The sequence below is a fragment of the Choloepus didactylus genome, chromosome 15 (genome assembly GCF_015220235.1).
Source record: "Choloepus didactylus isolate mChoDid1 chromosome 15, mChoDid1.pri, whole genome shotgun sequence".
NCBI classification, from domain to species: domain Eukaryota; kingdom Metazoa; phylum Chordata; class Mammalia; order Pilosa; family Megalonychidae; genus Choloepus; species Choloepus didactylus.
In genome coordinates this window covers 81,106,637-82,169,685 of record NC_051321.1, presented here as the reverse complement: position 1 = coordinate 82,169,685, position 1,063,049 = coordinate 81,106,637, and the positions used below count along the sequence as shown (strand labels likewise).

Genomic DNA, 1,063,049 nt, shown 5'->3' with positions numbered 1-1,063,049 from the left:
CTTTGCCCTGGACTGCACGCCAGGCTCCAGGCTGGATCCCTTCCATTGCACCCTCAACACAGCTCTCACAATGACCTTTCTAAACATCCAATGTGATTGTGTCGTTCTGGCTTTAAATCCACCAAAGTGTCCCCACCCCCGTAAGTTTCCAGAGAAACTCAAGTGCTACAACCTGGATGTCCACTTCCCCACCATGTCTCCCACGCTCAACACTCCTGATCTCTTGGTGACCCCCTTTTGGGGTGAACTCTTTGAATGCTGTTCTTAGCCCTGAGCAGAGAGAGGTACTTAAACTCTAACAGGCACCAGAATCACCTGCAGGGTGCTCAGTTTTGGTGGGGCCGGGGTGGGGCCAGAGGATTTGCACTTTCAAATTCAGCTCCTTGGCGAAGACGATGTTCAGGCCACATCCTGAGGGCCGTTGCTACAGGCTGTCGGGAAGGACCCAGTTGATGTCAGCTAAATGAACGAATGAACGGCACCCTCTCTGACCCAGTGAAATTCTACGGATCATCACTATGTCTCACTTGATGAGTGATCTCGGGTGCAACTTCTGAAGACCTTAAGAGACAAAGACACCCCATGCCCTTCCCACAGTCCTGAGGACACATCTGAGCTCCTTTCTGTGATGGGGAGCCCACTGTGCTGTGTATCTTGAGGAGTCTGTTTCTTCCTCAGGTGCAGAGGTGGGGACTGGAGGATCTGAGGTCTCTAAGCGCTTTCCCGTTACATCATTGGGGGATTTCTCTACAGACTGGAGCAGTGAAAACATCATCAAAATACATGTCGCAGTTTTCCGACAGCCTCATTCCTGCTACAGGCCACCACCTAACTCCTCAGACCAGAGCTGGGAAGCATGAGTTCCCATGGAGAGGCTTTGAGGGATGGAAAATAGGGTGGAAAAGCCCCAGAAAATTGGCCAGGCACCAGGAGGCTGCCAGAGAAGATGTGATGGTGAGAATGTCCTGCACCAGCCGAGCAGTCAGCTGGGGACCCCACACATGTCCAGGGTCAGGGCACAAGGAAGACCCCAAAGTGTGGCCTGGCACCCCAATGGGGGATGCAGCTTCCTCGGCCAGCATGAGGCCTGGGCCCCAGGCTCGCACCGATTTTTGGGACGGTGACCTCACTAGTGCAGCTGCCAGTTGGGGATTGAATCATGTCCCCCATAAAGACCCGTTCAAGTCCTAACTCCCAGTCCTGTGGGTGTGAACCCATTTGCAAACAGGATCTTTGAAGATGCTATTACCTATGGTGAGGACAACCTGAACGAGGTGGGCTTTGATACAATACGCCTGCAGGCCTTATGAGTGCAGGAAATTCAGATGCATTAGGAGTAGCCAGAGACAGACAGATCACCAGGTGACAGAGGCTGAGGCTGACTTTGGAGCAGACGTGGTTTGCCAATGTCTCGATGTCGGACATGGAGCCTCCGAAATTGTGAGCCAAGACATGCTTGTTGTTTGAGCCGACCAGCCTGTGGTATTTGTGTAGCAGCCCTGGCAGACACACAGCCGTTACCCTAGTCCCAGTTTGTTTAACTGTGTCCCCTCCGTGGGAATCAGGAGTGGCTCCACGGAAAGCCAAGGGGCACCGGGGTCATATCACACCCCCTTCCTTAAACTCACCCTTCTTTAAAGAGTGAATTTTCCTGTGTCCCCAAAATCCTGTTTTCTTTTGGAGAGTAGGCTTGTATCTCTGCTTCTGTCACTTGGTGGCCTGACTCCTTGGTCTCATCCGGTGGCTTTCTCTGACTTCTAGCTTCTACTAACTGACTACACCAAATTTCCTTGCTTATAAGAGCCTCAGGCATATGGGTTAAGCCCCACCCTGATTCAATTTAGCCTCATCTAATAGGATCTTGGAAGATCTACTCACAGATGAGCCACACTGCAATGGATAACAATGTCTTCAAAGGTCCTATTTACAAATGGGTCCACACCAGGGGAATGCAGAGCTCAGTTCCTTGGGGGGGGGGTAGGACTGAAGTCCCCGTTTTCCAGCTGGCTGTGGGCAGGGGCCACGCCCAGCTCCTCCACATGCTCTCAGGCCCTTACCCCATGGCTCCCCCATCTCAGCAGTGGAGAACCTCCCAGGAATCATGTCCCCACCTGCAAAGAACCTGAATGAGCTCGAAGGAGATTTGTCCCCAGAGCCCCCCCGATAAGAGCCCATTTGCCTCAAAACTTGATTTTGGCCTTTTGGGACCCTGAGCAGACAACCCAGGTGAGCCCATCTGAGTGGTGAGAAAATAAATGGGTGTTGTTTAAGATGCCAAGTTTGTGGTGAATTGTTACAGCGCATTCTTTTTGCTCCTAGATTCTTCCTTCCCCAAAGTAGCCTGCCTTCCTCTCCTTGTGAATAGGCTCAAATGAGGGCGTTCGAGCACACAGCTGGGGTGGGATCCTACAGCCCAGGTCAGGGCCCCCGGGAGTAAGTTGTTCCACCCTTCAGAGGGTCTGAGTGTGGTGGGCCCGGGGTGGGCACCGTGGCCTGGGAGAGCCATCACCTGCAGCCTGAGTTCCCAGCTGGATGAGGACACCTGGAAGCCCCCAATTCCCTCACTTCCAGCATAAAAATAACTCTCTCTGCTCCTCCCAGGCTTTCCTCCCCAAGAGCCAGTCCCAAACTCTGCATACAGGGCATTCAATTGGCTCCCTGCCTGACCCCAGCCCTCACTCAGTTCTTCTTTCTCTGATATCCAAGCAGTGCTCTGATTAGAGCCAACAAGAAAACAAAGAGCAAACCTATGGCACCTCAGTGCACCCAAGGCCCCACACACCCTCCCCTCTCCCGGGTCTCAGCTACAAGCTGAGGAGGGAGACAGCATTTTTCAGACGAGATTCTGGAGTGTCAGAGCAGTTAGCACAGAATGTGGCACCTAAAATACCACCCTACAGGAGTTTTGGCGTTTTATTCATCTTCTACCACCACTGAAGCTCTCCCAGAGGTACCCACCAGCCCAGATACAGGGCTGATTATAATAATTATCTATTATTATTATTATAAGTGATCTTATCATTTACATCTCAGATCAAGCTTGGAAATGTTTTTGATTCACCCTTTTCTTTCCTTGCCGATTGTCTTGACCATGTGTGTTTTCAGTTTCTGTGAAGGAGTAAATGAAAATCTCCCATTATGATTATACGTTTGGAATTTCTTACAATTCTGTCAGTTGTTCCTTATGCATGTTGAGGCGACATTGTTTTTGATTCTCAAGGCTGTGTTGTTACATGTATACGGCTCATAATTGCAGAGCGCACCTTTTAAGATTAAGTACTGTTCCATGTTATCCCTACAATGCCATTTGCCTTAAATTCTATTTCATCTGTAATTAATATGGCTTCACCCTCATTATTTTGGTTTGTGTCTGCCTGGTACATTTTTTCCTGTCGTTGATTTTTCTGGTGGGTTTTGTTTTAGTGTATCATGGGTAAGCAGCCAAATATGGATTTTTAGATTTAATCTGCTGATATCTGTGTTTTAATAGCCACATTAATCTCTTTTTTTGTGATTATTGACATATTTGGACTAGCCTCAGCTATTTTATTTTATGACTTGTTTTCCATCATCTTCCTTTGCTTCTCTTCCTTTTTTGTTTCATTTTTCTTGCCTCATCAATATTTGCTACTCATGCTTTTGAGGTTAGATATTATTTTCCTGTTCTTGAAGCTGTTGTCCTTATCATTCCAAGTAACATATTTGAAAAAAAAAAAAAAAAGAAAAAAGAAAAAAAAAACCGTAAATCATTCCTTATCTCTATCTGTCCTCCCAGGTATGACAAGGCCCCTATCTGCCTGCAAGCACTTCTTTATCCCATCTCCTCACCTCACTATTTTGGCCTGAAGTTAGTTTTACATTTCACCTTAAATCTAAAATGCTACTTTAAATTCTCAGAATCAGAAGCTATGGATCCCACGCTCACTGTCATTTCCTGCATCCCGTGTTCACTATTGAGCCTATTTCATTCTCGTGGAAGTTCAGCCAGTCCTCCCTTTGCATGTCTCTGATATGCCCAAATTTTGCATACCACAATTTAGTTAAATAGCAACAGTGTCCCATCAACATGCTCAGTCAAATTTCAGTTACCGTGGTACGTTAGCTGTGAGTAACTGCATAGAGGGCCAACTTCCCTGCTAGCTCTTCAGTCCACAAATCATGGTCAGTTACCCCAAGCATGTCATTTCTTTCAAAGAATGTTGGTAATAGCCGAAAGGTGGAAACAGCCCAAGTGTCCACCAACAGATGAAGGCATAAACAAAATCTGGTACATACACACGCTGGAGTGTTATTTGGCCATAAGAAAGAATGAGGTGCTGAGTCATGCTGCAACATGGAAGAACCTTGAAAATATTATGCTTAGCGAAATGACAAGGCACGTGAGGAAAAATATTGTAAGACGTCACTTACAAGGGGTGACTAGAAATGAAAAATTTGCAATGATGAAAAGTGGATTATCAGGAGATGGGGGTAGGGGAGGAGGGCAGTGTATGTTTGGTGGATATGGAGGGTTTGCAAATTAAATTAATTTTTTAAAAGTCTGTTGACAATTGATCACTGCACATCTGTTATTCAGTTCATGCACAGACAGCATAACATGTAGTTGTGTTGTCTGTTTGTCTCCGAGCGATAAACCCATGTGACATTTTACAAAATGTCAAGAAAGATAAAAGCACAGCAAAGAAAGATTCTATTTTTTATTTGCTTGTTCTTTCTCTTTACTTTTTCCTGCCTTCCTATGGGTTACTTGAACATTTTTTAGAATTTTTTTTGATTTGTCTATAATACTCATGTTTTGTATATAACAGATCACTATATATATAAATCATTATATATATAATTTATCACAGTGTACTGGTAATGGCATTTTACCAATTCAAGTAAAGTACACAAACCTTGCTTTACCTCCCTGCATGTCTCTTTACCTCCTCCATTTATAATGCAATTATCTTCAATATTTCCTCTACCTACATTGATGACCACATCACATAACGTATTAATTTTTACTTCCACATTCAAACATAATTTAGAAAACTCAAGAGAGAAAGGAAAGTACTTAACTACATCTTACTCTTTCCATTGCTCCTTCTTCCTTCCCATCATTAAAACATTCCTTCTTTCATCATTTCTTTTTTGTGTGGAGAATTTCCTTTTGCCATTCTTTCAGGTAGATCTTGCAGTGACAAAATCCCTTAGTTTTCCTTCATCTGAGAATGTCTTGATTTCCCCTTTCATTCTTAAAGGATATTGTTTCCGCTTTCATTCTTAAAGGATACTCTACTTTTCAGCAGCATCTGACATTATCTTCTCCCTCCTTCCGGAAGCTCTCTCACCGAGCTGCACCACTGGTGGTTTTCCTGCCACCCTATGGGCAGCTCCCCCTCTTACTCCTTATCTTCCCAACTATTAAATGATAAGCGCTTGGTCCTCAAAATTCATCTTTTTCCCATTACACTTATCTCCCAGGTGATCTCATTTAGTCTCATGACTTTGATGATCGCCTTCTTGTGGACGTGCCTAAACTGATAGCTACCTCTGCTTTTGCCCCCTCTGGACTTATAACTGACCTCTCAGCACCTCCACTGGGATGACAACTTCATGGCCATCCAGCACTTACCCTTTCCCCTTTATGTCTTAAATATCTGAGCCCCTGATTCTCAGTTCTTCTTTCTATTCATACTCCTGTCACCACTCTTGATGATTTCAATACCCACCTTGAACACTCAACATCTTTTTCCTATCACTTTGGAGCTTAGTATTTTAACATCCTACCACTTTCCCATCTCCCCATCCAAGGAACACTAATTAATTTATTAACAACTGACCCCATCAGTCGTATTTATCTTAACCCATCACATGTATCATTCTATGAACTGGCACTGACACTTGGAACAGTTTTCCTTCCATTTTAGAGACCTCCCTCCCTTGCTACAGCCCCACCAGGTTATCTGTGCTCACTGCACTGATGCTTTCACCACCACATTTGAAAATTAGGCAACCCAATGACAGCACCAGGTCCCCACATGCCTCCCTGTCATCTTCTCCTGAAGCTCCCACATTCCCAGAGTATGGAAGCCCCCAGCCCCCAGCTCTCCTCTTCACTCTGCCCTCTGCCATTAGTCTCAGGATAGGGCAAGTACAAGATGTCATCTCATCCTCCACCGTGGTGACTCTTCCAGCTCACTGCGTCCCAGGCCCTCTGGTGGCCTCTGATTCCTCTCCTTTCAGCCTCACACACATCCACAGCTTCGGTCTGTCTCTCCAATCCTCAAGAATAATCCTGGCTCCAAGGTCATGACCTCTGACCTTATCCCAACCTGCTTGACCACCTGCCTCTCCCAAGTCCTTGCTCACCTGCTTTTCGTCCCTATAACGATCACCCTGGTTTCTCATCCCCAAACCACTTTCAACTCTATCCTCACAAACATGTCAGAATCACTGGCCCTCCAGACACTGTTCCATTCCCGCTGTGAAGCGCCAACCTTGGATAAGCCCAGCCCCCTGCCTCCCCTCTCCCCCTGGCCTGTGCAGCACTGAGGGGGACACCATGCAACTGTGAGCCTTGGTCCTTGCTACCCACCCCTGGGCCCCCAGGGCTGCTGCACAGCCCAGCTCTTCAGCCCTCACTGGCTTCCCAGGAGAGTTCCTTCAGCAGCTGTTCCAGCCTCCCTCTCTTTCCAAGTCCACGAGCCAACTCCCACTTCCTGAATGCAGAGCAGATGAATGTGCTTCAAAATTTACTGAGAATTTCATCTGATAATGACGTGCTCACCTTCCCTCCCCTTCTCCTCGGAATGTCTCCATCTTCCCCCGGCGTCCCTTTATTGAGATGTATCCTTCCTCTTTTCCAGACAAACTTTTCCCCCTGGACTCTGGATCTCTTGCCTTCCCCATTCCTTCTTGACCTCGTTTCATCTTTCTGTCTTATAATGTCTATCTCCCTCCACAAAACTCATGAAATTACTTTCTTAAAATGAAACCTTCCCTCCGGCCTGGAGCTTTTCAGATTCCTGCCCCATCTCCCTCCTTCCTTCCTTCCTGATGACAGAGATGAAGCATGAGCTCTGCAGTGGCTGCCTCAGACTCTCCCTCCATTCGCCCTCGGTCCCCGTGGACCAGCCTCTGCCGGAGAGGGGGGCTCTGGGGAGGTTCTCCACTTACGCCCTTGACCAAAGGCTGTGGCTCCTTCCTATCCTCATTCTCTTTACCACCTCCATGGCATTTTACATCTGCGGCTCCCAGCCTCGGTTTCTCTGATGGGACATGGCCAGGCTCCCCTCCCCACTCCCATCCTCAGAATCTCCAGAATTCTGTCCCCGACTCTTCTATGTTGCCCATTTTCACCTGTGGTTCTCCAGGGTGGAGGTACAGCCCTTTGCAACTTATCATCCAAACCGAGACACTTTTTTTTTAATCTTTTTACCATGAACTTCAACATATATACGTAATAGTGATAACTTTCAAAGTACAATTCAACAAGTTGTTAGAGAGCAAATGTCAAAGAATGTCATGGGTCACAGTTCCACAACTTCAGCCATTTCCATTAGTGTAAAATATAACATACATACAGATAGGTGTCAACCCTCGATGTATAGCTCAACACGCAGTTATATGGGTAATTTCAAAAATTGTTATGGATTACAGTTCCATAGTCTCAGTCCCTTCCCTATTATGCAATACAAGGTATCTACAGAAAGGTGAAGATCTTCAAGGCACAATTCAATGAGCAGCTATAGAGCAAATCCCAAGGGATGCTACAGACTACCGTTCCACCACGTCCTTTACCTCCTTCCAGCCCTTCCAACACCCCAGCATCAAAAAAATATATATATATATAATTATACAAAGTTTCAGTATTCATAGGCCTTTGTTCAATCTTCTCTTGTTTGTTGCTACTCCTTCCTCTCACTTAATCTCTTTCTCCATCTTCAGGGGTGTCTAGGCAGTGAGCACCTTAACTTGTTCATATTGAAAGGGGGTGTCGACAGTATAGGGAAGGGGGCTGCATCTGATTGCTGATCTTAAAGAGGCTGTTGCCTTTGGGTTTTAGGACTTGTCTGACATAGGAACACTCTGGTGGATTTAAGTTTCTGAAAGATAAAAATTAGTGAGTGAGGTGAAAAGCGGGGAAGATGGTGGCATAGAAAGAAGTGGAAGACTTAGTCTCCCCCAGAACAATTCATAAATGAGCAAAAAACCAGTAAATAACCTGGAATGGTAGCGGGGAGACAAACGTGACAGTAAACTCAACTTCCACTGACATGAATTGGGAGGAATGCCCGAGATCACAACATAAAATCTGTAAGTAAAACTGCGGACATGCGCTGAGAGCCGAGAACCTAGAGCCGGGAGCCCCTCCCTCACGGAAGCCGCGCCATGCACTTTCTCAGCCCAGCTCCAAGTGAGGTTTTAATAATAGCTGCTCAATACAGACAGCGAATCCTCAACAAGGAGACACAGGCTTTTGGTGACAATTGACCTTGGGAGAATCGGGGGAAACATTCTGTCTCTCGCTCTCTCTCTGTGGAGAAAACCTCAGCTGCTCTCACCCCACAAGGCATTGCAGTAAAGACAGCCTCACACATTCTGTATTCTGAAACGAGCTGAGAGCCCCGTGGCACAGCCAAGCGGCCCAGGGCTTCCCAAGAGGGACAGCGCACACTGATGACGTAGCACGGCATCCCCCTCGGCTGAAGGAGGATCATGGCTCGGAGAACCCAGGAGCACCACGCCAGGTCTGGTAGTTTATGGGACACCGAGAGAGAGCTGCCCTTCCTCCCTGGCCACCCGTGCGCACGCCCCACATTCAAGGCGGGCAGCTCCAGCAGCGTGCCCAGGCTGAGCTCTCCAACTGAACACGCAAGAATCATTTCCCCTCACTATGCGAGAACTGACTGGAGGGATATAGGTGGCTCACAGACGCCATCTGCTGGTTACTTAGAGAAAGTGTACGTCACCAAACTGTGTCTCTGAAAAATTAGATTGATATCCCTTTTTTTTTTGATACAACTTGAAAGAACCCTATCAAGCAAAACAAATGCCAAGAGGCCAAAAACAACAGAAAATCTTAAAGCTTATGATAAAACCAGATGATATGGAGAATCCAGCTCCAAACACAAATCAAGATTTTGGAAGAAACGTTATACCTCGCAAATTTAATTAAAGAACTACAATCAAAGAACGAAAACATGGCAAAGGATTTAAAGGACATCAAGAGGACCATGGCCCAGGATATAAGTGCCATAAAAAAGACCCTAGAAGAGCATAAAGAAGACATTGCAAGAGTAAATAAAAAAATAGAAGATCTTATGGAAATAAAAGAAACTGTTGGCCAAATTAAAAAGACTCTGGATATTCACAATACAAGACTAGAGGAAGCCGAACAACATCTCAGTGTCCTAGAAATCCACAGAATAGAAAATGAAAGAACAAAAGAACGAATGGAGAAAAAAATTGAAAAAATCGCAATGGATCTCAGGGATATGATAGATAAAATAAAACGTCCAAACTTAAGACTCATTGGTGTCCCAGAAGGGGAAGAGAAGGCTAAAGGTCTATAAAGAGTATTCAAAGAAATTGTTGGGGAAAACTTCCCCAACCTTCTACACAATATAAATACACAAAACTTAAATGCCCAGCGAACTCCAAACAGAATAAATCCAAATAAAACCACCCCAAGACATATTCTGATCAGACTCTCAAATACTGAAGAGAGTGTGTGAATGTATTTCAATAAAACTGAATTTAATTTAAAAAAAAATACTGAAGGGAAGGAGCAAGTTCTGAAAGCAGCAAGAGAAAAGCAATCACCACATACAAAGGAAACAATATAAGACTAAGTAGTGACTACTCAGCGGCCACTATGGAGGCGAGAAGGCAGTGGCATGACGTATTTAAAATTCTGAGAGAGAAAAATTTGCAGCCAAGAACACTTTATCCAGCAAAACTCTCCTTCAAATTTGAGGGAGAGCTTAAATTTTTCACAGACAAAAATTAGTGAGTGAATCTTTTCTAGAATCTCAGGTAGGGACCTAGGTATGTGGGGACTACTTCTGGTAAGGGCATGGCATACTGTGGCCATCTGGGATGTCTAGCTGGAGCTTGCATGAGAGAAACCCCCAGGTTAGCCTCTCGACTCTGTTTGGGGTCTCTCAGCCACTGGGACCTCAGCTTCTTGCCTTCCTTTTTCCCCTGAACTGGGACACTTTAGAGAAAAAGGGAGGCTGGCAGGACTATGCTGAGGCCACAGGCATCCAGGGGACTGTCCCGGGGAAACTGAGAGTCACTGAAGAGGGCTTTCCAGAAAGTGCTTGCTCCGCTCCTCTGCTCTCCCCCTTTACCTGCCCCAGATAAGAACGGCTGCCTCAGTGAACCAGAGGAGCTGGTGTGCGTGGGCCATGGTCAAGTGGAGTAGAAAAGGAAAACGGGATTAGAACCAGTGCTTCGCATGCCCCCAACCCCTCTGCTTCTGCTGACCCCACACTTTGCTCTCTTAACACCTTGTTCCCTAATCGGCATCCCTAACCTCAGGCTCCCCTGCACTGCTCAACTGGATTCCACCCTTCTGCTCTCCCTGCACCTACTCCCATTTTTCCCTACACCTGGCACACTTTCTCCCCCCACTCCACCTTTATAAGAGACCCAGCTTTCCTTCCACAGCCCCGTTAAATGACGCCATTTCCTGGAAACTCATCTCAATCACCTTCTCCCCTGCAAGCTGGGACCTGGCAGCCGCTGACGTCCATGCCAGCCCTCCTGGGCCTTGAACGCATCCATGCCCCTGTCTCCAGGTGAGTGTCCCAAGGAGGGGCTCCCAGTGCTCACCTGGGGGTGCGGGTGGGGGCACAGATGCTCCGAGATGGAACGGCCTCACGTTCATCCCTAGCAATGAGCATGTGTGAATGTGCCAGCACTTTACCCCTGGCAACACCTTTGAAGGGGAGCCTCTGGGAAACAGGATAACTCGGACTGGTGCTTCCCACCTCGGGGAATGCAATGTGAGTCTCCTGGGGTGTTCATACACCTTCTGCAAAACAAACAAGCCTGACTCCAGGTTAAATAAAGGTACAGTTCTGTTGAGCTGCAGACCTTCTCCAAGCTTTAAAAACCAAGGAAATCTTTAATAAAGATGAGACTCCCAAGGGCAGGAAGGGAGTCTGAAGCTTTTTTTTTTGCAACTTCTTTGGCCTTTTTTTTTTTTTCCAGACTCACAGGGCTGGTGTTTTTCAAAACCTTAGCCTAAGAGGGATGCTTAAACGGGTGGGTCCTCCAGCAGCCTGCAGATCACATCGGTGGGTCATCGCCCACTTTACAGACACGCCGCCACCCTCAAGCCTCCAGTGAAGGTGACCTTTGCCCAGCAAAGCTAAGAGGTCCCATCTCCTCCTTCTCTGTGCTCCACCCTCCAGGACATCATCTTAGCTGCCCCTTCCCCTCGCCCCTGACTCCAGCCACGCTAATCAGCTTGCAGCTTCTGGAAGAGGCACCGCGCTGTTTCTTGCCTCTGCAACTTTTCCCACACTACTTGCTCTAACTGAAGATCAATCTCTCTCTCTCTCTCTATCTCTCTCTCTTTCTCTCTCTTGCAGGCGATCTAAAGATGGCACATGCAGAAATGTAGATACGAGGAGTGGAGGATTGTATTCATCAAAGATTGGGGTTTAGAAGGTGGAGGGGTGGCCCAGGGGACCTGCCGTCCCTGAGCAGGAGAGGGGCCTTTGGAAGGAGGATGTGAGGCGTGACCAGTGACACGGAGGAAGATGACACTGTAGGTGGCCTGACCTCTCCCTGGAGCGCCTCAGAATTTTCGTGGACAAAATCAGGGGTGTGACTGGCATTTTGCACTTGTGAAACCGTGATTGCACTTTACCACGAGAGGACCATGTTTCTTTTCTGTGAAATGAGATGACCCAGTAACCCCCCAAGGACCCTCCATCTCTCTGTGACCTTGAGTCTGGTGCTCTTTCTCTCTCCCAATCTGGAATCCTCTTTATGCATACTCACTTCCCTCACATGTTTTCTATCATCACCATCACTGAAACTCTTGCCAGCACCATCAACTCCTCACCTTGCCTTTTGTGGTGCCCTCTGGAGAGCCGCCGACCCGGTGACCCTGGTCTTGCCTTCACACCTGCGTCACAGGCACTGGCTCTGCTGGAGATGGTGGCACGGCAGGGCCTGTGGGCTCCACACTGGTTCCTTGTCTCCGACAGTCTCAAATGCCCTGCATTTCAAATCTACCATGTACTTCTTGTCAACTTGCTCACTGGCCCTTCAAAGTGACTATTTCTAATCTTTCTCCGTTCTACCTGAAATCTCCAGTAACCCTCTCTCCCCCTCACTCTGAGCAGATGGCCTCGCCTTGTACTTTCCACGAGGGACAGATTGTTCGTCATGGTTTAAGTTGCCACAGGAGCCATGACCCAGCAGCTGGGGTCTTCTTTCAGGTCCTCAGCCTCACAGGGAACTCGGTGCAGGCTGCTCTGTCTGTTCCCCTCGGCAGGCACCGCTTCCCCCTCAGCAAAACAACTTCCATGCGTCCTGCAGTGCTCAACTCCCACGGCACATGCTTCCAGACGCTTGCCTGCACCCCGAGGCCAGGTCCAGTTCCTGCCATGTCTCTCTGGTGTCCTCTTCCTTCATTCCCCTCATCTCACATCAACCTGTAGTTATGAGATTTTAAAAACATATTTTAAGCTTCCTGACTAATTTGAAAGCATCATGTGGACAGGTATTGTATCTACTTCTGCATCATTAGCTTGCCCTTGACATGGGAAAAGCTTAGAATAAAAGAAAGAGTGAAATTGAACAGGTCAATAGGTGAATGAATGAATGAATGAATGCATGAACAAAAGTAGAGCCTATAATACCCATGTTAGAAAATCTTGATATGATAAGAAATAGAAGCTGTGGCTATAAACTTGGAAGCTACGGAGCCCTGTCTGGAGTTCCCACTGGCTGCCTTGGGCAAGCTATGAAGCTTTCCAGGGCTTTGAATCATGAGGAAAGGCTCTTGAAAAGGGTCTGAAGGTGGGTCTCACAGTGGGGTGTTCTATAAGTCGCCTGCAACAGCCTGGTATCTGTGACGGTTAAGTTCATGTCAAGGTGTTTGTGTCCAGTTGTTAGGTCAAGCGAGCGCTGGCCTGATCATTTGTGGGAGGATATTTCATAGAGAGATTTGCATCTCTAGTCAGTTGACTGCATCTAGGGTTCACTGCATCTACAATCAACAGAGGAGCCTGCCTTCAGCAATGAGAAAAATCTCATCTAGTCATTGAAGGTCTTAAAGGGAAAACTGCTGATTTCAGCAGTTAGAAAGAAGAGCGTCCATCTCTACTTCAGGCAGTCAGCTTTTCCTGGGGAATTAATGAAGCCTTCATCGAAACCTCCATCGAAGTTCCCAGCTTGCAGCCTGCCCTATGGAATTTGGACCACACATGGGACATGTGAGCCAATTCCTATAATAAATCTCATGATATTTGTACACGTGTATATATCTCCTTCGGTTCTTTTTCCCTGGAGAACCCTGACTAATAAAGAAGGTCCCTCCTGGACAAGGATACCCTAGATTTGAGGAGATGCATCAGCACTCGCCTGAATTTACAGTGTTCTCTCTCACGCTGGAGGAATGGCTGGGTCCACACAGCCCCCAGCGGCAATACGCTCTTTATCCACATCTACCCTCTTGGCTCTAGGGCTTCCAGAACAGAAGATGACCTCTAGAATCAGACGGGCAGGGGTGTGAAAGGAAGGCAGGGAGTGTGCACGGGCTCAGCTGCTGCACATGCCCAGCCAGTGCCCAACACTCCACCCACAGGAGCGTCCCCCGTCCTGACGACAGATGTCAACACTGTTCCCCAGCTGGGCGCTCACCCAGGGTGCCTCTCCCTTTTCACGTCATCTCTCAGCATTGATTGTTCAGCCCAAGCTTCTTGACAGCATGGTGGTGGCTTCCCCAGAGAAAGCAGAAGCTTCTGGTCTAGAGTCATCACTTCAGCTGCATTTCATTGCTCACAGCAGATCCAGCCCTGGCTCCCAGGGCAGGGCAATGGCCCCAGCTCTCAACGGGCAGAGCAGCTGCACATGTGGCCGGAGGACTTGATCGTAGCCATCTTTGGAAACCATCTACTGCCACCTACCCTGAGCAGGGAGGTTCTGCCTGGGTAAAGGAGCTGCTGGGGGATGCTGCTCACCGGGACTGTAAGAGGGGAGTGTCCATCTGTGGGATCGTGGACAGGAAATGCCAGCCACACACCTGGGCCTATTACAGGTTCTGATGGCCTCAGAGACAGGTGAGAGGATCAGGACCGAAGCCCACATGTGCCTTTCGGGCAGCCCAGGTGCCACATCCAAGGCAGCCTTGGAGAGGGAGCCGGGGCCTCTCTGCCCACGTCTGGCAGGCGCTGGTCCACGGCGGCCCACCCAGCTGGCCCAGAGGGGCCTCAGGACAGAGTGGAAATGAGCGCCCTCGGTGCCTGCTGGGAACAGCTGGCCGAGCACATGGTGTATCCGAGTTCAAGGCTCCTCCTCCCGGTTTTCTCAGAACACAGCCTTGAAGGCTCACACACCTCATGGTTGTGCTCATTCCCTGAACGGCTGTATTTTATGACATGTGAAGTTTGGAAAAAAAGGAAAACTCTCCAGCTGTGGAGTTCACCCAGCTGACGGTGTTCCAGGGACGGTGATTTATGAGGTGCTGAGTGCCAGCAGCCTGCTCGGCTCCACGGGAGGGCCCGTGAGGGAAAGGCGGCCTGGGCGCTGCCCCTGGCACCCTGCAAACACACCCATGTGAGACCCCTCTGACGGGGTGCCTGAGCTGTCTCTGATCCCTAAGTTGTCAGACAAATCCATGGGGGGAGTTGCAGGGCATGACTCAAGAAACAACTTCCTGCTCCAGAAGCCCCTGTCTGTCCAGGGATCTGACCCCTGACCTCCAGGGAGCCCCCCGGTGGCAGCCCTCCCCTCCCTAGTCCAGATACATGAGCTGCTTCTCTGCGGGCTTGGTGTGAGCTTATTGGTCTTATTTGGTGAGGAACCAGGCATTCATGAGTGTTGTATGAAGTGAATGCCTTCATACAACATGGTGAGGAACTCACGCATTCATGAGTGTTGTATGAAGTATGCCCAAAGTCAAACTGCTCTCCGGTGTCTGGTCCACGCAGCTCCTGGCTTTCTACTTACTGCCCTGGAAAAGCAACTTCACTGGAGGATGGCCAATGGTGTCCAGAAAACCTCTGTTAGATGGGAAGGCATGCGGCTGGTGTCTGCTCAAAGTTCTGGTTTCAAGATGGCTTTCTCCCAGGGTGTTCCTCTTTAGGCTGCAGTTCTTCAAAAACGTCACTCTTAGTTGCTCTTGGGGTGTTTGTCCTCACTCAGCTTCTCCGGAGCAAGAGTCTGCTTTCAACGGCTGTCTTCAAACTGTCTCTCATCTGCAGCTATTCTCTCAGCTCCTGCACATCCTTCAAAGTGTCCCTCTTGGCTGTAGCCAGCATGCGATATAATTTAACTTGCATGGCTGGTTTATTCAAACACCACAATTACATGGAACCTTTGAATAGGAGGTGAGATCAGGTTGCTTTGTAGAGTGTAGCATGAAACCCCAATACATCCCAGAATAATTTGGGCAGAAAATGAAAAGTATTTGCAAAACCTCCTTGAAGGACTGAGGGAAAATGTGGAAACATTTAAACTTCCCCACCTGAGGAAATCCAGATATTTTTGCAAGCACTGGGGAATACCATCATAGCAGGCCAAGTCCTAAATCTTGGGTCTTGCCCATGGGAAATTTGTTACTGCAAAGGAGAGGCAAAGTCTATTTATAATTGCACCTAAGAGTCACCCCCAAAGAACATTTTGTTGCTCAGATGTGGCCTGTCTGTCTCTAAGCCCACTTGGCTGGTAAACTCACTGCCCTCCCCACTACGTAGCATGGCTCCCAGGGGTGTAAATATCTCCCTGGCAATGTAGGATATGACTCCTGGGATGAGCCTAGACCCAGCATTGTGGGATTGAGAAAGCCTTCCTGACCAAAAGGGGGAAGAGAAATGAAACAAAATAAAGTTTTGGTGGCGGAGAGATCTCAAAAGGAGTTGAGAGGTCATTCTGGAGGTTATTCTTATGCATTATATAGATATCCCTTTTTAGTTTTTAGTGAACTAGAATAGTAGAAGGAAATATCTGAAACTGAACGGAAATCCAGTATCCTTGATTCTTGAAAACAATCACACAACTATATAGCTTACATGATGTGACTGTGTAATTGTGAAAACCTTATGGCTCTCACTCCCTTTATCCAGTGTATGGACAAATGAGTAGAAAAAAGGGGGACAGAAAGTAAATGAATAATGGGGGGCAAGGAGTATGAGATGTTTTGAGTGTTCTTTTTTACTTTTATTTTTATTCTTATTCTTATTTTTTGGAGTAATGAAAACGTTCAAAAAATTATGGTGATGAATGCACAACTATGTGATGATACTATGAACAACTGTTTTACACTTTGTAAGAATGTATGGTATAAGAATATATCTCCATAAAATTGCATAAAAATATAGTGAGTTATTGCTGTTAGAGACAAATGTGGGCTGAATGATGTGTGTTAACAATGGGAGGGTACTGCTATTGGAGTAAAAATTAATATAGCATTTCTCAAAAGACAGTGGGGGAAGGGGAAAGAACCTTTACCTTTCTAACCAAAGTAGGAAAAAAACAGAAGAAATAATTAGAAAGCATAATAGAAAAACATAAGATGAGGGAAATAAGGCCAAACAATTAACTGATCATAATCCATGCTGACTACATTAAAGAACAACAAAACAAACCTAAAACACATCAACATACACACACACACAAATAAAACTGATAAAGTCATAGCCTGTTCTTTGAAAACACCAAAAAGTTTATAAATACAAATTTATAATAAATGAAAAGGCAAATTTATAATTACACTAATCAAAGAAAATAAAGTTCATTAGGAACAACATGCAGAAGAATACAAATGAATAGAAGACAATTCTATGTATAAAAGTATGGTAATAAATCTAAAAATCATAATAAAATTAAAAGCTTTACAGAAAAATATCAACTACCAAAGTAAACCAATAATGGAGAACGTGACTAGGGCAGTAACCATAAAAGAAATTGATACTATTTATGAGCCTGTTGTTGGTAAAAAGGAAAGTGAAGGCACAGAATGACAAACCTAAGGGAAGCCATCAGCAACCAGACAGCAAGCGTGCAATGAATTGGAATGGCTAAAGGATGAGATGACTAACAAGATCAACACATTTGGGAGAACACATAAAGAGACTCAAGTGTTTGATTTTCTGGAAATAAAATAACATAATTTGCAAGCTAAAATTTTTCATAGATGACTGAAAGAAGAAAGGTCACTCTTGAAACTTAAATTAGTTTCCTAGATGATCCATTTTAAAAAAGAAAAAAAGAAAAATAAAATCACATGTGCACGCATGAGAGCGAGCGAGAGAGCGAGAGAGCGAGAGAGAGTGAGTGAGAGAGCATGAGAGCGCGAGAGAGGGAAAACACGAGAGTAACTACAAAGAGGCAGAAATAATGAATGAGAGGAAAGTTGAAAATCATACAAGACTGATCCTACAGACCAAACTTAGAAATCCTAGGAACTTCAGAAGAAAAAAAAGAGCAGATTGAGAAAGAGCAAATACCAAATAACTGAAGAAACTTTCCTAGAGCTAAAGAAAGGTGGTGTCTTGAAGTTCTAGGTACAACTGATGAAAAGGAAACACACCTGGTAAAATTACCAGGTGATATAGCTATTCAGTGAATTGTGGTTTGACAGTTTTCGCCAGCCAAAGAGAAGGACAGGATAAAGCACACATTTTTTTTGGAACATAATAATGATATTTGAAATTGTTGCTTTTTTCAAGGGTAATTTCAAACACAAATAAATATACACAAACAAGATGTTTTAAAATGTGATTGATGGCAGTCAGGAATTAGACATATCATGCCTCTCCTCTAAAGTACAGTCAGAAGTAGTAAGATCCCTTTTACTTCTACAATGATTCACCAAGCTGTATCAACACCGGCACATGAAACCTAACTGTTATATAATAGATATATATTTTTTAGTTACTGCATGCTTTCATTAGAACATTGGTTTTAAAACTTAACAAAGTCCTAACAAAGTATAATTTTATAAATAATGTTCTTGTAAAACTGTGCTTTGCTAATAGCATAGTGAATGTATGCCAAGTGTAAACCCATTCCAAAATCCAATCTGAACTCTTGAACTCAACAGTGATTCTACAAGAAATCTTTGCAGTCCAGAGAGCTTGTATTTTTTTCCTTACACTTGTGTGAAGAATTCATGATGTGTTCTGCACAGATAACACTTTGTGGCATAATCCTAATTTAGTGTAAAAATAATCAATGTTAGCTGTTCAATAAAGACTTCTTTGCACATAAATAATACATGAGTGTGAGGGAAATATCAGTCAGCCAATATCTTTACATTGCACACTGCATCATTCCAAGAGGAAGAGAAGGCTAGTCAAGAAATGTTATCAAGAGCAAGATGAATACATGGACATTGAAAAGAGTAACTGTTTAAATTTAACATACTGTATTCAAAGATCATATTGAGTTCATCAAGGTACTTCAGGTAATATCAAAGCACTCCTTATTAATGAAATGAGAACACCAGGGAGCGCATAATTTAAGAATTCTAAAATCATGTGACTCACTAGGATACAACATAAGAAAATGAATTACAGGACATTTAATTAAGATCTCTAGCACTTTTCCTAGCTAGAATTGGATTTTGGAATTATACCCCATTTTGGCGAATATAACCAACAATAAAGTTGGTAAGTTTCCAATCGTACAAGATTTCTGAGCTTATATGGCTATAAATCTAGGAACATCCACTCTCCCATACCATGTGCTTCCTCTTCACACACATCTCTTATCATTTTATTCTAAGTTACAAGTAATCTCTGGCAGACCTAGAAAAACAAGCCGCACTTAATAACATAATGAAGCCAAAAGCATAATAACTCCTCATATTTTTCCATAAAAAATCATAATTTCACACTTCACCTATTGCTTTGAAAATGGTTTTTGAAATGTGGAAAAATCCCTCAAATATATCCACTCACCTCACAAAATAAACGTGACTGTTATTGCAGTGATTTATCACCTACTGAAATTAAATTAGTATAAATCTAAAGTAGATTCAGGTAACTTAATGTGTATATGGTAAACCATAGATCAAGTACTAAGAAAATAGCTCAAAACCATATGACAAAAAATCATTAAAAAATTAAAATGTTACACTATTAAGTGACATATACAATGTATCAATTATACTATTAAGTGCACTATTCAATTAATGCAACAGAAAGCACTGAAGGATGAAGAGAGCAACCAAAAACACACACAACTCAACTAATGACTAGGTTGATGTGATCATCCTCTCACACTATGTGCCTAACACAAGAAAGGATGAAAATTCCGGGCAGAAGTGTCAACTTCAGTCTCTAAAACTCTTTCAGACACAATATCTGGAATACAATTTGAAAAAATTGAGACAGGTGACTAGGAGGGAAAATAGAACTGATAATCCTAGCAAAAATCAGATAAAAGAAGATCCAGTGATCATTCCGATGCTGAAATTAGCAGACAAGGACTACAAAGTAGCTATTACAAGCATTTCAAGGAAAGATGGACAAAACGGGTGAAAATATTTTAAATGGACAATGAAATAAAAGAACCACATTTTGATCACTGAAATGCACAATATAATATCTAAACTCATGACACAGCAGAAGACGGGGATAATGAACTCAATGGCAGGTAAAGAGAAAACATCCAAACTAGAGAACAAGGAGTAGGAAAAAAAAAAACTGAAAATAGAGAACAGAGTATAAGAGGCATTAGAGAAACATTCAAATGATCTAATGTGTGCTAACTTGGAGACCAAAAGTCACTAAGAGAAAAAGATTGAAGCAGAAATGGATGATGGCAATGAATTTTCAAAAACCTAAGTAAGATATCAACCCACAGATTCAAGACATTCAGAAAAGCTTAACCAGATAAAAATTAGGAAAAAAAAAAAAAACAAAACCAGGCAGATCATAGTGAAACGTCTGATAAACAGAAATGGGGGGGAATCTTAAGGAGAGCTGGAGGCAAAAGAAACATTAGTATCTGTCAGGCAATCTTAAGGTATTCATATGATCTTTGTGGAGAAAATATGGTCACCAGAAAATTATGGAATGGCATTTTTAAAAGACTAATTTGAAGAAAACAAGAAACATAAGAAAATCAAACCACCAAGAATGTTATATCCCATACATTTCTGAATAACAATGTTTTTGCAAAGAACTTTCCCCCAAATATCTTCTAACTATCTCATGGGTCAAAGCCGACATGGAAATTAATAGAATAATTAAAATTTCTTAAAAATGAAAATGTAACATATCCAAACTTGTACTCATCAACTAAACAACAGAAGAAGAACAGAAGCTTTACAAAACTTACTATGGAGGAGGGAAAAACCCGATGGAGGGCACGGCGAGCTGACGACTCGCGGCTGCTGCGCCGCCATCTTGCTGCTGTCGAGGCCCTGTGACGGCGGCCGAGAAGGGAGAGCCCGAGTGGGCGGGACGAGGCAGTGCCCGAGCATGCGCACCTCTCCCCTGGTTTTCTGTTTAATAGAAAAATATTTTATTTTTGCTGTTGTATAACATATTTGCAATCATATAAAATATGGAGCTACATTTTAACAGCAATTAACCCCATCCCATGCCTGCCACCCAGGCTTGCTGGATCTTCCACAAATGGCACTGCAGCAGCAAACTGGGTGGCAGTATACCCCCAACCCACCAGCCGGGGGTCTCCATTGAGATGATGCAGAGACCTCCATCCTCTTTCCCCTACCCAGTGGGGGCAAGGAGATCTGGTCTACCCATACTAGCTGCACTCAACAACTTGGATGGATCTCCACGGAGTTATGCTTAAAAAAAAAGATAAATATCAAATGGTAACGTACTATATTATTTTATTTACATATAAAACCTTTTTAAAAATTCTTGGAATTGGAGAAAGACTGCCAGTTATAAAGGATCAGGGATTGTAGGGGTGAAAGGATGAGCGTGGCTTTAAAATCGGTAGCACAAGAGAGTCCTATGGTGGCGGAACAATTCTGTACCTTTATTGTGGTGGTGCTTACACGAGTTTATAAATGGGGTAAAACTGCTTAAATTATATATGCACGCATATGAATAAGTGCCTATGAAACCGGTGAAATATAGTAAGCTTTGTGTATTGTATCAATGTCAGTTTTCCAGTTGCGACAAGGTACTAAAGTTACGCAGAATGTTACACTACGGGATGCTTGGTGAAGGGGGATGCTTGACGAAGGGTACACTTGACCTACCTGTGCATTTTATTGTAACTTATAAATCTATAATTATTACAAAGTAAGCCACTTTTTCAAAACCTGAAAGTTTGGTATTTTAAGTAGACGTTTCGGTGTGAATTTATGACATACCTTATCCTGCGGCACACCTATACATGTGCACTGACAAGTTCTGTTCACTGAAAGGTCTCTTAACAAAGACCAATCCAGGAGCAAGGAGCACCCCTACCTGAAGTCTACCTCTTCACACTGAAAGGAACTGGACTCTGCTGACAAGGCTGTCCCAGCCTGGGGCAGAAAATCAATGGGATGCGCCCCGAAAACAAGGGGACTCTCAAAGACACTTTCAGTGGTGTGAGAGGAATTCATAAGCTATCATGAAGATGTTCCAAATGGTCAAAGGGATAACATGAGCTCGAATAAGAACAATAAATGCATTGGATTGAAACATATCTAACTGGTTAAAGATCCATGAGCTGTCCCAGCACCTCTGTATCTTGGTTTCCAAATACTATTCTCCAAGGAAAGGAATCAAGGCTCCTTTCAAAAACTGGTTGATTCTAGGGCTGGAGCAGTGTAAAAGCAAAATGAGGTGGGAGTATATTCTAGTGAAAAATAGCAAGGAAGTGTTCAACAAACAAAAGGAGTACGGCAGGTCTGTAGGGCAGAGGAGCCAATCTCAGAGAGTTTCCAACGGTGAACGTGAGAAACAAAACAAATAACTTAGTCTTGAAATTTCACCTAAAATAAAAAATGAATATCCTGAGGACATATAAATATAAGTAAGAGATTCAATAAATATTGTTCTCAATAAATAAACAAGTGGGGAGAAGAGGCAAATGTTCCTTACAGACAAATCATAAACAATTATGGCAGAGAATCCCCTTAAAGGATACAGAGCTTAATCCCTCCCCACCCTTGGTGTGGGCTAGACTTAGTGATTAGATTCCAGTTCATAAAGAATTCAAAGAAGTGAAAGGTAACTTTGCAGTGGAGATATCAGGAAAACACTACCTTCCCCAAGTGATCGAAGTTCATGTCCCTGGTGATGTCCAAAACATCCAAACTAGAGAACAAGGAGTAGGAAAAAAAAAAAACAAAACTGAAAATAGAGAACAGAGTATAAGAGGCATTAGAGAAACATTCAAATGATCTAATGTGTGCTAACTTGGAGACCAAAAGTCAGTAAGAGAAAAAGATTGAAGCAGTAATAGATGATGGCAATGAATTTTCAAAAACCTAAGTAAGATATCAACCCGCAGATTCAAGACATTCAGAAAAGCTTAACCAGATAAAAATTAGAAAAGAAAAATTTGCAATCTCTGCCCTGGAGAGAGTTCTGTTAGGTTTTAAAGTCTTTTCAAAATATCGGTGGCCCAACTAATAACTTGGACACTTTATCGAATAATCCAGATTTCTGGATTTTTTTTGGAAATGGGAACATCTGGCCTCAGTGGGTTTGCATTCATGCATTTTGACCAGTGTCCAGGGCATGGGCTGGGCTGTCCCTGCTTGGACCCTGTGCTGAAGCACCTGCCTTCACACCAGGATTCCCATGTGGATGACCAGTCTTCATAGGCTTGGCATGGCCCACTCCCTTTGCTCGTGGAAGCACTTGGTGGCAGGGACACTGCACTGGGAGGCTCCTGAGCCATGGGGGAGCAAAGGGAAGCTCCAAGGGCCATCCATGTCACCCTGGTGGCTTGTGCTGAGAACTCTCACATGTGGGCCTCCGGGGCAGATGGAGTGTCACTCATCAGTGGTGCTCTCAGCCATCAAGGGGCTAAAGGCACAAAGCATCTTCTAGGTGGTGCTTCCTGGTGGCACCCTTATCCTTCTCCCTCCTCAGCCATCTTCCAGGCCTCTCTGCCCCCTAGTTGGACACAGGCTCATCTTTGCCCTGGAGGGAACATTGAGCCTGTTTCTCCTGCACAGGGTGCTTTTGACCAGCTGACCCAGCCCAAACTGTGAAGGGATGCCCCTTCATCTCATGGAGGGGTCATTTCCCATTGACATCCTATGAGTATTTACTGCAAAGAAGTATTTTGCAAGGCAAAACCTGAATTTAACAAAGCATGATGTGACTATATGGAGCCAGAGAAGGAAAAATTCGGCTGCTTTCATGCAGAGAAATTGGGCTTTAGGTGAGGCGATGAGAGCTAAGGTAAGCCTTTGCACCACAAGCAAGAAGCCAAGAGGAACCAAAAATGGGCAAACCTCTGCCAGGCCAAGGCCTGTACCTAGCGCATTCATCCAAAAGAACACTTTGTACTTCATGAGCATTTCCCACGTCCTGGTCTTTTCCCAAACATTCTTCCCTAAACCTCGCAACAACCCTGTGAACTAGGCATCACTATCCCAATTTTTCAGAGGGAAACTGGAGCTAAGAGGGTGAGTGGCTTTCCAGCCAACCATGATGGCAGCATGAGACACTCTAGGGTTCTGTTCCTCAACAGGATCTATAAACAACTAGCAAAATCTGGCAAAGCCATTTTCCTCAGAGCTCAGGAAAACTGTTAAACAGTTGCAGTAAATAGGATTTCACCAAATCAGGGAAATGGCAACTTAAAAACAGTAGGAAAAGCTGCTGGCACTTTTGCCACCACCTGTCTGGCTCATAGGCTACCTGTGAGGTTCTCTGTCCTGTGCTCTCAGTGTGGTTCTCTGTCTCAAGTCTGGAAAGAACAGAGTAACCCCTATGTGCATACTGGGCTGCATGTGTGCATATACCAGTGTGATAGGTAGCAGCATGAAGGTCTGAATCAGGACACTCCTCTCTGCTTCACTGAGCAAGAACTTGCCCTGCGTGCAGAAGCAGCTTGTAGGCAGCTAAGGCAGTGTAGGAAACAATCAAATCTCAACAGCCTGGGGTGAAGAATTACCACCTTCAAGAAATACAATAGAGCTTCCCAGGACTGCAAAGACTATTTCATAGAGAAAAAGGGGGGAATTCAGATCCCTATACATGGAGGAATTCGTAAGGCCCACAAGCACATACCCAGGAAAAGACACATGCTCAGGAAAGTCTGGAGAGGACCCTGTACTTTTGCCCTAGGCTGTCCTTTAGGTTCACTGTTAGGAGGGATAAATTCTACAGGGGAGCACCAACCAATGCAGAGACAATTTGCAAAGATGGTGAAAGGTGTATTTTGCATTTCTTGGCTTTTGTTAGCTCCTGACATTCAAGGAAATCTAAGTCACACCAATAGCACTATACAAACTTAAGGGATAGCTCAGGAACTAAATTCCAGAGGCAATATGTTAAAATATAAAACATCAGAAAACATCAATGAAGAAAATCAGACTTTGAACATACAAGGCAAACACTTTTTAAAAATGGTTGAAGGGCTGAAGGAAAACATGGACAGAACTGAAGGGTATCAAGAAAACAATATATGAACAAAATGAGAGTTCCAGTAAATTGATAGAAATTATAAAAGGGAATCAAATAAAATACTGGATAGAAGTGTACAATAAGGGTGTACAATAAGGGTGAAATTAAAAATTAAAAATTCCCTAGAGGATTTCAACAGCAAGGAGTGGCTGGGTTTGGAATGGCACCAGGAGTGAGCTTCAGAAGCTTCTGGCTAGCCACAGGCTGTCAGGACCACAGTGCGGGTGTCTGAGCTTGTACCTCGACTTACCAGGCCTGGGCCAGGGGACCTGATATCACCCCCTGGGGAGGGTAGTAGGTACGGGCGTGAGTGCCCTCTGCAGCCCCCCCGAGCCTGGGGAGCGAGGTCAAGGCAGCTCCCTTTTCCTCACCCAAAATGCCACTGGCAGGGGAGGCTTGCCGGAGGAAACCGCCTTTCTCCCAACTGCCCTTTCCCCACTTCCTTATCTTACCCACTCACTCCCTGGTGCCAAGGCCACTCCTGCCACCGCCAGCGCGCATGCACCGTGGCCAGAACTACCCCCGCCCCGCTGCAACGGTTCCGGCGTTCTCTCAGAACCAATCCTAGCCCCTATCCCTTCAATATTGCCATTTAAGGCTGCTTCACCTCCTTTCCAGCCCTGCCCTTCTTACCAGCCTATATAACCTGTAATCACCCCTGAATAAATCTCTTTGGCGCATACTCCTACTGGATGAAGAGTGTCTTGTCCCTATCGCCGCCCTCCTTGCACGCCTCTCGCCGAGGACCCCGGCCACGTCCTCCGCCTCGCCCTCGCCTCCGGGAAAGAGCCCCCGCCGCCGGTACCCCTTGAGCAGCCCCGAGAGCTGAGGGCTCGGCTACCGGCCGCCTCTCCCCCTAGAAGTAGTAACCGCGACCGCAACTGGTGCCCCGTGTGAGGAAACGTCTCCACACAACAGTCAGCAGGTCGATCGCTCGCCCGGACGCCTCTCCAGCTTCCCGTTTCCTCGCCTGCAAGGTAGGGCCGCCTCTCCTTCGCCGCTTCTGGAGCCGTGGGAGGTTCCCTGCTCCGAAGCCGCTCATCCCTTCCCCCACGCTCTCTTCATCCAGTAGGAACTCCTCCCTTCCCCTACGCTCTCTTCGTCCTTTTGTATGCGCACTTCTATGACCCCCGTTCCTCCTAACACTCTCCCTCTTCCCTTCCATTACTTTGCTGTAGTTCTTTGTATCTTTGTTTCCTCATTTGGCGCCGTGTGCCTCTTTGCAACCGCCCCCCCCGACTGCTCTCGTTGCCAAAGGGCACTGCTTTCCGCTCTCGCCGTCTCCTTCGGCCTTGCGGCCACAGCTTATCTCATTCTCTCTGCTCAGTAAACAACTCCTCCTCCTCCTCCCTGCCAGCCGGCCGGCCCGGCTCGGGAGTAACCCCCCCTCCTCCCCCCTCAGCTATGGGTAATCGTCTGTCTACATGTCAGGCACCTCAAGTTCGTGCTCTAGCGGGTCTCCTAGACACGCATAGCTGTAAAGTGTCTGTCCGGCAGCTGCAGGTGTACTGGGACCTCCTGCTGCCCTTTAACCCATGGCTCACCACTTGCCATCTTTGGGACCCTGTTACTTATGATCGTCTTATTGATCGAGTCACTAATGCCATGGAACATGAGAGCAAGCGCTTCCCTCCCGGCTTGCTCCCCACCTTGATAACCATCTGCTCCTGCCTTCAAGGCTCCCTCCCCCCTGATCGAGGCCCCGTTAAATCCAAGCGATGACATCAGCCCTAAGCTGGGCCGGAAACCACATATGCTTTACCCCGCCCTTCCACAGGGCGGAGCTAGTCCGCCATCTTATGCCTTGGGCCCCACCCTTTCACAGGGCGGGGCTGATCCACCATCTTGTGTCTTAGCCACGCCCACCGCGCCGCCATCTTGCGACGCTTGGGGCCTCCCGCTCCCACCTCCCCCTTCGGCGAGCTCCCCCTCGGAGCCGCTACCGGCAGCTGCCGCCGCTCCTTCCACCTCACCGGCTAACAACCCCTGGCTGCCTTCTACACCTCAAGGCAACCCTTGGGGCAACGCTCCCCCTACCCCCACTCCCGTGCCAAGCCCTCTGCAAGCGCGTCCTCCTTTCTCTCGTGCTTTTCGCTGCTTTCCTCTTAACCTTGCCCCCACCCCACAGAAACCGTATGACTGGTATCCCATTGACTCAGATATTATCAAGCAGCTTCGCAGGGCCGTCAAGGAAGACGGGTTAGGTAGCCCATACGCTTCCCAAATACTGCAGGATCTCGGCATGGACTATTGCATCCCCCAAGACTGGGCCTCGCTTGCCCGTTCCATTCTTAACCCCGGTCAGTTTGTTGACTGGCGTGCTCACTTCCAAGCAAAAGCAGCTCAGCAAAGTGAGCAAGACGCAGCCCTTGGAGTCTATCATCCCCCTGAAGCCTATTTGGGCACTGGAGCATTTCTAAATGCGTCTGCTTATATTAATGCACCTGCCACCTTTTAGCCTATCCTTTGGGGAATCGCCTTACAAGCGTTTGCCAATTGCTCTGCCTGTCGGCCTAATAAATTCACCAAGCTCTTCCAGGAGCCAAGTAAGCCTTTCGCCACCTTTGTCTCCAGAGTCGAAGAAACCTGCGCTCAAAAGGTAAGTAATCCCCAGGCCCAATATTACATGTGCCCATCCTCAAATCCTGAAAAATCGTACTGTAATTCCCCCAACGAGTACTACTGTGCATACTGGGGGTGTGAAACACTAACCACTAATTGGAAGCCTCCTGTTCCTGATCATTACCTTACCCTAAAGTGGGCCCCTACAGGGTGCAAACTCCCTACTGTTAACTGGCTCGGCCAAGAAAGTAAGGGATCCTGCACACATCTTAATCTTACAGTGCAGCTCCCCACTAATCCCTCCTGGTTACTCGGTCAAACTTGAGGCTTCAGAATCTATAAAAAAGGAACCGACCGAAAATCACTTATTCTTATAAAAAAGGAGGCTGTAAACCAACCAGGCCAAAATACTGCATTAAGAACACCCTCTGGCATAGGTCCCAACCAAGTCATTAACCCCCTTTTTCCACAGCCCTCCAGCCTCACCTCAACTACAAGCAGCGCATCCGGAGGCCGCACCTCAGCTACAAACAGCGCATCGCCAACCTCACCACCCCAACCTCCTCTGCCCCCCTCTCATTACTCCTCTCCCCTCCTCAGCCTCATCCAAGCCGCCTTTGCCTCAGTAAACTCCTCCAACCCCAATTTTACCTCATCCTGCTGGCTCTGCCTCTCTACCTCTTCCTCACTGTACGAGCCCGTTGCCTCCAACCTCTCCTTTTCAGAAAGCACAGAAAACAGCCCCTTGGAATGCAATTGGAATACCTCTGCCGTCCCCCTAACCTTTCATTCAGTCTCCTATACGGGAAAGTGCGTCCGCCCTCGCTCCAGGAACTCTCCCGACCTCACTGCCTGTGCCAGCTACTCATCTCCCAGCAGCTCAGCAAAATTTCTCATTCCTCATAACTCCTCCCAATGGCTCTGCTCCTCTACAGGACTTACCCCCTGTCTCAGCACGAATGTCATCAATGAATATAAAGAAACTTGCCTCCTAATTGTCCTTATCCCTAGGGTCTTATACCACAGTGAAGAAGACTTCTTCCTCCGTCTGGAAAAAACTGCGGCTCCTGCCCCACTGCAAAAGCGAGAGCCCATCACCGTCCTTACAATTGCCTCCCTCCTAGGTCTTGCCGGCACTAGCACCGGAATCGCTGCACTAGCCAGTCAAGACTCCGCCCTATCTCACCTCAGGGCGGCTGTTGACGAAGACATTCATCACTTACAAAACGCTATTCACCATCTAAAAAATTCTGTCAATTCCCTCTCTGAGGTAGTGCTCCAAAACCGCCGAGGTCTTGACCTTCTCCTCCTCAAAGAAGGAGGCCTCTGCGCCGCCCTAGGAGAAGAGTGCTGTGTTTATGCCAATTCCACAGGTCTCGTCGAGGATAGCCTGAAAAGAGTCCGAGAGGGACTAGAAAAGCGTAAAAGAGATCGTGAAGCCACCAGTTATTGGTCCAGTTTTTTCACTCCCATCCTCCCATACATCCTTCCTTTTCTTGGCCCCTTATTAATAATTATTCTAGCTCTCATCTTAGGACCTTGCCTCATCCGCAAAATTGTCCAGCTTGTAAGAAAACAAACGGATGCCATTTTTTCCTCGTTCGTGCAAATCCAGTATCAGCGACTCGCCACCTCTGACGCCCCCCACTCCAAGATGACAGCCAACCCTCCGCGACCTCAACGCCACCGGTCGACTCGCCAACCGCGAGGCCCTTCTCAATCACCTGAACATCGTTCTCACCTCGAGTTCCAGCTTCTCTGAACCCCTGAACTTTAAACCCCTCACCTTCACTCAGCCCGCTGCAGCGAAGCCATTGTCAAGCGCCCGGGCACCACACCAACACTGAGCTCCAGCCTCGCTGAGCCACCGTCAACCCCTTTTTCCCTTCCCTGACCTCCCCCTTCCCTCACCCTTAGCGGACCTCTCCGGTAAAGCCTCTTCCTCTAATTAGAAAAGAAAGGGGAATTGCGGGTGTCTGAGCTTGTACCTCGACTTACCAGGCCTGGGCCAGGGGACCTGATATCACCCCCTGGGGAGGGTAGTAGGTACGGGCGTGAGTGCCCTCTGCAGCCCCCCCGAGCCTGGGGAGCGAGGTCAAGGCAGCTCCCTTTTCCTCACCCAAAATGCCACTGGCAGGGGAGGCTTGCCGGAGGAAACCGCCTTTCTCCCAACTGCCCTTTCCCCACTTCCTTATCTTACCCACTCACTCCCTGGTGCCAAGGCCACTCCTGCCACCGCCAGCGCGCATGCACCGTGGCCAGAACTACCCCCGCCCCGCTGCAACGGTTCCGGCGTTCTCTCAGAACCAATCCTAGCCCCTATCCCTTCAATATTGCCATTTAAGGCTGCTTCACCTCCTTTCCAGCCCTGCCCTTCTTACCAGCCTATATAACCTGTAATCACCCCTGAATAAATCTCTTTGGCGCATACTCCTACTGGATGAAGAGTGTCTTGTCCCTATCGCCGCCCTCCTTGCACGCCTCTCGCCGAGGACCCCGGCCACGTCCTCCGCCTCGCCCTCGCCTCCGGGAAAGAGCCCCCGCCGCCGGTACCCTTTAAGCAGCCCCGAGAGCTGAGGGCTCGGCTACCGGCCGCCCCTCCCCCTAGAAGTAGTAACCGCGACCGCACACAGGGCTGCCCATGCCAGGACACAACTGGTTTCAGACAGGAGAGAGCATGCTCAGAACCCACCTCAAAGCCCCTCCAGGGTGCACTCAGAACACACAGCAGGGTTGGTCTCACACATGGCAGGTGCAGGAAGCCAGACTCTGTAGAGTACAAGCTGCCTGGGTCTCTGTGGGGAGGCTTGGGCAGAGGAAGCAAAATCCCACAGACTCTGCTCTAGGGGGTGGGGGCAGGGAGCCTGGAGGGTCCTGAAGGGCTTTTCAGGGAGGCAGGTAATGCTCTGTGTCTAGACTGTGTTTGGGGTTACACAGGTGTTGCCTCCATCAAATGCACCATGTGGTCCCCTTAGGGTGTGTGCAGCGCAGAGAGAGAGCTGAGAGCAGACGTGGTCCCTAATGGAGGGCAGCAGACCCACAGGATTAGGGAGAAGGAGCACGTTGTCTGTCACCCACAGAGTAAGGCATCACAAGCTAGGATGGGGTGATGAGAGAGAGAGGTGGATAGACATCTGATAAAGAAAATTGGGCAAGAGTAAAATCCAGGACCCCTTGAACCACCTCCAAGTCTTCCAATGCAGGACATTCCCCCAGCCCCTAGCCCCCCCAGAGTGTCTCCCAATGCAGGACCTGTTCACCCGACCCACCTACAAATCTCCCAATGCAGGACCCCTGTCTACACAAAATCTCCCAGTGCAGGACGCACCTGATCCCCTCCACTTTCCCTACTGCAGGGTGTCCCTTCCTCCCACTTGCACCCCTGGACAGTGAAGGCCCCCTGTACCTCCTCCATGCCTCATACTGCAAACTACAGGGGCAGAACACATGAGGAATCAGACAGCTCTCACCAACAGCTGGCTCAGCTGGAGGCTCTCCTCAGATCGCCTTACCCCCTGTAAACCGGGTTCCAAGTTCAGCCCTGCAGTCTCGGGGGCGGGGGCAGGAGCCAGAGCCCTAATGGAAATATGAGCACCAGCTCCCATTCATTAGTCAATTGACTCCCAGAGACGAGGCCAGGCACCCCAAAATCTACCATCTCAAGCCCTCAACCCCAGCCTTGACAGTGGGCATTTGGGTCCCTGTTTGAAAGCAAAACCAGTGCCCCCAGACCCGGGCCCATGCTCCAGGCTGCACCCCACAAGGAGCAGAGTTCAAGAGGTGCAAGGCTCTGTGGGAGCCCACAGCCCTGCAGCACAGAGCCCCTGCCGCCTGCATCTGAGCCCCGACGCTGCCCCTTGCTGCATGTGCTGCTACCAGGGGAGAAGCCTGCTGCCCTTTCTCTCCAGCAGCTTCCGGTTTACAGAGCACGGTAGCAGAAAGGTGCATCCCACACACACAGACTCAGGACAAAGGCCCTGCACTAGGAGGTCCCCTCTCGCCGCCCTGGGCTAGGACATGTGAACAGTTCCCGGTCTCGGGAAGGCGCTGGGGATTTCACTTTGAGGGTGATGGGAGCTGCTGGCTGTTTTGTGGGTGACTTTCTCGGCTAGGGAGGCCTCCTTTCCCATAGGCTGAGAAGAGGCATCATGCTGGATGTGGGGCTGTGTTCAATTCTTTTCATCCACTGAGATGATTATGTTGTGTTCTCCCCACTTTTTTGTTGCTGACTTACATTGAGTTTTCAAATGCCCACTCAGTTTTGCATGGCTGGGGTGATCGCTAATTGTTCTTGATGCTCTGTCCTTACATGTTCCTGGATTCCATGTGCTAGTGTCTTGTTCAGGGTTTTCTAAGTACATTTTTCCTTTCTAATTATTTTTAATTAAACATTTTATTTTCAGAGGAAATAAAGTACTTACACACACATCACACAAACACCCTCAAAGCCCACACACAAATGAACACCTACATGTATATTCCAAATGCACTCACATACCACACACATTCACACACCACACACATGCAAATAACACACACACACAAGCACATGACGATGCATGCACACTCACATGAATGCACACCTACAAACAACACACACATGGGCACACATGCACACACACCTAGGTGTATCCACACATATGTGCATGCACACATACACATGTACCCGTAAACATATATACACACTCACACATACATATGCAACAAAATACAAACATAAGCACATGCACGTGAGTATGCACACATGCATATACATCCACACAACACACTGCACATCAACACATTATATGTACACACATAAACACCTAGAAAGGCAAATATATATGCACACATATGTGCATACATACACTTTCACCCATTCACATTTACACACACATGCACACATACACACACCTCTGACTATGGCTGTGACTCCTCAGCTCTTACCTCCTACACAAGCAGTGGAAGGCTCCAAAGATGTAAGATAAATGCAGCTCTTTTCTGCAAGCTGGAATGTAGAGCGGGGTGGGAGGGGCAGGGGGTGTGATTGGCAGGAGGCATATGAGAAGCCCCTCCTCACTTGCAGCTTCTCACACCCATCCCCCTTCTCAAATCCAGCACCCACTCACCCGCTCAGTGATGCTTTGCAGGGCACTGAATCCTCCAGTCTCTGCAAACGCATGGTCCCTGGTGTCTGCAAAGCCATCCAGCTACAAGGGAGAGGAGGTGGCTTGGACCCAGAGCCAGGGGATTGAGGGGGGCAGCTGGGTCCACACACAGGAGACTGTCTCTGGCCACCATGTCAGGAGCCCAGGGAGTGTTGCACTCGAGGACTAGATCCTTCTGTCTGCAGCAGAGCCCCCTCAAGGAGTGGCAAACTCCTCTACCCTCATCTGAGAGTGCACATTTGACCAAGCCTGTGTTACCACCTTCTGTAGTGGACATGTGTGGCCCTAAATAACTGGGTGGGTTGCACTATCATCCCGGGACACTCTGGGAAAGCAGCCTCTGGTACTTTCCCCAGCTGGGCTCAAGTGTGGACCTGGGTTACCTGTTGTGACTTACTTGAAATTTGTGATACTGATTAATACCCACACCAAACATAACTGTCCCCATCTTCCGAGCATTTTCAGCCTAAGAGAAAGTCGTTAAGTATAAATCACCAAAATAAGTGCAGCAGAAAGCAGGTAACAATGGATTGAACTCTCTTCCTCCAGAGCCAGCTGATACTTCGACTCAGGGATAGGTGAACCAATCAAAACAATCATCACGCTGAAAACCATCTTAGCTGCAGGATAAGCAAGGAGTGGCTGCATCAGGAAGGGCACCAGGAGGGCACCAGGTAGCCACAGGCTGCCAGGACCATGGGGATGCCCATGGCAGGACACGGCCCAGCACCCCTGACACCAAGTCCTGGTGGGCCAGGCGTGGGCAGATCCCTGGGAGACACGAGCCCCAGCCGTCCAGCTCCTGCCGGCTTTGCAGCAGAGCCCTGGAGTGAGAAGGGCCTCAGCCCAGGGCCCACTTTGCAGACAAGGAGACTGAGTCCATTGTGGAAAAGGCGGCTTCAATGGTGAAATCTTCTAACATTTCAAGAAGAAATTAAAGAACATTTAAAGGACCCGGTCTGAGGCAGCAGCTGCAGCGGTACATGGCGGCAGGTGGAGGGGCCGCGGCGCAGAGGAGGTGCGTGCGGGCCGCGGGGCAGGCGAGCGCGGAGGCCTGGGGCCCACGGAGGAAGAGCGGGCTGCGGGCGGCCCTTTCAAGCTGCAGCTTCCCGCCTCCCCGGCTGTCCCCGCCCCTCGCGGATCTCGCCGCCTAACGGGAAAAACGGCCTTCGGGGGGCGCAGCCCAACGACGCCAGGGACTGGCAGCGCGGGGGGCGCGCGCGGGCGGGGTCAGTTATGTTCGGTTACGTTCCGTTAAGTTCAGTTATGTTCAGTTACGTTCAGTTAAGTTCAGTTACGTTCAGTTACATTCGTCTATCCCAGCGTCCGTTCAAGGCACAAATTCTCCTTTTTACAAACGGAGCTGTATATTTTACCCTGTTTGTGAAAGAAGTTATAGTCGTTTCCTATATGTGTGTTGTGTTTTTCAGTGGAAAATATTCTCCACCTGAATCCTGAGTTGGCTTTGTTGGTCAAAAGATGAAGGTACCAAATTTCCTTTTCACTTGATAGAATTATTGTTTTACATTAGGGGGTGGGGGGGAAGGACCCGGTGTTTCAGAACAACTGATTGTCATCAGTGTGGAATATGTGCAAGTTTTTCTCTTCAGGTTAAATCCTTTGGTATGTTGTGGGGAAAGTGGTTTAAAAGTTTAGTTTTATTGTCCTTGTTTGTATCTTTCTTCATAACCACAACCTTCAGAAAAATGAATGTTTTACTTTGCCTCCTCTCAGCCTTGTCCACCTGATTTCAAGAAGGGGAAAGGGATAACACAGGGGCAAGGATAAAGCAGTGGAAATTATTATTTTTTTGAGTCTTTTGTAGGTGCCTTACAGAATGGCTGGACAAGAACACTATAAAGTAGCTGCTGTTTTAATTTTTCAGAATCTTTTATTATGTTTTTTAATTACATGCAAGTTGTAAAAAAATTCAATCTGTACATAGTAATGGTTTAATGAAAGGGGGAAATTATCCCCTTTCCCCATGTTTAATATATAGTGAATAGTTGGAATATTTTTTTGTCTTAAATAGGTATTGAAATTCCAACTTCATCAAAAGGGGAAACTGAGGCTCACAGAGAGCAAGCAATCTGTTGATCACCTATCAGGTAAATAGCGGGTGGAGCTAGAAAGCCGTGTATTTGACTCTAAAGTTATGCTATTTCTACTATTTTAAGAAATATTTTAAGAATCTGTTCCATCTAGTTTTAAATTATTTACTGTATTATAAAGTCTAGTGAGTATCAGTTTTACATTGATGATTGTCTTTATAAAATATGCAGATATTTTGCACATTAAAGTTTCATTATTAGTAGTTTCCAGTGGCAAAAAAAGCCAGAATTTAACTTGAAGGGAATTTTGGTCATTTGATAAGATTCAGCAGAGCTATATCGGTTTTCCACCTTCAGTTTAAAATTCCAAGTCTGTTCTCCTGGACCCATGCCATGCTTTTGTGCTTTTAAAAATACTTTAGAAGAAGAATTTTAGGATTTACAAAGACATAGCATATAAATACATGAACAATGTAGTCAGTTACAAAATAAATTTAAAAAGATAATATGTGCTTTTTACTTTCTGTCGCTAGATTGTCTATTCTGGACATTACATATAAATAGAATCATACAATATCTTTATGACTGACTTCTTTCACTTAGCATAATGTGTCCAGGATTCATCCACTGTTGTAGCATGTTTTGGTACTTCTTTCTTTTTATTGCCGAATAATTCCATTGTATGTATATACCATATTTTGTGTATCTTTTCATCAATCAATAGACTTCTGGGTTGATTGTACATTTTAGCTTTATGAATAATGTTGTCAGAAACATTCAGGTACAAGTTCTTGTGTGGGTATATGTTTATATATGTTTTCACTTCTTTTGAATATATACCTAAGAGTGGAATTGCTGAGCCGTGTGGTAACTCAATGTTTAACTTCTTGAAGAACCTTCAAACTGTTTTCCTAAGCAGCTTCACCATTTTATATTCCCACCAGTAGTGTATGAAGATTCCAATTTCTTCTCATCCTTATCAACTCTTGTTTATTCTCTGTTTCTTTTTGATAATGGCTGTCCTAGTGTGTGTGAAGTGATATCTCATTGTAGTACTGATTTGCATTTCTTTGATGACCAATTAAGTTATGAATCTTTTCATGTGTTTGTTGGCCATTTGTATATCCTTTCTGGAGAAATGTCTATTTAGATAATTTGCCTGTTTTTTAATTGGGTAATTTGTCTTTCTATTATTGAGTTGTAAGGTTTGTTTATACATTCTACAAACAAATCCCTTGACAGATTGTGATTTGAAAAGATTTTGTCCCATTCTGTGGTTTGTCTTTTCACTTTTCTGATGGTGTTCTTTGAATCACAAACATTTTCAATTTTGATGAAATCCGATTTTTATGTTTTCTTTTTTCAAAATAAATTATGACTGCTTTATTGGTGGTATTGATATCATAGATTGATGTTTTCAGAAAATTATCATGAGTATCGTGTTCAGTGTTATTTGAACTTAAAAATATTGTGGTAGCGCATGCAACATAAAATTTCCTATTTTAACCACTTTCAAGTATACAATTCAGTGGTATTAATTACATTCACGATGATGGGCCACTTATCACCACCATCCATTATCAAAACCTTTTCATCTCCCTAAACAGAAACTCTGTACCCATTAAGCGTTAGCTCCCCATTCTCTCCCAAACCATCACCGCTCGTGACCTATGATCTTCCTGTCTCTATGGATTTGCATACTCTAGATATTCCATATAAGTGAACTCATACACTGTTCTTTTGTGTCTGGCTTATTTTATTCACCACGGTGTCTTCAATGTTCATCTGTGTTGTAGCATGTATCACTTTGTTCCTTTGTATGGCTGTATAATATTCTATTACATGTATAGACCACATCTATCCATTCATTTGCTGATGGACGCTTGATGTTCTTTGAATCACAAACATTTTTAATTTTGGCTATCGTGAATAATGCTGCTGTGACCATTGGTGTACAAGTGTATTTGTCAGGGTTCTCCAGAGAAACAGTGCCAATAGGATATTTATTTACGTATTTATTTTAAGGAATTGGCTCACACAAATGAGGGGACTGGCAAATCTGAATTCCCTACAGCAGGCTGTAAGGTGGAAATACCATTAAAGGTGATGCTGAAGTCCTTTGCCTGAATTCACCTGGGGCAGCTGCCTGACTGGAAATGTTAGCAAGAGCCAGTGCTGGCAGAATCCTTTGTTGATCGCAGAGTCTGTCAACTGATTTCCTTGTAGATGCAAATCCCTTCTAAGATATATCTTCATATTAACAATCAGGCTAAACACCTGGACAACATAACCCAGCTAAGTTAACGCATGAAATTAACCATCACAACTATCTGAGTTCCTGTTTTCTATTCTTTAGGGGATATACCTAGGAGTGGAATTGCTGAGTCTTATGGTAATTCTATGTTTGACTTAAGAGGCTGCATCACTTTTTGTTCCCACCAGCAATGCACAAGGGTTCCAATTTCTCTACATCCTCATCAAAACTTATTTTCTGTTATTTTTTTGATAGCCATCCTAATAGATATGAAGTAGTACCTCACTGTAGTTTGGATTTACATTTCCCTAATAACTAATGACACTGAGATTCTTTTCATTTGTTTGGCCATTTGTATATCTTCTCTGGAGAACTGTCTATTCAGACCTTTGACCCATTTTTAATTGGGTTGTTTGCCTTTTTATTATTGAGTTGTAAAATGTCTTCATATATTCTGGATACCGTTATCAGACATATGATTTGCAAATATATTCACTCATTCTGTGGGTTGTCTTTTCACCTTCTTGATAGTGTCCTTTGATACACAAAAGTTGGACCACTTTTTAAAAGGGGAACCATTAAAGATCCACACAGGTTAGAAATGAAATTAAACTAAACCAATTTTCTGGTGACGTCACATCATACCCTTCTGGCCAGCATTTAAACTGGACACCTGCCCAGAAGCCAACCAGTAACCTGATGAGCTCAGGGGATTAAGGTCATCAAGTCTGAAATGAGGGCCAAACCCTAACCCCTCACTTTCTGGTCTCCTGGCATGGGTTGCTCTAGCAGGCTCTTTCCACATACCTCCCTGCTTTTGTATCTGAAACCCATTTGAAGGCTGGGATGAGCTGTGTGTTATCATTATCTCCACTTAAAATATACAGACTGAAATTCAGAGACCTTAGGTCACTTGCTCAAGGTCCCAGAGTAAGTAAAGAATGGAGGCAGCTTTCTATCCCAGGTCTGCCAGTCCCCCTCCGTGCAGGCTGCCCCAGGGCTACTAAAGTTGGTGTCGTCATTTAGCACCATGTGCTGATCAGCTGGGATCTCAGAGTGCGTGTGTGTGCATGTGCCTGCATGTGAGTGTGAGTGCGTGTATACACATGCATGTGAATGAGCACACATTTGTGTGCACGTGTGAGTCCATGCATGCCTGTGCACATGTGTGAGTGAAAGTGTGTGCACATGTGTAAGTGCATATGCATGTGTCACTGCACTTGTGATATGTCTTGTGTTGAGGAGTGATACCAAATTAGAAGACTGGGTTTGAAGTGAGTTGTGCAATCCATGGAAGACTCATTACACTGAATTGGCTTTTAGAGGCTTTGAAAGAGCAGTTAGGGAAATCTATATTGGTAGGAGTTTTATTTGCAATAAAATGCTGGTGGTTCCAGGAGAAGTGAAAATATTCTGGTGTCAGTTTGAATCCACTGTGGCCCAAGGCTAAGCAGGACCCCTTTTGGGCTGATTCCATGTCTCAGAACCCACCAGACACAGAATCTGCCATTAAGACTGCATGAGAACCACCCCTGTCAACTCAGACTTGAAGAGGGGAGGGGCTCCCTGCACAGGGTCCTCCCCACCTGCCACTCCTGCTGAGCCCGCAGAGCTGCCAAAGAGAGAGGCTGCACTGGCCGCCTCCACACCCAGTCTGTGCACACATTTTCTGTGAGATGGGCCTAATTAACTCCAAGCACAAGGGGAGAGATGGGAAGTGACTTGTCCAAGGTTGCACAGGCAGTACAGCCAGGATGTGAGGTTAGTGTTGGCTGCCAGTGCTCATGCGTGCTGTTTCTGCAACTTGTGCGTGTCTGTTTGATTCCCTCTTGGCTCAGCCTAAGGCAAATCCCCAGCACAGGTCACAAGGAGAAACTGTAAGCTCCTATTCCTCTGTAATCTCATGGCTTGCATGATACCTGGAATCAAGCCCGTGCTCTAAGTGTACTGACAGCATGGACGGCAGATGTGAGCCTTGGGGATTTCCCCCCGTAAGCAAACAGGTGGGAAAACTTGCTCTGTCTCCAAGGCCCTAGGGCCCCCAGGGGCTTTCCCCTCTTTCCAGCCAGTCCCCAGCTTCCTTAAGACCTCGATGGCTCCCCAACATGTGGGATTCCATCCTCTCTCCCATCCACACCTTCTCCACCTCCAGCAGTTTCTCCTTCTCTCCTGTAGGGCTACATCACCAGTCTCACTGGGGTGATGGAGTTTCAGGAGGACAGCTCGAACCCTTATGTGCAGTTTGAAATCCCCGTCACGACCTATAGCGAGACCTTCGGCAAAGACATACGCAAGGTAAGTCCCCGGGACCCCCACTTCCTGCTCCAGTGCCTCTGCAGATGCAGCAGCCACTGGACCCCCCATGCCCCCAGCAAGTGACGACTACCACAAGCAGTCCCTCTCCCCGTCCTCTCTGCTGATGCTGCTATAGATGCTGGTGTTTCTACTGCCCGGTGGGAGGTGGCTCAGAGAGGTTTCAAGCGGGAAGTGCTCTGGAAGGCGGTGTTTCAGGAAAGCAGCATCCCCTGGCCCCAACTGGGTGCTGCTTCTTGGGCCAGGTGGGCCCCTAAGCAGCCAGGGTCCTGGAGGGGTGGCTGGAGAAGGCAACAGGCTTTCCAGAGCCACTTTATGACAAGTGTGACCTGTGGTAGAGGCAGGAGAGGGTACAGCCAGAGAAGTCCCTCCTAGGTCTTACAACATGAATAGAAAAGTGAGTCACGAGGGCGGTGAGAAGTGGGGAGACTGACGAGCTGAATAACTCAGCATGAGTTATTATTTGGTGCTGATGTGGGCTGCCGGCCCGGGGACTCTTCCCAATGGTACTATGCATCTTCCTCCTCCTCTTCTGGGTAATGGAGGACAATTTTTCAGGATCAAAGACAAGAGACAGGTGGCCTTTTACCCAAACTGGTAACCCTCAAAGTTAAGGGGGGCCCATGAAGTCAAGAGGTGCACATAGCAAGCAAGGAGTTGGGACGCTTATCAAAACGAGGGACCCTGGACAGGGTCACTGTGAACCACTGTGTGGAACTGGCACAGTGGGGTGAGTGGCCGTGATGGTGGGTGTGCAGGTCAGGGCAGCGGCTGGTTGCCAGGGCCTGGCCACCCCGGGGCCTTCGATGCCCTCCCTGAAATGTCAGGGGCCAGAGGTGGGAGCTCCTAGGCTGCACAGGGGACACGGTGGCTGAGTCTTATCAGCAAAGGATTAAAGAATTATCTGATTGGCCCTCACTCAGGCCCAGGCTCACATAGCCACACTCATGCTCACACACACACACACACACACACACACACACACACACACACACACACACACATTTCTGTACTCTGGAGAGGAAGATGTCTCTACTAATAAGAGCTGCCTGGGAGATAAAGGGCAGCCCATGCAAGCAAAGGCTGGATAAACCCTTAGCAAAGACCTCAAACATTGACTACAGCAGGAAAGGGTTAAGTGATGCTGGGATACTGAGAATCCAGGGGAGGGGATACTGGGGTTTGCTCCTTGAGGACCAGGGTGGAAGGATCCATCTGAGGAGCAGTCGAGGGTGGGAGGGGTGCAGAGCAGGGGGAAGCTGTGCAGAGCTTGTCAGTGATATGGGGCAGGGGAGCAATGGGAGACTGGCCCCCCAGGATGGGCTGGGATGGTGAGGGGGGGAATCAGAAATTCCTTGGTGGGAGCTTCACTCCACCCCGTGTCAGAGGTAGAGCCACAGGTAGGTCTGATCATCTAACTGAAAGCTCAGTAGTTGGCTGTGATGCAATGGCAGACATGCAGTGTTTGATGGTATTTGGGGCTTGGAGATTTGTTTGTGGCATCATGGAGGGGGTTGATGACTGTGGTGTGATAACCTAGAGGGTCAGGATGTCACCTGCAATGTCTGGGAGGATCAGGATGGCCATATTGGGGGGTTGGGATGGCAATATCGGAGGTTCAGGATGGCAAAGTTGGGGGGTCAGGATGGCAGTGTCTGGGGTTCAGGCTGGCGGTGTCTGGGGGTCAGGATGGCGGTGTCAGGGGGTCAGGATGGTGGTGTCAGGGGGTCAGGATGGCAGTGTTGGGGGTTCAGGATGGCAGTGTCAGGGGGTCAGGATGGCAGTGTCTTGGGGATCAGGATGGCAGCGTCTTGGGGTTCAGGATTTGGACTGCGAGGCTCTGGTGGGGGGTTGGGGATGCTTAGTCCGCCTTGATCTGGGTATAACTACAATGTAAATTTGCTGGCGTTGGGATTCCCCCCTGGTAAGGGGAAGCCGGGACGGGGGATTCCCTTCGTTCAACCCCGATGCTAAAGGAGCTTGCAGGGAGTGGCTGCCTGGGGAAGCGGTCGGTCATGGCCGTCATGGTACCTGCCTTCGCCCTGAGCGACCCTCTGAGGCTGCTCACCATCGGGCCCCTCCCCTGGCTCCCTCACCCCCGCCTCTGCTCCCCCAGGGCCCGCAGTGGGTGGAAGGCGACCTGCCGCGCTGGCCTCGCCACGTCTCTGAGCCAGTAGGAGGCGCCTTGTCCTCCACTTCCTGTTTCCGGTATCTGGGCCTCCGCCGTTGCCAGGGAAACCAGCCTCAAATACCCGGAAGCCAACCGGCGCTGGCCTCTAGGTTCCGAGAGCGCGGGGCCTGAAAGTAATTGAGTTGGAAGGGAAGCTGGTTTTCAAGTGGGCTTTATGTTAAAATGTATCCTTTGGTCAGTTTGAAATCTGCCCTTAATAACTGCATATCCCCGATGTCATCTGCCTGCTTGGCAGCTTACGGCTTTTAAGGAGAAGTTATCCGAAAGCAGGGAATGGAATGGGCTGTAGCAAATGTTTGTTATCCAGGTCCCAGGTGTATTAAAACCAGGATTCAGGGTGAAACGAGGACAGGGGATTAGGACCACGGGGAGCGTGTGAAAGGAGACTCAGCCGTGGCTCAGGTGGAAGATGAGGCTGGGAGGGGCCGGGCAATTTATAAATAAAGGGCGTTCATGTCAGAGAGAAAATAGGTGAGGGTGGGGGTAGGGTCTGGAGCCAAAGGAAGGCAGGGGCAATGATGAGTCATGCTTAGGAGGGAGGGGCTCCTTGGAGGAGACCCACTCTCTTTGGGCCCATTACACAAAGCATTTGGGAAAGGTTCCCTGCAAAGATGATTTATATCTATATCTATATAGCTATATATCCATGTCTATATATCTGTATGTCTATATCATCTCTATTTCTATATATCTGTATCTGTAACTATATAACCATATCTATTTATCCGTAACTCTATATATCATCTGTATCTATCTACATGTATGTAAATATGCTAATGCATATTAATCTTCATCTATAGTAACTTAAAAACAACCACAGCAAACAATCAAACAACAAAAAACAAGTAATTTCTTTAACACTTAAACCAAGGGAGATGGTTTAAGTAAGGGAGAAAATGGATTTTTCTTAAAGTAAATGGCCTGGAGGAAACCTCAGGGAGGGTGAGTCACCCAGGCATTTTAGATGAAGAGGTATCCAGAGACCATGAGTTACTCAGCCCCTTCAGAGTGGGGAAGGAGTGGGTGATCGCCTTTTGCTGCAGGGAGCTGGACAAATACTAATTAAATCATCTCATGCTGGAAGTGCACTCTTGATGGGGGAACGCTGGATGCTGAAATCAGAAGTTGGTGTCTCCAGCTTGCCGGGTAGCTCTAGGCAAAATATTAATCCACTCTGTTCTGTGCTTAGAGTTGTTGGGCACTGGGACCACCCAGTAGCCCCTCACACCCCCACCACCTCCACCGCCACTCCCAGGGACAGGATTTGATGGGACAGTAGCTCATCCAGCTCCCACAAGATTTGAGGAGGCCCTTGTTCTTCGCATTGGGGGCATTGTTTTTCCTTCCATTCTGAGAACTGTCCCAGGAGACCCACAAATTCTGCTTGGCTTTGTTTCACATTGCTCAGCCAGAAATCTCCAAAGGAGGGTTTAACAAGGCCTTTAGCTCATGACGCCTGCTGGGATCAAAGTCGAGGGTGTGTGGGGAAGCTGTTTGGTTTAGGACTAGAGGGAAGCACATACTGTACAAAAGTATGTTCCACGAATGGGGCTCGGTGACTTGGGCTCGCTGACTTGTGTGGCTCCCAGCTCTGATTCTTCTGAGCTTCCCTGAACCTTAGTCTCCCTCAGATGGAAGAGGCAGATAATAAGAGTCTCCTTGTTGAAGAGAGGGGCTAGTCAATGGAAACACCCTGGCACAGCACTGGGCTGCACTGCCCCCTGTGAGACCACCCCCAGGCAGCCTGCACAGTCACATCTGGCAACTGGGACCCTGTGCTTCTCTGATCACATCCATCCCTGTCCCCAGCAGAGGAGAGAGGCACAGGCAGGCCCAGAACATGGCCCCCTGCCTCACAGCACCCTGCCTGCAGCTCCTTACCACACTGTGGGCTAAAGCCCAAGGCCAGAGATCTGAGGCTCCCTTGCTGAGCCCCCCAGCTGGGTGGCAGCCAGGATGACCAACCTCCATGTCCTGGGGCACTGCCCAGCCCCCTTCTGGACCATAAGCAGATGTCTATTCCTTATAAAGACCAAGGGAAGAGAAAGGCCAGGAGAGGTCCACTCTGATGAGATTTTTCATTTAGAATGATGTTTGGGTGTTGGCATCATCAATGGAAGAAGGAAAAGATGGTTGTATCCCCCTCACCAAAAAAAAAAACATGGCCTGCCTGGAGTCCAATACCAGCCACAGCCTTGTGGAGACATTTTTTCAAGGCATGTTAGCTGAGGATGTCCTCCCTTCTCTGCCCTAATGTTGCTGGCCTGGGGGCTCATTCCCTTCCATTGCTGCAGGTCCCCTGGGAAAAATCACCAACTGTCCTCAGGCCCTTGGGACACCTTTTCCCCTGGCACCATTCACCAGCTCGGCGAGGGGCATGGAGAGAGGTTGGGGGTTTGCTTTGTGGGCTTCCGTCCCAGGGCAAAGGAGGTGTGGTACAATGAGTGCAAGCAGGGCTGTTATCTGCTCCTTTCTAGAGCATAGAATCTAGTTGGGATTAGGGGAGGCTGAGAAAGCTTTAGGTCCAACCCGTGTACACAGAGAGGCACATGGTCCCAGCTGCAGGGAACAAAATTTAGCTCCCAAGATTTTCTTTAGCTCTAGAAAACCTGATCTGGTAGAATCTCACTTGGAAGGCAAATCTATTAAACAGTTGTAAAAGCAGCCATGCGGTGGTTGCAATAGTTAGGGAGCTGGGGAAGGAAGTCTTGAAGTTCGCTGACACAGCCTACCCTGCCCAGGCATCTCCAGGCCTTTCTATGCTATTGCAATTGGGAAACTGAGGCCCCAAGACTAGAGAGGCTTGGTTATGTAGCACTAGCAAGCATATGGCAGTTGCTGGGGCTGGAAAGCAGATTTCCTGGGGAGGATATGCTATGGTTGACCCAGGACATCCTTTCCTAACTTGAGATGGTTATGTGACTCCCTCATTCTCCCTCCTGCCCCCAGCACTCTTTCTGCTCCAGCCTCCTGCCCCTGAGACAGCAGCAGGGCCACATGGACCCTTCCCACTGGCCTAGAGCCTGCTGACTTAGAGTTCCTCACTGCCCTCAGCTCAGCCTCCCAGTTCCAGCAATTACTCAGGGAAATGGGAGGCTTCGTCTATCCTCCAAGGTGCTTCTTCTACCCTTGCTTGTCAATTTTGAGTCTTACTAAAAGTTGGCTTTGGCCAGGAATCAAATGCCCCCCAGCCCCTATGATGCCACATTCCCAGGAGGGCCTGGTGGCTGCTGCTAATTCACAGAGTGGTAATTGCTTGTTGTGCAGTGATTGCCAGCCCTGAGACCCCACCCTCCCTGAGCTGGGGGTGACACTGTTAACATGCCCTGGTCTGCTCTGCTTTGTACAAATTGCCCCACATTCTCAGGGCTCAGAAGTTCCAACCAGTGAGCCAGGTTACAGGCACCAGTAGACAGGGTAGCCTGGTGAGGAAGTAGAAGCCACCTTTCACAGCTCAGGTGAGCCGCTTTACCTGGGGGCGGCAGCGGTTGGTGCCCCCGGGAACCTCGTTTGGGGTTCAGGTCAGGGGGTGTCCTAGTGAGTAAGGAGGGAGCACGGGCAGGTGGGTGGGGGGAATAGGAGTTCCTTGCTTCCCTCATAAGCACTCCATACCTCATAAGACTCCAGGCTGTGCACGGAAGAGAAATAAACTTCATTGTCTTCTTGGATTAGCATTCTTACCACGTGTTTCCCAAGGAAAATGTCAACCGTTCTGAACCCTTGTGCAGAACCGTTTGCAACAGAGCTGAGAACCAAAACACTGCTGCCTCATTGGAGTAAAAGGAAAAGAGGCAATTAAGAATTGCATTAGAAGTAACATGTATTGCTTCCTTTTGAAGATAACATTGATATATGCTCATTTTGGGTAGAATGTTCAGAAAATACAGATAAATGAAAAGAAGAATATAAAAGTCAGTTATAATCTCCAAACCAAGAAATAAATGCCTTTCCAGTGCTTTTTTTTTTTTTCATTTTTCATTTTTCTTCCATCCATACATAGAGAATATGTGTATTTACAAAATTGTTACTTACTGCCTATATATTTTATATCCAGACTTACCCACATGCTGCTATATTGGGAGTATTTCCCCATTCTTTTATTCTTCAGAAGTATGATTTTCAATGGAAACACATTCAACCTTACAGAAAGCCGTCATTTATTTTGTCATCCTATATGATGAATATTCATGTATTTTTGCCATATTAGTATAGAATAGTGTTGTAATGAACATTCAAAATACATACAATTTTAGCTATATCTATATTTCCTTATCACTTTTTTTAAGAAGTAGAATTACCAAACCAAGGATAATAAATTATTTTAGGCCCTTGATGCACTTGAAATGTATTTTCAAACTATTTACAGAAAGGTTCACAATTTTCACACCTACCGGTAGTAATGGGAATTTCTGTTATATCATATACTCAAAGCACAGAGTAATTTAGTAAACATTTTTGTTAATTTAGTAGCAAGATGAAAAATTGAATGTTACTAAATTTGCATTGCTGATTTGTGAGTTTATACATTTTATTTATTTATTTTTTTTTGTCATTACAGTTTATGTATTTTAGATCCTGCAGGAAGTAAATAGTGGAGTTATAAATCAAAAATTCAGTAGTATTGGTATTTATATTTACCATGTGATCTTTACTGGAAACCTTTATTTCTTCATGTAGTTTCAGTCAATTGTTTAGTGGCCCTTCCTTTCAGCCTGCTCAACTCCCTTTAGCATTTCTTATAGGACTGATTACTGGTGATGAAGTCCCTCAGCTTTTGATTATCTGGGAATGTTTTTATCTCCCCCTCATTTTTATCCTCCAGGTGTTTATGAATTCTCCAAGTCTCTGATGGTTATTGACTTCTATTTGTATTCCACTGTGGTCAGAGAATGTACTTTGAACAAATTCTTTTTTTTTTTTTTTTTTAATTTATTGAGGCTTGTTTTTATGCCCCAGCATACGGTCCATTCTGGAGAAAGATCCGTGATCACTAGAGAAGAATGTGTGTCCCAGTGACCTGGGATGTAATATTCTATATATGTCTGTTAAAATTCTCTATATCTCTCTCTCTCCTTTCTTTGTTTCTCTGTCAGTAGGGCCCCCTTTAGTATCTGAAGTAGGGCAGCTCTTTTATTAGCAAAATCTCTCAGCATTTGTTTGAAAAATTTAAGCTCTCCCTCTAATTTGAAGGAGAGTTTTGCTGGATAAAGTATTCTTGGTTGGAAAATTTTCTCTCAGAATTTTAAATACGTCATGCCACTGCCTTCTCGCCTCCATGGTGGCTGCTGAGTAGTCACTACTTAGTGTTATGTTGTTTCCTTTGTATGTGGTGAATTGCTTTTCTCTTGCTGCTTTCAGAACTTGCTCCTTCTCTTCAGTATTTGACAGTCTTATCAGAATATGTCTTGGAGTGGGTTTATTTGGGTTTATTCTATTTGGAGTTTTCTGGGCATTTATGCTTTGTATATTTATATTGTGTAGAAGGTTTGGGAAGTTTTCCCCAACAATTTCTTTGAATACTCTTTTTAGACCTTTACCCTTCTCTTCCCCTTCTGGGACACCAATGAGTCTTAAATTTGGACATTTTATTTTATCTAATGTATCCCTGAGATCCATTTCAAGTTTTTTTACCTTTTTCTCCATTCTTTCTTTTGTTCTTTCATTTTCTGTTCTGTGTTCTTCGAGGAGGCTGAGTTGTTGTTCAACTTCCTCTATTCTTGTATTATGAGTATCCAGAGTCTTTTTTTCTTATTATTGTAAATGCTATTTTTTCTATTTTAAATCTTCATTTTATTGAGATATATTCACATACCACACAGTCATACAAAACAAATCGTACATTTGATTGTTCACAGTACCATTACATAGTTGTACATTCATCACCTAAACCAATCCCTGACACCTTCATTAGCACACACACAAAAATAACAAGAATAATAATTAAAGTGAAAAAGAACAATTAAAGTAAAAAAGAACACTGGGTGCCTTTGTCTGTTTGTTTGTTTGTTTCCTTCCCCTATTTTTCTACTCATCCATCCATAAACTAGACAAAGGGGAGTGTGGTCCTTATGGCTTTCCCAATCCCATTGTCACCCCTCATAAGCTACATTTTTATACAATTGTCTTCGAGATTCATGGGTTCTGGGTTGTACTTTGATAGTTTCAGGTATCTACCACCAGCTACCCCAATTCATTAGAACCTAAAAAGGGTTGTCTAAATTGTGCGTAAGAGTGTCCACCAGAGTGACCTCTCAGCTCCTTTTGGAATCTCTCTGCCACTGAAGCTTATTTCATTTCCTTTCACATCCCCTTTTTGGTCAAGAAGATGTTCTCCATCCCACGATGCCGGGTCTACATTCCTCCCCGGGAGTCATGTTCCACGTTGCCAGGGAGATTCACTCCCCTGGGTGTCTGATCCCACGTAGGGGGGGAGGGCAGTGATTTCACCTTTTAAGTTGGCTTAGCTAGAGAGAGAGGGCCACATCTGAGCAACAAAGAGGCATTCGGGAGGAGGCTCTTAGGCACAATTATAGGGAGCCCTAGCCTCTCCTTTGCAGCAACAGTCTTCCCAACGGTAAATCCTGTGGTAGAGGGCCCAACCCATCAAACCACCAGTCCCCTATGTCTGTGGTCGTGTTAGCAACCATCGAGGTAGGGTAGGCCAATACCCCTGCATTCTCCACAGGCTTCTCAAGGGGGATCTACATATTTTTTCCTTGTTTTTTTTTGTTTTTTTAATTTTTTTTTTAAATCAACTGTATGAAAAATAAAAAAATAAAAAAATAATTTAAAAAAAAACATACAATAAAAGAACATTTCAAAGAGACCATAACAAGGGAGTAAGAAAAAGACAACTAACCTAAGATAACTACTTTACTTCCAACATGTTCCTACTCTACCCCAAGAAAGTTACCTAATATAGCAACATGTCTGTGAACTTGTTCCTACTATACCCATCAGAAATTTACAGACCATAGTCATTCCTGGGCACTCCCAGAACGTTAAATTTACCCACGATAGCTTATCTGTTCTTCTTGGATTATTGTTCCCCCTTCCTTAATTGCTCTCTATTGATAGTTCCCCTACATTCTACATTATAAACCATTTGTTTTACATTTTTCAAAGTTCACATTAGTGGTAGCATATAATATTTCTCTTTTTGTGCCTGGCTTATTTCGCTCAGCATTATGTCTTCAAGGTTCGTCCATGTTGTCATATGTTTCACGAGATCGTTCCTTCTTACTGCCGTGTACTATTCCATCGTGTGTATATACCACATTTTATTTATCCACTCATCTGTTGAAGGACATTTGGGTTGTTTCCATCTCTTGGCAATTGTGAATAATGCTGCTATGAACATTGGCGTGCAGATATCTGTTCGTGTCATTGCTTTCCGATCTTCCGGGTATATACCGAGAAGTGCAATCGCTGGATCGAATGGTAACTCTATATCTAGTTTTCTAAGGAACTGCCAGACTGACTTCCAGAGTGGCTGAACCATTATACAGTCCCACCAACAATGAATAAGAGTTCCAATTTCTCCACATCCCCTCCAGCATTTGTAGTTTCCTGTTTGTTTAATGGCAGGCATTCTAATTGGTGTGAGATGGTATTTCATTGTGGTCTTCATTTGCATCTCTCTAATAGCTAGTGAAGCCGAACATTTCTTCCTGTGTTTCTTGGCCATTTGTATTTCCTCTTCAGAGAACTGTCTTTTCATATCTTTTGCCCATTTGATAATTGGGCTGTCTGTACTATTGTCATTGAGTTGTAGGATCTCTTTATATATGCAAGATATCAGTCTTTTGTCAGAGACATGGTTTCCAAAAATTTTTTCCCATTGAGTTGGCTGCCTCTTTACCTTTTTGAGAAATTCCTTTGAGGTACAGAAACTTCTAAGCTTGAGGAGTTCCCATTTATCTATTTTTTCTTTTGTTGCTGGTGCTTTGGGTGTAAAGTCTAGGAAGTGGCCGCCTAATACAAGGTCTTGAAGATGTTTTCCTACATTATCTTCTAGGAGTTTTATGGTACTTTCTTTTATATTGAGATCTTTGGTCCATTTTGAGTTAATTTTTGTGTAGGGGTTGAGGTAGGGGTCCTCTTTCATTCTTTTGGATATGGATATCCAACTCTCTCAGCCCCATTTATTGAAAAGACCATTATGACCCAGTTCACTGACTTTGGGGGACTTGTCAAAGATCAGTCGGCCATAGATCTGGGGGTCTATCTCCAAATTCTCAACTCAATTCCATTGATCTATATGTATATCTTTGTGCCAGTACCATGCTGTTTTGACAACTGTGGCTTTATAATAAACTTCAAAGTCAGGGAGTGTAAGTCCTCCCACTTTGTTTTTCTTTTTTAGAGTGTCTTTAGCAATTCAAGGCATCTTCCCTTTCCAAATAAATTTGATAACTAGCTTTTCCAAGTCTGCAAAGTAGGTTGTTGGAATTTTGATTGGGATTGCATTGAATCTGTAGATGAGTTTTGGTAGCATTGACATCTTAATGACATTTATCCTTCCTATCCATGAACGTGGAATATTTTTCCATATTTTAAGGTCCCCTTCTATTTCTTTTAGTAGAGTTATGTAGTTTTCTTTGCATAGGTCTTTTACATCTTTGGTTAAGTTTATTCCTAGGTAGTTGTTTTTTTTTAGTTGCTATTGAAAATGGTATCTTTTTCTTGAGTGTCTCTTCAGTTTGTTCATTTCTAGCATATAGAAACATTACTGACTTATGTGCATTAATCTTGTATCCTGCTACTTTGCTAAATTTGTTTATTAGCTCTAGTAGCTGTATCATTGATTTCTCAGGGTTTTCCAAATGTAAGATCATACCATCTGCAAACAATGACAGTTATACTTCTTCTTTTCCAATTTGAATGCCTTTTATTTCTTTGTCGTGTCGGATTGCCCTGGCTAGCACTTCCAGCACAATGTTGAATAACAGTGGTGACAGCGGGCATCCTTGTCTTGTTCCTGATCTTAGAGGGAAGGCTTTCAGTCTCTCACCAGTGAGTACTATGCTGGCTGTGGGTTTTTCATATATGCTCTTTATCATATTGAGGAAGTTTCCTTCAATTCCTACCTTTTGAAGTGTTTTTATCAAAAATGGATGTTGGATTTTGTCAAATGCTTTTTCAGCATCTATTGAGATGATCATTTGATTTTTCCCTTTCGAATTGTTAATGTGTTGTAATACATTGATTGATTTTCTTATGGTGAACCGTCCTTGCATGCCTGAAATGAACCCCACCCACTTGGTTATGGTGTATGATTTTTTTAATGCCTTTGGATTTGATTTGCAAGTATTTAGTTGATGATTTTTGCATCTATATTCATTAGGGAGATTGGCCGGTAGTTTTGCCTTCTTGTAGCATCTTTGCCTGGCTTTGGTATTAGATTGATGTTAGCTTCATAAAATGAGTTAGGTAGTGTTCCATTTTCTTCAATGTTTTGAAAGAGTTTAAGTAAGATTGGTATCAGTTCTTTTTGGAAAGTTTGGTAGAATTCCCCTGTGAAGCCATCTGGCCCTGGGCATTTATTTGTGGGAAGATTTTTGATGACTGATTGGATCTCTTTGCTTGTGATGGGTTGGTTGAGGTCTTCTATTTCTTCTCTGGTCAGTCTAGGTTGTTCATATGTTTCCAGGAAATTGTCCATTTCCTCTGCATTATCCAGTTTGTTGCCATACAGTTGTTCATAGTATCCTCTTATAATTTTTTTAATTTCTTCGGGATCTGCAGTTATGTCACCTTTTTTATTCATTATTTTGTTTATATGGGTCTTCTCTCTTTTTTATTTTGTCAGTCTAGCTAGGGGCTTGTCAATCTTGTTGATCTTCTCAAAGAACCAACTTTTAGTGATATTTATACTCTCTTGTTTTTTTGTTCTCTATGTCATTTATTTCTGCTTTAATCCTTGTTATTTATTTTCTTCTACTTGGTTTAGGATTGGTTTGCTGTTCATTTTCTAGCTTCTTCAGTTGATCCATTAGTTCTTTGATTTTGGCTCTTTCTTCCTTTTTAATATATGTGTTTAGTGCTATAAATGTCCCCCTCAGTACTGCTTTTGCTGCATCTCATGGGTTTTGGTATGTTGTGTTCTCATTTTCCTTTGTCTCTATATATTTAGCAATTTCTGTTGTTATTTCTTCTTTAACCCACTGATTCTTTAGGGGTGTGTTGTTTAACCTCCAGGTTATTTGTGAATTTTCTAAGTCTCTGATGGTTATTCACTTCTAATTGTATTCCATTATGGTCAGAGAATGTGCTTTGAATAATTTCAATCTTTTTAAATTTATTGATGTTGCAGCATATGATCTATTCTGGAGAAAGTTCCATGAGCACTAGAGAAGTATGTGTATCCTGGTGATTTGGGATGTAATGTTCTATATATGTTTGTTAAATCTAATTCATTTATCAGATTTTTCAGGTTTTCAATTTCCTTATTGGTCTTCTGTCTGGTTGATCTATCTATAGGAGAGAGTGATGTGTTGAAGTCTCCCACAATTATTGCGGAAACATCAATTGCTTCCTTTAGTTTTTCCAGTGTTTCTCTCATGTATTTTGTGGCACCTTGATTGGGTGCATAAACATTTATGATTGTTATTTCTTCTTGTTGAATTGCCCCTTTTATTAGTACATACTGGCCTTCTTTGTCTCTCAAAACATCCCTGCATTTAAAGTCTATTTTATCTGAGATTAATATTGCTACACCTGCTTTCTTTTGGCTGTAGCTTGCATGAAATATTTTTTTCCATCCTTTCACTTTCAATTTCTTTGTGTCCCTGTGTCTAAGATGAGTCTCCTGTATGCAACATATTGATGGTTCATTTTTTTAAATCCATTCTGCGAATCTATATCTTTTAATTGGGGATTTTAATCCATTTACATTCAACGTTATAACTGTGAAGGCATTTCTTGAATCAGCCATCTTATCCTTTGGTTTATGTTTGTCATATATATTTTTCCCCTCTCTCTATTAATATCCTTTAATGTATCCGTACCGAATCTCTATAGTACTGAAAAGTTTCTCCAAGTCTCTCTCTCCTTTCTTTGTTTCTCTTTGAGTCTATAGGGCTCCCTTTAGTATCTCCAGTAGGGCAGGTCTCTTGTTAGCAAATTCTCTCAGCATTTGTTTGTCTGTGAAAAATTTAAGCTCTCCCTCACATTTGAAGGAGAGCTTTGCTGGATAAAGAATTCTTGGTTGGAAATTTTTCTCACTCAGAATTTTAAATATATTGTGCCACTGCCCTCTCACCTCCATGGTGGCTGCTGAGTAGTCACTATTTCATCTTATGCTGTTTCCTTTGTATGTGGTGAATTGCTTTTCTCTTGCTGCTTTCAGAACTTGCTCCTTCTCTTCCGTGTTTGACAGTGTGATCAGAATATGTCTTGGAGTGGGTTTATTTGGATTTATTCTATTTGGAGCTCACTGGGCATTTATGATTTGTGTATTTATGGTGTTTACAAGATTTGGGAGTTTTTCCCAACAATTTCTTTGAATACTCTTCCTAGACCTTTACCCTTTTCTACCCCTTCTGGAACATCAATGAGTCTTATATTTGGACGTTTTATATTATCTATCATATCCCTGAGGTCCATTTCGATTTTTTTTATTTTTTTCCCCTTTCTTTCTTTTGTGCTTTCATTTTCCATTCTGTCATCTTCCAGGTCACTGATTCATTGTTCAACTTCCTCTAGTCTTGTACTATGAGTATCCAGAATCTTTTTAATTTGGTCAACAGTTTCTTTAATTTCCATAAGATCATCTGTTTTTTTATTTAGTCTTGCAATGTCTTCTTTATGCTCTTCTAGGGTCTTCTTGATATCCTTTGTATCCTGTACTATGGTCTCATTGTTCATCTTTAGTTCTTTGATTAGTTGCTCTAGGGACTGTGTCTCTTCTGATCTTTTGATTTGGGTGTTTGGGCATGGGTTATCCATATCATCTGTTTTTTTCATATGCTTTATAATTTTCTGTTGTTTTTGGCCTCTTGGCATTTGCTTAACTTCATAGGGTTCTTTTAGGATTTGTAGACCAATTGAAGTCCTTATCTCTAATTTGTGAGATCTACAGCTTCATGGTGCACACTTTCTCTAACTAACCAGCAGCTAGCGTCCACGAGCCACCTGTTCTCCACAAGCCAGTTCTCCCCTGCTTTGCCTTTGTGGTGAGTGGGGAAGTGAGTCTTGTGGGGTCCAATTGGTGTGCCAAGCTTGCGTGTGTAGTTGGTGTTCCTCGCCCTGTATATGGGACGTGTGTCTGGGCAGTCAGAGAGGGGGGATGGCTCTAACAATCAAATCACCCTGGTGTTCCTGGAGTTTTAAAGCTGCTGCAATAGTTTAATCCTTCAGTTCAGTCCTGCCACAGTTTGTCTGTGCCACTGACCCACAAGTCCTTGGTATTGGCGTGTGGCCCCTGAGACTTGCGAGTGGGTCCCTCTTCCATGCTGTGCACCCTCTGGTCCTCTGTTGAGGGATGACTGTGCTATGTCACAGGTGAGTGATGTCCCCCCAGGGCCATTCTGGGCTGGTGGGCTGTGTAAGGAGGCTCCCAGTCTGCGGAAATGATGGCTGAATGGGGCTTTGTTAATTCACACTGCTCCATCTTCCCAACTCTGGGACAACCAGCTGAGCATGCAGGGAAGGCTAATGTCCACGCCCAGTTTTGTGGTGTGGTTGTGTTATTTGAAGCACTTCCGTCACACTGGGTTGTCTGGGGCAGCTCTGGGCTGTGGGGCTGGTGACGGGCAGGAGTGCTTCCTGTCCACCAGGATGATGGCTGTGAGTGGACACCCCCCTTTTCTTGGGAAGTTGTGGTGTTCAGTGAATTTTCTCAGTCACTGGATTATTGCCTTTTTTCTCAGAGCTCTCTTAGTACTGCTCTTGTCTTGACCTGCCCAAATTGCAAGTCTTTGAGGCTTTCTGTATTGGGCTTCTTAGAGTAATTGTTTTAGAAACAGAAAAAAAAAAGATTACAAAAAAAAAAAGAAGCACTCCTCGCAGATCTAATGGGTTATTGAAATGCTAAGAGACAAAGCAATTAGGGCCATTAAGGAAAAATCCAGGGGGCAGAGAGATCAGTTTTTCTTCGGGATTTGCTTATGAGCCGCAGGGCCTGAGCTCTGCCCTTCCCCTTTCTATGTTCACCAGAACTCCAAAAAGCCTCCGCTTTCATTTTTGAGTTTTTCTTGCTGTTTTTTTGCTATGCCTGTCTCCTCTCTGCTGGGCTGGCTGCTCTCAGATTCTCTGGTGTCTGGTCTCAGTCTATCTATGGTTGGAGTTTGGATCAGTAGAATGAGTTTCTGATAAGAGGTGCCACTGCAGTTCTCCCTTCTCCTTCCCAGCACTGACGGCCCCTCCTCCCATGGGACTGAGCCTGGCAGGGAGGGGCGTGGGTCCCCTGGCCGCAAAAACTTACAGATTTTGCTGATCTCAGCAGTTCGACGTGTTTGTGAGTGTTGTATGAAGTATGCCCAAAGTCAAATTGCTCTGCAGTGTCCAGTCCACGCAGTTCCTGGCTTTCTACCTACTTTCCTGGAGGAGTAACTAAAACATACAGCTCACCAATCTGCCATCTTGCCCCACTCTATCCAGAGTCTTTTTAATTTGGCCTACAGTTTCTTTAATTTCCATAAGATCTTCTATTTTTTTAATTTACTCTTGCAATTTCTTCTGTATGCTCGTCTAGGGTCTCCTTTATGTCTTTTATATCCTGTGCCATGCTCTTCTTCATGTCCTTTATATCCTGAGCCAGGCTCTTGTTGCCTGTCTGTAATTCTTTGATTAATTGTGCGAAGTACTGTATGTCTTCTGATCTTTTGATTTGGGTGTTTTGGTTTGGGTTCTCCATATCATTTGGTTTTATCATATGCTGTAAGATTTTCTGTTGTTTTTGGCCTCTTGGCATTTGCTTTACTTGATCCCTAATTTGACAGAACTGCAGCTTGGTGGCATACACTTTCTCTAACCAGCAGATGGTGTCCGTGATTCACCTATTCCCCTCAAGTCAGTTCTCCCCCACTTTGTCTTTGTGGTGTATGTGGGTCTGATTCTTGGGGGGTCCAATTGGTGCACCAAGTTTGGGTGTGTTGCTGGTGCTGTCCGCTCTGAATGTGGGGCGTGTGTCTGGGTGGTTATGCAAGCAGGACAGCTTTAATAATCAAACCTCCCAGGTGTTCCTGGAGATTTAAGGCTGTTCTCTGCTGCTGACCTACAAGTCCTTGGTACTGGTGTAGGTTCTCTGGGATTTCTGAGCAGTTCCCCCTTCCCTGTTGTGCTCTTCCAGGACCTCTGCTGAGGGAGGGCCGTGCCACGTCACTAGTGCACGCTGGCCCACCAGAGAAGCCCTGGGTCACTGGGCCATGCAGGGGTGTTCCCAGCCCGCTTCAAGGATGGTTGAATGGGAAGTGTTAACTTCCTCCTTTTCACAGAGCTCTGCCCTCTCAGCTCTGGGACAATCAGCTGTGGGTGTATTAAAGGCCACTGTCCACGGCCAATATTGTGGCTTGTGTGTAGTGCTGTGGGAAAGATTCCCCATCACACTGGGTTTCTTCGCACGGCTCTGAGCTGTGGCTCTGGCCCCAGGCAGGAGCGTCCTCCGCCCGCTGGGGAGATGGCTGCAAGAGATGCCTTTTTTTTTTTCTCCTTTTGGCTCCCCTCTGCTCCTCTGGTCTCAAGACAGTCAGCAGCGGGTGTGGGATGGGGTATCCTCCACGCCAGACACCGAGGTATTAGCCCAGCCTGCTCTCCCTGTGATATCTGCAGCCACTCCCAGGCTTTTTTTTTTAAGAACTAGTCCATCTCCAAACGCCAGCCCACCATTCCCCACACTGCAGCGTGGCCATGGGACTTTCAGCTGACTCGCTCACTCATTTCAGAATGCAGGCTCCTGGTTTCACCAAATGCACATTCCCTGTGGATTTAGCAGATCTTGTCCGGCTGTTGCATGGCTGGCAGTGGTGTTCTGGGTCACTTTCTGGTTTTTGTCTAGTATTTTTCACAGAGATTTTTTTTTGCCGTCTCACCTAGCCACTGTCTTAGGTTCTCCTTGAGGTTGTACATTTTAAAATATAATTTTTTTGTCATATGCAGTTTGAATTTTGTAAGTTTTATCTTAGGTCCTTTGCCCATTTTAATTGGGGGTGAAATTTTTCTTGTCAACTCATGCAAACTCTTTCAGAAGGGAATTGATACTTATTTGGATGAAGTAATTTGTTCCAATAAATTGCTTGCCCTTGAATTAAAAAATATTTTCACATAGAGACTTTAAAAATATATGTGATCATATAATTTGATTACCCATTTGCAATATTTTCCATTGTTTGTATTTTCAGAAATTCATGACCAATTCAAACATTAGATACTATTTACCTTTACTTTCCTGTTGTATTTTTACATTTTGATTTTATGTCTATGAAGTGTCTCCTATTTATCTTTAATTAATTTTGGATAAAATATGACATGATGGTCTGGCTTTTATATTTTTCCAAAAATAGTTCCCATTACTATTTATACAGTAACCCTTCCCTTCCACACTTCTTTGGATGTCACCTTTGTCATATAGTATAGTACAATTTTGCACCTCATTTATTTTTTAACTCTTAGGTTTTTTTCCCTCTCCTTTTTTCTTTCAGTTTAAGTTGAATTCGTCTTTTATTTTGTACATTATTAGAATCTGTTCATCTGCAAGTAACAGAATGCCCACCTCAAATGGATTAAACAGTAAGGAAGACTTATTATCTCACATAAAGAGAGGTCTGGGGCTCGAGCAGCTCCAGGGTTGGCTAATTCAGATGTTCAATGCCCAGATCAAAGATGCGGGTCCTTATCTTTCTGCTTCACAGTTATCAGAGCTTAGTTTCTGTTCCTCTCAGAATTTCCAGATGGCTGAGGCAGTCCTGTCCCAGCCAGAAAAGAAGGCTTCATGTGGAAGAAGGGTGTTGTTCCTTTCCATGTGTCTGTCCCCTGGGTAGAAAGGAGGGAACCTTTCTTACAAGACTCCCAAGTTGTCCAGCGTTTACTGTTTTTAATGATCATTTTGCTTTTATGTTTTTGCCACTGAGGTTTTCCACCTACATGCATATGTGACCCTGACAAATGCTGCGTGTTCACATGTATTAGATCTGTGAGCCCCTGGTAACGTGCATGTAGAATTGCTCATTCTTTTGCACTTGTGTGAATATAGGTCTTGAATGCTGCAAATAATTTAACCGTAAAAATCATCTGGACTGGGAGCTGGTTGGTAAGCTAGTACTTTGATGTCCTGAAAACTTTCTTTTCTGGTTTCTACATTTCCTTGAGTCAATTGTAGTTATTTACTTCACAAAAAATCTTGCATTCACTGGGATTTTCAAATCCATTACTTTAAGTTCTACATAGTATTCGTGATTAACTTTGTAAAATCTTTATCTGTTGATGTCTCTCTCTTTTCATTCCTATTGTAGTGTAATTGTGGTGCAGTGGGGCGCTCCAGGTCCCCAGGCCAGGGCAGGAAGGGCCTCAGGGCACTGCCTGCAGAGCTCCCTCCTGCTGGGCCCACCCCCCACCGCCCACTCCTTTCTCCCCAGGCCACTGCTCCAGGCACAGCCCGCTACTTACATATCCAGGAAGAAGTAAAGGTCAAAGTCGGAGTAACAGATTCCCGTATCAGTTCTTTTCACATGGAAGGCGTTCCTTCTGCCCTGAGCATGGAGGGGTCTGCCCCCTGCGCCTGGCACTTGTAGCCACAGAACTAGCTGCAGCAGCAGCCAGAAGGGTGCAAGCCCAGGAGCCCTGGGGGCACGGCTCCCCATCCTGCTTTTCTCTCTGGTGGGCCCGCAGTTGGGAGCCCAGGGCTGAGCTTATGCGGCCACCACAAGCCACCACCAGGCGCCACCTCCACCGGTGCCAATGGGCCACTGCCCCTGCGCCTTTGACCTAGACACGCTCGCCACTTGCCCCACACCTGCCCTGGGTGTGCAAACGTGAAGCGGCTGGCTCCGGACACCCGCCGCCAGCTGCCTGGTTGCTGCCCTTTGCACCCTGGGACCCTGTTATTATGACAGCCATGAAGTTGACATGGTGACTTTGTGACCTGCAGATTTGTGGGGCTGTTAACAATAGCAAGGGGTGGGGGTAGATCTTTGCAGGGTGTGAGGTGGATAAATAAGGCACCCATTTCACCCATGTTAGATTCCAGAAAAAGCATCTAGTATATAGAAGGAATTTATGACCTCGGGACCCTGCAGCTTATCTCAGAAAAACCAGGTGCACCATAAACTAAAACATGAAGGCTGTTCAAGGCTGTTCCAGCTGTGGTGGCACCTCGACCCCCAGGGAGTGTATAAGGCAAGAAGTCCAGAGCAGTCCAGAAAGGAGCCTGGGCCAGTGAAGGACACAGCACCTTGGGGGGTGTCTGTGCCCTGCAGGCTGGAACAGGTCACCGGGTCAGCACAGGGGCAGGGCTGGCTATTCCAGGGTCCCAGAGGAGCGAGCAGCCCAGGAGGGAGCACTGGGTGGGACACGGAGCAGATGCAGGAGCAGGGCAGGGGGAGGCCGGGCCAGGCACCCAAGCCCATTTCCCAGGGCTGGACCATCCATCCTGGCAGGGGCTGGGCACAGCTTCCTGACCCACCCATGGGCGACTGTCACGAGTGAAAAGCACTGGCAGGGGCTGTTCAAATCACGGGGAGGCAACGTAGAATAAAAAGGGATTACAGAGAGTCCAGCTTACCCTGCAAAGCAGACATGGCATGAGGAAGCTGCACGGCATGTACAGAATGTCCAGAAAGTGTCAGAGACTTCTGCCTGGGCCCCAAGACCATGCACAGAACCTTGGGAGCAGGAGCCTGGCAGCCAGAGTGTTGGCAGGAAGCAGGGGCAGGGAGGAGGGGAGTCAGTAGGTCACAGTCTTAGAATCTGGAACAAAACAGCATTTTTGTTGGGGAGTGGGGAGAAGTCAGGGGCTCCTTTTAGAGGACAAGTTTAAAAATTGACAGAGCTACATGTGGAAGGATGAGGGGTTCCTGAGGGGGAACATGATGGGGGTGCAGGGGTCTGGGCTGGGGATCTTGTTTTGTTATTGCAAGTACCCTTGTCCCCATTTTACAGGAAAGAAAACAGAGGCTCAGAAGGGAAGGCTCCATTGGGTCTGGGCCTCTGATGCTGGAGCACAGGCCTGGCAGGGGCTCCTTCTCTCCAGTGGAGACAAACAGACCTGCCCTGGACATGCTACCACCAGGCAAGGGGCAGAGCCTGGATGCCGACGATTCCCGCCAGCAAGAGAGCTGCGGCCTCCATCCCTGGCTCTCGGGGAGGACACCCTGGGAGGGCAGCCCAGCCCCTGCAGCCTGCCTCGGCCGAGAGCTCAGCCCTGCTCCAGATGCTCCAGTGCACTGGGGATTAAAGACTCCCCACTTTACAGATGAGGTGAAAGGCGGTCAGTCCCCCTGGCCTGGTCTGTATCCCACTAGCCCACGCTGCCTCCAACCCCACCACATCTACAGCGAGTGGTCAGCCAGGGCTGGGAAGACTCGGTTGTCTCAGCAGAAACGTGGCCTTGTGTGGGACCATTTGAGACTCAGAGGCATCGAGGCAGGTACTCATCTGAAGAGGTACCGTCAGTAAACTTAAACCTACAGATGATGGATATTATGTTCTGGGTGTTCTGAAGGCCGCTTCCTCAAACAACCACTGTATATTCTCCTGTAAGGACAGCATGGCATAGGCTTATGAGGAAGAGCTCCATGCTGTGTTCCCTCTGGTCCTGCCATTTAGGCTGGGCCACCCCCAAAGGATGTCCCAGGGGAGGCGGGAAGGAGGCAGCTGTGTGGGAAACCACCTCCGTGCATCCTCACTGGGAGGGGGCTGGGCTGGCCTCATGCCCGGGGGGTTCTCTCACCACCACCTGACTCACAGAGCCCCTGAAACATGCCCTTACACACACACACACACACACACACACACACACCTACCTCTGACTATGGCTGTGACTCCTCAGCTCTTACCTCCTACACAAGCAGTGGAAGGCTCCAAAGATGTAAGATAAATGTAGCTCTTTCCTGCAAGCTGGAATGTAGAGCGGGCTGGGAGGGGCAGGGGGTGTGATTGGCAGGAGGCATATGAGAAGCCCTTCCTCACTTGCAGCTTCTCACACCCATCCCCCTTCTCAAACCCAGCACCCACTCACCCGGTCAGTGATGCCTTGCGGGGCACTGAATCCTCCAGTCACTCCAAACGCATGGTCCCTGGTGTCTGCAAAGCCTTCCAGCCAGGGGACTGAGGGGGGCAGCTGGGTCCACACACAGGAGACCGTCTGTGGCCACCATGTCAGGAGCCACAACAGAACCCCCTCAAGGAGTGGCAAACTCCTCCACCCTCATCTGAGGGGGCACATGTGACCAAGCCCGTGGTTACCACCTTCTGCAGTGGACATGTGTGGCCCTAAATAACTGGGTGGGTTGCAGTATCATCCCGGGGCACTCTGGGAAAGCAGCCTCTGATACTTTCCCCCAGCTGGGCTCAAGGGTGGCTGGCTTACCTGTGATTGGTCATGGTCTTTGACACCCACGCCATACACAGTTGCCCCCATGAACCGAGCTCTTTGTGCCTAATAGAAAGAAGGCATTCAGTATAATGCACCAAAATAGATGCAGTAAAATGCATGTAACCATAGATTGTACTCACCTCATACTTAGTTTCCTCGTATGGTTTTGGCTCTAAGATTCAGTCTGTGAAAGCAATTATCATACTGGAAACCATCTTACCTGCCACAGGCTGCCAGGACCATGGGGATGCCCATGGCAGGACACAGCCCAGCACTCCTGACACCAAGTCCTGGTGGGCCAGGCATGGGCAGCTCCCTGGGAGACACGAGCACCAGCTCCTGCCGGCTTTGCAGCAGAGCCCTGGAGTGAGAAAGGCCTCAGCCCAGGGCCCACTTTTCAGACAAGGAGACTGAGCCCATTGTGGGCCCCTCCAACCTGCTGCCCACACCCTCCCCATCACCACATGGTACAACCTGTGCCAGGATGGGAAACCAAGTTTGTATAAGGCACCAGAGCAGCAGCCAGACTCTCCTGTGAACTGTGTGCTGCACGGCTCAGGGCAACAGAACCCCAAGGCTGGGTAGTGCCTGGGGGATTCCTGCCAGTGTCCTGGGGCCCGGGACCCCTGGCCAAGGCCCTTGACAGAGGACCACATGCCAGCTTGAGGCCTCTCCAAACGTGGGTGCATCACCCCTTACAGTGCTCAGAACCCTAAGCCTAGGCAGAAGTCAGCCCTGGTCTGAGGACAGCTGCTCACATGGTCAGAGACACAGTCACAGGGTGATGGGGAAAGGAGCCAAAAGCTACTAGGGCAACTCGGGGGAGGGTGTGGTCAGGAAAGGGAGAGCACCCAGAATGCTTTTCTGCAAACCAAAACCTAAGTCTGCTCAGGGTCCCCGTGGCTGCTAGAGCTCGGAGAATGTTTCCAGATTGTAACAAAGTTCTTGGCACACAACTAGGTGCGTGGAAAGAAGGAACCAGCCTGGTCTGAGAAAGGCCAGGGTCCAACCCGATGCCCCACTTAGGCTGAGGCTGAGGCTGCCAGCCCCCCTGATTCAGCCCAGGAAGCAAAGCTGTGGGCAAGGCATGGGGTGCAGAAGTGGGGAGCAAGTGGGTCACAGGGTCATGGGGGCCCTACCCAGGGGCCGGAGGAGCATGGGAGGAGGTGGCAAGGCCTCGGGTCCTAGGAAACCACAGCATCACCCCAGGGATGCTGTGTGACCAGACCGAGACAGGACACTGGGCAGAATGGTGGGACTGCACCCTCACCTCACCACCCCCCAAGGGCGGCCTTTTGGAAGGGCCCCAGGGCTGCCTGTTGGGAAGGGCAGCCTCCCTCTCTGGGGCCCCAGGAGGGCAGCCCTCTCCGCTCCCCGGCTCTGCACAGCCCGGGAGGATGTCCTTCGGGGCCCAGCAGCCCCTGCCCGGGGGGCCTGGAGGGCGGCGAAGCTGTTCTCACAGGCTCAGGGGAGACAGAGCCTGGTCAGGGAGGCCCAGGAGCCCCAGCCCGCCAAGCTACCCTGACACACACACACTCACATGCCCCCGCACTCACACACACTGACACACACACACACACTCTCACTTACCGCCCCCCAAACCTGGCTTTGCCCTCTGCACCTGGGACGCCGACGTCCGGGAGCCACTTACCTCCCTGGATCTGTGTCTCGATCTGCTCATTTGCCTGCAACAAAATAAAGAAAGAGGAGAAGAGGGGTTAGATGAGCCAAGGAATGTGCCAAGAACTTTATTATAATCTGGAAACATTCTCCGAGCTCTAGCAGTCTGCACCTGCTTAAGTCCTTCCTGGAGGTACACAGGGCTTCTGGGTAAGACCTTTATCAGTTCCAGAAGACTCTGCTTGATTTTTTTCCTGAAACAAAACAGAGAAAAGGGTGTTGACATGGGGGTGTTTGTTAACAAAATTGCTCTGAATGAGCAACCAAGGATATGGGGATGACTGACCTGGGGCACACTGCTCTGGCTTCCTGACCCTGGGCTGGTCAGCACACTGGGGCCTTGCTCTGCTGTCCCCATGGGCCCAGCCTGGCTTGGGGGAGCTCATCCCTGCCCCCCAGTCCCCAGCCCCCACAGACCCCACCCGTGGCCCTGCCTCAGATATCCCCGGTCAGATCGGGGAATGTTCCATGGCTTTGGAGCTGTGAGTCAGGGCCCACGGGAAGGGCTGAGTTTAGAAAAGCGCCTCCTGCTTATTCAGGCCCTCCTCCCACTGCCACAGACCCCTGAGGTGGACTCAGTCCCACTGGCTGCTTTCTCCTTGAGTCAGCGCTAGGGGAAGGAGCAGACACGCTGAATCAGAGTGCCAGGGCCCTGGGGTTCCTGTGCTCCTCAGAGGAAAAGGCCAAATGCTGGGAGCAGCAAGTCCCCTGGGCTGCCAGTGCAACCCTCTCAGCTGCTGTTAGAGGAGATGCGCGGGCCGGGGCAGGCAGGGATGGCCCTGGGGACAGGGGCCTGGGGTCAGGCTAATCTGACATGATGTGGTGGAGCCAGCCCAGCCAGGCTGGCTCCAGGCCAGGGGCAGAGGGTTGACTGCAGTGGGCGGAGAGCTCAGGGGCCCCAGCCCAGCTGAGGAGGTGAGGGGGCCTTGTCTCAGGCCCCTGGAGGAGAAACCAGGCCCCACCCTGCCCAGCACCAGCCGCCTCCCCTCCTCACCCCCAGCCCTGCCAACCTCTGCCTGCAGCACCCCCAGAGCTCTAGGCTGAGCAGCTCCTCCCTGGGGCTGCCCTGCAGGCAGGTCTGCAGGCTCCTGCTTCCCGGAGCAAGTCTCCCTCATCTTGAAGACACTGGCATCCTCAGCATCCCTCTTTCTGGTTCTCATTCTCCTGACAGCACCAGAAGGGGCTTTCCAGCTCCTCTGCACTCTGGCCTTTTGCCCCCTGGCTCCACTGCACTCCCTCCTCCCCTTGGGGCTGCCTCCTGCTTCCCCTGCAGCCCTGGCTTCTCTCCAAGGTGCTGAAGTGCTCCCTGAATCCCAAACCCGGGCTCCTCCTGCAGGCCAAAGTGTCCTCGCCTCTCTTTTGGGCCTCCCACTCTGCACTGGGTGCCAGGCTCTTGTGTCCCTGAGTGCCCTGAACCCTTCAGGGGTCAGGTGCTCCATGGGCCCCATTTCCTCGGCCCCTGTGAGGTGCCTACGATGGCACTTACCTGTCTGAGGTGAGAGGCATGAGGGTGGTGCCCTCAGTGGAACACAAGATGAAGGACATCCGCAGCTTTGGGTTGGGGAAAAGCACCAACTCGTGAGAAGCCATTCACATTCAGCTGGAAATGACACCAGCAAAGCAGCCAGGCCAGGGACACAGGCCAATTACCTGCTCCCCACCCTATCTCTTCCATTTGGTAACCAATCCCAGACCAGCTAATGCTGTTAGTTTAGTGAAGGATTTCAAGGGCTTTCATGTGGGAGAGGGTATCAGGATAAAAACCTCTCCATCTGTAGACTCCCAACACCCCGTAAGACACATGTACACACCCCTACACAATCATACACTCTTACAGTGACATCCAGACCTGCTCTATGTCCCTGAGGGCCCCAGCATGTTTCCCTTCCACTGTGATATTATTTGTAGCTGTAGCTTCATCCCTCCTTTCCTCCTCCCCCATCTTCCCCTCCTCTCTCCTGCATCTTAAACTAATTATTTCCCCTTTTAGGGAGCAGGTCAGGGACATCCCTCCCTTTCCTTGCCCTCTCAAGTCTTGAACAAGCTCTTTAACAAACTCCTCCCCTCCCCCAGGATGCACCACCCCTCAGCGATGACAGTGGACAGTCCAGTGGGATCTGTCCTGCATTCCTATCCAGAGCCCTGGGCTTGGGACTCCCTCTTGAGGGTCTTGCAGGCCCCCGGAGTCAGTAAGGGATGCGCACTCTGCCTGTCAGAGGATAGGCATCCCACAGCAGAGAGAAGGCTGTTGAAAGGAGAGGCCATACTTCTTGAATGTTTTCACTAGGGCCTGTGCAAAGAAGTAAGCATTCAGTCTCTCTGTGACTTTCCCCTAAGGCCTTCAGTAAATGGATTAAGACCTATCCTAGACCATGCCTTATCTAAAGTAACCTCATCTAAAGGACTGATATACAAAGGTTTCACCCAGAGGAATGGATTAATTTTGAGAAAATGTTTTTATGGGGTACATAGCTCCAAAGCACCACAAGGGTGTACATGTCTTCCTGGGGGAGAGAGGAAAGGCTTAGCATTTCCAGAATATGCTAAGTTAGGACCCACAGAAACTGTAGGAGCTGACAGAGATGTTTAAAGATGCTAGGAGATGTGGACAGAAGGACATTTGAAGATTTTAAGCTAAGAGATGAAGCCCAGAGTTTGCCCCAGAGAAGCTAAGAGAAGACCCCCAGATGCTTAGAGAGAAACACCCAGGAAACCTAGCAGACTGCTGTAGGACACTAACAAGTGAAGCAATAGACTCATCATAGTAGTCCCAGAGAGGGAAGAGTGACAGAAAGGGGAAAAAATAGAATAATGCCTGACAACTTCCCAAATCTAATGAAAGATAAGAAGTCCAAATCCCACTAATGGAATGCTAGGGAGTGGGTGGAATGGGAAGATTTAGGCTATATATATGTTTCCACAATTTAAAAATAAAGTCTAAATAGATGATAATTAAATGCCAAGGATGATCCTGGATGGGATCTGAGGATGGAGGAGAGGAGGCTCAAAGGGACACAGATGGGACACACACACACAAAAAAAGGAAATATAGAATGTAAGCTTTTATCAATGTTGAATTTCTTGAACTTCTTAGCTGCACTTAATGAGAGTACATAAAAGAATGTTCTTGTCCATGGGAAAGGTGTATGTGAATTATATTGTTTGTTCAAAGATAAGTGCAGCTTGCTCACATATGTTCAGAGGACAGAGCAACAGATGATGGATGATAGGGAGGGAGGGAGGGAAAGAAAGAAATGGAGGTGTGACAGGATGTTAAAGGTGGAGGATCGGGGTATTGGGGGAGGGAGTCGGGTTATGACAGAGTTCTATGTATGGGGTTTGTACTGTTTTTGCAACTCTTCCTGTAAGATTGAATTTATTTCAAAATAAAATCTATTAAATTAAAAAAAAATTTTTTTAATTAAAAAAAAAAGTCCAAGAAGCTCAGTGAGCTCCAGGTAGTATAAACCAACCAAGACACATTATAGTGAAATTGTCAAAGCCCAAAGACAAAAACAGTATATTGAAAACAGCAAGAGAGAAGTGACACAGCACGTACAAGGGATCCTTAGTAAGAAAAAGTTGTGATTTCTAATTAGAGACCATGGAAGCCAGAAAGCAGTGGGATGACATATTCAAAGGGGTGAAAGAAAAAAAAAATTACCAATCAAGATTACCATAAATAAAAAAAAAACTGTCTTTCAAAATTAGGGAGAAACTAAGACATGACGTTCATTACCAATAGACCTGCATTATAAGAAATTTTAAAGGTAATCCTACATATTGAGGGAAAAGAATATGACATTAGCTCCAAGCTGTATAAAGGAATAAAAACCTCCATTATAGATATCTGTGCTGGTTTGAACCTATTATGTCTCCCACAAAGCCACGTTCTTTTAATCCAATGTTGTGGGGTCTTTTGATTAGGTAGTGTCCATGGAGATGTGACCCACCATACAGTGGGTGACACATTTGATTGGATTCTTTCCATGGAGGTGTGATCCCACCTGTTTAAGGTAGGTCTTGATTAGTTTACTGGAGTCATTAAGAGAGCTCAGGGGCTGACACAGACCCAGACACTTGGAGATGCAGACAGAAAGACGTTTGGAGATGCTAAGCTATGAGATGAAGTCCAGAGTTTTCCCTGGAAAAGCTAAGAGAGAACCCCCAGATGCTTAGAGAGAAACACCAAAGATGCACAGGAGCTGAGAGAGAGAAGCCAAGAGGGACAGAAGCCCAGAGACAAATTTTTAGAAAGCCATTTTGAAACCAAAACCTGGGAGCAAAGGACCAGCAGATGCCAGCCACGTGCCTTCCCCATTGACAGAGGTGTTCCGGATGCCTTTCTTCAGTGAAAGTCTTCAGTGAAGTCTCATGCAATCAGTTGAAGGCCTTAAAGGGAGAAGTGATGATTTCAGAAGTCAGAAATAAGAATTTCTATCTCTTATTCAGCCCAGCTTCTTCTGGGAAATTCATTGAAACCTTCATCAGAGTTCTGAATTTGCAAACTGCCTTACAGAATTTGGACTTCCAAATCCCTACAGTCATGTGAGTCAATTCCTATAATAGATCTCTTAATATTTACACACACACACACACACACACACACACACACACACACACACACACGCACATGTGTGCACATTGCCAGTTTTGTTTCTCTGGAAAACCCTAATACAGAGTGTAGTTAGTTTCCATCAAAGAACTTACAGACATAATTTAGAACCATTACAGAGGGCATTTACATGGAGGTGCATCCTGGCATGGGTTTTCAGAGCCGAAGCAGGAGGGAGAAGGCATCCATATGGGAGAAACAGACTGGCATGGGGAGTTGGAGCCCAAGTGTGTTTGGGGAGGGTACCTGTGCTCATGGGGGGTGCCAATCCCTACAGGGGATTGATCACATAAGTAAATGTATAAAGATAATTGGAACCAGGTTTCTCGCTCTCAGAAAAGGAAGTTATAAATATGGGAAAGGAGAAATCCAACCTAAAATCATGTGGTGTTTTATTGGGAACAGGAGATATAAGTGTGAACTTATGATTTCAACATAGATAGACAGATAGATGGAAGATGATAGAGAAATAAATATAGATGTAAATGTGTGTATGTATATATACATGTATATCTCTTATCACTGCTTTCTAAGAGAATCACCAAGCACCCAGATCTTGGCTTCTAAACATCATTTCCCCTAAAAGGAACCACATTTTCTTGGAGGAAAGGCTGATTCTGGAGTTGGAAGAGGAAATGTACAAGATGAGCCCAAACATATTTCTGCACCAGAAAGCAAGGTCTTGCTCAGAGAATGTTGGGGACATGTCAAAAGGACCCAGGAGCCAGTATGCCGGGGCTTCCACTGGCCAAATCTGGGATTGTTTGAGCCAAACAAAATAAACGGTATTAAGAAAGTTTGATTCATTCAATAAAACAGGAAAGCCTATATACTTATATGTATTAATAAATGTATAAGTTGATGAGGAACAGGATATTTACAGTTTTGAAGTATCCACAAGATACTTACTAATTACAAAGGGAAAAAGAGTGAATGCAGGGGAGAAGCGTGGCAGACACCGATTTAATCAAGTGATCCAAGTAAACCTCATCATTAATGTGACAAATCAAAATCCTGCACATCCAATTGGATGCAAATAAAGGAAAACAGCATCAAAATTGCATAACCTGAATCTATTCATAAAGAAACAACAGACAAACCAAAATTGGGGACTACAACAAAATAACTGGATTACAATTGCCAAAAATAGCAAGGATATGAAAGTTAAGGCAATACAGAAGAATTGTTCCAGAGTGAAGGAGAATAAAGAGGCATGAAAATTAAAGGCAAAGTGTCACTCTGAACTGGATCTATTGTTTATAAAGGACATTATTGGGACATTCAGCAAAACTTGAAGACTAGATGGCAGTAATGTAAATTTCCTGACTCTGATGTAGAATTATTTTTCATGCTAATTTAATGTTCCTTGAGAGAATTAAACCCTGATGCCCTAAGACCTCCATAAAATATGAATTAACTTCTGTCCTGTGCATAAAGATACTAGTTATGTACCATCCTTGGGGGAATTGGAATAAGTAGTCACTCAATTAATTTTCTCCTCTTTTGTCATTCAGATGGTTGGGAAAGACTTCATTAAAGTATTATAGGGTGGCCATGTCAGGGACTTACACTCAGATGGTTCTGGGGGAGAAAATAAGTAAGTCTGAAAATGTTCTAAGTTTAAAAAGAAAGAGAAGGAAAGAAAGTGCTATCAATTTTTGATATAGGGCATAGACCGGGGACTTTCTATGATTGTACTAAAAGAATCACTAACCTCTTAGAGACACAGGGCTGAGGTGGTCAAAAGTCAGATCCAAAGTTTGATCAGTTGTTGGGTAATTACAGTATCATTTAAATTCAAAATCTCACCAAGTTTCTTAGATGGAAGTTAAGGCAGTTATAGGGAAAGAGTAGGATCCTCAAAAGTGCAACTAGATTGATGTACCCCTAATCCAACTGTCCCTTGCTTGTCTACTGAGTCTTTCTGCTTGAAGACCCCTTGGAGACCCCAGTGGAAGAGTTAACTGCAAGAGGAGGCCAATTCTGCACATCCATACCCCATACTGGGTCCAGACTTACTCCTAGAACTGTGGTTCTTAACCTTGGCTGCACATTGACATCATTGGGGAGACTTAAAAAACCCTGGGTCCCTGGATCCCACTGCTAAAAATTCTGATTTAATTGCTCTGGGGTCTGATTTAATACAATTTGGGTCTTAGCAGTTGCCAAAGATTTTCTAATGTGCAGCCAGGGCTGAGAACCACTGAACTAGAACTAAAATCCTGTATGCCCTGGAGATAAAATTGCAAAGTCAAACCCAAGAGAAGACTTACAGGCAAAAAGAATCACAAGATTTAGCAGCACAAGCAACAATCTGGAGAGTGCAAGAGGGAAGAGATCCTGCGAGTGCTATTAGTTAGAGGGGAGAAGATCATAGCTTTTACATTTAGCTGAATTTGCAATGGATCTGGGTCCCCTTACATAACAGGATGACGTGGCTCTCTGAATGGTCATGGATTCCCCAGAATCAAAAGAGATGGATGGCCTGCCAAAGTCCTACTTGATCAAATGTCATGGAAAAACTCTACGACTGGAAAATGGAGATTTGGCTCAAACCACTATGATAGAGAGAAACAGCTCCTCTCCCAATTCCCAGCCAAAATCAGCTGTTAGGTCCAGAGCCCCTCAGATGAATGCAACCTTGGAGAAAGAACCTACAATAACTTGTAGCTATAAGTATATAGGCTACACAGTGTACCATGTACACAGGGTAGATCTGGCTCCAAACCTTTCTGCCAAGAGATCTATAAGTTTTTTTTTCGGATTAACTGTGCAGTGGAGAAAGGAAATAGTTTTCTCTGGGATTATTGGACACTGGCACTGAGCTAACACTATTCCCTGGAGACCCAGAACACCTCTTTGGTCCACTGGTAGGAATGGGGTTTATGGTGTTCATCAGGCCTGGGGAGGGGGCAGACCAGAAAGGCCAACCCTGATATCCTGTTACTGCCCTGTAGAAAGAACACACATCCCTCCTCCTTTGACCAATGAAATGTGAGTATGCACAACGTATGTCACTTCTGAGCCCGCGCATGGCTTGCCATGTCTCTTTTTCCTCTGCCATGAAACTGATAACATCCTAGGTAGTGACTGCTGTCAGCCTAGGTACCGGAAGAATGGTGACCTGGAGCAGAGCTAAGCTAACTCATGACAGACATGTAACAGGAGAAAGAAATAAGCCTTTTGTGTTGTAAGCCTCTGACATTTGGAGTCATTTGTTACTTCAGTATAACTTTGTCTGAACTGACTGATACATTCTCCAAACCCATCCTGTGACTATTTACCCAGTTCCTGAAGAGACATATTTAGTTGGTAGGAGATACCCCTAACAGCTCCTTGATCCATGGAGTGAAGATTTCCAAGTAGAAACCCCTGGATCTTGCCTTCTGCAGTGGATTGACTTGTGTCGCGTGAACCATTATAAATAGGATCTCTTGAAGATGTTGCTTCAGTTAAGGTGTGGCCCAAGTGAAAAAGGTTAGGTTTTAATCCAGATTACTGGAGTCCTTTCTAAACAGAATGAAATTCACACACAGAGAGAGAAACTACTGGGAGTAGCTGGAAAGCGGGAACTAGAAGAGAAAGGAGAAGATGCTGCCACCGTGTGCATTGCCGTGTGCATTGCCGTGTAATGGGATGGCCACACAAACTCCACGGCTGTCTTCCTGGTTTAGGCTTCAAGTGCATGTGCTGCCTCATGCAGAGAGGATTCAGTCAGAGCCTGCTGCTGGTCCCACTTCTCTGAGTTGGGAACTGCTCACAGAATGTCAGCAGAACCCTCAATTTGGGAAGCACAAAAGTCATTCTCCAGCCCACTGCTGGTCTTAAGCAGAGAAATCCTGCTTGGTTTCAGAGGTCCAAGGATTTATTCTGTGTGCTTCCCAGGGTCTGGGAACTGCTGAACCATCCTTGGTGGCATCGCCATTCACCTTAGCAGCGAAGTCATCAGAGGAAGGGATTGTCAGGTCAGGAATGCAATCTGATCAGTGCTGAGAATCTGCTGGACTACTGGGGAGAGGGGAGGGTAGAGGACAGAAATAAAGGCCTTGCTCCAGGAGCATGTTAGCCATGGGGACTGAGACAAATCCAGTGAAGACATAGTTTAGGAGGCAGCCGGACCCACTTCTGAAGGTTCAAGTTGCTGCTGCAAGTCTGGAGGTGATGACCTTTGGCTGCAGTGGAGGGAGAGAACTTCCGAGGGGCATTCCTGCTGGCCGGCTCACTGATAGCAAAACCCCTGAAGCTGAACAGCTCAGTTACCTGCAGTGGCTGGAGAGAGGAGGACAAGCAGGGGACTGGGGTCTGGGAAGGTTCTGGAAACTGATTCTTAAACCCAGACCTGGACAAACTTCACTGCCTGGGGCCTGAACCCTGGTAAAAAAATTGGGAAGGTATGTGCATTTTTCAGGGAACGGAATTTTAACAGAACATGTCCCTTTCTCCAAGGTTGGGAAGGGCTACTTTGGAGGCTCTGCAGCTTCTGGGCAGAACAAGATAAACTCCACAGCTTATCAACAGGCTTTCCGGGCCAGAAGCAGCCCGGGGCCCTTGACTCACTGATGCCTCCTAAAACTCTTGCGGGGGTGGGGGTGGGGGTTGGTATAACTGTCCTCACTGTACCGAACCTCACACCCCACTCTCTTTTCAACAGCCCAGGGCCTCCCGGAGGCATTCGTGCACGTGGGGCTGGGTACAGGAGTCCCTGCATGCCAACAATGCATCCAAGGAATATTTCTTGGGGAGGGAGAGCCGGGGCCCTGTCCCCAAGGAAGCCAAGGTCTAGGGAAGCTGAGGGCACGCAAATACAATCGCGATGAAAACTTGAACGCTGCTGGGGGTGGTAGAGAAGGAAGGGGCAGAGGAGAGGCCAACGAGACCGTAGCCTTGGGTTTTTCTGCTTGAAGCAGGTTCAGTGGGACGGAGGAAGCGATTAGGGTGCGAGCGCCGGAGAGAAGAGGCAAACGCAGCCAGGCTGTGAGAGAGAACCGTGCCCCTGGCGGCAGAGTCCCCGCCGGTGGCGCGGCGCGCGGCCGGGTGGCACTGCAGCTCCGTGACGCGCCGCCCTCCCGACGGCCGGGTCGTGCCCACACTTCCTTCCTGGGGCTCCCGGGTGAGGCTCTGAGCCGCGGCCCCCGCGCAGCTGCACAGGCCGCCCCTCCATGGGACGTGCAGGCGGGAGCTCAGGGAGGTGTTTCCAGGGAGCGACTGAGCATCGCGGGGGCTGGCGCAGTGCCAGTCGCTGCTAAACTCTTTTGGGCTCAAGAGCCTTAGCGGAGATCAAAGGTCAGGTAGGGGTGGGCGGGTTAATGCCAGTCCCCGGCCCCGACGGCTGTCGAGCACCGCCCCGGCCAGCGGCGAAACGCAGAGCTTGGGCGCACTCGGGCTTGTGCGCACCGCGCTCCATTCCATCCAGCCGCAGCGTGGGACTGCGGGTTAAGTCGCCCCGCCGTCGATCCGACCAGCAAGTGCCCGCGGGGACACCAGCACAACAAAGGCCACCCCAGGCGGCGCCTACCGTCTTGCAAATGCGCGGGTCCGCTTCCCGCCCCTCTCCCCGGGGCCAAAGTGGAGCCTCCAAGGAGAAGCAGCTCAAGGCACCCCACCGCCGTCCAGCCGATGCCCCCAACTCCAATGAGCGTTTGTTTGAAATGTTAATGTTTTCAAGTTTAGCCCTGGGCCCAGATCAGTCTCTTAGAAAGCGGGATTAATAAACAAACCGGCCCTTGGCTCGAGTGGAACCGGGTAAACATTTGTTGATCTAAAGGAGAAAGGCAGGTGTAGACTAACGCGAGTTAGTTATTATACAGCCCGGGCCACTCGCTTTCAAAAGCCTTCTTTGTGCACGGATTCCAGGAGGTGACGACCCTTGTTTGCACCCGCCTCCGACACCCTGAAGCGGTCGGCCGGGGCCGCCTCCGCGCAGGCACCGCGGAAACCAGGTCACCGGTGGAGGGCGCGGCGGGGCCGCCCTTTGGCAGCGCCAAACCCGGGTAGGTGGGGGAGGAGACGGGACCTACTTGGCCTGAGTCCAGCTCGCAGCTCCACCCCCGAGTGTCCCCAGGATGTCCTCGTGTAGCCCTGACTGCCTGGGCAGCGTCCTCTCCGTGGGCCGGGGACCACGGCGGGTTGACGCCTCCGGCCGGGAGGTCTGAGCCTGACCTGCCGGTCACCGCGCCCGGCCTCGGTGCTCCGTGGGGTGTTGCAGAGGGTGCTTTTAAAGCCGTGGCATGAGTTTCCCAGTCCATGTTCGATAGTTTGTCGGGTTATTGCCAAGCTATCAAGTCGGAGTTCTTGCACAGCCCCAGCTGTTAGCGATGATAATAGTACTCGTGAACACTTTGGGAGCGCTAACTCTCTGCCAGGCGCTGTTTGAAGACTTTCTTGCGGATTAACTCAGTGATGTGACACAAGTCACCGCCTTCCTTCTAAAAGGGGCACATCACCTGCTCTCCACTTGCCTGGAGGGGTGAGAGCAAACAATAGCACGTGCCACCTGACGGATTTGGGGTCCCAACTGCACAGGGATGACTGCCAAGGGCTGGGAACTCCTTGCAGCTGGAGATGGTCTAGGAAAGGGTTGCCAGGGAACTGTGGTGGTCCTGGAAAGCTGCCGGGCCCCACATAGTTGCCTCCCCCACTCTAATATTCTCTAATCCCTTAAAATTCTCCAAACAGGGACTGCCTGTGCTTCCAAAAGCTTTTTGCCTCAAGCTGGGAAAACCCAATAGACGAATGATCATTTTTCTACAAGGGAGTCAATACTCATGCATAATGAAGAAAATCATACAGAGGAAAGAATTCTTTCCCCCTCTCCTGGGAGAGGCCCCACAGCCCAGGGCAGGGGCAGGGTTGCCCAAACTGCCCACATGGTAGACCAGGCAGGGGATGTACAGAGCACACTGAGAAGTCTCTCTTAGCGACCAAAGGCTGGGGCTCATTTCACAAAGAACTCCCACCACAAGCTGTTCATAAGCTTCATAAGCATTTCTCAGAAATCCCGTTTCCTCCCTTTTCTCTGCCCCAAAGGCCAGTTGTGAATCCTTTGGCCCAACGAGGGAAGCTAGGAAGTGAGAACAACTTATGGGGGAGGAGACCCCTCTCAGTTCCAGTCACATTATCTGGGTGCTGTCTCAGGGCCCAGCGGGCAGGGTGGGATGACAGTGCACACGGCCGGATTAAGACAAGGTGCTGGGGCCTGGGATGGCTGAGGAGTCTGACCTCCCAGGTATTTGTCTGCCTGCTGGCAAAAGGATGGAGTTCCTCTACCTGGCTTGGTATTTAAGGCTCAAGATAGCACATGCTTCATGCCTGTGACCTTTGGAGAGATTCAGGACCTGGTTTAAAATCCTCTCTTCCTTAAGTTTGTGTTTGGTAGAGTGGTTGGGTGATACAACATCCCTGAAAAGGAGGTGAGATATAAAGGTCAGTGTAGAGAAAGCTGCACTTTGGTTGACAAGGAGTAGGGCTCAATAAACGGTAGTCCTGTTCTCCCCTGGGGAGAATGACTCTGCCCCAGGGAGTGGGTTCACCTCTGCTCTTATCTGCTGAGTATGTTGGTAGAGCAGGTGATGTTCCACCCCTGCTGCCCGCCTCCCCCCAACTAAGTCATCCACTCTGGAAGTGAAACCCCTGAAACTGCATCACCCTGCTGAGGTGAGCGGCAGCAGAGCAGATTGGCTTTCAGAGTGGGTGACACCCCAGAGGCCCTGTCCTGTCGCAGGCAGGCAGGCAGTCAACTATCACTGCTGCACTGTTGGCATCTCGGTCCATCCTGCTGCCTCTCGCCTGGGAGGCGGGCCCAGCGCATCTTCAGCCGGGCAGCCAGCGGCCTCACTCTCCCGCTGTTTCCACCTCGAGGATATTCATCCCTGGCACACAGCTATCAGAATTCTTTTCCAATACTCCCAGGATTCATAGGTATGCCTATCATATCCATTTTCCAAACTCTTATCAGAAAGAGGCACACAAATGACGCAAATGCCATATGCCCAGTTTTCTGTAACTACTTTTTTTAAATGCAATTTTATTGAGATATATTCACATAACATACAGTCCTTCAAAGTGTACAAACAGTTGTTCATAGTATCATCATATAGTTGTGCATTCATCACCACAATCAATCTTTGAACATTTCATTACTCCAAAAGATAAAATAAAAATTAAAATAAAAAAGAACATCCAAAACATTCCGTTACCCTCCTCCCCACATTGTTGATTTACTTTTTTTAAATTTAATTCAGTTTTGTTGAGATATATTTACATAACACACAATCATCTATGGTGTACAATCAACTGTTCACAGTACCATCATATAGTTATGCCTTCATCATCCCAATCTATTTTTGACCACTTTCCTTACCAGAAATCTGTAACTACCTTTAATACAGAACCTATGGAAACAGGAATAGAAGATGATTGGCTCACATGGGAGGGTGCGTGACTCCTGATAAGATTCCGCCAGTGGAGAGTGAGAAGGACTTTCCAGGCAGTGGTGACTGTGGGGAGGCCTGAGATTCTTGAGTAGAAACTTATTTCCCATAGACCGTGGGGAGTCACTGACCTACGTTTGTTTTTTTTTTTAGGGGAGGGAAGTGATTTATCCAATTTATGATTCAGAAATCTCACTTTGGTGCCTGTGCAGAGAGTGAGTTCATTTTTTGTAGTTTCCTTCACCAAATATTTACTGAGCTTATGTATCAGTGCTGTCCAATAAAAACAGAATGCAAGCCACAAAAGTAATTTCAATTTTTCTCATAGTCATGGTGAAAAAGGTAAAAGGGAACAGGTGAAATTAATTTTAGTAACTTCTTTTACCCCAGTACATCCGAAATATTATCATTTCAACATAAATCAATATAAAAATTATTAATGAGGTATTTTACATTCTTTGTTTAGTACTGAGTCTTCAAAATCCAGCATGCTTTTTACATTTATGGCACAGGTCAGTTTGGATGAGCCACACTTCTAGTGCTCAGTAGACACAAGTAAATTTTTGCTACCATGCTGGGCAGCCCAATACTGTGCTGAAAATGGAGGATACAGTAGTAAACAGAACAAAAGGAACAGATAAGGTCTCTGACCTCCCATAGCTGACATTCTCGTGTGGGAAGCAGATATTAAAGAAGTAAACAATTTCAGAGAGTGATGTGTTATTAAGCAAACAGCACATGGTATTCTGGTAGAGACTGGAAAGCTGCCTTAGAGGGCCTGGGTAGGCAGGAGAGCCTTTCCTAGGCTGAGCCCTGAAGGAGGTATGAACCATGGGAAAATCACTGCTTGTATCAGTTGTCGATTGCTGCAATAATGCTGCATAACAAACCCCCCAGAATTCAGAGCCGTCACACAATTATATTATGACTCATGAGTTGACAGGTTGTCCAGGCAGTTCTGCTCCCAGCTCAGCTCACTCACACATCTGTGGGCAGCTGCAGGTTAGGTTTGGTGGCCCTGCCGATCCTGGCTGGGCTCTCCTGTGTTTGGGGTCTGCTGTCTGTTGACTGGCTCAGGATGACCTAAGCTCTCTTCCACGCGGCTTCTAAGGCTAGCTCAGGCATGTTCTCATGGCAGAGGCAGGCATCCAAGAGGGACCGTGGAAGAGTTCAAGGTTTCTTAGGCTGAGGCTCAGAACTCCAGCACTTGTGCCACATTCTTTTGGCCAAGGCAGGATGCAAGGGCAGCCCAGATTCCAGAAGTGGGGAAATAAGCTTCTACCTCTTGATGGGAGGAGTTGCAAAGTCACATTGTGAAGGGTGTGGGTACAGGGAGGGGTGGAAAATCGGGGCCTTTTCTTTTCCTTCCTTCCTTCCTTCCTTCCTTCCTTCCTTCCTTCCTTCCTTCCTTCCTTTCTTTCTTTCTTTCGCAATCTCCCGTATTATTTAAAAAGGTTTCCTTTCCATCGGGAACCTCTAAAAATTCTAAACTTGTATGTTCCCAATCAAATATTCTCAAATAGAAAAGCCAAAATAGAACTACAGGGAGAAGTTGACAGAATTACCCTTATAGTGATGGAGGTTTCAATGTGCCTTTTGCAATTACTGATAGGTCAAGCAGTCCCCCCAAATTGGTAAAGACAGAGAAGCATTGAACACAATTTACCAGCTTGACTTAATGCACACGTTCAGTGAACACCTGTTTTTTTGTGAGACATACAGGTAGGCTGGACAAAAGTGGACAAAAGTTAGCAATCCCTCTCCTCCTGGAGTTTATATTCTGGTGAAAGGAAACAGACAAACAAGTTAATGCGTAACACAAACATGATGACTACTATGGAGAAAAACAGCAGGGAAAGGGGATAGGAGAGCTGGGATGGCAGGGATTGTGTTTTGATTGAAATAGCAACCTCAGGGGAGGCACCTCTGAGGAGACATTTGAACCCATTTGAGCCAAGACCTGAAAGAGATGAGGGAGTGAGCCAGGAGCCTACCTTGAGGACCCGACTGGGGGCGGGGTGGGGAAAAGCAGGTAGAAAAGCCCTGAGGCAGGAGCTGGCTTGGCTGGCTCTGGTAGTGGACAGAAGGCAGGCTCGGCAAGGAGGGAGGAGACCAGACCAGAGAAGCATCTGCCCAGGTCATGGTAAGCAGGTCACGATAACGATTGTGGATTTTAGTCTTGGTGGTGGGAGCCCCTGGAGGGGTTTTGATCAGGAGAGTGACAAGAACATTAGGGGTGAGGACCCCAGGGAGAAGAGGGCTGTTTGCAGACTTGACAAGGCAGGGGTCAGGGAGCCAGATGTCTTAGAGGTTGCTGGGTACCTACCTGCCCCCAGGGAAATGTTTCCCTTGCTTTGTCTTTCAACTACTCAGGCAGCAGTTTATTCCCCAAAGGAGACATCATCTTGGGAGAACCTATTCCAATTATTCTGGAAAACAAGGTAATTGGGATTATAATAATATTCATCTTCTTAACTGTCAGAATGAAAGCCTATCTAAGGCAAGAACAAAAGGTAACTCCAGAAAGCACTCTCCTCTCCATTGGGAAAACCCAGTCAACAACCATCTATGGAGCCACTAGGTTATGTGAAACTATTGCTAGTGATTTTCCAGTCACTTTCCTTTCAAGATATAATTACACAGAGAAGGAAATAAAGCACAGGGGTGGGTGCATTTATTCAACAAATATTTATTGAATATCTACCTTGTGCCAGGTAGTGTTTTAGGTGCTACAGATAAAGTAATAAACAAGACAAAGGTCTCTGCTGTCATGGGGGAAGACAAACACATAAAATCAATATGCACAATGTGCTAGATTGGGAGATAAGTGTCCTGGAAAAAAATAAAGCAGGGAGAGTGAACATTTGGGTTCTGGGTGTTGCAATTTAGAATAAGCTTGTCACAGGGAGATTTGAAAAGTCCTATTTGAGTAAAGACTTACAGGAGGTGAGGAATGAAGCATGTGGCTATGTGGGGGCAGTGTCATCTGGAAAGGGGGTAGCACGTGCAAAGGCCCTAAGGTGGGAGCATGTCTGGCATTTTTGAGGAAGTGCAAGGAAGCCAGTGTGGGCAGAGCAGAAAGAAGGAAGAGGGGTGAGGGGAGTTGGCAGTGGGTCAGAGAGGTGAGGGCATGACATGTGGGCCACATCTTGTAAGGCGTTGTAACACAACCACTACAATGTCCAGTTGTACCATTTACCATTTTATCCCACATCTTATGACACAGGACAAAATGTACTGTAGCCAATACAGCAATCTGTGACTTCTGGTTCCCCAAATTGAATCCTGTAGGTTGTAATACATTTTATTACATGTTATCAGAAACAGACTAAAGAAATATCTTAGGGGCTCCAGTTCTAAGAGTTCCCAGGCCTGTGTTGGAACAAGGAGCATGGCAATGGCAGAACAGACTCTTCCTATAGTTTTCTTTGCAGGATTTTCTTAAACACTCAGCTGAAGAAAAGTGTGAACTCACCTAAGCAGATTCAAGAATATCGACAAGTAATAACAGGTATCTTATGTTTAAGAAAATGGATCTGACTCCCTCATTAGTTGCAATACCTTGAGCAAACACAACCTTCCCATTTCCTCACCTGTAAGCTAGGGATGACAGGCTGGGGTGCATAGGAGGCCCCTAAAGAACCTAGACAGCATCATACCTGACCCATGGTAGATTTTTAATGTCGACCTCTTCCCTTCGCCCATCCTAAGAAAACTATTCCATTGTTGTCAAATGCTACCTTTGGCTATACTTTGAATCGGTGCTCATCAGCCTTTATGTACGGGCCACCTGGAGCGAGGTCCTTGTTAAAGAGTAGATTCTTATTCAGTGGAGCTGCATTTCCAACTGGCTCTCAGGCTGGGCAGATGCTGCCCACCAGAATTTAACACTACAAAGTTCTGTTATTTAACATAACCATCACACAAAAAGCTCTGATGGAGAACCTGACTTGCTTTATTGGATATTCCTCAAGAGGGCTCCCCAGATGGCCTATTTCTTTAAAGAATGAACTCTTCCTCTTTAGTTTGAAGCAGAGTCACTAACTCAGCCAAGGGCAAAGCCCCAGGAAGTCACAGCAGGAGAGATGTATCCTTTGGTCTCTCAGGGTTCACAGCATTCTTTTACAAGAAGACTTTGAAATTGTCTCTCTGGCCAGTTTTGGCTTTTTGATCTTAGCTTTTGCCTCTGATGATAATTACCCCTTAATTAGCACCCACAACCATGTCATCTAAATAATTATAGTAAGTGCAGCCGGCACCTCAGCGGGTGATCTTCAACTAACTGATAAAACAAGATCCAATGCTTTCTTTATTTTAAAGACAAAACTGACCCAAATAAAACAGTCATGTGGGTACTACCCACAGTGGACTACACAGACCTATGGTAACCTCCACTGCGCATAAGCTACAGAAGCACTAATTTATTTTTAAACAATTTGAAAGGATAGGGCATTTGGGAATATTGTAAATGTCAGAAGATAAATTTTGCAAGCAGTCATCCCGCCAAAGTGAAATAAATTGACCACTCTGAAATCTACCTTAAATTCCTAGGCGGAAAGGCTGCAAGATCTCAGACTATTTTTTCTTTATTTAGAGTTTCTTCCGAATAGACTGAAGGGCACTTGGTAACCTCTGGGCGCATCCAAAGCAAATTATTCATTGGCAGGAGGGGCGGGCTTTTCACTGGAAGCAATTAGTAGTTGCCTAATTTCCCAGGTGGGTCTCCACTAACCGCCCTCCAAACAGCAGGGCCGTCAGCCCAATGAATCATGCACCTTTACTAGGAGAAGCCCGATTGTATTGTGTTACTCCTTGGAATTCTGTTTTCCCACTGCAGCCTTAAAAACAACAACAAAAAACTTTCCAATATTCTAAATAAGTAATACACAGACACGGGAAAAACCTCAAACAGCTCAAAAGGATGTACAACAGAAGATATACTTTCCTTCCTGCCATCACCACCCCCTTCCCCACCTCCCCAGAGGCAATCAGTGGTTCATTTCTTTACGCTTTTTATTACGGAAAATTTCAGATATACAAATAGACCAGGCGCAGGCATCCCGCCGTCTTGTTTTATTCCCTCTCCTCCAGTTTTCTGTAGGAATATTTTTAAGTAAATACCAGACACAAGATCATTTTACACGTCAAAGCTTTAATACGACAGACGGAGGGAGAGTAAGGACCGAGCTGTTGGAGGGGGCGCCCTGCCTGCGGCCGCCGGGAGTCCTGTGACCCAGGCCTCCCCGTCTCCCGCCGCGTCGTTACTCGCGCCGGGCCCGTACCGGCCAGGCCGGGTCGAGGGCAGCTCCGAGCCGTGAGTTCCCCGCCTCCCCTGCCCCAGCAGGCCCCACGCAGCTGCACACCCACCGTCCCCAGACACCGGCAGGTCCCTGGAGGGGAAGCGATTGACACAGCTGCCTGCACTGCGCCCCCGGCCCTCTCCCCGCGGCACCTGTCTCCCGGCAGGGCCGGGAGCTGGACTGCTTCCCGAGCCCCGGTGGCCCAGTCCGGCGACAACCACTCTGCCCGCCCCCGGCTCCCGCGCCCCGCGCTCAGAGACGCGACCTCGCGGACCCGGACTACAAGTCCCGTCGGGCCCCGCGGCCGGGCCAATGGCGGGCCCCAGAGCATGCGGGGCGCGGCGCCTGCGCGGCGGTTTGAGTAAGGGGCCGCGCGATTGGCTGCAGGGTCAGGCGGCCGCGCGGGGCCTGTGGGAAGCGGAGTGACGGAGCGAGCGGCTGTTGGAGGAAGGAGGTGGGAGCCGGGAGCGCAAATGGCGTTGAGATGGTTCAGGGCCCTGTTCAAACTCCAGCGCTGACCATTCACCGGCGGAAGCGGCGACGCAGGAGGCGGCGGCGGCCCAGCGGGGGCACGGAGCAGGCTCCGGTACCGGCTCCGGCGGTGGCGGCCAAGGAGGCCTAGGCCCGGGCCCAGTCGGCGGCGGTCAAGGCGGGGAGGGAAGTTGCGGGGCTGCCTCTCCCCCCCTCCGCCCCGGTTTCCTATTTACCGAAAGCGGAGTCTCGGGGTTTGACTGTGGCGGAGCCCCTCCTTCCTCTCTTCGCGCAGCAGCCGGCCTCGTTCTCCCGCGCGGGGCTCCCGCGCCCGCCCGGGGGCCGTTGGGAGCGGGAGAGGCGGAGGCGGCCCGAGGCCAGAGCACCCGCCAGGCGCCGAGGGTAAGTGAGGTCTCGGGCGGCTGCCTAGGCCCGGAGCGAGCCCGTGAGCGTGGGGGAGGCACGGGGTGGGTAGAGGGAGAGTTAAGACTCGCCGTCGCACCTACGCGGTTTCTGAGGAAGTTGGGCAGAGGGACGACCAGGAGAACTCTGCTTTTCCTCTTTTATTTTCCTTTTTCGGAGTTCTCACTGGGTGGCTTCTGATTTAACTTCCCTCCCCAAACCCGGTCAAGTGTGTTGAATTCAGTCTCGCGTGCCTTCCTGCCTCTTTCTCTACCTCTGCTCGCCACTGAGGCCTTACCGCTGCCCTGGGGATTCGGTGGAAGAGGCTTCCGGGGCGTCGGAAGCAACATCCCTTTCCTGGGCGGTGGGGGTGGGGAGCCGAAAAGTTGAGTGAGCGACCAGCCCAAGGGGCGCCCCCTCTCATTTCCTCCTTGCGCACTGGCCGCCCCCAGGTGAGGTTTTCTGGGTGGCTAGATCTGCTCCTTCCGGCTTTCCTTCCTTCGTGGAAGCCCCTTGGGCCCGGGAGGACACTAGATCTGGACGGTATTTTAAGTGTGAGGACGTTTATATGCCAGCTCACTTTCCTGCAAATTCGACCTGGCTTGAGGCAGAGGCAAAGGCCCGGAGACCGAGTAGACCGAGTTGTGAATCATTCTTTCCTTTTTTTTTTTTTGTTAGGATGGTCTTTGGAGTTTGAAGGCTGAACAGGCTAGCCTGTGTACCTGAGGCCTCGAATAAACCATAATGTCAAATATGCCTGCATGCTTGGTTTTGAATTTATACATACTTGACTCTCTCCTTTTAGATAATGCCGTCGCGTTATCTAATGTCCAGTGATATTTTAAAAGCATTTTATTATGGAAAACGATCAAGGAAATAAAAAGGGAGTATTATATAATAAACTCATCCACCCATTATTCAGATTTCATCCTTTATTATCTCTTGACCAAATTTGTTTCGTCTGCACAACTTCCCTGTTCCATACCCCTTAATGTTAGGAAAAAAATCTGACATTATTTCATCACTAAAAATATTTCAGTGTGTATTTGTGAAAGATGTGGATGCTCTTGAAAAACATAACCACCGTATTATCACACTTAAAGTAACAACTCCTTAATATCAAACATCCAGCTACATTTGCAAAGCCTACTAGTAGACCTTAAACCTTCAATAGTGAATGCATTGTGGTTCTGGGACCATTTGTACAACGAGTCTTTCTACTGTGAGCCTAAAGGAGATCAAGTCTAGGTTTTTGGTTTGGCCTTCACTCAGCACTTTTTTGATGATTACCGCCTGAAGTGCATCCAAAGCGTTCCAGCTTTGTTGGTGTGTGTGTGTAAATGTAGATCTGCAGATCAGGCCTTTACAGCTCCCAGTGTTCTTAGTTTTGTTTAGGCTGTATTTAACAAGAAAGACAACAGGATTCTTTAGTGTAAATCCACAGTACAGGGAGAAATAGGTCTCCCTCAGGAAAAAGTTTTGTGACCTTTTAAAAGGTCTTCAGACACCTTACAAACTATTTCCTCAATGCAGATGTGATGGATGAATAAATGAATCATTATTTTGTCAAAACAGAATTGGCTTCTAACCAGCCAATAAAGGGGAAAGTCCTTTATTGAATACATGTAAAACCAAGTTAGACAATGATTCACTATAAATGGGAAGGTTTAAAAGTTAATAAAGGGAAAAATTTAAAGGATGGATCATTATATATTTAAAGTGTAGGTCAAATATTGCAGTTGTTGTGTTATCAGTTTCAGAGTATTAAAGATTTTCAAGCCCTTGGGCAATTGCTTTAAAGCTTTAATTTATATTTAATATATTGGTGTTTAAATTTTAGAAGGACAAAGCATGGGAAATATTGATAATAAGAATTGTTGAAAAAGTACTGTAACTTGCTTTGGAGAATGTTTGACTTTTGACTTACTGGCCTGACAAAAATTTTTTTCTTTTGCCCTAGTACCTGTTATTATGTAGATAAATCAGATAAATCAATTTATCCTTTATAAAGCCAAGAGAAAAATAAAGGTTACAGGTTTCTGTTGCTTTGTCTAACAGTGCATGGGACAGTGTAGCATGCAGGAGTTCAGTGGTTCCAGAAAATGTAACTCATCAAATGAGCACAGCACTATAGGGACAAGGAAGATAGAATAAGGATGGTTTCTTGAGCTTAGGGAGATGACCATCTAAGGAGCACTTTTCAAGTACAGTCCAAATTACATTAGACCCAGAATCAGAATTTTCAAGGTTGGCTTAAAAGATACAGGCTTTAATACATGACAAAATAACACTTTTTTTCCCTCATGTAAGTGCTCCAAAATGAACATTTTGAGCTTTTCAGGATTTTATACTACCCTATTCAGATGAGTTTACAAGGTAAAAATGATGTTTCTGAGAAGGGTAAATTGATACATTTGAAACCTTAAAAAGTAGATGTTTCACCAAAAGTGGTTTTGTAGACATTGTATTATAAATTGGTTGGTCATTATGCTTTTTTACCTTGTGAGTAGTATATGAATATATGTATTCATTATAAAAAAAATTGACATGGATGTATGTAGGGTAAAAATTTAGCGCCTCTCTTTATACTCTCTCCCTGTATTTATTTAATCATTTCTAATGGTTTGTGTCTTGAATGTTGAAAATCAGATGGGGAGAAATCCAGGTTCTTATTTTTGTATGCAGTGTTTTAACACTTGTTAAATGTTTGGTGGTTATATATTTTCTTCATTTTTTTTTCACAGAGAATATGAAACAGGTATCAAAATGACATCCAGATTTGGGAAAACATACAGTAGGAAAGGAGGAAATGGCAGTTCAAAATTTGATGAAGTCTTTTCCAACAAACGGACCACCCTTAGTACAAAATGGGGAGAGACCACATTTATGGCTAAATTAGGGCAGAAGAGGCCCAATTTTAAACCAGATATCCAAGAAATTCCGAAGAAACCTAAGGTGGAAGAAGAAAATGCTGGAGATCCTTTTGGATTTGATAGTGATGATGAGTCTCTACCGGTTTCTTCAAAGAATTTAGCCCAGGGTAAGGGTTCCTCTTACTCAGAATCTAGTGAAGCTGCTCAGCTGGAAGATGTCACTTCTGTACTTGAAGCCAATAATAAAATTACTTATCCAGTGGGTGAAGACAGTGTTGTATCTGATAAATGTTTACCTTTGGAGGATACATTGGTTGGAAAAGAAAAGAGCACAAATCGCATCTTAGAAGATGATGCAGGCAGAAGTAGCTGTTCTAAATTAATGACTTCAGGTAAGTTTTGCTTTTCTTTATTCTGAATCAGAAGAGCTTCATGGGAGCCGTTAAGTGATTTAAATTCTGAAGTATACTTCTTGGGTTTTCTTTTTGCATTTATGATTAATGGGGGGACTATTGATACTTTTGTAGAGGAAATTTAAGAACTTCAAAGAAATCAATTGGTTGAAATTTTATTTAAACAACTTGGATATTGTTCTAGAGTATTACTCAAGGTACATTTTGGGAACAGTCTTTCATAAATCCCTAATGCAGCGCCAGTAAGAAATCTCTCCTTTTTGTTGGGTTAAGATTACACAGTATCTCATTTCTTTTCCTGTGGAGGATTTAGATGATTACTGATAATGAAAATGAGATGAGCATTTACAATGAGGATTAGGTTTAGAAGTGTTAGACTTTTCTCCCAAACTAGTTCAGAAAGATTAAGGAGGTATTGAGTGGAAGCACTAAAGAATTAAACTTGTTTGCAAATTGAAATTGGTTTGGAGTCTGTTTGGGACTAGTAGATTAATCAGTTTTAATCCACAAAACTGTGGTTGTTTTTAAAATATTAATTTGTAATTCTGAAATCTAGTACTCTCATAAAACAATAAATTTTATCAGTTATACCTCCACTCACTTCTGTAAAAGATTTGAGATTGAAAAATAATATGATACAGATGCAATTAACTAGAAGACTAAAGTGCTAAGAATGGAGGTGGCAGGGAGGAGAGAGAGCTGTATCAGCCTTAGGACAAGGACAGCCACTGTAGTTGAAAACAAACCTTAGTTCTTGACTTCTTGGCAGTCAAAGTAGAGTGATAAGAAAGGTTACATAGATCTCATATTTTAGAAGGAAGTAAAGACGTTGCATCTCTCCTAGTACTGAATTCTTAAGAGGAATTTGTCCTTTGGAGGCTTAATATAAGGTGCATCAAATGGCATAATGGACTGTGTCTTGCGTAATTTTCCTAAAAATGCTGAACATTTTTCTCTTTTTAATGTCTCACCCTTGGATGAGAGGATGAGCCAGCTGTTATTCTCATTTCCTTTATCCTCCCAGTTAATTCCGATTTGGCTGTCCTTACTACTTTTCCCACATTTCTTCTGAAGCATTGTTCGTAAGTTAAGGATAGGTTAAATCTCCATTTAAAAAAAATCTGAGAGCATAGAAACTGTTCCCAAGTTCCCTCCTAAAAATGTATTGGTAATCATGGAATTATGGCACTAAAATTAATTTTAACTTAGTTCTCCTCATTTTATAGATTAGAGTCAACGATGTTAAGTGTCATGTCCAAGTTCTGCTAGTGACTGAATTGGAAATAGATTTAGATTTACTGATTGATTTTCAACATGTTGAATACTGACTGTGTGTCACGTGCTGTGCCAGGCTCTAGAAATGCTGTTCCACTTTAGTTAACTAATGTTCTTACTGATGTATCTTGCTGTTCCCCAATACTTTATTTGGAGGAAGGAAGGTAATACTGGGAAATGGGTAAGATGGTCAAGGAGCAAGACACAGGCTTCCCTAAGTGCTACTTTTAGAGAATGGGGTATTATGGGCAGGGAGGGGGCTCTGACCACAGAGAATATCAGTGGGGATGAATTCTTATGTAAAGGGGAAACAGGAACTTGGTAGTTAAATATTCATAGGTAGCAAATGCTTATGTAGTTTCTTTGATGGGGTAAATCTATATATGTCCAAAGTGCCATTTGAAGTTAGCTGGCAGGAACTGGAAACGTAGTTTTCTGTAGAAATGAGATACTAGATTCCTAGTCCAATGTAGCTTAATTACAGTTCTGATGGGGATACAGTGGACTGACTGGAAACCCAAACTTCATTATATTGGGTCTGTGAGGAGAAAATGTATGATAAATGACAGTTGAATAGGTGCTCAGGAACATCATGTCCCTCTTCCTTCCTCCTTCCTCCTCCCACAAAGGCACCCTTAATGAGAAGGCACTGGTATGTAGGACTATTGACTATTTCTTTTTCTTTTCTCCTCTTCTTTAGCCATCCAGAGCTGCAGCCACCCTGGCAGCCCCTTGTAAGATAAAAAGGGAATTTTAAGGGTGCGTTTTTAATTCTCTTAGTGGTCTTAGCCTATGTCTAACCTGTGCAGGTTAGTTCTAATAAACCACTAATAAGCTCATATGTTTATAAGTTGGTTATAGTTCTGGGAAAGTTTATTGACTTTTTGACCTTTTTCTTTGCCTCTCCCTGCTAAAATATGGGCATTTCCTTTGTGCTTGAACTCTTCTTGCATTATGTTTGTCAAATTGTTACTGCTTTTACCCTCATCCAGAAAGCCTTTCGATTTTAGTTGAAGTTTAGAAACTCAAACCTAAGTTTTGGATAAGGGGTCTCTCTAAATCTAAAGTGGTTCCTAACCTTTTTTGAATGAGGAGCCTTTTGAAAATGATGGAAGTTTTGGACCTTTTCTCCAGAGAAGAATGCTTGTGTACCTACTTAGACTCAGAAATCTTAGAAATCCTATTCAGGTCAGTTTCAGGTATTTTATTCAACAACTTGTGAAAAATATTATCAATGAACTTGTTCAAACTGCACAGGTTAAGTTCCATAGTACCCTTCCAGTGGAGTGCTCATTGACACCATTTTTCACTGTAGAATTATATATATATCACATCGATGAAAAGGGCTTATCCAAACTGAAACTTCTTACATCATCTCTCCTGGTATTGAATTTTTAAATGCACTTCTTTCTCTATAAGAGAATATATGATGTTGGAAGCAGTGTAGTTATTTTAGATTATTTGTTTTTCTTATTCCTTTGTTTGGATATGGTTTATTAATTTTCTTGGGGTGTGGTAGGAACACGTTGGAAGCAAAGTAGTTATTGTTTTTTTTTAACCCTTTGTTTTGTTTGGAATGTGTTTTTTTCTTTTTTTTAAATTTTTTCTATAAGATTAAAAAATTTAAAAGAGAATATGTGGTTTATTTTTAGACACTGTTAAAATTCTGTGTTTTAAATATTTTGTAACAGATAGTACTTCAAAAAAAAAATTGTGGCCAGTTTGAAGAGGGTGTGGCTGAGGTCATGATAAACACATAATGGTTGCTGTTTTCCAGACAGATACTTGATGGTTAAGAGAACTGAGAAACAGGGTACAAACTGAATGAGAACTGCAGGGAAGGACTGAGTTGCTAAGATGTCCTGACACTTAATGTTTTTTTTAAATTAAATTCAGCTTTATTGAGATATATTCACGTACCATACAGTCATCCATGGTGTACTATCAACTGTTCATAGTACTATTATATAGTTATGCATTCGTCACCCCAATCTATTTTTTAATATTTTCCTTACACCAGAAAGAATAAGAATAACAAGTAAAAGTAAAAAAGAACACCCAAATCACCCCCCCATCCCACCCTATTTTTCATAGAGTTTTTGTCCCCATTTTTCTACGTGTCCATCCATACACTGGATAAAGGGAGTGTGATCCACAGGGTTTTCACAGTCACACTGTCACCCATTGTAAGCTATATCTAACACTTAGTTTTTAAAAAGTTCCATTGTGGAAATTTCTGACACAAAAAATGGAATAGTAAGAGAACCTCCATGTGTCCAGTTATCCAGCTTCTGCTGTTGTCAGAATATGGCAAATATTGTTTCACCTATTCTACACACTACTCGCCTCCACCTCCCATTCTCTACCCTCTGGATTATTTTAAAGCAAATTCAGGTTTTCTTATTTCATCACTAGATACTTCAGTATCTAGTCTTTAATTTTAAAAACATTTAAAATTCTAATTGCAGTTACTGTTAGGGTCAGTAGGAGTTCTCACCCTCATGTGCCATTTAAAAATGACTTAGCAGATGTTAAAGATTAGCCCTTTTAAGAGATCTTGGGGTGTTCTTTAAAGTTTGGAATCCAGGGCTGTGTGCATTAGGGTTAAAAGAAGGCAACTCTTGCCTTGTATGTGAGGCTACTTAATTTGCCTTCCATTTTCCATCTTTGTGTGCTCTGCTACAGGTTTTTAATCTGGATTCTAGGACTTGTATCTCTCCTTGGCACACTTTCTTTGCCAGCCAGCTGGGATTCAGTCTACACAGCCTGCCAAATACTGAGATAACTAAGGCATAGGCTCTTAATTTGCATGACTGGTTTTGTAGCCAGTGAATTTTTTCCATTTGCTTAAAGCTGCACTGAGTGTTTGTATAAGTAAGAAGGATGGTATTGTCAGGAAATTATGAACTTTGATTTAGCCCTGAAGGTGAATTTTAGAAAGGGAAATGAATTACTATATTCCCAAAAGTTTAAAGTAGGCCACTAACTTGTGACCCGAGATAAGGTTGTCACCTACTCATTCGTTAAAGTACATGTGATTAATGAGGATTATTAAAGAATACTGAAAGTATAGTATCCACAGTTACTGGTTTTTATTTAGAAATTGAATGTGTTTATTGTATCGAATATAATTGTCATAAAGCTTTTAAGAGAAGTGGCTGAGATCTATGATTTATTTTGTTCCTACTTGTGCTGAGCCCTTTACATCAGTTTCTCCTTTATCACAACCATGTAAGGCAGGCTTTATTCCGGTTTTTTAGAGGGGAAATCACAGTTCAGAGAGGTTGAATACCTTGAACTATTAAGTGGTAGACCTGAGAAACATTCAAAATACACGTACTTTTCCTATAATGCTGCGATATCCTGAAAGGAATGAACTTAATTTTGTCATCTTTAAAGCCTTATATTTAAAATAACAATTTAGTTTTGACAAAGAGCAAATCATGGCTTCCTTCTTGCCTCTGTTTATAAAGTTTTTTTTTTTTCAGTAAAAATAATGGTCAAACTATTTTCAATACTTAACCAAATAAAGCAGACCTTAGTTTTACAGGTAATAGATACCCTCTACTTCTTAATTTTTTGTGCTGTATACAAATGGAAATCAATAATATGAAATGCTGAAAGAGGTACAGGAAATGTAAGAAAATTCACTTTGTTTTAAAGTAGAATTTTCATTTTTTGTGAAAGGTTTTCTTAAGTAAAAAGAGGATCATTCGTAAGGTATAAGTGATGACAACAATGCAGATGACCACTAACAAATTTCATCTCAGTCCAGGTTGTCTGCTAGCCACGGTGTAGAACATGAAAACTGTAAACATAGTCTTCCCTCGAGTAATGGAGCTGTAGACTTTCTGCAGGCCATGATAAATAACCGCTTCTGAAACGATGACTACACGTTTGTATAATAGTTTGTTTTTCAGAGCCATTTTCTTCATATATTCCATAGGCTCTTAAAACTTAGAACCAGATGATTATTTATGAGTATTTCTGGTCCAGCCCCCAATCCTCTGGGAAGTGGGCCTCAAATTTTTCCAGATTCCTGATTAGAAGAAGACGAATTTGTTCATAGGAAGGTCTGGGGAATGCCATCCTTCTGTCACCCAGCTGTTATTTTAGTTATTTAGTGTCTTCTATAACATGCTGAGTGTTGGGTGTGTATCCATGAAGAAAAAGGACTCACTTCTTGCCTTTTTACAATTAGTGGGGAAGACATACTAAATAAAGAATAACAAGTGTGCTGAAAACTAAAGAAAAATATAGGGTGCCATGGAAAGGGATAATAGACTTACTTCCTTGGTCTTGGTGGGGGTTGGGGGTAAGGCTGACATTTAATCTGAGACCTTTTGGGTACCCTGAGAAGGGATGAATGTTAGAGATAAGTGACTTGAGCCTTGAAGAAGGAGCCATGACATCTGGAATAATTCTTAATGGAGCAGCTGAGTAGATGGTAGTGTCATTTCACTGAGATAAGGGACATTTTGAGGGAAAGTTCAGGAGTTCAGTTTTGGATATACTGGTTGTCGAATGAGTTCAAGAGGCAGTTGGATCTGCTGGCTTGGAGCTTAGAGGTGATAAATTTTGAGATTCAGCTTATCAACATGACTTGAAAGTATAGGATTAGATGATGTCATTAAGGACAGTGTGAGAGGAGAAAAGTATTAGTACTGAACTTTGAAGAACTTCTGATATTTAGTGGATGGAGAGAGGTGGAAGAAAAACTAGGAAAGGAAATTGAGGTGGAGCAGCTGAAGGAAAATAAAGCCAGCAGAATAGGGATTCATGAAAGGATCAGCTGAATTGGAATGCTGCTACAAAGTCAACTAAAATGAGAACTGGAAGGCAGTCATTGGGTTTTATAACTTTGAAGTGGTCTGAGGAGTGAGTGCACAGTGAGGAAATGGGAGCAGTGAGTGTATATAACTTGTTAAAGATGTTTGAAGAAAAGAAAAAGCTAGAGGGGATGAGGGGTTTTGGAAGGTTTTAATTCATGGGAGACCCTTGAAACATGGGGTCTAAAGCATAGAGGGAGAGATTGATCTTGGGAGAAGGGATGCAGCAACTCCTGGACAGGAGGAACATTGAGTGAAATGTGAGCTCAGTGGGAGGACAGGAGATAAGATGGTTTATGGCTGAAAGCTTCATTTTTTTTTCCCCCTAAGGTGACAGAAGAGATGATCTCTGAAAGGGAAAAAGAATGGTTGGGTAGTGTGGGGGCTTGAGGGAAGGGGCAGAGGTTCAAACATAACGTTGCAGAACGTGGAGGAGTTAGCTGTCTAGAGAAAAAGTAGAATTGCTGGATATTATTTGGGGTCGAAATTGGTATCACAAATACTCATGGTCAGTAATTTACTCATTGTGTGTGTGGGGGGGTGTGTTTTCCCCTTCTTTTAGTAGGCCCCATTAGCTGGAACCTTCCCGGAATGCAGAATTAGAATTATCCTGGATTGGCATTTTGTTAGACAACATGTGGAATGATGAGATAGAGAAGCAAGATAATTTAAAATATTGGCACGAGAGTGATTAAAATGATGGACTGTGGAATTTAAGCTGTTTAGGGACTGGACAGAAATGGTGGGTGGGAGAAAGGAGAGGAGGGAAGGGGTCAGTATACTGGTAGTCTTAATTAAAGTCAAAAATGGGAGTACTTGAACAAACAAGTTAGATGGTTGGTAGGTTGTGATGAAAAAGGTGGGTTATCTGATTTTAACGTGTAAGAGGTAAAGCATTTTGGGATGATGACAGGTTCCTGGGTAAAACTGTAAGACCTGGTTCCTGAGATGGAATGTGGGAGAAGATTAAAGAACTGGGAGATCAGGGGATGGGAATCTGAGGGAATTCAGGATTATAGCAAACCCGGCCTGGTGGGGTAATTATAAATCTGGTGCACAATCTTAAACGAATAAGGAGATTGTTAGATGACAGATAAGAGGAGTATTAGAGGGTAAGTAGCTAGATGGCAGAAGCTTCAAAGAATGGGCTTTTTTAAGAGGGTGGAAGAGTAATAGTTTTATAAAAGAGGCTCTGGAGAGTCAGCATTCCTTTGACCTCAAACCATCTTACTCTGAGAGCTAGAGAGGGCTGCAGGACAAGAGACATCTTTAGATTTCAGCTAGGGCAGGGAAGTTGTAGAGAAAGTGAATCCATCTACATGAGAGTATGCTGATCACTGAGGCTCCAGTACCACAGTTAAAGGGGGATTTTTGGTGGTGGTGGTGGGTTAGATTAGGAGTTGGGAAGGAAGTACAGATATATTATGAGTATTAGAGTACAGGAGGAGATGACAAGGTGTGTTTACATTTTGGATCATGACACAGGGAAATGGGTGAGAGGCATGGTAGCTTTATCGCGAAATTTTCCTAGAGGACAGGTTCAAATATCTTTGCTCACACATTGCCTAGAAGGTTTTGAGAAACCATGTTCCCACTTCATGTATCCCCACCAGTCAAGGTCCTGACAGGACGCAGATGGCATGCCCAAATTAGAGTAATACAGGGAGGGTTTGTTTCTATAGGGGTTATTTATAAAGGTGTGGGGGAGTGTAGGAAAACCACAGGGGATGGTGCTCTACCTTTGGTTAGGTGCGTGGAGTTATTACCATCCTAGGACCAAAATGACAAGGGGTTGGTTATCTGAACCATGTGGAGGAGGCCACCTTGAGAGGAGCAATGCCCTTCTGTTGAGAGGCCTCATAAGGAGGGCCCTGGAAGAATAAAATATCCGAAATAACCCTCCACCTTTGTCCTGCTGGGATTCCTCATTGGCAAACCCAGTGGAAGCCCAAGGATAAGGAAGCTTCTTAACACTGGTCAGCTTCCTGGGGCTGACATCAGAGTAGAGAGTGGATCTGGAAGGACAACTGAAAGATATCTGACACAATATCTTAAAAAAAAAATTGTTATGCCTATTGAGTATATATAATTTACCGAGCATCAAATCACTCTTTTAAGATATAAAGTTTTGTGGATTTTGACAATGTATACAGTTATGTAACCACCACATCACATCAAGATGCAAAATATTTCCATTACCTTAGAGAGTTCCCTTATGCTCCCTTGTGGTCAGTTCCTTCTTGACCTCCAACCCCTGCCAGTCACTGATCTGTTTTCTGTTCCTATAGTATTCTCTTTTCCAGAACTGTCATGTAAATGGGTTCATATATTTTGTAGCCTTGGAATCTGGCTTCTTTCATTTAGCATAATGCTTTTGAGATTATTCCATGTTGTTGCATATATCGCTGGTTTCTTCCTTTTTATTGCTGAGTAGTATTCCATTTTATGGATATACCACAATCCATTTGCATTTGAAGGAGATTTGAGTTGTTTCCAGTTTTTGGTAATTATGAATAAAGCTTCTATAAACATTCACATTTAGGTTTTTGAATAGGCATGTATCCCAGTTTCCCTTGGGTAAATATTTAGGTATGGCATTGCTGGTCATGAAACTATTCATCTTAAATTTAAATGTTGACATTTGAAACTAAAACTGACAACTACATTTTAGTTATAGTGATTTCTTTTAACCTTTTTATTGTAAAATAAAACAGATACAGAAAACTACTCAAAATGTGTAGCTTCATGAATTTTATAAGAGCAACACCTTTATGATCACCACCCTTAGGATCTCCTACAGTTTTAACAGCCAGTTCACAACTCCCTCCCACACCTCCAAAGTAACCACTATTTTGTCTTTTATAGTCACTATCTTCTCACTTGCAAATGCCATAATTATTTACTGTTCACTTTCATACATTTTTAAAAACAAAATACAAAAACAAGGTCTTTATAAACAGATTTACTATACTTCCTTTTTCATTTTGGAATTGTATTGCTATTCCCACTTTCTGTTGAGAATTTTATCCTATTGAATGCATGCTTACTCTTTTAGTGGTCATCCTTTTCATAATTCTTTCTTTAAAATATGTGTATACAAGGTAAAAAAAATATTGTGTCTGTAAGCCTCTTAAGTATTTAAAAAAATTCTGGATTAAGTCATGACCACAATTATTAGTTCATAATTGATGGAAAAAAATGAATGCTGTACATTTTAAAGGTAAAAATTTACTGGAAATGCATCTCTTAATGAGATGGGTGGGGATTTTTTTCAATTAGTTCATGTATATGGGTGAAAATTATTGCTAGAAACTGAAAAGTTTTGGGCATTAGTTCTATTCCTATTTTTTTTTTTAAATACGTGTAAATATCGAGAAAGCTTTTTGCCAAAAATGAGTTAAGAATGGAAAGAGTTATGTTATGGCAGCCTTTTTTTTTTTTTATTTTTATTTTTCTGGTTATATGCCACAAGTCATGAGGCAGTCATCAAAAATTATTTTTAGTCATGAATCATTATATTAAATCTTCTTTCATTTTTTGTGGTAATAATTGGAAATTACCTGACATGCAAAGGATTTGTTACCCAGACATTAGAGTTACTCAGTTATTAAACACAGAATCTAATAATCTATCACATTATTTCTTCATAGGTCATACCAGAATTGGTGAAATGTACCCTAGTAAGATTAGTGAAAGGTGAGAGATAAGCCATTTTTCATAATGAAGAGTGATCTATCCCAGATGGGGTTCTTTTCTTATCGAACTTTTAAGAGTTCTTTATATATTCTGGGTACAAGTCCTTATCAGATATATCTATTGCAGATATTTTCTCCAAGTCTGTGACTAGTCTTTGCGTTCTCTTAACAGTGTCTTTTGCAGAGCAGAAGTTAATTAACTTTGATCAAGTTCCATTTTATCAGATTTTTCTCATATGGCAGGGAGCATACCCTCTTCCTAGGCAGTCTCTTTCTTGGACAACTCTAATTGATGTTTAGTGCTCTTGCTCAATAGTCCTTATGATTTCAATGAATTGAATGATTTCTGTAGCCTCCCTGCTCAGTTAAACCTTTCTAGTTACCTCAACTCTGCATGGGTTATGGTCCCCAAAGCCTCTCCCCTCCATCATTCTGTACAGTCTCCTTAGTCAGAAGTCAAAGGTTTTGTTTAAATATATCCCTCAGCACATTGGTAAACATTTGCCGTTTGACCAGCACATTGGATTTTAACCTCTTCTTCTGGATCCTGTACTTCTGATACTGTGTGTTAAGATATGTTTATCTATATTTTTAGCAGCACCATTAGAGGTAGTGTAATATAAGAGAACATGGTGCTAGTCTTTTTAGTAGGTCTCTTTAGGCTAGTGGTTCAATTGGCCACCTTTTCCATAATTAGCTTGTTAGGGCCTGTTTCCTTACACATGTAATGATGGGTTTGGTGAGAAGTGAAAGGAGATACCTCCACTTTCTCATAAGAAGGTAAAGGAAGTGTATGTGTAATCAGACTATTGTGTAGTAAACATCAGTTGTAGTCAGTCTTGTTTCATTTTTATCCCCACCTCTAGTCCCTTTCCATGATGAATTGTTTTGAAACAAGTTCTAGGCATTGTGTTTCATCCATACGTATTTTAATTCTTTACCAGATACAGACTCTACAAAAGAGGACTATGATACCATTGTTATACTTTAAAGTACCTTTTTGCCCCTTTAAAATTTTTAAACTTTTGAATAGGTAATATATGTAGGATATAAAATTCAAAGGGCACAAATGAAAGGCTTGTCCCCCATCCCTCAGCCATTCCCACCCCCAAGAGTAACCATATCTGTACATAATTTAGAACCAACTCATTCTTTATAACAGCTGCATAGTATTTAAGTATATGGCTGTACAATAAGTTCTTTCTTGATTGGAATTCAGATTGTTTGTAAAATTAAAAACAGGAAGTAATATTGTAGTGAGTTTCCTTATGTTATTTCATACTCCTGGAAAGTTATTTGTAAATACTTGAAAATGAAACTACTGGCTTCAAGGGTAAGTCTTTGATATGTACATTTTTAATTTAAAAGATATTTCCAAATTGCTCTCTGTAGAGGCTGTACTAAAATATTCTGTGACAGAAATGGATTTGTATTTCTTTTTATTGCTCTGTAGTATTTCTTTGAACAGATCACAATATATATATTAATTATACTGTTAATGGATATTTGGGTTTCAGTTTTTTGGAATGATACTGCTACGAGCATGCTTCTATGTCAAACCATATGGAATTGCTGATATTTGGTCATTTTAAAAATGGAAGTTTCATATGGTTCAGTTTAATACATGTCTTTTGGTGCACATATGCGTGCATTTCTGTTTGGTAAGCACTTTTAAGTGGAATTTCTGAGTCATAAGTGTTACGTTTAGCTTTTGTGGATAATGCCAAAGTGGTTGTTCCATTTTCCACTTCCACCAGTTGAAGTAGCTTTATCTTCTCCGCAATACTTTGCGTTATGAGTTGAGGAGTGGTATTTCAATAAATGTGAGTACCTTTTTATATATTAATATGTTTACTGATGACTTTTCTACTGGGTAGTCTTTTATTACTGAGTTGTAGGCATTCTCTATATAGGACTCCCTACTCTAGATTGTCTTGTTCTCCTTAATGGTAATTTTCAGTGGACAGATGATCTTAATTTTAATAAAATTAAATTTCTTTTCTTTTATCATTAATGCTTTTTGTATCTTGTTAAGAAATCTTTTGCTGCTTCAGGCCACGAAGCTATTCTTTTATAACATAAACTCTTTCCATTTTCCCCTTCATATTTAGGTCTTTAATTCAATTGGAATTTGTAGGAGCTATTTTTTTTTTTTTTTGTAAACATATTATTTTTATTTCTCTATTTAGTTATTTTAGCTATATTGGATTTATTAAAGCACATGTAGGGCATGAAATAATAGAATGGAAAAGAACACAATAACAAAGCAACTGAAATAATTATACCCATTCTTCTTGTAGGTCACTCAATCTAAAGCATACATCCTAGATTTCTTGGGGACAAAATAAGAGATTATAGTACAGGGACTCGCAACCAGACTGTCTCAAAATAGTATTGATCAGGAGTCTCCAGGAGAACTTTGCACATTCTTATCAACCTTTTTATGATAATAATCCTTCAAAGAATACTAAAACCCATTCTCAGAGAAAAAAAGAGTGTAGGAGCTATTTTTAAATTAAGGAAATTGGCCTTTTATTTTATGACGTGAGTTGCAGATATGTTTTTCACATTTTATTGTTTCTTTTGATGTTACTTATGTTTTTTGCCAAACTGAAATTTTAGATTTTATGTAGGTGAATATGGATTGTGGGTTTTGTGTCATACTGAGAAAGGACTTTCCCCCTTTGGGCATAATGTACTTTAAAAAATTCCTCTTTGTTTTATAATACGTATTTGATTCCAGTTTCCATGTTTAAGTCTGATTAATCTAGAATATATTTTCATGTTTGAGTTTTAGAACCAACTTTATTTTTCATCAGATGTTCTAATACCCTGTATTGAATAATCTCTCTTTTCTGTAGAGATTTGAAATTCCATAATCAACATACACCAAATTCCCAATATTATTTGCAATTTCTCTTGTCCTTCAAACCAAATATATATATATGTGTATATTTTTTCGAGTGTTTGAAAACTTGGTAAAACTATAATAATGCTCTCTGAAAAATGAGTATGCGAACATTTTTTTCATTCAGTTTCCCAAGATTTGCAGAACCTGTGAAAGCCATGTGTAGATTCTCAACAAACCTCCCTCCCCACTTTAAAAATACATCTGAGAATTCACTTCACTCAAGGTAGCCTTAAACCATCCCACCTGTTTACTTTTGCAGTTTGTTCCTTTATAGAACTATTTATATTCATACTGTTGCAAATATTGTTTGTATTTTCATTTTTAAAGGAATGTTCTATTTCCTTTCAAAATAAAGACCCCTTAAGGGAACAGTGGGCATTTAATTAATCTTTTATGTGAGGTTACTTTGTTTTTCACACAAGCAAAATAAGGCTTTTGAGAGGTTATATGACTTGCCAAACACATCTAGTTTAGCTCTGGTTCAACCACATGCTTCTCAAACTCCAAATTCCATGTAGGCTTCTTTATTGTGCTGAATTATTTCTCTTAAATATTGCCGAATAAACAAAAGATTTTGAGTACCAATATAGTGATGCTAAAAGCTAAAATGAAAAGGCTTAAGTATCTGATTGCAGGTGGCTCTGGGATGGTGGTGTACTGAGAGGCTGAGAGCTTTCTACAGATCCGGTTTTCACCCTCCAGCTTGATGAGGAACATTAGGCTTTAGAATGGTTTTGGATTCCTTGCATGAATTGCACCTGTACATGGGACATAGGCGCTATTGATGAACTTACAGTTTAGATTCCACTAACAATAGTTATTTAAAAAAGTTTCATATTATGGTGACAGCTCAATTATGTGTAATAACTTTGATAATTTGCTATTGTGTGATGTCCTGTAACATGCAAAGTATCTTTAAATATGTTATCTTTCATCTGTTCATCCTGCCCTTGAGGCAGATTTTATTAGCTCATTTTTTTCAGGTGAGGAAAACTGTCAGAACTTCTTAAAGTGATTGCCCAGGGTCATTGTAGCCAGTAAGTGGCAGAGGAGCTGGGACTCAGATCCGTTTGACACCTAATGTGTTATCTTTACTAGAAATACATTTCTGTTACATAGCCAGTTTAGTTTAAAATAGAGAGAATGCTTAGCCTCTCTTTAAGAAAAGAACTCTTATCTTTATCCCCCTCTCTTTTTTTTTTTTCTGTTTTGCTTTTTATGTACTTAATGTTTGGAGATGTTGTGGGTTTAATCTGACAGGAAAGCTAGGATATTTGAGGGGGAGGGCAGTTGAAAAGTAATTGCTATTTTGTGTATTAGGATAAAATAGTCATTGTCTCTTCTGAAGATACAGTTAAGAATTTTTGTTGGAGAGTGAAACAGTGAAGGACTATAGAAAGCATTTATTTTATATATTAAAATACTGTTTTGGAGAACTTGGGCAGCCTTTCTTATGCAGAACACTTTGTTGAGTAAGTTAGTTTTATCGTTTCAAAAGTTTTAAAATATAATGTACATTAATAATAATCTGTAGGATTATTTAATGTTTGCCAGTGATAAAACTCCTTCAGTGAATTACTCTTCTAGAAGACACTTTATTACTATTTCCACTTGAAACAAATTTATAAGGTAAACTTACAACAGAGTTAAACTCTTATTGAAAGAACAATAACTGGCGGTATTAGTCTTTTAGGTTTAAACCCACAAAAATGCAACACAGTTTTCTGATTTTAGGGGAAATGGGGGTAGTAAGTACAACTTGAAAGTGGTTTAAACATGGGAATGAATCAAGTTTATTGTTCTGAGACTTTTTTTAGTCAGATGATTTTATTAAACAAGTAATTAAAATTGTTTATAAGATAATTAGGAGTCTAAATAAGCTTTGCTATGTCAAGATAGTGGAGTGCTGTACAACTCTAAAAAAATGATGTAGTATCATATTTAATGACATCTCATAGACTTTTATTTAGCTAAGCATACCAAGCATTTATGTGTTTCCATAGGCATTTATTCTGAATAATTCCCTCAGTAACAGTGTAAAGTAGACTAGTTTGGTGTCTTCCCTGGTGAAACAGATGAGGAAGTAAAAGTTCTCAGGGAAACTCCCAGAACTCCCTGAATTCTACAGAGCTGGTTAAACCAGGGCAACACAAGTCTCTGAACTCAGTTACCCTGCTCTTTCCACTTGTTATGAAAGCACTGGTGTGGTTTCCCGTTTTTTTTTTTTTTTTTTGGAATAACTAGTATTTTTTTAATGCAATTTTATTAAGATATATTCACACAGCATATAGTCCATTCAAGGTATAGAATCAATGGCTCACAGTATCATCATATTAATTGTGCATTCATCACCACAGTCAATTTTAGAACATTTTTATTACTCCAAAATAAAGAAAAAAATAAAAAAGAACACCCAAACCATTCCATATCCCTTATCCTCCCCCCCCCCCATTATTTGTATTTTTTGTCTTTATGTTATTACTCATCTGCCTATATACTGGGTAAAGGGAGTATGAGTCACAAGGTTTTCACAGTCATGCGGCCACATGGCCACATGATAAAAGCTGTATAGTTATACAGTTATCAAGAATCAAGCCTACTGGATTACAGTTCATCACATTCAGGTATTTCCTTCTAGCTATTCCAGTACACTAGAAACGAAAAAGGAATGTCTATGTAATGCATAAGAATAACTTCCAGAATGACCTCTTGACTATTTGAAATTTCTTAGCTACTGAAACTTTATTTTGTTTCATTTCTTTTCCCTCTTTTGGTCAAGAAGAATTGTCAATCCTATGATGCCAAGGCTAGACTCATCCCTGGGAGTCATGTCTCATGTTGCCAAGGAGACATAACACTCCTGGGAGTCATGTCCCATGTAGGGGGGGTGGGTAGTGAGTTTATTTGCAGAGTTGGCTGAGAGAAAGAGGTTACATCTGAGCAACAAAAGGGGTTCTCTGGGGGTGATTCTCAGGCATAATTATAAGTAGGCTTAGCTTCTCCTTTGCCGGAATAAATTTCATAAAGGCAAGCCCCAGGATTGAGGGCTTGACTTATTAAATTTTAAATTGGGAGTCCCTAATGCTTGTGAGAATATCAGGAATTTCCCAGGTGAGGAAGTGTAGTATTTCCACATTTTCTCCCAGTCCCTCAAGGGGACTTTGCAAATACTTTTAATTTTCTGCCTAAAATACCTTGGGGTGTATCAGGGTATTACATTAACCTGTACAGAAGAACAAGATTTTATTCCCTGTTCTGGGTTCCATGTAATTATGTTGCTTAAATAGACTGACCATAGAGGTTAAATTAGAAAGTGTGCTACAGACAGTATACATTTTGTACCAAATAAACGTCTCTTCAATAATAGTTAAAACTCAGGAATAGATGTGACCGCTTTAAGAACTTAAAATCTACGAACCTTTACAATAAGCCTTATTGAACATTTTTTACTCCTGCATCGTCGATTGCCCAATCTGTGTCCACATTCTGTCCCCTCATAAGCTATGTTCTTGAATTCAGTTCTCAGCTTTTGCTCATTATAGTTTGTTAGTTTATATTAGTGAGGTCTTATATTCATCCTATTGTTTTTGTCTTATTTCATTCAACATAATGTCCTCAAGGTTCATTCACCTAGTTGCATGCCTCACAACCTCATTCCTTCTTGCAGCTGTTCAGTTTGTTGCCATTGTATGTATACACCTCAGTTTGCCCTTCCATTTACCCTTTGATGTACCCTTAGGCCACCTCCATTCATTGCAAATTGTGAACATTGTAAACATCCGTGTGCAAATGCCTATTTGTGACCCAGCTTTCAGTTCTTCCAAGTATATACCAAATAACGGGGTTGCAGGATCATATGGCAACCCTATACTTAGCCTCCTGTGGAACCACCACACTGCATGCCTGCACCATTCTACTTCCCTACCAACAGTGAATAGATTTATCTCTCTCTCCACATCTTCTCCAGCACTTGTATCTTTCTGTTTTTTAAACATTTTTATTCACACACCATACAATCCATCCTAAGTGAACAATTAATAGCTTCTGGTATACTCTCATAGTTATACTTTCACCACCACAAACTATATGAGAACATTTTCATTTCTGATGCAAAAAAAAGAAGAAAAAAATAATAATAAAGGAGAAACAACAGCAAGAATCTCATATCCCTCCCTTGTATCCCTCTCTGTTGACATTTAGCTTTGGTATATTGCCTTTGTTACAATTAGTGGAAGAATATTACAATGTACTTGTTAGCTATGGACCTTAGTTTGCATTGATTGTATTTTTTCCCCATATACAGTCTCATTTTCATGGTGTTATTTCTTGAGGCTTGGTTTTAGAAAAATTTGCTCCTACCCCTTTTAAGATGTCAAATATCAGAGTTAACTTTTAATCTTTCCATATTTTATGATTAGCAATTGGTGCTTCTGAGATTATGAAAAATCGAGTGCCTTGCCTTCAGCTGGGGAACAGCTAAGAATAAAGCTAGTATCCCCTGTTAATAACCTTGTTTAGAAATTAAATGCTTCTAAAGGTAGGTAAATACAGATCTTAAATTATATTTCAACCCACTGGGTAGCATTAAAAATTGTACAGTGAATCCCTGTAAAGTATATCTCTTGTCTGTATTTGATGTTTTGTAAATTGAGATTTGTATATGGTTTTTCTCAAATGTTGGTCCATCTTTGAATAATTTTACTGTTTGGCATTGGGTGAACATTTTGCCAGTATTTTCTACCACCAGAAGCGGGGGGAATTAATCATATTACCAGTTTGAGCCATTTCCTTCTCTCTTTTGGAAAGGTAAAAAATATAAATCACAAAAATCAGTTCCCCAGAGTACAAAATGAATAGGCTGTTTAATACTTACTTACTATTGACTAATATGCATAAATAGTGACTGTAGCTACTTAGGCACCAGAGCCACTGTTAAAAAAAAAAAAAAATTCTTGTAGGTATTATGGCTTTTGGGATAGAAGAAAGAAAGGAAAGCAGAAGTAGCTAGAGAAACCTGACCCTGGAAACAGACTTCTAAATGGAGCCGGCATGCCTTGTGGGCAGCCCTACCCCAGATAAATACAGACCCTCTTTGAATGTTTTCGTTTATTTTGTTATACTGGACTAGGTTCTCCTAAATAATGTTTAATTTTAATATCTTTATTTGAAACACCTGGTCAGTCCCCTGAAGAGGCTTGGCACAGTCATTTACATGTCATTCTGAATTGATTCAATTGATTTCATTTACTCGACACTGTTGAACTCTCATCTGAGGAGTTTAGAGCAAAAACTTTCAGTAAGGAAGAAAGGTCACTAGAAGACACAAGTGCTATTTGCTAAAAAGGTCGAAGGGGAAGTCAGCGTAAATAATTATTTCTTCACAGTTCAAAATTGTTGCAGTTATTTCTAGATGAATTGATTCTGAACTGTTAATTGGCCTAATAAATGTTCCTGTTTTTTAACTTTTATGTTGATTTCATTCATGATTTTATCCTTTGACTTAAATAGTTTTCATTTTTATAGATAAAGTGGAGAACTTTAATGAAGAACATGAAAAGAATAGTCATCATATTTATAAAAATGCTGACGACAGTAATAAGAAACCCAGTACAGAAACTACAGTGGCTTCTGGATACAAAGCGGATGAAATCAAGGCAATATATGATACTTGGAACTCCCAAGTTGGAAGAAGGTCAGAATCTCCATCAGAAATATCTCCAATTAAGGGATCTGTAAGAACTGGTTTGTATGAATGGGATAATGATTTTGAAGATATCAGATCAGAAGATTGTATACTAAGTTTAGAAAATGATCCTCTTTTGGAGATGAAGGATGAAGATTTTAAAAAGCAGCTGGAAAATCTAAATGAAGCTATTGAAGAAGACATTGTGCAAAGTGTTCTTAGGCCAAGCAACTGTAGGACGTACTGTAGGGCCAATAAAGTGAAATCCTCACAAGGAGCATCAAATTTTGATAAGCTAATAGACGGCACCAGTCAGGCCTTAGCCAAAGCGAACAGTGAATCAAGTAAAGATGGCCTGAATCAGGCAAAGAAAGGCGCTGTGAGTTGTGGGACCAGTTTTAGAGGGACGGTTGGACGGACTAGAGATTATACTGTTTTGCATCCATCTTGCTTGTCAGTTTGTAATGTTACCATACAGGATACTATGGAACGCAGTATAGATGAGTTCACTGCATCAACTCCTGCAGATTTGGGAGAAGCTGGCCGTCTGAGAAAAAAGGCAGATATTGCAACTTCCAAGACCACTACCCGATTTCGACCTAGTAGTACTAAATCAAAAAAGGATGTTAAACTTGAATTTTTTGGTTTTGAAGATCATGATGAGACAGGAGGTGATGAGGGAAGTTCTGGAAGTTCTAATTACAAAATTAAATATTTTGGCTTTGATGATCTCAGTGAAAGTGAAGATGATGAAGACTGTCAAGTGGAAAGAAAGACAAACAAAAAAAGAAGTAAAACAGCTCCATCACCCTCCTTTCAACCTCCCCCAGAAAGCAATGATAATTCCCAGGACAGTCAGTCTAATACAAATAATGCAGGTACGGTTTTTTTGTTTGTGTGTGTGTGTATGTGTAACTATAGTAAGTAAATGTGTTTTTTAGGCTTCAATCAGCAGCTACCTAGTTTCTTCCTAGAAGCTCAATTTTAACATGTTATATTACATTTTAATAGAAGTAGCAGTGTAGCGCCACAAATTAGCTTAACCAAAGATAACAGCATTTTAAATGTTAATGATCGGGTCCCAGGTTGAATGGAGCCAATTTGTAGATTGAGGAGTCTTTTCATATTTGTGTTTTGATCCTATCATTAGCACATAAGAATTTTAACAAGTGTGAGTATGGGGACAGGCATACCACACATCTTGTTTCAGCCTTGAAAATCTAAATGAAGTGGAGACATTAAGTATTAGGTGTGAGACATTTAGAACTATTTTGGTAGTAGGTGGTTGTAAATGAGGGCAATAGTAGAAAATTTAAATTAATTAAAACCCGTTTTTAAAAACATTCTCAAACTCTCTTAAATTGATTTAATAGAAGTGATAAGGGCTAGTTAAGTATTTATTCACTCGCAACAGTGGAAATTTAATTTCTCTTTTAAGGTTCTAGGATCAGTAATGATTAGAAGTCCTCAAAGAGTGCATAGTCTCCACTGTGAGAGACAAACAAAAGAAATAGGTTAGCTCTGCTATAATTAAGTCATTATCTGGCAAGGGCTTTGTGAATTGGATTGACTGTTGAGTGAACAAGAATATGTGAAAGCCTCTAGGGTACAGGGTTTCTTAACCAACTCTAGTTTATCTGTATCAATTTACTTTGTTAAACAGAGCTTTCTGTCTTGTTAGGGTTATGGAAGAAATGTCATCATGATGAATTACAATTATATTAAATATAGATTGTCAAGTTACATTAGAGTATACCTGCCATTTTGCTTTAATTGGTCTAAAATAGTTTTCCTAGATTGGAATAAATCTTATTTTCAAACATAGAGACTTAAGCACGAGTATCCCCTAAGCCTCACAGCCCCCCTCCCCCAACACAGATAAATTGAGTGTTGTCAGAGTTCATCCAGTTCTTAAATCCCTTTTGGAGAGCTGAAGTTTGCAGCAGCGTTGCTAGTCCCTTGAGATCTGTCTTGGCAGACAGCTTCACGATTGCTTTGTCAGGAAGCAACGAATAAATACCTGAGCTCCTGTCCTGCTACAGTTTACTACATAGTAGCTTTTAGGCTTACCTTGATAGCAGTTAACCTGCAATTGAAAATCTGTGGATGAAGTATACATTTTTGGGTAATGTTTCTTTTTAGATTTTAAAATGTGAAATCAGTAGTCTCCCTTTCAGAAACTTGATGCTGATACCAAGTTAACATTTAAAAATTAGAGACTATTAGGTTGATCTACCCGAAGTTGGAATTTGAGTCTGCATATAATGTGTGCAATAGCAAGCATTTTATAAGGGTTGGGATAGAGAAATGTCTTCCTATTTTTCATTTTTCTTTAGATTAGAAAAAAATAAACCTTTCTTACCATTTGGGGTGTAATCTAATCCTTTGGTTACTTTTGCGTGAAGACCCACAAATTACTGAATTACATTGTACTAGGCAGTTTTACAACTTTTTGTCAAGGAAAGCTATCTTATTTTTTTGTCTTTTAAATGTGTTCTGTTACTGGCCTTCTTTTTAGATATAAGCAGGCATTCTTTGAAGGCTAACAATTTGTTGGACTTAAATTCTAGAAAAATGTTAAAGTGCTATCATCTAATGTTTTCTATCAGAGTGAGTGTCTGTTCAGACTAGACTGTACCAGTGCCAGTGTCCATAGGTATCTAGCAGTTATATGAGCTGTGAAGAACAGAAATTATTTTGGAAAAGACTTGGTTTTGCCATTTACTAAAAATAAAGCTAGAACACATACACAGCAACCAGGTGTATGATTTCCGCTTAGAGGGTCAATTAGGGAGTGAATGGGAGGATGAGATTTAATGTCTTTGGGAATATTTCATCAGCCACATGGTGCTTTTATTCTCTTATTCTTTTCTCTCCACAATATTCTAAAAAAAATCTTCATAGGCTGTCTCATAAATAATTTGAAATATTAGAAAGTTAGCTAGTTTTGATTACTTGGATTTCAGAAAACTTGGATTTTACAGAGGACTTGTCTGGTGTGCCTGAAAGTGTGAAGAAGCCCATGAATAAACAAGGAGATAAGTCAAAGGAAAATACCAGAAAGATTTTCAGTGGTCCCAAACGGGTAAGTGAAGCACTATCAGTAATTTTTTTATATTTATTATTGGGGAGCTTAGCTTTTGCTAATGTTTTTATTTGAAAGTTTCTACCAGACATGGCAATAACATGTCTTTGAAACGATATATGTTTAAGTGATTTCAGTGTGGTCCAGCAGATAATTTAGACTAATTTGCTTGAGTTTACCTTTCTGTAAAAAATTAATTCCTTTACTTAAATAGCTTGTTACAGTGTTAGATTTGTTTCTGAAAATTGCAGTTAGAGGTAGGCACCATCATTTGTTCTTGTAGGTTGAACCACTTTCACAGTACTAAAGAATGAGTGCATCCATTCTTCTTATGGCCTTGTTTTTGCTTTTGCACCATGGGATACTCTCTCCCCTTCCCCCAAGAGAAAACTTGCTTGATGCTGACAGAGTGACAGAGCTAAACTGCTCTGGAACAGGATAGTGTGGTGTATAGACTTCTGGTTTATATATAAAAGTATGTATGTCGTATAATGATTTCCAGAGCAGCAGTTCTCAAAGTGTTCCATCTCAAGATTGCTTTCCACTCTTAAAAATTTGTTGAAGATCCCATATGGCTTTTGTTTACATGGGATATATCTATCAGTATTTAACAGATTAGAAATTAAAACACATTGTAAAGATCTTAATAATTCCCTTCAAATAATAAACTCATTTCACGTTAACATTTTTATGAACAATTCTTTTCTAAAACAAAAATTGAATGAGAAGAGTAGCATTCTTTTACATTTTAAAAAAATCTCTTTAATGTCTGGCCTAAAACGTAGCTGGAATCTCATACCTGCTTCTGCATTCAATATGTTTTATTAGGTTGTTTTGGTTGAAGTATGTGAAGAAAATCTAGCCTCACACATATGTAATTGTATTCTAACTATCCTTTTCAGGGAATTGTGGATTTTCTTCTTTGATACTATACGAAAACGTAGCAAGTGGGTGTTTCTTAAAAATTTGTTGCAACTTGGAATTTTAAAACCATACCAATGAAGCATTCATACTGTTATATTAAAATCTATTGGTGTGTCTTCTATTTTGAATGGCTGTTTTACCTATGCTTGTTTTATAAGGTCGTACATTCGGTCATTTGGAAAATATTAGCTCACTGAGTTGTGTAAAACTTTCAGATGGTGACACATTTCATTATACAGTATCAAAAAATCACATTAATATCACCACCAAACTCTCAGGAAAGTCTTGGGAAGCTGTCAGGTTCAGGGTGGTAGATACAAGTTTTCATTACAAGTGTGTGGCAGTGAAGAATACTTCTACTAGCACAGTTTGGGGTCCCTACCTTGATTTGTGCTAAGAGATCAACTGTTTTATCCACCATTGTTTTAGCACCATCTGTGCTAATGTCAACACAGTGGCAAAGGCAAATAACCTCTTATTATTATTATGGAAATCGTTTTGACTTTGTAGGCATCCTGAAAGAACCTTGTAGATCCTGAGGAGTCCTCTGACCAAAATTGAGAACTGCTGATTTACCTCTCCTTTCCTTTATTCTCTCACCTTCCAATTTATGAAAAGGTTGAAATGAATGCAGTGAAGACCCATATCCCTCTACCTAGATTAATTCATTGGTTAATACTTTGCTATAATTGCACAGTCTTTCTTGTTCGCTCTTTGTCTGTCTGTATGTGTTTATTTATGCTGTCTTATTTGGAAGTATGTTTTAGATAGCATGTTTTTTGTGTTTTTTTTTTTTTGTTGTTTTGTTTTTTTTACGAAAAATTACAATATCATACCTAATTGGTTATATGATTGTATTACTTAAGAAAATAAGAGTGATACCTTGATATAATCTGATTTCCAGTTTTTTTGTTTGTTTGTTTGTTTGTTTTAAAGGACTCCACGTTATTTGTATTGTAGAATATGCCACAATTAGAATTTACCTGTTTTTTTCCTCATGGTGTCATTTGTTACTTCACTATATAAAAATAGTCTAGTCCCTTGGACACTAGAAGTTTGTCCTGATGCTTGATGAGGTTCTGGTTAAATATTTTGGGGACAGGAATACTTCAAAGGTGTAACTGCATACTACATATTGTTTCACTTCAGGAGCTATATAACATCTGGTTATTCCACTGTTAATGTTGTTTGACCACCTAGTTAAGGTTGTGATGGCCAGTTCTTTCCAAAATAAAGATACAGTTTTCTCTTTATAATTTAATTAGTAAGTAAGTTCTGAGGTGCATCTCTGGCGCCATGTTATCATCCTGCTTCCCATTGTTGTTTGAAGTCTTCAGCATCCGTTGTTTGCCTGCACCATTTATTAAACTGAGAGCTGTAGAATGGTGAGTTTTCTAATTATGCTATTTCTTCCACAGTTAATAGGTGGAATTCTGTAAAGAGGAGTTTTCTTTCCGCAACCTTCCTCCTCTTTTGAATATCCTTGAAAACTCAAAAATTTTTACTTATTGAATGTATTACAATATTTTGGTCTTCTTAAAAAATTATTTAATGTTTAGGCTGTCTTAGATGGGGCCAGTGTGAACCATTTCAGGCTGTTCTTGTGTTCTTTTGATACAACTGCATCGTCTTTGAGCGCTTCCCTTTGCTTTTTGTACTTGCCCTGTTTCTGATGTGGAATCATCCATTTTTCCAAGGACCCTTGTTTCTTTTTTGTGTAAATTAGTACTTAGAAACCAAGATCTGAGTGCTGGGTATGTTCATTGCTTCTCTAGTGTATTCCTACTTCTAGGCCCTTTCACTGGACAGAGCTTAGGAAATATGTTGAAAAGTAAACCATCATTTCATATTGTTAGTTTGATTTCAAATTTATCATTTCAGAATATATTTTTAAATATATATTTTATTAGAGAAGTTGTAGTTTTACAGAAAAATCTTACAGAAGGTACGGAGTTCTCATATGCTCCCCCATTAACACTTTGAATTATTGTGGTATTTTTGTTACAGATGATGAAAGAATATTATTATAATTTTGCTATAAACTATAGTCCGTATTTTACATTAGGGTTCACTGTTTATGTTGTATACTTCCATGGTTTGTTCTTCTTTTTTTTTTTCTGTAAAGTTTCTTTAACCTAGCCTAAGGTATTTTGTTTGTTTGTTTTTAATTAGAGGAGTTTTGGGTTTATGGAACAATCACGTATAAAATATAGGATTCCCATATACCACTCTGTTAACACCATGTATTTGTTACAATCAATGAAAACACATTTCTATATTGTACAGCCCATGGTTTAACTTAAGAGTTCATTGTTTTTGTTTTAATTTTTATTTTACTAACATATAAAACCTAAAATTTCCCCTTTTAACTGCATTCAAATATATAATCCAGTAGTGTTAATTACATTCACAATGCTGCCATCGCCATCATCCATTACCAAAACTTTTCTGTCACCCTAACAGAAACTCTGTACGAATTAAGCATTTTTAACTTCAATTCCCTAGCTCCACCCCAGCCCTGGTAACCTGCATTCTAGTTTTTGACCATGAATTTGCTTATTCTAATTTTTTTCATATCAGTGAGATCATGTAATATTTGCTCTTTTGTGTCTGGTTTATTTCACTCAACATGTCTTCAGGGTTCATCCATGTTGTTGCATGTGTCAGAACTTCATTTCTTTTTGAGGCTGAATAGTTCATTTTGTGTGTGTGTGTGTGTGTGTGTGTGTGTGTAGGTATGTATGTATGTATATACACCTACATATACCACATTCTGTTTGTCCATTCAACTGTTGCTGGACATTTTGGTGCTTGTGAGTAATGCTGCTGTGAGCATCAATGTACAAATATCTGTTCCAGTCCCTGCTTTCAGTTCTTTTGTGTATATACCCAGAAGTGGGATTGCCAGGTCATATGGTAATTCTATACTTAACTTTCTGAGGAATCCCCAAACTGTTTTCCACAAGTTTCTGTATCATTTTACCTTCCCACTAATGATGAACTTGTATTCCTCTTTCTCCACATCCACTCCAACACTTGTTTTCCATTTTTTTTTTTAAATAGTAGTCATTCCAGTGGGTAAGAAATGGTATCTCATTAACCTGATGGGTAACGTTGAGCATCTTTTCATGTGCTTTCTGGCCATTTGGATCTCTTCTTCGGAAAGATGTCTGTTCTAGCCCTTTGGCCATTTTGTAATTGGGTTGTTTGTCTTTTTGTTAAGTTGAAGAATTTCTTTATATATTCTGGATATTAAACCCTTGTCAGGTATGTGGTTTCCAAATATATTCTCCCATTCTGTTGCTTGTCCTTTTACTTTCAGGATGAAGTCCTTTGATACACAGAAGTTTTAAATTTTGACCAAAGTCCCATTTATCTGTTTTTTCTTTTGTTGCTTGTGCTTTTGTTGTAAAGTCTAAGAAATCATTGCCTAATCCAGGGTCCTGAAGATGCTTCCCTATGTCTTCTAAGAGATTTATAGTTTTGGTTCTTAAATTTAGGTCTTCAACCCATTTTGAGTTAATTTTTTTATTTGATGTGAGGTAGGGGTCCATCTTTGTTCATTGCATATGGATATGCAGTTTTCACAGCACTATTTGTTGAAGAGACTGTTCTTTCCCAATTAATGGATTTGGCATCCTTTTCCAAGATGTGTTTATTTCTGAACAGTCAGTTTGATTCCCTTGGTTTGTATATTTGTCCTTGTGCTAGTACCCTGCTGTTTTTATTACTGTAGCTTTGTGAAAAGTTTTAAAATCAGGAAGTCTGAGTCTTCCAATTTTGTTCTTTTTCAAGATGATTTTGGCTACCCAGAGCCCCTTACCCACTATTACAAAATTTTGTACTCAGCTTTTATCTTTTATTTGCATTTTTTTCACTGAAAATCTCGATGTTCCTAATAGTGTATTTGTTTATTTGCTTTATCCTACTGTATTCATTAAGTGATTTTAAAATTATAATACCAGTATTTACTATGAACAATAAACATACTGAGTGAAGTTTAAGATTTCTTTCCAGTTCTTTTACTCCTTAGATTATATATCACTAAGAATAAGCAGTCATAATAATTGTGTTCAAAAGTTTCTTGAAGTAATGATGCATTGGTTATCTATTCAGTACTCATTTGAGTTCATTTGTATATATTTGTGTTCAGTTTTTAAACTCAATTTTAAAGTTAACATTGAAGTCTTTTTTTTTTTTTTTTTTTTTTTTTTGCAGCTATTAACATAGCTTAGAAGGCAGCAAAACACTGTATACTTGACCTGATTGTGAAGGAATCTGGCCTACAGTAAATTAGGTCATGGCGGACTTGTAGGCAGCAGACCTATTTACTGATGATGGATGTAACAGGATGGTACTGTTAGCATTAAGAAAGGAAAATTAAGGAAATTTTCCCTAATTGATAAAACCAGAAGAGTTTTGTGATTGAACTCTTTCGAAAGATGTGCTAGGTAAAGTCCTGTCTTAAAATAATAGTCTTAATATTTTACTACCTGAAGAGGCTAATAGATCAGTAAATCTGTTAATTTCCTCTTTACCTTATATTGTTTCAAATATTTAATTTGTCAAAATCCTTTTTATTTTAAGTGAGGTTGTGTCAGAAATTCTTCACTTCAATACTACTAGTATTTGGATGTTTGGTAAGCTTCAAAAATGAAACTCTTAAATGTGTTATACAATTTTAATGCTTTTGATTCCTAGCTCTTACATGAAATAGGCCCTGCATTTCCCTTCAGGATACTAAAATGTAAAAAGATTAAGAGTTGTTTGGTAGCTGGCACGTCCATAGAAAGGAGATTATTGGGAAGTAGAAATATGCGAAATTTTGCCTGAAGTTTTTTATTTTTTGTTTTTTAATTTTTATTGGGGTTGTTCAGATACCATACAATTATCCAGAGATGCAAAGTGTACAGTCAGTTGCCCCTGGTATCCTCATACAGCTGTGCATCCATCACCGCACTTAATTTTTGTTCAATTTTTAGAACGTTTTCATTACTCCAGACAAGAAATAAAGTGAAAGATGAAAAAAAGAAAAGGAAATTCGAATCCTCCCATATCCCTAACCAAACCCCCTCAGTTGTTGACTTGTAGTGTTGGTGTAGTACATTTGTTACTATTTATGAAAGAATGTTGAAATACTACTAACTGTAGTATATAGTTTGCAATAGGTATATATTTCTTCCCTATATACCCCCTCTATTATTAACTTCTAGTTGTATTGTCATACATTTGTTCTGGTTCATGGAAGAGATTTCTAATATTTGTACAGTTAATCATGGACATTGCCCACCATAGGATTTAGTTTTATACATTCCCATCTTTTGACCTCCAGCTTTCCTTCTGGTGACATATATGACTCTGAGCTTCCCCTTTCCACCTCATTCACGCACCATTGGGCACTGTTAGTTATTCTCACATCTTGCTACCGACACCTCTGTTCATTTCCAAACATTTAAGTTCATCCTAGTTGAACATTCTGCTCATACTAAGCAACCGCTCCCCATTCTTAAGCCTCATCCTATATTTTGGTACCTTATATTTCATGTCTATGAGTTTACATATTATAATTAGTTCTTATCAGTGAGACCCTGCAATATTTGTCCTTATGTGTCTCGCTTATTTCACTCAGTATATTGCCCTTGAGGTTTTGTCATCAACCCATTTTTTTTTTTTTTAATATGGTTTTGTTCACACACCATACATTCCATCCTAAGTAGACAATTGATGGTTCTCTGTATGGTCGCATATTTGTGTGTTCACCACCTTCACCGCTATCTATATAAGGACATCTACATGTCTTCCACAAGGCAGGAAGGAGTCAAAGAAGGTAGAGAGGCGAAAGAAAGGGAAAAAAAGACAGCTAGGAAGTAGCAAAAGGGAAAAGTAACCTTAAATCGAAGTAAAGAGTCAGACAACACCACCAATATCAAGTGTCTTAACATGCCTCCCCATCCCCCCCTTTTATCTGCATTTACCTTGGTATGTCACTTTTGTTACATTAAAGGAAGCATAATACAATGATTCTGTTAGTTACAGTCTCTAGTTTACGTTGATTGCATCCCTCCCTCAATGCCTCCCCATTTTTAACACCTTACAAGGTTGACATTTGCTTGTTCTCCCTCGTAAAAGAACATATTTGTACATTTTATCACAATTGTTGAGCACTCTAGATTTCACCAAGTTACACAGTCCCATTCTTTATCTTTCCTCCTTTCTTTTGGTGTATCACATGCTCCCAACCTTCCTCTCTCAACCATATTCATAGTTATCTTTGTTCAGTGTACTTACATTGCTGTGCTACCATCTCCCAAAATTGTGTTCCAAACCACGCACTCCAGTCTTTTCCTATCACTCTGTAGTGCTCTCTTTAGTATTTCCTGTAGGGCAGGTGTCTTGTTCACAAAGTCTCTCATTGTCTGTTTGTCGGAAAATATTTTGAGCTCTCCCTCATTTTTGAAGGACAGCTTCGCTGGATATAGGATTCTTGGTTGGCAGTTTTTCTCTTTCAGTATCTTAAATATATCACACCGCTTCCTTCTTGCCTCCATGGTTTCTGCTGAGAGATCCACACCGTCTTATTAAAGCTACCTTTGTATGTGATGGATCGCTTTTCTCTTGTTGCTTTCAGGATTCTGTCTTTGTCTTTGAGATTTGATAATCTGATTAAGTGTCTTGGCATAGGCCTATTCAGATCTATTGTTTGGAGTATGCTGTGCTTCTTGGATCTGTAATTTTATGTCTTTCATGAGAGATGGGAAATTTTCATTGATTATTTCCCCTATTATTGCCCGTGCCCCTTTTCCCTTCTCTTCTCCTTCTGGGACATCAGTGATACGTACATTCTTGTACTTTGTTTCATCCTTAAGTTCCCTGAGACGTTGCTCATATTTTTTCATTCTTTCCTCCATTTGCTCCTTTGCATGTAGGCTTTCAGGTGTTTTGTTCTCCAGTTTTTGAGTGTTTTCTTCTGCCTCTTGAGATCTGCTGTTGTATGTTTCCATTGTGTCTTTCATCTCTTGTGTTGTGCCTTTCATTTCCATAGATTCTACTAGTTCTTTTTTTTAACTTTCGATTTCTGCTTTATGTATGCCCAGTGTTTTCTTTACAGCCTCTATCTCTTTTGCGAAATAGTCTCTATAAACTTTTTGAATTGATTTAGCATTAGTTGTTTAAATTCCTGTATCTCAGTTGAAGTGTACGTTTGTTCCTTTGGGCCATAGCTTCGTTTTTCTTAGTGTTGTAGTTTTCTGTTGTCTAGGCATCTGACCTCCTAGGCCACCCCAGTGAGGTTTTCCTAGATGAGACAGGCTCAGGTCACAGAAGGAGGAAATATTCAGTATCTGGTTTCCCTGATAGTTTTTCTTAGAGGATTGATGCACCTGTGCTTTTCTTCCCAGCAGGTGCACCTGTCAGCCTGTCACCAGGTGGTTTAAGAGGGTGTGGCCTGTGGCTCTCCTCCCCCAGGCTTTGGGGTCTGGTTCTGGAAAGGCAGGCAGTAGAGCTGGGCCCCTCCCTTTCCTCTTGGGAAGCTGTGCCCCTTCCAGAGAGGTCATCTGTATATCAATAAGTTCTTTGTTTCTCTGACTCTGCTGATAAAAGTGTTTTGATTTTAAAATGGCTGAGGTTGTCTTTACTGCTAAGCGGGGCAGGCTGAAAATGGCTGAGGTTTTCTCCACAGAGAGAGAAAGGGACAGAAAAGCTCCCAGGTTCACCCGTCAGCCAGAGAGAGCACCTGATCCTCTGGGCTCCCCATCCTGAGACAGATATGTCCCCTGACTCTTCCAAGGTCAGGTGTCACCAAAAGCCTCTGTCTGCTTGTTGAGGATTCGCTGTCTGTATTGAACAGTTAACATTAAAACCGCAGTTGGAGCTGGGCTGAGAGAGTGCTGCTCTCTAGCACGCGAGGCTTCCATGAGGGAGGGGCTCTCGGCTCTCGGCTCTTAGCTCTCAGCTTGGGTCCGCAGTTTTACTTACACATTTTATGCTGCCATCTTGGGCATTCCTCCCAATTGAGGTTGGTGTATGATGAGTGGACAGTCATATTTGTCTCCCCACAGTTATTTCAGGTTATTTACTAGTTTTTTGGTCATTTATGGATTGTTCCGGGGAGGGGCTAACAGTCTTCCACTCCTCTCTGTGCTGCCATCTTAGCTCCTCCCTGCCTGTTGAGTTTTGATGAGCATAAAGGAATAGAGGAAACAAATGGTATCAACATTTTAAGCATATATTTAAATACATGTATAAACTAATGTAGTGGAAATGACTGACTAGTTTTAGGTATGAGGAACTAGAATTTATGCTTTCCGTGAAAATATACAGAAAGTTTTATTTTCCAAGGAGTTTTTACTTAGGTTATCCCCAGATCCCCAGAGGAAAAAAGAGAGGGAGGAGAGGTAATTAGATGGGTATAGGGAATGCTCTCAGTTGTTGTCCTAGCTCTGGGCAGTCGAAGTGTCCCATTGGTTTGGGGAGTTTATTATTTTATTATTGGTACATAGATTTAGATTTCCTTTAGGAATATTTTTTGTCCAGTTTGGTACCAAGAGTGGTTCCAGAGGAACTGAATCTTAAGGATAAATTCTCTGAAATGCACATCTGGGTTTTCTGGGATTAGTTCTCTAATCTGATTATATTTAAAGGTTACTAATGACCTGTTTCCAAGTGGCATAGAAGGCACTGGTGGTCCATGGCTTAATGTGGCAGAAGAATTTCCCTCCCTCCCTGTCATGATTTCTCAACCTCACTGCTGTAGACAGTTTGAACTAAATAATTCTTTATTGTGGGAGTGGCTGTGTACATTGCAGGTTGTTTAGCAACATTCCTGGCTTCTACCCACTACATGCCAGTAGCACAACCCTTTCCCTCCCACACACCCCCACCCTCAGTTGCAATAACCACAATATCTCCAGACATTGCCAAATGACTCTTGGGGAAGGGAATCCCATCCCCTCCATTGATGTGTATGTATAGCTGTGTATTCACACGTATACACACACACTTCACTTGAGAGTAAGTTGTAGACTTGTTGCTCATTATCCCTAAAATTTGTATTTTCTAAAAACAAGGGCAACCTCCTATGTAGCCAGTCTGCTTGTCACAATCAGGAAGTTAACATTGAAATAATAATACATTCTAATCCACAGAGCCCATTCAAATTTCATTAGTTGTCCCAACAGTGTCCTTTATAGCAAAACAGATAACTCCCCCTCTCCCACATCTCCCACACAAAATGCCCGTGATGCAGTTCAGAATCACGTTGCATTTGAGTTGTCTTAAGTCTCTTCTCTCCTTCAGTCTGCAACAATATCCCTGTTTTTCCTGGTCTTTCCATGGCTTTGATATTTTGAATATTCAGGCCAGTTAATTTGTGTAGCCATCCCTCAGTTTGTGCTTTTCTGATGCTGCTTCCTCATGATTAGATTTAGGTTACACATTTTTGGTAGGAAGACCACAGAAGTGATAACTGTGTTCTCACTACATCATGTTAGATGGTGCACAGTATTTATTTGTACCCCTGTTACTGCTGATGCTAACTTGGATCACTTGGTAAAGATAATGTCTGCCAGGTTCTTCAGCCATAAAGCCAATTAATGACATTTGGTGGGGAGATCATTTGTAACTATGTGAATATACTTTCCTCATCCATTGGTGATTGGTGAGTGTTGCCTGAACCAATTTTTATTATAATGATTGCTGACTATGGTTTGTGATTGTATCAATTCTTGTACAGCTATTAGTTGGTCTTCTTCTGTGGGTAGAACGTTTCCTCTCCTTCACATATATAAGAATGTGTGTATATATTTGTTTATATCAGTATGAATATGGATTCTCGTTTTTTTTTTTTTTTTCCAGTCATTTATTTTTGTTATTTGAATGATATTACTATCATTTATTTTGATATCTAGATTTTCTTAGATTTGGCCAGGAGATGGATGTTCCTTCAAGCAGGCTCCTTGACATGTCCCCACTACATTTTGAGCATTTCCTTACTTTCTGACACAGTAGGATATTCCAGACTCATAATATACTGTCCCTGCCCTAGAGTCAGCCATTTCTCCAAGGAGCCCTGGTTGTGGTTTTTTTTTTTTTTTTTTTTTTTTTTTTTTGTTGTTGTTGTTGTTTTTATAGTGAAGAATAGTATTTAGAAATAAAGATCTGGTTACTTTAGGTATGATCATTACTTCTGGGATTCCATTGCTTCTAGGCCCTCTGAGCAAACAGAGCTGGGAAATAGTATGTAGATACTAACCCTTTCAAATATATTCATGTGTACTCTAGCATTTCTTTGAGTAGACAGAGCTAGTTAACATGTAAATATATGTATGTGTACGCACTCAATGCTCTCTTTCTCTTTCTCTGTCACACTCACACCCTGTTTTTTGATGTCCCTATGTGTATTCAGAACCATGAGTTCACATGGATAACTCCATTTCCTGTCCAACACCACACGTTTACTCCAGCCTTCCCACTTTCCAATTTTACTTCCCTTTGACAACTGTGAGAAATCTGGTTCCCATTATCCTCAACATTTTTACTTATTTGCTCACTGCTCCTGTTTGTAACTAATTTCCTGACCACACTTCTCCCTTCTCCCTCCCTCCTTCCCCATGTTAGAAAGCATCAGCTTTAAGCATGCCATCTGTGACAATTTTCTCTAGTACCCGACCAGGGATATAGAGAAGGGTGGTTTGTACCAGGGCTGAAGGCCGGCTGGGGGAACATGTGCAGCAGAAAGAAGTTGAAGAGGGTGAAGAAAAAATCTGGTAAAAATGTGTTGAAATAGTTATTCAGAAAGTTGTCATTTGCTAAGGGTAAAAATGAAGAAGATAGGATTTAAGGGATTGGGTCAGAAAATATCTGGATTTAAGGTACTGCTTTTGTTTTTTAAGATGCCACCCTAATTCTGATTGCTGGCTGTAGTTTATCTGCATCCCATTATTTGCAGTTGCTATATATATGTGCTGATATACTTAGATAATTTTTCCTACCTGTCCTGCTTATCGTTTGCTCTATAGCTCTCCTTTCAGCTGCTGCCCCTTTGCCCTACTTGCAAGGCATTGTCTCCTTTATTCAACCTGACCAACCTTTGGTGCCGGGAGAGTTGAGTTTTACCTGGGATACTGGCCCTGTTGTTTTCCCAGTTCAGACTGGCCACTAGGTCGTTGATGAAACTAACCATAATATCAAGCTCAGCTTCAGATCTCAAATATTTATACTTTGACTTTCATCATTTCCCTGTGGTTTAGTGCTTGGCCCATCTGGCACTATCTTTTGTCTGACTCTCTAAGGAACATTTTGGACTTTATTTTTTCTTCCCTTCTGTCACTCAATATGACATTGGATGGTGGGCTTCTGGACAGTCAAATTAAAATTTCATTATCAGTATAAGTCATGGTTTCAATTTTAATTGTATTGGAAAGTTATGATTGCCTAAAACAGCAGTTTTAAAATGGATGTGGTTTTATAGTTTTATAAACTCATTTTTTTTGCTCAATAAAATGAGTTTTATAGGTTGTCAATGTAAAATGGATCTTGAAATTGAAGAGACTGTAAAGAACAAGTAGTCCCACATCCTACCCAAGAACAGATGTTCCTTCCTCAGTATCCTGCTCTAGCAGTTAGAACTCACTCTCATGAGGCAATTTAGTTTTCTGTCAGATGGTTTTTTACCTGTTATTACTCTGTTCTGTGTCTGAAAATTCACTTACCATCCCGGGATCCAGTCATCAAGATGGTTGTGTGAGATCCACTCTATTCCCAAAGACTAGACCCCGTGACATAAATGGCTCTAAAGCCTGGAAAAAGAGAGCATCTGGCCAAGTGGTCTAGTGATGAGGGGTACTGGCAGCAGTATAATAAAGATGGTGAAAAACCACTGCTGCCCCTTCACAGCTCATCGGTTGGTGATTCTGAGGGTTGTTGAAGCCGAAAAGGTTCGGGCTGAGGCTTAGATGCAGGGGGTCAATTTGGGTTGACTTTTCTTCTTCATTGTTTTTATTTATCACATATGACATTCCCTTCACAGTGCAAGGTACTGCCGATGCAAAAAGGTGTAAGATGAATGTCCTGAACAGGCCTTATTTCTGTCTTGTGAGGTAGAAGGTTTTCCCTCATTGATCTGTATTACTTAAAGACTTAGGGAAATGTAAATTATTTTATGTGCTCTAATTCTTGTGAGGTGTTTTCTTTAATATTTCATTCTGGGGGGATTTTAATAAGGAATAAAAGTATTGTTAATCTTTTTCTTTAGTCCAGGTTCCTTCAGAGTTTAAAATCTTAAAATGTTTCACTATAACCTATTCCCAGAAAGCCGTGGTTTGAAATGAGAAAATCAGAAAAGTCTTTGCTAGACTTCTTTTCTTGGTACTCTGATGACTTCATGCTAATGATGACAAATTAATGCAAGATGTATATATAATGCATGTTTTTTGAAAATGGTGTCGTCATTTTTTTTACCTTTATAGTCCCATTTATGGGAATCTTGAAGTATCTCAGCTTTTTCTGAGATGTATTTATTTGGAAATAGTTGATCCTTTCCAGGCTTATAAACTTTATGTGGAAGAGCAGTCTTTGTTCTAGGGCACATTTTCCCCTCTTCTGAATGTTTGCCTTATTCCCCTTGAATTATGAAGTTTTCTGCTCTGGCTTATGGAAACATGAACTCCTTTCAGCCCTGTGTGAGGTCTGGGGATTGTTTCCTCTGCCTCATTCAGGAGGTCCTTCCCTGACCCTAGGTAGTTAGTCTCACACATTTGCTGGTTAGTACGCAGCCACATATTGAGGGGGCCCTCTCTGGGTCTCCAGAGTTCTGTATGGGGCTCTCTCTTCAGGCACTGTGCCCTAGGAGCTCTAGCCACCTCGGCCTCCCTGGCCTCCCAGCTCCATCTCAGCTAAAAGAGACTACTGCTGGACTCTGCTTGGACTTGACCTCCTTGGCCTCTGGCAGTTGTAGAGCTTAGCTCTTTTGTTTCCTTCTCTCAGGGATCACTGTCCTGTGCTGCCTGATGTCCAGTGTCTGAAAACAGTTTCATGGATTTTGTTTGGTTCTTTATGGTTCTTTAGTTTTGGGTGTGAGGGTAAAATCTGGTCCCTGTTACTATATCTGGCCAGAAATGGAAGTGCTGAATAATTTTTAAATGTCTTGTTATGATAATCACTGTGTTCTACGCTCTTGTAGTCAAGAAAATATATTTTCTTCATGGGGACTTAAGGATGTAATGATTATCTACAGAACTAAAGAGCCATCTATCTTTCCTTTCCTTTTGGTATGTTCTCTTCCCGTCTAGCCTTACTTTTGCCTTGATTTGGAATGCCACAACATTAAATTGAAATATAATACCATCTATTTATACTTAGTGTTTAGTTATATTTTGTATACTGTTCCATACAAAAATATTTGAGAATGTATACAGAAATAAATTTGGTAGAATAAGGTTGAAAATATATGAGGAAATTGTGTTAAAATAAAAATGAGGAATAGAATGAGATAAAGGCGAAATTCAAGTCTTTTTTCCCTAATACAGTTGTTAGGGGCATAATGAGAAATATAACTTTGAATATCTTAGGAGCCAAGCAGAGAAGGTTGTCAGCAGCCCCTTTCCTTTTTTTAGGAAGGACCAGGTATGGCTTATGTTGCCTCAAACAAGGAAGTATTGCTATTAAACACTGAGAATTGATGGTTATTTAATTAATAATATTTAGTTTCATAATATAAGTGAAAGATATCTTTATCCCTTCCCACTTTGAAGGATTGCTTATATTAAGGTTAAATTTATCTTTTTATTACTCTTTGATTTCTTAATTTCTTTTACTTTTGCTTCATGGAAATACATTAAAGTATTAAGTGGTAGAATGATTAATTATATATACTTTTTGTATTTTCCTGATTTTCTGAGAGAGAGCATTTAAACTTTTTATTTGGAAATAAATGCTATAAGCATGAACCATCTCTTCTCCCCAGTTATTCATTTACATATTTTCCTTTTATCTGTATTGATTCATGAATTCTTGTGCCCTCCTGCCCCCAGTGGTCAATAATTCATTATTGTACTTAATTATTTTGCAAACTTTGTCCCAGATTTGGCTAGTGGGAGCCTCTTTGTGGCTATTTTGTCCCTATGACATGCCTTCATCATTCTGAGCACTTCCTTGTTTTCTGGCATAACACAGTGTTCCAAGGTTATTTCGTACCTGCTCAGCCCCAGCCCTGGAGTTGACCATTTCTCAGGACCCCTAGTTCCCTTTGTTGGGGAATGAATGGTACTAGAGACTAAAGATCTTGGGCAGTAGCTGTGCTCATGGCCTGTTGGTTCCTTTATGGGACAGAGAAAGGAAACACGTGTGTGGATGCACATTCACATACCTACAAATAGGCATTCACATATGCATTTAGTTTCTCACATGTACACATATCTGTTTTAGAAATCACAAGCTCACACTGTTATCTCCAATTCTAGTCCAGGCCCACAAGGTTCTTTCTTGCCTTCTGTCTTTTCTGCAGTGAAACTCTGGCTCCCGGTAATGTCAACACATTTACTTAAATCTGTAATACATCTAAAATAGTTACAGAATTGCTTTGCCCACACCACTGGAAAAAATAAACCTAAAAGTGTTCAGAATTTGTATGTAATACTTCACTTGCCCCACTCTATCCTACCTAACAATGAAGTTATGAAGTATATGATGTCAAATGCTGTGCTTGGATTAGTTCTGTCTGCCTGACCTTGTCTTTGTCTTCCTTTCAGTGTGGTTGCCATTCGTTTGGAATACTAGTGGGTTTATTTATTTTGGTTTGCTTGCAGTTTTAGGATATTTTCCCCTTCATTTCTATTTGATTGAATTTATTTTCGAATATGTAGAAAATTAGCATACTTTCAGAAGTCGAAATGATACCAAAAAGAAGATTCAGTGAAATACTGCTTCGTCCCAGATCCATATCACCCTGTCACCTACTCAGCCACTCCTTGTAGGTCACAAACTTGTTTCCTGCTTTATCCTTATTCTTTTAATAAAAATAAGCAGATGATTTATTATTTTCCTTTCTTACATAAATGGTAGCATCTGTGTGTACTCTTTTGCACTTTGCTTTTTTTATTTAGTAATACCTTCTGGAAATCATTTTGTCTCAATTTATAGAGCGCTTCCTCAGAGGATATAACTTTATGATTTCTCTTCATTTCTTTTTCCGTTCTCTTATATGTTTGTTGCTGATATGCTTTAAATTATTTCCTTTTAGTGTTATATGTGCATAGTTTGCATATACACAAGTCCAGTCTTGGCAGAATTTTGTATACTCAGCACTTCCTTATCTTTGTTTGGTTCTAATCCTAGCTAAAGATTGTCCAGAGGTGGTGTATTAGTTAAGATTTGGATCAGCTGCTGTGAAAGAAATCCAAATTGGTTTTTAATAGATAGCTTGTTTTATCTCTGATTTACCAGTCCTATTTATCTCTGGACTGTTTTCAAGATGCTGCAGTGTCAGAGACCCAGGCTTCCTGTGTTAGGGTTAGGGTTATGGTTGTTTTACCATCTATAGAGGAAGTCCAGATCCTAGAAGGTATACCTCACTTCTGGCCATACATCATTGACTAGAACATATATGCACACTAATTTAGAAAGAGATATTTGGAAATCAGGGCAAGCATGTGTCCAGCTAAAAATTCTTACAGGAAAATGAAGGGAAGGTTGGGTATTCTCCAGTCATAGGTGTCTGAAGATATTTACAGCTTCAGTTTTCTTATTTCTAATTTTGATAATTATGTGTCTAATACAACTGATCCCTATATATTTATTTGATGACATTTTTAGTTGCAAAAACTGTAGCTTATTTTTGCTGATATTTTCAGCTTGGCTCAATTCTGTATCTGTTATTTATGTGTAATTGTTGAATGATAGGCTAGGTTGTTTTAGTTCTCACCGTGTGCCAAGGATTGCATTTTGTGCTTTATTAGCAGGATGGCTTAGAGTTTGTGCCCAAATTCTGCTTTTATATCAGATGTGACAATTATCTGTTTTTATAGAACTGTGGATACCAATTACACTCACAGACACAACTAAGTAGTGGTATGCATTGTTCTTCATGTAGGTAGGAGTTGGCAGTTGCTTCATTAAAAACAGCAACTGTATCTTTAAAAAGTATAGGTATCTCTAGCACTTAATTGAAATAGGCAGAGAAGAAAGATTTTCTAACTTGTCTCCCATTTATCTGTATCTCTAGCACTTAATTGAAATAGGCAGAGAAGAAAGATTTTCTAACTTGTCTCCCATTTAGCTGTGGGTTAGATTCTATACACAGTGCTCTATATTACATCATCAAAAGGACTAGTTCTTATTAATACTGACATTGTTAGTTTTTAGTTTAGGGATATCTGTAGTTTTCTCTTAAATAATTTAAAACTCTAAATATTTAACAAATTATATTTCAAGTATTTTTAAAATAGTTTAGGACAATTTGAGATTATGTGATTATGCTTAAAAGAAAGTTGTAAAGAGCTAAAAGCTATCCTAATCTTTTTAAAACTTTCTTCCTCATAACTCATAGCACCCATCTTTATTAAAAATTTTTAAAAACCAAATCCAGATTTTTTTTTCCCGTTTTGGATTGACACTAAAGCACCATACGCAGGCACACACACAGTTGTGAATTGCAACACTCTGCTTTTTGAGAAATCATTTAGTTGTAGAGCATGCTGATTGAATTACTGGTGAGAATGTGATTCTCTTTTCATAATATCCTTGTGTGGGTAAGGCTGCATGAATTTTAATCAGCTTACTATTCTTGAACTTGTTCAGTACATAGTCTTCTTTAAAAGTCTGAAATAAATTTGATCCTGTTTTTTTAAAAAATTGTATGGCTTAAAAAACAAGTTATTAATTTTTTTTTTCGCCTTTTAGGAGCCAGCTCAATGATGCAGGGTAGTATGATATTGTCATTTCTTCTCAACATTTCAGGAAGGAACTCTTCTCTCATCTGGTTTATAATTGTAATTCAGCAAGCCAGTCTGTTAACCACAGTCTTGGTTTTAGGATTGTAACAACCAGTTTTTATCCAGAAAGAATATCAGTGGTTGGCCATTGTGCCCACAGAAACTGGATTATCTCTCATGGATATCTGTCATGGCTAAGTGCCCCATAGATTCTGTCACTGACATCACTTTCCCTTAGCTATAACGGAGTGTCACATTTGAGGTTTTTCTTGTTTGTCATGCCTCTGGAAAATTGAATAGAAAAGAATAGTTATGTTTAAGATTTGTAGAACTGAGATATGCTAAAGTGGGTCCAAATCTTTTGACTTGTTAGAGTATTCTTTGTAAGTGCTTTCTGCCTATTTTGTTCTAAATATTCTTCTGATTAGATTACAGAGTAAGCAGAATTTGCAAATTCCTTAACACAGAGAAAAGTTAACTGGTTAATAATGGTCTTTCTGCTTTTTAAACCAGAATAAAATTAAGATTAAAGACAACTCCAGTGGGACAAGCAGAATGACCTAGTTAAAAGTTGAGCTAGGTTGCTAAACCGTAAGAGTGAGTGATTTTCATTTTCCATATAACAGTGATTGCTACATGGTATTTTGTAGTACTGTACACATTCACTTTCACTTAGTGAAACTAGTATGTGTCATAGTAGTGTTGTGTGGTTTCCACATACAATTCACTTAGGTGCATGTGGAATCCTTGTACCATTTTGGGGTGATTTAAGGGGCTCAGTGTCAGTCAGTGTCCTTTCTCTTCCACCACCTCCCTTACCCCTCCTGGCCTCCCTGCCCCGTGTGTGTGTGTGTGTGTGTGTGTGTGTGTGTGTGTGTGTGTGTGTGGTCACAGTCCATGATGCATTAAAAAAAATTCTTTCCTATATTCAGTAAAATGGGTTTAGTAATTAATATATGACATTTTGGACTATAACCACTAGTTTTATTGGTTTTGTCTCTAAGTGAATATTTCACTTAATTTTAGTGCATGAGCATTTTTATTATTTAGTATTTAATAATTAATAACATTAAGAGTCCTGTATAGTTATTTTTCTCTATTTTTTCTCTTGTCAGAAAATGTTTTTCATTTTACCAATTAACATTGAAATGGTAAAACATGAAAAAATTTTAAATAATTGTGTTACTAAATGGCATTCTTGAAGTCAACGAAGAATTCCTTGATTGTGACCTTTTAACTTATTCATTTATTTTGTTTTGCTTCAAGGGCTTATGAGAGGAAAAGAACAATGTGGCTCCGGTTTGCATTTGGTAATAATACTTGGTAACATTGTTTTCATGTCAGCTGCCCCATTTGTCATAGTCCCTCTGTTCAGTGGGTAGGCCGTATATTCCAATTTTATGAAGATGCTGGACTCAGTGTGACACATCGTCACATAACAATCATTAGTAATATCAGTTAATACTTATAGAGCACCTGTTGTTTCAGTCAGTCTTCTTGTGTTATACATTTATTCATTTAATCCTTCCAGCAACCCTTAGCAGTAGGAAAGGGTTTTTTCTGATTTTACAGATGAGAAAATTGAGGTTGAGTGGCAACCTGAATTGTAATCCAGACTGTATGGCTCCCAGTCTACTTTCTTAACTGTTATGTATATAACCACTCACAAGGAGAAGGAGGAATATTTAAATTTAGAGTCATGAGCTACCTGATATCTAAAAGATTTGTTCATTACCTGAAGTTAGTGCTATTTGAAAACAAGTATAGTGCTTGAGCTTTGGGGCAGCGGTTCTTGCCAAAATACTAGTATCTTTTTGGGTTTTTGACTGTGCTTTGGGTTCTAGAGGTTGCTCAAATCAGGGATCTAATAATTAGCAAAGATAGAGGTTATAAAGAGCTGATGTTTGAGAGAAACAGAGAGCAGGGTTTTAAAATGTATATTGAGTCCACTCTGTGGTTGTGCCTCAAGAGGCCTGATCTGAATAAGCGGCGGTTTGATCATGAGTGCAGCCTGAATTGTTTTAGATTGCTAATGCATCATCATTTTATGCAAATCTGTTATGTAAGAACAATGGACTTGTATACACAGTACAAATTCTGCTTAATGGAAGCTTCACGGTAGGATTCCTTTTAGCATTAAGATTTTCTAATGTGTTTACTCTGTGGGTCAATTTGAACTTCGTCTTTTAGTAAACCATTTCTTTTTGTGGCACTTATACCATTACCTTGAGGTCACAACTTGGTTGTTTTACACATAATAATTGTATGAAAAGCTAACTGTTGGTATGATGCTTAATGCCAACTATGTTGCTTCCCTGTAACTAGTAAGGGAAGATGGTTAAATTTTTTCATAAAATTTTGGCCAGTCTTAAAATAAGTTTTTCTACTTGCACTCTTATATATTTAAGAGCATATGTAATATAAGTAATTGTTCTAGTTTGCTAATGCTGCCGGAATGCAAAACACCAGAAATGGATCGGCTTTTATAAAGGGGGTTTATTTGGTTGCACAGTTACAGTCTTAAGGCCATCAAGTATCCAAGGTAACACATCAGCAGTCGGGTACCTTCACTGGAGGATGGCCAGTGGTGTCCAGAAAACCTCTGTTAGCTGGGAAGACACATGGCTGGATCTGTTCCAAAGTTCTGGGTTCAAAATGGCTTTCTCCCAGGACATTCCTCTCTAGGCTGCATTTCCTCAAAAATGTCACTCTCAGTTGCTCTTGGGGCTTTTGTCCTCTCTTAACTTCTCCAGAGCGAAAGTCTGCTTTCAGTGGCCGTCTTCAAACTGTCTCTCGTCTGCAGCAACTCTCTCCTCTTCTGTGCATTCTTCAAAGTGTCCCTCTTGGCTGTAGCAAAACCTTGCTTCTTCCGTCTGAGCTTATATAGTGCTCCACTAATTTAATTCAGATCCACCCTGAACGGGCGGGGCAACACCTCCATGGAAATTATCCAATGAAAGATCTTGCCCACAGTTCAGTGATCACATCTCCGTGGAAACATCCAATCAAAAGTCTGCAACTCAATCAACACCAGTATGTTTTCTGCTCACACAAGACTGCATCAAAGATAATGGCATTTTGGGGGACATAATACATTCAAACAGGCACAGTAATACATGTTACTTATATGTAATATAACTCAGAAAATATGAAGATTCCAGTCTTTAAAAACAGGAAGAAAATCTCTAATCAGATCAAACCATTTGTTTGACCTTTAGAATATTAATTTAACATCACTTCTGTAATGGATGTTGATGAGATGTTTACTTTTCTATGTTGTCAGTCTTTATTTAGTCAGTCTCTTAAAAGTTTATAATAAATTGATTTGGCAGCAAAATAATCTGAAATGATATGAAACAGTTTACATCTTTATCCCACTTAGTGTGAATAGTTACACATTTTGTTCTAGAAATCATGTGTTATACTACATGATACTATTTAGACCCCACTATGTTTTGTAATGTGTAGTATATATACCATATTTGCCTTTATAAAACTGGAAAAATTTTGAATGATGGCACACACACATCTGATCCTAATGGTTTTGGTTAAACAAATGTGGAAAAGTAATACCTGTCATAAGCTGCCCCAGTCCCATTGTTGGAAGATTGTGGGTCGTAATAAGTATGAGAAACAAAGTTTTGCCAAAGAACATGTTGAATTAAATATATTAATTACTAAGTTAGTACAAGCCTGGCCAGTAGGTTTAATTTCAAGTGCCATCTTCTCTTGGTTGGTAATAGTGGCACAGAGTACTGAACAGTGATGTTGTGGCTCATAATCTCAGTGACTCTGAATCTGCCAGAGGCCTGGGAGCATGGTGGAGGTGCATGCCAGACATCGTCACCTGCTGTCTAGAACATATGTTTGTACATTTCAGTTATCTTTATGATTTTAGTTTATTAGAGGAGGTACCTTTATAAGGATGCAAAGTAAGATGGAAACAGTTGATCTTTTCTTCATTTCTCTAGTCTCCTACAAAAGCCGTATATAATGCCAGACATTGGAACCATCCAGACTCAGAAGAACTACCTGGGCCGCCAGTAGTTAAAGCTCAGAGTGTCATGGTAAGGAATTTCATGTTTGTGTAATAAGTTATAAATTAGTTAAGCAAAACTATCTTAAAAATTAATAATTTAGAAGTCTGTGAAGTTTCTAACTAACCATTTATTTTGGACCTCCCTTAAAATTAATGGCTTTAGTTTAGTTTACTGGAATAGTGAGAATGGACAAGATAGCAGAAATTCTAGTGTTACCAGCTTATAAATGAAAGCCTTAAAATATTTGGATTTCTTTTTACTCCTGAGCCACATTTTATGGAATCTAGAGTATTTAACATTTAAGAGAAAGTAATTCCTTTATTTGATGCTTCTGTAACATCCTGCGTAGATGTAAAAGTGGCTTTGAATGGTTAATTTACTTTTCAGAGGAGAACCTCTTCCTGCATTCTAGTACTATGTTTCAATTCTAAACACATTTGAGAGAGTTGCTCATCAAATTATTTTCTTCAGAAGGACTGGTAGGGTCATACACAGTATGTGTGTCTTGATGCTAAAGTGTCAGTCATCTGGAGCTGTCAGGTTGGGAGTAAGTTCTCTATAACAACAACAACATAATTGGGGGATAGAGGTCTGTCTAAAATATATTTTACTATTCCCTGTTTTCTTAAACTGATATTTTAAGCTCTGTTTGATAGCACAAAATCTTCACTGTGCACATTAGTGGTTGTGTACTATGTTTGAGTGTTTGTCAAACTTCTGGTGTGGCTGTTTATTTCCTTCTTGAATTACTTTGGATTCCTGTGCTTTTTGAACTCTTTTGCCTCATTCCTTGCTCCTTGTCAATGCTATTTATATGTGTAACTGTGATTCTTTATTCTTTCCAATGTTCCTGGAGACAGATAATAAATTGTGTGAAACACAAGTTTAAAAAAGACTAGAACAAATTCCTAAGTGGTTCTTTTGTGAGTAAGACATGTAAGTCCTACCTGGTAGTGATGAAATTTGAAATATCCCCTGTGACCTTTCAGAGGTCTCCCCCTTTTTTGGCTTTATTTACTTTTTCTGGAGCTAAATTTTCCAGATAGATAAGATGTTACTATTTTTATATACCTATTTAGAGCAACTAATTTAATACCTTTTTAATAGGTGAGGCTGTCTTCAAAGGAACCAAATCAAAAAGATGATGGTGTTTTTAAGGCTCCTGCACCACCACCCAAAGTGATAAAAACTGTGACAATACCTACACAGCCCTACCAAGATATAGTTACTGCACTGAAATGCAGAAAAGAAGACAAAGAAGTAAGCAGCTATATACAATGTTACTGCACATGGGTAGACTTTTTATGTAACATTTAGCCTTTTAATGTCTTGACCAAATACAGTACTCTGATATTCACAGTTTTGGACCAGGAACTAACGTTATCTTTTTCTACGACTACCAATGTTTTAAAAATATTTCTTTTTGTTGCCATCTACTGAACTATTTTATATACTTTTAAATGAAATGGAGAAAGCCCATGGATTTAAATATCCTAGTTCATAGTTACAAAAAAAGGTGGACTTTTTTTTCTCTTGGCAGTTATATACTGTTGTTCAACATGTGAAGCACTTCAATGATGTGGTGGAATTTGGTGAAAATCAAGAGTTCACTGATGACATTGAGTACTTGTTGAGTGGCTTAAAGAGCACTCAGCCTCTAAACACACGTTGCCTTAGGTAAGATCTTAATTTGTATTTGATAATTGTACGCATACTATATATCATTAAATTTTTCCAGCTGGGTAGAGTATCAGGTATTTTTTATTTTATTTTGTTATCATGGGTGTAATTTATAGCCAATGATAATAAGTTAACATTTGATCGATTTCCTTTAAAGTATTTAATTCTACCTGCAGTAGAGGAAAGAAAGATTGGTGATCACAGCCTTTTAGCATAGTTTAGGCTTCAGTTTCCAGATGCTTAAAAGAAGAAGGGTTTGCTAAAGTATCTTAAGTTCTTTTTCAGCTCAGAATTCTAAACAAGAGACAGGTTAATTTAAGCATGTTTTGATCTGGGTCATTTTTGCATTCTATAATAAATGGAATATTTTGAGTTTGATGAAATTATCAGTTTACCATGATGGTACCACTTGTCTGGTATTTAAAAATAATGTTTTAAAGAGAGTAGGTTTTGTATAGTTATACCAGGAACAGTTGGTAAAGTAAATGATAATAGTTTTATAACAAAGGTGGTTTTTCATTTCTTTTGTAATTTTTTATTGACTTTTTTTTTTTTTTTTTAAACAAAGCAGTGGTATCTGCTCCGGGGCTTATAGCACTGGTTTGGGAGACATGGTATAATTAAGTTACAACCTTGATGAAAATATTAACAAAAGTACATCCGCCTGCCATCACACCCTGGGCTTTGCCTTTTGGAACTAGAATCTAGTATTCCCTAATTTTCGAATTAATTTAGTTGCCATCTAGAATTCTGTCAGTCAAGTAAAATAATTCTTTTGGTTATGCTGAGTAATATTTTGGCACAATGAAAATTAGTAATGGTAAATTATAAATTATTTTAAAATACCCTTTGTGTTTGTTTTATTCACATGTATGTTCAGTAATTGTAATGTATCAGAAGCATTATGAAAGGTAGCTCAGACTTCATGCTTGAAATGGTAGTGGTAACGTAAGGAATGCAGTAAAGATGAACATGTGTTTATTTATATTTTTTAATATAGTATATTGTATACCTAATTACATATTAGGCATAAGTAAGTTTTTGGTTTGCCCTTTTTTTTTTAAATACTGTGATCTATTTAGGCAGTTCTTTGTATCCCCTTCACCCTGGCTTGTTTTGGTATTGTACAAACTAAAAACAAATACTAGCTATTTTTCATCCGCCTAATGTAGCCTGTTTTCTTCTAGTGTTATAAGCTTGGCTACAAAATGTGCCATGCCCAGTTTTCGAATGCACCTGAGAGCGCATGGGATGGTAGCAATGGTCTTTAAAACCTTGGATGATTCACAGCACCATCAGGTATTTTTAAGTTTCTGAGATTTAGAAGCATTATTTTAAATGCTGGTCTATTAGGCTGTCAAAATATCTTCATTGGGCATTCATATGGTTACATGTATAAATATTTCCTAATTATGGATCAAGTCCCTTTTGTTTGTTGAATATATAGAACTTAATGCTAGAATTTTTTAAGTTGCTTTTCTCATGACCTTTTTATTTTTTTCTTAACTTGTCAGTTTATAATATTAAAACTTCAGTCACCGTAGCTGGCATACCACACCATGCTTGACTTTTAATTCTCGAATTATTGATTTCCTCTAAACGGAAAGAACTGAGAAGAATCTCTTAATATTTGGCATTGATAGTATGAAAAAATTATTTTGAAATATTGTCCTAATTTTTTAAAAAACAATAATTATTATATAAGAACCAAAAATCATATTAATGGTGATAAGAAATTGTGACAGCCACAAAGATCCGAGTAACACTTACTTCAGACTGCTATCTTTGGAACTGGATAGAGTAGTGTAAATTTAAATTTATATGTTATTATCCATAATTGAATTTTCTTTTACACTAAATTTTATTTTTGCTTTTCTTTTTGGAAATCTTGAGCATAATGATCTGGTTTTGATTCTGCAATTCTCAGTGCCTCCAGATTATTTTTCCTTCAGTCAGTTTACAGTGTGTACAGTACTTTAAGGTTGAATGGAGATGTGGAAGATTCTGTATGTTGAATATATTTATGTATTTATTGAATCTTGAACATTACTTCATTGTGAAAAGGAATAAATTTCTCATTTTTATTATGACTTTGATGCTTTCTCTTAAAAATAAAGCATACATAATACTGAGGTTTAAATCCAGGTAGTTGCATTTTTAGCATTGTCTCATTTAAAAGAAAGTAATCATCATTACTAATCATTATCAATAGTGGTCTTTTGAGATGGCTTTATTATGTTTTTCTTCAAGGAAATTATGTCCCAAATACCGATAAAGTGTCACAGAATTAATCTAATATTGGGTCTTCTGAAACTGAAAGCAGTGTATTTAACCTTGGATCATAATTCCATTACCAAATTGGAGTAGATAAAAGAATACTTTGTTGAGGAGGAAGACATGAGAACTGACAATTAATTTGTTTCACTCTGCAATTAAGAGAGGACCAAAGCATTAGTGTGTATTCTTGGGGGTAGTGGATCTCCCATGGTCTATACTATGGCATCCTAATTGCCAAGATTAATTTGCTATGTAAGCGTTTAATCAATCACCCAGTCTGAAATTTCTCTACCTTTGGGGTTCAAAGTTTAAATCTTCAGATTGTTAATTATGTTTCTGATGCATTGAGATATAAGTACAGAATATCCTCAGGGTTGAAATATCTCATACATAGGAACTTTTTGTTAAATTGATGCTTATCTAAAATATATTACTTTCAATACTTACGGATTTTAGTACTATTTATAAATAGTGTGCTAATAACTACCTCACCTAAATGATTTTGAGAGCATATTAATAGTTAAAAAAAGTTACTTGGTTCAGCTAGACTTGGTTGCTTAATTTTAAAGAAATGACCGAATTATGTTTATTTGAGCAACCTAGGTTTATATACTTATGGAAATCCAGCTGTGTTTATTTTTCAGGAAAAAAAAATGCCAAGTTTCTGGTGCAGATTTCTAAACACATTTCCAGTGTTGAACAAGTGTTCTATAAATTCTTCATTTAGCACAGAATGCCCAGAGAAACGTGTAACTCAGCTAATAGTCTTCCAGCCTTTGGGACATGCATGTAGGGAAGGACCATAGAAAAGAAAGTTTTAAGCAACAGTGCTTTATTTACTTACTTATTTTATAAATATATTCTCTGGAATATTCTAGAGGGAACCACTAAAGAAAGCATTTTGAAGATTTCCAGCATAGTCAGCAATATGAGTTTTCGGCATTTGTTACCATTAAAATATTAACAGTGAACAAATCTCAAAACAGTCTTATTTCCTGAAATTGTCACCAACTGCTTATATGAATTTTTGTGTTTTGTCTTTTGGTCTCTTTAAGAATCTGTCCCTCTGTACAGCTGCCCTCATGTACATACTCAGTAGAGATCGTTTGAACATGGATCTGGATAGAGCTAGCTTAGATTTGATGATTCGACTTTTGGAACTGGAACAAGATGCTTCATCAGCTAAGTTACTGAATGAAAAAGACATGAACAAAATCAAAGAAAAAATTCGAAGACTATGTGAAACTGTACACAACAAGCATCTTGATTTAGAAAATATAACGGTGGGTCCCTCCTTCCTTCCATCCATCCCTCCTTTCCTTCCATTATAAAATGAAAATTACTTTTATAAAGTCTTTGATTTGTGAGAGTTCTGCCAGCAGACATGTGACTTTGGACAAATCATTTAACCTCTTTAACCTTGGTTTACAAATTGCCAAATTCTTCTAAGGTTTAGCCTGGAGCATAATTCTGTTCTCTGCCTGAAATTCCTAACCTAGCTCACCTGTAATTAGGTTTCTGGCCAATAAATAGCTGTAAATTTCTATTGCATATTTGCCTAATCCTTTTCTCTTGACTTTTTTTTTCCTTGTAGAAATTGCATCTAGGCTCTTAGGAATTTGAATTCTTATTCTTTGTTGGTTTCATGTAAAAACATTCAAAGCATTTGCAAAGGCCATTTGTTTTCAGTGAATTAGCGTCTTATTCCAGGGTATCTCAGGGTGTCTGATTTCTTCAAGAGATCGGAAGAACCGAAAAGACTCAGGAGACAGATTCCTAGGCACCTGCCCTCCCTGTGGCAGGTCCCTTGTAATCAGGGCCAGGGCCAGCAGCTACTCTGTGGTCACTCAGCTCCCCACCTTTAAAACACCCATGCTACTTCCTCTTGATTCCAGTTCGACTGTCATCTGTCTTTTTTTTTTTTTTTTTTTCAGTTCCTCTCCCCTTTATTTATTTATTTATTTTTTTAATCATCATTTTATTGAGATATATTCACATACCACGCAGTCATACAAAACAAATTGTACTTTCGATTGTTTACAGTACCATTACATAGTTGTACATTCATCACCTAAATCAATCCCTGACACCTTCATTAGCACACACACAAAAATAACAAGAATAATAATTAGAGTGAAAAAGAGCAATTGAAGTAAAAAAGAACACTGGGTACCTTTGTCTGTTTCTTTCCTTCCCCTACTTTTCTACACCATCCATCCATAAACTAGACAAAGTGGAGTTTGGTCCTTATGGCATTCCCAATCCCATTGTCACCCCTCATAAGCTACATTTTTATACAACTGTCTTCGAGATTCATGGGTTCTGGGTTGTAGTTTAATAGTTTCAGGTATCCACCACCAGCTACCCCAATTCTTTAGAACCTAAATCATCTGTCTTTTTATTTGCAGAATTAATAATACCTCAGAGGTTACTAGTCCAATACAAGATAATTGGCCTGTGGTTTTGAAAAATAAGATTATTTGTTGTATAATGCCTAGTTTTCAGATATTTCCAGCATCTCCATATAAACATTGTTCTTTCTGTTGCCTGCTAAATGAAGACTGTAGCATTTGCCTCAAATTTACAGAAAGGTTGGTTATGCTAGCCAAATAAAACTTAGGACTGTTGCTTTATTTATGTAGGGTGGAGTAGGGAATAGATTCTGTTCATTGAAGGTCTCAGAGGGCTCAAGTTAATTTTAAAAAAGCAAGATAAATTGTCAAGTATTCAGTACTTTTTAATTATTAAAATTGGAAAAATAGCAGTTGTGCTCAGATGGTAGAATCATAAACGATCTCTCCCTCACCATCATCAAACCTTTAAACTATATTAGTAATTTTTATTTACTTTTAACATATTCACAGAAATTTTGATTTCATGAAAGAATAAATTTGAGCCAGTATTATTTATTTGCTGCATAGTTGAATGGTTGTATCCTAATATTTTTTTGTCTCCTGTATTGTTCAACATTTAGATTCTTTTCAGGCATTTGCTATTTGAAAACTTGATGATGAACTTGTTCATTGAATTTCTCCCAAGTTTTGTTGAATTTATTAGGATTAGTATTATACTAGTATATTAATTTTCTTTATAGTGTGTTAAATATGTTACTCACTTGATTAAAACCAGAGCACAGTTGCTAATTTTAGGATGCCTTTTTTTTCCCAACTTCAGCTATTCTTGAATATTGTTTTTAAGTTGCAGTATAAGGTGTTGTTTTATAATATGAGTATCCCCTGCACATTAGTTTTGGTTTTGTTTATTGCTTAATTTCTTTCTTGAAACATAATGTGATTTTTGATACCCCAGACAGAGATAATTTAAGATATTAAAATTATAGTGTTTTAAATAATTCAAATAACTGAGAGCTAACAATTGCAGAGTAGTGCTTTTGTTAATGGATTGGCTGTTCTTCATTCTTTTTGAGCACTATTTTAGTTTTCAAATAAAATGTTTGAAAAATAGATTATTTTTAAATGCTAGCTTATACTGAATATTGCCTAAAATACCAATCTTTTTTGTACACATAGAAACAGTAAAATCCTTTTTTAGTGTAAAATCTTAGGAGTTTTTACTGTATCAACATCAAATTACTGTCCCCTTTCTTCCTCAACTAAGAATGCTTCATTAGGTTTCTACTTCACTTCTATGATTCATGAGTTCATATACGTAAAACAATCTCATTAAAATACTCTTAGGGACTTAGATTGAAAATTGCAAAGTTCAGTCTTTTTTATAGTACTGCATTGTCCTGTTTGTGTCACCTTGGATAACAACTGTATTTGTTCTTTTTTTAAGACTAGACTAAAATCTTCTGGGTTCCTTCTAAATCTGTATTGTTAAGATTTTCTTTAGTAAGAGCTGTTGTTTGCATTTCTAAATATCTAACTATATTCCGTTCCAAATAGATCAGAAGTACTTAAATGTAAACTTGCATCTTTTCAAGGGTGGAAGCCTTGGGAAGAAGACCAGGTCTTTTCAGTATTTGCTAATTACAGCATTTATTTTGTTATGCTGAAATTCCTTTATTATAACAGCAGCTGGATTGCTCTGTATTGTAGCTTGGCTATATGCTTTTAAAAAGAAAAGTCAGTAGTTAAAGGGAAGTAAAGAGAAAGGAACTTGAATCAGTTTTTAAACCTCTTATTCTTCTTTGCTCCCTCTAGTGGTGATTCTGAAGCGTTATTTATTTATATGTAATAATTTTGTCATGTCACATGATGAGCATCCAAGCTGCTAGCTCTGCACTATTAAGTTGAGTATGTGAGAGTCTGTAACACTAAAACGACAGATTTGTATTCAGAATAGATAAGAAAATCTACAAAATAATAAGAAAAAGACAAGCAACCTTGTAGGAAAATAAGAATAATGAAAGGAAAGTCACAGTTGAAAAAAGATACACATAACTATGTGGGAAAAAATGCTCAAGTTTATTGTTGTCAGAAGGATACATATAAACCAAAGCAATAAAATATTGTTTTCCATCTTCAAATAGGCAAAAATTTAAAGTGATAACCTGTGCTTTTGAGGATTAGGGTAACTGCACTCCCATATTTTGCTTCTGACACCATTACTTGTTATAGCCTTTGTGGAAAATTTATCCAATATATTGATTTGCATTTACAGTATGTGTATACTTTGACTCAGTAGTCCCACTCTTGAACTTTGGACTGTAGAAATAACAGTATCAGTATTTATTATATTGAACTGATAAATGATAAACTAATAGGCTTTCTCTAAAAACCAGTCATGTTAAAAACATTTCTTCTATTCATAGTGTTCTGATACAATTAAAAATTAGTTCATTTTTACTTAATGAAAGCGCTTACTGTTCTATAAAATATTGTTCTGCTAGTGTGCAGTGAACTTTTTGAAAAGAAAATCTGTTTCTAGAAATGTTACCTGCAATTTATTGCTAAGTGTCAGTGTTCACTAATGGTGCTTCTGAATTTTAGACTGGGCATTTAGCTATGGAGACATTACTGTCCCTTACTTCTAAACGAGCAGGAGACTGGTTTAAAGAAGAACTACGGCTTTTGGGTGGTCTGGATCACATTGTCGATAAAGGTACAGTATGCACACATATTACTTTTTTATGTATTATTTAAAGCCTGAACAGGAAAATGTTTTATTTATATGCTTCAAAAAATAATTCTATCTGTTTGAAGAGCTCTATTTGTTTACTAGTATCCTGCAAATCTCTTCACTTTTAAAGAAAAGGCCATTAATACTTTTTTATTGGAGGGGGAGGGTTACAGAAACAGACTGCTTAATAAAAGGATCTCATAAAATTTCAGTATCTCACAGTATACCTAGAATAATGTTCAGTGGCACGTCAATGTATTCATAGCATGTGTACAAAGGGTTTTTAATGTTAGCTAATGGGCTACATATTGAAGTGATTAGGCATACTTACGTTCAGTTCTTTTCTAGTAAAAGAATGTGTGGATCATTTAAGTAGAGATGAGGATGAAGAGAAACTAGTAGCCTCATTATGGGGAGCAGAGAGGTGTCTACGAGTTTTAGAAAGTGTAAGTATGGACAACTATTTGGGTAAAATTGTTTAATCCTAATTGTGATTGTGAGTATATGTGTGTGTGTGTGATAGACTACTGCATGTATTATATAACCCCAGAGTTCATCTTTTGTTAATCCAAGTTGAAATTTCAGTGCATTGTTGGAGCAGCCTGTTGTTAATGAACAAGTTAAGTTTTGTATTTTAAGAATGCATGTTTTAGTTATTATATTATTGCCCTAAATGACTTCTTGCCTGTCCGTTTTGTTTATATATGCCAAACTTTATTTTTTTTCTTTAATGTGGAATTCTGCTTAAGCACATTAACTACTCGAGGAAAATAGCAAATGCAGTCAAGTTTTTATTTTTTAAATTAATAATCATTTTTTGATTTAGCTATTATTGGAGTCAGATTGTGTGTAAGCGCAACTTATAATAACATTTTGTTTTAAAGAATGATGCTATTAAACTGCACTTGTTTATCGCAAATATAGATTAGAATTCATGCTGCCAGTTAATTTCAGGATGCATAGGTTGTGTTGATCAGATTGGATTAGTTAGGTACTTTTAAAAACATCTGTGGGGAAATAATCTTGTTAAAAGCTCCCGGCTTAGGTGAAATTGAGATTGTTCTTCTAAAGAGCTTCAGGCTTGTTAGATAAATAGGTATTTCTTTGTAAAAATATATACTAAATTAATTCACGTTTGAACTTTTAAAGTATTTAAAATTAGGGACTGCTCTTTTCTGACATTGAAAATAACTTGGTAATTCATCACATGAATGTATAGTGCAGAATATATTAGTTATGATTGTAGCAGTGGTGCTTTAATTTTTCTATAAAGCAGTAGCTGTATTATTCTATATCTGGAACATGTGGGTTGTGAAGTTATTCCCTTAGATGACAGGGGCTGTGTTTCTTCTTCATCTTTGTATCTTTTAAAGTACCATGCACAGTGTGCTGTATGTGAATGAATGGAAGTTAAATCATACCAGAGAAGTAATGTTTATTATTTTCACATTTTTCTCTTTTAGGTGACGGTACATAATCCAGAGAATCAAGGCTACTTGATAGCATATAAAGATTCACAGCTCATTGTTTCATCAGCTAAGTAAGTTTTTGTAAAATCTCACATACTGTTTATTTAAAGGGTTTGGGTTGATCATAAAATAAGATCGTGTCACATTCTTTCATAAAGTGTTTGTATCTTGTGTTCTGTGAATCAGGCACTGTAGTAGAGTACAGTAGTTAGAAGCACGGGTTCTGGAGCTGGAATGACTAGTGTGCATCCCAGCTTCATAACTTTGCAAGTCACTTACTTGCTAGAAGTTACTCAGATGTGGATGGGTGGGGAGAGTAATGATTGTGTTTATCCCTCCGGGATTATGACAACTGAGTTATTGTATGTTAATGTTATATAAATCATTTTATACAAAAATTGTAAAGCCTAGAACAATGATCGACATATAGTAAACACCAAGTATTCATTCTTATTCTTATTTTAAACACGCTTCTAGCTTTCTTCGTTTGCCCTTTGTACCTGTTTGCCAGGGATCTATATGTGGCTTTTCCTCCTACCCACCAACCAACTTTTTTTTTTTTTTTTAATTTTTTTAATTTTTTTTAATTTTTTTTCCCATTTTTATTGAGATTGTTCAGATACCATACAATTATCCAAAGATCCAAAGTGTACAATCACTTGCCCCTGGGTATCCTCATACAGCTGTGCATCCATCACACTTAATTTTTTGTTCAATTTTTAGAAACTTTTCATTACTCCAGACAAGAAATAAAGTGAAAGATGAAAAAAGAAAAAAAGAAAAGGAAACTCTAAACTTCCCCTATCCCTAACCAACCCCCCTCAGTTGTTGACTCCTAGTATTGATATACGTTTGTTACTGTTTATGAAAAAATGTTGAAATACTACTAAGTGTAATATATAGTTTGTAATAGGTATATAGTTCTTCCCTATATGCCCTTCTATTATTAACTTCTAATTGTATTGTCATACATTTGTTCTGGTTCATGAAGTGATTTCTAGTATTTGTACAGTTGATCATGGACATTGCCCACCATAGGATTCAGTTTTATACATTTCCATCTTTTGACCTCCAACTTTCCTTCTGGTGACATATATGACTCTGAGCTTCCCCTTTCCACCTCATTCACACACCATTCGGCGCTGTTAGTTATTCTCACATCTTGCTACCAACACCCCTGTTCATTTCCAAACATTTAAGTTCATCCTAATTGAACATTCTGCTCATACTAAGCAAGAGCATCTACATTTCTTCCACAAGGCAGGAGGGAGAGTCAAAGAAGGTAGAGAGGCAAAAGAAAGAGGAAACAAAAAAAAAATGACAGCTAGGAAGCAGCAAAAGGAAAAATAACCTTAAATCAAAGTAGAATAAAGAATCAGACAATACCACCAATGTCAAGTGTCTAACATGCCTCCCCTATCCCCCCCTCTTATCTGCATTCACCTTGGTATATCACCTTTGTTACATTAAAGGAAGCATAATACAATGATTCTATTAGTTACAGTCTCTAGTTTATGCTGATTGCATCCCTCCCCCAATGCCTCCCCATTTTTAACACCTTGCAAGGTTGACATTTGCTTGTTCTCCCTCGTAAAAGAACATATTTGTACATTTTATCACAATTGTTGAATACTCTAGATTTCACCAAGTTACACAGTCCCAGTCGTTATCTTTCCTCCTTTCTTGTGGTGTCTCACATGCTCCCCATCTTTCTCTCTCAGCTGTATTCGTAGTTACCTTTGTTCAGTGTACTTACATTGTTGTGCTACCATCTCCCAGAATTGTGTCCCAAACCACGCACTCCTGTCTTCTATCACCCTGTAGTGCTCCCTTTAGTATTTCCTGTAGGGCAGGTGTCTTGTTCACAAAGTCTCTCGTTGTCTGTTTGTCAGAAAATATTTTGAGCTCTCCCTCGTATTTGAAGGACAGCTTTGCTGAATACAGGATTCTTGATTGGCGGTTTTTCTCTTTCAGTATCTTAAATATATCACACCACTTCCTTCTTGCCTCCATGGTTTCTGCTGAGAGATCCGCACATAGTCTTATTAAGCTTCCTTTGTATGTAATGGATTGCTTTTCTCTTGCTGCTTTCAGGATTCTCTCTTTGTCTTTGACATTTGATAATCTGATTATTAAGTGTCTTGGCGTAGGCCTCTTCATATCTCTTCTGTTTGGAGTACGCTGCGCTTCTTGGATCTGTAATTTTATGTCTTTCATAAGAGATGGGAAATTTTCATTCATTATTCCCTCTATTATTATTATTATTATTTTTTAATCATCATTTTATTGAGATATATTCACATACCACGCAGTCATACAAAGCAAATCGTACTTTCGATTGTTTACAGTACCATTACATAGTTGTACATTCATCACCTAAATCAATCCCTGACACCTTCATTAGCACACACACAAAAATAACAAGAATAATAATTAGAGTGAAAAAGAGCAATTGAAGTAAAAAAGAACACTGGGTACCTTTGTCTGTTTCTTTCCTTCCCCTATTTTTCTACACATCCATCCATAAACTAGACAAAGTGGAGTGTGGTCCTTATGGCTTTCCCAATCCTATTATCACCCCTCATAAGCTATATTTTTATACAACTGTCTTCGAGATTCATGGGTTCTGGGTTGTAGTTTGATAGTTTCAGGTATCCACCACCGGCTACCCCAATTCTTTAGAACCTAAAAAGGGTTGTCTAAAGTGTGCGTAAGAGTGCCCACCAGAGTGACCTCTCGGCTCGTTTTGGAATCTCTCTGCCACTGAAGCTTATTTCATTTCCTTTCACATCCCCCTTTTGGTCAAGAAGATGTTCTCCGTCCCACGATGCCGGGTCTACATTCCTCCCCGGGAGTCATATTCCACGTTGCCAGGGAGATTCACTCTCCTGGGTGTCTGATCCTATGTAGGGGGGAGGGCAGTGATTTCACCTTTCAAGTTTGCTTAGGTAGAGAGAGGGGGCCACATCTGAGCAACAAAGAGGCATTCAGGAGGAGACTCTTAGGCACAAATATAGGGAGGCCTAGCCTCTCCTTTGCAGCAACTGTATTCCCAAGGGTACAACTTATGGTAGAGGGCTCAACCCATCAAACCACCAGTCCCCTATGTCTGTGGTCATGTTAGCAACCAAGGAGGTGGGGTAGGCGAATACCCCTGCATTCTCCACAGGCTCCTCAAGGGGGCACTACATCTTTTTTTTTTCCTTGTTTTTCTTTCTTTTTTTTTTTTTTAACTTTCCCTTCTTTTTTAAATCAACTGTATGAAAAAAAAAGTTAAAAAGAAAACAAACATACAATAAAAGAACATTTCAAAGAGACCATAACAAGGGAGTAAGAAAAAGACAACTAACCTAAGATAACTGCTTAACTTCCAACATGTTCCTACTTTGCCCCAAGAAAGTTACATAATATAGCAACATTTCTGTGAACTTGTTCCTACTATATCCATCAGAAATTAACAGACCGTAGTCATTTCTGGGCATCCCCAGAACGTTAAATAGCTTATCTGTTCTTCTTGGATTATTGTTCCCCCTTCCTTAATTGCTCTCTACTGCTAGTTCCCCTACATTCTACATTATAAACCATTTGTTTTACATTTTTCAAAGTTCACATTAGTGGTAGCATATAATATTTCTCTTTTTGTGCCTGGCTTATTTCTCTCAGCATTATGTCTTCAAGGTTCATCCATGTTGTCATATGTTTCACGAGATCATTCCTTCTTACTGCCGCGTAGTATTCCATCGTGTGTATGTACCACATTTTATTTATCCACTCATCTGTTGAAGGACATTTGGGTTGTTTCCATCTCTTGGCAATTGTGAATAATGCTGCTATGAACATTGGCGTGCAGATATCCGTTCGTGTCACTGCTTTCTGATCTTCCGGGTATATACCGAGAAGTGCGATCGCTGGATCGAATGGTAGCTCTATATCTAGTTTTCTAAGGAACTGCCAGACTGACTTCCAGAGTGGCTGAACCGTTATACAGTCCCACCAACAATGAATAAGAGTTCCAATTTCTCCACATCCCCTCCAGCATTTGTGGTTTCCTGTTTGTTTAATGTCAGCCATTCTAACTGGTGTTAGATGGTATCTCATTGTGGTCTTAATTTGCATCTCTCTAATAGCTAGTGAAGCTGAACATTTTTTCATGTGTTTCTTGGCCATTTGTATTTCCTCTTCAGAGAACTGTCTTTTCATATCTTTTGCCCATTTTATAATTGGGCTGTCTGTACTATTGCCATTGAGTTGTAGGATTTCTTTGTATATGCAAGATATCAGTCTTTTGTCAGATACATGGTTTCCAAAAATTTTTTCCCATTGAGTTGGCTGCCTCTTTACCTTTTTGAGAAATTCCTTTGAGGTGCAGAAACTTCTAAGCTTGAGGAGTTCCCATTTATCTATTTTCTCTTTTGTTGCTTGTGCTTTGGGTGTAAAGTCCAGGAAGTGGCCGCCTAATACAAGGTCTTGAAGATGTTTTCCTACATTATCTTCTAGGAGTTTTATGGTACTTTCTTTTATATTGAGATCTTTGGTCCATTTTGAGTTAATTTTTGTGTAGGGGGTGAGGTAGGGGTCCTCTTTCATTCTTTTGGATATGGATATCCAAATCTCCCAGCCCCATTTGTTGAAAAGACCATTATGGCTCAGTTCAGTGACTTTGGGGGCCTTATCAAAGATCAGTCGGCCATAGATCTGATGGTCTATCTCTGAATTCTCAATACGATTCCATTGATCTATATGTCTATCTTTGTGCCAGTACCATGCTGTTTTGGCAACAGTGGCTTTATAATAAGCTTCAAAGTCAGGGAGTGTAAGTCCTCCCACTTCGTTTTTCTTTTTTAGAGTGTCTTTAGCAATTCGAGGCATCTTCCCTTTCCAAATAAATTTGATAACTAGCTTTTCCAAGTCTGCAAAGTAGGTTGTTGGAATTTTGATTGGGATTGCATTGAATCTGTAGATGAGTTTGGGTAGAATTGACATCTTAATGACATTTAGCCTTCCTATCCATGAACATGGAATATTTTTCCATCTTTTAAGGTCCCTTCTATTTCTTTTAGTAGAGTTATGTAGTTTTCTTTGTATAGGTCTTTTACATCTTTGGTTAAGTTTATTCCTAGGTACTTGATTTTTTTAGTTGCTATTGAAAATGGTATCTTTTTCTTGAGTGTCTCTTCAGTTTGTTCATTTCTAGCATATAGAAACATTACTGACTTATGTGCATTAATCTTGTATCCCGCTACTTTGCTAAATTTGTTTATTAGCTCTAGTAGGTATATCGTTGATTTCTCAGGGTTTTCTAGATATAAGATCATATCATCTGCAAACAATGACAGTTTTACTTCTTCTTTTCCAATTTGGATGCCTTTTATTTCTTTGTCTTGCCGGATTGCCCTGGCTAGCACTTCCAGCACAATGTTGAATAACAGTGGTGACAGCGGGCATCCTTGTCTTGTTCCTGATCTTAGAGGGAAGGCTTTCAGTCTCTCACCATTGAGTACTATGCTGGCTGTGGGTTTTTCATATATGCTCTTTATCATGTTGAGGAAGTTTCCTTCAATTCCTACCTTTTGAAGTGTTTTTATCAAAAAGGGATGTTGGATTTTGTCAAATGCTTTTTCAGCATCTATTGAGATGATCAATTGATTTTTCCCTTTCGAGTTTTTAATGTGTTGTAATACATTGATTGTTTTTCTGATGTTGAACCATCCTTGCATGCCTGGAATGAACCCCACTTGGTCATGGTGTATGATTTTTTTAATGTGTCTTTGGATTCGATTTGCAAGTATTTTGTTGAGGATTTTTGCATCTATATTCATTAGGGAGATTGGCCAGTAGTTTTCCTTTTTTGTAGCATCTTTGCCTGGTTTTGGTATTAGATTGATGTTAGCTTCATAAAATGAGTTAGGTAGTGTTCCATTTTTTTCAATGTTTTGAAAGAGTTTGAGTAAGATTGGTGTCAGTTCTTTCTGGAAAGTTTGGTAGAATTCCCCTGTGAAGCCATCTGGCCCTGGGCATTTATTTGTGGGAAGATTTTTGATGACTGATTGGATCTCTTTGCTTGTGATGGGTTGGTTGAGGTCTTCTATTTCTTCTCTGGTCAGTCTAGGTTGTTCATATGTTTCCAGGAAATTGTCCATTTCTTCTACATTATCCAGTTTGTTGCCATACAGTTGTTCATAATATCCTCTTATAATTTTTTTAATTTCTTCAGGATCTGCAGTTATGTTACCTTTTTCATTCATTATTTTGTTTATATGGGTCTTCTCTCTTTTTGATTTTGTCAGTCTAGCTAGGGGCTTGTCAATCTTGTTGATCTTCTCAAAGAACCAACTTTTGGTGATATTTATCCTCTCTATTGTTTTTTTGTTCTCTATGTCATTTATTTCTGCTTTAATCCTTGTTATTTCTTTTCTTCTACTTGGTTTAGGATTGGTTTGCTGTTCATTTTCTAGCTTCTTCAGTTGATCCATTAGTTCTTTGATTTTGGCTCTTTCTTCCTTTTTAATATATGCGTTTAGTGCTATAAATTTCCCCCTTAGCACTGCTTTTGTTGCATCCCATAGGTTTTGGTATGTTGTGTTCTCATTTTCATTCGTCTCTATATATTTAGCAATTTCTCTTGCTATTTCTTCTTTAACCCACTGATTGTTTAGGAGTGTGTTGTTTAACCTCCAGGTATTTGTGAATTTTCTAAGTCTCTGATGGTTATTGACTTCTAATTGTATTCCATTGTGGTCAGAGAATGTGCTTTGAATAATTTCAATCTTTTTAAATTTATTGAGGCTTGTTTTATGTCCCAGCATATGATCTATTCTGGAGAAAGTTCCGTGAGCACTAGAAAAGTATGTGTATCCTGGTGATTTGGGACGTAATGTCCTGTATATGTCTGTTAAATCTAATTCATTTATCAGATTGTTTAGGTTTTCAATTTCCTTATTGGTCTTCTGTCTGTTTGATCTATCTATAGGAGAGAGTGATGTGTTGAAGTCTCCCACAATTATTGTGGAGACATCAATTGCTTCCTTTAGTTTTTCCAGTGTTTCTCTCATGTATTTTGTGGCACCTTGATTGGGTGCATAGACATTTACGATTGTTATTTCTTCTTGCTGAATTGCCCCTTTTCTTAGTATGTAGTGGCCTTCTTTGTCTCTCAAAACATCCCTGCATTTGAAGTCTATTTTATCTGAGATTAATATTGCTACACCTGCTTTCTTTTGGCTGTAGCTTGCATGAAATATTTTTTTCCATCCTTTCACTTTCAGTTTCTTTGTGTCCCTGTGTCTAAGATGAGTGTCTTGTATGCAACATATTGATGGTTCATTTTTTTTGATCCATTCTGCGAATCTATATCTTTTAATTGGGGAGTTTAATCCATTTACATTGAACGTTATAACCATGAAGGCATTTCTTGAATCGGCCACCTTATCCTTTGGTTTATGTTTGCCATATTTTTCCCTCTCTCTATTAATATCCTTTATTGTACCCATACCGAATCTCTTTATTACTGAACCTTTCTCCAAGTCTCTCTGTCCTGTCTTTGTTTCTCTGTCTGTAGGGCTCCCTTTAGTATTTTCAGTAGGGCAGGTCTCTTGTTAGCAAATTCTCTCAGCGTTTGTTTGTCTGTGAAAAATTTAAGCTCTCCCTCAGATTTGAAGGAGAGCTTTGCTGGATAAAGTATTCTTGGCTGGAAATTTTTCTCACTCAGAATTTTAAATATAATGTGCCACTGCCTTCTTGCCTCCATGGTGGCTGCTGAGTAGTCACTACTTAGTCTTATGCTGTTTCCTTTGTATGTGGTGAATTGCTTTTCTCTTGCTGCTTTCAGAACTTGCTCCTTCTCTTCTGTGTTTGACAGTGTGATCAGTATATGTCTCGGAGTGGGTTTATTTGGATTTATTCTATTTGGGGTTTGCTGAGCATTTATGATTTGTGTATTTATGTTGTTTAGAAGATTTGGGAAGTTTTCCCCAACAATTTCTTTGAATACTCTTCCTAGACCTTTACCCTTTTCTTCCCCTTCTGGGACACCAATGAGTCTTATATTTGGACGTTTCATATTATCTATCATATCCCTGAGGTCCATTTCGATTTTTTCAATTTCTTTCCCCATTCTTTCTTTTATGCTTTCATTTTCCATTCTGTCATCTTCCAGGTCACTGATTCGTTGTTCAACTTCCTCTAGTCTTGTACTATGAGTGTCCAGAATCTTTTTAATTTGGTCAACAGTTTCTTTAATTTCCATAAGATCACCCATTTTTTTTTTATTTAGTCTTGCAATGTCTTCTTTACTAGAGTCATCTTGATTTCCTTTATATACTGTACTATGGTCTCATTGTTCATCTTTAGTTCTGTGAGTAGCTGCTCTAGGTGCTGTGTCTCTTCTGGTCTTTTGATTTGGGTGCTTGGCCTTGGGTTATCCATATCGTCTGGTTTTTTCATATGCTTTATCATTTTCTGTTGTTTTTGGCCTCGTGGCATTTGCTGAACTTGATAGGGTTCTTTTAGGGTTTGTAGACCTATTTAAGTCCTTATCTCTAATTTATCAGATCTACAGCTTCGTGGAGTACACTTTCTCTAACTAACCAGCAGGTGGCATCCACGAGCCACCTGTTCTCCACAAGCCAGTTCTCCCCTGCTTAGCCTTTTTGGTGAGTGGGGGAGTGAGTCTTGTGGGACCCAATTGGTGTACCAAGCTTGCGTGTGTAGTTGGTGTTGCCAGCCCTGTATGTGGGGCGTGTTTCTGGGCAGTCGGGGAGGCGGGGTGGCCCTAACAATCAAATCTCCCTGATGATCATAGAGTTTTAAAGCTGCTGCAATAGTCTAATCCTTCAGTTCAGTCCTGCCACAGTTTGTCTCTGCCACTGACCCACAAGTCCTTGGTATTGGCGTATGGCTCCTGAGACTTGCAAGTGGGCCCCTCTTCCAGGCTGTGCACCCCGGGTCCTCTGTTGAGGGATGACTGTGCTATGTCACAGGTGAGTGCCGTCCCCCCAGGGCAGTTCTGGGCTGCTGGGCTGTGTAGGGAGGCTCCCAGTCTGCTGAAATGATGGCTGAATGGGGCTTTGTTAATTCACACTGCTCCACCTTCCCAACTCTGGGACAATCAGCTGAGGTTGCAGGGAAGGCTAATGTCCACGCCAAGTTTTGTGGTGTGTGCCTGTTATTTGAAGCACTTCCGTCACACTGGGTTGTCTGGGGCAGCTCTGGGCTATGGGGCTGGCGATGGGCAGGAGTGTTTCCTGTCCACCAGGATGGTGGCTGTGAGCGGACATCCCCCTTTTCTTGGGAAGTTGTGGTGTTTAGTGAATTTTCTCAGCCACTGGATTATTGCCTTTTGTCTCAGAGCTCTCTTAGTTCTTCTCTTGGCTTGACGTGCCCAAATTGCAATTCTTTGAAGCTTTCTGTATTGGGCTTCTTAGAGTAATTGTTTTAGAAAAAGAAAAAGGATTAAAAAAAAAAAAAAAGGGGCCCTCCTCAGAGATGTAATGGGTTATTGAAATGCTAATAGACAAAGCAACCAGGGCCATTAAGGAAAGGTCCACAGGGCAGAGAGATCAGCTTTTCTTCGGGATTTGCATATGCGCCTCAAGGCCTGAGCTCCGCCCTTCCCCTTTCTGTGTTCACCAGAACTCCAAAAATCCTCTGCTTTTATTTTGGAGTTTTTCGTGTTATTTTTTTTTTTCTATGCCTGTCTCCTCTCTGCTGGGCTGGCAGCTCTCAGATTCTCTGGTGTCTGGTCTCAGTCTATCTATGGTTGGAGTTTGGATCAGTAGAATGAGTTTCTGAGAAGGGCTACCACTGCAGTTCTCCCTTCTCCTTCCCGGAGCTGGCAGCCCCTCCTCCCACGGGACTGAGCCTGGCAGGGAGGGGCGCGGGTCCCCTGGCCGCAAAAACTTACAGATTTCGCTGATCTCAGCAGTTCGACATTTTCATGAGTGTTGTATGAAGTATGCCCAAAGACAGATTGCTCTGTGGTGTCCAGTCCACGCAGTTCCTGGCTTTCTACCTACTTTCCTGGAGGAGTAACTAAAACTTACAGCTCACCAGTCTGCCATCTTGCCCCGCCTCCTATTCCCTCTATTATTGCTTCTGCCCCCTTTCCCTTCTCTTCTCCTTCTGGGACACCAATGATACATACATTATTGTACTTTGTTTCATCCTTGAGTTCCCGGAGACGTTGCTCATGTTTTTTCATTCTTTTCTCCATCTGCTCCTTTGCGTGTAGGCTTTCAGGTGTTTTGTTCTCCAGTTCCTGGGTGTTTTCTTCTGCCTCTTGAGATCTGCTGTTGTATGTTTCCATTGTGTCTTTCATCTCTTGTATTGTGCCTTTCATTTCCATAGATTCTAGTAGTAGGTTTTTTGAACTTTTGATTTCTGCCGTATACATGTCCAGTTCTTCCTTTACAGCCTCTATCTCTTTTGCAATATCTTCTCTAAACTTTTTGAATTGATTTAGCATTAGTTGTTTAAATTCCTGTATCTCAGTTGAAGTGTACGTTTGTTCCTTTGACTGGGCCATAACTTTGTTTTTCTTAGTGTAGGTTGTAGTTTTCTGTTGTCTAGGCATGGTTTCCTTGGTTATCCAAAGCAGGTTTTCCCAGACCAGAACAGGCTCAGGTCCCAGAGGGAAGAAATATTCAGTATCTGGTTTCCCTGTGGGTGTGTCTTAGAAAATTGCTCCACCCTCTGATGCCTCAGGTCACTGTGCTTTTCTGCCCAGCAGGTGATGCCTGTTAACCTATAATTCTTGACTGGTGTGAGGAGGTGTGGCCGTGTTCCCCCAGGCTCTGGGGTCTGGTTCTGAATGGAAAGGGCCCCACCCCTTTCCTCCTAGAGAAGACAGACCCCTCAGGTGGAGGTCATTAGCATTTCGGTGGTCTCGGTCTCTGCTTGTGGTGTCTCCGCCCTTCCCAGAGTCACAGCCCTGGAAACTGAAAATGACTGGGGCTTTCTCCACTGAGCCAAAAAAGAAACAGATATTCCCCTTCAGACCCAGTCCAAGGCAACCCTCCGGCTTTCCCAGGTCAGTCGTCACCCAAAGCCTCTGTCTGTTTTTTGGGGCTGCGTACCTGTAGTGAGCAGTTCACACTCGCTACTTAAAACCCCAGTTGGAGCTCAGCTGAGCTGTATTCGCTTGCTGGGAGAGAGCTTCTCTCTGTCACCACGAGGCTCTGCAGCTCGGGCTATGGTGGAGGGGGTCTCCCGACCTGGTTCCACAGGTTTTACTTACAGATTTTATGCTGTGTTCTCAGGCATTCCTCCCAATTCAGGTTGGTGTATGATGAATGGATGGTCTCGTTTGTCCCCCTGCAGTTATTCTGGATTATTTACTAGTTGTTTCTGGTTTTTTGTAGTTGTTCCAGGGGGACTACTTAGCTTCCACTCCTCTCTATGCCACCATCTTGCCCGACTCACCAACCAACTTTTATGACAGCCAGGCTAATGCTATTACCTCAGTACATTTAAAATTTCCAAGTGTGACTCCAGTCTTAGTTCTCTTATTACCACAGCCTCTTCCTGGTAACTCTGTCCTAGTTCCTGATATCTCTGCTCTAGTTTATTGACCTTTAGCCTATCCAATACAGTACCACAGGGAGTTAACTTTCCCAAAATCTCTACTTTGAAAAAATAATCCCCAACTCCAGATCTCTTATTCCTTGTTGTCTTTGGATGTAGTAGCTCCAGGTTCCTTGGTTTAGTGTCAGAGGCCCACTGTAGTTTGTCTCCAGTTTGTCTTTTTTTTCTTTTCTTTTCCTTTTTGGAGAATTTCAAACCTTACAAAATAGTATGATAATCCCTCATGCACACATCTCTCAGCTTTCACAGTTAACATTCATGGCTAGTCTTGTTTCCATCTATAATTGCATCCGTCCCCTCTTCCTGTATTATTTTGAAGCAAGTTCCAGATATATTATTTCTGGAATATTTATCTAATATTATATATTAAAGTATTCCATAAGTACTTTAGTAAATGATCTCTGAAACAGAAAGACTCTTTCTAAAAACATAACCATAATGCCATTTTTACCATAAATTAATAATTGCTTAATATTATCAGATGTCTGGTCAGTAGATTTCCATTTCCATTAGGCTCAGATTAGATAATTAGATAATGGTGCAGTTTTTATTTAAAAGTTTTGTATGTCAAATAATACATGAAGAGTTAGCCGACAGAGCCGGCTTACTTGATCTCTTCTAAACTTTTAAAAAAAGTATATTGATGGACTTGGCAGTTTGAAGAGTCTTCAAAGATATTAGACCCATTTAAATTTCCTTGTTATTTTTGGTAGCATCTTGAGAATTATAGGATACAGTTGATAGATACTCTTGTGTGGCTTCCAGGAGACATGTAAGTGAAAAGATCTCGTATTAAAATACATAATTTGCTCTGATGCATATGAAGTATTTAATACTCATCTATCCAAAGTTAGTATGGAATATTAATCTAAATAATATTCTCTGCCTGCTAAGAGTCTGCATTCTAAATGAAAACCAGGTAAATGAATGCAAAAGTGTCCTGTGTTAACACTTAAAAAGGTTTTGCCCTGTTTGGGGAGTGGTTGTGCTGGATCTGTTGTATTGGAGTGAGTAGTAATATGGGGATAGCTCCTGGGAAATAGCTGGCTAGTGGTAGATGTTGGTACCACCAGACATAACCAGCTTCTGCCATGAATTTATGGTTTAACTTTGCTTAGAGAAATTTTTTAAGTTATCTTCTTCCAAAATAAAATGAAACTTAGCATCTAGTGTGTTATCAGTCATAGTTGGTACATGATTAAATAGTTAATGCATTATAATTTATGGAATAGGAAAAATAAATGAATGTGACAGCATTTTTGGCAGGTTTGAGCCATTAAGGTCCAAGTAAATAGAAATTCGTATTACTTTAGCCTAATAGTCTACATTTTATTTTCTCTTAGAGCATTACAACATTGTGAAGAATTCATTCAGCAGTATAACCGTGCTGAAAACAGTATATGCTTACCTGACAGTAAGCCTCTGCCACACCAGGACGTAACCAATCATGTAGGCAAAGCAGTGGAAGACTGCATGAGGGCCATCATCGGGGTGCTGCTAAATTTGACTAATGATAATGGTAGGTTGTATTTTCTACATATTTTGTCATTAATACAGTGTATATTACATAAAAAGTAAGTTATTCCTCTTTGTTCTTTTTTTGATGCAGCGATTATTTTAAATTACCGTAATTTACTCACCTGTAATTTACCTGCTTTTAGGAATTGATATTTTTAGAATCGGCCTTACTAGTAACCAGACTCAGGAGGTCTTAAGAGCCAACAGTGTATATCAGTAAAGGAATGACTACACACTTCTATCTTTTAATGCCGTTTTAGTAAGTACGGGTTGTTAGTTTCATAAGGAAGAAACAATATAAACATTTTTCTTGTTACAATTCTGCATTTCAGAATGGGGCAGCACCAAAACAGGAGAACAGGAGGGTTTGATTGGCACAGCGATGAACTGTGTGCTTCAGGTTCCAAAGTACCTACCTCAGGAGCAGAGATTTGATATTCGAGTGCTGGTGAGTCTTGAAGTGCCTATTTCAGAAATGAGTATTTTATCTAGTAAGATGATGAAAATTTCATCTTAGTTTTGGGTTTAAGGACCAATAATTTAATATACAGTGGATTGTTGTGATTAATGCCTCATGAACATCTCTTACTGTACAAAAGAGATCAGTGAAGGGCCTTATTGCAAGGATGAGAATTAAAGTGATTAAAAACTAAGGAGTTTTGGTAATGGATGGTGATAATGGTAGTACAGTATTGTGAATGTAGTTAGTTTCACTGAATTGTACATATGAAAGTGGTTAAAATGGGAGACTTTGTGTTGTATGTATGTTAACACGATAGAAATTAAAAAAAAAAAAAAAACTAAAATCATTCTTTGGGAAGACCATTATATTGTATATTGGTTTTTAACTAAGTTTCTAGCTGTCAGTAAAAATTAGGTATATTGCATTTATTTGTTTTTAATTTAATTTCTCCTCTGTGAAATATGCATCTTTTCCTTTTTGTAGGGATTAGGTCTACTGATAAATCTAGTGGAATACAGTGCTCGGAATAGGCACTGTCTTGTCAACATGGAAACTTCATGTTCTTTTGATTCTTCCTTCTGTAGTGGAGAAGGAGATAATAGTTTAAGGATAGCTGGACAAGTTCATGCTGTTCAGGCTTTAGTGCAGGTAAGCAACATCTTAAAAACCAAAACACCTGCAGTTTTGTCAGATCTGTCCAATTCCTTTATCAAATGGACCTTCCTTCCCCAACCCCTGTCTCTCTCCCTCCCCTTGTCTCTCTCTCTATCTCTGTAACCCAGTGAGAGGTACACTGATTTAGAATTCACGCTTTACTGTGCTTGCTGTTTTTAAGCTGAAATCCCTCCTTACATATATGGTCTGCTTGCCCTGCTTGCTCAGTCAACTGACTGTTAAACTGTTGCACAAAGCAAAGACAAGACATGTTTGTTTTGTGAATCAAAAGTAGATTATTGGTAACAAACTTGAACCAGCCCTATACCCATTCTTCCCCCACCCAGCTCAAATCTTCCGGTATTTATCTACTGGTCTACTCTTTGTCCTGGACTGTGTTAGACTCTCGGGACCATAGAATAATTGGAAGCCTTTTGTTACCTTTTTGTAGTCTGGACAGTGACAAAATAGCTAAGCATAAGAGGTCCTGGAAAGAGGCAGTTTCTTTGAGTCATTTAAAGTCATTTTCTTGTCTTATTCTTCTCCATTATGTGTAATTGAGAGTTGACCATGGATAGAAGTGATCGCTAGGCTTTTTTCCTAGAATTCAGAATACTCAGACTTGAATAACTTAAGATTTTGTTTTTTTGTTCCTTAAAATATAAAATTATATGTGAAGCCAGTGAGAACATGACATGTTATTTATTAGTAATAGCAATAGTAAACAGTATAGTAATTAGTAACAATAATTGGTAGCAGTGAACTATTTTTGGTTTTCAGCTATTGCTTAGTGATACATTTAATGCTAAAACCATTTTTTAAATATTTGGTCCCCACCTTTTATTAATTTTTTTTTTTATATTCCATTGACACATTTGTTTTTCTGCTTCAAAGAGGCATTCTTTCCTGTGTAACTGGTTTTTTCTTTTTTTTCTTTTCTTTTTTTTTTTTTTTTTTTTTTTAACTTTTTGTCTTGAAATGATTGTGGACTCGCAGAAGGTTAGAAAAATAATACGACAATTCCTGTATACCCTTGACGCAACTTCCCCTAATTGTGACATCTTATTAGCTGCAGCACAATGTCAAAACCAGGCAGCTTACATTGGATTGTTACCGTTAACTAGACTATAGATGTAGTTCATTTTCACCATTTTTTAACCTGTATCTGAGCTTTTTCCTATATAGAGATTCACATACACACCACCACAGTTAAAACCATCACCACAAAAGAACTCCTTCCCACCCTGCCTGCCCTCCATGTTTCCTGAAAATCACTATCTGTTCTCCATTTCTATAATTTTTTCATTTTGCGAATGTTATATAAATGGACTTGGATAGTGTGTAAACTTCTGAGATTGTTTTTCACTAAGCATATGCCCTTGAGGTCTATCCAAGGTTATTGTGCGTTATCAGTCAAGTTCATTCCCCTTTCTTGCTCTGTAGTATTCCATTGTACAAATGTACCAGAATTTGTTCAGCCATTCTGGTGCCTGCCTTTTAATACCCACCTTGGTTCAAATGGGATGGCATCAGAAGTTGTTTTTGAAGAAGTAGATGATTGGTATGTTTTATGTAGTAGGGGTTAATTTTCAGAAGCCAGTATCATCCCCCAGGCAGCCCCCAGTTGTGATTTATTTCAGGGATAGTCTCAAATGTTTCTATGTTGTTTGACCTGATTGTATTTGTACAGCCAGCTCAGTGTTGTACTTCTGCACAAAGTGCAAAATAGAGGTGCTTATTTTTTCAGGGTATCATCCTACAGCTTGTCTCACTTTTTTTTACTTGCTATGATTTGTCATTTTTTAGTTAGTCCAAAGCTCTTGTTTTTAGGCTATAATTAATACCTTTTGGGTAATGGGTTTTGTTGGCTCTTGCTTTTTAAGATTGGGCTTTATTATACTGATATCAATTATTTTAAGTATTAGAAAATGGCTCTTAATATCCTTCATACTCTTGATAACAGTTTAATCCTAATCCAGCCATTTTCAAATTAGATAGTTCTAATTCCTGACGTGAATTTTCTTAATGTTAGTCTTTTTAGTTGCCTTCCATCTCATTTTCTTTTTTAAAAGGACGTTTATCAATTTAACTTAAAAATCAACATAATGCCTCTCGTTGGTTACAAAGAAAAACACATTCAGAAAGGTTTTAAAATGTGAAAGTCCGTTTCCTGAAAAGTAACTACTTAACAATAGTTTTTTCTGTATCTGTCCTGAGATATGACTGTTTATGCATGTTAACATATGAGCAATATTTTTACATAAATAAAATTGTAATATACCTGTTATGATTGGTATATATTGCTTTTTCTTCCTTTTTCTTATTGAGCTTTTTATATCAACACATAGGTTTATCTCATTCTTCATAATTACTTCATTTTTTTCCTGTTTTTTGTTTTGTTACAAAAATTTCAGAAATAAATACCCTAGTACCTAAATCTTGGGTCATACTTTTCAAAGTGTGTGTAAGGTAATTTCCTGACAGAAATTGTTGTATCATAGTAATTATATTTAAAATTGATGTCCCCAGTTACCTCCTTATCACCAAACACCTCTCCCCATGTCCAGTTTTCCGTATTTCCCCAAAATCTGTGTGTGTCCTTGTTCTTCCAGACTCTTGCCAACAATTGGCATTGCAGTTTTTAATTGTTGGCAGTCTAATATGTCAATAGCTACCTTTGGTGTTTCCTTAAATGACAGCTTGCACATGTTCAGAAACAATAATGAACCAGCCTTTTCATTTTTCCAAAGGTCTTCCAAAGATACCCATTAGTTTTTGTTTGTTTGTTTGTTTGTTTGTTGGCCTTTTTGAGACTAGTAATGCATGAATTTATGTCTTCACAAAGTAATTCTTATCTCTTGATCCTTTCCCCAGTCATACTGATGGGTTTTGAGCCCATCACTGTTCTCTAAATTGGTGGTTCTAAACACTTTGGTCTCAGAACTCCTCTGCACTCTTAAAGATTATTGGGGACTCCAGAGAGCTTTTGTTTATGTGTGCAAAATCTATCAATATTTATTGAATTAGAAAGTAAAACTAAAAAAAATTTAAAACACAAGAATAATCAAACACTTATTCCATTAGCCATCACAGCAGTGACATCCCATGTAAATTCTGGAAAACTCTACTGTCAGATAACTTAGTGGGATTATGAATATGATTTTGACCTCACGGATGTCTTTGAAAGTATCTCAGGGACCCCCAGGATCCTTGGACTAATTTTTAGTATTGCTCTACATAAAGCTTAATTTTATTTTCTTAAGGGTACCATCTTATACATGCTCTTTGGAGTTTATTAACCCTTCTTCTGTATACTCAGGAAATGTTTGAGACCTACTTGGCATTTGCTCTTCAAGTAGTTGTCTTTAGTAAACTTAGAGCTTTTCGATATCACATCAGTGAATATATTAAATGCTTCCTCTGTGTTCTGCACTGTTCAAGCGCAGGGTAAATAAAGTTAGTGGAGGTGAGGACTTAAGTGTTTTTACCTTAGTATTTCCATTGTTAAACATGTCAATATAGTTGAGATCCATTTTGGGGTCTTTCAGAAAGACCTTTTGCTTTTCTTATATTGATACTTGTTTATCTATTTAAGTTTCTTCTAAAGAAACTCATGTTGCTTTTCCTCTAATTTTATGTAGTTCTGTTAAATATCCTTCCTTCCAGTTAATTCATCCAGCCTGCCCAGGTTTTGTCATTTTTTTTTTTAATCAAGTTTGTTTTATTTTTATTTTTATTTATTTGTTTATTTTTGCTTTATTTTCCTATCAGCATTAAGCACGGTAAAGGAAATTATTGAGACTTTCATTCTTGGAAACAATATTTACATCATTAGTAGGTAACAATTTACTTTATTGATGCCAGCAGCATTTTTTACTTTTGATTTGGCCTTTGGTAGGGTGTGGAGCAAGGGCTTTTACTGATACTAACCGTTTTTACCAGACAGGATGCCTCCTGGGGTAGTGATGTTTAAAAGTGATCAGAACCTTATTTTGGGGTACACATAGATCTATGTTGGTTGGTGATTTCTTTTTAATGATGTTAAAAATCAATTTTCATCAGCTATTTCTTGAGCGAGAGCGAGCAGCCCAGTTGGCAGAAAGTAAAACAGATGAATTGATCAATGATGCTCCCACCACTCAGCATGATAAGAGTGGAGAGTGGCAAGAAACAAGTGGAGAAATACAGTGGGTGTCAACTGAAAAGACGGACAGTACAGAAGAGAAACAAAAGAAGGAGGAGGACGATGAAGAACTTGACCTCAATAAAGGTATTTTTATTTTGAGTGGTATTTGCAAATTAGGAATAAGGTTCAATTTTGTTTTTTCCTTCAGAACATATTTTGATTTTTTTATGTATTGTTGGAATCTTGCCTTTTTGTGACCGCTCCTTCTCCAGTTCAGTTCACCAACTCAGTTTATACTATGCAGAGGCAGGCACTCTGCTGGTCCAGAAGGTGAGGCTGGCCAAGCTACTGACCCTTTCTAGGCCTTCTTTCCTTTATTCGTCTGTAAAGAGAAATGGCTAAACGATATGACCTGTAAAGGCTTTTCCAGTTTTGAAATTTTGAGATTCTTTTATCAGTCTCAGTTTAAAAAACCTAGATCTGTTGTTGGAAATGACAGTAATCATTTTCAAATGGCAAGTAGTAGGTAACAAATACAGGAATGTACTGGAGGTAATACCTTACATAATTGAACACTAAATTAACTGCTGTTGTCAGGAACTGTGATAACTTGTTTTGGCATTCATGCATGCTCTGCAAGATAGCCATTTGTAAATTCATTTTATTAAAGGTAAGACATTTAATCTGCAATCCTCAGCAATGTCTGATTCTGAGCCTATACTCTGTTATGCCCATTTGTGCCCCAATTCTAGTTGTGATATTTTAAGAAAATTTCTGTTCCTTTTTCTCGGTTATTGAGTTTTGATGTTTCCTTTGGCATGATGGTATTTTGGGTTGTTTAGTGTTCTTTTTTTAATAACAGCTTTATTGATATATAATTCACATAGTCTAAAATTCACTCTTTAAAGGTGTACAATTCAGTTAGCTCACAAGTTTGTGCAACCATTACCACTGTATAATTCCAGGACATTTTTCTCAACCCCAGAAGAAACTCCATACTTGTTGGCAGTTGCTCCCCATTCCCTCCTTCCCTCAGCCCCTGATAGCCACAGTGTACTTTTCATCTCTGTGGATTTGCCTAGTGTGGATATTTCATATAAATGGAATCATATCTTATGTGGTCTTTTATAACCAACACTTTCACTTAGAACTTCATTCCCTTTTTTTTTAACTGGAGTAGCATATGCAGCATAATATTTCCCATTGTAACCACTTTTAAATATAGAATTCATTGGTGTTTATTAAATTCTCATTTTTGTGCTACCATTAACACCATCCATTGCTGCACTTTTTCATTGCCTAGAACTTCATTCATTTTTTGGTTCAATAATATTCCATTGTACAAATATACCAAATTTGTTTATCCAAAGATGGATGTTTGGGTTGTTTCTACTTTGGGGCTATTTTGAATAATGCAGCTCTGAATATTCATATACAAGTTTTTGTGCAGACATATGTTTTGATTTTTCCTGGATATATAGCTAGGTGTAGAATTGTTGGGTTATATGGTAACTGTATTTTCTTTGGAGAAATAGCTCTTCAAATCATCTCCCATTTTTAAATTGAGCTATTTGTCTTTATTTTTGTGTTTAAAGATTTCTTTATATGTTCTCAATACAAGTCCCTTATCAGTTATGTGATTTTCAAATACATTCTCCCATTCTGTGAATTTTCCTTTCACTTTCTTGACAGTGTTCTTTGAAGCACAAAAGTTTTATTTTGATGAATTCTGTTTATTTTTTTAGTCACTTGTGCTTTTGATGTTGTAATTAAGAAATAGTTGCCTTTTGCTTCTTGGCTTTTTGGTTACGATAAAGTTTAAGAAACCACTGCCTAACCCAAGGTTATAAAGGTAATATAGTCTTACGTTTTCTTCTAAGAGGTTTATGGTTTTATCTCATAAATTTAGGTCTAAGGTCCATTTTGAATTAATCTTTAATTTTTGAGGAAGAGATCCAACTTTATTCTTTTACATATACAGCTCTAATTGTCCTTACATCGTTTTTTAATATTTAGGAGTTTTGAAGAAAAGATAACCCAACAAAATTGTTGGTATCATGGGGTTTTTATTTTTTGAGATACTGGTATAAATTTTTATTTCACTATTCTCAGCCCTTCAGCATGCTGGCAAACACATGGAAGATTGCATTGTGGCCTCTTACACAGCACTGCTTCTTGGTTGTCTCTGCCAGGAGAGTCCAGTAAGTAAACTGTTCAGTGATGTTTTATGCATCTTCAAAAGATTGCCATGTAATAGCTTCATCTATCACTTGATTAACTTATTTTGTTTGTCCTCATACCCACTGCATACCTAAAAAGCTTTTGACTGGCTAGACAGTTTATTTGTTTAAATAGTTTTATTTCACTGTGGGAGAAAAATGGCAAGAAAATATCTAACATTTCCAATAATTTCTTTAAATTACTTAGTTTTCTTTCTTTACACTCTGGACATGTTCTTTGTCCTTCTACTGCAGGTTTTACTGAATTTTTGATAGGAAATGAATGAATTCTCATTTTATAGAAGTGAATGGTTAATCTTTCAGTTTCACTTCTATACAATTTTTCAGAGTTAGGCTATTTCAGATATAAAGCTGCTGGTGTGAAAAATAAAAATAAGTTGGTTAGAGAGCTTCTAACAAATAAGATAGCATATAATGTTAAAAAGTTCCAAATATTTGTTGCACTTGTTAAGGTGCATTCCAAAGTAAGAGAACACTGGGACTAATGAAAGAGCCCTTGGTTGATGGATGAATCAGTTCAGATGCTGTTGGTTGGTATAAAACCTGGACTCCACTGGCTTAATTTAAACAAGGTGGAAAAGTCTAGTTTGGTTTAACTCATTCCCTCAATGATGTTATCAAAGACTCAGATCATTTCTTTCTTTAACGTCTACCATCTTCTGCATGGTATCTTGTCCTTTGCTAGCTCTTCTCAAGGTCCAAAGCAGACTGTAGCTAAGTGTCTTATCTAGTTAAAAAATATTCAGCAGAAAATATTTCTTCCTATATATGTTTGCCTTTAAGAGGAAGGGAAACATATGGGGCCCCCAGCCCACCTCAGACAAGTTGACTTCCCCTCATCTTGGCCAGTAGTGGGTCACATGCTGTTTGTTTGAACCAATCACTGGTTCAGAACCACTATGAGTGGTTTAGATTGTCGTGATTTCCCTACAAGAAATGAGGATATGCAGTCAGGCTGAGTCAGAACAGAAATGGAAGGTTACAGCCATTGGGACAGTTTGCTTCCATGTGAAAAGTATATTAAATAGTGGGAGGGTTAGCTTTAGTAGGAAGAAAGGTCCATCTCTTTTCGGAAGCTAGAGGATTGGAAGGTAAGCATGTAATCATAATATGAAGGGCTTAATTAGGGGAGGAGGTATTCGTGCTAGCTCCTTGTGAGCAGATCCACCCACGTGTCCTCAGTGTTTGCCATCAAGTTCTCTGTGCTGCCTTTTTTCCTCCCCCATTTTCTGTATCCACTTGTCCAGGTCCTGTATTTTCCTAAATCTTCCTTGTCTGACTCTTCCATGTTTACATTGTAGTTAGTTTCTGATCTGTATGCACACCAGCCCCCTCCATGTGGCCCTTCCTGGCCCCACTGCTTTCTGGCTCAAGAGCAAAGTTCTCATGGTTTCATGAGGCCCTGCAGAGTCTCCATCCCCATTTCTCATCATTCCGTGAGCTCCATGACAAGATTGTAAGGGCAAGTGAGAAACATTTCAAGCAAAAGGAAAGAGAAAGAGGCCCTCATATAAACAACAATGGGTTTCATAAAGATTTCTAGGTATACTGTTTTACACGTGTGCTAGTTGTAATCATTATTCAGTCATGTTCTTTCTTAAAGCATGGCTCCTGAAATTAACTTAGGTTATTACCACAAATGATTCATCTCAGGCCATCTTTCTCATGTTAAGAAATTCCCAAGAAATTCCTTTGTCCATACCTCTCTTTTCTCTAAAAGACTTTAAGGTTCTCAACTTGAGGGCAATTATAAGGTTCTTAAGTTGAGCCACAGATGTCTTTTTGCCTGGGGGGGGTGGTGGTTATTGGAATTAACCTTAAAAAGCTAGCTGATACCATCTAATGTAAGGACAGTGAGTTTACCCAGTGTGTAAGTGGCAGGCCAGGTGGTTGTAGACAGTAAATGCTGCCTTATGGTTAAAAGTTGCCCACCATTAGTTCTTACCACCTCCCCATCTCCTCACCCATCTTCCTGCTTTTTTGACTCTTCCTTTCCTGGAATCTCGCATGCTGCCACCATAGCTAACTTCCTTAAAAGCAGTTCTTATCACATAACTTCCCTCTTGCCAGTCTCTTTGGGCTTGGAGTGATGGCATATAGAATGGTGACTGTTCTTCTTTACTGCTTGCTACAAGACCCCAAACTGAACACTGCATCTCCAGTTTCCAAATCCCCTGTGTCCCTTGGATGCTTTCTGAATTTCCCAAACAGGCCCTGCTGTTTCACATTTTTATTTTCATACTTGCTGCCCTCTGTTTAAAATGAATGCTATGACCACCCTGCCCATTGTTCCAGCTGCATGATGTTGTATTTGGTAGTGTGTTGGTAGAAAAGGATTTGATTTGAATTAATGACCCCAAACATAGACTCTTAATAATTTATTCTCTCTATTACAGAGTGTGTACTTTTGTTCTGGTTAGTCCTCCATAGACTCCATAACCTTTACTCTCCCCACGGCCTTGAAATAATACCTCTTTCCCATGAATTGGTTAAAGACATTCTTCAATTCACTTTTCTTAATTCTCCTTACCATTGCTGTTGCCTTATAAATGTTTTAGCTGCAAGGGTTGTTATTCAGTAGGAATACACTTGTACCCCAGCTTTCAGCTGGGGACCTGTGGTGATGTTTGGTGAGGAAGGCTCATTAGAAATGTGGGTGATTGACATCGCATAACTTAGCAACATTTTGATTAGATTTTTTTCTAAACTGCAGTAACGCTGTAATTTTGCTTCTTTATAATTTCAAAAGTACCCTGGCAAGAGGGATTTTAAAAAGGGGGGTATGGGTAGGGGTGGGGGGCTGGTGCTGGTGTCATTCTTTTTGTGTGTGTGTGTGTGTGAACTTTAACATTTATACATAACAGCGATAACTTTCAAAGTACAATTTCATAAGTAGTTAGCAAATTTCAGAGAATGTCGTGAGTCACAATTCCACAACTTCAGCCATTTCCATTATTGTAAACTATAACATATATACAGAAAGGCGTCAATTCTCGATGTACAGCTCAACATGCAGTTATATGGGTAATTTCAAAAATTGTTATGGGTTACAGTTCCACAGTCTCAGTTCCCTCCCTGTTGTGCAATACAAGGTATATACAGAAAGGGTGAAGACCTTCAAGGCACAATTCAACAAGCAGCTATAATGCAAATCCCAAAGGATGCTATAGGCTACAGTTTCACCACGTCATTTACCTCCTTCCAGCCATTCCAACACTTCAGCATCCAAAAATATTTATGTGAAGTTTCAGTATTCATAGACCTTTGTTAAATCTTACCTTGTTTGTTTCTACTCCTGCCTCTCACTTAATGTTTCTCCATCTTCCGGGGTGTCTAGGCAGTTAGCACCCTAATTTGTTCATATTGAAAGGGGGTGTTAACAGTATGGGGAAGGGGGCTGCATCTGATTGCTGATCTTAAAGAGGCTGTTGCCTCTGGGTTTTCGGACTTGTCTGGTATAGGAACACTCTGGTGGATTTAAGTTTAGTGATTAGTATTTGGGTACTACTTTTGGTAAGGACATGACATACTGTGGCCATTCGGGATGTCTAGCTGGAGCTTGCATAAGAGAAACCTGCAGGATACCCTCTCGACTGTATTTGGGATCTCTCAGCCACTGTGACCTCATCTTGTTGTTACCTTTCTTTTTTCCCCCTTTTGGTCAAGTAGGCATTTTCAGTCCCTCGCTGCCAGGGCCCGGCTTGGCTCATTCCTGGAAATTAAGTCCCACAACTCCAGGGAAATTCATTCCCCTGGGAGTCATGTCCTTTGTCAGGGGAAATTAACGAATTTATTTGCAAATTGGGCTTAGAGAGAAAGGGCTGGTAGCAAATTCTTTAAGGAATAATATGCAGTCTCTGCTCCCCTGCCTCTACCATCGAAAAATCAAATCAGAAGCTTTAACCTTGTGCTCTCAAACTCAGGACAACTTATTTTCTTTTGTGCTTTTTATTATAGGTAAATTTTAGAAGAGCTTTCCTTTTATTCTTTCTGAACTTTTAAAACATTTTGTAATATAATGAAATAGAACAGTTTTTCAAGTAGGTGGGTAATATTTTCCTTATATCCTATTGGTTTATATATAGTTTGGCTGCTTCTTGCTGACAACATAGGGGAAGAACTTAATTTCCTCTCCTGGCATTGTACAAGAAGACACTCAACTGTTTTTGTGCCCATATCATGGATGATACTGGGTCGCCTTCGGAAAGATCCTCTAATTACTACCCAACATGCTTCAGTTGAATTCACCTGTGGAGCATGAGGAATTTTCTTTGGTGTCTTTTCTTTTATTCTATAAGCAGCTATATGGGTTCATTCTCAAGTATATTTTTAGTCCTTCCTTCTCTGAACCCCCCCCACACACACACACACATACACACACATTCAACAGTGCAGTATGTTATTTCAGGCATTTTTCTGTGCCTTTATAAAAGTAAATATACAAACGTTCCTTCATAGCCTGTGCTGGCTTTCTCTTTTTCCTTCCTGAGGGTGGAGTGGGGTAGGGAATGAACACTCAAACACAGATGATTGTGTCGATGGAAATTGCGTGTTCACCAAGGAGTTCAGGGAGTGTATAACAGCACAGGTGCTGAGTGCAAGGTCAGGTGTCCTGTGGGCTGATCACAGTTGTCCCATCTCTCTCCTCAGATCAATGTGACCACTGTGCGTGAGTATCTGCCCGAAGGGGACTTCTCAATCATGACAGAGATGCTCAAGAAATTCCTCAGCTTCATGAATCTTACTGTAAGTGCTTTAATTGCAGCTTATGTGGTTTTAGACTTAATAAGTATGATACATTAATGATAGTAGAAAAAGCTACTATGGCTATAGTGAGTGGAGCGAAAAAGTATCCTCTCTCAGTTTTAATCATTGTCTTCCATTTCTTCAAGATCATTATTATATCATGGCAAAATATATTGATTCTGTATTATAGCCACAATTTAATCCCAGTATTCTTTGATTTGTAGTGTTCTGTTTAATAAATCTAACGAAGTTAAACTTTGAATTAATAATTTCTTTAGTTAAATATTAACTGTTTACTTCCCTGTCCCTTCCCTTCCAGTGTGCTGTTGGAACCACAGGCCAGAAGTCTATCTCTAGAGTGATTGAATACTTGGAACATTGCTAGCTGCTTTACCTTTGCTTCAGGTGCTCGGTAATGCGGGAGTTATCCTTAGACAAAGAAAAGTCATGAAAGAGGTCCTTGAAGATATACCAAGAACATTCATCAGTATCATTCGTGTTTGGATTTTTAAGGCCACCTGATTTCTTCGTCACGCATTCTGCATTTGCTAAAAGACAGTTACTACATCAATCTGCAACTATCAAAAATGAGGGAAAAGGTTCAGGCTGTTAACAATTTCATGCAGTATTTAAATACACTTACTTTGGCAGAGTTTATACTCTCCCCTTGCTTTCTTGCTTTAATCTGGGCAAGTTTTAAGGGGAAAATTTGTGCTGCTGTTAGTGCCACTGCTGTGTGTGTTGAGCCACTGTTGTCATGCCAGCCAGGTGCAGAGGCAGCTTAGCTACTGAGGTGTTGAATGTTCTGCAGACATTCTGGACAACAGCTTAGTTCCTTTTTCAGGCTCATTGGCTTTTGCTTTTTTTGTTGAATGATTCCAATCGTAAATAAAGCTTTTAATAATTTTGTGAATTTTTTTTTTGTTGTTGTTCCCTGAACTACTGTCTATATTTAAAATTAGATGGAATCCAAAGACACAAGGGATTAATAGTATATTTTTTTATTCTTGATTAGGTTTGGGTTGTCAAACTATTTTTCACTTTTGAGACCATGACCATATTCGATTTCATACCATAATGTGTCGTAGCTACAGACACAAGAAAACAAATAACAGTTTGAGGAAATATTTTATAAGATGTTGTGCCCTGTTAAAGGAGGTTAAAGGATGAAGCAAAATCAACCAACCCAGGGTAGTTTACACGTAATGCTAGGTGAGACCCTTGAAACATTTTTAGGTTTTGAGGGAAGACTCTCTAGATGTATTTTCTAATGTTCAGTACAGTAAATGTAAGGAAGCTAAAACACCAATGTGGAATTCATGTTTCCAGATAACGTATATTTTCTATAGAGTGACAGGATCAATTGCATAAGCGCAAAGCCTTAAATTTGCTGGTTTAGAGATCTTTTTTCATTCAGATTCTTATTTCATAGAACAGTGTGTTGTTTGGAGAACAGTCATGGAACACACAAACACATTTTATGTATTTAATTTCTTAACATTGCAGGTTTTCCTTGTATTGTTCAGACCACTGGTTATGCTTAGTTTTATTTTTAACTTTTTTATTGATTGGGCCTGAAAGCAGGCTTTCCAGAGATCTATTTCATTAACACTTTTAAATTTCTTTTAGGTCGTGAGATATCATGTTTCTTCATTGGATTTGTAAAACTTGAAGCCATAAAAATATTAGTTTGGTGTGTATTGGGGAAAATAGCTGAAAGTCTAATTTTTACCCTTTTAGACTTTGTTATTTCCTTGTATAAAGTGACAAATCGGGGCTCTTGTATTAGTGCCAGCTGTAATTTTTTTAATGCAGTGGCTGCCTTCTATTGTCTTCCTATTTTTGATAATGCAGATTGTTGGGAAATCTATAAGGAAGTAACTGATTCCAGGCAAACTGTTTTCTTCTTCCTCCTACCCACCCCGATCCCCAGCCGTCACCGTTTGAGAACATAGTATGCCAGTGGAACTTGGGAAAGATTCTGAGACTGTATTGGCCCTGAATATAAAACGGCTAGCTTAGCAAACTATTTTAAAAGCCTATTGGTAAATGATATTCATAAAATTAAATTAAAATTAGCTAGATATATTTTGTTTAATGATTTTAAAATACATGATATTTATTAATCATTGGAATTTAGAAAAGGAACAGATTTTGGTAAGACTGACTTGTGGCAGATGGTAAGGAATATTATAAAACGTGGGTGAGAACAATCAGGGCCAACTACATTTTTTGTTACACTGGTGATCATTTGAATTGATTTACCTCAGTGTTTAACAGTTTTTTGTTTTGTTTTGTTTTTTAAATAATAACTAATTGTCAAGCACTGATAGAAATGCAGATTTTGGTGTGGGGGGGTGGGGGAGAAACCACCTCACAAACTGTAGTGAATTTGTGTGTTTTTAACCCTCAGAGAACTCTGCATTTTAGGGTACTTGAGGCTGACTTGCAAATTAACTAAAGTTTTAAAGTAACCTTTTTTCCATTGTAAATATTTCTGTAAATACTACCAATTGGAAATTAGAACAGTAGAGTACTTTTCTGAATCCAATCCTATTTTTATTTTATACAGTATTTCTCAGCTGTGATCTTTGGAGCAAAAGCCAACGGCAGGAAAAAATAGTTTGTACCAGTTTCATGAAGTATGTCTTTGGGTTTTTGTAAATAATTTTAACTCAAATAAAATTGCTACTTTCAATACACATAAGTCTATTGAACTATTTTGGAGGAAGAAGTCTCACAGACTTGATGCACCCAACTCATGGGAAACAAGTGAATTTCACTCTTGAAATATGCACATAAAATTTTAACCAATTTTTGTTAACTTTTTCATTATGCACTTCGTGTTTTTAATTATAGATGTCTGAATATAATATAAACTTACAGCAACATAGGCTCATTAGGAATGTTGGTTTTCCTGTGGTGTAGTTACTCCTCTGGCATATTTATTACGTTGTTTTGAGTCGTTTTGCTCCTTCAAATATGACCCTCAACTTCTCTGCTTTGGAGTTTTTACAGCTTCTTTTGGAATTTTTCAATATTCTTCTTTGTCTTCAGCCTTTAATATCCCAGCATTTACCGTGAACAGTTTACTTAACCCCTCCTTACTGCTTCTAACCTCAAAAGTAGATGGAAGGCTCTACTTTCCATCTACAAAACAGATTTTGTTTTCAATCTGTCAGGAAGTTAATGTTCCAAACAACTGAGTAGAGTATTGTGACTACTGAGGTCATATAGCTGAGCTTGTTGGATGATTTAGATTCCTTTAACAGCAAATCTCTCAAAATCTAAAACTCTTTCCAAAATTGGTCTTGGAAGCAGAGGAACTCATAATAAAGCAGATTTCAGTGACTCCTAAAAATGTTTCAAACATGTCCTTCAGGTTTGTGCAGTTGACTGTTAATGGTCTCCTGATACTGAATACAAAGATTAATGACATCATGCAGAAATATCGTTTTAAACTAAGCAAAAAAATTGAATAAACACCATTCAGTGTTTTCCTCAAACCTCCTCTATTTCCCTAGGTAAGCTTCGTATGTGTGCATAATTTAAGTATTCTGAATGTCATGTAATGACAAGAAGCAAAAATACAAAACCACATCTACATACTACCTAGTTTTTAATTATCTGAAAGAATCTGTCCACAATGCAGAATTGTGTTGCCAAGAGCTTGGGTAAATAGAACTATATTAATTTAAAGTATATGGTGATAAGTTAGAAATGCCCATTATCCTTAGCTCAAACTGCTAGAGAAACTAAAATAGGACACTAAAAGTATCTGATTAACCAAAAGATGGCAGGAAAGGAGGAACAGATGTGAAAAATAGGAAACAAAACAAAACAAAACAAAACAAGAATAAGTGTAGGTAAAAGGCAAAAAAAAAATGCTTTCCCCCTAAGACAAGCCAAAGATGGCCACTAAATCTAATGATGTAATACTTATAATAAATATAAAAGGACTAAACAAAAGACAGGCATTGTCAAATTGAGACACATGTTAAATATAAATACACAAATAGTTTGAAAGTAAAAGGATGGAAAAATACATATCATGTGAACACTAACCATAAGAATATTGGAGTGGCTTATATTAATATAGAATAGACTTCAACACAAGGAATATTTATCAGATCAAAGGATTTCATAATGATTGAGGGAAGAAGTAATTACAAATGCCTACACACTTAATAGAGCTTCAGAATACATGCAGCAAAACCTGAAGAAAATGAAGAGACAAACCCATAATCATAGTTTGATTTTTTAACATTCCCTTCATGAACTGATAGAATAATTATATTTAAAAATCAGTAAGGTTAGAGATTTAAATGATAGTACCCGCTACTTTAACGTCATTGACATTTACAGAACACTATCCTCAACAAATTTTTCAAGTGTGCATGAACCTTTCACCAACATAAACCCTGTGATGGGGCATAAAACGAGTCTATGAATTTCAGATGGTTGAAACCTTGCAGAGGATATACCTTGACCAGCAGGAATTCAGTCAGAAGCCAACAACAATGCAGTATTTAGTGCTGATATTTGAAAATGAATACACTTCTAAATAACTTACAGGTCAAAGAAAATCACATGGCAAATTAGAAAATATTTAAATTGAATGACAATGGAAGTACAACCTACCAAAATTTGTAGGATGTAGCTAAAGAAGTACTTAGAGGGAAGTGTGTAGATTTAAATGTTTCTGTTAGAAAAGAAGAAAGGCTTGAAGATCAGTGATCTTAATTTCTGTCTCATGAAGCTAGAAAAAGTGCTTAAACCCAAAGTAATTTGAAGGAAGAATAATAAAAATAAAATCAGAAATCAATGAAAGAATAAAAAACACAATTGAGAAAATTTTACCAAAGCCAAAGATTGGTTCTTTGAGAATATTAATAAAATTGATAATCCCTTTACAACAATAAATGTTCCAACTTGGATTAAATAAATTCCGTGAAAAGACAAAATTTAAAACCGATTCAAGAGGAAACAGGAAATCTGATAAGTCCTATATTTTTTAAAAAGCAATTTGTATTTTAAAAATCTTCCTACAAGTAAAAGTCCTTCCCAGAAGATGTCACTGGTACATTATATGAAACATTTTAGGAAGAATTAATATCAATCTTACATAAGCTTACTCAGCAGAAAAGGGAATACGTCACTGTCATATGAAGCTTAATGCAGTACAACAGGCAGACAAAAGATCACAAGAAAACTACAGACCAACATTTGATGAATATAGATGCAAAATCTTTAACATAAGTTTGGAAAATGAAATCCATTAGTACAGAAAATAAGTAATACATCATGACCAAGTGGGATTTATCCAAGGACTACAAGATTGGTTTAATATTTGAAAATCAATATAATCAACTCTAATCAACAAAATACAAGGATTGAAACCATTTGATCATCTCTTTGGATACAGAAAAAATATTTGACAAATGAAACACCTATTCATGATTTTAAAAAATAAAACTCAGCAAACTAGAAATAGATGGAACTGCTTGTCAGATAAACAGCTTATTCATAAAAAAAATTATAACTAATACCATAATCTATGGTGACTCACTGAATACTAAGATTAAGGGTAAGGCAGGGGTGGACACTCTTAGCACCTTTTTTTAAAAAAAATAGACTCGACAAGCTCTTTCTAAAATATACATGAGAATGCTAAGGACCTGGAAGAGGCAAAACAAAGCTGGAGGAATAACAAAATTTGAAGTTTTACCATTAAGCTACAGTAATAGTTCCGTTTGGTATTGGGAAAAGGACAAATAGGTTTATGCAACAGAAGACAGAGCCTGTAACAGACCTACACATATGTGGTCAATTGATTTTTGGCAGAGGCACAAAAGCAATTTGACGAAGGAAGTATTTAATAAATGATTGTGACACCACTGGATGTCAGTAGGAGAAAAACGAATCTTGACTTCATACCATACACAAAAATTAATTGCAGAGGCAATTGCCCCCAAATACTTAATAAATATCTATGTAACGATAACAGAAGATGATGAGGAAAATATGAGAAAGGAAAATTACAGTTATCCCACTCAAAACCATAAATACAAAAATCCTTTGCAATATGTTAACAAATTAAGTCCAGCAGTTTATAAGAAGTTAACACAACCTGTCCCAGTTTTCTAATGCTGCCTTTTTGCAAAACACCAGAAATGGACTGGCTTTTATAAAGGGGGTTTATTTGGTTACAAACAACTTTATGGTCTTAAGGCCATAAAGTGTCCAAGATGTGGCATCAACAATCGGGTACCTTCACTGGAGGATGGCCAATGGCGTCCGGAAAACCTCTGTTAGCTGGGAAGGCATGTGGCTGGTGTCTGCTCCAGAGTTCCGGTTTCAAAATGGCTTTCTCCCGGGATGTTCCTCTCTAGGCTGCAGGTTCTCGGGGCAAACTCTGGGCTAGTACCTCCAAAGCGTCAGCAAAACTGCTTTCAACGGCCATCTTCAAAATGTCTCTGTAAGCTACAGCTCCTCTCTCAGGTCCTGTGCTTTCTTCAAAGTGTCCCTCTTGGCTGTAGCAAGCTCGCTCCTTCTGTTTGAGCTTATATAGTGCTCTAGTAAACTAATCAAGGCTCACACTGAATGGGCAGGGCCACATCTCCATGGAAATTATCTAATCAGAGTTATCACCTACAGTTGGGTGGGTCACATCTCCATGGAAACACTCAAGCAAAGAATTACAATCTAATCAACACTAATACATTTGCCCTCACAAGACTGCGTAAAAAATAATGGCATTTTGGGGGATAACACATTCAAACCTGCACACTTTCCAAATTAGACTTATCACAGAAATGCAGCAGTAAATTATTTGCAAATCAATAAATGTAATTCACTGCATTACTAGATTAAAGGAGGGAAAGCATGGGATCTTAGTGGATGCACAAAAAACATTTAATTAAATTCAATAATATTCATAGATAAATATTTAAAATAAAATAAATTGAAAGACCAAAAAAGCTTTTATTGAAAGATTGCATACAAATAAAGGATATTCAAAGAAAATATCTTGGCAAACTAGGAATAGAAAGGAACTTCCTTGAAATGATTGTAAGTCTATTAAAAACTGACAGAAAATTTCTTCCTTTATAGTGAAATAATAGAAGCATTTGCTTTAAAATCAGGAATGTTTCCAATATATTTCTATTCAATATGCCAGAGGTTCTAGCTAGTGTGATAAGACAATTCATAACAGACGTAAAAGTTCAAAAGGAAGGACCAAAACCCAAAAACTACTTGCAGACCATATAGTTGTCTACCTAGCAAATCCAAATAAATCCACAGGGAATTTATTAGAAATAAAAAAAAAGATAGTTTGGCAATTTGGCTAGATATAAGCTCAACAAATAGGTAAGCAAGCAAACCAACAACGGAACAGTTCTATTTCTGCCACAGGTTATGGTTAGCTCTGTAACTTAGACCAACCATCCTGCTTTTAAAGACAGTTAAAATATTGGAAGAAATATCTTTAAATCTTTTTAAAAAGCATTCACAAGCAAATAGGATAATAAGACATTACTTGGTCTAAATAGGAGACTAGCTGAGAAGGAAAAAATTGACATGGCCACTTTTGCTTTGAGGGATTGCTAATCCAGAAGAAATCTTGGTGAGACTTTAAGGCAAAAAGCATTAGTAGTCATGAAGATTGTCATTTCCTACTGAGAAACACAAGAATTGAAATTACTTCATCTAATAGTAGGGTCTCAAAATATATAAAGCAATGATTCCCAGAATTCTAACGATAAATAAATTGATAACCTGGACCTCAACAAAATTAAGAACTTCTACTCCTGGAAGGACACTACTCAGATAATGAAAACACAAAGCACAGACTGGGAGAAAAATATATGTAAATCTCCTTTTAGATAAAAGATTTGTATCCCAAGTATATCAAAGAACTAAGGTCAACAATGAGAAAACAAACAACCCAATAAAAATTGGATAAAATATTTCAACAAATACTTCACCAAAGAAGATGTAAGGATGGCTAATAAGCCACGAAAAATGCTCAACATATCATTAGTCTTTAGGGAAATACAAATTAAAACCACTATCATTTATCACAAATATCTATTAGAATATTTAAAGTTAAAAGGCCTGAGCATACCAAGTGTTGCCAAGGAGTTGGAACGACGGGAACTCACATACCTTGAAGTTGGGAATGTAAAATGGTGCAACCACTTTGGAAAACCATTTTCCAGTCTTAAAATGTTAAAAATACACCTACAGTGTGACCCAGATCTTCCATCACTAGGTATTTATCCAAGAGAAATGAAAGCATACTTGCACACAAATGTTCACGGCAGTTTATTGCCATAGCAACTCTACTGTAATTGCCAAAACCAAAAAACAACCCAAATACTCATCAATTAGTGAATGGATAAGTTATTGCATGTCTGTACAATGGAATACTACTCAGCAATAGAAAGGAATGAACTGTTGATACATAAATCATGAATGCCTTTCATAATAATTATGCTGAGTGAAAGAAGCCATACTCAAGTCATACAGTTTTATTCCATTATTATAAAATTCTAGAAAATGCAAACTGATTTATAAGGACAGTACACAAATCAGCGATTGTCTAGCTTTGCCAGGGATGAGAAGCTGCAGGAAAGAGAAAACATTCCCTGGAAAGAGAGCTTCCCAGAAAATCACACATTTAATGTATATACCAAAAACTAGTTAAAACAATCCTGATAACTTGGTAGAAACTTGACCTTTGTAGTTAAAACGATCCTAATTTAGTACAAACTTGACCTTTGTGGTGACAAATTATCACCATTTATTGTCAAAGTTAAGAAGTGAGCACAATTGTGTTATCTGAAACTAAGAGTTCCTGAGTGGCTGACAGGTAATGTGTATTTCAACAAGCATCATATGAATGGATCATTCTTCAGGAATCTGAAAAATACAGGAATGTTTCTTAGATGTTTTCCCTTGATTCTCTAAAATTATCCTGGTAAAGAGGGGATACTGTTGAACACAGTTGATTTCCAAAGTACCGTTAGGTATTAAGTGTTTAAAAACATCAGGATGAGTGATGAAACTTAAAATAATTCTGTGCAAGGTTGTGTTGGGAATTGGACCACTATTTGCTGATAAATTGTCACTTCTTTGGAAGAAGGAGCAAGGGTGTGAGCAGCTCAAACTCAAACCTCCTTGGGAGGGCCTTGTTGAGGAAGGTGCCACCCAGCCACCCATCTGTAAAAACCGTCCCTTTGGCTTTCAGTTAGCGCTGAATGATGACATGATTGAAATCTTATACTTTCCTTAGAATGTGAAACATCAGAGGGTTTTTAAACATGTAACTTGAAATAATTCCAAACTTGGAGAACAGTTGCAAGAACCATACAAAGAACTTTTATTTACCTTTCACTAATATTCCCCAAATGTTAACATTTTGCCATCTCTGCTCTATATCCCCTTATTATTATCTTTCTTTTTTCTGAAATATTTCCAAGAAAGTTGCAAAGTGGATACCCCTTCATTCCTAAGTGCATTAGTGTGTTTGTCCCCCAAACCAAGAACTCTCTTCTACATAAAAACAAGTTGGACACTGAAACAAAAAATTCGCCTGATCGGTCTTTTACCATTAAATCTGCAGGCTCCATTTGGGTTTTGCCGTTTGTTCCAGTTCTGTCCTTTACAACAGAAGGACCCTCGTCCCGATCATGCTTTGTATTCAGCTGCATGTCTCTCTAGACTCCTTCACTCTGGAACGGTTCCTCAGTCTTTCCGTGACATTTAGGACTTGACACTCAGGAAAAACATCCCTCAGTGTGGGTTTCACTGATGTTTCCTTGCATTTCGATTCAGCAAGGCACATTTAGCAGGAATACTGTGGAAGGGACGCGCTGTTCTCTGCGTGTCTTTCGGGGGTCGCATAGTGTGCATCTGTCCTCCTGGTGGTAGGAACTTGGTTCCTTTGGGTGAGGTGGGGTCAGCCAGGCTCCTTCACCATAAACTTATCTTAACCACTTTGTGAGGAATAAGCATTTCACAGAGACAGACATTGAGACTACAAAGCCCCTATTCTCAAATTTCACCCACTAGTTTCAATATCTGTTGGGGAATGAATCATGTCTGCCATAAAGGAAGTTCAAATCCTAACCCCCGATCTCGTGGGCGTGAGCCCATCTGTAAACAGGATCTTTGAAGATGTGATTGGTTGAGGTGAGGCCAAACTGAATCATGGTGGGCCCTAATCAATAGGATTAGTCCTTATAAGCAGAGAAATTCAGAAGCAGCAGGTCAGTAAAAACCAGAGGAAGAGACAGACAGACAGACGGCCAAATGGCCGCAGTGGAGACTGAGCCACCACCAGGAGGCTTCAGACTTTGGAGAGAGCATGGCTGAGACCTTGATGTTGGACGTCTGTCCTCCAAACGGTGAGCAAATCCATTCCTGTTGTTTAAGCCGACCAGTGTGTGCTGTTTGTCATAGCAGCCCTGGCAAAGTAAGACAGTATCCACTGATTATTCTTGTCTGAAACTATTAGTACAATAATGGTTGCAGAATATGATTTTCTAACTCTATCACTGCTTCCATATTGGTTGACATTCTACTGTGAAACAAGCTTTGCATTCTCTCCTATTTATTTTGTCATTTATTATGTCAGTACGTACTCAAAGATTCCTGTTTTATTATAATCATTAGTTATTTTAATGGTCAAATTATCCCTGTTTTGGTCAGTGGAAGTGCCTTTTGACTGTTCCTGTATCCTTTTGACCCTGTCACCATCTCTGAAAACTTCTGTACTTTCTAACACAGTGAGATGTTCTGGAAACATCACAATTTTTACTGGGAGGGCTTTTCTCACAACTGCTGCACGGAATTTCTGACACACAAAACTTGAGGGTTGGGCTCTGAAATGGGCATAGGAGAATTCAGATGATGTGAAGTGGAGTTACGATCTTCCAGTAACATTGAGCTTTTACTTCCCTAGCTACAAAACTGCAGAAATGCTAGAACTTTACTGGTGATTTTTGGGAGGATAGTGGCAATAGGAAATCAGACTTCACATGAATTCTGAGACATGTGACTCCTTGGATTTTATTTGGAGATTTTTTTCCTTCATGCAGCTGCTGAGGTTGGAGGGACACTAACATTTCAAGCTTCTAACAGGATGCTGGTTGCTTCCATCTGCCACTCCTCTGATGGAATCTCTACAACATCCCTGAAGAATGGTGGAATCTGTACTTCCCAGTGAAATAAACTGAGGCTCTCAGAGGTTAAGTCAGTAAACTGAGGCCACACAGGGCAGAGAGGATTCAAACGCTGGCCAGATCTGCCCGGCTCCAAAGGCTGGGGTGGTCCCACCACCTCATGCTGTCCTCCAGGGGGGCTCTCATGTGCCCTGGTTCTTGGTCCCTGCATCTCCACATATCCCCACATCTTTCTGTCTCATGGGTTCCCCCATCCAGACTGAGGTTCCTGAGGGCAGAGACCGTGTCTTCCTCGTGTTTGACTCCTCAGCAAGCTTAACATATCTTTTTATTATTATCCCAACCAATTTCTAAAATAAATTCTGATTTCTTATAGCAAGTAAGAAAGCCTTTAAAGTCCTAAGGGAGGGAGTAATTAGAAGCAGGGGTCTCCAGGAGAGACACAGGTAAGAAAAAATTCAAGCTGAAAGGATTGCTGATCAGTCTGAAAATGTTGAGAGGCAATTTTCACCTCAGTTGGCAATTTGGGATGAATGACAGGTGGGTACTTAGGAAACTAGGCAAATTATTAACTTAAAGGCTGTGACAGTTAATTTTATGTGTTGACTTGGCAGGGCTATGGTGCCTAGTTGTTTGGCCAAACACTGATCTTCATGTTGCTGTGAAGGTATTTTGTAGATGTGATTAACATTCATAAATATCTACAAGTCAGCAGACTTCAAATAAAGGAGATTGCCCTCGATAATGTGGGTGGGCCTCATCCAATCAGTTAAAGGCCTTAAGAGCAAAACCTGAAGTTTCCTGGAGAAGAAGAAATTCTTCCTCAAGACTGCAGCATAAAATCCTGTCTGAGTTTCTAGCCTGCCTGCCTATCCTACAGATTTGGGGCTTGCCAGCCCCCACAATTATGCAAGAGAATTCCTTAAAATAAATATTATATATATATATAATGTAATATATAATATAATATATATTTACAAATCTCAGTTTAAGCATGTTGTTTAGAAATACGCAGGTAACTAGCAGAAGAAACAGCTGAAAGAACTAGAAGCAGTTGCTTGGGGACCAGGAATCAGGGGTGAGTTGGAGGAGAGCCAACTTTTTTCTTGAAATCCTTTACCTTGTAAAAATTTTGACTTTTAAAGATACACACACATTACTTTGATAGAGATAACACTTAAGTTATAAAAGTAAAACATGCAGCACAGGTAGAAGAGAAGAGGGTTTCACACACGCATTGGGAGAAGAGGGCAATAGGGCTTTCCCACTCTAATCCTCTCTAGCTACTCACCAACCAGATGCATATTTAGGAGGGAAATTACAAGCTAAAAAAAAAAAAAAAAAAGTAAAGCCTGTGGCAGCTGGGATTTGCTTCAGAGCAGAAACCACATCCTGAGTTTAACCTTTAGACCATGAAACGGTTTCTGAAGTACTTAGGCGTGAATTCTTCCATGGTTTGCCATGTGAAGCATCAAATAATTTTCGGTGACTAAATGACATAAAAAGAAATGTTAAGGGTTTCAGTTGTTAGTACTCTAGCTACATAGTATATCAAGGAAAATAAAACAATACACATCAAATATTACTTAAGCACAGATTGCTATTCCCACTTTCTCTGATTTATGTTGTCATCCACGGAGAAAGTTTAAGCACAATTTTCATAAAAATAGCTAATACTGGACATTTGCTATATATGTGTCTGACCCTGTAGAAACCACATACTGCATCACTGAACGGTTTCTGAGACGGTAAGCATGAACTGCTGCACAGTCTACCGTGTCCAGCCAGAAATAGTTTAAGTGGACTATTATTAAGTATAACACTTATTTTTAGGGTTTTAAGTCACTGTTTAAGTAACTGGTGGGGGTTGAGTCATGTCACAAAAGGCATGTTGAAGTCCCAACCCCAGGTCCTGTCGTGTGAACCCATTTGTAAATAGGACCTTTGAAGAAGTTATTAGTTAAGCTGTGCGCAAACTGGATGAGGGTGGGCTCAATCGGATGTGGCTGAAGTCCTTACAAACAAAGCAAATTGGACACAGAGAAAAAAGCCACTGGGAGCTACCAGAAGCTGGAAGTCAACGGAGCCCGGCAGAGAAAGGAGAAGACGCCACCCTGTGTGTTGTCACGTGGTGGAGAAGTCAAGGGCCAAGGATCGCCAGCCCCAGAACCCCATGGTCTTTCAGAAGAAAGCACCTTGCGATGCCTTCCTTTTGGACTTCTCCTAGCCTCCGAAACTGTGAGCCAATAAATTTCTGTTTTTAAGCCAACCCATTGTATGGTATTTGTTTTAGCAGTTAGGAAACTCAAGCAGTGACATAGCAAAATTGCATACAAGAGAAAATAAAATGGAGTACCTAACTTAAGCACCTGTTACTGTTCCAACTATTACCTGACTCAAGCCTCTCCAACCTAGGAGGACGTTTTGAAGGATGTTTTAATATTATTTGCTAACATTTACTGAGCACAGCCTTCAATTTTAAGATACTTCCAGAAGAGCTTACGTTTCACTTCTTGGGTTCCAGATCTGTGTTTTAAGAATTCATAAGGTGTGAACAGCTCTTTCCTAATTGCTAAGATAGTGTGAAGTTAAAAAAACACAGAGATTTACTTTGGGCCATGCTTGGAAGTTAATGAGTTGTTTGTGATGTAACATGTAGGTCTCTGATATCCATCAAATTAACACAATAGCATTTTAACCAAATTATCTACTGGGTAAAGTGACTTGTGAGTAGGGGGTGAGCTGCAGGCATGGACAATCTTGTTTGGTATAAAAATGAACCAACCCCTTTGCAAGGGGCACCTCTGGGTGGGCACAGCACAAAAGGGCCTGGGTCCATGTGGGCTGATAAAGGGGTGAATGGACCAGCTTCCTGCAGGGATGGGCTGCTTCAGTTATCCAAACTTTCCCAATCAAACAGCAGGGCTCCCTGCCTCTCTGGAAGCTGACAGCTCTGAAGGGCACAGAAATTTCCTATCTGAATATGGTGGGTGTTTCCTGAAATAATCGGCTGGATCAGAAAGCTGTTATATCTTATCCGTTCAGCTTTTGACATTTCTTTCTGTTTTGCTCCACCTGAATTTGTACTGATGCTTTGGAAGACCTAGTGTGCATGAGAAATCCAGGAAGAAGTTGGGTGTAGTGGGGTACAGTGTCAAGGGAAGAGATGGATTTATCTGTCTAAATCTGTAGCTTATCCCAGAAAAAGTTTTCTTCCCCTTAGTTTAAAAGAAAGTAAGTAAGTTTTTTAGACCAGCCTTAGTCTCTTAGTCATGGAAGGGGACAGCATCTGTGTGTACTTTCTTAAAGATGGTTTCTAAACTCATGAGACAGAGAAGATATTCAGAGGTGTGCTGGTTTGGATATATTATGCCCCCCAAAACTCCATGTTCTTCAGTGCAATCTTGTGTGGGCAGACGTATTTAGTGTTGATTAGTTTGGAACCTTTTGATTGAGTGATGTGACTCAATCAACTGTGAGTGAAAGGTTTGATTGGGTAATTTCCATGGAGGTGTTGACCCACCCATTCAGGGTGGGTGTTAATTGGATCACTGGAGTTATATAAAGGAGTTCACAGACAGAAGGACCTCAGAGCAACTGAGAGTGAAATTTTGAAGAGGAGCTGCAGCTAAGAGAGGACAAAACAGCCCAAGAGCAACATTTTGGAGAACACCATTTTGAAACGCAACCTGGGAGCAAGCAGATGCCAGCCATGTGCCTTCCAAGCTAACAGAGGTTTTCCAGATGTCATTGGCCATCCTCCAGTGAAGGTACCCTATTGTTGATGCCTTACCTGGGACACTTCAAGGCCTTAAGACTGTAACTTGTAACCAAATAAACTCCCTTTTATAAAAGCAAATCCGTTTCTGGTATTTTGCATAACAGCAGCATTAGCCAACTGGAATAAGAGGAGAGGATGAGAAGGTCAAAAGGTGAAGCAGGGACAGAGAGAAACTGAGTCATTCTAGAAGTGGAAGATCAAGCCAGTTCTGCTGCTGAGGGGTCAGGAAGATGGTCTGATCTTTAGAGGAAAGTTTTGCATAATGTCTACATATGGCAGAAGTTCAAAAAATATTTGTTGAATAAACAAATGGATTTTTTAGGCAGGCAACGTTCCTGCTCTATTTATCTCCATTCCATCAGCAAAATACATTCCCCTCTAATGTGTCAGCTGGTTTCTTGTTTATTTTGTGGGTCATTTCATGCTCCTGATAATACTCAATCTCTTTGCTGTGTTTGTTCACCGTCATTCAAGTGGCTTCCCTCTGGCAAAATGTTAGGAGTTCCAGAATTTTTATATACGGCATGTTGGGGAGGGGAAACTGGTTGGAAATGAGGGTTAGAGTTCTTTTAAATTAACAAAAAAATTTTTTAGGTATAACCTATATGTAGTAAAATATACAAATCTTGAGTGTACAACTCAAAATTTTATATATGTATATTCCATGCAACTACCACTCAGATCAAGATCTAGATCATTTCCATCACGCCAGAGGTTGCCTCATGCTTCTTCCCAACAATATCTCCCTCCCTCGAGAGGTAGCCACTATTCTGACATCTACTATCATAGAATAATTAAACCCCTCCTGAATTCCCTATACATGTAATTGTACAGTATGCCTGGGTCTGCTCAACACAGTGTTGAAGATTCAACCATGCGGTTGTCTGTATCAGAATTTGTTCTCTTTTATTGCATGATTATACCAAAATTTATTCATCCTATTGATGCACATAGAGGTTCTTTCCAGTTTGTCATGAACATTCCTTGTACATGTTGTTTGTGGACATATGCACTCATTTCTCTTGGGAAAATATCTAGGAGTGGAATTGTTGGCTCATAGGTTTGGTCATATATTGAACTTTAGTAGATAGTGCCCAACAGTTTTCCCAAGTGAATAACCAATTTACTCTCCCTTTAGCAATTAATGAAGAGCTCCACGTGCTCCATATCCTTGTCAGCACTTGATGTTGCCAGTCTTTTACATTTTAGCTGTCTTCTCTGGTATGTGATGGTACATAACTGTGGTTTTAAATTGCATTTCCCTGAGAAGTAATGTGCACAATGGCCATTCAGATATCCTCTTTATGAAATTCTTGTTTAAGTCTTTTGTCTAATTTTTTTTGTCATTTTCTTATTGATACATAGGTATTCCTTATATATTCTGGCTGTAAATCTTTTGTATATGTATTATAAATATATTCTCCCAATCTGTGACTTGCCTATTCACTTAATGATGTCTTTCAGTTAACTTAAATAATTAATTTTAGTGGACCAGGACTTATCTTTTTAAAAATATGACATACATGTAAGTAATGTATATGTAATTACATTAAAATGAGCATCTGCAAACCCACCTCAGTCTTCAGATCTATAACAGATCCTTACTTTGGAGCAATGTGCCCCTCTAAGTCCATCACCCCTTTCCCACTACTTCTCAGAGGTAACAATTACCTTGGCTCTTGAATTTTGTGTTTATCTTTCTTGTGCTTTTAAACACAGTGACATCCAATAAGAATAGATCTCAAAACATGTTGCTCAGTTTTGCTTGGTTTTGAGATTTATAAAAATAGTATTTACTGTGTGTTGTCTTCTGAGGCTTTCTTTTTCTCACCTACCTTTATGTTTCCAAGATTCACCCTTTTTGCTGCATGTAGTTGTAGCGATTTTCACATCTGGATAATATTCCATTACATAAATTTTCTACAATTCATGTGTTAACCTTTCATGGACATATGGGTTGTTCCCAGTATTTTTTTTTTTTTAATTCAAAGAATACTACAATGATTCATCTTGTTAATATCTTCTTGTGCACATGTGCGAGAGTTCTCTAGGGTAGGTACCTAAGATGTTGGATTTCTGACTCAGGATATATAGATATTCAGCTTTATAAAATAGGATCAAATTGTTTTCGAAAGTGATTCTACCAATTTATGTTCCCACCTGCATTTAAAGTAAAATGGAGGCAATGTTCCTCCATCTTCGAATTATCAGATTTAATTTCTTTTGCCAGTTCGGTGGGTATAAAATGGCATCTCTTCATTATCTTAGTTTCCATTTTCCTCATAACTAATGAGGCTGAGCATAACTATGGACCACTTATAGGTCTTTTGTCTATTTATCTATTGGGTTGTTTGTCTTTTTCTTATTTGTATAGTTAATTATTTACTCTGAATACTCTTCCTTTCTTGGTTATATTTATTGTGACTATCTTCTCCAAATGTGTGGCTTGACTTTTCACTTTCGTTACAGTATCTGTATACTAAAAAATAAACGGAAGCTTTTAATTTTAAGGTAGTTGTATGTATTAATTTTTTCTCTTCTGGTTAGAACTTTTTGAATCTTGTTTAAAAAATCCTTCTCTACCCAGTGGATGAAGACATTCTCCTGTACTATCTTCTAACAGTTTTAAACTTTGCTTTTCACATTTAAGTGTTTGATCTATTTGGAATTGGTTTTTGTGTTGCAAATATCAATTTCATTTTTTTCATATGAATAACCAATTGTCCCACCATCATTTCTGTCCTTTCCCCACTGGTCTTGTGTTTGGCTAATAATGGCCCCCAAACATGTCTATGCCCTAATCCTTGGAACCTGTGAATACGTCACCTTATATAACAAAAGGAACTTTGCAGATGTGATTAAGTTAAGGGTCTTGAAATGGGGAGATTATCCTGGATTATCTGGTGGGTGCCATGCAATCATGAGGCCCTCAAAGAAAGCCAGAGATTGGAGCAATGAACTTTAAAGATGGCAGCAGAAGCCATCAGCCCTGGGTGCAGGCAGAGTCCGGAAGCTGGGAAAGGCTGGGAAACTGAGTGTCCCATCAAGCCTCCAAAAGGAACACAGCTTTGTGGACACATTATCAACTTCTGACCCCCAGAACTGTAAGATAATATATTTGTGTTGCTTTAAACCACTAGGAGGTAATTCGTTAAAGTAGCAATAGGAAGTGGAGATGGTGTTCAACACCACCTTTGTCATAATTCAAGGTTTCATATCTTTTGAGGCTGTTTCTGGACTCTCTATTCTATTCCACTAGTCTATTTGTTTATCTTTCTGCCACCACCACACTGTGTTAATGACAATGGCTATATGATAAACACTGACACCTGGTAAAGCGGGGCCTCTCTCCTCCTACCTCCCCTTGACTCTCCTTAGACCTTTACTTTTCCTTATAAATCTCAGAATCTGCTCTTCAAGTTCCTCAAAGACCCTCTTGGGATTTTTGTTTAGAATTACCTTGACTCTATAAATCAATCTGGGAAAAACTGACCTCTTTCAATATTGAGTTTTCCTATCAAAGTTTATAGTATATCCCTACATTTATTTAAGTCTTTCATGTATTACAAGAGTCTACATTTTTTCCATAGATACTTTGTATTTTTGTTGCTAACGGAAACAGTATTATTTTTATAATTATGTTTTCTGACTGCTGTTGCTGTAGAGAAATGCAATTGATTTTTGTATAATCTCTTATTATTGTAATACTTTGTCTATAGATTCTTTTTGGTTTTCTATGAAAAAATACCACCTGCATAATGAATGACAGTTTCATTTCTCTCCATTTCTTCTGCATCCAATTTCCTTTTCTTCTCTTAGTGCACTGGCAAGGATTGATAATATTGAATAGAGGTGGAGTAGTGGGCATACTTTATATCTTTCTGGTTTTAAAGGAATTTTAATATTTTCTCATTGAGAATAATGTCTGATGTAGATTTTTTTTTTTTTTTTTTTTTTAAATTTTGGCCTGATGTTGAACTTCATCAAATGCTCTCATTCAGGCTTCCCATTCAGTGAAATGCATTAGCATTTTCCAGTAAGAATGGATTATCCCAGTTCTTGTCTTTGGTTGCTTCTCTATGACATCTCTACCAGATGTATCTGTCGACTTACATGCCAGGTCCAACTTCTGGCCTAATCTGCCTTGTCCATTGCTCAGGAAGGGGCAGCCCTGGGTGACCCCACCCAAGAGTGGATGCATGGCCCAGTGCTGGCTAATTTTTCCAACTCAAGGCCCCAAACTGTGATCAGATGGGGTGGGGCATGCAAGCTCCAGGCCATGGGAGATGTGGTGTCAGAGTTGAGGCCACAAGGCAACCCAGGGCTACTGTAAGATGAAGTCACAGGAGCAGACACCTGGAGCTATGGAGCAGAGGGTTAGGGATGACCTGGGCCCCAGACACAGGGAGAGGGGAACTGCCTCATATCCTGATGGTTCCCAGGTCCCAGCCCTGTTCCCACAACGCCTGGCTTTGCTTCATTGCTACCCTTACAGTAAACACCCCTTTCCTGCAGTAGCCCCAATGAGCTTCTCCCCCTGGCCATACAAGCCTATATCCCCAAATCTCCTGCATCAGTCCCTGTAACACTGGCCTCCATTGCTTCTGTCACAGAGATCCCTGCTTTTGCATACCCACCACCTCCTCCAGGGCCTTCTCACATGGCACAGGGTCCTGTGCTAAGTACCAAACCAGTCCCCAGGCTTGTCCAGCAGCAAACCAGCATCACCCTGGCATCCCAGGTCCAGGGTTGTTTTCACTGCCCCTCAGACTTTCCCTCTTCTCTGCCACAGGTGAGCCAAACTGCAGCTAGGCTGCATTTGCTTTGGGATCCTGTGCACTGCCGATTCACGCTGTCCTGCCTAGGAGACTTTGCTCCTGCTGCCTGCCCCAGTATCTGTTTCCCCTCCCCAGGGCAACTTTCATAACCATTTGGGGGTGTCCTCCAGCCTTGGAACACAGAAATCAAACTTTTGCTACCTTTTAAACATAAATTATAGCATATTTTATGTATTGACCATCCCCACCATCTCATTTATCATTATTGTTTATTTTGAAATATTAGCCTGAATAGAAGGACATGTTAATCAAATTTGAAAGGTGCCAGCGGATAAACAATGAGAAATCTGCTTCACTTCTGCTCCAGAGTCATTTTTGAGGCTTTCTTCATCCAAAAAGACACTCACACACATTACCCTAATTAACTTGTTTTCCGGCACTCCCCACCCGCTGGGTAGATGCGGCAGCCTTTGCGGTGCAGGGAGAGGTTTGGAGGTCGGCCCTTTGGCGGGTAGGGGCAATCCTGGGAACGGAGACGAAGGTGGCGGTGGAGAAGGAGGGAAAGGCTCCAGCGTCAGAAGGACGTCGGGGGTGGGGCCGGCCGTGCCCATTTTCCAGGGCGCCTGGCTGCCCGGGCCACCCGTGTGCTCTCCCCTTCCACCTGGCCGTCCCGCGTTGGGACCTCCTCTGAGGCGCGGGGCCGGGCTGACTCACCCTGCTGGCGGAAGCAGGAGGAGGTAGGTGGCTACCCTTAGTGGACTCCAATTCCAGCGCCGGTCCCTGGGCGCGTCTCTACCCTGGCTGGCCTGACCCCGTTCCGCTTAGCAACCACTGCCCAGCCGGGGCCCCTGGGGAGGCGGAGGGCGCGCCCTTGGGCTCCCGCGCTTGTCCTTTTCTGTCCTCTCCTGGCGTCTCCCCAGCACACTGTGGCGGCAGCACCAAGCCGGGGTTGGGTGTCACCTGCTTGGTGACACAGTGACGCATCGGGCGTGGGCGCCGGCTCCCGGGCGCCTTCTCTCGCTCCGCAGCTTCCGGCGGGGTAGAAGGGTGCGGCCTCGGGAGGCACCAGCTGCGCGGGGCCCCAGTGCTGCCCCGCGGCCTTAGTTTCCGAATCCGCGAAGTGGGTGGGCAGAGAAGGGAAATGGGGTGGACCCGCCCTCCCCACACCTTCCTTCCTGTCCCGTGGAGGAGCCCGCCGGCCCTAACCCGACTCCCCTTGGTCCCCGCGCCACTGGCCCTGGCCGCCTGGAGGACCGTAGTGCCCGGGGCTGGCGGAGCGCCCTGCCGAGATCCTCCCCGCGCGCTCCTCCCCGGGCAGGAGGGCTCTTGGGCGTCCGTAGGGCTGCCGTCCTCCCTCCCAGCCTGGACAGTGCGGGAGGTGGCGAGGGTGACCCCAGTTCAGCCCGAACAGCCTCAGGGACCTGGAGCCAGCCTGGGGGCTCCCCAGCGGGGGCGCAGGGGAGTCACGGAAGGTTCCAGGATGCGATCCCGAGCCGTGGCCTGGAGGACTGGAATAGGTTGGACCAACCGAGTCGCTGGTGCCGTCTCCGCCCTCCCGCGCTGGGGTTGCATGCTCGGCGGGTTCCGCTAGTCCCCGGCCACGCGCCCGGACTTCCTCCCTGACCCCGAGGCGCGCGGTTCGGCCCGGCCCCTGCACAAAATCCCGAGGTCCCTCCTGACCGCCCGCTCTGCGCCCACTGCGCACCGAGGCGCAGCCGCCAGGGGCGCTCAGTCGGCAGGGGCCTGTCCCTTCTCCCCTCCCCCCCCCTTCCGTTCTGAGTTGGACGGAGAATGGTCCCTGGACGTACCTGGGGCAGGTCCTGGAACTGCAGGGCCCCCTAGATCCCAGTGTGCCTGCGGCGTCCCCTGCAGGCAGCCCGGGACCCCTTCCGATACCAACTCACACCAGGCCGCTCCGTGCCCTTTCTCCCGCCTCGCAGCCCCCGCCCTCTGGGGGCAATAGCCAGGCACTAGACTTAGCTCTTGGCTTGACCCAAACCTCCAACATACAGATCACACAAAACAAACGTGTCCCTTAGTGAATTGCTACAAGATCACCCCCCCAGCTGCCCCCAATCCAGCCCCCCTGTGCCACGCCCTCGCCTCAGCAGCCGCCCCCTCGCCGAAGTAGCTATTGTCCTGAGTTTGTAGTGGCTACTTCCTTGTGTTTCCTTACAGTTTTTATCACCCAAGTTTTCTTTCTTGACATTATATTTAGTCTTGCTTATTTTGTTGATGCCTTTTAAGTCTGTTTTGATCGGCAGATTCCTTCTCCATCTTGAAGCTGCCACCCACGGACCCACTTCCCCACTGAAATAGCCCCTCCCTTGCTGGTTTGCGGAAGTTTCCATTTCCTTTGTTGAAGCTCCCGCCTCCTCGTGTTTATTCCGAAGAAGCTCGCTTCACCGCAAGAAAAGTTACTGTTTCCTCTCTCTGTGCAGCGCCTGATAAGGCCGGTTCTAACCAGCTCTAGCCACGAGGGCATGGGCAAGCAGGAGAAGTCCTGACCAGTCACCTTTGCCTAATTAGAATAGTAAAAATCACACCCACAGATCATGCCAAGCCGCCGTTTTTGAACACGCGACACATGATTTGGCAATGTGCATACCCGTCAACCCAGTCATCTCACCCTGTCCTTAGCTGCCCTCTTAAGCCGACCTTCCCCAAGTGGTATAAACCCCCCAGACCCTTTCTGCTCTGGGAGACAGATGGAGGTTTACCTCCTGTCTCCTTGCTGAGCTGCTCACAATCAACTCTTTTCTGGAAATCCTTGTGTGGTGAGCATTGACTTCTGTGCACATTGGACTGCGAGCCCATCCTGGGCAGTGGCAATCTCTTTCCACTCCTTACAAGGTGTGCTGGTTTGACTGTATTATGCCCCAAAAACACCATGTTCTTTAATGCAATCTTTTGAGGGCAAATGTATTAGTGTTGATTAGGTCGGAATCTTCGTACAAGGTTGTTTCCATGGAGATGTGACTCACCCAACTGTAGGTGATAATTTTGATCAGATTATATCCATGGAGGTGTGGCCCTGCCCATTCATCTTGGGTCTTAATTAGGTTACTGGGGCCCTATAAGAACTCAGACAGAAGGAGCTTGGTGCTGCAGCCAAGAGAGACATTTTGGAGACAGCCATTGAAAGTAGAGTTTTGCTAGTCCAGAGTTTGCCTGGGAGAAACTAAGAGAACACCCCCAGATGCCTAGAGAGAAATGTCCTGGGAGAAAGCTGTTTTGAAACCATACCCTCAGAGCAGACGCCAGTCACGTGCCTGTGCCTTCCCAGCTAACAGAGGTTTTCCAGACACCATTGGTGTTCTTCAGTGAAGGTACCCTATTGTTGATGCCTTTGTTTGGACACTTTTATGGCCTTAGGACTATAACTTTGTAACCAAATAAACCCCCTTTATAAAAGCCAGTCTATTTCTGGTATGTTGCATAATGGCAGCATTAGCAAACCAGAACACAAGGAAAGAACTTGAGCCATTTTCCCTGTAAAGTTTTCCACAGTCTGAATTTTGCTGCTTGCATTTTCATGGGGCTATTCAGTACCATCTCTGTATTTCCTGAAAATTGACAGCTGGATCCTGAAGCCAGATCCGATTCAGGCTCAGGATTCTTAGTGAGACCTTAGATGGCGGGGTGCTTTTCCATCAGGAGGTACAGGATGTCAGTTGTTTTCCTTTTTGAGATGTTAGCAGAGGTGTTGCTCAGTGGTTACATTCATTGACTCATTGGTGGAGGCAAACGAATTCTCTCATTTCTTTTCCTTTTATTAGGTGGATTAATTTTTTAAAGAGAGACTTCTCATCTATTTGTTTATGCAGTGGGACAGTTCAAAGGGGGAAGGCCGTATCAATGCTTGTTTCTTTCCTTTATTTATCCGTTTTCAAAATAATGAATTGCAACCCTATTGTTATGGGTTGAACAGTGTCCCCTCAGAAGATATGTTGAAGTGCTAATTCCTGCTACCTGTGAAGGTGACCTTATCTGGAAATAGGGACTTTGCAGATGTAATCAAGTTAAGATGAGGTCATTCTGAGTTAGGGCTGGCCCTAATCCCGTATGTCCTCATAAGGAGAGAAGAAACTGACCCAGAGGGAGAGCAGAGGCATAGCTCAGAGTTATTTTGCCACAAGCCAAGGAACCACCAAAGTTTTCCGGTAACTTCCAGAAGCTAGGAAGAGGCGAGGAAGGATCCTCTCCTAGAGCCTTTGGAGAGTGCATGACCCTGCTGACACCTTGGTTTCAGATTTCCAGCCTCCAGAACTAGGAGAAATAACTTTCTGTTGTTTTAAGCCACCCAGTTTGTGGTAATTTGTCCCATCAGTCCCAGGAAATTAATCCACCTGCCATCCTCCAAAGACAATGAATTAGTTTTTTAAAAGTACCATTTTGCAGTCAAGGATTTAAACATATCTGATTTTCCTGTCTTTGGGAATCTGGAACCTCTTCAAGTTAATTCTTGAGTCTTCCTGACTTGACCTCAGTAGTCTCTGACCCCTCTCTTGCTATCTGGTATGACAAGATGTTCTGATCTCATCCTGTACACTGCCTGCCCCAGACTGGAATCAGCCATCTCTCCAGGAAGTCTTGGTTTCTTTTACTGTATGTTCTAGTTTACTAATGCTGCCAGAATGCAAAACACCAGAAATAGATTGGCTTTTATATAAAGGGGTTTATTTGGTTACAAAGTTACAGTCTTATGGCCATAAAGTGTCCATCAACAAAGGGCACCTTCACTGGAGAAAAGCCATTAGTGTCTGGAAAACCTCTGTTAGCTGGGAAGGCACGTGGCTGGAGTCTGCTTGCTCTTAGGTAGAGTTTCAAAATGGCGTTCTCCAAAATGTGCATCAGCTCCCAATGGCCGTCTTCAGAATGTCTGTCTCAGCTTCAGCTAGCTATAGGCTCCTTCTGTCTGATCTTATACAGTGCTCCAGTAAACTAAACAAGGCCCATGCTGAATGAGTGGGACCATGCCTCCATGGAAATTATCCAATCAGAGTTATCACCTACAGTTGGGTGGGTCACATCTTCACGGACACTGAACCAATAGGTTCCAACCCAATCTACACTAATACGTCTGCTCCCATGAGAATGCATTAAAGAATATGACTTTTTCTGGGGGACATAAATATACAAACCGACACACTATGGAATAATACTCCAAGACCATAACTGGGATGCTAGGAATCCCCATTGCTTCTGGGTTGATCATTGTTTTTAGGTGTTTTCAGCAGAAAGAATGGGGAATTACATTTTGACAACATAACTTGTGAATTCACACTGGTTTTTCCAATTCAAATTGAGGACTGTAGGGTTTTAACTTAGTCTTTTCTCTATATCTGTATCTCCTTTCTTCCACAATGGGGATCCTGGTTCTTAAGGACACAGCAAATGATCGAATTAGAATATCCCATAACTACTGTGATGGTTTGAAGCTGTATGTACCCTAGAAAAGATCATGTTCTTTTAATCCATCCCTGTGGGTGCAGACCTATTGTGGTGGGACCTTTTGATTAGGTTATTTCAATTGTGATGTGACCCACCTCATCCATGGTGGGTCTTAATCCTCCTACTGGAGTCCTTTATAAGAGGATAAAAGACAGAAAAAGCCCCAAAGAAGCTGAGAAAAGCCAGAGAAATTTAGAGAGAAGGACACACAGAAGTTAAGAGACACAGAAGCTAAAGGAGAGAAACACATAGAAGCTCAGAGAGGAAGCCACAGAAGCCAGAAGCTGGAAGGAACAAAACCTGGGAGAGAAGGACCAGCAGACACCACCACGTGCCTTCCCATGTGACAGAGGCGTCCCAGACACCAGCAGCCTGTCTTCAGAATCCAGGTATTAACTAGTTGGTGCCTTAATTTGGACATTTTCACAGCCTCAGAACTGTAAACGTGTAAGCTAATACATCCCCATTGTAAAAGCCAACCCATTTCAGGTGTATTGCATTTCATCAGCTTTAGCAGACCAAACTTCTCAGGTGCCTTAGCTCAGAGGATGCACAAGCAGGTTCAGAATGACAACATTAAAATGACCACAACTAGTTATAACTACTGAAAACAGTTAAAAAAGTCTTTGCATATGCTATTTCCATCCCTCCTCCTATTTTTTCTGTTTGTACCATATCCACATTCTCAGAACATAAAGCCCTTACATATTATAATCCCTTTCTTTTATCCCTCATTTACTTTTAATTCTACAAATTCTATTTACTGCTCACCACAAATTCTATGGCCATGTCATGTCATCCCCCACCCCCCCACCCCCGCTCTGTCTTTAAATTTCTAAAGCCAATCCTTTGTGGATTCTTTGAAACTTTGATGTTTTGCTCATAATGGATTTTTTTTCACTAATTTTGTTTTTTAAAAAGATATTGCGTTAAGTGCTTGCTTTAGCAGCACGTATACTAAAACTGGAACATAACAGAGAAGATTAGCATTGCCCTGCACAAAGATGACATGCAAATTTGCAAAGTGTTCCATGTTTTTTTTTTTTTTTGCACATTTTTTATTGTGAAATTTAACATATATACAGAATAGTGATACCTTCCAAGTGCAATTTAACAAGTAGTTAGAGAGCAAGTTTCAAAGAATGTTATGGGTTACAGTTCCACAGTTTCAGTTATTTCCTTCTAGCTATTCTAACACCCTAGCATCTAAATATATGAATATAAATATATGTATATTTATATAAAGATTCTGTATTCTTAATCTTTTGTTAAATCCTATCTTGTTTGTTGCTACCTCTTCCTCTCACTTAATCTCTTTCTCCATCTTCAGGGGTGTCTAGGCAGTGAGCACCCTAACTTGTACATATTGAAAGGGGAGGTCGATAGTATGGAGAAGGGGCTGCATCTGATCGTTGTTCTTAAAGAGGCTGTTGCCTCTGGGTTTTAGGACTTATCTGGCATAGGAACTCTCTGGAGGATTTAAGTTTCTGAAAAATAAACTTAGTGAATGAAACTTTTATAGAGCCTCATATAGGGACCTAGGTATTTTGGGAGTACTGTTGGTAAGGGCTTGGCACACTGTGGCCATTTGGGATGTCTAGATGGAGCTTGCATAAGAGAAACCTCCAGGACAGCCTCTTGACTCCATTTGAAATCTCTTAGCCACTGTAACCTTATTTTGTTACCTTTCTTTCCCTCCTTTTGGTCAAGAAGGCATTTTTCAAACTCTTGATTGTTTTTAAATATTAGCTGTAAGATGAAAAAAAAAGTACTTCATAAAAATCTTACTTATCTGGATTACTGAGTCCTTTGGTGCCTGTTTTGAATGGAGTTATGTCCCCCACAAAAACCTGTTCAAGCCCTAGCCCCAGCCTGGTGAACCCATTTGTAAACAGGATCGTTGAAGGTCCTGTTGGTTAAGGTGAAGGTAAGTGGAATCAGCGTGGGCCTTTGTGCCAGTTTGGATGTATTATGTTCCCCCAAACTCCATGTTCTTTGATGGAATCTTGTGGGGGCAGATGTATTAGTGTTGATTAGGTTGGAATTCTCTGATTGAGTGTTTCCATGTGTTAATATATCACTGGAGTCTTATAAAGGAGTTCACAGACAAGGACCTCAGAGCAACTGAGAGTGACACTTTGGAGGAGCTGCAGCTTACAGAGAGCACAACCCAGGAGCAAGCAGATGCCTAGAGAGGAACACCCTGGGAAAAAGCCATTTTGAAACCAGAACCCTGGAACAGACACCAGCCACGTGCCTTCCCAGCTAACAGAGGTTTTCCAGACAGCATCAGCCATCCTCCAGTGAAGGTACCCGATTGCTGATGCCTTACCTTGGACACTTTATGGCCTTAAGACTGTAAGTCTGTAACCAAATAAACCCATTATAAAAGCCGATCCATTTCTGGTGTTTTGCAAAATGGCAGCATTGGCAAACCGGAACAACCTTCGTCCAGTATGGCTGGAGTCTGTACCAGAGGACATTTGGACACTGCAGCAGGAGGCAGGTGGGGAGAGAAATGGCCAGTGACAGAGGCGGAGCCCCCGTCATGGTTATCAGCAGGCCCCCACCCTTCGGAGAAGCCAGGCTCCTGCCCACAACGGATTCTGAACTTTAGTCTCAAAGCTGTGAGCTAATAAATCCCTGTTGTTTAAGCCCATCCCCTGCAGTGCTTGTTATAGCAGCCGGGCAAACCAAGCCAGTGCTCCTTTGAATTCTGTGCCCCTCACCTTTCACTCTTTGGTCCCTGTCGTGGAGCTTCTCTTTTTTAGTCTTGATTGTTCTTACCGTGTGCAAGTTTGATCCCACCCCCAGCACTCTGTGCGCATCGCGGGGCCCTGTGCAGGGCTGGAGCCCTGGAGGGTCCATCAGCGCTGAGACTTCACAGACCCCCGGAGCTGACTGCGGACCCCTCCCTTCCCGGCCGGAGGAGGGGGTCAAGCCCCTCCCATGCTCAGCGGCTGTTCCTCGCTCGGCCCGCACTGCGCATGCGCATGGCTCCTGGCTGGTTGGCTGTTGCTGCCCTGGCTTCCCCTTGCAGGGACGCTGAGTCCATGCGGGTCTCGTGGCTGCTGTCCCCCCACTTGGGTGGTGGGTGACAGGGGACACCTCGTCACCTAGTTTGGTTGCAAATGTTGCCTATAGGTTTTGGTTTTAATTTCTTGTTCTGCCTGCGTAAGTGGGGATTCTGGAAGACACACAACTATGCTTCCTCCACCGCTGCCATCTTCCCAGAATTCCTACATTTAATTTATTTTAAAAAGTACACTTTGAAAGAAAACAATGAAAGCAAGAATTATTATTTTTTTAAGTACAGGAGACATTTTAAAAAAATAAACACTTCAAAAACTGAATGATGTCATTGAATTCTAGCCAGAGACTTGTGTGCCCAGGGCCCTGCTGGCTGTGCTCATCGTTCGCAAGGGAGAGTGGCAAGTGCTGGGGATGTGACGCGTCCTGGTTCAGGTGAGAGGGCAGGCCAGCACAACCTGCTCATCCTCCTGCTGCAAACACCAGACCTGCGAGGGTCTGGCTAAGCTCAGGGAGAGAGAGGCAAAGGCCAAGGAGTGACAAGGGGACAGAAACCCAGACTGTGAGCTGCTGGGGTGGGGTCCTGCACGTGGCCCATGGAGCCCGGGTGCCGGGGCTTCCCTGCTGAGTCGTGGCTGGAGGAGGCAGGGGTTGGGGACAGGGACAGCTCCCACCCTCTGTTACACACACACATGAAGCCTGGTCCCTGGGTGGACTGGAAAACACTCTCCCCACCGAGGGAGCTTTATTGCTGGGCTCTGGTTGAGGATAAAGAAGACTGTCATGAGGAAGACAGTCCCTAGACCTGTGACTCAAGAAGGTCTGGGAGCAACAAAGACTAAGAGAATTTGCCCCTCTCAGTTTCTCGCTGCATGTATGGATGTATGAGAGAATGTATTTAAGGAGGAAGGCAATTAAATACAGAAGAAGGGGTGGGATGCAAGGACCAAAGAGGACAAGAATGGATAAAAGCATTGACAGTATGAAACAATAACAGGATTGGTAATAAAAATAACAGTGACTAATTTGGAAGGTGTAAAAATGAATGGAACTAAAAATACTAGACAGTACTATCATCTAAGACGGGCAGAGGGTAATTGAAGTTAAAGCTTTCGGAAGTCTGTATTGTAAGGGAGGAAAATAGAAGTTTTGATTAATTTTAGACTTTGGTAAGTGTGCGTATTAAAAATCGCAGGATAAGAACTCCTGCAATTCAACAACGAAAAGACAAACAACTCAGTTAAAAATGGGCAAAGGATTTGAATAGACGTTTTTATGAAGAAGGTAAACAAATGCCAATAAGCACATGAAAAGAAGCTCGACATCATTAGCCATTAGGGAGATGCAAATCAAAACCACAATGAAATACCACTTTATGCCCACTAGGATGGCTATTTCTGAAAAACTGAAATTAAGCATTGGCGAGGATGTGGAGACACTGGAATGCTTGTACCTTGTTGGTGGGATTGTAAAATGGTGCAGACACTGTAGAAACAGTTTGGGGGTTCCTCAAAAAGTTAAACTTAGAATTACCATATGACTCAGCAAATCCACTCAAAGGAACTCAAAGAGATTTTTGTCCCCAATGTCCGTAGCAGCATTATTCACGTAGACAAAAGGTGGAAACAATCCAACTTTCCATCAACAGATGATGGAGAAACAAAATTTGGTTTATGTATGCAATGGAATATTATTTATCCATAAAAAGGAATGAAGTTCTGAGACATGCTGTAACATGGATGAACCTTGAAAACATTATGTTGAGTGAAGGGATAAATATTACATGATTTCACTTATATGAAATCTAGACTAGGCAAATTCATAGAGATAGAAAGTAGAGTAGAGGTTATGAAGGGCCAAGGGGAGGGCAGATGGGGTGTTTTTGCTTAATAGATACAGAGTTTCTGTTTGAAAAATTTCAAACTCTTCTGTTTTAAGAGTTTCTGATGGAAAAGTTTTGGTAATGGTTGGTGGTGCCGGTAGCACAAAGCTGTGAATGCAATGAATACCACTGAAATGTACACTTAAAAATGGTTAAAATGGGAAATTTTGTGTTATATATATGTTACCACAATAAAAAATTTAAGGATGATTACTACAAAATAGAAATATACTGTATAAAACATATGAAACACTTATAAAATTCATGTACTAGGCAACCAAGCAAGTCTCAACAAATCCTGTAAAATTGGTATCATAAAGATTATGTAATGCAAATTACATAATCTTCACGATATCAAATTACAAATTATGTAATGCAAATTACATAATTACATGACTATGTAATGAAAATTAAAAACAAAAAGTGGTAAAAATTACCATACATTTAGAAATTAAGAGCATATTTCTAGATAATCTAGGAGTCAAAAAATACATCATAATGGATTTTGCAACACATTTAAAACTGAACTACAGTGGAAAACACTGCATATCAAAACTTGTGGCAAGCAGCTAAAGCAGTGGTTTCAGGGACATTTCTGGATGGATTAAAGACCTAAATATGGAAAACAAAATTGTAAAACTTTTTATAAGAAAATATTGGAAACTACCTTATGACATCCATAAAGTAAAAGAATGGTACATTTGACTATTTTAAAATTTAGAACCCAAAAATAAATGGAGAGAAAAGATATGACAGAGGCTAGAAGAAGGTGTTTCCAATGCAAAATTAGTACCCTGGGTTTATTATAAATTCCTAAAAAATAATTACTAAAAGATAAAAAAATTAAGTATGAAAAATATATGAATAGGCAGTTTGCAAAAAAGAACATATGGCTGGCCATAAAGAAGCTCAACCTCACTAATAATAGGGAAATGCAAATTTAAAAAAGTGAGATATACACCTTTTCACACCCATAAGATTTGCAAAAATTGACAAGTCTGATAATAAGCCATATTGGTGAGACTGTGGCCAAATCAGGAAATCTGTATATGCTCCATGTGTTGTAATATGAACCGGCTCAAACACTTGGAGAGCCATTTGGCAATCCTAGTTAGATATTTGCATTCCCTGTAACGGAGACACTTTTAAGTGCCTGCTCTATAGAAACCCTTCCACACACTTATAAGGACACGTGCACCAAGATGTTCACTGTGGCTCCACTGATAATTCTAGAAAAGTGCACCCAACTCTACATTAGCAGGGGAATGGGTGAGTGACCTGTGGAGGTGCTGTGTCATGGAATACTACAAAGCAGCAAAACCAGAGTAAGAACTCCATCTCTCAACATGCTGAAATCTCAAAAACATGATGCAAGAAAAAGCAAGTTGCAGCGTGATATGCACAATAGTATAGCAATTTATATCAAGTTAAAAACACCCCCCAAACCGTAATATACATCAAGAATGGAAATTTACTTATATAAAACTATACAAATTAATTAGATCAAACAGCAGACTGGTCAACAGCAATGACTGATACTGCACATAAAGAGTGCAGGAAAGAAGGGCAAGGGGATGCTTGGATTCTAGCTGGATCCACAATGAGTTATTTCTATTAGTTATCAGTTGGGGTTCTCCAGAGGGGGGGGGAAAAAAAAAATATATATATATATATATATATACACACATACATACACACACACATACATAAAGTGTATATATATATATACACACACACACATATATACATATATGCATATCTGCACACATATAGTATATATGTATATATACATATAATATGCATATATATGTACATATATATAAAGAGATTTATTTGAAGGAATTGGCTCATTCCTTCAAAAAAATGGTGGAGATGGGCAAGTCTGAAATCTGTTGGGCAGGCCGGCAGCCTGGAAATTTAGGCGAGAGTAAATATTACATTCTTCAGTCTGAAAACCACAGGGAAGGCTGGAAGGCTGGAAATTGGACCAGAGTTGATGCTGTAGTCTTGAGGCAGAATTTCTTCTTCAGAAAACTTCAAGTTTTTGCTCTTAAAGGCTTCAACTGATTGGATGAGGCCCACCCACCTTATCAAGGGCAATCTCCTTTACTTACAGCCAGTGATTGTAGTTGTGATCCCATCAGTGAAATACCTTCACAGCAGCATCTAAGCTGTGTTTAATCAAACAGCTGGGTACCCTAGCCTAGCTAAACTGACACATAAAATTTACCATCATGTATTATATAACGAAAGAGCTCCAGAGCAAAAGGATACTATGGGTTATTTTTGCATGGTGGGTATGGCCGTATCTGCTATCTTTCTTATTATATATTGTCTCTGCATTGATAGTTTTATCTGGGTAGTAATCAGAAGAGTTGGGAAACAATTAAGAAGGAAACAACTTGATCATTCTTGATCATTCTGTGTATGATGGTTAAGTTCATGTGTCACCTTGGCCAAGTGACGGTGTCCAGTTTGGTCGAGGAAACACTAGCCTGATTATTACTGTGAGGGTGTTTTGCAGTTGGATCAGCATCGATACTCAGTTGATTGCATCTATGGCTGAGTGTATCTACAACTAACAAAGGAGAATGCCTTCAGCAATGAGGGGCATTCTCATCCAAACAGTGAGAGGTCTTGAAGCAGAATCGAAGCTTTCAGCAGTCAGAAAGAATTTCTGCTTCTTCTTCAGTCATCCAGCTTCTCCTGGGAAATAAAACTTCACCTTTATCGGACCTTCCAGCTGGCGGCCTGCCATACAGAGTTCAGACAGGCCAGACTTCAGAATCACCATTTTGAAAGTCTCCAGCTTTTAACCTGCCCTATGGAATTCGGACCTGCTAATCCCCATGGTTGTGTGAGCCAATTTCTAAAATAAATCCTCCTCTCTCTCTTAATACATTTATCTGTATCTCCTGTTGGTTCTGTTTCTCTGGGGAGCCCTGACAAATACCCTGTGGTTCAGTGTTCTTTAAAGTTGTATTCCTATCTAACAATCACTTCCCATCTCCCAGGGTTCAGACACCCTGAGAGAGGCGTGGGATCATCTGGCCTTCCCCGGCAGGTGTTCTCCCTGGCACTCCTCTTGCCCCTGGCCTCATCTCCCACTGCTCCGCCCCACGCCAGATCCAGGCCGGCCGGGTCCCATCCCCCAGGACACCACACCTGGACAGCCTCCCCTCCCCCGCCCCTGGCCGCCCTCCGTGCATCTCGAGCTCGCTTTGCTGCATATCCTAAGCAGGCCCGGAAGCACGTGCAATGTCATCGTATGCCTCATTGTTAAAATACAGTGACAAGATGAACGCTTTTAAAAGACAGGCACCACCCCAACAGGCCGCGTTCCTCCCAAGCGGTGTCCACGCTCCCCGGTGGATCTCGGCGTTTGGACGGACTGTGCTCACCGAACATCCTATCACTCCCACGTTTTCCTGCAGTTTCAGCCGGGTCCCCTCCCTGGGAGGGGTGGAGCGGAAGCCAGAGGGGTCACGGCTTGGGTTCCTTCCCCCTCCCCTTTCGTTTGCCCCGGAAGTTCTTGCTGCTTTCACCCATTCTGCTCTGCGATCTCCCTGGGACACCCCAGGGTCGTTCTTTTTTAAAGCATCGTTTGCTTCATTTTGTTTGTTCATCATCCCAGGCCTGCCTGAGCCACGTGGAACCCGGGCACCGGCCCTGGGGGATAATCCCCCGTGGGGCAGCTTTGGGCGTGGGGAGCAGTGGGGTTGATTTCAGCGGGCTCCACCGCAGTGGGCGCAGGTTTTGGGGAGACAGAGAGCAAGAGGGGAACCTAAGCCCTTCTGGGAGTGTGTGCAAGATTTCCAGGAGGAGGGGCCCTGGCTGAGCCTGGAGGGGAGGGGAGCTGGGAGCTGGCCAGGTAAGAGGGGACAGGTGGGCTCAGCAGTCTCCCCTCTTGTCCCCACCCTACCCTGTGCAGCCTCTCCACTTGCACATCCCCTCTCCCCGCTTCCATGGCACCCTCCTCTCTGTGAAAGACAAATCGGAGTCGATTATGCAGACCATGGCATTTTATTAAGGACATCAAAATGTTGCTGCAGCAAAGGAATTGAGAGCAGAAGTAGGTTTGTGGTTCTAGGGACAGCAAAGGAGTTTTATAGACGTAGAAAGGAAGTTAGCTTGACTCCTATTGATTGGACCGGGGTTTGACCATCTTCCAGTGGTGGGTTTAGGGCATGTGGGCTTCTTTTTGTATTGGGTTAAAGGTGATGAAGTAGGAGCTTGATTAGTTCTCTGCGTCAGCCGCCTTGGTAGAGGTTTCACATTTCAAAGGATAGAGTGGAAGCTCCAGAAGGTATGGTTTTTTTTTTTTTTTTTTTTTTTTTTTAACTGTTGTTTTTGTTTTTGGGTCTGTGGGGTCCCAGGGCTTTCTCTACACAATTTTTTTCAGCCTTGTCCCTGTTCTTCTCTGAACACGCCTGCCCTGCTCCAGGACCAGGCACAGACGCGGGCTGGCCCCTGCCTCCTCTTGGTCTTCTCCGAGCAGGGGCTGCTTTCTCTCCCCCACCAGCAAGCCTGTCTTTGGGAGAAGGAGTCTGTCCTCCTTCCTCCTCATAGCTGCTGTCAGCATTTCACCCTTCCCTCCCTCTCTTTAAGTCCCTGCCCTCGGTCCTCCCCACTCTCACCGTGGAGCGCCCCCATCCCCCCAGCACCTCTTTTCTCCTCTCCCACTCTGTGGGGTCCATGCAGTGCTCAGGTTCCTCTCCCCTCAGCCCTCGGGGGCCTCCTCCCACCACCTCCTCTTGCCCCCTCTGGAGAATCCCTGCGGCCTTGTGCTTGGGGGTGGAATCACGCCCCCCACTGCACAGGTTCAAGTCCCGACCCTGCTGCTGGGGGTGTGGGATCTTTCATGGAAAGGCTCTTCGACTGTCTTGTAACAAGGAGGCCAGATAGAATCAGGGTGGCCTTAATCCTACATGACAGGAGCCCTTGGAGGGGAGAGAAAGGGACAGATCGCCATGTGACGGAGGCAGAGCTCGAGCCCCCAGCAGGAGGCTACGGACTTCGGAGAAAGCATGGCCTGCCGACACCCTGATGCTGGACATGGACTTCCAAAACTACGAGCCAAGACCTCCCTGTTGTTTAAGCCGACCAGCAAGTGGTATTTGTCACAGCAGCCCTGGCTGCCTGAGACAGCTGTCTTCTCTCTTTCACCCCCGTGTGCTCCTAGGATGCCTTGCCCACCACCTTGTCCCTCTCACTCCCCAGCCTCCCACCCCCTCTTGGTGCCTCTACTGCCCGGTCACCAGCGACCTCCGTGGGGCCACGTCCAACCTCCGTGTCTCAGTCCTTGACTTCCTCAGCTCACCCCTCAGCCTTTTGGAAAGGCTCTTTCTTTGTCTGTCCGTCTCATCTTGCCACGCTCCTTGGTTTGCTTGTACCTTCGGGACTCATGTCCTCGGTCTCCTGGCTGGTTCCCCTCTGCAGCCTGGTCTGATTTTTAAAATCGCACCCCTGCCCCGCTGCTCAGTTCCTGCCCCTCCTCTCTCTCCACCGGTCTGTCCTAGGTCAGGGGTTCTCCACCCCAGCTGCACACCAAAACCTCCCAGGAAGCTTTGTGAAATGCCGGTGCTCAGGCCCATTACGTTGGAACCCCCAGGGGAGGGGCCAGGGTCATTGGTGTCTTCTCAGAGCTCCCCAGGTGATGCTGGTGCCCAGCAGGGGCTGACAAGGTCTACCCAGGGTGGTGTCCCCATACCCAAGGTGCCAGTGCCACTTTCCACAAGGACGCCCCATTCCCGTCCCAGCCTGTCCCCTCTGCTGAGCCCCAGTTGGCTGAGTGACAGCTCCCCTTCCCCCTCCCCAGGAAGAGAAAAAATGTTCCTTAAAAATCGGATCAGCTTCTTAAAGAATCTACTGCTAGAGTAAGAGCTGGCTGGAAGGACTTGCTGACCCCGTAGGCTCTCGGTCCTCCTGAATCACAATGGCAAGCCCTTGCAAGGGGCCTGATGCCATTATACATGCTTTATAGCTAACTCTCCCACAATCATATGACATAGCTATTTATTCCCATTTCACAGTCGAGGAAACTGAGGCACAGAAACCTGCCAAAGGGCTTATAGGTAGTAGGGATGACACACCCAGCAGTCTGGCTGGACGCCTGACGTGGAGCCTCAGTGCCTTGCTGCGGTGCTGCCTGCCACCTTCAGAGAGGGGACAGCTGGCAGGGTCCAGCGTCTTTGGCTGGATGCACAATGGCTCAGGAACAGGCAGGTGGGGGACAGACCGTCATGGCAAGTTCCACTCCTCAGTCTCATCGGCTGCTCTATTTATACTCCTGTCCTTAAATACCTCTCCCCAGGAAGGCGGCTGGCTCTACCACTTTATCAGGCCCCAACCGCAACTCTCAGAAGGTACTCCAGCATTTTTACTCATTTGGAGGAAAATCTTCTATTAGCAGATTTTCTGGAAATCCCTGGTAAGCAGTTTCTCCCTGGGACTTCATTACAAAACTGGATCAGATTTGATCTGAAGGTTGATCTGCTGTTAACTGACTACCAGACCCCCTACCTCAGTCCCCCTTCAGGCAAACAGCAGTCAGTTCTCCCCAGCTGCTCAAGCCTGGGGGTGTGGGTGGGGAAGTGGTGTCTGTCTTGGTCCCTCTTCCTTCCTCACCCCCTATGCAATCAGTCCATCTCCACTTCCCATCTGTTCTAACTTCAAGGTAGACTGATCACTTCTCTACCCTTCTCCCACCCCATCACCGCCAGGCCGCCACCGGTGTCTGACTCAGCTTCCTTGCTCCCATCTCACCCTGTTCCACTAAGACAGGGATGTTTAAATCTGATCCTGATACTCTGCTAACAGGCAACGCACAACATCCGGGGCACTTTGGGGAAAAATCCCTCAATCCTCAGCCAAGGGTCAAGCTCCTCCTCCTCCCAGCAGCCCTCCCAGCTTGCTGCCTGCAGTCCAGTTCCGTCTGCTTTTCCGAGGATCGCCCCCCACCTTCCTAGCCTTCCAAAGCCCCCAAGCCTGGACTCCTCCTCCTCGCTCTTTGCCTGCATATTCCTCATCCTGCAGGTTTAACTCCAGTGTCACGCTCCGCGCCCCAGCCCACTTTTCCAAGCCAGAGTCCTGGTGGTTTGTGTTTTTTATGTTGATCGTGAGACTCTTTAATGAAAGTCAGCGTTCCCGCTGGACCTCCGCCCTGGGACCCCAGTTAGTCCCGGGCGCGGTGTCAGGCCCGCGCGGCCCCAGCGGGCGGCCCGGGAAGAGCCCGAGCGAGCTCTGTCGCCCCCTGGTGGCAGCGGCGGACCCTGTCTCCTCCGGTCCCTCTACCGGGCTGGCGTTCCACGTGGCCGTAAGTGGCACAGAGCCCGGAGACCCGGAGCCCGGGTTGGGGGCGGGGCTTCCGACACTGACCACGCCCCGCCGCAGGCCCGGCCCCGCCCGGCTTCCTTGCTGGGAAACCAGGTTGGTTTTCCCGGGACAGGCGGTCAGAGACACCTGGGATCAAATCCCCACGGTTGCCGCTTCCCTGTGCGACTCGAGCAAGTCGCCTTTATTCCTTTAATAAACGTCGACTGACCCCTCCCCCCCCATATGCTCCTTCTACGCTATTGGCTGAATAAAACCGACAAAGACCCTGCTCTCTTGGAGCTTACATTCCAGGCTGAAAATAAACAAAATAAACAGGTTTTAAAAATATAGAATGTTAGATAGTGATATATCCTTAGGAGAAAAAGAAAGCAGGGGACTGTGGTAAAGAGCAGTTTTAAACTGGGCAGTCTGGGAGGGCTTCCTGGAAGAGGTGATGTGTGAGTACAAACCTGAAGATGCAGCTATCTAGGGGAAGAGCATCCCAGGAAGAGCAAACAGCATATATGAAGGTAGGGTGCACGGATGTGCGGGTGGCATGTCCAAGGCCAGTGTGGACTGGGAGAAGCAGTGGGAGATGGGGCCAGAGAGGAAGTCTTGTAAGGGTGCTGGCTTTTCCTCTGAGGGTTGTCAGCAGAGAAGTGAGAAGCTGTGATGGACTCTCTTCCGCTACTGTTGTTGGGAAAAGACTGCAGGGTTCAAGGGTGGAATCCTAGAGACCTGTTAGCAGCCATTGCTGTAAACCAGGCAAGAAACCACATTGGTAGTGGTGGAGGGGAGGAGGGAGTTGGATTCCACATGCTTTGAAGCTAGGGCAGATGGGATTTGCTGTTGAACTCGCAGGGTTTGGGAGAAAGGCAGGGGTCAGGAATAACTGAGCAACTGGAAGGATAGAGTGGCCACTTAGGGGCTGGGGAAGGCTGCAGGGGAGCCTTTGAGGAGAGCACTTTTGGACCTGCCAAGTTAGAGATGAATATTAGACATCTAAATGGTGATGTGGATTGGATAAATGAGACAGGAAATAATGGGAGAGCTAGTCTGGAAATAAAGATTTGGGAGTCATGAATGTATGGACAGCATTTGAAAGCCGTGGAGTTTGAAAGCCAGAGAGTAGATGTAGGAAGAGGAAACAAAATGAGGGGGAGAGGGAGGGGAGAAAAAGTGAAGACTGAGAAGCAGCAATCAGCGATGTGAGAGAGAAACTAGGAGAGTGGGGGAATGGGCAGCTGTACTAAATACTGTCAATGGGCAAGATGGGTACCTGGAGGTGACCACTGGGTTTAGGGACATGGAGGTCATTAGGGACCCGGCCAGCAGTGGGTAGTGAAGCTTGATTGGAGTGGTTCAAGAGAGAATGGAACAGAGGAACTGGAGACAAGCCTTCCAGAGATTTTTGCTTTAAAGTCAAGGGGGGAAACAGAGTTTGGGATACTGTTCAAATCACCTATATCCTTACTGAATTTTAACTCCTTTCAACTGCTTTTCCTATCTCTTACTGAAGGGACTTATGTTAAATTCTTCCACTATGATTTTAGATTTGTCTGTTTCTCCTTGAAGCTCTGTAATTTTGCACTTTGTAAATGGTGAGACACTGTTATTTAGGTGTAGACAAATAAAAAATTGTTACATGTTCTTGGTAAACTGAATCTTGTAATGTCATGTAATAACCTACTTTATACCTAACAATATTTTTTTTGCTTTAAAATCTATTTTTTTCTGATATTAATATAGCTACACCAGCTCTTTTTTGTAGTGTATACATAGCATATTTCTTTTCTTCCTTTTACTCTCAATATTTCTGGGTCTATGTTTTAGATACGACTTTTGAAAACATGTAGTAGATTTTAAAAAAAATTCAGTTTATTGCTATTTGCCTTTTAATTAAAAATTTAATTCTCTTACATTTAGTTACTAGTGTATTTGTGTTTAAACATGCCATTTTGTTTTGTGCTTTCTACTTGTTTTATATTTCTTATTTCTTTCCCTTCTTGCTTTTTTGAATTTGATTATATTTTATTAGTCCATTTTCCCCTTTTACTAGTTTGGAAGTTATCTTTTCTGTCTTTATTGTGTGTGTATGCATGTGTTTTCCCTCAAAATTACAATCTGCATACTTAATTACCAAAGTCTACATTTAATCAATACCTTTAGCATATTCCTGGACAACATACATATTGTCTTGTATTTTAACTCTGTGAACATTTTTTTACTCCACTGACGTTACTGTTCTAGACAGCAGTCAGTGTTAAGTTAGATTTAACCACATATTTAAATGCCTTTGGCTTTTTATTCCCTCTTAAGTAACAGTCCTTCTGTCTGGGGTCACTTTCCTTCTGCCTGAAGTGGCTCCTTTAGCATTTCCTTAGTGGCTATCTGCTGTTTTGTGAAAACTCTGAGCTCTTGTTTGCCTGAAAATGTCTTCATATCACCCTTGTTCTGGAAAGATATTTTTTTCTCAGCCTGGAATTCCAGCTTAGAAATGTTCTTTCAGTGCATTGAAGCTCTCATTTCATTATCTTCTGCCTTTTTGTGTGTGCTGTTGAGAAGCCAGCTGTCGGTTGGAGGAATCTGCCTTTTCCTCTAGCTGCTTTTAAGGTTTTCCTCTGTCTCTGGTTTCCTGCTGTTTCCATATGTGTCCAGGTGTGGATTTCCTCCTGACTGTCCCTGAAGTCATAGGGATGGGTTTCAGGAGTTGAGTAGGGCTGGGAGATAGGATCAAAAAAGGGGGTGTATATAGAGTTTCCCGGGGGTGGATCTGGGAGGCCTGGTTGCTTGTCGTGACCCATGCAGACACTTCTCATCTTTGAGCCTCAGTGGTCTCGTCTGTAAAAGAAGTTGATGATATTTACCGGGTTATGCATTCATTGAATAAACGCTTTTTGAGCACACACACAGGGGAAGGGGCACAAAGATGAGCCTCTGCTTTTGAGACTCTCCCAACTATGTGGGAATGTAAACATGGGAACAGGTATGTGCAATGGTGGGTGCCAGAGTTAAAGGCCATCCAAAGATGGGTCTGTTCTCTGGGGGTTGGGAGTTGGGTGGGTAACAAAGCTCCTGGTTGGTAGAGCTTTATCCAAAATGCTTAACGTTTTTACTGGATCCCTCAGGAGAGAGGGGCATGAGCAAAGGATGGAGGGTGTGAAATTGTTGGTGTTATGGGATTACCCTGTAATGGGGCTGGGACGGCCCTTGGAGGGTCTCTGTTTTAGGCAGTCATCTTTTGGTTGGAACATAGCAGAAACTCACCGTGCACCTGCAGAAAGGGCACAGGAACAGCCCCCCTTTCTCCTTTCTGCTTCTCTCCTCCAGGTGGTTTCTTCTGGGGGCAGGGCACTGATTGGCCTATCTTGGATTAAGTGGTCATTCCCAGATTAATCAGGTGTGGCCAGGGGGTGGGATCTCATAAGGACTCATTTATCCCTATAGCCCCGGATATTGGCACAATGCCCAGGGGAAGGTGGCATTGCTGGGCACCCCATCCTGTGGATGTGTCCTGTAGCTTGAAGGCTGAGGCATCTGGCCTTTGTCCTGCAAGCAGAGGGGCCATTAAAGGGTTTTAAGCAGGAGTGTCATAATCTGACCCATATTTTGGAGAGGGGTGAGAGGACATTTTTGCAGTAGGAGGCCAGAAATGCTGGCTGCTGGGAAGACTGTTGCTGCACACGAAAACACATCCTGTCTGGACTGCCTTCTGCTCAGGATCTTGGGGACCAGGAGGGTAGATATGTGGCCTAGGACGAGGGCCACTCGAAGCATTGCCATGGATTCTGGGTCTGCCTGGCCTTTTAGAGCTCCCAGGGAAGACTCAGGGAGGGCCCAGTCAGGCACCTGGAAAATCCACATGGCCCAAGCAGAGAATGGTTTATGATCCCTGCTGAGGACACTGTCCACAATTCGGAGGCAGGGGCCAGGCCATGGGGGTCAGACTCCCGGAGTCTGCAGGAAGTGCCGCCATCTTGGGATAGGTAAAAATGGATCCCCACCTTTCTGGATTTAACTTGTAAGATGGTTTCAAGACATGGGACTATGGATCCAGGAGGTCTGGTTCACACCCTATCCTGCCACTCATCAGCAGGGCAAATTACATAACCTTGTACCTCAGTTTCCTCTTCTGTAAAATGGGAATCATAAGATTGTGTCCCTTATTAAGGACTGAGTGAAGATGAAATGAGTTGATAATGTATATAAAACATTGGAAGAGTGCCTGGCTCACAGTAAATGCCATGTGTATTAGTTAGGGTTCTCTAGGAAAACAGAACCAACAAGAGATGTCTGTAAATATAAGATTTTATAAAAGTGTCTCATGCAACTGTGGGGATACACGAGTTCAAATTCTGTAGGGCACGCAGCGAACTGGCAGCTCTGATGAAGGTGTTCCATGAACTCAGGAAACATTTCACCAGCTAGCTGAAGAAGTGAAGGTTCTCTCTTTTTCTCCCTTAAAAGTCTACAACTGATTGGATTAAATCCAGCTGATCGAATTCTCTCATTGAGGAAGACATGCCCTTTGTTGATGTAATAAGTCACAGGTGCAGTCAATTGATGATTTAATACGCCAGACTTCTGGTTTATTAACCAGCCACAAATATCCTTGCAGTAAAGGTTAGGCCAGTGCTTTCTTGGCCAGACACCTGGACACCATCACCTGGCCAAGTTGACACATGAACCTAACCATCACACCATGTAAATGTCGGCTATTATTGTTGCTATTGTTATTTCCAATGAGACCAGGCCACCCCCGCCTGCTCATCGCCCAGCTGCCCGCAGCTCTCCCCGCCCAGTCCCGGGCGCCGGGATCCGTCTGTTTGTCTGAGATCTGACCCCTCTCTCTGCGGGGCTGTGGGCAGCTGCAGCCGGGGCCTGTTCCCCCGGTCGCCAGCAGGGGACAGCATTGCACCGCGGCTGCCCCTGGGCGGCGCAGTTGGTCCAACCTGGGGACACGCGCGGGGCCGGGGCCCGCCGCCCTCCGCGCCGACCCTCGCGCGGTCCACTGTGGCCGCGGGCACCGCGGGGTGAGAGCGGGAGCAGAGAGACCCCATCTCTGCCCGGTTCGGAGCCTCACTCGGGATCAGGGCGCACGCGGGTCGCCTCGGCCCCCCGCGCCCTTCACCCCGTGCACAACCTCCTCATGTGTGAAATGGGGGTACCCACGCGGGGTCTCAGGGCTTGTCCCAAGCTAGGCGCAGAGTGAGGGCCCGGAAATGCTCTGACACCCGTGGGGAAGGGGCTGGGCCCGGGGACGCCTCTCCGGGGCTGGCCGTGGTGCGGGCGTCGGACCCCTGCGGTTGGAGGAGTGTGGCGGGGAGGCGCCCGGGTGGGTTTCCAGCCAAGTCCTGACGCTCCAGCCTGAGCGCATCCAGTTTTTGAATCTGCTTGATTTTTTCTGCTCTAAGCGCCTTTGCTTGGGCCGGGTCTGCTGGCCAGACTGCCTGCCCCCTGCCTTCTCTCATTCAGGCCCAGCTTGGGTCCTGCGTGCATTCACAAGTCCTTGAGAGACTTCTAGGGCTCTCGGGGTTGGGGATAGGCTTCTCTTGGCCACGAGTAGCCCCCAGTGGTGGTCCCGGCTCCGCCTACCCACGGTCCTACGTTGCCCTCGGGGCCTCGCTCCAGGAAGGGTGTTTGTCCCACCCAGGCCCTCAGCAGGGAGTAATGGCCGCCCCTGGGGCCCCTGCCAGCGGAGTCTCTGACCTTCTGTGAAGGAAGGTCTCGTTCCAGCTCAGAACCTCATGGGCTCCCGGGGCTGAGGCAGACAACGTGTTTGTTTGGCCCTTGGCTCCCCCACCCCCACCCCTCATTTCCTGAAGGGACACTGTTGGAGGGAGCCTCTCTGCAGCTTCTGCACCACACCTGAGCAGCAGATGGTGGCAGTTGCAGGTCACCTCCCCCTTAGGAGCCTGAGGCAGGAGGGAGACCTGCCAAGGATTCTCAGACTGTTAAGAGAATGCTCAGTGCCACCAGTGATCAAGGAAATGCACCTTTAAACAGTTTTGGGATACAGTTTTTCACTTATTGACATGAAAAAAAAAACCCACTAGAAATTAATAATGTGCAATTATTAGTGCCAAGAAACAAACACTTGTGAATTGCACATGGAAAGGTAAATTTTTTTTTTTTTTAAAGAGCTCTGGAAAACATATGGATGTATGAAAATGTGCCATAATGTATGTAAACTATGCATAACCTTTGACTGAGCAATTCCACTTCTAGGCATTTAACCTAAGAAAATAATTGCATAAGAGCTAAAAAATGCATGTACAAGTATTTTTATAGAAGCATTGTTTGTAATGGTGAAAATTGGGGGAGTGTCCAACTACAAGTGACTGGTTGAATAAAGTCTAATATATCCAGGAGATAGAAGGGCAGTCAGCCAGTAGAAAATATGTTTTCAGCAAACAACATGGCTGGGGAAAGTGCTCATATTAAAATGTCCACTCAGTAATTAATTAATTAAGTAATTAAACCATTACCTATTGAACATCTACTGGACATCCCAGGCATTGTTCTAGGTACTGGGAATAAAATTATAAACAAGATAGATACTATCCCCGTTCTCAGTGGGCTTACCTTCTATAGGGAGACAGGCAGTGAACAAGTGAGTAATAAATTAATTTCTATTTAAAAATTATATGGGAATGGGAAAAAGACAGGAAGAAACTGTGGTTATATCTTGTTGGTGGTATCAGTTAGGATTTGTGTTCATTTACAAATAACCGAAAATTTGACAACAGACTTTTTAACTGATGAGAATTTAATTGTCTCCAGTGTCCAGGGCAGAGAAAGCAGCTGGCTGAGGTCTCCAGCGGGATCCACTCCTGTTCATCTTGCTCCTCTGCCCATCCTGGATTATGGGCTGTCAGTTTCACCCTGCTTGTCTCAGAGTCACCAAATGGCAGCCTCTCTTCCAGTTCTCTCATCTACATTCCAGGTAGGAAGAAGGGGAAGGGCGAAAACCAGAAGTCTTTCTCCCACTGAGGCTCTGACCTTTTATTCAGCAGAGCTTCAGCTGACACCTCATTGGTTGAAGGGGCCCCCGTAGCCAAAGGAAGGTTGAGAAGAACATGGAGGTAGGGTTATGGGAGATGGAAAATGTCTTCTCCACATGTTTCAGTATTTTCTAAATCAAACCTGATATTAAAACAAGCTTCTGTGTTAAACGGTGCAGCCAATGTGGAAAACAGTTTGGTGGATCCTCAAAAAGTTAAACATAGAATTACCATATGACCCAGAGATCCTACTTCTAGGATCTAGGCCCTTGCTGGCTCCCTTAGCTGGTCTGCAGGAGGCATGGGTGTGACTGGCGGTGGTGGGTGTGTGAGCAGGGACAGATACACTGTCCCCCTGGGATACCGGTCAGCAGGGTTGGTCCCACTGGCTCTTGATCCTTTCTTCTCAAACGAATAACCCAAAGAATTGAGAGCAGGGACTCAGACAGATACTTGTACACCAATGTTCATAGCAGCGTTATTCATAGTAGCCAGAAGGTAGAAGTGACCCAGTGTCTACCAGCAGATGAATGGACAAGCAAAATGTAGTGTATCTGTACAATGGACTATCACTCAGCCTTAAAAAGGAGTGAAGTCCTGATCCATGCCACTACATGGATGATCCTTGAAGACATCATGTTGCATGAAATAAGTCAGGCGCAAAGGGACAGATATTGTATGATCCCACTAGTATGCATGCAAATACATGGAGATGGAAAATAGCTTATAGGTTATCAGGGGCAGGTAGTAGGGAGTATTGGGGAGTTAAGGCAAAATGGAGACAGTGTCTCTGGGGTGATGGGAAAGTTCTGGTAATGGATGGTGGTGAGGGTAGCACAACGCTGTGAATGCGATAATCCCACTGAATAATATGATTGGATGTGTTGAGATAGGAAAGGTTATGTTGTATATAAGTTTTCACAATTGAAAAAAAAGAGCAACTAAATTTTCAGTTATTTGTAAATGAACACAAATCCTGATACCATCAACCAGATATAACCACAGTTATGTCTGTATATAAGTTTTCACAATTAAAAAAAAAGAGACAATGACAATTAAATGCAATACATGATCCTGGACTGGATCTAACAACGGAGGAGAAAAGTCCCAAGAGGACATTATTAGGACTTATGAAAAAATTGGAATATAGACTGTAAGTTTTTCTTATCAATGATAAAGTTCTTGAACTTGATGACTATACTTAAGGTGTTCGCATAAGTGAATATCCTTGTTCTTAGGAGATATACATGAAAGTATTATGTGTTCAAGGGACATGATATGTAAATTATAAACTCAAATCTTTAGAAATGTATAGATAGAGAGATAGATGGATACATAGAGAGATAGACTAATAGATGGATTGATGGACGGATAGATGGGTGGATAGATTGAATGATATGGCAAATGTGGCAAAATATTAAAATGGGTAGCTGTGGGCATTGGGGGAAGGTTATGTTGAAGTTCTCTGTATGGGTTTTGCATTATTTTTGCATCTGTTCTGGAAGTTTGAAATTATTTCAAAACAAAAAGTTTAAGAAAAAAATAAGCTCCTGTGCGGTCGCAGTTGATTCGTCTGAGGGGGGGGGGGCGGCCGGTTGCTGAACCCTCGGCTCTCGGCGTTGCTCGGAGGGTACCGGCGGCGGGGGCTCTTTCCCGGAGGCGAGGGCGAGGCGGGGGACTTGGCCAGGTCCCCGGCGGGAGGCGTGCAAGGTGTGGAGGGCGGCGAGAAGGGAAAGATAAGACACTCTTCCTCCAGTAAGGGTAGAACAAAAGGACTTTTATTCCGGGGTGAGCACAGGTTATATGGGCTGGCATAGAGGGCGGGGGTTGTTACAAGCCAATGCTGAGGGGATAAAGGCTAGGATTGGTTCTGAGAGGACGCAGGAGCCGTTGCAGCGGGCGGGGGTTGTTCTGGCCACGGTGCATGCGCGCTGGCGGTGGCAGGAGTGGCCTTGGCACAAGGGAGTGTGTGGGCAAGATAAGGAAGTGAGGAAAGGGCGGTTGGGAGAAAGGCGGTTTCCTCCGGCAAGCCTCCCCTGCCCGTGACATTTTGGGTGAGGAAAAGGGAGCTGCCCTGACCTCGCTCCTCAGGCTCGGGGGGGCTGCAGAGGGCACTAACGCCCGTACCTACTACCCTCCCCAGGGGGTGATATCAGGTCCCCTGGCCCAGGCCTGGCAAGCCGAGGTACAAGCTCAGCTACCTGCACTCCTGTACTTAGGAAACAAAGGGCCTTTTATTATTTTTAGGAAATAGGGGAGGGGTGGATTGCTAGTAGGGAAGCAAGTAGCAGAGTGAAAGCAGCTGCAGCTGGGCCAAGCCTCTCCCACGGATTCTTGTGGGCTCCCTGCAGGCTGGTGGCAGTGGAGAGCTGGCCCATGGTTGCCCAGGTGAGGCCACCCCCTTCTGCTGTCTGTGGGCTGGCCGGCCCTTGCTGGCTCCCTTAGCTGGTCTGCAGGAGGCATGGGCGTGAGTGGCGGTGGTGGGTGTGTGAGCAGGGACAGATACACTGTCCCCCTGGGATACTGGTCAGCAGGGTTGGTCCCACTGGCTCTTGATCCTTTCTTCTCAAATGAGTAGACTTTGTCCATATGGCCTTGGTGGTCCTTGCCAGGCACACTTAGATTCTGGTCCTACCTTTCTCCTTGTATTACCTTTCTCCTGTGGCTGCTATAACAAACACAAACTAGGCGGTTTAAAATAACCAACATTTATGCTCTTACACTTCTGGAGGCTAGATCTCCGAAATCCAGATGTTGGCAGGCCACGCTCCTTCCAGAGGCTCTAGGGGAGACTTGGTTCCTTCTCTCTTCTAGCTTCTGGTGGCTGCCAGCATTCTTTGGCTTGGGGCTGCATCACTCCGTTCTTTGCCTCCGTGGTTACATTGGCTTCTCTTCTGTCTGTGAAGTCTCTCTCTGTCTTCCTCTTATAAGGATACTTGTGATAATCTTCCCATCTTAAGAGCCTTAACTTAACCACATTGGCAAAGACCCTTTTTCCAAATAAGGTACATTCTCAGGTCCTGGGCATTAGGAAATAGTCATGTTTTTTGGGGGGGGCCACTGCCCAACTGTCCAGTGACTTCATTGTTCTGAGCCTTGATGATCCCATCTGTAAAGTGGGGACAAGAATCCTGTTCTCCCAGGGCTTAGGAGTAGATGCTAGGAGGACAAGGTCTGTGGAGGGTGGTGCTCAGTCTGGGTACCTGACTGAGCAGAGCAGTAGGTATCCTTGAGCCTTCCATGGTGGAGACTTGCATCCCCTCTGATCTGGGGGCTGATCTTGTCTCTTTCCCTTTTCATCATCAATCTGTCCTGCTCCTGCAGACAGTTCTAGAAGACTTGCATGGGGTATACCCCAAGGGCCTCCGAGCTGCCGATCCTTGTCCCCTCTGCACCCTTTTGCTTCTTGCATTGCTGGCCTCCAGTGGGGAGGTGTGCACAGTGTCCCCATTCACAGGTCTGGCACTCAGCAAACTTCCCTTCCTCCCCTGGGGCCTCTCCTTGGAGCTTCTGCTCCCTTTCTTCCTTTCCAGTTCCCCCACACCAAAACCCTGGGCCCCTCACTCAAGTTAAGGACGTCATGTGGGGATCCAGGGCAGTGCCATCTCCTGGGCTGGCCTCATCCTGAAAGGGCCCCCAGGAGCTTCCCTGGGATGTAGCACCTCCTCCCTTAGGTTTATAGGTTACAGGGTGCTAAATGCACTGTGGCAACTAGACAGAGAAAATCAATCACAATTTCATTTCTTTGCTGGATAATAAAAGAAATTTACAGACCAGAAAACCTGTTCTGGGAAACAGGCATGTCCCTGGGGCTGCATGTAGCAGGAGGGCTGTGTCTGGGAAAGGTACACATTGGCCAGTTGAACCAGGGCTTTGGGTGCAGGTCAGGGAGGTGCTCAGTCTTGAGGGGCTGAGGGCCCAGGCTGACAGGAGCTCCTGAGCTGCATCTGACCTAGGATGGGATGGAATAGGCCTTGCATGTTCATCTAACAAAGTGTCTGAGTTCTCCACTTGGCAGCTCCCAGCCTGGTGTGCAGGCTGACATTTGGGTACCCTGTCACAGATGTGGAGCAGGCCAGGTCTGGGGTCCAGTGAGCTTATGGGCCTCACCCAATGTGTGGACATCTAAAGCCCTACCCCAGGAGACAGCAGAGGACATATAACTGGAACAGAGTATCCTGTGTGCAGAGAGGGGTGGGACTATCTTTGTTGAGCTCCCCAGTGGCCAGAGGGAAAAGGGCCTCTCACCCTTCTGTCCTGAACTCCCTTTTGTGGCTCAGTGGAGCACTGGTTTGCTCAGGATGCTGATTGAAGACATGATGGTTGGCATGTCTGGGGCAGCGCAGACTCCTGCTTTGTAGAGATGTGTCTGGAAGGAGTGTGTCTGGCCTCAGCATCTCCCACCAAGATCTTTCTGGCAACTTCCACCCTGGTGCCTATGCCAGTTCCTACTTCACGTCTTGCGGCATTCCCTTCTGCATTCCTTTAAATGCTTTTACCTCCAGACCGTTCCTCTTATGGTTCTCTCTGCGTGTAATGCCCACCCCTTTCTTAACTCAGCTCGAGGACTAAGGTCAAGAGCAACATTTCTGGCTCTCTCTCTCTACCTAAGCCACCTTGGCAGGTGAACTCACTCCCCTCCCCACTATGTGGGACCTGACTCCGAGGGGTGTAAATCTCCCTGGCAATGCAAAATATGACTCCCAGGGATGAATCTGGACCTGGCATCATGGGATTGAGAACATCTTCTTGACCAAAAGGTGGATGTGAAATGAAATGGAATAAAGCTTCAGTGGCTGAGAGATTCCAAATGGAGTCGAGAGGTCACTCTCGTGGACATTCTTACACACTATATAGATAAACTTTTTAGGTTTTAATGTATCAGAATACCTAGAAGTAAATACCTGAAACTACCCAACTCCAACCCAGTAGTCTTGACTCTCGAAGATGATTGTAAAACAATGTAGCTTACAAGGGGTGACAGTGTGATTGCGAAAACCTTGTGGATCATACTCCCTTTATCCGGTGTATGGATGGATGAGTAGATAAATGGGGACAAAAAAATAAATGAAAAATAGGGTCAGATGGGGGGGATGATTTGGGTGTTCTTTATTTTTATTTTTTATTCTGCTTCTTTCTGGTGTAAGGAAAATGTTCAAAAATAGATTGGGGTAATGAATGCACACCTACATGATGGTACTGTGAACAGTTGATTGTACGCTGTGGATGATTGTATGGTATGTGAACATATCTCAATAAAAATGAATTAAAAAAAAATAAGTGACATTTCCACCAGTGTGGAGCCCCAGGACCCACAGCAGCAGAGGGCAGGGCCAGGAGGAGCCTGGGGGGGATCGGAGGGGCTCGGGAGCTCTGTGGGGCTTTATGTCCTTTTCTGCAGGGCTGTGGTGATGAGGCTGTGCAGGTGTGGGCCCAGCTGTGAGGTCAGACAGACAGACAGGACAGGGTTCAGTTCCCTGCCAGCTGGTCCTGCCAATCACCTGGGAAATTGAATGCTCCCCCAAAAGCAAGAAGGGTGGAGTCATAGGACTTGGGGTTTGGGGAGAAAGGGAAGAAGCCTCCCCAGATTTTGCATCTGGGAAGCAGGGACCCCAGAGAGCAACCTGAGAGGGGACAGGGCCAGACTTTGGGCTAAAGTAGAGACTCCTCAGGATTGTGGCTTTCAAATGTTTGTCAGCAGGAAAAACCTCTTTCTTCAAACCCAGAGAGCCCCCGGGTGCAAGAGTGGTGGGAGAAGTCTGTTGGGGTTCCAGAGCCCTAAAGGCCTGAGCCTCCTCTGAAGAACCTACAAGTCCAGGCTCCCATTGGACAATCACTGCTGTGGGAGAAGATTGGGGCCTGGGGCACCCCTGGAGGCCTGGGGTGGAGGTGACAGCTCACTGGGAGTCCTTCCTGAGGGCCCCCCCCTCACTTCCCTTTTGCTCCCCCTTGGATTTGGTGAGGTCTTTGTGCAAACTCCAGCCTGCTTTATCTGACCTTGGGTGGGGCCTAAAGAGGGGGTGCACCTCACTGGGCCCAAGGGGGCCAAGGTGTCAGCGTGAGGGCCCCAGACAGGCCTGTGCTGGCGTTTGGTTCTGGGGAGCCCTGTCCAGGCACCAGACCTCTGGGGTTTCAGGTTGTTCTTGCAAAGGAAGTAGTTTTTTCAAACAGGTCACTTTTGGACTCCTTGGTTCTAAGCAACTGGGGCACCCCATCCCAGGCCTTGGTTTCCTGTCTCCATAATGGGGATAAGGACAGACCTCTGCCCTCAAAGATGGGGTGCTCTCCATCTAGGGAAGATACATTGTGTGTGATTTCCTCCCTCTGGCCTGGGCCATCTATTGGCCCATGGGGGTGGGCTCCAGCAAGCAGGAACCATCCCCCACCTGGGCTGCTGGCTGTGGAGTCTGTATTAAGCCACTGTCAGTGCAGTGGGAAGGGAACCTGGAAAGGGGGCGGAGGCTGGGGGAGGGCTGGGGGAGGAACACACCATGGGGGTCTTTTTCTGGGGGCCAGGGCAAGGTGCAGGCTCACTTCTCCATCCCCGCCACCGTCCCACCCCCTTCAGGAAAACCAAAGATTAACAAATAGAGGGCTTGAATAATAGAATGAATGAACAATGCAAAATATAGCCAGCCTGGGACATTTTAAAGTAAAAACCCTTGAGGCTAACAGGAGTAAAAGCAAACCAAAAAATACAGTAATATAAAAGAAGATCAAATAAAATAAATACAAGCTGAGAAAACAGTAGAAATAAGATGAAAGAGGATGGCAAGAAAGGGCAAGGAAGACAAAGTAGGGATATGCAATTAACATACAACAGAAGAGCCAAAGGCAGTTACTGAGAGATAGAAAGTATGAAATAAGCAATAAAGTACGGTGTTAAAAAATGAAAAATCTGGTGGGTAAAGAGAAAAGTAGTGGTGGGATTTTCTGAGCTCAGATTCTGGCAAGGGACAGGATCCCTGGAGCCCTTGCATGGCACCCAGTCAGGAAGTCAGGCTGCAGATTCCCAGGCTGGCTCCTTGGAAGGCATGGGGTGAGGGGCAGGTGGGGACTCCCAGCCCTGACCCCAGATCTCAGGTTAGCTCCCTTCCTGTGCATCTGGAAAGCTGGCTTGGGTCAAAGCCTGCAGAGAATCCCCCGGGCTGGGCCTTCGTCTCTCTTACCAGCAACTTTCATACAGGGCCTGGGCTGAATCCTCTTAGAAATCCTGGGTGGGTTCTGTGCTGGGATGGGGGGCTTTCTAGAGAGGAGTGTGGGTGGGTAGGGGGCACCTCTGCAGGGGTTGGGCAGTGGTGGTTTCATGTTGAGCAGGCAGCTCCTTTAGGGACTGTGCCAGAGTGACAGCCCCTGGGACAGTTGGGACACCAGCTGGCCCTACCTCAATCCAATTTATTAGCTGGAGGGGGAAGAAGGGGATGGGAAAGGAGAGGTCTGCATTTCTGGAAAAACACCAGCGTTTAGTTGCAATGATTCTGGCTGCCATGTGGATCACCGTGGCCTCTCTCGTTGCGTTGCCATTTCATCTGCAGCTTCAGTGGCAAACTGTTTGCTTCCAGTGGTGTTTTGAACTTGGGATTCCTCAGGGCCTGGTTTGTCTTTTTGCACACTCCTTCAGTTTCTTTTTGTGTAAAAGCGGAACACCATCTCCTAGGGTAAGATGTAAGGGGCTGAACACAGTGCCTGGCAAATGTGAAACAAATGTAGTTAAGAATCAGTATAATGGAGGACCTGTGTAGAAAAGCAATCACCTGTGTTGGCTGAACTCTGTGTAAAAAGATTTATTGACTTAGTTGTAATTTATTTCTGCAAATGTTCCTTTCGGTAGTGGGGACTAAACCAAGAGGACTGAGTCCTGGTCAGCCAGCAAATCACCTGGTGCCCTGCTGGGCAAATCACTGCCTTTCTCTGAGCCTCAGTTTTCCCCTCTGTGAAATGGGCATGCATGAAGTACTAGAGATTCTTAATCTATCTTCTCCTCAGCCAGGAGGGGTGAACTTGTTCATTAGGTAAAGCAGCTTCCCCAGGAGTCTGATTTTGGGGAGACAGCTTTGCAGCCCCAAAGGCTATCAGGGCTTAAGTGACTGGGCTGGGCCAGGAGCAATAAGTAATTAAGGACTTGATGAGACTGATAAGGCCTCCAATAATACCTAGTGCCCCTGGGACCTTGAAATCCTAACTGGTGGTGGTAGAGAGGATCCAGAATGCCTTACCCCATGCAGATTGCCTCTCATGGCCAAGCAAGGGATGTCCAGGACATCTGGCCTGGCAGGGAGACTGGCCTGGCTGAGAGATGTGACAAGGGATGATCATCAATGGGCTGGTGAATAATCCCAAACCCTGGGAGCTAGAGGGAAAAGGGGGTGCAAGGACAGGAGGTGAAGTTTATTTCCCCAATGCCTCCAGTCCCCAGCCATGCTTCTGCCTTCTCTTACGCATATGGGGCTGACCCCACATCTATATCCAGCCCCCAGGTTCTGGCTCAAGTTTGAGCCCCACGGGTGACCACACCTGCTGTTCTTCAAAGGTCTCCATAGAGCCAATTTTTCTATGATAAAATCCAACCTTTATCCCTCTACATCTTTTCAGTGAGTGAATTCTGCAGGAATCAGAAGTGGAAGCATCCAGGGTTTGGAGAGGCTATTGGTGGGTGGGGACCAGCCATATTTTAAAATTCTAGGCCCCTAACACAGGTCTCCAGAAGAAGGCTAATGCGGGCCTGCCCATGTGGTTTCCCCGTATCTGTCCAACCCAGGTTCCCAGCCACTGCAATGGGCCTCCCAACTGCCTTCCAAGCCCCCACTGACCCCTCTGCACAGCCCCCTTCACCAGCTCTCCAAAGTAAAATCTGCCAAAGGCTTCTTGGGGCCCTGGGGCTTTGGGACATGCATATATGTGCACACGTGCACACGCACACACACACACACACACCCACCAAGTTCTTTTTTCTCTCTCTGCCTTGGTTCAAGAGAGTCCAGTGCCTGGGAGTCTCCCCAGGAAGCTATCCCTGAACTCTGCATCAGTTGCCTCCTCCAGGAAGCTATCCCTGGTTCTTCCTCCCAGGATAGGTCGGGACCCAGGACGCGCCTGTGCATACAGATCGCATTCAGGCTCCCTCCTCCCCAAGTCTTTTAATGATCTGCTTAGGTGTCTGCTTCTCCCGCTGCGTTGGGAGTTCCAGGCAAGGAGGGGCAGAGACTGAGCCTCTCCCAGTCCCTCACACGCAGCGCAGGGCGCTTGGACTGGCGCCCAGCAGCAGTACGCGGGGACCTCAGCTCGCCGCCCAGGCTCTGGGGCCCGGGCGAGGACAGGGCCAGGGGGCGCTTCCGGGCTCGCGGAGTCGCCGAGCAGTCCCGCGCGAGGCTCTGCCAGGCGGGCCCAGACCGAGCTTCCGCGGAATCGGCGACCGAGAGGGCCTAGCCGTCTCCCCGCAATATTGGGTGCGCCACGTGGACCCCAGTCCGTCTGGGGTTTGGGGCGGGAGGTGGTGTGCGCGTCCGGCTTGCCGCTCCCTCCCAGGCTCGAGCCCACGACATCCTAACGTTACAGCTGGCGGTGGCCGGCCGGGGACAGGCACCCGGCGGCGAGGGAGCCCCACTGGGCTGTGGCCGCGAAGGGCGGGCTCTTGACTCCAGTGGCTCTCGAAGCCTCGGTGCAGGGCCGGAGGCTGAGCCTGCCGGCCGCTTGGAAGGCTCCTCACGTCCAGGCGCCGCGGTCACGGCTGCGCCGGCTTCCGGCCATGAATTGGGCTTCAGAGTCCGAGCCTCCTGCCCGACTCCCGGCTGAGCGCGCGGCCCGCGGGGCGGGGGATGGGCACCCGCCCGGGTCCGCGCGCCCGGCTGGGGTTCGAGCCCGCCTCCAGGGCTCTGCTCCGTGAGGGGCCAACGTGCCCTGCCCCCCTTGGCTCCCCTTGCATCTCGGTGCTTGGCTCCGCGCCCCGCCCCGGTCTCTCTTCGAGCCACCCCGGGTCCGGCACCGCGAGTCATCCTGGGTCCGGCTCCATGAGGGGCTCTGTGTCCCAGGAGGGGGTGGGGGGTGTGACCGGAGACACTCGGTGGGCGCTGACGCTCCGGGATCCCCGAAGGCAGCCGTTGGCCGCTCCTCCTGCGTCCTCCAGCACCAGGTGAACAGAGGCGCGGGGCTCGGGGCCGCCATGTCTCGACGCGCCGCAGCTCCGGTCGCTGCCCGCCACCGTGCGGGCCTCTGAGCGTCCCCCAAGCCGGGAGCTCCGAGCTCCCGGCGCCACCTCCGAGCCGCGAACGGGCGGGCGCCGCGCGGCGAGGCTGAGGCTCCGCAGTCACGTGGTCCGGAGGCGGGCGGAGAGGAGGGAGGCGGGCAGGGAGGGGAGGGGGAGCGGAGCGAGGGGGAGGGGGAGGGGAGGGGGCGTCCTCCGCAGTTCGCTCCTCGCCGGGGCTCAGACACACAGCGAGCCCGGAGCCGCCGCGCCGGCCCGGCCGCCGCCGCCGCCGCCGCCTCTGCCGCCCCCGGAGCCTCCCGAGCCTCGGGAAGTGCCGTCGCCGCCGCCGCCGCGGGCCGCCCCCGCCGCGCCGAGCCTGGGCTCGCGCTGCCAGCGCCGCCGCAGCCGCCACCAGAGCCGGAGCGGGAGCCCTATCGCGCTGGGCTGGGCTGGGCTGGGCTGGGCTGGGCTGGGCTGGGGCGGGCGCAGGGCGCAGGGGCGGGCGCGCCGGGGGAAGGCGCTCGGCGGGCTCGGCTTTCCCGGGGAGCGGCCCGGGACTGCACCGGGACCGGCGCCTCCCCGCTCCGCGCTGCCCTCGGCCTCGCCCCGGGCCCGGGCGGATGAGCCGCGCGCCCGGGGGACATGGAAGCGCTGACGCTGTGGCTTCTCCCCTGGATATGCCAGTGCTTGTCGGTGCGGGCCGACTCCATCATCCACATCGGTAAGCGCGGCGGGCGGCCGGGTCAGAGTTGGGCGGGGGCCCGGCGGCGCTGGGGGGTGCTCGGCGTCCAAACTTGGCGGCTCCCCGGGCCGAGGGGCCCGGCGGACGGTGCTCCCCCGAAGGGCCGCGCCGCGCCGCCTCGCAGAGGGCTGTGCACGGGCCGCGCCGCGCTCTAGAGCTCCCCGGGGTTCGGATCCCTGCGCGGGGCCCCGCGGCCTCGGTCACCACTTAGGGCAGCGGCTCCGTACCCGCGCCCCGACCGGGGGCCGTCGGCAGGCTCCGGCCGACCTGCCGCACAGCTCTGAGCAGCGGGAGCCGGGGGCGGGTACGGCCCCGGGCTCGCCAAGTTGACTGGGCCGGATCAAAGAGGCCGGACCCGCACCGTGTGTGAGTGTGGGTGGGTGGGTGTCAGCGTGTGTTGCTATATGTGCGCCCGGTACTGTGTTGGTGTCACTGCGAGAGGGTGTTGGGGTGCTTGGGGCCATCTGAGCGTGTGTTGATGCGTGCACGACTGTCAGCCTGTTAGAGTGGACACAGTGTCTGCTGTTTCCCTAGTGTGTGTTTTGTCGGAGTGTGTGTGTGTGTGTGTGTGTGTGTGTGTGTGTGTACATGTCTGGTTGTGGCGACTGCAGCCCAATCCTGGACAATCCCAGAGTTTCCCATGGTCCAAGTCTTGGGGGCCGGCAGACGGTCCGGGCGGTGGGAACTGAGAGAAGCGTGGGCGGCGGGGTGGTGGTGGTGGTGGTGGACGGTGAGCGGGAAGAGATAGATGGCGAGAGAACCGGGAGAGATGAAAGAGAGAGGAAAGAAGGAGGGGGCGCGCAGAGGGGGAGTGGGTGGGAGTTGGGAGCAGAATCCCGGGAAGTTGGGTTGGAGGGCTGACCGCGGTCGCTTGTGGGGAGACCCTCCGCAGTCGCCTTTCCGGAAGTTGGAAAAGACCAGAGAGCACAGAGAAACTGGGGGTTGGGAGGTGGGAGAAGACAGGGATGATGGGACAGGCGGGGCGGGGGTGGGGTGGGGGGTGAGGGACGTGGCCCCGGCTCGCTGAGCTCCAACGACCCCCGCAGGGGCCCGGGGCCAAATCTGTTTTGCACCCCAGCGAGGACGCGGGTCTCGCGGTCAGCATTGCGGCTCCGGGTGCGGCGTGGAACCGGGGCCTCCCTCCTCCCGCCCATCCCCGTGCTGGGGGGATCATCAGGCCCAGCCCAGGGACCATGGGGGACCTCGGGGCCTGGCGAGGGGCGGGGGCTTCTGAACAGTGCAGGCTGCAGGGTTGTTCTCTGGCGAGGCGAATCGGACCGATGTCCTCTGGAAGCGCCCGGCCGGCAGTGGCCGTGCTAACCGTGCAAAGCGCCAGCCGGAGGGCGCCCTGGAGGAGTTGTCTGCGGTTCTGGAACGTCCTTTCAAAACCAGCTCATTCTGGGCCCCGTCACCCCGCCGGGTCAGAACGCGGAGGGCCCCAGAGACAGTACCCTGCCCCCAACATACACGCAGGAAGAGGAAACGGGGAGTGATGGAGAGCAGGAGGCCGAGTCCAGGGCACCGGGCCCAGCAGCGTCTCCCGGTTTCTGGGCCGCTTGCCCAGCGGGGCCCGCGCAGTAGCGCGGCTGGGGCTGTGCTGCCGGCCATCCAAAGCCCCTGGGTAAAGAAGCTCCCTCGGTCCAGGAAAGCCAGCTGGGAACCTGCCTCTCTTCGCTCTGCTCAGCCGGGGGCGCTCATGGCAGGAGTCGTAATTCCACCTTGGGAAGGGGGTGGGGAACACTGCCTTCCTGGGGGAACTTGTTAACTCCTGGGATGGGGCCCATGGGAGTTGTGTCAGGGCATTTGGGTGCTGCCCTCAGGCCACCCCAGCTTGATACGGTCCACTACGAGGGGCATGACTGGGACATGTGGTGTCTTGGTTGTGAGACACGTGTGTGACCTGGTGGCAGCATGTGCAATGTGCATGTGTATCTCGTGTCAGTTGAGTGCACGTGTGCGCAATGGGAAGGGGCACTTAACTCCTGCAGGGATTGACCAGGAAGAGCCCTAGACTTCCCCTCCAAGCTGACTCCCAGCCCAGCCCTCCCCTCCCACCACCCGGCAACCAGTGGTCAAGCCAACATCGTGACCCGAGGGCGCAGCGGGTAGGGAGAAGGCTCTTCTCCTGGCGGGATCCTGATCCCTCCTCTCCCCCAGGTGCCATCTTCGAGGAGAACGCGGCCAAGGACGACAGGGTGTTCCAGCTGGCTGTATCCGACCTGAGCCTCAACGATGACATCCTGCAGAGCGAGAAGATCACCTACTCCATCAAGGTCATCGAGGCCAACAACCCGTTCCAGGCCGTGCAGGAAGGTGAGTAGCCGCTGGGCGCCTACTACCGACTCGGCCGCGGCTTGTGAGGAGCCGCAGCAGCGGGGACGGGCGGGACGCCGCGGGGCTGCGAGGTGCGACTCGGCGGATCCCCCTGCACGCCTGGGAGGCCGCGGCGTTCGCGCGGAAAAGCGGCGCGCGCCCTCCCTACCCCTCCAGTCCCCCGAAGCAGGGGCGCCCCGAGGGCTTGCGCCTCGGAACCCGAGCAGAGAGCGCCTGAGCGCAGTAAGCTGGCTCCAGGCTGGGTGTGTCTTGAGGGTTGCGCCGGTTCTCTGGCGCTTGGTGGACGCGTGTTTGCGCTCAGCGCCCGCCGTGCAGCGGGGAACTGGTCTGCGCGCGCAGGAGTGGGTGGCTCCAGGGCAGTCTGTTTCTCGGGTGTTTGTGGGTGGGCGTGCCTACGTGCCTGGTACTTGTCTCGGGTGTTTCTCCTCTGTCCTCGGTGGGCTCGTGTCTTTCTCGCCGCGATCCAAGAAGTGCCTGGTGGCCTGAGCCTTCCCTTCTTTGCCTCTCCCGGGTACACCCGGTAGGCGCCGCGTTTCTCGCCCCGCTGCCTCTAAGAGCCCGGGCCCGCGCTTCTGTGTCGCGCTCCTCCTGCGGATTTGGAGGAACCAGCTTCTCTTTCGCTCGCCTCGGGAGGAAGTGCCCGTCGCCTGGGCCGGAGGTGGGCGCTGTTTGCCCAGGAAAGCAGCGGAGTTGGGCCAGGCCCAGCTGCGGGGGAATCCTCGCCCGCGCCCTGGCCGCGGTTGTCTTCGGCGGCTGCCTCGGGTCGGGCCGCTTGCTGGGGTAACAGGTGCGCAGCGGGTACGTTGGCGACGGTGGCCCCCGCTGCTTTTCCTTCCTCTGTCTCGCGGCTCTGTAACCCAGTTTTCTTCTCCACGCTGCCTGCGTCCTGGTCCAGGCCTGGGTCCTCTCCCACCCGGACACCCGCGGGCCCCAGTTCCTTTTCATTCCCTCTGCCTTCCTCCCCAGAACCATCAGTTGGGCTCTGAGGCCCTCCATGCCCGAATATTGAGGGGGTTGCAGGGTGTCCTCGCAGGAGAAACCGACAGGGCAGTGGGCTGGCTGCTCAGGGCTCTGCTGAGTCTTCCTGCTATTGAGGGTTATATGTTAGGGCCTGTCTCCTGGGCCCCTGCAAGATTAGGGTGATTTGGTGATCTCCTCTGGTCTGGATCCAGGTCTTTGTGCTGGAGGGAGGGCTTTTGGGGAGGCTTGGTGTTCTCAGGGGCAGCAGAGTGGGGAGAGTGTCCAGCTCTGTGGGAAGGACTGCCCAACTCTGGGGTCCGAATGTCTAAAGATGTCTCCAGGTGGTTGCACAAAGCTAGAGTCTCAAGTGTGTTTTTTTTCAGGGTTGGGAGGGGAGGCTCACTTTGCCCATGGGGAACTGCTGCTTCCAGCCTTGGCATCCACCCCTTGTCTGATGTAGTTGAGATGGACAGGACACTCTCTGTCTCCAGATGCTTCTGCCCCTGGACTTATTTTTGTTGTGCCCTCATTATAGCAAGTTGCAGAAGCTTGGAGTGGGCCCCCGGTGGGAGGGTGGGGCTTCCTTCAGCAGGAGTGACCCTGACTGGAAGCAGGGGATTTGGGGAGGGGGGTTGTGCTCAGGCATCTTCAGAAACATGCCACACTTTTCACAGCCCCTCCTGCTTCCTTGACACTGTCTGCACACCCTCCATCTCTGGGGATCTCCATTCTCTGTGCTCAGGAGCTGAGGACGGTTTGGGAGCACATGTTTCTTGCACCCAGGAGCTCATGGTGTGGTGGGAATCCCACCTGTGTCCCTTTACCAACTTTTTTTCCTCTACCGTCTCTGTTGACACAACCATACTTCTGTTGACTTTCCCTGTGAAATGTGGTATGTTCCAGGCTCACTCATTTTGCCCCATCTGCAGTTCCCCAGGGTCTTCATCAGGTGCTTTGTCAGGATTACAACCTCAGGCAGGTGCCACACAGGTAGATGAACAGGGCAGCAGGGCCCCGTGGGGTCTGGAGAGATCCTCTCTGTTAAAAGGAGTGGCTGTCAACAGTGTCAAATAGTTTTGCCATTGGTAATGGAGATCTAATGTTGTAGATCTGCTGTTTTCTTAGGACGAGCCCCAATATGGATTTTAATGTAAAATCTCCTGAGTTTCAATTTAATCAACACAGAGCAAGCCAAACAAAACAGCTATGGGCCTTTCAGCCTTCAAGGCCAAATGCAACTTTTCCCTTAAGACAGGGGATTCCCCCCAGGAGCCTTTTCTGATCTAGACTTTGCTTTTCTGGATCTCAGTTTCTCTATTTGTGTAACTGGAATAATGCCTCAGCCTCCAAGGTTGGCCAGCTGACACACTCTCAGGAGGGTGTGAGTGTGCGTGTGTGAGTGTGTGTGTGTATGGAACCAGGGAGTGCCAGTCTGATGGCTGACCCTGTCCTAGAGGGCCCTAGGCCAGGTGCTGTCTCTGGGCTGTCTGGAGTGTATGCTGGGTAAAAGCTGGCATGTGTTTTCAATTTATGAGCCGTGGAGGGAGAAATCCACATTCTTATCCCACGATCTTGCATAGCCCTTGGATGCCTACAGGGGATGGGAGGAGGCAGCCCCACTGGGGCCTCCAGGGGTGGCAGACTAGAGCTCAGCGGGCTTGTTCTCCCTAAGCTCAGCTTGCTGGGCTGTGCTCTCTGAGCTGCTTGTCTATCCCATGGTTTGGCTTGATGGACACTGCGTCTCTCTCTCTTCTGGTCCTGGACACATTGCAGCAGGACACGTGGTGGCAGACATAGTTGGAAAGGCAAGGAAAACACTTCTAGCAGGATGAAGGGCGAAGGCAGACTGGGGTTCTACCTCCATCGTAGGCTGGACAATCCCCCAGGGACCCCCAGTGGACCTGCCCTGTTTTGTTTTGAGTGACAGCAACTCTCAGGGACATTAGCTTGGGTCAAGCACAGAGAGAGCTGGGGCACATCCTGCCGCCTCCCTCACTGTGTGACCCTGAGAAAGTCCGGGTCACACATCTGCTCTCACATCTGTTAAAGAGGGGTGATCATAATCCCTGCCACGTGGGGCTATTGTGAGGATTAAATGAGATGAGGTATGTGTGAATTGTCTGCACAAGACCTGCAGTAGTTGCTCAGTAAATATTCGTCCCCTCCTGGCTCCCTGACTCAACTGTGAATGCATCTCAGTGTCTCCTGAGGCTGTTTGTATTTTCAGCTGCATCATTTCTTAAGCTAATGAATTCCTTGAGAGCCGACCCTAGCTGACCTTTTCATTTACAGTGTTTTATTGAATTTTTTTTCCTGATTATAAAAGACATGTGTTGTTACAATGAGCATGTGTTAATTTAGAAATGCAAAAAAGAAAAAGGGCAATGCATGCTCATTATAGAAAACGTGGAAATACAGGAAAGCACCCAGGGGCAGAATAAAGTTACTCTGAATTCTACTGCTGTTATTTCCTTCTAGTCTTTTTTCCCCTCACTGCATTTTATAAAGGATGGGCGCTCCCTTTCTATTCAGTTGTATATCCTGCTTGCTGTTCATTTAACATATTATTGGCTCTTTCTGAAATCACTATGAATTATCAGTAAACATATTTAACAGTGTTTAGTGGCTGCACTTATTTTTCAATGTTCAAAACCATTTATTAAAAAAAATAGAATGACTTAATGCTGAGATATGCAGGATTAAGTATTACTTTGATATGCTGGTTCTAAGATTTATACCTACAGTTTCTCCAGGCTGATTTTTTTTAAAAGCTCCTTAGAAACACTAAGACCGTTGGTCAGTTTACGTAAGAAAAAGTTAACATATTTAATAAAATGCATTTGACAAAGATATAAAGTTAGCAAACAGTAATATAGACATAGTACTTAAATCTCTAAAATGTTGTGTTTTAGACTTAGTTGGCAACGTCAATATTAACTGTAAGTGTGAAAATTTGTCTTCCAGATACTAGAACAGATACTAATTTGTTAAATAAAAAAAATTTCTTATTGTTTTAAAGGGCCTGTTCACTTGTATAAATGCATAAAAGAGCTGGCTGAACAGGGGTCTTCTCCTTTCACAGTATTATCGTTTACTGTGGGCAAAAGATGTGAGCTCTTGGATATGGTGTATCTATCTGTCATAGCGTGGAAACAACAGTTTAGGGAAGAGGCAGAAAAAAGGAATGTGTGTGAGGCAATATTCCTTTTTATTTCAATAAGCACAGAAGTGTTTTAAACAATTATGCAAATTAAGCTTGACTTCCCCTAAATGAAACACTAAAATGAAATAAAAATTAAACCCGGCGAGCTTGCTGATGTCCATCTGAGCATCTGTCTTTTAACCGGGCAGGTCTTGGGTGTTCGCACCAGCCCTGGCTCACTGTTTCAGTCACCTGTGGTTCTGCTGGGTAGTCCTCCTCCGTGAGCTCTGAGGTCTTCCGGTCTCTTCCTCAGTTTCCCTTTAGGACAGTGTGTCCACGTGAGGCTGAGTGGCTTTGTCAGGGTCCCTGAGTGTGACGTTAGTGTCACAGCACAAGCCCTCATTCCCATCCGGTCGGCAGTATCGGTTTTCTATTGCTGCAACAAGTGACCACAAATCTAGTTGGTTTAAACAACCCAAATTCATTATCTTGCAGTTCGGTAGGTCAGGAGTTTGACGTGTGTCTCAGTGGGCAAAAAGCAAGGTGCGTTCCTTCTGGGTGATGGAGGAAAGAACCCGTACTTCGCTTTTCCGGCTTCTAGAGTGGTCGCCTGCATTCCTTGGTCCTGGGCCCCTTCCTCCGTATTCCTTCTCATGGTGCATCAGTCTGACCTTGCTTCTGTCTTCACTTCTTCTCGGATTCTTCTGACTTCCACTTCGACTTTTAAGGACCCTTCTGATCACACGAGCCCACATGGATAATCCAGGATAATCTCCCTATTTTAAGGCCAGCTGATTAGCAACCTTAATTATGCTTTGTGACATAACCTGACATAGTCACAGGTTCTGGAGCTTGGGAGGGGATGTCTTTGGGGTTCCTTATTCTGCCTGTCCCATTTGACACATCAATCAGTATCTCCTTTCTCTTCCCTTCCATTGTGCAGAGTTTTCTACACGGTTGACTGCATGCTTGCTTCCTGGGAAGCATCCTTTTGTCTGAGCTGGACCTGTTAGAGCCCTTTGGGACATAGGGCCATAGTCCCATTTCTCGACTGCTTGCTCTGGAGATGCCACCCTGTAAGCCTGAGGGGCTCCTGTGAGTTCTGCATGTTCTCCAGTGAGTCCAGCTCCCCAGTGACACACTGACTTCCTTCCTTGGTCCTGGATGCTCTCTGGGCATCCAGAAGTTCCTGGAGGAGCATGTTTTTTTAATGGCCAAACTGTAAGTTTGTGCCAACACTCAGGCCCATAATCTCCTTTGTTGCCTGGGCAGGTCTTATTTGAACTTCATCCCCTATACCCACCCTGTCCCGTCTTCTCCCCACCCCCTGCTTTCCTGGAGTCCCAGGCCAGACCTTGTTGAGGCCAGTTCTGCGGCCTGGTGTCCACACAGTTTCTGGAGATGTCTGTTTTAGTTTGCTAATGCTGCCTTTTTGCAAAATACCAGAAACGGATTGGCTTTTATAAAAGGGGGTTTATTTGCTTAAACAGTTACAGTCTTAAGGCCATAAAGTGTCCAAGGTAAGGCATCAACAATCGGGTACCTTCACTAGAGGATGGCCCGTGGTGTCCGGAAAACCTCTGTTAGCTGGGAAGGCACATGGCTGGTGTCTGCTCTGGAGTTCTGGTTTCAAAATGGTTTTCTCCCAGGATGTTCCTCTCTAGGCTTCAGCTTCTCTCCAAAATGTCACTCTGAGTTGCTCTTGGGGCATTTGTCCTCTCTTAGCTTCTCCAGAGCCAAAGACTACTTTCTAAGGCTGTCTCCAAAATGTCTCTGTAAGTTGCAGCTCCTCTCTCAGCTCCTGTGCATTCTTCAAAGTGTCCCTCTTGGCTGTGTCAAGCTTGCTCTTTCTGTCTGAGCTTATATAGGGTTCCAGTGAACCAATCAAGGCCCATGCTGAATGGGCGGGGCCACACCTCCATGGAAATTATCCAATCAGAGTTATCACCTACAGTTGGATGGGTGACATCTAAACACTCAATCACAGAATTACAATCTAATCGACACTAATACGTCTGCCCCCAGAAGAGTGCATCAAAGATAATGGCGTTTTGGGGGACATAATACATTCAGACTGACACAACATCGATCCCAAAGATGGCTGTGCCCACGGCTGCAGGCCTTATGCTCCCCTTGCTAGAATGTGGCCTGGGCCTTGGAGTCATCTCGTTCCCTCTCTGGATTTCCCAGAAGCCTGGGGAGAGGAATGGTTGCAGTATTCCCCAAGCTGAACTCCCAGACTTCAAAATTCTTCTTGATTCTGGGATCACTTCTGTGTACACACATACACACACATGGTGCTTTAACAACCTCCCTGTCTAGAGCAGTGGGTTTGGGCCATTTCTCTAGGCTTCTATTTCCCCTGACTTCTAGCCCCCTTTTTTGGCCATCCCTTAGCACTCAGCCCCACATGGGTAAAGAGCAGAGAATCTTTCCAAATTCTTGTAGCTTCCAGGTCAAAATCCTCTAGTTTTGTCCTTTCCACTGGCCATTTTCTCCCTACCCTTGATCTTTTACTACCCAGAAGATGCTGTCACCAAAAAACTTGGAGTGTCCACCTGGTACTGGTTTTTCTTAAATCATTTCTAATCCGGCCTGATCTCTGGATGTATTTCTTTTTAAACTTGGCCACCCAGAGCTGTGCCTGCTTGTCCCTACCCTTTGTTTTGGTTCTCTGATTTCCATTGTATCAGTCAGCGTAGGCTAAGTTATGCTGTGGTAACAAACATCCCCCAAACTCAGTAGCTTAAAACAACACACATGTATTTCCTATTCATGCTGTATGTCCGTCATTGGTCGGCTGGGTGCCTGGCTCTTCATGGTCACTCAGACAGCTTGAATGTTGGATGTCCCAGATGGAAAAAGAGCTCTGGAGGGTCTCAGACTAGGTGGGACACACATCGCTTGCGCTTACCACTCACTGGCCAAAGCTAGTCACGAGGCCCCGGCCAAGCATCAGGGATCCCGGACGCACGGTCCTACCATGTGCCTGGCAGTGGGGAGAATTGGAAGTATTTGCTCAACAACACAAATGCCTGCTATCCCATGCATGTCAACACTGTCCTCCTGGACCATCTGAATGTGAATCCTTAAAACAGCAACAACAACAAAGAAACAAAAACCAATTTTAGGGATCAGAGCCTGGTTGGACCAAATATATGTCTCCAATCAGTTCCCCTTGCCCGCTCATTAATTAGTCTCCATGTTCTGGAAAGCTCTGGGCAGCCCTTTGATGCGGTGGGAAGGCAGGAAGCCTGGGTTCCCAGCTGGTTCCCCCTACCCTTTACTCTGTGTTACCAGTCTGGTCATCTGTAAACAAATCCAACTCGCAGGATCCTTGAGCTAAATGCTTCTTAAGTAATGAGGAGAAGACCCCAGCCCCCAGTGGGGCTGGCACCAGCGAGTCCCCTATAGCTAGACTTTGGAAAGTTTGTCCTTGTCCCTCCCGCAGACTCTCCAGCCCACCCTACCACTGCCCCAGCACATCCCTCCTGCCAACGCACCGGCTGGGCAGAGGCCACCCATCCCTGCCATGGGCTGGCCTGTGACAGCCCCTTTCTCTGGGGGCACCGGGCTCTCTGATAGGCATTGGGCTCAGGAAGGGGCCTGGCTGTGCATCCACTCACTACCTCATCCTCTGGGTACACTGAGGCCTGCCTCCCAGCCTATAAACAGCCAGTTTCCTGGTTGATGGCCATGGGCTGGGAAGAGAAAGACCCGGGATTCTCCCTTCTGGGCCTGAAGCATAGGCAGGGCAGCCGGGAGGTGACGTGATGGCCCCTTTCCTCTCTTCCTGGGTCCAAGCTGTGGGTGGGGTGAAGCCCAGGTGGTCCTTAGCCCAGGCCACCCCTCCTCCTCCAGCTGGGCTGTGACTTGCTGGCTGGGGACCTGCCCTGTCTACCCTGTTTGCTTCCCTCACCACTGTGCTTCTCCAGACACTGCTACTCCATTGCCGCCTGCCTCCTGTGCCTCCTGCCCTGGGCCTGTGGTCAGCGTGGTCCTTCCTGCCTCCTCTCCATGTGGACAGATGAGGGTGCCCAGGAGCCGGGCTGGGGCAGGGGGAGCATCATTGCTCTCACTCAGACGTGCACCAGAGGGAGCTTGGGGGAAAGAGCGGGGCTGTGGCTCTTGGTCCTGCTCTGCCGCATGACCATGCATGAGTTGCCTCAGTTTACCCATCTGTAAAATGGGGATGATGACACAGAGGATGGTTGCAAGGGGTGGCTGAGGAACTTCACTAAATGCCCAGCCCAGGGTCTAGGCCACCCACAGTTGCTGGGTGAAAAGGGAGGGATTGTCGTTTATTATCAGCCCAAGTGGTCCTTAAGGGACCCACTTCTGATCTGGGATGGCTGTAGGAGCATGCCCTTTGTCCTCTATGCCATTTACGGTAGCTCAGGTGTTTGGCCTCAGCCTCCCCAGGTGTCCCCAGAGCACATGGAAGGAGGTTGGCATTGATGGACGTGGCTCACCCTGGCCTTGCAGACTGTCACCACCCACTGTTGCTATCTTGCTGCAGCATTGCCTGCTTTGAGCACACGGCAGGAGGCAAATCCAGCCAGCCTGGCCCAGGCGCCCAGGCTCCCAGGCCCCCGCCACAGGTAGGCGTAACTCACTCTGTTTGGTGAAAAGGAATCAGGTAGGTCTGGATTCAAATCCCAACTCTGTAATCGATTTGTTGTGTGGCCCTGGAAAGGTCCCTTGCCCTCTCTGAGCCTCAGTCTCCACCTCTGTGAAATGGGGATGAGGACAGAGACATGGGCTGCGCAGGCTGGACCCCACCCCGTGGCTTGTCCATGTTCTTGCCCCACAGACCCTATTCCCTCAGTGCCTGCCCTACCCCTCTCCCCATTCCTGACCATGGCCTGAGCCCCTGCAGATTTGGCCCCACCTGGCCTGGACAGCTGTCTCCTTGCTGTCTCCCCATGGTGTTCCTCCTTGCTCAGTGTGAAGGCTTTGAGGTCTTTCTTGCCACGGCCCTGCCCCTGGACTGGGGCTGCAGGATTTCTTGTCTTCTGAGCACTGAGAGGCCTGGTGAGGGGAGGGGGCCCACACTCTGAGCTCTGGTGCCCGAGCTCCGAGATCTGAATTGAGCCCCAGTGCTCATCTCAGCTCGTCCTGGGGCCCAGCCTTGCGGGTCAGTGGACAGCACAGAGTCTGGGTGTCGGGAGTGAAGTACACCCGGCCAAGCCAAGCCTGGGCTGAGGAGAGGCCTGGAAGGGAAGGGCTGAGGGAAAACCCTGGACTGTGCAGCACCCAGCTGGCCATGGCATTGCCAAGGGGGTCTGAGTGAGCCCCAACCCCTCTCTGGGTCTCTGTCCTCATCTTTCAAGTGAGGTGTTTGTAGCAGATGAGCTGAAGTGTCTGCATCTCTGACTTCTTTGTGCTGAGCCAAGGCTGTCTCCACCCGCGGCCCTTTGAACGTTTAACGACGGCTGTCCCAGAGCCCTGGCAATTTCTCACCTGTCCCTCTTACATGTGGTGGCGGCCCTGATGTGCCTTGAGGAGGACTGGCTGATCTCCACTTTCTTGCCTGTAAGTGGGCTCATGGCACTTTTCTTCACCAGTTGTCTTGAAGACCAAATGAAGAAATGATTGCAGAGAACCTAGCCTGTATCTGTCACCAAGGAGGGTTCACTGAAGGAGCCACAGGTGCCATCTGTGAGGGGCCGTGTGACCAGTGCAGACAGGGGGACAGTTCCTGAAACCCCAGCGGACTCTGTCTTTCAGTGTCGCCTTCTGCTGTGGCTCTGGGTGAACCTCCTGTCCCTCCAGTCCCGGGACTTTTTCCCAAGAAAAGGTGATGCACCGGAACCCTCCACCACGCACGTGTGCAATTTATTATCTGACTCCAAGTGCAGGACTTTACATGGACTCCCACTCAAGTTCAGTTTGCTCGGAGCTTTGTGAGCCTCACTTCTGCCTTCTAGAGGACTGATGCTCCTTCTGGGCCATGACCTGGCTCGCACGGCTTCCTGTGCTACCTTCGCCGACCTCGGGAACGCTCAGCGGGCCGGCCCCAGGCTCAACGCTGGGTCATTCGCCAGCACCCATGGGGCCCAGAGTTTGTGGAATCACCTGACATGCCAGTAGCTGGGTGCCCTTCTGCATCAGACTTGGTCAAATGCCCTGTTCCCATCAATATGCTGGATCTTGTGCACAGGTTCACGGAACTACATGGCATCAGAGCCTCCTGGGGCTCAGAGCGTTTTCAGTTCATCCGCCCTTCCTTGCAGATGTCTCCTTGACAATCACCTGACAGCATTTAAAACCCGCCCAGTCGGCTCACCCAGGAAAGGGAAGCGGTGAGTTTGGCATCGTCTGTTTTACTGCAGGCTCTTGGCAACTGCTTATGAGAAGTGGAGGGACATCCATCCATCCATCCCCGGTACCTGCTGATACACCTCCCCATTGGTACCTGGTACCTGTTGATACACTGGCCTGACCCTGCGTGTGCACCGTCTCAGCTCAACCAGGCAGCACAGGGGATCACACCCAGAGGAAAGCGAAGCAGATGACAGCCAAGCCAGCGCTCTCCTTGCTCCTGCCCCACCTCCCACTGTGCAGCCGACCCTCCCTTATCACCTGGCCTTGGCCAGCTTCTCCTCACCTCCACTGCCACCTCTTGCAGCCACGGCCCAGCCTGGTCCCCTGTAGTCACGTCCTCACCACTTCTGCCTCTACCCTTTCTCTCCAGGCAGCTGTCCATGCAGCAGCGAGTTATCTGAAAAGTTAGTTCGATCACCTCCCTTTCCTGCTGAAAACCCCTCAAATACTCCCCACTAGACTAATATCCAGACCACAGATCCCACGTGCCCTGACATGGGCAGACCTTGCTGCTTTGCTGCGACTTCGCCACACTGGCCCCCTTCCTGCCCTCTGGCAGGCCACGCGCTCTCCCACCCCAGGCCTTTGCACGTGCCGTTCTCTCCCCTGGAAGGCTCTTTACGTGACAGCTGCTTCTCAGCCTGCAGCTCTTGCCTCCTCAGGAGCCCCCCACCCCGGCTCCAAGAAGGACCCCTGCTTTTCTCTGTCCTTTGCATTCACCTGTAATTGCATTATTCATGCTTGCGAGGAGCGTCAGGTCTGGGAGGGCAGGGACGTGTCTGTCTGTCCCAGCCAGGGTGTGGATGGTTCTGGGCACGCAGTGAGAGTCCCTAGAGGACTGTCTTTATGTCCGGGACCACTCTGGGTCCCGTGGGAGGCGGTTTATGGGGCCTGGAGACCAACAGTGTGTCTTTGTTTCCTGCGGCTGCTGTAACAAAGTACCGACACCGGGTGCTGTGAAACAACAGAAAGCTGTTGTCTGTCTGTCCTGGAGGCCAGAAGTCGGAACTCAGGGTGTCTGTCGGGCTCTGGCAGTGACCGGCAAGCCATGGCAGTCTTTGGCTTGTGGCATAACTCAATCTCTGCCTCCACAGCATGGCAATCCTCTCTCTGTGTCCAAATTTCTTATTCCTAAAAGGACACCAGTCATTTTGGAGTAAGGGCTCATCCCACTCCAGGGGACCTCACGTCAGCTTGCCTAGTTTCACCTGTAATGGCCCATTTCCAAATAAGATCACATTCAGAGGTACTGGGGTTAGGACTTCAGTGTAGCTTTTTGAGGGTCCCAGTTCGACCCATGGCACAGTGTCCCCAGCAAAGCTGCCCCCCACCTGAGAGCCCCTTGTGCTGGCACTTCCCTCCTGGTCAAGCTTTAGGATTTGAAGATCCTTCTTCTGGCAAGAAAAGATGGAACCGGATGGTGTTGCCTCTCCCTGGCCGTGACTCCCTCTCTCAGGCACCTTGTAGGACCCAGTGCAGAGGGTGGAGCCACCCGGGAGGGTTTCAGACGCTAACTGGCTGGAGTGGAAAATAATTTTGGGGGTGCCATTTAGGGACAGTGTCTCCCTGCCTGAGCTGCTCTGTCATGAGCTTAGGGTCCTTGGCCTGGCCACCCCCCTTGCATGTATGCAGTGCTGCCTGTGTGTGTGGGGGAGATTGGGGGGTGCAGGGAGGGGAGGTGATGCCAAGGAAAGAGAAGCAAGCAGGGGCTAGCCGTCTGGGGGTGTGTGAGCCAGGGCTGAGGTTCCCATTCTTGTCTTCACCTTGAGGATCCCTGGGAGGGGCAACTGCGGGTTGGGGGGCTGGCGATCTGGCACCCCCACTAGTGCCTGTCTCCCTAGGCACTTCAGGAGCCGGTGAGCAGAGCCCATTTGCAAGGACACCGCCACCCCCCGCCCACTGGCCTCTGAGGAAGCAGGAGCCGCATCCTCCTGGGGAGGGGAGCTGGACGGGCTTTGAAGCTCTGTTGCTGTTAATGATCAAAACCTCATCAGAGGGATCCGCCTGAGCGCGGCTTGGGGGTCCGACTGTGTCAAGCCACTTACTCCTGTGAGGAAAATTAACTTCATTAAAGGGAGGACAGCGAGGCCCATGATGAGTAGCAGCCACCCCCCGATCGGGAGCAGCGAGAGCTGGGGGAGGAGGAAGCCAGCTGCCTGCCTGGTGCCTTGGTGGTGGGTGCGGCCAGGTGGGGGCTTGTGTCCTGCTCTGCCCAAGCCTCGCCCCTGAGCCCCCGAGGGGTACAAGGACATGCTCTGCACACAGATGTCTGGGCCACACATGTCAGCCCAGGCACCCGCACACAGAAAGGCCCCAGCCAGCCTGCCCAGGCCCTCCTGGGCCCCTGGGAGCTGTAGGAAGACTTCCATGCCCCTCAGCCCAGGTTCGGGCCCTCATGGTCTGCCTCCTGGCTGAGTGTCCAACTCATCCCTGCCAACCCTGCCATGTGCCCTTGTCATGCCAGCAGAGAGGGCCCACTCCCATCATCTCTTGCCTCAGCTCGGTCCTGCTCTTTGGGAAGCCTCCCCATGCTGCTCTGCTCCCTGCCGGCCAGGTATCCTGCCTCATTGCTGCCACATCCTCTTTCTTTTCTTCCATCTTTCTTATTCATGTCTGGCTCCCACACCACCTGGGAGGTCTGTGAGTGCAGCTCCCATCGAGGGATCTGGCACATGCAGGGGCTGGGTGAGTGTTTGTTGAATGGCTGTCTGACTGTACCCGCAGTATATATACCTTGTATGCACAGTGGGTTGCACATCTGTGTCCAGGTGAGCTCATGGGCACATACCTGCAGATGCATGTTGCTCTCTGAGGGTGGCTGGGACTCCAGGGGCAGGTGGGTCAGGGGCCATCTCCCCAGAGTGTCTCTCCCTAGGGGAGCCTGTTGACTGGCCTGTAGGGATTGTGCTATGAAGACCCCACTGGGACTGTTAGGACATGGCTGAGCCATGGCCCCCTTGGGTATGTCAAGAGTTTCTGATTCTTGTGGCTTTTGAGGAAGTTGTCGCCCATGTATGTGTTTGTTGGAATGTGAAATTGAACTATCTAGGTATACTGTTCCCCAGCCTCACATTCAGGAAATCTGCTATTGGTTGAAATCACCAGATTACTCATATTAGGCAGGTGTCAGACAGCCTCGAACTGGCCTGAGCAAAAAAAGGGTATTTATTAGCTCATGTAATGGAGAAGTGTCGAGGTTGCTTCAGGCATGGCTGGATCTAGGGGCTCAAATGATATCAGCAGGACTCTGCCTCCACCTCATACCCGTCGTCTCTGCTTTCCCCTAGATGTGCTTCCTTCCCAGACAGCCCTGTCCTCTCGAGGCCCTCAGCTGTGGCAGGCTGATGTCTTCTTGACGCTGACCTCCATCCCACTAGTGAAAGAGGGGCTTCTCACGAGAGTCCCAGTGTTGACCCCCACGGTCCTGGCCAGGGTGGCTGCTCCTCTCTGCATCAACACCGGTGCCAGGCGGAATGGAATGTTCTGATGGGCCGGGCCCGGTGCCACTGGGTTAGTGTGGGGAGCACAGCAAACAGATGGTGCTCCCTGAAGAAGAGGGATGGGACTGGGCTCGCAGAACAAGCGCCCCCTCCCCTTCTCCTTGGCCATCCTCTGACATAGACGAAGCCACAGTGTGCTCACGATACGCGCCCACCGGAAGCGGGAGCAGCAGCTGCTGGTGATGGGGGCACGACACACACACCCACGGGGTGCCCTGGCCTGGGTCTGTCACTTTAAGGTGGACTGTGGGGGGGAGGAGATTGAAGTGGGGGCCCTGGCCCACACCCAGGGACAGGCCCTCCCTACACAGTGGGCTCCAGCAGACCCCAGGCCATACTGACTCGAAATCTCTTTTGGGGGCAGAGGAGGGGATGCAGGAGCTAGGCTTTGAGCTCTAGGGTGTGTCTGTAGGTGGGTGGGGAAGGAGGGGTGGTCGAGACTGGACTTTTAGGGAGGCTTTCTGGGGAGGAGACACTCGTGTCGGCCCCAAGGCCAGGAGAGGAGACACGATTCAGGCTTGTGAGGCAGTGGGCTGGGGGTGGTGGTGGGGTGTAGGCAGGGGGAGGGGTCCTGGGCCAGCAGTCAGAGACCTCAGCATGGCCACGGCTGGGCCCTTTGCCCTGGGCCAGCCTCTGTTTACCCTTCTGCCAGGTGAGGACCCTTCCCCCAGCTGCTGTGGAGCCCGGGAGGCTCGACCACGGCAGCACTCGTCTGGCAGGAAGGAGGGTGGCCTCACCAAGGTCCGGTTCCAGCTTCTGCTCCGCTTGGAACCACTGATGGACTAGAAATCCTCCTGGCACCGTGAGGCAGTGCCTGGGCTCTGCCTCCTGTCGTTAAGAAGTCCCCTGACAGTCTCATTAGGCGGCTGGCTGCCCAGAGAGGTTTATCTCCACTTTGGGGTGCCCAGGCCCCCCGGAGGCTGGAGCAGGGACCAGCTGCCCTCCAAACACGGGCCCAAGCAGAGGCGAGGATGCGACAGCTCCCGCCGGCCACTGCCAGTCCTTAGTTAATCGGATACGGTTTGCTGGACTTAATTACTTTAGAATTATTAACTTCAGCTAGAGAAAGCAGGTGGAGGGGTGGAGGAAGAAATGTGAGCTTTCTCATGGGGTGTGAGGGTTGCTGGGGCTGAGAGCATGGCTTCCAGACTGGAGTGGCCTGGCAGGGGGCGTCCAGCAGTGAGGGCCTTGTCCTCCTGGGCACCCTCCCTGTGTGCCAGGGATGGAGCTGGGCGTGGCAGGGACAGACTCAGGTGCCTTGTCTCTTAAGAGCTGTGTGTGTGTGGGGCCCTCTGAGTACCTGCAGGACGTGCCTACTATAGGGACTGGATGGGAAAGGCCCAGCATTGAGAAGGGACTAGAAGGGTTGGTAGGCTCTGCGGATGCAGGGAACACTGGCCTTGCCCTTTCTCCGTTGACATCCTGCCATTCCTCAAGGGTCACCTCCTCCAGGCAGCTCTCCCTGCTACTTCCAGTCCCCCCCCCCCCAACTACCTGTGACTTCAGTGGGTGGGACCTCCTGGCCTCCCTTTTCCTTCTTCCCTCTCTCTCTTCCTTCCTACTTTTTATTTTTATCCAAGTTATAGTTTGAGGCTACTACTTTCACAAGGTCTTGAAAACAGCAGCCTCTTCTCTGCATTCTTCTGGTTAGTGGATGGATTGGTATTTTCCTCCACAGTTCCCAAGAGCATGCTTGCATTGCCGCTCTGACCCTCTGTACTGGCATCTCACCTTGGAGGACCAGCCCATCCCACCCCTCTGTGCCCCATGCACACTTCCGGTCCCTCCACCTCCTGGTGTCATTATGCCACATCGTTATCGGGCCCCATCAGTGTTGCCTTCATCTCGTTAGGCCCTGTGGATGCACAGCTGAGCTGGGGAAGCCAGGCTGCCTCTGCCTTTCCCTTACAACATTTTGTTTTTCCCAGAGTTAACAGCTGACTTCTTTGATGGTCTGGTGCTTTATTTTCCAAGCATCTCTCGCTAATTCATTCCCACGCTCCTCTCCTCTCCGCTGGTTGTCTGGCTCCTGGCACGTCCATTCACGCTGGGAGGGGTTTCCCTTTCACCTTCTTGACTGTCTCCCCTGGAGCCTTGCGACTGCTGCAGTGAGTGCCTCCCCCAACCCATGGTCACCTTGTTCCTCATGCCCACCCGCTCCAGCCTCTGCTCAAATAACATCTCAGTAAGGTCTCCCCTGACTTCCTAGTTATAATTTCATCCTGTACCCCATTCCCACCCCCTGGCACCTCTTACTCCCTATGTTGCTGTATTTTTCTCCCTGGTTCTCATCTCCCTCTAATAAGCCATTCATCTCAACTTGTCTTATTTCTCGTTTATCTCTGATAAATGAGAACAAGCTTTAGGAGGACAAGGATTTTGCTTCTGGGTTCCCATCGGGCACAGTGCTTGGCACATAGCAGATGCTCAGTGTGCATTGAATGAAGAAGGCAACACCTGTGAGCAGGCTACCCCACCGTAGCTCCACAAATCACCCCAGCGCTCCTTGGCCCCTCTCTCTTGAGGCCCCAGCCAGTGTGTGCCAGCCCCAGCCTTCCTCAGCAGGGAGTGGCAGGGCCTCCTCCTGGCCCCACCAGGGCATTCGGTGTGGGCACTGCTGAGGCCAGCTGCTGGTTCTTCTCCCTGGCAGGAGGCCAAGGCCTGAGCTTCCTCCCCTGTGCAATGAGTAGTGCAGCTTTGCCTGCCAGGCCCAGCCATGGGAACTACTGCACCCCTGGGAGCAGCAGGTTAATTAGCACTGCTGAGCTGGTGCTGGAGTCATCGCCAACCTGCTCCTCTGGGGAGCTTTTCTCTGGAGCACAGGGACGGTCCTGAGGGGATGCCCAGGTGCGGTAGTGCAGGGGGCATTTGTTTGCCTCCATTGACATCCACTGGGATCCATCTGTGCCAGGTGCTGGGTGGAGTGCCCGGGTGGGTGGTGGATGTCATAGGTACATGGAGCTCGCCATCTCATGGAGAGAGTGGGCCAGAGAGAGCACCAGCTTTTGAGTCAGGTCAGCTGGGTTTAAATCCCAGCTTACCAGCTTTGATCTTGGGTAACTTACTTTAACTCCCTGAGCTTCACTTTTCTCAGCTATGAAGTGGGGGATGAGACTAGAGCCTGCTGCCCAGGGGTTTTGCGTTACTGGAAATGGAAGCGTGAGGCACAATGCCAGTTGGTGCTCTTTGACGATGGCCCTGTCTCTGTTCCCAACCGCATGTCAAGGCGGCAGGCATGTACCCACCACCTCCTATGTGCTGGGTGCTGTGAGGAAGTGGGGATGGTTCCGGTGTGCCTCAGCTTCCCAAGAACTCGCAGCATGAGGGGCAAGGAGGAGGTGGAGGCAGAGTGTGAGCCGGGCTGGACAGAGGAATATGGGAGTAGAACAGAGGATTCAAATAGGAGGGACCCTGGGGCCAGCGGATCTGAAGGTTGGGTTCAGCTTGCAAAGGGAGAGCAGGGGAGGCTCCCCTGAGGGAGTTGGGGGGGCAGGTTGGTCAGGCCGGTGGGGAGGGGGGCGGTGCTGTGGACCCCTGAGATGGGAGGGGGCATAAACTTCCTAAATAAATAATCACCAGCCAGGGCTCCTTCAGTCTGACCTGACAAATACCCAATTCACCCTAGCCTTTGCAAAAAAGGGATTCAGAAAATGCTGGACGCGGGGCTTCAGAGTATCTCTCTGAGCTCTGCTGCATTTATTCTTCTTCCAACCTCCCTCCACATGTCAATCACTCTCCTTCCCTTAGCAAAAAGGGCAAGTAAAAGAAACCATGATCCCTAGCCGCGCTAAGGGGAGAGGTCCTCGAGGACTCTGATTGGCCCAGCCTGGTCATGTGTCCATCCAGGAACCAATCAGTGTCACCAGGTACAGGGGCCTCCTGATTGGCTAGCTTGGGTCATGTGCCCACTCATGAACCAATTAGCATTACTAGGGGCTGGGGTATGCTGTTTTGCCAGCTGGGGTGATGGGCCTGACTCCTGGCCAGGACCACGTGGAGTTGGAAGGAAGGGTTCTGGAAAGGACTGAGGAAGTGGTTAGCAGGATAAGGTAAATGAATAAATGCACTGGTCGCTCGGAATTGTTACTGCTTTAGGATACCAGCAAGAGCAGTTCTGCCTCAGCTGCTCTCCCCATTGGGCATTCCTGTTCTCGCGCCGCCATTTTCAGGATAATCCAGGGGAGGATTTTCCCGGCAGGCCTGGGCCTTCCCTGCGCTCTGTGAGTTCCCTTATTTCAGGGTAGCAGGGGTCACATTTCAGCCTGGGGGCGGGGGTAGGGGTCTCGAGGTTGGATCAGGGTCTCCCCCAGTTAGGCTCACCCATGGGGGAAGGCTGGGTACTGCCCCTTACTGGAGGAGTGTCCCTGTGGGAGACCCTGCCCTGGGGCGCCCAGAGGCAGCCACTGGACCCGTCCCATCCACTCCCAGGATGGAGAGCCTGGCTGGCTGCCTGGCGGCCTCTCTTGCTGACGCAGGCTGGGTTCTCCCAGGCTGGGCTTGTCATTCTGTTTGCCAGTCACTCAGCCAGTCAGACGGAGACTGGGCTGGGCAGTGAGCCCAGCTGTGTGTCAGGGTCTTTCTAGAAATGTGTATGGATGAGTGGATGACACTCACGTGAAATAAAACAACTGTCAGAAACAATTTATAGCCATGTTCCCATGGAGCCAGGCCTGGTTATGACTCTGCGTGTTGCCTCCTGGCAAATGAGATTTGTCACCTAATCATCGCACTTGAGTACCTGTTACGAAAGCCAGCCCTGGGACGAGGGTGGGGCTGGGCAGGGGTCCCATGGGGTTTCTGGGCACCCAGGGCATCCTGCTGGGAGCCGGTTGAAGTCTGGGGAGGTGTGTGGAGCCAGTGTGGTGGGGTGCCGCCCTAGATGCCACAGTGAAGGACGCCAGGCTGTGGAAACATTCAGATTTTTTCTTTGGCTCTGCCTGCTTGGGTTCTAGAAGAGCCTGTGAGCAAACAGGCCATACCTCTGTGACTCTGCTTTAGGTATGCTGACCTTCCTAGAGGCTCCTTTCTCTCGCCGAGATGTAGTTCTTTGATTCCTTCACTGAATCCTTTCTAATGCCTAAATGTGTGCTCAGCCTTGGACTCTTGGCTAGGTAACATGGAGGGAATGGACTTTTAGTCTCTGCATCTGCCATTGTGTGCCTGTTAGTGCCTTCTATGTGTGTATGCGTATATTTCGTTGTAAATACAATGAAAAAAATCTCCTTAGACACAACCTAGTAAGTCCAGTGATCACACATAGGAGAGCAACCTAGAGTTGTCTGTAACCAGTGCACACCTTTGACAGCACCTGTTGACATTTGCATAATTACTGCCTTACAAACCCATTTTTGGAAACACCGAGGCACCATATGTAAGATATCCCATGGAGGGCCTGGTACCCAGGAGGTGCTCAGTAATTGATTTGCTTCTCCACTTGGCACGGGGGCAAGGCCTTCCCTGTATGGCCACAAATCAGCCTGGTGGAGCTGACAGTAGCCAGCACACTCAGGTTTTAATGGTTATGGCAACGAAAGTCAAAATGAGTTTAATTTAAAAGAAGGCAAGGAATGACTTTCCCCATGTTCTACTCAAATGGACTTCATAAATATTGCAGCAGGGCACCCTGGGTGCTGGACACATCTCCTGGTTGGGCAAAAACTCTGCAAAGCACCATCTAACATCAAAGAGCCACATTTCTCGTTGTTAGTGGGATGTACCACTTGGCAGATTTACTTGCCCTATGGCTGGCTGGTGGGTGGCAGTGGATTCCATAGGCCTGTGTTCTGGAAGAGGCCAAGGGATGAGGGTCGGGGTTCTACAGGCCCAGCTCCATCCTCAGCCCCCCAGCCACAGTGCACAGTCATGGCTCCTCCTCTCGGAAGTGGGGACCACGGTGTCCAGCCCCGTGTGTCTTGAGGTAGGGACTGCATCTTTCCCCACTGTGTCCCCAGCACCCAACAGAGATGAAAGTTGGAATTGGGTTTTGAAGGATGAATAGGAGTTTCTTATGCACACAGAGGAGAAGGGCATTCTAGGCAGAAAATGTTCCATGTCCAAAGGCAGTCTGAAAAATTCTGATGTGTGACGTGAACCATAACTGGGCAGGGCGTGTGTGAGTGGCAGAAAACCCTTCCCACTTGAGCTGGGTAGGGCAGCTTTGGGATCTGCTTCCTGTACTGGAAGAGATACTAGGAAGGGAAGCATGGTGTGTGCAGAGGACAAAGGGCCATCCCCGCCCCACTCTGGAGAACTGGTTCACTTCGTCCTGACAGCCAGAAGCAGTGGTATATGAGGGAGATGGAACGTGTTATTTTAATTATATACTCTCAGCACCTAATTATAATTTTAATTGATATGTGAGCAGGTGCTGTGCTCTTCAAAGCAGTTTAAGGCAGGCACATTCCTGGGAAAAGGAGCACAGGTTGTTCTATTCATTAGACAAGCAGATGGATGGGCTGGAGGGGCTGGGAGAGGGCCAGGGGCAGAGGGAGGGGGAAGCAGCTTGGCCTTGAGTGATGCAGGAGGTGAGGGGCCTGCCCTGGGTGGGAAAAGCTCAGCATGAGAGGGAGGAGGGGAGGGGAGGTAGGAGGTGGCTGGCATCCCATGCTAAGGTGGATTTATTCATTCAATTATACTCTTAACAAACATTTATTGAGAGCTTGCTGTGAGGTAGGCTCTATGCTAAATGCAGGGGATTCTAGAATGACCCCAGCACAGCTCCTTTACTCCAAGTGCTCCCAGTCTAGTGTGTGTGTGTGTGTGTGTGTGTGTGTGTGTGTGTGTGTGTGTCTGTCAGTGGGCAGAGGGAATAGATATGGAAACAAATCATTCCAGTTCATGGGGTAAATGGGAAGTTGTTGCAGAAGCAGCACAGACTGTGGGGAAAAGCTTTGCTTGCTAGTGAAGTCAGGGAAGGCTTCCTGCAGGATACCTATGTTGGGGTTTTGATGTATGAATAGGAGTTGACTAGGTTGCCTGAGGTGAGGGAGGGAAGATGGTGGTGGGGTTGGCATTCTAGGCAGAGGTGGGGAGCAGTGGGGTGTGCAGAGAATGCCTAGTGGTTTGCTGTCGCTGGAGCACTGGCACAAGGGGGGATCTGGGAAGAGATGTGAGTGGCAGGTGGGTCTCTTGAGGGCTGGACCCCATCCTGATGGTGGAGAAGAGCTGGGGACAGATTTGAAGCTGGGAATTATGTCATAAGATTTGTGTTTCTGGAAGATCGCCAAGGTGGTCATGCAAAAAATGGTCTGGAGAAGGGGGCCTCTGGCAGCTGAGGGTTGGGTGAGGAGGACTGTGTGAAGGCTGGGGCTGGAGCATCGAGGTCAGTCCTGGATACTGGAGGACAGCAAGGGGAGCCTGATGTGACAGCCACATCTGGGCTTGGGCCTCTGGGGAATGGGGTATCTCTCCTTGAGTTGGGGAGTCAGGGAGGCTCAGGGGAGGACTGAGTTTGGGGTGCTAGTGGGACCTCCTGAGTGAGGCAACGCAAGGAGAGGGCTGTGCTGGGGGCAGCACTTTGTGAGTCACTGGCAGCAGGCCAGGGTGCAGGCCCGGCAGGGATGAGGGAGGGAAAAGGTGCGGAAGGCCTGGGTTCCTGGGGAGCCTTCTGAGCTGGAGTTTGGCGTTAAGGAGGTGTTGGCACCCGGGGCAGGGAAGGGAACTTGGGCCTGGGCAGGGGGAGAAGCCCCAGAGGCCCCATTGGAGCTGGAGATGTGATGAGAAGGTCCCTCAGAGGTGTTCGAGTTGGGGAGAGGGGACTGGGCCCTTTGTGCACCCATGCTGGCTGCTCAGTCCTGGGGGCCCCTGCTCCAGGGGTGGGGTGTGGCGTGGGCTCAGCCTTCCTCATCAGCCAAGGGGTTCTGTCTGATGGCAGCGTCCCTGCACGATAAGTCCTTCGCTTCTGAACGGGGCCTGGGGTGCAGCTTTTAAGGAAACAAGAAGAGGGTACCCCATCCCACTTCCCAGACCCTCCCCACCCCTTGCTTCTCTCAGCCTCTGGGCCTTGTCCCTCTCTGTTCTCCTCTGGGTTGCCTTCCCTCTCCTCTCAGCGGGTCTGCTCTTACCCATCCGTTCATGCCCTCACCCCCTCCATCAGGAAGTCATCCTTGATTCTACAGGGGCTGCAAGGAGCCAGCCTTGCCTTGGGGTGGGGAAGGCTAGACATGCCATCCCCTTCCCAGGCCAGGCCAGGATCTCGGGCATTGGGCCTGTATCTGATTCCTCTCTGCTGGCCACCCGGCGCCTAGTGCCAGGTGGTGACAGAGAGACTGACCCCCATCTCTCTGGAGAAGAGCCTGTAGACGTGCTTTTGTGCCAGGCTCACTGGAAGCCTTAGTGTATTTGGTTCTCAGGACGGCTCGTCTGCAGACTCTGAGAATCTCAGTACATGCCCCATGCCACAGGCCTGGGAAGAAGTGACAGCTGAGTTGGGAACCCAGGCCTGGTGACCCCAAAGCCTGGGCTCTTTTTGTACTGCCTGCTCCCCGGTTCCTGGGGTTCCAAGGAAATGCTGTGGGGAAACTGAGGTCTCAGCCTGCACCCCTCCCCCAACCCTGGAGGCCAATGCAACTGTTGGTTCCTGCTTGGCCAGGCGCCCTGCAGTTTCAAATGGTCTTGGGCTCCCCGCCCACCCCGTCGGGGCCATTGCCACAGGCATCTGAGGGCATGCCCTGCTCCTGAGCCCCACCTTGGGCTTCTGTGGGCAAACCATTGTCCCTGGGTGGGTGTGTGTGTGTGAGGAGAGTGTGCAGGGAGGGAGACCTGCCAGGGAGGCTCTGGGTGTTCCCCCAGCCCCACCCAGGGTTGCCCAGTGTGGGAGCCAGAGGCCAGAATGTCCTGGGGATTTGGAAAGGCGTGGAAGGAGGCCACAGAGCTCTGGGCGGCTGGCAGAGTGGTGGTAGTGGGGGTGGGTGGAGTTTGTACCCACCCTGCAAGGTCAAGCCCAGCTGGCAGCGTGGCCCCTGTGGCGGGCATGGCCTTCCAGGGCCTGCCTGGTGTGCCGGCCCCTGGCCCAGCCTCACACTGACTGTTGACACCACGGCCCTCTCCTGCCCTCCCCTCTGGACTTCTCCTGCCCTCTTATCCTTTGCCTTTCCCTCCACACCAGGCAAGCAGAGGTGGGACCCTGACAGTCTGCCTTCCAGGCCCTCTGGAATCTCTCCCCTTTGCTACGTGACCTTAAGCTTGTCCTCCAAGCCTCCAAGCCCCATTCCCCATCTGTGAGATGGATGTGATGGTTACCACCTCCCAGGGTGGCTGTACAGGGTTAGGCTTTTGGCCTTTTCTGCTTCTATTTGCCAGGAAATCTCCCTCTCCCTGCATCCAGCCCCATCTGGCCTTTGTCAAGAGCTGTGCCGGGATCAGTTTCCCGCTTCTCTCCCTCATGATGTGGCCTTGCACAAGGCACAGAACCTTCCTAGGCCTCCTCTGCTGCTCAGTGGCCAAATGGGGACCCTCCCGGCGACTGCCTCGTTTGGTTGTGGTGAGGACGGTGTGGGATGATGTGCGAGGCACTCACTCAGGGCTGGGAAATGCTGCACCCGTAGCTGTTCCTGTAAAGTCCCCAGGGGTCTGCTCCAGGCGGCCCCTCTTGAGCCCTGCGCTGTTGGCAGGCTCAGCGGTTGAGGGGGACTGGAAGAGGGGAGACGTGTCCAGCCCTGCAGTTTCCTGTTCTGCTTGGAGAGCTCCGAGGCAGAGTCCCAAGCCCCCTTGGAAAGGCCCGCGAGGGTGAGTGGATGCAGGGAGAAGGGTGCACCCAAGAGGGAAGGGCGTGCACCCTCCTGCACACCCCCAATGGCTAGGGCTGAGCCCCTCCTCGGGGCCGGAGACTCCAAGGAAACAGACATGAGGTACTGCTGGGGGAGCCCAGTGGCACCCATGAGAGAGGCCCTAATGTGTCGCCACTGCTGGGAGAGCAGGAGTGGGTCCGCTTCCCTGGGCTGCAGAAGGGAACCCATCAGGCAGAGGCTGGAGGAGGAACTGGAGCTGCTTCCGGCAGGGGAGGGGGTGGGGGTGTGTTGGGAGGGCCTTTGGGGACAGGCAGTGGGAGGGGAGGGTGAGGCCTGTAGGGCAGCTCGGGGGCAGGGGGAGGGCAGAGCGGGGCCTTAGGGGGCCTTGGCTGCCGTGGTCAGGCTGTGGGACAGTGGGCGGGTCACACACTGCTCTGGGGGCTGCTTCGGGGAGGTTGAGCTGGATCCTGAGGGCTGTGAGATGCCGCTGAAGGTTCCTAAGCTGCTACACGGCCTGGTGTGCTTCTCCAGGGAAGTCAAGGCTCCGGCTCCTTGGGGTGAAATCCCGAGTTGTCCAGCGTATGGGCAGAGAGGAGCAGGAGGCCGGGCTGAACAAAGAGGCCCAGTGGGGTCTTCTCCTCTGGGAGTCTGCATCTGGGACCTCTGGGTTTCCCCAGTTGGCTGGTCAGCGAGTCAGGGGGGCCAGCCACTGAGCTCGGGGCAGGGGTGGGCCCGGAGGGAGGCATGCAGCAGCTGAAGGGTCCTTTGGGCCATTGCCTCCTTTCAGATGGGGGAATTTGCTCCCTATGACCCTGCCTATCCCCATCCTCTGACTGAGAGGCAGCCAGTCCTTTGCCCAAAGCCCTTGCCAGGGTAGGTGGCCCACAGGCTCTTGGTTCCTGGGTATTAGCTGCTTCCCTTCTTTCTGGTTTTCCTGGTGACATAATATGGTACTTGCCCTCCAACATGTGGGCTGCAGACACCGGGCTAGTTAGGAACTGGCTACCATTTGTAACCATGGTACCTCCACTTGCCTTGGAGGGTCTAGGAGGAGGCAGGGGAGCCTTGACATATTTGGGGCTGCTCAAGGATCTGACAGGGACAGAGGCTCCAGAGGCAGCCCAGCTTTGGCAGCCATAGGGAGCAGCTTTGTCCCCCAGTTGGGCACTTGCAGGTGAGCTGGGCTGGGCCAGGTGAGCCAGGTAGGGCCAGGTGAGCCGGGCAGCCACTACCATTTTTACTTCATAAGGGTAGGAGGAACTCACCCATATTTATCCCTGCCTGTGGAAGGGGACACTGGCAAATATTTGCCATGAATCCGGAGCCACTGTTTCCTTTCCTCGGCCAGGGATTTGTCTCTCCTCCTGGGGCTCCTTGTCGTTGCCCACCCATCTTTGTCCCATGGCTGCAGGACTTCTCCATATGTTAGGGACAGCTCCACCCTTGCAGCCTCTGGGGACCCCAGTGCACCCTCTGCATCCCAGAGCCTCGACTCGTTCCCTTGTCCAGTGCCTGACAGCGTGTGGAGGTTCAGGGTTCCGGAGCAGTTGGAGGGCAGGAAGATGAGGCTGGCCTGGGTAATGGATGTAAGAAGGGACAAAGGGCATCGCGGGATAAGGCCTCGCATCCGGGGAGCCTCGTGGCAGGGCAGGAGGCTGAGTGTGTGTGTGTGTGCAGGGGCTTCCGGGTGCACCTGCACCACACTGCTGGGGCTCCAACCCATAAAGAATCCTTCCCAGTGGGGGGACTGGGGCATCGAATGTACCAAAAAGTGTCTCCTGAGGTTTTCCTCATTGTAAAAGCAATACATGGGCATCTCAGAAAAACTGGACATATTGGAAAGCACAAGGCAGTAAATAAACGCCAGGATGCGAACCCAGAAGATCACTGGTCTTCACGTCTTCCTGCCTTCACAAGGCAAGAGCTCCACCGTTTGTTTGGGTTTGTCTTCAACCTTAATACTTTCATTTCTTTTAAATTTCACAAATAATACACAAATGCATTGCATGATAAAAGATTTAAGGTATATTTAAAATACAAATCCCATTTCTCTCCTCCAAGGTAACCCATGAAATAGAGTTGCTCTCTGCCCTTCCATTATGTGTATGCATAAATATAAATTTATGTACACATGTAATGGAATACCCAGTTTTGCTTTGTTTTGGTGTGTTCTGAATACATAAATAATGGTGACTGTCCGTATTAGATTATACCTTGTTTTTTATCCCCCACTCACCAATGTATCTTGGTGAGCTTGACCCATAAATCTGCTGCATTTTAAATAGAACTTCTTACCGTGCTTTCCTGTTAGTGGCTATTTAACAAGTTCCCCCATTAATAGATGCCTGGGTTGTTTTGAATTTCTTTCAACCACAAACAACTGTGATGAATGAGGAGCGTTCATCTCAGTAGATCCCAACATGTGGAATTGTGTGGCGGAATGGCATGCCCATTTACATTTTTAAATAGCTGCTGCCAAATCGCCCTCTGAAAAGGCTGAATCAGTCTGTACTCCCCTCCGACAGTGTAAGGAGCCAAAGAGCACTGCTTGCGCGTGTTCTTGCCAACACTTGATATGATCAGCCTTTTAATTTTTTATCACTCTGATGGCTCATAGGTGGTATTTTAATTTGCATTTCCCTGATTACTGTTGAGTCTTTTCATATTACCTGCATAACAAATGTCATTCTAGCATTTCTTAATTTATCCAGATAAATTTGTTTAATTTATCCAAATAGTTCATTGCAAACACGATTAACAATACAACACTTAATGAGCCCAATAATGAAACCTTCAAAAGAGCAATATATAGTTGACTGTGACCCGATACTGGCATTATTTTTCTCTTGGTGCCCATGGTTGCCAGGGCAGTTGTTGTCTCATGCAGGTTTGCTGTGCCTTTTTTTTAAAATTTATTTTTATTTTTATTTTTTACTGCCTGTGTATCTTCTTTAAGGTGCTGTTGCCAAAGAGTGGGGCCCCAGATGGTGAGCAGAGTAGAGCCTGCCACTGCGGTGACACTGGAGGTATAGCTAGCTGGCAACTAACCAGGGTTATGGTGAGACCCTCAGAATCCCTGAGCCCTGGGATTTTATGCTGTCCAATTCCATGTGGAATCCAAAATAAAACCAGCATTAACTGTAAAATGAAGGATGCCCAACAAAGGTGTTCATTTTCTCGGGATAACTGACTTTGATGCTTTTGAAGTCAACATTAAAAAAACCCACACGTGTTCTTATTTTGGTATCCCACTCTGCTGCTTGCTGTGGGATAATGTGGCATGTGTTTCTCTCTTGTCCCATGATGGGCTCCCAGTAGCAGCCCTCCCCATCCGCCCCATCCCCGTGTTACATTGGTCCTGGGATTTCAGCTCGCTGGTTACTGAGGCCTGGCATCTCACGGCCAGTCATTCTCCTCTCTCTTTTATGGGCCCTGGTGTCTTTGTGGCTCTAGACTTTAATTTTGGTCACATGGTCTATTTTAATTGCCTTCTAATATTTCATTCATTGTTTTTCTCTGATTTCTCAGAGGATGTCCACGTGGTTCGGGCATTCTTACCCTTCTTAAAACTTTCAAACCTTTGCTTAAGTAAACAAATGCTCAAAAAATGTGTGCAATTCTCATAAACAGTCACCAGCTACTTGTTACTGGCCATCATTGGCAGCTATAAACAACAAGGTGCCTCCGTCATGGGTTCCCTGGATGCTTTGAATATACAGATTAATAGGGCAAGAGTTGTCATCTTTGCAAGACTGACCATCACCGTCCAAGGCACAGTGTGTCCCTCCATTCATTCGGGGTCTCTTGAATGCTTTTAGTAAAGTTTTACGTTTTTCTTTACGTAGGTCTTGTACATTTCTTATTCGTTTTACCTCCAGGGATTTTATAGATTTCATTTCTAAATGAATGAGCTCTTTTCTGAATTACATTTTCTAATTAGGAGTGTGGCATACATGAAAACTATTGTTTTTCACATATTGATTTTATTTCCAGGAGTTTTGCTGAACTCTCAAACGAGTTCTAGTATTTTATTAGTTGATTCTCTTGGAGCTTATAGGTAGATGCTCATCCTTTCTCTAAACTATGAAAGCAGAAGCTTCTGTCCTTAACATTTCTTTTTCAGGTGTTATCACGTTGGCCAGGACAATGGTGAATGTTGGTGGTAGAAAGTTCTAAAGCTTCACCGCTAAGAGTGATGCTCAGAGTAAGTTTCTAGCTGATGCCCCTTATCAGGTTAGGGTGGTTCCTTGCTATCCCTAGTTTATTAAGAGTCACTAAGAGCTCTACGAAGGGTACTATTTTGGGCAAACCCAGTACATTTTGATCTATGCTACTGCAGATTCATTGCTATGTAGTTTTGCATTTCTGTTTTCATTTTCTCTTCAGCTAGCAGTTGTTAAAAAGAATGTTTTAAAATTTCTAAATAGATTTGGGGGAGTTCCCTTTGTTGTCAGTTCCTAATCTTATTGCATTGTACTCAGTCAATGCTCAATGAATTATTGAATCATTTCCCCTTTAGGATTTTACTGAAATTCCCGCTGGGGAAAGTTGGGTGTGCATGCATGGAAAAGGCTGTGCCTCTCTGTTGGGTCTCTCAAGGGTGCAGAAGTGGAGGTTGAGAACAAAGACTCAGGGGCTGGCCGTGCTGCATCCTGGCTGTGTAGTTGTGGGCATCAGTCTCATCATTTGTAAAATGGGCATAAAAATAGTACCTACTTACTGGATTGTTGTAGGAATTAAGTTGGTTAATATGTGCAAAGCTCTTAAAACAGAACTTGGGACATAGTAAGTGTTTACTAAAATAAATAGCATTAAACAAGCTTTTAGGTGAGATATGCAAATCTTCCATATTATTTTTTTTCCTATTGAATCTGAAAGAAAAATGTTGAAGTCACTTTTATGATTGTGGATTTTTTGATTTCCTCTTTAATTATTGTCAATTTTTGCTCTGTGTATTTTGGTGTCGTGTTGTCAAGTTCATAAAATTTCACAGCTGTTATATTTTTGCTGTGGGATGTATCTTTTATCAATATGAAATATTCCTCTTTATTTTCTTTAGTGCTTTCTACCTTGAATTCTGTTTTGTCTGATATACACTCTTTTTCTGAGTTATCTTTGGCTAGCTTTTCTCATCCTATTATTTTTTTACCTTCCTGGGCATTTTATCTTTGTATCTTTTGTTAAAAAATTATGTAATGATTTAAAAAAATCCAATCTGTTTATTGTGGTTTTTATTAGGGAAGTTTAACCTATTTACATATATTGAGATTACTGATATGCTTGGACTTTTTTCTTGCCAGTTTATTTTGTGTTTCTTTCTTACTGTGCTTTCTTGTACTGTTTTTCTCCTTTTCCTGCCTTTTGTTCGATTGGATGGGTTTCTTTGTCCCAGATTTTGTTTTTGTTTTTATTTGTTTAAAGCTGTGTCCTCAGCAGGGGCATTGCTGTTATTTTGGGCAGGATGTTCTTTGTGTGGCTACTGCTTGCTGCTTTGCAGGACACTTGGCATCCCTGCCCCTGGCTGGAGAGTTACGTAGACACGCCTCTCAACCTCTGATTGGGGGACAACCCAAAATGTCCCCTTGCCTTTACCCCTAGGGTTCAAAAGTAATCTATGAAATTTCTGTTTTCTGGTTATGACTTTTATCTTAAACATTGATCTAAGCTCATATCTTTCACTCACCCTGTGAGAATTAAATTAAGTTTAGCTTTCACACAGCGTGGGGGCAGCTCAGGGGATGGCAGAGGGTCAAGAAGCCAAGCTGTAATCAGTGGCCGGTCCTCCTGTTTATCTGCCCACTATCCTTGCAAGGTGGAGACTGGGGAGGGGGTAGAGGTTCCTAAAATATCTTCATAAGTTGTTACCAAACTAGCTCAGACTGGCTCTGCAGTTAAAGAACAAAGGAAAGAGGGGTGGAGACTTGTTTCAAGTGTTCCTTGTTTCAAATGTTTCAAGTTTGCCCCTGAGACTTTTTTCAAATGTTTCCAATTTGCACTGGCTAGTTAGGCCTGTTGACTAGAATGTAACCTCTGCAGTATCCAGCCACTGGAGAAACAGAGGAGGGTCTTGCAAGTTAGGTGTAGGGAATAAATACTGTTGGGTCTATTGTTCTGGGCGCCAACCCCCCACATTTTGGTTGCAGGCCCATTCTTGCAAGATTGTGAATAAATTCTTTTCATTTCCACAATTGGGTGAGCCTTTATTCCTTTTTAGATATAGTGCTTGTTTCTCACACACCCCATGATCAGTCTTTTATATTATTTCCATAAACACATCAAATGTGAACATGCTTTCCCCACCGGAAATATCTCACCAAGTAAGAGGAGATCAACTAGGATTTTAGATACAGATTTTAGTACTTAATAATAGTCAATAAGTAGTTTCAACAGTAAGTTTTAAATTTTTTCTCATTACTGCTTTTGTAGTCCATATCTTGTTCTAGGATTCATTTTTTTTTAATTGAGGTAAAATTCACATAACATAAATTCACCCTTTTAACCATTTTAAAATGTACAATTCAGTGGCTTCTGGTACTTTTACAAAGTTGTGCAACCATTGCCACTATCTAGTTCTAGGATATTTTCACCACCCTGTAAAGAAAGCCAGGACCCATTTCAGCAGTCACCCCCCATTCCCCTCTCTCTCACCCATATGGTAAATCTATGTTTAACCCTTTGAGGAACCACCAGAATGTCTTCCAAAATGGATGTACCACTTTATATTCCCACGGCAGAGTATGAGGGTTCCAATTTTCCCACATTCTCACCAACCTTTGTCATCATCTGACTTCTTGATTGGGTGTGGAGTAATATCTCATGGTTTTGATTTGCGTTTCCCTGATGACTAGTGATGTTGAGCATCTTTCCATGAGCTTGTTGACCATTTGTATATCATCCTTGGAGAAATGTCTGTTCAGGTCCTTTGCCCATTTTTGAATTGGATTGTCTTTTTATGGTTGAGTGGTAAGAGTTCTTTATGTATTCTGGATACAAGTTCCTTTTTGGATGTGTGATTTGCAAATATTTTTTCCTTTTCTGGGGTGGTCTCTTCATTTTCTTGATGTTGACCTTTGAAATGCAAAAGGTTTAAACTTTGATGAAGTTCACTTCATCATTTTTTTTTTTTTTGTTGCTCATACTTTTAGTGTCGTAGCCAAGAAACCGTTTGCTAAATCCAAGGTCATGACCCTTTACTTCAGTTTCATCCTTTCCATCTCTGGGTTTTTGTGCCGCTGTCTGGGAGAACTCCTTATCTCAGTTCTCTGGGTCACTAATTTGATCTTCATCTGCCCTATTCTGCTTTTCAGCACTTTTTAATACTTTGATAACCAAATGTTTGATTTCCATTTCTAGTTCATTCTTTTTCTTTTTTTTTTAATGGATGTAATAGCCTCTCCCACCTCTTGGATTTTTCCCGTTCTGAAGTCTGGCTCTGTTTGTTCTGGCACCTCTGTATCCTCAGGTGTTGGTTCTTTTAGTTGATGAGTTCGATGTATCTCTTTGAGTGCATAGGTCTTCTTAAATACAGGGCGGTGATTGGGGTTGTGCACTCATTTTTGTGTTTGAAATTTCCTCCGGGCCTGTCTGTAGGGTGGCTGGGCTGCCAGGTCAGTTGTACCAGATGCTGGGTTGTTGGGTGTTGGCTGCGGGGACTCCCCTGCCCTGCTGCTTGTTGGTGCCACCCGTAGGGCCACCTGCCCCTGGGAACCAAGCCCCCCATACCTGCCTTCTGCCTGTGGGCAAGTGCTTTTGCAGCTCACTGCTTGGCATAGTGGGGAAGGGACTGGGTCTTTTGCTGCCTTTTCCAGGCCTTGCCCCCCTCCCCACCAGCTACCCTCCATGCCTTCCTTTCCTCGGCTCCCCAGCTTGGGGCTGCCACCTTCTCAGCAGCGTCTCCTGGGCGTGCTTTGGGCTGTGGCACCATTTTCAGTCTGAGCCCATCGGTCGTCCGCCTGCCTGGGATTCCTCCTGATTTCTGCCCTGTTCAGAGGAACATTGTTATTTTAAAAATTTTGCATATTCTTGATGTCATTTCTTCAGTGTTTTGAAAGAGTTTGAGTAAGATTGGTGTCAGTTCTTTCTGGAAAGTTTGGTAGAATTCCCCTGTGAAGCCATCTGGCCCTGGGCATTTATTTGTGGGAAGATTTTTGATGACTGATTGGATCTCTTTGCTTGTGATGGGTTGATTGAGGTCTTCTATTTCTTCTCTGGTCAGTCTGCATTGCTCATATGTTTCCAGGAAATTGTCCATTTCCTCTACATTATCCAGTTTGTTGCCATACAGTTGTTCATAGTATCCTCTTATACTTTTTTAAATTTCTTCAGGATCTGCAGTTATGTCACCTTTTTCATTCATTATTTTGTTTATATGGGTCTTTTCTCTTTTTGATTTTGTCAGTCTAGCTAGGGGCTTGTCAATCTTGTTGATCTTCTCAAAGAACCAACTTTTGGTGATATTTATCCTCTCTATTGTTTTTTTGTTCTCTATGTTATTTATTTCTGCTTTAATCCTTGTTATTTCTTTTCTTCTACTTGGTTTAGTATTGGTTTGCTGTTCATTTTCTAGCTTCTTCAGTTGATCCATTAGTTCTTTGATTTTGGCTCTTTCTTCCTTTTTAATATATGCGTTTAGTGCTATAAATTTCCCCCTTAGCACTGCTTTTGCTGCATCCCATAGGTTTTGGTATGTTGTGTTCTCATTTTCATTCGTCTCTATATATTTAGCAATTTCTCTTGCTATTTCTTCTTTAACCCACTGATTGTTTAGGAGTGTGTTGTTTAACCTCCAGGTATTTGTGAATTTTCTAAGTCTCTGATGGTTATTGACTTCTAATTGTATTCCATGGTGGTCAGAGAATGTGCTTTGAATAACTTCAATCTTTTTAAATTTACTGAGGCTTGTTTTATGTCCCAGCATATGATCTATTCTGGAGAAAGTTCCGTGAGCACTAGAAAAGTATGTGTATCCTGGTGATTTGTGATGTAATGTCCTGTATATGTCTGTTAAGTCTAATTCATTTATCAGATTGTTCAGGTTTTCAATTTCCTTATTGGTCTTCTGTCTGTTTGATCTATCTATAGGAGAGAGTGATGTGTTGAAGTCTCCCACAATTATTGTGGAAACATCAATTGCTTCCTTTAGTTTTGCCAGTGTTTCTCTCATGTATTTTGTGGCACCTTGATTGGGTGCATAGACATTTACGATTGTTATTTCTTCTTGCTGAATTGCCCCTTTTATTAGTATGTAGTGGCCTTCTTTGTCTCTCAAAACATCCCTGCATTTAAAGTCTATTTTATCTGAGATTAATATTGCTACACCTGCTTTCTTTTGGCTGTAGCTTGCATGAAATATTTTTTTCCATCCTTTCACTTTCAGTTTCTTTGTGTCCCTGTGTCTAAGATGAGTCTCTTGTATGCAACATATTGATGGTTCATTTTTTTTGATCCATTCTGCGAATCTATATCTTTTAATTGGGGAGTTTAATCCATTACATTCAACGTTATAACTGTGAAGGCATTTCTCGAATCAGCCATCTTATCCTTTGGTTTATGTTTGTCATATATATTTTTCCCCTCTCTCTATTAATATCCTTTATTGTACCCATACCGAATCTCTTTAGTACTGAACCTTTCTCCAAGTCTCTCTGTCCTTTCTTTGTTTCTCTGTCTGTAGGGCTCTCTTTAGTATCTCCAGTAGGGCAGGTCTCTTGTTAGCAAATTCTCTCAGCATTTGTTTGTCTGTGAAAAATTTAAGCTCTCCCTCAAATTTGAAGGAGAGCTTTGCTGGATAAAGTATTCTTGGTTGGAAATTTTTCGCACTCAGAATTTTAAATATATTGTGCCGCTGCCTTCTCACCTCCATGGTGGCTGCTGAGTAGTCACTACTTAGTCTTATGCTGTTTCCTTTGTATGTGGTGAATTGCTTTTCTCTTGCTGCTTTCAGAACTTGCTCCTTCTCTTCCGTGTTTGACAGTGTGATCAGAATATGTCTCAGGGTGGGTTTATTTGGATTTATTCTATTTGGAGTTTGCTGAGCATTTATGATTTGTGTGTTTATGTTGTTTAGAAGATTTGGGAAGTTTTCCCCAACAATTTCTTTGAATACCCTTCCTAGACCTTTACCCTTTTCTTTCCCTTCTGGAACACCAATGAGTCTTATATTCGGACGTTTTATATTATCTATCATATCCCTGAGGTCCGTTTCGATTTTTTCAATTTTTTTCCCCATTCATTCTTTTATGCTTTCATTTTCCATTCTGTCATCTTCCAGGTCACTGATTCGTTGTTCAGCTTCCTCTAGTCTTGTACTATGAGTGTCCAGAATCCTTTAAATTTGGTCAACAGTTTCTTTAATTTCCATAAGATCATCCATTTTTTTATTTAGTCTTGCAGTGTCTTCTTTATGCTCTTCTAGGGTCTTCTTGATATCCTTTGTATCCCGTACTATGGTCTCATTGTTCATCTTTAGTTCTTTGAGTAGCTGCTCTAGGTGCTGTGTCTCTTCTGATCTTTTGATTTGGGTGTTTGGTCTTGGGTTATCCATATTGTCTGGTTTTTTCATATGCTTTATAATTTTCTGTTGTTTTTGGCCTCTTGGCATTTGCTGAACTTGATAGGGTTCTTTTAGGATTTGCAGACCAACTGAAGTCCTTATCTCTAATTTATCAGATCTACAGCTTCGTGGAGTACACTTTCTCTAACTAACCAGCAGGTGGCGTCCACGAGCCACCTGTTCGCCACAAGCCAGTTCTCCCCTGCTTAGCCTTTGTGGTGAGTGGGGGAGTGAGTCTTCTGGTGTCCAATTGGTATACCAAGCTTGTGTGTGTAGTTGGTGTTGCCCGCCCTGTATATGGGGCATGTTTCTGGGCAGTCAGGGAGGGGGGTGGCTCTAACAATCGAATCTCCCTGGTGATCCTGGAGTTTTAAAGCTGCTGCAATAGTCTAATCCTTCAGTTCAGTCCTGCCACAGTTTGTCTCTGCCACTGACCCACAAGTCCTTGGTATTGGCGTGTGGCTCCTGAGACTTGCAAGTGGGCCCCTCTTCCAGGCCGTGCACCCCCTGGTCCTCTGTTGAGGGATGACTGTGCTATGTCACAGGTGAGTGCCGTCCCCCCAGGGCAGTTCTGGGCTGCTGGGCTGTGTAGGGAGGCTCCCAGTCTGCTGAAATGATGGCTGAATGGGGCTTTGTTAATTCACACTGCTCCACCTTCCCAACTCTGGGACAATCAGCTGAGGTTGCAGGGTAGGCTAATGTCCACGCCCAGTTTTGTGGTGTGTGCCTGTTATTTGAAGCGCTTCCGTCACACTGGATTGTGTGGGGCAGCTCTGGGCTATGGGGCTGGCGATGGGCAGGAGTGTTTCCTGTCCACCAGGGTGATGTCTGTGAGCAGACAGCCCCCTTTTCTTGGGAAGTTGTGGTGTTTAGTGAATTTTCTCAGCCGCTGGATTATTGCCTTTTGTCTCAGAGCTCTCTTAGTTCTGTTCTTGTCTTGACCTGCCCAAATAGCAAGTCTTTGAAGCTTTCTGTATTGGGCTTCTTAGAGTAATTGTTTTAGAAAAAGAAAAAAGGATTAAAAAAAAAAAAAAAAGAAAAAATAGGGCCCTCCTCACAGATCTAATGGGTTATTGAAATGCTAAGAGACAAAGCACTTAGAGCCATTAAGGAAAGGTCCATAGGGCAGAGAGATCAGCTTTTCGCTATTTGCATATGAGCCTCAGGGCCTGAACTCCGCCCTTCCCCTTTCTGTGTTCACCAGAACTCCAAAAATCCTCCACTTTTATTTTGGAGTTTTTCGTGCTGTTTTTTTCTATGCCTGTCTCCTCTCTGCTGGGCTGGCTGCTCTCAGATTCTCTGGTGTCTGGTCTCAGTCTATCTATGGTTGGAGTTTGGATCAGTGGAATGAGTTTCTGATAAGAGCTGCCACTGCAGTTCTCCCTTCTCCTTCCCGGAGCTGACAGCCCCTCCTCCCACGGGACTGAGCCTGGCAGGGAGGGGTGTGGGTCCCCTGGCCACAAAAACTTACAGATTTCGCTGATCTCAGCAGTTCCACATTTTCATGAGTGTTGTATGAAGTATGCCCAAAGTCAGATTGCTCTGTGGTGTCTAGTCCACACAGTTCCTGGCTTTCTACCTGCTTTCCTGGAGGAGTAACTAAAACATACAGCTCACCAGTCTGCTATCTTGCCCCGCCTCTTGATGTCATTTCTATAGTTTCATGTTGGCAAGTCAAGGCTGAGCGTGTCTGCAGGCCCCTCTTTTGATCCAGTCACCGTTATTTTCATGGACTACTGTGTTCCAGAAGGAACTCGTGAAGCTGTGTGCCATTCCCCATAATTAGCGCCATATGGCAGTTGTATCCTGGGTCATTATCGTCTCTCTGTAGTCACTGTTTTAATAGTTGCATAATATTTTTCTAGTGGCTATACCTTAATTAACTTAACTATTTCCCTTTCCTTCCCAATGTTGGACTGTAGTAAAAGATACTGCACTGAACATCTTGAGCCTGAACCTTTGTGCACATCTAGGGCGATTCTCCTAAGGTAGGGTCCTCGGGGTTTTAAATGCCTGTTCTGTCCCCATCCTCCCCAGCTACCCTCCTAGAGCCTCCCCCTGCCTCTGGGCCCTGCTTTGTCCAGGAATAACCGGTGCTCTCCCAGCAGGTGGCCTGGATGTTCCTCTTCGTTCGTGTGCAGGAGGACTTTTCCCAAGGCTCTGCCATCCTCCTTCGCTTAGTGATTCATCTCAGAACCAGGACCAAACGAAATGGAATTTCATTCCCAGCAGGGCTGGTCTGAAAGTTGGTGCTCATCAACTTTCTTTACAGTTGTCTATAAACTGAGTTTTCACGCTCGGCTGCCTCTGTTTCCCCTGCTTCTGCCAGGTGTGACTGCCATGGTGGGCTGCTGGGCCCAGGCCCAAGGGGAGGCCCCAGAAGGTTCTGTGGCTGTGGGTGAGTGGGGCTGAGGCAGGGAGGGCTGTGTCTTAAAGATGGAATTGCATTTTTATGACTCGGTTACTACAGCTGCTGTCACTGAGGGAGCTGGGGAGCTGCAGCTCATTCTGGGAAGGAATTTGGTGGAGAAGAAGGAGGAGTGTGGGGAGGAGGAGGAGGAGGACAGGCAGCACCAGCCCCAGCAAATCCTTCTTAGAGCTGTCAACAGCAACTTTGCCCCCTTGCTGTCCTTGCCAACAACTTCTGACCTCCCAAATCACCACCTGGAACCCTTTGGCAGAGCAGTGACTCTGCCCGTTTTATAGGCGGGTAAATAGAGGTTAGGTTAGGTTCCTTGCCCAGATTCACAGTGTGCATTTTGCCCTTTGTGGCAGGATCGCTGCTTTTTCTTCTCCGCTGGCAGACCCTTGTTCCATGGGGCCTGGGGAGAGGGGCGGAGTGGGCAGTGGAGGGAGTGTTGTCTGTTCGTCTTGCTCACGCACTTCCACAGTCCACCCTCCTGGGCTCAGCCAAGGTAGGCCTGAAAGTGGCAGCCAAGCTCAGGTAGTTCAGGATGCTCCCCTGCCTTCCTGCCTGGTGCAGGGGCTGTGCCAGGCCAAACCAGTCGGGTGGGAGGGACAGAGCCTTTGAAGGGCCTTGGAGGCAACAAGGTGGAGACCAAGACTGGATTCGTAGCTCTGTGATTCCTGGCCCAGGGACCTGGGATCAGCTGCTTAACCTCTCTGAGCCTCCACCGCTGTCGCTGTAACACCCACCAGGTGTAGGGAGGTTCGGCAAGGCAGGTATGTCAGCCTGGTGCCTGCCAGGGCCCCCCACTTCTATTCCCAATACAGCCATCAGAGCGAGCCTTTTCAAACACGAGGCAGAGCACGCCATTCCTCTGCTTATAATCTGCCATGGCTCCCCATTTCCCTTGGAATCAAAGCCACGGGCTAACATGATCCATTCCTGCATTACTTCCTTGGCCTCTGTCTGCTCCAGCCACACTCACCTCCCCCCTGCTCCTCAAGCACCCAGGCGTGGTCCAGCCTCAGGGCCTCTGCACTGCCCCTTCTGCCTGCAGGAGCCTTTTCCACATGGCCTCCCCTCTCACCTTCCCTGGGTGTTTGATTATATGTGACTTTCTCCAGGAGAACTACCCTAATCCTCTATCTGAAATTGAAACCCATCCCCCAGCAGTTTCCCTTCCCTGCTCTATTTTTTTTCCCATGAAACTTACAGTCTTTGATATACTGTTTATTTTACTTATTTACTTGTTCATTTTTAAAACCTTCTCTCCTGCTAGAATGGAAACTCCAGGATAGGGTTCTAAGTCTGTTTGATTCTCAGACAAATCCTACATGCTAGAACTGTGCCTGGTATATAGTAGGTGCTCATGCATGAATGAGTGAACGAGAGCATGAGCGAGTGAGTGGGAGTGTCTGACAAGCTGTGTCTGTCTCCTCTGCCAGACTCCCCTCACTCCACGCACAGGGGCAGTGGACAGGTAGGTTGTGTTCTCGAGTCCTTCAGCCCCTGGAATAGCCCCAGGGCATCAGTGGTGGGATTGTCCCCGCAGGTGGAGTAGCCGTCTGAGCTCTTACCTCAGCCTGCCAGTGTGGGCTGCCCCGAGGGTGGGCTGCCCGGGTGGGGACAGGGAGCACTGGAACACATCGCCGTGCTTGACTGGTGATAGGCGGCCCTTTTCCAGCCTTGGCGTGGCTTCTGTGTGGCAGCGGAGGCTGTGACCATGTCTGAGTTAAATGCAAAGTGTAGAATTAAAGCCGGCCTGGGGACTTGATCTCTGGGGTCAGTGTTGCTCCTTTATCAAGAGGGACTTGGGTGGACAGCACGGGGGCTGGCTCCATAGCTCCTGGGTGTCCCTGGCCAGGCTGACTCTTGATAGAGGCTGTGACATCATGGGGATAGCCAGCTCCCCACTCTTGTGCAAGGTGATTGCTGTAAAGAGGGGTCAGAATCTAGGAAAAGAAGAGTGAAGGGCTGGGTCCCTGAGGGTCTAAGATAGAGGCCTGGGTGCCTTGAGGGGGTAGGCTGGGAGGAAGCTAAGTCCACAAGGATGGTCTGGTGGGGACACCCCTGCCCAGGGTGCCTCAGCCCTCTGTGGGAGGGGCACGGATCCCACAGCAGCAGGGGGATGGGGCACGCCCACACCCAGCCCTGGCACTCAGCTTACTGAGCACTCCCGCACCTGCCTGCTTTGAGGAGGTGCCATGGATTTCCTTCATGTGCCTGCGGGTGTTGGCCGGCAGTAGGGTGAGGTGTGCCAAACACCTGGAGCCTTCTTTTAGCACTCGGGGAGCCAACTCCAGCCTTTCTAATGGTATGAGCCAAGTGGACACACTGGGGGTCCCTTGACCTTCCTATGTCTAGGTCAGAACTAGAGAATGGGACCCACTTGCCCTCCTGGCCCAGTGGCTGAGGATACCGGGGGAGAATCCCTGCCATGTGGCCTGCCCGCCTCTCCTTGCCACCCCAGCAGAGACAGGATGTGAGAATGCCAGATGGGTGCTCCCAAGAAAGGCGGCAGTGTGGAGAATCCATTTTCAGAAGGTGAAATGTAATTGTGGGAGATTGAAAACACTGCCAAGCTATTTGTCATACTTTTTAGAAATGCCTCCTCCCTGGGTCATTCACACCACTCCCAGAAACTCACAGGCCCACAGAGGCTTCTTTGGTCTGCAGGAGCACTGCCTGGTCTGCAGTGGGTGCTAGGGGCTCATGGGTGGGCCTGCCCAGTGGACAGGAGCAGCCAGGTCTGCAGGTACAGCCTCCTGCAGAGGGGAGAGCTTGGGGGGTAGGACGCCCACCCCCCACAGATTCCTGGCTCCCACCCCCACCGTCCCCAGTGACTCAGAGTAACTTGGAGGTGGGCCTGGGCATCTGCATTTAGCAGCCTTCCAGGAGATTCTTGTGCACATTGAAGCGTGAGAAGCGCTGGATTGGAATAAGGTGGCTCAAAACCCAGTCTGCCTCTTTCTCAGAGAGAGCAATATGAGACCGAGACAGTTGTCTTATCAGGATGCTGAATAGGTTAGTTTGGGGCTTGTGCACTTGTGCCCTTGGAAGGATGTTGGGCTGGTGCTCAGGAGTTCTGGGGTTCACACACTCAAGGGCGTTCCAGGTTGGGCACCCCTTGCTGTTTTAGGAGCTGACTCCATCTCTGCCTTTGGCTGGCCTTCCACTGGGTCCAGCCTTTCCAAGCCTGCAGGCCTCACCCTGTGCTGCTCCAGCTTGAGGGGCATCTGGGCCCAGTGTTGGGGAAAGACCCTTTCATCTAGTTTCATTCCAGGGACCAGACTGACCCAGCCATATGGGGTTATCACAGCTCTGGAGACTCTGGAGGGCATTGGCCTTATGATTGGATTCACTTGCAATTCAGGGCTGCAAAATCCCAACATGGAGGAGTTGGCAACCTGGCTGGGTGAGAGTGTGTAGGGAGGGTGGAGGTGAGCACAGTGGGATTCCTGCCTAGTGGTCAAATGTGTAGATGATGCTGGTGGCACAGAATCCACCTGGTGGGTTAGAGAGGGCTCCCAAGAGTGCAGTGCCCAGAGGTGTGGGTGGAGGGCCCCAGTATGGACAGGAGTGGGCAGAACTGTCATGGGGTGGGTCCGTGGCCAGTGCTATTTTAGTGACTCATGGTGTCTTCTATGACTCATTTGCTGAGCATTATCGGAAGAGCAGAGGAATGGAGGTTGGCTGGCTGTGTAGTGGGTGGATGGTGGATAAGGGGGATATGTGCATGGATATATGGATGCCTGGATGGGGTTGATAGACAGGAGTTAGAGAGATGAGAGGATGCATGGATGGATGGATGGTGGGTTGAGTTTATTACGGCTGGCTGGGTCAGTGGGAGGATGTATAGATGGGTGAATGGATGGTGGTTGGGTGGACGTATGCATGGATGTACTGATGGGTAGATGGGGTGGATAGGAGTAGAAGGATGGATGGATGGATGAATGGGTGGATGGATGGTGGTTTGAGTTTATTATGGTGGTTGGGTCAGTGGGAGGATGTGTAGATGGGTGGATGGCTGGGGATTGGAGTTGGATATACTGGAGGATGGGGATGGCTGGATGGATTGATGGAGCGTGGATGGGAGCAGATGGATGGGTGGATAATTGGAGGGAGATATATACTGGTGGGTGAAGGAAAAGATGAATAAATGGGGATGTGTATATGGGCGGGTGGGAGGATAGGTGGATGAAGGGAGGGTGAATGGATGGGTGGATCTCTAGGTGGATGGATTAATGGGGGTGGAGGCAGGTCAGGTGGGTAACCAGGCTAAGTGTTAGAAAATTAATCTGTAGCCAGATCTACACAAATGCAGGTTCCGTGCATGACTCAGGCTGTTGTGGTGGTCCTGAGAGGGGGCTGGAAGAAGCAGCTACCCCCTGCCCTCGGGCCATGCAGAGCCAGCTTCTGCCCTGAGAGCCACTGTCTTAAACTGTGGTGATGCCTCAGCCATCCTTGGCTGAGTCTGGCAGTGTGGCCGGGATGACGCTGTGCCTGGCTTGGGTGGAGGAGATGAGAGAGCTTGGACATGGGTGCCCGGAGGATGTGGGTGGTGAGGCTGAGGGATGGGGCTTTCTTCATTGACTCCCCAGCAGGCGTGATGCTTAGCACTTTGCTTTCCTCATTTCATATGCTGGCCTCAGGTGGAGGCTGAAGCTTAGCAAGGGCAGGTGACTTGCCCAAGGTCATGCTGTTTGGCAGAGGCAGAGCCTGGAAGTCCAGTAGAGCGTGGAGACTCTGAGCTAAGGATGTCACGATGGGATCAGACTCCTGGCCATGGGTGTGGGGCGGCAGGTCCACCCTAGAAAGGACGGGTTGGGTGAGGATCTATGACTGCAGGTCCCAGGGAGTGCTCCCTGTAGGATGAGTGAGCACAAGGGGCTTGGGGATTCAGCGCTGGGGTCCTGGGTGCCCTCTCTGGTTCTGCACCCACATGGCCATTCTCATGCTCCTGCACTAGGTCTTTGGGGACTGGGCAGGGCCCCAGAATGGCAGCTCTGTATTCTGGGCTTGGCATGGAGGGTCCGGGACAGCGGGCCCACCAGTGGGAGGTGCTGGGAGAAGAGCAATGGCCAAAGAGCCAGGGCCGGCTTCCTAGGAGGTCAGGGGGCCTTCCTTTACCGACAAGCCCTTTATTTCTAAGGACCGGGGCAGGAAGCGTCCCCCAGAACCCCTGGGGCTTCTCTGCCATTGTCTCTGGGCCAGGGCAGGGGTTCCTCTGTTCTTTCCCCAGGTGGGGTCCTGTCAGCACAGCTGGCCCCATCCTCAGGGGTTGGGGAAACAGATGGCTGCTAGACATAGGACCTCAAGGAGGGGGGTGTAAGGGCCCCTGGTCTCAGGGATCTGAGCTGCCTCCATGCCACCCCACCCAGCTGGGACCACCCTTGGGGCCTGTCACATCCATGCTTACATAGGGTTTATCTGATGGTGGGCTTCAGGCTATGGGAGTCGGCCCCCATCATTTCAGTCCCTGGGCACCCGCTGAAGGCAGCCAGCCCTGCGTCCTAGCTGCAGGGCCTGACGGGCCGGGAGGGGGGAGCTCGGGAGTGAAGAGCAGGAAGCCCCCGTGTTTGGGAGGGTGGAGAGAGGGAGCTGGACCTGCACTGTCCTTAGGAAAGAAAGGTAAAGCAGGAAAAACAGAAAAGTAATTTTAGTGCATTAGGCTAGAGATGGGAGAGTGTTTACAGATCATTTAGTTTACGGATGGTGATAGGTTAGTGGTTAGATTAGCAGGAAACCAGTCAGCTCGAAAGGAGGGAATTAATTTATGAGATTGCAAAGGGGAAAATTGTTTGCAGGAAATACAGGGGTTTTGTTGTAATAGCATCGAGTTTAGCAGAAACAACAAGCGCTGGCGGGCCCAGCTGTCCATCAGGGAACCATCCAGCAGCGGTGCTGGCCTGAGGCTGAGGGCAGGTGGGGGTAGTGGGGTTCCTTGGCGAGCGCCACAGCTCGGCTCTTAACTGGCTTCCCAGTTGAGGAGAAGCCTGGTCCTGTCCCTTGAATTTCCTGGGCTTCAAGTTGAGGTTGGGAGAGGATCAGGGGCTGGGGGAGGCCTTGGCGACAGGGGGGACGTCCCAAGATGCCACTTATCCTGAGGCATCTTTGCACTTGTGCCAGGGCCATGCTGCACACAGCCTCTCTAGAGACGTCCCTGCCATGGAGACCTGGGGAAGGAGGCTTCCAGGTGATTCTTCCTGCCCATGTGCCACACCACGAGGTCTGGGGAAAGGAGACCTGAGTAGGGGAAGTCTGTGGAGTGCTCCATTCATTACACAGACATTTTCTGTGCCTGCTCACATGCCCCTGGAGATGGCAGGGTGGGGCCCCAGGGGCTCCATTTCTGGCCTGCAACTTACTGGCTGAGTGATTGAACCTCTTGGAACCTCTGTATCCTCCTCTGTCAACAGCTCAGGGTTGTGAGGATTCCCTGAGAATGTAAGGAGATTGGTGTCTGGCATGTGGCTGGTGCTTGGCCGTGGGACCCATTGTTACATGCCCTTTGCCCTGGTCCCCCCACATGGGAGGTGCCTCTTGTCCAGGCTTGTCCTTCCCCTCCGGGACCCTGACTGGCTGCTCTGTCCAATCCTTCCAGCCTCCCCTTCAGCTCGGAGCCCGTGCAGTAGCTGAGCCGTGGCCAAGGGCCCTCCTAATGCCTGCCCATGCCCCGCCTGGTGCAGAGGGAAGGCCCCTGAGTGGAGTCCTCTGGCCTGGCCTCCAGTCCCACAGGGCCCTTTGGTGCCGATTGTTCCGGCCGTTGCTGGGATTCGTTTGCTTGTCCTTCCCTGCGCTCCCAGACGGCAGGTGCACAGCCCTGTGGCCCTGCTCACTGTAGTCTATGCGAATGGCGCCCCCAGGAGGTGTGCGGGTGACCACCCTGCCAGCACTTGACAGTTTATGCAGGGCTCAGTTTTCCTAGTTGTCTTTGCACTGTGACCGGGTGTGATTTCCAGGTGAGGAAAGGTGGGGCATCTTGCCCAACGTGCAAGGCTGTTGGGAGCTGGGATTTGGACCTCCCTGCCTCTGCCCCCAGGCAGAGCCTGGCTCGTGGGGTCTGAGGGCTCAGTTGTGCCCTCCCTCCGTGCCCATGGGGAGGAAGGGACAAGACCTCCACACCCATTGCTGGATGCAGGTTGCGAGAAATCCCATTTTGGAGGAGCGGCTTGGAGGGAGACAAAAGCAAGCGCGTCTCCTTTGCTAACTAAGGCAAGATGAGCGTGCTCCTTGGGAGGTGCTGAAGGAGGCCCTTGCCTTTAGCGCCACCGAGAAAGGGACAGCATGTTTGGGGCAGGGGACAGGACCCAAGGCATGTTTCCTCTGGTAGCTTCTCAGCCCTGCCTGCTGGACAGTCATTTCTCCAGGGTGGGGGGTTTCGGTTTGGAAAGTGAAATGAGTCTGATGTCACTTGGGCTTGAAGGAGCGAAGCCATCTGGAAACATTTGGAGATAGTTTTGGTTTGTTTTCACCCACATTTAACTTAACAGTGGCAGAGGCCGTCTGAACTTTGCAAAAGCGCCCCGTCAGCAGAAAGAGCCTGCATGGCGGCACTCAGCCAAGAAGCACTTTGCACAAATTACGAGTGCTGGGAACAGGAGGCTGGCCCTCAGGGAGAAGCGGGGCGCACCACTTTTGTCTCCATAGGGCAGATGTCCTGGGTGGAGTCATCTGCGTGACCTTCGGAATCATTGACCCCAGGATTTCAAAACCAGTTAATTAAAACCAATTGTGATGCTGCTGGTGGATTTTCAACTCAAAGTCTGAACCCCAGACTCAGGTTGGGGAGATGGAGGGATAGGGTGAGGGAAGGATCGTGGTGCATTTCTTTGCTCCAGAAGCCCTGTGTTCTCAGGAGCTGGGAAGGCCTGTTGGGACCGACAGGGGTGGTCTGTGGTCTAGGTATTTGCTCTGCCTGGTGGGGGAGGCCCGTGTGGGAGCCAAGAACACACTTGGGCTTTGGCAGAGGAAAGTTCTGTTGTGGGACCACACCCCACGATGGGAGCAAGCATGCGGGTGACACCCACCTGCTGAGATGGGGTCCTCAGCTGCCCCTGGTTCTTCTCCCACTGCCTGTGGACAGAGGACAGTCTTTCACAGCTGACAGTCTGGGTTTGCATTTAACAGCTGTGTGATTTCAAGGACAGTCCTTAGTCTCTCTGAGCCTGGCTTACTCATTGGTAAAGAGGGAATAACACCTGCCTGACCGGCCCTTGGGGGACTGAGCAGGATACTGACCTGGGATGTCTTAACACCGAGCCTGGCTCAGAGAAGGGTTCAGCTGTTTGTTTTCCTCCTCTCTCCTCTTCCTTAGCTGCCCCTCCTCTTTCTCTTCCCCACCTCCTCTTCCCCCTTCTCCACCTCCATCCCAACCCACGAGGCTCTTTCAGGATGGATTGGCTGGAAATCTGTCATGCTCACCTTCCGGTACCCTCTGCTGTCTGGGACAGAGAGATCTGAGCTCAGAGATAACAGGCTATTACTGAGCAGACTGCTGCACAGTGTTAGCGAAGCTGGCCAAATTTTAAATTCCTCTGGCTTTGGCTTTTTGGAAGCTTCAGAAATAAATGTGGGGACATTTTAGGCTCCAGTGGCCAGTGGGGTGCACATGGAGTCTCCGGGATGAGATGGCAGCAGGCAGCAAGTGTGTCTGCTTGGGTCTGAGTAGGGTCAATCACCTCTTCTGGAATTTCCACATTCTACCTAAACCAGGCATCAGGGTGTGGGAAGCCTGGAGGTTGGACCCCTGTATGCCACCCCCACCCCAACACTCAGATGCCTGGGTCCTCTGTATAGGCACTGGCGGGCCGATGCATCCAGCTGTGACTGGAGTCCCCGGGTGGTGTCAGGCCCAGGCTGAGAGTGGATGGAGCCCAGTTCATTCTCTACCCCCTGCCCCACCCAGGGACAGGAAGGAGGGTATGAGGGCTGCCTCTAAATTGCTCCAAGTCAGGGCAGAGCCGTCCAGAGAGCAGGTAAGGGCAGGGGCACTGGGTTCTGGGTAGGTGTCAGCAGAGATGTTTTCAAACTGTGCATATGGTGGAATTGAGGTGGCCTCAGGCCAGCAGCTTGGATGTGAGGGGTGCTGGTGGGGTTGGAAAGATCTGGCTTATGGGTCCTGAGAGGGTGGAGGTAGGGAGATAGGAGCTGGCTGTGTCCTAGGTGCCTGCAGATCACAGGTGGTGGGATGAAGTGGGCTCAGATGCTGAGCTCGGGGGGCCGTGGCTCCTGGTGGTCTCCTCCAGCAAGGGGGAGTTGCAGGAGGAGGGGCTTTGGTGCACCTTTTGTATGCAGATTCCACAAATACCTTCCAGAGGGAGGGATATTGATTCCAACTGCACTTACTTGACCTCAGTTGAGTGGGCTTCCTCCTCTGGGAGGGTGTAACCAGCGGTTGCCCTGCGAGTATTCCAAGTCCCTCCCAGGAGTCACCAGGCAAGCGCTGCCACCTGCAGCCAGGGTTCCTCCTGGGTTATGATGCTGTGGATAGAACACGCGAGACCCTGTGGGCTCCTCCACTCCTTTACACCACAGACAGGAACCCCAGAACTCCCAAACGTGCAGCTCTGCAGACCCCCTTTCCTTTCTTACCCAGGCCCTTCCCTGATGCCTTTCCTCTTTGTCCATTACTCAGTTCTCTTCACTGAGGTACCTCTTACAAGACCAGACACTGCTCACTACTTCATTGAGTCTGGTTTGGCCCATTAGCATGAGGAGGGAACCCCTTCATGGGCAATCGAGATTGGTGCCTGTTGGCTTAAGTCTCAGCTGGACCTCCTCTTCACTTTGTCAGACTCCAGCTATGACTAGAACTCACCTCACTCTTGTAGGCTCAGGAAAATTCTCTGCAGCCTGTGACTTTATAAATCCTAAGCACCACAACAAGTTCCTCCATTTCCCCTAATTTACTGTATCCTCTTCTTACTAATGTAAAGTGTAGAATGTTTCCAAACATAAATAACCAAGTAATTATATCTTCAGAAACCCTCTAACCAACTATATTTTATATACTTACTAATGTATAAGCTAATGTATTTTCCTTTTCCAGCACAGTAGATTTCTCTTTTGATCAATACCACCCCACAGGAGAGTTTATGGCTTGGGAACAAGGTCGCTTTGATGCTGGGTGTTTTGTGTCCTGATTCTACTGAGTACATTTGCATGTAGATCCCCTCTCCCCCCAACTCCTTGGGATGTATAGGAACCAAATAGTCACCGATTCTGGGATCAGGGCCTCGCTCCAAAGTCTCGTGGGACCCATTTCCGGTTCTTGGGGGTGGGGGGACTCCGATGGCTGCTCAGTTCATGTGTCCATGGACACACAGTGGAGCTGCCTCTGGGTGCAGGGCCAGGCTGGAAAGGGAGATGTCTAGAGAGAGCATCCAAGAGAGGAGTGGGGTGGCAGGACGTGAGGGCAGACCTGGCACCTGAAACTATGGACAGTAGAATTCACACCAAGGTGTGGGGATAAAGAATGGGGGTCCGTCCCACCCCTATCCCACTCCCCACCCCCGCCTCGGTCACTTGTTCTGTAGATAGGGGCAGGTCAGCACCCTGGACAGCTCCAGGGCCACACCACTATCTTCAGCACTTCGCAGGCAGAGCTGTGGTGGCTCCAGAGCCCAGACTGCTGTGAGTGTCCTGGCCTCTCCCTGAAACTTCTGTTAGTTAGGGGATCTTAGATCCCTTTATGTCAACTGGTACTCAGGAACTTTAGATCTCTGTCAGATGCAAGGCCCTTGTTTTCTAGTCAGGGTAATGGACCTCCTTCCACCCTGTCCCCTGCTTTCCTCCTCTTCTCCACTGCTTTGACTGTTGGCTTCTGGAATCCAGATTCATGGCAGGTACAGGAGGGAGAGAATGTAGGGAACTGGGCCCCAATGCAGGATATTTTACCATCATGGAGACCCTGTGGCTTCTGAGCCTCAGGCTTGTATTTGGGAGTTTCTATTTAGTTTCTTGATATCTCCCTGTGATTGGAAAGCCTTCTTCAATCAGATGGAGGGGTGCAAACTGTGATTAGGAGATAATTTGAACCAGTGAGGGAAAGGTGCTTGGGAAAGGTCACCTGAGCAGAGAGCCTTATTCATTGGCCTTAGCTCAAGAGAACCCTAGAAACCCATGGGAGCTCGTTAACACTCATGGCTCTTGCAGAAGCCCGGGCCAGAGTATAGGGCTAGCTGGGTCTTGGGGCTCTGTCATGAGGCACCCCACTCTCCAAGCTAGGAGTCTAAGTCCCTTTCAAGTTTTGGAGAAGATTCTGGGGCTCCAGTGGTTTGCCCAAAGTCTGGCTTAAAGGGTCCAGATGGGTGATGCTGAAGGCATTTCCTGTGAGTCCATGTGCCGGTTGGAGTTGACATTTCCCCTGGCTGGGAGTCACCTGAGGAAGCGATGCGTCTAAATGTAGTCAGGGTCAATGCTGGGGCACTGATCACCCCCCAAGTTGTGGTGGGAGGAACTGAGCTGGAATATTGGGAGCGAGCATTATGACGTCCTCAGCACTGGTTTATAAACCTGGCTTACACCGTCTTGTTGCAAGGTCTTTTGGAAGGGGGCCTGTGACTTAACCTCCTTGAGCCTCCTATTCCCCAACTGCAGAATGGGGACAGCATTGCCCTCCTTGTGGAATTGTTATGAAGATTAGAAACAAAGTATCGAGAGTGTTTAGTGGGAGTCTCAGCCCTGCCCCTGAAGATGTTGTGTGGTGCCCCTTTCAGAAGTCCCTGGTGGGGGGTGGGGGGTGGAGAGGGGGCACATCTCTCAGGCCCCAGGGGGTGGGGGTGGGGGGATTTTCACTGACATTTCCAATCTCTGTTTCTTTGGGAGCCAATGCCTTCAGGGCTGATGAGGATCCCCTCCTGCCCCCAGTGGATAGGCTGAATAGAGGGGCCTCTCTGGACAGAGGTTTCCCAGCTAGGGTGGACCCCCACCCACTCCTGCTCGCACAGCCTCCAGGGCCTCTGATGTGCATGTTAGAGATTGTCTTGCTTCCTGGGGGGTGAGGGATGGAGGGGTGGGAGTGAGACTTGAGAATCGCCAACACCTTTTTCTTTTGAGTTTTACACAATCATAAAGCTGGGATCAATCCTCAGCTGTGCCACTTCCAGTCATTTTAAGAGAAATAAAGAGAGATTTATGGGACACACCTCAGGCAGGCACTGGCCCCGCTTCTCAGCTTGCCTATCAGCACTCTCCACCCCCCTGACCAGTGTGGGGGTCCTGTGGGGGGGGGGTGGAGGGCTTCTCCCACGATGGGGACAACAGAATGGCACCCAGTGCCTCCGAAGTACTCCTCTAGCCACGTTTAGATCCCATGGCTTAGATCTGAGAGTACCCCCCACCTTGACCTTGGAAAGAGTGTGGCTTTGGAGTTTGCCAGTCTGGGCTCTGATCTCCTCTTCCCCACTGTCTTGGCAAGGACCTTGCCCCTCTTTGAGCCTTAATTTTCCCATCTGTAAAGTGGAGATAATAGTTTGTACCTTCTGGGGGTGTTGGAGGTTGACTTAGATGATCGATATGGCAGGACCAGGGAGGGTGCCAGGCTGTAGGACACCCTTGGTCCCTCTTCCTACCTGGAGTCCTGACCACTGCCCTGCCCTCCAGGCCAGGGGAAGTGGCAGGAGCAGTGTTCTGCTGGACTTAGCAGGTGGTAGAGAGGGAAACCAGGTGCCTGCCGGGTCTGTGACAGGTCCAGGAGCAGGGGGACCCTCCGTGGGACCCCGGCAGCAGAGCCGGGGGTGGGCCAGGACAGGGCTCCCAGGGAGCTAAGTGAGGTGGCATGAGTTCAGTGCAGGAATTCTTTCTTTCGGATGCTTGCTTCATCTGAATCAGGTCCCCGGCTCCTGCCCTGCCTTTATCTTGGTCCATGTTGAACAGGCAGCTTCCGAGTTCCTCAGGAGAAGACACGTGCGGTGGCAAGGGGCAGCCAGCATTTTGAAGTGGGTTTTTGAGCAGATGGGTCAGGTGCGAGGCAGAGAAGTGCGGTGGAGTGGGCTGGGGCTTGGGCCCTGGAAACGGCTCTCGGTGCCACCTGAGAGCCAGGAGAGCAGAGAGGGTCTCTCAGGGCCAGGGGCCCATGGGGAAGAGTGGTAGAGAACACTTAGCATTGCACCTACCCACGGCAGTCAGTGGATGCCCCGCACAAGTGTCCAGCAGGAGGGGAGGAGACATTGGAGATGGGAAAGGATAGTGTAAGGAGAAGCGGTGATCTGAGACTAAACAGGGAAAATTTGTTGAGTCTTTCAAAGGTCAGTGGCAATTAGCCTGGTGATAACTTGCAGAGGCAGGTCTTGGAAGGAATATCTTGGGCAAATAGGGACAGCTCAGGACAAACCTTGTTGTCCTCTTCTGCCAGCATGGGTCCCCAGAACCAGGTGGGCTGCTGGTGAGTTGGAGAGAACTCAGAGACTGTCACCAAAATCCTACCCCGAGCCCTTATCAGCTGTGTGACAGGGGACAATGACAATATCCATTAAGTGGCTTAGTTTTGTCATCAGGAGAATGGGGCTAATAAGACCTCCGACCTCACAGGGTGATGTGAAGAAAAATGAGAGAAACATATAAATGTCAGCTACTCTTGTGCCTAGTAGGTAGTTTGTGCTCAAGAAAGTATGTTCTCCTTTTGTCTACTGTTCCTGTTTGCTAATGCTGTTGGAATGCAAAATACCAGAAATGGATTGGCTTTTATAAATGGGGTTTATTTGGCTACAAAGTTACAGTCTCAAGGCCATAAAGTCCCCAAGGTAATGCATCAGCAGTAGGGTACCTTCACTGAAGAATAGCCATTGGTGTCCAGAAAACATCTGTTAGCTGGGAAAGCACGTGGCTGGTGTCTGCTTGCTCCCAAGTGGCGTTTCAAAATGGCGTTCCCCAAAATGTTGCTCTTGGGGTGTTTGTCCTCTCTTAGCTGCAGCTGCTCTTCAAAGTGTCACTCTCAGTTGCTCTGAGTCCCTCTGTCTGTGAATTCCTTTGTATGGCTCCAGTGATCCAATTAACACCCACCCTGAATGCGTGGGATAATTATCCAGTCAATTGTTTCACTCACAATTGATTGAGTTACATCTCCATGGAAACACTCAATCAAAGAATTCCAATCTAATCAACACTAATATGTCTGCCCCCACAAGATTGCATCAAAGAATATGGCTTATCTAAACCAGCACATCTACCCTTTCCCCACTTAACCACCACTTGCTGAGTCTGATCTCTACTCAGAGGGGGAATCACCTGAGCTGAATCCTACCTGAGCTGTATTCTTTTTTTTTTTTTTTTTTAATATAAATTTTTAATTTTTATTAGAGAAGTTGTAGGTTTACAGAAAAACCATGTAGAAAGCAGTTTCCATATGCTCCTTCCCCCATATTTTTTCCTATTATGAGTACTTTGCATTAGTGTGTAACTTTGTTATGATTGTTGAAAGAATATCATTACAATTGTACTATTAATTATCATCCAAAGTTCACATTACGGTTCACTGTGTTATAGTGTCCTATTTTTTTTTAAAAGTTTTATTCTAGTAACATATGTACAACCTAAATTTTCCCCTTTTAATCACATTCAAGTATATAATTTAGAGGTGTTAATTATGCACAGAATGTTGTGCAACCATCACCACTGTCTTTTATGCAAACTTTCCCATGCCCCAAGCAGAAAGTCTGTACCAATTAAGCATTAACTCCCCATTCCCACCCTCACCACTGCCCACCTGTATTCTAGTTTCTGACTTGTTGAATTTGCTTATTCTAATTATTTCATATCAGGGCCATACAATATTTGTCCTTTTCTGTCTGGCTTATTTCACTCAACATGATGTCTTCAAGGTTCATCCAAGTTTCTACATGTACCAGAACTTCTTTTTTTTTTTCATTTTTTATTAGAGAACTTATAGGTTTACAGAATAATCATACATAAAATATAGAATTCCTATATACTACTCTACTATTGACAACTTGCATTAGTATGGAACATTTTTATAATTGCACTCAATGGTAGTCCATCATTTATAATAGGGTTCACTGCATGTGTTGTACAGTTCTGTTTTTTTTTTATAGAATTTGTTTCTAGTAACATTTATACAACCTAAAATTTCCCATTTTAATCATATTCACATAATATAATTCAGCACTGTTAATTACATTCACAGTATTGTGCTGCTATCACTGCCAATTACCAAACTTTACGATCAACCTGAATAAAAACTGTACACTTGGAATATAACTCCTTATTCCCTATCCTCACCCGATCCCTGGTAACCTGTAGTCTAGATTCTGACCCTGCAAGTTTGTGTATTCTAATTATTTCATGTCAGTGAAGTCATGCAATATTTGTCCTTTTGTGTCTGGTTTATTTCACTCAACATGATATCTTCAAGGTTCACCCATGTTGTCACATGTCCTTTTTAAAGCTGAATCATATTCCGTTGTACATTTATGCCACATTTTATTTATATGCATCTGTTCATGAGCACTTGGGTTGCTTCCATCTTTTGGCTATTGTGAATGATGCTGCTGTGAACATTGGTGTGCAAACACCTGTTTGAGTCCCTGCTTTCATTTCTTCTGGGTATAAAACTAGGAGTGGGATTGCCATAGCATATGGTAATTCTATACTTTACTTTCTGAGGATCTGCCAAACTGTCTTCCACAATAGCTGCACCCCTTTACATTCCCACCAGCCATGAACTAGTAGTTCCTTTTTCTCCATTTCCTCTCTAACACTTGCTATTTTCCATTTTTTAAAAATAGTAGCCATTCTCATGGGTGTGAAACAGTATCTCATTGTGGTTTTGATTTGCTTTTCCCTGATGGCTAATGATGTTGAACATCTTTTCTTGTGCTTTTTGGCCATCTGTATATCTTCTTTGAAGAAATGTCTACTGAAGTCTTCTGCCCATTTTTTAAATTCATTTTATTGAGTTTTATTCACATACCATGCAGTCATACAAAACAAAGTGTACATTCAATTGTTTATAGTACCATTATATAGTTGTGCATTCATCGCCAAAATTAATTTTTGACATTTTCATTACCACACACGCAAAAATAATAAGAATAAAAAACAATTAAAGTAAAAAAGAACACTGGGTGCCTTTTTTTTTATTTCCCCCATTTTTCTTCTCATTTATCCATAAATTAGACACAGTTCTGCCCATTTTTAAATTGAGTTGTTTTGTCTTCTTGTGGTTGAGTTGTAGGATTTATTTATATATTCTGGATATTAAATTCTTATTGGATATATGGGTTGCAAATATTTTCTCCCATTCAGTGACCTATATTTTTACTTTCATACTTGTGATGCTCAAAAGTTTTAAATTCTGATGAAGTCCCATTTATCCACTTTTTCTTTTGTTGTTTGTACTTTCAGTGTAAAGCCTAAGAAACTATTGTCTAACACAAGGTCCTGATTATGTTTTCTTTTAGGAGTTTTATATAGTTTGGGTCTTATATTTAGGTCTTTGATCCATTTTGAGTGGATTTTGTGTATGATGTGATGTAGGGATCCACCTTTATTCTTTTGCAGATGGATATGCAGTTTTCTCAGTACCATTTGTTGAAGAGACTATTCTTTCTCAATTGAGTGGACTTGGCACCCTTGTTGAAAATCAATTGGCCATAGATGTAAAAGTTTATTTCTGAATTCTCAATTCAGTTCCCTTGGTCTATATGTCTGTCCTTGTGCTGGTATTATTCTCTTTTGATTACTGTGGCTTTGTAATATGTTTTAAAATCAGGAAATGTGAGTCCTCCAACTTTTTTTTCAAGATAATTTTGGCTATTAGATGCCCCTTATTCTTCCGTATAACGTTGATGAATATGTTATATTTCACAGTGGGGAAGTGACTGAAACTGTGGAGCTGCAACCTATGATATTCTCTGAAATTTGCTCTCTAACTGCTTGTTAAATTGCGCTTGGATAGTTATCAAGTCTAGATACATTACATTCTACAATAAAAAATATGAAAAAAAATCTTATTAAAATCCAGCCTTGTTTTCTGTTGAAGAGGGATTGTCTCTTACCAAGGTATGCAATAAACTGGGCTTTGTCTCAAAAAAAATTGATGATTTGCTTTTTTCATTTCTGCAAAGGTGGCTATTGGAATTTTGATTGGGATTGTCTTGAATCTGTAAATCCCTTTGGGTATAATTGACATCTTAACAATATTTAGTCTTCCAATCCATGAACAAGGAATGTTCTTCCATTTATTTAAGTTTTTTTTGTTTCCTTTTAGTAATTTTTTTTAGTTGTCTTGTATAAGTCCTTTATATCTTTGGTTAAATTTATTCCTAGATATTTGATTCTTTTAGTTCCTATTGCAAATGGAATTTTTTTTCTTGAATTCCTCTTCAGACTCTTCATTACCTGTTACAGAAACATACTTATTTTTGGTGTTGATCTTGTACCATACCATTTTGCTGAATTTGTTTATTAGCTCTAGTAGATTTGTTATGGATTCTCCTAGTTTTAGTTTTTCCTTTCCAATTTGGATGACTTTTATTTCTTTTTCCTGCCTAATTGCTCTGGCTAGAACTTCCGAGTACAGTGGTGAATAACCGTGGTGACAGTGGGCATCCTCATCTTGTTCCCAGTCTTAGAAGGAAAGTTTTCAGTCTTTCACCATTGAGTGTGAAATTAATAGTAGGTTTTTCATAATGTCTTTCATCACACTGAGGAAGCTTCCTTCTATTCCTGGTTTTCTAAGTGTTTTTATCAAGAAGAGGTGCTGGATATTGTCAAATGCCTTTTCTTTCCACCAATTGAGATGATTATGTGGGTTTTCCATTTGTTTTATTAATGTGCATTACATTAATTGATTTTCTTATGTTGAGCCACCTTTGCATACCTGGATAAATCCCACTTGATCATGGTATATAATTATTTGAATGTACTTTTGGATTTGGCAAACTAGTATTTTGTTGAGGACTTTTGCATCTATAGTTATAAGGAATATTTGTAATTTTTTTTTTTTTTGTGGCATCTTTAACTGACTTCAGTATTAAGGTGATGTTGGCCTTATGGAATGAGTTAGGGAGTGTTCCCCCCTTTAAATTTTTTGGAAGAGTTTGAATGGGTTTTGTGTAAATTCTTCTTAGGTTTGATAAAATTCACCAGTGAAGCCATCTGGTCCTGAGCTTTTCATATTGGGAGGTTTTGATGATGGATTCAGTCTTTTTACTAGTTATTGGTCTGTTGAGATTCTCTGTTTCTTCTTGAGTCAGTCTAGGTAGTTATTGTGTTTCTAGGAATTTGTCCATTTCCTCTAGATTATCTAATTTGTTGGTGTACAGTTGTTTATAGCATCCTCTTATAATCCTTTTTATTTCTGTGGGATTGGTAATAATGTTCCCTCTTTTATTTCTGATTTTAATTATTTGCATCTTCTTTCTTTTGTTCTGTCAGTCTAGCTAAAGGCTTGTTGATTTTATTGATCTTTTCAAAGAACCAACTTTTGGTTTTGTTGATTGTATTTTCTTCTTCTCTGTTTCATTTATCTCCACTCTAATATTTCTTCCTTCCTTCCTTTTGCTTGCTTTGGATTAGTTTTCTCTTTTTCTAGATCTTCCAGTTGTGCCATTAGATCTCTATTTGACATCTTTTTTCTTTTTTAATGTAAACATTTAGAGATATAAACTTCCCTTGCAGTACTGCCTTTGCTGCATTCGATAAGTTTTGGTTTGTTATGTTTTCATTTTCATTCATCTCAAGATATTTTCTAATTACCTTTGTGATTTCTTCTTTCACCCACTGGTCATTTAAAAGTACATTTTTAAATTTGCACATATCTGAATTTTCCATTTCCCTCTCTGTTATTGATTTCTAGTTTTATTCCCTTGTAGTTGGAAAAGATAGATTGTATGATTTCAATATTTTTGAGTTTATTGAGACTTGTTTTCTGATGTAGCCTGTGGGCTATTCTGGAGAATGACCCCTGTGCACTATGAAGAATATGTGTTCTGCTACTGTTGGTTGAAGTATTCTATAGATGTTTGTTAGATCTAATTGGTTTATACTGCCGTTCAAGTCTTCTCTTATTGGTCTGTCTACATGTTCTATCCATTATTGAATGTGGTATATTGAAGTCTGTTACTATTAATGGAGAACCATCTGTTTCTTCCTTTAAATATGTCAATGTCTCCTTCATAAATTTTGGGCCTCTGCCATTATGTGCATATATATTTATAATTTTTATGTGTTCTTGTTAAATAGACCCTGTTATCAGTATGTAGTAGTATTCTTTGTCCCTCATAACAGTTTTGACTTAAAAGTCTAATTTATCTGATGTTAGTAAAGCTACCCCAGCTCTCTTAGTTTACTGTTTGCTAGGAATATTGTTTTCCATCCTTTCACTTTCAGTGTACTTCTGTCTTTGACTTTAAGGTAAGGCTCTTGTAAACAGCCTATGTTGGATCATGCTTTTAAATCCATTCTGCCAATCTTTGCCTTTTGACTGAAGAGTTTGATCTGTTTACATTTAAAGTAACTTTCTTCTGCCATTTTGCTTTTTGGTCTTAGTAAGTTTATACTATTTTTGTCCCTCTATTCTCCCTTAAGTGTCTACTTTCATATTTATTTCATTTTTTTTGTAGTGTACCTTTTTGAGTCCCTTCTCATTTTTTTCTGTATGCATTTTTCATGTATTTTCTTTGTGGTTACTGTGGGGCTTATATTTAACATTCTGACTCTATAACAATCATATTTGATTTGATGCCAACTTAAATTCAGTAGCATACACTTGCACTGTTCCTGTACCTCTCTGTCCCCCACCTTTTTGTTGTACTTGTGAAAGACTGTATGCCCCAACCATAGATTTATTTTTAATTTTTATGCATTTGCATTTTAGAACCTGTAAGAAGCAAAAAGTGGAATTACATACCAAAAAATACAATATGAGAGTACTGCCATTTATAGTTACCCATATGGTTACCTTTATTAGAGGTTTTTATTTCTTTATGCCACGTCCATCCAGTGTCTGGTGTCCTTTCCTTTAAGTCTGAAGAATTCCCTTTAGCATTGCTTGTAGGGCAGGTCTAGTGGCGATAAACTCCCTCAGCTTTTGTTTATTTGGAATGTCTTAATATCTCTCTCATTTTTGAAAGATGGTCTCACTGGATTTAAAATCTTGGTTGGTGAATGCTTTTTTCCAACATTTTAGCTATTTTGTCCCACTGCCTTCTTGCCTCTATGTTTCTGATGAGAATTCAGAACTTAATTTTCTTGGGATTTCCTTCTACAAAGCATGTTGCTTTTCTCTTGCAGCTTTCAGAACTCTCTCCTTGTCCCTGGCGTTTCATAATTTGACAACTCTGTGGATGGGCATGGTTCTCAAAGAGTTTATCCTCTTGGGTTTTTTTTGGGATTCTTGGATGTTGATACTCATTTTAAATTTTGGAAGTTTTCAGTCATTGTTTCTTTGTATGTTCCCTCTGCCCTTTTTCTCTCTTGATCTTCTGGGACTTCCATAATGTGTATATTGATATGTGTGATGATGTCCCACAGGTCTCTTAGGCTCTGTTCACTTTCTTTTTTCTTTCTGCTCTTCAGTCTGAATCATTTCATTTGTCTTGTCTTTGAGTTCACTGATTCTTCTGCCAGCTCGTCTGCTGTTGAAACTCTCTAGAGAATTTTTCATTTCAGTTATTTTGGTCTTTAACTCCAGTATTTGTTTCATTCCTTTTAAAAATTATTCTTTATTGAGATTCTCATATGGTTCCTTCGTCATTTTCCTGATACTTTCACTTCTTTCTTTGTGTTTCCCTTTATCTCCTTAAGCATATTGAAGATCGTTTTTTAAAGTCTTTGTTCAGTATGTCCAAAGTCTGGTCCTCTTTGCTTATGGTTTCTGGATTTTTATCGTGTTCCTCTGAATGGTCCATCATTTTTTGTTTCTTTGTCTTGCAATCTTTTTTTTTTGCACACTGTACATTTTACTATTTAAATGCGTTTACTCTGCGATTTAGTCCTTCAGCTGCCTGTTCCTTAAGTTTGCATCCAGATTGCGACATGACAGAGATTTCCTTGAGTGCCAGGAGCTAAAAAAAGAAACAAACCAACTGAAAACGCACCCTTCAGTTTTTGCAGATTGACTCTGCATTGGCTGGTGCTCTCCCTCAGAGTTTAGCCCTCCTATCAAGAAGATCAACTTGAGGCTAATGGGAAGTGCAGGCTCTTCTGTGTCTTTGATCAGCCTGTATCTTGCCCTGGGCTTGTGCTTGCTCCTGGCCTTAGGAATTTCCCCATTTACAGGAATTCAAATGCCCCCTCTATGCTCTATGAAATAGACATTCTCCTCCTCCTGGGTGCTCCATTGCATGAGTTAAACCAGGTAATTCTTTGTCCTTGGTGGCTTTGAATTCATGGTTTCTTACACTGCTTTAGCTGCTTGCAAGCTGCTTCTGCCTGCAGGGAAAGCTCTGGGAGTGTGAGCCAGAGACGAATTTTGTGGTTCAGTCTTTCAAGCTGCCACCTGATAGACTGGCACCAATATACAGGCACCCCGGCATTTGCATAGGGGTGACTCTGCTCCCTCAGGTAGAGGGCCAGTTATTCACAGTGAGGTGCAGGCTGGCTCCATACCAAGCCATTGAGAGGTGAGAGAGGGGCCACAAAGGACAACACGAGTTTCTCCTACCATTTTAAAAGTTGCCCTTTTTTTTACTTGGCCATCACCCAGTTACTGCCACCCTTTAACCGTTTTCCAGGGTTTTGAGGACATTGGCTCTGGCAGTTTTGGCTAGCATCTTGGAGCATCTTATACCACCAGCTGTGTTGATCAGAACTCAATATTGGTGCTCTACATTTTGTTTAGAAAAGGTCTTCAATGAACTAAAAGATTCTTTCCTTTTCCATTTAATTTTTATTATGATTTTTTATACATACAGAGAATTTGAGAGGATAGTATAATGGACACCCACATATCCATCATCTTAATTTAACAGTTGTTAACATTTTGCTGTATATCTATTTCATCTATTTTTTTTTCTGAAAAAGTTTCAAGGAAATTACAGACATCAGGACATTTCTCTCCTAAACACTTAAGTATGCTACTGTAAAATAATTGGGGCATTTTCCTGCCTAACCATGGTGCCATTGTTACACCTAACAAAGTAATAGTACTTTCTTAATATAATCAAACACTTAGTCTTATTCAAATTTCCCTAGTTGTCTCCAAAGTATCTCTTACAGCCAAATTGCTCCCATCAGGCTTCAATTAAGGAACAACCCTTTGCAATCCGTGGTTATTTCTCACAAAGTCTCTTCATCTAGACTAGTTGACATTTGACTTTCCTGTTTGCACACAAATCACCTGGGGTTAAAATGCAGATTCTGATTCAGGGAGTCTGGGGGTGGTGCCTGAGATTCTTTGTTTTAACAGAGCTCTCAGTTGCTGCTGCTGCTTCTCCACTGAATACCATTTTCAGTACACATTGGTTACAGCTTGGGTCTAAAACACCCTCTCACCACCTCTTTCTTTCCTGACATCGACTTGGCATGGATCGTGGGCTCCTTGTCCTGCAGAATGTTTCACCTCCTGGATCTGGCTGGTTGCTTCCTTGTGGTGTCATTTCACGCATTCCTCTATTCTTTGTGTTATCCATAAGCTGGCAGTTGGGTCTGGAGGTGAGATGTGATCCAGGTAAGATATTTTTTGTAGCAATGCATTGTTGGGGCGCTGCATGCTTCCTCCTGCATCATTTCAACAGGAATGTAAGGTAATCTTTCAATCGAGACTCATGTTTGGGGATCCAAGTGTACCTGACCACTTGGAATTGTAGGCCAATGCCATGTGGATGTTAGTAGGTATGTTTTAGGGGCGTGAGGGAAGGATTCATTGGTTGCATCAGACTCCCAAAGAAGTGTTAGAAGTTTGGACTCATGAAAGACAACCCCGGAGAGCTTCTCAAGCCTTCAAGGGCCATCAGTGGTGTCCTTGCTTACTCTTTCTGTCCTTCTTGCCCACCGAAATGCCTTCTGCTGGAAAGGGACCATCATCTCTTGCTGCAGCTGTGTTCAAAGGAGGTGATTTTGCCCCCATGGAGTGATTCCCAGGGAGGATCCTGGGCACTGGCATTGCTGTTTGCATCCAGAATCTGTCAGCCAGGCTGGGCCAAGTCTTCCCCATATGCCCATGAGGGAAGGTAGCTAAAGGGCAAAGCCAAAGCACTGTTGCTGTGCAGATGGAGGTGATGCTTTCAGCAACAAAACCAGGTGCTGTGCCAGGAGCCAGGAAGAGTGGGGAGCAGAGCGTGAGGGACTCAGGTTGGGGGTGGCAAGCCGCACCCTGCCTGTGCAGTCCATCCCTTGGGGCACGAGGGGTTCCTTCAGGTATTTGAATGGTTTTCCTCTGTTGATTCAGAATAGCTGTTACTCTACGGGTTGTGAACAGCTGCTCTCTTTAATAACTTGAGGTCTCATCTTCTAAAGGGTGATGAGGCTGATTGTGGAAGGGGACCCTGGGGTTATCAGTGACGATTGTCAACCCCTGAGACCGGCGGTGCCCATGGTCCAGGCAAATGCTGTTCAGAGGCAAGGGGCTGGTCATGGTGGCCCTCTCCTCCTGCAGCCCTTGGGCTCCCGGCTGCCCCTTTCTCCTGAAAGGCTTGGGATGCAGCTTGGCATGGTGCTCCGAGTCTGAGAGTTCACCTGCTGGCTAGATAGGCCCCTCGAGAAATGAATCTGCCTCTGGGTAAGATTTATACCTACTCCCCTCTTTCAGAAGCCGGCAGAACTGGAGAGAAAAGCACGTGTGCTCAGGCCCAGGGGAAAGAGAATGCTGTATAATTTTATATTTTCCTGTATGCTGTTGCTGCACACCATGAGCACAACAGGAAGGAAAATGAACGGAAGTCAGGGGTGTCAGTGGCAGCGATAGATAGATGGGGCTGATTGATTTGGGGTTTTTCTTTAGCGCAACCTGAAGAAGAAAGCCAATATGCCAGGGTCTGGTGGGGTCCCTGGAACTCATCCCTGCAGCAGTGCCAACCTGGGCTTCATAGTCCCTGGGGCACAGGCTAGTGTGCCCCCAAGCTTATCTGTCACCTGCAGCTTGGACCCCATGGTGAGACGGCCCAGCTGTTGCTTTTCTGCACCCATGGGTGTGTGTTGCTTTCCTTCTTAAATAAGGATTGATTCCCTTGCCTTCCTTGGAGGGCAGGTGGCCCTTCGAGGGCTGGCACCCATGTTTAGTCTGTAGGAAATGGACTAGTGGGGAACACGCTCCCTGCTCTCATGCCGTCACTCTGTTTCAGCGACTTCACCAACACCACCCAGCTGCTGAGGGGTGGAGGTGGGATTTGAACCCACCATCCCTGCTCCCAAAGCTCCTGCTCTTCACACTGTCCCATGATGCTGTGGGTCTGTCTTCCTCTCCAGTTCTTTTCCTCCCGGTCCAGCCCCCCTGGGCTGGATAGCCTCTGGACTTGGAGCATTTCTCCGGGTGAGGCAGGGGGCTGGCAGTGGGCGGGGAAATTCCCAGCTGCATTGATGCAGGGCCCAGGCAGATGCTTTGCAGGTCCTAGAGCTTCATTTACAACCATTTGATGGCTCTTGTGGGACCTCAGGGAGGCCAGTTCTGCGTGGCCCCAAGGGTGGGACAGGCCAGGATGGTGAAGCATTGGGGAGCTCCACGTGAGGAACGGCTGTCTCCAGGTGCAGTCGGGCTGGTATCCTTGCTGGCTGGCTCTGTCCTGGCCAAGGTGGGTCAGGGGTGCTGGCGTTTCCATGGCGGCTGTATGCTGGGCCCTGAAGCCCAACTGTCCTGTCATCTGGTGGGGGTGGCCACGGATGCTATGGGAGCATCTATGGGGCAGAAGCGTGCCTGATGGCCTCTGACTCTTCATGGGCACGCTGGGGCAGGGACGTGTCCAGGAAGTGCTGGTTTTCCACGGAGTCCTCACACTCCTCATTAACAAGGGTTACTTAATTAGTTGTTACTGCTCACGTGGGAAGATAGTCCCTGCCCTGTAGGAGCTCTCTTGGAACAGATACAACGAGGTAGGAGAGAAAAGGACACGGGCTTTGGATCAGACAGACGCATTCACCTTACCAGCTGTGTGACTTTGGGTGAGTGACTTTCCCTCTCTGAGCTCTCTGAGCAGCACCCTGCAAGTGGAGGTGATGCAAAGGTCAGGATGAAGACGCAGTGGGATAAAGTATGGACCTGCCCAGCACAGTGCCACCTTTCCAGCTAAGCTGTGAGCTTCTAGAAGGCAGGGATCCTACTTCCTGCTCCCATGCACTTTTCTCTGTACTGCTCTTGCTTGTCATAAAATTGGGGACAGTGATGAATGAGTGCCTGAGCACACCTTTACTGATATCAGCTCTTTATGGGCTGGAGACTACCACCGGGCCTCCAAAGGCAAATAGACGGAGTCACTGGCCTCAAGGAACCCTCAGGCCAGGAGCAGGAGGCAGACATGCTGGCAGCTCTGCTTCTGGGAGAGTTGAAGGTGCTTTGATTCTGGAATTTGTACCAGGTACAGGTGGGAGATGAGGAAGCTCCACAGAGGTTATCGGGGCCGGTCTGGGTCCTGAAAGGTGAGTTTTCCAGGGAGGTGGGAAGGGCACCCCAGGCATCCCAGGAGAGACACGGCAGAGGTCTGGGGGCTCCCATGGCCCTTAGTCCTTACCTAGAATGGCCAGGGGGGTCCATGACCCCTCCTTTCCCCTGCCCACAGCATCTGGAGCTCTGGACGCAGGTGAGGCTCCGAGGTGAGAGTCTCAGGTGAGGCTGACCGACTGCATAGCCCAAGAGGTTCTTCTGCCGCTTTTTAATGTAATGCACAAAATGTTGTTTATTATATTGGAATAGAAGTTAAAAAAAATTCTGTCTAAACCCCATGGTTCTATGTTCAAGTTTTATTTCCTTCTAGTCCTTGGTCCATGGGCATTTTTTAAATCACAGCCCAGCTATGGTTTTGTTTACGGCTTTCTTTATAGTACTGTAAACATTTTCCACTGTTGCTACAGAGTTATCGTAATTATCATTTCAGTGGCTGCATAAATTGGCCATTAAGTTGGTGTTCTTTAATTTATTTAAATATCCCTTTTTGTTAGAGGTTTAGATAGTTTTCTGTTTCCGGATATTAAAAGTCATGTAATGTTGAACATCTCTTTGAAGAAACCTTTTCCTTCTATTGAATTATTTTCTCAGAAATAGTGAGATAATTGGGTTAAAGAGTTTGGATATTTTCATGGCACTCACAACAGTAGTGCCAAATTGCCTTCAGAGAGGATTATTTCCATTTGCATCATGGTCAGCTGTGTGAGAATATCGGCTTTACCATAACTCAGTGTGCATTTAGCATTGCAATTTAAAGTATTTGTTTTTCAGTTTTTGCTGCTTAATAGATGTGAAATGACTTCCTGTCTGATTCTTAGTGAGACAGGTCCTTTTCCTTATGTGTGTTTTCTGGTGATACCTCCTTGTATGTGGGTTTTTGGTTTGTCTTGTTTATCTGTTGGCATCTTGAAGTTTTTCTAATGATTTGTGTGAACTCTTTATATTCGAGAGTTAATAACACTCTGCCTGTCATGTTGCTGAACTATTAATCCTAGAACATTCTTATTTTAGTTATCTTGCTTCTTTTCTACCAAGTATTTAGACTTTCATATTAACTTTGTTTATCTTTTTATTTGTGCTTTCTTTTATCACCATGAGGACCTGAAAAGTTTTCACTCCTTCCAAAGACCAGATAAGTTACTCCCTTTCTTTGCTGGCTAGACTGTTCTTTCATTTGATTTCTCTAGTTGGCTCTTTATTCTCTCTGGAGTTTATATTTGGTATGTGATGCAAGGTGTGTTTCTGAATTAATTACTATTCCTAAAAATACCAATTATCACAGTACAATTTATTAATCAAGAAACCCTTTTCTCATTGTTGGCGATACCTACTTTGTAATTCATTACTTTCTTATGTGCAGCTGGATCTATTTCTGGATTTTTAAAATTCAGACCTGTATTTCTATTTTTGGAGCAGTTCCACAGTGCTTTAATCATTATTGCCCTATAATATGTTTTTATATCTAGTTTCCTCTTCTTTTCCTTTACAGAATTTTATTTAATATTCTCACCTGTTTATTTTTCAAAATGATTTTAGAATGATTTCATTTAATTTCTTAAAACCATCCTTTTGGGATTTGGTTGGGATGGAATTCCATTTCTAAATTAGCTTTTGGGGAAATTGACATTTTTATAACATAAAGTCTTCCCATCTGGGAACATGTTATTTTCTCTATTTATTCTAGCCATCTTTTATAACCCCTAATAAAGTTTGGTAGTTTTCTTTATGTAGGTCATTCACATCTCTAGTTAAGTTTATTTCTAAGTAGTTATACTTTTTGTTGCTTCTGTGAATGAGATCTCCTGTTTTATTTCATTTTTGGGGGGACCTGTTTCTAGAATACAGCAGTCAATTAATTTGTAAACATCCTGCTATTCATTTATCGTTTATCTGTTGGTGACAATTGCAGAATTCATAAATAGGAAAAAAAAGGAGTAACTCACAATCTCATTGCTTTAACAAGCAAATTGTTTTCATTTTTCTGTGGTTCCTTCTAGACCTCTCTGCGAACACATAGACATTGTGCCCAGCTATAAGCCCAGTGGGGCTCGGTTTTGCAGCCTGTGGCTCCTCTTACATCCTATCATAAGCATTTTCCTTCTTGCCTTAGAATCTTGCTAATGATCCTGTTTAATGATGAGCTGTGGAGACTGAATGTGGGTTCTCAGACGTCCTGAGGAGTGCATGGTGTGTGTGTGTGTGTGTGTGTGTATGTATGTGTGTGTGTGTGTGTGTGTGGTGGGCTGGGCTGTGGGGTGGAAGCTGCTGTGATTAGCACGGGGCTGGGGGAGTGGGCATTCAGAAAAGACCCTGCCTGGCTCCTAGGAGGACTTGCCAGGGCTAGGCTGAATCCCGTTCCATCAGCTCCTTGGAAAGAGGGGGAGCAAGGAAACAGAAGCACTGTCTGAAGAAGAAATGGGGGGAGGCAACGTTTAAACAACTGTTCTAGCCCCCCCACCCCCCACACTTAATCCCAGTTAACTGGTCCCTTTCCAGATCTCTTTGGCATAGTGGACATGTCACTGGAATGTGTCTCTCCCTGATCATTCTTTCAAATGTTTGTTGACTGCTGGTGGGAACTGGGGATACAGACCGACAAGGCAAGCTCAGATCCAGTCTACAGTATCACTGGTCAAAACCCCAACCTTCCTCCACTGGTGGAGAGAAGTGGACATCCATGCAACCCATCTCACTTTAAATCCATGACACCAACTTCAGGGACACTTAGTCCCGCCCGGCCATTGTCTTGCATTGCTCTAGGCCACTCACTCTCTCCTTTTTCTTTAACCTTTCTCCTCTCTTTGCACATCTTCAACATCTTCTCTCCCACCCCCAGTGGAAGACTCCTTCCTGTTTCAATGGGGAAAGAAAAGGAGGCCGAAGAGAACTTTCCCGTGTTCCCCTGCCTCCCCTGCCCCACCTGCCCACCCACCAGAGTCTGTGTCCTCTACTCTGGCTCCTCCTGACCTGCCCATGCTCTGGTTTGGAGCATCTTTCCCTAGGACACTGCATCCTGTCCCCTCTTGCTCACTCAAGGACATTGGTCCAGAAGTTCTCCCCCTCCCCTCCTTCACCATCACGTCTCCTCTCCTGGATCATTTTCCGTCCTCTTACAAGAAAGCTGAGATATCTCCTGCCTTAGAAAATTTGTGTCTTGGCCCCACTTCCTCTCCAGTTCTTGCCCTATTTTTCCCTTCCCTTTACAGAAAATATCCTCAAAAGAATGGTCTACACTCTCTGTCCCCAAAGCCTTTCCCTCCATTCATTCTGGAACCCACTCCAGTCAGTCTTCTGTCATCATGACTCTATCGGAACTGCTCTCTTCGATGTCCCAGTGCCTTCCGTGTTGCTCAGTCTAGTGCGTCAGCCTCAGTCTCACCTGCCCATCTGGAACATCTGACTCCCACCCCCATTTCTTCACCGGGCTTCGGGAATAACAATCTCTGTTTTCCTATGTCTCCAGCTGCTCCTTCCTATTTTCCTTCTCATCTCCCTGATGTCTAAACACTGGAGTGTCCCATGGCTCAGACCTTGAATGTCTTCTCTGGTTACACTCACTTTCTTGATGATTCTGACCTCATACCTCTAAATACCACCTATGCTCTGGGGACTTCCAAATATCGCTCTCCAAACCTGTTTGTCCAGCTGGCTTCTTCACACGGATGACTCATGAGCCCCTGTAACCAACATGACCGAAACCAAGCTCGTTCTCCAGCTCCACCAGGCTCGCCCTAGTCTTCTCCACCCACCCATGCCACCTTGCTCAGGCCTCAAACCTGGGAGTCATCCTCACTTCTTTTTCTTATCACCCAGCAGCACATCCTTTCAGCTTACCCCTCCTTGCCACCCCCGTGGCTGCCACTCTGGCCCAAGCTGCCATCGTCTCTCACCTGCGTTATTGGAATGATCTCCTGACTGGCCTCCCTGCCTCTGCCAGTGTCCCCTTCAGTCTTCTCAACTTGGCAGCCAGAACGATGCTGGTGAAAATAATTCACATCATGCCATTCACTTCTCCGGCCAAAACCCTCTTGGGGGCTCCCCATCTCACCCAGTAAAAGCCAGAGTCCTGACTGCGGCCCCCTGACTTCACTTCCTCTGTCTTCCCTCCTTCGCTTCTTCCAGCCACCCCCCACGCAGCCCCCAGCTCCTTGCTGTCCTCAGGCTCACCCAGCACGTGCCTGGCTCCTTCCCTCGCTCCCCAGGCCTTGGCCCAAGCATCACCTCCACAAGGCTTCCCACCCTCCTTTCAGCATCCCACCATTCCTCCTCCCCCAGCTCTCCCATCCCCCTTCCCCGATTTAGTTTTATCCACTATGGTTTTCACCAACAAATATACTCTGTAATCATCTCAGTTATGTTTTTATTGTCTGTCACCTCAGCTAGAATATAATAAGCTCTAAGAGCTTGAAGGTGCTTGTTCGGGGTGAATTAGCCAAGAGTGAGAGCTACTAACGTTCACTGAATGAATGAACCATGATCTCACACCTCTCCATCTGCATTCTCATGTGGTCAAGTGTCTCTTCCCTTCTTCTCCTTTTTTTTAAATTACTTTGGTTATCAAATAAAAAACATTTCCAAACAAAACAAAGCAAAGCAATGGGAAAAACAAATATCCTGAAATAACATTTCATTCCTTCCAGTAAACTCCTAGCATACCAAAAGAAAATTAATGAACCAAAATCACATTTGAGCATTCCCGTATCTTTATGGAATGACATCTTTAAGGTTACCCTCAATATCTTGTCTGTTCTTATTAGATTATCGTTCCTTCCTCACTAGCTGCTGTCTATCTCTAGGTCCTCTACATTCTACAGTATAAGATACTTCTTTAAGTCGAACGAGTGACAATACCCTCCCCAGGTCAAAGTCTTCATGTTATAAGCTTGATGTGCATCACTGGTTACCACCTCCTTTCCTTCTCCTGAGGGCTGCCACTTTCTGCGTCCTGGGCGCCAGGCCTGGGGCTAGACACAACCATTTGCTTTGTGGAGAATACAGAAGAGTTTTGCTATGAGCCCTGGTGTGGTGGCTTTTGTTTGAAATATAATTTCCAGGATAATGACGTTAAAAGGGGAAAGTCTTTAATATGTAAGTGGCTCCGTTTCAAATCCAACCCATCGGGTCTTCTTTTATTCCTCGTTCTCCCATCCCCAAGACCTTTGTCTCTGGGGCTTTGTCAGTGAGCCCCCTGGGTTCCCGCAGTGGGAGGGCAGGGCAGCAGTGGCCCTTCCCAGGGGTGCCCCCTTGGGGTTGGAGCAGGACACAGGGAAGGAGGCTACAACTCCTTCTCCCAGAGTGGCTCTGGAGCCCAGGAGAGAAGTAGGGGACTGGCTGCATGTCTGTGGGAACCTGGGTTTCAGGGAACTTTCCCGCAGTGACCACAAAGGCACACTTATCAGAGGAGCAGCTGGCATGTGCCTGGGGCATGGGGCCAGTCCTGCCCAGGCACAGGTGAAGTGCGAGGGGCAGGAGCACATCAGAGGCGCATGTCTGGAAAGCACAGGGACACATCCTAGCCCAGTGGCCTTCTTAGAGCCCTCATCCTGTCTGCTTCCTGTCTACTGCTGTCCATCCATCCGCTCGTCCAACTATCCCTTAATGCCCCCACTCAGGTGCATGGAAGCACCTTGTCCCTTGGGGAGAGGCAGAAAGATGCAGGGTGTGGCAGGGTGGGGCTGGGGGTGCAGCAGAGCTCACTGTTGGACTTACCCCGGTCGTCAGCACAGTTTTCCAACAATGCAGTGTGCTCTCCTTTCTCCCCAGGATGGGGACACGTCCCCGGGCCTGTGCTGCAGGTGACTTGGGGATCCATTTCCCGGCTGTCTGGGAGACTTGGCTGCTGTCAGTCCTGACAGACACTGACAAGGAGCTTGCAGCTAAGCAGACAAATAGCTCCCTGCAATTCATCACCAGGTGGATGGGCTGCCTGGCAATGGGGCCGTGTGGGTTGGTGCCCTCCCTGGCTTCCCCTGCAGTTTCCTCCTGTGCCTGGGAGGTCAGTGCTCTGCTTCCTGGGCCCGGATCGGGGAGGTGAGTGGGTGACGGCTGCCCCTCGGGTGTGCGGTCCCCAGGCCCCAGGTAACAGTGACAGTGAGAAGGAGGAAGATGCACAGGCTGGGGCACCAGGTGGCCTGCGTTTGAGCCCTTCTCATGGTGGGGCCTGGCTGGGCTTTTGCTGTAAAACTTAACCTGAGTTTCCTTTGTAAAATGGCGAGGTAATCCCCCCATCAGGGCTGCGTGTCACACTGCCGCCACCTGCCCTCACCCCCACGGCCTTGGTCGTGGGGGTCAGTCTGTGTGCCGTGGGCTTGGGGTGTGGTGCCAGCGTCTACTGAATGCTGTTTTGCTCCAGACTTGGGGGTGAGCTGGATGCAGTCCTTGTTCTCCTGGAGCTCACTGCCCAACAGGGTGATGGACGTGGAAATGGAAACAGCAGTGCGTGATTGGAGTGCTGGCTGAGAAGGGTGGCCTCTCGCCTAGCCTCGGGAGGAGAGAGTGTCAAGAGGGCTTGCTGGAGAGGAAGGCCTGGGCCGAGGCTTGATGGGGCGAGCAGGGCCTTGTCCCGGGTCCCTGGGACATTCCCAGAGGGTTGGGCCAAGGGGGCTGTTGGGGGCCGAGGGGGCTGCCCGTGGGGTCTAGTCCTGCCGAGGCAGCCCGTCCTTTCCCTGTCAGGGAGTCAGTCCTGCTTCTGACATAGGGCTGGGGCGTGGCCCCTGTGAGTGCCCCAGGAATGCTGGGCTATGGGGCCTGGGTTCCTGTGTGAGCCTTCTACCTGTGTTCCCTCCAGACTGGGACCCCTTTGAGAGCGAGATGTGCTGCTGTTGATAATTCTGCCGAACAGCGGTGCAGCTGGGCTGCGCTGGGCAGACCAGGACGTGTCATCACCGTGCTCAGGGCGGGCCCTGGGGCCTTTTGGAAGGTCCAGCGGGTTGTGGTCAGGACTGGGGACGCAGGGACCTGAGGAGCTGCAGGTTGGTCAAGCTTCTTGTCCTTGGGAGCCGCAGGCTCTCCTGGCCTCCCCACACCGTGGGAACTGGGGGCTGGGTCAAGGGCTGTGCAGATGCCCTCTTTCATTTCCTTTGCTCTGTCACAAAAGGTATTTGGTAAGCACAAGCAACAGCTGCCTCTTATTGAGTGACAGGTTACGTTGTGCCAGGCACAGTACTTGGGTCTTTTCCTGCATTACTTTTTTGCTTTGAGGTGGGTGCATGGTTTTCAGTTCTGTGTGAATTAGTCCATAGCTTGACTTACTGGAGCTACCAGTTCCCCCAGGAATACCTTGGGGAATTTAGTGACCCCTAGAACTCAAGCTCTTGTATGGCCTATTTGTTTTCCACCTGGTCCTATTTCCTCTTCAGCTTCATCGGCAGCTCCTGCCTCATCAGTCCTATCATCCTTCCATTCATCCATCCATCCATCCATCCACCCACCCGCCCACCCATCATCCATCCACCCACCGTCCCACCCATCATCCATCCATCCATCTATCCATCCATCCACCCAGCCACCCACCCATCTATCTATCATGTATCTAATCCATCTTTCTTTTTAGCATATCTTTTGTCATCATCATTACCATCATCATCATCTCTCGTGTATCTTCATCATCATCACCACCTTTCTATTATCTGTTGATCTATCTACCATCTATCGCTCATCTAACTATATCATCTTTCTTGTCCCTCCATCTCAGATCAGTGCCTGGCTCATGGTAAGCACAATGGAAGGGTTAGTAATTATTATGGGTTATTATTACTGTAGGCCAAATGATGGGGCGGCAGAGCCGGTCTCTGCAGGCCCTGGGAGCATGCCCATGCTCGCTGCCCACACTGTGCTGTCCCCTGTCCCCTTCTCAGCCTGTATCGCCCCCAGACCTGACCTGCAGATCCTGTGGCCCAGGTTTCCCATTCTGTCAACCCAGTCGGCAGGGACCCTGGGCCTGGGCATTTCCACAGCCCACTTATTAGAAGCTGCTCCTTTTGTTTGTGACAGGCAGTGGCTGAAGTCTCTCTGTCTGCATCCTCTTTGCGGGTCATTAAGAATGTCACATTTAGTTTAGGCATACCTGTCACGATAGGGCTTCATAGTGAGTGTCAGGCGCAGGGCGCTCCAGGGTGCTCCATCTGGGAATTCCCGTGGCTGGTGGCCTGCGACCGCTCGGGGAGATGGTACGTGCTCACAAGGTACAAGCTGCAGCCTGCCATCCTGATGCCAGCGGTGCCCTGGTGGGGGAAGTGGGGCCTCACCGGGCTGGCGCTGGGAGGCAGAAGTGTTTGCAGGCACATCCTGGGCCCTCCCTCCATGCTGGGGAGGGGTAGGGGCGAAGGTCCCGGACACCAGGCAGCCCTTGTGCTTTTCCCATCCTGACTTTGTGCCTAATGAAAGAACTTGTTGGCCTATGGGCCATGGAAGCTGACTCAGTGGCAGGCAGTGCTTGTGGAAGTCCCGAGTGCCACCATTGACCTCAGCTGGCCAGCAGGAGCTGTTTAGGGGCTCCCTGAGAATGTTTTGGGGGTTCTGCACTGCCTGCCGATTCACCAGGTACCTGGCACAGGGCACCCTCGTTCACTCACTTGCACATCTCTCCACCTCTGCTGCCCTCCATCTGCCCACTCAGTAATTCATGCAGCTGCGCCTGTATGCATCAACACATCCAGTGGGGAGGAGAGGCCGGTGGGGTGGGAGGACAGGGAATGCTTCCCCAGGGTGAGGGGTAGAGGATAAGGAGGTGGGGGGCTCTAGAAGTGCTGGACCAGGAGCTCAACTGCTTCTGTTGAAGAGGTGCAGGTCACTCTGTTTGGCCACTGGGATGTCCAAAGTCCCTGTGGCACTGTACCAGGCTGCCCTGTAGGGTTGTGTAGGTTGAATACTGCACAAATCAGTCAACATAGATTTCTCTATTCTAATGCATTTCTGGCACATGGACGTACAGTGCTTTGAGGGAGGGGTGCCTTTCGGGACCTGCATCAAGGTGCTGTGCAAGCAAGTGGTGGCACTGCTTGGCTGAACCCAAGTCAGGAAGGAGCCCCTTGGGAGGGTCCTGCACCAAGTCTGCTGCCAGATGGCTAGAGGGCCTGGGAGCACTGTTGCCTAAAGGCAGCCTCTAGAGACCCAGGCCAGCTCCCGTGGGGTGGGTGACAGCATGTGGCCACGGTGGGAGGGGACCACGTAAGGAACACTTAGGATAACTGGGAGTGGGGTGGGATTAGTGGAGACTGGCTTGGGACTAGAAATGCAGCCCAAATAGGCAGCAGGGTAGAACCCACTTGGTCCCTTGGACCGGGTCAGGGTTCTAGGGCAGTGATGTGTCCCAGGGGTGGGGTGAGCAGACGCTGAGGAGGAAGGAGCAGTGGCTGCTATTAGAGAGCCTTGGGGGCGTGTCCTTGGTGTCTGTGATACGGAGACCATGAGCTGGAGAGGCCTTGAGGGAACAGCCCAAGGAAGCCCCTTTCCTCTCTGTGCCTTCCTGGGGCCAAAGGAGTGGGTTCAGGAAGAGAGTGACCCTGCGAGAGTGTCCCCTCAGTGGCAGGCGTGGACAAGGCCTTGCTGTACCTTCCACGGGTCTCGTCCCTGTTGTACAGGTTATGACACAGGCCCGCAGGCCACAGCCTGTCCCCTGTGACACAGCACCCACCTGCCCTGCTGTCTGGCCTCGGCTCACTGCTGCCACTCCGGCCCCCTCCTTCTGCTCTGTCCTGGGCTGATGGCACCTGATGGCTGAGGCCTCCCAGCCTCACCCACGGCATCTGATTTTACTTTGGGAGCTCGTGTGGCCTTTCTCGTACCCTTACTCTGGGGTGCATGGCCTTACTGGTGGCCTATTGGGCCTTGCTGTGACATGGCCTGCAGGGCCCACGTTGGCAGCTTCGGGGCCTGCTCTGAGTGGCTGGCTGTGTGCTGGTGCTGGGGGCCTCCTTGGGCCCCGCCCTGGGATCTGCCGAAAGAGGGGCTGGTTCATCTCCGCAGTGGGGAGTGTATGCACCCCAGTGCCCCTCTGTGCTCAGAGAGGGGCCTGAGTGGCCTCTTTCACTTGGGTAACGGAACCCCAAATTCCTACATGTGTCAGTGAAGCCAAGCCTGATTAGAATGTGGCTGAGCTGTTGGAGGACTCTCCTCCTGTGATTGCACAGTGATCAGACAGGGCAGGCTGTGTGTGTGTGCAGGTGTGGGTGAGTGTGCATGTGCACGTGGGCAGGCAGGTTCCAGCCACGTGCCTGTGCCCAGCTCTCTTTTCTCTGCTCTGGTTCAGCTAAAATCTGCTCAGCTCTGCTGATCCTTGCCCACCAGTCTGGCGGTAGACTTGACCCTGCGTGCATGTGCCGCATGCTGTGAGCTGAATGGCGCATGGGGAAAGCCCTGGCCTTGAGGGGTTCTGAATCCTGTCCCCACCCCCTGAAAACAGCACAAATGAAGAGATGAAATGGGGTGATGAGGAGGTCTCTTAAGTCAGCCTGGGGAGGGGTCTTCAGGGAAGGCTTCATGGAGGAGGTGATGCCTAAGCAGAGCCTTGGAAGATGAGCTGGAAGAACTGGCAGGGTGCAGAGGAGGGGAAGGGCATTTCAGGCTACAGAAGTCACAGGAACTGGCACAGAGAGGCGAGGGCGGGGGGGTCGCTGGTGCTTTACCGGAAGGGCAAGCAGTTTAGTGTGTGGGGGGGATGCGAGGGTGGGCTGGTAGGCTGGGGCCTGACCTTGAAGTGCCTTTTATGTCACCCTGAGGAGCTTGGACTTGACTCTGTTAGTGAAAATGGAGCCACTGAATGGTTTTGGCAGAGGCGGGGCATGACGAGCCTTGCTCTTTGGAAAGGTTCCTTTGGCTACGAGTGGAAATGGATTGGGGGACAGGGCTGGGTGAATGTCCGGGTGAGACATGGTGGCTGATCTGGGGCCATGGCAGTGGAGAGGGCTCAGGGGACCTGGTGGGGGGCTCCAAGGGAGAGCTTGGGACCACTGGGATGGGGATGGAGGTGGCCGAGATGCCAGCACGGAGCATGGTGGAAGCCTCACAGGGACTGAGCATGGAGGGGCAGCCGGTTTGTCTGGGGACTGGTCAGCGCTCACTGACTCTCCCTGGGATGAGCCCTCTGTGTCCATGCACGGGTCTTCCCGCTCCTGAATGGGCCCACGGTCGTGCTGCGGATGTGCCCAGCCAGCCCTGCCCAACGGAAGGCTCATTTCCCGAAGGTCCTACCTGTCTTGGATTCAGTGGGGAGGCTTGGCTCCTGCTTGTGGTTTTCTCCATTTTACACATGAGGCAGCTGAGGCCCAGGGAGGTCCAAGGACTTGCCCAAGTCACCTAGGGAGAGAAAAAGGACACCCACATCCCCTGCTTCTTCCTTCCTTCTTTCTTTTTTTTTTCCTATTGTGAACTTTAACATATACACATAACAGTGAAAACTTTCAAAGTACGATTTCACAGGTAGTTAGAGAATTTCAAAGAATGTCATGGGTCACGGTTCCGCAACATTAGCCATTTCCATTGTAAAATATAACATACATACAGAAAAATGTCAACTCTCGATGTACAGCTCAACAAGCAGTCATATAGGTAATTTCAAAAATTGTTGTGGATTACAGTTCCACAGTCTCAGTCCCTTCCCTGTTATGCAATGGAAGTTATATACAGAAAGGTGGAGACCTTCAAGGCACAATTCAATGAGCAGCTGTAGAGCAAATCCCAAAGGAAACTATAGGCTCCAGTTCTACCATGTCATTTACCTCCTGCCAGCCTTCCAACACCCCAGAATCCAAAAAAATATAAAGGTTCAGTATTCATAGGACTTTGTTAAATCTTATCTTGTTTGTTGCCACCCCTTCCTCTCACTTAATCTCTTTCTCCATCTTCAGGGGTGTCTAGCAGTGAGCACCCTAACATGTTCATATTGAAAGGGGGTGTCAACAGTATGGGGGAGGGGGACACATCTGATTGTTGTTCTTTAAGAGGCTGTTGCCTCTGGGTTTAAGGACTTGTCTGACATAGGAGCATTCTGGTGGATTTAAGTTTCTGAGAGATAAAACTTAGTAAGTGAATCTTTTGTAGAATCTCTGGTAGGGACCTAGGTATGTGGGGACTATTTCTGGTAAGGGCATGGCATACTGTGGCCATTTGGGATGTCTAGCTGGAGCTTGCATGAGAGGAACCTCCAGGATAGCCTCTCGACTCTATTTGGGGTCTCTCAGCCACTGTGACCTCACTTTGTTACCTTTCTTTTTTCCCACTTTTGGTCAGGTAGGCATTTTCAATCCCTCATTGCCAGGGCCAGGCTCATTCCTGGGAGTCATATTCAACGTCACCAGGGAGAGATTCATTCCCTTGGGAGTCATGTCCCTCATTGGGGGAAATTAATGAATTTATTTACTGAGTTGGTCTTAGAAAGAGAAAGGCCACATCTGAGCAACAAAAGAGGTTCCTTGGAGGTGCTCTTACTGCCTCTTCCTTTCGAGGCTGTGGTAGGCCAAGGGGGCCCTGCTCCAGGTGGGATCACTGTGGGTTCTCGATGCCCACCTTCCTATTTTGCTGTTCCAGCCACCTTGCAAAGTGAGCACTGTCTTCCAGTTTATGGGTGCTGTAAGTGGTGAGGGCTCTAGGCTCGAGGTCCTAAAGGCTCTAAGTGGTTCTAAGGCTCAAGACTAAGATTCAGGTAAGTGGTGAAGTTACTTCTTCCAAGAAGGGTTGGGACTTGATGCTGGGGTCTGCCTATGCACTTACCTACTGGGTTATCCTGCCCTCTTTTGAGTCTCGGAGGGCCTGGCATTTAAGTAGGGCCTTGCAGACAGGGACACGTCCCTTCCTTGGGCAGTGCTCCACCCCCATCCCAGAGCACTTGGGGATCTGGTGGTGAGGAGTCATCCCCAGGCCAAGATTCTCCACCTGGGTGCCCAGGTGAATCATCTGGGGAGTTTTTAAAATGCATGCATGCCTACACCCAATCTCTGATCAGTTGAAATTGCATTTCTGGAGGTGGGGCGTGGGCGTCTGTAATTTTAAAAAACCTTCCCAGCTGATTCTGATGCACAGCGAAGGCTTAGGACCGCTGGTCCCAGGCCTCAGGTGGGTGGGTGTGTGGGCAGCAGGGAGACCCCGAGCACCTGCTTCCCTCTAGCTGCTGGATGTGACCCTCTTGAGTCTGGAAAATTCCATGAAGAGCAAAGTCACCTTTGGCTGCAGTTCCCCATGCTGAATTTTGAGAGGAGTTCCAAACAGGCCCAAGTCAGGGCCAGTCAACACGAATGACACAATTTCCTTCCAGCGCAGCACAGCCCTGGTGAGAAATTCACACATAGAGCTGGCCTGCCTTGCTGGACCTCATACCCCTTAGCAGCCCCTGGCTGCAGTGGCTTCAGCTCTGCTGTGCACCACAGCTTCCTCTGAAATCTCAGAAGCGCAGTGCTTAGCATGAGGTAGATGCTCAAAAATGTCAGCCCCCCACTCCCCTGCCCCCGTTTCCTAAATGTCTTTATCCAAGTGTTTCATTCTCTTCTTCCTTCCAGAAGAAGCTGCTTTCTCCTCTCTCTTCCTTGAAGGTCTGCTCTGCACCAGACCCTGTTGGAGGTGACTTTGGAGTTTTAGAGATGAGCCAGATAACGGCCTCTGCCCTGAGTTCCCAGTCAAGGCAGGGATCAGAGAAGAAATATATTCCTAAGGGAAAGTGACACTGACCTAATCGAGGGACAGAGGGCCCTGGGGACTCAGAGGAAGGGTGATGCCCTTGGCTGGTAGAGTCAGGGAAGGCTTCCTGGAGGAAGAGGAATTTTCAGCTGGTCTCTGAGAGCTTGGGAGGATTTGGATTTGAGCAGAAGGAGAATAATTGAGGCTGGGAAGGAGCGATAAAATGGAGAGGAGGGGGGTAGGGGTGAGAGAAAGCACTTGGCTATTTTATGCATCCACAAGGGGAACCATGGGGGATATAGAGGGAACAGTGAATCAGTTTAGCTGGTGGAAAGGGTCATAGGAAATAAGATTGGGAAGGTAGGTTAGGGGGCCTGATCATGGAGTGCTACAGAATCTGGACTTGATTCCATGGGGAGGGGCATTGTGGGTGCATTTGTAAAGTAAATAAAGAGAGGAGAGATGGACAGCAGGGAGAGACATTTAGCTGCTGAAGCATTCAGGCAACTCATGTCTTAAAGATTTGCTCTTCCCGCATTCATTTCTGTGCTGAGTCTGCTGACCACACTGAGGCACTTGCTGAGTTTGGCAGTGTGACTCTGCTCCTAAAATGGAAGAACAGAGAATCACTGAAGGAGCAGCAAGTAGAGGAGGGAGGAGAAGGAGGAGGAAGAGGAGGAGAAGGTCATCACGGTGAAACTTATATCCCTAAATGTTTCATATTTTTTGATGGTATTGTGAATTATATTTAGAAAATTTCAATTTGTGATTGCTCATTGCTAGTGTATAGATATACATTGCTTTTTATGTATTGCTCTTGTATCCAGAAATGTTGCTACACTCATTAGTTTTAGTAGCTTTTTTTTTTTTTTTGTAAATTCCACTGGATTTTCTACATAGACAATCATGTTGTCTGTGAATAGACAGTTGTACTTCTTTCGAATCAGGATGCCTTTTATTTCATTTTCTTGCCTTATTGCAATGGCTGGAACTTCCAGTAAAATGTTAAATAGGTGTAATGAGCATGTGCATCCTTGTCTTTTTCCTGATCTTAGGGGGAAAGTCTTCAGAGTTTCACTATTAAGCATGATGCTAATTGTAGGTTTTTAATAGATGCCCTTTATGAAATGAAGATGTTCCCTTCGGTTCCTAGTTTGCTGAGGGTTTTATCAGGATGAATGTTAGATTTTGCCAGATGCTTTTACTGTGTCTGTTGAGATGATCACAGGTTTTTTTTTTTTTTGTTTGATAATATGGTAAATTAGATTAATTGATTTTCAAATGTTCAATTAATCTTGCATTTCTAAGATGAAACTGCATTTAGACCTGACTTCTTTTTTTATATAGTTTAGGATTTGATTTGCTGATTTTTTTTGCACTTAAATTCATGAGAGGTATTGAATGTAGTTTATTAAATATTTTCTTGTAATGTCTTTGATTTTGGTATCAGGGTAATTTTGGCTACATAGAATGAATTGGAAAGTATTAATTCCTTTAAATTTTTCTGGAAGAGTAGAATTGATCTTTTTTCTTGATTGAATATTTGATATTATTCACTAATGAAGCTATCTGGGCCTACAGTTTTTGTTGTTGGAAGGTTTTTATGTATAAATTCCATTTCTTTAGTAGATATTAGGGCTATTCAGATGATCTGTGTCTTCTTGAGTGAGTTTTGATGGTTTGTATATTTCAAGGTATTGATCCAGTTCATCTTCATTATTGAATTTATTGACGAGGTTTATAACATTCTCTTATTATCCTTTTAATATCTAGAATTGTAGTGATGTCACTGCCCTCATTTCTGATATTGGTAATTTGTGTCCTCTGTTTATATCCTGATTGGTGTGGCTTGAGGTTTATCAGTAGTTTTGATCTTCTCAAAAGGCAGTGTTTGGTTTCATTTATTTTTCTCTATTGTTTTTGTGTTTTATCTTTTATTATTTGCTCTGATGTTTTGTACTTCCTATCTTCTACTCATTTTGGGTAATTTGCTCTTCTTTAAAAAAATTAAGGTGGAAATCTTTCTTCTTTTCTCATATAAGCATTTAGCGCTATGATTTTTCCCTAAGTACTGTTTTAGCAGCATCTTGCAAAATTTGATATGTTGCCTTTCATTTTCGTTCCATTCAAATTACTGTCTCATTTCCATTTTGATTTCATCTTTGATTCCTGGGTTATTTAGAACTGTGTTTTTTAGTTTACAGGTATTTGAGGATTTTCCAGAGGTCCTTCATTTATTGATTTATAATTTAATTCCATTGTGGTCAGAGAACGTAATTCACATAATTCATGAGTTGAATTCTTTTATATTTATTGAAACTTGTTTTGTGGCCCAGAACATGGTCTATCCTGGTAAATGTTCCATGTGCATGTAAAAAGAATGTGTATTCTGTGTTTGTTGGGTGGAGTGTCCTATAAATGACAATTAAGTTGTTAGTGTTTTTCATTTCGCGTGTATCTCGACCAATTTTCTGTTTACTTGTTCTATCAGTTATTTAGAGAAGGGTAATGAAATCTGATTTTAGCTGTGGATTTTTTCTAACTCTTCTTGCAGCTCTATTAGTTTTACTTACTTTATTTTGAAAATCTTTTATTAGATGTATAAATGTTTAGGATTTTTTAATGTTCTCTTGATGAACTGACCCATTTGTTATTATTAAATCACCTTCTTTGTCTATGGTAATATTCTTTACTTCATATATACTTTGTCTGATATTAATATAGCCACTCCCCATCAGGACTCACTTTCCTTCTTCCTGAAGAATTTCCTATAACATTTCTTATAGCAATGGTTGTTTGTCATGAATTCTTTCAGCTTTTGTGTGTGTTAAAATTTTTTATTTCACCTTTATTTTTGAAAGATATTTTTGCTGGGTATAGAATTCTAGGTGGACAGTTTATTTTTCTTTCAGTACCTTAAAGATACTGCCCCATTTTCTTTTGCATTATTTCTGATAAGAAATTTGCTGTCATCTTTATCCTTGTTCCTCTGTACATGGTATGTCTTGTTTCTCTGGCTGCTTTTAAGTTTTCTTCTTTATCCAGGTTTTGAGTCTCATGTGCCTTGATGTAGTTTTCTTCTTTGTATCTCTTGTGCTTCGTGTTTTTTTGAGCTGCTTGGATCTGTGGGTTTATAGTTTTTACAAATTTGGAAAATTTTAATCCATTATTTCTTCAAATATTTTTTCCTTTTCCTTCCCCTCCCCTCTACTCTGGGACTCCAATTACACATTTATTAGGCTGCTTAAAGTTGTCCCACAACTCACTAATGCTCTTTTCTTTTTTCTTTTTTTCAAAGTTTTCTTTTCTCTTTGTTTCATTTTGAGTAGTTTCTTTGGTCATGTCTTTAAGTCTACCAATCTTTTTTTTTTTTTTTTTTTTTTTGGCTATTTCTAATCTGTTAATCCAATTCAATTTACTTTTCATCTCACACATTGTAGTTTTCATCTCTAGATGTGTGATTTGGATTTTTTTTATATCTTCCAAAACTTAACTTTTGAACATATGGCATATAGTTATAATAACTGTCTTAATATCCCTATCTGCTGATTATAATAGCTATGTCAGTTTGGGTTTGGTTTTGGTTGATCGGTATTTCTCGTCATATTGATCCTGCTTCTTTACATAGCTGTGATTTTTTTTTTTTTTTTTTGGTTGGGTATTCCCAAATACCAATTCACACCCCTCCTTTTTTTTCTTTCAATTTTATTGAGATATAGTCACATACTATACAGTTATCCAAAATGTAGAATCAGTTGTTCACAGTATCATCTTATAGTTGTGCATTCATCACCTCAATCAATGTTTGAACATTTTCATTACACAACAAAAAAAAATTAAAATAAGAATAATAATAAAAATAAAAGAAAAAAAGAACACCCCAAACAACCCATCCCCCTATTATTTGTTTACTTTTTTGTCCCCATTTTCCTACTCATCTGTCCACACACTAGATAAAGGGAGTGTGAGCCACAAGGTTTCCACAATCACATGGTCACACTGTGTAAATTATATAGTTTTGCACTCATCTCCAAGAATCAAGGCTTCTGAGTTGCAATTCAACAGTTTCAGGTATTTCCTTCTAGCTATTCTAATACACTAAAAGAGGATATCTATACAATGTATAAGAGTAACCTCCATAATGACCCCTTAACTCCTTTTAAAATCTCTCAGCCACTGAAACTTTATTTTCTTTCATTTCTCTTCCCCCTTTTGGTCAAGAAGGCTTTCTCAATCCTACGAGGCCAGGTCCAGGCTCATCCCTGGGAGTCATGTCCCACGGAGGGGGAAGGCAGTGGGCTTAGAGGCCACATCTGAGCAACAAAGGAGGTTCTCTGGGGGTGACTCAGGCACATTTATAGGTAGGCTCAGCCTCTCCTTTGCAGTAAGAAGCTTCATAACGGCAAGCCCCAAGATCAAGGGCTTGGCCTACTAAATTCATACCTGATGATTTTTGATTGGATTCCAGACATTGTAGTGGATGGTTTTGTGTTACTATAAATATTCTTGAGCTTTGTTTTGGGATGCAATCAAATTACTTGAAAACAGTTTGATCATTTTGGGTCTTGCTTCTAAGATTTGTTAGGCAGGATCCTTCTGTGTATTCCATCCACATGAATTATGAACTTTTCTAGTCATTGGAAACGGGCACTGTAAACACCAGGCTCTGTTCCCTCACATCTTTATGGATGGTTCTTTCCCCGGCCTTGGGTAGTTTCCTCACTCTCAGCTGAATACTTGAGGGGACCTTTGAAAGCACCAGACTTCTCTCTGCGTGGATTTCTCTCCTCCCTGGGACTCGGGCTGCCTTGGTCTCCCTGGATGCTCAGCTTCGCATCCTCAACTCATGGCACCCCCTGGGTTCTGCCTGCACCCCCTCCCTATGTTTCCCTGGCAACTCTCCCACGACAGTCATCTGAGACCATCACAGGGCTCACTTTGTTTGTTTACAGTCTCTTCAGAATTACTGTTCTTTGTTGCCTTCTGTCCAGTATCTTGAAAACTACTGTTTCATATATTTTGCCCCCTTTTTGGTTGTTTCTGGCAGGAGGGCAAATCTGGGTCCTGGTACTCCATCTTGGTCAGAAGTGCAAGTCCAGAATTATTTTTAATATTGGCAATTTGAGCTCATTTAGTGGATGGAGGGAATAGAGATGGAAGGTATGTGGAGAGGAGGCAGTTGTTGGAGCAGGGTGGGGGGGTGACAGTTTATCAGTTTATTCTCTAATCTGCTCTCGCTCAGTACTCTGTGCCAGGCTCCAGTGGGTATCAAGGAGGGTAATTCATGGCCCCTGCCCTCAAAGGGCCCACAGCCTGAAGGCGTGGGGGAAGCGCTTTACGGTTGTTTTAATCAGGAGATACAGCTGCTGGGACAAAGCAGATGTTTCATGTTTCCAAACTATGAAGAATTAGATTCATTTAAAACATTTTCATTGAATGCAATTATAAATACTTTTCCAAGAAGGCCTACGATTCAAGTGTAGACTTGTTCAACTGTTAAGGAAGAGGATGATTAGTTTTGTGAGGAGGCTGAAGGAAGGAGCTTGAGGTCTGTGGTCAGAAGACCCACACGTGAGCCCCTTGGCCCCCCCAATCCCCCAGGGAGTCTTAGTGCCCGTTGTCTGCTGTACAGTGGAGGCATCTTGCATGGTTTTCTTGGTGTGCACATGGAAAGCACCCAACAGGGCACTTGGTACCTAGAAGGGGGTCAGCAAATGTGGTTCCTGTGTCTTTGTGCAGAATGAGTCCTTGGCGTGTGCCTTTGCCCATTCTGACTATCTGTTGGGCATCAGAAAGGAGCAGTGGGGCTTGGGTCTATGCACACCCCCAGATGGACAGCTGCATTCTGTCTCTTTTGAGGCACCTGGAACCTGGCCTGCACTGACCTCTTGTTCATTAGGAGTCGGTCCAGACCTTGAGGTGCTCCTTAGGCTGACAGGTCTGAGAGCTTTGCAGGAAGCAAACAGGATGTGCCTCGACCTCCAAGAAGTTGCTGGTGACCTGCCTCAAAAGTCTCTTCTACTTAGGGAGTTGAGACTAAAGGGCAGCGAAATCAGCCCTGGGTGGGGCCCAAGAGAGGGCAGTTGTGGGCAGGAAGGACTGATGACGGCAAGAGGCATGAGGACAGGGACAAGAGGACTTCCCATGAACAAGGGGTCAGTGCCAGGCCAGGGTTAGAGACCCATAAGAGCCAGAAACAGAACCTCAGAGTGCTGCCTTTTGTCCACATGCATGTGTGTGGGGAGGCCAGGTAATAAACCCGAGCTATTGGCCTGGGGGGTCAGTGAGCCCAGCACCCCAGGAGAGTGGTGGCAGCACCTGGTACAGCCTGTCCTAAGGTGGCTGGGGCCATAGCTAAGGCTCAGGCTGACTTGTCTTTGCCCAAGGCCACGTGGAGCCAATCAGAGGTGCCTTCAGCCGTCAGCAATGGCGGAGTCGCAGCTGCTGGCCCTTCACTCCTGCCCTCCTGGGACACCCTGGGGGTAGGCGGCGGTGTCACTGTTTCATAGTAAGGAAGCTGGGGCTCCCACCGGCCAAGGGCCTAGCCCAAGTTCATGGACATGACTTAGCTTGGATTGGAACCCAATTCTACCTGCCATCCCAACTCTGTTCATGCCCTATTTCTCTTTCTTTTCAAATTTAGCCATGAGGTCACTAGGCCTCCTGAGCAGGGCAGGCAGGTGGGGTCAGGGCACCCCCAAAGAGTCCCTGTGCTGGTCTGGGCAGGGTGCGGGGAGCGTTTGTCCTCTCATCCTTTGGACCCGTCAGAGTAGGCTGGTTGATGCGCAGTGACACACCTTCAGGGTCTCGGTGACTTATTTCTGTCTTGCTCACACTTTGTGTTCATCGGAGACTGGGGGCTCTGGCCCCTGTGGCTTTCTCCCTCACCCCAGGAACCACTGTTGCTGGTGACACTGGGAGAGGGACGGCGTGGGAAGCCAGAGGCAGCCCCGAAAGGGTCTCCCTGGAACAAGTCTGATCACAGCTGCTTATACATCACTGGCCGGAGCATGTAGCATGGCCAGGCGCGTCTCAGAGGCGTGGGGGACTCTATCATCCACAGTAGATGCTAATGACATTCAGAGGCCCCTGTGTGCCCCCCAGGCCAGGGCTGGGGCTGCTCAGTGAGGAAGGGAGTTTGCCGGTCAGTGGAGGGACAGTCATGCCACAAGAAAGGGACGACTAGGGGTGAGATGTGGGCTGTGTGTCTGCAGTTCCCCTGGCCTGTGGGACTGTGGTGGGGAGGAAAGGGGGCTGGAGAGGTGGTAGGGTCTCGAGGGCGGCTGCCTCCCTGCTGAGCCAGGGTGTTAGAGGTCTGGCTAGTGGGTGAAGACTGTGCGGTGCTGGAACCCGCCTGCCCGGGGAACCCCAGCAAGGCCTGGCACTTAGCAGCCCAGCCTGGGTGAGGCTGCAGGGCCAGCTCTAGACCCTCCCCGCCATGCACCCCGGGGGGGATGAATCAGCTCCATTCTTCATGAACAAAAGCTCTGGGGTTGCCAGGGAGATGCAGAGGCTGCTGCCTGCACTTCACGAGCTGCAATTTGGTGTCAGGAAGGGGCACTCCTCAGCCCCCAGCCCCGGGTTGTTTTGAGGAGGGCAGGCTGTGCTGGAACATGTCCTCCTTCAAGGGCTGTGAAGGGTGCCTCTGCCCGTTGCGGGGGTGGGGCTTCAGGCCTTCATCTGCTCTCTCCGGGGAGGGGGAGGGGGGTACCTCTTTCTCAAGCTGAAAGTTAGGGTAGTGATACCCAGCTGACTGGGCGAGATATTGAATGAGACAGCAGGTGGGAACTACCGCATTCACCCATCTCTTCAGTCAGCATTTGTGGATGCCCTTTGCGTGCCAAGTGCGGCCCAGGCTGGAGCACCCGCAGCGTCATGGGGCCAGCAGGTGCTGGCTGGGCCGGGCACGCGGGACAACCAACAGCACTTACTGTTGTTCTCGAGGACAGGCGCTCTGAGGTAGCGGGGCGAGGGTCCCGTTGGGTCTTGAGCATTTCTGGGACTTGGAGGGACAGGGGGGTTCCTCTTTAGACTTTCTGAGGGTCAGTTCCCCAAATCCTACCTGGAAACTGGGTGGGGCTCCCGGGAGGGGCCTGAAGCTCCTGTCCCAGCTGGGGTTGAGCGGAGGGGCCCAGAGGGGCCCTGACCCAGTGGAAGCTGCTGCCACTGGCTTTAGGGCCCACCGTGGAGCCCAGTCCAGGTGCCAAGTGGTCCTTTTTCCAATGACTCTTAGAAGGCCACTTGCTGACCCTCAGAACAGGTGGAGAGGCTGAGCTGGGCCCCCCTGCCTGGCTGGGCTGGGCTGCCACCTCATCTGAGACCTAAGTCTGGAGTCTGGAGAGTGGGGTGGGAGGACCCTCCTCTAGGAAAGGATCTGTTTCATCAGGCCCTGATATGTTGACCCTGTTCTCCCCATGGATGGGGAGCCTTGGGCTGGGGGTGGGTGCAGAGCCTGGGGGCTCCCAGCTACATGGAGGTGCTGCAAATCAGTGAAGTACATTTGGTGGTCAGACATGGTGGTTTGGGAGTGATTGACAGCCTTTGGGGGTAGTCACAGATGCCACGTGTGAATGCTCAGTGATGGTGTTTGGGGGTCATGGGGTGTGCTGATGAAATTAGGGGTGAGTGCCTCTTGGAGTCATTGGCAGTGAGACGGGGGGTTGGTGGCAGGTCCAGGGGTCATGGCTGGGATCACAGGTGTGCTTGAGGGTCACTGACGGTGGGATGTTTGCCAAGGACCCCTGGTAGTACGGTGTGGGGCTGGGGCCGGCGGGTCACCGGCCTCATGTTTGAGTTCTGGTGCCTGCTTCTTGTCTCAGGGCCCCTGAACCCCCAAGGGCTGGGCTGGGTGGGAACGGGAGTGGCTGGTGGGCTGCAAGGCAGGGGGCTGAGCCGGGCGGGTGGAGAGTGGGGACATGTGAGGCTGGGGCTGCGGAACAGTGACTTTGCAGCTCCTTGGGGTTATTACCTGCCATTGTCACTAGGGAAAGTTGCAAAATGAAAATTAACTGTCGGAGAAGATTGATTCGTTTGATGTCTAACCAGGAGCAGCCTTTTATTGCTGTAAAATGTTGATTTCCTCTCTTCGCTGCAGACAGGTGAGTCCTGGTGGTGCTGAAGGAAGACAGGGCCCCAGTGAGAATCCCCAGAAAATGTCAGCCGCAGGGCCCAGCTCTGCTGCTTTGATCCTCTCCAGCCTCAGGAGCAGGACTGTGTCTGATTTCATTCCTGGGGTGAAGAATAAATTTGGGGTCCAGGCTGGTGGTGAGACTTGGGACTCTGGATTCAGACACGTCTGGGTTCAAACCTAGGCTGGGTCACTTAGAAGCTTCGTTTCCCCAGGCAAGCCTTGGGGTCTTCATCTGTGAAATGGGAGGGGTCTTGGTGGCCGAAGCCGTCACACCGCAGCTGGCACAGGTTATTATGGGGACCAGGCTGGGTCCAGCTGGTCAGGGAAAGAGCATGAGATGGCGCGGGACAAGTGTTAGAGAGGGAGCAGCCGGGAGGTGGGGTGGGAGGCGTGCGAGGCTGTGCCCAAGGCAGGGCAGTCAGCAGCTCCCTCCTTTAGGGGGTTGGTGGCTTAGGAGGGGCAAGCAGCCCACCTGTCCTGGTCTGTGGCCAGGGGGCCTCTTCCCTGCCCATGGCACTTCATGTGCTTAAATGCAGCTTGGAAGAAAAGGGCTGGGCAAATGCAGGTCTGCCCTGCTTGCTCCAGGCATCTGTGGCCAATAGCCACGTTCTGGGGGATTTTCTGGGTGCCAGGGAGCAACATTCCAGCCCTGGGAGCCACTGGTCAGCAAGGGATGCAGTTGGCTGCAGGTTGGAGGGGCTTCCTTATCTGTGGTGCTGCCGAGGGTATGCGAGGTCTCTGCAGAGAGTGTGGGAGGTCTCTGCCTCTGATTCTTTGAAGGAGGCTGGGGTTGAGCCTGCAGCTGCCCGAGCAGAGTGTCTCCTGGGTGGGACACATCTCCTCTCTGGTTACAGATGCACCCGTCCATTCCCAGCCACCTGGACAGGCAGTGTGGGGCATTGGGCCTGGCTCTCCTTAGTGAGAGAACATTGTGGAAGTCCATTTTCTAGGTGACCAGCTGCCCTCAGGGGAGGCATTTGGGAATTGGGCATGGCTGGGGGCACCCGCAGAGCGATGTGGTGAGCCCAGGCTGGATCCAAGGGGCCCGCATCCAGGGCCATGTGGTGTGGGGGGCACTGGGACTCCAGGTCACCCCTCTCCAGTCTGGTCTTCAGCCTGTGGGGGCAGGTTGCAGACTCCAGCCCTGGGGGTGGGCGACAGGGTGTCAAGGGCCAGACAAGAGAGAGAGAGGACAGATAGGGCATTCTGGCAAGTTTCCTGGTCAAGGAGGTGCTGCAGAGGACCAGAAGATCAAAGGAAGTGACAAATGAAGGACACATGAGGGAGGGGTCGTCAGACTCCAGGGTGGGGGCCGTTGGAGTCTGAGGGGCTCCCGGAGTTTCACCTGCTGGTGGGTGGGCTGAGCCCTCAGCGGCCTGCTCCAGGGTGGGGTGGGGCTTCAGCTGCAGGGATGGGAGAGGAGGGTGCCCAGCTGATTGCCGCTCCTAGTTCAGCCCTAACCTGCTGTGCCAGTTTGGATATATTATGTCCCCAAAGAAAAAGCCATGATCTTTTAATCCAATCTCGTGAGATACTGGGATTAGGTTGTTTCCATGGAGATGTGACCCACCCAACTGTGAGTAACACCTTTGGTTAGGGTGTGATCTCTGATTGAATGTTTCCATGGAGATATGACCCTGCCCATTCAGCGTGGGTCTTCATTAGTTCCCTGGAGTCTTATAAAAGAGCTCATACACAGAAGGACCTCATAGCTGCAACTTAGAGAGACATTTTGAAGATGGCCATTGAAAGCTGACACTGACATTTTGGAGAGCGCCATTCTGAAATGCAACCTGGGAGTAAGGAGACAGCAGCTGTGTGCCTTCCGAGCTAACAGAGGTTTTCTGTATGCTGATGGTCTTTCTTCAGTGAAGGTATCCCGTTTCTTATACCTTCAAATATCTTGGACACTTTATGGCCTTAAGGCTGTAACTTCGTAACCAAATAAACCCCCTTTATAAAAGCCAATCCATTTCTGGTGTTTTGCAAATGGCAGCATTAGCAAACTGGAACGCCTGGCATTAGGTAGAGAGACTGATAAGACCCCCCACTGAAAATGAGGTGGATGAGCAGACTGAGGCCTTGTGCTGCAAAGACAATTTGACCCCAGGCGGGTGGCCTGAATTCTGCTCCCAGCTCTGCCAAGAACTTGCCCAGGGCCCTGGATGAGTCCCTTGCCCTCTCTGGCTTTCAGTTTGTAAGCTGCAAAGGGCAAGCCTTGGAGTAGGGAAAAGGGCTTTCAAACATTGGAAAGCAGTGGGACCCTGTGATGGTTGGGTTCATGTGTCAACTTGGCTAGGTGGCCTAGCTGTCTGGTCAAGCGGGCACTGGCCTGACGATTCCTGTGAGGCTATTTGAGGCTGGTTGGTTTGTCGGATCATCAGTCAATTGACTGCAGCTGACTGATGATTCATCAAGGGGCGTGCTTCCACAGTGAGAGAATGTAATTGGCTGGATTTGGTCCGGGTGATCAGTTGGAGGCTTATAAGCCGGACAGTTAGAGAACCTTCACTTCTTCTTCAGCTGCTCAGTGAAGCTTTTCCTGGGGAGCTCGTCGAAGTTGCCAGTTCGTTTCCTGAGGAGTTCGTCAAAGTTGTCGGTTCGTTTCCTGAGTTCTTCAAAGTTGCCGGTTCGTTTCCTGAGGAGTTCGTCAAAGTTGTCGGTTCGTTTCCCGAGGAGTTTGTCGGACGTCTTCCTTGGAGTTGACAGCTTGTTGACGGCTCTGCAGAATTTGGACTCGTGCGCTCCCGCAGTTGCGTGAGTCACTTTTACAATTTGATAATAAGAGACATCTCTCATTGATTCTGTTTCCAAGGAGAACCCTAACTAATACAGACCCTCTGTTTAAATGAAATCTCTCGTGACACCCTTAACCGAGTGGAAGGTCAGCACTCTGCCATCTTCCCCCATCCTAGCAGGAAACACTTAGAGACCCTTCCAGTCCTGACTTACAGACGCTTGCCCAGGAGTTTTAAAACTGTGCATTTTAAACCAACTCTTGTTGAGCACTTGCGATGCGCCAGCCACTGTCCTGTGCACTTTATAAATATTAATTCATTTAATTCCCACAACAACCGAGGAGGGAGGTGGGGAAACCAAGGCACAGAGAGGTGAAGTGAATCTCAAGGTTGCCCAGATAGTGAGTGGCTGAGCCAGGATCCCAACCCAGGCACGTGTGTCTAGGATTGGGCTCCCCCCACTCTTTGTTGCCTGTAGATTATAGCAGAGGAAGTGTCTCCTTCTGCTCGGACGTGACCCAGGGCCCGCCACCAGCCGTCATTGCATGCTTGGCCCCCTGACGGTCCCCGGAGAACTGTCCCATGGGGCCTGGAAGTCAGGGGAACTGGGAGGGACTGGGTTGCCTGCTGCTGGCTTCTCCATTTCACAGCTGGGGCTGCGGAGGCCCCGCCATGCCAAAGCCATGCTTATAGTAGAAACATCGCCTGCGCTGGTGTAGGAAATTGAATGCAGGAGTTTCGCCGCCAGGCACACCCTCTAACCACAGAATTTCTTTAAGCAGATAAAATGCAGGGGGTGTAATGTCAGATTAATGCATAAATAACCGTTCTGGCTTTTGGCACAATGGCGGGGAGCAGCAGTGAGAAGCCCCATTATGTGCAGCTCTGCCTCACGCTCCAACTCCAGCACCCGGGCCCGCGCACAGAGCATTAAATTGTTGGAAATGGCTCCCCTTCACTCGCAGAACAAAGATGTTTTCTCTGGAATCAATCGGCTCCCTCTCAGCGCGCCGAGCCCCGTTTCCCACAAATGCAGCCTGTGCTCGGAGCTCAGCGCGCGGGGGAGGGAGGGCGGCCGGGCCTGGGAACGGGGCGCCGGGGTGGGAGGGAGGCGTGTGGCGTGTGGGGCCGCTTCCTGGGGTTTCTGGCTCCTTGGGCTCTCTGTGGCCAGGCCTCTGAGGTTCTGGGGGAAACCAGCAAACCCTGAACTCGTGCGGGCAATGCAGGACGAGCCCGTAGAGGGATGGGGTTTTGGTTGGCGCGATGGAGAGGCCGTGGGCGTCGTGGTCGGGGCTCCGGGCTTTGCCTTGTCACATCCCTGGGTTTGCAGCGTTGCTCACCAGCTGTGAGATGGGGAGAATCGTCCCTCCTAACAGGCCGTGAGGAGGAGTCATGAGGCGTGGAGGACCTGGGACAGCGCCAGCCTCAGCCAACCTCGGGGGCGGAGCCAAGGGGCGGCACGCCCCATGGCCCCGCCCCTTTCTGCCCGCTTCCAGGCCCCGCCCCCTCTTTGCTAGCTTTCAGGCCCCGCCCCCCCTCTGCCAGCTTCGAGGCCAGAGGGAAGGGTGGGGTGCACGGGGGGACCCAGGAGGCTGCTGTGTGCTGGGCTGGACTGAAGGACAGGGCTCCTCCCGGCAGGGTAGGGATAAGAATCTCGGAGGGGAGCTCGACTTTACCCCAGGCTGAATTTAAAGCCGGAAGGCAGGAGGTTGTCTTTCCCTGAGTCACTGTGCCTGGGGTGCCCTGGACTGAGTGGGCACAGGGCCCAGAGAGACTGCCCCAGAGCAGCCCTTCCCCCCATCTCCTTCTCCTGCTTCTAGTGGCCACACAGGGCATTAGAAAGAGCACAGGTTTTGGAATCAGACAATGCTGGGTTTGACTCATGCTATCACCTCCTGGCTTTGTTACCTTCAGCAAATCGCTTCACCTCTCTGAGCTTCAGTCTCGCCACCTGCAGAATGAGGTGTGTTCTGGAGAGTGAAGTGGAAATGAAACTGTTCGTCCCACTGTTCTGTAGCAAATATTGATGGAGAACTCATGCTCCAGGCTGGTTCTCAGAGATGCAGTGGGGGTTGGACTGGGGAGCAGGGTGGGTGCTGGGCAGGCACCTGTACATCTACATGCCCTACTGTGCCACCTCCACACGCCCACCCAAGGACCCGGAGGGTTGGTGATCTGGGGTTCTGTTGCCGCCAGCAGGAGCTGGCCTTTAGGGGACGGGCTGCCTCTGCTTTGCTCTGCCTCCTTCCTCCTCACCATGCTCCACCTGAGTTTTCTCACTGATCCAGCCTAGAGGTTGGAAAGGAAAGTTTGGAAAATGCCCCGGGCTTGGTCTTGGTCAGATGAAGCCTCCGGCAGGTCTGACGGGGCACGGCCCCCTAATAGTTGGTGCAGCATCTTCTCAAGTACAGCAGGCACCCTCCAGACACGGGCGAACAGGGCAGAGGAGGTCCCTGTCCTCATAGAGCTTCTGGTCTCCTGAAAAGTAACAATTACTGAACACTTTCTGAGTGTGCCAGGCTCTGTGCTAAGTGCTTTTCTCATCTCATCCTCTCCATGAAATGGATAGTCAGGGTGGAGGGTGGGGGCGGCTTTGAACCATGTCCCCTTCCCATGCCAACATGATCCCATGTGCCTCAGGGTTCTGCAAGCCCTGCCAGGACAGCTGCAAAGCTCCTGCAGTGCCCCTGCCTCTGGGCTTGGTTGGACCTGGGCTTGAACTGGGCTCTGTCTTGTTATCTCACAAGTTGCATAAGAACTAGTCTGAGCCTCAGTTTCCTCATCCATTCAATGGGGATAATGATCGTCTGCCTCCGAGAGCTGGGGGAGTAAGCCTCTAGGCACAGCACCTGGATGTTGTGGGGTCTTGCCACGTGTCGCTGGGTGTTTTGATCCCTCTCAGAGGAGACCCTAGTCCTCTGCAGCCCCCTCCCCCTTCCAGTCCTCCTGTTCTAGAAGCCTGTGTTTGGGAGCCTAGGAGCAGGCTCCCCAGGCAGCATTCTATCTCCCACCTGCTGGGTCTTTGTTTAGCTCCAAATTAAAGCCCAAGCAGAAAACACAAAACATTTCCCCCATGGAGAGTGAGCCGAGTGAAGGAACCATCTGTCTTGTCAGCTTGGGGAGCAGGCTTGGTAAGCCCGAGTCCATTGCCAGTAATTGTGGAGTCCGGCTGCAGGGGCCTCCCCTGGGAGATGTGTTTTCCATCACTGTCGCTGTCTGCTATTGCGGTCATCTCGTTCGCAACCAGACGCCGCCTGGGAAGTGGGGCTGACCAGTGATTTTCCACTTTGCAGTGTGGAAGCCATTACCTGGCTCATTCCCGAGCCCAGCTTCTAAGCAGCCCTGCCTGGTACCTGGTCTCGTCTGTCTTGGACCCCCACTGAGACCCTGAGCTCCTGGAGACCCAGCTGCTGGTGCAGGCCGAACTGAGTCCCCAGGAGCTTATTGAGGAAGCGGAGTGGCACACTCCTGGATTCTAAATTTAACCCTGTCCCTTGTTGGTTGACTTTGGGAAAGTTCCCTAACTTCTCTGAGCCTCAGTTTCCTCATTTCTAAAATGGGGGATGATCCTGGCACCACTGGCTGGGGTGGGCGTAAGGACTGTAGAAGTGCTATCTCAGCATGTAGCTTTGTGCCTGGCCCAGGGTCAGTGCTTAGCAGTGCTGGCTCTGGAGTGACAAGAGGCCAAGTGGGCGATGCCCAAGTTCCCTGTTCAAGTGAGAGCAGAGACAGTGGCATAGAAGAGGACTGGTGTCTGCTGCCAGGCCATCCCCACAGTGTCTGTGGGTGGGGGTGGGACCCACAGGCAAGGCGGGGCAGGCTCTTGGATGTGTCAGGATCAGATGGGCACTGGCTCCCACTGACCATGCTCAGGAGAGCCCGCTATTGGGGCTGGATGTCTGCCAGTACCTTAATGCACAGCGAGAGGCCCCTGCCTGGGCTCTTGCGTTTTCCCCCTCCCCACCCCAACCATGAGAAAGTCCCAGTGGGAGTCATATCTGAGTGCCGCTTGATGAGCCAGGTGATCAGGCACATGCACTTCCCACATCCATCTCCACCACAGGGTGGACCTGCTACGGGCCCCTCCCAGGAGGCTTTCTGGAGTTTTCTCCATACCATTGGGAGCCTGCTCTGGGAAGAGGTCGGGGTCTGGCCTCTAACTGGCCTCCTGTCTCTTCAACTTTCCTTACTGGACTCTTTCCATCCCTCCCTCCCTCCTCCCTCCCTCCCTCTTTTTCTTCCCCCATATAGCCATATGATTGTACACACAGCTTCCCACATGCACACACAGTCTCCCACGTGCACACACACATGCATACACACATGTGCACACATTCATGTACACACATGCACACTCAGCACATGCATACATAAACACATACACTATTAGGGATGTGACTTTAGCTGGAAAGGATAGGAGAAGACTAGTCGTGACAACATTTGAACTAAGTTTTTTCTGCTTTGAAACGTTCATTTTTTTTCCCTTCAAAGAATAGTTGAGACATTATTCTGCACGCAAATAGTTTATACACACATACACGAAGGAGGACAGTCATTAGACTGTTGACAGTGAATTTGGGCAGAAAGAGACTTCTAGGAGAGAGAGAAGAGAGAATAAGACTGCAGAGGCCTTCCTTCTCTTTACACACTTTTGGTGTAAACTGTTGAGCTGAGAGCGTCGCTAAGAGCTGGGGCCATCAGCCCGGGGGCAGGGGCTGGGGTCTTCAGAGGAAACGGCCATGTTCTGTGGATTCTCCCACAGCTTTGCCAGCAGAGCTGTGGAACGTGTGTCGGGCTGTCCCTTTGTCCTCTGGGCCCCTGTCCACCCACCTGGGCCCACCTCCATGAGGCCCCCTCTGTGGTTTTCATCAGAGGACCTTAACACCCCCCTTTTAAAAATTTAAACATTATCCAGTCAAGAAACTAAGCATCGATTTCTGTGTTAAAAACTTTTCCTTAGATCTTTTGATGTCAAATCTCAGTTCTCTGTTCAGTTCCAAGTACACTTCTGTTGAGCTCCTGAAGATGAGCTTGTCTTCTCTGGGAGCCAGTGCCCCAGCGATTGGGCTCTTCATTTTTGTCATCTTTCCCATTATTCTGTGTTCTGCATGTGGGTGGTAGGTTGTTTGATTACTCAAAATACCTGCTGCTTCTCTCCGTGGCTCTTGAGCCTGCCCTGGCGATGTCGTCCTGGCCTTGTGACTTGCTTGGGCCAATGGAAGAGGGGTGGGAGTGATATATGCCTCTTTGACCAGATGCTTTGGGAGCTGTCACATGGTTCTCCACATTAGTTTTGCCCCCTTCCACGAGAGCACGTGACTGTTCCTTCAGCCTGGGTCGTGGACTGAAGGTGCCGTGGAACGGAGCTGCAGCCAGCCTGCAGTAAATAAAACATGTAGTGTGAAGGGAAAGTAGCTTTTCATTAATCTAAGTTACTGGGATTTTAGGGGTGCTTGTTATGACAGCATATCTTAGTTTAAACTGACTAATGCAATATGTCTTTCGAAAGTATTTTCTGTTTCACTGATCTAATTTTTGAGCAGTGCCAATTCTGTCTTTTATTGCTTCCAACAGTGCCTTTATTAGAACCATAGAGATTTTAATTTGTTTTTAACTCTGTTATTTAATTGATATGTATTGTTTTATCTTTGAAAACAACTGGTAGCAATTTTCTAAGATCTTGTTGTGCTCCACATGTAGATCAATTTAGTGTTGGCTATTCCTCTGAAATTGTACTGCTCCCCCCCCCCTCATTGGGTTGTAGGGTTTTTTATGTTGACCCCAAATGATTTCTTTTATTTATTTCCTCATCTCTGAGTTTTTTCTGTTTTTCCTTTCTGTTTTGCTGAGACATTTCGTCCCTAGGTGGGGTAGAAAGTGAAGTTGTCAGGCTGGGGGCAGGGTGGGGGGGATCCATCCCAGGCCCCTGGATGATGGTAGGAAGCACATATTTTGCCCATTCCTGTAGGTGCCTGTTGAAGATGCTCTTGGTTTCAGTGGAATGAGAAGTGATTTAATTGGATTAGAGGGAGCCAGTCTTTGGCTCTGCTCCCTAAGTCTTATCTTCCTGGAGCTAATCCTTTTAGATGTCTGGCACTGGCTCTCATGTCACCTTCACACTTGGCCTGCCTCTTCCCAGGCTCCCTTGGGTTCCCACAGCCACTCCTCCCCATGGGTTTCTGCATCCTGTATGCCAATATGCCCCTGTCCCTACTGAACATAGAACCCCAGAAGGAGCTCAGCTCTCAGCTGACACCTGGCCTGTTCAGTGGGGCTCTCTCCCTCCTTACACTGGGTCAGTTCAGCCAGGGGTGGCCACATCAATCTGTTGGCTCATGTTGGGCGAGGAGGTGGCCAAACCCATGTCAGTCCCACACAAGCTTCTCACTGAGTCTTCCCCACCTGTTCTTCTGCCTTTGGTCTTCTCAGTCTCCAAACCTGGGACTGTCCATCTGTATCTTTGGGTTCTGCTTTGCTGAATGCAGTCCATTCTTCAGTAGGCCAAGGTCTTTCTGGTTGCCAAGCACTGCCATTCAGTGTAGCAGCTATCCCTGGAGTGGCGTCAGTGGCAATTGACGTTCCCTGCTAAGTCACTCATGGGCATAGGGTACGGTCAGATCTGAGGCCTGAGCCCTGAGAAAGACTTCTAGAGACTTTTTGCAGGTTGTTCCAAATTGTCCAACTTTGGATCTGGTTAATTTATTCTCTGAATCCATCCAGTTGTACTGGCCCAGCCTACCTCAGAGAGGACTTTTTTGAAATCCAGTTCTATATCAAAACCTGAGGTGCCGATTCTCCAGGGGGTAGTCAGTGTTTGGCAGGAAGCAACTCACATATTCCAAAGGGTAATTGGACAGAGTTGAACAACTAGACATTTCAGATATGTGGGCAGAGGGGGAGTTGCAGCCGGGACTAGCTTAGGGAGCTGCCCCCTTACTGGGCCTGATGGGGCAGGGGCAAGGGCAGGGGTGGCATGACTGAGCCCGAGAGAAGGATGCGGCAGGCAGAGAAGGCTGTGTCCTTAGATGGGGGAGCCCAGCCACCGCAAATGGGGCCCAGTTCAGCCCTCCCACCTCCTGCTGATGCCTCCTGGTGGCTGAGACCCACTAGAAGCCGGAGGCTTGGGATCCTGGGGCTGTAGACTCCAGAGGGGACAAGGGAGCCCAGAGCCACAGACCCCAGAGGCCAGCCTCACCAGGGACACAGCGGGAGATCGGGAGGTGCAAACAGATAAGCTGTTCTCCAGGTCCGGCTGTGATGGGGTGTGCTTCATGAAAATACTCCCTTACATCCATGTGAATCCCCCAAACAGTTGCACAAATTAAGTATTTATTTGTTCAGGGTGCTGATGCTGGAGAGAGAGCTTCTCTTGCTGCCGTCATCACTTGTGGATCCTCTTTCTCAGGGGGAAGTTTAATTGCTGTCCTGGGGGCATGATGACATTGAAATCATCTTGGCGAATTAAATGCCCCCCGCATTCCCTCGAGCTAGCAGGGCCATTGCTGGGTGGAGCAAAGTCCCTGTCCCTGCAGGAGATGGGGCCTCAGGCCAGCGCAAGGCGGAAGAAGAGCAGGCAGAACTCCTGGAGAGAGAGGGACTAGGTGGACACAACTCACTGGGGGCTGTCCCGAGCAGGACACACAGGCAAGACTCACACAGCCACACCTGTGGGGCCCGAAGGGCTCCGTCACCTTCCGAGGAGCTGGGGAGGCTGCTTTGCAAGGGAGGAGGGGGTTGTGATCTGCATAGTCCTTGTATCATCTTCAGGATCTTAGCTTACCGGTTGCCACATGCATCATGGGGGGAGGAGGTGAGGAGGTGCGGGAGTTGGGGGTGCGTCGGCTTTAGCGGTCAGGGTGGATTGCGTAGGATGTAAGGAAGTGAGATGGAGTGTGTGCTGGGTGGGGGCAGTGGGGTGAGGCTTCCTGGGATTCCGGCCTGAGCCCTCTGTCCTCCCGGCCACCCCACCTCACGGACGGGTGACTGGGCATAGCCAGTTTCTCTAGTTGTGATATCCAGGGCCTTTGCCCCATAGGGGACCCTCGTGGGGGCAGTGCAGGGCACCTCTGAGGCCTGAGGCTGGGCGCTGGGTAGGGCCCTTGTGAGGGAGAAGGAAGAGGGTCCTCCTGGCTGGGGGTGTTCAGAGCCAGACAGATGTGCACACAGACTGCCAGGGAGCTCAGCCCAGGGCGTCCCAAGGGTGGAGAGCACAGAGCAGCCTCCCCCGAGGGACAGGTAGATGAGTGTGTGTGTGGAAGAGGGTGGGGGTGGGGGGTGTCCCAGAACTAGGCCTTGAGGTATGGAGCCAATTTGTTTTAATGATTCATTTAAAAATATCAATGCAATAAAGTTAGATGACAGAATCTTCGATAAAAGAAAAAAAAAGAGAAACCATGCTGTGGCCCTCACACTCTACACCCAGCCAGCACTGCATTTTGGCCTGTTTCCTTCCAGGCCTTTCTCATGTATTGGTGATTGCCCAGAGCAGGAAGGGCAGGGTTGGCATTCAGGTGGGGTGGTGGGCACATGGCAGCAGATGTGGTGGGAGAGGGTCAGGGCACCAGGTCATTGGGGGCCGGGCTCAGATGTGACCGTGGTCCACACTGCTGAGCATCATGTGGCTGCTGAGCATCACGTGGCCGGCCCTGGGCGCTGTGCCTTCTTGGGCTTCTGAGTCCTTGAGGCTTTCCCTGCTCCAGGCCGGCAGCTTTCCAGGAGATAATGAGCAGCTCCTGGGCTGGCCGGTCAGCTTGGGTCCCCCTGGGCTTTGTGGGCTCCCCAGCTGGGAGTGTGAATTGTCCAGGCAAGGGAAGCTCATAACTGCTGCTTGCCATTTTCAGCCAGGGTTCTGGACCCAGAACTTGAGAGAATATTCACCAGTTTTACCTAGTGTGTGAATGTGTGTGAAGGATAATGGATCGATCCCCATTGATTGTTGAAGGAGGAATCCAGCTGGGGGGCTGTTGGCTCCAGGCAGGGTGATGGGTGGTCTTAGGCTTTAGGGGGGTCTTCTCACAGCACGGCTGGGAGCCTGCCCTGGCCCTACCTGCCACTCTGGAGCAGCTCTCAGGCTAGCTGCACATTAATGTCACCCAGGCACTCATGAAAACACTGATGCCAGGGCCTCCACACTCTGTGGGTGCAAACTGGGTATTAGGAGTTTTGAAAGCCCCCAGGTGATTCTAAAGTGCAGCCACAGGTGAGGTGTGGAAACAGCTGCACCTCACCAGTGGTGGCTGTTAAACATCATTGTGTGCTAGAATCATCTGGAAGACTTGTAATTGCATGCCAATGTTCATAGAGGCATTATTCACAATTGCCAAAAGGTGGAAGCAGCCCAAGTGCCCATCAACAGATAAATATGTAAACAAATATGGTATATACACTCAATGGATAAAAAGGAATGTATTTCTGATGCATGCTACAACATGGATGAACCTTGAAGACATCATATTGAATGAAATAATCCAGGCACAGAAAGGACAAATATCATTATGATTCCACTTATATACAGTACCTAGAATATACAAATTCATAGTGATGGAAAGTAGATTACAGGGTACCAGGGGCCCAGGATGGGCAGATGGGGAGTTACTGCTTATTGGGGGCAGAGTTTCTGTTTGGGGTGTTGGAAAAGTTTTGGTAATAGATGGTGAAGATGGTAGCACAACATTGTAAATGTAATTAACCCCACCAAATTGTATACTTGAAAGTGATTAAAATGGGAAAATTTGAGTTATACATATGGTACCACAATAAAAAGTAAAAAAAAAAAAAAAAATACAGTTTGCAGGCTTCACCCCAGAAGTTTCTGATTCATTAGGTTTGAGTGGGGCCTGAGAATCTGCTTCTCTAATAAGTTTCTGGGTGATGCTGATGACGTTGGCCTGAGGACCACACTTTGGGAACCACTGGCCGAGAAGATGGTGATGGGGGAAATCCTGGTATTTGCAGGTGGTGAGGGGAGGTGGCAGCCGTGGGGAGGGCAGGTGTTGGGTGACACACCGAGGTGGTGAAGGATGGTGTTTGTCGAGGATGAGGGAAGAGGTTGGCTGTCACAGGTAGTAAGTGGAGGTGCTGGTTGTTAAGTGGTAAGGAAAGGTGTTTGTATCACACAGGTAGGTGGGGAGGGAAGGTGCTGTCTGACACAGGTAGTGTCAGCTGATATCTAGTAATGAGGAAAGCTGTTGGCTTTATGTATAAGTGGCAAAGGAAGGTTCTGGCTGTCACAGGTGGACAGGTGCTGGCTGTCACCTGTTGGTTACAGGTGGTGAGGGAGGCGCTGGTTTTCACAGGTGGTAAAAGTGACGGTGTCAGTGGCTGTCAGATGGCAAGGAAAGCTGTTGGCCATCACACAAATGAAGTGAGGGAGGGGTTTGCCTTGGCATAGATGGTGAGGCAAGGTTCTGACATTACAGGTGGAGAGCGAAGGTGGTGGCTCGTCTAGTTGGCTTATAAGGATGTTGGCCCCATTTTCCACCGAAGCTGACGCTGTTCTCAGCTCCCAGATTCCTCACATGTCCCCCCATTTCCCTTTATCTGATGTCCTGTGGGCCTGGCTGTTTGTTCTATGTTGCAGCTTAGAGGGTCTGAGATGGGCAAGGGACCTCCCGGCCTCTTGGGGTGGGAGTGTGTCTTGCCCTTGGAGGGATGAGTGGTAAAGTTGGGCTGGGAAGCAGCAGCGTGGGGGCTCTGTGATGGGGAAATGCTTTGCACAATAGCACACGGGCCATAAATAATGCATCTGCCACAGAATGATGGCCCCAGGAAGCCAGAACTTTCTGGTACACATTCAGATGGAGCTCAGGAAGAGCTGTCTCATCTCTGTCTTTTATCATCAGTTTCCAGTTGAGAATCACAGCAGCCCATGTCCTGGGGCTCCAAGCTGGTGCCTTTGGGGAAAGATTCTCAGAAGAGCAGGCTCCTGAGATGCAGCAACTTGGAGCCTGGTCTTTGGAGATGGCAACATGTAGATGAGCAGATCTTGGGGGAAAAGATGGAGCTGTCATTCTGGCTGGGTCTGATGTCTTGTGTTTCTATAGCTACAGTAAATGCAATTACCAAAGAGTAACCCTTTGCAGATTTCATTGTAATGCCAGATAGCTAATGATATTTACTGGATTTTCAGCAATCTGGGACAAAATGCCCATTTTGAATTTAACACAAGTAATGCCATTTTCCATCTTAGTTAAGTACTTTGTGTCATAAAAGAGTTATCTGCACAGAGCCCCCGGTCCCATCGGTAAACATATTACGAATATTAGCACCACTTATTTTCAGGATGAAAGATGAGGAGAAGGCCCAGAGAAAAGCTCCTCCTTTCCATTTATGACTTCGCTTCGAGACTCAGCAAATTTGGCATGAAATCATGGATGTAATTCAGACGGTGCACCTATATCTCAGACTCAGCTGGAGGCCCCCGGAGATGGCAGCGCTATCTTGGGGAGCACAAGCCATGTAAATGCATCCTGTTGCTGCCCGGCCACGGGAGGTACGAGGCAGTGTCATGGCTACCGACAAAGCTGATGACTGCTGAGCGTCTTTGGTCGAGAAAAATGGAAGGCATTGACTGTGGCTTGTTAGGGGGAGAGCACTTTTCCTCTTTGTTCCTGGAGACTTACGGAATTTGCACACCAAAGTAGAGTTGGTGCCAAACCACATATTCATTCGATTATTATTTGTGCACCTGACAGATCTACTCACACAGACCCATAAATAGTCATCACGGTACAGTTGGGTGAGCCACTGGAGGGAGGGATGTGAACCATGGGGGGAGTCCAGGAAGTCCCCTGGGGACGGCGACGTTCTGCTAGGGTCTGGGCAGATGTGACGGGGGCAGGCGGAGGCTGAAGGAAGACGCTTCTTGGGGAAGTCCGGTATCTGTGGCTGGACACGGGCTGGCCCTCTGCATTGCCTGCCCCCCGTGGACTCCCATCTGTGCTTCCGAGGGCAGCATGAGGCGAGAAGGGCCCCAGGGGCCTTGCGGCAGCCAGACCTGGCTCTGTCCCTGGCTCTGCCACTTACTAGTGCAGTGACTTCAGGTCAGGTCAGCGCCTCGTTTTCTCGTAACTTTTTCTGGGCTGGCTGCACTATGGTGGGCCCTTATCAGTGAGCATATAATACCTACTCTGACCAGGCACTGCCCCAAGCACTGGGGTGGGTGAGGGGCTCATACTTGTGGCCAGGAAATGCACAGTGCAGGTGGGAAGCCATGGCATGGACGCTGGCAAGTGTTGTTGCAAGAACAGGGTCTGGGGCCAGTGCACGGAGCAGAGGATGTGGAGGTAGAGGACTCCCTGTGGGCCAGGGCAGTGGGCAGGGCTCACAAATGTGGACGTGGCATTGAGCTGTGTCTTGAAGGGTGGACAGAGCCAAGGTGGGTGGGGAGTAGGGCTGGGACCTCCTAGGCTGGGATCAGCAGGAGCCAACAGTAGTGGGGAAGGCCCGGAATGTCGGGAGATGAGGTGACAGAGATGGAGAGGGGGTGGGGGAGAAATTGGGGGTCATGAATGCCAGTCTTATGAGTCTGTACTTTGTTCTTTGGGCAGTGTGAAGCCTTGGAGGTGTTTGAGTAGAAGATGGACGTGGGTGTTGCTGAGCCCTGTGGACAGTCAGTTGGCAGCATTGCAAGAGGGCGGGGTGGGATGCAGAGAGGCCGGGAGAGGGGCTCAGTTACAGGCGGGGGAGGGGAAGGTCACGGCTGAGGTGACACTGGGGAAGTGTCCTCGTGTCCTCGGCATCTCCGCCTCTGCTCAGGGCTGCCAAGTCCCTGAACAGGACAATCTACCCTGTAGTCTGGTGGGGGCACCTGGCTCTGTCCCTGGGCTCCTGCCCTTGCATCTCCTTCATGTGGGATTCCCATCGGGTTCGTTCACGTGTTCATTCATTCATCCATTCATCAGACGTTGGCGAGGCTCTTCTAGGAGCCAGACTCTGTAGGATAACTGGGGATTGGGTGGGTTAATTATGGGGGAGACAGACACACAAACAAATATGCATAAGAGGACTTGGAGGTGTGATGACTGGGTGGCAGTCAGGAGGCGACGCCCAGGCCGAGTCTGAAATTAGAGAAGGCATTGGCTCCACAAAGCCATGATTGAGGGACACAGGTTCCAGGCAGAGAGGCTGCCCGAGCAAAGGGGGTGGGAGAGGGGTGGGAAATGGAGGCGAGTCAGGAAGGGCGGATGATGAATGGAGGCGGAGGGTGGTAGGAGAGGAGCCTCAGGGGTGGGTAAGACCCTCAGGGAGGCCAGGCAAGGGGTACACAGTCAAATGTGTGTTTCGGTAGGTTTGTCTGATATCAGACATAGGAGGTGGGATGGGGGTGGGGGTTGGGGGGTGTCTAGTGGAGCCTCTGACTCAACTCCTCTGGGGTTCTCGAAGGTGGGGCCTGCAGTGTGGGCCTGGGGCTGGTTCGGCTTGTGGGCAGCCAAGGGTGATCCTCCCGGGCCTCCCAACCCCAACCACAGCGAGCAGGTCCAGCTGTTGGGAAGGGTCGCCCAGGGACCCCCCCCCCCCACTGTCTCCACCTCCTAAGAAACAAGGGAAGCCTTAGTGTGGCCCCCCAGATGGAGTTGAGGCTCTGATGGGGGTTTTTGGGCCTTGTGGCAGTTAGAAGGGAGAGATATTTGGGGGCAGGAGGGCTTTCCAGGTGCCCTTGTGGGGAGTCCTCCACCAAAATGAAGGGCAGGACTCTGTGCCCTCGTGGCATGAGCATCTCCTGCAGAAGTGGCGGCTGGTAGGGAAACCAATGCCTTCTGCTCGGGGAAGGGACGTTCTTTGGGGCCCCTGAGTTGGTTGGCAACCTCCAGCTCCTTCATCCTGACAACCCCGTGGCGGTCTGGATCACCATGCCCGTTTTCCAGACACTGAGACTTATGAGATGGCGTTTGATCAAGGTTAAGAACCAGCTCTGGAAGGAACCACCTCTTCCAAGTCCACTAATTCCAAAGCTCACGGTTGTCTTGTTGATTTCTGTTAATGTTGTCATTGGTGTTTTAACCACTCTGGGCAGCAACTCCCCCTTTCCTGCCCCCCCAGGTTGGTTCTGCAGACCTGTTGGAATGTGGCCGCCCACCTGGGTGGGGCCCAGCAGGACTGCAGGGGGCCCCATGGGCAGGGCCTGTCCTCGGGCACCACTGGCCTTCCGTGTGTGTGTGTGTGTGTGTGTGTGTGTGTGTGTGTGTGTGAAGGTGAGTCGCCACTGGCAGAAGCAACATCATTAGACACTGTCTCCAGCATCTGAAAACCATCTCCCTGCTTTGCAGAGGTGGCTTGTGGGTTATTGGAAAGGAATTTAATAAGCAAGGACAGAAATTCTATAAATTTCAGGGGAAGTGGGAGGCAGTTCCAAGGTTGGGCAGCGCCCTCTCTTGGCAGCCCCAAGCTCCAGAAACGGGTCTAGATGGAGGCCTAGGATCCTGTTCTACTCAAAGGAGGGATCCCAGGCTGCTGCCCCCCTCGCCAGGCTGGTACTGGCCTTGCCTGGGCCCTCGGACCCAGCAATGCAGCTTCTTGGCAACATCTGCTAATTACACACCTCTGCGGAGGGCGTGTGGGGATTTGGTTGTCAGAGTTTCAGGCCTGCCAGGAGGTCCTGGGACAGATGGACATGGGTATCAACAAGTGCACCGGGTGTCTGGGAAGGCCTGGTATGGAGCCTGAGTTGGCCTTTCCCAGCTCTGTCTCCACGTGGTGTGCTGTGTCAGGCTCCTGAAAAAGGCTCCCCTGGGGCACCAGGATTTCAAGGGTGGATTTCTGGCCCATCCCATCCCTGCAGGGTAGGGCTCAGTGCTCACAGGTGCCTTGAGGGACCTAGCCTGCTCTGGTCTCTTTCTGATGGTCTCTAGTGTTTCTGGTTCCAGAACTCCTCTGTCACTTCTTCTCACCCTCAGAATCCAGCTCCTGACTCTTATTTTGGTTCTTCCACTTTGGGTAGACTCTCAAGGGGCAGCTCAACCAGTCATGGCCCCTTTTGGCAAGCCCTAGGGCCCCTCTTCCTGGCCTGCTGCCCTTGAAGACAGGGCCCAGCCAACCTTTTGGTTTTAAGGGGCTGGCTGGGGCTCTTTTTCATTAGTTTGGGAGTTTATCCACACATGCACCAATCCACCCACCCATCCATCCATCGACCCACCCTCCCATCCATCCATCCATCCATCTATACTCACCCACCCACCTGTCCATCCATCCATCCATCCATCCATCCATCCATCCATCCACTCATCTACCCACCCACCCAGCCATCATCATCCATCCACTCATCACCCATTATCCATCCATCCATCCGTCTATCCTCAATCCATCCATCCATCCATCCATCCATCCAATCATCATCCATTTTCCACCCACCCATCCATCCATCTATCCATCCATCCATCCATTCTTTCGCCTACCCATTCAACAACCCACCCATCCTCCCATCTATCCAGCTAACATATTGGTTGGCATCTACAGTGTTCCAGATACTGTTGTCAGGTACCAGGTGCACAAAGACAGAAGAGACTCACCTTCAGTTGGAGAGGTGAGCCGTTTCCTTGTGTGCACAATGGGAGCATTGCTGACTATCTCACAGGGTCGTTGCGAGGGTTTTACTAGGTGTTCCAAGGGTGTCACAGGGCTCAGCAAGCACCTCAAGGGCTCTGAACCTGGGAGTAGTCATCACCCCGATGATTGTTGAAGGTGGTGTGAGCTGGGGCTAATAGAGGCATGCAGGAGATGGGGTGTCTGGGGGCAGGACACTGGTGGGGCACGGCTTTGGTGATGCAGGCCACAGTGAGAACACCAGGGCCTGGAGTGAGCTCTCAGGTTGCGTGATCCCACGTGGCAGGCAGGGATTGGGAAGATGAGAGGGGAGCTCTTGTGCATGGGGTATGGAGGTGGGGTCAGGACGTCCTGTGATGTGGTAGCCCAGTGTCCCTGGGAGAAGTGAAGGGCCTGAGGGTTGGGGGGCTGTGGTGTGGATGTGGGGGAGGGGAGCTGGATTGACAGTGGGGTGCTGGCGAGGGCTGCTCTGGCCTCAGTCACCCCGTGTCATGCTCCACAGTGCTGTGAGCTGTGGCCCAGCGGTGGTTGTGTTTTGGGTGGCTGAGAATGGGCAGAAATCATCATTAGGAACTCCCCAACCTGCTCCTCCCAGTGGTGGCTGGTGCCGGATCCCGGCCTGGATGTCTTCTCTCAGGTACCAGAAACACCCTCACCATTACCAGAGAGACACGGGAGAGCAGAGGAGAGCTGTCCATGCCAGGCCCCCGGGAAGCCCAGGAGGTCCGTGACTTCTTTAATTTAATTCAGATGGACCCTTGGCTTTACTGGAGCATTGCTTTAGGCATGAAGTGTCAGGGCCCGAGAGGAGAGGCCCGGCTGATGGCAGGGCGTTCACCTCCTCCCAGGCCAGCCGGAAGCCAAAGCCATAAAGGCCTTGGGGTGGGAGGGTCCTGGCCAGGCCCTGGTCCCTTGCTGGTGGTGGCATTGGCCTTTGGCCCTGTGTGGCCACCGGGGATGGGTGGCAGAGCCCCTGTGTTCCTTTCTGACCCTCCCTTGCATCTTCTTGGGCTGTGGGGACTTTGGAGTCTTCCCCTAGCAGATGCTGGGCTCTGGCCTGTCCCTCTCCTCTGAGTTTATTTCAGGTGACAAGAGGGCATTGGTAGGTCTGTGAGGACAATTGATGCAGGGATAAATTAGAAGTGGCTGCCTTGGAAAGAAGGTGACACGGAAGTTGGAGTGGGGACTGTGAAGGGTGACTCCCTACCTGCAGACTTGATGCAGCTTTGCGGGCGCCCTGTGGACGCACTATGGGGGCAGCCACATGGGTGGCACTGGGCCTCCCCTTTCATCTGAGTCTCTGATGGGGACAGGTGGGCAGGGACAGCTCCCAGGCCGGGGGATGTGTAGCTGCCCACCCCTCATGGGCTTTACCCTCCTGATGGCCACTGCCTGGGACAGCATCTCAGAAACTGTCCATTTGGGTTTTGAGGCCTTCTCTATTTTACAGAGGTCGCTGGAGAGAGAGCTTACCTTAAGCATCCCATAGATGTTAGCCATGAATAATAAGAGTAAATCTGATGATAATAGTGATGACAGTGACAAAGATGATGATGAGCCTTTGCAGGCCGTCAGTACTCTGGCAGATGTAGCTGTGTCTGAGGGGTGGGTGCCCTCCCTTGGCCCTTGGAGGGTCTGAGGTGGGAGCCTCCTGGGTTCCCCAGGATATTGGTGGTGGGTGGCATCTGGCATGGGCCCCCTTGCCCAGGGGGATTTCTGGGCCAGCCCTGGGACTGGCAGGTGGGTGTCGTCTCCACTTCCCTGGGTCAAGCAGCTCTAAGAGTCCAGGAAAGGAGCTGCCAGGCTCTGGGAGCCGGTCATGGGCCATGGATCTACAAGGAGCCCAGGTCCCGAGCCAGACCAGGTTCCCACACCTAAAGCCCACTGCCATCGCTCGGGAGGAGAAGGGAAAAATGAAAACATTGAATGTGAGAGAGGGGTTTAATTACCCTGGGTAGCATCAAGGCTCCAATTGGGGCCCAATGCTCCCTTTAATTTGGGGTGTTTAAATATTTACCTGAGATGGAGGAAAAAAAAATCTTCTGGGCTGCAAGGCTATCCTGGCAGTAGTGCTCTGAGGAATTCATTAAACCACAGTTAATTGGGGGATGAAAGATACATATATAGCTCATTAGTTCAACCCACATAATTTGCATCCCAGAGGATTTTCGAGTATCCAGTCAACCCAGGCTTGAAGTGATGTCTTGAAACACAGCTTCTCACTGTGGCTGCCTTTTGGGGTCTGTGGGGCTAGGAACAGGCTGCCCTCTGTCCGTCCATCTCTCTTTCTGTCCACCTTGGGAGAGGGCGAGGGGTCTCGGGGGCCCTGTGGCCCCTCCTGTGGGCAGCCCGGCTGGCTGTGCACTGCCTGCCAGGGTGATTAACGAGGCGGCGGGCGGCCCCCTTGCCGCGGCCCTGCTCAGCATAATGGTGCGGCATCGGAGCAGGTTTTAAGCTTATTGAATCCGGTTCCTGGATCAGGGACATTATCCCTGATTTATTCTGTATCAAGGAGAGAAATCAGAGCTCGAGCAGCAAATCCACACATCTCTTATCAGAACAATAGTTCTTGTTCTGGTCCCTGCCTGGGCTTCTGGAGGGGGCTGGGGCTGGGGCTGCTTTGGCCCTGTGGGACCTCCTTGTGCCCTCCCTGCCCAGCCTTGGACATCCAGCTGGCACCGGACTCTCGCCCCTTAAAGGGCTGCTCCACTCGTCCCCTCCCTGCAAGTCGGGGCTGTTAGTGGGTGACTGGGCTTGCGGAGGGTTCTGTGTTGTTGTCACTATCTTCTTGGTAGAGGATGTGGTGTTGGAGGGGAGAGTTGGTGGGAAGGTGGGGGGGGCAGTTGGTGGGAAATGGGCTTGGTCTGGAAACATCCTCTGCTCTAGCCTCACCATCCAACCCTCACTCTGATTATGCCTCCATCTGGAGAGGAGAGACAAGGAGAGGAAGGAGCTGTGTGTGTGTGCACGTGCATGTGCTTGTGCATGTGAGTGTGCTTGTATATCTGTGTGCTTGAGTGTGCATATTTGGGTTCATGCATTTGCGTGCACATGTGCATGTGAGTGTACATGTGCTTGTTTGTGCATATATGTGTGAGTGTGCATGCATGGATACATGTGTGTTCATGGTCATGGCAGGTGCCATGCAGGAAGGGAAGGCTGGATGTGACATCCCCAAGGCCAAGGTTGAGCCCCCAGCTGGCATGCATTGTGGCCATGGTGAGTGAAGGGTGACCAGAGTGAGACTCGCCGGGGCCGTGGCACTTTGGGCAAGCTACTTGCCTCGCCGAGCCTCAGTTTTCTCATCTGTAAACTGGCAGCAGTAATCCCTGGCTCAGGGGCTGTTTGCAAAAATTAAGGGAGTTAATGCAGTTGAAACTCCTCCTCCAGAGCCTGGCACAGAGCAAGTGTCCTGCCAGTGTTTGTTCTTTCACTGTTATTTTTTGCTACTTTATCTTTCCAAGCTCAGGCTCCCCATCTGCCTCCCAGGGTGCTGTGAGTTGATGGTGTGATTGTCGGCACCTCGCCCACAGGACCAGGCCAGGGAGTGGACATCTGGGAGAGGGAGGTAGAGCCAGGCAGCTCTTGGCTCCCCAGGCCTGGGGTGGGGCTCCCGGAGTTACCCAGCCCTGCAAAGGCACTGTCTTTAGGTCTAGCCCCCCGAACACACAGACTGGCCCCAGATAGATCTGTCTGTAAAGCCTGGGCCACAAGGATTTTCTGGGGGATTGCCTGCCTGTTCCTGACGGTGCCCAGACCTGTGCCAGGTTCCCTGATACCTAACACCACTATTTCCTCCACCTCCACCTCCACACCACAGAAGTAGCAACAGCACCAACACTTCTCACTGATGGGCGTCATGTTCTTACTGTGATCCTGGAGTTTGCCCCCTCACAACACACCGTGGGGAGTGGACGCTCTCATGATCCCTGTTTTAGGAAGGAGGAGGGTGGGGCACAGGCATCGTCCCAGGCCATGCCCGATGGAGCGGGGAGTGTGGGTGAGGCTGGTGGGGGTGGGTGGGGGCTGATGTGGAGGTGATACCATGGTTGGGGGTTTGGTCGTCAGGGTCGGAACCCCATTCCATTCCCTTGCTGCTTATTAGCGTGACTGTAGGCGAGTCACCTCATCTGTGATCTGGGGCATTGTCGCTAGAAGAGGATCAAGTGCGTTTGTAGGAGAAAAGCCCTTAGAAGGTTATCTGGCACTCTGAGGGCTACTGGGCGGGGTGGGGGTGCCGAGAGCAGCCTAGGCTGGTTGTTGAGGTCTGGGGCTGGCCTGGAGAGGCTGGTAGCATGGACTGGGGCCCCGGCCCAGCCACTCCCCTCCTGCATGGCCTCCTGGGCTCAGGCCCTGCCACCGTCTTTGTCAGCTGTCCCACCCGTGTCTATTTGCCAGCATGCTCTGAGTGGGCCTGAGCCAGGGGGCCAGGGCCTCCTGTGGGGTATCCCACAATGAACGGCAGCTCTGGAGGCTGCTGTGGACCCCTTCTGGGTCTGTCCTAGGCCTGGCTGCCCTGATAACCTGGCTCCCAGGACACCCTCAATGTCTCCCTTGGGGCCTCTTGCTCCAAACACTGTGTATTCCAAACTCCCAAAGCGAACCGCAGTTTTCTGGACCGCTGCCACCCCCCATCTTTGGGTCCTCATGTCTGTCCCTTCTGTCTGTCTGGAATGCCAGATCCTATTCTTCACTTGGCGAGCCCAGCTCGGCCTTCAGGGCTCAGCTCACACTTTCAGAAACCCCCAGCCCCTGCCAGAATCTGGCCCAGGGCATTGCACACTCTCAGCAAATATCTGTATCCTTAGCCAACAGTTCTCTAGCGGATCTGCTTCACATCTCTGTTGCCTTCTCCCTGTGAGCCCCCCGAGGCAGGCTCTTCCCCAAGGTTGGGAGCTGCTTGCTTCTGGGTCACAGAACACACAGGAGGTGCTTACTGAAGATTTGCTGGACTTGGCAAAAGATAGTCCCTCCTGGGCACTGATCAGGTTGCAGTGGGGTGTCCCCTGTCCCCCCAACTCCCCAGGCTAGGCTGGGTCCCCCGGTACCCTCACTTTCCTGTGGGACATCCACCTGCTGGGCAGGCCTCCTGTGGGCAGCCAGCTAGGAGTTTTCCCCAACAGCTCTGTGGGTAGGAACTTGCACTTAAACACTCATAATGACCTAATTCTATTGTGGAACTCAGGCTCATTCCTGTTATGTTTGAGAAAATTAAAGATCTATTGATATTTGCAATAATTAATTGAACAGAAAAATGGAGATTGCTTTGCAAATGTCTGGGCTGAAGCCAGCGGTGTTAACTCCCATGGTCCGGGGCTTGGGAAGGAGAGTCCTGCTGGAGGGGAGCATGGACCAGCCAAGGCCGGGAGACCCTGGGTGTCCATGACGGAGGGAGGACCGTTGGGGGTGGGGGTGCTGCCCAGAGGGGTGGGGCTGCCCCCCAGCGGTGAGGAGCCCCATAAGGACGCCTCACTCTGAACCCGCCTGGGATGGAGGCTCCCAGTGGCCAGGGCCAGCTAGACAGTGGGACTTTTTTCAGGAAGAGCTGGGGTGGCGTCACTGGGATGGAGGACGGTGTTATCAAGAGGGGGCAAGGGGGCCAGAGCCCAGAGTGAGGCAAGAACAGGAACCAGGGCCATTGGCTGGGGGAGCCCAGAGTGGGGCAGGCTGAGAGGTGAAGAGGGTGAGGCCAGGGCTCAGAAGCGAGGCTGAGGATGGTGAAGGTGTGAGTGACCGCTTGTCCAATGGGCCTCTGGGGCCTCGGAACCCTGTGGAAGGATGGACAGTGATCATCTGCTTCAGCTGGGTGCTGAGTGGTTTCATCTCTCCAGGGCCCCGTGGCCTGAAATCCAGCATCAGATATGTCTCTTCGGGAGGTTTTGTAAAGAGGTGATGCCCACTCAGCCTGCAGGTCCTCGGGGTGCTGGGGGGACCTCCTTTAGGGGCTCTTACTTGGCCTGCAAGTGGGGCGTGGAGATGCTCGGTGGAAGGAAAGACACACTGCACACCCTTCCAGGTGGTGCGCCTTGCTTCCGACCTGCCCCTCCTGCCACCCTGTGCCTCAGGCTCCCTGATGCTTGTCTGGGGCTGCCGTCCATTGCTTCTGGATGAGGGGACCTCAGGGAGACTGCTTGGTGTCCTTGATGCTGCAGCCCGGAACATTCCTGGGTTCGCCCTTGTGCATCTGGGCAGGTAGAGTCCTGACCTGGAACAAGTTCAAGCTGGGGGTGCCGTCGGGAGCATTCTCAGCTCCCAGGCCTCTGCTTGAACTCTCCACCTGGGTAGCACAGTCCACCGGGGGGCATGGGATTGTTGGAAGGCCTTTCCTCACCTGGATCTGAAGTCTGCTTCTCGTGGGTTCTGGATGTGCCCTTTTGGGTCCAAAATGTGGCTTCTCCCTCTACTGAGGATGCAGGGCCTGGGCCTCTGGTCATCCACATCCATCCCCCAAGGTCTCGCTCAGGACCCACCTCCACCTGCTGGCTGACCCGTGGCCTTCTCTGCCCATCCGTGTGCCCCCACCCTCTCTCCTTGGTCAGATCACTCCCTGGTGCCATTCCAGGCAAGGCCCCTGCTCCCAAGAAGCTCATGTCCCAATGGGAGGGTCTCTGTGGCTGGGGAAGGGGGGTGCAGTGTGGGGTATGGGGTTGTGCAGAGACCTAGGAGCTGAAAGCCAGATGGCCTCTCCCAGCTATGGGCCTTAGGAACATGACCCTTTCTGAGCCTCCATCTCTGCTTCTGGAAGTAGCTCCCAGGTAGTGGTGAGGATGGGCACAGTGCCCTTGACACAGTTCCTCACAGAGGGGTTTGGTGGTACAAGCTCCTTTTGTGCATCCCCCTCTCCTGTTCATTTCTGTAACCTCTGGTTCTCTCTGGGTTGGGGGCCTCTGAGGGGAGGGGGTACAGGGGACTGTGCCATCCTGGCCAGCAGGAGGAATTGGAAGTTCTTCATGAATGAGTCTTGCAGAAATGCCCCAGGGGCTCCGGCATGGCCTGGCAATCCAGAGCTACCCCGCCCATGACCCTCTTGGGGACCCTGATGGGCCAGGCCTGGTGTGCTGTGCCTCCCTGGGCATGGTGGGATGTGCTACACGCCTTGGTGTTCTCTCTGCTTTTGCTCACACCATCCCCTCTGCCTGGGCATCTTATTGTCTTCCCCTGGTGATACTTGCCACCATTGAGAGTGGGCTCCCAGAAGGCGCTCTGCCCTATATGTTTCTCTGTCAGGCCCGGGGCTGGTTCCGCTGAGGGTGGCTGAGGGCTCCTCTGCTCCAGGACATGCAGAGTTGAAGGCAACGACCACACAGGCTCTGACTTCCAGGGTGAGGTGGGGGTGGCGATGGAGACGGTTACCGAAGGCCTGCCATGTGCCCGAGGACGTCACACGTATCATATCTAATCAGTTCTACAAAATGGCAAGGCAATGAAGACAAGCTCCATTTGCAGATGAAGAAATTGAGAGGTTGAAATATTGCCTACGAGAAAATATTTGTAAATCGTATATTCGATAACGGACTTATATCCAGAACACATAAAAAACTCTCACAGCTCAGTAATAAGAAGACAAACCCAATACCTAAAAATGGGGCAATGGATTTGTATAGATACTTCTGCATAGGAGATCTCACATTGCAAGTAAGTGCATGAAAACATGCTCAACATCATTAGTCATTAGGGGCATGCAAGTCAAAACCACAATGAGACAGTGCTATACACCTGCTAGCATGGCTAAAACAGAACAGAAGGACAGCAATGAGCCTTGCAAGGATGTGGAACAACTGGAATCTGAGACAGCTGCTGGCAGGAATGTAAAGTGGTGCAGCCACATCGGAAAACAGTTGGATAGTTTCTGAAACATTTAAACACGTACTTAACTATATCACTCAGCAATTCCATGCCTGGGAATTTACTCGAGAAATGAAAGTATATACTATGTAGAGACCTGGTCTTAGTTAGCCACAGTTGCTGTGACAAATACCACACCATGGGTTGGAATATACAGGAAGGATTTATTGGCCTGCAGTTTGGAGGCTAGTAAGTCAAAGTCAAGGTATGGACAGGGCCGTGCATCCTCCGATCGCCAACAGTCCTCCGTCACAGGGCTCTCTCTCTCTCCTTTCTGGCTTCTTCCGACTTTTTCTGACTGCTCTGAATTCCCTGATTCAGGTGGCCTCATCTGAATGAATAATAGTGTCTTCTGAAGGTTCTATTTACAAATGGGTTCACGCCCACAGGAACACGGATTAAGGCGTGAACGTGTGTTTTGTGGGGGACGAGATTCAATCCCCAACAGCCTGTTCAAAGCAGTGTCATTTGCAACAGCCGCAAACTGGAAACAACCCAGAGCCCATCAACGGTGAATAAATAAGCAAAATTTGGCATATCTGTTCAATGGAATATACTATTCAGCGATAAAAAGGAGTGAACTACTGATACGTGCTACATTAGTGAACCTCATTCATTATTTTACGTGCAAGAAACCAGACACCAAAGACTCCATGTTGTATGATTCCAATTTTTGTGAAATTTCTAGAAAAGGCAAAACTGTAGAGACAGGAAGCAGATTATGGTTGCCTGGGACTGAAGGTGGAAGCTGAGATCGACTGCACACAGGCAGGAGGGAGCTTTTTGGGGATGATGGAGGTTCTATAACTGGATAATGGTGATGAGTGAACAACTGTATAAATTTGCTAAAATTAAAAACAAAAAGCAAAAAACCTGCACACTTAAAGTGGGTGAATTTCATGGTATATAAACCATGCCTCAATAAAGCTGTTAAAAAACCCCCCTCAAAATAGCTTAGTGAACACCATACAGCTGATAAATGGCCAAAGCAGATTCAAACCAGGGCCAGCCTGCTCCTAGAGCCGGGGGCCCCTTCTCCACGCTGCCCAGGTAGAGACAAGAGGTCAGCCTTGGGCAGGAGGAGACACCTCTGCCCTGGAGAGAGTCAGGGCCCCAGGTGAAGGTGCAGTTAAGTTTGGCAGTGGGTGGGGGCCTAGGAAACTGGGAGGAATCTTCTTGAGGGTCCTGATTTGCAGGCTGTGTATGTGTGTGCACGTGTTGAGGGGTGTGGGGCGTGATTGGACCAGGGCAAGAGGGAGAGGTTTCCTGTGAGGGTCTGGGCCTTAGGGAGAGGAGGCAGAGTGGCTCTCACAGCTTCGGGCCCCTTTGGGAATGCTTATGTGAGCTGTTTTCTCTTCTCCATCCTGCCTCCCTCCGTCTGAGGTTTCTCTACCTCTTGATTTGCCTGGTGGTTCCACGTTCTGTGCCTGCAGGTAGCCAGCACAATGATTTTCTCTGCTAACCGCATCTTGGTTTGTTAAGGAAGCTCACAGAAACCTGAGTCTCCAGAACACCTTGTATTTTGCTGCTGGGCCCAGAGCTGGCTCCACGGGCTGCATTCTCACCCTCCCGTTCCCATTATTAGCATTCCAAAGTGGAAGACAAGCCTGGTGTTTGCTGCCTAAATATTTATGGACTGCTGCTGGGGTCAGAGGCCAAGGGCAGCAAATGAAATTAAAGATACACATTGCAATGCCAGGTTGGGTGAGTGGCTGGGTGCAGGGGCTTGGGCCTCGACTGGTCTTCTGTTTTGCTTGGAGAAGAGGGTTTTCTCTCTCTCTCTCTCTTTTTTCCAAGAAACTTATTTTTTTATACATTTTAGAAGCCAAACACATGAAATTTTAATCTGTTGCTTCACATTGCATCTTTGCAAGTTGTTTGTTACTAATAGCAGTTAGGTTGGAGGTGTGCAGACATTTTTGCGTGTCTGGGTGCTCACCTGGGGATTTGGGAAAAACCAATTCCTTTGATTTGCCGTCAGGCTTCTGCTTGGCTTTTATTTGATGGCCCCGCTGGGGAGGAGGGCCCATTTTATAGTGTGGGGAGCTGAGGCCCCTGTAAGGTATTAGCTGGGAGCAGAAAGAAGTGCAGGATTGTGGGGAGTCTCAATAAACTACTCTGCACCTGGGACGGTGGGGGCTGCCTCTATGAAGCTGTCCATTTCACACTGGAGGGAAGGGAGGCTGGAGTCTTGCTTCTGGACCACTCAAGCTCTGGCTGGAGAGAAGGGGCGTAATCGAAGGTATCATCAAAGAGAGGTTAATGAACAACTCTATGAAAGTGCGGGCAAGATTAAGGAAACCAACTAAGATACATGAAAGTGCCCCATGACTAGCAATCTCGGGGAGCTGTTACCACCCCTGGTCCTGAAGGAGCAAAGGGAAGGAGCAGTGGCCAGCCTAGTGAGGTGGGGAGCCAGGACACTAAATACCCCCACCCTTCCCTCCCCACCCTCCAGTTTCCTTCCTGGGTCTTTCAACTGTCCAAATCCCAAAGCAAGCCAAGGAGGGCAAGAAAGCCTGGTGATGCTGTCCACTGAGGCCAGCCTTCCAGAGCACAGAGGGTGGAATTGCATGACCCGGACAAATTGTCTCAGATCAGGTTCCCTAGATGCAGAGTCTGGGGCAGGGATTGGGGTTGGGTGATGTATTGAGGGAAGCAGGTTAGAGAAGGAGAAGGAGGCTAGCAAGGATGTGATGTCCCATGAAGTCTAGCTTTGTCCTTATTCTGGGACTATGGAACATAAAGTTGACCCGTGTTAAGGCAAGGGGTGATCTCTTTGAGCATCATGGCAAGGGCAAGGCTCACCCCCTCAGCTGAGGACAATCAGCCGGAGAAGGGGGCGGCTTCCTGACACTCAGAGCAGCTGGGATGGGAGCTCCCTGTGAGGGGATCAGGGTGGGCTGCTAAGCATCTACTGCACAATCAGAGAACATCCTCCACTCCACAGCATATGACTTAGGGGAGGACTGATGTCAATTAGCAGAGGTTTCCAGCTACAGAAACCCAGCCCCTTGCTTCCCAGCTGTCTCACCTGGGTAATTAACCCAAGTGCCACTTTTCTTAGTAGTTGCACCGAACTGGGATGAGCTGGTTAAAACAGAACCAGAGCTTTCTCCCTAGCTGACAGATCCCCCTCTTGAGGCGGCTGGGACTGCCTGCCACTTTAGATTGGTCTTTGCTTTCCACACCCCTGCCGTGGACATAGATGCCACTGCCTCCCACGAAAGTCTGGCTGAAGCCAGAGAAATCATCCTGAAGGGTTCCTGGGAGTGAAGAATTTTAGATGAGGATATTTATCAGAGCCAAGCATTAATAAGCAATGCTGCATTTTTTTTTTTTTTTTTTTTTTAATTAGAGGAGCCACATAAATGTGGTCACTCCAACTTTTTAATTCTCTGGAAGGCTCGAAGTCACAGGCCACTCGGCTGAGGGAAAGTGGTGGGCTAATCAGTCCCCATTCACATGCTAAGCACTTGCTTAGCTGAGTTCATCAAAATTCAGTCGTTTCTTTTAAAAAAATATTTATAGACTTCCACTCTCTGCAAAGGACTGTGAGGGAGACAGATAGTGAAAAATACAAATTGTTAATGCCCTGAAAGAGAAAGCCTGTCTCTGAGCCCTGCTAAGCACTCCCTATTCTTTGAGTAAACCTAAAACTGGGCATTTGTACTATAGCATATATACTGTCTCCCTCTGCTTATTCCAACTGCTTCTCGGTGACGCCCTCCTTCAGGGTCCGGTCTGATTTATCTGCTTGGTGGTGGTAGTGGCAGTTGCAGGGGAGGAAGCTGGGAGTAATCAAGTCCTGCCTTGGCCATGCCCAGCCCAGTGCCAGGCTCCGGACGTGTGAAACATGGAATTTTATCAACTATCTCCCCATTATAGGGAGTGAAAAACTGAGGCTCAGGCAGATGCTGAGTGACAGGCAGCTAGAGAACCTCAGTGTGTTTGTTCCCGAAGGAGTCGGATTCCAGAGCATGTAGAACAGTGTTTGGCTCTCCTTTCCACGTGGCCCCGATCTGATGGGTGCTCTAATATTCAGGGGCCCATCTTGGGCCCCCCCAATTGCTGGGTTTTTATACAGAGCAGGGGAGCTGGGGGGCAGGCTCTTGTGCACCCCTTTCTCCATCCTTCCTTCCCTCTCTAGCAGGATGCCTCCATCCTGGGGAGGGAGAAGCAATGGAAGTGCAGGTACACAGTGGGGTTTAGGGTGCATGGCCCGCTTGTACTCTCTCTCTCACTCCACAGACATCTGTTGGGTGTGCTCTGAGTGCCAGCTGTGAGGCAGCGTAGTAAGCACAGATATCTTAGACCCCCTGGGGAGGTAGACTGGGAAACGTGCATTACTGTGCAGGGCTTTGCCAGTGAGGAAACGAAGACAGCGTGTCTTCAAACAGTGGGTGGGCAAATGGTAGGTGCTGGGTCAATACCAGGTATTTAATGACATCTGTGGGTGCCTAATTACAGCTGCTGGCCCTTGGCAGGAGGCCTTCCTTGCTGCTTGCTCCCTTGGTAGCAGATGCCCTTTCAAGACAGGTGGAAAAGTTATTCTTCCGATTTGTCAAATGGAGAAACTGAGATCTAGAGAGACACCCCAACCTCAGTTGTGTTAGTTCTGCAAAGCTTCTGATGTACCACTCCCTGGACACCTATCTGGGAGATGGTCTCTTTGTGGACATTTGTCGAGTGGCAGAGGGGTTGGGCATCAGGAGCCCTTGTCTTTGGTACAGTCCACCCTGAGGGCTGGACCAGGGTCATGGGTGCAGAGTGACTGTCCCTGCTTCCCAGGCAGGAGGGCCATGCCCTGAGCCCTTGGAGTTGGGTGGGATCAAGAGGGCATCTCTGACAGAGCAGAAAGCAGCCTGGACCCCTTCCACTGCCCTTCCGGGAGACACACTCCAGATTTCCAGGCAAATGAGCAGGGGCTTCAGCAAACCAACCATTTCCATTTGGGATTTGAAATTGACTGGACAACTTTCTGACATGTGTGTCTCCTGCCATTTGCAAAGTGTGCATTGCAGGCCCCTTCTGGTAGCATCTTCTCCATCCCTGGCCATCACTGCTGATTTCTGGGTTGGCTGGAGCCAGGATTTGTTTAGAGACCTTGGAAAGAGCCCCATACTGAGAGGCTTGGGCCCCAGGAAAGTCTCAGGGAACCTGGGATGGTGGCTTGGGCAGAAGTGGAGCCAACCGGGGCTTGTCCCTGTCCACATTTCAGGGCACAGACGTGGGTGTGTGTCACTCACACACCAATCCGTAGACCATCTGCCAGGCTTCGTCCTGCCAGCCCTGGGCGGGGGATGAATAGATGGCCCAGACATGGCCCTGCTTCAGGGAGCTCACAGACCAGAGTGGGAGGCATTTCCGGGAACACAGAGGAGGCACCTGGGGGAAATCAGGGAGGACTTCCCGGGGGAGGTAATCACTGAGCAAATTCTTGAAGTTTGAGAAGGAGTTTATGGTGGCCAGGGGAGAGTTCTGCAAATGGAGGAAACAGGATGCGCAAAGGTACAGGCTGCGTGAGCTCTGCCTGCTGCCCTGTCACTGTACATCCAACAACCGAGTGGCTTCCAGGAGGGTTGAGGCTCCCAGCACGGGGGGAAGCCAAGTGCAGCACAGGGATTCTTGGTGTGCTTGCTGCCACTCGGAGACTCATTTCCTCTTCTATGAAATGGAGCTCATGGGGTGATTATGAGCATGACCAGGGACCAGTGGGGACAAGCAGTGACCTCTCTCCTCTGCCATTGTTGTTACTTCCCTGGCCTGGGACAGTGTGGGATGAGCAGAGATTCTGGGATGGGGCAGGAACTGTAGGGTGAAGCCAGGTGGAGTTGGGGGCCCTGTTTGGAGAGCAGTGACAGGCAGGGCTTGGCTGGGGGTGAGTGTGGAGGGGGTTGGGTGGGGCACCTCAGGCAGGGGGTCCGAGATTGAGGCCAGGAGTTGGGGCCTCTATCATGCGCTGAGCCTGGAGGGGAAATCTCCCTGTCCCTCACTTGTTGCAGAGTGATCGAGATGCTGCCCTTCTTTGGTTTTGAAGACACCTTATTCCAATCCAAGAAGCCTTAAAGATCTTTCCTTGAGGTCTTAACTCTTAGAATGATGAGCTGGTTGTCAGGTTGTGAGAGGAGAGGGGAGCCCCAAGAGCCTAGTCCTTGGAGTTCACCCAGCTCCCTTCAGGGTGTGGAGTTTCCTGGGGTCTCCAAGCTCTGCTCTGGGCTGCAGATCTTGGGGGCACTATTACCCTGTTGGGGATTGGGGACCCAGAAGAGTGACTTTGCCTCTGGCCTTGGCTGAATCCTTCATATGGTGCTGACACCTGGCAGCCCTGAGTTGCCCAGCCAGGGTGTCAGGTGGAATTAACTGGCAGCAGGGCCAGGTGGGTGTTGATTGAGGCTGATTGCTGGGAGGCAGCGGCTGCAGGCTGCACGGAGCTATTTCCAGCCACTCCAATTGTATCAAGGAGGTTTAATCCTTCTAAGTGCTTTTGTGCTCTGGCAGCTTGCAGTGAGGGTGGGGTGCCAAGGCCAGAGCAAGGTCAGACTTCCCCTGGTTATCAGCATTCCCCTCTCCACCCACCCATCCATCCATCCATCCATCCATCCATCCACCTACACATCCATCTACTTACCCGCCCACCCACCCATGTGTTCATCCATTCATTTATCTATCCACCCATCCATCTGTCTACCCACCCATCTACCCATCCATCCATCCATCCATCCTTCCATCCATCCACCTATCCACCCACCCATCCACCCATCTATCTGTCCATCTGTCCACTTACCCATCCATCTGTCTGCTCACCCACCCACCCATGTATCCATCCATTTATCTATCCACCCATCTATCTCTTTTCCCACCCATCTACCCATCCATCCATCCATCCATCCACCCATCCACCCACCCATCCGTCCACCTACCCATCCGTCTGCTCATCTACCCACCCATGTATCAATCCATTCATTTATCTATCCACTCATCCATCTCTTTACCCACCCATCTACCCATCCATCCATCCATTCATCCATCTACCCATCCAGCTACCTAGACACTCACCCAGCCTCACACACAACACCCATCCATCCATCCACCCACCCATCTTCTGTCATCATTCATTCATTCCCTCCTTTAGTATTTATTGTGTATATCCCACATGCCTGCACTATCCTGGGACCCAGGATCCAGGCATAAATGACGCATGGCCTGGATCCTCCAGCAGCGCATGCTCTAGCGTTGGAGACAGTGCAGTGAGGGTGCCGTGAAGGAGGCGAGCTTGGACACCGCAGGAGCACCTGGCTCATCTTGGGAGGTGATTCCTGCTTGAGCTGTGTCTTGGAGACTGAGCAGGGATGTCTGTGTTACACCTGGACTGGGAGTTGGTCTGACAGCCATCCAAATAGAGTGGGCCCAGCATGGGCGAGGGCTCAGAGGTGTGAGGAGGGCTGACAGGGAACGGGAAGTAATCTGTGTGACAGGTGTGTGAGGGGCTGAGGGCAGGTGTTGGGGAGAGCTGGGCAAGGCTCGGCCCTTGAAGGTCTTGGCCAGATCCTATGGGGATGGGAACCCTTAGCAGGTTTTGTTTTTTAAACAGGGGAGGGTTGTATGGAGGCAAGAAAGTGGGAGAAAGAACATGAGCTCCTGCATGGGAACCTGCTTCCTCTCTCCAGGTGAGCTCTGCAGGGAGTTCACAGAATTCCTTCAGGTTTGGAGCCACCCCAGGCCTGACTGCGGGCTTGCTGGTCGACCTGCCAAGCCTAAGGTCGCCCCTCCACTTCAGCTGTGCTGTCCTCTGACCTCTTTTTCTTGACCCTGCTTTTTCCGCAGGGCTTCTCTTTCCCCAGGGCTTCTCCTTTCCTGGGCCCAGCCCTGCACCCAGTCCCAGGGGAAGCCAGGAAGATGCAACACAGGGATGCCCCCATTCTCCTGGGCAATTCCACGTGCATCTGGGGCTGCTGCTTTCCATGAGCTGAATAAACACAGCTCAGGCTGTGCTCCTTCCCCAGTAAATGTTTGATAATGCAGAGAAGGATAAACTGTGGGGTGTGGAGCCTGCGCTTGGTGGCAGGTCACCTGGCATCAAATCAAAGAGAATGGCAAGGCCAGGTGCGGTAATTCTCCATGGTTGTCTTGAGGTGACCTTTGGCAGCTCAGCTTTCTAATTAGTGTGTGCAAGCTGGACGCGCTCAGGGAGGGCCTGCGTCTGGTCAAGGGGGCTGCGGGAGGGGTGGGGGCAGCTGCTTCTCTGCTGAGTGTTTTCAGAGCGGCTTCTGGAGGGAGGGGAGGGGAGGCTGAGCCAGGACCCCGTAGCTGCCCTCTCTTCCTGTAAATACTCCGCCCCTCTGAGAAGTGCGGGCACACACACACATGCATGCGCGCACACACACACACACACACACACACACACACACGGTGCAAGAGGGTGGGCTGGGTGGGCTCCAAAGTCGTCTGCTCAGGAATGCGGCTCTGCCAGTGGCTTTGCATCTGTGTGAAACCTGTGTGAGTGTGTGTGGGGTATGGTGTAGGTATGTGGTATGTGTGTGTGGTGTGTATGTGTATTGGGTAGTGTGTGTGTGGCATGTAGTGTGTCTGGTGTGTGATGTGTTTGTGTTGTTTGGGTGGTATGTGGTATGTGTAGTGGGTATGTGATGTGTTTGGTGTGTATTTGGTGTGTGTGTGTTATTTGTGTTGTGTATGTTGTGTGGTATGTGTTGTGGGTGTGTGATGTGTTTGTGTTGTGTTTGGTGTTTGTGCAGTGTGTTATTTGTGTTGTGTGTGGTATGTTTGTGTTGTGGGTATGTGATGTGTTTGGTGTGTATTTGGTATGTGTTTGTGTGTTATTTATGTTGTGTATGTTATGTGGTATGTGTTGTGGGTGTGTGATGTGTTTGTGTTGTGTTTGGTGTTTGTGCAGTGTGTTATTTGGGTTGTGTATGGTGTGTTCGTGTGTTGTGTGTGGTGTGTGTGGTACATTTGTGTGTTGTGTAGTCTGTTTTGTGTGTGTTGTGTTGTTTATGTTTGTGTGGTGTGTTGTGTGTGTTGTGTGTCTGGTGTTGCATGTGTGGTGGCCAGGATGAGCAGGAAGGAGGCACAGTAGATCCACGGGGGCAGACAGACCCCCCTTGCCAGTGGTTGCTGAAGTCCTCCTGGGATACACTCTTGTCATCTTTTCTTCTCACCGTCTTCTTGCTCCTTAGGCTTCTGCCCTGCTCCGTGCCTCGCCAGCCCACCCACAGGGTCTTGACGGCTTCATCAGGCCACCTTAAGTGAACCAGGTTTAGGCAACTCCAAGCCCCAGCAAGTGGGTCCTCATGGGCCCCCCAGCTCCAGCACATGGCGGTGGTGGGTCCATGGTGCTCCAAGCGTCGACTGTAGGCTGACCCTGCAGACACAGCAGCACAATGTTGTTGTTTGTTTACTGAATGCACATCAGCTTTATGCCACTACGATCACTCTCTATCAGTGGAAACTAAAAGTACAATCGCAGGAGCCATGTTTGAACAGTAAAACGGAAAGAGGTGGGTGACTTCTAAGCCATATGGACAGATGCTTAGCCCATCCTTCCGTTGCTTGCCCTGAGTGGGGCCTGACAGCTTGGGGGTCCTTGGCCTTCTTGCTGCCCCTCCAGGGAAGGGTGCCTGGGTGGGTGCTGCCTTGTGTGCCCAGGGCTGGGCCACGGCCAGGACGCCCGCACCTCCCAAGGCTCCTTCCAGCCATCAGCCCCCCTTCCCTGTGGAAAAACATGATTTGGAGAGTGCAAATTGCAGTGAGCAATATGTAGTCCTCATCTGAATACGATTATGCTTAAATGCTATAAATATTCTGATTCTCAGCCTTGAGTAGCGCTTCCCTCAGTGTTAGATCCTTTTAAAAACCACTCGAGAAGTCAGCCATTTAAGGCAAAAAAGTGTCAGCTTCCTTCTGGGCAGCTGCCTTTGCTGTCACGGCCCGAGAAACGTGAGCCGCGGCGGTGCATCCTGGAGACAACCTGGCCCGGGCTCTGAGATCTGAGTGACCTTGGGCCCTCGGGCAAGTAGCCGAGCTCCCTGTGCCTCAGTTTCCCTCTCCTACCATGGTGATAGCAATGACGCCTACCTCCCTGAGTCCTTGTGAGGATTCAGCAGCATGCTGTCCATGAAACATGATCAGCTCTCTGCTGGGCCCAGGAAGGAACTGGGGAATGCATCCTCCTTTCCTCCTCTCATCCTCCTCCTCTGCCTTCCATCCTGGGTCCTCGCTTGGAAAGCTTTGGCCCGAGTTCTGTAGGGCAAAATCAATACTTTCTATGTGATGCTCGTGAGCCTCTCGGCCTGATTTAATCCGGTGGTTTCATTCACACATTCAATAAACATGCCGCAGGCACCTGTGCTTTGGGGACCCTGAAGTGGCCTCAATGTGGTCCCTGATCTCCCACAGCTCATAATCTGTTGGTGGAGACAGACGGTGACAATTCAGAATGGTTACTGCCCAGGATGAGCTGAGTCCCAGGTGTGGGGGTACCCGGGGAGGAGCAGGGATTGGAAGGTCCCAGGATGCTTCCTGGAGGAGGGGATGTTGAGCTGAGCTTTGAAGGGGGAGGAGGCAATGGGAGGGGGTGAGGGGAGCTGGGAGCTGGACAGGGAGCCAGAGGCTTGGGTGATGGTGTGTGCGTGACAATGGCTAGGTTTATTTTGGCAGCCAGTGCTCTGGGTGGCTGGGTTGAAGGAAGTGCAGCCTGGCTAGGTGCACAGGGATGTCATCTGGTTGTCCCCCCCAGGTGGGAGCCAGGGCCCCTGGGGGGAGTGGAGGTGCAGGGTGGGGGCCTTCTTGGGGAGGGAGTTCTGGGGTGAGTGAGCATGTCTGCCCACCCACCTCCCCTCATGCCAGGTCCTGGTGACACCGTCAGAGTAGAAGCGGCATGCTGGCAGGGCCCAGGCAGGGAGCCAACGGGGCAGGGTGGCCGTGGAGCCAGCCCCAGCAGGGCGGTGGGCTACACATCCCCAGTGCCCGTGCCATCTTGTTCCCTCCTGTGGACATTTTGAGGCTCTGGGGCTTTGGGTTCATGTTCCTATTACCCATGTGGGGGAGAGTGATGCCCCTTCTCTGGCAAGGCTCTGCCCAGATAGGTGCCAGTGCCTCAGCTCATTCAACCAGCCAGCAGCACCTTCCTTCCATCAGCGCTGTTAGGGTGTAAACAGATCCAGAAAATGAATATGTGAGCCTGTGTGTATTGGGAGTGTTGGGGGGGGGGGTGTTGTTGAGAGGATGGGGGCTCTGGGGGTCCGGGAGGGGGTGGGGAGTGAGGAGAACTAGAGCCCAGTCAGTGGGGACATGTGCCTGGGATGAGGGCAGGAAGGTTTCCTTTATTGTTAGAGTATGGCCTATCTCGCCGTTCATCAGCTGCTAATGGTTCTCGGTTCTTCATCTTCACCTGCTGGTTCTCCATCTTTACCTATTGGTTCTATGTCTTTACCTTTTGGTTCTTGGTCTTCACCTGTTGGTTCTTGGTCTTTACTTGTTGGTTCTTTGTCCTCACCTGCTGGTTTTATGTCTCTACCTGCTGGTTCTTGGTCTTCACTTGTTGGTTCTTTGTCCTCACCTGCTGGTTCTATGTCTTCACCTGCTGGTTCTGTGTCTTCACCTGCTGGTTCTTGGTCTCCACCTTCTGGTTTTATGTCTCCACCTCCTGGTTCTATGTCTCCACCTGCTGGTTCTTGGTCTTCACCTGTTGGTTCTGTGTGTCCTCACTTGTTGGTTCTATGTCCTTACCTGCTGGTTCTTGGTTGTTACTTGTTCCACTTGGCAAATTGGGAGTCAGTCTTGCTTGAGTTTAAACTCAGGCTCCACTCCCTGCCTGCTGCCATGGACAAGTGACTTTGCCTCACTGTCCCCATCTGAGAAATGAGTTCAGAATCGTTAGGCAGATCCAGTGAGACAACGAGGGGAAGCTGCCAGGCACAGGGTGGCTCTTCAGGAAGTTAAATAACTCCCCTGGCCTGTTTTGCCCACAATATCATTGTGTTTGTGATGAGACACAGCAGAGGTTGTCACTTGCTGCCTGCCTGGCTACCTCAGTGGACCTTGGAGGGCAGACCAAGGCCTGGTGGGGGCTGCCTGGGAGCCCATTCACACGGGCCTCTGGGAGGTAGCGCATCTGCCCGAGGCTGAGCCGGGCTGCCCTTCGCTGGGGTGCGAAGTCCCCACATAGAGGGGATCCAGTGCTGAGCAGTACAGAGCCCCATCCAATATCTCCAGAAGCACCAGGAATCTTCTGGCCCAATCCCCGTGCAGCCCAATGGAACCGCACAGGCATGGGAACGCCTCACCAGCCCAGGGCAGCAGCGTGTGTGGGCACTGTGGTGTGCCCGCATGTGAGCTGGCACGTCATCCAGAAGGGGCTGTTTGCTCTGAGCCTGGGAGCTCTGTGCCAAGTGGGCCTCCCCAACTCTGCCCCCTAGCAGCTTCCCCTTTCTTCCCCGTCCTGAGTTCCCCTTGTTTGTCCAGAGAAGGTATCTGGGCAGAGGAGAGGGAGTGGGTGCTGCTTTCCATGCCTGAAGCTGCTTTCTCAGCAGGAAAAGTGCCATGAAGAGAGAATGAACTGCAACGAGCAGTGTATGGTGCTTATGGGGGGTTCTCCTCTATCCGCAGGCCCTCCCTGCCCTGGCTGATGGGCCCCAGTGCCCCAGAAGCAGGCCCCTGCGTGGGAGCTTGTGTCACCAGCCCCTTCTCCCTGCCTCTGCCCCAGCTGAGCTTTTTCTCTGGGAGGGCCTGTCACTTGCAGGAGAAAGTGCTTCCGCTTGGACAATGCTGGCCTGTGCTGTCTGCTGGGCAGTGTCAGTGTCTGCCTGGCTGAGGCCCAGTGCCCTTATAGCAGAAGGGGGCTCTAGGGAGGGTCTTGTGCAGAGCTGTCTGGGCCCACTCAGACTGCAAAGTTTCCTGACACAGCTCAGTGACCTTAGACTGCTGTTCTCAGAGGTCCTGGACTCACATGCTCAATCCCAGGGACAGCCCCTCGGCCTGTAGGGTTTCCCTGCAGCCCCTGTGCTCCACGTGGCCAGACCCTTCTCCACGCTTCAGCAAATGGGCCTGAGGTGGTCTGTGCCCTCCCCACTCCCAGGCTCTGCCGGGCCCTGCTGGGTTCCTGGGCTCCCCAGGGACCATTGGGGCAGGCTGGATGAGGGTCCGCTGTCCCCTCTGTCGTGAAGCCCTATCCTCTTCTGGCTCTTTCCCCAGGGCACTCAGGCCTCATCCAGCTCTCTCAAGCCTCTCAGGGCAGAGCTGTCTCTCGGGGCAGCGCAGGTGCTGACCGAGGGCTGAAGGGCTGGCCACGCTCTCCCCTGTCCTTCCCTGGGGGCCTGAGGCAGGAGCCAGGCTTGGGGCGGGCAGTGTGGCGCCTCTAGATGGCCAGAGCTCTCGCCTGGCACAGCCTTTCCTGGCCTCGGCTCCCTCAGCTCAGAGCAGAGAATCATGAAGTCCTCCTGGCTGGTGCAGATGTAGCGGGACGGCCTGTGAGGGTGTAGCCTGTGCCCTCTGCAGTCAGGGCCCCAACACCGGTCCTGGGGCTGGGGCTCTGGGCGCTCGGGGCCTCCTCCCAGGCCTGTCCTCCTGCTGGTCCCCACTCTGCTTCTTGCCCTGCCTGGCTCTGTCTCTATTTCTGCAACGGCCCTGGCCCCGTACTCCCTATTCCTGCTAGCGTGAGGAGAGAAGTCGTCGGCTTCAGCCTCTGGTCCTCTTGCTGCAGACTCCTTGGGGCCTCCTTTATAAAGGCAAGCTCTCAGCAGGCCTCGCCTCTGCTCAGCAACATTCGGGGCTCCCCAGTGCTCATGGGATCAAAGCAAAGGCCCTCAGCTGAGCATCAAAGTCCCCTGCTGTGAACTCTGCCCTCCCTCTATATCCCCCTTGCCCTAAGGGGAGCCCCCTGGCAGTCCCATATCCACAGAGGCCATGGGGCCCAGCCTCGCTCCCACAGGGCTGCTAGCCTGGATTGCCCTCCTTTTCTGGGTCCCCATTTTATCTAGATTCTGCTCAGTGTCAGCCCCACTGTCCGACATAAGCCCCCTTGCCACCAAGGCCACAGAGACTGCCTGCCCTGTGCCTCCTACCTGACACCCCCTGTGGGCCCTCCTGACGTCCCCTGCGGGCATCCTGCTGTCCCCTGTCCACCCCAGCTCTTGCCCCAGCTCTTGCCCCGGCTCCTGCTCCGGGCCACATTGGTCTTGGCCTGGGGCTGTGTGCCGGTTTGAATGTATTGTGTCCCCCAAATGCCATTATCTTTGTGGTCTTGTTGGACAGACGTTTTTGGTGCTGGTTAGATTTGCTTGGAATGTGCCCCACTCAGCTGTGGGTAATAATTTTGATGAGATGTTCCCATGGAGGTGTGGCCCCACCCATTCGGGGTGGGCCTTGATCAGTGGAGCCATATAAATGAGCTGACTGAGAGAAAATTCAGTGAGTGCAGCTGTGAGTGATGTTTTGAAGAGAAGCAAGCTTGCTAGAGAGGAATGTCCTGGGAGAAAGCCATTTTGAGGCTAGAGCTTTGGAGCGGATGCCGGCTGCCTTCCTAGCTAGCAGAGGTTTTCTGGACACTATTGGCCGTCCTCCGGTGAAGGTACCCGATTGCTGGTGTGTTACCTTGGACGCTTTGTGGCCTTAAGACTGTAACTGTGTAACGAAATAAACCCCCGTTTTATAAAAGCCTATCCATCTCTGGTGTTTTGCATTCTGCAGCATTAGCAAACTAGAACAGGCTGTGTCTGCATCGCCTCTGTGTTCCCAGCATGAGACCTCCGGCTGTGTATGTGGTAGATGCTTGGAGCGATTTGTGGTGGGCTCCGGGGGCAATTGTGATTACTTGGCTCCCAGTGCATCTTCTTGTGGCGGGAAAGTGCTGGTGGGAAACTAAGCCTTATTGGCCTGATTTCTCTTAAATTCATCTCTAGTCTGCGAATTTTGTTGCATAATTTTCAATTTTTTCAAAGCATTTGCTCCCGTGAACATTTTCATTATCACTGGCACAGATCCTTTTCATCCCTGCTGGCTGCAGGGGACTTCTGAGTTCTCTCTCCGCCTGCCCCGAAGCACCCAGGAGCAGAGAAGGGTGATGTTCCAGGGTCAGCCGGGCCCTTTCTCAGCAGGCCCAGGAGGGAGCCAGCTTCTCGGCTGGGCCAGGGCCGGCTAGGGCTGGTGTGTGGGCTCCGTGGGGCCCGCCTCAGTGGCCAGGGCTGCGTGGGCCGTGGCCTACCATCAGGAGGACTTTGCCTCCACTTCCCCAGGTTGTGGGGTTGGCCAAGCCAGTCAAGCTGTCCTCTGCAGTGTTGGGGGACCCTCACTCCTGGTAGTGTCTCCTTCCAAAGGTGGCTGCTGGGAACAAGGTCAGCTGTCCCCTCTAGCCCCCTTTCTCTAAGGCTGGCTCTATCTCTACAGTTTTGGAGACTCTGGTTGTTGTGAAAGCCACTAGGCTAATGAGATATTAGAAAGCAAGGCCCAGGCAGGGCCTGGGGGTGAGTGAGCAAAGCAGATGCAAGCTTCAGCATGTGGAACTCAGGTAGACATCAGCCCACGCACCCCTCACCTGGACACCTGCCCCGGGGGAGCCCTGCTCAGGGACATGTGGAGAAGACAAGCAGAGGACGGGCATTTGCCATGCCCACCCCCTAACCATCAGCCCAGGCCTTGCTCCTCTAGCCTGCTCTTGGGTTTCCCTGTGCTTCTGAACCTGGCTGGGCCACCTTCTTTCTTAGCTCACTCCTCCTGCAGCAGATGATAGGTTAGCTGCATTTACTGGAACTGATCTGGGTGCTTCCTAGTACAGACCCGTTCCTTTCTCATTCCAGTCCTATCAGGCAGGGACTGTTGTAAGCCTGTTTCTAGGATGGGGCACGAGAGCTTGTGACTTGTCCAAGCAGGGATTTGAACCCGGGCAGTACCAGAACACAGCCTCTCACCACGGGGCTATTCCATCTCTCTATGGGGAACAGGGAGCCTCATTTCCTTCTGTGTTAGACCCCCTGCCATGGGGGCTGGAAAGCAGCTGGTCACCTGCCCCTCTGTCAATGGATGTCCTCTGCTCTAAAGCGGTTTCAGCTTCAAAGGGGCCAGAAGGGAGGGGTGCTAAGCACTTGGTGAATGAATGAATGAATGAATGGGCCCTTCCCCTTAGGGAAGGACTTAGCATTTTAGAATTTATTGTAAATTTATTCTAAATGTGCCAGAGGCTTTATTTCACACGGGGGTGCTGTGCCCTGTGCCTCTCTGCGTGCCCCCCATCCTACGAAATAATAGCCTGTCTGAGTGGCAGAGCTGGGCTCGGGGCCCCAGGCCCTTTGCACGGTTGGGCTGCCTCCCAGGGAGAGCATCCACTGACTGGATGGACAGAGGCTCATTTGTAAACCGTGTCAGGAATGCGTGGAAGTCACTCTCCCCACCTCCCCATGCGGCTCCAGGCAACTGGAATGACCACTGTGGTGAAAACCTGCTTGGATTTCTCCACAGAAGGACCATAAAACAAAGGAGGTAAAGAATAGAACAGCACTTGGGGTTGTGTAACCAACACTGTTCACCCTACTACCACCTCCAGGGCTGTCCCTGCCCCCCGGGGTGGCCACGTGGTGAGGGTTTTGGGGGAGCAGCCTGCAGAGGCGTGAGGCAGGCATCAGGGTGGCTGTTCCTTGCTTGTGATCTCCTAGGCTTGGCTGAGAGCTCGATGGCCGCCACCAAGAGAGGAGAGGAGTGGGGTCACCTGGGCTGGGGAGTGTCATCTGGTGCAGGGGTGCACCTTGGAGGCCATGGCTCCAGAAGAGGGAGGGGCAGTGCAGTTGGCAGCCTGGAAGCTCACTCCTGGAGGTGAGCATCGACCCCTGGCTTCGAGGTAGAAAAGGTGGCCCGATGGACTGGGGCTCCACTCGGTCTCTGGGGCCTTTCCCACCTTAGTGGGGTGGGCTTCAGGTCTGAGCCTCAGTCCTGCTCCCAGCAGGGGCAGAAGCACAGAGGGCTGGATGGGCTCACCTCCTGCCTGCCTGGGGCTGTGGCACGGGGAGGCAGCTATGCACTGCATCCCTGCAGGACAGGCCCGCGTGGGGAGGAGCCTGTTGCCTGAGGTTTAGCTAGTGAGAGCAGCCTCCTGTCCCAGCAACAGCTGAGGGCCAAGGCCACAGTTAGGTCCCTGCAGCATTGTCCATGTTGTCACCTGCTACCCGGGGTGTTGTGGGTATCCAGCCCTGGGCTGGGTGCTAGGAACAGAGAGGTGAGCCAGTGCTGGCCCATGTCCTTAGGGAGCTCAGGCTAGGGGGTGACAGGCACCCATGAACAAACGGTGAAACTGTTCGAGCTGCCATTGTGTATAAGGCAGGGGAAGGGTCCCTATTGTCCTGACCGTGGGTGACGGGGGTCGCTTGCTCTGGCTCTGCAGTGATGAGAGGATTTGCCAGGTGGGTGAGCTCACAGGAAGGGATGGCGAGGTATCTTGCTAACAGGGGAGCAGAGGTGCAGAGATTTAGAAGCCTCCAGACCCCTGCAGTGTACCTGGGAGCCCCAGGGTGGCTCCTGGAAATCAGCGGCAGGCTGTGCTGCAGAACTAAAGCATGCAAGGCCTCAGAGGTGCAGAACGGGGACATTCCCCCACCTGCAGCTTCTACTGGAAGGGCCGCTGGCTGAAAGGTGACGCTTGCTCCTGCCACTAATCCCTGGGGTTGGGAGAGACTGGAGATTCAGGGCCCAGCAGGCAGGCACGTACGCATCGTCTGAGCCTTGGGGTGGACCTGGGGCCAGGAGACAGGAGCTCTTGCTGTGTGTGCAGCCAAGCATTGTTCTAAGCTCTTTGTGTGAATTAGCTCATTTACTCCTCAGGACAGCCCTGCACATGGGGACCGGAAGCTCAGGGAGGTTAAGTGACTTGCCCAAGGGCGCACAGCGCTAATGGTGGGCTTGCTTGTCTTCTGTGCCAGGGCTCTTGGCTCTGAGGTCAGGGGCAGCTTAGGGTTTGAACCCAGGCTCTCCTAATCTCTGGTCTCTACTTCTGTTCCTCTGGTGAATATGAGGTAGCACAGCTCACGGCCCAGGGAGACTGGGGGGTGCAGTGATTAAGTGGGTGGCCTGGCATGGTGGGCTGTGAAGGGGCTCCCTTCCTCTTCTCCCACTGGGTGGAGGAGCCACAGGGCCATTCCCCACCCCACCTCCCTAAGAACTGTCCCAGCCTGTTCTTCCTTCTCAGTCGCCTTCTTGGTCACCCTGGGCATTCTTCTCCAGCCTCAGCTGCCCTGGTTGTGGCCACGCAGAGGTGCCCCATGTCCCTCTTGCATCACTTCCAGCTGTGACCTGGGAGCAGCTGGAATCCCTGAGGGCTCCCCGTGCAGCCTGGATCTCCGTCGCTGCCCTTTCTGAGCCACGTTCTGCTTCATAGTCTCTGCCCTGTTGCTGTCTGCCTCTGGGCCCCACAGAACCAACAGTTTTCAAATCTGGCTGCTTGGCTGTGTCTTCCCTTGCCACCTCCAAGACAGCACCATTGCTTTCTCTCAGGTCATTAACATTCTTTCTCACCTCTAATCCATTCTTCCTTCTTGGTCAGAATTAGATGAGGTGAGTTGCCTAGGGCCCCCTGGCTCATCCAGGCAGGCGTTGGATTCCAAGTCAAATCTAGGACCTTTCTTCTCATTATGCTGCCCAAGGTTAGCGCCTACACTTGGACAAGGCTGAATTTCCCATTGCCTCATTCCTGACCCAAGTCCTCATTCTCTGGGTTCCTCATTGTTTTAGTTTCCCAGCTGCTAGAACCAGACAGTGGGTTGACTTAAACAATGTGAATTTATCGGCTCATGGATTTGAGGCTAGGAGAAGTCCAAAGTCTAGGCATCAGCAAGGCAATACTTTCTCCCTGAAGACTGTGGCGTTCTGGGGTTGGCTGCTGGTGACCCTTGGTCCTTGGCTTTTCTGTCAAAATGGCGTCATCTTCTCCTTTGTCTTCTGGGTTCCACTGACTTCCATCTTCTTGCTTCCCATGGCTTCTCTTTCTCTGTCCACATTTCGTCCTGTTTACAAAGGACTCCAGTCATCCCGATTAAAGCCCAACCTGATTCGGTGGGGCTACACCTTACCTGAAGTGACATTTTGGAGAGATCCTAGTTACAATCGGTCCACACCCATTAGACTACTGACCAAGACCAAGAATGTGTCCACACTGGGGTGCACAATTCAGTACCACGCTCGTTCACCTGTAGCACTGGTATTTCAAATTACTTCCTTTGTACCTATGTATCTGAGCTTCTACCTCCCAGTCATTCAGCCAGCAGCCTCTGAACGTCTCTGAATCAGGGCCTGGAGATTCAGAAAGCCATGAGACTCAGCCCCCCTTCCTGACACCTTAGATGATAAAGCATTAAATGATACAACACTCAATAGACCTGTTCTAGGATAAAGCACTCTGGGACCTGCAGGAAAAGGAATGATTAACTTTGTCTTCAAGGGGAAGTCAAGGAAAATTCCGTAGAAGAAGACATTTGGGATGGGTCTTGGGGGATGAGCAGGAGTTTGAAGGCAGAGAAGAGGAAGAAGGACATTTCAGGAAAAGGGGACCAGCATGTGCAGAGTTAGAGTAGGATGGTATGGGGCCTGTGAAGGGTGGAAGCTAGCCTGGTGCCATATGGTGTATGGGGGAAGGGACGGGGGAACTCACATTGTATTTTTTTTTTTTTTCATTTTTATTGAGATTGTTCAGATACCATACAATTACCCAGAGATCCAAAGTGTACGATCACTTGCCCCTGGGTACCCTCATACAGTTGTGCATCCATCACCACACTTAATTTTTGTTCAATTTTTAGAAACTTTTCATTACTCCAGACAAGAAATAAAGTGAAAGATGAAAAAAGAAAAAAAGAAAAGGAAACTCTAATCCTCCCCTATCCCTAACCAACCCCCTCAATTGTTGACTCGTAGTGTTGGTATAGGACATTTGTTACTGTTTATGAAAAAATGTTGAAATACTGCTAACTGTAGTATATAGTTTGCAATAGGTATATATTTCTTCCCTATATGCCCCTCTATTGTTAACTTCTAATTGTATTGTATACATTTGTTCTGGTTCGTGGAAGCGATTTCTATTATTTGTACAGTTGATCATGGACATTGCTCACCATAGGATTCAGTTTTATACATTCCCATCTTTTGACCTCCAACTTTCCTTCTGGTGACATACATGACTCTGATCCCCTTTCCACCTCATTCACACACCATTCAGTGCTGTTAGTTATTCTCACATCTTGCTACTGACACCCCTGTTCATTTCCAAACATTTAAGTTCATCCTAATTGAACATTCTGCTCATACTAAGCAACCAGTCCCCATTCTTAAGCCTTGGCCTGTATCTTGGTACCTTATATTTCATGTCTATGAGTTTACATATTATAATTAGTTCCTATCAGTGAGACCCTGCAATAATTGTCCTTATGTATCTGGCTTATTTCACTCAGTATATTGTCCTCGAGGTTTTGTCATTGTTCTAGTTTGCTAATGCTGCAGAATGCAAAACACCAGAGATGGATAAGCTTTTATAAAACGGGGGTTTATTTCACTACACGTTACAGTCTTAAGGCCACAAAGTGTCCAAGACAACACATCAGCAACCGGGCACCCTCACCGGAGGATGGCCAGTGGCGTCCGGAAAACCTCTGTTGGCTGGGAAGGCAGCCAGCGTCTGCTCCAAAGCTCCGGCCTCAAAACGGCTTTCTCCCAGGACGTTCCTTTCTAGCAAGCTTGCTTCTCTTCAAAACATCACTCCCAGCTGCACTCTCATTTCTCTCTTTGAGTCAGCTCATTTATATAGCTCCACCAATCAAGGCCCACCCCGAATGGGTGGGGCCACACCTCCATGGGAACATCTCATCAAAATTATCTCCCACAGCTGGGTGGGGCACACTCCAAGCAAATCTAACCAACACCAAAACTTCTGCCCCACACAAGACTACAAAGATAATGGCATTTGGGGGACACAATACACTCAAACCGGCACAGTTATCAACCCTTTTTTTTTTAATATGGTTTTGTTCACTCACCATACATTCCATCCCAAATAAATAATCGATGGTTCTCTGCATGGTCATACGTTTATGTGTTCACCACCTTCACCACTATCTATATAAGGGCATCCACATTACTTCCATAAGGCAGGAGGGAGAGTCAAAGAAGGTAGAGAGGCAAAAGAAAGAGGGAAAAAAAGAAAATGACAGCTAGGAAGCAGCAAAAGGAAAAATGACCTTAATTCAAAGTAGAATAAAGAGTCAGACAATACCACCAATGTCAAGTGTCTAACATGCCTCCCCTATCCCCACCTCTTATCTGCGTTCACCTTGGTATATCACCTTTGTTACATTAAAGGAAGCATAATACAATGATTCTATTAGTTACAGTCTCTAGTTTATGCTGATTGCATCCCTCCCCCAATGCCTCCCCATTTTTAACACCTTGCAAGATTGACATTTGCTTGTTCTCCCTCGTAAAAGAACATATTTTTACATTTTATCACAATTGTTGAATACTCTAGATTTCACCAAGTTACACAGTCCCAGTCGTTATCTTTCCTCCTTTCTTGTGGTGTCTCACATGCTCCCCATCTTTCTCTCTCAGCCGTATTCGTAGTTACCTTTGTTCAGTGTACTTACATTGTTGTGCTACCATCTCCCAGAATTGTGTCCCAAACCACGCACTCCTGTCTTCTATCACCCTGTAGTGCTCCCTTTAGTATTTCCTGTAGGGCAGGTGTCTTGTTCACAAAGTCTCTCATTGTCTGTTTGTCAGAAAATATTTTGAGCTCTCCCTCATATTTGAAGGACAGCTTTGCTGGATACAGGATTCTTGGTTGGTGGTTTTTCTCTTTCAGTATCTTAAATATATCACACCACTTCCTTCTTGCCTCCATGGTTTCTGCTGAGAGATCCGCACATAGTCTTATTAAGCTTCCTTTGTATGTAATGGATCGCTTTTCTCTTGCTGCTTTCAGGATTCTCTCTTTGTCTTTGACATTGATAATCTGATTATTAAGTGTCTTGGCGTAGGCCTATTCATATCTCTTCTGTTTGGAGTATGCTGCGCTTCTTGAATCTGTAATTTTATGTCTTCCATAAGAGATGGGAAATTTTCATTAATTATTTCCTCTATTTTTGCTTCTGCCCCTTTTCCCTTCTCTTCTCCTTCTGGGACACCAGTGATACATACATTATTGTACTTTGTTTCATCCTTGAGTTCCCGGAGACGTTGCTCATATTTGTTCATTCTTTTCTCCATCTGCTCCTTTGCATGTAGACTTTCAGGTGTTTTGTTCTCCAGTTCCTGAGTGTTTTCTTCTGCCTCTTGAGATCTGCTGTTGTATGTTTCCACTGTGTCTTTAATCTCTTGCCTTTCATTTCCATAGATTCTACTAGTTGTTTTTTTGACCTTTTGATTTCTGCCGTATATATGCCCAGTGATTCCTTTACAGCCTCTCTTTTGCAATATCTTCTCTAAACTTTTTGAATTGATTTAGCATTAGTTGTTTAAATTCCTGTATCTCAGTTGAAGTGTATGTTTGTTCCTTTGACTGGGCCATAACTTTGTTTTTCTTAGTGTAGGTTGTAATTTTCTGTTGTCTAGGCATGGTTTCCTTAGTTATCCAAATCAGGTTTTCCCAGACCAGAACAGGCTCAGGTTCCAGAGGGAGGAAATATTCAGTATCTGGTTTCCCTGTGGGTGTGTCTTAGAAAATTGCTCCACCCTTTGATGCCTCGGGTCACTGTGCTTTTCTGCCCAGCAGGTGATGCCTGTCAGCCTATAATTCTTGACTGGTGTGAGGCGGTGTGGCCCTGTTCCCCCAGGCTCTGGGGTCTGGTTCTGAATGGAAAGGGCCCCACCCCTTTCCTCCTAGAGAAGACAGACCCCCCAGGTGGAGGTCATTAGCATTTCAATGGTCTCTCTCTCTCTGCTTGTGCTGTCTCTACCCTTCCCTGAGTCAAAGCCCTGGAAACTGAAAATGACTGGGGCTTTCTCCACTGAGCCAAAAAAGAAACAGATAGTCCCCTTCAGACCCAGTCCAAGGCGACCCTCCGGCTCTCCAAGGTCAGTCGTCACCCAAAGCCTCTGTCTGTTTTTTGGGGCTGCGTACCTGTAGTGAGCAGTTCACACTCGCTACTTAAAACCCCATTTGGAGCTCAGCTGAGCTATATTCGCTTGCTGGGAGAGAGCTGCTCTCTGGCACCAAGAGGCTTTGCAGCTCGGGCTATGAGGGATGGGGCCTCATGACTTGGATCTGCAGGTTTTACTTACAGATTTTATGCTGTGTTCTCGGGCATTCCTCCCAATTCAGGTTGGTGTATGATGAGTGGATAGTCTTGTTTGTGCCCCCGCAGTTATTCTGGATTATTTACTAGTTGTTTCTGGTTTTTTGTAGTTGTTCCAGGGGGACTACTTAGGTTCCACTCCTCTCTATGCCACCATCTTGCCCCTCCTCTTCCCTCACATTGTATTTTGACCTCAGACAGTGAGGAGTGTGGCAGGTGTCAGCAGCAGGGACCAGTTTAGTGCTGAATGTCAATCTGTAGAATGGGCCAGAGGAAGAAGAGCGTGGAGTCCGGGAGACCAGTTGGCTGATGAGGTACACAGGCGGGACCTAGGGGTTGCCTGTGGGGATTGCAGGGATGCGAATGTTCAGAGGCAGGGTGAGGAGAGGACTCTCAAAGGCTGAGGGGACTTTAGAGGGAGGACTCGTGGGCATGGCAGGAAGGAGCAGTCGGGGCTGGGTCTCTGGGAGCAAGTGTTCCAGCGAAGTACCCAGATGCTTGGCTGCTTTCGAGGTTCTCCAAGGTGCTCCACCCCATGGGCGTCCCTGGGGCCCGTCACTGTCCTGATTTCACTTTCACGGTGTAGACTTCTGTGTGAATCCCAGGCCCGGGAGCCTGGCGTTCCATTGGTGGAGCAGTAAAAGTCATTAACGAGTAGCTGGAGAGCTATAAATAAGCGCGTGCGTTCCCACCCAGTGTTTCCTGTGTTTCCAGTCTGCAGGCGCAGGGAATCGGTTTTGATTCATTAATTGACAGAGGGATGAGGCCCCAGAGAGCAGCATGGCGCCGCCAGCTCTCCTCCACACTCCCACGTTGGCTCTGGGCACCCCATCTGGACCAGCCATCCATTTTCCAATGGGGTCCTTTTGCCCTGCTCCCATTGGACTGAGCCTGAGACCAGAGAGGCAGGGGCACTCCAGGCCTGTGGGGAGAGATGCAGGAGAGATGCAGGACAGATGCTTAGAGGCAAGGAGGACCCACACCCATGACGTGTGGAGGATGAGCCCTCGGGCCCTGGCTTACCCGGAACACCACATCCTTCATCATTGTCCCCTTGGCTCCCCGAAGTGCTTAGTGAAACCCTCCTTGGAGTTTCGGTTTTAAGAAGCTCCCTATGCCAGTTTGGATGTATTATGTTCCCCAAAACATCATGTTCTTTAATGCAGTCTTGTGGGGGCAGACGTGTTAGTGTTGATTAGGTTGGAATCTTTGGATTAGGTTGTTTCCATGGAGATGTGACCCACCCAACTGTGGGTAATACCTTTGATTAGATTATTTCCATGGAGGTGTGGCCCTGACCATTCAGTGTGGGTCTTGATTTAATCATTGGAGTCGTATATAACAGCTCAGACAGAAGGAGCTTGCTGCTGCAGCTTAAAGAGACATTTTGAAGACAGCTGTTGAAAGGTGACACTGACATTTTGGAGAACGCCATTTTGAAACGCAACCTGGGAGCAAGCAGACGCCAGCCACGTGCCTTCCCAGCTAACAGAGGTTTTCTGGATGCCATTGGCCATCCTCCAGTGAAGGTACCCTCTGTTGATGTGTTACCTTGGACACTTTATGGCCTTAAGACTGTAACTGTATAACCAAATAAATCACTTTTATAAAAGCCAATCCATTCCTGGTATTTTGCATTCTGGCAGCATTTGCAAACCGGAACACTCCCCTACTCCAAATTGTGGAATGCAGCTTCCCCTTTTGGAGGGAGCTTAACTTCCTCTGCTTTTGGGGGTGAGCCTGAGGAAGGGTGTGAGATTTGGTGGCTGAAAATTTAGCAAGTTACTGTCTTGGTTTCCTGGGGCTGCTGTAAAGTACCATAAACTCAATGGCTTAACACATCAGAAGCTGACCGTCTCACAGCTCTGGAGGCCGGAAGTCTGCAGTCAGGTGTCAGCAGGGTGGGCTGCTTCTGGAGGGTGCTGGGCAGAGCCTCTCCTTGCCTCTGCTGGCTTCTGGTTGCAGTCGGCCGTTCTTGGCATTTCTTGGCTCATAGATGCATCACTCCAATCTCTGCCTCTGTCATCCCATGGCTGCCTTCTCTCCTCTGTCTGTCTGTCTGTGTGTCCAAATTTCCCTCTTAAAAGGATCCCAGTCGTATAGGATTGGGGCCCACCCTAGCTTGGTCTCATCTTAACTAACCACATCTTCAAAGGCTGTTTCCCCATGTGGCCACATTTGCGAGATCGGGGTTAGGACTTGAAGATGTCTTTTTGGGGGACACACCTTGACCCCTCATAGTCACCTTGTGGTGATGGTTTCTGCCTCACCTGTGAAGAATGGAGCAAGGACGCTCTTTGCCTTGAGGGGGAAGCCTGGGAGGTTTGAGGACGGGGCAGTGAGGTGGTAGACCAGGGAGGGGGTGGACGGCGGCACAGGGGGCCCTGTGGAGGCTGGTGGCTGCGACTCTGCAAGTGTCCCTGGGGTGTGGCTCTCGCTGGGACTCTCTGCCGCTTGTCGACGGGTGCAGGGAAGGGGGTGGACAGGGTGATGTGTCACCATGGTGGACCTTGGTGGGACTCTGGAAGGAGAGAGAGGTGTGCAAGGGAGTGGAGGGGGTGGGCGACAGGGGTGGGAGCGAGAGGGGGGCCCTGAACTGGGCAAGGAGGGAGGAAGAGGAGGGACAGGAGATGTGGGTGGGGGGGTTGCAGGTCTTGAGGAAGGTGGCGGTGGGTGGTAGGCTACTTCAGCAAACAATCTGAAGGACACGATGCTTGTCAAGGGCCTGCCCTGTGCCCCATATGCCTTCAGTGGGGTGGGGCTGGGGAAGGGGTGGACCCCCTTCTGTGCCACCCACCCTAGTACTTGCCTTCTATGGCCTCCCCCCCCCCCATTTTATGGCTTTGTTTACCTTTCTAGTGTCTGAATAAAACATGAAAAAATATTTATTCCCCTTAGATCAATAATTTACGGTGAGTTATGACAATAGTAAATTTGGTCAATTATTCATCGCCTATAAAGTATTTATAAATGCTACCTTAATTTAAAGCATCAGCCATTAGAATTCAAATATTAATAAAGCTGATGTCAGTTTAAAGGAGGAGAGGAAGGGCACTGATAACGAGGGTGGCTGGGGGAGGGTGAGGGGCTGTGGCTGTTAGAGGCAAGAGCAGGAGATGGTCCTGGGAGCCTTGATGGGGGAGCAGCCTCTGGGTGGGAGGGGGCTCAGGGCCTTGGAGCTGGCCTGCTGGGCTCCTTCAGACAGAGGACGTTCTCCCCAGGTGGGGCTGGGCCGAGCCTAGGTCTTCCCAGAGCTCCCTGGCAAGCTCACCCACCTGCTAAGGCCAGCTGAGGCTTGTCACACGTCACTGAGGCAGGGGCCCTGTGCTGGTTTGGATGTATTATGTCTCCTCGAATGCCATGTTCTTTGATGCAGTCTTGTGGGGGCAGACATATTTACTCTTGATTAGATTGGAACCTTTGGATTAGGTTGTTTCCATGGAGATGTGACCCACCCAACTGTGGATGATAACTCTGATTAGATAATTTCCATGGAGGTGTGGCCCCACCCATTCAGCCTGGGCCTTGATTAGTTTACTAGAGCACTATATAAGAGCTCAGACAGAAGGAGCTCACTGCTGCAGCCAAGAGAGGAACGTCCTGGGAGAAAGCCCTTTTGAAACCAGAAGTCCGGAGCAGATGCCAGCCATGTGCCTTCCCGGTTAACAGAGGCTTTCTGGATGCCATTGGCCGTCCTCCAGTGAAGGTACCCAATTGTTGATGTGTTACCTTGGATATTTTATGGCCTTAAGACTGTAACTGTGTAACCAAATAAACCGCCTTTACAAAAGCCAATCCATTTCTGGTATTTTGCTTAACAGCAGCATTAGCAAACCGGAACAGTTCCCTATGCTTTGTCCATCCAGAAAAGCCCAGTCATTCTTTAAAGGTTAACACATGAGCTGTTGGTGGAGGGGGCTTGTGGTCTCCAGAGTAGCAGGGGCCACATGGGCTGCCCTTGTCTATATGGGGACCAGGTCTGGCCTTCCAGGAGGGGTCAGTGTGCACGTGCCCAGGTGACAATGCATTTGGACCCTGTGAAGCTGTGCTGGCAGAGGAGGGCTGGGCTGGGAGTGGCCAGGCCTCATGACCAGGTGGCACCTGCAGGAACTGTGCCTCTCTTCCACCACAAGCCTTCTTTGGTATCGCTTCCCCCAGCCTTGGCCTGAGGATTTTCCAGACATCCCTGTGGAGATGGGGAAGATGATCAGTGGCAGAGCCCAGAGTGAACCTCAATGTCTCTGGGCACCTGTCTTACCTCCAGCACCCACCTGCAGACCTGAGTGACTAGACGAGCCTTCGGTGGAGGAAGCCCTTGTTCCTGCTTGGCCGCTGCCTTTCCCTGGGGCCTGCATTGATCTTGGGGCAGCTCTAGGAATCTCCATCCAGGGGATGGGTTGGGTAGAGCCAGCCACAGAATTCTGGCCTCCGTCCCCTGTAAACCGCTGTCTCTCCCTGGGCCTGGTGTTAGAGGGGCCTGGGGATCTGGCTCAGATGCCCTCTTTGTCTTTTTCTTGATGCAGTAACCTTGGTCAGGCTGCCAGCTCTCTCACCAGGGATCCGAGGTGCACCTGGATCAGTGGGCTGCTAGGATCCTTCCAGGGGAAGCTGGTGGGAATATGGTTGTGAACACCGCACTGGTTGGCTGAGCCCCCGGCTTCTCTTATCTGGGCCCGGCCTGAGCTGAGTGGACTCTTTGCTCCCAGTTCCTGGGAAGCTGTGAGTGGCACCTGAGACCTTGGCAGAGATCCTGGAACCTAAGTAGGGGGGCTTGAAGCTGCTCCTTTTGTTTCATCTCTGTCTCCCTGCTTTTCCCAGCGAGTCATTCTGCAGGGGCTCTCATCAAACCATCAGGCCTGCATTGTTGTAATCATAAGAGAGATCAGCTTCATGACCATATGATATTGGAGACAAAGAATTATAACAAAAGCTGTTATCTTCTAGTGAGCTGCGAAAACACCCTCTGAGCACCAAGCTGGAGAGGCAAATGGCAGGGGTGACTTCCATGTTCCTGCTGCAAGCCGGGTAGTCTGACATGCACTTCATGTATACAAAGATCTTTCACGGAAAGCACACAACAGCCCTGCAAAGTGGGTGCCCTCACCTTTATTTGACTGAAAAGACAACAGAGGCCCAGAGAGAGCCAGAAGCTCGCCTGAGGCCCCACAGTGCGCCCACGGCAGGGCCTGGCCCAAACCCAGGCTGAGACCCCCACCTGTACTCGGGAGAGGTGTCTCTCCCCGCACCAGGGTGTGAGTTATGTAATGTCCTATCCCCACAATAATCAGACAACCTTGATTAAGCTAATAGCTGATTTGGCTTTGATCTGATGTATTTTGATCTTATTATTTCCACGTTAGGAGTCTCCAAATAACCGTCATTTGAACGGTGCCCCAATTAGCAGGCCATTCACAGCGGATTGGAAATTGACTCACCCCGGCCTCTCCATTAGTGCCTGGGAGAGGCTTCCAGCGTTAATTACCCACCCTGCTCTCAGAGGCTGCAGCTTGGGGAGCTCAGGGGAGCTCGGGGGAGCTCGGGGTGGAGTGAGGGGCGGTCAGCTGTGCCTGTTTTCTTGGGAAAGAGTGTCAGCAGTGGGGATGAAACTGCTCTTGATTGAAACTCTGAGTATTTCTTAATATCCCAGGCAAGCCTTTGATGGGGACGTTGCAACGACTGGGATGGCGGAGGTGTCCAAGGAAAGGGGTGGAAAGTGGCATCTTATTTAGCATCTGTTCCGTGCATGGCGCTGCGTTGGCACTTGTGGGCTATGTTCTAAGTCAGTGCTCCCATGAGCAAGGCCAGGTATGTCCGTATCCCTGTTTCCTAGAAAACAGGCTCAGCAAGAATATGTGCCCATGGCCATGCAGCTACTGACTGGAGGAGCCAAAACCGGAAACTTAGGTCTGTGAGTTCTAACCCTCTCTCTGCTTCCCCCGAGCCCCTGGTGAGGCCAGGCCCCCGAAACCCCACCCAGCCAGGTGATGTCTTGTCCCCGAGCATGTCCCCTGCTTGTCTGGCCTCAGTGTCCACACTGCCCCCTGTCCTCCCCCTGCCCTCCCCCATATCTGCAAATCTAAACCTGCGTGATGGTTAGCTTTATGTCAACTTGACTAAGTTACGGTGTCCAGTTGTTTGGTCCAATACTGGCCTAGGTGTGGCTTTGCAGTATTTTGTAGATAGGATTAGCATCTGCAAGCGGTTGGCTTTAAGGAGATTACCCTTGATCATGTGGGTGGGCTTTGCCAATCAGTTGGAGACCTTAAGAGCAAGAACTGAGAGTTTAAAAAAAAAGAAATTTTGTCTCCAGACTACATCATCTGCCCCTCTCTGAGTTTTCAACCCCTAGCCTCCCCTGTATATTTTGAACTGTAGACTACCACATCACTCTTATCAGAATTTCCAGTTTGCCATTCTCCTTATGGATGTCAGACTTGCCAGCTCCCAGAATTGCATGTGATTTCTTTATCTATCTGTTTATCTATCGTCTATCTATCTGTCAGTTATCTATCTATCATCTATGTTTCTCTCTATCTATCAATCATCTATCGATCCATCCATCTACCCACACCTATATTGGTTGTGTTTCTCTGGAGAGCCCTAATACAATCCACTTTTTTCTTGGAGGCCCTGACCCCAACCCTATGTGAGTCTCCCACCTCCTCCCTTCCCTGCCCCCCAGCGAGCCCCAGGGAGCTCCTGTCTCCTTCCTCAGGAGCCTCAACAGGTGCACTCTGTCCTTGGTGAGGCCAGGTTGCAGGGTCTGTCTCCTTCACAGATCCTCAAAAGTGTGGCCCATGGTCACTCTGCCCCATGCTCCATAGTGCTCAGTGTAGGAGTCTGTGCATAACAGGTGTCCCATGTGCATGTGTGAAACCTGGAGGAGAAAAGGACCTAGCTGCACTGAGCACTTGTTGAGGGCTGAGCTCTGGACTGGGTGCCCAGGCGAAGGTCAGTGAAGACACTGAGGGTCAGAGAGGCCCAGTGCCTTTGCAGCCTAGAGGTATGGAGTAGTCTGGGCTAAGTCGGGAGTCAGGCAGGCTGGGCCACGACGAGCTGGTAGCGATGGTGATGGCTGCTGTGACGGCTCAGACTTGGTCCCCTGGGATGGGGATTCCATTCCCCCCTGCAACTGAGACTAAGCAGCTCCCGGACAACTTTACATTGTGCAGTTTATCCTGTGAGATTACATTTTAAAGTTATAAATGTAGTGTATTGGCATTCATGAAAATATATAAAAGAAGAAAGAAAATGTCCATTTATCTTCACAGCACCTTCGCTTCTAGTGTTTTCTCTTGCCTTTTTCCTGGGCCTGCTTTTTACCTGGTGGTAATCATGGTGAACATATAATTTCATGCCCTGGTTTTCACTTAGCCTGCATGCTAAGTGTTTTTCCCATATGGTTGGTGATGTGGAGAGGGACTGGGTGGAATTCTAGACCAGTCCTGCCCTTTCTTGGTTGCAGGACCCCCTATTCCCGTTGTCTGTAAAATGGAAGCAGTGTCACCCCCTCCACATGGAAGTCATGAGAATAAAGGGGCTTCAGTTATATAAAGTGCTGGACAGGGTGCTTGGCATGGAGAAAATCCTCACAAAATAGTCATTCCTTCTGCATAGCTCATCTGCTGTTGGTGAATTTTTTTCCTTTTCTAAAGGCACCGAAGAGTCATGACAAGAAATTTTGACAAAATAGAGAAAAGAAGGAAAACCACCTCTAGGCCTCTTCCTGAAATGTGCCTTTGAACATTTTTCTGTATTTCCTTCTAGTCTTTCTTGCATGTATGTCGAGTTTTATTTAATTAATATCATAAAATGCATGCAACTTTGTATTATTTTCACATAACCTTTTTATGACAAGCACTTTCCCATGTTATTGGAGTGCCTTTATAAATAGTTTTAAAGGCCGAATATGCTTTCAACAAATGGGGCATTTTCGTAACCACTCACCTATTGGGATCTTTTAGATTGTTAGCGATATTTCAAGAGTAAAGTATCCTCTGAATGTTTTTGGATCAAAAGCTGTTCCCCTGGTTTGGATAGATGCCCAAGTGGAATCACTGATCAGAGAGCCTGGCAATGTTGAGGCCCAGGGTATCCCTGCACCAGGCTTTACCAACAACGTGTGCTGGGCATGGGGTACATGCGGGAGCTTGATGTTGAGTAGCAGAGCCAGGCACCAGCAATGAGTAGTGAGGGCTATGATGGGGGGAGTTGTGGGGTGTGGTGGGAACATGTGACAAGGGGCCCTTTGCCAATCTTGAGCTCAGGGATAGCCCCAGAATAATGTTGAGTGTGAACCTTGAAGCTTGAAGCAAGAGTGTGGGTCTTGGTTTGCTAGGGGTACTAGAACAGAAGACCCCAGGCTGGTTGGCTTAAACAAGAATCAGTTGTCTCAGTTTTGTAAGCTGAAAGTCCAAAAGCCAAGTATCAGCAGGCCATGCTTTCTCGGGTCTGTGGCATTCTGCTGGTGACCCTAGCTCCGCCTCGGTCACTTGGCCATCTGTCCGCTCCTGTCTCCAGGCTTTTTCTGACTGCCTGCAGCCAGATTTCCTTCCCTTACAAGGACATCAGCCGTACTGGATTAGGCCCACCCTGATTCAATTTGGCCTCATCTTAATAAGATCTTCGAAAATCCTATTTACAAATGGGCTCATTCCACAGGAGTGGGAGTGAGGGCTTGAATGTCTTGTGGGGGCCATGATTTGATCCCCAAAGTGCCTGTGAAAGCTCAAGGGGCAACACAAGTGCTATGGATTCAAGGGGCTGAAGGGTGGGTGGTTGGCTGCAGAATAGTGGGGAGGGGGCTGGGGGGAGCACGAGGCCTGGGAAGTGCCCTGGGGAGTTTGCCTTTATCCCCAAGGCTCCTGGCAACCACCGAAGGGCTTTAAACAAGAGCATGAGGCAATGGGATTTCCATTGAGGGCTGGCAGTGGGAAGCAGGCACCGGGTGGGGGGCCAGAGAGTTCCGGTGGCTGTGTGGGGGTCCCCAGGAGAGACTTCACAGCCTTGTGTTTAATCTCCGCCCTCCACTTATCCCACCTTGCACTGGGGGCCCCGAGGGTTCAGCAGGGAGAGCTGTGGGGCATTTGAGTCCTGTGCTGGCTCATTTTACTAGGGAGTGGGGGGAGAGGCTGAGGGCATGGGTGGGCCTTCCTCTCCCCGCCCCCTCTCAGCCTCTCCCCACCCTCCAGCGCTGGTTCCCCTGCTCCTTGTCTCCGTTCCCATCCTTGAGTGAGGCGTTACATAAACCCTGGGACCCTCCACCGAGGGAACAGCCTCGTCAAAGTTGTTCAAGAGTCTGCCGTCTGCTGCAGATGGCCTGCTGACATTCCCAGGCTGTGTTTTGAAACTGCATCTGCTTTCCCACATTTCTGCCGCCACGTAAAGAATTATTAGTAAACGTTTGCTTCAAAACGGGTGCAGTGGGTTGCAGTGCTGGGAGGTGGATCTCTCTATTAATTGGTCTGATGCCCCGAAAGGTCAAGGGGAGTGGCTCAAAGGGGCGCCCTGCATGGTGATTGGGTGACCCCAAAGGACAGGCTCCCCTGGTGTGTCAACCCTAAAAGTGGCCGCCGGCGCCCCCACTGCGTTCCTCCTCTGCACCCACACAACCGCCCCAACCGCGAGAGCATCTTCCTTTGTTATTGTCAAGTGGATTGACAATATTGTCGAGTGGATTATTTTGAATAATCACAGGCTTCTGGAACCATATGGGGCTTGGCCCAGTATTTTTATGACATGAATCAAGTGGACTTGGTTGGAAAACCTAGGGCTTCTCTCCTTTTTTTTTGGCCTACAATTGGGGTCTTTCAGGCTAAGCATCTCTTCTGACGCCTGATGTAATTCATTCCCTTCAGTATACATCAGTTCAGTTCAGCCAACAATTGTAGGGTATGCAGTATATTCTTGGCCCGTGGCTAGGCCATGGGGGGACACAGATAAACCAAATGCATTCTTGCTCCTGAGGGGCTCACAGTCGGAGGTGGGAAGCAGGGTGGCCATTCAGCAGCTTTTTGGGTGAGTAGCCCGGAGCAAATGATCTATTCTCCTGAACTTCCCGTCCTGTGTCCTCATCTGTTAAATGGGCACAAGGAGTCCAGGAAGGGTTTTCTGTGAGACATCTGGGAGCAGGGCCTTGGCCCAGGATGGGCTGTTGGCCCTGGGGGGAGGCAGTGTCTCTTGGGCACCCCTGGTGTGTGCTGCGGGGTGCAGGCCAGGCAGATGGAATTCAGCTTCGCCCCGATGCTGACTGCCCCCTTCCTCTACCCTCTCTTTCCAGCCTGTGACCTCATGACGCAGGGGATTTTGGCCTTGGTCACGTCCACCGGCTGCGCATCTGCCAACGCTCTGCAGTCCCTCACCGACGCCATGCACATCCCCCACCTCTTTGTCCAGCGCAACCCTGGGGGCTCGCCCCGCACCGCCTGTCACCTGAACCCCAGCCCCGACGGTGAGGCCTACACGCTGGCCTCGAGACCCCCTGTCCGTCTCAACGATGTCATGCTCAAGCTGGTGACAGAGCTGCGCTGGCAGAAGTTCGTCATGTTCTACGACAGCGAGTATGGTGAGTGGGGTGGCGGGCAGGGGCTGCTCTGCGTTCCGGGGGGGACAGCGAGCTGCTGCTCCCCCACCCCCCACCGTGGTCTGAGGCTGGTTGGGCTTCAGTGGGGGAGCTCCAACCTTGAGCTTCGTGAGCAGGGGCAGAGCTGGGTAAACACATCCGTAGGCAGCCACTAAAGTTGCCTGGCAACACCGCCTTATCAAGACAGCTGAAGTTTGAATCATCTCGGAGTTTTCAATAAAATATTAATAAACTGCTGGCAGGGGCTCGCTGGGCTGCAGACAGGCAGCAGTGGGGGCTGGCCAGCGAGGGTCCTCTGGGCCTCCTCTCAAAGATTTCCTCTTGCTCCCAAGGTTGTCCAGCCTTGCTGCCTCCTTGCTTCCCCCTGGTCCGGATCTGCCTTCAGTTTCAGCATCTCAGGCTGGGGCAGTAGGAAGGAATGGTGAAGGTTAGAAACGGCTGCAGCAGGCATGAATGTCATGGGTTGGGTTTGGGGGTCTGAGGGTGTCGTGGACACGGCTGGACACAGCCTCTTTCGAGACCACCTATAGGGAAAACCATAATTTGCTTGTTAGGGAACAACAAAAATGGGTGTGGAATAGCTTCAGATTTTCTCATGACTGCTCTGTAAAAAAAGATCTGGCCTAGGCATGAGATAAAATGGTTTCCAGGTTATATGTTTTTTTTTTTTTTTTTTTTTGTCTTTTTAAAACTTTTTCTTATGAGATAGTTGAGATTCCCTTGTGGTTATGAGAGAGAATTTCAAGAGATCCCATGTACCTTTCAGCCAGGTCCCCCAGTGGTAACATCTTGCCTAACTCTAGTTCAACATCACAGCCAGGGTTGGACATAGATACAATCCTGGCACCTTGTTCAGATTTCGCCAGCTTTGCATGCACTTGTATGTGCACATGTGTATTTAGTTTTGTGCAATTTTGTAATATGTAGATTTGTGTAACCGCCACCACTTTGATAGCCACGGCTGCCCATGTTGTGTGTTTTCAAAGGGTGTGGGTGCCTGGTGAGGATCGGCAGCCCCATGGCTGGGGCCAGGATGGAATGGGGTGGGCCCTTGAAGGTCCCACTTTGTCTCTGGGTGAAATGATTCCTTTGCCAAAAATGTAACAAAGAAAAGAAGTCAACATATGTTTGCATTTGCCTAAATACTCTGCTTCTCTGTGACTGGAATGTTGTCCTCAGCTCTTGAGCAAATATGCTGTTTGGATTCTTCCAGGAAGAATTGAAAGAGCAAATAGTCATTGTGTTGAAATAAAGATGAGGTGGTGATGAGGACAAGGGAGGCTGGAGGTTCGAGGGACTGGACCTGGACTCTGTCCAGGATGGTTCTTTCCCTCTCTCCCTTGCCCCCAATCTGTCCCTGGCCCTGGGGAGGAGCTGGAGAGCTTGTCACCTCCCTGGGGTGCCCACAGTGATCGCTCAGGTGCTCCACCTGCCTGGAGAACCCTTTGGCTGGTGGCTCAACCTCAAGGCAGGAGGTGTCTGAGCTGCTCTGTGGCCAGGCCTTGTGGGGAGGTGTGGGCACTGCCAGGGCTGGAGGATGCTGTGGGCTTGAGCATCTGCAGGTGCATGCCACCCCACTTTCTCCATTACTGTTGCTCTCCTTCTGCTCTGGTCTGCAGACTCCCTTCAAGCCTTGATTCTCTCTAAGGCTTGGGAGGTGGCCTTGGTGGGAGCCTCACACCCCAAGGAGGGCAGGTGATCAGCTCTCCAGACTGCCCACCCCCATCTGGGCTTCTGTGGTTCTTGCAGACTCAGTGACACCGAGGGTACTCGGTCAAACCCTATATTTTCCTCCCTTCCTGTTGCACCCCTTTCCCCCACTCAGGTCAATAATCAAGTCCCCCAGGAAAGACTTTCCTCCTCTCCACTTGTCACAGCCTCCTCCCTTTTGGGGTAGGCCTGGTTCCTTGGCTACGTGCTTTCACAGATGCATGTCTCCTCTTTCTGAGCCCTGCTCTGGGCTTGTCCCCATACACTATCAGTGCTAGGCTGTCGTGAATCCTGGAATCCCACACCAGGCTGGGAGTTCCAGGAAGGCCAGGACAGTGTGCTGCTTGGCACAGTGCTGGACCCAGAGTGGGCCTCCAGGGAATAGTCACTGTGCAAATGAAGAAACTGATTTATAAGGGCATGGTGTTTTCAAACAATTTCCACCTAAGACAAGGGAGACCTGAGGAGAAAAGCCAGGGCACTGGGTAGGCTGAGTCCAAGACAGGGAATGTGGCAGGAAACAGATACTTCATTCTTCAGACACACCCCTGCCCCCTCTCCTCCCCTGCCCCCACCCACAACCTCCTATCAAACCAAAAGTCATGCTATTCTTTTCTGATATGGATACCTTTGCCACCTTTGTTGAAGTTGAAGTTAGTTTGCAATTGGACTGACCTTTATCCATTATTCCATTAAGGCCCAGGATGACCAATAGCTTACATCCGAAGGCTAGACCACTGCAGGCACGGGGTTGAGGCATCCGTAAGTGCTGTGTTGAGAAAGATTCTGAGGCTGTATGTGGGACCAGCAATGGAAAGTGCTGTGGTCACTCTTCATTGGTTCCTTGGAGCAGGAGAGGGCCTAGCAGCACACCTGCCCTGCTTGAGGATTCTGCTCTGGAAGGCAGAGGCAAATCAAGCACCTGGCTGCTAGCATACACCCGGGTGGGTGAAAACAGGTGTTTCTGGTGCTGTCCAGGGTTGCTGACCCAGTTGGTTTTAGGCTTTCTGGAGAAAGAGCGCTTCTTTTGTTGGGGTTGGGTGTAGGATCTCCTACCTTGCCTGTCCTAGTCATTGGCCTCCTAATTTGACAACCTTTGAGGACAGGGTTCTTTCTGCAACACAATCTCTGTACAATTTGAAACTACCCCAACTCCTGCAGCTTGCCGGCTGTGCCCCTCATGTACAGCCCTGTTCGACATGCCAAGACTTAGATGTGCCAAGCCTGTTGACGTCCATGTGCAGTTTGATGTGGCACATCCTACCCCTGAGTGCTGTGTGTGGGCTGCCCCCTCAGCATGCCTCGCTGTGGCGCCCCAGCACTGCAGCCTTAGCTACAGATGAGCCCAATTAGAAACCAAATTGAGTGTAAAAGACTGTCTTATTCCTTCCAAAGTCAAACAGAAGTGACTTGGGGATACAGCAACTCTTTTTCTCTTGAGACGCTGATCTGCAAGAAACTTTGCATACTTTATTTCATTCAAGCCACCTTGCAGCCTGCTGAGGTGGGATTCCGTTTTACAGATGCAGAAAATGAGACTCAGAGAGGTTCTCTTTGACTTTAAATCCCCCTCACTTAACCAAGGCGCCATTCTAATTCTGTAATTTGGGGCTTGCTATACTCCAGCTTCTCCCTCCTGTTCTCAGCCAAGCAGAGGTGATGCCAAATAGGAGGGAGGGTGGTTTGGAATGGACTTGGCCTGGGCTGGTGCCATCAGTCACTTTAGCAAACATCATACACAGGGTTCCTGTCTAGCTGGGCAATGCCTGGCATGAGACCCCTCTTCCTGCTTTGTCACGCAGTGTCCCTTAATCCCAGGAACATCCTGCCCTGGGCATTTGCATCAGGAGTCAGGGATCAAAACAGCAAAAGCATTGGGCACTGAGACAGAGCTTGGCAGAGCAGTGAGAGATGAGTTTGTATGGATATGGTTTACAAACTGCAAGATATGCCATTTGGTAAAATTCCATCGAAAATACTTGTATGCTTGTTGTGACAGCGAAAGGAAAAATACAAGAGAAGCTGACATTTGGGAGAGAAAATCTGTGACATTAAAATACCAAAAGTTTGGATCAAATAGAACAGAGAAACTTTCCTGATTTTGCCACTTCAAATGCTGAGATATTCATGTGTGTGTGTGTTTTGGGGGGAGGGGGGTTGCTAGTAGCTGCAGCCACAATTTTCCTATAGTGAGTAAATTTGGATGAGGGTTGTAGTGATGATGGGATCTTAGAAATCATTGACTCATTCATTCAGCAAATATTCCCTGAGTCCCTGCCATGTATCATTTTACTCGGCACTCATTTTCGATGAAGAAACAGATGAGTGGAGTAATTAGGCTAAGATCTCACTGGGCTGGGATTTGAACCCAGGGCCCCAAGTTCTCTTTGCTGTATGGCTTCCCTGGGGTACAGTTGTTCCCTCAAGGTCTCTGGGCCAGCTCACTGGCCTGGGATGGGTTGGGAGCTGGGATGCCACAGAAACCCAGGTGCATGAGTGACTGTTGTCTGTTAGTGCTATTTTTGCAATTATTTTAAAAACTGAAAAATTATAGTTGGATTATACGTGCAACGGATATGTACGAAGTAATGATAACACAGTGAGCTTTTAGGAACGCACGCTCAGTCTAAAAAGGTGTGAAGACGCTCTACCATGAACACATCCTCCCCCGTTGAGGGCTTGTACTTTCACTAGTCTTTGCTATTCTTTATAGTTTGATCACTTAAGTGTGGACACTAAAATACACATAGTTCAGTTTGTGCTGTCTTTGAACTGTCTTCATGTGGAGTGACACTGTCTGCATTCTTCTGTGATTGATTTTTTTTTACTCCACATTGTGTTTTTGAGATTCATCTGCTTGACGTGGGTAGGTGGATTCAATCAATTTTACTGCCGTGTAGTAGGACCTGATTTGTTTATTGATTTTATGTTAATGGGCATTTTGGGTGGTTGCCAGTTTTTTTGCTATCATAAATAATGCTAAGAACATTCTCATACTTGTCTTTTGGTGTTCATGTACATGAGTTTTTTTTTTTTTAGATCAACAAATCAAAAATGTTTAATTACAACTCACTGTGTTCCAAGCTGTACGGGGATATAAATAAGTACAGGATGTTCTCTACTGTCCGACAGTTGTTCCCATGCTGCACTTTGTTGCCAAATTGCAGAACACAAGAGCTGCGAACACAAGGGTGTGGTCTAGAACACAGAGCCAGCCCTTACTCCTGGGACCCATCTGAGCAGATTCCCTTCCTCTTTCTTTTTTTGCTTTTTTAAACAGTTTTATTGAGATATCAACATCTATTGAGATATAATTTACATACTTAATCACTGGAATTTAAAGTTTACAATTCAGTGGTTTTTAGTATATTCACTGTTGTGCAACCATCATCACTGCCTAATTTTACATTTTCATCACCACAAAAGTTACAGTCATGCAGGAGTTTTTGAGGGTGTATCCTGAGAGCAGATCTGCTGGATTCCTGAGTTGATGCGCACTTCACTTTCTTGGGTCATACCACACGGTTTTCCAAATCATTTCTATCTATTCACGCGACTGCAACGTGTGAGAGTTCCCAAGTTCCCTGACCTCACCCACACTTGGTATTGCTTTTACTTTGAAGTTTTTAAGTGCAAAATGTTATCTTACTATGGCTTTAACATTTTCCTCTTGACAGATGAGGTTGAGCATCTTTTCATATCTTTATAGGCTTTTTTTTTCTCTTCTATGAAGCAGCTTGTTTTAGTTTCCCAGCTGCTAAAACAAATACCGCGCATGGGGTTGGCTTAACAACAGGAATTCATTGGCTCACGGTTTCAGAGGCTGGAAGGCTGCATCCTCCTGGGGTTGGTACCTTCTGGTTCAGTGACAATCCTTGAGGTTCCTTGGCTTTTCTGGCACATGGCAATGCACATGGCGGCGTCTTTTTCTTTCTCCTCTGGGTCCTGTTGACTTCCGGCTTCTGGCTGCTGCCTTGGCTTCTCTCTCTGTCTGATGCTCACTTGGCTTGTAAAGGGCTCCAGGAGTCCGGGTGGAAGCCCGGCCTGATTCAGTGGGGCCACAGCTTACCTGAAGTAACATCTTGAAGAGATCCTAGTTTCAACAGGTCCACACCCACCAGAATGCAGACCAAGACCAAAAACTTGTCAAACTGGGGGACACAATTCAATCCCCAATATACCATTTTATAGTTTTTAAGTTTTTGGTCAGTTTTTTAATCGGACTTTTCCTTTGCAGTTGAAACATAAGCCTGGCAAATGTCTGCTTTCAGTTAGTGGCTGGTCTTAACAAACAGAAGTTCCTTATTATATTGTAGGCAAGTGTATTAAACCCTCCATGGTTAGCTCACTGGTTTTGGTCTTATTTAATGAGTCCTTTCCTACTGAAATGTCATAAAGATACTCCTCTGCTGAAACCCCACCCTCTGTCCTGAGAACAGGTGTCGTCCCCTGGCCAGGTGTACATGGCCAACCCTAGCATGAGGCGTCCCTGGCCCTGAGGCCAGCCCACCTGTCCCTGTGGCTGTGCCCTGACAGTCCTGCCCCCTGCCCCGGCCCTGTTCCCTTTGGCTCTGGCCTTGGGGCTGACCTTGTTCCTGGTGGTGATTAAAGAAGGGTCACACTCCGCTAGCATAGCCGCGGCATGGTGGTTAGGGAGAGCGTCCTGGGGGGGATTAAAGGATGAGTAGGAGTGGGGCAAGCAGGGGGAACTGGGGACTTGAAAGAGTGTTCCAGGCAGAGGGAAGGACACTCCAGAAGGCCTGGAGGCAGTGGAGAGGGAGAAGGATCTCAGTGGCATGGGTGAGGCTGGAGAGGGGCACTAGAGGCCGCACTGGGGATCTCAGCATCCCCAGAGACCCGTGGAGCCACACCTTGCTTCCTGGGGTGATGCCTTTGGGCCCCATTCCTCATGCCAAGCCCAGAGACCAGAGGCAGACAATGGAGACAGGGTCTTCATCAGGCAGGGCCTGAACTCCCCAGACAACCCCAGGTTTCATGCCAGAGAGGAATAGCCCCCACCTCTCCAGACCTCCATGTGGCAAGCGCTTTACTGTACCAGCTTGTGTCATCCACAGCAACCCTGGGGCGGGGGCAGGGGCTGGGTTGTACTATGCCCACTTTATGGATGAGGAAACTGAGGCTCAGAACAGTAAAGGGATTCGCTTCAGTCATGTAGAAGGCAAGTGGGGGGGTTGGCTGGATCTGGTTCTCGAAGCCCACATTTCCCAGAGTGGCTCCCAGCCGCTCCCAGGGCCTATGACAAAGCTGTGGGGAGCCGACACCACAGTCAGGCTTTCCTTAATGTACGAGGATTTACTGTAGCGTTGTTTGTAACAGCAAAAATTGGCACTAAGCTCGATGTCCATCCCCAGCACATTGGTTACATATACTGTGTTATGTACATTGAATGGGAAACTATTGTTCTTTATGTACTAAGAGGCCGTAGTTCCTATGCACACAGAGTAATGTTAGCTGACAATAGCGAAGTGAGAGCAGTGGCGCTGGCGCGGTGTGTTTATATCAAAGCCAGCTTAGATGTGTGTGTATTTGCATAGATACATACACTGTCTATAAGGAAATGCTGTTTGTGGGAGGGAAACATAGTGGCTCAGGACAGCAATGGCAGATGTATTTTTTCACTGCATAATTTTTTGTACCTTTTGAGTTTTGCATCAAGTGCGAAAAGGAAATAAGTAAATGAATAAGTAGAGGTGGCTTGCTGAGTCCTCCCTACCTCCCACTGCCCATGTTGACTTCTCTGGGTGCGGCTTCCTCACCTATGGGATACAGATGCTAATGCCTGAGGCAGAAGGCTGAGGCTCCTGAGGTGGTACCTGGCCTGAGGTGAGTGGTCTGTATAATAATGATAAACCATGTGTGGGGACCAGGAGAAGCAGTGATCAGCCTTCTTCCATCATGGGGATGGGGTTGTGTGCACAGGCCAGCCTCCATAGATTCTGGGTGCAGAAGTCCTGTGGTAAATTCCCACCCCCCACCCCCCAGCTCATGATTACTCTTGGGAGACTGTGGAGTATAGTGGTTGGGGCCTGGGCCCTGGAACCATCTGTTGCTATAGCTGTATATTAGACAAGTCACCCAACCTCTCTGGGCAGCCGTCTCCTCATTTGGAAAATGGGACTCAAGCAATCATCTCTGCCTGGTAAGGTTAGTGAGTGGATTAAAATGACTTAATCAATGCCTAGCCAGTGCCTGGCTCAGGGTAAGCTCCCAGCAGGGCTCACTTGCTCGGGAACTGCGTGTCGCAAAGTCCTGTGGCTACCCACTCCCCTGTGACGTCGAACCGGGGAATCCCAGACCTGGCTCATGCCGTGGCCTGGACCGTCTCCTAGACGTGTTTCAGGAGGCAGGGAGAGCTGAGGGTTAGCTCTGTCACCTGCAGGAGATGTGGCCTGACCTCCCTGCAGTCTCCTGGGCAGTCCCTGGAGGGTCAGATGAGCTGTCACACGCTATAAACTGGACAGCCCGCCCACCCATCAGCCATGGGGCCACAGCATCTGGAAGTAAAACTCCCTGGAAGAACAAGGACGATCAGGACAAATATTACTTCAGTCAACACTCCACACTAGAAGTGTCTCCTTTCCAGCTCCCCCGGCAAGGCAGGGACAGACGGCTGAGCCGCGACTGCCAGCAGACTCATTCGTGACGTGTCATTATGTAATGTGCCATTATGGCCTTAGTTTAAATGGAAGTAATAAATACTTTTTCTAGATGAAATGAGTAAGTCAGTGTAATTGCTAAGAAACCTACAAAGAAGTTCAACAATAACTTTAGCGGGACTGGTGTTTTGGGTTTTGTTCTTTTAATTACAAGGCAACTGTACTTCAGGGCATGTTAATTATGGCGTCGGTGGGAGGATTAAAGTTCATTAACTGAAGTTCCCTCACCCGTCTGTCGGATTCCAGGGTGCGTCTTGGGACTCGAGGGACGCCTGTTGCAGCTGCGGAGAGAGGACAGGACAGCGAGGGGCGCCGGCCCCCACACATACCCTGTGGTGTGGCTCAGTCCTGTGGGGGTCTCAGGGGCAAGAACTTGGCGGGTTCTATTGCATTTTCCTCTTCCCTTGTCTCTCTGCAGGGCCCCCTTGGAAGACAGAAGTGGGGCCCCCTGACAAGCCCCTTCCTCCATTGCCTGCCCTGCTTGCCGCCCGCACCTGAGAGGGAGCAGGGAAGAGGTTTTGGTATCAAATCCCAGAATTCCAGGATGGGTGCCAAGGACACGTGGCCCCAAAGCTCTGGATCTTCCCTCCTGTCTTTGTGAAATGAGATGTTCTGTCCTCTTTGGTCTCTATCGAACACTCTTATACTCTCCCATCAGGGAGAGTCCGGCTCTTTCCTGATAGTACCTGGGAATGTCAGGAAATTGCCTTCATTTTTTTAAAGTCAAGTATCTTGAGGTGTGGCCAACAGACAGTAAAATGCACCTGTTCAACATGTATGTCGAATGGGTTTTGACAGATGCGTGCACTGGTGTGACCACTGCACTGGTGTGACTACATTGCCAGGTAAAGAGATGTCTTCATTTTGTAAGAAAGACAAGGACAGGCCACCTGCACCAGCCACGTGGCTCTGAGGCTGGGCTGTGTGCCTGGAGCCCCAGCGAGGCATCCCTGCGGCTGCCTCTCTGCCTCCACGAGGGTCCCCGGCACCTGGAGGATCTGTCCGTCTGGCGGGGAGAGAGGGAGCAGGACAGGGAGGAGCAGCAGGGAGGGGAGCGCGGGAAGGCAGGGACGCCCTTGGCAGCCATGGCTGGCGCCCGGACGGACGGAAGCCCTGGTGCCGTCTGCTCGCTGCTCAGAGCCGTCCTTTGCCAAGCAGCACCCGGGCACCTCCCTGGGAGCCGTGTCAGGGGTGGTTATGAGCACAGGAGTCTGTGTCAGAAAGAATCACAACAAAGTCCCTGCTCTGCTGCTCATTGTAACTTGGCAAGCCACGCACCCTCCAGGCCTGTAAGATGGGGCTGATGACACCTCCTCATAGGTTCCAGGTCTGAGCCCAGCATTTGGCAAATGCTCAGCACACAGTAGCTGGGTGAGTGCCTGCCCCTTTAGAAGTGTTCCTGTGCCTCTTGTAAAGGGACCAGCTGATGCCATGAGCGATGAGCTCCAAAGTCTCTCTTGGTGTCCTGGGAAGTGGCTGTGGCTCGGCTCTGACTTGTCTGGGAGGGACTGAGACAGGGGCTTGGGGGAGGCCTGTGTGATCTTGATGTCCCCTGCACGCAGAAACCAGCTCTTAACCAGCGTTAGGAACATCCTTCCCCATGAGAGTTTTGGAGAGCACCATAGGATGTTTCCTTGTGAAGTGTCCTGCAGGAAACCAGGCATGAATCCAAAGATTCCCTGGGGCCACCAGAGCTTTCCACTTGTAGGGGAGCAATTGCTTCGGTCCTTGCGAGGTTCCCCCACAGTCTACCTCCTCTCCCTCCCACTGCATTTGTTGTCCCCTTCCAGCTCCTGTTGTTCCGTGAGCAGGCGTGGCATGGTCCTCCCTGGCAGCCAGTGCTGCCCCTCTGCCTGGCCACTCCTCCAGGCGCCGGCATGGCTGCTTCCTCAACTTTAGGTCCTCACTTCAATCCCATCTGTCCTATGAGGCCTTCCCTCACCACCTCATTTAAAAACAGAACTCAATTTACTCTCAGTACTCGCTCTCATTCCTTACTTTAGTTGTTTCCTTGGATTTATTACTCATTTTTTAATCTCTTACCCCAACTAGAATGTGCGTTCTACTCAGGCAGGAGTTTTTGTCTGTTTTGTTAAATGATGCTGTGTCCCCAGCACTTAGGATGGTGCCTGGCACATAATATGCACTCCATAAATATTGGGTGAATGAATGAATGAATCTGTATTTCGGGGCTTTTCATTTTTCTGTTGTTTTTTTTTTTTAACTGTGAGATTTTCTATAACCACAGTAATGGAAGCTTCCTACAGAGGACAAAGGTATGATGAGAGAGCCCCAACCCTCCTCCACAACTTGTAGGGAGCCCATGAATTCAGCCTGGGTGTCTCCGTCTGCACCTTCCTTGGCGGGTGTGTAGGGACAGCGGCGTGGACCAGCCAGCGTGCCAGGGCCAGGGCTGGACAACAGTGGAGGCAGGCCCAGGCCCAGAGAAACTTCTCACAGTTTCACGGGAGCAACAGACTCAAAGTGAACGCTCTTATCACTGTGTAAGGGCACCTGTGGCCGCCGAGGTTTTGAGGCTACCCCTGGCCTCAGTTGAGGACTTGGGTTTAATTCCTGGCTCTGCCTTTTATAAATGCTCCTCTGGGCTCATGGATGACATTTTCTGATCCTTGGTTTTCTCATTTTGATAGTGGGGTTAATAAAACTGCCTACCTCAGAGGGTTCTTGTGAGGTTGAAATGAAATGAATTGATGGATTTGAAGACGATTGAGCTCCCTGTGGTCCCAGACCTTTGCTCATTTCTCTTGGTCTTCTTCAGTAACCAAGAGAGCTCCAGGCACACAGGGCTCTGGGCGGAGTGCTGGTCGACCTTCCCTGGGCGTCCTGAAGCTTAACGCTGGGGAGGCGGAGGGCTTGGGATTGCAGCTGGGATTAAGGAGGGCTTTATCAGGTAGAGGAGGGAGGAAGGAAATTCCAGGTAGAGAAACCTGGTGTATAAAACATCAGAGTGTGAAATGGCACGGCAATTTGTAGAAGGCGGCGATTTTTGGAGGGTCAGCAGCTGACCCTGAGCTGAGAGGTGATTGAGGGCATCCGTGAAGGGGAAGTGGGACTGCCTCCCCCAGACTCTGGCAGCCTGGTCAGAGGACCTTGGCAGTCAGTCCTCGGAATCCACAGTAGGTTTCTCCTCCTCCAATGTGAGATGTGAGCTGTGACTTGCAAGGCTTGCTCTCTGCTCATGAGGGATGCTCAAGAATGGAGGCCTGTCCTCTTTGGTTGCATTTCCCTGGAATAGTAAAAGGATTAATTTGCCTGTATTTTGGGATGAGCAGTTCCCCATTGCAAACCTGGTGGTTTGATTTTGGTGGCTGCTGCCCACACCTGTTCCCCATGGAAGGTTCTGGGAGCAGTGGCCAGGTTACTTAAGGTCAGGGGATGGGGGCCATGCTTGGACGTTATATCCAGCAGCATGTCTCCTCTCTAGGCCTGTGTGTAGCCACTTCCTGATGGAAGCCGTCCTCAAACTCACCTCCTTGGTGGTAGTGAGGTGCTGCTGTGGGTGCCTGCCTGCACTTGTCTAGAGCTGGGACACCCACTGAGCCTGGGCATGCCATCCTTTCATTTTGGTTGAGTTGTTCTGGGTAGTCTTGTCTGCCTGTTTGCTAATTTGTTTGTTTATTTCATGCATACATCCATGAAAGATTTGCGGAGTCTTCTGAGGATGCTTGTAGAGGCAATAAGGTTCAGAAAGCAGCAGTAATAGAAAAATCAAGATGCAGGCTGGGAAAATGTGTGGCTGGGAGGGTATAAGAATGGTTGTCATTGCATTTTCCTGGCAGCCAGAGTGAAAAGGGAAGGAGCAGGGAGTTCTCCTCGGGAAGGAGGGACCTGGTTTCCCCCAGCACTCAAGAGAACCTTATCCATGTAGGGGACACGGAAGGACAGAATGGATGGCAGTCCCGGCTCAGCTTTAAAGCAGATGCACAAGTGGGTTCTGTTTGCTGTTTCTCCTTCAAGCACAGCTTGCTGACCATGTGCTGTGGCCCTCTCTTGGCCTTGCCCATCCTATATTGGAACTCATAGTTCCTGGAGGCGTGTGGGACAGGACTGTCCCCAGGTGAGCTTCTTCCTGTCTGGCCTTGGAAGAGGCCATGGAAGGTCACACCTGGGCCGGGGTTGTGCATTCGGGCCCTCTGTGTTGCCCACTGAGAGGGAGGCTTCCTATGTTCATTCAATCCAGTTCCCCTGGACAAATGCCCTTGTGGAGCGAGTTGCTATAGGGTGCATAGTGGGAGAACAGGCTCAGGCACAACAGAAACTTCTAGCAAATGACCGCGTTATTACTCAGACCGTACAATGGGTCCAGAAAAGCAGGGAGATCGTGGCCGGTCTCCTGGGGAGGCCAAGTGCTCAGGTCAGTGTTGGTGGATGGCGGCGCTGCACACCCCACTTCACACAGGGGAGGAGAGACAAATCTGGGGCCAAGGGCCGGGAGAGGGTGCTCTGCCCTGAGAGTCCCGGCCCTGATGGGCAGCTGGAGCTGCTTGTTCCTGGCTTTGGGTTTAACCAGACCCCCCACCCCCACCCCGTCCCCCTGGGTGGTATGGAAACATCTGCACTCCACAGAGAGGAGGGGGAGGTAGGTGAGGGCTGCCACTGCAGTTCCAGGCGCCGTGTCAGGTCCCGGGGTCAGGAGGAAGTCTTGGGCTTTGCCCATCGGCCCCAAAAGGACAGCAACTAGACAAGTGATTGCTGTAAACTGGCTCGAAGAGGTGACAGAGGCCTGCCGAGCCTTTCTGGGCATCAGTGGCGAGTTGAGTCCTGGTGGGGTGAGGAGGGCTTGGCAGTGGGGAGGGCCGTGTGGGGGTGCCAGGAGAAGGGTGAGGTGTGGGCAAGGTGAGGGGGACCTTCCAGGAGCCGTGCCTGGCCGGAGTCTGGAGTCTGGGAGGCAGGGACCAGGATGGAGGCCAGCAGGCCGAGACGCTGCGCTGTGTTCTAAGGCAGTGGGAAGCTTTTTTTTGTGATTTTTTGCTTTGAAGTTATTTTTTATTACATAAAGGCACACAGGAAATGAATCTGCTCTTGTTGATAAAAACCTGAGACCTCGTAGACACTTACGATGAAAAGTGTTAAGTTTCCTCCTAGTTTCTCCCCCTTTCCTCCTCCACCTCCCTGACAGCCTCTCTAGAGGCAAGTAAAGACCTTTCCTGGGTCTGCCCCCACGCGTCCATGTGTGCATTCCCCTTCACGTGCTTCTCTGAAACAGGAAAGAAAGCACCCCCCCCCCCCCATGGATTGTCTTGTGCCGTGCTTTTCACTTTAGGTGCTTGGAAGCTTCCGCTCTGCGTCAGCCCATTTAGTTCCATCTCCATTTGGTTCCAGCTCATTCTCTTTAAATTCTGTAGAACATTCCGCGGGGTGGGTGGACTATGGGCTTTAGTTACCCATTTCCCTATTTAGGTGGTTTCTGTTTTCTTTTTTTGCTATTACAAACAAAGCTGTAATTCACACCCTCGAATATACGTTTCCGTGCATGTGTGTAAGCATTCCTATAGGATGGACTACTAGAAAGTTGATTGGCTGGGTTGCAGGGGCCTCTGTGTTTTCAAATTAGGAAGCTAGAAAAATGGTGGGGGAGGTGCCAGGGACCAAATTAAGGCAGACTGGATGCAAAGTGTTTTTGAGGAAAACAGACCCTGTTCTGGTTCTTGTTTTTCCGTGACTTGGAGGAAGATAAATTCCTGGGTGTCATGTTGCTGAGAGGAAGTGTGATTAAGCAGAGAGTCAGGAACAAAATCCAAACTCAGAGAACCAGTTGAAGTGTGGCAAGGATCTTAGGTCAGCAGTGGCTCCTGGGAGGAACAATTTGAGAACTGAGTCAAGTGCAGCTTGGTGGAGTGAAGGGGAAGTAGCAGCTGAGGAAGTAGCTGATGGGTGGGACACAGCCAAAAAACATGAGTTCAGGGAAGAGGGACTTGGGGCCTCAGGAGGAGTAGCTGAGGGCCTGGGGCTGGGTTGCTGCCTTCAGGGGGGTGAATGGCCAAGGTGAGCCCAGGGGTTGGGTCTATTCTCTGTGACCCCAGGACGGAGACTTTGACCAAGGAGGTGGTCCAGGCAACCACCTGTTCAATGCATTAAGGAACGTTGCAGAAGTCTGAGCGGATCTGAGCTGGAAGGAGCTGCTTCTATTTCCAGGGAGTCCCTGGAGGGCACTGTGGCAGGAGGTGTCCTTAGCCCTATCCCACCTCCAGTGGGGAGGGGTTGCTTTGGGTGACTGGTTGTTAGGAGCCAGAGATTCTCACTAAAGACCTCGGCTTTGTCTCTCCAGGACTGAAAGCTTACTGAAGGCCATTAGGTTGAGCTTCAATCACTGATAGTCTCAGTTTGCATGGGCTGCTGTGACAAATACCACATAATGGTTGGCTTAACAACAAGCATGCATTGTCGCTGCAAGTCTGGAGTCAACATAGTAGTAAGATATTGCTTTCTCCCTGAACCCTGCAGTTCTGCTGGTGGCTGGCCACCATCCCTGGGGCTCCCTGGCTCACCCCTCTGTCTCTGACATGTGCCCATCTCCTTCTCCTCATGCCTGCCCTTCCGGTTTCCTCTGACTCTGGCTTCAGCCTCCTGAGCCGTCTTTGACTCATTGAGTCCAAATTTCTCCTGTTTATAAAGGCCCCTGGGGATCCAGATTGAGGCCCATCTCGTTCAGCTCAGCCACACTTTAACGGACACATGAGCTCAGACTCTTGGAAACACGGATTAAGGTTAAGAAGACCCCTCTTGAGGGGTACACAATTCAGCCTTCCCCATGGATCATAAGCACAGCGTTGGAAAGAAGAGAATAAAATGATTCCTGTGCCATTACTCCATGCTGTGAATGGTTCTCATGCCGATCGTCACCTCGATGTGGCCAGGTGGGCATCAGAGACTCTGGGGCTCGGGAATTTCAGCTCTGAGTGGAGAATGAGCTTGCAAAGCCCTGTTCTCCTATCCACCCCACCCTACCCCGTGTTCCCTTTAAGTGTGTTCGGGGCACAGTGCTCTTGGCGTGAGGAGGGGTGTGCAGGGTGGTCTCCTAGGAGGGCCAGTGTCAGGAGAGGCTGAAGGGAGACAGGGAGGCGGGGAGGCCTGGGGACTGAGAGGCATTTTCCAACTGCTCCCCGCCCTCGCCGTGTTCTCCTGCCACTCCTCCCCCCCACTGCCCCGCAGCTCTCCTGATGGGCACACACGCTCGCACCTCACACATGCACACTCACAGCGGGGCACACACGGAGGATCCTGAGGACTGGGGACTCAGGCCCACTCTGGGAAACTGCATCTTTACTGAAAATGGGAGGTAGTTTATAGCAAAAAATACCCTTTAAGAATTTCATTGCTAAGACCCTGACAGCTCCGGGGCATTGTCACAAATGTAAGTGTGAAGGGGGATGTCACCTGTTGGTCCTTGTCCCATACCTCTGATTTGGCCTGTGGCCTGGGAACTTCCCACTTTGCTCTTTGAGGGTGTGGGGGAGGAGCCGAGTCTTGGGAGCCACTGTGTGTGTGCTGAAGTTTGCATGTGCTCATGTGTGTATGATAATAAGTTTGCATGTGCTTGTGTGTGCTATAGGTTTACATGTGCTTTTGTGTGTGGGCTATAGTTTTGCATGTGCTTGTGTGTGTGTAAGTATATGAGTATTGCTATAGGTGTGTGTTTGTGTATGTGCATGTTTAAGTTCTGTGTGCTCACATATGTGTGCATGTGCTCGTGTACTATAGGTTTGTGTGTGCTCACATGTGTGCATGTGCTATAGGTTTGCATTGCTCCTGTATGTATGCATGTGCTATAGGTTTGTGTGTGCTCATGTGTGTGCTCACATGTGCATGTGCTATAGGTTTGCATGTGCTTCTCTGTGTGTGTTGTGCTATAGGTTTGTGTGTGCTCATGTGTGCCTTTGCATGTCCTACCTCTTGGAAGGCATCCATTCCTTCCCTACACTGCCACCAAAGTCACTTTCTTCAAACTCCTGGCCCTGCTTAGGGCCCTTCAAGTGGCTCTTCCTCTCCATGGGTCAAGTTCCAGTTCCGTCGTGTAGCCCATGGGGCCAGTGAGCCCTGTCCCCTACCTCTCTACTGCCTCTTCTCTCATCTCTCCCTCAGGACTCTCCATGTCCTGGCTACACAAGACACATCCACTGAGGTCCAGTGAGGGAAAGTGTGCTTACCCCAGGTTGCTCAGAGGAGGGAATTAATTGTGGGGATCACTGATGCGGGTTGGGGAGGTAAGAACAGGAGATGCAGAAGGAAGCCGTGCAGACTCTCTACTGTAGGCAGGTTCCGGGACCCGGAGGCCTGAAGGGACGAACAGAAGGGATGGGACTACCAGGAGCCGGAAGCCACCGTGGGAACTGGACCGTCCCACAGTGGACACCCGAGACTACAGCCAGAGACCCCGAGGCAGGAGAGGGTGCGATGTGCTGGCTTCCCTGACTGTGCCTGTCACTGGCCAGTTGTAACTGGACGGTCCAGGGAGGCTGAGAGGGGTGGTTCACGGGCTCAGTGCTCTCGAGTAGGGAAGGCAATGAATGGATGTGAGGGTGAGTGGCCAGTTCCCAAACTCTCAGCTACTGGCCCTTCCAGAAAGTGCTGTTTCCCAGTGCTCTACAGGCTGCCCTAACCTGCCCCTCCCTTCGCCTGACAAGCTGGTCTCCATCATTCAGACTCGATTTCTCTCGTCTTGGGAGCCCTCCCGACTCCCTGGCCCCCCTGCCGGATGCTAGGCCTTGCCCATAATAGGGCCCTAGCAAATGCTTATCGCTTATCGTATGATTCAGCAGATCGGTTAGATGCAACGGAAATAAAATGCCCAGAGATCTGGAGGCTTTCATGCACACGCGCATACCTGTATGTGCACACACAGACATGCACACACCACAAGTGTGCACACAATGCATGCTTGCATGCACATGTGCTCATGTGCACACTCACACCCCAACACGCATGCACACACACATCTCAGGTGCCCATGTGATTAAAGTCAGAGGCGCAGATGAATGGGGTCCATGGCCAGCTATGAATCTTGCTAACAGTCACCGGGAAAGATCAATAAATTTGCCTCCTTCTAAGTCAGCACCAGGCTTCACTAGAGGGCCTAGGGCAACTCAAGGTGAACTTCTTCCTGCAGACTTCGGTTTGCCAGCCAGTGCAGGGAGACTGGCTCCACACCTGCTGGCTGGGAGGGGCGTATAGGGGGTGCCTGGAACGCCTGGGAGAAGGGCTGGGGGAAGCGCCCCCCTTGGACTCCTCCAGCCTCAGCTACCACCGCTGGACAGAGGCCCTGGCTGAAAGGCCTGGCTGGGGCTGTGGGGGGCTGCCCCGGCCTCCCCTCCTCACTCAGAGGGCCCGAGCTCTCGGCAGCAGGCATCTGGGCAGCAAGAGGGGAGGGAGTGAGGTGCGCTGGAGCCGGCCCACCTGGCTTGGAGACGATTGCACCATCTTTCCAGCCCCAGGCCCAGCTACAGCACGTTGGAGGCTTGGAGGCAGCTGTGGGGGGAAGTGTTTGCACCATGGAAGTGGGCACGTGCTATGTGTCAGGGCTTTTCATTCTGGGAACCAGTTTATTGTCACACCACCTGTCCTCCTCCCTCTCAAGTATTTATCTGTTGCCTGGGGGTGGGGGAAGATGACCCCCAAGAGAGTGATCAGGGAAGACTGGAAGGTGGGTGGTGTGGGCTGGTCACGGGAAGGCTGCCTGCCAGGCCCAGGATGGACCCTCAGGGGTGGGAGGATGCAGGAAGAGGGAGTCAGGGGTGCCCCAGGAGGGGGGCACAGAAAATCACGGAGTCGGGAGTCTGTGTAGCATTTGCAAAGGTCAGAGACTGGGGAGGTGTGGGAAATAAAGTTAGGTATGTGTGTGGGCCGAATGGGGCTGGGAAAGCCAGGTTAGGAGCTTGGACTTTATCCTGCAGGGCGGTGGTCCTTCCCGGGAGGCTGTGCCCTACCCTTCCTTCCCAGGGCACATTTGGTTACGTCTGGAGACATTTTTGGGTGTTGCATCTTGGTGGGGGCTATATGCTAGTGGTGTTTAGGGTAGAGGCTAGGGATGTTGCCACATATTCTAATGCCCCCCAGGACAGCTCCACCACAATGAAATTTCTGGCTCCAAATGTCCATAGGCCTGAGGAAGAGAAGGTCTGCTGGGGGAATAGGGAGCTATAGCAGATTCACGACCAGTGATGTATAAAGTGTTTTTCATGCAGTGTGTGGAGTGGATTGGAAGCGCGCGTGCGTGCGTGTGTGTGTGTGTCAGGGGTGGGGATGGTGGGACATTGCAGGCATGGGGAGCAGAGAGGGGGCTGTGTCAGAACTCCTGGGGGATGGCCACGAGACTGTCAAGGAGGGGTCGAGGGGAGGCTGTCTGCAGCAGGAGGCCACAGGACTTGGAAGGAGACTGGTTAGAGGCAGGGAAGACAGTGGGCCTCAGCTGCCCCCTGGGGGTTCTGCTGCCTGCATGGAAAGGTGGGGAGCCTGGGCTCAGTTGGGGGTTTCCAGGATGCTAGGATGTCCAAGCCTCAGAAATGATCCTGCCTCACCCTCTGTCTTTTCAGAGGAGGGAAAGCAGCCTCAAAAAGTCGCAGCAGGTGCCTGTGGGGTTTGACACAGCAGGAAATTGAGAGGGAGGTGGGTCTGGACAGTTGAAAATAGGTGTTTTGGAAGTAAGACTGTTGACTGGTTCCCTGGGCTTGGCCAACGTGCCTGTGCCTCTGGCCTCCATGTCCTGGATACCATGCTCCCCAGGGTTCAGCTGCCTCTGCCACTTCCTAACTGGACCACTCTGACCTTCAGTTTCCTCATCTGTACAATGTAGATGCTAGTACCTATTCCCTATCACTGTCAGCAAATTCAGTGAGATAATTGAAGTGCCTAGCATAGGCCTTGGCACATTTGGGGTGCTATTATTTATTTCTTAGCAGAGGAGGTTGGCAGTGGTGGGTTTGGGATTGGGGTCTGGGGTGGGTATGTGTCCCACAGACACAGGGCAGCTCTCCACCAGCCTGGTGGTGCCCCAGATGGGGAGGGAGCACTTTAAATGCTTGTCCCCACACTCGGTCTATGCCTCAGCACCCAGCTTTCTGCCTCCCTCAGGAAGTGGGCCTGGTGCAGGGCTTGTGCTGCAGGCGCAGGAGTTGTGACTGCAGGGAGGTGTGAGGGCAGGAAAGGCCGGGCCTGGGAGGGGCCATTCTTGTGGCTGCAGATGCGGTTTTCTCTGTGAACCAGTTTGAGGGGAGTGACCTAGATTTTTCTCCGAAGGGAGCAGGGGCCTGAGCCTTGCCAGGCCTGGGCACAGAGGGGACCCCAGCCTGGTGTGGGGGAAAGGGTGGGGTTTTGGTGGCCACAGACCTGAGTTAAATCCATGCGGCTCTTCTGCTTTCTGTTTCGGTGCCCTTGGGTTAATTTAACCCCCCATCTGTACAATGAGGAATTGTCGTGAGGGGGAGGGGGAGGGGTCGGCAGCTGTGCCGCCCCTTTAGGGTCACTCAGTCCCTGTGGTTCCTTCCCTTTCCCCTCCCCCCAGCCTCAGCCGCCCCAAGCTCCCCTCAGATGCCCCAGGCTCCCCCTCAGATGCCTCAAGCTCCCCTTCACGCAGAACAACAAAAACAAGGGCTCTTGCTGTCTTCTAAAAAAAGAAATAAGTTTCTCAGGGAATGAGAATGTCTATGTTGTCATTGTAAAGAGGTAAACAATTCAAAGTAAAAATCAGAAGTTCTCCTTTGAACAGCCCATCAAACTCAGTTCCCTCCTCTTCCTGAGGGCACCAGCAATATTTTTTTGAGGTGTTTCCTGGGCACTGGGAGAAGATATTCACAGCTTCCTGTGTCGTGTGTGTGTGTGTGTGTGTGTGTGTGTGTGTGTGTGTGTGTGTGCTTGTGCACAGGGCACATGCTTACTCCTCTGTTCTCTTTGGCATGCATGTCATTTGAATGTGTATGCTGTCACTCATTCGTTACTGTGTTGCATGTGTATGTCTTAAGTGCTAATTGAGGTTCTGTCCCCCTGGGGTCCTGCGAAGGATGGCTGGGCAGGGCAAGGGCCTGGGGACCCGATCTCCACCTGGTGACCATCACCCACCTGCTGTCACTCCACCTGGTGACCATCACCCACCCCCTGTCACTCACCCACCATCAACCCTCAGTGGCTCTTGGATGGTCCCTCCCTCTGAGACCTATTTCCCTTCCACTCGTCGGGGCTAAGGATGGTCTCAGTGGCTCTGACATCTATCTCTACCTGAGTGTCTTATGTAGCAGCTGCAGAGGCTCCTTAAGACATGGGTGCTGGGAGTTTCTCCTTGAATCATTTCCCCCACCTCACTGCAGTATGGAAACGAGCTGGTAATGGTCAACTCTGTGGGCCACCAGCTCCAGGCTCAGCTCAGCCTGAGTAGGTGTGATGCCTCCTGCACTATAAATACTTCCCCTGGAACTAGGGCAGACCCCAGAGTGGCCCCAGTGCTTCCTAGCATCTCTGCAGCTGCCGGGAGCATCTCGTTTTCTGCCTGGGGCTCCCCGGCCCTCTGGCTGCTCCCGGGAGCTTACATTTTAAGACCTGGTTCGGCACTGTGCCCCTTGGATATATTTGTTAAATCTCATGCAACCCTGCTAGGGGAGTGTAATTAGCAGCAGAGGATGGTGATTTAGCTCCCTGGGCTCTGGTACAGATGCCTGAGTTCAAATCCTGACTCCACCCTTTCTAGCCAATGTGAACTTGTGAACTTGGGTAAGGGACACCATCTCTCTGTCTCAGAATGCCTGGAGGCATCCACACCATGGCCTTCTCTTGAGGTTTAGAAGAACTCGCACGGGGGTAGCACTTAGCACCTGGCACAGAGAACGTGCTTATCATGTGTTGGGCATTATCATCCACCTCATTTTGCCAGTGATGAAACTGCAGCTAAGTGAGGTTGAGTGACTTGTTGGAGGTCACAGGGCCAGCAAGGGGCAGAACAGGGAAGTCCGATCCCAAAGACCAGGCTTTTTCTATCACAGCCCACCTAGCTCTGTGTCCTGTGAAGAGCTGTTAATCAAAGGTCAAAGCTAAGGTCAAAGTTAAAAAGGAGCCGGGGGTGGCCTTTCCTTAGCTCTTCTCTGGGGTGCCCACCCAGCCAGCTGGTGTCCTGGAAAACCTGCTTTTGGGTTCCTGGTTCCTCCAGCTTGTGCCTCCAAAGCTGAGCCAAGGAACGGGAGGTTCTGCTCAGGTGTTAGTCTCTGCGCCTTGGCTTGCTTCTCTCCAGATGAGCTGGTCAGGAGTGATGGACTCTGGTGGCTGCAGCAACCTCTGTACCTGGCAGCTGTGGGGGGACCTGGTGTATGGCCCAGGGTATCCCTCAAGGAGGCGCTGGTGTGATTGCTTGTCATGGGGGATGGGGAGGGAGAAATGCTTATTGAGCAACCACTATGTGTCAGCCATTGAGCTTTGATGTTTAAAAAACTGACCTCATTTAATCATCATAACAGTCCTGCGACTTAGCGGTTGTTGGCCCCATTGCCCAGTTGAGAAAACTGAGGCTCAGGCAGGTCACCCAGCTAGAAAGCTGGGAAAATGGGCAGCTACTTGACTACAAGTTCCATTGCCTCCTGCAAAAGTGGAAAGTCCTCAAGCCAGTTACTCCAGCTCCCACCTAAGAGAGTAGAAAAAGAAGAGCCAAGGAGATTCAAAATAAGCTGAAGAAAGAAAAAACTACATACCAGAGTAGACAACAATGAAATAGAAAACAGAAAAACAACAGATAAAATAAATGAAACCCAAAGCTAGTCCTTTTGAAAATCAATGCAATTGATAAACCTCTACCAAGACTGATCAACAAAAAAGAGAAAATAGACACAAATTACCAATATCAAGAATGAGAGAGGTGACACCACTACAAATTCTACAGGTATTACAAGGATAATAAGGAAAAGTAGGATAATGGGGCAGTATTGTGGAAAAACTTTATGCCAACAAATTGGACAACTAAACAAAATGGACAATTCCTTGAAAGATGCAAACTATTAAAGCTCACTCAAAGAAAAGCAGGAAATCTGAGTAGCCCTATATCTATTAAAGAAATTGAATTTGTAGTTTAAAAAACTCTGAGAAAGAAAACTACTGGCTCAGGTGGCTTCACTATTGAACTCTATCACACATTTAAGGAAGAAATATTACCAATTTCACATAAACTCTTCCAGGAAATTGAAGAGGAGGGAATACTTCCAGACTCACTCTATGACGCCAGAGTTACCCTGATACCAAAAGAGACAAAAGCTTTATGAGAAAACGATAGACCGATATCCTCCATGAACACAGATACACACAGAAAAAAAACTCAATGAAATATTAGTAGCAATATATAAAAGCATGCTTCATCGTGACTAGAGGGGCTTGTAGCCCAGCAATGCAAGGTTGGTTTCATGTTTAAGATCAATTAATGTAATTCACAATCATTACAGACTATGAAAGAAAACCCATACAAGTAATGTTGCAGAGGAAGCATTTGACAAAAGCCAACATCTAACTATGTTAAAATCCCCCCGCAACTAGGGATAGAAGAGACCGTCCTCAACCTCATAAGGGGCATCTCTGAACAGTGTACAGCTAACATCGTACCTAGTGATGAAAGATGGAATGCTTTCCCCTTAAGGTCAGGAACAAGATGCCACCCAGTCTCTCACCCCATCTGTTCAACATGTTACTGGAGGTTCTAGCCAGTGCAATTAGGTAAGAAAAAGAAATAAAAGGCATCCAGATTGGAAAGGCAGAACTAAAGCTGTTTTTATTTACTGATTGACATGGTCATCTATGTGCAAAATAAATGGGATCTATAAATATGTGACTTGAATTAGTGAGATTGGCAACATTGCAGGATAAAAAAAATCAATATACAAAATTCTGCTGTATCTGTATACTAGCAGTGGACAACTAAAATCAAAATATAAAAGAATACTATTTATAGTAGAGTCAAAATGTGAAATGCTTAGGGATAAATCTGACAAAAACATGCAAGACCTGTACACTGGAAACTGCAAAACATAGCTGAGGGAAATTAAAGAAGACTGAAATAAATGGAAAGATATTCTCTGTTTATGGATTGGAAAACTCATTAAAATATCTGTTCTTCTCAGACTAATCTACAGATTCACCACAGTCCCAGTAAAAATCACAGTAGTTTTTTTTGGGAGGGGGATGTAGAAATCGACAAGTAGTTTCTAAAATTCATATGGAAGCACCTAGAATAACCAAACAACTTTGGAAGAATAAATGGAAGAGTAAAGCTGGAGGATGGACACTACCAGACTTCAATACTTAAGAGGCTCTAGTAATCTAGACAGTGTGTTTTGGGCATAAACATAGTCAGATAGATCAATGGAATAGAATAGAGAATCCAGAAATAGACCCTGACATATATGGACAACTGATTTTTTTTAATTGAGATTGTTCACATACTATACAATTATCCAGAGATTCAAAGTGTACAATCAGTTGCCCACAGTACCATCATACAGCTGTGCATCCATTACCACAATTAATTTTTTTTGAATTTTTAGAACATTTTCAGAAAAGAAATAAAGAACAAAAAAGGGAAACTCAAATCCTCCCATACCCCTAACCACCCCCACTCTAGTATTGATTCATAGTATTGGTATAGTACATTTGTTACTGTTGATGAAAGAATGTTAAAATACTACTAACTGTAGTATACAGTTTGCAATAGGCATATTTTTTCCCTATATGCCCCTCTATTGTTAACTTCTAGTTATAGTGTCATACATTTGTTCTAGTTCGTGAAAGAGATTTCTAATATTTGTGCAATTAATCACGGACATTGCCCACCACAAAGTTCACTGTTTTATATATTCCCATCTTTTAACCTCCAGCTTTCCTTCTGGTGACATATGTGACTCTGAGCTTCCCCTTTCCAACACATTCACACACCATTCAGCACTGTTAGTTATTCTCACAATGTACTACCATCACCTCTGTCCATTTCCAAACATTTAAGTTCAACCTAGTTGAACATTCTGCTCATAATAAGCAACTGCTCCCCATTCTTTAGCCTGGTTCTATATCCTGGTAACTTATATTTCATGTCTATGAGTTTACATATTATAGTTTAGTTCATATCAGTGAGACCCTTCAATATTTGTTCTTATGTGTCTGACTTATTTCACTCAATATGGTGCCCTTAAGGTTTCTTCATCAACCCATTTTTTTTCTTTAAGATGGTTTTATTCACACACCATATATTTTGTCTTAAGTAGACAATCCATGGTTCCCTGTATAGTCATGTATTTATGTATTCACCACCATCACCACTATCTATATAAGGACATCTCCATTTCTTTTACAGAGAAGGAGTAAGAGTCAAAGGAGGTAGAGAGACAAAATAAAAAGAAAAAAGAAAGAGAAAAAAAACACACATGACAGTTAGGAGGCAATAAAAGGGAAGATAGCATTAAATTAAAATAGAATAAAGAGTCAGACAGCATCACCAATACCAAGAGTCCCATACTCTTCCCCTATGTCCCCCTCTTATACACATTTAGCTTTGATATATTGCCTTTGTTACATAAAGGAAGCAAAATACAGTTTTTATGCTAATTATAGTCTCTAGTTTGCATTGATTGCATTTTTCCACTAATACCAGCCTATTTTTAACACCTTGCAAGGTTAACATTCATTTGTTCTCTCTCATGTGGAAACATATTTGTACTTTTATCACAACTGTTGAGCACTCAAGGTTTCACCGAGTTACACAGTCCCAGTCTTTATCTTTTCTCTTTCCTTCTTGTGTCCCACATGCTCCTAACATTCCTCTTTCAACCATACTCATGTCAGTGAGTATGTACTTACGTTGTTCAGTGTACTTGCATTGTTGTGCTACCATCCCCCAAAATTGAGTTCCAAACCTCTCACTCCTGTCTTTTCCTATGTGTCTGAAGTGCTCCCTTTAGTATTTCCTGTAGAGTAGGTGTCTTTTTCACAAACTCTGTCACTGTCTCTTTGTCAGAGAACATTTTAAACTCTCCCTCATATTTGAAGGACAGTTTTGCTGGCTATAGGGTTCTTGGTGGTTTTTCTTTTTTAGTATCTTAAATATATCACCCCATTTCCTTCTTGCCTCCATGGTTTCTACTGAGAAACCCACACATAGTCTTACCAAGCTTCCTTTGTATGTGATGGATTGCTTTTCTCTTGCTGCTTTCAGTATCCTCTCTTTGTCTTTGACGTTTGATAATCTGATTATTAAGTGTCTTGGCTTAGGCCTATTCAGATCTATTCTGTTTGGGGTATACTGTGCTTCTTGGATCTGAAATTTTATGTCTTTCATAAGAGATGGAAAATTTTCATTGATTACTTCCTCTATTATTGCTTCTGCCCCCTTTTCCTTCTCTTCTCCTTCTGGGACATCCATGACGCATAAATTCATGCTTTTCATGTTGTCATTCAATTCCCTGAGACGTTGCTCATTTTTTTCCATTCTTTTCTCTATCTGTTCTTTTGTGTGTAGGATTTCAAGTATCTTGTTCACTAATTCCTGAGATCTCCTGCCTCTTGAGATCTGCTGTTGTATGTCTCCAGTGTGTCTTTCACCTCTTGTGTTGTGCCTTTCATTTCCACGGATTCTGCCAGTTGGTTTTTTGAACTTCCGATTTCTACCTTTTGTACGCCCAGTGTTTTCATTATACACTTCATCTCTTTTGCCATCTCTTCCCTAAACTTTTTGAATTTATTTAGCATTAGTTGTTTCAATTCTTGTATCTCAGTTGAAGTGTAAGTTTGTTCCTTTGACTGGGCCATAACTTCGTTTTTCTTAGTGTAGGTTGTAGTTTTTTGTTGTTTAGGCATTTGATTTCCTTGGTTACCCCAGTCAGGTTTTCCCAGACCAGGACAGGCTCAAATCTCAGAAGGGGGCAATATTCCATATCAGGTTTTCCTGAGGGTGTATCTTAGACGATTGACACACCCTGTGAGGCCTCAAGCCGCTGTGCTTTTCCTAACCACCCAGCAGGTGGTGCCTGTCAGCCTGTTGCTCCTGATTGGTGTATGGAAGTGTGGCCTGCTTAGTTTCTGTTTTGGCTCTTTTCCCCCAGGCTCTGGGGTCTGGTTCTGAATGGAAGGCTGATAGTAGAGCTGGGCACCACCTCCTTCCTCTTAGAGAAGACACACTCCTAGGGAATTATCTTCAGCCTTTAAATAGGTTCTTTGTCTCTCTGTTTCTGCTATCTCCACCCTTGTCTGGGTCAGAGTGCTGCGAACTGAAATGAGCTGAAATTTTCTCCACTGAGGCACTGAGGTTGAGAGAGAGAAAAGGGGACAGAAAACCCCCTTCAGGGCCAGTCCATGGCACCCCCAGCTTCACCCACCAGCCAGAGATAGCACCTGGTTCTTTGGGCTCCCCCTCCTGGGACAGACAAGTCCTCCGGCTCTTTAAGGTCAGTAGTCACTAAAAGCCTCTGTCTCCTTGTTGGGGAGTTGTAGCTTGCATCAAGCAGTCCACATTTGTTAATTAAAACCCCAGTTGGAGCTGGACTGAGGTATATTCGTGTGTTCAGAGAGTGCTGCTCTCTATCACAGTGAGGCTTAGCAGTTCAGGCTGCTGTTGGGGGAGGGGACCCCCGGCTCGGGTCTGCAGTTTTTACTGACAGATTTTATGCTGCGATCTCAGGCATTCCTCCCAATCCAGGTTAGGGTATGATGTGTGGACAGTTGTTTATTCTTTGCTCCAGGGGTACTAACTAACTTCCACTCATCTCTAAGCCACCATCTTTAGTACCTAACCTGGACAACTGATTTTTAACAGAGGTGCAATGGCAGTTCAGTAGAGAATGGATAGTCTTTTAAATAAATGGTGCTGGAACAATGAAAATATCTAAGTGCAAAGAAATAACTTCAAACCCTTCTGACCATACCAAGCATCAGTGAGGATATGGAGCAGCTGGAATTGTTACTTCCTGCTGGTGGGGATGTAAAATAGCACAACTGTTTGGAGAACAGTTTGGCAGTTTTTTTTTTTAAGCATTAAACATATACCTACCGTATGACCCAGCCATTCCACTTTATATTTAAGCAAGCGAAATGAAAGACTTATACACCAGTGTTCACAGAAGCTTAATTTGTATTTTGGTCCCAAAGTGGATACAACTGAAATATCCATCAATAGGTGATGGGCCAACCAAATGGTGCTGCATTGATACAATGGAATACTACTCAGCAACAAAATAGAATCAACGATTAGTACACATTGCAACTTGGATGAATCTCAAAATAATTATGCTGAGTGAAAGAAATCAGACAAAAAAGAGTACGTGCTGCGTGACTTCGCTTACATAAAACTCTAGAAAATGCAAACAGCTCTATAGTGACAGAAAGCACGTCAGTGGTTGCCTGGGGTGGGGGACCAGGAGAGCTGGGGGAGGGGGATGACGATGGAGGGGCACAAGGAAATTTGGGGGGGGGGGGTGTTGGGTATGTTCCCCGTTTTGAATGTGGCGATGGCTTCATGGGTGTACACCTATGCTTAAGTATATTAAATTGTCACTGTGATATGTGCAATTTATTGTATGCCAATTATGCCTCAATAAAGCTGTTAAACAAATTCCATTGCCTTTTCCTGATTCCACGCTGCCTGTCAGAGGGACTCTATTTCCGTGCCAAAGAAACCATCATGCCTGACTTCATTCAAATGATTGCATATCCCCGATGGTTTCCAAAGACGTGTTAGTTTGATAATCCATCTGTGTAACATCCACCCTGTGAGTGAGACGTGCTGGCTTGCTGAGATTCCTGTCACACGCAGGAAAGAAAGAGTGGAGCAGCCAGGAGCGTTTCTCTCTGGGGCCAGGAAGGCGACGAGCAGTTTCAACTGAGAGTCCTTGAAATGCACTACACAAGAATTTCGGTGAACTGCGATCTTGTAGAAGCTGACATCACGGGTTTGCGTCTGAATGTTATAATTTTCTTCCTTTATCAACATGCGGTATTAGGGTTTATTAGTCAACTTTCTGGCCCACTTGGAAGCCATCAGGTGGGGACAGGCGAGCTCGTCGGTTCCGGAGAACAGCGTCGGGGAGAGGCTGATTAGATGGACTCAGACACACGGTCATTAGCATGCTGGAGACGCCAGGCCCCCGTGCTCGCTGTAGAGCAGTTTGTTCTTTTCCACAAAGAAATTCATTAGCAGCAATCAATGACGGGCAGTGTGGAGGCCCCCCGTCACTGCCTCACACCGTGGTGACCCTTCTTTGGGCGACAGGCAGAGGTACGCCTGCTCTTATGCTCCCTGCCCACTGGGGCCGGCCATCGCCCTCATCAGCACATTGACTTCTGGAAGCACCTGCAGACCCTGGAGTTCTGTGCCTCCTACCATCTGACTTCCAAAGTCCACGGCCAACGAGGGGGTGGCCACTCAGCTCCGGAAATTGATGTGGAATCAATGTGGGGCTCTGGGGAGTCTGGAAGCTTCTGAGTCAAGCTTGTAAAGGGTGCATTTCATTTTTTGGTGTTTGTCCCCTGCTGGTTCACTGACAGAGGGGGCAAAGCTGTGGCACGTTTACTGGACTTTAAGTACTGAAGCATGGAGCTGCATATCCATTTATTCATCCAACAAGTATTCATTCTGTGCTTCTGCATGCCAGGCTCTGTTCTAGGCACTGGGAATTAAGGAAGAATGAGACAAAATTCCTGCCCTCACAGAGCTTACAGTCTAGAATAGGAGGCGGTGAATAAATAAACAAGGAAGCAAACAAGCTAGGAACCAACAAATAATAAGTATTTGTTATTAGTTAATGCACAAAATATATATGACTTCTTCTTTGTTGGAGGTTCTTTTCTGAATTTATACACCCCATAAGCTCCTTGAAATAGGGAAAAGTGTATGTGTCTTTTGGTTTGCTAAAGCTGACGAAATGCAATATACCAGAAATGGGTTGGCTTTTACAATGGGGATTTATTAACTTATATGTTTAAAGTTCTGAGGCCGTGAACAATGTCCAACTTAAGACATCATCAGACGATACTTGGACCCTTCTGTCACATAGTGATGCACACTGTCGGCATCTGCCGGTCCTTCTCTCCTGGCTTTCATTGCTTCAGCTTCTGGATTCTCCCTCTTTTTTCTCTGAGCTTCTGTAGGGGGCTTTTTTAAATGTCTTTTATCGTCTTATAAAGGACTCCAGTAAGAGGGTTAAGACCTACCTTGAATGAGGTGGGCCGCATCTCAACTCAAATAACCTAATCCAAAGGTCCCACCCACAACAGATCTACACTTACAGGGATGGATTAAAAGAACATGATCTTTTCTCGGGTACAGAACAGATTCAGATCACCACAGGGTGCCTGTTTGTGTTTTTACTTTTTCTCTGATGAAAACTCATAGTTTTGACCAGATGCTTAAAGGAAGGGCGGACCCATGGTTCTAGTTTACCAGTTCCCCTCCCATCTCCATAGGTGCAGGCGCCCGTCCTGAACCCCCTCCTGGACCCACCACGATGGTCACCCCTTGTCTTTCTAAGTCAGCTCACCCCCAGAGAGGTCCTCCTGTATCCCCCTGGGCTCTGAGCTGCTGCTGTGCTCACTGGGCTGACGTCTGTCTTCTCATACTGGATGCGCACTCCCTCCTTAGCTTTCTGTACCCAGTCCTAGCGTGTCCCCTGCAATCATGAGGATGGGTTTCCATTTACCGTGGATGCCCAGTCCCCGGGGGCCATGGCTTCAGGGGCAGCTTCTCAGGGACCAGCCAGGCCCCACCACACCCAGCCTGGCCTTGGGCTCCGTCAGGTGAGGGCTGCAGTGGAAGGCCTGGGGAGGGTGCAGATGACCAAATACCCCCGTGGGGGTCTGGGGGAGGGGCTCATAGTCCAACGCAAGGGGGCCGAGGGAACATGTCCTGCTTCTGGCACCCTGCTTGGAGATGACTCAGATGGACAATAAAAGGATTGTTCTGGGCATCTAGGAGGTCATTTGACCCCAAAGCACTGCCAAAGCTATTGTTTGTGTCTTCTCTCCACCCACCCAAGCATCACCTCTCAGGCTTTCAGCAGCTTGGGCAGAGAATTATACCACGTGCAAAAGGGATGGCTCATCAGTGCCGAGCCTCTTGCCAGCCCCTGGCACGTGTCCATGGAGATGGACGGCTGTGGCCACGTGTCCACGGCCTTTGGGTTGTTGTTGGCATGGGTGACAACAGAGCGACTCCTGCCTGATTCCCCTGGAAGCCCCAGGCTCGTTTCTCCTGTGTGGGTCACAGCTCGAACTTCTCATGGCTCGAGGGTCCCAGGGAGCCGTGGGCTACCTGCTGCTTTCTTTAGCACAAAATGTCCATGGGACCCGAGAGACGATGAAGGGCATTTTAACCTTATTTTGTTTTGGCAAAAGAGTGCTTCTCAGGTGGGTGGACCAGGTGTGTGCAGGCACCTGTGGGTGGCTGGGGCCAGTGGGGAGACTGTGCTCGGAAACCTTTGCTTTCCTGCATCAGGCCAGTTCAACAAGGCCCTGTTGGGCCTGCTGAGCATCACGCCTGTGCCATGCATGCTACCTTTGCACGCTCTGGGCACGTCCTTGTGCGTGGTTGTGTATCTCAGGGGCTTGGTGTTGGGCCTGGCTGCCCTCCACATAGCCAGTACCCAAGCGAGACTCCCCATCCTTGCCAACCCCGGGCCACGTCGCCACTGTGGCCTCCTCCAGGTTAGGCAGCCCTGAGGTTCTCAGGTCCCTACTGGAGCCTGCGGCCTCTTGGCTCTGGTCCTGGGTCCCTTCAGCCCACCCTGGGAGAAGGAGGGCCTGTTGCTGTTTGGGTCACAGACTCAGAGGATGCGCAGGGCCGAATTCCTGTCCTCAAGTGGTGGGGTGGGGGCCCTGACAGATGCCCCATTCGTTCCTGCCTGCAGCCTGCTCAGAGATGGCACCTTTTGGTGGATGAACCCTGGAGTACGTGGGACAAGTCTTGGGAGCAGATGCACTTGGGCTTTGCCCCCCAAAGCATCCCTCTGCCCCAGCCCAGCTCAAGGCAGGGAGGACGTGGGGCTGGGGACTGTGGTCCCCCAAATGGCCCTTCCTTTGGCCTCAGGACCTGACACCCGCACTCAGCAGACCACAGTGCTGGTGGTGGCTGGTTCATGCTCAGGATGGGGCCCTCTGAGCACAGCCTCTGGGAACCCCAAGTTGCTTTCCTCGTAGAGAGCCAGGCTGTCATGCAAAGCTCGCTGGACTTGGGCCAGACAGACCTGCCCAAGCATGGCTGTGGGAAGCCACTTGAGCTCCCTGTGCCTCAGTCTCACTGGTCAGTAAAATGGGAGCCAGAGCCCTGCTTGGGGTGTGGGAGGGGGTGGCGGAGGGCCCCCCTGCAGGACGCAGGCTTAGTGCCTACCCATGGTGCCCTCCAGTCTCCTTTGCTCCACCTGAGGCCACCACCCGGGGCACCCCTCCCTTTGTCCAGTCCTGCTCCTGCTCTGCCCGGCCACTGGGCCCTGGACACTGGGCCCTGCCTCTGCTGCTGGGTTGACGGAGCTCCATTTTCTCGGTGGTGTCCCTGGCCTTTCTTAAGAACGATTCAAACTCCCCTGTGTGAGTCTTTCTGGATCCAGACCCTGGGGCTGTCCCCTCCCACCCCATGCACAGCAGGGGGTATGTGCAGAGGTAGATGCACTATGTTTGTCTCCTCCCTCTCCCCCTTTGTAGGAGAATGGCTTTTTTTTGGTGGGGGGGGGGGTTGATGACTTCATCGTCTTCTGGGGAGGATCAAGTTGTGGCTTTTCATTGTCTGATCTGTCTCCACTGAAGTGGGTGCATTTCTCGAGCACATTTATTCATTGTTTCTCACCCTGTTCTTTCTTGGCCAAGAGGCCCATTTGTGATCATTGGTGACTGATGGGCCTGGGATAGGGCAGAGTTTGCAAGGACTGTAGCCCCTTTGACAGGGATTTTGACTCCATTTGGTGACTCCTGGCTCATAAAGAGCTTCCCATGAATGAAGGGACACTGTACCATGGACATTTGGGGCAGTGGCTGGGGTACCCAGGGAGCAGAAGGACTTAATGTACCCTGGGACCCTGCAAAATCCCATCGCCTGCCAAGAGCAGATGGCTCTCCACCTGCGTGTTGTGTGACCTTGTAAGTTAACCTTTCTGAGCCTCCGTGTCCTCACTTGAAAGCCGAGGATGGACGTGAGCTCTTCTGGGGTTGTGGGGAGGCAGAGGAATTAGTCTGGGGGAAGAGGCTCAGCACACCATCTGGCTCCTGGGAGAGCCCAGGAGAGGAAGGAGGGGAAGGAGAGGGGTCCGAGCTGTCTCCCTTGGCTGGTGGGCCCGGGAGGAGGCAGGCTGCCAGACTCGCCTCACTTGTCTGCTTTTTGCATGTTGGTGGCAAGAAGCAGGGAACTAGCTGAGCTGCTCTTTGGAAATGTGCATGCAATGAGCCCTGATGGGAGAGCTCCTGGCTTTGCCCTTTAGGCCGTACCCCGTTTTTGGGTATTCCATCCTGGAGGGAGTGAGGATTGGTTCTGGAGATTGGTGGGCGCCCCACCTCGACCTGATGGCTGCAACTCCCATGAGGTTTTCCACCACAACCCTAGCTCAGGCCAGTTGGGGTCCGCAAAGACACTGGCCAGAGGTTGTCCGTGAGGACAAACTAGAACCTCCAACTTCTGCAATGCTTGTCCTCCCAAGGTCTAGCCAAGGCTCCTGACTCAAAGCTGTAAGGAAAGTTCCCCTAATCAAAAAAATGTGATTGTGGCCCTAATTTTGAGGGTCTTGGGGCCCAATGGTGCTACTCAAAACTATATAGGGGTGCTAGAGAGAAATTGTTTTCTGGGAGGCAGTGTGGGCTGGGGGAGGGTAGAGGAAACAGGCTTTCAGATTTGGAAAGGGACCAGGAAAGCCTGGAGGTGTCTCCCAGGGTTAAAAGTGGGGTCTGAGTGGCGGCTTGCTTTAAAGAGCCCATGTCCAGAGCCCGGCTTCTGGAGAATGGTACATGGAGGGGGGCCGGGAGATGTACTGGTTGGGTGGGCTGTCTTGGATCTGCCCTCTTGGCAGTTGGCTGAAGACCCTTTTGGGGCCCCACAGCCGTAGCCAGATGGCCTATGGGCTTGATCCTGGAGTGTGGGGTGGGTGCAGCTTGGATGTCCTCAGCTGTGGCTCTGGGCCAATTTGCCAAAGATCAGTCCACTTTGCCCTAGAGCAACTCACTGAATCATCAGTTTGCTGCATGATTGAAGAACTTTTCCAAGTTTTGGTTTTACCACAGCCCTTGCCTCTGTCCCTGGATCTTCTTCTACCTTGCCTCTCTGCTGCTATTTTATATGCCAGCAGGTGAGCAGCAGAAAGTTCAGGAACACTGTCATGGGCAGAGGAAGGGGCGAGATGGACGTAAGACTTTGGAAAAAGTACTCAGTCGTTTGGTGAAGTGGCTAATCAATGAGCAAATTAGCTTTTGGGAAACAAGTGGTTTTGTGATTTGGCTTCTTGGCATCTCAGAGAACTGGCCACTCAATGATTTTGTCATTCAGGTAACTGAACTTTGGAGATTTCATTTTTGTTGAGTTGACCTGATTTTGGAAGTGAAACCTCAGCACGGAGGTTTACAGGAAGGCAGAGTCCTCCTCACCTTAAAGCTCACACCTCACCCTTAGTGCATCTCAAGGTGCTGACGCAGCCATCCTGTCACAGAGGGGTTGTCACACGGTCCTCCCAAAGGGAGCTGCTGGGGAAGTGTGGGATGGTCTGGAGGCGCTCTCTCTCTCTCTCTCTCTCACACACACACACACACACACACAAACAAACACACACACACACGGTGGTGCTGCCTGAAGCCTCCAGAGGAGAAGCAAGTTTGGATGTTGGGCAGATTTTTCCCAGAGGTGGCCCAGAAAGCAGCCATAATTGAAGGGAGTAGGAGAAAGACAATGCACTGTAATTAGTCTAAATAATCCTTCTTGCTGAGTTGTTAGAGGCAAATGAATTGCCCAGGAGCAGACACAGCTTTTCCCTTCCTTGAGTTTTCTTACTGTTTTGGAAGCACCTGTCCCTGATGGAGGGGCTCACCTCTTTCTCCTCCTGGGGGCCCTGGGTGCAGCCCGTGTTGGCTGCTGCAGAAGTTAGACCCCAGCCAGGGGCATGAATGGAAGACATACCGGGTTTGGCCTGCGGTTGTCTTATGGATGCCGTGTTGGACGCATCACTTCAACTATAAATCTGGTGCCCTCCTGTCTCGGCTGGGGCAGTCCCATCACCAGTGGCGACACTCCTTACTTCCTCTCACAGTTCTCGGCACACTGATCACCAATTTTTTCCAAATGCCAACTATGTGCCAGACAGAGCTCTGGAGCCTGGGGGTACAGCAGTGAACCTGACCCAGTGGAGCTTCCATTTTACTGGAGACAGGTTGGCAGTAAGGAAATAAGCAAGGATATTGGTCAGATGGTGACACTAAGAACCAGCAAAGGAGACAGAGGAGGATCTGCCAGCAAAGTGGGAGGAGAACCAGGAGGAGGAGGGTGGGATGGACCTCACAGGTGCTGCTGGAGGTAAGATGAGGGGTGCAGCGACCACTGGGCCGGCCAGCTTGGAGGTCTCTGGGGTCCTTGATGAGAGCTGATGGAGTGGGTGGTGGAGCTAAAGCCCAATGGGAGTAGGTTCCATAGGGAAGGGGAAGACAGGAAGTGGAGCTTGCAGACGGCTTGTTGTTGAGGAAGAAAGACGGGGGGTGGTTGCTGGAAGGGGACCTGTGTCAAGGGAGGGATTTTTAATTTTTTTAAAGATGAGCAATGTGACGGTATGTTTGTGCCCTGATGGAATGGCCCTGTGGAGAGCGTGCTGTGTAACAGAGAGAAAGTACAGTTGGCAGAAGGACATCCTGAGTCGGCGATGGGGGCTGTGATGCTCAGGACCCTTGTGGCATTTATGGAGCTGCCTCACCTGGCTTCTCCAGGCAGGTGAGCTCGATGCTGGAGAGATCTGCATGGCTGCCCCGTCCCCACTGTTTCTGAGTATCGTGGCCATCATGGCCAGGACGGCCACGCAAGCAGAGGGCAGGGTGGAGCAGAGGCTGGCCCCAACAGCAGTGGCCAGCATGGGGGTCACAGAGCAGTCAGAGTGGGCTGGGGGGGGGGGGGATCAGCAGGTGCCGGGGGCAGTTTGGGCCATGGGTGTGCCTGGTAGGAAGTGGGGTGCCAGGTGTCTGAGTGGCGGTAGCAGTGGAGGGGTTGGTCACAGATGTCCAGGCTGATCGGGGCAATCACGGGCTAAGGCCAAGGCCATGTTCAGGCCTCCAGCTTCAGCTGAGAAAGGCTGCAACAATGAAGCACAAGTCATGGGGTTCAGGAGTGGACAGCAGTGTATGGGCCAGGATGGGCGTCAGGCAGGGGAGGCCAGGGTGGAAGTCCTGCCTTCACAAGTGGAGTGCAGTGTGGGGACCAACCCCACGCTCACTCAGTAGCATCATCCCACCCCAGATCAAAGTGGGAAGGGCATGGCGGGGAAGGGAACTTACAGCCATTCTTTATATGGGCCAAGTGCTTCTGTGTGTTATTCATTCACCCATCCATTCATTCAACAATTATTTCTTGCACCTCATTGTTCTTCATTGAGGCAGACATTGTTGTCCCCATTTTACAGATGGGGAGCCAGGGCTTGGAGGAGTTAAACGGTTCCTAAGGTCCCACGGCTGCTCAGTGGGAAAAGCTCGGGCTTCTGCTATAGTTTGATGCCCCAAGCCAGGAGGACCTGATGCTCAGGTGTTGGGTGGAGGCACCTTGGATGCTGGCAGCTGGGGCAGGATGCATTCTGGACCTGCAGGGATGTGTGTATGTGTGTGTGTGTGTATGTGTGTGTGTGTGTCGGAGTGTTAGGTGGCTTCAGCCAGGGTTGTAGAGGGATGCAAGCCTGGGAGGACCTGTGGAAGGAAGGGAGTCTTGCCTCAGCTGTTTGGGTCATGCACGTCCAAGTCCACGCTGGTGGCTGGGATGGAGGATCGTGGTGTGGGTTGTGGAGACTGCAGCCCTCTGCCCCATCCTGCCCACCCTGAAGACCCTGACACAGGCCCACTCTCCAGGCAGAGGTGAGGGGGCAGCTCCTGGAAGAACCAGCAGCTGTGGGCTGTCCCCGGGTGCCTTCCTCCTCTGCTGGGTCTTGCTGCCCAGGCCAGCTGCTCACTGCGCACCACCGTCACCCCACCTTGCGGCCTTCGCTGCTCCGTCAGAGCCCATGGGATGGTTCCCGATGGCAGGGTTTGCACTGTGTACCTCATGTCTGCAGTTCTGGCTTTCTCTGGGGTTGCTTCTCCCTGGTAGGACAGCCTGGGAGGAGTCCTTCATGTATGGGATGCTGGATTGTTCTCCAGAAAACGTTTATTGAATGCCTGCTCCATGGAAAACACTGCAGGAAACCGTGGTTTCTTTATCTTATCTAATCCTCACAATGACCTGTGGGGTAGGATATCACCTCATTTTACAGATGAGGAACCTGAGGGACTTGTCTGAGATCTCAGAACTCGTGAGAGGCAGCACTGGCATAGGATCTTGGGTCTGCCTGACCCCGAAGCCCGCAGATGTTCCAGAACCTTCTCTGCTGCCCATTGGACCATCAGCTCTTATTGGGCTGTCCTGGACCGATGTGTCAAAAGTCATTAATGTGTTCGCCGTGGACAAAGTGAAGCCATCCCTGTCAGTTTGATGCAGCGCAGTGACATGATAGCTGGTTGGAGGAGGTGGGCAGGGGCCTGAAATGCTCCCTGCAGTCTGAGATGGTCCAGACATGCTGGGTGGAGAGGGTGGGAGGTGGGGAGAGGAGGTGTTTGTGGTTGAAGGAATAGCATGAATCAAGACCCAGAGCCTTGAGGAGGGGGTGTGTTTGGGGTGCCCTTGACCAGAAATGGCTGCCACTCTCAGACATCCCCAGCCAAGGCCAGAGCAAGCAGCCTCTGCTCTGGGCCCTCTCTGTGCACACCAGCTAGCCTGTGCATGTGGATGCGTGGTCGTGTGTGCAGGCTCATCTGTGTGCATGCGTGTGCATGTGTGGGCAGCAACCAGGAAGGTGCCCATGCGTCCTCATCCATCTAGAGCTATCGGTGTATTGATTTGTCCATTTAGACCCCTCATTTACTCACCACTGTATCTCCAGTGCTTGGCAGAGAAGATGATCTAGCGCCATCTCCACTAGATTCGAGCTCACAGATTCTATGGTCCCGTCGCCGTGTGCCCACCACTGCCCTGATGACGGGAAGTCTTCACCTCGGGTCGGTGCATTCTTACCTTGCTGGGGCCCTCATCCCCACCCAGGGTGCCCAAAGGGTCTGAAGTGCATGCAGCCTGGTTGGAGGGGGAGCGGTCCATGGCGGGGAGTTTGTGGGGAGGGGGTTCCCCACCTTGGGGGCACCTCTGAGTCTCCTCTTCTCTGCTCCCTGGTCCCCTCTGATCGAAAGGTCTGGCTTGATCCTCTCTCCCCTGCACCCCAGTTTTCTTTTTCAGATCCACTCTGCCTTCCCTCTCACCTTCCCCCAGGCTGGCATATAGAATCGCGGAAGGGAAAAACGAAAATCTGGCCCTGAATCTGTTCAAACTTAGGTTGGCAGTTTCTTTGAGTCTTTTTAAAACCCTGCTTCAGCTTGGGCAGGGAAGTGGCGAAGGAGACGCTTGGGGAACAAATGAGTGAGAAAAGGGGAGAGAAATACATGGAGAACAACCAGCTTAACACTTGGAGACACTGTATTTGTATCTGTATCTGTTTCTCTATTTCTATCTCTATGCTTTTATCCATCATTAGTCTATATTTATATTTGTATTTATACCTGTATTTATACCCATCTCTATCTATAACCCTATGTTATCATATCTGTATCTACCTATACCTATACCTGTGTCTGCTGTGTCTGTATCTATATGTTTATTATATCTATATCTAAACCTACCTGTAATGGCCCTGCACCTTACCTGTATACATACCCCATATACACACATTAACACTCAAGTATCTTTATATAATGTTTCATGATTCTCAAAGGTCTGTGGACCACTCACTGCCTTGGGGGAGAAAAAGAGGCAAAGGAGTAAAGTAGAGACTAAAAGTGATTTGGTGCATCAAATAATTGGATATATATATGGATTTATTAGGCTCCTGATTTGAAAAAAATGTAAAAACTATAAGACCATTTGGAAATTTGCATACTGACTGGATATTGGAAGATATTAAGGGATTGTTGGTAATTTTAGGTGTACTTGCAGTGTTGTGTTTATGTTAAAAAAATCCTTGTCTTTTATAGATACATCCTGAAATATTTGCATGTGAAATGATACAATGTTGGGGATTTTTTTCAAAATAATTTGGGGATGGGTGAGGTATAGATGATGAAAGTTGAAGCTGGGTATAGATACATGGGGGTACATGGCACTCTTTTTAATGTTTATAATTTTCCATCATAAAAAGTCAAGTAAAATAATATATTTGCATTTTTCTAAAATTAGGCAGGGAATATTGCTTTTTTTTTTTTTTTTTTAAACTTAGGTTCTATGCCTTCACTTTTCTGAAGTATTAGGTGCTGTTATCACTTGCTGTCCAGAGAGAGGAGAGGAACATATGGCAGAAAGAATGGATAAGTATTGAGCAAATATTAATGAGAACAGGAAACGAGCAATCGGTTTTCCTGAACAGCTTGCTTTTTTCCCCTGGATACTTCTGCAAAATTACATGCATGTAATATAGTCAATTTTTTTGCTAGAAATGATTCACACAATGGGATTAAATAGGCCGGTACTTTACGGTGGAAGGCTTTAGAGGCTCAAGTGTGGGCTCTGGAGTCAGACTGCCTCTTTCTGCCAATTCTCTGACCTTGGATAGCGACTCTCCATCTGTAAGTTGAGGATACAAGTGACACCAACTGTATACCCATGTAGTGGGATACTTTTCTGGCATAAAAAGGAGTGAAGTACTGACACATGCTACGACATGGATGACCTTGAAAACATTAACCTCAGTGAAAGAAGCCAGTCACAAAGGGCCACTTACTGTAGAGTCCCATTTATATGACATGTCCCAAATAGCCAAATCCCTAGAGACAGAGTAGATTAATGGTTGTCAGGGTCTGAGGGATAATTCAGGGGGACAGAGAATGATGACTGCTAATGGGCATGACTTTTTTTTGCAGGGGGAGGGGATGAGAAGATGTTCTAAAATTAGATTGTGGCCATAGCTGCCCAATTCTGAACGCACAAAAAACCAATTCTGAATTGTATGTTTAAAATGGATACTTTTGTGGTATGCAAATTCGATCTCAATAAAGCTACTATGTCCTAGGGCTAAGAAAAAGATTACATGCAGTCCTGTGTGTAAAGGGTTTAGGGAGAGCCTGCTACCTTGCTGGTGAGACCTGGCTGGCAGGGTTAGGATCAATCGCTTTTCCATCACTCCCCTCGATACATTTGATTGACAGCTATTGATGGACATTGATCTTTCTATTTATTTCTCTCTCATGGTTTGAAGTGTTTGAAGACTATAGGGTTTATAATTCTGGGTGCTTTACTGAAATCACTGGGGAGAACATGTTCCTCCAACGTTTACTTCCTGCAATGCTTAATCTGCCTCCTGCTAGGAGAACTCCGGAAGTGAGTGATTCAGGTGGAAAGATCGAAGGCTGCTCTGCAATTAAAAGCTGTTGCTTTCAAAGCAGGCCTAAAGGAGAATAGTCATCTCTCACCATTTTTTTTTTTTCTTTTAAATATAAAATCTGTCTTAAAATAGCTTGATAATTCTTCGGACGGTCTACAATATGGCATTTTCTTGCACAGCTCCCCGCTCCCCAATAGTTTTCTCCTTTGACCCTCCTCTATTTTCCGTGCACACAGTTTTCACTGTGGCGGTTGGAGTTCTGGCAATTACCTGAATATCAGAGTCTTGTTAACAACGTCACCTTTTAGAGTCTCACCTCCATTAACAAATATAAAGCTAATTAGGTGCCAATCTAATTGATTTACCATCTCCTAATTTATCTCGCTTCCTTCAATAATTCCTTAATTGGTTAAAATGCTGTGAGAGAAGCAGAGAGGGAGGTGACCTACAGAGAGATCCAGAATTGGCCTTGATACTTCGGATTTCCTTTCCTTTCAGTTTCCAGCATGTGGACCGATTCCCTGGGCTCAGAGGCGGGTGGCCTGAGCAACAAACGGTGCCAGGTCCCATCACTGGTGATTCCTTCGAGGGTGAGATGGATGGGTGTGTTCTTTAATTTAAACTTTTGTTGCCCCCACAGGGCCAAAGCGTGCCCCCCATGGTGCTGTGTTCCCAAACTCACCAGCACGTTGGAAACACTGTGGGGAATTTTAAGCAACACTGATGCCTGGATCCCACCTCCAGATGCTCCTCTATAATTGATAACGTACGCCTGAACCTCATGGTAATTAAAAGCTTCCAGATGATTCTAATATACAACAAAGTCTGAGAACCACTGCCTCAGAGAGGAGACACGCCGGCCAAGGGGTTGTTGTCTGAAGGCAGGGAAAATCAAGAATACTTAACTAGTAGGGGGAGCACAGGCACGGAGGGTAAACATTTTTCTTGGCTTGTGTGTAGAGGCAAACCTGTGAGTACACATGCTATTTTAAACTGTTTGGCATTCTACCTAAAATAGATGGGAAACACAGGTCCAATCATCCATTCAGTTTTTAGAACATGGACCAAAATAGCTTTGCCTCTGCTCCTGCACATCCCCACGCACAGCCCTTCCTCCTTTGTCAACCAGACATGGCAGCGATTGTCCTCTGGTGTTGGGAGTGTGCGGGCACGTGTGGGTGGCAACAGGTTTTTCTCAGCCATGGGCCCTTTGCGTAATGTGTCTCCGTGGCTTTCTCCCCAGGGATGCAAGAGCCTGCATCCTCCTGGAAACGGGGCAGATCCACCCGGGAGGAGAGAGGGACCATTCATCAAAGGACAGGAGCACTCACGTTTTCCAAGGGGCCCTTGGAGGCAGGCATTGTGCTAGGTCTTTTGTATCCCTTGTCTTTTGCGGTCCCCAAACCAGACCCGGATGGGGAGGGTTGGAGTTGCTCCACCTTACAGGGGAGTAGAGTGAGACTGGAACAGGGAAGGATGTGTCCAAGGGCACACTGGTGGTGCGTGGCCGAGCTGGGATCAGAAATCACGTCTGCTTGCCTGTACCGTGTGTCTCTTGGCTAATGGGGCAGGGAACATCTCTTACATGCAGGGGCGAGTTCTGCAGGGAACATCCTGACCTGCTCTGGGTGAGTAGGTGCAGAAACCCAAGCCTGTGAGCAGAGCCAGGCCCACCGAGCTCTCTGCATGCCCGCTGAGATCCCCGTGAGTCCCAGGCTTGCCCAGAGACTTCCCTGGGAGAAGTGGCTTGGAAATGTGCTTCTCATTAAGGCTGGTGGGAAAGGCCTGCCCCTTGAGAGTGCCTGGTGGTGGTGATTTGCAATCAGAGGGGTAGGTGCCTGAGACCTCACCTGGCCCCCTTTCGTGCCCGCCCCCCCACCCTGCCAGCTCCCCTTATACTCCAAGCAATAGGCTGTATGAGGTGCTGTGCCCGGAAGGAGAGGGCTTCTCAGAAGCAACAGGCTGAGCTGCCTGGGTGACTGTGGGCTGTTTCAGCAGCAAATCCCGTGGGCAGGGGCATGGGTGGGGTCACCTCCAGTAGGGTGGGGTGGGGCTTTGCCTCTAGAATCGGGGCCATCCTCTGGGGTCTCCAGGGCTGAGCTGGCTGCTGGGGCTGCTTCTGCCAGGGTCTGCCCTCCGCTTGGGGCAGCTGCTGTCCCTCTGCATGGTGACTCCCTCTCCCTGGGTGAACCAGGGTCTGGGACGGCATCTCTCTCCCTGGTGGCCACCTTCTAGAAATCTCCAGACTGCTGCTGGAAACGTCTGGAGGTGCCTCATGCTTGTGCCTTGCTTGTTGCCATGTCAGCATCACCTGAGGTCTCTGGCTCTGCCCCCACCCCTATTTTCTCCTTGGCAGTGTACCCTCCGCCCTCCCCGCCGGGGAACTAGGCACCTGTGGGTCCCCCGGGTGGTGGGGTGCTGGAGGTGGCTCGGCCCAGCTGGCTTCCTAACTCCATGCTCAGTGACGTCACGTTGGTAACTTGAAATCAACCACAGTGGAAATATTTACACCAAGGAAATTGGCAAACACTACAAATCAGTGCTTTTTTATTACCTCTTGCAGAGAACTTTTTGTTAATCATTTTCCAGCATGCTATCACCCCTGGGGCTGCAGATGGCTCGACAAGCCAAGCAGTGCTTGCATCCACTGCCCATCTGCCTGGGCCTGGGGCCATTGCAGGACTGGGCACTCGGCTTTCTCAGAACACTGCTTCCTGAGGCCTCTGGCTCCCTTTGGTCTGCTGTGACTGAATCCACAGATCTAACTCAAGTCCTTCTTGTTGCAGCTCTGGCCTAGCCCTTGCTCTGCTCCTGAGTTGCCAGGGGTCACTGCAGAAAGCCCCCTCTCATGTCAGAGGCTCATGCCTGGACTCCCCACCACCCCATGCCCCCAGGCAGAAGGCAGGTTAGGATGGGATCAAGGGGCTGGTTCCAGTCGTGGGCCTGCCCTGCCCCTTCTGGCTTGACTTCTCTGCTTCCCCCAGGCCAAGCAGAACCTACAGAGCCCAACTCATGTCTCTGGGCTCAAGCGCATCTTTCTGAACTGCAGTGCCACTTGTGTCCCCTCCCTGCTGATGCACAGCTTCCCCAGGGCCCTCGGTCCCAGCCCACAGGAGGAAGTGGATGAGGTTAGAGGGTCTTTCTAGAGGCAGGTATTTTATTAAACCATGCATGCGTGGTTGAGTAAGTGAAGGAGTATTTTTGGGTGCGTTTGTCCGTGTGTCTGTGTGTCTGTGTGCTGTGCTTGCTTCCCTCTCTGGGGTTGGCTGGGCCTGCCTCGGCCTTGCTCAGGGTGCTTTCCCTTGCCGTCACCTGCAGAGGGGATTCTGATGTGGGGAACAGCAGGCTCGCTGGGTGCTGGGGTCCATCTAGGGGCCAGAGGCGAGGTGTCCCGGCCCCCGTGCTCTTCCTGGGGCGTGGCTGCCTCCTCAGTGCACACAGGCCCCTGCCCTGGGTGAAGTCCTGCACCTTCCTTGTCCCCTGGGCTCCTCAAGCAGCCTGGCCAGGTGGATGCCACTGGGCCCGAGTTTCAGAGCAGGAAACTGAGGCTCACATTGGTTAAGTCCCCGTCCAAGGTCATAGTGAGGATTGGCCTCGGACTCCAGAGCCCCTGCCCTTTCTCTCCAGCTCGCCCCATCGCCTGAGGCTGGGACATGACGTTCCGCCCATGACCTGGCCCAGCCTGTGCCTCTTATGGACTCTTGAACTCCTTGGGCGGCCCTTATGCCTGTGCGGGATTTCAAACCACTGATGCTTCTGTCAGCCTCAGCCCTGCCTCCTCCAGGCAGCCTTCCCTGACTGCTCCCCTCTTCTCCCACCCTCCCTGAACTCACCTTCTTAGCTCTTCGAGCCCGGATTGCATTTTCTCAGCAGCTTTGGGGGTGGTGGGGCTTCTTGTCACCGCTCCTTCTGGAGAAACCACCATGGGCCTGGCCTGGTGCTTCTCCAACCCCCAGCTGTTCACCCCTGGTCCTCCTCAAGGACAGGGTCTTCTCTCTCACAGATGTCCCTTGAGATGCTCAGGCAGGAGGCTGGGCTGGGGGTGGACAATACCTGCCCCAGGGTCCCAGTGAGATTCAGGAGCAGGCTGGAGAGGGCTGACCCCACTGCGACATCAGATGGAGAAGATAACAGACCCTCTTCCTCTCAGTTAACAAGGACATCAGTATCAACCCTGCCCTGCCGTGCGAGCTAAATGAGATCTTGGCCAGAGCCAGAGGAGGCTCCTGGGAAGCCCTCCCGCTGGCATCCCCTTCTCCAGTGACTCCTCTCCCCACAGGACCCTGGGTCCGTTTGCTGGTTCCTCTGGCCTAGGGAACAGTCGGGACATAGTGGCCTCTGCATCTCCTCTACAACTTGGCGGGATGCTGGGTTCTCTTCCAGGAGGGACGCGCACACCCTGTGTGGGTAGCTCAGTGGTTCCTCCCGGAAGGCAGGCGTTCTTTCTGGGCTGCGCAAAGGCCTGAGATTGCTTCTGGGCCCTTCCTGCCTCTGGCCCCTCCACAGGAAGACAAGCAGCAGGTGGGAGCTGGCCAGATCCTGCATCCCGGGTTGGCTCAGGGCCCGGCCAGGGGTGGTGGAAATGGCAGTTCTTGGGCTCCAGGGGGACAGAGCGGCGGGTCCCCAGTAGACCAGCACTGGGGACTGTGTGGATTGAATGGTCTCCCTGACAGGTTGGAATTTGTGAGGAAGGTACCAGGGCCACAGGGAGCTGGAGGGCTTCTCGCCCTGCCCCTCTTGGCTGGGCCATCTCTGGGTGGGGGCTCGCTCCTCATTCACCCTCCCTGCCAACAGCACCTGATGGAGACACCCCTTTGCTCCCCAACACGTGGCCGGACGGTCCTGAGCCAGGGAACTGGAGACTTCAGCTTTGGGGCATGGCTCAGCCTTAGGTGCTAGGGAGTTGAGAAGGTTCTGGGTGGAGGGCAGCAACCAGCCCTGCCACTAATAAGTGGAAATAGAGAGATAGAGCAAAAACACTTAGATATATGGCTGTGGGGATGAGTGGAAACCACATCTGGGCCCCATAAAATCTGGTTTGGGAAAGCAAAGATGAATATTTGGTCCCACTCAACTTTAAAGGTCAGCCAGACCCTGACGGCTGGGGAGCCTGCGACTTGGGCCATTTCCTGGCTGCAGGTCCTGCCTTGACACTTCCTGGCTCTGGGATGTGCTAAATTACTTCTCCTCCCCCAGCCTCTGTGTCCCCATCTGCAAAATGGATCAGCGACACAGGCTTTACGGATTCTCATGAGGACTAAGTGAGAAAACGTGCGTTCAGCAGCCAGACCCCAGGGCTCAGCAAATGGTGCTGAGATGGTGATGGTGACAAAAATGAACCGTGAGCCATTTTCCTGTGTCTTCAGCTTTCCAGCATCTCCCTTTGCTCTAATATCCGGTCAAAATGACTTGCGCCTCGTGGGAGTGAGGTGGGAAGCCACTCTCTGTACAGGACTTCTGGGGGTGGGAACAGGGAGGTGAGTCTCACCCGGAATCCCTGGTCCTGCCGAGTGTCAGTTCCTGCATGTGTCACTTCCATGGATGGCCCACAACCCACAGCTCTCCCTCCGCCTGCAGTAGACACTGCCCTGTGTCTAAGGCAGTCTGGGGGATGGACTCTCACCTAAGCTTTGGGAATAAGGGAAGGGATGACCTCTGGCCTTAATCTCAACCCCAACTCTAATACTTACCGGGTCCCAGGCCTGACCCTAAACCGCTTTGTAACCAGCCACACGGGGGGACCCTTGACCCCTGGCTCCACCCAGGCCCATCTTCTCCTCTCTTCTCCCAGCCTACGGTCTGCAAGAAGCCAGCAAACAATGCCACCACCCTTCCCTCTGATTCTGCAGAGCCAAGGCACCTTCTTTCCCTCTTCCTCCTTGATCTAGCTTGGACTCCGTCCTTCATGCAGTAAAAGGGCTATTCCAGAAATTTCCTCAACAAAGCTTGAGCTGAAGCAACACAAGAACCTGCCGATGCTTTGAAATGACAATTCTTCTTTGCCTTTTCTCACATCTAATTGTTCTCCAGGGCTCCCTGCCCCACCCAGCACCCCCAGGAGAGGAGGAAATGTGCACTGAGAGCAAACTGTCAGGATCACAGATTGTTTTCTCCCTCTTCTATTGGATGTTGTGAGGGCTGCTGGAAACTTCAGTGGATCCTGTGCAGTCCTCTGTCCTGGCCAGAGGTGCATGGAGGCCTGCTGTGGAGTGGGGTGGTTTCCCCAGATTTCCGCCCCTGCCCACTGCCCATCCATTTCAGCCCTCTGTCCTCTGCTCCACCCCCTGGTTTTGGGGTTCCCCTTGTCCCTTGCCTTGTGGTCTGTGAGAGTCCTAACACCCTGCTTCAACACTGCCCATGCTGGAAGCTGGGCCCCGACTCTCATCCTCCACCCCGCAGCCCTCAAGGGGAAATGTGGAATTGTCTTGGATTGGAGGGAGCGGCTTCTCTCCGGCCCTCGAGGAGCCAAGCTCCGTGTCTGTGTCTGTCTGTCCGAATGCCCATCTCCACACCTCCCTTGGCAAACCCCTCCTCCAAGCCTCAGCTTAAAGTCATTTTCCTGGGAAGTCCTCCCCGATCCTTCTGATCATCTACACTTTGCCTTTGTTAATTGTATTTAACTAGTTGGTTGAGTGATTACCAGTTTAATTATACATCTGTCTCGTCCACTGTGCTGGATGAGGGCAAAGAATTCTCCTCCCTGCCTGGCACACAGTGGCTGCGCTCCGTTGATGTTTGTCCTGTGCATGAATGAATGAATGAATGAACGAGGCTCCGTGAGCTAAGGGTCCAGGGCTGGGCCTTAGTGCCCGAGCTTTCTTACTTAGCTCTGGGGCCCTGACAGTGGGTGGGGGGCACCCTAGGCTCTGGCTTCCTGGGAGTGTGAATTCTGAGCCTCCTCCCTCCTGGTTCCTGGGCTGCTGATCCAGGCCGCTGGGCTGGAGCCTCCTCCAGATTCTGTCCTTTAAAACTCATTGATTTTTGTGCTGACTTTTACAGTACAAATGTCATCGTTAGATAAAATAATTGAAGTGGGTAATCTATTCGCCAAGCTCATGCGGCCCCTCCCACTCTGCCTGGCCTGGGCAGCCGACGAACGCACTGCCAGGGTCTGTCCTGCCAGTGGCCCCCATCTCTGCTCCAGGGATGGAGGCAAACTGGGGTGAGTGGGATCTGGTGGTGTGGGGGGGCTGGAGACCCTCCTCTGCCGGGCCAGTGGCTTCGGTCCGGGGGACAGATGTGGCTTGGGAGGCAGGCCCCTGCCCGCTGTGCATCCTGGGCAGGTCCGTATCCTCCCTGATCTTCATCCCCTCAGCCACTCCATCAGGATTGTCACACTTCCCTGTGAACATGAAACAAGAGCTCTTACCCAGATGGAAGGGACCTGTGGTCTCTCTCCGTGGGTTCTGGATTTCTCTCCCTGGGGGGCAGCTTGGCAGGAAGCACGGCTGTGTCCGATCTGTGAGCCTGAAGGGGATTCTGGAAGCTGGCATCAGGGGAAGTTGCTGAGCTGGAGTGGCTTATTCTACGTGGAACATTTGAGAGCATGCGGGCCAGGACTTGGGACCAGCGGGGCAGGGGGCTGGAAGGCCGGAGAAAGGAGGAGCAGGGAGCTCCCCAGGCCTGAGAAGAGGGGCCTTTATGCACCCCCACGCTGGTGGGGGGTGTCACAGGCTGGAGCCGCTCAAGGAGATGGTGGGAGCAGTGGGAAGGCAGCCCGGCCTGGTGTTTGCGCTCCAGTGACTGCCCCGGGCTGTGGTGTCACTGTTGGTCTCTGGCTGGCTGAGCTGGGACCCTCCCTGGGGGCCCATCTTGCCTTTGAGGCTCAAGGCAGAGGCTGAATGGGGGAGGCGGCTGCAGGGGGCAGTTTCTCCCTCTGAGCACATCGTCTACATCAGCACCATTTTTTTCTTAATAAACTTTTTATTTGGGAATAATTTTAGATATGCAGGAAAGTTGCAAAGTTAGTACAAAGAGTGTCCACGTTATCATCCCATCCAGTTTCCCCAAATGTTAACATCTTCCTTCCCCAGGGTGTATTTGTCAAAATTAAGAAATTTGCATTGGTACGTTACTAGGAACTAAATTCCAGACTCTATATATATTTCACCAATTTTTCTATAAATGTCTTTTTTTCTATTCCAGGATTCAATCCAGAATAGCGCATCCCATTTAGTCTGCTAAATTGTAAAACAAATTGTTTTCTAGTTTTAGAAAACTAGTTTATAAATAGATTTATTTATATTTACATTTGATATAAATGGAATCATGCAATATGTAGTACTTTGTGTCTGGTTTCTTTCACTTGGCATAATGTTTTTTTAAAATTATTATTATTTTAATATTAGAGAAGTTGGAGGTTTACAGAAAAGTTACATAAAAAAATACGTTCCCATCTACCCCCCTGTTGTTGGCACTTTGCATTAGTGTTATAATTTGTTACAACTGATGAAGGAATACTGAAATAGTATTATTACGTATCATCAGTAGTCTGCATTAGGTGTATTTTTTTCCCATCTACCACCCTATAATTAACACCTTGCATTAGCGCCATACTTGTGTTATAATTCATGTAAGAACAGTCTTATACTTGTACTGTTAACCCCAGTCCACCATCCACCACAGGGTGTACTGTTATACAGTCCCATGTTTTATCCCCTAACTTTCCCTCTAGTAACATACAGGACCCAAGACTTCCCCTTTCAACCACATTCACATACATACTTCAGCGCTATAAATTACACTCATGGTAATGTGTGGCCATCACCACCATCCATTTCCAAACCTTTACCATCAACCTAAATAGGAATTCTGCACTAATTAAGCATCTGCTCCCTGTCCTCTGCCCCCATCTGCCCCCTGCATCAGTGCCTTTTGGCACATTTCTAAGGATGCTCTGTTAACACGTCGGCTGTTAAGTCAGTGATGGGGACACGAGAGCAGGAACGTGACATGCTGGACGGAAGCGTTAGTTGGCCCACCTGACCATGAGCCACAGAGAGGAGGGGTCAGAGGCTGAGACTTTTGAGCCCTGCCCCCACCCCTGCTCTCCATGTTGGACCCTGATGCACCCTCTGGCCCAGGGTTAGGGTCAAGGGCTCCATGTGGGGAGGCCCAGCTCAGACAGTGATGGTCCTGAGGAATGGATAGACAGACTTCTCTGACTCCCGGCCATGGAGCTTGGCAGGGGAGGGTCGCAGCTCCTGAATCTGCTTCCCTTCCCCCCCCTTCAAGATGGAGGGGAAAGTTCTTCCACTTGGGTAGTGTGCCAGTTTGAATGTATTATATCCCCCCAAACGCCATTATCTTTGATGTAATCTTGTGTGGGCAGACCTATCAGTGTTACTTAGATTGCAATTCTTTGAGTGTTTCTGTGGAGATGTGCCCCACCCAACTGTGGGTGGTGACTCTGATTGGATAATTTCCATGGAGGTGTTGGCCCACCCATTCAGGGTGGTTCTGAAATAAATTACTGGAGCACTATGTAAGATCAGACAGAAGGAACAAGCTGTTACAGCCAAGAGGGGCACTTAGAAGAAAGCACAGGAGCTACAGATGAGAGACATTTTGAAGATGGCCATTGAAAGCAGACTTGCTCCAGAGAAGCTAAGAGAGGACAAATACCCCAAGTGCAACTAAGAGTGACGTTTTTGATGAACTGAAGCTTAGAGAGGAATGTCCTGGGAGAAAGCCATTTTGAAAACAGAACTTTAGAGCAGATGCCAGCTGCGTGCCTTCCCAGCTAACACAGGTTTTCTGGACACCATTGGCCATCCTCCAGTGAAGGTACCTGATTGCTGATATGTTGCCTTGGATGCTTTATGGCCTTAAGACTGTGACTGTGTAGCCAAATAAACCCCCTTTTATAAAAGCCAATCCATCTCTGGTGTTTTGCATTCTGGCAGCATTAGCAAACTAGAACAGATTTTGGTACCAAGAGTGGGGTGCTGTGCTGCTGAGTTTGCAAATACCAGACATGTTGAAACGGCTTTTTAAATGGATAAGGAAGATTCTGGAAGAATTGGGAGGAGCTTGATAGAAAAAGCCTAAACTGCTTTGAAGAGACTGTTTGTGGAAATGTGGACTCTAAAGATACTTCTGATGAGGCCTTGAGCAGAAATGATGAATGTGTTGTTGCAAACTGGAAGGAAGGCGATCCTTGTTTTAAAGTGGCAGAGAATTTGGTAAAATTGAGTCCTGGTGTTGGATGGAAGGCAGAATTTGAAAGTAACAACCTGGAATACTTAGCTGAGGAGATCTCCAGACTATGTGTGGAGGATGTACCCTGGCTTCTCCTTGCAGCTTATAGTAAAATGCGAGCGGAGAGAGATAAATTTAGAACTGAACTCTTGGGTTCAAAGAAACCAGAAGTTGATGGCTTGGAAAATTATGGGCTTCCAGGGGTTGGAATCTCAGAAGCTACAGCCCAACATGAGGATGTAACCAAACAGGGAACCCAGCAGCCATTTTAGTACAAGCCAAGATTAGAAAAGGAGTTAAGCAGAAAGGATTTGTAGAAAGTCCTATTGTCTGATGGCTTTGACCCCTGCATGCTTCATGCGAAGCCAACAGAATTTTTGCGAGATCTTTATAGACAGAGCCATTGCCAGTCTGGACTGGAAGGGACAGACAAGGAACAAATTGAAGGAAAAATTTCTTCAAGGACAGAGACCTGGAGGTTGAGGTCTGGAGTCAAGAGGCCTTGGGCTGGGAGAGCAGAGTGGCCCACACACATGGAAAGGGTGAGTTTGCCCTGGAGGTCGAGGGTGGGCTTTCCACCTCGATGCTCCGGAAGAGTTTTGCCACCCCAGGTCCCAAAGAGGGTGGAGCACATTCCCAGGGAATTGGGGAGAGCCTGGCTGCCACCCCACTGTTCTGAAGGGGTTGAGCGTGTGCCGTGGAGATGGAAGGGAATCCGGGTGCTGCCCCGATGTTTGAGGAGGGTGGGGCCGAGAAGGTGGTCTCCCCAATGTGTGGATATGTTGGAGAACTCACCCCAGCATTTGGAGAGGAAAGGGCTGCCGAAAAGGCCGTTAGGAAGGGTTAGACTCCTGCTCTCTCAAGCCCTGAGCATGCACGTCGTTCTGTAAATGACTCTCAGACTTTGAGATCTAATGGATTCTGTCCTGCAAGTTTTAGGAACTGTTTTCATCCTGTGAACCCTGTTTTCTTTTCAGTTTCTCCTTATGGCAATGGGAATGTTTATCCTATGAATGTCCCTCCTTTGTATATTGGAAGCACATAACTTGTTCTAAGTTCACAGATCCACAGCTAAAGGAGAATTATGCCTTAGGACTGACCATGCCTATAATTGATTTTGATGGGATCTTATTGTTACTGAAATGATTTAAGTTTTTGTGATATTGTGATGGGATGGATGTATTTTTTATTTGGAAAGAATATGTTTTTCTGGGGTCCAGAGGGTGGAATGTGCTGGTTTGAATGTATTATGTCCCCCAGAAAAAGCCATATTCTTTGATGCTATCTTGTGGGGCAGACATATTAGTGGGGAGTAAGTTGGAACGTTTGGATTAGGTTGTTTGCTTGGAAATGAGCCCCACCCAACTGTAGGTGATAACTCTGATGAGATAATTTTCATGGAGGTGTGGCCCCACCCATTCAGGGTGGCCTTGATCAGTGGAGCCATATAAATGAGCTGGCAAACAGAAGGAACTCAGTGCATCTGTGAGTGACATTTTGACGTGCAGCTGAGAGGGATGCTTTGAAGAATGCAGAGAAGCTGAGAGAGAAGCTGCAGATGAGAGACAGTTTGAAGACAGACGTTGAATGCAGACTCTTGCTCCAGAGAAGCTAAGAGAGGAAAAACGCCCCAAGAGCAACTGAGAGTGACATTTTGATGAGGAGCTGTGGCCTAGAGAGGAACGTCCTGGGAGAAAGCCATTTTGAAACCAGAACTTGGAGCAGACGCCAGCCACGTGCTTTCCCAGCTAACACAGGTTTTCCAGACACCATTGGCCATCCTCCAGTGAAGGTACCTGATTGTTCATGTGTTACCTTGGACACTTCATGGCCTTAAGACTGTAACTGTGTAACCAAATAAACCCCCTTTATAAAAGCCAATCCATTTCTGTTTTTTTTTGCATTCCGGCAGCATTAGCAAACTAGAACAGGTAGCAAGGAGAGACCCCAATAAGCTGACCCTGCAGGATAGTGGAGAGGAAACACTGAGGAGGGGTAGGGGGGCTGGGTGGCTGCCATCTTGCCTGACCTCTGGCCTGTCCTGCCTTCCTGGTCTCCTTGAGAGACAGACCACAGCTGGGGGTTGCCAGGCTTGGCTTTTGGTGGGGAGAGCTGCAGGTGTGTGTGGTAGCTGTCATGGCAACCTCTCCTGGGTCTGGGAGCGTGAGGGTCCCTGGGGCTCTGGAGGGTCAGTGGTGACACCCCACGACTTGGCCTTTTTCCTCCTCTGCCCAGGGGGCACATCTTGTGTGATGACCACACCCTCTTCCCCTTTATGCCCAGAGTACTACCCACCCATAGCCCCCAAAGGGGGTGGGGATCGAAATGGATAAATGCTAATACCAGACACACATCTATTTGATTAACGTTTAACTCTAATTAGAAGTAACAATACATCCCCAAGCTCCTCCAGCCCCACCCCAGCCGGGCCGCTGCTGGTTGTGTGCCTTGCCCCCCACCCTCCCAGCTGACTCAGTCCCCAGAGCAGGCCTGGCTTCAGCCAGCTACGGGCTCTTCCTGTGTGATTGCCAGCATTTTCCTCCTGCAAACAGCCTGTGACAATTGGAAGTTATTAGAAAATAAAACATCCTTGTTTTTTCCGCCTTTGCTATTGATTTGGTTTTAGCAGGAGAAGCGGGATGTAACTTCGGTTTGATTTTCCTCTCTGTTTCCAAGAGGATAGAGATGTTGTCATCAAATCCTCCCACCCCCAGCCCTCTCCATGATCCAGTTCTTAAGTGACCACATCAGCTGCTGCCAAGCCTTGTGTGTGCACATCAGCCAGCACATCCTCGTTCGCTGCCATCCACTCCCCATGCCCTGCTGGGAACCAGGGCGGCTGAGCTGGGCGCTCGGCGGCTGCTTTGGCAGGGTGAATTCTGACCACTGAAGCAAGACAAGCTCTCTTGGAGACCTTGTCCAGCACCCCACACCCTAGACAGGCTCCCCCCAGGACCCAGCCTCAGTTCCTGAGGTTACTTCCTCACTCGGCACCCCCTCTGAGCCCCAGCGATTGCAACTGTGTAAGGAATGCTTGAGGGGGACGCACACGTCACCCACCTGCCCCCCAGCCTGGTGCAGCACGAGGGCTTCACAAACGCATGTTTCCTTTCCCCCAGCTCCTGTCTTGGCTCAGCTTCTTAGACTGATGCACGTCTCCATGTCTCCTGGCTCTTTTGTGAGCCCCCCACTCCTTGAGTCTTCAGAGACCCCAGCATCAAAGTCCCAGCATTTCCCAAGCAACCCGAGTGTGCTAGGATTTCCGAACGTGGCCCAGATCTTGCTTGTTTTCCCTCCTGACAGCCCCAGGTATCAGAATGTTTTCCCATGCTGCCTCTTATGCAAAAGTACAGGTCCCCCCTACCAGTTTTCTGTGTCCCCAGGGTCTGGGTGGCCAGGGTGAGGAAGCTGTTGTGTGGCTGTGGCTTTTTGGAGGTTGTGCACAGCACAGCCAGTCCGCCATTGCTCGCTGTGCGAGTTGAGAGGTGGGAGGCCCGGGACAGACGTACGGCTTTCCCAAGAGCAGCTGGGCAAACATTTCTAACAAGAACACCCTAGTTCCTGAGTCTTGAGGGGAGCATACAAACAGATGTCAAGAGATCGATGCAGGCTTTCGGCCTCAAAGAATAAGGATGCTTCGTTTCAGTGTGCTGAGCACGTACTTGGAGGGCGTGTTACACCATCCTAAGAAAATAGCTTTTCAGCTGGACTCACCTGGGATTCCTGGTTCACCACTTATGCCCTGTGTGACTGTGGGCCAGCTGTGTCACCTCACTGAGACTCAGCTTACCCATCTGTAAAAATGGGCATACTCTCCTCCCCTCCCACCCCAAGGGTTGCTGTGAGGCCCAAATGAGGTGGACTTGGGTTCCTCTCAGATGGTGGGCCTTTAGGGCATGCAGGTGGCTTCTTCTTCCTGCAATGCTGGGGGGTGCTGGGGTCTGAGCCCCTCTCTGCTCAGCATGTCACTAGCAGACCTGTGGGCGGTCGCCCAGGCCTGAAAGTGGGACCACTGGCAGGTTGCTGGCTCCTGGCCACCCAGCTACCATCTAGGCCCTTTGTTGACCTTGCCTCCTTCTTCCCCTCCCCTCTGAACATCAGCAGTCACACACCTACACTTCCTTCCTGGTGGCGTAATTGTGTTTAACTCTTGTGACATCGATGAGTGGCAGGGCCAGCGATGGCCTGCAGGAGGCGTCACAGTTGAGAGGGAAGGAGCAGAGTAGGTGATCTGGATGGAGCTTGATCCAGGTTGAGGGGTTGAGACGGAATGCGTGCTTCAGAGGAGTGTGCTCAGTGGAGAGGGAGGATATGCCCCCAGTGTGCTCAGTGGAGAGGGAGGATATGCCCCCAGTGTGCTCAGTGGAGAGGGAGGATATGCCCCCAGTGTGGCCACTTGCAGGGCACCGCAGCCCTCAGCTGGGGACTTTGGTAAGACGAGCCACAGCATGTACGTACGATGGTCCCTCTGATTGGAAACCAGACCCCATCCTGGCCCAGTTCCCATTTAGGGACTTAGAGATTAGTATCCTGGAGATATGGTTGGGCAAGCTTTGTGATTGCTGGCTCACGCGCTGCTGAGGGCAATGATGTGGTGATGATGATGATGGTGATGATGGTGATGGTGATGATGGTGGTGGTGAGGTGGCCATTTCAGCCCTTCCTAGATGGAAGGTACTGATCTACCTGGTTTGCAGAGATTAATTCATTTAATTCTCATAAGAATCCTGAGCTTGGGACTATCATTACCTCCATCTTATAGACGAGGAACAGAGGCAGAGATGGGTTAAGCCAGTTGTCCGAGGTCAAATTGTTGGTAAGGGGCAGAACCAGTGTTGGGCCCAGGCTGGCCTAACCACCATGCACCCTGCCCTTCTCACAAGCAGGAGAGGTGGTCCTGCTGGGCAAGAAGTGCTCTGGGGGGCAGGCAAGGCTCTGGGCTGGTACCATGTAGTAGAAACATAATGCAAACCATATAAGGAAAAAGAAACAGGTGAAACTAATTAAATAATATGAATTTTATTGTCATTTCAACATGTAATCAATATAAAAATTATTCTTGAAATATTTTACATTCTTTTGGTTCATACCAAGTCTTTGGAATTTGGCGTCTGTTTTGCACTGATGGTGTATCTCAGTTTGGATGAGCTCCTTTTTAAGTGCCCAGTAGTCACGTGTGCTTCCCTGTTGGACAGAGTGGAGCCCCAGCCTCTGTCCTCGGTGGCTCAGACCCTGACTGGAGGAGACAGAGCTTTCCAGTTTTTGCTTCTGGTTTCCCACCTGAACTCCCCAGGTGGTCTCCAGGGTCTCCTGACTTCTCCACCCCCTCCTGCCCACCCCTCCAAATAGTTTTCCATTTCTTTTGTACCCCTGTGACTTCACATGGGGGTGGGGTGGGGTTCTTTCTCTGAGACCCCCTTTGGGGAGGGGCTGGATCTGAGTCCTACAGGACGGCGAGAATTTTGAAAGGTCAGAAGCAGGGGAGCCAGCGAAAGCCACAATGGGTGTGGGTGTGTCCGTCACTTCCTCGGGGTCGGGAGGCAGGTCGGCTGGAGGGGGTAATTTCTGATGGTGGTCCTTCTAGAGCTCATTAACTGCACGCCTCCCATGCATCTGGCACTGTGCACTGAATTCGCACAATTCCCTGTCCTACAGAGGTCATTTCCGGTATTCTTATTATTAAATTTTAATTTTAGAAACATATACCCAACCTAAAATTTTCTCCTTTAGCCACATTCGGAAATACAATCCAGTGGTGTTTCCCTATTATGTTAACCAGTGTTTTATTGGGAAGGAAACGGAGGCACAGAGAAGTTAGGGTCATCTCAGCCGATGAGTGGAGAAGCCACAGCTGAAGCTGGGGGCTGTCAGAGCCCCCGGGCCGGGCCCTTTTGCCCAGTCGAGGCACTCAGGGTCACACTGAGGAATCTGGATTTTATTCTGTGGGGCTGGGGAGGACTTGAGGCCTGGGAGCCGCAGTGTGGCAGGACAGAAACACTGGTGGGGGTGACGAGTGGGGCCGAGGGGAATTGGTGGGACGACAGTGTGGCATGAGATGACACGGTGGAAAATGCAGAGAATTCTCGTGTTTGAGGGGCTTCTTGGGACAGTTGTGACCACTCAGGCCATTCTGGTCCCACACTCAAGGGCCTACAGTCAGCATCCTTATGGGTCAGACGCACAGCCAGCCTTGGAGAGCAGCTGGGACGGGTCAGCTGAGACAGCAAGCAGCATGCCCTGGCCCCGGGCAGCAGTGGGTGGTCTCAATACTGCTTCTACTAATGAATGATAATTATGGAGTGGATGGTGGGGCAGTCTTTATTGTCGGCTTGCTCTCGACTTGCTTTGATCAATTGGGTCGAGTCCCAGTTATGTTCACAGTTCCCTCACTTTCCATCCCTGGCCTTTCTGTGTTTTTTCTTCCATGGGGACCACAGAGATGCTCTAAAAACTAGGTCATTGGAAACTGTCCTGGACTCTTGGTGTGGGATGGTGTCCTGCAGGTGGTCATCATCCAAGGAGAAAAAATGGTTGAGCATGGAAGGCCTTGGTCAGATGCCTGCCCCGTGGGCTCTACATGGGGACACTGGGTTCCTTGAAGGACCTCCTACTAGGCAGTATGAGCTTGCAGGCCATGGGGCCCAGCCCAGAGAGGTGCTGAGTGTGTGTTCCTTGCCAGAGATTTCAGAGGCTCCAATGCCCTTGGACTCAGGGAAAACTGCGTTTTCTCCAGCTCAGCAGTGTCTGGGAGAGAAGTCACAGGCTCTCAAGGCCACTGTGTGCTGGCTTCCAGGTTTCTCGGCAAGAAGTAGGTTGTAGTATCTAGAACCTTCCCACTTGGTACTTTCTGTATCCAAGTACCCAGCCCTGTTGATTAACAATATGACTAGTGTTAATGTTTCTGGACTTCCATTTCCTCATCCAGAGATTGGGGTGAGGACTGAGAGCAGCTTTGCTCTGGTCCTGCTCACCAGCCGGCTTCCATTCTGATTGAGTTAGTGTCCTTGCTATGCTGCTTGTGTACATTTTGACCATCATCCCCGATACAATGAGTAATGACCTAACTCCCCCAGTTCTCATCCTCTCTTGTCCCTTTGGGGGCTTTGCACCTCAAGTGAGTTTCTCTGCTTCTTGTCATTTTAGTCTTATTCCCTGCTTAAGCTCCTTCCCACTTATTTTCTCCATCCCTACAGGGGCAAGGAAGAACCAACCCTGCCCCTCCATATCCTACCTCTCCTCCAAGCTCCTGCCCCTTCATCCCATCTTCCGTCACAGCCAGAGGCCTTGAAAATATCATCTATGTTTACCACCCATCGTGCCTCCTCAAAGACATTCTTCTTAACCCTCTTCCTTGGGTTTCCCCATTTGTCATCCCAGTGAAGTCCTTTGAGGACCTCATCATGGCACATGGGACAGGCAGTGCCTCTGGGGGCTCAGTGATCTTGGCTCCTCTGTTTCCATGAAGTGCCCCCCCACAACCTCCTGCTTTGGAGACACTTATATTTTCCAGTGTCATTCCCTGGATCCTGGACCCAGCCCTCATCTTCCTTTTTCTCTCTCTCTCGTCCTGGACCATCTCATCCCTTCTTGTGGCTTCAGTTATTTCTTCTGTGCTGAAAACTCCCCAGACTACATCTTCAGCCCTGACCGTATTCAGATCCAAGTTTTCAAGAACCTAACTAGAATTTTTGGCTCCCTCCCCAGACTTGGTCCTCATCTTCTATTTCACGTTTCCACTACTACCACCATCATGCATCTGGAGATCCCATTTAGAAACCTCCAAGTCATCCTAGACTCCTCCTTCTTCCACACCCTCCGTCCAATCAGTCAATAAGACTTGACCACCCTACCCCCTGAGCACCTCCCCTTCTTCCTCACCTTCTCTTCCCAATGGCCCTGAACTTGGGGTCTGGCTTCCATCTTCTCTTGCCTGCTCTATTGCAGCCTCTTCTTCGATCCACTTCTCCCATCCCATCCCTGTTTATGTTGTCCCTCCCCAACTTTAGGGGATCTCTCTTCTATGAGGAACGCTGTGCAAACCTGTCATTCTGGCCTTTGAGACTTTTCGTGATCTGGTGTTAACTTGTTCTAGAACTCTCTTCTGACGTTCTTGTCCCTATCTACTGCCATGTGACTCTACTCATTGTAAGCCACATGATTTCTTGCTTCTGTGTTTTTCCTCTTGTCTCTCTCTTTTGGCTTTGGATGCCAGATGCTCAACTTGAGCTACCTTAGCTAAAGGGCAAGAGGGGCCTTGGCGTCTGGGTTGGTTGAACCAGGGACTCAAGTGTGGCCAAAGCATCCCCCATTGTCTTTCCCCTTGGTTTCTCCATCTGCTTATTGACTGATTCCCTCAGCCTTGCTCTCCCTACATGGCAGAGGACGTGGCATCTCTCATCTCGGGAGCTTCTCCTGTAAGCTTTGTCCTGAGAGGTCTACCCCTCTTCTCCTAGTTCTAGTTTGAAAAAATCAGGGAAGGATTCTGATTGACCTGGCCTGGATCATGTGCTCTGTTCTGGACAAGTGAGCTGTAGCCAGTGTGTGGGGTCAGGGTGCTGTGGATGGCGGACCCCTCTAGAACTGCAAGATGGGAGTAGAATAAGGAGCTACTCCCCCAAACAAGAGCAGAGAGTTTTTCCCAGAAGAAGAGAGCTATGCTCAGCAGACAGAATGATATTCCTCTACTGCCTCTTCCTTCTTCCCTTTCTCCACATCTTCCATGAAGGTGAGGCATTCCCTAGTGCTTTCCAAGCATTTTACATGTCTCTAATATAGTTTGTAATACTGCTGCGTGAGGCACCAGCCTGCAAGCTCTTTGCTTGGTGCTCATGCTGGCTCATCTCTATGGCCCTCCCCAGCCCATGCTCAATATATGGATGTTTCTTTCCCTTTTTGCATGCTCACGTGTTATTTTTCTAGTTCCCACTTTGACATAGGTATTTTCACATTTGTTGTTGTTATTTGTCAACTGTTTGTCAAACTCCCCCCTCATTCAAAGCACCTGCCATGTGCTATCTCATTGAATCCTGGTATCAGCTCCTCAAAGTAACTGTTATTATTCTTGTCTTTGAGATAAGGACATTGATGCACAAAGAGGTCTAAAGTGACTTGCTCCAGGTCACCCAGCTTGGAGTGGCTGAGCTGGGTTTCAGACCCAGGTGGGGTGGTCCCACTGCTGCCCCTGGATTTTACTGGGGTGGTCAGCAAATATTTTGTGGAGTGCGCACAATGTGCCAGGAACTGTTCAGGGTTCTGAGGAGATGGTGGAAGAGAAGATGTTAGGACAGATCCATCAAGCTGATTACTCGAGAAGATGAAACGTATTATGAAGAGGTTGAAGACTGGGGTGTGGTGGAGTCACAGGTAGGGGTGGATTGGGGTGGCCTGGCAGCCCGGGAAGGTCCTCTGAGGAAGTGACGTTGGAATTGGTAACAAAACACAGAAGATCGCAACCTGGGTAAGAGCTTAACAAGCAGAAGGAACAGTGAGTGTGAAATCCCTGTGGAGGAGGTGAGCTTAGGGTATCCAGAAAGCAAGAGGGAGAGCCGGCTGCCGTGGGTGTGGTGAGTGAGGGAGCATGAAATCGTGGGCTTTGGAGCGAGTCAGGGGTCACGTCATGCAGGACCTCTCAGGTTGTGGGTGAGGAGCTGGAATTTTATTCTAAGCTTGCTCCGAAGCTGCTGGTGGGTTTTTAAGCAGGGGAGAGACCCTGTCTGATCTCTCTGTCTCTGCTGGGTGATGATCAGGTAGAAGGGCAGGAGTGGAAGCAGAGAGACCAGCTAGGAGCTCCCAGAGCAGTCTAGAGGAGAGATGGTGGTGGCCTGGACCCGGGAGGCAGCAGTGGTGACTGGGAGAAGAGGTGAGGTTTAGGGTATCTTTTGAGTTAGAGGAAAAGGGAGAACTTGAAGGCTCCCAGACTTTCGACCGGAGCAGCTGGGTGGTTGGTGGTGGTGTTGATGGAGATGGGGAGCAGAGCTGATTGTGCCTGACATCAGGAGTTCTGTTTGGGCTGGGTTAAGTTCGGAAATGCCTATTTGCAAGTAGCTAGATGAATCAGGAAATCCCGGCAGAGTCCAGAGGAGCGATATAAGTGAGGTCCAGATGGCATTTGAAGCTGCAGGACTGGATGATGTCATCCAGGGGAGACAGGGGGCTGGCCAGGGCCCTGGAGGGGCTGGGTGCTGCCTTCCAAAAGCACCGACCAGTGGCGGCTCCCTGGGCAACTGCTCAACCCCTGGCTGTGGGCCTTGTGGCAATAATGCCCTCACGAGCACTCTCTCTCCCTTTCCTCCTTCTGGGGTCTTGGGACCTCGGGACATGCTGGTCCTGGCTTCTGAAATCCCAATTCTGCCTCAAATGTAAAGGTGTCAAGGGAGGATTTATAGTTTGAGTGGGGGTTATGGATTGAGTTGCTTCCCCCAAAAGACAGGCTCAAGGAACTGTTCTGGGTTCTGGGGAGACGGTGGAAGAGAAGATGTTAGGACAGATATATCAAGCTGATTATTCTAGGAGGTAAAACATATTAAGAAGGTGAAGAGTAGGGTGTGGCAGAGTCACAGGTAGGAGTGGAGTGGGGCGGCCTGGCACTTATTTATAAATAAGTGAACATGAACTTATTTACAAATAGGATCCTTGAAGATGTCATCTGTTAAATGATCCAGCTGGGATCAGTGTGGGCCCAAATCCAAAATGACTGGTGTTCTTATAAAAAGAGGAAACTTGGGCACAGACAGACAGACAGAGCTGAGATGGCCATGCAACAGAGGCAGAAGTCGAGTGATGTCGCTACAAGCCAAGGGATGCCACAGAGTGCCAGCCGCCCGCCGGAAGCCAGGGGAGAGGCACGGAACGGCATCTCCCCTTGAAGATGAAGTGGGGTCCTGCAGACACCTTGACCTCTAGCCTCCGGAACCACGAGACAATATATTTCTGTGCTTTAAGCCAAATATCCTGGGGTACTTAGTAGCTAAGACTAAGAGCGGGGGTAAGCCACCCCTTGCTTGGCCTTTTCTTGTGGCCACCCTCTGCTTCCAGGAGGAGAATGTGATCAGTGAGTGGGCTGGACTATGCCTTTGGGGGTCTGGGGGCCTTTGCCCCTCTTTCAGCAGATGTGCCCACCCTCGAATGCCTTGTCCCTGCTCTCATGCCCCTGAAGTTTCTCCTGCCTCCCCCAAGCCAGCACCCTGTCCAGCTGAATCCTGGGCTGTGCCCCCTGCCTCAAGGGGGTCACACAGCCAAGCGGGCCCTGGCAGGGGTTCCAGGACCCTCCTCCCTCCTGCTCTCCATCCCACTCCCCTCCAGGAGAGTTTGAGAACTATTAACCCGTCTCCTCACTTATTGCTGATGGATATAGTCATGGAAAGGGCAGAGGAATGGTGATAAGGGGGAACTCTGGCCAGAGCTTTAGATGGCCCCTGCAGCCCCGGGAAGCCGGGCCAATGAATAGACAATTGGATCTCTCTTTTCTCCCCATGACAAAGCCTGCGATGAACTGCTCATATTTCATCCCTGAGTTTTATTGCTGCTCCAGGAGGGTAGGATTAATTCTAAATGCTTTCTGGGGTGCTCATTTCCTTCTAAACTGGAAATCACTGTAATCGCAGTGAAAACTCCGACTCAGAGTCGGTATCTGCGTCTCCAATTGCTCTTGTGAAGTTGGTGAAAAAGGCAGCTGTGCGTTATGAAAGAGCCTGTTCAGGTGCCTGGGCGGAGGCTGTGTGGCTCCTGCCATGGGGAGCGGAGAGCCTGGTGATGTGGCATGGAGCTGTTGGTTCCCGGGGAGCAGCTTGGCCAGGGTTACTGTAGGGCATGTGCCCATGGCACTGGCCTGGGGAAAGTTGGAGGAGTATGGGTTTATGGTTGATTATTGGTTTTCAAGGAAGGTAAAGGGGGCTTCCAATAAGGAGGGGCATGTATGTGCCAGACTTGTCCTCAAGGGCAGGGGCTCTGGCATGAGACTAACTTGGTCTTGAGCCTTGGCTCTCTGAGGCTTGGTCCACCATCTGTAGAATGGGGATGGCCATAGGACTGCTCTCCTGGCGTGGCTGGGTCGAGTCAAAGAGGTGGGAGTGCTCAGGGCTCAGCAGTGCCTGGTGCACTTGCCAGGATCTCTTCCATGGTGGCCCTGCCCTGAGGGGGTGGCACATGCCTGCAGCTAGCGACAGCATCCCTAGCTCACAGGACCCAGCCCCCACCTGGGTTTCTGTATCAATGCTGGGGTATCTTCCTGAACCTGAACTTCCACCTCCCAACAGAGAGTTGCCTTTCATTAGTTAATGCAAACATTTTCCCCATGTACATGTGTTGAGCTGCTACTGTGACCAGCTCCATGCTTGGAGCTCAGAGGTGCAGTGGTCAGTAAAACCCTCAGGGTCACTGACCGCCAGGGGCATGTCCAGGCTCAATAGCTGCTGCTGGCATGAGCCCCTCTGATAGCGACGGCTGCCCAGCATCAGACAGAAGTCGTGGGCCCTCCTGGACACCGTGCCGAGGCCCTTGGGGCTCGATGAACTGTTGGGTTCTTTCTTCCAAGGCAGTGGAGTGGGGTGGGGCAGAGCCATTGTTCCCTGAGTTGTGGAGCCTGGAACTCAGATTTCCTTTTCCATAAATTGGGAGTAAGAATACTGCCCTCCTAGGTTGCCAAGAGGAGTCAACACACATGTGTGCGGGGACAGGGTGCTTCCTCCCTGGGGGTCTGCTCCCCTGCTCCCCCGGGCCCCACGTGGCCAGCAGGGAGGACACTGCCCTTGGGAGAAGGAGGGACGGCATTGGCCGTGGCAGTCCCTTTCCCACCGCTGATGCATAGATCATGCCATTAGTCCAGTTGTCTGCATCCTCCTTAGAGCTCTAAAGCAGCCCCAGCATTTCCAGGGCCTTCCGGCGTTGGCTGATGGATGGCCCCGCAGTCCAGCCTGGCTTGGGGTGGGCTCGGATCGGTGGGGGGAATGTGATGGATCAGCCCTGAGGATGGTATTTTGGAAAGAAAGTTCAAATTTTATTTCAGAAAAACACCCTGGCTCCCCCAGCCCTCACCCCATGCCCCGTCTGTAATCTGGCCCAAGAGGTTATGGTGGGACGTGGCTAACTTGTGATGGATGGCCCGGCAGTCCCATTAAGCCTGCGGAAGCTGGCAGAGTGATTTCTTAATTAATATAGATGTGGGTTTAATTCTGTGATTTAGCAGGCATGGTTTGAAAGCTGGGCTGTATGGGGCCACCAGGGCCCCTGGCTGCCTGAATGTGGTTCCAGAGTGGCCTGGCTACCGGGCTGGGTGCCCAGCCATGTCACTCCATCCTTGCAGGGCTCCCGCCTCTGCTGAACCCCTGCCCAATTCTGAGTGATCTCTGCCATCCTCTTGCTTTCCAGTGGTTGAAGGGAGGCACAAAGCCTCCGCCTCCAACGGCACCGGTGTGTGTGGGGGACAGTGTAGATACGTTTTGGGTAATCAGCTCCATGCGGCCAGTGGAGGGGGTGGAGAGGTGAGGGGGAGCCCAGTGTGTGATGGCTTTGGCCTGGGAGCCGCCTGCGCTCCCCTTCCCTGGGGGCACACGTGGTTTCTGACCATCTGGGAGAAGGGAGGGGAGATGAAATGCTGGTGTGAATATGTGTGTATGTGCTTGACTGTGTGCACATGTGCATGTATGTATGTACATGTGTGTTGAGTGTCAGTGCCCATGATTGCATGTGAGTGTATGTGTGTGTGACTGGGTAAGTGTGTGGGCATGAGAAGTGTGAGCACGCGTGCCCATGTGTATGAGTGTGTGTGTGAGAATGGGTGTGAATGGGTGTGAGCATATGTCAGCAGTGATATGCTGGTAAATGTTTAGCAACCTGCTCTCCAGAAAATAAAAGGCCCTGATCTGTAGCATTTCCTTCCCCCATGGCTGATTTTGAGTGATGTGATGTCCCGGAGTGTAGAGTTGAGAAAAGATGTCTGGAGCACGCTGTTACATGGTCTTTCCTTACATTTACAAAACACATGAATAGCCTCAAGAACATAGAAAGTAGGGATATGTAGCAAAAGAATTAGGAAGTGATGAGTTTTGATTATCCATTTTGTTTTTAATATAATTTGTTTAATGATAAGTTTATATAATTTAATTGATAGTGGCTGTGTTTAATAACTTGCTCACAAAATTCTTGAAAATGTAACAGTAGGCTCACGTGAGCTGGTACAAGCTGGCTCCAGAAGGTGGATGTGTGTGAGTGTGTACATGAGTGACCATGAGTGTGTGAGTGTGGGTGTGTGACAGTGAGTTCAAGATATGAGTGGATGTACGTGTGAGTGATATGGGTATGGATCTGAGTGTGTGCATGCATACGTGTGAGTGTGAACATGTGAGAGTATGCAAATGCGTGAGCATGTGTGTGTGTGTGTGTGTGTGTGTGTGTGTGTGTGTGTGTGTGTTCACTGGGTGAAGGAGGGGAGGTGTTCCTGTACCCCCGCATCAGGCCTGGGGCTGAGCTGCCATCTCCCAGGACTGAGTGTCTCTGGCCACCTGCCCCTCCGCCTAGTTCCTGTCTCTTGTCCTTGGTTTTCCATCCGCTGACCCCAGTGTCTGCCATCACTGGCTCCTTCCTCGCCCTGCTCTAAGCTGGGGAAGGGCCTCCTCTCCTCTCTACCCAATGTTCAGACCCCACTGGGTCCTGCTGGGCCCTGACCCTGTTTTCCCACAGCCTTGGCCTTGACACTCCAGGCCACACCCCTTACAGAACTGCCAAACAGATATTTCAAAATCAAACCCTCTCTCCCACCCCAGGGAGAGGCCATGCTGCCGGCCTCCTTCAGCCCCTCCGTGGTCGGCTCTGCCTTGGGCTCCAGCCTCAGCCTCTGGACAGCCTGGAACCCCCTTCCTCAGCCTGCCTGCCCCCTGAGGGATGCCCACCGATCTGCCTCCCCACTCCAGCTTCACCTGGCCCAGCTCGGGCCCATGTCCCACTGCCCTAGCAGGAGACCCTGCTCTCCTCCCGCCCGCCATGCCCACCGTGCCCTTTCAGACAGAGAATTGTCCCTGGGACTACTTTCTCCCCACTGAGGGGTCTTTGAGGGCAGCGATGTGGTCCAGGACGTGCTTGGACTGAGCTGGGAGAGGCCTGACCCCGGCTGGTCCTTCCCTGCAGAGCAAACCAGGGAGGCAGCGCTGGGGGACACTGTCCTGGGCAAGTCCCCCCTGGCACAGCCTAGTAGCTCCCTGCTTGGGTTGGCACAGCCTCTTCAAAGGCAGGTTTCCAAGGAAACAAATTAAACCCCAGTAAATACCAAAGAGTAATTATGTAAATTAAACACAGAAGCTACATAGCAGGTCAAGGGGAACTGCTGGGGGGGGGGGGGTCCCAGGAGGGGGAGGGGCCGGCGGGTGGGGGATGGTGGCCGCAGGAGAGGGCGGTGCCCGTGTTCCTGCGTCTCTCCAGGAGCCGGACCCCCGCCTCTCACTGTAGTCCCACGCTTAGAGGTCGCCCTGCCCATTTTACAGAGGTGGCACCTGAGGCTCGGAGACATTAAGGGCCGTGCCCAGGCCAGGGACAGAACTTGGGTGGGTCCATCTCCCATGTGTCAGGTCCCAAGGACCATGCTCTGTCCGCGATCCCACAGCCGGCAGCCCTGCTGCTAGCGCGGAGGCGGGAGAGAGTGGGGAGTGGGCGTGGCGTGGCGGAGAGGGAGGGGCTTGGGTGGAGAAGAGGGCGGGGCGCCCTGGGGCCTGGGAGAAGAGGGAAGGGCGGGGGCAAGAGGGAGGAGCAGGGTGGAGGGGGCGCGGGCAGGACTCTCTCGGTCGCACATCCGCGATTCAGGGCTGCCTCCAGCCCATCAACCCAGGTGCAGCGTCTGCTGCAGAGGCTTGAGTCACCGCGGGACGGGTGCTTGGCCGCCTGTGGCCACAGGCCTTGGTTTTGGCTTCCTGCCAGGCCAGCCCTGTGCCCCTCCTCCTGTCCTGATCCTTTCTGGCCATATCCAGGGGTATCAAAACAGGCTTTCCTCCAGGGTGGGGACACACCAGGCCCCATTCCCTCATAGCCAGAGCCATCAGCAGGTCCCCTAAATGGACTCTTGGGTCCCTTGTGACCTTTGAGCCTGAGGTCCTCTTGGCCTGGAATACTCTTCGCTCTCTTGGCCACCTGGAAAATGTCTCTTCATCCTGCAAGAACCCCCTCCTGGACTGTACCCCTGAAGGGTCTGGAGACTCTTCCTCTCCAGATACCCTGTGTAAACAAACTCAGCACGTACTTCGTGCTCTTCCTGGTACCTGTCTGGAGCCTTGCTTGCTGCTCTGTTTTCCTTTGAGTCGACTGAAGGTGGGACAGTGTCTGCTCCATCTCTCTATCATCCAGGACAGGGCACAATGTAGTTTGGGTGGCAGACACAGGCGTGGGCAGTGAGGTGCTCGGTGGGGCCAGTCCCACAGCCTTGCTGGGGGGCGAGGGGAGGGGGAGGCAGTGATCAGGGAGCCGTGGATGCACCGGAGGGTCAGGAAAGTGAGCTGGGTGCTGCAGGTCAGGTGTGGTGGTAGCAGATAGCATCCCCGGGCCAATCCAGGCAGGTCTGCAAGAGTGGAACAGTGGGGTGCAGCGTTGCTTCCAAGTCCCCACAGTTGGAGTTGCTGTTTCCAGGAGCATGGGCTTTACCCCAGAGTGATAATTTACAGAACTAATGAAGACACTGCATTTCACAGGGTAATGTCAGTTATTAATACTGACTGCAAATTAACAGCTGCTAATGGCCTGCATCACATTTTCATCTTTTTGCCATTCTTAAAAGCTAGGCTCCAGCACTTGACTGGCGGGCTGTCTGGTCTCTCTGGAGCCCTCCTGCGGGGACACTCGGTAGACCAGGGGTGGGGTGGGGGTGGGGGGGGTCAACGTCTTGGTGTAGCAGAGAGCAGAGCCTTTGATAGATCAGGGTTTGAATCCCTGCTCTGCCACTTGCAGGCTGGCTGTTCTGAGCTGGTGGCTTGTTTGTGAAATGGGTGCCATCTGGTAATTCCCTAGGGATGCTTGAGGCTTGGGTGAGGGGCATGGACAGGTGTGGTCTGCACGTGGTGGGGTTCACAGACCTGCTTCCCTCCCCTACTAGGTGCCTGGGGCCGGATGGCTGAATGTGGGGAAACTGTTCTGGCTCTACAGTCAGAGAATCTGGGCTTGAACCCCATTCCTGCTTCTCACTGGCTGGATGACCTCGGGCCAGTCGTTACACACTCTGTGCCTCCATATTCTCACCCGCGAAGTGGGGGTACACCAGTTCTTACCTCATCAAGGTGTCCTGGGGGCTAATTGAAATCATATATGCATAATACCTACATCGTGCCTGGGACAAGGCCAGACACAAATCAATATTTGTGTTACGATCAGTCATCCTTATCGCAGGTAGCCTTGGTCCCCCAGTGCCATGGGAGAGAGGTCATTTGGGTGGGCTGTTAACCAAAAGCAAAGGCGATGGCTTTGGGGCTCTTTGGAAATTCAAACAAGCCTGTTTGGGTGAACATTTGCTTTGGAATCCTACATAAATTAGAAAGGAATCCAGGATAACATCCAGAGTTCTCAAGCAGAACGTGGGTCGTTGCTCTTGTCTTGCTATGGTGTCGATGGAAGGACTCAACTCAAGTTCTCTGGTCTTCACTTTTCTCATCTGCAAAATGGGGATGGTTTCCCTCCCTTGCAGACTGCCAAGAACAAGAAAAGCAGTGAATGTTTTACTTTCTTGACTGCTGAAGCAAATACCATGCAATGGGTTGGCTTATATGACAGGAATTTATTGGTTCAGGGTTTTGAGGCTAGAAGACATCTGAATTCAAGGTGTCATCAAGGCGATGCTTTCTCCCAGAAGACTGTGGCGTCCTGGGGCTGGCTGCCGGCGATCCTTGGTCCTTGGCTTTTCCGTCACATGGCCATGCACGTGGCGGCCTCTCCTGGCCTCTCTGGGTTTCATTCACTTCCAGCTTCTTCCCATGACTTCCTCTCTCTCTGTCTCTGGATTTCATTCCTCTTATAAAGGCCTCCAGTAATAGGATTAAGACCCATCCTGATTGAGTTGTGTCATACCTTAACGGAAGTAGCCTCATCAGAAGGTCCTACTTACAATAGGTTTGCTCTCAGAGGAATGGATTAATATAAAATTATTTTTTTTAGGGCACGTAGTTGCAAGCCACCACAGCATCTAATCCTCCAGCAGCTTGAGGAGAGGGAACCTGCTGGGGGTGGGGTATAAAGATCAGCCTCCCACTGAGCACGTTTAGCTGAGGGAATTGCTTCCTCCTTGTGGGGCTGTTTGGAGGGTCTCTAGGCACAGGAAAGGAGCTTCTTAGGAAATACCAGTCTTGCCTCCTCATCCTGAAAAGACCACATCAAAAGCTAGAGGACTCTGATTCCCTCTGAGTCTTGGAGAAAGAACTGCTAAAATCAATACTGAATACCTTGTAAGTGAAAAGTGATGGGAACATCGAACTTTATTTGTGAAAATTCTAAGAATCATTAGCATGTTGTGTATTCTTTAAAAATATGATCTTAGTCGACAAAAGGGAATTGCAAATCAAAGGGACTATTTATTGCAATGGGAATAAGGGACCTGCCAGATTACAAAAAAAATATTGAAGGAGCAGATATTTGAAACATGAAAGACAGCAGTAGATAAACACTGCAGAATTTTATCCAAACACTGGAACCTAACTCAGAACAGAAGTTGGTGAAGAATTATTTTATAAACCCATTTTCATCAGAACATGTGTAAAATGCAAATTTTGATCATTATGTAAATTAGTTGCTTGGTGTAATTTACTTAATTCAAAGCACTTAATGCAGCGTGGTATGTTTTTTTCCGAAGTGCCAGAGCAGACGTTTATTTTAAATTGTTTTTAATCTTGATCTTCCAGCCTGATTATTTAAAATGTTTTTCCCTTGTGTTATTTTTTTTTAACGGAAAGGAACAGGGCTTGGTGAGAAATGAAACATGTTATGAACATGTTATGAGCTTTGCAAGGGCTCCAGGAAAGGGGCGTGGGGACGATTCACACACGGCTGCCCGAGCCCCAAAGGGCACGTGGGTGTGGACGTGCGGTGTAGACGCACTCACGCAGGAATGATCTGGCGACGCGTTTCCCTTGTAAGGTCTCGTGGCTGGGTCTGAAGCCTGTCGGAGCAGAAGGCTCCTGGCTGTTATCTGCCCCGATTATGGGCAGAAATTAGTTCTCCTTCTCAGGAGAGTTTTCTACGACCCACCTTCCGTTTCAGCCACTTTAAAACCTGGGAATTTCCATTACCGCGGAAGGGAGAGCGGACCTTTTTAGTCTTCTATTGTGTCATCCAATTGTCGGAGCGGCGTCTCCTTTCTTGATGAGCCTCTGGAACAAGAGGGATGATTTGCTCATTGGGGAGCCCTCCTGGGGGGCGTTCCTCGCAGCGTCTGAGCAGCCTGGGAGGGGCAGGCAGCCCCCCTGATGTGCGTCCCTGGCGGCAGGAGCGCGGGGCTCCCGTGGGGAGGTGAGGCCAGCTCTGTGCTGAGAGGGGTGTGAGGGCAGGATTGGAACCCGCGCCCCCCACCCCCTGGGGAGTGGGGTCCCCAGGTCTTCATCTGTGAGCTCCTGCCTGCTTGAGCTCTGCCTGGCCAGGTCACCGTGGGGGGCGTGTGGGTCTGCTTTGGGGGCAGGGGTGCCTCTCTGGAGGAGAGGTTGGGGGCCAGGTTGGCTGTGAGTTTCCCAGGACAGAGGAGGCCCCCCTCCTAGGTGAGACCCTCGGAGAGAAGGCTCAGAGCTGGGTGCTGTGCTGCTGAGGTTGGGGAGACTCCACCTGAGGGTCTCCAGCTCCCCTGAAGCCAGCCCCTGCCTGTGCCCCTGGGGATAGGGTGCATGCTCTAGGGGGTGGGGCCTGCACACCCATGACAGGGAGGCGCCTGGCTCCTGTGTTCTGAGGGTGGGCTCGGGGTGCCACAGCTGGGCACCTGCTCCTCCTGCTGCTTGAGCTCCCAGGGCCTTCTCTGTGCCAGCCTTTCTCTCAGAGACGTTCTTTATACAGCTGCAAGGGTGAGTTAATTCGTTCACTCAGTGTGGACTGCTGAGTCCTGAAGGTGCACTTCGGGAAGTGATCAAGAAATGGCAGAACGCGCTGCACTTCCTGCCACAGGGTCTGTCTTCTCTGAGGATGGGGAGCTCCTTGAGGACAGCGCTGTGAAGTTTTAAAAGCCTGCCAGTCTGGTGCCCAGCCCAGGTCCTGGCCCAAAGCAGTGCTCAGGAAATGTTTGCAAATGGAAGGAAGGAAGAGGGAGGGAGGGAGGAAAGGAGGGAGGGAGGGATGGAAGGAGGGAGGGAAAGGAGGGTGGGAAATGGGGAAGAAAGTAGGGAGGTAAAGAGGGAAGCAAGGAGGGAGGGAGTGAAGGAGGGAGGGAGGGAAGGAGGGAAGGAAGGAGGGAGGGAGGGGAGGAGGGAGGGAGGGAGGGAAGCAGGGAAGGATGGTGGGGAGGGACGAGGGAGGGAAGAGGGAAGGAAGGAAGAAGGGAGGGAGGGAGGGAAGGAGAGAAGGAGGGAAAGAGGGAAGGAGGGAAGGAGGAAATGCATAGCCGGGCAGCTGAGGTGTGGAGAGGAGAGGGGTCAAATGGATTCTGGGCAGAGGGGAGCAGGCATTATTTTTGATTGGAGCCACAGGCAGGTGGGTGTTTGAGATGCCTCCTCACCTGCCAAAAGACCCAGCCTCCATCACACCCCGTTTCTGCAGCTGCCCCGCGCCTGTGACAAAGGTGGTGGCATTTCCGGTGGGTGGGAAGGGGAGTGGGCAGTAAAGAAGAAGGGCTTGGGCAGGGGTCTTGGGAATGAACTTGAATTATGGGTAAACTACATCTGGGAAGAGATTCAAAACATATCTTTGGGGCAAATAAGAAAAAAGTAAAAAGAAAAAAGGCCATAGAATCAAAGTTGGGTCTCAGCCTTTGGAAAATTTTCCAGGAATTCTCCAGCACTTCTGACTGTGAACTTCTTCTGAGTGTGAGGCTGCAGTCCTCATGCATATATATATGTACATTACAGATGGTAAAATATTCTTTATAAGTACTGTCTGTGCTTGGGCCTTTCTCAGAAATTGGAAATAGTAGGGGAGGCAATTTGAGATGTGTTCTTTCGTTTCAATTACTTTTCAGAAAGAAAGTATTTAAAGTACCCAGTGACTCTTTGATTTTTTTTTTTTTTTCCAGGAGTAGGGAAATAGTCACAGCCATAATCTTAAATTGAAAAAAGAAAGCTTTTGCCCGACTTCCTGTTTTCACCTGGGAGGACTTCACGTGCTCACTGGGTGGTTTCCAGCATCTCACTGGCCTTCGGGCTGGTTCTTGCTTTGTTTGAATTAAGTCCCACACACTTTTACTGCCCCTGAGGCTGTGCTAAGTCCTTGGGGCCTGGGAGTTGGACAGAGAAATGAGGGTGACCTGGTACCTGCTTCTCATTTACTCTAGTTGTTAAATTTGAGGGAGGCATTAATTAACTCTGGTTAGAAGCTCCGAGATGGTGTGTAGGGGAGCAATAGCCAGGGAAGGGCAAAGGGCTTCTTTTCCTCGAGTACAGGGTGCGTGGTTGCTGGAAGTAGTGGTGGTGGAGCTGGAGACGGAGGCACAAAAACAAAACCAGAGGGTGCGACTGGGGCCAGTGTCTCCTAGGTGTCAGGCTAAGAGGTATGGTGTTTGTTTCGTGTACAGTAATAAAGTCTCCGGAAGGCTTTTTGTTTGCTCGCAATTGATTGATGCCTTTAAGGATGTTCCTTTCTTGGCCTCTTTTGAATAGTCTTGTGCTGCTCATAGAGAATTCTCCAGGAGGGCTAGCGCGTGAGCAGATGTGAACCTTAGAGAGAGCTTTCTGGCGGAAGGCATTGATTGGAGGGGCGGACGCCAGGGTCTGGGACTTTGGAGGAGACTGTTGTGGAATTCTGGGAGGAGAACAAGGTGCCCTGAAGCTGGGAAAGGAGAGTGGAGATGATCAGGAGGAAACGTTGAGGGGCCTGGGTGAGCCTCGGCTGTGGGCGTGTGCGGCATTGCTGTTCTCAGAGCCTGGGCTGGCAACAGGGAACAGGGGACTCGATCGCAGGCATGGTGGGGGATGCCAGCGGGAAGTGCAGGGTTGGCTGGGAAGGTGACCAGGGCGGCTTGGGGGGAGGTGTCCTAGTTTGCCCGAGCTGCTATGACAAACACCACACAGTGCGGTTGGCTTACACCCAGGAATTTATGGGCTCACGGTTTCGGAGGTTAGCAGTCCACGATCAAGGCATTAGCAAGGCCATGTGTTCTCCCCCAGTTTTTGGTTTTCCGGGGACTGGCTGCTGGCCGTCCTTGGATCTCTTTGGCCCAAGGCAATGTCCTCTCCTTTCTTCCTTGAGTGATTCCTGGGTTCCCTTTTAAGGCCTCCATAATCTAGATTAAAACCCACCCTCATTCAGTTGGGCCACACCTTAGCTAAAAGGAACATCTCCAGAAGGTCCTATTCATGCTGAGTTCACACCCACAGTGATGCAATGAAGAACATGTCTGTGTTGGGGTACAGGATTCCATTGACCCCAGGAGGAGATTGGGAAGTAGGTGGGAGCAGAAGGGCCACCCTCATGGGGCCTGTTCCTGGCCAGCCCGGCAGTCCCCTCCTGCCCAACATTTGTGCCCTCCAGTGCACTATCCTGTTGGAATGTATCTTGTTTTCCATTTGTTTATTTGTCCTGGCCTGTTCTCTTGCCCCTGCAATGCAAGTTCCATGGCAGCAGGAACACCGTGGGTTCATTCATTCATTCTCCCCACAGCTAGAAGGGTGAATGGCAAGAGAAGGCTCTCAGTGAACATTGGAGGGAATAAAGGAGTGGGTGAGTGTTGATGGGGTGCAGCTGGGGGCTCTTGGCCAGGTCTGGGTATTGGAAAGACCCCTTGAGAGAGGTGAGGCCTATTTTGTGTCAGCCTGTTCCCGGGAATAATCACCTGCAGTTCCTTAGAGGAATGGACTTGCCCTGGCCCCGAGTCCCTGTGCTGCCTCCTTGCTCTCTCCTCGCTGGGGACTGTGGCCCTTTCCTACCCCTAAGGCCTCCTCCTTCTGTCACCTCTTCTCTGCCTCAGAGGCCAGGGCTGGGGCCGCATGAGGCCTAGAGGTGGCTCCTATCTGGCTTCCTCCCCTGGTAGGGTGGATCTGCTTGGGACCAGCTGCATCAACCCTCATGGCCGGGGCCAGGCTACCTGTGCAGGGGGATGGCTGAGGAAGGCCTGGCAAAGTCAAAGTCAGGAACACTGCTGTCCCGGGGGGCGGCCCCAACTCTGACCACATGTCCTTGTTCTTGTTCAGGGAATTCTCCTTCCCGGAGAGCAGCGCTTTCTGTGGGGTGGGGTGGGGGATGACGTTGCAAAACCAGTCTCTTGCAGAAAGAAAAGGACTTCTATTGGAGAGGCTGGTTTCCTTGGCCCCATTTCTTGGAGAACGGGGCAGGAGGGCTGCAAAGGGGGCGTGTGTGCTCTCTCTCTCCCCCCTTCTCCTTCTCCCCCGCCTCCCGTGAGTCTGGCCCCAGCCCTCATCGAGTGCTGAGTAAGCGCTTCAGAGGGCTGCAGCTGGGAGTTGACCTTTTCAGCCAAATGGGAGCAGGCAGCTGCCGCCCGGGCCGTGGTCCCCGGGAGAGCCACCTTCAGCCTGCATCAGGTAATCCAGGTGTGAGGAGCCAGGGCTGACAGAGATCCGAAATGCTCTCTGATGGCTCCGTCCCACAAGGGGTGGCCTGCATGGGAGCAGGAAATGCAGCTGCCGAGGTGTGCAGGAGCTCTGAGTGCCCTTTGTCCCAGTGGGTGCTGTGGGGTCCAAGACGGTGGCTGCCTGCCCACGGCCCCTCGTATTCCCCGAGGAAGAGAAATAGTCCTGCGGTTCGAAATGGGTCCAGGCAGAGCCACCTCGGGGAAGGGACTGGAGGGACTTCCTGTCCCCAGCCTGAGAGGACCGCCCTCCTGGTGTGGGGCAGGAGGTCCCCTGCAGCCATGCTAGTGGCCCTGCCAGGTGTACAGACCCATGTGCATGCACCTGGGGCCAGCCTGAGCCCTCCCAGGGGACCTGCCCAGGTAAGTGTGCAAGAAAGACATACCTCTGCAGACACTGTCCATCTTTGCCACCTTAAAGACACAGTTGCCTGGGAACACTGCTGGAAGAGGGGTGGGAGCTGCTGGATGGTGGGTCTCTGGATGTCACCTTCATGCCTGCCCCCAGGTGGGCTCTCGGCCCCCATCTGCCATCTTTGGGTCTGGGTCCTAGTGCACCAGAGCCGGGACCATGAGGCAGTGAGGACCGTTGGTGTCCAGTGGAAGAAACAAGCAGAAGCTGTCCGTGGACACTTGGCCTGGCCATGGGGCTGGCTCACTGGGGACATAGCTGTGAGTGGTGTAGCTGTTTAACCTTACACTTAAGATTTCATGAGGTAATATCAGATAAAATGCATGCAATTACTGGGGCTTATCAGTTAGTTATTGCTGTGAAACCAACCACTTCAAAGCGTGGTGGCTTTAGAGCACCAGCCGTTTGTTATTTTTTATGAGTCCAGTGGTCAGCTGGGCCTAGGCCCCGTTCTGCCAGCCTGTGGCTGGGGGCGGCTGAGGCCAATTCAGTCTCCTCCAGGTGTCACTCACTTCCTTCCAGCAGGCCAGCCTGGGGCTGTCTTCCGGGCATCACAGGGTCTTAGAGAGGACATGGAGGTGCACCAACCCCTACTCAAACCTTGGCTTGTGTCTTGTAGACCAAAGCAGGCCATGTGGCCCAGCCCAGAGTGGGAGCTGGAGGGGATGTCAGAACTACAGGACAACAGTGTGGGCAGAGGGTGCCAATACTGGGGGCCCGAATGCACTGACTCTCCTGTATTTGGAAAAGCTGTTTGCACTGGGCTGGGTAGAATGTGGTTTCTCAGGTGGTGCAGTGCAGTAGAACTTTCCATGATGATGGAAATGTTTTCTATCTTAACTGTCCAATATAGTAGCTCTGGGTGGCTACAGAGCACTTGAAGTGTGATCAGTGCAACCAGGCAACTGAATTTTATTTAATTTTAATTAATTTCAGTAGCTACTGTATAGGAGAGCCCTGAACTGGCGGGTGGGGTGGGGACATCACTGGCCCAGGCACGCCCAGCCCAGGAGCCCACTGCTGGCTTTGGCCTGGGCAGCTGCCCAGCGCTGAGGTGTTCTTGAGCTAACATTCGGCGAGCGTGAGCTGTGCTGCGCTCAGGAGGGGCGGGGCCTGGGGCTGGCACCAGCACTGTTGTCTAGTTGGGGCCCCCTCATCCTGTTGCATTTCTGCGTCTTGGCACATCTGCCCTGCTGCTCCCTCTGATCCATTAAGAAGCTCTAAAGAACCTCTTCACCATTTTTCTTTCAGGAGACCTTGGGGCCCCAGCTGTCCAGAGCAGGCTGATGGGGACTGACTGGCCTCTCTGTGAATTGAGGGGCATCCATAGCCGGGACCCAAGGCCCTGGGCAGGCGTAAGGCACTGCGCCGTGGTCCTCACTCGGTCCTCTATGCCCATTCAGCAGCTTTGGGGGAGCCCCCTCCACGCCATGTTGTCCTTGCCCTGGGCTTGGAGAAGATGGCTGTTCCGGTTTGCTAAAGCTGCCTTTATGCAAAACACCAGAAACAGATTGGCTTTTTTTTTTTTAATAATAAATTTTATTTTGAAATAAGTTCAATCTTACAGGAACAGTTGTAAAAACAGTACAAACCCCATACATAGAACTCCATCATACCCCAACCCCCCTCCCCTGATACCCCGATCCATCACCCTTAATATCCTGTCACACCACTGTCTCTTTCTTTCCCTCCCTCCCTAACACCCATCATCTATTGCTCTGTCCTCTGAACATATGAGAGCAAGCTGCACATATCTTTGAACAAACAATATAATTCACATATACCTTTCCCATGGACAAGAACATTATTTTATGCAATCTCATTAAACACAGCTAAGAAGTTCAAGAAATTCAACATTGATATAAAGCTTACATTCTATATTTCCTTTTTTTTTTTCCTGTGTCCCATCTGTGTTCCTTTGAGCTTCCTCTCCTCCAACCTCAGATCCCATCCAGGATCATCCTTGGCAATTAATTGTCATCTATTTAGACTGTCTTATTTTTTTTTTTTTCCATTGTGGAAAGATATATATAGCCTAAATCTTCCTATTCCATCCCTCCCTAGCATTCCATTAGTGGGATTAATCACATTTAGAATGTTGCAATGCTATCACCTTCCGACCATCCATTTCTAGAAGTTTCCCTTCACCCCAAACAAAAACCCTACTCTTATTTCTTAACTCCCCATTGCCCCTTCCCCCACTTCTTGGAACCCTTACTCTACTTTTCATCTCTATGGTCATATTCTCTGATACTTTCTTTGTGTTTATCATGGGGCTTAAATTTTAACGTCTTAAATCTATAACAATCTTGTTTTTCTTTGATACCAACTTAACTTCAATAGGACACGTAAGCTGTGTTCCTATACTCCTCCATTCCCCCACCTTTATGTAGTTCTTGTCAACAACTACATATTTTACATTGAGTCCAAAACCGCTGATTTACCATTACAGTTTATGTATTTTAGATCCTGTAGGAAGTAAATAGTGGAGTTATAAATCAACAATACAGTAGTATTGGTCTTTATATTTACCATGTGATCTTTACTGGAAATCTTTATTTCTTCATGTGGTTTCAGACAATTGTTTAGTGTCCCTTCCTTTCAGCCTGCTGAGGACTGATCTACTGGTGATGAAGTCCCTCAGCTTTTGATTATCTGGGAATGTTTTCATCTCCCCCTCATTTTTATCCTTCAGGCTTTTGTGAATTCTCCAAGTCTCTGATGGTTATTGACTTCTATTTGCATTCCATTGTGGTCAGAGAATGTGCTTTGAACAAATTCATTTTTTTATTTTTTATTTTATTGAGGCTTGTTTTTATGTCCCCGCATGCAGTCCATTCTGGAGAAAGATCCGTGATCACTAGTGAAGGACATGTGTCCCAGTGACCTGGGATGTAATATTCTATATATGTCTGTTAAAAGTCTCTATCTCTCTCTCTCATTTCTTTGTTTCTCTGTCGGTAGGGCTCGCTTTAGTATCTGAAGTAGGGCAGGTCTTTTATTAACAAACTCTCTCAGCATTTGTTTGTCTGTGAAAAATTTAAGCTCTCCCTCAAATTTGAAGGAGAGTTTTGCTGGATAAAGTATTCTTGGTTGGAAATTTTTCTCTCTCAGAATTTTAAATATGTCATGCCACTGCCTTCTCGCCTCCCTGGTGGCCGCTGAGTAGTCACTACTTAGTCCTATGTTGTTTCCTTTGTATGTGGTGAATTGCTTTTCTCTTGCTGCTTTCAGAACTTGTTCCTTCTCTTCAGTATTTGACAGTCTGATCAGAATATGCCTTGGAGTGGGTTTGTTTGAATTTATTCTATTTGGAGTTCGCTGGGCATTTATGCTCTGTGTGTTTATATTGTGTAGAAGGTTTGGGAAGTTTTCCCCAACAATTTCTTTGAATACTCTTTCTAGACCTTTACCCTTCTCTTCCCCTTCTGGGACACCAATGAGTCTTAAATTTGGACGCTTTATTTTATTTGTCATATCCCTGAGATCCATTTCAATTTTTTCAATTTTTTTCCCCATTCTTTCTTTTGTTCTTTCATTTTCTGTTCTGTGCTCCTCAAGGAGGCTGAGGCTGAGTTGTTGTTCAACTTCCTCTAATCTTGTATTATGAGTATCCAGAGTCTTTTTAATTTGGCCTACAGTTTCTTTAATTTCCATAAGATCTTCTATTTTTTTATTTACTCTTGCAATATCTTCTTTATGCTCTTCTAGGGTCTTCTTTATGTCTTTTATATTCTGTGCCATGCTCTTCTTCAAGTCTTTTATATCCTGTGCCATGCTCTCATTGCCTGTCTGTAGTTCTTTGATTAATTCTGCCAGGAACTGTGTGTCTTTGGATCTTTTGATTTGAGTGTTTGGGTTCAGGTTCTCCATGTTGTCTGGTTTTATCATATGCTTTAAGGTTTTCTGTTGTTTTTGGCCTCTTGGCATTTGCTTTACTTGATCTTTAATTTGTTAGAATTGCAGCTTGGTGACATACACTTTCTCTAACCAACCAGCAGATGGCGTCTGTGAGTCACTTATTCCCCTCAAGTCAGTTCTCCCCAACTTTGTGGTGTGTGGGGATCTGATTCTTTTGGGGTCCAATTGATACACTTAATTTGGGTGTGTTGTCGGTGCTTTCTGCCCTCAATGAGGGGCATGTGCCTGAGTGGTTAGGGAGGAAGGGCAGGTTAATCAGACCTCCCAGGTGTTCCCAGAGATTTAAGGCTGTTCTCTGCTGCTGACACAAAAGTCCTTGGTATTAGCGTAGGTTTCCTGGGATTTCCGAGCGGTTCCCCCCTCCCTGCTGTGCTTTTCCAGGACCTCTGCTGAGGTGGGGAGGGCTGTGCCACATCACAAGTGAGCGCTGGCCTCCAGGGAAGCCCTGGGCCGCCGGGCTGTGTAGGGGTGTTCCCAGCCCGCTTCAAAGATGGTTGAATGGGACGCGTTAACTTCCCCCTTTCTGCACGCTCCACTCTCCCAGCTCCGGGACAATCAGCTGTGGGTGTATTCAAGGCCACTGTCCACGGCCGATATTGTGTAGTGTGAGCAATGCTGTGGGAAAGACTCCCTGTCAGGCTGGGTTTCTTGGCTCGGCTCTGTGCTGTGTGTTTGGCCCCGGGCAGGAGCAGCCCTGCCCGCTGGGGAGACGGCTGCAAGTCATGCATCTCCTGTTTGCTCCCCTGGACCTGAGACAATCAGCAGTGGGTGTGGGAAGGGGTATCCTCCACCCCAGACACCGAGCGTTAGTCCAGACCGCTCCCGTCTTATCTGCAGCTGTTCCCGTTCTTTTTTTTAAAAACGCCAACCCTCCGTTTCCCCACACCGCAGCGTGGCCGAGGGACTCAGCCGACACATTCACTTGTTTCAGAATGTAGACTCCTGGTTTCACCAAACGCACGTTCCCTGTGGCTTTAGCAGAACTTGTCTGGCTAGTGCTACTCTGGAAGTGGTGTTCTGGGTCCTTTCTGTTTTTTTATCTAGTGTTTTCCGCGGAGGTGTTTTTTTCTCTGTCTCACCTAGTCGCCATCTTAGGTTCCTCCCCCAACAGATTGGCTTTTATAAAGGGGGTTTGTTTGGTTACAAAGTTACAGTCTTAAGGCCATAAAGTGTCCACGGTAAGGCGTCAACAATAGGGTACCTTCACTGGAGGATGGCCAATGGTGTCCAGAAAACTTCTGTTAGCTGGGAAGACACGTGGTTGGTCTCTGCTTGCTCCCAGGTTGCATTTCAAAATGGTTTTCTCCAAAATGTCAGCTTTCAACAGCCATCTTCAAAATGTCTCTCACATGCAGCTCTGAGGTCTTTCTGTTTGTGAGCCCCTTTATAAGACTCCGGTGAACTAATCAAGGCCCATACTGAATGGGCAGAGCCACATGTCCATGGAGACATTCAATCAGATCACACCCTAACCAAAGGTGTCACTCGCAGTTGGGTGGGTCACATCTCCATGGAGACAACCTAATCCCAGTATCCCACGAGACTGGACTAAAAAATCATGGCCTTTTCTGAGGGACATAATATATCCAAACTGGCACAATGGACTTTCCCATTCCCTGTCACCTCCTTGCCCTCTTGGCCAGTGGTGTCTGGGCACAGGGCTGTGCCTCAGGGAGCAAGGCTGCTGACAGGTGAGTGTAACGCTGAGTGCATGGCCGGCCTTGCAGGCAGGTGCCACGGTCTTGAGTGCCGGTCACACAGCTCCCACTTCCAGGAGGGCTCCCGGATTCCTGCTTGGGCACTGCCGTGCCCCTTGGCCTGGACTAGTTAGGATGCTTCCCCTATGCCTCCAAAGCACAGGCCCCAGGATCACAGCTGGTAAAAGCTGCAGGAGTTGCAACGCCTCATACCAAAGAGCTCTTCACGGGCATGAAAATGGTTGTCAGTGATTTTCATCCCCATTTTATAGATGAGCAAACTGAGGTACAGAGGGTCCGGATGATTGGCTGGGTGTTTAACGACTGTCCTAAATGCTGAGTGTCAGTGTGTGTGGCAGGCTTGCAGACTCTCGTCCTGGGCTTTCCCGAGGTTTGGAACAAGGGTGCTGCTCACAGCCTTCCCCAGCCCCCTGACACCCCGAGTCATAACTGCCTTGGTGCCCTGCTCTCCTCCCTGACCCCTTGCTTGGATGTCCACAACCGCCCTTGTTACGGCCCAGCTGGACCTAGATTTCCTGAGAAGCCCTCGCTCCTGCTGAGGCTGGGAGCCTGGAGTCCCCTGCAGCCGCTGTACATCCTGGCACATGTGCAACCCAACACGTTGGCAAAGGACGTGAAGCCAAAGTTTGGGAATGAAACTGGTTGGAGAAACACAATCAGGCCAAATTAACAATGTTCGCTTTGATTTTGATTCTCGGTGACTGGGTGAGCCAGGGCGAGCTACAGGAGCCCCCCAGGTACAGGAGCATGGGTGGCTTGTGGAATCTAGAGCAGCCTGCAGGAGGCCTGCCCCAGGCCCCAGGAGCACAGCCAGGGGGTGTGGGACGGAGGCAGGCCTTGCCTTTGGGAGGGGGATTGCAGGAGGGCCAAACTAAGGAAACATCCCAGGCTTTGAAAAAAAGCCAATTGGTTGAGACTTCAGGCTGCAAGTGACAGAAACCCAACTTAAGTTGGCTCAGGCAAGATAGGAAATTGATTGGCTCGTGGAGCCAAAGAATGTGGGAGAAGCAGGCTTCAGTTCCAGTTGGATCCAGAGACTTGAATGACTGTTCTCACTCTCGGACGTGCTTGCTGTGGCGCTGGCTTCATATTGGGCAGGCCACCCTTTGGGGAAGCCAGATGGCTTTGCAGGATTGCTGAGAGAAGATTTAGGCACTGGTTTAAAAAAAAAAAATCCCTAGCACTTCCCATCCTGTGCAAGTGTAGATTTGGGCTCCAGGCTCCCTTCTGGACTGCTATCCCCTGGGAATTTATTCCAGCTCCCCCTGCTCCTTTCTTCTTGGGCTTGAGTTCTGACGTCATGGCAACTGCAGGGAAAGAGCAAGCTTCTTTCCCAGGTGCTCCAGCCATGTTGGGTCATCTGATCATCCCTGAACCAGTTAAGCTGTGACATCTTGATGGGCCAGGCTTGTGTCACACGGCTTGGAGTGACATTCCCGTGGAAAGAGAGTAGGGCAGGAGTGTTGCATCAAGGAAAACCAGGGTGCCATTAGCATGGTAGGAATCCAGGCCCCCCGAAACAAGACAGGGCCCCAAGCCTCAGGGCTGGGTTGTAAGAGCACAGGGTGTTCAGCCACAGGCACAGGGCTGGAAGGTATCCAGGGCTTGAACTGGGCCAGGTCCTGAGGCTGTAACAGCTTAGGGCAGGCGGTGGCCCCAAATGGCCAGGGAGGATCAAGATCCTCAATTTTGGGGAGCAGAGGGATGTGGAGGTGACCGGGGGCCAGGGACCAGCAGCACATGTAACCTCGTGGACAGAACTGTGAGGACTGGGCGCCTTGGATGAAAACGGTAGGGAGGAAAGTGGAGTTTATTGTAAAGAAGCCTGTTCTGGCCTCAGGACCTGTGGGACACAAGACGTGTCCCCCATAGAGGGGGATTCTCATCCTGGGCCTGGATGCTATAGAGGGACAATGGGACTGTATGAGTGTCCTCTAACCTCCAGCCACTGTGGCCAACTCTAGTCCTCGTATCTGCTCACCTCGGCAATATCCTTGGTGTATCCCGACTCCTGGCCCCAGCCCAGGCCTCTCCATCTTCTCCCAGGGCCTCCGAGGAGAGTGGAGAGTGTTTTTGGCCATGCCCTCCATGGGTTGGGGAATTTGGGACTTGGATGCCCTCCCACATCCCCTCCTATTTAAAGACGGATTCTCTTCTCCTCTTCTCCCACTGTGCAGATATCCGTGGGCTCCAAAGCTTCCTGGACCAGGCTTCACGGCTGGGCCTTGACGTCTCTTTACAAAAGGTGGACAAGAACATCAGCCACGTGTTCACCAGCCTCTTCACCACGATGAAGACGGAGGAGCTGAACCGGTACCGTGACACGCTCCGCCGTGCCATCCTGCTGCTCAGCCCCCAGGGAGCCCACGCCTTCATCAACGAGGTGGGTGAGTGGGCACCGTGGCCGCGGCAGGAGCCTGGGGGCACGGGGGCTCATGGGGGCTCACGGGGGCTGCAGGATGCGGTCCCTTCATGCTGGACTGCAACAGGCGTGGGGGGGACCCATGGAAGCTCGGCTGCACACGGCCATCGAGGGGCAGACTCCCGAGCCTGGCTTTCCCCCTGTTTGATCCCAGACTTTGGGAGTCTGGTGGGGGTGTGTGCACCTGATGGGAAGCCTTTTTATAAGTAACTGCCTGAGATTTCGGGGGCAAAATTCCGGCTATAAATTATATATATATATTTCCTTTAAAATTTTTCTCTTTGCTGACAGGTGTTAGCCTTTAGGAATAAAGTAAATTTCCAGCTCTCTGCTGTGGAGGTGCACAGCTCTGCCTGGGGATTTGTTAGTACCTGGAGAAGGTGTCTTTTGCATTTTGCCAAGTGATGCATTGTGTGTGTGTGTATTATTTTATTTTATTTTATTTTTTGGTGCCTGGACTAATCAGCTGCTTTAAACACCTCTATTAAGGGTTAGGAACTTCTAATAAACAGTGCACATAGCAGTTAAGCCAAAGATCCGTTAATTTGAAACAGATGACCACGATGTACATTTTGAACTGTCTGATTGATGGCGTCCCCGATAGTGTAATGGCAGGGGGGTGATGAGCTGGGGTGGGCACGTCTCTGTCTGGCCTGGATTGGGATGTGGGGGGCCTGCTGGGGGCCTGGGGGCAGGGGTGGACTGAACGGACAACAAGGCAGCTGAATGCTCCCTGCTGTTTTCCTGCACAACCTCAGGTCCCTCCCTGATCCTCTCTGATTGAAAGTAAAATGAAGTGAAAGGCGGATTCACACTAATTCCATTGGATGGACTTTGCTTGCTCATTCCGCATCCCCCTTCAATTAATTATTGCTCACAAAAGGCCACCTTGTGCCTCAGGAACCAGCTTGAAGTCCACCATCTGAGAACTTCACATTCTGAACGGTTAATCTGGTGTGACTGGCCGGCCGTGCTGGCGCGATGGGCTGGTCGGGCCCCGGGCCCGCTGGTGGGCAGCCGGGCGGCAATGTCCTGCCGGCTCTGCGCGTTTTCACCAGAACTCGTTTCCCTGGATGAAGTGGTTCGTTTCAGTAGTGGGCAGCCGAGGATTAGCCACACATGGGTGTCCAGGCTTTCTCAGAATATTCCCAGCGGTACATTTCCAAAACTCTGATCTGCTAAGTCTCCCCAGCCCAGGTCTGCTCTGGCGGTGGCGCCAACCCCTTCCGTCCCAACTCACTCTCACCTCCTTGCCTCTCTCCTTGCATCCTTTCCTCCTTTTCCTCTGCTCTGCTGGCTGTTGAGGTTGGAAGTGGAAGGAACATTGGCCGTGGAGTTAAACAGATTTGGGGTCAAGACCCAGCTCCTTCACTTAGGGTTTGTGCTACCTTGGGTGACTCCAGCCTCAGTTTCTTCATCTGTAGACTGGGGATGAAGGAGAGAGTTCATAGGAAGCAGTTGGCAGTGGCTTCTCAAGAAGTAGCTGCTCTCTTTTCACTGCACGTACCAATACATTCCGCTTCCAAATGAATTCAGCCTCTTCCTCTGTTTCTAGGCCTTGCAAGGATTTGACACATAGCCAAGACTGGTAGCCTGAAAATATTATTTTCAAGTGGTTAACTATGTAAACTCCAGCTCCGTGCTGGCCTGTTGCCTTTGTGCTTCCCCAGACCATATTTGAAAGCTTTTGCTTTGCTAGGTGGGGCGGAGCTGGGGAGACCCCGCGGGTGTCGTCCCTATGTCGGGCAGGAGCGATGGGCCCTGGGAGCGGTGGCCTGGGGCTGCCGGAAGGAGGGATGCTTCTGCAGCGTTTGGTGCGGGCCCAGCTGCCCCTGTGGCTGCCCTTCAGCTCCCATCCACGAGCGTCTCTGTCCCTGGCCCCGTGCCCTGCCATCAGGCTGAGGAAGAACCATCGTGTCCTGGGCCACCATGCACCTGGCCCTTTTTGCACGTCTTCTCATCCTCACACAGCGCAGAGGAGGAAACTGCGACCGAAGACGTCAGATGACTTGCTGAGGGTCACACAAATAGCCACTAGAGGGACAGAACCCAAGCTCAGGCCAGGGCCCCCCACTTTTATGTCATTCTGCTGAGAACAGAAAGAACATAAGTTTTTTACAGGCACCATCATGGTTCAAATATGGCTGTGCTTGCTTCGTGGGGAAGGATGCAGTTTGACCGTCTCCAGCCAGGGTCTGGAGAGGTTTCAATGATGCCCATGCCCAGTGGATTTTATGGGAGTGTGCCAGTGTAGCTACTGAGTGGGGAGGGGAAGGAATGTGGACTCTGGAGTCGAGTATCAGCTGGACATCAAGTTGGCTGCCCGGCTGCAAGTCCCCTCGGAGGGGCCGGGGCTGCTGTCCCTGCCCAAAGGTGGCCTTTCACTGCCTGGGGGATTGTTGGGGCTTCTTGAGCAGACTATGTCAACCTCTTCTCTGCTACAACAAGGACAGATGATGTTCACAGGGTGACCCACTCCCAGGGATGTCCTGAATTTTATGAAACCCTGAACAATGTTACAAGGAAGTAAAAAGGCCTCCTAGCCCCCCATTTTGATGATATATTGACATTGTGCTCTGCAGACAGTGGCCTGGAGATAAGAGACTATGGGGTGTGGCATATGGGGTCTCCCAGCTCTACCTTCTGCCCTAGCCCAGGGGTAGGGGATGAGGAAGATGGACTCTGCTTGAGTTCTTTTCCTTTTTATTAAATGTAAATCCATTGCTAAGGATGGCGCGTTCACCGTTATGAGTGACGCGTTCTGCCTGACCCGCCTCTTGATGCCCAGGAGCCCACCAGGACGTCGATCTTCTGCTCTGGGGAGCTGCTGCTTCACGTGGGGTCCACAGCACGTCTGGCCATTGGGGGTGGTTCTCAGCCTGGTGGGCACAGGACCTACTACCCTCCCACCAGGGAACTTCCATTGCACGTGGGAACCACCCTGCAGGGGCAGCTGGACGTGGAGAGCCTGACCTTATGGTGGGCATTGGGGGCTGCAGCTGGCAGAGGCACTGAGCCTCTCTAAACCATCAGGCTCCCCTTGGGGAGACTGGGCCCAGGGGCAAGGGTGTGCTCTCCCAGTCCCTGGGGCTGCTCCTGGGGGCTGTCAGGGGCTCAGGCCATGGAGGGAGCTTTCCTCCAGCAGGGCCAGCTCTGCTCTGGGCCTGGGTTGGTGGTGGAGTTCTCTGGGTGTGGGAAGGGGGCTATTTCTAATTGCCCCCTGTTCTAGTTTGCTAATGCTGTCAGATTGCAAAACACCAGAAATTGATCAGCTTTTATAAAGGGGGTTTATTTGGTTACAGAGTTACAGTCTGAAGGCCATAAAGTGTCCAAGGTAAGTCATCAACAATCGGGTACCTTTATTGGAGGATGGCCAATGGTGTCCGGAAAACCTTTGTTAGCTGGGAAAGCACATGACTGGTGTCTGCTCCAGAGTTCTGGTTTCAAAATGGCTTTCTCCCAGGACATTCTTCTCTAGGCTGCAGTTCCTCAAAAATGTCACTCTTAGCTGCTCTTGGGGCATTTGTCTTAGCTTCTCCAGAGCAAGAGTCTGCTTTCAACGGCCTTCTTCAAACTGTCTCTCATCTGCAGCTCCTTTCTCAGCTTCCGTGCATTCTTCAGAGTGTCCCTCTTGGCTGTAGCAAGCTTGCTCCTTCTGTCTGAGTTTATATAGTGCTCTAGTAAACTAATCAAGGCCCATGCTGAGTGGGCGGGACCACACCTCCATGGAAACCATCCAATGAAAGATCTTGACCACAGTTGAGTGATCACATCTCCACGGAAACATCAATCAAAAGTCTCTAACCCAACCAACACCAATACGTTTCCTGCCCACACAAGACTGTATCAAAGATAATGGCATTTTGGGGGACATAATACATCCAAACCAGCACACTCCCCTAATTGGGCAGGGAGGTGTGCTCATTTTCTCCTGGTCTGGGCCTTGCATTCCTCCCTGGCCCCCGGCTGCTAAAGGGGGCTGCAGTGGAGGGTGACAGACCCCTGCAATGCCTGATAGCCTGGCTTGCCGGCTGGGGCACGTGGATGTGTGAGCATCCTCATCTCACTCTGGGCCACAGTATCCCTGAAACCATCGAGGTGACAGCAGCAGAGAGGGGCTGAGTGCCTTGCTCCTGGGAATCTTGTCTGTGGCTGCTGAAGCTTTCTCCATTCTGCCCATGGGTTCCTTCTTTCTTTTCTCCAGCAGTGAATGAGCCCCAACACTGTGCCAACTTCTGTGCTGGACACTGAGGCTATGGTCTGTCCCTGCTCTCCCAGGGCTCTGTGTTTGGAGTAACTAGAGCACCCCACCTGTACCTAGAGCCCCTCACCTGTGTCACACCCCCGTCACCTGTAATCAGAGTCTCTTACCTGTAATAGCCGAAGTGGGTAAATCCTGCGAGGACCCTGAGGATGGAGCAGTGCCTTCTGGCCAGGGAGAGATGGGGATGCTCACAGGGGCAGGGGAAGCTCCTTGGAGTGGGTGATGCTGGGTCTGGGTCTATAGGAATGAACTTGCATTATCCCCATGGTCAAGGAGGGGCTGGAGAGAGGTTTCTGGAGAGCCCCAGGGTAACAAGGACTGTGAGTTGTGTGGCTGCAGCAGTGGGTGGGCAGGGCAGGGGGCAGCTGGAGCTGAAGCTGTGATGTCAGCAGGAAGCATTACCTAGCCCAGATGGGGGAGTCTGAACTTCAGGACTGGTTCATTCTCGGGGTCCTTTTTATGGTCTTAGAGGTTAATAGCCTACAGATTATCTTGGAAACCACAGCCCCTTACTGTCTGGCCAGATTTTAAGGGGGGGACCTTCAGTCCAACAGTGAATTTTGGCACTATGGTTCATTTCATCCTTCTAGAGGGGCTTCCTCCCATCTGTTCATCCACCCATCCATCCACCCACTCATCCATCTACCTATCCATCTGTCCATCCTTCCATCCATTCATCCGTCCATTCATCCATCTGTCCATCCTTCCATTCATTCTTCCATCCATCCATCCATCCAACCATCCATCCATCCATCCGTCCATCTGTCCATCCGTCCGTCCATCCATCCATCCATCCATCCATCCATCCCTCCAGCCAGCCAGCCAGCCAGCCAGCCAGCAAGTAGTGCTTGAGTGCCTGCTGTAGATCAGGAACTACATCAGGTACTGGTGAGAACACAGAGGTGGTTCTTTCTTCCCTAGACCTGCCATGACATTGTCAGCTTTGGGTGTCCCCTGTGACTACAGTCCTACTGGGCGGCTGGCAGAGAGGCTGTGCCCAGGGCTCTTGTCCACAGAGGCCTCCTGTGGATGTTCCTCTTGTTCTTTGTGTGGGGGTGGGGGTGGGAAGTTGGGGATAGCAAATCTCTGGGCATTTTAGGGGATACTCCAGGACTTTGTCTTTCCATCTCTCGTTCATTGTTTCTGGGCCTCTGTCTCTTTCCTTTTTTTTCCTCTTTATTTCCGCCTCCCCCTCCCTATCTCTTTTGTTTGGCTGGAGAATAGAAAAATTAATCTATTCTAAGGCATTCATATTGCTTGTGGAGAAGTGTTGACCCTCCTTGGTTGTAGTTCCCAGGACAGACAGGTTCGGCCTTCGCAGGGCCCAGCAGCCTGACCACATTTGTCTCTGTACGTCCCGCGGGTGTTGGACACATCCATTCTTTCTCCTGGACAGCAGACCCCTCAAGGGCAGGGACTATGTTCATTGTTTTATCTCCCTAGAGTAGCACAGAGACCGAGCAACACAGTGGCTGTTGAAGGAATAAATGAACGGATAGTTTCTATTTCTGACTTTGAATGGAAAGGGCCTGAAGCTAGGCTTTCCTGGTGTGTCCCTTTCTGAGAGATCAACAGCACCCTGGGCCAACTTCTCGGCAGGCGGGCTGTGGTCTGCTCTAGAACCTGCCTTAGACCTGGATGTAGGTGGATGGATGGATGGAGCTGGGCTGCTCCTGCAGGTGGGATTCTCCTGGGCCCAACTGCGGCACATGATAGGGGAGAGAGGGGCCCAGAGAGATGAGTTTGTTGGGGAGAGGGTTGACGATAAGCCAAAGTGTAAGCAGGTGTGGAAAACTGGACACACACTCAAACACAACCAACCAGCCACATGCACCAGGGCATCCAGACCTTCAGATTTGCACAGTCCAACCCGGGCCCAGACACACACTTACACAAACACACAGATCTGTGCATAAACACACATACGTACACACATGAGCCAGGAAAAAATGGTGTACTGGTGTCAGAGCAGTCTGGGGGAGCCAGTGGGAAAGAAATGGCAGTTACCAAGGGACAGTGCAGCAGATGGCATTTACTGTAGCAGTTAGATCCCAGCGATCTCCTTCTGTAGTGGGAAGGATGGGAGGGAGAGTGGTGAGTGGAACAGCCCTTTGTAGAAAAGCTTTCCATTGCCTTGTGTGTAGGTGTTACCTCTAGCCCAGGCTGCGTGGAGTAGGCGAAGGGGAAGGGACAAAAGTAGGGGAGGGGACTCCCCCATTCCTCCCCAGCTTGGTTCTCGGAGGCCAATTTAATCCCTAAGAGATGCACAGCCCGGTTTAGCTCCTGGCTTCAAATCAATTGCTTCTCTGAGTTTGCTGCAGTGAGTGCAACTCCCACAATTTGAATACAAAGACTGTGCTTTTTAAAAAATACATTTATAGCCAAGGTAAATTAAGTAATCACAAATGTTCTGTTGCCCCACAAGAGATACGCCAATATTTCTCACTCCAACACTGTAAATCTTTAGCAGATGACTTTGTCTCTCAGAGCTAGGATAATGCTGTGCCATTTAAGTATCATTTACCAGAATATTTTAAATTGCTAATTAATTATAGGAGATTAATTTTTATCTATGGCCCCACATTTGCATTTAATTATATCCTACCGTTTACAGATTTTAAAGCCTTAGCACTTTAACAAAAGTGCTGTGAGTCTGAGAAATTCATTTTTTTCCTCCTCAGAAATTCTTCGAAATGAGATCATGAGCAGGAGCTATTTTCTAGTATTTGTTCTGGCAGGTTCAGAGCTCAGTGGATATGAGCCGGAACTCGGGGAGGGAAACAGAGGCAGAGAGCTGTCCTCCAGGGCCTGTGTCTCCAACCCCACATGATCCTGATGCCTTCCTGCTCTGCCACTACCCTCCTGCTTGTCCATCTAAGCCCCGTGCCCCGGCTTCCTGAGCTCCCTGCCCAGTGCTGACCAGCCCTCTCCCTCTTCCCTGGGATAGCTCCGGTCACATCCTGTGGTGCCCGTCCTCTTCCAGAGCACATCTCCACCGCGCCCGTGTCACGGAGCTCTGTCATAGCTCTGACTGCTTGTGCTGTGACCGTCTGCTTGCATCTCTCTCCCGTGTGACCTGGGAGCTCTTGGTGGCAGGACCCGTGGCATGCTCCTCTTGGCTCAGTGCCTTTTCGGGGGCCTGTGCACCGTGGTTGGCAAACAGATGGAGGATGTGTGGGATCCCAGGAGCACTAACCTCTAACCCTGTGCAGACATTCCCTGAAGATCCATGGCTGGGCGCTCCAGCACCCTACGGGCAGATTAAATACAATCTCGGTTCTTCAGCAAAGCAGGGGCACTGAGTAACACGAACATTTGATTTTTCGTATTTCAAAAGAACATCAGAGCCACCATCAAGGAGGAATACCTGACTTGTTGGACCTTCTGATGTTTATTTTCTGGCATGGAATTGCTTCTCTTTGGGGTTACACCTTGAAGTGTGTCATATAGCATTTTCAGAGCTCAGAAGTGCTGAAGATGTTGGAGTGCCTGGGAGGCCTGTCTGCCTCCTTCCTGGGGCATGGAGGGGGGTCCTGAGCCCAAAGCAGGGGTCTGGAGACACTTGGTGCTCTTTCCTTCTTCTGTGGCTCATTAAATAGCTGAGCCAAGTTGCCAGGTCTCCCCTATGGAAAGTCGGTGGCTTATTAACAGGTAGCTCCTTTGGCCTGGGCATGAGAACTAGGCATTTGCAGAGGGAAACAGCCTGCAGCAGCTGAAATGACTAAACTACCCTTTCTGCTCCCTGGATCCCAAAGGGCATTCAGCTCAGGGGGCCTCCCCCGAGGGGGTGAGTCAGCCTGTTTGTTGATTGAGGGACCCAGTGGGGAGCCCTGCGGGGAAGCAGCAGAATTTCCTGGTGCTTGCGGGAGTCCCTGGAAAGGCGTGGGCTGTGTGATGAGAGCTAGAGGTGATGTGAGGTGATCCAAATTGGTGTTAATTCACCTCGGAGAAGATGTCTGTGTGGTGCAGCCCAACTCCGGTGCCATCTTCTTCCTGCAGTTTGCTCTCAAACAGAGCCCTCACTTGGCGCTGGAAGGAATGGACTCAGGGAGGAAATGGGCCTTGCTCACCTGCTGCCCCTGCCCAAGCTTCCAGTCTGCGTGGGGAGGAGAAGACCTCTGCATCAGTTAGCCAGTGCTGTGTAACAAACCACTCCTCTGTCCCCTGGGTCTTCAAACAGTGGGGGTATGTCTCACTGCTGCGAGAGATTTTGTAGTCTGTGTCTGTGGTGGGAGGGGTCCCGTTTGCTGATTCTTTGCCTTTCCCATATGAGACCGAGTGAGGGGGAGGGGAGAGGACCAGCTGGTCTGGGAGGGAAGATTCCTACCTGATATTTCTTTTCTTTTTTAAACTTTGCATCTGCAGGGCCCTTTTCCAGTCTATGTCCTCCTCCAGAGGCTCAAACAATTCAGAATTGTCCTTTTTATTGTTGAATCTCTGGAGAGGGGTTTTCAGAAGCTGTTTATGTTGCCATGTTGATGATGTTATCCCCAATAAATTTTAATATCCAGAATTTGTAAAGAGCTCCTACAACTCAACAACAAAAGACAAATAGCCCAATTAGAAAATGGGCCAAGGACTTGAATAGACAATTCTCCATAGAGGATATACAAATGGTATGGTGGTTTATAAGAGTCATATTCTTAAAGCAAATCCCTTCCTTTGAGTGTGAACCTATCATAAGCTGTTTTCATGAGGTTACTTCAGTAAAGGCTTGGCCCAGGCATGGCCCAGAGAGGACCCTGTGCACTGAGTTCTTTCTAAGAGAATGAAATTCAGACAAAGAGAGAACAAGCCATGGAAGCAAGAAGCTAAAATCAACTAAACCCGGAAGAGAAGGAAGAGACCAGCAGATGCCGCCACGTGCCTTGCCTGATGACGGAGCCCAGGATCACCGGCAACCAGTCTTCAGGAAAAAAGCATCATTGTAATGAAACCTTGATTTGGACATTTTTCTCAGCCTCAATCTGTGAACTTGTAAGCTAATAAATCCCCTTTGTTAAAGCCAACTCATTTTATGGTATCTGCTTTTAACAGCCTAGCAAACTCAAACAAATGGCCGATAAGTACATGGATAATGTTCAACATTATTATCAGTTAGGGAAATGCAAGTCAAAACCACAACGAGATGCCATCTCACACAATTTGAATGGCTACTAGTGGAAAAAAAAAGGGGGAAAGTAACCCAAGTAACCCATGCTGGTGAGGATATGAAGAAATAGGTATCCTCATGCATTGTTGGTGGGAATGTAAAATGGTACAGCCCATGTGGAAACAGTTTGGTGATTGCACAGAAATTTAAATATAGAATTAATATGCTGGCATATGACCTGGCAGTCCCACTTCTAGTTATATGTACAAAAGAATTTAAAGGAGGGGCTTGGACAGATATCTGTGCACCAACATTCATAGCTGCATTACTTTCAATAGCCAAGAGGTGGAAGCAACTCAAGGGAGCATCAACAAATGAATGAATAAAGAAAATGTGGTATTGGCATACAATGGAATATTATTCTGCCTTCCAAAGGGATGAAATCCTGGGACATGCTACAACATGGATGAACCTTGAAGACATCATGTTGAATAAACTGAGACAGACACAAAAGGACAAATATTGTGTGATCTCACTGATAGGAATAACTGGAATATACAAATTCTTGGAGACAGAAAGTAGTTTATAGGGTACCAAGGGTAGAAGTGGGGGTAGGGAAGAGGGAGTTAATTTTTAATGGGCAGAAAATTTGTTTGGGCTGATGGAAAAGTTTTGGTCATGGATGGTGGTGATGGTGGCACAAAATGATGAACATGATTAACAGCATTGAATTGTATTCTTGAAAGTGATTAAAAACGGAAATACCATGTGTTATATATGTCACCATAATGAAAGTTAAAAAAAGAAAAAGAGAAGGAAAGGTGGAGGACCCAAGGAGCCTCCTTCTCTTCCCCCTTTCTCCCCCCAGCTGTTCTCTTCTCCACAGAGGACACTGAGGCTTTTAGATGCTCACCTGGGGACGTGATGATGCTTCTTCAGCAGCTTGGGCTGCTGGCAGCAGTGGAAGGGCATTGTTTTCGGGACAAGTAGACATCTGGGCAGATCTCCAGCTCTGCTCTTGTTGCCATCTCATTGAGCCAGTATAGTGGTCTGTAAAATGGGATGATGGTTCCTCTGCAGTGAGTTGCTGGGAGAATCAGTGAGGTAAAGCTCAGGAGAGGGCCCTGTGCATGGGTGGCGCTCCATGCACGGTGGTTTCCTTATCACATGGGAGCTGGTAGAAACAGCCTGGGCTGTTGCAGTCAGTCCTGAGAGCATCAGTGGCTCCGGGAAGGAGCACCGCAGTCAGCCTGGCGGGAGGATCACTCCTTGCTTGTTCTGTGTCCAGGAGGCACAGCTCCTCGGAGCCAAGGGGAGGGAAACAGACTCAGGGTTCTCCTTGGGAGGGGGGAGGAGGCGAGCCAAAAATGACAGAGTGCTCACAGCCCTCAGCCAACTGAACTGGGGTTAAGGCTAGACTCAGCCAAAGAGAATGTTAGAGTCCCCGGAGGGTGGGAATAGGAGAAGGTGACTCAGTGCTCCTGGAGGCTCCAGATGCTGGTAGGCTTGGTGCTGGTGCATGCCAGCTCTGTAGGGGTGGACACTCTCAGGGCTCCCCCATCTCGGCTTTTGCTGGTCTGTCCCAGCAAGTGACACCTGCAGGCAGCTTCTCAGGGCTGCTGGTTTCTGGGCTAATGGTAGGTGGGCTGGGCTGTGGGTGCGTTCTCAGGTGAGAAGGAGCCACTCGGCAGCCATCAGGCAGCCAGGCCCCCACCAAGGCAGGCAGGGCCCCCGTGCCAGGACCCCCTTGCCCCGGGTGCTTTGGGGGACAAAGACATGGACTCTCTCCTAGAAGAGTTGCCCAAGATTAATGAGAGACTGATTGCTCACCCTCGGGAATAACGGGAGCAGGAGAATTGGGTGTCCAGCTGTGAGCCCCAATCTGAGGTGGATCCCAGGCCCGTGAAGCAGTGTGGGAAGGGGAGTGCACGTCCAGTGTCCCCTCTCTGTTCTACAGTAGCCAAGGGGCTCCAGCCAGTCCAGGCCACCCCAGGAGCTACTCTTGGGTAACCCTTTAACTTGGGGTGTTTGTAGATGACCGAGGGATTAGTCAGGAGCGGCTACAGCCACGCTTGGGAATGACAGTGCGGTATGACACAAGCCACACGTCCTGATGCCCACAGCGTCCAGGCAGGACTGGTAAGGCGGAGAGCAGGCACGGTGAGAAGCTGGGAGTGTGGCCACTGCGGGCAGCTGGAGGGCACAGCCTGAAGTAATTCCAGGTTGCGATAGCCTCCACAAGGAATACACAGCGAGGTAAGAAGATAGTGATTTGGTGGGGGTGCCAGTTTGAGGTGGTGGCCAGGGAGACAGGTTTGCGGAGGCGCGGGGAGCATGGGATGGAGCCTGGCAAGCAAGAGCTGGCTGCAGAGAGTTTTGGGCAGCTGGAACAGCAGGTGCGTGGGGCCTGAGGCTGGAGGTGGCAGAGGCATGCTGGAGGCTCGGTGAGGAAGAGGGGCTGCTACCTGGGGGAACCAGGGCAGGAGAGAGTGGCGGAGGTGAGTGTGGGCAGGGGTCAGGGGTCAGGGCACAGGGAGCCTCCCAGGCCACTGCAGGGATTCAGGCTGATGGGGAGACACTGGTGGTTTTGTGAGCAGGGCAGCAGCAGTCTGGAAAAGGACCAGGTGGAAGGTGTCATCTCTGCCATTCCCTGACTCCAAGGGAGGTTCTAAGCGGGTGGTAATTCATCCTTGTCAGGCGACAGTGAGCTAGTGTGGGTGTAGCCCAGTGGGGCTATCGCAGGGGAGGTGCTCTGCTTGTGGGGATCCCAGAAATAGTGCAGGCCCCCAGATGGGCCCCCTGCCCGGGCCCTAAGGGTGTCCCATCAGACAAGCTTCTTGCTAGTACCACCGCCATTGCCTCTCCGGGGGAGTGCAGCGTCCTGGCAGCCATCCGCTGTGGCTTCCTGCGAGCCATGAGCAATCAGTCTAAAGAGCTTTGCCCTTTATTAAAGTGTGTGCCAAGGAGCCCTGCCCTGCTGCTCCAAGGACTCTCCTTCCGGCAGGGCCTGAGAGAGCATGTGCCCTTTGCAGCCCATCTTTCCTCTTTTGTTCACCAGGGAATCTGGGGAAGCAGCCACAACAATAACAACAACAAATCACCACCACGGCAGACCTTTCTAGAATAAACCCTGTTTCCTCAGCCATCTAATGAGAATTCAGGTGGGACTGTCAGCAAGCCAAGCGCAGGCCTCCGCCTCCTGAGGGTTTTTGTTTGTGCTTGAGCCAACTGGCACACAAGCTGGGGCTGCCATTGTGTGTGCGTGCACATGCATGTTTGCATGTGTGTGTCTGTGGCAGGGGTGGGGGCAGGGTTGCTTGTGTGCCCCATCTTTGTCCACCTACCTCTTCCACACTGTGCTTTTGAACTTGAGTGGTTCCCCCGCCTTCCCCCCCATTAGGGGTACACCAGCATGGTCCAAGAAGGTGAACTGGGACCCCCCACCCATCCCACTTCTGCTGCCCCAGGCTGTTCCTCTTCTACTTTTCAGCAACTGGGGGCTCCAGGCTGTGGCTCTGTGGCTGCAGCCGAGACCTCTGCTCCCTGCACTTAGGGATGCAGCTTTCCCCTTAGGACAGGGTGGTCTTCGGTAGGGCCCCCTTCTCCTGCTGAGCCCCAGCAGACTCCAGTCCTTGTCCCCACCACTCATTCCAGATCCGCCAGGGGCCATGCAGTGTTGGGTTGGGGGCAGAGGTGTCATTGCACGTGGCCAAGAGTGACACATCATTTAATTCAAAACCTAAGCTGTTGCGGGTCCTCCCAGGGCTGGGCACCTTCCAGAGTCTTCCCGCATGAAGCTTGGTCCCTTGGCCATGCCGCCACGAGGCCGAGCCCCTGAACTCTGAACTCAATCACTGCCTAAGCCCACAGGACGGGGCTGGGGGACTCTAAGGAGTTGCAGCAGGCTGGACCCCCACCACCCCAGCCAGGGCTGTGCCTTGTCTCCACCCTCCACTGCATGTTCCAGGCCCCTGGGTCTGGCCCTGGCACAGTGGGGGACCTTGAAGACAAATTAAAATAAGGGGGGGTGCCTTTTCTGTGCAATGGGGAACACAGCTTGCACATTCAATTCAGTGGCCATTTAAAAGAAAAGCATGACTTCTTCCCTCTTCATATAGGTTCAGGGCTTCCCGCTGTGGCTCCTCTGCTTGTGCTGCTATGGACACCCTCACAGCAGGGCGGCCTGGTAGAGGGGGTATTTCTTGTGCAGCTGCTCAGCACCCCAGTCTGAGTGCTCTAGCGAGCCTCGAGGAAGCTTGGGCCTGGCTGTTCCACGGACTTTGGCTGGATCCACAGCTGAGAAGGGGGGAGAAGGTGGGGGGCACTTGCCCAGTATTTTGGCTTTTGCCGAATGAGCATGCATGGTCCCACCATTTGGGAGTGACCTGAAGGTGATTGATAGGAAGTGATTTTTTTTTTTTTTAAATCATGGGACAGAATGAAATCACAATCACTGGGAGAATGGGGTCAAAGCGAGTTGTTTAGCTGGTGAGCAGGCTGGAGGAGAGAGCATGGTTGGAGCAATGGGAGCCTGGGGTGGGGGGGCCTTGCCAGTCCCCAGCCAGTGCAGCATCTCCTCCCTGTCATAGCTTCTGATGGTTTCTTGCTCCCTGTGGCAGCTCTTACATCATGTTATGGAGGGAAACTGAGGTCATGAGGGATGTGTGATTGGGGACCTCCCACAGGGCCTGGGCAGATCCCTTGAGAAGCTCCTCAGCCGTGGCGGTTTGTCTTTGGGCATTGTTCTAGTTTGCTAATGCTGCAGAATGCAAAACACCAGAGATGGAGTGGCTTTTATGAAAAGGGGGTTTATTTGGCTACACAGTTACAGTCTTAAGGTCATAAAGTGTCCAAGATAACACATCAGTAATCGGGTACCTTCACTGGAGGATGGCCAATGGCATCTGGAAAACCTCTGTTAGCTGGGAAGCACGTGGCTGGCCTCTGCTCCAAAGTTCTGGTTTCAAAATGCCTTTCTCTCAGGACGTTCCTGTCTCGCAAACTTGCTCCTCTTCAAAATGTCACTCACAGCTGCACTGAGTTCCTTCTCTTTGAGTCAGCTCATTTATATGGCTCCACTGATCAAGGCCCACCCTGAATGGGTGGGGCCATGCCTCCATGGGAATATCTCATCAGAGTCATCACCCACAGCTGGGTGGGGCACATTCCATAGAAGTACTCAAAGAATTACAATCTGATCAACCCTGATAACGTCTACCCACACAAGGTTACATCAAAGATAATGGTGTTTGGGGGACACAATACATTCAAACTGGCTCGGGCATGCATGAGATGGTTCCACCCCAGGCCCAGGCTCCAGCCAGGGGGAGGGCCTGCTGCCTGGAGGACAGGGGCAGCCAGTGAAGCAGATGTTCTCCTTGCCGCTTACCCCATGACAAAGGTGCTTCTCATCAAAAACTGGTATTTCTAAGCCCACTAATTGCAGGGTTAGAGAATAGTAACATTCCAGGTGATATTTAATATTTATGCCCAATCTGGCAATACTTTGACATCAATTATCCTGTCATAATTAAATCTAGTAATCCATTACACCACCACATAAAGGAAGGTGGTTATAGAGGACTCTAGTGAGCTTAATGGAATTCTGAAGAGTGGAATTTATCATTTAAAACCCAGTAACAAAAGCTCTGGATTGCTGGCTGTGAGTTTTCACCCACCTCTTCTTTCTAGACATTTACTCATTATTAAGTAAACATTTGTTGAGGACTGGCGCTGGAGATACAAAGAGAAAGGTGCTGTGCTGTCCTCAGGGAGAATAAATGATGACAGTACAGGATGGATATGGGTGCAGGGGCTGTTGGGGTGTCTAGTAAAGCCAACACATCCATCCTGGGCTGGAGGAAGGCTTTCTGCAGGAAATGTCTGAGCCGTGTCTTGAAGGATAGGCAGGAGATAACCAGAAAGACTGTGGGGGAACGGGCACCCCAGCTGAGGGAACAGTGAGGGCAGGAGCATGGAAGGTAAGAGTGAGGAAGCTAGAAGAGCACTTGAGCGAAAGAGCTCTTGATATTTCAATATGGCAGCAGCGAGAGAGGCATGCAAAGGGACACTAACAGGCGAGGCTGGAAAGGACCCTGCAGGCCATGCCAGAGGTTGGAACTAATTCTGAAGACTGGTGGGGCCATTACAACATGTCCTCACCACACCGTCTCCTCTGTGCTACCGCACGGGGCACCTGGGTCCACCATGAAAGGTGGCACCATTTGGGTGAGCCTTAACAGAGTACTGAGCTGTGGCAGGGGTCTTTGGGAAGGGGGAACATTTTGAGGGCTACTTTGGAAGTATAATCTACAGAACCTAGGGTGGGGCTTTACTTTTCTCACTTTCTCTTTTAAATAAACTCTTCATTTGAGAAGGGTTTTGGACTTAGAGAAAAGTTGTGAAGCCAGCAGAGATAGTTCCTTTATACCCACACCCAGTTTCTCCTATTATTAACATCTTACATTTGTACTGTACATTTGTTTCAATTAATAAACCTATATTGTACATTATTAACAAAAGTCTGTGTTTTATTACTATTTCCTTAATTTTAACTTAATGTCCATTTTTTTTTTCCTCCTCCAAGATCCCATCCAGGGCACCCCATTGCATTTAGTCTCATAGCTCCTTGGGCTCCTCTTGGTGGCTAGAGTTTCTCAGACATTCCTTGGTTTGTGAAGACCTTGGCAGTTTTGAGGAGAACTGCCAACTATTTTGTAGGGTGACCCTCAATTGGGATATGTCTGATGTGTGTCTCATGATTAGACTTGGGTTATGGGTTTTGGGGAAGAAGACCACAAGTGATAGCATGTCATTCTCATCATCTCCTATCGAATCTCTGTACCATCCATGTGTTTATCACTGTTGATGTTGACCTTGATCATCTGGCTGAGCTAGTATTTGTTAGGTTTCCTCACTATAAAGTGACTCTTTCCCCCCTTTCCACACTGTTCTCTTGGAAGGAAGTTACTACACGCAGCCCACACTTAAAAGGGGTTTGGTCTTTTTTTCCACCTTCTTGAGGCCAGAGTATCTACATTAATTTATTTGGAATTGTTTTGACCTGGGAGGGTCCAGTTCCCTTTTTGAAGGAAAAATTAGCCAGTGGTGGCCTGTGAGGTGAATGGTGGCGGTGACGATGGAGAGGTTGGCAGGAGAGACTTGGCTTCCTTAAGAATCATTCTTTGGGCCACCTGTGGCCCTCTGGGCCTGGCTCCAAGGGACAATTTGCTTGATGGTGGGTCCAGAGCTTTGGCCATATTGTGGGCCTCCCACGTGCGTAAGGCATGGCCTCTTCCTCTGGTCCTAGGCGCCGGGCACTTGGTGTCTCCTGCGGCCTCAGTGCTCCTCTCCCCATGGAGTGGATGAGGCTGTTAGATGAAATTCAGTTCAAGTCAAACCCACAGATGTCTTTGCATGTGGATTTTTGCACGTGAGTCAGACCTGGGCTGACTTCTGGAAATAGGAAGATGAGTAGGACACTCCCTTAGCCCTGGAGAAGCCCATGACTTGTGGGTGACCTTCTCCCCACTGTATCCAGTCTCTAGCCCCATGAGCTCCATGGTTGGCCAAATAATGGGCCCCAAAGATGTCCATACCCTGGGACCTGTGGACAAGGTACTTCACATGGCAAAAGGCACTTGGAGGATGTGATTAAGTTAAGGGTCTTGAGATGGGGCATTTATCCTGGATTATCTGGGTGGGCCCAGTGTCATCCCAAGGGTCCTTATAAAATGGAGGCAGGAGGGTCAGTGTCAGAGAAGGAGATATGATGATGGAAGCGGAGGTTGGAGGGATGCAGGGCTGTGGGCTAAGGAGTACAGGCAACCTCTCGAAGCTGCAAAAGGCAAGGAAACAAATAGTCCCCTGGAGCCTCCAGAAGGAATGCAGCTCTGCGCACACCTTGGTTTTAGCCTGGAGAGACCCATTTTGGATCTCCGAGTCCACAAAGTTTGTGTAATTTGTTATAGCGGCAACAGGAGCCTGATACAGCCCCTCTGTGGGGTAAGTTGATTTGGCCGAGTTGCCAATGGTGCCCCTTCCAGCTGCTTGGGAAGGCAATTCCCAACCCCAGGCTCCTTGCTGAATGCTCCTTGGGGAGAAGCGGGAGAGAGCAGCGTTTTTGCTCTTTGGGTATTTATGTGCCAGATTCCAAGGCAGAGGGAAAGGCTGCCTTGCACGGGCATTGCTGATGTGCCTCGGCCTCGACAGTGGAGGCTCAGTCCTTTCCGAATACTTATTTTTCGTGTTTTAATGTGTTTTGGTGAAATAAAAAATTTTGAAAGTGCATGTTGACTCCAGCCAAGAAGATGACAGCTGAGTGTGGATGGTTTTTCTGGTGCTTTTTCCTGCGCTATTAGCAGGTGTGCACAGGTTTTGGCCGTGCAGGCTCACAGCACGGGGTCCCCTTCCAACAGGGGGTTGAGGATGGGACCCGCCTGGTGTCGTGGGGCCACTGGCTTGGTCAGTCTCAGTCCTTCTCAGGAGGCAGGTTGGAGCACTGGGTAGATTATTAGAGCTGCCGAGTAGATAGTACTGGAGTAGCCTCCTGAGTTTGAATTCTGGCTCTTCCACTTAACTAACTGTGAGATCTTAAGTGAGTGCCTCAGTTTTCTGACTTGCAGAATGAGAGTAAGGATATTAGTGACTTCATGGGTGGCTGCATGCTTAAATGAGTTAATACATGTGAAGCACTCCAGGTGGTGCCTTGCACAGGGCAAGCCTTCACCTCATAAGTATTAGCTGTTGTTTTTAACATAAGCAAGAGAGCCTTATGATTTGGGGAGCTAAACAGTACGTTTTGGGTTTTCATTCATTTGTTCATTCATTCATTTGTAATCAAAATATAACTGGAGATGGCTCAAGTCCCAGTCTCTAGGAAGAGACACGTTCATGAAAAAAAAAGGAAAAGTAATTACATGCAAAGCAATTCTTTACTGGTGGTAATCAAAGAATGTCAAAGAGGATCCAATTCAAACTCACAGCAGCAGTTCTTAGGATATTCTTTCTCTGGTTTCTCTCTCTTTCCTCTTGTCCCTCACAAGCTGCTGTCTCCGTGAACTCCCCAGATCTGTCACCTTTTATAGTTCACTCTTGCTTCTATTCCTCCCTCCTTTTTCTCTCTGCCCCTATTTGTTTTATCCCACAAAACCCCAGTGTGATGGTTAATTTCATGTGTCAACTTGGCTAGATTATCGTGTCCAGTTGTTCGGCTAAGCACTGGCCTGCTTGTTAATGTTGAGGATATTTTGAGATGGGATTTGCATCTACAATCAGTTAATTGCATCTATGATCAACAAAGGAAATTGCCCTCAGCAGTGCAGGAGTCTCCTCATCCAATCAGTTGGGGATTTTAAAAGCCAGAACTGATGATTTCAAAAGTCAGAAGAGGAGCTCGGATTCAACTTCAGTGTTGGTTCTTGCCAGAATTTCCAGCTAGCCAGCTTCCCCTGGGGAATTAGGACCAAGAACTTCAGCATCCCCTTTATCAGAGTTTCCAGCTTGTGACTGCCCTATAGAGTTCAGACTCACCAGCCCCCATAGTCACATGAGCCAGTTCCATATATGTATATCTCCTATTGGTTCTGTTTCTTTGGAGAACCCCAACTAATACAACTGAAATCCAGCCCAGGAAGCCTGAGGAGGTGGAGATGATGCATGGCCAATGTTGGACTCCTGCTGGTGGGCTGGGAGGGAGGGGCACTGGATCCATTCAGGTGTATTTCTGTCCTGCCACATGCTCATTCAGCACATCTGTGCCTTGCCTCCCATGTAAGTGCCTGTGCTGGGTGATGGGCGTGCAGGTTTATTGCTGAGCTACACCCTGGAGGAGCCTGTGGCGTGACCTCTCTGTGCTGGCACATGCCTGGGAGCATGAAGTGTGTGAATGTACCTGTTCTGCCAGTTTCCAGCCACGCAGGCCCGAGTCAGATGACGAAACAGAGGAACTGAGTGGGGTCATCCTTGAGCTTGACCTGGGAGAATTCAGGGGCCTCCTTCTCTCAGAAGACACAAGGGCAGAAGGAGTGGGGAATATTTCTGCACCGAACAAGTTGAAAATCAGAGGGTGCTGCCTGAACCACTGGGGGCAGTGGGGTGTGGTGGCAAGAACGCAGGGATGACATTGGTCACATCTGAGTTCAACTCCCAGCAGACCCACAGACCCAGAGGTTGGGACAGGCCCTCGGAGCCTTGGGTTCCTCGCTTGGGGCTGGACATCCCCATACGCCCTGCACAGGGTGTGGTGAGGACTGGCTGGGAGGACAGCTAGGGTGAGGGTGGTGCTCCAGGGCTGCTGCTTCTCTCCTGCCTCCCTCCCTGCTTACTTTGCAGCCTGAGCACTGTCCTGGGCCACCAACTCGGTCCTTCCATGATGGTCCCCATAGAGATGGCCTACCTGGAACCTCTTGCTTTCACCTTAAAAGGAATCCTCCACTCCATGGTGAATAGACATGTTAGTCTAGGGTGTGGTCTGTCCATTGCCACGGCTCTGTCCTGGGCAAGACACTATTGGGTCCACCAGAGAACACGTCTCTTTTGACCTCGCCTAGAAATAAGTCTGAGACGAAAGAATCCTAAACCAATGTTGACAATGGCTCATGGACTAAGAAGCTTAGAAGGATGCTCATCTCTCTACCACATGGGCTCCAGCAGGAGCCTCTGCTTGCACACCTCTGGAGATGGGGAGCTCATCATCTACTAAGGAAAGTCATTCCTTTGGTGGGCTCTGCCTACTTGTACCAGGCAAAAATCTGTCCTTATGGCTTTGCTGCAGCAGTCTGAGGCCACCCAGTGACCTTCCTTTCCTTTCCCTATGCCAGCTCCTCAGTTACCTGAGGCTAGCATGCATGTGCCTTGTCCTCCTCTTGGGAAGTCAAACCCCACCATGCCCCACCACAGGTCTGAGCACGTCAATGTTTAATGCGTCCCTCCTGTCTGTCAGCCACTCTGCAAGGTGCTGGGATCTAGTGCAGAGTAACACAGGTGAGGTCTCCACACCTATGGAACTTATATACCAGGTGAGAGAGGATGAAGCAAAAAGCAAGATGTAATCAACTGGTTTCATGAAGAAACTAGACCAGGATGACGTGGTGGGTAGGGGCTGACTGGGGGGGCCACTTTCCACTGTGTGGTGAGTTCCTCTGATGTTTGAGCTAAGACCCTTTTGATGAGAGTCCACCTTGCAGAGGGCTTTGTGTGGTATGGGAGACCTCTGCCATTGCCGTGGCCCCAAAGAGGGGACCAGCCTAGCTTGTTAGAGGAACAGAAAGAGCACCTGAGCTGAGCAGGATGGGGGAGGCTCCCCTGGAGGTCGGAGAGGGGCCACACCATGTAGGGTTTCCTGACCCTGGTGAGGGGTTTGGGTTTTATTTTAAGTGTGATGGGAAGTCGTTGGAGGGCTTTTGCAGGGCAGTGACATGCTCTGTGTCACACTTAAGAGCGCAGGCAGAACGAACATGGTTTCACGTGTTGCGTGAATATGATCCTTGAAGACTAGCTTTGACAAGTATTGGACAAATCGGAGGCTAAAGGTCTGTTTTCTTGCAAGGTCCAGAAAGGCAGGACCAGGGTGGAAGAGGGCATCCGAATCTTGGTACCCAGATGCGCAACATAGAGGGGTGTTTTTTTAACTAAATTCAGTTTTATTGAGATATGGTCTTATTTTTATTCAGAATAAGAATAAAAAATAAAAGTACAAAAGAACACCCAAAATCATCCCTCCCATCCCACCCTAGTTTTCATTTAGTTTTTGTTCCCATTTTTCTACTCATCCATCCATACACTAGATAAAGGGAGTGTGATCTACAAGGTTTTCCCAATCACACTGTCGCCCCTTGTAATCTACATTATTATATAATTGTCTTCAGGAGTCCAGACTGCTGGGTTGGAGTTTGGTAGTTTCAGGTATTTACTTCTAGCTATTCTAATACATTAAAACCTAAGAGCTGTTATCTATATAGTGTTTAAGAACGTCCACCAGAGTGACCTCTCAACTCTAATTGAAATCTCTCAGCCACTGAAACTTCATTTTGTTTCATTTTGCATCCCCCTTTTGGTCAAGAAGATGTTCTCAATCCCACGATGCTGGGTCCAGATTTATCCCTGGGAGTCGTATCCTGCGTTGCCAGGGAGATTTACACCCCTGGGAGTCAGGTCCCATGGGGGGAGGGCAGTGAGTTGGCTTAGTTAGAGAGAGAGAGGGCCACATCTGAGCAACAAAGAGGCACTTGGGGAGACTCTTAGGCACAATTATAAGCAGGTTTAGCCTCTCCTTTGCAGTAATGAGCTTCATAAGGGCAAATCCTGTGATAGAGGGCTTGACATATCAAACCACCAGTCTAGAGGGGTGTTTTTGAGTCATGTAAGATTTGTGTGTCGTTTTTTTTTTTCTTCCCCAATTTTGGACAACTCTGGCCAATGCAAAGTCTGCACACATTGGCCAAGATCCCCAAGTTCTCAGTGGGGAATAGTTTTCCACAACACCATCTCATCAGCAATCCCTAGAGGTGCTCAGTTCTCACAGTGTATCATTAGAAAATATATCAGTGGAAACTGGTCTTTGATCTTCATTGGCCTCGCTTTTACATTGTGGAAAAGGTCCGTTTTCATTAGGAGACGAGAAGGAGGTGAGATTTTAAGCCGGAGCACCCACAGCAGACACCACACACCCTACCTGTCCCCGACCACAGTTATCATCAATCTGTATTTCACTCCTGCTTTCATCCTTCACTTGCTGTTTGTCTTTTGTTAAGAAGGATCCTCTCTGTTAGCACATTTGGAAACCTATTTCATTGCAGAGGAGAAAGGAACAATGGAGGTTTTCATCTTAGACTAATTATGCCTCCAATACACTGATGCTAAATAAAACCAAAGGGAAAGTAATTGGAAATTCTTGACGTGACATTCACAGCTTTGAGAAAAACAGATGTTCACTTGAGGAGCTGGGAAGACAACACATATCTCTGTGGCTGGCCAACGTGCTCAGCTCCAGGAAGTTGGAAGCAAGGAAGGCTGGGCTCCTCCTTGTCCTGCAGAAGTGTTGGGGGGATTCTCTGCCGAGCCCACCTATTCCTGCTGCCCTGCCCTGGGCAGGGGTCCCATGTCACAGCAGTGTCCCTTTTCCTTCACCCTTGGTGTCCTGCTTGGTGCTCTGTCTTCACTTGGGCCGACAGGGACAACTCCTGTGTTAAATAATCTAAGGCCCATTTAGTGGTAGCCAAAAGTATCTGCCTACAGCCTTGCTTCTGCCTCTCACCAGCGGTGGGATCTTGGGCACGTAACATGGTCTGAGATCCCGCTTTCCTCATCTGTCAAATGGAGATAATGCTTCTCAGCACCTCCCAGGGTTCTTGGGAGAATTCAGTAGGACGATGTCCTTGGCTTTCCCAGATTAAAGCTGGCGCTAATCATGAGTGGGTTTTCCCATCATTTTGAGTTTTCTGAGTTCCTTAAGTGGCATGACTGATTGGCCCTGCCAGACTTTGATTTTTCTTAGCCTGCTGGTGTGGTTAATTTTATGTGTCAACTTGGCTAGATTAGGGCATCCAGTTGTTTGGTCAAACACTGACTTAGCTATTACTGTGGAGATATTTTCTGCATGGGATTAGCATCTGCCATCAGTTGACTTTAAGTAAAGAGCATTATCCTCCATAACGTGAGTGGGCCTCATCCAATCGGTTGGAGCTCTTAGCAGGAAGAATTGAGGGTTTCAAGAATGAGAAAGAATTCTGTCAGTGGACTACATGTACCTCCACTCTCCTTGGCCTCCCCTACAGACTGGGAGTACAGACTTCAACACACTCCTGGAATTTCCAGCTTCCAGCTGTATGGAATTCAGACTTACCAGCACCCACAATCATGAGCCAATTCCTTCTAAAAATGTTTCTCTGGAGAACCCTGGCTAATACATAGTAGACCTGGGAAGCTACCAACACTGGATCCACTTCCTTTTTCCTTATTTTTTTGCAAATAATAGTAAATAATAATAAATCATTAGTATAGGGAGGTCTGAGGCTAGTCCCTTCCCAATGTCACCGCCAGGTAAGGGAGCAGAAGAATGGGTCGTGAGGACAGATGTGGCACGTTGAGCCTGGTCCTGCATGGCTGTCCCCGGGGCAGCCGTGAACCCTGGGCTTTGGGGTGGTGGAGACTAGAGATCACCCTGGTGCCCAGCCCTTTCCCCCATCCTTTCTGGACAATGGCACCCCGCTTCCCAGTGGGTGGTTGCTGCAGTGCGGTGTTTGTCCCTGCAAACTGGGCCAGTCTGTCTGAGCCCAGAAGCAGACCCGGGAGGCCCCTGCCCGTGGTCACATGGTGGAGCAGGGGGACATTGGACCTGGAAGGTGACCCCAGGGATGCCTCAGGAAGGTCATGCTGAATGCTTACTGGGTGCTTCGTGTGCTGGATTCTGTACCTGCGCTTTATTCTTGACTCAGCTTCTTCCCAGGGGTGAGAGTCACTGTGGGACTGGGATTTGGGTCCTAGCTATCTGACTCCAGAGTTCATGCTCTCGAAAGCCCAGTGGCTCTCAGTCTTGCCTGTGCAGTCTGAGAGCTTTTGGCGAGCACCGAGGCCCAGGGCCCCTCCTTCAGACTGATGGAATGGAGCTCTGGGTGTGAGGCCAGTCTACAGTAGGCTTTGACATCTCCCCAAGCTGCCCCATGAACATTGGGGTTGAGAAGATCTGATCCAAGCACTGCGCTGTGTCCAGAGCAGCAGGCCCTCCTGCTGGGTGCTGGGGTGGGGCTGGAGGGAGCCTGGTGTCAGCACTCAAGGTGGGAACACAGTTGTCTCTCGGTGGGGTTGTGGTGAGGAGAGGGAGCGGGCCTGGGCTTGGGGAGAGCCTGAACCCTTCTTGGCCACTTTGACCTTGAGGGTGGCTCCTGCACCTGGGCTTGAGGCCCCTGGAGCAGGTTAATGAGGCCTTGGTTTGGGGAGTCCAGGCCCTTTGTGGAGAGCCCCCAGCACCATCCCAGGAACATGCGGCTTCTTTCCTTCTTTTCCTTTGTGCATCGCATTTGCTCCCTTCTTCCTTTGTCTACCAGGTTTGGTCAACAGTTAGGCAGAGGGACTCCCTGGAGATCAGGGAATGGTGGTTGACTTAGAGAGATGGGAAACCTCCTAGAAGCAGGATAAGCAGGAAGGCACATATGTGTTGTGAACGATAGTCCACCAAAACCATGGCTGGAAGAATGCTTGCTTAAAAGAGGGTCAGGAGAAAAGCAGAAAAAAAAAAAGAATGATGGTGGGGCAGGGAGGGAACGGAGCGACAGTCTGGATTTCTTTAATGTGGGAGGCATTTGAGGCTGGGCAGAGGAGAGGACACAGAAAGGCAGCCGCAGGTCAGGGAGGGCTGGGGAGGAGGGCAGGGGCTGGGAGGAGGGAGAGGGCCCAGGCTAGGGGCCCCTGAGTCTGCCCGGAGACGATGCAGGGAAAGCAGCCACGGAAACACAGCAGCTGACAAAGTCACCATCACCGCCTCTCTGGTGCACGGGCCTTGTACGGAAAGGAGCTGATGGGATTTTGAAAGCGATCAAATACCTCCCAGTTAAACACAGGACAGGCAAATCAAAGAATGTGGGAAACTTCTAGAAGACTAGAAGTAAGGGAAGTAAGAAAATTCATATGACCCTGGAGAGGAGGGAGAGCAGATTCTTTGCACAGGGCGGCTGTGAGGGCCCGGCCTGCTCTGCTCCCGGGAGTTGGGTCCTCTGGAAAGAGGGAGCTGGGGCCTCTGATATCATGTGCACGCGTGCGTGTGTGTGTGTGTGCATCTCCTTGCAGAGGAGGAAAATGGGGCACTTTGATGGACAAAGCTCTATTACGAGTCGGCAGTAATAACTACAGATAATATTTTGGGACAATCATCACAGCCCAGACACTTTCTGAACACTTTTTTGTGCCTTGTCTCACATAATCCCCTCAATGCCATAAAGTAGGTATTTAAAAAAAATTATTTTTAAATCCCCATGTTATTTGGGGAAACTGAGTTACGAAGAGGTCGAGTCCCCTGGCCCGAGCTGTCCCAGCCAGGATTTGGGCCTGGCTGGCCCTGGGGCTGCCCTGCAGGGCTTGTCATGAACAGTTGTGCTGCCTTGAGTTTTGCACAACGTCAAGAGCCACACCTCAGACCCTGGTCCTCAGGTAGTCAAGGTCTTGAACAGAGAGGCCACTGGGACTGGGCCTGGGGTGCGCTGCAGGCTCCAGCCCACTCCAGGTTCACGCCCGGAGCCCCAAGTGAGCAGAGTGCAGACGGGGCCCAGGACGGGAAGCAGGAGAGTAGATGGGGCTCGTGGGGTCTGGTGTCCTGGCTGCCTGGTGGAGGGAGGTGCCCGCCTGGGAGGGGGATGGTGATCTGCAGGCTGGAGGCCCTTTAGGCCCCTCCTTCTAACAGCACTTAGCTAAGGCAGTGACACTGATGTCACCCCGCATAAGGTCCCTGTTCCAGGCCTTGACATTCCAGCTGTGCCCACCCTGGGAGCCCCCTCTTTCCTGGCCTGTAGTGGAAACCACTGTGCCCTCTGGAGGCCTCCATGGGGGATCTGGCCCCAGCCCCCTCAGAGCTGGTGTCTGGGTTCTCTCTGGCCTCAAGGCCCATCCAGGCTCTCTAAGCCCTCTCGCCCAGCACCTTGCCCCTCTCCAGCCTCCTCGCCATCACCAGCTCATTTCCTCTTTACCTCTCAGCTCCTTTACCGTCTCGTCCCCATTCTCTGTCCCATTTTAGCTGCCAACTCCTGTGGCCTCATCCTGGAGGCTGCCCAGCCCCAGGACCACTCCACCTCCAACTCTGCCTGTCACATCGGCCATCCTGCTCCCCGCTTCCCTGGACATGCCCTTTGACCTCACGAGACCCCCTTTCCTCTTCTCATTGATGAGCTAGAACTACAGAAGCACGTGATTTGGCCCAAGTGCAGAGCCCGACAACTGAGCTTTAACCTGCACCCAGGTCTCCTCCACCCAGCCCCACCCCTGCTCCCAGCTCTTCTCTGCCCAACTCCAACGCCTGTTTTTCTTACCTTAAAAGCCTTATGACAACACCAGGAAGAATTTCATGACCCATTTGCCTGGCCAAGTCCCTGCTTCTGTTTTTCGTTTTCTATATTTTTCCCTGACCACATGTGCACCTATTTTATGTGGCGTTATACTTGTAATCGAGACGCAATTTTGTGTTCTGTTTTTTTTACGTAGCATCCCGGCATAAACATTTCCTGTGTTGCTGCAAAGCTTCCTAATGATCATTTTTAATGATTGCATCGAGATGGAGAATTGATGTTCCAGAACCCACCTAATGTTTCCTGTTATTGGACATCGTGGCTGTTTCCAGCTCTTCAGTCAATTTTTTTTTAACAATGTTTCAGTGAAAATCTTTATACATAGAGTATTTTTTTCCTCTCTGGATTATTTCTGCTGGGAAATTTCTAGGAGCAGGTCCACAGGGGCAGGAAGGAACTGAAATTAATTGCGTGCTCGGCTCCCACCTTGGGCAGGGGGTATTGCCTCCCTCCTTTTACAGATGGGAAAACTGCTGGGAACCATTGCTCCAGGTGACTCTGCTGGTAGGTGGCAGAGCTGGGTTTGAGTCCCCTTCTGCCTGGCCTCTGCTCTATGTGACGAAAAGTGGGATATTGGGTGGTGGCTTTAGCCCAGCGGGGCATTCGAGGAAGAATTTCTGAGAAGGGTGTTTAAGTTGAGCCTGGAGGAAGGATTCAGGATTAGGCAGGTTAGAAAATGTGAGGAGGGCACTCGGGCTGAGGGAGTAGCAGGGGCAAAGTCCTGGGACATGAAGCACAGAGGACAAGTGGTGGCACTGATGGTGGTGTTGGTGGTGGTGACGGTTGTGTTTATGGCGGCAGTGTTGGGGTGAGGGTTGGTTATGGTGAGGCAGTGATGGTGGCAGTGTTCTCTTTGGTGATGGCAGTGGTAGCAGCAGTGTTGTTGGCAGTGGTGATGGCAGGGTCGGTAGTGATATTGGTGGTATGGCGAGAGCGGTAGTCACGGTGATGGTGTTGGTAGTGGTGATAGGGTGGCGGTGGTGTTATTGTCATCGGTGGCAGTTGTGGTGACAGCAATGGTATTGGTGTTATTGGCATTGGCTGTGGCAGGGGCAGTGTTGGTGTTGTTGGTACTGTTGGTGATGGCAGTGGAGGCAGTGGTGTTAGTGTTTGGTGTTGGTATTGGTGGTGGCAGCGGTGGCTGAAGTTTTGGTGTTGGTTTTGGTGCTAGTGGTGAGATCGGTGGCAGTGGCAGTGCTGTTATTGTCGGTGGCAGTGGTATTGGGGGTGGTGTTGGTGTTGGTGATGATGGCTGCACTGCTGATATTGGTGTTGGCAGTGGTGATGGTAATGGCGGCAGCAGTCGTGGCAGTGGAGTGAATACCAGCGCTTTGGAGTTGCTGGAGCAAGGTGGCAGAGGAGGCTAATAGCACGAGAGTGCCCGGCGGGCTTGACGAGGACCAGTCAGGTCTGCGAGGGGCTCGTCTGCCTCGCTGGCCTCCAGGGAGGAGGCTGGTGTCACCATCCATGCAGAGGCCAGGCCAGAATGCCAGGGGGTGTTGAGGAGGCACCTCCGCACTCATCCCCCGGTTTGCTCTGCTGTGGAGTGCGCCAGCTGTCCCCTCCCGGAGGCTCCTGTAGTCCCCGCCATTCTCCACCACCTGGTCTGAGCCACATGGTGGTCTTAGCTTCCCAGCGGGTTCCTCTGCAGTTGCCCTGGTTCCCCTTCCACCCGGGTGATCTTCTGAAAGCACATTTCTGTTCTCCTCTGCCCGTGACTCGTCCCCGGCTTCCTATAGACCCCTGATGGGGTCTCCATTTCGGAGTGGTCCTTGCAGGGCTTTTCCACCATGGCCCTCCTTTCCAGCATCACCCCAGGCTGGGCTCTGTCCCCCTCCCTGAATGTCCTCCAGCCCCAGTGGCCTCCATTCATCCTCTCAGTGAGCCCCTCAGCACAAGCCTGGCCTTCCTCCCAGAGCCTTTCCCACCGGGCTGCACCTTCCCTGCCACCGCCCTGTGCCCCTGTCGCCTCCCTAGCTTCTCCTAACCCTTCCCTCCTTGGTCTGGTTGCAGCCCCTCAGGAAGCCTTTCCCGAGCGTCTGCCTCCACCAGACCCCTGAGACCCACCACGACACCCTGTTCTGCTCCTTCAGAGTGTGAATCACACACTGCGACGGTGTCTTCAGTCATGTCCTTATCGATGAATGTCTGTCTTCCCCCAGAATCTGATCTGTGACAGAGAGGGCGGAGGGTGGCCTCCCTCCCCAGGGACCCCAGCAGCACCCACAGGGGCCTTCAAAAGCACTTACAAACATTAGAATCTCCATTTTATTTTATTTTATTTTTAAATGCATGGGAAAACTTAGGCACAGAGAGGTAAAGTGATGTGTTTAGGCCATGCAGCAAGTTAGTGACAGATCCTGGGAGAGAATTTTGGCTCCTTAATCCCCAAACACCCTGTTACTTACTGTCCAATATCATTCCCTGTCCACGCATGGCAAGGTCAACCCCACAGAAATAGGAACTACAAGTTAAGACAACTTTCTTTTGGGCTTTATCAGTTTTCATCAGCTGATAGATTAGTATTATGTGCACCGAATTAAGGTATTGAAGTTCCATTTAGAGAACAAAGAGGACCATGTTCTCTTAATCCATCCCTGTGGGGGCAGACCTGTGGTTGGGTGAGACCTTTTGGTTAGGTTGTTTCCATGGAGATGTGACCCAGCCTGTTCAGGGTGGGTGTTAGTCCCCTTGCTGCAGTCCTTTGTGAGAGGATAAAAGGCAGATGAAACTCGGAGAGCTCAGAGAAGCTGAGAGAGAAGTGCACAGAGACATTTGGAGAGAGCCGTTGAAACCAGAACCTGGAGAGAAGGACCAGCAGACGTTGCCATGTGTCTTCTCATGTGACAGAGGATCCCCGGATGCCAGTAGCCTTTCTTCAGAGAAAGTATCTTCCTCTTGATGCCTTAATTTGGACATTTTCATGGTCTTAGAATTGCAACTTGTAACTTAAAAAATCCCACTGTTAAAAGCCAACCCATTTCTGGTATATTGCATTCCGGCAGCTTTGGCAAAATGAAACACTAAGTAACCTAGGTGTGAATCTTGGAAGTCTGCAGCTCAGGTCTGAGAACTGAGGGCAAGCCTGGGAATGCAGGAACAGAGAGCTCATTTGCTGTGTTCTTGAGGGACATCAGGGCATCCAGCAGAGGGAACCTCCCTCTCCCCGACTCTGTGCTCAGTCCCGGGAGACACTGGGGCAGAATTCACCCCTCTGGGCTCCAGCTTCCTCACCTGTACAGTGGGCACACCTGGCGCCCTCAGTGCACTTGGGGATGGCCTTCCCTGTCCTCGCTGTCCTCTTGGGCTTATGACAGCCACCCTGGGGCCTGTCTCCTCAGGTGTGTGGGGTCACACATCCTGTGCAAACACAACCCCTTAAAGTCAAAGGGCTCCTTCAGCCTCCTAGGGAAGAAGGCAGTGATCACTGATCCAGATGTTCAAAGCAACTGTAAATCACTTCTTTTTTTTCCCTTTTATTTTAACTCAGGTGTAATTGTGTGAATTAGTAATGAAGTCAGGAGTGGGTGGGGTTGATTTGTCAGGTGAGTTAATCTCAGCAGCAAGTGGAGGTGCGTGGGGTGGCACAGGAGCTGTCACAGCCCCGTCACCTGCAGGGGGATCTTACTTGCTTCCTGTCCCCCTCCCCACACATCCCTGACACCTGCCTTCCAATCTGCTGCTTGGTTGTCAGCCACACGGAGAGGCCCAAGCATTGGCCTTGGGTTCTGGAAGGTTGTGGGAGCAGAAGTTGGGGCTGAATTGCAGAACCAGAGTGTGGTGTGTGTGCCTGTGTCAGGTGAGGGCCTGAATCGGGAGGGACGGAGGGAGGGCTCTGTTATTCTGTGTGCTGGGAGGAGCAGAGCTCCTAGACTGGGGTCCCCAAATAGGGTGTGGATGGTGGTGGTGGGGCTTTTCTCTGCTATGGAGGAGCCACACAGCCTGTGTCAGCCCCAGGGCCCTTGGGATGTCCTGGATGTGGTGGGTGCACACCTGCTGGGGCCATCACCATAGCCGCGACCTGCACCCTGGGAGGGAGCTTCAGGCCCTGGCTGAGCAAGTGGGCGTGAGCTGTTCCCACCACCACCGAAGGAAGGACATGGATGTGAGGCCTGACCACCTTCTCAGAGGGCCAGGGTGCCCCTGCACCTGCTGAGGCCTTGCCCACAGAGCTGAGGAGGTGCACAGAGCAGGGGCAGGTGGGCCTGAGTGGCTGCCGGGCAGCTTTGCCTGAGGGATGGGCTCCTCCTGCCTGCCAGGCACTTACACACGACTGCATATATCCCTCACAGTCTGAGAGAGTATTTTTATCTCCATCCCACAGATAAGGAAGCTGAGGCTCAGGGACTTTAAATAACCTGCGTGGACTCACACAGCCAGCGAGTGGCAGGGGTGGAGTTTGAACCCTGGCCCCTGTGGCTCCAGACTCTCCCTTCAACCCTGATCTTAAAGAGGGAGGCAGGTTGGGGGCTGGGGGATGGTGCCTTATCCAATGGGATGGGCTCACACCCACCTCTCTACCAGACTGGAGTGTGTGTGAGTGCCTGTGTATGTATATGTGAGTGTGAGTGTGGGTGTGGGTGTGTATGTGTAGGTGTGCGAATGATCATGAGTATGTTTGATGTGTGAGTGTACATGAGAGTGAGTGTGCAAGTGTGTATGTGAGCATGTGAATTTGTGTGTGTATGTGAGATGAATGGGTACATGTGTGTACGTGTTTGTGATTGCGAGTGTCTGTGTGTGTGCATGAGAGCGAGTGTGTGAATGTGTGTGTAAATGTGTGTGTGTGCATGTGTGTAGCCTGACTGTGCCGAGGGCCACACCAGAGAGTGCTTCCCAGACGGAGCCATCCCGGGGCTCAGTGTGGACCATGTGAGGTGTCTCCTGTGGGGTGGGACATGGAAAGGGCTGTGCCCAGCACCCGCCATCAGGTGAGTAATTTATTTCCCAGTGGGCAGGGCTTGGCCCAAAAGTGTTTGGTAAGGGCTTTATTTCTCCCCAGGGTTGTGATGGGGCGGGGAAGGGCAGGGAGCTGTGTACCAAGGGACCCTGCCCTGTGTCCTCCCTCACTTGGGGTTTGGGGCAGATGGCTTTCTTCAGGGCCCCACCCTATTGAGAACAATGGCTGGGGCAGGAGACAGGTGGGATGGAGCGTGTGAGCTCGTCTGCACGAGTCAGCAGCCAGCCCCTCTCCTCCTGCACCTGCCAGCTACACCATTGCTCATCTATGTGGGCTCCTGGGGGCCTGTGTTTCCCCTGGGGAGCCTGGGAATGGGGTCCAGGGTGGCGGGACCTGGGTGGGGGGTGACGGAGCCTCCTCCAGGGGAAGAGCTGCCCCTAGCAGGCATCCAGCCACCTGCCCCGAGCTGAGGCCTGGGTGGCTTGCAGGGGACCATGGCCTCCATCCCAGCTCAAACCCAACTGCCGAGGTTCCCAGAGGGATTCAGCACCAGCTCTGGTCTCTGGCCTCAGAAGGACTCGGGCTGCCGTGGGTCTGCCCCAGGTGGCAGCAGTGCCCCCTTTCCCTGCCGTCCTCCCCATCTCTGCACACCCGGGCCTCCCCAGTGCTTGCTGCTCGGGGGGCTCAGGTGGGTGGTGGGGCCCTTTCTGTTTGCCTTTCACCCCCTTTGTTGTCTTGCTCTCCGGCCCTTCCAGGGGAAGGCCCAGCTCTTTACAGCTGGGCTCCTTGACAGCTCCCCCGGGGCAGGGGCTTCCTGGATGGGGGTGCATTTGTGCTGTCAGGATTGTGTTGGGATTTCCCCTTAGGGGGCAAGTATTGGCTTCTCTCTCTGCCTGAGGCAGATGAGGTGGGGGTGCCAAGGAGGGGCTCGGAATTCCAGTCCCACTCTACCCTCTGGGTGGTGGCCATGGGCAAATGTTTTATCCTTTCTAAGCCTGTAAAACAGGCCAACCATCCTTTCTTTAGTTTGCTACGTCCAAAATCTCAGTGTTGTCTTTGGTGCTTCTTTCTCTCCCCTCATAATTCGTCCACCTGTCAGCTCTGCCTTCGGTGTATCTGGAATCGAATTACCCCTCACACGCCACTGCCTGCAGCCCTGGGCTTCCACACCAGTATTATTCTTGGCTGCCACTGCAATAGCCTCGTTCTCCCCTCTGTCCTTGCACCCTGCAGCTTATTGTTATGAGGTGGTTAGAGCCATCATCTGGAAACATCACCCAGGCCATCCCTCTGCCCCAAATCTTCCCATAATTCCCTTTTACACCTTGCAGCCCAGAATAATTATTAACACGTCTCACATTCAAAATTGTCCTGGTTGGCTGTATGTGAATGCTTCTAGTGACTGTATTCATAATGGCCCCAAATAGCCTTCCCCTGGTGAATGGATAACAAACCATGGTACATCCATAGGAGGGAATACTAGCCAGCATTAAAAAGGAGCAAGCTGCTGAGAAAACAGTCTGGGATGATTCTCAGAAGCACTTCGCTGAGTGAAAGAGGCCAGAGTCAAAAGGCCTCATATCCCACAATTTCATTTATGTGATGTTCTGGAAGAGGCAAAACTTTGGGTGCAGAGAACAGATTGGTGATTGCCAAGGGCTAGGGTAGGGGGATTGATGACAAAGAGGCATGAAGGAAATTTTTGGGGTGATAGAACTGTTCTATATTTTGCATATGGTATTGATTACATAACTGTATATCAAGACTCATACAATTGTGCACTAAAAGTAAGGCATTTTACTATGTGTAAATTATACCTCAATTTTAGAAAAGTATCCTGGTTTGGATGATAAATTATCTGGTCGCCCAACCTGCAAAGTCTTACGTGGTCCAGCTGTTTGTCATCTCTTTGACTTCATCTCCACCTTGTTCTCTCCATTCTGCGTTCCTTGCTCTCCCTTAAATATGCAACATGGGCTCCACTCTAACATTTCACCTAGAACACTCTCCCCCCACATAGCACATAGCTTCATTCTCTCACTTCTTTAAGGAAGAGGCTCTTTCCCCAAAAGTCCCTCTATCAATCACCAATGACCACATAACGCTATGTAGCAAACAACCCCAGATCTTGGTGGCATCTCTGCAGGTTGGCTGGGCGGTTACCCAGGCTGGACTTGGCGGGTTCTACTCCCAGCCGTGGGTCCACTTCACATACACCTCTTTGGGGGCCGAGGCTGGAGAACAGCAGCTCCCCAAGGGAAGCTCTCTTTTGACAGTGGCAGAAGCACACACAAGAAGGCAAGTCCCACTGCACAAGCAGATTTCTAGCTTTGGCTAAAGCCAGTGGAGCGAGGCAACCTTCTCCACCCACGGTGGAGGGGAGTGGATGTTACCTCAACGATTATCCAAATTCTCACAGTTGTCTTCTCAGTGTGCCTTCCCTGGCTAGCCTAAAACTTCAGCCCCCAGCCTGATGTTTTCTATCCCTCCTTCCTGCTTTTTTGTTTTCCTTAATACCCGTCACTCTGTAACTTATTACACATTTTGCCTATCTATCTTGTTTATTTTCTGTCTTCCTCTCTGGAATGTAAGTCCCAGGAGAGCAGGGATGTTTGTTTCATTCACTACCATGTCTCGAGCACCTAGAAAAATGCTCAGTGGATATTTGGTCACATGAACGAATAGGTTATATTAAGATTTTATTGCAATAATATACGAAATGTTTAAAATACAGTGCCTGCACACAGAGGGACCAGTACTGGGTGGTTCTCACTCCTCTACATGCTGGTTGGTATTGGGCAGCCAGGGCCTCAGTTAGGTTTGCGATGACAGTGATTTGCATGTTACGCTTTTGAAGCAGGGTCTATTTTAAATTCTGGTTCCAGACATAAGGGGCCTGGAGAGGCTCAGTTGCTTGCCCAGCATCATCCAGCAAGCTGGGCTGTCTTTGATCCAGAGCTCCTGCCTTTGCCACAATGCCGAGCTGCCTCTGCCCCTTCCTTCGTGAAGCTGCTGGGCGCTGGCCTCGTTCCCTGCACCAGAGTTCCTGTGCGGGCAGCATTAAGTCTGGGGCGCTGAGGTCAGCCCCCTATGCCCTTCAGAGCTCTCGGGTAGTGCGGGGCCCTGGGGAACACCGCTGGCTTCCCTGTGCCACCTCTAGCAATTTACCCATCGTCAGCAGCCCCTCGGCGCTGAGACTCCACAGGGGCAGCTCTCTGCAGACTCTGAAGGGTGGGCGGTTGGGCCTCTGGGCAGAGAAGATCACAGATGCTCGTGTTCAGTAAAGATTCAGGCTCCTTCTGCTGTGGGTGCAGTCAAGGAGGGAGGCAGGGCTTAATGGATTGGGACTCTGGAAGGTTTATTGGAGCAATTGGTTGGCATGGTGACCCCTCATGGATGACATTGGGCTGGAGGAGCCTAGCGGGCTCTGGTATGATACCTCGGAAAGATTGATTTGACCTTGGATGGCAGATCCTGGGTGCAGATCCACGGGGTCCAGGACATGCCAGCTCAGTGCCTTATGCGTGCTTCCCTGAGGGCATGGCCACAGTGATTTGCAGTTAGTGTATCTGCTCGTTTCCCCACCAGACTTTGAACTTGCTGATCGCTGTATTCCCAGTGCTGCCTGGCAGGGCATTTAGCATCAAAGGCATTAGCAAGGGCTTGTGAAACGAGCAGTCACTGGAGCAGATTCCATGGACCAGGCCCCGTGCTCAGCTTTGGACATCCGTGATCTCATGACCCTGCCCTGGTGGGAACGTGCTGGTATGTTATCCGTGGGGCTTCGCGTGTTCTGAGCTCATCCAAGGTCACGCAGGTGGTGAGGACAGAGCCGGTCTACAGCCCGTGACTCATAACCACCACGCTGCCTTGCCTCTGGTAATTGAGGAACACATTCTAGTCCCAGCCCAGCTATTGAGTGGTTATTTAGTGATCCTGGAAAGGCCACTTTAATCACTTTGGACCTCCACATTCTTTTCTGTAAAATGGGCATTACACATCCTGTTCTGATAGGGCTGTCATGAATATCGAACCAGAGTGGACTTGCGTTGAAGGCTCTATATGTTTAAAATTCCATTCCTATGATTATTTTCTGTGGGTAACAACGTCAGCTAGCAACTGTGGGAGTTTCATCAGAGGTATGACAAAGCAGAGGGCTTAGAGAAACTTCAGGATGAGACTGGTCATTCCCCAGTAGGTAAGTAGGCAAAGAACAAGAACGAACAGATCACAAGAGGAAATGCAGCAGGTTGTCAAACGTGGAAAACCACTAAAACCTCAGTGGTAATCAAAGCAGTGCAGATTAAAACAGAATGCCATTTGTCATAACTCACTTAGTGAACTCCCAGTGCTGGCAAGGCTTTGGTAAAATGAACACCTGCCTCTTCCACCGTATGCTGGTAGAGACTTTCTGGAAGGTAATTTAGTAATGAGTATCTGGAACCATAAAAATGTTTATACTCTTTGATCTGGTAATTCCGTTTCTAGGAATCTCTTCTATGGAGGGTAGCCTAATTACACAGAAAGCTTTCTGGAGGAAGTAGTTTAAAACAGCTGAGTAAAAAATTGGTGATAATCTAAGGAGCCAGTGTAGGAGGGGATGATTAAGGAAAGGATATATAGCCAAAAGACAGAGTGTCCACAGTTGGCCAAAGTGTACGAGAAGAACTTGTAGCCTATAAAGGAAAAAGCAAGGTACAGATTGTGCATATCATTTCATTACAATTATGTAAAATACCCCAGGAATCTCTGCATAGAACTAAATCTGGAAGGGAGCAGAAAAGAAATGTTAACATTGGTGGATAAGGGTAGAATGGATATGGGTGATTTAAGGCTGTCAGGTTGATATTAAACGTGCATTTCTTTCATATTGGAACAACAGTGCGGTAACCACACTGAAGTGAGGGGCAAAAAGAGATCTGGAAAAGACATGGCTTGGTTGGCAAAGCTGGTGCAAGGAACTGCTTATCTTGTGCAGTGTTTTCATCTAAAATTCACTTCATGGAAAACAGAGGGATGATTTCTGATAAGCCATGCTGGAAAATAACCAGTTGATGGCATTTTCTTCATGTCTGCAATTCTTTTGGTTTCACGTTTAGTCCTTTATTACTTTCTCTTTTTCTTAAAAAAATAACTTTAATTGTTTTCCTTCTAGATTACAAACCTAAGAGAAAGTTGTTTAAACCACAACCATGAGTAATCCTCATGCAATTGAGTGTGAACATGCTCTCATCTCCCACCCTTCAGGGATAACCAATTTTAACACATCCAACCCTTTCTACACATATAGTAGCATGTAATTGTTGTTTACTTTTTTTTAAAACAAAAATTGGATCGTAGTATGCATTTGCTTTCTTTTTTGTTTTCATTTAGCAACATATCTTGGATATTCTTCTCTGTCCGTTATATAGAAGTTGTATGCAAATGTTCTCTTCCACACACTGTTGGCAAGAGTGTAAATGGTACAAATATTTTGGATGACAATTTAACAATATCTCTTATAAGTAAAAATCCTCATGCCTGTTGACTTGGCATTTACACTCCTGGCAATATATCCTTCAGAGAAACTCCCACAAAGAGATACATGCTGCAGTGTTCACATTGTTCATATTTGTTGTAGCCCCTAACTGGCTCTTTGCTTCTGAAGAAAGCCTCTCACTTCTGCGTGAGCCAGTTCAGCCTCATGACATGGGCCAATGGCCGAGGTGGGCTCGGGCAGCCCAGGCTTCCTGGGAGTGTCAGGGGGAGGCCGCAGGAAGCCAGGCGGGGCTGAGGCATCAGCTGCTGAAAGTCTGTGTGTCATCGGGTGACCAGGCCTCCCCTGGGGGCAATGCTCAAGTCCAGGCCTCACATTCTGAACAGACTTTGGCAAGTTAGAAGTGAGAAGGAACATTTGCTGAGTACCCACCATGCTAGGGCATTTACATCTGCCTTGCTTAAGAGCATCATATCGGTGTCGATGGGTCTGGGCTTGGATCACTTGGGAAAGTTCCTTACCATTTTTGAGCCTCTGCCTCCTCCTCTGTACCATGGGAATGACAGGTGTCTGTCCTTAGGGTAGTGAAGACCCCTTAGCACAGTACCAGGCCTAGTGAAAGTGATCAGTAAAGGTAGCTATCATCATCATCATCACCACCACCACCACCATCACCAACACCACCAATATCACTGCCACCACCATCACCATCATCACACCATCATCACCATCACCACCATCACAATCACCATCATCACTATCACCATCATCATCATCATCACCATCTTCATCATCCTCACCACCACCACCATCATCATCACACCATTATCACCATCACCCACCACCCCCATCACCACCATCACAATCACCATTATCACTATCACCATCACCATCATCATTATCATCATCCTCATTAATGAATCTACACACCTTTTGAAGCAGATAATAATTAGCTCCAGTTTATACCTGAGGAAATAGAGAAGTTAGACCATTTACCCAGGGCCCCACAGCTGGCATATGTGGCAAAGCCAAATTCAGAAACATGATTGTTTTTCTTCAGAGCCTTTGCTTTTTGCACCACACCCACCTATACAGTCCACTGCTGGAAGGGGGTGGGAATTAGGAGTTGATCACCATTTTTCTAAGTGTGTTTCTTGTACTCTAAAAAGATTTTGCATGGCAATAGAGTTCTCCGGCTAATAAAATTGGGTTATGTTGGCTTAAACAAAGTTAAACTGATTCTTTATGGTAGGACTTCTCAGTGCCTTTAGTATGCTAATGTCTGCCAAGAATTGCCAAGAAGGGCATGCAAAATACAACAGTTCCCAAGCTAATCAGGCCATTGAATCCAGAATATCTTGCATCCTAGGGCTCCCCAGAGAGTTTATCCTGGACTAAAGTCTTGCTTAGTTCCCTTTCAGCTTGGCATCTTAAGAGTCTCTTACTGGACTTGAAGGTCCCTTCCAGGGTGACCCTGCCAATGTATTCAGATGCCAGAGCTGTGCCTTTTGGGCCTGGGTAATTCTGCTCTCAGCACCCTTTTTCTTCCCCAGCCTCATGTCTCCCTTCTCTCAGGGAAGGGTGCTGGGATGGGCAGCACAAGATAACAGCCTTTCTGGGATGTCATGGAGCATCTCCTTTGCCATCTGTGTACCTTGGAGAGTGGTCTCCTGGGAGACAATCCTGCTCCCATTCTCCCTTTCTCCAACCACATAGGCTCAAGAACTGGAGTGGTTGTTTCTGTAGCTTCTAGGGACTCATGCAAATGACTTTCAGAGATGCTGATTGACATTCTGCATGCTGGAATTTTCTCTGCCCTCAACCATATTTTTACTAACTTTTAAATTTTAGGATAATTATAGATTGACATGCAGTTGTAAGAAATAATGCAGAGGGATCCAATGTATCCTTTATCCAGTCTTCCCCAGTGGTAACATCTTGCAAAACTGTAGTATGATATCACAACCACGTCATTGACATTGATACGGTCAAGGTACAGAACATTTCTGTCCCCACAAGGATGTAGCCTTTTTACCCACTTCTCTCCTTCCCCACTTCTTCCATAACCCCTGGAAAGCCACTAATCTCTTCTCCAGTCCTATAATACCATCATTTTGAGAATGTTATATAAATGGAATCAAACAGTATGTAGCCTTTTGAGATTGGCTTTTTTCACTCAGTGTAAGTTTTTAGAGATTCACCCAGGTTGTTGTGGGTATCTGTACATGCTGGCATCATGTGTGTACCCTAGTTCCTACCCTTTTTATTGCTGCATAGTGTTCTGTGATATGGATGTACCATGGTGTAACTAGTCACCCATTGAAGGACACTGGGTTTATTTCCAGTTTTTTACTCTTATGAATAATGCTGTTATTAACATTCACGTACAGTTTCTATGTGAACCTAAGTCTTCACATACCCAGGGTAAATACGCAAGAGTGCAATTGCTAGGTCATGTGGTAGTTGCATGTTTTGTTTGTTTAAGAAACTGCCAAACTATTTTCCAGAGTGACTGTAGCATTTTACATTCCCAACAGCAATTTTTGAGTGTTCCAGTTTCTCTGCTAGTTCTCTAGCATTTGGTATTGTCACTGTTTTTTACTTTAGCCATTCTGATAGGTGTATAGTAATATAATAATATCTTATGGTTTTAATTTGTTATTTCCCTAATGGCTAATGATGTTGAACATCATCTCATGTGTTCATTTGCCATCTGTATATTCTCTTAGTGAAATGTCTTATCATGTCTTGCCAATTTTCTAATTAGATTGTGTGTGTGTGTGTGTGTGTGTGTGTGTGTGTGTGTGTGTGTTTTAATACAGAGTTTTGAGGTTTCTTTATATCCTGGGTACTAGGACTTTATCAATAAGTGGTTTGCAAATTTCTCCCAGTTTGTTGTTTGTCTTTTCATTGTTGTGACAGGGTCTTTCACAGAGCAAAAGTTTATTTCGATGAAGTCTAATTTATCAATTTTTCCTTTTCTGAATCGAGCATTTGGTGTCATCTAAAAACTCTTTACCTAGTTCTAGACCCTGAAGATTTTCTTCCTTTTTTTCCCTAGAAGTTTTATAGTGTTAAGTTTTACATCTAAGCCCACGATCCATTTTGTGTTAATTTTTGTAAGAGATGTGAGCCTTAGGTTGAGGTTTGTTTGCCTGTGGATGTCCAGCTGCTCTAGTGCCACTTGTCCAAAAGGCTCTATATCCTCCATTGAATTGCTTTTCATTGCCAAAGATTACTTATGCGTATTTGTATGGATCTATTTTTGGGTTCTCTATACTGGTCCATTGGTCTCTGTGTCTCTCCTTCCATTAAACTACTGAGTCTTCCTTATATTGCTATATAATAAGTCTTGAAATTGGGTAGACTGATTTTTCCCACTTCATTCTTTTTTTTTCAAAACTGTTCTAGCTATTCTAGTTCCTTTGAATTTCACATACAATTTTATATTAACTTTGTCTATATCTATGAAAATCTTTCTGGGATTTTGACAGGAGTTGTTATAAACATATTAATTTGGGGAGAATTAACATCTTTACTATATTTTCTTCTAGTCCACTAACACAGTATGTCTCTCCTTTTATTTAGATCTTCTTTAGTTCCACTGTCAGTGTTTTGTTGTCTTCAGTATACAAACCCTGTACATGCTTTGCTTCATTTCCCCTTAAGCATTTCTTATTTTTGCAATTGTAAATATTAATATTTTAAGTTTCAGTGTCCATATATTCATTTCTAGTATATAAAAATACACTTGATTTTGTATCTCTATCTTGTTTCTTGTTGACTTGCTGAACTTATTTAATATTTCTAAAAGTTGTTGATTCCTTGGGATTTTCTACATAGACAATCATGTCATCTGCAAATAGGGGAAATTTTATTTTTCCATTGTGGTCTGAATGCTTTTTATTTCCTTTTCTTGACTTATTGCACTGGCTAAAATTTATCATTGTGTGTTGAATGAGAGTGATGAGAACACATATTCTTTTTTGTTCCTGACTTTACATGGAAAGCATTAAGCTTCTCACCAGTAAGTATGTTAGTAGGTTTTTGTCCTTGTTTTTTTTCCAAGTGGAAGAAACTGCCCTCATCCTTTTCCTGAGAGTTTTTATCATGAATGAATGTTGAAATTTGTCAAACACATTTTATGCATCAATTGTTGTAATCATGTGATTTACCTTCCTTAGTCTATTAGTATGATGGATTACATTGACTGAATTTTGAATACTGAACTGTCCTTGCCTTGCTAGAATAAAGCCCATTTGGTCATGGAGTATAATTCCTTTTATATATTTCTGAATTCTGTTTGTTAATATTTTGTTAAGGATTTTTGCATCTATATTTATCAGGGAGATTGGTCTGCATTTTTCTTTTTTTGTACTGTCTTTGTTTGGATTTGGCATCATGGTGATACTTGCTTCAAAAGTGATTTGGGCAGAGTTTCCTTCGCTTCTGTTTTATGGAGGAGATTGTGTAGAATTGGTGTTAATTCTTTAAATGTTCGGAAGGAAGGAAAATGTACTGTATTTGTTCATATTTTTGCTTGCCATAATATTTCTTACTTCATTATATTCCAGGGTTTGTTTTTTATAACCTCTTTTCTGTTTAGAGAACTTCACTTAACCATTCTTTTAGAGAGGTCTTCTGGCAACAAATTCTCTAGTGTTGCTTCGTTATGAGGATGTCTTGATTTTGTCTTCATCCCTGAAGGATATTTTCACTGGATATGGGATTCTGGGTTGATAGCTCTTTTTTTCTAAAGTACTTTAAATGTTGTAGCCCATGGCCTCCATAGTTCTGATGAGATTTTTGCTTTCATTTGGATTGTTTTTCCCCTATAGGTAAGGTATTATTTCTCTCTTGCTACTTTCAAGATCTTTTTTTTTTCTCTTTAGTATTCAACAGTTTGACTATGAGGTGTCTTCATATGGATCTCTTTTATTTTCTTCTTTAGGGTTCACCCACCTTCTTCAATCTGTAGGTTTATGTCTTATGCCAAATTTGGGAAGGTTTTAGCTATTATTTCTTCAAGTACTTTTTAGCCGCACCCTCTTTCTTCTCTTTTTCTGAGACTACAATTGCCCAAATGTTAGATCTTTTCTTTATAATCCCACAGATCCCTGAGACTGTTCATTTAAAAGAAAAATCATTTTCTATTATTCTGTATTCCAATTCACTGATTTTTCTCTATCCTTTCCTTTCTGCCACTGAACCTATCAGCCACTGAGCTTTTTATTTTGGTCATTGTATTTTTCAGTTCTAAGATTTCCATTTGGTTCTTATTTATACTTCTGCTTATTTTCTGAGACTTTCTATGTTTTCATTTGTTTCAAGTGTGTTCATAATTGCTCATTGAAGCATTTTTTAAAATCATGGCTGCTTTACATCTCTGTCAGGTTATTCTTAACATTTCTGCCATCTTGGTGTTGGAATCTACTGATTTTCTTTTCTTTCCATTTATTTGAAGTCTTCCTGGTTCTCATTAGATAAACAATTTCAGTTGAAACCTGGACATCTTGGGTATTCTGTGTGAGACTCTGTATCTTACTGAAACCTTCCATTTTTTCTGGCTTCCTCTGACACCACTTTGGCAGGGGAAGGGGGGGCACTGCTCTGTTACTGCCAGGTGGGGCAGAAGTCCAGTCTCCCCCTTGGCCTCTTAACATCTGAGAGTGGGAGGTTCCTTGCTACTGCTGTGTTGAGGTGGAGTTCCTGGCTCCCCCCAGGCCTCCACTGACCCCAGCCTGCCTGGGAGGGGTAGGACTGCTTCATCACTGCTTCCCACGAGGCCTCCTCCTACACTGGGGGACAGGGGTGACCTCTTTACTGCTATGGTAGAGAAAGTACTGACTTTCTCCTGGGCCTCCCATGTCTCCATCCTGGCATGGGGAAAGGGGCAACTTGTTACAGCCTGGCAAGGATGGAATTCCAGTGTTCCCATCGGCTTTTGCTGGTGTAGGTAGAGGGTGGCCAGCTATACTTCCCTTCTGTGGTGTTTGGCTGGAGTATTAGCAATTATTGTCTAAACTTTTCTGTCTTTCTAGGCTGTCCCTTTCCTGGTCCTTCAGCTGTAAAGAGAAGACTTCTGTTGGGGCCTTTTTTTTGTCTGTCCCTGATGGTGTTTCTGGGTTGACAACATCTTCAGCTCTAAGCTTGGGGTATATGAGGCAAAAAGAAACCTCAGGGAACTGCCGCCATGTTGTTCCTTAGTTCCTGAGGCCTCCAGAGGGTCTGCCTTCCTCTCTCCATCCTTCAGAGTCTCCTTATGTTTGTGTTCTCTATAGTGTTGAAGGATTTTATTGTACTTCGCCGGAGAAGTAGGGAAAAGGATGGTGTGCCAGTTTCAATGTATTATGTCCCCCCAAAATGATAATATCTTTGATGTAATCTTGTGTGGGCAGATGTATTAGTGTTGATTAGATTGTAATTCTTCGAGTGTTTCCATGGAGATGCGCCCCACCCAACTGTGGGTGATGACTCTGATTGGATGGTTTCCATGGAGGTGTTGGCCCACCCATTCAGCGTGGGCCTTGATTGGTTTACTAGAGCACTGCATAGGCTCAGACAGAAGGAGCGATCTTGTGACAGCCAAGAGGGACACTTTGAAGAACACATGGTTGCTGAGAGTGGAGCTGCAACTTACAGAGTCATTTTGGAGACAGCCTTTGAAAGCAGACTTTTGCTCCAGAGAAGCTAAGAGAAGACAAACACCCCAAGAGCAACTAAGACTGACATTTTTCAGGAGCTGCAGCCTAGAGAGGGATGTCCCGGGAGAAAGCCATTTTGAAACCAGAACTCTGGAGCAGACACCAGCCACTTGCCTTCCCAGCTAACAAGGTTTTCCGGACGCCATTGGCCATCCTCCAGTGAAGGTACCCGATTGTTGATGCGTTACCTTGGACACTTTATGGCTTTAAGACTGTAACTTTGTAACCAAATAAACCCCCTTTATAAAAGCCAATCCATTTCTCGTGTTTTGCTTAATGGCAGCATTAGCAAACCGGGACAGATGGCTATTCCGTTTTCCTGGAAGCAGAAGTCCTTGTTCTGATCTGTCCTCAACTATTAAACCCCCTTTACGTTGGTCCAAAGTTCTTCCCAGCAATCCCGGATTTGCCCTGGAGAAGCAGAGATTTCTGGTGCTCTCTGAGGCATGTCAGCTGTTTTTTAAGCCGCGATATACCAAAGTAGTCAAAATGCAGTTGCTCATTTTTGAGATATATTTAGTGATGGAATCCATTTGCATGCTAAACAAGTATATCTGGATTCTAAGAAAGCATTTAAGGAATCTCGAGTGGAGGATATTTATATTGTTCTGAATTGACAGTCGTGATCTCTTTCTTTTCCTTTTCCCTTTTTATTTGCCTTTTACCCCTTTGTTGTCTTTTAATTAAACAATTCTTTCACAGGATGTTCTTTCATTGAGAATTATTAAAGATGTAAGCCTTCCTTTATCAAACCGTGGGCTGTGTAATTGTATACATTTTACATTTGGCTCTGGGGAGATTTAAGAATCACGGGAGAGAAGGTGCTTCATTAATTGGCTGAGCAAGATTGTGACTTTAACAGACACAAAGCCACGGAAGCGTTTGTGCAGGCTGGAACAAGGCACAGTTGTTGTGAGGACAGAGGCGGCCAGTGTTGAGGGCCCTGCAGACAGTTCCTCCTTCTGCGCTGACCGCAGGACGTGCCTGGCATGGCAGATGGAGGGCAGAGGGCTGGGGGAGGGAGCCGGACTCCACAGACCTTTAAAAACCCAGGCTGCCTTTTCACGGCTGGGTGTCGGAGGTCCTAGGGGGCTGGGGGTGCAGGGCTGGGTAGGGGTGCAGTGGGGCTGGGGCGTGGGGATGTCTCCCTCATGCTGACTCTTCCAGTTGCTCATCACTGTTATGCTGGGAGGCTGGGTGGACAGGCACACGTGGGAAGGGTGAGCCCTGAGCTCACTGGCTGTTCATGAACAGATTAGTGGGTTGTACTTCTCAGACACCCAGGAAATGGTCAGCATGGGAAAACACAAAGAGCCAGCCTAGTTTCTGTCCTGCCAGGAGTTTACAGTCCAGAAGGGGAGTAAAGAAACATGCATTCACACACACACATGCACTCACTCAGATTCACAGTCATTTAACAGAAACAGTAGCACACCTTGCACTTTTGCACACACATGCACAGATGCCTCCAGAGTCACATGCACAGACTGACACCCTCAGAGCCACATGTACAATCCTCACTGCCCCACACAGACGTACTAACACGTCACACACAGACACAGAGACCCAAACACAGGCAGAGTCCCTTGGCCTCGTACATACCCCCTCACACACACACACACACACATACACACACACACACACACACACACACACACCTGCCAGGCAGGGTGGAGGAGGCATGGGCAGGAAGCACGCAGCCCTGAAAGGAAATGGGAACCTTGTATTGATTCCAGGCCCCAACCCCTCCATGTAAGAAGGACCCATTTTTAACCCTAAGCTATTGCTAATATCAGCTCTAGAGACTCAAGTGTGCTCCTTTCTCCTGATAGACACAATGTGTAAAAGCAGAAGAACTGAACACGTGAATCATGTGACATGTCCATGGCCCTTGAGTTTGCAGTCAGCTCAGCACACTGTAACTGATGCTCAATTGCAGGCCCCGTGGAATGTCCCAGGCACAAAAGTATGAAAAGGTGAAGTCCCTCCCTTCCAAGACCCCTGGACCTGTGGAGTAGAGCCATGTCCAGGGGCCTGGGGCACAGGGACACACACACATGCACACACACACACACATCTCCTCTGTACGCACTCACAGATGCTGCTTCCTTTGCTTCTTTTAACCCTCCCTGGGCCCCGGGGCACCTGTCTTCCTGGTTCACTCCCCTCATCCTACCTCAGAGGGATTTTCTGGTGCATCCACAACGGATGGGAAAGTGCTTGGCAGGTAGTGTTTGTGTGTTCGGTCATGGTCTCCAAATATTTCTGATTCCCATGTGGCAGGTATTGTTCTGGAATGATAAACAAGATCCCAGCCCTCTGGGACTCCAGACTAGACAGTAAACAAGGAAGCAGATGAACAGGCCATGTCTAAGTAGAGAGAGGCTGGGGCTGTGATGGGAAGGAGCTGGTGGGTGAGATGGAGACACACTGGGTGGCCAGGGAAGGCTGAGGCCTGACGGACACTCAGGATCCAGCCATGGGACGACCTGGGGGTGGCACAACGGGGAGGGTGGCCATTGCTGAGGTCATGAGGCTCTGAAGCGGGTGGTGAGCAGGAGGAACATAAGGAGGCCCCAGGGGGCTGGCGGGTTGAGAGCTGGAGAGAGAGTGGGCTGAGGGGAGTCAGCATGGTGGGCAGTGCCCGAGCATGGTGGACCTGTTGGTGGTGGGAGAGAGCTAGGATTCTGTTCAGGGGTGCAGGTGTTGGGGGAACATCATGACCATCCAGCACTCCAGCCTGTGCCTGGCTCAGTGCCACCTATGGTGTGAACAGCCAAGTTGGGTCTGATGTCCTCTCTCTGTCTACAAGTCCCACAGGTCATGGCTACCCCAGGGCAGCTGTCATCAGCCCTCCTGGGGCCAGGCAGTTAAGGAGATGTTCTCTATGATGCTCCATTAATTTTACTACAAGACCCAGCTCTATTTGCCTTACTCCTGGGGAAGGGGAGTGGACCAGACTCATCTCCCACCTCCTGAATCCCTGGAACCCCAGGATTCCTGGAGAGCTTAGTTCTTGTGTAGGCTACAGTTAGGGTGAGCCATGTGCTCCTCATTGCTTGTCCCAAACCACCCATCCTCTTCTGGCCTCGCCCTCTGGGCATTTGGGCTTTTACTTGTGGTTCCAGCCTTTCCTCACCCTTGCGTGCATCTGCCAGGCCCCATAATTTCCTGTCTTTGGGTGCTTACACTGTCCTGGGTGGCTGAACTGCTGGGGTCTGTGGAACAAGTAGCAGGTGAGGTAAACACAACATGGGCAGGCAGGTGTGGATGGACCACAGCAAGTCACAGAGCGGGGTGAGCCCCAAAAGCCCAGGAGTTCAAATGGAGGAACCCCTAGAAGCCTGTTGCCATCCTGGTCTCCAGACTTCCTCCCCAGCCATCCCAGCTCACTACAAGACTAGATGTTCTACCCCCCCCCCCAACTTGGAGGTCCTTGAAAGTAGTGAGAGTGGCTTACCACAGCCCTTTTCCTGAAACCCTTACCCCTGGAAATTCCTCTGCATTTTTTTCAGACACAGTTCAGCCATCACCTCTTCTGAGAAGTCTTCCCTGATGCTCCCAGCTCCCGGGGCTTTCTTCTGTTCCATTTATGTGTGTACATGTCTCCTGCCTCTCTGGTCTGGGAGCATCTAGAGGGGACACACCGTGACTCTTCAGTGCCTGTCCTTCCTGCCCATGCCTGGAGGATGAAGGCATCCTGTAGGATGAAGGAATGTACAATGCACATGGCAAAGTTGGCCTCTGGGGTCTGTGTTCTGGTTTACTAAAGCTGCTATTATGCAAAATACCAGAAATGGATTGGCTTCTATAAACGGGATTTGTTAGGTTACAAATTTACAGTTCTAAGGCCTTAAGAGTGTCCAAACTAAAGTATCAACGAAAGGATGCCTTCACTGGAGGAAGGCCGATGGCGCCTGGAACACCTCTGTCAGCTCCGAAGGCATGTGGCTGGTGTCTGCTGATCCTTTGCTCCCCGGTTGTGTTTCAAAATGGCTTTCTCCAAAATGTCTCTGGACTTCTGTCTCTTCTAGCTCCTCTCTCTCAGCCTCTGTGCATCCTTGCTTGTTCTCCCAGGGCATTTCTCTCTAAGCATTTGGGGGTCCTCTCTTAGCTTCTCTGGGGCAAACTCTGAGCTTCATCTCTTAGCTTAGCATCTCCAAATGTTCTTCCGTCTGCTTCTCCAGAAGCTCCTGGTCTAGTGGAGAGAAAAGACAGCAAGTCCTTCCCACACACCACCATAAACATGGAAATAGACACTGGAACCAGCATTGTGGGGTCACATTCTTCCATTATTCTCATGGGGCATGCTGGGAAACACACCACCAAGGAGGGACCATTTGGCTGGAAGGGCATTGTAGGCAGAAGGACAAATACGTATGAAGGCCCAGAGGCACGGTGTGAGAAACACTCCATGGCAGGAGCAGAGGGTGGGAGATCTCTGGGGAGCCAGATTGGGTCTGTGGGTGCAAAAGATTTTCTAGTGTGTCATGTGAAGGCACCTGGTTTTTAGCCTGTAGAAAACTGGGCACCAACAGAGATTGCAGAGGCAAAGTGATACTCTTGGTTGAGTTTTCCTTGAAGATACCTCTAGTAGGAATGTGGAGGAAGGAGTCTGGGGGATCAGTTGGAAGGTTGTGCTGATGGTCCAGGTGAAAGGTGATGGTGAGGGCCAGTTGGAAACTCTGAAGAAGCATGCTTGACTTGATCATCCCTCATCCTGGGTAAATCTGATTCCTTCCCTGCTCTCTACCGTTTCCTGCTCCTGTGTCTTTACTTGCACCTGTACCTGCACCTGCACCTGTATCTGCACCTTCACTGGTACCTGTACCTGCACCTTCACCTGCAATTGCAATTGTACCTGCACCTGCACCTGTACCTGCACCTGTACATGCACCTGTGTCTGAACCTAACTGAAACTGCAACTGCACCTGCACCTGTATCTGTACCTGCATCTGTACCTGGGCAGTTGAATATGGTTGGAGAAAAATACCCAGCTAGGCTGAAAGTGAGCTCCTGGCTGCCTTCCTCAAATTGGCTCTTTGTGTCAACTGGCCATCCTACTACACCCCCGACCTATTCATTCTCCCACTCCTCTCAGACCTTCAGAACTGCTTTGGCACTTATTTTTGGCTGATGGTCTTGCTTCTTAATTCACCGAGGAAACAGAAATGACAAGGGCAGAGCTGATCTGTGTATCCACCGCCATGTCCACTGGCTTCCATCCCCTGTACCCTCGCCGCCTGTCCTCTATCACGTTCTCTGAGTGAACACTGCATGCCTCTTCTAATGGCAAGCCCTCCTCTGGGATCCTGAAAACCATTTTCTGGCACCTACTAGAGAGTGAATCACTTATGTTAATTTCTCTTTTTCAAATGGGCCATATCCGTCAGCTCTCAAACACCCCATAATCCCTCCTGTCTTTGTGAAGCTCTCTCTAAACATCACCTTCATCTTCATCCCAATTCACCTGCCACCTTTTAAGTGAAACTTCAAAGTAGACCTCTGGACTTGCCGCTCCACCTTATTTGGCCTGTCCTCTTATGGAGCCCCTGTGTGGTGGACACTGCCGGTGAGCTGGACAACCCCCTCAGAACCTTCCATGCAATGGCCTCTGGCCAGCTTCCAGCCACCCACACCAGCATCTCTGTGCCCAAGGCCTTTTTTCTGGAACCTCCAAGGCCATGTTCTGCTTGCATTCACAGCAGGCTGGACATATGGGGAAATTTGCACACCTGGGAGCAGCTCTGGACCAAGGATAGATGGAAGTCGGTGTAAACAAACCCACTGCCTTGTGTTCTACCCTCTTGCCCAGGATTTTCCTGCAGGAGAAAACTCCAGTCATCTATGTGGATGCTTCCTAATAACACATCCGTTATTGGCTGCCTTCCCTTCCCTGTATCAATTCCTTGCTCCGTCAGCTTTCTTGGAGCCTCCCAACTGAGCTACTTGCATTTGAGCCCATGGCTTGGAATTTGCTTCTGGGGGACACTCTCCCATCAGGCTGATGCCCCCCCCATTCCAGTGACCCCCATGGGGTCAAACCAGTGCCATTCCCTGGACTTCACCTTGCTCTGTCTCTCCACAGGCCCTGTTGATCACTTGCTCTTCCCTTGGATGATGGGACATGGTTCCATTTTTGGGTTTCCTAGAACTTCACTTGGTACCCCTTTCAGCCTCATTTGCTTGCTTCTTCTCATTTTCTCGTCCCCAGTAACTGCTGCCAGGGAGACCAGCCTGAGTCTGCAGAGAGGGGGTTGGCTTGCTCTATGACCTTTACGTCTAAGGGAGAGGTAGCCCCATTTATCAAGTGCTTGGAATGTGCCAGACACTTTGCATCCATTACCTCGTGTAACCCTTTCCACACCCCTATGGTGTGGGGGCTGTTTATTACCATGTACAGATGAGGAAACAGAGGTTCAGAGAGGCTGAGTGACTTGGTCAGGTGCGTCCATGGAGGCACTGGGATTTGAATCCCTGGTTTCTCTGGCCCCTTCCCCTTCCCAGAGCCACTGACTGAGTCAGCCATGCACAGAATGGGGTGTGGTTTCTTCCCCTCTGCCTTTCTCCCTCACTTCCTGATGTGATGGGTGCTTGCTTACCTCCAGCCCAGTGCCCCGAGCTCATGATGTGGCTGAGCCGTGGCACAAGCCCCAGAGCAAACCGGCTGATCTGGCAGCAAAAGCGTGGAGCCCCCAGTGACCCACAGGCAGCTGTTGTGCCCCACCTGCCTGCGTGCTCAGCCTCCACCTGCAAGAAGAGGGCAACTGCAGAAATTCCCTTTCAGATCTGCCTTCAGAGGGTAATCTGCTCCAGTCCGGGCCATTTGTTCAAGGAGGGCCCAGTTAATTTCCCAGGCCGCTGCAGGCCTTCTCTGCTTATGATTCAGCTGGTGCCATTGGGGCTGGTAATGGGCTTCCTGGGGGTGAGGGGGCCACGCCCCCACCTCGTGTCTCTGAAATGCTGTGATCTGGGAGCACCAGGTGCTACATACAAAGGGGGTGCCGCTCCATGACCAGGGGAAGGGGATGAGCCCCAGAGGGCTCATGGCTCAGTTTCCGGGTGCTGGGGCTCTGTTGGGGGCAGTGGGAGTGGCTTCCTGTGCTGCATTCCCCCAGCATTGTGCTCTCCCAATCTGTGCTCCCCCGGCACCGTGTTCCCCCAGCACCATGCTCCCCCAGCGCCGTGCTCCCCCAGCGCCATGCTCCCCCAGCATGGTTATGGAACGTGTGGCTCAGCCCTGTAAGCCATCTCTGCATGTGCCTGCTACCCCTCTGAGGCTCTGTGTCCATATAGCCCCTCATATGGGGCCTGGTCCAAGGAGGGCACCAGTCATGTGTACATAATCACAGCATGCCTGGCTGGCTCCCTTCACGGCCAGCAGTGGTGAGCAGGCCAACACAGGGCTGGGGATTTAGCCTGCAGAGCCAAAGGGGATCGGGGGGCCTGGGTTCTGCAGAGAAGGCTGGGGTGGGATATGTTCCACGCCTCTCTGGAGCTCCTGGGTGTGGCCCCTGTGGCACGGCCAGCCCCGGGGCCTGAGTAGTGACCGGGGTTCTGTGCAAGTAGAAGGGGATGGTATTGAAGGCAGGGTTACCTGCCCCCCTATCGATCCCGCGTCTTATTCCTTGTTCAGGGAAGAGAGAGGACATGAGACAAGGCTTTCAAGAACATAAGGGTTTTGAGGAAGAAGATAGGAGCCCTATCGACACGATAGAACAAGGGAGAGGATAGCGGAGCAGGAGGTGTTCTGCGGAGACCCCGCCACAGGCACAGGGAACCCCCCACTCAACCCCCTTGTCTGCCCAGGGCCACCAGCTGCTGGCTGTCCAGAAGAGGACATTTCTCATTTCCAGGTTTCACTCTTTGGGATCTTTGCAGTGAAGAAGCAGTTGTGCATTTCAGCAGGAAACTAGAAGGAAGCAAAAAGCACAGGCAGCAAAGGAACGGTTGTGTTGTCCATTAAGATCGTTCTGGGGCTTTGCCAGGCATATCCTCATCGTTGTCACCTTTTCCAGCCCTCTGGGAAAGATAAGCTGTGCAACCACAGTTCTTTTCTCGCTACAGAGTAGAAAATCAATCCCTGCCTGTCTCCTTAGAGATGGCCTGTGGGTGCCCAGTGTCAGGCGAGCCAAGGGAGAGATGAGTGCTGGTTCCAGCGTTGCTGGTTTCCTCTTCAGATTTCTTGGGGAACCCTTGAGTTTGCAAGTGGCCGAGCTGTCCTGGGGGTCAGGGTGTTTGCTTCTTTAACCCCCTTGAGCAGCCCCCAAGAGAAACCTTCCAGCGAGCTTTGGAACAAAAGCTCCTGGAGCTTGCCTTGCAGGCCAGGCCGAATGAAGAACTGTCCTTGTCTGAGTCATCCTTGCCTGTGCCCTGGTCCAGGCAGCGTTGTGCCGGGTCTGAGACCAAGGTTTCTTCCCACCCATGATGTGTCTGCCTTCTGTCCATTCGCTCACCAGCCTCCCAACCTGCCATCTGTCTTCCAACAAATATTCTCAGAGGTAGTCTCTGGGTTGAGACAGCCAGAGATGCTCCCTGTCCTGAGATGGAGATGGCCCAGCAAGTCATCACATCCTGGTGGGGACAGACTTCTTCCTCCTTCAGCTCTAATCACCTGTCACAGTGCACACAATCACGTTTTATTGGAGGTCTGTAGAGAAGGGATGCTGTGGAGATACAGAAGATAAAGGACGCGATTCTGCCTGTAGGGAGCAGGGAAGGCTTCAAGAAGAGGAATCCGAAGGTCTAGGTGAGAGAGCAAGAATGGGGAAAGACACTCCTGGTGGAAGGAATGGGATGTGCAGAGGCTTGGAGCAGAGGACATGGAATACGAGGCAGCAGAGAGAGGTTTAGAATGATCAGATCAGAAGATTTCAACATGGAAGAGTTGTGGGGGACAAGTTGTCATTGGACACTTTCATGCCCCAGGTTTGGCCAGGCTGCTCTGGCTGGTCACACCTGGCCCAGCGACAGAGCTCCAGGTACCCCAGCCCACTTGTACCAGATCTCCATACCACCTGAGAATTACTGAACCCTTCTCTTCAAACCAATCCATTTCTTCAATGTTACTTGATCCCCAGCAATAATTCCTATGCAATCATGGATTTGATTATGCCAGTAGAGAATATCTCCTAATTAAAATGAATTAAAATGAATACCTAAGTATTAAAAGGTTTACCCTACGCACTACGCAATGCCAGCTTCTCATAGAACTTGGAGCAACCGATAACATGTTGAGAAAACCTCTGTGGGCCTTTCCTGGGAACTAGGAGCTCTTTGGATTTAGTTTTAGTGAATCTTTCCTCCTTGCTTCCCTGTCTCCTTCTTTAGAACATTATTGAGCACCTACAGGGTGCCAGCCCTGGGGCAGGAACTGGGGATGCCAGGACAAGTCTTGGCCCTGGTTTGCTAGGTCCTGTGGGGAGAAGGCAAGACACCAGCAGGTGGGGCAGAGGCTGCCTGATGGTGTCCTTTACTCTGATGTGTTCCAAATTCCTGGCCAAGCTTGCCACGTGCTGTGGCGTCCTTTGCCGACCAGCCAAGCAGAGCTGTGTTTTCCCCAAGGGGATGCTCTGTGCCTGCTTCCTCCTTGGGCTTCCAATCTTTGGGCATCTGCCCCTAAGCAGGCTGCCCACATTCCTGCACATACAGCCGCCATTAAGGGAGCCTGGCCCCGGAGAGGGCCCGGGGGGGCCTGGCTGTGTGGTGTGTGAGGAGCCTTCTGCGAGGAACATGGGGTGGGGGTGAGGGGGTGAGCGGACCTGGGACCCTTGCTCCTCTGGGCTTCTCGCTGTGGGGAGGAGGCCTCAGGGGTGGCTCACTGCCTCTGGGCTTCCTTGGATGTCATTTGCTGATTACGTCACTCATTCATTTCATTCATTCATTTATTCACCCAACACGATATTCAGTTATTCACGCAGTCACTCCATCATTCCTACAATGATTCATTCATTCAGACATTTAGTCACTTCATTCATTCATCATTCACGCCATTCATTCATTCACCAACCACAATACGATCTCGTCAATCCTTCCCTCTGTCTACCATTCCCACGTTGACTCTCGTTCCATTACTTGTTTGTTCATTCCCTGCCCTGCCCCATCACGGTGCTAGGAGCTGAGGTCGGTTATTTGTAATGCTCATGCCCTTTCCTCAAGGCACTCCCTTGGTCTCAGACGCTGGGAAGGGAAATTTTTCTCTGTTGTTTTGTAACAAGGGAACTGCTGAGCTAGCACGTTTCTCCAAAGTGGTGTGGTTTTCCAAGGCTGGAGGGAAATTGTGGTTTGGTGAGGCCCCCCGGCTGGATGTGTACCTGGGTTCTTGGCCACTTTTTCCCAGAATAAGAGGGGTTCTCCCTGCCCACCCCTGCTGTCCGGGGAGGAGGACCGTGTCCAGCTCTCCCTCACCTAGCCTTGGGTGACTCCTTTGAAACCAGAGCCCCCCATCTGCTGCTCTCCGGGTGACCCACACCTCTCTGGGCTTGAGGAGAGCCAGGAGCTCCGTCTGCTCAGCGGGACAGGACGGGCTGTGTCCCTGCCCCCGCCCCCTGCTTGTGTCTGGGTCCTGAGCCTTGCTCTGAGACCCCAGCCTGGCTGACTTTGTTTCTTGGTGCCCAGCCCAGCCGTGCGCTGCGTTTGCGCGTTGCCCCTGCGCTGTGACCTGGAGCTGGCAGAAGGCCCGGGAGTGTCTTCCGTTATCCCTGGAGAAAGGCGGGTGCTCCTGGCCTCCTCCTCCCCCCTGGATCGTCCCTGCTGGAGGAGAGAAAACGTCACCATCAGCAGACCCTGTTTCCAGGCTACTAACTGCATCCTGAAGAAACCCAAAAGGCAAAGTTCTGTCGTTGGGGTGGACAAGGGGAAAGAACAACGTCCCATGACAAGGCAGCGGCCCTTGGGCTCCTGTCTGATGGCTGCTCTCACAGGAGGCAGAGAATGCCTCGCTTCCCCTGCTTGAGGGTGGACGGGGAAATGAACACAGATTCCTGGCTGCCCCAGAAAGAGTGAGTGCTAAGTGTGAATCTGTCCCACCCTGCAGGCTGCTCCAATAAAGAGGGAGGCTGTGTCATGAGCACACGCACGTGCAGTAGTCTATTAGCTGTCTATGAGTCCCTACTTTGCTGATTATTTTAATCAGCTGTTAATACATTATGAATAAGATAAATGACTCCTACTAGAAATCTGAATGGAGGTTCTCGCTATCTGTTTATTCCTTCTTCTCAAGACTCACAAAGCTACACATCTGGTAAGAAGGGAAAAAATTCTACCAGTTAGCTCGATTGTTTTCAAATATTGTGGCTTTGGCCTTGCATAGTTGATAATATAGAGTCTTTCTTTTTTTAAATTTCACTTCACCTGTGTGCTGCATAGACACAGGTGTGCCCTGCACAGGCGACTGTACCTTTTTGCACAGCTGTGGTAACTTGGTGGGGCCAGGGCAAGTCAGACACCTGTTTTCGTACACTGGCGAGGGGTGGAGATATCTCCCTAGTGTAGACTGAGGTCTGAGACGGTGAACAAGTAAGGTCCTGGGATAGACTGATGAAAACACGTTAAAAGTAAGAACCCGCTATGCCGATCGCATCTGAGCCACTTTGTTTTGGGTATGACTTGGAATGTGGCATATGGTTGCCTTTTATTTAGTTGATTTGACTCAGTTGAGAGCTTACATTTAGCATCGCAAAAGACATTTTTAAAAAAACAAACAAGTCATTTTGATCTATTTCTGATCTGTTATTTCTATTTCTGTTTTCTTGCTGCTGCTTTTGTTTTATATTTTGATATATTGATTTGGGCTTCTTAGGTAATTATTTTCCCTGGTAATTTGGTGTGATTTCATGTGGTGTCATTTCTATGGTTGTGTCTTTTAATTACCTGTGCTACTTAAAACATATGTACATTTCCTAAAACATGCCTATATTCTTTTTTTAAACAACGTGTCATATAGATTTACTGATTAAAAGCAAAAAGGAATCAAGGATAATCTTATTAGAAAATTAGGAAGTTACAAATGCGGGGATTTTCTTAACCTAAATAGAATATCCAGAAATTATAAGAAAAAGATAGATGTAATCAACCATAAGCATTTTTTTCCTTTCCAATTTGCATGCCTTGCTTTTTAAAACATTGTTTAAAATTGTGAAATATAACATTTATTCAGAAAGTGATAACTTACAGAGAACGGTTAACAAGTAGTTAGTAGAGCAAATCTCTTAAGTATGGTATGGGTTACAGTTCCACAATTTCAGTTATTTCCTTCTAGCTGTTCTAATACACTAGAGACTAAAATAAACATCCATATGATGTTTCAGCAGTTACAATCATTGCAAAATCTATCTTCTCTGTCCACATTTCCTCCCTCTCATTTGATCAGTTCTTTCAATCTTCAGGGATATCTGGGCAGGTGACCTCTCTAACTTGTTCATGTTGAAAAGGGGTTTGACATTTGGGGGTAGGGGCTGCACTGGTTGATGTTCTTGGAGATACTGGTGCCTCTGGGTTTCAGGGCTTATCTGGCATGGGATCAGTCGGAAAGTTTTGAGTTACTGAAAAATAAACTTGGTGAGTGAAACTTTTATAGAGTCTCAGAGTGCTGGGTATTCTTTAGAGTTTTCAGGAAAACTGTTGGTTGGGGCTTGGCATACTAAAACATGCCTATATTTCTTTACCCAACAGAATTAAAAAAAATGAAAGGGTAGCTGTTGATCCCTCTGGCTAACATGAAGAAATACCTATTACTGTCTAAAGAGAGAAAAAAATCTACTGGCCTGAAAAATGGTCAGACCGTGCCTTGCCTATGAGTCTTCCTTTAGCTCTTTAGGTGTGAACAAATTGTGGATTTCTTCTGGCGTCTGCCCCTTGGCTAGTGATTAATCTTGGTTTACAATTTTTGTCTTTGTCTGGGTCATTGTAGATTTTGTTTGGAGGGAAGTTGGCTGAGGCATGGCTTGTTACTAGACATCATCTGAAGTTTGAGAGTCTAAAGTATTACACTTACCTTGCCACTCCCCTGCATACACGCCTTCCGCGATTCCCCGTGGCCTCTCACGTTCTCCCCACCTGCCAGCAATGTCAGATGACTCATGGCTGTGCGAGTCCTCTCTCTTTTCGTTGCCTCGTTGTTCTTTCACATGCTCCAGTGTTCAGCTCGGGTGCTTCCTCCTCCAGGAAGCCGTCCCTGAATCCTCTTGCACAAGCTGGGGAGGCTCCCCTTGTAGAAATCTGGACTTCCCTCTCTTTTGCCGGCTGCCTTCTATGGACATTGTGAGTCATTTATGCATATGTCCATCTCTCTAAATAGACCGTGAACTCCTCATGGGCAGGGACCATTTTTATTCACCCTTGCCCCTCCCCACCACCTCTGCCAGCACACCTGCAGCACATAAGGGGTGCTCAGGAAGTGTCGGTTATACAGATCTTATAAACAGAGTTAATCTTTGTTTATAGAAAGGAAGGTGCATGAGTTCAGTAGAATGGAGATAAGCTGACAGTAGGGAAAGTCTTGGATTTGAAGAAAAGTATTGCTGCTCCAGGGTCACTCTCTGAGTGGCCATTGGCTGAGCATCTTACCACGACCTCCCCGAAACTCCTAGGAGGGTGATATATTGGATCCTGTTGGATGGATGAGGGACCTGAGTCCCAGAAAGGCTGAGTGACTTGCCTGAGCACCTGTGGCATGGCTGACAGAGCTGGACCTGAGCCTGTGGGCCCCTGACCCAGCTGTTTTGGTATTTTAGGCCTCTGGTGGCAGGTGGGCTCCCTGGGCGGTTCTGGGACCCCCTGCTCGTCCTTCCCGGGATGATAAGCCCATTTCTCCATGACCCCAGCGAGGTCTCCCAGAATAGGCCGGGCTCGGCAGGGGTGTTCTGTTATCATTCATTCCTAAGCAAGTCTCCTTCTTAGAGTTTTTAAAATCAGCCCAAGCAGGTGTGAATGTTCACGCACGTGAACCCAGTTCCTGAAGCAGGTGGGCTGCGGGCTGCACCCCAGAGCCCACCCCGAGGCTTCAAGTTCACCTGCAAGGTGCTGGCTGCAGATGGACATAGAGGGGCATGTGCTGCTCTCAGCCCTTCCCAGCCGCATCGCTCTTTGTTGCTTCTCTTGGCCAGCCTGAGAGTGCCTCCAGGGTAGTTCAGGTTAATCCTCTCCACCTCTGTGTGGGCAGCCCCTGGTCCACTGCCCAACACTCTGCCTGTGTAGGTTGGCAGATGACTTTGTGCCCAAATGAATGGGTAGCAGAGGGCTGCAAGCAGGAGTGAAAAGAGGGCAAAAAAGTGGCCCCTGGTGCATCACTGCAGGCACTTCCCTTCCCTGCTGTTCCAGGGGTCCCTGGTTGGCCCAGACAAGAGAGAGCTGAGCTTTCCAAAACTCTCCTGAACTCCGAAGGGCAACAACAAGTAGGCAAGCATGAGGTGCAAGAAGTGTAAATGAAAACGCTGGAGTTCGCTGGTCTGGTACCTGCCTCCCACGCCACCTGCCTCCTGATGGATGGTCTCTCTTGCTCCAGAGGGCTGGCACAGCCACAGCTCCTCTGGATTTCCTCCCATGGGCATCTCTCCCTTGGCAGTCCCTGAAGCAGGGCCCCCAGTGACCTGGGGCTTTCCTCCCGGGCACCCTTGTCTCCCCGAGGTCTCCCAACCCCCATGCACCTGGGCCCCTCTGGGTCTTCTCTGTGTGAGTCACACCAGGAACCACCTTATCCCTCCATCAGACCTCAGCAGATCCACAGAGACACGCACTGGCCCACAGGAAATGAAGACGCTGCCAGCCAGACTGACTTGCCTTGTAACTTCCTGGACATTTTTTTTCCCACTGAAAATGGGACTCAGCTCTCAGGCCTCTTGGGACACGGGGAGGGAAGCTCTCTCAATTGTAGCCCTCTCCCAGCCGGGCTCTGTGGCCCTGAGCAGGGGGCTGGCTTACAATTCTGCTCACATCTGGGCCTCCCCGTGTCACAGCGGTCGGCGTGGGGGCAGCCCTGGCCTGGGTGGGCAGAAGCGCTTCCATCTGGGAGCCCCCTCGTGCCTGCAGCTTTCTCTAGAGAGGCGCACCCACACAGCCCCCTGCAGACCCCAGTCCTCTGTTCCCCTGACCCAGTCCTCCACGACCCACCCCACTCCAGCCATTGGAACTCCGCTCAACTGCCCGCCTCCCCACCTGCTCCTCCAGGAAATTGCCAGATCAAAGCAGAGGCAAGGGGCCGAAGAGGAGATTGGAGTTTCTGATTGTGGCTGTGGGAACCAGCGCTTGAGGATCCTGGGGAAAGAGAGGTATGTGGGGGGCGGGGGGAGGTGGGGGAAGGAGGCAGAATGGCCAGATGGGGAGAAAGGGGCTCCCCCTCCTCCTGACCCCTGCTCACTAAGGGCTGGGTCAGCCCTGAGGTCACAAGCACAGTAATTAACACCTTCCCAGAGGTGGCACATTTCACTGTTGGCTTCATTTTGACGGGGATTAGGCTACCTGCCTTTCTGGGAATGACCGTGTCCTTGGGTGACACCGTCCATCCAGCGGGTTGCCTCTCCTGGATGCTCATCGCAGAGCATGTTTTAATGAAGCTAGAGCCTGGATGACAGTATCAGAAAGCATTGCTGCTGGCAGGAGCCTTCTGATACGTTTCTTCAAATTGTCTAGCTCCTTTAGGCAGGGAAAAATAAAAGCCAAGGTGGGAACATTTGCCTCAATCCATTGACCAACAAAATATATGCCCTAAATTAAAATGTAGGCTGTGTTTTGCAATTGAGAATCAGAGAGGTGGCAAGCAATTTGCTTCTTGTGGAGCGATTTGTAAATTCCACCCTGGGGGTGACAGGGAGGGTACAGAATGGGTGGTTGAGCTCCTCGGCTTGCCATGCTTTCTTCCTGCTGTGCTCTCAGCTTCCAGCCCTAGGAATCTTGTCAGATCTGTATCTTTATTAAGCTCCATTCTCTCTTCTTCTGGCTGTGTACAGCTTAGAGCAGACACAGAAAGTTACGTGGTGTCATGGAAACATAACCCGTTTTGACTTCTGCGTCAGATCTTGCCTTTGCCATTTAGGAACCGCGTGACCTTGAGCACTTCAAGTTCCCATTCAGAGCTTTGCTTTCCTTATCTGCGAGGGGTGACGTTATTCCACACCCCATAAGTTTACGGAGTAAAGTGGCTGAAATAATGTATTTAAAATGCCCAACAGTGCCTGGGCAATTAGCAGTGCTCAGATATAGTTCTCACTTCCTCTCCTTTCCTAGTTGCTTTCACGTGAGTCCCTGGAACCTGAGCCTGGCATGGCTCTTGTGATTTATGGAGGGAGGGTGCTCAGTTGAAATCCTTAAGGGTTGGCTGGGGGAAAAGCTCGACCATGCTGAAGCGTGGATTCAGCATGATCCCAAGAGAAGCCCCAGAGCATCATTAGCGCCCAAGGACTGGGATTTTGTATCCCCCATCAGCCCTTCCTTGGCTGTGGGCCATCCCCGGGGGGCGGGTGTAACCTCCCAGGCAGCACCCCACTGCTGAGCACATTTCATGAGGGCCCCACTGGCAGCATCTGGGGGCTGGGTGCCTAGAAGGATCTGGAGGGAAACCAGCAGCATCTGCTATGTTCTCCTCGGCTGTTTTGAAACTTCTTATCCCAAGAGTTGGTATAAGCTATAAATATAAGTTTTTCAAGAAAGTTTTTACTGCGTTCTTGAATAATGATGCTTAAGAGGTTGTCTGGTAAGTGTGGGATGTTTGCCTTCTCCCAGGCCTTCCAGAGTGAGCTGTCTGGGGAATTCCCTGCTCACGCCGTCCCGTGATGCTCAGCTCAGGGCTGGACGCCCTGGACCAGATGCTGGGGAAGCTGGACCCGCCGGGAGACGCTCAGGCACTGGGGCATGTCCTGCTGCCCCTTGGGAAATCGGCTCCAAATTGAGAGGCTCCCCAGGTTTAATCGGCCAGCCCCCCAGTGTGTGCTGTGGGAGCGGCTTCTAATCAGCGTTGTCTAAGCTTATTAACACCTTGTCAGCGCTGGGAAGGCTCAGTGTACACTCCCTCATCAGAGGCATTAGCTCACTCCAGGACTCCTGAAAACATTGGATGCGCAGCCATCCTGCAGGCATTAGCTGGTCCAAGCATGCCTGGTTTTGAGGTCTTAGTGGGGGAGTCTATCAGCTCCTGAGGATGGGAGAGGGGGGTTGAGTGTGCAGCAGGAGAGTGTGCAGCACCAGGCGAGGACAACCCCCGGACAGCCCACGCCCCTGCCAGCTCCCAAGGGACCCCTGTGTCTGGGGCAGCCCTAACAGGGGGTCTGGACGTGGCTCAGGGATTGGCCATCCGAGCCCACTGCTGCTCTGCACTCATACTGGAGCACATCTGCAGGGGCCAGTGGAGGATGGGGCAGAATGTAGAGGGGCTTGGGAATTAGGCAAACGTGGGTCTGACTCCAGCTCTGCCATTTATGAGCAGAACTTGGGTGCATTCCACATTCTCATCTGGAAAATGAGGGCAAATCCCCCCCACCTTCCTTTCAGAGACAGTAATTGAAATGATAACCCTCCCCACCCTAGAACGTAGCCTATTGTAAAGTTCTGGATGCTATTAGTTGCTGGATTATTAGTAACAATTTTTATTATTGCTACGATTGCTACTATTTTTGGCTGTCCCTCTGGGCATGTCCCTGGCTCAGAGCCACCCATGGAAGACCGTCTCCAAACCCTTTTCTTTGGGAAGGGCCTGTGGGGGGAAGGGGGAGAATGGAGGGAACGAGGGACAACTTTCCTTCAGAATCTTACATTTCAGTCAACTTAGTCTCCTGCTATGTGTGGGAAATTGCACCATCTTAATACCTCTCTCCCCCTTCTTTAATCTGTCTTTTCAGAATGTTCTGTCAATTAGAAAATGCTTGTCAGCTAAGTGACTATTCGGGAAAACAACCTACATGACTTCTCAAGCACTTGAAGAATTTAAAATAATGGCAGGGGATTAGCTTGCAGGGAAGGCATTGTTGGGAGGGAGGGTTGCCTCTCGGTCTGTATGCGTTCATTAATAACAGCTTTCATTCTGTAGCCCCCTGCATCTAGAAGGATCTCAGAGTGATGCACAGATGCTGCAAATAGAAATTGCTTCATCTTCTGCTGAAATACTGCTTCTGTTGCTTTGGGTATTTGATTGCAGCCATACTTGTCGTGCCAGGGGTGGGCTGGGGCCAATTATGTTACTCTTGTGTCTTCGAATTAGTGGGGCATAAACGGTCACCCAGTGATCCAGTGCCATTTAGTAGAAGTGACTGGGCCCGGATGAGGAGTCAAGTCCTGTGCTGAGTGCTCAGGAGGAAGGAATCAAGAAGAGCCCCTGGCCAAAGGGATCTTACTGGGCATCAGGAAGATAGTGAGGGGAACAACTGTGGCCTCAGGCTAGGGGAGTGTGTGCAACAGACGAGCACTGCCTGTGGTCCTGAAGTGCCGGCCCAGCTTTGCAGGAAGGATGGATGGATTGGGTGGGGAGAACCAAAGGCTGGCAGGTGGTCAGGCAAGCCTGCTGCTTGGGCTTTGTGTCCCAGCAGATCCCACTGTGCCAGCACCATGGTCCCCAAACTTAAGCCTGCATCAGAATTGCATGGAAGGCTTGTTATGACACAGACTGCCGGCCCCATCCTCTGAGCTTCTGATTCAGTAGTTCTGAGATAGGTTGTGAGAACTTGCATTTTTAACAAGTTTCCAGTGAGGCTGATGTGGCTGGTCTGAGGACCACACTTTGAAACCTCTGTGCTAGAGGATTTAAAGCAGGGGTGGTCATCTCAGAGGACTGCGGAGGCCAGAGAGGAAGGCTGGGTGGTGGGAATGTGGGGTCCGTGGCCAGCTGAAGGCACGTACCCTATGGAAGGCGAGCAGCTGCTACTTGGCAACAGCTTGATCCCCCGGGGGAATGTGGGACAAGTATTAAGAATCTTGTGCTTTGTCTGGAAACACTGGGAATCTCAAAGTTTTTATATAAAATCTCCAAATTTTTACAATCCCACAAAGGGCTGGGAAAACACATCTGCAGGCTGCATGTGACCATATTTTAGTTAGTGACCTGTATTTTAAAGAATCAACAGGAATTTGCCAGGTAGCCGAGGAGGGAAGGGACTTTTCATGAAAGAAGAATCCCATGTGCCAAAACCCGGAAACATAAAACAACTTGCATTGGAAAGTGCAAGTCTTTTTGATTGGGTGTTTAGTTTGCCAATGCTGCCATTAAACAAAATACCAGAAATGGATTGGCTTTTATGAAGGGGGTTTATTTGGTTACAAAGTTACAGTCTTAAGGCTATAAAGTGTCCAGTGTAAGGGGGTACCTTCATTGGAGGATGGCCATCAGTGTCTGGAAAACCTGTGCTAGCTCAGAAGGCTCGTGGCTGGCGTCTGCTTGCTCCCAGCTTGCGTTTCAAAATGGCATTCTCCAAAATGTTGCTCTTGAGGTGTTTTGTCTTCTTTTAGCTGCAGCTCCTCTTCAAAATGTCACTCTCAGTTGCTCTGAGTCCTTCTGTCTGTGAATTCCTTTATGTGACTCCAGTGATCCAATTATCACCCACCCTGAATGGGCGGGGTAACAACTCCATGGAAATTATCCAATCAAAGTCATCACCCACAGTTGGGTGGGTCAATCTCCATGGAAACATCCAATCGAAAGGTCACACCTTAATCAAAAAGATTAACCAATCTGCCTCCACAAGATTGCATCAGAGATAATGGCATTTTTGGGGGCCATAATACATCCAAACTGGCACACTGGGCTTTGAGGGGATGCTAGGGAATGGGGAGAGGTGAAGATGGGAGGCAGTCAGGAAAGGGTCTCCTGGGGCTTGGGGTTGATTCAGATTTACTCTCTAACCTTGCTGCCCTCAGCTCCTCCATGTCGCGGGATAGATGGAGGAGTTTGGGGCCCATGACGATTGGCCCAGCTGTTCCTTGGCTATAAAATGGGGAACATCGTGGCGAACGTTAATGAAATTATTTTTTCATGCAGATATGCCAATAGATGGTTTTTCTAAGCTATGAGATTTTTAAAAGAATTTCACAGTACATTATCATAGTAGAGAAATGTAACAATATAAATAGGCTTAAAGAAAAAACAAAATTAAATTCAAACAACTTCCCATTATCTTGAAATAAAAATCATTAACATTTTGGCAGATATTCGACTAGACCAGGGTTTGGTAAACTTTGTCTTAAAAGGCTACATAATAAATATTTTGGATTTTCAGCACATGCAGTCCCTGTTGCAGCTACTCAGCTCTACCCTTGAAGCCTGCAAGCAGCCATAAACAATACGTAAATGCATAGGCGTGGATGTGTTCCAATAAAACCTGATTTACAAAACCAGGCCCAGGTGTTGTAGTTTGCTGATTCCTGTTTTAGACTTTACTCTATGCAAAGAGACCTGTGCATTATATATTTTATGAACATGGAATCATTCATACCTCTTCTTCTTTAATATGATTTTTCACTTCGCCATATCATATATCACGGAAGTCTTTCATATAAATAGATATTCATTTATATTTTCATTTCTAAGAGCTGCAAAACACTCCTTACAGTAGCAGGCTGGTTAAATAAATTATGGGACACTCATAATTTATTGAACAGGTCTGGTACTGTTGGATACTTTTTCAATTCATTCCTATTAAAAATTGATGCTGAGAATCAAATGTATACCACACTTTTGCACACTTGCCCAGTTTTGAAATCAGCTCTTGAGAGTCTGGGTGCTGTAGCATTGGTTGCTCTCTTTTGGTTTCGCTCAGGTCTCCGTTGCAGTGTTTCACAACATCAGCCTCTGTGTTCTCCTTAGTCTGCTCACCATGAACCCCTGGCAGGTGTTTCTCCAGGATCTGTTGGTTTTGACTTCCAGACTTCCTCCATTTTCTGTGAATTACATGCACTTGTGATTTTTACATGTGCACTAACAAGTGGACTTCAGTCTTTAACTCCTCCTTGCTTTTTGAGTCTGTTGCAGTGCAGTTGCCTCAGTTTTCTAGCCTTTGGCAAATCAGATGGTCTGACTTCCCTTGTCACCAAAGAGAGGTGAGCCCTTTGCTGGGTGCAGTTGGAAGAGTTCCAGCTGTTTGCTCTTCTGGGGCTGGGTATGTGACCCCTGCTTCTGAAGTGGGCTCCTGGGCCCATCCCAGCTCCCAAGTTCTGGGTGTAGACCTCTCAGAGGCTCAGGGGAGAGGAGAGCAATGTGTCTACCTTTCCCCAGTGGGCAAGGGTGGAACGAAGATTTGGACACCAAAGGGGGGCCTCTGAAGGCCCTGGAGATGGGGTCAGGATGTGAAGCTCCAGCCCTAGGTTCAAGATGAGACCCTGGCTAGGGACCTGCCTGTGCCAGGTCTGTGCAGGGCACAGAGGCTCACACAGGTGTGGAAGCCACTGCCCCCACCTTCAGGGAGCTCATAGTCTGGAAGGGGAGATGGCATCCACTTGATGGATAGGGTAGGGACTAAACTCGATGATGATTGGAATGATAACCCCACTGTGAGGGCACGTATTCGTGGCAGGCCCCATTTCTGGAGATTTGCACGCCTAAGTTGGTTTTTCACAAGTCTTCAAGGAAGGTGTTTGTCTTAGGGAAGGTTCCCCAGAAGCAGACCCTCAACAGGGGTTCTGGTACAAGTGATTTCCTAGAGAAGTGCTCTCAGAGGAGCCTGGTAAGGGACAGGAAGTTGCGCAGGTGGTCAGCTTGACCTTGCAGGGGTGCTCCCAAGGTCAGTTGCACCCGGGCATTTTCTGAGGAGAAGAGCCATGGGTGCTGGGTGTTAGACATGGAAAGCACAACCATGCTTCCTCCTCCCCTAATTAGAATGCTGTTATCCTTGTTGAACTGATGGTGCAGTTTGACCAAGGTGCAGCAGAGCTGAATAAGTCATCTGCAACATGTGGAGGAGCCAGAGTGGCTGCATGGCCTGTTGGACTTGCTCCCTGTGTCCTGATGCTATGGGAATTCTGGAGAGAAGCTAGTTCTCTTCTTGGGCTCTGGAGGAGGTGCCTTAGTAGAACCTGTAGGGATGGCAGAGGTCCAGGTCTTATTTGCAGCAGTGGTGGCACTTTGAACACTGGCATCGGGGAGAATAGCTGGCTGGGCCCACAGAAGCCTCATCCTGTGTGGTGGGTCAGGTTGTGAGGGGTCTGAGGGGCCTGGTAACCATCTGCAATGACCATGGCGGGCTGTGGCTTTCCTTGCTAAGCAGAGAAGGGGTTCAGGCTGGGAGGAACTTTGCGTGGTTGTGCAGAGGTGGACCTGATTGAGAAGGGTAGTGAGACTGGAAGTGGGCACTTGGCTCTCCTGAACTGCCTTGGGGACCACTGGTGAAGATGCCTGGGCATTCGGAAAGGAGGGTCCTGAGCTCTGGTGGATGAGGCCTGTAGAGTCCACATGTCAGAGAAGGGGGGAGAGAGATGATGCCGATGGGGTGGAAGGGGGTGGTGGGGCATCAGGAGGGCCCAGTGCTGTGAGGACCAGGGAGAAGGGGCCATTAGAAGGCTGGCATGGGCAGCAAGGTGAGGGGGGTCCAGAAAAGTGGGGGGCTGCTATGCCCCTTCCCCCAGAGGCTGTGGGAAAGGGGTATATCATGGAGCCCACTGATGCCCTCATGTGTAGGAGGCAGGAGTTGAGGTCTTTGGGGAGGTGAGTACAGAGAGGCTTTTGACATCAGTAAAGGAAGGAGCTGCTGGTGGACAGGGGACAGGTTCAGAAGCCATGCCATTGAGGTCACAGGACCTGGAGGTGGGGAGTCTTGAGCAGGTACCAGGGGCTGTGTTCTCTGGAGGGACTGAGTGAGAACCCAGCCTGGTGGAATGCACATCCTGCAGCTGGATGGGAGGGTGGACTGTCATGGCCAGGGCCTGTTGTGACAGAGCTTGCCCACAACTCTGGCAGCTGGCCGGCATGGTGGGCAGGTCAGGCTACAGCACTGGTGGTGCTCTTTGTGCATGTGCCCTTGAGCCGCATGTCCCTCTACAGCCTCCCTAGATCCGGATCCCTCACCAGTAAAATGGGAATACATCACCTCCCAAGTTGAAGCGTGCTAAATGGGTGCTCCCTTTGGTGGGTCAGATCCATCTGGTGGGTGGAATTGGGTGAACTTCCCCTTCTGCCCCCTGTAGCTGGTTCGTATAGTTGCTAAAAACAGAACAGCTCCTGAGATAAAGTGTTTTGTATTTTTTTTGTTTTTCTCCCTTTCCCAGTGGGACGATTCTATATTTGGGGTGGGATTCAAGTTGAAGTTGAACATATAAACTCTTAAGGAGGTGGTTGAAGGTGCCAGCTGTCTGTTTGTAGCATTCAATTTATTAATTTAGTTGCACATACTTATTTAAGCTCTTGTTATGTAAAATATTATGTTAATTTAGAAATACAGCTTTTCCCCCCTCTCGCATTTTATGGAGCAATTTTATTGAGAGCTTCCCGGACTCTTCGGCAGCTGTGTTTCTGTCACCAGGGCCACTTTGTGCAGCTTCTGACCCAGTTTCCCAGGGCACATAATCTCCGCTTCTATCGTGGTTGCTCGAGATACAGCGCTTTTTGGGGCTGTGTAAAATGCTGTCACTGGAGATTTTATCCCAAGCCGCTTGTACTCATTTACATAACATTAGGAGGGTTTTTTTTTCCTTTCATTCGTTCTGTTGGTGTCTATTCACAATCTCCACAATGTAATTACTTATGATGTTGCTTTTTAAAGTGATTTGTAAAAAGCTTGTTTAGAACAACATCCCCAACTTGCACCTCTCAGGTCAGACCCAGGGATAATTATTAAATAGGAGTTAAATATCTTTGCCTCCTTCTATAACGATTCCATCAGGCAACCTCTATGAGCATCCAACACGGGCATTGATTGAGGTCATTTCAGGCTAATGTCTTTTCCCCAAATGGTACTTGGTTGGTTAAAATAAAGTAAATGAGAGAAGTGCCCTTTACTGGGAGAGAGTTTGTTGGGAATTTGAATTTTATTCACTCTTTTTTGAGGGATGATTTTGGAAGAAATGACCTTTGCATTTTATGTGGTCCTGGAGAGCAGCAGTAGCTCTGTAGATGGTTGTTGAATTGAATGGGCAACTCTCAGGGTTTCATAAATACCTGCTTATGGCAGACTGCCTGGCACACAGTAGGGTCTCAGAAAAGGTAAGGTGAATTCTTCTCTCCCTGGCCTGAGTTGCACTGCTCCTTTCCTACCCCTCCCTTTTGCCCCCACCCTTACTCCTGGTGTTGTTGGGTCCCCTGGGAGAGGAGCCAGCCTCCCCTACAGTGAAACTCAAGACCTGCCTGGATGGGCCACACCTGTGTCCTTCACCTGCCTTGCCTCAGCCTGCGCCTGCTCTCCTGGTCCATGATCCACTTGTCAGTCATTGCCCTCCCATCAAAGGGCTTCACACATGCTATTCCCTCTGCTGGGAATGCTTGTCCACCCCTTCTCCTGATTAACTCCTTCATCCAGCTCTGACATCCCCCCCAAGTCCCCAGATGAGGTCATCCTCCCTTCCCTGCTCCAGGTTATACCTTCAGAGAGACCAGTACCCTTCCTTCCCAGAGCTCGTCCAGGTTGTAATTCAACATATGTTTGGGCAGGTATTTGGTAATATATGTCTCCCTGACTGGATTTTAAGCTCTTTGAGAGCAGGGACCTCATCTGTCTTCATAATTGTCCCCCCAGGGCTCAGCATGAGCTAGGTACACAGCGTGCGCTCAAGAAAACATTTGCAGGAAGTGTGGCTGAGTGAATGGTGCCTGCAGATTAAGAAGTTGAATGGAGGATGATGAGGGACTCATGAAGCTCTTGACCTGCTTCCTGGGTCTTAAATGCCCTCCTTCAAGGCTCCAGCAGATACTGTTTCTGTCGTCTCATGTAACTTTGACAGGCTCAGGAAATTAGGGTGCATGGATGCTTCAAGTCTGTAGCTATGAGTCTTCTTCTCCATACAAGGCGCCACTTCTTTCTTTGGAGGGAATGAGCTAGATCTTTCAGCGTAACCAGCCATGTTTTGGTATTCCATGGAGCCAGAGTTGGGAGCTGAGAGTTATCTAAAAAGATTCTGGTACTGGAGGAGCTGAAATTGTGGGTTATTGGGGGAACTGGCAGCAGGAAGACAGAAGGTTTGGACTTGCGACTCCTGTATTGGCATGCCTAGGACCTGGGCTGGAGTCAGCACACATCAAGTTTAAAGCCAAGCCAAAAGGGTTGCTTCCTTGTTTTTTCCTCCTTTCCCTGTCATCCACCCAGATGTGCACTCAGCCTCTGCCCTTCTCTTCCCCCTCCCTCTTCACCCAGCCCTCTAGTCCAGGGTCTACAAGCTATGGCTCATTTATGCACCTTGGTTTCCTCCCCCTCTCCCTCCCTCCCTCCCTCCTTCCCTCTTCCCCTCCTTCCTTCCCTGTCTCACTTCCCTACTCCCCTATCAGTTCTTGGCTTTACTTCCCAAGAAACTATTCTCAAATTCTTGTTCCAGCATTTGCTTCTGGAAAACCCAACCCCTTAACACTACAGACTCTCCATTCCCCAGAGCAAACCTCCTAGTTAGAATTCTTGCAACTCTTATCCATCCATCTGTCCATCTGTCCATCCATCCATCCATCCATCCATCCATCCATCCGTCCATCCATCCATCCATCCATCCAACAGGTATTTGTGGAGCACGTACTGTGTACCTGGCACTGAGTCAGATGTTGAGCATGCAAGTGTAAGCAAAAACAGAAATGGTTTCTCATGGAGTTTCATGACTGGTGGGAAATTCAGACAATTAAAATTAAAAGTACCTCAACAAGAGTATAATTTCAAGACGAAGTAAAGTGCTGTCAAAGAGAGTAAATCTGAGGAAGCTGACTCATCCTGGACAGTTGGGGAATCTCCCCTGAGGAACTGGCCTTCGAATCGGGAGCTGAATGAAGAGCAAACGGTATGGCCTGGCCCTGTGTGGGGGAGGTGAGCTACCTGCTGGCGAGGAGCAGAATGAAAGCTGGGACGCTTGGAACCCAGTGAGGAAGGGTGAGAGTGAACATGCAGAAAGGCTGATGGAGTTGGAAAAGGTCAATTCTGTAGGATCTTGTTGACCACATTATGGGCTTTCCTCTTCAATTTAAGAAACAAGGGCTGCCACTGCTGGGTTTTAAGCAGCATGGTGGCAGAAAGAGGATGGGGTTTCAAGCCAATCTGTTGAGCCATCAAAGGAGAAGGCAAGCCAGAAGCCGGAGAGCTGGGCACATCCAGGAGGTCAACGTTTGGTGACACAGGAGGCAATATTCTCATCGATCTCCTTCCAAGTTGAGTTCTAGAGAATTCCTGGGCAACCCTTAGAGAAGCATGTGAAGGCCCAGTTCACATGTCATGTCCTCTGAAAAGCTTTCCTTGAGGCCCCTCCTTCCCTCTCTCCCTCTAAACCAGAATCAATTGCCCTGTTAGAACTCTTAGTACTGGGCTGGGGACTCCTGGAGTGCCAGGATCTTGCTTTGTTCATTAGATGCTCCCAGAGCCCTAGAGATGGAACCCTTTGCATGTGCACAACTTCATCTTCTGAAGAGTCCCACCACAGCCTAAAGGCAGGGGACAATGTGTCTACTCCAAGGAAGCACACAGCATGCTCTTTCACTTGGTGCTATCTCAAATGAGGCTCTGTCCTTGCATAGCAGATGGGCCACGTGGTTTGCAAGCCCTTGTGAGCAGCTGGCAGGAGGCCATACACGTGGCAATAACCATGCTTCCTCCATGAGCTACAGCCTCTGCTACAAGAACCACCATGTGACCTCAGAGAAGCTGTAAGGGTGATGGGGGGCTTCATTTCCTACACAGGCTCAGGGTGCCACCACTGCTGATGATGCTAGTGGGCCAAAGCAGCCTCACTTCCTTGGCTATCCACAGGGACCTTGGTTTTACCACCAGTCCAAGCTGTCTTGATTGTTTGGCTCAGTGAAGTCTGATTTGTAAAGAGTTTGAAGCTGGAAGCAGGTTGGGCAGGAACGCATAAGCAGCTCCCAAGTCTTCTGGCTTCTGGAACTCAAGCCTGGGACTCTTGAGGCTCTGGGGCTAGTCAGTCCAGCGAGGAGGCTGATCAGTCACTGCAGGCAGAGGTCCTTGGTTTCAATTTTTCCTTTGCCTTTATGCATAGTACGGTCTGGAACATTTGGATCATCTGTTCTTTAGTTTTATCATCTGTGTTACCAAGGGGTTGAAATTAATGCCCGCCAAGTCTGTTTCCAGCTTTGGAATTCCTTGTGCCAGGATGCCTCTAGGCAGAGGGCAGCCTCTTGGGTGTGGATGAGAAGTTCCCTTGCTCTCTGGTCATAGCCCAGAGGCTGGGCAGGAAGCAGTGGACTGTATGCTAAGAGCAGAGTCTTTGGATGGTCACCCTGTCACCTACCGCCTAAGGGATCTTGGGCAAGTTTCTCCGTTCTCAAATGGAGTTTGCAAGAATAACGATACCCACCTCTCTGTTATCTCTTGCCACCGTAATGCAGCCTAACAAACTGTCCCCAAACTTGGAGGGTTAAACCAACCCCCATTTGCTATTTCTCTGCGTCTGCAGGTCTTCTGGGTGGCTGTGCAGATCTGAGTGGGTCTTGGCAGATCCTGGGTGGACTCGCTCATGTCTGTGGTCATTGGGAACTTTGGCTGTGGGCGGGCTGGTCTTGCATGGCCTTTGCTGGGTGGCTCTTCTCCACGTGGACTCTCGTCCTCCAGCGGGCTAGACCAGGCTTGTTCTCATGGGAGTGGCAGGATTCCAAGAGAGCGAGTGGAAGCAGGCATGGGCTCTTGGGAACTAGGCTTCAGATTGGCATGCCATCACTTCTGCCAAAGAAAGTCCCACTCTCTGCCCAGTGACAAGGGAAAAAGTAAGACCCTGTGATGGGAGGGGAGTCATGTTGCAAAGAGCATGGGTGCAGGGAGGAGTGGAGGAGTGGGGCCATTGTTTACAACAAATCTACAGTAGCTCCTAGTCTTGTGGTCAGGCTTAAATAAGACCATGCCTGTTATCACAGCATCTGATGAATAGTGAAAGCACGTTCCATGATAGCTGCTATTATATTATTATTAGACTGAGGACCTTTCATTACTAGACTCAGGGTCGGCCACTTGATGCAGCCACAGACCACAGTGAGAAGCTCCTCTGGCTTTCCTCTGCAGGGCACATGCTCTCTGCTTCCTCCCTGCAGAGGAGAGCTGTGGCTAAGCGAGGGGCCTGAGCTGGAAGGGGGCTGGCAGGACGCTGGTCTTGACCTTCTTTTGGAGTTGGAGGGAGCCTGAGTCTCCTGCACCAAGATGTCTTTGACACCTTTGAGAGGTGGCTCTGCACCTTCTCTGAGACCATCCCACGCTGTGCCCAGCACCTGCTGGAGGGAAGGGACTGGGATCCCCTTTCTCGGGATTTGCCCTTCCACTTGGCAGGATTCCCCACTTCTGGTTCGCCTGGCCTGCCCTGGCCTGCCCACACCAGGCCCTTCCCTACTGGCCACACCAGCCCACTGCCCGCCCCCCGGTGAGCCCTGCCGAGTTCCTTCTCGGGGCCTTCACCCACGTGCTTTCTTCTGCCTGGGACGAAAGCCGTTTCAGCCTCATTCCCTGAGTTCTGAGGATGTTTTCATGGTGAACATGAGGAAAGTGGTTTCTTGGTGCACGACTAGGCATAAGGACAGAATTTCGTGGGGTAATATAGGATTCCTATGTTTTTTCGTCTGTAGACCTCTTCATTAAAATTACAATTTGGGGAGAAGTTCTATTTTTTAAACACGAAGAAATCTATTCTGCTGAGGGGCTCGGGCTGAGTGTGTGTGTGTGTGTGTGTGTGTGTGTGTGTGTGTGTGTGTATGAGTGCACACACACATGCAGGGGTGGGAGGGGTGGGTGGGGAGCAGAACCTCATCCTCCTCCTCCTCTCTCTTGCCCTCAGCAGCCCCTGAGGGAAGTTTTTGGATTTCACCAGAACACAATCTTCAAATTATTGGAACTGAGAACCCAGACAAGTGGGTGTCCTTTAGGGTAGTTCTCTCAGCTATCAGTCAACTAAGCTGGGTGTTTTCTTTGTTCCCCTTTGAATAACTTTTATCGTTTTTTAAAAATCACCCGAGTAATACATATTCATTGTAAAAAATTAGAAAATATTAATATGCAAAAAGAATAAAATAAAAGCCATCCATAATCTCACCCCCAGAGAGAACTGCAGTGAATATTTTGGTTTCTGTCTCTACAGGAGAGGATAAAATCTGTTGGTATCATTAAATATTCTGCAGCTTTAATCTGGTACCTGTGTGGTGTTCCATTGGATGGGAGAGCCAGGGTTTTCATAATTCCTCATGCATTGCTGAGCCTTTGCGTTGAGGTACAGCCTGGTACCTAAGTCTTTGGGCATTCTCTTAATGGTTTCCTTAAAAAAGATTTCTAGATGTAGAATTGCTGGGGGCAAAGGGCATTGACCATTAAGACATTTTGAATCATGAAATACGTATTTATGCATACACCCATGTGTAATGTATATGACTAGTTTAAAATATGTGGTAGTGTATATTTCCTATGTTTTATTCTTTCACAGTTCCACTATTTGCATCTGGCTTCTCTATTTGTTTACTCCTACAGATTTTTCCTCCTCTTCTCCTTTCCCATCACTCTTCTATATCTTTGTGGTCTCTATCTCTGTAGTTCTGGATTACAGTTTCTATGATCCATTTCATTACCGATTATTTCTCTCTCTCTCTTTTTTTTTAAATAGATTGACATATTTCTTTAGTTTTTGAAGAGATAATACTTTCACACTGTCCAAAAATTAACAATATTTGAAAAGTAAAGAGTGAAAATTCTCCTACGCTTCACTCGGCTCTGCCCCTCTCTGGCTCTACAGGTAACATTATTATTAATTTTGGGGGTTCCATCTAAAATTTCTTTATGAACTAGAAGCAGATATGAACATAAATTCACATCACCCCAACTTTTTATGCAAGTGCATATAAACCATGTATACCTATTCTACTCTTTGCTGTTTTCACTCAATACTAATTTCTGTATTAGTGTATGAAGTACTTTCTGATTCATCTTCACAGCACCATAGTATTTTTTTGTTTAGATATGCCATACCCTTTTTAGCCAGTTCCTTAATGATAGCATTTAGATCCCATCCAATCCGTTAGTATTAAGAACAGCTCGACAAAGAATAATCTTGTAATTAGGTCAGGTTGCATTTTTGCAAGTATATCTATAAGATAAGTTTCTAAAAATGAAGTTGCAGAGTAAAATGATTTTTGCATTTTAAATTTTGATAGATACTTCAAAATCTAAGGGGTTGTACCAATTTATATGCCCACCAGCAATGTACAAGTGTGTCTATTTTCTCATAGTTTTGGGATCAAGCTTTTGGTCTTTTGCCAATGTGATGGATAAAAATAGTAAGAGAGCACAGTTTTAACTTGTATTTCTCTCTTGAATGAGATTGAGCATCTTTCATATATTCAGGAACTATTTGTATTTAATTTTCTGTGAACCAAGAAATGGTTCTTTGCCTAGTTTTCTATCAGGTTGTTAGTTTTTTTTCCTATTGATTTCTAGGAGCTCTTTACATAAGGGGTTTTCTTCCTTTAACTTCTGTATGAGTTGAAAATATTGAACCTAGTTTGCTACTTTTTTTTTACTTTGCTGTTTTATGCATGCAGAAGTTTTCAACTTATTTTTAGTAAAATTTATCAATCTTTTCTTTCATGGTTTCTGATTTTTAGTTCAGAGTTAGGAAAACACTCCCCATTGCAAAGTTATACAGGAATTCTCCCATTTTCTTACATGTACTTTTATGGTTCTTTTTGAAACTTTAACATCTATGATCCATTTAGAATTTTTCTTAGTATATATTTGTCTCAATACCGTTTATTGAAAATTCTGTCTTTTCCTCATTGATTTAAATGTCACTTTTATAATATACTAAAATTCTATGTGCATTTGAGTCTATTTCAAGAATTTCTGCTCTGTTTAGTTCTTTTTCTGATGGTCTTTTCCATGTCTGTACCACACTGTTTTACTTATTGAGACTTTATGTATATTTTAATACCTGGTAGGACTAGATCTTTCCCTCGCACTTCCTGCTCTTCTTTTATTTTTAGAGTTTCCTTGGCTCGTCTAGTCATTTAGCTTTCCTTTTGAACTTTAACGTTGGCTTAGCTAAGGATTGATTTAATTTTATAAGTGAATTTAGGGAGAATCAAAATCCTTGGGATGTTGAGTCCTAAACAAGAAAACAGTTATGTCTTTCCACTTTTTCCCAAATCTTCCTCTATCTCCTTTAGCAGATTTAAAAGTTTTCTTCATATAGATTTATGTATTTCTTGGTCAATTTATTACTAGATATTTTATCTTGCTACTTTTGTGAATCTTTTTCTTCCTTTGATTAAATCTTCAAACTAGTTGTTTGTGTACATTAAAACTGCTGACCTTGTAATATTGATTTTGTATCCCACGACCTTACTGAAATTTCTTTCTTCTTTCTTCTTTCTTCTTTTTTTTGCTAAACAGAAGTAGGAAGTAGGTCAGCATTTCTTCATTTGTTTCTCAGAGTTCTTAAGCAAGGTCAACCATTTACCCATTTAAAAGCTTTCCAACTGTTAGTAAATAAATAAATGTTCCAAAATGCACAAAATTCTTTAGTTAAATACTAATCCACATGCACAGAATTCTTAAAGTACTTTTTTTTTTTTTTAATCATCATTTTATTGAGATATATTCACATACCACGCAGTCATACAAAACAAATTGTACTTTCGATTGTTTACAGTACCATTACATAGTTGTACATTCATCACCTAAATCAATCCCTGACACCTTCATTAGCACACACACAAAAATAACAAGAATAATAATTAGAGTGAAAAAGAGTAATTGAAGTAAAAAAGAACACTGGGTACCTTTGTCTGTTTGTTTGCTTCCCCTACTTTTCTACACATCCATCCATAAACTAGACAAAGTGGAGTTTGGTCCTTATGGCATTCCCAATCCCACTGTCACCCCTCATAAGCTACATTTTTATACAACTGTCTTCGAGATTCATGGGTTCTGGGTTGTAGTTTAATAGTTTCAGGTATCCACCACCAGCTACCCCAATTCTTTAGAACCTAAAAAAGGTTGTCTAAAGTGTGCGTAAGAGTGCCCACCAGAGTGATCTCTCGGCTCGTTTTGGAATCTCTCTGCCACTGAAGCTTATTTCATTTCCTTTCACATCCCCCTTTTGGTCAAGAAGATGTTCTCCATCCCACGATGCCGGGTCTACATTCCTCCCCGGGAGTCATATTCCACGTTGCCAGGGAGATTCACTTCCCTGGGTGTCTGATCCCACGTAGGGGGGAGGGCAGTGATTTCACCTTTCAAGTTGGCTTAGCCAGAGAGAGAGGGCCACATCTGAGCAACAAAGAGGCATTCAGGAGGAGACTCTTAGGCACAAATACAGGGAGGCCTAGCCTCTCCTTTGCAGCAACCGTCTTCCCAAGGGTAAAACTTATGGTAGAGGGCTCAACCCATCAAACCACCAGTCCCCTATGTCTGTGGTCATGTTAGCAACCATGGAGGTGGGGTAGGCAAATACCCCTGCATTCTCCACAGGCTCCTCAAGGGGGCACTACATCTTTTTTTTTTTTTTTTTTTCCTTGTTTGTCTTTTTTCTTTTTTTTTTTTTTAACTTTCCCTTCTTTTTTAAATCAACTGTATGAAAAAAAAAGTTAAAAAGAAAACAAACATACAATAAAAGAACATTTCAAAGAGACCATAACAAGGGAGTAAGAAAAAGACAACTAACCTAAGATAACTGCTTAACTTCCAACATGTTCCTACTTTACCCCAAGAAAGTTACATAATATAGCAACATTTCAGTGAACTTGTTCCTACTACATCCATCAGAAATTAACAGACCATAGTCATTTCTGGGCATCCCCAGAACGTTAAATAGCTTATCTGTTCTTCTTGGATTATTGTTCCCCCTTCCTTAATTGCTCTCTACTGCTATTTCCCCTACATTCTACATTATAAACCATTTGTTTTACATTTTTCAAAGTTCACATTAGTGGTAGCATATAATATTTCTCTTTTTGTGCCTGGCTTATTTCGCTCAGCATTATGTCTTCAAGGTTCATCCATGTTGTCATATGTTTCACCAGATCGTTCCTTCTTACTGCCGCGTAGTATTCCATCGTGTGTATATACCACATTTTATTTATCCACTCATCTGTTGAAGGACATTTGGGTTGTTTCCATCTCTTGGCAATTGTGAATAATGCTGCTATGAACATTGGCGTGCAGATATCTGTTCGTGTCACTGCTTTCCGATCTTCCGGGTATATACCGAGAAGTGCAATCGCTGGATCGAATGGTAGCTCTATATCTAGTTTTCTAAGGAACTGCCAGACTGACTTCCAGAGTGGCTGAACCATTATACAGTCCCACCAACAATGAATAAGAGTTCCAATTTCTCCACATCCCCTCCAGCATTTGTAGTTTCCTGTTTGTTTAATGGCAGCCATTCTAACCGGTGTTAGATGGTATCTCATTGTGGTCTTAATTTGCATCTCTCTAATAGCTAGTGAAGCTGAACATTTTTTCATGTGTTTCTTGGCCATTTGTATTTCCTCTTCAGAGAACTGTCTTTTCATATCTTTTGCCCATTTTATAATTGGGCTGTCTGTACTATTGTCATTGAGTTGTAGGATTTCTTTGTATATGCAAGATATCAGTCTTTTGTCAGATACATGGTTTCCAAAAATTTTTTCCCATTGAGTTGGCTGCCTCTTTACCTTTTTGAGAAATTCCTTTGAGGTGCAGAAACTTCTAAGCTTGAGGAGTTCCCATTTATCTATTTTCTCTTTTGTTGCTTGTGCTTTGGGTGTAAAGTCTAGGAAGTGGCCTCCTAATACAAGGTCTTGAAGATGTTTTCCTACATTATCTTCTAGGAGTTTTATGGTACTTTCTTTTATATTGAGATCTTTGGTCCATTTTGAGTTAATTTTTGTGTAGGGGGTGAGGTAGGGGCCCTCTTTCATTCTTTTGGATATGGATATCCAACTCTCCCAGCCCCATTTGTTGAAAAGACCATTATGGCTCAGTTCGGTGACTTTGGGGGCCTTATCAAAGATCAGTCGGCCATAGATCTGAGGGTCTATCTCTGAATTCTCAATTCGATTCCATTGATCTATATGTCTATCTTTGTGCCAGTACCATGCTGTTTTGGCAACTGTGGCTTTATAATAAGCTTCAAAGTCAGGGAGTGTAAGTCCTCCCACTTCGTTTTTCTTTTTTAGAGTGTCTTTAGCAATTCGAGGCATCTTCCCTTTCCAAATAAATTTGATAACTAGCTTTTCCAAGTCTGCAAAGTAGGTTGTTGGAATTTTGATTGGGATTGCATTGAATCTGTAGATGAGTTTGGGTAGAATTGACATCTTGATGACATTTAGCCTTCCTATCCATGAACATGGAATATTTTTCCATCTTTTAAGGTCCCCTTCTATTTCTTTTAGTAGAGTTATGTAGTTTTCTTTGTATAGGTCTTTTACATCTTTGGTTAAGTTTATTCCTAGGTACTTGATTTTTTTAGTTGCTATTGAAAATGGTATCTTTTTCTTGAGTGTCTCTTCAGTTTGTTCATTTCTAGCATATAGAAACATTACTGACTTATGTGCATTAATCTTGTATCCCGCTACTTTGCTGAATTTGTTTATTAGCTCTAGTAGGTGTATCGTCGATTTCTCAGGGTTTTCTAGATATAAGATCATATCATCTGCAAACAATGACAGTTTTACTTCTTCTTTTCCAATTTGGATGCCTTTTATTTCTTTGTCTTGCCGGATTGCCCTGGCTAGCACTTCCAGCACAATGTTGAATAACAGTGGTGACAGCGGGCATCCTTGTCTTGTTCCTGATCTTAGAGGGAAGGCTTTCAGTCTCTCACCATTGAGTACTATGCTGGCTGTGGGTTTTTCATATATGCTCTTTATCATGTTGAGGAAGTTTCCTTCAATTCCTACCTTTTGAAGTGTTTTTATCAAAAAGGGATGTTGGATTTTGTCAAATGCTTTTTCAGCATCTATTGAGATGATCAATTGATTTTTCCCTTTCGAGTTTTTAATGTGTTGTAATACATTGATTGTTTTTCTTATGTTGAACCATCCTTGCATGCCTGGAATGAACCCCACTTGGTCATGGTGTATGATTTTTTTAATGTGTCTTTGGATTCGATTTGCAAGTATTTTGTTGAGGATTTTTGCATCTATATTCATTAGGGAGATTGGCCGGTAGTTTTCCTTTTTTGTAGCATCTTTGCCTGGTTTTGGTATTAGATTGATGTTAGCTTCATAAAATGAGTTAGGTAGTGTTCCATTTTTTTCAATGTTTTGAAAGAGTTTGAGTAAGATTGGTGTCAGTTCTTTCTGGAAAGTTTGGTAGAATTCCCCTGTGAAGCCATCTGGCCCTGGGCATTTATTTGTGGGAAGATTTTTGATGACTGATTGGATCTCTTTGCTTGTGATGGGTTGGTTGAGGTCTTCTATTTCTTCTCTGGTCAGTCTAGGTTGTTCATATGTTTCCAGGAAATTGTCCATTTCTTCTACATTATCCAGTTTGTTGCCATACAGTTGTTCATAATATCCTCTTATAATTTTTTTAATTTCTTCAGGATCTGCAGTTATGTCACCTTTTTCATTCATTATTTTGTTTATATGGGTCTCCTCTCTTTTTGATTTTGTCAGTCTAGCTAGGGGCTTGTCAATCTTGTTGATCTTCTCAAAGAACCAACTTTTGGTGATATTTATCCTTTCTATTGTTTTTTTGTTCTCTATGTCATTTATTTCTGCTTTAATCCTTGTTATTTCTTTTCTTGTACTTGGTTTAGGATTGGTTTGCTGTTCATTTTCTAGCTTCTTCAGTTGATCCATTAGTTCTTTGATTTTGGCTCTTTCTTCCTTTTTAATATATGCGTTTAGTGCTATAAATTTCCCCCTTAGCACTGCTTTTGCTGCATCCCATAGGTTTTGGTATGTTGTGTTCTCATTTTCATTCGTCTCTATATATTTAGCAATTTCTCTTGCTATTTCTTCTTTAACCCACTGATTGTTTAGGAGTGTGCTGTTTAACCTCCAGGTATTTGTGAATTTTCTAAGTCTCTGATGGTTATTGACTTCTAATTGTATTCCATTGTGGTCAGAGAATGTGCTTTGAATAATTTCAATCTTTTTAAATTTATTGAGGCTTGTTTTATGTCCCAGCATATGATCTATTCTGGAGAAAGTTCCGTGAGCACTAGAAAAGTATGTGTATCCTGGTGATTTGGGATGTAATGTCCTGTAGATGTCTGTTAAATCTAATTCATTTATCAGATTGTTTAGGTTTTCAATTTCCTTATTGGTCTTCTGTCTGGTTGAGCTATCTATAGGAGAGAGTGATGTGTTGAAGTCTCCCACAATTATTGTGGAAACATCAATTGCTTCCTTTAGTTTTGCCAATGTTTCTCTCATGTATTTTGTGGCACCTTGATTGGGTGCATAGACATTTACGATTGTTATTTCTTCTTGCTGAATTGCCCCTTTTATTAGTATGTAGTGGCCTTCTTTGTCTCTCAAAACATCCCTGCATTTGAAGTCTATTTTATCTGAGATTAATATTGCTACACCTGCTTTCTTTTGGCTGTAGCTTGCATGAAATATTTTTTTCCATCCTTTCACTTTCAGTTTCTTTGTGTCCCTGTGTCTAAGATGAGTCTCTTGTATGCAACATATTGATGGTTCATTTTTTTTGATCCATTCTGCGAATCTATATCTTTTAATTGGGGAGTTTAGTCCATTTACATTCAACGTTAAAACCGTGAAGGCATTTCTTGAATCGGCCATCTTATCCTTTGGATTATGTTTGCCATATTTTTCCCTCTCTCTATTAATATCCTTTATTGTACCCATACCGAATCTCTTTAGTACTGAACCTTTCTCCAGGTCTCTCTGTCCTGTCTTTGTTTCTCTGTCTGTAGGGCTCCCTTTAGTATCTCCAGTAGGGCAGGTCTCTTGTTAGCAAATTCTCTCAGCATTTCTTTGTCTGTGAAAAATTTAAGCTCTCCCTCAAATTTGAAGGAGAGCTTTGCTGGATAAAGTATTCTTGGCTGGAAATTCCTCTCACTCAGAATTTTAAATATATCGTGCCACTGCCTTCTCGCCTCCATGGTGGCTGCTGAGTAGTCATTACTTAGTCTTATGCTGTTTCCTTTGTATGTGGTGAATTGCTTTTCTCTTGCTGCTTTCAGAACTTGCTCCTTCTCTTCTATGTTTGACAGTGTGATCAGTATATGTCTCGGAGTGGGTTTTTTTGGATTTATTCTATTTGGAGTTCGCTGAGCATTTATGATTTGTGTATTTATGTTGTTTAGAAGATTTGGGAAGTTTTCCCCAACAATTTCTTTGAATACTCTTCCTAGACCTTTACCCTTTTCTTCCCCTTCTGGGACACCAATGAGTCTTATATTCGGACGTTTCATATTATCTATCATATCCCTGAGGTCCATTTCGAGTTTTTCAATTTTTTTCCCCATTCTTTCTTTTATGCTTTCATTTTCCATTCTGTCATCTTCCAGGTCACTGATTCGTTGTTCAACTTCCTCTAGTCTTGTACTATGAGTGTCCAGAATCTTTTTAATTTGGTCAACAGTTTCTTTAATTTCCATAAGATCATCCATTTTTTTATTTAGTCTTGCAATGTCTTCTTTATGCTCTTCTAGGGTCTTCTTGATTTCCTTCATATCCCGTACTAGGGTCTCATTGTTCATCTTTAGTTCTTTGAGTAGCTGCTCTAGGTGTGTCTCTTCTGGTCTTTTGATTTGGGTGCTTGGGCTTGGGTTATCCATATCGTCTGGTTTTTTCATATGCTTTATAATTTTCTGTTGTTTTTGGCCTCGTGGCATTTGCTGACCTTGATAGGGTTCTTTTAGGGTTTGTAGACCAGTTGAAGTCCTTATCTCTAATTTATCAGATCTACAGCTTCGTGGAGTACACTTTCTCTAACTAACCAGCAGGTGGCGTCCACGAGCCACCTGTTCTCCACAAGCCAGTTCTCCCCTGCTTAGCCTTTTTGGTGAGTGGGGGAGTGAGTCTTGTGGGGCCCAATTGGTGTACCAAGCTTGCGTGTGTAGTTGGTGTTGCCTGCCCTGTATGTGGGGCGTGTTTCTGGGCAGTCGGGGAGGGGGGGTGGCCCTAACAATCAAATCTCCCTGATGATCCTAGAGTTTTAACGCTGCTGCAATAGTCTAATCCTTCAGTTCAGTCCTGCCACAGTTTGTCTCTGCCACTGACCCACAAGTCTTTGGTATTGGCGTATGGCTCCTGAGACTTGCAAGTGGGCCCCTCTTCCAGGCTGTGCACCCCAGGTCCTCTGTTGAGGGATGACTGTGCTATGTCACAGGTGAGTGCCGTCCCCCCAGGGCAGTTCTGGGCTGCTGGGCTGTGTTGGGAGGCTCCCAGTCTGCTCAAATGATGGCTGAATGGGGCTCTGTTAATTCACACTGCTCCCCCTTCCCAGCTCTGGGACATTCAGCTGAGGTTGCAGGGAAGGCTAATGTCCACGCCCAGTTTTGTGGTGTGTGCCTGTTATTTGAAGCACTTCCGTCACACTGGGTTGTCTGGGGCAGCTCTGGGCTATGGGGCTGGCGATGGGCAGGAGTGTTTCCTGTCCACCAGGATGGTGGCTGTGAGCGGACACCCCCCTTTTCTTGGGAAGTTGTGTTGTTTAGTGAATTTTCTCAGCCACTGGATTATTGCCTTTTGTCTCAGAGCTCTCTTAGTTCTGCTCTTGACTTGACGTGCCCAAATTTCAATTCTTTGAAGCTTTCTGTATTGAGCTTCTTAGAGTAATTGTTTTAGAAAAAGCAAAAAGGATTTAAAAAGAAAAAAAAAACAAAAAAAACGGCCCTCCTCAGAGATCTAATGGGTTATTGAAATGCTAATAGACAAAGCAACCAGGGCCATTAAGGAAAGGTGCACAGGGCAGAGAGATCAGCTTTGCTTCGGGATTTGCATATGCGCCTCAAGGCCTGATCTCCGCCCTTCCCCTTTCTGTGTTCACCAGAACTCCAAAAATCCTCTGCTTTTATTTTGGAGTTTTTCGTGTTGTTTTTTTTCTATGCCTGTCTCCTCTCTGCTGGTCTGGCTGCTCTCAGAGTCTCTGGTGTCTGGTCTCAGTCTATCTATGGTTGGAGTTTGAATCAGTAGAATGAGTTTCCGATAAGAGCAGCCACTGCAATTCTCCCTTCTCCTTCCCGGAGCTGACAGCCCCTCCTCCCCCGGGACTGAGCCTGGCAGGGAGGGGCGCGGGTCCCCTGGCCGCAAAAACTTACAGATTTCGCTGATCTCAGCAGTTCCACGTTTTCATGAGTGTTGTATGAAGTATGCCCAAAGACAGATTGCTCTGTGGTGTCCAGTCCACGCAGTTCCTGGCTTTTTAGCTGCTTTCCTGGAGGAGTAACTAAAACATACAGCTCACCAGTCTGCCATCTTGCCCCGCCTGTCTTAAAGTACTTTTGAGCATTGTAAATTCTACATAGATTTTACAAACTCAGGTATCCCAGCCTTATTTTAAAAAACGTAAGTAAATAAATATCAGAAATACAGAACTTTCTTATAAATTATGTCGGTCACGTTCATGAATTTTTTAACTTGATTTTCTGGCGATCCCTGAATGCTTGCTTGCCTTTGGTGAAATTGCTCCTGACTGAGTCCTATGGGAAGGTACCAGATTTTTGTGTGTGCATAGATTCTGTCATTCGTTTTCTGCCTGCCAGGTTTTGAAAGCAGTGGCTAAGCAGACATTTGAGATGAAGCTTTCTGGTGAGGACTTAATTTAATACATTTAAGATGCACATAGGTGTCCCATGTGAATGGTGAAGAGTCCATCTTTTAGAAACCAGCCATGTAAAGGGCAACGTGGACATTTTGTTAAAGAAAAATGGACAACAGCTTTGCAGGCCTAAGTGCTGTCAAGGAGAAGGGGACGGGTTGAGCTGTAGGGCAGTCAGTGTTGTATCTCTTAAGGGCTTGGACTCATAGGATGGAACCTCGTCTCGGTGACAACCAAGGCCAAACAATGCCACCGTACCCAGCAACACAACTAGCGTGCCCGGGAAATGCGTGACAGCTGGGGTCCCCCGACTCTGGCAGGGTCTCCATGGCTACACAGCGGTTGCATTTTGTCAGGGCTGTGAGAAGCAGCCTCTGCTTCTTGCAGGGACTAACTGTGCCTGTCTGGGTTCTGCCCTCTGGCTCAGTGCCCCAGTCTCATACCAGGCCAAGCTGTTCCAGGGACGTATGAAAGCCCCTTCTCTGTTAGTCCTCCTTAGCCAGGAAATAAACCCTTTAAGAAGGAATTCTGTGGGCCAAAATATATATGCATCTGTATTGCTAGAATATTGGGTCAAATGTAATAGGATAAATGTGGTATGGATCCGTGCAGTGTGTCAGTGAGAGCTGCCCTCACTCTGCCTAATTGCCTTATCATGGCGGGTGTCGGGTGGGGGTGGTGAGCTGTGCCCAGGCCTTTTAGTTTTCACTCACATACTTTGCATCATGTGGAGCTAAAGCAGTAGGACTTGTCGGACCACCTGGAGTTTATGTGTCAGTCCTGCCGTTCATTAGATGATTGCTTTCGGACCATATTATTTAACTTCCCCGAACCGCAATTTCTCATTTGTAAAATAGGGATCGTGATAGTCCGAAGATAATGGAAAAGATTAAAGGAGACAACGTAAATAAGTTGCTTGCTATGATGCTCGGCGCATAGAAGGGCTCTTTATTTCAATTCTGGCAACAATTCTCAAAGAGAGAGGTAAGTTATTATTCCCATTTTACAGAGAAGGAAACTGAGTCTCGGAAAGGGGAAGGGACCAAAGCAGCATGCCCAGGTCTGTGGGGGCTCTAAAGCTTGTGAACTTTCCAATCTGTCGAGCAAAGTCCCATGATAGTATATGTTATTTATGTATTTTTGACATGGTGAACAAAGTGGGCCTTTGGTGGGTCATGAATAAAAAGCTAATGTCACTTTCAGCTGCTTGGAGCCACAGTTCTCAGCCACCTTCCAGTTTAAATGGCATTTCCAGGGTCCTGGCACAGGAGAGGAGAGGCTTTCACATCAGCTGTGGTCTCCACCCTGGGTCCCATGCTGGAGTCTTGAGCCCAGGCTGTTGTCATTTTCCTTTAAATGGTTTTATGCCTGAGGTCGTGGCACATCTGTCCCTCTGGTCCTGGAGGGGCCACTGCAGCCCACCCTGATAGGTCTTTCTGACTTAGAAAGCTAGGTCACAGGAGTTGGGGTATTGGTGCCTTCTCAGAGGCCCCGACCTTCTCCCTGGTCACCCACTTTATAGGGCTTCAAGGGAAGTGAATGCACGGAGAGACGTGGAAATAGTGCACTCAATAGCAGTGTCCCACTTCTGCTAAGCAGGGCACTCAGGTGAGCCTTCAGAGGTCAAAGGTGTTAGTATCCCTATATTAAATTATGTGTATGGTACTGTACTGTATATGTATTTGAGATGAAATGAATGCAAATTAGAGCCCCTAACTGGTGACCTTTGATCCCAGAGCCTTGAAATATTTTGGCATCTGTGGTTTTCCCCCCAAAGTACTTGTTCATTTGTCTGCCAGGATGATTTGCTTGAGGTCAGAACCAGGAGACCAAAAAGCAGACACGGTCAAAGGAAGAAGGCAGCCACCGTGTCACCACGTGGGATGTTTCCAGTGAGGCAACCATTTATTCCCTCCTCGGAAATTCTGGTTGTCCAGAGAAGGAATATCCAAATGCCTTCATTGGCTGTTTATGCTGAAGCTCCCACTGGCCTCTGAGCTTAGAAGCTCAATATTACAGTGAACTCCCTAACAGTGATTCTGTGACTGTTTCTATCTAATTACACATGTAATTCTGTTTCCCAGTCTTGATTAAAAGTCATTTTTCTCCAGTGTTTCCATTGCACCGTGGAGGGCATCGGGTTGTCTTGCAAGCAGATGAAGGGCCGCCGGGGCTCGGCTCGTCCGAGATGACACAGAAACCATCTCCAGCAGTCATGGCTGGTGGCTCATTACTGCAGACCGCGTTTGATTTCCTCATCCTTCACGCTCACTTCCTGACAGCTGGGAGGCGGGGAGGGTGGCAGGGTGAGGGACTATGTCGAGGCTGGGTGACGTAGCGGCGCTCTCCCTGCCACCCCCCCCCCCCCGAAAGTCCTAATTAGCCATGAAATTGTACACAGCACCCTGTTAGTAACAAGTCTCTTGACGGCCGTCTTCGCCGGGGTAATCGCATCATGTCTCGGGGCTGCAGACATGTCCCGGGAAAGAAGCAATGCTGTTAATCGCCTAATGCGGAGTCAGTGATTTCCGGCTCCCCGCTCGGGTTGGTGTTTGCAGGGCTCAGCTCTGCTTCACGCCCATGGATTACTGTTTCCTAACTCCCCGCTCCCGCCAGGGCTCAGGAAGCTTGGCGAGGCCGAATTATTTAGACGAGAGGATTTCCTGCTGTTTGATGATGAGCTCAGGTTTGGTATTTTTCAGTCATTGAGGGTGAGACGGCTTTGGTGAGCTTAACTCAGTGAATTGGTTTTGAGTGTGATTTTCCGACGTCCAGAGAATGTGGTACCGAGCTGTGGAGGAGTTTGGCACCCTGTACCCCAGAGACGATGTGGTCTTTGCTGCCAGACAGATGGACCCGGGTGATATTCTTACCTGATGGCTTGCTAACCACATGTCCTCAGCAATTCCTTAACCTCTCCGAGTCTTGGTTTAACAAGACTTAATGGGCTTAACAATGTGCAGCATTATTGCCAGGATTCAATGCATTTACTTACATAAATAGGCTGTGTGTAAGTCATCAGTAATAATTGGGAATTTTATAGTGATTATTGCCCAGAGATGAGCAAATGGCCTTTTCTTCCTGGACAGTGTAGCTTGTAAGGATAATACTCTCTCCTTCCTCCTCTTCTGGCATGGGAGAGACCAATCCAGATTGATCAAGGTGTGTTTAGGGTTTAACCATTACATACAATCTTTATCAAACCAACTCTCTGGTGGAATAAACTTTGAAAAGGGAATGAAGAGAGAAAAATCTTAATTGCTTACCTGATGTGGTCATGCAGGCAGCAGCAACCCAGAACTCAGCCACAGGGCACTCTGGGCCTCGAGACCTTGAGGAAATTTCCCCGAAACCTCTGCCCAAGTCTGTGGCCAGTGGAAGTTCAAAGCTCACCCAGAAGATGTCTTGAAGGGATTTATACTCTGCTGGCCTCTTGTGCTCTGAGCCGTAGTGTAAGTCTATCATGCACCAAGTCTCCCGTGGTGAGAACCTTAGCCCCTTCCTGGTTCCAACGACAGTACCCTCCTACCAGTCCCTCCAGAGATCGGCAGACTTTCCTCAAGACTTTCTGGGATGATCTACCATCACTCAGCATCTAACCTTCCTTCCGCCATCTTGTTCTCTCTCCTCTCTCTCCTTCCACCTTTGCTCCTCATCCTTTTCCTCCCAGATTGTTCCAGGAGCCCCACATACTTCTCCTCTGCTATACAGGCTACCTTCCCCCTCCTCTGAAGCTTTGGGACCAGCCAACACTGAGCCCTTATGTGGCTCTGTTTCCCTAAGCCATTGTCAAATCCCAGTATCAGCTGTCAAGATAATTTTCCCCACCTCATCACACTAGCAACCCCCACATTATACACACATTTTGTTCTGCCGTTAACTGCTACAGAATTCATAGACACGGTAATCCAGTACTTCCAGACCTCTGCCCCAGCAAGTTGTAGTAGTTATAAGTGAGGACACCAGAGACAGTGAGCCAGGGTTTGAATCCCAGCTCTGCTGTTAATTGTTGTGAAATCTTGGACAATTTACTTAAGCTCCCTGTGCCTTGGTGTCCTCATCTGAAAAACGAAGATGATAATAGAATCTGCCATATTGGGTTGTTTTGTGGAATAAATGAGTTAATACAAATTAAGTTCCTAGAACAGGAGATGGCTGGTAAATGCTCAGTAGATGCTGCACATGCATAAATAATTTTCAGTGGGTTGTAAGCTCCATGAGAGAGAGAGGATTTGTTGGTCCTGGTGTCCTGGTGTTGAAGGGAGAGCCTGGCACATGGCAAGTGCCCAATAAACACCTGCAGAACAAATGTTATTCTGCCTGATACCGAGACCACATTCAAGGACACTCTTGCTCTGAGCAGGGCTCTTTGCTGGGTTCTGCAACTTGCTGATATGTGGCACCGGTGACACCGTCCAGTTCACAGTCTACATGGCATGTGCTTTTGATCTGTGTAAGGTGACTTGTCAAAAAGAGTTGCCAAGTGCTACTCCAGAACAAAGGATTTTCCTTCTCATTTAGCAGGGAAAAGTGTGATTTCCATGAGGCTCTTTGAAAATCTGGAAATAACTCATGCTACATTTCTTCCCTGCACCATGCCCCTTATGCATACACCAGGGGAGTTGGGAATTCCATGGGGACCTTGTAATCACACCTTCTTGATATGATTAGTAGATTTTCCTCCTTTGTGTGAGGTTTTCTGTGGGAGGCAAGATCTTGGGGCCCTGGGAGAACAGACTGGGCTGTTCAACCTTGGTGGACATGCAACAGAGAGGAGCAGTGTGGAGAGATATAGTTTGCTTTTATTAATGTGTTCTTCTTTTCTGAGCAAATCATGCATCTTCTGTAGATCAGCCATGCTTTAGTCCTTCCTGGCTTTGCAGAAGGACTGACAATTGAAATATAACCCAAAGTAAAATCTTTCACTGGCAGGTCAAAAACTGTTAGGCCAATGCTGATTTATAAACTTATTCACTGTGATTAGCAAATAGGGAGAGGAAGTAGGTTGTGTGGGTCTTTGCCTGAGATTTTAAAAATAAACACTCAGCGCAATGGAATGCCACTAACTGCTTTACTCTTTCATTCAGCAAACATTTATATGGCACTTATTATGTGCTTGGCACTAGCCAGGCACTAGAAATAAACAGCTTACCATGACATAAGTCAGTTCCTAGTCTTGAAAAGACTACTCTGTTGAGCAGTGTTTTTGTATTGGGGCTTGGTAAAATATTGGATGTTTCTTTAGTGGACTATTGAAAATAGATATAAAATTAGTATTATATAGCAATGCATTATTTGCTTTCTTAAGATTGAGTATATGTCATAGATGATGTTTATTAAGTCTTTCAATCAGTATATTAAAACCATTTTATTTCCATTTTCTATTGGCATACATTGAAAAATCATTGAAATTTTAAGATCTCATTGGCCTGCAATATATAGGGAATAACTGACCATGTGGGTAAAAGACCCAGTTATTTAAATTTCTAGGAAGTAAAAGTTTTTGTCAGTGGATGAAATTCAGGGTGAACGCTGACATTTGGGAAACAGAAATGAAGGATGTGAGAAGAAAATTGTTTGTGTAAGAGGGGTTGAGAATCTGGTAGTCAGGTTATTTATGATACAGTGTACAGTTCTGGAGGGGCTTTTATTGAATTTGGTGGTGCTGTGAATTTGCCAGAGATCAAATTGAAGCTCCAGCAGATTTGGAGCCGAGCTAGGTCAGTTACAGCCTGCAGCCGCCTCCCCCTCCCAGTCCGTCGAGCTGGTAATGAGGACAGGGGTCCCCAGGTCACCAGCAAGAGGACTTTCAGGACACACCCCCAGGGATGCTTGCCTCGGGCTTCCCGATATCCTCTTCCTGTGGCCCCAACTCCCCTGCCCATCTCGCTTATGCTTTATCTAATTCCATCAGGAGGGAGAGGAAACTCTTTTCTGGTTTTTGGTCCTTAGATTCTTCTTCTGAGCTGGAGGGCTCAGGGTGGGTAGAGAGGAGGGAGCCTGGGAGCCTGGGATAGGGGACCTCCTGGGTGGGAGTCTCAGGTGTGCGTGTGTGTGGATGAAGGATGGGTGACATCGCTCTCCACTGGAGGATCATACATTTGATGGACTCTCAGGACATTTTTTTTCTTCTCTGGAGTCCTGGGCTTTCTGGGATGGTGAGAGAGGAATAGGAAGAGGCTCGGACGCAGCTTGGCCAGGGCAGAGGGGACAGGACCTCGTGTTCTCTTTGCAGGCCCCTTGTTTCCCATGGAGTTCTTGGGCGCATCCCTGGACATCTTGAGTTTACCATTGGCCTGCTTGCTGGAGTTGGCAACGACCCCTGCTACTTTCAAACCTCCAAGTCCCCTAGAAGTTTCTTGGACCACTGGACAGACCTTCCAGGTGATGCCCCCCAGGGGCCTCTGCTCAGCCCTTGGTCCAAGGGTACTGGACAGATGAATGTTTTCTCTCTCCTGGTTGAGTACCTCCTTCCCTTTCTCCCCTCTGTGCCCCCAGAGGCTTCCCTGCCTCCTGGGAAGCGCCCTCCCCCTGCCCTGCAGCTGCTGTGCTGGCTGAGAACATGGTGTCCCAGAATCCAGAGGTTCTCCTGCTCATGCTGGGCTGTCCTCCTTCCCCAGCCAAGCAAAGACTCCGGGCACACAGACAAACCTGTCTGTCCCCGAGGGGCTTGAGACAGACATCTGGAAGGTAGGGGGGATTAAGGACTTACAGGATCCTCTGTGTTTTTACAGCCATTTATAGGATTGGGGTGAAGCCTCCTAAGCCCCTCTGGGCACCTTCAGTTTCCCCATGGCGTGGGCTGGAGCTGCTTGGTGAGGCTGTAGGAGAGGAGCTGCCACTAGGCAAAATGGCTGGCTTGGCTTGATCCCCTGGGAGAGTCCCCAGGACTGGGCTGGAACCCCGAGGGGAGGATTTGCCTGTGTTGTGGGGGACCTGAGAGGCTGGTCGCCAGAAACAGGAGGGTGAGGCCAGCTATATGCCACAGGGGATGACGTGTTGACGTCCGGGTAACAAGTGGTGGAAGTAGAGTTGGGTTTCCCCGAGACCCCAGGAGCAGCTCTGCCTTCACCCTCTCTTCAGATGACAAAGCTACTTAACCCCAGGGTTTACAGAGTGATTTTTGAGCCAGGCGTCTCCAAGGAACTTTATGTTAGTGCTCTCTGTTAAACCCTGTTATATCTCTGAGTGGTAGGGATTTTACAGATTTGGAAACTGAGGCTCCTTGTGGTCGAAGGACCTGCCCTGGGCTACCCAGCTAGGATCACGGGGAGCTGAGATTTGAACTTAGGCAGTGTAACTCTGGAGCCCATGCTCTTTGGAGTGGCCAGGCTGGGCCCCACTAGGAAAGCTGTCTATCAGCCTCCCTCTCCCAACCCCATTTCGGGTGGCTGCCCATAGACAGCCCTGGCCCTGGAGGTTTCAGCCAGGTGGAAACAGGCAGTTCCTTCTCGCTGCAATCCTGGGGCAGGGAGTGGTTCCTGGACTTGCCACCTGAGGGCCCTTGACTTTCGCCCTGAGCCCCTGGCAGTGGTGCAAGCAGATGAGTGTGCCATTCTGTTGCCATTCTGTTGCTTTGGCCTTGCTGGAGGTTCCACAGGGGCTCAAGGTCTTGCCCCACCACTGACACCCCTGGTTGGTCTGTAGGAAGCAGATTTCAGCAGACTCGCCCTAAAAGCTGCAGGTTCAAGGTGTTCTGGCAGGTCTCTGTGTGAATGGATGAAGAGCTGTGTCCCCCCACTCTGGGGTCCTGGTTGGGAGGGTACCAGTGGGTGCCCATATCATAGCTCTCAGCAGGGGAGCATGAGAGAGGCAGAGTGAGTCAGAGAAGAGGACAAGACAAAAAGCAAGAGCAAAGGAGGCAGAGGGAGGTGGAACCACAGAGCGGAAGCTGGCTTGTTACGCCCCATCCTGGTCCCGCCACCGTGGATACATTCCCCTCAGGCTTTGCAAGGGGACAGAGATCCTACAGCCCAGAGACCATCTCAAACTTTGCTGTTCAAGTGCTCAGTTCCAAAGTAGGTGTGGCAAGCATTGTAACGAGGCGGGCCCCCAGGGCATCCCACCCAGGTCCAGTGGTGAGAAGACCTGGCCCCTGCCCTCGAGGGGCTCACAGTCCCCGGGGGAGCCTGGCAGGTCAGCAGGTAATTCCCACTCAGTTGGAGGATGCAGCAAGACAGGGCTGTTTGTGCAACACAAGTTCTGGCTTTGAGGGGCTGATTATTCATACCCAACTCTTCTGTGAGTTCTGGGCTAATTAAGAAATATGCATAAGCATCATACAGGGATAAAAATATCTTTTATTGCTGGATTAAAGACCCATTTGGGAGCTGAGGCTGAAAAGGGTTTCTCCTCTTTCCTGCCAAGTGGATCTCCTGAAGGTGGAGACAGTGGGTCTGTGGATCTAACCCTTCCTCAGTCAACTGCTTCGGGGAACCTGGCTTGGACCTCAGCTCTCACCCTTTTACTCATCCCAGGTGACAGATGTCAAACTCTCACCCTCTCCCCTTTCTCTTCCGAAGGGGAGGAGCCCATAAAAGGAAAGGAAGGACATTTTTCTTTATTATGTCCAAGGGATGCATTCTCTTCTTTAAAATCTGGGACGTGTGAGGAAAGGGAGTAATTCATAAAGATATATTGACATTGTCTGGAAAAACTCAGTTTTAAAGGGTGAAGAGGAGTTCTCTAGGTAGTCAAATAGGGGTAGGGAGAGAAATCTCAAGTGGAAGGAACTATATCTGCAAAGACATTGAGTTGTGCACCAGCCTGGGATCTGCTGTATCATTCAGAATTACTAGAGTTGAGGGTAGGTGTACCAGTTTGAAATTGTTATGTATCCTAGGAAAGACCATGTTCTTTTAATCCAGTCTTATGGTTGTGGGCTTATTGTGGTGGGACCTTTTGATTAGGTTGTTTCATGGAGATGTGAGCCACCCAAATGTGGGTGAGACTTTTTGATTAGATTATTTCTATGGAGTTGTCACCCTGCCCATTCAGGGTGGGTCTTAATTAGATCACTGGAGTCTTTAAGAGAGCTCAGGGACCCACACAGATGCAAGACACTTGGAGATGCTTGGAGAAGCAGACAGAAGAATGTTGGGAGATTTTAAGCTAAGAGATGAAGCCCAGGGTTTGTCCTGGAGAAGCTAAAAGCAGATCTCCAGATGCTTAGAGAGAAATGCCCTGAGAGAACAAGCAAGGATGCACAGTGGCTGAGAAAGAGAAGCTAAGAGAGACAGAAGCCCAGAGACATTTTGGAGAAAGCCGTTTTGAAACCAGAACCCAGGAGCAAAGGACCAGCAGACACCAGCCACGTGCCTTCCCAGCTGACAGAGGTGCTCTGAACACCATTGGCCTTTCTTCAGTGAAGGTGTTCTCTTGTTGATGCCTTAGTTTGGACACTTTTATGGCCTTAGTACTGTAAATTTGTAACCTAATAAATCCCCTTTATAAAAGCCAATGCATTTCTAGTGTTTTGCATAATGGCAGCTCCAGCAAACCGGAACAGTAGGAGTTGGGGAAATATGGCAAGATGACCTTAGAGAGTTTGGGAGTGGGGAGTGACAAGGTCAAGATTTGCATTTCTAGTTAAGTGAAGGAAGGTTGGAAGGGAAGGGGTGAGGTTAAAAAGGAGGCAATTGAATAGTGTTGGCAGTAGATGAAGAACGTAAGGGAAAGAAGTGATAAGGGTGAAGAGCAGGGATGGCTCAGAAAGCAAAATTGATGGAGTTTCTGGTTTGCTCACCAGGATAACATTGGTTTGAAACAGGGTTTGGGGTAACATGTTTAGCATATTGAAGAGGAGAATAGGGGCTTTTGTTCAATGACTCCCCTATTCCGAGAATGAGAACTAAGACCATCTTCTGACATTCACTACGTTAGCCAACACGAAATGCACCTGTGAGGACATATACAGAGTTACCTTAAAGAGTAAGGAATGGTGTCTGTGTCAGGACAAAATGGGCTGTTCAGAAGGTCTGAGAAGTAGAGGTTGCTCCTCCGGGAAGCAAAGGCAAAGGGGAGCTTCAGAGACCAGTGTTCTCCGTGTCTGTCTGAACACAGTGCAAGGGAGGGGGCGAGCCAGACCTCAGGACTCCTGGAATGCGGTTTCACTGGCAGTGCCATCAGCAGCGTAGGGCATAGGACCTCAGTGGGCTTCCAGGCCCCTCGGCAAGACCACCAGCACGGCAGGTATCTGTGCATTTGGCTAAGTCCCCTTGTCCTATTAGTCACCTTCTCTGATTCTGCATCCTAGGAGGTTTGCCTTTAAAAAACAATGGAAGACAGATATTTCCCGAGGACCTAAGATTTCAATCCCAGGCTTGGTTTTTAGCACATGGTAAGCTGGAGCCAGCTTGCGCTTACTCTCTTCCAGCTCTGTTCATGGACATCATGAAATTGGCCGTGGTGGGAATATCTATAGCATGGGACTCAGCAAGTGCTATAAACACATTAGGGCTCCCCCCTCACCGCACTTGGGAGCTGGTTGTTAAAGTTTAACAGCACGCCATGCATTACAGCTCTCACTGCCAAACTCATCATGGCCTTCCTGTGTGTACGTCCATTCCCGTGCATTTGGTTAGTCTTCGGAGAGAAACAGTTTCTGAATTTCTGAACCAGTGTGGTGAAGAATGGGCCCTGGACCATCCCTGGAGGAAAGGATGTCCCCGTGGGGCATCCGGGCCCCCAGCGACAGCAAGACTTCCCAAGACAATACCCTGTTGAGCCTTCCAGTGGAAAGACATCTTGGAATAAGAGAAGCAACTTGAATTAACCTCTTGCTAAGAGACCAGGCATGGGTGCTTTGCTTGAAGTGACACATCAGTCCTCTCCCTGGGCTATAGGTCACGTCAATTTGTGGATGCAGGAACTTGCACAAAACCACTAATGGGTGGTGTCTCTATTTTGCTAATAGATGGTGGAGTGAGGGTTCCAGCCTGGGTGGCCTGGCCTGAGCCCCTGCTCTCAATCATCAGCTTACTGCTTCTTGAAGCCGAGTTTTTCCATCCCTCCTCACCCTCTCAAGTAATTAGTTTTTAATTCTTTCCAGAACCCACATCTGGTTGTTGATAGCCATTCCAAGCATTCATGCTCCTTCCAGGATAAAGAAGTAAATCTTTGCAAAACCCCCTGGTGGCTCGAAGTTCAGATGGTGGGTTTGATAATATTTCTAGCTGCCTTAAGCCCCCTGTTCATCCCTGAAAGTGGAATAAAAAAGTGTGTATGTGGGGGTCCCTTTAGAATGCACTCTGATTGCCTAAGTACTTTTAATAACACATCTGTAATTTGAGACATATATTCTCTAAGCAAAATATAGGAAGCCACACTTCAGGGAACATACTGTGCCATGGTACTAATTAATTTGTCAAGTTGTGGCTAATTATAAAATGCAGTGTTGCTTATTCTGATTTGTAATGTAGCCTACATTGTGTCAGCCACTAGATGGGAAGAGGAGTGCAGTGGGGGAGTGGAGTGCTCCCTCCAAGCTACAGAAGCCGTGGGCACAGACATCTTACGCCGTGAGCGAGAGTGTGTGTTCTACTAGAGGCTCACCGTGCCCTGTCATGCCCAAAGTCTTAGGCAGACAGCGCTTTCCTCGGTTGGTCCTTCACCATCGAGGCTGGCAGTGCACACACACACACACAGCCCTCCCTGCTTGTCAGCTGCTGGGTGCCCCCACCCGGGTTGCAGAGCTCTAGGAGATAGATGGAGGCTCGCTGGATGGGACTGAAGCCCTGGGTTTCCAAGCCCACTGGGGGACTGGGAGGCAAGGCAGGGCTGGCCTGGCTCTCCAGAGAAACTGGCCGTGGACCTGCAGCCAGGCCTTCTCGGGGTTGGAGGGGACAGGTGGAATGGTGAACAGGGGCAAGGCCAGAGCGCCAGTGGCTGGCTTCTAAGAATTCTTAGGCGGTGTATTCTTGGGGAGATTCACCAAAGTGTAAGGCTGGGTCTTTGGATTGATAGTTCAGAAGCTTGATTTTGTTGGCATCTTTAAAGGGAATCCTGTCCCAGGGACAAACTCAAGCCACCAGTCAAGGAAACCCATATGTGACCCCAGGCCAGAGAACCCCTTCTCTCTCCCCGTGGAGAGCCCCCCAGGGGGCCCTGTCTTGGAGCGGAACGTTACTTCTCTGAGCCACCCAGACCTGTCTGCCGCAGTGCCCAGTGGGGCTCCAGCCTGGGACCCCGGGCACCTTCCCTTGATAGCACTTCTATGGGGTTTGCCAGTTTTGGTGTTTTTGGCTCCCCTCTCCACGTTCTGGAGTGCTGGAGGCTCTCCAAAGCATCAGCCATGCCTTCAGCCAAAGTTTCCTTGTCTTACCCTTCTGCTGCTGTCACAAAGTACCACAGACTAGTTAGCTTAAAACAGAAGAAATTGTGGTGGGCAATTCTTGGCATTCCTTGGCTTGTGGAATAATTCATTCTCTTTTTCTGTTGTCACATGGCTCTCCTCTATCCTCTGTCTGTCTGTCTGTCTCTCCACTCCCCTTTTTATAAGGATGCCAGTCATATTGCATTAAGGGCTCACCCTACTCCAGTGGTACCTGAGCTCGTTAACTTGCCTAATCCCACTGGAATGCCCTCTTTCCAAATGAGGTCCCATTCCAAGGCCCTGGGGATTAGGACTTCCACATGTCATTTCTGGGGAACAGTATACCCCTGTGCTGGTTTGTGTAGATTATGTCCCCCAGAAAAAGCCATATTCTTTAATGCAGTCTTGTGGGGGCAGATGTATTAGTGTTGATTAGGTTGGAACCTTCTGATTGAGTGTTTCCATGGAGAAGTGACCCACCCAACTGTGAGTGACACCTTTGATTAGGGTGTGACCTCTTGATTGAATGTTTCCATGGAAATGTGGCCCCGCCCATTCAGGGTGGGTCTTGATTAGTTCACTGGAGTCCTATAAAAAGAGCTCACAGACAGAGGGACCTCAGAGCAACTGAAGAGGAGCTGCAGCTAGGAGAAGGCAAAATGCCCGAAGAGCAACATTTTGGAGAAAGCCATTTTGAAATGCAACCTGGGAGCAAGCGGATGCCAGCCATATGCTTTCCCAGCTAACAGGTTTTCCGGACGCCAATGGCCTTTCTCCAGTGAAGGTACCTGTTGTTGATGTGTTACCTTGGACACTTTATGGCCTTAAGACTGTAACTGTGTAACCAAATAAACCCCCTTAATAAAAGCCAATCCATTTTGGGTGTTTTGCAAACAGCAGCATTAGCAAACCGGAACAACCCCCAATCCCTGATTATGTGTTCTCATATATTCCCATATTTTACCATCCCCATGTTATTCTATCATTGCACCTGTTGTTTTCATTGAAAATGTATATCTCAATTTATAAATATCTATTTAGTAACATTTCCATGTTTATATGATATATCTGATTATGTTATATTACATGTATATGTATATATTTCAAGCTCCTTATCTGTCTCCTTTTAGACCGTATCTCTTTTGGTCAACAGGTTATACCGGGTGCCTACCCCAAGGCCTGATGCACACAGTGGGTACACAATACAGCATCTGTTTCAAGAACAAAAGGTTTAGCCCTGAGAGGGGACACCTGAGAATCCCTGTGGCCCTCCTCTGTGCTGCCTGCCCTGATGGTGGGCACCCCGTGCAGGGTGCCTGCCTGCTCGTGCTCTTTGGAGACCTGCAGGCACCTGGTTTGTGCTGGATCCAGCCAGCACTCTCCCCACCATTAGACAAGAGGCACTCAAGGAAATTAAAAGCCTGCAAATTTAGAACAGACACGCGGGGACCCTTTTTTTGCCAACATATAATTAATCAACCTTTGGAACTCAATCCTGCAGGATATCATTGAGGCAAATAATTCAGCATAACTGAGGAGGGGATTAGAAACCTCTGTGAATAAGAATAGCATCTGCTAGTGCAGAGTGTCCCTTTCCAGAGAAATCTATCCCCTGGCTGGTTTAGGTGAAATTTCACCACCAGCTGGGATGGAGAGGTAGCATGCCTATTGGAACAGAATGGGCATAATAAAGGGAGTCTGTGAGAGGATGGTGTAGTCACTGCCCTTTGGCCAGGGATGGAGAGCTTGGTCTGAGGCTGCCCAGCCAGCAAGGCTCTTGTCCAAAGCACCCTGCTCCTTGAAGTTCAGAACTTAGACTCAGTAAGGCCCTATGATTCCTTCCTTTCTTCCATCCATCCATCCATCCACCCACCCACCCACCCATCCATCCATCTATCTATCCACCCATCCACCTATCCATCCATCCATCCGTCCATCCACCCATCCACCTAGTCATCATCCATCCATCCATCCACCTATCCATCCATCCACCTATCCATCCATCCACCTAGTCATCCATCCATCCACCCATCCAACGTATCCATCTACCCACCTATCCTTTCTTCCATACATCTGTCCATCTGTCCATCCATCCACCCACCCACCCACCTATCCATCTACCCACCAATCCTTCCTTCTTTCCTTCCTTCCTTCCTTCCTTCCTTCTTTCCTTCCTTCCTTCCTTCCTTCCTTCCTTCCATCCATCCATCCATCCAATCACTGTGTGGGGATACAAAGGTAAAAAGACAGACAAGGCCCTTGTTCTCAGAAACTTATAGTCCAGTAAGAAAGACCAAAGAGAAAACAGACAATTGCAATACTGCACGATGAGTGTGACTGTAGAGGAAGTTCTGGATGCCGTGGGAGCCCAGGGGAGGGCCCCCTTAGTGAGGCCTCCGCTGACCTGGAGGAAGCAGTGTGGTATCACGGAAAGAATGTTTGCTTTGGAACTGGTCAGTAATGGATTTGAATCCTGGCTCTGCCATTTTTGGTTTGAGAGACTGTGGGCAAGTTCTGGAACTTTTGGAGCCTTTGTTCTACTCACGTCTGAAATGGAGACAGCGACACCAGCCTCCGCGAGAACTCAGGGATGTGATGCTCATGGGGGCTCGGCAGGGTGCCTGCCATTAGTAGGTGGTCAATAAACTTGGTGTCTTTCCCTCTATTTTGTCCTGGTCTGGACCACTCTTTGGTTCCTTTATTTATAAACTGCAGACATTGCTTAAAGATATTTATAGTCTCGTATTTTATGCCCACACACTCACATGAACACACAGAATTTAAAACTCTCAATGCAGCATTAAGGTTCTCCCTTTTCCTGGGCAAGTTGCAGGACATCTGTTACCTCTATGCCATTAGCTGCGTTAGCACACGTATAAGTACCTCGTTAAAAAAAGTCAAATATTAACACACAGAGTAGAAGCTTTGGGCTTTCTATTTGATCACTTTGAGGGTAAATTTACTTAATATAAGCTAATTTATAATTCTGCTGTTATACATTTGAAGAATACTCTCCCCTGAAGACTTTTTTTTTTTAGGAACCCAAGTGTAGACATAGAATTTGCGTTTTCTATATGGAGATACCAGGAAAAGTGGGGCTGAGATGGCACAGCCTGATACCCTTTCGAGTGGACATCGTGCTTCCTCTCTAACTCAGAGAGAGTGCAGTTAGCATGTTTTAACCCTGGGGCTGGGTTGGTGGGGATTCATCACACGTTGCTGTGATAAGGGTTGGTTCCCCGTTTCCATCTTGCTGGAACCCGAGCTGGCCATAGGTTCTGGAGTGTGAGGGGAGAGAGCTAACCTTCCTGCTTGCCTGGGGCTGACCCGGCCTGGAGGTCCAGCTGCTGGACTCTGGGTAAATGTGGGGAGGGCGGAGGGGGCATGTGGGTGACACAGCCGCCTGGGGCTCTGGGAGGGAGGTTCCTCGGGGTTGACTTGGAGTCCACACATGGGCAGTGTGTGGCCTCTGTGCTCTCCTCTGAGCGCTTCTGGCGGTTTCCATGCAGGCCTATATTGGATGTGGATAAAGAAGCCCAGTTCTTAGCTGTCTAAACCCAATTCCCAGCCTTCTCTGACCCTCTCGCCTTTGCCCCACCCCTGGACCACACAGAAAGCTGGAGCATCATATTCATATTAATTCATATTAATGGGCCTCCCATTGCCTGTTGTTCTAGATTTCTCTCTTCCTCTGAGGAGTGTGCCAAGCAGGGCACCATGTGCTCATGGCTGTTAATAAAGGTTTAATGACGATGATGAGATCATGGGCAATTTGTTACCATAACATTTATTTTTCACATTTTTCTTAGATTTTATATCTGTCTCCAGCTCTTCGGCTTGACTCAGTGCAGTAATTTCAATTTATTCAAAGAATGTAGCCATTTATTGTTGGAGAAAGAGCAAAGGCTTTGGGGCTGGATTGGACCCATTTTCTGGCATCTCTACTTTCTATCAGTGTGAATTTGTATGAGCTTGAATTTATGGGCTTGAATTTCCACATTTGTAAAATTCCTTCTTTCTTTTATTCACCCTCCTAACCTCTCTCTTTCCCTCCCTCCTACAAATATTTAATGAGCACATACTATATGTCAATACCAAGATATGGTAGCGAGCCAGACCTAGGCCCTTTCTCATGGAGCTTACATTCTGGGGACGTGGGACAGATAAGAACCACATAACCATGTAAAGATACAATATAGTGGTGATACATGATAAGGAGGAAAATAAAGTTGGGCAAGGGGAGAAGATAGGGATGAGGGTCCTGCTACAAAGAGAAGGAAGGGAAGCCCCTCTGACATGGGGGCATTTGAGCTGAGACCTGAAGGAGGTAGGGGAGTGAATCCCAGGATAATGGGGGAAGAACTTCCCAGGCACAGGGAATGGCAAGTCAAGGACTCCAAGTCGGGGTCTATTTGACATATTCAGGAAACCGTAAGCACATCAGTGTCAGGCTGTGGTCAGAGAAGCAGCCTGGGAGCAGGTCAAATAGGGCCTTGTGGGTCATCATAAGGAAACTGGATTTTGCTGTAAGATGGAAGTCATTATAGAGTTTTGAGCAGGACATTTGGAAACAATCCAGGCAAGAGTGGTAGTGGTGAGACCTGGAAGCTGGGCAGATCCTGGGTTCATCCTGAAGGCACAGTGACGGGACTTGCTGACAGTTTGGATGTGGTCACGTGAGAAGGAGCCCAAGATGGCGCATTGCTTTTTGCCTGGCGTAGGCACTTCCTGGGGGCAGGAGGAGTGTGGGAGGAGTGGGTTTGGGGGAGGGCACGGAAGCAAGGGATTTGGTTTTGGACATGTTGGATTTGAGACCCCCTTTGACTTCCATTTGGAAGCAAGCAGTAGGCAGTTGGATCTACCAAGCTGGCAGCCAGAGCGAGGTGGGGTGCCGAAAAGACTTTGAGAGTTACCATCACATAGATTGTGTGAAAAGCTGTAAAATTGGATGAGATTGTTGGGGGAAGAAGTGAAGACAGAGAAGAGAAGAGAACTGGAATCTGGTCCTGGGAAGGACAAAATGGAGGCCGTTGTGACTTCTGCGTTGAAGGGTTGTGAGGACTGAAAGCAGGAGCCTCTTGCCTCTGAGACTTCACATCAAATTTTTGACTTTTGGATTTTCAGATTTAAAAGTCTCTTCCTGGAAGACCTGGGGCTGTTTTTTTGTTTTTTTTAAAGCATTGATATTTTGCTCATGATGATGTGGCCTTTCTTTAGTAATAAAATCGACATTTGGAATGGATAATGCCTCCTTTCCCATAGCCCCTACATTCCTTCCAGCAGGTGGCCTTTCAACGAGTGTGGGTGCCCCAGGGCACCAGGCTCCGGCTGAGGGTGCCAGGGGAGCCCTGGCTGTCCTGAGCTCTGTCTCTGGGAAGTTCTGAACATCCCAGACTCTCCCCTTCTCCGGGCTCGAGCCCAACTCTCCAATGTGAATGTGAACACTGAGAAACAGAGGCATTCCTCACCATTCTGAGCACGTTCCAGGGCTGACAACAGATGCCCATTTTGTTGGCAGGAAGTTCAGGGCCAGTGTTAGTGGGCTTGCTCGTCTAATGTGAGACAGCAAAGCAAGGGCACATCAAAGACACAGGCTTCTGGTCCCTTGGCCCAGGGTCCCAATCGTGACCTTGCCAGGTGCACACAATTCCACAGCATTCCCCGAGTGAAGGGGACGAATTGCAACAAATGCAACACAACGTGAACCAGCATGCAAGGACAGGGGATTTGTTTAGTCATAGAGTTTCAGTGTTGCCTATTTTGCTGGGGCAGGAAGCAGCGGAGGCAGCGGAGGCAGTCAGAGACAAGAAGGAGCAGGGTATGGCGGCACGTGGTTAATACAGTAATTATTTTATCACATTGTGACACAGGAGTCAGCTTTGGAGCCAGACACATCTGGGGTGTGAATCCCGGCTCAGCCTCTCATTAGCTGTGCCACTGCAGACAAGTCCCGTCACCCCTCTGAGCCTGCATTTTGTCATCCCTGGAAGGGGCACGTTGGCACCTACCTCCAAGGGTGGCTGTGGGGTTAGAGTCAGATGACATGCACGCAGGAGCTGGGATGGGGCCTGGGGCCGACCCAACACCCAGCAAGGTTCTTCCTCTTTCCTCATCTACATTCACGATGATAATAGTTACAGATTAATGATTAGCAGCTTTTGTGATGACTGTTGTAATAATATGAGGGTTGATTTCATGTCAATAAATCAATTAGGAAACACAAGGCAGCGCCTGAAGTGTCAGCAAAACAAAGACGGTGTGTATGAAGGTGAAATCATCAGCTGCTGGCGGTGCCTGCAGCAACCTTTGGTTTCAAAGGGACTAGGGGAGGAGGAGCTCCAGACCCCCTAAGGGTGACTCAACGATCTGAGGCAAAGAACCCAACACCCTGGAATTGAAGAGGCATTGGCAACATCCATAAAAATCCAATAAGGGTTTCCAAGCTGTTTGATTTGCAATAGACAAAAGGTGGAAACAACTCAAGTGTCCATCAAGAGATGACAGAAAAACCAAATGTGGTATATTCACTCAATGGAATATTATTCACCCTTAAAAGGGAGGAAGTGCTGATATATTCTACAACATGGATGAACCTTGAAAACCTTAGACAAAGTGAAAGAAGCCAGATACAAAGGTCATATGTTCTACGATCCCATTTATACGAACCATCTGGAATAAGCAACTCCATTGAGATGGAAAGCAAATTGGTGCTTGCTAGGAGCTGGGAGGTGGAGGTGAATGGGGAGTGCCTGCTACTGGGTTTGGGGTTTCCTTTTGGGGTGATGAAAAAGTTCTGAACTAGATAGTGGTGATGGCTGCACAACATTGAGAATGTACTTAATGCCACTGAATTATACACTTTAAATGGATTAAAATGGTACATTTCATGTTGTGTGTATGCTACCATAATTTAAAAATAAATCAGATAAAGGAGCCTGGGGATCTAAGCTTTCAAGGCTAGCTATTACCTCTGCTTGGAACTCTTTTTCCTGTCTCCCCCACAGCCCCACTGTGGAGCAGACATGCAGGACCCTTTAGATACATTGGTTCTTAATCTTCACGGCAGCTCTGAGAGGTGATGGCATTAGTTCTGCTTTAAAGACCAGGGAACAGGCTGAGAGAGCATAATTGATTTTCTTGTCACTGAGCTGGTGTGTGTTGAGCTGGGATTCAAACCCTGGCTGTGTCCATGTCCACTTGAGCTACTGCTGTCTCCAGTGCCAGACTCTTGCCAGCAATCAAACTTAAGGCCTTTGATTGATCATCAGTGATGAGCTAGGATCTGTGCTAGGCTGGGGCTGCCTTCTCCCCATTTGGGGTTGCCTCTGGGTCCCCTATGCCTGGTCGCGCTTGGCACAGAGCCAAAGGGTAGACGCTGAGTGTGTGTTTGTTTAATAAACCAATGGGGTAAAACTGAGCCTTACTTCAGTCCCTCTGGGGACTGTGGAAGGCTGGGGAGGTTTGGTAGATGGAGAACTGGATTGAGGGGAAGGCTTTTTCCCTGAAAGTCATCAATGTGAGTGATTTCAACAGAGCAACCCTGACTCCCCACTTTTCTGAAAGCGGCTTGAAAGCCTGATCCTCCTTTTGCCTGATACTTGGCAGCCACAGCTCATAAAGCAGTTGAAAATCATTTATAGGCTCAGAAATGGACAATTCAGCATTGTAAATTTAAAAAATTAACAAACAAAGAATCGGTGCCCTTCGAGTCGTGGCAGAAAACAAGCATTTTAGCTCTTGCGAGAGCAGTATGTATATGTGTGTATTTCGGACATTACCCATCAAATAAATGCCTATGTCTGTAAACCCACCATCTCTATGCAAATAGTTTGTAGTGTGGTACATGCATCCCTCACAAACAGTGTGAAATGTATATAAATTATGCAATAATATAGATGTTTCACATATGTTAGTTTGAGCTAATTGTCGTAAAAACTCTGGGCTTGGGTGGATTTGTGTTGAGTGTGTTAGCCACACACTCGCGGGCCTGGGAGTGGAGCTGGGGGAGGCCTTGCTGCAGCAGATCGAGTTAGCAGTGTGGCCGGGGAAAGCGAGGTGCAATTCCCTGGGCATGCAGTGGGTACAGGCAGGTTTCCCGGGGCTGCAGCCCAGCTTTCAGCCTTTCAGGCCAGAAATTCAATTTTAATGGGGCACTGGGGGGTGATTGGGCCAGAGTTGCTGCTCCAAGTCCCCTGAAGTCCCGAGGTGGGGTTATCAACACACAGTGAGGATCCAGCCACCCACCTGGCTGGAGGCTCCCTTTGGCTGAGGGGCCTGCACTTTCCTTGCAGACACTGTGGATCTCAGCATCTGCTTCTGCTCTGGCCCCAGCATCCAGCTTCACCTCCTGCTTACCTGAGTGCACCTGACGAAATTCTCCACCTCTCCAAGCTTCCATTTCTTCTTTTGTAAAATGGGGAAATAATGGCTTCTCACCCAGGATTCTTGTAGGGACAAAAGTGATGACATCTGTAAAGAATGTAGTGGGTATACAAAGGGCCCATAATAGGACCCCTAGATTGTGATTATGACTGTGGGGAAGCTACAAGGGGGAAGACAGAGTCTCATGAGAATTCTGCTCGGGGACCCTGGACCCTGAGGGACAGCCATGGCCATGTCAGTGAGCAATGCAGCAGGGTGCAAGCATGTCCCCTAAATTTAGGGTTGGACCTGCCACCGCCCAGATCAGACATAGATGGGCAACCAGCATCTTGATTTTTGAGTGCCTACGACGTGCCAGGCCCTAATACACATTTTATCACCTAGTCCACCCGCACGAAGATGTGGCATCATTATTGTTCCTAGTCTGTAGTGAGGAAACTGCAGCTTGGTGCGTGGAAGCCACCTGCCCCTGTTGCATGCCCGGCTGGTGAGAGGGAGCCGGGGTTTGAGTCCAGCTGTGTCAGATCTGCTGCCAAGTGCTCGGCTCCATGGCTGGCTCTTTCCATCGTGGTGGCCTCCCCCTGAGACCCTGCTGGCCACATAGGAACACATTTCAGCACTTTGGGTTCTCTTCTCTCCACCCAGCAGAGGACCCTTGTCTTAGCTTCTAGGCTGCTATGAAAAATAATACACAACAGGTTCGCTTAACAAAGGATTTCCCTGGTTCAGGTTTTCAGAGGCTGGAAGGCTTGCTTCCTCCCAGGGTTGGTCGTGTTCCGGTTGGCTGGCAATCTTGGGGTTCCTTGGCTTTTCCGTCACATGGTGGCATCTTCTCCTTTCTCTTGTGGGCTCCGTTGACTTCCAGCTGCCAACTCTTTATAGGGCTTTCTCTTTATAGGGCCTCCAGTTATAGGATTAAGACCCAGCCTAATTGGTTTGGGCCACACGTTAACTAAAATAATGTCTTCCAATGGTCCTATATGCAATGGGCTCACACCCTCAGGAATGGGGTTAAGAGGAAGAAAAGTTTTCTCTGGTGTACATAACTCCATCTACCTTGCCTCCCCTCATCACATCCTTAGGCACCTCCAGACCATTGTGGAGGCCTCAGTTTCCTTCCTAGGGGGCCTGGGTGTTGCAAACTCCCTGGGCCTGCTTTCCTGGATGTCACCCAGTTTAAAGAGCCCTGGGCCTTGGAGGATGTCTCAGGATGCCCAGCCTCACCTATTCTTTGGCTGTTTTGTGCACTTATGTCTTGGCAGTAGGGTGAGCGGATCCCACTCACCATCTGGGGAGGGGAGGAGTTTGGCCCAGGTGGATCGCTTGGAGTTCCCCGGGAAGGTGGTGGCCAGGAGGAAGAGTGGACGGCAGCCAAGCGGAGACGCGAGGCTGAGGAGCTGGGCACATCCTTCGCGGGGAGACGCCCTGCGCTCGGCTCAGATCAGCTCCCGTCATGGATCTGACAACAGCTTCTTACGGAACACTGTGTACCATTTACAGCATCTCACAAGCAAATTCAGCCAAGCGTAGTTTGAGCCAGTCGAAGTTGCAGGCATGCTGCCTGGGGAGAGAAATAGATCTCTTCTCACTTGGTGTGCGACAGATGAGAGTGGTGGGGCCTGCACCCTCTCCACGCTGCTTACTGTGGTCACCACCTGGGGCCCTGGGGATGGCCACCTGGTCATCCTGCTTCTCATCGTCACCCTCAGGCATTTCAGTGGGTAATTTGCACCACACAGCCAGGGCACATAGCAGAAGAGGGGTGGCCAGGAGGGAGTAGGGAAGTGCTTCCCCAAGATGTTCGCCTGGTCCAGTCATCTCTGTTCACTCAGCTGGGAACTGCACGGTCCTAGCCTGGACTGCCATTTGTTCTCCTGGCTCCACCCTGTGGTGGAGGAGGAGGAGGCCTTATCTAAGGTGATCTGACAGCTCTCAGAGCCTCTTTCCTTCCTGGAGACATACGTGGTGTTCCCGGCTCAGAGGCTCTGGAGAGATGGAATGAGAAGAAGTCAAGGAAGGCATCAATCCACCAGTCAGCTGAATACTCCTTTCCAGCGTGCTGGGCCTCCAGAGGCGACGTTGACATTTTTTGTATGCTTGTTTGTTTCCTCCTATTGCCACAACCTAAGCGAGAGACAGTGAGGGTTTTGTAAACTGGAGTACAATGTGGGGACAGTGAACTGACTTGAGTCACATCAATTAGGTTGATGTCATAGGGTTAGAGAAGTAGGAGACGACAGACGAGACACAGACGGAGTCTGGGGTGAAGCCTGAGTCCCTCCTTGCCAGGCTGCTTAAGTTTGTGAGTCACAGAGGATGGGAAGACAGGAGGAAGAGCATGTTTGGTCAGGGCAGATGGTGACCGCAGCCTTGGGCTTTCTGAGTGTGTAGCGTTGGTGCAGCGTACACACGCAGTCTTTCTTGTAAGTGGATGTGTCACAACCAAATGGCTTTCAAGAGAGAAGTCTGGCCTGGAGACCTGCAGATGGTGGTGACAGCAGTGGACCTGGAGCACGCTCAGGGAGTGAGTCCAGAGGGGAAGGGTGGCTAAGAGAGAGCTGAGGGAGAGCATCAGCATAGACGGGCTGGGCAAGGGCAGTGGAAGGTCACGGAACACCTTACAAAGTGGGATCACAGCAGTACTTGGCCTGCAGCCTTGGGAGAATTCTAGAAGGTGCTGTACGTTGACACTCATGCAACAAGAGCCCAGAACACAGCAAGTCCACAGGCCAAATTAATTGTGGTGATAACTCTTACCCTGCCGTGGTTAGTTTTCCCAGTCTTTCTGGAGGCTCACGTTTTACCTTCGGACCAAGTCAGAAGTGAGTGGACAGGGGAGCTAGGTCCTTGCCCACATCCTCACTTGGCAGGAGAAAGAGCCTGAGGGACCCAGTGTGAGATGGTGGTGCAGGAGGAGGGGTGCCCCTGAGCGTCCACAGCTGGGCAGGAGGCTGGGAGAGCTGCTAGGTCTGCCATGGGGGCATTATTGTGGGCCTCCCCAGTGCATGTCCCTGGTTTTGGGTCCTGGCTTCTTAACACTCTTGAAGATCTTAAAAAAGGAGTTTTTGGATACCACTTGTTATCCAGTAGACAGTGGCTTTAACATAGCCGCTAAGGAGACCTTGAGAAAAAAAGGGCAATTTTCCCACCCTTTAATTCACTTTGGGGTCCTGGGGAATGTGACAATTATGAGCAGAAACCTGTCTGGGCAAAACTGGGCCTCTCCCGGCCTTGCCTGGAGACCTGAGCTGCCCGACACCGAGCTACCAGCCATGTGTGTGTGTGGCTGTCGGACACTCAAAATGTGGCCACCTGAGGACCTGAATTTCTAATAACAATTAATTTTAATCCATTTAAGCGTAAAACCTGATGCTCAATTCAATTATTAGAACATCTCTAAGCATGTTTGGAACAATTTGATTATGTGGCACTACTTTTCTTAACGGTAAATTTTTTAAGATCTAAAATCTGACCAACTACTTCTGATGAGAATTTAGCATTTAAATTGAGAGGTGCTATGAGTGTACTACACCCACTGGTTTAGAGGACGTGGTATGAATGTGAAATTCCTTGTTAATAATTTTGATGTTTGAAATGGTAATATTATATATATATATTGAGTTAAATAAAATAGATCATTAAAATTCATTTTGCTTGTTTCATTTTCCTTTTCTAATGTAGCTAGTAGAAAATTTTAAATTTAATATGAAGCTTACATTATTTCTGTTGGAGAGCGCTGCCCTAAGCAGCCCAAGACCGAGGCTGTGAGCTTCTCTTTGATCATCTCAAGAGCCAGCAGATCCTTTGCAGACCTACCTTTCTGTTTTCAGACACACCTGGGGAGCCCTGGCTCAGCCTCAGGTATGACAAGCCAAAAGCTTCGGGCTTCATTTAGAGACAACGATACGGGGGTTGAAAGGGACAGTTTTGCAGGTTTTGCCACAGACATCTCAGAGTGTTGTCAATGTTTTTCACTGGGGCAAGAAATTTGCTCAATTAATACCTGCTAGTCAGGGACGGTCTGTGCACATCACAGCTGTGCGTCCTTGAGATGTCCTTTTCCCAGCAAAGGCTGGGACCTGGAGGGAGGGGCCCCTTCAGCACCAAGGAGCTCCCCCCACCCCCACACCCCTGCCCAAGTAAGGAAGGTAACGTCTTTTCTTAATTTTGTTGGCTTCCGTTTTGGAGATCAAGGCCCCAAATCAAATCTCGCCATTACAGGTGAATTCCTCTCCAGCTTTGAATGTAGATGACTGTGCATTGTAAAATTGCCTTTCTAGACCCTTACATTCCCCTCCTCCTCCTAGGCCTGCTGGGAAGGGGTGAGAACACCTTGCAAATTGATCCCTGAGAGGTGTGGGAGAGGACACATATTCTGTTTCCTCACTGCTATGTGTTCAATAATTTTTTTTGCTTACATTTTTTTTATACTATAAACTTTAACATGTATACCTAACAGTGATAACTTTCAAAGTACAATTTCACAAGTAGTTAGAGAGCAAATTTCAAAGAATGTCATGGGTCACAGTTCCACAAGTTCGGCCATTTCCATTATTGTAAACTATAACATACATACAGAAAGGTGTCAACTCTCGATATACAACTCAATAAGCAGTTATATAGGTAATTTCAAAAATTGTTATGGGTTACAGTTCCACAGTCTCAGTCCCTCCCCTATTATGCAATACAAGGTATCTACAGAAAGGTGAAGATCTTCAAGGCACAATTCAATGAGCTGTTAAAGAGCAAATCCCAAGGGATGCTATAGGCTACAGTTCCACCACGTCATTTACCTCCTTTCGGTCATTCCTACACCCCAGCATCCAAAATATATATATAATTATACAGTTTTAGTATTCATAGACCTTTGTTAAATCTTGTTTGTTGCTACTCCTTTCTCTCACTTAATCTCTTTCTCCATCTTCAGGGGTGTCTAGGCAGTGAGCACCCTAACTTGTACATATTGAAAGGGGGTGTTGACAGTATGGGGAAGGGGGCTGCATCTGATTGCTGATCTTAAAGAGGCTGTTACCTTTGGGTTTTTGGACTTGTATGGTATAGGAACACTGATGGATTTAAGTTTCTGAGAGATAAAACTTTGTGAGTGTGCTGGTTTGGATGTATTATGTCCTCCAAAACACCAGGTTCTTTGATGTAATCTTGTGGGGGCAGATGGATTTAGTCTTGATTAGATTGGAACCTTTGGATTAGGTTGTTTCCATGGAGATATGACCCACCCAACTGTGAGTGACACCTTTGGTTAGGGTGTGACCTCTGATTGAAGGTTTCCATGGAGGTGTGGCCCCACCTATTCAGCGTGGGCCTTGATTAGTTCACAGATAGAAGGACCTCAGAGCAACTGAGAGTGACATTTTGAAGAGGAGCTGCAGCTGAGACAGATATTTTGAAGACGGCTGTTGGAAGCTGATACAGACATTTTGGAGAATGCCATTTTGAGAAGAAACCTAGGGCCAAGGAGATGCCAGCCACATGCCTTCCCAGCCAACAGAGGTTTTCCAGATGCCAATGGCCTTTCTCAAGGAAAGGTACCAGATTGTTGATGCCTTACCTTGGACACTTTATGGCCTTAAGACTGTAACTGTGTAACCAAATAAACCCCTTTTACAAAAGCCAATGCATTTCTGGTATTTTGTGAAACAGCAGCATTAGCAAACTGGAACAGTGAGTGAATCTTTTATGAATCTCAGGTAGGGACCTAGGTATTTGGGGGCTACTTTTGGTAAGGGCATGGTATGCTGTGGCCACTTGAGATGTCTAATTGGAGCTTGCGTAAGAGAAACCTCCAGGATAGCCTCTTGACTCTATTTGGGATCTCTCAGCCACTGTGACCTCAGCTTGTTACCTTTCCTTTTTTCCCACTTTTGGTCAAGTAGGCATTTTCAATCCCTCGCTGCCAGGGCCAGGCTCATTCCTGGGAATCATGTCCCACATCACCAGGGAGATTCATTCCCCTGGAAGTCATGTCCCCATTGTGGGGGTGGGGTGGGGAGGTTAATGAATTTATTTGCCAAGTTGGGCTTAGAGAGAGAAAGGCCACATCTGAGCAACAAAAGAGGTTCCCTGGAGGTGCCTCTTAGGCATAATTACAGGAGGGCTTAGCTTCCTATTTACAGCCCTAAATTTCACAAGAGGAAGCCTCAAGTTGAGGGCTTGATTTATTAAGTAGTGGGTTCCTGACTTCACTTGATATATATTCTATCCCAAGGTAAATGGTCAGTTTCTTATATTACCTTCACTCTGTTGTACAATCATCATCACTCTCAACTTTAAACAATTATTGTAACATAATACCTCCCAGAGCTCTTATCACCTGCTAATTAGTCATTCCTAGTATTAGTGTAGAGTTGGTAAGATATTCCTTTTTAATATAGTCTTTAATATGTAATGGGTAGTTTTTCCATACTATTCTGTTGTTAGCCCTCTGTACCAGTGTCATACCTTATAAGTATATCATACTAACACTTATTTAGGTTTATGGTGCTACTCTGTGTGTTGCATGCCTTTAAACAACCATTTACAAACATGTTCTCCTTCAATGTGTCACTGACATTTATAATCCCATTAATGAACCATAGTCACACCTGACCATTCCCATACCATTAAGATCACCCTCATTATCATTTCTGTACATATTAGATTATCGGTCTTCCTGCACTAGGTTCTGACTATCTCTAGGTCCCCTATATTCTACATTATAAGACACTTATTTTACATTTTTCACAGAGTTCACATTAGTGGTAACAGACACTATCTCTCCTTTTGTGTCTGGCTTATTTCAGTTACCATTATGTCTTCAGGGTTCATCCATGTTGTCATATGTTTCACAACCTCACTCCTTTCTGCTGCATGATATTCCTTCATGTGTATGTACCACATTTTGTTTATCTACTCACCTGTTGAAGGACATTTGTTTTGCTTCCATCTCTTCCCAATTGTGAACAATGCTGCTATGAACATTAGTGTGCAAATATCTGTTTGTGTCACTGCTTTCAGATCTTCTGGACATATACTGAGAAGTGAAATTGCTGTATCATAGGGTAACTCAATATCTAGTTTTCTGAGGAACTACCAAACTTTCAGAATGGCTGTACCGTTATACAGTCCCACTAGCAATGAATAAGAGTCCCAATTTCTCCACATCCCCTCCAGCATTTGTAGTTTCCTGTTTGTTTAATGGCAGCCATTCTTATTGGTGTGAGATGATATCTCATTGTGTCTTGACTTGCATCTCCCTAATAGCTAGTGAAGATGAACATTTCTTCATGTGTTTTTTAGCCATTTGTATTTCCTCTTCAGAGAAATGTCTTTTCATATCTTTTGCCCATTTTAAAATTGTGCTGTTTGTACTATTGTCTTTGAGTTGTAGGATTTCTTTATATATGCAGGATATCAGTCTCTTATCAGATACATGGTTTCCAAAAATTTTCTTCCATTGAGTTGGATGCCTCTTTACCTTTTTTACAAATTCTTTTGAGGTACAGAAGCTTTTGATTTTGAAGAATTTCTGTTTATCTATTTTTTCTTTCATTTCTTTTGCTTTTGGTGAAAGGTCTAAGAAGTGATCTCCTAATACTAGGTCTTGAAGATGTTTCCCTACATTATCTTCCGGGAGTTTTGTAGTACTGTCTCTTATATTGAGGTCTTTGATCCACTTTAATTTTTGTGTAGGGTGTGAGGTAGGGGTTCTCTTCCGTTCTTTTGGATATGGTTATCCAGTTCTTCCAACTCCATTTGTTGAAGAGACTGTTCTATCCCAGTTCAGTGTTTTGGGGGCCTTATAAAAAATCAGTCGACTGTATGCCTGGGGGTCTGTCTCTGAATTTCTCAATTTGATTTCCATTTATCGATATGTCCATGTTTGTGCCAATACCATGCTGTTTTGACTACCGTGGCTTTATAGTAAGCTTCAAAGTCAGGAAATGTAAGTCCTCCCACTTTGTTATTCTTTTTTAGAATGTTTTTAGCAATTCAAGGCATTTTCCCCTTCCAAATAAATTTGATAACTAGCTTTTCCAAGTCTGCAAAGTAGGTTGTTGGTATTTTGATTGGAGTTGCGTTGAATCTGTAAATCAGTTTGGGTAGGATTGACGTTTTAACGATGTTTAGCCTTCCTATTCATGAACACGGAATATCTTTCCATATGTTTAGGTCCTCTTTTTTTTCTTTTTTTAAAGTTACGTAATTTTCTGTGTAGAGGTCTTTTACATCCTTGGTTAAGCTTATTCCTAGGTACTTGATTTTTTTTAGTTGCTATTGAGAATGGAATCTTTTTCTTGAGTGTCTCTTCAGTTAGGTGATTTCTAGTGCCTAGGAACATTACTGACTTATGTGCATTAATCTTGTATCCTGCTGCTTTGCTGAATTTGTTTATTATCTCAAGTAACTGTGTCGTTGATTTCTCAGGGTTTTCCAAGTATAAGATCATATCAACTGTAAATAATAACAGTTTTACTTCTTCCTTTCTGATTGGGATGCCTTTTATTTCTTTGTCTTGCTGGATTGCTCTGGCTAACACTTCTAGCACAATGTTGAATAATAGTGGAGATAGCGGGCATCCTTGTCTCATTCCTGATCTTAGAGGGAAGGCTTTCAGTCTCTCGCCATTGAGTACTATGCTGGTTGTGGGGTTTTCATATATGCCTTTATCATATTGAGGAAGTTTCCTTCAATTCCTACCTTTTGAAGTGTTTTTATCAAAAAATGGATGCTGGATTTTGTCGAATGTTTTTCAGAATCTATTGAGATGATCATTTGATTTTTCCCTTTTTGGTTTCTTAATGTGTTGTATTACATTGATTGATTTTCTTATGTTGAACCACCCTTGCATGCCTGGAATGAACCCCATTTATTCATGGTGTATGGTTTTTTTAATGTGTCTTTGGATTTGATTTGCCAGTATTTTGTTGAGAATTTTTGCATCTGTATTCATTAGGGATATTGGCCTGTAGTTTTCCATTGTTGTAGCATCTTTATCTGGTTTTGGTATTAGAGTGATGTTGGCTTTATGAAATGAGTTAGGTAGTGTCCATTTTGTTCAATTTTTTGAAAGAGTTTAAGTAGGATTGGTGTCTGTTCTTTTTAGAAAGTTTGGTAGAATCCCCCTGTGAAGCCATCTGGTCCTGGACTTTTATTTGTGGGAAGCTTTTTGATGACTAATGGATCTCTTTGCTTGTGAGTGGTTGGTTGAGGTCTTCTGTTTCTTCTCTGGTCAGTCTGGGTTGTTCTTGTGTTTCCAGGAAATTATCCATTTCCTGTAAATTATCTAGTTTGTTGGTGGACAGTTGTTCATATTAAATTTCTTCAGGGTCTGCAGTAATGTTCTCCCTCTCATTTATTATTTTGTTTATTTGGGTCTTCTCTCTTTTTGACTTTGTCAGTCTAGCTAAGAGTTGGTTAATCTTGTTGTTCTTCTCAAAGAACCAACTTTTGGTTTTATTTATTCTCTCTATTGTTTTTTGTTCTCCGTATCATTTATTTCTGCTTTAATCCTTGTTATTGCTTTTCTTCTACTTGCTTTAGGATTAGTTTGCTGGTCATTTTCTAACTTCTTCAGTTGTTCCATTAGTTCTTTGATTTTAGCTCCTTCTTCCTTTTTAATGTATGCATTTAGAGCTTTAAATTTCCTCCTCAGTACTGCCTTTGCTCCATCCCATAAGTTTTGATATGTTGTGTTCTTGTTTTCATTCCTCTCTAGATATTTAGCAATTTCTCTTGCAATTTCTACTTTGATTCACTGATTGTTTAGGAGTGTGTTGCTTAGCCTCCAGATATTTGTGATTTTTCTATATCTTTGATGGTTATTGACTTCTAGTTGCATTCCATTGTGGTCATAAATGTGCTTTGCATAATTTCAATCTTTGTAAATTTATTGAGGCTTGTTTTTTGCCCCAGCTTTTAATCTATCCTGAAGAACACTCCATTAGTACTAGAGAAGAATTTATATCCTGGTGATTTGGGATGTGTTGCTCTATATATGTCTGTTAGTCTAATTCATTTATCACATTGTTTAAGTTCTCAGTTTTCTTATTGGTCCTCTGTCTGGTTGATCTATCTATAGGAGGAGTGATGCATTGAAGTCTTCCACAATTATTGTGGAAACATCTATTGCTTCCTTCAGTTTTGCCAGTGTGTGTCTCATGTACTTTGAAGCACCCTGATTCGTGCCTAAACATTTATGATTGTTATTTCTTCTTGGTAATTCATCTGTGTTCTTAGTATATAGTGTCCTTCTTTGTCTCTTATGACATCCTTGCATTTAAAGTCTATTTTATCTGAAATTAATATTGTTACCGCTGCTTTCTTTTGACTGTAGATTGCATGGTGAATATTTTTTTCTATCCTTTCACTTTCAATTTTTTTGTGTCACTGGTTCTAAGATGAGTGTCTTGCAAATAACATATTGATGGTTCATATTTTTTAATCCATTCTGCCAATCTCCATCTTTTAATTGGGGAGTTTAATCCATTCACAGTCAATGTTATTACTGTGAAGACAGTTCTTGAATCAGTCATCTTATCCTTTGGTTTTTATTTGTCAGATTTATTTTTTCTCCTCTCATTATTTTCTTTAAAGCACCCTTACTAAAACTTTTCAGTTCTGTGCCCTTCTCCAGACCTCTTTCTCCTTTTCTTTTTTCTCATCCAGTAGAGCTCTCTTTAGTATTTCTTGTAGGTCAGTTCTTTTATTAACAAATTCTCTCAGCTTTTGTTTGTCTGTGAAAATTTTAAGCTCTCCCTCAGTTTTGAAGGATAAAGAATTCTTGGCTGGCATGTTTTCTCTATTATAATTTTAAATATGTCATACCACTGCCTTCTCACCTCCTTGGTGCCCACTGAGCAGCCAGTACTTAGTCTTATGTAGTTTCCTTTTTATTTGGTGAATTGCTTCTCTCTTGATGCTTTCAGAACTTTTTCCTTCTCTTCAGCATTTGACAATCTGATCAGAATATGTCTCGATGTGGTTTTATTTGAATTTATTCTATTTGGAGTTCATTGGGCATATTTGATTTGCATATTTATGTCATTTATAAGGGTTGAGAACTTTTCCCCAACAATGTCTTCAAATACTCTTCCTTGCCCTTTACTCTTCCCCTTCTGGAACACCAGTGATTCTTATATTTGTGCACTTCATGCTGTCCATCATTTTCCTGAGCTCCATTTCAAATTTTTCTTTTTTTTTCCACCATTTGTTCTTTTGTGCTTTACTGTTCCATTACCCTGTCTTCAAATTTGTTAATTTGTTCCTCTGCCTCTTCAAACCTGGTGTTATGTATCTCAAGAATATTTTAAATTTGATCAACAGTATCTTTTATTTCTATAAGATCTGCTATTTTTAATTTACTCTTCCAAATTCTTCTTTATGCTCTTTTAGGGGCTTCTTCATGTCCTTTATATCCTGAGCCATGATATTGATATTTGTTTGTACTTCTTTGATTAATTGCTCCAAATTCTGTGTCTCCTCTGGCTTTTTAATTTGGACATTTGGGTTGTCCATATCTTCTGGTTTCTTCATATGCTTTATAATTTTCTGTTGTTTTTAGCCTCTTGGCATTTGTTTATCTTGATATGGTTCTTTTAGGATATGCAGGATTATTGGAACATTTCTCTGTAATTTGACAGAGCTACAGCATTGTGGAGTGCACTTTCCCTGGCATACCAGCAGATGGCACTCCTGAACCACCTCATACCCTCAATCCAATTCTCCCCAACTATGTGTATGCATTGAGTTGGGGTGCAAACCATGTGGAGGTCCAATCAGTGCACCAAGTTTGTGTGTGCACTGGGGACTACCAGTCCTTTACATGGGGGGCATGCTGTATGCAATTTGGCAGAGAGTCTCCTCCAGGACATAGTGGTCCCAGCCATTCCCAGGGCTGCAGGTGGTATACTCTGGGGCTGCACATCTCACCTTCCAGCTCAAATGCCCCATAGTCCCTCTTTCCCCCATAGTCCCTCTTGTGCACCTGCGAGTCTCTGGGATTTGGGGAGGGCTACTTGCACTTCCGTGTGGTGCCCTTGCCTCTAGGCTATGCTCACCACAGGCTTCCATGGAGGAAGAGTGGATGCTGTCACAGTCCTGCTGAATCCTGAATCCTCTCAAGGAAGATCTTGGCCATGGGGCTGTGAAGGGTTGTCTCCCAGCCAGATGCAAAAATGATTGCATGGGGTGTGGAAAGCTACCCCCTTCCACAATCATCTGTCTGCTCCAACGGCCAGTCCCCGGCACAGGGGCTCTTAGCCATGGGTCTCTAATGGGTTATCACCCACGCCAGGTACTGAGGAGGGTGCCTGAGTCGTTTAAGGCTACTCCCCTCTGTGCCATCAGCCAGCTTCAGCTGCCCATTCCCTGGCAGCATTCTGGGGCAAACACTCGCCCATCTCTAAACGCAGCCTCTTGGTTTCTCCAAGTACACACTCACCATGGGTGGAGAAGTCCCTGCCCAGCTCGGGGAACCCTGGAAGTGCTGTTCTTGAGTGCTTTCTGTCCTTTATCTAGTGTCTTCCATGGAGGAGAATTTTGCTCTGTCTCTCCTAATCCGCCATCTTGGTCCCCTGTGTGTTCATTTTTGATCATTCACCAGCCTGAGGAGTTTGCACCGTTCTGTATGTATTTTATTCTTCAATAAAGAATTTTTTTTTAAAGCCCCAGAGTGAGCTGTAATTGTCACCACCCTCTAGGGTCTAGGAGGATTCTGCTCCCAGGATGGGAAAATGTTCAAATCAAGGCATCTTCAAGGTGAGGCTTTCTCCCCAAGATGGTGGGTGTCCTGGGGCTGGCTGCTGGTGACCCTTGGTCCTTAGCTCGTCACATGGCAAGGCACACAGTGATGTTTCCTGGTCTCTTCTTTCTCTCCTGGGTTCTGTTTTAGCTTCCTGCTTCCTGTTACCTTCTCTCGCTGTCTGAATTTCATTCACCCTGGGGCCCGCAGTCTTTGCTGACTTTGTGCTGAGGGTCGTGCATGCTCTGAGATGCCACAATGGCTTAGGATTTTGCAGATGGGGGGGATGGCACTAATGACAAAGAATGACACAGCACTTTCTCATCTCCCTCCCTGTGTGACTTCCTTTGACGTACATGTCTTCACAGGCATGGCCTCGTTATGGGGTTTAGTGGGACTCGAACAAGGTCGCAGGTGGATAAGGGGTGAAGTTTTGAACTTGATCCAGCTGATTCCCATGGGTGCCCACAGCTGGAGCTGAGGAGGTGGACACAAAGCGTGCTCATCCCCCGTGGGGCCCAGTCTGTCCGTCTGTCCACAGACAGTGAGCTTTCTGCAGCCACTCCACTGTCAGTCGCGAGGGGTTCTGCAGAGCCACCTCAGCTTTTTGCACTTGTCCTGTGCCAGACTCCTGCCCTTGCTCCGTCTGGCATTTTACAAATGCATGGAGGATCTCCCCTGCCCCCACCACCTAAAGTAAACAATTTTTCTCCTGTGCTGGAACAAGTTTGCTCCTAAGTGGATCTGCGCCATCTCGCCTCTGACAGTGCGTTTCCGGCTCTCTCAGGTGAGGGCACAGAATGCTAAATGAGCTCTTTTGATATTACACCAGAGACATGTTTGTGTTATAAATGGGTACAAATTGAATTTGGCTTGTGGTGATGTATGATGTCTGTCATGCTTTCCCCATGGTAGGACAGTTAGAGGAGAGCTAATTTATTTCTGGTTGAGCATTTCCACGCCTTTGGTGTGTTTGGAATCGCTGTATCCCCTGAGGAAGAGGCTGGCAGTGACCGTGGCTGCCAGGCGGGGGCTGGCCCTGAGTGCTGGCCACTTCCCCAAGGACATTGGCTTGGATGGCCCCGAGCCCTCGCCAGCCTTGCCCAGGATGCCCTTGGCCCTGACAACCTCTGCCTTCCTGTGACCCCTGGAAGAACTGGTTTGCATCACACAGGTCTCTCCCTGGATCCCAGTCTACCACTTATTAGCAGCCATACTAGCTGGGAGGCTCGCAGCAAGTCATGGAACTTCGCTGCACCCTGATACTTCGCCTGTGAACGAGAGAGAGAACTAACTACCCCCAGAGGGATTTCTGGGGGGATTAAGTAAACAATTTGGATAGGCTTAGCATGATGGGTATGTGCGAGCTGCTTTTCTTCACCTATAAATTGGGAACACTGAGCTAACCTACTGAACACCTCTTCCCCCAACTGAACAACTCCCCCCACCCTCCAGCCAGGGTGTGGTCAGTGGGGTTGAGGGCCTAGGCAGAGAAGGGGTAAGGACCCCACAGTTCCTGAAGTCCTTGGTCCCGATGAACCCCAAGGGTGTTGCCCCCTCTGTGATAGGGACACCATAACCATTACAGTGAGATCACGGCTGCAACCCTGGGGGGCTCACTAGAGCCCTGCCCTTGGGAGCCTGGTAATGTGCATGGGGGCTCGGTGTGTCCATGCAGAGAGGCGGCTCGGGCTGAGGGGCAGACACGAGGGAGGGTGTCCTAGTTTGCTAATGCTGCAGAATGCAGAACACCAGAGATGGATAGGCTTTTATAAAACGGGGGTTTATTTCCCTACACAGTTACAGTCTTAAGGCCACAAAGCATCCAAGGTAACACACCAGCAATCGGGTACCTTCACCGATCAAGGCTCACCCTGAATGGGCGGGGCCACGCCTCCATGGGAACATCTCATCAGAATCATTACCCACAGCTGGGTGGGGCACATTCCAAGCAAATCCAACCATCACAAAACTTCTGCCCCACAAGACTACAAAGATAATGGCATCTGGGGGACACAATACATTCAAACCGGCACAGAGGGCTTGTAATTGTCAGCTCTGGGGAGGTGGGGGCTGCAGGGGTCCATTGGCCTCTCTGTGGAGTGGACGTCAAACCTGCTCAGCTTTGTGTCCCGGTGGGCTGCGAGGAGCTGCTGGCCCCTGTCTGAATGGCCCACCCCCCTCTCCTCTGCCCCCCTCAGGAGAGAGAAGCCTCTGCCTTGATCAGAGGCACCTTCCCCCACATGGTCCAGCCTCCGCAACTGGGTCTCCTGACCATGAATCCAGCTTTGGGGTTTGCATCTCTTTGAGTTGCCCAAGTGAGGAAAAAAAATCTGCTTGTATCATGTGGAAGGAGAGGGCAATATTATGAGGATGATGTCAGAAAGCCTTTGAATACCCGGTGGCTTCCCAACCCTAGCCTCATGCAGAGTTGGGGGACGGGCTGCTCCAAGAGACCACTGGCAGTCTGTCCACAAATGGAGGGCTCCAGGAGCTCCTGGGAGGTTTGGAAGAAGTAGCCTCAGCAGCCTCAGCAGCTGCAGCAGCTCAGGAAGGCTGAGGTTGGCCCAGGAGAAGGTCACGCGGCATGTACCAAAGCCAGCTGCTTGCTGTTGGCCTTGGGGCTGGAATGAAGAAGCTGGGATTTGGAGCGGGAGAGGGGTCATTGTGCTGTGCTGAGAAAGCCACATATGGAACTGGATCGCGAGTCCCAGACATTTTGGCATGGGATGCCGTCTGCTTTGTGTTGTTTGCTCCCAGGCTCACACACCTGTCTGCGGGGAGGCTAGAGACCGAGCACCACAGGTGCTCATCAAATTCTGATGAAGCCAGGCCTTTCGGGGTGTATTTCTGGGAGTGTTTTCTGATGCCCAGGGCTTGGTTATGCCTCCTGGCACTGGGGAGCTCATGAGTAAGCCTATGTCCTGTGGGCAAGGTGGTGGCCCCTGGCCTGACCACTTCTGATTTTACCCAGTGGCGTCAGGCCACCCTGCTCCTTCCATGTGCCCGTGGCACCAGATCACACCCTTCATCCTAAAAATGTAGGGTGTGAAAACCACCACACAGCAGGGCCGAGAGGCTAGGAGAGCCCGTGCACAAGGTGGAAAGCAGTATAGGAGGTCCACAGCAAGGCAGGGGGTGGCTCTGGGGTGCCTGAGGCAGGGGATGGGCTGCTGGGCTCCCAGATGGGGTGAACCCGTTGACAGGCAAAAGTGCTGGTGGGTATGCCACCCCCTCTCTCTCCACCAGGAACTTTTCAAAGCCTGGGAAGGACTCTCGTTCTCTCCATCTCTTCCTTGTCTTCCCTACTTGGAATCCCCACAACTGTTTTTCTTGCTGCAACATACTCAGAATTTCCAAATCATCCTCCATTGTCAGAACTGGCTGCTTGGATTCATACAGGTGGCTCACGAATGGACGGATGTTTGAGTTGTTGGCTGGATAGTGTGGTTCTCTGGATTGGACGTCTGCCACCTGTGCCTGTCCCTTGAGCTGGGGGCACCAGGGCCAATTACAGCCAGAATGGCCTGTGACAATGGGCAGTGAGCCTGGGTGCACCTTTTCAAGTGTCCCAGGGAAGACGGCTGGTGAATTCCTGCAAGGCTGGGACAATGGGCAGCCCGGCCTCTGCAGGCTGACGGCAGCAGGTCTGCAGCAAAAGGTGAGAGCATGCTCTGGGGCAGGGTCAGTGCTCACCAGAGTCTGACGGAGGACCCTTCAGGCCAGCCTTCTCAGAGAATCCCTATTTCGAGCACTTGCTGTTTGCCCAACCTCACAGTAGTTCCTGTGGGAGACAGAGAGAAAGGAGAGAGATCCAGGAGAGGTGATGGATGTCTCTTGAGTACTTACCCAGATGCCAGGGATTTTTTTAAACAGGGAACAACTGAGACAGAGAGGTTTGGGTCCTTTGTTCCATGTCTCACAGCAAGTGAGTGATTGGACTAGAATTTGAACCCAGGTTCGCTTTGTCATAAATCCAGTCCTTTTATTTTTGTTCCCTCTGACCTCCATATATATTCTTGCCCTCTGCCTGGGGCTCCAGACCCTTTCTGTCCCAGGCCTGAGTGGAACACTGGCACAGTATTGGGTTATTGAATGAATGAATGAATGAACCACTATGAGACTAATGACCAGTCTTGTCCCCCACTGGAGCCCTCTCACCCCGTGGACGCTGAGTGTGAGAGATGGGCTTCAAACCAAGTCTCCGCCCATAGGGCCCACGGTCTCCCAGCCACATGGTTCCCATCATCAATATTGTCGTCATTTCATGGGGAGACAGAAGAGCAAATGTAAAGGAGTGCAGTGAGTTTAGTAATTGGAGCCAAGGAAATGGTCTCAGTTTGCCAGGGCTGCTGTAACAAGGTTCCATGGACCTGTTGGCTTAAACAAAAGAAATCTGTCATCTCATGTTCTGGAGGGTGGAAGGCCAAGATCAAGATGTCAGCAGGGCTGTGCTTTCTCTTAAGGGGAGACTGTTCCATGGCTCTCCCAGGGCTCCTGGGGGGTGGCTGGCAACCCATGGGGTCCCTTGACCTATGGCATAACTCAGTCTCTTCCTCTGTCCCATGGCTGTCTGTCTCTCTGTGTCCAAATTCCCTCTGCTTATAAGGACTCCAGCCCTGTGGGATTAGGACCCACCCTAATCTGGTTTGGCCTCATCTTAACGAATAGCATATTCATAGATTTTGCTTACAAAGAAGTTCACTGTCACAGGACCTTTCCTCCTAGAAAGACTAAAACCATGCTTGAGCTCCCCCCAAACCATCAGTGAGTTTAGATACTGGCAACCAAAAGAAGGGGGTGGGCTAAATGGTTACTGTCTTCCACTCCTTTGGCTGACCAACACCCACATGCCTTTGTTCAATAAATATGTTTGAGCATCTACTATGTGAATTGCTCAATTCTAGGTAATGGGCAGTGAACAAAATACAAAAATCCACGCTCAGATGAAACATGGGGGAGTTGGACAATAAACACAATAAACAAGTATATAGCATATTATGAGGTGGTGAGTGCTATGAAAAACATCATCAAAAGGAGATACGAAGTTCTTGGAGGGATCCTATTTTAAAGGCGATGGTAAAGGAAGCTGGCATTTGAGCAGAGATCATAAAAGGGGATGAACTGAACTATATGGATAACTGGGGAATATGAAGACCTTACTGTGAGGGCTTGATTGGAACATGCTCTCTGATCAGGCTTGAGATCAAGATGGTCAGGCTTATGTGAGCAAGGAGGGCAGTAACAGCAGATGAAGTCAGGGAGCTAACAGCCACTAACCTTGACAACTGACTCCATCTAAGTCTATGACCATCTGGCCAGAAAATTAGCTGCTGATTGAATGTAACCACAGTGCTCTATCCATCTACTGTTGGATGGCATCTACATATTTTTCCAAGTGATCTTTACAGTATAGCTGAATTTTTTCTTCCCTTCTTAACCAAAGACTGTCCCATGGGAGTTGATGTGGGTTGAGGGAGGGGCTGCTGTGTGGCCAGAGAGTGCAGGTTGTCAGATACTTTTTGTGGCTTTCTCGTGGCTTTAGGATCTGATTGAGCCTGACCATGTATATACCACTTCCATTTGATGCATGCACCCAACTTCATAACTCAGCGAATCTGCAGACATCTGGTTTATGCTGGGCAGCTCAGCCTGCAGTGTGGTATCGTCCCCATCGTTAAGCATTTCTTCTCTCCTTAGCCTGTTAGGAAGTTGGGAGCTGCCTTGTGAAATGAGAATAGTTACTTGCCAAGTACGGCATAACTTTGCTTCCAAGCTCCTACGAACTTCCACCATGCTTTACTTCTAGGAGATCTCCATACAGTGTCCAGACTTCCTGTAGACGTTTTGAGTCCTGGGCTATGATTGCTGAGTGTCAGAGCTGATGGCACTGCAGCCTGGACAAGGCTGAGAGCCTCACTCAAAGTTCAGGACTCCTCCTCATCCAGTTAGTGCCAGCATATCCAAATATGTCTCCTGAATTCAGAAAGCCTCACCAAGTGTTAGGCTTCTTTGTTAGTGACGTGGGATGCAAAGAGCAGTACCTTGTCCTTTACTTTGCAGAGAATATTTTGAAACACCCCGGAGCTCTGGGACTCCATAAAACTTGGCCAAGTTTGGCAAGCTTCTGTATTTTCATAGAATTTATTTTTTACCATATAGAAGTGTGTCTCATCCAGACTATTTTATGCTCTCCATGTCTTATCAGCGTGATGCTATCAATGAAGTTTCTGTAAGATGGTCAGTTAACTTCTTGTGGACTAAATTGTGACTCAGGACCAGAGAGTTGATATGGCTCTCAAGTAGGACAGTGAAGGTTTATTGTTATACCTACCTGGTGAAATGTAAACTATTTCTAGTGATTTTTGTTTGTGGGACTAGAGGAAAAAACATACTGACAGATCAATAACTGCATACCACTTGCTTGGGTCTGTATTGATTTGAATAAAGAGATGACATTAGAAACAGCAGATACAATTGGAATCCCACTTGATTAAGTTGATGATAGTCCACTGTCACTCTGTATGGCTCATTATCTTTTGCATCAGCCAACCTGGGAAGTTTTATAGGGAAATGACTAGACTCTTCTACTGTGCACCTTTCAATTATTTAATGATGACACTAATTTCTGTGATTACTGTAGGGATGTAGCAGTGCTTTTGCTTTATTATTTTGGTAGGAAGTATGATCTAGAATGCCTTCCACTTGCTCTTTCTGCCATATTAGCCTTTGCTCAATTGTCAGGGGACTCAGTTAGGCAGTTCATTATATTGAAGACATTTATTCCAAATATAAACTCAGGAAATGGGGAAACAACCATTGAATAGGTCTGGGCCCCCCCTAAACCTACCATGAGGCCAACTTGGGTCAAAACTCTATTTCTCATTTTTTAAAAACATTTTTTATTGTGAAATATAACATATATACAGCAAAGTGATAACTTTCAAAGTAAGATTTAACAAGTAGTTATAGAATAAATTTCAAAAAATGTTCTGGGTTACAGTTCCACAATTTCACTTATTTCTCATTTGCCCTCCATTAGACCCCACTCTGCCTGATGGGCCCCAGTGATGCTCCAGCTTTCTATGCATTGGATTACCTAAGACTCAGCATCCAGTAGTACCCACTACATCATGGTATTTCATTTTCTCCAGTGCAAAGTTACTATATACATAAAGTTTTACATCCATATAGTGAAGGCTAAGAAGAATATCCATGATACTTAATTGTGATGCTCTAGCAAGAGGAGGTCCTCCTTCCATTCAAAGAGCTTGGGGTCATTCAAGGGACTCAGATTTGGACATTGGATGAAAATAGGCTATGCCTCCATTTTTTTAAATGGCTGAAACAAGGTCTCTGGGTTTTTTTTTTTTTTTTTTCCTAGTTATACTTAATTTGTACACAAATTAAGTAAACCCCTGGTAGACAGCCTGTTTACTTTTGTTTTGGGGATCTCAGGGTCATTTCATCATTGTCAGATATCCCTGTGGGCAAGAACATTCTGATGGTCCCTGTCCCTGCTGCTTCTTTTTGTAACCAGGCCCACTTTTCCTCTGCTGGTTGAGTTGTACCCTGTGGCCTCCATCCCTTTCTGTTGAAATCAGGGGCTGTGCTGGTTTGAATGTATTATGTCCCCCAGAAAAAGCCATATTCTTTGATGCAATCTTGTGGGGCAGACATATTAGTGGGGATTAAGTTGGAAAGTTTGGATTAGGTTGTTTGCATGGAATGCACCCCATCCAACTGTAGGTGATAACTCTGATGAGCTATTTCCATGGAGGTGTGGCCCCACCCATTCAGGATGGGCCTTGATCAGTGGAGCCATATAAATGAGCTGACAAACAGAAGGAACTCAGTGCAGCTGTGAGTGATGTTTTGAAGAGGAGCTACAGCCAAGAGGGACACTTTGAAGAAAGCACAGGAGCTGCAGATGAGAGAGAGTTTAAAGACGGCCGTTGAAAGCAGGCTCTTGCTCCAGAGAAGCTGAGAGAGGACAAATATCTCAAGTGCAACTAAGAGTGACATTTTTGAGGAACTGCAGCCCAGAGAGGAACGTCCTGGGAGAAAGCCATTTTGAAACCAGAACTTTGGAGCAGACGCCAGCCACATACCTTCCCAGCTAACAGAGGTTTTCTGGACACCATTGGCCATCCTCCAGTGAAGGTACTCACTCGATTGTTAATGTGTTACCTTGGACACTTTATGGCCTTAAGAGTGTAACTGTGTAACCAAATAAACCCCTTTTATAAAAGCCAATCCATCTCTGGTGTTTTGCATTCTGGCGGCATTAGCAAACTAGAACAGGGGCCAATTTCAATGGCAGTTGAACCGGCATCCTATAAGCTTGCAGAGACTAGGCATGAAAATATTTTTCTAAAATGCTAGTGCATTTATCAACATGGGTGGAGGGAGTGGTTTTTAGGAATATGGTTAGGGGTGAGTGGGAGAGGTAGCACGTGATAAACCCACTTCAGAATTTCTGTGGTCTTTGGATTGTTCCTTCTACATTATGTCAAAGAAGTTCTGGCACCTCAGCTACATTTAGAGTGGATTACTGTTGAGTTTAGATTTCTGTTAAACAGCTGAGCAAACAATTAGAACCACCCCCAGCTCCTTGAGCTAGGACATTGAATTTAGAATTACTGGCAAGTTGCCTCCATATCAATGAATTCAGTCTGATCTGAAATTATGTTCTTCACTCCTTGCTCTAGTCTGCTCAGAGTCCATTCCTATTCATATATCCCTTGTATAAATCAGTTAGGTCCTGCTATAATTGTTTGTGTGAGCAAGCCATCTTCTCCCAGGTTTAACTTTGTAATTTGTCTTCCAGGAGATGCTAATACTCTAGTTACAGATATAGAGTGAAATGTACGTGTGTGTGCGTGAGTGTGTGTTGGGGATGGGCTGTGTTAGGGCAAGATGAAAATTAGTTTCTACTTTCAAAGTAGAGCCTCCATCAAGGGAGTTTTAGATTTCCATGAAAAAGAGGGCTATTTCAAAAGAGAAAGAAGGAGAGGCTGCTTCAACTGACACGGAAGACTGAGTGGGATTAAGTTAGTGAGGCCACTTTGAGTCATCGTAAATTCTCCCATTAATACTCATTTCTATTCTTGAGTTCCTCCTTGTTCCCGTCATTGCCTCAACTCACCTTAAGAGATTTGATGAGATTGTGAATGCAACTAATGTTAGAATGTGGCACCCATTGGGCCATTCGTTTGGATATTTGGGACCCAAAAGGGCAAGGGAATCAGATTATTTTTGCAGAATAATAGAAAGCCCATTAGGTTCAGTCCATAATTAGGCCCCACGATCAAAGATCTGAATTTTTCTTTCTCTTTCATTTATACCATGCTGTTAAAAGCTGCCACTCCACCTTACCCACTAGCATTAATGTCTTCATGCCTTTCATACTATTCTCCTTGGGAGTGGACCTTTAGCCCCCAAAGCCTTGCCTTCAGTTCATCCATTCATTCATTCATTCATTCACTCAGCAGGTAATTAGTGAGCATCTACTATTCAGTAGATATTGATCTGGCTGTTGGGATATAGCAGAGGGAGAAAATACTGACAAAAACCCCTGACCTTATGGAGTTCCTAATTCAGCAGATGTTTTATTTCAGATGGTGGTACTTTAATGGTTTATTTCCTCAGTGCAAAATGTTGACTTCTAGCTTCTTATTCCTGAATCCCAATAAGATTTTCATTAATTTATCCCACAGTGGGGCCAAGAATATCAGCCCAGATTTCTCTCATCATTTCTCATCATCATGGACTATTAGTATGACCTCACTGATTCACTTGGACGGCCACTACCCTTCATCCAGAGTGATTTTTTCAAAATGCAAAATACAATGCAAAAGTCATCTCCTGCTCCCTGCTCTTGTGTACTCCAAACTCCTTTTAGGGTTTCCATTGAATTTAGGGTAAAGACCAGGGTCTTTAACATGGATGGCCTTCGTGGTCCATCCACACCTAAGTTTGCACATGGTATTTCCCTGACTTATTTGCTCCCCCACTCAAACACACACACACACACACACACACGCACACACACACACACACACACACACACACACCCTCTTCAACAGGCTACTTCCTTTTCATCTTTCAGAAATCAGTTTTTAAACTTCACTTCCTGATCCCCACTCTCACCCCTGCCCACAGGGCCAGGTCCCCCAGCACCCTGCTATGAAGGGGAGCATTTGTGATAAAACAACAATATTATAACTATCCAATGAAGGGCTGGTCCTCTGCTGACCAGCAGGCCCCAAGGAAGTAGGCACCATATTTGTTTTTGTTTATCGCTGCCAGAAGTGTCTGGCACATAGCGGCATTCTGTGAATATTTGTCTAATGAATTAATAACATCACAGTACCCAACCTAACGACTGCAGCCTTGTACCCTTCCAGCCCCTGTATCTGCTAGTGAATACCCAACATTTTGGGTTTCTCCTCCTTTTTCTCTAATCTGATGTCTTATGCTGAGAATTTAGCATTTTACAGAGGTTGGCTTAGGTTGGGTTAGGAAACTTCCAGGTACTGTGTCCACTTCCCCGTTCTTTAGAAGGATGAGGAAATCTTTGCAGGGGAAGAGCATAAAAACAGTGTTGGGAAATCTGAAATCTGCTGACAGCTTTTTCTGTTGTTCCAGCTGTATTCACCTTCCCCTTTGGCAATGACGTTGCCTCTTTCTTCACTGCTCTTTCATTTGTCCAATAAACTCCTGATTATCCATCTTCCACAGTGTGGCCTGGCTTTATCTCCGGCAATCAGTTCCAGCAGACAGACTGATTAGAGGCCATTTCCCTCCCAAATTCTGTAGCTTGATGTTCCTGTTAACTTTCATCATCAGGGTTGTAGAATTCTCTCTTAGCTGGACCTGAATACGTTCATAAATAAAAAATGGCTGCAGCTAAGCCCCCATCCTCTGCCATTTAGAGCCCAATTTATCTCACTCTGAGATGCTGGCGTAGAAATTTCATTTATGGTATTGGTTTGAAGAGTGTCAAGAGGAACTTGCTGTTAAAAAAGTCCTCTGCAATAAACATTTATGCCCCCTTGCAAGGATGAGATCACAGCGTCTTTCAGACCGGTAACGGATAGGTGTGCCTTTTAAAAGAAAATCTCCGCTTTTTTTTTTTTCCATTTATATTTTGGATCTCAGACGTGGATGAATCAAAATGCTTGTTTCATGACACTTTTCGCCGTTACTGTGTGTGGCCATAATTCATTTTATCTGTGTACATCATACACTATGTTATACACTATATGTATATATAGTACATTTTGAGTACTATATAATATTGCATGTGATGCTATTGGGTGTGGCGTCTTTTTAATCCATTCTCCTGTGAGGGGCCTTGGCATGGTTCCAGGATTTTTCTATCAGGAACTGTGCTGCAGTGGACATTCTTGTATATGTGTCCAGCTGTACATGTGCAAGAATCCCTTGCAGTGGAATGTTGGATTGTAGGGGTCATGAATGTCCAAATCCATGAGAATATGACCAACTGTTTTCTAAAATGATTGTGTCACTTCATCCTCTTACCAGCAATGTCTGGGAGATGGAATTGATCCGTATACTGTCCTGCACACGGAGGTTTCTTAGTCTGTGCAAACACACACAATGTCTGTAAAATGGTATTTTATTGTGGTCTTGATTTGCATTTCTCTGATCTCCAAGGAGAGTAAAGAATCTGACATCTTTTGTCGTTCACAGGTGTTTTCTCTGCTGTGAAATAAATGCCTGTTTATGGCTTTTGCTCATTTTGTCTATTGGGTTGAAGATCGTTTTCTTATTGATATGGAGAAATTCTTAATATGAATCCATTGTCAGTGATAAATATTGCAAATATTATTTTCCCTTTGCTGTTTTCACTTTCTTGAAAGTGTCCCTTGGATAGACAGAAGTTCTTAATTTGGATATAGTCGAATTTATCAGCCTTTTATTTCTTTTTTTTTTTTCAATTTGTTTTGTTTAAGAAATCCTTTTCTACCTCAAGATTAGAAAGATTTTCACCTATATGACTGACTAAACTTTTAAAGTCAGTTTTTGTCATTTAAATTCTTAATCCAGCTGGAGTTAGTTCTTCTGCTTGGAGTGAGTTAGGGATTGAAACCTCACTTTTTCCCCATATGGATAACTGTATTTTCTAGCTCCATTTATTGAATAGTCCCCTCATGTTTCCAGTGACTTGGCCAGCTACTTCTGCAACATATAAAATTTCCATATATCTGCAGTGTCTCTTTTAGCATTTAATTTATCTATTCCCTCATTAGTGTCTTAATAACTATAGTTTCATAATACTTTTTGGTATCTGGTAGAATAACTCTCTCCTCCTTATTCTTCTTCCTCAGGAAGTATAACAGCTATTTCTTGACTTTATTCTTCTATATAAATTTTAGAATCAGCTTGTCAAGGTCCATAGAAACCCAGTTGGAATCTTGAGTAGAACTGCATTAAAATTCAAAGAACAGATCAATTTGGGGAAAATTTACATCTACATAATATTATAGCTTCTTAGCCATGAATATGGTCTATATCTTCACTTATAAAAGTTTTTCTGGGATCAGGCAGGGCTTTGTATTCTAGTGGTTCTCGTCTGCTGTCATATGAAGCCTTCGTCACTTATTCCTCCTTGGTCATGACACAAGCTGTGCTCCATAACGTCACACGTTCTTGTATACTTTCTTAATTCAATGCTTGCTCAGAGCCCAGGATTACTAGGTGGTTGACATTGTCCAACCTAGAGAAGTCTGGGCACGGGTTTGGAGACATCACCATATCCCTCATCAGCACTCTGATATCCCTAATCTGAGCCTGGCAGTTAATTTACCAATGATTTCTCCAGGTGTTGGCTTTCACTTTATGCTGTTTGCTTGGTAATCCAGGTATCTTGTGCTTTGTTCCTAGCTATCCTAATTTTGATCACACCATGCCTTCTTTTCTAGCTTATCTAAATGACTAACCAGTCCAATCCCTAACATCACTTACTCTAGCCCTTGGTCTCTCTCTTTCCTGTCTTAGGGGCAGCCCCTCCAGGGTGGGGATGTAGGAGTCTTGCCTTTGTAGCTGATTCATTCAACGAGTACTTACTGAGTGGAGCTGGCCGCTGGGGAGCACACAAGAGTGTGTGCCCTGGAGAAGGGGGTGCCCACTTGGCTGGCTGGAGTTCTGGGCCAAGCCCTCTGTCTTCCATAGGAAGAGCCACATTCCAATCAGGGGCCCTGGTACAAAAACTGATGGCAATCAGGATTCCTGGCATTTGCCCCTTAGTAAGTTATTTAGCATCTCTAAGCCTCAGTTTACCCTCTTATGAAATGGGACTAACAAAAGCTACCTTAGGATGATGTCACAGTAACTGATGTCTTCTTGTGTGGTCCCTTCTTCCTGCCAGGCTTCTTTCCGCTTGCCCATTGGCAGCTGTAGCGGGGATGCCCCCTCCAGGTGAGGGCTGGTGGGAGAGACGCCATGAAGCTCTTTCTCCCAGCCCCTCTGCCTCTTCTCCAGCATCCAGGACATTTCTCAAGCAGACATAAATGTCAGGGAGAATGGCAGTGTCACTTCGTGCCTGTCTCAACTGTTTCTGCAGAGGCAGGGCTGCAGGACGGTTAAGAGCACTGATTTTGGGACAAATGACCCAGGTTTGAATCCTGGCTCTGCCTCTTCAGAGCTGTGTAACCTTGGGGGCATTGCTTAACCTCTCTGTGCCTCTGTTTTTCTCATCAGCACATGGGGGTAAATACCATACCCACCTCCGAGAGCTGTTGTGAGGATTAAATGACATAATACGTGAAAACCTTACATCTGTGCCTGACACGTGGTAAGGGCAAAATCAGGGTTTGCTGTTTTTATCACTCACCTCCTGGAGTTAATACATTTTTTTGTTAATTTATTCATTTATTTAAAATATTTAATTAGAAAAAATAATTAACATTCCACATCTCTACAGTGGGTAGCCCAGGGATAAAGGATTAAAAATAGCAAAATTCTGGGATCTGAAGCATGTCCTGTTAATAAAAATATGGTATTCATCTAAAAGTCCTTGGGTACTCTAAGTTGATATTAGCTCTTTAACTATGTTACAACCATCTCCAATTGAGTTAAAGAATTTTGTGGATGGTCAATGCAGTAAATAGCCGTGTCTCAAGAGAGAAAAAATATCAGCAAAATAATTGCCTAATGGCATTCTATGTCAATTATTTCATTTGTTTTTTTTTTAAATTCAGTTTTATTGAGATATATTCACATACCAAACGATCATCCATGGTGTACAATCAGCTGTTCACAGTACCGTCATATAGTTTTGCATTCATCACCCCAATCTATTTTTGAACATTTTCCTTACACCAGAAAGAATCAGAATCAGAATTAAAAAAAAAATAAATAAATAAAGAGCACCCCTCCCATTCCACCCTATTTTTCATTTAGTTTTTGTCCCCATTTTTCTACTCATCCATCCATACACTGGATAAAGGGAGTGCGATCCACAGGGTTTTCACAATCGAACTGTCAACCTTGTAAGCTACATTGTTATACAGTCGTCTTCAAGAGTCAAGGCTACTGGGTTGGAGTTTGGTAGTTTCAGTTATTTACTTCTAGCTATTCCAGTGCATTAATACCTAAAAAGGGTTATCTATATAGTGCGTAAGAATGCCCACCAGAGTGACCTCTCGACTCCATTTGAAATCTCTCAGCCACTGAAGCTTTATTTAGTTTCATTTTGCATCCCCCTTTTGGTCAAGAAAATGTTCTCAATCCCACGATGCTGGCTCCAGATTCATTAGGGTTAATACATTTTAATAATAGGTTATGTTTGCTTCAAATATATGTTTTAAAAAATATTTTGTTGTAGTAACATATATACAACTCAAAATTTTCTGTTTTAGCCACTTCCAAGGGTACAGTTCAGGGGTCTTAATTACAGTCACAGTGATGCATCCACTCACTCCCCTTTCCTGCTGCATCTGTCTGGCAACCTCTAATCTACTTTTAGTCTGTATGAATTTGCTTAATCTAGGTATGTCGTATGAGTGGAATCAGACAATATTTGTCCTTTTGTGTCTGGCTTATTTAACTCAACATGTAAGAAAAGTAATATGCAATTGAAGCAACCTTTGTTTCACTCCTCAAACCCACTTCCCTTTTTCCTTCCTCAAAAGGCTGCATTGTCCCACATTTAGCATTTATTTTTTCTATATTTTAACTGCATATCCATTAACAAGGCATAGCTGTGTTTCCTGTGCTTCAAATTATGGTATCATATTGCATGTAATATTCTGTGACTTTTTTTTTCCACTCAACTGTATGTTTTTGAGATCTAACAATTCTGAATATGTAGAGACTGCTGCTTGGATTCCTTTGCACAAACAAACAAGTTGCCTACCTGTTCCTTTACTGCTAGACACTGGGGAGTTCTAATGTTTTGCTGTAATAAACAGTGCTGAGATGCATGTCATCATCCTATTGGCCTCTTTGTGCCCTGGTGAGAGTTTCTCTAAAGATGACTGGCTGGATGAGAGGGCAGGCGCATCAGCAGCTTTTTTGGGTATTGCCCTTTGGCTGTCTGAGGTAGCCATATTTTCTAACAGGTTCTATGATTTTTTACATCCTTGCTAACTCTTGGTTGCAACAGTTAGACTTTAAATTTTTTACCTATCAGTGGGCATCGATGTCTTGTTACAAAGCATGTTTCTTTATTTAAACCAGTCTGAGTGTCTTTTAAGATACTCATGGCCATTGGGTTTCCAAAGTCCTATGGAAGGAGAACCGCCTTGGCTTTTGGGGTCTGATGGTGGCAGCCTTCTCCACACCTTGGGTTGGGTGATGGTTGGGAAGTGCTCAGGCCCTCCTGGGGCTGGCATGAGCTGGCCGTCCCCTGGGCTGCTGCTGGCCACAGATGGCCTTGCAGCTCTGAGAAGCCCTGGAGTGCTCAGGCGTCTGGAGCAGTTGGGCTTCCCTGATGAGTGACTGAAGTGATATTCTAAATGGGGCACAAGTGCCAGAGAATTAAAAATACTCCTTGTTTTGAATAAGAAGCCGACATGTTCTCAGGACAGCAGGGCTATATGTGGATGCGCAGCTGTTGGCTGCCTCGCGGGCTCTCCCAGCCAGCTGCTGTGCCAGGGCTCCCCGTTCTCCCAGCTCCCTGCTTTCCCAGCAGCAAGTCTTCAGCAGAGGAGGGCTCGGGGGGTGCCGCTGCCACGTGGCTCTCCACCGTCGCTCCATCGCCAATGCCTCATGCAGCGCTAGCACACTGGGGCTGAGCCCTTGTGTTTGTCAAATGAATGCACCAGATATCTCCAGGTGCCCCAGAGGTTCTGGGCTGCTCTGGTTTTGAGCTGTCTCTCTAGGAAGACAGACGGAGGCTAAGACATCTTTGCCCTTATGGGTTTGCCGTATTACTTGGTGAAAGGAATCTTGGAGGGCAACTCTTCCTGGCTGGAATTCCAGGATGTGTCAGGGGCAGCCCTAAGATCCCACGCTACCTTGTGCTTACCCCTGAGAACACTCAAGACACTGAATTTTAATCAAATGTTAAGGCTTTGACCTGTTGGTGTTTGTGTCCCAGTGTGACACGTGCGTGGAATATGATGGACACCCAGTGAATGTTCACTGAGTGGACAGACAAACCGGCGGGGGAATGTATGGTGATCTTGGCCAACCATGCTTTTGAAATGCCGCCTTTGAATCCATATACTAAAAATTTTAATTCCACCATCTTTTAATGTGTGCAGTGTTCAGCATGGTCCCTTTAAACAAAAGAACACAGCGATAAATACCGTGCCTTCCTCCTCTAGACCACGTGGGTGAGTCTGGAGGGGTTGTGAGGGGAGAGAGATTTGTTTATACTCCTCCCAGGCCCAGTAAATACCATGATAATTTTGTGAAAAGGCCAGACAGTTAAACCAGGATTTTGCTGAGATCTGGGAAATTGAAACACAGGAGAATGCAAGCACAGAAAAGCATTAAATTTTACACCTGTGAAGGCTGGTTTGAAAACTTTAAAAGGAGGTGCAGCTTGCATTAAATAAAAAGAAATACCACATACACCTCAGGGAAGGTTCTGTTTTTCTGAGCAATTCGAAAAGGCCATTCAGGATAAGGGGACCAGGGACTAATGCTGTTAGAATCAATTTCCATTAGTACATTAAACAAATTTATGCCGGCACTACTGTTTCCCCTTTCATTTCCTCTTTCCTATGAGATCTTGATGTAGCTGATCAGTTTCAGCAATCAAGCTAATTTTCAGGCATATATCCCCACACGTGATAAGGGAAGTTCTTGGGTTATTTGATGCTAAGCTGTGCTGCAGCATCCACACACCCCACTGAAGCAGAATCTTCTGTATTTGTAAGTGACGTCCAACCTCTGCAAGGCCAAATTTCTCTCAGAAACCTTTCCTAGATTCTGATGTACAAGCAAGTTTAAGGACCAGCCCTCTAAAGATGTAATTTGTGTGGGCCTGGTTATGGTCTCTGTATTCTGTTCCACTTACCTGTTTGTCTGTCCCTTTGCTAACATGGTGCTTCCTTGTTTTACTGTAGCTCTACAGTAGGTCTTAAAATTGGATAGGGTGATTTCTTCTATTTCTTTTTCAAAATTGTTTTAGCTATTCTAACTCCTTTGCCTGCAAATACATTTTAGAAGCAACTTGTCTCTATGTAAAATAAAAATCCTCCTGGGATTTTGATCAGAATTGCCCTAAGTCTTTAGACCACCTTGGGAGAATTGACATAATTACTATATTGAGTCTTCCAATCCATGAAATGGTTTGTCTTTCCATTTATTTAGGTCTTTGATATCCTGCATCAGGGTTTGCACCTATCAGCAAACCATTTTATTAGGTTTATAACATTTTGGGGTGGGACGGCAATTTTAAATGGTGTTGTTTTAAAATCTTGGTTTCCAATTCTACATTGCTTGTATATAGAAATATGATGTTTTTTTGTGTGTTGGCTTTGTATTTTGTGACCTGGCTAAACTTAATTATTGGTTCTAAGAGTTGTTTGTATGTTACTTGGGGTTTTCTTTGTAGACAATCATGTTGGCTACTAATAGGAACAGTTTTATTTCTTTCTATCCAATCTGTGTGCTTTAATTTCTTTTTCTGGCCTTATTGTGCTGTTAGGACCTCCAATAAGATTTTGAATAGGAATAGTGATAGTGGACATTTTTGCCTTTTCCCAATTTTAGGGGTAGAGATTTAAGTCTTTCTAATTTTCCTTGAGACTTACTCTTTGACCATGAGTTACTTATAAGTGCACTTTCAAGTATTTGGAGATGTTCATGCTATCTTTCTGTTACTGATTTCTAGTTTAATTCCATTATGGTCAGAAAACCTACTTATTTATGCTTTCAATTCTTGTAAATTTTTGAAGATTTGTTTTATGATCCAGGATATAGTCTCTCTTGGTCAGTGTTCCACACTGTTCCAAACAGTGTTCCAGTTTGGATATACTATGTCACCCACAAAAGTCATGATATTTTAACCCTATCTTGTTGGGTGGAACCTCTTGATTGAGTGTTTCTATGGAGATGTGACTCACCCAACTGTGGGTGATACCTTTGATCAAATAATTTCCATGGAGGTGTGGAACCTGCCCACTCAGGGTTGATCTTGATTGGTTCACTGGGTTACTTAAGACAACTCAAGAGCTGACACAGACACTTGCTGATGCTTAGAGATGCTTGGAGATGTAGACATAAGGATGTTTGGAGATGCTAAGATAAGAGATGAAGCCCAGAGTTTGCCCCAGAGAAGCAAGAGAGGACCCCCAGATGCTTAGAGAGAAATGTCCTGGGAGAAAGAAGCAAGGATGCAGAGGAGCTGACAGTCAGGAGCTAAGACAAACACCCAGAAAAATTTTGGAGAAAGCCATTTTGAAACACAACCCGGGAGCAAAGGACCAGTAGACAGCAGCCACGTGCCTTCCCAGCTGACAGAGGTGTTCTGGACACCGTCATCTGTTCTTTAGTGAAGGTATGTATCCTTGATGCCTTAGTTTGAACACTATGATGACCTTAGGACTGTAAATTTGTAACTTAATAAATCCCCTTTATAAAAGCCAATCCATTTCTGGTGTTTTGCATAATAGCAGCTCTAGCAAACAGGAACACACATGCACTAAATAATAATGTGCATTCTGCTGTTGTTGTGTCAACTGTTCTATAAATGTCAATAAGATCCAGTAGGTTGATGCGATTATTTATTTCTACTATATTCTTGCTGATTTTCTATCCACTAATTCTATCTTTTACTGAGAAAGTTGGCTGGAGTTTCTAACTATAATTATAAATTTTCTCTCTTTCATTTCAATTATGCCAGTTTTTATTTCGTATGTTTTCAACTTCTGTTTTTAGATGTAAATGCATTTAGGATAGCTATACCTTTCTGGAGGAATTGCATCTCATGTTATTATGCAGTGTCCCTTTTTATCCATGAAAATTCTCTTTGCTCTAAGGTCTACTTTGATATTAATATAGCTACTTCAGCTTTCAATTGATTAGTGTTTGCTTGATATTTTTCCATCCTTTTAATTTGCCTCTGTCATAATTGAAGAGTGTTTAATGTGGGCAGCATATAATTGGGATGTGTGAGTTTATTATTTAGACCCATTCTGACAATATGTCATTTCAATGGGATGTTTAGATCATTTATATTTAATCCATTTATTGATATGTTTGGATTTTTGTCTTCCATTTTCTTATTTGTTTTCTGTTTCTTCCCACTGTTTTTTCCTCACTTGGTTTCCTCTTTTTGCATTCTTCTGGGTTATTTGAACATTTTTAGTATTCCTTTTAGATTTATGTGTTTTGATTTGACTATATTTCTTTGATTATTTTTTATAATGGTTGGATAGAGATCATAGTATGCATTCTTAAAATTTCATGGTGTACTGAGAATCTATATTTTATCACATCAAGTGAAATGTAGAAATCCTACCGCCATTTCATTCCCTTTACTCTCCACCAATTTATGTTATAGTTGTCATATATTATCTCTACATATATTGAAAACCCCAACAGACTATGTAATGAGTTTTACTTTTAGCTATCAAACATATTTTAGAAAAGTCAAGATGAGAATCATTTAAAACACACACACACACACACCCTACATACACACATATCTTGATTAATTTTAAGATGTTTTTCCTTGAAAAACTAAGGAGTTTTTCACAGTTTGATGGAGATGTGTCAAAATAATTTCTTTTGAGTTTACCCTTTTGGGTTCATTGAGATTTTTGATTCTGTAAATTGATGTCCTTCACCAAATTTGGTGAGTTTTCAGTAATTATTTCCTCGAATACATACATACATACATACATACATACATTTATGCACTATATTTGAATAATGTATATAGTTCTGTTCCTCTTCCTTCATTACTGATGTTCCAAATCTTCTTCTGATATCATTTTCCTTCTGTCCTTTAGCAAATTTTCAGAGAAAGTCTGCTGGCAACACATTTCTCTTAGTTTTCCTTTATCTGAGAATGTCTTTATTTCACCTTCATTCTTTTGTTTTCAAACCTTTATATTTTGAAATAATTTTAAACTTACAGGACAGTTGCAATAATAATAATAATAATAATAATAATAAAACAATACTGAGATCTCCAATAAACCCCTTACATAGATACCCAGATAAACTTACTTTTAAAATTTTGCCACATTTGTTATATCATTCTATCTATTTTTCTAAATATTTGAGAGTAGTTTGCATATATCATGCTTCTTGAACAATTAATACTTCCATTTATATTTCCTAAGAACAAGGATACTCACTTTTGTAACCACATTAAGTACAGTCATCAGGTTAAGGAAATTTAATGTTGATATAAAGCATGGTCTATTTTCACATTTTTTTCGGTTGTCCTAGTAATATCCTTTTGGGCCTTTTCTCTTCCACTGTTAGATCCAGGCCAGGATCATGTAATGCATTTAATATCTTTAGTTTTTCTGTTCTTTTTCATTGTGAAAATCCATATAAAACATGAACTTTCCCATCTCAACCACTCCCAAGCATGCCATTCAGTGGGATTAATCACAATTCATGATGTTGTGCTACACTCATCTCCATCTATTTCCAAAACTTTTCCATCACCCCAAACTGAGATTCTGTACCATTATGAAATATTTTCCATCCTCTCCTCCCACCCCTGGTAACCTGTATTCTACTTTCTGACACTATAAATTTGCATATTCTAATTATTTCGTACAAGTGGAATAATATAATAATATAATATTTATCTTCTTTTACTGAATTATTCATTCCTCATGATATCTTCAGGGTTCATCCATGTGGTAGCATGTATCAGAATTACATTCCATTTTATAGCTGAAAAATATTTCAGTGTGTGTTCATACCACATTATGTTTATCCATTCATCTTTTGATAAAAATTTGAGGTACTTCCGCCTTTTATAAGGTGAAAACCTTTTGTCTATTGTGAAAAATGCTGCTCTGAACATTTGTGTACAAACACCTGTTCAAGTCCCTGCCTTCAATTCTTTTGTGTATTTACCTGAAGTGGGATTACCAGGTTATATGGTAGTTTTATGTTTACCTTTATGAGGAAATGACAAACTGTTTTCCACAGTGGCTAAACCATTTTACATTCCCAGCAACAATGCTGGGACAACAGCATACATCTCCACATCCTTGCCATCACTTGTTATTTTCTGTTGTTGAATAACAGCCATTCAAGTGGTTTGTTTTGTTTTTATTAGAGAAGTTGTGGGTTTACAAAAAAATCATGCATAAAATACAAAGTTCCTATATACCTCCTATTATTAACACTTTGCTTCAGCTAATGGCTAAAATTGTTGAGCATATTTTCATGAACTTATTGGCAATTTGTGTGTCTTCTTTGGAGGAATATCTATTCAAGTCCCTGTCTCATATTTCAGTTAGGTTTGTATTTTTGTTGTTTGAGTTGTAGAAGTTCTTTATATATGCTGGATAGTAAACCCTTACCAGATACATGGTTTTCAAATATTTTCTCTAATTCTGCTGTTCATCTTTTCATGTTCTTGATGATGTCCTTTGATGCACAAAAATTTTTTAATTTTGGTAAAGTCCATTTATCTATTTTTTCTTTTGTTTCTTGTGCTTTTGCTATAAAGTCTAAGAAGTCATTGACTAATACAAGTTCCTAAAGCTATTTCCCTATTTTTCCCCCTAAGAGTTTTGTAGTTTTAGCTCTTATATTTATGTCCTTGATTCATTTTGAGTTAGTTTTGTGTATGGTGAGAGGTACAGGTCCACTTCAATTCTTTTGCATGTGCATATCCAGTTTTCCCAGCACCATTTGTTGAAGAGACTATTTTTTCCACATCAGGTGGACTTGGCAACCTTGTCACAAATTGAATGTCTGGATTTATTTCAGAATTCCCAATTCTATTCAATTGATCTATATGTCTTTCCTTGTGCCAGTATCACAATGCTTTGATTATCATCGCTTTGTAATAGGTTTTGAAATTGGTTAGTGTGAGTCATTTAATTGTGTTCTTTTTCAAGGTGTTTTTGTCTATTCAGAGCTACTTGCCCCTCCGTATGAATTTGATGATGATTTGCTTTTCCATTTCTGCAAAGAGGGCTGTTTGAATTTTGATTGGGATTTTGTTGTATCTGTAAATCGCTTTGGGTAGTAGAGACATTCTAATGATATTGGTCTTTAATTTCTTGCAATACTGATTTGTAGTTTTCCATGTGCAAGTCCTTTACATCCTTGGTTAAATTTATTCCTAGATATTTTATTACTTTTTTGTTGTTGTTATAAATAAAATTGTTCTCTTGATTTCCTTTTTGCATTGTTCATTCTTGGGGTATAGAAACACCACTGACTTTTGTGTATTGATCTTGTACCCCACCACTTTTCTGAATTTTTTTGTTAGCTCTAGTAGCTTTCTTGTGGATTCTTCTGGATTCTCTATGTATTGGATTGTGTCATCTATGAATAGGTATATTTTCACTGATGCTCTTTATTGCTTTTCCATTTTCTATTTCATTTATCTCCACACTAATCTTTATTATTTCCTTCCTCTGCTCTCTATTTCTTTGTACATCTCATATTCTTTTGTTATGCAGTAGACATTTTGAAATTTTGAAGGGTTATCTCTGGAATTTAGTCACAGAGGTTTTTATTCCTTAAGCTTTAATCCATCTAGTGTCATGACAGAGAGTTCCTTGAATGCCTGGAGCTAACAAATAAAAGGAAATAAAATAAAATACAATTGTTGATGTGAGTGCTCTGCTTCAGAGCTTAGCCATTCTAATAGTCAGTCTAAAGAACAGTCCGAGGTGAAAGCATAGAGTGCTCCTGATTTTTTTCTGAGACTTTACCTTGTCCTGGACATTCACACATGGAATGACCCCTTTTCTCATGTCCTGGTTCTAGTGCAGTATTGTATGTTTTAAAGCTGGTAATCCTTTGCCCTAGACAGTTGTGATTTGCTTGCTTTCTGCCAGTGTATTAGCTGCCCTACAGGATTTCTCTGCATGCTGGGCAGATTCTGGGATGGGGATCCTTAGCGAATGTCCTGGTTCAGTCTTTTGGGCTGCCACTAGACAGATTGATTACAGTGTACGTGCACCTTACTATGTTGCATGAGGCTTACTCTACTCCCTCCAGAACGAGGACCACACTGGGACTGCAGGCCAGCTAATTCCACACTGAACTAGGGATGGGATAGGCATGGGGCTGGTCAGGGCACAACAAGTTTTCCTTACTTTTTTTTTTTTTTTTTTGCTTCCTTAAGAATTTTATTGTGGTAACATATGTACAACATAACACATAAAATTTGCTATTTTAACTACTTTTAAGTGTACAATTAAGTAGCATTAATTATATTTGTGATATTGTGCTACCACCACCCATATCCATTACTAAAATGTTTTCATCACTGCAAACAGAAACTCTACCCATTAAACAATAACTCCCCACATTAATGCATTTAAAAAAATAAATTATTTATTTTTAACTGTGGTAAAATATGCATGTTCTGGTTTGCTAAAGCTACCATTATGCAAAATTCCAGAAATGGATTGGCTTTTATTAAAGGGATTTATTAGGTTACAAATGTAAAGTTCCAAGGCCATAAAAAGTGTCCAAACTAAGGCATCAATCAGAGGATAACTTCACTGAAGGAAGCATCTAGAATACCTCTGTCAGCTGGGAAGGCACATGGCTGGCTTCTGCTGGTCCTTTGCGCTCTGGTTGCTTTTCAAAATGACTTTCTCCAAAATGTCTCTGAGCTTCTGTCTCTTTTAGCTTCTCTCAGCTCTCTGCTTGGTTCTCCTGGGGCATTTCTCTCTAAGCATCTGGGAATCCTCTCTTATCTTCTCCTGGGCAAACTCTGGGCTCCATCTCTTAGCTTAGTATCTCCAAATGTCTTTCTGTCCTCATCTCCCAGCATCTGCAAGCATCTGGGTCTGTGTCAGCTCTTAGCATCTCTCTGGGGCAAAATCTGGATTACCTATCTTAGCCTCTCTCCAAAATATCGCACTCAGCTTCTCTGAGCTCCTTCTCTCCAACGAGCTCTCTTAAAGGACTCCAGTGATCAAATTAAGACCTACCCAGAATGGGTGAGTGTCGTTGCACCTCCATGGAAATGATCCAATCAAAAGGTCTCACCTACAGTTGGGTGGGTCACGTCTCCATGAAGACAATCTAATCAAATGTCCCACCCTAATCAAAAGACTATTAAGTGTGCCCCCATAATATTGCATTAAAGAACATGGCTTTTATGGGGGATATAATAGATTCAAACCAGCACAATACATAACATAAAAATCATTTTAACCATTTTTAGTTAACTATTCTTTGACAGTAAAAACATTATCAATACTGTGTAACTTTCACCACTATCTATTTCCAGACCAATGATGTCACCAATTACATCATCGCACACCAAAAACTCATACTCATTTAGCAAGAACTCCCCATTCTCCCCTCCCTCCTCCCCTGAAAACCACTATTCTGCTTCCTGTCTCTATGACTTTGCCTATCCTAAGTATTTCATATAAGAGAAATCATAAAATATTTGTTCTTTTGCATCAGCTTGTTTCATTCAACTTGATGTCTTCGAGGTTCATCCATATTGTAGCATGTACTCACACTTCATGTCTTTTTATAGTTGAATAATATTCCATTATATGTTTTATACCACCTGTATCCTTTTCTCTGTCGATGGACACTTCTGGTGCTTCCATCTTCAGGCTATTGTGAACAGTGCTGCAATGAAAAGCGTGTAAAAATATCTGTCCAAGTCCCTGCTTTCAGTTCTTTGGGGTGTATACCTAGAAGTGGAGTTGCCAGGTCATATGGTATTCCTATCACTTCTAAGTTGCCTTTTTTCTGGATTCAGTGCTCACCCTGTTACTGAAACTCTGGGTGTTTTCTGGATCTCTGAGAAAGATGTTTCTGACAGATTTTGCTTGTTGTGTAAAGCTTCTGTGGGGGCAGAATCCTGGAGTGTCTCACTCCGCCATCTTGCTGAATCTACCTTTATTCTCTTTCTTGAAGGAATTTTTTGCTGTGTATTGAACTATAGACTGGCATTTGTTTTCTTTCAGTACTTGAGAAGTGCTGTGCTACTTACCGTTGGCCTCCATATTTCCTGATGAGAAACCTGCAGTCATCTGAATTGTAACAGTCTAAAGAACAGTCTGACGTGAAAGCACAGGGTCTTCCTGTTTTTTTTTTTTTTTTTCCTGAAGTAATGTGTTCTTTTTCTCTGACTTCTTTCAAGAATTTTCTTTGTCTTTGGTTTTTAGTAGCATGATTGTGATGTGTCTGAACACAGTTTTCTATGTGTTTATCCTGTTTCTGATTTGCCGACCTTCTTGAATATGAAGGATTTTGTCTTTTGCCAAATTTGGGAAATTTTCAGCCATTATTTCTTCAAATATCTTTTCTTTCTCTTCTCCTTCTGGGCTTCAATTACACAAATGCTTGACCTTTCGTTATTGTTTCACAGGTCCCTGAGACTCTGTTCATTTTTTAAAAAATCTTATTTCTCTCTTGTTCAGAGTAGATAATTTCCTTTGATATATGTTCAAGTTCTCTGGCTCTCTATTCTATCACCTCCATTCTGCTATTAACCCCACCCTGTGAAGTGATTTTTTTTGTTATGCTTTATTTCAGCATAAACATTCTATTTGATTCTTCTTTATATCTTCTGTTTGAGATTTTTCAGATTCTTCTTATTCCAAGTAATTTTGCATTTTATGCTGGCCATGTTGAATATAATGAGTTTCTTGGCCTCATTTTAACCCTATAGAGGATTTAACATTAATATTTTAGCAGGTCAGGTTCAGGCCACACGTTCCAGCGTGCCTTCCGTGGGCCATGTCCCAACGTAGGTTCAGTTTTTGATGCATTTGCAGTATCCTTCTGATGTGTCCTATGTGTGTGCCCCCCAGTGGCTAGTCTGGAACCTCAATGGTAATTTGTCTTTAAATAAAGTTCTCACAGCTTTTATATATGCTGATTATCGTCATAACCATGTAGTAGCCATTCAGGGGTGAGCCCAGGAGTTCATAAGCAACCTAACGGGGCTGCTTTCCCAAGCTCCTCCCTCTCTGTGATATCCCAGACACTTTCTTGTTTCCTGGGAGCTCCCCTTTGTTGGTTCTCCAGCCACATAGCTGTGGCTTTTATTTTCTTGCTTTGCTGCATGCTTTTGTGGCTGTGCCTGCCTCCAGGGTCAAGTGGGAGAGGAACAGAGGCAAAAACTTGGTAAAATATATGGCCGGTTTTGTGGTACTTTATGTCCTTATCTTCCCCAATTTGCCTGCTACTCTTCACCTTTCAAATTTACCATATATCTGTTCTGTGCATCCTGTCTAGGTTTTAGGGTTACATTCAGTGGGAGAGACAGGGTGGAGTGTGGTTACACCATCTTGCTCTATCAGCTGTGGAACATTTATTCCCTTGTGTTAGTTTTTATGGAAACAGAGCTCTGAGTGGGGTTCACAAGCCATCCTCACCCCTAAATTTGGATGCCTTTGAACAGCATGACTATGGTTGTGAAATCCCTGGAGACTAAGACAGAGCCAGTAGATGGGGTGATGGGGTGTGGGGGCTCCACTACGGCCTTCCAGTGCCCAGTGGGGTTGTCTGCATCCCACTGCCCACTGGTTGGGGTGCTCCTCTGCTAGCCAGGGCACCCTTGGGACACTGTGTCTACCCAGACACAAAATACAGGAGAGCTAATAGATGATCAGTTCCATCAAAGAAACAGCTGGCGACACCATATTGTAAGCTGCTTTGCTCCTGGAGGATGCCTGCAAGTTGAGTTGCCTTATATGACACTTCAATTTTCTAGGGGTGCAGTGCTCTTTTCTGTGGGTGCAGGGTGCTGCTTCTGAAAACCCACTTGAAAACACCAAAGTGTCCACATCTTACATGAAAATAAATGGAAAGAAAATAAAGCACACATTCTTGCTTTTGGAAAACATTTGTAATCAGGATGTGAAACCAAACAGAATCTATAAAGGTTAATTTTACATTTGCAGCTGTTTCAGCAAGGCTTGGGCTGGCTGAAATGTTAAAAAATACGAGCCCAGTGACATTTGGATGGAAGATTCTGTCTTCTCTTCTTAATAAATCTTCCAGATTAGGAGCATTTTATTGCTCTACGAACTTTTAAACTATGTTCAGAAGTAGGGCATTCGGGTCCATAGAAGGTTCTCTCCTCAAAATCACACCATCTCCCCTGCTCCTGTCTGGGCAGCTGCAGATAGGATTCCAACCATGATTCCCAGACCCTTGGATAACCACTGGGGTGACCCCAGCCCTCCTTCGTCTGCCACAGTTGTGCAGTTGTGTTTGTTGAGCATCCTACAATAGTTAGCCGATAAATGGCTGGCTGTGCCTGGTGCTCCACCCTGATGTGCCCTATTTCTTCATCCTGGTGCTTTCACATGGGCCCTGATGCTCTGTCTCGTCCCTCAGTCACTGGCTCCAGGCATGTGATTTAAAAGTTGCAGGCTGGATGCAGTGACTGGGGTTACTGGCAGTTACTGCTGGATTTCAGACAATTTCAGTCCTGAATCTGCCTGGCGCCAAGTCATCTTTGTCTCCTGAGTCACCCGGCTGTACCTCTGCCTGCTCACAGTGGTGGACCGTGCATGAGCCTCACAGCAGAGCCGGAGAGCCAGGCTGCCAGGGCCTGGGTCACTGCCCAACATCTCTGGGCCTAGATGGAGGTTCTGTTCCTTGAGCTGGGGGAGCTATTTGGGGACATTATGTTGAGCCCCTTTCCAGGTTGGATTTGTTCATTTTTCTTTCCTGCTGTTTGGTGCATTTGAGAAATTGAAGCAGCCTGCAGCTCCCCGCTCTGGACATGTCTGATAAGCTGATTCATTGTGGACGATGGCTCAGCACGGTGAGGGTCAGGTGAGGTGAAGGGATACAGTGTGCTAAGTAAATCTAAATGCAGCTCCTTCATCATCTCCTTCCTCTTCTGTGACTCACGAGTTGTGGGTCCTGGGAAAGATACCCAATTTCCCTATGTACAACAGAACCAACAGTGTCTTCTCTGCAGCCTTGTGGGAGGATTAGATGAGATAACAGCTGTAAACATCCTGGGACAAGGGAGTTTCCAATATTAATTGACACCCTGGCCCCGCTTGGTTTATATAGACATCTAGGCTTTTAAAAGTTTGCTAATGTCTACAGAAAAGGGACCCAGCACTGAGTACAGCCCGAGTGCGGTGGTATCCTGGAATCCATAGTGCCATTGACTGGAGATTTGGAGACCACAGCTCCAGAACTGGGTGCCCTTCCCCCTCCACTTACCTGCCATGCCCCGTCCTACCATCATCCCTGCTAACTTCAGCCACAGCCGTCTTGCACCCTCCTTCCTCCCTTTCTTCCTCTGGAACCATGGACCTGGGACTTGCACATTCCCTGACCTTCCATTCTCTTCTCTCCCCAACACCTGCTGTTCTCTGGGGACTTCCTGCCCAGTTGAAGGTCTTTTTCCTCCTAACATTCCATTCTGGGGGTAGTAGCCTCCTTGCTCCAAACTGTTGCTTCCAAACCATTTCTTTCCTTTCTTGCTACAATATTCCCCTCTCCTTCTAGCTCACGCCACATCCCCCTACCACCCTCTCCATCCTTGTGGTCAGCTCTCTCCTGTCCCCTGCCATCCACCAAGCTCTTTTGACGCCCTCTCCTTCTCTCCATCCTCAGGCTTGGGCCCATTCTTGATGACTCTCACGTCTCAGCCTCTCTCTTCCTAACATTCTTCTTCTCCAATTCCATTTCCCCCAGTTACCTGAGCCTTGCTTTCCCACGGACATGCCATTCCAGCATCCTCATCTTCCTTGACCTTCTGTAACATTGACAGAGTAGAACACTACCTCCTTGAGACGTCTTCTTTTCAGGTCTCCTGTGATGTAATCCGGAGCCCCGAGTTCCTCCTCCTCCACAGGACCTACCTCCCGTGCCCTGCTCGGACCGTTGGTGTTTTCTGAGGGATAACCCTGTGCCTCTCCTCTTTTCTCTGCATCCCTTCTCTCTGGGCGAGCTCATCTGTGCCAGCGGCTTTAAGTATTTACTCATTAAACTACCCCACGTTTGTCTCCAGCTCAGGCTTTCCCTCCAAGCCTCGACATCTGCCTGACATTTCCGCCCTCAGGTTTCACAGGCATCTTGGCCTCAACATCTCCCAAAGAGGATTCTCTCGCCTCCCCCTTCCTCAGTCTTCCCGCCTCAGAAGATGGCTCTGAATATTACTCTGCGGTAAAAAAGGATGAAGTTCTGCCATATGTGACAACCTGGATGAACTTTGAAGACATCACATGGAGTGAAATAAGTCAGACACAAAAGGAAAAATATTGCATGATCTCAATTGTATGAAATAATTAGAATAAGCAAATTCATAGAGTCTGAAACTAGAATGCAAATTATCAGGGGTAGAGGTAGGGAATGGGGAGTTAATGTGTAAATTGTTCAGAATTTCTTTTTGGGGTGATGGAAAAGTTTTGGTAATGGATTGCCATGATGATAGCACAATAGTGTGAACATAATTAGCAGCACTGAATTATATATTTAAATGTGGTTTAAAGGGGATGTTTTTTGTTTTATATATTTATTACTAGAATAAAGATAAAAATAAAAAAAAAACAATAAAACTGTACTACCCAAACAGGGGGCCCTGATGTAAACCATGGACTATAGGCAATGGTACTATTACAATAATATTCTTTCATCAGTTGTAACAAATGCACCACACTAATACAAGGTGTTACTAATAGGGGATATACTGGAACTCTGTATTTTCTGCATAATTTTTCTGTAAACCTCTCAAGTCTTCTTAAAAAAAAAAAAAACAGCGAAAAATACAAAATAGTTTCTGCAGCCGTCTAGTTGCTGAAGCCGAAAACAGAAACCTTCTTGATTCCCCCCTTTTTCTCCTACTCAATCTTCAGTTTGGTGGAGGTACCAATACCACGTGGAACTAGAGCCAGCCAGAGGGAAACCGGGAGCATCTCATCCACTGGCAGACACCTCCTGCCATCCCTGCAGCCTTGCCCCTGCCTCAGTGGGCCTGTGGGGTGGAGAGGATGGAGAAGGACTCTCAGAGGCTCAGGCTTCCTCCTCCACTCCAGGTCTGGGGACAGTGGAGGTGAGTGTTCAATGGGCTAAAATGAACCTGGACGTTTTAATAATTAAAAGTGACCTTAGAGATATGGACCAAGGAGTGTAAATGAAGAAGATGCCAACTGTTTTTATATTTTTATTCTACTGAGTTCTGATTATTCAGAAGACTAATTATAGTAAATGTGATCCCATCACCTGTGTTTAGAACATTTCAGAAGCTTCCCATTAAACTTGCAATAAACCCAGCCCCTTTACAGACCCACCTTGCCCTCTTCTCTGACCTCTTCTCTGGGCGCGCTCCTTCCTGCTTCTGGTGATACGGCTCCTGCACTTGCCCTGCAGTTCCCTCAGCCCTGTGGGTCCCTTGTGGCCCCAGGGCCTTTGCACATGATCATCCAATTTCCCGGCAAGATCTTGGCTGTTTCCCTTTTTCTTAACAGCACCTCAGGAGGCCATCCTGGCCTGTGATTTGCTTTGCTATGCCTCTTATTTTCACCTATCACTTATTTGTTGGTTTATTTGTTTTGCCGTCCGTTATCTCCTGTAACTGAGTCCTGTGAGGGTAGATTGTGTTCACCCTGGTCACAGTTGTTTCCCATGAAGCTGCCCAGGCTGTCTTATACTTTAGACCACAATAAATATTGGTTGTGAGTGTATAAAATTCATTTTACCTACTTAGCTACTGATACCACCATGAAGGCTATTCGTTCTTAGGTTTAGGCACAAAGTGACAAGATATTTGGGAGGCAGTGGTCATGTTATGAAGCAAATGCCCCCTGAACTTCAGGGCCCCTCACTTGCATGGGCTCAGTTTTGTTCACAAGGTCATGTGTTTGGTAAATTTGCAAAAGTAAGATTGAAAATACATGTATTTTTTCTTTCTGGAGAGGATCTCCCAAATTACATAAGCTCTTCGAGAGCCTCAAAATCTGCATTGGGCCCTACTGCTGAGCCCTGGAGCAGATGTTAGCACTGGTCAGAGTGGCCTTGGGGTGGCATTCTGAGGACTAAGGGCAGCACCCCCATTCCCCTCCTCAACACGAGGCTCATTACCCCCGGAGGCCTGAGCTAAGCCTCCTGGGCACTTGAGCCCTGCACCCATGGTGGGTGGGTCCTGAACTAGCAGATCCCACTCTCTCTGCTTGATGTCATTCCCCAGCCCCCCAGGCCCAGGGATCCCGAGGGTCCAGCAGGGGGAGCAGACGTCTAGAAAGTATGAGGAAGTAAGTTACTTCCTCTTCTTGTAATGGAGCCTCCTTTAGTGGTTCTGGACTTAAGAGACTTAAAACAGCCTCCTTGCATATTGACTTCATTCATTCATTCATTCATACATTTTATTTATGCACCATTTATTGACATTTTGCCAAGCTCTGTGCTAAGTACGCAGAACACAGAGTCAAATTAAGCTCTGCCTCTGCCCTGCAACATCAGACAGGTAAATCAATGACTGCAACTCAGCATGACACCTGCTGCAGTGGAGGAAATTCCAGGGAGATCATTGTGTGTGTGTGTGTGTGGGGGGGTGGGGAGTGTCACCCAAATCTGGCAGGAGGGTGGGAGGAAAAGGTGGTGACACTTGAACAAAGTTTTAACGAATGGGTAGGAATTAGATGAATAAACTGGGGTTGGAGGTGGAGGGAGCATTCCAAACATTCATTCATTCATTCATTCATCCATCCATACGTTCATTTTCAGGTGCCAATGATTGAACCCCTAGTTATGCCAGCCTCCATGTTAGGTGCAGGGGACTCAGGAGTGAACAAACCTGACATTTTTCTTCCTTCCTGGAGTTTTAGGTTTGTAGGGGAGATAGACATCAAACAAATAATTGATCACGACCTGTGCTGTCTGGGAAGGGAAGGTCGAGCATGTTAACGTGTGAAGCAGGATCATAAGGGCAGCTGATTCAGATGCGGGCTGGGAAGGCTTCCGAGGCCCTGCCGCTTACACTTGGGTGTGAATGGTGAGGAGAAGCCAGTGGGGCAGCGATGGGGATGAGCATCCCGGGATTCCGGGCCGATGGAATGCTAAGTGCAGAGGCCGAGAGGCAGAGCAAGCTGGGGAGATGGGGAGTGAGGGAGGGCCGAGCGGTCAGTGGGGCCACTCTGGGAGGGCCTTCTCTGAGAAGAGACAGTGGCCCAATCCATGGCAGGTTCTGGAAAGACCGCTTGGGCTGCTGGACTGGGGAGCTGATAAGCTGGGAGGGTGCTGGGGGGGTTTGCCCCTCCCAGTGATGGGCTTTGGGTGGGAGCTGGAGGAGCTGGCTAGGGTGGGCATTGAAGGGGGTGCTTCTGACTTGCACTGGAGCTCAGGCTGGAAAACCACCCCTAGGAATCAGCACCCATGGGTGGGAGATGCATCTGTGGCCGGGATGGGGAGCCTCCCTCGTAGACTACCAATTAAGAGGTGTGGGCAGAGTATCAGCCTCGTCTAATGAACTGAGCAAATGGGAACTGCTATTTTCTCCAGGAGATGAGGAAGCTGTAACTGCATTGTTCTTTGTGGTGTCTTCAGTAACCAGAACAATTCTTTGGGCTTAATAAGTGTCCCGTAATCATCTGCAGAATAAATGAGTAATACCTGTATTTGAGACTTAGATGGAGATGCGGGCTGACTTGACCCACGGAGCCAGGGCAAGTGTCAGAAGCTCCCGGCATCCCTGCCTGCTTCTCTCCCCTCTCTGGATCCTGGTCCTGACTTGCCTTTGCTTGCTCAGATGTTCTGATCCCCTAGTGGGGCTGGCAGGAGGAGACCGGCTGCAGGGAGGAATTGGCGGTGATACCCAGCTTCTCCATACTGCTTTATTTATTTACCCGATTGTACACGATGCTCTTTCCCAGCTGGCCCCATGTCAGGGGTGTCTCTGGGTTAATGCTGTTTCCCCAACAGAATGCACAGACAAATGTCTCAGACAACAACCTCCATTATTATTATTTTTTTCTCTTGGACTGACTGCTTCAGTGCCCACTGAGGGCTCTCCCAGGGCATCTCATTTGGAAATGTTTTGGGCTTGCTCTCTGCGGGCAATTGCCTTTAAGACACAGGCATTCTGAGACAACTTCATTACCTTTTTGGTTTTTCTCTGTTGAATTTGGGCTGCTTCAAACGCAAGAGAGTGTCATACCACAGACTTCTTTGCATAGATTTATCCACCCAATCCATTTGGAAGTTAAAAACACCTGTGAAACTTTCTCCCAGCCATGCTAAGCACTTTGTAATTTTATTAAATGAAGGATTTATTGCATGCCTTGAATGCAATAGACAGAGCCGGGCATTTACCTCCAACATCTGCATTTATTTCTACCATGTTCCTGGGAGGTGGGTATTATTATTTTTGTTCAACAAGGGAGTAAATTAATGCTTTGAGAGATGGAGCCACTTGATCAGCATTTGTCAGAATTTCTCTCTTCCCCTTGCAAGCCTGACACAGGGGGACACAGAGGCAGGCTACAGCTGAGCTGCATCTCTTCCATCTCTCCCTGCTGGTCTGGCAGCTGGATCTGTGAGAGGAGCTCTGGGGGCTGTGTCTGGGTATGGGGCCTACTCCAGACACTAGGGTGGACCCCAAAGACAGAAGGATGGACAAGACCAAAGAGCTCCTGGTGGAGCAACATGGGAGGGCCAGACAAGCTATTGCTCAACCTGGAGGACATGGAGGGGGGTCCCTGGAACCTAGGAATGTTGGTTTTGGGCAGAGAGTGGTTCCGACAAGGGGGTCTGCCCTGTGAGCTCAATGTACCGTGCAGGAAGCCCTCCCTCTGCCCTCTGAAGGCCGTTGTCTAGTTGAATAGATGGAGCCTGCCTGTGTTTTATTGGTCACTTTGGACATTTTCCTCTCAGTTGCAGGTGGGGGCGGGTGAGGAAAGCACCCCTTTAGTTGATCTTTGCATCAGGAAATAGTCATAGAGCAAAAAATGCTGTGGGCTTTGAGTCAGAAAGCCCTGGATTCAAACACAAGTTTTGCAGCTGTCAATGTGGGAAAACTCAATGAAAGCCCTTTGGGTTGCAGTTTTCTCACTTGCAACTTGGAATGGGAATATCTATTGCTACTGTGAGGATTAAATGGTGTAAATGGGTAGTTGTCACCCAGGAGTGGTTCTGTCCCTCAGGGAACATATAGCAATGTCTAAAGACATTTTTGGTTGTCAAAACTTGGGAGTGGGGGAGCCACTGGGCATGTAGAGGGCAGAAGCCAGAGATGCTGCTGAACATCCCACAACACATGGGATGGTCCCTACAACAGAGAATGATCGGCCCAAAATGTCACTTGTGCCGAGATTGAGAAACCCTGGTGTGTACGGTTAGGCTTCACCAAGTGCTCAACGCCCAGGAGAGGCTTAATCAAGGTTAACTGAATTAGACTCTGAGTGTTGGGAGTGGGAGGACTTCTTGCTGGGCCTGCCATCAGGACCCGGAGCCCTCTGGCTTGCCTCTGGGACCCAGGTGAGAGCTGTGAAGGTGCCTGGGTATTCAGTTTTCAGGGAACCTTAGACCAGGGTCCCGAACCACTGGCCAAGGACATTTCCCTCCCCTTTCTGGGCCTTGCATTCCCCTCCTATACCACGATGGAGTCCCACAGGGCTTCCGAGGGCCCCCTGGTTTCTTTCCAGGTGTCAGCCTGTGCTGGGCTTTGGCTGGGACCAGGGCTCCTTCTGCTCCTGGAATCATGGGCAGAAGCATCCTGCTCAGCCCCTCCCAGCTCGGGATCCTTGGACACAGGCCTGACCCACATGCTGCAGCTCAAGGAGAGGAGGGGCAGCGGTTGGGGGTGCTCTCCTCTCCCCAGGACCCTCAGCATTTGTGCATCTTCCTTGGCAGAAGCAGCTTGTGCCTCAGCCCCTGGTGGCCAGGTGGTGGAGGGACACCAGAATCTGCTAGGTTCAGGGCTCGGAAGAGACCCCTCGGGCCTTTGCTGGGCATGGCCAGCCATGGGAGGCAGGAGAAGGCTTCTGTCTTTTCCTCCCTCTTTGTTGACGGGTCCCGAGTCTTTTCTGAGGCTACCAAGCAGGGGAGCTGGGGTGAGGGCTTTTGTCAGGTAAAGGCCTTGTGAAAGTTTGTTGGCAGGGCAGAGAAAGAAGCCAGGGAGACCCGTTAGGGCTGCCCACGGTGGTCTCAGGAGAGTTGGGGAGGCTGCTGGAAGATTCTGGCAAGAAAGACTGGATTCGGGCCCAGCAGCCGGGGCCTGGAGGTGAGCAGGGGTGGAGGGGAGAGGCTGGCACCCGGGGTTGGAGATGGAGGAGGAGGAGCTCAGCTTGGACCTGCTGAGGGTGAGGGTCCCATGGATACTGGGAGAATGATACTGTGCAGTGAAGGTGGAAAGGGGAATCCCTATCCTCTCCGCAGTCTCCAAGCCCAGAGCCCCAGCAAGGAGCTTTGGTTCCCCCTCCCTGGACTGGGAGCTGGTAAGGGAAGGTCCTTGCCCCACACCAAGCATGGCCACGAGGATACCACCTCAGAGACTCCATGGACCTCCCGTGGCCAGGTCTGTTCCTGCTGACCATCCAGCATGTCCCAGAGCTTGTCCTGGTCAATAAGGCTGGTGGTGACACGCTGTCCCAGGAGAGGATGGACGGCAGGGGCTCCTGAGATGAGAACTTGATTGGGAAGAAGGTTCTTTCTGTTGCAGCCTTCACTCCATCTGCTCTCTCCGAACCTCCATTCTCTCTTCTTTCAAATGGGGGTAACCGTTTTTGCCCTGCCCATCCTGGGACCATTGTGCACATTAGCTGGCTCATATCTGAGACGGTGCGTTGTGGATGTAGAAGTTACTGCAGAGCTAAGAGGCCACTTGGGGTCAGGCCTGCTTGGGGCTGGGGGAGCAGGGAAGTGTGAGCATGTAGCTCAGTCTCACCCATGTACAACCTCCTCCTGTCGGTGAATTTGCCTGCTGAGTTCTGCACGTGCACCCTGCCCCCTTCTCCCCTCCCTGCTTTCGGCACATGGCTCCTGGCCTTCCTGGTTGGACAGGGACCAACCCCAGGCCCGGGGCTGACCAGCTAGAGTGGGCAGGATTCCATTTCCTCATTTACCAACTCAACAGAGCTTGCCTGCTCGCACTGGCTTCAGACGAGGTGGTGTGGACAGGTGTGGGGCCAGCCACCTGCGCCCTGCTGGGGTCACGTCCAGGCCATGTCCGCCACCCACTCTCGCTCGGGTAGCTCCCCCCTCTCTGGAGCCACCAGGCTCTGGAAATTCCTGTGCTGTTTCTGGGCCCCCAGTTGGCTAATTGGATCCACTAGAGAGGGCCTCGGGAAGAAAAGCCACTTTCTGAAGTGTTTAGGGGAGCCATAAAAGTGCCACGTTGTCTTTTTTTATGTTGATGTTTAAGGTCCTGATTTAAGAGATTCTCAGGTTTTCCTGTTTTTGCCTGTGGGCTGCTCTTGCTGAGACTCTTGGGCCTCTTCTTGGGGAGTCCTTTTTCCAGCAGTACCAGCTACTATGGGGAGATATTTTCCCCAAAGGGTTGAGGTATTAGCAGAGGAGCAAGGGGAGTTGTTGTTGCTGAGGTTCTGGTTGAGCCAGGCGCTGTGTGAGGGTGTTTACATATAAGTGTGTCATTACATTCTTACTGGAAGTTCATGTGGTTCCGGAATTGTTCTCACTGTGCAGAAGACGACACTGAGGGTCAGAGAAGTCACCTACTTGCCCCAAGTCACACAACTGGCAAGGGCTGTTCTCCCCAGGAGTCTCCTCCCTCCTCCTCTGCCCACAGCACCATCCACGCCCCTCTCAGCCCTCACCTGGACCGACCCTACCATAGGTGTCCTCAGGGGTTGTCACACTTCACCCTTGCCCTAGAGTTAAATTTCCACAGAGTACCCAGACTAACTCCTTTAAATATAAACCAGATCATTGTGCTCCTCTGCTCCAAAGTTTCCACTGGTTTCTATTGCCACTCAGAATAAAACCCAGAGTCCTTCTCACCACCTCCAGGGCCCTCAGGAAATGGTCACTGCTCCCTCTGGCTTCCTCCCTGACTTCCATCCTCTGTGCTCACGTGCTGCCTGCACACGGGCCTCCTTTTTGTTCCTCAGACATGCCAAGCAAGTGCCGTCTCAGGGCCCCTGCACTGGCTGCTCTCCCTAATAGGATCATTCTTTCCCCAGGTGTCACATGGTGTCTTTCCTTGCTTCCTTGGGGCCTTTGCTCTAGGCCACCTCTGCAGAGAGGCCGTCCCTGACCAGTCTTCCTGTAAGAGCACCCCCTACCTCAAGTTGTCCTCTGGCCCTCAGCCTGCTGGGCGTTTCTTTACAGTGTTTGTCATGACCTGGCGTTATATCATATCTTAATTTGTTAGTTGGCTGATGGTCTGCCTCCCCTTCCAGACTCTAATAAAAGGAGCTGTGTCCACCTTGCCCCTTTTGTACCCCAATGCCTGGATCATTGCCTGGCACGGAGGAAGTGCTCAATTGCTGAATGGAGGAATCTTTGAATGACTGTCAGGAGCAAAGGGAAGACAGAGGTGGGGAAAGCCTGTGAGCCATGGTATGGGACAGGGAAGGCCATGCTGTTTGGACAGAACATATTTCCTGGACAGAGTTCCAAATGGGGGCACCTGGACCCAGAGGAAGATGGCAGAGTTTGGAGGAGCTCTGGCCTAATTCAAGGAGACCAGCCCGAAGGCCTTTTGCTGAGAGAGGAGCTGGGGCTCCCATCAAAGCCGAGCAGACAGTGAGGCTCTTGTGAGGTTAGTGGTCCAGATTCGCTTCTACAAAGGCAGAGAATCTCTGAGGGCTTTTCCCTGCAGTGATTGAGTCTCCTTCCTTTGCCTGCAAATTTCAAGGCATAAAATAGAGCAAAACCAAGGACATCTTGCCTTTGTAGCTTGGGTGCCCGACTGAAGGGGTGAGCTGGCAGAGGTGTGGCTGACACCTGCCCAGAGTGAGGGGGTGGAGTAGGGGAGAGGAGCGTATTCATCACTGTTGGCTACGGGTGGCTCATTTCCTCCAGGGATTAGATCAAGACATGGAGTCTGTTGACTCGTTCATGACTCTCGCTGCTCATGGGCCACCATCAAGCAATGGGTTATTTTCTTTATCCTCCCACTGTGCCTGGTCCTAGAGCTTTAGTAGGAACCAGATGGTCCCTCCACTCTGGGGGAGGGGGCACAAGCTCCTTGAAGATGGGGAGAGACACAGCTCAATTCCTGGGTGCTCACAGCAGTTGGCATCCAGAGAGGCACTGGGCATTTGTGGTTTCACTAGTTCTCACTGTGACGTGGGTGGCAGACTGCTTTCACATTTTGCAGAAGAGAAGCCTGTGACTTTCCCACATTTAGCCACCAGTAATTAGCAGAACCAGGATGTGGGATGTGGGGTCCAGCGCTTAATTCCTTCCAATGCAATCAGAAGTCAGGGGCCTCTTCCCTGCCCTGCCTGGGGCCTGGCTTGCACTCTTGCCTGCTTTCTCTATTACTCCCTCATCAGCTTTCACCCAGCCCCTGCAGGTGGGGAAAACCAGAGTGTGTTTTCCATAGGGAAGGAGGACAAGGACTGGGCAGTGTCCGGAACACACCCAGAGAAGAGCTGCAGAACGAGACATGGGAGCTATCTTGGGGAGTCTCCAGCTGGCGCAGCCAGGAGAGCTTTGTGGTTGTGAACTCGGGATCAGGAATCAGTGGAACCAGCTGTGTGTCCTTGGACTGATCATTTCTTGTCTCAATATCTCAGTTTCTTCATCTATATATGTGGAAATAAAATCAGTCCTTGCATCTAAAGTTCCTAGTGCTGCCTTACATGCACAAAAGGAAAAAAGTCATCCAGGATAATGCACTTAAATACACCACTGTCCCACTTTCTTCTCACTCAACAAACATGGAGCATCTGCTGTGTGCCCGGCTCTGTCTTAGGTGCTGGGGGCTCAGTGGTGAACAAAATGGATGTGACAATCCCCTGCGGGGGGCTGTAGCCTGATACAGGAGACCAGCGTGGACTAATCACACCCAGGGGCCCCACCTCTGATCTGGGATCTAAAGGGGGAGAGGAACTTAACCTGTTCCCAGGTCAGTCCTGGGGCAGTGGCGGAGGTAGGAGGGGGGAGAGTGGTCCAGGAAGTGGTGCAGCATTTGGGAGGCAAGAGGACAGAGCGGCTTTGTTCTCCCTCCTGGGGCTGATGCATCACCATTGAAGGCTTTTAACTAGTGACTGCCTGTATCAGATTTGTGCTTTGATGAACAGTTCATTCGGGCTGCTGCATGGAGGCTGAATGGGGGTGGGGATAACAATTATGAGGGAAGACCAACTAGGAGGCTACTGAGTTGTGTTGGCGACAGCTGTGGGTGGTTTGGACGAGGGAGCTGGGTAGAACTGGGACCTGGTGGGAATCTCACCCTTGGCCTGGCCATGTTGGTCAGTGTGTCAGCCACACAGGGAAGCACTGCTACAGCCCCCATCTTTCATTCAGAAAACGTGGGAAGCTCCGAAATGTTGGCACACTTGATCCCCTTGCAAAGAGGCAGTGGTGGTGTGTGGCTCTCCTGGGGGTTCTGGTGAGTATCTCCTGTGGTGGGGTGATGGCAGGATGGAAGGGGGTTGGAGAGAAGAGGTCTTCCATGGAGAACCTCTTGGTTCTCAGCTTTATCCTTGGGGAGACCCAGAACACCAGAAATCTCTGCAATTGGCTTTGATTATGTCAGCAGACCGCTTTAGAATTCCCCTCATGCAAAATGGCCCTACAAACCACAGGGAAGTTGTCAGAGTCTTTGTGGCTGACCCTGTTATTGATCCATGGGAGTTAGAGAAGGTGGCTCTGTCATTGGTTTTGCAAACTGGGCACGACACTTAAACTTTGTGAGCCCCAGTTTCTTTATTTGTAAACCACTGTCATTGCAGGGTAAGGGTACAGGGAAGGATGTGCATGAACAAGAGTGCCACATACAGCTGGGCAGGTTGCGCACTGCAGAAGGGTGGCTGGGGAGTGAGTAGGGGCTGAACTTGGTCGCATGCTTCTCACCAGGCTTTCCATAAATGAACTAGGGTGGCCCTGCCTGCTAAATGCCTTACAGAGATCCCAGCATGTGTTGGATGTTCAGTAGATTATGCTTCTCCCTATTGAAGAGATTGTTCATTGTGCAACCCAGAAGCATATCTTCAGAATTTAGTGAATCTGCTCCTTCCTTCCTTGCAATGTGATCCATATAACTGAATGTATTTTCCTTTTTGTTCTTACTGCCAAGATGTTCAAAGCTATTAATTCTTATATTTTTATGATTGCATTCCCCTTTCCCTTATCCTAATTTATGATGCTTTATTTACGTTTCACCAGTTGATTAAGTATGTTCTTTGTGGTAAGCTTCCCCAGTTCCTTTGACAAAATGTTTTAAGAGGAAATGCAATATGTGTTTAGACTTTGGCCAGGGCGTCTTTTGGGGACTCCGAGGTTCCTTGGTTCAGCACACAGTCAGGTGAGTGGAATAGCACTTACATCTGCGTGTTGTTGAGGCTGAACTTCAAGGATGTGGCTTCAGTGATGTTTCTTTAATCACAGTATGGGTGGGAAAGATGCCGCATGACTTGGAAAAGTGCCCATCCCTGGACCTCTCACTGAAGGCTTTATTTTATACAGAGAACGAGAACTGGTTTTGGGGAGCCCTGGAAGTTTAGCAGCTGTGTGAGTTCCTTGGCGTTTTTGGTCCTCTGGCCCAACTTTTGATCTCAGCCTGCTTGGGTGGGTCCTGGAATGGCCGTTGGTCATCATATCTTCCATCGTGTCTACCTGTTAGTGCATCGGATTGACCAGGCCCCTAAGTGTGGCCCACTGGGGCAGGCTGGAGTCTGGCCTTTGCATCCTGCTTAAAGTGTAGCTTAGGATTTCACTCTCAGTGGAGAGCATTGAGAGGGCTAGTATTGTTTTCCCCATGAATATTGGCTCAGTATTTCTGGCTGGGAACTGGGGGGCTTGGTTTGAATCCATGGATGTAATGGGAACACCTTGCTGCCTTGTGTCCTGAGAAGACATGGCCGAGGGTGTGTACGTGGAAGGACGAGAGTTCCGGGGCTTTGCTGGTGTGTTTGGGGGCCTTGCTCCCATCAGAGCATCAGGAAAAGTGGTATCTCTGCTTCCTTTTGGTTGCTAGAAATGTTCCCCAGCTATTATTTCCTTGTTTTCCAGATTCTTCTCTGCTCTGGAGTTGAAAGCTCACTGCCCACGGGCTGACTCTGGCTCCCAGATGTATGTGTCTGGCTGGCACAGTGGTTGAGAGTATCTCAGGGGGCTTTGGGTGAGGGGTGCCCTCTCCACTCATCCCTGCCTGCCTCACTGCTCCCTTTATGCCCACCTGGCACTGAGTGTTGCCTCTAGCATCTGCATATTGACCACAATAGGTCTTCGGATGGTAGAAAAAATAATTATGGAGGCTCTGCTGTATGCCAGCCACTTTCCCAAGCATTTTACATCTCTAGTCTTCTTTAAACATTGAATCAACCCTGTGATGTAGGTGTCAATCACATTTACAGTTGAGGGGACCAAACCCCAATTCAAATGTGTAAGAAGAGCATGTTCCAGGATTTAAGCAGCCCTGGCTGACTCCAAAGCACCCCCTCCCCGCCACCCAGGTCGTGTGGACCTCACCTCTCCCCCAGGAGCTGAGCTTTGCCACCGGGGAAGGAACTGAACTGGAATCTACGGGCCAGGGGCTGCTGCTTAGAAATTCGTTCTCCTTACGTGCCTTCCCTTTGAGGCAGGAGAACAAGAATGGTTCTTTTGGTGTTTTGGGGACCCCACCCAGGGCCCCACGACTCGTAGATGGTTCGCATTGTGATGGGAGCAAACCTGTGCCAATGTGTTATGTTTTCCTGGATCCCTGGCAACTCTACATTTGTTTTTGCTTGTCATCTGGTGCTTTTGAAGACTGTCAGGCCTGAAGGCAGAATTTTGCAAAGGGAGTGTTCAAAGGTAAGGCGAGAGGCTTGTGCAGGGCTGTGACTGAGAGGGACACAGGGGCAGGGGGCTGTTTCCAGGGTGTTGGCCTGGAATGTGAGGGCGGCTCCCATTTGTGCACAGGGGCAGGGAGGCTGCATGGGTGGCTCAAGGTTTCTAAGACGAGGAAGGCCCCTTGGTTGAGTTCCAGGAGGAGTCAGATTCCGGAGCCTTCTTTCAAGGTCTTGTCTCCATCTGAGGGGGCAGGCACGGAGGCTCTTGAGTGTTGGCCCCATCTGCCTTTGCCAGCTCTGGAGCATCCCTGCCTCTTGGGCAGTGACCCCAAATCCTTTCACTGGGGTCCATTCCAGCAGCCGTAATGCATCGATGGAGCCCACCAGAGTGGTGATTAACATGGATTAAAGTGCTCAGCACAACACGGGCTTGCAGACAGATTAATTGCCGCAGGAAGTGATCACAGTGTGATATCTGGTCATTTCATTTTTACTTGAAAACAAAAACAAAAAACCAAAACCCTGATAAAGTAGAGACAGTAGATGATTTTATATTCATGAGAAAAAAAGAAAAGAACACTATAAACATGTTGGGATTATAAGAAAGACAAGACGGCCTTAGCATCTATTAGATGATGTTTGCCGACCCGGTGGTTATCTGCTAAAGGCCCCCTGTACCTCTGCAAATAGAGACAAAGAGGGCACAGGCTTTCGGGGAGCTCTCCCAGGCTTCCTGGCACTGTATGCATGGCACGCCATTTCTAAAAGACAGATTTGGGCAGAATAATAGGGAAAACCATATAAATATGTTAATATTTTCCAAGTAGATGAAATATGTTTTATAAGGGAAAAATTACCATCATCTTTTTTTGGGGGGAATCATAAATGAACCCAGGCTTTGGGAAACGTGGCCCAGGAGACACCTAGGCCTGGAAGGTAGATTTTTCGGAGCACCTGCTGGGCGGTCCTGGCTTTCTGGGATCATGATTAAAGGAGGGCTTGTTGTAGACCACAGGCTTGGACCAAAAAAAGCCAGTTCCCGGAAGTTTGAGTTCTGGCCTAGCCTAGTTCGAATTGGACCCAGCCCATCGTCCGCCATCAGCTTTTTGTTTGCAAACTCTGGGCTGACCGCTAAGCTGAGCCCAGTCCCAGACGCTGTGATACTGGCTCCAGGCTGGCAGGCCATCTGCTAGGTCTCATCCAGCGTCTTAGAGTTTTGTGAAAATTTCCTCTCCTGGATGACGGAGGGTCTGATGAAGACAACTGTTGCCTTGGGCCTGAATGTGGAATCACATGGAAGAACTGTTCGGTAAAGTGGAAGTGAGAGGAGCCTGTGATGTGCAACTGATCGAGCCTTCTGTTTACCACAGCTGGGTTGGGAAGGCTGGGCAAAGACTGCTTGCCCGAGACCTTAGCAGGGCGGGTTTCAAAAATTCCAAAGAAACCCTAGTGTTTTAATTTAATTAATTAATTTATTTTTATCAAAATAAGGCAAGATGATTCTTTAGGATGAGGAGGTGCAGAAGTGAACATAGACAAATGACTGAAGGTTCCTAATGGAGATATAGAAGGTTTGACCAGGTTGACAGGGCCACACATGGAGATTTTGGGCAAGTTCATATGTACAAAGGGAATAGACAAACAGGAGTGCAGGTACCAAAGAGAGCATATTCAGATTTGTACGAGGCAAAAACAGAGAAACAGAATTTTAAGCCGATGATTAGGTTGATGGGCAACTGGAAACACATGTACCCAAAGATTATTGATTCACTGATGGATGTCAGTCAAAAGAGTTCTCAGCGTTGGCTTGTCCCCTCAACGGTCCCATCATCCGTGAAGAGAAGTGCTGTAGCTTGCTGATTGAACATGCAGATTGCAGGAAATCAAGAGGGAGAGCTCCTTCATCAGTTCCGCAGCCACATAAACCCACCAGGTAATAGATGTGAAGGTACTTAGTGTAGTGCTTTCAGAATTAGCTTATTTACTTGATGGATGAGGACCCCAAGTATCTCCAACAACTGCAACAATAATGTGTCAGAGATAAGATGAAATCTGACATGGTAAACTGGAAAGTCTTCCACCTGGGTCTAAAAGGTCAATTGCAGTGTTTGGTCTATAATTAAAAATGATACTTATATATGGCTTTTATTGAGCTCTTGTCAGGCATGATGCCGAGTGTTATGCAGACATCATCCCATTTAGACTTCATGGCAGCCCTATGAGATTGGCTATGTGATAATCTCTGTTTTACAAATGAGGAAACTGAGGCATTGAATCAGTTTCCCTAGGTCACTTGGTGTGGTAGATGAAATTACTGTATAGCAAATATTCATTCCCTTTCCTGAATCTCCATTGATGACTTTATGCCCACGCACCATTGATATTGGCCATGCTCATGGACTTGCAGTGGCCAGTGGCATGTGGGCAAAAGTGTGGGTGCAAGTTCTGAGCCTCGGCCTTAAGAAGCAGTGCATACTTACCCATCCCTCTGCTTCTGACCCTGGTGGGAAGGACAATCCCCATATACTCAATACCCTCACATCCAAGCCCAAGAATGGGATGCCTGGAGCAGGGCCATCTGGCTGACCCACAGACCTGCGAGGTAAGAAATAAGATTTTGTGATTGGTTGTTACTCAGCAATGCCGACTGATACATATTGCCAGTTTGTGGCTGAGCTGGAATTCAAGCCCACATAGTCTTGGCACTTTACCGTATTTCTCTGAAAGACATAGAGAAGAATAGATATATTCCTGGAGATAGTCTTTTATCTACATATAAAAAGCAGGTCTATTCTCAGTTCATAAATGTAGTACAAGAGTAATAATAAAATGTAGTGCAATCTCTATCAAAATTCCAATTGAGATTTTTCTTGGGATTTTACAAAGTGATTAGAGAATTAAGCTTGGACAGGGAAAGCTGGCTAACTTAAAAAGTACTCAGAAAACAGGAAATAATGAAAGATTAGTATAAATAGATTTTCTAACATAGTAGCAATTAAATTACAGAGATATTGGTGCAAAATAGAGATTTACAGCAGCAAAAGATGAAGTCTGAAAGAGATCCTATTACATACAATTATTAAATAGAAGATAAAAAAGGAATCAAATACCATGGAGAAAGGAAGGATTATTTAATGAATGATGTTGGCAGAATTTATTTTGGAAAAAAAAAGCTACACACCTTGTGCCAGTTTGAATGTATTGTGTCCCCCGAATGCCATTATCTTTGATGTAGTCTTGTGGGGCAGACGTTTTGGTGCTGATTAGATTTGCTTGGAATGTGCCCCACCCAGCTGTGGGTGATGACTCTAATGAGTTAGTCCCTTGGAGGCATGGCCCCACCCATTCAGGGTGGGACTTGATCAGTGGAGCCATATAAATGAGCTGACTCAAAGAGAAGGAACTCAGTGCAGCTGTGAGTGATGTTTTGAAGAGGCGCTATAGCTAAGAGGGACACTTTGAAGAAAGCACAGGAGCTGCAGATGAGAGACAGTTTGAAGATGGCCGTTGAAAACAGACTCTTGCTCTGGAGAAGCTGAGAGAGGACAAATATCCCAAGTGCAACTACGAGTGACATTTTTGGGGAACTGCAGCCTAGAGAGGAATGCCCTGGGAGAAAGTCATTTTGAAACCAGAACTTTGAAACAGACGCCGGCCACGTGCCTTCCTAGCTAACAGAGGTTTTCTGGACACCATTGGACATCCTCCAGTGAAGGTACCCGATTACTGATGTGTTACCTTGGACACTTTATGGCCTTAAGACTGTAACTGTGTAGCCAAATAAACCCCCCTTTTATAAAAGCCAATCCATCTCTTGTGTTTTGCATTCTGCAGCATTAGCAAACTAGAACACACCTCATAAGGGGCCAAAAGTAAGTAAGAGTTCTATGAAGGAACAAAAAATTCAACAAATCATAGAAAACTAGCAAAAAATCAACCACAAGATATTTTTTCAGATAACTTTCTAAATTGTAAAGTGATAGAAATACTACAATGGTAAATATATAGACAAGACTTTATAAAAATTAAACATTTCTTTACAAACACAAACATGACATAGGGAAATGATGGGGGGAATATTTTTTGCAAATGTTACAAGACAGAAATATTTATCTTGCCTCTTTCAAATTAGTGAGGAAAACATTGGAACCCTGATTTTAAATTGGGGCAAAACACATACATGGACAACTGACATCAGAAGAAGTAAAGTTCTGTTCAACTCCAGAAGTGCTTGTTGAGTTCTTGCTTTGTGCCTTGCTCCGTTAAATATCAAGATTTTTTGAGAGGCGGGGGGCATGGAAAAATCTACAACTGCACGAATAACTGAATAATTACAAAATAGAATGAATCCATGACATCATCTTATATCTTTTGTAATTGATTAAAAATTATAATAATGCTGACCAGATTGTGATAAAACTGAAATCCTTCCTCATTGCCAGTGGCAGATTTCATAGGAAACATATTGCAAAACAGACGTAGCATCGTTAAGGTGTTTATACACTTTGACCTGATGATCTTACTTCTAAGAATTTATCCTCATGGCATAATTCAAATGAAGACTACATGACTATGTGAAGTTTTTATTGCAGTGTTTTCTACAATACTGAAAAATTGGAAACAATCTAAATGTTTAATTCAGGGGGACTGCTAAGTAAATTATGGAGTAGCCACACAATGGACTATTCTGCAGTCAATAAAATGATAATTATAAAGACCATGGGAAAATACTTACTATCTAACAGTGGGTGAGAAAAACATTAGCAAGATTGTATCTATGGGGTGATTATAAGTACTTAAAATTAAATATGTAAGTGGACAGATTGGAGGGGAGCCCTGGAACGGGAGGATTAGTGAGCTCACAGCCCTGAGGGAAACTTTACTCTCCTCACTTACATTTGATGTCCATTAGAGTTATATTTTATAGTAACAAGTAGTAATAATGGTGTTAAAATTTTTTTAAAAGACTCAAGATGACAGAATGAGGAAGAGAAGGCCTAGCTGTACATGGAAAAATAAGACTCAGGAATTTTAGTTGACTGCAAGTTCACTCTGGGCTGTCAATATTATGGGTCAGTAAAAAAGAAAATACTCAGGAAATTTTTGGCTATTTTTATCCATGCATCGAGACACAGCCCATGGGAGATGAGGGAACAGACATGATGTGTGCTGGGTGCTGGGGCAGACCCAGGCTGGTGTCCTGAATTCAGTTTTTTAAAAATAATTTATATTGTTTTGATCCTAAATATATTTTATCTTAGATGATATGATTTAAAAAAAACTTTTAAATTGAGGTTTTGCATACATACAATATACTATATAAAGCATTGATTTTAAGTTTACTGCTTGGCTAATTTTTACATATACACACACCTGTGTAATTACCCTCCAGATCAAGATATAGAACATTGACAGCACTCCGGAAGGTTCCATTGCACTCCCATTCCAGTCAGTGCTCATCTATTCTTACCCAGAGCTTACCACTGATTTTATCACTATTCATTAGTTTTGCCTGTACTTGACCTCCATAACAAATGGAATCATACTTACGTATTCTTTTTATGTCTGGTGTCTGTCACAAAACAGGATTTCTGCGATATTTTCCCATGTATGCTGTTGTGTATTCCAGAGTTGGTTCTTTGCCATTTCTCTGTAGAAAGATCACAATTTATTTATCCATTCCTAGTTGATGGGCATTTGGGTTATCTTCAATTTTTGGATATTAAGCTGCTGTTACTACTCCTGTCCGTGTGATTTTGCTGGGTGTAGGTCTCCATTTTTCTCCAATATATTCCTAGGAAAGGGACTGTATGGTTGTGAGGTGGCTGTATGTTTAGCTTAGAGATCCTGCCAAACATCTTTTTGCAAAGTTCTAGCAGCAATTTTCACTCCCAGCAGCAATGTCTGAAAGTTTCAGATACTCTATATATTCACCAACAGTTTGTGTTATCATTTTTTTTTTAAATTTTAGTGATTCTGTAGTGGCTGTAATGGTGTCTCACTGTGGTTTTAATTTCCGTTTGTCTGATGACTAATGATGTTGAACAATACACGTTCTTATGAGCCATTTGTATATCTACTTCTGTAAAGGACCTGTTATGATCTTTCCCCCATTTTACTTTTTCAATTAGATTGCGTACCTTTTCAATATTGATTTGTAGATGTGTGTGTGTGTGTGTGTGTGTGTGTGTTCTGCTTACATGTTCTGGCCATGTTTGGACATATGTATCATGAATATTCTCTGTCATTTTTTTGCTTGTCTTTTTCACTCTCTGGTATCTTTGATGAGCAGAAGTTACTAATTTTTATGAAACAAAAATTGAACAGCATTTTTGTGGTTAGTCCTTTTGTGCCATATATAAGGAATTTTGCCTACCTCAAGGTCATAAAGATATATTCCTATGTTTTCTTTTAGAAGCTTTATTGTTTTACCTTTTACATTTAGGTCTGAAGCTGAATGATTGCTGGGAGAAAGGTTGTCCCTGGGGAATCCCTGCCTCTGCTCTCACTTAGATTTGTTAAATTTATTCCTAGTATTTTATTCTTGTTGGTGTTATTGTAAATGGGATTGCTTTCTTAATTTTATTTTTAGGTTATTCACAGCTAGTCTATGGAAATTGAATTGATTTTTTTTTGTATATTGGTCTTCTATCCTGCAACCTTGCTGAATTCATTAATTAGTTATATTTTTTTCATGGTTCCCTTAGGATTTCCTGTATACACGATCATGTCATTTGAAAATCGAGTTACCTCTCCTTTACCTCATTCTTTTGGATGTCTCTTATTTCTTTTTCTTGCCTAATTGGCCTGTTAAATACCTTCAGTATAATGTTGACAAGTGGTGAGAGTGGACATCCTTGCCTTTTTCCTGGTCTTAGGGGGAAAACATTCAGTTTTTCATCATCCAATGTTAGTTGTTGGTTTTCAGAAATAACCCTTTGTCAGATTGAGGAATTTTGCTCTTATTCCCAATTTGTTGCATGTTTGTATCATGAAAAGTTGTTTGATTTTGCCAAATGCTTTTTCTGCATCTGTAGAGATGATGTGTATTTTTTCTCTTTCGTTATATTATTGTGGTGTATTACATTGATTGATTTTCCCATGTTAAACCAACCTTGGCTTTCTGGGATAAATGTCACTTGGTTGCTATATTTAGTTTGCTACTATTTTTGAGAATTTTTGCATGTGTGTTATAAAGGTTATTGGCCTATAGTTTTCTTGTCGTGTGATGGCTTTGTCTGATTATAGTTTCAGGGTAATGCTAGCCTCCAGTGGGTTTGGAAGTGCCCCCTCCTCTTCTTTATTTTGAAAGTGTGATAAGGATTGGTTATTGAATTATTCTTTAAAAGTTTCAAAGAATTTATCAGTGAGGCCACCTGAGCCTGAACTTTTCTTTCTGGAAAGTTTTATAATTACTAATACAAAATCTCTGTTTGTTATAGATATATTCAGAGTTTCTCTTTCTTCTTGAGCCAGTTTCAATAGTTTGTGTCTTTCTAGAAATTTGTCCGTTGGCTGGCATATAGTTTTTCATAGCATTCTCTTATACTCCATTTTATTTTTGTGAGGTTGGTGGTCCTGATTTTAGCAGAAGTTTGTTAATTTTTTTGAACTTGTCTAAGAATCGAATTTTATTTAGTGGATTTTTCTCTGTTGTTGTTTTTATTTTCTGTTTTATTTATTTCCATTCTAAACTTTATTATTTCCTTCCTTCTGTTTATCCTGGGTTTAGATTTCTTTCTTTCTTTCTTTCTTTCTTTCTTTCTTTCTTTCTTTCTTTCTTTCTTTTCTTAAGGTAGAAGGTTAGGTTAGTGATTTGAGGTCTTTCTTCTTTTTCAGTATAGACATTTACAACTACAAGTATCCTTCTAAGCACTGCTTTAACTGCATCCAGTAAGTTTTGGTATGTTGTTTTTGTTTCATTCATCTCAAGGTATATTTTAACTTCCTTTATAATTTCTTTTTTGACCCATATGTTATTGAGGAGTGTGCAAATTTCCATCTATTTGTGAATTTCCAAAATTTTCTTCTGTTATTGATTTATAATTATAATTTAATTCCATTGTGGTTGGAGAACATGCTTTGTATGATTTAAATATTTTAAATGTCTTGAGGCTTCTTTTATGGCCTGCAATATACTCTGTCCTGGAGAAAGTTCTGCATGCACTTGAGAAGAATGTGTATTCTTCTGTTATTGAGTAGAGTATTTAATGACTGTTAGGTCTAGTTGGTTTTATAGTGCTGTTCAAGCCTTTTTCATTGTTGATATTCTTTCCAGTTGTTCTATGCATCACTGAAAATGAGGTTTTGAAGTATCCACTATTATTATTGAATTAGCTATTTCTGCCTTCAGTTTTGTCCATTTTTGCTTCATGGGTGTGGGGCTCTGTTATTAGATACATATATGTTTATGATTGTTATATCCTCCTGATGGATTAACCCATTTGCCATTTTAAAATGACCCTTTTTGTTTCTAGCAACACTTTTTTATCTTAAAGTCTATCAGGCTATCAGGATAGCCACCTCAGCTCTGTTTTGAGTATGATTTGCATACTATATCTTTTTTCCATTCTTTTATTTTCAAACTCTTTTTGTCTTTGTATCTAAAGATCATCACATGTAGACAACATATAGTTAGAATTTTTTAAAATCCATTTTGCTAACTTCTGACTTTTGATTGGAGTGTTTCATACATTCACATTTAATGTAGTTCCTGAGTAAGTACGATTTATGTCTACCATTTTGCTATTCGTGTTCTATAAGTCTTATGTCTTTGTTCTTCTATGCCTTTCTTACTGCCTTCTTTTGCATTATGTAGATATTTTCTAGTGTGTTCTGGTTTGCTAATGCTGCCTTTTCACAAAACACCAGAAATGGATCGGCTTTTGTAAAGGAGGTTTATTTGGTTACATAGTTACAGTCTTAAGGCCATAAAGTGTCCAAGGTAATGCATCAACAATCAGGTACCTGGATGGCCAATGGTGTCTGGAAAACTTCTCTTAGCTGGGAAGGCATGTGGTTGGCGACTGCTCCAGAGTTCTGGTTTCAAAATAGCTTTCTCCCAGGACGTTCCTCTCTAGGCTTCAGCTCCTCAAAAATGTCACTCTTAGTTGCTCTTAGGGTGTTTGTCCTCTCTTAGCTTCTCCAGAGCAAAAGTCAGCTTTCAAAGCCTATCTCCAAAATGTCTCTGTAAGCTGCAACTCCTCTCTCAGCTTCTGTGTGTTCTTCAAACTGCCCCTCTTGGCTGTAGCAAGCTCGCGCCTCTGTCTGAGCTTATATAAAGTGCCCTAGTAACTAATCAAGGCCCACACTGAATGAGCAGGGCCACACCTCCATGGAAATTATCTAATCAAAGTTATCACCTACAGTTGGGTGGGTCGCATCTCCATGGAACACTCAAACAATTGCAATCTAATCAACACTAGTACATCTACCCACACAAGATTGCATCAAAGATAATGGCATTTTGGGGGACATAATACATTCAAACTGGCAAATCGTGTAACATTTTATTTCCCTTGTTTTTTTTTAAATTATGCTTTTTGAGTTATATTCTTAATGGTTGCCCTGGGGGTTACAATTAGCATCTTAACTTAAAAGAATCTAGTTCACCTTAGTAGTAACTTAAGTTTAATAATATACAATATACAGCTCCAATATAGTGTTTTCCTCCCCCTCTTTCATACTCTTATTGCCATAAAAATTACATCTTTATACATCATAAGCTCATGCTCATCAACACCATATTATAATTATTGTTTTATGCAATTTTCTTTTAATCAAATAGGGGAAGAGGAGAGTTACAGATACATTTATACTTTTGTATTTACTGATGTCATTAGTGTTATTGGTGCTCTTTATTTCATCACGTGGATTTATTTCATTTGTTGTCCTTTCACTTCAACCTAAAGGACTCCCTTATCATATTCCTTATAGGGCAGGCCAGCTAGTGACAGATTTTCTCTGCTTTTGTTTATCTGGGAATGTCTTAATTTCGCTTTCATTTTTGCAGGGTAGTTTGGCTGGGAATAGAATACTTGGTAACAATTCTTTTCTTTCAGGGCTTTGTATATGCCATCTACCTGCCAGAAGGGCCTCCATGGTTTCATATGAGAAGTCAGCTGAGAATCTTATCCCTTCTGTGTGATGAGTTTTATTTCTCTTGCTGCTTTCAAAGTTTCTCTTTTTGCCATTGGCTGTGTAATAATTCTAGGTGTGGCTCTCCCTGAGTTTATCCTACTTGGCATTCATCAAGCTTCTTAGATGCGTAGATTATGTTTTTAACAATTTGGGAAGTTTTTTGCCATTAATTTTTCAAACATTCTTTCTTCCCCTTTCTCTTGCCTCTGAATTTGTGTCCCCCTTTATGCATATGTTAGTACATGTGTTGGTGGCCTGTAAGTCTCTGAGGGGCTATTAATTTTTCTTCATTCTTTGTTCTTTCTCTTCTGCATATTAGATAATCTTAATTGATCTCCTTTCAAATTTACCAATTCACTCTCCTGCTAGTTCTAAATCTGCTAGTAAGTCTCTCTAGTGGATATTTCATTTCAGCTATTATGCTTTTCAATACCAGGATTTACATTTAGCTCTTTTAAAACAATATTTCTTTATTGACTTTATCCATTTGGTGAGCTATTGTTGTCATACTTTAATTCTTTAGATATGATTTTCTTTAGTTCTTTGAACGTATTTATAATAGCTTTTCCACTGTTAGTTTGAATGTCTCCTATTTTTTGTTGAAAAGTAGACATTATAGATAATATAATGTAGCAACTCTGGAAATCATTCCTGCCCCCAGCCCCTGAGTTGTTACTCTGTGTGTATGTGTGTGTGTGTGGTTATTGTTGCTGTTTGTTAGTTTAGTAACTTTCCTGCATTAATTTTGTAGAGTCTATTTTCCCTGTAGTTTGCAACCAGCAAGATTCATACTTGGTTTGCTTAGTGGTTAGTTAGTGATTGATTAGAGATTTCTTTAATGCTTTGAACCATTAAGTTTTCCACCTTTTGTCGAGAGGTTGCGTGTGTGTGTGTGTGTGTGTGTGTGTGTGTGTGTGTGTGTGTGTTGTGGCATGCTTTCAGTGCTCAGGCAAAAGGGTTATAGCTTGGATTTACCATTTGGGTAGGTCCCAAGATCAGCCAGAGGGAAGAGACTGGGGCTTTCTCGTGTCTTTCCTGGGCCCTTCTTGATGCTGAGCATACACTCAGCCTTCTAAATCCCCAGGAATGTATCAGAAATTGTCAAAGCCTCCTGTGGATGTCTTGTTCTCCAGGTCTTCCTATTAAATTTTTGGCCAAGTTCTTGTTTGCCCCAACTAATCACAACCTCAGGTATCTGCAGTATAAGCAATTGCTGCTGATTGTTTCTGACAACTGGCCTGGCATGGAGGCTTTCCCCACAGAGTGAGCCCTGAGCCCTATGGATGACATCCTGTGGACAGGGGTTTCCCAGGGACTGTTGGGCTAGGTGCTGGTATTTCGGTGAGAAATAAGATATGGGCTTGTTCTCTGCTGACAGTATGAAGAGGAAAAGAGGCAAGGAACAGAGGAGAGCAATAAAATGTCATGCACATCGAAGGATGTTCAGGGTGAAGTAGGGGGTTAAGGGATGAAGTGGTTACTTCTACCTGGGGAGCCAAGGCATGACCAGGAAAGACTCTCTGAAAGAACCGATGTATACATGGAGGCATGAACCAACCCCATGGACTTAGGGAGTTGCTTTGGGGTCAAGGTTCTGAGTGAGAGCTGAGGATGGGGAGACCCCCAGGAGCCTGGTGTCAGAAGTTTGGTGCTTCTTTGAAAGGCTAAGGGGATCCTTGGCAGGTATTTGAGCAGAAGTGTGATTTGCTCAGATGGAAGTTGGGGAAAATCCCTCTTGCAGCTAAGTGGAGGGTACCTTGGGGGGTAGGGGACATAAGGGGTAAGGGTCCTAGGAAGGAGAGTTGGTGGCTGGTGCCTGGGACTAAGGCAGTGGTGGTAGAAGGGAAGGGGTGGAGAGAAAATTCTATAGTGGAATCCATGGGGTTTGGGGCCCAGTGCATGTGGAAGAAACGGTCAGAAGATCCATTTGTACATCTGAAGGGTGTAGATTGTTCCACACGAAAAGGCCATGGACTCTGTAGGCTTCAACAGCTTTTAGGGACATGCACATGTGTCTGCAATGCAGTTGCAGCAGGGAAATGAATAGAGCTCAGGCATCAGCTGGTCATTTCCCAAACTCCCCTGGCTGGACTGGGCATCTCTTGGGCTCAAATGGAACCAGCTTCTTACCCTAAATGGAGCACTCAGTACATTGTTTCCAGGTTATCTGTTAATGTGTTATCTTTCCAAATAAACTGTGAGTGTTTTAAGCATAGGATCCAAGTCTTACTCATCAACCTCTTGCCAACTTTTCTCAGAGAAGGTGCTTAATAATCATGTGTTGAAGGGAGGGTGAGAGTAGGAGGTTGGGAGGGAAAGGGAATCTGGCAATTCTAGAACTGGATGGCCCCAATCAGTTCCTAAGCTCAGGACCTCCCAAGCCTGAGCAGTGTGTCCCTTGTCCCCACTCCAAAGAGCTGAGTGTGCCAAGATGGCGGCCCCCTGCTCTGCTCAGGGTCCCAGGAGTGGGCAGGATCAGGAACATGTGGGCAAGGAGCCTCAGCCTCCCCACCCAGGGTGACTGGTTCTCCTGATGCAGCCTGTCTGTCACTACATTTACCAATCCTTATTCTGTTTAGCTGTTGAAGCCATCTGAGACTTTGACCTCCTCTCCCAAACTCTACTGACCCTGAGAGATCTTGGGGGCAGGGGCTTTACTGAACCAAGGCTGCCTGCTTGTTACCACCTGCTCAGCAGGACTGGGGCCAGCCCAGGGGCTGGGGTCCTTGCACCTTGATTAAGTGTGAGGTGGTCATAGCCTTCCTCAGTGCTTCAGATATCCCCTTCCCTGGGAGCCAGGGTAGCCCCCAATGCACCTGGTTTCTCCAGGGCCCCATCTTCCTTTCTGGGATCCCCAGTGAGAATTCTTGGTATGTCTTGAGGCCCAGGCTACTGCACATGATATTGGTGATGGTCACCCCTTAGCCCCCATGTGGGGATTCTGACCTGGCTCTGGGTAATGTAGATCCCTTGGGCCTCACGTTCGAGTAGAGCTTTTGAACAGAGTTGTGATACCTGCCAGGTATGTGGTGATGCCACTTAGCTGAGCTGGGCCTTTTTCCAATTTTTGGGATGGACAGCTTCAGGTTGTCCCCTTGAGCAGCGATGCTGAGTGGAGATTGAGAGAGAAGGCTATAGGGGAGGCCTGAACCGATCGAGCCAGTAGATGCCCAGCAGCTTTGGAGCCCGCAGAAATGAATCCGTGGGTGCCGGGAAAGGGCAGCAGGCAAGGAAAAGGGGTGGGGTGTGACCCACCAGCCCTGTGACTTCAGGCCTGGGCCCCAGGGCTTCCTGTTTGCTTTGAGGCCTGAGGGGCGAGACAGCCCCTTGTCTAGTCGGGGCCTCTCTTTACTCACCTGTAAAGTGTCCCTGCTGGAGGCTGAAGCCCACGGCTTCCAGTCAGACGGGCACACTGAGCATTTGCCAAGCTCAGCTCGTGGCGCTTGCTGACGGAGGGCAGGAGATGTCCCCACCAAGGGAGGAGAGTGCAAGGGCCTGGCTGACAATAGGCCTGGCCTTGGGGAGTAATTAGTATTTCTAAAGCACCTTCTCTGCATTATCCCAGCTTCTCCTTGGAGCAATGCTGTGAATCAGTTACTGCCACCTTGTTCGTCTTGGGGGGTGAAGGCCTGGGAACCCTGAGAGTCATGGGGGCCTACTCTGGAGGCCTTCTCTCCCCTGGGGTGGCCTTGGTGGGAGAGCCGTTTGCCTGTTTGCTCACCTGTATGGGCAAGGACCACCCCACCAGTGGGGCCTCCCTCTGTCAGCTCCTGCAGGGCAAAGCAAGCCCTCAGCGCCAGGTCCGGCGATGCCAGAGGCAGCGGGCCTTCTTTATATTGAATGGCGGCCCTGGCTACCATGGTTTGGCCCCCATTAAATAAAAGAAGACAGGAAGAAATGATTTCCTGAGAGAGGTCCACGCTCGAATGTTGTGCACCCGAGTGAAGAAAGCAGTGTTCCAACCCAGCAAGGCCAGCAGGGAGGAGAGATTACCCCAGGCTCTTTCCGTTCATTCATTCACTCATTCGGTTACTCAGTCAGTTCTTCAGTTGTGCAGCGGCTCATCGCCTGTGTCCTAGCAATAGGGAATGCCGGGGTCAGGGTGAGAGACACACAGGTAAACAGCCCTCGGCTGGCAGAAAGACGGGGTGCCAGCCAACCTGAGCATGGTCTGTGCCACGTGTCCACGTCGCCACATGCTGGAGGAAGAGCGAGGGGCTCGGGAGCAAGGGCTGGAGGTGGCTTCACACCGGAGGCAGCGTTTGATCTGGTCCCCTACAGGCTCCTCATGGCCACTCTTCACCTGCCCTTGGGACAACAGTGACATTAAAACTGTGCTGGTGGGAATGTCGGATGGTACGACCACTTAGGAAGAGGGTTTGGCAGTTTCTTATGGAGGTTAACATGCACGTCCCAGCAGACCCTCCCATTCTACTCCTAACTGCAATGGAATAAAAACTCAGGTCCACACACGGCCTTGGACATGGATGCCTGGAATGGTTTTCACCATGATAGCCCCAAACTGGAAGTAATCCAAGTGCCCATCCACAAGCCAGCAGATAAACAAATCGGGGTGGATTCGGGTAATAGAAAATGACTCGGTCATAAAAGGAAACAGCCTACTGATACATGCAATGACAAGGATGAGTCTCAGAAACATTATGTTGAGCAAAAAGAGCCAGGCAAGAAAGGTGACGTTAGGTGGGCTCCCAGGTTTGGGAAGCCTCAGAAAATACTGGTCTAACCCATAGTGACAGGAAGCAGGTCAGTGGTTGACTGGGGTGGAGCTGGGTGGGATTGACTGGGGAGTGGGGCAAGGACCTCTTGAGGGTGATGGAAATGGTTTATGTCACAACTAAAGTGGTGGCGCAAGTGTATGTGCATCCATTTGTCACAACTCGTTGGCCTGCCCACCTAGAATGGGCACATTTTAGCCTGTGTGGATTATACGTCAATAAAGTTGATTTAACACATTGACAACTTGCCAGGCAGACAAAGGAATAGACTGTGACTATAAAAACCAGTGCCAGGCACGGCAAAGAGACAGTGTCCTGGAAATGCTGTGCTGTGCCAAGTCCCTCTATTTGGTGAACCATGGGAGGTGCAGGGGTACCCAGGACATGGGTCCACTGGGGCCAAGACAGGAGAGGTGTCACCGATGGGGCCTGAGGTGGCAGACAGGTGTATTCTTTCACTGTGTTAACATATGATGAGAGTACCAGTGTCCCTGTGCTTGAGTACCCATGAACCAATGTCCCTGTGCACCAGTGTCCCCATGCCCCAGTGTCCCATTGCACCAGTGTCCCCGTGCCCCAGTGTCCCTGTGCCCCAGTGTCTCATTTCACCAGTGTCCCTGTGCCCCCGTGTCCCATTGCTCCAGTGTCCCTGTGCCCCAGTGTCCCCATGCCCCAGTGTCCCATTTCATCAGTGTCCTCATGCCCCAGTGTCCCATTGCACCAGGGTCCCCATGCACTAGTGTCCCTGTGCCCCAGTGTCTCATTTCACCAGTGTCCCTGTGCCCCTGTGTCCCATTGCCCCAGTGTCCCCGTGCCCCAGTGTTTCATTTCACCAGTGTCCCTGTGCCCCCATGTCCCATTGCTCCAGTGTCCCTGTGCCCCAGTGTCCCCATGCCCCAGTGTCCCATTTCATCAGTATCCTCATGCCCCAGTGTCCCATTGCACAGGGTCCCCATGCACCAGTGTCCCTGTGCCCCAGTGTCCCTGTGCCCTAGTGTTCCGTGCACCAGTGTCCCTGTGCACCAGTGTCCCTGTGCCCCAGTGTCTCTGTACCCAGTGTCCCCATGCCCCAGTGTCCTCATGCCCCAGTGTCCCATTGCACAGGGTCCCCATGCACCAGTGTCCCTGTGCCCCAGTGTCCCTGTGCCCTAGTGTCCCGTGCACCAGTGTCCCCATGCCCCAGTGTCCCATTGCAGCAGTGTCCCTGTGCCCCCGTGTCCCATTGCTCCAGTGTCCCTGTACCCCAGTGTTTCATTTCACCAGTGTCCCTGTGCCCCCGTGTCCCATTGCTCCAGTGTCCCCATGCCCCAGTGTCCCATTTCATCAGTGTCTTCATGCGCCAGTGTCCCATTGCACCAGGGTCCCCATGTACCAGTGTCCCTGTGCCCCAGTGTCCCTGTGCCCTGGTGTCCTGTGCACCAGTGTCCCCATGCACCAGTGTCCCTGTGCCCCGGTGTCCCATTGCACCAGTGTGCCTGTGCCCCAGTGTCCCTGTGCACCAGTGTGCCTGTGCCCCAGTGTCCCACTGCACCAGTGTCCCTGTGCCCCAGTGTCCCTGTACCCCAGTGTCCCCATTCACCAGTGTCCTCATGCCCCAGTGTCCCACTGCACCAGTGTCCCATTGCATCAGGGTCCCCATGCACCAGTGTCCCCATGCACTGGGGTCCCTGTGCACTGGGGTTGTTGTGCACCGGGGTTCCTATGCCACAAGGTCCTGTGCCTAGTATCCCTGTGCCCCATCATACCTGTGCCCCATCATACCTGTGAGGTGAGGTAGGTGGTTTCTAACAAGCCCATCCCTCTAATAGTATCTCATGTGCCTTCCTGACCTCCCCTTCTCTCCCTCTCACCCCCCCTCCATGCACGTCTAGAATCACTGCTGCATTAGTCAATACAATCAGTAGGTTTTATGGAAACTTGGCTACATTTAGGTATGAGTGAAAAATGAATGGACTGTGGAAAATGAATGAGTTAGGCTAAGTTCACTCATTCATTTATTCATTGCCTAATTTGATAAGCATTTGTTGAGTCCCTACTGCTATGTCCCAGGTGTGAAATGTCAGTGATATTCATGGGAGTGAAACCAGTCCAGTCGGTACCCTGTCCTTGAGGAGACTAATCTCCAGTGAGGAAGACTCTGGTCAATAAAAAGTCACCCAAGAGAATAAAATGTAAACAGCAGGAATGTTCATGGAGGAGCCATCCGGTTTTAGGAGAAGCCTCTGGGTGACCTGACCCATCAGTGGTCCAGGGGTTTGGGAGCCCCCGGGGGGTGACATTTGCCTGTTTGTCTGCCTGCTAGGTTTTGCCACCATCCACCCAACTGGGGAGTGGGGTCTTCAGACCTCCCTTAGGAGTAGTTTCGCATGTTGCTGTCTCATCTTAGTTAAAAGTGGCTCAGCTTGGGGAAGGTCCCGGCTTCCAGCTGGTCCGACTATGGCGGGTGACAGCTGGGTTTGCAGAGGCCACATTTGATTGGCAGGTTCACCGTGATGAGCCAGGCAAGACAGACAGACAGACAGACATCCCCAACCCTCACCCCTGTTCTGGTAACCCCCCTTGCCCCAGCTGAGGAGAAGGATTAGTGAGGAATTGGGCTGAACTTCTTGATGACTGCAGGGAAAGTGTGGCCTGACAGGTGGCTTGGGGTCTGGCCGGGCCCACCATGGCTGGGAGCCCGGGTGTCTGTGGGGTGTGACCTGCCCAGAAAGCCTGGGTGTCGTCCACTCTTACCGTCCTTCCCACTGGAGGGCACGTTCAGCCTTTGCTCCTTCCTTCCCATGGCTCCCTGCTTTCCTTTTGGGGAACTGCCTTGTACCCCGTGTGTATCAGCTGGGGGGATTATCCTGTATTCAAAAGTCAAAGGAGACAGCTGTTTCCTCTCACTGCCTAGTCCATCCAGAGGGAGGGTCAAGGCCTAACCTGCTTTTGTGGGACTTTGAAACTCTGAGGACCAGAGACCCGGCTGGAGTTCATGCTGATGCTGGGGAGCGGGACTCGGGGGTCACTCTGGCCACACTCTTCCTGCTCCCAGCTTATTTCTGGAGTTTGTTCTCCCAGCTCCTAAAACCCCCACATCCCAGCTTCATTTTCCAGACCTTGGCAGTGGGTCTGTGAGTTTCCAAAGTTCCTTCTGAGAGTTTCCTGGTTTTACGTAGAATCAGTTTCTGTTGCTTGCACTACAGAACTCAGGTGGCTTTCCTGGAACCCATTTCAACCTGATGCTTCCCAGGCCAACCCTGCTCTCCTCTGACCTTGTCAATGCAGGGAAGGGCTTTGCAATTCAGTGCATTGGCCCCCCCCCCTTTTTTTTTTTTTTTTGTACTTGACATTATAATTTTAGGCTGCAAAAACAAAAATAAGCAAGCAAGCAAACAAACAACAACAAAAAAACTTGAAATAGGCTTGTCAAATGATGTGAATGCATCCTTTCCAGGGAAGCAGAAGGTAGACCAGTGCAGGCTGTCCTCAAGACCACATACATCCTGCTTCACTGCTGCCTGGACTCTGCTGGGTTTTGTTCCTTCTTGGGGTCACAGTCTGCATCATTTTCCTCATTTCCTTTTTCTTCCCCTTCCTCATCTACCTCTTCACCTTCTTCATCATAATTGTCATCATCATCTTCAATAGCTTCTCCAGTGAAGTCTAACACTGATCTTGGGATTATACACTCATGTAAAAAGTGACCAATTTCAAAGTCTGCAGCAAGGATAGCTTCAGCTTCATCATGCAGATCTCCACTCCCAGGAACTTCAGGAGGAGAAAAAAAAATTAAAGAGTCGTTGGAGACAGTTTTAGTTACAGTATGTACTGTCCCACGTAGTGGCCTTCTTTTGATAGGAGTTTTGTCATATGCTGTGTTAGACTCTAAGGGTGAGACACAAGTGGCCCTGCAGGGCTGCCCTTGTGCCACCCCTGAATGCAGCTTATGGGAGTCAGACCATATGCACGAGCCCAAACCAGACTAAGATGCTCCCTTGGGGTCAAAACTGCACTGAATCCCCAGCTATCCCATTTAGAAAGAGAAATCCTGAGTATCTATTTAAACTTTCTTAAGATGTGGCATTTCTGTGTAAGTCATCACTTTGAAGTTGTAAAAATCTTCCTAAACCTCAAAAGGAATATGCATCAGCACGTTTGAGGGTCTGGAGATGAGCTTTGGGGAGGTTTGGGCTAGAAGGAACTTGCTGGAAGAGGATCTGTGTGGGGAGGGAGTTGACACAGCCAGGACAGGCTACTAAAGGTGCAGATGGTCAGTGGTGGTCAGCTGGGGAGAACTTTCTCTGGACTGCCTGAGCACAGGATTTACCCTGCAGGGGCAGAAGCAGACCACAGGGGGAAGTAGCTCACAGCCCAAGTCAATCAACTTGGTTAAAAATTTTTAAAAAGTCATTCCTGAGAATAAACATTTGGATGACAGACCATGTGCATAATGGGTATTGAAGAGGGTAGTAAGAGGTGCCTGGTAGCCCAGAAACTTCAGCACTGTGGGTCCTCAGTCTCCACCTTTGGACTGTGGCCCCCCATTTTGAGGATCCAAGGCTTGGTTCTGCCAGGGTGCCAGGAGGTGCCACAATCTGGTCAACCTCACAAGAAACTGCTTGGCATGGCAGATACTGCTTTCCTCATTGCACGGAGGAATAGAAAGGACTCAGGGTCCCATCAGGGCTGGCAGCCTGCCGCAGGCCCGCTTAGGGAGGCTGAGCTGGACGACTGTCCTCCCGGGGTCTCGCTGTGGATGGCTGCCCGGAGAGCCAGAGGAGAAAGGAGTGAGTATTCCAGGATCCCAGGGGCAGTCAGCCACACTGTCCCCCTTGCCTTTGGCAGATGGGGCAGACTGTCTGGTGCATGGGTGCTCAGAAAGCTGTTGACTGACTGACTGATGGAATGAATGAGTCATGGAGAAAAAGTAGCCTGAAGTCTCCACCTGCCCTATGGACAGAGATCTTTCTGTCCCACGGGATCATTTTGGATCTGCCCAGGCCATTCTCTCCCCTTATCCCAGGTAAAGCTGGAGGCATGGAAACAGTTTTTTGTCCCTTCACTGGCCCCGTATGCATCAATGAGTACAAAAACACCACGAGTGAGGCCGATTCTGTGTTCCAGGCCCCGCTGTTCCTGCTTTAGCTGCAGAAACCCTCCAAGGCCACCCAGATCTTCCTCCACTGATTCCGCTGGTTTCACTCCCAGAGGAGTCCCCTGGCTTGCAGGTTCTGAGGGGTCTTCTTGGTACCTCCATATATTGCCTGCTTGTGGCTAGAGGTTTGCACCCAGGATGCTTTGGGCTGGAACTCTGGGGCAAGGGCCAGAAGAGTGTCCAGTCCCCAGTTCCTGATGGGTGAGCAAGTTCTCTCCAATATCTGAGGGACAGGGAGGTGGAATCTCTCCTTCAAGCCCCAGCAACTCATTCCCCAAAGCCGTGCATCACTGAGGGGGTGTCTAGTGGTCCGCTCCATTCCGCGGGGTGCACATTCTGCCTAGAGCTGGAAAGAGGCTGAGAGCCAGTAGTTATGTGTTGAAGAATTTAGTATATTTGTACCTATAGATGCCAATACCTTAGACCTATTTCAAAGAATATATCAAAAAAGAGAGAGGAAATGAATCTTCAACCAGTGCCTGCCATGTGTGTGCACTTTATATCCATGACCTCATCTGAGTTTGACAACACTGGGTGGTATGGGGAACTGAGGCTCGGAGAGATTAGGTGACTTATTCCAGATCATGTGATTAGAACACATTTGAGTTGACACTCCTTTAATGCTCATTAGAGGAACTGACTACCTTGATCTGCATTTTTGGGGTTTCACATAGTTCATGCTCGTGAGGACCTGGATGGCTGGTGTTAGGGCCAAGGTTCACCGGATGTCGTTCTTTTCTGCTTGCACTGGAGTGCATGTGCATGGCTTGTCAGAGGAACCCCGTGATATACGGGTGTTGTTAAACTGGGGGGCAGCGTTCTCAAATATATCAAGAGTCGGCTGTCTGCATTTTGCAAGCTAATTCCTATCATAATAAAATAAAATGGTAGAAAGGCCTTTGCTTGCTTTGAGTGCTGATGAAAAGGCCATTTGCATTTCCTGTATTTATGACTTCAGTTTTCTTGGAGACTTAATTTTGAAGATTTCCCATTACCGTAAGTTACCCTTAGTTCAATAAGTAGTTGGGACACAGGATAAGAAGAGAGAGAGTGTTTGTGAACACCTGGCCTTCTTGTTTGATTGATGCAATAATTTCCGGTGATTGGCAGTGGGGGTGAAGGTATAACTCTTAAGGTTAGGTTTTATATTTAATGGAACTCCTCTCCTCCTGTTACCACCCACCTGTCCTGAAAGTGCCAATTATCTTCTTTAAGGGCATTTCCTGGCATGGTGTTCTGTGGCCCGGGCTCCCCATTGGCTCCCCTTTTTCCCTCCATTTGCAAGTCCGTTTCAACCACTGCATGTAATTTGTCAGGCGGTCACAGTCTCCCCTCCTATCTGGCTTAGCTGTGAAGTGCCAAATTCCAAGTTCAGAAGGATTTGTTATTTGGAGATTATTTTGCCCTCTTTTGCAAATTAATTTTCTTTCCTGCTAAGACAGCCAAAGCATCACAGTGATTTTCTACCACAGAGAGGTAATGAGGCTTAGGGGAAAATGCTTAATAGGAAAACATTGTCCCACACTGAGAATTAGGAACTCTGGGTGAAGACGAAGCCAATGAATATTAAAACCAAAAAACTGTCATGTGTCTGTTGGCGGGCTTCTGTGAGGGTTTCTGTGTGTGTGTCCTGGGGGGCGTTGTGAAGGAGTTATGCTTGCTCCTGTATACCCATTTAGAGCTGAAACCCGTGCAGAGTCTGAAATGGATAAACGTTTAACCCCTCAGGGGCTGTAGCAAGGGAGACGGGAGCGGGGTAGAGTTTAACAGTTAATATTGGGAAGCCGTGGATATCAGAGTCCATGAATTTTGCACAGTGGGGTTGCCTTTTTCAGTTGCATACAATCTGGAAGACTCTTCTTAACAAAATATCCTAGAAACTATACAGTTTCTCCCAAGGTGATAATCTAAATCGATGGAAGGAAAAATAAAGGTTTAAGAGGAAGCCCATGGGACAGAGACGGAGTTCTATTTGAAAGGCTCTGTTCCTGGTTTATGTTTTGTTTGTTTTTAAGGTAGAAATCTTTATTTGGAGGGGAGAAGCAAGCTGTGGAGGAAGACAAACCTTAAAACATAGGTTTGTGCAGATCTTGCACTTAAACCTAAAGGTATTGCAGTAATGCAACAGATATCAAAGTGCCCATTTCATCACAGACGAGTTGGGGGAGTTTAGATAGGTTGGGGAATTTAGGAAAAATTGAAAAGGATCAATAAAAGAAAAGAAGATTTCTGAACAGTAAATTTCTATGTCTAGCTTTTCCTCTGGATAGAGCTAAAGAATAGGTCATTTTCCTCATTCTCTGAATTGTTTTGGAGTTTTAGCCCATCCTAGAAATCTGCTTTCTTGTGCTCTGATGACAGATGTCATAACACTCCCTCCTTCTTGTTTACAAAAAATTCCTAATGCCATTCAACCTGTGTGTCATTCCTTCATTCGTACACCCCACTTCTGTTTGTTTGTTTGTTGTTGGTTTGGGGAGGATGCTGTAACTCTGTAGGCACCCTGCCATGAGAGAGAAGGGGGGTAGGCGTGCATCTTGTTTTCAGGAAGCTCATTGGGAAGATGTGCTGTTACCTTAGATAGTGTTCCTTAGAAGTAGAGCCTGGGATGGGATTCAATTCTTAAGCACTTTATTTATTGAGGAGCTAGCAAAGGAGCAAGGAGGGGATGGAGCTTCCCAAGAATGTGGCTCAGGAGAAAGGAATTCTGGAGCACAAGTTGCTCTGCAGGCCATGTTCTGCCTTGAGGCAAGAGAAGGAGGCTTTGTTCTCCAGCTCACTGGCCATGAGGTGGGAGGACTTGGCTCTCTTGGTGGGTAACTTACAGGCACACCTGGGCTCCAGGGAGGATTTCAGGTGTGAGCTTTAGCCCCAGCACCTATAGCTGCTTGACCAATAAAAGGGATCCGCTGGTGTCCAGGTGGGGCACCAACTCTGTCTGCTGCAGTTGTGTAAATCAACGACCTTAAATCAAGACAAGACATGTTATTAGAAGTTTTAGATAATGCATAGAGGGCAGCTCAAGCTAGGAGCATATAGGAAGACTGTACAGAAGAATAAGCATATGAAGTACACTGGAAGAGACTGAACTTTTGAGCGAGGGTTGGGAAGGGTCTTTTGGTTACATGTGACAGAAACTCAACTCAAGTGGAAGTGGAGCAAGTGCACACACTTAATTGGGATGTACAGAAGGAGCATGCTCAGAGATCTCTTGCTTGCTCTCTCTCTCTGCACACCAGTTCTGCTTGTTCCTTTTATTTGACTGCTGGCTTGATTCTCTCCTGCCACAGTTATTTATTCAGGTGACAAATATGCATTTGTCATGTGCCAGACAAATTCCTGTCCTCCTGGAGTGCACAGACCACTCCTCCCCTTGGTGGGCTGGTTAGTACTGGCAGTGACTTGTGATCCCAAGGGAGAGGGAGGCTGGGTCTGTCCCCATGTTCATCTGTCACCCCTCTTTAAAAGGCTCAGTATTTTTTTTAACAATTTATTGAGAAAGAATTCACATACCATACAATTCTCCCATTTAAAGTGTACAATTCAATGGTTTTTAGTATGACCATAGATAATGCAGCTATCACCATAGTGATTTTAGAACATTTCATCACCATGAAAAGAAACCTGTACCCTTTAGCTGCCACCTCCTACTCCCTTATCTCCTCAGCCCTTAGCCAACCACTAATCTACTTTCTCTATTTTTTTTTCTACTCTAGACATTGCATATGAACAGAATCATATATTTTTGTGTGTGGCTGGTTTCTTTCACAATGTTTTCAAGGTTCATCCATGTTGTGGTGTATATCAGTATTTCATTCCATTTTATGGCTGAATACTAGTCCATTGTACGGATATAATACATTGTTTATCTTTTCATCCATTGATGGACATTTGGGTTGTTCCCACCTTTTGGCTATGGTGACTAGTACTGCTGTGGACATTTATGTAATGTTTTTGCTTGAATAACTGTTTCCTATTCTTTTGGGTATATATACTTAGGAGTGGAATTGCTGGGTCACATGGCAACACTATGTTTAACTTTTTGAGGAACTGCCACAGTGGCTACTCCATTTTACATTCCCACCAGCATCCTAGCCCACACCTGTCATTTTCTGTTTTTGTTTGTTTGTCGGCTGTTGTAGCCATCCTAGTGGGATGGGAGGATGGAAACCTACACTGCCCAGAGGTGCAAGTGGGATCTCGTGAGTGGTAATCCAACCAGGGCTGGATGGGACCAGCTAGGGATCACTTCCTTGTAAAAAGAGGGGTGCCAGACAGCCCCCAGATTCAAAGTGCCCACCTTGAGTATTCTAGGCCCAGTTACAAGTCAGGCAATGTCCATCTTCTCTCATGTAGGGTCCTCTTGGGTGGCTGTGAGATCAGAGGGCAGGGTGCGTGCAGAGGAGCAGCAGGAATCAGTTGAGGGCTGGATTTGGAAAGCCTGGGAAGGCCTGGCAGGACTTTAGACTTTATTCTGTGGGCCACAGTGGACAGGAGGCCCTGACCTCATCAACAACAGAGTTTAGGAAGCTCACCAGGCAGGAGGTTTCTACCGGGCATGAGGTTTACAGGATTCGGGAACTGATTGCATTAGGCAGTGAATCAAGGGTGAATCCAAGGCTGTGCTCCTTGTTTTAAACATTTTATATCTCATAGGCTTCCCAAGATCCTCTCTGCCTCTCTTCCTTTCCAGGACGATTTATGAGAGCCTGGTCAGAGTTGAATTCCGGGAGCGTCCTCCCTTGACAGCTGGATCATGTTCAGATGTAGGACATGGAGTCATGTCGTGCTTCCTCTGGGTATTTTATGATCTCTCTTGCTAAAGTCTGGGATGCAGTTGTGATGCTAGCCAGCTCTACCCTCCCTCGCTAGCTCACACTATGAAATGACAAGACCACTTGCTCCCGGTGCTCTTGCCAGTTCTGTTTCCGGATTGGCGGCATCTCCTCCATTGCCCCCGCCACCTTCCCAGCCCTTGGGTTTAATGGCTCCTCAGGCAGATGCCTTAGATGACATAAATCTCTCATTGCTCCTGTGCTTTGTCCCTTCCCTGCTCCTGAAAGGGCAAAGAGGAGGCACTTGAATTTACTGATCATTAATTTATAAAATTCCCACTATGTCCTGTTCGTGAGGGATGACTGCTGCTAGACTTTCTTACCTACTAGGTATATGTCAGTCTGTCTGCCTGCCTGCCTGTGTCTGTCTGTCTATCTATTTGTCTCTCTCTTTCTATCCATCCCACCCATCCATCCATCCATCCATCTCTCTCTCTAGTTACACACACACACACACACACACACACACACACACACACACACACACACACACAGAGATGTATCAGGGAAACTACCAGACATTTTCACATGGGTAAACTCACTTAATCCACAAAACATCCCTATAAAGTAGACATTATCTCCTATTAAAAATGAAGGCATCAAGTTTCATCGTGTTTAATAATCTGTCTGCAAAACACACAGTCCCTGCAGGTGGCAGGATGGAAGCCCAGACCTGCCTGATGTAGAAATTGTGCTCAACAGAGCACGAACAATGTGGCACCTTTGTCTAGAACAGCACAAAACTGGAAAAGATATAAATGAGAATCGATTTGAGGTTGGAGAAATCATTTAAGGTTTATCCATAAAATGGAATACAATGCAGCTTTTTAAAAGAATGAGTTAGACTTATATACCCAAGAGGTAGAAAAATGCCCACGATCTATTGTTTCATGGAGAAAAAAGCAAATTATACAGTTGTATGTATATTATGATTCTATTTGTTTATATCCTTGTATGTGCATAGAAAAAGTCTGGAAGGAGGCCCAAATGTGTGCAGTTACCTGCAGTGATGGAGAGTTGAGATTGGAGGATAAAAAAAGAGTTCTCAATTCAAGCTTGCCTGAATTTTTACAAATATTGTTAATTATTACTACTGTAAAATTTTAAAAGCCTGACTATGAATACCCCATGCTGATCCCTCCTGCCTGTCCCCCAGAACACCCTTAGGGGAACATCTCTTCTGCCTCCAGGTGAAAGTTCTTCCTTTGACTTCTTCTCTCTGCCCACGTCTGATCCTCCTGTCCAGATGGTTTACATCTGCTCCAGTTTATGTTTCTGTGTGCAGTAAAGCTTCTTTCTGTATACTTTCTGAAAACTTTTTCCTGATTATAAAAGTAATCCTTGATAATCAGAGAAATGTAAATGAAGACAACAGTGAAATATGTTACCTTTCCAAATACCTTTTAGTCAAGATATTTTGGGGGGAGGATTTATATGTATATATTAATTTTTTTCTGAATGACAAAAGTTATACATGGCCACGATAACAAGTAAAACAATATAAAGATGCCTTATGGGTGCATAAATCAGTGCTCTCCCCCCACACCACCCTCCACTCCCTGGCACCTCTCTGTGTGGGTAGTGGCTACTTATCTCAAACCACAGATTTGGAAGTGAAAACAATGGAACTTTTGATTTCTGGAGCTCAGCTTTTTACTTGGAGCTCCCCATTCTGCCTGGTGGCAGAGAATGCAGGCATAGTCCTGTCGGGGCTCCCCCCCCTTCTCCTGGAGGAGCCCCCCTCCACCTTGGTGCTGGAAACAGTAGGGGTGGGCCAGGGACACGAGCACCGTGGTAGATCAGCACCACCATCCACCTGCCTTCTGAGCTGTCATCCCTCCTGCTGTATTCGCTGAGATGTCCACATTTCCATGTCTTTTGTCGTTGGCACTTGTGACTGTGTCCTTCTCATCCTCACCTACGCTTGTCCTTGCCCATGACCTTGAGGTCACCGAGCAGCTCCAGGGCACCACCCCAGGGAATGTGGGGTTCTGTGAGCACCTCCTGCCAGCCTTCTCAGATGCTGCAGCAATGCCAGGGGGAAAAGGAAAACTAACTCCTTGCTGGCTCTGTAGGCTCCCAGTGAAATCAAAGACCCCTCTCTATTCAGAGCCCCCTAGCCGGATCAGGGGTTTTCACAGTGCCCCCTTCACAGGCTAGCCTTGGGCTGGGGCTAGCGAGGGCCACACACCTCTTCAAGCCCCCCGTGTGGTTCCCGTTCTTCATGCTCTCTCTTCTCATCGTAGGAAGGTATTTTTATCTCCTTGCAGCTTAGAAAGTATTTTTTCCAAGTGGCTTATTTAGATCAGTGATCTACAAAGTGGTTGCACAGTTGACTCCCTGGGGCATGAGGGGGGGAGATATTAAAACCTCTATTTCTATTTTTTGTTGTTATCAAAAATCAAAGGTACTCTGGAATATAAAATGATGATGTAGCTGCTGTGGAAAAGTTTGGCAGTTCCTCAAAAAGTTAAACATAGAACTACCATATGACCCAGCAATCCCACTTCTAGGTACATACACAAAAGAACTGAAAACAGGGACTGAGACAGATATTTATAGACTTTTGTTAATAGCAACCTTATTCACAATAGCCAAAAAAGCAACCCAAGTGTCCATCAGCAGATGAATGGACAAACAAAATGTGGTGTATCCACATGATGGAATATTATTCAGCCTTAAAAAGGAATGAAGTCCTGATACATGCCACTACATGGATGAACCGTGAAGACATCATGTTGAGTAAAGTAAATCATACACATAAGGACAGACATTGTATGATGCCACTTATATGAAATAGCTAGAACATGCAAATTCATAGACAGAAAGTAGAGTACAGGTTACCAGGGAAGGGTGGGAGGGGTATGGGGAGTTGATGCACATTGGGAAAGTTCTGGTAATGGTGAGTGAGGGTAGTGTGACATTGTGAATGTGATTAACACCATTGAATGGTGTGTTTGGGAGGGGTTGTGATGAGGAAGTTTATGTTGTATATATGTTTCCACAGTTAGAAAAAAAAGAGTGGCCAAAGAGAAAATGATAATAAAGTACAATATATGATCCTGAACAAGATCTAATAATGGAGGAGAGAAGTCTCAAAGGGACATCACTGGGACATGTGAAAGAATTGAAATATAGACCATAAGCTTTATATCAGTGTTGAATTTCTTGAACTTGATAACTGTACTTAAAGGTGTTACATAAATGAATATCCTTCTTCTTGGGAAATGTACATGGAAGTATTAAATGTTCAAGAAGCATGATGTATACAACCCACTCTTAAGTGTTTAGAAGACAGATAAGTGGATGGATGGATGGATGGATGGATGAATGGATGTATAGATAGAATGACATGGCAAAAGTGGCAAAATGTCAAAAGTTGGTTGATCTGGGTATCTGGGGTGGCGTATTTTGGAGTTCTCTGTATGATTTCTTATTACTTTTGCAGTTTGAAGTGACTTCACAATAAAAAGTTAAAGAAAAATCACAGAGGCAGACACCATTTTCCCTCTCAGTCGGGGTAACTGCGAATCAGACAATGGGATTTGTCCAAGTTGCCCATGTGGCAGTAAGGACTGGAGCATAGAAGTTGGGGGGGTCTAGTACTGGTTCTGCCAGCTGTGGGGCCTGAGGTCTCTTCACCCTTTGGAACCCTTGTTCCTGCTCTGTCCCTGGTGAAGGCCTCACCAAGCTGTGCTCAGGTCAAATGAAAGAATGTTTGGAGAGGACAGGGCCTGGTGACTTGGGCAGTTAGGATGGAGGACTATTTGACTGGGGAGGGTTGGCCTCTTCCTGGCTCTGTAGAGATATTGGACTTGGGCTTCGATTCCCTGAAGAAGGGCAGCTGGAGATGGTGCTGATTGGGGCCATTAGGATTGGGGGGCAGGTGGCAGCTGTTTTCCCCGAAGTTCTGCTCCTGAAATCAGTATGACTCCAATGGGAAAAGTCCAGACAAAGGATCTACTTGCAGCTGATTGCCTGGCTCCTAGTGATGATCAGTGGCAGCATCTACACAGACTCTTAACTCATGGGGCACCCTCACAGGCCTGCTGGCTGCATATAGGTTTGCCTTCTTCACCAACAGCTTGGTCCAGGTGTGGGTCATCTGCTGTAAGAAGCTGAGCCAGCATGTCCTGAGGGCCCAGCAGGAGAGTGCGCTCAGTGGGTCCATCCATGCCTCCCTTGTCAAAACATGCATCCAGGGTGTCCTGGCAAGCAGACCTGTGTGGACCAGCACAAGCTGAGCTGTGAGCCCAGCTTCACTGTGGTTCTCTACTGGGGATCGATGTGGTTCCATGCTGCATGCCCGGTGCTGGAGGTCAAGGACCACATCCTTTCTAAAGGGTCCTGGCTGCTACAATGGGCACATAAACCCATGCTTTGGATGCTGTTTTCTAGAGATATCCAAGAGAATTCACAGAAGGAGCCTTCAATCCAGAACAGGGCCCTTGAGGTGACTGTGGGTCCAAGTTCCAAATCAAAGGTCTGATGGAGGAGAATCAAAAACCCATTTCCCCAGCTCCACGTTCCCTGGATTCCACCCCATTGGCCATGGGGTAGCCAAGTCTCCTGGGGGCTGTCATCCAGCTCTGGTCCCTGGAGGTAGTCATGGCCAAGCCACCCTTGCATAGGAGGGGCTTTCAGAGCAACCTGGTCCTCTGGGCCTGCCTCCAGCTTCCCTTGAGCAGCCCCAGCAGATTCACTGTCCGGCGGGAAAGTGCAACCAAGATGGGGTCACAGCCTTCCATGACTGGACCGAGGCCTCTAGTCCATTCCTCATCAAGAAGTCCCTGGTGATGCTCGTCTGCACCATCCCAGAGTGCAGCAAAGTGGTGAAGGAATAAGTCAGATCCTCCTTAGGAAGCACTCCTCTGTTCTTAGATCCCAACAATTTTATCCCCAGCCTTTTTGATGGTGGTGGTGGCGGGGTTTGCAGCGGTGACCTGCCCTTCAGGGTTCTGCAGCACATGCTAGATAAGTTGCCACGGGAGACCTTCTATCACAGGACATTTAAATGGTGGGATCTGTACAACAACCTCATAATGAAATGGGCAGGAATCTTGAAAATCTTTTGTACTACCCTGAGCTTCACTGACGATCATGTGGCAAAGTGCTTAAAAGACTTGTCGAACTTGATATGAAGAGAGATTTCTTTTTCTTTCCTCAAAAGACATTGCAAGTTTGTTGACCTTTCCTGTGATGACAGGGCACTATCTGTTGAATGATCCTTTGCAGAAATTTTTGGGAAATTAAACATATTTAATCTGCCCCTTTGAGGTGAGAGGTTGTTTTAACAGTGCATGAGGCAGTCATTTGTGTTTTGAAAGAAACTCTTGCTCTTGAGAGAGCATTTTGAAAATGGATGTTCTGAAGTACTTCTATTATTTTGTGGCTGCAGCTGAAAATCACATATGTCACCCAGAAATAATAATAATAAAGCAGCTCTCTTATATATGCACATTTAAAAAAACCGGGAAACAATTTTCTAGCCCACATAAAAATTTTCCAGGGTGAAGAGTTTCAGGGTGCTTTGAAATGACTTCCTAAAAAACATGAAATTTTGTGTGTTCAGAATTCTCTGCAAGAAGAAGTGATTTGTGAGGATGGAAATATATTAGCCAGATTTTTAACAAAACCTTTGGTGACTGAGATTTAAAAAGCAATGTCATCAGTGATGAACTTCTTTAATTTGGACATCTGAAATTTTGAGAATTTTCTCTTTCAGCTCTGATATATCATTTAAATCAAAGAAATACACTGAAACTGGAACCAGTCCTCTTTGAATTACCTTATTATAAATGGTTAAGCTGATATTTTTTTTAATAAAGCACTTTCAATCAATTGCTGTAAGTAAAACTTGTTTATGCTTGAGAATGTATGTTTTTAGTAACAGATTTTGTACTATCAATTAATAATATATAATAACAACTTAAAATAGTTGATTTCCTCTTTGGATCTCTTTTTTTTTTAGCTTTTTATTTTGAAATAACTCCAAACATACAGGAAAGCTGCAAAAACAATTCAAAAATAATACATAGAGCTCCACTATATACCTCTCACCCAGGTACCCAGATTTACCATCTTTTAGTATTTTATGACATTTATTCTATCTCTATCTATCTATCTATCTATCTATCTATCTATCTATCTATCTATCATCTCTGTATATCTATTATCTAAACATTTGTGGGTATGTTGCATAATCATGCTTCTCTAACACTTAACCCTTCTATATGTGTGTGTGTGTGTGTGTGTGTGTAGTGTTGATTACATTAACAATGTTGTGCTACCATCACCACCATTCATTACCAAAACTCTTCTATCACCCCAAATAGAAATTCTGTACCAATTACCCTTTTTTAAAAAGATAGAATATGTTTAAATGTTATAATGCTATACATTTGTTATCTTATACATTTTTATCTCTTTGTATGAGTGTCATACATTTGTAGTACTTTATCCAAGAGCTTATTTATATTTGTAGTGTTAATAGGTGACATGCATGGCTTCAAACAACCCCTTTCAATCACATTCACCTATAATATAGCACTATTTCTTAAAATCCCAATAATGAACTACCATCACCTTTATCCATTCCCAAACATTTATGATCAACCTCATTTCTGTACATATTAGGTAACTGCTCCCCCTTCTCTAGCTTCTATCTCTAGATCCCCTGTATTCTACATTTTAAGACTCTGAATTAACATTTTCTAGGTGGTTCATATGAGTGAAATCACACAATATCTGTCCTTTTTGTGTCTGGCTTATTTTGCTCAGCACTGTGTCCTCAGGGTTCATCCATGTTGTTGCATGCTTCAGGACCTAATTCCTTCTTAATTCTGCATAATACTCTACTGTATGTATATACCATATTTTGTTAATTCACTCATGTGTTGATGGACATATGGATTGTTTCCATCTTTTGGCAATTGTGGATAATGCTGCTATGATCATCAGTGTGCAAACATCTGTTCATGTCCCTGCTTTCAGATCTCCTGGGTATATACCAAGTTGCAGAATTGCTGGGTTGTAGGGCAACTCAGTATTTACTTTTCTGAGGAAGTGCCAAACCATCTTCCACAGCAGCTGTACCATTTTATACTCCCACCTGCAGTGAATAATTGTTCCTATTTCTCCACGTTCTCTCCAACATTTGTAGTTTCCTGTTTATTTAATAGTGGCCATTCTTATGGGTATGAGATATCTCATTGTGCTTTTGATTTGCATTTCCCTAATTGCTAATGAAGACAGACGTCTTTTCATGTGCTTTTTAGCCGTTTGTATTTCTTCTATGGAAAAATGTCTGTTTATATCTTTTGCCCCTTTTATAATTGGGTTGTTTTTTTTTTTATTGCTGAGTTATAGAAGTTCTTTATATATACTGGCTATCAAGCCCTTATCAGATGGTGTGCCAGTTTGAATGTGTTGTGTCCCCCAAACGCCATTATCTCTGGTGTAATCTTGTGTGGGCAGATGTTAACAGTGTTGATTAGATTGTAATTCTTTGAGTGTTTCTTTGGAATGTGCCCCGCCCAGCTGTGGGTGATGACTCTGATTGGATAATTTCCATGGAGGTGTGGCTCCGCCCATTCAGGGTGGGTCTAAGTTGATCAGTGGAGCCATATAAATGAGCTGACGTAACAGAAGGAACTCAGTGCAGCTGGGAGTGATGTTTTGACGAGGAGCTACAGCTAAGAGGGACACTTTGAAGAAAGCACAGGAGCTGCAGATGAGAGAAAGTTTGAAGACAGCCATTGAAAGCACTCTTTCTCTGGAGAAGCTGAGAGAGGACAAATACCCCAAGTGCAACTAAGAGTGACATTTTTGAGGAACTGCAGCCTAGAGAGGAACATCCTGGGAGAAAGCCATTTTGAAACCAGAACTTTGGAGCAGACGCCAGACACATCCCTTCCCAGCTAACAGAGGTATTCCAGACATCATTGGCCATCCTCCAGTGAAGGTACCTGATTGTTCATGCGTGACCTTGGACACTTTATGGCCTTAAGACTGTAACTGTATAGCCAAATAAACCCCCTTTTATAAAAGCCAATCCATCTCTGGTGTTTTGCATTCCAGCAGCATTAACAAACTAGAACAGATGGTTTCCAAATATTCTCTCCCATTGAGTTGGCTACTTCTTCACCTTTTTGACGAGTCCTTTGAAGCACCAAAGCGTTCAGTCTTGAGTTCCCATTTATCATTTTTTTCTTTCATTGCCTGTGCTTTGGATATAAGGTCTAAGAAGCTACCTCCTATCACTAGGTCTTGAAAATATTTCCCTATATTTTCTTCTAGGAGTTTTATGGTACTGGGTTTTATATTTAGGTCTTTGACTTTGAGTTAATTTTTGTATAGGGTGTGAGGTAGGGGTCCTCTTTCATCCCTTTGGATATGGATATCTTTATCAAGGTTTGTTATTAGAGTGATGTTAGCGTCATAGAATGAGTTAGGGAGAGTTCCCTTTTCTTCAATTTTTTGGAAAAGTTTGAGAAGGAATGGTGTTAGTTCTTTTTTGGAATGTTTGGTAAAACTTCCATGTGAAGCCATCTGGCCCTGGGCTTTTCATTGTAGGGAGGTTTTTGATGAATAATTGAATCTCTTTACTTGTGATTGGTTTGTTGAGGTCTTCTATTTCTTCTTGAGTCAGTACAGGTTGGTCATATTTCTCTAGGAAATTGTCCATTTCATCTAAGTTGTCTAGTTTGTTGGTGTACAGTTGTTTGTAATATTGTCTAATGATATTTTTTTAATTTCTACAGGGTCCATGGTAATGATTCCCCTCTCATTTCTGATTTTGTTTATTTGAATCGTCTCTCTTTTTGACTTTTTGTCAGTCTAGCTAAGGGTTTGTCAATCTTGTTTATCTCAAGGAAACAATTTTTGGTTTTATTGATTCTCTCTTTTTTTCCTCTTCTCCAATTCATTTATTTCTGCTTTTAATCTTTGTTATTTGTTTCCTTCTACTTGCTTTAGGGTTAGATTTCTGCTCTTTCTCTAGTTTCTTCTGTTGTGCATTTAGATCTTTGGTTTTAACTCTTTCTCGCTTTTTGATATATGCGTTTAGAGCTATAAATTTCCCTCTCAGCACCACCTTTGCTGCATTCCATAAATTTTGATATGTTGTATTCTCATTTTAATTCATCTCCAGATACTTACTGATTTCTTCTTTGACCCACTGATTGTTTAAGAATGTGTTGCTTAACCTACGTGTATTTATGAAAGTTCTGGTTCTTTGGTGGTTATTAATTTCCAGCTTCATTCCGTTATGGTCAGAGGAAGTGCTTTGAATAATTCCAATCTTCTGAAAATTATTCAGGCCTGTTCTGTGCACCAGCATGTGATCTATCCTGGAAAATGTTCCATGAGCACTTGAGAAGAATGTATATCCTGGTGTTTTGGGGTGCAATGATCTATATATGACTGTTAGGTCTAATTTATTTATCATATTGTTTAGGTTCTCTATTTACTTTTTGATACTATGTCTGGATGATCTATCTATAGGAGAGATTGTTGTATTGAAGTCTCCCACTATTATTGTAGAAACTTCTACTGCTCCCTTCAGTTTTGCCAGTGTTTGCCTCATGTACTTTGGAGCGCCTTGATTGGGTGCATAAACATTTATGATTATTATTTCTTCTTGGTGAATTATCCCTTTTATCAATATATACTGTTGTTCCTTGTCCCTTATGACGTCTTTCCATTTAAAGTCTATTTTGTCTGATATTAGTATAGCTACTCCTGCTTTCTTTTGGTTACTACTTGCAAGGAGTATCTTTTTCCATTGTTTCACTATCAACCCATTTGTGTCCTTGTGTCTAAGATGAGTCTCTTGTAAACAAAATATAGATGGATCATATTTTTAAATCCATTCTGCCAATTTGTGTCTTTTAATTGGGGAGGTTAATCTATTAACATTCAAAATTATTACTGTAAAGGCAGTTCTTGATTCAACCACATTATCCTTTGGTTTTTATTTTATTTGTCAGATCTATTTTTTCTCTCTCTCTTTTTGTCCTTTAAATTACCCTTACTAATACTCTTCTATTCTGTGCCCTCCTCCAGATCTCTCTCTCCTGTCTTTTTCTTTTTTTTCAGTGGACAGAACTCCCTTTGGTATTTCTTGCAGGGTAGGTTTCTTGTTAACAAACTCTCTCAGCATTTGTTTATCTGTGAAAATTTTAAACTCTCCCTCACTTTTGAAGCATAGCTTTGCTGGATAAAGAATTCTTGGCTGGCAACTTTTCTCTTTCAGAATCTTAAATATGTCATGCCACTGCCTTCTCGCCTCCATGGTGCCCACTGAGTAGTCAGCACTTAGTCTTATGTGGCTCCCCTTGTATGTGGTGAATGGCTTTTCTCTTGCTGCTTTCAGGACTCTCTCCTTCTCTTCAGCGTTTGACAATCTGATTAGTATGTGTCCTGGAGTGGGTCAACTTGTATTTCTTCTATTTGGAGTCCTTTGGGCTTCTTTGATTTGCATATTTATATCTTTTATAAGGGTTGGGAAGTTTTTCCCAATTACCTCCTCAAATTATCTTCCTAGCCCTTTACTCTTCTCTTCTCCTTCTGGGATACCGATGATTCTTACATTTGTTTGCTTCATGTTGTCAATCATTTCCCTGAGATCCGGTTCAAATTTTGCCATCTTTTTCACTATTTGTTCTTTTGTGCATTTGAATTCAGTTGCTCTGTCCTCTGGTTTGCTTATTATTTCTTCTGCCTCTTCAAATATGCTGTTGTGTGTCTCTAGTGTATTTTTAATACAATCTATAGTGTCTTTTTCCATACGATTTTTCCATTAATTGTTTCAAATTCTTCTTTATGCTCTTCTTGTGTCTTCTTGATGTCCTTGATGTCTTTAGCCAACCCACTGAAGTTGTTGGGTGATTTGTTTGAACATCTTTGATTAGTTTTTCCAAATTCTGTATCTCCTCTGGCTTTTTAATTTGGTCGTTTGGCTTGGCCTTAATCTTCTTGTGTCTTCATGTACTTTTGATTTTTTGTTGGCTTCTTGGCATTTGATTATCTTGATAAGGTTATTTTGAAAGTTGATTTTCCTTGCTCACTCGGATTTTGTAGTTGCTTGGGTTTGCATTGAAGGTCTCCTTTGGCACTGGGTATGTCAGTAATTCCCAGCCAAACCAAGGCAGGAGGTGCAACCCTTTTTGGAAATCTGTTAAAGGTTGGGCAAAAAAGCAGTTTGCCAGACTTTACTTTCCCTGTCTTCCCAGAAGATGGTGGTCTTCAGTCACCTCTTCCCCACAACCCCACCTCTTCCCAACCGCAGCAGCCTGCTGGACAGGGACCCATCCAGGCAACAATCCAGTCAAGCCCACAGGTCTCCATGCATGCCGGAAGCCGACAGCTCTGGGGTGTGGGCTGGGCACTGTGCACCTTGGCTGAGACCCTGCTTGTGGGCACAGTGGGTCTGATGAGTCCCAGGCTCCCCAGCCCACAGCCAGTCTAGGAGTGCTCTGCTTTTTGCTGGCCCTCAGGACCCAGGCTGGCATGCACCTGTGGGCCTCAGGGGTGGGGAAAGAGCCCCTGGCACTGCAGTGTAGCTCCCTCCCTTGTCCCTGCTTCTCAGCCTCTGCATGCCTGAGCATTCAGGGCCTCTGTGGATAAAGGATGGAGACAGCAAAACCCAAGTGCCTCTCTCTCTGACCACTTGTCAGATCGGCTCTGCTCTGCAACCCCTCTCCTCCTGAGGAGAGGGCTCCCGGATCTTCCCCAAACCCAGGCACCCACAGTGGCCTTCCTCAGGGATGGGGGCAGGCACTGGGCACCACAGGAGGGTCTCTCTGTATGTGGATAAAAGGAGTCTGTTGTCTCCCAGGTTCCCATGCAGCAACTCTCGGCTGCAGGACTGAGAGGGAGGACCTCCCAGCTGGCCGTTGAGGTGGGATTGTGCTGCTCCTCCACTGTCTGATCCGGCTGGTGCGTAGCAGCCAGTCACGATTGTACAAACTCACCCCAAACTCCCAGTTGTAGTTTCTCCGCGTTTTCATCCACGTCCTCCTTATATAACATAGAAGGCCCTCTCTGGCTGCTTGAACCCTGGAACCGTTGTCCCGGTCATTTTCTGCCTTTTCTCTAGTAGTTCCACGGTGGAGAAATGAGCTCTGCCTCTCTTATTCCACCTTCTTCCCAGAACTCTGGCTCTCTTTTTAATATTCATATTTTATATGTGTTTTATAATCCATAGTAATTAATGTACATAATTTTTGAGATTCGAATTACACATTTAATGGGGCACTTGCTTCATAGGTTTTGCTGATAGGTGTACATGTTAGGATATTTAGTAGTCAAGGTTTAGACTATGATCTCAGCTTTGGAAACTCAAAAGCCATGAATTAGCCTGTTTCTCTAATCTGCTGTGGCATCCATTACTTCCATGTCCTTTGGAGGGTCATTGGGAAAAAAGAATTAGTGAAATGAAAACACATCCGTATTCTGCTAAAACACATGCACGTGTGTCATCTTTTTTATTAATTTAGATAAATGGAGTCATACTGTATCTATTACATGGTAGCTTGCTTTAAAAATTTCCAACAGTAAATCATATTCATCCTTCCAAATTAGTAGATACAGCTCTATTGCATTCTTTTAATATTTTGTAGCCCTTTTTATTAAAGCATTTTCCTAACATTTCCCTGTTGAGTGAGATATATGCTTTCCCCAGGGTTTCTTTCCTTTTCTTCTTTCTTGCCTTCTGTCTTCCTTCCCTCCCTCTCTCCTTTCCTTCTTTCTTTCATGCTTGTCCCCCAATACAGATAATGCTCCATTAAATATCCTTATGCATTTTTATATCTGTAAGATAAACTCCCCAAAGCGGAGTTGTAGGATCAAAGAGTATCTACATTTTCAGTTTTAATAGGTATTGTCACATTACTTCTCCAAGAAGTCTGCAGAAATTTGCATTTCTCTCAGCAATGACTGATAAAATCCATTTCTTCATATGCCTGCCTGCACTGAAGCTATCATTCTTTTTCATTTTTGACAGTTTGATGGGTAATAAATGATGTTCTGTTTATATTTTCTGCTTGTGAGTTTGAGCATATTTTCATTTGTTCATTAGCTGTGTGGGTTAGCATTTGCTGTATAACAAACCACCCCAGAACTTAATGGCCTAAACAATGACCATTTATTTAGCTCATGGTTCAGTGGGTCATCAATTTGGGCTTGGCTCAGCTGAGCAGTTCTGCTACTGGTGTGGGCTCAGCAACTCAGGGGTCTGTCGTCAGCTTCTGGTCTGGTAAGTGGTTCTGGTGGTTGGCTGGCTGGTGCTAGCGTGAGGGCGGTGAATGGGAATGCCTCTCTCAGCATCCCCCAGGCTAGCCTGGGCCTGCCCATGGGGTAGCTGTGGCGGGGCTCCTAAGAGCAGCAGGAGAAGTGCAGCCCCAATGCCAGGTACTATTCAAGTCTCTGTTTACATCACATTTGTTAGTTTCTTATTAGCCATAGAAAGTCGCATGATCAACCCAGACATGAAGGATGGGGAAAGAGATTCCACCTCCTGTAGGGAGGGGGGAGTTGTGTGGCTGTTTTTTGTGGTCCCTTAGTGTTCTAGTTTGCTAATGCTGCTGGAATGCGAAACACCAGAAATGGATTGGCTTTTATAAAAGGGGGTTTATTTGGTGACACAGTTACAGTCTTAAGGCCATAAAATGTCCAAGGTAACACATCAGCAATCAGATACCTTCACTGGAGGATGGCCAATGGCGTCTGGAAAACTTCTGTTAATTGGGAAGGCATGTAGCCAGAGTCTGCTCCAAGTTCTGGTTTCAAAATGGCTTTCTCCCAGGATGTTCCTCTCTGGGCTTCAGCTCCTCAAAAATGTCACTCTTAGTTGCTCTTGGGGCATTTGTCGTCTCTTAGCTTCTCCAGAGCAAAAGTCTGCTTTCAAAGGCCATCTCCAGAATGTCTCTGTAAGCTGAAGCTCCTCTCTCAGTTCCAGTGTGTTGTTCAAAGTGTCCCTCTTGGCTGTAGCTCCTCTTCAAAATGTCGCTCTCAGCTGCACTGAGTTCCCTCTGCCTGTCAGCTCATTTATATGGCTCCACTGATCAAGGCCCACCCTGAATGGGTGGGTCCAACACTCCATGGAAATTATCTCATCAGAGTTATCACCTACAGTTGGGTGGGGCGCATTTCCATGCAAACAACCTAATCCAAACGTTCCAACTTAATCCCCACTAATATGTCTGCCCCACAAGATTGCATCAAAGAATATGGCCTTTTCTGGGGGACATAATACATTCAAACCAGCACAATTAGCCTTTTTAATTTTTTCTTCTCTGCCTTGTTTTTTGTATCCTTTGCCAGGTTTTTCCCTTATCACTTCTAAAGGAGCTCTTTTATTTAGTGATATTAACCAGTTACCTATCATACTCATTGCAAATCTTTTCTCTAATCTTTCATTTATCTTTTGGCTTTGTGATATCTTTTACTGTATTGAAAATGATCTGACTTAAGAAGTTCTTCATTCCAAGGTGATATAATGCTCATGTTTTCTGATATTTTCCCTCATATTTGAACTATTTTGTTATTTCCATTTAGAGTGTGAAACTAGCTGGCATTTAGTTTTTTTAACATGGTATAAATCATATATATTTTTGATTTATTCAGCCTTTCTTATTAAATACATTTATTAAAGGAAGCATCCTTTCTCCATGGAAATAAAAAGCTATTTTTGCTATATATCAAGTTCCCATATATATTTTGTTGGTGGGGCACTATTTGGCAGTATCCTTTGACAGAGCAATTTCACCTCCAGGAGTTGATCCTGCAGAATTAGTTGAGAATATGGATGAGAATGTTCATGGCCGTGTTATAGTAGTGAAAAATTGGAAACAACCTCCATTTTTGAAGTAGAGGATTAGATAACCAAATCAAATAATGGAATACTATTTGGCTTGATATAGTTTTGTGTGAACAAAAGACCTCTGTAGAAGTATGTATGGTATGATCCACTGTTATGTGGTTAATCAGCTGTATATCTATATTTCACACCCCCAAAACCACAGAGACAGTAAATTAATATTTCTGAATATTCACAGATGACTTTTTTTGTTCTCTCTATATCTACCTAACCACCCACCCTGACCACGTCATTTTCTGCTCCTGCTGTGGGGAAAGAATAGATAGTGCTAGTGTAGAACATGAGACAGCAGAGCCAAAGTTGGTTTTCAGCTTTGGGGTTTCAAAATAGGCTTTTATAAGCTCGATAGAGATGCTGGTTTGAGGCGAAGGCTTTCTTTGTCTCCAAGGATGAGTGCAAAGGACAGCTGGCTCAAGTTCACGCCATCAGCTTCAGCCTCCGAAAAACATGCTGACTGTCAGAACCACACACAGGAGCTCATGACAGCATTGGCTGAGGGCAGGGAAAGGGTCTGCCCTTGGAGAGAAGAGGGTCTGCAGAGGGTAGGGTGGGTGTCTGTGGGTGTTTGAGAAGGACTCTGCGTCTTGGAACCCCTCTCAGAGTTGGGGAGGGAGGTCTGGCTTACAGGCCCCAAGTGGTTGGAGAGGCAAGAGGCAAAGAGAACCCACGTGCACTTTGGGGAGGTGGAGACCCTCCCACGCGCCCCCTGAGCTGGCTGGGAACAGCATCAGAAGAGAAGAAATTGTGGGACTGGGCGGAGGCCAAGTCTACGAAGAGAGAGCCTGAAAAGACCCCTCCCAGGGAAGCTTGGGAGAGCATCCAGACGTTTTCCATGTGCCCCTTTAAAAGGGCTTTGGGAAACCGAGGGTCCAAGGCTACTGAACCTGAAGAGGCTCCACTGTCAAAAGGGACTGATCAGCAGGGACTGATAAGTAGATCTGGGAACCTTGGATGCCTGGGAGTCTGGCAGTTGGAGAGCTCTTGTAGAGCAAGGGGAGGGGAAAAGTTACCTCAGCTCAAACTCGCACAGACGGACTATAAGTGAGGACCAGATGCCCCCATTTACCCCGCCCACACCCAATGACACATAAACCCCCTAGAAGGGAGCTACAATTCCAGCTTCAGAAGAAGGAGTGGGGAAAATTATCTCCATGGGAAAAACCCTTATTTCACCGAGAAAATTCTGAGAATTGCCTTGAATTTACTATCAATAGCTTAAAATTAAGTTAGGTGGAATGGGGGCTCCAGATGGAAATGCAGTCCGGTTACAGAAAACTAAAGGTGCCCTATTTATTTTGCACACCTGAATCTGTGGGCTATGAAATTCATGCTGTCCACCTATATATTTAGATATGCACAGAAAAACATCTGGAAGGATTCACAACAAGCTGTTCCCAGTGGTAACAAAGTTTAATTTCCTACACTGAACATGGATCACTTTTGCAATAAAAATGCAAATCTAGAAAAATATTTCAAAGTATGTCACGCTCATTGTAGACAATTTAGAAAATATGAAAAAGTACATTTAAAAAATAAATCATCTGAATTCCCTCCATGTAGAAATAGCCATTGTTAATATTTTTATTTATTTTCTTTCAGTTATATAAATATGCATATATATTCAAAGAATATAGGCATATGTATATTCGGATTAAATCTATTCTTTTTACAAAATTGGAACAATACTGCTTTTGTCTCATTTTTTCTTTTTAATGCTATTAATGCTAATAGCATTTTCTCATGTTATTAAATTGTCTTTGAAAACATACTTTAAAAGGTGCATGCCCTGTGAGGTATATGCTATAATTTCAAAATACAGATGAGAATATTTAGGGTCCAAAAGGTTAAGTAATTTACCCAAGGACACCCGATTGGCTAGCATATGGTACAGCTGGGATTTGAACCTATGCCTTCCTGATTTTTAAGACTGGAAGAATACATGTCAGGAGTGGATGGAAAGTACCTGGCATCTGGTGTGCCTTCCCCGGACAGGGTGGTTTTTTGCTTTGCCAGGGATCCTACCTCGGTCTGTCTTGGTTTGTAACAGCCCTTCTGAGAAAGCTCTGGTTTGCACTGCTGCTTCTGAAGCTCTTCCCTCACACTTTGAGCCTCTGTCAAAGTCTCCAGCCCTTCTCCAGCTGGGCTCTGGCTCTGTCTTCTTTACTTTTCTGCCCTACCTGAGCCATGCTGTGATCACCTGCCATCTAGAGTATAATATTACCATCTGCAGAGGACAAGATTTAAGCCATTCAAGCAGCCAGAGTTCTCCCAGCGTCCCCTTAAATTTAAAGCGATCAATGCAATGAGTTATTGTGGAAGCAGAAACTGGGTTTCAGCTGAGAGAACTCCAGGGTTTATAAAATTCAGATAAATCATTCCAGCGATGCATAGCTAGAGCTGTAAGTCACCCAGACATCAATAGAAATGAATGCTTCTCCAATCTTTTATTCAGAAGCCATATCAGTGTGTGTTTCCCAGAATCTGCATTCATTGATCATCCCGATAGCTTTGGGCAAGCTTGCAGATGGCATGGTGCCAGGAGCTCTTTGAGTTTGGTTACAAAGTCACTCCTCTGGGCTTGGTTTCCTAAGAGGAGAGTTGAAGCTAAAATGGCTGGTCCTCTTGAAGAGACACTAGACCTGCAGTAGCAAACTCAAATGATTTTATGGGCCAGGAGGTCATGTAATTGAGGAAAAAGGGCTGAGTGAAGACAACAGAGAATGGTAGGGACTAGGCCAACTGGAAGGGCATGTCCCATCTCAAGGCATTCAAGTTCAATTAAGAAATTAATGTGGGAGCCAAATTCCTCTGCCAGGTTGCTACTCCATCCCAAAGGGTGTGGGAGGCAGGATAAGGGCCCCACAGATGCCCCAATCCTAATCCTCAGATTCTGTGGACATTTCAGTTTATGTGGCAAAAAGGAATCTAGGTTGCAGGTGGAACTAAGGCTGCTAGTCCGTTTACCTTAAAATAAGGAGATTTTCCCAGATTACCTGGCTGGGTCCAGTGTACCTATGGGATCCTTAAAAGTGGAAGAGGGAGGCAGAAGAGAAGACTCACAGGCAGATGTGACAACTCAAAAAAGGCACAGAGATATAGATGAAGATAGAGGGAGTTTGATGAGGTCCCATTTATCTATTTTCTCTTTTGTTGCTTGTGCTTTGGGTGTAAGGTCTAAGAAATCATCGCCTGACACAAGGTCTTGAAGATGCTTCCCTATATTTTCTTCTAGGGGTTTGATAGCTCTGGTTCTTATAGTTTGGTCTTTGATCCATTTTTGAGTTGAGTTTTGGATAAGGTGTGAGGTAGGGGTTCTCTTCCTTGTTTTGCAAATGGAGATCCAGTTCTCCCAGCAGCTTCTAGACTTTGGAAAGGGCCAGTTGGAAATGGACTCCAGATAGGAATGCAGCACTGCCAACACCTTGGCTTTAACCGAGGGGGGCCCATGTATGAATTCTAACCTATGTAACTGTAAGACAATAAATTTGTGTCGTCTAAACTGCTAACCTTGCGGTAACTTGTTACAGAAGGATAGAGAACCTATATACATGGTGTCCGTTCTATGATCCAATAGAAGAAAATCTCAGTCCGAGTCATGGGGCGCAACAAGACCTCTTTACTTGCAGCATATAGGAGGTGTGGAAGGTGGGGAGTCGGACTCCGCCTAGATTTTGAGTTGACTCAGATGAATCGCGGGCCATGTTATGGTCATGTTAAGCACAGGGCTGAAGCCACACAGGTGAGACAAGCTGAGCTGAGAGAGGGAGTGGGACAAGTGTGTCACCACAAATGCTTTGCTGGATATAAAGATAGATGATCCCTATTCGGGTGAATACACATCGATATTGAGAATATCAGTTTTGGTGTCCCGATGCCCATAGAGAATATTCTACTTTGTGTCCCTATGGTAAATGACCTCTAACATCTGTGTTTTGACTTCATGTGTCTTTTTTTTTTTTTTTTTTTTTGGTAGCATTTATACCTTTTATTCTCCTTGTCATATTGTGTGGTCTTCATTCCTTGTTGCTCCCAGGACATCTCTATTTTTATCATTCTTGCTCGTCTCTAAAAGTAAGGATGCTTGCTCGGGCTCCACCCCAGACAAATGAAGTCAGAATTGCCGAGGGTGGGGGCCTGATGCGGATATTTTTAAATACTTCCCAGGGAATCAGATGTGCAGGATAGAGAACCACGAGTCCAAAAAAGAGAGAACAGATTGAGTGAGGGCTTGAGTATTTCTCCCGAGAGTTAAAGACACCAGGAGATGCGCTTTGTGGCCTCTCTCAAAAGTTCCTCTCCTGGTCTGACCTGGGCTCGCATCAGTAAAGTTGGGGAATGGTCACTTCTTGGAAATCAAAGTATTATGTGCATTTATAAAATTAAACTCTGTTGCTTTGAAAAAAATAGATGTGCATTAAATTTTAATAACTTTTTGAACTAATCTTTACACAGCGAAAGAGCTGGTTTTAATAGTGCCATTTAAAACTCACTGTCTTTTAACCAAATAAATATTTTTTAATTGAGCACTAAAATCACGCAATAAAAAATATTGCAAGTCAGCTTTTCCTTTCAGGCTGGAGTCAAGTCAAGTTCTTCTCTTGAATAGATTCTATAAGTTTTCACAAGCACCCATTTTTTTTTTTCTTTTCGTCTTTAATGTAAATTTGGAAACAGGGAGTTATCCATTTTCAATTAAAATAAATATGACTGCATTTAATTCTGTGCAGTTCACTTCACTTTAACAGGCCTCCATGGTGCCTACTCTGCACCCACCACAGTCCTAGAAGTTGGGAGGTGGATGGGTGAGGGACAGTCCCTCGAGGAGTGGATACATATGATACAAGGGACGTAAACTTAGGCTTTATCATTTCTGTTCCAATCTCTCTGTTTGGTCTGCCCATTGACCTATCTCTCCAGTCCCAGGCCAGGGGGCATGTTAAGTAGGCAGAAGACGGCTGGTTCAGAACCTACCACGAGAAGGATGACGTGTCCTTTCTGTGGAGACTATGGGAAACTCACTGAGCCGGAGTCAGTGGGAGGACATGGCAGAAATTCAAGAGAGGCTGGGGTTGTCATGGGAGCCAACTCAGCCAGGCAGGACCTCCAGGCTCTGCCCCAGCCAAGAAGCCAATCACCAACCCCACCAGGGAGACGAGCCCATGTGGTGAAGGACCAGACTGGACCCAGCCAGCTCCATGGAGGACAGCGCTGAGCTCCGAGGCCCTGCCAGGCCACCACTAGGTCATAAAACCCCCATTCGTGCACATGAACGCCGTTGAGAGAGGAAGCAAGGGGAAGGGGAGGATATCTAGAAGACTGGGCTTTCACCAAAGGAGACTGACCAAACCCAAGGTGATTGAGACACAACAGATATATCGACAAGTTTGATTCCCTGGTGCCCAAGGTGGGGAGTGGAAAGTTCTAGAAAACAAAGAAGCTAAGTTGTCTTTGCCCAGTTGAGTAAAAGGAGTAAATTTACCACTTGGTTATATGTCATGTTGTGCCAGTTTGAATGTATTGTGTCCCCCAAACGCCATTATCTTTGATGTAGTGTTGTGGGGCAGACATTTTTGGTGCTGATTAGATTTGCTTGGAATGTGCCCCACCCAGCTGTGGGTGATGACTCTGGTGGGATACTCCCATGGAGGCATGGCCCCCATTCAGGGTGGTCCTTGATCAGTGGAGCCATATAAATGAGCTGACTCAAAGAGAAGGAACTCAGTGCAGCTGTGAGTGATGTTTTGAAGAGGTGCTACAGACAAGAGGGACACTTTGAAGAAAGCACAGGAGCTGCAGATGAGAGAAAGTTTGAAGACGGCCGTTGAAAGCAGACTCTTGCTCTGGAGAAGCTGAGAGAGGACAAATAACCCAAGTGCAGCTAAGAGTGACATTTCTGAGGAACTGCAGCCTAGAGAGGAACATGCTGGGAGAAAGCCATTTTGAAACCAGAACTTGGAGCAGACGCCAGCCACGTGCCTTCCCAGCTAACAGAGGTTTTCCGGACACCATTGGCCATCCTCCAGTGAAGGTACCCAATTGCTGATGTGTTACCTTGGACACTTTATGGCCTTAAGACTGTAACTGTGTAGCCAAATAAACCCCCTTTTTATAAAAGCCAGTCCATCTCTGGTGTTCTGCATTCTGCAGCATTAGCAAACTAGAACACATGTCATCCATTCAGGTCTGTTGTTTGTTTTCATGGTTTCTTTATGCCCATTTATCTAGTGAGTATTGAGTGCTGATTTCTACTCAGTATCCCTTCAGGGCCAGGAGTCATGTTACCATTGGGGTTTACAGCAAAGAAAGACAGACACAGACCTTGCCCTCATGGAGGGCACAGTCTAACATGGAAAGAGTAAGGAAGGAAATTGCCTTTATTGAGTGCTTGCTGTATGCAAGGTGATTTATACACATCATATTTATAACTACATAGCAACCTCATTTTGTGGGTGAGGAGGGGAGAACATTGTTCACATGGAGAAGGAGCATCCAGGTGAGGGTGGGTCTTGGAACACACTCACATATACACACACATTTGCACACGCACATGCTGAAAGGTGGCCATGCATCCCCTTTCCCTAAAGTTATCTTGATTGCTTCTCAGCAGCTGACCCTGATGCTTGCAGTTCTCCAGGAACATGCCTTCAGAGCTTTCCTGAAGTCCTGCAGTGGGCAGGTCCACCCTGGGGAGGCGTGGGGGACAACCCTTTCTTCTGTTCCAGGAGGAGACACCAGGGCACAGACCCCTCCTGCAGCAGATGGGAGCAGTTTTGGTCCATGGACCTTTCATGGTCCTGCCAAATCCCTTCTGTATACAAAGAGATACTCCGGATTTGAAGAAGAAAAATAATGGCAAGTCATAGGAATAGATGAGCTGGGGGGGCAGGGGTACTTCCGTAGGGTGCATTGTGTCCCAAGGGTATCAGTAATTAGAAGTCTAGTTACAAAAATATATAATACCATCAATCCATTACAGTAGGGTTAAAATGTTAAGCCTCAAATAACCCAGGGCAAAAGGATCTTCATGCTAGAAAACACAGGCCAAGGAAAGCTATTAGCACTGGCCTTGGTGCTGAGCTTCCTGGTGGGCAAGGCAACAAGCAGAACCCAACAGAAGGCATCGTTCCCAGTGCTTACTGCAAAGCAGAACACCCATCCGTTGGAAGAGAGACTTCTATTTTTTTTTCAGTTCTGTGCTTTGGGAGGAATTTATCACATGAATCTCTGGATAAGGGACATGGAACAACATAATGGATGGTGTCTTTGCTAGCAGTTTTACAAACAATGTAAATGTGATTCACATGGCCGTTGCTTATATCAGTCCTGGATGAAAGCCAGAGGCATAAACAACGTGATATTCTAGTTCAATGTGAGTTTTTCTGTGGAAAGCCAAAATTATATCATCCAGGCTTGGAGCTTCCTGGGGATTTGACTTGGCACAAGGTAGAGCTTCAATGCATTAGAAGAATTAAAATGTGGTGCTCCGGAGGCTGTCTGCTGATTAGCTTCTGCATGATTTTTTTTTTAATTATTCATTTTATTGAGATATATTCATATACCACGCAGTCATACAAAACAAATCGTACATTTGATTGTTCACAGTACCATTATGTAGTTGTACATTCATTACCAAAATCAGTCCCCGACACCCTCATTACCACACACACAAAAATAACCAGAATAATAATTAAAGTGAAAAGGAGCAACTAAAGTAAAAAAGAACACTGGGCGCCCTTGTCTGTTTGTTTGTTTGTTTCCTTCCCCCACCTTTCCACTCATCCATCCACAAACTAGACAAACGGGAGTGTGATCCCTATGGCCCCCCCAATCCCACTGTCCCCCCTCATAAGCCACATTTTTATACAATTGTCTTCAAGATTCATGGGTTCTGGGTTGTAGTTTGATAGTTTCAGGTATCTACCACCAGCTACCCCAATTCATTAGAACCTAAAAAGGGTTGTCTAAATTGTGCGTAAGAGTGCCCACCAGAGTGACCTCTCGGCTCCTTTTGGAATCTCTCTGCCACTGAAGCTTATTTCATTTCCTTTCACATCCCCCTTTTGGTCAAGAAGGTGTTCTCCGTCCCACGATGCTGGGTCTACATTCCTCCCCGGGAGTCATATTCCACGTTGCCAGGGAGATTCACTCCCCTGGGTGTCTGATCCCACGTAGGGGGGAGGGCAGTTATTTCACCTGCCAAGTTGGCTTAGCTAGAGAGAGAGGGCCACATCTGAGCAACAAAGAGGCATTCAGGAGGAGGCTCTTAGGCACAATTATAGGGAGGCCTAGCCTCTCCTTTGCATTCTGCTTGATTTTTAAGATGCAGTTCAGGCAACATTATTCCAAGGGACATTCCTGACTCCCAGAGGTGGCGTTGGGGGCCCCCATAATGCCCTGTGCCACCCTCCCTTTCTGAGAGCCCCTGCCCCTTTATATCTGCTTATATGTCTGCCTTGGAGACGATGAGATCCTGAAAGGTGTGCCTGATCTCAGTTATGTTTGTATTCCCAGCTCAACGCTGGCTCCGGCACATGTAGGCTTTACATGTATATTTACTAGGCATGGCAGAACTCAGAGTAGTTCTTGATATAAGGAGGGTAGTAAGCCTAGAAGGCTTTGGCACTCAGTTTGGGCATCTATTCCTACCTGGTTCTGCTAAGTTGGGCAAGTTAAAGAATTGCTCAGTGCCTCAATTTCTTCATTTGTAATATGGGACCAATAATAGTACCTACCTCCTAGGATTGTTGAGGGGCAAAGGGAATCATTGCCTGTAAAGTACCTGGCAGGTAGAAATTGCTATGCAGCTGGCTGCTATGGTTGGTTTCTTTGATATCCAGCATTTCTTTGCCGGGGGTAGTGGGCAGAGAGTCTGAGCTGGGGGCTGTGGCTGGACCTGGCACACAGCTATTTGCTGGTCACTCCAAAGCAGCCCCTGTGCCCCTGTGACTGTGATCAGGCTGGCCCTTGGTACCCACACAACCTCCCCAGGCCACCTCTGCCTAAAGGTGGGGCAACCCCAAGTGTCCTCCCCAGAGCTTATGTCCAGCCACCCTGGGGTGGGCTTATGGAGGGATGTTTCTGAGATGGAGAGATGGTCAGAACTCTATTTCTGAGGCTTTCCAGACTTCTCTGGCTGTCTTCCCACTCCCTGCCTCTATTTCCTTTGAGAGGCCATTGAGGGGTCTTTGGCCAGCTGTAGACTTGGGGGTCCTCCACTGGCTCAGCCTCTTATTTCCTGGGTGAACTTGGGCGAGTAAAGATCATGGGCTGTGATCTGCCCGTGTACATCCCAGCCAGGGTGGGCTTTTCATATCTCTTTCCATACAAACAGCATTTTACAAGAATGGATTAGTAAACAAAAAAGTAAGTACTTTTCATCGTACTCTGCTGAAAGATGTGTCAGATGGTTTTGTTGAGAAGCCCATATGATTTTGTTAATGAAAATAGTCTACTCTACCCTAGAATGAAAGAAGTTATAAGTTAAGGCCATGTGGAAAGCTTAACCCTGGAGTGAAACATGCACATGTGTGCACACACAAATCCACACACCCCTGAAATGTGTGGTGCCAGGGGCGGTAACTGAGTCTGACCTCTTAGCAGAGTAACCCTCACTCTAGCTCAGTCCAGCAGCTGGCCTGGGGTATGTTATTTGGCTGAGGGCACTGTTCTAGGGTGTGCAGCTTTCTTTGCTGTGGGTATTCAGTGTTCCCTGTCTCTGCCAAAAGAGGTTCTTTCACCCACTATGTTGGGGCATGACGTGGTACATGGACTCGGCGTAATTTGTCCATAGGCGTATTACTTTTGTGGGCAGGAGGGAAGTTCTTGCCATCCTATCCAGAATATTAATGAGCTCCTTCTTCCTTTAGGTCTATGCAAACCTCCTCATCCTTCCAGCCCAGCACCCCATGGAGGCTTTTCAGCTCTTCCAACTGCCCTCACTCTTGACAGCTCATGCATTCTCAAACTCTGTGCATTCCCTGTCCCTCTGTCTCTCTCTGCACAAAAAGAGGCGTCACTGTTGGCTCCATTTGTTGCCCCCCAAGCTCACCTTCACTGAGGACAGGGTACCTGGGAAACAATCAGCCTATATTTATGTTGAAGGAACCCAGATCCCTGTGTTCTGTAGATTTTTAAATCATTCATCCTTCTGGAGGCGTGTGTTGATCAAAGTGAGCCAGTATGTTTGAACTATTTCTTTGAACAGACTATTATAAACCCTCAATCTCATGCACATCTGATTGATATCATATGAAACCTAAGGTTATCGAAAGGCCCGCCTCTCTCCTTACTTTGGGTTCCCTGAAGTGTGCTCATTTTAAATGGTCTGTGGAATGAAGTTATGGGATAAGCATCTGACATCCTTCCCCTTTAGAAGTGAAAAGCCGAGCCCAAGCCCAAAATGGGCTTGTGGGCTTGATCAAAAATTCTTTGTGAACTAGTAGCTGTTCAACTGCTTGATCTCCAAAGAACACACAGCCTCAAACAGCCTCGAGGGGATGGAGATTAGAGCAACGGAGGTAGTTGTCCCTCTCTCATCCCCAAGTCTGGGTCAGCTGTCTCACCTTCCCAAAGCTTATGAAAATAAGTTCTGTAGAAGTTTTGGAGTTTGCATTCTCAGCCAGGTTTTCAGTCGTGGCATAGAAAAGCAATATTCCTTTGCATTTCTAGTTTTGCCACCATCGTGTCCTTTTCCATCTCACCAGCCCTGGCACAGGCCGTGCTAGTCCCTGCCTTACAGAAGCAGACACTGTTTGCTCCTGTGGGGTCCTCTTCCAGCTTCCAGTATCAGTCAGCATTCTTAGTTGCCAATCACAGATACCTGCTCTAGTTAACTTGAGCATAAAGGGAATTTATTGGCTTCTGATTGGTTGTCCATGTTTACATTTTCCCTCTTCCAAATTGTACTAAAATCACATTGAATGGTTAGAATGCTATAAACTCACAAGATCAAAGAGTACTTGAGAGGAGACAACCATGAATAAGAATTTGGGGCCAGTGCTTGGAAAATCTAAAGTGGAGGGAGGAGGGGTAACTGATTGAGGAGATGTCAGGACATTGCAAATTTAGTGCCTGATAATCTCTGAGAGAACCTAGAGACCCCGAAAGATGGGGGTGAGGCAGGTGACAGAAACCAGGAGAAATTAAAGTGGAGATTTGCGTGTTCGGTAGTGGGACCTTTCGCTCCTTTTTTCGCTCTGCTCCAAGGTTGCCAGTGGCTGAGAGCATCCCCTTTGGGTAAGATATTGGAGGAATCTTTTCTGCAGAAACTGAATGATTCCAGAGAAAAGACCTCCGGGTGATGGCTTTGTGGGAGAGGAGGGTGTCTTCCAACTCAAGGCATGGATGCCCACAGAACCACAAGACACACTCTGCACTTTGAATTTCCAGTGGGCTTTTAGTGCCTCATCTTAAATATGAATGGACGACAAGGATCACCATGCCTGTAAGGAATAGCTGGTACATGAAAGAGAAGGCACAAGACAAACAAATTAGGGACCCAGGACAAACTGAACAGTGCAGGGAACAAAAGAAATCACCAAAAACCCTATCACTGATATGTCTTAAGAATTGCATCCTTAAGACATGAATAGGATGCTATGAAAAAGAACAGAGAACACAGAAGAGCAAATGAAGATAAAACATGTGTTAACTGAAATTAAAACATTTCAGTTGAAATATTAGAAGATAACATTGAAGAAAGTAAACCAAAAAAGCAGAGAGGTCTAAAATGGGAGACAATTGTTGACAAAAATGAATGATTCAGTCCAGGAAGTTCAACATCCTTCTAACAGAAATTCTAGAGAGAAAACAGGAAAAGGCAAATCTTAAGGAAATAAATAAGAAAATTTGTCAGAACCGAAGGACACATGTCTCCAGACTGAAACACCCTACTATTTAGCTCTCTGCAAAGTAAAGGAAAAGAACACCCAATGCTAAGGTACATCAATGCCAAGTTTCAGAGCACCGGGGTAAAAGTGAGACAAAGAGAGAGCGGGGGGTGGAGGGGAGGTATAGGAAAAAGGAGAACAGCTGATATAGCAAGAACAGGAATCAGAATGCAATTAGAATGCTTAACAGTAACACCGGATGATGCTGGAAGATCCTGGAGAAACACTTCAACAATTCTGTGGGACAATAAATTTTAACTATTCTGTACTAAATGCAACAATCAATCAATAGGGTACAAACATTTCCATTCATGTAAAGACTCAAAAATTTACTCCCCAGGGACCTCTTTTTAGGAAGCTATTGCAGGATGGGCTTCACAAAAATAAAGTGTAAAAACAGCAACAATAAAGATAAAAGTAGGCAGTTACCAGGACCAGAGAATCCAACTGGCTGAGAGTAGCGAAGGAAAGTCTTGAGAGTGGCTGTTCATCCAGCTAGAGACTGTCTGTCCATATGAGAGCAGGGGAGAGGATTCTGGGAGCCTGTCTCCTGGGTGTAAGGGAACAGAAAGACTATTTTATTTGGTAGAGCATTCAGGAAAACATATTATATGGCTTGTATAAATAAATACACATCAAGACAATTGCTAATGCAAAAAAGCAAAAGTTGTATCAACAAAGGAATGAGATAATCATAGTCCACTACTTTGCATAGCATGGGATCATATTTACATGGATCATAATAGAGTCAGTACTGTTGACTTAAAGCAAAAATTGGGATATAATTATATTGGTAATATTGGGGAAGGGGAATAGAAGGAGAAGGGGTTGTATTTAAGTTGAGACTTAAATCCTCAATTACCATATCAGAAAGATAATAGATAATGCTGATGTCTAAAATCGATCAACGAAGTTTAGCAGCATGAACTTACTGTTAAGAAATACGGAAATAAATCCCAAAGAAATAGCTACAAGAGTTATAAGTGTTTGCCTCTGGGGCACAGGACTAGGGGTGGGGGTTGGAATAGGGATTGCATTTGTCAATAGAAGGCTTTGAATACCATTTGATTTTTAAACTATGATTTAGTATAGAATAATAAGTCTACAAAATATGGTCTACAATTGTCATATGGTTTTTAAATTACTCAGTTTTTTCCTTCTTTAGAAATCATATTCTTATTCAGCACACTGGTCTTACTGGTGTTTTGATATTCAGCTTTTTTTCAAATAAATATTATTTTCCCATTTGTTTATAGTTTCTAAATGGAATTAATAGTAAATAAAATGTTTATTCAAATGATATTCGACAACTTACAGAAATGGGTAGAAGGCTGGAGAACCTGCCTTCTAGAGACCACTGGAGGCGGGTTGTTGGGGACACTAGTCAAGGTGACCCCTAGGTACAGTCTGACTAAGACACCATCACTGGATTCACAGCACTGCCCTCCTCACTGTGACTAACTTTTCAGTTAGATTTTTGGATCCTTCTCTCATTCAGGGGACTCCAATGTGCCAAGCCTTATCCTCTCCTGGACTTGAAGGGATTTAGAGAGTCTGGATAGCTCCTGCCTTTCCAGCCTCCAGCTGAGATATCCGAATCGGCATCTCCTCAGTTGGGAAGGATTTTCTGAAGTTGGATGGCCAAAATCTTACTCCCCGCTCCCCACCGCACCCCCTGCTGTGGGACACCTTTCCCCTCCTTCCTTTGTGTCAAAACCATTGGGAACTTGTCCATAGAATCTAAGACCCAAGATGCTTAAACACAAGCATCGATCTTGTCTGCTTTCCAGATTTCTCAGATGAAGAAAATGAAACCTAGAAAAATTAAATGTGATAGAGGAAAAGCAAGACCTGGATCTCCTTCCCATGCAACATTTCCCCTGGCTGATAAGCATGGTGCTTCCTGTTAAAATTTGCCCATGCAAATAGATCCAAGGTGAAGAGTCTGATGTTGCATGGTGGTCTGAACAGTTTGGATAGAACAGTGGACTAATACCAATACAATGAAATCCACGAGGATAAACGTGAAGTCTTACTGTTAGGTCTAGAAATCCCCACAACAGTACAGGTTATGTAGGGAAGGTGCAGTGTGTGTGTGTGTCTGTGTCTGTGTATGTGTGTGTGTGTGTTACATCCTTGGGAGTTGGAAGTGGGGCTGTGAATTGTTGGTGAGCTTATACTGCCGTGGGGGAGGTGGTGGCTTGGTCTATTCCTGTGGTACTTCTATTACTTACGGTGTTTGGAAGAGCCAGTGACATTCCTGTCCTCCTGCCACTCCCTGCCCGCTCCCAACCTTCACAGTTCCCTGATCCTACAGCTGGAGGTCCTTGGATGTATCTGTAGACCAAGTTGGTTATTGCCTGTTACTACCCGGGGGATGGGGGAATCTATAGGCTAACTTGTTATTGCTTAACCTGCCTTGTCCTTGTGTACTTTTGTGTTTTGCCTGGGTTTAAGCCCTTGCCTCATGCCTAGTCATTTCAATTATTTTAAGACTTGTCTCTCCAACCTCCTGCTGCCCCAGGAGGTTACACCTGAATTCACCATCTTCCTCGCATAACCCGGAACAACTTCTGTCTTTATGTAGTTGCCCCTAGCAGTCTTATTAGATTCTGTTTTCCACCTTCTGTCTCTGTGTAGATACATCTAGCAATCTTGTTATATTCCTTTCTGTTCTTCATATACCTTTCCCTCCCCAATTCAATTTCCAACTGATGACCACATCCTGTCCATGTTTTTTTACTAAACATTTCAAACTCCATACCCTCTTCTCTTACCCAGTGACCATTGCCCTGCTGTTGTCTTCATCAGTATGTCTGGACCATCATGAACTGTTTTTTAACTGATTTCATAAACTTCCTTCTCATACCTGTGACATTCATCTCCACATGGGCAGTCCAACCCACCTGGATTGCAGAAGTGCAGATCTGACCATACATTTACCACCAACTTTCTCCAGTGGCCCCTGGTGCCTGAAGCACTGTTTCCAAACTCTGTTCTGTTGCATCCTTACTGTCTTGTGAAATATTAATGTACTCCTTGACAAAGAAACGTAATCTTCTGATGATATAAGTTTGATAAACACCAGGGTCAGCCAAGTTTTACAACTTTCTGCTGCTTTAGGATTTTCGTTTGTTTGCTTTTCAGTGCTCCAAGGTGGGGATAGAAATGCAAACTTTCTCAAACTTTTTGATCATAGATTTTTATTTTTAACAGGTCTTTTAGCATCTCTTAAGACTCATCCATACCATGGTACACTCTTCGGGGGTTGTCGATTCACAGGCAGAAAGCCAGGCTCCCCCCATGGCACAAAGACCCTACCTGTTTGGGGCCTTGGCTCTCTTTCAGGTACCATCTCCTGCTTCTAAGCCACAGCGTGACCCTGAGGGAACAGCATCATGGACACATTTAGCTCCCAGCTGCTCAGTTCAGGCCAGGCAATGCCACGTCTGCCTCCTCAAAAGGCTGTGGGCACAGCGAAGCTGTGAGAGAGAGCCCGCTGAAAAGAGGACAAGTGTGTGGTTTCAAGGGCTTCTCCATATGGCTGGTCTGACACATATGGAATTCAGGGCTGACCCTATACTTCCCATCCTAACTTGCAAGGCGGGAAGAGGTTCCAAAGCAGTCTGAGCAGTTTGGATGGAGCAGCAGACTGCTGGGACCCAATAGAAAGCACACCATCCAGGTTCTAGGCAAGAGGCTGATGAGTTTGTCAGTGCACCCAGGGTAAAAAATGAAGCTCCAATTGAGGGCCATAGAGAAACACTGATTTATACAGTTTGGAGGAACAGATACAGGGCTCTTTACACAAATTATTTTTTTCTGTACTAGACTTTATCCACAAGTTAAGAAATCTTCATGGCTGTTTTTGATTAGAATTGGTTTTGAACTCATTTAATAACTTGAGAAGCAAATCCTCATTTGCAAGATGGATTTACCCTGTGAACCATTCCTTGCGAACACAATGCCCTTTCTCACCTCCAAGCTTACGCAGGTTGTCTCCTGAGATGGGAAGACCCCATTCTTTCCACCACACTCCCCCAATATGGAACTCTTACCTTCCAGGAAGGGTTGGTTATCCCTTCTCTCATTTCTGATTCACTGGACACATCCCTGTCACTGCACATTCTTGCTTTATCCAGCATACTCCTTTCTGTGTATGGGTCTGTTTCTCCCAGTGGGGGCATTTACTCAAGGACAGGGCCTAAAACTGCCTCTCCCTGGGCCTGGCATTGCTCACAGCACCTGGCACAGGTAGAAGTGCAGGGCATGCTTACTAAATGGGCAGATGGGCCCTGCTCTTGTGTTCCCTCTACTTGTTCATGGATTTTTCTAAAGCTTGATGCCTGCTTCTTTGACTTTTTAATCCCATTAATCCCCAACAGAGATGAGGCTGAGTAGCCTGTCATTCTGCATTGGGCCCCTTCCCCAGTGAAAACTTGCTCTTTCTTCAGATGTGCTACACTCAGGATGTCTGTGGGGCTGGATCCCTTTCTAGCCTTGAGCCTCCTGCTTTGTGTCAGTGAGCTCATCTAATTCTACCTCCTGCTCCTTCCCCTCTGCCCTCTCCTGCCGGGGCTCACTGGGCCACAGCCAGCCCAATGTGGCAGGTCAGAGTCAAGGACATCAGAGACACTGAATGACCACCAAGCAAGGGGCTGGGACTCAGGGAGGTTGATCCTCATGCATTTGGTTACTCATTAGCTATTTACTAGGGTTTCGTTCCCTAACTCTGTTAAATGGGAACATAAGGGGCATTATGCAGGATTGTCTCAAGACTTAGTGACAATGCAGGTTGATGTTTACATTCCAGAGTAAAACCCTTGGAAGCCATATGGAAAATCTGGTCATAGGAGAAGGAAAGACCAGGAGAACACCCAGGCAGTAATTTCTGAGAGATGCAATAACATCCAGCATGAATGTTTTGTATTTGTTGATTCACTGATGCTAATTTCCTTTTTACTTGTGTCCCGTTTTTCCCCACAAGGTAAATGAAGTGGAATTCATGTGTGTATGTGTGTGCCCTGGAGTCAGGGGCCCCTGATCACCTCTCACCCTCATGCCAGTCTCCCAAGATCATTTGATTAACCCTTGGGGGGCCTCAGACCCACGGCCCCAAGGCAGGTTATAGGACATGGTCTGTGGGGCATCTTCACTCCCTGCCTTTTCCATCTCAGGACCTGTGCTCAGGAAGTATTTTCTCTCCTAGGATATGATCAGATAGGGTCTTCCCAGGTGCTTTGTGCCGGCAGTGGGCATAGGTCAGTGCAGGTGATGGGGATGGAGCACATCCTTCTTTGCATCTGCTTCTTACCCCCTCTAGGGGCTGAATGCAGAGTTGCATGGATTTTCCTGCCCAGCCTTTTTGGGCAAAACTAGACTCCCTCCTAACCACACGGAAGCTTTTTGCCCTTGGAGCATCTCAAAGATTGCAAAGCAAGTTATGTTGTGGACTCCAAAGAAAATAGATTCCCTCCCCTCCTCTCTTTTTACTCCTGAGTGTGCAAAATCCTTTCCTCCCTGCTCCTCAAGATTCAGAACCCCTGGCCTCTCTGAGTCCTTTTTTTAGTGTGGCCAGAGGTGAGCCTGAGGTGAGCAGCCCTTTATACTGGAGCTGTGTCCCCCCAGTGCTGGGGTCTCCCTGCCTTCCCTGTGGCACAAATCAGGGGCTCGTTTCCTGACAATCCCGGGACCTGGGAACTCTGCCTCCCCACCTGGAGGAAGAGAAGCTCTTGACTCCGGAACTGAAAAGAAGAAATGTTTCTTTCCATTCCATTCTCCTCAAAAAGTTAGTCTCATAAAAAGGATACAAATTACACCCTGCAGCTCTTATCAGCTGGGTAAAGAATTGCTACTTTCAACTTTATTGCCTTAAAAATAATTCAAACACTTCCATCTTTTGAAAACAATTTAGGTTGAGGAAAGGAATTAGGTCTGTGTGGAGAAGCAGCTTGCCTGAGCACAATCGAAGGGGGTCGCAATATTAACCTTGAACGCTGACGCTTTAATTGTTGCTCTCCCACGGTGGAGAGGACTCTCCTGCCCCAAACTGTCCCCTCGTCTTCCTTCAATAGCATCTGATGATTTGGTCCCCGAGTCCGTCTTTGGGTGCAGGCAGCAGAGGCTCGCAGAGCTCCAGTGTGAACGTGGAAATACCCATGGGAGGTATAAGGAAACATTTCTAATCAGTTTCGGGCTTCGCTTTGCTTGTGTCTGAAATGGCTTGAAGCTGGAGCCGAAGTGTGGAGTGTTTGAGAAATGACTCGTTCCTGCTGCCTGCCACCCACGGCCCGCGTGTTCTGCTCTCTGGAGAACCAAGTCGTGAGGTTGATCACAGCCCACTGCAAAGACTTGCCGAGTTCAGAAGCAATTTATTCTGCGGTAGATCTCGGGCTTCAAAAGGGATTGTAAATGCGATCGCGCCCAGTATGGCCAAGTGCTGGGAATGCATTCCCCTCCACGAGACAAAATTGGGTAGAAAAGCCAAGCTCTTGTTGCCTCCCATCAGGATGCAGCCTGGAGATAAGCCAGAGTGACAACAGGGAACACCTTCTTTGGCTTCCTGCCCTCCAGGTGGAAGGGAAATCATGGACCACTGATTAAATTGCAAGCATCCATCAGCTGCTACTCATTGGCACATGCCTGGCTTCCCTTCGCTGAGTTGATCTTATTAAACGGATCGTGCCTGTGAGCAGACTCCGTTTCATTTCTCTGCTGATATTAACACTTCTTCATAAATTGTCCACATGTAGCATATTCTCACTTTTTATTACAGCAAATTGTGCTTCCTGCATAGCCCTGGAAACTGTCTCTATTCATCTGAAGGATCCGCAAATGATCTGTAATGAACTTCTGTCCCTCGGGACCCCTGCGCTGGCACCGCTGCCCTCTGCCCAAATGGGAAAGGCAGCTCACAATGCCTGTTTATTTTGAACTTGGTAAACAGTGAGGTCTAAGACCAGGGAGGTCTAAAGATCGACTAGAAATTGTTCCCGATCTATTGGGTTTTTAAATGTATTTAGTCAATTACATTTTTCTTGTTTTTCAATAGCAACATAATAGCCATTCTGAGATCAAAGCCAATGTCAAAAAACAAAAACAATAACCAATCTAACGTTAAAGGCTGTCTCTCCAGTGTTACAGAAATATCTTTTCTATGCCATTGATTGACCAACCTGGTCTGGACGTTACTAGATTCTTAAGCAGGATCTATGGAACGTGTGTTGGGAAGGTGAGCACACAGCACAAATAGAAGAAACAATTATATCCTTAATGGAAAAGCTCCAGAATTTGATCAGGTTTCCATCATCTCTCAAAGGTCACAGCATCTCACCTGTACCTGCCTTTCCAGTTCACTTTGTTTCATTCTCAGGTTCTCTTGGATGTGCAGGAAAAAGGTTTTATTTTCGAACGCAGGCGGTCCTCACTCGGCGGGCCACTGTGTTTTCTGTAACAGGTGCATGTGGAGGCCGTGCAGGGTGAGGCATGGTTCCTGTAAGTGCCAGCTTCTGCTGACATGGCTCGCACAAAGTGGGCACAGACTGCCCATACGTCCACGTCATTCACCCTGAACGGAGGCTCCGCATATGTCTCTGGCCTTCCTCCACTCGGCAGCAGGGGAATATCCTCCATCCATTCGTTCCTTCCACAAGCCTCTCTCCACTCTCCCTGGGTGCCAAGCTCTTTCTGCAAGGGCTGGTCACACGGGCTGGGTTCACTGACCCAGTGGGAGATTTGGGGCAAGTCACTTAATTTCTCTAGGCTTTGGCGTCCCCGTCAGCACATTCAGGTGAGAAGCCTCTTTTGGCGTGGCGGGGGAGGGCGTTGTGCAGATTTGGTGAAGTGCTGTGTGCAGAGTCCAGAGGAGGATGTGTTCCCTAAGGGCCGGCGATTGCCCTCACGCCCAGCCTGCAGCAGCCAGCCCTGTCCTCCAGCCATTTCCCAGGCAGCACCTTCCCTGGGCTCGCAGGTGGCGGCTCAGCTCTCCCCCAGCCAAGGGGCCCTTGCCTTCTGCAGAGTGGTGTTTTGAGCCCACCTGGGGTGAATGCCTCACCTTCCCCAGACGGCCTGTCTCTAGCTGAGTTGACGGCCTTGCATCTCCACCACCCTGCTGCCACCTCTCCCTTACCCCCATGCTAAACTACCTCCCCCTGTGGTCAGGAGGCTGCATTCCCTGTGCCCACTGAGGCTGGGTGCCTGGGCTTCTGGGAGCCTCCAGCAGAGCGATGGGGGCGGCGGGGGCAGATGACCTATACTCGGTCACACTCGATCAGGAGGGGCTGGCTCCTGGGAGGGGCCGGTGGGAAGAAATCAGAAAAGAGAGCAGCCCAGGGACCAAGGTTCCAGAATGGGATTTAGGGTAAGGATGGGGCCAGAATAGGGAGGTGGGGGAGACTTGGGAAGAACATCAAGGCAGCTTTTGTTGAAAGCAAGACCCAGAGAGTTTCTGGAGACAAGGCTGGGGGTAAACAAGTGAAGTTGGGTAGAACAGAACCTCATGCCCTTTTCTCAAGAAGGCAGGCCCCTGGAAGGAAGGACAGACAGTGCAGCCTGAGATGGTACAGTGATAACAGCCCTTTACTTGCTTTCTCTTGGTGATGGGCATAGCTTCTGAAACTCAGGCGTCTTGGCATCTGCTTTGCTGATTTCCTTGTAAGCGGGCTCCTCAAGTCATCCACCATCTTTCAGCCAGCGACAATAGGTGGTGGGGGGGGCATTGGATTCCCTGGTGTTGCAGAGGGGTAACACGGCAGAAAGAGAATTGTTCCTAAATAGCATGTTGTTGCACAGGAGCGGTAGGTCTTTAACGTTAGCTCAATATGTGTCCTCGGGAACATGCCAGGTCCTGGGCTCCATGGGAATGTTCTGAAATGCTGGAGTTGGGGTTTTAAAAAGTTGCTAATTGCCAACAAGCTTTCATTATCTTGAGTTCCCAGTGGTGTGTGTGTGTGGGGGGGGGGGGCCTAGATAAGTGGCCAACAATTAACACAGACATAAATGATCGGTGGCATTTGCACTTTGTAAAGTAAATCCTTAGCGATGTCACTGGAAGGCTTCCAGGTGGAGGTTTTTTCCACTCCATTTACTATCCCTCTAGGCCAAGATAGAGGGAAACTTGCTTCTGCTTAAGAAATGCAAGCAGAATAATGGCCTCAGGCTGATGAGAACAAGTTAACCTGTAGGAGGAAAGCATCTCTGCTAGCAATGCAATTTTCTTGGGTCTGAGAAAAGAGATCCTATCCTTCCCATGGTCGAGGGTTTGGGTGCAGGCCCCAAAGCTCGTGTGCTTGCTGTGGAAGTTGTTCAGGTCTTTTGGGGAGCAGCATGACGGAGGGAAAAGAACACGAGAACACAGGTTTTGGAGACACACAGACGCGAGTTCAGGGTACAAGCTTGCTGATGGGGAATGAGAACACTGCCTGGCTCGTGAAGTTATCATTAGCAAAGGGGAGGCATGTTGGCTGTGAAGTAGAGGGCATGTTGCAATGCAGTATCTGGCAGGAAGCTTCATCAAAGCAGGCTCTGGGCACCCTTGAAATGGCTCAATGGGCCGGCAGGATGGCTCGTTGGTGTCCGCTCTGTTGATGCCATCGGCCATGGCAGAGGCAGTCTAGTATTGGGACAGGAGCTGCCGCTCATGATCAAAGGTCCACATTCCCTCCACACTCTGCTTTCCCAGCAGCCCCAGGTGCCTTTAACTGGAAGCACATGTTTCTCTCAAGAGGGTATAGGAGGGTGTCAGTGTCAGGATGTCCATCTACATCACTGCATGTGTAGACAGACCCACAGGCCTCTGTGTGCTGCCGAGTCCACCATCCCAGCCCTCCCATGGACCACCTGCCACCGTGGCATCTTGGGTTTCCTCCTCTGTTCCAAAGGGGCGAGGTGAGGAAGCAACAGGGTCCTTTGGGAGTTCCCACCTCCTCAGCAATTCTTCTGAAGTTTTGTGTTTGCCACAGGAGCCAGGCAGAGCAGCCTGGATGATTTGGCCCAGGCTCATGGGACTCAGAGCCCAAACTTAACAAGACCCTGAGCCACTGTACAGATCCCTTAGCATTCCTTGAGACCTTACTCCCAGCTCCCATGGGATCTGCATGGAGCTCCCGTAGGTGCCCAGACCTCCACTGCCTGCCACTGCTTCATTTTGGGGGTGCTCCCCTGGCTCTGGTGCCTAGTTCCAGAGGAAAAGCCCAAATGCAGGGAGGCTGATCCCAACCTGCTGAAGGCGACTGACCCAGAGCCCACCCTTCCCACATGGGGGGCCGACACCACGGCAGAGATGAGTACCACCTCGAAAGGTCTGTGTTCTCGTGGAGGGGGCCCTGCTCACCCCACCCGCAATGCTGCGTTTATTGTCTTTCTGCCACTGTTGACCCCATGATGGCTGGGAGCAGGCTCTTGGTTTTGCCCCCCTACCCAGGAGAGTTAGGACAGCCGCTGGTAAATGGCAGGCCCGCGACCTGCGTGTTAAGTGAAGGAATGAGTGAACGAAGGATTATAAATATCTAAAATTCAAAAGGGGTCATCGACGAAGGAGACCTGAGTGGGAGGAATGGGGAGGACCTTCAAGCTAATTTGTTCTCTCTAGCAAGCCCTACCTGAACCGGAAGCTTGATGCGTGATTTCAGTTAATTCCCACCCAAACCCTACGTCGTGGTTATTTGTCTTAGGTCGCGTCCTCAGAAGCAGACTTTGCAACAAGGACTTATGCCAAGAATGATTTATGAAGAAGTGTTCCCATGGGAAATTAAAAAAAATAATAATAAAAAAAAGAAATGAAGAACAGCCCGGGAATGGGGCAGCAGGACAGGGAAGGGAAAGAGCCTGGAAAGGGGGCGTATCGAGCAAGGTCACTTTGGAGAGGAATTCTGGAAGCAGTTGAGATCACACTCAACTGATCCCCATCGGGGAACCAGGCATCTGGCATTTTGATACCTGGCACCCGTGGTCCCTGGTTAGGAGTAGAAATCCCCAGGCAGGGTTTCGGCAGCCCGAGGGACTTGTAGGTGTTGGCTGGAGCGAGTGGACGTGCCCTGGGAGCCACTGTGCTCAGAGATCCTAATGGGACTGGAGAGGACATGGGCAGACATCAAAAGCCTTATGGGTGTGGACACAGAAGCGTGGAGAAATAACTGGCCCAGGGGCAATTTGCCAAGAAGGGGCAGCCCTGGGAGCCGGTCAGCTCTGCCTGCTGCAACTCCCCCACACCATGCTCCCATGGAGAGAAAGGAGGGCTGGGCCTCCACCTGCTGTAGACATAGATGGGGAGGGAGCAGGGAAGGAAAGCCCAAAGAAGGGTAATTAGTGGTGCTGGGAGGGATGCTGCCCACTGGGCCGTGAGTGTTTCAGCTTTTCAATGGAGCTTTCAACCATCCAGTCTTGGGGGAGGCAGCGTTCTTGCTTACTCTGCAATACCCCATCATTCTCACTATCGATGCCAGTCTCCATGCAAGTTGCACCCTCTGGAAACGCGGCTGCAGGTGCTATTTATCTCCACATGGGGAAAGAGGCTTAACAAATGAGCTGAGGCTTAATTGGTGAGGGAAAGTAGGACAGGGAAGTTGGCCATTTGTCCTGTGGGATTTTCTGATCAATTCTCCCCATCGACATCTTCCGTGCAAGAGTCTGACACCAGACGTGAAGGCTCCTCAGAGTAGCCAGAATTCCAGCTGCTTCCTGAGTTCTCCTGGCAGCTGAGTCAGCCCCCTGCATGGGGACAGGTGCACCTACAACTGCAGATCAACAGAGCTCTGCATTCTGGAGCTGGGCTCCTGCCTCCGAGCCCAGGGGACAGGCTCCGAGCTCTGAGATGATCCAGGCTCTTGGATCCATCACCGTACCCAGCAAATCAGGGTCCCTGGGAGTGGGCCTGAGGGTCTGTATTTTTTAAAAGCTCCATGCGAGGTTCTTATATGCAGCCTGATTAAGAATCCTTGCTACAGAATGTCGGCACCCCAAGGAGTCTTATCCCTCACCCATTGTAAACCTCCACTCTGATTCTTAAATACTTTACATGGCACCAGTGCCTGTCATCTGCCCAGAAACTTCCCATGCTGGGGACCTCACTACTTCTGGGGCAGCTCATTCCATCTTTGAACAACTTGGCAAGGCAGAAGTTCCCTCCTATGCTGAGTTGATATCTGCCTTCCAGATTACTGGGGTCATTGGTCTAATTAACTTTTGGAGGCTGCAAAGAGCAATTCGAATCTCTCTCTGCATGTGACAGTTCTTCATGCGCTTAAAGATGTCTGCAATGCCCAGTCCCTAAGCATCCCCAGTTGCTTTTGCCTGCCATCAGTTCCCACTGTCCCACTCCAGGCTCCAGCTTGCAGTATTCTCCATCAAGTGGGTGGCCCAGCAGGGTAAACTGCTCAAAGGGTAGAACAGATTCAACCGTGTTGCTTTCAACTCTCCTCTCCGCATTTGCCCTTCTGCTTGGGGAACCCCAATGTGGAGCTTGGGTTCACCCTTGTTAAACTGCATCTATTCAGATTCAGTTCAGTGCTCCAGCTTTCTGAGACCTTCTGTCATTCAGCTTTATGACCTCCTCCCAGCTCCAGAGCATGTGCAAATTTGATGTGTGCCATCAGTTTCCTTCATGTGAACATCAAGAAAGTGCTGGACTTTTGAGGACTGAGGCGAGCCAGTGCCCAGCAGTGTGCTGCGCATGTCCTCAGTCCTCTGCCTCTTCCTTTCTCCCTCCCCACCTCCTCACCTGGGGCTTCTGGGTGAACAACACCGCTTTCCCATCCCAAGGTGCTCTTCTTCTTACCGTACATGGGGACCTCAGAGGTCTGCTGGCTCTTCAGACCTCACAGCTTCTGTGGAGAGGGCCTGGTTTACCAAGCTGGTGGGATGGGATGGGAGGTGTCTTCAGGACATGGTCCCAGGAGATGCCCAGGTCCATGGCTTGGCATCTCTAGGAGGTTCATTTCTTTGGGGTACAAGGAGAAAGTGCCCGGAGCCCCCTTCCTGAGGAAGGGGAGGGTGAGGGGCCAAGGCCTTTCTAGACACACTAATTTATCCTGAAGAAGAGGAGAATGGGAAGACTTGTGTGGCTGGACAAGACCCCCAGGATCCAGGCTAGAACGTGGGCAAGTCGGGGAACAGGGTAGAAGCCATGAGGGGTTGGAATGGCCAACTCCCCATCTCTGCTTCTTGGGATAGGCTTGAGCCTGAGGACTTAAAATACTTTACCTACCTTGGTAATCAGGAAGGGGCAAGGGTTATCAGCATTTTACAAATGAACAAACTAACTGAGACCAGAGCAGTTAAATCATAGGGAGGTGGAGGCACTTCCATCCCAGTCCACACACCCATCCCCACCTGTCCCTTCACAGGGATTGTGCCATCTCATTCATAGCTGGAGAGGTTACTCTGTGTCATCACAGGGTCTTTTCACTACTTCAGCACATTTATAAAAATGGGGCAGGTTAATGGGATGATTTTGAACATTTCTGGTTCTTTTTTTGATTTTTTTTCCAAATAAAAAGGGTAAGAAAAATTGTATTACAAAAATAAAAATAAAAAAAAAAAAAAAGAATTGAATCCAATAGCTCCCTCACAGGTTCATAAATGGGCTGGCCAGGGCCTGGTACTCAGCAAACCCTTGGGACAAGTTAACGGAGGATTCTTATATGGCGTACTTGAAACTAGTCCTTTCCATTTCTTTCCATCTGTTGTCTTTCCAATTGAAGGAGGGTAAATAATTCCTAAAAAAACAAAATACAAAAAAAAAAATATATAAAACACATCACCACACCCTATCTACCTTGGCCTCCAATACTTAATTCATCTACCAACAGGGTTGATTGGGTACTTAATATGTGCCAGGTATACTGTGAGGTTCTGGGACCCAACTGTGACTACAAGAGACACGGCCCCTGTTCCGGTTTGCTAGTGCTGCTATTATGCAAAATACCAGAAATGGATTGGCTTTATTTATTTATTTATTTATTTATTTTTATTTTAAATCTTCATTTTATCGAGATATATTCACATACCACGCAGTCATACAAAACAAATCGTACATTCGATTGTTCACAGTACCATTACATAGTTGTACATTCATCACCTAAATCAATCCCTGACACCTTCATTAGCACACACACAAAAATAACAAGAATAATAATTAAAGTGAAAAAGAGCAATTAAAGTAAAAAAGAACACTGGGTGCCTTTGTTTGTTTGTTTGTTTCCTTCCCCTATTTTTCTACTCATCCATCCATAAACTAGACAAAGGGGAGTGTGGTCCTTATGGCTTTCCCGGATTGGCTTTTATAAAGAGGATTTATTAGGTTACAAATTTACAGTTCTAAGGCCATAAGTGTCCAAACTAAGGGATCAACACGAGGATAAATTCACTGAGGAAAGGCCGATTGCATCCAAAACACCTCTGTTAACTGGGAATGCACATGGCTGGCCTCTGCTGGCCTTTGCTCCCAGGTTCTTGTTTCAAAATGGCCTTATCCAAAATGTCTCTGGGGCTTCTGTCTCTCTTAGGTTCTCTCAGCTCTCTGCTTGGTTCTCCTGGGGCGTTTTTCTCTAAGCACCTGGGGGTCTTCTCTTAGATTCTCTGGGGCAAACTCTGGGCTTCATCTCTTAGCTTAAAATTTCCAAAAGTCCTTCTGTCCTCAACTCCAAGCATCTCTAAACATCAGCAAGGGTCTGTGTTGGCTTTTGAGTTCTCTTAAGTAATCCAGTGAACCAGTGAAGACCCATCCTGAATGGGCGGGGCCCACACCTCCATGGAAATAATCTAATCAAAAGTATCACCGACAGTTGGGTGAGTCACATCTTCATGGAAACAACCTAATCCAAATATCCCACAAGATTGGATTAAACCATGGTTTTTGGGGGGACCAAATATATCCAAACCGGCATAGCCCTCACCTCAAGGAGCCAGACACCTTGTGGAGGAGATAGACAATTAAAAAAAATAGATAAATGGACAACTGTTCTAGCACAAATATAATGAGTGACAAAAGGAAATAGAACAGAGTCTATAGAAGAGAATTCCTGTCCAGGAGCCAGAAAAAGCCTCATTCTGTGCATGCTGGACTAAAGAATTGAAGGCAGCTCCCATTCTCCACTGTCAGCCTCCATCTTCCCGAGTATCATCTATCACGGCCAGACAAGCCACCATAAATCCCTCCGTTCTAGTTTTCTGATTATCTAGCCTGGGGCAGTGATGGGACTCAGCCCCGAGCTGTCCCTGCAGAAAAGGCATTTGCAGGCATTCTTGGGGAAGGGGGGCCAGCAGGGAGGGGAAAGGACCCCAGGCCTGTGGCCCTGTGAGGCCTGCAGGAACTGGAGCTTCTAATCTGTCTCCAGGCTGATGCAGTAGTTGTGGGAGAACAGCAGAAAATCAGATGTCTGTGTTCAAATGTAGCATCTTGTGGCCAAGGCAGCCAGAGCAGGCCCCAGGGGGACAGCTTGTTTTGTGAGGAAAAAATTCTCCAAGAACAATGTTTATAAAAACCTGTCTCGGTGATCATCCTGGGAGTCTGATGGCTTCTGGCTTGCTTCTGTTCACTTCTGTTCTCTTTCTCTCTCTGCAGGCTGTGGAGACCAACCTGGCTTCCAAGGATAGCCACTGGATCTTTGTGAATGAGGTAAGAGCCTCAGAATGTGGAGGGGTGGGGCCTGGACTGATCCCTGGACCCTGCCCTGGACCCCTGGGGTCCAATACTGAACTGTGGGGCTGCAGGGGATCCTGGGGGCTGCCTGGGCCAGGTGCTTACCTGGAGCAGGTGGAGACCAGGAGAAGACTCCAGACAGAGTCCATGGGGACACGACCAGAGAGAAGGGACCTAAGCAATAGCTCTGTGAGGTGAGGCAGCCTGCGTGCAAAAAGCATCCAGGGGTCCCGGGTGGGAGAGACTAGGGCAGGTCAGAAAAGGGAGTGCAGAGGGTTAGGGCAGTGGAACCAGGATGGGAGGGAAGCCACATTTCTTGCAGGAGGTTGAGGATGTATGTGTGTGTGCATGGGTGTATGGGAGCATGCATGGGTGCGTATACTTGTGTAAGTATGTGATCACATATGTGCGTCTATTTGTATGCGCTCACCTGCACAGCTAGTGGGAGGGGCTTCAGTACAGTCCTTTAAAAGGTGCTCTGGGGAAGTCTCTCACTGGCTGGCCACCCCACTGGCTGGCCCCAAGAGAGGAGTTGTGGCCTAGTCTGCTTTTCTTGAATTATGCCCACTTGGCTCTGGCCCAGGAAACACTTCCCTGCTTCCTCCTAACTGTAGGCCTTACATGGGAAGGGCCTGCAGCACATCCCTCACTTGCCTTGAGAGGGCCCTCTGCCCACCTGTCCTTTCCGGACCCCTTAACAAGGGCAGCCTCTCTGCTCCCTGTGTGCTATAAATTGAGAGAATGCATTGTCCTAGAGCACGCTTTCATTGGGGCAGAGGCCTTCAGCCATTCCTAAATTGGCTGATCAATTTCTAATGGCTTCGTTCCGGAAGATGCAGGGTTTATTATGTAAGTAATTCATTTATTCGTGATGTGTGTTTCTTCATTAGCTGAGTGCTAATATGGCTGGAGTGGCTGTGGGTGGTTTCTTTTGATAATTGTGCAGATAGTATCAGATAGTAACTGCTTATAAGGTCCACTTTTCACTTCTTTCCTCCATAAATTCCCATTTTATTAGCTCCATATCTACACGGGCCAGGTGGAGACGCATGCTGTAACCCACCATTTATCTCAGGCGTGGATAGTTAATGCTGGTAATTGATAGAAGGGACGTGATGGCCTCCCCATACTTTAGGGCCAATGTGAGGCCCCGTGGAGCCTCCTGAGGTTTGGATCTTTGGTGCTTGGCCAGTTTCTTTACAGGTTCTTCAAAGTCCAGTTTCCTTTGTTCCAGAGGGAGGATGCATTCCATGTGCCCCTCAAGACAGAGGTCTGGGTTTACTTTTGGGGGTGCTTCCTCCAAATTGGACAGCTGATGCTTCTCTATGTCCATCTTCAGAGAACTGCTCCGTTTTTACAAACTAACCTGTTTCCTTTCCCACCCCTCCCTGCAGGGGCCTCTGTCTGTCCTCTGACTGCCTCTTCAGGGCCCGTTAACTTCAGATGGGGTCAGAGGGAAGCACCCTGGGGACTTTCCCCACTCACTGGCACACGGGCATTGCCGAGACAGTGAAAACCCAGGACATAGTGTCACCGGGATGAGTCGGGGTGTGTGGGCACACCCAGTGGACCCCAAACCAGAACAGCCTCAGGCAAGACGAGGGCTTGGCTTCATCGCAGTCAGCAGTGCACGGACCAGCCAGACGGTGCCCTCCCAGTCCAGACTTCCTTTGCTATGGGGAGACTCATCCTCTTGAGGGACGGGGGAAACAGCTAACATTTCTTGCTCCCCTGTTATATGCCAAGCACTTGTCAGCATCCTTTACATCTGTTTCTTTCCTTAGTCCTCACTATCCCCCACTTCTTTTTTCACTTTTTTTAAGTGCAATTTTATTATGAGCTATATTCACACACCACAAAATCCATCCAAAGTATAGAATCAGTGGCTCATAGTATCATCACATAGTTGTGCATTCATTCATTACCACATCAATTTTAGAACATTTTTCATTGTTCCAATAAAAAATAAGAAAAAATAAAAATAAAACAGAAAACCCAAAATATGCTGTACCCTTTATCCCCCCTTATTATTGACTCCCAGTATTGGTGTGGTACATTTGTTACTGTTGATGAAAGAATATTAAGATGTACAATAGGCATATTTTTTCCCATATACCATTCTATTGTCAACTCCTTGTGATAGTGTTGTACCTTTGTTCTAGTTCATAAAATAACTTTTTAAAAAAATATTTGTACTGTTAATGACAGTCAGTGTCCACCAGAAAATTCACTGTTAAACATTCTCATGTTTTATCCCCTAGCTTTCTTTCTGTTGACAGACATGACTCTAAACTTCCCCTTTCTACCATATTCACACGCCATTCAGCTCTGTTAATTATACTCACAATAATGTGCTCCCATCACCTGTATCCATTTCCAAACATCTAATTTCAACCTAGTTAAACATTCTGCACATATTAAGCAAACGCTCCCCATTCTCTAGCCTCATTCTATCTCCTGGTAACCTGTATTCTAGATTTTATGTCTATGAGTTCACATATTATAATTAGTTCATATTAGTGAGTTCATACAATACTTGTATGGGCAGGTTGGAAAGTGCAGGGAATAAACAAGGGCTTTTTGGAGTCTTTCCAGACCCTATCCCAGAGCCTATTGAAGTTGGTTTGTGCCCCCTGCATGGGTACCTGGCTATCTCCCTTTTACAGATGGCAAAACAAGGCTCAAGGGGTTAAGTAACTTGCTCAAGGTCATGTAGCTATATCAAATGTTGGCATCTGGGACCGAATCTCAAAACTGGCTGGCTCCAATGCCCAGGCCCTTTCCTCCAAATGGCACCACCCGAGTCCCTACACATGGACTTGGCACAGATCCTTCACTCGGGGTCAGGCTCTGTCTGCAGGTGTGCACACTGCCAGAAACACTCTTGGGCTTGCCTCGGTGCCAGCGTGTAGACATTCTTGAAACCTGCAATTTGGAGGTGCGGCCCCTTGTGAAACCTTGAAACCAAACCTTGGTGCAGCCTTCTGGCAAATCACCAAAGTGTCCCCTAAATTATGTGCAAACTTACCCTTAGGAGCTGGCCATATTCAGAGCTAATGTTCCTGTTGCAGCGTGGCCCAGTGACAATAAGATTCCTATTTTTCTTATTGCAGAGATATCATTTCAGGCTCTGCAAAGCTTTTAAGCCATCCAAAGGTAGAGCCACAGACAAATACTTTCCCAGTTGCTTTTCTGTTGTCCTATGTGAAGGCCAATCAGGCCAGGGGCAGGGATTGGGGGGCTCACTTTCCAAAGTGGTCTCTGGAATTCCAGTTGCTACACAGGCCCATGTCTTCCTGCTTCCTGAAACTGTGCTCCACTTCTCTGGAGGAAGGAGGCTCAGCCTCTCAAACCAGCTCAGGTGTGTGTCTCTTTCCCCCATGTCTGTTCTCCTTCGGCCGCACCCTTGCCTCCCTTCATTCTTTACAGGTTCTGTCCTCTTGTTTTCCCTCTCGCTGTGTTCTTGCTTAATATATATTCCTGGAGTCAAGATAAACACTCCCAGGGCACATGGTTTTGCTTGCTTTCTTTATGAAGTGCTTTTCTTAATATGTCTAGCTCCTTGCTGGTGAGTATCAGTGTTGAGTATTCCAGGCCTGGTTTATTTGGAAAAGAGGTAATTGGATGTGGATAAAGGCATGGGAGTCTGCAAGCCGCGCTGGTGGTTTCTATAGGTCTCTGGGCTCCGCTTTGGGGACACCAGCAAGCAGATGTGCTTTCAGGTGTGTAAACTGCTACTTTCATCGATTGGTTAAGTTATACTTCAGCTTGGAGGAGCGTGGGGGCCTGGAGGAACACATGGAGAGCAAAATGTGCTCTTAGTCAAGGTGGCCTCTAAACTGTGAGTCCCTTGAGCGCCTGGCTAGAATCCAGCCCATGCTGTGTTCTTAGTGCCCCATGCAAAGAGTAGATTCTTAAGGAGGTTTGGGTTAAGGCAGGTCAATGGATTGGGGTCAAATAAATTGCACTGATGAGTACTCCTCAGTCTGAGTCTCTGGGTAGAGGGGCTCACTCTGGGTCATTCAGGAGCTGCTCATTCAAGGCCAGTCACACTTGACTCTGGATGGTGCTCCGAGAACTCCTTTGTCAGCTGGGGTGAACCTCTTCCTCTGCACGTGGCCTCCAGCAGATCCCAGGCGGGCTAGTCATCCCTGTGTTGCGAGCTCTGCCTGGTCCAGCACTGCCTTGGCCTCAGAGGTGTCCTGAGTGCCAGGGAATGTCTGGGTGCAGGGGACAGTACCCTCCCAGGAGGCTCTGCCTACAGGCAGGAGACACATGGCCTCGTGGTCTGGCCTCTTGGGAACTTTTTGTGGGAGCCTCTTTTAGAGAATGTGTGATATGAACCCCGGCCTCTTCCAGAACCAACTCACATCTCTGTTTGTTGCTGGACAGCTCTCATTGTTTGACTAGTTTCTTCTAGACATGGGCCCAAAACACATGTTCATGGGAATTGTTTAAGAAGCATTGCAGAAGTTGTGTTAGTTAGGGTTCTCTAGGGAAACAATCAATGAGAGGTGTCTCTGACTATCAAATTGTAAAAGTGACTCACGCAACTGTGGGTATGCACGAGTCCAAATTCTGTAGAGCTGTCAACAAACTGTCAACTCCAAGGAATATGTCCGATGAACTCCTCAGGAAACGAACTGGCAACTTCGACGAACTCCTCAGGAAATGCTTCACTGGGCAGCCGAAGAAGAAGTGAAGGTCCTCTATCTGTCTTGCTTATAAGTCTTCAACTGATTAATTGGATTAAATCCATCAATTGCATTCTCTCATTGTGGAAGACATGCCCTTTGGTGAGTCATCAGTCACAGCTGCAGTCAATTGACTGATGATTTAATAAACCAGCCTGTTGGTTTATTAACCAGCCTCAAACGTCCTCACAGCAATTGTTAGGCCAGTGCTTGCTTGACCAGACAGCTGGGTACTATCACCTGGCCAAGTTGACACAGGAACCTAACCATCACAGAAGCACATACATAACTTTAGCACTTCAGATTTCTCAGTGAGTGAGGCTGGATCATGAGGGGCTGAGGAAATGTGGGTTCTGAGGGGAGAGGAGGCGCACTTGGCAGGCCATCGGCACCCCTCACCCATCGCCAGCACTTGGGATGATTCCCATGCTCTGTGCCCATTCCGGACCTCTCCACTGAGCTCCAGGCAGAGATCCAGCTGCCTTCTCGACTTAGCCAGTTGGGAGCCCATGGCTACCTCAAGCTCTGAACTCATTGTCTTCCCCACAACTGGTTTGAATGCTGTGTTCCCAATCTCAGTGACCAGTGTCCCCATCTTTCCGCTGACTTCCCCTGATGACGGAGGACAGCCAAATCATGCAGCTGTCCCAGAGCCTGCTCCAGGGTGACCTGGAACTGCCTTTGCCCCTATTTCTTAGCCCTCTGCTTACTAACCCATAGGTCTTCTCTTCCTGTGGGTCAGAGGCTTCTTATTCCCCATACCTATTTTCCTCTTACGGCTCTGGGATTTTCCCTTCTGCCTGGCCTGCCCCTCGTGTATCTCTGAGGACTTACCTTTCCTGCAAGATCTGCTAAGCATTGCCTCAGCCAAAAGGACGTCTAGATTTCCCCATTAGTGTTCTCCCCATGCTGTCTTATATGTCCCACCGTAGGCCAGGTTGTGCTGGGGGATGGACGTGCATGCCTGGCTACCTGGACACCTGTGAAGGAGAGCCTGGACTCCTTTCTCTCAGGTGCGCTGGCACTCAGCATGAGGGGCTCACACAAAACAGCTTGCTAGGTTAAACCTCCCCTGCTTCTTGCCCTGCCTCTGCTTCTCTACTTACCTACATATGGAGGAGGAAGATGCTCATCACCACCCCAGGTCCTCCGTGGCCTCAGAAAGCTGAGACCCTGCTCTATGAGCTGCAATTGTCAACAGCCCTTGGTCCATTGCATCCCCTTTCCTGCACCTGCATTGCGAGTTCCATGGGGTGCCAGCTCTCCCTTGGAAGCACAACTAGGCTCCCCGCTGCCCTGGAATAGGTCATTGCTAGGTGGAGAAGCAGCCAGCAGGGAGGGCAGGGGCTTCCCCTAATTGTACTCTGGGGAACTCTTGTTCTGAACTTAGTAGATGCTTCGTGGAAAAGGATTCTGGGACCAAAAGAGGATGGATAACTTAGAGTTAAATGGCAAGGCCAGGTGTGTCCTCAGAGCGTGTTTGGGCTCCAGGGTGAGCTGTGCCTTTCCGAGCAGGGGACAGTGCATGTTGTCGCTCACACCCATTTGGTTTGGTACCCATCCATGTGCCTTTCTGTCGTCGACTGCTCCCCCCTGCCCTGGAACGGGCGTTGGCAGGTGGTGGAGTGGCAGGGCCCAGGGCGGAGCTCAGATTCCTCTGTGGGACACATGGGGCTGCTCAGGAGCTGCCTGAGTCTGGTCTACCTTCCAGGTCTTTCCAGCTCTGACCTTCCCCAAAGAGCTCTCTGCCACCCTAGCACAGGCTCATCCAGGCACCCTCAGGCCCCTCTGCCTAGAGGGCTCGTCCCTCAAGCCCCCACCCCAGCTTGTCGCGTCCCCTGACTCTCTGCCAACAGATGCCCCACGGGGATCCCCTGGTGTCAGGGCCCGTCCTGCCCCAGAGGTGACGCTGTCAACAGTCCAGAATTTCCGGCCTTCCCTACCCCAGCCCATGATGACTTAAAACAATGAAAATGAGATCAGGCTGCACATACCCAATGTGGGAAGAAGAATGCTAATGCCCTGTTTGAGGACACCAAGGAAAAGACCATGCTCTGAACACAGAAGCACGGAGCTTCCGGAAATCTCCACTTGGGACAGGGAGAAAGGGAGGGAGGGAGGGAAAAGATGGAATTTTTTTTCTTCTTTTCATTTTGGATATTCCAATTCTCTTTAAATATTAAGTCTCTGTAGCATTTCTGGCCTACAAGTTTAATTCAGTAACGTTCAGAACAATTTTGTTCTGTTGGAATCTTCTACTCACCTGTGTATCTCCCAGCCCCAGCCCCAGAGGACACGGGTCACATCTTACCCACCTCTAACCACAGCTCCTCAGAACCCAGAATGAAGAACGGAGTTGCCATTTTTCAGATATTATGCTGAGCTAAGCACTGTTTTTGGAGCATCACTTTCATGATCTATTTTTCATTAAAAAAAAAACAGCTTTATTGAGTTTTAATTGGCAGACAATAAACTGCACATTTTTGAAGTGTACAGTTTGATAAGTTTGGTGGAAGTGTACTCCCAGGAAGTATGATGAAGACAGAGAGTCAACCATCCATGCCCCCCAAAGTCTCCTCTGCCCTTTTGTCACCCCTCCCCCCACTCCCTGTCCCCCCTTCCCAGGCAACTAATAATATCTTTGTGTCACTCTAGATTGTTTGCATTTTCTAGAGTTTTATATACATGGAATCATACAGTATGTGCTCTTTGTATTTTTAAATTTTTGGCCTGGCTTCTTTCATTCAGCCTAATTACTTTGAGATTTATCCCTGTTGTACCGTCTATCAAATGTTCCTTCCTTTATATTGCTGAGTAGTTTTCTATTGCGTGGCCATGTCACACACCTGTTGATGGACATTGGGTTGCTTCTAGTTTGTTGGCTATCACAAATAAATCTATGAACATTTGCATAGAAATCTTTATGTGGACACATGCATTCATTTCTCTTGGGTGCATACTTAGGAGTGGCATTGCAAGGTCAAATTCTAGATGTGGATTTAACTTTTAAAGGAACTGCCACCTTCCTTTCAAATACTTAGTCTGGCCAACCTTTTTGATTTTAGTTATTGTAGAGGGTGTGGAGTAGTACCTCGTTGTGTTTTAATTTACATTTCCCTAATGATTAATAGTGACAAACATCTTCTCATGTGCTTATTTGCCATCTGTACCTATGACTTCTTTGGTGAAGGATCTGTTTAAATCATTTGTCCAGTTTTTAAATTGGATTGAATGTTCTTATTACTGGGTTTTGAGAGTTCTTTATATATTCTGGATACAAGTCATTTGTCAGGCATATGCTTTGCAACAATTTCTGTCAATTTGTGGCTGGTGTTTTCATTCCCTTAACGCTCTAATCTGCTGAAGAGCAGACATTTTAAATTTTGAAGTCTAATTTATGTTTATCTTTTTTTTTTTCCCCTTTGCTTGGCTGTGTTTTTTGTGTAGTATCTAAAAAATCTTTGATTAACTGAAGGTCACAAAGATTTTCTCCTGTTTTCCTTTAGAAGTTTTGTAGTTTTAGGTTTTGCATTTAGATCTATTATCCATTTTCAGTTAGTTTTTGCATATGGTGTGAAGTGTGGATTGAAGGTGCTTTTTTCCATATGAATAGCCAGTTTTTTCCACTACCCTTTTTGGAAAGACTATCCTTTCTCCAATGAATTGACTTTGCATTTTTGTTAAAGGTCAGTTGTCTAGTTATGTGTGGGTCTATTTCTGATTCTTTATTCTTTTACATTGATCTCTTTTTTTGATTTCTATGGCAATACCACACTGTTAATTACAACATCTTAGAGTATGTTTTAAAATCAAATTTTGTTGCCCTCCACTTTGTTCTTCATTTTCATTTGTTTTGGCTATTCTAAGTCCTTGGCATTTCCATATACATTTTAGGGTCAGCTGGTAAATTTCTACAAAGAACATTCACTGGGGTTTTATTTGGGGTTGAAATAGAATCTCTAGACCAATTTGGGGAAAAATGACAGCTCAACAAAACTGAGTCTTTCTACCCATGAACAAAACATCTCTCTGCACTTACTTAGGTTTTCTATAATTTCCCTTTGCAATGTTTCGTTGTTTTCAGTGTACAGATATTTCATATCCTTTTGTCAGATTTTTCACTCAGTATTTCATATTGTAAATGGTACTTTTTATAAAAATTCAATTTCCAACTTTTCTTTGGCATTATATAAAAATAAAATTGATTTTTGTATATTGATCTTGTATCCTGTAACTTTGCTAAACTCTCTTATTAATTCTAGTAGGGTTTTTTTTTGTATATTTCATTGGATTTTCTAAATTGATGATCATGCTGTCTGAGAATAAAGGCAGTTTTACCTTTTCACTTCCAATCTAGATGACTTTTTTTCCCCTTGCCTGATTATGTTGAATATAAGTAATGTTGAATATAAGTAAGTACAATGTTGAATATAAGTAATGAGGGCAGACCTCCTTTTTCTTGTTCCTGATGTTAGGGAAAAGACAACTTTCATAGTTAAGTATGAAGTTTTTTATAGTTTGTTAATGTCTGTTATCAGGTTGAGGAAGTTCTCTCCTATTCCTAGTCTGGTAAGAGTTTTTGTTAGGAACTGATGTTGGATTTTGTCCAATGCTTTTCCTGTGACTTTTGAGATGATCATATGGTTTTTCTTCTTTTAGTTTGTTGATCTGGTGAATTAGGTTGATTGATTTTCTAATGTTAAATCAACTCTGCATCCCTGGGATAAAACCCATTTGCCATGATATATTGGCCTTTTTATATATTATTAGATTTGATTTGCTAACATTTTAGTAAGGATTTTTGCTTTTTTGTTCACAAGGGATTTGCCTTAGGTTTTATTTTTCTTTTAATGTCTTTCCCTGGTTTTGGTACCGGGGTAATGCTGGCCTCGTAGAATGAGTATGGGGAGTATTCTTTCATGTTCAATTTTTGGAAAGAGTTTATGTAGATTTTGTATTGTGTCTTCCTTAAGTGTTTGATAGGATTCATCAGTGAAGCAATCTAGGCCTACAGTTTTCTTTATGGGAAAGTTTTAAGTTACACATTAATTTCTTTAATAGATACGGGACTTTTCAAGTTATCTATTTCTTATTAAGTAATTTTTCCTTTTTATCAAAGTTGTCAAATTTATAGGTATAAAGTTGTTCCTGATATTCCCTTACTATACTTTGAATATTTGTTGAATCTGTAGTCAAATAATCTCTCGCATTCCTGAGACTCATAACTTGTTTCTCTTCTCTTGCTCTATTTTTTTTTTTTTTGTTCATCAGTTTGGCTAGAGGTTATCAATTTTATTAGTCTTCTCAAAGGACCAGCTTTTGGTTTCATTGATTTTCTCTATTATTTTCCTATTTAATTGAATTCTGCTTTTATCTTCATAATGTATTTTCTTCTGTTTACTTTGACTTTAGTTCCCTTTGTTTCTCCTAGTTCCTTATGGGTGAAGCTGAGATCATTGGTTTAAGATCTTTCCTTTTCTTCCATGCTATAAAGTTGCCCCTGAGTGATTTAGTGGCATCCGACTGTGTTTTCAAGGTTATTCAGTTAAAAATACTTTCTATATTCCCTTTTGATTTCTTCTTTGACACAGGGGTTATTTAGAAGTGTGTCATTTAGTTTTCAAATATTTGGGGACGTCCCAGGAATCTTTCTGTTATTGATTTCTAATTTACTTCCACTGAGGTCAGGGAATAGAGTTTGTATTATTTGAATCCTTTCAAGTTTTTGAGACTTGTTTGATATCCTAGAATATAGTCTTTGTTGGCAAATCTTTCATGGGAACTTGAAAAGTTGTGTAATCTGCTGTTATTGTTTGGAAAGCTCTATAAATGCCAATTAAGTCAAATTGGTTTATAGTGTTGTTCAGCTCCTATTCATAGCAGATTATTTGTCTATTTATTTTATCAATTATTGAAAAGGGGTATTGAAATCTCCAACTTTAATTTTAAGTTTGCCTATTTCTCCTTGAGTTCTATCAGTTTTTACTTCATTTATTTTGAAGTTCTGTTACAAGGGGCATAAATGTTTAGGATTGAGTCTTTATTATTACGAGATAAACTTTTTTTATCCCTGGCAATGCTCTCTGGTTGGAAAGACACTTTATTCACTATTAATACAACCATTCCAGATTTCTTTTGACTATTACTTTTGACTTGTTAGCATAATGTATCTTTTTACATCCTTTTACGTTTAACCAATTTGTTTTATTTGTTTATCTGTAGCATCTGCTTGAGTCTTGCTTTTTTAATTCATTATGACCATCTCGGCCTTTTCATTGGAATGCTTAGATCATTTACATTTAGGGTGATTGTTACTAGGGTTAGGGTTAAGTCTACCATCTTACTATTTGTTTTCTATTTGTTTCCTCCCATTGATCCCTTTTCCTCTTTTCTTTTGACTATTTTTGCTTGAATTGAGAATTTTTGTGACTCCATTTTAACTCCATTTTTATGATTCCATTTTAACTCCTTTGTTGGCTTTTTTAGTGGCTGCTTTAGGATATATAGTATACATCTTTCATTCATCATAGTCTACCTTCAAGTGATATTTTATGGCTTCGTTCTTTTTTTTTTTTTTTTTTTTGAAAAAACCTTAATTGAGGATATTTCATTTATTAAGCTGATGTGAAGTATTATGTCTGCTAAAGAAAAGGAAAGGGCACTATTTGGTCCATCGATTATTTCTTATACAAGTAATCTATATTCATCATAGAAAAATATGTAGATTTAAAAAAATTACCCATAATCCCCCCCTTGACTTGCTTTATAAATCAAACTTAATTCTTTATCCAAAGCTTTTGGTTAATGACTTAAATCTTCTAATTGATTATGTTTGTTACCGCAGTTTTGTTGTCATTGGGAAAAGTGGGTAGTCACCTGTCTTCATTGACCTATTCTTTCTTTTTTTTTTTTTTTGTACTTTCGATTGTTTACAGTACCATTACATAGTTGTACATTCATCACCTAAATCAATCCCTGACACCTTCATTAGCACACACACAAAAATAACAAGAATAATAATTAGAGTGAAAAAGAGCAATTGAAGTAAAAAAGAACACTGGGTACCTTTGTCTGTTTGTTTCCTTCCCCTACTTTTCTACACATCCATCCATAAACTAGACAAAGTGGTGTTTGGTCCTTATGGCTTTCCCAATCCCATTGTCACCCCTCATAAGCTACATTTTTATACAACTGTCTTCGAGATTCATGGGTTCTGGGTTGTAGTTTGATAGTTTCAGGTATCCACCACCAGCTACCCCAATTCTTTAGAACCTAAAAAGGGTTGTCTAAAGTGTGCATAAGAGTGCCCACCAGAGTGACCTCTCGGCTCCTTTTGGAATCTCTCTGCCACTGAAGCTTATTTCATTTCCTTTCACATCCCCCTTTTGGTCAAGAAGATGTTCTCCGTCCCACGGTGCCAGGTCTACATTCCTCCCTGGGAGTCATATTCCACGTTGTATGGCTTCGTTCTTAAGATTTGTGAAAGTATACTTCTATTTCTACCCTCTTGGTCTTTAAATTGTTGTTATAAATATTATTTTATAGGTATTAGAAATCATATAATACACTGTTATTTTTGTTTAAACAGTTGATTATATTGTAAAGATATTTAAGTAATAAGAAAAAAATCGTCTTCCTTATGAAGTTGTCATTTTGGTGTTCTTTATTTCTTTGTGTAGATCCATAGTTCCATCTAGTATCATTTTCCTTCTCCCTTAGCACTTCTTATAGTTCAGGTCTGCCAGTGATTAATTCTTTCAGCTTTTGATTTCTTTCAGTTTTGCAAGTCTGAAAAATGACTTTTTTTCACCTTCTTTGTTAAAAGACTTTTTCACTAGGTATAGAATTCTAGGTTGGCAGTATTTTTTCTTTTAGTAACTCAAAAATTCTGCCCCGCTGTCTTCCCACTCAAATCGTTTCTGACAAGAAAACTGCAGTCATCCTATTTTTTGTTTTCCTGTATATAACATATCTTTTATCTCTGGCTGCTTCTAAGATTTTCTCTTTTTCTCTGGCTTTGAAAAATTTGACGATGATGTGACTTGTTGCAGTTTTTCTCATATTTCTTGGGCTTAGAGAGTCTTCAGATTCCTGGATCTGTGGGTTTATTGTTTTCATCAAAATTTTCATCTATTCTTTCTTAAAAACATGAAAAATTTCATCTATTATTTCTTCAAATATTTTCAGGGGTTCCAATTACATATATTTTAGGCTGCTTGAAGTTGCCCCACATTTCACTGATGCCCTTTTCTTTTTATTCTTTTTTTTCTCTCTGTATTTCATTTTGCATAGTTTTTATTATTATTTCTTCAAGCTCACTTATCTTCTCTTCTGCAGTATCAAGTCTGTCTTTAATCCAATCCATTTCATTTTTCATCTCAGAAATTGTAATTTTCACCACCAAACATTTGATCTGGGTCTTTTTTATATCTTCCATACTCTACTTACTTTTTGTACACATAGAATATAGTTATATTAACTGCTTTTAATATCTTTGTCTACTAATTCTAACACCTATTTCAATTCTGGGTCAGTTCTGATTGATTGACTATTCTCCTCCTTAGTGGTCATGCTTTCCTGGCTTTTGCATGCCTGGTAATCTTTGATTGAATTCCAGACATTGTGAGTTTTACCTTGTTGGGTGCTGGACATTTTTGTATCCTTATAAATAGTCTAGAGATTTTTTTCAGGATTCATTTAGGGTACTTGTAAACAGTTTTATCCTTCAGGTTTTTGCTTTTAGGATTTGTTAGATGGGTCTGGAGCAGTACTCTGTCTAGGGTAATTATTCCATACTACAGAGGCTAGCCTTCCTGAGTACTGTATCCATTGCCCAGGAAAGATGGGGTTTTCTAGTCTGGCTGGACTAGAAGCACCTTCTCTGGCTCTTCTATAGCTCATTGTGAGCTGTGGACACTGGTTGCTTGAATCCCTTCAGATAGTTCTTCTCTGGCCTCAGGTCGTTTCTCTACAGGAATGCTGGTGTAAGTACCCTCTGGAAATGGCCAGATTTCTCTCTCTGCAGCTCTCTCCTCTCTGATTCTCTGTCCTGTGAGCTCTAGCTCTCTCGGTCTTCCTCGCCTCTCAGCTTCATATCCTTGACTGATGTGGTGCCCTACTCCCAAGGGGATCCTCCTCACCCCTGCACCGTGGTATGAAAACCCTTTGATGGCACTAATATGGGCAGTCACAGGGCTCGCCCCATGCCCCGTCTCTCAGGGACCAGTCCTCCATCGTGTGACATTCAGGATCTTGAAAACTGTTGTTTCATTTATTTTACTTAGGACTATTTTGGTTGTTTCAGGCAAGAGGGTAAGTCCAATCCCTGTTACTCCAACTTGGCCGAATGTGGATATCACCTTTATTACCTCATTTAATCCACACAATCCTTAGTTTTCTGGAACATAGTTTGAGTGGGATAAGACAGCCAATAAACAGATGATAGTTGAAATATATGATTTGACAGATTGTGACAAAAGCTCTGTGGAATCATAACCCAATGTAAAGAGGAAAGAGTGAGGTGATGGTGCTGGCTCACCATGAGGGTGGTCATGGAGGAACTTTTTGATGAAGCGACCTTTGAACATGGAGCTTTCTGAAGCAAGGGAGAGGAGGCTGGGCCCGTGTCTGGAGGATGGCATTGCCACCTGGGTGGGAACCTGCCGGTGTGCCCTCCCTGGGGCCATTGTGGCTGGAGGATTGCGAGTGGTGGGGAGTGGGTGGGAGACGAGGTCAGAGGCATGTCAGGAGGGGCGAGACAGCTGTGAATCTTCCCTTGAGCTGCAGAGATGCAAGCGTGCCAGGAGCCGGTCCAGGTGCTCTGATTTAATTTGCCATCAAGTTAAACCTCGCTGCAGACAGAACCCCTCAGCCAGACCCCGAACGTTGTGGTGGATTCAGACTCCATGTTTTCAGACACGAGTCAATTGTTCCCAATAAGTGTATTGCCGCTTTACAGAGTTTTGACAGAAGAATGCTGGGGAAAGGGAGTGCTGACACTTAGGGGGGTTTAAAAATAGCTTTAATTACTGCATGCGGCAGATGGATCTGCAAACTAAAGGGTGGTGTCTCTACCTTTCTGCATTTCTATCCATTGCTCTTCCCATAAACGGATTCCAGTGGGTTCGGATGAATTCGCTGCTTCTGGAAGAAAGGCCCTATTCTCTGTGCCTGGTACCCTGTCATTACACCTCCTTTGCAGGCTGGATAATCAGCAGGCACCACGCGGAGAGGCGAGAAGCAAGCGCGTGTACACACACACACACACACACACACACACACACACACGCGCGCTCAGACCCCTGGTGGAACTTCCCAGGGAGGCTCCTTTCAAAGCTGGAATGTGGGAGCAGAAATGGAGGCAGGAGACAGTTCAAAACAGCAGAACTTCCCCTTGGAAAGTGTCCTAAATGATGCTTTGAGGTTGTTAGGTTTTTTGACGGGGAAGAGAAGAGACCAAAGCTCAGTTGGAGAAAGTTTTATTTCTGCGCAGGCGGGCTGGAGCCTAAGATGGTAACAGCTCCGAACAAGGGTGGGAGTACAATTTTATAGCTTTTGGGAGGGGAGTGGGGATAAGATAGAGAAGTAAGGAGATGACATCAGGAGATTGGTTTGCTCAGGATAGGATAAGGAGTTGACATCAGGGAGGTTATTATGTTATGGCTCAGACTGCTATGTTAGCTAAGAGTCATGTTCATCGTGGGTGCAGGGAGTTCTGCCTAACAGAGGTCTCATAGAGACAGAAGTCTCAGCTCTGGTTCTCTTTTCTGTGGCCTCAAACCAAGAGATGTCATGTGCACAGGGTTAGCCTCATATCAGGGCTGGTTGAAGAATCCCACACAAATATCATATAGTCTCCAAAAGGGGAATGAGGAAACCATTTCATTGTCAGTGATCAGGACAGACCAGGATGCCATTTTGTGCAGTCCTGGAGACTGGCTGGCCACTCTGCAGAGGTGATGAGGGGCTGAGGTGTGAGGGGCCACCTGCTGCCACCTTCATAACTGGCGTTCATCCTGGACGGGTGCAGAGCAGGGATCCTGGTCGGAAATTGCTCGAGAGCCACTTTGTGAGGCTGTGATGGTTAGGCTCATGTGTCAACTTGGCCAGGAGATGGTGTCCAAGAGTCTGGTTCAAGCAAGCACTGGCCTAACTATTACTGCAAGGACATTTATTGCTGGTTAATAAACCAGAAGACTGGTTTATTAAATCATTAGTCAATTGATTGCATCTGTGGCTGATTACATCCACAAAGGACATGTCTTCTTCAGTGAGAGGATTCAATCAGCTGGATTAAATCCAATCGCTTGAAGACTTTTAAGAGAGAAGAAAGTGGACTGTTTTTCTCCAGTCAGCTATCCTTTCCTCGGGAGTTCATTGAACATCTTCATTGGAGTTGCCAGCTTGCTGCCTGCCCTATGCAATTTGGACTCGTGCATCCCCACAGTTGTGTGAGACACTTTTATAAAATCTCATATTTATAGATATCGCCGTTGGTTCTGTTTCCCTAGAAAACCCTATCTAATACGAGTCCAATGGCTCCTTCTTACCCTTGGTGCCAAGATACGTTTGCTGTGGGCCTTTGGACCATGGGAAGGACAGTGAGCCCAGCGGTTCCCCTTAGAAGCGAGGGAATTCACGCTGTTGAGTGCCTCCTGCATGCCAGGCCCTGCTCTGGGTGCTTTATAGGCATTATTTCAAAGAAAATTGAATCTGTCCATAAACACTCACTGAAAGGGATGGCAAGAATTTGGTCCTTGTTACAATGGAGGATTGCTTTCTCCTTGCCTCCGTGAAGACCGTGCAAAGGTCCCTGGGTTTTACACCATCGAGATCAGTCATAGAAAGTCCTCTGGACACTCAAGAAGTTCCAATCCACTTTGGCCCTCAGGTTGGGCAGGATGATTTTTTTCTGAAGCTGAGAACTCCATACCTGGGGCCACTCTCCCTAAATCCCCACCCAGCCAATTGTCTGTGATATCTCACTCTGGGTAGCAGTGTGTATCAGAGTACGGGCAGACCCCGAGCCCCTCCTTGGTCACCCGCCCCACCTCTCCAGGGAGCTTCCTGGCTCAAACCTCAATTGATAATTCTATTCTCCAAACCCCTGAGGGTTTCCCAGCAACGATTCCTATTAATTTCACCTTCTGTTGAAAGAAAATATCATTGGAGAGAGAAGAGCACAAACTTTCTAGAGCATCAAGTCTTGGTTATCTCTGCATGTGTTGGAGGGGGGTGTATGGTGGACTGGGAGGAAGAGGAATTGATGGAAAGCAGAGAAAAATAGCTCTAATTCTTTCTGATTCTTCTATGATAGTAAAACAAAATGCAAATGAACATACCAATGAAGAATCCTTTCAAAAAGCCATATATATATATAGGGTATTTTGCCAAATTGGGATTGTGCTGTTGTATTCTGCTCTCTGACCTACTGTTTTCAATAATAAGATATCATTAACATTTTACCATGTTAGTTAATGGCATTTGAATGGTATTGAATGGCCTAGTAGTATTCTGTCATTTGGAGGAATCATAATTTATGCAAATTTTCTCTAATGTTGGAATCTTAGATTGATTAAGGCTAGAGTTAATAATGCTGCCATCAGCCTCTCTATACCTAGATCCATTGATGTCTCTCTTTCTTTATGGTGGTAAAAAATATTGTTTCAAAATACGGGAACTCTTAAAGAGCTTGTATCACTTTTGTTCGAGTTCTTGTCTCATTCCACTCTGGTGAATATTACGTTAATTAAAGTTTTCCATTTTTATCAATATGATAGATGAAAAAAGTCTCACTGCATTGTTCTAGTTTGCGTTTCTTAGCTTATTACAAAGTCAAACATTTTCAATATGTTTTTGGTCTTGTCTACTTCTGATTTTATGGATTGGTTATTCGTGTCCTCTGTGCAGGCGTGTTAGTCTTACATGACTTGATTCTTACAACAACTGTATGAGGGGGGTATTATGAACACTAGACTCAGATAATAAGATCGAGGATTGGAAAAGATCTACATAGAGAGGAGCTGGGATTTTAAATTCAAGTCGATCTGCTTCCAAAGCCTCTGTTATCTCTATGCCTTTTAATCAGCCTAGTCCTACCTCAATGGGAGATGTATGCTGATTTACATCTTCTAAGGGTCAAAATTTCTGCACGAAATCAAATAAGTCTTCTGATTCTTATATTGGATTATACTATTTTAATTTTTGAATCCAAACTCTGTTTTGCAATTTAAAGTGACATGGAACTTTCTATTAACTAAGAGTAAACAGAAAAATCATGTAACTTGACAAAATTTCCGTCCAATTGAAGGGAATGAGCAAATTTAAAGGGTCAGTTTAGGACAAAATAAAGCAGCATTTAAGATTAAATCCAATGAGTCTTGTCTGTTCAAGGTCCTGGCTGTGCTCTGTGGGACTCTTCAGTGGCCCCAGTGGAGCCCCTCCAGGAAAACTCAGGGTGAGGGAGCAGGCCCACTCCTCACCCTTATGGGGAGTGGAATCCCTTCCAAGTTCTTTTTTTTTTTTTTAACCCCAAAGAAATGTTCCTCATGAAATCCTTTTTCCCTCAACTTTGACTCATCTGGACTTTTCATATCTTCCTTCTGGGTATGAATTTTTGAGGCCAAGAAATGGATTCTCGGTAATTTCCCTTGAACAATCTGGGCCAGGCCCTTGACTGTGGGATTTCGTAACACTGAAGCTTGCTGCCTCAGAGGATTTGCCTGATTTAACATAATGGTTCAGCTTAAGATAAAATATTCTTCCTCCCCTCCCTGTTGGCTGCAGGAAGAGGAGCTCTGTTACCCATGTTTTGCTCCTTAGCTCATGCCACATAGGCCAGGGAGAATTACATCCCAGGTGAGAAGCAGTCACAGCAAGGGGCAACTGGGACTTAGAAATGGTGACAACGGGGATGAAATTATGGACCAACATCCAATGATGGCTTACAGTATAAGGTGGTAATACGTGAGATAGAGTGTATTAGTTAGGGTTCTCTAGGGAAACAGAATCAACAAGGATATCTAAATAGAAGATTTCATAAAAGTGTCTCATGCAACTGTGGGGATGCAGCAAACTGGCAACTCCAATGAAGGTGTTGATGAACTCCTTAGGAAGTGCTTCAACTGATAGGATTAAATCCAGCTGATTGAATTCTCTCATTTTGGAAGACACACCCTTCATTGCTGTGATCAGTCACAGCTTCAGCCAATTGACTGAGGATTTAATAAACCAGCCTTCTGGATTATTAACCAGCCCCAAACGTCCTTGCAGTAACAGTTAGGCCAAGTATCACCTGGCCAAGTTGACACGTGAACCTACCCATCACATAGGGCAAGAGGATGTTCTACTGTATCTGCCCCTACAAGGACTTTGACTTTTATTTTGAGTGAGCTGAGAGGCCCCTGGAGCATTTGAGGTGACGAGTGATGTGATCTGACTTACATTCTTGAGGACCATTTCCGACTTCTGTGTTGAAAATATACAATGGGGTTTGGGTAGGAAAAGGCCAAAAAAAGAGAAAAATATTAGAAAGTTAGGTCCATTCCTTAGTGAGAGATGGTGGTGGCTTGGGCCAGGGTGGTGTGAGCAGAGCTGGTGAGATGTGCTCAGATTCTGGGATCTGAAAGGTAGAAGTTAGTAAGAGTTGCTGTCAGCTGACCAAAGAGAGAGTAAAGGACTAGTTCAAAGGTGAGCACCTGGCAGGTAAGGGAGATGGAGGTTTTAGACTGTGTGTGAGGGGAGGTATTTTATATTGGGTGTTTGGATTTGAACACAGGCAGTGTGGTCCAGTGCCTATACTTTCCTATTATTTCACAAAGTTTTGGAAGTTTAGTTGGCATACAATAAACTGCACTATTTGATGAGTACAGTTTTGAGTTTTTACATATTGTACACTTGTGAAGCTATCACCTCAATTATGATAATGAACAATTTCTTCACCCATGAAAGTTTCCTCATGCCCCCAGTGCAATCAATTTCTCACCTCACCCAATTCCCAGAGAACCTCTGATCTCCTTTCTGTCACCATAGATTACTTTGCATTTGCTGGAGTTTCGTATTAGTGGAATCATACAGTATGCGCTCTATTTTGTCTGGCTCATTTCACTGAGTGAAATATGATTTTGAGGTTCATTCATGTTGCTGTATATGTTGATGGTTAACTTTTGCATACAGTGTGAGGTAAGGGTTGAAGTTCATTATTTTATTTTATTTTATTGTTTGCTCATGGATATTTAATTGTTGCATCAAATTGTTACAACAAGTTCCATTTGTGGAAAGTATTATCCAATACCTTTTGAATTGCCTTAGGTCCTTTGTTGAAAATCAATTGGTTATCCAAATGTGAGTCTATTCCTAGACTCTCTACTGTTTCCAATGACCTATGTCTATCTTCACACCAGTGCCACTCTGTCTTAATAACTGTAGCTTTGTGGTTAGTCTTGAAATTACATGGAGTAAATAGTTCACCATTTTCTATTTTAAAAATTTGTTTTGACTCTTCTTGGTCCTTCACATTTTCACAGGGCTGGGAGTTGGGTAAGGCAAGTGAGGTGCCTGGGGCACAAAATTTAGTGAGCCATCCATTTTCAGGTTTGTGCAGATGCCTCACCCTAGTTCCAGGCCTGCAATTCCATATAACTTTCATAATTGGTTTGCTAATTTCTGGAAAAAACTTGCAAGGGTTTTGATTTCAACAGCCTTGTATCTATGGAAAATTTGGGGAAGGATTGACATCTTAGCAATACTGAATTTCCTGATCCATAAGCAAGGTATACCTTTCCATTTATTTATATTCTGTCATGTTTTGTGGTTTAAGTATATATATCTTGCTGTCATATTCATCTCTAAGTATTTAATATTTTATGATTGTAAATGGTGTTACTTTTTAAATCTCAATTTGCAACTGTTTGTTGCTAGCATATAGAAATATAGTTGATTTTTTAATATTGACCTTGTATTCTGCAACCATGCTAAACTCACTTAGTGGTTCTAACAGCTTTCTTTTCTAGAGTTCTTGGGATTTTCCATTTAGATAACCCATCTATGAATAAATACAGTTTTAGGTCTTCCTTTCCAATAGAAATGCCTTTTATTTCTTTTTCTTGCCATATTGCACTGGCTACAATGTCCAGTGCAATGTTGAAAAGGTGTAATGAAAGTGGGCATTTTTTGCCTTTTTCCTGATCTTAGAGAAAAATCTTTGATTTTGTAAAACTTGCTTTGAACCTTTGTTAGGTCAAGGAGAGTCTTTATTCTGTTCCTGATTTGATCCATTACTGAGGCATTACCTTGTGAGGGACTCTGTTTGATGCCCCTTGTGTTTGACGCCCAGAGTCCTCTCCACTCTGGCTGGTGGAAAACGCACTTTCCTGCTCTGAGGACTGAGCCCTTCCCTGTTGCTTTATGGTCCTTTCCTCGGACTCAGGTATTTTCATCACATAATGCCTTATTCAGTATCCAGCCAAAGACTCTACAGGAACTTTCTGCTTACTATGGGAGTCTTTTTTTTTTTTTTTTTAATATTTTCTGTGGATTTGTACTTTATGAGTTCTAACTCTCTTGACCTCCTCCTCAAACTCCAGATGGTCTCTTTCACTCATGGGAACCATCATTCTGTTCCTGGGGTTGCCCTTTCCATGCTTCAACCAGGAAAAAACCCTCTAAGCAACAAGCTGAGGCTCCCCTCATTTGTTTCCCTTATCTTGGGAGCCACTGTCTGCCTAAGTTGATTGTCCAAAGTCTGAAAACAATTGTTTAATATATTTTGTTTGCTTTTTAAGTTGTTTACGGTGGGAGATACATCCAGCTCCTGTGACTCTGTTATGGTCCACATCTATACTTTTAATCACCGGGTTATATGGCCTCTATTCTTCTGAATTTATGTTCTCACATCTCTACCCTGGGGTCTCCACAGTTGGATCCAGTTCAGATGTAGGGATTTGACAGGTTAAAGACATGGCTGTAAACTTCAGAATCATGACATTCCAGGGCTCTGGATGATCAATTTCATTTTCAAATAATCATTGGAAATTTATTTTGGTAATATTTCAGGATTTTAAATTATAACTACAGTTAAAAATCAGTTTTTGTAAGTTCCTCGGGGATAAAAACCAGGAAGTGTTAATGTGAAACATAAGGTCTCATTTTCCCAGTGTTTGGGATAGTTCTGCACAGATAAAAGCAGATTTAAATATTCCCCAGAGACAACCAAATTGGTATTGCAAACAAAATAATTAAAGTGGTTTGTAACAAGCAAGAAAATGAGGACTGTGAGGGATCAGCCACTATTATATTCATTTTTCTGTTTGAATATGTGTCTAGGGAGTATGGTGAGAATTAAAGGGCCCAACCAGCTTTTAAAAAATTTAACAACAGAAGGAAGAGCACTGGCTTTGTATTATGGGGATGGTTATGCTTAGGTCAGAGTTCTAAATGTTAAAAGTTTTGAGGTACACGTATTTTTGTGGGATTCTGAAGAATTCCCTTCCTTCTCTCTTTCCCTTACTCTCTGCCTCGTGTCCTCTTTCCTCCCTTTTGTCCTCAGTAGTACTGTGCTGATTTGGATGTATTATGTCCCCCAAAACACCATGTTCTTTGATGCAGTCTTGTAGGGGCAGACGTATTTGGTCTTGATTAGGTTGGAACCTTTGAATTGAGTTGTTTCCATGGAGATGTGACCCACCCAACTGTAGTTGATAACTCTGATTGGATTATTTCCATGGAGGTGTGGCCCTGCCTATTCAGCGTGGGTCCTAATTAAATCACTGGAGCCCTATAAGAGCTCAGACAGAAGGAGCTTGGTGCTGCAGCCAAGAGAGACGTTTTGGAGATGGCCACTGAAAGCAGACTTTTGCTGATGCTTTTCTTTGGAGAAGCTAAGAGAGGACAAAACACCCCAAGAGCAACATTTTTTGAGAATGCACAGGAGCTGAGAGAGGAGCTGGAACACAACCCAGGATCAGCAGATGCCAGCCACATGCCTTCCCAGCTAACAGAGGTTTTCCAGATGCCATTGTCCTTCTTTCGGTAAAGGTATACTTGTATGGATGCCTTAATTTGGATACTTCATGGCCTTCAGACTGTAAATTTGTAATCAAATAAACCCCCTTTATAAAAGCCAGTGCATTTCTGGTTTTTGCATAATGGCAGCATTAGCAAACCGGAACAAGTACTTACCCTGTCTGGTGTCCAGCACCAGGAGGACAACAGATTATGAGGGACATCCCCCTGCCCTCAAGGTCCTGATGCTGGTTCTAAGTCCAGCATAGAGTGAGAGATGGATTAGCACCTGCAGTTTCCCTCTGGTCTGTGCTGGGGCACTGGGACTTTGCAGTGTCCCCAGAACTAAATCAGAATTGTGGGTTGCACAATAAAGGACCAGATAATTCCCAAGAATTTTGGATCTGAGTCAATGGGGCTTCCTTATGCTGCTCTTGAGACCCCCTTTTTGGGGGTGCACAAAGGGCCACTTCTCTGCCTGCACCTGCAGAGAGCCCTGTTGCTTGGAGAACTTCTTATGCAGAGTCTGCCCTGAGTAGTTTGTTGAAGTGCAGACTCTAGATCTGTCCTGTCCTCCAAACAGCAGACACAGCTATTTTTAGTCTGTCCCTACAGTTATTTTGGTGCTTTTAAAATCAAGGGCCAGACCTGCAGAAGTAGACATTTCAGATCCAACTTGCAGCATATTTCAGGAAGATCATGTTGAAAAAGTGGGACTAAGGCCGGCAATCACCCATCCACTCAGGGGACTGCTCTTGACCTACCTTACATGCTCCGAGTCCCGCAGAATTAAGGGAACCTGCATGAGCTGGGACGAGTGAAATGGGGTTGTGAGAATTCAGAACTTGCTGGGTTGGTGGAAGCAGGAAGGCCATATAGGATGGAGGTAGAGAAGGAAAGAGAGGGAGAAGGAGAAAGAAAGAGAGGGGAAAAAAGGGGAGTGAAAACATGGGAAAGAAAAAAGTGAAACTGAACAGTGGAGGGAAGAGGAGAGACTGAGAAGGGTGGACACATCTCACAAACAGCCGACCCACCCCCGTCCGTCCGCACGTCAGTAACCAACAGAGGAGCATCAGTGGCTGCTCGCTCAACGCTGGGGAAACGTGTGGGCCCCTGGCTCGTCGGAGGGCAGATGTCCACCTTGTGCTCATAGTAGAATACAATGAAATAAAATTGAAAAAAATGATGAAATACCAATTCAATTAAATGAAATAGAATACAAGAGCCACTAAAATGCAACATTCTCAAGGGCTTTCTTGCGGCGTCTGTGGGCCAGGGATGGCAGATGCTCCTGGTGAGTCAGCGATCAGGGGAAGAGGGTTTCCTGGAACTGAGCAGAGAGCCTGGAGAGACAGTGATGTCCATGGTTGCGACCTCAGCCAGGGGCAGTTCTTCAAGGAACAGGGTCAGCTGCCCATTGCTGGCTGGGCAGGCTGGGCACACTCCCAGTAATGGACTTCGGCACAGGAGGCTGGATTGGGGGCTAACTCTGTCTGGGAAGCCTGAAGTCTAGAGGACAGGCAGAGCACTGGCTTCACTGGGAGCAGACATTTTAAATGTCATTTATAAAAATCAACTAATTTCCCATTTTATTGCATGTTAGGATGACTGAGACATTGATGTTTTGGCGGGAAGTCAAGTGTACTCTGAGGTGTCTTGGGGATGAGGAACAGGATAGAGCTAACGAGGGGGGTGGTCCACTATGGACTCAGGCTCCCTTAGGGGTGTAGAGGAGGCAGCAGAAGCCATGAGGTGATAGGAGAGCAGAAAAGACTGAGGCATGCCTTTTGTTGTCTTGCAAAGGTTGGAGAAAGAGCTTTAGAAGGTCAAGGAGAACTCACTACAAATCTCTGTGCATCCCACTTAATTTAGCCAAGAACTCTGGGAGGTACTATCATCCCACTTACAGATGAAGCTCAAAGAAGCCAAGTGCCTTGTACAAGTTCCACAAGGAGGGACAGGAGGAGCCAGAACTGGAACCCAAATCCATCAGATTCCAGAGCCTATGCTCTCTTCACTTTGCTGTTTAATATCTTAGACCTGCGCTTCTCAACTTTAATGTGCATTCGAATCACCTGGGGATTTGTTAAAATGCAGATCCTGATTAGGTAGTTCTGGGCTGGGGCCTCAGATTCTGCATTTCTAGCAAGCTCCCAGATGAAGCTGATGGTGTTAGTCCATGGACCACATTTTGGGGAACAAGGAGATCCCCTATTGAAATTTCCTATATCCTGCATATAGATCCTATATAGAATAGAGAGTGTCACGCATACCCCATGAGCTTTTAAAGGACAACTGATGAGTTCTTTTTAGAGACAGGGCACATCTCTGGGCAGAACAGCCTCTCAGAGGATACCCCTCCCATGTCCTCTCCTGGAAATGTGACCAGGGCCAAGCTTTGGCAGCAGCACCCCCCTTCCTCCCCAGGATGCCCTCGTCTCTGTGAAACCTTACTCTGCCTTGCCCTAAGTTATCTGTCGGGATCTGCTACAGCAAAGCATCCTGAAAGCCTGTTGACTTCTGTGGGTGTTATTCTTTCCTCACAACATTATTGAATCTTCCTATTTTCTCAACTTTTCTCAAGCCAACCTTCTCTGTGAAGTCTCTCTGCCATCATTAACTTTAGATTATGGATACCATGGCTTTTAGGAGGGAAATAAACTCCATTATTTCCCTAGAGATGTAATAATGCTGGAATCACCTAGATATTTGATAGATCTAGGTCTTTCTAAGGAATAAAACTAAATGACTAATGTGATTGCACAGCCCATATAAGTTTAATGATCTATACAAATATCTAATAATATTCTCCCCTCATATCAGAATGTTCAGAAATTTTACTGAAGTCTTAAAGATCAGGCAAAAGCTTATTTGTGATGAGTTTTGCATGTAGTTGGCCAAAATGTTGATTTAGAAGAAAAAGGGATCCTTAACTTTTTCAATTGCTATTTCAAATATTTTTCCTTATTATAAAAAATTATCCTCTTTGCTACTCGATGCAAACTGGAGTGAGACCTCTGCACTGATTCTCTGTTGTAAATAAAATATTTCTAAGGCTCCTAAGAGGTCCAGGGAGTGATAGAACAAATACCCATGTGTCTACCCTTCAAATTTGCCATATTTGTTGGAGACCTCAGTTTTTAAGAAATTGACCATTTTAGATATAATTGAAATCTTCTCAGTATCTCTTTAACAGTCCTATTAAATTCTACATCTGTCAGAATGTTTTGGACCACAAGTAATGTAAAATCTTAATCAAATTTTCTTAAATGGTATGAGAATGTATTATCTCACCATAGAGAAGGCTCAGGGATAGGTTGTGAGGTTTCAGGGTGGGGTGAATCGGGGGCTAAGTAGGATTCTCAGGAGCCCTGACCTCTGGTCTGGTGCACTGAGAGAGCTGGGCCAGCCCTTGGGTTGAGTCTCCCATGACTCCAACCTCCCAAGGCAGAAAGGCACTGCCGCTCCTAGGTCTTCTTTAGGATTGAGCAAACCTCCAAGAATTTCCCAAGGAGCACTCCCTCACATTTCAACAACCAGATCTGGGTCATGTCGTCACCCCTGAAACTGCCTAAAGGAATACGACCCCTTAGGTTGGCGGTGACCAAGTAGGATGTACTTGTGGTTCTGGGTATGGGCTCCTGGAAGCCCATATGGGCCCGGAAGGATGGACATCTGGCCACACTGGAGTATGACAGCTGGAAGAAGATGGAAAAGGCTGTCAGGTTATCAGCAAATGCATGTGTTGCCCCCTCCCCTTCCTCAGTGGTGGGCACTCCTCTGAAGTCGGTGTGTGTCCTTCACAGCTAAGTGTTGTTTTTTTTTTTTTTTTTTTTTTTTAAAGAAGTTGTAGATGTATAGAAAATACATAAATACATAAAATACAGAGTTCTCATTTACCACCCTATTATAAACACCTTGCTTAGTGTGGTACATTTGTTATACTTCATGAAAGAACATTTTTATAATTGTACTAGTAACTATAGTCCATCATTTAAATAGGGTTCACTGTGTTGTGTTATAAAATCCTATGTTTTTAAAACTTTTTCATGGAAACATACATGCAACCTAAAATTTCACCATTTAACCACATTCAGATATATAAGTTCAGTGCTGTTAATTATGTTCACAATGTCGTGCTAACCTCACCACCATCCATTGCAAAAATTTTTGATGAACCAAATAGAAACTCTGTACAGATTAAGCATTAACTACCCCTTCCCTATTCTCACCATGGCTCCAGGCAACATACGCTTTAGTTTCTGACTCTGTGGATTTGCTTATTAAAATTAGTTCATATAAGTGATATCAGACAAAATTTGTCCTTTTGGATCTGACTTATTTCACTCAACATGATGTCTTCAAGATTCATCCATGTTGTCACATGTATCAGAACTTCACTCCTGTTTGTGACCTTGTATTTCTTTATATGGCCTTGCCTAATTGCTCTGGCCCTAATTTCCAGTGCAATGTTGGAATAACAGTGGTGACAGTGGGCATCCCTGTCTTGTCCCTGATCTTAGAGGGAAAGCTTTCAGTCGTTCCCCATGGAGTATGATGTTAGCTGTGGGTTTTTCATCTATGCCCTTTATCATGTTGTGGAAGTTTCCTTCTATTCCTGGTATTCTTAGTGTTTTTATTAAGAAGTTGTGCTGGGTTTTGTCAAATATCTTTTCTGCATCAATTGAGATGATCATATGGTTTTCTCCCTTCATTCTGTAAATGTGGTATATTACATTAATTGATTTTCTTAAGTTGAACCATCCTTGCATACTGAGTATAAATCCCACCTGATCATGTATATAATTCTTTTAATGTGCTTGGGATTCTTTTAAATATTTTGTTCAAGATTTTTGAAACTATATCCATAAGGGATATTGGTCAGTAATTTTCTTTTCCTATGGTATTTTTATCTGGCTTGAGTATAAGGGTAATGCTGGCCTCATAGAACAAGTTAGGAAGTGTTCCCTCCTCTTCAATTTTTTTGGGAAGTTTAAGCAGGATTGGTGTTAATTCTTTTTGGAAAGTTTGGCAAAATTCACCTGCAAATCCATCTTGTCCTGGGCTTCTTGTTCAGAGGTTTTTGATTACTAATTCAATCTCTTTATTAGTTATTGGTTTGTTGAGATTTTCTATTTCTTCTTGAGTCAGTGTAGGTAAGTTGTGTGTTTCTATGAATTTGTCCATTTTACCTAGGTTATCTAATTTGTTGGCATACAGTTGTACATAGTATCCTCTTATCATCCTTTTTATTTTGGTGGGGTGAGTAGTAATGTCCCCCTTTTCATTTCTGATTTCATTTATTTGTGTCCTGTTTTTTTCTTTGTCTGTTTAGTTAAAGGTTTTTTGATTTTATTGATCTTTTCAATGAACCAACTTTTGCTTTTGCTTATTCTCTCTAATTGTTTTTGTTGTTCTCTATTTTATTTATCTCCATTCTACTCATTATTCCTTCCTTCTGCTTGCTTTGGGTTTACTTTCTTCTTCTTTTACTAGTTCTTCTAGTTTTGAAATTGGGTCTCTAATTTGAGATCTTCTTTTTAGTGTAAGCATCTATATAAATTTCCCTCTAAGCACTACCTTCACTGTGTCCCATAAGTTTTGTTATGTTGTGTTTTAATTTTCCCATTGCCTCAAGATGTTTCCTAATTTCCTTTGTGATTTCTTTTTTAACCCACTGGTTGTTTAAGAGGATATTGACTAATGTCCACATCAGTGAATTTTCCATTTTCCCCTCTGTTATTGATTGCTAGCTTCATTCCATTGTGGTCAGAGATGATACATTTCATGATTTCAATATTTTTGAATTTATTGAGACTTGTTTTGTGACCTAACATATGGCCTATCTTGGAGAATGATTCATGTGCACTAGAGAAGAATCTCTATTCTGCTGTTGGGTGAGGTGTTCTTTATATGTAGTTAGGTGTAGCTGGTTTAGAGTATCATTCAAATGTTCTGTTTTCTTATTGATCTTCTGTCTAGATGTTCTATCCATTATAGAAATCTCCTACTATTAATGTTGAACCATCTATTTCTCCATTCAAATCTGTCAATATTTGCTTCATATATTTGGGAGCTCTGCTGTTAGGTGCATATCTATTTATCATTTTTATGTCTTCTTGTTGAATTGACCCCTTTATCAGTGTGTAGTGACCTTCATTATTCCTCATAACGTTTATGATTTAAAATCTATTATATCTTCTATTAGTATAGCTATCCAGCTCTTTCTTGGTTACTGTTTGCATGGTATACATATTTTTTCTATCCTTTCACTTTCAACCTACTTATTTCTTTGAACTTAAGGTGAGTCTTCTGTAAACAACAGATAGTTGGGTAATGCTTTTATATCCATTCTGTCATGTCTGCCTTTTGACTAGAGAGCTTAAAATCCATTTACCTGCGAAGTAACCACTGATAATGCAGTACTTTCTTCTGCCATTTTACTATTTTGTCTTTGTCTTATACTTTCTTGACCCTCAATTCTTCTGTAATGCCTACTTCCATATTTGTTTGATTTTTTTTTATTGTACCATTTTGAATCTCTTCTTCTTTCTTTCTGAATATCTTTTCTATGTAATTTCTTTGTGGTTTTCATAGGGTTTAATTTAAACATCCTAAATCTATAGCAATCATATTTTGTTTGATACCAACCTATGGTCAATAGCATATACATATACTGTTTCTATATTCCTCTGCCCCCTCACCTTTTTTTACATTTGTTATAAATTGTATCTTGTACTTTGTATGTCCCAAACCATAGATTCATCATTAATTTTTATTCATTTGCTTTTAGCACCTGTAAGAAGTAAGAAGCCCAGCTGAATAACAAAAAATACAATATAATGATACAGGCATTTATAATTACCCATATGGTTATTTTACCAGGAGTCTCTATTTCTTTATGCTGCTTTTATCCACTGTCTAGTGTCCTTTCCTTTCAGTATGAAGAATTCCCTTTAGCATCACTTGTAGGGCTTTTGTTTATCTGGGAATGCTTTACTCTCTCCCTCGTTTTTGAAAGAAACTTGTTGGACATAAAATTTTGGTTGAAAATTGTTATCTTTCTGCACTTTATACATTTCCTACCACTGCCTTCTTGCCTCCATGGTTTCTGGTGAGAAATCAGCATTTAATCTTATTGGGATTCCTTTATACATAACTTGTTGCTTTTCTCTTGCAGCTTTCAGAGCTCTCTCCTTGTCTTTGGCGTTGTAAAATTTGATTACTATATATCTAGGTGTAGTTATCTTTGAGTTTGTCCTGTTTAGGGTTCATTGGAATTCTTGAATATACATATTCATGTCTTTTGTTAAATTTTTGGGAGTCTTCTGCCATTATTTCTTTGAATATTCCTTCTGCTCCTTTCTCTTTTTCTTTTCCTTTTGGGACTCCCGTAATGCATGCATAGGTATGCTTGATGGTGGCCCACAGGTTTCTTCAGCTCTGTTTGTTCTTTTTTATTCCTTTTTTCCCCTTCTGCTCCTTAGCCTGAATCATTTCAGTTGTCTTGTCTTTGAGGTCAGTGATTCTTCTGCCACCTCTATTCTGCTGTTGAAACCTCTAGGGAAATTTTTACTTCACTTACTGTGGTCTTCAACTCCAATATTTACCTGGAGAGACTCTCATATTGTGCATTCATTGTTTCCTCATATCCTTTAGTTCTTTCCCCATGTTTTCCTTTATCTCCTTGAGTATATTGAGGATCAGTTTTTTGAAAGTCTCCATCCAGTAAGTCCAAAGTTTTGTCCTCTTCATTGAAGTTTCTGTATTTTTAAGTTGTTCCTTTGGATGGGTCATTTCCTCTGTCGTTGTTTGTTTTGTAACCTTTTGTTGTGCACTGTACATTTTAGTATTTTAAAATGTTAACTCTGGGATTTAGTGCCTGAACTGTCTGTTCCTTAAGCTTGTGTAGCTAGTTATATGTCAGAGAGTTTATTGAATGCCAAAACAAACAAACCAAGGCAAAAAGTACCTTTCACTGCCTTTGAAAATTGACTCTGCTTTAGCTGGTGCTCTCCGTTACAGCTTAGCCCTCCTGTCAAGATCAGCCTGGGGGAAATGGGAAGGGCAGGTCCTTTCTGTCTCTCTGAGTCTGTCACCCCCCGGGGCAGTGGAGCCTGTTTCCTTTCCCGGCTTGTGCTTACTAGAGGTCTTAGGAATTCCCTGTGTACAATTTATAGGAGTTTGAGGGAATGCCCCCTCTTCCCCCTAAAATAGACCTCCTCCCCATCCTGTGTGCTCTCTTGAGTGACTTAATGCAGGTACCCCTTTGCCCAGGCTGCTTCAACTTAATTGTTTCTCACACTCTCCCAGCTGTCTGCACGCCATTTCTCTGCCCTCAGGACAAACTCTGGGAGGGTGAACCCCTGGCATCTTTCATGGATAAGTCTCTCAGACTTCCACCCAGTAGATTGGCCCTGATGTACCTGCACCCCATTATGCACACAGGGGCCACTCTGCTCCCTTTGGTACAGGGCTAGGGAACCACAATGGGAGCACAAGCTGCCTCCACCTCGTGTTGTTGAGGGGTGGGGCTGGGCCCAGGTAGGGCACCAGGAGCTCCTATTACGGCTTTTGAAGCTGTGTTTTCTTGATTCAGAACTTGCTCAGTTGATGAAGCCCTGTTTTCCACAGTTTTCCACAGTTTTTAGGAAGGTTATAGTCTTTAAGATCCCTCTGCCACCTTTGTCCAAGAAGGGTTGGAATAATTGCCACCCTCAGAGCTGGACACAGTGATCTAAAGTACCTGATCAAAGGAGAGATCTGGGATAAGACCACACATACACCTGGCATCTGGAGGACTAGGTCTTTATGTCCTTCCCTGGCACCAGCAAGTTGCACCAGGAGCCCGAGCTCCGGTCCCTGCTGTTGCCTGCCAGGAGACTGGGGAAAGGGGGATGGTGGCCACTGTAGGGAGGGTGAAACTCACCTGTATTTATCACAATTCACCAGCTGCTTCCTCCTGCTCCTCCCTGGATGAGCCACTAGATTCTGGAGTTTCAAAGTAGTTAACAGGCAGTTTCTACCAGTTCAGTAGATGTTTTGGTGGAGGGACTGATTCCACAAGCTTCCTCCTCCACCGTCTTCCCCCACAACTAAGTTTTTCTCATGCTATTGCCTACATTGCTACAAAAATATACCTTATTTTATATATCATTCTCTCACTTGCTCTACTTTTTCTTTTTTTTTTTTTTCTTTCTTAATTCTGATATCTAGGTCTCTACAGGCAATAATGTAGTAATGTAGATTTATTTAGTCATTTTTACAATGGTATAATAATGCATCATAGAGCTTCTATTGCTCCTTTGATTCTCTTTTTTATGTTGTGACATCAGGAGGCCTGGATGGAAGTGAGGCAGAAGCAGCCGAGTCTGATGGACTCCTTTGCCTCCAGATTACCCTGTTGCTGTTGTCATCGTTATTTTTACTCTTCCCAGAGTCAGCAGCAAGGAACCCTTTAAAAACCATTACTAGCACTATTGTCAGTTGGTCATTACCTTTGTTAGGGTCAAAGGCTTCTTTGAAAAGCTGGTGCATGGGGTTTCTCCACAGGAAAATGCACTCGTATTTCTGTGCTTTGCAATTTCTGGAATGGTGAGTCCCCACCCTGAGCCAGCCTTTGCCTCTGGCTGGTGTGCACCCTTCCCTCTGAACAGAGCAATCTCATCCCTTTCTGGTCTCTGGCAGTGCTCAATTAGAAGGGCAATTTTGCCTTTAGTCAAGGAATTAAGTGTGTGCATTCTCTGGGAATGCTAGGATTGGCTTTCCTTTAGAATTTTCCTATTTTTTCTTTAAGCTTACTTAATCCTTTGCAAGTGAGGTAGAGATTTGTAGAGATTTCCTGATAATTTATTTGACTCCAAATGCAGATTGTCTGAGCTTCAGTGTGCATTTTCAGTAAAGGATCAGAGACAGTGACTGCTTTTATTACTTATTGCACAAAGCAATTCTCATGTTTCATTGTTTTCATAGAAAGTTCCTTTATGCGTACTACAAGGCACAGTTTAATCAGTCCTGAAAATTGTTTTTTTTTCCTCATGGCTGGCAAGGATTTAATCTTAACTGGGAACTCCATCCCTGATTTTTCCTCTCTGTGTTTTAGTTCTATCAATATTTTAGTTTTCAAACTGCTAATACTTTTCCACTTGAAAATGGAGCTAAATCCAGCAGTATATTGCCATCACCCTCTTCCCATTCCATCAATCATTAAATACTCTAGATGCTACATGTTAACTCTCTCAAGATAATCCATTTGCCATCCCGCTAATCCAAATCACCATCATATCTCACAGGGCTGCTATCTTGACAAGCAACATTGATAAAAGAGGACTTATGGGTGGAGCCTATTAGATTACAGGAAGAAATGGTAACAAAGAAATTCAAGGGTTTTTGGGACAACAGGCAAATAAGAAGGTGAAAATTACAGAATGTTTATCATTTTGCATCCAAAATAGTGAGATGATTCAAGAATGCAGTTGGGTATGACCAAATGGGGGGAGAGGATGGTCAGTCAAGATTGTGAATGCTTCTCTTGGGACTTTCAGAAATGTGCCCCCCTCCCCCCCTTATAGTTTTAATGCCAATGAATTTAGGAAAAGGCATCAGATGAAGCAAATATAAATTTGTAATGTAATAACTGAGGCTCATTGTGTCACACCCTAGCAAAACATGTAGGGAGGAGTTTCGAAGATTGGCATGCATCCACGAAAAAGGACGGGATAATGAGCTAAAGAATAAACTTCCGTACAGATCTGTTTAATGGTATGTGATCATGGCAGAGTAATTAATCTGACTGATGCCTCCAAAAGAAAAAGAACCAAAAAATCTGGATATATTTTAAAAAAATATTTTTAAGTGAATCGCTGAGTAAGAGTCATATCCACAGAGGCCAAAAAAAAAAAAAAAAAAAAAAAAAAAAGTGAAAATGGGAACTCTGAGTAATAAGCTTCAAATTTAGTTTTTGCCTTGTGACTATTTGCCAATCTGTGGAGACTTTTAGCTTTTATTCTTATGGCTGTGTGGGACATAGGACACATGACATCAATTGTAAGAACCAACCAAATGTGGAGCCCAATGAAAGATTTCCACATAAAGCTGGAAATGTATCTCCTCATTGTAAGGACTAATGAGAAGTAAACCCACTGTGCAGAAGAGGATAGAAAGGAAAATTTCTTATCTTGATTTGGGGTTGCTGGAGAAAGAAATTTTTCCTGAGAATTGATAGCCCTCATGTAGGTTTGCAACCCAGTTCATAACACATGTGGTACTGAAAACTCTCAAAGGAGAACTTAATTTACTATAGTTATAAGTGCCTCTAGGTAGATGGTAAAAATAAGCATAAATCTTCTCTGAATTAATGTAAATTCCAGTCAGACATCAAAGAATTCCTAAGGAAGTTTTAAGGAAAATGAGATCCCACCTATAAAATAAAGTAAGAAACAAGTCACCATGAGTGAGAAACAGGTTAAAAAGTTCAGTTTAATCAGTCCTGAAAAGGCTTTATAATATTAGAATTATTTGACATAGAATATTAAATAAGTATGCTTAAATATGTTTAAAATAATAGAGGCCTGAAAATATGACCAAAGAATAGGACACCTTAGCAAAAGTAGAACCAAGAAAGAAACAAACAAAGCTTCAGGAAATTAAAAACCTGACGATTGAAATTGAAACCTTAGAGGACAGGTTAAAGTTCAAAGTGCACACATATTCCAAGATAATTAGTACACTGGAAAATATTAAGAGATTATTTAGAATGTAGCCCAGAGAGACAAAGAGATGGAAAATATGAAAGAGAGGTCAAGACACATAGAAGATATAATGAAAGGGTCTAACTTACTTGTGATTGGATTTCTAGGAGAAAATAGGAGATAATAAGAAAGAAATAATATTCAAGGACATTGTGGCTTAGACTTCTTCAGAAGTATTGAAAGAAACTGAAACTGAGATCTAGGAAGCCCAAGGATCAAAATGGGAAAAATCATCCACACCTAGGCAAGCACATATAGTAATGCAAGAGAACAACAAAGACAAGGAACAATCTATAAAACATCCAGAGAGAAAGGACAGATCCTGCACCAAGGAGTGGCAATTAAACTAACTTCTAATGTCTGGATATACTGGGCTGAATAATGACCTCCATAGATATCCAGGTCCTCATCCCTGGAACATGTGATGTTGCCTTATATAGCAAAAGAGAGTTTGCATATGTGTGTAAATTAGGCATCTTGAGATGGGAAATGATCCTGGATTTTCCAGGTGGGCCTTCTGTGCAATTGCAAGTGCCCTTATAAGAGGGAGGCAGAAAGGGAGTTGACTACAGAGAACGGGAGAAAGCAATATGCAGTGTGACCACGAGGGCAGAGATTGGAGTGATGTGGCCATGAGCCAAGGAGTTCCCAGAGCCACCAGAAGTTGGAACCAGCAGGGAAAGATCCTCCCTTAGAGCTTCAGTGGAAGCATGGCCCTGCTGACATTCCTAGTGTCTGGAACGGAGAGAGAATACATTTCTGTTGGCTGTAAGCCACCAAGTTTGTGGTAATTTGTTGCAGCAGCAATCGGAAACTAATAGGCTAGACAAGAATGGAAGCCGAAAGACATACTATCTTCAATGCGCTGAGAGAAAGTTAATAGTCAGCTTAGGATTATATCTTTCAAGAATGAGATCAAAGTAAAGACATTTTCCAGCAGGCAAAACTGAGAGTTTATCATCAACAAAACTCACATTAAAGGGAGTCCTAAATGACGTACTCCAGAAGAAGGGACATGATGACAGATGTAAGGTTTGAGGTCCAGAAAAGAATGTCTAACATATATAAAGATAAATGTTGGTTAAATAGGCAAACATTGTCTGTATAAAATAATGGTGATACTATGTAATATGAGGGCTTAAAGAAAAGATAATGTAAGATAAAAAGAATTAAAATACTGACAAAGCACTTTAGTTGCGATGATGGTGATTGGTGATAATAGTGAGTAAAATACTGATTAACTTCACACTTTTTTTCAGTATGAAAATTAAATATCTAAGATAACCAATGAAACAATAGCATAGAAAATGTAACTTCCAAAAGAGAATTAAAAATTGAAAACAGGAAAAATGAATCAAAGGGGAAGATAAAAAGGAAGGGAAATACAAGAAACAGTAAAATCAAGGTAATTAGGAAAGCACAAAATAAGGTAGAAATCAATCCAATTATATCAGTAATCAGAGTCAATATAAATAGATTGGGCTTTCCACTAAAAGTCAAAGATGGATATTAAAAATATAGTACACTTTATTTACTTAAGTCCAAACTGAAATGTGAGAGGTTTTTAATATAAAGGAAATATAGACAGAATTCAAAGGGAAATAGGCAAGTTCTTTATTTCATGGACAAGTCCAACTGACAACTGGACAGCAAATGCACAGGGAACATTTGTGCAAACTGACTACATGCAGGGCCACAAATCAAGCCTCAGCAAAATTAAAAGGATTGATATCACACAGTCTACATTCTCAGGTTACATGTATTTAAGTTAGAAATCGATAGATAGATAATTAATACACAAACACACACTCCCTTATGTTTGGAAATGTAAAAAAAAAATGCCCTTCTAAACTACTCATGGGTCAAAAAGAAATCATAATTGAATTTTAAAAAGAATGATAAAATCAGTATATATGATAAGTTGTGGAAGGTAGCTAAAGCAATGATTCAGGGTAAATTTATTACCTGCCTCATTAGAAAAGATAAAAATTTCAAGATTAATGAGCTAAGCTTCAGAAGTTGAGAAAAATTACCTAATATATCCAAAGAAAATAGAAAATTAGAAATAGTAAGGATAAGAGTAGAAATTAATGAAATAGAAACCCAACACATTAAAGAGTATCAAGTAAGCTGAAACTTGCTTTTAGAAAAGGATTAATAAAATTGACAAACTTCTACCATGAAAGTAAGAGAGAAGACACCAGTTAATGTTGGGAATGAATGAGGGAATATAACTTTAGATGCATTAAAGAGAGGAGAAGACGACAATGGGAACAATTTATGCCAATTAATTGGAAAGCTCGAACAATATAGTTAATTCTTAGAGAAAACGACTTAAGGCAAAGAGGAAAAACAGCAAAATTCCTATTTAAAAAAAAGAAATTTAATCAGTAGTAAAAATATTTCTATAAAGAAAATACCAGATGAGACGGTTTTATGGTCTAGTTCTACCAAACATAAAAGAAAGAAATAATTCTAATGTTACAGAAACTTTCAGAGAAGAAAGGAGAGAGAAACCCCCCCCACTAATTTTATGAACATAGATGAAAATTATTAACAAAACTAGAAATACAATCTTTTGTACATTACCTTTTCAATATATGAAATATATGTTAGGCTTATCCCACAAACAGAAGAGTAGTTTTGCATTTGAGAATTATTATAATTTACTACTTTTGCAGATTAATGGAATAAAAATATATGATAATCTCAATAGATGCAGTGAAAACATTCAATATAATTCAACATCCATTCATGTTAAAAATTCTTAGCAAAATAGAGGCAGAACTTCCTTAATCTTAGAAAGGATATCTTAAAAAATAAAGCAAATATAACACCAAGATTGAAGTCTATCTAGCAGTTGACAATATGCTATTGTCCCAGAAATAGACAAATTGACCAGTGGAACCAAATAGCAAGCCCAGATATTTCATGCATATTCTAAGTTGGTTTATGTCAGAGCTGAAGCAAGAGGAGAGAGTTGCAGGTATCTATTACAAGAAAAAAAATCACCCACACATTTGGTAGCTTAGAGCAACAATTTATAATTATCTTTCATTCTATCAGTCAAGCAAGTCACTAGACCACCCCAGATTCAAGGAGAGGGGAATTAAACTACACTTATGATATGAAGTATAGTGTGTGCTGGCTTTGGGGACTATCCACCACTGAGAGGATGTGAATCGGTAGTGCTGTGGTAATTGAAAATTCATACAGAAAAAGATGAAACTGCATCTCTACCTGATACCACACAAAACATCCATTCCAGTTGAATTTAAGATATATGAAAAAAGGTAAAACCATAAACCCTTTGGAAGACAATGTAAGATAATATTTTTATGTCCTTGAAATAGGAAACGGTTTTGTTTTTAAAAAGAAGAAATAGCACAAGCCACAAAGGAGGAAAAGCCAAATTTCATTTATTAATAAGAACTTCTGTTCATCAAATTATATCTTAAATAGGGTTAAAATATAAGCCAGAAACTGGAGAACATATTTGTAGCATGTGGCAAAGGTTTGGTATCCAGAATTTTTTATAAAAAAAGTCCCACAAATCAATTCAATATGCTATAGACCCAATCCAATGCAAAAGTGAACAAAAACACAAAAGCAAGAAATACAAAGGATTCATAAATGTAAGAAAGATATTCAACCCTATTAAGAATCCAGGGAATGATGTACCAATTCATACTGAACTGGCAAATGTTAAAAAGTTGAAAAATATCAGATGCTAGTAGGGGAGCAGAACAGGAAATCTCTTTACCACATATAATTATAAATTGGTACAACCATTTTGGAAATTGGGCATCAGCAAGTAAAGTTGAACATGATCATATTCTCTTATTCAGGAATCTAATTCTAAGTATATACCCTAGAGAAATTCTTGTACAAATACACTGATACACATGTAAGAAAAATGTATATAGCAGCATTGTTTGTAAAAGCAAAGACATTCAAATGGTAATCAACAATAGAGTGCATAAACATGGTACCGTGATACGATGCAATAGAGTACAGCCGTGAAAATGATTAAACTCCAGCTGTGCCCATTATCATGAATAAATCACAAACACTTAATATTAAACCACTGGTTCTCAAACTTTGATGAGTATCTGAATTACCTGTGTAGTTAATAGAGAACACAGAGGCTCAGTTTGTACATGAGGGATAGGGATGGACCTGTGTTTTTATCAGGTTCCCCAGGTGATTCCAATACTGTAAAGTTTGAGAACCACTGTACTGAAAAAAAATCACAAGAAGCATGCATACTCTGTAGATTACACAAAGCTAAAGGAAACATACAAGACAAAGCAATGCACTTCTTTTGGGTTTCATGAGTCATATTGAGACAAAGGTTACATCTCGTGAGGAGGAAGGGCTAAGTGTTTGGGGAGGAGACAGCCAACCAAGGTGGTGGTAATGTTTTATTTTATTCCTTGACTTGTTGGAAGACATGCTGAAATCATTTTATTATTTATTTGATTTTTCACATTTAATGTATGTAATACTTTTGCATGCTGAAATCATGTTATTATTCACATTTAATGCATGTGATGTCTGTGTGCATAAGATATATTTCACAATATAAACTTAAAAAGCAATGAAATAAGAAAGATTGATTTTTGGTTCTGCACACTGAAGTGAGTGTCTGGGTCTGAGCCTTCGGGTGGCTTCTGCCTCCGATTTACTTTCTTGGAGGTCCGTGGAGGTCCACCGTGGTAGCACACACATTGCTTTGCTTCTTTTGCTTACTGGCAGCATGATCTGGAAGAAATATTTATAAGAAAAAGGGAAGGTTCCTTCTCCAAGTGGGCCATGTAAATTGGCCATTTGCATGTCCCTCCCCACCCTTGCGAAGGTCCAGGACTGGAGCAGGACCTGGCATGGACCTGCAGGAACTGAGGGGCCACCCAGGTTTGAAATTCTCTGAGGGGAGGAACATATTCAGATCTCCTATGGGGCATGGTGGGGAGAAGGGGTCAAGGACTCGGGGGAAGTGGCTTCTGCACATTCTTAGATTCTAATTAGAGACGCCTCTGGATTGGATGATGAGGACCCACTGGAAGCACAGGAAGTGGAACAGAAGTCCATTGGCAGAGGGCATGTGTCCTGAATGGGAGAGAGTGGAATGAGAACCAGGCCAGGGAAGGCAGGAATGTCTGCATAGATCTAGAGGAAGGGCACTGGCAGCTAATGGGTTTGCTGTAGGAGCTGTGCCAAGCCCTTAGGAGCCCTGGGAAGGCAGATTGAAGAAGGAACATTGTGGAAAACAGTGCACTGGGGTGTAGGCTGAGCCCCCTCAGGGGTGGCTGCTGCTGGCTCACATAGCCACTCCTCCCAGGGCTGCCACCAGCTTGCGGGGGAGCTGAGGGTCTCTCTTGCCAGGAAGGTACCGCACAAGCCTGGAAGTCAGGATCACAAACACATTTCCATTGTCCTATGTGGGGTGGAGGGCAGAAGTGCCCAGTGCCACTGACTCTCCTTCAAGGAAGCTGAGGAAGCAGGAGAGGTTTTAGGAGAATAAAAGAGCTTCTAGGAAAATGGCCTGGTGGCTTCTGCCATTTTTCTCCATTGAGAGAATGCAGGAAAAACTTCTGGGAGGTGTGCCTGCTCATTTAACCCCTTTATGCACATTCAAATTGTGTTTTCAGGACCCCATGTTTTCTCTAGATTAAAAAAAAAAATCCCTTCCCAAATCCTATATAGTCTTTCCCCATGGTAAAGCTGACTGCTCTACTCACTGATCTTTTTTGTATTGCATGTGATTTCTGTCATTCTAGAATGAGAGGGTCGGGGCGGGTTGACCAGATGAAACAGAGCAGAATGTGGAGATCCAGCCTTGGCCACGCTCTCTGCTGTGTTCCCTAAAGCCCAGCGGTGCTCTGGGCTCAGCTTACTTGGTGGCCCTAAGAGGTGAACATTTTGCAATTTCCCCATCTTTTGTCTTCTGTTGGTCCCAACCCGACATTATCACCTTCCCTTAAACAAACTTTCATCTGAAGTACAAAGGTTAGTGACTTAAATCCAAATCCAGTATCGAATAGCACTTTAATTTGTTTGAAATCATTACTATTCCACATACTAGGGAACCACCGATCATCCCTAAAGGAAGTAACTGTTCATTTTTTACTTTTCCCCAGATCTGGCACATGGTGTTGACTGCCCAGGCTTCACACACACAGCAGATTCCTAAGACGGTTCCTGAATTACATTGTTTACCACTGTGCTCTTCAAATTGTTATGTTCTCGTTTGATTGATTTTGAAACCCCTAATCACTAACTTCTAATGTACTTAGGTCCATTTATACCACCACAGAGTCTCAAAGCTAGAATATGCTGCATTCAAGAAGGAAGCTTTAAGACCCATTTTAAAACCTAGCTATTATTCACAGTGAAAATCTTGACTTTGTAGCCGACTACAGATTTAAGTCACCTTTTCAGGAATCAGTCAGTGGATCTGAGCTTTGCTTAACCCAACTCTCCTTCTCGCCCCTTGCAAAACCCTTGGTGGAGAAGACTCACTTTTTTTTTTTTTTTTTTTTTTTGTACTTTCTATGTTGCTCTCAGCCACAGACATTTCTCTGTCCTCCCTGCTCTCTTCCTCCAGTTTTGTTCCTCTCTACTCCTCTGTTCACACAGCAGCCAGAGAGGTTTTCAAAAAAGGTAAGTCTGACTGTGGCTCGTTTGTGCTTAAAACCTTCCGAGGGCTCCTCATTGCCTCTAGAGTGGGCTCCATGGCGTGGTTTACCGACCTCCCTGATCTGACCCTGATCCAGCTCTCACCTGGCTGGGGACTGTTGTCCTCTTCACCCATCACTAGCTCCCGCAGCCGAGGGCCAGGCGCCTTGCACCTTCCCGGGTCCGTGGAGCCTGTGGGATTTCACACACCCTGCTTCCTCTCCTGGACCTCATCTCCTGCAGCACCACCAGCTCCTCAGCTGCAGCTCCCACCACCACCACACACACACACATACATACATGCACTTTGCTAACAAGTTCATCCTTCTGGTTCAGCTGAAGTGCTAATTCTTCATAGAAGCCCCCTACCAGCCCCTGACCTGGAAAGATCTCCCTGTGGCAAGCTCTTTTGTTGCCTTGATGTGTCAGAAGGTTCATTGTTAAATGGATTAACAGGAATATTTACATCATGGAATTCCTAGGGCTGTTGTGAGCACTAGAACTAACATTTAGAAAGCATATGGGCTTCCTTGCATAGTCCCTGGATTTCCTCATTATGATGCTCATCAGTCTCATTGAGTGGGGCCTGAGCTTTGCCAGGAGTGGATCAGCCTCCTTGTTCATGGCTGTCTCCACAGTTTCTAGTTCCACACACACGCCAGAGGAGGTGTTCGATAAATTTTGTGGAATGAATGAATGAATACATTTTCAAATTTGTATGCGTGTTTTTTTTTTCTTTTCTTGAATGCATCCAATCATAAAAGAATTGGGAGAAACTCATTGCATTTCGATTCAACCATGTTGGAGAAAACCCAGCTTTCCTGACCTAAATCAGGAAATGACTCCCAATAGGAAATTTAGCCTTTATTTCTTACCAGGACACTTGATACCACTCTTTCTTAGAAGCTTGCTGGCAGAAAAGCAAAGGCCTGGGTGGGTTAGCCTTGGAACTCTTTGTCTGGACTTCAGGAACAACACTGACAAATCCTGTTTGTATTTTAGGGGTCAGCTGAGTATCACCCATAAATAGGCAACTAGTTAACTGCGTGACCTGGGCCCCTCTGCTAACCACTTCTGCATTTGCTACCCCAGACTGCTGGCCTGGCTGCCTCCTGATGGGCCTTCTGCAAAGACAGTTCACGAGGGGTGATAAGCCTGGGTGTGGTTGTCTTCCCAGGAAATCAGCGACCCCGAGATCCTGGACTTGGTGCACAGCGCCCTGGGCAGGATGACTGTGGTGCGGCAGATCTTCCCGTCTGCGAAGGACAACCAGAGATGTGTGAGGAACAACCACCGCATCTCCTCCCTGCTGTGTGACCCCCAGGAGGGCTACCTCCAGATGCTGCAGGTGAGTGCCCTGCGCCTGCGCCCCGTCGCCCACTGACTTCAATCACTGGAACTCTCTCATTTGCTGAAATGGAAAACAGTCCATTGGGCAAGTTCTCTGAGTCACATAAATAGGTAATTACACCCATTGTTAGCAGGCTGGTTGGATTAGCTCTCCAGGTGCCTCTTGTATTTAAAAGTTGCAGGCTTTGCAGGTAAAAGAGTTTCCTGTCTCTCAAGCTTCTAGGATAACTGCTTTGTGGGAGGCTGGTTCCTTGGGCAGGGCTGGGGTACGCGGTGGGGACCTTCTTTTGGGAAGGTGTCCCCTTGAACCTGTTCTAGGCTCATCCCTGTAGGAAGTCATTGATGTAGAAATGGTTCTTTTGATGCCACTTGGGACTGTCCCAGCACCTCTACTGTGTGCTAAGGCTTAGATCAAGCAGGACTGGGCTGGATTCCCAGCTAAGCAGGGAAGGTCAGGAGGGCAGAAGGTGAGTTTTCTGCAGGACCATCGCTTCTGAGCTGAGAGGTGTGAAGTTGGGTAGGGTCCAGTCCTTTCACCATTCCCTCTGTATGTGTGTAATTGGTGTTAGCGAGTCTCCGAGTTTTGGAGAAGGGTGGGGAGCTAGTCTCTGTGGTGTGATGTGTTTCTCTCTCCAGATGTTTGGAAGCAACAATAAAGCAGTGTAGATTGTCCTTTGGCAGCCCAGAATATGCTTCTCCACTAAGAAAGTCCTGCACAAAAACACCTTTATTTGATGCATTGTGGGAATCATGTGATAGAAATGACTCCCATTTTGATTTGTGACCATCTCCCAGAAGTTGTTGCACGTGTCATGCTCTCCATTGAGTTTGGAACAAGTCCCACCTTATTTACCCAACTGATTATAATTAGTGGAAGTCAGGGTTTTAGGACAGAGAGGCTGGTGGTGTTGGCACCTGAGTATCAGACCCTCCCCAGGATATTTTGGCATCATCTTTTCAGGAGAACAGAACAGCTGCTACTCAATTGATGGCTGCACATTTGGATGAGGGGGATTTTTGGAATTTCTGGGTAGGCTGTGGACATGTGTGATTTGTTAAAGCACTGAATCCATTTTACAATCTTGTATTGGTGTTGAGGGGGTGGGATGTCTACACAGAAGGTAAATCCCAAAAACATGTTCTTGGTTGATGTGGGAACACAAAAGGTACTGCGATTTTAGTTCATGCCTCTTGCCCCAGGGAGCCCCTCAGAATATCTGGGGGCTCTCCGTAGTGATGATTGTACAGGACACGGTTTGCCTCTGTGCAGATGGTGAGTGAAGAGAGGGGACAAAGGGTCTCTATCAAGACCTGTGGGCTTAAGAGCCCTGAGCACTTGGAGTGAAAGGCCCTTGATGTAAAATTTTCTTATGTTGGATGCTGCTGGTCTGCTCTGTCTTCCCCTTTTCTGGTGCGGGGAAGGAGAGAGGATGGCCAAGCAAGTCACGGGGCCTCTGTATTTAGTCCTGTCGAGACAGGAATGGAGGTGCAATTAGTCAGTGTGGCTCAGGCAATGTGTGTGTCCAGGTCCTGAGTGGGGGGTGCTCACTTCCTGGAAGTCTCCCCAGGTTCTCTGCCCCTTAGAAGAGCTTTGGCCCTCTCCAAACACACATCATCCTTGCACCACCCTTTCCCAAATCCCCCAACCATCTTTCCAGTTCTTGCTTAGTCAAGCTGTACTCGTTCTATGTGAAGAGCCAAGGAATGGCCACTTTCCATTGCCCAGAAATGTGTTGCACAGATGCAGGGTGGGGGTGGAGGATATTGGGGGGAGGGGGGAAGGGGGAGGCATACTGATTTCTCATCAAGGCTTGTGATTCTTCATGTTGCCATGGATCAAAAGGTGCAGGAGGACTCTGATTACACATCAGATGTGCTGGATGCAAAGAATCTGTCCCTGGGAGGATGAGATAGGAAGGGTCATCAATGGGGCTGGCGGGGAATCCCGATTAAGCCATGCTAAAATGACACGTGCATTAACCAGACAAACAAAGCCACAGCTCTGCGGGGTGTGCCTGGACCTCATCCAATGTGATGGATGCAGTATCAGACCTAGGAACTCCAGGCCACCCTACCCCTCTCTGCTCCTGCTGAGCCCCAGGCACTGCATAAAGAGCAAACTATAGGGGTGACTTGGCAGGGAGCTTGTCATCCAAAGCTCGGGCTCAGGAGCCAGACTGCCTGGGTTCAAATCCCAGTAACTCTTGGTCCTAGCAGTCACATTGAGCAAATTATTGAGTCTTGCTGTGCCTCTGTTTCCTCATCTGTAAAATGAAGATTAGAATATTATCTACCTCCTAGAGTCCTAATGACAATTAAATAAGATAACATATGGAAGGAATTCAGAATAGGACCTGAACTATTAACAGTCTCATCCTTATTGATGAAATGCCCAGGTGGGTTGACTGCACCCATGGAAAGGCTGAACGTGACCTGTTGTTGTTTTTTTTTAATTTTTAATTTTTGTATACTATAATCTACCTCTCTTCCTGACCATGCTCCTTAAAAGCACCACAGCAGGTGGGAAAGTATTTCCCTTCTGTCCGACGGGCAGCACTTTCTGTTCATGTCACTGGATCACATCGGCCTTGCCTGGGAGAGGAGAGGCCAGGTCTTTCAGACCGTTCTTAGCCCTTCACATAAGGCCGTGCTCATTGGAGACCTCAATGCAAACTTACTGAATAAATACATTATGAATGCGAGTCTTCATGCACTTTAGACTGTCTCTAGAAACACCTTTATATTTATAAATAAACACTTTATTAGAGGAATCTCTGTCTCCATTTACCATATCTGCTTCTGCATGTGGGGGTATGATGAGCAAGAAATGCGGATTTATTTACTCATCCTGTCCAGTGACCATTTGGATCTCTTGTAGATCCATCTTGTTTACAAGCCATTCCCTTCAAGTTGCCTCAGCAGCTATTACCACTTCTTTCCTTCTTAATGACGGTGTGGAAGGCAAACTAATTTCTCCTAGCCTCTAGCTGTGAGATTTATCCAAAAAGACTCTTAACATGTTTAGAACAACCTACTCAAGAAAAAGAAAAAGACAGAACATTTATGTCATGGATTATTAACTTTGTCTTGGTGAAATTAATGAAAATCCTTTTGGAAATGGAGTGCTCCAGTCCATCTTTAGTTCCTCCCCCAGAAGGCTGCTGGTGGGGTGATAACTCTGGGTTAGGAGTTTCAGAGAACTCTTAAAACTCTTAACTCCTAAAAATCGAAAACGGAATTTTTACAAGCTCATCCATCTCTCGGCTTCTCTGCTGAGCTAGCCTTGGAAACTCTATCTTGCCCTATTAGAAACAGGACTTTCTTTGTTTCAAGCCAACCAAGCACTATTATAGCAAATCAATTTGCTTCCTATTTAGTAGAGAGAAAGTCCCTTGTTAGAAAAGGACCAAAATAAGTGACTTCTAGTGGCTCCAAAGCATTGCATTGGCGAGCAGGCAGTTCTGCTGTTAGTGCTTCCCGACCCAGAACGGCCGTATTTGGGTGTTTCTCATCCTTGTTTTCCTGACAAGTTAGTTTAGGGCTTGCCTGACTCAGTCAGTAATAAAAGTAATAATCAGTCCCTTAGAACCCTGAGATATTGCTAAGATTTCATGGGCAGCCTGGTCCTAGGAGACTGTAATGCACTCTGTCTTCCCGGTTTTGCATTGCCTGGTGACTTTGGGGCTGCAATTGAAGTAACAGTCGCATTATCACGTGGCAACCCCATTTATATCCAAATGTTTCCAAAGAGTGACAGGCAAGTGATAAAAGCTGTGTTGTCTGGTCACTGTGGAGCCTGATGCTGGAATTAAGCTGTGGGGTTAATGTGGTATTATTATAAAATGCTCCCTGAGGGTGGAATTTATCTTCTTTGTTGTTGAATGGCCTGATGGAATCACATCTGCCCCGCTTAATCTATTAAAGCATTTCAAATACCCACCCACCCCCATGTTCCCCTATTCCTTTATGGCTTTCTGCACTCTTCCCTGGATATAAATTCCCCACCCTCCAGCCCCCCAGGGACCTTGACCTTTGATGGCACTTTCACCAGTTTCCTTGACCCTAAAGGCCCAGATGGAAGCATTTGGCAATGGGGTTGATGGTGGGGGCGCAGCGTGATCATCTCTGCCTGTGTCAGAAACAATCCCACGGGGGTACTCCTGGGTGCCAAGTTACTTTTCCAGCTGTAGGTCCCCCACGTCTGCATTTGGAATCCAGTGCCAACTAAGATACCTCATTCTCTGCACTGCCCCCCTCAGATCTCAGGGTTAGCAAAGCTGCCCCATCCCCTTTGTCCTCTGCCACCTTCTGCTCCACCCTCAGGCCCAGCTGTGGGCTCCCCCGCTCAGGACAGGTAGGTGGGCAGCAGTTTGGCAGAGCCGCCTCACCTGGCCGTGTGTTTCTCCAGCTGTGGCATCCCGGCTGCACTCTGTCAGCTGCTTGTCTGACTTTGCCGGCCGAATGGAGCCTGTCTGAGGATATGGTCAGAGGGCAGCGTCTTGCTGCTTGCCTTGGTGAACTCTCTCTGGACAGTCTCCTTTACTTGATCAGTGACTGAAAAAGAGAAAACCGAACCCTTCAGAAGCTGGGAGGAGAGGCAGCCTGTCTCAGTGAAAGCACTCCTCCTAATTCAGGCCTTGGCGTTGGGAGGCAGCTGGACCAATGGCTATTTCCCAGTAACCCTGACCTGGGACACATCTTCCCATGTCTTCAAGGATGAGTCCACCTGGACCAAATGGATGCACAAAAATCCTCTCAGTCCTTGGAGCGTATCTGGGAGTCAAGGCTGGAGCACCCTAATAAGACTTGACTGGAGTCTTGGATTTATTCTGGAGAATCGAGGCATCACACCATGGGGAAAGCAGGCAGCCTGGCAACAGAGCAGCCTGCCATCCTCCGGGGCTGACCCCAGGGGCCTCCCCTTTCCTTCGGACTGGACGCAGGCGAGAAGAGGTCCCAGCTGCTGAAATCTAGATACAGCTTGGTGTCGGTAGCTCTCCTGAAGACTTCACCACATTTAACAGGGTGGGAGGGGGGTGTCCGGTTTGCTAAAGCTGCTGGAATGCAAAATACCAGAAATGGATTGGCTTTTACGTTGGGGGTTAATTTACAGTCCACAAATTTACAGATCTAAGGCCATAAAAATGTCCCAATTAAAGGCATCAATAGGACGATACCTTCTCTGAAGAAAGGCCGATGGCATCTGGGGTTCCTCTGTCACATGGGAAGGCACATGGCCAGAGGCTACTGGGCTTCTCCTGGGTTAGCTTCTGGTTTTCATGGCTTCCTCCAAAATGTCTCTGGGCTTCTGTCTTAGTTCCTCTCTCAGCTCCTGTGCATCCTTGCTTGTTTCTCCCAGGGCATTTCTTTCTAAGTGTCTGGGAGTCCTCTCTTAGTTTCCCTGGGACAAACTCTGGATTTCACCTCTTAGCTTCTCTCCTGGTTCTGTGTTCAATGGCTATCTCCAAAATGTCGCTGGGCATTTTCTCTGTGTCTTTGAGCTCTCTTCAAAATGTCTCTGCCTTTTATCTTCTCATAGAGGACACCAGTAAACTAATTAAGACCCACCTTGAATGGGCTTGGTCACATCTCCATGGATATAATATAATTAAAAGGTCCCACCCACAATAAGTCTACACTGACAAGACTGGATTAAAAGAACCTGGCTTTCTTGGGGTACATAATAGATTCAAACCAGCACAGGGGGCTTGTGCTTTCCTCACTTCGGGGCCTGATCCTGCTCTGTGGAATCAGTAGAAGACGGACAGCAGGATTTCCGACGGGGCTGCCTCTGCGCCGGCCTGTGCTGACCCAGATGGGAACATCAGAACTTTCCTGGTTTCAACAAGGACACAAATCCCCACCCGCTCAAGGCATCTGAGTCCCAGAGACAGTGTTAACTTGCTTGGGGTGCAGGGCGGGTGGTGGCTGGCCATTCATGCTGACCCTACAGCAGCCTCTAAACTCCCCATTCCCCTAGAACCTTCTAAGTCCCCTCCCACTGGGGAATATTCACTGCCCTCGGCCCCCAGAGGCCCGTCCCGCTATCTCGCTGGCCCCTCCTTCCTCCCTCCGTGCCTTGAATCAGAAGTAAATTCTTCTGATTTTCTCATGAAGATCAATTTAACAATCTTCCTGGTAGCCTTTGCTCCTTGCTGACACGGTGTTTTCCCAAATAAAATATAGTTACTGATATACTAGGAATTATGGTGCTAATGGTTAAAAAACTAAAATCTGTTTTTCCATCTCCCATCCATAGTTTGCATCTGTGTGATTAGTCTTTAATTACCCTTCAGCCAAGACTATCTGGGTGTCTCAAAAGCTCGAGGCTGAATTCTCTCTTCTGCCTCCCTGAGATGTGTCCTGTTTCCTTCCTGAGGACCCACTTCCCCTTTAGGTAATTGACTGTAGAAATGCAAGTGGAGCCGGGATCCTCCGCGTCCTGGAAATGCAGAGCCCGGGGATTCCAACTGGAGATGTGCACTAGCACATGGAGAACTTCCAAGCAGAGCCCCATATCTTTCCTGATGTGGCTGCTTGTTACTGGATTATCCCTTATATTGTAAGAAGAGTCACTCTAAGAGGTGCAAATATCTTGGCACCTCTTCACCTTGGTGTTTCTAAGAACAGATTTAAAACTATTCATTCACTCATTCATGTATTCCACTGACTCCCATTAAACATGTAGTATGTACTAGTTCTTATGTTAGAAATTTCACAAACATCTTCTCTCTTAATTCTCACAAACCCCACATATATTGGGAATTTTAATCTCCATTTTGTGGCACGGTCCAGGTAGGGAAAATGGCATGTACAAAGGCCCAGAGACCTGGGAAAGCGGGGACCCTGGAAGAACTGGGCAGAGTTCCGGGAGTTTGAGGCCAGGTGAGAGCCAAGAAGTGGTGGGAGGTGAATCCGGAAAGCAGGGCATCTGCAGGGCGCTTGGATTATGTGACAGGGCAGAGTGTGTGCTCAAGAACGAGGACTCTGGCTTCAGAGTGCAACATGGAAGGGAAGGTTCTGAGGCTGGGAGATGAGGTAGTAGTTACCATCTCCTTAGGGAGCTACACCAGGCCATCGAAAGGGGACATCAAGGAGGCTTTCCCCCAGGATTGAGACGCCTGGGCAGGGGCCGGGTCACTAGTGGCAGAGCACAGAGCCTGGTGCCTCCCACGTCCGCTGTGCTGCAGCTGACCCATGTCCTGGTGCTCATTCCCTGCCTGCCTCTCTCCCTTCCCCTGCACACTGGGTGGTCTCATTGTGGAATTGGCTGTGCAAAAGCTCCTGTGGCTGGGACAGCCCCGCCGTGCAAATGTCAGACCTTTGACTGCATTGGGCAAAGCTGCCTGGCTTTCAGGAAGGATATTGTAGAAACTCCCAGCTCTCAGCTTTCCTGTATTGGTACCTTTTATCGAACACGCCAGGGGCGGAGAAGTGGCCTTTCCCTCAAAGGGCAGGCCTGCCACATCTTGGGGTGTGCAGCCTCTCAAGGCCTGGCCCCCTGCAAGGAGGTTGTGCAGCTGAGAAGGCGCTGCTGCCTCTATGAGGGGCCAGGAGCACATACCAGGGAGGACACACTTCAGGAGGGGCAGGGACTTACTGCTCAGGCTGCTCCTTGCTCAGTCTGCTCATGCACAGGCTGCAGAAGCCAGGCACGACCCTGCTTGCTTTTGAAGATCTCTAGGACCAAAGGGCATCTGGGAAGAGGGTGAGCAGTGTCGGCCGTTCCTTTTCCTGGTAGTCTTGAGGAGGCTCTGCCTCTGGGGACATCTCTGGCAGAGCTCCCAGCTCACTCACATTGAAGCATGAGCCCACTCAGCTCCTTTATTTGCCCTTTGGTGTCTTTCTGTCTCTGCTCCTTCAAGAGATGACAATGCGTACAAAGAGTACAGGATGGTACTTGGCACACCTGGGTATCCCCATCAGCATTTCAGAGGGGAGTAAATCTAAAGTGGGGCCACCCATTGAAGCTCTCATGGGACATTAATCCCATTGCATTCTATTGTCATCAAGGTAAGAGCGAAAGGCCTTGGGCATTATCACTTTACAAGTGAGTGAGAGTGGAGGTTTAATTCCCTCATTCAATATGCCTTTATTGATTGCTTGCTAAATCCAGATGCTTCTATAGACACAGGGCATATAGCAGTGAGCCCTGCCCAGGTTGTGATGAACCCAAAGTTCTTGCTATCGGGGCACCCACCCAGTGGAGTGCAGTTGTACTCTGTCATAGTGAGTCAAAGAAGAACTTGGCACTCAGGATGTCTAGATGAGCCAGCCAGGACCCCTTCAGCCCTCTCCCCACTTAGAGCAGAAGCCACAGACTCCGGGAAAGCCTCAGACCCCCCTTTTGGTTCTGGCTTTTATTTGCCCCTGATTTCACTGATCTGGTTGTAGGTTCCTTGCTTTGCATCCAGTTCTTTCCTCTGCCATGACCTTGGCCTCCCTTCTGCTTCTCCTGTCTACCTTCACTTGGGAAGATGTTTTGGTTCCTTGTCACGTGTGTTTCAGTGTTCCAGGCCACTCCTGCCCCCTGATGTACCTACCCTGCTCTCAGACCTTGGGCCAGCCGGAGCACTGGGCTCCCACTTGCAGGAGGCTGTCTGCTCTGCTCATCTCACCTTGGCCTGTGAACTCTGTGCCTTGTCTTACCTAGGACATAAGGAGGAGAGGCAAGGATACCTTTGGGGCCAGGCCCTCCTTCTCTATCCCTGTGCCCACCACCCCTGGCTTCAGGCTGAGCTGTTGGCCCCTTCTGACCAACAGAGAGTGAGAATGCTGGGTCCTCCAGCATTTTCCCTCTTTCCCGACCTGGCACAGGGGCTTAGCATGACCCGAACCCTGACTCTGGTCTCCGCCTTCTAACCCACCTCTAAAGAAAGGCTTCTTTTCTGTGTGTCAGGACCTGGAAGGGGCCTGGCTGAGTGGCCCCACTCTCAGAAAGCCTTTGCTTGCTGTGCTCCTGTTAGGTGCCACCTGCCAACAGCACTAGACCCTGGGACCCAAACAAAGGTTTCCCTTCTACCATCCAGTCTTGATCCTCCCCATCCCACCAAATCCTTTCTTTGGACAACTCGACCATGATATAGGGCCCCCTCTGCCCTTTGCATCCTCTCCAGTGAACAGCAGGTTTCCTAAGTGGAGATGCTGAGGTTAGAGAGCAGACTGTGAACCCACAGGTCAGCACCACCCAGACTGGTCTCAGGTTGGGATCTTAGCTTTTGCCCAAGGCAGGGAGAAGAAATAAGGCAGTGTCTTACCAGGAGAAGGGATAGCAAGATCCAAGAGGGGATCAGTAAGATATTTTGAGTAGGCTATAAATGGGGAACAAATTGTTGAACAAAGGAGGCTACCTCCTAAGTCAAAGGTGGAGGCAATCCTCATATCTCATGTTCCTATATTCTTTTTCTGTATTTTCTGTTTTTGTGAACCAAGCTCAATGTTTACCTTCTTAGTAGGGTATCCACCCATCCTCCCTCCATTCCTCCCTCCCTCCGTCCCTCCCTCCTTCCTTCCTTCCTTCCATCCATCCATCTTCCCTTCCTTCCATTCATCCATCCATCCATCCATCCATCCATCCATCCATCTACCAGGCATGCATGCATCCATCTGTCAATCTTACATTTAGCAGCAGCCATGTGCCTTGGTTGGAGCTGAGTTATGCATGGCCCCTGCAGTTAGGTGAGGCAGACACCTTTATGAGCTGACGTATAGTATCTCTTGGCAGACAGATGCCCGAGGTGCCCTGGGGGCAGTGAAAAGGCCTGTCTCCACACCTGGAAAAGAGCATTGCTCAAGCCTTTCCATTATAACTGAAATGTGTTCACCCTTCCAAGCAGACCCTATTGTGGGATGGCTGAGGGCTTTCCTTGGCCTCTGTGAGTCACATCCTGTTTTTCCCTTTACATTGATGGCCTCTCTGCATTCATACATTTGTTAAGTACCTTAATTCATTGAAAACAGAAGAGCCGGAGGGTCACTGCTGGAGAGGTGCTGAGGGCTCTGCTCCCCCCTGTGTGTCAAAAGCTCCTGGCAACAAGCAGCACAGAGCCAGCTATGAGGGGGTGGCTGGGAGAGGTCCTGAATGTCTTGAGAAGAGAAATTCTTCACTTCATGAAGGATCTTCAGCTTTGAGATTTCCTTTTGGGGAGAGAAGGAATAAACAAGCAAACACAAAAACAAAGCAAGCCAACTCTAAGTAGCTTATGTTCGCCAGCACAAATTCTCCATTATGGCTTGTATTCCAGAAGGGCAGAGGAGAAGAAAACAACAATTTTGCAGATGGGGAGAGGGTTAGGCTTTCTCATGGAGGAAGTGCTCCCCTAGGCTCAAGGGGTCAGGGTCACGGTTCTGATCATGTTCCCTGCAGGACAGGGACATGTTCCCAGTATTGGGAATGATGTCTTCCTGCTGTCAGCTCAGCACCTTTTTGGCCCCTGGAGAAGTTCACCCAGGCCCTGAAATGCCACTTTCCCCAAAGCCTGAGGCCCTGGTGTAAGTCAGCCCTGGTCAGTGACCTGGGAACATTCTGCCATCTCTGCAGCACCCCCGGCCCATCAATCCAGGCATCTGTCCCCGAGTGTGCCAGGTAATCAGGGGTAGGTGTGCCACGGTGGTCAAAGCAAGAATTGGGGGCAATGGTGGACAGCACAGGGCTTTGCAGGGATGGTCAGGGCCTGGGGATGCCCACAGAGGTGCCGGTCATGGGGGAATGACCCTTGAGTTGCGGGACAGACATGGAGTAGCAGATGTTTCAGAAGCCCTGTGACCCCTCCCCTTGGCCCACCTCTGATTTCAGCTTCAGCTGTGGTGACAGCTCCCATCACCCAAGTCCTTGTCTGGGACTTTGCTTTTGGGGCAACCCAGACCAAAACAAGTGAGGAACAAAAGTGCAAGCAGAGAACAAGGCACAGAGGTGTGGGATGGATGTAAGGTACATACTGGGCAGGGGTGGGAGGTAAGGCTGGGGGGCAGCCGGGGTTCTTCCTGCAGCCCAAGGATCCCATTTGATCTTCCCAGGAGCCCTGTGAGGCTGACATATTATCCTATTTATATCCAGTGATTTTGTTTTCCTCTAATATTTTTAGCAGACTACTTGCTGCTGAGGTGTCCTGAATATCGTCCCCTTGGCCCACTTTGACGATCATTTGTGCAACAGTCATTGGTTGAGGGGTCCCCAATCAGACAAGGCAGTGGGATGTCATCTTCAGCCTCACTCCCCTTGCCTTCTCCTCCTCTCCTTTGCAGTCCATCATAGAGCAACATCTTGGCAGGCTGGGGTGGACTGGGGGTAGGCATCCTCCTTCCCCACAGAGGGCTCTTGCTGGGCCCCTGAAGGATAGAAGGCCTTGGGCAGTGTGAGGACCTGTCATCTGGTTCATCCAGATCTGGAGTCCTTAACCACAGCCAGGAGGGTGAACCAGACCTGACCCTTGGGATCCAACAGGGGCCCATCCCCCACACTACCAGGGCCACCCTCCCTCCTGTTATCCCCCACACTTCACTCATGGCCTTATTCTAGAGGGCTCTGAGATGGGGCGGTGTCTCCCTCCTGATCTAGCTTACTGTGGGCAGCTCAGCAGAGGTGCAGTTCTCCCCTGCACCCAGGTGCAGCTCTCTTGGGGCCTGATGTTCTTGCAAGTGGCAGGAACTTGGCCATAGAGCAGCACCATGGCCTCCAGGATCTCTGTCACCTCCTGTCATCACCTTCCTTGCTTCCCCAGCCTACCTTGGGCCACCATTCACCCCTAGATCATTCTCCTCCATGCAGTGGTCAGAGGTCTTTCTAAGCCATTGGCCCAGTTGCTGGCTTTCTGCATACACACTCTTCAGTGGGGCCCTCCATCCCGGGGGGCTCTGCAAGGCTTGATCCCTACCTCCCTCTTGCTCCTACCCCCTCCCTACTGTACTTATCAATGAAGACATCCTGGACTGTTTTCTGTCCCACTGACCCAGGGGTTAGCTGATTACAGCCCAGGGGGCAAATCCCACCCAATGCCTATTTTTGTCAAGTAAATTTAATTGGCTCATAGCCACACCCATGCCTTGACATGTCGTCCATGGTAACTTGGGTTTTGCACTTTGACAGCAGAGTCAAGTAGTTGCAACAGCATGATAGAGACCCTACAGCCACAAAGCTTAAAATATTTACCTCCTGGTCCTTTACAGATAGAGGGGCCAGTTCTGTTGTAACCCAGGGTGCTCCTTCACATCTTGCTGCCTTTGCACAGGCTGCACTCTCCCTGTAAGGTTCCAGGCCTTATCCTCCTAATCCTTCTAAACTGAGCTTTCTGCCCATCCTTCCTCCATGCTGTCATCCCTCCTCCACCTCTCCTCGAGCCCCTCTCACTGACGGTGCTGACCACACTGGTTCTCTTTGTTGATGGGTGGCTCTGCCTCCCACACTAGCTCCTGAAGCAGGGCTAGTCTCCCTCCACACAGGATCCGGCACCTGGCTGGGGTCTTGGGAAGACAACTGGAAGCCAGAGGACTCTGGCGTGGGTATCTGGCCTGGTCACCGCAACCTTCCGCAGGCTTCTCTTTCTTTCTGGAAATGCCCAGTAGAAAGGGATTCACCACCTTTGTCTTTGTAGATCTCCAACCTCTACCTGTACGACAGCGTCCTGATGCTGGCCAACGCTTTCCACAGGAAGCTGGAGGACCGGAAGTGGCACAGCATGGCGAGCCTCAACTGCATCCGCAAGTCCACCAAGCCTTGGAATGGAGGGAGGTCCATGCTGGACACAATCAAAAAGGTGGGTGCAGCGCAGCACCCACCCTGGATGAGATCGAAGACAGACACCTCCTTGCAACCCCTCACTTTCTGGTCTCCTGGCATGGGTTGCTCCAGCAGGCTCCTTCCACACACCTCCCTGCTTTTGTTTCTGAAACCCATTTGAAGGCTGGGATGAGCTGTGTATTATCATTATCTCCACTTAAAATATACAGAGACTGAAATTCAGAGACCTTAGGTCACTTGCTCAAGGTCCCAGAGTAAGTAAAGAATGGAGGCAGCTTTCTACCCCAGGTCTGCCAGTCCCCCTCCGTGCAGGCTGCCCCAGGGCTACTAAAGTTGGTGTCGTCATTTAGCACCATGTGCTGATCAGCTGGGATCTCAGAGTGCGTGTGTGTGCATGTGCCTGCATGTGAGTGTGAGTGCGTGTATACACGTGCATGTGAATGAGCGCACATTTGTGTGCACGTGTGAGTCCATGCATGCCTGTGCACGTGTGTGAGTGAAAGTGTGTGCACATGTGTAAGTGCATATGCATGTGTCACTGCACTTGTGATATGTCTTGTGTTGAGGAGTGATACCAAATTAGAAGACTGGGTTTGAAGTGAGTTGTGCAATCCATGGAAGACTCGTTACACTGAATTGGCTTTTAGAGGCTTCAAAAGAGCAGTTAGGGAAATCTATATTGGTAGGAGTTTTATTTGCAATAAAATGCTGGTGGTTCCAGGAGAATTGAAAATATTCTGGTGTCAGTTTGAATCCACTGTAACCCAAGGCTAAGCAGGACCTCTTTTGGGCTGATTCCATGTCTCAGAACCCACCAGACACAGAATCTGCCATTAAGACTGGATGAGAACCACCCCCGTTAACTCAGACTTGAAGAGGGGAGGGGCTCCCTGCAGGTTCACAGGGTCCTCCCCACCTGCCACTCCTGCTGAGCAGAGCTGCCAAAGAGAGAGGCTGTACTGGCCGCCTCCACACCCAGTCTGTGCACACAGTTTCTGTGAGGTGGGCCTAATTAACTCCAGGCACAAGGGGAGAGATGGGAAGTGACTTGTCCAAGGTGGTGCAGGCAGTACAGCCAGGATGTGAGGTGAGTGTTGGCTGCCAGTGCTCATGTGTGCTGTTTCTGCAACTTCTTCTGCGTGTCTCTTTGATTCCCTCTTGGCTCAGCCTAAGGCAAATCCCCAGCGCAGGTCACAAGGGAAAATTGTAAGCTCCTGGAGGACAAGAGTGACATTTGTTCCTCTGTAATCTCATGGCTTGCATGATACCTGGCATCAAGCCCGTGCTCTAAGTGTACTGACAGCATGGATGGCAGATGTGAGCCTTGGGGATTTCCCCCCTGTAAGCAAACAGGTGGGAAAACTTGCTCTGTCTCCAACGCCCTAGGGCCCCCAGGGGCTTTCCCCTCTTTCCAGCCTGTCCCTGGCTTCCTTAAGACCTCAACGGTTCCCTTCTTGGGAACCACTCCTTAACATGTGGGATTCCATCCCCTCTCCCATCCACACCTTCTCCACCTCCAGCGGTTTCTCCTTCTCTCCTGTAGGGCCACATCACCGGCCTCACTGGGGTGATGGAGTTTCGGGAGGACAGCTCGAACCCTTATGTGCAGTTTGAAATCCTTGGCACGACCTATAGCGAGACCTTTGGCAAAGACATGCGCAAGGTAAGTCCCCGGGACCCCCACTTCCTGCTCCAGTGCCTCTGCAGACGCAGCAGCCACTGGACCCCCCGTGCCCCCAGCAAGTGACGACTACCACAAGCAGTCCCTCTCCCCGTCCTCTCTGCTGATGCTGCTGTAGATGCTGATGTTTCTACTGCCCGGTGGGAGGTGGCTCAGAGAGGTTTCAAGCGGGAAGTGCTCTGGAAGGCGGTGTTTCAGGAAAGCAGGGTCCCCTGGCCCCAACTGGGTGGTGCTTCTTGGGCCAGGTGGCCCCCAAAGCAGCCAGGGTCCTGGAGGGGTGGCTGGAGAAGGCAACAGGCTTTCCAGAGCCACTTTATGACAAGTGTGACCTGTGGCAGAGGCAGGAGAGGGTACAGCCAGAGAAGTCCCTCTTAGGTCTTACAACATGAATAGAAAAGTGAGTCACAAGGGTGGTGAGAAGTGGGGAGACTGACGAGCTGAATAACTCAGGATGAGTTATTATTTGGTGCTGATGTGGGCCGCCGGTCCGGGGACTCTTCCCAATGGTACTTTGCATCTTCCTCCTCCTCTTCTGGGTAATGGACGACAATTTTTCAGGACTGAGGACAAGAGACAGGTGGCCTTTTACCCAAACTGGTAACCCTCAAAGTTAAGAGGGGCCCATGAAGTCAAGAGGTGCACATAGCAAGCAAGGAGTTGGGACGCTTATCAAAACGAGGGACCCTGGACAGGGTCACTGTGAGCCACTGTGTGGAACTGGCACAGTGGGGTGAGTGGCCATGATGGTGGGTGTGCAGGTCAGGGCAGCGGCTGGTTGCCAGGGCCTGGCCACCCCGGGGCCTTCGATGCCCTCCCTGAAATGTCAGGGGCCAGAGGTGGGAGCTCTTAGGCTGCACAGAGGGCACGGTGGCTGAGTCTTATCAGCAAAGGATTAAAGAATTATCCGATTGGCCCTCACTCAGGCCCAGGCTCACATAGCCACACTCATGCTCACACACACACACACACACACACACACACACACACACACACACACACACTTCTGTACTTTGGAGAGGAAGATGTCTCTACTAATAAGAGCTGCCTGGGAGATAAAGGGCAGCCCATGCAAGCAAAGGCTGGATAAACCCTTAGCAAAGACCTCCAACATTAACTAGGAACAGGAAAGGGTTAAGTGATGTTGGGGTACTGAGAATCCAGGGGAGGGGATACTGGGGTTTGCTCCTTGAGGACCAGGGTGGAAGGATCCATCTGAGGAGCAGTCGAGGGTGGGAGGGGTGCAGAGCAGGGTGAAGCCGTGCAGAGCTTGTCAGTGATATGGGGCAGGGGAGCAATGGGAGACTGGCCCCCCAGGATGGGCTGGGATGGTGAGGGGGGGAATCGGACATTCCTTGGTGGGAGCCTCACTCCACCCCGTGTCAGAGGTAGAGCCACGGGTAGGTCTGATCATCTAACCGGAAGCTCAGTAGTTGGCTGTGATGCAATGGCAGACATGCAGTGTTTGATGGTATTTTGGGCTTGGAGTTTTGTTTGTGGCATCATGGAGGGGGTTGATGACTGTGGTGTGACATCCTAGAGGGTCAGGATGTGATCTGCAATGTCTGGGGGTCAGGATGGCAATATCAGAAGGTCGGGATGGCAGTGTCTGTGGTTTAGGATGGCCGTGTCTGGGGTTCAGGATGGCGGTGTCGGGGGTTCAGGATGGCAGTGTCTTGGGGTTCAGGATTCAGACTGCGAGGCTCTGGTGGGGGGTTGGGGATGCTTAGTCCGCCTTGATCTGGGTATAACCACAATGTAAATTTGCTCGCGTTGGGATTCCCCCTGGTAAGGGGAAGCCCGGACGGTGGATTCCCTTCGTTCAACCCCGATGCTAAAGGAGCTTGCAGGGAGTGGCTGCCTGGGGAAGCGGTGGCTCATGGCCGTCATGGTACCTGCCTTCGCTCTGAGCGACCCTCTGAGGCTGCTCACCATCGGGCCCCTCCCCTGGCTCCCTCACCCCCGCCTCTGCTCCCCCAGGGCCCGCAGTGGGTGGAAGGCGACCTGCCGCGCTGGCCTCGCCACGTCTCTGAGCCAGTAGGAGGCGCCTTGTCCTCCGCTTCCTGTTTCCGGTATCTGGGCCTCCGCCGTTGCCAGGGAAACCAGCCTCAAATACCCAGAAGCCAACCGGCGCTGGCCTCTAGGTTCCGAGAGCGGGGTGGGGGTAGGGGGGCCTGAGAGTAATTGAGTTGGAAGGGAAGCTGGTTTTCAAGTGGGCTTTATGTTAAAATGTATCCTTTGGTCAGTTTGAAATCTGCCCTTAATAACTGCATATCCCCGATGTCATCTGCCTGCTTGGCAGCTTACGGCTTTTAAGGAGAAGTTATCCGGAAAGCAGGGAATGGAATGGGCTGTAGCAAATGTTTGTTATCCAGGTCCCGGGTGTATTAAAACCAGGATTCAGGGTGAAACGAGGACAGGGGATTAGGACCACGGGGAGCGTGTGAAAGGAGACTCAGCCGTGGCTCAGGTGGAAGATGAGGCTGGGAGGGGCCAGGCAATTTATAAATAAAGGGCGTTCATGTCAGAGAGAAAATAGGTGAGGGTGGGGGTAGGGTCTGGAGCCAAAGGAAGGCAGGGGCAATGATGAGTCATGCTTAGGAGGGAGGGGCTCCTTGGAGGAGACCCACTCTCTTTGGGCTCATTACACAAAGCATTTGGGAAAGGTTCCCTGCAAAGATGATTTATATCTATATCTATATAGCTATATATATATTCATGTCTATATATCTGTATGTCTATATCATCTCTATTTCTATATATCTGTAACTACATAACCATATCTATTTATCCATAGCTCTATATATCATCTGTATCTATCTACATGTATGTATATATGCTAATGCATATTAATCTTCATCGATATTAACTTAAAAATAACCAGAGCAGACAATCAAACTAACAAAAAACAAGTAATTTCTTTAACATTTAAACCAAGAGAAATCGTTTAAATTAGGGAGCAAATGGGTGTTTTCTTAAAGTAAATGGCCTGGAGGAAACCTCAGGGAGGGTGAGTCACCCAGGCATTTTAGATGAAGTGGTATCCAGAGACCGTGGGTTACTCAGCCCCTTCAGAGTGGGGAAGGAGTGGGTGATCGCCTTTCGCTGCAGGGAGCTGGACAAATACTAATTAAATCATCTCATCCTGGAAGTGCACTCTTGATGGGGGAGCGCTGGATGCTGACATCAGAGGTCTGTGTCTCCAGCTTGCCGGGTAGCTCTAGGCAAAATATTAATCCACTCTGTGCTGTGCTTAGAGTTTTTGGGCACTGGGACCACCCAGTAGCCTCTCACACCCCCGCACCCCCACCCACAACTCCCAGGGACAGGATTTCATGGGACAGTAGCTCATCCAGCTCCCACAAGATTTGAGGAGGCCCTTGTTCTTCGCATTGGGGGCATTGTTTTTCCTTCCGTTCTGAGAACTGTCCCAGGAGACCCACAAATTTCTACTTGGCTTTGTTTCACGTTGCTCAGCCAGAAATCTCCAAAGGAGGGTTTAACAAGGCCTTTAGCTCATGATTCCTGCTGGGATCAAAAGTGGGGGTGTGTGGGGAGCTGTTTGGTGTAAGACTAGAGGGAAGCACATACTGTACAAAAGTACGTTCCATGCACGGGGCTCGCTGATGTGGGCTCGCTGACTTGTGTGGTTCCCAGCTCTGATTCTTCTGAGCTTCCCTGAACCTTAGTTTCCCTCAGATGGAAGAGGCAGATAGTAAGAGTCTCCTTGTTGAAGAGAGGGGCTAGTCAATGGAAAGACCCTGGCACAGCACTGGGCTGCACTGCCCCCTGTGAGACCACACCCAGGCAGCCTGCAGTGTCACTTCCGGCAGCTGGGACCTTGTGCTTCTCTGATCATGTCCACCCCTGTCCCCAGCAAAGGAGAGAGGCACAGGCAGGCCCAGAACATGGCCCCCTGCCCCGCAGCACCCTGCCTGCAGCTCCTTACCACACTGTGGGCTAAAGCTCAAGGCCAGAGATCTGAGGCTCCCATGCTGAGCCCCCCAGCTGGGTGGCCGCCAGGATGACCAACCTCCATGTCCTGGGGCACTTCCCAGCCCCCTTCCAGATGTCTATTCCTTATAAAGACCAAGGGAAGAGAAAGGCCAGGAGAGGTCCATTCTGATGAGATTTTTCATTTAGGATTATGTTTGGGTGTTGGCGTCATTAATGGAAGAAGGAAAGGATGGTTTTTTTTTTCCCCCCACAAACATGGCCTGCCTGGAGTTCAATACCAGCCACAGCTTTGTGGAGGCATTTTTTCAAGGCATGTTAGCTGAGGATGTCCTCCCTTCTCTGCCCTAATATTGCTGGCCTGGGGGCTCATTCCCTTCCACTACTGCAGGTCCCCTGAGAAAAATCACCAACTGTCCGCAGGCCCTTTGGACCACTTTTCCCCTGGCACCATTCACCAGCTTGGCGGGCGACATGGAGAGAGGTTGGGGGTTTGCTTTGTGGGCTTCCATTCCTGGACAAAGTGAGGGCAAGCAGGGCTGTTATCTGCTCCTTTTTAGAGCACAGAATAGATTTGGGACCAGGAGAGGCTGAGAAAGCTTTAGGTCCATCCTGTGTACATAGAGAAGCACATGGTCTGAGCTGCTGGGAACTAAATTTTAGCTCTCAAGATTTTCTTTAGCTCTAGAAAACCTGATCTCATAGAATCTCACTTGGAAGGCAGATCTATTAAACAGTTGTAAAAGCAGCCATGCAGTGGTTGCAATAGTTAGGGAGCTGGGGAGCGAAGCCTTAAAGCTCACCAACACAGCCTCCCCTGCCCAGGCATCTCCATGCTTTTCTATGCTATTGCATTTGGGAAACCGAGGCCCCAAGACTAGAGAGTCTTGGTTGTGTAGCACTAATTGACATATGGGGGTGCTGGGGTAGGAAAGCAGATTTCCTGGGGAGGATATGCTATGGCTGACCCAGGACATCCTTTCCTAACTTGAGATGGTTATGTGACTCCCTTATTCTCCCCCCTGCCCCCCAGCACTCTTTCTGGTCCAGCCTTCTGCCCCTGAGGCAGCAGCTGAGCCACACGGACCCTTCCCACTGGCCTGGAGTGCGGTCGGAGTTACTGCTTCTGGGGGGAGGGGCGGCCGGTAGCTGAGCCCTCAGCTCTCGGGGCTGCTTAAAGGGTACCGGCGGCGGGGGCTCTTTCCCGGAGGCGAGGGAGAGGCGGAGGACTTGGCCGGGTCCTCGGCGAGAGGCGTGCAAGGTGTGGAGGGCGGCGATAAGGACAAGACACTCTTCATCCAGTAGGAGTATGCGCCAAAGAGGCTTTATTTAGGGGTGATCACAGGTTATATAGGCTGGTAAGAAGGGCAGGGCTGGAAAGGGGGTGAAGTAGCCTAAAATGGCAATATTGAAGGGAGAGGGGCTAGGATTGGTTCTGAGAGGACGCAGGAGCCGTTGCAGTGGGCGGGGGTTGTTCTGGCCACGGTGCATGCGCGCTGGCAGTGGCAGGAGTGGCCTTGGCACCAGGGAGTGAGTGGGTAAGATAAGGAAGTGGGGAAAGGGCAGTTGGGAGAAAGGCGGTTTCCTCCGGCAAGCCTCCCCTGCCAGTGGCATTTTGGGTGAGGAAAAGGGAGCTGCCCTGACCTCGCTCCTCAGGCTCAGGGGGGCTGCAGAGGGCACTCACGCCCGTACCTACTACCCTCCCCAGGGGGTGATATCAGGTCCCCTGGCCCAGGCCTGGTAAGTCGAGGCACAAGCCCAGCTACCCGCACTGGAGCCTGCCGACTTAGAGTTCCTCACTGCCCTCAGCTCAGCCTCCCAGTTCCAGCAATTACTCAGGGAAATGGGAGGCTTCGTCTATCCTCCAAAGTGCTTCTTCTACCCTTGCTTGTCAATTTTGAGTCTTACTAAAAGTTGGCTTTGGCCAGGAATCAAATGCCCCCCAGCCCCTATGATGCCACATTCCCAGGAGGGCCTGGTGGCTGCTGCTAATTCACAGAGTGGTAATTGCTTGTTGTGCAGTGATTGCCAGCCCTGAGACCCCACCCTCCCTGAGCTGGGGATGACACTGTTAACATGCCCTGGTCTGCTCTGCTTTGTACAAATTGCCCCACATTCTCAGGGCTCAGAAGTTCCAACCAGTGAGCCAGGTTACAGGCACCAGTAGACAGGGTAGCCTGGTGAGGAAGTAGAAGCCACCTTTCACAGCTCAGGTGAGCCGCTTTACCTGGGGGCGGCAGCGGTTGGTGCCGCCGGGAACCTCGTTTGGGGTTCAGGTCAGGGGGTGTCCTAGTGAGTAAGGAGGGAGCACGGGCAGGTGGGTGGGGGGAATAGGAGTTCCTCGCTTCCCTCATAAGCTGTTCTAATAGAGACTCCAGGCTGTGCACGGAAGAGAAATAAACTTCATTGTCTTCTTGGATTAGCATTCTTACCGCGTGTTTCCCAAGGAAAATGTCAACCGTTCTGAACCCTTGTGCAGAACCGCTTGCAACAGAGCTGAGAACCAAAACACTGCTGCCTCATTCGAGTAAAAGGAAAAGAGGCAATTAAGAATTGCATTAGAAGTAACATGTATTGCTTCCTTTTGAAGATAACATTGATACATGCTCGTTTTGGGTAGAATGTTCAGAAAATACAGGTAAATGAAAAGAAGAATATAAATGTCAGTTATAATCTCTGAACCAAGAAATAAATGCCTTTCTGGTGCATTTCTTTATTTTATTTTTCGTTTTTCTTCCATCCATACATAGAGAATATGTGTATTTATCAAATTGTTATTTACTGTCTATATATTTTATATCCTGACTTACCCACATACTGCTATATTGGGGGTATTTCCTCATTCCTTTATTCTTCAGAAGTATGATTTTCAACGGAAACACACTCAGCTTTACAGAAAGCCATCATTTATTTTATAATCCTGTATGATGAATATTCAGGTATTTTTGCCGTGTTAGTATAGAATAGTGTTGTAATGAACATTCAAAATACATACAATTTTAATTATATCTGTATTTCCTTATCACATTTTTTAAGAAGTGAAATTATCAAACCAAGGTTAATGAATTATTTTAGGTCCCTGATGCACTTGAAACATATTTTCAAATTATTTACAGAAAGGTTCACAATTTTCACACCTACCAGTAGTAATGGGAATCTCTGTGATATCACATACTCAAAGCACAGAGTAATTTAGTAAACATTTTTGTTAATTTGGTCACAAAATGAAAAATTGAATATTACTAAATTTGCATTGCTGATTTATGAGGTTATACGTTTTAAAATATAATTTTTTTGTCATATGCAGTTTGAATTTTGTAAGTTTTATCTCAGGTCCTTTCCATTTTAATTGGGGGTGAAATTTTTCTTGTCAACTCATACAACCTCTTTCAGAAGAGAATTGATACTTATTTGGATGAAATAACTTGTTCCAATAAATTGTTTGCCCTTGAATTAAAAATATTTTCACATAGAGACTTTAAAAGTGTATGTGATTAAATAATTTGGTTGTCCATTTGCAATATTTTCCATTGTTTGTATTTTCAGAAATTCATGACCAATTCAAAGATTAGATACTATTTACCTTTACTTTCCTGTTGTATTTTTATATTTTGATTTTATTTCGATGAAGTGTCTCCTATTTATCTATAATTAATTTTGGATAAAGTATGACATGATGGTCTGGCTTTTATATTTTTCCAAAAAATAGTTCCCATTACTAGTTATACAGTAACCCTTCCTTTCCACACTTCTTTGGATGTCGCCTTTGTCATATAGTATAGTAAAATTTTGCACCTCATTTATTTATTTTTTAATTCTTAGTTTTTTTCCCTCTACTTTTTTTCTTTCAGTTTAAATTGAATTTGTCTTTTATTTTGTACATTATTAGACTCTGTTCATCTGCAAGTAACAGAATGCCCACCTCAAATGGATTAAACAGTAAGGAAGGCTTATTATCTCACATAAAACGAGGTCTGGGGCTCGAGCAGCTCCAGGGTTGGCTAATTCAGATGTTCAATGCCCAGAACAAAGATGCGGGTCTTTATCATCTTTCTGCTTCACAGTTATCAGAGCTTTGTTTCTGTTCCTCTTATAATTTCCAGATGGCTGAGGCAGTCCTGTCCCAGCCTGAAAAGAAGGCATCATGTGGAAGAAGGGTGTTGTTCCTTTCCATGTGTCTGTCCCCTGGGTAGAAATGAGGGGACCTTTCCTACAAGACTCCCAAGTTGTCCAGCGTTTACTGTTTTTAATGATCATTTTGCTTTTATGTTTTTGCCGCTGAGGTTTTCCACCTACATGCATATGTGACCCTGACAAATGCTGCGTGTTCACATGTATTAGATCTGTGAGCCCCTGGTAACATGCATGTAGAATTGCTCGTTCTTTTGCACTTGTGTGAGTACAAGTCTTGAATGCTGCAAATAATTTAACCGTAAAAATCATCTGGACTGGGAGCTGGTTGGTAAGCTAGTACTTTGATGTCCTGGCAACTTTCTTTTCTGGTTTCTACATTTCCATGAGTCAGTTGTAGTTATCTACTTCACAAAAAAATCTTGCATTCACTGGGATTTTCAAATTCATTACTTTAAGCTCTACATAGTATTTGTGAATAACTTTGTAAAATCTTTATCTGTTGACGAATCTCCCTTTTCATTCCTATTGTAGTATATTTGTGGTTTTTCTGTTTCTTGATTCATCTTGACACGTTTTTTTTATTGATTTTTTTCCCCCAAAGAGCTAGGTCTAATTTTTTAATCAGTTTTGTTGTCTTTTATGTTACTCTAATTAATTGATTTATGATTTTATCTTTTTTTTCCTATCTGCCTTCTTCCCAGTATTTGTTTTATTATGAATTTTTAAACATCTTAAATAATGTGTATGATATATTATTTTATCTCTTATGGTTTTGGAATGCTCTCCATTTTATTCTGAATATACTTGTGGCTGAGTCCTAGTGGTTTTTCTAATGTAAAATGAAGTATAACACTCATACCGAGAAGTGTCTAAACTGTATGTGCCTAGCTCTGTGAATTTCCAAAAAGTGAGCACATCCATTCAAGATCAAGGTCAAGACAAAGAAGCAACATTACCAGCCCCCCTTCCCCACGAAAGCTCTCCCTTCTGCCCCTTTCAGGTCACTACACCCGGTGGAACAAGGATGCTGACTTCTAACTCCATAGTTAGTGTTTCCTAACACCACTTGACATTTGTTTTTGTAACTGACTTCTTTTGTACAACCTTCTAGTTGTGGGATTCATTCATTTGGTTGTATGAAATTGTGGTCCACTCATTCTTGCTGTGACATATAATATTCCTTTTAGGGATATTTCACACTTCATTAGACTTTCTATTGCATTGTTTCCAGATTTTGGTTATTACCAATAACACTGCCATACACATTCCTATATGTATTATTTTGCTGAATGCATGCATGTCCTTCTGTTGGATTTATACCTGTGATTATATACCCATAAGAGCTCCAGTTGCAATCTCACCACCCCTTAGTGAACTAGCAAGTACTGCAAGTCTTTTCTTTGTCATCCATTCCAGTGGATATGTAGCTGTTTCTCACCTTGGTTATTTCCATTTCTCTGGTGATCAGTGAGGTTGAGTGCCTTTTCCTATGTTTGTCATTTGCATATCTCCTTTGTGAGGTGCCTGTTCAAGCCTTTTGTGCATTTTTCTATTTGGTTGTCAGACATTTTCTTAGTGATTTGTAGGAGAATTGGATATGTATCCTTTATCAAATACATGTGTTGCAAATATTCTCTCCCACTCTGTGGCTTGCCTTTTGATGCTCTTGATAGTGTCTGTTGATGAACAGAAAATTTTATTCTTAATGTATTTCAATTTACTATGTCTTTTCTATTTGTTTTGTGCATTTGGCATCATTCAGTAAATGTTTGCCTATCCAAGAACATGAAAATATTATACTATATTTCCTTCTAAAGTGTTCCTTGTTTAACCTTTCATGTTTCTATCTGCATTCATTTGGAATTGATTTCTGTGTATGGTGTGGATTAGGAGGCAAGATAAATTTAAAAAGATGAATACCTAATTGACTAGTACCATTTATTGAAAGAAAAAAACCACTTTCCCTACTCTTTCTGGACCTTTGTCATAAATCAGGTGGCTATTTATTGTTGGTTTGTTTCTGGACATTCGGTTTCATTCCGTTTGTCCATATGTCTGTATGTACATGGATATCACACTGACTTAATGATCGTGGTTTATAATATCTCTTGATTTCTGGTAGTGTAAGTCCTCTAATTTCATACTTAGGTTTCAAGATTGCCTTGGAGTAAGTTGATCTCTGCCTCTGTCACATGCTGTCTTCTCTCGCAGTCTCTGTCCATTTCTCCCCTTTTGATGAGGACATCAGGGTCTTCTTTATTCCAGTTAGACCTCATCTTAACTAATCCCATCTTCAAAGATCCTGTTTCCAAATAGGGTCACAGTCACACTTGACCATATCTTATAGGGAGACTCAAGTAAACCCATAACAGCTTTGTATATTAAATTATTTTCTAGAAAGTTAACTGTGTTCATTGACTTATTATCATAGTTTTCCTGTGGATTCTATATACATCGTCACATCATAAATGAATAATGAGAGTTTCCTTTTTTTCTTATGCCTTTTATTCGTTTCTCTTACTTGATTGCATTGCTTAGGGTCTTTAGTTCAAGTTCAGTAAATGCAGTGAGAGTGGGTATGCTAATCCTGTTCTTGGTCTCAGAGGATAGGTTTAAATAATTCACCATTTAATACTATGGCTACTATATATTTTTTAATTTTTAAAATTTCATTATTTTTTGTTTACTATATATTTTTGATACATGTTCTTTCTCAGATTAAGAGAATTTCCTGTTACTCCTAGTTTGCTAACAGTTTTTTTTCAAAAATGGAAAAAAGTTAAGGGCTTTGTTATTACATCTATCAAGATAAGTATATATTTTATATTACATTTCTTGTTTATGTGGCAAATAACATTGATTGCTATTTTCCTTTGCTGATGCTGCTCGTTATTTCACTTTTTTACATCAATAATGTGATGATGTTGATTATTATAATCTTATACTTCCTTTTCCAAATATACTTTTTTCAATTAAACTTTTACTTTGACATTAATAAGGTTTCATATAGAGTTAGAATCAATAATACAGAATGATGCAGTGTACACTTTGCTCAGTTTCCCCTGATGTAACATCTTGGAAAACTTTAGTGCAATGTCACAACCAGGATATTGACATTGATACAATCCACAGATCTGATTCAGATGTCTCCAGTTTCATCTCTGTTAATGCATATGTGTGTATGAGTGTGTGTCTGCACATTGATGTGTGTGTGTCTGTGTGTCTGTGTATTTAGTTCTATTCAGTTTTATCACGTGTCAGTTGACATATCCACCATCACAGTTCAGATATAAATCAATTATCTCACCAAAAAGATCCCCCCTATTCTCTTTTATAACTACTCCCACCTCCCTTACGCCACCCAGGCCCCTTGACCCTAACTCCTGGCAATCACTAATCTATTTTATTCTCCATTTCTAAAACTTTGTCATTTAAAAATTGTTATATGAATGAGATCATACAGAATTACCATTTTGGGATTGACTTTTGTGCTTTCAGCATAATTCCCTGGAGGTTCAACCAGGCTGTTGCATTTATCAATAATTTGCTCGTTTTTATTGCTATGTAATATTCCATGATATGGATGTGAAACAGATTATTTAGCCATTCACATTAGACTGTTTTCAGTTTTGGGCTATTACAAATGAAGATGCCAAGAATATTCCCAAGCAGGTTTTTGCATGAACATAAGTTTTCATTTCTCTGGGATAAATGTTCAAGAATGCAAAAGCTGGTTTGTATGGTTATTGCATGTTTAGTGTTATAAAAAACTGCCGGATTGTTTTCCATAGTGGTTGTAGCATTTTACCCTTATATAGAATGTATAAGTGACACAGTTTCCCTGCATCCTTGTTAGCATTTGGTGATATCATGGCTTTTGTAATTTTAGGTACTCTGATACACGTGTAGACATATTTTCTTATGTTTTAATTTGCATTTCCCTAATGGTTAATGATGTCAAACTCTTTTCATGGGCTTACTTACATCTGTATAACTTCTTCCATGAAATGTCTGTCCATGTCTTTTTCCCATTTTCTAATTGGAGTATTTATTTTTTACTGTTGAGTTTTGAGAGTTCTTTATATGTTCTAGATACTAGCCCTTTGTTGGATATGTGGTTTCTAAATATTTTCTCCAGTTCTGTGGCTTGCCTTTTAATTCCCTTAACAGGATATTTTGCAGAGCAAATGTTTTAAATTTTGATGGAGCCCAGTTTATCTAAATTTCCTGTTATGGACCAGCTGTTGGTGTCAAGTTTAGGAACTCTTTGCCTATCCTTAGCTCCCAAACACCCTCTCCTATTTTTTTTCTAAAAGTTTTATAGTTTTATGTATCATATTTAAATCTGCAATTCATTTGGGGTTAATTATTTTATGAATAGTAAAGGTTAGGTCAAGTTTGGTTATGTTTCTTTGTTTATTTATTTGCCTATGGATGTCTAATTGCTTCCTTACCACGTGTTGTAAAGGCTATCCTTCCTGCATTGAAATGATTTGAACCTTTGTCACAAATCATTAGGACATATTTGTGTGGGTCTGTTTCTGGACTCTCTAGTATGTTCTACTGGCCTGTCCCTCTGCCAGCCCCACCCTGTCTTGATTATGCACCCATGGAGTTAGCCTTTATGTAAGGTAAAGCGATTCTTCCCATTTTATTCTTCTTTGTCAGGATGATTTTAGTTATTCTAGGACCTGTGCATTCACTCATGAAGTTTAGAATAAGTTTGTCTATGAGTACAACAAACCTTGCTGGGATTTTGATAGGAATTACATTAAACTTACAGATCAATTTGGGGAGACATGACATCTTTACTGTGCTGACTCTTCCATTTCTTCCATTCTGTGAACATCAGCATTTTGTAGTTTTCGGCATACAGATCCTGTACGTTCTTAATTAAATGTATATCCAAGTATTTGATTTTCTTTCAAGTGATTTAACATGCTGTTAGGGTTTTAATTTTGTTTTTTTCATGTTCTTTGTTAGTATACAGGAATGTGATTATTATTATGTGTTGATCTTATGATCTTGTATCCTTACACCTTGTTAAATTCACTTATTAGTTCTAGGAGATTTTATTTTCTCCCTAGACTCCTTAGAATTTTCTATTTAGACAGATATGTCATCTGAAAAGAGGGACTATTTTACTTATTCCTTTCCAATACGTACACCTTTTGTTTCTTTTTCTTGCCTCACTGAAGTGGCTAGATCATCTAATACTGTGTTGAATAAGAGCAGTGAGAGGGGATATCCTTGTTCTGTTTCAGATGAGAGAGTGAAAGCATTCAGTCATTTATTATTAAATATGGCAGCAGCTGTAAATTATTTTGTAGATGCTGTTTAGCAATTTGATGTAATTCCCTGTTATTCCTAAGTTTCTAAGACTTTTTATCATGAATGGATGGTAGATTTTGTCAACTTTTTTCTGTATTAAATGATATAATCATATGATTATTCTTCTTTAGCTTGTTAATATTGTGAATTACATTGGTTGATTTTCATAGGTTGAACCAGCTTTGCATAGCTGGAAAATATCCCACTTGGTCATGGTGTATAATTCTTTCTAGACATTCGTGGATCCTATTTGCTAATATATTGTTGAGGATTTTTGCATCTAAGTTTATGAGAGTTATTGGCTGTAATATATATTTTTTGCACTATTTTTGCCTGGCTTGGCATCAGGTGTATGTATTGTAGCTTATACCTTTCTCTTCCATTTTCTGGAAAAGTTTCTGTAGGATGGTACCAATTCTTTAAATATTTGGTAGAATTCTCCAGTGAAACCATCTGGGCCTGGAGTTTTCTTTTTCAGGAGCTCTTTAATTACAAATTCATTTCTTTAATAGTTATTTAACAATTCAGTTTATATTGTCATGGCTGAATTTTGGTAGTTTGTAGCTTTTGAAAATTGGTCCCTAACTTAGAATTATTATTGAATTTATGAGTATAAAATTGTTCATAATATTCTCTTATCATTTTAGTGGCTGTGAAATCTATATAATATCCCCTTTGCCATTCCTCAAATTGGTGACTTCTGTCTTCTTTCTTGTTATTTTTGACAGAATTCTTAGAAGTTTGTTGATATTTGAAGAACCAGTCTTTGTTTTATTCATTTTCTCTGTTGGTTTCCTATTTTCAGTTTCAATAATTTATGCTTTTATCCTTATTATTTCTTTACTTCTGCTCACTATGAGTTTATTTTACTCTTCTAATTTCTTGAGATAGGACCTTAGATTATTTATTTAAGACAGTTCTTTGAATAATGTAAGCATTTAGGGGAATAAATTTCCCTCTCAGCGTTGCTTTAGCTGCATTCCACCCATTTTGATATATTTCATTTTCATTCAGTTCTGTGTGATTTTTATTAAATTTTCTCTGAGACTTTCTCACTGATCCATGGATTATTTAGAAGTGTGCTCCTTAATTTCCACAAGTTTAGAGACTTTCTTCTTTTCTTTCTGTTATTGAATTCCAGTTTCATTCCATTATTGTCAGTTATCATATTCTATGTGATTTCAATTCTTTTAAGTTCATTGATGTTTCTTCTTTTTTAAAATTTTTATAGTCTATCTTGGTAATTGTTCCATGGGCACATAAAAATACCGTGTGTTCTGCTTCTGTGGTGTGGAGTGAGCTATATGCCAGTTGGATTGGATTGGTTGGTTGTTTCATTGTTCAGTGTACTTGTTGATCTTCCATCTAGTGGTTCTCTTAGGTGCTGAGGGGGCATATTGAAGGAGTTTCCCCAGGCTAGACCACCTGGTGCCTCTAGTTTCCCCAGGCTAGACCACCTGGTGCCTCTGGTGGAAGGAAGGGAGTTGACGGCCCATGAGGACAAACAGCATTCCCCATGTTGGCCCCTTCTTGTGGCAGGATCCCCTTTGCCAATTCTACCCCAACTCTAATTTCTTTCCCTATGATTTCCTATTATTTTCTGGATTCTTAATATAAATGATAATTTATTTTTTATTTTTCTTGTTTGCATTTAAAGCTATGATTATTTCATTCTAAACACTGGTTTAGCTACACTCCATAAATTTTGATATATTTTACTTTCAATATTATCTAGCACAAACATTATTTAATTTCTTTTTAATTCCTTTCTGACCCATGGTTTATTGGGAAACATATCACTAATTTTCCAAGCAGATGGAACTTTTATAGTAATCTTTTTTATTAATGATTTCTAACCTATTTCCATCATGATCAGGTAGTCTGTTTCGAATGATTTGGTTTTATTGAAAATCATTGTTGCTTCCTTTGTGACCATTATATGGTCATCTTGGGTAAATATTTCATGTATCCTTGGAAAGACTGTGCATTCTGTCTTTTTATCCCCTGTTGGGACTATGGATTTGTCTATTTTTCCTTTAATTTTAGTCCAGTTTTGAATTATACATATTGAAGCTATATTATTGGGGGCAAACAGATATGAGTTTGGTATTTTTCTTGTGGAATGACACTTTATCATTATGAAAGGTCCCTCCTTATAGCTAATAATGCATCCTGCTTTAAAATCTATTTTGCATGACAATATAGCTGGACTATATGATCTATTATGTGTAATTTTTACATTGTTTATAATTACCCATTATTTTATTTTTAAACTTTTTTCTCATATTGAAAATACATCAAGTGTAAGCAGCATATACTTCTGTTGACTTTTTGTAATCCACTCAGATAATCCTAGACTTTAGCTTGGATTATTTTGTCTACGTTTGATGTAATGACAGCTTTATTTGAGCATATAGCTATCATTTTCCTACTTTTCTCTTTGACCCACATATTTTTATATTTTGTTTCTCCTTCTTGTCTTCATGTGAATTATTTTAAAAATTATTATTTATTTCCCCTCTGTTCTAGTTTGCTAATGCTTCTGGAATGCAAAACACCAGAGATGGATTGGCTTTTATAAAGGGGGTTTATTTGGTTACACAGTTACAGTCTTAAGGCCATAAAGTGTCTGAGATAACACATCAGTATTCGGGTACCTTCACTGGAGGATGGCCAACGGTTTCTGGAAAACCCCTGTTAGCTGGGAAGGCACATGGCTGGCGTCTCCTCCAAAGTTCTGGTTTCAAAATTGCTTTCTCCCAGGACGTTCCTCTCTAGGCTGCAGTTCCTCAAAAATGTCTCTCTTAATTGCACTTGGATATTTGTCCTCTTTCAGCTTCTCTGGAGCAAGAGTCTGCTTTCAATGGCCATCTTCAAACTGTCTCTCATCTGCAGCACCTGTGCTTTCTTCAAAGTGTCCCTCTTGGCTGTAGCACCTCTTCAAAACATCACTCACAGCTACACTGAGTTCCTTCTGTTTGTCAGCTCATTTATGTGGCTCCACTGATCAAGGCCCACCCTGAATGGGTGGGGCCATGCCTCCATGGAAATTATCTCATCAGAGTTATCACCTACAGTTGGGTGGGGCACATTTCCATGGAAACAACCTAATCCAAACGTTCCAACTTAATCCCCACTACTATGTCTGCCCCACAAGATTGCATCAAAGAATATGGCCTTTTCTGTGGGGACATAATACATTCAAACCAGCACACCCTCTATTAACTTGTTAAACCTACATATATTTAAATGCTACAAGTGTTTACTATTATTGATTTGTACAGACAATATTCAATCAATATTCTTTGTATTTACAGACACATTTTTCCATTCGGTACTTAACTTTCTCTTACAATTCCGTTTCCTTTTGGATTATATTTTCTGTTATGTTTGTCTCTTGCTGTCTTTTGGAATAATAATTTTTAAAATTTATTGATTTTTATCTACTATTAACTTGCTACTCATGCATTCTTTCACTTTTCTTTTAGTGATTACCACAGATATTACAGCATGCCCCTTGACTACTTACTGTTCTAATGCAAATTATTTCTTTTACCATCTCCCCACTCAATACAAGAAATTTGAACATTAGCTCCTCTGAAATCCTTCCCCCTTTGGTCTTACAGTTGTCATTCATCTCAACTGTACGTATATTTTAGTTCCTTGAAGGCATAGCTCTCATTCTTTGAACAATCATTGTTTAATCACTGTTGGATTATTTGTATTTGCATATTTACTCTTTCAGTCGTCTGTGCCTTAAGTCATTTCAGTAGCAAATCTGAGTACAAAATCTCGTGAAAATCATTTATGGGTGTGCTCAGTCATGGAGCAAAATTCCTCTCCATCCACAGACCTGTAAAATCTAGAAAAAAAATTATCTGATTCCAAAATACAATGGTGGGACAGGTGTAGGATGGGCGTTCCCATCCCAGAAGGGAGAAGTTGAAAGGAACACAAGGATTATGGGTCCCAAGCAAACCTTAACCCAGCAGGGCAAGCTCCTTTCAATTTCAAAGTCTGAGAGTCATCAGTGGATGGATGCTTTTTCCTCCAGGCCCACCCATTCCAAGCTCTGGGGCAGTGGTGGCCCTCTCCCCAAATTCTGGCACCTAAACCCCACTTTCTGAGCACTGGGGGGGGGGCAGCCTTGCTCTGCCCAATGCTGGGGTGGAGGCCTTACCATCTTTAAGTATTGGATGACACCTGAATTCTCCCTGAACACCTGTGCACAAACCCCACCCCCTCCGAGGGTTCTGCCCTTGAAGTCATTCTTCCTTCAGTTCATCCCTTCTTGACCCCTTTCCATTCAGCTTGGCAGTGTTTCTGTATATGCCTCATTTCCTTAGCTGCGCCCCAGCTACACCTTTGTGTGTAGCCCCCATTCTTTGGGGACTCACTTCCTGGGAGCTGAGAAGGGGCCCCGAGAGAGCTGCTTCTGGCCCTAGACTCAGAGCATGCTATCTGGATAGGCTGAGAGTTTTCCAAATTATCTATTACTGGTTCTTTTGTGCATAAGAGCTCAGTTCTTAGTTTATCTCTTTCCCTTCACATTTTACTATAAACTGCAAGGAGAAACCAAGCTGCACCTTCTATACTTGGCTTGGAAGTCTTCTTGGCTAAATATCCAAGGTCATCAGTTGTAAGTACTGCCTTCCATTGGACATCTGAACACAATTTTGCCCATTTCTTGACCACTTTATAACAAGAATCACCTCTCCTAAAGTTTCTGATAAGATAGTCATCATTTTCGTCTAGAAATGCCTTTAAAATCCATATTTCTACCAAGAATCTCTTCAGAGCAATCTGGGCTTTTCCTATCAAGCACCTTCACAATTCTTCCAGCCTCTACCAATTACCCAATCCCAAAGCCATTGCCACATTTTTAGGAATTTGTAATAATAGCACCCTACCTTCTGGTACCAAAACCTGTCTTAGTTTGTCAGAGCTGCAATCACAAAAACCACAAACTGGTTTCAGTTTAACAATAGTAATTTATTGGCTTAGGGTTTTGAGGCCACAGGAAGTGAGATATTGGCAAGGCTTGCTTTCTCCCCTGAAGTTCTGTGGCGTTCTGATGCTGGCTGCTGGTTCCTTGGCTTATATTTCTGCCTCCTGTTGCATGGCGTTGTCATCTCCTTTCTTGCTTCTGTGACTCCCAGGTTTTCTTCATAAAGCCTGCAGTAATCCAAAGTAAGGCCCACCCTGATTCAGTTTGGCATACCTTAATTAAAAATAAATACCTTCAAGAGGTCCTATTTGCAATGGGCTCACACCCATGGGGGCATAGTTTAAGATCAACAACATGTGTCTGTCAGGATGCGTAATTCAACCTACCGTGGTGTTGATCAATTAATATGGTGTATTACAAAGCTTGATTTTTATATATTGAAACAGCCTTGCATTCCAAAATAGTGTTCAATTCAAGTTGCTAACATTTTTGTTGAGGATTTTGCATCTATGTTCTCAAAATCTCTTGCTGTCTAATTTTTTTATAATGTCTTTGTATGGTTTTGACAGTAAGGTAATGCTCGCCTCATAAAATGAGTTTGTAAGTGTTCCCTCCTCTTCTATTTTCTGGAAGAGATTGTGTAGCACTGGTGAGGTTTCTTCCTTCAATATCTAGTAGATTTCATCAGTGAAACCATCTGTGCCTATAGTTTCCTTTGCGAAAGATGTTTATGTATAATTTCACTATTTTTAATAGATACAGGACTCTTCTACTCATCTACTTCTTGAGCAGATTATATTAGTTTGCGTCTTTCAAGGACTTGGCCAGTTTCATATAATTTGCTTAATTTATGGGCATAGAATTCCCTTCCTGTCCTTTTAAGGTCTGTGGTGATATCCCATCTTTCATTCTGGATAACAGTAATTTTTGCTTTCTCAATTTATTTCTTGGTTAGTCTGGCTTTTCAAAGAACCAGCTTTTGGTTTCATTGATTTTCTCTTTTGTTTTTCCACTGCCAATTTCAATGAATTCAGCTGTTATCTTTATTATTTCCCTCCATTTGCTTTGGGTTTAATCTACTCTTTTTTCTCTAGTTTCTTAAAGTGAAAACTTTGGTTACATAATTTCTATCTTTAGTACTTCTCTAATACAAGCATTTAATACTATTTATTTCCTTCTAAGCACCACTTTGGCTACACTCTACAATTTTTGCTATGTTGTATCATCATCTCTCCATTTATTTGCTATCTTTCTGGCATTTATGTTTAAATTAATGACTCATAGCAGGCAGCATGTGATAGGGTATTGTTTTCTGTCCACTCCATCAACATCTGCCTTTCAGTGTGAGTGTTCAGATCATTATCTTATTTAATTATTGATAGGGCTGGATTTACGTCCTCAATTTTATTATTCAATTTTAGTTCATCCCCTCTGGATTTTAGTCCTCTGTACTTCCTTTATTGCGTTCTTTTGGATTATCTGAATATTTCTAAATGTTTTTTCTATTTGCTTTATGGGTATATCTTGTATAAATTCTTTAAGGATTTTATAGTATTCTTAGAGTTAATATCAAATTTCTACTTTATATTAAATGCAGAAATCTTGCATCATATAGATCCCTAAGACTCTTCCCTATTAGCTTTCACATATTGATATCATGTGTTATGTATTTCTATACATTGAAAATGCTACAAGACAATGTTATAATTTTTTATTTCAACAGCCATACATATTTAAAAGAACTTCAGAAGGGAAAATAGTCTTTAGATGATACGTACCATTTATTTTGTTCTTTTTTTCCTAAAGATCCAAGTTTTCCTGTGATATCATTTTCCTTTGGCCTGAAGCAGTTTCTTTAGCTTTTTTTTTTGTAGTGCAGTTCAGCTAGCAAAAGAAAGTTCTCTTAGTTTTCCATCTTCTGAGAATGTCTTAATTTTTCTTACTCTTGAAGGATATTTTCACTTCATATAGAATTCTGGGTTGACAGTTCTTTCTGTTCAGCATTATAAAACTGTTATTTCACTTTATTCTGACCACTATATTTTTTGAAAAGAAATCTCTGGTCATTCACAATTCAATCATTGTTTACCTATATATAACATGTTATTTTCCTCTGGCTGTTTTCAAGAGTTTTTCTTTATCTTTTGTTCTTAGCAATTTGATTAAGATATATCTACACATGGTTTTAGTTTATACTTTTTGGAGTTCATAGTGTTTCTTGAATCTGTAAATTTATGTTTTTTACCAAATTTGGGGAGTTTTCCACAATTGTTGCTTTATACATTATTTTTTTTTTTTCTTCCCAAATCTCTTTCTCCTCTCTTCTTGGGTCTTCAATCTCTTGTTACATCTTTTAATATTGTTGCACAGTTCCTTGAGGATCTGATCTTAAAATTTTTTCCAAATTTCTTTCCTCTCTGTTCTTCAGATTCTATAATCGAGTTCACTGATTCTTTCTTCTGTCATATCCATTCTGATATTGAGTGTAGTCTGTGAATTATTTTACTTTTCAGTTCTAAAATTTATGGTTATTTTTATACTTTCTGTTGCTCTGATGAGAGCTCCTGTGTTTTCTTTCATTTCAAGTGTAGTTTCCTTTACCTCATGTAACTCACTTGAAAGTCTTTATCTGATAATTTCACCATTTGGGTCATCTGATGTTTGGCATCTGTTCACTTTTTTAATATATTTTTTTTAATTGAGATTGGTCACATACCATACAATTATCCGAAGATCCAAAGTGCACAGTCAGTTGCCTGTGGTACCATCATACAGCTGTGCATCCATCACCACAATTAAATTTTTTTTCAAGTTTTAGAACATTTTCATTACTCCAGAAAAGAAACAAAGACAAGAAAAAGGAAACTCAAATCCTCCCATACTCCTAACCACTACCCCCCTCCATTATTGATTCATAGTTTTGGTATAGTACATTTGTTACTGTTGATGAAAGAATGTTAAACATACTATTAACTGTAGTATATAGTTTGCAATAGGTGTATATATATTTTCTATATTCTCCTCTATTATTAACTTCTAGTTATAGTGTCATACATTTGTTCTAGTTCACGAGAGAGATTTCTAATATTTGTACAGTTAATCATGGACACTGTCCACCACAAGATTCACTGTTTTATACATTCCCATCTTTTAACCTCCAACTTTCCTTATGGTGACATACATGACGCTGAGCTTACTCTTTCCACCACATTCACAGACCATTCAGCACTGTTAGTTGTTCTCAAAATGTGGTACCATCACCTCTGTCCGTTTCCAAACATTTAAGTTCACCCTAGTTGAACATTCTGTTCATAATAAGCAACCGCTCCCCATTCTTTAGCTTCATTCTATATCCTGATAATTTCTATTTCATGTCTATGAGTTCACATATTATAATTAGTTCATATCACTGAGACCCTGCAATATTTGTCCTTATGTGTCTGTCTTATTTCACTCAATATAGTGCCCTCAAGTTTTCTTTATCAACCCATTTTTTTAAAGACGGTTTGTCCACACACCGTACATTCTGACCTAAGTAAACAATCAATGGTTCCCTGTACAGTAATGTATTTATGTATTCACCACCATCGCCACTATCTATATAAGAACATCTCCACTTCTTCCACAGAGAAGGAGGAAGAGTCAAAGAAGGTAGTGAGACAAAAGAAAAAGAAAAAAGAAAGAGAGACAAAACAAAACATGATAGCTAGGAAGCAACAAAAGGAAAGACAGCATTAAACTAAAGTAGAATAAAGACTCAGACAACATCACCAACGTACTATTAAAGGAAGCATAATGCAATGTTTCTTTTAATTATAGTCTCCAGTTTGCATTGATTGTATTTTCCCCCCAATCCCACCCTATTTTTAACACCTTGCAATGTTGACATTCATTTGTTCTACCTCATGTAAAAACATGTTTGTACCTTTTATCACAATTGTTGAGCACCCTAGGTTTCACTGAATTATATAGTCCCGGTCTTTATCTTTCCTCTTTCCTTCTGCTGTCCCACATAGTCCTAACCTTCCTCTTTCAACCATACTCACAGTCATCTTTGTTCAGTGTACTTACATTGCTGTGCTACTGTCTCCCAAAATGGTGTTCCAAACCTCTCATTCCTGTCTTTTTCTTCTGTCTGTAGTGCTCCCTTTTGTGTTTCCTGCAGCATAGGTATCCTGTTCACAAACTCTGTCATTGTCTGTTTGTCAGAGAATATTTTAAGCTCCCCCTCATATTTGAGAGACAGTTTTACTGGATATAGGATTCTTGGTTGGTGTTTTTTCTCTTTGAGTATCTTAAATATATCACACCACTTCCTACTTGCCTCCATGGGTTCTATTGAGAAATCTGCATATAATCTTATCGAGCTTCCTTTGTACGTGATGGATCACTTTTCTCTTGCTGCTTTCAGGATGTCTCTTTATCTCTGACGTTTGAAAATCTGATAATTAAGCGTCTTGGTGTAGACCTATACAGATCTATTCTGTTTGGGGTACATGTCTTTCATAAGAGATGGGAATTTTTCATTGATTATTTCCTCTATTATTGCTTCTGCCCCTTTTCCCTTCTCTTCTCCTTCTGGGACACCTATGACACATACATTCTGTGTTTTGTGTTGTCATTCAATTCCTGGACACATTGCTCACATTTTCCCATTCTTTTCTCTATCTGTTGTTTTGTGTGAAGGCTTTCAGGCATCTTGTTCTCCAGTTCCTGAGTGTTTTCTTCTGCCTCTTGAGATCTGCTCTTGTATGCCTCCATTGTGTTCCTCATCTCTTGTGTTGTGCCTTTCATTTCCATAGATTCTGCCAGTTGTTTTTTCAAACTTTTGATTTCTTCCTTATGTTCACCCAGTGTTTTCCTTATATCCTTCATCTCTTTTGCCATATCTTCCCTAAACTTTTTGAATTGATTTAGCATTAATTGCTTCAATTCCTGAATCTCAGCTGAAGTGTAAGTTTGTTCCTTTGACTGGGCCATAACTTCATTTTTCGTAGTGTAGGTTGTCGTTTTCTGTTGTTTAGGCATCTGGTTTCCTTGGTTACCCCAATCAGGTTTTCCCAGACCAGAATGGGCTCAGGTCTCAGAAGGAGGCAATAGTATCAGGTCTCCCTGAAGGTGTGTCTTAGAAGATTGATACATGCTTTGAGGACTCAAGCCACTATGCTTTACTGCCCAGCAGGTGGCACCTGTCAGCCTGACACTCCAGACTGGTGTAAGGAAGTGTGGCCCATGGCTGTTTTCCCCCAGGCTCTGCGGTCTGGTTCTGAATGGAAGGCAGGTATTAGAGCTTGGCACCACCTCTTTCCTCATAGGAAAATACACTCCCTTGGGAGATATCATTTACATTCGAATAGTCTCTCTGCCTGTGCTATCTCTACCCTTGTCTGGGTCAGAGGGCTGGGAACTGAAAATGGCTGAGGCTTTCTCTGCTGAGCTGAAAAAGGGACAAATCTCCCCTTCAGGGCCAGTTCATGACCACCCTCAGTTTCATCCGTCGGCCAGAGACAGCACCTGATCCTCTGGGCTCCCCCTCCCTCCCAGAGAGGTCCTCCAGCTCTCCAAGGTCAGTTGTCACCAAAAGACTCTGTCTGCTTGTTGGGGATTTGTAGCTTGTATTGAGCAGTCCACATTTGTTAATTAAAACCTCAGTTGGAGCTGGGCTGAGCAACATTTGCTTGCTGGGAGAGTGCTGCTCTCTAGCACCATGAGGCTTTGCAATTTGGGCTGTGGCCCGGCTCAGGTCCACAGTTTTTACTTGCAGATTTTATGCTGTGATCTCGACATTCCTCCCAGTTCAGGTTGGTGTATGATGAGTAGACAGTCACATTTGTCCCCCACAGTTATTCCAGGTTATTTACTAGTTGTTCCTGGTTGTTTATTAGTTGTTCCAGGGGGACTAACTAGCTTCCACTCCTGTCTTTGCTGCCGTCTTCCGGAACTCCCTGGGCATCTGTTCATTTTATTTTCCTTATTTTTCAATTTTCTGGTTGTTTGTATGTCAAATAATTTGTGGTTGTATTCTGGATATTATGAATGCTATGTCTAGGATCTGTCATAATTCTCAGAATACAGTCAGAAGCTTTGCCTCAGCAGGCGGTCAACCTGGAAAGGTTTGTATCTGCAAGTTCTGCATTGTCTTCTGTGGTCAGTGCTTCAAATCTCAGTTCAGTTCTCAGTTCTCAAAGCCACTGCTATGCTAGTTTGCATTTTTCTGAGATAAGCCAGGGATTTTCTGGTTCATACACAAAAATAGGGATCCCTGTCTCTCTCTATTCTATAATTCTCCCATCATTCTCCCATCCCTCTCCCATCCCCAGGTGTTACTTTTTCTGTTTCCTGGCTCTTCTGGCCAGGAAGATAAGGTTTCCAGACTACCTTTATGTCCCAGTGCTGCCACTCCCACCAGCTGCTCCACATGCAGACCCATTGTTTGAGTTTCCTGGGCTGCTCAAGCAAATGCCAGTGGGTGAGCATACACAATGGGAATTTACTCAGTCACAGTTTTGATGTTAGGAAAAAGTCCAAATCAAGGTATCATCAAGGTGATACTTTCTCCCTCAAAGACCGTGGCCTTTTGGAGTTGGCTTCTGGCGATTCTTGGTCCTTAGCTTATCACATGGCATCTCCTGGTCTCTCCCTTCTCTTCTGGGCTCTGTTGGTGTTCAGCTTCTGGCTGCTCCCTCTGTGGCTTTCTCTCCGTCTGTCTGAATTTCACTCTACTTATACAGGAATCCAGTAATAGGATTAAGACTCATCCTGAATGAGGTGGGCCACATCTTAACTGAAGTAACCTTATCAAAAGTTCCTACTTACAATGGGTTCACACCCACAGGAATGGATTAAAGTTAAGAACATGCTTTCCTGGGCTACATACAGCTTCAGACTACCACACTCCATCCTATGGACCCCCAAAAGACATGTTCTTTCTATATGTAAGATACATTCATTCCATTACAACACCCCCAAAGCCTTAAGTCATCAACAGTGCTAAGAATAAAGTCTTATCAAAATTGGTTATTGGGTGTTGTGTGGTTTGAATCTATTATGTACCCCCAGAAAAGCTGTGTTCTTTAATGCAATCTTGTGAGGGCAGACTTATTAGTCTTTTGATTAAGGTGAAACCTTTTGATTTGGTTGTTTCCATGGAGATGTGACCTACCCAACTGTAGGTGAGAACTTTTAATTAGATCATTTCCATGGAGATGTGAACCCTGCCCTTTCCAGGTGGGTCTGAATTAGGTCACTGGAGTCTTTTAAGAGAACTCATGGAGAAGACCAGCTCAGAGAAGCAGAGAGAGACATTTTGGAGAGAAGCTAAGATGTAATTCAGAATTTGCCCCTGGGAGAAGCTAAGAGCTGACACAGACCCAGATGCTTGGAGATGCAGACAGAAAGATGCTTGGAAATGCAGGCAGAAGGATATTTGGAGATGCTAAGCTAAGAGATGAAGCCCAGGGTTTGTCCCAGAGAAGCTAAGAGAGGATTCCCAGATGCTTAGAGAGAAATGCCCAGGAGACCCAAGCAGAGAGCTGAGAGAAACTAAGAGAGACAGAAGCCCAGAGACATTTTGGAGAAAGCCATTTTGAAACACAACCCGGGAGCAAAGGACAAGCAGACACCAGCCACATGCCTTCCTGGCTGACAGAGGTGTTCCAGACACCACTGGCCTTTCTTCAGTGAAGGTATCCTCGTGTTGATGCCTTGGTTTGGACTATAAATTTGTAACCTAATAAATCCCCTTTATAAAAGCCAATCCATTTCTGAATATTTTGCATAATGGCAGCTTTAGCAAACAGAACAGGTGTGGTCTGTCCTGAGGCAAAATTCACCTCTGTCTCTGTACCTGTGGAATCTAGAAAATACGTTATCTGCTTCTAATACACAATGGAAGGACAGGCATAGGATAAACGTTCCCTTTCCAATAGGGAGAAATTGGAAAGAAAACAGGGTCATGGGTCCTCAATAATTTTAAAACCCAACAGGGTAAATTTCATTAGATTTCAAGGTATGAGTGTCACCTTTGGATCATTGTTTTGTCCTCCTGATGAAGCGGCAGTTCCACCCCTTACAAGTGCTTGCTCAGTGACCGTGCTCTTCCTAATCACTGGGGTAAAGGCTCCACCCTTTTGGAACCTGGAGATGGCACCTAGGCTCTCTACAAACCTTGGAGCACAGTCCCCATCCTCTCCCATCACTGGGGTGGCAGACTCTTCCTTTACATTGGGGTGGAAGGCCTGTCCCCTCCAAGCTCCAGGGCAGATGAACTGCGCCCTCCAGGCATGGGTGTGGGGGGACCCACCCATTCCACACACATATGTGGGCCCACTGTCTTTGGGGAGATATCTTTGGTTCAGACCTTGGCTTCCATGGTTCTGCCTTTGATGTCAGTCTTCCTAAAATTTGTCCCTTCTCTATCCCTTTTAGTCTAGGCTGGCAGTATTTCCATTCATACAAATTTTGCAAAAATCTTCTTGGCTTCATATGTAGTTCACAGGGGTCCAAACCATCAAACAGAAGGACTTCCCATAAATCCTTACTGGATAACTGCTTTTCTGATCCTGACTTCCATGGAAATTGCTAACTGGTTCCATGTTCCATTAAACTCTCACATAGAACCCTGTTCTGGATAGACTCAGAATTTTCCAAACCATTAATTTCTAATTTCTTTGTGCCCAAGAGTTCAGTTCTCAACCTATCCCCTTCCTCTCTCATTTCTCTATAAGGTGAAAGGAGAAACCAGACTGCTCTTCCCATATCTAGCTTGGAAATCTCAGCTAAATGTCCAAGTTCACTGCTTTCAAGTTCTGCCTTTCATTCAATATCAGAACTGAATTTTGCCATGTTCTCTGCCATTTTAAAACAAGGATCTCCTTTCCTCCAATTTCCAATAATACCTTCACCATTTCCTTCTAAGACCTCATCAGAAGGACCTTTAGCATCCATGTTTCTACCAACAGTCTCTTCAAAGCAATCTAGGCTGCTTCTGTCAAGTGCCTTACAATTCTGTGCGCCTCTACCCTAACCCAATTTCCATATTTTTGATGCAATAATTGCACCCTCTCTCCTGGTACCAAAATCTGATTAATTTCTTAGGCTGCAAGACCAAATGCCATGCAGTAGTTACACTTAAACAATGGAAATGTATTTGCTCATGCTTTTGAGATTAGGAAGAAGTCCAAATCAAGGCATATCAACGTGATACTTTCTCCCCAAAGATGGTGGCGTCCTGGGGCTGGCTGCTATTGATCCATTGCCCTTAGCTTGTCACGGGGCAAAGCACATGGCAGTGTCTCCTGGTCTCTCCTTTCTCCCCTGGTTCTGTTGTTCAGCTTCTGGCCTTCTTCTGGGGCTTTCCCTCTGTCTGTCTGAAGTTTACTTTGTTTACAATGGGTCCACACCCCTAGGATGGATTAAGTTTAACATGTTTTCCTGGGGGAATCCACCCTCCATGAGGGAAAAGCTGGGAGTGTGGACAGAGGGGGGCGTGGGGAAATACATCTGTGCTGTTTATGCGAGTTTTGATTCCCTTTCCTGAATCTGTCTGCTTTTATTTACCCTTTAGAATCCTTAAGTGATTGTTTTCAACCTTTTCCCCAGATATTTTAGTTCTAATAAATAGGAGGGATGGACTGTGGGGAACTTCTGCCACAATCACAGAATTGGGACTCTAGTCATATGTCTTTTAAATAAATTAAGCGAAGAAAAGAAATAATAAAGTTCACGTCATTGCTATGTAACAGAGGGCTTTGGCAACCACGTTATTTCACTGCCATTGTCACGTGGTACTCTCGCCATCATTTTGAAGGACATTTTCACTGGGTATCAGGTTTCTAGTTGTTTTTCATTTAGCACCTTGTGGATGAAATTTTATTGTTCTGTTACTTAAGTAAATATTGTTTTGAAAAGTCACCCATCTGTGTGATTGTTGCTCACTTGAGGTGGTATAACATTTTCTCTGTCTTTGATTTTCACCACCTTGGCTATAATGTATCTAGATAAGTGTGGTTTTCTTTACATTTATACTGTGAATTTCTTACATCAGTGGGTTGATGTGTTTGATGAGATCTGGGAAATTCTCAGCTATTATTTCTTGTAATATCCATTGTGACACTTTTTATGTCTCCTTTTCTATAGCATTCACTAGACATGTTTAGCCCATGTTTATTTTTTATATGTGTGCTTCAGTTGGATGTTGGGGATAAATATGTCTTTGAGTTAATTAGTCCTGTCTTTTCCTGTGCCAGTTGTTTATTATACTGATACAGTGAATATTTAATTTTATATTTTATTTTTGGTCCTGGACTGTTTATTATTATTTTTTTATGGATTCTAAATATCTGTTAAAAACTTTCAACTTTCCATTTGTGTTGTGACTCATTTCCTCTGTTTTCTTTAATGTATTTATAATATTTACTTTCCATTCCTGGTCTTGTTAACTCCAGTATCTTCATATTTTAACAGTTTACTTCTAGTGACTATTTTCTCTCTTAATTATCAGTCCTTATTTCCCTTTTCTTCTCATGCATACTAGTACTTTTTAATTTCACGGTGGGCATTGTGAAAGACATTGATGTTAGTAACAAGTCATCCAGAATCTATTATGTTTTGGTTTTAGAATTTGTCAGGGTGACTATTTCAGGTTTCCCCTCACTCTTAAAGATAAGCCTTACACCTAGACTCAATTCAAAGTCAAGGGGATTCATGAAGGCATTCTCTAGCATTCAGAATCTCTGAAATACCTGCTCATTTCTTCATCCTCCTAGGCAGTCAATCAATCACATCCTCTTAGGTTCCTTCCAAGCTATATACACATTTTAGGGGTCATGCAAGAACTTGAGGGGAATTTTTACAGAGATATTTGGGGTTTTCTCTTTAGCTCCCTCCTTTCATTTCCCAGGCTTCTCAAATTTCTCTCACCTTGGTGCCAAATACTCCTATCATTGTTTCCTCCACCTAGCTAGACTGCCATTCCATGCCTGTGTTTGATTTCTGTGCCAAATGAATTTTAAATTTCCTCAGGTAATAAGATCTGGTATTAATATGGGGCTTATCTTACACTTTTTTTCCATTATCTCCAAGATTGCATCCTTAATGGGTTCATATCCAAGAACTGAAAACAGTTCTTTTATACATTTTTTATAGGTTTAAAAGTTTACTGTAGGAAGTTCACTTATTTTCATCTGATTCTCTACAATATGTACATTTATGCCCCTCTGCCAATCATTGTTCAGTTTAAATAGTTTTGAACTTTCATATAAGGGCATCATATTCCCCTGGAACATATGTTTTAAGTCCAACATTAGGTTAACAAGGTTTTTTATATGTGTAGCTAAGTTATTGTACTTTCACAGCTGGGTAATGTTTCATTTTTTGAGTATACTATGATTTATTTATCTATTTCCCTGTATATGGACATTTTGCTTATTTCTATTTGGGTTTTGTGTTTTGCTATTGCAGACAATATTGATATTCACATTATTTTACATGCACATGTGCTCCTGTTCAAGAGTTTTTTTTGACTGTGTAAAGAGAATAGAATTGCTAGGTCATGTGAATAAACAACTTGAAGTAGGATGTCAAATTGTTTTCCAAAGTGGTTCTATTAATTTATACCTTCTTGCAAGGTATAACATATCCCATTGATCCATATTCTCTTCCGCAGAGCAACTTTAGATTTCTTATTTGTGTCAGTCAAAAGAGTGTAAAGTGGTATCACATTTTGGTCTCAATTTGCATATCCTGATAACTATGAAGACTGAGTAGCTCTTCATATGTTAATTAAGCATATGTTTTTCCTGTTAATGCTCATTTCCTTTCCTTGGTTTTCTTATGGATTTGTCTCTTTCTTGTTGACTAACAGAAGTTCATCATGTGTTTCTGAAGCTTATAACATTTTGGCTGTAAGTCATGCAGTTATCTTTTGCGATGAATTTGCATCATGTTTTTTTTTCCACCTTGTTTAAGACTTAGCCTTTAGAGGAACAAGTTCTTAATCTTAATACAGTATGATTTTTTACCTTTTATTTTTAAATTAGCACTTATTTTTGCCTGAATCCAAGGTAAAATTAGATTTCCTTATATTTTGTAGCAAATTTTTTTAATAACCTTTCCTGAGATATAATTTACAAATAATAAAATGCATGCATTTTAAGCATGCAATTGGATGGGTAATGGTAAATACATTCAGCCAGATAAACACCACCCTAATCAAGGGATAGAAAATTTCTGTGTCCTCTCCCAAAATTTCTATTACTAGTGTGAATTCACTGCCTCTCACTGTTGTATGCAAATGTTGATCTGATTTTTTTTTTTAATTATAGATTAGTTTTACTTATTCTGGAACTTATAAATTAAGTGAATAGAATGTTATCTTTTGTATCTACTTTCCTTTCCTTAGCCTAATGTATTTGAGTTCTTCCATGTTGTTTTGTGTATGAGTAGTTTGTTCCATTTTATTGGTGAGTTGGATTCCAATATATTATATAAATATTAGCACAGTTGATGTATATTTGGGTTCTTTTCAACTTGGAGTTATTATGAATAAAGCTGCAATTGTGTGTCTAGTTTTATAAGGAAATGACAAAACTTTTTTCCAAAATAACTGCTTTTTGGTGTTCCCATGAAAAATATATGAGAGTTCCAGTTGCTCCACAGCCTCACCAACACTTGGTATTATCAATTTTTATAATTTTTGCCATTCTAATGGGTTTATAGTTGTATCTCAGTGTTTTAACAGTGCTCTTTCTTAAAGACTAAAAATGTTGAACAAAATTTTAATATGTTTTTTGGCAGTTTCCCATATGTTCTATTCAAATCTTTTGGCCATTTAAAAATTGTGTTGTTTGTTCTCTTTTACTGAGTTGCATGATTTCTTTAATATTATGGATACCAGTCATGTATTGGACATATGTATTGTGGATATTCTATCCCAGTCCATGGCCTGCTTTTTCATTTCTTCAATGGGGTTTCTAAAGAGCAGACAGTTTAAAAGTCATGGTGTCATGGAGTCCAGATAATCAGTTTTTCAGTTATAGCTATTGGTGCCCTATCAAAAATAATTATTTGCTCACTTCAAAGTCACAAATCACAACGATTTTCCCTTATGTTCACATCTGGAAGTTTTATAGTTTTATCTCTTATTTTCAGTCTAGGATCCATTTTGAATTTATTGTTTCGTGTATTGTGTTAAGTAGGCATAAAGTTTATTATTTATTCATTTTTTTTGCATATGATGCATAATTGTTGAAAAGACTTTCCTTGCCTGAATGAATTACTTTGGGACTTTTGTCGTTAATCATTTGAGCACATATACGTGCGTCTCTTTTTGAACTGTATTCTTTTCCATTATTCTATGCATCTATCCTTATTCTAATACTATACTGCCTTGATTACTGAAACTTTGTAGGAAATCTTGTAATCAGGTAATGTAAACTCTCCTCCTTTTCTCTCTTTTGTCTATTCTAGGTCTTTTGCATTTTCAGTATCACATAATTTTTTTAGAATCAGACCATTAATTTCTCAAACATCTTCTGGGATTTTTTTTTTTTTTTAATTTAAAAACCTTTAGACCATTTTGGGGTCAATCGAACATCTTAACAATATTGACTGTTTTGCTCACGAACACAGAAAATCTCTCCATTTATTTAAGTTTCCTTTTGTATTAATCATCGATATTGTGTTATTGTATAGTTTTTAGTATATAGTTTTTGCCTACATTTTATTAAATTTATCCTTATGTTTTTTTGGTATACTGTTGCAAATGTTATCTTTAAATTTTATTTTCCAGTTGTTAGTTATTAATTGTATGCTTTGACTTTGCTAAATTCATTTATTAGTTTTAGTAGCTTTTTCCCCATCTTCTTTGAATATTCTATATACATGACAAAAAAGTAAGTTTTACTTCTTTCTTTTCTTTCTCCCCTCTGCCCCATTCCCGCCCCCCCCCCCAGTCTTTTTGAACTAAGACTTCCAGTATAATGCTGAAATGAAGAGGTGATAATTGACATCTTTGACTTGCTCCAAATCTTAGTGGGAAAGTATTCAGACATCTACCCTTAAGTGTTATGTGAAATGAAGGTTTTTTTGAACTTTTATGAGGTTCCTACTTTGCTGAGAGTTTTATGATAAATGAGTTTTAAATTTAAACAAATGTATCTTTCTCTGTGTCTTTTATGTTTATATCAATTTTTCCTTTATTATGTTAATATGGCAAATTGTATAGATGTTTTTTGAATGATAAAACAGCTTGCACTTCTGGGATAAACCTTTACATGGTCATGATGTTACAACTTTTTTATATATAGGTGGATTTAATGTACTATTATGAGAGATATTAGTCTATTGTTTTTCTTTCTTGAAATGTCTGGTGTTAGAATCAGAATAATGGTAGTTATATAAAATTAATTGGGTAGACTCTCCCACTTTTTGTCTGAAATTGTGTGAATTTGGTATTATTTCTTCCTTAAATGATATTTGAAAGTCAATGTAGCCTGCACAGTATACCTGAAGTTTTCTTTATGGGAAGCTTTTAATTTATAAAATTTATTTATGAAATTCATTTTCTATGCAGAATTCCTGTTTCTTCTAATATTGGTTCTGGTAATTTGAATCTCAAAATGTTTTTCCATTTCATTTAAATGTTCACAATCATTGACGTGTCGTTATTTATAATAATTCTTTAATTGCCAGTTTAATGTCTGCAGAATTTGTAGGAATGTACTCTCTTTTTGTTCCTTATATTAGTAATGTGGGCCTTCATTTTTTTCCTTCATCAGTCTATATAGGATTTTTATCAATTTTACTGATATTTTCAAGAACCAATTTTTGACTTCATTGATTTTCTATATTTCTTGTTTGTTTTTTATTTCATTGATTTTCCTCTTTGGTATTGTCTTAATTCTACCTACTTTGTGCCTAATTTGCTCTCTTTTTTAGCCTCTTAATTGGACGTTTGGATTAGTGATTTTATTCCTTTCTCTGTTAAAAAAAAAGTTAAGTATTTAAAGCTATAAATTCTTCACTAAATACTGCTTCTAGCTTTATCTCATAAACTTTGATATATTGTATTTGCTTTAACTTTGTTTTCATTTTTTATTTTGAAATCTTTTCAAATTTACAGGACAGTTACAAAAGTAATACAAACCCTGTATCGAGAACTCCAAATTCCCCTATCCCCCAGATATCCAGATCCCCAATTTTAACATTTTCCCATATTTGCTCTATCATTCTATCCATCCATATATCTAACAATCCACTTATCTATCCATCTATCTGTCTCTCTATTATCAATCCATTTTCTGAACAAATGAATGTAGGTTGTATACATCATGGTTCTTGAACAATTAACATTGCCATGTACATTTCCTAGGATATTCACTTATATATTCTCTTTAAGTGAAGTTAACATTGATATGAAGCCTACAGTCTTATTTCCATATTTTTCATATGTCCCAATAATGTCCTTTTAAGCTTTTTCTCCTCCCTTACTAGATCCTGTCCAGGACCACATATTACATTGTATCTTTAGTTTTTTTTTTAATTGTGGGAACATGTATAGAGTATACACTTTCCCATATCAATGACTCCCAAGCATCCCATACAACGAGATTGAGCACATTGACAACATTGCAGTACCCTCACCACCTTCAATTAATAGTACATTTTCATCTCCCTAAACAGAAACCTTATATCCCATTATACGTTAAATCCCATTTCCCTTGCCCCCACCCCTGGCAATATGTACTGTAACTTTTATCTCCATGAGCTGGTATAATCTCCGATATTTTCTTTAAGGCTTAAATTTAACATCGTAAATCTGTAACAAAGTTGTTTGCTTTGATACCAACTTAACTTCCATAGTAAGCTATGTTCCTTTACCTCTCCATCCCCCATCTTTACGTAGTTCTTCTCACACATTACGTGTTTATACATTGTAAGTCCACATTTTGTGGATTTGCTTTTTTAGATCCTATAGGAATTAAAAAAATGGACTTACAAACCAAAAATACAATAGTCCTGGCATTTATATTGTCCTGTCATTACCCTCACCAGAGATCTTTATTTCTTCATTTGGCTTCAATCTACTGTCTATTGTCCTTTCCTTTCAAGGCAGAACTCTCTTTAGCATCTTCTTGTAGGGTAAGGCTAGTGGAGATGAACTCCCTCAGCTGTTGCTTATCTGGGAATTTCTTAATCTCTACCTCATTTCTGAAAGACAGTTTTGCCAGATGTGCCGGTTTGAATGTATTGTGTCCCCCAAATGCCATTATCTTTGTGGTCTTGTGGGACAGACGTTTTGGTGCTGGTTAGATTTGCTTGGAATGTGCCCCACCCAGCTGTGGGTGGTGACTTTGGTGGGATACTCCCATGGAGGTGTGACCCCACCCATTCAGGGTGGGCCTTGATCAGTGGAGCCATATAAAACATACTGACTCAAAGAGACTGAACGGAGTGCAGCTGTGAGTGACGTTTTGAAGAAGAGCAAGCTTGCTAGAGAGGAATGTCCTGGGAGAAAGCCATTTTGAAAACCAGAACTTTGGAGCAGATGCCAGCCACGTGCCTTCCCAGCTAACAGAGGTTTTCCGGACGGCATCTGCCATCCTCCAGTGAAGGTACCTGATTACTGATGTGTTACCTTGGACACTTTATGGCCTTAAGACTGTAACTGTATAGCCAAAGAAACCCCCTTTTTATAAAAGCCAATCCATCTCTGGTGTTTTGCATTCTGCAGCATTAGCAAACTAGAACACCAGATATAAAATTTTTGGCTGGCAATTTTTTGCTTTCAGCAATTTGGATATGTTATCCAACTGCCTTCTTGCCTCCAAGGTATTCGATGAGAAATCGGTACCTAATTTTACTGAGGCTCCCTTGTATATGGCACATTGCTGATCTCTTGAGGCCTTCAGTAGTCTCTATTTTTGGCATTTTTTAGTTTGATTATAATATACTGTGGCACAGGCCTATTTGGGTTTATTCTGTTTGGAATTCATTGAGTGTTTTGGATGTGTATATTCCAGATTTTCAAATAATTTTGAGAAATTTTCAGCTATCATTTCTTTGAGTATTTTCTCTGCCTCTTTCTCTCTTTCTTATCCTTCTGGGACTCCCATAATGCATATATTGGTATGCTTGATTGTGTCCCACAGGTTCCTTAGGCTCTGTTCACTTTTATTCAGTCTTTCTTCTTTCTGTTCCTCAGACTGAATGATTTCACTTGTGTTATCTTCAAGTTGTCTGATTTTTTCTTCTGTCAGCTCCAATCTGCTGTTGAGCCCCTCTAGTAAATTTTTACTTTCTGTTTACTATGGTCATCAGCTTGTTTTGGTGCATTTTCATAATTTCCGTCTGTCTCCTGATACTCTGTGTTCATCTATTCTTTTCCTGATTTCCTTTAGTTCTTTGTTCATGTTTCCCTTTAGCTCCTTGAGCATATTTAGGTCCTTTTTTTTTTTTTTTTTTTTTTTTAAGTCTTTGTCTGATATGTTTCAGTTCTGGTCCTCTTCATTGATAGTTTCTTCATATGCTTTAATATCTCCTTTGCCTGGGCCATCAATTCCTGTTTCTTTGTTTTGGATTTTTTTTTTTTTTTTTGTAATCTTTGGTTGAAATCTATACGTTCTGATGTTTTAATGTGTTATTGCTGGAATTTAGAATTTAGATTCTGGGGAGTCTGTTCCTTAAGCTTGTATCCATCTAGTGTTATGATGGTGCTTTCCTTGAATATCAGGAAGTAATTAAAAAAAAAAGGAGGAAGAAGAAAAGAAAACATACCTCCAGGTCTTTGCGTATTGACCTGTGCAGATGCTCTCCTTCAGGGCTCATCCATACAATGAGTTTAGAGAATAGCTCCAGGCCAAAGTGTAGGGGCTTCTGTGATCTTTACTGTGCCTTTGTCTTGTTTGGACATGTGCATGTGGCCATGAGAATTTCCCTATTAACACAATTACAAATGTCCCCTTCTCCCTAGGAAACAGTTTCCTCAAGGTCCCAGGCACTACACTGTATATTCTACAGCCAGAAATCTCTTACCTCAGGCAGCACGACTTGACTGCTTTCCCACAGCTTTCTGTAAGAGAGGTTGGTGAGCTGCCTTCTACATGTAGGGCAAGTTCTGGGGTAATAAGTCCCTCAGGCCACCACCAGAAAGATTGGGCGAGACATACATGCTCCCAGAATGTGTGCAAGGATTGCTCTGGGACAGGATCTGAAGTGGAAGCACAGGCCAGCTTCGCACTGAGCTGGTGAGTGGTGGGGGATGATGGTCCAGCCAAGAGATCCTACCACTGAATTTTTCTGGATTCAGTACTTGCCCTGCTACTTGAAGTCTTTTTAATGGTATTTTGTGGAGCTGTAAGAAGGATGTTTCTGCCAGGTTTTCCTGTTTGTTCCTGCATTAACTTTTAGTTCAAATATTTTCTAATTTTCACTGTGAATTTTTGACCCATTGGTTATCTATATATGTGTTCTTTAATTTTCATTATTTAGACTTTTTTTTCAGAAATAATTTTAGATATAATTACAGTCTTATAATTTATAACTTATAATTATAGTGGCTGTTGGATTTTGGTTATTTTGAACTGACAGTGGAAGGGATTTGGGGGAAAAAGAGAAGAGAGAGCAGGGAGTATTTGAAAACCTTGGATCATTTTTCCTGATTCTAGCTGCAAAATGGCCATCATATGCTTTTAATCTTTGTTTCCATTGTCTGTCAGGGTTGAGTTATGATGCTACTGGTTTATTCCCAACTGTTGATGCTCTTTAGATATGTTGGAAGCCTTTTTTTTGCCCAGGAGGAGCCAGTTGGAAATCTGTGACTTAAGATACAGTGTATGTAATATCATTTTCTGGGGGAAAAATTGGTTGACTGCTTGATGTTAATTATGGCACAGTAACAGGAAAAGGCTGTGTCTGTGTTTTTAAGTTTTTATTTATTCTACTTTTCTGCTGCTGTGTTTTCTGAAATCTATATTTTAAACTTTTCATGCACTTTACTGTTTCTAGTCTCAAAATGTGATATTTTTAATAAATGAGAAGTTTCCCATTAGGTGAATGAAATTTTAGAATAGTCTGTATTTGTGTCTCAATATATAAAGTACACGTCAAACTTAAATTATTTAATTAGTTTTAAATATATGCAATTTGTCTCCTCTTTCAAACCTGACATCTTAGGCTATTTTATTAGTCTTAAATGATGCATTTCCTTTGGTCATTTTATAATAATTTCTTCCATAGTAAATTAATCAGGCAATATAAAATAATATTTCCCCTGAGGGTAATTTTAGTGGGATGAGGGTGGTGGGATGATGTAATATCATCTATGAGATTGCATCAGAAGGGTTCTGTAAAGCCTAACTCCCTTTTTAAAAGTGCCTAGTGATAGAGGCATTGTTTGTTATCTATTATAATTGGAGTGTCATTGTAGTTGAGTGAAGTTTGATTTAAATAAAATATTCTTTTAAATATGTTAAAGTACTGGAAACAAATAAATAAAAAGAAACAACCCTTAAGATGACAGATTTCCCTCAGTGTGCAGGTATCCCTTCTTCTAGCATTCAGCATCTAGCCATGCAAGTTGATTACCTGAAGCATAGTACTGGAAAGTAGAGTAGCATGAAAAACTTGATTTTGTGGACATTGCCTTTTTTTGTAATCAGCTACTGTATGTTCTATTTTTAAATCTTTTGTTTTGGGTGGGTTTTCTTCTCTGGAGGTATATGCATTAACAAAACATTTTCCTCCTTCCATATATGCAAGTTAATTGGCAATGTGAGCAGTATTTCCTACCATACTTCATTCCCAATATTTTTTGAGATGTTTGTAGAAAATGGAATTTAAAGTTCACTTATGATTGTGTATGAACCACAGAGGAGCCCATTTATTAGTAAAAACTTTTTTAAATAGTTAAATATAGATGGGAAAAATAAAAAAAAAATTAAAAAGGTATAATTTAATTTTCTTGTGATCACAGAATATTCTTTGTGTTATTTCAGCCCTTTCCTGTTTATTGAGACTTGTTTGATGGAAAAGCAATAGTTTCTCTATTTGAGTATTCCATTTGCACTACGCTTGTTAGCTGTAGTGTTCCATAAATGCCAGTTAGGTTAAGTTTGTATATAGAGTTGTTTCTGTCTTGTATATATTTACTGATATTTTGTCTCTCTGTATCAATTACTGAGAGAAAATTGCAGGAAGTTTCTGATTTTTTTTTGCTTTATGTATTTTAGTATTTTATTATTAGATGCATACATAGACTATTATGACTTCTTGGTGAATTATTACTTTTATTATGTTGAAATGTCCTTATTCTTTGCTCTGAAGTGTGCTTGGTCAGGTATTAACCCTTGTGGCTAGCATTCCGTGGAATATATTTTGTCATCATTTTATTTTCAACCTAGTTCTTAAAGAGCATTTTTTTTGTAGATAGCATATTTGACTCTTTTGTTGTTGTTACCCGTTCTGACAATCCTTGCCTTTCATTTGCACATTTTAGTTCATTTGTAATTAATGTGATTACTAATGTGTTTATGTTTAAATCTGTCATCTTGCTATTTGTCTTCTATTTATGCCATCTTTTTTTGTTCCTATTTGCTCTTTTACCTTCTTTTTTATTAACTGAGTATATTTAGTGTTCCATGTTATCTCCCTTATTAGTTTATTAGCTATTAGCTATACCTTTTTGAGTTTTTAACTTTTAATGGTTGTTCTAGAGTTTATTGTATGCATCTTTAATTCATCACCTTCTGCCTTTAAATAATATTTTACCACTTCACTTTTAAGAAGCTTACGACAGTGTATTTCAGTTGTCAACATCCTATCATTTATGTTATTATTGCCATTAATTTTATTTTTTATGTTTTAAACTGTACAGTTTATTGTTATTAATTTTGCTTTGGGACAGTCAATTATCTTTTAAAATGTAAAAATGAAAAAAATATTTATAATTTCCATCAGTCTTTGTTTCTTTGTTAGCTCTACATTTCTACCTCATAGTATTTTCCATCATATGGGGGACTTCCTTTAACATTTTTTGCTGGGCATTTGTTTGTCTGGAAATGTCTTTCTTTCTCCTTCATTTTGAAGGTTTTTTTTTTGCCATATATATAATTGTGCTTTGACAATTTTTTACAGAAAATGTCACCACTTTATTTATTTCATTATCTTCTTGCTTGCATTGTAATTGGTAAGAAGTCAGTAATAATTGTTATAGTTGTTCCTCTCTAAATAATATTTTTATTGTCTCTGAACATTTCTTAAGATTTTCATTTCTGCATTTATTCTTGGAAATTTGATTATAATGTGCCTTTATGTGGCTTTCTTTGTGATTATCCTGCTTGGGATTCTGGTGAGAGTGATGATATCTCTCTCTCTCTGTCTGTCTCTCCTCCTAAAGGTCAGAGTCCCAACTGCGTCTTGTCCAGTGTCTGAAAGAGTTGCTTTTTGTATGTTGTCCAACCTTCTAGATATTTACGGTGGTAGGACTAGTGTGGTATCTATTACCCTGTTATGGCCAGAATTAGAAGTCTTTCTTATAGTGTTTAAAAGTTCAAAAACCTTTAAAAAGTTTAAAAACCTTTAAGGTCAGAATATATCTGGATGTGATCCTTGTGTATGATGAATTTCTTTTTAAAAAAGTTTTAGATAAACTCTTTCCCTAGTTCCATTTATTGAACAAGGAAGGCATCCTCTAATGATGTATCCTACTTCCTCTTTCCACAACACATATCCGTATATATGCAAGAGTGTTTCTAAGCTCCCAGTTCTAGTGTGGTGGTCAGTTGATACCCCTGTACCGATACTGAAGTATCTTAATTTCTATAGTTTCACAATTAATCATATAGAGCACACTATCTGTTAATTCAGGTACTCTCTCCTACTACTTCTTCTATAGAAATGTCTTGGCTATTCTTAGCTCTTTATTATTCCATGTGAATTTTAGAATAAGTTTGTCAAGTTCCCTGCAAAATGTACTTTTAATGACCATTTCTTTCCATATATAGATTAATTTAGGGAGAATTGATAATCTTTACCATTTTGTATCTTTTTTTTTTCCTTTATCATGAGTTAACTGTTCATTTTTAAATTCTTTAATGGCTTTCAGACATTTTTATAATTTTATCCATATAAGTCTTACACATTTTTGTTAGATTTGTTCCTAGTTATTTTAGACTTTTGTTTGCTATTGTAAATGAGGTCCTTTAAAAATATTTTTTTCTAATTTTTTGGGTACATAGATATACAATTGACTATTGTCTGTAGATTTTTTAATTCATTCCTCTTGCAAAATTAATTCATTATAGCTAATAATCTACTTCAAAATTATTTTTATTTGTTTTCTATGAAAATAAACCTGTATCTATATAAATAACCTATTGTTATTTTTATTATTTTCTTTCTTATATGTTTATGAAATTTTTTTTTTATTGAACCCAGTGTTGATATATGTCAAATTATTCTCTTCATATATTTTCTCTTTCTTTCTGGAAACTTTTAGAATTTTTTATTTATCCAGATTTTCTTTATATTCATATATATATAATATCAATTCTTTCCTTTATTTCCCTATTTTTTCCATAGCTTTTTCAATCCAAGGCCATTCATATTTCTTTAAGTCTTGGAACATTTACCTCCAGAGTGTCTTCATTTTTCCCTTTCTGCCATGATTCCCACAGCCTGATGATTGCCAGTCTCCCCTCTGCCCTCTGTCCTGCTTTTATATGGAGCTTATTGTGGTTCAGGGATGCTTGGACCAGTATCCTGTCCATTGCATTCCTGTCTTCCAAACTGGGTGGTTAGTATTGCTTCTTGATATTTTACCTACCTACAGCAGAAAGGGACCGAGTAGAAGCTTCCTTTTGCAAATAATTATCAGAAATCCAAAACGCTCAAGTTAAAATATCCTAGCTATATGCTTAAATTATTTAAGTGCTCAGCATTCTTGCTTTTCTACCGTGATTTGCTCATCTTGATTTCTTAATTCTGATATCCTTTTCTGGTGTCTGGGTTAAATATTCATGTTATTTATTTAAGTATGTCAATTTTAAATTACTGAGGCTTTTATATCTTAAATCTTAAATCTTAAAATGCCCTTTTTGATCTAGACAGTATTTCTCATGTCACATAAGCTGGAGACATCTCCTTTCCCTGTCTTTAGTGTAAAAGAGGGAAAGTCTGAAATCAATTGATTTTTAGTCAACATTGTTTTCTTTTCTGCAAAAATTTATTGCAGCATATTTTTATCATTCAATTCTAATATTTTTACTACAGTATATCTAGATTTATTCTAAGTCATTTTGTTTGAAGCATGGTAAGTTCCTTTGATTTACAATTGATTTTTTTTTTTTAAATTCAGAAAGTTGGCTCTTTACTGGTTCTGTTGAAGTTTTTGTTCTGATTTGTGCATATATCACCTCCCCCTCCCCCTGGCTATTCTATAATTCTGGCTTTGATCCCCCTGCCCTGTCCTCTCCACCTGTTCTATCTTGTCACTGCTGTCTCTGTCTATCCCTTCTGCACTATCATGAAGAGGGACTTCCCATGACTATTCAGTCTTCTCTTCATTGGTTCCAAGGTAGACATTAACGCTGGAGTTAGAAGTTTGGTTTTATTTGCAATTCCTCCTTCCTTATCTTACCATCTCCCCTTTAAAGCTCAGCTTGTTATTTTTTACATCTCTTCCTGTGATTTTCCATCTTAGCCTGCTTTTTCTCCTCTTAGTTCTGTGTTACAGCTTCATAAATAACAAGCCTTCAGAATAATTTTGAAGATTTTGTTTACTATGTTGTACACTGCTCTATCTATGGTCAGTTTCTCCGGCGCTCTAAATAGATTACTCAATAGGCAGCTGCAATCCCTGCTGTAAGACAAGATTCTTTTTAAGTTTGTCCCAGTCAAAAGCGCTTTGCTAGGTGGCCTTCATCTCCCAGTACTCCTGTGCTATGGCTGCCTCCTTTCTTATCCACTTCTTGTCCTATATTTCTCTGAAAATCAGTTTCTCTGAATGAATTTAGAGCATTTTCTGAATGTACATTTTAGGGAGCACTAGTTCTGCAAGATGCATGGAGATGTTAAGTGAAAAACAAAAGTACTGTGTATTCAAATACATTTGTGAAATAGTAAGTTAAAAGAAAAGCATGACAGAATTCTTCACTAAATTGCATCCCAGAGCCTTTGATGGCATTGCAGCTCCTCGAGATGGGTCTAGACAAAGCTCTTTGAAGTGCATCTTGTTGGACTTGAGTTCTGCAGCATTGCTGTGAACTGTTCCATTTGGTAGAGACCCTGGGCCTCGGAGCAAGCAACGAAGGTGCAGGTAGTGCTAGAATGTCTTTCTATGGCCTTTCAGAGAGGCCAGACCATCTTCTCTTTTGAAGAAAAGAATAGGCAGTCCGATAATTACATTTCTCCATCTGTATCCATTAACCTTAAATTCAATGGAAATCTACCTCCTGTCCCCATATTTTTACAATAGATTGACTGCTAGTGCTGTGGTCTTCTTATATTTATTTAGTTTTTACAATATCTGTGTCTTCATAAATATTTTAGTTAGTAGTTGGGAGAAAATATGTCTTCTGCCATTTTAAACCAGAGACCTATGCAAACAGAGGAAGAGGTTGGTAAATAACCCACATTGAATTTCCTCACTCTTTGGGAGCAGGAGAAGCAATCACTTGGAGGCATGTCAGCTTCACACTTCTCCATGGGTGTTTGACCTCAAGGCCATGGCCATGTTGTCTCATAAATACGGCAGGCAAAGGCAGGGTCTTATGTCGGGCTGGGCTGTTGTTCACAGCTTATGGCTGTGCCGGCATCTGGCAGTATGTGCCAGCTGCACCCCAGGCACTGGTGTAGAAGAAAAATGTTGAACTTGCTACTGCTTAATCCCTGTCAAAGGTAGGTTGAAAGAAACAATGGTTTTAGCAGATTACCTGACAGCTATTAACTTCTTGTCAATCCTTCGTATGTTCTCACGAGCTGGCCATCGAGCTGGGTCAGGTGAGACTTGCTTTCCTCCTCTGAGACCTGCTCATCGAATGTTCTTTGGTGTGATGCCATCAGCTGTAGTTGAGGCATACCTTTCAAAACACCCGTTATGAAGCGATTCTTTGACTCCGCTGGATCCTGCTCTTGACACGTGTTTTCTCACTGAGCCCCGATGTGCTGAGCTTCAGTAGCAGGGCTGGAAATAGCTATGCTTGTTTTTGTCCTGTATTATAAATCATATAAATGATTAGGTGCCTGATCGGATTAAAAAGCTTGAGATGACGGTTGACTGAGTTGAGATTTAAATGATTACAGCAGGGTTGATGGAGGCTAACAAAATAACCCCAGCAGAGGAAAATCTGTAGCCTTCATTTGGGTAGAAACAGTCAGTTGAAACACCTGTCCTGGCAGAGAGAGTAGGTCGGCATTTCCCAAAGTGTGTTCTGAGTCACAGTCATTCGAGAAGATGCTTCCTGAATGAAGGGCCCTGGGGATAAATACCTACAGGAAATGCTGTACGTTAAATCTGTCTTGTGATGACTCTTAGCACACAGTATATTAAAAGCACGTGGGAAGGAAATCTAATTTTTTGTGTGTCCATCTCTTTTCCAAAGTTTCCTTGACCACAGACTTTTGTTGTTATTCTCCACAGGATGTAATATTGTTTGAGAAGGGCTCTGTAGAATAGAAAATGCTTTAGAAAATGCTGGGTTAAAGCTTTTTCAACCTAAGACAAGTGAGTTTTCCCTCACACCATAGATGGTTTCCCAGTGTAATCATGTGGTTTTTTTTTTCATATAACTCATTATTATTATTTTTTAAATAATAGCAGTAGCAGTTACCATTTACAGAGCATCTAGAATAAGCTATACCTTGTATCAAGTTACTATCCGTAGCAAAACAAGAATACTGAAAGGTGGGGTCTGGGGAGACCACCAGGTTCATGAGTCTGGAGAAGGCACATAAGAGCTGACGGACCACCAGGACGTCTTGAATCTTCATTCGCATCTTTATTGACCTTCTTTCAGGCCTGTACTAGATTCAGTGTATAAAGCAATGTATAGGCTATGGAATTTGTCTCCAACTAGGGTGATGATGGACAAGTCAAGAAACAAGGGCCCCAATGTCTACCAGGAGCTGAGATGAGACTCCAGGAGAGAAAGTGGTTAGTGGAGCTTCCGGTACAATTTTATGGAGGAGAGCATGAACGGATGGGAAGACAAGAAAGGGTAAGCAGAGGAAGCAGCCCTTGCAAAGTCCCTGCAGCGTGCAGCATGACGGTACACATGAGAGCCTGTAGTGCTTTCTCCAGACAGAGGCAATTGGGTTCAATGCAGCAAGATCATAGACCACTTTGAGAGGGGAAGATGAGCCTGGAGAGGCTGCCAGGGCTCATCACAGATGCTGCAATACAGAGCAGGGGTGGGCAGCCACTCTGGAGCAAGAAACACTTGGACTTGGGTCTAACATCTGGCCCTGACCACATGTTTGATTTTGAGAAAGCTACTAAGAGATTTGGTAAAAGTTCTTTGCTTCACTTGCAAAGTGGGGATTAAAATGTAACCCACCTTGTGGGGCTTTTGGCAAGGTGTGTATAAGGTAGTGGGGGTTAGCCCAGAGCCTGCTGGTCATCAGAGTTCCACAGAGGCTCCCTAGGATAGAATTAGCTATCCATAACGGAAACCCCTACTGAGGACCCCTATTGCTGAAAGGCAATGGGAAGCCACCAAAGGATATTAAGAGGGGTGATGGTGTGGTCAGGTTTCATTTTAGAAAGATCATCCTATGTGGTGAGGGAATTGGGTGGAAGAGAGACCAGAGGCAGGGGGCTAGTGAGGTCATTGCAATAGTTTAGGAGAGAGATGTTGATGGTATGGGTCAAGGCTCTGGCAGGGATGCTGGGAAAGAGGTGATGGATTTGGGAGGATTGTAAAAGGAGATGGGACTTGAGGACTGTTTGGAGGGACTAGCCCCCCATGGATAACCTGGAAACATAAATGACCCTAGAAGTGGTTCAGGAAACAGTATGTCTTATAGAGGAATGGGAGTCATACTCTATGTTGTTCTAGAAGGAATCAATTACAGGAAGACAGATATCAACTAAATGGAATTTCCATCAGAGCTGTCAGAAGATGACATAGACTGGCTTGCAAGGTAGTGAGCTCCCCATCACTGGAAGTATTCAAGCAGAGCCCAGAAGCGATGGAAGGAATTCCTATTGTCAGTGGGATTTTTAGTGACCTGACCTCTGAAAGTCCTTCCAATTCTAGGTTTCAAGAATTCTGGACCTCTTCGAAATTCTATGGTAGTCAGTGATTTCCGAAAACATGGCTATCAAGATGGATAAAGATTTAAGACCACACCACACAAATGACATGAAACACAACATTTCCTTTATTGCCGTTCCAAGGGGTTCTGCATATTTGGATCCGGGCTGGGCAAACTCACCTCCTTGGTATTAGAAATGTTTTAATATCTGAATTAGGCCATGCAGGTGCTTGGTGAATCCAGCCTACAACTGGGTACTTGTGTGCCCTTTGTGGTACCCAGGCCGCGGTCTGTGTTGGCACATTGGGCTTCATCCCTGTGTCTCCCTGAAAGTGCTGAGAGGCATTTCCTCCGTGCTGGAGTCCGAGCATCAGATGGACTATCCATTGGACATTACTGGTTTGAAAGTGGTGAAAAGAATGGGCCATGCTGACAATCCTGGGATGCTGTCAGGGATTCTCTGAGGCAGAGCTCTCAGAGTCCTGAAAGACTTGACTTGTGTGGGAAACCACTTGTCCATGGCTGGATGTGTCTTCCTGGTGGGTGCTTGCCTTGGGAGAGAGCAGGGTGTCACAGCACCCCAAAGCAGGCACTGAAGACAGAGGTGTTGGAGTAAGCTTTTGGCATAACCTGAAATGTTTGGGGTCATTCAATGCTGATATTTCTAATGGGCAAATACCATTGCCCTTTTACCTCCCTCTGCTTTGCTGACCACTTCTTCAGGAACCCTGAACTCTGTTATAATTTTGTTAGAAGGGATCGCCATGGCCTCCTTCCAGCAGAATTGTGGGGTGTTATTTCTGTCATTCCATTGGGTGCCGCGTGGGAGAGGCCTTGACTGCCAGGAATAGATAATACCTCGTTTTGCAGGGTCCAGAGCAACCCTGCCTTGAAAGCGACCCTGCCTTTGAACCTGCCCTAGGGGTCTTGATGCTCAGAGGGAGCTGCCAGCTTTGAGAGGAGGAGCGAGGGGGCCCAGAGTCCCGAGGCCCCTCAAAACCCACAGCTGAGATCGTTCGCTGGATTCTAAGGTAATAAACCCTACATCCTGCGGAGAAGAAATAATTTCAGCAAGAAAGAGGATTTTGGTTTCCACTGTCTGCTGAATTCTTACTAACACAGCAAGGAAGAAAACTCATTTTAAAAATATCGAAAGGCATCTTGCCAGAGCTCCCTCCACTGGTGGAAATATCAATACAAGATTTATTTGAGGCCCCAAGTCCCTTGGCATCATCCAGAAACAGGGAGGACACTGCATTTCAAAACTGACAGCTACAGCTTGTTGCCCTGGGCTACCACGGCCACTGCTGACCTCGGGGCCTTCTCACGTTAAGAAGGCTCTCTTGATGTCGGGGCAGCTGGTGCAGTCCATCCAGAGTGTGGGCAGCGGTTCCAGGGAGTCCGAGATCCCAGCCCTGTGGAAGTAGGATTGGGGAGGGGCATGCTGGATGGTTTGGGTGAGGAGTGGTAGAGAACTTTAGCTTTGCCCAAGCCCCCATAAATGCATTTCAGGCTCCCAGAATGTCTTGAACCTCCCCCGTGGGCCCAACTCCCGTCCCTCCTGCCCAGGCCTCAGGGACTTGGCTGCCCACCTTCACCCACCCTTCCTGCCTCCCCTCAGTCCGGCCTGGCACATAGGCTTATGCCCCTGGTGTCGGCTTCATTTCTTCCCTGAGCTCCACTCTTTTTCATCTTCTGTTGTTTTATCATCTCTTCTTTGAACTCTTGCATCTCTGCTTTGATTTCTTTTCTCTTCTAGTGGCTGTGGTATCTGTAACTTCTTTGAAGCAGTGGAGAATATGTATCTGAACTCTGAGCAGACAATTCCATGGGATGTGTTTTATATTTTCTCTGCTGTTTCTATGTTTGTTCCTTTCTTCCTCATACCTGTTTCTCACTTCCTCCCATTTTTGGGGGGAAATTTTTCATATATTAATAGCTGGTTCCTTTCTGATTATCACCCACCTTTGAGGAGAATTAGCTTGCTCCTAAAGTGTGGGAGTGTTTGGGGGCAGAGTGAGAGGGAGCTGGGACAAGCCACTGCTTTGATTTGAATTGGTTATACCCTCACCAAGTTTGTGATACTCTGTGTCCTGGGTGTGTATCTCTTCCACGATTTTCAGGATTCACTATTTGATGCGACTTTCGGAGCACCCCCTTAAGAATGATGTTCTCCGGGCTGTGAGCTGGGCACTTTGCCCTCCCCTCCTTGGCTGCGTCTTGGGGCATCTCCTGTGGGATAATGTCGGGCTGGAGATGGCAGTATGGTCTCTGGCTCCCTTGGACCCCTGCTGTGTCTGGGTGCTGGTCTGGCCTCTTTAGGAACATTCCTTGCTTCTGCAGTGGATCTCCCTGGCAGGCCCTCTGTGGAACCCTCTCATTGGGGAATGTCTGTTTTCTGCTCAGTGCTCCAGCTCCTGGGTGGGTGTCAGCATCTGTCTCATCACCTTGGACTTGACCACATGGCAGGTGTGCTTCTGACCCTGACTTGGGGGCTCCTGGGACAAGGATCCTCGTTATCTTTGGGGAAGGCAGGATTAGAAGGGGAGGGGGAGGCTCAGGAGAGTGTGGCACCCCCGCCTGCCCCCATGCCCTCGCAAGCCTGGAGTCTCGCCTTTGTCCCTGGGAGGGAGTCAGGGCACATCTTGCATCTTGGAAAGCTGTTCTTCCAAGAGTTAGGGAGAAAGGGCTCCTGCTGCAGTCTGAGCAACTGAGGCTGAGGGGTGGGGTGGACTTGGACCACAGCACCCCAAGGAGGGGGCAGCATGCCCAGATGATTACAGGCCATCTATGTTAAAGCACGATGTCTATCAGGGCCACCTCCTTTCTCTGCCTCTGCATCCCCAGCCTGATCCTCTGTCCACTCATGTGTGGGGTGTGGCTTCTGTCCACCCATGTACTGACCAAGGTGCGGTGGGGTCAGGGCACCAGTCAGCCCCTGCCAGGTGGCTCCATAGACAACTGGCTTGTTCCTAGTGTGACCCAGGACAGGGCCAGACCCACACCCAGCAACCCCAGCATGCCCTGGCCCCATCCCGATAGGGCTCGACTCCCGTGACCTCCACCCAGCTGGGCGAGTCCTGTGACGGCTCTTCCTTTCCACCCAGTTCTGAATCGCTCCAGTCCTCTGCCTCCTGCAGGCTCACGGACCCAGGCATTGTTTCTTGCCAGTTTCCCTTTTCCAGGACCTAAAATGGCCCCTGGGTGTAGAGCCAGGTCCCCTGAGGACATCTGTCTGGTGGCAAACGGCTGGTGCCTGGTGGATGGAGAGTCATCTCACTGATTGCTCTTCTGTTCAGCCTCTCTTTAATGCATCCCTGGCATCTGCCAGTCGTGGGCTGATAGGGAGACAGGGACAAAAGGAGGCACAGGGACTTGGCTTTCCAGATTAGACTCTGGTGGCAGGTTCTTATGCCATCCATCAGGGAGTCTTGGTGGGGTTGGGGAGGGCAGGGAAGGAGACAGCCCTGGTCCCAGCCCAGGTGGAGGTGAGGCATCAAGAAAAGCTCCTAGACAGGCTGACATCTAAGCCAAGGCAGGATGCAGAGTCAGAGAAAGTGCTGGAAAGGGGCAAGTGTTCCCTGCAGATGGGCCCACAGTGTCCCTGCCAGGAGGCATGAGAAAGAGGGTACTGCCCTCTCTGAAGCAGGAGGATGGTGGGGCATAAATCACTCAGGCTCCAGGAAACCCATGCCTGCTTTTGCACTGTGTATGGAGGGCAGCAGGAAGGCACTGGAGGTTTTAAGCAGGGAACTGGGAGGTTTGCACTTTATGAGACCACATGGCCACGGGGTGGGAGCATTTGGGATGGCTGCGGCTATATCCTGGGGAGTGACTGCTGCCCCCTGCCCTGAGCTTCTCTGCTCTGACCATGTGGCCAGGGATGGGTGCCTCAGGGACCGTCCCGCCCCACAGGGACGACTGACACCAGCCGGTCCCTTCTGCTCTGATTTTTGTTTTATTTATGAACTTGAACGCCTTCTCTGTTCTGGGAGTGTTTGCGACTTTAATTGTGGCAAAGGAATCCTACGAGGCATGAGTAAGAGGGTGCAGTATGAAGAGCTGTTTGATATCAGGGACTGCCGCATTGTACCAGGAACTCTGTGAAACCCCCTCTTCACCTTCATAGATCATCTTTGGCCCGAGCCCCCATTTTCTGTCAGTTGAAGCTGAGTCCTGGGAAGAGATGCGTTTGTTGTTTACCTTTCTGGATTCACAGTGCTGCCCTCGGCTGGGACTGCTGACAGGCCCCCTCTGTGGAAGTTCCAGCACCTTCACCTATGCCCCCTGGGCTTGTCTCAGCCTGCACAAGAGCAGTGAGCTGGGCTCCAGGGAGTGTTGGCTTTGGCAGGTGTCTGGGTCCCAGAGCCAGCTCCACTGTTCCTGCTTACACAGTCAGATTCCTAATATTCCAAAATAGATCACAAATAGACACGTGGGTGACCTAAATCCAAACAGAGCAGGCCACCCTGGGGGAAGACTGAGCTTATTTATATTTATTTATTTATACCCTGCCTCATTCCAAAAAAGGATTAGCGGCAGCTTCCAGAAAGACTTAATGTACAACTGGATTTTTTTTTTCTTTCTTTTCTTCCTAATCAAGAAATGGAGGAAATCAGGGCAAAGGGAAAATGAGGGCAGGGATGAGAGATGAAGCCAGCTGGAAAGGTTATTGGAAAAAATGCATGTTCCCACCCCACCTCCCACCCCACTGTGTCCAGTAGCCCAGTTTCGTTACTCAGACCTAAGTCCTGAGTGTCTTAGACTGAAGACACTAAAGCAGCTCAAACCCTCTCAGCTGGTTTGGGAGAGTGCCTAGTGACTTCACTGCTCTAAGCACTTAATCATTTGCTTGAGTTCAGTCCCATACATGCCACATGTGATTGTGTGCTTCCTACTAACCACAGAGAAAAAAGAAACAGGTCCTATTAAAATTCTGCACAGCAAAAATGAATTACCCAGAAGACAGGCCTTCCCAGATATTCAGATCTGAATAAATACTCAGCTTATGATATACCCTTAGAAACAATTAGTGTTTGCCTTTCACAGGAGAATACATTTACATGGCCAATGTTTTAGTTTCTCATCTGCCAAAACATACAATGGCTTGGCTTAACAACAGGAATTTATTAGCTCACATTTTCAGAGGCTAAAAGACTTGCTTCCTCCCAGGGTCGGAATCTTCTGGCTGGCAAGTAATCTTGCAGGTTCCGTGGCTTTTCCATCCATGGCAATGCACGTGGCGGTGTCTTCACCTTTCTCTTCTTTATTCCATTAACTTTCAGCTTTTGGCTGCTCCCCATGGCTTCCTTTTCTGTGTTCAATTTCCTTTGCTTATAAGGACTTCAATATAGTGGATTGAGGGCCACACTCATTCAGTTTGGGAACACCTTTACTAATAACATCTGTTTTCGTTTCCTTGGCTGTTCAAACAAATACCAGTGCAATGCTTTGGCTTAAATAATGGGAATTTATTAACTCATGGTTATGAGGCTAGGAAAACATCCAAATCAAGGCATCATCACGTGATGCTTTCTTCCTGAAAACTAATGTTCTGGGGCTGGTTGCCCTGATCCTTGGTCCTGGGCCCGTCTGTCACATGGCGATGCACATGGCCACTCTCCTGGCTTCACCCTGCTCTTCCAGGTTCCTTTGATCTTAAGCTTCTTGCTAACCCCATAGCTCTCTCTCTCTCTCTCTGTGTCTGAATTTCATGCAGCTTATAAAGGACTCCAGTGGTAGGATTAAGGCCCATCCTGAAGGAGGTGGGCTGCACCTTAACTGAAGTAGCCTCATCAAAAGGTCCTACTTACAATGGATTGAGACCCACAGGAGTGGATTAGGTTTAAGAACACATTTTTCTGGGATCCACACAGCTCCAAATCACCACGCCATCTTCACAAGTCCTATTTACAACTGGGTTCACACCCACAGGACCAGGGGTTGGAACCTGAACATGTCTTGTCTGGGGAACATGATTAAATCCTCAATAGTTAGCCAACAATTCCTTCCTGACCCACTTTGGGCCATTCTACAGGGGAGATGGGCGATAAACAAGAACACACCTAAGCATAGTAATTACAGGTCAATGTGAATGGAAAGAAGGAAACAAAGAAGGGGCTTTGATAGAGATGGGCTGTGGCTGGTGGCAGGACTATGTTATATCATGTGAAATTCCGAGTTCTTTCTGAGGAGGAAACATACAAATTGAGACCTAAGCATTGAGAAAGAGAAAGTCACATAAGGATCCAGGGGAACAGTGTCCCTGATAGCAGGAACAGAATGGGCAAAGGCACCAAGATAGGACAAACCTGGGTGGATTCTAGGGATTAAAGGGAGGTCAGGGTGGCTGTGATTGAGTATTGGGCTGCACTATTCCTCTCTCTGTCCCCATAGATCCAGGAGCCTCTGCCCAAGAGAATGGCTCCACAAATGATTGGGATGAGAGAGACTGGAGCAGCCCAGGAGGGCCCAAGGTTCTGCTTCTTAAAGAGGAGGGAGCAGGGCAGGCCTGGGCACCAGGACGCTGGCTGAGGGCAGCTGTGCTTCACCAAGAGGCTGCATCGTCTCTGGTCAGGTTTGGCTTCACCAGGTGGGAAGGAAGAGGTGTAGGAAGAGTAATCTGCACGCCTGAGGGAGTCCTTGAAGATTTAGGGGATGGAGATTGGAACACAGAACCAAGGTGGGGATCTAGGCATCCTCTAGAGGATCCCTCATATTCCAGGGATCAGGTGAATATGGTAGTTGTTAATTCTCAGGTACCTCCAAGGATGGCACAGCAAGTAACTGCTGGCGGGGTGCCCTCTGGCTATGGCCTCGGCTTACCTATTAGTGGGAACTGCAAGGTCCCAAGACAGAGGATAGTTGGGGTCAAACCCAGTACCGTTTGGGCATGGAGGAAAATGGCCTTGCCTGGCTGCCCCCCACCAATGAGATCTTACCATGGGCATTGCATAGTATGGGGGCCCCTGATCAAACTTACTCTACTTCCATCTTATCAGATATCGACCATGAGAGCACAGAAGGGAACTTGGGAGGATGTGGAGGGAAAGGGGAGGGGCTGACTTTGGTGGGAATTCTCCCTTGGGAAACAGAGTCCCAAGATTCTCCAACAAATGGTTATCTTTCTGAGGCTCTCCATCCCTGCAGAAGCTCCCAGGTCAACGTTGGTTGGGTTTGTTGGGTGTTATCATTCTGATGTGTGATGGTGGGAAACTGGGGGGAGGGGGCTGAATTGCTGGGGTGATGTGGCAACTCTGCGGATGTTGTGGACACATCTGTTCTTTGATTCTCTATCTGGGAACAGGGGCCAAAGGGCAAACCTTTGAACCTGAACACAAAACTGACTCAGTACCAAGTTGCAGAATTTCAGGAAGCCATTTAAGTTGGACTTGATTTTACTTCGTGAAAGTAACAAGCAGAGATTAAAAAAAGTAATCTAGCAATACAAGCCAAGCTGTATAAGCCCCACATCAAGCCTTGGGCTTTACTCTCTTGCAGAAACAGCTAAAAGAGATGAGGCCAAATGAAATCATAAATCTGCTTGACTAAGGGGATACAGTCAGCCCTGTCACAGCGCAGAATTTCCTGTGCTTTTAGGCTTCATTCAAATAGTTTATTTCCAACTCAGGAGTCTCCCTGGAGAGAACTGGGACCCTGGTCATGATCTAACACAGGCTCCTTCTGTCTTGACTTGCTGGGCCTGACACACCCTTCTCCCTCCATCTAGCACTGCAATGAGCATCTGTGTCCCCTGACCCGACCCATGCTACCTCCTGACCTCTGACCATATTCAATAAGGAAATTTCCCTCCCACCAAGAAAGAGTAAATCCAGAAAGTTAGACTAGCAAGCTTCTGCTTGGTCAGTATTCCCCCTTATTTTTTTCATTCATTTATCAACTCTTAATTGGTGTCTACTGTGTGTCAGACACTCTGCTAAGGGGTAATTAAAAGGCAAAATCACTTCTTTTCCTTCCAAGAAGCTTGTGGTCTCCTGTGGATGATTGATGAGTCAACAGATACCAAGGATGTGATATGTATTTTGCAGGGGTAAGAGGGACTGGAGATAAGAGCAGATGGCATAACCAAGGCCAAACCCTGAGGAGTGATTTTGGAATCAATGAGAGCAGGAGGGAGCCCCGTCCAACCCAGGGGCACAGCATCCTGGAAAGAAAGGGACTTTTGGGGGGAAAGCCTGGCAGCAGGGGTGACCCCCTGGCTGATGGGTCTCAGCAGGACAGAGCAGCAGAAAGGGGTCAGGCCTTGGCAGGAGACGCCCCATTCAGGTCTAAGGATGGTCGTCCTGGGGGATGGCAGAGGACCAGCTGTTGGAGCTGTATGCTTTGCTGGGCATGGGCCCTTTTCCATCCGTAGTACAGACAGACAGGAGGCCCTGCACGTCCCAGTAGCAGTGGGTGTCGCTGAAGCTGGGATGGCTCTGGCTGGACAACAGGTAGCCACGGCATCAGCCCAGTGATCCGGTGGGGCTCCGATTCCTTAGGAGAGCTGAGCTAGAGGGAGTGGGGCCTGGACATTGGAGTCTCGGACTGGGGAAGGCTCACAGCCTGCGGCCAAGAGAGGAAAGACTCAAGGCTGGTAGCTGCTCCTTGGGGGTGGAGGGTGGGGTGGGCTTTTAGGAATCAGGGCCCAGGTGGACAGCAGAGCTGGGACTGCCAAGGTCAAGACTGCTCAAATCCGGGCGTGGGGGTGGGGGTGAGGATGGGGGTGCAGCCAGGGAAGGGGAAGGGGCAGCCATGGTTCCTGGGAGCTTCCTTGTCTCTTGTGGATGCTCTGGGTCTCTGTTCTTACCACCACCCTGCACGGGTGGAAATGGCCTCTCCATCCACCAGGGAGGGAAGCCAATGGCGTGGTCCATCCTTGTAGACGTGGGTGCTGCAGCCTGGTCTGCAGAGCGCCCGTGGTCATCTCCGTGGGGGACGGCAGCCCAGAGTGGGTGGGAGAGCTTTTCCCTCCCAGGAGGCTGGGGCCCCAACCATGGCTCTGCCCCTGCCGTGGTGACAGGCCCCGCTCTCTGATGACTGGTTTCTTTTCCTGGTTGAGAACTTCGCCTTCCCAGGGCCCCTCCTGTGCCACCTTGCCCTTAGCTTCCTGGGCCCTGGGCTATGACATCACGCCCTCTGCACAAATCCCCTTCCCATCCACCGGGGCCTGGTGGGGAGGTTAAATGTGCTAATCTAATCGGCCCTCTCCCCCTCTGTAATTACTGTAATCTGTAACAATAATTACAGTCCACTTTATTTTAGAGCCACTTATCTAAATGTGAATGTGCACTTATGAGGTTGCCGATAGAAATAAGGCTCTGGGGGTGGTGGCAGGGGTGGGGAAGGTGGTGGGGAGGCGGCTGGGGTGGCTTGGGGTGCAGGAGGAGGCTGCTGTGCCCACATCTGAGGTCTGAGCAGTTCAAACTGTTCCCCACGGCTTGTGGTGGCTGCCTGAGAGCACGTGGCTTTCCTCCTGGGACACAGGCAAGCTCCCTTAGAGATGCCTGCAGGTGGGGGGCCTGTTGAGGCAGTAGAGAAGGGGCAGGGCTGTCCCAGGGAGAGGCGGAGCCTGGCTGCAAGGCTGGGGGGCTGCCCTGCCGTGGCCCCCGCAGTGAGGGTGGGATGGAAATGAAGTCATCTCCACCTGGTTTCTCCTAGCACCCAATGCAGCACGCAGCGTCGGGAGGTGCCCACTGAATGTTTGGGGAGTGAAGTAAAAGCAGCGTTTCTTTCAAAAATACGGTGTAATTTAGACCAGCTGCTGACCTCAGGGGCGTTCTGTCCACCAATCAGGAGTCACTGCCTCTGTAATTTGGGAAAGATAAATGCTTAGGGGAACACTTTATTAAAAAATCATTTCACCTTAGGTAGCATAATAAAGTAGGTGTGCTAGAGATGTGTGTGTGCGTGTGCGTGTGCGTGTGTGTGTGTGTGAGAGAGAGAGAGAGAGAGAGATGCCCTTCTGGGGCCATTTTCCTTTTCTTTCTATCAGAGGAGAATTAGCTTTCTGTTCTGAAACTTAGCCCAAGTTGGGCAAATTTCCTGGGGGTTGTTGGTGGCCATGGTGGTAGAGAGTTGGGGTACAACTTGTTTCTTACCGGGGTCTTGGGCCATAGGCTCCATGGAAGCTTCTCTCCTGAACACAGTGGACAGCAGGGCATTGGGAACGGGGAAGGCAACCTCCCTGTGCTCGGGGAGTAGAGGACACAGATTATTTCATTCTAACCCGCAAGCCCCAGCCTCATGAGGTCATGCTTCCTGCAATATTTAAAAAGGGCTCAAGCCCTCAGTTTATGATGGGGAACCCCAAAGTTCTGGAAACATAAAAAAAAAAAAATTGTTCTGTCTCCTACGGGTCTCTTTTCTTTGCCTTACTCTGAGCCACTCGATTCTTTTCCTTTGATTTGTAAACGTGATCCTGCACACAGGGCCGTTGCAAGAGCACAGCGTCCGTGAAGGTGTGGGTGTGTTCAGAGAACAGCAAAATGAATTCTTTACCTGCATAGTTAGCCCCAGAGTTTAAAAGCTTCTCCAGCCCAGGACTGTTTGAAATCCATGACTAGTGCTCCTGGTCACTAAGATGCATGTGGGTGTGTTTGTTGAGGGGATTGTGCTCCTCTCAGGCTTTTGGGGCCCTAAGCTGGATGCTGGGCTTCCAAAGCAAGGCCGGGTGAGAGTGTCCCATCTACAGATGGGGAGAGAGCATGGGGGACCTGCCCCGAGAGTTCATGGGCCAGGCCTGGAGCGTCAGCCATCCTGGCTCACTGAGCAGGACGCGGTCATGAGGCCACGCTAAACCGGAAGTGAGGCTGGCCACACAGTCCTGCTGCACAGTCAGAGAGAAGAGACATAGAATTTGGTAGTCAGCTAATGCTCATCCTTCTTTCCTTATGTAGAGTACTCATCCCTTCTTCAAAGGAGACAACCCCCAAATCCAGTGGCCAGAAGTTCTGGACTCCCCCAGATTAAGTGCTGCCACCCACGAGCTAAAGCAAACAAGCCGATGTCTTTGGCTGGCTGCACTCCTCCCCCCCAGATCACCCACACACATTCCTAGAATTGGGACTGGGTAGACGCAGGGGACACCCGCACTCAGGGGAAAGAAGAGAGGTCGTGGCACAGCAGCCATTAAAGTAATGCTGAATTCCTGGGGGAAAAGCCCTTGTTTGCTCTTACTGCCTGGCAGTACCCACAGTTGGCTGCTTTCTGGAAGAAACTTCCTTGGCTGATGTCCTGGATCCTCTTCTAGAGGTTTGTCCTTACCCATTACCCTCCACAGCCAGTTCTGAGGTGTGTGCTGTGGAACATTCATATCCATTTATAGGCTTGTTGATTGGTTTGTATAATCTCAGCTTGTGTTTTCTTTAGACATATGTATATAACTAATGGATGAATCTGTTCCCTGCTTCTGAGATGAGTGTCAACAGTTCTTAATTCATGGCTGAAATGTTTTTAACATCTTGGACTAGGAGCTTCCTGGACAGACGATAAACCCCAAAATATAAGTCTGCCAAGAGGAGGGCGACATTTCAAGTTTCCTAAAATATATGCTATTATCTTTGCTAGACGTTCACCAACTCTTTTTCTAAAATATCTGTAGCAGATTTTACTGAAAGTTTGACATGAGGGAGGGCAGTTGCGTGACAGCCCATGCAGGAGAAAACAAAAGAAGTGAACATTAGATGCTTTTGTTCTTAAAAGCCCCTCACCCCCCATGGGGCATTACCCCACCTTCAACCTGCCAATCACCCCGAATTACCTGTGGGTTCCTGGGTGGACCCTGGGTGTAGCTAGCCCAGCAGCTTGATACGTTTTCCGAGGAAAATAAATCCTGCCATGTTGGATGAAAGGGCACTTAGGGCCCATCCCTAGTTGCCCATTTATCTGTCTGTGTGCTGAAGCAGGCTCGTGGCCGTTCCCTAAGGGACTTCCCTGCCCCTCCAGCGGCCATCCCAAGCTCCCCTCGTGACCCAGGTGGGATGAGATTTTATGAGAAGCCTTGGCTTCCACCAGAGGTTGTGGGCCCTACCCTGACTCATTCCTGCTGAATCTCAGAGGCTGAAGTCACCAGCCAGGAAAAGAGCGTCACTGCAGGGGCCTGCTGGGGAGAACCAGGAAGTAATGCAGCTCCTCACCCCCTGTCCATAAACCACTGCAAGAAACACCATTCAGCAGGGACTCCGTACCTGGAGGACCAGCTGTCTCTCCCCTCCTCTTGATCTTTTAAAATAGGCTCTGGAGCCAATCGGAGTGTCCGAGGGTGAACCCCTTCCATGCACAGATGGCCTCCCTGCACCCTGGTAGAACTGGTTTAATTACTTGCACTTGGCCTTCTTAAGTAACAGGATCTGGGAAGCATCTCACGCCATTGGTGGCAAAGATGTTGCAAAGGACACTGTCCACTTTGGGTCACAGAGCCTGGGTTTAAGATTCCCCCAGGAGAGGCGAGGCGGTCTCTTCTGATCACAATGCCAAAAATAGTCACAATGCCCCAGAGCAATTAGTTTCATTTATCTTCCGGCTACGGTGAGTCTGGTGACTGATGGTGTTTCCCCATTCCTGCCGATTCTTAGGAAGTTGAGAGCAAAAGCTGGAGATGTGGCCATCCTCTCTTTATGCGTTTTTAGCCAGGTTCTGGCTCTGATTTATTCTACCCTAATTTATTTCCTTTTTTGATCCCATTTCAATGTATGTTCTTTTATTTCAATTAACTCTGTAAGCTCCTGGAAAAAGATTTAGACCCACACACACTCATGCACACACTGACTTGTGTGAATATTTTCTAGAACGGACACTAGGGCCATGTGACCCAGTCACCCCTGACCTCCCTGACTTGTCTTCTCCTGTCCCCACCCTCGACTCCACTGCAGCTGCCCTGGCCTCCTTGCTGCTCTTTCCCGCCAACATAGGTGGCCTGCCTCAGGGCTTTTGCATGTGCTTCTCCACATCCTGAAACATTCTTGTCCCTGATACCCATTTAGCTCACTCCCTCAGATCCTTTAGGTTTTTACTCAAATATCTGCCCTTCAATGAGGTTTCATTGTCCACTTTAAAATTCCAACCCCCAAACTCTTCCCTTATAGCTGTCTAATACTTTTTATTTTTACTTTTTCTGCTTTTTGTCTGACTCCTCTCTCTGGTCTGTAAGATACAGAAGAGCAGAGAATTTTGCTTCTTTTGTTTTTCTGGGTCCTCAGGGTTTGGGAAAGTGCCTGGCATGCTCAATAAACATTTGCTGAAAGAAGAAATTCTGTTTCCAAGCTGTCAATAGAAAATTCTATCCATTCCATGGAGATGTGAAAAACAGTGATTGTCAATAAACTAAGCATTCCCTCGACATGATGCTGTGATAGAGGTTCAGACTGTTGTGCATGGCCTGTCCGTGTATGTGCTCACGCTTGTGTATGCCTGGGCATTTTCTTGGTTTGAGCATTAATTGTTAAGTGTTGTAATTAGTATTGTCACCAGCATTATCATTTTGTGCTAACCACAGTGGCTCCCAGACCTGACTGGCTTTCCAACTTAGGAATGACCTGAAATTCTCAAAAGAGCATTCATTTGGATCTATTACAAACAGACTTTTCATTTATGCCTTTAAGAAGATGAACTTTGAGACAAAAGACTACCCAAAACAGATCAAACCATTGCTATCCTATTGAGAATTCCTCCCCTCGTAAATAACCAGTGAGGCCCTAGGTCTTGGCGTCTGAGATGAGACATTTCAGGGTTCAAATCACAGTCCAACCAGTGACCTTGACCTGGTTTCTTATGCACAATGGATCTCTGTTTCTTTGCTGGAAAATGGAGGCAATAATATTTACCTATGGGCTGATGTTATGTCATACTTGACGTAAAATGCCCACCCAAAGATCAGGCATGCAGTAGGTGTTCATGAAATACAGATTTTACTCAGGAGCCTTAATGGAATGAGTTAACATTTCCCAAGGGAAGTCCCCTGGTTATAAAGTCTGTACCTCGGTAACCCAGCTGTTATCTACTAACCAGATCCCACAGGCATTCCCTCACCTGAAGTACTTGAACTTCATGCTTTGCACTGGTCAACCGCCGCTAGGTTACAGCTTTGGTAATCAATAGTGGCTGTATTTTACAAAAGTAGATTCTTCATTTGTCAGAGACAATATGAAAAAAATAACAGTATAGATTTCAGAGGACAAAGAATTAATTTCTGGTGCGTCTAATAGCGCTTATATGGCATAGTGGGAGCGTATAGAAGTGTCTCAGTATTTGAAGGGAAACGTTCTTCTGCAAATGATATTATGACTCGGGAGTCTAGGGGAATTAGCTTTTGTTTCTTCCTAGCAGAGGGAAAATTATCCTTGATTTGATATTGATTTTTTAAAATTGGGTTCTGCTGCCTTCTCATTCAATCTGAGAACAGAGATTCAGATGCCGGCTCTTACTTCTAGGGGCACCTCCTTTCTCAGGCCCCTTCTGGTTGCAGACCCAGGAAGAGGCTCCAGACCTTCTGCAGGGAATCTGGGATTCAGACTCATTCACTCCCGTCATCTCCCCTGCCAGGCGGCTGCTCCCACTTCCTGCTGCCTGGGTTTCCCTGTGCGCTCACCCCACCGTGAAACCACCCCCCTGAACCCCAGCACGGCCTCCCCGTCTCTCTTGACAAGACCAGGCACGCTGAAAATCCGAATAATAGCAAATACGTATTAAGCTCTTACTAGGTGCCAAGAGTTCTTCAAGTCACTTTAAAGCTACTAACAAATTTAATCCTCATAACAGCACTGTGAGTAAGAGACTGATCGATATTGGCCTCTGTTTTATAAACAGGCATAGGGGGGTGAGGCTCAGGTGGGGTCCCACAGCCTGGAGAGCGGGAAGAGAGCATGTCCCCTCGATGGTCTGGCTGTGGACTGGGAGTTAAGCAGGTTGTCTCCTTGTGAATGTCAGGGATACGTCCCATCTCCTGCTGGGCCTGCTGCATGCCGGGCTCTTTGTAGCCGGTGACTCAGTGCTGACGGCTGCCCCGTTAGGTGGGAGTATTTCCCCATTTTACAAATGGGGGAACTGAGGTGATTTAAGTCAAGTAATGTGCTCAAGGTCCCAGGAATAGTAACTGGGAGAAACCAGACTTTAACCAGGTCATGAAGGCTGAGGAAACCAGGTCCTATCTTCCCCGTAACACCAGTCCTCACTGGCTCTCCTCCACAGCCATGAGCTATGGATCTGCAGGGATCTGGTGTCATTGGAGGACAGCGTGTTCCAGAATCCCAGCTCCTGGTGGCTTTGGCTCCAAGTCCATTTGACTTGGGTCCGGAGCACCTACTGGGGGCCTGAGGCCTCCTTCAGACCCTGTGAGGTGGAGCCACCTTGCTCCTTTGGTTTTGTCCAGCCTTTACCTGGCACCCCCTGAGCTGTGGCAGAGCACACAGCCTGGCCTGGTGCCCATGGGAAGCAGATGAGCTGAAGACTTCATTGATGCTGTGGGAGGGGGTGCCCTTTTCTCCCCATGGGGCTCCCCCCATCCACATTCTCCATTCCCCTGCAGGCTTCTTTCCATCCTCCCAGACTCGACTATGCAAAGCTGGCCAAGCCCCCATGCAAAGGGCCACCCCCCCCCCCCCCGAACACAGTGCTGTCATCGAAGTCACCCACCCGTGTCTGCATTTAACTTCCCCTTTCCTTTCCATCCCCGTCTCACAGCTGCTTTGCCAATGCCTGTTGCTCAAGATTAGGAGGTATTACTGACTGCTCTCTAGGGGCAAACTGATAGGAGAACATGGCTGGAAGGGGCAGTTAGGCCCTCTTTAGACCATGTAATTAAGCTCATCACATTTCTGCTTGTAGGGTAGATAATGCTGTCACAAGCTGTCCAACCTTTTTGGTATTCAACATGTTTTAATTAAAGGAGAAAAGCACAAGCTGGGCAGGGAGAAGGAGCAGTGCAGCCTAGCATTTCTGATTTGTATAGAAATTTATCGTTCTCTTGGCCTCTACTTGGAAAGCATCTGGGAGGAGACTACTGGGGACACGGGCCTGGTACATAGTAGGCACTCAGTAAGTGCCTGTTCCCTGTTGAGCCAGGTGGCAGTGATGAAACGCTGATGAAGGGGAATGAAATGCCTCCCCTTTGAGGGAGAGATATTTCATTCTCCCAAGACAGGTTTTAGATTTTTCTGGCAGAGTGAGGAAGGGGAGCAAAAATTGTCTTGTTTCTATTGGATGTATCTTTACAAGTTTGCCTGGAGGCCTTCATAGAGCCAGGAACTTCAGGCAATGGGACAGGCATCTCTGGGCCAGGCTTCAGAGCTGCATGTTTCCCCCGCATGAAAGAAGCTGGAGCCTTTTCACCCAGCTCTGGTCCAACAACACCTTAGATGCACAAACAGCGGGAGGAATGGGAGATATTTACTTCACTGCAAAGAATGACAACATAAACCCATTTCTAGAAATATTCTTTGTTTAAATACCTGGCTCCTTCTCAGACTTCTTGGATTCTTCCTTCTACACACCCCTCCACATGTTGTTATCTCCAGGGGATATTGTCCCTGCTCCACACTTTTCCCACTTAATATCTGTCATGTCCCAGCTTGGAAGTACAGCAAAGTCTCTCCGGAATAAATTGCTGAGATCTTTGTCCTGCTGGGAATTCTTGGTGTCCTGTTGATTGTAGATTAGAATCCAAACTCCCAGCACAGCATGAGTGGTGTGCTCAACCCTGTGATCTAAAATGTTTTTTCTGGGTCCTTCCCATGCACTAGAAGGTGAAGGACTAGGGTCAGGGACTGCAACTTTTTGTTCAATGCAGTATCCCAAGGGTGTACAGTGACTAGCAGAGAGGAAAAGCACAGTGTGTGTATGTATTTGTGAATAACGACACGGTTTAACAACTGGGTCTGGAGAAAATCTCCAGGTGTCACCCACTGCCACCCCCCACCCCCACCCAGTGTCTCTGCCCAACCTGACTGAGCCCCCTGCTCATCCCCTCATTGCCCCATGCACTTGCTCCCCTGCCCATGGCCCTCCACCCTCCACTGGACCTTGACTTTCCCTCCTTCCTCAGCCCATGAGGCTCTCATGTCTGCTCCCACATCTCCAGGACCCTGCATCGGAGTTACTGTTCCCTGTGCTCTTCGGAATTCCATTCCCTCTATCCTAGCCCCAATCCCATCTTCTCCTGCTTTCACCTCTGTTCATCTATCTCTCAAATTCTACGGGGACTTGGCATCTTCTGGAAAACCCTGTGGACAACGCAGAACTTGGCACTTAAACCCCAAGCATTGATTCAATGAATATGTCACAAGATGATACACTTTGCTCTGTGTGGGAATACAGTGGGGTGTGTAGATTCATTCTTTCTTCAATATGCCCTCAGGATTTCAGTTAGATATAAAGTTCTGCATGCAAGAGTGTCTCATGATCACTAAATCTGTCTGTTGCTTCCGAGTGACATGATAGCCTGAGCTTTCTTGACCGGCCTTCCCAGTTTAGGGTTTGCTTGCTCAAACTGGGCGAGTCCCAGACAACTGGGTTGGTTGGCCACGTTCTCCTGGGAGCTGTGGCCAATAAAGATGTCTCTTTAGTGATGAAAGACAAGTAAAGCTGAGCATTTGCTGTTGTAAGAGTATTTGTTGTCTCCTTTACTAGATTTTACTCAACATGAAGACAGATAATGAGAGTAAGACGGTGATAAGACAGTGGTCCCTGATCCTTGGTTGGGTACGTTAGAATCACCTGGAACACTCTTAAAAGCCCCAGTGCCCAGGTTACACCCCTAAATATGCCTAGGGGTGGGGGCCAGACATCTCAATTGTAAAGGCTCACGTTGATTCCAGTTGCAGCGAGTCACTGTGGGGACATGTCCCGGTCCGGATGGATTTATTGAGGGCACAGTAGATCAGAGAGAGGTCAAGCACTGGGTGGCTGCAGAGAAAGGAGGGGCCCAGGAGAGGCAGTGGAGCCCAGGGTTCTAGGAGAAAGTTGGCCTTGACTCTTCCACTGCTCCTGGGAGCATAACCATCTCTTTGGTTTAGGACCCACTTCTCAGGGCCAAGAGTGTGGTAGATGTGCCCGAGGAGAAAATGCCCTTCTGCGATTGGATGTGGGGCTGGAGTTGTGGAGATGGAGGGGGAAGTTCATGCGAACACAGGCCCCTTCCCAGATGCTAGTGGAAAATGGCAGATTTTATTGAAATGGGCGGACAGTTTTGTTTGTACCCAGACAGTGAGATTTTAGCTGCCTGTACCACTATTTGTTGTAACTAACATTAGCAAATGCACTTCTCTTGCTGGCATCTCGCCCTTAGACTGCCTTCCTCATCACTCCATCCCTGGAATTCCTGGATAGTGGGTGGGCCATGCCAGGAAAAGTGGACTCGGGGTGCAGGTGACACAGAGCCTTGAGACCATCAGCTTCATCCCTGCCTCTTCGTATTTATTGGGCTTCCAGTTCAAAGAGTTCCTGCTCTTGCAGACTGAACTCCTGTCCCTGGGGAGAGGTGCTGGACCCTCAAAACACCTGTAGTACTTGCCTATTTGAGCAGGGGCACCTGGGCGTCCAGCCTGAGTCGGGACTGTCATCACTGTCATGGAGACCAGAGCACCATCTGGGGGTCTGACTGTGAGGCAGTGGTCTCCCCTTGGTCCCCCAAGCTGCGTCTGAGCCTCAGTGGAGGCCACACTGGCCTGTGCCCCTTCCTGGCACAGGTGGCCACAGCTCAGCCCCAGGTGGGACCCGGGTGCTGTCTTGTAAATGTGTGTTTCTGTTTTTCTAGCAGGGAGAGGGGCATTTCTTATTGATTTATTAAACTTTTCCATTTTCTCTTCTATCCATTTTGTCTTCCATGCCCTTTGTTGAGGAAATTGTGAAATGGACGCAAGCCTCATTATTTCTCACTTATAATACAGGGTTGCTTTGAGGATTACTTTTTATTTAATATCACATAGGTTAAGCACTCATTCTTGGGCCTGTAATATCAAGAGCTACTTGCTTTATCTTTGTAGCCTCCCCTGGGAGCAGCAGAGATTTCCAGACCATTTCCTCTTACATGGAAGGCCAATGGGGGTTGACTAATTTGGGCCAGAAAGGTGGAGCAGATTTGTTCCAGGGCAGGATGCAAGCCCAGTCTCTCAGTTCAAGACTGCTCATATTTAGACACCAACAGATGGTGTTCCATTATTTATCTGACAATGCAGAAATCAGACATATGTTATTTTTAAAACTCATCAGGTTAAAATTGTTTTCAAATTTTAAATTGACTGTAATACATTCACAGGGGTCAATTTTTTTTTAAGTGTTAAAAAAAAGTATATAGTAAAAATTCTCCTTTCCACCCAACAAATAGGGTAAGTCTTTTGTGCTTAATTATCACATTCTCCCTGCCCAAGTAATTAACAATTAAACCTATTGTTAATTTCTTGGGTATCATTTTAAACCACATGCAAACAAATAGGAATATATATTCCTTAACCCCTCACTTTTCATCAATATTCTTGTAGTTATTTTTGTGTTAGTTCAGAAAGGATGTCTTGTTTTTTATTTTTAATAGGTGAAGTATTACAGGGTTTTGTTGTTTTCTTTTTATTTGATTTTTAAAGGTGTAATACTTTTCTTGGAGTAAAGGGAATATGATTTATTTTACTAATACCTAACTGATGGATGTTTAGGCTGTTTCCAATCTTTCGCCATTGAAAATATTATTGAATGAATAATATTGAACATATATCAGTTAAAAGTATTTTTTTCATGGAAGGTTTTTATGATGGCAAATTTATCATTCTTTTCTCTTATGGATTATAGGTTTTAAACAATTTGCTCGTGTTTTCTTCTAATATTTTACCGTTTCGATTTGTTTCATTTAAATCTCTTATCTTTTTGTAATTCATCCTGGTATATGTGTGCATTGAATGAGCAATGGATCCAACTGAATATTTTTCCAGATGGTCACCCAGTTGTCCCAACACCATTTATTGAAAAATTCATATTTTTCACACTTTCTTAGGCTTTGGTTAAGGACAAATCATGCTCAACTTTCATCTTGCCTTAGTGGATTTTAGCCTGGAATTTCCGAGGAAGGTGATAAATCTTTTGCCAAGGCCTCTGGTGTTTGCATTTCCGTTCTGTTTTGGGATCACTGTGCATCTCTTCACTCTCTACACCGTCGCCCTACTTCTCAAGTCTTTGTGGTTTGCTTCACCTGATGACAAGATTCTTTTCCTACAGAAAGCAACATAAAAGCCCCAAGTGTCTGATCTGCATTTGCAATCACTGCAGCACCAGCCCCAGCCATGCCAAACAGAGCTTTCAAAAGATATCACATGGCTTTCGGGTTTCCACCAGAGGCTTCTGCCTCAGGAATTCCGGTCAAAAAAAATGTCGACGGGTAGAATAAGGGCGGCATTGGGGAAGTGAGAACATAAAGGCAGAATAAAGTGAAGCTGGCTGCCAAGCACAGGATAAGATGACTGAGGAAATATCCACTTCCTTCCCCTGAATTCCACCTTGCCCTTTCCTGTGGAATGACTTACCAAGCTAACGACTCAAACAAAATCAAAATGGACAGGTTTTTGTATCCTGTTTGTCGAATTACGTATTCATATATAAACTTTATACTCCCAATATAAAATAAGCCCATTTGTTGGATATAGATCTATATGTGTATTTCTATTAACTTATTTGCTTTTTTAATGAATCTGATTCAATAAAGAATTTGAGGTAGCTAACAAGACCAAAAAAGGTTGAGAAAAATGACTGATGGTATTGGAGCCAAGATAATGAAGGTCCATAAATTAATAAAGCTGGGGAGGGTGCTTTGGGGGAAGGATCAGCTCATACAAGTGTGAACTACAGGAATCTGCCCAGTTGCTACATTGCACGCAAATTTGGCTTTTCATCTCCTGGCAGGAAAGCAAAAGGGAAAGGCACAGTAATAACACCTTCACACTCAAAGAGCTGCATGTGAGAAGCCCAGATTGGTCTGATACTGAGTCCTGGGTTCTCCTCCAGGTATAAAGTGCTGCTTGCAAAGAAATTCTGGACTTTGCTGGGATTTGAAACTCACATATGTGGATTTGAGGATGGGAAATAGGAGTAGCATAGATATATTCTCAGACAGAGAAGAGGGTCCTTCATTTGCAGACAGGGCTGGATCCCGGTTTTGTGAGATATAGAGCTTATGCAATTCCAAGATTTTTTTTTTTTTTCGACAGAAGAGAATGTGAAATTATGAATACAAAATTAGGCATGAAAGTGGTTATTTGTTCAGTGAGAAAATAAATCATAATAAATTACAACTGTAAAAGTGTTGACAAATACAACAAAATCCAAAATACCTGGCCCACGCCTCTGCAATACTTTCCCCCTACCTTTTTGGGCTGCATTCTCTTTGATCTTCTCTTCACATGACAATCTGTTTGAATTTAATTTTCTACAGAGAGAATAAAAAGATAATTAAATCTTTTCTCTGGTATCGGTCCATCAAAAGTGTATATGTGTTTTTTTTTTTTTGCTAGTAATATTTTAGAAAAGTTTTGCTCAGCTCCTCGTCATTGTTAACGTCTTTTAAATTTTTAGAATTATTGCCTCATTTGGGAAAACCTCTAGAAGTTTCTTCCGTTTGTGAGATTTGGAAGAATTTGCCAGAACTGGCTTCTGACTTTGTTTATTTCAAATCTTGTGTATTGTCCATTTCCACATGCTCTGTTGCCAGGGGCTGTATGACATGTATCTCCACAGCGTGGCCTCACCTCTGCACCTTTGAGGCCAGGTGAGTGGGCACAAAAGATGGTAAAAGTGTTCCTGGATTTCCACTTGGGAAAGCTACCAATAAGTTCATTGTGTACAGAAATGATTTTCAACCACGGAGATGTATCCCACTTAGCTCCCCCCCCCAGTTTCTTGCGGCCGCTTCAGCAGCACAGTAGACACGAGAGAAAGGGTGATGAAAGGGAAGGTTGGAGTGGAGTGCAATTGTGGTCCTAATGGATTACAGCTAATTATCTTACTTCTGCAAAGTTTACCAAACCAAAGGAGTTGGTGAACACATTGCTAGGGTCCATCCTGGGCCTCGGCAGGGGCAGAGGAAAAGAGGGGCTGTGAGGCCCAAGTCATTCCTCTGAGCTAAATACACCTCTGTGTGCAGGGCTGTTTGGGGATAGCCATGATCTCTTCCCATGCCTGCCGGTGGGGGTGGTAGTGGGGGTCTAGACATACCTGGCATTGGGTCCTAGTCAAGTCATTTTCTTGCTGTGTGACCATGAGCTAGTTACTCAATGTCTCTGAGCCTCGCCTCAGTTTCATCAGCTTTAAATTTGAGATAATAATAAGAAAACAACTCTGTGGGGGGGGTGGTTTAAGGATTGAGTGAGACATGTCAAGTGGTCAGCATAGAGCCTGGAACATCATAAACCCTCAATAAATATTGGGGATAAAAATATGCTCAGAATCCCAGAAGGCCACTGGCTTTGCCTTCTTTGGGACAGAGGAAAATCCCCACTGCATTTCAGGTGCATAGTCTGATGATCGTTCATGCTTTTGAGCCATAAAGGTCTTGCCTTCAGAAAAGTAGATTTTTGAATTAAGCAACCCTCGTTTTTGTTTTCAGTTTTCCCTTTTCTCCTTTCTTCGCATTAGGCTGGGGTCTGTACTCTGGCTAATTTCAGCATTATCCAGAAGGACAACCTAAAATAAGAGCAAACTCTAGTTCCTGGAACACCTGCTCTCTGGGAGTGGGGCTAACATATTAAACTTGGTGTAGATCCAGGATGACTGATGAATGAAGTCCAAGTAGCTTTCCAGCGGTTTTGGTTTTCAAGTGATTGTCCAAAACACAGACTGGAAATTAATCTGCCCTGTTTCACCATCTTGTCGTCGGCCCCTGCTTGGCGCTGGGCCCTGGGTGCCTGTGGACTAATGGAGGCAAGTGTTTGCCACACATGGAAGGCTGACTGTTCACCCTGAGCTTGCTCTCCCTGGCATTTTCGGGTCTCACTGAGGGGTTGTGACCGCCTGGGTCCGGCAAAGGTCCTGCATTTATTTCTCAAGTTGATTAGCTAAATATGTTCCTATTAAAACGACACTCCCCTGGGGCATTCTTCTGTGCTTTTAGAATAATCCCTCTGCAGACAGCACCCAGCAGTGTGCACTGACACCATCTCTCTCCGGTTATTAAACGTGGCTGCCCCGTGGCCTGGGAAGGATTTATTGAACATTTCAGGTCACTGTCTATGTCTCCTCGTGGAAAGGGTCACCATTTCAGAGGGCTCCTTGCCCTGTTCTGGAACGAACTGGATTTCTGCAGGCGGAAAACATATTTATTTAACTTTTATTAAGAACGAACATTGAAGCATCCAGCAGTCTCCAGAGGTCCCTTTCTCTGTGGCTGCCTCGGTAATTTATGTATTATTTCATCTTCAAATGCAGGCTCGCAGGGACTTGGCCAGATTTTCCTCATCTGCCGCCCCACACAGAGATGAAATTATTCCCCAAGAGCCTTAAATCAAGAAATGGTACCTTTTGGAAATGAAAAGATAACACCGTTTATGTATGAGTATGAGAGAATTACTTTCCTTGCCTGTAGTAACACTGATTAAATTGAAATGTCAGAGCTAATGTTACAGTTAATAAATGTTATACATATTCAAATCTGTCTAAATACAGTGGATTCTAACTAATGCAGGGGGTGCTGTTTAAAAATAGTGGGACTGTCCGTGTCATTGTGTCGACGCCGTTTGTGCTATCCATTTCACAGTGGATCGAGGTAACAACCTGCAGTATAAATGAGACCACTGTTGGTGATGTCCACAGGTGAAATTTTGTCACTTTGAGTTTTCTTAACCAGGTAAATTGGCACACTTTGGAGAAATCGATCCAGCATTTGGCAAACATTTTGTGAGATGAACTGCATCATGTAAATTGGAAGGTCGTAGGCAGGGGGTGCGTACAGGAAAATAGAGTGTCAGACATCAGTAAGCCAGGTGACTTTGGGGAGAAGGAGGACAAATGGGTGACAGCCTTGCAAAGGTTTATCATTGCATTGGCTGTTCTTCATAAGGAAAATGTAGCTGAGAACTCTTATCTCCATGGGCATCTGTGGACAGATGGCCATGCATTCCTTTCCTTCTAGGAGTAGCAGAACACAGAGCAAAGGAGATTAGAGCTGCAGGAAGGGCATCTGGCTCAGGGCCAGTGGCTGCAGACACCAAGACCCCAGTGCCCCCTGCTTGTCTCCCAGAAGTCTGCTCTTGATTTCCAAAGGAGGGCCACACCTCTTCCTCTGGCCACAGGAGGCCTTGCTGGTTTGCCATCCACCCAGCCCCTCTCCCCGGATGCTCTGTGTTCTATTCTAGTTTCCTGGTCTCCAGGAAGAGCGTGGGATTTGTAGTTACATGGAGGTTGCTGCTACATGCTAGGTGTGTGACTTTGGGCAAGGTTTCTAATACTGAGGGCTGCTCAGGGACCTCACATGATAGAAGGGGATAGAATTATCCCTCTCCTGGATTATTCTGCTTAATCAATGAGCTAATGTATATCAGGCACCTGGCAAACCACCTGGCTTCTTGCAAGCACTCTCTCTCCACCATCCTCCAACCTGACCGTCATGCATTTTTACAAGACAGGGCCTCTCTTATCTTCCACATTGGTCTCCCTGGGTCTTGTGTCCTATGCTTGTCAAAGCCCCTGTCACCTGTTGGGTGAGCAGGAAGGGAGCAAGTAATCCTGGCACGTGGAGCAGTCCAGCACGAAAGGAGGAAGCCAGTTGTAGCCCTGTCCCTGCCTCGGGGCAGGCCATGGAGTGACCCACACATCCACACTTGACAATGGGATGGAGATGCCATGTCCATGACAGCCCACCTGGCATCCCCGGACAGGAGGCTCGTCACCCTGGAGGAATTCTAATTCAGAAGGATTTTACCAGCAAATGACTGTTACCAAGAAAAGCTATATTAAGTGTGCTTAGAGATTGTGGTTATTATAAATTACATTCTCTGAAATCTCATTTAGATCCAGGAACCAGACTGAGTTTGGAAGGCTCTGAGGATTAATCCTTTTGGAACAAACGGAGTGTCAGTGATCATTTGGAAAAGTAATTATGCCAAATTTAATTACCATACATGTGCGTTTCATCTGTTGTGTCTTGCACTCCCAGAGGGCAGTGGGGAAAGGGCTGCCCCAGCATGGGTCCCGATGTGATACCAAATTATACACATTGTGATTGAGCTGAGAGCAGTTTGATAGGAGGCCTGATGGATACAGCAATGCAAGGGCGGAGCAAATGGGAGGGGGTCATTTGGCCCACTCAGCAGATGTGTGAGATATTATAGAAAGGCTTTTCAGTGTTTTCAACATATTGGAGAGGAATGGACTCCATGTCAAGTAGGCTGATAAAAATGCTTCCCTGTCTTAAGCGTTTCTTTTCTTCTCTGTTCTTGCAGTCTCCCCACCTCTTCTGAATTGCCAAATTGAGTTTCGAATACTCAAGTCAGCTGCTAAATGGGACGCTGAACTTGTGCTGGGTTTGGTGGGAGGATGGGGGCACCAGGGGGGCCTTGTGGCCAGGGGAACCATGGCTTTGCAGATCCCAGGCTTTCCGGAGTTTGTTGTATCAGCGACTGACCTCCTGGGGACCCAAGTTAGGTGTGTCCACCCTCTGGCCCCCATCCTGGCCTCCTCCCTTTGGCTCTCAGCACTTACCCTTTAGAACGCCTTATTGTTGCTGTTCTTCTGGGGGCCACTCCTGGCGGCCCTGGTTTAGGTTGGGTGCCCTGACACTGACCTGGGCAACACCTGGGACAAGTATGATTGCTTGTCTCATTACCTGTTACCTCTGCAAAAGGTGGGTGCTGTGGGAGCAGCAACCACAGATTTTGCTCCGTCTCAGCTCCCCGGCCCCCAGCGTGCCACCTGCTTGGAAGGGACTCAGTAAATATTTGTTTGAATGCATGATCAAACCCTGGAAAGAGCAGGAGATAATTCCTCCTCCCTACACATCCCGAAATGCACGGACGCGCAAACAAGTTGTCTTTAAAGCCGCCACTACCTTTGGTCTGGGGGTGTATGCCATACCACTCCGGAGATGGGCCCAGGAGCATTTGAATTGTGGATCTTCCACCTGCTGTGCAGTCAGGAGCTCATGGGTTAGCTTCCCTGCATTCCATGGAGGATTGGAAGCCTGGCCTTGGGCATCGTCCAGAAAACTCACCATAACCACAGACGTAGACTGCATTCATGTGTGGCTGCTGCACCCTTTTTCCTGGGGCACCCATCAAAAGTTACTCCTCACTTGTTCAGCTGGCTCAGAGTCCTCTTATCTTTTGAAGAGTTGGCCAAGAATTCAAGGATCCCAAAGCCATAAGCCTTTGCCTTCAGGTTAGAGGAGCGTTTTAGGGGTCATTGATGCTGTGGGCTGAAGCCTCATTTTATGCTTTTGGCCAAGAACCTTGCCGTGGTAGGTGGTGTCCGAGGGCCCTGCTGGGATTTGGTGCCATGAACCACAGCTTTCTCTGGCCCAGGCATTTCACCCATGACCTCGGCCTATAGCTGAGCCAAGCTGGTACCACTCAGAAAGTCCACATGTGACACCCACCCCTCGGAGTTCTTAGGGGAGCCAAAATAGGAACACTGGGAAGACTGCTGGAGAAACCAGGGGGTGTGCTGCTGATATTCACTTATTTATTGGTGACCCCTGTCTCACTAGCAGGGCCCATGAGTGGCAATGTCCTCATATGCTTTTTTGACACTTGGGCAGGCTTAAAGGTCAGGGGCTGCCAGGCCCCTGGTCACTTCTGCGGAGTTGCTCAAATCTTCCCAGCAGCTACTGAGTAGGGAAGAACCAAACTGGGGAAAAGGAAGGAAGTACATAGTTTTTAAAGTGGGCCATGTGTGAGCCATGTGCTAAGCACATTCTCTCATTTATTCCGTCTAACTCACCCAGCAACCTGTGGAATAGGCAGTGCTTTCTCCATTTACAGCTGAGTAAATCATGCAATGAATAATAATGATGATAATGATAAAATAATGATAATACCTCATAAAATCTATGGGGCATTTGCCATATGCCAAGTATTTTATAAAATGGAACCATATAAAATTGCCATTTCTGTAGATCAAAACAGTTGAAGGTCAGCATTTTCCATGTATCTCATTTGGGGCTGAGTTGGGGCAGACAGAGCCATCTGACTTCAAGTTTCCTATTGACCCCACAGCCCAGGGAGGTACAAATACAGAGCTCCTCACCAAAATGGAGGCAAGGGTGTCTTTTTGTATATTCATTGTAGCCACCATTGTTAGCCCAGGGTCCACTGTGACAACTTGGGCCTGGGGATTGGAGAAGGTGATGGTGGTAGTGGCAGGGGCAGGATGAAGTTGTCAAGGTGACAGGAGCCTTCTGGCTGAGACAGCAAGTTCCCAGGCCCTGTGCTTTGGGGACTGTTTCTATTTTGTACTAGTTTTTATTTTTCACCTGGCATGGCCACTAACCCTCCGAGGTAGAAGACGCTCTTGCTGTATTAAGTTTAAAATGTCATCACTAATTAGCTAGGATTGCAGGCTGGGATGATGCTGCGCCAGGCCTGGGGACTTAAACTTTATGGACACAGAATTGAAGGGAAAAATGCATTTTCCAAACTCATTTTAAAAATAGTTTCCCTTAGAAATTAAAACCATTAAATGTACATCATTATGCAGATCAGTATTCATGCTTTAAAGAAACATAATTTTGCCTTCATTTAATTTGTTTCTCCAAGACCTAATTATGGATTGGATTAAAAGGAAATGCTATTTTTTTTTTTTTTTTAATCATGGTGCAATTCGCCTTTTATCACCCATGAGGACAGTTCACGCTGGGTTAGAGAGGGTCGTTTCCATACGGTTGTCTGTCAAGGAAAAGTCAGGGGACGTAATCCAAGGGAGAGTTTGTGGTTTGTGAAGATTAAGAAACAGGAAGTGAGATCCTTCCCAGCAAGAGTCCAGTGGTGCTGGGCTTGGGTGCGGCTCCAGGTCTTCCTAGAGAGCAAAGTGCCTTCAGCTGCTTGATGGCAGGGGCTGTCAAGGAGCCAACAGGACTGGCCAAGGCCCATCGGACTGGCTTTACTGACCAGGAACTCGTTGGGGGTCTGTGGGAGGGAAGGGCACTCTGTGACCACAACCGATGTCCAGGAGCGAGGCTGAGGACATGCTTCCATAGACGTCACTTTGCTTTGTGGGAGGTGCTGGTGCTAGCAGCTCGATTCGGGGCCAAGACTGCGAGATTGGAGGTGGCTCTGATGAGGATAACAGTGACAGCAAGTGCTTCTCACATGTCTCCTCGGTCCCTGGCATGGTTCTAAGCACTTTATGACACCAGTCATTTAATCCTCACAACAGTTCTACCAGGCAGGTGCTATTGTCAGGTGCATTTTACAAATGAGGAAACTGAGGCACATGGGATAAGTAGCTCATCCCGGGTCATGATACTATAAGTGGTGAGACTCCAGCAGTCTGGCTGGGGTCTATAGCTGTGACCACCCCACTCTCCCACCTCTCAGTAAAAACAGCTCCCTCACCAGGTGCCAGGTGCTGTAGATGCATGGGGATGTTTAATCCTACAAAGAAGGTGGGACTGTGGTAAGCTGTTATTCCAGAGGTTCCCAATGAATCATATCTCCCAGAAATCACACCCTTTTGTACTGCCCTCCCCTAGAGGGGCTGGCCTTGTGACCTGCTTTAAACCATAGAATGATGTGGAACGGACACGTGACAGCTCTGGCCTCAGCCTTTGGTAGCCTGGCAGCCTTTGCGTTCATGCTCGGGGGGAAGCCAGCCACCATGGAAGAAGGCTGACCACCCTGAGACCACCTGTTGTGAGAAACCCAACCTCGTAATGAGGGGAGAGACTCTGTGACGGGGGCTGAGCCCCCACCAGCAGCCCAGACAGGCTCCCGGCCAATGGCCCTACCACCTTTCCAGCCATGTGGGAGAAGCCATCTTGGAAGTGGCTTCTCTTTCAGCAGCGATTCACCCTGGCTGAAGCCACCTGGTGCACAGACAAAGCTGCTGCTGAACTCTGTCCAAATTGGCAAAGTGTGAGCATATAATAAAAGAATCAAAACTGATTGTGGTCTTAAATCACTAAGTTGTACAATAGTTTGATAATGCAGCAAAAGATAATTGAAAGAGCTGTTTACCTCAGAGGAAAAGTCTGAGGTACAAAGAGGCTATGGAATGCTCCCAAAATGATATAGCTCTATAGGTAGGTAGGTAGGTAGGTAGATAGTTGATAGATGATTGATAGATAGATGATAGAAAATTATAGATAGGTTTAGATAGATGACAGGTAAGTAGATGGTAGAGATATATGATGCATAGATATAAAATAGATGATAAATGATAGATATAGATCGATGATAGATATATATAGGATATACAGATGATATACAAATGATAGATATAAAGATAGAGATTGATGATTCATAGATAGGTATAAAAATAGATGACAGATATAGATAGATGGTAGATAGATGGTAGATAAATGATAGTAGAGATAGGTAAAGATATAGATAGGTGACAGATAGATAAGTAGATAGATACAGATGGCAGGTATAGAAACAGTTATAGACATAGATAAATAAAAATTGAACCAAGGAGTCTGGGTGCAGAATTTGTACTCCAACCACTAGTTTCTACTCCCCTGGCTGATGCCTCTGCAAGGGTTCGCTCTGACCCCAGAATGGCCAGCCTGTGTGAGGTTCTGCAGGGAGTGCCTGGCCCCCCACACATCAGGCCTCTGTGCTCTGGTTGGAGCTTACACTCCCCCTTATAACCCTTCCTAGCATAGGAGCAGGCTGCAGGGCCTACTGAATTGCAAGAATATACCAGACACTTCCTAAGAGGCTTATGGAATCTGACAGCAAGTAGGGATGATTGTCTCCACTTTGCAATACTGAAAACTGAGGCTCAACGATTCAGGTAATTCACTCAGCTCCACACAGCGGCCTTGGAGTAGAGTGAGAATTTGAGCCTGGTTCAGTTCAATACCCATTCACAGCACACTCTCCACCTTGTTCCTTGCACACACTGTTCAGCCGTCCTGGGTGTAAGGTAGTTTGGTTCAAAAGACAGGTAACGAACGAAGCCAAATGGGCAGGTGTCAAAGAAAAGTTTTATTTGAGAGAAGCCTCAGGGTGGCCCCCACCAGCAGAAAAGGCTGCTTGGAGGGGAAAGTGTGCAGTTGGGTGGTGGGATTTCTTTTTATAGAGCCTTTTGCCAATCAGGTGGTTACGCGGTGTAAGGTCTGTGAACTTTGGCCAATAGCGGGTTACACACTTTGGCAGTGCCTGGTTTGTGCATTTGAACAGGAGAGGTGGGGGGGATAAATTCGGGAGGGAAGTGGGGGCAGTGATGGGACAGAACAAAGAACATGGTATGAAAATGGGGAAGGGGAGGGGGCAGCAACGTGAGGCATGGTCTGATCTGCAGCCTGGTTTTGCAAAACAGGGAGATGGGGGAGGGGCCCAGGGCAGCTCAGCTCCTTCCCCACCCTTGCTTCAGCAATGTCACCCATCAGACCAGGGGATGCTTTGCAAATCTGTAGAGCCACCCAGACATGGTAGCCCTCCCTTAACTCACCTGATCAGAGACCATTTTGTAATGCCAACCCTGACAGATGGGTAGATTTTTGCCCTCATCCAGCCGTGTGAAGAGTGGGCATCACTCCCCCACCCCCCAACATATTGGAGTCTGTTCTCAATTGTGGCAGCAGCAGGGCCAGCTTGCTATTTCACGGCTGTGTAAGGATCCAGCTCTGACTGGGCACTGGGGGCTTTTGCAGGTGGTGCTCCTAAGAGAGGGACTGTCCTTTCCTAAGAAGTGGGTGTTGGTGCCTCAAAGGGGAGCTCGAGACATCTGCTGAATGGGTAACCCCTGGGAGCCAGGGCTCTCCTTTCTTGTCTTGGCCTGTTTTTCAGGCCTTAGCTCCTGCCCTTAGCTCAGGGTGCGTGGCAGTCGCTCGACCCCTGGAGGGCCATGGGCAGGCAGCTGGCAGGCTCTGAGCACATTCTGATAAAAAAATACAGTCCCCCCCACCCCCCAAGCTTGAAAACTACCTCTTGCCTCTGTCTCCCCATTAAATGGAGATGGTAGTGGTGTCTGTCTCATTAGGTTGCCTTGAACCTTAAAGAAATTCATATTTGTACAGAGCTCAGAGCAGCACTGAGTACACAGAAAGCCTATATAAGTGTCTGTTGATTAAATGAATAAGTAAGGGACAGATGGACAAACGGCTGGATGTGCAGGCATATGTATGTGAGGAAAGGGAGAGGAGGGTGGGAAGGGTGAGAAGAGACCTCACCACAGTGAAGGAAGTTTCTTTGTAGCTTCTAAGAGTGACCAGGCATAGCAAAGTCTTAATACATTTGTCCTTGTGGATGTGGGAAAGGTCCTGAGAGATTGGGGTTCTACCCCCTCATTTTAGGAAAGAGATGACTAAGGCCCAGGCTCAGGAGAGAGGCCTGTGCGATCTGCAATTCACAGAGTGAATTCAGGCCAGACCTTTCCATTTTGTGCTGGTGACGGCTTACACCAGGTCAACAGGAAGCTGGGTCCTTGGAGGGAGCTGGGTTGTCAGAGCCCCCACCACGTGTGCTTATGGGTCTGCTCTGCCCACTGGGCTCCAGGCAGAGGTGCCCAGGTGTGCCTGTGCAGAAGTGCCACGTCAGAGCCGCAGCTGTGCGAATGGCACCGTCTCCTGCTGTGTTAGGTTCTCTAAGGGCAGCAGATGCCACCCAGGTTGGGGATAGTTTGCTTTGCCCAGGTCACACCAGCCCTGGAATCTGGGACCCTTTTCTAGTGCCCCTGTACCTCTGGTAAAATTGGGCTCTGTTAGGTAAAGTGTGTGCCCTAAGGAGCAGTGGGAAGAGTGAGTGAGGAAAAGAAAAGACCACCGTGTACCATCAGGCAGCTTCAAAACCAGGAGGGCCTTCTGGTGCCAGAAAGACTAGGCTGATTCAAAAACATGCCCAGTGCTTTAAGAAAAAATGATGGCAATGATAAAAATAAATGCAGTATCTCCCATATGCCAGCCATTTTGCATACAGCCTACTCCAAGGCTGTAAAATAACTCTCTAAGGTCGGGAGACATTCATTTCTTGGTTTTGTAAATGAAGAAGTAGAATCGAAGAGGTTCAGTTGCACTTGCCTAAGTTCATACAGCATGTGAAGGAAGGAACTAGGGTCTGAACCCGAGTCTGATTCCCAAGCCCAACCTGCCCCCCACGACTGCACGCTCTCTCTTGTATTTGTGGAGGGGGTGGGTTCCTGAGCATGACATGCCCTCTCTCACCTCCATCTTTGCACATACTCTTCCTTTAACCAGCGATGGCCCTTCTGTCTTCTGTTTGCAGAACAGTCTAGAAACCTGTAACTTTCATGTCACATCCACCTCCCTCTGGCAAACCTTCTTGTGGTCTCAGAGGATCAGAGGGTCCCTCTTCCCTCTGATTTCCCACAGCGCATCCTTCAACCCTTCTCCTCATAGTTAACCCATGGTGGTAGCGATCTGCTGCCACATAGACCACAAAGTTCTCTAGGATAGGACTACACTTCTTCTGTATGACCTGTGCCTGCCAGGTTCTAACGTGTGGGCAGCTTCCATAAAGGTTTGGTTAATTATTGGGTATATTGATGGCTCAGTAGAAGGAACGATTCCATGAATTATTGCCCAGATTTGGGAAATGGCACCTGTGACAAAGGTGCCCTCTTCTTTCCCCATCTATTGAGTTTCTAGGTTGCTGGGCTGTGGTTGTACGGATCCTTGCTTTATATGGGATTTCACGACACGGTTGATCACATGTGAGAGGCGATCCATTGGGATGATGGAGTTTATCATTTTATCATGAGAATGTCTCCTTCTAGAACTAAAAATTGAGAAGGAAATTAAGCTTTACCATATTTACTATATGGAGTGACGCTGGTGCTTGTAGAACGGTGCCGCCATGTTGGCCTGATGACCCTGCACGGGTACAGATAGGCTGTGTGCACACTGGCTTGGATTCTGCTGATGGAAGACTTGACAGAACCCCTTGGCATCCTCCTGGAACTTAAGAGGGTGGGAGGTCTGGGAGTTACTGCTAGGAGCCATCTCCCATTCTCCTCCCTGTCTCCCCAGGGAGGGGTGTCAGGAGCAGGAGATCACTGCTTCCCCGGTTCTAAGGAGGTCAGAGTGAGACTTTCTGCCCTGCTCCAGGGGCATAGCTGCAGGCTATAAAACTGCTGAGCTGAAGTCTAGAATTGACTCCTCAGCAGCAGGAATCCCTCGTCATCCGCCCCTTTGGCTGCAGTGTTATCCTTTTGGATGCGTGGGACAAGGATGGAGAGCTGGCCCTTGGCTACTCTTGCTTTCCCTGTCCATGTAAATCATTAGCCATCAGAATCTGTAACTAGCTTGTTTATCTTTCCCAGGCTAATTCGTAAGGCCTTGGGCTTGGCCTTGCCTGCTGTGTGCTTGACGGTGCCTCTCTCTGTCCACACGTCAGTCTGTCCATGTGTCACATAAAGTGCTTCTCAACTGTCCATAGTGAAGGGCCACTTATTTTAACTTTTGATCTGCCACCAACCAATATTTCCATAAAGCATAATAAAATGGATTTATAAAAAGTAAATTGAAAACGACATATATATATAGTACAAGTTCCTCCCCTTTTTAGTTAAATTAGTTGTCGCAGTGTAATCTGTCAAATTGCTAGATGCTTATAAATACTTTTTATTTCCTTACTTATTTCATTGAGGACTGCAAATGGTTTGTGGACTGGTGTTGGTTCACGGATCAGACTTTTAGCAGCACTGGCATGGAGGTTACTGCAAGGCAAGGGTGAGGGTTTCTGAACATAGAACTCTGGGGGTTTGGCCAGAGGTGTACCCTCTGTTTTCATTTGATTTCAATAAATTGTAGTATAATTCACATACGGCCAGTAAGGGACTCATGAAAAGATACTGAGTTTTAACTAAAATAACCCTGGCATAGTGGGAAACAATGGTTTAAAAAGTTACCTGTTAATAATTTACAGATTGAAGATAATGCTAATAAGGCAAACATAAGCAAACAATATGAAAATGGCTGAGCGGACACTTCTTCAGATCTCAAAGTGAGCTCACTGTCAGCCACATTATGCGGTAAAAACTATGAAAGTACTTGAGATATTAGCATAAGTGTGTTAAAAAAATTCCAAGTTATCAATAAAACTATTTAAAATATCAAATTATCAAATTAAAATTACAGTTGTTAATAATGAACCTTGCCTTAAGCATATATTTGGTCTTGAAATACTAGCTGATGATAATATGATCTATGAAGACTGGGTGGACATTTAACAATAATGTGTTTCACTTTTTATTTTATAAATTCTACTTTATATTTTATGGTATACATATGATCATATTGTATGATGATACATACAATATGACCATATATACTATGTATCATTCACAAGTGAACCATCATATATTGGTGTGAGGCTTAAAATTATTTTATGGATGGGATGGTGATCAGGAAATTCAGTTGCCCTGGCATGAGATGGCCTCTTAGGCCTTCCCAGCCTTGAAGCTGGACAGTCACGTCACAGCCTTTACCCTGCAAGTGCAGGTCACGGCTCGGGACTTTCTCCTGTTGGAGAGGGTGAGTGCCAAGGGAGTGAGGCCAGTGCCCAGCCTGGGAGCTGTTTCCCACCAAGTCTGAGTCATGAAGGGCTGGAAGGCTGGACTGAGTGTGCTGTGGTCTGGTACCAATTACAAGGATCATAAAGACACTCTCAAGGGGCCCAGCGGTGCTTTCTTGCAGTTTGTCTATTCCAAGCTTCATTAAAGAATGTGGATTACAGAAAGGCCATTTCTGGAAGGCCAGTGTGACTCTGTCCTGTCCAGCTAGAGTAGGATGACTGGCAGAAATGTGGGGACAATTCATTTCAGCTGCTCATTTATGTGGCACTAGCAAGGCCACACCACTGGGCTTCTGTGCCAGTGAACACTCTATCTATCTATCTATCTACCTATCTATCTATCTATCTATCTGTCTGTCTCTTTCATATATCCCTATACTATATAACATGTTGCTTGAAATCATGGCTTTATTTAAAATTAAAGTGTATTTTATTTTTCTCATTATAAAAGCAAGTAAACTCATTGTAGAAAGTTTTAATTATGCATTGAATTCTAAAGAAGACATTCAGCAACAATTTCAATTAACTTTTGGATATCTATGTCTATGGCGAAAGCTATAGTTGTAGCTGTATCTATTTATCTATCTAATCTATTGTATATCCCTATAACATATATACACATTTTATTTATATGTATATATATGTTATAACAATCATGTTGATCTTTTGTTTCTTTTTAAAATCCTGTAATCCCGATTTCTCACCTTTTACCAATACTGACTCCCCAAAGCCACCAAGGAGATTGTACCATTTTCTTGGTCCCGGGGTTTCCTTTCTGACATAATAAAAGGTACCAGACAGAGCAGGTGAAGCCATGTGGACTCACTGATGTGACAGGGACCACCTCAAGAGAGTGACAGGAAATCTGGGGTTCTCAAGCTTTCAGCCTCAATACATTCTTATTTTGAACATGACCTTGTCTCTTTTTAACATCACCTTTTGTCTCCTGCACAGACTCTTCTTAAACTCTTCCCCTGACAAGCCCCAAGGCAGAGCTTTAGAGACAAGCTTGCTTTACTCTAACATCTGCTTACTTCATATGCATCTGACTTGTCTCATTCATAATATCATTACCAAAAGAACAGGGCCCGTAACCAGGGCAACCGGAAGAGGTGTCTTTGCAATGCAGACTCGGCCAGACTTTCTGCTCCATTTAGTTTGATTCTGATACACTCTCTTTTGAGGTTGCAAGAATGGAACATCCGTTATCTCCCTTTGTCTCATGTCCTTTTCTCCCCAGGGTTCCGTCAGTTCACCTACAGAGCACATTCTATTTCTACTAACTAAACATTCCTTCAACAGTTACAAGATTCTCCTTCTGATTGTTAGTACCCAATATTTAGGATCATGATATTTTCTGATGTTATGACAATCACTAATAATCATTTTAATGCCACATAATATTACACCCCATGGATATGAGCCATAGCTACTTAATTCTCATGTAACTGGATTTTAGGTAGTTTCCTTTTTTGTTTGTTTTTGCCATTACATTCAGATGTCTGAATATCATCTTTGTGCATAACTCCTTTTTTCAGTTGTTAATACATAGAATTCCTTCCTTATGAAAGTTTCCTAGAATTGAAATTACTGGTCAGGAAGAATATTTATTAAGCTTTTGATATGTACTACTAAGTTCACTTCCACAGAGTATTAATTCGCCATGTGCTATGGTTGTGCTCATTTCACAGTATCTGAATCATCATTGGATATTTGACTTTTCTAAAAATCGATAAGCAAGAAATAGCATATCATTACAATTCACCTTTTGATGCTATTAGATTGAACATATTTTCATGCTCATTAGATAATTGCATATTCTGTTTTGTGGACGTGTTCATTCTTTGTCCATTTAATTATTGGTTTCTTTTCTTTTCATTTTTAGAGATGTTTTATGTTGTTAGGCATTCTGTCCCATGAGGTCAGGGCAGAAGCCCTATTCTTGATACAGAAGTTTCACGCCTTTTAATCAGCTGATTAGATGTTCAAAATTTTACCCGATAACGGGTCAGAAGAGTCTGTACTTCAGAGCACAACTTAATCTTTGAATTTTGAGTGAGGGAAAGTTCCATATGATCTCATATTAGGATTCTGCCTGGATCCACACCCCAGTCACCTGTTTGCACTGGAATAGATCTTCCTGTTGGAACTTAGCTAACTATAAAAATAGGCATGTGTTATTCTGAATTATTTATGATAACGATAGTACAGATCGTTAGCTTTTATTGAGTGCCTGCTCTGTGCCAGGCATTTTAATATGTGCTGAAGGTTCAGGATTAAAATGGAGCCCCAAATATCCTGTCTTCATGCAGCTTATACTCCAGTAATAGGAGGTAGACTATAAATATATATTAAACATTTAGCCTGTAAATAATCAAATAAACAGAATAATTTCAAATAGTGATATATACTCTGAGAATAAAAGAAACAGGGGAAGAGGATAAAGAGGGCCTTAGTAGGGGAGTCCACTTACATAAGATTGACGAGGAACCCTAGTAGAGAAATTGAGGACTCATAAGAAGCTAACTCAGAGTGGTTCTGGCATAAAAGTGTTCTAGGAGGAGTACATGCCATAAAGAGAGCTGATGTACAAAGGTATAAACTGGGAATAGTTTTGGAGTGTGGGGAACAGAAAGAGGGCCAGGGTGGCTGTTTTTGATGACTAGGATGAAGTGGTAGAATGTGGTTAGAGAGCCAGGCAAGGGTCAGGTCTTGTGTGGTGCTGTGGGTCATGGATCTTATTTTAAATGGGTGCCATGGGCATATTTTATGGGAGTAATATGAAATGGCTTGTGTTTCTGAAATGTCACTCTGACTGCTTTGTGCAGGATAGACTATGGTCCACCTAGGTTAGACTATGCTGTTGTAACAAATAACCCAAAAATATCACAAGCTTATCACAGTAATGGTTTATTTCTTGTTCACGCAATGTCAGATATGGCTGGGTGTTTCTCTAGGAAATGTCTTCTCCAGGCAGTGAATCAGGGACCCAGACAACTTCTGTCTGTGACTCTCGACCCTATTGACATAGGAGCTCTAGGGTTGCCATTAAAAAGAAGAGATTGAAGGATAAGCACACAATCTTTTATGTGTTCTGGACCAGAAGTAAGAATCCCTTTTGCTGGCATTACCATTTGTTAGAACTCAGCCACATGGTCCCAACCTAACTGAAATGAGGATGAGAGATACAGGGGAACAAATCAGTAGTTGAGTAGTAACTGCCTCTTCCACATGGGGCCAGAATGGAAAGAGAAGGATACGAGCTGCAAGGCAGTTTACAATGACCCAAATAATAATGGTGGTTGGGATTAGGGGAGTAGCAATAGAGGGTTTGATTTCAGGATCTGTTTCAGAAGTAGAGCCAACTTGACAAGCAGATGGCTGGTATGTGGGAGGTGAGGGAAAGAGAAGATTCAAGGATGACTCTGAAGTCTTTGGCTTAAGCAATCAGGTGGATGATGGTGTTTATAACTGAATGAGGGAGACTGGGAAAGGGAAAGATTAGTGAGTGATGTGTGTTTGGGGAGTCTGAGGATAAAAAAAGTCATCTGTTGGAAATTTCTGAGTCTGAGTTGTCTATTAGGTATTCAAATAGAGATATCAAGTTGGAGCCTGAACGTTTTAGTCTGGAGCTCAGGGGAAGGAATCTGGGCTTTGAATATAAATTTTGAGGTGGTCCCAGCACTGTAGATTTCAAAACTCCCAAGAATCTGCAATTATTGTTACCATATTCTTTATTTTAAAGAAGTACCACTCGAGGCTATATAAATGGGTAGAGTAGCTCGCTCAATGTCATACCTAATAGATGGTTAAGGCTGGGCTCATATTTAAGTCTGTTCTAGCTCATGCTGCCGAAAATAATGATTGTTTTAGTATTGTGAATACAAGGTCAACTTTTTGTTCCATTTTACAGCTCTTGACCCTCTTTTTCATGAATGATTTCATTGATGGAGAGGGTAGATATTAAGAACTCCTACCTCCAGTTTTCAGGTGTTGACAATGAGACACAAGGCATTCAAATTAATGGACTAATGTCATATGATATATCCAAGTCAGCCTCACTCTTGATTTGGAATATTTCAACCGCATCACATTAATACTATATTGTACTGCCTCTCAATCGATAGGGTTATGGGAACATTCCCTTCCATTCCAGTTATTTCACTTCAATTACCCATGTCCTGACTGAGGGCTCTGAGGCCAGGGTCTTTTGGGGGCTAAAAAGAGGCTGACCCTCTCAGCTGCTGACCTCCAGACGCCCACCATCCAGGATGGCCAGGGCTACCTCACCCCAAGGACTCATATTCCCTGCAGTCAGCCATGAAACCCATCCGAGGGGGAGGCCTCTCCAAAGCTTCAAAGTAATGTACTGATCATCTTCTCTTTTTACTGTTGTAGAAATAAAGATGCTTTATTTGCTTTCCTTCAGACCTGAGTTACATGTGTAATATAAAGAAGAGTTACTGGCACAGAAAGCAAATATCATTTACCTTCTGACTGTGGACTATGGAAGGGAAAATTAGAAATGGGAAGACCCATCTTTCACCTCCTACACTGTCTCTTTAACTGGCTCATCTGGACTCAAGCTTCTCTTATCCCCTGTATTACAAAATGTTTTCACATTCTTTATCTCTGAATTCCTATTTCCTAATATCACTCCTGGGTTATATATACTAATCACTTATACTTATCACCTTCAGGGGTAGGTTTTAGCTCTTTTCCTGTCACCATTATATACGTTTTGGGGTAAGAATATTTGTTTGAGTCCAGCGCTTGGAATAATGAGAGTCTATTTTCCTCTGTGCAACTGTAGAGGTATCTAAAGTATGGGGCTAGAAGGAAGAGGCAGAAGGAAGGAGGCCTGAGGCCCATGAGATTTCCAGGTTGGGTCAGTGCAGTGATCTAGCTCCCAGAATGCCAAATAAAACGTTAGGAGAATGGGAGCTGGGAAAGCACCGACCTCAGGAACATGGCTGGGTTTTCTGGGCCTCATAAGTGCCTGAGTCCAGATGGGTAAAGTCTATTACTATGGAAATTAATAGCCTCGGCACAGTTTTTCCTGCCTTCCTTCTTTTCTTTTTTCCTTTGTTAAATACATAAATACTTACAGAGGTTCTAACTATAAGCAGGGGTAGCATTTTAAGAGGAAAGTCCAGTGGACTTGGATTCAGAAGTCCTGAGTTTATAGCTTCACTAGACTGTTGAATAGACATAGCAATTCATTTAACTTCTCTGAGCCTCAGTTTCCCTACCAGCAAAATTGATAATGGTTCCTGTTCTATCCAACTCATAAAGTATCGATGGCACTCAAATGACATGTGTGTGGCAATGCTTTGTAGAGTATAAACAAGTATACCCACTGTTTGTTGTATGGGATGTGTTACAGGTGCCAGAAGGAGCTTAGGAGGGAATAAAACATGGTTCCTGCCCTTAAGAGGTGTACCAAGATAAATGCACGAGAAACTGGTCTACTGATGTATAGCAAACTACTCCAAAACTTAGTAGCTTAAAACAGCAATTGTTTTGTGGCATATCACAGATTCTGCAGGCTGGGACTTTGAGCAGGGCTTGGCTGGATGAATTTTTGCTCTTGTTGTATCACCGGATGCCACTTTGCTGTATTACGCTGCTGTCAGATGGGCTGAACTGAAGGATTGGAGATGGCTTCACCTGCATGATTGGCACCTTGGCAGGCCTTGCAGCAAGGCTGGGCGTACCTGAAACCATCTCAGGCCCTCTGCATGTGGTCTCTGCAGCATGGAACTCACAGGGCTGTTGGGTTTCTTGCCTGGTGACTGTATTCCCCCAGAGTAAGTGTCACGAGAGAACTGAGTGGACATTATGTGGCCCTTTCTAATGCAGCCTCAGAAGTTGGCAGCAACTCTTTCACCACAATTTATAAGTTACAAATGAAACCAGTCTGGATTCAAGACAGGAAGTGGAATTTGGCTCCACATGATGATAGGGCAGTGACAAGGCCATGTTCTGGAAGAGCACATGAAATGCATGATGCTGCTCTCCTCTTTGGAAGATTCAATTTGCTATCGTCCTCCCTCCAGCCACAGCAATCCACAACCCTCTCAAGTGAAAGATACTCTTACCTCCTCCCTCAACAACCCCAAGGTTTCACGCCTTTAAGTCATCAACTCAAATTCTAAGATCTCATTACCTAAATCAAGTCAAAGTATGGACAAAGCTCCTTGAGTACAATTTCTGGGATGCAGCTCCCTGGGTACAGTCCCTCCCAATCTGAAGACCTGTGGTCTAACTCTTCAATAGACATTCAATACGCAAAGATATGAGAGGGATAGGATAGCTGCAGTTCACTTCCTCATTGATAAGGGAAGGGGAAGCTAAGAGGTGCAGAGCAATTGCTGCTCCATAGTAATTCTGATATCTGGTGGGGCTCATGGCCTTAGATTTGATTAAGGTCTGGTACAGTCTCTTGGGAATGATTCTCTGTGTCTCTTGGCATCATCCCCTCAGCTCTTGATTTTGCTTTCTAATTCATACTTGCATCGTCATTAAAAAAAAAAGTAGACTGTGCTGGTGAATCATTATCTCCATGTCTTCCTGGCCATAAATATTTAGAGGCCTGAAAACCTCTCTTCATTTTGTGTTCTCTATGTGTCATTTCATCTACCATGTTTGTGCTTCTGCCACTGCAATTCTTTTAAAAACTGTGTGGGTTTCCTATCAAGTTTGTTTGTTGTTTACTCCATTCGATGAAAGTAACACCTAAAAATCTTCTTGAGACAGCCTCTTCTCTACCTTGGGCTCCCTAACAGGCTACTGTGGGTTTCTGTCTCTAAGGCACACTTTTAAAGACTGTAGACATCCTTTTGTCTCTCTTAAAGCATCTACAAGGCACACCTTCAATATTTCTGAGGTCTTTAAAAAAGGGCTTTACAGTCACACCTTGATTTCATGGATCCATATTTTCTGGGCAGCCTGCTGGATTTGACCTTTGTGCTAAGGACTTTTTATTTTGGAATTTCCACTAGCAGAAACTGAAAATGAGAAACAGTATGATTTTTGGCATCTTTATGTTTTCTCTAAATTCACCTTGAAAATAGAATAAGTCTTTCTTTAGTTCCCCTCTACCCATATGTTAGGATATGCAGCTAAGAGAAATCATAGAGTCCTCCAGAATTCTGTCTAGAAACCTTTTTAGGCTGATCCATCAGTTACTTAAGTAGATTTCCTATTTTCCCTATTACTGCAGGTGATGGTTTTTCTAAATCTTCTGCAACAACATAACACAGTTATCCTTCCCTCCAGCTTACAATATTATTTTCCTAACTTTCCTTTAACTTATCACTGTCAGTCTCCTTTTGCTTTCACCAAGAGTTTCCCTAAGTCCAATCCAGTTTCTTCCTGCTGTTTCAGTCTCAAAGACAGTTCCACATTTTCTATTGTCCTTATAGTAATACCACACTTCTAAGTATCAAATTCTATTAAAGTCATCCCTCCTGCATAACAAGTGTCCACACATCTAGTATCATGAAACAACTATTTATTATATTTCATGAATTTTCTATGTCAGAAATTTGGTCGGGGCTTGGCTTGGCAATTCTTCTGCCTCATGTGGTTTTGAGGTCACTGGATGGCACTCAACTCCTGCTGGAATGGTCGTAAGTGTACAAGACGGCTTCCTTCACATGTCTAGTGCTTTTGGCAGGGGTGGCTAGAAGGCTGGTCTCTCTATGTCTAATATATATGTCATATATATATATATATATATATATATATATATATATATATATATATATATATATACGTATGGCTGGGATTCTCAACCAGAGCACTCTACATGTGGTTTCTCCCATGTGGTAAGTTGTTGAACGTTGTGCCAGTTTGAATGTATTGTGTCCCCCGAACACCATTCTCTTTGATGTAATCTTGTGTGGGCAGACGTTATCAGTGTTGATTAGATTGTAATTCATTGACTGTTTCTGTGGAGAGGCACCACACCCAGCTGTGGGTGATGACTCTGATTGGATAATTTCCATGGAGGTGTTGCTCCACCCATTTGGGGTAGGCTTGATCAGTGGAGCCATATAAATGAGCTGACGGGCAGAGGGAACTCAGTGCAGTTGTGAGTAATATTTTGAAGAGGAGCTACAGCCAAGAGGAACACGTTGAAGAAAGCACGGGAGCTGCAGATGAGAGACAGTTTGAACACAGCCGTTGAAAGCAGACTCTTGCTCCGGAGAAGCTAAGAGAGGACAAATAACCCAAGTGCAACTAAAAGTGACATTTTTGAGGAACTGCAGCCTAGAGAGGAACGTCCTAGGAGAAAGTCATTTTGAAACCAGAACTTTGGAGCAGATGCCAGCCACGTGCCTTCCCAGCTAACAGAGGTTTTCCGGAAGCCATTTGCCATCCTCCAGTGAAGGTACCTGATTGTTCATGCATGACCTTGGACACTTTATGGCCTTAAGACTGTAACTGTGTAGCCAAATAAACCCCCGTTTATAAAAGCCAATCCATCTCTTGTGTTTAGCATTCCAGCAACATTAGCAAACTAGAACAAACATTTTAGATGCATACATGCTTCTGGGAATTTGGTCCCCCAGGGGGTATTTGTCAATGTCTGGGCATATTTTTGTTTGTCACACTAACGGGATGCCACTGGACTCGGAGAGGTAGAGGTCAGAGATTCTCCTAAACATCATATAATGCACAAAATAGTCTCCTCTCTCAAACAGAAAAAATAAAAAACAAACAAACAAACAAAAAAAACCCACATCTGGCCCAAATGTCAATATTGCCAAATTAAGTCCAGTCCTAGAGTAAGCATCTTAAGAGAACCAGGCAGAAGCTGATTCTAGCCTCAAAAGTCATGCAGCCTCAGATTAGGCCAGATTAAAGGGAGAGAAATTAGATTTCACCTGTTGATGGGGGTTGCACAGTCACATTGGAGAAGCACATGTGGGATGGGAAATAGTGTAACAACTATCTTTAGGAAGTACATTCTGCAGTTCTAAACATCATAAAAGGCTGAATGTGATCATTGTCATGAAAAAAAAGGACAGACATTGTACTTTAAGGAACTAGAAAGTATCTGCCACTTTTGGTAGGAAGGATTAAGTGGAGTTTCCTGAGAAAATGACAGTTAAACTTGCCTTGAAAGAAGGGTCATGTTTTGAAAAGTGCAGCTGGAGGGGAGAACATTCTCGACAGAAAAAATAGAGGTAAAGGTACCAACTATGTAGTATCAACACACTATGGCCCTTGGGTCAAATCCAGCCACACCCATTGGAACACAGCCACACCCATTTTTCTATGCCTGCTTTCACACTACAATTGCAGACTTGAGTAGTTGCCAGGGACATCATATAGCCAAAGAAGCCTAAAGTATTTGCTCTCTGGCCCTTTACAGTTAAGTTTGTTGACCCCTGGACTAGTTCTTTTATTTTATTTGTTTACTCAACAAGATAGTCATTAAGTGTGGACCACGTGTCAGGAATTGTGCCACAGGTGAAGCATAGATGATGGTAAACAAAACAGACATAATATCTACTATGTAGAATGGTTTTTAACTGTTACAGTGTTTAAGAACTTTGAGGAGGAGAATTAAAGTCCTGTGCTTGAGACTGTTACGAATATTTAGGAAGCATGATATGGGAAGGATTTACCAAGAAGATAAAACTCATCAGGCAAGACCTGACAGAGGAGGAAGAGAAAACCATGAAAAGTGAAGGGTAGATATAAGCATCATCAGGCAAGGGAAGGGTGTAAACAAAGTTCCTAAGGCAGGAAAGACTTTGGCTTGAGAGAGAGAAATTGAAAGAAGGCCAATGTGAGCAAGATGGGAATGGTGGAGTGAAATGAGGTTGAAGGGCAGGCCTATAGGATCTTATAGGCCAATGAAAAGGATCTGCTTTTCGATCCAACTTCATTAGGAAACCGTTTGTGAACCTGAAACTGTTTTCATACAAAATAGAAAATAAAGAAAGAAAATTCTGGCTCCTGGGTGGGGATTAGATAAGAGGGTAGGAGTGGGTAAGAGAAGAGTTGGAGAGACAGGTAAGGAAGCTGATAAAGTGTTTAGGCAAGATATAAGGGTAGCATGATCTAGAAACTGTGTTTCTCAAACTTTGCTTACACACCACCTGGGGATGAGGATGCTGATTCAGTAGTTGTAGGATGGAGCCAAGAGTACAATTCCAGTTATGTTCCCATGGAATGCCTGTGCTCCTGGTCTACACACGACCCTTTGTGTAACAAGGATCTACAGGTAAAACATAAAAATGGATTTTTAAAAATGTCTTTTTGAGGCATTCAATTGAGTAACACTTTTCCATGACTAGAAGTCTTAAAGTGAGGATTCAAAACAAAATTATGCAAAAGAGAAAATTCAGCCCAAGAACTTTTAACCATTGTAAATAAGTCAGTGCTGAGGTGAGAAAGCCTTCTACGGTGCTTCAGATATGAGACGTCGCCTGGGAGCTAGGCTTTGAGAAGGACATGAAATTCCCGCCAGTTAACGAGGAAGTGCCCAGGGGATGATCAATTTTATTAACTTTTCTAATAAAATTTTATTGAGTGAATCAACAATGAGGAATATGTAGCCCCTGCTTTAAAAGAGATTTAGTAGATTTTGTGACTAGATAGACATGGAATGATAATGTATCGTGATTGGCACTTCCGCAGTGTTAAGGCCAGGTTGCTATAGGATTGCCAAAGGGAGACACTTATTTGTGGGGTGCAAGGAAGGAGCCCTAGAATGATCTTCAAAGGATGACTAGGGGTCAGAGGGTAGAGAAGAGTGTTCCAGGAAGAGGAAATGGCCCAGAGGTGAAGGAGAGTATGACATGGTCCTCAAAATGAAAGAAGGTATGTAGATGGAGTTTAGCATTTGTGGTGGGGCATATCAAACAGCATATGGATTGCCAGGTACCTAGTGCTTAAATTTCTGCCAAGGATTTGCATTTTTTTTTCCCCCAGAAGCCGCTGGGAGGCAATACAAGGGGAGTACTGAGCAGGGGAGCCCTGAGATCTGCTTTAATGTTTACAAAAACAGGAAACTGGATCAGACTAGCTAGGAGACTGGCACTGAATCCAGATGCGTGATTACAAGGGCTGAATCAAGATGGTAGCAAGGGGATGGTAAGAGGTGGATGAACTTGAACTTGAGAAATAGTAATGCCGCTGACAGATATCCTTCCACGGGCTAGGGGTGTGAAATAAAATCACATCTCTCAGAGTCCAAATTAATGGCTAAATCTCCATCTCACCTACTGTGCGCAGTTTCATCTCTCTTCTTCAGTTCAGTAATCTCAAGCAGTTCCCCGGGTCCTACTCATTCAAGTTCAAGTGTTCCTCTTGCTTGTCATCACCTTGCACCTGAAGCTTCCATTTTGATGTGTATCCTAGAGGCTGGAGGATGCCATAGATTTCACCAATAATTGATGCCTTGGATGGGCTGTTGGACTACAGTGCCAGAGTTGCTTTCTCAGCTTCCTCCTAGGAAGCCCAAAGAGGTCTTGTCCTCTAAAACCATGATCCTGGGCTTTCTCTTCCTGTCCCAGGGTCTGGTGCAGACCCTGCCCCCATCCCCTCCCAGATGCATGGCGAGGATGCTTGCTTGCTTCATACCCTATCCCCCCCTTGCCACAGGATGACGCTCAGCAAATGACATCCCATATCATTATTAGCCTTGGGTTCCTGTGTTACCCATGCAACCAACTTCTTGCTCAGGGCAGGTTCCAGGGTCCCCCACATCACAGACTGAGAACCATTGCTCCCCATCAATGGCCAGACTTAGTGCATGGGTACTTGAATCTTTCTCTCACTGACATGAATTATTTCAGTGGCTTCACTTCTTTTCTCTACAACTGGATCCAGGGTGGTTGGGAGGTTACTACCCTGGCCCAATCTATAAGTGTCAGTCAAAGGTCTTGTGGTCTTGCTTTCTTTTGCCTAATTCTTGGACTGTGTAAGGAAATCTGCCAGAAGGCTCTCAGTAAGCTTCAAGCCTTGCAGATCAAATGCTTCAGACAAGGGAAAAAAATGAAGTTCTGCTTTCCCAGACGTTGAAGAAGTAAAATAAACAGCATCATGACTGTGGGGGTATGCAGATAATGGAACAGTTGAAATATGGGATGATTTACGGGCTAATGGCTTAGATAATGAGCTGCCCAGGAACCAGCCCCAACAGGTGGAAGACACGCAGGTAGAACAGGTTTGGGGAAGGGGTAAGTACACTGTTCTCCACGTGGTACCAGAGAGCTGTGGCTCAGAGGTAGTATTGTTGCATGGAGCAGGAGAAAGAGCAGTGGGTTTAGAATGAGCCAGACTTGGATCTTGATCCAAGAATTGCCACTTTTGACATCAGGCTAATTACTTAACCTCTGAGCATTGGGTTTCCCATCTGCAACACAGTGATAATAATAGACTCATAGTAAAGATTCTCTGAGAGAACATAAGCACATGCCTCATGCACACTTGACTCATGATCCAGGCTTGGGAGGTGCTCGTCTCCTCTTTCCCTGGAGAATATTTTGCTTCTGCCATCCGAAGGGTTCCAGGCATCACTTGGGGATAGTGTGGCCAAAGACTGCTCAGAAATTCACCTGCTTCTTAATTTCAAAGGAAGGACTCAGAGTTGGATGTCAGAAGACTCTGAAGACTGGTGTGTATGGTGCCCTTAATATTATTCAATTCAAATGAATAACAATTTCTTGAGCTGCTAATATGGTCTTGAGCAAAGTAGAGACTTGAGAGTGAGGTAAAGTACTGTCAATAACAATAACTGATATCTGGTGGGAACCTACAGATGACTACACTCGAGCCCAGAGAAAGAGTATGACCAGTTTAAGTAACCTGCCGTAGGTCTCCCCGTTCAGGGGTGGAGGAAGCAGAATTCCAGCCAGCCTGGCTGTCCCCTGAGTCTGCCTTTGCTAGAACATGCAGTTTATTTAGAGAGACAAAACCAATACCCCTACAACAATTAGGGAGAGATTCAAAATCAACATTATGGTCATAAGCTAGATTGCAATGCAGTTGCAAAATGAAAATAACTTCATTGTGTTTTTCTGATTATAAAAGCAGTACTTCCCATCTGTAAAACAATTCAAACAATACAGAACTGTATAGTGCAAGAGATGAACATCCCCTCTAAGTGCATCCCTCTACCCAATGCCAGAAATAGCCACTGACAACTATCTTTTCATCTTAGGCATGCATGTGCACCAGCTCATAAAAAGAAATGGGCATTTAAAAAAATGGATCATATTATATCTAATGTTCTGTAACCTAGTTATTTCCACACACACCATGGGAATATTTGCAGGTAAAGCTGCACGTATGTTTTTCTTAAACCTTCGTAAAGATGTGTCTACTTCTTGTAGATTAATTGAGTGTTTTTTGGCCGCTCGAGAAGCATGGGACCAGGTGGTACAAGCACAATGATGTCCATGTTGTCACATTGATCATGGTGACGTTTTGGAGATTCTCTCCTCTCATCCTCCCTGCAAAAGGGTCATAGTTGGGTCACATGACTGGCTAGTGCCACTAACCCACATTTCCAGCACATGGCACCCTCCTTCACCAAATCTCTCTCGGTATGGTGATTATATGTGTATATTTATGTGTGTGTGTATATATATATATGTATATACATGCATATGTATATGTATGTATATGTATATACATATAGTGGTTATATAAGTATATGGTTTGAGCAGCTCTGACTGCTCAAGATATGTGTGTATTACTAAATACATGATATATATAGTAATATCATCACCAGGATACTTAAAATATAGAACATTTCCATTACCCAAAACCCCTTCCTTCCTCTTTGTATTCAATACTGTCCTTCCACTCCCAGCCCCAGGCACCCACTGATCTTGTCTCAATATTGGTAATATTGCCTTTTTGAGGATGTCATATAAATGGAATCATAAAGGGTGTTGTCTTTTGTGTCTGTATAATGTTCTGGAGCTTCATCCATGTTGTTGCATGTGTCAGAAACTTGTTCCTTTTTATTGCTGAGTAGTATTCCACTGTCTCATATACCATACTGTGTACTTTGTTTATCCATTTACCAGCTGATGGAACTTTGGATTGTTTCTATTTTTTGGCTATTATGAATAAAGCATCTATGAACATGCACATGTATATCTTTGTGGAAGCATTTTATATCTCCTTTAAGTAAATACCTACGAGTGGAAGTGCTGGGTTATATGGTAAGTGTATGCTTAAGTTTATAAGAAACTGCCAAACTGCCTTCTAGGGTGGCTGTCGATTTTGCATACCAACTCCTCCCCAACACTAGGCAATGTTAGCCTTTCACGGCAGCCACTCTAGTGAGAGTTGGTGGTGTTTCCCTGTGATCTTATTTTGCACTTCCCTGATAACTCCTGATGATGAGCATATTTTTATGGCTATATTACCCATTCACATAACTTCTTTGAAAAAATAAGTCATTTCTCTATTACTTAATTTTTTCCTGATTGGGTTGCTTGTCTTCTTATAATTGAGTAGTAAGGTTTCTTTACATATGCTCTATACAAGTCCTTTATCAGGTACACACATAAGTGCTCTTGTCCTATAACAACCCTTTAGGTGTTCTGTTTGGTTCTGGTTTTTTGGTATGGTTTGGTTTTTGGTTTTTGTTTCTCCTGTTCCACCTAGTGGAGGCCAGGTAGAAGAGAGCTGATGGGTGGGCATGCTCCCCACTGTGTCCAGCACTCCCAGGGGTCCTCACTGTTCTGCTTGCCCACACTTGGCCTTTACAAATGGCAAGTTCCAGTCTTTTTCTTCTTGCCCACTTTTATGACCAGCACCTCTTTTATTCCATGTTCTGTCAAAGGTGAAGCATTTCTTGGATCCTGTCTCTCCTTGCTTGCTTTGTGACCACAGGTCTCTTATGGTCTAATTTTATATATATATATATATATATATATATATATATATATATATATATATCACATAATATATATGATTTTGTTATATATAATATATAACATATATAAATATGTCTTATATAAATATAAATATTATATGCATGATTTTGTTGTTATCTGGCTTTGTTGTGGTGGTTGTTCCTTTGGGAACCACAGCCTCTGCTGCTTTCTCTATCTTCAGCAGAGCTGGAGCTGCCTCCTCCCTTTTCCTAATGTGACAGAAGGACTCCATCCCTGTTATATTGGAGTTGGTCAGTCCTCTCGTTTCTGTGTGGGCCCAGCGGGTGCTGCATGCCCTGCACTTTCAGGTAGCAGAGCCAGGTGTTTGGTGTGTCCAGGATCCCCGTCACAAATGACCTGGGGGTCGGGGCGGATGACACTCTGCTAGTGTTTTGCCTTCTCCTCTCCAGTATTGCTGGGGGAGTGTTCTTCATCCTTGCTAAGTTTTTTTTCATGAAGCTTCCATACCCGACAGCTCTCTGTCCCACAGCTCTGCCCTCTGGAAATTTTGCACAAGTTCTGCTGAGTTCTCTGTTTTAAGACAATAAACTTTCACCAGATGTTCACTGTGCAAATGGTCCTGGATGGAGACGGAGACTTTCAGTTCCCCCCTGTCTCAGAGGGAGTCCCCTCCTTCCATATGGCATGTCTGGGCACTTCCAGAGTGAGCCTGTCACCTTTCTCAGTAGGTGTTTGTGCTGAGAGCCAATTCCTGTGGTTCTGAAAAACTAACCCTTTGAGTTCCCCAAAGAAACTGTCAAATTTGGCCAGACTTCAGGAACCCTGCCTACAAATATTAATATTCTACCTTCAGATGCTTGCACAGTGTTTCTGAGATGCTGGGTTGGTATTGAAGCCTGTTGTCTCTGCACTCAGCCAAGGTGTAAAACTTGGAATCGACTGTCTGGGATCAGTGCTGGCTGAATGCCCCAGCTGAAGCTGACTTCTTATTGGGTTCCCCCTGAACTCCATCCATGATCCTTTGAAACACACACTGAGCCTGTTCATTTTCCAAAAGCGAATAGAGGACTTACTATTTTAGAAAGCCTCATGTACTGGCACGATGACAAAGCCACTGTGGCTGTCTTGACTAAAGCTGTGTCCCAACCAGGTTTGTCTCCACTCAGCTGACCCACAGCCCCAAGAGGATGTGGATGTGGCTCACAGGGGACTGGGGCTATGGCTGTAAAGACTGACAGACATGGTCGTAAAAACTTCCTGCTTCCTGTGCCCTCTGGAGATCAGCTTGCCCCTGGCTACTCCTCACTCAGCTGCCAAAGTGTGACGGTATCAGTTATGGATCTGCTGTCTTGTGAGATGCTGGTAGACATGACTTTAAACAAGCTTTCCTTCCCTCCTTTCTTCTCTCCCCCTTTCCCTTCTTGCCTTCCCTCCCTCCCTACCTCCCTTCCTCCTTTCTTAATCCCTCCCCGGGAATTGGCCAGGCTCTCTATATGAAATTGTTTGTATTCTGTCTGCACTATAAAGCAGTCTGTTTGCCACCCCCCCAGCCCTTCCCCCCTCCAAATGACAAGTCAATGGCCCTTTAAGACACATCTTTAACTGGGTTACAGATCACAAAGCCCTGTCTTCCAAAAGATGCCTGTCCCATTTAGGGTCAATAATCTGTTTATTCAGGACAGGGCCACAAAGTCCCAAATCCCCACAACTCACAACTCAGAAACGCTAACGCGTAGAATACCCCGATCAATTCAGGAGATATATTTTCCTGAAACCAGTGGCCTGTGAAATTTATTCTCCTATTGGCTGATCTCTTGAACAGTTGTTTGTCATAATCAGATTGTGAAACCATATATCTCCTTTCAAGTGATGATTGTGCTGTCACCTCTGGCTCCATCCACCTTGCTGGTCTGGGTAGAGCAGATTTCGGCGATGAGCAAAAACCATAGCTGACTTATCAAATAGCGGTAGGACTCGTTTTGTTTAACAGTGCTGGAAATTAGTTTTTCGGGCACTGATCTTGACATGTCGCCTGTCAAAAGTGGATGTCTGTGGCCATAAATTCATCGATCCCATAAACAAAATCCTGTCTGCAAAATACAAGGGGAAGTCAGAGCAGACACCCGTTCAAATGAAATGGCCTGGAGCTAGATGACGAAGTGTCAGGACTTCTTTGGGTAAAAGGTTTTTCTGGCTTCCCATTTATCAAGCCTATCGGCCTCATTTGGAGTTCATTAACTGAAACTTTTTCTTTGGCATTCCGAACGGGGTGCAGTTCCATCCTAATTCTGCTCTGATCTGATCTGAGTTGTGAGAATCCATATAAGGTTCTATTTTATTTTTTAAGCATCTCCCTATATTCTTTCATTCAGATTGTTGCTTTTCCTGCTCTGGTCTTCCATGTCCAGGGGCTCGAGGGGATGTCCTTGCTCAGAAATGATTAGGGCTGGCCACTCTGGTCTTGGGATTTGGGCAAGAGCATATAGCTTGTGGAAATAGTTAAGCTCTCTCAGCCTGGGGTGCGCGGCTTCAGCCTGATGTGAAGGAATAATCAACTTCCCTGCTCTCTGGGAAGGGTGTTCCATGTGTGAAACATGGCCACTCTTTGATGTGTTTGAAAAGCAGAATTTGGGCTTCACTTTGAAGTATTTTTTTCTTTCTTTGTCAGGGTTCAGGATGCCCAAAGGCTAGGGAGAGAGAAGCCCACGTTAAAAAAAAAAAAAGTTGTCATAAGCACTGCCAGACAAAAAGATGAGGAGGATAACCTGCTTGTGTGAGTTTGTTTATTCCTCTCGTGAAGTTCCACTTTGATTGGAACGAACTTCTTGCATTAGTGTCATCTGAATATTAATTAACGTGTTTGGGAGTGTCCCTCTTCCCTGGCTGAGAAAGAGTCCCTGTCTGTATGGAGCTCAGAACCCGAGAGGCTGATGGGATGCTACGCCGTCTTGGAGAGGTCTTAGGGGTGAGGCCCCTGCTGGATGAGCTAGAGATATGGCTAATTGAAGAGATGGAGGAGATGGGGCACCCTTTGGCAATGGCTCCTGGGCCCTCTAATCTCCTCCAGTATAAAGAGGCTCTGAGAATAGCTTCTTGGGAGCCAGAGGACTGATTTATGGGATTCTGCCTCTGACCCTGACCTTGATGAACTAATGAGAGTTTGGATCCCATTGCCCTGACCCCCTTCAGTTCTCAGCCATACAATGTGCCTGTGAAGGAGTTTGCTTAATCACCCATGCTAGTTATTTTAATCAAAAGTTTACTTTCCTTACTGTTAACACAGTGCAATCCTTGTTAAAAACAAAGAAGAGCATAAAGAAGAAAATACCGATTATTCATAAATCTACCATCCTGGATTGTCTGTGTTTTACATTTTAGCATATCTCCTTGCATTTTGACCATTGGTTTTGCATAATTAAGATTGTATTGGATTCATAATTTTATATACAGATTCTTTATTTTGTAGTTACCAATTATTTGATCATAGATGATTTCAAAATTACTTTCTCCCTTGAGCAGCTCCTCAACTTGATATGTAGGTGTATTAGATTCCTAGAGCTGTTGTAACAACTACCACACTGGTTGGTTGAAAACAATGGAAATGTATTCTATAATAAATTATATTATATATAAATATAATAATGGAATAATTCTATTCTATCACAGTTCTGGAGGCCAGAGGTCTGAAGTCAAGTGCTGGCAGGGCCACGCTGTCGCCGAAGGCTCTGGGGAAGGATCCATCATTGCCTCTTCCTGGCTTCCGGTGGCTTCTCCTATTCCCAGGCTTGTAGCTGCCTCATTCCAATCTTGCCCACCAGTGTCTCATGGTTTTATTTCCTGTGTGTGCCTCTGTTTCTCTGTGTGTCCTCTCCTCTAACATGAGACACCTACCGGTCATTGGATTTAGGGCCCACCTTAATCCACCCTAATCACCTCATCCTTACCCGATTACAAATGCAACAAACTTATTCCCAGTTAAGGTCAGAACCACATTCTGAAGTTCCAAGTAGACATGAAATTTTGGGAACACTCTTCAACTTACTAAAACAGAGAAGGTATTTTATTCCATCTTATAGATAAAAAATGAATTTTGATGAAGTTAAATTTATTCAACTGTGACTGCCTCTGTGTTCCAAGCACTGTGGTGTAGAGTGTTGTCTGTGGTTACTCAGACAACACAGCTAGAATGTAGCTAGAATAAAGGTCTCCTGACTTATGAACATGTGCTAGTTCTACATCCCCAAGTTCCCGTCTTCTCCCCCAATCTATGCCAGTTATAGTAAACTGATCTTGGAGAGGAGAACATGGCATACCAGGCAAGACCGGACGTCCTGAGATGGGACTAGATAAGGCTAGGTCTGGGCAGTCCAAGAGCCTGGGATTCTAGACAGTTTATGAAGACGGGATTTTGTTCCTAAGGAACAGGGCAAAAATGCTCAATACCACAGCTGGATCACAAACTTATCTGTAGAATGTAAGGCATGGGAGACGGTTTCTGTTTGAGTTTTGCATAAATCATGAGGATGGTACTAAACAGTCATTAGTTGTTTATGACCATTTGTTGATAATACAAATGTAACATCTTAACAGCAGTGAAAACTGGATGTGGAATATATGGACACTCTACCTCTGCAACTTTTCTTTAAATGTAAAACTCTTCTAAAGTGAAAAGCTTATTTAAAAAAATGAATGAGTTTACCAGACCCAGAAGAAGGGTGATAGTATTCCAGGCATGAGGAGTTGGATGCAAAGTCAGGAAGGAGCATGGTGTGTATAAGAAAAGGGAAAGAATTTGATGGAGCTCGAGGGTACTGCAAATACATGATACGGCATGAGGCTGAGAATCAGGGTTGGGTCTGGATTATGAAGGCCTTTCTTTTAGGCCATGCTTAAAGCTGTTAGAATTTATTCTTTAGGAAATGGGAAGTCATTAGAAAAATTTTATTAACAGAGTTCATGTTTGACTTTCTTTATTATAAAAGGTATATAAGCATGTTGGGAGATGGGTTGGAAGACAGAGAGGTTGGGGATGATGAGGCCAATTAGGAGGCTGTTGCCATGTCTGGGGAAGAGATGATATTGTCTTGAGCCCAGCGCTGGGCTAGAAGCAGAGGGTGATGTGAAGCGGCAGGGAGAGGCAGAGCCCCTCTCTGAGCTTCACTAAAACCCTCTTTGTGATTCTGTGAGGACAGGGCTTCCTCCCAACTGCTTCTTCCTTCCTCTGTTCTCCATTCTTATGACTGACTACAATCCCAACAGAAAGACAGGTAAAGTTGGAGTGATCAAGGCCAAGCAAGACCCCATTCCAAACTCTCATCCAAGCCAGGGCAGTAGAAAGTCAAAGTGCCTCTACACCAGTGCCAGGGAGATTTGGCAGCAGGTGTTTGGAATTCAGGTCCTGGTGCAGAATGGACATACTGTTAGGGTACGATTGCCTTTGTTATGACTCTTTGAATCATCAGAATGGTCAAGAGGACCTTGGTAACTCCACCCAACCCAGAATGAGTAACAGGTCACATACCAGGTTTAAGCAGCTCCAGCATGTGGGTTCAACAGTTAAGGAGATCCAGATGCAGGCAGCCCAAGTACATACCACTAGCCCGGTTACTGCCCCTTGAATCCATGGAATCAACACCTTGATAATCTAGGGAATCAATACCTTGACTCCTTTTTTGAGTTTTTACCCTTCCCTTTGACCAACAGTTTAATCCAGTTGCAGGAAGTGATTCTGGGTCCAAGCACTATTTCTTGAGACCCAGTGGAGAAGTAGCCATGATGTTTCCTATTCACACTATACCATTTCCAAGAGTGCCCTATCTTTAATGTCCTTAGCAGGACCTCTAGAGCACCTTATCGTTCTTCACTGCAATGCTCCCCAAATTATTTAGTGTTTGGTGTGTGTGTGTGTGGGGGGGCTCCTCAGCATACATGAACATGCTCTTAACTAAGTAATTCACTCATCCTTCCCAGGCATACTATTATTTAGGATGGAGTAGGTTTAGTGGGTATCATATCCAAAGTAGCAACCTTAGCATATGCAGGAGATGCTGATTTCTGGCTGCAAACCCCAGTAGGAGGTACCAGGTCCCTTTAAAATAGGCTCTAGAACCACCGATCTCATTTTGAAGTTCCCACTCTAGGCCTTAGAGTTGCAATATGTTCCAGGTGGGATGGCCTCACGAGCTCTGGACCTGTGGTCATAGCCAGGGCTCAGTGTGGAGACTATGGTGCAGATGGTAAGACTGGAAGATGCTGGGAGAGTAGACAGATCCTTATCTGGGGCTGTCAGTGGCTCTTTTGGGGCACTGGGGGCCTCACAGAGGACTTCTCAGTTAAGGGGCACTTCTTCCTCACAGGCCCACTATGGGTCTCACGAGTGTTCCCTGATAAAGAGCAGATGCTGTCTGTATCAGTCTGATCCTTTAACCCCTTGTTACTCTAACGCTGGTCCATGGAGCACCAGCAGCAGAAGTATCACCTGCAAGCTTGTTAAATATGAGTAATCTCAGCCCTCAGAACCAGAAAGTACATGCAAAATCCCAGGGTGATTTGTATAAATATCAGAATTTGAAAATCACTGCTTTAATCTACAGCAGTGGTTTGCAATGCCGGCTACACGTAGAATCATGTGGTGTGTTAGTTTCCTGGCTGCTAAAACAAATACCATATAATGAGTTTGCTTAACAACAGGAATTTAGTGGCTCATGGTTTCAGAGGCAAGAAAGCTTGCTTCCTTCTGGAATCAGTATCTTCTGGCTGGCCAACAATCGTTGGGATTCCTTGGCTTTTCCATCACATGGCAATACACATGGTGGCCTCTTCCCCTTTCTCTTCTGGGTTCTGTTGACTTCCAGCTTTCGGCTGCTCCTCATGGCTTCTTCTTCTGTGTCTAATTTTCTTTGCTGATAAGGATCAGTCACAATAGATTAAGGCCCACCTTCCTTCATTTTGACTTCACCTTAACTGATAACATCTTCAAAGGTCCTATTTACAAATGAGTCCACACTCATAGGACAAGGGGTTGAGATCTGAACATGTGTTTTGTTAGGGGCATGATTCAGTCCCCAATACCTGAAGAGTTAAAACATCCACATACAGCCTGCTACTGACCAATTAAATCAGAATATCTGGGAGTGGAGACACAGCCATCAGTATGTTTTTAAAGATCCTTAGGAGATTTTATTGTGCAGCCAAGTTAGAAACACAGTGCCCTGGAAGCTGTGGTTTTCAACCCTGGTTAAACATCAGCATCACTCAGGAAGCTCTGAAACTACCTGTGCCCAGTCCTTCCTCCCAGAGGTCTGGATCAGATTGGTGGGAAATGGGACCAATTAATGGTTGAGGATGACTGACCAGACTGTAGCCCAGTTGTGCAGGCAGTCAGGGAGGGAAAGCAGTTGCAAGAATATCAGCATTTCCTCTTCCTTCTGATCCAGGACAGAGTTTCCTCGACCAGTTCTGGGTGCCTGTCAAAGATGCATCCGGCTATTGGATAGACCCTGCAGGGTCAGGCGGATATCACAGATTTAGAGCACTTTCATCCAGCCATTGGTGTCTATCTGCACAGCAGGGGAAATGCATGTTGCACCACAGCAATGGCAGCTCTTGACCCTGCTCTGCTGTAGACACCAGGGAGTAGGTCAAGCTGTGAACCTGTGTCTTTGTGACTTCTCTCAATGCTAGGCCTCCTTCTGCTCCTGGTGGATAAACTTAAAGGGTCTCTGCCCTGAGAACGTCATAGGAGTAATTCAAGAAAGAAGACACTTTATGGGAGACACAGTGACATGGCCTCAGTGGGTGAACAGAAAAAAAATTTGGACAGAAATATTTGTTGCGGAGATGAGGCATTGTCATTTGGTTTCATTTTAGTGATGTGGCAAGTCCTAGAAATTCAGATGAACTGACGGAGGGTGTGGGACCCTCTGCCTGGTACACCTCTGTTCTCTTTAAGGTTTGAAGATGGCCATGGGTCTCTGCTGCCCACCTACCTGCCTGACACCACATCCCAGGTGAAGATGCGAGGTCCTAAGGTGTGCCCAGGTGCACATTCTGTTCCTTACATTCCCTTTCTTTCCTTCACAGCTGGCAACGTGGGACTCAGAGAAGGGCCTGAATGGCAGCTTGCAAGAGAGGCCCATGGGCAGCCGCCTCCAAGGACTGACTCTCAAAGTGGTGACTGTCTTGGTAGGATTATGCTTCACCTTTCAGGATTTTGAGTCTGAGGCTTCTCTCTGGTTTAAGGCTGGTATAGCAGAGAAGGGCACCTTGAGTAGTGGTTTGCCTTTCCATTCAATAGTTGTGTGCATAAAGAATGGAGAAATAATGGTGGAGGTTGTGTCTGGTGGCTCTAGGTCTTAGAGGGGAGGTCAACTAAGCTGCTCTAGAGAAGGGCCACTCATCTAGATTGACAGCTGAGCTCCAGAGAGGGCCCACCTGCTCTGCTTGTTCTTGGATGTGAACTAGTCCTTGAGTTACTGATGGTCCTTAGGAAAACTGTGCTGGTAACCAGGGTCCCCCCAGAAAAATTCTGGAAGGACATTCTTCTGGAACCCCAACACCACTCATAGGCCCATTTGGCATAAACTTCATAATGAAGACCATTCATTAGTTGTAATTAATCTGCAAGGTTGGCCTGGAGTCATAGACATTTACATTTTTAAGAGACCTTAGAAGCATCTTTCTTTCATTAGCTTCTTCATTTCTTCAGAATGTAGGAGACATTCTATATTCATCTCTTATTGGCTGAGTTAGACACGGTTCAAATGTTCCTCTCTGTCCCAGAGAGGCATTGGAATCTCCCTGGATCTCGAAATCACTGACAACAGTCTTTCTGCATTCTCCAGATGCACATCACAAATAAACCTTACACCCTATTTTTTGGAACAAACTTAAATTTAAGAGACATATTCTCTGGGGCTGTTTGCCAAAGGGCCTTTTCTGGTTCAGTTTCACTCAGGAAGGAAAGGGAGTGGTGGGGAGGGCTGAGGTGTTTTCCAGAGGGCCATGCACTTATTCCACAGGAGCACAAATGTGTGAACATGGATAGGGCATGGTTTTAGACCCAGCACTGTGGTGGTCAAGCCTCCCCCCGCCCAACCATGGTATGACCTTGGCCAGTTACTCAATATCCATTTCCTACTACAACCCAATAGACGTATCATCTTCTCTCCACTAATACCACAGAGGTTTATTACCATTTCTGACCATGGATGAGAAGTATCTACATTTCTTACGTGGGTCTCAAAGAATTATTGGCATTTCCTAAGGAGAGAGTCCTGGATTATCATGCATGTAACATGTGAAGGAATGAAAACAAACCACGTTACCGGGGGCCTGGGATTTTGAGGAGATCCTGTAATTACATATCATAGGACAGATACATTTCCATTCCTCTGTTTTGACATTCAGTTGGGGTGACCTTCCCCATGCAAGATATTCTGAATGTCCATAAACTGCTTTTAGGGAAGGGCAGGGCGATTCAGACCTCAGGACCAAATGGGGTAAATAGTAGCCCACATCCCTAAGTGTTCTAAAGTCATGACTGATCAGATTGGTCTCTGCAACAGTCCCCTGGAAACATGTTCATAAACCTGTTATTTAATTGAAGACCATTCACCCTGTTGTCCTCAGGAAGAACCTTTCGTGATGGTGGCTGAGAACATCCTGGGGCAGCCCAAGCGCTACAAAGGGTTCTCCATCGACGTCCTGGATGCGCTGGCCAAGGCTCTGGGCTTCAAATATGAGGTTTACCAGGCCCCGGATGGCAGGTACGGTCACCAGCTTCACAACACCTCCTGGAACGGGATGATCGGGGAGCTCATCAGCAAGGTAGGTCCCGAAAGTGGGTCCACGGGGAGGGGTATCCCAGGCTACCTCTGGGTGACAGCTACACTTGGCCCTGCTACATGGCTGGAACCTGGGGACCAGCTAAACAGACCACAGATCTGTGCACTTGAAGGCTCCATTGTAGCCTCTTTTCCTCAACCCCCAGCCTCTGCCCCTTCATTCTCACACTCTGGTTTTTCTCCCTGTCTGCCACTTCGATTCACCTGAAGCTTGTCTACTGTGCCTGCTCGATATTATACCTTCCACAAAACCCACTCCTGAAGCACTTGTCCTGACATAGGAACTAGCTTTTGCCAGGTTACTGGCAAGTGTTTATTCTTCTTTCCCTCATAGCCCACAAGTGGGATGTGTATGTGTGTGTGTGTGTATGAGTAAGTGTAAGTGTGTGTTTGTGTGTATGCATGTGTTTGCATTGTTAGGAGTAGGTATGTGGCATTCTCCCAGCTCCCCATACGAATTTCAAACCATTGCCCTTTCTCCCTCTTGTGGAATCTGCATCCTCATTGGGACTCATGGCATGGGGCCATGTCCCCAGGCTCCCCATCCTTGCCTCTGTCATCCCTTGACCTCTGACTCTTCCTCGCCAGGCTTTATGCTGCCATTACCCTTGACAATTTCTGACTCCCATCGACAGCCCTAGAACCCAGTGCTTGGACCTCTTCACCCCCAGGGACCTTTGCTTGTCTCTACTCCAGTGCCCCACTCTCAGGCATCTTGTTAGTATCCTGAGATCTTGAATCTTAAATATCACTACCCTACTCCTTTGTCATAAGCTGCTGTTCTTCTGGCTCTTTTGGGCCTACGCTCCTCAAACACTGGCCCTTTGTTCTTCAACCCATAGATCCAGAAACAAGGCCTGATGCTCCTTGAATTTCTCATAAGCTTTTTGTAAAAACCTGACTTGATTGAAGTAAAATTTACATCTTATAAAATTCACCCATTTTAGATGTATGTTTTAATAATTTTTGGTAAATTGACCCAGTTGTGCCACCACCACCAGTTTTAGAACATTTCCATCATCCAAAAAGATTCCTTAAGCCCATGTACAATTAGTCTAATCCAGTTCCCATTCTCAGTCCCAGGTAACCATTAATCTACTTTCATTCTCTAGAGATCTGCTTTTCTGAACATTTCATATAAATAGGTTGAAACCGTATGTGGTCTTTTGTGTCTGGCTTCTTCCACTTAGCATAATGTATTTGAGGTTCAGCCTTCTCTTATGCTTTGAATGCTCTTCTGATATTGCATTCTTCCCTTACTAGTGTGCCCACCATGGTTGACCAAACAAACCACTGTTCATTTCATCCCCTGTGATTCCCTTGTTTTCTTTATTTCTTGCTGCACCTAAGCCTTGAATTAATCCTATTATCTGCCTTCTTGACTCTGACCTCCATCCAGGCTGCTGAATGCAATAAGAGGAGAAAACCACAAATGGCAGATTGCAGAATGAATGATGTGTTGTCTCCAACCTCAGTGGGCCTTCAGCACTGCCCAAGTGCCCTAACTTGTCCTCATTTACATCACCACTCAAACACTGTTGCAAAAGTTTGCGTTTTTCTTTAAGCCACCTGATAATCTTCTATTCTTCTCAATTCAAAAAGAGAGATTCCACTCCTGTGTTTAGGGATATGATTGAGTCTGCTAGGCCTGCAATTTTATTTCATCTTCCTATGAAATTCTTGTCAGTAGACACCTGCCATCCCCTCCATCTTCAGAATGGGAAGCATTTCTTCTCCTTTCAAAGACCATCCTTGTACTGCTGGGCCTCCTCTGACTCTTGTTTCATAAGTGAGCTTCTCTGCATCCTGTATTGTAAACTTGTCCCACTCCACTATATCTCCTCCTCAGCTCTTAAATACCAAATTCTCCCATTCTAAAAAAAAATCCCTGAATCCTAAGTTGCTGGGACAAGATGCAAGAGTCAGAGATGCAAGTTCATAAGCGTAGGAGAGCTCTGATATAGTCACCGTCAACGTATTTCTCCTTGTTCTAGATATGTTGTTAGATTTCACAATTTTGGACATCATTCTATCTTTCCCTCTATCCCATGTATTAAACCTAACAAAAATCTTCCTATATGTGTGTCTTAGCTTCCTAGGGCTGTTGCAAAAATTTGCCATCCACTGGGTGGCTTAAAATGAGAAGTTTATTGACTCATGGTTCTGGAGGCCAGAAGTGTGAAATCAAGACGTTGGCAGGGCCTTGCTCTCTCTGAAAACTGTAGGCGAGAATCCTTCCTTGCCTCTTTTTTTGCCTTGAATAGTTTCCTGGCAATCCTTGGTGTTCCTTGGCTTATAGCTGCAGCACTTCAATTTCTACTTCCATTGTCACATGGCCTCTTTCTCTGTGTCTATCTATGTCTCTTCTCTTCTTATAAGGATTAAAGGTCCACTCTACTCCAATATGACCTCATTTTAACTAATTCCACCTGCAATGACCATATTTCCAAGTAAGGTGACATTCATAGATACCTGAGGTTAGGACTTCAACATATCTTTTAGGGGTGGGGGGCACAATTGATAAAGTGTGATTCCACAGTTTGAGTATTTAGGTTGACCAGTTGTCATGATTGGTCATTTGACACAAACCTGGTTCTGATGACACCTCCTGTGATCACTGTACACTTTAGTTCTCTTGTAGATAAAGGGGGACTCTAGACCCCTTTATTGCCTGTAATCTACCATCTTGGCTTGAGGGATCTAACCCTTAGCAGTCTTAGCAGCTTTATCCTCAGTCTTATCTAGTTCCATATCAATGAATTCTTTGTCTATTTTTAAAGTGAAACCTGCTGAGAAAGCCAGAGTCTTGGGAGCTAATTTTGGGGTCATAGAACAGCATGTTCAGAGAATCATATTGCAGTGTTAGTTTTTCTCTATGAAGAATAAGCCCATGCATCTGCAGGCCACAAGTTATAGGCTGTTATTTGGAGGATTTTATTATCTGGCATATAAAGAATATGCATATAAAACAATCAGGGACCAATGCATTAATGAGATTCAAGGGAACATGCTATGTAAATTCTGAAGTATTTTAGAAAAGAGAGAGATCAGTGTGGAGTGTGGGATAATAGAATTTGGAGAAGCTTGCTGGGAAAATGGGATATCTCTGTGGCTTTGAGGTATAGGAAGGATGCAGATGAGCCTTCCTGGTGGGGGTGGGAGAGAAACACAGGCAAAAGAAAGGAGAGGTAGCTAAGATTTGCTAGGAGGAACAATAGGAAATGAAGAACAACTATAATCCATGTAGGAATGACGGTGATTTACCAGACTCTTGTCTCCAGAAAAGGTTTCCAGGAGTTTCTAGCATTGGGGAGAGAACTCTATAAGGTTCAGGAGGGAATAATAGATGACTTAGTGGTGGACTCTCCCTGCATTATCCAAGGTTACAAGGGTGTCAACTCTCAAACCCATTTCCTCTGAGCAGAACAGCCCAAAGGGCAGAGGATAGATCCTGGCCCAGGACAGAACCCAGCAAATCAGTAGAGCTGAGGGCCGAGGACTGATGAGATGGTTTTGCCTTTCAGAGAGCAGACTTGGCCATCTCAGCCATCACCATCACCCCAGAGAGGGAGAGTGTCGTGGACTTCAGCAAACGGTACATGGACTATTCGGTGGGGATTCTAATCAAGAAGCCCGAGGAGAAAATCAGCATCTTCTCCCTCTTTGCTCCATTTGATTTTGCGGTTTGGGCCTGCATTGCGGCAGCCATCCCTGTGGTTGGTGTGTTGATATTTGTGTTGAACCGGATACAGGCTGTCAGGGCTCAGAGCACGGCCCAGCCCCGACCGTCCACTTCGGCCACCCTGCACAGTGCCATCTGGATCGTCTACGGAGCCTTCGTACAGCAAGGTACTGTCCTGGTTTTCTGATGTTTGCATAGCCCGAGGGTCCCGGAAGAATTTATTTATCCATTGGCAACGTCCTTAGACACATTTTACAAAAGTCATTTTACGTGCAATTTTATTTCATCTCCAGGACAGTGCTAATATCTGCTCCCACTTTATCTGAGTAATATCAGATGGAAATTAAATGAAATGACAACAAGCAACTCGGCTTCAAATCTTGATTCTCCACTTAAGATAAAATTAACTTTGAAGTTCTGCTTGGCACTCTTCTCCCTCCCACATTCGACTGATTGTTATGCACATGAGATTGTGAAATGAAACTCTGAATCTTGCTTAAATTTGAAGTTTTAATGGGAAAAAAATCGCAATTGTCTTGCAGTCATCTAAGCAGTAGTTCATCCATTAGTGAGATGTAAACTGCTCCTTTTTCTGAGAGGCTTGGTTAGCACTGCATGCATGAGTTGCAGGGTCCTGCAATTTTGACTGGAAGCTATAAAATCGCAAAGCTGCTAACCCAAATCTTAGCCCTATTTGCACCGTGGCAAAGGGTTTGTGAGGTTATATAAGCAGAACAGGCAGTGGGAAGCTTTCTTCTGCTACCACCTAAGGGACCACAAGGAGAGGCAACTTTTGACTGAAACTCACATTCAATGATTTCATAAAACCCTGAAAAAAAAAAAACTGCATCTAGGAGGGCTGAATATTAATAAAAGTGATCAGGTGCGTCTCATTTCTGAGGTTTAAAAGAAAGCTAGGGGGCTTTCTGGATAGGAGGTAATTTTAGATTTACAGAATTCCTGAGATTACTATATGTGAATTTGAAATTGAAAAGGCATCTGGCATTAGGTTGCAACCCTAGAAGTTCTTACTACTGTAGGTTAAGATTTTAGTGTTTGGCACTAAACCAGGTTTTTTTTTCTGGTGCTCTTGGGTCCCTTTCCAAGACTAGTGGTCAGTCTAGCCCAAGGATCCTTTTTCAGAACTGCATCAGGCCCCACACCCAGCTGGCTGCCATTTCCCTGCTCCTGTCCCCTCCACTGGGCCAAGGAGCGCCAGCAGCAGTGCCAAGTCCCATGTGCTTGGCCACAGGGAAGAGCATCTCCCCAGGGCCGGGAGGGTGAGCAGGGCCCCGGGCCAATCCCCTGTGCCTGCCTCCCGCAGGTGGCGAGTCCTCGGTCAACTCCATGGCCATGCGCATCGTGATGGGCAGCTGGTGGCTCTTCACTCTCATCGTGTGCTCTTCCTACACAGCCAACCTTGCTGCCTTCCTTACAGTGTCCAGGATGGACAACCCCATAAGGTAAGACCATGCCTCCGGATCTGGGGGTCGTATACCTGTCCAGGTGGCCTGGTGCAGCGAACAGAGTCCGAGATGGGCTCACATCCAGGATCTGTCTGGCAGAGGATGATTGGAATCTTTAGCACATGGAAATGAGCTTGCTTTATTTTATACACAATTAAATAAATGTATAATTTCACTAAATAGTATTTATTTGAACATTTAAATTCTGCTTACAAAACTAACAAATCAAAACATTAAAAATGAATGATTTACATTTCGTCAGACATGTGAACACTGATTACAAACATTTACTCAAAAATCTCTAAACATATTAAAACTAATTAAAATCACAAGTCTAATATACCTTTTCAAATCTTCAAACACCCCAAAATGATAAAAAATCATGCCAATTATTACAATTAGTAAACTTATTTTAATGATACATATGAAATATAAAATTATTAAAACCAAGGACTAATATTTTTCTTCATTATCTATTTTCAATTGTACAAAATTTTCAAAATATGCCGTACAAGAATAAGTTCAAGGTAGTGAAGTAACACTTGGATATGCCTTTGTTTTGTGATCAGATTTCCATACATAGTAAAAAATACAAGAGTTGGACAAAGTAAGCCTATGTTGTCTTTGTGGTGGCTGCAGTGGACATCGGTGTGGATAGATTCTGCACTTTGTTGATTACAATATCAGGCTCAATATTATTTCTCACTTGAGCCCTGACTAGGGTTTTCTGAGTTCCTGCCTTCAGTAACTTATTCTTTAATCCATCACCCTCACTACTGCCATCATATCTATTCTTTTGACAGACAGCTCTAATCAAGTCATCCATCCTCAACCAGCTTCTGTGGCTCCCAACTGCCTATTTGAAAGGGTTCAGACTCCTTGATTAGGATCCATGGTTCAGTATGATGTGATCTCATTTATTTTTTAAAATAGAAATTTTAATTGAGTAATTGTAGATTCAGATGCAGTTGTAAAAACTAATACAGAGAGGTGCCTTTGTATCCTTTACCCAGTTTCCCCCAAAAGGAACATTTTGCAAAACTATGGTATCATTTCACAATGAGGGCATGGCATTGAAATAATTTACTAATTTTATTCAGATTTCTTCTCTTGTACTGGTTTTTTTCTCTCTCTCTCTTCTTAGTTCTATACAATTTTTTTCACACATATAGGTTTGTGTATCTGCCACCACGGTCTATAACCTGGCAATCACTAATCAGTTGTCCATTCCTAAAATTTTGTCATTTCAAATGTTATATACATGGAATCATAGAGTATATAACCTCTTTGAATTGGCTTTTTATCACTCAGCATAATACCCTGGAGATTAATCCAAGTTACTGTGTTTATCAATAATTTGTTCCTTTTTTTTTCCTTTTTCTTTTTGTTGAGTAGTATTCCATGTACCACAGTTTAATAAATCACCTGTTAAAAGACATCTTGGTTGTTTCCAGTTTTCACCTATTACGAATAAAGCTACAAAGAACAATCGTGTACAGGTTTTGAGTGAACATAAGTTTTTATTTCTCTGGGATAAATGGCCAAAAGTGCAATTACTTGGATGTATGGAAATTTCATGTTGAATTTTATAAGAAACTATCAAACTGTTTTCCACCATGACTGTACCATTTTACATTTCCAACAGCAATGGATGTGTGATCAGTTTCTCTGCATCCTTGCCAGCATTTGGTGTTGTTACTATTTTTGAAATTTACCATTCTACTAGATATGTAGGGATATCTCATTGTGGTTTTAATTTTCATTTCCCTAAAGGCTAACGATATTGAACATCTTTTCATGTGCTTATTTGCCATGTGTATATCCACTTAAGTGAAATGTCTCTTCATGTCTTTTGCCCATTTTCTAACTGGATTATTTGATTATTACTGTTGTATTTTGAGAGTTCTTTACACATACTAGATACTATTTCTTTACAAATAATTTTTTCCACTCTGTAGCTTGCCATTTCAATCTCTTAACTGGATCTTTCATAGAGCATAAATTTTTAATTTTGATGAGGTCCAACTGATAAACTTATCCTTTCATGAACTGCATGTTTGTTGTCAATTCTCAGACCTCTTTGCCTAGCCCTAGATACCAAAACTTTTCTCCTATGTTTTCTTTCTTAATTTTATAGTTTGCATTTAAATCCTTGATCCATTTTTAGTTAATTTGTATATAAGGTGTGAGGTTTAGGTTAAGGTTCTTTTTTCTTTTTTCTTTTTCCTTTCTCTTCCTTCCCTCCCTCCCTCCCTCCCTTTTTCCTTCCTTCCTCCCTCCCTCTCTCTTTCCCTCCTTCCCTCTTTTTCTTCCTTCATTCTCTCCACCCTTCTATTTTTCTTTTGTCTGTGAATATCCAATTGATCTAGCATCTTGTGTTCGAAAGGCTATCCTTCCTCCATTGAATTGCTTTTACACCTTCGTCAAAAGTCAGCTGCACATATTTGTGCATCTATTTCTGGGTTCTTTGTTCTGCTCCATTGACCTATGCATGTATCCCTCCATTAACACCACACTGTCTTGTTTACTGTAGCTCTATAGTAAGGCTTTATATCAGGTCGAGTAATACCTCCCACTTTGTTCTTCATTATTAAAATTATTTTAGCAATTTTACGGCCTGTACCTTTCTCTAAAATTATCTATATTAATTAGAATAAACTTGTTTATGTCTACAAAAAATTGCTCGAAATTTGATAGGAATTGCAATAATTATAGGATTAATTGTTTTAAGCTATAGATCCAAATTTGTTGGGAATATTTATGGGCTTTAGATTTTGTTGAATGCTTTTTCTGCAGCACAATTAATATGATCATATAGATTTTTTTTAGTACTAATATTTTTATTATGACATAAAGCAGTATTTTATGTTAACTCAATTTTATAGTAAAAACATTTTATGTATAACTAGAGAAACCACTGTACAGACAGCCTCCAACTTAAAAAATGGTTTGTATTTTAAAAGTCTATTGAGTTGTTTGATCAATAAATTGGAAAATATTTGCTGTGTAGAAAATAGCAAAAATAACATTTCCCAAGCTAGCTCAACAAGCCCGTTTAAACCAAATACTAAGTGAATTATACATTTATAAATATGGTTTGAATTCTGGGATCCAGAACAACCTGTACTCTTCCCTCTTATTCTTGATTTATGTCTGACTTTTTTCTTTAGGATAATCCATATCAAGGTTTTAGCAGTCTCTTCCTAGAGGACAGGTACCACATTCCTTTTGGCAAGGAACCCATCCCTATCCAAATCATGACATCTTCTCGTTGTCATTAAAGCATGCCCAATATTTGGGTAAAAACAGAATCTAATAATTTATAATCCACAAGACACATACACGTGGACTGATCCAACACCTTCCTCTAAATCCCTGTGGTGTGATTGGGAGACCAAGAAGGAATAAGAGGTACAAGTGATAAAATTGTCAAGTGGACCAAGAAATAAAAGCAAAGAGAATTTTGAGAAAAAAGTCCAAGAAACATGCAGTCAGGATCCTAGAATAAGATCATATGGATTTATTCTTCAATTTGTTAATATGGTAGATCACATTAATTGGTTTTTAGATGTTACATGTATTGAGTAAATTCCACTTGGTCATGTGCATAATTATTTTCATACTTTGTTGGGTCTGATTTGCTAATATTTTGTTGATTATTATTGTATCTAAGTTCATTAGCAGTATTAGTTTGAACTTTTCATATTTTGTACTGTCTTTGTCCAGTTTTGAAATCAGGGTAATACTTAAATCATAAAATGAATCAGGAAGTTTTTCCTCATTCACAGTTTTCTGGAAGAGATTGTGCAAAATTGGTATTAATCTTTAAATGCATGGTAGAAATCTGCAGGGAAACCATCTAGGCCTGGAGATTTCATTTTTGGGTTTTTAAACTATGAATTAACTTTCTTAGATAGGTAGGGCACTTCAGATTGTCTCTTTCATCTTGGTTGAGTTTTGCTAGTTTGTGTTTTTTAAGGAATTGATAGAATTCTTGTAAGTTCTTGAATTTATGAATCTAAAATTGTTCATAGTATCCTCTTACCTCTTATTTTCTTTGTAATGGCTGCAGAATTTAGTTATATTTCCTATTTCATTCCTTTGTCTTCTGTCTTTATGTTTTTGTCTGACTTGCAAGAGGTGTATCAATTTTGTTGATTTTTTCCAAATAACTAGCTTTATGTTTCATTGATTTACTCTATTTTTCCTTATTTTCATTTTCATTGTTTATGCTTTCCCTCTTTCTGCTTGCTTTCGGTTTTAATTTGCTCTTCCGCTTTCTTGAAGTGGAACCTTAAATTATTGATTTGCGATCTTTCCTTGTTTCTAATAAAAGTACTACAGATTTTAATAAAATAAAAATTCTTATAAAATTCTAATAAAAGTACTACAAATTTTGTAGTACAAAATGTACTACAAAAGTGCTACAAATTTTCCTGCTAGCTCAGCCTTTGCTCCATCCCATATATTGTGGTATGCTGCACTTTTGTTTTCATTTATTCAATGCACTTTTAAAAATTCCTTTGAGACTTATTCTTTTACTAATGGATTATTTTGAAGTGTGTTGCTTAATTTCCATGGGTTTAGAGATTTTCATGTTATATTTCTGTTATTGATTTTTAGTTTGACTCCAAATGGTCACAGAGTATGCTATGTGTGATTTTTATTCTTTTAATTTTGTTGAGGTTTATTTTATGGCCCAGAATATGGTCTGTTTTGATGAACATTTTATGGATTTTTTTTAAGTAAGATAGCCTTTATTTTATATCCTGACTGTTGCTAAATGTGGTAAAACTATTCATATTAAATATTTATTTCAAAACAGTCAAATTTTTCAACACTTATTCTCACATGTTCTTTGTTGATTCTCTTGGATTTTCTAATATCTAAAGTAGTGCTAACTTTGACCGTCTGTTATAACCGTTGTCTCCTGCCCTCCTTCTTCTCTCCTTCCTGCTCCCTTTTCCTCCTTTCCTTTCTCCTCTCTTCTCTTTTTCTTTGTATTTTAAACATTCAACTCAAATCCAGAACTGTACTTATTTAGCCACTGTTAACCATGGCTTTGATATGAATGACTGTTGTTTCAGAGTCAAATGTGAGCGTGGCCTACAAGGAATTCTTAAGCACATTAAGAAAATATCCGTGTACTTGTAGGGATAAAATTCCTAATTTTCTTTTAAATTAGGAATTTATGGTGAATTTTATCAATGCTTTCTTGACACCCTTCAGAATAATCATATTTTTCCTTTTCTGATCTTCTTTGACTTACATATTATCACAATATAAAGCCATATATGCATTTGCATCATAAAATTTTTGTCATGTGGTGGTGTTCTTATGCTGCTGGGTTATATTTTCTTCATTTTACTTAGAATTTTGAAATATATTTAAAAATGAATTTGATTTATACTTTTCTATTAAGTTTTAAAGTCTAGCTAATTTTGTAAAGTCAATTGGGAAGCATTCCGCTATCATATTTGCTCTAAACAGTTGGGATAACATGGGAAGTATCTAATTTTAAAAAATTAAAACAACTCCTTTGTCTTTCTTCTCCTAGTATTTTCTAATTTCCCTTGTGGTTTCTTCTTTGACCCACTGATTATTTAGGAGTATATTGTTTTATTTCCACATACTTGTGAAATTTACAAATTTCCTCCTGTATTGGTTTCCAATTACAAAACCTAGGATTTCCAAACCTAACATGTGGTTTATCCTGGATGTTCCTGCATATGTTCCTTATGCCCATGAGAAGAATATATATTTTGCTGTTGTTGGTTGGAATGTTCTACAGATGTCTGTTATGTCTAGTAGGTTTATAGTGTTGTTAAATTCTTCTAGTTCTTTGCTGATCTTTTGTCTAGTTGTTGAAAGGGAGTATGGAAATCTCCAATTATTATTGGTAAAATATTTCTCCCTTCAGTTCTGTCAGTATTTGCTAATGAACTTTAGGGAACTACTGTTAGATGCATATATGTTTATATTTGCTATAGTTTCTTGATGGATTGACTCTATTGTCAGTATGTAATGTCCTTCTTTGTATCTTCTTTTTGTCATAAAGTCTATTTTTTTCTGCTATTAGTATAGCTACAATAGCTCTTTTTTTTTGTTATGGTTTGCATAGACTATATTTTTCCATCTTTTTACTTGCAATCTGTTTGCATCTTTGACTCTAATGTGAGTCAGTTTTTTACGTATCTAACATATAGATGGATCATTTTTTGAAAATCTCTTATTCCAATCTTTCCCTTTTGATTTTAGATTTTAATTCACTTATATTTAATGAAATTACTGATAAGGAAGGATTTACTTCTGTCATTTTTCTATTTGTTTTCTATATGTCATATCTTTTTCATTCTTCATTTCCTCCACTACTGCCTTCTCTTCTGTTAAATAGTTATTTTCTAATGTTCCATTTTAATTTCCTTGACATTTCTTTCATTATATTTTTTTCAGTCATTTCTTAGTGGTTGTCCTTCGAACTACAATTAACATCTTAATTCATGAAATCTAGTTCAGTTTAGTAACAATTTTAATGGTATACAAAATTTTGCTCTTATGGCTCTGATCCTGCCACCCCCAACACACACATACACATAACTCCTTTTGAAACCATCCAATATATACTTTTAGAAGATACATATTTTTTAATTCCAATTTTTCAATGGTAGTCTTCTACATCAAAATTTTTACTGTTAATACTTTTTGTCTTTCTATTGATTGAATAAGGTTTACAGTTTTTAAAATACAAGTTTACCTAGATATTAGAACTTACTCTTAAAATATATATTTAATTTTGAATTGTTTAAATATTTGCTATTGTATGTCCTTTCTCATTTATATAATGTTCTTTTGTAACTGTGTATGTATGTGTTTAATTTTTCCCTAAACCTATCCTGAGGTTTGGCTATCTGATATTCTCTCCTTTCCCCCTTGGATCTTACTGTCATATTTGCCACCATAGTGAAGTGTGCAAGTTCTAGAGTTAGTGTGATCCAGTCCACTGTTCTGGTAATTGACAAATAATTTATCTCATTGTATTCCACTTTTCTCCTCAGAGGTTGATAACTACTTGCCTCACAGGGGTATGTGGGGAACCTTGAGAGATTAGACTGAAAAAGCCCACATTATGCTGCCTGGCACATGAAGCCCTGATATAATTATTTATTGATTTTTAAGAACTTCTCTACTTTGCTTTTACCTTTATTAATTCCTCCTCTTTCATCCATCACTATGTTTTTCATTTCTTCTTTTATATCTTCAGTTGAATATTATTTTAACCTCAATTCTTTAAAATAAATGTTTAAAATGAACGCACAGGGAACTTACTTTTCTTTAGGCCTTTAAGTCCAACTTTTCCCTTGTGTTTCTATCCAATTTTGCTTTATGTAATTGATAAACTCTTATTTGGAACATGCGTTTTAGTAACACACAAACTCCATTAAAATTATATCTATCAATATAAATTATCATTTTCCAATTTAATGTTTTATACCTTAAATCTTTCTTTACCAAATAGTGATATAGTTCCTTCTGATTACTATTTCTGTATACCTAAAAAATATTTGTCTGTTCTGAGTCTGTTTTAGGTATTTTTCTTGTAAACAGCATGCATTAGAATTCTAATTGGATTTTATAAGCCTTGTCTTGTAATATAGAATATTTATCATTGACAGGATTTATAATATAGCATATTTGATCTTACTTCTATCATGTTGCCTTATGCATTTCAAGTGGTTTTCATGATGTTTAGCACCTTTTTTCATTATTGTTACTATGGATTTACCCACCTCTGAAAGTTAAGCATTCCCTTAACTTCCAGTGGTTCCCTTTAGTCTTACAATATTTGCATCTCTATTTGTCTTTCAGAATCAAGATTGAAACCATATATTCATACCTCTCCCTAAATAAAATGAGAATAGAATGAGAATAGAATACTTTTCCATCCTCTCATTCTTCCACCTACTTAATGATTTTTGCTGATATAATCTGAGATTTTAGATCTCGTTTAATAAGGTTCTTTTTTTTCTTACCTTTTATGACTTCTCTAAGATTTATTTTTGGCATCTGCATTCTTTTGTTTTATCTCACTCATATGTATAATCATTATTTAGACCAAGTTTTATATCCCAATGGCTTCAATGCTTGTTGAATGTCTCTTTATAAAGTTATTTAGACATTATTTATTTATTTATTTTGATTAATTTTTGATCAGCTACCATAGCTCTTTGAGCAATATGTATAGGAAGAGTAGAATAATTTCTGAGACAGAGTATCTGAGGATAGCTTTCTGCTGCCTTTACGCATAATTAAAACTTAGCTGGATATAATACCTTTCAGTCTCAACCTCTCCCCCTTGGAGTTCTGTACAGGACTCTGCAGTGTCTTCTTCCTGTGTGTAATACCCCATGTATCTACTCCTCTCCCCTCCTCTTCACCTCCCCCTCCTCTCCTCCCCCTCACTTCTCCACTTCTCCCTCTCTTCTTTCCTCCCCTTCTCCCTCTCTTTTTCCTCTCCTCCTTCAGCCTCTCCCCTCCTCCACTCCCCCCTCTCCCCTTCTTCGCCTCTTCCTTCTCTTCTCTCTGCTTTCCCACTTCTTTCTCCTCCTCGCCTCTTCCTCCATTTCTACCCAGTCCTACTGATCCTCTTCTTCTCTCTTCTCCTGGTCCTTTTCCCCCTCTTCTCCTTTTATTCTCCTTCTACCCTTCTTCCTTCCCCCCTTCCTCCACTTCTTTCTTATTCTTTCTCCTTTGTAATTAACCTTATTGATATCTTTGAAATTGAGACCTTCCATCAATATTTATTAAAGAGTTGGCTTGTGTGGCATTAATTATGCTTAGCATCATGTCAGTCCTTAGGATTTGCAAAAGAACCATGTACTCTAGCCCATAATTTTGCTTTCTATTAAATCTTTCCTTAATATTTATATCCCATTTATCCTTGTCTTTTTTCAGGAACACTGACCTTCCATACATTGGTGTTTTCAGGCCTCATATCTACTACTCTCTCTTTGGTCATTTTCAAATCATGCCCCTTTTCCTGCTCATTCCGGGACAGTCTCTCAGTTCATCTCACATATTTCTGATTAGATCTTCTACTGTGTTCATATACTTTTCAATAATGTATTTGTTGTTTGTGTTGCTTGGTTTACTCTTCCTTGAATGTGGAGAACTCTTTTGATAAACAGGTAGGCAGTGTCTCCTTGGCTGCGTTTAGAATCATCCTCTCAGATCTTAACATGGGCTTGCATGTCTGGGAGACTGTGACATAAATTTCCATATAAATATTTTCCTTTTTAGTTTTCATGTGACAGAGTTTCTGTTCCTACAGAAAAGCCACAGCCTCCTTTGTGTCATGATGGTTCTCTGCATCAGGGATGACCTTCAGTGAACGGGGATTTCCATACCCCATGCCCTGCAGAGCCCAACAACACCCAGGGCCTTCCATGTTGCTGCCTTTAACTGCTTTGTCTCTATAGTTGTAAAAGGAAATCCACTGTGACGATGCGTTTTCAGAGCAAGATGAAACTGAGTCTCCCCTTGCTGGCTCCCGTTCATTCTCTCCTGTCTCTCCTAGAAATCTCTCAAATGTCTGATAAGGAGACAGGCATCCTTCTCTGGGTTCATGATATATAATCCCTGGTTGTTTAAAAAATTGCCTGGTCATTGTTGTAGGTATCTGGAAGGTTAAATGATGGACACTTGACTTCCCTTTATTCACATACCTTTTTTATTAATCCAAATAGTCTCCAACCTTAAAAAATTCAAACTAATACAAAGCCATTCAAAATGATCATAATCTACCTTTCCCATATAAATGTTCACAGTTACTGTCCTACTCTTTGAAAACTATAAATTCCAAAAAAGACATAAAGCATGCTAAGACCCAAGAAAGACGGAAGTCTTCTGGAGAACAGAGATAGACTTAATAATTACCTTAAGCATTTTTTAGTTTTCCACTTGAGCTGGGTATGAGGTATATTCAGTGAGAAGAACATATCTCACTTTTGATTCACTAAAAATGTGTTAAAATTCTATAATTACTTTCATCTCCACTTTAATTACAAATAGATCTTCACCTGTTTACAGGATGAGAGCTGAGTCATTTGAAAAAGATGGCATTTGCAGGTGGTTGGGCATAATGGGTACCTCATTTCATCAATGCTGTATATTTAGGCAATGCTTGGTTAAAAATACTAGGTTGTAGCACTCTAGGTTCAGAGGAGTCACATTTTGCCTAGAGGTTCATGTTGGAAGGCAGGAGCAAACGGCATGACCAGAAGAGACAACAGAGTATAGTTGTAATGAGCACAGGCTTTGGAACTTGAGTGCATGAGTTCAGATCCTCTCTTCACCTTTACTAGTTGTGTGACCTTGGGCAAGACACTTAACCACTCTGTACTTCACTTTTCTCATGTATACATGGGGTGTATGAATAGTATTGATCTTACAGGGTTAATGGGGAGATTAACATGTTAGAGTTTAGAACATTACCTGGCACATAGAAAAGGTTATATAATGTTAGCTATTTTTGTTATTGATGCTGTAGACAAGGGCTTTGGCATTCAAAGGAGCAGCTTTGAGATTTGGGGACTTGGAATGAGGAAAAGCAGCATGGTGGGAGATGTGGGAAAGAAGATGAAAGTCTAAGAAGTAGGAAACTCCAATTTGGAAATGTCACTGCTGGCTGGATGACATGAGTCACCTGATCTTTCTGATCCTTAGTTTCTGTATCTGTAAAATGGGAAGGTTAGTGTAAATAGCCTAGAAATGATACGTAATGTTTCTTCATCTATTCATTGAACCTGAAAACATTAAATTTGTAAATTAAAATGATCAAATGCTTCCTACAGATAAATTCTCATGCCAATCTGGAAAGATAGGCAATCCACAATAAGAGTTGTGCCTTGTGCCCACTCAATTTCAGAGGGGAAACAAAAAGAATGAATTCACCAGAAGCCTAATTTATCTCAGTGCAGTTTGTTTCCTTCCAGTCATCTTAGATTTAAAGAAATCAACTTTATTTGCAATAAATTTGCTGTAAACCTTAATTTGAAATGTAGTGTCTTGTGAAGTCTTATTATAGAAAGAAATAATACAGTTAGAGAGATAGAATAGGTAGATAAGAAAGAGAGAGACTTTATTAAGTCCTATGTTAAGGTTTTAAAAGATATATTTGTGGATAAAGTGGGGAAATTATGAGCAAAGCAGGGCCACTATAGATCACTTCATCTTTGGAGGCTAAATTCAGAGGCTGCCTACAGGTGGATTGAAAGGAAAAGAAGGGAAAAGATACATCATGCAAACAGTAAGCACAGGAAAGCTGGTGAAACTATATAAATATCAGACACAGTGGACTTTGTGACATAGAGTATTCAAAGGGATAATGAGGGATATCACATTATGATAAAAGGGGAAATTCACCAGAAAGACAGCAATCCTAAACATGCATGTAGCTAATAACAGAGCATCAAATTTATGTGGTAAAATGTCACAAATCTAATGGAAGAAATAGAAAAATCTAAAATCAGAGTCAAAATTTTAACTTTAGTTTCTCAGAAATTGACAAAAAAAAGGAGACAAAAAACTGTTACAGACATAGAAGATTTAAACAGTACTGTCAACCACCTTGACTTAATTGACAGTAATAGAACATTACACTGAACAATTGCAGAATTCACATTCTTTTCACGTGTGTACAAAATATTCATCACGACAGACCATTTGTTGAGTCATAGTATTAAATCTCAATAAATTTCAAAATGTTAAACTCTTTTCATGTATAGTCTATCATTATAATTAAAATAATTATAAATGAATGGAAACAATCTAGAACATCACCAATGAATTTTTTTTTATTGTAAACTTTAACATATACATACAGTTATAACTTTGAAAGTGCGATTTCACAAGTTGTTAGAGAGGAAATTTCAAAGAATGTCATGGGTCACAGTTCCACAACTTCAGCCATTTCCAGTATTGTAAACTATAACATACATACAGATAGGTGTCAACTCTCGATGTATAGCTCAACAAGCAGTTATTTAGGTAATTTCAAAAATTGTTATGGGTTACAGTTCCACAGTCTCAGTCCCTTCCCTATTATGCAACACAAGGTATCTACAGAAAGGTGAAGACCTTCAAGGCACAATTCAATGAGCAGCTATAGAGCAAATCCCAAAGGATGCCATAGGCTGTAGGCTCACAATGTCATTTACCCCCTTCCAGCCCTTTCAACACCCCAGCATCTAAATATATATATATATATATGTATATAATTATATATAAAGTTTCAGCATTCATAGACCTTTTAAATCTTATCTTGTTTGTTGCTACCCCTTCCTCTCAATCTCTTTCTTCATTTTCAGGGGTGTCTAGGCAGTGAGCACCCTAGCTTGTTCATTTTGAAAGGGGGTGTCGACAGTATGGGGAAGGGGGCTGCATCTGATTGCTGATCTTAAAGAGGCTGTTGCCTCTGGGTTTTAGGACTTGTCTGGCATAGGAACACTCTGGTGGATTTAAGTTTCTGAGAGATAAAACTTAGTGACTGAATCTTTTATAGGGACCTAGGTATTTGGGGACTATTTTTGGTAAGGGCATGGCATACGGTGGCCATTTGGGATGTCTAGCTGGAGCTTGCGTAAGAGAAATCTCCAGGATAGCCTCTCAATTCTATTTGGGATTTCTCAGCCACTGTGACTTCAGCTTGTTACTTTTCTTTATTCCCTGTTTTTGTCAAGTAGTCATTTTCAGTCCCTCACTGTCAGAGCCAGGCTCACTCCCGGGGGTCATGTCCCACATCGCCAGGGATATTCATTCCCCTGGGAGTCATGTCCCCATTGCGGGGAGTGGTGGTGGTAGGGAGGTTAATGAATTTATTTGCCGAATTGGGCTTAGGGAGAGAAAGGCCACATGTGAGCAACAAAAGAGGTTCCCTGGAGGTGCCCCTTAGTCATAATTACAGGAGGACTCAGCTTCCTATTTAAACCCCTAAATTTCACAGAAGTAAGCCCCAAGTTGAGGAATTGATTTATTAAGTAGTGGGTTCCCAACTTCACTTAATATATATTCTATCCCAAGATAAATGATCGGTTTCTTACATTATCTTCACTTAGTTGTACAGTCATCATCACTCTCAACTTTAAATGGTTATCATAACGTAATACATCCCAGAGCTGTTATCAGCTGCCAATTATTCATTCCTAGTATTAGTGTAGAATTGGTAAGATATTCCTATTAAATATAGTCTTTAATACACAATAGGTATTTTTCCATGGCACTCTGTTGTTAACCCTCTGTACAGTGTCATACCATTTAAGTGTATCGTGGATTACATGCCTTTAAACAACCATTTACAAACATGTTTACCTTCAATGCATCACTGATACTTAGAATCCCATTAATGAACCATAGTCACACCTGTACATTCCCATACCATTAAGATCACTGCGGTCACGGTTACTGCTTCTAGGGGGAGGGGCGGCCGGTAGCTGAGCCCTCAGCTCTCGGGGCTGCTTATGGGGTACCGGCGGCGGGGGCTCTTTCCCGGAGGCGAGGGCGAGGCGGAGGACGTGGCCGGGTCCTCGGCGGGAGGCGTGCAAGGTGTGGAGGGCGGCGATAAGGACAAGACACTCTTCATCCAGTAGGAGTATGCGCCAAAGAGATTTATTCAGGGGTGATTACAGGTTATATAGGCTGGTAAGAAGGGCAGGGCTGGAAAGGAGGTGAAGCAGCCTTAAATGGCAATACTGAAGGGATAGGGGCTAGGATTGGTTCTGAGAGAACGCAGGAGCCGTTGCAGCGGGGCGGGGGTTGTTCTGGCCACGGTGCATGCGCGCTGGCGGTGGCAGGAGTGGCCTTGGCACCAGGGAGTGAGTGGGTAAGATAAGGAAGTGGGGAAAGGGCAGTTGGGAGAAAGGCGGTTTCCTCCGGCAAGCCTCCCCTGCCAGTGGCATTTTGGGTGAGGAAAAGGGAGCTGCCTTGACCTCGCTCCTCAGGCTCGGGGGGGCTGCAGAGGGCACTCACGCCCGTACCTACTACCCTCCCCAGGGGGTGATGTCAGGTCCCCTGGCCCAGGCCTGGTAAGTCGAGGTACAAGCTCAGTCACCCGCAGATCACCCTTATTATCATATCTGTACATATTAGATTATGTTCCCCCTTCACTAACTTCTGTCTATCTCTAGGTCTCATAAATTCTAAATTATAAGGCCCTTATTTTACATTTTACACAGAGTTCACATCAGTGATAGCAGACAATATCTCTCCTTTTGTGTCTGACTTATTTCACTCAGCATGATGTCTTCAAGGTTCATCCATGTTATATGTTTCATGACCTCATTCCTTCTTACGACTGCATAGTATTCTATTATGTATATATAACACATTTTGTTTATCCACTCGTTTCTTGAATGACATTTGGACTGTTTCCATCTCTTGGCAATTTGAACAATGCTACTATGAACATCAGTGTGCAAATATCTGTTTGTGTCCCTGCTTTCAGATCTTCTGAGTTTATATTGAGAAGTGAAATTGCTTGATCATAGGGTAACTTGATATCTAGTTTTCTAAGGAACTGCCGAACTGTATTACAGAGTGGCTGTACCTTTATACAATCCCACCAGCAATGAAAATGATTCCAATTTCTCCATATCCTCTCCAGCATTTGTAGTTTCTTGTTTGTTTAATGGCAGCCATTCTTATTGGTGTGAGATGATATCTCATTGTGGTCTTGATTTGCAGCTCATCTCCCTAATAGGTAGTGAAGATGAACATTTTTTCACGTGTTTTTTAGCCATTTGTATTTCCTCTTCAGAGAAATGTCTTTTCATATCCTTTGCCCATTTTATAATTGGGCTGTTTGCACTATTGTCGGTGAGTTTTAGGATTTCTTTATATGTGTAAGATATCAGTCTCTTCTCAGATATATGGTTTCCAAGTACTTTCTCTCATTGAGTTGGCTGCCTCTTCAACCTTTTGATGAATTCCTTTGAGGTACAGAAGTTTTTGATTTTGAGGAGTTCCTATTTATCTATTTTTTCTTTTGTTGTTTGTGCTTTGGGTGTAAAGTCTAAGAAGCGACCTCGTATTACCAGGTCTGGAAGATGTTTCCCTACATTATCTTCTAGGAGTTTTATGGTACTGTCTCTTATATTGGGTCTTTGATCTACTTTGAGTTAATTTTTGTATAGGGTATAAGGTAGGGGTCCTCTTTCATTCTTTTGGATATGGATTTCAAGTTCTCCCAGCCCCATTTATTGAAGAGACTCCTACGTCTCAGTTCAGTGGATTTGTGGGCCTTATAAAAAATTAGTCAACCATAGATCTCTGGGTCTATTTCCAAATTCTCAATTCAATTCCATTGATCAATATGTCTATGTTTGTGCCAATACCATGCTGTTTGACTACTGGGGCTTTATAGTAAGCATCAAAGTCAGGAAGTGTAAATCCTCCCACTTTGTTTTTCTTTTTTAGAATGTTTTTAACAATTCAAAGCATCTTGCCCTTCCAAATAAATTTGATAACTAGCTTTTCCAAGTCTGCAAAGTAGGTTGTTGGAATTTTGATTGGAATTGCATTGAATCTGGAGATCAGTTTTGGTAGGATTGACATCTTAATGATATTTAGCCTTCCTATCCATGAACACAGATTATCTTTCCATCTCTTTAGGTTTCCTTTTTATTTCTTTTAGTAAAGTTATGTAATTTCTGTATAGAGGTCTTTTACATCCTTGGTTAAGTTTATTCCTAGGTACTTGATTTTTTTAATTGCTATTCAGAATGGAATTTTTTTCTTGAGTGTCCCTTCAGTTAGGTGATTTCTAGTGTATAGGAACTCGACTGACTTATGTGCATTAATCTTGTATCCTGCCACTTTGCTGAAATTGTTTATTAGCTCAAGTAGCTGTGTCATTGATTTCTCAGAGTTTTCCAAGTATAAGATCATATCAACTGCAAATAATGATAGTTTTATTCCTTGCTTTCCAATTTGGATGCCTTTTATTTCTTTATCTTGCCAGATTGCTCTGGCTAGCACTTCCAGCACAATGTTGAATAACAGTGGTGACAGCGGGCATCCTTGTCTTGTTCCTGATCTTAGAGGGAAGGCTTTCAGTCTCTCACCATTGAGTACTATGCTGGCTATGGGTTTTTCATAGGCCTTTATCATATTGAGGAAATTTCCTTCAATTCCTACCTTTTGAAGGGTTTTTTTAATCAAAAAAAAAAAGGATGCTGATTTTGTTGAATGCTTTCTCAGCATCTATTGAGATGATCATTTGATTTTTCCCTTTTGATTTGTTAATGTGTTGTATTGATTGATTTCTTATGTTGAACCACCCTTGCATGCCTTGGATAAACCCCACTTGGTCATGGTGTATGATTTTTTTAATGTGCCTTTGGATTCAATGTGCAAGTATTTTGTTGAGAATTTTTGCATCTGTATTCATTAGAGAGATTGGTCTGTAGTTTTCCTTTCTTGTAACATCTTTATCTGGTTTTGGTATTAGAGTGACGTTGGAGTCATAAAATGAGTTAGGTACTGTTCCATTTTCTTCAATGTTTTGAAAGAGCTTGAGCATGAATGTTGTCAGTTCTTTTGGGAAGGTTTGGTAAAATTCCCCTGTGAAGCCATCTGGCCCTGGGCTTTTATTTGTAGGAAGCTTTATGATGACTGATTGAATCTCTTTGCTTGTGATTGGTTTGTTGCTGTCTTCTATTTTTTCTCTGGTCAGTCTAGGTTGTTCATGTGTTTCCAGGAAATTATCCATTTCCTCTAAATTTTCTAGTTTTTTGGCATACAGTTGTTCATAGTATCCTCTTATGATTTATTTAAATTTCTTCGGGATCCGTGGTAATTTTGCCTCTCTCATTCATTATTTTGTTTATGTGGGTCTTCTCTCTTTTTGAGTTTGTCAGTCTAGCTAGGGGCTTGTCAATCTTGTTGCTCTTCTCAAAGAACCAACTTTCGGTGTTATTTATTCTTTCTATTGTTTTTTTTTGTTGTTGTTCTCTACATCATTTATTTCTGCTTTAATCCTTGTTATTTCTTTTCTTCTGCTTGCTTTATTAGTTTGCTGATAATTTTATAGCTTCTTCAGTTGTTCCATTAGTTCTTTGATTTTAGCTCTTTCTTCCCTTTTAATGTATGCATTTAGAGCTATAAATTTCCCCCTCAATACTGCCTTTGCTGCATCCCATAAGTTTTGATATGTTGTGTTCTTGTTTTCGTCCATCTCTAGATATTTAGCAATTGCTCTTGCAATTTCTGCTTTGACTCACTGATTGTTTAGGAGTGTATTGTTTAGCCTCCAGATATTTGTGAATTTTCTAGATCTTTGATGGTTATTGACTTCTAGTTGCATTCCATTGTGGTCATAAATGTGCTTTGCATAATTTCAATCTTTTTAAATTTATTGAGGCTTGTTTTATGCCCCAGCTTTTAATCTATCTTGAAGAACATTCCATTAGTACTAGAGAAGAATTTATATCCTGGTGATTTGGGATGTGATGCTCTCTATATATGTCTGTTAAGTCTAGTTCATTTATCACATTGTTTAAGTACTCAATTTTCTTATTGGCCCTCTGTCTGGTTGATCTATCTGTAGGAGAGAGTAGTGTATTGAAGTCCCCCATAATTATTGTGGAAACATCTATTGCTTCCTTTGGTTTTGCCAATGTTTGTCTCATGTCCTTTGGAGCACCTTGATAGGGTGCATAAACATTTATGATTGTTTTTCTTCTTGGTGAATTTTCCCTTTCATTAGTATATACTGTCCTTCTTTGTCTCTTATGACATCCTTCCATTTCAAGTCTATTTTATCTGATGTTAGTATTGCTACCCATTCTTTCTTTTGGCTGTACCTTCATGGCATATTTTTTTCCATCCTTTCACTTTCAATGTCTTTGTGTCACTGGGTCTAAGATGAATCTCTTGTAAACAACATATTGATTGGTCATATTTTTTAATCCATTCTGCCAATCTTTATCTTTTGATTGGGGAATTTAATCCATTCACACTCAGTGTTATTACTGTGATGGCAGTTCTTGAATTGGCCATCTTATCCTTTGGTTTTAATTTGTCAGATGTATTTTTTCTCCTCTCTCTATTTTCTTTAAGGTACCCTTACTAAAACTCTTCAGTTCTCTGCCCTTCTCCAGACCTCTCTCTCCTTTCTTTTTTTTCTCAGTCAGTAAGTTCCCCTTAGTGCTTATTGTAGGGCAGGTCTCCTATCAACGAATTCTCTCAGCATTTGCGAAAATTTTAAGCTCTCCTACAATTTTGAAGGAGACCTTTGCTGGATAAAGAATTCTTGGCTGTCAGTTTTTCATAATTTTAAATATGTCATACTACTCCCTTCTTGCCTCCATGGTGCCCACTGAGTAGCCAACACTTAGTCTTATGTTGTTTCCCTTTTATTTGGTGAATTGTTTCTCTCTTGCTGCTTTCAGAACTTTTTCCTCCTCTTCAGTGTTTGACAATCTGATCAGAATATGTATCAGAGTGGGTTTATTTGGATTTATCCTATTTGGAGTTTGTTGGGCATCTTTGATTTGCATATTGATGTCATTTAGAAGGGCTGGGATTTTTTCCCCAGCAGTATCTTTGAATATTCTTCCTAGTCCTGTACTCTTGTCTTCCCCTTCTGGAACACCAGTAGTTCTTACATTTGCATATTTTATGTTGTCCATCATTTCCCTGAGATCCATTTCAAATTTTTTGATTTGTTTCACTATTTGTTCTTTTGTGCTTTCATTTTCCATCACCCTATCTTCAAATTCGCTAATTCATTCCTCTGCCTCGTCAAATCTGTTGTTATGTGTCTCAAGGATATTTTTAATTTGATGAACAGTATCTTTTATTTCTATAAAAGCTGCTATTTTTTTTTAATTTACTCTTGCAAATTCTTCTTTATGCTCTTCTAGGGTCTTCTTCATGTCCTTTATATCCTGAGCCATGATATTGATATTTGTGTGTACTTATTTGATTAATTGCTCCAAATTCTGTGTCTTCTCTGGCTTTTTAACTTGGATGTTTGGGTTGTCTGTATCTTCTGGTTTCTTCATATGCTTTATAATTTTCTGTTGTTTTTGGCCTCTTTGCATTTGTTTATCTTAATACGGTTCTTTTAGGATATGCAGGATTATTTGAATGTTTCTCTATAGTTTGACAGAGCTACACCTTGGCATGCACTTTCCCTGACGTACCAGCAGGCGGCGCTCCTGACCAACCTCATACCCTCATTCCGGTTCTCCCCAACTATGTCTGTGCACTAAGTGGGGGTCCAAACCATGTGGAGGTCCAATCAGTGCACCGATTTTCCATATGCTCTGGGGACTGCCAGCCCTGTGCATGGGGGGCATGCCCTATGCAGTTTGGCAGGGAGTCCACTCCAGGACACAGTGGTCCCGGCTGTTCCTGGGGCTGTGGGTGGAGTACCACAGATCTGCACGTCTCACCTTTAAGCTCATATGCCCCACAGTCCCTCTCTGCCATGCGCCCATGAGCCCCTGGGATTGGGGGAGGGCCCTTGCCACTTTCGTACAGTACCACTGCCTCTAGGCTGTGCACACCACGGGCTTCTGTGGTGGAAGATTGGACACCATCACAAGCCCACCAAATCCCAAATTCCCTCAAGGAAAATCTTGGCCACAGGGCTGCGAAGGGTTGTCTCCCAGCCAGATGCAAAGATGGCTGCACAGGGCAGAGAAAGCTGCCTTTTCCACGCTTGTCTGCCTGCTCCAACCTCCAGTCCCTAGCACAGGGGCTCTTGGCCATGGGTCTGTGCAGGGTTATCACCCACACAAGGTACTGAGGAGGGTGCCTGGGGCATGGAAGGCTACTCCCCTCCACGCTGTCCGCCGGCTTCAGCTTTCCAGGCTGAACACTCACCCATCTCTAAATGCAGCCTCTCGGCTTCTCCAAGTACACACTCACCAAGGGTGTAGAAGTCCCTGCCCAAATGGTAGCACCCTGGAACTGCTGTTCTGGAGCGCTTTCTGTTCTCTATCTCGTGTTTTTCATGGAGGAGAATTTTGCTTTCTCTCCTAATCCACCATCTTGGATCCCCTCCACCAATGAAATTTAAATACAATATTTCTAAAGGGTTGAAGAAGAAATCACAAAAGAAGTTAAAACAATATTTATAACTAAATGATAATGAAAACACAATGTATCAGTATTTTTGGAATGTAGCTAAAATAGTGCTTAAAAGAAAATTTATAGCATTAGATGCCTATGTTAGGAACAAAAAAAATGCCTAAAATCAAGGTTCTTAGTTTCTCCCTTAAGAAGATAGAAAAAAGAACAAATTAAACTGAAAGGTATTATAAAGAAAGAAATAAAAAGTGAGAATAGAAATCAAAGAAATAGAATTTATGTAACAACATGGAAAATTGGCAAAGTAGAAGCTAGTTGTTTTGTCAAATTAATAAATCCCAAGCAAAATTTACCATGAAAATAAATGAGAGAACACCAGAATTACTGGTATCAGGGTTGAAAGTGGGGCTATCACTATAGATCCTTTGATATTAAAAGAAGAGGAAGATATATAGGAAAAAATATACCTATTGCAAACTATAGACTAGAGTTAACAGCAATATTTTAATACTCTTTTACCAACAGTAACAAATATACCACACCAATGCTATGGGTCAAAAATATGGGGAAATAAGGAGTATGGGAGAATTGGGGTTTTATTTTTTATTCTTGTTTCTTTGCTGGAGCAATGAAAATGTTCTGAAACTGATCATGGGAATGTATGCACAACTATGTGATGATACTGTGAATCACTGATTATATATTTTGATGGTTTGTATGGTGTTTGAATATATCTCAATAAAATTGAAAAAAAAGGATAGGAAGATATTATGAACAATGCTCTGCCGATAAATTCAACAATTTAGATGAAATGGACAAATTTCTTAAAAAGCATAACTTTATAAAACTGATTTAGAAATAAAGAAAATCTGAATATTTATATATCTATTAAAGAAATTGAATCTGTAAGCAAATATCTTGCCACAAACAAAATTCCAGGCCCAGAAGGCTTCACTGGTGAATCCTGTCCAACATTCAAAGAAATAATACTAATCTTAAAGTCTTTCAGAAAATAGAGGAGTAAAAATGTTTTTTAATTCATTTTATGAAGCAAGCATAACCCTGATACCAAAAGCCAAAAAAGTTATTACAAGAAAGAAAATTATGGCTCATATCCCTCACAAAATTAGATGCAAAGATCCTCAACAACATATTGCAAATTGAATCCAGTAGGATATAAAAAGGAAAATATGCCATGTTCAAGTGGGGTTTTATTCCTTGGATATAAGGTTGTTTCAACATTTGAGAACCAATCAATGTAATTCAGAACATTAACAAAAAATAAGGAGAAAAATCATGATCATCTGAATTGATGTAGAAAAGCATCTGAGAAAATCTGACACCCGTTCATGATAATAAAATAAAACATAATCCTAGTAAGCTAGAAATAAAAGGAAACTTCTGCAACCTAGTAAAAGCACCAACAGAGAACCTACTACTAGCAATAAACATAATGATGAAATATTGACTGCTTTCCCTCCAAGATCAGGAACGATATTGTACTTCACCTGAGCAACCAGTGATAAAAGACATAAAAGGCTTACAGACTTGAAGGAAAGAAGTAAAAATATCTGTATTTCCTGAAGACATGATGGTCTATGTATAAAATCCTAACAATCTTCTGATAAAGTTAATCTAATAAATAAATGTTTATAGTACAGAAAACAAAGTCAGTATACAAAATGAATTGTATTTTTATAGATAGCAACAAACAACTGGAAAACAAAATTTTAAAAACAATTACAGTAACATCAAAAACATAACATTCTTAGGAATACATTTTTCATAGATGTGTTAAGACTTTTACACTGAAAACCATAAAATGTGCTGAGAGAAATTAAAGATCTAAATAGTAGAGAGATGCCTCCTTTGCATAGATTGGAAGATTTGATTTTGCTGAGATGACAAATCTTCCTAACTGATCAATAGATTCTATGCTGTCCCTTTCAAGATAGCAGCCTAATTTTAAACCAATAGAAATTGACCAGATTATGCCATTTTTATTTAAATACAAAAGCTCTAGAATAGCCAAAATAATTTTTGAAAAGAAGAGGAAAGTTGGAAAGTCAGCACTATTTGATAAACTCCAAAGGTGGTGGGATCTGCCTAGCTTTATCTAAACTCACTCCTTCCCCAGTGCTCTTGATCATCTGCCTCCTGTCTGCTCTTGGAACATCACAGGTACTTTCCTGCTCTGTGGACTGTGCATACACTAGTCCGTATTTTTGGACCACTCTAATTCTCTGCTTTTTACCTAGCCAACTCCAACTCATGATCAGATGCCACCTCCTCAGAATGGCCTGCAGGATACACCTCCATTTCAATCTGTCTTCTCCATTCTTCTCTTTTATGGACCCTCCCCAGTACTTTCCTTTCTCGGCAGTTATCACACCGCCTAACGATGTATTTACATGCTTACCTTTTGGTTAATGTGTATTTATCTCACTAGCTAATAAACTCCATGGATCCAGGGACTGAGTTTGTTTTCCTCCCACTGCATAACTAATGCTTAGCCCAGTGCTTAAACAGCGTGTGCGCCCAGTACATGCGCTAAATGGATGAGCTAATTACTTAAGGCGCATTTGTTCTTTTTGGTACGTAGAGAATTAGGAACTTTGGGTGGGACAATTCAAGATACAGGTTTTAGTTTAGAAAAAGAAAAAGTTCTTTCTTGCCATCAGGGCTGTCTGAAGTTGAATAAACCCCTTTGGTAGGTAATGGGCTGCATATCCTTGGAGGTGTGTCCACAGTAGTTGGGGAAGCGTTAGCGTCTCTTCTAAACTCCGAAGTAACAGATTCTCTGCTCCCCTGTTCCTTGGGTCACACTCCATTTATAAGGTTGTGTGGAAGGAAGAAAGGAGCCGGTTTTTGTTCATTTTTTTTTTTTTACTATTTATTTATTTTTACCTTGAGGGCAAATGCTTATACCAGGAATACAAGTCGGTGTCCTGCTGGGCAAAGTGTTGACGGAACACCTTTTTCTCAAGTTCAAATTGGAGATTTTCTGCATCTTTTGGTTTTTCATCTTTTGTAATCTCACATTGCTCCCGTATTCATGGCTCCGTTAGAATTGTGCAAAAGGCAGACTGCAGCCTGTATACTGTTTTCACATCTGAAAAGCAAGATTTATGAATAGAAAACTCCATATTTCACAGCCGGGGTAAGTCATCCATATGCACAACCTGGTAGTAGAAATTGTATTCCTACTCAGCCTTATGGAAAGTACACTACATTAGCAAGAATTATGTAATTCAGGAAGGCTGAGTTCATGAAGGGCAGGCGTGGTATGAACTGCTGTGATGGGGTGCCTGTCCCTCTTCTCTCCTCTCCTACCCAGGACGACAGCATCCTGGTGACAAATGAGAGCAGGAGACCTCTGAGCAAATGCTGGGTTTCCTGAGGAGTGTAGAGACAGGGCTTGCACAGACTTGCTCTGCACACCTCGTTAAAGAAGATGACCCTCCTTTACCATTTAGCTAAGGCTGAAATGCACAAAGTGCTGAGAACCCCCCAAATTGGTATTCTCCGCCCTCCTTTCTTTTTTTCCTTTTAAAATGAAAAGAAACTGGAATCATTCTAAATACCTACCTGTACTGTGCTCTCCAGCACTACTCAGTCAGTAGATGATATCCAGTTTACCTCCTTAATCCCTCAAACATATGTCATTTCTATATTCTGTCTGCCATATACAGGTCCTGGCAGTCATTGTTTATTGCAAGAGGATTCTGGCTTACCTTTTTCCCTCCTGTTTTCACCCCTGCGAACCTTTCTCCATTCAACAGCAGAAACATCTTTGTAAAATAAATTGCGATCGAGTCAGTCCCTTGCTCATAAATCTCCAGTGGTTCCCCATACCTTTCAGATTCAAGTTCAGCTTCCTTAGCACGACATCTTCACTTGACCTTGGCCCCTCCACAGCCTTACCTCTTGCCTGTTAGAGCTACATGCACGTTCCGTATGATGTCCAGTTGCTGAGCCTTGGTGCTCATCTCCGATATGCTTTCTGTACTTACCTAGTTCAAAAGTTTGACTTTTTCAAGATGCAGAGTTTTGTTTTGTTTTGTTTCACCTTATAGGGTTTTCCTGATTCTTCCCTTTTTATCTTCCTTGGCTGAAAAAGTTCATCAATTAAATTTTAACTGGTTCCTTTTTTGTTCTTTTTGCATGTTTGTGTGGTGCATATTAAATTGAATTTTAATGGTCCCTTCGTGGGTTCTCTCCTTCATTAGACCATGAACCCTTTCACAGTAAAAACTGTGTCATGTTCCTGTTTGAACTCTCCATGCTAAGCAAAGGGCCTGGCTGAGTAGGTGTTGGGCAAATGTATGAATCAATGGACAAAGAAGCTTGAAAAATGCAGGTCACCTAGAGTTAGTCAGAAAATAAATAATAATTTTTAAATGAGCTTTGAAATCTGGGGGAAGAGATGGGTAGATGTAGAGTGGAAGTAGCGCAAATCAGGCTGCTGCTGAGAACGAGTTTCCTCGTTGGGCTTGGCTGATGGGAGGAGCAACGTCTGGGTGTCAGGAGCCTGTTTCAAGAGCTAGAGAGGGCAATGCAGTTGCAATTTACAGTGAGACCACCCAGTGTGCAATAGGACCCCTCCTGCAAAATGCTCTGAAGTGGGAACAAGTTAGATGAGTAGGTCATGGCTCTTTGTGTTCAGAGACTGTGGAAACATATGTCTTCTAACAAGCTCAGGTCAGCTATCTTGGAAAAGAACCAGGGATATTTATAGGAAATTTGGGGCCATGTGGAGCTGTTCTCATTTTAAGAAGAAAAAATTGTCAATGATGCAAGTAATGTGAAGTTTGGGAGGAAGAGAAAATTACTGTAATAGATAAGAAATAGAAGGTAGAGCTGGGCAAAACTTGGCAGTTAGCTCAAACTACAGGGAAGCAGAGTTCCAGAATTTCAGAGAAGAGAACATTCTGATGTCCAAGGTTATGGTTTAAGAGAAAAAGGTCTTTAAATAATGAAATACTGGCAGTCTAAACACAAAGGATCCAGCAAGGAAGGAAGTGCAGGTTGTATGCCCTGCGGACTCTACCATGGGGTCTTGTGGCTGAAAGACAAGCACGAAGTTGGGAGGAAGTGCACTTGGGAGGAAGTGCACAGGGTAAGAGCACAAAACAGAGACGCGTGTGTAGTGCCAAATTACGGAATGAGTTTCAACTGGCGAAAAATGCGGAAGAAAACAAAGGTAAAGCTTTGGTGGGATGGATCTCTAAACTCTAGTCTGATTTAAAAAAATCATCACAAGGAAAGAGAGGTCTTCAGTTAAGGAACGCAAGGTGTTGTTACAGATGATAAACCGAAGAAAGCAGAATCACTGCTACAGCATGATAAAGCGTTGGATTTGAACTTTGTGCCAGCACAGCAGCTTACAGACAGTGTGATTTCAGGTCACTTCATGGTTCTGAGCCTTAGATTTCTAACCTACAAGATTGGTACAATCCTATCAATTCAATGGTACGTGGATGCCAGTTAATTAAATTAAACTTTATAAGACCCAACGTGGATTTTGGCACTCATTGGTGCTCAATAAAAAAACATATTCAGTCTTTCCCTCGATGCCTTTTAAAGACTTGCTTCCAGATTCAATTGGAAAACCATCCCAAGACATTGGAATAATTTATAGATATATATGCAAATACACTACAGATAATATTTGAAAATGGAAATGGTATCAAAGTTTTAGATATAGTTAAATATCTAACTTTGCAAAAATCAGTTGACTCATGGAATTTTCTGTTTGATCTTCAGATGAATTTGATGGGTAGCCTTGGCAGAAGATATGTATGATTTATTTGAAAAGAGATTTGTGAACTTAGAAAGGAAACAGTGATCCCTAGAAAGTAGTACCAATTCCCCAAAAACAAATCATGTTGGGTAGGATAACCTCTTTCAATTTGTATTTGTTTTTGATAGGTTTATTAGATTAGCAAGTCAGAATAACTCTATTGACATAGTATGTATTTGACTGCAGCATTGCAACTGGTGATCTTCCATAGTGTTCTTGTGACTAAGGAAAAAATACAGTTTATAGTTAAATAGATTTGTAATTGGTTAAAAACTTTCCCAGAGTATTAACAAAATGATATTTGGGTTAATTTGTCAGCTTGTTGCCCAGTTTAGTCACATAAAGTTCTGACCTTAGAACCGTTGTGTTCAACATTCATAAATGACTTATATTAGATAATAATAACCTAAAGATGAATTTCAGAGATGATATAAACTTTGGACATCTCATATTATGTGTATAAATTTTACTATTATAAAATTATATGCTCATTAAAGACAATTAAATTTAAATAAGTAAAACAAAAATTGCACAAAGTATATATATACAAAACTGTGTTTTTCAGTGAATAATTATTTTATTGCAGATTTTATTCATGGCCAGTTCAAATAGGTATGGTTTAATGAAAACCTTTTTCTTTAAGATACTTTTGATTAGTTGGGTTTGGTGCCTGCTGATACTCTACAGGATGATTTGAAAATCATTTTAGGTATGGATACTCTATATTTGGGTTCTTACTGTGAATTTAACCATTGATTGGTTGAATTATGTTTTCAAAAGGTGTTTCACCAAGAGAATATAGGCAATTTTTTTCTAAACTGTATTTTTGCAAACGTGTTTCTGGTTCCTTACGTATAAAAGATAAGTTGACTGGTTGGATCCAAGTTTACATTCTCCAGTATGTAGGATTCCATAGGAGAAAAATGACCAGCTTTATTTCTCCTCCTTTGAATCTGACCTTTATTTTTGTCTTTTAGGCTTGAATTACCCTGGGGTGTTTTTGACAAATTTTGTGAGTGTGTTTACAAGTAGTATTTGTTTCTTTTCTTTGGATTTGCTTGGCATGTGGTGAGCCCTTTCCATTTTCATGCTCATATTTCTTTTTGTCTTATTTAAGGAAGTTTTTTTTTTTTCAATTATAGTTTTGGTTAATACATCCATTATAATTGTTTGCATCTATCTCAGAAACTCCAGTATTCTGAGGATGGTGTGTTGGTTTCTAACCTTTGTAACCATCATTTTAAAGTTTTCACTCTTCTTCCATTTCTTTGTCTTTTACTCTGGATTCAGAGGCAACTCTATTTTTTTTTAAACAATTAAAGATACAATTTATTGAATACTTATTATGTTACCCTGTTATTTCAATTCATTTGCTCCTCACAATGTCCCTGTGATGAGTTTGTTAATCTGTTTTTTAAAGCAGCTTTAGTGAGATATATTCACATACCATACAATCCATCCAAAGTGTACAATCAATGGCTTTTAGTTTAATTACAGAGTCATATATTCATCACCACAATAAATTTTAGAACATTTTCATTACTCCAAAAAGAAAAACCCCATACCCCTTAGCAGTCAGCTCTCAATCCCCCTCTGTTCTTCCCCTTCCCTACATAACCATTAATCTAATTCTGTCTCTGTAGACTTATTTATATTTGCATTTCGTACAAATGGAATCATACCATATGTAGTACTTTGTGTTTGGTGTCTTTCACTTAGCAAATGTGTTTTTTAATTGCTTTTTTTTTTAAATTAGAGAAGTTGTAAATTTATATAAAAGTCATGTAAAAAATGCAACGTTCCATATACCCTCCCCCCTCCATTGTTGACACTTTGCATTGGTGTTTTACCTTTGTTACAGTTGATGAAAGAACATTCAAATATTACTGTTAACTATAGCCCATAGTTTGCATTAGGTGTATTTTCCATATACTACCCTATTATTAACACCTGTAATAGTAACATACATTTGATATAATTCATGAAAGAATATTCTTATATTTGTACTGTTAACTGCAGTCATCATCCACAACGGGGTTCACTGTGTTATACAGTTCTGTGTTTTATCCTCTAACTTTCCTTCTGGGAACATATACCACCCAAAACTTCCCCTTTCAACCACGTTCGCAAACATAATTCGGCACTGTTAATTACACTAACAATAATGTGCTACCATCACCACTATCTACTTTCAAACATTTACAATCAACCTAAATAGAAATTCTGCACAAATTAAGCATCAGCTCCCCATTCTCTACCCTCGTTCTATCTCCTGGAAACCTATATTCTAGATCCTATCTCCATGAATTTGCTTATTATAATTAGTTCATATCAGTGAGATGATACAATATTTTTCCTTGTGTGTCTGACTTATTTCACTCAATATAATGTCCTCAAGGTTTGTCCATATGGTCGCATGTATCAGGACTTCATTCCCTCTTACAGCTAAATAATATTCCACTGTAGGTGTATGCCACATTTTGTTTATCCATTCATCGGCTGATGAACACTTGGTTCGCTTCCATCTTTTGGCAATTTTGGATAATGCTGCTATAAACAATGGTGTGCAGATATCTGTTCAAGTCCCTGCGTTGTGGGTATATACCTAATAGTGAGATTGCTGGTTCATAGGATAATTCTATACTTAGCTTTCTGAGTAACTGCCAAACTGTCTTCCACAGTGGCTGTATCATTTTACATTGCCACCAGCAATGAATAAGTGCACTTATTTCTCCACATCCTCTCCACATGCTATGTTCTGTTTTTGTTGTTGTTGTTGTTTTTAATAGCAGCCATTCTAATGGGTGTGAAATGGTACCTCTTTGTTTTGGTTTGCATTTCTCTGATGGCTAATGATGTTGAGTATCTATTAATGTTCTTTCTGGCCGTTTGTATATCTTCTTTGGGGAGATGTCTTTTCAAATGTTTTGTCCATTTTTAGTTTGGTTGTTTGTCATTTTGTTGTTAAGTTGAAGGGTTTCTTTATATATACTTGATATTAATCCTTTATCGGATATGTAGTTTCCAAATATTTTCTCCCATTAAGTAGATTGTCATTTTACTTTTCATGACAAAATCCTTTGAGGCACAAAGTTTTTAATTTTGATGAGGTCCCATTTATCTTTTTCCTTTCATTGCTTGTGCTTTTGGTGTAAAGTCTAAGAAACCATTGCCTAACACAAGATCCTAAAGATGCTTCCCTACATTTTCTTCTAGAAGTGTTATAGTCCTAGCTCTTATATTAATGTCTTTGATCTATTTTGAGTTAATTTTTGCATATGGTGTGAGATAGGGTCCTCTTTCATTCTTTTGCAAATGGATATCCAATTCTCCGAGCACCATTTTTTGAAGAGACTATTCTTTCCCAATTGAGTAGACTTGGCACCTTGTCAAAAATCAATTCACCGTAAATGTGAGGGTCTTTTTCTGAATTCTCAATTTGACTCCATTTGTCAATATATCTATCTTTGTGCCAATACCATGCTGTTTTGACCACTGTGGTTTTAAAGTGAGGAAGTATGAGTCCTCCAACTTCATTCTTCTTCAAGATGTTTTTTGGCTCTTCCATATCCCTTATCCATCCAAATAAATTTTATAATTGGATTTTTCATTTCTGCAAAGAAAGCTGTTGGAATTTCGACTGGGGTTGCATTGAATCTGAAAATCATTTTGGGTAGACTTGACATCTTAATGATATTTAATCTTCCAATCCATGATCATAGAATGTCTTTCCATTTATTCCAGTCTTCTTTGATTTCTTTTGGCAATGTTACGTGGTTTGCTGTGTCTAAGTGCTTTATTTACATGCTTGGTTAAATTTATTCCCAGATATTTGATTCTTTTAGTTTTATTGTAAATGGAACGTTTTTCTTGATTTCCTCCTCAGATAGCTCATTACTAGTGTATAGAAACTACTGATTTTTGCGTGTTAATCTTGTACCCCACCACTGCTGAATTTGTTTATTTGTGCTAGTAGCTTTGTAATAGATTTTTTCAGGACTTTATATATACAGGATTATGACTCTGCAAATAGTGAAAGTTTTACTTTTTCCTTTCCGATTTGGATGTCTTTTACTTCTTTTTCTTGCTTAAACTGCTCTGGCTAGATCTTTCAGTACAAGATTGAAGAACAGTGGTGACAGTGGGCATCCTTTTGTTATTCCAGAACTTAGAGGGAAAGTTTTCAGTCTTTAATCTTTGAGTATGATGTAAGCTGTGCGTTTTTCATATATACCTTTTGTCATGTTGTGGAAGTTTCCTTTTATTCCTATTTTTCTAAGTGTCTTTTATCAAGAAAGGATGCTGGATTTTGTCAAACACCTTTTCTGCCTCAATGGAGATGATCATGTGATTTTTTTTCCCTTCATTTTGTTACTGTGGTGTTTTATGTTAATTGGTTTTCTTATGTTGAACCACCCTGTGTACCTGGGATAAAATCCACTTGATCGTGGTGTATAATTCTTTTAATGTGCTGTTGGATTCAATTTGCAGGTATTTTGTTGGAGCAGTTTTGCATCTATATTCATAAGAGAAATTGCTCTGTAATTTTCCTTTCCTGCAGTATCTTTATCTGGCTTTGGTATTAGGGTGATGTTGGTATCATAGAATGAGTTAGGTAGTGGTCCCTCCTGTTCTGTTTCTTTTAAGAGTTTCAGCAGGATTGGTATTAATTATTCTTGGAATGAGTGGTAGAATTCATCTATGAAGCCATATGGTGCTGAGCTTTTCTTCACTGGGAGATTTTGATGACTGATTCAATCTCTTTACTTGTAATCGGTCTGTTGAGATATCCTATTTCTTGCAGAGTCAGAGTAGGTTGTTCATGGGTTTCCAGGAATTTGTCCATTTTATCTAGCTTGTCAAATATTTGGCATATATTTCTTCATAGTATCCTCTTATGGCCTTTTTGATTTATGTGGGGTCAGTAGTAATGCCCCCTCTCATTCCTTATTTTATTTATTTACATTGTCTCCCTTTTTTTCCTATCAGTCTAGCTAAGGGTTTGCCAATTTTATTGATCTTTTCAAAGGACTAACTTTTGGTTTTGTTAATTCTCTCTATTGTTTTTCTTAATTCTCAATTTCATTTATTTCTGCACTATTCTTTGTTATTTCTTTCTCCTGTTTCCTTTGGGATTAATTTGCTACTCTTTTTCTAGTTCCTGCAGGTATGCAGTTAGGAGTTTTATTTTATTTCTTTCTTCTTTTTTAATGTAAATATGTAGGGCTATATATTTCAGCCTCAGGTCTGCCTTTGCTGCATCCTGTAAGTTTTGATATGTTGTGTCTTCTCGTTTTTTTTTTTCATCTCAAGATATTTATTGACTTCCCTTGCAATTTCTTCTTTGGACCACTGATTGTTTAAGATTATGTTATTTAACTTCCACGTGTTTGTGGATTTTCCAGTTCTCTGCCTGTTATCAATTTCCAGCTTCATTCTGTTATGGCCAGAGAAGACGCTTTGTATAATTTCAATCTTTTTAAGTTTATTGGGACTTGTTTTGTGACCTAACATATGGTCTGTTCTGAAGAATGATCCATGTGCACTTGATTAGAATGTATGCTCTGCTCCTTTGGGGAGCAGTGTTCTGTATATGTCTGTTAGGTCTAGTTCATTTATCATATTATTCAAGTTCTCTGTTTCCGTATTGATCTTCTGTCTAGATATTCTATCTATTATAAGAATGGTGTGTTAAAGTCTCCAACTATCATTGTAGAGATGTCTCTTCCTCCTTCAGTTTTGCCAGTGTTTCCCTCATGTATTTTGGAGTCCCATGATTAGGTTCATAAATATTTATGATTGTTATTTCTTTTTGATGAATTGCTCGTTTCATTAATATTTGGAGTTCCTCTTTGTCTCATTTAACAGCTTTTGACTTAAAGTCTATTTTGCTGATATTAGTATAGCAACCTCAGATCTTTTTTGGTTACAATTTGCATGGACTGTCTTTCACTTTCAACCTATTTGGTCTTTGTATCTAAGGTGAGTCTCTTGTAAAGAACATATGGTTGGATAATTTTTTTTTTATTCATTCTGCCAATCTGTGTCTTTTGATTGAGGAGTTTAATCCATTAACAATCAGTGTTATTACTGGAAAAGCAGTACTTATCTCAACCATTTTGCCTTTTGGTTTTTATACGTCATATTTTTTGTCTCTCCGTTTATTGCAAACTCCTTTTCTATAGAGTTGATCTTTTGTGATGTATCTAACTGATTCCTTTCTCATTTTTGTTTCTGTATATATTTTAAATACTTTCTTTGTGGTTAGCCTAGGGTTAATATTGCACAACTTATACCTATAATGTACTAATTTGAAAAGATACCTACTTAGCTTCAATAGCATACTTATCTTCTGAATCTTTATTTCTTCACAAGAGTCCAAGTTGCTTTCTCTTTTCCTTTCAACCTGCAGAACTCACTTTGGTAATTCTTGAAAGGTAGGGCTTTTGTTGATGAACTAAATTTCTGCTTATCTGTGAATGTTTTAAACTCACCCTCATTTGTGAAGGAGAGTTCTGCCAGATAAAGAATTCTTGGCTGAAAGTTTTTTCCTTTCTTTCAGTACCTTAAGTATATCATACCAGTGCCTTCTTGCCTCAATGGTTTCTGATGAGAAATCAGACCTAAGTCTTATTGAGGATCCCTTGTATATGATGAATCACTTTTCTTTCACTGCTTTCAGAATTCTCTTTATCTTTGGCATTTGACAGTCTGATTAGTATGTGCCTTAGAATAGGTCTATTAGGATTTATTCTGTTTGGGGTACATTGCACTTCTTGGATATGTGTATTTATGTCTTTCATAAGAGTTGGGAAATTATCAGCCATTATTTCCTCAAATTATTCTTTCTGCTCCTTTTCCCTTCTCTTCTTCTGGGAAACCCATGACGTGTATATTTGCATACTTTGTTCTGTCACTCAAATCCCTGAGACACTGCTCAATTTTTTCTATTCTTTTCGCTATCTGTTCTTCTGACTATTATTTTGAATGTCCTGTCTTATTGTTCACTGATTCTTTCTTCTGCCTGTTCAAATCTGCCATGGCATGCCTCCAGTATACTTTTAAGCTCTACAATTGTGCTTTCATCCCTATAATTCCCATTATGTTTCTTTTTATACTTTCAAATTCTTCTTTATGCTCACAATTGTCTTCTTAATATCCTTTATCTCTTCATCTATATTTTCCTTTACCTCCTTGAACTGATTTAGGAGATTCATTTGGACTTCTTTGATTTGTTGTTTCAAATTCTGTGTCTCCTCTGAATTTTTTATTTCTTCCCTTGACTGAGCCATGTCTTCCTGTTTCTTAGTATGACTTGTAATTTTTTGCTAATGTCTAGGCATCTGATTATCTTGATGAGTTGACTCTGCAGGTCAGTTTCTCCCTCTTGTGTAGGGTTTTATTGTCGATTGACTTTATGTTGAGGCTCTTTTCTGATGCTTGGTTCAACTTATTCTGGACCTTCAGAGTAGCCTGAGTTTAACTGATCAGATTTTCTAAGCTCTTCTTCAACTTTTTTTGCCCTGGATATGTGGTATAATTTTTAAGATTACACCTTTTGTGTAATTGTTTCACCTCTAGGAGAAAGCTTTCTTTCCTCTGTTCCTTCTCTGGGAATCTTGATCGTTTCTGTTTGTTTTTGTGCAAAATTTTCACTCCAGCCCTTATTATTTGTTTAAATTCTCTCCTTCACTCAGTGCCCCACTTTCCTTATACTTTTCAGTTCTGAGACCCTCCAGTTTTACAGCAGTTCAGTTTAACCCTTTATTTTTTTCTCTGTGAGGCTTTTCTGCCTCCAGTTTCTTCTCCATTAAGTTTTCCCACCCTGGGGAGCCAGAGGGGGTCAACCCAGAAGGGTGGGTCACTCCAGAAAAGTCCATTTGTGCTTAGGGAGGCTTGCTGACAGTGAGTGAGTGCACTTACTGTCAGCAAGGGAGTGCACTTGACCGCTGCTGTTCTTCTGCAGTTTTCTGCCCCCACCCCCAGCCCTGGGGTTCTTTTATGTGCAGTGGCTTGTGTTCCACTCTGGGTCTCTGTGGGCCTCTGCCTCTGGAGAACTCCAAAGTTTTGCATGGAACCAAGTGAGATGGAGGGAAAAAGGACTGGCCAGTCTGCAGTGGAAGTTTCCTACCTGATACTTTTCTCTTTCTCCAATTCAGATTTGTGGAGTCCTTCTCTAGTCTCTTATCATCTTCCAGAGTTCCAAGCAAGTAGAATTTTCCCTTATATTTGCTGAATCTCTGGGTAAGTTTTTTCAGGGCATGTCTTATGTTGCCATGTTGATGGCGTCTTTATATATTGATTTTGAAGACAGTTTACTTTTCTGACCAGTCTTATTAATTCCAATAATTCAACTATGGATTCTCTTGTATTTTCTATGTACAAAATCATATCATTTGTAAATAATCAGAATTGTTGATATTTTCCAATACTTAGAGTTTTATTTCTTTTTACCTCTTTAATGCACTAGTTGGACCTCTGGTACAATGCTGAATAAAAGCAACATTAGTGGGCCTATTCAACTTGTCTCAAAGATCAAACTTTCAATATTTTGCTATCTATAATGAAATTTGATATGTTTTTGTAGATGTTTCTTATTAAGTTAAGAAATTCTCCTTTCTTATAAAGCTAAGAGTATTTATTTCTGATTTTTTTTTCTGTTTCTTACATGAATAGTGTTTTGTGAAACACTTTTTCTGGATCTATGCAGAGGACCATAGGTTTTCTTTTCTCTTTTGATATAATAATATGGCACATATAATTCAAAATTTCTAATTCAAAACCAACTTTGCTTTCTGAAAGTAAGCCAATAAGGTTATGATATTTATCTTTTAAAAAATATATTACTGTATTTATTTTTTTAATATACTGTTTAAGATTTTTGCATCTATCTTATATGAGTTTGGCCTGTAATTTTCCATTCTCATTCTGTCTTTGTTAAGTTTTGTTGTTCAAGTGATTTTAGTGTCATAAATTGTGTTGGGGGAGGGTATGTGTTGTCAGATTAGCCTAGGCTACATTGCAGTAACAAATGAATGCCAAAATGTCTTAACACAGTTCATTTCTGGCTTGAATCACAGTCCGATATAGTTCACCTTGGCATGAAAACTGATGTATCCCCAATCTCTACATATTGTGAGGCGTTCATGTTAAATAGGTGGTTTTTATGATTGCCATGGAAGGGAAAAGAAGTGAATGGACTCAGGTTTTATGACCTGGTCTAGAATTTCCATATACCATTTCTGCTCATATTCCACTAATTTTAATCTAATTACATGGTCCCAGCCTAACTAGTTGCAAGGAGGCTGTAGAACGTAGAATGCCTTCGTGCCCAGTGAGAGGAAATAGGTCTAATAAGCATTCAGACCTGCTTTGTTGTAGTAGGAAACCTCTTCTATTTTCTATTCTTTGCAGGAGTTTTTTGAAGATTGGAAATATTTAGTTCTTAAATATTTGGTAGAAATTTCCAGCGAAGGTATCTGGGCCAAGAGTTTTTAATGTGGGGAATTTTCAAGTTGTGGATTTAATTTCTTTAAGAATTGTAGGACTACTCAAGTTTTCTGCTTTTCTCATGTCATATTTTCACCAGAAATCTTCAGTGTAGTTTCAGGCCATTTGTTCATTGCCAATGGCCTTGAAAAGCTGGGATCCCAAGGATTGCAAGGCAGTGTTCTTTACATGTGTTGTTTTAAGTGAAGAAGGGTGGGGTGTTGTTTTAAAGTTAATTTCCTGACCTTTACATGGGCCATAGCATCATGTCTCAACTCAGCAGTTGTACCAGTCAAGGTTCTCCAGAGAGATGGAACCAATGGTGTACACACATGTATCTGTTAAGAGATTTATTTTAAGGAATTGGCTGAAGTGATGGGGGGGCTGAAGATCTGTAGGCAGACTTGCAGGCTGGTAGTTCTGGTGAGCGATGATGTTGGAGTTTTGAAGCTGGAATCCATAGGGGAGGCCAGCAGGCTGGGAATGCAGAGAGGAGCAGTCGGAGTAGTCTTGAGCCAGAATTTCTTCTTCACTGTGGACTCCTCCTTGCCCTTAAGGCTTCCAACTGATTGGAATTCCCCTGAAATTGTGGAAGGTGATCTCTTTTACTTAAAGTCATTTTATGGAAGATGCTAATCCCATCCACAAAATGCCTTCACAGGGACATCTGGGCCAGCATTTCACTAAAAATCTAGACACCGTAGCCTAGCCAAGTTGACCCGTAACATGAACCGTCACACCAACAATTGTCTTATCAGACTGGCTGAGGCAAACTGAGAGACAAAGTAGAAATGAATCATGAGGGGAAATGTAGGATGTGCTTCACATCCTTGGAAAGTAAGAAATGACCACAGCTGAAAGATTATCTAGTGGATGCCGAAAGGAAGCTCTTTTTGTGCGCTTGAAGAGGATTCTCAGAACAGGCAGGACTGTGATTCTTTCCAAGCCCCTGGTTCTGTGAGCTTGACTGCACCCCGGATGTGGTGGTTCAGCCCATTCAAGCTAACATTCGTTGCTGGCACTGATCAGGCAGGCTTAGAAGGGGCCCTGCCTCCTTTAGGGGTGCCTGCGATCTGCAGCTCCTCTTCTCAATTGGAATTACAGTTGTGTTCACCTCACAATGAAGTCTGTTTTCAGGGTGTTAGAGAGAGGGGCAAATGGAATTAATATATTTTTGTGAGCCACAAGCAGTGGTATGCTGGAGGCGGCTGGCCACAGTTCAGTGGCATCTCACTGTTAGCCTGAAATTGGCCATGGCGGGAGTATTTACACCACAGAAATTAGCCTACTCTACAAATCAGGGCCTTGCTTATTTACTTTATTTTTTACAAGCTAGTTGTTGGGCATTTACCCTACTATTCATAAGACTATAACTGCTACACGCCCACTGGTGCTAGATTCTAGTAAATCTTACCAGTTTCATCATCATTCCAACTCTCTAGGAGGTGGCTACCCTATTGTTCTCATTTCCCTGGAGGGGAAACAGAGGCTTGTTCAGTGTCACCTGTAGCTCATGAAAGATTCGGAATGGGACTCTTTCTGTCCCCTTCCCATCAGACTGCTTTGCCTTTTCCCTACATCCTTAAAACCTGGCCTGGGACCATTGGAGAGAATGTGCCTTATTCCCTTGCTGCAGAGAAGCCTGCTGGTGATGAGAGAGCAAGTCTGTGTACCCTGTGCTCACCATACAGATCCTGGTGTTGTTCTCTGCTTTCCCCACCTTTGGAATGCTCCAGGTCTTGACAGGGGATGCTCTGCAAGTGTTTCCTAGATCGTGAGCTCTGCCAGGGATTGCACTGAGAACATACTTTCAAATGAACTTCCTGGGATACCCCAACACTCGTTCAACTCGGGTTAAGCATCAGCCGAGCCATTGGGGGAGACACAGACCGTCATCTTTGGGAGGCCCCTCTGTAAAGGAACTTGCTGATTAACACCGAGAACGAGAGAGAGGCAGAAATACCTGTAGAACAACCCAGAGTGATGTTGCAGGTGTGTGAGCCAAAGGCAGCATGGAGGAAATAATTACTCTCAGCTGAGGTGACAGGAAAGGCGCTGGGCCATGAAGGATGTGGAAGGCAAGGGGAGGGGTGCATTCCAGGTAAAGAGGCAATGCAAGTTAGGTAAAGCCAGAGGTGGAAAACCACCGTGTCTTTTGGGGAAGCATCCGGCATGGAGAAAGGAAAGTTGGAGAGACTGTCAGACAAAGCGTTGAATCGCTGCCCTGGAAATTACTGGATTGGTAACCTTAGACAACTGAACTTTTCTTTGCCTGTTTCCTTTCTCTCTTTTTATTTTTGAGAAATACAATGAGAATACTAATAGTTGCTTCTTGAGGGCTGTTTGGATTAAAGAAAGCAAATACATGTAAAAGTGTCCGGTGCAATGCTGAAAATGAAGCTTGTGCTCAGAAAACACATTCAGTGCTAATTTTCTCTCTTCCTGGGTCCAGATTACTTGGAAAACAGAGTTGATAGAGGAACCAGGGGAATCAACTTGGACTTGAGGGTTGGGCCAAGTCATTGAGAGTCTTGAATACTGGGTCAAGGAGTTCTACACTTAATGATGAGGTTATTGGGAGATAAGTCTGTGTGAATAGGCTGGAATGGGGAGCGGTGACATCGTGGGGTAGTGAAGGTGTGAGGGTGTGGTCTGCAGGGGCCAGTCTGAGTGGAAGGGGCACTGATGAGGAAGGAGCACTGAAAGAAGAAGATGCAGCAGTGAATGGCTGATGGTGTTTGGGTGCTGGTGGGCTATTACTGGAAGGAGGAGAGTGTGAAAAGTGTTCATTTTGGCCTTTCTGGATCTGTCTCTTGCTTCCTTCTGTATCCCCCTTCTATCCTTCAGTATTACTTGTAGCTCCAGGACCTCCCTGGAATGGCTGGAGGAAAGAAAAGTTGGGGCCTCGAAAGGGGGAGCAGGCCATTGGTGGAGGTCCCCACTTGGCTGACGTGGCCAGGGCTCCCCCTCACAGAGTCACAGGCCACTGTGCATGCCCGCCCAGCATTCCCACTTCGTGCACTCACGGCCTACCTTTCTCAGCTTTCTTGTGCTGCTCCACAGGTGGAGGGCTGCCTTGGTGGACAGGGATGGGAGCAGGTGTGCTGATGCTACCGCAGTGCCTCCTGCTGATGGTCACCGATGCATCCTGTCATTGATTTATGGACACTTTCTGCCTTGGTTATACCATTGCATCCTCTTGTGGATGTCTTCCTTGCTAGCTGGGTGTCATTTTCTCTGGACACATCCTTGCCTCACCCATGTCCCTACCCTTACCAGTGGCACATTTTGCCTAGCGGGCCAGGTGCTTCCGTGCCTCCCTATCCTTGCTCCTCCCTATCTCTGGGGCACAGATATCTGCACACCTGCCTCTTAAGATGCAGTTAGCTTGTTAGCTCCTCCAAGAGCCTTCCCAGACCCATCTAGGCTGGGTTGAGGAGCAGCTGAAGACACACCCCTGCTTGTCTGGGAGCAGTCAGGGCTACTAAACCCAGAGTCTTCAGAGTCTACTGCAAACACATGATACATTTTGTTGTGGAAGGAAATGAATTCCCAATGGATATATTATCGACTGATAAATCAGGAGGGCTGGGGACAGAACCTCAGACAACAGCCACATTTAGGGTATGGCAGAAGAAGAGGAGGTCCCTGGTTACAGAGAAGGGAGAGACCCAGGAAGCTGCTATGCCGCCACGGGAAGGTAGCAACAGTCAATAGCACGGGTGCAGGGGCAGAGGATGTGGTCCGGGGTTGATGTTACAACCCCCTAGGGGATTCTGAAACTCTTCCTCCCACCCCCACCACTGAGGATGACAGCCATGGTGGTTGGATTTGACTGCCAGCTGGAGGATGTTGTCTCCTAGGTGTGATGGGGCTTGCGAGACTAGAAAGTATCCTTGATTACATGGAAAGGAAAGTCCTTGGCATTCTTGGAGAGCCTGTTTTCTCTTATGTCAGGTGTAGATTACCTAGAATGCTGCGTGTTAAACAGCGTGGGACTTGGCTGAGTGTAGCTCCCTCTCCCTCTTCCATTGAGAGGGAAATTCAGTTGCATGCTAAGGGTGTAATTTAAATTTCAAGGAGAATAAACCAGAGTTGAAGAAGTGAGAATATACTGTCACGGAGAAATTTAACAGTGAGAGGAAGAGGAGAGCGGCAGTAGCTTGAGGAGATGGTGGTGGGGAATTGCGGGGGGGGGGAGGGTGTCCAAGGACATTTGGATGTTGTCATTTTTTTAGGCTGAGGCAGATCTGAACCTCAAGCTCGAAGGCTGAGAGTAGCCAGGGGCAAGAGGAAGAGGGGCTGATGGATGGGGCAATGTCTCCAAGGAGTGGAGAGAAGGTGATTAAGGGTGAGATTCAAGCAGACACAGGTGCAGAGGCTACTTGAGATGATGAGACCTCTCCACAGGTCACCAGCTGCAGAAGGAGCCAAGTTCAAGACCATCTTTGGGTTTTGCTCTTTCTAAAAGCCCACTGATCCCAGTTTACTATTTCTGTCCCTGGGGCTGAGAAAGGGCAACAGGGAGCCACTGCCCTAATTCTCTTTGACCCTATTTGAAGGAGGCTGTTGGAGAAGGTGAACTGAGTGTATGGTCTCCAGCTTTTGATCTTTTCCTTTAGGACATCAACAAGAATCAAGACTTCCATGCTGAGTCTTCACGCTGAGGTTTTCTCATGGGGCACATCAGCCAACCATAAGGGATCATTCATTTTGGCTGCCCAGCAGGGCCCTGGACTTCTGCTCTGCTGAGATCTTAATTGAAAAGCTCATTGGTAATGGCTTGATTCTTGCCAGGAAGCCACCCAAGGCCTTGTCTCAACTCTGGGAAACTTCAAGTTTGGGTGTAGGGCCAGGGATGGTGGTGCTGGTGGTAGTGGTGGAAGGAAAGGGTTTTTGCCCTTTGAGTGCCATGTAACTAAAGAATCAGAAGCAGCATCCTGCCACCTATTTCCTAGCTGAATCCTTTCTTCTGTAGACTCAGGTGCTCTCTTGGAATCTGAGGAGGCTCTGGTACCACCACTTTCTCTAGCTTCTTGGTTTTTATTTGTAGTAAGATAACAGCACTATCAGTGCACTCTGTAATCTCACAGCACACAAATGGGTTGTGTCTCCTTCTTCCCGTTGTTGCCTGCTCCCTTCCTGATCCTTGGAACGCTTTTCTTTACATACCTGCCAACATTCTACTTTTCATTCACAGCTCAGTTCATAAGCACCACTTCCTAGAGGAGACTCAGATTCAGGCTCTTCCAATACCTGGAGGCAATTAAAATTCCAGGAGGGTATTGAGAGAACTTTGGTGGGGTGACAATCGCATAGACTTTGGCACTAAACCGATGTGGGTTATCTTTTCAACTTTGTTTCCTTTGGCTTTTCAATAGAAATATGAATCCCTCCTTCATAAGGCTGTTGAAAAATTAATCTTCTAAGGCAATTACATGAGTAGGTCCTCCATTAAAATCACTCCCTCTCTTTTCTTTCCCTCTTTTCAAATTCTCAATTATTTATGCTTCTGATCATTGACTGAGATGTGATCCCACTCTCCCCTGCACCCCCAGAATCACAAGAGTGCCTCGGGTCAGAGCTCCTCCTCCTGCTTTCCCGCCAGCTTGTTCTGGGTGTGCTGGCTGGGTGGGGGCTCTCAGCCTCCCTGTCACCATCACACCTGGACCCTGGTCATTAAAACTTGCCTGTCCTGGTCCAGCTGCCTTTCTCATCCTGTTGAACGCTTGGCTCTTGAGATTGTGTTTTTTGAGCCATAGATTCCAGACTCAGCAGCCAGGTGGCCCTGGTTGTTTGGGGGTGAAGGGATCATATTTCCTCTTTATCCTAGTGTAAAGTCATCTGGACAGCTTAGAACATGCAGTCCAAACACAGGGGCTGAGGGATGGGCTTCTCAGCCTGTCTGCAAACAACAGCCACTTTGGGACCACTTTTTCTCCTATGCCCTATTTATTTTATTACTTCTCCAAACAGAAAAATGATGGTGTTGAGAACCATGCCTGTCATGAACTAGTGGCAAACCCAGTGACTAATTGTGCTTGAACCTGGTGAGCAAGTGAAGTTAATTGTCCTTGCAGAGACTGGCTCGTGAGGACTTGGAGAAAGCAGAAATTGAGGCGTGTGAAGAAACAACTGTATGAAAATATGGACTTTATCAATCAAGTCAGACCTCAGGGTTTTAAGGGGGGCTCTCTACGTGCTCAGATCTGTGCCTCGTCACTTTTTATTTATTTTTTTTCTGCAGCTGGATAGTACCTGTGTTTCCACCTTCCATCTGCCAGCCTGGGGCCAAGAGAGGCCCATTGGAAGCTGTGGGTCCAGTATGGGGCATTTGACCCCAAAGCTCTGGACTCTTTCCTCTAGAAGGGTTCCCCAGAAACAGAGCCAAGGATTCTTATAAATGGTTTATTGGCAAAAGGAGGGAATTCTCAGGAGAAGCAGAATGAGGGAATAGGGTAAGGCAGGGAAAAAATGCTCAGCCAGAACGGGATGTCAGGTATGAACTAGCTTTAGCATGATCTCACTGGAAGCTCTGGAAGGTGAGTCCCCCCAGATGTGGGCCTGCCCTCGGGCAAAGGAGCTGGCTGGTTACAGCCTCCTGTCATTCAGTCCTTGGCTGTGGGCTGCCCCCTGCCGAGAAGATGGGAGAGGGGGAGTCTCCAGAGCCAGTACTTAGAAGAAGGATGAGTTCCTCCTAACAGAAAGGGCTCTGGGGGGTAGGGGGCCATCAACAGTACCCACTGTAGATATGCTGGGTCTCCGTATATATCTGGGTTCTTTGCTGCCATGAATATCCTCCTGTTCTAGCCTATACCTGTGGCCTTGCCCAACCTTTGCCGCTTTTCCTTTGTGGAATGTGTCCTAGAAGGTGCTCCCAGACAGCTGGCTAAGTGCAAACCACCCGGTCCCAGGCAGGGCAGGCTGCAGGATTTGCCATTTGCCCTTTGACCAAGCCCAGGATCCTGGACCTAGTTTCCATTCATGGCTTCAGCCCTAGGTCACGGCACACTGGAAGGCTCCCAGCACCTCCCAGGAGACTCCTGCCCCCAACTTCACCACTTTACCACCAGCCTTTGACTTGGGCTCGTGGTTCAAGAACCAAGTCCATCCCTCTCGCAGACACCTGGAGCCAACACCTCCGATTTGGGCTCTGCAGGTTGAAGCCACACCAGGCTCTGAAGTATTTTTATCCCTGGGCCTGGACCTTGTTCCTCTTATCCCTGACCTTTGAGTGTTGACCTGCTTATGATCTCCTTCTGTTTGGGAAAGATAAAGATGGCAAGAGAGGTAGGGAGGTTTTCATTCTCACCACGTAAACACATTTTAATTAACTGCTTTGTCATTTTCTTGGAGAGCCCCCTTAAGGACCTGGAAGCGTATTCTGCAGGGCTCCATCAGGGAACCCCCCCAAGTGGCACTCACTGGCCTCATTCTCAAAGCGGCCCCATGAGTCCCTACTAGAAAGCTCAATCTCCTTCTACATCACCTTGCCCCAGGTTCAGCTCTTCATCGTCCCCTCACCTGGGGGAGCCTGGGTGGCCACCCTCATCCTCAGCCTTCCGTGAGGGTCCCTTGCCAGCACTGATGCATCTCATCGCTGTCCCCAGCCGTGTCCCTTTTGTGTGCACTGCCCCGAGGCAGGCGCTAACATCGGGTTTCTTCCCTCCCGTGCTGTGAACATTTTCTGAAAACTTTCCCCGAGGTAGGTTTCTCTTTTCTCTGGGCAGTTTTCCTAAGAGGAAGTTATACAAACCAGCAGCAATGACCCTGACGGACCGTCTCTTATCTCCCTCAAAACAGCTGTAAAGCCATTGATAGGGTGTTGAACATGAACCCAGAAATGAGCTCTAAAAAATCATTTTCAATAAACTCCAATTGAATATATCAGCAGTTTAGGCAGAACAAGCCTTTAAATGTTGCAGCTTCACGCCCAGGGTTTGTCCCACTTACATCTCCTCCTGGGATGAAGGACCTGGTGTGTCTTTGGTCATGGTTTACGTTAACAATGAAGGAGTCTCAGGTGTGCATTCTCTGGGTGTGTTGGGGGCAGGTAATCCATTTGACTCTGCCATGGATGGATTTATGTAGCAGGAAAAAAAAAAAAAAAAAAAAATATATATATATATATATATATATATATATATATAAAATGTCAACTCTTAACTTCTCTTGAAGTAATGTGCTAACTGGTATGGTAGAAGGGATGTGTGAGAGATGATTGCACAAAACACTAGCCCTGTACCCTGATAAAGTCCCTTAAGCTCTCAGAGCCTCAGTTTCCTCATCTTTTAAATGGGCACAATGACCTGAAGTCTGTTTCATGGGATGGTTATTTAGATCAAAGGTTGTGGTCTATGTGATGGTTCCTTGAATATTCTAAAATGTCATAGAAGATACTGCCTATAAGCTTTATTAATCCAACAGTTTGTGAGATAGGACATTTATAATTTGTCTTTCCTGAACTTCAAGGTGTGCAGCAGGTTATGCTGAAGTTGCTTTCATTTCTTTGATTTCAACTTAATTTAACATTCCTGGGTACCTTATCCATGGGGGCCGTATGAGCCACAACTAGAACAAAAGTAGGTAAGATGCAGTCTTTGCTCTCTAGGTAACACAAGGGGAGAACAGAGTACCTCATAAGTTTTGCAGCTATGGGGTAAGCCAGAGCCTAAGAGCCACAGAAGAGGCCAAGGAAGGGAGAGCTCACACATTCAGTCTGGAAGGATGGGCAGCATGGAAGCACAAAGGAAGTCACATTTGAACTGGGACAGCATGGGAGGAAAGCAGGTAGAGATGTGGGAAAGAGGAGTAAGCAATTTTTAAAGCAAGTTTAAAAAATGGATCTGTAAGAAAATTGATTGGAGGGGAATTTGTAGTTGGAATGAAGTAGAAAGAGATTGGAATAGTAGAGGTCAAAGAGGAGAATACAACAATAGCACGGTGACAGGAAAGAAACTTTGAATTAAATGGGTGGCAGTAAGAATGACATAAAAAGCGGGGGAGAGGGACTGGCGGTAAAATCTATCATGTGTGTCAATTAAATGTGGCAGATGTTTAGGATTTGGGAGGATGGCAGTGCTGTAAAGTGACATGGAGGAATCAGAAGGAAGAGATGGTGTTGGGAGGAGAGGGTGCATGATGGAATTATCAGAGTAGAAGATCCCTATTTTGGCATCCTAGAGGTGCTTACTCCAACCTCAGGGGAATGGGAGGGCTTGAGGGATACGGGGAAGCCACAGACCATCTAAAAGTGGATCAGATGAGAGAGAGGAGATGGAGGAGGGGCAGATTTTGGCATCAGAGAAGAAGGAGAAACGCTGCAATAGTGGATTTCCAAGATGGATGTTGGGAACAAGGCAATTTCCAGAGGTGACAGTGCGGACAGTCTAGCACTAGTGGGATGGGTAAAACCATTGATGGAGAGTTGGGGACAGGAGCCAGATGCCTGGGAGTAGGAGGTGAAGATTCAGGGCCTGGCGAGTTTCACGGATTCCCACAGTCTTCCCATGCGTCTACAGATGTTGCTCGCAGTTGTCCTCAATTTTGCCTTTATAGATAGAAGAGATTATGTTGTCTTTATGTTCTTTTGTGCCTGTGTCCCTTTCCACCCTTCTAATATCATTTGTTGGCCCTTTTGCGGAGGCATTTTCCTTTTTAGACTCCCTTGCTCGAGGAGATTGTTCCTTCAGTTAAGTTATTCAAGATGGAAATACAGTGGTAAGGGGGGAGAAATCCTCTTGTGGTCTAATAAAATTCTTGGTGCTGACTCAGCATTTAGTCCCCATTTGGAATCCTTCTAGTCTTTGCATAATTTACATACCAACCTTTTCCAAAGTATGTTTGTGGTAACTCTACTTTCCTGAGGTGGAAAAACTAAGTTAAATGCAGTTAATATTGTTCTTATCATTATTGTGCATCAGCAGCCTGAAAGAAGGGCCGGTAGAGTTCAGCATTTCCCAAGCATACTTAATTCATGAAATCCCTTTTAAAAAATAAGAAATATTTATTTAAAAAAAAAAAAGAAAATTCAATAAATTATTTTGATATCAATGTTTTCATTGCATTTTTAAAGGTAACAAATCACTCTTTTATGACACAGTTTTGCCAGTCTCTACCACCATCAGCCAAAATGCAGACAGAGTATGTTGTTGTGTGAAAGCCAGAAAATAAGTATGAGTGCTCTACTTTCACTGCGTTGAGTTCTCCACATAGCTTTTGCTGCAGGCTCGTGAATTGAAAAGGAAACTTGGTTAAACGTTCTTCCATTTTAGTAACCCAAGTTATTATATAAAACAAAAGTGTTGTCTTTCCATTTTAGGTTGTAATCATTTGGTATGTTCCTTGTATTTTAGAACCCTCTTTTAAAAGGTGTAAACCATGAACTGGTGATTTGTGAAACCCATCATAAAAAGCTGCGTGATTTTGGCTGCCAGCTTTCTGGTATTGCCCACGAGGCCCAGAAACGTGGCTTCTAGGGAGGCCAAAACCAGGAAGCAGCTTGCAAGGACCAGGTTGGTCTGGAAGATGGGAGCGTTCAGTCATGCCATAGGCAGAACTGAGGTCGTGGAGAGGGTTGGAAGTCAAACTGAAGACACAGGAGGAAGCTGTGGATGGAAGATGCAGCAGGGGACTGGAGAGATGGGTGCTGGGTGTGGGGGATAAAGCTGGGTGCTTCCAAATGTGTGAACCCAGTTTTACTTGGAAATGTTCTGTATTTTTTTCCTCATCAAACCTGGCAGCTTAGCTCCAACTTTGATCTTAGAAAGTAGTTTCTATGGATTGTCCCTGAAGTGGGTTCTCTTGGTTCATACACGAAGAAAAACAGGCTCTGGTCTGGGGTCAGGAGTAGGCGAGTATCTTCTCTCCACCGCAGAGCTCCAGGCCCACGGGACGCTCATACCCATTGACAACACACTCACATTCACACAAACTCAAACACACACAAATTCACACATTCACACACAGATACATTCGCATTCACACACTCACACACATTCACACAAACACACATAAACATTCTCATCCATTCATACATACATAAACACACACACATTCACACACATCACACACGACACGTTTGCATTCACACAAACACACACTCAAATTCACATATACAAACATATTCACACATATTCACACACATTCATTCACCACATACAACATCATAGCCACATGCTTTGTTGCTCACACACAAAAGGGAAGCTGTCCAATCTCTGTGCATTGCCTTCTTTTACTCCTCTTTCTGCTTTTGTCTGGGGAAGGGCCAGGCTGAGGCTGTTTCCCCATCAGGGGTCCCTCTTGTAGTTGCTGTGTGGGAACATCACCTGACTCCTGGGTCCAGCAGGCTGTGGGGTGTGGAAGGCCAGTGCTCTGGCAGTGGCTGATGCGCCTTATCACATAACAGCTGTCACCACACACAGCAGGTCAGCAGGTACTTTTCCTCTCAGCTGGCTAGGTGGGGTGTGAACTCAGCCAGGCTGGGATTTGCATGGGGCTCGGGGAGCAGTGGGAGCAGCAGGTGTGTGAGAGCTGCAGGGTCTCTGTGTGCAGCTGGCTCCACCTGAACGGATGGAGAGGTGGGGGAGGAGGTGCCATGTCCCTTAGAGCTGGGAAGCCGAGTCAGCAGGGTGGGGTCAAGTGTTATGGAACCAGTTATCAGGGTTCATAGTCATGACAGATGCAGCAATGTTAGTGGCTGGACTCATCTTCTCCTTTACTTACCAACTCTTTATTGAGTACCTACTGTGCGCCAGGCCCTGTACTTGGCTCTGGGGACACACTGGGGAAGAAGCCAGTCTTCTTGGAGTTTAAAGCACGGTAGCTTGGTAAGGAAGACATGCGTGGGGGTCACATGGTCTGAGCTCAAATCTTTGCTCCAATATTTGATGGACATATGGCTTTGGAACATTAATTGAGCTCTCTGGACCCCAGACTCCTCTTCTGTAGACTCAGACTAATAGTCATCCCTATCTGGTAGAGTTGTTTTGTGAATACTCAGCAGAGTGCTCCACACAGAGGAAACAGTCACCAATGATCTGCTCTTATGTGCATTTATTCTTTTTTTAACAGTCTCTTGGGGGATTAAGTGAACAATTAAGAGGCATATGATCTATATGACTTGGGTTCAAGAAGAAGTGGGTGTTATGGGAGCACATGTCAGGACACCTGCCCCAGACCTGAGGGTCACAGAAGGATGCTGGGGAAAGTTCTCCCAGGAAGAGCAGTTTTTGAAACATAGGCAGGCCCCACAGAGGGTTGAGGTGGGTGGTGGTTTACACCCAGGACAGCCTCACGGGTCATGTGACCATGCTGTCCCCTTGGTAGCAGCAGGAGAGCGGTGGGGCGGGGTCCACCCTTTTGCTCTGCTATTATTGAGAGCCAGCTCTTCTCATGTTCCTGTCCCTCCCGGCCCCTGCTACTTCTCCTACAGCCTAATGGATGTTCTCCGTATTTTCCTGACCCCGGGTGGTAGCAGTGTTGTTGGAGGGGGAAGGAGATCTGAGAAAGCCTGAGGAAGTCAACTTGATTGCTCCTGCTGAGAAGTGATGGATGGAGGGAAAGCTGGCGTGTCGGGGCAGGGAAGGCAGGTCCTGGCTCGAGGTCCTGGGTGGGAGGTGATGCCCATGCCTGAGAGGAAGTGTTCAGGGATGGGCAGGATGGGGGCACAACGAGGTCCATTTGGGGACAGGTAAGTGTCAGACGCCCATGGATATCCAGGTGGAGATGCCCAGCAGGCAGGTGGCAGTGAGGGGGCTGGGGTCCAGCTCGCAGTCACATGCCCCATAGTACCTAAAATAGGACCCGCACCTCGGCTGGCTGTTTAAACGGATTTATTGATTACAATGAACTTGACCTAAATGCAAACCTGAGTCTTTCTAAAATCACTCACCATCCCCCCCACCCCATGCCTGGGAGGTTATCCCGACTAAACCAAGGATGCCAACGAAAGGAGGCTCCCTTGCCTAGAGGCCCTGGTGACCTTGCACCCTCTCCTGGTGGGAGGGGTACAGTCATGCAGAGCGGAGCTCTGAGGCCCTGGAGGGACGGCCACAGCCACACCCACACCCCACAGGGAGGGATGAGCAGACTTTGCCCTGGAGATCAGGCAAAGCCAGTAAGATCCTTCTCCCTCAGGCCAGCCCCGCTCCAGTTTCCCTTCCACATCAGCAGTTTCCCTTCCACATCAGCAAACCTGAGCAGCCTCAGGGTCACGCCTGAGCAGGGAGCAGCCCGTAGCCTGCAGCCCACGTTCACAGCTCTGGGGTTCAGGGGCCACGGCATCAACATACAGCTCGAAAGCCCTCTAACAAATCACCCTGGTCTCTGATCCTAAAGGGTTAACGTGGTAATTAAAGCATGGGATTCTCATTCTTGTGATATTAATTAAAGTGAAAACTGCAGATGGTGTTTAATAACAACCTAGTCCCAGCAGGTTCCAGGCACTTTACCTAAATCAAACATATCATAAAGTTGGCATGAGAAGCCTACAGCCCGGCCCTGCCACATCTGTCCGGGGACACATGTGCTCACCTCCAGTGAAAAGTAGCAAACCGTCTCTATTACTTATGCAGATGTGGCTTTAAACTGCTTGACAGTCTGATTCCACCCCACCTCCTCCCGGAGCCAAAAATAAAGGAGTATTGATTGCAAAGATTAATAACAGAGCTCAAAAAGGAAAATGGTGCAAAACACCTTTTTTCTCTCCCTTCATGATATAAATGCCTGCCACCCCTGCAACCTAATTTTGTCACCCAGCACACGGGAGTGTATTAATTAAAGTGACACCTAGGACAGGAGAATCGGAGCTCTTGGGGTGATGACTGGAAACACATAAATATGCATCTTCCACACTGTCTCAGGAGGAAGGGCATTTTGCCAAGTCAGATCAGCACAATTCCCCCACGGGGAGGGGAGGGCTGAGGCGTGTGCCCAGCTCCCGGCGGGAGTTCAGCCTCCTGTTCTGGTCAACAAATCCTGAAACCACATAGGGAAACCAGACAAAGAGTAGCTACCTGGTATCCCATCTCTTTGGTTAAAAAAAAAAAAAACACAGAACAACAACAGCCAAAAAAAAAACACTTAACCTCGCTTTTGTAAATGCCCCCTGATATGGCCTGGGGAAGAGCTAATATTTAGTGTGTTAATTGTGTCCTCAGTTTCCACAGTGCGTAGAGAGAGAAAATGGTGCCGTTTCAGAGGGGAGGAAACTGAGGCCCAGTTTTCTATGGTTGGCAAATGGCTCAGCGAGAATTCAAAACCACAGTAATTAAAGCCACAGAACCAGGCTGCACTGATGAAGTACAAGGCATGGAGCGGGGCTGGCCTGATGGAGAAGGAGCCTACTAAATATCAGTCCCACATGTTTCCTGACACCCTCATCATCATCATCATTATTATTATAACAATGACAAAAATGAGTTTATAATTTATTGAGGAACCCCTATGTGCCAGGAGTTGCCTAAGTGTATACATTATATCATTTTATTTTGCAGCATGAATTACATCATTTGATTTTGCAGTCACCTATAGCTGCAGGTGAGGAAACGAAGGTAGAGAGCAGAGCCACACAGCGGGTGTGCAAAGGGCCTGGGTTCAAACGTAGGCCTGCTCGACTCCAGAGCTAATGCCATTCACCAATATGCTTCACTCGCTAAAATCATCATGTTGGAAGGTTGAAAGGAAAGTCTCTAAGTTGAGAGGGATGAGAGGGATGGCTGCATCCAGGGAACCCAGTGTGCCCTCTGGAGTTGATTTCCTCCAAAGAAAATGGAATCTCAGATTCTAATATCGCCGCCGCCACCACCCCTGAGGTACCCAGGGCTGCGGCTCAGAGCTTGGCTCTCAGCGAGGAGAAGGGGCTCACCACTCAGGCTCCTCTGGCACGGCCAAGGGTGGCTCTGACTTTGAAAATGCTCCATCAGACCATGCGGGATGATGAAATGTTAATACATTGAGATGTTTCAAGACATGCAAAACCGAAAACATAGTCTGTGAAACTGGAAATGTAAGTCAAGCCCCAGAGGGATTCTCTGAGCGAGTCTCTGATTTGGGGGTCATACCCTACCTGGAAACCTTTGCTCATACATATAACCATAGGACAATTCAACCGTTCACCCATTCTTGGCTTCCTCATAGTAAAATGGAGCAGGTCATGGGCTTTGTGAGGATTTTGCTCAGTGCCTCCCTGATGCTCTGCTGGAGAATCTTCCATGTTGATTCTCAGGCTAACCACGTGAGGTGGTGGTGGTGGGGAGGGGTGTGGGGATCTTATGATCGCTGTTAGGAGCAATCGCCAGACACCCCAATGCCTCTGTGTCCCTGTTCTGTGGCACACCAAATTCATAGAGCCAGATCCCCTCTCAAGGAGGATGAAGCCAGGAATGAGCTCACGCTAGAAGGGAAACTGTGCCTTTGCCTTTCAGGAGGGCCTGTGCCCCCTTTGACACATTTATTCATTTATCCGTCTATCAGGCAGTGATCGAGTGCTTCATTTACCCAGGTTACGCTGGGCCTTAGTGGGGTGACAGTGCTGCAGTAGCGTCATCGTGTAACAGATTTAATGGCCCTCCTCAAAGACTCACCTGTTATCAGGGGCATCCTGTTCTTTCATTCATTCATTCATTCATTCATTCATTCCTACAATGAAGAGAGCCTTTGCTCTTATTATTTGTCCAATGTTGTGTCATGCTCTGGAGATTCAAAAGTGAGTGAGGACAATGGGATGTCCACCTCCGTGGAGTGGCAGTTGGCAGTTCAGAGGAGCAGGCAAACACGTGACTCAATGCAATACAGCTTGACAAGGGACGTGATAGGGGTAGAAGAAAAGTCAGAGATTGTCAGAGCACATGGGGCTGTCTTAACCTGAACCCTGGAGGTGGTGACATGTCACCCAAGACTTAGACTAGGAGTGGCTGGCTGTGTGTCTAGGGGGGAGAAATGTTCCAGGCAGCAGGTGGGAAGGACCCGAGGTGAGAGAAAGCACTGTGCGTTTGGGGAACAAAAACTTTCCTTCTGGCCAAAACATGAAGCATTGGGGTGTGGGCGAGAGCTGAGGTTGGAGGGCTAAGAAGGTGGTCCGGTAAGGTCTAGATAGTTGTACTTAGGTACTTAGGTGGGACCGCTCAACCTGGGGGCAATAGGGAGCCCTGGAGTGTTGATCCAGAGGAGCTTCAGGATCAGATGCCATCACCGCATCCCAGATCAACGGAGAATCTTGTCACAGCCGTGTAGCAGGGAGCCGTGCCTCCTGCAATACAAGTTCCGTTTGGTCAGCCAAGTTCCCCAGCCCTAACGTGAGAACAATGCCAACAGGGCTTGGCTCGGGCATGGGGGCACCCTAGCCACTTCCCCAGGAGAGGAGTCCTGCAGTTTGGAAGGAGAAGGGAGCCTGCTCCTGCTTTGCATGTGGACTGGATGTGTGGGGAGGGTGGAGCCTGGGAGGCATAGATGGGAAACAAGGTGCAGCGCTGCTGAGAGGTGGGGTCTGTCGGGAAGGAGTCCGCCCCCTCCCACTGCTTGCTCTCTGGGGTCTTTCCTTCCAGCCATTGGTCCATGAAGCTGCCCTCTTCCCTGCAAGTCCTTCCCTACCTGATGGTCTCCTTGTGCCAACCACCCTCCCGCCCTTTGGCTTTCACGTTTGCAGCCTGCCTGCTCAAACCCACGAGGGGCCTTTTCAGAAATGCCTTTAACAGAGAGCTGTAAGTGCCTCCTGTTTACCTGAGCCTTCAGTACAGAAGGAAAGGAGAGAGAAACAGATGAGGCAGTAAGATGTACGGCTTCTACTTCATTCAACCACTCAAGCAAATCGAGCAACCCTTGGAGTTCCAGTAGATACAAGTAAAGCTGCTCCTGAGGCTCCAGGGTCTCAGTCATGGGAAATACAGGAGGCAGCCTCTGTGGTGCCCGACCGCTTCTCTTGTGGAAGTGGCAGGAAGGGGTGCATTCAGGCAGAGCCTCATTTCTGGCGAACAGAATGATCTGAAGAGAAGGCAGACAAGGGTAGCACTGTTTGCGAATGACAGTCCTTTGGGGGTTCCCACTAAATGCTCCTTTCTTTTGAAGACGATCAGCAGCTTCCTCCTATAACTCATCATCAACTCCCCCTGCCAAAAGCCCTTCTAGCTCCACCAAGGAAGAGAGATGGGTGTGCTTTACGTTTTCTTGGCTTGTTTTTTGTGCATTCTCTTTCATTGCAAGGCAGCACGAGGGAACTGTTACATTCCTGAATCAGGGATGGCCATGGCAAACTGACTCCATGCGTTTGAAATTGGTCGGTTTGCTTTGCCCTGTTGGGTGTGATATGGCCGCAGCCCTGGTGTGACTTGGAGGGAAGTTCTCTTGGCCTTTGAGAGGCAGCTGCAAATGCCCTGCCTTGTGCAGCCTCCTGGCATTGGGACAAACTGGATTGTAATTGCCAGAGGTCTGTCCTTTGTGAGATCCTCCCTGGGGTATCTCCGAGTCCCAACAGGCACTGCAAAATGAAATTCTGTTTTCAGGAAAAGGGGCATGCTGGACTCCACAGTGAGTGAAGAGAGAATTTTAACTGAGATCAGCTCTTCAGTTCCATCCCTGGCCAGGGAATCAGGAAACATCACAGCAGGGGCAGAAGGCCCCAGAGTGTATCTTATCCAAGGCTTTCATTGTCAAAACGTTTCCAGGGCCAGTCAGGGAATGTAGATGTGTGGAAGGATGGACCGAAGACCAAGGTGTGTGGCAGTGGGCTGCTATGGACCAGAAATCCCACGCCCAGGTTAAAAGCCTTCAGATTGAAAACAAATAAACAAACACGCTCTGTGCCGGCCAAATCAGCCCCTGTATCTGTCCTGCAGACTGGCAGTTTGCAGACCCTGATGCAGCATAACTCTGTCGTTTAATATTCAGGGAAACGGAGGTTCCTGACAGTAGCTAATGCTTATTGAATGTTTCCCCCGGGCCAGCACTTTTCTATAGGCTTTGCCTGGATCTGCTCAACCCATGAAGATCCCTGTTGTGCAGATGAGGAAAGTGATGCCCAGAGAAGTTAAGAGCTTGTCCAACGCCATGGAGCTAACAGGTGGGAGAGTGATATTCACAGGCAGTCCGATTCTGGCACCTGAGTTCTTAATGCCATGTTACACAGCAGCCCCACTGAAGCGGCCCTCAGAGGAGGGCAGCACTGAGTTCTCTGGGCAGGTGCCAGGACCCAGTGTAACAGCACCTGAATTGTACCCCATTGCCTCCTTAATTCCCTCCCACTTAAGAGGCAGCAGGTCAAAGTGTGGAGCCAAGCTTTGCAGCCAAGAGCAGCCCAGTTTCCATGATCAGCTGTTGGGCCTGGAGTCAGCTGGTATGAGCCTAGAATTCTGGGGGGAGTTAGTTTGTCCATGAGATCCAGAGGCCTGGATCTAGGCCCGGAGAGTTTTGGATGCACCCTAAAAGCCAATGTCCTCTTCTTCCTGCAGCGGGCTATAGAAGCCACTGCGCACTTTTCCAACAGCTCTCTCCTGGTGGATTATCTAGTGCTCCATAGCTGGGTGATTTATTCCCATTAGGCAGTCCACCATTGGGCACTGGCAGAGCTATCTGAAGTGTCTTGCCAGACCCTAAGAAGGTAATGGCATGAATAATTATCTTAGAAAACAAAAGGCAGGACCCGACTCTGGCCTGCCAATACATTGTGTTGCAGCTGTGAGCAGTGAGCAGTGTTCTTCTGATAGGGTCCAGGTGGGCTCCTGGAAAGCATGCTGGGGGATGCAGTAGTCGCTGCCAACAGCTGGAGAGAGCACCAGGTCAAGGCTGTGTGGCTTGTGGCCTCCTGGGCTGGTGTGGCTGGCACCTGGCCTTGCTAATGGCCCTTCAGGAGTTTGAGTCCAAGAGAAAACCAGCTGTAACCAAATGGTCCATGGCCTAGACGTAATACCTAATCAGAGCTGGTTTGGGGAGATCTCTTGGACATCTCAGAAAGGCAGGCCTGGAAAAGCTTTGTCACTGGGTAGACCAGTGTGCCTGTTTGGATCTATTATGTCCCTCAAAAAGAGCTGTGTTCTTGAATGCCATCTTGTGGGGGCAGATTTATTAGTCTTTTGATTAGGTTGGGAACTCTGATTGAAATATTTCCATGGAGGTGTGGAACCCACACCTTGATTAGCTCACTGGAGTATTTAAGAGAGCTAAGAGCCAACACAAACACTGATGCTGAGAGATGCTTAGAGTTGCGGACAGAAGGACATTTGGAGATGCGAAGCTAAGAGATAAAGCCCAGAGTTTGACCCAGAGAAGCTAAGAGAGGACCCACAGATGCTTAGAGAGAAACGGCTTGGGAGAAAGAAGCAAAGACTCAGAGGAGCTGAGAGAGGGGAGCTAAGACAAAATCACAGAGACATTTTGGAGAAAGCCATTATGAAACCCAACCTGGGAGCAAAGGACAAGCAGATGTCAGCAGTGTGCCTTCTCAGCTGACAAAGGTGTTCTAGATACAATTGGCTATTCTTCAGTGAAGGTATCTGTTCTGGTTTGCTAATGCTGCCAGAATGCAAAACACCAGAAATGGATTGGCTTTTATAAAAGGGGTTTATTTGGTTACACAGTTACAGTCTTAAGGCCATAAAGTGTCCAAGGTAACACATCAGCAATCGGGTACCCTCACTGGAGGATGGCCGATGGTGTCCAGAAAACCTCTGTTAACTGGGAAGGCACGTGGCTGGCATCTGCTCCAAAGTTCTGTTTCCAAAATGGCTTTCTCCCAGGACGTTCCTCTCTAGGCTGCAGTTCCTCAAAAATGTCACTCTTAGTTGCACTTGGGATATTTGTCCTCTCTCAGCATCTCCGGAGCACGAGTCTGCTTTCAATGGCCATCTTCAAACTGTCTCTCATCTGCAGCTCCTGTGCTTTCTTCAGAGTGTCCCTCTTGGCTGTAGCTCCTCTTCAAAATGTCACTCACAGCTGCACTGAGTTCCTTCTGCCCATCAGCTCATTTATATGGCTCCACTGATCAAGGCCCACCCTGAATGGGTGGGGCCACGCCTCCATGGAAATATCTCATCAGTGTTGTCACCTACAGTTGGGTGGGGCGCATCTCCATGGAAACACTCAAAGAATTTCAATCTAATTAACACTGATAGGTCTGCCCACACAAGATTCCATCAAAGATAGTGGTGTTTGGGGGCCATAATACATTCAAACTGGCACAGTATCCTCGTGTTGATTTTTTATTTTGGACGCTTTTATGGCCTCGGAACTGTAAATTTGTGATTTTAATTCCCCTTTATAAAAGCCAATCCATTTCTGGTATTTTGCATAATGGCAGCTCTAGCAAATCAGAAAAACCAGCAAGCTCAACCTGGCTCTGGCACTGACCAGCTTCTAAGTATTTCATGATTTCCTCATATGTGAGAAGGAAAGAATAACTTATCTCCAAGGGTGGTTGTCAAGATTGAACGAGCCAAACCATATAAAGCACTTGGCACAAAGTAGGGCCCCCCTTTCTCCATTCCCTGAACCTGAACCAGACTCATAAAGAACAGAACCTCACTGTCTCCTCCCAACTCACTTTTCTAACCTTTCCACCAGAGTCTGTATGCTTGTTAAAGTGATTTTTCTGCAAACTGATTCCGAACCACTAACACCTTGTAGCATCATGTTTAATTGCAACTGGTTTTGATATTGTTCAGTAACAGGTTCAAGTGTGCTCATATTTTCTCTCCAGCTTTTTGGCAAGGGAAGGGCCAGTATCTCAGTTTTCTTGCAACAAGAGTGCTGACTGCCCAGACCCGTAATAAACGACTCAGTCTGACAAGTATCGTCGTGGGCCCTGATTCCTGCCCCCGCTTTTTTGGCAGGTTTCTTGGTCACACGAGTCTGTCTCCTATGGGGTTGCCATCCCACCACTGAGGAACCCATAATAACCACTCCTTGTTTTCAACTTTGTCATAGCAAGTGACATCCTTTAATCTGCATGTCCTGAACCTCCAGAAATGCCCCCACTCCTTTCCTCTCCACACCTACTCCTTGCTTTTCTTACTGCTCTGGGGTCCTTCTGTGAATCCACTGCTTTTCAGACCCCACTCCCAGGTCCTGACCACATGTGCACATGCAGCATGCACACACCTCTGCACACACACATGCACCCCTGAGCTCCGCCTCCCAAAGCACACGTGACCCTGTTTTCCAGAGCCCCCCACCCCACTGCCCAGTATATGGGATGTGCCCACTGCTCACTGAACCCCCGTGATCATCTGGAGCACATCGGTAATTCATTTCACCACCATTTTTGCAATTCTACAGAAGTTCCCTTTAAACTATCCTCTAAGTATATTATGCATGTTGCCCCTCTGTCGTCTCCTTAGTGCTGCTTATTTTCCATTTCTGCTCCTTCCTAGTAAACTTGTCATCATTTCCAGCAGGCTTCTCTCTCACACAGACATCTGTGGCTTGAAATTACAGTTTCCTTTGCACAGAACATCTTTTATTCCTCTCCTGGATATGCTAACACCCTCTTTCTCCTTATGTCTCGATGTAAGCCTTGTCTTCCCTGCTAACATCTGTCTGCACCCCAACACCTACCCCTCACCTGCCAAGCTGTGGTAGGCCTAACTGCACCCCACAACACCCGGTGCTTAATTCTTGGAAAACATTTTGCATGACATTTATGATTGTCCATTTGCTTGTTAATCCTTCCCACTCGGCTCTGGGCTGTGACGTCACCGAGGATGGCGCAAAAGTGTCCGGGTTTTGTTAATCGAGCAGGGCTGAGGGTGAAGACAGCTTCTAGAAACTTCCACAAGTTACTAAATCTCCCTGAGTCATGGCTTCTTCAACACGTAAACGGGGCGATAACAATTTTGCGAAAGCATTATTCCAAGGCTAAATGAAGCAATACAAATGAAGGATGAGCACAGCCTGGAAGTTAGTATTATTACATCTTTCTTGTAGAATGTCTAGTGACTGCTGCAGAAGTTTACACGTCGCAGAGGTTCCGTCAGACATCTGAAAGGAAGGAGGAGAGGGAAGGAAGGATGGTGCAAGCAGAAACCGGCAGGGAGAGGAGAGACCCCGACTGTCTCTCTGGAGTGGAGGGAGATGCAGGCTGAGCCGGGAGGAGGGAAGGCACCTTCACAGCCTCCCAGAGGACTGCTGTGTGAGTCGCATTTATGACAGCCTCATCATGGATTAAGAACCCCAGCACTGATATATTAAAGGTTGATGGTGCATCCTGCCTTTGTATTGATTTGTGGCAGTAAATATTTGCTGGTGTTGTGAGCTGGGAGCCAGCCATGATCCTGGCACGGTGGTACTGCCGGCTGGCAGGGCTGCCTGCGTGAGGCCCCCACAGAGCAGGCAGGGACACCGGAGAGCGGGGAAGCAGACAGCGTGTGATGTTCAGTAGGTCTAGGAGGAGGCTGGGTCTTAAAGCTTCAAGACCCTGAGAAGGGGGTCTGGGGAGAACCAGGCTGATCCCTGGGGACCCCAGTCATCTTCTTTCTGGGCTGGCTCTGATTCGCATAGCTCAGGGGTACAGCTGTTCGCTTCAAACACCTCAAGCCTTTGCTCTGCCTTCCTCTCTGTAGACAGCTCTGCCCACAAGCTGTCCTGAGAGGGTACTGGTCAACCCAAGATGAAGACTTTTCCCAACAGATTATGCAACCTATGTGTTTGAAAGGCAAGAGGAAGGCTAATCCATTCACATATTGTTCATGCATCCTACCCTATTTATTAGAGTGTCTGCTATGTACCCCGGACTGTTATGGGTGGGGTGGCAAATTAGTCATAGTTTGGCTAGGACTTTCCCAGTTTTAGCATGGAAAGTCCTGAATCCCAGGAAAACCCTCAGACATGAGCAAACCAGGATGGTTTGTTACTCTAATTGTAGTCATTGGTGATATAGCAATAAACAAAACAACCATGCCCCATCCTTGGTTGAGAACTGACATTCAACAGCCCTATACAGCAGATTTGGTATGTTTCTTTGTGTTTATCATATACTTTATGGCAGTGATATTTTATGTAGGGTTGTCAGCAGAGGCCTCACAGAGAAGGTGACATTTGATCAGACACTCAAGAAACTGAGGGAGTGAGTACTATGAAGAGTACACCCGGCCAAGGGAAAGAGCAGCTAGAAAAATCCCCAAGGTGTGAAGGCAAGGAGGGCAGTGTGGTGAGATCAGAGGCAGTGGGTCCAAATCACGTGGGAGCTTTCAGGCCATATAAGGGTTTTGTATTTTCCTCTGAGAGATGAGAAGCCATTGAAGGGTTTTAAGCAATAATGTGACACGATGTGACTTAGATTTGAAAGGATCACTCTGCTTTCCACTGAGAGAATAGACTATAGGAGTTAAAGAAAGAAAAAGGGAGACCATTAGGGAGAGTATTTCAATATCCAGGTAAGACAGAGTGGTTTGTGGTGAAGGTGGTGAGAAGTGATCTGATTCTGGATATCTGTTGATGATAAAAGAGATCAGGTATGCTGAAATTGTATGTGAGGTATGCAAGAGAGAAGTTAGAAGTGATTCCAAGGCTTTGGGCCCCAGCATCTCAAAGATAAGGTGGTCTAGATGCATAGTTCAAGAGTTTGGATTTGAACATGTTCAGCTTGGAGATCTATTAGACATTCAAACAGAGCTGTCAGGTGTGCATTTCCCTGGAGTTGATGGGGCAGGTAAGAGCAGGGACCTTCCATTTGGGACTCATCGTATAGAAATGGCATCTAAAGCCAATTGACTAGAGGAGAGTATAGCGAAAAAGGGTGCAACCAGAGGAGAGAAAAGATCTGTGAACTGAGCCTGGGATACGCCAATATTCAGATTCTGGGAAGAGAAGTAACTAGAAAAGGAGATTGGGAGAAAAACTAAGAAAAGATGATGCCTTGGAAAGCAAGTAAAGGAAGGGCCCCAAAAAGGATGGCATGATCATGTTTGTCAGATGCTACGTCTGAGGCTAAAGTGAGGACTGAGAACTGGCCAATGTACTTGGGAGGTCATTCGTGACTATGGCAAGAGCCACTTCAGTTATGGAATGATATCTGATTAAAGTAGGCTCATGAGAAATGGGGAGAGAATAAGTGGACATGGTAAGTCTCTTAGAGAAGAATTGGGATGGTGGTTGGATGGGGATGTGATCTCTAAGAAATATCTTTTTTTTCTGTTAAGACAGAAGATATATGTGTTTTCATGCTGATGAAATGATGCATAAAGAGAAGCAATTTCTTGATGTAGGAGATAGAGGTGACAATTTAAAGAGCAATGTACTCGAGAAAGCAAGAAAGCCTGTGATCCAGGAGACAAGCAGAGCGTTAGACATAAATAGGTGCAAGGACAGTTCTGCCATTTTAAAAGGAGGGAAGGTAGGTATTTGGTGGTTTTAGAGAAGGGAGTTTTCTGGATAAGCAACACTATCCACTGACTGCATCTACATTCTTAGGAAATAAGAAGCAGGGTCATTGGCTGAGAGTCATCTAAGGGAGTAGAAGAGCAAATGAACTAGGGAAATTTAGAAGTCTACCAGGTGGCATTAAGGGTCCACTTGAGGTTAGTGGCCATGATTCTTAAGCTGGACCAGTTCCCATGATATCTGTGACCTGGATTGACCCCCAGCCACACACAGCTATCCAGTTATAACACAGAAAGGGTAGGCAGTTGCTATAAACCAGAGTTGATTCTTTTAGGAAACCCTGACTTAGCACTGGTGTCAGCCAGACCATACGTGGGATGATGGGGATCCAGAGGTGGACACAGAGTCCACACCCCAAAGGAACTCACTGTCAAGTTGGGGAGACAGACACATGTACACGGGGGTAAACATTAGGATTGGGCTGAGCTCAGACACATGGACGGGGCCTGGATCTGTGGCTCGCAGAGGCTTCCTACTGGGGATGTCTTCTTCCCTGTGGGTCATAGTCACATGAAGAAGGCAGGGCATGGCAGGCCATGCAGACATCAGCCTGACTGAAGGCTTGGAGGCCTGGGAGAGCAGGACAGTCATCAGGCTGGCACCCCCAGAGGAGGATAGCGTGGGGAAAGGCTGGCGGAAGTGGCAACTGGAGTGCAGAAGGCTTTGCAGGCTGACCCCTTTTTGCCAATGACCTCACATGGCCCCGGATTTGACTTAGTGATGGGTGCAGTGTTGACCTCCTGCTACCCACCATACCTGTGTTTGGCCCCTGGCACCCAGTGATCTGACCCAGCCAAGGGTATGTGTATAGCGCCATCCTTCAAGGCTTAATACCAAACCTTGCTCAGATCCAGGATCTAGCCTGAGTTTGGCAACCCAGAAATAAATGTTGGAAATGCCCTCCTTTCAGGCAGTGCACATCTGGCTACCCCAGCTGCTTTGGATCCAGGAGGGGGGTGCCAAGGTGAAGACAAGCACAGCAGCCTTGGCAAGGGCACCTCAGTCCTGACCACCCTGGGCTCTGTGGTGGCCTCATATCTAGGGTTAATCACATTTGTCTTGCTCTGAGGTATGAAGATACAACTGTCACAGCCCCTTCAGAGCCTTCCCTTACAGATGCAGGGTGGGTGTTCCAGTTTGCTAATGCTGCCATTATGCAAAATACCAGAAATGGATTGGTTTTTTAAAAGGGAGTTTATTTGGTTATAAATTTATAGTCCTAAGGCCATTGAAAGTGTCCAAACTAAGGCATCAACAAGATGATACCTTCACTGAAGAAAGGCTGATGGCATCTGGAACATTTCTATCAGATGGAAGGCATGTGGCTGGCGTCTGCTGATGCTGGGTTGCATTTCAAAATGGCATTCTCCAAAATGTCTGTGGGCTTGTCTCTCTTAGCCTTTTCAGCTCCTGTGCATCTATCTGGGGGTCTTCTCTTAGTTTCTCCAGAGCAGACTCTGGGCTAGCATCACTTAGCATCTCCAAACATCCTTCTGTCTACATCTCCGAGTATCAGCTTTCAATAGCCTTCTCCAAAATGTCTCTCTCTTATAGGACTCCAGTTATTTAATTAAGACATACCCTAAATGGGCAGGGCCCGTATCTCCACGGAGATAATTTAATCAAAGGTCTAGCCCACAGTTGATTGAGTCGTATCTCCATGGAAATACTCAATCAAGAGATTAATGTCTGCTCTCACAAGATTGCATTAAAGAATATGGCTTTTGGGGGGACATACATATCCAAACTGGCACAGCAGTGAGACACTTTGTTGGGGCAGTGGAATGGCCTCCTGCCTCCAAGGGGATCTTGGCTGCACTGGGCAATTGGCCCAGGCAGAGTCGGCAGAAATGGAGGAGAGAAGGGGGCTCAGAACTAAATTCCCAGGGCCCAGAACTGACAGTTCGGCAGCAGAGGGATTTTAAAAATTATTCACCTTGCATTTTTTGTTTACAATGCAAGAAGAATCCAAATTTTACAGAAAGACATTTGTAAAAAGTGGAAGTCGCACAAGTGTGCACTGCTTATTCCTGTAAACTGTTGTTCCTATATTTATTTATATTTATTAATGGGTATTTTTTATAAGAATGGAAATAGAATATATACAAATGCTTTCTTTGATTGTTGTTCTCAGTGGTATATTTTGGGCATCTTTTAATTTTGACAGTCATCGAAGAAATGGGATTTGGAGAGAAAATGAGGTGGAGGGAAGGGGAGGAGGGAGACAACAAACAACAGCTGGATTCCCAGTACACGCTGCCCTCCATGGTGTGCGGGCCACACAGCTCGCATCCTAGTGGCCCACTGAGTGCCTTATATGGGTTGAATTGTTTCCCCTAAAAAGACATGTTCAAGTTCTAACACTGTGATTGTGAATGTTGACCCTATTTGGAAGTAGGGGCTTTGAAGATATACTTAAGATGAGGCCACACTGGATTAGGATGGGCCCTAATCCAAAATGACCAGTGTCCTCATAAGAAGAGGGAATTCAGACAGATGGACACCAAGGAGAAAGCACATGAAAATGGAGGAGATGGAGATTGGAGTGATGCATCTACACACCAAGGAGCACCAAGTCTTGGTGGCAAACACCAAAAGCTAGGAGGAGGCAAGGAAGGATTCGCCTCTACAGGTTTCAGAGGGAGCCTGGCCCTGCTGCCGCCCTGATTTTGGATGTCTGGCTTCAAGAACCGCGAGACAATCCATTTCTGTTATTTTGAGCCTCCCAGTTTGTGGGGTTTTGTCATGGCAGCCCTGAGAAACCAAGACAGATGGCACCAACCTGACTGTTTTCTTGTGGTGGGGTTGGCATCTGCGGTCACTTGATGACCACTCAGAACTGTGTCCTTATTAGGCTGTGGCACACCTGGAGCTCTGTGTGAACATCCAGTGTCACCTTCCCCAGGCTTCCCAGAAGGTCTGGCATCAGCCCTTCTCCCTCCCCTTACCTCCTTGCAGTCCAGAGCCAGGAAAGGAGTGGGGCAACTAAGCCCCTGCTGTCAACTCCAGTGGCTAAAGCACCCACCCTGGCTCCCTTGTATAAACGTTTGCAGTATTTCCTGTAACTTTTTTTTACTATCACTGAGCACATTACTTCAGGGTCAGCAGACTATTACCCCTGCAGGCCAAATCTGTCTTGCCCTTGTTTTCCTACATCCTGCAAGCTGTGACCATGCTTTTTTTTTTAAACTTCTTTTTCAAGCATCTTTAGAGTATAAAAAATAAAAAATCAGAACAGAAAACAAGGAAGAATATGCAACAGAGGTGGCACGGGGCCCTGGGTGCTGGTCATGTACTAGCTGGCCCTTTCCAGAAAGTTTGCATAACTGTGTGTCTTTGTTGTTGCTGTTTATGTGTGTGTTTCCTCCCCAGCCCCATCTCCACGATGGAAACTCCACAACAGTGGGGACTTGCCACTATTCAGTCCGTGTCCCTAATGCTTGACCCAGGCAGATGGTCAGGAAATATGTTGTTATTTTTTGAATGAATGAATGAATGAAGGTTGAGAACGCTTTGGAATGGCCCAGCCCCTTCACTTGAGGTCCTGTCCTCCTTGAAGAACTCAGGACTCAGGAGTAGAGAATGGAAAATGTGCCAAAGCCTCCAGGTGGGAGGACACTGCCTGGGAGAAGGCCCAAGAGAGGAGAGGGGCCCAGTGGGGGAGCCTTGGGGAAGGAAGGCAGGGGGTTGGCAGGGAAGGAGAGGTCATTGGGGCCAAAGATTTGGTCAGCAGCCTGTGGAAACCTAACCAGGTTAGTGCAGCATCCTTTGTTGTAGAGTAGACACAAGAGATGGCAGTGTGAGATTTCTGGGATAATAGTAAAGGCACCTTTGGGCTGTAGTTAAGAGCTTCAAATTATGACGATGAGCATCTCATCCTCCCATGCCTTTTGGGCCACTTCAATTTCTTTGTTTCCTCCTTAAAGAAGAATAACAGGGCTTTGGGATTTAGATATATTGGGCCCAGAATTATGGCATCCCAGCAGTTGTTGAAATGTTTCGCATGTACTGTATATTGATTCTGCTCTTGTTCCAAGTGTATTTATCGTCATTGCCAATGTAAATATTTCTGTAACATGCAAAGATGTATTTACAAATCCTGTATTATTGATTCTGCTCATGCCAAAAATACATTTATCTCTCTGTTAATGAAAATGTATCTAGGAAATAGTAAGACTGATTTGTGGAGAAAGGTGTGGGAGGAAGGGAGTTGGGGACTGGCTAGGTAAGCTGCTGGGGCCACAGCCGAAGGAGACATTGTGGGACTTTTGTTAATTGGAGGAAGCTGGTCTCAGAGGCAAGGGGATGCTTACAAGGTCCTTTGGCAAGATGGTCTGATGAGCTCCCAGGAGTCAGCTATGCTCCTGGCTTCAGCAATCCAGGGTAGGAGATGCAAAGAAGCAGCTCCCATGCTCCATTCCCACTTCCAGGAGGACCCACCAGATGAGTAAAAGGTATTGTTGCAAAGTAAGCTTGGAGGGGAGGCAAGGCTTTGTCTTGGAAGGGCTCCAACACTAAATGTTCTCAAAAAGGAGGAAAGGCGACAAGCAGTGGACCACAGAGAGAGGAGGACAGCCTCCACTCAGCAGCGCACATATTTGTACTGTGATCCGTAATTAGCAAGTTCAGACCCCAGTGGGCAGTTTGAGGTCCACGATTTTGAAGACACCCTCCAAGGGCAGATATCCTGGCCCACGTGCTCACAACCTTCCCGGGGAGCTACCATCAAGACCCACAAAACGATGGCCCACCCTTGTCTGCTAGTGGGTTTTGGTGTCTCCATGCTCCTCGTGGGTTCCAGCTTCTCCAGGTCAGCACCTGAGTCTAGAGCGTGTAGCGTTCACCAGGCAGCAGCCTGATCACTGAGAGGCAAGTCTGAACGTGCCTTGACATGAGATGCAAGTGACCAGCTACACACTACAGAGGCCTCAGAGAAGCAGATACAGAGACAGGTTCTGATTCTGTGGACCTTTCTGATCATACCTCCCATGTCTCCTTCCCATGGCCCCTACAGCAAAAAAGCCAGCATTTCTTAAATACTGAATTATGTGCCCAGTCTGATGCTAACTGCTTTATATGTCTGGGATCTTTAGTCTTCAGCAACCCTGTGGGATAGGCAGTATTGTCTCCATTTTACAGTTAGGAAAACTGAGACCTGAGACATTAAATGTCTTGCCTCAATCAGTGGTTTTGAAGCATGAGCATCAGAATCACCTGGAGGGCTGTGAAAACACAGATTGCCAGGCCCCACTGCCAGAGTTTGATTCACTTAGGTCTGGGGTAGGGCCTGAGAGCTTGCATTTCTCATAAGGTCCCAGGTTCTGCTGCTGCTGCAGCTCCAAGCGCCACACTTGGAAGTCTGCTGATCTAAGCCAAACAGCTACGGAGTTTCAGAGGTGGGATTCACACCCAGAACTGTCTAATTTCAAACCTTTGCCCTTTTTGACCAATATACTGAATTCCCCCTGCTGTGTGCCCCACACATGTTGTGGCCACACATCAGTGCCTTCACAGGTCTTATTTTCTCTCCCTGGAACACTCCACCACCTGGTTTGCCATCCAGCTACTTCCACCCATCCTTCAAGGCTCAGCTTAATGTGTCTTCTTCTAGAAAGCCTTTAGTTAACCCAGCATATGGGTCAGCTGTTCCTTCTCTGTGCTTCCAGACTCTTCCATGCAAACTTTTATTTTTATCCCTCTCACATTGTTTTGTGATTTTTGGTTTACTTTCTGAGAACCCCTTTGAGTGTGCCCCATATTTGTTCATTGCTCTGCGTGCCACTGTGTCTGACCTGGAAAGCACTCAGAAGATCTTGGTGGAGTAAATGGTTGAATGACTTTGGTCTGTTGCATGGTGCACCTTAAGTTTGTTGAGATCCCACACATGATGGGCACATCTCCTATGTCTTGGTGTTGGATGAGTCTGTAAACTTTCTTGGTATTGTTGCCAAAGAGACCAATTTGAGTAAGGTGCTAAATTACATGTGCTATGAGTGCTGCCTGCTTCTGGCTAAGCTTCCCTAACTTGTTTGGATGGGCATCCTATCTGGCCTCAGCATCTGTCTTTGACTGACAGCCAGTGTTGACTTGGCAGCCTAGTTGACTGGCTGTCCCTGTCCTCCGTTATTCCTCCACGTGTGTCCCTCCCAGAACTGTGCACGCGGACACAGAACGACTGGCCCAGGGAGAGGGCTGCTTTGGTGTGTGAATATTTGAACACTCCAGCTCAAGCCTTCTTCCATTTGCCCTGAAATATGATGGCAGTGCTTACCGTGTGCCGGCTGAATTAGCAAACTTGGAAACCTGTGCTGAAAGAGGGAGCGTACATCGGAAACGGGAGAAGTCCGTCACACCGATGCATGGCCATGAGAGGAGATAGACCAAGGCCACGGGGCATGAGCCGTGAGGCTGGCGCAAGGAAGATGGCTGTGGCCTTTTGGGGTGGGAACGATGAGTTACACTGGCACAGAAATGGACGTGAAGCCATAAACACTTCGGGCTGCCTGCTTGTCATCCAGAGATACTCCCTGAGCCTCTGGCCATGGGCACTGTTGTGAATAAATACCAGGAGAAGAGAGGCAATCTCCATTTCAAATGTGAGGATGAAACAGTAGTCCCAAGCTCCCTGGCAGTTACACATTCATTCTGTACTCAGGGAAACGGCAGTAATTTAGAACAGTTCAGTATTTAGGCTCAACTGTGTAATTCATCCTGATGTTTCCCATTCATCAAAGCCCTGTGTTTGTTTGTATTAGCATGAGAAAAATAAAAAAAAATGCTTAAAAAAGATCACCCCCCCACACCCCCCTCTTTCCAAGACAGGCAAATTACGATCGAGTTACAATCCTCGGGGCCCTTCAAGCAAAGGAACATCTTGCTTCAATTAGGTATAAATAATGAACAATAATTAGAAAGACTTCTTCATCGAGTTTGCTATTTTATGTTTCCTTTCATCTGTAATATATTGAATCAGATCTAGAGCCATGTTGCTGGGCCACGTAGCAGAAACCGACTGCACGTGGGCGTGTGGGTCTCCAAACAGGAGAAACCTGCCTTTGCAGCTCTTCCACGTGCAGCTGGGGCCCGGGCTGTGCAAAGATGGGGCTGCTTCGGCCCCAGTCCTCCCAGTCCTCCCAGTCCAGTGGGGATCGCAGATGAATAACGATTGCCCAGAGTAATCGCTGCTGGCTACTGGGCAATGCCTTTGTCTAATTGCCACCGTAAGTGCTGAACACATAGCACCTCATTTAGTCTTCACAACAACCCTGGGATATGGGCTCTGCTGCTCTCCTCATTTAAAAAAAAAGATTTGGGAACCAAGGCAGGGAGAGGTAGAGTAACTTGCCCAGGCCCCACTGATGGTGGACCTGGGAGTTAGGGCAGGTGGTTTGACTTAGAGCAGGTGGGTTGACTCGGAGCCCGTGCTTGCCCTCACTGGGAGTGCTGCCCTTGGAGAACACCTGAGATTGTGCTGGGGCAGAAGCTGCCGTGCACAGTGTAGAGACGACACCACAGGCCGGGGCCTGGTGGGGAAGGCTTCCCAGGGGGAGAGGCAGCAGCAGGACCTTGTAGACGTGTATCAGATGGGCCTTCGTTTTCTGGGGCTGCTGTAACAAAGAGTGGCTTAAAGCAGCAGCAGTGTGTTGTCTCACCATTTTGGGGGCTAGATGTCCAGAATGACGGCGTGGACAGGGCCATGCTCCCCTGCCCATCCAGGGGTCCCTGCGCCTGCCTCTCTCCCAGCCTCTGCTGGTGGCGGCAACCCTTAGGCTTCCCTCTCTGCTTCTGTCCTCATGCGGCATGCCTCTCTCTGTCCGTCTGTGCCCAGATGTCCTCTGTGTATAAGAAAGTCGGTCACATTGGATTAAGGCCCACTCTACTCCAATAAGAACTCGTTTTAATTTGCCTAATTTTGCCTATAATGATCCTATTTCCAAATAAGGTTACATTTTGAGGTCCCAGAGGTCAAGAATTCAGTTTCTCCTTTGGGGGGATGCAGTTCAATCCCTAAGAAGATGAATGAGTAAGATAAAGGGATTCAGGCAGAGGGAGCACCCTGGCCTGGTGCCATCGATGGGGTGTGTATGGGATTTCTCGCTCAAGATTGGCTATGGTGCTGAGTGTGGGGTGGGATCTCCACCTGCCATGAGACCAGGAAGTGGAGGTTTGTCTAAATGATACTAAAAACACTGGGGATTCAGCAAGCGGTGGACTTAATGATTTGCATTGATAAAGAGGAGAGACAAAACATTCCAGAAGCCAAGGAAATAAAGACCATGAGGTTGGAGCCTGGCTCAGCACTTTTTTTGTTTTTGTTTTTTCCCCAATTCTTTCCTGTGTGACATTCTCTGTGCACACTGAGCCAGGTATGGCTTATCCTCGGGCAAAGAAGAACTGTGCACCGATTGGTCCTTCATGGTCTGACTAAATTCCCCCTCCACAAGAAGGCTGTCCTCCGCTGTCCCCGCTCACACATCTGCTCTTGGGCTGATGGGCCTCCCTGGCACGTTCCTTCTCTCCACTGTGCTCCTGGCTGGTGCCATCTGCCTCTCCTTCACGTACAACAGAGATCACAAACCAAAGCCTTTCCCCACGCTTTCTTTGAACGTCACTCTGGTGGACCATGCAGCATCTTTATTTTAAATACTTGCCAAAATTTAAAAATCAGGAGGTTTCTTTATTTTCCTAAAAAATAAATTGGAGGGAAGGAGCCTACTTGAAAGGCAACAATTGACTGGTACTCCAGAATGGTGGCAAGAGTTGGAGGGGATGTGCGTCTACACGAGTCAAAGTCTCCGAGGGCATCTGCCCCACCTAGTACTGAGAGTCAGGGGCCAGTGCGCATCACCACGTGCTTGCTAACCTGTTTCTATTCCCTGCCCGGCTCCTACGGGCATTTGCATTGGAGACCATCTGTGCGTGGTCCCTCTCGGTGGCCCGAGCGATTTTACATGGTGTTTCTCTTTTGTGGGTTTGTTTCTCATACTACACCCTAACCTCCGTGAGGGCAAGAAACATGTCTCATTCATCCCTGTATCCCTCCCTCAAGCTCAGCTCAGGACCTGCCTTTGGGTACTTGGTGCCCTTACAGAATTAATCCAAAAGGATGACACATAGTGGGGAAGAGTGAGGTGTTGGCAAGGAGAGCTTGGGGTTGAGGGACCCTTCTGCTGGGGTTGGGTGTGAAGGTGCACAGTGGGCCCCAGCAGGGCTCACCAACAGCCAGTTCCCATCTCTGCCGCGTTCAGTGTGCTGCATGCACCAATGCCTCGCTGCCTTTCTGCCTTCCAGAACATTCCAGGACCTGTCGAAACAAGTGGAGATGTCCTACGGCACTGTCAGGGATTCTGCTGTGTACGAGTACTTTCGGGCCAAGGGCACCAACCCGCTGGAGCAGGACAGCACGTTCGCTGAGCTCTGGAGGACCATCAGCAAGAATGGAGGGGCTGATAACTGCGTGTCTAGTCCTTCAGAGGGTATCAGGAAGGTAGGTGGGAGCCCGCCACGGGGCCCATGCGTGCCGTAATAGGGTAGTGGAGTGGGTGCCGTTGTCCCCGAGGTGGGAAACCCCTCTCCTGCAGGGTGGTCCATCCTGGGCCGGGTTACCTAAGGCTTCTCAGAGACGTGCGGGGTCACGTGGCGATGCAGGCTTTGTTTTAGGTCGATGCCCCATTCTGGGCAGCAGAAGCAGAAGGCGGCTTGTTAGGTAACTTCTAAGTTTCCAAAGTGGAGCTGGTAATGAGAAGCAGGCAGGATAAGCCCGAGACAGGGCCTGAGCTCTTCTGGGCCCATAGGATGGCTGGAGAGAGGGGCCTGCCCCTCTCCAGTGTCTTGCTTTGACCAGGCAGCCATCACACATACAACAAACTGGCTTGGGTTTAACAACAGGAATTTATTGACTCGCGGTGTTGAGGCTAGAAGTCCAAAATCAAGACATCGGCGAGGCTTGCTTTCTTCCCAAAGACCGCAGCATTTTGGTTCTTGGCTTTCCTGTCACATAGTGACATCTCCTTTCTCTTCTGGGTCCCAGCTGGCTCCCAGCTTCTCCCTGTGGCCTTCTCTTTGTAAGGACCTCCAGTAATCAAGATTAAGACCCACCTTGCTTCTGTTGGCCAATCCTTAAATAAAAACAACATTTTCAAGGGGGCCTGTTTTCAGTGGGTTCACAGCCACAGGCCTGTGGATAAGATTATGAACATGGCTAAATTGGGGAACCTACCAACCTACCACGCCAGGTGGGGAACCTGGGAGCCAGAGCAGAGGGTGAAGGGAAGGGTGGGGAAGGTGAAGGAGGAGCATCAGAAGGGGATGGACACGGGAGCAGCCTGGGGGTCAGGATGGGGATCAAGGTGGAGGGGAAGGGCCAGCCCAGTGGACCCGGCACATCCTGGTGGGCAGGCTGTGGAGAGGAGGTGTGCTTGGGAGATGGTGGCAAACACTGCACCAGGGATGGAGGCTGTACTGGGGAAACCGAGGGAGGGCAGGTGGAGAGACCCGGGACCAAAGAGAGGAAGGGCAGAGAAGGGCCATCACATCCTCTAGCAGCGTGTTAGACATTGCTCGTTCATTTCAGTTAATTCACCACTGCGACCCGAATTACTATCTGTGAGCCCATTTTACAGATGAGGATCAGAGGCTCCAGGTCACACCCTACTTAGGTTCTGACCACTGGGCGCCTTGAGTTCCAGACTGGGGTGTTTGGTGATGATCCTCCATGTGCTGGGGAGCCCTTGAAGGTAGTGAGGAAGGATATAAATAGTGGGATGAAGACAGGTGTTAGAAAGATAGCACCAGTGATGATGTCTTTCTGTCCACGGACCCTCCCATATGCAGGGGCTACTGTCCCTGGGGTCATTAGCAAATGGTGCAAGGAAGCTGGGCAGCCCCACTGCCTCCCTGCAGGCCAGCCACCCACCTACTGCAAGGCCTCCTCCCAACTGTCCCCCACCCCTGGCCACTTGGCGATGGCCTGACCTGACTGCAGAGGCCAGCCTGGGGCAAGCCTCAGACCACCAGGGCCCGTCGCTCCTGTGCTTCACAACAAAACAGGTCCTCCACCTTCTGGGCCATACTTCCCAAGAGGGCTCCTGGTGGCCCAGGGAGGGAGGCAGGGTCCCGAGTCCCGCATGGGACGTGGAGGGGCCAGGCACCTGGCTGCTGAGCAATCTGTGGGGAGGGGCCCCCGGGATTGCCTCCTGGCACAGCAATTAGCTCAGGACGCTGTTTCCTCGCCATTTAGCCTCGTCATACAGCAGAAAGCTCCTGGGCTCTGGAGCCCGACACCTCTGGGTGTGAATCCCAGTCACACAACTCGCAAAGTGTATAAACTTGAACAAGTCACTTGCTCTCTCTGGCACCTCTCAGAGTTGAGAAAGGCTGAGCAACTTCGTGTTTGGGGGTTTCACTAGATACTTAAAATATTTGAAAATACATATTATGGTAGATTTTGAATGTTTGCATTTAAGAAATTCTTACCTCTGCAAAAATAATAGAATATAATATAACTGCATCATTCACATGCTTTATTAACACTTCAATTCTCAGTGCACTACAGATGACAGCATTGTCACCTCAAGCTGCAGAGTCTTCTTTCATTGAGGGTAGCTAAGCTGTGTGGCTGTAGGTGACCTCATTTGGACATCATGACTAAAGAGTGATTTAATGCCTTTTATGAATGTAGGATCTGGGCGAAATGGCTTTCCCTGCTTGCTTTATCTGTCAGAGAGAGCCGACACTCCCAGCCACAAGATTCTTATGAAGATTCATGGCAACAATGCTACAAAAAACTCCTCTTAAAAACGAAAAGCTAGCTACATTTGACTTTATTAAACTTCTATTCATTGTAAGACATTGGAAAGAAAATAAGAAGGCAGGTCACACGCTGGGATGAGATATTTACAACACATATAACCAGTATAGGATTAATATGAAGAACATTTACAGATCAATAAGAAAAGCTCAAGCAATTTAATAGAAAAATGGGCAAAAGACTGGCACAGGCCTTTTACAAAGATACAATGCATACAGTCAATAAGCAGAGGAAAAGGTGTTCAGTATCATTAGGGGTTGGGAAATGCAAATCAAAACCATAAAGATATGTCACTTTACACCAATTAGACTGGCAAAAAATGAGAGGTGGTGGAATGGGCGTGGATTAACAGGTGGTAATTGCTGGTGGAATCAGTACAACCACTTTGGAAAGGAGTTTTTCGTTGTCTTATAAAATTGCACATTCACATACCCTAAGACCAAGCAATTCTGTCCTCGAGTACGCACCCAAGATAAAATTCCCCATGCACTCCAGGAGACAAGAGAGGCCACAGTTGTTTAGAGAGCCAGCCCCCTGGAAGCAATCCAAATAACCATTAACGTGGGGGGAGGAGGTGTGTGCAATGATATGAATGAACTAAAGATTCATGCAATAATATAGATGAATCTTAGCAGAATAATATTGAATAAAAAAGCATTAAAGGCAATTTCCTGTGGTTCAACTAGTAGAAAATAGCATGCAACACTATACCTTTTTAAAAATTATAAAACACACACATGCATGCATCAAAAGTAGTGGTAAAACTCAAGATGTGGGCAGGAGGGAGGGAAGCACGTTGTTGGATATAAGTCAGGGTCAGGGTCAATGCTGGGTTGAAGCCCACGGGGCTTTCAACTGTCATTTCATATTATAATAAATTATAAATGATCTAGTTTAAAAAAAAACAAAACAAAAAAACAGGCTCCTGCCTGAACAAATGGTCAATGTGTCCTGGACCGAGGGTTGTAATTAATCCTATTCTGGGTGCTAACTCTTCTGAATATATATGTCCAGAAAGAATCAGGCAGAGTTTGGCTTCCCACACGTGCCACATCTTTCCCTCCTTGCAGGCCTGGTCCTGCCTTTGCCCTTGATGTGCCTCGGGGAGGCAAACACCTCCATTAAAGCCCTCTGCAGGGGACACATCTGGAGATGGCCCTTTAGGGAAATGCCTCCCCGTTCCCCTATGGACCCCTCATCCACTGGTGACATGTTGAAAGTCCTTCACCCTCTGGAGATGCATAGGGCCTTGCTCATGAAAAGAGCAATGCAAAAAATGGTGAGGGATGAAAATAAAGGATACCTCACAAATGTCTATAGCTTCACGATGCAGAATCTAATATTTTTTTTTTCAGTAACATAGGATGTGTTACTTTTATAACCTTCAAGCTGCTTTTGGAGTCACAGATCTCCCTCTTGCATTTGGATTTCTGAGAAGAAGCCTGGCGGCCAGCACTAAGCAAATGTTAAGGGTTTTGAAACTAGCATCATATAAGTGAGTTCGTAGTATTGTTAGAAAATGGAGTGCCCTGTGATTTTGGCTGGAAGCAGAGCTCAGATGTCAGAGAAACTTCTGTGACAACAGAAGGGCAGGCACACTTCTAATTTCCAGTTGCTCTTTCGTGACTCCAGCTCCATTTCCAGAGAGTGCTCGGTAGTGGAGCGATGTCTAATTGCTACTAAAGTCAAGGAGCTCACTATTGAGGGTAACCTTGGAGAGCTATTATTATTTTTTCCTTGGGAGTGCTGCAGCTTTTAATGACTTGAAACCAATTTAGCTGGGAAATTGCTTAGTAAGATGTGATCCCTTTTCTATGGTACCAGAGCCAGAGAAAGGGCTGTGACCCAATCCTTCATGGCAGTGGCCCCTTAGATAGGAACAAGGGCAGCCCTTACTGGGCCCTGGTGAAGATTCAGAGAAGGAATTTGGAAAAGAAGGGCATTTTAATTCAGCAAGAGTCTACTATATACACCTTTTGCACCAAACCTGCTTGGTACCTAGTAAATCTCAATAAATACTGGATTGACCCTGAGTGAGTCTTCTGCTTTGCTGTCTGACTCGGTAGAGACACGTAAATTGGAGACATAGTCCCTGCCATCAGTTAGTGGGTTGCCCTCCATGGATTTCCTGATGAGGGGACCAGGGAAATAGCTCCGTGGTCCCTTTCAGACTGTCCCTCGATAGCCTTCTCTTGGGGAGGAGATGCTCCTGCCATGTCTCCCAGAGAGAGCAGAAAGTCTGCCTTCGCTCCTCTCAGCCACATGCACATATCAGACAGAGGAAAGGCTAGATCAGGGGTTGGCACACTAGAGCCCAAAGGCTAAATCCAGCCCACAACCTGTTTTTGTAAATAAGTTTTATTGGAACACAGCACCACCACTTTTCCTTGTTGTTGATGGCTGCTTTCCTTCTCCTTCAGCAGAGTTGAGTGGTTGCAGTACACACCATTGTAGTTCACAAATCCTCAAATGTATACGATCTGCTCTTTACAGATAAAGTTTGTGGACCTTTGGTCTAGAGCATTGGGGAGCTCCAGGGACACTGCCCCAAGCTCTTCATCATCTGACAGCTCATGGGTCACATGGGCTCTGCCTACAGACAGACGTTTCATGTCCCTTCCAGGTCTAACTCCATGCAGCCCAGAGACTTTTCCTTCACTGCACTGACCCCCCAGCTTTACTCCTGGCCTGACATTGATCTCCCCCTGAAATCTAGTGAACTCTATGTACAGGCACTAGGCCAGATGCTTTATAGACATTCTTTCTTCCCTCCTAAGTGGAAGTACTTGGTTGCTATTATCTTCATAATGTAGAAATGGGACTTGAGCCTCAGAGAGATTAGGTGACTCACCCAAGGTCACAGAGACCTCAGAAGTCTGTAGTGACACAGTCATCAGAACCTGACTTCAAACCTGCCTCTTCCCGCAGGGAAACCTCACCCTTTCTCTACCTCAATGTGTCTCCCACCTCCTTGCAGACTCTTTACTTGTGGATTTATTTCCCTTCCCCTTTGACAGAGTAGGAAGCTGTTTGCTGGGATCCTAATTTTAAAAGCCTTCCCTGTAACACAGAGCAGGGTATTTAAGTCTGTAAGTTGATCTTTTGATTTCCCAAACTATTAAAAGCATCAATTAGAGAAACACTGTGATGCAGAATTGAGCTGGCAAGTGGTTCAAATTTATATAACAACTTTGTCACATGAAGTCAGACTTGACTGTTGTTGATGGGATTTTGTTGGTTTTTTTTTTTTTTTTGTTCGGCTTGATCAACTCCTTTGGTAACATCCAACATAACCCAGTTTCTGTGCAGGGCCAGGGCTGACCCAACTGCCACTTGGTTAAACCTTGACATAAATCAGACCTAATATTTAATAACACTGTCAAATAAAGTATAGTGTTAATAGTTTAAATGTCAATCTTCAAAGCTGATTGAGGTCTTTGAATAAATAACCAAATAACTTGTTTCACACCCTGTGGCAGGAGATGGCATTTTTCAGAGGGAAGTAGCTTTTTAAGGCTAGCAGTCCTATCAGAAGGTAGTTTTTTTCCACTCAGTAAATATTGCTGAGGTCATTAGAGTGCGAATGCAAATGCAGGAGGAAAACGGTCCCACAAATTTTTATTTCCACCACTGATCTAATGCTTGTCCTGGCCCCAGACTGTATTTAGGGCACCACGTCATAGCACCTGCATTTGTCCCCTTCCCGCAGGCCTCTGTGGGAGCACCAGGAATGTTGGCACCCTGCGGGCGGGGAAGGGTGGCATCCTGGTTCCATGGCACGCTGGGAGTTCCTACTGAGGAAGGGGACCAAACTTATAAGGGGGACACTTCTTTGTACTTTGGGGATGCTGCATTCAGAGATCAGGAACGTTTGACCAAGTTGATGGAAGGGGTCCTTGATGCAGGTTGACCCCCAGAAAAGGGGCTGCTGGGAACTGGGCAGCCCTGGGCAGTGGATCCCAAGAGCTCTGCTCTTGGTTGCAGCGGTGAGCCTTGTAGGCATGTCCCAAGGCACATATTTTGTATTTTCCCTGCCCCTGCATCAACCTGGGTCAGGGAATTGTTTAGTCCTCCTTCCTTCCCAGCCACTCATGTTGGATATTGTTCCTCTCTATACCTTTTGTACTTGCTTAAAAGGCGCTGTATCCATTTTGCAATATGGGTGGTATTTTCTCTTTATTCACTCATTTATTCATTCATTGATTTGTTCTAAAAGTGTAGTTGGAAAAACTTCTGTGTAGAAGTTAGAGGTTTAAGTTCCAATTTTCAACTTAATTTAATCTGTGACTTAAGGCAAGTGAATTCATCAAGAAAAGCTGTCCAGATTGGTTGTGAGTTGCCCATGCAGAAACTGTGGAGCCATCCAGTTTGGATTGGAGAATCCAGTGTGGATAGATGTTTGAGTAAGCAGAGTCTTAGCACCTCCTGTATCTCAGGAGAAGAAGATAAAGATTTATGCCATAAATACAATTAGGGTTAGTCTTTTTATGAGATATAATGGACATTCAATAAAATACACTTATAGTAAGTGTTCTTTTCATGAGTTTAGACAATACTATTCAACTTTGTAATCAACACCCAAAACAAGACAGACCCTTTTCACTTTCTAGCGTCATTTTCCAGTGCATGCACCGCTTCCTTGGAGGCAACCAGTTATTGATTTCTGTCATCACAGATCAGTTTTACCTGGTTTTTTTTTTAATTTGATATATGTAGAATCATAGAGTGTATATGAATTTGTGTTTGGCTTCCTCTACCCAATAGAATGCCTATGAGATGTCTTCGTGATGCTTTGGAGATCAGTATTTGTCCCTTATTTGAGTAATATTCCCTGGTGTGAATAAACCTCTCAGTTGTATATCCATTTTCCATTTGATGCCCATTTTAGTTCCTGCCAATTTAGGGCTATCATGAAACAGGCAATGTTTACAGTCTTCTTCAAGCCTTTTGTGGAGATATGTTCCCATGTATCTTCGCTAAATTTTTAAAAGCAGGACTCCTGGGTCATAGGTTAGATGTGTATTCATCACTGTAAGAAACTGTCAGCCATCTCCAAGTGGTTATGCTATTTTTTTACATTCTCTCTACAAGGACACATAATTTCCAGTTGTTTCACATCCTAGCCAGCATCTGTTGGAGTTTTGACTATAAATACTTAGTGTGATGATTGAAAAGATAGCACATTATCATTTTAAATTGCATTCCTTTGGTGACTAATAATGTTGAGCATTTTTCATGTGCTTATCGGCTATCTATCATCTTTTGTGAAGTGCATGCTTAAGTATTTTGTTTGCTTTTATTGGACTGTTCATCTTTTCACTGTTGATTTATTATGAGATTTTTATGCATCATAGCTATAAGTCTTTGATCAAATACAAGTACTGAAAATATACCTACCAGGCTTTCACTTCCCCACTCATTTTCTTAAAGATTTCTTTTGAGGAGTAGATATTTTTAATTTTTATAAAGTCTGATTTATCACATTTTTTTCCTTTTCTTTAATGGTTAATGCTTTTTCATATCTTAAGAAGGTTTTGCCTACCCCAGAGTTGTACATATATTCTTCAGTGTTTTCTTCTAGAAGTTTTTCACTGTTAGATCTATGTTTCATCTCATATTATTTTTGCATATGGGGTGAGGTAATGGTCCAGGTTTACTCTTTTCCATACAATTATCCAATGGACCTGGCACCGTTTGTTAAAAGGCTTCAATTTCCTCAACAAATAGGCTGGATGCCTTGACTGAAAATTAATTGTCCTTATATGTGTTGACATATTCTCTATTTTGTTCTGCTGATCACTGTAACTTTATTTTATTTTGTTTCTTAAATCAGATGGTGTGAGTCCTCCAACTTCTTTTACAGGATTCTTTGGGCTATTGTAGATCATTTTTATTTCATTTCAGTTTTAGAATAAGTTTATCAATTTCTTCAAAGTGTCTGATGGGAGTTTCCTAGAGATTACATTGAATCTATAGATTATTTGGGGTGAAAATCAATATTGTTACAATATTGAGTCTTCCAATGCATAAACGTAGTTTTCCTTTTCAAAGAATCAACTTTTGACTTTACTGATTTTCTCTGTTGTTTTTATATTTTATTTATTTCAGGGTTTATTTTTTTGGAGAGAGAGAGAGAGAGAGAGATGATATAATATAGGTGTGTGTCCATATATATGATATATATGTGGACATATATTTATATTTATTTTTATTTACTTTGGGTTGAATTTGCTTTTACTTTCCTTGCTTTTAATATTGAAAGTTAGATTGATGATTTTACACTTTTTTCTTTCCTAATATAAGCACTTAGAGGTATAAATTTCCCTCCAATTGCTGGTTTAGCTGCATCCTGTAGATTTTAATATACTTTTTATTATCATTGAGGTCAATATAAAGTATAATGTCTCAGTCTTAGCTTTCTTTGAGGTAACCCTGTTAAATTCTAGAGGCTGGAAAGTGGCTGTTATTTAATGAGGAAAAGGCTATGGAGGCACAGAAGGGGGATTTTTTCTGCCTACTGAGGTTGGGGAGAGCCTCCCGAGAGCCCCGTCCCACACACATTTCACAATCGAAATGCCTTTTGTACTCATTTGGGACTTTCAGGAGAGGCAATATGAAGAATTAAAGACAGGAAAGAAGCGAGGGAGGGAGGGAGGAAAAAGAAATCCCTCTTCAATTTCAAAGATAAAAGTATGAGAGTATGACACGAGAAAACTGGCAAGCAGGAAATAAAAGATACAGACAGATAATGGAAATCTGAGAGGCAAAAAAGGAAGGTGAACTCCAGGTGTACAAAGCCCACTTTTATTTCTGCTGAGCGTATTGTTTCCTTGTGGGAGTAGAGGGCAGTGGTGTTTCCTCTAGTCAACAATCACAACCCAACCCTCGCTGCACTGATGCCAACTACCCCCCAATCCATGCCAATTTTTTTTTAAAAAGAGCTGTTTTGTGAGGAAATCTTTAGGTTATGTGTTTAAATTATGCACATAATATGCCACCATTAAAACAAGTTTGGAATATTAAAAAAAATTAAAATAAGCAGAAAAAAATCAATCAAACATGTTTTTCACCTCCTAAATACAACTGCAGGGATTCTGTATTTCTGTCTAGTCCTTTTTGAATCCCTGAAAAAACTTCACATAATTATGATGCTATAGGAAAAATATTTTGTCCTGAATTTTTCAAACACCATTGTAAACCTTTTTTTAAACACACTTTATTGGCTAGTTATTATGCCATCAAATAAATGTAACATACTTCATTGAACCATTCCCTTCTTGATTGTCAATTAGGTCATTCGCATTTTTTCATGAATATAAATAACATTGTAATGAACATCTTCATGCCTAATGTTTTTATTTTAGTTACTCATTTATTTCTTTATGTCAGATTCCCCAAAGTAGAATTAAGGTATCAAAAAGGATATAAACATTTTTTAACTCTAGACAAAAGTATTATTGAGTATTGCCAAAACAGGGTTTTAAGTAAATTACATACTTATCTTTTAAATCAGAAGTATACTTATGCTTCAGGGTTCTTTTGTTTTGTTTTTATTTGTTGTTGTTGTTGTTGTTACTTCTCATCAAATCTCTCGTGGATTTATCTTAAGTAAGAGATATCTTTTCATGTATTCTTTTCTCATATCCTTTATGGTAATTTTTTTTTTTTCCTTCTCTCTTTCTCTTTATGTTGATTAAGTATGCAATATGTATGTAGCCTTTTCTTTTTGCTTTATTGTCCTTTATTATTCTGGGTACTGGGGTGGAACAGAAACCACTTTCTTTTCAAGTCTTTTAATTTGGGGACACATTAAGCATTATCATCAGTGAGCTGTGAATTTTTTTGTTTGGGAAAATTGAATATGATCATGGTTAGAGATCCACCGTTGCTTGTTAATCAGAAATGATGTGCATACAACCTCTTTTCCCAAATGTGTATTTCTGCAATGATTTCCCATTTAAAGTGTTTCGTCTTTTGTCCGTTTATTCATTCATTGGTTGGTCAACTCATGTACTACTGTTGAATTCAGTCAATATGTGAAAGTGGTGTGATAGCTTCTCTAAAATTAGGTAGAATTGGGTTAAGGCCAAAGTGAGGACAAAGGCTTATTTTGGATATTGTGTCTGATTCCTTCCTAACTTTACCAACGGTCACCCTTCCATGGAGACCTTGCATCAATTTTGAACAGACAGGAGGTTAATTTAACCACAACACCCACCATTAGATAGTTCTTGGATGAGTCAGGCACCGTGGGAACTGTCTCCCACACATTATCCCCCTTGTCCTTCCATACAACCTATTGGATAAATGAGGAAAGAGAGGCTTGAAGAGGGGGAAGGAATTGACTGAAAACCAAGCTGGAGTAGGCATCAGAACCAGGGGATTTATGCTTCGTACTTTACTCTGCAGCAATGGAGGAGACACACGATCCAGCTGCAGCCTCATCTCCTGCCTTCCACTCACCCAGGTCTCCAGTCGTGCAAAACCTGAGTGGCTTCCTGCACACACCATGATCCCTCCCCTCGCTGTGTCTTTGTACATCACCCTACACACTGCTTGGAGCTCTGTTATCTTTCTTCATTTGCCAGGCTGGCTCATGGCTATCCTGCATGCCTTAACCAAAGCTTCCACTCCTCCTGAGCCTTCCATTGAGCTCCCTTAATACACTGTGCATCGCCGAGCACGGCCCTCCTAAAATGTCTCCCCGGTCCTCAGCTCTCTGTTCCGTCACCTCCCCTACTGGGCTCAGAGTCTGGCCAGGGTTGGATCTGTCTCTTGTTCATTTCTTGGTCCCTTGGGCCAAGTGGCAGAGCCAGGTGCAGGGATAAGGCGCATGGACATTCAAAGTCTTTGAAAATCAAACAAAACAAATGTTCTATGAGTAAGAAATGAAAGTGGGTGGGAATGCAGTTGTGTGCAAATTTCTTGAATGTGAATGAATGGCGTACCTGGGATCCTTAGGCCGGGAGTGCAGGAAGAGGAGGGATGGCCAGGGAAGGCCATGGAGGGCCAGGGGTTCTCTACCACAGGTCTGGAGGGTAGAGTAGGTCTTGCTGGATCCAGTTACCATACAATTAAATAAGTTGGCCCCTTCATAACCCCTTGTTGCTTAATTCTGTTCGATGATTATTGGTTTGGGATAATACAGTCCAAAGATCAAGGAAAGCCCCCACTGTGCCTACCTTATTAAATTGCTTTGCATTGGGTTTTGAGCATTGCCAAGCAAATCTCATTATGAATTCTTCAGTTACTTTCTTTTGCGATTTTTATAATTTGGTAGGAAAGCTCTGGAATCAAACCAGTATCTGTGCCATCATGCTAACCTTGATTATTTTCAAACTCCTCATTAGAGGTAGTGGGAGGATGTTCATACCTTTTAAATCTGATTTTATTTTTCCTATTTCCTCTGCCTTGTAATTTGCTTTGTTCCCAGGGCTGATAATGTGTCCCCTTAGTGCTGGCTATAAATGTGGGCTGACTCCATTCTTTTTGTTCCACTGAGTATTATGGCTCTGGGTTTTATGACTTAAGTTTTTGCATTTTGAACTGAATTGTTTTGTTATTTGATTAACGTTAAAATGAAGAAGCCAATGCTGATGAAAATTGTTTTGATTTATTGGGTCAGTCAGATTGTTGGCGATTTTTGTTTTAGCTTATTTCTATTCTCATTTTTGTTGATACAAGATTGTTTGTCCAGGAATAAAAGAGCAGAGAGGAAGGAAGGAAAATAACATTTATAAAGAAGCTATTACATGTGAGATTGTGCTCTGCATTTTATCCTCGCCACCGAGGAGCATTTTGTGATATTTTGATTTTGTAAATAAAGGGTGTGGAACTACAAAGGGTTACATAACTTGCCCAAGGGTCATCTGACTCTTTCTATCATCGCTGTGCTCTTGTTATCATCATCATCTTCATCCTCCTCCTCCTCCTCCTCATCATCATCTTCAATGATACATAAACTATATGGGTAGAAGTTTTGGTTTCATTGGGATAGGTAGCTATAATAAAGAGTTGATGGTTCTCTTTACTTCCCAACATAAAGATATTGCAATTTGCTCTAGATCCTAAATGTTTGTGTGTGTGTGTGTGTGTGTGTGTGTGTGTGTGTGTGAGAGAGAGAGAGAGAGAGAGAGAGAGAGAGAGAGACAGAGAGAGAGGAGAGAAGAGAGGAGAGAGATTAGAAAGAGACAGTGAGGGAGACAGAGCAAGGTGGGGTGGGGGAATGTGGATTAACTCAAACCAGTAAGAGTAATGGGACCAGTAAGAGCTCTGAAAAACATGCCTGATAGGGATCCAATAAAGGAAACCAAAATGGTGAGCCTGGTAAAGAAAATACTGGGCAGTAAAATTAGTCACCTTCAATATGTGAAGGGTCCGTAGATGAAAGAGGACTTCCGTTTGGCCTGGCTGTCAGAGCACAGTTAGTTACGAGGAGGCGTGATAACCGGGGACCTGTCAGCTAGTGTAGAGATGGCGACGTCGCAGGGGCTTTCCAGGTGGGGCCCAATGGGCAGCGCGGAAGTTTGACCGGTGGCCCTGGCAGGCCCCTCTGACGGTGAGGGCTTTATAAAGCTGGAAGTCCTGACAGGACCAGCCCAGAGGTTGTCAGCCATGAGCAGCAGGAGTCTATTTGGATCTTATCAGCCAAGACCTCTTTTGTAGTTCCTCCAAGTGCCTTAAAGATATTGTGTGAGCTCTTTCCCAGGCTGACGTTTTCAGAAAGGCCATTAAAGGAATGGTTGGCCACAAATGGGGTGGGAGAAGGTGGGCACAAACCTCACGGAATGGCCACATGACACACTAAGGGATCTGCTTCAATATAATTTGTGCTCATGTGCAGTTTGACCACTCCCCTCTCCTTCCAGCATCGTCTGAATTGCCAGCTTCCAACAGCTTTTGCTGGAAGGAGATGCATCTGGAGGAGTTCTCTTCAAGGGACAGAAGCTCCCTGGCCTCAGGGCTCAGTCCTTTGGGTCTCACACTGGGTCTCAATGAAGTCAAATGTGCGAACAATGTTGCTTTCCTCAGTTAAGGTAAAAAGGTATAGTGAACAGAGGAGGAGATTTGAATCAATAGGATTCCAGCTTAGAAATCTTGGGCAAGTTACCTAACTCCTGAGCAAAGTTGCCCTCCTCTGAAAAATGGGAATAATAATAATACTGGGCTTTTTCTGAATTATTGTGAAGATCTGAGATGAGTCAAAAGGATTAGCACAATACTTTGCAGAGTATACTTTAACAGTGGTTCTCAAAGTTTGCTCCTTGGATCAGCAGCACCAGCATCATCTGGGAACCTTTTGGAAAAGTCAAGTCCTGGGCCCCACACTAGACCTATTAAATCAGAAAATGGGTTGGGGGAAGGGCTGGCCTATCTGTGTTAATAAACCCTCCAGGTGATTCCGATGCATGCTCACATTTGAGAACCTCTGGTTTTACACATGGTACGTATCATAATGATTGTTATTTTATTAGTATTTTTATTAGTAATTAACTTATTCTTGAATTTAAGAAAGTGACTCTTAGCCAGCAGTCAAGGGGCTGTTTGATGTCAAAGGTCATCTTTTGGAGAAGAGAGTGGGATGGAGAAGATTGGGGAGTAGATGGGATGGAAAACAGGACATATCCATCCCAGCATGCTTTGACTGGAGGCCCCAGGCTATCTAGATTCTAGTAATCATCCCTTAAGCTCTTCATTCTTTCATCTTATCATATCTATTGATCATCAGCTGTATACCTGACCCTATTCTAAGTGGGGGGGCTACAACAGTGAGCAGGACACATGTGGTCAAGGAGCGTACATCCTTCCCTGACTGTGTGCCTGTGGGTGTGCATGTGTGTGTGCATATGGGTGTACGTTTGTGCGTGTGCATGCAGCCCTCTCCTTGTGCGCAGCCCTCTCCCTGTGCTTCTTTATGGAGGGTTTGCCCACATGGATGTCTGTTCACTCAACCCACTGTTTGTATATTCTCATATTTTTTCACTCCTCTGAGATGACATTTTTCATTCTGTATTCTTTTACCTTTGTATTCTCTTTTGTGTCTAGGCAAAGCAATTTACTCTTTCTTTTAACCTCACTCACAATTTTTTCCATGGGATAATTCAGATTAGATTGATGTTTATCACGGTCTTTGGAAATTTAAAATTTTGACAACAATGGTTTCTTGCCCTGCTGAGAAAATTCCTTATGGCCTCTGGTTTTACTGATGGTCTACAATCTTACACTTCAAGAAAGGAATCCTGGATTTCTTAAAATTAGGATTTTTTTTTTCCTTTGCTCCAAACCAGATCCTTCTTCCTCAGAACTGTAAAAACTGCTCCCCCGCTGAAGAATACTTAGTGCATTAATTAAGACTCTTTTTCCCCAGAGCACCAGAGGCCCCAAAAGGGAATGCAACCACCATTCCTCTTGTCATTAGCAAACATTTTGCCAGATTTCTGGCAGCAGAAGAGAAGAAATAGCTTGGATGTTGAGCTTCTAGCAGAGAACAAGGTCATTCTTTGTCAAGCAGAGCTCGGGAGCAATTCAAGTCCTGGCAATAGTTGATTCTGTGGTCTTGGACACAGTCCTTTTTGAACTTCAATTTCTTTGTGTGGAAAATGGACTCGATTTGTACTGTAGACATTTATCCTGAACTTTCTAATAAGAGGATGATTGGGAAAGCACCAAATTGATTACTTTTCAGGAAGAAGTTATTCAGTGTGACAGTGTAACTTCCCTTTAAAGTTTGTTTTCAGTATGATAAGTCTCTTAACACTTTGATTTCTTTTTCTCCATTCCATGCCTGTCTTAGTTCACCAGGGCTGCTATGATGAATACCAAAAACTGTTTTGACTTAGCCACAGGGATTTTATTGTTGCAAGATTTCAGAAGCTAGAAGTGCAAAATCAACGCATCAGCAAGGTCATGCTTTCTCCTTGAAGTTTGTAGTGTTTTGGCAAATGCTCTTAAAATATGTATTTGCAGCAACTCTGGAGATTTATCCTAAGGAATCATTCTGCTTCTAAAAAGATATTTGCACAAAGATTTTCAGGGCAGCACTGCTTAAAATAGCAAGGCATTAGAAACAAACTAAATGCTCAACAATTGAGAATCGTCCAGGTAAATGACAATATTAGATGATGGAATACTATGTTATCTCAAACATGGTGTTTTTAAAGGTCATTGATTGGCTAAGGAAAATGTCCATGATATGCAAGAGGCAGTTTTGGGCTGTGAGCCAGCCTGGGTTCAAAGGTCTGATTGTATGGATTCAAAACCCAGCTCCACTTCTTTCTGGCTCCTTGGAGCCTTAGGTAAGTTGCTTAACATCTCTGGGCCTAGGTTCCTCTGGATGTCAAATGGTTCATACCTCACAGAGTGCTTCTTGAGATTAAAACCATATATATATCCCTAATACATCATGTCAGCACATGTTCCCACCAGCAGACTGTATAAGTCTTTTTCTCTATGGATAGCCTGGTCTTTACTGTAGCGTCTTGTGATTTGGCCCACCGTGTGATAGAGGTACCACTGCAGCCAGGTGCAGGCTCTTGGTGGCCATATGTTATCATTTTATTGACATGGCTCTTGGAGCTGAGACTTGGGATGCTTGACAAAGCCAAGCTGTGCTCTGCAGGGATGGAGGGAGGATGCACACTGAGAGTGCAGCATGGATGGTGAGTGTGCATGCAGATGTGTCAGGTTTCCAAGGAGCCCAGATACCCTAACATCCCCATCTGGAGGCCAGGCAGGTCCCATGTTCTCCGTCTCTCAATGTCTCAACAGTTGAGTGAACCACTGGGGTTTCTAAAGCTGGGGAATGGTGGGCATTGCCATTCACGTGTGGTCTGTCACCAGCAGCATCCCCTGGAAAATATTCCAGCATCCCCTGGAAAATATTCAAGGTCATCAGGAGTACTTCCTCAGCACCCCCTCCACAGGCCCAAGTAGAGGGGATCTGTAGTCACCTGGACCTCAGAATGACCTGGCTCTATCTTTCACTATTTGGGCTTGTTTGGGACAAATCACTTTACTTTTCTGAGTCTCAGTTTCTTCATCTGTAAAAGGGTACTCATGATATGACCTGCAGAATTATTTCAGGGTGGAAAGAGATCAGGTTTGTAAGGCCCTGGCCCCTATCTCATGTTCCACACCTGCTGTGCATGTGATGCTGCAGCCCCGATCCCCATCAGCACTTTCCCCATCAGCATCTATGCTTGACATCTGTAACACCAGCCTTGTCTTTGGGGGAAATAATGTGGGTGCATGCCCCTTTAGAAAAGCAGTTAGGATGGAATAGAAGAACAGAATGAGGTTCTTGCCAAACAGGCTGATATCTCTGAAAGTTCGCACTCCAAGTGAGTTCTGGGAATGGCGAAATCACGCATGCAATGAAAGGCAAAGCAATCTCATTTTATTACCAATGTGGAGCAATGCCGAGCAAGCCATCCAGTATCCCAGCTCGCTTGTGGTTCTGTTTATGGTGCTCAACATTCCTCCAGCAATACAAGCAGGACATGTGCTCCCAAGCACTAGGGAAGATGTGCTAAAGCTAGGGCCAGTACTCTTATGGTCTGAATCAATTCCTGTATGCAGAGCTCCAGTGTGCAGTGGAGTGGATTATGGTGGGTGTCAGGGACTAGCTGGGATTCCCTTGGGCTAAGACACTTGCTGGGAGACCAGCCAGGGGTAATCCATGTACCTTCTGTTTTTGTGTGATCACTTGGGCTGTGCAACTAGATTAAAGAAACCACTTTAACCAACCTGTCGAAGCATCATCATGAATCCCAGTCTGTTATGAAACAAGTTTGCCCATCTTTTGATGTATTACATTTCATACAGAATGGCAACAATAATGACCTCATCATATCATTTTCTGATACTTCCATGGTATATTTTCTGCATTTCTGAATAGCCTTTCCAATCACTACCTGTTGTATAAAGCCCCATCACATATGTAAAAAATACATAATTTATATTATTTTCATAATAGTAACTATTTAAACTGTTCCCATTTTTCCTTTATTGTTGACTCTGGATTTTAAATATTTAAATGTCTTCCATAACTTTTATATATATTTGAATTATTTCTTAGGCAAAATTCCCGATTTGTGAGGGTAAAAGGCATGAGAAGTTTTGCATGTTCAAGTGGTATTTGCTGTATTACTTTCCAAAGGGTGGAAGCATTCTCTCATGCCCATAACCATGAAGGAACACGCCCAAATTTGCTACAACCTCACAAGCGCTGGCTACCATCAGTTAAAAAAAAAAAAAAAACAGTGGAAGCAGCCAAATTACATTTCTAGGCTATGTTAACTTTCAAACCTTTACTTTCTTAGCTGATCTGCAAATGCCTTCAAGAGTTCCTGTAGGAAAACTGTGCCAGACTCCCAGGTCCCCGGACCTGATCCTGATGGGCTCTTTGGGGTCACCAGGACTGGGAGTTGGGTTTTGGCACCTGTCTCAGGCTTGACAGCTAGCCAAGGGCTTGGGGGAAGCTGTATCAATGGGGCTTAAATCTCCAACAGCCACATCCCAAGTCATTAATACATGATAAATCAGTTATTGGAAGCTCAGAATACACTTATTATTCTCAACAGGCCAGCCAGTTAAAGGTAATTTAGCCCATTCAAGAGGTCAAATACAGGTTTTTTGCTTTTGTTTTATCTTAATAGCAGAACACATATTTGTAGCATCACTTTTATCTTTTTGGCGTGATGAAATAAATGTCAGCATTCTATTTGTAAATGCCTCCCTTCCTAGTGTGTCTGCTGTCAAAGGTACTTACCACCTGGGAAGTAGGGAAAGAACTGGATTGGAAGACAGCAGGAAGAGTGAGTTGGTATGCACAGGAAGTGGCAAGAATAGCAAAGATCTGTTGTGCACTTGGCCAAGGAACTGTGGATTCCTTGCAGAAAGGGGGCTGGGTTCGCCCTTCTTCCCCCATGGGCACCAGCTGATTACACAAGACGGAGAGGAGAGGAGGGGGAGCTAGAGTTGAGCCTGTGCTCTGTGTTCCCAAGAAAGTGACAAAAATCCCTTAACAGAAGGGAGCAGTTAATATAACTAGGAAATGACAAATGGCTCACAGTATGAGAGGTCTCCGAATGGAGTGGAGGGCATAGAGAATGGGCAAAGTGGAGGGACAGAAATGCTGCCCTGGGTAACTAGGGAATAAATAAGAGGTTTAGCAGACAGAGGAGTTGCTGAACCCTGAACTGAGGCTCAGAGACATAACAATGAGGCTGGGGGAATGCAGAGATTCAAGAAAGTGAGGGGGTGAGCTTGTGATGGGAGAGAAGGGAGAGAGGAGATTCTTGGCTCTCTGGAAGCTGGTACTGGTTATTGGTGTCCCCAGCAATGGGAAAGCCAGATCTCTGGCTAAACATTACAGAATAATTCTGGGCTCATTCTTAAAGACCACATGGAAATTGGTCCTGATTCTGCAAGGAAAAGAGGTACATCAGAGAATTTGGGGGTGGGGGTGGGGTACATTCTGCAAATGGGGTATGGTAGATTGAATCTTGTCTCCACAAAGACATATTTGTGTTCTAACTCCCAGTCCTGCAGGTGTAAACTCATTTGGAAATAGAATCAGGATGGGCCTTAATTAATATAACTAGAGTCCTTATAAACAAAGGAAATTTTGGCATGAAAATAGTAGCCACTGGAGGAAATAGAAAGAGACAGGTCACCATGTGATGGAGGCAGATATTGATTGCTGGCCAGTTTCCACCGGAACGCTACAGACTGGAGAAGGCATAGACTGCCGATGCCTTGACTTTGGACATCTGTCCTCCAAGCTGTGAACCAATAAATTCCTATTGTTTAAGCCAACCAGCCATGGCAGCCCTGGAAAACTAAGGCAGGGAGCAAGAAGGGGCTCTATGCAAAGATGATCTACCCATGCTCCGTGGGGTGTTTTGACTTCTCATAGCTGGCTTCTGAGAATTCCTGAGAGCCTGGTAAGACTTAGGGACCTTCTGTCTCAAATACGGCTTGCGACCTGAAGGATAGGGGAGATATCAGGAAGCTCCAGAAGGTTTTCCTGGAAACTGATGGGCTTGCAAATCCCAGCGAGGTTGATAGGGGGTGGTGGTGCTGTATTTTACTTTGAAAGAGAAAAGGAAGAGGGTCTTGGAAGCTCTGGGATGCTGAGGAAGTGAGGAAGGGATGTTGGCCAAGGAGAGTATATCATATGGATAGAGTCAGATGTATTTGCATGGATATTAGCTCATCCAAGGCCAAGGCAGAATCTGCCCAGTCCTGCTCCAGCTCCAGCTTCCAATTTGGGCCACATCCTAAGATGTGGCAATCAGTTACTCCAGATCTTCCCTGCTACAGGGGATTTGAGGCTGAGGAAACTGCCAGCATCCCTACCTGCCTGCACCGTTTAGGTCAGCAGGACTAGAAATGCAGCCTTGTTCTTTCAGCTGTGCTCACCTGTCATGGAGCCCAAACTGAAGCCACAAGTGCTTATGGCTTGAAGGAATCCCAGTGTCCTATTTGAGTGTCCAGGCCTGGCTTTCAACAGAGTCGGTTTCTACTTGATCTGAGCTAGCTGTATTTTTTTTCTGCCTTCTTGGAACATCACTTGAAAGGTAGAAACGAACCTGATCTTAATTCCTCCTTCAACATGACATGCCCTTTTGAAATCATACAAATAACAATGCCCGATTGTCATGTTAGATTGCAAGCGCAGATGTGAAATGCTCCCAAGTCTGACTGAAGGCAAATATTAGGTCAGAAGTCAATATTTTGCTGAGCAACTGTGTTGCTGAGAGGTTGAAAATTAATGTCTTTTCTTGAAGAAACTTGTTTGCCAGCAGGAAAAAACTTTCAAAGACTATTATCTTCCTACGTGGAGGGAGAGAGATGTGTGTAATTTTGCAACTGGGGGCAGGGTCCTTGAGGGCTTTTGAAATTGGATTGGCCAAGGAATGTGGCTTTGGTGTACCATTTGGATTGTTCCCTGAGGTGAAGTCAATGGGTAGCACGGGTGTGTGTCATTTCTTACAAGGTCCTTGGGCAAATTGTGTGTGAATGGTTAAGAACAGCCTCTTTCAGCTGGGCGGCCACCTTCTGTCCACAAATCCTTCTGCTGGAGAACTTTCAAATGAGAAATTGAGCCATCTTGGGTCACAGGCACATGGTAAAATTTTGACTGAAAGAGGTAAAATCTTGACTGGCTTCATCTAAGCAGCTGTAAGACTCTTTGAAAAGTTTCACTGGACACGAAGATTCAACTGAACAAAGAGATGGGACCGAGACAATGCCTTTGGCAATGTCTAGAAGTGGGTAGCTTGCCAGCTTGGTGTGTCATTGTCTGCTAAGAGGACACAGGCTGCCTGCTTCAGCCCCTTTGACAAACCCATACAAAATCTTCTATCATCCAATATGGAGCTAGAGGAGGAGGAAAGGAAAAGATGGAGAGGCGTTGTGTGCTTATTCTAGAATTAAAACCAGGCATTTTGCAGCATTAAGAGCAGTATGTTTTATTTTAAGCATCAGCTGACACTGTCCAGTTCCCCTCTCCTTCCACAAAGTAAAATGGCCAGCCTTCCCTCGGAGTGCCAAGACTCTAAGGAAAGTTGGAATTGTGTCTCAGGATAGAATTGAGTGCCTGCTGTGCATGGGGGTGAAACAGAGGTAGCCACGAGCAAATTCCCAATGGAATAATCCAATCAGTGCACTGATATGAAAAACAGGTGCTGGAGATCTGCTCCTTTGTGGTGTGTGCATGTGTGTGCCTGGTGTGTGAATGTGCACGTGTATCTGTGTGGTAAGCGTGCATGTCTGCATGTATGGGCACTGAAAGGCAAGTGGCAGAAACTGGCCTGGCACCCGTAAGAATCAGACCCTGCCTTTCATGGGTTCTTCCTTATACTAGTAGGCTCTAGATGTGAGCATGTTATGAAGTCACAATCACTCGGGCACACTGAAGCATGGCCCCACTTTCCCACGTTCACTCTAAGCAAGGCTCAGTAAGGTTCTAAGAGAAAACATTAGGTGAATAAAATTTGTTACGGTGCTCTCCTCCTCTACCCCTGTGTTCCAGGGGAGATGCTCTCCTTCCCCTCATGCTATTAGGCTCCCCCTAAATCTCTGACCTGAAAGGTACCCTTTTCTTATCTTGGTCAGACTTTCCGCACTCCCAGAAGGTGAGCTGGTTAATCTGAGAAGTATGTCAGGGCTGCTGACACCAGGAAGCTAGTCTTAGAGGCAACCTCCAGCTCATGTTTCCCACCTCTCCATAGCGAGGTATGCTGTAGCCCGAACCAACTATAGACAGAGTCGCATCTTTCTATTTCTCACCCAAGTAAATTGCATCAATCAGTGGTGGAATCCATAGGACAGAACATGAGGGGACAGTTTGCCATGGCTGGCTGGGGACAAGGAGGACTATTTAGGGTGGGTCGCTCAAATGCCCCCATTGAGGTGCCTTGTTACTCGATGCCAATACAGTGGGTTGGGCCTGCCCTGATCTCATGGTGACTTTGGTCTTCCAGGCAAAGAAGGGGAACTACGCCTTCCTGTGGGATGTGGCGGTGGTGGAGTACGCAGCCCTGACGGACGACGACTGCTCAGTGACCGTCATCGGCAACAGCGTCAGCAGCAAAGGCTATGGCGTCGCCCTGCAGCATGGCAGCCCCTACAGGGACCTCTTCTCCCAGAGGTAGGCACCACCAGCGGAGCAACTCCTGGGGCCCCTGGGGTCACGGGTTGGAGAATAAACTTTTCTTAACAGATGGGAGCCAATGCTATTTCATTTGTTCATTTGGTTTTCCCAAGCACCTCTTATGCACAAGTGCACCCTCCCTCCACTCCCAGCCAAGCCCTGTGCAAGGTGTTGGGATAAAAAGAAAGGGTATAGGGTATATGACCCCCTTCCACAACAGCAAAAAGTCTCTTTGGAAACCGTGGTGTGATTAAACGATGAAAACACAGAAGGAAGCAATAGAGCGAGGACCTGTGTGGGGTACTGGGGAGAGGGTGTGCAGGGGACAGCATCTGGCCACAATGGGGAGACCGGGGAGGACTTCCCAGAGGAGGTGACCCTGAGGCCTGAAGGATGTGTAGGAGCTAGCCAGATATCTCCAATAACTTAAATATTTAAATAACTTGAATAATTAATAGGATCTGGCAAGGGCCTACTAATCTGTTCTGAAGATAAATGTATCCACAAATGGGAATAGTCCGTTTGGAGAAGTGAGAGGAAGTTGGGTCAGAGAAGCAGGATGCCTCCGCACTCATTTGCATGTGGTCTAGGGGGTGCTGGCTGCAGGGGCCAGAGCTTCCTGGACAGTGGAGATGTCTTGTGCTGGGACAGGGAAGGGCCCAGCCCTCCACTGTCACTCATCACCTGCCTCTTCCCCATCCTCCCAGATCAGAGTCCAGGTCCCCAAGTTACCTTCTGAGAATCAGCTCAGCCTCCTGGTAACAGTATTAGCAGCTGGTAGGGAGGTTGGGAGGAAAGTGGGAGCAGGAACTGGACAGACAGGAGTGTTCTATCTTAAGCAAAGACATCTGGATATCCTGCCAGAAACAAACACAGTGTGTCTAGTTTGTACCCTCTATTTAGCTCCCCGTATGATTTTCTTGTGCTAGTCAATTACTTGATCCTGATCTTCTCTGGACCCTTACCTACAATCAAGTTTCCAGTCACTCAGTCTGGGTCCTTGACCAGCCTCTGAGGAAAAATAGTGTCTAATCATCCCTCCCTGTTTCCTGCCATAGGACTTTGGCCGGTGGGCTGGCTTAGCCAGCAACAGTGGAAGCGAGAGGACGTATGTAATCTCAGAAACCTTTTCCCAGTAGCCAGCCTGCCAACAGGGCTCCTGGTTCCCCAAGGATGTCTAAGACCTGGACCTTCCACTCGCACATGTCTGTGAGGTGACATCTGTGATGGGGTGAAGGTGTGTGACTCCAGGACCCAGTGAGGGAGCCCGGAGGACTGGCTCTGCTTTGGTCATTGGTCCCTGAAAACCCAACATGTGGGGGAAGTTTCTGGGAGAAGACAGAGTAAGGAGCTCCAGGACTCAAACTATTAAACAGGCAGGAACTATCTGAAATTACTATTTTGAAACTTTGGAGACCAGAACACTGTAAAGCAAAGTAAAAAGCAGGAAGAAGAGGCAGATAAATTACGGTAAAGAACTGTAAATTGCTCTCTCCAAGCAGTGGCTACCGGCACCCATCCCACACTCTCACAGCAAGCCACTGTGGCATCCAGTCCCTGGCTAGCTCACAGGTGACAGAAAGGGACATAAAAAATTCTCTTCCTCAAGTATAGGGGTTGGACATGGCTGATCACTGATCATGGCTTTTGTTTAGCGAATTTGGATCCTCTGATGGTATCTGTTGTTCCATTCTGCCAGCGACAAAGGTGGCCACAGCCGTTGTTTCAACCTGCCCCGGACAGGGGTGGAGGCAGTGGGGATTTAAAGATCTCCTCAGGGCTGTGGGGGGCAGTTAGTTGAAGGTTTGCCTTTGCTGAGCTGGCCAGGAGAGCCCAGCTTTGGGGAACTGATGGGGAAGCCCTTGGCGTCCTTCCTGATCCCCTCCCCAGGGCACTTTGGAGCCAGTCTGCGCCTTCTTTGAGGTTCTCTGGCCCTGTTTTGGCTGGGAAAGGATTGACTTGGAAAATCCCTCTCTGGGGTGCAGGCCGTCTGGGACAAAGGCATCCTGGCATCAAACTCTTGGGAGAGGGAGGTCTGTCTCCTGGGAAACAGAAGGGACAACCAAACTTATGTAAACAGGGGAACTCCAAAACAACTAAAAAGCAAAATCCCAGGACAAGACAAAGGCCCAGAAAGACAGGGAAACCCCTGCATACTCCATTCGCCTTGGGGAGACTTTCCTGACAGGAGGGCAGAAGCTCAAGAAAATCTCTGCCTTATCAGCAGCTGGTTACAAAATCAAGAAACAGACATGTTAGGGAATAAATCCAAGAGTTAACATTTTAAAATATTAAAATGAATGATGTGCAGCAAAAGGACAAGACAAACAAAGAAACAGGAAATGGTGGCCCATCCAAAGGAAGAGGATAAAAATCCAGAAAATACCAGTGAAGAACGGTGTTCAATGAGAATGTGGACATACCAAACGAAGCCCTTAAATAAAAGACCTTAAAAATGTTAAAGGAGATGAAGAAAAATACAGAGAAATAACTAAGGGATATCAGGAAAACAGAGAATGAGCAATATGAGAGTCTAAGTACAGAGATACAGATTTTAAAAAGGAACCAAACAGAACTGCTGAATTTGAAGACCACAATAACCGAGATGAAAAATGCCCAGGAGGGTTTCAAAAGCATATTGGAACAGGCAGAAGAAAGAATCAGTGAACTTGAAGACAAGATATGTGGAATGAGTCTGACTGAAGAACAGAAACAAAAAAAGAAGTATTACAAGTGAAAATAGCTGAAGTCACCTCTGGGACACCGTCAAGTGCACTGATATACCCATTATGATAGTACCGCACGAGAAGAAAGACAGAAAGGAGCAGAAGGAATAGTCAAAGAAATAATGAGAGAGAACTCCCTAAACTTAGCAAAATATGTGAATATGCACGTCCAAGAAGCTCTGAGAACACCAAACAGGATAAACATGAAGAAAATTATACCCTTTCATGTACTGATCACACTACTGAAAGCAAATAACTAGGAGAGAGTTTTGAAAGCTGCAAGAGAAAAGCAACATGTTATGTACAAGAGAGTCCCAATTAGATTGAGTACCGATTTCCCATCAGAAACCATGGAGGCAAGAAGGAAGTGGGTTGAAATACTTAAAGTGCTGAAAGAAAACAACTGCCAGCTAAGAATCTTATATCTGGCAAGACTCTCTTTCAAAACAGAGGGAAAGATTAAGACATTCTCAGATAAACAAATGCTAAGGGAGTTCATCACCACTAGGCCTGCCCTGCAAGCAACGCTAAAGGGAGTTTTCAGACTGAAAGGAAAGGACACAAGACATTAGTTCAAAACATCATAAAGAAATAAAGACCTGTGGTGAAGGTAACCATTTGTGTAATTAAAAACACCAGTATTATTTTAGTATTGTTTGGTATGTAACTCCACTTCTTGCTTCCTACATGAGCTAAAATGCAAATGCATAAAAAGTAATGATAAATCTAAGTTTTTGGACATACAATATACAAATATATAAGTGGTAACAAGTACAAAAATGGTGGGGGGGGCAGAGGGGTATAGAAAAACTTTGCATGCTATTAAGTTGCTATCAAACCAAACATGACTGTTACACGTTTAGGATGCTAAATTTTAACCCCATGGTAACCATAAGGAAGATAGATGAAAAATATATCCCGATAGAAATGAGAATGCACACAATATGGTACAATACAAGAAAGCAAATAAATATAAAAGTAGGTATTAACAGTCCACCCACTTGGACCAAGACTGTGGCGGGAGAGGAGATGCCACAGTCTGAGTTCTGGAAGACCTCAATCTTGGCTGCCAGCGTCTGGTTTGGAATACCAAGTATGCTTATGAGAAAATAGCTGGAAACAACTGAAAGGAAATTGAAAATGGTACTTCATCCATTGCTAGGTCTATAATGGGAAGTGTCACAATTTGATTTTTTCATTATGGATACCTTTTTACATCTGTGACCTGGACAGCTTGACTCTCTATTTCAACTCAGTGAAGTGATTCAGCCACTTAAGAATGTGCCCATCAAGGGGTCTGGGCCCCATGGACCATCCCCCCAAAATTCTATCCTCATTTTACTTGAGGTCCAAGTCGAGTATTAGAGCCGCAGTTCAAAGCAAACAGGATTGGTGACATGATAATCAAAATGATGATCCAGGAAAAGACAGCATGAAATTCTCCCCTGAACTGGGTATGATTTTTAACGAACATGATCAGGAGTTGAGAGACTTGGACTATCAGAAACATGCCTTTAATATGCTTATTGGTAACTGCTTAGGCTACTACAGAGATGCGCCAGACACAAGGAATGCAGATCTTCCATTGCTAGCATTGTTAATTTGTTTCTACAATATTTTCTCTGCCTTGCTCTGGACAGTACACAGTGTCATAGATTGGGCTCTGATGTATATTCTTCATGAAATTATCCTAGTGGATGATGATAGTGATTTTAATGATTTGAAAAGAGAACTAGATGAATATATCAAAAAATATCTCCCTGGAAAAACTAAAGTCATAGTAAATGAGATGTGTGAGGGATTGATTTGAGGAAGAGTGATTGGAGCAGCACATGCCACAGAAATTCTTGTGTTCCTAGATAGCCACTGTGAAGTGAATGAGATGTGGCTACAGCCCTTGCTGCCTGTGATCCAGGAGGACTGTAAAACCGTGGTGTGCTTGGTGATTGATATCATCAATGCTGATATGCTCACATACAGCTCATCTCCCATTGTACAAGGAGGATTCAACTGGGAAGTACACTTTAAATGGGATCTTGTTCCTTTTTCTGAGTGACAAGGATCAGAAGGAGCTACTGCACCAATAAAGTCACCTACAATGGCTGGCGGATTGTTTGCCATGAACAGATACTATTTCGATGAACTTGGACAGTATGAGAGTGGCATGGATAGCTGAGGAGGAGAAAATTTGGAAATATCATTTTGGATCTGGGTGTGTGGAGGTAAGCTCTTCATCATCCCTTGCTCTAGAGTAGGACACATTTTCTAGAAAAGAGACCATATGGATCTCCTGAAGGCTAGGACACCATGACACCCAACTCTTTGAGGCCAGCACATGTATGTTTGGATGAATACAAGAACAGTATTTTTTTCTTAAGACCTGATCTGAAGACCAAAAGCTATGGAAAAATTAGTGAATGTTGTGAATTGAGTTGTGTTGGATTGCAAATCATTTAAATGGTATTTGGATAATATTTACCCACAGTGCAGATATCTGGGTCCAATGCCCAACCACAGCAACCCATTTTTATTGATAGAGGACCAAAATGCCCCAAAGTCCTTCAACGTGGAAGGCTCTATCACCTCCAGACCAAAGAAGGTCTTGTGGTACCAGGTCACCCAAATCAGAAGGGAGGCCTTATAGTGCTTAAGGCGTGTGACTTTAGTGACCCAAATCAGATCTGGGTTTATAATGAATAGCATGAATTGGTTTTGAATAATCTCCTTTGCCTGGATATGTCAGATACTCACTCCTCAGACCCACCACGACTCATGAAGTGCCATGGGTCAGGAGGATCTCAACAATGGGCCTTTGGGAAAAATAATCAGCTCTACCAGGTATCAATTGGACAGTGCCTGGAGGTTGTTGATCCACTGAGTCAGAAACGCTATGTTGCTATGGCAATTTGTGATGACTCCTCCTCACAACAGCGGCATTTTGAAGATTAAAGTGGAGACTTAGACTGGAATGGTGTGATTCCCTAGGCTTTGCCTCCTCTGTAAAATGTGGCGCTTTACAAAGAATATTGATGGCACAAGAAAAACCCTGCTTATAGAATATAATTTCAACTTTAAACACTTGTTTTTGTACAAAGAACCAAATGCAGGAGATTGGCATTTCTGTTAAAATTCATTTATGCTTCTTTTTAATCCCTTTGAATGATGGAATGGCATTTGGTAGGAAAATTGTCAGGATTTCCTTTCTTAGAAGACCTCATAGGAGACAAGTTATATTTTTTACTTTCTATTATCATTGGTTTAATATGTCCTAAATAAATAATTTAAAAAGCCTTATTGAATCCATGTTACTCTTAAGTTCAGAAAGCATCATTTATAAGACAATATTTAAGAAACATTAAGTATCATAAATTATTTTGATGAATTATGATACTATCTACATTTAAAATAAAGGGTCCCTTTGATTATTTTTTAAAAAACTAGGCATTAACAGAAGTGAGGGACAAAAAAAGTATAAGTCTTATGAAGGCTAAATAGCAAAATAGCAGAGGAAAGTCCCATATTAAACTAGTGACTTTAAATGTAAATAGATTAAATTCTCCAGTCAAAAGGAAGAGATTGGCAGAATGGATGAAAAAGTATGACCCAACTATATGCTGTCTGCAAGAGACTCATCTTAAACTCAAAGATAAAAGTAGGCTGAGGGTGGAAGGATGGCAAAAATATATACCATGCAAGTAGTAACCAACATATACCTGGGGTGGCTGCACTAATATCAGATAAAATAGACTTTACGTGAAAAGCAGTTACAAGGGACAAATATGGTCATTATATACTGATAAAGGGGACAATTCAACAGGAAAATATAACGGTTATAAATATCTATGCACCTAACAGCACAGCTCCAAAATATATGAAGCAAATACTGACCGATTTGAAGGGAGAAACAGAATTCTACATTAACAGTAGGAGACTTTAACATGCCACCTCAATAATGGATAGAACTTCCAGTCTGAAAATCAATAAGGAATTACAGGACATGAATGATACACTAAGCCAACTAGACCTAACATATATATAGAATACTGTACCTAACAAAAACAGAATATAAATTCTGCTCTAGTGCACATGGATCATTCTCCAGGATAACCATAAGTTGGGTCACAAAACAAGTCTCAATAAACTAAAAAAATATTGACATCATGCAGTGCATATTATACAGTCTCAACAAATGAAGCTAGAAATCAATAACATAGGGGAAAATGGAAAATTAAAAAGTATGTACTCTTAAACAACCAATGGATTAAAGAGGAAATCAGAAGCAAAATTAGGAAATATCTTGAAATGAATGAAAATGAAAATACAATATACAAAAACATACGAGATGCAGTGAAGGCAGTGCTGAGAGGGAAATGTATAGCTCTAAATGCTTACATTAAAAAAGAAGAAAGACTTCAGCTCTAAGTCTTAACCTCAAAACTGGAATAACTATAAAAAGGAGCAAATTAAACTCAAAGCAAGCAGAAGGAAGAAAATATCAAAGATTAGAGTGGAGATAAATGAAATAGAGAACAAAAACAATAGATAGAATCAACAAAATCAAAAGTTGATTCTTTGAAAAGATCAATAAAATTGACAAACATTTAGCTAGACTGGCAAAAGAAATAAGAGAGAGGATACAAATAATGAAAATCAGAAATGAAAAGGGGACCATTACTACCAACCCTGCTGAAATTAAAAAGGACTATAAGGGGATATTATGAACAACTCTATGCCAATAAATTAGATAACCTAGATGATATGGACAAATTCTTAGAAACACACAAACCACCTACTCAAGAAGAAATAGAAGATCTCAACAAACCAATTACCAGTAAAGAGATTGAATCAGTAATAAGAAAACCTCTGAACAAATAAAAGCCCAGGACCAGATGGCTTCACACACGAATTCTACCAAACATGCCAAGAAGACTTAACTCCAAATCTGCTCAAAGTCTTCCAAAAAATCAAAGAGGAGGGACCACTCCCTGACTCGTTCTATGAGGCCAACGCCACCCTTATACCAAAGCCAGATAAAGATACCCCAACAAAAGAAAATTACAGGCCAATATCTCTTATGAATAGATGCAAAACTCCTCATCAGAATATTAGCAAACAAATCCAACAGCACATTAAAAGAATTACACACCATGATCAAGTGGGATCTATCTCTGGTATGCAAGGCTGCTTCAACATAAGAATATCAATTAATATAATACACCACATTAACAGAATGAAGGAAAAAAAAAAAAACAAATGGTCAGTGCAATTGATGCAGCAAAGGCATTTGACAAAATCCAGCATCCTTTCTGGATAAAAATACTTAGAACAGTAGAAATAGAAGGAAACTTCTTCAACATGATAAAGGTCAAATATGAAAAGCCCCCAGCTAACATCCTACTTAAAGGTGAGTGACTGAAAACTTCCCTCTAAGTTCAGAAACAAGATAAGGGTGCCTGCTGTCACCACTGTTATTCAACATTGTACTGGAAGTTCTTGCCATAGCAATTAGGCAAGAAAAAGAAATAAAAGGCATCCAAATTGGAAAGGAAGAAGTAAAACTTTCCTTATTTTCAGATGATAATCCTGAAAAATCCACAACTAAGCTCCCAGAGCTAATAAATGAATTCAGTCAAGTGGCAGGATATGAGAGCAACACCAAAAAATCTGTAATGTTGCTATACACAAGCAATGAACAATCAGAAGAAGAAATAAAGAAAAAAAATCAATTCACTATAGCAACTAAAAGAATCAAGTAACTAGGAATAAATCTAACCAAGGATGTAAAAGAGTTGTACACATAAACTACAAAACATTGTGAAAAGAAATGAAAAAAAAACCTAAATAAATGGAAGGACATTCCATGTGCATGGTTTGAAAGACTAAATATCATGAAGATGTCAATACTACCCAAAACAATTATAGATTCAATGCAATCCCGTTTCAAACTCCAACAACCTTCTATGCAGAAATGGAAAAACTAATCATCAAATTTATATGGAAGGGTGAGGGGCCCTGAATAGCTAAAGCCATCTTGAAAAAGAGGAATGAAGTTGGAGGACTCTCCCTTTATGATCTGAAATTCACTGTAACCAGCATGGTACTGGCGTAAGAACAGACATATTGATGGATGGAATAGAATTGAGAGCTCAGGAGTCAACCCTCACATTTATGGCCAACTGATTTTTGACAAGATAGCAAAGACTACTTAACATGCAAAGAGTAATGTCTTCAACAAATAGTGCTGGGAAAACTAGATCTCCATTTGGAAAAAAAAGGAGGACCCCTTCCTCCCACCTATACAAAAATCAACTGAAAATGGATCAAAGGCCTTAATATAAGAGCTAAAACTATTAAATTCCTAGAAAAAAAGTTATGGAAGCATCTTCAGGACTTTGTGTTAGGCAATGGTTTCTAAGACTTTAAACCCAAAGCACAAGCAACAAAAGAAAAAAATAGATTAATGGGATGTACTCAAAATTAAAAACTTTTGTATCTCAATGGAATTTATCATACAGGCAAAATGACAACCTGGATAATGGGAGGAAATATTTGGAAACCCCATATCCAATAAAGGATTAATATCCAATATATATATAAAGAAATCCTTCAACTTAACAAAAGACAAATCACCCAATTTTAAAATGGGCAAAAGACTTGAACAGACATCTCTCCAAAGAAAATACACAAATGGCCAGAAAGCACATGAGAAGATGCTCTGCATCTTTAGCCATCAGGGAAATGCAAATTAAAACCACAGTGAGATACCTTTTCACACCCATTAGAATGACTGCTATTAAAAATGGAAAACAACAAGTGTAGGAGAGGATGTGGAGAAATAGGAACACTCATTTGTTGCTGGTGGCAACGTAAAATGGTACAGCCCTATGGAAGACAGTTTAGTGGTTCCTCAGAAAGCTAATTACGGAACTATCGTATGACCCAGCAAGCCCTCTACTACGTATATACCACAAAGAATTGAAAGCAAGGACTTGAACAGATATTTGCACACTGATGTTCATAGCAGCATTATTCAAAAGTGCCAAACGATGGAAGCAACCCAAGTGGGTATCAACCGATGAATGGATAAATAAAATGCAGTATACACATACAATTCAGCTGAAAAAGGAATTAAATCCCGATATGTGCAACTGCATGGATGAACCTTGAGAACATTATGTTGAGTGAAATAAGCCAGGAACAAAATATTGTATGATCTCACTGATTTGAAAAAATTAGGATTTGAAAAAATTAGGATAAGCAAACTCAGAATCAGAATCTAGAATATGGGTTACCAGAGGATGGGATGAGGAGTAGGGAATGGAAAGTTAAGGCTTAAAATGTACAGGGTTCCTATTTGGAAAGATGGCAATGTTTTGGTAATGAATGGTGGTTTTGGTTGCACAAGATTGTGCTACCAAATTGAACACAATTAACAGCATTGAAAATATATCTGAATATGATTAAAAGGGGAAATGTTAGATGTTATATATAGTAACAGGATAATTTTTTTTTTAATTCCACGGAGCCACGCTGCACAGTGAACCCTAAGTTAAACCATGAACTTTAATTAATACTAAAATTATAAAAATGTGCTATCATCAATTATAATAAATGTTCCACACCAATGCAGGGTGTTGGTGGTGGGGCCCTGTATGGGGAGCCTGTGTTTTATGCATGATTGTCTTATAAACCCACAACTTCTCTGATAAATAAAAGGAAAAGGGAAAAATATCCAACATGTGGCAAAAGTGTCCAGTTGAAAAGATAGGGCAGTGACTGGGCTTACGGGCAACATCCAGCTGCTTGATTAATGCGTGAATGTCACCACTGGGGATCATCAATTTGGGGTCCTTAGAGATCATGCATTTAACATCCCAAAGCTCAGAGAGGTGACCCAGCACTCCCAGGTCACACAGCCAGAACCACATCTATCTCCTGACCCCCCGCGCTGTGCCCTTGCTGCCGTTGGGGCCCCACGCCCGTCCCCTCCCTTCCCCTACTCCTCCATGTGCAGATGCAGCTGCTTTTCTGATCACCAAAACCCCATCAGGGGCAGCCCAGCAGGACACGCCGTGACCGGTCCTTTCAGGGGCTTCTTTGCAAAACTGGGAAAGGGGGAAAAACTGATTAAGTTAAGGGAGGCTTTTGGATTTTCTCTGGGATTTAATCAAGTACACATTCCGTGCCTCCCTTTGCTCTCTGGAGCAGAGAGCGATGGCCAGAGGCAAGGAGGAGGGGTGATTTATCAATCGCTCAGAATAAGGGCATGTCGAAAGGATGGCTTCTCCCCAGGATCTGTAAGGCACTGATGTTTTTGAGGTTTACACTCATTGATTTACAGAGAGGGGAGGCTCAGGGTGATACCACAACCGATGTACCTGAGAGCATCTCTCTAGAACAGACGGTGAGGGAGCCGGTGGGGCCAAAGCAGCAGGGGCAGCAGCACCAAGACAGTGTTCACAGGAGCATGGGGTCCCCAGTGAGGGAACGTTAGGGTCCCCGTATGCTCACACTGCTCAGATATCTCCTGCTAATCTGCAGAGGGGAGTGGGCGGTTGTGACCACGGAGCTTAGATTGGGGCCGTAATGGATCGGGGCAGCAGGGACTCAAGACAAGACAGAGGGGGACCTGAGAATCCTCCTCCAGGAGAGTTGGCTTGGGAGGAGCAGGGCTGTAAACCACAACCACCTTCAGGCTTGCTGGGTGCAGAAGGAACTAGAAGCAGAGGATAGGGACCTGGACTGGTGTGGGGATGTGGGGTCCCAGAAGGGCAGACTTGCCTTCAACAGGCATGCATTCAAAATTTCTTCCAGCACGGGGACCACACGGGCTGCACCCCCACACCTCAGTGGTCACCCTAAACAACAGTGGGTAGCCCGGGTGTCCTTGTCATTCTGACAACAAGTGATGTGCTATGGTTCGCTCTCAGCAGAAGGCTGTGTTTGGGTAGGAGCCCTGCCCTGAGACTGTAAGCCAGTGCCTCCCGGGGACCACCCTCTCTTCCTGTGGTATCGCCATCTGCCTCCGTGGCACCAGCCCCTGTTGGACTGGAAGCATCCATCTTCTAGGCACACAGGTGTCTACTTTTGGGGGAACACTCAGACCTCAGGCTGGCAACTTCCTGCTGCCAGTGTTCCTTTAGGAGCTTTGTTGTAAGGTGCATACAGAGCTGCGAGCTGCCCGCAGCTGGGGCGTGCCACAGAGGAGTGACGGGGCAGCTCCAGGAAGCAGTGCCACTTGCTGTGGGCACCAAAAGGGTCCCTGGGTAAAATAACAGACCCCAGCCTTCTCTGGAGCTGCATTAACCTTTTCTTTTAGTCCTGGGAACTAAGCTATTTCCTTGAATGTGGATGCACTCCCTTATTTTGGCAAAGGACAGGTTTATCTGCTATTATGTGTGTGTGTTTGTATGTGTGTGTGTCTGGTGGGGTTAAGTACTGGAACAAGTTTGCAGACCAAGGCGTTCAATAAGTGGTTAGCATAACCATAAACCGGCATTCAATGAATGGTTGGCAACTTAATAGCCATTTTTGAGCACCTCCTGTATAGCAGGCTCCACAACTATTGACTAAGGGAAAGCGTCTGCAATTATATCTGTCTGGAAAATAGAACAACTGGCTTCAGGGAGTGGCTATTATCGTCCCAGCTTACTCATAAGCAGGAGTAGAGATTATTATGGTATGCATTAGTTTAGCCTCATTCTGGGCGTCTTTTTGTGCCTGTAACTTGTTTTATCTTTCTTCTGTTGCTTCCATATTTGAATTTCCTTTTGCATTCATTTGTTTTTGTGTTATTCTGTGTTTGCCTTACATCCTTTCTGGACTAATAATGGACATAGAAAGTACATACAATTATAAGGAACAAGAAGAAGGGAAGTGTCAGCAAAACTCAGCAGCTTGCCCGATGCTGGAGTGAGCGAGTGGACGCCTTGGTGTCCGACCCCATGTCCGTAGTTTTGCCAGTGGCTTACCATCCTTGTGGCTAGAGCCTCACCTCTGAGAATGAAACTGCTTGCACTGAGCAGCTGGGCATTCTGGAAAAAGCATAATCCCAGGGTCAGAATGACCCAGCTTTAAAGAGCAGCTTTGCCGCCTACTAATTGCAACCATGGCCACCCATCTGGTTTTCAATACATAAAATAGATATAATAATAAGGCCTATTTTGCAGGCTTTGATGATGATTAAAGCCACGTAAAAGGACCAGTCCCTCAATCAAAGGTAGTTCTCATCAGTGCTGACTGGACACGGCTGCCCTCACCTGGTCAGTACAGCCATTGGAGTTGACCAGATGTGCACCTATTAACCAGCTTTAATTGAGCTCTTACCCCTTGCCAAATCTTGGGCTGAACGATCTGCCTGGGTCCCCTCTTTTCATTTTCTCACAATAATCCTGAGAGGTAGGTGCATTTATTATACTCTTGGATCTAAAGCTGGGATTTTTAGTAAATGGCCTGGGGTCCCATGGCTTCTGCGATGGGAGAGTTTGGATTCTCCGTGTGCATCAGCCAGCCCTGCAGTCACCACCGGTCAGTGGCCGCCCAGCCAAGCCATGTCCCTGACACGTTCCGCGCCATGCAAGGCAGAGTAGCACTGGAGCTGCCCAGTCAATCACACGCAGGGCAGTGAGGGGCTCCATGGCACCCAGCGGGACCCTGGGTCCCACTCCCAACCACACAGGTGCACATGCCAGTCACACACTGATTTCACCCACCAGGTCCCTGGTTGGCCTGGGTGCCAATCTGTGCCCTGGGTGCTTAACGGAGATGCCCTCATTCAATCTCCACCATGGTCATTTTAGTCTAGATTAGTTTTCATTATTCAGTCAAGCTATTCAGACTTGTGTGGATGCAGCAACATCCACTGATGGCCTAAGCTGTCCTAACCACTCTGCTGGCTCGGAGGAAAGCCTGTCGTGCAATGTCTGTCCTGATGGATCTACCCATCTCAAGGGGCTCATTGGTCCATGGCCTAAAGAGGAGGAAGCTGACCTTCCAAGAAAATCAGGTCTTGTCCAAGGACACAGAATGGAGGCCCAGCACCTCCAAAACCTCTGTGTTTTGACCCAGGCTTCTCCCAGCCAGCGAGGGGCCCCGGAGGATGGTCCTGAGGTCACCTGCACTGGGCCCCTTATCACAGCTTCTGTCTTTACAGTTGCTTTAATGTCTGTGTAAGCATCTCTACAAGGTAAGCCCACCAGTGTTGGACATAGTTCTTGTCATAGTACTCAAATTGAATGAATGAATGGATATTTTGCTCAACTCTGGTGAGAGGAGCTTCAGTTATAGCAATATAGGTCAATAGAGTTATTAAGGTTGGGAAGAAAGGATTACTTTTGGTAAGCATGGGCATCCTATCTACACAATCCTAAAATGTGCCTCGTGTTAGACCAGAGTGGCCGAGGTGAAGCTTGAATGAGACCACGCCTGCTAAATGCTCAGGACACGGGTGGGCACCCAGGGCTCGGAACACGGCTGTGCATGTAGGGACCTGGTGGCTGAGATAAATGTGTGAGCGTCAGAATCCATGAGAAGGGCCTTATGTGCTTTGTTGTCAATTTCAGACCTTGGCCGTGGCAATGGGACGGGGTGGGAGAGGGCATAGCAGTTTTGAAGAGGGGAGTGATACGATACTCATTGATTTGTTTTTTGGGAAGATCACTGCCTGCAGGGAGGAGAACGGACTGGATGAGGAAAAGCTGGAAAGCAGAGAGCTGCTACGATGGTCCAAAGTTGTCTGCACTGGGGCCAGCCCGTGTCAGGCAGGGGCAGCACCCCACCACCACCACCCACCCATCGGGAGATGTGGCCAGTGGCCTTGGCTGACCTGGATTGTGTCTTGCAGGATCCTGGAGCTGCAGGACACTGGGGACCTGGATGTGCTCAAGCAGAAGTGGTGGCCGCACACGGGCCGCTGTGACCTTGCCAGCCACACCAGCGCCCAGGCCGACGGCAAGTCCCTCAAGCTGCACAGCTTTGCCGGGGTCTTCTGCATCCTGGCCATCGGCCTCCTCCTCGCCTGCCTGGTGGCCGCCCTGGAGTTGTGGTGGAACAGCAACCAGTGCCATCAGGAGACCCCCAAAGAGGTCTGTGCCATGGGTCCCGCTGATCCCTTCAGCAGCGCAGATACAGGAGGGTCCCATGGGGCCGTTCCTTGGGGGTGTTCTCTTACAGCCAATATATGCCCAAGTCGTGTTGTCCAGGGACAGAAGCTGTGCTCTATATTGGGGGTTGTTGGTGGTATCTTGTTTTGTTTTTAAAGCAAGAGAACAAATGCAAGATGATGTTTTCATGCTTGAACAAAATGCTGCAGGACCAGCCCTGGCCACTGAAGTCCTGTATTTATCTATAGAGCAGGTACAGCGTGGGCAGCGCCAGAGAGCCCCTACCCACCCTGCCCCGCCCATGTGCCTCCACCCTGACCTGGAGAGACCAGCTGTAGGGTAAGAGAGGAGACCCCATCATCCCCTCCTGGTTCTCTTTGGCCTCTCACAGATGGCTGTGCTCCCAGCACGTGAGGGAGAGGGGAGCCCCTGCCCCCTCCCCACCATCCCATCTTCCCTCTCTCCCCCCTCCCTTCAGGGCCCAGCCTTACCGTCATCCCTCTAGGACACACCCAGTATAGACATCATTGTAGCTTTCTCCAGATGCCAGGTTCTGAGCACACTTTCCTTCCCACAAGTTGCTTCTGTACCTCAACACTTTCTTCTCGATGGCTGTTTCTTTCTTTCATTCTTTCATTTTTCTTTTCTTTTCTAATCTTATTTTTTGAAACAAAGCCTTCACCAAGGACCCTGGAGACAATTCCTCTAAGGGAGGGGGCAAGGAATGTTTGTCATTTGGCGATGGTGCTCTGCCGTAGGAAACGTGCACACCGATATCCGTAGCACCAGCCCTGCCACTCCATCTGTAGAGCTGTCCCTGCTTGCTACGTACACCTCAGATATTTCTGGAATCTCATCTCCTCTCAGAGATTCTGTTGGTGCAAACTGATGGAAATCTGAAACAAGGAGCGATAAAGCAACCAGCATCAAATCCAAAGAGAACCCAAATCCAAGGCCCTCAAGAGGGAGCATGGCCTTGGCTGCCATCCCTGCAGCCCAGAGTGACTGGTCTGGCCACACTTCTGTGCACTGGAATGCAATCGAGTCCCTGGTGGAGGGTGGGGGTCAACCCCAAAGCCCCTCTGTTAGACCCTCCATTCATATCAGGGAGTGAGCACACTGTCCACACGATTCCTTTGCATTGGGAGGAGGGTGCTGCTTGACTCAGCATATATGGAATGTTCTGGGGCCTTCCATCTTCCTTTTCTGCCTACTGTATAATTTTATGTAAGAAAATTCAAGGCCTAGGTCTCCCACAGCCTCAGCAGTTCTCCTGTCACCCCTGCACTGCAGGAGAGAAGCAAAGAAGAGATTTGAGGAAACCCCCTCAAAGGAAGAGTTAGCAGGCTTTTGCTACTGGAAAATTCTCCATGAAGAAAGTCCCTGGGAAGGACAGTGAATTTTTCTCACCAGCTGCTCACTCACGTCAGCCCCTCCATCCATGCCAGAGCAAGGGCACCTTCCCCTTCTTCTTACCACTGCGGTCCATAAGCAGAAAAGCATCGATGGGCATCCTAGCTGACCCACATCATTCCTTCTGTCCGTGTCCCTCTGTTTCTTTGTTGTTGTTTTCCCTAAGCCTGCAGACTGATTTCCTCTATGCAAATGTCCCTGGGTCGGTGGAGCAGGGGAGCTTCTCCTGGTAGGAAAGCATTGCACTGTCAGGGAGGCTCACTCCTGGGCCAGGAGGGGCAGGTAGGGGCCCGGGGACACTGGTTCAGGCTCAGCACTCAGGAAATCCTCTGAGTGCCCGCTCCAGGGAGAGCTTTCTCTTCTGGGTTAGAAGCCCATGTCCCTTTCCGTTACATCCCTTCACGTCCCCTTGTTTAGTGATAGACCAAACCTCGAAAGCCCAGATTTAATTATCATAGGGTATGTGCATGTTTCATATTCCAACTGATGAAACAAATCCCATTGAATCGATTAGCTTAAACAGTGGGGACTTACTGGCTCATGGTTTTGAAGCTAGATGTCCAAACTGAGGTGTCAGCACGGCAGTGCTTTCTCCCAGAAGACTGTGATGATCTGGGGCTGGATTTTCTGTCACAGGCAACATCCTCTCCTTTCTCTTCTGGGTTCCTTTGACTTCCAGCTTCTGCTCCTCCACGTGACTTTCTCTTCATAAAACCTCCAGGAATAGGATTAAGGCCCACCCAGATTCAGTAGGTCCACCACGCCTCAACTCAAAATAACATCTCCAAGAGGTCCTGTTTACAGTGGGATCACACCCCCAGGAAGGCATAAAGATTAAGGACATTTTTGCCCCTGGAGAACATAATTGAACCTCCCACTCCCAGCTAAAGGGTTTGGACCTCATCGTATAGGGGATAGGAACCAGGAAAGGGCTGGAAGCAGCAGTGTTTTACAGTCTATCAAAGCACATTTTAAAAAAGCAGATCTTTACAACCTGTGAGAAAAATGATGGCATTTACTTCAGAACAACTTTGTGTTACTGATAGCCCATGTTTTATGGAGCAGCATTTGCAATTACAAAAGTGTGTTTGGTTAGTCTTAGAATGTTTCATTTGAGGGCATTGGCCATATTTCTTCAGAGTCGGAGACCTGCCTTTGGGTGGAGCCCTAGTTGTGTTTAATGGCCCATACTGGGGCGTCTTCAGAGTTTAGACCATTCCTTGAGGAAAAGTAGTAAGCACATTCAACCCCTTAATCATGTGAGTTTGAGTTCATATTTTTTCTAAGGAACCAGGCAATTATGTAGCTATCCAATGCAGGTGAGTTCATCAAGTTCCGCAGATGCAGTAAAGAGCTACCCGCTAGATTTATGGGGGAAGTGGAACCATTGCTCCGAAAATAAAATATTCATGAAATAAAGATGAGATCTGCACAAATGGGAGATGACACGAGAAGTGAGAGATGATTCATTCATCACAGGGCTGGGAGCTTGGCATTCTTGTTGCTTTCTGTCTTGCCTGTTTCCCCCCATACCCTACCCCGCCTGGTCCCTGCTTTCACTCCAGATTAAAGATTAACAGCATGGCTTGGAAATAAGGGCAGAGGAACAGCCAGACCCTTCTTTTCTGGCCAGTGGGCTGGCTTCTGTCTGCATGCCTCCCACGGCAAACTCCCGCTCTCCCTGGAAGCTTCCAGCTTGGGGACACTGCCTTTGCTCCACATCCTTCCCAGCCTCACTCTTCTGTTGCTTTTCTTCAATGCCATGTAGATATTTTCTCTTCTGCATCTTTTCCCTCTTCATTTGTGCCAACGTCCCACTGTTGCTTGGATGATTTAGCAAATGAGGTGTGAAAGGGCTTAAGGAAGTACCTAGCCCATGGTGGGTGCTTGGCAAATTGTGGCCAAGGGGCTATGGATTCCCAAGGACCTTGTGGTGAGCAGGTAAGGAATGTGAAGAAGGCATCAAATCTCAGGTCACCTCCCCAGTGCTGGGCAAATGACAAGTTATGCTTGACTCATCTCAACAACGCTAGAGGAATGACTGTTTGTTGACCCATGGAGAAATCAGACTTAGAAGTGGTGGGAGCAGAGCTGGGATTTGAACAGTATGTCTGCCCCCAGAGCTGCTCCATGTCTTCCTGCCATGTCTAAGGGCCTGGGCACTGGGGCTTTTGATCCAATGTGTGCAGGAGCATGCTTCCTACCCAGAATTTTCCAGAAAGTTTGGGGAATGAAGGTTTGGACTCAGAGTGCTTTCCTGGGCCAGGCTCCTGGCTACTGGTGAGGCGTCTACATTCTCTGAATGCCCGTTTCTCTCTTCTGCTGAACACTGAGCCTGGCCTGACAGGCGTCACTGCTGAGATCAGACAAATTGGCATGAGAGCGAGGTTAGGTAGTGCGTGTTGCAGCCCTTAGCCTGGGGCCTTCCAGTAGGAGGGCACTGGACATTTATCCTCAAAACCAGCTCAGACTTTACTTCCCTCTCTAAAGCCTCTCTGGCCCACCAGCACTGTCCACTCCCCTTGCACATATATTGGGTGTAATTCCACATTGCCGTTGTTTGCCTGCCTTCTGTGCTTTTAGTCTGCCACAATTTCCTCACCTCCGCATTACCATCTGTTTCCCAGTCTCTGGAACAGTGGAAGCCCTCATTAAGGGGTGATGAATATAATTGAAGTATGAGTACATCCTGTATGCCCAGGACCAAATGGACGCTTTACAAAGAACCCTAGCTCTTCTGGTAGTCGATACTCAAGAATGTTTACTGAATGAATTAATCAGTCTGGGCTCTTATAAAGAAAACATTGCTAATGGTAAATTGCTGAGTAATCATTGCAGCTGGAAAAACAATGGCTTTCAATTTTGGCTCTGCATCAGAAGTGATTGATTCTGGTGCTTTTGAGACATACAGATGCTTGGGCCCTGTTCTCCAAAGGGTCCTATCAAGTTGACCTGTTAGTAGGCCATGGACAACTGAAATTTTTTTTAAGTTCCCCATGTGCTTTGATACTCTTCCCAGGAGGAAACCCACTGGTCTACACAATCCTTCCAATGCAAATGGGAACATGTAGCCTGACAGTGGGACATGACACGGGTTTTGGAGTTGGGTAGATGGCATTTTGAGACCTTGAGCAAGTCTTCTCACCCCAGCCTCAGTTCATTCCTCTGCACACCTGCCTCCACCACCAATGACGGGAGGAGGTCATTAGCTCTCTCGTCTCATTGTCCTCCCTACAAAGCCTGCAACTGAGCTGATTGGAACTCTTGCTCCTGCAAAACTGCCCATGATCTCTGTAGGCCACTTCGTTGCCTTAACATTCCTCTCCTTTGCTCTTCTCCAGCCATTCCTCTCTGATCTCGAGTCCAACTCTTTGGGGTCAGGCAAGACTTTGGACAGAGCTGAAGAAGCTCTCATTAAGGGAATTCCTCCTAGCTGTTGGGCCTCATTTACCACCTAGTTGGTCTCAGTGTTAAGAAAGAACCTCACCTACAACTGTCCCCATCAGGTGAGAAGTCCCTCATCCCACGTTTAGTTCCTGCCCGACGTGAAGTAGGAGCTGTTGGACTCCAAACAAAGTCAGTCCTAACAAGTCCCAAGTGTAAGCCACTGCTACATAGATGAGCGTTTAGTTAATTACCATTTCCAGTACACTATGTTATTTTCATGTTGGTGAACAGTGGCCTAATTACAGAACTTTATCTCTCTGCAAGACAATGCCTCTGAGAGATTCCCCAGTAACCTTTGTCAGTGCATCTGTCATCATATTTAATACAGGGTGAGAAATGCAGAGCTGGAATTTGGCTGAATTCTTGATAAATGCAGGCAGTGAATTTTATGTAGTATTCAGGGATGTTTGACTAGGTCAGCTATGTATGGTAAATTAACGAAGACAGAAGCAAGTTTCCAAGTCTCTTTCCACAGCTGGCATTACCTGGCTGAACATTGAAACCTTGGAATAATGAGGATGCAAACTGATGTAGTTCACATTTAGAAAAAGCCCATTATCTGAATTTGCATAACATCATAGAATGCACCATTTTGGCTGAAATATGGATAATTATTCAGATCACTCCTGCCCCTTTCCTTGAGCAGGGTGATTTCTCCTGCCTCCTCTTCTTTTGGCCAGAGACGCAGAGACCATGGCCAGACATGACCTTGCACGTGCTAAATCAGTGGCCCCAAAGTGATAGAGAAGACACAGCTTCCAGGGTTTCCAAATGAGGTGGTTTGCTCCCATTCTCTGCACTTCAGCTCTGGTCCCAATGGACAGCTGCAGGAGCATGCAGCTTAGAGCACAAGTGAGACTCAGAAATGGGTGCTTTCGTTTTCTGGAGAGCATAAGGAGGCCTTTGCCTTAGTTCTGCCCATTTCCTTGTCCAGTTTAACAACCAATTTAAGAAGCTCTTAATGACACCCTCTTCTCCCAGGGCTTGTCCATCAGTAATGGAATTTGAACAGAATGAGCTCCAACTGGATGATGACTTTCTTGAAGCCCATTGTGGTGGGAAGTTCTCCCTGGAAAGTTCTCTTAAATTGTTATGGGCATTTCTCTGTCCTGAGTCAAGAAGGTTAAAATTTTGTGAACAATCTTGAATGGGAGTAGATTCCAACTGCATAACTTTGCAGTCTTTCTTGGAACTGCTTCCTTTGTCCTTAATTTCAGGCAAGGGGAAAAATATAAGGTTTTCAGAAACAAGTTATTTAAGCACTTTCCTCCAGAAATATGGACTTAAAGGCAATTGGGTGGTGTCCATACACATGCTCTGGGGTGGTCTTCAGGCTTTGATGGTATCTGATCAATTCCTTTCAGTTCTGTTTATTCTGATAGTTGGATGTCTGTGCCCTACCCCTTTTTAACTATCCTCCCCACCTCTTCTCCCATAGACTTCACTAGTGAAGGCATCTGTCTCAGAACCCCCCTGGCTTACCTTCTTCCTGGAGGATTTCGGTTGGTCATTCTTTCCCTGAAGCTCTGGAGCTTCCATTTGTTTCCCTGGCATTAGGTAGAGAGGGCACCCCTTGCTCTACTGCCACTCTCAACTCCCTGCCTTCCTGTGGCCTTCCTGGCGAGGAAGTTCTCCCTTGTCTCTCTCCAGATGCCAGAGAAACTGAGGTTTCCTCCCAAGCACCGATCCTGGCCCAGCATTCAGATGACTTGGGGAAAAAGGGCCAGGCCATTCTTTCCTAACCGTCAGAATCTAGAGTGAACTCAGCTGGAGCCAAGACACTCACTTCCCAATTCAAATTAAACTTTATTCCTTTCCATGCCCAAAAGGGGTCCTTAAAGCCTTGCAAGGAAAATAGAAAGGAGGAAAAGGCACGATTATGTAACTGACCAGTTGTTCCAACAATACCCCAGATCCCTTGGTCCTCAGTTCTCCTGCGATGGAAACAAAGGGCTCTGCCAGTGAGAGCTCCTAGTCTGCCCAGCCTTCTCCAAGTTTGATGGCTACTCCACAACTCTAATGGGGAAGGAGGGGACAGGACAGAAGGGAAAGTTATATTATCAAACCCTGAAAGTTCCTGAAATTCTCTCTCAGTCTGTTCCAACTTCCCGGCCAGACTTGTGGCCTTCATACATTTTGAAATGAAAATAACCTGAAGATATGAATATTTACCAAAACAGTTGTGACACTGATTTTGACCAATGGAAATTAAAGTGACACTCACTGGGGTTGTGACTCGGGGGAAATCACCTAACCTTTTGAACCTGAGCTTCCTTTTTATATAAAGTGGGGGTCATCACATGGTCTTTGGAGTGTTGTGAAATTTGAATGGCAAGATACATGGACCATATTAGGGGTTCAAGGACCATTCCCATTTTTTTTCCCATGGAACTCCTTTGTTTTGCTACTTTTGACCCTGTCAGTTCTTCAAAGCATTTTCTCCAAAGGGTCATCGCTGGGTGTGACGACATTTCTAAGCAGAGTGTAAAGGGATACACGATGCAGCCAAGGCCAACATGGTCTTCGCTAAGTAGGGGTCAGTGTCCCAGGCCACTGTTCTGCAGATAACTGAGGATTGGCCATACTAGGGAGGGGAGGGGAGAAATCAGAGAAGGGTGCTGACCCTCTATCCACCACTCTCAATAGGCCTGGTGTCTCCAGGCCCCCCAGGGTTTACACGAAGCCAGTTTGAACTCATGTTAGGGCTTGACAGGACCTTCCTGTGCTTCCCTCCAGGACAAAGAAGTGAATCTGGAGCAGGTCCACCGGCGCATGAACAGCCTAATGGATGAAGACATTGCTCACAAGCAGATTTCCCCAGCATCGATCGAGCTCTCGGCCCTGGAGATGGGGGGCCTGGCGCCCGGCCAGGCCCTGGAGCCCACGCGGGAGTACCAGAACACCCAGTTGTCGGTCAGCACGTTTCTGCCGGAGCAGGGCGGCCACGGCACCAGCCGGACACTGTCTTCGGGGCCCAGCAGCAACCTGCCGCTGCCGCTGAGCAGCTCGGCCACCATGCCCTCCATGCAGTGCAAACACAGGTCGCCCAACGGGGGGCTGTTCCGCCAGAGCCCGGTGAAGACCCCCATCCCACTGTCCTTTCAGCCTGTGCCAGGAGGCGTCCTTCCCGAGGCCTTGGACACCTCCCACGGCACCTCCATCTGACCGCACCGCTGTCCTCCTGCCCGCCCACCCACCTACCCGACCAGCAGAGCTTTTTAATACCAGAAATCAGCCACACGAACCACACGCACACACACACACACACACACACACACACACACACACACAAAGACTCTTATGTTTTTCTTGTACATATGTGTAAATAATGACAGAATGGAGTGGGGTAAAAGTGTATTTTGAATATTCCCAATTTTCGAAGTCAGTAAAAAAAAAATCACACAAAAACTGTATGAATGACTTTGTAAATTTTGTTCTATATGAATAAAAAGGCAAATTACTTGTGATCATTCTGAAGTGCCAAAGAAGCCCCCTGTTCCTGGGTCCTTCTGAGGACAGGTGAGGCGGTCAGAGAAGGAGCCCCCTCCTGCCGGGGGTGAGGGGCAGAGAGGCTGAGCTGGTCCCTGTAGAAGAGGCCCCCATGCTGCTTGCTGTTGTGCCACTGGCTTCCTGCTGGCCCTTCGCTCCTGGCCCCTGGTTCTTCTGTTGGTCCCTGACACTGCAGTAAGGGGAAGGGTGAGCCCAAGCCAGCGCTGGCCTTGCCTGCTGGGTCACTGTGCTCTAGGGTGATCAGCGGTTCCCGTTTGCCCGGGACTGAGGAAGTTTCCAGAATGTAGAACTTTCAGTTTTAAAACCTGAATGATCCTGGGCAATTGAGGACAAGTTGGCCACACTACCATTCTGTGCATGTGCCCCAGGGATCCGAGAGTAGCCACCCATCCTGAGGCAGCCGTCTCTGAGGATTCGGATGCAGATATGCAGCCGTGTCATCCTCTTGGCCTTGACTTGCACCTTCGTTAGGGTAAGTGGTAGAGCAATGGGGAAAGGAAGGCAGGCCCCTTCATTGCCTCAGAGAGGCTGGGCAGAGGTGAGCTTGAGCCTGGTAAAAAGGTCCATGGGGACAGGGAGATGCCAGGTGTGGTTGTCTGGACCAGGTGAGGAGGTGGAGTGTGAGGCCAGGTGGAGAGAAACCGTCCCCTCTGGTTTGGGATCTGTGGTCCCAGGTGAAGGGAGGAAAGAAGGGTCCCAGACAAAAAGAGTAAAAGCATCGTGGTTTAAGGTGAAAGGATACTGCTGGAAGGAGAGGGAGGTTGCCCCAGGTGAGCAGGCTTCATACTCTAGGGGATGAGCCTGCCGGGGAAGAGATAGAGGGGACCAGGTTGGCTCATGTCAGGGAGTGAGGCCTCGGCTTACCTTTGCGTGCTGTGGAGAGCAGTAATGCCCATCCCAGGGAAGCTGTTTGCAGCCCAAGGAGTAAAGGGCTGTCTCTGGGTCTTAAAACCTGCAGGCAGCCTGCCAAACAGGGCTGGAACCCAGCGCTCACCCACTCCCTGTGTTAGCACCTTCTCCAGACCAGAAGGGCTCAAGCAGAGTCCCAGCCCAAAGCGCCGGCCCTCTTGGCTGGGAGCCTCTTGTGTGAGATTCAGAGGACCTTTTCTGAGCTTGCAAATCTGCTGGGAAACCCCATTTCTTAAGGATAGGAAAACCTACCTGCCCCACCCTCCTGCATTGCCCTTTCTGGGGCAATTAAACTCTAGAACCAGAGAAATACCCATTAGGAGCAGAGTCATTTGAGTGATCTGAGCTGCATTAATTCAGCAACTCTCCTCAGGAAGACAAAGGCGATTCTGCTGTGTTAACCGGCCAGGATGGAGAACACAACCCACTTCGGCCCGGAGAGAAGACGGTTCACCCCTCCCCCAGAAGCAGTCAGGGAGCTGGGAGTGTGGGGCAGTGGTTATGGAGAAATAAAAAGCCCCATCGATTGCCTCCTCTATTGCCTTCTAGAGTTGCCTGCGAGATGTATTTATGAGGGCGATAACTAGTCCAGGATTGATTTCTTTCCGAAAGTCCCCAGCGGCCTGACTGAGCAGTAAGGAATGACTGCTGCAAACTGGCAACTAAAGCACCCCGAGGAGGGGAGTGTTTATAATTATGTTATTTATTTCTGGATGCCGAGGATGGCCTGATATTAGTTCTACCAATACGATCCGCTGACGCTTCTCCAACCAGAGCATATGGAGCCTGGAGCCTGCACACGTGTACGGGAAAGCCTGGGGTGCTGCGGGGGTGGGGGGGCTACTGTTACCCCAAGATGGGGCTGGCTCTGTTTTCTTACCATCGGCACTTTGGGTGGCCTTGCCTTGGATGGTCAATTTTTCATATGTATCACTCTATTTTTTTAATCAAACTCTGGTCTCACTGCCTTATCTTGCATCCAAGTCTGTTTGTCCCCAAAATGACCTGTCTTCTGGGGTATCCATGGATGTCTTTTTGGATAGCTTTGCTTAGATTGGGTGTCAGGATCAGGAGAGAGATGGAGAGAGAGAGAGAGAGAGAGGGAGAGAGAGAGAGAGAGAGAGAGAGAGAGAGAGAGAGAGAGAGAGAGAGAGAGAGAGAGAGAAATAGTAAGAGTACACACCTTCTTTGAGGGTAAAGTGTCCTGCTTATAAAATACCTTAACACCTCATGGTGTTGCTTTTCACCCTGTTAATTGTTCTTTTTTTTTAATTGACTACCCTTGGCATGAGGGTAAATGATTGGTGTTCAAGCAAGTTCTCTAGGAAAAAAAAATCTTCCCAACTTGAATTTCTGTGTCAGCTCAGAATGTATCTTTTTTTCCATGCTTTGCTCTTTGGATTTATAACTCTGTTTAGATATTCCATACATTTTAGGTATATTTTGTGCCTTCAGACACTGCAAATAATAATCGGCATTTGGATTAAATTTGTTTAATAATAAAACTTGAGTCTACTCCCTACCCTCTTATTCTCTGGGGCACAGGGACGCTGTGTGCAGGTCCCCGGCTTGCTGAGTCTGGGAGGGGACTCCGTCCGTTCGGCATGGTTTGGGGCATTGTGTCTACGTGGGACTCCGGTATGCCTGGGGTGGGGGTGAAGCTTCCTTCCCAGGGTGTATCCAGACTCCCCTCAACCTTGGCCAAGGGACAGTGGGAGTGACGTGATTCTAATTTTTGGTCAACTTAAGTTTCCTGTAAAATGTAAGTTCTGGGAAGATTCTTAGCAGAGAATTGGCTCATGAACATGGAGGAGCATTCCCACAGTCCAGTGGAAAGAACATTCTTCTAAATGTAAGCTGATTTGGTTTCATCTCTCATCCCCACATTCCCTCCTGACCTCAGGTAAGCGGCTTCTGTGCTTAGGCCTTGGGGCTAAGGGGGTGTCATCCTTGGAGGCCCACAGTTGGCTTCTCAATGTTTGATCTTCACAGGGACTGTGGGTACCATTCTCTGATGACAGCCCCATGGGCTCTGTCACCCCCCTCAGCCCAGGACCCCCAGCCTGAGCCCTGGACCCACTGGTGCATGCTCTCCAGCCCCACCCATTGCCTGGCAATGAAAGTCCCCCTTTGACTTCTGGACCTCGGGCAACCTTATATCAGTCTTGGGCTAAACAAGTGACCAAGACCTCAAATTCTATGGGCTGAGTAGAGAGAGCCCTGCCCTTGTTTTTCTGCCCCTGTTCCAGTGACAGGCTCCTCCAGTGTTGGGGGAAAGGGGTGTCTGGCCGGCATTTCCAGATCATCTGAACAGACAGGCCATGTGAGGATGTGATGGTGGAGAGCAGCAGCAGGATCCCTGAAGGGCTACGTTTTCTTAGTGAAGATCTTCTGGTTTCTAAAGACCCCAAATCTTGCCAAAGTGCAACTAGTTCCATACTTAGACCAAGAACATCCACCGGAAGAAAAGACCTTAGGCCTAAGTTCTGGAATGACAGGGAAGGGATATTTAGTTCCTATATCCTAGGCCTTTTCATGTACTAATGATAGAGATGGACAATGTCGGATCAGATGATTTGGGTCTTTGTGTCACCTTCCAAGGCTAGGAGCTACTTAATCATGTGCCGTCACCTTCATTTTCAGCAAACTTTCTTGATAAACTCTCCTTTCACCCTCATAAGTGCATATTCATGAATTAACTAGCATTTATGTCATAACAAAGTCTTGTGCTTCTAGCTTTGGCAACGCAAGATTAGATGAGAACTCAAAAAATTTTAACTGACCTTTCCTTGTCATGGGTACAATAAAAGAGACAGCATTTCTTTTCCTAATATTATGCATATTAGATATAATATTTTAATAATCAAAACATTCTTTTATTTAACAGCATTCATTGCTTTTATTCAATGAATTATGCTTGATTCTTATTATTTTCACACTTCATACCAGGAAACTGCAGATAGGCAACACCTTCCTGGGCCAATAACTTTAATCATTGCTTTTTCCCTTTCAGGGGTATTTAGTCAGAAGAGGTTACGAGAGACATGTACATACTCCAGATAAATAAGGTGAGCTAGTAGTCACCTAATTCAGAGGAGGAGGGATAATCATCTCTGACCAGCCCACCAGCTTTCCATTCTCTCACCTCTGAATTTAGCACTGGGCACTGAGCTCCAGGGAGGGGAGGGTTTCTCTCTGCAGAAAGAAAGATGCCAGCTACTGAAATTTGCAATGGCTGGGATCTGGAAGAGGATCGTACAAGCCAGGCCCAGTCTCTCAGGGTGAGTGGCCAAATGTGACTCCTGGAGAGCGCATCAGCTGGCAGATCCAAATGTACAGTTGCCAGGGCAACCAGGTGTCCAAGCTCTACTGGAATCAAAACACTCACCAATGCACTGAGACTTAGTGACACACAAGATAAGTATACAGAGATGCATATGCACAAACACACACGCACACACACCACCAAAGTCCATGCAGGCACACTCAGCATATCAGGCACAACAGAGTTTAAAAACACACAGCAATGTGCGTGGGTGATGCAAGCAGGTTGAGTCCAGTCATCAGATCTGGAAAATGGATTCAGGGAGATAAAAGAGGCTGTCTCAGCCCTTCCAAGCCCAGGGCACAGTCTCAATGTAACAATCAGCTAAGCGGTGATCTGCAATCAGCCGCCACGGTGGTGGGGGACCCTCTGCCTGCACAAGTGGCCTCTCTCCTGCCAGAAGGCCCGGTGTGCACAGGGGAACTCGCCTCTGTCGCCAGAACTCCAGCTCTGAAATCCTCCTGATTTGCAACCAGAATCCCTGAAATGTGCAAAGAAGGCCCAAGCATTCTCCAAGGCACCCTAATTGTTTCTGATTAAGAATACCCATAATCACATCCTTTCAGCTGCACCATTTATTGATCAGGCACTGTGTTCCAGGGACTGTACTATATCCTTTACCTGTAAATGCACTCTCATTCTCAGATCAGCCCTGTGAGGTAGAAATAATTATCCAAAAGTGAAAGACAGGGAAACTGAGACTGAAGAAAGCATGGTCCCAACACTGACAAACGATAGTGCGGGGATTCACACTTCCTCTTCCGTCCGACTCCAAGGCGCATGCTCCTGCCGCACAGCTGGTTCGCCCTGGGGAGGGAGCGCGGCTGGGCCTTGGCCACTGGGACCCTGCTGTCCTTCTCTGCCCCGGGCTCAGCCCAGCCCCAGCAGCTCCTCAGCCTCCACACCTGCTGCCTCCTCTCCTGTGGCTTCAGAGAGTATCAGTGAGTACCTGCTTGTGCACACCCACAGGGGCTGTGGCAACCCCAGGCCAGAAGGGTCCCTCCTAGCAGGGAGTCTGGGCCAGGGTCCCGTGAGCCTAAAGCTGTCCTCAGCCAGGCAGGATGCATGGCCAGGGCTACCTCTCGCCCTTGCCTGGCCAAAGAGCACCCTCTCCTTCTGCAGAAGTCCATTAAGTCCCAGGATAGACCTCAGAAGCACCTGAGAACTTTCTGAAATTATTTGCAAAAACCTGGGTGCACATATATGATGCATGTGTGCTTTTTCCAGGAGCAAGCTCCATATCTTTCAACATGTTCTTAAAGTTCTCAAATAAAAACTTCATCTGCTCTTGAGAGTTGGGTGTCAGGCAACCCCTGTGCCCCCTCCTCCCCCTTCAATGTTAGAGTTCACGTTGTGTAATCTCATCTCATTCCCCACCCAGAGAAGCTCTAAAGAGGAGAACTGTTACAGAATAGTAGCCGGAGGAGGAAGTATGGGAAATGGTTTGCAGGTAGGGACCTTGGGTTTGGATCCAGAGGTGGGAAAGCCCTACTGGCAGGTACTTTGCCTGGTGCAGGGGCAATCGGGTGATGCTGATTCCCAGACTCCAGTGTGCACGGCAGGTGGTAAGGATCAGGCAAAAGAACTGATATCTAAAGTGGAAGGTCTGAGCTTGAATCCTACTTCTGGTACGTATGGGCTGTGACATCTTAGATGCATTGCCTTACTTCTTTGACACTCACTGCTTTGTTTATACATTGGTGATCCTAATATCTACCTCTTTGTCTTTTGTGAGAAATCCATAAGAGAGCTGGAAGTTACTGAATGTTTATTGGGTGCCAGAGTTCTCCCTACATCATCTCATTTGCTCCCACAATTACTGGGCACATTTGCTGATGAGTAAAAGGAGGCTCAGAAAAGTTCAGTGACTTGTTTAAATGTGGGAGAAAGGATTTGAGGGCCAGGCAGTCTGCACCCAGAGACTGTGCTGCCAACCCAGGCCCGGTGTTACTACTTTGCACATGAAAGTGTCAAAATCATGCCTGGGACACATCTATTAGTGCTTGTCAAGTTCTTCTAGGCCTGGCTTCTGAGAAGGAGGACAGGAGCAGGGGTTGGAGAGCAGTGGGTCTTTATGCGCCTCAGTCCTCAAGCTGTCCAGATGGACAAATGCTGAGAGTCAATAAAATTAGTTAGACCCCGTTTTGAATTTCGCTCTGGACATTCCAGCCATGTGATCTTGGATTTGAGGTGATGAGAATAATTCCACAGAGCTATCTGGAATCTATGGTTTTTAGAATAGTTATTCCAGTTTATAAGCTGTCTATCTCTGACATCTAAGCCTCGTGTGGGACCTACCTAGATCCTGAAGGCATTTTCACCTTTGCCTCTTGAAAGTCAGTTGCTTTCCTTCTTCTTTAAGGTGGATCCAAGTGAAGCTCAGGGAAGGCAGCGTGGCTTTCTGCTCATCCAATAGTTACCAAGTGGGGATCAGATAGATGCACCTGGGAAAAAAATCTGGCTTTGCCACTCACCAGATGGTAGCTTTGCTCCTTCTCCACGCCCTCACCTGCAGGAAGGGGACACAAGTCCTGAGCTGTTGGGAGGATCGGTGACAGTGCAGGTGGGCTCTCTCATAACCGGCAGCTTTGGTGACACGGTGCGTCCCTGCTGCAGCTCCTTGCAGAGTCAACCGTTGAGCCTCTGAGCTTGGCTCACCCTCTCATTTTGTTGTATTCACTCAAGGGCCACTTCCGTCCTGCTTGGGCCAGAGGCAGAGTCACCCATGGAGCTAGGGAGAGCAGCATTTCCTTGTCCATCCCTAGAATTGGGGTGCTAGGTGCCCCATCCCTGTCCTGCTTGGAGCTAATTCTGATTGTTCTCAGAAAACAAAGGAAAAGCAGCCTAACTCACCCAGAAAATACTGGTTTGATTGTGAGCTTTTCAGTCAATGTGTAAGTGCCTGGCTTGTAGGTGCCCCCATAATGAATGGAAGACTGAGGGGCAGCGCCTCCAAGGCTGCTTGAGGCACGGAGGAGTGCTCCAGAATTTAGTCTGAGGGTGAGGTCCATGGCCATATATTTCTACAAAACCCCAGACCCTCGGGGGCTTCCTGGGAGATGGCCCTTTGTTTCTGAGGTAGGACCCAACCTTGTGTTTCGTGGGAACGGTAGGTGCATACATTTGGAGTGACAAGAGCATGTATTATGAGATTATTTTACCTTTACTCTGTGCCTGATTTTTAGCTTCTGCTTCTACCTCCAGCCTGAAACCCACAGCCGGTGGATCTTCCTCATTCAACAGCTTGTCGTCTGGACAAGCTAGGCTGTCTCATGTAGAAGGTACTTCTCACATTCAAGAAAAAATGTCAGAGCAAGCTGCTTTATCAGTAAAGGTCCTGTCTGGTAAGAAAGAGAAGAAACATTGAACCCGAGGACTTTGAGGAGAGGGACCATACAGAGAGATGATGTACATGGGATGATGGAGAAGCTTGGGCTAGAAGCCACAGTACTCTGTTACCAGCTTAAGACAAAAGGAGGTGGAGGAGCAGATTTTCTAACTGGCAGAGAGGGTGTGGGGGAAGGGCTGCTCAAACTGAGCTGAGACTTTCCTTTGAGCCTCCAGGGATGGAGCCATCCTATGGTGAACCCCCAAGAGCAAGCTTTATTCCAAGTATTCTTATTCATCCCTTGAGATGACATCACTTTCCCCTCCCTCGAATCTCCCGTGAGTCCAAGCAGCAGACGGCAAATGAGCCCACTGACCAACTTCCCAGACACAGAGCAGGCTGGATGGAGAAGGATGGGGAGTGGATATGGAGGAGAGGGGTGAGGGAGAGAAATGAAGGATAGATACAGCTGGACCCAGAGGGGAAAGGACAAGGACTCACTTGGATTGTGCGCCTACATGCCCTAGGAGAATGAACTCATTTCCTCCACTGGAAAATGAAGAAATTCCTTTTAGAGAAAGGGAGAACGTGATCCTCAAGGGTAATTATGTGACTTGGTCAAGGTGCTCCTAAATAAATAACCTGTGCTCCTTCCAGCCTGAATTGCCCCACGTGTCCAGAAGGTACAGACACCACGTACGGTCAGATACAGGGTCACCTCCCCAGCTCTGGATCTCGGCCACTAGGCTTTGCAAGCTTGTGGATAAGGGAAGGCTGGGTGGTGTACTTGGGATCCTGTGCCTTCACCACAGTTGGGTAGAGGGTCTGTACCCTGCAAAGCACTACACTGGGTCTGGAACCCACTCTTCTGAATGGATCCCCAAAGGATACCAAGAGAGTGAGTCTCACAGGAGGCAGTGTGTTGGAATCAGAAAGGTGTGCTTTTGAAGTCAGCTTCTGCCATTTTCTAGCTTTAAGTTCAGGGGCAATCACTTAACTGCTCTGAACATCCGTTTGCACATCTTCTCTATGACAGCAGCAATCCAGTCTCAAGGGATGGTTAAGAATACTTGGAAAAAATCACCTAGTGCCACCATCAGTAACTGGCACATAGCACGTGTTCAATCGATGACCAGCATTAGAGTAGGAATAATCATTGCAAAAAGCCTGGCTACCAGGGCCACATATATATATATTTTTTTTATTAAATTCAGTTTTATTGAAATACATTCACACACCATACAATCATCCATGGTACACAATCCACTGTCCACAGTATGATAACATAGTTATGAGTTCATCACCACAATCTATCTCTGAACATTTTCCTTACATCAGAAAGAACCAGAACAAGAATAAAAAATAAAAGTGAAAAAAGAACACCCAAATTGTCCCCCCAGCCCACCCCATTTGTCCTTTAGTTTTTATCCCCATTTTTCTACTCATTCATACACTAGATAAAGGGGGTGTGATCCACAAGTTCTTCACAATCACACTGTCACCCCTTGTAATCTACATTATTATATAATTGTCTTCAGGAGTCCAGACTACAGGGTTGGAGTTTGTTAGTTTCAGGTATTTACTTCTAGCTATTCCAATACATTAAAGCCTAAGAGGTGTTATCTATATAGTGCATAAGAATGTCCACCAGAGTGACCTCTCGACTCCATTTGAAATCTCTCAGCCACTGAAACTATTTCGTCTCATTTTGCATCCCCCTTTTGGTCAAGAAGATACTCTCAGTCCCACGATGCCGGGTCCACATTCATCCCCGGGAGTCATATTCTGCATTGCCAGGGAGATTTACACCCCTGGGAGTCGGGTCCCACGTAGGGGGGGAGGGCAGCGAGTTCACCTGTCGAGATGGCTCAGTTAGAGAGAGAGAGGGCCACATCTGAGCAACAAAGTGGTACTCAGGGGGAGACTCTTAGGCACAATTATATGCGGGTTTAGACTCTCCTTTGCAGTAACGAGCTTCATAAGGGCAAGTCCCATGATTGAGGGCTCAGCACATCAAACCGCCAGTCCCAATGTTTGTGACAACATCAACACCAGTCCAGGTGAGGATGTCCAACACATCCTCACTTTCCCCCAGATCCTTGGGACTGGGGAGGGGGAGGCTGTAAATATATTTTTTATTATCTGCAGGGCCACATATTTTAAACATAACATAAGTGCACACATTGTAAGTGTACAGATTGATTCATTTTAATAAGTTGAGCATTCCTATATAACCTGCCAATGAAGAATGGAACAAACCTGCCCTGCAGAAGCCTCTTTGTTCACCTTCCCAGTCAACACTGCGGGAACTCCGAAGTTACCACCCGCCATAAGCTCTGTAACCATTGATTAATTTCACCTGTTTGTGAAATATGTATAAGGAGAAGGAACAAAGTATTCTTTTTTTGGTCTGGCCTCTTTTGTTCAACATTGATTCTTGAGATTGTCTGCATTTCTGTATGAAGCTCATTTTCTTTGATGTAAAATATTTCATTGTATGAATATGCCACGATTTATGCATTTTGCTGCAGATAGACTTTGGGTTTCTTTTCATCTTGGGATATTGGAAATAATGCCCCAGAATATTTTTTGCACCTGCCTTTTGGTGAATTTATGCATGCCTTTCTGTTGAATTGCTGTGTCAGAGGCATTGCATATGTTCTACTTTATGTAGCTACTGCTAAAAAGTTTTCAAAAATAATTGTACTGAGAGTTGTAGTAGTTTTACATCCTCACTAGCGCTGGTGTTGTCGGACATTTTAAGGTTAGCCATTCTAGTGGGAGGGTTTTTAATTTTTGCTTTCTTGATGGCGAATGAGTTTGAGCCTTTTACTCCTGTTTTTTTGAATACTCTCTTGCATTGCGCTGTCTTCTTAAACGCCATTTCTTGCCCTTTCACCCTCTACTAACGGTATCTTTTGATAAACAGAATTCCCTAATTTATGTATAGGTTCATGTACCAATTTCCCCCTTATCCTCAATGCTTTGTGTGTCCTGTTTCAGAAAGCATTACCTGACCCAGGTCATGAATATACTCTCCTGTGTTTTCTTTGGGAAATTTTTGCTTTGCCTTCCACATTTTCATCTACAATTCACCTGAAACTGATTTTAGACTATGATTTGAGATATAGGCTGCAATATTTTTTGTCTTAATATGGGTATTCAGTTATCCTAGCAACAGTCATAGAAAAAAGTCCTTTTCCACTACGTTGCCTAGTCAGCTTTATCATAAATCAAGAGCTCTTGGGTGCTTTGGCCTGTTTTCATATTCTGTCCTATTTGTCTTCTTGTCTATTTTTGCACAAATAACACACTCTCTTATTTACTGTGGCTTTGTAATCAGTCTTGATATCTGGTAGTATAAGTCAGCTGTTGGCATCTCCACATAAATTTTAGAAACACCACCTTCATTTCCACAAAACTCCTCTTGAGATTTTGATTGAAACTGCAGTGAATCCATAGATAAACTTTGGGAAATTTGACTCCTTTCCATTCTTTTGCTTTCAACTTTTCTGTGTCCTTGTATTTAAGGTGCGTCTGTAGAATCAGATTAAAGTTGTGTGTGCGTGTGTGTGTGTGAGCGTGTGTTATAATTTAGTATGGTAATTGTATCTTTAATTGCAGTAATCAGTCCACTCACATTCAATGTAATTACTGATGGATTTGGAATTATATCTATAAATTTACTATTTTTTTCTATTTGTCCCACTTAGTCTATATTACTTTTCTTCTTTTTTGCCTTCTTAGTAGTGAAGGTAATGTTTTATTATTCAAAATCCTCTCTCTGTGAGCTTGTTAGTTACACTTTCTTAGATACTCTCATTTTGAAAGGAATTACTCCAGAGCTGTGAACACAATACTTTCCCTCCATTTAACCCTCTCCTGCCTTTTATTATTGTCATTTATCTTTATTCTATATATATTTTTCAGACAAGAAATTATTATTGTTATCTATAGTCAGTAATCATTTTGACTTATCAAATCATATTCCTCTCCTTTCTGTCTCTTTATTTCTTGTTCTGTGATTCTATTTTTACTGAAATTATTTTTCTTCTGGGAGAATAGCTCTCTTAAGAATTCCTCTTGCTTTTGGTTTTCTGGTGACAAATTTCATACCCTCTTCTTGGGGGGAGACTGGAAATATACCTTTATTTCATTTTTACTGTCAAAGGACATTTTCACTGGGTTCCAAATGCCAGCTTCCATAGTTTCTGTTGAAGTCACTTAGTATTATTGTGTTCCTTCAAAAGTAATATGTCTTTTTTTTTTCACCTCTGGATGTTCTTCAGAATTTTCTTGGTCCTTGGTTTTAAGCAATTTTACTGTGATGTGCTTCAGAGCAGTTTTCTCTCACTTGAATTTTCAAAATTTCCTGCATTTATAGGTTGTTGTCATTTATCAGTTTTCATAAAATATAGGCTATTCTCGCTTTCTTTTCTTTCATGTATTTAGACTTAAAAAAAATCCATATGGCCCTTTGTCTCTTTTCTGCTTTTTGCCATCCTTTTCCTTTTTAAAACTACCTTTTTCAGCCTAGCTGTTTTATGACCTATCGCATCTCTTCCCTTCTTTTTCTTTTTGTCCAAATGTCTAGATCACCTATGGGTCTATTTATATCGTTTTTTTTCCTATTGCTCATGTTTCTTTCATGCCTGGTAATTTTCTAGCTGAAAGTTGGACACTGTGTATGAAAAATTGCAGAGCCTCAGATTGGTAAGATGCTTTCCAGAGACAATTCACCCTATCTTACTGCAGGCAGCCTCAAGGGGACAGATCCCTCAGGCAGCCAGGGGCTGAGCTGACGTACGGCTGCCTTTCAGTTCTTCCTTCTGCTCCTGACTCACCCCCTCCTAGGCTGCCGCCCTCCAGGATCACAGCCCCAAACCTGGAATTTGTAACAAACCCCTCTCCTCATGGGCTCATTCTCATCTCCAATTTTTGTCTCCCCAGCACAGTGGGATTGCTTTTTTATTTATTTTTTAATAATAACGGGGAAAAATACTTAAACTTTTATTGAAAAGGAAACAAATGAACCTAGTTGTAAATAAAATTGCCAACATAACCATACAGAAGAAAAAATAGAATTTGTTCCAATGAATTTTGAGCACAGTAGTCTTAATGGCACATATTCTTTTTTATTATTATTAATTTTATGTAAAAATTACCAAAATTACAGATGCTCTCTATCCACCAAGCAACAACTCTCCCCATCTCCTGGTAACCCCTAATCTACTTTAAGCCTCTGTGAATTTTCTATTTCTAGATATTTCATGTACGTGAAATCGTACAGCATTTGTCCTTATGTGCTTTGCTCATTTTTTTTCAGCATAATATTTTCATGTTCCATCCATGTTTTAGCAAATCTCAGAACTTCAACCCTTCTGTATAATAATGCTATCATAATGTCCAAATAATATTCCAGCTACTCAGCTTCTCAGTTCCTTTTTGCATCATTTTCTTGGTCTCTTCTCCTGAACAGCTTAAGAAGAAGCACCAGGAAAACTGTCACATGCTATGACACTCATTTCACCATGCTCCATTTCTCTCTACGATCTTGGCCCCTTAAGACCTGCCTACCCTGAGTGGCCCAACCTGCAACTTTTATTTCCTCAGCTCTGTGAGATGGAGAAAGCTCTGCTTAGCTGATGCTCTTATCCTTGGGTTCTGCTCAGTTTCCTGGCTGGCTTCTCAGTGCCTTGCTGCCCATCAGAACGGTGATTGCCAGGGGGATGTCCTCCCACAGCTCTCCCCAGCATTGTAGCCCTCTACTCCTGGCTGCTTCAATTGCTCCCCAGCACCTTCAGACAGGGTTTTTATTTTATTCATTTTTTCTTGTTCTTCTTGGAAATATTGTTCTTAATAGATGGGCGTGGAAGTCCTGGAAGAAGTAAAAGTTGTGGACAAGTGTTCATAGCAACTTTGACAGAAATACAGATGCTGGAGAGAATACTGGAAGCTTCTGGGAGATCAGCTGTTACCATCAAAACCGTGAGATGACTTGTAGCTATAATTGAAGTCGTCGTATATTTCTGCAGATTAGAATTGTCTGTGATATATTGTGGGAGAGGTGAGACAACCATGTGCTCTATCCAGAGTCACCCCCAGGAAAGCAAAGGAAGTAGCTGCTCTGACAGATCATGGGGAAGCAGTTTCTTAGGCATGGATTAGAAGGAAGAGTCCTCATAAATGGGCAGCGAACGGCAGGCCCACGGGGGCAGGGTGGTCCACCAGTGTTGCTGATGTGCTAGAGCCTGCTCTGACCAGCTTGCAGGCACTGATGGTGCATCCCTCTTTTCAACCCTACATTCAATGACATTGCGTTAAGAATGCAAAATCACTGTGGACTCGGCAAGCACCTGCCTCAAGGCTTCATTTAATCCAGAGAGCTGGCTATAAAACATGTACTAGCATACTCTCATCCAGAAAAGATTGTGGCTTGACTAAGTCATGGAGGGTAGGTCATACACACTGAGTATGACTCAGTAGTAGGCGCTATGCTAAACTATTCACCTACATCCCATCATTTAATCCTTACAGCAACAGTGTGAGGTCAGATCCTGGAGCTGGGGGATTTTATAAACCTGCTTAAGCTCATGTAGCATCCAGGTCTGTTCTTACCCACTGCACTAGACATCCCTTCCCACAGCAGCACAAAATGGAAGGGCAGGTTCTAGACTAGAGGGACAGACAGGAGTCTCATTACTGAGAGCGGGCAGAGCATTGCAGCAGAGTCCAGGGCCTGGTGCTAGAACCGAGCACACACTGGGGCCACAGAGGAAATGCATCAGATGTGGAGGCAGGTCCTGCTCAGGGCTGGTCAACAAAGTGCAAGCCCTAGGAAGCTGGAAGGTGATAGCTCATCTTAGGTGTCTCATTGATGGATGGAAAAAGCACAGTGATGTGGAAGAGCAGAACCAGCAATATCAGAGGGCTGGATGCCAACAGTTAGCTGGAACTTGCCCGTGAGGCTTGGGGACAGCTTGCTGTGCTCTTAGTAAGCTGATGTCTCAAGAACCAGGCCTAGTCTCAAAGACATTGAAGCTCTAGGCAGGTGTTTCAGTCTGGGACTGGGGCTCCATCCAGGGCCCTTGCTTTCAGGAAGAGGTAGCTCAGTCATAACAGAACTAGCAGTCAAGAAATTGATTGTTCCCCAGTGATTTCAGGATGAAGGTAGGATGTGTCAGGGACAGAGATTTTTAGCTGCAGAGAAGCCCCTGCCAAGTTCTGAAAGCTGGTGGGCCTGGAACACTCTGTGGATTCAGCCAGCCCAGAAACAACACCAAGGCAGGTACAGGGTCTTGAACTTAAGGGGCCGAGGGATGGGGTGCGGTGCACAGACTGGACAGAGCAGCGACTGGGGTGCAACAGCCATTGGCCCAGTGGCAGCTGTTCTCAAGCCTGGGATCATGTTCAGTGCACATTTAGTTTGAGATACTGGAGTTTCTCTTCTTGTTTTTGAGTAATGTTCCTTTGGAGGCATTTTGGACCTGCCCTTGCAGAGCTTAATGGAAACTGAACCCACCCGTTGTTGGAAGAGTCTGGGAGATCCCAGGGGTGTGGGAGGGCCTGGAAAGGACTGAATGGTAAGAACAGATCACAGAGATAAATGAGAGGCAGGATGAGCAGGAGGGGCAGCAAACTTTATCAAGCATGATCATTTGCAGGGCACTGGCTTATTCTAGGGATATGGGGCTGCATGGAAGCTCGTCCTTCTCTCATGGAATGCATGTGGGGATATCAAAGCACACTGCGGTAAGGTAATCATGAGGATGACTTTGCAGACAGTTTGCCCAGGATGGTCCAGGCTTATGCCTGTTGTCCAGCAGAATTATGACTAATTCTCCTTTCACTCTCAAAGTGTTTCTGTCTGAAGGACATGTCATGTGGTCACTCTAGCTGTAGTGGACTTATGGATAAAGGGCTGTCAGGGTATTGCAGAAAACATCGTTTCTTCTGGGTTTAGAAATTTGAAGGGCAGCTGGCAAAAGGCAAGGCAAGGCTGCAGCCTGTGGAAGTTTCGGTGGGCTTTGAGGAGTTACATGTAGCTGGGAGAAGGGTGGACAAGGCCTGAAAGAGGAGATGAGGAAAGGCCAGAATGAGTTGCACTTGCTCTAAAGAGTTCCCCAGGCAATGGGAGCCATCAGAGTGTTTTAAGTGGAGGAAAACCTGGATCTGTTTGCTTTTTCCTAAAGTTCTGTCTAGCAGTGGGTGAAGCAGCAGGATGGGTAAAAGGGTGGCATTGGGGATGGCAGGTGAGCAGGTGCCGGCCATAGCTCAGAAATGTGAGAACATGATCCTGAGCCAAGCCAGTGCAGGGAGGATGTAAAGAACAAAGATGAATTTGAGAAAAATTATTCCTTGTTTGTTGCTATTGTTTCACCTGTTTGGTGGCATCTGTATCCTGAACAAACCCACCCACATGTTCTCCCTGTGCCTGCACACAGAGTGGAGCACAGGGGATGAAAGAAGCCCAGCAGAGAAGATTGCTGTCATTATAAATTCATGATCGCCAGTCTCAAAGAGGTCTGGATATCCTACTAGGTCTCTCTGTCGAATTCAGTCTTCACTTTGGCTACCAACTGTTCACACTTTTTAAATGCATGACTACATCTCCTCTCCCTTCACTTAACATCTTTTTTTCATTAAACTTTTTATTTTGAGATAATTGTGGATTCCCAGGCAGTTGTCAGAAATAATACAGAGAGATCCCATGTACCCTTTAGTCAGTTTGCCCCAATAATGACGTCTTGCAAAACTCGAGTCCAATATCACAACCAGGAAATGGACATTGATTCAGACAAGATACAGAACGTTCCATCACCCACAAAGATCCCTATGTTGCTCTTTTATATCCACATCCACTTCCCTCTATCCCACCCCTCTTTAACCCCTGCAGCTGCTAATCTTTTCTCCATCCCTATAATTCTGTTATTTTAAGAATGTGATATAAGTGGAGTTATTCAGTATGTAATCTTTTGGGGTTAACTTTTGTTACTCAGCATAATTGTCTGGAGATTGATCCAGATTGTGGAGTGTATTGATCATATGATCCTTTTTATTGCTGAGAACGTTCCATGATAAGGATGTGCCATGGCTGTTTTAACTGTTCATCTGTTGAAGGACATCTGGGTTGTTTCTAGGTTTGGGTTATTATGAAGAAAGCTGCTGTAGATATGTGTGTCCAGGTTTTTGTGTGAACCCAAGTTTTCATCTTTCTGAGATAAATGCCCAGGAGTGAAATTACTCGGTTGTATGGCAGTTGCGCATTTGGTTGTTTTAAGAAACTGCTCAACTATTTTCCTGGGTGGCTGTACCCTTTCACATCCCCACCAGCATGTACAAACGATCCAGTTTCTACATCCTCACTGTCATTCGATATTATCACTATTTTCTAATTTAGTCATTCTGATAGGTTTGTAGTGATATCTTATGGTGGTTTTATTTACATTCCCTAATGGCTAATGATGTTGAACATCTTTTCATATGCATATTTGCGATCTGTTTATCCTCTTTGAAGTAATTTTTTGTTCATGTCTTTTTTCTGTTTTCTAGTTTGTTTTTTTTTTACTGTTCAGTTTTGAGAGTTCTTTATATATTCAAGATAGAAGTCATTTGTTGGATAGGTGGTTGACACATTCTTCATCTGTAGCTTGTCTTTTTATCCTCTTTACAGAGTATTTCAAACAACAATTTTTAGTGAAGTCCAATGTATAATTTATTTCCTTTTATAGATAGTGCTTTTGTTGTTAGGGCTTTGATATCAGAGTGTTACATTTTACATTTAAATCTATGATATATTTTCAGTTAATTTTTGTGTAAGAATTGAGACTTAGGTTGAGTTTCTTCTTCTTCTTCTTATTTTTTGGCCTAAGGATGCTTTCTTGCTCTGGTACCATTTGTTGAAAAGGCTTTATTTCCTCAATTGCATTGCTTTGCACATTTGCCAAAAATCAGCTGGATGTTTGTGTAGGTCTATTTCAGGGTTCTATGTTCTGTTCCGATGATATATGTGTGCATCCTCCACCTACCATACAGTCTTACTGTAGCCACATAATAAATCTTTAATTTGGGCAGACCTATCCTTCCCACTTTATTCTTCTAACAAGTTATTTTATCTCTTCTGGTTCCATTGCCTTTTCATATATATTTTAGAATAATCTTGTCTATATCTACAAAATTCTTGCCAGGAATTTAATAGGAATCACACTGCACCTGTATATCAATTGAGGAGAATTGACGTCTTTGCTATGTTGAGTCTCCCAATCAATGGACGTGTTATGTCTCGCCATTCATTTAGATCTCATTTGATCTAAATGAACTGGTTTTATTAGATTGATGGTTAAGTATTTCATTTTTAAATCAGTGGTACTATATTTTTAATTTTGGTGTCCATTTGCTTATTGCTAGTATATGGAAATACAACTGATAGTTGAATGTTTATCTTGCTTAACTAACATAGGAATTTTTGCATATTTCTTGGGACTTTCCATGTAGACAATCATGTCATCTGCAGATAGAGGCAGTTTTATTTCTTCCTTTCCAATCAGTATGCCTTTTATTCCCCCCTCCCCTTTTTTTTTTCACCTTATTGCCCTAGCTAGAACATCTAGGACTTGGTGGAATAAAAGTACTAAGAGTAGATATCCTTTCCTTCTTCCTGATCCTAGGGATGAAGCATTCAGTCTTTGACCATCAAGTATAATGTTAGCTGTAGGTGTCTGTTATAGATGCTCTTTATCAAATAGAGGAAGTTCCCCGCTATTCCTATTTTCCTATGTTTTCATCATGAATGTGAGTTTAATTGAGCTTAATGCTGTTTTCGAATTGATTGATATGATCATGTACTTTTTTTTCCCCATTAGCTTTTTAATGTGGTAGACTATAGTGATCAATTTTCTGATATTGAACCATCCTTGCACCACTGGAATAAATCCCACTTGCTCATGGTGCTTAATTCTTTTTATATATTGCTGAATTCTATTTGCCAATATTTTGCTAAGGAATTTTTCATCTGTATTGTCTTAGTTTGCCAGATCTGCTATGACAAATACCACCCAATGTGTTGGCTTAATAACAGGAATTTATTGGCTCCTGGTTTAGAAGGCTGGAAGTCCAAGATCAAGGCATTGACAAAGCCCTGCTTTCTCCCTGAATTCTGTAGCCTCTGGTGCCCAGTTGCTGCAATGCTTGGGGTGCATTGGCTGTCATCTCTGCCTCCCGTCGCATGTTGATCTCCTTATGTCTGCTCTTCTGGCTTCCACTGACATCTGGCTTCTGGCACCTCTTCATAAGGCCCACAGTGATATGTATTAAGACCCACCCTGATTCAGTTGGAGCACAGCTAAATAGTGTCTTAGATGATTCTATTGACAAATGACTATACACATTGATGATAATGCATCTTCCAGGGGTCCTAATCACAAATGAGTTCACGTCAGTAAGAGAGCAGATTAAGAAGAACATGTCTTTGTTGGGGTACGTGATTGAATCAACCACATATATTCATTAGGAATATTGGTCTATGGTATTTTTGTTTGTTTTTGTACTAAGTTTTTCTGGTTTTTGTATCAGGATAATACTAGCTTCATAAAATGAATTGGGAAGTGTTCCCTCCTCTTCTACTTTCTGGGAGAATTGGTGCTAATTCATGTTTCGATATTTGGTAGAATTCCCCAGGGAAACCTTCTGGAGAATGAATTTCTTTTTTGGGAGTTTGTCAATTACAAATCAGTTTTGTTACTAGTTAAAAGGCTATTCAGATTATCAGAGTCTATAGTGGTATCCTCTGTTTCATTCCTGATATTGGTAATTTGTGTGTTGTTTTCTTTGTCACTGTTGCTAAAGGCTTGTCAATTTTATTGATCTTTTCAAAGAACCAACTCGGTTCTCCGCTGTTTTTCTGTTTGCAATTTTATTGATTTCTGCTCTTATCTTTATTCTTTCCTTCTTGTTACTTGCTTTGGATTTAATTTGCTTTATTTTTTCTAGGTTCTTGAGGTGGGAACATATATTATTATTTTGAGATCTTTTTTAATTCATGCATTTGGCACTATAAATTTCCTTCTCAGCACTGCTTTAGCTATGTCCTACGAATTCTGATACGCTCATTTTCATTTTCATTCAGTTCAGTGTGCTTCTTTATTTCCCTTGAGACTTTCTCTTTGAACTGTGTGTTATTTAGTAGCATGTTGTTTAATTTTCAAGTATTTGGAGATTTTCCTGTCTTTCTGTTAACTGATTTCTTGTTTGGTTCCACTGTGTCAGAGAACATACTCTGTATGATTTCATTTATGTTAAATTTGTTGTGATTTGTTTTGTGGCCCAGGATATAGTCTCTCTTGACATATATTCTGGCATATATTGAAAAGAATGTGCATTCTGCTGTTGTTGGGTGAGGCATTCTATAAATGTTGATTAGAACTTATTGATGGCTTTGTTCAGTTCTTTTATATCCTTGCTGATTTTTTAGCTAGTTGTTCTATCAATTGTTGAGAGAAGGTTGTAAAAGTCTCCAACTCTAATTGTGGATTTGACTATTTCTCCTCTCAGTTCTATCACTTTTTCCTTCATATATGTGTCGTTTCTGTTGTGCATATGCATTTAGTATGGCAACGCCTTTTTGGTGTCTAGCTCTTTTATAAGTATGTAATGCTCCTCTCTCTCTGGTAATTTTATTTGTGCTGAAGTCCATTTTATTTTATATTAATATATCCAGTCCAACTTTTCTTTGATTAATGCTTGTATAATATATCTTTTCCTATCCTTTTTTTTTGGTTTGGTTTTCCAACCTGCTTATATTATAATTTTTGGAATGAGTTTCCAGTCAACAGCATATTGTTGAATAATGATTTTTAATCTACCCAGAAAATACGTGTCCTTTAATGTAATTACTGATTTGCTAGGGCAGAAGCCTGTTTTTGTTTGTTTTTTTTTTTTCTCTTGGCTTTTTCTTTTTTTCCTTTCCTTTTTCTTGCTTTCTTGTCTTATACTTGAACATTTTTTGAGTTCTATTTTGATTTATCTGTGGTGTCTTTCGGTGTATCTCTTTGCTTAGATTTTAAATATAACATTTCAATTAGAGAAGTTGTAGGTTTACAGAAAAATTGTGCAGAAAATTCGGAGTTTCTATTTCTCCCCCACTATTAAATCTTGTATTAGCATGATACCTGTATTACCCTTGATGAAAGAATATTATTATAATTGTACTATTCACTAGAGTCAATAGTTTATATAAGGATTCACTGTTTGTGTTGTATAGTCCTTGAAAAGTTATTCTAGTAATACGTATACAACCTACCATTTCTCCGTTTTAACCACATTCAAATATATATAGATTTTAAATGGTTACTCTAGATATTACATAAACTTATCAAAGTATGTTGATGTCATCTTTTTACTAGTTGTAGTAAAGTATAATAATCTTACTTCCCTATCAATTGCTTCACCCTTTACTGTTTATAACATAATAATTATTACAAATATACTATTTATACACATTTAGAACCGTATCAATGCTAAAATTTTTGCTTCAACCATCAAACATAATTTAGAAAACAAGAAGAGAAGGAGTCTATGGTATTTATATATTATTATGTATTATATTATATTAATTATATTATATTATATATTAATTTTTGCTTACTGTATGCTTAATTTCTTCCTGATGTTGCAAGATTCCTTCTTTTCTCATTTCCTTTCTGTTTAGAGAACTTCTTTTAATAGATCTGCTGGTGACAGATTTTCTTAGCTTTTCTTTTTCTGAGACTTCTGATTTTCCCCTTTTCCTGAAGGTATTTTCATAAGATACAGGATTCTTTTCTTTCAGCACTTGTAAAATATTGGACCATTTCTTTCTGGCTTCCATGGTTTTTGATGAGAAATTAACTCACATTCTTTTTTTATTTTTTACCTTATAGGGAAAGAGTTATCTGCTGCTGCTTTCAAGATTTTTTCTTTGTCTTTAGTTTTCAGAAGTTTGACTATGATGAGTTTCTGTGTGGCTTTTTTGGAGTGTTTTCTGCTTGGGGTTATGTTACTATCTTCAGTCTGTGGGTTTATATCTTTTGTGAATTTGAAAATTTTTCAGCCATTGTTTCTTTGAGTACTTTTTGCATTTCTTCTGTTTCCTTCCTTTCCTCCAACACTCTGATGACTGGAATATCCCACAGGTCTCTGAGGCTTGGCTCATTTTTTTTAGTCTACTTTATCTCTTTTGTTCAGATTTGGTAATTTCTATTGTTCGTTCTTTAAGTTCACTGATTCTTCCCACTATCCCCTCCAATATGCTGATTTTTTAATCTTTCGTTATTGTATTTTTCACTGTCGAATTTGCATGGGATTCTTCTTTATATCTTCTACTTCTTCGCTGAGACTTTTAAATTTTTCATTTGATTCAAGCATATCTCTATTTGCTCATCAAAGTGTTTTTATGATGGCAGCTTTAAAATCTTTTGTCAGATAATGCTAGCCTTTCAGTCTTTTTAGCATTGGCATCAGTTGTCTTTTTAAAATTCAGTTTGATGTATTCCTGGTTCTTGATAGGACAAGGGATTTTCTGTTGAAATCTGGACCTTTGTAGTATTATTCCAAGTGGTTCTGGATCTTATTTGGACCTTCTGTTTTAGCTGGTTAAAAACAGAAATGAGTGGGTGCTCCCGGCTCACTATCATGCGGGGCTACACACCAGGTTCACCCTTTGGCTTCCACTGACACCCAAATTCATGGGGGCTCTTTGTTACTACCTCTGAGTGGGGGTGGGAGTTCATTTCCCCCACTGGATCTCCGTGATACCTTGATGGGAGGTGTCTCTTTACCTCTGGGCAGCAGCAAAGAGTTCTGACCCTCCACCAGCCTCTTCCGTCTCTCGATAGTGGGAAGGGAGCGAGGTGCCTTTTCTTTTCTGGTTTCCTAGTCGGTTTTCTCTGTTAGCACCCCAGTTTTGGGGAGATGCCTCATTACATCCTGGTGGGGGTGGAAGTCTGGGCTCCCTACTTGGCTTTTGCAGGTGTGAGTGGAGTGAGGCCACAGTCGTTTCTTTGATATTCAGCTGGAGTGGACTGCTACCTTCTCAAGTTTTCTCTCTTGCTAGGCTGTCAATTTCCTGGTCCTTTGGCTAGAGAGAGTAGGCTACTGTTGAGGCTGGTTTTTGTTTAGTTTTGTTTTGTTTTGTTTATTATCTGCACCTGTTGGTGTTTCCAGGTTGCCAGCTTTTTTTGGCTCCAAGTCTGAGATACGTGAGGCAAAAGAAAACCCAGAGAACGCATACCATCTTGTTCCTTAGGTCCTGAGTTTCCTATCTGGTCTGCTTTCTTCTCTCCACCTTTGAGATTATTCTTATATTTGCTTTATTTATAATGTATAGTGTTTTTAGCTGTAATTAGAGGAAGGAATATGGAAGAATATGCCTACTCCAACTTCCTAGAAGTGAAAGTTTTCACTGAAATTTTTTATCCCATATCCACTTTACAGAATAAAATAAAATAGTGAAATTAAATGAAATAAAGTAATGACATGAAATGAAATGAAGTGATACGAACAAGAATTCCCTTGTCTTTCCATTGTTAAATCAGTTACAACACATGCATCTTCCCCAGTATCTCCCCCTCTTTCCTATGACAACAGAAGAGCCTGCCACACCGTCTCCCCCGAACACCCACTCCTGCTTCCCAGGAGCATTAAAGCTCAGGTTAATTATCTTTCCTTTCCTTTCTATATAGATTCCTCCTCTTAACTAGATTTTTCTATTAGCTTTTAATTGTGTTCAAGCCCTTTCCTTTAAATACAAGTCAAATCCCAGGCTCACATTCCCTCCAGCTATTGCTTTATCTACCTCCTTCCTTCAGTGAACTTTTTGAGAGAAAATGGCCTTATTTCTTTACCTACTACGTATTCCTCAATGATTCCAGTGCAGCTCTGGTTTCTGTAATTCCACCTCCAAGTGAGAGCTCTGAATGGGGATATGGCCACATGCATCTTTCCTGACTGCTCAGCACCTTTTGGCCCTGATAACCACTCCGTGTTTCTTGAAACACTCTCTGCCCTTGGCTTTCTGGTTTCTTGTCACTACTTCTCTGTCAATTCTATGATCGCAGGCTGTCCCCTGGGCACTCTCATTGACATTATGCCTTCACTCATCACCCACGTACATGCAACTCACACATTTTTATCCAGCCTCATCTCTCCTCTGAGCTTCACACTTGGAATGTGAATCTCCTCTTGGAAGGCTGAACATCCCTGCAAACCATTATATCCACAATTGACATCAGGACTCACTAACAGTATCCCCTACTGTTCTATCACCGAGTCGTCCTCCCCTTTTCTCTGTGTTGGTGAATGGACCACCATCCAGCCAGTGAGAAAAGCCAGGGACCTATGTAGGAAGCAGACAGGATGCCCTCTTCTCCTTTGTCTCCCGTGTTCAGCACATCGCTGGGTCCTGTTGGTTTTCTGTCCTAAATGACTCCCCAACTGCCCACTTCCGTGCAGTCCCACTTCCCTCACCTGATCCAAAAGCCCGTCACCTCTTCTATGCCATAGCTATTGCCAGGGCCACCTTGCCACCTGTCCTTGCTCCCCACCAAACTGGTGGCTGAACTGTGACCATCTTTTCAAAGCTCGAGATGCAGCCTTCTCTGCCTGTCTGTCCCTCTCTCTGTCTATCTGTCTTGGTCTCTCAATCTCACACACAAGCACACACAAACACACATGCTTAAAATCTGTTAGTGTTTCTTTCCATTGTCTTACCAGTGCTCCTAGAATAAAGACAGAGCTCATTACGTGGTCTAAGGCTCTGGGTGGTTTGCTTCCCCCTAATTCCTAGTCTCATTTTGCACCATTTCTCCCCAATTTCTGCCACAAAGGCCTTCCAGTGACAAGAAAGCCCCACAGTGCCCCTGACCCAGGGTATTTGCCTACCTAGTCTCTCTGCCTAAGCCCTTTTAGCCCCTTCTATCTAACTCTTTGTCTCTCTCGTCCTTCAATTCCTGGCTCATTCATCACTCCCTGATCTCAATCTCTTTGTAATTTTTCATAAATTTGGTGATTGTCCCTTATGAATGTCTGTGCCCCTCCCTTCGATTATCAGAGCCATAAGGACAGCGGTTGACAATTTTTCTTTGTCTGGACATGCCCACCCCCTCCCATGTGGAGCTACAAAAGCTCACAGTGTCATCGTGTGGCACAAAGTGCATAATCTCCCTGGAGCTGGGCATCGCTGCAGCTAGAGTCATTTGCCTTACATGCAAGAGGGTTCCAAAGAAATACGTTGGAATGAATGAATAATGTTAAGTCAAATGACTTAATATCAAACGGATGTTTGTATTGGGGTAATTGATAAGAAGAAGTAAAATATTATTAAGTTTTAATTTCGGGTACTTTGATCAATATAATGCCATCAACCAAAATAAAGATTTAAAAAACAGGTTTTAGAGGAGGAGGTTGGATTTTTTTCCATATAATTTTTGCCATGTAATTGCAAATGTCCTGTCTTAAGTTGAAGTCATATAGATGCTATGTGCAGTCACATGTGTAGATAAAATCTTCTTAGTGGGGATAGAACTCTGAGGAACTACCCAAATATTAAAAATGTGCCTTCACAGAAGTCAAAGGATCAGGAAGTCTCAAAAAGAAGGTATGTTATTAAAAAACAAAGAAGGAGAAAGTAAATGACAAGTATTGGTGAGGATGTGGAGAAATTGGAGTGCTCTGCATTGCTGGTGGGAATGTAAGATGGTCAAATGGTGCAGCTGCTGAGGAAAATAGTTTGGGGGCTGTACCAGTTTGTATGTATTATGTTCCCGAGAAAAAGCCATGTTTTTTGATGCAATCTTGTGGGGGCAGACATATTAGTGGGGATTAAGTTGGAATGTTTGGATTAGGTTGTTTCAATGGAGATGCGCCCCACCCAACTGTGGGTGATGACTCTGATTGGATAGTTTCCATGGAGGTGTTGGCCCCACCCATTCAGCATGGGCCTTAATTAGTTTACTGGAGCACTATATAAGCTCAGACAGAAGGAGTGAGCTTGCTACAGCCAAGAGGGACACTTTGAAGAATGCATGGAAGCTGAGAGAGTAGCTGCAGATGTGAGACAGTTTGAAGATGGCCGTTGAAAGCAGACTCTTGCTCCAGAGAAGTTAAGAGAGGACAAACGCCCCAAGAGCAACCAAGAGTGACATTTTGAAGAGACACTGTGGCCTAGAGAGGAATATCCTGGGAGAAAGCCATTTTGAAACCAGAACTTTGGAGCAGATGCCAGCCACATGCCTTCCCAGCTAACAGAGGTTTTCCAGATGCCATTGGCCATCCTCCAGTTAAGGTACCCGATTGCTGATGTATTACCTTGGACACTTTATGGCCTTCAGACTGTAGCTGTGTAACCAAATAAACCCCCTTTTATAAAAGCCAATCCATCACTGGTGTTTTGCATTATAGCAGCATTAGCAAAGTAGAACAGGGGCTCCTCAAAAAGTTAACTGTAGAATTACCATATGACCTGACAATTCCATTCCTAGGTATATAACCAAAACAATTGGAAGCGGGAACTCAAACAGATACCTGTACACTAATGTTCGTAGAATTATTCACAATAGGCAAAAGGTGGAAGCAACCCCATTGCCCTTCAACAGGTGAATAGATAAAAGAAACCTGGTATATGCATGCCATGGAATATTATTCAGCCATAAAAAATGAATGAAATCCTGATACATGCGATGACGTGGGTGAGCCTTGAGGACATCATGTTGAGTGAAATAAGCCAAGCACAAAAGGACAAATATTTTGTCATTCTACTTGTATGAAATATCTAGAATAAGCAAATTCATAGAGATAAAAAGTAGATTAGAGCTTTCCAGGGACTGGTGGGAAGGAGAAATGGGGAGTTATTGCTTAATGGGTACAGAGTTTCTGTTTGGGCTGGTGAAAAGATTTTGGTAATGGATGGTGGTGATGGTGGCACAACATTGTAAATGTAATTAATTCCACTGAAGTGTACAGTAAAAATGGTCAAAATGCCAAATTTTATTATATATATGTGTATATAAATATATATGAGTGTGTGTGTGTGTGTATATATATATATATATATATATATATATATATATATATATATATATATATATATAGATAACACCACAATAGATTTTTTCAAAGGATGGTTTGGTAAATACTACTGAAGTTTTCAAATTTCCATTACGATGAGTTGTGGCATGGGATGGAGGACTTCGTCTTCCCTGAGGGCCATTAGGGGGATGGAGGGACTCAGGGGCGGGTGGGGTGATTGATGTGCAACACAAGGACAAAGGGAACCGGTCACTGACCCACAAGACGAGTCCAGGGGGCACTGGGCAAGTGAGGCCCCACTGAGGACAGGGGCAGGTTGGGACAGAATGGAGGAAGGTAAAGCAATTGCTCAGAGAAGAATTGAAGGTGTCCTGCTCCGTGGCTTCAGTTTTCTCAGTGATGTACAACCTCGACTCATCCAGTGAGAGAATGGGGGCAGGAGCCAGGCGGGTGGGGAGCCTGAGGACAAAGACAGACTGGAAGTCGTCACTCTGAGGAGGAGGAAAGGAGCCACAGGGTAGACGAGGGATCTCTGAGTGAGGCTAAAACTCCAGGGGGCTGGATTCACGTACGTGCCATGGGTTTCATTCAGCGGCCCTCTGTACCTGGGACAGCAAAGAGGAAACAGGGGGATCCATTAACCCGGGCATCTTCAGAGGCTGTGCAGAAGAAAGATTAAGGGGCCAGGGGAGCTGAGGCAACTGGTAAACACATAGTTGAAATGATTGACAACAGCAGCCGGGTTGCCGGGGGAGGAGGTGGAGCTGGGCCAAGGGTGATGGAACGGCAAAGCAGGACTGTGGGATTGGAGTTCTCCATGGGGCTTAAATTAAGGCAGGTTGGCTGGGAGAGGAAAAAGGAGAAATTTTAGTTAGGCATGGAGTGGTTAAACGTCAGTGGGTAGAAAAGGAGCAGTATCGCAGAACTAATGAAATACATAGAGACTGATGTTAGATGCATCTGTCTGTGTCTTGTCTCTTGTCATTAGCTGTGTGAACTTGGAACTCAATGACTTAATCTATAAAATAGAGATAATAATACTTCCGATGTTGGAAGCTGTTGTGAGAATTAAATGGGATAATGCCTGTCAAGCACTTAGCACAAGGGAGACCAGGCTAAACTCTCTAGGAGTAGGTGGATGTTTATCATCTTTCCTTTATGATGATTATGATGTGGCCTCAGCCTGTGGCCATGGCTGTGAATGGTTGTAGGTGAACTGAGGTACAGGGTTTGGGGGTAGAGGTGACTGGGACCTGAGACGGGGCTGTAAGATAATGATATCCTTGCCTTGGACCCCATTCCTTCAGTGGGCACTGCAGCTGGAGATAGAGCTCTTGGCCTTTCCTGCTCCCCCAAAAAAAGGTGCCCAGTAAAGGCAGCCCAAGGCTTAGCCCAGTTGGGACCTTCTTTTACCTGTAAGTACATGTGCAACCAAGTTCAGCTTTGTTTGCTCATGATAATTCCCTGCATATCATGTTGCTTCATGTGCATAAAAGGATGCCCAGGTTTTATCAATGAGACCTTTTTAATTGTTTGGTTTCTGCGTGTAAATTGGTTCTGAGTCAGCCAAATATGCTCGTAATTAGGAGACAAACAGCAGAGGCCAGTCGGTAGCATTGCCTTTTGCTTGTTTAAATAGGTGGCTTACTTGGAGTCAAGCCCTATTGATTCTGAGCAAGCTTTATTCAATTACTGCCCACGTGAGCTTTCAGTGCTGTGTAATCAGTGAGGATCCAGGTGGGCTGGGGCGTGACTCTGGGGACTTCTCAGGAGTGTTCGGTCACTGCATGTCCTGCATAGGAGATGGGGAGACTCTGGCCTCTACGAGTCGGTGCTCGTGCAGCCCCTGTGGGTGTGGACCCCATCAGCAAAGATCACATCAGGCTCCTGCAAGTCTGCTGGCCACCCAGGAGAGTCCACAAGTCTGGTGCCCCATGCAGCCTCAAAGACAGACCCAGGGGACAAAATTTGGCGTTCTGATCTTACCTTACTGGAGGAAAGGAAGCTATCATTTAGTAAGCACCTGCTGTGTGTCAGGTACTGTTCTAAATGCATTACTGGTAATAAATCATTTAATCACGTCCCCCTTTTTTCAGCAAGAAGACTTAAACTAAAGACATGAAATACCTTGTCTAAGATCACACCAGGAAAAAACAGGTTGTTAATCCAGGTCTTATGGGGTCTAAAGCCCACTTGCTAGTGGACTGCTAGTGTGTTCTTCCTGGTTGTCTGCATGTGTGTGTGTGTGTGTGTGTGCGCGCGTGCACGCGCGTGCCTGTATTCTTCCTGTTTTTGTGCCCCCTGCCCATGGCTTAGTGGGAAATCTGGACACAGTACCTAAAGGACTATATACTTATAGCCCTAGAAAGCACATATGTGGGGAACATCCAGGCCTGAGGAGGGATGTTTGGCAGGTCAGAGCAGGCCCTGGGTGTCCAGGGGCCCAAGGCCCATTGGGGTGGGTGGTGATGAGTTTCACTGGGGCTGACAGTCACCCCTGGGCCTGAGACCCTTCATGAAGAGCCATGGGTAAAGAGCCTGAGAAAGTTCCACAAAGATCAGAGATGAGGTCCAGCAGCCTTGGCTCTAACAGATCACCACACTGCGGGTGTGGCAGCCATCTTTCTCTTTGGCTTAAGTGACCTGAAATGAAACAGCAAGATGGAGAAGACCAGTAAGACCCAGGGATGGGGAAGGATGGAGTGTATGAGGTTCTAGAGGCTCTCTCTAGACAGAAGGGTTTCACTGGGATAAGGCAGACCAATGTGATGCCCTCTCAGAAGGAAAACAAAATAAAAGGAATGGTCGTGTGTTGGATTGAATTGTACACCCTGGTTTGTCATGTTCTTGGACCAGAGTGTGGACCCACTGTAAATACAATCTCTGTAAGCTCTTCAGTTATGGTTGGGCCCAACAGAGTCAGATTGGGCTTCAGTTAGGATTACCAGAGTTCTTTATAAGCAAAGTGAAATGCAGATGGAGAGAGAAGCCACAGGGAGTAGTGAGAAGCTGGAAGTCAATGGAACCTGGAAGAAAAAGGAGAAGGCACTGCCATGTTCATTGTCATATGATGGAAAAGCCAAGGACCAAGAATCACCAGCAGTCAGCCCCAGAATTACACAGTCTTTGGTGAGAAATCATCGCCTTGCTGGCATCTTGACTTTGGACTTCTCCAAGCCTCCAAACTGTGAACCAATAAATTCCCATTATTTGACCCAACCCACTGTACAGTATTTATTTTCACAGCTGGGGAGCTACAACACAAAGTTAAGACAGGAGTGGGGATTTAGAGGAACCAACCATCTAGGTTTGCGCAGGACTGTCCTGGTTTTAGCACTGAAATCCCCAGTTCTGAGGAAGCCCCTCAGTCTGCAATGAGTCAGCCTTGAAGGGCTCAGGGCAAGCATCAGAATATATGGCAGGGCAGTTAAGCATTGTCACTACAGTCAGTTATACCTCAGCCTCACTGTCCTTATATATGAAATAGGGAGCTCTTCTCTCTTGAACGGTTACTGTGAGGCCAGGTGCATAATGAGTGTTTGAGACTACTAGAAAAGGGACATGGGATTAAAATTATAGAGCGTTCTCTCTGAATGTGGCACTCCATGTCTGCTGTTTGCAATAGAGCATCTACTTTAATCTCACTTGCAGTAGTCTTATTGTTCTCATTTTAGAGATTAAAAACTGAATTATTGAGACGACAATTATTGCTCCAAATTACATGGCATTTGAAAGCCACGTAGTAGGTACAAGTTGTTGAATACAGATAAAAAAATTTTCTTTCCAGTGGGCTTGGGAGAAATCTGCCATTCACTGCTCCTGTGGGTCCCTTCTGCCACAAAGAATGGATAAGGTTGAAATGACTCTGATTTGAAGCTTCTGAGCTCTAGGGTGCCAAACGATTCTCAGAAGAGTTGGCTCTTTTATCCTAAATTTTGTATTTTTTTTTCCAGAAGGAAAATAGACACTCCTCTGAATTTCTGTTAAGGAGAGAGTTGGCCATTTCAGAGCAAATAAGGCAGAGACAAACTGGAATAAAATTTGCTGTAGTCATGTCCAAAAGTGCTTGTGAGGGATTATTTCTTCTTGGCTGAAAGAGAAATAATCAGCCCCGACACTGAAGGTGTTCTTGGGTATGAAATCTGTTTTTTACAGAAGCTGGCTGTGCAAGCATTCAATCAGGGGAAGGGATGTACACACCTTCGTAGCCACTGAAAAAAAAAATGGAGATTTTGTGGGGCTGAGGTTGCCAGACATAGCGGGGCAGGGTATCGGGGATGAGGCATCTGTGTAGGGAAGGGACTCCAGACATCTGCAGCAGGCTCAGTCCTTACAGACAAAGGCTGTGGGGTACTGGGGTTGAGTAGAGATTGCAGGTCCAGAAGCACAGGGTTTCATGATTAAGCATGACGTTAGCTGTAGGGTTTTAGGACTAAACATGATATTAGCTACAGATGTTTAAAATATTGTTGTTGGTTTTTGTTTTTTGTTTTTTTCTTAATATTTCTTACCAGAATAAGGAGTTTCTCTTCTGTTCCTAGTTTCCGGAGAGTTATTATCATGAACAGGAGATGAATTTAATCAAATACTTTAACTGCATCTGTTGAGATGATCTTGTTTTTCTCTTCATCATTTTGTTCTGTTGAAAGGATGAATTATATTATTTGATTTTTAAATGTTAAACCAGCCCTGCATTCCTTGGATTTACTTGGTCATTTACATATTACCTTTTTATAAATCACTATAAAAGTTTTGCTAATATTTTATTAATTTTGTCTGTGTCCATGTTCATGAGGGATATTGGTTTATAACTTTTGTCTTTTAATGTCTGTGACAGGTATATGTATTACTACTTTGTCAGTTTCAAAAGTGTGTTGGGAATTGCTCTTTTGTCATCTGAAAATTTGTGTGGGATTTGAAATCTCTATTTTAAAATTTCCTTAAATTGTTATTAAGCCATCTGGACCTGGAATTTTTATTGTGGAAAGATTTTTTATTATGACTTCAGATTTAATATATATTGAGTTATTTTGATTTTCTATTTCTTATTGTAATGTCTTGGTAAGTTTTACTTTTAAAGGAATCTGTGCATTTAAGCTTTATCAGAGGATTTATTATCGTAAAGTTCTCCATGCTGTTTCTTTATTATCCTTTTAATGTTTATAGACTTATAATGATGTCCTTTCTTTCATTCCTGATGTTGGAAATTTTCTCCCTTAACCTGTCTGGCTAGATTTTGATAAATTTTGTTGATGTTTGTAAAGTACTCATTTATTGATTTTCTCTTTCGTTGATCATTTTCTATTTTTTTTAATTTCTGATACTATTTTTTCTTCTACTTATTTTTGGTGTAATTTGCTCTTTTTCTAGCTTATTAAGGTGGAATTTAAAGGTGATTGGTTTTAGACCTTTCTTTTTTTTCTAATATAATTATTTAAAGCTATTTCCCTATAAGCACCTCTATGGCTATAACCCACAAATTTAGATATGTTGTATTTTCATTCTCATTCAATTTGAGACACTTTTTAAATTTCCTTTCTGATTCCTTCTCTGATGAATGAATTATTTAGAATGATATTACTAAGTTGCCAAATATTTAGGGATTTTCTGAATATCTTAATATTATTGATTTCTAATTTAAAACCCATGTGGCCAGAGAATATATTCTGTAGGATTTCATTCTTTGACATTGATTGAAACTTGTTTTACAACCCAGAATATTGGTCTATCTTGGTGACTGTTCTATATACAATTTAAAATTGATGGGTATTCTGCAGTTTTGGGCTATGGTTCTAAAAATATCATTTAGGTTGAGTTGTACCATGGTGTTTTTAAAATCTTGTATTTTGCTGATTTTTGTATCTGTATTCTAACAGTCAGTCAAAGAGAAGTGTAAGGTAGCCATCTATGTTCTCCCTCAGCTCTTTTGTGATGTTGGAATTCTGGGTTACCTGGATAAATCAGTTTCTCTCAGTCTCCTCCCTGCCCCTGTGGTTGGAGGGCAGTAACCTTCATGTGGAGGGATGGGGGTGGCCATTTTCTTCACTGGGATCTCTCCCAGCTCAACTCCAGCCTCCATTTTTAACATGTCAACTCTGAGTCCCCAGTGGAGGCTCATGGGAGGCGTTGGTGGTGGTGCAGGCTGGTTCCGAGGCTGAGGTCCCTCAGAACTTCCGACTGCCACGCAGGCCCACACGTGGCCATGAAAAGCTTATTAACAAGCTAGTTATTTTTTCCTTAACCTCACCCATGACAGATTCATCCCCTTCACACATCTCCATGAGCCTTCAATATCCTAAAGTGTTCATCCTTTACTGGAACTTATTTCATTTACATTCTCAAGTTTCTGTTGGGTTTTTAAAAAACTGTAATTTCATTGCTTAACCAGCTTGCTTTGGGTGATAGGATAAGAACAATGGTTCTTTGCAACTTTCTAAATACTGGCAGAAGTGGGAAGTCTGTTTCTGTTGATTTTTCATTTCATTTGAGGAATTACTTTTTAAGTGTGATTTTGTATATGTAAAGCATTTACTTGGTTCAAAATCAAAAGTATATAAGAAGCATACTGAGTGTGTTCACTTTCATTCCTCTTTTCTCCCCGTCAAGATAATGAATGAGTATTCTTAGCTTCTTGTTTATTTTTCCAGTGTTTCTTTTTTTCAAATATAAGCAAATTGTGTGTGTGTGGATAGATAGATTGATAGATAGATAGACAGATAGATATTTTCATGGCCATAGATATAAAATAGTGTTCTAAAAACTGTTCTGTGCCTTGACTGTAAATTAAAAAAAAAAAAGTTCAGGTTTACAATATATACAGAAAATGCACAAATGATAAGAAGTTTTCTTAGTGAAGTATAACAAATGAACACATTTGCATGATTAACATTTTCCAAGAAATAAACTATTACTTGAAAGTCGTAAGCCTCCCTCGTATCTTCTCTCACCATTATATGCTTTTTTCTCCTCAGATATAACCTCTACCTGGGTTTTACCATCACAGATTAGTCCTGCCAGCTTTTGGACATGTGTAAATGAAATCATACAGTATGCATTCTTTTGTTTCTGGGTTCTGTACTTAACAATATATTTGTAAGAGTCAACCAGGTTTTTATGTAAAGCCTTAGTTCATGCTTTTTTTTTATACATGTCTAATATTCCATTTCATGAATATCATGCAATTTATTTTGCTATTCAATTCTTTATGGATATTTGCCATTGGAAATTATATATATATTTAAATCCACTAATATGTTTGATGGCATATATACATTAAAATTGATTTTTGTAATTGGCTTGAATACAATACTCTTGCTAAATTCATTTATTAAATCTGATAGTTCATTTATAGATGTGATTTGATTTTCAGTTATGGTCTTATTATCTACAAATAAATATGGATGTATTTCTTAATTTCCAATCCTTATACCTTTGCTTTCTTTTCCTTGCCTTAGTGTATTGAATAGGAGTACCAGTGCAATATTGAATAGAAGCAGTGAGAGTGAATTTATTGGTACCCAAATATCTGAGAATATTTTTAAGATTAAGAGTTTTATAAAATGGTATTTGTGCATCTACTAGGATAATAATATAAGTTTTCTCATTTATTTTCTTATTGAGGCATATTATATAGATTGCTTTGTAAGTATTAAACCAGCCTTGTAATCCTAGAATAAAATTGGACATGTTATCATTTTATATATTACTGATTTTTTGTGAATATTACCTTTATGATTTTTCATTTATGTTTATAAGTAAGACTGGTCAGTACTTTTCCTTCTTATAAGGCCTTCATCATGCTTTAATACCAAGTTATTACTGGTTTTATAGTATGAAATTGGCAGTGTTCCCTCTTTTTGCTTTCTCTATAAGATTTCTATGAGCTTAGTGTTATTATTTCCTTAAAAGTTTGGCATGCTAGCCCTGGGAAGCCATCTGGGGCTGCCTTTCATTTGTGAGAAGTTTTTTATCATGGGTATAATTTTATTTTTAATAAAGAAAGGACTATTTGTATATTTTTTGTTCTTACATCGGTTTTGGCAAACCATGATTTTTTTTCTAAGAATTTGTCCCTTTCATATAAATTTTCAAATTTATTGTCAAACAGCTGATCACAATATCCTCCACTTTTAAATACGACATCCTCTTTTTCATTCCTGATATTTGGTATTTGTCCTTTCTTTTTAATCTTCATCCGTATTAAAATTTAAAAAAAAATATTTACTCCTCTTAAAAAACAATGTGTTGCCAGTCCTTTCTATTATATTTTTGATTTATATTTCATTCGTTTCTTATCATTTATATTTTCTTCATATATTTCCTTCATGCTCCCTTTTTGGGTTTATTATTCTTCCTCCTGGTGGATCATTTTCTTATTTTATATAAACACATCTTCAGCAGATTGTTTTTGTCTATGGATGTCTTTTCCATCCTAATTTGTTTAATAGTTACTATGGATTGATTTGCATTTTATTTTGCCAAACAGCTTGGAACTAGAATTTACTTTTTTTTCATTGGTGAGTTACCGTGCCATATGAAGAGAGTGAATTTTGATGTCATTCCTATACATTTTCACCCACCCAAACCCTGGGCAGACACAAGTTTACTTTTCATTTCCCTGTGTCCTGGTGGAAGGAATGCAGGTATTCTCTCTCTCCCATCCTCTAGGGCCTACCCTTTCATGCTTCTGGTTCTGAACAGGGCCTCGTTTCACCCTCACTGACTAATTTGGGGCCAAAACCGAGTATCCGATCACTGAGAAAACACTGGGGACTCTGCCCCTCTGGGGCCCCTCTCTGTCGTGCTGTCACCCCAGGCTCCTGAAGTGTCCTCTACAGAGCTTTTGGTTCCAGCTTAATTTTACCCATTGTTTCTGGTTTTCCTTTTCTTTTAAACCTTGAATAAATATTGTGTCGGTGTAGAGACTTCTGCTAACTCCCTCCATCATATTACTGAACTCCTGACTCCAGACAGCCTTATGAAAGTAACGCTGGAGACTGAGTTCTTTGTGTGTATTAACTGAGCTAATGAAATCACAAAACCAATCTGTAACATTGTAGCAATATAAGAATGCATCTGGATGATCGGGAAACCAGCCAAAATGGATGGACTGTGTAATAGGTATTTCGTTCTCTTTGCGAGGTAACCAGCATTAAAAAATGCCACTCCAGAGACACCTTGGATATAAAACAAGTCTTAGCAAAAAATGTGCCTATTGAGTTAAGCATAAATAAATCAGAACACAAGGATTACTCTTCTACATAATGCAAATATATGTGAGGGTTGAGGTCGAAAACAAGGCCAAACTGGGAAAAAATTAAGCCCATCAGCATGTACTGGGTTTTAGTGAATCTGGCTTCACTCACCCCTAATTTAGAGTGTCCCAAAGTTTGCAATTAAAGATACAACTGAACAGTGGCTGAACACAGCCTCATTAGAAGAGACTTACAAAAGCTCAACAAAAACCACCTAAATTACAGCCTTCGGCTGTTCACAAGGCTTCCTCAGTTCTGGCAAATCAATGTTTTTAAAGGGCAAGTGTGTGGTTGGGAAAGGGATTGTGTTTATTGCTTACTGTGTATTTATTGCTATCAATCATTTATTATGTCCCAGATTCAGTGATTTGCATTAATTAAACTTCACCATTCAATGATCCCATACAAGGCCTTTTCAGTTATTTCACCATCCTTAACTCCATTTCTTTTTCCCACCAGTTTACTCTATAATGTGTGAAATCTACATATTTTGTAGTCTATTTTGATCCTTAAAAAAACAATATTATGGATTGTAGTGGATAATGTTGATACCCAGCTGCATCTCCTTACCTTCTGGTGTATCTGTTCGCTAGTTGATTGCCATAAATGTGGAACTGATAACACTCAGTTTCCCCCTTCCTTGGAGAATTGCACTTGGTCAAATGGGAGCCCCCTTTTGCCCTACCCCACTTCTCTCATTCTTCTTTGCCTAAGAGCAACACTTACAGAGTATCTCTTTCTCCATCTCTCTCTCTCTGTCTCTTCATCTCTCTCTCTATCTCAGAATCTGCTTTTAGAGAATCCAATCTAAGACACAGGTTTGATATGTAAATTTAACAATGACAACAATAAATGTGTGTATATAGATACATATATAAATGTATATAGGTATATAAATATATATGTACAGTATAGAGGGATAATGTATTTGGATGTAGTAAAAAGGCCAAGAATAGCCACAGTAATTTGAAAAAGAGGAACAGGAGGATAAGAGAAGGGGAACTTATCACGAGTAAGTAAACATTATAATCATTAGTGAGTTTTTAGGCACAGAGACATCAAGTTAAATAAAGGAACAGAAAGGAAATCCAGAAAGAGACTCGGGCATAATTATCTTATCACTGACATATTGCTAGTGCTTAGAATACAGTTGAAGACATGATAGATAATAAATACACGTTAAATGAATAGAAAATTGACATGTGTCGGTGTTGGCATTACAAATCAGTTGGGAAAGAAGGGATTGTTCCGTCGATGTTTCTGGAGCAATAGTTGATCCATTTGGAAAACACATTGGATTCCATCTTCATACTATAAACACAAATCAATTCCAGTGTGTTAAAGATCTAAATGTTAAAAGTAAGATTTTAAAATATTTAACAGAAAACATAGCAAAATATCTTTATGTCTTTTATGACCTTGGTATTTTGAGTTTTTTATTTTTAATGTATCATGAAAAATATAAACGTTAAAGAAAAGATAGATTGATTTGAATATTTACAAATAGCTTTACTTTATCAAAAATATGAACAAATGGAAAAGATTAGCCACAGATCAGGAGAGATATTTTCAATGCCTAAAACTGACTGGAAAAAGATTAACTTTCAGTATATGAAATCACTATAAATCAATAAGAAAACAGATAAAAATTGGAAAATGGACAAAATATATGAACAGGCGCACTCAAAACAATTAATAAATACATGCTGAGATTCCCAACCTCAGATTTTCATATTCATCAAATTAATAAAATTAAAAAAAAACAAAACCCAGAAACAATCCCCAAATGTGCCATGTGTTGGCAAGAATGTGTTGGTACAGGTACATTCATTCAAGTCAGGTGAGAATGTAAATTAGTATTATCATGCTAGAGAATCATGTGCCAATATCTGGTAAAATGCAAATACCAATTCTATCACAATTCCAGTTCAAGTTTTATATCATAGGTAAATTCATGCACATGTGAATGAGGAACCAAATATAAAAATGCTCATTTCAACATTACTTGTGATGTCAAAAACATTGAAACAGTCTTTCCATCAGCATAACAAAGAAAAATAATATATGGTGTATGCATACAATGATGTACTCTGCAGTCAACATGAATATAGTAGAACTATAAGTGACAACAGAGATAAGTATCAAAAACATAATGTTGAATAAATCAAGCTGATTGGAGAAGGATATGTGCAGTATGATGCCTTTTAAATAAAGCTTTAAACATGTAAAATAATATACATATTGTTTGGGCACAAATACATATGTAGTAAAAGTATAAAAACGCCTGCATGGAAATGATCAACAAGTTCGGACTAGTTTTAAACTCTGGGGGGCTGAGAGGGGAATATTTTCTGGGAGTTTTAAATTTCCAATTACATGTGAGGTGCTTTAATTTTCTTGGTAATGTTTTATTTCTTAAGCTGGGTGTCTTTCAGGTATATGCTTTTTCCTGTTTGTTTTTTTACCTAGACCTGTGTATGCCTGGAAACTTTCTTGATAGGAAATAAAAATATGTTTTATGCTGTTTTCTATATATATATATATATTTTAAATTTACATTATATACAATGCATGTATATAATGTAAATATATGTATATAATATATATGCATATAATGTAAATATGTATATGCAATGTAAATTAGTATATATAATATAAATATATATGTATTTATGTATATATATATATATATATACACATCTTGCTTTGTATTATACTTTATTTCCTCAAGCATTTGATTTTTGTATTATGTACCTTGTGTTGCTCCATGCAGATCTTCAGTATTTCTAATTGCTCTCTTCAGCTCTCACGTTTTATTTTTCATTCTCTTTCTACAGACAAATATCTTCAAACTGTCCCTGTTCTCTTGTAGATTTATGCAGGAATTCTCTCTGAGTGTTGCTGGATTATAGCTTGTACCCATATGTAATTCACCAGGTTCTCCCAGCGAGCTCCAAAACGACATCTCATTTGTACCAGAAGTGGATGATGGATTCTGCTTTTCCACAATCCTCTCCCACTCTGTCCTCGGTTAACAAACGTCTATGTTGTCCTTGGTTGACCAGGAATTCTTAATTGGGATAAAGCAAAAGCAATCTATTTTCACCTCCTGGTGTAAGCTTTCGTGGCATCTGGTTTAGGAAGTTGATTCCCACCTCAAGTTTACAGAAATATTCTGGGCTGAGAACAGATTGTTCTAAAGGCTCTGGTCAAATGATTCTTCTCCTCCATCTGGGAAGGCAACCCTCCTCAACCACAGAGGCAGTCTCAGGAGGAATGTTCTGGAAGTGTGAGGGAGAGGAGAGTGCCCAGGCAGTCAGAGTGCGTGTTTTGTTCTGAACAATCCGTGGAGCGTGATTGCCCTGTTAGGGAGCCCTCACTCGGGAGTGCAAAGACGTGGGATCAAGCCTTGACTCAGCCGCAGTTGGAATGTGTCCTTTGGTGAGACCCTTTTCCATTCTGCCCCTTGGGATCCTCTTGTGTGGGATGGAGGGAATGTGCAATATTATTCCCTGCAGCTGAAACAAACCATGATAGAACATTTTTGCTAATTTATAAATCCCACCATCCCAGAGCTGTAGGAATCAGGCTTGGTGATATCAGTTTCTCATTGAGTTCTGGGACAAACAATTTATAAATCAAAGTTGTCTCAGATTATAGGTGGGGTCACTTTAAAATATGACCAAGTGTATTACTTTAGCTTAACTGCTTATAGAGATAAATTCTCCAACTTCAATGATTTAGCACCATGAAAACCAATTTATCATTAGTGTGCCGTCCAAAACAAGAATTCTGGTGGAGTGGTTTTTTAAGCAGTCGTTCAAAGACTTGGGCTACTTCTTTCTTGTGGTTCTTCCCTTCTTCATGCTCTTGACGTTGTCTCTGGTCACATTTTAGACAGGAAGAGAGAACAAAAGATCACTGTGGGTTAAATTTCTTGGACCCTGCTTTTAAGTGGCAGACATCACTAGTGCTCACGTTCTCTTTGGTGGACTCCATCCCATGGCCACACTGACCGAGAGGGAGTCTGTAAGTCCCTTCTAGCTGTGTGCCTTTTGGATAACAGGGAGCAGTCTCTGCCAAATTAGGAGTACCTGTCTGATACCTCTAGAAGGCAAATTATTTTTCTTTTAATTATAAAAGCAATGCAACAACATCAGAAAATAAACTCTTTCAAAATAAGGGGAATAACCTTTAACCTCATGCTAAGAACAAAATATCTGTTAGTATTTATGCAACTAGATAGATGTACTCTTAGAGTTCATGCATTTGAGTTCCCTTCTTTCCTTTCTCCCTCCCTCCCTCCCTCCCTTCCCTCCCTTCCTTCCTCCCTTCCTTCCTTCCTTCCTTCCTTCCTTCCTTCCTTCCTTCCTTCCTTCCTTCTTTTCTAACTTCTTTCTTCAAATATCTCTTGAGTGTCTGCTTTATTGGACACCAAGGATACAAAGATCAAAAAGATAGAGTATTTTAAATTTTCCCTCGAGAAATCCCACTAGTGAGTGCAGGAAAGTAACAACTCATTACAACAAAGCTTGACAAGGGCTGTGAGAGAAGCAAATGCAGAGTATTATGGTAGCACTATTCCAGAAAAAGATGAGAAAGGAGGTATCTTTTTCTCTAAAAAGGTATTTAGAAAAGGTGGTATCTGAACTGAGCATTAAAGGCTAAATAAATAGAAGCCAGTGTGACTTAAAAAAAAAAAAGTTCAAGAGCATTCCATGAAATGGGGACACCATTGTCAAAGACCTGGAGGAAGGAGATAGAACAGTGAATTCTGGAAACTGCATGTAGTTCAGATCGAGTGGAAAATAGAATGTGAATGGGAAGTGGTGAGAGCAGCACCAAGAAAACTATAATGGGGTCAAATTGCAAAAGGTATTGTCAGCTCTGCTAAAGGGATAAAATTTTAGTTTAAGTACAAGAAGAGTCACTGAAGTGTTCTAAGCAGAGGAGTGACAGGATCAAAACTTTCTTGAGAAAAATCACTCTGGTTGGTGTGTGAGAAATACACTGTAGGAGGACAAGGTTGAAGGCAAGAGACCAGTTAAGGGACTAGAATTCGTATTTCATATGAGGTATGGTGGTGTTGGGCCCTAGGTTGTGATTGACATTGGAAAAAATGGATAGAATTCAAGAGATATTTGGAGGCAGAATCAACATGGCTTGGAGATAGACTGGATAGAGAGATGTTAAGAAGGAAGAGTAAGCCAAGGATGGCTCCCAGGAGTCTGGCTTGGACAACTGGGTAGACAAATTAAGACAGAAACACATGGAGAAGGACAGACAGTAAAGGATTCAGATGTTTTAACTTTAATTTTAATGTACTTTTGGGGAAATATAAGTAGAGAAAAATTCAGGAATTTGGTTATAAAACTAAAATTCAGGAAAGAAACCCTAAATGGAGAGAAAGACTTAAAACTGAAGCTTTAAGAGTAAAAGATGTTGTCCCATGAGCATTTTTAGAGTACAAAGAACAAAATTTAAGTGAAGGATAAAAGAATAAAGGATGAAAAATGGATGCTATGAAGGAACAAAGAACTATGAGCAGTGGAATAAAGGTATTAAGTCATAGAAACCAAGGAAAGAATTTCAGGTGTGAGAAAAGATGAAGGAAAATAAAGATGCAAAAGTGCTCATTAGATTTGACATTAAACAGTTCATTAGGGCTTTTTTGAGGACAGTTTTCATGGAGACAGAAAAAAATCAGATGGCTTTGTATTGAGTGGGAAGAGAGGAATCACTTGACTATAGATGATTCATTAACAACAAGAGAGAATAGGAGAGAGTCTAAGCTGTATTGTCAAGAGGGATACTTGGAAAATAATACTGAGAATAGAGAGAGAAATATTTAGTAGTATTAGGTCCCATATTGGCAAGAACAGACGTGGAGGAATAAACCTTCTGTTTTAATGGAACAAGGAACAATGAATATGGATGAGGCTATGTTTGGTGGGTTGGTACTGGGAATATCTGGTAGATCTCATTTGATTACTCTTGTTTCATCTGTGGAAGAGGAGGCAATGTGAACTGCTGATGGTGAGCAGGGTGGTAGCATTAGATATTTAAGAAAAATGTAGAAAGTTAAAAATATAACAGCAATACTGGGTGGAATTTTATTTCTTCTTGATACTAGAGATGGTGCAACAACCATCACCCCAAGGACATGCTTTGGGTTTTTTTTCCAGTGGTGTTTAGTGTCTTGTGTGGAGGTGAAGAAAGAAAATAGTTGTTTGGCTGCATATTTGCCTGGTGGGAATGGCAAATGGACAATGGGATAAGAGAGGAATGTGTAATGTTAAGAGAGTGGAGAAAAGGGTGAGCCAGAAAGTCTAAGCTGACTGTGGTGGGAGGACAGGAGCTCCAAGGCCCTGGAGAGCCTAGTAGGATGGAGAAGAGTTGAAGTGACACTAATCAACTGAGTGAAAGAAGAGGAAGAATAACTAACGATAGTTGTCTGAGAGCAAGATGTTTTACTTCAGTATGTCATAAGTGGTCCATGAGGCTCTAGATAAATATTTATTGAGCAGTGAAAGAGTGGATTTGTTTGCAGGCAATGAAGAGGAAGTGAAAAGTTTCGAGATGGCAAGTGACGTTAACAGAAGTGCATTTTATACTCATGAGCAGGTGCTGTTTTGGAAAATAGAATGGAAGGTACAGGATTAATATACCATGTTTTCACTCTCTTCATGGCGATTTCCAATGGATTCATAGTATTTCATTGAATATGTGCATATAAGCTTTCCCTGATAGTTATACAACTGGGTGGCTTGAATTTTAATTCTGTTTTATTAATTTACAGCCTTGTAAAAATATATTTTTTCTTTCAGTGTGAACTTATATGAATTTTAGTGCTTGTCCAGATTCATGTAACTACCACTGAGTCTGGATACACAACAGTTCCATTACCCCCCAAAACTGCTTTATGCAATTGTTTTCTAGTCACACGTTCTATCCATCCATAACCCCTGGGAACCACTGATCTATCCTCCATCATAATAGTTTTGTCTTTTGGGGAATAGCATGTGGATGAAATCATGTAAAATGTCACCTTTTGAGTCTGGCACTCAGCGTAATGCCTTTGAGATTCATCCAAGTTGTGTTTATCAAAAGTTAGTTTCTTTGGAGTATTCCATTTTATGGATGTACCACAGTTTGTTCATCCATTCTCCAGCTGAGTGAATATTGCATTGTTTTCATTTATTGGTGTTTATGAGTCAAGCTGCTATAAATATTCACCTACAGGTTTTTGTATGAACATAAGATTCATTTCTCTGTGGTAAATACTCAGGAGCAAGATTTCTGGGCCATAAAGTAATGTATGATTAATTTTAGAAGAAATTGCCAAACCATTTTCCAGAGTAGCTGCATAATTTTTCATTCTTACCAGCAATATGTGAAAGATCCAGTGGCTCCACATCTAAACCGGCACTTGGTATCATCAGTATTTTTATACTTTGGTCACTATAAATTGTGGCAATGGTATCTCATTGTGATTTTAATTTGAATTTAGTGGCTAATGATGTTGAACATCGTTTCTTGTCATTATTTTCCATCCATGTAGCTGCTTCTTTGGTAAAATGTCAGTCAACATTGTTTCCCACCCCCCCTTTTTCTCTAATTGTTTTGTTTGTTTTCTTACCATTGAGCTTTTTATTTCAATTCAGTTTTATTGAGATATATCCATATACCCTACAGTTATCTGCAGTATACAATCAGTTGTTCACAGTGCCATCATATAGTTGCACATTTATCACAAATCAATTTTTAATTCAATTTTATTGAGATTGTTCATATACCAAACAATCATACAAAGTGCACACTCAGTTGCCCATGGTACCATCACACAGCACCATCCATCACCACAATTAATTTTTTTTCAATTTTTAGAACATTTTTATTACTCCTGAAAAGAAATAAAAAAGAAAACTCAAAACCTCCCATACCCCTAACCACCCCCCTCCATTATTGACTCATAGTATTGGTATAGTACATTTGTTACTGTTGATGAAAGAATGTTAAAATACTACTAACTGTAGTAGATAGTTTGCTATGGTATTTTTTCCCTATATACCCCTCTATTATTACCTTCTAGTTATAGTGTTGTACATTTGTTCTGGTTCATAAACGAGATTTCTAATCTTTGTACAGTTAATCACAGACATTGTTCACCATAAGATTCACTGTTTTATATATTTCCATATTTTAACCTCCAACTTTTCTTCTCGTGACATACGGGATTCTGAGCTTCCCCTTTCCACCACATTCATGCACCATTCAGCACTGTTAATTTTTCTCACAATGTGTACCATCATCTCTGTCCATTTTCAAACATTTATGTTCAACCTAGTTGAACATTCTTCTCATAATAAGCAACCACTCCCCATTCTTTAGCCTCATTCTATATCCTGGTAACATATTTCATGTCTATGAGTTTACATTTATAATTAGTTCCTATCAGTGAGACCCTGAAATATTTGTCTGACTTATTTCACTCAATATAGTGCCCTCAAGGTTTCTTCATCAACCCATTTTTTTAAGACAGTTCTCAAACACCATACATTCTGTCTTAAGTAAACAATTGATGGTTCCCTGTATAGCTGTGTATTTATGTGTTCACCACCATCACCACTATCTATATAAGGACATCTCCATTTCTTCCATAAAGAAGGAGGAAGAGTCAAAGAAGGTAGAGAGACAAAAGAAAAGGAAAAAGAAAGAAAGAAAAAAGACAGCTAAAAAGCAACAAAAGGAAATACAGAATTAAACTAAAGTACAATAAAAGAGTCAGACAACATCACCAATGCCAAGAGTCCCATACCTCTCCCTTATATCCTCCTCTTCTAGGCATTTAGCTTTGGTATTTTGCCTTTGTTACATTAAAGGAAGCATAATACAATGTTTCTGTTAATTATAGTCTCTAGTTTGCATTGATTGTATTTTTTCCCCAATAGCACCCCTTTATAACACCTTACAATGTTGACATTCATTTGTTCTCCCTCATGTAAAAACATATTTGTACATTTTACCACAATTGTTGAGCACTCCAGGTTTCACTGAGTTATACAGTCCTAGTCTTTATCTTTCCTCTTTCCTTCTGGTGTCCCACATGCTCCTAACCTTCCTCTTTCAACCATATTCATAGTTATCTTTGTTCAGTATACTTACATTGTAGTGCTACCATCACCCAAAATTGTGTTCCAAACCTCTCACTCCTGTACTTTCCTGTCTCTAGTGCTCCCTTTAGTATTTTCTGTAGAGCAGGTATCTTGTTCACAAACTCTCTGATTGTCTATTTGTAAGAGAATATTTTAAACTCTCCATCATATTTGAAGGACAGTTTTGCTGGATATAGGATTCTTGGTGGTTTTTCTCTTTCAGTATCTTCAATATATCACACCACTTCCTTCTTGCCTCCATGGTTTCTACTGAGAAATTCAAACATAGTCTTATCAAGCTTCCTTTTTATGTGATGGATCACTTTTCTCTTGCTGCTTTCAGGATTCTCTCTTTGTCTTTGATGTTTGATAGTTTGGTTATTAAGTGTCTTGGCATAGGTTTATTCAGATCTATTCTGTTTGGGTATGCTGCGCTTCTTGGATCCTTAATTTTATGTCTTTCATAAGAGATGGGAAATTTTCACTGATTATTTCCTCTATTATTGCTTCTGCCCTTTTTCCCTTTTCTTCTCCTTCTGGGACAACCATGACACATACATTTATGCACTTCATGTTGTCATTCAATTCCCTGAGAAGTTGCTCATATTTTTTCCATTCTTTTCCCTATCTGTTCTTCTGTGTGTAGGCTTTCAGGTGTCTTGTTCTCCAGTTCCTGAGTGTTTTCTTCTGCCTCTTGAAATCTGCCATTGTATGTCTCCATTGTGTTTTTCATCTCTTGTGTCGTGCCTTTCATTTGCATAGATTCTGCCAGTTGTTTTTTCAAACTTTTGATTTCTACCTTATGTTTGCCCAGTATTTTCTGTATATACTTCATCTCTTTTTGCCATATCTTCCCTGAACTCATGACTTGGTTTTTGAATTGATTTAGCATATTTATTTAGAAATATTTAATTAATTGTTTCCTTAAATTGAAACAATATCTCAACTGTATCTCAACTGAAGTGTAAGTTTGTTCCTTTGACTGGGCCATATCTTCATTTTTCCTAGTGTAATTTGTTGTTTTCTGTTGTCTAGGCATCTGGTTTCCTTGGTTACCCCAATCAGATTTTCCCAAACCAGAACAGGTTCAGGTCTCAGTATGGGGCTATATTCAGTTTCAAGTTTCCCTGAGGGTGTGACTTAGGAAATTGACAGGCTTTCCTGTGAGGCCCCTAGCCACTGTGCTTTTCCTAATCTGGCCAGCAGGTGGCGCCTGTCAGCCTGTCGCTCCCGACTGGTGTAAAGAGGTGTGACCCCTTTGATTCTCACCGTAGGTTGCTTCTGTTTTGACTGTTTTCCCCCAGGGCCTGGGGTCTGAGTTCTGAAGGGAGGGTAGCATTAGAACTGGGCCCTACCTCCTTCCTCTTAGGGAAGATACACCCCCTAGTGATTTACCTTCTGCATTTGGATTACTCCTTTGTCTCTCTGACTCTGTTAACTCCACCCCTGTCTGGGTCAGAGCGCTGTGAACTGAAAATGGCTGAGGCTTTCTCCACTGAGCCACTCAGGCCAAGAGAGAGAAAAAGGGAAAGAAAGCCCATTTTCAGAGCTAGTGCACAGCCCTGTTTTGCCTGTTGGTCAGAGAGACCGCCGGGTATTCTGGGCTCCCTTTCCCTGGGGCACAGGCATTTTCTGGCTCTCTAAGGTCAGTTGTCTCTAAAAGCCTCTGTATTTTTCTTTATTTTTTTTTTTTTTCCGGGAGTGACCTCAGGGTACTTTCCTGCTTGTTAGGGGTTTGTCTGTTTGTAGCTTGTATTCAGCAGTCCGCATTTGTTAATTAAAATCCCAGTTGGAGCTAGGTTGTGCTGTATTCACTTGCTCCAGGAATGCTGCTTTCTCCCACAGCAAGGTCTTCCAGCTCAGCCTGTCATGGGGGGGGGGGGGACTCCTGGCATGGTTCCAGTTTTTACTTACAATTTTTATGCTGCAATCTCAGCCAGTCCTCCCAATCCAGGTTGGTGTATGATGTGTGGACAGTCGTGGTTGTCCCCAAGCAGTTGTTCCAGATTATTTGCTAGTTGTTCCTGGTTGTTTATTAGCTGCTGGGGGCCCCCCAAATCAATTTTTTAACATTTCCATTATTCCAAAAAATAAAAATAAAATTTGGAATAAAGATACAAGTAAGAACACCCACAACTTCATATCCATCTCATCCCCCCTAGTATTCATTTAATTTTTGTTCCCATTATTCTATTCATCTGTCCATACACTGGATAGAAGGAGTGTGAGCCACAAGGTTTTCACAATCACACTTTCACAGTGTAAGCTACATAGTTATACAATCCTCTTCAAGAATCAAGGCTACTGGATTACAGTTTTAACAGTTTCAGGTATTTTCTCCTAGCTATTCCTATACACTAAAAACTAAAAAGGGATATCTATATAATGCATAAGAATAACCTCCAGAATGGCCCCTCAACTCCATTTGAAATCTCTCAGCCATTGAAACTTTATTTTGTTTCATTTCTTTTCCCCCTTTTGGTCAATAAGACTTTCTCAATCCCTCAAGGAAGGGTCCAGGTTTATCCCTGGGAGTCATGACCCGTGTTGTCAGGGAGATTTACAATAAGAATTCCTAAGCTTCAAAATCATTTGGCAAAGCTTATGGGAATGAAAAGCACAATAGAAGAGATGAAAAACACAATAGAGACATACAACAGCAGATTTCAAGAAGCAGAAGAAAGGATCAGAGAACCAGAAGACAGGACATCTGAAATCATACACATAAAAGAACAGATAGGGAAAAGAATGGAAAAATATGAGCAGGGTCATAGGGAACCGAATGACAGCATGAAGCACATGTATATATGTGTTATGGGTGTCCCAAAAGAGAAGAATAATAGAAGAAATGATCATTGAAAATTTCCCAACTTTTATGAAAGACATAAAATTACAGATTCAAGAAGAGCAGTGTACCCCAAACAGAATAGATCCCAATAGACCTACTGCAAGACACTTACTGATCAGATTGTCCAATATGAAAGACAAAGAGAGAATTCTGAAAGCAGCAAGAGAAGAGCAATTCATCACATAGATGGGAAGCTTGATAATACCATTTATAGATTTCTCCACGGAAACCATGTAGGCAAGAAGGCAGTTGTACGATATATTTAAGATACTGAAAGAGAAAAACTGCCAACCAAGAATTCTATATCTGACAAAACTGTCCTTCAAAAATGAGGGAGAGATTAAAATATTTTCAGGCAAACAGAGACTGAGAGTGCTTGTGAATAAGAGACTAACACTACAAGAAATAATACAGGCTGACAGGAAAAGACAGGAGAGGGATGTTTGGAGAAAAGTAGAAATGAAGACTATCAGGAAAGGTAAAAGGAGAGAGAAACAAATAAGGTATGACATATCTTACCATTGAGTTTTTTAAATGCATTTTTATTGTGAACTTTAACATATATACATAACAGTGATAGCTTTCAAAGTATGATTCAAGAAGTAATTAGAGTGTAAACTTCAGAGAATGTCATGGGTCACAGTTCCACACCTTCAGCTATTTCCATTATTGTGAAATATAACATACACACAGAAAGGTGTCAACTTTCAACATAGAGCTCAGCAAGCAGTTATAATTTTTATGGGTATATATACTTTCTAAGATATATTATTTGAAAATATACTTTCTCAATCTATAGCTCTCCTTTTCATTCTTCTGAAAATGTCTTTTGCAGAGCAAAAGTTATTAAATTTGATGAAGTCCAATTATCAATATTTATCAATATTTTTCTCTTATTTCTCAGGTTTTTGTCATGTCTAAGAATTCTAATTCTTTGTCTAACTCCTAAAATTTTTAGCTTTTCATTTTACATACAGATGTATGATCAATTCTGAGTTAATTTTTATATAAGGTGTGAGATGTAGGCCAATGTTCAATTTTTTTTTCACCTATCTACGTTGAACTGTTCTGTCACCCATTTATTGAAAATACTGTATTTTCTGCATTGAATTGCTTTTCCAGCTTTGTCAAATATAAACCGACCATATTTGTGTGAGTCTATTTCTAGACACCCTATTCTGTTCCATTGATTTATATGATTAACCCTTCACCAATACCACACTGTCTTAATTACTATATAGTAAGTATTAAAATTGGGTAGCGTGTATTCTCCAACTTATTTTTTTTTCAAAATTGCTTTATCTATTTATTTGAGTTTGTTTGCCTTTCCATATAAATTATGGAATCAACTTTTCTATATACAAAGTATCTTTTAGTTGTAGTGTGTTGTTTTTGTTGTTATTAGTTGCTTCATGTGATTTGGTAATATTTTGCTGAATATTTTTGCTTCTTTTAATGAGGAATATTGGCATATAGTTTTCTTTTCTTCTCCTGTCTTTGTCTAGTTTGGGTATCCAGGTGATGCTGGTTTCATAAAATAATTTGGTAAATGTCTCTGTTTATTTCATTTTCTGAAAAGCATTTTGTATAACTGGTGTTATTTATTTAAATATTTGGTATAATTCCCCTGGAAAGGCATCTGGGCCCAGGGATTTCATTATTAGGAGATAATATTCTGTTTCTTTAACATTTATGAGACTATCTAATTTATCCATTTCATCTTGGATAAGTTTGGATTATTTACTGTTTTCAGGTGAGTTGTTTCATAGTGCACATAGAGTTGCTCAGAGGATTTATTTATTATTCTCTATGTCTGTGTCTATGGGACCTTAATGAAATCCCTCTTTCATTTCTACTTTGGCAATTTGTGTCTTCTCTCTTTTCTTTTCTTTGTTAGTCTTGATAGCATTTTGTCAATTTTAACGATCTTTTCAAAGACTCAGTTTTTGCTTTCATGGGTTTTTTTTTTTTTTTTTTTGCTTGTTTCCAATTTCATTGAATTTTTCACTTTATTATTTCCTTTCACCTGCTTGGAGTCTGTTTTGCTCTTTTATCATTCTTAAATTAGAGCCATAGACTTGATTTGATGCATTTCTTTAATGTAGGCATTTATTTCTATGAGTCTCACTCTAAGCACTGCTTAAGCTGCAGCCCACATATTTTGGTATCTTTGTGTTTTAATTTTCATTCAGTTCAATTTTTTTTCTAATTTGCCTTGAAACTTTCTCTTTGATCTATGGATTATTTATAAGTGTGCTTAATTTCTAGGTGTTTTGATGATTTTCTATGTAAATTTTTGTTATTGATTTCTAGTATAATTCCATTAGAGTCTGAGAGTATAGATTGTAAGATTTTGTTAAAATCTGTTGAAACGTGTTGTAAAACCCAGAATATGGTCTACCTTGGTGAATGTTACAGGGACTTAAAAGGAATGTGTATTTTGCTGTTGTTGGGTGGACTTTTCTGTAAATGTCAATTAGATCCAGTTGGTTGATGGTTTTATTTATTTCTTCAATATCCTCACTGATAGTCCACTACTAGTTCTATCTATTATTGTGAGAGTTTTGTTGAAGTTCTCCAGTTATCATAGTGAATGCTTCCATGCCTGCTTTAATTTCTGAATTTTTGGTTTTGCTTTGTTTTTATTTTCCATATTGAGTCTCCATTGCTAAGTACATGAATTTAGGAATATTATTTCTTTTAGTAAATTAAATCATTGATCAATATGCAATGACACTCTTAATCCCTGATAACTTTCTCTGCTCTGTGGTCTTTGCCTGATATTAATATAGCCACTGCCCAATCCAGCTTTCCTTGGATTAATGTTTGTGTGGTATATCATTTTCCAACCTTTCATTATATTTGAAGTGTCTTATAGAGAGCATATAGTTTGTTTCGTGTTTTTTTAAAAATCCATTCTGACAATTTCTCTCATTTAATTGTTGTGTTTAGGCCATTAGCATTTAATGCAGTTATTGATTTTTGGATTTAGGTCTACCAGTTTTTTGATGGTTAACTTTGTTTTGCATTCCTGTTACCCTTTCTTGCCTTCTTTGGGTGACTTATTTTTTTTTTAAATTCCACTTTTATTTATCTATTATGATTTTTACTTTATCTCTATATACATAGATTAGTGGTTGCTCTAGTGATTAAAATATGTGTACTTTTTTTCATAGTCTGCTAAGAATCAATATTTTACCATATCAAATGGAACTTAGAAAACTTACCACCAAATAAGTCCCTTTACTCTCCCTCTTCACATTTTAGTAGTCATATATTATGACAACTTATATTTAAAACCTCATCAGACAATGGAATTTTGTTTCATTATTTTCAACCATTTAATTTGTTTTAAAACTTGAAAAAAGAATAGTCAATTTTATTTACCAAGATATTTGCATTTCTGTGGCTCTTCCTTCATTCTTTTTTAAATTCCATTTTATTGAGATATAGTCACATACCATATGTCCTAGTTTGCTAATGCTGGAGAATGCAAAACACCAGAGATGGATAGGCTTTTATAAAACGGGGGTTTATTTCACTAAATAATTACAGTCTTAAGGCCACAAAGCATCCAAGGTAACACCTCAGCAATCGGGTACCTTCACCGGAGGACGGCCAGTGGTGTCCAGAAAACCTCTGTTAGCTAGGAAGGCAGCTGGCATCTGCTCCAAAGCTCCGGCCTCAAAACGGCTTTCTCCCAGGACGTTCCTTTCTAGCAAGCTTGCTTCTCTTCAAAACATTACTCCCAGCTGCACTCTCTTTCCTCTTTGAGTCAGCTCATTTATATAGCTCCACCGATCAAGGCCCACCCCGAATGGGTGGGGCCAAGCCTCCATGGGAACATCTCATCAAAATTATCACCGACAGCTGGGTGGGGCACATTCCAAGCAAATCCAACCATCACCAAAATGCCTGCCCCACACAAGACCACAAAGATAATGGCATTTGGGGGACACAATACACTCAAACCGGCACACCATACAATCATCCAAAGTGTACAATCACCTATTCACAGTAACATCAAAACATCATGTAGTTGTGCATTCATCACCCCAATCTACTTTTGAACATTTTCCTTATACCAGAAAAAGTGAAAATAAGAATAAAAAATAAAAAAAGAACACCCAATCATCCCCCCTGTCCCACCCTATTTTTCATTAGTTTGTTGTTGCCATTCTTCTACTCATCCATCCAACTGGAAAAAGGGAATGTGATCCACAAGACTTTCACAATCACACTGTCACCCCTTGTAATCTACATTATCATACACTTGTCTTCAAGAGTCAAGGCTACTGGGTTGCAGTTTGATAGTTTCAGGTATTTACTTCTAGCTATTCCAATGCATTAAAACCTAAAATGGGTTATCTATATAGTACATAAGAATGCCCACCAGAGTGACCTCTCAACTCCATTTGGAATCTCTCAGCCACTGAAACTTTATTTCATTTCATCTCACGTCCCCCTTTTGGTCAAGAAGATCAATCCCATGATGTCAGGTCGATTCATCCCCAGGAGTCATACCCCACATTGCCAGGGAGATTTACACCCCTGGGAGTCAGATCCCATGTAGGGGGGAGGGCAGTGAGTTCACCTGCCGAGTTGGCTTAGCTAGAGAGAGAGAGAGAGAGAGAGAGAGAGAGAGAGAGAGAGAGAGAGAGAGAGAGGGCCACATCTGAGCAGCAAACAGGTACTCAGGGGGGAGACTCTTAGTCGCAATTATAAGCAGGTTTAGCCTCTCCTTTGCAGTAATGAGCTTCATGAGGGCAAGTCCCGTGATACAGGACTTGGCACATCAAACTGCCAGTCCTCAGTGCTTGTGAGAACATCAGCAATAATCCAGGTGAGGAAGCCCAACACCTCTGCATTTCCCCCCAGCTCTTTGCGGGGGGGGGGGCTGCAAATATAATTTTATTCTCTGTCCAAATTACTTTGGGATGTGTCACTATCTCACACTAACCTATGCAAACCTACCAGTTCTCACTTCCTATTAAAAGTTCCATGTACTTATGGTATTTGAACAGACTGTATGAGTTAAATTGTTTAGGAAATACAGATCTTGCACCAACTAAACATCTCTTCCCTTGGTCTTACATGGAATTTGAAGTTTTAAAATGCAGTAATTATTGTCCTTTACCCTTTAGCCTGATTTACCCTAGTCCTAACCACATCTGCTTCATTCATATCTCTAGTTGAAGTCTGGACTCTTTTTCAGCTTTTTTTAACAGTTGCTATATGTGCTAATACTGGCATTCATATCTGCCGAGTTCTAGCTCTGAGTTTCAGGTGTCACACAGATACCCAAAGTTCCAGGGTTCGATCGGGTCATACACAAAGGGATCAGCATCTTGGAATCTGGAGATAGGCATTACAATTCAGGGATAGATGTGACTGCTGTAAGAGCTTACAATCTAGGGACCATTACAATAAGCATTTCCCTGATAAGCTGTGCTCTAAGGTTCACTTCTACATTTACACATTGTAGTTAGTCCATATTGTTGAGGCATTATAGTGTAGTTACTCAAAATGCTGTCTACAGGATCGATTCACAGCTTCACTCCTTCTTGCAGTTGCTCAGTACTCCATTGTGTGCACACACAAGAGTTCACCATTCTGTTCCTCAGCTGATGTACCCTTAGGCCACCTCCACCCATTGCAAATCAAGAATACTCTCTCCATAATCACAGTGTGCAAATGTCCATTAATGCCCCTGCTCTCAGGTCCTCCAAGTATATGCCCCCTAATGAGGATGCAGGACCCTATGACACCGACATTCTTAGCTTCATGTGGAACCATCCCACTGTCCTCCAGAAAGGCTACACCATTCTGCCTCCTAAGCAACAGTAAATCTGTATATCCCTCTCTCCATGTTTTTTCCAGTCCTTTTATCCCTGTCAATATTTTTCCATGCAATTTTATAGAGCTATATTCACATACCATATAATTATCCACAGTGTACAATCAGTTGTTCACAGTATCATCATATAGTTGTGCACTTATCACCACAGTCAACACTTAAACATACTGATTACTATGACAAAAAAATTTTTTAATAAATAATAAAAAAGATAATAAAAAGAAAAAGAAAATATCATACAATACATTATAATAATAGGTTCAGACAACAACACCACTACCAAGAATCCCATATTCCTCCCTTATATCCCCCTCTCATATGCATTTAGATTTGGTATATTACCTTTGTTACATTTAATGGAAGCATATTACAATGTTAATAGACTCCAGTTTGCTTTGATTATATTTTTCCCTAATAACACCCCCTTACCACTACTCTGCATAGTTGACATTCATTTGTTCTCACACATGCAAGAACAGTTTTATATTTGTACATTTAGTCACAATCATTGACCACTCCAGATTCTGCTAAGTTAAAGAGTCCCAGTCTTTATCTTCTATCTTTACCTCAAGTGTCATTCATGACCTTGGCCCACCTCTTCCAGCTTCACGGACATCTTTGTTCACTGTACTTTCAATATTGTGCTACCATCACACAGTATTATGCTATTATTTCTGGATCTATACAGTCAATCCTGCTGAACATTCTGTAGTCCTTCGGCATCAAATGCCCTATCTCTAACCTCTTTCTATCTCCTGGTAGCCTGTGTTATCAGCTTTTAACTCTCAAAGTTTTCTCATTGATGTTAGTTCATATTAGCAAGACCATACAGTATTTGTCTTTTTGTTTCTGGCTAACTTCACTCCACATAATGCCTTCTAGGTTCATCCATGTTATTATATGCTCCATGCCTTTGTTCTGTCTTACAACTGCATAATATTCCATTGTATGTATGTACCACAATTTGTTGATCCACTCCTCCATTGATGGACATTTGGGCTGTTTTCATCTTTTGGCTATCATGAATAATGCTGCAATAAACATCAGTTTACAAATGTCTGTTTGTGTCTTAGCTTTCAGTTACTCTGAGCATATACCTAGTAATGGAATAGGTGGGTCATATGGCAAATCTATACTTAGCTTCCTGAGGAACCACCACACTGTCTTCCAGAGTGGTTGCACCATTCTACATATCTACCAACAGTGAATAAGTGTGCCTCTTTCTCCACATCCTCTCCAGCACTTGTAATGTCTGTTTTATGGACAGTGGTCATTCTGGTAGGTGTGAGATGATATCTCATTGTGGTTTTGATTTGCATTTCCCTAACGGCCAGTTAAGTTGAGCATTTTTTCATATGCTTTTGAGCCATTTGTATTTCCTCTTCAGAGAAGTGTCTGTTAATGTCTTTTGCCCATTTTTTAACTGGGTTGTTTGTCTTTCTGATGTTGAGTTGTAGGATCACTTTATATATTCAGAATATTAAACCTTTATCTGACATGTGGCTTCCAAAATATTGTCTCCCATTGTGTAGGCTGGCTTTTTACCTTTCTGACAAAGTCCTTTGATGTACGAAAGTGTTCAGTTTTGAGGCGATCCCTTTGGTCTGTTTGTTCTTTGGTTCCTCGCACTTTGGATGTAAGGTCTAGGAAACCAACTCCTATCACAAGATCTTTAAGATATTGCCCTACATTTTCTTCTAAGAGTCTTGTGATCTTAGAGCTCATGTTTAGGTCTTTGACCCATTTCAAGTTAATTTTTGTATAAGGTGTGAGATAGGAACCGTCTTTCATTCTTTTGGAAATGGATATCCAGTTCTACAAACACCATTTATTGAAGAGGCTGCTCTATCCCAGTTGCTTTGGCTTGGCTGCTTTATCAAAGATCAATCATCCATAGATATTGAGGGTCTATTTCTGAATGCTCAATTCAATTCCATTGGTCAGTATATCTATCCTTTATGCCAGAACCATGCTGTTTTGAGCACCGTAGCTTTGTATTATGTTTCAAAGTCAGGCAGTGTGAGACCTCCCTCTTCGTTCCTCTTTCTCAAGATATTTTTGGCTATTTTGGGCACCTTCCCTTCCAAATAAATTTGGTTATTGGTTTTTCTATTTCTGCAAAGTAAGTTGTTGAGATTTTAATTGGTATTGCATTGAGTGTATAAATCAGCCTAAGAAGAACTGACATCTTAACTATATTTAGTCCTCCAATCCATGAACACGATAAGTTCTTCCATTTTTTTAGGTCCTGTTCGATTTCTCTTAGCAGTTTCTTGTAGTTTTCTCTGTATAGGTCTTTTGTGGCCTTTGTTAAGTTTATTCCTAAATACTTGATTCTTTTAGTTGCTATTGCAAAGGGATTTTTTTTCTTGATTTCCTCCTCTTGTTGCAAATTACTTGTGTATAAGAACACTACAGATTTTTGCATGTTGATCTTATAGCCTGCCACTTTGCTGTATACATTGATTCATTTTAATAGCTTTGCTATAGATTTTTCTGGATTTTCTACAAACAAATTCATGTCATCTGCAAAGAGTGAAAGTTTTACTTCTTCCTCTCCAACTTGTATGCCTTTTATTTCTTTTTCTTGCCTAATTGCTCTAGCTAGAACTTCCAGCACAATGGTGAATAACAATGATGACAGTGGGCATCCCTGTCTTCTTCCTGATCTTAGAGGGAAAGCTTCCAGTCTCTCTCCATTGAGTACAATGTTAGCTGTGGGTTTTTCATATATTGCCTTTATTGCATTGAGAAAATTCCATTCAATTTCCACCCTTTGAAGTATTTTCATCAAGAAAGGATGTTGAATTTCGTCACATGCCTCTTCTGCATTGATTGGGATGATCATGTGGTTCTTTTGCTTTGATTTGTTGATGTGGTTTATTACATTAATTGATTTTCTTGTGTTGAACCAGCCTTATATGCCTGGAATAAACCCCACCTGGTTGTGGTGTATAATTCTTTCAATGTGCTGCTGGATTCAACTTGCAAATATTTTTTTTTGAGAATTTTTGCATCTATATTCATTAAAGAGATTGGTCTATAATATTCTTTTTTTGTAGCACCTTTGTCTGGTTTTGGTATTAGGGTGATGTTGGCTTCATAGAATGAGTTGGGTAGCTTTCCCTTCATTTCAATTTTATTTGAAGAGTTTGAGGAAGATACATACTAATTCTTTTTTGCATGATTGGTAGAATTCATGTGTGAAGACATTTGGTCCTGGGGTTTTCTTTTTGAGAGCTTTTTAATGGCTGACAATTCTTTACTTGTGATTGATTGGTTTGTTGAAATCGTCTATTACTTCTTGGGTCAATGTTAGTTGTTTATGCTTTTTTAGGAACTTGTCCATTTCATCTAAGTTCTCTAGTTTATTAGCATATAGTTGCTCATAATATCTTCTCATTATCTCCTTTATTTCTGCAGGGTCAGTAGTTAAGTTTCATTTTCTATTTCTGATTGAATTTATTTGTATTCTCTCTCTCTCTCTCTCTCTCTCTCTCTCTCTCTCTCTCTCTCTCTCTCTCTCTCTCTCTCTGTTAGCCTAGCTAGGGGTCCATGAATTTTGTTGATTTTTTCAAAGAACCAACTTCTGATTTTATTGATTCTCTCGATTGTTTTTCTGTTCTCAATTTCATTTATTTCTACTCAAATCTTTTTCATTTCTTTCCTTCTGTTTGCTTTGGGGTTAGTTTGCTGTTCTTTCTCTAGTTCCTTCAGGTGAACAGTGAAGTCCTCAATTGTTGCTCTCTCTTCTTTTTTAATATATGCATTTAGGGCAATAAATTTCCCTGTCAGCACCTCCTTGCTGCATCCCATAAGTTTTGATATGTTGTGTTTTCATTGCCATTTGCCTTGCAGTATTTATTAATTTCTCTTGTAATTTCTTCCTTTACCCACTGGTTTTCTAAGAGTGTGTTGTTTAGCCTCCACATATTTGTGAATTTTACAATCGTCTGCCTGTTATTTATTTCCAATGTCATTCCATTATGATCCGAGAAAATGTTTTGTATAATATCAATATTTTTAAATTTATTGAAACTTGCTTTGTGACCCAACATGTGGTCTATCCTAGAGAATGTTCTGACCCAACATGTGGTCTATCCTAGAGAATGTTCCATGAGCACTTGAGAAAAATGTGTATCTTGCTGTTGTGGGGTGTAGTGTTCTATAAATGTCTGTCAAGTCTAGTTCATTTATTGAACATTTCAACATCTCCATTTCCTTATTGATCCTCTGTCTAGATGTTCTATACATTGATAAGAGTGGTGTATTGAAGTCTCCAATTATTAGTGTAGAGGCATCTACTTCTTCTTTCAGTGTTCTCAATGTTTGCCTCATGAATTATGCTTGGTGCATAAATAGTTATGATTGTTATGTTTTCTTGATGAATTGACCCTTTTATTAAAATACAGTGTCCTTATTTGTTTCTTTTATTTTACTTTTGAAGTCTAATTTGTCTGATATTAACACAGCTACTCCTGCTTTTTTCTGGGAGCTGTTTGCATGAAATATCTTTTCAACCTTTTACTTTCAGCCTATTTTTGTCCTTGTGTCTAAAGTGAGTTTCTTATAGACAGCATATAGATGGGTTCTGTTTTTTAATCCATTCTGCCTGTCTGTGTCTTTTTATTGGGAAGTTTAATCCATTAACATTTAATGTTATTACTCTAAGGGCAGTACTTTCTTCTACCATTTTGTCTTTTGGATTTTATATATCATGTCTTATTTTTTCCCTCTCTCTCCTGATAATCTTCATTTCTACACTCTTCTCCAGATCTCTCTCCTGTCTTTTCCTATCAGCCTGTAACACTTCCTTTAGTATTTCTTGTAGTGCCAGTCTCTTATTCACAAACTCTCTTGGTGTCTGTTTGTCTGACAATATTTTAATCTCTCCCTCATTTTTGAAGGACAGTTTTGCTGAATATAGAATTCTTGGTTGGCAGGTTTTGTCTTTCAGTATCTTAAATATATCATACCACTGTCTTCTTGCCCTTGGTTTCTTCAGAGAAATCTGTACATAGTCTTATCGAGCTTCCCTTGTATGTGATGGATAACTTTTCTCTTGCTACTTTCAGAATTTTCTCTTTATCTTTGACATTGGACAATCTGATCATTAATTTTCTTGGAGTAGGTCTATTGAGATCTATTCTGTTTGGGATATGCTGTACTTCTTGAATCTGTAATTTCATGTCTTTCATAAGAGTTGGGAAATTTTCAGTGAATATTTCTACTATTGTTCTTTCTGCCCCCTTTGCCCTTTCTTCTCCCTCTGGGATACCCATAACAGATATATTCATGTGCTTCATGTTGTCACTCAGCTCCCTAAAACTGTGCTCATATTTTTCCACTCTTTTCACCATCTCTTCTTTCGTGTGTGTGAATTCAAATGTCTTGTCTTCCAATTTAATGATCCTTTCTTCTGCCTGTTGAAATCTACTGTTGTATCCCTCCATTTTCTTTTTCATCTCCTCCATTTTGCCCTTCATTCCCATAAGTGTTGCCAGTTGTTCTTTCAAGTTTATGAATTCTTCTTTTTGGTAATCCAGGGTCTTCCTTATATTCTTCATCGCTTTTGCTATATCTCCCCTCAGTTAATTTAATTGATTTAGCATTAGTTGCCTCAACTTCTGTATCTCAGTCGCACTGTTAGTTTGTTCCTTTGGCTGGTCCATATTTTCATGTTTCCTAGTATGGCTCATTATCTTAAGCTGTTTAGGCATCTGACTTTCTTGATTAGTTTATTCTTAAACTAATTTTCAATCTTTTATCTAGGGTTTTCTTGTTGGTTGGCTTTGTTCTCTAACCTTTGGTGTTCAGTTCAGCTTATTCTCAACCTCTAACTTAGATTCTATTTAGTTGATCAGAGTTTTTCACCTCTTATTTTTCTGTTTCTTGCCCTGCCTCTATGTAGCCTTTTTGTGTGAGGTTCTCCTCAGATATGGTCAACCCCAGTCAGGTTTTCTCAGTCCAGAGAGGCCCAGTTCTCAGGAGGAGGATATGGAGTTTCCTTGAGAATGAGACCCTCCTCTGAGGCCTTTAGATTCTGTGCTTTTCCTATGCTGTCCAGCAGGTGGCACTTGCCAGCCCGCAGCTCCCCCATGGATGTAAGGAGGTATGGAGTCTTTGGTTCTTCCAGTGACCCTGACTCTGTCAGGGGCATGGTTGACTGAATTCCAGCCCCTGGGGTCTGGGTTCCCAGAAGGAAGTCTGCCACTGGCACTGGATCATGCCTCCCTTCTCTTGGGGGAGCTTTGCCGTTCAGGGAATTGTCTCCCCCACTAGACTTATTGCTTTGTCTCTCAGAGCTATCTTAGCTCTGCTCTTGCCTGAGCCCAAATTGCAAGTCTTTGAGACTTTCTGTAATGGGCTACTTAGAATACTTACTTTAAAAGAAAAAGAAAGAAAGAAAGAAAAAGATTTAAAAAAAGAAAAAAGAAAAAGAAAGGCCCAATATAGACTATTTAAAGAAAAGCACTTTAATTCCATCTTTGCAGTTCTGATGAGCTATTGAAATGCAAAAACACAAGGAGTTGGAGCAATTGAGGTACAACAAGCAACCAGAAAAATGGGCTTCCAGAGAAGGGCCCTGGCTTCTATTTGAGTGCAGCCCTTCTCTGTATTATGTTCACCCCCAATTCTAAAAGTCTCTGTTTTTGATTTTATTTCTGCTGTTTTTGCTAGCCCTAACTCCTCTCACCAGGCTGAATGCTCCTAGATTCTCCATGTCTGGTCTCAGTTTATCTATGGTTGGAGTTTCTTTTCAGCAGTCTGAGTTAATCAGTTCTATAACTGGGGCTGCATTGAGCCTCCCTTCTGGTTCCCAACACTGATGGTCCATCCTCCCTCAGGAAACCAGCCCCCAAACAGTTCCTTGTGCCTGGCAGGGAGGGATGCAGGCCCCCTGGCTGCAAGAACTTACAGATTTCACTCATCTCAGCTGCTCCACATGCTGGAGACTGTTGTATGATGCATGTCCAAATTCAGATTTCCTTGAGGTGCCTGTTCCACATAGTTCTTGGCTGTCTACCAGCTGCTCCAGAGGAGTAACTAAAACCCAAACCTCACCACTCTGCCATCTTGCCCCACCCTCCTCTTCCTTCATTCTTGATGCTTCCAGTTTCTTTCTGATTTTAGTTCCCTCCTCTCTGAAGAACTTCCAATACATTTTTTAGGGAAACTCTGTTAATAACAAATTGTCTTAATTTTCTTTCACCTAGGAATGTCTTTATTTTACTTTTATTCCAAGGGATATTTTCACTGTAAGTGGAATTCTCAGCTAAAAGTTATTTTCTGGCACTTTAAAAAATGCACTTCCTTTGTTTTCTCTTGTTAATTAGAGAAGTTTTAGATTTACAGGAAAATCTTGCAGAAAATAGAGTTCCCATATAGGCACCATTATTAATACCTTGCATTAGTGTAGAACATATGTTACAATTGATGACAGAATAGTATTATAATTATACCACTAATATAGTCTCTGGTTTATATTAGAGTACCGTTTGTGTTGTACAGTACTATTTTTTTCAAGTTTTATTCTATTAAATTACATACAATCTAAAGTTTTCCATTTTAACCATAATGAAATATGTAATTCAGTGCTAAGTAGGTTCACAATTTTGTGCTACCATCACCACCATCCATTACCAAAACTCCTTCATCACCCCAAATAAAAATTCTGCTCAGTTTAAACATTGACTCCCCATTCTCTACCCTACCCTGGTTCCTAGTAACCTGTATTCTAGTTTCTGACTCTGTGAAATTGTTTATTCTAATTAGTTCATAATAGTGACATCGTTTTTCCTTTTGTGTCTGGCTTTTTTCACTCAACACGATGTCTTCAATGTTCATCCTTCATGACTTCTGATGAGAAATTTGTAGTCATTTAAAAGCATTGTTTCTTTATAGGTAATGTGTTGTTTTTCTGTGGATGCTTTCACAGTTTTTTTCTTTGTCTTTAATTTTCAGCAGTTTAATTACAATGTATTCAAGCATGGGTTTCTTTGGGTTTATCCTGTTAGGTTTCACTGACCTTGAATCTATAGTTTATTACTTTTGCTAAATTTGGGGTGTTTTCAGCCATTACTTATTCAAATACTTTTTCATCTCTGGACTTGTTCTCTTCTACTTCTAGAGTTCCAGTGACAGGAGTGTTAAACATATTGTTATTGTCCCCTAAGTCCCTGAGGCTCTGTTCAATTTCGTTCCCTCCATTGTTTTATATTGGCTGGTTTCCATTAATGTATCAAGTTCACTGATTTGTCTTCATCTTTTTCTGCTATTGAATTTACCCAGTGAGTTTTTAATTTTGGTTATTGTATTTTTGGTTATAAATTTTATAATTTATTCTTTGTATTGTCTATTCTGTTTCTTTGCTAACTTTCTGTTTTTCCATCTTTAAAGAGTGTTTTCATTTTCTCACTGGCCCATTTGTGCAATATCTGGTTTACAATCTTTATCAGAAAATTCCAATATCCATGTCCTCTTGGCATTCATGTCTGTTAACAGTGTTAATGGTGGTTTCCCATGCAAGCTCCTGTTTTCTTCATATACTGATTAATTTTGGATTGTTTCCTGGACATTTTGAATTTTATGTTATTAACTCTGGGTCTTGATTAAATTTCATGGAAAATGTTACTATTTTTCTTCTAACAGTCAATTTCTCTGGTTAGGTTCAGGCTACCAGTTTCCAATTGCCTTCTGCAGGCTGTGATTGCAATCTCAGTTCAGTTTTCAATGCCTTTGCAGGTTCATTTGGGTCTGTCCCACATGTCTGCCACCCAGTGGTCATTCAGGGCCCTGGGAAATGTTCCGTCCACTTGTTTCCTTCTGTAAATCCTTGATGTGCTCAATAGAATCAGATCCATGCACATGCAACTCGAGGGAGAGCCTAGAAGTTCCTGAACAACTTTATGGGGCTGTGTACTTGATATCCTCTCCGTTCACGATCTCCCAGGGCAGTAGATCCCTCAGTTTTTAACAGAATCCAAAAGGTTTCCCTGGAACTCCTCTTTTTGTCCTCCAAAGTGCTGTGCCTTCATTTACCTTCCTCTGCAATGAACTTTCATGACTGGTTACCTGTCTGTGGTCAAAGAAGGGAGGGCAGAGGGAGGAAAACGCAGTGGTGGTTCACTCCACACTCCTGCAATCACAGCTGCACCTACACAGTCTGGTCACCATGGGTTCTCATCACTGCCTCTGCCACCACTGCCAGACTATTGCTTGTGGGCTGGGTAAGAGAGACCACAGAAAAGCAAAAAAACAAAAAAAAAAAACAAAAGTAAAAGCAAGACTGGTATTATCATATTCTCCCTAGGACTTTCTTTCTAACTCCTCAAACCAGAACGGGGTGGATTTTCTTGGACACCTCTCTGTTTATGCTGCTGCCCATTCTGTTTTCATTGAATTACATGCAGGCCAGGCACACTGGATGGAAAACCATGTAAACTGACTTTGAATTCTGTACCTTGAATTCTGGTCTTTCTTGATCTACCTGCTCCCATTTACTCTTCAGAGTCCTAAAATATCGCTTTCCTCCTATAACTCAACAATAAAAAGATAAACAACCTATTTTTTAAAATGGGCAAAAGACTTGAATAGACATTTCTCCAAAAAATATATACAAATGGCCAAAATGCACATGAAAGGATGGTCAACATCACTAGCTATTAGGAAAATACAAATCAAAACCATAGTGAGATACCATTTCACACCCACTAGAATAGTTGCTATTAAAAAAAAAAACAGAAAACAAGTATTGGAGAGGATGTGGAGAAATAGGAACACTCATTCACTGCTGGTTGGAATATAAAATGGTGCAGCCACCATGGAAGACAGTTTGGCAATTCCTAAGAAAGCTAAGTATAGAACTACCATATTACTTGGCAATTCTACTACTCAATGGAAAGATTTGAAATCAGGGACTCAAACAGATATTTGTACACAGATATTCATAGCAGCAGTATTCACAAATGCCAAAGATGGAAGCCACCTGTGTGTCATCAACTGATAAACAAAATGTGGTATATACATACAATGGAATACTATTCAGCAGTAAAAAGGAATGAAGTCCTGATACATGTGACAACATGGATAAACCTTGAAGACATCATGTTGAGTGAAATCAGCTGGACAAAAAAGAACAAATATTATATGATCTCATTGATTTGAAACAATTAGAAAAGCAAACTTGTAGAGTCCGAATGTAGAATATAGTTTACCAGGGGACAGGGAAGGGGTAGAGAATGAGGAGTTAATACTTAAATCATACCGAGTTTCTATTTGGATTGACCATAAAGTTTTGGTAATGGACTGGTAATGGCAGCAGAACACTGTGAATGTCAATTAACAGCACTGAAACATATATGTGAACATGGTTAAAAGGGGAAATTTTAGGTTGTGTATGTTGCTAGAATATATATGCTTAAAATCCATAGCACCGTACAACACAGTGAACCCTATTGTAAATGATAGACTATAGTTAATAGTACAATTATTAAAATGTTCTTTGATGAATTGTAACAAATGTTCCACACTAATGTGAAGCATTAATAATAGAGTGGTTCATGGGAATTCTGCATTTTGTGCATGAGTTTTCTTTAAACTTATAACTTCTCTAATAAAAAATATGGAAAAAGTAGCTCCTCCTTGTATTCTGTACAGAATTTATAGCTCCAGCCATGGGAGATAGACCAGAAGTGTGTTTTTTTCCATATGCACAGAGCTGGAACCGAGCCCATCAGGGTTTGCATTTTTTTCAAATATTTTATTTTGAACTAATTTAAGACACAGTTGAGTTGCAAAAATAATACAGTGAGTTTCTGTGTACCCTTCACCCTGCTTTCTCCAGTGATAACATCTTACATAAACATAGTACATTTTCAAAACCAAGAAATTGGCAGTGGTACAATAGCATTAATTAAATTACAGACCTTACTTGGTTGGCATCAGTTTTTCCATGCACTTGTTTTTCGGTGTAGAGTATTATGCAGTTTCACCGCATGTATAAATTGGGGTAAACACCACCACAATCACGATACAGGTCTTCTATCACTACCAGGAAACACCCTTGGGCTACCCCTTTTTAGTTACACCTTCTCCCCAACACTGACCCCGGACAACTGCAGATCTGTTCTCCATCACTATAATTTTGTCATTTCAAGGTTATTATATAAGTGGACTCATACAGTATATCTATCAATTTTTAACAGAATTCAGTCATTGGCACCGTGTGCTTTGCACCTATTCAGCATTCAGACAGCCAGCAATATTCCCTTTACTGGAAAAAAACTGTAACAAAGGAAAAAAAAAAAACCCAAGCAAACAAAAAAACACAACAAAAATACTGCCTCCCAACCCAGATTCCTCTAAAAAACACAAAAATTTTTAAAGAAGGAATTGTAACCCAAGATAGCTAGAAAGACTAAAATCTGTAAAAGGACCACACACCCATTATTGTCCATTTCTGAGCATCTGAGTGCTCACCTGTAGGAGTCAAATTAAGCCAGTTTCCCCAGGACTTAATGCCTTTGAGTCATTGCTTCGGGTCATGGACTCCAGAACAAGGGCTCGGTGTGTGGAGTGTCCCCTGCTGAGCCCCAGTGTGCCCCCCTCCACCTGCCCAGGGCTGTGAGGGCTGGAGGTAGGCGTGTCAACACAGCCCAGGGAAGCTGTGCAGAAAAAGGCACATTTAAACACACCCATTGTCCCTGTGGCTTTGTCAACAAAATATTTCAATCCCCAATGAATCTCTCCGTGTGCCTCGATTTATTTTTAGGTGCAGCACAACAGAGAGTTTCTTTCTTTGCTTTCCTGTTTGCTCACAGTTATTACTTCCTCCTCACGGTTCATCATAGCAGCAGTCATATAGTAATCACCTGGCAATCTATTATAATTTATTACGTACTGAGTGCTGTAAAGGCTCATAAAACTTACTAGGTGCCTATAAGAATGCCATTATCAGCTGCAGAGCTTAGAGGCACTCTTGGGCACTTAGTGTGGAGCTGGGGGGCCAAATGTGGGACAGGCAGCTCTGGGGAGCAAGTTATTAATTCTAGCTTCCTCCTGGCAGCGGAAGTGGATGCAGCGCTCAGGGGGCTCCACGTGGTGAGGACAAGGAGGAGGAAGTTAACGGAGCACGTGACCTTGATGAGGTTTAACAGAAGCAGGCAGTGCCTGTAATAAGAAAGAGTGGCTTGACCTCTTCAGTTATGAAACACGGTGCTGTTTCTCCTCTCTTCTGCCTTGAGACCTCTGGCCATGAGATGATGGGGAATGAGAAGAGGGGGGGAAAGGGAGCTCACATTTATTGATTACCTCTGTGGCTGTTACTGATCTAGGCATTGAGGTACAGAGACAGGAACCCACAGCCCCTTATAGAAAACAGATGATAAACAGATGAATAAATAAATGTAGAAGGTCTAAGAAGGAGAGTAAAGTTGGGTAAGAAGATCAAACATAAAGGACTGTTAGTTTTGACAGGTTAATTAAGGAAGGCAGTTCTGAAGATGTGATCTTTGAGCAGAGACCTTGAAGAATGGAGAGAACAAATCAGGGAAATATCTTAGGGAAGAGCACTGAGTCAGGGGAACAGCATGTGCAAAGCTCCTGGCAAATTGGAAGGGCAGCAATTGGGTCAGTGTGGCTGGAGCCCAGTGGGCCAACTGGAGAGTAGTAACAGATAAGGTTGGAACAACAGCCATGGGCTAACTGTGAAAGGTATAAGAAGAACTGGATTTGCTCCCAAGGTGATGGTAAGCCATTGAAGGGGTTAGAGTAGCAGAATGGCATGATCCTGTCCATGATCAAAAAAGTTCACTTTGGGTGCCATGTGGATGTGTGCAGAGTGAATTGGAGTGGAGAAAGATAAGGAATCCCTGTTTGAGTGTGACAATCACTTGTTAGGCTTATGTACCCATCTTGTGTATTCATACACCAACGCAGGAAGTAAGTAAAAAAAATAATCTCCATAGGACAGAAAAGAATCTGCAACTCAAATAAGTTGAGCGACGTGGTCCAGGTTATTCATAGAAAAAACAGTAGAGCTTGGATATGAAACTGGGTCCATCTCACTCAGATCCTTCCTTTCATCCCCGAAACACACTCATTGTAGAGCCCTTGCTTTAGAGAGCCCGGAAGGGCCACTGTGCTCACGTTGCCTTCTTCCTTTGGCAATGGAAGCATGGTGTTTGTCTTGCCCTCGAGGTTAAAACTTCTAGCTACTGGATACCTCTGCACTATATTTTCTGGTACTGTCCCAGGTGCCTTTATAGTGGTTGTCAGAGAACCTGCAGCTCTTGTCAAATGAGGGGCCCTCTCTGGACACCCTGCTTACCTCCTGGATTGCCCCTTCCTTGTTGAAGACACCAGCCCCGTGGTGAGTTCCTCTGCACTCCTGCCTCTTCCGTGATATCTCCCAAAGAAGTGTTGTTTTCCAAGGTTGGCTCAAAAAATATCCTGCAATTAACCAGTCTTGTCTTCCAGTGAAATGGTAGCTGATATGGGTTCTGTTAGTGGTTTTGATGGTGTCTGACCAAATCCTCCCAGTCCACACAAAGAGAGAAAGGAGGATGCTTAGTTATAATTGACATACCGAGTTTGGCCATTGTACAGGCATCATGAATATATAATCTGGGACTTCAGAGAACTAAGCTAAGTCATCAGGCTCAATGGAATTACTCTTATTAACACAAAGAAATGCTGAATTTGTATATATTCCTCCTCAGTCTTGGTCATTTATTTCAAAACCTGAATTCCACTCAACCTCAGAAGCAAATATTTTTCAGTAATGTCAACTCAAGAAAATTGTTGAGAAAGCTCTGTTGCTATTTGATTTCTCACCTGCCACCAGTACTCAGCCCACTATGATTCAATTCCTGAATCTTTTCAGGGGTGCCAGGTATCCTCCTAAAAACACCTAAAGAAGGTGTGAAACCTTCTTTCTGCAGCAAAGTACCCATGGAAGGAAGAAGTCCTAAGAATGGCCCTGTGATGGTTAAGTTCATGTGTCAGCCTGGCTAGATTATGGTTTCTGTTGTGTGGTCATGTGAGGATTGGCCCGATTGTTACTGTAAGGACATTTTGTGGATTTAAGACATCAGTCAGTTGATTGTATCTTATGGTTGATGGCATCTACAATCAGCAGAGGAGATTGCCTTCAGCAAGGAGACAAGTCTCTTCCTTCAAGGAAGAACTAAGGATTTCAGCAGTCAGAAAGAATTTCTATCTCTATTTCAGCCAGCCAGCTTCTCTGGGGGAATTCATTGTAATGTTCTTTCGCGTTCCCAGCTTGGGAATTCAGATTTGCCAAGCACCACAGTCATGTGACACAAATCTCATAAGAAATCTCCCAATATTTACATATATATATATCTCCTGTTGATTCTGTTTCCCTGAAGATCCCTGACTAATACACCCTCCTCCTCAAAACCTGTGAAGGCAATGAGACTTTGTGTGTTGTATGACATGGCTGACTTTAAAAAGGGGGATTTTTCAGGTGATCCTTATCTAGTCACATGAGCCCCCTGAAGCCAGAACTGTCTCCGCCTAGTGGTAGAAGAGGAAAGCAGAACAGTCAGAGGGACGTGAAGCCCGGAGAAGGACTCGCACTGTTGGTGGTTTGAAGATGGAGAGGAATGTGGGAGGCCTATGGGAGCAGAGATCAGCCCCTGGTTGACAATCAGTAAGGAAACGAGACCTCAGTCCTATAACGTCAAGTACCTGAATCCCAGATGAACTTGGAAAAACCACAAGTACCTTAACTCCCAGAGCCTCCAAAAAAGGCCCTGGCTAGCCACACCTTGATGTCAGCCTTGTGAGACCCTGAATATAGAATTCATCTGAGCCCAACCTGGCCTTTGAGCCACAGAAGGGGAGCTCAGAAAAACTTTTGTTTCATGCTGCTAAGTCTGTGGCAATTGATTATGGTAGCAATGGAAAACGAATACATATCCCTTCGTGTGTAATTAAGTCCTGGGCAGAAGAAGTAAATGGAATTCCTGAATATTCTACTTGTAAAAACTAAATTAGAAGCATTCATTTGCACGGTAAAAGGATTCTTTACATTACATGAAAAAAGTCCCTTTAAGTAGCTCTTATTCAAGGGTTTGTTTACAGATCATTACTTGCTTAATAGAGGAAGAAACTAAAAGCTGAAGTGTTCCAAGCTATTGCTGATTAAACAGCAATCAGAAATGAAAGTATGAAATTATAATAACAAATTGACATTTATACATCCATTTCAAATACTTTTCATTTTACATTACTGAAAGCTAAAATTCCAGATCCTCATTCTCCCCAGCAAACTGGCCAACCTTATTCTAGTTGCCTGTAGAGCAGACAAGAAAACTGATGCTCAGGAGAATTTAGAAGTAGAGAGGAGACAAGGAACTCTTGCCTTGGGTTCTTTGCTCCAAGCTATTTTGCCTCCTAATTTTTTTTTTTTTTTTTACCCTGCAGAAATGCTTGAAGAAAATGCACAGCCTGGAATTTATAATACTAACTGTTTATAGGTTACTTTTTCCTCCATTTAAGAGTCTGTGTCTTGGATAGTTTTCCATAAGCACAAATAAACATACCTAATTCTTACTAATTACTGAGTAGGATTCTTCCTTATGGATATGCCATATTTAAACAGTTCCTACTGATGAGCACTTAGAGGTTGTTTCCAGTTTGTTTGCTATTATACACAGTACTGCAATAGCTGTTGAACCTGTTTGTGTTCCAAGACTCGAGGTACATATGCATGAATACATTTATAAGAAAAAAATCTCAGCAGTGAAATTGCTGGGTCAAAGGTATGTCCATTTAAATTATTTCCAAATTGCATTTCCAAAAGTTTAATCAGTTTATGTTCTTGTCAGTTAACTATGAGGTTGTCTATTTCTCCATGCTCTCACTAACACTAGATTGTTCATCTTTGTCTACTGATTTGTAGAAACTCTTTGTATATTAGGGAAATTAATTCTTTGCCTCTCATTTGTGTTGCAAAATTTTTCACAGTAGTTCACTTGTGGGTTTTTGTTTTATTTTTTTATTCCCCCTTCACCCCTCCTAGAAAGTAGTTAACCTCTAACCAACATTCTATCTCTGTGAATTTGCTATTTTTAATCATCTCTTATAAGTGATGTTATACAATATTTGTCCTTATGTGCATTGTTTATTTCACTGAGCATAATGTCTTCAATTTCTTCCATGGCTGCATCATGTCTCATAACTTAATTCTTTCTTATGGCTGGATAATATTCCATTGTGTGTATGTTTACATTTTGCTCATTCATTTGTTGATGAACACTTGTGTTGCTTTCAGCTTTGACTATTGTGAATAATGCTGCCATAAGTGTTGGTGTTTGAGACCCTGTTTTCAGTTTCTTTGGGTGTTGTACCCAATTTGGACATATTATGTACCTCAAAATGCCATGTTCTTTGATGCAATCTTGTGGGGGCAGATGTATTAGCATTGGTTAGGCTGGAATCCTCTGATTGTTTCCATGGACTTTTGCTGACACTTTGGGGATGCTAGCCCAGTGTTTGCTCTGGAGAAGGTAAGAGAGGACAAAAGGCCCCAAGAGCAACATTTTGAACAAAGCACATGAGCTGAGAGAGGAGCTGGAACAGAACCTAGGATCAGCAGACACCAGCCACGTGCCTTCCCAGCTAACAAAGATTTTCCGGACACCATTGGCCTTCCTTCGCTGAAGGTATATTTGTGCTGATGTGTTAATTTGGACATTTTCATGGCCTTCAGACTATAAATTTGTAATTAAATAAACCCCCTTTATAAAAGCCAACCCATTTCTGGTATTTTGCATAACAGCAGCATTAGCAAACCGGAACAGGTATATACCTAGAAGTGAGATTGCCGGGTCAAATGGTTATTCTTTAAGAATTCTTCATTCTTTCTAACACTGAACTTTAGACCAGGAGAACATGGAGGGGACAGAATTACCAAGAATCTCTGCAGAGGAAGAGATTCTCCTTAGGTCTCAGTTCTGGGGAAGAGGAGAGGAACTTTTGTCAGGCCCCATTCCCAGGGGCAGGTTCACTTTTTCTTACGTCTCCTCATTTAACTCTGAGATATGTGCAATTTTGCCCCCATGCATCAGGTGAATAAACTAAGGTTCCAAAAGGAACACTAATTTGTTCAAGTTTACAGACATTTAAATGAAGAGTCAACTCAGTTTGGTTCCCAAGCCCATGGTATTTCTGTCATCAAAAGCTTCCTCTACAGACATTTGCAGAGCTGGGGAGGTGATGAAGAAAAGTATCGAAATTGACACTAGAACAAGGGCATTTTTACCCCTGATGATGGTTTTAGGGTTCAGGCTAGGGAGCAACAAATTCAAGATTTCGACTCAAAGATTTCCATTGCTTTGACACTTTATCTTCATATACACACCAACACAATTGCAATTAGTCTGAATAATTAGTTGTCACAATTATCCTTAATGACTAGACTCAAGGTTCTGACAAAGGAGAGGGGCATCAGGTGCAAGTTGCCTGTTGTCAATGAAAAAACCTAAAGTGGAACTAGGGACCTTCATTCCTGGAACCCCCTATGTCCCAAACTCCTCAAATTTTGCCTCTGGGATACTATAATGTTTTAGAAAATCTATTCAAACAAAGTAAGAGTTCTTTTACTTTCAAAATAATTACAGCTTGGTGAATAGTGTGGTTGTTTATCATATATGCTCAGTCTTACTGTACACAATGCCTGGCTTAAACTATGCATCCCATAATAAATCTTTAAGTTAATAGCATTGTTCTCTAGGTAACCCGGGCCCTTTCTTATAACTCCATGTGTTCTGTGAGGCCATCAGTCATATGCTAAATCTGTCTCTGGCTCATTAAATAATTAAAAGCCTTTAGGATCAGGTTTGTTGCATTTATATTCATTCCTGCCCCCATTCTCTTGAGTGATTTTTTTCATAGCTCAAATAAGGGCATTTATTGAATGATGTCTTGTAGCAAATAATTTCTGTGCAGTATTTACCAGTTCGGATATGAGCTTATGCAGAATGGTATCTTTATTGGCAGTAGAATTCTGACAATAACTGCATATTTCTAGTCCATTCATTCATTCATTCATTCAATACTTACTTAATGTCAGCTGTGTGTTACACACTGGGAGTGCAAACACAGTTGTGATTGACAAGTTTTCTGTTCTTTACAGAGCTTCCAGTACGTGAAGGACAGAGAGAAGAAATTGTTGATTGTAAGAAAAAAATGGTGAGTGTTGAAGAGAAGATTAAGAAAGAACACAGAGAGTATGGTCCTCTGAGAGATGGAAGAAGGGAGTAGGAGAATGATGCAAGTCTTTATTGAAGAGCTCCAAATGAGTGGAATTGTGAAAACTGAGTAGGAGTCAGCCAGATGGATAAGGGAAGAAGTGAAGGGAAAACTTAAGCCTCAGGGAGTATGATATTCTCAGCAACACCTTGAAAAGCTCAGACATGGCTGAACTGATGTGTCAGGACGAAGCAGGAGCTGGAGCTGGAGAGGCAGGCCTTAATTTCTGGGTGCATTTGGCTGTGTCTACATATGAGTGAGCAGTTAGCCATGGTGTCCCACAAGGTCCTGCAGGAGAAGCAAAGCTGACAGATGCCTGGCTCCTGCTTGAAGTGGCACACTGTGTGAATTAGGCAGGGTTCTCTAGGGAAACAGAATTACAGGAAATATATGTATATATATATATTATGTAAATATTATGTTTTTTTATAGGAATTGGCTCACATGTATGTGGGAGAGTCCAACTTGAGTAAGTTCACATGAGCCAGGGACACCAGTGAAGGTTTTCAATTGCCCCAGGAGAAGCTGGCTATCTGAAGTAGAGATGGAAATTCTCCCTTGTGACTGCTGAAATAATCACTTCTCCTTTTAAGGCCTTCAACTGATTGGACAAGACTTCTCTCATCATTGAAAGCAGTCTCTCAGTTGGTTGTAGATGTTATCAGCCATAGATGGCGATCAACTGACTGATGACTTCAAATCCATGAAATACGCTCACAGTAGCAATCGGGCCAGTGCTTGTTTGACCCAACAACTGGACCCCATGACCTGGCCAAGTGGACACATGAACTTAACCCTCACACTGTGCCTGCAGGATGAGGCTGAGCTTGCATGAAACCATCTACTGTGACTGTGGCCAAAATAAGTGACTGGACAAAGGGAGGTGATGAGGAGCATCAGGCTACATGTGGTTGGTGCCTATGGCTTTGGGATGAGGTTTTCCTTTATCCCCAGGCATTCCCAGGAAGCCAAGAGACCCAGCTGAGATGAAGAGAAAAACAGGATGTGACTTGAAGAGTACAGCCAAGATCCAAAGAAAGTGGAGAAGAATCAGACAAATGGCCACACTCCAGCTCCTTCTTGATCTGCTGGCCCCTCCGGACCTCCCTGAGCTAAGTAGAAATCCAGCCTTTGCTTCCTTCTTGAGACAGGGTGGGATGCTGACTCAAACACTGGGGATGGGCATTCAGGAGAGACAAGGGCCAGGCATTGGAGACAGAGAAAAGTGGCCTAGACAATGATTTTAGAAAATAAACTTGAATCCTTTTCAGCAGAACATATAATTTCCAGTTTTCTATGATGAATACATCTCCCTATTATTCTTTGACCTCTGAACACATTTACCTTCATTTTTTGGCCCCTCTAGATATTTAAGTTGACAACTTCTTAGGTATTTGAGTTGACAACCTTTGTCAAAGGGTAGATAATGAAACTAGGAAATATCAGGTCAGCTTGGGGAAGATAAATAAAAAGCTTCAGAGAGACATCAAGGAAAGTCAGGAAAAAGCTTCATCACTAAGCAGAGAGGGGAAGGCATTGAGAGACTGACTGGACAAATGGACAGTGACTCGGAAACTCTGACCCACTATCAGCAGTAACCAGACCAGGAAAATCTACATCAGTCAGTCTCGGGAGTTGGCCATTATCTACAGCAAACATCCCAGTAAGTCCAACCACAATCTGTGTAACAGTCAATCCTAAATAGCCAGGACTTGATTGATAACTTGATGATAACTGACTTATGATAACTGACAGCTTCCGTAATTTTTTCTCTGGCTTCCAACTTAGGACCAACCAGAAGAAGCCAAATGTGCTCTCTTCACCACTCACATAGGATGTCCCACTTCTGCTTAACCCACCCAGAGCCTTCCCATGCCAACAGCTTCCAATCATAGCATGCCTGAAGTCTTCCTTTTTTCACTATAAAGCTTCCCCATTCTTCTGCCTGCCTTTGCAAGTGTGAGTGATGGTGGCTGGCTCCCTCTGTAGCAAATTCTAAAGAGTCTTGGTTTTATTCTCATTTGAGTGTTCTTCATTTATGTCCATAGCATGAATATCAAGTTCGATGTCAGAGGAAGATCAGGCAAGATGCAAATTTAAAGCATCCATTGAACATAGCAAAGAACAAAACTGAATCAAGTCTTGTCTGGTGACTATACAAGAAAAGCAACCACTGTGGCATTGTTGGGAATTCTGAATTTTCAGAACCAAGCCTATTAGAGTAAATTTGCTTTGGTATTGACTTCTCTACCAGGACTCTGATTAACAGAGAGAAAATATTTTTTAAGTTGTCAAAAACCAAACTTAGCAGCCACATGGTCCTGCAACCTCATTATTGGGTATATACTTGGAAGAACTGAGAGCAGGGACACAAATGGTCATTTGCACACTGGTGTTTATGGCAGCAGGATTCCCGATACACAATGAATGGAGGTGGCCTAAGGGTACATCAACTGATAAATGGAATGGTGAACTGTGGTGTATATATACAATGGAATATTGAGCGGCTGCAAGAAGAAATGAAGTTGTGATGTAGGCAACTAGGTAAATGGACCTTGAGGACAGTATGTTGCACGAAATAAGCCAGACATGAAAAGATAGACATTATAACACCTAATATGGACCAACTATAATATGCAAACTCTGATAACTGAATCTGAGAGCATAGGTTATAGAGTTATATGGGAAGGCTTATTGTAATGGTTCCTAGACTGTAAGCTCTTACAGCAGTTTCACCTATTCCTGAGTTGTAATGGTTATTTCTAGATTCTGAGATGCTGAGCTCTTGTGTATAACCTGCTCGGTTCCTGGAACTTTGGGTATCTGTGTGACACTTGAGACTCAGAGCCAGAGTTCAGCAGCTATGAATGTCAACATTACCCTACACAGCAAATGTTAAAGAAGCTGAAAAAGAGATCAGACTTCAATTAGAGATATGAATGAAATGGACTTGATTAGAACTAAGGTAAACAAGACTAAAGGGAATAGGATGATATTGACTGTTTTTAAAACTTCAACTTCTGTGTGAGACCAAAGGTAGAGATGTTTATTTGGTGGAAAATCTTTATTTTCTGTAGCACACTATATAATTTCGCTTATGTAATCAGTTTATTCAAACACCCTAATTACATGAAACCTTGAAGAGGGAGTGAAATTTGGCTTGTTTATACAGGTTAGTGTGAAGTCCCGATACATCCCAAAGTAATTTGGGGAGAGGATAAAAAAGTATTTGAAAAGCTCCCTTAAGGGACTGGAGGAAAATGTGGAAATATTAAATTTAACCACCTGGGGAATTCCTTATATTCTCTCAAACATTGGGGAATACCAATTTAGTAGGCTGAGCCTTCGATCTTGGGGCTTGCCCTTATGAAGCCTATTACTGCAAAGGAGAAGCTAAGCCTACTTATAATTGTGCCTAAGAGTCACCCCTAGAGAACCTCTTTTGTTGCTCAGGTGTGGCCTGCCTCTCTAAGCCATCTTGGCAGGTGGACTTGCTGCCCTACCCCCTACATGGGACATGACTCCCAGGGATGAGACTGGACCCAGCAAGATGGGATTGAGGAAGCCTTCTTGGACCAAAAAGGGGAAGAGAAATGGAACAAAATAAAGTTTCAGTGGCTGAGAGATTTCAAATGGAGTTAGGTCATTATGCAGGTTATTCTTATGCATTAGGTAGACACCCCTTTTTAGTTTTTAGTGTTTTGGAGAAGCTAGAAGGAAATACCAAAAACTATTGAACTGCAACCTAGTAGCCTTGATTCTTGAAGACGATTGTATAACTATATAGCTTACATGGTGTGGCCATGTGATTGTGAAAACCTTGTGGCTCATACTCCCTTTACACAGTGTATGGATGGATGCATAGAAAAATGGGGTCAAAAAGTAAATGAAAAATAGGGGGGATGGGGGAATGGGATGCTCTGAGTGTTCTTTCTTACTTGAATTTTTACGCTTATTTTTATTACTTTTTTGGAGTAATGAAAATGTCCAAAATTGATTTTGGTGATGAATGCACAACTATATGATGATACTGTGAACAACTAATTGTACATTTTGGATGATTGTATGGTATGTGACTTTATCTCAATAAAATTGCAAGGAAAAAACAAACAAACAAACCTAGGGGGCAGAACAGTAGTTACCTACTTCCTGATGGGTCTCCTTTGCCAGCTTGCCTGATGTCTGTCCTCACGCCCACTCCCATGCTGGAGTCTTGTCTGTTTGTCCACTTTTCCCCATTTTGCCCCATCCTGTCCTTTACCTTTTAAGCTCAACCCTTCACTCTAGAACAACTTCCTGCTGCTTTTGTTCAAGGCTGAGGTGATTTGGGCTATTTCTGGAAACTTCCAAGGCAGTTGGCCACTTTGCTTGCTAGGTAGAGAGGCCAGTAAAATTCCTTGACATTTCCTTCCTTTTTAAGGGCACTTCCTACCATTTGAAAATGGAAAAAAAATGTGCAAAAATTACTCACCAGCAGCCTCAGGGATGAGTGGATTTTCTGGAAATGGTACCTGGCGGCATAAGCAGGCAGATTCACTAAAATTCCCCTTAACCCTTCCAGTGAGGGAAACCGTTCTTGTCTTCCCTGAATGGGGAGGAACTGAGAATAGTAACGGGAGCTGCGAATCCACGGCTTCTTCATGCCACCCCTCTGCCCCTGCCCCTGCTGATCGTCTCTGTGAGATGGGGCCCAAGGAATCTGAGCTGTCCTATAAGCCTATATTTTCACTGAATTTTAACCTACTCTCATTTCGCAGTTGACTTTCTGGATAAGAATGATTCCAAACATCTGTACAATAACTTCTCTTCGCATCTGCGTATGAATCTCTTACACCTGTAGCAGTCTCAAGTGTTCATTATCTCATGTGATCCCTCCAACTGTCATGTATAATCATAATAATGATGATAAAGATTGTATAATTCTCGTTGTGTTTCAGACAGTATCCTAGAGGCTTCTACAATTTAATTTGAGTTCCCCAGGACCTATCAGGGAGCTATTTTATTATCCCCATTTTTCAGATACAGCGATGAAAATCTAGGAATGTTACAGATTTCAAGGTCAGGCAGCTTTTTGGTTACAGAGCTGGAAATGCACATCGGGTGCCTTGTCCTGGCAGTTGTTTTATTATTCCAAGCTGCTGCAAGCAAACAGTGCTTCTTATATTTTATTGTGCATGAAAAACTGAGGATATGGTTAAAATGCAGTATCTAATTCAGTAGGTCTGGGGGTGGGCCCAAGAATTTGCATTTCTAACAAGCACTTGGGTGACTGCTGACACCACTGCAGGGTCCACACTTTGGATGAGAAGGTTAGAGGAGACTGAGGCTGGGACCTCAATCCTTTCAGTCATCTTTCAGAGATTATACACCACTTTTAAAAGAGGGTTATTTGCCACTCCATCCTCATCTGGCTTCCTCTGACCAACCTACAAACAACTGCTCTGAACGGGCAGCTGAGCTGAATTTGCGAAAGGCAAAGAGTAATTCCTGAGCGGGGGCTGGGGAATCTCCAAGAATCTAGGAGTGGGGCTTGCAGATTCCTCCTCCTGGGAGCTGGGAAAGTCCTGCAAGGAAGAGGCCACAGCCCTTGATCTCCAAGGCAGGCTTACCTAGTATGAGAGAGAGATGAGGCAGAGGGAGGAATGCATTTTTTTATTCCAAAGGAGGTGTATTTTCTCACAGATTATCAAAGATTATCAAAGGATTACATATCCTTTATGACTCATTTGCACAGCACTATATTGCAAGAGAACTATTTAGCTCATCCAAGAGCTCAAAGTCTAGTAATAACCACTATTTACAATTTTTATGTATTTACCATGTGTTTTTTCAGCAAGACAAAAACATCAACTAGTAGATTAAACAGTTGAGCTCACACTGCATTTTTAGATTTATATGCTGCAATTGGTTTAAAATTCTGTCAGAGGCATCTCCATGTGTTATTAAGGATTCCTTGTAAACATGATTTTTGATGGTTGCATAATTTTCCATTGTTTGTCCCCACCATAATTTCCATAACTGTTCCCTTTTCAGGTTGTTTTCAAGTTTTCACTTACAATCCATGTCAAAATAAATCTTGTTTGAAATAATGGCTTTCAACATTGCTAAGGCTTTTGTTATATATTGCCAAATTGCTTTCCAGAAACACAGTTTTCCGGAAAGGAAGTTTTGCAGGTATCTTTCTCAATGAATCCATCCTCCGACTAGACCATCCCCCTTGGGGAAGTTCGTGCCACGTCCCAGCTATTTGCTTTGCAATTGTTTTCCCAGTCTCACCTCCTTTCATTATTAGAAAAGTGGCTGTGGAAGACTGATTTGGTTCTTAATGCACTTTTACTAATTGCACTGCACCGTATGTTACACATTTGGGTCACGGTAGTTTTGGATTCAATTTGTGTGTCTTCAGGGAAGGAAATGAAAATGAACCAACAGAGGAGGGAACCTGTTAGATGGGAGATCCAACTCCCCTTGCCTGCAGCTGCACCCTCCTCCCCTAGGCACCCCAGAAATGGGCAGAAGGGGGCTGGGGGCAAGGACCCACCCATGAGGGTGGATATTTTGTGTTCATTTTTGTTGTCTGGGAATTTAATTGTAGTTGTGTTTAAGTGCAGTTTGATCACCTGGAATTTAATTGTGGGTCTTTCCCTATCCCTGGGGTTGTCTTGTTGTTGTTTCATGTGGCAGGTCTCTTCCTGCAGGAGCTGTGGGGACACCATGGGCTGTACAGGAGGCAGCTTCTTGGCTTTGTTACTTGGGTGCAGAGCCTTGTCTGTGCAGGGAAGGTGGCACAGCCAGGGATCCTTGTTGGCCTGTAGCCTGTGATGGAGGAAGGATGCATGTGGAAGAGGTGATTGCACAGTGAGAAGGACTGCTGCTCCAAGGCGAGCGAAGAAAGAGGTAAAGGGAGAGAGGTGGGCCCTGAGCCCTCAGGTTAGCCTTGTAAAGGGGAAGAAGAACCCAGAGCACAAATCTGCCAGACCCACAGTGAGATCTGAGCCTGGCCTCAGACAGATCCCGGATCCTAGACTAAGCACAGACATCGACGACAAATTGAGCCTTAACCTTAGCCACAAACTGGACCCGCCCCTGGCTCAGCCTCCATGTTAACCTTGGCTCCGGCCACAGAGTCGGGGTGACCCAGCAACCGAGAACAGCCTTGTTTACCCATTCAAACAGTATTTCTTCAGGGCTTGCAGAAGGCAGGATTCCCAGCCAGTGTCTGACCTTGGAGCCTCATCATCTTTCCTCAAATCTAGTGTGAGGTGTTAGTGAGATAGCATGTGTGCAGTTAGTGCGGGCCTGTCCACAGCTATCACCCTCGCATACCCTCACCGCAGCTGGAGCCCCTCTGACCCAGACGCGGTTGGGGCCGCAGCCTTCTCAGGGTGTGGGGAAGGGTCTTGTATGACTTTGCAGCTGGCCTTCTCAAAGGCTGGTGTGGGGGTTGAATTGCATTCCCCACAAGACATATTCAAGTCCTAACCCTGGATTCCATGGGAGTGAACACATTTGTAAACAGGATCTTTGAAGATTTCATAAACATGAGGCCAAATAGAGTCAGGGTGGGCCTTAATCCACTGTGACGGGAGGAGGCAGATGACTGGTGATGGAAGCAGGGGTTGCTGCCTGCAAGCCATCTCCAGAACGCCACAGACTTCCAAGAAAGCATGGCTGGCTGATACCTTGATTTTGGACTTCTAGCCCCTAAGACTGTGAGCCAATACTTTCCTGTTGTTTAAGGCCACCAGTCTGTGGCAATTGTTGTAGCAGTTCCAGGACACATCCTGCTTGGGTTCCCTTGCTTGATCCCAGCCCATCCCTATGGATCTTCACAGCCTCCCTCTTTCTTCACTTCCATTTCAATGGAAATACTCTAAGAGAAGGAGACTTCTGTAGGAGGTCTTTCCTTCTTTAGCTTTTCTCCACGCACATAGCTATTTCCTCTAAGTTCAGATGGCCTCTCCAGGGGCTGGAACTGGACGTTCTCTTAACTCTTGTGAAGGCAATTATGCTCTCCTTTACTCTGGATAGAACTCTGAATCCCCAACCTAGGGCAGTCGTAGCTGGAGGATGACTCCAAATGATCAGAGGTGATACGTTTAGGACTTGGCCAGTGGTGCTGGACTCCTAGTGGTGCATGAGGCTCTGTGACATCACCCACTTGTCCTCTTCCTTCAAGGGGAAATTCCTGGGCCTTCTGAACATTCCTGCTTCTGGATGATCTCTGCTATTCTGGGGATCTCTGCTGGAATGCTGGACATTGCCCAGTAACCCAAGGTGATTCTGAATTCCAAATGAGCTTTCAGTCTCAGCACTCACAGGAATTATATCTGCACGAACTGCTCACCTCTCTCTTGAAGATGTAAGAGATGGCAGTCATGGGTGAACACCTTTCCTTTCCACAGAGCACTGGGCCAGCAGAGTCTACCAGAAAGGGGCACCATTTATTGTTAGCAGCAGACAGACCCAAATTCATTGAGATCAGCCATTGAAAGGGATGGGAGCTTTGTCTTCCTTGTACAAAAGAAATGGAGGGTCTGGGGAGCTTACAGTCATTTCATTTTGTCAAAATTATAGTCTTCATTTGTCCTGTTGAGAACCTGAAGCTTAGAGATGTTAAGGAAGCTGTGCAAACTCACACAGCTATGAATAGACTCAGATTTGAAAAGGCAATTTCTGCATTCCAAAGATCATGCGCTAAGAACATGCAGAAAGCCACACATCAAGTAAACTTTAATTTTTATATGTTTTAATGAGACATTTTAACTGGGTCCTCTCTCCTTGACCTTGGCTGGGATACCTTGAAACTTAGAGCAAGATGGGCTCTTACAGACCCCTGGGTCAATATCCCTACTTCAGAGAATGGGAAACAGGTTGCTCACGGGACAAGCAGAAGAGATTTTCCAGGACAGAGGTGATGTGATGGGGGAAAAAAAAGCACAGGTTTGGCAACAGACCTTAGACACGTTTTTTTAACCACCTTCAAACTTCTCCATTTCTTTATTTGTAAGATGGGAATAATACCTGCCATTCAGGGCCATGGAAAGAAAGAAACGAAAGTATATTTCTGAAACATCTGTCACTGTGCTGTAAAGGTTTAATGGAAAGATGTTCCAACTTGCAGAGGGAGTCTGAAATCTAAAAATTTTGGAATGCACATCAAGCCCCTCTAAACTCTGTCTCCCCTTCATTCCTTGCCCTCTCTTTCCTGGTCCCCCTTGTGTTGTCTCCTCATCCTGGGCTCCACTGCAGTCAGCCTGCTCTCCACTGCCCTTTCCCCACCCTTAAGCACCCTCTCCTTTCCAGAACTTTCTGCTTGTCCCTACTCTTTCCCGTTTTGGAGAACACCGCTTTGACCACCTCAGTGCCCGCAGATCTCTGCCTTATTATTTCTTGTATAGTTGGTGGCTCACCAATAGCTCTTACCAGGGTATATTCTAGTAGCTTTGGAGTTGTTCTGGCTGAGGGATTCTAAGCCCCTCAAGGACAACGCTTTCAGTCCCAGGACAGCTGAGGTCAGGCCTTGACTCAAGGGAGTAGCAGGGGACTTGCCTTTCCCAGTGACTGTGCTTGCCCCGCAGAGGCCAGAACGTGGGGGAGAAGGGCAGGGAGAGGCTGAGCGTCTTCTGCTGCCATTTTCCTCTTCTTCTGGTTGCTCTTTCCTATCCCCGACACACACACACACACACACATATACACATTCAAACACACACACTCATATACACTCATACTGTCTCACACAATCACATATATACACACTCATACACACATTCACTCACACTGAAAACACACACAGGCCCTCACACCATCACAGACTCACATACACACATGTACCCACACTCACATACATGCCCTCACACCCACAATCACACTTACACATTACACCTTACACAATCACACTTAGCACAGCGGAGCACAGTTCTGAGCCCGTTGACCAGAGCAAAGTACGTGATTCGTTCCTTCTGCTAAGGACCTTCTGGGAAGTCTCTACTACTGTGAGCTCAGATCTTGCCCCTGCCCTAATTTTTCTAAACAACTCAGTCTAATTCTGCCAGCTTCTGACTACTCACAGCCTTTGGCTAACGGCTCAGTGCTCTTTCCTCTGAAGGAAAGGCCTTCAGGCAGCAGAGTGGGGTATGGATGATGAAGAAGAGGGTGTTACGTAAATGAGGCACTGGGGTATGGCTCTCCTGACATTGGGGGACCGAGAGAAAACTTGAGCCCAAATGCACTTCAGAAACTTCCACAACACTTGCTCGAAACACAGGTGTCTCCCAAAACTTTACACATAAAATCTGACAGAGCACACTTAATTTTCCCCACTTGCAACAGTCTCTTGGTTGTTCCCAATTGCCTCAGAGACATAGAAGAGGGAGCCAGAGCAAAATCATCTTACCTCTGATTTGATTTCTTGCTCAGTTTCATGGATCATAGGTTTAGGTTATTTTAAGAACTGCTGCCAAAGAAGAAAAGGCAAGAAATTCAGTATAATAGCACTAGTAATGTGACTGAATGGGGCTGAGACAACTCCTTCTATTTGCCCCACATCCTACACTGCTTCTTCCCATCTATTCTCCCTCTTCTTTCCTCTTTCCTACCTTCTTTCCTTCCATCCACCCTTCCTCCCTCTCTCTCCCTTCCCCCTTTCCTTCCTTCCTTCCTTCCTTCCTTCCTTCCTTCCTTCCTTTCTTCCTTCCTTCCTTCCTTACTCTACTGAATAAAATTTATCAAGCACCAGCCACACACTGGGTATTGAGGAGGAAGAGAGAAGCAAGGACAATGCCCTCCTGTCGTTCACGGGCCAGTTGGCAGAGGGGGCAGCACTGTGGACCCAGTGTCAGGTCCGGGCTCTGCCGAGACCTGCAGATGAGCACTGAGTATGTCCTCCCCCTTTGCCATACCTCAGTGGCCTCCTCTATAATTGTTCTTCTGTTATCTTTCAGATTCAGTGACACAAAAAGGGTGAAATCTCGATAAGGAAGAGGAGGTTCAAGAAAGAGAGGGCATCTTGCACTACATGGAACCATAGCCAATTCTGACAGTTGAGATCCTTCAGTCTTCATTCCTCTTTTGTAATATTTGTTTTGAACATGCTTGCTTCTCGTACACAAAATAAAAGCTCATCTTAGAAATCTTATAAATCAATGATAATAGCTCTCATTTACCATGTTCCTACTTCGTTGCTGGGCACTGAGCAAAGTACTGTGCATGAATTACCCATCTCACTTCATAATCAGTGTGTCAGCACTCTGTTATCATCCACATTTTAAAGACGAGGAAACAGAGGCTTGGAGGGACTGGGTGACTCAGCAATGTGGCAGAGCAAGTAAGTATCAAACCAGGATCCTACCTGTGATGGTTAGGTTCATGTGTCAACTTGGCCAGGTGATGGTGTCCAGATGTCTGGTCAAGCAAGCACTGGTGTAACCGTTACTGCAAGGACATTTGTGGCTGGTTAATAACCCAGAAGGCTGGTTTATTAAATCGTCAGTCAATTGGCTGCAGCTGTGACTGATGAGTCAATGAAGGGTGTGTCCTCCACAATGAGAGAATGCAGTCAGCTGAAGACTTGTAAGTGAGACAAAGGACATTCACTTCTTCTTCAGCTAACCAACGAAGTGTTTTCTGAGGAGTTCATCAAACACATTCATTGAAGTTGCCAGTTTGCTGCCTGAGGAGTTCATCAAACATCTTCATTGGAGTTGCCAGTTCGCTGCCTGCCCTATGGAATTTGGACTCATGCGTACCCACAGTTGTGAGAGACACTTCTATAAATCTTATATTTATAGATATCTCTTGTTTATTCTGTTTCCCTAGAGAACCCTAACTAATACACTACCTAGAGAACCCAACAAGCACTAACTTCAGAACACAGGATCTTAACTACCACCCTAATCTGCAAAGGAAATAAGGGGCCAATTAATACCATTGTTAAGTCATTTTGTAAGTGTGCTTTCTTCTTTCTAATATTGTGACTCTTATTTTGCTACAGATTACATTGGGTTGCACTTCCAGATTGATATTCAATACTATTGACAATAGTACATCACCTGACCCTGTTCCAGATTTCAAGGGTTTTACTGAGAAGAGTTGCTTAATTTTACAAAGTCTTCTTCAGAAATTATTGAGAGTAATTCTGACCCACAAGTATGGTTAATAATATGAATATATTTGTGAATATTAAAGCTCTGTGCATTTCAAGCTGATGCTAGAGTGTGTGAGAGAGATATGGCCCTTCCCTCGTGAATTGTATATCCTAGTGGGGAAGACACCTATCTCTTCTCCTAGCAGGAGAAATAAACAATAAATAAGTAAATAAATACACTATTTAGAACAGTGATTAGTACCACAAATAGAATAAGTAGGATCTTGTGATAAAGAATAATGATGAGGGAGTTTGTTGCTACTTTTATAAATGTGATCACTGGAGGACTTCTGAGAAGATGGTGTTCAAAATGAATTGTAGAAAATGAGAAAGAGTTGATCATGTGAAAAGCCGAGCCCATCGAATTGCAGGACTCTGGCAGGTGCAAATATCCTGAGGTAAAAAACTTTGCAAGATCCTTTGGCTGGAGAGGCAGCCAGGATCTGACCACAACCTGGTAAGCCATGGAAAGAATTTCATGCTACATGCAGTGGAAAGCCTCTGCACACTTTTAAGCAGTAGAAGGAGAGGATATAATTGGCATCTTTAAAATGTTTCCATGGTTACTGTGTAAAATTGGGACTCTGCGTCTGTGCCAGAGAGATTAGCATTGCATTAGCCCTCCTGCTGCAAACAAACATAAAACATGACAAAACAGATGAGGAAACTCTTCCAGGCACTGCAACACTGCACCCCAAATACATGGACAGTTCATGAGGCGAGTCCCAATGTGGCCTCAGCTCTCTCTCTGGGGACGTTTCTGAAGTCAGTGAAGTGAGCTGGAGACCAAGGAGGGAGAGTAAGATTACTGATCAGACAAGGCGGATATGAAGGTCTGAGGAAGATTGTGGTACTGGAATTTAAGAGGCAGGCACCAGAAGGTGGGGAGCTGAGCAGAGGGGGCTTCAGAGTCTACAGAGGGGCTTCCTTGTGAATCCTTGTTGAAAAGCTAAACTGTGCAAGTGTTAAGTGAGGCTCACAAGATGAAGCTTCTACAGGGTGGAAAATGGGACAGATACTGGAGTTTAAGAACTGCGCAGGGAAGTTGGAGGCATCCAGCTGAGACACCAGAAAGGCCTTTCCTCATAAGTTAAGGTTTCACTCTAAGGTAAGGGCTATTTAGCACACCTTAAGTCTGAAAATAAACCCCAGTGAAATTCGGAGGAGAGACAGAGTTTGGATATTGATTCTTGCCAAGTTAGAGAGGCTAGGGAAACAGCTTTGGCTCTCAACAGATCTGCCATAATAAAATGTAAACAAAATCTACAAAAGTCCATCATGATCAGCTGGCAATGAGCTGCCCATGAGAACAAAAGCCAACAATCTTCAGAGGAAGCTAATATAATCCAAAGTCTATGCCACTTATTGCAACAATGTCTAGGATAAAATACGAAATTGCTGAGCATGTGAAGAACTAAGAAATGTGGCCCATAGTCAAGAAAAAAAAGTCAGTAAAGACTGACAATAGCCCTCATACTGGATTTAGCAGGAAAAAAGCAAAACTTGAAAGTAGCTACTAAATGTGTTCAAAAAACTAAAGAAAATGTGTTCAAAGAATTAAAGGAAATATTGTCTTAATGGGGGACAATATTGGGACTCACCACCAAAAAATGGAAACTATAAAAAAAATAACCAAATAACAATAGGAACGCTCATTCTTTGCTAATGGGAATGGAAAATGGTATAGCCACTTTGCAAGACAGTTTGGTCGTTTCTTTCAAAGTTTAACATAGGTTTACCATCAATCCAGCAATCCTCTCTTAGGAATTTCAACCAAATGAGTGAATACTGATATCCTCACAATAACTTGCACAAGAATGTTTATAACAGCCTTTGTCTAACTGCCAAAAATTGGAAGCAACCAAGATGTCCTCCAATATGCGAACAGAGAAACAAACAGTGGTATATCCATAAATCTGCTAAAAACCAAAGATAAAGAGAAAATCTTGAAAGAATGCAGAGGAAAAATAAGAAGCACATTATGTACATGGGAACAAAGATGACAATGTCCATGGATTTCTCATTAGGCTTGAAGGAGGGCAAAATACAGTGAAAGGACATTCTTAAAGTGCTGGGATGGTGTGGGTGGTGATGGGGCATTGAACTTGCAATTCTATGTAACATAGAAACATTTTTCAAAATGGAAGCTTTCTCTACTTATGACTGTGCCTAAGAGTCACCCCCAGAGACCCTCTTTTGTTACTCAGACATGGCATCTCTCTCTCTCTAAGCCCACTCGGCAGGTAAACTCACTGCCTTCCCCCACTATGTGGGACATGACTCCCAGGGGTGCAAATCTCCCTGGCAATGTGGGACATGACCCCAGGGATGAGCCTGGACCTGGTATTGTGGGATTGAGAGTCTTCTTGATCAAAAGGGGGAAGAGAGATGAAACAAAATAAAGTTTTGGTGGCTGAGAGATTCCAAATGGAGTAGAGAGGTCATTCTGGATGTTATCCTTATGCACTATATAGATATCCCTTTTTAGTTTTTAGTGTATTGGAGAAGCTAGAAGGAAATACCTGAAACTGTTGAACTGCAACCCAGTAGCCTTGATTCCTGAAGACAATTGTATAACCATATAACTTACATGTTGTGACCATGTGATTGTGAAAACCTTGTGGCTCACACTCCCTTTATCCAGTGTATGGACAGAGGAGTAGAAAAATGGGGACAAAAATTTAATGAATAATAGGGGGTAATGGGGGAATGGGATGTTTAAGGTGTTCTTTTTCACTTTAATTTTTATTCTTATTTGTTTTTGGAGTAATGAAAATGTTCAAAAATTGATTGTGGTGATGAATACACAACTATACGATGGTACTCTGAACAATTAATTGTACACTTTGGATGACTGTATGTATATGAATGCATCTCAATAAAATTGAATTTTAAAAAGGAGGCTTTAATATAGACATCTTCTAATAAACAAAAGTTGAAAGAACGTGTTACCAGTAGATCTGCAACAGAAGAATTTCAAAGGGAAATGACATCAGCAAGGACCCAGACCTATAGGAGGTAAAGAAAGGGAAGATAAATTGAAAAGAAGCAATTAAAATTAAAAAAGGCTATACATATTTTTCTGCTTTTAACTTCCATAAGTAATTTCTGACTACATAAAAACATCAACATCATAAATTAAGGTTGATGATGTATGTAGAAATAAAAATATGACACTAGAGCATTAAAGAAGGGAGATGTATTCATAAAATCCTCCTTTTCTTTAGTTATGGAGTTTGAGAGGTGATAAATAGGAGGTGTGAAGAGTGAAGTGGAAAATTGTAAAATCAGTCAAAGCTGTCAGATATGAAGTGGTATAATATTAATCCATCCAGATACTGAAAGTTAAAAATACATATTGTTAGCCCTAGAGCAACTACTAAAAACTCAAAAGAGGTATTGCTAAAAAGTTAATAGAGGAAATACAAGAGAAGGTTATAATTGATTAGTCCACCTCCACACCCACGCAGAATAAAAAGGCAGGAAAGGAGCAACTGAAGAATGAAAATACAGAAGGCACAAATAGAAAACAGACAGCAAGATTGTGAACTTAAAACTCAACCACAGAAAAAAATTACATAGAATGCATATGTACTGAATATTTAAATTAAAAGTCAGAGCTTTTCAACTTAAATGAAAAACAAGCTCCAATTCTATTCCCTTTACAAGAGACACTCTTCCAATTTAAAGGGACAGATAGATTAACTTCAAAGGATGGAAATATATACCACTGTATCAGTGCCTTAAAACAACACAAATTTATGTCTCACAGTTTGGGAAGTCAGAAGTCTGAAATTGGTTTCACTGGGCTAAAATTAAGGTGTTGATGGGATTGAATTCCTGCAGGATGCTCTATGGGAGAATCTATTTCCTGGTGTTTTCCATCTTCTATTTGTCCTTCGGATTCCTTGGCTAATGGACCCCAGGGGGCAGTAGCATCATTCTGACCCTCTGCTTCTGTTTACAAATCCCCTTCTTCGACTCTGACCCTCCTGCTTCCCTCTTCTAAGAATCCTGTGATCCACTGGGATAATGGAAAATTTCCCCATCTCAAGGTCCTTAACTTCATTTGCAAAGCCCCTTTTACCATGCTGGGTAACATATTCATAGGTTCCAGGGATTAGGATGGGGCATTTTTTTTTGGAGGGTGGCATTATTCTACCACAACCATATTGATGGTAAGCATATGCAAACTGGCATGACAGTATATGACAAAGTAGACTTCAAAACAAGTGGACTATAAAAGATACAGGGGGCATTTCATTATGGTAAAAGAGATACTTCATCAGGAAGATACAATAATCTTAAGTAAGTATGCACATTACAGAGATTCACAATTCCTGAAGCAAAACCTGACAGAGCCAAAGGGAGAAACAGACAAATACACAATCATAATTAGAGATCATAACATCCCTTTCAATAATTGATAGAAAGATAGAAAGATAAGACCAAAAAAAAAAAAATGAAAGCAAAAAAAAAAAAAAACCCATAAAGACATGGAAGATCTGAACAACACCATACCCTTTATGCTGGTTCATAGGATAATTCTCAATAAATTCCAAAGGGTTGACATTCTACAGAATTTCTTTTCTGGTCAAAAGTAAATTAAATCAGAAACTCACTTTAGACACAAGGACAGAAATAGGCTGAAAGTGAAAGGTTGGAAAAAGGTATTTCATGCAAACAGCAACCAGAAAAAAGCAGAAGTAGGTATATTAATATCAGGCAAATTATACTTCAAAAGTAAAAGAATTAAAAGAGACAAAGAAGGACACTATATATTAATAAAAGGGTCAATTCATCAAGAAGACATAACAATCATAAGTATTTATGCACCAAGCAAGAGTGCCCCAAAATTCATGAGGCAAACACAGAAAACTGAAAGGAGAAGTAGATAACACCACAATAATAGTTGCAGACTTCAATACACCACTCTCATCAATGGACAGAACATCTAGACAGAGGATCAATAAGGAAATGGAGATGTTGAATTATATGATAAATCAACTAGACTTGACAGACATTTATAGAACACTACACCCCACAATAGCAGGATACACATTTTTCTCAAGTGTTCATGAAATTTTGTCTAGGATAGACCACATGTTGGGTCACAAAGCAAGTCTCAATGAATTTAAAAATATTGATATTATACAAAACACTTTCTTGGATCATAATGGAATGAAGTTTGAAATAAATAACAGGAAGAATACTGTAAAATTCACAAATATATGGAGGATAAACAACACATTCATAGAAAACCAGTGGATAAAGGATGAAATTACAAGAGAAATTAGTAAATACCTCTAGGCAAATGACAATGAAAACACAACATATCAAAAACTTATGGGATGCAGCAAGGTGGTGCTGACAGGGAAATTTATCACCCTAAATCCTATATTAAAAGAGAAGAGAGAGCAACAATTGAGGACTGAACTGTTCACCTGGAGGAACTAGAGAAAGAACAGCAAACTAACCCCAAAGCAAACAGAAGGAAAGAAATAAAAACGATTAGAGCAGAAATAAATGAAATTGAGAACAGGAAAAGAATAGAGAGAATCAACAAAACCAGAAGTTTGTTCTTTGAGAAAAATCAGCAAGATCAATGGGCCCTAGCTAGGCTAACAACAACAACAACAACAAAAGTAGATCCAAATAAATGCAATCAGAAATGGGAAAGGAGACATAACTACTGATCCTGCAGAAATTTAGGACATAAAGAAGATACTATGACCAACTATATGCTAATAAACTAGACAACTTACACGAAATGGACAACTTCCTAGAAAAGTATGAACAACCAACATTGACTTGAGAAGAAATAGACAACCTCAATAAACCAATCACAAATAAAGAGATTGAGTCAGTTATCAAAAAGCTCCCAAAAAAGAAGAGCACAGGACCAGATTGCTTCACATGTGAATTCTACCAAGCATTCAAGAAAGAATTAGTATCCATCCTGCTCAAACTCTTCAAAAAAATTGAAGAGGAGGGAAAGCTACCCAACTCATTCTATGAAGCCAACATCACCCTAATACCAAAACCAGACAAAGATACTACAAAAAAAGAAAATCATAGACCAATCTTTTTAATGAATATAGATGCAAAAATCCTCAACAAAATACTTACAAATTGAATCCAGCAGCACATTAAAAGAATTATACACCATGACCAAATGGAGTTTATTCCAGGTATAAGAGGCTGGTTCGACAGAAGAAAATCAAGTAATATAATACACCACATCAATAAATCAAGACAGAGGAACCACATGATCACCTCGATCGATGCAGTAAATGCATTTGACAAAATTCAGCATCCTTTCTTGATGAAAATACTTCAAAGGATAGGAATAGAAGGGAACTTTCTCGATATGATAAAGGCAATATATGAAAAACCCACAGTTACAGTAATACTCAATGGGGAGAGACTGAAAGCTTTCCCTCTAAGATTAGAAACAAGACAGGGATGCCCACTTTCACCATTGTTATTCAACATTGTGCTGGAAGTTTTAGCTAGAGCAATTAGGCAACAAAAAGAAATAAAAGGCATCCAAATTAGAAAGGAAGAAGTAAAACTTTCACTCTTTGCAGATGACTTGATTCTATACATAGAAAATCCAGAAAAATCTACAGCAAAGCTATTAGAACTAATCAGTGAATATGGCAATGTAACAGGCTACAAGATCAGCATGCAAAATCTGTAGTGTTTTATACACAAGTAATGTGCAAAAAGAGGAAGAAATCAAGAAAAAATTCCCTTTACAATAGCAACCAAAAGAATCAAGTATTTAGGAATAAACTTAACAAAGGCCACAAAAGACTTATACAGAGAAAACTACAAGATACTGCTAAGAGAACTCGAACAGGGCCTAAAAAAATGGAAGAACATACTGTGTTCATGGATTGAAAGACTAAATATAATTAAGATGTCAATTCTTCTTAAGCTGATTTATAGATTCAATGCAATATCAATTAAAATCCCAACAACTTACTTTGCAGAAATAGAAAAACCAATAATCAAATTTATTTGGAAGGGTAAGGTGCCCCAAATAGCCAAAAGATCTTGAGAAAGAGGAACGAAGTGGGAGGCCTCACACAACCTGACTTTGAAGCATATTACAAAGGTACAGTGCTCAAAACAGCATGGTTCTGGCATAAAGGATAGATATACTGACCAATGGAATCGAATTGAGCATTCAGAAATAGACCCTCAATATCTATAGATGGTTGATCTTTGATAAGGTAGCCAAGCCAAAGCAACTGGGATAGAGCAGCCTCTTCAATAAATGGTGTTTGTAGAACTGGGTATCCATTTCCAAAAGAATGAAAGAGGACTCCTATCTCACACCTTATACAAAAATTAACTTGAAATAGGTCAAAGACCTAAACATTAGCTCTAAGATCACAAGACTCTTAGAAGAAAATGTAGGGCAATATCTTAAAGATCTTGTGATAGGAGTTGGTTTCCTAGACCTTACATCCAAAGTGCGAGCAACCAAAGAACAAACAGACCAAAGGGATCGCTTCAAAATTAAACACTTTTGTATATCAAAGGACTTTGTCAGAAAAGTAAAAAGCCAGTCTACACAATGGGAGACAATATTTTGGAAGCCACATGTCAGATAAGGGTTTAATATTCCGAATATATAAAGTGATCCTACAACTCAACATCAGAAAGACAAACAACCCAATTAAAAAATGGGCAAAAGACATTAAGAGACACTTCTCTGAAGAGGAAATACAAATGGCTCAAAAGCATATGAAAAAATGCTCAACTTCACTGGCCGTTAGGGAAATGCAAATCAAAACCACAATGAGATATCATCTCACACCTACCAGAATGGCCACTGTCCATAAAACAGAAAATTACAAGTGCTGGAGAGGATGTGGAGAAAGAGGCACACTTATTCACTGTTGGTGGGAATGTAGAATGGTGCAGCCACTCTGGAAGACAGTGTGGTGGGTCCTCAGGAAGCTAAGCATAGATTTGCCGTATGACCCAGCTATTCCATTGCTAGGTATATACTCAGAGGAACTGAAAGCTAAGACGCAAACAGACATTTGTAAACTGATGTTTATTGTGGCATTATTCATGATAGCCAAGAGATGGAAACAGCTCAAATGTCCATCAATGGACGAGTGGATAAACACATTGTGGTATATACATACAATGGAATATTACACAGCTGTAAGACAGAACAAAGACATGGGACATGTAATAACATGGGTGGATATTGAGGACATCATGTTAAGTGAAGTTAGCTAGAAACAAAAGGACAAATACTGTATGGTCCCCCTAATATGAGCTAACATCAATGAGCAAACTTTGAGAGGTAAAAGCTGATAACACAGGCTATCAGGAGACAGAAAGAGGGTAAAGATTGGGTAGTTGATGCTGAAGGACTACAGAATGTTCAGAAGGATTGACTGTACAGATCCAGAAATAGACAGCATAATACTGTGATGGTAGCACAATATTGCAGGTACACTGAACAAAGATGTCCATGGGTGGAGCTGAGGGAGGTGGGCTGGGGGCCTGTATGACACCTGGAGTAAAGATGGAAGATGGAGAATGGGACTGTTTAACTTAGCAAAAATTGGAGTCTATGGTTGGCAGTGGCTAAGAATGTGGGTGCCATAAGGTCCTGCAACCTCATTAAGGGGAATATACTTGGAGAATCTGAGTGCAGGGACATGAATGGACATTTGCACACTGGTGTTTATGGAGACAGTGTGCATGATTTGCAATGGGTGGAGGTGGCCTGGGGGTGCATCAACTGAAGAACGGGTGGTGAACTGTTGTGTGTGCATACAATGGAATACTGAGCAACTGCGAGAAGGAGTGAATGTCTACAGGATCCATTCACAACGAGGTGAATGGATCCTGTAGACAGCATTTTGAGTGAACTACACTGGAGGCAAAGCAGACACTATAGTGCCTCACCAGTGTGGACTGACTACAATGTGTAAACTCAGCTTATCAGGGGAACGTTTACTGTGATGGTTCCCGGATTGTGGGTCTTACAGCAGTCACATCTATTCCTGAATTGTAATGGCTATCTCCAGATTCTGAGATGCTGATCTTTTTGTGTATAACCTGATTGGTCTCTGGAACTTTGGGTATCTGTGTGACACCTGAAACTCAGAACTAGAGCTTGGCAGATATGAATGTCAGTATTAGTGCATACAGTAACTGTTAAAAAAAAAAAGGCTGAAAAAGAACCCAGACTTCAATTAGAGATATGAATGAAGCAGATCTGGTTGGGACTGGGGCAAATCGGGCCGAGGGTGAGGGACAATACTGACTGTGTCTTAAAGCTTCAGCTTCCATGTGAGAACAAGGGAGAGATGTTTATTTGGTGCATGATCTATATTTCCTAAACAATTTAACTCATACAGTTTTTTTGAATACCATGACTGCATGGAACTTTGAATATGAAGTGGGACCTGGTGGGTTTGCATAGGTTAGTGTGAAATAGTGACACATCCCAGAGTAATTTGGATAGAGAATAAAAATATATTTGCAGGGCCCCCCTGAGGATCCGGGGGTAAATGGGGAAGTGTTGGACTTCCTCACCTGGATTGCTGATGTTCTCGCATCATTGGGGACTGGCAGTTTGGTGTGCCGAGCCCTCTGTCTTGGAGCTTGCCCTTATGAAGCTCGTTACTGCAAAGGAGAGGCTAAACCTGCTTATAATTGTGCCTAAGAGTCTCCCCTGAGTACCTCTTTGTTGCTCAGATGTGGCCCTCTCTCTCTCTCTCTAACTGAGCTGCCTCAGCAGGTGAACTTGCTGCCCTCCCCACTACATGGGACCCAACTCCCAGGGGTGTAAATCTCCCTGGCAACGCAGGATATGACTCCCGGGGATGAATCTGGACCCGGCATTGTGGGATTGAGAATATCTTCTTGACCAAAAGAGGGATGCAAAATGAGATGAAATAGTTTCAGTGGCTGAGAGATTTCAAATGGAGTCGAGAGGTCACTCTGGTGGACATTCTTACGCACTATATAGATAACCCTTTTTAGGGTTTAGTGTATTGGAATAGCTAGAAGTAAATACCTGAAACTATCAAACTCCAATCCAGTAGCCTTGACTCTTGAAGATGACTGTATAACAATGTAGATTATAGAAAATAGAAGGGGAAGAAACACTGCCCGACCCATTTTGTGAATCCAGCATTAGCCTGATTTCAAAACCTCAGAGGCAAATCCCATGTGAATATGTGTGTGTGTGTGTGTGTGTGTTTGTGTGTAAACCTCCTTAAAATATTAGCCAATTTTATCTGTAGCTATGGCCACTTTCTCATTTCTAATGTTCTATTTCCCTTTTTTTTTTTGCCCCTGAATTTATCAGAATTTTCTTGATTTTATGGATATCTACAAAGACTCATAAAGGTATTTATCCTAATTTTTGTTTAATTTTAATATAATTTCAGCTTTTAGATTATATAAAGATTCTGCGTGTGTCCAGAATGTAATCCTATGTTTTATTTTGTTTTCAGTACCTAATGGCCATTTGAAAGGATTGTGTGGTACAAAATATATACATAGAGCAAGTTAACTTTATTTGTTGTATTATGTGGTTCCCCTAAAGTCCATTTGTTATTGTCTATTTTATCTGTTAACGATTTAGAGAACTGACTTAGTTTCATAACTTGATTACAGACCCATTAATGTCTCCTCGTATTAATAGTTTTTATATTTATGTTGCTGCAGAGTTATTCAACATAAATACCTTGTGACCTGATTTTTGAGAATGATTTTCATTATCATTAATATTATTAATACTAAAAATACTATTCATTTTATCTTTAAATATTCAGTTCAGAAAGCACCTCCTTTAAGATGCTTTTTTCTGAGCCTCCCCCCCTCCCAGGCCTCCCTTTTCTACATCCTCTCGGCCCCCTGTACTTAATTCTTTCATTGCACTTACACTATTTTATTAAAATGAAGCTTGGGTGATGTTCTCCCTCAATAGACTGTGAGTTCCTTGTGAATAGCTTTCAAGCCTCGTTTTCTTTTCAATTCCAAATCTCAGCATAGTTCCTGGATTTGAGAAGGAGCTTTGCAAATATTTGCTGAATTGGACGAGAGGAAGTGTCAAAAAATAATAGGCATTTAGAAATAGGCATAGCAGGCCTTGGAGGACATAGCAGGTGTTGCTGGCTATCAAGTCAGAAAATGCAAAAAATTGGAAAACAAAGAGAAAAATGGTAGTAAGACGCATCCAGCTTAGAAACTGCACCGCCCATCCTCACCCCACCCCACCCCACTGGACCCCCAGAGCCCTTCCTAATTCCTGTTTGCAGGACCCCACTTTGAGCATGAGGCAGCTGCAGACACCTCCTCACGCTCCCTCCCTCTTACCTTTTGCCCTGGAGTGAAGCAGGGTCAGTGGCATGCTGCTAGCGTGGCAAGTCCTCCAAATAAAAACACTGTGCTGTGACAGCTCCACGATGTGAAATAATTTCTTACAAAGCCACCTCTTTCCATGGTTCTGCCTTCCATGGGAAGAGGAAAGCAAGGCAGTAGCTATGAACACCAAGACACTCTGCAGAGACAGGATAAGTAGTTGGGGAAAATAAGTGTTGTTTTTGTGGCTCTTGGAAGAGGCTGGTGACAAGCCAGGGACTGGGGGGCAGTCTCGTTTTACCTTCAGACTCAGCTGTGTGCCTGCTTCCATCTGCTCAGTCCTAAAGCCCCCCTGAGTGTGACTTCAGTGAGCAGCCAGTCTAAGAGGGGATCAGTTCCTAACTATTTCTCTGGCCTTGACCTATTCCTTCCCACCTTCCCTCTGGCTCTTCTGCTTCTGGGGGCCTGGAGGGAGAGCTCTAATAGGACCACTTGTAATTCCTGCAGGTGGCTTTGTGGGCTTAATGCTTCCAGCTCTTGCACTTGCTACTTCACACCCTTTATATCTCTTGAAATTCTATGCATCTTTCAGGACCTAGCTCAGGAATGAGTTCCTCTGGGGAGCCTTTCCTTTTATCTAAGGAGTGCCGATAATGTTTGTGCTAGTTTGAATGTATTGTGTCCCCCAAAATGCCATGTTCTTCGATGCAATCTTGTGGGGGCAGATGTATTTAGTGTTGATTTAGATTGGAATCCTTTGATAGAGTGTTTTCATGGACATGTGACTCAATTAACTGTGAGTAAAAGTTTGACTGAGAATTTCCATGGAGGTGTTAACCCTGCCCATTCAGGGTGGGTGTTAATTGGATCACTGGTGTACTTGAAAGAGAGCCACACAGGCCCAGATGTTTGCTACAGCCAAGAGGGACACTTTGAAGAACACACAGGAGCTGAGAGAGTAGCTGCAGCTTACAGAGACGTTCTGGAGATGACGGTTGGAAGCTGATGCAGACATTTTGGAGAAAGCCATTTTGAAACGCAACCTGGGAGCAAGTAGACGCCAGCCACGTGCCTTCCAGCTAACACAGTTTTTCCAGATGCCATTGGCCATCCTCCAGTGAAGGTACCCTTGTTGATGTGTTACCCTGGACACTTTATGGCCTTAAGACTGTAACTGTGTAACCAAATAAACCCCCGTTATAAAAGCCAATCTGTCTCTCGTGTTTTGCGAAAAGGCAGCATCAGCAAACTGGAACAATGTCCTCCCATGTGCTTTTAATATACCCTGTTCATTTAGCTATCACAATTTTAAGCATATATCCAGCAGTGAACATTTTTGTAAAGATGTCTTTGTGTCTCATCCATCCACAGGATCCCTCCAGACAGGACACCGTTTCATCCATCCTCTGAATTTTCAGTACCTGGTGGTCATCACATAGTGATGCTCAATACAATTGTGAATTTATTGGAGTCACAGGAGAGTAGATGCCTTAACTGGCCAATACTGGGAGGAAAAAATGCTTTAGCTTGGCGATCTGCCCTTTTGGAAATATGTCTGGTGTTTCTCATTTCCAAAACTTTGGTCACATGGGTTCTCACTTTCTGTAAAGCTATTTGTTTTTCAAGGACTGCCAAGAACCCTATGCCTGTGCCTGGAAGAATCTCTAGTTCCCTTATTCCCTGAAACAACATGGTGCATAAGATTGTGGGGCCAACAGATAGAGAATCAAGTTTCTGTCTTTCCCCTTCCTAGAGACACCGTCTTGTTACAGTTTGTTGAGCCAGTTATTCATCTGTAAAATGCAGCTATTAACTCCTGCTTCTTTTGGTGTGACCAACTGTGGATTTTTTATTCCAATAATTTTATAGGAAATGTAGTGTGTGATTTATGGCTTTCCTGATCTCCCCAGAATATTTGCACGATTACACGAGATGACACAGACCATGGATCAAGATGCTATTATGAGCTTGGTTGTCAACCTCCCTTTGCAGTGAACACGGGCCTGGTGGGTGAGCAGGGCTCATGAACAAGACTTTCTCATCAGCCCCGAGCCCACTGCAGAGCTGTGTGGTGAGCAGAGCTGAAGCCACGGGGCCTGCTGAGCTCTGTGTCTGCAGTGTGGCCTCTGTGGGGCAATGGGAGCTACGTGCACTCCACGTGGAGCTGGAGAGGTCCTGAGCCGGGGTGAAGGCAGAGTTGGTCCATCTGGGAAGGATGGCTGCAAAAGTTGCTGTGGGCCCTGTCCTGTGCATGCCCAGGCTGAAGAAAGATTTACAAAGCTCACTTAGAAAGGACTTGGCTTAATCCCTTGCTAGCTCAGGGCCTGGATTTGCAACATCACCCCAGCATGGAGCCCAAAACCATCAATATGAGAACCTATTACGGACTGGATGATGCTGGGGACATTCGGATGCTAACTGTGAAGCCCCTAAACAACAAGGGGTGAGCACAGAGAGGACAGACGACATGCAAGACGAAGTGCCTCTCAAGATGAGCCTGCAAGGGGCAATTCCAGATGACCTGAGATGTAGTAGGAGCTCACAAATTATATTACTGGATCTCCTTCTCTGCATGCCATATCGCTTTCTGCTATTTCTTATTGAGATTACGTGCTCGTCCCAGTTTCTTTCTAGATAGCGTGCTCCTTGAGGAGAGTGGCTTTCTCTAAGTCCCCTTCCTCCCTGCAGGGGTAGGGATCTGGCCAAAGAGTAGGAATCAGGGACTGCTTGCTAAGCCCTTTTTGGGATTGAAGTCTGTGACTACCCAAAGCTGTGATCCTGAAGCAGATTTTGATCAGTGTCTGTGTGAAGGGGAAAGGAAGCTGGAAATAGTCTCCATTTGCCCATTTCTGAGGACAGGGTAGTTTCTCTGGGGAGTTTTTCCTTTTTCTCAGTAATAATAACATTTTGTGCAAACACCGCCTCAGTGCCCAGCAGTCCTCCTGGCCTTGGATACAAACTCCACACAGAGAGGGACAGTCCCAGGCCAGCACCTTCCCCATATTCAAGGCTCATCAAAGTTATCTCCTCTTTCTTGCTGGCCAGGGCTATTTAGTGCTGTTCTCCCCAGTGCTTCTGTGGCTCTTTCTGTTTTCCCCAGTCGGTTTCACTTTCTTGGGCTGGCAGCTGCGTGCTGCATAGTCTGAGGAAGCCCCAGTTGCCTTCAAAACACAAGAAGAGTTCAATTTTTGTTTTGTTTTGTTTTTTCCTTTGTTCTTTTTTCTTCCAAGTGTTTGATGTAGTGTTATTTGTGAATTTGATAGCACTTGATAGCACTGTATCAGTGCATACCCTGGGGCAACAGTTACCTTCAAATGAAACTAACTTTGCTTTTGAAATTCTCTCCATTAGTTATTGATGTTGGTCCAGGCCTGTTAGTTCACGTCTGTTCTTTAGCTTCTCTCCTCTTCACCTTAGCTCCCTGTCGCTCTTTTGGAAGGATCCTGTCTCTCACTGAGGCCACTAATTGAACCAACTCGCCCCTGTATTTTAATTTTAGGAGGCAGCAAATGCACGGTATTCAGGTGCTGTATCTCATTTGAACTCACAGCAGTCTCTGAAGTAGATGCAATAGACCTGACCCTTATTCTCACCTGAATATGAAAAAGCCCAGATCCAGGCAAGTCCGGTAAGAACTCCAGGTGATGGCTTGTCAACTCCAATCCAGGCCTATTGGACCACAAAGCCCATCCTTTCTCCATGGCTCCGCCACGACACCTCCCTGTGATCACCACCCCACACCCTAGTCTGCCCTGTCTTACCACACCATCCACCGCTCTTCTTTCCTGGGGTGCCTGCCTCTCTGGTTTAAAATGTCAGTCATAGTCTTTGAAAGAGTGATCTAAATGCTCTACCAAGGCCCAAGCACTCACTTACTCCTCAGTTGCATGTCATCTGCTTCTGTGCTGACAATTTTACCAAAATTACAATCCCGGCTCTTTATCCCCAGTCTACTTTCTAGTTTTGAAAACTTCCTTTCTGTCCATCCATAGATCTGCATCCTCCCATTCCTGCTCCTATCCCCTCTTATTGAATCCTTTCTGGACATGCACTGGCTTTTCTTATTCCTTCTGTTAATTAAAGTTCTAAATTCTACATGCAAAGATAATCTTCACCAGGTCTTTGGTGCCTAACTAATTTAGGTGGGATAAATCCTGAAACTGATTAATTCAGTTGAAAAATCCTATGCTAGAAAAGACAGTGAGAGCAAAAGACCCTAAGGATTTGGAAAATTCATAGCAAGGGTTTGAAATAGGGGTGGGATGATGTGCCAGTTTGATGTATTATGTCCCCCAAAAGGCCATTATCTTTGATGCAATCTTGAGTGGGCAGACATATTAGTGTTGATTAGATTTTGGAATCCTTTTGAGTGTTTCTGTGGAGATGTGCCCCATCCAACTGTGGGTGGACTCTGACTGGATAATTTCCATGGAGGTGTTACCCCACCCATTCAGGGTGGGTCTAAATTAAATCACGGGAGCCATACAAATGAGCTGACAAACAGAAGGAGCACAGTGCAGCTGAGAGTGACATTTTGAAGAGGTGCTACAGCCAAGAAGGACATTTTGAAGAATGCAAAGAAGATGAGAGAGTAGTTGCAGATGAGAAACAGTTTGAAGACGGCCATTGAAAGCAGACTTTTGCTTTGGAGAAGCTAAGAGAGGACAAACACCCCAAGAGCAACTAAGAGTGACATTTTTGAGGAACTGCAACCTTAGAGAGGAGCATCCTGGGAGAAAGCCATTTTGAAACCAGAACTTTGGAGCAGACGCCAGCCACGTGCCTTTCCAGCTAACAGAGGTTTTCTGGACACCATTGGCCATCCTCCAGTGAAGGTACCTGATCATTGATGCATTACCTTGGACACTTTATGGCTTTAAGACTATAACTGTGTAACCAAATAAACCCCCTTTATAAAAGCCAATACATTTCTGGTGTTTTGCATTCTGGCAGCATTAGCAAACTAGAACAGATGGGATGGGGTGAAACAGGTAGAAGCAATATTATGTCTGTTTGATGGGGCCATTTGTCAATCTGGATAATATCATGGGATCCTTTTCTAAGCTCTCTGAAAGCTGACATCTAGCTTCATCCCAGATTTCATTGTCCCCTAGAACTGAGTTAGGAGGGTGTTCTCACCATGAATAGAAACCTGTTAGATTTGCTACTCAGGGTGCTGCAAATTAGGGCTTGTACAAACCACCCTAGACCCAGAGGGAAATTATTGAGACTTCTCTGATATGCGTTTGGGGCAATGAAGTCTTTGATATTGGGTGCTGTAGAAGAAAGTCAAGCATAAACAAGTGGTGTAAACTTACAGTGATTCAGTCCAATAAATTACCCTGTGAAGTAGCAGGTAAAGGAGGACCCTAAAAATTCAAATATCCATAGGATTCTTCAGACAAAAAATTTCTTGAAATTTTGGAGTCTTACCTGGACAGAGAAATAAGGTCCATAGAAGATATATTCTTTCAGCCAAAGTGATAACACTGGAGATTGAGCTGCCTCTTTCAGTGGGAAATTCAGTACAGGAAAGATGGTCCTTTTAATAAATGATACTAGAACAATTTGATATCTTTATAAGATAAAAAACAATGAACCTTAACCCATACCTCATCTAACATTTATTAAATAATTTAGATAGATGACAGATAAAATGTGAAAGGCTAAGATGACAGTGATTCTAGAATGAAGTTTAGGGCAGTATCCATGGTGTGCGTGTGTATTCATATCTGATAATATCTCTTATCTAGAATTTTTATATAAGGATGGCTATGAATCAAAAAGAAAAATGCAAACAATCTAATTAAAATGAGAAAACTGCTTCAGTATGTACTTTGCGGAAGAGGATATACAAATGTCCAATGAATATATGAAAATGGGCTCAACATCTTGTTATTAGAGAAGTAAAAATTAAAACTATAGTGAGATAACTCTACATCTCCATGATATAGCTACAATTGATAACATTGGCAACTCCGAGTATTGATGTGAATTTGAAACAACCAGTACAATCCATAATTTGGATAAATATTTGGTAGTATCTACTAAAGCTAGAAATATGCCAATCTTATAAATCCACAATTCCATCCCTGGTTTTATACTCAAGAGAAGTGCATGCATATGCCCATAAAAACACATACAATGATGTCAATGAATGTTTATATAAAAGTCCAAAACTAGGAAGAAATAAGTGCATGGAATACATCTAAAGATGGCTGCACAACATCTTTTATCCCTCATGCCTTGAAAGGAAACTTGCCACTCCTATCATCAGGTGATGTAATCTCTTTCTCCTCTCTCTCCTTGAATCAGCATTGGCTTCCCGATTTTCTCTGATCAGTAGCTTCCACTTGCTTCTTAGAGCTAGAACACAATTAGGTAGTGAAGGTTACTGAATGATTAGAGCCAGTTGAAGAAGCATGAAATTACCACAAATGAAAGTAAGACTTCTTTGGAACTTTCATTTAATCCCACCCCCCAGCTGACTATAGCCAGTGAGTGACCCCAGGCAAAATTATTTGGAGCAAGTGGAACTGTCTAGCAGAGCCCCGCCTGAATTCCTGAATTAGTGAATCAAAAGAAAGAATATAAATCATTGTCCTTTTAGGGCATTAAGTCTAGGCATGGTTTGTTACACAGCAATAGATAACTGAAACACAAAACAAATTCCCATCACCAGTCAAATAGGTAAATAAATTGAGTTAAATGCATGCAATATGATATGACATAACAATAAAATAGGATGAATTTCTGATGCACCCAGCATGCATGACATTCACAGACATTTTGCTGAGTGAATAAGCCAGAAGCAAAACAGTACAATTGCATTTATATGATTCATATGATTCAATTTATAGGAAAGTCAAAATCAAGCAAAACTAACCTCTAACAGTCACAGTCAGATTACTGCTGTGAGAGTTATTGACTGGGAAGGAACTTAAAGATACCTTCTGAAGTTATGGTAACTTCTGTATTTGATGTGGGTAATAGTTACAACGTTGTATAGTATGCAAAAAATGATTGAGCTATAAACTTAAGATTTACATAATCTACTTTATGTAGCCTATACTACTTTTAACAACAGAAAAAATGCATATAACTAAAATGTTTCTTATCAATAGTACAAAAGTCAGTAAGAAGTAAGGATTAAAGTATTCTAAGATTCCATTGTTATCTGGGTAGTTATAATAATTTATAACAGATCCTAATAAGTCAAGAATGCATGATGTAATATGTACTATAACTACTAAAAATATAAAATGATCACTAGCAAATTAATCAAGTGGAAACAGAAGAATAAAAAAAGAAACATTTATCCTCCAAAAGGCCACAAAAGATATTTTTAAAAAGGAATATAAAAACAGGTGCATTGAATTAAAAATAAATTTTCATTGCGTGTAAGTAGACTACATTAAAATAGACACATATAAATACAAGAATACAGAAAGGTTGAAAGTAAAATGTTGGAAAACAATGCATCATGGAAAGCCTGTTAGCTACTAGTATCATAATAGTTACTTACTAACATAGTAGTGAGATGCAACAAATACATGGTCTCCTGAAGCCTTGCTTTCAAACGTCACTTTACTCCACACAGGTGATAGGTAATTAAGATGCCAGGTAAAGCCACAGATGGATGCTCATGAGGTTGTTCATGAAGTCACCACTGCTGCCAAGTTTAAATAGGAGAGCAAACCAAATCCAGAATCCTGTTTGGAAGTACTCATCTGGCTCTACTCTTGATATCATGTGCTGTATTAGTGATGCCCAATCAAAAAAACAAACCCAATGTCTTCAAAAGAAGCAATTTACTATGCAGAACCCATCACAAATGTGTCAGAGAGCTGTCAAAAAGTAGCCAGAGCACAATGAGATGAGCTGGAAATGAATTACTGTGAGAACCCACCAGCATCTCATGGGCTGGAGGGAAGCAAGGAGAAGTGGGGGAAACCTGGAAGAGAAGCAGAAACCTGGAAAATAATATGAGGGCAGGCACCCTGGGAGGTGGAAGGGCCAGTGAAAAATCTCTGGGCGCGAATCGAGTGAAGAAACTTTATTATTTCAAAATTAACTGTAGAAACCTTACTTCCATTTAGGTACCTGTACCTTCCCCACTTTTAAATATCATAGTCCCAAGTACTAGATGGTGGTATAATTTTTGTTTCAATGAACAAATATGATTTATAAAACTCATGTGCAGGACAGTCTATTGTTTACATACAAATTTCTGCTTTTTCCATTGTTCTTTCTTCCTTCGCAATGCTTCAAGATTCTTTCTTTATCATTTCCTTTCTGTTCAAAGAGCTTCTTTTAGCCATTCGTTAAGGGTAGACATGCTAGCAAAAAAGCATTATCTTTCCTTCATCAGAGAATACATTTATTACCCCTTTATTCTTTTTGTTTTGTTTTGTTTTCCATTTTTTTTATTGTGGAATATCACATAATACCTAAAAGTGATAACTTTCAAAGTGTGATTTAGCAATAGTTAGAGAGCAAATTTCAAAGAATGTTATGAGTTACAGTTCAACAGTTTCAGTTATTTTCTTATTGTGAAAGATGACATTTATAGAAAGGTGATAACTTTCAATGTACAATTTAACAAGTAGCTATAGAGCAAATTTCAAAGAATGTTATAGGTTACAGTTCCACCATTTCAGTAATTTCCTTCTAGCTATTCTAATACCCTAGCAACTAAGCAAAAAATATATATAAAGTCTCAGTATTTGTAATCCTTTGTTAAATTCCATCTTATCTCTTGCTACTCCTTCTTCTAGTTTAGTCAGTTTCCTGATCATCAGGGATGTCCAGGCAGTGACCACCCTAACTTGTTCATGTTGAAAAGGGGTGTCAACATTATGGGATTATTTCCCCTTTATTCTTGAAGGATAATTTTGCTGGATATAGAATTCACAGTTGATAGTTATTTTCTATGAGCATTTGAAAAATAGTGTCACTTCCTTCTGGTCTCAATGGTTTCAGATGAGAAATCTGATGTTATTTGAATGATGTCCCTTCTCTACAAATGTATTGCTTCTCTCTAGTTACTTTCAATAGATTTCCTTTGTTTTAGTTTCCAGAAGTTTAATTATCATGTGTTGTGGTGTGAACTTTGAGGGTGTCTATGTATTCCAGAAGTTTAATCAACTTCTGGAATATACTGATTTATTTATTCCACCAATTATATAAGTTTTCAGCCATTCTATATTCAAATACTCTTTCAGGCCAATATCCTTCTCTATTCCTTCTGGGACTCTGATGATATAATGTTGGATTTCTGTTATTGTCCTATGGGTCCCTGAGACTCTGTTCATTTCTTTTTTAAGTTTATTGTCTCTCTGTTGTTCAAATTGGGGAAATTCTATTGATGTGTCCTGAAGTTTACTGATTCTATCATTTGTCATCTCCACTCTACTACTGAGCCCAATTAGTGAGTTTATTAAAAAACGCTTTGTTGCTATATTTTTTAGTTCTATAATTACTTTCTAACAGCTTATTTCTTTGTTGAGATTTTCTCCTTTTTGCCATTTGTTTCAAAGGAATTTTAATTGCTTATTGAAGCATTTTTTAGTATGACTTGTTTAAAATTTGTGTAAGATACTTCCAGCATCAGATTCATCTCCCGGCATTGGTATCAGTCGATTGGATTTTTTCATTAAAGTTGTAATTTTTCTTAATTTTATATGACGGGTGTTTTTTTAAATTGTGTCCTGGACATGGGGAATGCTAAGTCTGGATCACTGTCTTCTCCTGTGTGGGGTGTACGAGTTGTAAGATGGCCTGAAGCTAAATTATTCTTCCAATTCTGGGGATCCTATCCAGTTTGTCATTATCTTTCCAACTTTCAGAGCTCTCCTTGGTTACTTCTTGCATTATTTCCAGGACTTATAGTTGTGCATAGTGGGAAAGAGCAGGGGGAAGTGAATCTATGTTATCTTGTCAGGACTGAAGATCCCCAAGTGAAGAAGTTTTAATAACAAAGTTTTGTTGTTTTGCACGGCTGCAAGATTAAAACCTTCCTTAATAGTCTCATTCCCACCCAACACGAATTTTCACAAAGTTGACCACACACTCATTGTTTTAGTTTGCTATGCTGCAGAATGCAAAACACCAGAGATGGATAGGCTTTTATAAAATGGGGGTTTATTTCACTACACAGTTACAATCTTAAGGCCACAAAACATCCAAGGTAACACATCAGTAATCGGGTACCTTCACTGGAGATGGCAAATGGCGTCCGGAAAACCTCTGTTAGCTGGGAAGGCACGTGGCTGGCATCTGCTCCAAAGTTCTGGTTTCAAAATGGCTTTCTCCCAGGACATTCCTCTCTAGCAAGCTTGCTCTTCTTCAAAACGTCACTCACAGCTGCACTCCGTTCAGTCTCTTTGAGTCAGCATGTTTTATATGGCTCCACTGATCAAGGCCCACCCTGAATGGGTGGGGTCACACCTCCATAGGAGTATCCCACCCAAGTCACCACCCACAGCTGGGTGGGGCACATTCCAAGCAAA

The 1,063,049-nt window shown here is 45.1% G+C and overlaps 2 protein-coding genes, 1 long non-coding RNA gene, 1 other non-coding gene and 1 pseudogene across 6 annotated transcripts; all 5 read left to right on the top strand.

Annotated features, from left to right (window-relative positions):
• Positions 1-34,535: 34,535 nt before the first annotated feature.
• Positions 34,536-59,607, top strand: LOC119510838. Its single transcript, XR_005212043.1, has 3 exons — positions 34,536-34,608; positions 38,981-39,100; positions 59,406-59,607. It is a non-coding gene; the product is annotated as an uncharacterized LOC119510838 (long non-coding RNA).
• A 21,682-nt stretch (positions 59,608-81,289) lies between these two features.
• WAPL (WAPL cohesin release factor) lies at positions 81,290-166,930 on the top strand. Of its 3 annotated transcripts, none has more exons than XM_037804218.1 (19): positions 81,290-81,737; positions 84,482-85,002; positions 103,257-104,294; positions 106,401-106,501; positions 128,322-128,417; positions 129,498-129,650; positions 129,931-130,067; positions 131,258-131,369; positions 133,403-133,630; positions 137,303-137,414; positions 137,781-137,878; positions 138,896-138,972; positions 151,825-152,000; positions 152,332-152,447; positions 152,946-153,110; positions 157,179-157,386; positions 159,355-159,443; positions 164,133-164,228; positions 164,548-166,930. In XM_037804218.1, exons 2-19 carry the CDS (start codon positions 84,504-84,506, stop codon positions 164,611-164,613), a joined length of 3,567 nt encoding a protein of 1,188 aa, XP_037660146.1. In that variant the 5' UTR covers positions 81,290-81,737; positions 84,482-84,503; the 3' UTR covers positions 164,614-166,930. The 3 variants fall into 3 exon arrangements, with proteins under 3 accessions (XP_037660146.1, XP_037660147.1, XP_037660145.1); XM_037804217.1 differs by having other exon boundaries at positions 81,291-81,737; positions 106,383-106,501; XM_037804219.1 differs by lacking the exon at positions 129,498-129,650 and having other exon boundaries at positions 106,383-106,501.
• Positions 166,931-190,363: 23,433 nt separating this feature from the next.
• LOC119511033 lies at positions 190,364-190,469 on the top strand. The gene has a single exon (XR_005212122.1). It is a non-coding gene; the product is annotated as a U6 spliceosomal RNA (small nuclear RNA).
• A 28,863-nt stretch (positions 190,470-219,332) lies between these two features.
• GRID1 (glutamate ionotropic receptor delta type subunit 1) lies at positions 219,333-956,927 on the top strand. Its single transcript, XM_037804973.1, has 16 exons — positions 219,333-219,561; positions 221,740-221,895; positions 366,510-366,794; positions 448,870-449,075; positions 675,497-675,550; positions 717,874-718,044; positions 730,637-730,798; positions 732,326-732,445; positions 835,699-835,800; positions 837,247-837,444; positions 840,986-841,310; positions 842,468-842,606; positions 911,650-911,845; positions 933,658-933,824; positions 948,396-948,636; positions 956,251-956,927. Exons 1-16 carry the CDS (start codon positions 219,483-219,485, stop codon positions 956,677-956,679), a joined length of 3,030 nt encoding a protein of 1,009 aa, XP_037660901.1. The 5' UTR covers positions 219,333-219,482; the 3' UTR covers positions 956,680-956,927.
• Positions 937,592-939,502, top strand: LOC119510734 (annotated as a pseudogene).
• Positions 956,928-1,063,049: the final 106,122 nt, after the last annotated feature.

What these genes read in the sequence shown, in the direction of transcription:
- WAPL (XM_037804217.1), top strand. Translation starts at nt 84,504, where the DNA reads ATGACATCCAGATTTGGGAAAACATACAGTAGGAAAGGAGGAAATGGC. An exon ending in GTCTAATACAAATAATGCAG is followed by an intron (nt 104,295 to 106,382) that starts GTACGGTTTTTT and finishes CTTGGATTTCAG; the next exon opens with AAAACTTGGATTTTACAGAG. An exon ending in GCAGAAAAGAAGACAAAGAA is followed by an intron (nt 129,651 to 129,930) that starts GTAAGCAGCTAT and finishes TTCTCTTGGCAG; the next exon opens with TTATATACTGTTGTTCAACA.
- GRID1 (XM_037804973.1), top strand. Translation starts at nt 219,483, where the DNA reads ATGGAAGCGCTGACGCTGTGGCTTCTCCCCTGGATATGCCAGTGCTTG. An exon ending in TTGGCAAAGACATGCGCAAG is followed by an intron (nt 732,446 to 835,698) that starts GTAAGTCCCCGG and finishes TTTCCTTCACAG; the next exon opens with CTGGCAACGTGGGACTCAGA. An exon ending in TCAAAGTGGTGACTGTCTTG is followed by an intron (nt 835,801 to 837,246) that starts GTAGGATTATGC and finishes TGTTGTCCTCAG; the next exon opens with GAAGAACCTTTCGTGATGGT.